The sequence below is a fragment of the Corythoichthys intestinalis genome, chromosome 17, assembly GCF_030265065.1.
Source record: "Corythoichthys intestinalis isolate RoL2023-P3 chromosome 17, ASM3026506v1, whole genome shotgun sequence".
In the NCBI taxonomy this organism is placed as follows: domain Eukaryota; kingdom Metazoa; phylum Chordata; class Actinopteri; order Syngnathiformes; family Syngnathidae; genus Corythoichthys; species Corythoichthys intestinalis.
In genome coordinates, this window is record NC_080411.1 from 43,834,870 (window position 1) to 44,988,302 (window position 1,153,433).

General features: G+C 39.4%; 13 protein-coding genes across 22 annotated transcripts; 5 read left to right on the forward strand and 8 right to left on the reverse strand.

Annotated features, from left to right (window-relative positions):
• Nucleotides 1-1,272: 1,272 nt before the first annotated feature.
• thap1 (THAP domain containing, apoptosis associated protein 1) lies at nt 1,273-9,521 on the reverse strand. 2 transcript variants are annotated; one of them, XM_057819848.1, is made up of 3 exons: nt 9,355-9,521; nt 8,807-8,999; nt 1,273-2,965 (listed from the first exon to the last, which is right to left on the reverse strand). In XM_057819848.1, exons 1-3 carry the CDS (start codon nt 9,423-9,425, stop codon nt 2,567-2,569), a joined length of 663 nt encoding a protein of 220 aa, XP_057675831.1. In that variant the 5' UTR covers nt 9,426-9,521; the 3' UTR covers nt 1,273-2,566. The 2 variants fall into 2 exon arrangements, with proteins under 2 accessions (XP_057675831.1, XP_057675830.1); XM_057819847.1 differs by having other exon boundaries at nt 8,798-8,999.
• Nucleotides 9,522-13,615: 4,094 nt separating this feature from the next.
• On the reverse strand, nt 13,616-29,428 carry LOC130905429 (nucleolin-like). Its single transcript, XM_057818818.1, has 2 exons — nt 28,555-29,428; nt 13,616-17,161 (listed from the first exon to the last, which is right to left on the reverse strand). The coding sequence occupies exons 1-2, from the start codon at nt 29,140-29,142 to the stop codon at nt 17,009-17,011; spliced, it is 741 nt and encodes a 246-aa protein (XP_057674801.1). The 5' UTR covers nt 29,143-29,428; the 3' UTR covers nt 13,616-17,008.
• A 4,750-nt stretch (nt 29,429-34,178) lies between these two features.
• wdr91 (WD repeat domain 91) lies at nt 34,179-66,244 on the reverse strand. Of its 2 annotated transcripts, none has more exons than XM_057818817.1 (18): nt 66,151-66,244; nt 63,858-63,994; nt 60,794-60,973; nt 60,510-60,717; nt 59,747-59,829; nt 53,236-53,345; nt 50,136-50,310; nt 49,176-49,370; nt 48,849-49,036; nt 43,830-43,884; nt 43,647-43,742; nt 43,384-43,478; nt 41,549-41,693; nt 41,362-41,470; nt 34,971-35,083; nt 34,795-34,902; nt 34,601-34,690; nt 34,179-34,536 (listed from the first exon to the last, which is right to left on the reverse strand). In XM_057818817.1, the coding sequence occupies exons 2-18, from the start codon at nt 63,978-63,980 to the stop codon at nt 34,372-34,374; spliced, it is 2,238 nt and encodes a 745-aa protein (XP_057674800.1). In that variant the 5' UTR covers nt 63,981-63,994; nt 66,151-66,244; the 3' UTR covers nt 34,179-34,371. The 2 variants fall into 2 exon arrangements, with proteins under 2 accessions (XP_057674800.1, XP_057674799.1); XM_057818816.1 differs by lacking the exon at nt 66,151-66,244 and adding an exon at nt 65,965-66,144.
• Nucleotides 66,245-66,817: 573 nt separating this feature from the next.
• LOC130905926 (sperm-associated antigen 16 protein-like) lies at nt 66,818-72,724 on the forward strand. The gene is made up of 3 exons (XM_057819722.1): nt 66,818-67,869; nt 70,475-70,579; nt 70,782-72,724. The coding sequence occupies exons 1-3, from the start codon at nt 66,952-66,954 to the stop codon at nt 71,427-71,429; spliced, it is 1,671 nt and encodes a 556-aa protein (XP_057675705.1). The 5' UTR covers nt 66,818-66,951; the 3' UTR covers nt 71,430-72,724.
• A 2,117-nt stretch (nt 72,725-74,841) lies between these two features.
• On the reverse strand, nt 74,842-87,895 carry c17h18orf54 (chromosome 17 C18orf54 homolog). Its single transcript, XM_057819723.1, has 16 exons — nt 87,841-87,895; nt 86,000-86,085; nt 84,805-84,937; nt 80,596-80,746; nt 80,352-80,519; nt 80,123-80,234; nt 79,982-80,045; nt 79,721-79,904; nt 79,506-79,573; nt 79,236-79,356; nt 77,229-77,321; nt 76,519-76,597; nt 76,372-76,429; nt 75,896-76,039; nt 75,720-75,772; nt 74,842-75,439 (listed from the first exon to the last, which is right to left on the reverse strand). The coding sequence occupies exons 1-16, from the start codon at nt 87,841-87,843 to the stop codon at nt 75,301-75,303; spliced, it is 1,656 nt and encodes a 551-aa protein (XP_057675706.1). The 5' UTR covers nt 87,844-87,895; the 3' UTR covers nt 74,842-75,300.
• A 469-nt stretch (nt 87,896-88,364) lies between these two features.
• Nucleotides 88,365-135,103, forward strand: mbd2 (methyl-CpG binding domain protein 2). Its single transcript, XM_057818182.1, has 7 exons — nt 88,365-88,812; nt 98,663-98,822; nt 103,515-103,655; nt 107,500-107,590; nt 107,660-107,837; nt 115,676-115,813; nt 134,540-135,103. Exons 1-6 carry the CDS (start codon nt 88,703-88,705, stop codon nt 115,791-115,793), a joined length of 798 nt encoding a protein of 265 aa, XP_057674165.1. The 5' UTR covers nt 88,365-88,702; the 3' UTR covers nt 115,794-115,813; nt 134,540-135,103.
• A 164,000-nt stretch (nt 135,104-299,103) lies between these two features.
• Nucleotides 299,104-819,764, forward strand: dcc (DCC netrin 1 receptor). 6 transcript variants are annotated; one of them, XM_057819874.1, is made up of 30 exons: nt 299,104-299,748; nt 474,065-474,424; nt 490,535-490,822; nt 502,521-502,671; nt 504,543-504,679; nt 548,465-548,619; nt 548,823-548,943; nt 595,501-595,780; nt 619,457-619,611; nt 619,712-619,860; nt 619,984-620,122; nt 634,721-634,770; nt 671,150-671,291; nt 679,666-679,776; nt 686,171-686,365; nt 698,377-698,472; nt 701,547-701,785; nt 705,153-705,291; nt 722,957-723,064; nt 725,428-725,622; nt 728,496-728,528; nt 730,841-730,906; nt 742,955-743,117; nt 747,014-747,237; nt 747,434-747,550; nt 759,793-759,942; nt 773,053-773,361; nt 802,072-802,220; nt 802,795-802,829; nt 817,705-819,764. In XM_057819874.1, exons 1-30 carry the CDS (start codon nt 299,628-299,630, stop codon nt 817,745-817,747), a joined length of 4,620 nt encoding a protein of 1,539 aa, XP_057675857.1. In that variant the 5' UTR covers nt 299,104-299,627; the 3' UTR covers nt 817,748-819,764. The 6 variants fall into 6 exon arrangements, with proteins under 6 accessions (XP_057675857.1, XP_057675856.1, XP_057675858.1 ...); XM_057819873.1 differs by lacking the exon at nt 802,795-802,829 and having other exon boundaries at nt 817,705-819,763; XM_057819875.1 differs by lacking the exon at nt 802,795-802,829 and having other exon boundaries at nt 701,613-701,785; nt 817,705-819,763.
• Nucleotides 819,765-902,923: 83,159 nt separating this feature from the next.
• Nucleotides 902,924-911,764, reverse strand: LOC130905207 (protein FAM240C-like). Its single transcript, XM_057818348.1, has 3 exons — nt 911,645-911,764; nt 911,411-911,534; nt 902,924-903,053 (listed from the first exon to the last, which is right to left on the reverse strand). Exons 1-3 carry the CDS (start codon nt 911,646-911,648, stop codon nt 902,924-902,926), a joined length of 258 nt encoding a protein of 85 aa, XP_057674331.1. The 5' UTR covers nt 911,649-911,764.
• A 12,235-nt stretch (nt 911,765-923,999) lies between these two features.
• Nucleotides 924,000-937,115, reverse strand: tdgf1 (teratocarcinoma-derived growth factor 1). Of its 3 annotated transcripts, none has more exons than XM_057819381.1 (7): nt 936,996-937,115; nt 936,738-936,780; nt 936,599-936,654; nt 934,779-934,967; nt 933,913-934,027; nt 926,516-926,625; nt 924,000-924,666 (listed from the first exon to the last, which is right to left on the reverse strand). In XM_057819381.1, exons 1-7 carry the CDS (start codon nt 937,000-937,002, stop codon nt 924,563-924,565), a joined length of 624 nt encoding a protein of 207 aa, XP_057675364.1. In that variant the 5' UTR covers nt 937,003-937,115; the 3' UTR covers nt 924,000-924,562. The 3 variants fall into 3 exon arrangements, with proteins under 3 accessions (XP_057675364.1, XP_057675365.1, XP_057675366.1); XM_057819382.1 differs by having other exon boundaries at nt 936,738-936,851; XM_057819383.1 differs by lacking the exons at nt 936,599-936,654; nt 936,738-936,780 and having other exon boundaries at nt 936,996-937,112.
• Nucleotides 937,116-971,372: 34,257 nt separating this feature from the next.
• On the reverse strand, nt 971,373-1,004,200 carry LOC130905446 (leukemia inhibitory factor receptor-like). The gene is made up of 18 exons (XM_057818862.1): nt 1,004,023-1,004,200; nt 1,003,801-1,003,934; nt 995,874-996,025; nt 995,621-995,774; nt 989,248-989,538; nt 989,004-989,130; nt 984,497-984,633; nt 984,247-984,392; nt 984,019-984,172; nt 983,859-983,920; nt 983,514-983,730; nt 975,745-975,924; nt 975,546-975,647; nt 975,261-975,422; nt 973,672-973,800; nt 973,461-973,554; nt 973,307-973,373; nt 971,373-971,971 (listed from the first exon to the last, which is right to left on the reverse strand). Exons 2-18 carry the CDS (start codon nt 1,003,868-1,003,870, stop codon nt 971,573-971,575), a joined length of 2,643 nt encoding a protein of 880 aa, XP_057674845.1. The 5' UTR covers nt 1,003,871-1,003,934; nt 1,004,023-1,004,200; the 3' UTR covers nt 971,373-971,572.
• A 631-nt stretch (nt 1,004,201-1,004,831) lies between these two features.
• On the reverse strand, nt 1,004,832-1,053,647 carry crata (carnitine O-acetyltransferase a). Its single transcript, XM_057818863.1, has 14 exons — nt 1,053,390-1,053,647; nt 1,049,229-1,049,525; nt 1,047,812-1,047,930; nt 1,047,674-1,047,727; nt 1,047,142-1,047,307; nt 1,046,738-1,046,912; nt 1,023,605-1,023,783; nt 1,022,143-1,022,243; nt 1,020,004-1,020,123; nt 1,019,801-1,019,923; nt 1,019,568-1,019,703; nt 1,007,905-1,007,967; nt 1,007,351-1,007,488; nt 1,004,832-1,007,273 (listed from the first exon to the last, which is right to left on the reverse strand). Exons 1-14 carry the CDS (start codon nt 1,053,411-1,053,413, stop codon nt 1,007,058-1,007,060), a joined length of 1,911 nt encoding a protein of 636 aa, XP_057674846.1. The 5' UTR covers nt 1,053,414-1,053,647; the 3' UTR covers nt 1,004,832-1,007,057.
• Nucleotides 1,008,801-1,016,998, forward strand: LOC130905448 (uncharacterized). The gene is made up of 2 exons (XM_057818864.1): nt 1,008,801-1,010,844; nt 1,013,781-1,016,998. The coding sequence occupies exon 2, from the start codon at nt 1,014,613-1,014,615 to the stop codon at nt 1,015,900-1,015,902; it is 1,290 nt and encodes a 429-aa protein (XP_057674847.1). The 5' UTR covers nt 1,008,801-1,010,844; nt 1,013,781-1,014,612; the 3' UTR covers nt 1,015,903-1,016,998.
• A 231-nt stretch (nt 1,053,648-1,053,878) lies between the features above and the next one.
• On the forward strand, nt 1,053,879-1,130,037 carry ptpa (protein phosphatase 2 phosphatase activator). Its single transcript, XM_057818865.1, has 10 exons — nt 1,053,879-1,053,942; nt 1,054,759-1,054,862; nt 1,066,229-1,066,315; nt 1,067,911-1,068,036; nt 1,068,490-1,068,607; nt 1,077,364-1,077,463; nt 1,087,570-1,087,694; nt 1,088,164-1,088,264; nt 1,103,144-1,103,251; nt 1,123,862-1,130,037. The coding sequence occupies exons 1-10, from the start codon at nt 1,053,918-1,053,920 to the stop codon at nt 1,123,934-1,123,936; spliced, it is 969 nt and encodes a 322-aa protein (XP_057674848.1). The 5' UTR covers nt 1,053,879-1,053,917; the 3' UTR covers nt 1,123,937-1,130,037.
• Nucleotides 1,130,038-1,153,433: the final 23,396 nt, after the last annotated feature.

A 1,153,433-nucleotide genomic window follows, 5' to 3' on the forward strand; every position in this document is an offset into this window, starting at 1 on the left:
AGAAATGTCTCGATGAGAAGCCTTGTCTGATGTGCATCATAGCTCGGTCAAAAGAGCTGTCTGAAGACCTGCGATCAAGGATTGTTGATTTGAATAAAGCTGGCAATGTATACAAAAACATCTCTAAAAGTTTGGATGTTCATCAATCGACAGTTAGAGAAGTTATCAACAAATGGAGAGTTTGGCACTGTTGCTTCTCTACCAAGGAGTGGCCGTCCACCAAAGATGATGCCTCAACTATACTGTATGTAAAACTATGGCCAAGAATGTTGTTCATAGGAGGACTCCACTGAGGAAGCCACTGCTGTCTAAAAAATATTGTTGCTCGTTTAATGTTCGCAAAAAGGCACTTGACACTCCACAGAGGTTTTAGCGAAATATTTTGTGGACTGATGAAACCAAAGTTGTATTGTTTGGGCGTAACATACGTCATGTGTGGAGGAAAAATGGAACAGCTCACCAACATCAACACCTCATCCCCACCGTGAAGCATGGTGGAGGGAGCATCATGATTTGGGGCTGTTTTGCAACAACTTGCAGTCATTAATGAAAGAATGAATTCAAAAGTCTATTGGGATGTTTTGCAGGAAAACCTGAGGCAGACTGTCAGACAGTTGAAGCTAAAAAAGGATGGCTGCTGCAACAAGACAATGATCCAAACATAGATGTAAATCAACATCAGAATGGTTTCAGAAGAACAAAATACACGTTCTGGAGTGGCCAAGTCAAAGTCCAGACTTGAACCTCATTGAGATGCTGCGGCATGACCCAAAGAAGGCGATTCATGCCAGATATCCCAGGAATCTGACTGAACTACAACAGTTTTGTAGAGAAGAATGGGACAAGATTAGTCCTGATCGATGTGCCAGACTGGTCTGGAGCTACAGGAAGCGTCTGGTTATTTCTGCCAAAGGGGAGGGGGGGGCACAAAATATTACATATGATGGTTCTATTTTTCCCCCCTTCTGTCATTGTTTGCATACTATCCTCAATAAAATATGAAAACCTATAGATGTTTGGGTGATTTTATTTAAAGCAGATACTGTTCTTTCACCTGTGTGATTTTGACAAAGATAACATCACATTTGATTGTGATTTTATGCAGAAATGTGAGAAATTCCAAAAGGTTCAGATACTTTTTCATACCACTGTACGGTCATTTGTCTGAGTAATAAAAATACATGCATGACATGCGTGAAAAAAAATCTATCAAAATGCAGCAGCAAAGTGTACCAACTGTGGCAAATACATTAAAAAAAAAAAAAAAAAGAATTCTTTGGTATGTTTCTTTTTGTCTTATCATTTTTATTAGTCCTTAGGAGTTTTACCCCATCTTGGTTTTTTTTTAGAATTACACATTTTCAAATGAAGTAAATAAAGGTAGCACCAAACAATAACATAATAACATTAGGGGTAAAAGTTCATCACATTGACAGGCACAGGGTTGTGTAATTGGAGGTTTCTGAAATAAATACGGTGCTGTCAAAAAGCATTTCACCCCTTCTAGAATAATCTTTTTTCCCCCTTGTTTCCCTACTTTAATATTAAGGATTACTGAGCAAATTTAAATGATCTGACAAAGATAACTCAAGTACATATGGCAGTTTTTAAAGGAACATTGAAAAGAAAGAAAAAATAACATTGAATTATGAATTACTGTTGAACCCTGCGATGCTTGATGGACACGATAAAATCACCATTGAAACTATATTCATATCTACTTGGGTTATATTTGTCTATTTACGTTTGTTTGATGATCTTAAACAATAAAGTGGGGAAACCTTGCGAAAATGTTTTGAGAAAGGGGCAAACACTTTCCGCCTGCACTGCATAATGAGTACACGCATGGCATAGTAGCAGAAAGGCAAACGGTACTGCTAACCTGACTATCCAGTGCTTTAAGAGACCAAGAATCCCAGAAATGAACACACTAAATGGCTTTTCCTACCTTAAACATAACTAAAGTACATATGTCACAGATGACTTTAACCTCCGACCTGTACATATATGTGCAAAGATGCTGGTTGCCAAATAATGCCTCTGGGAAGAGAGACAGCGAGAACCAAAAGTGGTATTTGCCATGTGGCATTTTTTGCCATGTAGCATTTTTTTTTTTTTTTTTTGCCATGTGGCATTTTTTAAAATTGATTTTGTCATGTGGCATTTTGTTTGCAATGTGGCAATATTGGTTTTGCCATGTAGTATTTTCTTGCCATGTGGCAAAGTTGATTTTGCCATGTGGCATTTTTCCTGCCATGTGGCAAAATGGATTTTGCTATGTGGCCTTTTTTATGCCATGTGGCCTTTTTTTGCCGTGTGGCAAAATTGATTTTGCCATGTGGCATTTTTTTTTTTGCCATGTGGCATTATTTTGCCCTGCCAAATACCACTTTTTGTTCTTGGCCCTGCTGTGAAATTAACAGTCATTCTGCAATATATGTTTGGAAAAATGTCTGGACATTGACCCTCTCCATTGATGTTCCTTATTTTTGATAGCAGAGCCTCACCGCTTTCCTCAACAGCTCTATCAGCTGTTCAAGATTAGCAACTTGGTGGCGTCATCCTGTCACTCGATGCCTTTGAGCATGTGGTAAATGTGTTTTGGTAAAATGACATAGCCCTCGCTGAAGGCAGTTGGTGCGTCGCGAGCTGTCCTGACTGTCTTGCAAGAAACCCTCAGGCTTTTGAGCTGCCTCTCCTGACGGCGACACTTTTGCTGCGTTGTTTTCAGTTTCTTCCTCAGTACCTCCAGCTGCTCTTCCAGCTGCTGAATTCGCTTTTTTTGCCGTGCAGAGTCCTCCGCCGTATAGTTATGGTCGCAAGAGACCACCACTGTGTCACTAGGGGTGTCAGGTGAACTTCTTACAGGCTCAGACTCCACCTCCTCCATGACGGTGTCAGAGGTCAAAGGGAATGAGAGGGGGAAATGGATCTCAGAAGGAAATGGATCCTCCAGGCACTCCGACTGTCAGATAGTGGAGGAAAAAGAGCTGGTAAGCAGAGGTGGATACTAATGAGTTACACTGACTTGAGCAACTTTTTGAGAAAAATGTACTTCTGAGACTAGTTTTACCAAGCCATACTTTTTACTTGAGTAGATTTGTGAAGAAGAAACGCTACTTTTACTCTGCTATACTAATCGTTACAATTTTTCCTCTTGAGATTCAGTGGATCAACCAGTTTCATCAATGAGACGTCACAACAATAATCACATGGCTCCATTATACCAATCAGAATCAAGCTTGCCGTTTTAGGATCATGCTGGCCTGTTCAATCACATGACGTCTTTAACCCTTGGATGTATAAGTGGGTCAAAAATTACCCGGTGAGATTGTTTTTTGAAATATCTTCGTAATGAAAAATGTTACTGATGCTTATTCCAGGTATTCCTAAAAAAAATAATAAACATTTAAAAAACATGTTTTGGATATAATGCCATTCAGATTTTAACTTAAGCTTTTAGACATTTGAAGAAATTGTAGTTTTTGTATCACTACCCCAGGCTTCCATAAGTGGATAAAAAAATGACCCACACTTTTTTTCTATAGATTCCAATGGGAACCTTTGATTCTTATCAACTATTGCTGTCAGGAATAAATTAACTGTGGACCACACAGACTAGGTATACTGGATATGGAGTGTCACCCCTCAGGAAAATTATTTAACACAGCAAGAGTTAATATGTTTACTGTAAGTATTATCTTCATACATTATTTGGTGTGTGTGTGTCTTTCATGACTCTTGTTATTATTATTTATCAACAAATTAGTATACCTCATGGCTAACTAAGTTAGCTAAAATTACTGTGTACTAGTATTTAGTGTGTGTGGGTGTATTTGTTTAGATACAGTGCTGGCCAAAAGTATTGGCACCCCTGCAATTCTGTCAGATAATGCTCAATTTCTCACAGAAAATTATTGCAATTACAAATTCTTTGGAAGTAATATCTTCATTTATTTTGCTTCCAATGAAAAAACACCAAAGAGAATGGGGAAAAAATCAAAATCATCATAATTTTACACAAAATTCCAAAAATTGGCCAGAGAAAAGTATTGGCATCCTTTGAAAAATCATGTGATGCTTCTCTAATTTCTGTATTTAACAGCACTGGTTACTTATTTGTGGCACATAACAGGTGGTGGCAACAACTAAATCACACTTGCAGCCAGTTAAAATGGATTAAAGTTGACTCAACCTCTGTCCTGTGTCCTTGTGTGTACCACACTGAGCACGGAGAAAAGAAAGAAGACCAAAGAACTGAGAAGCAAAATTGTGACGAAGTATGGGTAATCTCAAGGCTACAAATCCATCTCCAAAACCTGAATGTTTCTGTGTCTACCGTGCGCAGTGTAATCAATAAGGTCTCGGAGACCTGGAGTAGTTGGCCAAAGAACAATGGTCTAAAATTCCATCAGGGCATTGTAAGAAACTCATTGATGGGTACCAGAAGCAGTTGTTTGCAATCATTTTGTCTAAAGGTTGTGCTACCAAGTATTGGGCTGAGGGTGCCGATACTTTTGTCTAACCCATTTTTTTGAGTTTTGTGCAAAATGGTAATGATTACTTTTTTTTTTTCATTCTCTTGTGTTTCTTCATGGCAAGCAAAATAAATGATGATATTACTACCAAAGCATTTGCAATTGCAATCATTTTCTGGAAGAAATTGAGCATTATCTGACAGAAGTGCATGGGTGCCAATACTTTTAGCCAGCACTGTAAGTACATATTAATATATTGAAAACATTATTCTTATGTTTACTCATCAATGTGCCATGGCTGCTAGATACACAGCAGAAATTGTGGTATACTAGATGCTGGATGATGGAGAGGCAGTAATAGGGTTTGACTGAGTCAAAAAAATAATGAGGACCCAGACTATTGTCCAGCTGGCAGTGGCAGTCGTCCATTTGGAAATTCAACTGAACAGGATCAATCTGACTCATAAGATTCCACGTATGTGTCCTCTGAAGAAGAAAGTGTCCAAAGCATGGCCAACAGAATGAGTTGGTAGGGCTCTTCCTGGAGTGAGTTACCTCCCACCCAAGGCAGAAAATCCTCAGAAGTCAGTCAGGGCCTGCACAAGGGCTTAGCACCACTGTCTCACCAAAAAGATGTATGGGAGCGCTTCATCACTGATGATATCATCCAAAAGCGGATAAAGTCTATTGTTGGCATGTGCCAGTATGAAATTTTGACTGTACTATAACCGTGACCAAAAATACCGCGATTTCACGGTATTGCAATTATAGCTCCAAAATGTGTTATTTTGTGTATGTATGTATGTACGTATGGGTTAAAAAAAAATTCCATTGAGCATGTCTTTTTTTTTTCAGAACATATTTGAAAATTGGAACATGAATTCAATGTTAAAATTAATTAAAAATATTATATATATATATATTAAGCACATTTAAAATAAATAGAATTTATGAACTACAGCCACAGCTCAGGTTGCTCAAGATTAGAGCAAGAACAAAATTAATTGCTCTAGAAAAAGTAAAAACACTTCTAAATAAAACTGAATATAAATTTACTGTACTTTTTCTTTCTTTTTTTTTTTTTTTTTGAGGGGGGCAAAGCTTAAGTGAAGTTTCGCATTTTTCAGCCACTGTGTCAACTCTGGTCTACATGTCATGGCTTTGTGTTAAAAAGACAAAGAATTCATAAGGCAATAAGTTTGTTAATAATGTATAAGTTAGTTGTAAATGTAATTTAAATATTGTTGTGTAAAGGTTTCATCTAAAAAAAAACATTGGGAATGAGACCTCTCCTCCTCCAGCGAACGTGGATTTGTGTTAAGGGCAAGCTCATCTGTCGCAATTAGCGATCTTTGACACCATCCTTTTTCTCCCCCTTCATTTAAGCTCATTTCTCACTAAGTGGCTGTGAGACTTAAAACCTCGACGAAGTTGCTCTCCCAGCTAAGCCTAGGTTAACATTCGTCTTTGTTTTTAGTTAGTTTTTAGTTAGTTCGTATATTGAATTTGAAAGTAAAATGTGTGTCTTGTTTTCGGCGAACTTTTTCCATGGTGCTAACGCTAACCTGTTGAAGCTACTCACACGTGGAAAAATACAATTGTACATCTTTTTAAATTTATTCATTTTGTATATTTCAGTTACTACGATTTGAGAGCTCAATAAATTGAAGAAAGTACGCCTTGTGTTAGAAGAGTTTGTTTTTGGGTTCGCTGGCTGTTTAGCAAATAGCGTCACTGACATGCACAGCAACAAACAGGGGAAGGGGTGAGTGCTGCCGCGCCAAGCCACTTCTAGCTGCATTTTTGGCACATAAAAAATAGCGAATACCGTACTGCGGTATGATGAAAAATTTTAGTGGTTTTCAAACCGCTACGTTTTCATACCACGGTAAACGGTGAAACCGGTAACCGGCACATGCCTAGTCTATTGCTGTTCTGGGTAATTTTCAAAAATATAATACTAAATATTATAAAAGTGATTATTCTTCACCAAAATGGCATTAAAACACATTAATTCTAAAATGGGTCATTTTTGACTCACTTATGGAAGAGTGTAGGGTCAAGTCACTTGTGAATCTCAGGGTTAAAGCACCATAAAAAATTAGGTATTTGACAAAGAGGGCCGCCATCAACATGACTCGAAGGCGCTGATTTTAATCTCTCTCCCAGTTTTTATTTGGCACCATCTGACAACGGAAAACCGGAGATATAATACTTTTAGTTTCATCATAGGAAATATGTTTTCTCCACTAGAGGCCACTCATGCTCTTTGGAAAAATAATGCTTAATTTCTTTAGATTTTTTTTTCTCTAGCAGTAATTCAATATTTTTCTTTATTTCTTTGGCTTAATGTGGTTATGTAATATTGGAGGTGCAACAACTAATCGAGTAATCGACAACTAATCAATGAGCAAATGAATCGACAACTATTTTGATAACAAATTAATCATTTAGGCTCTTTTTCACCTTAAACTTGTCTAAATTCCTGAAATTATGACATACATATAACTTCTCAGTTGTAAATATTATCAGATTTCTTTATTAAACAAAAATCAACTTTTCATATGTAAAGCAATTCATATTTGTGCCAATTTTTGGACATCTTATGGTCAATACTAGCTTAATAAGGCTAGAACAACTAATCGATTAAATCGATTAAAATCGTCAGTCAGTAAGTCGGGGGGGGGTTACAATGCTCAAGTAGGTCAAAATCCAGCGTAGGGCTACTGCACCTTAAAACATGCTTTGTTTTCTCCTTGAGATAACTGTTGTTGTGGTTTGGTCTGAACAAATAAAAGTTGATATTATTTGACTTAGAACACATCCATAACTGAACAGTATTGACATGCAGGTGACAATGTTTTTTTTTTTTTTAGGTAGCCTATTGTGGTTCATCAGTTTTATTATTATTATTGTTATAGTTATTCTTTGTTCCGCAGCCTCTTTGAGCTCAATTTGACCCACTTAGAATATTTCAAAATGCACCAAAATCGTCAGGCAGGTCAACAGGTGCAATCTTTGATACCGTGTGAAGACAAATTCCAAATACACTATGTAGCGCCCCCTAGCAGTCATTCTTTGTCCCACCGACGCTTTGAGCCCTACTTTGACCCCTTCAGAATGCTTCAAAACTCACCATACTTAACAGCCAGGTGAACACTGGTGAAAACTTTGATAAAATGTAAAAAAATAAATAAATAAATAAATAAATAAAAAATAAATAAAAATATGCGTACATTTGTGTAGCGCCCCCTAGGAACAAAACCAACATTTCATTATTTTTTAATTTTTTTATTTTAAGGTGAAAGAGGAGGTAATAACGCAAAGGTTAAAACTTAGAACACATCAGTACTATATGAATGGGATACCATACGCGTTGCTCAGACTGATGTTATTACTACATCCAGTTTTCTTTGGGTGGGCAGAGCGTGTCTGTGGGTGGGCACAGACACCCTATTAATAAAATGAATGGTTTTAGTTTAGAGTTTAGGTAGTTAAATTGATATGATATATATTTTTAATCATTTATATATCGTTTTGTTTTCTGGTTAATACTTTCCAATGAAGGTTATGTATGCAGGATTTGTCTTGAAATGTTTATTGTATTTTCATTGAAATTTATTATTTGTGTGGCAAGATTAATTACGGCATAAACAATGAAGTCATTTTATGGACACGGGATAGGCGTTATTATAATCAATTGGATATATAAAACTTGATTTAAAAAATAACTTATTTCGTTTGTTTATTCAGGTTGGTCATAGAGCTAAGGCAGAAGATGAATCCAACTCCAGTTCAGCCTTGCAGTACTTTGAGCACCCAAAGTCAGATAGTCACAGTCTAGACACATTTTCTTCATTTTTCTTTCAAAGTGCACGAAATCGATGCATTTTACAATAAATTTTTTTTTTAATTCTCCTGGGGGGCATGCCCCCGGACCCCCCTAGAGGGTCCGTGTTTCCCTTCGTACAGCGATTCTTTTGGGCTGGGCTGAGTCAAAGTTCAGGGCTGCTTTTTAGTCCCAGTCCGCCCCTGTAGTACAGTAAAATAACAGTTCATTTCGATAACTTTGTGCCGAGAAAAAAAAAAAAAAAAAAAAATCAAACATCTTAAGCAGTTATTCATAATGTTACTCATTAATTTAATTTCACCTAATACTTTTTTTTTTTTTTACTTGTACTTGAACACATTTTTTGAAAGACTACTTTTACTTGAGTATTATTAATTTGAAGTACTACTACTCTTACTTGAGTAAAAATTTTGGGCACTCTACCCACCTCTGCTGGTAAAAGATAAACTGACTAGGGGATTTTTCTGACCTGCTTTACCTTGATGTCGAGATTGAAGTCAAAAAGCGACGGAACAGCACTCTCCTTCAGCACACGGTTGTTGCACTCTCTTTTGAAGCAGTCTTTAGTAAAGTGCTGTGAACAAATATTACTGTACTTCGTTGGCTTGAAATTGTTCCTCCTCATTGCTGCCACCCATTTAGTACAGATGTCTGGACGCGCTAGGGGAAACCTGAGAAAACAACGTCAATCATTTCAATGTCAACTTCAATTTCAATGGGGAGGGGCTTACTTGTCCGTTGCTAATTATAATAATTGTTTTTTTTTTTCTTTAGTTACCATGGTTCAGCCGACATAAATACTATCAAGTTACGAATCTGACATATATTTAACTCCAGCCACGTCAGACATGTCCGTGGCGTTAAAATGAGAGTGATGACGTACTTTGGGGTGAAAATGATAGTGAAACGCTCCGCCCGTCATTACGCCGAGTATTTACAGTGAGTAGCCAATTTAGGTGACAAGGCTGACCCATCATGACTGAGCAGCTAATGCTAATGAATAACACACAGTTAAAGTGAACTCACTTGTGGAAGGAGATTTCTTTATCTTTATGATACCGGTTTTTACAGCCGTAAGCTGAGCAAGTCTGAACCATAGCTGCTCGGACAGTGCTCACGATCCTCAGAACTGCGCTGTGGTATCAGCCTTTTTCTCCACGCGCTTCACTGCCACTAACAATGATGGCGGCCAGAGCGATGACGTTTAAGTCACGTGACAACGTTTGAGAAGTCGATTGGCTACTACGCGCTTTAAAAACCATACATTTGTTGCGTTAGGCTTTCCAGCTTTTAGACTGGATTTTGTTGTTATTTTTTTGACTAATTTTTTCCCCTTTGTCCTACCTACAAATATTGTGATTCTGTATCTTATAAATTTAAGTGTTTCAAAATACAAAAATTGCACATGTTAAGAAGGATAATTCAGTGGACTTGACATCAGGGTTTGGAAACTGACTCACGAGGCTCACGATAGCGATTGTCTGACAATATGGCGATTACAACATGTAACACATTTTGTTGCCAGTTTCTGATTATTATTATTGTCACATTGAAATGTAAAACACTTTTGTTTCCCAAAAGGTTTGTGTTTGTGGCCTGGACTTAAAAATTCTATTTTCCATATATTAAACAATATATAAATATAATATAAACAAATAGTTTCTGCATAACAAATTTTGAATATAGCCACTAATTTTAGAAAAACCAAACTTTTACCTTTTTAGTTGTACTTTTTGATTTAGTTTGGAACCAAACAACACAAATAAAATGATTACAAGACAGGAACTTTTTTTTTTTCCCTGTAACATTGTGTTATCGATACATGGGTCAGAAAATAAATCTACAACACCACTTACCATTTACCATTACTTTGGAATACAACTAATAAAGAGAATAACAAGCTGTTTCTAAGTGGAAAAGTAAGTTAGGTCTATTTCTTGGACTGTCGCAAACAATCTGTCAAAACATGAACTATTCTCATATTCTATAAGGAACACAACTTCACAGACTATTAGAATATTTCCGTGCATTTTATTTTGCCTGACGAGTGCGTTCACTCTCCCTCCCTGTAAAAAGGAATTGGTCGTTTAGCGCTGTCTTAGGCAGCCAATGAATTTAGACTTTAGAGCAGGGGCCCTCAAATAGAAATCTTGAATTATTCTTTTCATACATGCATGGGTCAATTTATTAATGTCGGTCAAGTACAAGGCAGGTCGAAGGTGGTAAAGGTGGTTTTCTTTTGACCCAACAAAAATACAATGTACATTCTGATTAAATAAAAATAAATTAACAGAACATTTTTGTGACTTAAAATAAAAAGACATAAAATTTTTTTTTAAAAAAACATGCAAGTACAATGTTTACACAAGCTCTGTCATTAAGGTGCAAACAACAACTATGGACAGTACATTTTGTAACTGTATAACACTGCTGGACAAAAAAAGAAAACATGCAAGTAGTAAAGTACATGTTCACTTTTTCAGAACATAAATGACAAACATAACAATTATTGACAGTAACTTTAACTGTAAAACACTGCTCAATGAGAGAAATGGCATTTGAGGGTCACAAAGCTGTTTACTCATATCATCAGCCATTAATTCAGTGTGTCTTGTGGTTGATGAATCTGAGAGTGAAATTTGTTAGATTTTTTTTGTCATTTTCCTCTTTTGTTACTGTTACTTTTGTTACTCTTTTGTTATTTCTCTATGAGAGAACAGCTTCTTATGTTTGGCCAACACCCACGACACTCTGAGTGAGCACGCCGTTGCAATTTGTTGTTGTGTCATAGATTTAACAATAATCTTGCTTGACTCTTGATATGACTGCTTCAACCTGTTCATTTCTCGCCTTCTCGATTCTGATTCAGGAGGAAACTTCTCTTCAAAAGAGCTGTGCTCTTTAACATAATAGCATTTCACATTTTCACTTTTAACAGCGCAATTGTCTTTAAATGTATTAAGCACATACATTGGTACTTGCCGTTGGTAAAATTGATGCATATTTGTCTGTCCATTCCTCATTGAAATGGCGATTTTCATTGTCTATTTTTCTTCTCTTGGTCAACTTTGAGCATGCCATTTTGTTAGATTCGGTCTTCTACTGGTGGCATGTACAAACAGATTGCAACGTGCCGGGTGCGAATCATGTTTCACACTGCTGCGGTCTGCCCACACTAGCTAGTGGCATGCAGACTCTCTCAGCCAATCAGCGCATCCATGCAGGCTCTCTCAGCCAATTAGCTCATCGTTGTCATAGAGATGACAACAGAAGTGGGAACATGGATGATATTTGACTAAAAATGAAACAGAATTTAGCGATAGCGCATAGCGATAGATCGGCGATTCATAAAAATGATATATGTTGAAAAAAAGGTTTCTTTTCTTCGTTTTTTTCGTTCGTCCGTGGGTCCGTAGAGAGGTGTGTCATGGTCCGGTCGTGGACCGCTGTCCGCTAATTTAGGACCCTGGCTTTAGAGACACTATTCTAGTGGAAAATTTTGGTTTAGTGGTAAATTTTTGGTTGCAACCCGTTGATTCCTTTATTAAACGGTGACATCTTTTTAAAATGATAAATTGATTCTTGGTGCTAGTCGAATTTTTCTGATATCCCAGACAAGAGTTATAGGTGGTTTAAATACTTGACATGTTTCGGAGAACATTTCTGCCTTCATCAGAGAGTGTTGGTGTGACGTGTCTTTATCAGCTGATGGATGAAGGCATAACTCACCTGTCAGATTGACAGGCGAGTCACGCCCTCTGCTGACCATTTACTCTTCCAGGATGCTGGTCCAGGTCATAGAGAGCATGTACGCCTCCTCATCCCTGTTGATGGTTCTCAGGCCCCGCTTGCAGATCTCGATGGCCTCCCTGATCCAGCGCTGATGTTTGTTTTCTTCGGTGCGGATGACTCTGGCCTTTTCCCAGTCCACAATGTGGTTTTCCCTTTTGCAGTGATCGGTGATGGCTGATTTGTGATGTTCCTGTTATGCTTGTTCTTTTATTGCCCTTGTTTGTCTCATTGTCATTGTTTGTCTCTTTTTCACATTCCTTCTTGTGTTGTTTTTCTTGTAATGAAGCTCCTCCCATTCTCCCCGATGTATGATTTATTGCAAGTTACATTTGTTTTCTAGGTGGATTTTGTCCTTTGGATGGACCAATATCTGGCGGAGTGTTGTGTGTGGTTTGACCAGTGTGTTTGTCATATTTTTTCATGACTCTTTGGATACGTTCCGTGACTCCTCTCACGTTCGGCAACATCACCATATCTCTTGTGTTCTTGTTTTGTTTGTCCCCCCCCCCAGATTGTGTAGTTCTTGTTTTTAACCTGTCCTGCACCTTTTGCTATTGTCCATTGTGGATACTGACACCTTTTTAGTGCATGTTTTATGTGTTTTTCTTCCTGTCCTTGATTCTTGGTGTGATCATATCGATAACCTATTGGGATAGAAGGTAACAATATATTGCTATGTATTGTCTCACTTGACATAAAAGACAGGCTAGATTGTTTTTTAATTTCTTTTTCAATTGCTTAATCTACAGATACTAGAGAAATACATATAATATAGGGGTAGGACAGTGGGAGCCACTTGGTACCTCATGATACAATACGATTTGCGATACAAAGCTCACGATAACGATAATCACACAATATGGCGATAAGACAATTATCGATACATTGGTCAGGAAATCATTCTAGGATATTCAACAAAACAACTGATAAACAAAAAAAACAAGCTATCTTCATCCTTCTGCTGTAACTTTATCACTTGTATAGACAAGATTCCAGGGCGAAACATGGGCAACGCCTTCTTGGACAATGTCTGCCTCAAACGTCCGGTTTAGAAAAAACCTCATGAGTTGCGGTTGAAGTAAGCAGTGTGTTGACTAAGTTAAAACTGCGAAATCAAACCGGAGGAACCCACGCAATCTACCAAAATGGATTCAGCACGACGAAGATGAGACGTAGATGAGATTGGATATTTGTTCTTATAACTTCGTTGAACATTCGTGGACAAAATTATAACAACCTGTCAGCCTGTGTTGACGTGAGGTATAGATCGATACGCCGGCCACTTGAGTGCACAGACCGCACGTTCGGCGGTCTGACGGCTGGCTCTTGGGGTCTCACCGGAGTGTCGCAACGCAGAAGCGACTGGCGGCTGCCCTCAGCGCTGGGGCGGGGATGGGACATTGGGCTCCCACCGGAGTGCAGTATAACAATATATCACCATTTTGATATTTTGACACACCCCTTATATAATATCAAATAAACCATGGCAAACATATTTAGCTCATGAACCAGAAATTTTATTAATCATGAAGCTTTTTTTTCCTTTTCTTTTTTAAAAAGCAGGCTTATTTTCAAAGTTTTATGCTGGACAAAAAAAGCCACAGGAAAAACAGTCCGAAAACATACAGAGCACTGATAGTACAGGTGACATGTGCGATGATGAATAAAACACTTAAGGCCTTAAAATGTTAGGACTAAAAACACCGACACTGCTGAGGAACGAAATCCCTAAGTCCTATTTATTTCAAATTAATATGTATTTTGACATTGTGCCGATAAATCAAATGATGATATACACATTTGCACACTGGATAAAATAAAAAAAGCAAATTTAAAATGTCATGAACACAAACAATTAATAGAAATTTGATTGGCGAAAGCATTGGTTCTTTTCTTTAAGCACACAAATACATGAGAGGGAAAAAAAGGCGCAGCAATACAAAATGTGCTGAATTAAAGTTAAATGCCCCAGTCCATAGACTTCATAATGGTATTGACGGGTCAGATCGGTCATGCACTGTGCCTCGCCTTCAAGTAAGGGGCCGCACACATTGAAAGGAGCTATTCAAAAACACACGCACGCAGCAATCTAACGCCGGATTTCTATTGAAAAAGTACGAAAGCTATACCGCATAAAAACAGGAACGATTGTCTCAGGAGTGATTTTGTTCGAGGATTCAAGGTAATTATTATATTTTTCATACCATGCATGCATTTTGAAACGTTGTAAAAAAAAAATCAATGGGAGAAATTAGCCGCTACTGGATTGGCATCATAGTTCGCAAGATTTACGTAAAATAAATGCTATCTGCACTTTTTTTTTTGCTTTTTACCAAGAATCGAGAGTGTCTTACGTCCATATCTTCAAAGAATACGGGGATTTAAGCATTTATTCACAAGAATTTTCACTGGAAAAGCTGTTTTCATAAGGCGGCCGCTAGCTACATTTCCTAACAGACTAGCATTGTATTCCGACTTATTTACGTAAAATAAACTCTAACTGCACTTTTTTTTTTTTGCTTTTTACCAAGAATCGAGACTGTTTTACATCCATATCTACAAAGAATTCAGGGATTTATGCATTTATTCACAAGAATTTTCACTGGAAAAGCTCTGTTTTCATAAGGCGGCCGCTAGCTACATTTACTAACAGACTAGCATTGTACTTAGCATTTATTTTACGTAAATATGTCGAACTGCACGTTTATTTTTTTGCTTTTTACCAGGAATCGAGACTTTTACATCCATATCTACAAAGAATTCGGGCATTTAAGCATTTATTCACAAGAATTTTCACTGGAAAAGCTCTGTTTTCATAAGGCGGCTGCTAGCTACGTTTACTAACAGACTAGCATTGTACTTAGCATTTATTTTACGTAAATATGTCGAACTGCACGTTTTGTTGTTGTTGCTTTTAACCAATAATCAAGACTGTTTTACATCCATATCTATAAAGAATACAGGGATTTAAGCATTTATTAACAATAATTTGCAACGAAAAAAGCTCTTTGATTCCACTCGGTCAGCTTTGACGGCCTCGCCAACAATGCAGGCCCCCTATCTATCAGCCACGTGCCCTGTCAATACATTATGAAGTCTATGCCTAGTTGAAGATGAAAATAAGCCACAGCTGATTTTTTCTTTTTTTTAGGGACAAGTAGGAAATTAAATACATTCATTTTTTTTAAAAATACTGTGTGCGTTTTGCTTTAAATCATGGATGTAAGTACAGATATTTTTTAAAATTATTTTTATCAACTACAACTACTGGCACTTTAAGTGTCGTTGACAAATACCATTGCCACAATGGCCTCAAATTCCAAAGCATTTGTTGTCAAATTACTACTTTTGTCCAAAAATATATATCAGGGAAAAAATAGTTCCTTTAGTTTGTAAGGAAAATCATTTTTACAGCTCAGTAGGATTCCGCAATAGACACAGAGCCAAATATTATGATTAACAGACCTGTGGAAAAATACAAGTGTACGATGAAGGCCTGGTTATTTTTACACCGGTTCTAGGAACTGAAGAAACATTTGGTCAAATAAAAGTATCCAATGTCTCTTAATACTGCAGGTTTGACACATTCGCACACACAAAGATTTTTTTACAGAGAAGCTTTGTGATTGAGTTCTTCGGTATCATGATCATGGATACGGAAAATTATCTTCATTATAGCTAGTTCAAAAATCCAGTTATTTACACTGATGAGTTAACAAGATTGGAGTGTTCAAAACAATCAACACTTTCATTCGGTAAATGTACTGTAAATCTTCAAATCAGTGCCGAGATCAGTTCCATTGGCAGCTGGCGACTCCTTAATATGAATGCTGATTTACAGGCAGTTCATTTTTAGGCCATCTTCAGCCTTTTAGTGACAAAAATGAGACTTCATGGCTACAACAGAGATGTTAAACCCTGCAAAACCTCGGGTGGCCTCATACGCATTCATAAAATATTAAAGAAACATTTAAATGCAGGGATTTATTTAAATGAAGCTGATGAGTCTCAAAGGATATTAATATGAAGCTAGCAGATAGCTAGCACAGCTACTGAGTAGTAAAGCTTAAGCACTTGGTAACTTGCAGCTCATACTCTACAAATGTTTGGCTAATTTTAATTCAAAATATGAAGAAATATAATGATCTGATATAAATATTGCCCAATTCAAATTTTCACAATGAAACTCTCTGATGGTAAACTTGTTATGCAAACAACCGTAATTTTGGAACAACAAGCTCAAACAAGAAACAGCACAGTAATGTAAAAAATAACATTTTGGGAGCATACGATTGTGCCTATTTCACCCTTCAAAAAGTATGAACTTAAAAATTTGCATATTATGCCCCTTAAGATATCTTCAAACAATAAATGTGTTTTGTACTCTGGCAAATTAGCACCTGTTTTACTCTTTTAAAACAGCTGGCCCTGCACAAATAATATTGTTCTTATTTAGAGAAGAATCATGAAAAATTTGGCTTATTCATACCAACTTGAGTAAGACTGAAGGAAAAAAAAAAAAAAAAAAAGTTCGCCAACCTCTCCTGTCTTCACTTCTAGGGTGCGATAGGCCTGATCTAAAAGGAAGAAACACAAACCCATGCTCATGCAGTCCCAATTCAGAATCCACTGATATTGAAGGATTGAGCTGTGTCAAAAGTGGAAGGTTCTTCCATTCTCACTTTTAGGCATCTCAATGTGGCTCATAATCAATGTTAGTCTCGATAGCAACACATCATCATAAAAACCGGCTGTTCACGTGTCGCTTGTTTTACTAGTGTTGTAGAAGACAAAACACTGTACAGAGTTCCGTTTCAAATTGAAAACAAGACTGCGATATTTGCACATTCCGATTCCCCATTTGGTACCCTTCGCTGCAAGGTTGAAGCTATTCCTTCACCGCTTCTTCCGATTCCTCTTTCTCCTTCTCCTCTTCTTTTTCCCTCTCTGCTCCATCTTCACCCGAAGCCTCGGCCTTGCCATTCCCTGCTTCCTCATCTCCATGACTGCCATCTTCCACTTCTTTTGATTCTTCATCATCCTGTAATGAAATGTTTCTTTTAGCTGTAGTAGTTTAGGTTTTTTTGTGCACGGTTCTCCAAATATCGAAAGTCATTTGAACATTTATTCAATAGTAGTTGATGTCTGAAGTAGAGCAGGGCGCTAAACCGAAAATTTACCGTTACTGAAATTCTTCACGACAACCGACGTAATTTTGACCATGTCGGTAAATTCGGTAATTTAATAAAACAAGAAAATAGTCTTTTATCCCACTTTGACTCTGTGTTGTTTGGCTACATTTATTCCCCTTTAAGAAAGCAATCAGTCTGGACTTACGTATGGAGTCACGTGGTTATCAGGAAGTCAAACAAACAGAAGCCCGGTAAGCTAACGCTAGTGGCTAACGCTACAAGCAAACATGATGGAGTGTGCCTTGCGGGAGGTTCGCCAAACTTTCACCCGACATTAAGTAGACTCTTGGCCGCATCCAGACGGGCTTTCACCCGCTGTCCTCTCTGGTTCTCACGATTTCCGGAGAGGGTGCTTTCAGTGCTTTCTACTGGTAGCCAGGCCACAGGCTAATGCTAGTGGTTAACGCTGGCGGCTAACGCTACAAATGAACGTGATTGAGCCGGATAGCGGCTCTAACCTTGCGAAACGGCTGAACTTAAATGAGTGGACACGCGATTGGGCACGGACTGCATCTAGCAATTAGTATGTCATGTTATTTTGCATCTCTGTCAGTGTGTGATTTCTCCGATAGCTTCTGAGCTGGTAAAGCATTCAGCATAAAGTACAATCCAACAGTGAAACTTATATGACCGTTTAATGGCCATAGCTATTTTTTTGTAATTGCTTGCGTAATTCTGTGTCATTACTGCCATCATAAAATTTTTAAATGTTTCATTAGCAGAAGATCAATATAGCTTTAATGTGTGTGTGTGTGTGTCTGTGTGGGGGTTCATGTGGGCGTGTGGGAAAAAACCCTGAAACCTTGAAGTAAACACTTGTGTTGAGTAATTATGTCACAGCAGCCATTAACAATAAGTTATAAGTTTGTTTGTTTGTTTGAAGTGTACCGTTCAAGCTGTAAGTCATGTGTGTTACAATGACATGTTTGCACAGTCATATTGATTTTGATAATGTACATTGTTCAAGCCATACAAGCTGTAATAAATGTTCATACTTGACTTCTTATTGTTTACAATAAATTTTTATACCTTTAATGTTTAGACTGCATGTACAATTGTTAAATATGTTAAATTGAAAGCTGGTAAATAAATCAACGAGAAACGGCTCATCTGTATTTCATGCATTGATTCAGATTTTCAAATTATATAACCGTCCGCTCGGGCGAATTTATCGTTATTTATCGTTATCGAGGTATATCTGCTCAATTTACCATGATACATACTTTAGGCCATATCGCCCAGCCCTAACTTGAGTATACCATAAGGAAAAAAAAGATTGGAATTCAATTTTGCTGATTCGAGTATTCGTTGAATTATTGTGGCGTTGTAATGGTTTATTTTGAAAGTGTTTGCATTCAGTTTTATTGTTTTGGGTGGATACACTGCCCTAGTCTGCCTCATTTCACATGGCTGAATCCAGCTGCTCCATGTTAAGACCAACATAAGCTAAGTTTTTGTTTGAGCTAATGTGTTTTTTTTTTTATGCAATCGTAATTTAGTTTATGGGTATATTTAGCCGTTTTTTGTGGGAATATGTGTCTGAACTATTTGCTAAGAGCACTGTAAAAATAAAAAAAAAAGTGTTTTATAGCATTTAAGTTAGCGGACTTTTGCTATGTAAGTTAGCCAATTGTTCTTTTGGTGTACATAGATCCTTATTTAATTTTTTTTTTTTTAATACCGTTTGAGGCTCAGTTCAGGTATTTTAATTTTTCATGTTCCTTATCCGATTACTCGATTATTCGACAAACTAGTTCATCGATTAATCGACTACTAAAATAATCGATAGCTGCAGCCCTAGTTTGTATTACTCTAACGTACCCAATATGAAAATGCATTCATATCGTAGTTTAAGGAAAACAAGCAGAATATATTTGACGTAGGGCATAAGAGATACATGACGCCTTCTGACCATGGCAGCCTAACACGTGTGTCATGCGGCTGACTGAGCAAGATTGACGCTGACTACCAGGTGATAGGCAAGACATCCACAAGCCCACGTATGCAACACCAAATCCCGCAATCAGCTCTTCAGGACCTTCCAGAACAAATGGCGGGACGTCCTGTACTACCACAATACCCGATAACAAAAAGAACTACTAGTTTGATAGCTCAGCGCCTCTCAGACGGTGAGGCGCGCCGAACCTCCCACCTCAGTTGCCTCATTGACCATGATCCAGCAACGGTGACACACGAACTTGACCGCCCAAATCTGCAACAGAAGAAGACCCAAAAACACCCTTCTTTCTGCCCATGGCCCGCCCCGGGAGAGCCTTCAAAAAGACTGAATGTTTAACCAATTGTTGTCATTCTTTTCTCAGGAATCTTATGTTGACTTGTGATATGGCGACCTGGAACCAGTCTGCCTCCTCGCCTGAGTCTGTTGCTGTTTTGCCTTGTCGTTTGATCGCTGTCGATCTGAATAAATTGTCAATTTGTGTTTCAAAGCCTTTTTCCAGCTTTCAAAACGGAGTCAGTACAAGGGGTTAGGACTAAGGCGAATGCGCGGAGTTTGGCATTTTGGCCGGGTTGTCGAATCTCACCGGCCTGGGTTGTTGGAGCTGCGCCAGCGCTGGTCCGGCGGTTCGGCTGGCGTGATTCCGGCAAACTGGCTAAAAGATCAGATTCCTTCATGTCCAATTTAATATTTTCATGGACTAATTATGCCCCCCCCCCAATAACCCTTACAGGAACGTAAATAAGCTGATATAAATTGTGTCAATGGGTCATCTATTTTCTTTAAACAAACTAAACAATAGAGAGAGACCGGTTATCAGCAGGGCCGATTATCGTCGCCGATATTTGGACATTATGAATATGAAAAATATATAATATATATAATATGAAAAAAATCAAATTAAAACTGGGTTATTTCAGATGCAGCCGAGCCTCTCTCTCTTGCACTGTCACCCAGTCCTCTCATTGGTTAAATCAGGGGTCGGGAACCTATGGCTCGCGAGCCAGATCTGGCTCTTTTGACGACTGCATCTGGCTCGCAGACAAATCTTTAATTATTAAAAAAGAAAGTTTCGTTATAATGGATGTGGCAGTCCATTTTTGTTCCTCAAACACACGTTTGATTGGCTGCTGACCTGACCCCCCACCCCCCCCAACACGCACGTATTCACAGCCCTGACAGAAATACAATTCAATAAAATAAATACAACTAATTCAATAATGTAAAAAAACGTCAGTGTTGTGGAGGTGGGGAACACACCACTAATTTTGCTACTGAAAATCCGACATGCATCAGTTAGCACGACATTAAACTGTGAATTTCCAAACCTGCAAAACTCAAGTAGGAAGCTGCTTAGAGAGAAGTTTCCTCCTGTATGTGTTTTCTATGTTAACTAATCTGTGAGAAATGTAAAGATTCGAGGTTAACCGCTTTCTCCCCAATTTTTATTTTTATTTCATTTATGTGATCTTAAAGCAGTCCAAAGGAGCTTTCATTGTTTGTTGAGTTTGGCTGTGCTTGTGGACAAAAGCAGGAGTGTTTTACCTGAACCAAGACTCCATTTACATTTTTTTTGGTTATTCCCTCACTAAGACGTTTTTTTCAGTTATATTTAATTTCTTTATTTAGACAGACAATGTTGAGTGGTCTTAAGACAAATATTTCTTTTTTTTCCCGAGATAGAGACCACTGAAAAGTTAGTATTCTTTGTGTATGGTAATGTCATTTAACTTAAAATTAAAATTAGGGCTGTCAAAATTATCGCGTTTATGAGCGGTAATTCATTTTTTAAATTAATCACGTTAAAATATTTGACGCAATTAACGCACATGCCCCGCTCAAACAGATTAAAATGACAGCACAGCCAACTTGTTACTTGTGTTTTTTGGAGTTTTGTCGCCCTCTGCTGGCGCTTGGGTGCGACTGATTTTATGGGCTTAAGCACCCATGAGCGTTGTGTAATAATTATTGACATCAACAATGGCGGGTTACTAGTTTATTTTTTGATTGAAAATTTTACAAATTTTATGAAAACGAAAACATTAAGAGGGGTTTTAATATAACATTTCTATAACTTGTACTAACATTTATCTTTTCAGAACTACAAGTCTTTCTATCCATGGATCGCTTTAACAGAATTAGAGCTGAAACGAATACTCGAGCAACTCGAGTAACTCGAGTTTTAAAAACTGATCCGAGTAATTTTATTCACCTCGAGTAATCGTTTATTTTGACAGCTCTAAGCTTCAGGTTTTGCTTGGACTACTTTTAATGCGGGACAACGCGCTGATGTCACGTGCGTAGAGAAAGGCAAAAAAAACAAACTTACTGCAGCCGACAGCCACTACAAACGACGCCGAAGTTGCTAAATAATACCCGCACATGCTGCGTTAGTTGCAGGTAGCGTCTGATGAGTCTCATAGAGATCACATGTATGTTGAACTAGATGCGAAATGAGAGACTAGACCGCGTCTGGGCAGCGTTAGCAAACAGTCGCCATCCGCCATCAGCGCTAAGCGCTAATAAAGAGCGCTAAGCGCTAATAAATAAGTTTAACGTTACTGTCACTACTAGCTCACGTAACGTTAGCCCTGCGGAGGGCTAGGTTTCTATTAATTATGACCACTTTCGATGCGTGGCTAACGTGTCTTACATACAGGCTTTAACATAACATAGCGTTGTGAAGTGATGAGGGTGTTAAATAAAAACTCAATAATGCTAACTGTCAATTTTAGCTCAGTAGTCATTGCTGGATAAAACACCAAGTAGCACTAGTCCCTAATGTGCTCCAATACAGCCTGTATCCTACATTTATTTTGAACACTGCAAAAACTCAAAATCCTATCAGGACTTACAGTTTAGACAAACTTAAAACTTAACTAGAACTTAAAAATGGCTTGACACAAATAGAAATTCAATCGAACCACGTGGGAAAAAATCCTTACTTTTAAGTGATGTGTGTTATCAAGCGTAAAGGCATTTTTAGGTGTATATATATATATATATAATTTTTAAAAATAAGATCTAAAGGTTTTTTGAGTGAAAGCAGTGAATTAGTCTTTTTTTTTATTTATTTATTTATTTTTTATAATAGTTACAACTGAGATGCAATTGTTGGCTGTTTTCAACAATATACATCGAAAATAAACACATTCATTGACTAAAAATGGTTCAAGATTAAATGAAATGTCTTGTTTTCTCATGTATATTTATAATTGCTCTTCACCTAAAATTATATTTGTTTTATCCGATTACTCGATTAATTGATAGAATTTTCAGTCGATTACTCGATTACTAAAATATTCGATAGCTGCAGCCCTAAACAGAATGTTAATAATGTTAATGCCATCTTGTTGATTGTTTGTTATAATAAACAAATACAGTACTTATGTACCGTGTATTGAATGTATATATCCATCTTGTCTTATCTTTCCAATCCAACAATAATTTACAGAAAAATATGGCATTTTATAGATGGTTTGAATTGCGATTAATTAAGATTAATTAATTTTTAAGCTGTAATTAACTCAATTAAAAATTTTAGTCGTTTGACAGCCCTAGTTAAAATATTGAAATTTTACATTTGCTGATAAAATCCAGACATCTGGTGTTTTGTTTTGTTTTTTTTTTTTTAAATTTGAGTAATTTTAGAAAAAAAAAAAGTTTGAATCGAACGGCGTATCATCTAAACCAGGGGTCCCCAAACTACGGCCCGCGGGCCGGATACGGCCCGCAGCCACATTTGGTCCGGCCCCCTGAACAAAACAAAAAAAAAAAAATTGTAAAAAAAAAAAAAAAAAAAATTTTTTTTTTTTTTTTTTCAATAGAGTTATTTATGTCCTGGCTTTTTTTCTGTGAAGAACTGGGCAATGGTTATTTGGTTATTATCTATTTAATTAATACAGTATTATTATATTATATTATATTACATGATATTATATTATATTATATTACATGATATTACATTATATTATATTATATTATATTATATTATATTATATTATATTATATTCAGAGGTGCACATAAGTGATCCGCACATGCGTACTGGACGTAGACAAACACGCTGGCCCTCAACGGCTTCCATACGCTTTTGCGTACCGATGGCTGACCACTCTATTTGCGGCGGACACGAGAAAATAACTTCTCAAAATGTCGATGAGGCAGGCCACACTGAGTAATTACTTCCGTGTTCCCCCACCCCCGTCAAATAGTGACGGGATCTCTCGTTCACTTGAGTAAACGAATCCATTCCGGTTCGTTCAGTAAAAAGATTCGTTCAAACAAATCGTTCAACGAATCGTTCGCCCCCCTCATCTCCCTCCCCGCCCAAATGAATCGTTCGGTTAGTGAACGGGAAGTGACGTTGCCGAACGAATCACCAAAGACCGCTTCGCAGTATAACTGAACGGGAAGTGACATTGCTTGGTCCCTCCCTCTCTTGCACATTGACCACTCGTCGTAGTTTCAGAAATGAGTGACAGGCGATATCATTCTGCTTTCACAGACAGCCTCGTCTCCCTCCCGCTGCTCCAAAAGCGAGGGAGAACTTCCGCGTCGTCTGTCCTAGTTCTATGGGCTCAAAGTCATGGCTCGTGCTTGCATTTCGATTTAGGACACGGTTAAACATTTTCCTTTTGAGGGGGAAGTGGGGGTTTGGGGTCGGGGGCGCACGGACTTTTAGCATGATCTTGCTCACATATACAATGCTGCTGCTTCTACCAGCCAACGCGGCATGCTCGCTGTCACGAAAATAAAAATAAATCGAAAGTTGAATTCCTAAATATGGAACGACCAACACATCATATTTACCTCTCGCTCTGTTGTATTTTTGTTTTTTATTACTAAGACGATCGTATTGAATTTTTGCACTGGCATTAATAAATAAAATAATCCGGTCAGCTCCCCTGTCGTCCCCGCATCTCAGATCGTCAAATGCTGACGAGAAATAATTGTTTGCTCTTTATGATGTCGCCTTTCTACTCTCATTAGTCTGTTAAGAAAAATGTAGACATATTGCGACATCTCCCGTGTCCGTGCGCTTTGTTTTGAGCGCTTGAGTAGCACATGATGGACGGATTGACATAATTTGTCAAACCAACCGACACCCTCTGACACGGAAAAAAAAAAACACTCGGAAAAAATTGACATGTATATACAGTTTCATTGCAAATCAGTATTATGGTGATCATACTAAATATTCTTTTTTTTTCTGTGCACATATGAGGTAAATATTGCTGCCATGAAGCCTCCATATAGTGACAGTTCTCTGCCCGCTTCACTGCCGTCACGCGACCGCAGCTCAGCTTTTGCTTGCCTCGTAGCTACACGTGTTTTAAATTACTGTAAATTTGATAGTATATCGTCATAGGTACAGTCCCGAGTCTGTTGAGAAAAGTAGAACACTAAACCATGCTCGCTAGATTTGTGCGGTGTTTTTGTCTGTTTGAGCAGCATTTGATAGGCTCCACGTTAACAAATATGTGACAAAGTCATTTCCTTTCATTTTATGACTCGTTCACCGCATAGTCATTACTGGAAAGTCAAGTTAGCAGCAAGCTAGGTCAGGAACCGGAGGACCGAATCACTGAACGGGAAGTGACAAAACTCAGTCTTTCCCCCCTGCCTGCACGCTTGCTGCTTATTTGGCCACACGTGGGAATGAGTGACAGACGCCTTGATTCTGTTTCCGCTCCCTCCCCTGCACGCAATGAGGCTGGCGTCTGATTGGTCGTGTGCGATGTCAGAAGACGCTGCCGCTTGCTCAACGCCCTCCCACGCAGCGAACAAGCGCCATCAACTTCATAGAACGAATCAGTGCAGATGGTGATTAGTTCGGTCTCGTTCACCCAAACAATTCGTTCAAAAAGAACGAATCGTTCGCGACCGATACAACACTACCGTCAAAAGACAGACAGACGACAGAGACGTCACCGGAGCTACCGAAAAAAAGGACTTTTGCTGAAAAGTGGCTACAGGAGGTACCATGGCTAGAAGCGAATGATGCTCGCACGGAAATGTGCCGTGAGAATCCCAATGTCGCCGATTAGAGCAACGCATTTTATGTAGGGTCAAAGAATTTCAGCCATCCAAATTTTGAAAAGCACGAAAAAAACAGAGAGCATGAGGCAATTAAGCAAACTATCGATGTCAAACAGGACCCCACTCGCCCTATGGACATGTGGCGGAATAGGGCGGAATAAAGGTAATGAACAGCGATATGCACTGACAAACGTGTTTTTGCTCGCATTTTACAAAGCTAAACATGCACGTTCAATGAGGTCTTATGAGGAGGACATCCCACTTTTAAAAAGGCTTGGAGTTAATGTGGGAGCCGCATAATGCCCTTTATTTTGAATTGGTGCTTTTATGTTTATTTCTTTACATTTCACTTCAAAGTAATAGCAATTTTGTTGTGCCAGTTGATGTTAATCAAGCATTAACTGTAAATATAATTAATCAAAGTTAATTGGCTCTAAGTAAAGCTTGTCATAAATTTATCGCATCAGGTGGGTCGGCTCTCAAGCTCAATGAGGACCAAGTCACATCTCCAGGTCCTCCTCTGAGAACCTGGGCAAAAAAAATATGTGCACCCCTGATTATATTATATTATATTATATTATATTATATTATATTATATTAAGGGCTGTCAAAGTTATCGCGTTAACGGGCGGTAATTAATTTTTTTCATTAATCACGTTAAAATATTTGACGCAATTAACGCATATGCCCCGTTCAAACAGATTAAAATGACAGCAGTGTCATGTCCACTTGTTACTTGTGTTTTTTGTCTCCCTCTGCTGGCGCTTGGGTGCGACTGATTTTATGCACCATGAGCATTGTGTAATTCTTGACATCAACAATGGTGAGCTACTAGTTAATTTTTTTGATTGAAAATTTTACCAATTTTATTAAAACGAAAACATTAAGAGGGGTTTTAACATAAAATTTCTATAATTTGTACTAAAATCTATCTTTTAAGAACTACAAGTCTTTCTACCCAGGGATTGCTTTGACAGAATATTAATGTTAATGCCATCTTGTTGATTTATTGTTATAATAAACAAATACAGTACTTATGTACAGTATGTTGAATGTATATATCCGTCTTGTGTCTTATCTTTCCATTCCAACAATAATTTACAGAAAAATAAGGCATATTTTAGAGATGTTTGAATTGCGATTAATTACGATTAATTTTTAAGCTGTGATTAACTCGCTTAAAATTTTTAATCGTTTGACAGCCCTAATTATATTATATTATATTATACTATATTATATCATTTTTATTTTATTTACTTTGGTTCCGTGAAGAATCCATAAAGGGTTATTTGATTGTGGCTTTCTGAAAAACAATATATTTTTACATTTAGGCACTCCTGCAATCGTCACACTTTTTCTGTTACAAACTGACCCCGGCCCCTCATCAGAGAAGAGAAGGGTTATGTGGCCCTCACAGGAAAAAGTTTGGGGACCCCTGATCTAAACCAATACATATGAAAGTTAGTATAAGTCAATACAGATTTAATATGCATTAATCATTTAGCCTATCAATTAATTAGATTCATATTTGTGAGAAATGTAGCCCCTACCTCTGTTCACCCAATATGTTTGGTCTTATTAATGTCCCGTCCCCAGCAAAAAGTGTACATGCAGGTCATGCTATTATATTGTCCCTACCAATGTTAAGACCAAAACTACGCCCTTGGTTTATGAAAAAAAACACACACATAAACCCATCTTAGGGTCTCCTTTCAACAAAAACTCCCATCCATCCATCCATCCATCCATCCATCCATTATCTTCCGCTTAGTCCAGGGTCGGGTCGCGGGGGCAGCAGCTTTAGCAGGGAAGCCCAGACTTCCCTCTCCCCAGCCACTTCAGCCAGCTCCTCCGGCGGGATTCCAAGGCGTTCCCAGGCCAGCCGAGCGACATAGTCTCTCCAGCGTGTCCTGGGTCGACCCCGGGGCCTCCTGCTGGTGGGACATGCCCGGAACACCTCTCCAGGGAGGCGTCCAGGAGGCATCCGAACCAAATGCCCGAGCCACCTCAACTGGCTCCTCTCAACGCGGAGGAGTAGCGGTTCGACACCAAGCCCCTCCCGGATGACCGAGCTTCTCACCCTATCTCTAAGGGAGAGCCCGGACACCCTGCGGAGGAAACTCATTTCGGCCGCTTGTATCCGGGATCTTGTTCTTTCGGTCACGACCCACAGCTCGTGACCATAGGTGAGGGTAGGAACGTAGATCGACCGGTAAATCGAGAGCTTCGCCTTTTGGCTCAGCTCCTTCTTCACCACAACGGACCGGTGCAGAGTCCGCATCACTGCAGACGCTGCACCGATCCGCCTGTCAATCTCCCGCTCCCTCCTACCCTCACTCGTGAACAAGACCCCAAGATACTTGAACTCCTCCACTTGGGGCAGGATCTCATCCCCGACCCGGAGAGGGCACTCCACCCTTTTCCGGCTGAGGACCATGGTCTCGGATTTGGAGGTGCTGATCGTCATCCCAACTGCTTCACACTCGGCCGCGAACCGCCCCAGTGAAAGTTGGAGGTCACGGCTTGATGAAGCCAACACCACATCATCTGCAAAAAGCAGAGATGCAATGCTGAGGCCACCAAACCGGACACCCTCAACGCTTCGGCTGCGCCTAGAAATTTTGTCCATAAAAATTACGAACAGAATCGGTGACAAAGGGCAGCCAAAAACTCCCATTCGAACTGTAAATTGTCATACAAGAGAGCAGTGCTTTTAAATTTGATTTGGATTGTATTTATGAACAACTGGACAGTCTGCTTCCTCCTGTTGTTGTTTAGTTTGTTTAAAGAAAATTAATGAGTCATTGACAAAATTTGTATTAGCGCTTTGGTCACGAGAAAAAAAAAAGTGTCAATCAGCAGCAATTTTTTTTATTTGAATGAACAGGATCTATGTCTAAATTTTTGTATTGAGAAATTCTTTTTACGTTTTATACTCAGAACCTTTATCAAAAACTTTAACAAGTTTTATGTACTTAAAACAGTAAAGTTATGGACTACAGTTAAGTCGGGAAGCTGTAATAAAATATTATTTTTGAAGGAAATAGTCATCCATTTTGTCTTCATTGTTACTTAAAACATGCCTAAAACAACTTCATGTGAAATTGTGAAAGTAATTGAAAAGAAGTGACAGTTATCCAATTAATCGTTTAATTAATCTATTAAAAAAAAAAAAAAAAAAAAAGATCCTTAGTTGCAGCCCTAGTTTAAATGCAGAAGAGGACGACGTTCCACAAGTGTATCACCTGTTTGACGCGGATCCTCCTCCGGCTGGGTACTCGGGCCTTCATTCTGCGGGACAGCGCCAGCAGCTTGTTGTGTCTCTGTCTCCTCTTCGCCTTCTCCTCTTCCTCTCGCCGCTTCTCATCTGCACGATCTGAGTCCGAATCATCTTGTCGCTGAACCCTGGACCTCTTCCTGGGCTGCACCATCCTCTTTGGCTGAGTCTCTCTCTCCTTCACCCCGTCCTTCTCATCATCGTCATCATCATCATCGTCGTCGTCCTCATCATCATCATTTCGTTCCTTGGCAGTGCTCGAGGACGAGGATGTTTCGTCGCCTCCCAGAAAAGAGCGCTTTCTGCGGGTTACAGAGCGACTGTCGTCGCTCGACGTGGCTCCGGAATCACTCCTCTGCCACTCCTCCTGGTCACTGTCTTCCTCCGGGGAGCTATGGAAGTCGGACTGGGAACCGGACGACGAGGAAGAGGAGAAGGAGCCCTCGTCACTGTCGTCCAGGATGGAGGCAGGGAGACCGATCTGCCTCTTCTTCGACAGGTCCGTCTTGGTTTTGCGCATCGAAGCGAACATTTTGCGCTTGTACAAGCTCTCCATGTTTGCACTGGGGGCCTGACACCAGTGACATTAAACAAAAAGACGGGTACGGTAGAGTTCGAACAGGCTAACCTATCACCTGCGCATCTATATATAAAGGTATAGGTATGCTCACCAACTGCAACATATAGGTCTTCCTAAAGCGGAAAAATGTTTTGCATTGCGTTACTTGCAAAAGTAGCTGTCATCCCGTGTGACTTAAAGCGGGATTTAAGTCGGAAAGCGTGTCATTCCCTTGCTCCTAGCACTGTTATTGTTGTGGAGCCCGCAGCTTCCTCGTCGAAAAGAAAATGTTACTGAGGGTGGGAGCGCCGCTATGCGGCAATGCTTCACATTACAATATGGAGCCGCCAAACGACCTCTTCCATTGTGTAATAACACTTTTCATGTAGATCAGGGGTCCCCAACCTTTTTCGCACCACGGACCGGTGTGATTTCGGTCTTTTTTTCACGGACCGGTGTTCTGTCAAATTTTATAACCTTATATATTTTGCTCCCAAAGATTTTGTGGCGGTGAAAAAAGCCCTCTTTTATATTCAATTGGACTCTCAATGTTATGCAACGGTGCTAAAAAGCTATTTAAATAAACATACATGTGCAACACGAAAATGGCGTAAATTAATGCTTAACGACACGGCGAAGTCGTTAAGTGAGAGAGCTGCGTGCAGTTGTTGTGTGCAGCTAACATGGCAAATGTAAGTTAATATAAAGAAAGTGTGTAGTGTGTACTTTGGAATCGCTGCATTCACAGTCATTTTTAACGTTGCGCGCATGCCAAATTTGTCAGAACACCGGCAATGTGCGGCAGAAAAATACAGCAAATATAAAATAACATTTGTTTTTAGCCCCGTCGTGTTAAGTGCAGGGAAAATACAACTCACGCGCTGAATCAGTGGGAGGTCTGAGCTTGTCCCTTAAGATGGTCCCGAGATGGGAGGGTGAGAGAAGCCCGCTTCACAAAGATAAGATGTTGGAAATGTTTCTGTTTTCAGTGTTCTCCAAGCTATGTCAGGATATTCCGAAATGACTTTAATCCAGAACCTCAGTAGAGTTGTTGTCTCAAATTTACGTTTAAGGTCGCCGTGATTTGCGATCTCTACAAGCTGATATTCCTGTTGCACAGACATGCTCGATTCACTCGGTTTATTCACATACGGGTCACGAATCCACTCCTTCGCAGTTTGTGGGCCTTTAGTGATTGGGAAGTAGCATAGATTTTGGTTTCTTCGAGGTTGTAGGCTCATCTTCTGGCTCGTCAGGTTCCCTTTTCCCCGTAAAAAATCTGTCCAAAAAAATCTGTCCAAAGACGTCGATTTTTCAGTCATTCAAGTGTGGGGGCTAATTATTTCCGGGAACAAATGTGATGGGCGACGACCTACGTCAAACGTTATTATTGAGGCCAAGCGCACATAGATATACAAAACAAGATGTACTGCTAACAGTCCAATCAATGCATTTCTATGACGACCTCCTATCCTGTAGTTGTACATCTAGAGTAGACAGGGATATTGGTGTGTTAGGCGGCACAGGCAAAGTCAATCGGCCACAATGCAGTCGTTAATAAATTATTTATTATTTCTGCGCGGCCCGGTACCAAATGCGCCACGGACCGGTACCGTTCCGCGGCCCGGTCGTTGGGGACCCCTGATGTAGAAGTACAATAGCTTACCTGAAAATCAGTGCATTTAGTAAAAAAGGCTCCATAAATTAAGGGCGTAGGTTTGGTCTTAACATTGGTTGGGACGATATGGCATAACCTGCATTAACACTTTTTGCTGGGGATGGGACATTCTTAATGATTATGCAAAATAAATCTGTCACACCATTAGCCAATCAAATATGCGTTTAGGATTAAAAAAAAAAATGGACCAGACAATCAAAACATATGGGAAGACAAGTCAAATGACCTACAGTATATAACTGAAGTCATTATATAATGCAAATAAGGTTGCTTAAAAGTTGGTGGGGACAATTTCAGCATCTTGAAATGTCGGTAGTGTTTTGTCCCTACGCATACCAACGCCCTTGCCATAAATCCAGGTGTTTAAAGTAGCCTACATAATTGCTGATTGATCCGATGAAGTATTGATTTATTGCCATTGAAGGAGATAGTACATTTCCTCGTAGGAACCGTCTGTTTGCATTACTCTAACATACCCAATATAAAATAAATAGCACTTATATCATAGTTTAAGGACAACAAGCAGAATATAGGGCATAAGAGATAAACAGCGCCTTCTTATCACGGAAGCCCAGCGCGTGCGTCATACAACTAACTGAGCAAGATGGACGCTGACAAGCCCATGTCTCCACCATCAAGTCTCGCAATCAGTTCTCCCGGACAGTCCACAACAAATGGTGGGACGGTCTGTCCTAACACAAGGAACACAGGAGAACGCCCAATGTCCAACTGATAACACGACTGACAAGACTCCAAGATCCCCGTTGACGCTGAGGTGGGAAAATCCACATCCTCATTGCCCAGACAAAAGTAACTCCCGAATACTACTGTCCAATCCACAAACAGACAATAATCCCAAACACACCCTTCTTTCTGCCCACGGCCCGCCCGGCGAGAGCCTTCAAAAGACTGAATGTTTAACTAAGCATTGTCCTTTTTTTGGAAACTTCTGATATGGTGACCTTGGAATGAATTTGCCTCCTCGCCTGAGTGTTTGTTTCGCCTTGCCGTTTTGATCTCTATCGATCCTGAATAAATTGTCAACCTGTTTTCAGTGAGCCTTTCAAAAATGGAGTCAGTACAAAGGATTAAGACTAAGGTGAACGCACAGAGGTTGCCCTTCTGGCCGGAGTCCCCCTGGCCCGGACCGTTGGATCTGCGCCAGCGCGGGTCCGGCAGTTCGGCTGGGGATCTGGCTAAAAGGTCAGATTCCTGCAATATGAACCTGAAATGGACTTTAAATTTACTGGTGTATTTAATATCTATGACCTCTTAACCGTTCAAAATGTTCCTATTTTAAAATGTCTCTCATTCATTCATCTTCTGTACCTCTTAGTCATTGGACGTAATTTATTTGCCGTGTTATTTAGAAAAATAAAACAAATTCAAGGCCATACATACTAAAGTATTTTCATACTCCTTCAGTTTTCTATTGTTTTTGTCATTGTTATGATTACAGATTAACTGGATTTACAGAATGTATAGTATTTCCCCCCTAAATTAAATCATTCAATAATAATTGGAACACTCACATAATTGTCTTTAAGACTTACACAGCTGGCCAAAAGTGTTGTCACCCCTGAAATTCTGTCAGATAATGCTCAATTTCTCCCAGAAAATGATTGCCATTACGAATGCTTTGGTAGAAATATCTTCATTTCTTTTGCTTGCAATGAAAAAAGAATGGAAAAAAACGGACAAAAGTATTGGCATCCTTTGAAAAATCATGTGATGCTTCCTTTCTAGCACCTGTTACTTACCTGTGGCACGGAACAGGTGGAGGTGATAACTAAATCACACTTGGAGCCAGTTATATTGGATTAAAGTTGACTCAACCTCTGTCCTGTGTCCTTGTGTGTACCTGATTGAGCATGGAGAAAAGAAAGAAGACCAAAGAACTGTCTGAGGACTTGAGAAGCATAAGTGTGAGGAAGAATGGGCAATCTCAAGGCTACAAGTCCATCTCCAAAGACCTGAATGTTCCTGTGTTTACTTTGCGTAGTGTCATCAATAAGTGTAAAGCCCATGGCACTGTGGCTAACCTGTGGACGGAGAAAAAAAAAAAAGACGAGATTTGAACGAAACATTGTGCAGATGGTGGATAAAGAACCTCAACTAACATCCAAACAAGTTCAAGCTTTCCTGCAGTCCAAAGGTACAACAGTGTCAACCCGTACTATCCGTCGGCGTCTGAATGAAAAGGTACTCTGTGCTACGATACCCAGGAAGACCTCACTTCCCACCCAAAGACATAAAAAACCCAGGCTGGAGTTTGCCAAAACTTACATGAGAAAGCCAAAACGTTTTGGAAGAATGTTTTCTGGTCAGATAAGACAAAAGTAGAGCTTTTTGGGAAAAGGCATCAACACAGTTTACAGGGGGAAAAAAACAAGGCCTTCAAACAAAAGAACACGGTCCCCACAGTCAAACATGGCGGAGGTTCCCTGATGTTTCGGGGTTGCTTTGCTGCCTCTGCTTGACCGTGTGCATGGCATTATGAAGTCTGAAGACTACCAACAAATTTTGCAGCATAATGCCCAGTGTGAGAAAGCTGGGTCTCCCTCAGAGGTCATGGGTCTTCCAGAAGGACAATGACCCAAAATACACTCCAAAAAGAACTAGAAAATGGTTTGGGATAAAGCACTGCAGATTTTTGAAGTGGCCAGCAATGAGTCCAGACCTGAATCCCATAGAACACCTTTGGAGAGATCTGAAAATGGCATTTTGGAGAAGACACCCTTAAAATCTCAGAGACAGAGCAGTTGGCCAAAGAAGAATGGCCTAAAATTCCAGCAGAGCATTGTTGGATACCGGAAGCGGTTGTTCGCAGTTATTTTGTCTAAAGGTTGTGCTAAAATGAAATAATATGATAAAATAAATTGATAATAATTTAATTTTTTTTTCCATTCTCTTTTGTGGTTTTTCATTGCAAGTTTAATCAACTTTAATCCATTATAACTGGCTGTAAATGTGATTTAGTTATTGCCACCACCTGTTATGTGCCACAGGTAAGTCACAGGTGCTGTTAAATACACAAATCAGGGAAGAATCACACGATTTTTCAAAGGATGCCAATACTTTTGTCCGGCCCATTTTTTTTAGTTTTGTATAAAATTATAATGATTTAATTTTTTTTTTATTCTGAGTTTTTTGAAGCAAAATAAATGAAAATATTTTTACCAACGCATTTGTAATTCCAATCATTTTCCAGAAGGAATTGAGCATTATCTGACAGAATTGCACGGGTGCCAATACTTTTGGCCAGCAGTGTAAGTCGCAGGCTAAGCCAAACTTAAAAAAAAAAAAAAAAAAAGGGTGACTTATAGTCCGGAAAATAGGGTGCATAAAAAAAAAAAAAAAAAAAAGACAAATGTTATGATCTTGCAACTCCCTTAGGAATTTAATATTGTACTGTCATGGATGTGAAACAGGTTTGTATTGTATTATGAAAAATGCTTACATTGACATCAGATTCTGGAATAATCTCTGTCAAGAAATGAAAAACCTATCAAGTCTATTCTTTGTATAATTGTTACACAACAGCTGAGTCAGGACTTCTGCGCGAGGAGTGTGCTGAGCTTGATTTTTCCGTCCATTGAGGCAGTCAGACAGGTACCACAGTCCAATGCCGAGCACCAGTCAACAGTCACCACTGGTGCTTTGTGTCCACCCAGGGACAGCACGCTCTCCAGAGTGGGTTCTTCATTAGTAAGCTGGACAGAGGGCAGGTAGTCACACAAAAGATAACCATGAAACCATGAAACTAGATGTCTTTACTTTGTAAATGATCCCTCCAGAACTTGAACAGGTCAGGACATGTTGTCCTTCTGAGTCAAAGGTGAAGAGGCGACCTCTGGGAACCTGCACCTATAATTTGAGTTTATTACTATATTTGAATTTCTTCCGTGTACATCCTTTGTTTTACAGAATAAGTAATTGACCACTGTATGTTAATATCTGTCATGGCATACCTGTTTATAGCCGCTGTATCCTGACAGGACAAAAGGTCCAGTGGCATCCTGAGGTAGAACCTGCTCTGACTGCTTTACGCCACATCGATGGATGTTCCACTGGATGAACTGAAGATACAACTTATTTTTTAATCAAACTGCACATTTAGGATCATCGTTTTTTAATACAAATGCACCTTGCCATCTCCTCCAATGCTAAAGACAGTGTTTTCATCGGAGCTGAACTCAACACTGTAAACCTCTCCATCATGTGCCTTCCAGCTCATAGCACTCTCATACTGCTGCATGTCTACAAGGAGAGGAAAATACATCAGACAGGCATTACTTAGATTTGCCTCAGTAACAAAATCACACAACTACAGTTGTCCGATATTATCAGCTAGACGATAATATCATCCGATTCGCCATGTGCCAGTTACCGGTTTCAAGGTTTCCCCTGGTGTTAACACGTCACACTTTCAAAACCACTCAAATTTTTCATCACACCGTAGTACGGTATTAGCTATTATTTACTGTATGTCCCAAAAATGCAGCAAGAAATGGAGCAGGAGCGCTCACCCCTCCCCCTCCAGTTGTTGCTGTGTCCGTCAGTGACAGTCCGACAGTTCAAACAATGGCTGAAGGTGGTGAGCTTTTTCCTCCTTAAAAAAATAACTCGCTTGTATGGGAGTATTTTGGCTACCGAAAAGAAGCAGACGGCCGTGGATTAGAGGAGGGAGGACATCCCACGTGCAACACTTGCTTGTGGAGGGTGGCTGCAAAGGGGGGCAACACCTCAGACTTGATTTCACATTTACGTGACAATCATCGATCACTTTATACAAAATTGAAGGTAAAATATGAGAGCTCTCCAGCGTGTTTAGTCTCTCTAGCGACGGTGAGACAAATACTAAATATATATAAATACTAAATCTGTAACTAGCTTCTTAATGAGGCAGATAATGTGGCTAGTTAGCATGCCAAGACAGCTAAACTGGTTCCTCTCTACCATTAGCCAACTTTTTTAAAGTTTTCCACGTTAGGGTACTTGCCAACAGTTCCGGATTGTGCGGGACAACCCGCAATAGACCCCACTCACATGACTTCACAACCACGCCTCCGCGCCATATTGTCCGTCAGGTCATTGTGTTTACGCATTACCGCTACGTAAATTCCTCCTATTATGGAGTGTTTTTCTGCTCGTTAACATTAATAATCATAATGGTGAAGGCGTGTGTGGCGGTTGGTTGCAGTAACAGAGAAGATAGACGGAGAGACTTGAACTTCTACCGTATTCCGAGAGACCCAGAGAGGAGAGCGAGATAGACTGCTGCAATTCGACGAGAAAACTGGGCACCAAACGATCACCACAGATTATGTACTAGTCATTTTATATCTGGTAAGATGCATTTAATATATATTTAGAGGGTTTTGGGCTGATAACCACCATTAAGATCATTGCGGTGCTAATCGCCGACAACGTACAGTTTCAAATTCAAGATGCTTATTTCTTCCACCATCATTATATTTTGAATAATATTTAGCTGGTACCAAGTGAAAGAAGCTGGCCTCGTCTACGGATCATCAGTTAAACAGGTGTGTCCAAACCTTTTGCAAAGGGGGCCATATTTGGTGTAGTAAAAATGCGGGGGGCTACCTTGGCTGATTTACATAGAACAATATATTTAGACAAATTTTAGCAGGCCCTTCTGTGTGTCACATTTGCTTTATTATTATTTTTTAATTCATAATTTCAACAATCTTGTCTTTGTGGCGTTCTCTTCCGACACTCGGGCTCTTGCGAAATACTGCCGCTGTGAAATTAAACTAGCTTCAAGTTGCTATAATTTCTCACTGCGTATCTTCCCTGTAATGTTGTCGTACATGTCAGCGTGTCTTGTTCGGTAACATCATTATTGCGTCACATCGAACTCTTTGAAAACAGCGACTGTCTCTTTGCAAATGAGGCAGACACAGTTGTTGCTATTTTATTGAATAAATAGTCCAATATCCACCTATCCTTGAAGCGTCGGCCATGGCAGTCAACTGTTTTTTTTTTTATTGATGGTCACCATTTTAGAAAATTGGAAGTAAAGGGTCACACTGGGTAATGTTGCTTAGAGTGCTGCTCTTAAAGTTTTTCAAACTTTCGTGAAAATAGGCTGATTTTGTGTGGACAAGATAGTTGTAGATATCAGGGTAGCAGATGTCAGGCAGAGAGGGCAAAGACAGCGGGTCGAAAAATATCGATTTAGGCATCAAATATGGATCTGGCGAATGGATAGACTGAAGCTTTTCCACATAACGCCTTTATGCAACGCATCCAATGAGTTTACAGTGTCTGAAAGCACCGGGGCTTCCATGAATTGCACTATAAATTGCACGACAAATTGAAACCATTGAGAATACGGATAAACAATGACTGACAAGATGGCGGCCGGATACAGCGACACGTCATTCTGTGACGTTGGTGAGTAGGGTCTATACAGTTCCGTCGGCAGCGACGGTACCAATCGGAACTTCCTATATTGCAGGTTGCCCTGCACAGTCCGGGACTGTTGGCAAACTTAATTATTTCGCCATTGTAAACATCTGTTCAAAATAACATTTTCATAATATACATATATATATTTTTTTCTCTCTGGTGACTTTCTGTGTTGAGAGGGGGTGGGTGTTTATGTGTATAATGTGTAAATATTGAAACAGTGGGGAAAATAAGTATTTAGTCAACCACCAATTGTGCAAGTTCTCCTACTTGAAAAGATTAGAGAGGCCTCTAATTGTCAAAATGGGTAAACCTCAACCATGAGACAGAATGTGGAAAAACCCCCAGAAAATCACATTGTTTGATTTTTAAAGAATTTATTTCCAAATTAGAGTGAAAAATAAGTATTTGGTCACCGACAAACAAGCAAGATTTCTGGCTGTCAAAGAGGTCTAACTTCTTCTAACGAGGCTCACTCGTTACCTGTAGTAATGAAACCTGTTTCAACTCATTATAAATATAAAAGACACCTGTCCACAACCTCAGGCAGTCACACTCCAAACTCCACTATGGCCAAGACCAAAGAGCTGTCAAAGGACACCAGAGACAAAATTGTAGACCTGCACCAGGCTGGGAAGACTGAATTTGCAATAGGTAAAACGCTTGGTGTAAAGAAATAAACTGTGGGAGCAATTATTACAAAATGGAAGACATACAAGACCACTGATAATCTCCCTCGATCTGGGGCTCGATGCAAGATCTCACCCCGTGGCATCAAAATGATAACAAGAACGGTGAGCAAAAATCCCAGAACCACACGGATGAACCAAGTGAATGACCTACACAGAGCTGGGACCACAGTAACAAAGGCTACTTACTATCAGTAACACAATGCACTGCCAGGGACTCAAATCCTGCACTGCCAGACGTGTCCCCCTGCAGAAAAAAGTACACGTCCGGGCCCGTCTGCGGTTCGCAAGGGAGCATTTGGATGAACCAGAACCAGAAGAGGACTAAGAGAATGTGTTATGGTCAGATGAAAGCAAAATAGAACTTTTTGGTAGAAACAAAGGTTCTCGTGCTTGGAAGAGAAAGAATACTGAATTGCATCCTTTGGGGCCGTTTTTCTGCAAAGGGATTAGGACAACTGATCTGTGTAAAGGAAAGAATGAATGGGGCCATGTATCGAGAGATTTTGAGTGAAAATCTCCTTCTATCAGCAACTTCCATCAGCAAGGGCATGGAAGATGAGACGTGGCTGGGTCTTTCAGCATGACAATGATCCCAAACACACAGCCAGGGCAACAAAGGAGTGGCTTCGCAAGAAGCATTTCAAGGTCCTGGAGTGGCCTTGCCAGTCTCCAGATCTCAACCCCATAGAAAATCTGTGGAGGGAGTTGAAAGTCCGTGTTGCCCAACGACAGCCCCAAAACATCACTGCTCTAGAGGAGATCTGTATGGAGGAATGGGCTAAAATACCAGCAACAGTGTGAAAAGCTTGTGAAGAGTTACAGAAAACGTTTGGCCTCCGTTATTGCCAACAAAGGGTACATAACAAACTATTGAGATGAACTTTTGGTATTGACCAAATATTTATTTTCCACCATGATTTGCAAATTCTTTAAAAATCAAACAATGTGATTTTCTGGGGGGTTTTCCACATTCTGTCTCTCATGGTTGAGGTTTATCCATGTTGACAATTACAGGCCTCTCTAATATTTTCAAGTGGGAGAACTTGCACAATTAGTGGTTGATTAAATACTTATTTGCCCCATTGTACCAGTCACACACTCTTGCTCTCTATTAATAGCCAACTAATTAATATTAATACTAGTAGTGGTATGTGTTTTACATAAAATCAATCTGATCATGCAGTACATTTTTAGGTCCAGTTCTATATTACCAAAGTCATTATAAATTCAGGTTAATTTAACATATATATGGCAACCAATTCAGGGTGTCCCCTGCCTACTGCCCGAAGTTAGCTGGGATAGGCTCCAGCACCTCCGCGACCCTCGTGAGGAATAAGCGGCATGGAAAATGAATGAATGAATGAATGAATGTATATCTTTATTTTTTATCATTATAGGGCAGAAGTAGCTCTGACAGCAGCCGGGCATCAACATCAAAAGCACCAGATCCGCCAACAGTTCCGGAAACTTAAAAACAACAACTATGCACCTTCATCCAAACATGCAAAAAACCTTAAGAATGCTGTGACATATTTCATAGCATGAGACATGATTCCAAACTGTAGAGAAACCCGGATTTTTGAAACTGATGTTGAATGGATTTTTAATAAAATAACCCATACATCTCAAAATAACACTTTTTAGAGGTAAAATTCCAATACCGTGAAACCGCGGTATTTTAACTGACGGTTATCATACCATCAAAATCTCAAATCGACACATGCCTACGTCCGACAAAAGTGTTTTAAAATGATATCGGATAATATTGACATTGTTTTTTCATTATCCATTTTGGGCCAATATTCATGTTGCCTTCAAAGTGAATTTAGAAGCCTTCTGCCTTTGTACAAGGGTTGGTCACAGCTTTGCACAGCCGTCATGCTTATTGACCATTAGATGTCTGGAAACTATGATGCTTGGGATTTGTGATGTGAGCTGACCATTTGCATTCATGGTGCAAAAATAAAATGAAAAATAAATGATTGAAAAATAATTAATTATAAACTAGCGCATATATCAGTATCGATTTGATAGCGGTATTTTTGGAGTTGGACATTCATTCATTCATTCATTTTCCATGCCGCTTTTCCTCACGAGGGTCGCGGAGGTGCTGGAGCCTATCCCAGCCAACTACGGGCAGTAGGCAGGGGACACCCTGAACTGGTTGCCAGCCAATCGCAGGGAGTTGGACAATACCGGGATATTAATAAGTACTTATCGGACAACTCTACATACAACTCATTGTTGTATAAACTTAAGATTTTTTCATAAGAAAGTGGAGAGAACATTTAATCATTTTCACAAATGGTTAAAAAAAAAAAAAATCTGTATTTTCCCCAGTATAAGGCGCACCTAAATGCCTTACATTTTCTCAAAAGCTGACAGTGCGCCTTATAATCCAAGTTGCCTTATATATATGAATCAATCTTGAGCTGCAACAGGTCTTGCCATTACGGTAAGCAGCTGCCGACTCCATTTTCCCAATACTGTGAAGTTGGCCCCCCATCAGACACAAAATTATTTAAAAAAAAAAATGTTATTCGTTTGTGCTGAATTTCTTTTTTGTTTATGCTGCTATCATTTTTGAAAGATTAACAAATTTTTTATAGGTCAATATGAAGTCAACCAACCCCCCATTTTGATTAAAAATTGCTAAAAATGGTGTCAATCGTTTGCTACGTTTGTGCTGTAAAATTTTTTGTTGCTTCTGCTATCATTTTTGAGATATGAATTTCGATTGATGACGTCACACAGTCCCCCATTTATTGCAAAATGGACCCGAAATGGTGCCATTCGTTTATACTACGTGTCAAGTTTTATTGTTGAAATACGTGTTGTTTTGAACATAAGTGTACATATATATGTGTTAGTTTTATAAATTGTCAAAAGGAAACAAAATAATAAGCTTCAAAAACCACAATTGCCTTGTTTGCTGTCCGTCAAGCTGAAAAACTTCACATTTAGTGGGGACAGAAAGCGTTATATTTATAAAAGCAGAAAAATAAGATACTGTGAGGTACAATAAGGTATTGTTTATGCGACAAAAAAAAAAAAAAAAAAAAAAAAAAAAAAAAGACTGGAAACAAAATGGCGGACGAGACTCCGGCGTTGTAAAGTCGAAATCACGTAAATCGAGTACGACATAACCCGGCAACTACCTGTATTAAAAAAGTTTGACTGATCTGACTGTTTTGTTGGCATTCCCTTTAGCACAGCCCCATCTAATGGATGCATAACGTAACCCCAGCCTCTACTGTAGCGTCTATTCTACGTGCCTTATAGCACGGTGCACCTTATATATGAAAAAAGTTTTAAAATAGGCCATTCATTGACGGCGGCCTTATGATGTGTTGTGCCTCATAGTGCGTAAAATAGGGATATCACCAAAATGTCTACTTTAAAAATACTGACCAAAGAGTCTGATGACTCCATCTGCTGCTCCGGTGACCAACAAGTTTCCATTGTGGTTGAAGGCTGTGCAGTTAATAGCCACTGGTTCAGGCTCTAAGGAAAACTGGAGCTGAGAGGAAGACGGAACCAAGATTATGATGAGAACTACAGAAAGCAAAACCATTGTCAACGATGTGCATTTCCTAACCTGTTGTTTCACTGTTTTGGTGTCCCAAAGTAACAGCTGACCAGACACCTGCATTGGGAGACGAGCCGGCTCAATCGTTCGGCTGACAGCAGCAGCTGAACACACAAAGGACGAACCACTGGGACTGCAGGCCAAAGACAAGATACTGAGAGGAAAAAAAGAAAAGTCATTTCATCAGAATGCGACACTACAAAGAAAACACAGTACATTTTAAGTTGTTCAATTATACAATATACCCTAACCACCGACGTCACAAAACCACGTGCTCGCTGTGTGGTTCCGCCCACTTGTCCGTCATTTTGTCTCTGTATTAGCATTGTTTTCAATTGATCGAGGAATTTAAAATGCATTTCATGGAAGACCCGGTGCTTTCTGATGCCGTAAACTCACTGGATGTGTTGCATAAAAGGCGTTATGTGGAAAAGCTTCGTTCTATACAGTCGCCAGATCCATATTTGATGCCCAAATCGATGTTTTTCGACCCACTGTCCTCGCCCTGTCTGCCTGACATCTGCTACGCTGATATTTACAATTATCTTGTCCACACAAAATCAGCCTATTCTCACGAAAATTTGAAAAACTTCAAGAGCTTGGAGGCTTATAAATACTTCGTTGCTGGTTGGGTGAAACAGGTCCTCGTCCACGAAAATTCGGCAGGAATCTATCTTGTGCTTGGAAAGGTGAGTTACGAAATTTTCAATTCAAAATCTTTTGTTATTGCTAACATCCACTGTCAAGTCTAATGTATTTCATGTCATTTGTCAATGGAGTTAAGGCTTTTAATGTTTATATGGTTTAGCGATAGCACTCTCACTACATACATACGTGTATGTTGTCGGCGATTAGCCTAGCAATGATCTTAATTGTGGTTATTTGTCAGCTCCGTAGACGAGGCCAGTTTCTTTCACTTGGTACCAGCTAAATATTATTAAAAAAATAACGATGGTGGAAGAAAGGGAAGTCACAAACATCTTGAATTTGAAACTATGTCGTACCACGTCGTATGTTGTCGGCGATTAGCCTCGCAATGATCTTAATTGTGGTTATTTGTCAGCCCCGTAGACGAGGCCAGTTTCTTTCACTTGGTACCAGCTAAATATTATTCAAAAACTAACGATGGTGGAAGAAAGGGAAGTCACAAACATCTTGAATTTGAAACTATGTCGTACTACGTCGTATGTTGTCGGCGATTAGCCTCGCAATGATCTTAATTGTGGTTATTTGTCAGCCCAAAACCCTCTAAGTATATCTTAAATGCATCTTACCGGATATAAAATGACTACTACATAGTCTGGTGATTTTTTGGTGCCCAGTTTTCACGTCGAATTGCAGCCGTCCATTTCGCTCTCCTCTTTGGATCCCTCAGAATACGGTAAAACTTCAAGTCTCTCCTTCCATCTTCTCTGTTAGTGCAACCAACAGCCACACACGCCTTCACCATTTTGATTATTAATGTTAAGGAGCAGAAAAACACGCCGTAAATAGGAGACATGTACGTAGCCGTAACAGGTTAACACTATGTTTTGACGGACAAGTGGGCGGTACCATTCAGGAGAGCGGAGTTGTGACGTCACGTGGGTAGGGTCTATACTGTAGTTGCGTTGTTCTTACAAATATTGTATCCAAACTTGCTAACTTAATCACATGTGCTTAGTATGATGCAGTGCATCCCGACGAGATTAACATAAAGGTTTTCTTCAATTAAATCTAAAATTAGGTTATTTAATGACATTTTCCTTGTATTATTGAAATTTATTACGGTGACATACAAAATAGTCCTCTCTCTGTAAGTGACCTTCACTGTACTAAAGTGGCATGAAGACAGAAAGGTTTACCGTGGATGAGTTTCATCAATGTTCATCTCATATAGATTCTTCTTCGCCTCTGTATCATACAGTCGCACTGTGCCAACGCCGCTGCCTAGTAACAACTTAAAACATGCGAAAACCAATTAGTTTGTTGAACAGATTGGCTTGAATCTCAAGATACAGGACAATAATTGTTGGATGATAATGTGATGTTTACTGTACAAGTTGAAATATCCGTGATAACATTATCATCAATATTTCTGTAACTGTATTGGAACTTCTATTCTTACCAATCTGTCAGGTTTTGTGGCCCACTCCAGGGAGAGCAGAGGAGACTTGGACATGATGGTGGCTTTTGTCTGCATGATGGGATTGAACGACCATACCTGAAGTGTGAGCAAATGAAAGTTTTACTATGAATTCAATAGCGTGTATTAGTTGATAACTCCTAAAGATGAGTGATGCAGGTTCACCTTAATAACACCATCAACATCCAAACTGGCAACTCTGCGACCGGAACAGTCAACCCTAAAAGAAAGATTGAATTGAGAGACAAAGGACCAAACAGGCTTCAAAGTACAGTGGTACGTCAACTTATGAACGTCAACACACAGAATTTTCAGGTTACGACATGCCGCAATGGTAAAATATTATATATATTTACAGTATATATAATAAGAATATTTACTGAACGTAACATACTTACAGCTGCTCTGCCATTGGCTATTGCCTACCATTCCTGGCATCCAATTGGCTAACAGGGCCATCTACTGTATAGGAATGTGCAAAATATCGAAATGGTGATATTTATATGCTCTGCCCTGGACTTGGTGGCCCATTGAGGGTACCGCGATGTGCCGTGCCGGTTGGGGGGGGGGGGGGGGGGGGGGTCACAGTGGTGGCTTGTGGACCAGGTGGGGGGTGTTGGCGTGTCCCATTATCCCATCCCTGAAGGACGGTCGATGTGAGCACAGATGGCCCGGGGGACCACCTTGGATCCCGGGGGGATGACGATGGCTCCTTTGCTGGGCTGCGGGAGGAGGAATGGGCTGCGATGGCTTGTCCCCCACCCTCCCCCCGGTCGGCTAAGGGGGCTGGGCATGGCCCTGGGGCGGCGCCCGCGCAGCGTCTCTGCTCGTCTGCTTGGCTATCGCAAGTTTAATGGGATTCTCGCATTGCTGGATGTGATTGGGCGCGCTCCGGTGGAGGACCTCAGTGCCGGGATTAGCGATGGGGTGGTGTAGAGTGGGTTGCCAATGGGCTCACACTCACAAGGGATTCACACGACTACTGGGTTCAAGATCACAGGGCTGATTTGTGTACACTCCACCCCTACCAAACACTTATCTTCTAGATCCCCACCCACTCTTTCCCTGGTTATCGGGCTCCCCACACGGTGTCAACCGGAAATACATCTAGCTGACGATAGCACCAACATATTCAAAGTTAGTGTAGGCATTCAGTGTATTTCTCGTTGTTGTTTCTTCTCTCTCCCTCTCCTTCTTTTCTTCTGTTCCCCAGTAACCCCTTCCTGTTCGCTGCTTTGTCTTAATAAACGAGGTATGTTGAATGATCACAATGGGAGTATGTCATACTCCAATTTTACTCTAATGTTAAAACTTTTCAGACCAACCGGGCACTCAAATTTCCATTCTCGGTGTCAAACAGCTGAACAGGACAGCCTGGTTTTAAAAAATAAATAAATTAAAAAAAAAAAAACTAAAAACATAAATAAAAACCCAGGAACCAACAAGTTGCTACCAAAATCTCCCACCAAAATATTGTCTCAGTTAACTCTTTGGCTGCCGTTGACAGCGCTCGACACCCAATCCATTATGACCGGGAAAGGAACGAGAATGTTCGTTCATTCGAAACCAGAGCATTCACAGTCACTCTTTCTGATTTTCGGGGCATTTACAGGCCACTTCCTGTTGCGTTTCAGTCGCTGCTTATTCATTCCCAGGTCACTTCCTGTTCTGTAACCCAAAATCAACAGGGAGTGACCCATAAAATGCCCCAAAGTCAACAGGAAGTGACTGAAAATCAACCGGTAATTACCTGAAATGGCCCAAAATTACCTTGTTGCCTGGCATTGGCTGCCACTGACTAAATTATATGTATTTATTGGTTTAGAGACACGAACGCGTCATGTCCTTCAGCAGCATGCTTAGGTCTGAAGGGGTTAAAGGGAGACGGTTGCGTCAGTAGCTATTGAGTTCGAGTGTGTGCGCTAGGCTGTTCAATTCGGATACAGAAGATGAGGACTTTGATGGACTAGTGGATTAATTAAGATTGATGTGAGTACTTTGTTAAATTATCAGTTTTTCTCCCACTGCCTTTACAGAAAAAAAAAATAAATAAATAAAAAACGCGAGTGCGCAAGCTAGCGTGGATGCTAGCATGTTTTTCATGCACCCAATAATGTGGTGTGCCTTGTGTGTGTGTTAAATACAAAAATATCACCCGAAAATGAGCCTGCGCTTTTTAATACGGTGCACCCTAGTTGTGAAAATACAGTACTTTATATATGTTACAACAGTGTTTTTCAACAGTTTCTGAGTAACGGCATGTTTTTACTTTGAAAAAAATCTCACGGCACACCACAAATCCAAAATCACTTTCTGTACAGTATATTTGTATTAGGGATGTCCCGATCCAGGTTTTTGCACTTCCGATCCGATACCGATATTGGTTTGCACTTTCGATCCGATACCTATACTGGTCGATACCGATACCGACCTATCTGAGCATGTGTTCAAGTTTAAAGTTATTTAGCCTCCTTACTTAGTTGTCAGACTCATGTTGAAAAAGGTTTTAGTACTCTTGATAACAACTGGCCAGCTGAATTAGGCTAGTTTGAATAACACACAAAGGTTGGTAACAAGAAACTGACCTGTTTATTCAGTGACAAACACAAAACATTATAAATAACAAACAGAAAGGGCATAGCCAGTCGGTAAAATGTGCAAATAATATTTTAAACTCTTAAAAAAGCAAAACACACCAACAACCTCAGTGGAAAATCCCACAAATCCCCCAAGCCATTAGATGCTTTTAATGTTTCGTGCATTAGTTACAAAAATTGTTTAAAAAGCCTCTCAGGTTTAAATAAACGACTATTTCAGTATCAAGTTAACATTTTTAAAACAGTAAATAAAATACTAAAGTCCCCATTCTGTATCAGCAGCTTTAAACTACATTCAATTCATTTAATTTTGCGAATCAACTGTTAAAGTTGTTAAAATTGTTCCCGTTATTCCATAATTTCCCTTCTGTCTACTTTGGACATGTGAAAGTTTTACAACTGTTTTGAAGATAGATTCAAGTCAAGATTTTGCCGATTTAGGAGTATTTCAGATAAAAAGTTAATTAGGTTCGCTTGGAAGGTTCACAACATCCTACATAGGGAAGTCTTCTGCTTTAAGATGGCGGCTGTTTACTAATGCATCTGGTTTTCAATACTTCAGTGTTGCTAACGCAGTCGAGTCTGTCGTTTTGCATCTAGTTCTATATACATATGATATCGATTATCTCCAGTAAAATGACGTTGATGTCGTTTGTAGCAGCTGTCAGCAGCAGTCAGGTATTCTTGTGTTTTTTATCCAGCGGCATGAGTTGAGCTAAAGCAGTGAGTTGAGCATTGGCATTACCCGGGTGTATGACAAGCATTATGTTTACTTTCGGGACGCAATGCGGTCAGTTTCTCATTGCGTCCCGAAGACCGCGCTGTGTATTAGTTCCGCTTTACTTGACATATTTCAATAATCGGAATTTGGATGTTTGTGAATCGTTCTCGAATCTTCCACGGCCAAATCGCTCAAGGATGTAATGACGGCTGGGCATGTTGTACCGTGGTTCTTAGGGTTGGATGGTGCGTCTTTACTCACGAGAGATAATGGCTCGTCATCCAGAATGAATTCTTCGGCAATGACTTATTGCCTGGGCTTTGGGACTGTCGAGTGCCACGCATAGCAAAAGTTTCTGCCAGTGTTAGTTGCGTAGGACCTTTCTTTTTGTCTTCGGTCTTCTTAACATACTCCTCATATTGTTTGTGGTGGTATTTCGCTAAATGCTTGATTAGGTTGGTTGTATTAAAACTTCTAACAGCTTTACCACTACGCTTGACTGTATTGTGGCATATGTTGCACTCTGCCTCTTCGTCGTCCTTTAAGGTGAAATGATCCCACACAGCTCACATTTTTACCGATAAAGTCTCTCAGTAAATTGGGAGACGGTAATGTAAATGTAGTGTGTTGAAGGTGTGCCGTAAAATGCGGACCGGAGTTTAGGGAAACCGTAGCAAAAACTGGAATGGATTATGTAAATCTGTGCGATGGAAAACCGGGACCGGACTTTCAAAAAAAAAAAACTGGATCGAAAGTCTGGGTCGGAATTTTTCCGTGTTCCGATCCGATACCGATGCGCATTTTTTTGCCCATATCGGCGTCCAATCAGATCCAAATATCGGATCGGGACATCTCTAATTTATATATAAAATAGTTTCTCAATATTTATACTTACTTAGTGTGAAACTTTAGATGAACCCAAAAGCTGATATGCTGGCAGGAATCTTCATCAACAACTCTCAGTTTCTGTTTTTATTTTTTATAGCAGACAGCATGTCTTTAACCGCATCAGGGCTGAGCAGCTCGCTGACAATAGCTTTGCAGAAAGGTAGTATTAAGGTCTCTCACACAGCGTGGGACTTTGGATTTAGCAACAAGTTCAGCAACAAGGTGATTGGCTTTGGGGGCTTTCTCATTTACCTTTGAAGCTTTTCTCCAAAAAGTTGCCTGATTTTTTCTCTGTTTTCACAAAGGTGAACAAAACAGTCCATCGACTTGTTTTGAAGCAATGGGTGTTTCGTTTGGGGATGACGTTTAGGATAGCTGCTTGTGTCGCGTTCAAGAACTGCTCAGATGTTTAACCGTCAGCCACCTTGCTGCCCTTGATAATGTGTTGGAATAAAACACAGGGGGAGGATTGACAGTCATCCCACATGAATCAAATGGAAAGGACACTTTCGTGAATAATGACTCTTGACGAGTCTAATGAAATGATGTACAGTAGACGCGCTAGGGTCCACATTGTCGCGGACAGTAAGGTAGCTTATGACTGGAAATCTGAGCAGTTATTGAACGCTACAACAGAAATACCCCTCTCATCTTCACACGACCGCAACTTTCTGCCTCCTTCTTCCTTCCTTCTGCAACTCCGCCCAAGACGTAAAAAAAATAAAATGAAAATGCGATATTGGATAATTTCTTGCGGCACACCTGACGATCTCGCATAGCACACTACAATGGTTGAAAAACACTGCGTTAGAAAACATTCGGGACGCGTAACATGAGAATTTTTTTACAGAGTACTCCCCCCCAAAAAAAAGATTTGGTGCCACATCCACTAGATGACGCCCTAGGCAATCGCCTAGCTCGCCTATGCCTAGGGCCTGACCGAAAAGCAAGGAGTGTAGTGTTTTGCTGAGCAGCTACCTGCAGTGCATAATGGAAGAATGATGTTCTCCGTATTCCTCCTGGCTGAGTTTGATAAATGGCTGTTCTGCTGTTTGCCCTGCTTGTTCTACTCTGACACTGAAGTTTGAGGAGGAAGAATTAGGAGCGTCACTAGGGCTCTCGTTGGGAGGTTCCACCTCTCCAACTTCAACTTTTTTCTCTTGGAACTGAAAAGAAACATCACAATACTGTAAATTTATTGCTCTATCACAAGATGTAAATACCCATAACCTTTCTTATCCAAACGTAATATTCATTTGCAACAATAACAAGAATTGTCAACTTCCCCTTGAAACTATCAGGTACCTGTGGTGATGGTTTTGAGAAGAGCTCCTTCCGCTCTTTTTCATGAGCCTGAATTTTCTTATGTCTGATATGCGATGGTTGATTTGTCTGCTGGTTTGAAAGATGTGATTGAGAACTAGGCAGTTCACTTGTTGATGCATGATTGGAAGCAGGTTTAATTTCCTTCACTTGGACTGGATCTTTTGACTTTGAAGACTAGAAAAAATAGTACAGATAAAATATATGTAATTTTTTAGTACCGTATTTTCCACACTATAAGGCGCATCAGAGTATAAGGCGCACCTTCAATTTAATGGTCTATTTTTAAAACTGTTTTTATATATAGGGCCACCGCATTATAAGGCGCAGTAGTAGTAGTAGTAATAATAGTGGTTGGAGTTGCGTTATACATCCACCAGATGATGCTGCGCCGAAGGGAATGTCTTGCCATGATTAACCACGATCGATCCATATATAAGGCGCATCTGCTTATAAGGCGCACTGTCTACTTTTGAGAATATTTGAGGCTTTTAGGTGCGCCTTATCGTGCGGAAAATATGGTAATTTTTCAAACCCTGATGATAACCTTATTTTAAAATTTGGCAAATAGTAGCAACTGTAAATATCTGGTAATTCTGTTTGAAATATCTGGCATAAAGCGCATATAAAGCGCAGTACTAGTAGTATTGGTTGGGGTTGCGTTATACATCCACTAGATGGTGCTGCTCTAAAGGGAATGTCATGCCATGAGTAACCAATATCGATCCATATATAAGGCACATCTGCTTACAAGGCGCACTGTCTACTTTTGAGAAAATGAAAGGCTTTTAGGTGCGCCTTATCGTGCGAAAAATACGGTGATTTTTCAAACCAATGATGACAACTTTTATTATTATTATTTTATTTACTATTTGAAAATTTGTCAAAAAGTAGCAACTGTAAATATGTGGTAATTCTGTTTGAAATATCTGGCATTTTCACCTGGCTATTTGCTTGGTCCTTTCTGCCGACTGCCGCCTGATTTGGCGAAGACACCGAGGTTACCTGCTGTGTTTTCCCTCCAGGGGTACGCCGACCTTGTGGTAGGAATGTTGAGAAGAAGTTCCTGGATGGTGTGGTGGTAACACTGACTGCCCGCTGGCTTGACACTAAGTCACTGAGAGCAGAAGAGTCTGTCACTATTTGGGTGCAGTACAGAAATAACGAAGTTCTAAGATGATAAATTGTTCAGATATTTATAGGGGAGGAATACTAACAGATGGCCATTTTTGTACCACCAATAATGTGTCGATGTTTTCAGAATTCGTTTTTTCTGTTGTTGTTGTTCAGACACTATATACAATTTGCATCATCACTGACACGAGTCAAATAAGGGTTCATTTGTATGTGTTACTAGCATATCGAAAAGTTGTTCCTCAAATTCAGTGAAATGTCTGTGCAATTGGATTTATTAACTTTTCTGTCAGCGTGGGTGCCCTTGATTTGTTTTCTGTATAGCATTCTCAGAAACATTGGGTAACTGAATGTTTTAGTGTTCCTCTTGAGTAAACATTCAGAACAATTTTTGGATTGAGCTGGTATCGTTCTACATAGGCAAAAACCTTGTTTAACGTATATATTTGAGGAATAGGCGGTTGCTAATGATTTTGTTTTTTGGTGATGTGAAAACTGGAAAAATTTCCCATCATCTAATAAATCAGAACTATAGTGGTAATTTCTAAGCAAATAGTCATAATTTTTAATTTTAGAAATATCTACATGGTATGAATTTATTTAAAATTTAATAAAATGTATCAATGTTTTTTTTTGTAATAAATTTACTGACAAAAAACAATTATCCATTAGATGAAATGTTTATTTTGCAACATCAACTGCATCACAGCACAGTGAGAACACAGCATGTGACTTGCATTGGTAATTTAACTTACTGCTTAATAAATTAGAAGATTAAAACATTTTAGGAATATTTCTGATATAAACAGACAATGAGCAGTTTATCAACTGCGGCATAGTACCTAAAAATATTCTAAAGCTGTAATTCAGATGTACATGTACAGTGTTTCTGAAATAAATGGATGTTTAATAAAATAAAAAATAAAACACCTTCTCGAGAAAATAGAATAAATAAATATTGTACAGCTTTGGTACTGTGAATGATTTGCCAATTATAGTGTAGTGTGCTAACAAATAACATAGACTTCATATGTATTGACGGGTTAGATCGGTCATGCACTGCGCCTCGCATTCATGTTGGGGGCCGCCCACATCAAGAGGAACTATTCACACACGCAGCGATCCAACGCCGGATTTCTGTTGAAAAAGTACGAAAGCTGTACCGCTAAACACGAATGATTGTCTCAGGAGTGATTTGTTCGAGGATTCAAGATAATTATTATATTTTTCGTACCATCCATACTTTTTGAAACGTGATAAAAATCAAAGCGAGAAATTAGCCGCTACTGCATTGGCATCATAGTTCGCAAAATTTACGTTTTTTTTTGCTTTTAACCAAGAATCGAGACTGTTTTATGTCCATATTTATGAAGAATTCAGGGATTTAAGCATTTACTACAAGAATTTCCACCGGAAAAGATGTTTAGATTTGGCGACCGCTAGCAACATTCACTAACAGACTAGCATTGTACTTTGACATATTTACGTACAATAAATGCTAACTGCACAGTTTTTTTTGCTTTTAACCAAGAATTGAGACCGTTTTACGTCCATATCTATGATGAATTTGGGGAGTGAAGCATTTATTCACGAGAATTTTCAAAGAAAAAAGCTCTTTGTCTGGGGATGCCCAGGACATAAACTCATCTCATTATCTGTGTGTATCAATTGACTCTGTAAAGCCCTCTGAGACAACCTTGTTGTGATATAGGGTCATACAAATAAAATTGAATTGATTCCACTCGGTCAGCTTTGATGGCCTCGCCAACAATGCAGGCCCCCTCTTTATCAGCCCCGCCAATACATTATGAAGTCTAGGCAAATAACTCACTTCAAATAAACAACATTTAACAACATCATAGATACCATAAGTAAGCATTTGTTAAATTGCTCACAGTACCAACGTGACAAGTGTCCGCCTTGTAGATAAAAGGATAAAAATGGAACGCCAATAAAAATTATCCTTCAGAAATACTTTCAATTAGAAACAAAAGAGTAGTAACATACAGAAATAATATTTATTTCTAACTTTTCTAAAGTAAGTGATTCAGTTTGAACCATTACAGAAATTCTGAGGACAACTCAATATTTCTGCCATGTGATCTTATTTGTGATGAATATTTGTTGAAATTTGTCAGCTAACTAATGATGTGGTTTCCTAAGTAGCTGAAAAAATTAAAACATTTTAGTTGTGGACATCCATGGGAGGATGAAAAATGGCCTTTCTGGATGAGTTTTGGGTAGGTTGCATTTTGGGTAGATTTCAAAATATTCCTTGAAAGCCACAGCAATCGTTATAACAGTGATAGGCAGACAAGCAACTTGCAGAGGTTTGATTATAAAGTACTGATGTAAACCTTTGTTATTGACCAGAGACTTCCTTTCTTCACCATTTGGCACATTGTTTAAAGACAACTGCATAATTTTAAGGTAAATAACTTGCGTAGTTGCTGGCTGCAAAATACTTTTTTTGCCCCACCGTATAACATAAAATCATCTCAAAAAAAGGCATAAAACCATTTCCAAAATTTTTGGTGAATTATATTTTGGTTGAAGTAGCCATTCAAGCGAATATACATTTTGACAGACTATCATTTTGGGAAATCTTGTCACGTTGTTACTCACACTGAATCTTTTTGGTTGTTAAAGAACAAAGAGTGAACAAGTGCTAATATTCATGTAAAAGATGGCTGCCATTTTTCAATGGTTGACTTAACACACTTAAAACCAAGTCTTAACATAAACCTAATAATTTCAAACCTAAATGCATTTTATTAGCTACCACTTACTCTATTCAAAGTCACGAGCAAGTCAAGGTATATTAGTGTATCTATACGATATTTTTGTTTGTTTGTTTAAATGGCAGCCATTTTTAGAGTCAATAAAGACAGTGATGTTAGTGCCTCACAGCTCAGTATCTCCCAGTCGGTCCATGTTCTGAACATACGGCGGCAGCTTGTGATGGACCACCTCATCGCCATCTTTTTGGTCTCGACTTTCTGTTTGCAAGGCGAAGAGCTAGACAAGATGAGGCAGGACAAAAAATAATGCTTTAAACTTAACTATTATTTGTTATGCTATTTTAAATTGCATTCTCTTTCTATAACTAAAAGAAATTGATGCTGGTATTAGTAGAAATCGACTGATATGGGTTTTTCAGGACCGATACTGATTATAAGTATTTGGAGGGGCCGATAATTCATTTTTGGAGTCGATAATAATTTGCAGTAAAAGTGGAAAAATGGGCATTAAAAATTTGAATAATACAACCACTGACCTTCATTGAAATGCCTAACAGGCTGTATTGGCACCATGGAAAAAGTGCTTAGAAAATAGATTTCGTTCCACTGAAATGGATCTACATGACCGCTGCATTATAATATACATACGTTGCTAACTAGTACCAAAAAAAAAGTTCTACTCACGGTTTCCAGTCATTTTTTAGTAATTAGCGTTTTTGTGTCGGTCTTTTTTTTCCCCGTGGCGCAGTGATATTGATACGGCGGAGTCGTATCGTCAGTGTGTGAAGCCATTTTAGGTCACGTGCACCAATAGGAGACGAGGATTGTTGCTATGGGTTTGGAAAACAAACAACATGGCGGCGACCGTGTCAAGCTACGACACGAGCGAAGATGAACAAAAGATAAGAAAACCGCATTCGAAATGTAGTCAAAAGGCATGGAAACGATGCTATATGCATCTCTCATCTGTCCAAGGGCGAAAAAGGGCAGGAATTTGGCCGAAACGGCATGCAACTTGCTAAGCCTTCGTGGCTACGTCAGACAATGGCTTTCTCTCCAGGCTCCGTCGAAGGATCATGCTGAAAATGCGTCGACTGGGATTTTTAACGACATTGACTCCAGGTAAGCCACACACACGCCTTTTGTTGTGAATAACTATGGGAGTTGGGGGGCTTCTGGTCAGATCACATATGAAGTTAAGACTTGCAATGTGAGTTCTGGGCTGTAGCGGTCATTATTATGATGTTAGATTGTTAACTTTGAGCAAAAAGTTTAGCTTGACAGATAACATAGGTTTTTCATAGGATTTAGTTTGTTTAAACTGTAGTTCCAAAAACCTATTTGATAATATTATTCAGGAAAAAATGGCAGAATAGACAAGCCTAGATAATTTGAATTGGAAGATTATGTAAATATGATATACATGAAACAGTTCACACATGGTTTATGTGTGTGTGTGTGTTTTTCAGAACTGAAACACCCTTCACTGACAGCTACAACTTCTTCTATGGGACCGTCGTCCATTAAAAGATTAGAGTTGACCAGGATCTGCTGCGAATGGACAAGCTTGTGGAAATATGGCTTTATTGGGACCATGGAAAAAGTGCTTAGAAAATGGATTTCATTCCACTACGCTGGATCTAGGCGTTCAAAGCATTTTTTCTAAGCCAATACCCTTCTAACTTAGTCACCAGCCAGAAATGTATTTTGATGTGAATACACAAAAATACAGATCTAGTGTTGCTGTTTTTGCTTGTTTTAAGTGTTATATTAATTCTGGCAACACAAAATCTTTATCAAATGTCATAAACACATCTACCAAACATTTGAAACAAGTATTGGTGCCTTAGTATACACATAGGTGAATTCATGTAAATGAAATGAAATGAAATGAAATCAAATGTAGCTAATTTCTTGAAGGAAACACTTCAACATTAATGATTTGCACCCAGCACAATGAAATATATATGCTAAAGGCTTATGTATCATATATTAAAAATATCACAACCTACTATGCAATGAAATATATAAAATAAAAAATGCACACCATGATCATAAATGGCTGAAAATCAACCAAATTGCTACCACACCCTCCTAAATGTTAATCATGGCAAAAATGGAATAAGACAAAAAATTATAGGGTGATCAAAAAATAATGTGCCAAAATCATATATAGGGTGATCAAAAAATAATGTGCCAAAATCATAAGGTGATACTTAAAAAATAAAAGACATCACAAAAGAAGTGATGGACACGTGTTGAAGATAACTTCCAAGTTTTATTTCATGTTTCACAAGTGCTCAAATGTGAGCACACCCAGCAGCACGGACAAAATCAAGCCACGATGAGAATTCCTCTCAAACTTGTGCATGTCGCAGTTATTGTCTTGATTGCAACTGTTGTTCGATATTTCACATCATCAGTACTTGCTGGACGTGTTGGTATGTTAAAGACAAAGTTCATTATCCATCTTTATGGCACATAACGTATGTCATACACTAAGTGTATGTTCCACCACTTCCAGCAAATATTGATGACATGAAAGATCGAATAACAGACTATATCAACGCGGGAGGGAGGAATTCTCATGTCAACTTGGATGTTGTCCATGCTGCTGGTGATGGCCATATTTGAATACTATGAAAACATGAAATTGAACATAGTTACTTCCTACATCTGTCCAAGGTGGAGTTTTTTTTTTATTTTTATGTTTTTTGTTTTTGACATGGCATTACGATTTTGGCACAGCCTTATTTAATCACACTGTATATAGACAAAAGGTTGGAATCATTCAAGTATGGTACTGTTGGTACACAACATTTATTTAAACATGGAAGTGTCTCATACTATAAAAATACACATACAAATATTGAAAAACGAATTTAAAAAATATATATATAGAAATAAAAAATAGTAAAACTGTACATGACAACATTACTCCTCAAAATCGCTTTCATCAAAGTCATCAGCCCATCCAAGTGTCTTCTGTTTCTTTGGAAACATTCTCGCATGCTTGGCACCAATATAAATCAGTACAAGAAAGTTTTGCAGACATATGGGAACATCTTCCCGTGTCACAATTGGTTGCCTTTCAACTACAGTTGACTACTTGCAAAACAGTATCAGGGGCAGGATTTTTAGTCATCCATGTCACTGCCAACTGCCCATCCTCAATGTCCCACCCATTCCCAATGGGTGAAGGGGCACACATTTTACCTGTCAGACAACGTTTCATGATTGCTGCTTGATAGTTTGCTGTCCTGCAATGTTGGTACAGAGCATCAGTTTTTGGGGGAATAGAATGTTCTGGCAAGATTGACGAGGCCATACAGAAAAATCTGCATTTGGCATCATTTTTGGAATATAACTGGCCAAACAGGTGGCACACGTATTTCCACAACGTGTTAAATGTTTGTAGGTCAAGTTTAAAACTGCTGCCCAGCTTTGCAAACCCAGTCAGGTAGTCTTTTTTTATGACGTGCAAAAGAATTTTTTCCCCCCCTTTGCCATGAAAGGCACAAGCAGAGTCACAACCTGTGAATGTATGGATGCCAATGAGTGCTAAACACACACTAGTGCCAGGAGCTGCAGAGACCTCAGAGACGTCAGTCCTCGTTCTGTTGCCTCCTCCTGTGAAAAAATGCAATTTACAATGTAAATCTATCTGCAGACTTACAGCAATCACTGCCACGTCAGTATCAGGGCTTTTATTGACTACAGCTTGATGTTCTTGAGCCAGAAGGTTTATTTAACCATCGTCACCCATAACAGGTATGCAATAAAAAGTTCTACTGGATTCACTTTCTATACACTGTACATACAATTTATAACAAAGTAGTATTGATATCTGGGCTAAAAAATGGCATCGTTACAACACTAGTTTAAATAAGATTTTTGTGAGCATAGGTTAATAACAATTAACCTTGTAGCAAAGGCGTGCGTGTGGCTTACCTGTAGTGAATGTCGTTAAAAATCCCAGTCGACACATTTTCAGCAATATCCTTCGACGGAGCCTGGGTATAAATCCATTGTCTGACGCAACCACGCGGCTCTGCACGTTTTTTCCAAATTCCTGCCCTTTTTCGCCCTTGGACAGTTGAGAGATGCATATAGCATCGTTTCGATGCCTTTTGACTAAATTTCGAATGCGGTTTTCTTATCTTTTGTTCATCTTCGCTCGTGTCGTAGTTTGACACGGTCGCCGCCATGTTGTTTGTTTTCCAAACCCATAGCAACAATCCTCGTCTCCTATTGGTGCACGTGACCTAAAATGGCTTCACACACTGACGATACGACTCCGCCGTATCAATATCACTGCGCCACGGGGGAAAAAAAGACCGACATAAAAACGCTAATTACTAAAAAATGACTGGAAACCGTGAGTAGAACTTTTTTTTGGGTACTAATTAGCAACGTATGTAAATTACAATGCAGAGGTTATGTAGATCCACTTTAGTGGAACGAACCAACACAATTTTCGCTCAGCCAATACAGCCTATAAAGCATGTTTATTGAATCACACAAGTTGAAAATAATAGCTCCAGAAGTCCCTGAATTTCCTAGAATCATCTCTTATAAAGTTGAATAAAAGGTTAAATAAATAGCTCTGAATGTTTTCCACAGAAAAGAACGCCTTAACGACCTCGTCTAAGTATCCTTAAGCAAGATACAAAGCCCCACGTGGCTCCTGGTGCTGCGTCACCAGTAGGTAGATGAGGATATAGTGTGAAGCACTTTGAGGGCCTTAAAAAGGAGCAGGGTTTGCCGTAGGATTTTTTTGAAGCTGTGGTGGTGGGCTTCATCGGAGTCGGACAGCCTCACCATGTCGTGCCATGGCTTTTTTCCCCAAGAAGAACCATAGCAAAGATATATTTTAAATATTTCATTAGCCAGGCTAATGTCGTAGCTCTTAGCTACGTTACATGTACATAAAATATGTAGCTGATTACAGCTACGTTACCCTACGTAATCATACGGCTTTTTTTTCTCGTAGCAATAGTACGACTTACATCTCATAGTGACCCAGGGGTCGGCAACCCAAAAAGTTGAAAGAGCCATATTTGACCAAAAAAATAAATTGATATGATTGTCTGGAGCCACAAAACACTAAAAGCCTTGTATAAGCCTGATAATGAAAGGGCTGTATGTATCGATATTAGCTATATTAGCCTACTATGAAAATGACTAAGTTGGCTACAAATGCATAATTAGCCTTCATTATTAAATGTTTATTTTCCCTGCAGTGGATCCTATAGAGAATGACGCACCACGTGACTACTCTGTTGTACGATGGCACCTCAAGTTTAACTTCATTACAATAATAATGAATTGAATTGAATTGTTTGTGTTATGTTTGTCCTCCTGCATAAACCGTATTAAAACAAAAAGTTTATTTCCCTTCCCCATCTTTTTCCATTTTAAAAAATCTTTGAAAAAGCTCCAGGGCACCACAAGGGCAGCAATAAAGAGCCGCACGCGAGTTGCAGACCCCCGTTGTAGTCCTTCTTTTTCCTTTTATTTGGCCCTAATACGTACTATATTACCACAATAATAATATTCCTTCTGTTAACGGACCCATATCAAGGAGTGGGGGGAAATTCTAATAGCCGTGTAAAGAGTTACTAGTTTCGGTGAAAAGTTGAATAGTTCTTAATTGTTGTTCGTCAACTACATTTCCACACAAACGTGCATCGAGGTACCATTAATTTAGCAAGGAGAGGTATGAGAGTCATTTTTCGAGTGTCCCAGAGCTCGCCTAACTTGAATGAAAGCTCATTTATGAAAGTTTCGTCAGCTGTGGTTGCGTATATCCATCAGCCGAAATAGCCTGATAGCACAGGTATAAGTACGCCAGACCCTTGTTGTTGATACTAGCGCGGCGGCACTCTGAAAATAGAGCAAGGGGCCCCGCCTTCTGGCGCAAATTCATTCAAACTTGCCCTTACGTCTAAGACTCACTTTTGCTGAAAAGTCCGATCCACACTACTGTAATGCCCCGGATATGGGCAAGAAGGAGCAGAATCGGTATTGGCTTACCCACTTTATTGTGGTAACAATAATAAAGAAAAAACAATAATAAAATAACAGCGGGCTGCCGCGACTGTTATCTCGTCTGTTGTCCCATTAGTTCTACTCGCTTCTCCCTGCGTCACACCTCCCCTGTCCGATCGTCTGTTAAAGGGGCTGCGCATAGTTACTGACATTACAATACACAATGAATAGTTTGCTGCTGAACTCTTCACATTCGGCTGCTGCTAGTTTTTAGCGGCCTTAAAAAAAACAAAATAAAAAAAAACATCTCATTTGCAAGGTGTGGCGGTTTTATTTTGGTGTGGCGGTGCGCCACAATCTCTTATATGTAGGGGAAACCCTGAGGCGGAAAGGTGCACTACAAGTGTAACACCTTTTACCATTACCATTTAACTAATCAGAGGATGGGGTGAATACTTGTGCAGGAGAGAGCAGGTAGGAGAGAGGCCTAGCTGCACTGAGCCGAAATAACCCAGTTTTAAATGGACTTTTTCCATATCGGCCCATCGGATGAAAAAAAGGCTGATACCGATATACGTTAAATTTCCAAATATCGGCCCCGATAATCCTCTATCTCTAGTTATTAGCATAAAGACATGATGATGACAATTCAAAAGAAGTAAGCATTGGTCACGCTCACACTCTTACCAGCTGACGCAGCTGCTCATTCTCCTCAGTCAGGCTGGTTGTCCTCTGGACTTCAGCATCAAAACTCAGTAGCACTGGTTGGGGTGAACCCCAGTTAAGGACTATATAAAAAACAATGGCAGCTTGAACCAGTCAATAACAAAGACTGACTTGTTATCCAGGCATGAGTACATATGATTATTCAGCTGACCAACTCAAATTTATGTAACCATTTCATAGAGTGTCTGCAGAAGTTAACCTAGACTGCCTTCAGACTGCAGGCCTATCTGATTCCAATCGGATTCCTCCTCAAATCACGTTTTTAGGGTTGACTGTTCACACTTTTTTGGCCAAGTATCCAAATTAGATCTGGGCCTGTTCATACTGGGCCACAATACTGACACACATGACAGGTTGCCGAGATGACGAAGGCATCATCCAGCATAGTGATGTTACAGACAGTCAAAACCCATCTGAGCTATTCAGACTGAGAAGCATCTTGTCCATATTGAATATGAAACTACCTCCCATATGTGATTTCAATCAGTCTTTGTGACTGGTCAGACTACAGAAGTGCCATCCAGTTTCAATCTGGATGGGCTAAAAAGTAGATTTTGTCTGCCAGTATGAACAAGGTCTTAGAGAAAATGCAAAACTAAGATCTGAAACAACAATGGTGATTTTAAAATTGATTGCCTTCTTGCATGGACTGTGTAAAATGCACACACATTACTGAAGTATTCATGGCAGCAATTATTTCATGTAAAATTTCACTGAAGGATATGCATACACTGGAAGAGCACAGATAGGAAGTTGTGTAGTGAAACAAGGAACGTGTCGGACCACTGGCGGGAGAAATATGGAGCGAAGGCCTGGTTCTGCTCAGGTGCAGGAATAAAGGGCAGGATAAACCAATCCCGCCACTCTGGCTGACCTTGCAGCTCCATAGCCTGCTTCTGGAAAAACTCCTGAGTCTTCTCCAAATTTCCTTTCTGTTAGGTGAATAAAGGTCACAGTTACTTCAAGACTTTCTAAAAGAGTCAAGTTATATTTTTGTGTTTGTGTTACCTGGATGGTGTTTATAACGTAGTATCTATAAAGGCTTGCTCTTAGTTTGTTCACAGTGGGCCGGTAAACATCCTCTAGTCTGCAGAAAAGGCGTCTGTCCAAATAGAGCCAGTAGTCCTTAAGCCCTGATAGATCAAAACTCTGGATGAACTGCAGCAGCTGATCAATAATCTTATCCACCTATAAGGAAGGATTTTTTAAAAAAATGAGATAACACAGCCCCAATTATCAATCTATTATAGGTGCAATCTATTAGATTGTTAAACATTGCATCCCAAGAAAAAACAACAAATAGGGAAAAGAATTATAAATAGGGATGTCCCGATCTGATCACCATCGGAAATTGGGCCATCACGCCATTTATAAGAGGATCAGAATCGGGTGAAAAGGATCGGGTTTTTAATTTAAAAAATATACAGTATTTTTATACTTCATGCTTGTACAGCCTCTCACCCTCCCTCCTGCTAAGTGGTGCGGCCAAACTGTCCAGCTTGCGTTTGGTACTTAAAGTTAAGGATGATTGACAGGCTTGTAGCTTTGATCTTGCCAGAGAAGCTTGGTTGCAGTGCTGCAATGATTAATCGATTAATTTGAGTAATTTATAACTAGAAAAAAGCTTCGAATCAAATGTTGCTGCTTTGTGGATTCGTTTAATAATTACATCGGCGTTGTAATTGTTCGTTTTCCAAAGTGTTGGCATTTTGTTTTACTGATTTGGGTAAATACACTGCTGTCTAGTGACAACAGTGAATATGACATAACACATCTAACATATCATGATTCAGCTGCTCAGAAGCCATCCAGTTTCAATCTGGATAGGCTAAAAATCCCCACTGTTGTTACAGATCTTAGTTTTACATTTACTCTAAAACCTTGTTCATACTGGCAGAAAAAAAATCTCATTTTTAGCCCATCCGATAACCCTATAGCCCATAATATTGCTGGATCCAGCTGCTCCCTGTTAAGACCAACATTAGGTTGTAAGTTTTTGTTTTGAGCCAATATGATTGTTGATGCATTCGTAATTTAGTTTAGAAGTATTTTTTTAGTGTTTTTGTGGGAATATGTGTTTGAACGATTTGTTAAGAGCTTTGTATAAAAAAAAATGCTAGCACTTTATAGTATTTAAGCTAGTAGACTTTTTGCTATGCAAGTTAGCCAATTGTTCTTTTGTTGTACTTTGATCCTCATTTATTTGTTTATTTTACACTGTTTGAGGCTAAGCTCAGGTATTCTTATTTTTTAATGCATTTATTGCTCTTGTGAAATGAAAGTGCAATTGTGCATAGTTTGAAAAAACACTCGGGGAATTTTACTTTGTATTCGTATTTAAAGCTCTTCTGAAAGTGAGTTCTTAGCAAGCCTTTGTTTTACAGCTCCTAAAATTCATTCTGCAACGCATTAAATGTTCATAACCCAATTACTCGATTATTCGAACTAACCATTTGATAAACTAATTGATTACGTCAATAATCAATAGCTTCAGCCCTACTTGGTAGTTCTACGACCAAAGGCGCAAATAGGCATGTGCCTGTATGAGATTTTGACGGTACGATAACCGTGGGCAAAAATACCGCGGTTTCACGGTATTGCAATTATAGCTCCAAAATGTGTTATTCTGAGATGTATGGGTTAAAAAAAATATTTTTTTACATTGAACAGGTTTTTTTTTTTTTTCAGAACATAGTTGCAAAATGGAACATGAATGTATTGTTAAAATACATTATCAATTATTATTATTATTTTTAAATAAAATTAAAATAAATATAACTTATAGATTATAGCCACAGCCACAGCTCAAGTTGCTCAAGATTAGAGCAAGAACAAAATCATTTCAATAAAAAAGTAAAAACACTTCTGAATAAAATTTTTTTATAAAATTCTACTGCATGACTTTTTTGGGAGGGTGGAAAAGCTCAAGTGAATTTTTGCCATTTTCAGCCATTGTGTCAGCTCTAGTCTACATGATGTCATGCCTATGTGTTAAAAAAAACAAAGAATTCATAAGTTAATAAGTTAGTTAAAAATGTTTAAGTTAAAGTGTAAATATTATTGTGGAAAGGTTTCATCTAAACAAACAAACAAACAAAAACATTGTGAGTGAGACCTCTCCTTGATCCAGCGAACGTGGATTTGTGCTTAGGGCAAGAGCATCTTTCACAAATTGCGATCTTTGATGCTTTCCCCTTTCATTCAAGCGAATAGAGCTTGTTTTCTCACTCTGCGGCTGTAACACTCGACGAAGTTGCTCTCCCAGCTAAGCCTAGGCTAACATTCGTCTTTGTAAGCTTTTAGTTAGTTTGTATATTGAATTTGAAAGGAAAATGTGTGTTTTGTTTTTGGCGAACTTTTCATGGAGCTAATCTGTTGAAGCTACTCACACATGGAAAAATACAATTGTACAACGTTTTAAATGTATTCATTTTGTATATTCCACTTACCATGATTTGAGAGCTTAATAAATTGAAGAAAAGTATGCGTTATGTTTGGAGTATTTGTTTTTGGGTTTACTGGTTGTCTAGCCGATAGCGTTACTTTCACACACAGCAACAAACGGGAGGGGGTGAGCGCTGCCGCGCCAAGCCACTTCTGACCGCATTTTTGACACATGAAAAATAGTGAATACCGTACTACGGTCTGACGGAAATTTTTTGTGGTTTTGAAACCGCGACGTTTTCACACCACGGTAAACCGTGAAACCGGTAACCGGCACATGCCTAGGCGCAAATGTGTCAATCATCGTTAAAATTGCATAAGTGTACTTTTGCAACTTCCCAGCAGCGTGAGCGTCAACGCGTGAGTGGATTTGAATGGATTCACTCAATGTAGCATTTAATATAGACAAGCATTTTTCCACATCATTCTTGTTTCAAAATAATTCACATTACCAAGACATGTTTGGAACTTTCGTTCAAAAAAACCAAAACCTTTTTTTCGGTATCAGATCAGGACTGTGTATCAGCAGATTCTCAATTAGGTGAATCGGACTAGAGTGAACACAAATGCGATCGGGACATCCCTAATTACAAATATACTGTACATGCATAGTAGTATCAAGTCATACCCTGAAACCTTTCTCCTTGTCTGCTTTTATCTCACTGTCCAGGTGTTTCAAAGTGTTGGTGAAGCCACGGTATATCAGATATTCCCTCACATGTTCATCTGTTCTCTCCACAGCAGAACCCATGGTGATCTCTGAAGCTGGTTTGAATGAAACACAAAAACTTATGATTAGATGAAGTTCCAAACACATTGTACAGTGTATCACAAAAGTGAGTACACCCCTTGCATTTCTGCAGATATTTAGGTATATCTTTTCATGGGACAACACAGACAAAATGACATTTCGACACAATGAAAAGTAGTCTGCGTGCAGCTTATATAATAGAGTTAATTTATTTTCCCCCTCAGAATAACTCAAAATATAGCCATTAATATCTAAACCCCTGGCAACAAAAGTGAGTACACCCCTTAGAAACTACATCCCTAAATGTCCAAATTGAGTAATGCTTGTCATTTTCCCTCCAAATTGTCATGTGACTCGTTAGTGTTACTAGGGCCAGGTGTGCATAGGGAGCAGGTGTGTTCAAATTTGTAGTGCAGCTCTCACACTCTCTCATACTGGTCACTGAGAGTTCCAACATGGCACCACATGGCAAAGAACTCTCTGAGGATCTTAAAAGACATATTGTTGCACTACATGAAGATGGCCAAGGCTACAAGAAGATTGCTAACACCCTGAAACTGAGCTGCAGCACAGTGGCTAAGATCATCCAGCGTTTTAAAAGAGCAGGGTCCACTCAGAACAGGCCTCGGGTTGGTCGTCCAAAGAAGCTGCGCGCACGTGTTGAGCGTCACATCCCAAATGTTTTCTTTGAAAGATTGTCGCAGGAGTGCTGTCAGCATTGCTGCAGAGATTAAAGAGGTGGGGGGGTCAGCCTTTTAGTGCTCAGACCATACGCCGCAGTCTACATCAAATTGGTGCGCATGGCTGTCACCCCAGGAGGAAGCCTCTTCTGAAGACGGTACACAAGAAAGCCCAACAAAGCACATGGATTACTGGAACCATGTCCTATGGTCTGATGAGACGAAGATGAATTTGTTTGGTTCCGATGGTCTCAAGCATGTGTGGCAGCGACCAGGTGAGGAGTACAAAGTGTGTCATGCCTACAGTCAAGCATGGTGGTGGGAATATCATGGTCTGGGGCTGCATGAGTGTTGCAGGTGTTGGAGAGTTACATTCCATTGAGGGAAACATGAACATGTACTGTGAAATACTGCAGCAGAGCATGATCCCCTCCCTCCAGAAACTGGTCGCAGGGCAGTGTTCCAGCATGACAATGACTCCAAACACACCTCCAAGATGACCACTGCTTTACTGAAGAGCTTGTATGGTAAAGGTGATGGACTGGCCAAGCATGTCTCCAGACTTCAACCCAATAGAACATCTTTGGGGGATCCTCAAGCGGAAGGTGGAGGTGCGCAAAGTCTCAAATATCCGGCAGCTCCGCAACGTCGTCATGGAAGAGCATTCCAGTGGGAACCTGTGAAGCTCTGGTCAACTCCATGCCCAGGAGAGTTAAGGCAGTTCTGGATAATAGTGGTGGCCCCACAAAATATTGACCGTTGACATGTTGTATGTTAATATTGAAAACTTTCACTAAGGGGTGTACTCACTTTTGTTGCCAGGGGTTTTGATATTAATGGCTATATTTTGAGGTATTTTGAGGGGAAAATAAATTAACTCGTATTATATAAGATGCACACAGACTACTTTTCATTGTGTCAAAGTGTCACTTTGTCAGTGTTGTCCCATTAATAGATATACTTCAATATTTGCAGAAATGCGAGGGGTGTACTCACTTTTGTGGTACACTGTACATATTACACGAGTCCTGCGTGCTATAACTGTACTGTTGCTATTTTAAAACACGACTATCACATCACATCAATGCAAAAAAAAAAAAAAAAATTACAGCAATGAAAAGGTGAAACTGGATATTGGGAAGCACAAAACATTTAACGTAGCATGTTTTTTCCTGTGCATTTTGTTCTAGGAAAGGAAACATTTCGATCGAAATGCTTATATTCACATCTGATTTCGGTGAACGCCGAACTGCTGAGCGCTAGTTTTGAAAAGTTTAAGGCGGCGACAAAGCATTAACACGTACCTTACGGTATATACACGACTTTCTCGATTTCAAAAATTCTCGTATTCTTCAAGGCAAGAGGAAACGTAAGGTGACAATCTTTCAACAGAAATGTACAACAGTTCACTCCAGTTCATTTCTAGAATCCATAGCACTTTGTGGTAACATTGCGCAAATTTGAACGGCACACATTTGTCAAATACAAACCCTTCCTGTTTTCATCTTCCTCACAGTCATGTGACAACTCCCCATGACGTAGACCGTTCGTTTTAGCCCTAGTCGCCCCCTTGTGGTTAACGTGTCAAACAATTTAAACCCATCCGAATACAACATGAAGTATAGTATCACCATTAAAGATAGAATGGCTGCGACGATTTATACAAATTGCTTTGTAAATATGTGTGGGTTTAGTTTTATTAGACACTAATTTATCTGTTAAAATATAACGTAAGGGCAAACTAGTTAATGTGTATTCCATTATTCTGCCAAACATTTATATTAGCAGTTCAGCTTGCACTGGTTTGTTAACATTGTGCTTACATATGTGGGCTTTTTTTTTTTTTTTTAATTAGTATTAACATGAGTGAACAGACAAAAGGTGAACAATCAACGACACACACCATAAACAAAACAAATATATAAATATAAAACAAAAATATGCCAGGGAGTATAAATATTCAAGATGATATATACCAAACTAACAGCGACGTCGTATGTGCGCTTGTACCCACAATGCAATGTGAGTGACGTCACTTACGAGTGTTGTATTACGTCACCAAGAAGATATGTTGGGGATAAAATTGAAATAGTGTCATTGAGATCTTATTTCTACATATAGCGAAAATATATTTTGTTACGATGGATATATTAATAAAATAAATTAACGTATTCTATTGTAAAAAAGTAGGACTATGTATGTGCAGGATTTATTACTGCTTCTTCCATTAGGTTGCTCAGCGCACAGTCACTATAGCAACCGCAAAATAAAAAGACGTCAGAAGAGACAACATGTCACTCGAGACCGCAGAGAGAGAAAAGGGAGAGACCAGTGAGCTTTCTCTCTTTAAGGACAAGGCTTCTGCTGTCTCCAATGCAGTTCCTTTTCATGGAACTTCCAAAGAAGAACACATCAACATCCCAGAAACGGTGGACGACTTTGTCAGGAACTTCCTCCAGAGAATTGGCCTGAGCAGGACTCTGGACTGTTTTGAAACAGAGTGGTACAGTTCAGCTCAACAACTGCTAACTAAGCCTTTGTTGAAAGCATCTCCTGCAGCAGGAAACTTTATCATACCTGATGCCCTCACACACAAGCAGCTCCTTCAGTTTGAATTGCAGAAGATCTCCGGTGAGACCAACCAGCTTAAACAGGAGGTGCTATGTGCAGGGGACAGCCTAGTTAAGATTCAGAGGGACCGAGATCTACACCATCTGCACTGGCAGCGAATTATTGCTGAGAAAAGTCATGCAATGGAGGACATTAAACGGCTAAAGAAACGCCTGGCGGCTTATGAGCCAGCACTGAGGGAACTGGATGGCAAGTATGAGGCAGCTCTGAGGCAGAAGATGCTTCTCAGTTTGGAAAGCGAAAGAATGCAGAACACCTTGGATGCAAGACTAAGTCAGGACAAAACTCAAACGAAAACTGCAAGAAGCGTCAAGAAGAGCACTGCCCAAGAGCGAAGCACTACCAGACACACAAAAGACACCGAGTTTCCTGTCTGTAGCAGACCAGTGAACCATCAGAGCATTCAGAGGAATCTTGAAGAACAGAAAAGCCCAAGTTCATTCAGTCTTTTCTGTTCCATCAAAGCCCACACTCTTCCAGTAAGCTGCATCAGCCTCCATCCGGAAAAGAAAATCCTTGCTAGTGCAAGTGATGACTGCACTTGGAAGCTGTGGGCACTGCCAGCTTACAAGGAAAAGGTAACCGCATTTCTGCTTAGGCACAAAATGAATCTAGCGAAGGGTTTCTCAAACTTGTTTAAATCTGGTATCACATCAAAACATGATTGACACTGTATGACACTAATAGTGTCATCAAAATACAGGTCCAATTGTTTATCAAAAACAAAGCTAGTTTTATTCCAAATATGTATTAAAATAGCAACAAAAAAAGACTAGCCAACCTGGTATTAGTAGAGATGACCGATATGGGTATTTCAGGACATATACCAATGGTTAGTAGTTAGAGGGGGCAATAACTGATTTTTGGAGCCGATATTCATTTGCAGTAAAAGTGTAAAAATTGGCATAAAAAATGGAATAATGCAAACACTGAACTTCATTGAAATGCCCAAAGCATGTTTATTGAATCACACAAAAGGAAAATAATAGCTCCAGAAGTGCCTGAATTTCCTCGACTCAGAAACATCTCTTATAAAGTTGAATACAAGGTTAAGTAAATAGCTCTCTGAAAATTTTCCACAGAAAAGAAAGCCCTGATGACCTCGTCTAAGTATCCTTGAGCAAGATACTAAACCCCACGTTGCTCCTGGTGCTGCGTCACCAGTAGGTTGATGAGGATACAGTGGTATGAAAAAGTATCTGAACCTTTGGGAATTTCTCACATTTCTGCAAAAAATCACCATCAAATGTGATTTGATCTTTTGTCAAAATCACACAGATGAAAATAGTGTCTACTTTAACTAAAACCACCCAATCATTTATAGGTTTTCATATCTTAATGAGGATAGCATGCAAACAAAAACAGAAGGTGGAAAAATAAGTAAGTGAACCCTCTGCCTAGGGATACTTAAAAAGCAATTGAAACCAATTTTTACCAAACATTTTAAGTCAGCTGTGTGCCCAATCACTGATGAGTGGTTTAAAGCTGCCCTGCCCAATATAAAACACCTGGTAAGAAATGTCTTGATGAGAAGCATTGTCTGATGTGCATCATGGTTTGGTCAAAAAAGCTCTCTGTAGACCTGCGATCAAGAATTGTTGAAAGCTGGGGAAGGATACAAAACTATCTCTAAAAGTCTAGATGTTCATCATTTCGACAATCAGAGAAGTCTACAAATGGAGAGAGTTGGCACTGTTGCTTCTCTTCCAAGGAGTGGCCTTCCACCAAACTGACGCCAAGAGTTCAGCACAGAATACTCAAAGAGGTAAAAAAGGAACCCTTGAGTGTCTGCTAAAGACTTACAGAAATCACTGGCACAGTCCAATATCTCTGTGCACACATCAACTACATGTAAAACTATGGCCAAGAATCGTGTTCATGGGAGGACTCCACAGAATAAGCCACTGCTGTCTAAAAATAAACATTGTTGCTCGTTTAATGTTTGCAAAAAGGCACTTGGACACCCCACAGAGGTTTTGGCACAATATTTTGTGGACTGATGAAACCAAAGTTGAATTGTTTGGGAGTAACACACAACACCATGTGTGGAAGAAAAATGGAACAGCTCACCAATATCAACACATTCCCACCGTGAAGCATGGTGGAGGGAGCATTGTGATTTGAGGCTGTTTTGCTTCCTCAGGGCCTGGACAATTTGCAATCATTAATGGAAAACTGAATTCAAAAGTTTATCAGGGTGTTTTGTAGGAAAGCCTGAGGCAGTCTGTCGGACAGTTGAAGCTAAAAAGAGGATGGATGCTAAAACAAGGCAATGATCCAAAACACAGAAGTATATCAACTTCAGAATGCTTTCAGAAGAACAACATACATGTTCTGCAGTTGCCAAGTTAAAGTCCAGAATTGAACCCCACTGAGATGCTGTGGCATGACCTAAAGACAGCGATTCATGCCAGACATCCTAGAAATTTGACTGAACTACAGAAGTTTCGTAGAGAAGAATGGGCCAAGATTAGTCCTGATCGTTGTGCCAGACTGAGCTGCAGCTAGAGGAAATGTCTGGTTGAAGTTATTGCTGCCAAAGGGAGGCCAAAATATTAAATGTGATGGTTCACTTACTTATTTTTCCACCTTCTGTCATCGTTTGCATGCTATCCTTATTAAAATATGAAAACCTATAAATGTTTGGGTGGTTTTAGTTAAAGCAGACACTATTTTTTCATCTGTATGATTTTGACAAAGATCAGATCACATTTGATGGTGATTTTATGCAGGAATGTGAGAAATTCCAAAAGGTTCAGATACTTTTTCACACCACTGTGTAGTGTGAAGCGCTCTGAGGGCCTTAGAAAGGTAGAAAGGCACAATACAAGCTTAACCCCATTACCATTTAACCAATCAGAGGATGGGGTGAATTCTAGTGCAGGAGACAGCAGGCAGGTGAGAGAGGCGCGGCTCCATCTGAAATAACCCAGTTTTAAATGGATTTTTTTCATCTCGGACGGTCAGATTAAAAAAAAGGCCAATAATGATATACGTCCAGTTTCCAAATATCGACGCCAATAATCAGCCTGGCCGATTATCGGTCTATCTCTAATATTTAGCGTAAGAGATGAGGGTGTATAATACATTTATAAATATCAACATAATTGATGGGGTGATAATTATTTTAGACACTTGATAATAAAAACACAATTTCATTTTAATATTTTATACTCTCACCAGGTGGGTCAGATGGTCCTGACAGGGGAAGGACACGCTGATTGGCTCTCCAGCTGCACTTTTCATCCAGAAGGAACTAAACTAGCAACAACTAGCGGAGACACTACAGTCAGTTCATGTTTACTTTTCCTCTTCACATGAAAACAATTAAAAATAACCATTAGAATGTTTTTGATGGTGCTAGACATCCAATTCATTTTCGTTCATTCGCTTCTCCCAGTCAAAATGAATTGGATGTCTAGCGCTGTCAATGGCAGCCAATGATTTAATCTCATTTCACAGTTTAATGTTTTCACCGTTTTCCCTGCAGATAAGGCTCTGGGATTTTTTTTGTGGACGCTGTGTGTTGACATTCACTGGTCATAGCCATCCCACCTGGGGGTGCTCCTTCCACTCGTGTGGTCACTTCTTAGCGTCCTGTTCCTCAGATAAAACTGCCAAGCTGTGGGACCTCAACAGCCAGCGCTGCCGGCTGACAATGCGCCGCCACACTGCGTCTGTGAACAGTGTCTGCTTCCAGTCCTTCTCCAACACTCTCCTCACTTCTTCGGCAGATAAAACTCTTGCCCTGTGGGATATCAGGCTTGGAGTGTGCATTGCATCCTTCATTGGACATCAACATCCCTGCAATCATGCTACTTTAAGCCTCGCCGAGGAAGTCATTGCTTCCTGCGACACCCACGGCATTGTCAACCTGTGGGACATAAGGAAACCTGCTTCGGCTATCAGCACTATTGATGCAGGGCCTCTGAGTGCCAATCAGGTGGTGTTTAGTCCATCAGGGAAGATGCTGGCAATTGCGAGCAGCGACAGTTTGGTCAGACTGGTGAACGTGGATTCCTGCACAGTCTGCAGCCTGTCAGGGCATAGGGACAGTGTGCAGAGTGTGACGTTTGACCACATGGGGAGGACTGTCATGTCTGCGGGGAGTAATGGGGTCATTAACATATGGATGTAATTTATTAACAGGACAAAACATTACAGAATGATGATCCCTGTCAAAAACAAATGCCCAATAGGATCGTGAATGATTTCATTAATAAACACAGTAACAGTTAAAATCTAAATTCTGATTTAAAATTGTCTTTAGACAAGTTACAGAAACTGGAAATGGATGAGAACATAGTGTCGTGGGAAGTGGGGTGCTGCAGCACCCCCTGGTGTTGGTAGATTCTTTTTTTTTTTACGTTGGGGATCAGGGGTGCACATAAGTGGTCCGCATGCGCGCATGCGTACTGGATGTAGACAAACGCACTGGCCCTCAACGGCTTCCATACGCTTTTGCATACCGATGGCTGACCTCTGTATTTGCGGCGGACACGAGAAAATAACTTCTCAAAATGTCGACGAGGCAGGCCACACTGAGTAATTACTTCCGTGTTCCCCCACCCCCTTCAAAAGACAGACAGACGAGAGAGACGTCACCGGACCTACCGAAAAAAAGGACTTTTGCTGAAAAGTGGCTACAGGAGGTATCATGGCTAGAAGCAAATGATGCTCGCGCGGAAAAGCGGTACAAAATGTGCCGTGAGAATCCCAATGTCGCCGATAAGAGCAGCGCATTTTATGTAGGGTCAAAGAATTTCAGCCATCCAAATTTTGAAAAGCACGAAAAAAAAAAACAGAGCATGTGGCAATTAAGCAAACTATCGATGTCAAACAGGACCCCACTCGCCCTATGGACAAGTCGCGAAATAAAGGTAATGAACAGCGACATGCACTGACAAACGTGTTTTTGCTCGCATTTTACAAAGCTAAACATGCACGTTCAATGAGGTCTTATGAGGAGGACATCCCACTTTTAAAAAGGCTTGGAGTTAATGTGGGAGCCGCATAACGCCCTTTATTTTGAATTGGTGCTTTTATGTTTATTTCTTTACATTTCACTTCAAAGTAATGCCAATTTTGTTGTGCCAGTTGATGTTAATCAAGCATTAATTGTTAATATAATTAATTAAAGTTAATTGGCTCTAAGTAAAGCTTGTCATAAATTTATCGCATCAGGCGGGTCGGCTCTCAAGCTCAATGAGGACCAAGGCACATCTCCAGGTCCTCCTCTGAGAACCTGGGCGAAAAAATTATGTGCACCCCTGTTGGGGATTAAATATTTACATGTATGTTGAAAAGTTGTTGTTTTTTGTCAATAACACCAACTGACAACTTGTTTGCTATGGAGGACCAGGAGTGTAAAAATTGAATCAATAAATACACAATTAAATAAATTTATAAATGTGTCATTAAAATGCTTCTATTTCAATTTTTATTCATTTCAATATTTATTTCAATTTTTTTTTCAGTTTTTTATTTCAATATAATTTTTTTTTTGACTTTTCATTCATTTCAATTTTTAATTATTTGAACATTTATTTCCATTTTTATTTATTTCAACATTTATTTCAATATATTATTTACTTCAATATTTTTTACCTTATTTATTCATTTCAATTTTTAATTTCAACATTTATTTCCATTTTTATTTCAACATTTATTTAAATATATATTTCAACATTTATATATTTGTATCAATGTTTATTTATTTCATTTTTGCATTCTTGTTGCCCTTGTGAAATAGTTTTATCTGTCATTGGCTCATCAAACTCGGTGGGCGGGCGTTAACTAGGCGGGGTTTGAGCTGAGCGAGTCAAGTTACATGGCTCTGGAGTCAAGATAGTGTCCCTTCCTTCCCAACATGTCAGTGATTGCTGAGGTTCTGCATGCGCTATCGTTATAAACCGATGTGTTTTGTAAGCCACATGCTCAGGGTCCGAATTTCCTGCGTCAAAGTGTTCTGCTAAGTCAATCATGTCCGTTATTCAATTCAATCGTCTAGTTTACGCCCGCCCACCGAGTTTGATGAGCCAATGACAGATAAAATGATTTTATTCGCCCACATGGGGAACAAACGTGCAAGAATAAAATAAATAAAAAGTGAAATAAATAAATGTTGGAATAAGTAAATAAAAATGGAAATAATTGTTGAAATAATTAAATAATATTTCAATAAAGAGTGAAATATTGAAATTAAATATAAATTGAAATAAAAAGTGAAAAAATAAAAATTGAAATAAATATAAATGAAAATAAGCATTTTAATGACACATTTAATAATGTATTTAATTATATATTGATTTAATTTTTGCACTCCTGTTCCTCCATAGTTTGCTACGGGGTCACGTTGAATAAGACGCTGTTGAACTGGAAAAGTAAACAGATGAGAGGAGGCGTTGACATGGCACAAAACCCAATTAGCGATTGTTTACTTTACAAAAACAGTGAAATTATCTAAAATTAAAATCTAGGTCGAAGATGAAGATAATTGTCCTTTGCGGTCTTCAAATAAGTAAGACATGCTTGCATTGTAGCCATATTATTGTTGCTGTTGAGCTGCCACTGTGCTGAGCGCTGTTGGATATTCGTGTTCAATTTATTTTAGTGTTTCGAAAAGGGAATGTTAAACCAATGCTTATTGGCCCTTTTACTGTTCAAATGTGTGTCATTGTACAATCCAGCTGCTGGGATTTTCATTGTAATACACGAGCGCTTTTATTTCTAATACAAAAATTCCAACACAAACTGTAGGTGAAATAGAATGCTGTCTTTGTAGTAGCCTAGTAGTAGTACGAAAATTAAGGCATACATGTGAACTGCAACTGTGCTCTCCTTGTATGGAGAAAAAGCGCAAGCACGGCAAATTTGGACCGAAACAGCTGGTTTTGGATGGGGAAAGAACTAAAAATGATCTTCAGCACCACTTATTGCGAGTGACTTCCAGCGCCCCTGAGAATATATATATTAGCTGAATCCAGAAAAGTTAGGGTTTGGGGTCGTTCACTGTCACTTTAAAATGTACTTCAATAAATATTTCACATAACGTTGCTGTTTTTTTTTTTTTTTTTTTTTTAAGTTACTACAGCGGAATTTTGTAATAACATTTAATGGCTCGTTTGATTATGAATATACAGTATATATTTATTATATTTTGGCAATTCTGGAACATTAAAATAATTCATTTCGGTATACACAATGTTAAATGCGGAGTTAAAAAATATTGATATTCTGATTACAGATGTTATGTTTCATCACTGTTACAAATATCTGAAGTGGTACCTCTACTTACGGACGTTTCTATAAACGGATTTTTCAGGTCACGACACACCTCAACGGGAAAATATTGCCTCTTTTTACGAAAGAAATTTCAGTATATGAGAGGCAAAAATACGAAATGGGCAAAAATTCAATATGGGCTGTTCCTCGCAGCCCCCAGACTTTACTGAAAATAGCATACTTATAGCTGCTCTGCCATTGTCTATTGCCTAGCATCTTCCTGGCATCCAAGTGGCTAAGAGGGATCCCTACTGTATGTGTGTATCCCAGGGCCTTCTACATTTGCCCCTCAGGCCATGAGGTGTTCCGACAGCTTTACCTGAGTGTATTAGCTTTTATTTTTTACATTATGCTCAACTCAATTTTTATCTTTATTGTGCAATGATCTAATTTTAACATGTACTTGTTACATGTTTTGGTACATTTTTATGCTTTATAAAAGATTTATGTCTGAATTTTGAGCTTTTACATGGAAAACGTGTCGACTTAAGGAATTTAAGGAAACTTCCAGGACCTAATAATTTCGTAAGTAGAGGTACCACTGTACTATCTTTACTTATGATTCGATGAGTAAACTTTGATGTTCAGTATTGCACTTCTATCTTCTTATCTTCTCCTTTTGGCAATGACCTGCTTAACATAAAGCTAAAACTGTGATATTACAGTGGAAATCTCCATTAATGCTGACATTGAGTGGAAATATCCATCTGACAGGGTTTCCTTCTTTAGTTGGACAACTGCAACATGAGTCTGTCCGCAGATGAAGAAGAATACCGTCCTTCATCTGTATCCCTCTCCTCTTCAGCATGTTTTACTCTCGGCTCCTCCAACAGCAGCTTCAAGCGACTGAGGTGATGCAGAGCCCTGGGGGTGGAAACTGTTTTTAAATTAATTTGCACACAGTGGTTAGAATATTGCATTTTAAAAAATATAGATCAATTTCCAAGGACAGATTAGAGCAAGCATGTACTGCATGAAAAAAGTCAGGATGCGCTATTATAGGTATGACCAAAGCCTGCTTGTACCAATAAGAAGGCGACCTTTATGATCGGGATAAAACTGCTGGACTAATTTTTTTAAATAGGTCAATAGGTTCCCCTAATTTCTCAATGTGAAAGAGCATTTTACTGATATAATCAGTTACCTTTTTATCGATGGTGCACCAGATAAACTCAGTTCTACTTCATTTTCAGGCTTCTGCAATACAAATTAACACACCATGGTATAGACAGTGTTAGAGAAAAGAAGCTTGGCATTATCTCACTAGAAAATAATACATCAACAAATATTTTTTTAGGGAAGTAAACAAAAACGACATACCTTTTGAGTTTCTTTACTACAAGTTGGTGCAATTGGTACATGTTTTCGGTGAAGCTCGGCCTCCACAGCCTGCAGTCGAAACATCATTTGTTTCAGAGCCTCCAATGCACCAGGCAATTTCTGTCCATCACTGCAATCCCAAGTCTAGAGGAGACAGTACAAGGAGAGACAATCTTACAAAACAATATTGAGCCAACACATGCAAGCCTAATGAAATGCAAATTGCCAGTTGTTATGAGTCTTTATTTATATATAAACATCTGAAGGGTTAAAAAACAAACAAACAAACAAACAAAAAAAGCTGGTTCTTCTTGCACCCACAGTACTTGCATTGTAAAATGAGGTACCATTCTACCTGGTTTAACTCTTTATCCTTACTCAGCGACTAACTTAAAAACACTGGCAATCCAGTTAATGAATAACACTTTGAGTGAGTTTCTACGACGTTTAAGTGCCAAACATTAAAGGGGACCAACCTGCATTGTTTCCTTAGACAGAGCCTCAATGATGAACTTTTCAGCTCCAGTTGAGTCTCTGCATCATCAATAACAGATACAATATATTAAATATTGATTATGGATTAAAATACATCATAATACATGTGCAAATGTAGACTGTCTTACGCTGGAAGCAGGGGATCATGTGAAGTCGAACCAAGCTGAATTTCATCACTGTTCACTGGACTCATAGAACCTCTGCAGACTGACATTAGTTTTTGGTTGTGGGCAATCAAACTGTCGTAGTGGGTGTTTTGTTTAAATGATTTTAAGGTAACTGAGAGAAGCAAGCAACTATGACCTACTGAAAGGAATCCAAACATTTTCAACCTCCTGTACATTTGTTCAATGCCATTGCCAAACACATGGACACATTCCAAATTAAGACACAAACAAATACAATTGATAACAAATTCATGACTGCCATCGGCAATATTGATTAAGAAATGATATGAAGAACATAGGCAGAATGCTACAAACCATGTACTATGTACTAAAGCGGAGATAAATCTCTTATAGTCTCACAATGGAAAAATTACAATATCCATAGCATTCTTGTATTTGGTGGTTTTCTCAGTTGTATCTCTTGGTATCATCCACAAATAAAACACATCAGTGCATTGTAGAATTGGAAACAAACAAATACCAAGCCCCATGAAAGCCTCTTTCTCTCAGTTGTTTAAAACATTCCACACTATGTTGAAATACAATACATACTTTTCTTTTTACTGCAGAGTGAAGAAAAAAAATCAATATTTATGTAAAAAAAAAAAAAAAAAAGTAATTTTACGGAAATGTCTATTTTTATTGCTGCCAAACAAATATTCTCATCTTACCTGAAAGGGCCGTACTTCCTTCTCCTCCAAAGCTCTGAGATAGAGAGTTTAGCACTTGATCTGCTTTCTGGATCAGTGACTCTAGCCGATTATCTGACAAAAGAAATGCCTGTATATCAACGCCAGATCATCAACGGAGGTCACTGTTGATCTGCAGTCGTTGTCGCGGCACTATAGCATTTTCAATTCCACTGCTGGCCAAAAGTATTGGCACCCCTGCAATTCTGTCAGATAACGCTCAATTTCTCCCAGGAAATGATTGCAAATTTGCAATTACAAATCCTTTCGTAGTAATATCTTCATTGATTTTGCTTGCAATGAAAAAACACAAGAGAATGGGGGGGGGAAAAATCATTATCATTTTACACAAAACTCCAAAAATGGGTAGGACAAAAGTTTTGGCACCCTTTGAGAAAGCATGTGATGCTTCTCTAATTTGTGTAATTAACAGCATCTGTTACTTACCTGTGGCACATAACAGGTGGTGGCAAAAACTAAATCACACTTGCAGCAGGTTAAAATGGATTTAAGTATACTCAACCTCTGTCCTGTGTCCTTCTGTGTACCATATTGAGCATGGAGAAAAGAGAGAAGACCAAAGAACTGTCTGAGGAGTTGAGAAGCAAAATTATGAGGAAGCAAGGGCAATCTCAAGGCTACGAGTCCATCTTCAAAGACATTAATGTTCCTGTGTCTACCGTGCCCAGTGTTATCAATGAGTGTAAAGCCCATGGCACTGTGGCTAACCATTCTAGATGTGGACGGAAAAGAAAAATTGACAAGAGATTTCAACGAAAGATTGTGCGGATGGTTAAAAATATTTACAAAATCGGCTCAGATCCCACTTTTAAACACCCTTAAGGCGGTATGGCAGTCGGGTTTGGAAATGAGTACACCTGAAGTGGTCTGGAGAGAAATCTTGTGTAGAACGCACAAATTCTCAATCTGTGCTAAGCACGGTTTTACCCAGTGCAAGATCCTACACAGGGCACATTATACCAAAGCTAGGCTGGCCAAATTATTTGATGTGGTCACATGTTTTGGTTATGACATTCTTTAACTGCATTTTGGTCTGACATTTTTGCTGTCTTATCAAAGATCACCAAGACAGATATTACTCTAAATGCCTTGAGGGCTGTGTTTGTCTCGGTGTGGTTCTAGGAGCATGTTTTCTCCCTTCTCAGAAAGGGGGCCTTATAGCATTTCAACCTCGCTGGCTAGGAGGCTAATACTTTCAAGATGGAAGTCTCCAGTCCCACCTACGGAAGCTTACTGGATCAAAGAGATGTTATATTTTCTCAAATTGGAAAAAAATTATACTGACACTCAGTGAATCGGCTGAGTCCTTTGAGGACGTCTGGAACCCTTTTTTGGTATATGTTAAAAGCACAGAATGTCATATTTGTGTGGATGCTTGAACTTTGTCCCAAATATATGTGAATATAGTTTTTCTTGATCATGCCTTTTTCTTTTTTAAAGAGGAACAATAATCATATATATCATATAAAAAAAAAAAAAAAAAAAATGATCAAATGTTGTCACTTCATTACGTCATGAGATTTATGAGACCAATAAACAAAGTTTCCAAAAAAAAAAAAAAAAAAATTGTGCGGATGGTGGATAAAGAATTTCCCCCAACATGCAAACAAGTTCAAGCTGTCCTGAAGTCCCCGGGTACAACAGTGTCAACCCGTACTATCCGTCGGCGTCTGAATGAAAAGAGAGACTATGGTAGATACCCAAGAAGACCCCACTTCTGAGCAAGACACATAAAAAAAGCTAGGCTGGAGTTTGCCAAAACTCACCTGAGAAAGCCAAAAATGTTTTGTGTAAAATGATAATGATTTCTTTTTTTTTCATTCTCTCTTGTGTTTTTTCATTGCAAGCAAAATACATGAAGATATTACTACCGAAGCATTTGTAATTGTAATCATTTTCAGGGAGAAATTGAGCATTATCTGAAAGAATTGCATGGGTGCCAATACTTTTGGCCAGCAGTGTATTTACCTTTAAAAAGAGATTCCGTAATATCAGCGCTTTTTCTCTCTGAGGCGATTAAAGATATCTGTTCAGCAAACTGGAATCTCAGATCTCTTAAACTCTGCTTAGTGTCACACTGATTTTTTACCTGTAAACAAACAAAACAAATGTTGTTCCATTTACAATTTTGTTTGATTCATTTCTACAACTCAAAGCTTGATTCATTAAATGTCTTCTTTGTAAATCATTGCAGTTGTAGACCATGGATTTTCAAGAAAAATACTTTTTATCATTTACCCTAATAGGTGTCTTGCAAGGATCATCTTCCGTATCTGCTAACCAAGATGGCACTCTGCTTCCCAATTCTGCAGATAGAACATCACCTTAAAAATATTTAAAAAATACAATACAATTTAAAAGACTTTGGATTCGCTAGGCTTTGTAATAATAGTAATTTCTGTAATTATTAGCATTATGTCATGAAAATTATACAAGTGTGAATGATGTTGTACCTAGCTTGTCATAGAAGTAGACCTCTGATGGGGGTGGTGGCTCACGAGTGTCACAGTCTTGGATCACAGCAGGCACATAACTGGTTCTACTGCAGTTCAGGTCTGCCAAGTTACAATTGACCCTGGAGTGTGAATGGGGCACCGGAGATGATGCCTGCTCTGATCTTGCTGCTCTGTGCGCACACTAACAGATGAAGAAAAAAACTAAAGTTACAATATGTACCAAAAATAGAGTTAAAGATTCAAATACAAGTATATTACTGTTAAGCATCTAACAAAGGGCACGTCTTGTTTCAAAGTGGGAACTTCGGCCTCTCTAATGCACCTGGTGGATGAAATAGAACTGTCAACATCCCAAATCAATCAGATACATAATGAAATAATGAAGGCAAGAACTCAAACCTGCAGCTGCTGCAATTTTTGCTTGAATGTTGGTGGGATATGTTAGCCTTTGCTCTGTTCAATGGAGTGGATGAGACATAGGCCTGAGAGGCTGCAGATTGAGATAGGTGACCTGAATTAGCAAACAAACAAGTAAGGCGATAGCAGTTTGAATTCTATAAATGACGCATTAGTTTGTTTATCAAGGGAAATTTTGTATGTGTGTACAGTAAGTGATGAAGTTAAAAACCTTGAATGAAGGCAGTTGTGTGGGTGACAGGCATGGAACCATCACGAGGGATAGACAGCAGTTCGTCTGTTGTCATTGAAAGTCTATCATGATTGTCACGGTGACGGAGGGAACTCACGGGAAGGGTCAGAAAATCCACTTCTCTGTCCGTTAAATGTTCTCTGAGAACTACAAGCAAAAAAGAAAATAAACCTTTTAGTCCAGGAAAATACATCCATTTTCTATACTGGTGGTGCTCAATTACCAGATTTGTTTCTCCGTGTGCTAATTCTAGGTCTTCTCGGGGTGGACAATGGACTCTGCGGCAGAACCAGCCTTCCTGATGACTCAATGTTTCGACTTCTGTCAAAGTCTATGATATAGGCATCCAATGCTTCCGAGGCTGAGTCATATTCCTTTGGAAACAACAAAATGTGATACTCCGGATTTTAACATCTTTGCATTTGTTTAAACTAACACTAGAACTACTGGGTTTTTTTTTTTTGGCTAGAAAGAAATACCAGAAAGGCGTCAAATGACCCCGATACCAAACTGACTACTGGGCTTTGTCACACCATACACCACTCAAAGACGCAATCAAGCAGGCCACCACCCTACACACTCCTGTGGAGTCGCTGCCTATGTGGGAGGGGGGGGGGATTCACTCTGGATAGCTGTAATTAGCATCTTGAATATATGAGAGACGGGTGGGTTTCTTGGTGGGTCTTGCAAAGGAATTGGCTCACTCTCATGTGGGCGCAAGGAAGGCGCAGAAGGAAAAATTGCTTGGGCAACAACCTCCAACACATAGCCCCGGGAAAAGGGCGAAGTGTCATATGTCACCACCAGGGGTCGCGGTAACCGGAAATTTTCCGTCGTTGACCGGTTTTTTAAAACGGTGACGGAAAAAACTGAAGTCCGTCAGTCATTTTGACAGGTTGCAATTCACACCCCAGACCACAGGGTGGCACATTAATTAGCTATTGTCTCTCTTAATGCATGACGTTGTTGGCTATTCTGTCAGAATATTGTAGCGTAACCGGGGTCTGGCGGCGGCACCGTGATTGACACATCAACGCGAGGTTCTTATTGGTGCACCCGGTGTGCCAGCGCGTGATCCAATTGGTGGACTAGATTGCCGCCTGTGTATAGACAAGTTTTCGAGGTACCGGTTTACTTCCTTATGTCTTCCTTCCCCTTCCGTTTCCGCCTGTTTACCATTGAAGTCAATGGCGGTGGAATCGAAGTTGGAAGGTCTTTATACAAGATCCCGGGAATGTTATTTTGATGTAGGCGGGTGGAGAACCAAGCCAAGGCCTCCATGCTTCGTACCATGTCGATTTCCAAACCATGGGTGCTCGTACTCGTCATAAGGAGATGGACAAAACTGACAGCTCCTGCAGTCATGCCCCCGCTGTTATGGAAGGTAATGTGCTCTAAAAATACGAAACCTAAAATCTGGCGCATGAAACGACTTGTTGCCTTTGCTATTGATATTACGATGATGATTGTAATTACGAAGTTTAATCATTTTTACAACAACTAGCTTCTGCTACTGCTGCTAGCCGCCTGTTGCTAATCGTGTTTGAATGCACCGCATATATCCAAGTGTTACAAGTTTTTATTCGTTTGTTTACAGCTGGGAAATGCTGTTATAAAAGAGAAGACAACTTGACTTGTACGTTGATGGACATATATCGAACATATATAGTTTGCGTTCCACAATGATGACAGCTCGACTCCCGGGAGAGGCCGAGAGAGGCAGGAATTGTGATAGACGGTGGTTCGCCGAGATCGCCATGATCCAACTACGAACTTGTGAACGGTAGCATTTTTAAATATATGCTATTGGAGCTGGAATTACCGAAGAGGAGAGCGAGATGGACTGCTGTAATTCGACAAGAAATCGGGGCACCAAACGATCACCACAGACTATGTAGTAGTCATTTTATATCTGGTAAGATGCATTTAATATATATTTAGAAGATTTTGGGCTGACAACCACAATTAAGATCATTGTGTGACGTTGGTGATTGGGGTCTATATGGTTGCCTCTTTTGCTTTGGGAGTGGAGTTGTTTTGTTGGTGTTGTTGGCGGTAAGCAGAGTAAAAAGAGGGAGAAAAATACAACTTCAGTGTCTAATTTTTCGCCGCCAAGCAAGCGTTACAAAATTAAAAATGAATGAAAACTAAATACTATTGAATATGTCATCATTATCATTTTTAAAATTTCAGTGACTGGTAAAAATAGATTATGACCGGATTTTTATGACCCTGTCAGTCAAAATGACAGACAACGAAAATGTCTAGCGCAACCTCTGGTCACCACATAAAAAATGTTTTGTTTTTTATTACACCATCCCTTGTAGTGTAGGCAAACTGCAGCTTTTGGAAGATGTAAAAAGGTTGTCCGCCCGACTGCCTGCCTGAGCGGTCCACTGTCCGACAACCAACAACTGTTTTGTCCAACTGTACTAGCCTAATCGGAAGGGGGAGAGAAAATGACCTCTAAAGGTGTTCATTGCCTCAGACAACCATCCAATGGCACCTTTCTGTCTCCATACAATTTACATACACATACAGTATATATGAGACATACTGTAAGTCTGACAACAGTATGGTTCCATGCATGAAGTTGCATGTTGCATGCATGAAAAAAAAAAGAAAACCTGACTAGTATGTTCCATTTGGTTTACACAGTGGCTAAAACTGGAAGAGTTGAAGGGACAAGTAAACACTTAAAAAGAAAAGTCACATCCTGTCAGTAGTTTGGTCTATTTTATGGTGTCTTTTTCACTATAACCTGTCTTCTGGGCTTGAAAGTGACAGCAGGCCAGCGAGAATAATAGAATGTGCCAAAGAGATATAAACGGACAGCAGGACACGTGGTAAGACAGGTTTACCTTTAAAAATTAGTAATATGTCTAGCTTGGTTATTTTGTTGTGTGTAGACTAGTGGTGTACGATAACACATTTTTCAACCGATACCGATAATTTCCTCCTCGTTCCAACCGATAACCGATAATGTCAAGTATTTGGGGCATGGCTCTGCTCCAAACCGAGGCGAGCGTCTCGAGTCCCGCAAGCCGTAGGGGAACGCTCGAGAAACCCGGGTGTTCGCCGGAGGTCCCGCCGCCGGGTAACCGCCTCAACCTGCCGGACCAGCCAGAGCGGCGGGCTCCGTCAGAAGACGGCTACTTGTCGACTATCAGTCACATGCCCGTGTTTAGCCTGAGATGGGAGTTTACCACCGGCTTTTGGCTGCATTCGCAAACAACCTGACTCCAGGAAGGCAGCAGCGTCTCTGTATGGTCACAAGCCCCGTACCTTAGCTTAGTTTATTTGTGTTTACAATAGCTTTAGCATTCGCACTAGCAGCAGGCTTGTATTCGTACCAAAAATCTTTGTTATGCAGTTTTAAACGGCTGCTGGGTTAGTAGTGTTGAATGAGGACGCTTTCTTTCCACCTCGTGGAACTTCTGCAGTGCATGTTTTGTAAATGGCGAGTGCGTCGTTTATTTCACACACGGAAAAATCAACGCACGCTAGTGAGAGCACCTCAACCCTGTTGTGTAACGCCGCGGCGGTGCTGAATTCTTTGGTTGCACACATTTGGAGGCTAAATCAAGTATATAATTATCGGATTGCATTATCGGTTGAATTTTATTTTTATCTGGATTATCTGCGCGACGTCATAATTGCCATTATCGGCCGATAATGATCGGTAACCGATATTATCATGTATCATTAGCGTAGACTTCATAATGTATTGATGGCTATTATCGGTCATGCACTGCGCCTCGCATTCAAGTAGGGGGCCGCCCACATCAAGAGGAGCTATTCATGAACACGCGCACGCAGCGATCCAACGCCTGATTTAGGATTGAAAAAGTACCAGGATTCAAGGTAATTATTATATTTTTCGTACCATGCATGCATTTTGAAACATTGTGAAAAAAAATCAATGGTAGAAATTAGCCGCTACTGCATTGGCATCATAGTTCGCATTATCTACATAAAATAAACCCTCACTTCATGTTTTTTTTCCTTTTAACCAGGAATCAAGACTGTTTAACGTCCATATCTTTAAAAAAAATTTCAGGAACTTAAGCATTTATTCACAAGAATTTTCACTGAAAAAGCTCTGTTTACATCAGGCGGCTGCTAGCTACATTCACTAACAGACTAACATTGTACTTCGACATATTTGCGTAAAATAAACGCTAACTGCACGTTTTTTTGGGGCTTTTAACCAAGAATTGAGACTGTTTTATGTCCATATCTATAAAGAATTTTCAACGAAAAAAAGCTCTTTGTCTGTGATTACACTCGGTCAGCTTTGACAGCCTCGCCAACGATGCAGGCCCCCTATTTATCGGTCCCGAGCCCCGTCAATACATTATAAAATGTATGTGTTGTGAAAGTGGTTTGATTTTTTTTTTTTTTTGAGATCTTGTACAGAAACATAAGCTACCTTGTCTCTGTATCTGAAGGTTGTATTGAATTCCGGTGATAGTCTGCTCTTAAAGTGGCCAGAACTTGACAGCAATGTAGTCACTGTCGACTCCGGAGATACAAAGTCACTCACTGGGCTGGTAGGGTCCATGCTGAGAAAAACAAAAATTTACTTCCAAGGTTACAATTATTAAATTACAGAATCCAAACATTAATAAGATTCAACTAATTCAAATATATATTAAAACTTTGTATTACAGTACATAGCATCAGAAGTGGGTAGTAACACGTTACAGTTACTAAGTTACATTTACATGAGTATTTTTTGGGGAAAAATTTACTTCTAAGTGTAGTTTTACGAAGCCATATTTTTTACCTTCACATGAGTAGATTTGTGAAGAAGTAACGTTACACTTACGCCGCTACTTTGGGCTACACTAGTCGTTACATTTTTCCTGTTTATTCTACATATTAGCGACCCATTTTACCAATGAGATGTTCCAACAATAATTGCATGACTCCATTATACCAATCAGACTCAAGCTTGCCATTCTATGGTCACGCCAGCCTGTTCAATCACGTGGCATCTTTAAAGTATTTGACATAGAACGCTGCTGTCAACATGATTCGAAAGCGCGGATTCCAACCTCTCTCCCAGTTTTATTTGGCACAAATTGACCACGGAAAACTGGAGATATGATCCTTTTAGTTTCATAATAGGGAATATATTTTCTCCACTAGAGGGCACTCATGCTCTTTGGGCGAATGATGCTTCATTTTTTTTTGGTATTTTACTTCTTTAGTCAGAATTCAATTATTTTTTTTTTGTATTTCTTTGGCTTAATGTGGTTATAATAGGTCATCGTCTTTATCAATAACAATATTTTGGTTTGTTGTAAAACACTTCGACGACCACTCGAGTTTTGTAAAGGGCTATATAAATAAATCAGATTTTTCTTCAAAGTATAATAATAACAACAGTTCACATAGATGACTTTGAGCTGGGGAAAAAAATGCAATTGTTTAAAAATAAATAGATAAAAACATGGTGAGCAGTGATTCACAATGTTACTCATTACTTGAGTCTTCTTTTCACCAAATACTTTTTTACTTGTACTTGAGTAAACTTTTTGGATGACTACTTTTACTTTTGTAATATTATTTTGAAGTAACGCTTCTCTTACTTGAGGAAAATATTTGGCTACTCTACCCACCTCTGCATAGCCTCGTCCTTTACTTGTTTCAATGCCAGTGACGACGATAGCCGTCCAATCGTGTAGCTCTTAGTACCATCGTTCTTCTGTGAATTTAAATGAGATTTTCCAGTTGGTTGGCGACCACAACGTTGCTTACTAAATACGGATAGTTTTTATTCTGTGTTCAGCAACAAACTTCTCTAAAATCAAGTGAAGACCTTAATCGATGGTTGTTACGTGGACATGAGGAAACTGTACTTACATGTCAATGTGAAGAACAGCATTTGAAACGTTAGAATTTTCTACAACTGTATCGTCAATCGAGTTTACATGGGCTTTAATTTGTTGTATCGATTAGAACAGTATTGTTTTTAAATTTCGTTTTGTCCAATTAAAAATTGTTTTGCTAATAGTGAACTAGCTAACAGAGGACTGGCAAAACTCGCACAGCATAACACAACGGAAAGTAGACTTGTGTTTGGATATACACTGCAGTTAATTACAGCATTATATATCGATGTTAAATAAAGCAAAACTTACATTAAACTCTCTTCGGGTTATTTATTTACTTTTTGAGAACTAGCAGTAAACTTTCTGCAGCTACAGAGAGCACATTCAAGGATCCCGGGGAACGCCGATGTTACACTTTAGCTGGTCTAGAATCAGATTAGCATTGGTAACGACTCGATTCTGTTTTGCTTAGCGTTTTGTCCTTTCCGATTGGTTAGACAAGATTTGAGCACAAACGTTCTTTTTTTGCCGATAAAACTTTATTTAACAATAAATTCACACTGGTGGACAGTGACAGGTAGAGGGCGCCCTATTTCTACCCAATTTGACATTGCAATTTCTCCAGAAACTTAACAAGACATTTTATGTTAATTTGAGATCATCATGATGGACAGAAAGTAAAGTACTGTGTTTTTCGGACTATAATTCGCAAATGAGTATAAATCGCACCAGCCAAAACAAATGCGCACCGAAGAGGAAAAAAGATATATATAAGTCGCATATTTGGGGGAAATTTATTTGATAAAATCCAACAACATGAACAGACATGTTATCTTGGAAGGCAAATTAAAATAAAAATAGAATAGAGAACTACAGGCTGAATAAGTTTACGGTATGCTAACGTTACATGACAAATAAACAACAAACTGAGAACGTGCTCGGTATGTTAATGTAACATAGCTATTCAGAGTTATTCAGATAACTATAGCATAGAGCAAATGTTCACAAGTTTACCAAACCATCAGTGTGCCGTGTTTTTGTTTTTATAAGTTAGCGCTAAAGTGAAAACATAGGCATTGTGCGCCCTCTTGAGGTTTAATGTGAAAATAACACGTGAAATGATATAATAATGCCTTAATAATTTCGCACATATAATAATCGCACCGCCGATCAAAACTATAAAAAAAAAAGCGATTTATAGTCTTGGCTCTTTCTTTCTTTCTTTCTTTCTTTCTTTCTTTCTTTCTTTCTTTCTTTCTTTCTTTCTTTCTTTCTTTCTTTCTTTCTTTCTTTCTTTCTTTCTTTCTTTCTTTCTTTCTTTCTTTCTTTCGGTCTTTCATCAAAGCTTCATCAAAGACGTTATGGCTACAGGAGCTACCAGAGGACTCAACATATTATTAATTAATTAGAACGTTATCACACGTTAAACAGAACATGTCAAACATCCAGGAAAAACTAATTGTTCTGAAACTATCTCAAGAACATTTAAATGGAAGTTTCTTTAAAATTAAAGGGGGGGGGGGTGCTAAAAAACAACAATGAAAAGTGGCAAATAATACATCTACAAACTAGAGGTCCTAAATCATGCTTGTGAATTCGAAAAGAAAAGAGGAAGAAATTAATTTGACCATCAGTATTTTCCTGACACCATTGTAGAAACTTGATGGGACGGTCCTGTCAAGGTTCATGGCTTCTGTAGGCCTCTTCCCATGACGTTGCTGTTATGAAGCAGAGATGTCAAAACAGCGAAGAGTGTGGTCACTCTGTTTCGTTGTCCAGGCACCATAGGAATATGCTGTTTTATTGCCCCTCAAGATGTATTGTTTTAATGCCCCGGCAACACAGAGAATATTGGTTTACAATTTCCGAGATATAGCGATGTTTTTGCACGAATCCAGCAGGTCCGTCTTCTTCCTCACAGCAGTTTTTTAGTCGATTGGTTGGGTGTGATCTGCGCTTGCATTGTTATGTGTTAGTTCATGGATCATTACAAATGTAACACACCTGTGTGTGTAAATATTGTGGACGCCTTTTTATTATTATCACACACATTGTTATTTCTTTCGTGTCAGAATCGCACTTTTTCCAGCTCCGAATATTCCAAGTAATTCCTCTGTCTCAATAGGAGATCTCAGAAGACTGAGAGCGCGTCGTGACGTCACAGCCGAGCCCCAGACGGGCCCGCCGTTAGCCCAGGTCGGACTTCGTCTGACGTCGGCGTTCTTCGGTTATTAAACCGAACACATTCGAGAGAGAAAGCAGTTTCATTCGCGGCGACGCGTCATACATTTTTACAGGATTATTTACGTAACACAAAACAAGCGCCGTAAGCAGCCGGGGTGGAGGCAGGGCGAGCCGGCAATAACGTAACATCTGTGACGTCGGTGCCTGTTCCGCTGGGGTTGCCTCCGCAGTAGTTTGACTGGAGGGCCACCAAGAGCAGTTGAGTTTAACACATCTGAACATTTGGGTCGACTAGTGTGTGTGCTGATGGAGAAGAGGAGGTCGGACTGTCCAGCTCTGCCACCCGGCTGGAAGAAGGAAGAAGTGATCAGGAAGTCCGGTTTGAGCGCTGGGAAGAGCGATGTCTATTACTACAGGTAAGCTACAATTATATAGGTCAGTGATCAGCCACGGACTAAGAGTTGGATACTAATGACCTGTTTAGAAGTCAACTATTACTGTGAGTAGTCTAGGTAACTCTTCTTTTTTAGAGATAAATCACCCTTTTTGTGCTTCTAAGCAGTCCCTGACTAATATGTTGAGCCCTAAAACTTTTGATAGATTGTTAATTTCCCCCTAAATCATTGTATAAACATGTGTCGAGTGTATCGATATAATAATAAGGTGCCGTATGAACAGCTCCCCAATTTTCAAGATTTTATTATAACTGTGTAAGTACACTGTCATGAATAATATACTACCTTAATTGGTTTTAGTGTCACAAAGTGACTCATAAGTGGAATACTGATCTCCGAGCTGCTGACATGTTCCCAAGGGCGTAGGTTTCCATAGGGACGGTAGGGAGAAAACCCTACCAACTTTTCAGGATGCTCAAATTGTCCCCACCAACTTTTAAGCAACCTTATTTGAACTATGTAATTATTATAATTGATGATAATTATTAATGATAATAATTTATAATGTCGTCCCAAATGTTGTACAAATAGAATTGACTCTTCCATTATTAAGTGAATTACAGTATTTTCATTATGTTCAGACTTACATTTACATTTCCTTTTCACTTGCTGAATGTGCCGGTCCATTATTTCCCCTCAAACGCAAGTTTGATTGGCTGATGACTAGAACAAACAAACACGCACACTCACACAACCCCGACAGAAACATACAGTGCTGCTCAAAAGTTTGTGAACCCCCTCAACATTTTGGAATTTTCTATTATTTCAACCTGATTTCCTAATCAATCAATTCAGTAGTTTTTTTTGTTTGTTTTTTTAACAGTTGTGTTGTCGAGACTAAATTAAAAAGAGTTTTCATCAACTGATGTAGGTGCAAAATTGAACTGTTTGGTCACAACCAAAACCGCCATGTCTGGCGAAAAGTCAACACTGCATACCACCAAAAGAACCTTCTCCCAACAGTGAAGCATGGAGGTGGGAATGTCAAGATCTGGGCTTGCTTTTCATCCTCAGGACCTGGACAACTCCACATAGTCCAGGGAATCATGAATTCTGAGGAATATTGTCAAATCCTAGAACATAACCTGACGCCATCTGTTTTGAAGTTAAAGCTTGGCAGAAGGTGGCTCATGCAACATGATAATGATCCAAAGCATTCCAGCAATACAACCAAGGAATGGCTGAAAAAGAAGAAGATTCGTGTTCTGGACTGGCCCAGTCAAAGTCCTGACCTAAATCCCATTGAAATGCTGTGGCGGGACCTGAAGCGAGCAGTTCATGCCAGACGCCCATCAAACCTCTCTCAACTGACTGCGTTCTGCAAGGAAGAATGGGCAAAAATCCCCCAAAGTAGATGTGAGAGGCTGATTAGTCACTACAGAAACCGTTTGGTTGAGGTAATCTCTGCAAAAGGAGGCGCAATATCCTATTAACTGAAGGGGTCACATACTTTTGCACACATGATATCTGAGTTTTTCTTAAATCAACCACTTTTGTTAAATAAAGAATGACAATATAACTATTTCTTTTGTTTCAGTCCATTATTTGGAATGTCAGTATTGTGGATTTGGGTATAACTTAACATTTAATAAGGTTATTTTAGTTTTTTTTACAAAAAATCTGACCATCGCTGTGGGGTTCACAAACTTTCGAGCAGCACTGTATGTCAACATGCCACCTCCTCCACCCTCTTCAAAGACGAGGGGATTAGAATTTTTTTTTCGGCCAGCCGCAGCAGCAGCCATTACAGTAGTACACTAGTAGACATCAATGTTGTGAAGGTGGGGAACTAATTTTGCTACTGAAAGTCCGACCTGCATCACAGTTAGCATAATATTAAACTGTGTGAGCTTGCTAACCTGCAAAACTCAAGGAGGAAGCAGCTTAGAGATAAGTGTCCTCCTGTACTGTATTTGTTTTCTACCGTTAACGTTAATTGAACTGTGCATTTATTAATTAATTAAAATGTATTTATTTATTTTCTCCATCATTCATTTAAAAATAATTTTATTTGCAGCCTATGCAGATAGTTATTTACCCCCCCTAAAAAAAGCACACAAAAAAGACAACCACTGTAAATTTTGTTTATATGAAGAAAGGGGTATTTCTCCCATTTTCTCACTTGAAAATAACAATTTTAACTTTTTTCATTTTTAACGTAGGCAACACATTAGCAAATTGGGGGAAATGTAGCCCTGACCCCCGTTCACCCAATCTGTTTGGTCTTATAAATGTCCCGTCCCCAGCAAAAAGTGTATATGCAGGTTATGCTGTTATAGCGTCCCTACCTATGTTGAGACCAAACCTACGCCCTTGCATGTTCCCCTAATTTTTTACTCTCTCGTGTATGTGTCTACTAAGTTTTAATTTAAGCCTTTATGGTTGTTTACTTAGAAGTAAAAACAACTTTGGCCATATTGCTACCTAAGTTAAAAAAAAAAGTAGATTTTTATTGATCCATAACCTTCTCATAACAAGTGGTTTTCCAAAAAGTACATTAAGTTTCATACAAACTAAAATTACTTTAATCTAACAACAACGTCACAGGCAAATTTAATATACAGTACAAGTCAAATAGCCGCAAGCAATCACTGTGGTCACTTCCTGTTGCTCGGAATGAGCTCTGTGGCGCAAACATCTGTGCACCGTCACTTCCTCAGTCTGTAATGTGAAGTGAATCATGAGGTGTGACTGGGCTTTACTTTCAGTTTGGTTTCTAATATGACTCATGTTTTCCTCTCAGAAAACCAGTCAGCAGGTCAATTTACTGGAAGAGCAGTGAAACCGAACCGCACAGCTCTTAAATTTGGCAGATGTTTTCTTCATATTTTTAACAAGTTTAGCTCTGGACTTATTTTGTCGATTGAGAAATACATTTAGACAAACAAACAAAAAATCATGCCCAACTAGGACAACAGCAAGAAGGCATCAGGCACGGTTTTGACTAGAGGTCGACCGATATAGGATTTTCAAATGGCGATGCCAATACCGATATCTACAATAATTTCCAGTCGATTGCCGATATCCAAAGCCGATTTCGTAAGCCAATATTTGAGGCCAATATACCGTAATTTCCCGAATAAAACGCACACTTTTTCCACCCAAAATCAACTTGTAAAATCATGGTGCCCATTATAAACGGGTACATGGATGGAGACAGAAATATACATATATATATATAAATTATATAGGGTTAGGGTTATATATACTGGACTGTCTCAGGAAATTAGAATACACAATATTCTAATTTTTTGAGACAGTCCTGTGTATATATACAGGACTGTCTCAGGAAATTAGAATACACAATATTCTAATTTTTTGAGACAGTCCTGTGTATATATACAGGACTGTCTCAGGAAATTAGAATACACAATATTCTAATTTCCTGAGACAGTCAGGACATTAGAATATTGTGTATTCTAATTTCCTGAGACAGTCCTGTATATATACACAGGACTGTCTCAAAAAATTAGAATACTGTGTATTCTAATTTTCTGAGACAGTCCAGTATATATATATATATACATATATACATATATACGTATAAACACCATTTTGTTTCGGTAATACTTCACTCTGATCGGCCGAATGATTTTGTCTGTGTTAAATTTTGCTTTTTTCACTCTTCATAAAGCACAGGATTTAGTTTCTTGAAGTCATTTGAGTCAACGTTTATTGCAGCTCCGCAGCTCAGACCATAACGAACGTAACAACACAGACTTCCTGAGTGTGTCCGTCAACTATATCTGTCCCTCGGGAAACTCAAACGTTCTCACTTTCATTTTACCGTATCAATCCATGGAAGAAACATTTATTCATCATGATGAAACGAGCAAGTTATACAGCAGCCTTTTAAAGAAAAGTTAAATCTGTTTTGTTTTCTCCTAGATTCTGGTAAGTTGGAGAAGTAGTCATATCATATTATTACCGTAAATATTGTCAGTTTATGGTAATGTTTTGAACTACCAATATGCTATGCCTGTGCTGTGTTTCACAAGTCAGTAAAATGACATTTCTGTGTCTGTACACGAGCTCTGTTTTCTTGTATTCTTCTATTTATTGGTGCTGAAATTAGGGTGCGCGTTATAAAAGGGTACAATAATTTCCCCTAGATTTTACAAGTAAATTTGGGGTGCGCATTATACACGGGTGCACCTTATATTTGGGAAACTACGGTACTTTTTTCTTAAAGCACTTAGATTATGAAAGTCGACAGCTTCAAATTTACAATGATGACCTGACACTTAAAGGATTCATTCGATCTAGTGCTACCAAACCAACGAAAGCAGCACTTCTTTTTATGATTTTGCACACTCAGCAAGAACAGTACATTATTTTTCAAATAATTTAACCTACCATGATGTCATGAGACGTAAACAAGTGAGAGTAAGAGTTTAATTAAACCTGCCATGATGTCATGAGACGTAAACAAGTGAGAGTATGAGTTTAAGCGGATACGCACTAGAGGTGTGCATCGGTACTGCCCTCATGATTCGATTCGATTACGATTCGGAGGGCCACGATTCGATTCGATTCGATTCGATTCAATTCGATTCAGAGGGTCACGATTCGATTCGGTTCGATTCGGCAATGCATCGCGATGCCTTAAAGCCTGGGATGCATTAAAATTCTAAAGCAAAGCATATTTTTCGTGAATCATGAGGCAACACAAGCGGTCAGACATTAAACAACTTTTTATTGGCTCTTGTGTCACTCCTGGTTGAAGTCAAATGAAAATACTTTTAGATACACATTTAAAAAAAAAAAAAAAAAAAAAAGATCACAACATTTAATTGGTGCTTTGAATGAGACCAGGGCTTTCTCTTTTTTTTTTTTACACACAGTAGCAGCCTTTCACACAGTGCAACATCTAAACTCCTGTGCAAAATCAGTAATAACAGTCACTGTATTTTAGTCAAAACAACCCATCGATAAAAATATTCAAGTAAATATTAAAGAAAGCGACAAAGAAAATATTGTAGTGCAGCAGCATCTTTATCGCAATATCAATCCAGGGATCAGTTCATTCATTCATTCATTCATTTTCCATGCCGCTTTTTCCTCACGAGGGTCGCGGAGGCGCTGGAGCCTATCCCAGCCGACAACGGGCAGTAGGCAGGGGACACCCTGAACTGGTTGCCAGCCAGTCGCAGGGCACAAGGAGACATACAACCATTCACGCACACATTCATACCTATGGACAATTTAGTTCAGTCGCAAACAAAACATCCAACTAAATTGCAATGTAGAACAAAAGTAAAATGTAGGCCTAGCCCACTATATATGTGCAATCAACTTAGAAATGCAATCAGTAACTACCACATAACAATAAAAAATAATGAATTAAAATGAAGTGCAGCAGCATTTTAGCAGCCATAACTATCTGTTTCAACATGAGGAAATATCATGTTTTTGCAATTGAGAGAGCAGAGAGATAGTAGAGGTTAGATGGGGCCTAAAAAATCCAGCCCGACCCGACACGGCCCGCTGGTATTGAAGCCGGACCCGGTTTGGAGTGACGCGAAAGAAAAAAAAAAAACGCAGCAGCAGCAATTTATTTTCATTTCTTCGAGATGGCAGAAAAAACGCATGTTTCTTAATTTTTAAATAGTCTACATATTTTTGTGATCATTATAGAAGCATTTACACGACGAAATAACGCTGGGAAAGTTTAATATTAAAAAAAAGAAAACATTCGATTTTGCAGACACACAGAGGAGAAGATTCAAAAGGATCACATTTGTGTTGCCTTTGTGTGCATAAAAACGTATCTTTCGTAACGAATTCTCAGTTGGCAGAAAAAAAACGCAACTTTTCTTAATGTTTAAATAGTCTACATATTTTTGCGATCATTATAAAATCATTTACACAACGAAATAACGCTGGGAAAGTTTAATAAAAAAAAATTAAAAAACGAGTTTGCAGACACACAGAGGAGAGGATTCAAAAGGATCACATTTGTGTTGCCTTTGTGTGCATAAATAAAAGTGTCTTTCGTAACGAATTGCAAGCACCACAGTGGAGAAGAAGAAAAAGCGGGCGGCGCCACTGCTTCATGTGAGTGCACAAGCAAATGCACAATACAGAGAGCCTGCTCTCAGTTTTATCCCTTTTTAAATTTTTTTTTTTATATAATTTATTAGTCCAGCGCGGGGCAGCCCGACCCGACCCGAACGTGAATGCTTAACATTTTGGGCCCGACCCATTCGGGTTCGGGCACAAGATCTAACCTCTAAGAGATAGGACATAACATAACAATGCCTGAAGCGGAGAAAGAGGGAGCAAGAAAGATTCTTGATGCACCTAAGACATTGAAAGCTGACATCTGGAGACATTTTGGCTTCTATGAGGTCGGTGGGAAACTTGACCAGAGTTATGCAGTGTGTAAAAAATGAAACATCACAATAATAATACAAATGGGGAAACCAAATCCATTGCATCACCGGAATTGCGCAGGGAAGATTTTTGAACGTACTTATATATTTTAAAATGTGCTGAATCGATTCGGCTTGTTGCCCGCATCGATTCGAATCGTCCATGCCCCGCATCGGGATGCATCGCAGCATCGATTATTGTTGACACCACTAATTCGCACTATGCTTAAGCTAATGTAAGACGAATGCTACGCTAGCACTACAAGTTACATTTACAAGTACACTACAAGTAGTACTTGTAAACTTGTGTACTTGTAGTATACTACAAGTAAGGATTACTTAGTAAACACCTTCAAAGGCTAAAGCAACATTGCATATCCATTGACATCATAATGGTATTGACGGGTCAGATCAGTCATGCACTGCGCCTCGCCTTCAAGTAGGGGGCCGCCCACATCAAGAGGAGCTATTCACAAACACACGCACGCAGCTATCCAACGCCGGATTTAGATTGAAAAAGTACGAAAGCTGTACTGCATACAAACTGGAATGATTGTCTCAGGAGTGATTTGTTCGAGGATTCAAGGTAATTATGATATTTTTTGTACTATGCATGCATTTTGAAACGTTGTGAAAAAAATCAAAGGGAGAAATCAGCCGCTACTGCATTGGCATCATAGTTCGCAATGTTTACGTAAAATAAATGCTAACTGCACATTCTGTTTGCTATTAACCAGGAATCGAGACCGTTTTATGTCCATATCTATGAAGAATTTGGTGATTTAAGCATTTATTCACGAGGATTTTCACCGGAAAAGCTGTGTTTACATGAGGCGGCCGCTAGCTACATTCACTTACAGACTAGCATTGTACTTTGACATATTTACATAAAATAAAAGCTAACTGCACAGCTTTTTTTGCTTTTAACCAAGAATTGAGACTGTTTTACATCCATATCTATAAAGAATTCAGGGATTTAAGCATTTTTCCACAAGAATTTTCACCGTAAAAGCTCTGTTTACATAAGGCGGCCGCTAGCTACATTTGCTAACAGACTAGCATTGTACTTCGACATATTTACGTAAAATAAATGCTAACTGCACGCTTTTTTTTTTTTTTTTTGCTTTTAACCAAGAATTGACACTGTTTCACATTCATATCTCTAAAGAATTCAGGGATTTAAGCATTTACTCACAAAAAGCTCTTTGTGATTTCACTCGGTCAGCTTTGATGGCCTCGCCAAAAATGCATGCCCCCTATTTATCGGCCCCGCAACCCATGTCCGGTCAATACATTATGAAGTCTATGGCATATCCTCTCATGCAACATAAAAAAAAATCTTACAATATTCACAAAACAGGCAAGCCTAAAGCTTCCTGTAGCAGCCTGCCTTCAATCTGCTGCAGGGTTCTTCTGGGGTCAGTCGGCGGCGGCCACTTTTGCCCACGCAGATGCTGGATAAAAATCTTTTTTTTTTTGGTTTATTTTCTTTGTTAATTGGACGATGTTGGAAAAAAAGTCCATTTATCGGCCGGAAGATACATTGGTTAATGTCTAGTTTTAACATAGTTTTTGGGTTAAATTAGTCAGATGGATGAAAAAAAAAAAAAAAACAGAATTCCTAGTTGCAGAAACATTGTTTTTGTTATGTTTATCATAAAGTTATAATATCAGCCGATAAAAGCATTTTAAAATGTTATCAGATAATATCGACATCAGTTTTTCATTATTTATTTTGGGCCAATATGGATGCTGCCTTCAAAGTCAATGTAGATGTCTTCTGCCTTTGTACAAGGGCTGGTCACAGCTTAGCACAGCAATTATGCTTATTGACCGTTAAATGTCTCCAAACTCAGATCCATGGGATTTGTTATGTAGGCAGAGTGATTTTAACAATAAATTCTGAATGGTTGTGCAATATAGGCACTTTTTCCATAACTTAAGTTAAAGTAGTTCTCTTATTTTCCACAGAATGTTTATTTTGTAAACCTTGTAGTCGCTAGATTCATCATAGTTAAAGCATCCGGTGGGGCATCACAATACAATTAGACAAAATATGTTATGTATGTAAGTCCACGACTGCATGAAATCGGTATTGGATTTTTGGAGTTGGACAACATCGGGATATTGGTTAAAAAGTCATTATCGGACAACTGTAGTTCACAGTTTTTAGGCAGTGACATTATTTTTACTGCACATAAGGGCATATCACCTATTTAAAGTAAAAAAAAAAAAAAACGTAAATATGAGACTGGAAAGTGGGTAACATACAGCGATCCCTCGCTACGTCACACTTTAAACTTCGCACCCTCAGTCCATTGCAGATTTTTTAAAAATTAAATTAAAAAAAAAGTAAATAAATACAGTATTTTATTTAAAAAAAAAAAAATATATATATATATATATATATATATATATATGCATGTATACATGTACAAATCATTTTTCTTTTACATACAGTATATCTCATTTATATCATAATTATAACATTTGCAGTGCTGAGAAACCATTTATAAAAATATACATATAAGTTATTTATTTATTTATTTATTTATTTTTTTAATTGTACTTTGAGGGAATAAGGGAAAAACATGGCTTATACAGTATGTACAGTGTATCACAAAAGTGAGTACACCCCTCCCATTTCTGCAGATATTTAAGTATATCTTTTCATGGGACAACACTGACAAAATGACACTTTGACACAATGAAAAGTAGTCTTTGTGTAGCTTATATACTGGAGTTAATTTATTTTCCCCTCAAAATAACTCAAAATATAGCAATTAATATCCAAACCCCTGCAAACAAAAGTGAGTACATCTCTTAGAAACTTTGTACATCCCTAAATGTCCAAATTGAGTACTGCTTGTCATTTTCCCTCCAAAATGTCATGTGACTCGTTACAGGAGTGCTGTCAGCATTGCTGTAGAGATTGAAGAGGTGGGGGGTCAGCCTGTTAGTGCTCAGACCATACGCCACACTCTACATCAAATTGGTGTGCATGGCTGTTACCCCAGGAGGAAGCCGCTTCTGAAGACAGTACACAAGGAAGCCCGCAAACAGTTCGCTGAAGACATGTCAACAAAGTACATGGATTACTGGAACCATGTCCTATGGTCTGATGAGACGGGCGGGCTGCGAGGGGTCTCACTTTTGTGATACACTGCATCTCTTTCCGATGCTGTTAAATGGAAATAAATATACTGAGCACACCCAAAAAAATTTTCTTTACATAATTAAGCTCCACCCCTACCTCGCGGATTTTCGATTTTCATGGGGGTGAGTGGGGAGGGGTTTCAATTAACCACGAAAAATGAGGGATCACTGTAGTTGTTTAATAATGCATAGTGTAAAAAATTCAATTTGCACTGTACTAGATGGAAATAATTCATTCAGGGAATTGTGTCTTTCTGACTCTCCATTTGGCTTTCTTTTAGTCCTACAGGGAAAAAGTTCAGGAGTAAACCTCAATTGTCCCGTTACCTTGGAAACTCAGTGGATTTGGCATGTTTCGATTTCCGGACGGGAAAGATGATGCCTGGCAAATTGCAAAAGAACAAACAGCGACTCCGACATGACCAACTCAGCATGGCAAAGGTAATGCGGATTGAACTCGTCTGTAGCTGCATGTCACCAGATTATCAGATTAACACATCTCCCCGTGAAGCAGTTTGACAGGTTGGCAAATCAGGTAACGAGCACTTTGCGTTTATTCACCTTGTTGTGATCCCTATAAACTTTTTTTTCTATTGTATTTATGTGGCAAATATGGACAGCAGTAGTTTGTCATAAATTTGTAAAAAAAAAAAGAAAAAAAAAAAAGTAGAATAATTTATTTCGGATTTTACCTGGAGTGGGGACTTCATGATAAAGTTGATTGATTGCCGTTGTTTAGATGTAACAACAAAAGATTTTGCAGGGTGAAAGGACAGCCAATTGGACAGAAATACTTCCTGTCACTTTGTTCCAGTTCCAGCTGTGATGTCAGGCATGTGTGGTGACGTGGTCCTAAACACGTAGGCTCTCGGTGTATTTACTATCTACACCAAGTATAACAATTTGTGTGTTTGTGCACGCATGTGGTGGATATTTTTGGCGGAGGGATGTGGAAAAAGTCAAAGAAGAGTGTTATAAGTATTATGCGTAATTCTGTGCTGAGCAGGGTCACAACTTTCACAAGTGTTTTTGAGGGATTTGATCAGGTTTACAGCAATTTCTTCAGTAGCAGTAAAAGATGGGTTAGCAAACTTAGCATGTAACGAAGGCTAAATGTTTGCCAAATACGGTTATGTGTTTGTGTGTATATCTATTAGAAATGGAGCTTCAGTTAATATGCCTGATATGTCTGATTAGGGCGGCACGGTGGCTTAGTGGTTAGCACATCTGCCTCACAGTTCTGAGATCAAGGGTTCAATCCCGGGCTTCGGCCTTCCTGTGTGGAGTTTGCATGTTCTCCCCGTGCCTGCGTGGGTTTCCTCCGGGAACTCCGGTTTCCTCCCACATCCCAAAAACATGCATGGTAGGCTTATTGAACACTCTAAATTGTCCGTAGGTATGAGTGTGTGCGTGAATGGTTGTATGTCTCCTTGTGCAACCAGTTCAGGGTGTCCCCTGCCTACTGCCCGTAGTTGGCTGGGATAGGCTCCAGCACCTCCGCGACCCTCGTGAGGAAAAGCGGCATGGAAAATGAATGGATGAATGAATGTCTGATTAGAATATAGCTGGGATTCACCCATTGCTGGCCAAAAGTACTGGCACCCCTGCAATTCTGTCAGATATTGCTCAATTTCTCCCAGAAAATGATTGCAATTACAAAGGTTTTGGTAGTAATATCTTCATTTATTTTGCCCGCAATGAAAAAAACACAAAAGAGAATGGGAAAAAAATTAAATCATTATCATTGTACTAGGGCTGTCAAAATTATCGCGTTAACGGGCGGTAATTAATTTTTTAAATTAATCACGTTAAAATATTTGACGCAATTAACGCACATGTCCCGCTCAGACAGTATTCTGCCTTTTGGTAAGTTTTACAGCAAGGCTTTTTGTGCTGTCTAACAGCGAACTCTTGTGGTCGCTTTGCGACATGGTTTATTGTTTTCTTGCCAGTTCAACTTCAATATGGCTGCACGACGTCTCGGGCTGACGCCTACGTTGTAATGTTGTGCTTATATGATCCTTGGACAAGATTTGTCCGTAAGTATGGTTGTTGTAAAGAATGTACATATTATGTTAGTAAGCGAAATGTTATATTTTTTGTATGAGACGCTTCTTGTTTATGTTTAGTGAACCTGTATAGCGTGCTAAGCTAACGTTGTTGCTAATGCAATGCTTGTGTACTTTTTTTTGTAGTTTTACGACGGTCTAAAGAGGACAATGGTTTGAGGCCATTTTATTAATAAATCAGATGAAAAAGGAAGAAGTCTGATTATTAAGGCGTCGTTCACTAGCTGTCTAGCTTTGGAAAAAGTAGACGCTTCGGAGTGAGGACAGCATAGACAGATTTAAATGACGGTAGAGTGAAATGCCCACTACAGTCCTTATGTACTGTATGTTGAATGTATATTTCCATCTTGTGTCTTATCTTTCCATTCCAACAATTTATTTTACAGAATATATATATAATTTACAGAAAAATATGGCATATTTTATAGATGGTTTGAATTGCGATTAATTGCGATAAATTACGATTAATTAATTTTTAAGCTGTAATTAACTCGATTAAAATTTTTAATCGTTTGACAGCCCTACATTGTACACAAAACTCCAAAAATGGACCAGACAAAAGCATTGGCACCCTTTGAAAAATCATGTGATGCTTTTCTAATTTGTGTAATTATCAACACCTGTTACTTACCTGTGGCACATAACAGGTGGTGGCAAAAACTAACACTTGCAGCCAGTTAAACGGAATAAAGTTGACTCAACATTTGTCCTGTGTTCTTGTGTGTACCACATTGAGCATGGAGAAAAGAAAGAAGACCAAAGAACTGTCTGAGGCCTTGAGAAGCAAAATTGTGAGGAAGTACTGTATGGGCAATCTCAAGGGTACGAGTCCATCTCCAAAGACCTAAATGTTCCTGTGTCTACCGTGCGCAGTGTCATCAATAAGTGTAAATCCCATGACACTGTGGCTAACTTCCCTAGATGTGGACTGAAAAAAAAAATTGTTGAGAGATTTCAAGGAAAGATTGCGCAGATGGTGGATAAAGAACCATGACTAACAGCCAAACAAGTTCAAGCTGTCCTGCATTCCGAGGGTACAACAGTGTCAACCCGTACTATCCGTCGGCGTCTGAATGAAAAGGGATTCTATGGTAGGATACCCAGGGAGACCCCATTTCTGACCCAGAAAAATAAAAAAGCCAGGCTGGAGTTTGCCAAAACTTATCTGAGAAAGCAAAAACGTTTTGGAAGAATGTTCTCTCATCAGATGAGACAAAAGTAGAGCTTTTTGGGAAAAGGCATCAACATAGAGTTTACAGCAAAAAAAACGAGGCCTTCAAAGAAAAGAACACGGTCCCCACAATCAAGCATGGCATATTTTCCTTGATCTTTTGGGGTTGCTCTGCTCCCTCTGGCACTGGACTGCTTGACCGTGTGCATTGCATTATGACGTCTGAAGACTACCAACAAATTAACAACATAATCTAGGGCAGAGTGAGAAAGCTGGGTCTCCCTCGGAGGTCATGGGTCTTCCAGCAGGACAATGACCCAAAACACACTTGAAAAAGCACTAGAAAATGGTTTGAGAAAAAGCACTGGAGATTTATAAAGTGGCCAGCAATGAGCCCAGACCTGAACCCCATAGAACACCTGTGGAGAGATCTGAAAATGGCAGTTTGTAGAATGCACCCTTCAAATCTCAGAGACCTGGAGCAGTTTGCCAAAGAAGAATGGTCTAAAATTCCAGCAGAGCATCATAAGAAACTCATTGATGGATACCGGAAGCGGTTGTTCGCATTTATTTTGTCTAAAGATTGTGCTACCAAGTATTAGGCTAGGGGTGCCAATACTTTTGTCCGGCCCATTTTTGGAGTTTTGTGTAAAATGAAAAAAAAATTTTTTTTTCATTCTCTTTTGTCTTTTTTTTTTATTGCAAGCAAAATAAATGAAGATATTACTACCAAAGCATCTGCAATTGCAATCATTTTCTGGGAGAAATTGAGCATAATCTGACAGAATTCCAGGGGTGCCAATACTTTTGGCCAGCACTGTAGCTGGAATTCATTCCCCAGCAGGGAATGATCTGTATCAGCAGAGCCTTTCCAACTTAATTTGAGATTGAGTGTTTTGACTGAAAGGTTTCAACTCCATTCGAAAAAATGTCTACCATGACCAGAAAATACCTTTTACCCTCACTGTGCATGAAGTCCAAATGTGTTGAAAAGGATAATGGGGCATGTACTACTTGATGTGTGAGTGGTTTTATTGAACTTTGTTCATGTTTGCATATATCATGCCATTTTGACAAACACTAACAGCAACATTTTTAATATCCTTCTTCCATTTCTTTTAAAATTATGCACTAATCCTTCCTTTTGATAACTTGGCAAAACCTGGAAAAATGTGCTAAGAGTGGCACAGTTTTTCATCATGCTGTACCAGACGCCGTCACGATAACTCGAACTGCAGCAGGACCAGAGTTTCTGTTCCTCATTGATAGAGAAAAAACACAAATCAACAAGTGAGGCAAGAGAGAAGGGGAGGAAGTGACTGGGCAGGGCCAGAGTCACTGGGCAGCTGCCTTCGCCACAGCGTCAGTGCGAGTGTTGCTCTCAGACACGAGGTCAGAGTAGGAAATGTGAGTCACGTACTTAGATATTGCTACAGATGGGCAGAAGGGCAGCATCAAGCAGGACAGCGGCTTTATCATAGTGTACAATCGGTTTTCCATATTTTTTGTTAAATGTCCGGTGTTTCTATATATCCATACATCAAATATCTGGACTCCATGTCGATGGTGGACAGTTTGCATGTTTCAGTCAAGGCCACTGGGGGTGCCAGACAAGTCATTTTAGCATGTGCAAGTCTGTTGCAATTCAGCCAGGGAGTGATGTGCTTTGCCATCCATTGGGAGGAGTAGGAGGAATGTGGCATGACTATAGTGTACAAATTATCAGGGTGCGGCAATGTGTAATCATTTATAGGACTTGGCTGCATTTTGCCCTTAAAATGTGAGCTAGATAAAAATCAATGTGGATGGTAGCACCAAACAGAATGAAGAAAAGTAGGACATGGGCAAGAATAGAAACTTTTTCTAACATCAACATTGCCTCTTTGTCTGCAGGGAGGTAAGCCTGACCTGAACACGACACTGCCTATCAGACAAACGGCATCCATCTTTAAACAGCCTGTTACCAAGGTTACAAGTCACCCGGGAAATAAGGTTAAAACAGACCTGCAGAGAGCAACCGAGCAGCCCAGACAGGTTTAAACACACTTGCACACTCCCTATGTCTGTCTGTCTTGCTCGCTAGCGCTCTTTCCCTGTGAAGTAATTTTAGCGTTCGAAGCTCCTTATCAGTGTAAAGCAGGGGTCCCCAAACTTTTTCCTGTGAGGGCCACATAACCCTTCTCTTCTCTGATGAGGGGCCGGGGTCAGTTTGTAACAGAAAAAGTGTGACGATTGCAGGAGTGCCTAAATGTAAAAATGTATTGTTTTTCAGAAAGCCACAATCAAATAACCCTTTCTGGATTCTTCACGGAACCAAAGTATATAAAATAAAAATGATATAATATAATATAGTATAATATAATATAATTAGGGCTGTCAAACGATTAAAATTTTTAAGCGAGTTAATCACAGCTTAAAAATTAATCGTAATTAATCGCAATTCAAACATCTCTAAAATATGCCTTATTTTTCTGTAAATTATTGTTGGAATGGAAAGATAAGACACAAGACGGATATATACAGTACATTCAACATACTGTACATAAGTACTGTATTTGTTTATTATAACAATAAATCAACAAGATGGCATTAACATTAATATTCTGTCAAAGCAATCCCTGGATAGAACGACTTGTAGTTCTTAAAAGATAGATTTTAGTCCACATTATAGAAATTTTATGTTAAAACCCCTCTTAATGTTTTCGTTTTAATAAAATTGGTAAAATTTTCAATCAAAAAAATTAACTAGTAGCTCACCATTGTTGATGTCAAGAATTACACAATGCTCATGGTGCATAAAATCAGTCGCACCCAAGCGCCAGCAGAGGGAGACAAAAAACAAGTAACAAGTGGACATGACACTGCTGTCATTTTAATCTGTTTGAGCGGGGCATATGCGTTAATTGCGTCAAATATTTTAACGTGATTAATGAAAAAAATTAATTACCGCCCGTTAACGCGATAACTTTGACAGCCCTTAATATAATATAATATAATACAATATAATATAATCAGGGGTGCACATAATTTTTTTGCCCAGGTTCTCAGAGGAGGACCTGGAGATGTGACTTGGTCCTCATTGAGCTTGAGAGCCGACCCACCTGATGCGATAAATTTATGACAAGCTTTACTTAGAGCCAATTAACTTTGATTAATTATATTAACAGTTAATGCTTGATTAACATCAACTGGCACAACAAAATTGCCATTACTTTGAAGTGAAATGTAAAGAAATAAACATAAAAGCACCAATTCAAAATAAAGGGCATTATGCGGCTCCCACATTAACTCCAAGCCTTTTTAAAAGTGGGATGTCCTCCTCATAAGACCTCATTGAACGTGTATGTTTAGCTTTGTAAAATGCGAGCAAAAACACGTTTGTCAGTGCATGTCGCTGTTCATTACCTTTATTCCGCCGTATTCCGCCACATGTCCATAGGGCGAGTGGGGTCCTGTTTGACATCGATAGTTTGCTTAATTGCCACATGCTCTCTGTTTTTTTCGTGCTTTTCAAAGTTTGGATGGCTGAAATTCTTTGACCCTACATAAAATGCGTTGCTCTAATCGGCGACATTGGGACTCTCACGGCACATTTTGTACCGCATTTCCGTGCGAGCATCATTCACTTCTAGCCATGGTACCTCCTGTAGCCACTTTTCAGCAAAAGTCCTTTTTTTCAGTAGCTCCGGTGACGTCCCTGCAAAAGCGTATGGAAGCCGTTGAGGGCCAGCGCGTTTGTCTACGTCCAGTACGCATGTGCGGACCACTTATGTGCACCCCTGAATATAATATAATATAATATAATATCATGTAATGTAATATAATATAATAATACTGTATTAATTAAATAGATAATAACCAAATAACCATTGCTCAGTTCTTCACAGAAAAAAGCCAGGACATAAATAACTCTATTGGAAAAAAAAAAAAAATTTTTTTTTTTTTTTTTTTTTAACAAATTTTTTTTTGTTCAGGGGGCCGGACCAAATGTGGCTGCGGGCCGTATCCGGCCCGCGGGCCGTAGTTTGGGGACCCCTGGTGTAAAGTATCGTTTTCTGAAACGATAAGATATAAGTGGATTCTCAAAAAGGACAGGCTAACCAACCCTTCCTTTATTATCTCCTTACAAACTTAAGTTTCAAGATCAGTGACAACATTTTTTTTGTTAAAATATTTTATTAATGGATACTTTATCCTGTCTTTAGAAGTAAAGTGGTATGAAAAATATCTAAAACATTTGGAATTTCTTACATTGCTGCATAAAATCACCATCAAATGTGATCTGATCTTTGCCAAAATCACACAGATGGAAAAAAAAGTGTTTGCTTTAACTAAAACCACCCAAACATTTATAGATGTTCATATTTTAATGAGGATAATATGCAAAAAATGACAGAAAGGGGAAAAATAAGTAAGGTAACCATCACATTTAATATTTTGTGCAGCAATAACTTCAACCAGATGCTTCCTGTAGCTGCAGCTCAGTCTGGCACATCGATCAGGACTAATCTTGGCCCATTTTTCTCTACAAAACTGCTGTAGTTCAGGAAGATTCCTGGGATGTCTGGCATGAATCGCTGTCTTCAGGCCATGCCACAACATCTCAATGGGGTTCATGTCTGGACTTTGACTTGACCACTCCAGAACGTGTATTTTATTCTTCTGAAACCATTCTGAAGTTGATTTACATCTGTGTTTTGGATCATTGTCTTGTTGCAGCATTCAGCCTCTTTTTAGCTTCAACTGTCTGACAGACGGCCTTAGGTTTTCCTGTATAACATCCTGATAAACGTTTGAATCCATTCTTCCATTAATGATTGCAAGTTGTCCAGGCCCTGATGCAGCAAAACAGCCCCAAATCATGATTCTCCCTCCACCATGCTTCGCGGTGGGGATGAGGTGTTGATGAGCTGTTCCATTTTTCCTCCACACGTGACGTTGTGTGTTACTCCCAAACAATTCAACTTTGGTTTCATCAGTCCACAAAATATTTTGCCAAAACCTCTGTGGAGTGTCCAAGTGCCTTTTTGCGAACATTAAACGAGCAACAATGTTTTTTTTTTTAGACAGCAGTGGCTTCTTCTGTGGAGTCCTCCCATGAACACAATTCTTGGCCATAGTTTTACATGTAGTTGATGTGAGCAAAGAGATATTGAACTGTGCCGGTGATTTCTGTAAGTCTTTAGCAGACACTCTAGGATTATTTTTTACCTTTCAAAGTATTCTGCGCTGAACTCTTCGCGTCATCTTTGGTGGATGGCAACTCCTTGGGAGAGAAGCAACAGTGCCAAACTCTCTCCATTTGTATACAAATGCTTTGATTGTCGATTGATGAACATCCAGACTTTAAGAGATGGTTTTTTATCCTTTCCCAGCTTTATACAAATCAACAATCCTTGATCGCACGTCTTCAGACAGCTCTTTTGACCGAGCCATGATGCACATAAGACAATGGTTCTCATCAAGACAATTCTTACCAGGTGTGTGTTTAATAGTGGGCAGGGCAGCTTTGAACCACTCATCAGTGATTGGGCACACACCTGACTTAATTTTTTTTGGTAAAAATTGGTTTCAATTGCTCTTTAAGTCTCCTTAGGCAGAGGGTTCACTTACCTATTTTTCCCCCATCTGTCATTGTTTGCATTCTATCCTCATTAAAATTTGAAAACCTATAAATGTTTGAGTTGTTTTTAGTTAAAGCAGACACTGCTTTTACATCTGTGTGATTTTGACAAAAATCAGATGACATTTGATGGTGATTTTATGCTGATATGTGAGAAATTCCAAAAGGTTCAGATACTTTTTCATCCAAGTGGATCTTTCACTTTTGCAGTTGTCTTTTTTTTGACTAGTTTTCATTAACACTCAATCTTTGCAGCTCTTTTGGGAAAGGAGGTTGAAAGGGTTGCGATCATCAGATGTCTCGGAGGAAGTTCTACGTACCATGGACCTCCCTAAAGGCCTACAGAGTAAGCTAACATCGACTGAAATCCAATACAAGAATTTTATGGTCAGACTGGACTTTTCTGCCTCTGCAGGCGTTGGTCTTCACTCAAGTGATGAGACTCTGCTGTCTGCCATTGCCAGTGCGCTACACATGAGTTCTGCGCCTATCACGGGACAGACATCTGTGGCGGCTGAGAAGAACCCAGCAATCTGGCTGAACACGTCCCAACCGCTCTGCAAGGCCTTCACCGTGACTGACGAACACATCCGGTGAGAGGCACTCCCTAAGAGGCTTTTCATGTGTGAATTGAATATAAAATGAGCTTTAACAGCAGTGTTTGACCTTTATGACGCCAAAAGACAACAAAATGTCCCAAAAAAAGGATACTAATTATGTCTTTCGCCATGTAGTGGAAGATCATTTAATTGTTCTGCCTGTCATTTTAAAGTTATGCTTTCAGGCACACATTTGTGTTATAGCCTGCGGCTCACTCTCCAGTGAGCCAAAGCTGGAAACCCATGATGGATATATAATAACAGCTGTTTGCTGGCAGAATAAGTGTGCGGGATGCTAACGCATAGACTTCATAATGATATTCAAGTAGGGCTCCATTCCACAATCCGCTTCAGGTATTCACAGTCGGTCGCAGCGACGCATGCAGCGATCCAATGCCGGATTTATGTTGAAAAAGCACAAAAGCTGTACCACATACAAACAGGAAGGATTGTCTCAGGAGTGATTTGTTCGAGGATTCAAGGTAATTATTATATTTTTAGTTCCATTCATGAATTTTGAAACATTGTGAAAAAAAAACAATGGGAGAAATTAGCCGCTACAGCATTGGCATTATACTTCACAGTAATTACGTATAATAAATGTTACCTGCACGTTTTTTTTACTTTTAACCAAGAATCGAGATTCTTTTACATCCATATCTATAAAGAATGCAGAGATTTAAGCATGTATTCACAAGGATTTTCAACGGAAAAAGCTCTTTGTTTACATATGGCGGCCGCTAATTTCCTCACTGACTAGCCTCATAGTTCGCAATATTTACGTAAAATAAATGCTACCTGCACTTTTTTTCTGCTTTTAACCAAGAATTGAGACAGTTTTACGTCCATATCATCGATTTAAGCATTTACTCACGAGAATTTTCACCAGAATAGCTCTGTTTGCATATGGCGGCCGCCACATTGACTGACAGACTAGCATCGTACTTCTACATATTTCCGTAAAATAAATGCTAACTGCACTTTTTTTTTTTTTTTTTTTTGCTTTTAACCAAGAATTGAGACTGTTTTACGTCCATATCTATTAAGATTTCAAGGATTTAGGCATTTACTCAAAAGAATTTATCACGAAAAAAGCTCTTTGTCTATGATTCCACTCGGTCAGTTTTGACGGCCACGCCAACAATGCAGGCCCCATATTAATTGGCCCCGCGCCCTGTGTCCCATCAATATCATTAGGAAGTCTATGGCTAACGTTACTCGACGCATAAACAACGAACAGAAAACGTGCACGGTATGTTAACGTAACATAGCTTTTAAGAGTTATTCAAATAAGAATCGCATAAAGAACATGCTAACAAGTTTCCAAACCACCAGCGTCACTCCAGATCTGTCATTACAATGGTGAAACACAGGGCCGTAGCACCTTCTTGCGGTTTAGTGTGAAAACATGTGAAATGATATGATAATGTGTTAAAATTTCACACATAAATCACTCCAGAGTATAAGCAGTGTTAGATGGGGTACTAGTCTCCGTGTTATGACGTTTTCAACTTACGTGATTTCGAATTTACAACGCTGGAGTCTCGTCCATCATTTTGTTTCCAGTCATTTTTTTAAAAGTCACGTAAACAGTACTATATTTTTTTTCACAATATCTTATTTTTTTTACTTCATTAAGATGACGTGTTCTGTTCTCGCTAAACATGAATTTGTTCAGCTTGACAGAGCAAACAAGGCAATTTTGGTTTTTGAAGCTTTTTACTTCCTTCACTTTTGTCAACTTGTAAAGCTGTAACACATTTATGTTCAAAACGACATGCATTTTAACAATAAACACTTGACACAAAACAATTGGTGTTCAAACGAAACGTCCACGTAGTCTCATCAATATGTACAGTGGTACGAAAAAGTATTTGAACCTTTTGGAATTTCTCACATTTCTTCATAAAATCACCATGAGATGTGATCTGATCCTTGTCAAAATAACACAGATGAAAATACAGTGGTACAGTACAAGGTTCAGATACTTTTTCATACAGCTGTAAAACAAATAGCCCAAAAAAAACAAAAAGCCAAAGTCAAAACAAAATAAAAAAAAAAAAAAAAAAAAAAAACCAAAAGCCAAAACAAAACAAAACCCAACAGAAAAACACCATCTGACAACCTTCTTCCTACAATAATGCCTGAATCAATTTAGTCACGCTGAGTAATATATGTCAAACTAACAATTCAATATAACATCCAGGTGGCTGTAAAGAAAACACAGGAAACACCTGCTAAATGTTTGTCTGCAATGCAGTTCGCACAAACGTGCGTTAAACTCAATTATGCAGTCATAATTTTCTTCCCATCACAACACATCTTAACAGAACACAGAAATGTTGTTATGCTATACAGCGATATTCTGTTTATTTTTCAATGGTCTCTTAACTTTTTTCTTCTTCTTTCTTCCTTTTTAGTATACATAGCCTGTAGTCTAAATGCTACTCTACTAAAATGTTACTCTTGTACTCTGATCTGTTGATCAGCTGACATTGTTGTCACATCATCAAAACATATGAAATGATCAAAATACCCCAAAAATATAACAAGTGGTGCATCAGTAAGAACATCGTGGGTTTAATCTTCAGTTCCCCTTACACTTCCTCTCTCTGACTGTGTGTCATTTGCAGGTTTCTACAGTAATTGTGTCACTTTGGTATTTATTGCGGCTTGCGTCTTTGCTATGACAATGACTGCCTGTTGTGGTTCAAAATCATGCCGCATGGCATCAAATTAAAGCAGCAGTCAAAATACAGCTACGTAATTAGTGTTGTATAAATACCCAGCACGGTTGCTGAAAAATCTGTGGCAGGCTGCTATTTTTCATGATTAAACAATGACATTCAGTAAAATATTAATGAAGTTTTGGCCCTATTTTTCTTCGAATTAATAGTTTACTGGTATATGTCCAGTTCTGCACGGACATTTAATATTACATAATGAAATTCCTAATCCAGTTTGATTGCATGTAGAATGAAATTAGCATCCAGTCTGCAGTGTATGCACAGCATGTTTTGTATGCAGCGATATAACATGGATGTGATTTAGAGCATTAATTCAACTGGCTTCATTTCTTAAAATATGCATGCATGGCGATAGGGGGCACTGTGGGAACACATTTGAACTGACATAGTCTGTGTAAGTGTGAGTCAGTCCAGTGGAGGACAGAGCTAAGGGAACGCTGGCTAAAGCCACTATGCACACTCAGTGGAATATGTCTATCTTCTCTCATTTCTGGCCTTAACTTTTCTTTAATTTCCTTTATTCAATCTGTTCTCCCTAACATTTCCCTGTCCTCCGTCCTTCCAATCTTCCATGTATTGCTTTATCTTCCCCATATTCTTTCATGTACACATATTTTGTGTCCAGCACCCCTTGTCTTTTCCCTCATTTATTCCTACACTTATTGTTTCAGTTCCACATATTTCCAATATGTTATGTTTGTCTTCGTCCGGTCTTTGTTTTTCCATCTCCTTCACTCTTTTCCTATTTTCAACCCCTCCTCCCTCAAGTCTCTGATATCTCCTCACTCCCTCCAGCATTTATGCCTCCTGTGCTCCCCCTTTTCTTATCTCTTTCCTCCATTAATTTCCAATTCTCTCCCTCTTCTCCCCTCTCTCCCTCTGAATGCGCTTGTCATCCTAAATCGCACTCATTTCTTTTCTCCCTCCGTGCCTTGCACTTCTTAGTCTGCCTGTGGACAGATACTCGTTCAAATTGTTTAGACCAAATTGTCCATGGGATGGTTAAGTTTCAACTCCATTTGTTTTTCAACCTTTTCAGCCTCAGGATAGTTTCCAGGAATTGCCTACTCCTTTGTTCCAATACTAGAACATTTGAAATGGGTCTTTGATATAATTTTTCTAATGTGGTGACCATACAGTTCATTTGATAAAAGAACATATCTTTGCTTAAAAAAAAAGTCAGAAAATCAAATCAAAATTTAAAAAAAATCTTGAATTGAATTGGAATTGTGAAAACAATGTACAGTGGTATAAAAAAAGTATCTGAACCTTCTGGAATTTCTCACATTTCTGCATAAAATCACCATCAAATGTGATCTGATCTTTGTCAAAATCACACAGATGAAAATGCAGTGTCTGCTTTAACTAAAACCACCCAAACATTTATAGGCTTTCATATTTAATGAGGATAGCATGCAAACAATGACAGAAGGGGGAAAATAAGTGAACCCTCTGCCTAAAGCAGTGCTTCTCAATTATTTTCTGTCACACCCCCCCAAGGAAGACGTAAATGTTTCGCGCCCCCCCAAACTCTCTGCCGCCACTGTAAATAGTATCATTTGTCTACAAAATTACTATTATAAATACGCATCTGCCTAACATTGTGTCCTTTTTTTCTAATAAAGAAAAAAAGTAACATAGATCAACTTATAATAAAGTATAACTTTATTAACATTGTTTTGTTTGTAACAGAGAAGACTTGACATGCATCAATTTGCCTGAATTAAAAAAAAAAAATTCACATCCAAACTAAAAAATACACTCAAGGTACATTTTTGACCCTTTGATGCAGAAAAATAAAATGTAATAAAATCAGTAAATAATAACAAATTAAAATTGATTAGAAACATTCACTCATGAGGACAATGTGCCAAAAATTTTGACCGAAAAAACAAATCTGAATAAAAGAAGAAGAAAAAAAAGTGTCCTTGGACAGGACAGTTTTTATTTTTGCTGCTCACAGTATTTACCTCCTTTGCAATGGTGTGGAGTTATTTTGCAATTAGCATGCTAACAATGCTCACTGGCTTACTGATATAACACTGAATAAGCAGGACTATTGTTGGCAATATTCGGCACGTTTCCACTGAAAAAATCAAGCGGCTTAACAATGAGATTGGGGTCTAATGTCTTTAAGTGGCGTCTTAATGTCTTTAAGTGGCGTCTTAACTGATTTGGCTTCTGGCTGTCTGCTATAATTATTTTTAGACACAGTAAACAGTGGTCTTTCATCATCACCCACTGTATTAAAAGTCAAAGCTAAAAGGCAAACGGCACGAAAAAAGCGCATTCACGGCGGCCGAGGTAGAACCGTAGCTGAGGGCGGTTGTCGTGACGATCCCAAGCCGAAAATGGCACTTCTCGGGCGGCGACGTGAGAACCGAACAAGACAGTGGGTCGCTGCGTGACTGAGTCCGGTCGGAAAACGGCTTTCGAAAACGGCGGTGGCACACTGCTCTTCATATCTGTTGTCTGTGTGTGCTGAGTGCTCTTCCTTAGTTCAAAAATACTGCGCGCACTCTGAAAATGAGAGCGCCACTGCCACCTACTGAGTGGATGTGCAAGTACACTTTATTCCAGTGCGGCAAAAAAAAACAAAAAAAAAAACATGTTCCCCGAGGTTATATGCGCCCCCCCCGGCATCGCTGCGCGCCCCATTTGAGAAGTACTGGCCTAAAGAGACCTAAAGAGCAATTGAAATAAATTTTCAACTTCAGAATGGTGTCAGAAGGACAACATAAACGTTCTGAAGTGGCCAAGTCAAAGTCCAGACTTGAACCCCATTGAGATGCTGTGGCATGACCTAAAGACAGTAATTCATGCCAGACATCCCAGGAATCTGACTAAACTACAGCAGTTTTGTAGAGAAGAATGGGCCAAGATTAGTCCTGATCGATGTGCAAGACTGATCTGCAGCTACAGGATTACTGCCAAAGGGGGAGGGGGCACAAAATATTAAATGTGATGGTTCACTTACATATTTTCCCCTCTTCTGTTGTGTTTGCATACTATCCTCATTAAAATATGAAAACCTACAGTTCGGGTGGTTTAAGTTAAATCAGACGCTGCTTTTTTCATCTGTGTGATTTTGACAAAGATCAGATCACATTTGATGGTGATTTTATGCAGAAATGTGATAAATTCCAAAAGGTTCAGATACAGTACTTTTTCATACCACTGTACAATCATTCAACTCCATTTCATTCTAATGTTACAAATGTAAATATGATCAAATTTTCACAAATCAGCATAAGGGCTGCAGCTATCGATTATTTAAGTAATAGATTAATCTGTCAACTAGTTAGTTTGAATAATTGAGTAATTGGATTAGGAACATTTTTAATGTGTTGCAGAATAAATTTTTGGAGATGTAAAGCAAAGGCTTGCTAAGATTGCACTTTCAAAAGAGCATTAAATTCAAATAAGAAATAAAATTTTCGAGTGTTTCTTCAAAATATGCAGAATTACACTTGCATTTCATAAGAGCAATAAATGCATTTAAAAACAAATTAAAATACCTGATCTTAGCCTCAAATGCTATAGAAAAAAGTACAACAAAAGAACAACTGGCTAACTTGCATAGCAAAGTCCGCTAGCTTAAATGCTATAAAATGTTTAAAAATGTTTAATTTTTTTTTTTTAACAATGCTCTTTACAAATAATTTAAAAACATTTAAAAACTGCAAAATATACCTATAAACCAAATTGCAAATGCATAAAACACCATATTAGCTCGTACAAAATCTTACCTTATGTTGTTCTTAACAGGGAGCATCTGGGTTCAGCCATGTTTAATGAGTTACATCATATTCACTGTTGCTACTAGAGGGCAGTATATCCACCCACATCAATAAAACTAAATGCAAACTCTTTCAAAACAAGCCATTACAATGTCACTCTAATTAAACGAATACTCGAAGCAGCAAAATTTGATTCAAAGCTTTTTTCTTATAGAATTACTTGAGTTAATCGATTAATCGTTGCAGCACTAAGTATCACATCATCGTAGATGCAATGTTGGTGCACATGGGTGTTAATATTTGCTATAATTCAATATTTTAATGTGACTTAATGTTCGAAAACAGAGACCAATTCTCACCAAAATATATGTGGAAATGCTTCAATTCACTTCTACCACTTCAATACACAGCTGTACTTCTACTTACGAAATTAATTGTTTCTGGAAGTAGTTTCTTAACCTGAAAATTCTGTAAGTAGAGACGCGTTTTACATGTAAATGCCCTAATCTGTTCCAAGCCCCCCAAAATTCAGACACACAGTGTAATAAATACATCTTACAATGAGAGTATTATTACAATAAACACAATGAGAGTTGTGCATATTGTAAAAAAAAAAATAATAATAATAAAGAATAAAAATTATGGTCATTTACCTTTTAACTGCAGTCCTCATCTCCTTTTGCCCTCATCAATCACCAATATTGTTTGACTTTTTGGACAAATTCGTTGGCCGCTTTATGGTCTGCGCTCTTGGCTCACCATGCCGACAGACAGAGTGAATTCCAGTACTCTTTTTGAACTTCTCGAACTATCCACGTGAAGCCTTAAAATCCCAGTGATGTTCTTGCGCTGATGTTGTAATAACGTTCCGATTGTTGATGTATTACGGCCATTTCTTTGGCGAGATCAATCAAACCCACTCCTTTTTAATTATTTTCTATTATCTCTTGCTTTGTTTGTATTAACAAAATAACTCATTTTCTCTTCCTCCTTTCACCATCACTTTTTTGAGGGCCATAGTGAATAAAAGTTCATACGTGCGCTCACGAGAAGCCGCCTGAGATACCTTAGCCGGAGGTGCTAATGAAGAGGATGCGACATACACATACATTGTACAGTGTTAGCCAGTTGGATGTCAGGAAGATGGGCAGTTTTGTCCCTGTTTAGACATTTCATAACCTGAAAATATCGTTCGTAAGTAGAGGTACCACTGTACATAAATAAAATGAAAAATGTTGGGGGGGTTTGTGATATTTATGCATGTTTTAGCCTGTCAAGCTAATATTCTGTTTGAAAAAAAGTTTTAATGTGAGCTCCTCACTCATTTAAGTTGTTTAAAATATAGGGAGCAGGAGCTGAAGGTACACCAAGCAAGGAGGAGTCTGGAGGAAGCACTGATGGCTAACAGCTTGGCACAGGCTGCTGAAAGTAGGAAAGCGTTGTCGGAAGGGAAGGCGGCTTGAAAACAAAGAAGATAAGACAGGTAAAGATATTTACTTATATTCAACATCTTAAAAGCAAATATGAAGAATTTGCCCACTCTCTCGTTTGTTTTTTTCATCTTCATTTATAAAGCATCACGCGTATTCCTTGTCATTTTCTGAGCTCTTCTGCAAAGTAGTCCACTTTTACCAAAAAGTTTGCATGCTGAATGCAATTACATAAATTAAAAGATAAAATCAAAAACTGCTCAGACATGTTCAGTAGAGCTGTCCCGACTAATCGACGTAATTGATGACATAAATGCGTCCACGAGCACAACATCCCGTCGACGGTTAATGAAGGGTTAAAAAAATAAATGCGTGGAAAGTTGAGAATGTTCGACGCTCGGTATGCAAGCGGGAAAAGTGTCACAAAGCCAAAAAAAGCGCACCAGAGTGACCAAAATATTGACTTTTTTCAACATAACAAAGGAGGTTTTACACTGTTGTGTCCTGTCCCTTCAATGCCAAGCTTGCATACAAGGCTCTTCGCGGGCTGTGAATGAACACCTAAAGCGCTGTAACCCAGTTGTAATATAGGAAGACAACAGGAGACAACAAGCTGGCAGATCGTAACTCCATCTAACTAACTAACGACATGTTTTTTTGAGGTTGCTTAGCCTGTCGCGATAGTCAATCTATCGCACGGTAAATAAAAATGAGAGCGGTAATTTATTGCCGCGTGTGTCAGTGCGTGCATACATTTCTGCATGTGTGTTGATGGCATATGAGACTCCAGTTCCTTTCACAGATATTTATTGGTCATCAACACGCCGTAGAATTCAAGTTCAGACATACAAAATAAGGAAACACATTTATATTAAACACTGTAAAGGTTAGTATTGCTACATTGCAGCTAATGGGGAATAAAGACAACCTACTTTAGCCTGCTATAAAATATTGGCAGTCTGCTCCAAAATGCAAACTTGTGGTTAAAACGTGACACTTCAAACATGAAAAATCGCTTGTTAACAGCATTTGCAATATATATCTGACACCACATGCATTGACAAAAAGCTTACGGTTAGCAGTTTATTGAACGTACTTCCGGTGAACATTTCAAAATAAAAGCACGTCATGTTCCTTATATAAATAACGATTTCTCGAGTAATCCCCCATTCTTCAGAATTCAGATTCTACACTAAGAATAGCTTTTAAATGACACCCTTCATGAAAAATCTGATTAACAATGAATAATTATTATAATACTATTATATATAATAGTATACTATAATATTAATGCTAAATAAATTTTTTTAAGAATTGTTTTGAATCATATTGGAAACGCGAAGTCAATGTTCTTAATCTGTTTGCATTCCATTCTTTGGCACTAGTTAATGCTATCAGCATTTTACCTCATTGTTTATTTGTGATTTATTCTGTTATTTACGTGTTTATTTGTACTTTAATAAAGAGTTTAAGTGCTCCAAAATGTTTTTGTGACTTAATAAGCGTCAACAAAAATGCCATTGCTAAACTAGTTCAAAAAAATATATAAATAGATAAATAAATAAATAAATAAATAAATAAATAAATAAATAAATAAATAAATAAATTGGATTAGTCGACTACTCGGCTACGTCGGCTGACTATTCGGGAGAAAATGTGTCGTTTGGGACAGCCCTAATGTTCATATACCTCACAGGTGTTTGCATTTGTTGGAGTAATATAAAAGTTAAAAGACTTTTAAAAATACATTTTTTTAATTACATGCAGATAGTTGCTATTTCTTAACTTTAGTTCAACTCAGTTCAACTTTCACAGGATATAGCATTTGTTTGGTAATGTACCACTTATTCAGTTATGATTAGTGGGGAACTGGAGATAATCAAAGGCGTGAAAGACAGACTTCGCACCGGTCTGCAGGGCAGTCTTATCAGAGGGCACGTATACAGTACAGACTGGCAACCATTCACTCATACTCACTGAGAGAGAATTAAATCCACATGACCTATACACAAGTCATGCAAATATACTGTACCTTCGAGTAAATATTTTCCTCCCATTTTGAAACCTGCAGTTTATAGCCCAGTGCGGTTCATTCATGAATTATTACAGGTTCATCAAAGGAGCTGCATGTATTTCGAAGTGAATATCCCATAATGCACCTGTGACTGATTGGCTACCATTGACGGCGATAGACGTCCAATCCATTCGAATTGAAAGGGTTGGCAGCAATGTTCCCTCTAATTTTTCATGTGTCTGAGCAGACACACCAGCTCCCTGAGCACACTGAGGACCACTATGAGCAACATCAAATGTGTGCCTTGTGGCCACACACCAGTATCATGCCTTTTCAAAACCTTGGATCATAGCAAGTTACATGGCTTATTAAAAGAATCAAATTACAGCAGCAATTTTCACTAGTTTACTTTTAATATAGTTGATTTGGCCCACTTAAAATGAAAAATCTCGTTCTTCATGAGATGTGTATTATGTTATTTGTGAAAGTCATGCTTTAACAATGAGAAAGAGTCCTGCTTTGGACTTAGTAAGGTCCAGTTGTGGCATGGGTGAGTTAATAAATAAAACATAATGATCAACCACAATGGGAGTATATTAACATCCTACATTACAACTGTTCAGTCAGTAAGGACACTCAAGATTCCTATTCTCCATCTTTTAGCAGCTTTACAGGGCAGGTTTACAAAAAAAAAGAAAAAAAAATCACGTACTAATACAGCCATTCCATTTTATGATTCCAAAACAAAGAAGCAAAATGGTACAGAAACAATATTATTAGCCTAATTTACAAGATTATATCAGTTTTTAACTTGCGCTTGCACAAATTGGCAGCGGAATGTGGCTTCAGCAAAACAGCACAGGAATCGTGCTCACTTTACACTCTATCTCCACACTCCTCAGGTCATGCATATATACTGTACATTCCTGGTGTAAGTAACCGACCAATGGGAGCGCCATGAACCAGAAGGCGCGTTGCATCGCCGTATCGAATGCACTACTGTTGAATTTTAATTTGTACGCTGCATAGATTTTCTTGGGCGCTGAGTCTTTACAAGTAGTTACTAGTAATTCCCTTTTTTATGGCATCACACCAGCCAAATGTGCTGCAGGGTTTTGTTGCTGCACCAGGGAGAGGCGTGTGAGCCTTTTTGAGTTTTAAAAAGTTCCCATTCACCCCGAGATTGGCTAAAACAAGTCCGACAACTGTGGGACCATTAGACTTACGAGGAAGTGAGTAAACATTGTGTTTTGTATTATGTCAAATACTGGGATCATGGCACACATTTTAATACAGAGGTGGCTTGCATTTTGTGGCTGACAATGCTCCTTGTCCACCGAGAATGCCACTCGGCCAAGGATCGGCGGCTTGTCGCACACCCCCCTCGGTCCTCTTTGCGTGCACGCCGGGAGAGCGCGATACTCGGCTTGTGCTCGTGTGGTTCTCCATATCGTCCAGACTTTCAGCCCTCTCTGCCCTCTTCGTGTGGCCGGCAATAGACCACTATCCTTGGTTTGGGCTCAGGCAGCTACGCACTCCTCCGACGTTGGCCGATTTGTCCGGCGGTTAGTCTCCAGCTGCTTCCCTGAGCTCTCCTGCCCACAGCAGGGGAATGACAAGCTGTAACTCGCTCGCTGCCGTGGGGGCTGCCGATCTGCGAAGACAATGGACAATCCCGCCGCCGTGTGATATGGTCTGAGCTAGTTTTGTGTGTTTTTTAGCTTCAAAAGGCGAGAATAAGCCTTTGAAACGCCGCTCGATTTGGATGAGCACGTCGGCTAGCTGTCATGCCTTCTGGTTTGCTTACACTCTCCGAAGCCAGGCAGGGAAATGACAAAAGCCGGACAAGGTCTGGTGGCATAAAATATGGTTCGGGAGGTGCAAGTAGTTGACAGTTTTGACCATTATGAAGTATTTTTGCTATGTCATACTGAATAACTGCATTTTTATAAAATAATTGCATTTAGCACAAGACTGTTATTTGCCATGACCATATCATTTATTTGTACCAGTAAATAAAAAAATAGATAAAAAGAATATCCTGTAAAAATATTGGAGTAGACAGATTGAAACAGTGACATTTTGCTGCTCTCTTCGTCGCCTTTTCTTCGTACTGAATAATTCCCCATCAATGGGCTGAATTCTAAATCAGATGAAATCGTGACCCTGCCGCCGTCATCCTCCAGCCGGGGACGCTAGAGCGCCCATAATGACAGGCAGGGGTAAACGGCAGTTTAAAAGACTAGTTTCTCATCATCTGTGCTTTGCCAAATTGTTATACAGTATATAGTCAAATTGTCTCAAAATATGATTCTAATTCACGTAATAAAGCTATTTAGGATTTTTTTTATGCGGTCACTGTTGCAGCAAGGAAGGCAAAGTTGATGTGGACTAAATTGCGTGTGAAGTGAGTGAGTGTGAGTGTGAAGTGATATATATTAGTGATGTGTCGGTCGCGAACGAGCCGGTACAAAGAGCCGGCTCTTTGAAGTGAACGAAGGGAGCCGGCACAACACCGGCACCCTCCCTCGAGAGCCGGTGTAGGTTCACTATCCTCTTCCCCTCACTATCCACTCGCTCTCGCTATATGATTGGCCGAAGAGTCGAAATGCTCTCCCGTGAAATGCCTGTTTAAAAATGTTCCCGTTGTTACCTCTTGCGTTCGCTTAAAAGTGCCCATTTAAAAAGGAAAAGCGATGGATGATACTACACACAGAGCGTATTATTAACAAATGCTAAAGTTGTATAATCATATAGCGAGAATAAGGAACATCACTGACAAGTGCAGGCCCCCGCCAGTGGATAGTGAGGGGAATAGGATAGTGCGTCTACACCGGCTCTTTATTTTCCCTCCCTCTCACGCTCCCTCCCCCCCTCTCTCTCGCACTCGCATTCGCTCTCGCTTTCTCACGTGTCTGAAGCGAGGTGTGGCAGTGGCTCAGGTGAGGGAGTGCCGTGCGCAGAGTGGAAGGAAGGAAGAGAAAGGGGAGGGGCCAGGGGCTTGGTAGTACAGCGCACCACGCCACGAAGTGCACGCCACGCTGAGCACCGTCCGTCGGGCAGCTGCAAGTGCATAGCCACAGACACACAGGAGGAGGAGGAAAAGACGACATACAAACGCGGTTTGTAGGCCTTCAAGATGAGCCGAAAACACAGTAACATTTGGAGACATTTTAATTGGTTAAAGTCAGATAACAATAGGGCAGAATGCCGTGTCTGCAAACTTAACCCCTTATAGCCTAATGTAACACATTTGATACACTTAGAATTTCAATATTTTGAGAATCTAATTTAGAAATTTGATTTTTTTTTTAATGATGGATGCAAGTCAACACATGCATCTGCAGGTTCCATGAGAAAAAAAAATCTGGATTTAGCTAAAAGACGACAAATAATCACTGAGAGAAGGAGCCGGATCAGCCTGTCAAAGTTGAAGTATTTAGTTTTCTTGAATGCAAATTTAAAATAAAGCAAGGAGTAGCTCATGTTTGTTAAAATAAAGCAAGGAGTAGCTTATGTTTGTTTTGTTCGCTGCTGCTGTTGCAGTTACTACTCACTGTTTTTGTTATGATGCAGCATGTTTGTTGTTGGTTGAAGTTTAATTTTGTTGCTTGTTTATTGTTTGGAGCCTTTTTGATGTTCAATAATATAAGTAAAAACCCTTTTCTTTGCTTGATAATTGTTGCTATTTGCATTCAGTAGAGTGCAATATTTAGTTTACAAAGTCATTTATCAAAATATATACTAAATTTGTCATAAATATTTAAAAGAAAAGCTAATGTTGAAAGAGCCGTTTGAGAGCCAAAAAGAGCCGGCTCTTTTGACTGAGCCGATCCAAATGAACCGGATCACCGAAAAGAGCCGAAAATCCCATCACTAATATATATTGTACACATGCAAGGGTGTTGAGCGGCTGGTGGGTTGATTGGTCAATGGCTGTGGCTGTGGGCCTGTGGCTGAGGCTGTGGCTGTGAGGGCTTTGATGGGTGGGTGTCCTGATGGAAAAAAAACAATTAGTTAAGAGTTCAAAGACGAGAGTCACAAACTTCAGGCTTAGTTGGCCGATGTACCAATGGGGACTGTCCGAATCATCTGGCAACTGCTTGCTGCCCAGGCAGCTCCTTATAAGCAGTGTTGATTGCTGATGAGCTGCAGGTGCACTCCCCGGTGAGACAAGATTGATTCCATACATCTAAACAGGAAGTGTTATAACAATAAAAACCAGCAGAGGGGAGTGTGAGCAAGGATCACCACAGTCACACGCATTTTAAACTGCACTATTTAAATTCTTGAAAGACATCAGGCATGGGCACTGGATATTCTTGTACCCTAGATGGCAGTATGCAGCTAAAATTGTCTTGCAATCCGCCATTAATCAAAAGAATAAGATTCTTTTATGTGCCGCAATGTCCCTAAGGTGATTTATATGTTCAATTCAGACATATAAAAACATTATAATTCAATCCGCATGCCAGACTATTCGAAGAATCAATAATTTATATGTCTGAATCTTTGACATTTATGAGCATAAAGCCAACGGTGGAAGTGACGTAGCGCAGGAAGTGACCTTCAGTGCCCAAAATCAACAGGAAATGAGCTGTAAATGCCCCTAATTCTACAGTAAGGGACCATAAATGCCCCAAAATCAACAGGAAGTGACCTGTAAATGCTCCTGTGGGCAGATGGGGGATTCTGTTTGTGCGAGATGCTCTTGTACCTCCTAGCGGGGCGCCGAGGCACTTGGTGAGTCAAAGCAAACGTGAGATGCCACCTGGCGTGAAAATTCACTCACATAACTAGACTTATTTGTCTCATGACGTTGTCCGTTTCGTGAAAATTTGTGAGGTGCTCGATCGTATCATGAGGTTCCACTGCATTATGTGTACATCTAAAATCCTCGCTCTAACTGGCTGTTGGTAAGTGAGCCACACAAAAAGACTGTATTAATTTAAGGATGTGCAAACATAAGCAACCAGGTCATTTTACTTTATTTTGTTAAACATTTTTTCCTCTTAACAGATTTAATTAAAAGCTGTTGATGTGTTGGCACATCCGGCGAGATACAATTGTGGAAGACAAAAGATGTGTGAATTGTTAACTGCAGGGTGTGTGTCTCTGATGTTTACTCTAAAAGCCGACGGATAAGGAGTTTTTAAAGCACATTTGTTTTCTGTGGAGGGAAAATTGTCGATTAATGCAGATTTATGCAGATTGGCTGGTTGGAATTCGATTGGGCAAAAGAGCCGCTGAGAGTCGAGGAGTGATTACTAATGGGCTTTTATAGCAGGACCAGCGAGTGGACAGTGGCCAGCTAATGTGTGTCTCTTGGGTTGTGTAGAAAGAATTTTAAATCTTGGCTGTAATCACACACGTTTGTATCCTGTTGCTGAACGTCTGCGTGTTGCTTCCTGATCATTTACAGTATTTATGTTGGCTTTTGGTTCAGTCGGTTCTTTCCATGTGTTGTGATTCGTTGTAACGTGCCTTTGGAAAAAAGCTAGTAGGTGGCAAAGGTATACCAGGACAGCAACAATACTGCATAACTAGCTAGGGCTGCAGCTATCGATTATTTAAGTAATCGATTAATCTATCAATTAGTTAGTTTGAATACTCGAATAATCGGATTAGGAACATTTCATGCGGTGCAGAATAAATTTTAGGGGATGTCAAATAAAAGCTTGCTAATATTGCACTTTCTAAAGAGCATTAAATGTGAATATAAAATAAAAATCCTGTGTGTTTTATCAAACTATGCAGACTTGCGCTTTCAATTCACAAGAGCAATAAATGCATTAAAAAAAAAAAAAAACACCTGATACCTGATCTTAGCCCCAAATGGTATTGAAAAATAACTAAATGAGGATTAAAGTACAACAAAAGAACAAATGGCCAACTTGCATAGCAAAAGACAGCTAGCTTAAATGCTATAAAATGCTAACTTTTTTTTAATTTTTACAATGCTCTTAACAAATCACTCAAACACATATTCCCACAAAAAAAAAAAAAAATACTTCTAAACTAAATTACGAATACATAAACATATTAGCTTGAACAAAAACTTACAGCCTTATGTTGGTCGTCTTAACAGGGAACAGCTGAATCCAGTCATGTTGGATGAGTTATGTCATTCACTGTTGCCACTAGAGGACACGCAAATCAATAAAACTAAAAGCAAACACTTTCGAAAAAAAAATATTACAATGCCACTGTAATTAAACCAGTGCTTCTCAATTATTTTCTGTTATGCCCAGGGGTGAAAGTGGCTAGAATTTCTTGCCGGAACTCCCAGAATCGAAGGACGCCACAGAGCCAGAAATGTTCTTTATTTATTTATTTATTTATTTTTGTGTGTGTGTGTGGGGGGGGGGGGGGGGGGCAAAACTACTGAAGTTCAAAGAAAACTGTTTTGGCACAGCTATTTCTATAACATACAAAAACTGATTTTTATTCAAAATAGTATTTTTTCAATGATTTGCAAAATAAAAGTTCACAAAAACAGCAATAACCCCAACCTCCATCTCCTAATAATTATTTTCCCTCATTTCCTCACATACTAAATGGCAAATCTCAATTTTACCTACTTAAGAACATAGAATGTATATTAAAATTGAAGTTAGTGTAAACATTTACTTGTGCTCTTTTTTTAAATAATAAAGATACAAGTAACAAACATTCAGAAAAATAAGTACAAATGACTTATAATATGCAGAGTGAAATAGAATATATTTTGATGATCGCGCAAACATAGACTTTTTTAAATCATAAGGAAATGAATAAGTACCCATAAGTACCAAGTATATGTCCAAAGTGCACATTGACAGCTAAGACGTTCTGAACCTCCCCATCAGAGCAAATAAAACTAAATATGATAAATAAGCTTCCTCAACTCTTTCCTTGCCCTTCAAGATTTGATCCATTTTCTGTTGCATTGCCCTTTTTTGTCGCATCAGTTCAATTCAATTCAATTTTTTTTTTTTTTTTTTTTTTGCTGTTTCAGAAAACATGCACATTTGAACCAGAGCTAACTATCTCTGCTGATCACATGTCAGTATGTCAGCCAATCGAATGGATAAATGAGTCCAGGCATTTTGCTTTGTTGCATGCATTCACACATTGATGTGACTCATCATTGTCAGACTCAAGATAATTGCAGCAGCTGGGGAAACCTCCATCACGTCCGTGGAATAAAATAATAAATATCGGTGGGAACGGATTATACTACACAAGCACTTTATTATGCTTGTTGTTAACACTTGTGTATGTAAATCTGATGTTAGTAGATTGTTTTCTTCTTGGAGATTAAATGCATTTGTGGAAGCCTAGCCTTTTTTTTTTTTTTTTATACATAGCATTTTGACAGTGCTGTCATATTTTTTTTAATCGAAGCAACGTGTACCGGAACTGCGTTCCAGCCCTGACTCTTATACCGGAACTGCGCTCCTGACGGTTCTGGCCCACTTTCACCCCTGGTTATGCCCCCCGCCACGAAGACGTAAACGTTTCGCGTCCCCCCAACTCTCTGCCGCCACTGTAAATAGTACCATTTGTCTCTAAAATTATTATTATACAGTAAGTACACCTCTGTATAACATTGTCCTTTTTTACATTAAAGGAAAAAAGTAATATAAATAATCTTAGAATTAAGTATAACTTTACTAACATTGTTTTGTCTGTAACCGAAAAGAGTTAAGGCGCATCAATTTGCCTGAATAAAAAAAGTCACATCCTAACTTTAAAAATACACTCAAGGAATATTTTTTTGACAATCTGATACTGAAAAATAAAACTTAAAATCAATCAATAATAATAAATTCAAATTAAACGACAGTGTCATTGGACAGATGGACAGTTTTTATTTTTGCAGCAGGCAGTATCATCTCCTTTGCCATGGTGTGGGGTTATCTTGCACTGCGCAGTGCATGCTGGTTTACTGCTGTAACATTGACAAAGAGGAACGATTTCTGGCAATATTCGGAACGTTTTCGCTGTAAAACAATCCAACGGCTTATCAATGTGATCGAAGTGTAACATGTTTAAGTGACCTGTTAATTGATTTGGCTTCCCGTTCTCCGCTGCAAACATTTTTACACACAGTAAACAGACTGGTCTTTCCTCGTCTCCTACTGTATTTTTTTCTGTGTGCTCTTATTCTGTTCAAAAATACTGCGCACACTCTGAAAATGAAAGCGCCACTGCCACCTACTGAGTGGGTGTGCAAGTACACTTTATTCTCGTACGGCAAAAAAGTATGCGCCACCCCCAGCATGGCTCTGCCCCCACTATTTGAGAAGTACTGAATTAAACGAATGCTCAAAGCAGCAAAATTTAATTTGAAGCTTTTTTGTAATCGAATTACTCGAGTTAAATGATTAATCGTTGCAGCACTATAATTAACAATACCATAAATAGGTCCAGTGGCTTCACTTTATTTACTGCAAAACTTTTTCATACAGTGTATCACAAATGTGAGTACACCCCTCGCATTTCTGCAGATATTTAAGTATATCATTTCATGGGACAACACTGCCAAAATGACACTTTGACACAATGAAAAGTAGTCTGTGTGCAGCTTATATAATACAGTGAATTTATTTTCCCCTCAAAATAACTCAAAATATAGCCATAATATCTAAACACCTGGCAACAAAAGTGAGTACACCGCATGGGAACTATGTACATCCCTAAATGTCCAAATTGAGTACTGCTTGTCATTTTCCTCCCAAAATGTCATGTGACTTGTTACAGGAGTGCTGTCAGCATTGCTGCAGAGATTGAAGAGGTGGGGTGGGGGGGGGCATTCCCACCACCATGCTTGACTGTAGGCATAACAAATTTATCTTTGTACTCCTCACCTGGTCGCCGCCAGACAAATTAATCTTTGTCTCATCAGACCATAGGACATGGTTCCAGTAATCCATGTGCATTGTTGACATGTCTTCGCAAACTGTTTGCGGGCTTTCTTGTGTAACGTCTTCAGAAGAGGCTTCATCCTGGGGTGACAACCATGCACATGTAGAGTACAGCGTATGGCCTGAGCACTAACAAGCTGACCCCCCACCTCTTCAAGCTCTGCAGCAATGCTGACAGCACTCCTGTAACGAGTCACATGCCATTTTGGAGGGAAAGGGACAAGCAGTACTCAATTTGGACATTTAGCGATGTACAAAGTTTCTAAGGGGTGTACTCACTTTTGTTGCCAGGGGTTTAGATATTAATGGCTATATTTTGAGTTATTTTGGGGAAAATAAATTAACTCTATTATATAAGCTACACACAGACTACTTTTTTTTGTGTCAAAGTGTCATTTTGTCAGTGTTGTCCCATGAAAAGATATACTTAAATATCTGCAGAAATGCGAGGGGTGTACTCACTTTTGTGATACACTGTATGTTTGACTGATATCTCAGTTGGAAAAGCTACTAATTAAAGTCCTTGCCTAAATTCTTTGAGACCCATTCCCTGTCAGCTTTTTTTATAATAACAAACGCCTGGTTGTCTGGTGCAGCTGTTCTTAAAACCTTGTGATGCCCTTGGCAACAACCTGTTTCAAACATTTTCACTTTTGTGTTTGGTTCACATGAGCCTTTTATTTATGGTCAGGAAAAGAAGCTAACTTTTGAGAAAATTCCTTGTGTTAATGTTTTTACACTCTTTGTAGAGTTTTTTTTTTTTTTTTTTGTCATTGAAAAATAAGCTTTAGGAAAAGACGAGCAGTTAGTGCAAACATATGACAGATTATGTAAATTACTGTATTTTTACTTGTTTTTCTCCGAGGGAAATGAAGAAATGTAAATGCTTTGTGTATAAAAACAAAAAACACTACTAATTATTCCTCGATTGTTCTCATGTTAATGTAGCCTTTTAGCAGCAGCAGCACTTACGGAATTAAACATTATTTTAGACCTATGCTTCTTGATTCAGACAATTGGAGTTGGAATTTGCAACCTCTGTTCATCTAAATGTAATGTTTTATTCATTATCTGTGTACGAGTCTTAATTTGTGTTGAGTGGAATAGACGTATACACTTAACATATTTAGAACATTCATTTATGAGTTTCCCATTAAACAGTGCTGAGCAAATGACAATAAAGATAATTAATCTTTTCTTTTGACTGAGGAAAAGGGGACCGAGGACGTTTTCACTAAATGCTTGGCTTTTCTTATAAATGAGCAGGCTGTTTTTTTGTTTTTTTTTTATTTTTTTATCAGATCGAGACGAAGATGCCCGCTGCTGACTTAGAAAAAAGACTGAGACGCTTTGATAGGAAAACAGTGTCAAATATTCACACTCGTTGCGTTTGTGTGAGAGGGAGATTATTCACAGTATATTTTGTAATTTCCAAAAGAAGCTGATTCAGACTCCTGCAGCATTTTCCAGCTCTTAGTAATTAGTGGATGTTGAGAAGAAGAATTATCTCCTTCAAAAGCCTTTCATGGGGCTGATAACCACTGAGTGCATGTCTGCTGTCAGTCATCTGAATTGCCTCGATTGGGCAGAAGATTATCAGGGTTTTATAATTATTAGGAGGTAATTAAGACCGAGGTGTGGATTGTTGGTCTTAAATGTGAAATTATTGAAACATGGGCAAAAAAAAAAAAAAAAATTGTTCAACAAAGAAAAAGGCAAACAATGCTAATAAAATGAATATTTTTGTAACAGCAACTGTCGCAGCACACTGAAAATGAAATGGTCATCACAAACCATGTGTTATCATTTATATCTATTCAGGTATTCCCCGGGTTAAGATGTACCCGATTTACATTATTTCAATTTCACGACGCTGGAGTCTCGTCCACTATTTTGTCTCCAGTCGTTTGTTGTTGTTGTTGTTTTTTTTTTTTTTGTTTTTTTTTTTTTAAATAATGTTGACTTTTGTTTTGTGATGCATGGTTTTATTTTGGGGCAGGAAGCATAGAGCAGGTAGTACTTTCACACGCAAGTAAGAGCACATGTACACACGAAGACGAACGAATTTGCGCACACGAAGAAGTCTTGCAGCCGAGTGAGAAAGAGAGGGGAAAGAAAGCCTGCGCGCACAATTGTTGCTTGTGAGGCATCCAATAACACATTTTGTACTGTTTATTGTGCATTTTCTTTTGTGGTCAAATACTTGGAGCGAGTTAATATACATTTTTTTGATGATGTGCAGACGCTAACTGGTACATGCTAATCGTTTGTATGGTTTATTATTGCTATATCAGCAGCTAGTTATAAACGCTGAATTGAATTGCTTTTATTGAAGATGAAACTGATTTCATTTTTATTTTTGTGTTAGTTTCATTCTGCAAGTGTTGATGTCATGAGCAGCTGAATAAATTCAGCAAACCACACGGACGTCTGACATAGCTCACTGTCTTGCTAGGACTTTGCGCCAACGGAACTCGTTCGTAACCCAGGGACTACCTGTACATATATTTAAAATGAACTTTGTCTGTGTGTCTGTCTGGGTGTGTGTTTGTTAGGAATGGGAACCTCTTGGTACCTCACAATACGATACGATTTGTGATACAAAGCTCACGACAACAATGATCTCACGATATGATAACACAACGATTATTGATACATTGGTCAGGAAATCTTTCTGGTATATTCTACAAAACAACCAATTTACAGAAAAACAAGCCATTTTGATCCTTCTGCTGTGAGTTTACCACTTGTAGACGTCCAATCCATTTGAACTGGGAGGGTGGCAGCGAATGAAACCCTCACACTTCAAACGGGCCCCTTCCACTTCTATGTCCGTCAGTGGCAGCCAATGCCAGGCAACAAGGTAATTTTGAAATGGGAGGTCCAATCCAAATAGATTGGACGTCTAAAGTGGTCAATAGCAAGCAATGAGTTTAATTTGGGGGTATTTCAGGTCATTTGCTGATGATTTTTAGTCACTTCCTGTTGAATTTGGGGCATTTCATGGTCACTTCCTGTTGAATTCGGGGCATTGACAGGTCATTTCCTGTTGGTTTGGGCTTACAGAAGAGAAAGCAGTGACTCAAACTCAACAGGAAGTGAACTGTAAATGCCCTAAAATGAACAGAAAGTGACCTGTAAAAAAAGGCGTCACTAGACCTAATACAATACAGCGGGGCAGTGGCAAGCGAGCAACTTTTTTTTTTCCACAAAAAGTTAGAAATAGCCCTTTAAACTGTATATAATTTAATTTCATTTTCACCGTTCCTTTTGACCAACGTCACTTGACCAAGATACAAGTTTCTGTAAAAAAAAAAAAAAAAAAAAAAAAAAAAAGTGAGTTTCTACATCAAAATTGGGACATCCCTTGTTGATAGTCAATTCACCTCTGCTCATGCTCATCAACTACCATCTCTCCTTCACCTCTTCCTGAACTCTGCTGGTCTACTTTAAATGGACAGAAATGGGACTGTATCACTATAACTCACATATTCCTCCTCGCTGATTTATCCTTGCTGTGAGCGAATAACTTTCTAATATCCATTTGCAAGAGTAATGCTGTTTGAGCCAAATAGAAATAAATTGAAAGCTGGTAAATGAATCAATGTATTGAAAGCTGGTAAATGAATCAATGTGAAATGGTTCATTTGTATTTGATGCATTTATTCAGATTTTCAAATTATATTACAGTCCGCTCGGGCGAATTTATCGTGATTTATCGTTATCGAGGTAACGCTGCTCAGTTTACCATGATAAGTACTAAGTGGGATATGTATGTCCCGATCGATCGGGTCCGATCACGTCATTTTCAAAGTATCGGAATCGGCAAAAAAATATCGGCCGTGCCTTTTTTTAATATATATATATTTTTTAATTAAATCCTTTTCTAATTGTATTTAATGTTACAGACATAATATGTTACACTCATCCAGAGTCTTTAGTTTAGGCTTAAGGTAGGGTTATCAGTTATCAGTTTTTTTTAAAAATGTATCACGTTAAAATATTTAACGCAATTAATGCATGCATCGCACGACCCACTCACGCATTGTCGCGCTCAATCTGTAATGGCACCATTTTACCTATATAGAGAGATAAATGGCAGCGTAAAATGAGCAGAGTGAATTTTGGCAGTCTTTGGAGCTTTTTTTTAATTGGCTAAAGTCTTACAATCCCTCTCCCTACGATTAGAAATATCATGGGAAGCAATGTGGGGAAGCAAGGTAGCAATTGATCTTTTTCTTAACACCTTATTTTATTTCCCAACACAGAGAAGATATATCAATTGGTAGCACTACGCACAGTCATGGTTCCACTTCCCATCATGCATTGGGGCATGGCTACAGTATCATTTACTGAAAGCTCTACAAATACACTAGATGGCAATATTTAGTCACAATATACAAAGTCACAAGTCTTTCTATCCGTGGATCCCTCTCACAGAAAGAATGTTAATAATGTAAATGCCATCTTGAGGATTTGTTGTCATAATAAACAAATACAGTACTTATGTACTGTATGTTGAATGTATATATTCGTCTGAATTTTATTCATTTTTTTTCTTAATGCATTGCTAAAATGTATATGATCGGGAAAAATTATCGTGAATGATTGGAATTGAATGGGGAGCAAAAAAAAGCAATCGGATTGGGAAATATCGGGATCGGCAGATACTCAAACTAAAACGATCGGGATCGGATCGGGAGCAAAAAAACATGATCGGAACAACCCTAATAAGTACTAAAGGCCATATCGCCCAGCCCTAGTATCTATATGAAATTCAAAACTTGAATAGGAGTTGGTATTTTGAGAAAGATAAAGGTCTGACATTGGAGAAAACGGAAAGAAGGTGGACTTCAATGAAGACAAAAATATTTTCATATTTCTTAAGATACACAGGAGACAATCAGCTGTAATTATAGCCCATCCCTCCTTGTTAATGCACTCATAGGGAGGAGGTGTCAGCGGGTTAATGGGGAAGCTAATGGTTAACGTAGAAGCTCTCTACATTTTACTCCCCCCTTCAGAAGCTGATGTTTATTGTTCTACAATATGTCACACGCTGTCTGTTCCGAGTGTTTTCATTAAGTGTGTTTTAAGCATCAGAAGGAGTCATTTTGGGGGTGGGTTGAGTCTTAAAAGTAGAGGGAAAAATTATTTTCTGAGGCATGAAAAGTTTCCTCACGAGTTGGCTTTTTGATGTGAATGAAAGATATCACAGAAACATGGAATATTTAGTAGCACACCCACACAAAGACTGATTTTTCTGCAGTGGTTGGAGATTAATCTGTATGGATGTGTAAACCTCTGGTAGGCTGACTATTTCACTCCTTCGTTTCCCCCAGAATGATACAAGTGTGCTGTTCTTTAAAAACCTTTGGAGTTTCAGGGGAAAAAATGCATTGAGTTGAATTTAGATTTAACCAACCCCTGTTAGTTTGAGATAATTTAGATTCATTGGTGATATTTGAACATCTCATATCCAGTTTTCAACCTCAAGAAATTAGTTCAGGCTAATTTGCTAATTGTTGTGTGTTTACGCCTGGGTTTGGCATTGTCCCCGGGTTACATATCCCACATTCCCACGCTGGCGACGTAACCCGAATTTCCTCGTAAGTCGGAATTAACCCCTTAACTACCCCTACAAAAAACCTATACAAAAAGTCCAAAAGTATTGTATGTTGTTTAATGATGGAGGATACACTGCCATCTGGTGGCAGTTTTGGGTCTGGCTGGACTGTCGCCTTGTATGACTGAGAAGAAGACTCAGACATCTGACATGGATAAAGGATAGCTGCGCTCTAGTTTGGCCCACATAATTCTGTAAGTTGTTTCAGCTAATATATGTTTGTTACGAGGGGGCCTATCTTCATCAAAGCTGACCGAGTAGAAACACAGACAAAGAGCTTTTTACGTTGAAAATTATTGGGAATAAATGCTTAAATCCCTGAATTCTTTATAGATATGGGCATAAAACAGTCTGGATTTTTTGTTAAAAGCAACAAAAAAAAAAACCAAAAAACGGGCAGTTAGCATTTCTTTTACGTAAATATCTCGAATGTGCTGCTAGTGTTTAAGCTACTGTGGCGCCGCCTCATCACAACAGAGAGCTTTTTACGTTTAAAATTTTTGGAACAAATGCTTAAATCACTGAATCCTTTTTACATATGGATGTAACACAGTCTCGATTCTTGGTTAAAAGCAAAAAAAAACGGGCAGTTAGCATTTACTTTACGTAAATATTGCGAATTATGACGCCAATGCCGTAGTAGGTTAATTTCTCCCATTAATTTTTTTCACGTTTCAAAATACATGCATGGTACGAAAAATATAATTATTACCTTGAATCCTCGAATAAATCACTGAGTCCTGAGACAATCCTTCCTGTTTGTATGTGGTACAGCTTTCGTACTTTTTCAACCTAAATCCGGCGTTGGATAGCTTCATGTGTTGAAAAACTGCAACCGACTTCGACCGACTGAAGCGGAGTGTAGGACGGCCCCCCACTGGAAGGCGGGGCGCAGTGTCTGGCGAATGTGACCCGTCAATATCAATATGAAGTCTATGGTTTGTATATGCATTTGTAATTAAGTTTACAGCTAAAGTTTGTTGATTTACGTGTGAGCAATTTGCTATGAGAATTATAAATACGTTAGCATTCATAGCATTTAAGCTAGCAGACTTTTGTTCAGTAAATTAGGCAAATTTTATCGACTAAATTCACATGTTGATCAGACTACATGGACGTTTGACCAGCAACTGTTGTGTATCAAGTGTTTTATTGTTAAAATGCGTGTTGTTTTGAACATAACTGTACGTACCTGTATGTGTATTACAGCTTTACAAATTGTCAAAAATGAAGGAATTAAAAAGCTTAAAAAAAAAATCACCATTGCCTTGTTTGCTGTTTGGAAAGCTGAACAACTTCACGGTCAGTGAGGACACAACACATATTATTAAAGTAAAGTAAAAAAAAAATAAGATACTGGGAGTGACAATAGGGTACTGTTTATGCGACAAAAAAAAAACAAAAAAACAACTGGAGACAAAATGGTGGACGAGACTCCGGCGTCCAAAAGTCGAAATCTCATAGGTCGGGTACGTCGTTACCCGAGGACTGCCTGTATTTAAAAAGAAACATCAAAAGTATTATTTTGTAAAGTTGGCAAATACAATGGTACTTCTACTCATGAACGTCTCTTCATATACAATTTTCAGGCTAAGACACAGCTCAACGGGAAAATCTTGCCTCATGTTACGAAAGAAATTTCAGGATACGAAAGGCAAAAATACAGCATGGCTGGTACTCGCAGGTCCCAGAGTTTACTGAACGTAACATACTTACAGTATAGCTTTCTCTGCCTTGGGCCTGGCATCCCTGGCATCCAATTGGCTAGGACGGACCCCTACTGTACTGTGTGTGTATGTGTGTATCCCAGTGTCCTCGTGTTCCGACAGCTTTACATGAGTGTATTAACTTTTATTCTTTATTCATTTTGTTTTTAACAATTTGCACAACTCTGGTTTTATTTTTATTGTCCAACAACGTAATTGTAACATGTATTTGTTACATGTGTTGATGTTTTTTATACATTATAAAAGATTTATGTCTGAATTTTGGGGGGGCTTGGAACAGATTTATATGGGGCATTTATATGGAAAATGCGTCTGTACTTACAAAATTCTTTTAGTTCAGAAAGTACTTTTAGAACCAATTAATTTCTTAAGTAGAAGTAACACTGTATACTAAATTGCCTTAAAAGAGTTTTTATTTTTTTAATATTTCTTTTTCATTTATCACTTACACTGTCAGTCACAATAATGTGCATGTATTCTGTATTCTGTTTCTCTCTTTACAGAGCTCATCTCTTCACCAGCCTCAGGTTTATCATAATCTTCATTTAAACCAAAAGAACAAACCAGCAAATCTGTTGCAATGCTCCTCTCCAACGAGTCTTTCCCTGACGTGACGTTACAACGGAAATTCGAGGAACAAGAAAACAATGGGTGCAGCAACAGAAGTGACAGCCAGCGTTGTAGCAACACAGAGTGCCCTGTTAAATTATGAAAAAGAGCAAGCCTCTGAAATCCTCAGTGATCAATTTCCAGGAATTTTTAAATAAGCTCTTATTTTGAGTCCGTTTGAAAAATATTTTTTTAAATGAACAATCTCTATGAGCACCACCTTTATTATATATGAAATTAGTCTGCAAACTGCTGGACGGCTTTTGCTAACTACTCAACCTATGCTCTTTGATGATTTGTGATATCCGTATTTTGTTTGATAGAATCAGGTTTTTTCCTTTAAATAATGAATTTACATGAGTATGGATAGAAAATGAAATAACTTATTTAGTACAAATTTTATACTTTGGAAAACGAGCCATGTACATTTTTGGGATTGGAGAAAATAAATGATTATATTCACAAGTGTTTTTTATCTATTGATACAGTACATCCACCTGACCTAAGAGTTAATACAAAAGAACTAATCAGAGCACTTTTGTGTCCACCATAAAAAATGAAAGTATGAAAACAATGTTTAGAAGATAATTTTATATTATATGTTCCTGGTGGCCAAAGTAGTCATGTTTCCGGGAACCACTGTTCGAACTGGACAAAATAGGACTGTTGTGACTTACAGTATAAGAATATCCTTTCTAATATTACATTTTCCAATTGTGTTGTCTCACAAAAATAACATTTTGCCCATGATGGCTTAAAATGCAGGTGCTGTGGTGACCGAGAACCAGGGGCAGGGGTTACTTTGTGCCGGATCTTGCCGGAACAGGATCCGGCACCTCTTGATTTTGGCCTCCCTGTGTTCCAGGACTTATTTGGGTAGATCCGGAACCTCTCGTGTGACATTAAAAAAAAAAAAAAAAGCAAGCACCCAGGATCAAACGGTATTTCAACATGCCAAAGAGATAGTTGCATTTACTGTTTTCCAAAAGAAGGAAAATGGTTCAAAATGAGTCAAAAAAGCAACAAACAGCGATGAGGGCAGCTGCAGTGATCATGCTAACGGGCCAGACTAGGTGCAGCAGGACACTAATGCCCCAGCAGCTAACCAGGTTCAGGGACAACCAGCCAAGCCGGGGCAGGAGGCTGCTACCGTGGCAGCAGCTGGTCAGGTTCAGCGCCACCCGGAGTTGGGGCCAGCTACAGCACCAGCAGTCAGCCAGGTGGACCCGCAACAGCCGGAGCAACAGGCCAGTACCTTGGCATCAGGTAGCCCGGTAGAGCAGCTAGTGCAAAAGGCGGGAACCACAACATGAGCTCGCTTACAGGAAGATTCACAAGAAGAGGAGAGTGCACTAAGCGGAGAATAATGTGGGACATCCAGTGACAGGTCAGGGATGGGATGCACAACAGTTTGGACAGCAGCTCAGTTTAAGGTGAAGCAGACTTACTACCAGCACTCTCGTAACGTTAATGACGTTGAACAACAGCATTAAGTGTACTATTGCGATTATATAACGGACCACAACATTAACACCTCGGCAATGTTACCTTAATGCAATACAGTATGCGACACCGTTTTGAGGTTTTTTCAATTTATTTGCTTACATGGGCCTGTACAAAAATTACAGCTGTGTTATTGGAATAAATTATTATAGAAGTATAATGAATCACCGAATAAATATGTTTGTAAACCACAGACTAAAGGCACGAATATAACGGCGTCGTGATACATTAGGTCAGGGGTCGGCAACCTATGACACGCGTGTCAGCACTGGCACGCGAAGGGTTAACCAGTGACACGCGAGGGCATGGCAAAAAAAAAAAAAAAAAAATGCGTGTTATGTTCATTGTCGGTTGTAGCTTTATCACTTGCTCAAGCGCCCCATCTTGTGGCCGTTTTATTTATTGGTTCTAAAACAGTAGAAGAAAAATGCAAATAGGAAGTTCTTCAAATGGGATTCAGTGTGTTACATGGCAGCTCCACTCTCACAACTTGAGTGGCATTTGTGTTCTTTAGAGCAACGTCTGTGAGTATTTTGTTGTCAAATTGAGAATTACACTCTTTATATTGTCTTTAGGTTGCATGTTTGAGGGGAAATGTGTTTGATATTTCTAATTAAGAACTACTGAATACAGGCTAATTGTGTTTGCATATATGGATGGCATTTTGTTATTTGCAGCATTGTTGCTGATTGCATGTATTTTTTCATTGTTTTAGTTTCATAAAAAAGAAAAGAGACACATAAAGGATTACTGAAAACATCCGGAGTGTGAACCTTTTCATGTTTAGCTGTTTGGATAGCGGAAGCGAGCCCATTTACAATGTGCCTTTTTACCGGAAATTAAGGCATTTTCAGTTGCGCGCCCTGTTATTTAGGGGCTTTACGGGACCGCCCCTCTCACCCACTCTGCCTGTGGCGTTATATGCGAGCAATAATTGATTTTGAGCACACCTCCAGCTCTTCCCCAATTTCTCGACTCCTGCGCTTGTCGGATTTTTTTTCTCTGCGCGTTTAATTCAGCCCACGCTACTAACATGTCACGAAGCCGACCAATCAGAGAGCTGGCGGAAGTACACTGTGTTACCAATTGCACTTTTTGGTAATTGCAACTCTGCACCGTAGGTTGTAGTGGACAGGCGATTAACGTGGCTTGTTGTCGTCGATTCGCCCGGTGCTTATTACTTCAGAGAGGTGGTGATGTGTATAAAAACACAGTGACACGTTGGATGGTATTTTGCTGGAGACTTTTATTAACAAAACTAAAACCAGCATGGGACACAGCCACTTTTCATGGCGCTCTTCGCACATCTCTCTCTCAACACCTTGCTCCCTGCCTCTCTTTTTCTTACGCTTAACTAGTAAGCTGGTCATACTGTAGGGGACAGCGGCCCCTTGGGGGTGCCGGTAACAACTGGTTGGCTGGTTACTTCCGCTTGCTCTGTGCATTATGCCTCGGGAGCGTTGTGTGTGTGTCGCATAACAAGTGTCAAACGCAACTACGAGACGAAACATGAAATTCATGGAAAACGGCCAGGGATCACATTAAGGTAGTCATCTTTTGTATTTGTTATATAAAATCTAAAATTGTGCATAGAATTCACTGTTAGTGAAAAAGACAAAGTAGTCGCCTGACTTTGAAGGTTAAAACAGTCCGCTCTGTACTGTGAGAGACCTGCACTGAGAATCACGCTTGTTCCCCTTTTCTTGCTGGGTTGTGTGTGTGTGATATGTTTACATAAGATGATGCTCAAGTTTTGATATTTTCTAAAATATACTTTTATTTTTTAGTTATTTGTTAAAGAAGAATGGTAGCTGTAAGATTTCAACGTATGTTCATGTTGTTTTCTTTGGAGTAAAATTACAGCCCTGTTGGATATAAAAATTCGGATGTGCATTATTAATCTTGGTGTGGCACACTGATTGACAAGAAAATTTGAAAGTGGCACGCCACACCAAAAAGGTTGCTGACCCCTGCATTAGGTGATGAGGCCCTTGTTAGGTTTTGTGTTGGTTTCTCCTAGTGTGACTTGTCCCTGTGATTACCCATTGCTCTCACCTGTGTGTGTTCTCCCAGTGTATCCTGCAATCTACATCCACCTGTGTTACCCAGCTGTTCCTCGTCTCGTTACCCCTTGTCTGCGTATATAATGACCCAGTTTCTTGTCACTCCTGGTTGCGTCATTGTCTATGTCTATGTCCGTCTTTGCCAAAGTCGAGTCTGTTCCACGCCCTCGTGTACCAGTCCCTTTGTTTAAGTAAGTTTTGGTTTGAACCTTGCCTTTTGATCCCTAGTCTTTTTGTTTGTACTTTGTGCTTTTGTTAGTTATAATTAAAACCATTTTTTGAGTTCTCTGCTACCTGCTTTGCTGCTTTTGTTTTCCTGCGTTTGGGTCCTCACACACCTGCCTGCCCAGCAATCCCTGACAGAATGACGCAACCAATTGTGGACCCAGCGGGAAAAATTCATTTTCGGCAGGCACGCCGACGGCCATCAACCCGAACCCGACCACAGCACATTTTGTTAGACTCTGATTTTTCTGATTTTGAGGAGGATCATAATTTATACGATCTCCTAATTTCTGATTCTGACTCTGACCCGGATTTTGATTTCACAGCCTCTGTTTCCTCTGATCGTTTTTCTTTCTACCCCCCTACCACTGTGTCCCGTTCGGAGCTCCTGGCCAGAGACTCCTACCTGGGGTCCCATTGGGCCATCTATCGGGGACCCCCCCGAGGTGGTCTGCGGGGTCGCCCTGGGACAAGGCGGCCTAATGAGGCTGTTCTGCCGCCCCTGCCACCTGAAGGCGCTCACCAAAGGCCTCGGCGTGGTCATCAACGCCGACGGCGTGCGGCGGTTCCTCCCGCGCCGACTCCCCACAGTCAAGTTCTTTCCGCGCCGGCTCCCCGCAGTCAAGTTCTTCCCGCGCCGGCTCCCCGCAGTCAAGTTCTTCCCGCGCCGGCTCCCCGCAGTCAAGTTCTTCCCGCGCCGACTCCCCGCAGTCAGGTTACCGCTCCGACTCCCCGCAGTCAAGTGGTTCCCGCGCCGGCTCCCCGCAGTCAAGTGGCTCCCGCGCCGGCTCCCCGCAGTCAAGTGGCTCCCGCGCCGACTCCTCGCAGTCAAGTGGCTCCCGCGTCGGCTCCCCGCAGTCAAGTGGCTCCCGCGTCGGCTCCCCGCACTCAAGTTCCTCCCGCGCCGGCTCCCCGCACTCAAGTTCCTCCCGCGCCGGCTCCCCGCACTCAAGTTCCTCCCGCGCCGGCTCCCCGCACTCAAGTGGCTCCCGCGCCGGCTCCCCGCAGTCAAGTGGCTCCCGCGCCGGCTCCCCGCAGTCAAGTGGCTCCCGCGCCGGCTCCCCGCAGTCAAGTGGCTCCCGCGCCGGCTCCCCGCAGTCAAGTGGCTCCCGCGCCGGCTCCCCGCAGTCAAGTGGCTCCCGCGCCGGCTCCCCGCAGTCAAGTGCCTCCCGCGCCGGCTCCCCGCAGTCAAGTGCCTCCCGCGCCGGCTCCCCGCAGTCAAGTGCCTCCCGCGCCGGCTCCCCGCAGTCAAGTGCCTCCCGCGCCGGCTCCACCAACAGATTCCTGCGACCAAGCTGCTGTCCCGCCAGCAGATTCCTGCGACCAAGCTGCTGTCCCACCAGCAGACGACCAAGCTGCTGTCCCGCCAGCAGACGACCACGCTGCTGTCCCGCCAGCAGATTCCTGCGACTCCGCTGCTGTTCCGCCAGCAGACTCCTGCGACTCCGCTGCTGTCCCGCCAGCAGACTCCTGCGGCTCCGCTGCTGTCCCGCCAGCAGACGACTCCGCTGCTGTCCCGCCAGCAGACGACTCCGCTGCTGTCCCGCCAGCAGACGACTCCGCTGCTGTCCCGCCAGCAGACGACTCCGCTGCTGTCCCGCCAGCAGACGACACCGCTGCTGTCCCGCCAGCAGACGACACCGCTGCTGTCCCGCCAGCAGACGACTCCGCTGCTGTCCCGCCAGCAGACGACTCCGCTGCTGTCCCGCCAGCAGACGACTCCGCTGCTGTCCCGCCAGCAGACGACTCCGGCGCTGTCCCGCCAGCAGACGACACCGCTGCTGTCCCGCCAGCAGACGCCGAAGTTCCTGGCCCTCGCCCCGACGATGCTGCTCCCCGCTTCTTGCCACGGCTTGGCGGCATGAAAGACCAAGCACTGCCTCGTCTGGGACGCCCACCTGATCGGCCCGTGCGGTCGCCCAACGTCTGGCGCCCTGGACGCCCTCCAGATCGACCCTTGCGGTCAACCCATGTCTGGCGTCCTGGACGCCCGCCTGACTGGCCCTGACGGGCTGGTGTTGCTCCCTCCTCTGAGCAACCTTCTGACTTTTTGTTTCTTCAGGACGTCTGGGATCCGTCCTTTGAGGGGGGGGGTACTGTTAGGTTTTGTGTTGGTTTCTCCTAGTGTGACTTGTCCCTGTGATTACCCATTGCTCTCACCTGTGTGTGTTCTCCCAGTGTATCCTGCAATCTACATCCACCTGTGTTACCCAGCTGTTCCTCGTCTCGTTACCCCTTGTCTGCGTATATAATGACCCAGTTTCTTGTCACTCCTGGTTGCGTCATTGTCTATGTCTATGTCCGTCTTTGCCAAAGTCGAGTCCGTTCCACGCCCTCGTGTACCAGTCCCTCTGTTTAAGTAAGTTTTGGTTTGAACCTTGCCTTTTGATCCCTAGTCTTTTTGTTTGTACTTTGTGCTTTTGTTAGTTATAATTAAAACCATTTTTTGAGTTCTCTGCTACCTGCTTTGCTGCTTTTGTTTTCCTGCGTTTGGGTCCTCACACACCTGCCCGCCCAGCAATCCCTGACAGCCCTAGCCATGTATTAATCATCTAGGCATGTTATATCGTGATTAATACATGGCAACTGACTAATCAGAAAGCTACCTCAAACCCATGCCTTTTTATTATGTTTTACAAGTTAGACCTGTTGAGAAACTAATTGCTGACTGTGTATTGTAAGTCCCACCTGTGGTTTTGTGGGCAATTGCCCGTGCTGTGCAGAGTATAGCCTAAATAATTGTAAATTTTTGTCATGATATTATCTGAAATTGAGGCTTTTAAGTCCCATAGCATGGCAAGCGGGCATTTGTGTGTTGTTTTCAGCACCTTTTTCTAAGTATGTTCCGGGACCTGTGCCCGACTCATCATGCCTGTGCTGTCGGATGTACTTTGCGTTCTGGCACCTTACTATTTACAAATTAAGCACTGACCAGGGGCATCACTAGACCTAATACAATACTGGAGCACAGCGGGACACTGGCGAGCGAGCAAATTTTTTAGCACTTACTGTATCTATCATAAAAAGTCAGAATTAGCGCTTTAAACTATGATCAAACCAAAATACATGTTTCTGTAAAAAAAGTGAAATTTTTTTGTTTTTCAGCCATCAGTATTCAAAAATTGAATTGGGACATCCCTTGTTGATAGTCAGTTCACCTCTGCTCATGCTCATCAACTTCCATCTTTCCTTCACCTCTGCTGCTCTACTTTGTCTGAACAGAAATGGGGATATATCAATGTAACTGTTATGCAAATAATCTGGTCGGTTGTGACCTCAAAGTGGTTATTTTGCCTATGTAGGCTACCTAGCTTACCTCTCTCATTCCTCCTTGCCGATTTATCCTTTCTGTGAGCAAATAGCTTTCTACTATCTATTTGCAAGAGTAATGCTGTTTGAGTCAAATAGAAATAGAAAATAATACATCTTGTTACAGATTACAGAGACTGCAGTAACAAATAAAATGCTTATAAAATTATGATGGACAAACATACAAAATTGTTAGAGGTTATATCCCAAAGATAGGCAATTAATTCATACGGATTGATTCTATTCATTTTGCTCATATAAACAAATGGCAATGAATAGCATCAATATTGATACAGTTCAATTACCACATATATTAACACAATATTGGACAAAGCTCTTGAGGGAGAGACCCTCACACAAACCACATTTAATCGTCAATGCATTCATAGACAGTTAGGTAAAAGATGGCAGCTAATCTGCAACTTCAATTTGCGAACAGAGGAGTTAGCTGCCTGACACGTAAGGAGTAAAGCGGTACCGTTTAAATTCACAATTCATGAGAATAGGCGACCAAGCAAACATCAACATGGAGGTTAAAAACGAACAATAAGGATGGGCAGTTTATCTGGCAGTAACCTGTAAAGCAGGTGGGAAAATGTCATTTGCACCGTCGGCTGTATGATCGGCACACGCACTGTAATATTGATGCTGCTTTCACGTGTTGGAGTAAATGAAAAAATACTGGACTGTCTCAGGAAATTAGAATACACAATATTCTAATTTTTTGAGTCCTGTATATATACACAGGACTGTCTCAAAAAATTAGAATATTGTGTATTCTAATTTCCTGAGACAGTCCAGTAAATGGAAGAACCACCAAGACAAGTATGTGTGTGTTCGGAAGCGAATGGCCACCCGAAGCGGTGACCAAGTCGGCCAAAAACTGCCAGTGTTTTATCACTTTGTCATATTTTGGTTGGTGCACATCATCATTTATTGTGTACATATGTTTGCTGTGAGTCTGTGACTTATTTACATTTCACACTTCAAGTATATGAAGAATAAAACACAGGTTTGGTTTCAAAAGAGTTGTTTTGATCTTTAATTTCAACAACAGACAGTTCAGACTCGATACATCATCAATGATTGAGAGTGCCTCGGTGCTTTTGTCATAACGTTAACATCAAGGCTTCCAACGCAGTATGGGAAGTTTCATAGCCACCAGAAATCTGCTACGGCTTCCCACTGGCTGGTTGTTGGGCACGTCAAAAAATTGGGCTGGAAGGCTGTCCACAATGCTTTGCAGACCTCGGACAAAAGGGTGGATACAGTGCTAGACGCCAGTCTGAAGCTAGCCGCTACAGTTTGCTGGCTTCCACCCGAGGCTAGAAGTCTCTGTGCTGCATCAACACTTGGACAGACCACATCCATTGTTGGCATTGTTTATTATTTTTTTCTCCGTTGGAATTGTTGTGTAACCGGAAGAAAACTAGAGGAACTCGACAAGTCCCTCAAAACTTTACAAACACAACGCCTCACCCCTCTAGTGGCTTGGTGGTAAGTTACAGAGCAACGCGTTCCCTTGCCGCGGAACCATCGAATCCTCATTGTCGCCGTAGTCGCTTCGTCGTCACCGCAATGCAGAAGCATAACTCAGGCTTAAGACGGATAATGGCCTTAAACGTTCAAATTATTATACTACACGGCATGTCGGCTTCACTAATGTACCACTTGTCCAGATAGTTTATCACACGGGCTAGAGAACCAGCTAATTTGTTAAATGCCGGATACCCTGTCTAGTGTAGCGGCCTGCTACTCGTGTATCGGAACCAACGAAAATGATGTCATGGGGCGCCCCATCACCATTTTTTTGCATGGCAATACAGCATCACGTGGTGGCGTGGCTCAGTGGTAGAGTAGTTGTCCCCCAACCTGGAGGTTGTGGGTTCGATTCTTCGCCCTGATGAACTCGTCTAAGTGTCCTTGAGCAAGACACTGAACCCCACGTTGCTCCTGGTGCTGCGTCACCAGTAGGTGGATAGTGAGATAGTCTAAAGCGCTTTGAGCGCCTTGAAAGGTGGAAAAGCGCTATATAAGTGTAACACCATTTAACACCATCATTAACAACAGAGGCAAATGGTACAGACACGGCTTTCCTGCTCCTCTTTTTACAACTGAAAGCACTTGTAAATTTTACGCTTGAATAAGTCCGGAGAAGACATATAACAACACCCACAAATTAGAGTACCCGCATGTGCGATGACGTCACACATGAGGCCGCTCCTTGCAGGAACATGGCGTTTATAACAGACAGGTATAAAATATTGTCCGAATTACAGGGCAAAAAAATTATCCTTCCTAGTGCAGACATAGCCTTAGATTACTTACAACTGAAAAATAACGCCATTAGAAACGATGTTATTAACAACACTGATCACTGCCAAAGATACATGCATAAATTACCATATTAAGGAACCATGTGCAGATTGTATATTCTATATGGAGTGATTAGGGTAATATGGCCATATTAAATGGGTGCATTTTGTAGATAATGCTACGTAGATTTAATACTCCAAAGTAAACATATTTTTTTATACTGGCAAAATTAATACTGGGGCACGTGCCCCAGTGAAATATGTCTGGCGACTCCAATGCAGACTACATAGATGGTAATGTCTTCATGAGCAAAATTTAAAATTCAGATGATCTATTTGAGATTTAACGGCAGTTTATTTGGTGGAGAAAGGTGATAATTTCACCATAGGTGAAAGCCAGGATAGACCTGTCTAAATTTTATTGGTTCATTCTACTTGTCAAAGCTGTGCTATCGCAAAGTCAATTACAGGGTTTTGCTCTTGGCAATTTTCCTCATCTTCATTTACTATTATACTATACTGCATTTACCTGCTGCTCTGTTTTCAGACTCTTTTGCATAACAGTCTCCATTTCGTCTCAAACCTCTTATAGAAGCACATTGTCTACAGGACAATTGTTGGATCAATTCAGCCATACAGGTACATATAGCGGTGGTAGGAGATGAAAATGAATCATCTGATTCAGCCTCAAGGCTGATGATTCATTGCTGTGGGATGTTTATGCTCTCTGCGGTCCCAACTGGTTGCTCACTTGTCTGTCATTGTGTGGTCAACACCTTGGTATTGGCGGGTAACAAAGAATGTCTTGGACTGAGAGGGGTATGGTTTCTGTTTGTGCAGAAATGTAACATGAATGGTTGCATTTACAACATGTCTTAAATTCAGCTGTGTAATTAATGTAGCCTAGGTGTTACGATTAAAGATGCACCGATGCCAGTGCCGGCAGGGGGGACCACTCCGGGTCGAAATGGTGGCATAGTACCTACAGAGAGGGCGCCGATACCATTTACAGGTCAAGTATTATAACACTTGACCGTAGCCTTTTTTTCTCCTGACGCTCACTATACTTTCTGTTGTGTGATGACACGTGATCACTTTGCATGCCAAGCAGCTATCGATATTGGCCTGCTCCAGACCAATGAGAGCAGGCCAATAGCCACTCATAACCAATGCAATCCAAGGCAGCTTTTTCGTATGTAGGAAAAACAAACTACGAGAGGAAAATGTCAGCGGTCTGGAAATATTTCAGTTTATAATCTCCGTAGAGCAAAATGGCTGCATGCAAGATATGCGGCCTGAAAGTTTCAAGAGGTGGAGTTAAATCGGCCAGTTTGAATACCTCGAACCTGATTAAATATTTGAAGACAAAATGCCGCAGTAATTAGAGACCTATTTCAAAATTAGGGTTACCACCTTTCAGAAATAGAAATAAGGGACGCCCCCTAGCGCCCAAAGCCGTACAGGCGATAAAAAAAGGGACATCCCCAAAACTCCTAAAATTCACAGAAATTGTCTATTAAATCAGAAAGTCAGAAAGTGTCTATTAAATATACAGTATTCCGTATAGGTTCAATGCGGAACACAACTTTTAATTCCCAATTCGGAACGATTCCTTATTTCAAAAGGCCAGCCTATTCAAAAGTGCTGTAGAAGTAAGCTAAGCTAAGTGGCTAAGTGTGTTTTGCTGCAGGTAGATGGAGGCTAACAGAAAGACAGGATGCTGTGGTCAATTATTATTACTTATAATTTCATAAAAGTTGCACTGTTTGGCCTTTGAGAGCCAAAACTCAGCATTTAAAAAAGTTTATTTATTATTCTTCATTGTGTTTTTACTTTCTTATACATGTTTTAATTGAACAAATTTAGCATTATTTTAGAGCCACAGGTTTATATAACTACAGTGCCTTGCAAAAGTATTCGGCCCCCTTGAATCTTGCAACCTTTCGCCACATTTCAGGCTTCAAACATAAAGATATGAAATTTAATTTTTTTGTCAAGAATCAACAACAAGTGGGACACAATTGTGAAGTGGAACAACATTTATTGGATAATTTAAACTTTTTTAACAAATAAAAAACTGAAAAGTGGGGCGTGCAATATTATTCGGCCGCTTTACTTTCAGTGCAGCAAACTCACTCCAGAAGTTCAGTGAGGATCTCTAAACGATCCAATGTTGTCCTAAATGACCGATGATGATAAATAGAATCCACCTGTGTGTAATCAAGTCTCCGTATAAATGCACCTGCTCTGTGATAGTCTCAGGGTTCTGTTTAAAGTGTAGAGAGCATTATGAAAACCAAGGAACACACCAGGCAGGTCCGAGATACTGTTGTGGAGAAGTTTAAAGCCGGATTTGGATACAAAAAAGATTTTCCAAGCTTTAAACATCTCAAGGAGCACTGTGCAAGCCATCATATTGAAATGGAAGGAGCATCAGACCACTGCAAATCTACCAAGACCCGGCCGTCCTTCCAAACTTTCTTCTCAAACAAGGAGAAAACTGATCAGAGAGGCAGCCAAGAGGCCCATGATCACTCTGGATGAACTGCAGAGATCTACAGCTGAGGTGGGAGAGTCTGTCCATAGGACAACAATCAGTCGTACACTGCACAAATCTGGCCTTTATGGAAGAGTGGCAAGAAGAAAGCCATTTCTCACAGATATCCATAAAAAGTCTCGTTTAAAGTTTGCCACAAGCCACCTGGGAGACACACCAAACATGTGGAAGAAGGTGCTCTGGTCAGATGAAACCAAAATTGAACTTTTTGGCCACAATGCAAAACGATATGTTTGGCGTAAAAGCAACACAGCTCATCACCCTGAACACACCATCCCCACTGTCAAACATGGTGGTGGCAGCATCATGGTTTGGGCCTGCTTTTCTTCAGCAGGGACAGGGAAGATGGTTAAAATTGACGGGAAGATGGATGCAGCCAAATACAGGAACATTCTGGAAGAAAACCTGTTGGTATCTGCACAAGGCCTGAGACTGGAACAGAGATTTATCTTCCAACAGGACAATGATCCAAAACATAAAGCCAAATCTACAATGTAATGGTTAAAAAATAAACGTATCCAGGTGTTAGAATGGCCAAGTCAAAGTCCAGACCTGAATCCAATCGAGAATCTGTGGAAAGAGCTGAAGACTGCTGTTCACAAACACTCTCCATCCAACCTCACTGAGCTCGAGCTGTTTTGCAAGGAAGAATGGGCAAGAATGTCAGTCTCTCGATGTGCAAAACTGATAGAAACATACCCCAAGCCACTTGCAGCTGTAATTGGAGCAAAAGGTGGCGCTACAAAGTATTAACGCAAGGGGGCCGAATAATATTGCACGCCCCACTTTTCAGTTTTTTATCTGTTAAAAAAGTTTAAATTATCCAATAAATTTTGTTCCACTTCACGATTGTGTCCCACTTGTTGTTGATTCTTGACAAAAAATTAAAATTTTATATCTTTATGTTTGAAGCCTGAAATGTGGCGAAAGGTTGCAAGGTTCAAGGGGGCCGAATACTTTTGCAAGGCACTGTATGTCACCCATACCAGGTATGCAATAAAAAGGTCTACTGGAGGCCAGCCGAGAGACAGTCTCTCTAGCGTGTCCTGGGTCATTCCTGGGGATTCCCGCCGGTGGGACATACCTCTCCAGGGAGGCGTCCAGGAGTCATCCGAGCCAGATGCCCGAGCCACCTCAGCTGGCTCCTCTCAACACGGAGGAGTAGCCCCTCCGTGAGTCATCACCTTATCGTGGTGGAGGGGTGTGCGTGCCCTAATGATCCTAGGAGCTATGTTGTCTGGGGCTTGAAGTCTCTGGCAGGGTCACCCATGGCAAACAGATCAGATGAAGGGCCAGACAAAGCATGGCTCAACTTGACCCCTTATGATGAATAAAATAAATGGACTCAGGTTTCCCTTGCCCGGACACGAGTTACCGGGGCCCAACTCTGGAACCATGCCTGGAGGTGTGGCTCGAAGGCGAGCATCTGGTGGCTGGGCCTGTCCCCATTGGGCCCGGCCGGGCACAGCCCGAAAAGGCAACATGGGCTTTCTTTCCCATGGGCTCACCACCTGTGGAATGGGCCAAAGGGGTCGGGTGCGTAGCCAAAGGCAGTGGCCTCGGTGGTCCGACCTTGCCAGACTGTTCTCCCTGTATTTTTCAAACACTGTGAGAATAGTCTGGGACCCAGCCCATTAACGGCCTCTCGAGCAAGAACAAAATCAACCGTCCAATCAGATTCGTTTATTTGCGTGACGTGTTCTTAACGAGCAATGTCACTCTTCCACGTCGGAGGTCGTCTCCACAACAGCACAGATGGCGAACAGGAGAGCCGAGAATATGTTCCAGTCCACGGTAAAATCAGTTTTAAATTACCAAAAACACATCGACACAAGTCATTGACAACAGTCTATCTCGCGCTAGCCATGTTGAATAAACTCCGCTCTCCTCGTAATTTTACTTCCGTGCGCAAGTCCCTCGTCCTCTGCCCTCGTCCCTTTACTAACTTCACGTCCGCCTGTCGCTGATTGGTCCACTACGCTGTCTGTTTGCTGTGGCTTGCTCCGCCCTAGAAGTTTTATCTGCTGAATGGTGGCCAGACTCAATAGCTGGAACAGCGGTGAGTCTGGTGAACCAGGATAGGTCCGACCTACAGCTGCAGAAGCTAACTCTTGAGACATTATATATATATATATATGTGTGTGTGTGTGTATATAAATTTCAAATTCAAGCGGTATCGGTATGGTATCGGTATTGGCCGATACTGTACAGCCCGGTATCGGCATCGGTATCGGAGCCAAAAAATGGTATCGGTGCAACACTAATTATGATACAGCAGCCTAGCTTTAGGCCTGTTGACCTGTGTTGTTAATCTTACTTTAAAAAAAGTAATTAATTACAGTTACAAATTACTTCTCCCAAAAAGTAATTGAGTTAGTAACTCAGTTACCTGAATGTAAAAGTAATTAGTTACTTGGCAAAATAACTGGTGATACTTTTCATGTTTTTTTTTTTCCATTAATATTGTTATGTACTTCTTTAATTACATGTAAGGCCGAGACTTGAATGGAACAACACTTCTTTATTCAGCGTGCTTCTCAGCATATGTGCCCCCGACACATCATAGAGATTCCTTTTATACTGTAATACCACACCCACAGGAAGTGCACACTATGGCAACAGCAGTGTGACATAAAGATGTTACATCTCCTCCCCCCTTACAAAACATGCCCCAAAAATTAACACAAAACAGGCCAAACAAGCCCAGTATGAGCAATGATGGTGGCAGAGGCCCACTTTTCCTTACTCTGATAACTCCGGCCCATAACAGAGTCACTAGGTGCTAAAACTCGGTTCTTGGAATGCAGGTCTCTGTACTTGACTTGTTTCCGTTAATCCATTTGAACAATCTCTCTCAGGGTTGGTGGTTTCAGCAGGTCCATGCCAGTATGTAGCTCTCGGAAGTTACCTTGGTAGTTGCATGCACAGATGTTCGGTATTTGAGGAGAAATTCGTCTAGTCTCTGCTGGAGTGTACTTTGCCCTTGTGATGTTTTGATAGTACAGTGGGGCAAATAAGTATTTAGTCAACCACTAATTGTGCAAGTTCTCCCACTTGAAAATATTAAAGAGGCCTGTAATTGTCAACATGGTTAAACCTCAACCATGAGAGACAGAATGTGGAAAAAAAAACAGAAAATCACATTGTTTGATTTTTAAATAATTTATTTGCAAATCATGGTGGAAAATAAGTATTTGGTCAATACCAAAAGTTCATCTCAATACTTTGTTATGTACCCTTTGTTGGCAATAACGGAAGCCAAACGTTTTCTGTAACTCTTCACAAGCTTTTCATGCACTGTTGCTGGTATTTTGGCCCATTCCTTCTTGCAGATCTCCTCTAGAGCAATGATGTTTTGGGGCTGTCGTTGGGCAACACGGACTTTCAACTCCCTCCGCAGATTTTCTATGCGGTTGAGACCTGGAGACTGGCTAGGCCACTCCAGGATCTTGAAATGCTTCATATGAAGCCACTCCTTTGGTGCCCTGGCTGTGTGTTTGGGATCATTGTCATGCTGATAGACCCAGCCACGTCTCATCTTCAATGCCCTTGCTGATGGAAGGAGATTTTCACTCAAAATCTCTCGATACATGGCCCCATTCATTCTTTCCTTTACACAGATCAGTCGTCCTGGTCCCTTTGCAGAAAAACAGCCCCAAAGCATGATGTTTCCACCCCCATGCTTCACAGAGGGTATGGTGCAATTCAGTATTATTTTTTCCTCCAAACAAGAGAACCTGTGTTTCTACCAAAAAGTTCTATTTTGGTTTCATCTGACCATGACACATTCTCCCAGTCCTCTTCTGGATCATCCAAATGCTCTCTAGCGAACCGCAGACGGGCCTGGACGTGTACTTTCTTCGGCAGGGGGACACGTCTGGCAGTGCAGGATTTGAGTCCCTGGCGGCGCATTGTGTTACTGATAGTAGCCTTTGTTACTGTGGTCCCAGCTCTCTGTAGGTCATTCACTCGGTCTCCCCGTGTGGTTCTGGGATTTTTTCTCCCCGTTCTTGTTATAATTTTGACGCCACGGGAGTTGAAAGTCCGTGTTGTGCAACGAAAGCCCCAAAACATCACTGCTCTAGAGGAGATCTGCATGGAGGAATGGGCCAAAATACCAGCAACAGTGTGTGAAAAGCTTGTGAAGAGTTACAGAAAACATTTGGCCTTCGTTATTGCCAACAAAGGGTACAAAACAAAATATTGAGATGAACTTTTGGTATAGAGCAAATACCTATTATCCACCATGGTTTGCAAATAAAGTCTTTAAAAATCAAACAATGTGATTTTTTGTATGTTTGAGGGTCTGCACCAACCTTTCTGTCAAGCCGTTGGTTGCCGGGTGATAGGGAGCCGATTTGATGTGTTCAACCCCATTGGCTTGCAGGAATTCAACCATTTCTTTTGACACAAATTGGGGCTCGTTATCTGACACGAGTTGTGCAGGGGCTCCGAAACGACTAAACATCTCTCCTAACTTCTCATTTGTCTTTTCCGATGTGGTTGATTTCATGATAGCTACCTCTGGCCACTTACTATGAGCATCGATAGCAACCAGAAACATTCGATTTTCGAAAGGGCCCGCAAAGTCAATATGAATTCGGTGCCAAGGGTCCCGAAGAAAATCCCAAGGATGAAGTGGAGCTGCAAGTAGATTGTTGCGAATCTTCTGGCAAGATGAACAATTTTTTATCGTTTCTTCGATCTTTTTATCTAATCCTGGCCACCAAAAATAAACTTCTCGCCATTTCTTTCATTTTAACAATACCACTGTGACCTGCATGCAGTTGCGCAAGCATTTTAGCATGCAGTGACGGTGGCACAATCACTCTCCTACCCCACAGCAAACAACCCAATTGAACAGAAAGTTCCCACCTCCTATCCAAAAAAAGTTTAACAGCGGTGTTCTCACACTTGGTTTGTCCTTTAATTACCATATCCTTGATGACTGACAGTTCGGGGTCGTTCCGAGTTGCATGTTTCACTTGCCAAGCTGAAATTGGTGCATGCTCAACATTTCGGAAATAGAATATGTCCACTGAAGTAGGTTCATGTTTTTTGACAGGAAGCGGCAACCTCGAAAGTCCATCAGCATTGCAATGCAAATCAGATTTACGATACTTGATGTCGTATGAGTGAGCTGATAACAACAAAGCCCCCCTCTGAAGACGTGCAGCAGCCAGCGAAGGGATTCCTGCATGAGATCCCATCCTTGTCGCCAGTTTTTGTTATGTACTTCCTTGATCTAAGTACATGTAAGGCCAAAACTTGAATGGAACAAAACTTCTTTATTCAGCAACAGCAGTGTGACATAAATATGTTATACATATTCCATTCCATGTTGTGAATCAACCGTTGAAGTTGTTGAAATTGCTCCCGTTGTTGCATTAGTTCCCTTCGGTCTACTTTCTACATGTGAAAGTTTTAAAACTGTTTCATCATTTAAAGATAGATTCAAGTCAAGATTTTGCCGATTTAGGAGTATTTTAGATACAAAGTTACTTAGGTTCGCTTGGAAAGGTTCTCTACAACAGAGCCTTCCTGAGAAGTCTACTGCTTTAAGATGGCGGCTATTTAGTCACGCCGGCAAATGTATCATTTCGCATTGACTTCATACATTTGCAAATGCCGCCGAGTCTGTCATTTTGTATCTAGTTCTATATACAAGTGATATCTAGTGTAGCATTATGTGGGCGTAGGTTGTAGGTCGTCGGCTACAGTCAGTTACTATTGGAGCCACCTAGCCTATCATCGCGTTTGCAACGGCGTCACCACTCCTTCCCACTCCCGCTCTTCTCTCTCTGTATCCCTCAGACGTTTCTCACGTCATTCAACCAACTTAGTAACGCATAGCAACGCACCCCTTTACATCCTCAGTAACGGTAACGGCGTTGCAAAAATGAGAAAAATAATTAATTAGATTGCTCACTACTGAAAAAAATAACGCCGTTAGTAACGCCGTCATTAACAACACTGCTGTTGACCCATATTTATTGCAGTATATTGTAAATCAGTCTTATTCATGACTTATGATTGTGTGAAATTAATAAATTGCGTCAATAAACTGAGACATATACAGTCGGAGGCGCTAGTGGGACTGTACAGTATGTAGCTAAACATCAACAAAACATTCATACATTGCTCCTAAAATTTTTGGAAGGGGTGTCCAAATCCGGGTTGTAGATAAAAAAGTACTTGGAGCCTTTTCAGTTCTTTTATCAAACGTGCGGGGCAAATATATGCTAAGCAATTACAGTTCACGTGGTAAGTACCCAGCTGAGAAGGAAAGGAGGTGCCTGCAGCGAGGAGTGAAAGCAGTAGAGTGGGTGATTACAACTACTCCCCCCTAGAGACATTTACACTGGCAGACTTCTATGGAAAGCCAGTGGAATTATAGTGGTACCTCTACTTACAAAATGTCTCTACAAATGTTATTTTCAGGTTATGGCACATTTAAACCGGAAAATATGTCCTCTTGTTAAGAAAAAAATTTTAGGTTACGAGAGGCAAAAATACTATGGAATACTGTAAAAGATATGTATATGGCGGAAAACACAGACAAGACTGAAAAAGCAGTTTCTGCTCTTGCACTCCTCTTTATAAGAAACTGCTGTATTTTAAGCCAAAAGAACTGTTGTGTTTGATTGAACAATATGTCTATATGCTGCCATAGCAGATTCATGGCGCATTAAGCCCCCGAACTATTTTTAATTTGTCTGTTTTACCCTGCAAACCCCCGTTTACAGACGTCGCGCAACCGCTATTGTTTTAACCCAGCAATATAACTAAGGTAATTCATTATATTTACTATTCAAAATGTCTGCCATTTTTAGCTTAGAATCATTAATTGATGTCTAATGTTACGTTTAAAAAAAAAAAAAACATCTTTAAAAAATTATTCACTCGCATATTTTAAACTTTTAAACAAATTACGTCACATGAAAAAAATGGCGTCTGTATAAAAGTCACGAATATCTTCCTCATAGCTATCGCTTCTTTGTATTTTTTTTTTGTTACTGTTGCATTTTCCCCAATATTTTAGGTGATAAATAATCTATCCAAACAAAAAAATTGAAAAAAAAAAAAAAAAAAAACGTTTAAAGGGGTAAATATATGAAAAAGAAAATCTCAACCACTCCTTGATGTCTGCGATTTCTGCATCGCGACCCTTGTTATATTGCCATGTTTTGCCCATAAAATCCCCAGAAAATTCAGCTCTGGGCATTCACAACTGTGTCTTGACACTCAGTGATACATACTACATGGGAGTTTTTGGATCGAAACAAGTTAAGTACGCGACAATATCTCGTTAAAGTCATGACGTCTGTAATTCTGCTCTCGCGTGCTCTCGCCTCCAGATAAGGTTGTACTGTTTAAAAAACATTAAAAAAAAAAAATAATGCCCTCTTGTTCAAAATTTTTCTTCCCCCAGAAAATTGAGATTTTAAGCTTTCCAATGATGTATCACACATGCATATCGGGCAATTTTGAAAGTTAGCCAAATTGGGAGTCTCAGAGCGGAACTTCAAGTCACCTGAGTGTTTTCCGCCATGTGCTTTCTGCTTTAAAGTGCATGTGACACGAAAAAGCATGTATATTTCATAATTCACGCGGTATTGTATGCTCCTGAATGATATGGACCGCTTGGATGTGTGTGGAAGCGATCGCTATATTTATTTAGTTTTTTTAATCCCGCGCCATGAAAATGAGTGACTTCCGGCTTCAGTCATGCATTGAGGAGGAGGGCGCTGTGACATGTACGGGTGAAGGTGTCCTCTTCGCTGTACAGCCTTCCTGTTGTGTATGAGGACTAAGGATTCAGCTGATTTTGAGGATTAATACGTTTATTTTCCGCATCACGCCAGCCAAATGGCTGCAGAAAAATCTTGCTGTATGAGGGAGAGGCGTGTGCGCCTTTTTGGAGTTTCAAAAGGTTCCCATTCACCGTGGATATTGGCCAAAACAAGCCCTACTACTGTGGGACCATTGGACTTAAGAGGAAGTGAGTAAACATTGTGTTTTGTATTATGTCAAATACTGGGATTATTTTAATATGTAGGTGGCTTGCATTTTGTGGCTGACATGCATGCGGGGCGGCTATTTTTCGGCACAACATCGGCGGCTTGTCGCACATCCATCCGCCGGGAGAGCACTGTATTCGGCTTATTGTGCTCATGTGCCCGGTATTCTGTAAAATTTTCCGACCGATCAGAAATTGCAACTTTGAGTTAAAAATAGCCGCGAATACAGCGATTACAAAGTAAACACTACAAACTTTCTTTAAATTAAGAACTACTTACGTTTGATCGTTGATAGGCATGTAAAAAGCTCTCCTCGTGCACATTAGCTGCACGTTAGCTGCACAACAACTGCAGCCACCCTCCTCCGGGGAACGAACTGTAAATTGCTCTCCAGCGAAGACAATCGACAACCCAGTCATCATGTCAAAACATCCGAGCTAGTTATGTGTGATTTTCCGCTTCGAAGACTTTGAAACATTACTCGGTTCGGGTTAGCATGTCGGTTAGCTGTCACGCCTCTTGGTTTGCTTACATTCTCCGAAGCCGGGGAAGGGAAATGACATATGTCCGATTTAGGTGTCATAAAATGTCGTTCGGGAGATGCGACAGTAAAGGTGAAGTGGACAGGTTTGACCATTATGGAGTAATTTTGCCATGTGGTCCTGAATAAGTGCATTTTTATTATTTCATATTCCATTTAGCACAAGACTGTTATTTGTCATGATCATGCCATTTATTTAGCAATTGGGGAAAATACTTGGATAAAAAGAATATCCTGTAAAAATATTGAAGTAAAGAGACAGAAACAATGACATTTTGCAGCTCTCTTCGTCGCGTTTTCCTCGTTGTGAATAGTTCCCCCTCGACGGGCTGATTGGTCCTTCTCAAGCCATTTATTTAGCTATTGGGGAAAAATACTTGGATAAAAAGAATGTCCTGTAAAATTATTGGAGTAGAGAGACTGAAACAGTAGCCACGTCTACATGCTGACTTTTATTCATACCGATTCAAATCATTCCGAATGGAAATTTCACATCAGCTGTTTACATGTCACTTCATCTATTCCGATCCAGCGTTTACATGTGACTGCCTTTATTCCGAAAGGACGTTTGACAACTGCCGTCTGACATGCGCAGATTAATCAAAACAAAGCGTCACGTTGCAAAACATGGAGATCGATCGTCAGATCAGCTGCTGTTTTAACTTTTCGAGTGGAAACAAAACTTCAGAATGACACGCCGTTCATTTAAAAAGTTGTGTGGGTGCGCTGTGCGTGTGCTTGGAAGCCATGTTGCAAGTGACGTTACTTACGTCACCAAGTGACGTCACCACGTCAGTACGGAGCATGTGCAGAAAGAACGCAACCAGACACCATTCCGCTTCCCTGTTTACATGATATAATTTTACTTCTAATCGATTTGGGAAAAGGAATATTCCACCCCTGTGAAACGGAATGAAATTCCATTCGGTTTGGGCCTGTTCATTCCGAATGAGGTGTTTATATGGAACACATTTATTCGGTTTGAACAAATATTCCGATTGTAATTGGAATATTTGGCTCCATGTAAACGTGGCTAATGACATTTTGCGGGTCTCTTTGTCGCATTTCCCTCGTTCTGAATAATTCCCCCTCAATGGGCTGAATAGTAAAACCGATGAGCCCAGTCTTCCGCTGACGAGCCCTATTATGGTAGGCGTGGTTAACCGGCAGATTAAAAGACTAATTTCTCGTCATCTGCGCTTTGCTAAATTGTTGTATATCGTCGAATCGTCTCAAAATATGATTCTAATTTACATAATAATGCTATTTAAGACTTTCTTTTCACCTGTCATATGCTATTTAAAATCAACACTAGGTAACTTTTCAACCTTTATGAAATATTTCACAACATTTGTGATGATATGTCGACTGGCATCTAATTGAATGACACCACTTTTATATCTTTAGGGGGTCAGTATCGCTTTCACCGTCACATATTAACTTAGAGGAGGGTGCCACACACACAAAAAAACGACAAATGTGCTGACTGCTATACAACATATGTCACTTCCTCCTTTCCCCATTCGTTCTATAGATGGAAGTCGATGTGAACGCTTTTGCGCAAATTCTGCAAAGAATCAAAGAGAAGGAGATGAAAAAAAGGGAAAAGGAAGGCTATCACGACAAAGGGACACTCAAACAACATTGGCCCAGCTTTCACTCGCTTGCCTGACCCCATAACCGAACTCTGCGCCGACTAGTTCGGGTGGAGGTGGGGATCGGAGAGCCGGTGGGTTAATACGGTATAAAATCAAACGTTTCTCTTTGTCACCATCATCATATGCTATTGTTTAGCCACAACTGAATTCACTACCTCATTGCTATTTATCCTTCACACTGCCGCTGGAAAAAAATTTGTTTAATCCATCTGCAGGTGACCAGGATGTCAGGATTTTATGCGTTTGATGCATCTTTAGATGCCGTTTAGCTCCTCCTGTCATCATAGGGTTAGGCATCGGCATAGGCGCCGGAGCACCTCCATCTTGGTGATGACATCACTAGGTGACGTATGTAGCATTGAGCACAATGGAGGAGGAAGGGTTTTTCAGCTATTTTGGTTGAAGTGTGGATTTTTCCGAACTATATTGTCATTTTATATTGTCGATCCAGAGGATGTATGTGACATATACTCTAGCCATATATGTTTGAGTCGAATTTGGAGAAAGTGGAAGATTCAGAACAAGAAAAAGACGACAGAGACAACAAACACGAGGCTGATGACTAGAGCAGCCTGCATGGGCAGCACAAAATGTCATCATTGTTTTTATCTCTTTACTCCAATATTATTACAAAATATTCTTCATATAAGTATTGATTCCCTAACTGCTATATGAAGTGTATTCTCATGACAAATAACAGTATTGTGCTAAAGAGTATATGAAATATTAAAAATGCATTTATCCAGTACGACAGGGCTAAATTACTGCATATTGTCAAAACTCCAAACTTCTTAAAACCTCCCTAACGGTATTTAATGCCACCGGAGTTAGTCCGGCTCTTGTCATTTCCTTGCTGCGGCCTCGGAGACGGAGGAAAAAACATAAAGAAAAAAGGAGGCGTGAGAGCTAGCTGACATGCTAACCTGAACTGACCGGCTCTCCCAAGTCTCTTCCTCGCCTTTCGAACACAAAAAAATCATACAAAACTGCCCTGACTCTTTTCACACACGGTAAAGGGAGTAATTGCCTCCACCGATCGGCCAGCCTCCAGCGGTGAGCAAGTTTCATCGGGCTATGTCGGCACATCATTCCCCTGCTGCGGCCCCGGCAGGCAGTCCAGTCGGGCCCGGTGCAATGTCAGCGAGCGTCAGGCGGGAGTGCTCGTCGCCGAGGACACAGCAGGGGAATGGCTCATTGACAAAATGGCCGACGTCGGGCAGCTTGTCACACGCCATGGTCGGCGGCCGATAAAGGCAAGCACTGCCTGCTTCACTGGCCGACGACCGGCAGCTTGTCACACACCATGGTGGGCAGCCGATGAAGGCAAGCATTGTCACCCACAAAATGCAAGCCACCTCCTTATTAAAACGTGCGCCATGATCCCATTATTTGACACAATATAAAAACTTATCTTACTTCTTCATCTGTCCAATGGTCCTTCAATTGTCAGACTTGTATTGGCCATTCTTCACGGTAAACAGGATCTTTTGGGAACCTAAAAAGGCTCACACCACTCTCCCTGGTGTAGCAATAAAAGCCTGCAGCACATTGGGCTGGCGTGACGTGAAAAATAAACAAATTAATCCGCAAAATCAGCGGAATCCGCAGTCCTTCTGCATACAATAGTATGGCTGTATAGTGAAGATGATCTCATCCAGTGACTTCACATCCTTCTTCCTCAATCCGAGACTCTGGCCGGAAGTCACTCATTTTCATGGCGTGGGATTCAAAAAGTTGAATAAATATATCGATCACTTCCACACACATCCAAGCGATTCATTTCATTCAGGAGCATAAAATACTACATGTAATATAAAATAAACATACTTTCTGGTGCCATATACATACACTTTAGGGCGAAACACTCCTGCTTTTGTCCACCTGCATTACTAAAATTGACCAAAACTGAAAAGTTACCTAGTCTTGCTTTAAATGACGCGCCATAAGATCCTGCTGCCCTATTGTTCACAATATTTCCCATCATGCTTATTATTGGAATCCCTCTCTGCCATTGGCCATTTCAATTTGAGTGTCGCAGTATGATGACGTCTATGTATTATTGTTTATATTGCGGGTCGACGTCTGAGCCAATTGAGCACAAGGCTCAAGAGTTTTTTTTTATGACCACAGATGGTCCATTACATTAGTAGCACCAGTGTTGTGCATGAACGTATGGGGCGCCGTTTGTAAAGCAGCATATGCTCAAAATTACGACAACATTTTCTCACATTTAACGCCACACAGTGTATAAAATGGTGTGAAATTTTTAGAGTCACTCTTTTTTTGTTGTTGCATATTTACAACATTATTTAGTAACTTAAATATTTATTTTTAAATAAGAAGTTTTGGACCTGATTGTTTAAATCCAGAACTAAATATTTCATTTAAATTGTAAACTTATATCCTGTATCCTAAATGTTAAATCAGGAAACGGACGGAACAAAATATTTAGCTTAATATGCAATTTTACATGACTGGAAACCGGGAGTAACAAAATAGAAGCTGGTGGAGCAGCTCAGATTGTCTGTTTACGTTGCTTGACAATGAATAAAACCTACTCAATGGTGGCAGTCTGCTTCTGGACATGAGTCATTGTGATAATAACAATATATAGGTAAAATACATACTTAGGAGAAACTATTTAAAGAGTATTTTGTGTGCTCCAGCTTTTATTTTGTTACTTCCGGTCTCCAGTCATGTGAATTTGCATATTAAGCTAAATATTTAGTTCCAACTGTTTCCAGATTTAGCATTTAGGATATAGGATATAAATTTAAGATTTAAATTAAATACTTAGTTCTGGATTTAAACAATCAGGTCCAAAACTTCTTATTTAAAAATAAATATTTAAGTTGCTAAATAATGTTGTAAATGTGCAAAAAAAAAAAAAAAAAAAAGTGACTCTAAAAATTTTACACCACGTTTTAAACACTGTGTAGTGCTGAATGTGAGAAAATGTCGTAATTTTGAGCATGTGCTGCTTTACAAACAGCGCCCCATATGAACGATTGTTCATGAACACGTTCATATTTTGGGCGATCGTGAACAGAAAGCATCATATTTTTGTCTCATAAACCCATTACTGTGAACGCGCTCATCCTAGCAGTTGTGAGCTGCGTTCATAACATCGTTCATTGTAAAGTACTGGTGTTGTGCAGCAAAGAACATAAGCGACTACTGCAGTATATGTGATCTTTTGTTACGCATCGTATCTCTCGCACACATCTTGCTACGGTAGATAGAACATGGATTTCCCCCATCCCCCAAGTCTCATCCCATTGGCTGTGTGAACCCAGGGTGATCATGGGACACATAGACTGAATACCACATTCATGAGTTCAGAATGAGAGCCTTTCCGACAAAACTGCAGATAAAGCCATAGGCTAAAAACACTATTAAAAAAAAGCAAACCTTAATAGCAGAAAACTATCCAACCTGGCAACTCAAGTTGCCTGAGGCTTTCACGGCTGTGTTGTTTTAGCAAATATGACAGCTTTTGCTCTCGAAGCTTTTATGGCGGCGAATAACCATTCTTTTGCATTTAGTGAAACTTAAAATATTATCCAAAGACGCTAAATAAACAAGTTGCATCATAAACATACTTCTGCAACATGCTTAAATAAATGCTTCACAGCACAGGGAAGACGGTGGTGAGAGAGAACTTTCCTTCGTGTGCGTCCATGACCAAACGTAAGTACAGTATTTTTCGGACTTGAAGTTTGGAGTTTGGCAGAGGGTGCGTCTTATACTCTGGAGCGACTCATATATTTATTTTTTAAAAAGTTACATATTTATATATTTATACTACAACAATGTATGAATGTTAAATAAAATACATAATTTGGATAAAACACAGAAGGCGCTGTGCATGCCTGCACACGTGAACACAGTGGCCCCGCTCTCTTTTCAATCTTCGCCTCTGCGAGCATCCTGGTATTTCCTTTTCGATATGGAGCAGCTATTAGAGTGAAAAACAAACTGAAGACAAGGGAATTGAAAAGCAAACAACTGTGGTAGAAGTGGGATGTGGAAAGGATTCAAATTGATTGTTGATGGTTCTACACGGAAACCTGTGTCGGCTTCGCTGAATGTAAACGAATGCGGCGCTTTGGTCTCATACGAGAAATATATTTAACAAACTTTTCCAGCGTTATTTCGTTGTGTAAATGCATTTATAATGATCATAAAAATATGTAGACTATTTAAACATTGAGAAAAAATTCATTTTTTTCTGCCATTTCGAGGAGATTAAAATAAATGTCAAATCCACTATCTGCCTGTTAGAACAGACACGTAAATATAAAAGATATAAATGTTTATTGAATATCCATCTTACAGTCTTGTTTAACTGGGAGAATTCGCTACAAAAGACAGGCTTAAATTTGTTATCATTATGCATATGTGCACCGGCATCGTCACAAACATGATCACACAAAACGCAACCCCGCATTGCATCCCCGCATTTCCTCCTTCTCCTGAGTCCTCACAAAAAAAACTTTTTTTTTTTTTTTTTTTTTCCCGGGCACGTGCCTACAAATAAAACATAAAATTTCGGGGGGGTTCGGGCTCGGGCAAGCAAATCAAGTTAATTGATCGGGCTTTGGCCGCGTCGGGCTTAAATACCCTCGGGCTGGTCGGGTCAGGCTAACTTCTAGCATCATGTAATGTTAGCATACCGTACACCTATTCAGCCCATTGTTCTCTATTGTATTTTAAATTGGTGTTCAAGATGACATGTCTGTTCTTGGTGCTGGATTCTATCAAATAAATTTCCCCCAAAAATGCGTCCTAAACTCCTGTGCGACTTCTATATGTTTTTTTCCTTTTCATTGCGCATTTTTTGGCTGGTGCAATTCAGGTGCGATGTATAGTCCGAAAAATACGGTACATTATTCTTTTGTTCACAGAAAGTTTTTGGTGTTTACTTTGGAATCGCTGCATTCGTGGTCGTTTGTTACGTTATGTGCATGTGCAGAACCACATAGATAATAATTTCTGATGGGGTACAAAATTTGACAGTGAGTTTTATAAAAAGGTCAGTACTGACGCAGATTTGAGATTTGAATGTGAAAATTAATTGGACACAGTTTCAGTGTTTAAGTGGAAAAAATAATTCCGGTTTTACCCCAATTATAAAATTTCATGTGGCGTGTCAGTAGTGCTTGAAACGGATTAGGGCATTTTCATATAAAACACGTCTGTGTTTATGAAATTTTTGGGTTACAAGACTCCTTTCAGATAATAATGTAATAATAATAATGTCATAAGTAGAGGTACCGCTGTATTAACAATCACTCCCTTATGTTTCTCACACAGCATATTAATTATGTACATTGACAAAAAAATTTTTTGGGGGGGACACCCCCTCCCCAAGATTAAGCATGAAAAATATTCTCAAATTAGGGTTATGGGGTTGCATTATTTTTATTTGTTTAAATTGCACTATATGTAAAAGGCAAAGTAGTGTATGGATTTATTAATCTGCTTTTTCACCTCCTCCACCCAATCTCTGTTCACAGTGAAAACACTCATTGCATTATGTACATGTGGCGTCTTGAGATCGAGAAAAACATTTGATTTTCAAAGAAGCAGTGAACAAACTGAAGTAGGTTATTATCAAGGATAATAGATTAGCAATAGGAGGAAGAAAAGGCAGTCGGGTAAAGGAGATGGAATAGAACACGGAAGAGTTGTTAATTTCAGGGCTGGTATCTCTGAAGCAGCAGAATCTTCGGGGTCAACAGGCCGCCTAAAGAACTTTCGCACTGTAATGGACAACCTGACCTGAGGATTTGTGGTGTGAACCTTAAGTGGGGGAGCTTAAACTGTTCTATTTGACAACCAAAACTTCTGGAGTTTCCATGATGTGCTAAGGGGAATCGCAGTATCTCAAAACTGTCCATAGAATAAAGTCACAAGGCACTGACAAACTTATAAATGGAGTGCTATTTTAAACCATTAAATATTGTTTTAAAATTGACAATGTTAAAAATGTATAAAAGGCAGCACATTGTTCAGCATATCAATACAGAGGTTCAGGATTCAAATCTCAATTTGAGATTTAATTGCACCTTCCACAGATTCAAAACAAAGAAGCCCCAAACATAAGAGGGCCTGGAGTGTGTTTTACCATAGGGACAGTATACTTTTCATGTGGCTGCTGGGGATTTTAAGGGTACCACAGACTAAAAGATTTGTAGGCTGTAGTAAGCCACAATCGTTCTCTTTTACTAACATATGTTATTAGAAACACATAAAATATGTCATTGATTTTCATTGAGTGCACCATGTTTTATGCGCGCAATGCACGCCGGGGTGATGATGTGGTTGGGCTAGTGAAGCTAGTATGACGACTGGCATGATTTCTGCTGCTGGTAATATTTTTTTTGTTACAGCATTGTGGGATGAGTTCCTGACTTCGTACCTGCAGCCAATTCCAGCTCATCAGCAGTGTCTTTAAGCCGATCCTAGGCGCCTTGCCGAGATATTGACTTGCTGCCATTTGACAGGTTGTATATCCCTTCATTGCATCATTAATTTATTTTTTCCATTTGTCTGACTCTCACCACGGTTTTCCCTCGATTTTTTTTTTTTTTTTATTGATCCTGACCAACTGTCACTTGACTCTTTTTTTGGTCTCCCTTTTTGTGATCATGTGTTTTTTTCTATGTTCAATAAACCCTTGTACGCAATCCCTCTGATATTGTTGTCTGCTATTTGGGATACGACCTTGTTTCCGCATTCCTGGACCGTAACAGATTGATTAGTTTTCATCTGAGGACTTGAGTTACAGATTGCAGCTAATACATCGATAAACAATTCACTTACTATCAATATAGAAAAAAATAACATGGTCCTTGTGGTGTTAGTTAATGTGGTGTGGTTTTGAACGCTTCCTGCATGCAGCGTCAGTGCGGAGTCCACAGCTGTCACTATCACTAGACGAACTTGACACATGAACACTAACGGTGTTCTGCAATTCCTTTTACGTGGCGAGACGTGCTACACATGCACACATCGGTTAAAAGCGGCGAATACTTACTATTTGTGTTTTTATTACCATTTTACTACCTCAAAAATACTTTTTGCATGTGTTTCCCTCTCATACTTTTAAGCATGGTGTTTTCTTGTGGTAGCTTTGAAGCTGATTGTTGATCTGTTGACCACATTAGTCACGTAGCGTATTTAAACCACTCTTATTTGTAATGACTACATTTAGGTATTTTCTTAAGGCATTTTTACTACGTTCTGCCTGTATGCATTTAAACAAGACAAGCTGAAAGCGCAGGGTAGTTCTTTGGGTGTCCAATTCGCCTCTTGTAGCACGTTTCGATGGTGTAGCACATTTTGGCAAAACACCGGTTTTAGCTTACTCTCGTCTCATCTCGTCTTTCCTGTTCATTTTGCAGCTCTTGTGAAATATCGACAGCTCTGTCCTGCTCATTAATAGTCCTCTCACGTTCAAATTGAAAGGGCTGAACAGATGACAGAGTCATACTCTGGAAGCCCGGCAGCGTAGCCCAATGACATAACCGCCCTGCGACGTCAACAACAATGACAACTAGTTAAACTAATTTTACACATTTTATAAAAACGAAAACATCAAAAGGGGTTTTAATGTCAAATTATTTTTAATTCCTGCTGACGTATATCTTTTAGGAACTACAAGTCTTTCTATCCGTGGTTCACTTTAAAGGTACCGTAGCGGAAAATGTGCGTGAGTCTGTGGCGGCGAGTTAAACTCGTGTGTCGCGTTTTCAGGCGCTCATTTCTCTTAGTCCCTCTGACCCGGAAACAAAATCCCCCACCTTACTTCCGCGGGTGAATTATATAGAGAAGATGGAGTGGTCACTATAGTATGATAGGGAGTTTGTCACTTTTTTACTCGCAATTGCCATCTTTGGCTTAAAGCATAACAGCAGCTCATGCATACCCAGCAGGCTTGTACGAGCACAAACATAAAGCAACGAGCATTTGGCACATCAAATCAGCCCCAGAAACATGAAAACAGTCAGTAAGAAGTCTTAAGTGGGTTAGAAAAGTGTTTTGCCAAGCGGAGACTAGGCAAAGGCTCGCTAAAGCAGCTGCTGCAGCGGAGACAAACACAGGTGCGTGTTCTACTGAAGGAAAGAAAAAGGGCTTTTTTGGGTAGTCTCAGTTAAAATGTCAGGGCTCTGTGTACTCATCAGGGCATTGGTGGAGGATTTAATTAACTCTAAAACTCCCGTATAGGCCCTTTAACATATGAAGTATTTTTTTTTATATATGATGCATCTGTTTTGCATACATTGTTCATTGGAAGGCTCAAAAACATTCAATTGAAAGTAATTTCAAATTATAAGATGAAAAACTTTCAAGTGTGTTAGTTGGCTTTATGAACAAATGTATCGTAGCCCAATGGCTTTCGGTTTTGTGGGTTTTTCTCTGCACATATTGAGCTGTACAGGATAATGTTGAGACTGTAATAAGATGGCACTCTCACAAGACCCTGATTTGAAGAGCAGTGCTGAGATTCTGCTTAGGTTGGGCTGAAATGCTCAATCAGACCCCATGGTGCAATGTCTGAACAACAAGCTGTCATCTGCAGGCACGGATCTCTTTCCATCCTATTATCAGAGGCTGAGGCTGCCTCACATTAACAATACACCTCAAAGAAAACAGGAGTCTCATTTACAAGGTATTGCATAAGAGCCCTGCAAAATGTGAGCAGACTGTATACAATCAAAGAAAACAATGTTGTGCAGTAAAATTGAGACTAATTTGTAAAACTGCTTTGGCCAGCCAAGCATGAAAATTTGTCATTTGAACCAACACTACATTGGACAGTTACATGCACACTCACCTTTTGCAAATACCTTTAATAAACAACAACAACAATATATATATATATATATATATATATATATATATATATATATGTATATATGCAGTCATGTGAAAAAATTAAGACACCCCATGAAATGTTCAAGAAACCAGTCGGAGATGATTCCAGCTTTATGACATGGCGCATTATCCTGCTGAAAGTAGCCATCAGAAGTTGGGTACATTGTGGTCATAAAGGGATGGACATGGTGAGCAACAATAATCAGGTAGGCTGTGGCGTTCCAACGATGCTCAATTGGTACCAAGGGGCCCAAAGAGTGCCAAGAAAATATTCCTCACACCATTACACCACCACCACCACCAGCCTGAACCGTTGATACAAGGCAGGATGGATCCATGGTTTCATATTGTTGACGCCAAATTCTGACCCTACCATCCAAATGTCGCAGCATAAATCGAGACTCATCAGACCAGGCAACGTTTTTCAAATCTTCTATTGTCTAATTTCGATGAGCTTGTGCAAATTGTAGCCTCTTTCCTGTTCTTAGCTGAAAGGAGTGGCACCCGGCGTGGTCTTCTGCTGCTGTAGCCCATCTGCCTCAAAGTTCGACGTACTGTGCCTTCTGCCTACCTTGGTTGTAACGGGTGGTTATTTGAGTCACTGTTGCCTTTCTATCAGCTCGAACCAGTCTGGCCATTCTCATCTGACCTCTGGCATCAACAAGGCATTTCCGCCCACAGAACTGCCGCTCACTGGATATTTTTTCTTTTTCGGACCATTCTCTGTAAACCCCAGAGATGGTTGTGCGTGAAAATCCCAGTAGATCAGCAGTTTCTGAAATACTCAGACCAGCCCTTCTGGCACCAACAACCATGCCACGTTCAAAGTCACTCAAATCACCTTTCTTCCCCATACTGATGCTCGGTTGGAACTGCAGGAGATTGTCTTAAACCATGTCTACATGCCTAAATGCACTGAGTTGCCGCCATGTGATTGGCTGATTAGAAATTAAGTGTTAACGAGCAGTTGGACAGGTGTACCTAATAAAGTGAGTGTATATACATATATATATTTCTTTTTTTTCCCTGATGATTAACTATCATGCTGAAAATATCCCTAACTCACAATGCTCACACACACGTGTGAGTGGTGTGCCTTTATCTGAATCTGCACTGAGCAAACAATGCTGAATGCAAAACATTAATCAATTTAAGGCTTCAAAGTGCTTTTTCACAAGTGATTTTTTTCCCTCTTCCACAGCCACGATAAATTTATGCTAATGTATGTTTACATGCCTCAGGCATGCTACGGTATATCTTCACATAAGCTTTAAAATTTTAGAAGAATCAGTGAATCTCTTACATTGCTCTTCCACCTTGCCTTTTCTTTCCCTCAGAACAACGTCTCCTTTTTGAGATAGAAATAGTACAATAAAGCTTTCTAAAGTTCCATTACTACTTTAACTAAAAAGTGGAAAATCATTTTCTTTAGCCTAAAGAATCTTAAAGACAGTAAAAGCTGCTTGTCACAGTCAGGCGAAAAAGAATAAATCTATGTCCAAAGGTACCGGATCTTAAAAATATGCTTCTTATTACTACCCTCCTCCTTGCTCCCTAATCCTCCCTGTAGGTGGTGAGCTCGAGTTAACAACCTTTAAAGAATATAATCTTCTCTCCATTATAATTGTGGTTCTTAACTGAGGAGTTAAGCATTAGAGTAAAAACGATTCTTAAGAATCTTAACAGCTCCGATGTTGCTCCCAGGAGAGCCTGTGTTAGAGTGTGTGGCAGTTCTGTTCTCCCCCATTTTTTTTTTTTTTTTTTAACTTAAGTAAATGTACGGATACAGGTGAAAACAATTCCATAAGTAAAGCATAAGTAAAAGTACAAGTGTCTAAAAAAATATTCAAGTAAAAATACAAAAGTACTTGCTTTAAAATTTACAAGTGAAAGGAAAGTATTTTCCCTCGATGCAGAAATGTATTACAATGTATATAACTTATATTTATATAAAGGTTTAAAATTAATTAATACTAATAATATTAATATTTTTTTATTATCATCATTATTGTAAATAATAAATACTAATAGTATCAATTAATATAATACTTTTATGTATATATATATTTCAATAATGTTTTTAAGCACTTTAAATGTTATAATTGTGATAACTTTTAAACATGTTACTGTCCCACAGAATTATTTTTAAACAAGGAAAAAAGTAGACACCCAATCCATTTAAAAAAAGTAAAAAAAACAAATTGCTTGTCTTTATTGAATGCTTCATTGAGTGTCCACTCAAATCCGCTTCAGCTGCTCACTGCAAACAGTGAGTCGCCACAGCAACTGTTTAACAAGTTAAACGATGATAGACGCATGAGGCGCATTGAAGGTCGAGTCTCTGGCAAGATCAAAGCTTAACTGTCCGTCAATCATCGTTTGCTTTAATAAGCAACTCCAGTTCACTCTCTGATGAACAAAGAGCAGGTCGAAGGAGGGAGGGAGCGAGTGTGAGACTCGGGACAACTCATCTGTATTTATTTATTTATTTATTTCATTGATTCTTTCATTGAAAAAAAATCTGCAATTGACTGAGAGCGCAAAGTTTAAAGCGCGAAGTAGCGAGGGATCACTGTATGTCTCTATTTATTTACTTTATAGCCAGGGGTGCACATATTTTTTTTGCGCAGGTTCTCAGAGGAGGACCTGGAGATGTGACCTGGTCCTCATTGAGCTTGAGAGCCGACCCGCATGATGCGATAAAATTATGACAAGCTTTACTTAGAGCCAATTACCTTTAATTAATTATAATAACAATTAACGCTTGATTAACATCAACTGGCACAACAATAGTTCCATTACTTTGAAGTGAAATGTAAAGAAATAAACAGAAAAGCACTAATTCAAAATAAAGGGCATTCATATGCGGCTCCCACATTAACTCTAAGCCTTTGTAAAACTGGGATGTCCTCCTCATAAGCGCTCATTGAATGTGCATGTTTAGCTTTGTGAAATGCGAGCAAAAACACGTTTGTCAGTGCATGGCGCTGTTCTTCAATAACTTTATTCCGCCACTTGTCAGAAGGGCGAGTGGGGTCCTGTCTGACATTGATTGTTTGCTTCATTGCCACATGCTGTTTTTTTCGTGCTTTTCAAAGTTTGGATGGCTGAAATTCTTCGACCCTACATAAAATGAGCTGGTCTTATTAGCGACATTGGGATTCTCACGGCAAATTTTGCACCACATTTCCGTGCGAGCATAATTTGCTTCTAGCCATGTTACCTGCAGCAGCCACTTTTCAGCACAAGTCCTTTTTTTCGGTAGCTCCGGTGACGTCTCTGTCGTCTGTCTGTCTTTTGACGGGGGTGGGGGAACACGGAAATAATTACTCTGTGGAGCCTGCCTCTTTGACATTTTGGGAAGTGATTTTCTCATGTCCGCCGCAAATACAGTGGTCAGCCATCGGTATGCAAAAGCGTATGGAAGTTGTTGAGGGCCAGCGCATTTGTCTACGTCCAGTACGCATGCGCGCATGAGGACCACTTATGTGCACCCCTGTTTATAGCATTATTGTAGGCTCTGTCATGATTGTATTTTCTAAATATGTGTTCATAATTGGACGGTGAAAAATTATTAAATGTCAGTTGTATGACAAACTATGGTGTGATCGATGTGAAGGAAGGGAAGAAATATCTTATTTTTTACTTTATTTCATTAACATGACATGTAATGCCTGTTTTTAAATAGTTATTTTGAGATTAAGGGTACCTAAAGGATTAAATCCGACATGTATGGAAACTCGGGTTACGTTGCCAGCGTAGGAAAGGAAATCGTCCGTAAACCGGGGACTACCTGTATACATACATACATACATACAAACAAACATACCTACATTGTAAAAAAAAATCCAACTAAAATAACAGTAAAGAGCTGGCAGCAGGGTTGCCATTTATAGACTGTTATTGTACAGTCCTGATAATGAAAAAAATCGCTTTACAGTAGTAGTGTAATCCAGGAAAAACTGTATATTTCTGTATTACTGGAATTCACGATAAAGAGCTGGCAATTGAGGAGCTGCAGTGTGCTGTGTTTCTAATGGTATACAGTGTTTTAACGATATTATTTGGGAAAAATACTCTACAGTCTATGAATGCATATATTTCTGTTTACTACACACAAAAAAAACTGCTGATTTCAGGTACGAGACAGGAGAACAGGTTTTATTTCATCGTGTTGGCAGGCAGTGAAAATGGACAGGAACTAGAGAGAGGGTGGAGTCGGGTCGTGCAGGTTCAGGCTGAGCAGGCTGGAGAACATGATGTAATCGGGTCAAACAGGACTGGTTAAGCTGACTGGAGAGCTGGCGTAGTTGGGTCAAGCAGGACAGGCTCAGCAAGTTGATCGGGCTGGAGACCTGGCATAGTCGGGTCAAGCAGGACAGACTGGGTCAGAAGTGGCGATCGGTCAAGGACAAACCACGAGCAGGGGTGTGCTGAATCGTTGATGAACTTATACCGACTGTTGAAAGGCCGTGCCTCACATGCACAGCTGGTAACAAGTTGAAGGTGGCGGATATTAGGAGCGATTGACGGATGAACTCCCTGATCGGTCGTAAATCGGGTCTGCGTTAACGCCGTGGGTCCGCCATCACCGCTACGCAGAAGCATAAATCATCCTTCAGGGTGATGGAAAACTCTTACAATTAGTGGAGAAGGGCCAGTTTAGATTAGAGTGGGGATACAACAAGAAACATATAACACATGAGTAGAATAGATGCAACATCAAATAGCCTATAGGCCAACAAAACATCCAGTCTGTTGTTTGCGTCAATCTTTGTGTGTTGTAGTCTGAGGCTCAACTCCTATACATCATCCGCTACAGCTAACACTACTGCATTTAGCTAACATTTGCGAAATCAAACAATCGCACATCCAAATTTAAAACTTCTAATAAAATTGATAAATTTCATAAATAAATAATAATATAAATTTAAAAAATTAAAAGTAATTTTTATCGTATTATAACTCCACTGTTGGATACATAAGAGACAGTCAGATTTTGCCTTTTTAACCGCTCACCGGTGAACTTTTATTTACTTCCCCAATACACACTCTCAGCAGCATCTTTTGCAAACAGGAAAAAGCTGCCCTCTACAGGCACTCCAGAGGAATACACATCCGTATTACATATAGCTAGCCAGCAATCCCCTGAACATTAGTTTGATATCAAATATTTTTAGGTAATATGAGTAAGAATTAACTTACCGTTAATAAATTGGTGGACATACAGTGGGGAGAACAAGTATTTGATACACAGTCAATGGGAAAACCCATTGGCAGTGTATCAAATACTTGTTCTCCCGACTGTAAATCCCAATTTAAGTTGAAGACCAAACACTGAGGAGCAGCATGCCATCTAAAGTCATCCTCTGAAGAGTCTCCAACATCCAAATTACAGATAATTAGGTCCTCCAGGATTTGATGGCAAATTATTTGTGGTATATAGTTATTTTAATTGAAATTGGCAAAAAAACATAGTCTATATAGCCACAATATAAAAGATGTTAGATTTCTGACCATGCTCCAATTTTCCAGTCAAAACTGGAAAAACTGTTGCTTCAATGTTGGTAATCCACAATGCATTGCTATATACCTACAATGCATTGCTAACAACAATTATAAACTGTTTAACACAAAAAACATATTTTAGTGTTCAAAATTGACCGTAAATTTACAGCAATTTTTTACAGTGTACATACATACAGAGAACTGAGTCAATATTTAATGAAAGAACCAGAAAATTCATTGTCTGCTCAGTTTTATTTAAAACTGTGCAAAAAGCAGGTGTAACACAGAAATTCTCGTTTAGTGTTACTAAGAATGGAACACCTAATAACACATAGGTTCGGCTCAAGGAGCAAGAGCGACTAGGAAAAAAATACAAAAACAACATTTCTTAAACTATTATACAATACTATATAATTCGAAACACACGAACCACGCAAATCAAAAGTATCGCTTGGTTGAATAGTCCCTTCACAGCCTATTGCTGCCGTGCCTCAATGTCCGTTCTCCTATTAAGTGTATGTGTGTACTACCCGGGTAGTATGACTGTATGTCATGTGAAGAATTTTGTAGTGAAGGTGAGCTTATCTGCTCCCAGGGTGATGCTCCAAAAGTTGGTTGAATTTGAAGAAAAATGGTCGACTTCAATCCCGCCTTAAATCAGGCCGAATCCTCCTTGACATCAACGCTGTCACTCCGATGTAGATCCAGTAATTCAAAAAACCCATAAAATCTATAATTGTGCATATTGTGCATTGTTTAAGTTGCTAGTGAACAAGACAAAATGTAAGAGTCGGCATTTCTGACTTTAAAGGTTAAAACGTAAAAGGTTTTTAGTTAATTGATAAAGAAGAATGGTAGTTATACGAATTCAATGAATGTCCATGTTTTTTTTCTTTGGAGTAAAATTACAGCTCTGTCGGATATATAAATTCGGATGTACGTCATTAATCTTGGTGTGGCACACTGATTAAAAAAGAAAATTTGAAAGTGGCACTCCAAACCAAAAAGGTTGGTGACCCCTGGTCTATATCCTGTTCACCTGCCTAATCTTACTTATACTCGTGTTGCTGCCTCTAGTGATCAGTTACGGTATAGTTGCACGGGGCTTATCGATTACACCAGAGGCATGAAAACAAAACTATCAATTCACGAAAACAAAACTATCAATTCACAATGAGAAAAAAAGAAGAAAAAAAGAACAAAAGTAACATGCAAGACGACAATTTGAAAAGCAGTGAAGTACAAAGTTTAGACACCTGCAGTAAAATGTAGTGTAGTAAAAAGTACCACTTCATATTTCTACTCAAGTAAAGTACAGATACACAAAAATGTACTTAAGTACAGTAACAAAGTACTTTTATTTTGTTACATTCCACCACTGTCAGCCTCGCGGACACAAACAATGCTTTTTGAGAAAAACCCTGTTTTCCAAGACCAGAGTAAAACCTTGACAACAAAAATCCATAATTGAAAAATACAATGAATCTCTTCACATACAGCTGGTATTTGATTTTGAAGTGCAGATGAACGCTCCCATGGCTATGTGTATTATCTGCTGTAGATAACCTCTTGTTATCATGAGCTGCTCTGAGAGTGTGAAGAAAATTACAACGTATTAGAGTACAACTTGTACTATGAGCACCAAATGATACCGAGGTGAAAAAAAAAAGTGTTCATCAGTGATTTAACAAATTGCAACTCCTGATTTCTATAAACCGCTGCTAGTTTTTAAACCGCTGAAGTGTTACTTCTAAAGCACAGGCGATTGCTCTAAGACTGCAAGGGAAGCTCAGCTTCCCTCAAAATGTCAAAACATAAGTGATCAAATGTACTGTATATTGTTGTGTGTACAAGTCATTGACTAAACATGCGGTACAACAAACTCAACTTTTGTTCAGAATTAGCTTCTTATCACTGGTTACGATGCGGCCTGTTTTTCATTCATATGCCCAGCTTTACAGTCCTTTAAACAGTGTGGAAGCTGCGCGTATCCAGAATAGCGTACCGCACGAATGCTATTTTTAGACCGTGACGTCGCCATCGTAACACGGAAGTGGGTCAACGTAGACACGCCCTTGCATACAAGCCATGTTATTATTGCATGTTTTCTGCCGGTAATCTTTCAAAACAGAACATGCCGAGTAAACACTGCTGCTATGGAACGTGTAGAAACAACTCTAGACATTCCGACATATAAAGGATGTTTTCTTCATACGTTTCCCATGTGAAGAATGGATCAACTTGTGCGGACATCCAAAAGACCAGTTTAACGCCAGCAAGGTGAAGCCATTCACCTTCATATGCAGTAAACTTTATGTTGGGGGCCATAGTCCAACAGAGGACGAAGAGGTAATCCATTTTTGATATGTTTACTTGTTTTTTAGCGTGGCGTGTCTGACAATGAATGACATAAAATTTTTTTTTAATGGTATCTGACTGCCACTGTTGTTACCTTTTGTGTTGTAAAAAACAACTTTAGTAAAGGGGAAGTGTAAATAAATTATAGAATCAAGATTTGTTATTAATGAAAAAATGAAAAGTGTTCCATGGCTGTCACTGAGTAGCATTTGTCATCGCTACAAAAAAATAGCGATGTAAATTACCCCTAAGAACGGACAGCGATGTAAGCCAACCAGAGGATATAATATATAAGAAAGACAGGGCATAAGTGGTAAAGGATAGACTTTAAAACAGGAGAATGTCATTTTCAGTGGCGTAAGGCAATGCACACGAGAAAAAGGTGTCTATAAAAAAACTAGCTCGGGATCTGGTTGGTCGGCTCTTTTTCCCCCATCTTTTTCAACCCTCGAAACTCAAGCCATCTCTTTAACTTAACATTTGTATGTTTTTCCACATCTTTACCAGTGAATTTGGCACCGGGGACATTATTTTCAGACATAATTGGTAGGTTTAGCTCAGTAAGCATCTCGTTCGTACACTATTTCCACGCAGTTACTATTAGGGACAAAGGGGAGGTTGACCCGCCTAGCAACAATTGCTAACGTCATGAATTTTAATAAGCAAAAGTGACGTGTTGCCAGCGGTACGCCATTGAGAGTACATCGTTTCGTTACAGCGAAGCGAGACGAGTCATTGGCTAAAGGCTGGGTTTATCCTGCCCATCGTACGCTCAGCGTCTCTGGGGTCCATGGGCAGTGGACGGGGCGTGGCTCTTCCATACACTCTGGTTCTCGGCATGATGATTTGTCTGAGGCTGAATCCCTTTTTGAGTGACAGCAAAATGAGCGAATCAGTGATCTTGTCGTATTAACATCCGCGAGAGGCATTTTTCAATTTTCATTCTGTTGTTCTGGGCAGGGGCGCTGGAAGTCACTTACAGCAGGGAGTGCTGAGTATCTTTTTAGTTTTTCCTCGTCCAAATTTGTCACGCTTGTTTTCTCCATACAAGGCGTGCACAATGGCAGTACACACGCATACTTGATAGTTTGCTTAATAATACTAGGCTACTGCAAAGACAGCTTTCTATTTCACCAACAGTGTGCGTTGGAGTTTTTGTCTTGGAAATAAAAGTGCCCGTGTATTCATTTCTGTTGCCACCCCCCCCCCCCCGATAAAATAAAATTAATAAAATCAATCAATAAATGAAAATAAATTCAAATAACCATTTCACTGAAAAAACAAATAAATAATCGGACAAAAACAACAGTGTCATTGGACAGTGGGACAGTTTTTATTTTTGCTATTTTGAACTGAGCAACTTGGTATGCCACCTTATATGATGCTAAAAGTGCTCGCTGGTTTACTGACGTAACACTGTGAAACAAAACGGGATGATTGTTACGAATATTCGGCACGTCTTGGCTGAAAAAAATCAAGTGGCCTATCAATGTGAGTGGGGTCTAATGTTTATTTGATGTGGCTTACTGCTGTCCGGTGCAAACAGTTTTAGACATAGACTGGTCTTTTCTAGTCACCCACTGTATCAAAAGTCATAGCCAAAAGCCAAATGCTACATACGCTTAGTCATATTTCCTCGTCTTCATATCTCCAGTGCTCTTTGCTGTGTGCTCTTGTTTTGTTAAAAAATACTGTGCACACTCTGAAAATGATACATTATTCTAGTATGGCAATAAAGTATGTTCCCCGAGGTCACATACGCCAACCCTGGCATCGCTCTGCAACCCCCTAGGGGAGCCCACCCCACTATTTGAGAAGTACTGAGCTAGATGGTGCAATAACCAGTGTTGTTAAAAAAAGCGTTAGAGTATGACACGTTACTAACGGTGTTATTTTTCTCAGTAGTGAGTAATCTAATTAATTACTTTTCCCATCTTTGCACACCGTTACCGTTACTGAGGTAGTGAAGGCACACGTTACTACAATGGCGTACCGCACGCATGCTATTTTTTGACCGTGACGTCGCATCGTAAAGCGGAAATAAAGTATAAGTGGGACATTATAGACGCGCCCTCGCATAGAAACTATGTTAATGCTGCTATTTTTCTCCGGTAATCTTTCAAAAACGAACATGCCGATCAAACATTGCTTTTTTGGAAGTTGTAGAAACGACTCTAGACATTACGACATATGAAGGATGTTTTCTTCATGTTTCCCGAAACCAAAAACTCGTAGGAAAAAATGTGAAGAATAAATCAATTTGTGCGGCAGCTCGGTGAATCCATTCACATTTCATATGCAGTAAACATTTTGTCGGGTTGGCATGGTCTTTCAGAGGACAAAGAGGTAAGCCATTTTGATATTTTTGACTTATTTTTAGCGTGACGTTGTGCCGTGCTGCTTCTGTCTGACAATAAATGACCTGAAAACAATTAAAATGGTATCTGACTGCCAGTTAACATTTCTGTTGTAAAAAAAAAAAACAACAACTTTAGTAAGGGGGAAGTGTACATGAATTATAGAATTAAGATTTGTTATCAATGAAAAAATTAAAAGTGTTCGTTGGCTGTCACTGAGTAGCATTTGCGATCGCTACAAAAAACTAACTAAATTACCCCCAAGAATAGTCAGAGACGTAGGACAACCAGAGGATATAACATATAAGAAAAACAGGGCTAATGGTAAAGGATAGCTTGTTGAAACAGGAGAATGTCATTGTCAGTCATGAAGATAAAAAAGATTTAAAAAAAAAAAAAAAAAAAAAAAAAAAAGCTTTTTTCATCTTTTTTAGCCTTTGACACTCAAGCCATCGCTTTAACTGAACATTTTTATGTTCTTCCACATCCTTGCCAGTGAATTTGGCACCAGGGACATCATTTTTGGAGAGAATTGGCCATGAATATTAATGAGCGGAAGTGATGTGTTGCTTGCGGTACGCCATTGGTTTGAATGACGCGGGAGACACGGTGAGTATAGCGGGAGGGGGAGGAGGCAATGGGGTTGTGACGCCATTGCAAACATGATGCTAGGTGGCTCGGAGCATTAGTATGGCATTCGCGTTCTCGCTAGCATTAGCATTTAACTATCTAACCCAGGGGCCCCCATCTGCCGGGTCGGCGGACCGGTACCGGTTCGTGGCGCATTTGCTACCGGACCGCACAGAAATAATAATTTAATAACGACCGCATTCTGGCCGAATTAACCCTGTGCCCCTGCTTAACACACCAATATCTCTGTCTACTCTAGATATAATACTAAGGGATAGATTACAATGTTGTCATAGAAGTCCATTGATTGGACTGCTAGTAGTACATCTTGTTTGTGTATATAATATATCTATGTGCGCTTGTCCTCGATAATAGCGTAATACTAGGCCGCGGGCGCAGCACATTTGTTCCCGAAATAATTAGCCCCCACACGAGCGAAGATAACTGGAAAACAGACGTCTTTGGAAATATTTTTATGCCGAAAAGGATATTTTTACGGCGAAAAGGGCACCTGACGAGCCTACAACCTCGAAGACCCACGAACTGCAAAGGAGTGGATTCGTGACCCGTTTGTGAATAAACAGAGAGATCGCAAATGACGGCGACCTTATGAAACGTACATTTGAGACAACAACTCTACCGAGGTTCTGGATTAAAGTCATTCTGGAATATCCTGACATCGCGACAAGAGCATTGAAAACCTTGCTACAATTTCCAACATCGTATCTTTGTGAAGCAGGCTTCTTAATTAATGTTTAACGACAAGGCGAAGTCGTTCATGGTGAGCGCGGTGTGCAGCTGTTGTGTGCAGCTTACATGGCAGGATGAATCTGAGGAGAACTTTTCTACAAGTCCTGCCATGATCAAACGTAAGTTAATATTCTTTCAAGAAAGTTTGTAGTGTTTACTTTAGAATTGCTGCATTTGCGCATTTTTAGCTATGTTTATCGTTACGCACATGCGCAGAGCCGCATTGTTGCAATTTTTGATAAGTTGCAAAATTTGTCAGAACACCGGTCCGTGAAAAAAAAGACCCAAATAACACCGGTCCGTGGTGCAAAAAAGGTTGGGGACCCCTGATCTAACCCCTCTTAATGTTTTCGTTTTCAGAAAATTTGTGAAATTATTTGAAGGGATAGGTCACAATTCTTGTTGATGTCGCAGTGCAGTGACGTCACCGGGCCCGCTGCCGAACTTCCAGCGTGTCACTTGTTACCTACCCCAACATGTCGTCGGTTCTTCCCTTCCAATTTGAACCAAAGCGGAAATGTGAAGAGCAGGACATCACTGTCAGTCGTTCACAAGACGAGCAGCAAAGGCAAAATGCAGAGCAGGAAACACCTGATGAGACAAGAGTTGGGCAAAACTGGTGAAGTACTTGCGGCAAGTGTGTTCAATGACAACGGAGCGAGAGAGTATGCTGTTGAGAACTCCGTTTTTTGTTAGCAGATCTTCAATGTGAGCTATTGCGTGATCAAACTTATTCCAATATAATTATGTAGATTGTTAGCATCCAGAGCTGCCGTGTGCTTTACATACAGTACAGGCCCAAAGTTTGAACACACATTGTCATTCTTGCATTTTTATTTTCATGACTATTGACATTATAAACTCTCACTGAAGGTAATAAAACTATGAATGCACACGTGTGATAGTCAGGATCGGAGTCGTGTCGTGGCTGACTGTCCTCATTAAATTTGTCATCTGGATCGAGTGTCCTCCTTGTCTTGTACATACAACTCATGTTTAGCTATGTAAAGGGTGGTCTATATTTAGTGCTCGGCACGCATCAGCTGGCCACTGTATCGCTGCATCGGACGTGTCTGGATCAGTTTGAGTGGCAGCATCACTCATATTAGGTGAATACTGAACAGACACACTTACTGCCTGACGAACTGACAGTAGAGGTGAATTATTAGCTTCCTCTGTGACTAGCGGTACGCCCAAAGGTTCGCCTACCGCTGTAGCGACAGGAGTGGCTTGCATGCTTAGGAGAGCGGCCAGCATTTTCTTGTCTTTGGCGCTCTATTGCGCGCATTTCACTCGCTATCCGAGCGCGTTGAGGCTTCTTGTGAGGGAAAATATTTGGAACAGCATTTGATTTTAGTCTCCGCTTATATCCAACCACTAAGGTGAGCTCATATATGTTGTCGTCGACTAAAAGCCTCGAACGCGGTAGGAGAAAAATGGAGAGAACAAAGCCTTGGGTCTTTGGGAAGTTTTGTCAGTCTACAGGCATTTCTCAAACCTTTCTCCTCTTTTTGACAATAGGAAATCTGTGGAGACTCACATCACCCCCCTTGTTTTCATTTGACTGGATATTACATCCAAAAGCAGCACATTGTGGCATTTTAATTAGCAAGTTTAGGCAGCAATACACAGCGTCCATCCATCCATCCATCCATGATCTTCCGCTTGCGGCGAGGTCGGGTCGCGGGGGCAGCAGCTTTAACAGGGAAGCCCAGACTTCCCTTTCTCCAGCCACTTCAACCAGCTCTTTCGGCGGGATCCCAAGGCATTCCCAGGCCAGCCGAGAGACATAGTCTCTCCAGCGTGTCCTGGGTCATCCTTGGGGCCTCCCGCCGGTGGGATATGCCCGGGACACCTCTCTGGGGAGGCATCCTGGAGGCATCCGAACCAGATGCCCGAGCTACCTCAGCTGGCTCCTCTCAACGCGGAGGAGTAGCGACTCAACGCCGAGTCCCTCCCGGATGACTGAGCTTCTCACCCTATCTCTAAGGGCGAGCCCGGACACCCTGCGAAGGAAACTCATCTCGGCCGCTTGTATCCGGGATCTTGTTCTTTCGGTCACGACCCACAGCTCGTGACCATAGGTGAGAGTAAGAACGTAGATCGACTGGTAAATCGAGAGCTTTGCCTTTCGCCTCAGCTCCTTCTTCACCACTACGGACAGGTACAGCGTCCGCATTACTGCAGACGCTGCACAGATCCGCCTGTCGATCTCTTGCTCCCTCCTACCCTCAGTTGTGAACAAGACCCCAAGATACTTGACTCCTCCACTTGGGGCAGGATCCCATCCCCAACCCGGAGACGGCACTCCACCCTTTTCCGACTGAGGTGCTGATCTTCATCCCAACCGCTTCACACTCGGCCGCGAGCCGTTCCACTGAGAGTTGGAGGTCACGGCTTGATGAAGCCAACAGCACCACATCAACCAAAAAGCAGAGATTCAATGCTGAGGTCACCAAACCGGACCCTTTCAACGCTTCGGCTGCACCTAGAAATTCTGTCCATAAAAGTTATGAACAGAATCGATGACAAAGGGCAGCCTTGGCGGAGTCCACCCCTCACTGGAAACGAATTCGACTTACTGCCGGCAATGCGGACCAAATTCTGACACCAGTCGTACAAGGACAGAACAGCCCGTACCAAGGGGCTCGGTACCCCGTTCTCCCGGAGCACCCCCCACAGGACTCCCCGAGGCAACCGGTCGAATGCCTTCTCCAGATCCACAAAACACATGTAGTCTGGTTGGGCAAACTCCCATGCACCCTCGAGGAACCTGCAGATGGTGTAGAGCTGGTCCACTGTTCCACGGCCGGGATGAAAACCACACTGCTCCTCCTGAATCCGAGCAACCCTGAATAGACTTTACCGGGGAGGCTAAGGAGTGTGATCCCTCTATAATTAGAACACACCCTCCGGTCCCCCTTCTTAAAAAGGGGAAACACCACCCCGGTCTGCCAATCCAGAGGCACTGTCCCCGATGTCCACGCGATGTTGGAGAGGCGTGTCAGCCATGACAGCCCCACAACATCCAGAGCCTTTAGGAACTCCGGGCGGATGTCATCGACCCCTGGGGCCTTGCCACCGAGGAGCTTTCCACCCACCTCAGTGACTTCAACCCCAGAAATCGGAGAGCCCACCTCGGAGTCCCCAGACTCTGCTTCCTCAAAGGAAGGCATGTCGGTGGAATTGGGGAGGGCTTCGAAGTATTCTCCCCACCGACTCACGATGTCCCGAGTCGAGGTCAGCAGTACCCCATCTTCATAGTGAAGATGAACACAGTGTTAATGGTGCACTTCTTTCCTCTCCTCAGACGCCGGATGGTGGACCAGAATTTCCTCGAAGCCGTCCGGAAGTCGTTTTCAACGGCCTTGCCGAACTCCTCCCATGTCCGAGTTTTTGCCTGGGCGACCGCTGTAGATGCAGTCCACTTGGCCAGCTGGTACCTGTCAGCTGCCTCCGGAGTCCCACAGGCCAAAAAGGCCTGTCAGCTTGACGGCATCCTTTACCGCTGGTGTCCACCAGCGGGTTCGGGAATTGCCGCCACGACAGGCACCAACCACCTTATGGCCACAGCTCCGATCGGCCGCCTCAACAATGGAGGTGCGGAACAGTGCCCACTCGGACCCAATGTCCCCCACCTCCCCCAGGACAAGGGAGAAGTTCTGCTGGAGGTGGGTGTTGAAACTCTTTCTGACAGGGGATTCTGCCAGACGTTCCCAGCAGACCTTCACAATACGTTTGGGCCTGCCGGGTCTGGCAAGCATCTTCCCCCGCCATCGGAGCTAACACACCACCAGGTGGTGATCAGTTGACAGCTCCGCCCCTCTCTTCACCCGAGTGTCCAGAACATATGGCCGCAAGTCCGATGACACGATTACAAATCGATCATCGAACTGCGGCCTAGGGTTTCCTTGTGCCAGGTGCACATATGGACATCCTTATGCTTGAACATGGTGTTTGTTATGGACAAACCGTGATGAGCACAGAAGTCCAATAACAAAACACCACTCGGATTCTGATCGGGGGGGCCGTTCCTCCCAATCACGCCCCTCCAGGTCTCACTGTCATTGCCCACGTGAGCGTTAAAGTCCCCCAGGAGAACGAGGGAGTCCCCAGAGGGGGTGCTCTCCAGCACACCCTCCAAGGACTCTAAAAAGGTTAGGTACTCTGAACTGCTGTTCGGTGCATAAGCGCAAACAACAGTCAGAACCCGTCCCCCCACCCGAAGGCAGAGGGAAGCTACCTTCTCATCTACCGGGGTGAACCCAACATACAGGCGCCAAGCCGGGGGGAAATAGGAATGCCCACACCTGCTCGGTGCCTCTCACCGTAGGCAACTCCAGAGTGGAAGAGAGTCCAACCCCTCTCAAGAGGATTGGTACCAGAACCCAAGCTGTGTGTGGAGGAGAGTCTGTCTATATCTAGTCGAAACTTCTCTGCCTCACACACCAGCTCGGGCTCCTTCCCTGCCAGAGAGGTGACATTCCATGTCCCGAGAGTTGGCTTCTGCAGCTGGGGATTACACCGCCAAGGCCCCAGCCTTTGGCTGCTGCCCAACTCACTAGGCACCCTACCCCTTTGGCCCTTCCCACACTTGGTGAGCCCATGGTAAGGGGAACCCACGTTGCCTTTTCGGGCTGTGCCCGGCCGGGCCCCATGGGGACAGGCCTGGCCACCAGACGCTTGCCTTCGAGCCCCACCTCCAGAGGCAGGCCCCGGTAACCCACGTCCGGGCAAGGGAAACCTGAGTTCATTCATGTCATTTATCATTAGGAGTCTTTTTGAGCCATGCTTTGTCTGGCCCCTCGCCATGGGCGACCCTAACAGGGGCCCAAAACCCCAGACAGCATAGCTCCTTGGATCATTGGGACACGCAAACCCCTCCACCACGATAAGGTGATGACTCACGGAGGGGGCAATACACAACGGTTGTACACAATTGGAAACGTCCCAATTACGTCATCACTCCGAGCCCGCAAAACATGGTGCCAACTATCGGTCGAAATGTGTACGAAATATTATAAAATATCGCCTTTGATTTAACATTTTATGTGTTTCTAACAACATATTTTAGTACGAGAGAACAATTGTGGTTTATTAGAGCCTACATGTCTTTAAGATCGAGGATCCTTCTAAAATCTTGAATCTTGAACATTTTTTTTTTTTTTTTTTTTACATACAGTTTGTGGCGTTCAGGTGGGTACAATTAATTGAAAATATTGGATTGCTTTCCTGTTGATCATGCATTATCATCACCAAGTGGACGTTGTCCTTGTAGATGCTACAATGTAATAATAATTTCTTATTGTTTCATTACCAAAAATAGTCAATTGCCGTAAACCTTTCTTGAATAAAGTATCCATAAACCTTATGTGATTTTTGTAATAATCAAAACAACTGGAGCAAAGATAAAAGAAGGAAGAGATTCAGAGTCTCACCTGCATATTGAAAAATACATCTATATATATTAGGGATGTGACAGTACACGCAAGTCACGGTTCAGTACGTACCTCGGTGCGGGGTTCACGGTTTTGTGCGGGCTTAGTACAATAGGAAAAATAAAAAGGCTTTTTCTTACAGCATTTGAATATTAAAGTTTTATACCATTACACTCTTATATAGGTGAAATTTAAAAAAATGTAGGAAGCGTGACCTGTGTTTTTTTTAATGAAAAAGACAGTTCAGTTCAATTCAATCAGTTAATATAAACATATTTGATGTGAAAGACATTATAAAATGGACCGTGTAAAAATGTGTAGAACATGAAAAGTAACGTCAGTGACTTTTCCGGGTAACAAATTACTCTTACATTTGGGTAACGGAGTTACTAACTCAATTATGTTTTGGGAGAATAACTTGTAACTGTAACTTATTACTTTTTAAAAGTAAGATTAACAACACTGGCAATGACACACACACATTTGAAAACTAAAAGATCACAGGTCAATTGCACATGAACGACCAACAGCGCTCTGTACGGCGGAAGGTCAACAGCTCCCGCAAATAATAATATGGCTACAATGCAAGCATGTCTTAACCTATTTGAAAACCCCAAAGCTAGATTTCCTTCCTGAACTCCACGGTCTAAATCTGCAACTAACCTTTCCTCACTAGGCACCATTATAGGAATATCATCATAATCATTTTCATTTTCAACCTCGAATTGAATTTTAGAAAATGTCACAGTTTTATACAGAAAAAAATCGTTTTTGTGCCTCATCACTCAAAAGTTAACATTTCTGTTCCAATAGCGTCTTATTCAACATGACCCAGTTGCAAGCAAGGTGTCAGATGGTGACCATGTTATTAACAAAAACTTTTTCAACGTATATATTTAGTTCCCAAAATAAAATTCGTTGCTGTTTCAACCAAAATCCCCAACCCCCCCCCCCCCCCCCCCAATAAACACTAAGGGGGTGCTGCACCACCCTCAGGACCCCACTTCCTGCGCCACTTGTTCCGAGTTGAACTGAAGACTTTCAGAATCATCCTAGTGCACGCTAGTTTCTTTCAATTACTGAGCAGCGGGTGGCACTGAGCAGCCTCCACCGTCACAAAGCACTCACTGCATTCACTTTGAGCTTCGGCCCCATTTAAAGACCAGCATCCGCCACTGTTCTGAACAAGGGCGTAGGTTTACATAGGGACAAAACATTAGCAACTTTTCAATATGTTCAGACTTACATTGACCACTTGCTAAATGGGCCAGTCCATTTTTTCCCTTCAAACAAAGTTTGATTGGCTGACGACCCCCCCCCCCCCCCCCACACACACACACACACGCATTCGCAGCCGATGTTCTGTTAAAATTTTCATCCATCATATTTTGCTCCTGAAGTTTTTTTGGTGGTGAATAAGCTCTGTTTTACATTCAGTTGGACTCTCAATGTTATCCAAAGGTGCTAAATAAACAATTTCCATCTTAAACATACACATGCAACATGAATATGGCATAATTAAATGCTTAAAGACACGGCGAAGATGTTAATGGTGAGGGAGCGGCGTGCAATTGAGTTGTGTGCATGTGCAGCCACATGGCAGGATGTGTCTGAGGAGAAGTAAATATTCCTTGATCGAAAGTTTGTAGTGTTGACTTTAGAAACGCTGCATTGGTGACCATTCTTAAAGACCAAATGTAAAGTAATTTCATAACAGGCCAAATAGGGTCACAATTAAAGTAATTAAACATTGTCCAACAAATAAAGCATGAAAAAAATAATTTATATGTTGTATATTTAACAAAAAATTGGTGTTTCCGAAGTTCGAGCCTGAAAGGGGACGAACCCGGAAGTGATACATCACACCGAGAACAGTGATGGCAGCGCTCCATAAGGCCGCCATACAAAGCCCTTCAAACAATGATTCAAACAGCGATATAAGCGATAGATCGAGCGCAAGGGAGGAGATCCAAGTTTTTGAAGAGTTGGAGGAAGAAGAGGAGGTTGGAATTTTATGTTGGACCTAACATGTATTAGCCAGACGCTAATCAGGATGCAAACAATGTGCCTAGACTACCTGACATGGAATGGAGACAAGACCCATCAAGATTACAAGATTGGTAAGATATAGGCTGTTATTATTTTCATGATTGAAGATGCAGGCATTTGCACATAATTTTATGTTTTTGTCTATCTGATGACATTGTTTAAAAAAAAATAATAATCAGACTTCATGTTCATTTTGGCAGCTCTCGTGCATATAAAATAATAATATAAAATCGTTGGGGGGAAAGAAGGAGATGAGTCGTTGATGGCTTTCTCCACTTTTCTGTGGCAACAATAAGAAAACAAAATAATAGCTGACTGCCGCCACATTCGACCGCAAAGTTTTGCTTCTCGCTCATCTCCCCCTCGCCTCCTACTACTCACAGTTCTCCAGTCCCAGCGTCTCTTAAACGGATCGTGCATAGTGTCGTTATGAGCGTTTTGTTGACAAAGGTATCGAACACACGACGTGCTGACAGCTTTGTTTCTTTATTAACACATGGAGCTAACAGTACGAACACAGCTTGGGGCTCTCGGCAGGCTGTGCGGAGCGATAGATAGAGCCTGTGCCTCTCTATCACACTCCCGCATCACGTGACCAAAACAAGAGTACCGTTGCGTGCACTTAAGGGTGCCTCGAAAAACATTATATTACATTACACGCAGTTAGGACATTACAGTATAAAATAAAATAATAATATGCATACATTAATTTACACAACAAATCCCAAGAATTGCATGTAGTTTATGAAAATTAACGTCATATGAAAGAGTCGGAAATTTGTTGGTGCACTGAGAAGCTAGACCAATAAATCACACTCCTGACATTTACAAAAAAAAAAAAAAAAAAAAAACTTGAAATTTGCGGCATCTTGGGAGCAAGCAGCCATGATCAAACGGTATTTCAACATGCCAAAAAGACTGTTGCATTTACTCTTTTTTTCAAAAAGAAGGAAGATGATTCAATAAGAGTCAGAAAAGCACATAGAAAAGAAAGAAAAAAAGGGAGAGTCCCATAGCATGGCAAGTGGGCATTTGCGTTTTGTTTTCAGCACTATTTTCTGCATAATGTAATGTCCGTCACTGTATGCGGGCCCGTGAAGGGGCTATCGGACAGCATAGTGGTGACGTCGCGGGAAGTGAGGAGAAGAGTGCGGCGTGAGAGAGAAGTTGGCGGTCGCATGTTGCAGCAGTCCGCTGTTATTTTTGTTATTTGTTATTTAACTGTTGCCACAATAAAGTGAAGGAAGCCATCATTCATTCCTCTCCTTTCTCTTTCCCTATTCGGGCTATTACAATATGTTCCGGGACCTGTCCACATGCCGTCATCCCTGCGCTGTCATATGTACTTCGCGTTCCAGCACCTTATTTACAAATTAAGCACTGTTCCCCAACAGTTGGCAGCTCTGCTTTGACAAAGTCATCAGTCATCTATCCAAAAATCACACTTACTTTTTTGCAAATCCTTGATCATAAACAGACCGGTTGAGGAAGCAGGCATCTTCGAAGTGTTGTAGCAGAGAACACGACTCGATGATGGCGTGAAATTCATTCGCTTAGTGCGAACAAAAGATATCCATTTATGTTCCCTGCTATCCTTCAGCCAATCATACAACTTTTCTGTAGATTGAGAACAATACATCGCCACACACCGCCGTGGCATCTTACCGAGAAGCAATGCAACAATACTGTGTGTATGGCGGACTTCCCTCGCAGTTCTCGGTGTGACGTAATTTCCGAAGATTTTCGAAGAAAAGCATTTTTGTTGTCAAGTGCGTTGTTATGGTTTAAACAAAGAATCTGGAAGGGTTGCGTTAAAAAAAAAAAACGAAAATATGCTTATAATTGTTTAGCCATTGATATTATTCAAAAACATGGTTGGCCAATCTTACTTCACATTTGGTCTTTAACATTACGCGAATGCGCAGAACCATTTACTTTTTGTTAATCCTGGATAGTTGAGAGATGCTTAACAAGTTTGTATTTCTTGTTTATGATTGTTAACATATTTTGTGTTTGGATACTGCAATTCAAATTTGCTTATAAAATCCAGACACTTATTCAGGAAGTTTTCAAAATGTTTCTTCAGTAGTTTTTGAAAACATTTTCTTCCCTCGATTTAGGTGAAAAATGACCAACTTTTAGACGTACGGTCTTCATATGAAGCAAATACTGTAGTATTATTTACTACAAGTGGAGTAAGTGGAGGAATCTGATACATTAATCTGATAACTAGCCTTTGACACTCAAAACAAGATGGAGAAAACTATTCGACTATAGTTAAGAAAAATGATCAGATTATGGTAAATGGTGTTATACTTATATAGCGCTTTTCCACCTTTCAAGGCGCTCAAAGCGCTTTACACTATCTCGCCATCTACCTACTGGTGACGCAGCACCAGGAGCAACGTGGGGTTCAGTATCTTGCTCAAGGACACTTAGACAAGTTCATCAGGGCGGAGAATCGAACCCACAAACCTCTGGTTTGGGGGACAACTACTCTACCACTGAGCCACGCCACGCCACCCCCGACAGATTAAGACATTATACTTTAAACGTGCAGTGTAAAAGTTAGTATAAGTCAATACAGATTTGTTTTGCATTAATCATTTAGCCCAGGGGTCTCCAAACCGGTCCTCGAGGGCCGCTGTGGGTCCTGGTTTTTGTTCAAGCACAGACCTTTTAACCAATGTGGTTTCTACTAAAACAAGTAACACCTTACTGCAATCAACTGATTACACTTATAAAACACCAGAACGGTGAAAAGGTGTGGTCTTGTTTTGTTGGAGTGAAATCCTGCACCCTGCACTTTTTTATCCTTTACTATTCGCCCCAGACATCTCCCGCAATCAGTTATTGAAGGGTTATATATAATAATGGTTGTGAGTGAGCTGGGGGATATTGGAATACTTTATCACTATCATGAAAAATTGAGAAGAAACCTTTTGAGCGTACACTGAGTGATAACTGATAGTTTTCTATGTCCTTTGATAAATAACACCTACCTAGCTTGTAATAAATAAAGGAATAAACTCGGCCTGCAGTTATCGATTATTTTAGTAGTCGATTAATCGATGAACTAGTTAGTTCGAATAATCGAATAATTGGATAAGGAACATGACAAATTAAAATACTTGAGCTCAGCCTCAAACAGTATGAAAAAAGTAAATAAATGACGATCTATGTACAAGAAAAGAACAATTGGCTATTTTCATAGCAAAACTCAGCTAGCTTAAATGTTTTTTTTTTTTTTTTTTTAATATTTTTTTTAATACAATGATCTTGACAAATGGTTCTGACACATATTCCCACAAAAAACAGCTAAATATACCCATAAACTAAATTACGAATGCATTAAAAAAAAAAAAAAAAATCATTAGCTCAAACAAAAGCTAATGTTGGTCCTAACAGGGAGCTGCTGGATTCCCCCATGTGAAATGAGGCAGACAAGATAGCAGTGTATCTACCCAAATCAATACAACTAAATGCAAACACTTTCAAAATAAACCATTACGTCACTTTAAATAAACGAATACTTGAAGCAGCAAAATTTAATTCGAATCTTGTTTTTAAATCGATTACTTGAGTTTATCGATTAATCGTTGTATCACTAGAATAAACCAAGAAGTAATCTCCAAGTTGGTCTTTGGGAAAGTGTTGAGCAACGCTCCAAAATAAGATAAAAAAGAAAAAAAAAAAAAATCTGAAACTTGTTTTTTTTGTTGAACATGACAATCCTGTATTAGTTTAGATACTAGGGTTTACCTTATTCCGTGGTGCAGTTGTGTCTACAACACAGGCATATTATCATGACACATCTAACAAGCTACTTTTGACTGTGATCTCTTCAACTCCATTAGGTCAAGGACACTCATGTCTGTTATGGACCACAATGAAAATTTTGGGCGCCAGCAAGCGAGGAACGCTGATGGTAGGCTTACTCATATGACATGGACCAAATTGAAATCCATCAACATTTGTCCCATTAACAATTGCACTCTACCTTTCTTATGCGTACATATCTCAATCAAATTTACTCTATTAGGGACTTTCAGATACAACTTGGAGTTTCCAAAGCAAACAAAAAGATGGGTTGCCTGGAGGAGTTACGCGCCAACAACGCACATTCAGACAGAATTTGGTGGCGCATGTCCTGGAAAGACCGCAGGATTCAACAGTGAAGTTAGCTGATCCAGACTTTTATTTCAAGCCTCCAACTACTATTCCCCAAAGCATTGCAGGCATCGAAAGGCCTGATAAAGAAAAAGTTATTTTACAACATGTCAGTAGATTTAAAAAATAAGTAGGCTGACATTTTCCTTTTGTTTTTAAATAGATATTTTTGAATGTACTACAATAAAAAAAAACACACACATGTTGTCTTATTTGTGAAATGTGAAGGTTGAAAAGATCAAAAGTTTCTGGGTATGTAGAAGTTGTACTTAGAACAATTGCAAAGCATCTTCAGCTTCCCTAAAACCATTGTAGTTCCCACTGACAGAAGTGTACTTGTCACGGATGCAGGAGACGACATACGATGGAAGAACACGCCGCTGGCCTCTTCCCAGATGTTCGCCTTTCAACGCCCACTCAAGAGCAACCCTATATGCCACCAGTCGTAGTTCCCTAAAAACAAGAAACCATAATACAGGGTGATTAACAAAGAAAGTGCCAAAATCATCATGTGATAGATCAAAAGTATATATATGTAATTTAAAAAAAAGTTACAGAACTTTAGCTTGGAGACATGTTCAATATATTATATATTCAAAATGAGGGGAAAAAGTAGCGGCTTATAGTCTGCAAATTACGTAACTTCAGGTTTTTAAATCGAGTGCTCTAAGGTGACCATCACCGGCACTTGAAATACATGAGATAATACATGATGTTCAATTAATTTGCCTATGTCAGAGTTTTATAATGTTTTTAATTTTTGACGTATTGCGTGATGATTTAGGCACATTCTGGTAAATAATTGCCATACTGCTACTGCTTTTTATATTGACATCATGCTTTTACGCTCACAATGCATTACTGTTGAGATGATATAGCTGCTTTCCTGAAGTAGAACTAAGCTTAGAGTATACTGTAGGTGTTTTTATTATGACACCATTACGACTATTCGCCCAGCGGCAAAATAAAGCATGCAGGAATCCACTTACCTCATTGATAGGTGGCCTTGTTTTTTTTATTCCCAGTTGGTCTTGTCTACGAAGGAAAAAGTTTCAAGAACACCTTTGCTGAAAAGTGGCAAAAAGTCTTGGTGTTCACTTGCAACGATATATTGAGTTCCTAAAAACTCGAGTCCTGCTCCAATTCTTGGGATTGTTGATTAGCCAACTCCCAATCGCTGCAGCAAAAAGATTTCACATCTGTTGCTATTTGGACACGTCGTATGCACCAACACTACCAGTTGCCTGATTTTGGGGGCGGGAAGTTGCTTCGTTGCCACAAAAAATAAATAAATAAAAAATAAAAATAAAAAAACGGTGAAAAGACCAATGTGATATCCCTCTGCCCTGCTTGCCCAGGCAGCTTGTTCGCTTCTCTTCAAAGCAACTGAATTCCTAATGTTGCTGTTCTTACTGCAGTTATTGACATGCAATGGAAAGTTTTAATAACTTTATCCTGAAAACATAGCCAGCACTATTGATTGCATGCATCATCGTTGATTCTCCTGCGTGCATGTTTTTTTTAATTAGTATTCTAAGTGTCCACATAGATTTGCACTAGCTTTGCCACTCTGAAGCCCTGAAAATTTTTAAAACACTAACAAACGATAGAGAATATTTTGAAATCAACTCCAAGGACTAATTAACCCCCCCCCCCCCCCCCCCCCAACTCGAAGATTAAGCCTGATGTCAAAAATCATGAACTCCCCCTTTAAGACTCCTGTCTGAAAATCCAGAGAATGGTAAAGTCAAAATTATTGGAACTCATTGAAGGGAGTAGTTTGTCACTTTACTTTAATGAAAGTAACTATAATACATTTTATACTTGTTGATTATCGCAAATGACAGCTCAAAAACTTAACAACTGTCACAAAAGAAGAAAACCACCACAGAGTGTTAATACTGCAGGTGCACTTGCTCTGTCCTGTCATCTTCCTGGTACACTGAACAATCAATCAATCATTGATGAGTTAGACAGTTACTTTTTCAATTAGTACGCCATCCCTCCTCACACATTAAAGATTTTGGCAAAGACAGACAAATTGCAACTATAGTCAACCAGACAGAACAGATGGTTTGGAAAACCCCAGAGTTGAGTGGAGGGAGGAAAACTGTCAGACAGAGCAGCAATTAAATAATGGATTGTCTGCAAATTTAGGACTTCAGCAATGCCAGATTTTTTTTTTTTTGCCTGAGTTGGAGAACTCCCAAGAAGCTTTTATGACTGATTGGTCCTTAAGTCACACTGAAACAGATTATACTGAACCCTCCATCCATCCACCTTCTATTCTTCTTGTCCTCATTTGGGTGAACTAAAGTCTATGGATGAGCATCAAAGCCGCAGATAGCACCAGTCAATCTCAGACACAGTACATATTATCTGCAAACTTTTCAGACTCACCACTATAGGCGTACTTTTGTGAGAGGGGGTGCAAAACATGTTGATGACCCCGAAACGCAGATTCAGCAATAAGAGTATAATGCATCTTAACACATCTTGACACTGTTCATGTTCAATCCTTGGTTCAAGCATACTGGTTGTTGAAGCTTTTGCTTATGTTTAAAGATATTCTAACTATCCATCTTGCCTCCTCAGGTGTAGTTAAGCAAAGCAAAGGTGCTAGTCACATGATCTGTCCTAAAAATAATTTTGACCCATAAAGGAAAACAATATATTTTCCTGTATTAACTGTTTGATTTTTGGTATTAGTCTAACTCACCCAATATAATAAAAAGGCATTTAATCATAGTTTAGGAAAAAAAGATGACTATATTTAAAGTTTGAGAGCCTGGATGAATGGTTTAGTGCACAGGTGTCAAACCGATTCCAGAAAGGGCCTAGTGGGTGCTGGATTTTGTTCCAACCGATAACGCGCAGAGAGTTTAACCAATGAACTTCCTGCTGAAACAAGCAGCACCTGACAAAGTTTAACTGATTACACATGTAAAAGATCTAATTGGTGAAAAAGGTGTCCTCTTCATTGGTTGGAAAGCAAACCTGCACCCACTAGGCCCTTTCTGGAATCGGTTTGACACCTGTGGTTTAGAGCCTCACACAAAAGAACCTGTGTGTGTGTAAGTGATTGAGATCTGCAGAGCCAAGACAACAGGCAGATATGGGAGAACAACTACAAGATGCCTGCAGAAGCTGACCACCTGAGGAATCGTGCTGACTGGGAGACCCAACGCGTGCGCCGTGCAGCTGACTGAGCGAGACAAACCACGGGATGGAGGGGACATGGTCTGGTAGGCGAAGCTGATGAGAAAACACCACCATCAGCTCTTGTTGGGGCCCACAATGGACAGTCCAAAACAGTGGAAGGACGTCCTCTCTTACCACAAGAAACGTCTGATAACGGAGGGACTCCCCATCTTAGATTTGGACACTTAGCACTCATGTTGCACCGAGGCTGGAACAATCATCAACTCTCACTGACCTGACAACAATGAAACATAAACCCTCTGGTCCAATCCATGACAGACAATAACCCTAAACAACACCTGAACACACTATTTTCAGTCCCACAGCCCGCCTCACAAACTCCTTTAAATGACTGAACTTTTTAAGTAGCGGTTGTCACTTCTCTGGAATCCTTTTTAACCTGCTCATTGTTGACCCTGGATCCAGCCTTCCTCGCTGTCTGGGTTTGCTGTTTTTGCCTTGCTGTCTGATTGTTGTCGACTTGTCTTGGGGTGAGCCTTTTTCCAGCTTTTAAAATGGAGCCAGTCGAAGGGGTTAAAACTAAGGTGAATGTGCAGAATTTGGCTAAAAGGCAAAATTCCAACACCCAGTATTAAATACTTTGTCGGATTCTTGTTCATTTCATTCATTTTTTTGTTTGATTTTGTATTATTGCTTTACAACTTTTATAGAAAACATTTTAACGGCTAGGTCTTTATTTTAAAGGGGAAGTTTAGAATTTTTACATTAGGGTTAATCTTGGAGTTAGCAGGAGTTTGATTAGTTGTTGGATTTGATTTTGAATTCCCCGCAGGTTGTCAGTTATATGTTAGCTATAGGGCTCCGGAGTGGCTAAGCTAGCGCGAGTCAATGGTGCCTGGTTAGTATGCCAATTAAAAATGATATCAATAGATCTAACATAGTCAAATAATTTCAAAATGCAGATCATTGTTCAAAATACCCATGCGGCCAAAACAATGTCACACCAAACTGCTGTAATTCATTTCATTCTGCAGGACAATTTTTTTTTTTTTTTTTTTTTTTTTTAGACGCGACAACAATAAAAAGGAGTGCTTCAGCCACTCGTGCTCAGTCTGCTGGGGAGTCCCTTTTGTTCTCACAAAAAAAAAAAAATCCGGTGAAAAAACAGATGTTATATCACTTCGCCCTGCTTGCCTAGACAACCTGTTCCGTGCAGAGCAGTTGGATTACAAACGATGCTCTTCATATTACAATTATTGACATGCAATGGTAAATTTTAATACCTGTATCCTGTAAACATAGCCAACACTATTGATTGTATGGTAATAGGTGATTCTCATGCAAGCAAATGTTGTTTTTTATTGGTATGCTAAGCAGACACCATTGACTTGTGCTAGCTTAGCTACTCCGGAGCCCTGAAACTAACAAATAACTAACAAATTGAATGCAATTTTTTTTTTTTTTTTTTTTAAAATCAAGTCCACAGACTAGGTAAACCCATGCTAACTTGAAGATTAAGCCATAAGGCAACACTAAGTAATTTTTCAACCTTTATAAAATGTTTTCATAACATTTTTGACTGACATCTAGTTGAATGACATCTCTTTTATATTTTGTGGGAGTCTGTATCGCTTTCACCAGCACTATTTAACTTTGAGGAGCTTGGCAGGAACCCTGCCACACAAAATCACTACAAACTGGAGGGCGTTGGGGGAATATGGTACAAAATCAAACGTTTCTTATTATTAACATCGTCATATGCTATTGTTTAGCCACAACTGGATTCTTTACCTCACAACTATCCATCCTTCACACAGCCGCTGGAAACAGAAATGTCGTTTAATCCTTATGCAGGTGACCGGGAGATCAGGATTTTATGACACTGAGCACTGGTCCTCATGGGAAACGCAGTCTTCCTTTAGGCAAAACACTACTGCTTTTGTCCACCAGCGTCGCTAAAATCGACCGAAACTGAAAGGTTACCTAGTGTTACTTTAAGTAAAAAATTCTGAACTTCCCCTTTAAATTCATTTATTGGAAAGTCAATTATATTCATTGACATTTCATCGGCCGCCAGGGGGGCACTTCCCCCCTGCTCCTCCTCAATCTTGGCATATGCTCACCAAATATGGATTTTGCATTGACAATTAACACAACATGCAGCTGCTGAAATTTCCAGAGAAAAGAGCATGTCAAGACCACATGGTTCAAGAAAGAATGAGGAAAGAATACCTGTGGTGATCGGAGCATACTTGTCAACCCGAGGCGGTTGGCAATCTTACAAATAGTGACGTATGCCCTGACAAATTGGTGACTAATCTTACTCTGTTTTATATAGCTTGCAATATGAAACAAAAATAAAACTCAATTTTTTAAATAATATGAATTTATTGGTAATATTGTCACATATAACCTGGTGCAATCAATATCTTCAGCTACATAATAATTACTAAAAACTTGACAGTGACTTTGTTGATAATTGTATGTAGCACTTTTGGCAATTTCTATCATGTCTTTTGATGGCTGCACTTCCGCTCGCAATTCAGTTTGACTTGAAGGTAGTTGGTTAGTGTGTCCAAATCAGGGCCGGCCCAGGCCATTTGGGGGCCCTAAGCAAAAAAAATGCAAAGGGGCCCATATTTTTGGCCCACCAATTCGTCACAGTGTACTGTGAAACCCATACATGCAATCCAACCCATACGTCCATATTTTGTATATTAATCAGATTTGATTGCACTGCATACTTCAAACTTCTCCTAATCAGATTTTATTGCACTGCATACTTCAAACTTCTCACCCCAAATGATTGTCAGTACTTACAGTAGATAGCGACAAACCTTTTTCTGAAAGAGGAAAGAAAGAAGTTAAGGAAGAACTTTTATTTTTTTTAAGCTCGTAATCAAGTATCAAAACTCACAAAAGTCAAATAAAGCAAACTGCAGTAAACAAAATAGAATATAAATTAAACCATTGCCAGATTGGGGGCCCCTAGTGGTCAGGGGCCCTAAGTAGCTGCATAGTCTGCGTATAGGCCCTGGTCCAATCATAAATTAAAAAGGTCAATTAATAAAATTAACTGCAATCTTTGAGTCAGGGAACATTTCTTTTGCTAATTCTGAGAAGTGATAAGTAATAGTTGCAGGCAAATTGTGTTCAGCAACAAATTGGCAGAATAAAATTTCGGCTTTCGTCATTTTTCATTCTGCAGACTGCAATTTCTATGACCAGTGTTGTTAATCTTACTTTTAAAAAGTAATTAATCACAGTTACAAATGACTTCTCCCAAAAAGTAATTGAGTTAGTAACTCAGTTACCTGAATGTAACAGTAATTAGTGACTTGGCAAAGTAACTGGTGTTACCATTCATGTTTTTTTTAAATAAAAAACCAAAAAAAACATAGTAACCTTTGCTACGTTTGGAAGTCATTTAATGTTGTAGATCAACCGTTAAAGTTGTTAAAATTGCTGCCGTTTTTGCATTAATTCCCTTTTGTCTACTTTCAACATGGGAAAGTTTTAAAACTGTTTCTTCATTTAAAGATAGATTCAAGTCAAGATTTTGCCGATTTAGGAGTATTTTAGATAAAAAGTTACTTAGGTTCGCTAGGAAGGTTCAATACAACAGAGCCTTTCTGAGAAGTCTACTGCTTTAAAATGGCGGCTGCTTACTAACGCTGCCGAGTCTATCATTTCGTTTAGTTCTATAAGCATGTGATATCTAGCGTAGCATCAAGTGGGTGTAGATTGTAGGCTGTCCGCTACAGTCAGGAAGTATTGGAGCCACCTAGCCTAGCATCGCGTTTGCAATGGTGTCACAACACTCTTCCCCCCTTACCATTCCCACTCTTCTCTCTCCGTGTCTCTTACTTTTTTCGCGTCATTCAACCAACGTAGTTACGCACAACTTTTTGATGCATTGTCTCGTTGCCGAAATGGTGACAAAATCCGAACTGAGAAAAAAAAAAACGCAATGCATGAAAAACGTACAGATTTTGAACGTACAGCGTACACATTTAAAAATCACTGCTCACTTGTAAAAATTATGCCGAAACCGTACAACTTGACAGGCATGTCTGAGTTTGTTTTCAGTGACTACACCCAAGCCTGCTTATCTCACATAAATCGAAATTGTCTAACAAAATATCTTAAAAAGCCTTAACGAAATACCATGATCAAAAGACATTTAAGAACAGTTGAGAACTAAAGCAATTGAGATCAATCAGTCAGAAGCCATTTCTAAAGTTTTAAGCTGACCAAAGGGAAACTTACTTAGGTTATTTTATCTTTGTCCGATATTTAAATTTGTTTGTTGATCTTAAACATTAAAGTGAGGAAACAGCAATAATAATTTGAGAAGCGGGCAAATAAATTTTAACAGCACTATACTTATCGTCTCTCCCCTGTCGTCTTCCTCTCTTTGAAGTGTTTGAATTGCATCTTAATCAGTCTCTTCAATATTTCATGAGCATATGATTTGATGGCTGCTGATGAAGCACACATCCTATCCCTTCCCATCCCCCTCAGCTCTTCTTCATCATCCTTCATGCCCTCTATTCTATCTTGGAGAGCAATGACATCATCTGACCTGCCGTCACTCCATGGCAACCTTCATTATTGAGTGCTACTTTAGCGGTGTTGTGAAGCTGTTTCCCACAGAATAAACGAGAGACTCCAGTGTATTCTATTCTATTCTTTTTTTTTTTTTTTCCGTTAAATGTGTTCCATGATGAAGTTAATATGATTAAAATCATTATATCTTTGTCACATATTTTAATAATAGTTATAATAAAAGATCACTTTTAACCTACTGCACTCTTGCTTACTCTACTTCAGCTCCACTTGTATCAGGGTAAATCCACTTAAATCTTTAATCCTCGTGAAATGTCTCTATTATTGAGGGTTAGGCACACATTGATTTGAGCACACAACTGTGGCTTGAACTCAAGCAAAACCTCACTTGGCTTTGCAGCGGGGCGAAACCCAAACAGTCAAATTTAGACCCGGCATGGTAAAACAATTACTTCTAGTATAATCAAGGGTATGTTGCACAACAACGTTGTTGTTACATGACCATAACTGTGTCCTGTTAAAATTCAAAATTAGTGCATTTTAGCGTGGTGACGTCACGTAACCTTACGGCCGGCTGAGGAGGGGTGGGCGGTTAGGCGGGTGAAAAAAAAAAGAAGACACGGCTTTTTTTTGTCAATGGGAAAGGTGCCAAATGGCAATTGCTAGTGGGTTGCATCGGCTTGGAAAAAACACGCGTTGACCCACTAGTTTCAGTGGGAAAGGGGCATTAGTCTGAGGCAACGTTTTTTTTTTTTTTTCACATACAGTTCATAGCGTCCAGGTGGGTACAATTCATTGAAAATAATGTGCTATTTTCCTGTTGAGTGTGCATTATCATCACAATTTACTGTATATATACACAGTGTAGCAAATAAGTATTTAGTCAAGCACTAATCGTGCAAGTTCTCCCACTTGAATATATTAGAGAGGCCTGTAATTGTCAACATGGTTAAATCTCAACCATGAGAGATAGAATGTGGAAAAAAAACAGAAAATCACATTGTTTGATTTTTAAATAATTCCTTTGCAAATCATGGTGGAAAACAATTATTTGGTCAATACCAAAAGTTCATCTCAATACTTTGTTATGTACCGTTTGTTGCAATAACTGAGGCCAAACGTTTTCTGTAACTCTTCACAAGCTTTTCACACACTGTTGATGGTATTTTGGCCCATTCCTCCATGCAGATCTCCTCTAGAGCAGTGATGTTTTGGGGCTGTCGTTAGGCAACACGGACTTTCAACTCCCTCCACAGATTTTCTATGGGGTTGAGATCTGGAGACGGGCTAGGCCACTCCAGGACCTTGAAATGCCTCTTACGAAGCCACTCCTTTGTTGGCCTGGCTTTGTGTTTGGGATCACTGACATGCTGAAAGACCCAGCCATGTCTCATCTTCAATGCCCTTGCTGATGGAAGGAGATTTTCACTCAAAATCTCTCGATCCATGGCCCCATTCATTCTTTCCTTTACACAGGTCAGTCGTCCTGGTCCCTTTGCAAAAAAACAGCCCCAAAGCATGATGTTTCCACCCCCATGCTTCACAGTGGGTATGGGGCAATTCAGTATTATTTTTCCTCCAAACAAGAGAACCTGTGTTTCTACCAAAAAGTTCTATTTTGGTTTCATCTGACCATAACACATTCTCCCAGTCCTCTTCCAAATGCGCTCTAGCGAACAGCAGACGGGCCTGGATGTGTATTTTTTTTCGCAGGGGGACACATCTGGCAGTGCAGGATTTGGGTCCCTGGCGACGCATTGTGTTACTGATAGTAGCCTTTGTTACTGTAGTCCCAGCTCTCTGTAGGTCATTCACTAGGTCCCCCCGTGTGGTTCTGGGATTTTTACTCCCCGTTCTTGTTATCATTTTGACACCACGGGGTGAGGAGGGAGTTGAAAGTCCGTTTTGCCCAACGACAGCCCCATAACATCACTGCTCTAGAGGAGATCTGCATGGAGGAATGGGCCAAAATACCAGCAACAGTGTGTGAAAAGCTTGTGAAGAGTGACAGAAAACGTTTGGCCTCCGTTACTGCCAACGAAGGGTACATAACAAAGTATTGAGATGAACTTTTGGTATAGACCAAATACTTATTTTCCACCATGATTTGCAAATAAATTATTTAAAAATCAAACAATGTAATTGCCTGTTCTTTTTTTCCACATTGTCTCTCATGGTTGAGGTTTACCCATGTTGACAATTACAGGCCTCTCTATTATTTTCAAGTAAGAGAACTTGCACAATTAGTGGTTGACTAAATACTTATTTGCCCCACTGTATATTTAGCTCTACAGGCAGCACCTGTGTGTATCATCTTTTCTGTTGTTGTTGTGTGTTTTCCACTCGCGATTGGACACTTAGAGCCAGTTGTGTGGTTGTTTGAACGATGTGCTAATGCTAGCGAACGCATGCTAAGCGTTTGTGTCATTGCTGTAATAGCAGCTTACTATCATTTATTTACTTTGATGCGAACCTGTTTGGGATCAAGGACAAAATGGATTTATATTATTTCTACTTTTAGTTTCACTCTTCAAATGATGGTGTCATAACGACGGCCAAAATAAAGTCAGCAAACTATGCAATCGTCATTTGGGAGTTTAGCTCGCTGTATAGACAGGACCGAGTCGTAGCGTCCTGGTGAGGGCAGTACATTCGCATTTCGTTGTTCGTGCATCATGTAACATTATTAGGGTTGCTCCGATCATTTTTTTTGCTCCCGATCCGATCCTGATCGTTTTAGTTTGAGTATCTGCCGATCCCGATATTTCCCGATCCGATTGCTTTTTTTTGCTCCCAATTCAATTCCCGATCATTTTTCCCGATCATATACATTTTGGGAATGCATTAAGAAAAAAATGAATAAAACTCGGACAAATATATATTCAACATACAGTATATAAGTACTGTGTTTGTTTATTATGACAATAAATCCTCAAGATGGCTTTTACATTATTAACATTCTTTCTGTGAGAGGGATCCATGGATAGAAAGACTTGTGACTTTGTATATTATGACTAAATATTGCCAACTAGTGTATTTGTTGAACTTTCAGTAAATGATACTGTAGCCATGCCCAAATGCATGATGGGAAGTGGAACCATGACTGTGCGTAGTGCTACCAATTGATATACAGTATCTTCTCTGCGTTGGGAAATATCTTAGGGTGTTAAGAAAAAGATCAAATGCTACCTTGCTTACAATGACATTTCTAATCTTTGGGAGAGGGATTGTAAGGCTTTAGCCAATTAAAAAAAGGCTCCAAAGGCTGCCAAAATTCAATCTACTCATTTTACACTGCCTTTTATCTCTCTATATAGGTAAAACGGCGCCATTACAGATTGAGCGCGACAATGCGTGAGTGGGTCGTGCAGCGCATGCATTAATTGTGTTAAATATTTTACCGTGATACAGTTTTTAAAAAAATAATTACCGCCGTTATCGGGATAAATTTCATAACCCTACCTTAAGCCTAAACTAAAGACTCTGGATGAGTGTAACATATTATGTCTGTAACATTAAATACAATTAGAAAACGATTTAATAGAAAAAAAAAAAATTAAAAAAAGGCATGGCCGATATTTTTTTGCCGATTCCGATACTTTGAAAATGACGTGATCGGACCTGGGACATCTCTAGTTATTATACTTTACTCTTATTCACCATGTTGTAATCTCTTGTATTTTTATTTTAAATTGCCTTTCAAGATGACATATCTGTTCTATGTGTTGGATTTTATCAAGTAAACTTCCCCCCAAAATGCGACTTATATATATATGTTTTTTTTCTCTTCGTTGGGCATTTTATGTCTGGTGCGACTTAGACTCAGTAGCGACTTTTAGTCCGAAAAATACAGCAAGTAAAATTTTTTAAAAAGAAATTGGACTTTTTTCGGAATGAAAAAATTCAATTGAATCAGTTAATAAAAACATCTTTTATGTGAAAGAATAAATGTATCATGTAATAACGTGCAGAACATGAAAAGTTACCGTACGTCAGTTACTTTGCCGAGTTAAGGCTCGTTTTGCTTCTGAGGCAGACCTACGCCGTCGAGGCAGACCTGATTTACGACCCTCTACCGTAGCCTGATGTGCACCTCCACAAAATCCTGACTAGGCGTCACGTCAATGCGTGGTACATTTTTCTCAAAAAGTTACTCAAGTAAATGTAACGGAGTAAATGTAACGCAATACCACCCACCTCTGATATGGGAGGCAGGTAAAGATGTGGCATAACATTTGTTTTTTGACATTTTTGGTCAGATGTTCTCCCAGTTGCTCATAATGGGTTGATAGAAAGTTATGCCATCTGATCTTGCCATTAAATCGTCATAAAGTTTTGCACACCGTCTTTCACAGTTGACTCTAAACATCAACTACTGTATAACAGTTAATGACTTAAGCTGTTAGTTATTATACTTTAGGCTAAATTGTTGGTTCTTTTACTAGCTTGCCTTCCTTTGTGCAAGGTACTGTTGCAGAATGATGAGTTTAGTTAACCTGTGTGAAGCCAAGGTACCATCAGAGGCATCATGGAAACCTGCCTTTATTTAACCAAAGCGTAAATGTGAACACAGAGATTCACTTTTTGTGCCCATTTTTGTTGAAAGTTATTGACATTGACAGACATCTCATTATTTCAGTGCACGGAACCATAATGGCAGTCCTAACACACACTTGTGTTTGTTATGGACATATTATGGCCCGACTGTTATGCCTCTGATGAGCAATTTACCGGGAAGCTGGTGTGTAAATGACTATAGTCTGCAGAGTCATTCTGTTGTGGTGCTGTGCAGCTCATCCCCAATTCAGGACACACAACTACACACACGCGGATGATCGACCATGTGTGGAAGACAGATTACTCCCAATGACACCAGTGTTTACACTCTAGGGAGGATTTCAGGTCCCCTTTACTAGCAAGATCAACAACACTATCACACTACCATTTGTTGCTTTGGCATAAAACATAATTTTGTCAGGAAATGTAAGCGTGCTTTCCTAAAATTAGTAGAGTTAATGAGTTAACTCTCCTTGAATTCATCACATTTTATTTATCTATTTATATTTTCATTAGTTTAGTTGTTTTATTTTGATATTCACGATAGCATGGCAGTACGACATCAATTTCATATAAATGCTTTGTTTGTAATACTGCTCCCAACTGTTGTGTAGTTTGCAAAAATGACTTTACATCTGCATGGTGACAGGATGTTTAAACGCTCAACAACACTTGCAATTTCTCAACAGTTGAAATTCCTCAGCAAGCAATGCTTGCTTGATATGGTGTTGTGCTCTGCCATGCAGAATAAAGGCCCACAGCATTTTGAGCTGCAGCAATTATATTTTTCTTATGGGATCAACAATTTGAAAGAAATTAACTACAATGGTACCTCTACATACAAATCTAATAGGTTCCAGGACCTGTTTTGTAAGTCGAAATGGTCATATGTCGACTGGGATTTTCCCATAAGAATACATTATATTTCGATTAATTTGTCCCACAACCCAAAAACCTATTCCAAACCCATCATAAATCCTGCAGGTAGAATTACAAATAGCAATTACATTAATACGTTAACTGGTTCCAAAAAGCTCAATCTTGGTCTGGGACCGTGTGCTTTGGTCAGATGAGACCAAGATTGAGCTTTTTGGCAAGAAACACTCTAAGTGGGTCTGGCGTGCCACGAAAAATGCGCATGCTGAAAAGCACCTCATACCCACTGTGAAGTATTGTGGTGGGTCAGTGATGCTGTGGGGCTATTTCGCTTCCAAAGGCCCTGGGAACCTTGTTTGGGTGCATGGCATCATGAATGCTTTGAAATACCAGGACATTTTAAATCAAAATCTGTGCCCTCTGCCCAAAAGCTGAAGATGGGTCATCACTGGGTCTTTCAGCAAGACAATGACCCTAAACATATGGCCAAATCTACACAGAAATGGTTCACCAGACACAAAATCAAGCTGAGAAAAAAAGTTGTAACCTGGAAACAAAACAATAGGCACGCCCCGCACATGTGCTTGATCTTGCCTGCTCACTCGCTGTGAAAGAGTAGGCTGTTTGAGTGAAACGAAATGGAAACGAAAACAATTCTGAACGGAAAGTTCACGGAGAAGTCCAAGGTACAGCACGCGATGGAGCAGACAAACACAGTCGCGCTCACTGGAGATTAATAGACGTCCCTCAGTAATGATAACTACTGTACCTCGGGGTCACAGCACATTATTTCGACCCACTGTGGGAACTTCAGTCGCATGCTTTGACTGCTATGAAGACCGAAGAGGGGCACTTCAGCGACGTTGTTGCAGCGCATTTCATGCAAGTAGCCAAAGACTGGAACATTGAACACAAAGTGGTCTCACTGACCACTGATAGTGCAGGCAACTTGATTGCTGCGGCCAGACAGCTTCCTTTTGAACACTTGCGGTGCATCGCACACAGTGTGCACCGAGCAGTCACGGTTTCTCCACACTGCAGCCCGTTTGACAGCGCATTGGCAAAATGCCGAAAAGTTGGACATTTCAAACACAGCCCAGCAAATGCCGTGGAGCTAGAGCAGCAACAGATCGCACACCATCAGAAGAAAGAATTGCTCACACAGGAAGTGTCAACTAGATGGAATGGTACCCTTGAAATGATCAAGCAAGTCCAGCGGAATACGGGACATCTGAGAGATGCGCTGGCCCTCCACCCAACCAATGTCGCCATGCCAACAGCTACCGAGCTGGGGAAAATGAGGAAGTTCAAAGCTGCGATGGAGCAGTACAGGTAACTCATAGTTTGTCCATGTCATGTGCCTATCTGTTAAAAAATTCAAAGTAGATATGTTTCAGAACAGTAATGTTAATGTGTGTGTGTGTGTATGTGTGTGTGTGTGTGAGAGAGAGAGACACACAGAGACATATCCCTCCTATCTCCCCATATACTACTGTAACTACTGATACCAGTGTGGGCTATCTGTGAGTGAGTGAGTGAGTGAGTGAGTGAGTGAGTGAGTGAGTGAGTGAGTGAGTGAGTGAGTGAGTGAGTGAGTGAGTGAGTGAGTGAGTGAGTGAGTGAGTGAGCTCTATGTGACTAACAACACTGAGGAGCTTCTTTATATTATTGTAGGTACGTGTCTGAACTTGTGTGAGATATTGCTTGAAATGTGAATGACTGCTCAAAGTGAGAATGGTACTGCGAAATATAACACTACATATTGTTTTCAATTAAAAAAAAAATGCACAAAGCAAGCCTATCCGCGGAAAACACAGACAAGGCTGAAAAAGCAGTTTCTTGCATCCCTCTTTAAAATAAACTGTCTTAAGCCAAAAGAACTGTTGTGTTTGATTGGACAATATGTCTATATGCTGCCGTCACAGATTCATGCCGCATTAAGCCCCCGAACTATTTTAATTTGTCCGTTTCACCCTGGAGACCCCCGTTTACTGACGTCGCGCAACTGCTTTTGTTTCAACCCAGCCATGAAAAGAAGGTAAGTAATTATAAGTACTTAATATTTGAAATGTCTGTCATTTTTAGCTTAGAATAGTTAACTGATGTCTAATATTTACTTTAAAAAAAAAAAGCGATACTTAGAATCATTAATTGATGTCTAATATTTACTTTAAAAAAAAAAGCGATGCTTATAATCATTAATTGATGTCTAATATTTACTTAAAAAAAAAAAAACGAAAAATTATTCACTCGCATATTCTAAACTTTTAAACAAATTACGTCACAATGAAAAAAATGCGTCTCTAAATAAGTCACGGATATCTACCTCATAACTATCACTTAACTGTATTTTTTTTGTTACTGTTGCATTTTCCCCAATATTTTTCCCCAATAGAAAAATTGAAAAAGGTCGTTTAAATATGTAAATATATGAAAAAGAAAATCTCAACCACTCCTTGATGTCTGCGATTTCTGCATCGCGACCCTTGTTATATTACTGTGTTTCACCCATAAAATCCCCCCAAAATCCGGCTGTGGCCATTCACAGCCATGTCTTGACACTCGGTGATACATGCTAGATGGAGTTTTTGGATCAAAAAGAAGTAAGCACGCGATAATATCTCATCAAAATCCTGGCGTCTTCAATTATGCTCTCTCATGCTTTCACCTCCAGTTAGGGTTTTGCTGTTTAAAAATGTTTTTATTTATTAAAAAAAAAAAATTAAATGCACTCCTTTTCAAAATTTCGTCTTCCCCCAGAAAATTGATATTTTACGCTTTCCAATGATGTATCACACATGCATATAGGACAATTTAGAAATTTGGCCAAATTGGGGGTCTCACAGCGGAATTTCAGGTCACCTGAGTGTTTTCCACCATACATATTTATATACGTATGTATATATTAGGTGACAACCCCCCACATTCAATCCCACTGAAATGGCTAAAATCACACACCGGTGTATCACATCAGGTGCACATGATTAGAACATCATTACCCAGTGTTTTGCAGAAGGTTTGCCTTATTTAAACCTCACATTTAGTTTGGTGTGCCCCTGACTGTTGAAGTGAGAGAAAACACCATGGTGAGATCAAAGGAGCTTTCTGAGGCCTTCAGAAAGAAGATTGTAGACACTTATGAGTCTGGTAAGGGATCTCAAAAAAATATGAAATCAGCCATTCCACTGTCTGGAAAATAGTCTACAAGTGGAGGACATTCAAAACAACTGCTAACATACCCAGGTCTGGCCGTCCAAGCAAGTTCAACCCAAGACCAGACCGCACAAAAACCCTAAAATTTCATCAATGGACCTACAGCAGGCTCTTGCTACTGCTGATGTAAAATGATGGGAAATGCATTGTGAAGGTCCTGGTTGTTTATAAAGTTAAGTGTGCACTCTTTTTACCACTATCTTTGGGATGACTTCCTTCAGGAGTATCAGCGGTGTTTCTCACTTTACGCATGGATGAGTACAGGAGCTGAGCTCATTCATGTATGATTATCATCAGTGTATAGTCATAATAATGCGCGAATAATAATCACTCCACTACCTTTATTGACCTGTAGGATTCGGAGCAGAGTGATAGACCGATTTGCCACCCTTAAAAACAGACGACATTCTTTGATGCTTCCATCTACCAAGTAACTTGCAAATGTAGCCCTTTTTGTTGTTGTTGTACTGTATTAAAAATAAACTGAAAAAACAATAACAAAAATGAATAAATTATCAGTCTTTGTTAGATGTTTGTGAAGTTTTGTGCTTGCACGCTACGTTCGCTTACATCCTGCGCATCTCCTGGGGGCTAAGCCCCCCGTTTGTAAATCTTAGTGATGCCCCTGGCAAGTGATGTTCTTTCTTCTTCTTTCTGTTGTCTTCTTCGTTAGAGAACGAAGGCTCATAGTTCGCCTATGATAGGCGCCCTCTGCCGTCTGCAGGCCTCATGGAGTGAATTATTTAGAGCTGTTTTATAATTAATCCACAAGTTTTAAAAACGTTTCAGAAAAACATTGTATACATTACCCAGATCATGGAACTACCTGGCCTATCATCAGAGTGCATACCTGTCAACCCGAGGCCCATGGCAATCTTACAAATAGTGATGTATGCCCTTATAAATTGGTGACTAATCTAACAACGTTGTACATAGCGTGCAATATGAAACAAAAATAAAACTCAATTCTTTAAATACTGTCAATTTATTGGTAATATTGTAACATATAACCTTGTGCAATCAAAGAACAATCAATATCTTCAGCTACATCATGATAACTAAAATTTAACAGTGACTTTTGTTATAAGTTTATGTAGGACTTTTGGCAATTTCTATCATGTCTTGTTGGGTGCACTTCATGGCACTTCAGCTCGCAATTCAGTTTGACTTGAAGGTAGTTCGTTAGTGTGCCCAATTATAAAATAAAAAGGTCAATTGATAAAATTAACTTACCGATGCAATCTTTGAGTCAGGGAACATTTCTTTGGCTAATTCTGAGAAGTGAGCAACAATAGTTGCAGGCAAATTGTGTTCGGCAACAAATTTGCAAAATGAAATCTCCACTTTCGTCACTTTTCATTCTGCAGACTTCAGCTTTATGACCAGTGTTGTTAATCTTACTTTTAAAAAGTAACTAATTAGTTACAAATTACTTCTCCCAAAAAGTAATTGAGTTAGTAACTCAGTTACCTGAAGGTAAGAGTAATTAGTTACTTGGCAAAGTAACTGTGTAACCTTTCATGTTTTCTTTTTCATTCCAAAAAAAAAGAAAAAAACATAGTAACCTTTGCTATGTTTGGAAATCGGTTAATTTTGTGAATCAACTGTTAAAGTTGTTAAAATTGCCACCGTTTTTGCATTAGTTCCCTTCTGTCTACTTTCGACATGTAAAAGTTTTAAAACTGTTTCATCATTTAAATATAGGTTCTAGTCAAGATTTTGCCGATTTAGGAGTATTTTAGATAAAAAGTTACTTAAGTTCGCTCGGAAGGTTCACTACAACAGAGCCTTTCTGAGAAGTCTACTGCTTCAAAATGGCGGCTGCTTATTAACGCCGCCGTCTGTCATTTTGCATGTAGTTCTATAACCATGTAATATTTAGGCGTAGGTTGTAGGCTTTCTGCTACAGTCAGGAGTTACCTAGCCTAGCATCGCGTTTGCTACAGCGTCACCACACTCTTCTCTCTCAGTGTCTCTGACTTTTCTCGCATCATTCAACCAACGTAGTAACGCACATTATCTCGTTGCCAAAATGGTGACAAAATCCGAACGGAGAAAAAAAATATAATGCACAGAAAATGTACAGATTTTTATCGTATGGCGTACACATTTAAAAATCAGTGCTCACTTGTACAAATTACGCCGAAACCGTATAACTTGAAAGGTATGAGAATGCTTTATTTGTTATGTTTTGAGGAACAGAGACACACTATTTCCCGCATATACTAACAGGGTTACTGAGAGATTACACCGCGTGCCAAGCGGCACAGCAAGGACCTCTGCCTTACAGCACGTCTCCTTCCTGTTTTGAACAGGAGTTATGGAGCATGGAACAATTATATTCTAATATGGGGGGAAAAAAGTTTCCCAATTGGATTCGAATAGAAAACTTTATGAATACATACCAAATGACAAAAATGAAAATGTACTATTTTGTTATTACATTATTATTTTTTCCATGACTGATAGGTGAGGCTCTGCCTCCCCTAAATGCACATCACTGAATAATAATAATAATGTAATGAATCGGCTTCCAATGTGGTGGTTTTGCATGCTGTTCCTGAACGCACAGTGTGACTGACTACCGTGAGTGAGAGAGGTGCATTAGAGTGGGAAGCTTTTACCCTCTCTTTTCATGTTCAGATGTTGTTGGCGTCGGCTACGGCAGACAGTAGTCATGTTGCACAAGTTCTGAAATAAACAATCAAAAACCTGACGAAGCTGGTGACTTTCTTGCCGATGTTATAACATTCTTGATGTTATAACTTATAAAGACTGGCTAACGGAATTCGGAAGATAATAGACATATTCTGGCCGTATTGTCGCCCCAGTTCCATGCCGCGCACTTCACGCTCATATCATTTCCTCCTTAATTTCATTGTTAAGCGTCCTTTCATCACCACATCTAATAACCTTTTTGGGACCAGTGTTGTTAATCTTACTTTAGAAAAGTAATTAGTTACAGTAACAAATTACTTCTCCCAAAAAGTAATTGAGTTAGTAACAATGTTACCTCATTGTAAAAGTAACTAGTTACTCAGCAGAGTAACTAATGTTACTTTTCATGTTCTACACGTTATTACACACTTACAATCTATAACATCATTCACATCAAAGATGTTCATATTTACTGATTGAACTGGTTTTTTCATTCCCCCCAAAAATAGGTCACACTTTTTTTACCGTTTTTTTTTTTTTTTAAATTTCCCCTATAAAACACTGTAACGGTATGCAAACTACTTTCAAATGCTGTAACAAAAAACCCTTTTTGTTTTTCTTGTACTGAACCCACATTGAACCGTGACCCCCGTTCTAAGGTACGTACTGAACCATGACTTGTGTGTTATCACACCCGTAATCATAGATAGATAGATAGATAGATAGATAGATAGATAGATAGATAGATAGATAGATAGATAGATAGATAGATAGATAGATAGATAGATAGATAGATAGATAGATAGATAGATGATAGATAGATAGAGTCTGGGACCCAGCTCCTTATTGGCCTCTCGAGCCCGAACGAAATCGTCCGTACAATCACATTCGTTTATTTGCGTGACGTGTTCTTAATGAGCAACGTCACTCTTGCGCGTCGAAAGTCGTCCCCACAACAACACAGATGGCGAACGGGAGAGCCGAGAATATTTTCCTATCCGCGGTAAGTTCAGTTTTAAATGACCAAAAACACAATGAGTTGCTAAAACCAACAGTATCTCTCCCAACATTATCCCAAAATTATTCATTAGATAAATACAGTACAGGCCAAAATTTTGGGCACACCTCATTCAAGTAAGAGTGTGCAAAAATGTGCAAAAATGTAATCAGAGCAAAGTTGGCTATGTAATGGTGGAGGAGGCGTACTAACAGCCGAGAGTGGGTGGGCATGACCGGTGAACGTGTATGCAATTTTTACCCCCAGGGGTTCCCGATCACGCTGGATCAGTACCATGCGATGCGGATTGGTGGGGAGGAATGCGAAGTGGACATAAATACGCCTCAGCCAGAAGACACGGAAAAAAAAAGAAACAAAGAAATAATGTTCTAACAGCTGATGACCAGTATTATCTGCTCTCAATGTGATTAATCACGATAAAAAGTGCACCAATTAGGGGTGTAATAAATATAAAATCGACAGCACTAATTGTAATGTTAGTTCATTGTTCATTGTGTTTCTTCATATATAATGTTTGTTTTGTTTTTTAGTTTTGCTAAACACACAAGTGCACTTTTTATTGTCGCTTTTGGTTACGGAACAACTGGCCGAACGGACTTTGTGAGAAACAGGCTCAGTCAGGCTACTTTGTCTGAAAGTACCCTGACTGAGCCTGTTTCGCACAACCCCTTCCTTAGCTAATGGCTGAGGAGGGGGTTGTGCGAAACATTTAACATTTAATCATCCTTTGCTGTGAGAACATCACATCTGTGATGTGTGTGCGCTCTGCGGTTATGACGGATTTTGGTCAATGTAATGTTTTATTATATTTTCTTTGTACATTTTTTTGAAGTAACTCAATGAATTTATATTCGTTAGCGCTGCATCACATGTATTCCATAGGCGAGCCCCAGTGTTTACAACCGAGAACGATTTCAGTGTTGTCCTAATGGTCTGATAGGAAAACAATCTGTTTCCTCTCAGGTCGTAGGAGGATTCCCTTAGTTGGAACAATGCTTGTAGGTTATTCGGGAGACTGTTTGCGTGGGCCTTGTACATCATTTGAGCAGTTTTGTAGTTAACCAGGTCATGAAATTTCAATAGCTTGGACTTGATGAAAAGTTCAATTGTATGTGCTCTGAACGATGCTCTATGAATAATTCTAATGGCTTTTTTTTGAAGGATAAAGAGTGGACATAGATGTGTTGCATATGTGTGTCCCCAGATCTCCAAGCAGTAGTTGAGGTGCGGCAGAACGAGCGCGCAGTATAGGGTTTGGAGAGCCCTCATATCTAGCATGTTTTGAGCTCTAAAGAGAATGGAGATGCTCCTAGCGAGCTTGTTGCGCAATTGCTCCACATGAGGCTTCCAAGTAAGGCGGTGATCTAGAACAATACCTAAGACTTTGTGTTGTTGTACTCTTTGTATCGCAACATTATTTATTTGTATGTTTAGGTTCTCGTTCAGTCCTTTTCTGCCAAATAGTATGTATTTAGTTTTTTCGAGATTCAAGGATAACTTATTTGCATCGAACCATTCTTGCAGCTTTGCTAGTTCTGCGTTTATTTGTATAGATAGACTGTGTAGGTCCTTTCCAGAACAAAAGATGTTGGTGTCGTCCGCAAAAAGCACCATTTTAATTAGTTTAGATGCTTGATGTAAGTCATTTATGTATAGGATGAATAGCTTCGGTCCCAGGATGGAGCCTTGGGGCACGCCGCATGTAATTTGACGTGTAGTCGATCTGCACCCATCATATGTTATATATTGCGAACGATTTTCCAGGTAGCTACTTACCCAGTTTAGAACGATGCCTCGTATTCTAAGTCTCTCTAGTTTGTCCAGTAGGATGTTGTGGTTAAACGTATCAAAGGCTTTTTTTAGGTCCAGGAAAATGCCCACTGAGTATTGTTTTCGGTCAACAGCATCTGTGATTAGTTCTACAGACTCTGCTAGGGCCTGTGCAGTGGAGTGGTTTTTTCTAAACCCATATGGGCTATCATATAATAAATGATGTTTTGTTATGTATTTGTCAAGTCGGCTGTTGAAGAGTTTTTCGAGAAGTTTTGATAGTTGAGGCAGGATAGAGATAGGTCTATAGTTGTTGAACTCATGTGGGTTCCCACCTTTGAAGATTGGGATAACTTTAGCAATTTTCATTTCATCAGGGAAGATTCCTGTCTCAAAAGATGTATTGAAAATATGAGTTATGGGGAGTAGTATTCCATTATGAATGTTTTTAATGAGCTTCATGTCAATTTCGTGTAGGTTGGTGGAATCTTTGTTGTCGCACTGCATAATTAGACTCTTTACCTCGGCGGCCTGTATTGGCTCCAAAAATATGGATTTTAGTATGGGGTCAGGGCGCATATGAGTAGCTACAGAGGGAATGTTCCCAGCTAGTTTAGGCCCAACAGTCACAAAGAATTCATTAAATTTATTTGCAATCTCTTTGTTCCTCATCACACTGTTATCTCCATAAAAGAATTCATGGTAAGATTTCCCTTACTCCCTATTTTTTTTTACCATCCCGTTTAGTATTTTCCACAGTCTACACGTGTAGGTTTTAGTGTCTTCCAGTAATTTGCAACAGTATTGTTTTTTACAAGCTCACAGAATGGAGTTAAGTTTATTTCTATATTTCTTAAATTTGTCCTCAGCGGAGCCTGTCCTCTTGGAGATGAACTCCTTATACAGAGTTGTTTTCTTTCTGCAAGCGTTGATAAGCGTTTTGGTCATCCAAGGTTTGTTTAGCATTCTTTGCCTTGTGGGAATCAACTTTAGTGGGCACTGTTTATCATAGATGTGTTGAATTGTATTCATAAAGCACCGATAAGCAGCATTCACATTAGTTGCATTGTAAACATCATTCCAGTCTTGAGTTGAGAGTTCTCTTTTCATGCTTTCAATGTTTTGATCATTTCTTATTCTTTTGTACACTGCCTTTGCCGGGTTTACAGAGTAGTTGCGTAGGGTGTAGTTTGTAAAGATAGGCAGATGGTCAGTGATATCGCAGATTAGCAAGCCACTATGAGTCTGATTTAGAAAGTTTGTAAATATATTATCAATGAGTGTCGCACTGTGTGTCGTTATTTGTGTTGGTTGCGTAATCAGAGGCCGTAGGCCTTGAGAATACATGGAGGCAACAAAGTCGTCTATATGCGGATTTTTTTTAGGGTTCAAGATATCCAGATTTGTGTCCCCACAGCAAAAAGCATGTTGTTATTCGTTTTAAACAATATCTTTTCCATATGCTGAGTAAAAAGCTGGATTTTTGAGACAGGTGCACGATAGACACAGCAAATGATAATGCTTCTGCAGTTTGGGATACTTAACTCGATTGTGATACATTCCATCAGATCTTCAATCGTAGTTGACATGTCATGTAGGACATCAAACTTTAACACATCTTTTACAAAAATGGCAACCCCCCCTCCCTTAGATGTCCGATTCATTTGGGCAATGTTGTATCCGTGCAATATAAAGTCAGTTCCTTTGTTGACATTGAGCCAGGTTTCAGAGACGGCAATAACATCAAACTTGTTTTTGAAGCTCTGTAGATATTCTTCAATGTTTTCAAAATTTTTGTATAAACTCCTGGCGTTGAAGTGGATTAGTTTTAGCTTACCGTCCGCATCCATAGAATTGTTGTACTGTTCTGTTGTGTAGTACTTACAGTTGTTCGACATTTTATCGTAAAAGTTGAGGTCAGGATCAAGATTATCAATTGGGTCATCATGGAACTCATCAATCTGGTCATCCAGAAAGGTGGTGATAGGTGTCATCATTAATTTTCGAATGGGGTCAGCTCTTCCAAGCTTCGCACGACTCTTATCTTCATGTCTTGCGACTTGACAAGGATTTTGCAATCAGAGACCCAGGTGCTGGTAATTTTCCCCTCTATTTTGAGCTGATGTGCTTTTTTCGCTATTTGAGCATTTCGGCGAGTCAGGTTGTCATTCAGAAAGATCTTCTTTCCCTTCAGGCGGTGGCGCTGGTCAAGCAGGGCAACCTTGCTCTTGTGGTCCGCCAACTTCACGACCACCGTCGCCGGTCCTCTCCCCCCAGCTGGGAGCAGAAAGCAGTGACGGATGTCCTCCGGGTCCACTTTTATTCCAAATTCTTGTAGCTTGTCAATTGCCTGTTGAGCCACAGGTGGGCCAGCGGCCTCGGCATATGATCTGGGCGCCAGTTGTAATCCAGAGATGATGAGATCATTTGCGCGTCTTTCTTGGTCGAGATCATCAGCCAGAATTTCCAGCCTTCTGATGCGTGCCTCCTTTTCCTCAACCACTTGTTTGAGCTTCTCGTTTTCAGCGCGCATCAGCTGTAATTCTTTCATGACTTCCCGATTCTGGCTTTGAATCACGTTCAGAGACCCCTCCAGGTTGGTCAGAGAGGCTAAAGAGGCCTCTATTTTCTGGATGGAGGATTTGACTTTATCCAGATCCTCCGGTTTCAGAGCCCTCGGAGCCATACTTGAGACGTATTTTTCAGGCTGGTCCCGGCCCTGAGCGCTTATCAGTCAAAATAGGAGCGTGCCCTTCAGGAGCTCAAATGTGCGTCTGCACAGCTCAAGCAGTGGGAGCACAAATGGTATTTGTTTGAATACCCTCTACAGGTAAAAAACATTTTTAAAAAGATCAATTAACAAATTGCTGTGGATATACGTTGATATACATAGATATTTAGAAATACTACAACTAAGCACACCAAGCAACAGTGGTGAAACAAAGAGCACAACACATGAAATTGCTGGAAAAAAAATATGCAAGATTAGAAAATACCACTCTTGCTTCAGAAACAAACTATCATTCAGGTTTCATACAATGGTGTAAATATTACATTGAATTTGAAACCAAATAAAATTAAACTGAACTAGTGCTCCACATCTATGTGCATGTGTTGTGGACCCTTCCGTTAGTTACAAGTGTTTGTTTTGTTTGCTTTGCTTAAATAAATGAAACAAGCTTGATACATCCAAATAATATTCTAACAGCTGATGACCAGTATTATCTACTCTCAATGTGTTTTCTTCAGTCAGAAAAGTAATAGTTAAAAAAGATTAATCACGATAAAAAGTGCACTAATTAGGGGTGTAATACATAAAAAATCGAGACCACTAATTGTAATGTTAGTTCATTGTTCATTGTGTTTCTTCATTTGTAATGTTTGTTTTGTTTTTCCGTTTTGCTAAACGCACAAGTGCACTTAGTGCACTTTTTATCGTCGCTTTTGGTTACGTAACAACTGGCCGAACGGACTTATGACGTACGTGAGTGTAAAGAGGTGTCCCAATTCGTAGGGCTGACGTTTCAAGCCCAAGCCCTTATTGCTTCGTTTGAAGGGCCAAGGGGTGGGCCAAGGGGTAGAAATGGGATGCGGCCGGCGGTGCATAAGTAATGGCCCCATTTACAAAACAAAGGCTAGGCTCGGCTTGGGGGCGGATCCCAGGGTGTCCCATTTTGGGACACCCTTTATAATATTAGGGAGCAGCCAAACCCCTGGTACTTCTAGTGTTAAATGACTGCTCTTAACTGTTTTTATAAAGAGAGTTTTGGAGTGGCTCCTGCACAGTGGTCCCAGTGTGAAGTTGTGGGCTCAATCCCCGGGAGCCTCTAAAGCCTGCTTGCGTGAACTTGTTTTGTTTGAAATGTTTTGGATTGCAGTGCGGTGCCCAAAAGCAGTGCCGACCTACCGGGGGGACTGGTCCAAACCCGACATAGCCCTGTCCAAGCTAAGATCCACGCACCCCTTTTTTATTTTATTCTCGACTCTTTTGTTAATAAACTACTTTGTGTGGGCAAAGCAAAGCACCTCTACATTATCCATTTGCTGCATTCCAGGGGCGCAACTAACCTGCCTATTGTTACAAGTGGCGTTGTTGGCAGGACCCCATGAATACAAAGCAGTATGAAGGCGAATGAAGCTAGGCAGCCGCAAGTAGTGACCGCAATGATGCAATGGTTTATGGGGGCACCCTGGGTTCCTAGGTTTAGCGGTGATGCAGCTAAATTTGGGGAATGTAGGGCACAGATAGAGGCATGCATTCGAGCCCAAGGACTAAATGTACAACAAAAAGTAGATTTTGTAATGGGAGCATTAGAGGGGGAAGCTAAGAGGGAGGTGCTACTATTAGCGGTGGGAGACCGCAACACGGGGGCGAAGATCCTGGCAGAATTGGAGAAACAGTATGGGGGGCCTCAGCCATTAGCCCAACTTCGAGCAGTATTTTCACTGCAAACAAGAACCTGGTGAAGAATTGAAAGTGTTCACCCTTCGGCTGAGGGAACTGAACCATTGGTGGAGGACCACGGAGCCGCTGGAAGTTGGGGATGACGACGAGCTGCTACAAAGCCAGTTTGTTCTGGGCCTGAGGCCTGGTCCAGTGAAACAGGAGCTACAGAGGCAACTCTGGAGGAATCCCGCGACCACATTCGCGGAGGCTTGTCGGGAGGCAAGGGCTCTGGAGCAAGAGCTGGGTGGGTCCGAAGAGACGTTGGCGTGCCCCGGCTTCCCTTCTGGCCACAAGGGGGCTCCACCACCCACCCCAGACTGGCAGCAGATGAAGGAGGAGTTGCGTAACGAGCTGCACCAGGAGCTAAAAGAGCAGGTGACTCACCTGAGTAAATCCTTGATAGAAGAGCTGCGGGAACAGCTGAGGACGTCCCCACTTGCTCCCAACAGCCGCTACAGCCCCTCAACCACTCTGGCATCCGCAATCTGGAAATCCCCATCGTTCACGCTCAGGATCAGCCTGATCTCGGACACTCCTACTATCACTGGGACAGCCAGGGCCGGGCAATCTGCCGCGATTGTGGAGAAGCAGGGCATATTAAACGCTTTTGCCCCCGTCACCACTCACAACAGGATTTTCGGCCTTCCCAGTCACACCAGGGCCAGTGAACCGAGAGGATCCCCCGACAGCGCCCCCAGAAAGGTCAGCAGTCTTAGGAGGATCCTCCGAGATTGTGGCAACTATCCAGGGTAAGATCATTCCATGCGTTCTGGATACCGGCTCGCAGGCTACACTCATGAGTCAAGCACTTTTTTAGCGTCACTTTGGAAACAAACTCATAGAGGGCCCCGGTCGTATATCTTGGGTGAACTTAAGAGCAGCCAATGGGCTCCATATCCCAGTTGTTGGCTATGCTGAACTTGATTTTATAATTTGGGGAATTGAAGTTAAAAAGAAGGGGGTTATTATTGTTACCGATACATGTATAAATACAGAGTTTTGGACTTTTGGGGATGAACGTAATTGGCGAGTGCTGGACTAAGATTAGCCAGGGTAGTCACCCAGGAGCCACTGCTTTTAAATCCCTTTTCTCCCCTGCGGCAGGGAAGTCCTGGGATGCAGCCTTCTCAGCCTGCCTTAGGGTGGGAGCTTCCACTACTCAGGTGGAATTGCAGGGAGTGGCCAGACTGCAACGATAACCCCCAGTGGTGCTGCCTCCCGACACAGAGACCATCGTCTGGGCCCAGGTACCGCAAGCCACGGGCCTGGCTGATTGTATGGTGCTAGTGGAAGATATGGCGGAGCATGACCGAGAGTGGCGAGTGGCCAGGGCGCTGGACTGGACACGAAACGGTAGAGTCCCTCTGCGCGTCTGTAATCCAAACCCCTTCCCCCTCGAGCTACCGCAGCGGCGCCCCCCCGGCCACGGTGACTCAAATTAACCAGCAAGGGATTAGGGGGAGGACGACCCTCTCATTGCGCAGCACCGGCCCCCATGCAATGGAGATGAACGTTTGACATACGGGGCAGGCACAGTGTAAGGACCACCCAGCCCTGGCTCTAAACGGAGACGGCCTGAATGAGGACCAGCAAGCCCAACTGGACGCTTTGCTGCGGAGATGGTCGCACGTGTTCGCTGCACATGACAAAGATTTTGGGAGGACGTCTACCATCACTCACCCGATCCCGACCGGCCCGGCACCACCGATTAGAGAGTGGTATCGCCCCGTAGCTCCTAACCTGTATTCTGAATTAAGGGCATTGTTACAGGGTATGCTGGACAGTGGGGTGGTCAGAGAAAACTCGAGCCCGTGGGCTGCCCCGGTGGTGCTCGCCAGGAAAAAGGATGGATCCTGGAGATTCTGCGTAGACTACCACAAGCTCAGCGCGGTTACCCACAAAGGCTCCTTTCCTCTGCCACGCATCGAAGAGTCACTAACCAGACCCTCGAAGGCTTAGTGGTATTCTACGCTCGATCTGGCTTGTGGCTACTGGCAGGTGGAGGTGGCGCCAGAAGATCAAGAGAAGACGGCCTTTACCACGCCATTTGGCCTCTACCAGTTCGATAGAATGCCATTTGGCCTCTGCAATGCGCCGGAAACGTTCCAGAGGCTCATGCAACGCTGCTTAGGGAACCAGGTGTATGACCATTTGCTTATCTATCTTGATGACGCAATTGTCTACTCGCCTCACTCACCGCTTGAATGAGCACGGCTTGAAGTTGCAACCACGCAAGTGCCGCCTGTTCCAGAGGAAGGTGACCTACCTAGGGCATATCGTTAGCAGTGAGGGGGTGGCAACAGAGCCAGAGAAGGCAGCGGTGGTCCGGGACTGGCCTCCGCCATCAACCGTCAAGCAGGTGCGGTCTTTTCTTGGTTTTGCCGGCTATTGTAGGCGGTTTATTCAAGGGTTTTCCAAGGTCGCCACCCCCCTCCACCAGTTTACTCCAGGGCCAGGCCAACAGGTCCTCAGCCCCCGTTGAATGGACTGCCCAGTGTCAGGAGGCTTTAGACAAATTGAAACAGGCCCTCCTCAGCGCCCCCATCCTCGCCTACGCAGACTGTCACCTCCCATTCCGTTTGTTTACAGATGCGAGCTTGGATGGCCTTAGGGCTGTTCTGGCTCAAGTCCAGGACGGGAGGGAGAGGGTCATTGCATATGCCAGCCGCAGTCTCCACCCCGCCGAACGCAATGACCAAAATTACAGTTCTTTTAAGTTGGAGCTGTTGGCATTAAAGTGGGCAATTACAGAGAAATTTAACGACTATTTATGGGGGGGCCCACCTCATAGTGTTCACTGACAACAACCCCTTGGTCCACCTGGAAACAGTGAAGTTGGGAGCAACTGAACAGCTGTGGGCTGCTCAGTTGGCCAATTTTTCGTACGAGATTCGGTACCGTCCAGGGACAAAGAACCAGAATGCCGACGTCCTGTCCCGTCTACCCGGGGAGACGGCAGGGGCTATGGAGTAGGCCACCGTGATGACTATGCTCACAGAACAGTCCGAATCAGAGTCATGGGGAGAGAACCAGAGGAGAGATCCTGATTTACAGCAGCTCCATGCTTGGAGAGTAAGAGGTTAGCCCCTGCAAACATTGATCATTCTGCTTTGTCCCCTCAGCTCCGTGGCCTGCTCAGAGAATGGCCCCATTTAGAACTGTACAGTGGGGTACTGGTGAGACGTGTGACCGAACCGGACACTGGAGCCTGAGCGAACCAGATCGTCATCCCAGAGTCGCAGGCCCGTGCACTGTGGGAAGATTACCACAAGGCCGCAGGCCACCCAAGTAGCTTAAGGATGATGTTGCTGCTAAGGAGGAGATTCTTCTGGGTGGGTATGAGCAAAGACGCCAGGGTTTGGACAGCAGAGTGCACAACGTGTGTGGTGGCAAAGACTGGAGCCCAGCCAAGGACCCCTCTGTCCCATCTCTTCCAATTATCCCTTTGAGACTGTGGCACTAGATTACCTGACTCTCGGGAGGCCCGCGGACATTTACCAGTATATTCTTGTCATCAAAGACATATTTTCTCGCTATGCAGTGGCGGTTCCCAGCAAAGATCAGACCGCTGTCACAACGGTACAAGCCCTTTGGAGTGCCCTCATTAACCAGTTCGGCTGCCCAGAGCGCATTCTCACGGACCAAGGGCCTGCATTTGAGTCTGCCGCCATGCAGCAGCTCTGCGAGATGTATGACTGCCGGAAGGTGATAACGACCCCTTACCAACCACAGGGCAATGGGGCCTGGTAAAGGTTCAACCGCAAGCTTCTCACGATGCTGAACATGATAAGCGTCCAACACCAAGCCCAGTGGCAGACTCACTTACATGACCTTGTGCATGCATATAACAACACTATTCACGCAAGCACAGGGATGACGCCCCATTACGTAGTCCATGGCTGGCACGCCCGGCTGCCATTGGACATGCTCTATGGGGTCGTGCCACCTCGGAAAGAGAGCAGCCTGGATGGGTGGGTCGAAGCGCATCACCAAACGCTCCTGCAAGCTTATGCCACAGTACGTAACAACGTCGAGCGCTTTAACCACAGGAACCAGGAGACCTACAACCGGAACGCCCGCAGTCTGCCCTTGCTACCAGGGGAGAGAGTGTTGCTAAGGAATTTCCGTCGTCGGGCTGTGGGGAAAATTGCCCCCCGATGGATCCCGACGCCCTTCGTGGTGATCTCCCATCTTCCGGGTCGCCCAGTTTTTTCCATACGGCCCGAAGGTAAGGAAGGGCCTTGTCGAACCATGCATCGCAACAACTTGAGGCCATGCCCAGGGGACTTCCCAGCAGCCGGCCCTACCCTCAATCCTTTACCGGGCAGGCAGGGCAGTGCTCAATGCATTCAACACCGGCCACCTTGGCCATGCGGTTGGGTTATTCCTATCCCACCGGTACAGCCTCCAGCTGCCCTGGAGGACCCGGAGCCCAAGGCAGGGGCAGAACCAGCAGTCCCCCGGAGGTACCCAGAACGCTCTAATTGCGGTATAACACCAGCGCGGTACCGGGAGTAATGGTCTTGCGTGCCTGGGATGAGCACGCGAAAAGGGGGGAGGAAAATGTAATGGTGGAGGAGGCGTACTGACAGCCGAGAGCGGGTGGGCATGACCGTCGAACGTGTATGCAATTTTCCCCCCCAGGTGTTCCCGATCACGCTGAATCAGTACCATGTGATGCGGATTGGTGGGGAGGAATGCGGGAGGAATGGAACCTGCCTATTGTTACAGCTACTTTGAAGATACTTGAATATTGTAAGTTTTATTTATTTCACCTTTTTTGCTAAGTACATAATCCCACACATGTTCATTCATAGTTTTATTACTTTCAGTGCAAATTTACAAAGTATAAAAGAAATGAAAACGCATTAATGAGAAGGTGTGTCCAGACTTTTGACCTGTACTGTATATGTGTGTGTGTGTGGGGGGGGGGGGGGGGGGGGGGTTTGTGTATGCTATATATAATCATCTAATTGGATTTCTCCACTTTCTGATCATTACTGTCCTACTCACCTTTTATGTAGAGGTCTCTCCCCTGACACCCTCTTTGCTCCTCTGCTCTGACTGCTACAGGTCAATAAAGGTGGTGGAGTGATTATTATTAGTGTATTATGACTATCCACTGATGATAATCATACGTGAATTAGCTCAGCTCCTGTACTCATCTGCGTACAGTTGGAAACACAGCTGATGCTCCAGAAGGAAGTGAGCCCAAAGACAGTGGTAACAAGAGTGCACACTTAACTCTACTAGGACCTTCACAATGCATTTCAGACTAACTAGCGAGCAGCAGCTAATTAGCAGCGTTATTTTAGAGCTGGGATGTAACTTTTTACCACAAAACAACAGAGGTAAGATGTGCGCAGAGACCAACTGCGGGAAAAAAAAAAGGTAGGACCCACTGGTAGATAGGTCACAGGGAAAACACGGACTGGATTTTCCGAGATGATGGCTTTCTGTATACGAACAAGTGGAATGGATTGGATAGCGATGCACTGAAGGGGCTCTCTACTGTACTATAAAAAGTAAGGGGAAGCATTTGTGTAATTTTTTTTTTTTTTTTTTTTTAAATAAAACAACAAATTATTTACGGGGGCTTAAGAATATTTTAGGGGGACTGAAGCCCCTCTGAAACACCCCTAACGATGCTACTGACGCCAGCAACAACACGACGTTAAAACAGAAAGTAAGATCTCAACTGCAATCTCTCTCACTCTGTCGTCAGACCTGTGGTGCGTTCAGGTACACCATGCAGAATACATCCGACACATTAGAACCCGATTTGTTGCATTATTACAGGTATTATTATTTTTACTACTATTATTATATTATTATTCCGATTTTTATTCATAATTTATTTGTTCTGTTCTTTGTAATTGCTATTTGCAATCGTAACAGCAGTATTTATTAAGGACTGGGTTTAAGTTTTCGGGCTGTGGAACGAATTAATGGAATTATAATGCATTCTTATGGGAAAATCTTGCTCGACATATGACCATTTCGACTTACAAATAAGGTCCTGGAACGAATTAACTTCATATGTTGAGGTACCACTGTATTGTAGCGACATCAAGGACAACGCCAACTTGGTGATGATAATGCACACTCAGTACATTATTTTAAATTAATTGTACCTGCCTGGATGCCACGAATGGATGCAAAAAAAAAAAAAAAAAAAAATGCCCAAGAGTTAAAGATGACGCTCGCCATGCTAAATGCTAATGCTCTGAGCCACCTAGTCAATCATCATCGCTTAATGCATGGGGATAGACCCAATGTCTTTTTTGAGAGTTAATTGGATATTTGAGCCCCCTGGGAATTGGCATTAAACTCATTCATCAAATAATATGACAGCATTACAATCTATTACCAAATGTTAGTCTTCCAAAGCTGATTTGCAGTATTTATTAAGTTGAAAATTATTCAAAAATATGTGACCACTCCTTCACTAGATGAACAACTTATTCCTTCAAGTCCTTGATGTGAACTGACATTTTACACCCCACCAGGTACTGTAGATGACAATCTGGCAATGTGGCGAGAAGAGCAAACATCGGAGGACATTTTTTTTGTCGTCCAAGAAAGCAAAGAACAGAAAAAAAAGAGAAATCACATTCTTGTCTCAAATCACAATCTGGTGTATTTAAATAGAGCTGAGTGTAAATATTTATATTTTCCCCAATAGAACAGGTAACAGACACAACTGAGCTCTTTAGGAAGAACTCATTGACACATCACTTGCCTTCATCATCACTCGGTTAAAAAAAAAGTTAAAAAAAAAAAAGAAAATCACATTTGTCAAATCAAGACAAATTTCAGAATAAATTAGACCATAATTTATTCATCCTGAAAAGCTATGATGGTAAACATTGCTTAATCGAGGATCCAGACGTGTATTCAAAAATCTTATTGCTACAGAGGGATTTCCAGATTTCATCAGGTTTTGGTGAAGGTCATCAATCAGTAAGTATAGTAAGTATAATTATTTGGTCGCCTATACATTCACTGTCATGTAAAATCAAGATCACCATGTCCCAGTGAATGGCAAATGGGCTATATAGCGATTTTACAATGTCACCTTTTTAACCATTCATGCAGTGATTAATGATGGAGGCATATGTCGCCATTAAAGGAACTTAACAACTCATTTACACACGCATGGCGCAGCAATCAGGATCAACTCTCACTGTTCAGCATATTGCTCAAGGATATTCCATACACTAATTTAGAACATAGAGGGTCTGGCACATGTAATGGTTACCTTTACAGACGGTTGATCTAACTGCCTTGATGAGACTTTTAGCATTTTCTTATGGGGACTCGAGTGTCAATGGTTCCCAAGTAACTGGAACCCTGGAGTCAAGTTATTGGGGATTTTGCGTTAAATGCATTTGACTGCTGTCCCAATCCCTTTAGTCTCTCTTCAATCGCCCTTACTTGTTCACAGAGGCGCACCTCCTATTCATTAAACTGCAGATGAATGTATTTGGTATTTCGTCAGTTCATGTGCCAGTTTATTCCTAAATTGTATTCCGTAACTAGATTGACTCTAATGTATGCCTGTTTTCATTTGTGAGTGGATTTTCATTGATCTAAATAAATAAATAAATTAATTAATAAACAGATTTCATGCATTTTTTGAAGTTTGTTTGTTTCATTTTAAACTAGTGGTTCTTAACTTTGCTAAAGATACCAAACCCCGTGAACCCTTTGGATTTTTTTTTTTTTTTCAAATTCAAAATCGATATATCTGAGCTAGCCAGCTAAAACCTAAGTGAATTTCCATTCAAATTTCCCTTTCATTTAGAAAGCATGTTTTTAAACAGGCCCAAAAGTATGTTTTTATCTTTATACCGGCAGCATCATCAGACCACTAAACCAAGACTGACCCAATGCGCATATCTTAGAACTTTTCATTCAAATTTGGAAGAATATATCATAGATTGTACAACATTAAATCTGGTTGCTTGCATTAATCTTGACTGTGCAGTTTCTGTCATGTTTACATCTCAAATGATACCAAATTTAATGAAAAGCCCTGCACAAAATGATAGCCAAATTTGTACATAATGTCATTATGTTAAAAAAACTAAACAGTGTGAATTTGCACCAAAATATTTTTCCTTTTGATTTGCTTTTCACATTGGAAAATGAAATTAAACTCGATTAATTTCACACTGTTTCTGTTTTTTCCTTTCATGTCGACATTCTCATTCTATCACATCCTTGCCCCACATACTATTTTCATAGTGTAAAATGTGACCAAATGTTGTTGTTTTTTATGTCAACGCAGCGCACATTACCCGTAGGTCTGTTGTACCTACTCATACCAAGTGAGAGCTAAGCTTCCACTGAGCAAATCAGTTTCTGCTCCCATCAGATAGAGGACTAGCAGTTCAAAGAATTGGAATAAAGCCTCTAAATATGGCACTAATGAGTGCTAAACCTGGTCTGAAACGCCAGTTTGCCTAGAAATAGTCAGCATCCAAAAATAGGGCCCTGCGTGTCTTAACCTTCACCGAACCCCATCAGACTGACTCACCGAACCCCTGCGGTTCGATTGAACCCAGGTTAAGAACCACTATTTCAAACCCTTGATGGAAGCCTCAAACCTTACTGAAATTAAACCCTCTTAACTGTCAAACCCCATTGTTAATGAATAACCTCCAATGTCTTTAAAAGCCAAAAATAGCTTAAGTTTAAGCTACGTAAATAGCTAAAAACAGTTGAAAACAGTCGCACACTATACTTCTTTGTGATGCTTAATAGGTCACAAAGAACAACTGAGAAGAGAAACATGACAGTATATAAGGCACAGCCAACTATGTATCCTGTTGCTTATTCTGTATTTTTTTTGTTTTGATTATTTTCATTTATCCCACTATCATTGTGGAACTTAACAACATATAAAATAAAACACATAAAATTCCTTTCTTTTTATTATATTAATATCGGTGACGGCCCTGGCCGTTTATTTGTTGTTTTTTTGAGACCCTTTCAGTCAGCTGATCGTCACCGACCGAGATAGTGTAAAGCGCTTTGAGCGCCTTGAAAGGTGGAAAAGCGCTATATAAGTATAACACCATTTACCATTTACCTCCACCAGCTGGCGGCCTCCCCTCCCAGCATGGCTTAAGACAGACGATGTCGCCGCCGCTGATTGGCCACGAAAAGGCGCCAAGCTTGAAAAGTCAGAAGCTGTCAACTGACAGCTGAGGTCGCATTTGACAGCATTCGTGCCGCGGTCCTCCTTGCCAGCTGTTTGCTCGCCATTCACTCTCGTGTGCTTTGATTGCTAGTTTGATAGACTGGCACTTTTTCGGTGAGGTCTTTTGCCATTATTATTAGATGTTTTTTGTTCACCACTGTAAATCAGAGCACTGAAGCAGTAAGGGTAAGCTGCCATTTCTGTTCCACCCATTTTCTTCTGTTTTGTTTAGAAAAGGAAGCTAGGGTAGTGGCTGCCTTTTTGTTCTTTCCTTTTTACGATCAGGGTTTAGTGCGGGCGGGGTTGAAGTGTAGATTCCTTTTGTTTATTGTTTTGGCCTGGGCTTACCCTGAAGCCGCGCTTCTTCCACATTTTTTATATATTGTTCATTGCGAGTTTGAGTAAATAAAATTGTGCCACTTGTGAACTCTTGTGGCTCATTTTATGTTACGCCTTTAGCGAGCCGTCCGTGTGATGTAACTATCGTTTTAATTTTTTCCCCCATCTTATTTTCCTCACTTTTTGGCTAGGTTCATACCGCAGGTGTTAATGCACTAATCCGATTTTTTGTCATATGTTTTTTTTGGCGTGCCCGTTCTGACTGCCTTTGTCCATTGAGGCCGTTCAAGTCTTATCCATGCAGACTAATTCGCAGTCCAGCATGCGCTGAGCAAGAAGTCACGCATGCGCAGAAGCATCAAAGCACATGCTGGGTCTATGTCCTTCTAGTATCATATTTTGATTGCCAAAAAGGGGACACAAATAACAGACATAAATAATCCCCGTTTAGCCTTATATTCAAAGTTAATATGGATCGATAGCATGCACGCACTGTCCGTGCATGTCACACACACACATACGGGCAGTTTGCTTTCAGTTTACTCTCGGCCGTGTAAGCAATCTTGAAATATTGCTCATAGAGAACAGAGAAAAAACCGATCATTCTCAGGCTTATCCCCAACCCATTTTTTATTTTTTTTCATGACTGTTGTAAAGCCCGACCCTTCCCAAAAAGCCATGTTCAAAGCAAGCTAGGCGCTAACGCACAGCTACACCGCTACCGTAGCGCGCCGTCTCTCTCGCTCTTTGATGACGTAATTGCTGCATGAATTCCGATTTAGGAGATTTGACAGTTCAAACCACATACGAAAGTGCCCCAGATCGGATTTGAAATGGTCCACTTCTATGTGACTTGTCCCGTTCAGACCGTCAAGTTAATGCCTCACTCGAGTCGGAAAAAACATTAAAAAATCGGATTCATGCATTCAGGCCTGCAGTATGGAGCCTTTTATTCGCTATCCCTTCCACGCAATTTCAGGTAAATGACCTGGAATTCAAAACAGATCCTTGAACCTGGAATAAAGGACCTTGAATTCAAAATAGGTCCTTGTAGAAGGGCACTTTCACACTGGCACTGTTTGGTCCGTTTTAGACGGACCAGAGTTCTTTTTCTTAGATAGTTCGCTTCGTTTTGTAAATGTGAATGCGCATCCGAACTTTATTCCAGACCAAACACACGAACTCTTGGACGCTCAAAAATCGTGGTGAAGCACCCTGCTTCGCTTGTGAATGCAACTGGAGTTGGGTGCGCTTTTGCTACTTTATGTGCAGCATTACAGCATAGAGCTGTAATACTCCAAGCTGTGACGGTACACGCAGGGCATCCTTGGGAGCAAAAGTACAGCGTGCACGCGATTCAAAATCAACAACGGCAAGATGACAGACGAACTATGGCCAAATGTTGTTGTGCTGCGCTAAGCAGTTGCATTTGGTACACAGAATCGGGTTTCATTGTGGCGGATGCATTTTGCATGCTGTTGCTGGACGTACAGTGTGACAGTGACAGTGGCATAGACAGGCGGAGCCTCTCAGGATGGCCGTTTCGTGAGTCTCGCTCACCTGGAAGTGGCGACAATTACCCTATCTGCAGTTTAACATTAAAAATAATGCTATGGGTGAGAAGCTCGGTCATCCAGGAGGGGCTTGGTGTCGAGCCGCTACTCCTCCGCGTTAAGAGGAGCCAGTTGAGGTGGCTCGGGCATCTGGTTCGGATGCCTCCTGGACGCCTCCCTGGAGAGGTGTTCCGGGCATGTCCCACCGGCGGGAGGGTCCGGGGTCGACCCAGGACACGCTGGAGAGACTATGTCGCTCGGCTGGCCTGGGAACGCCTTGGAATCCCGCTGGAGGAGCTGACTGAAGTGGCTGGGGAGAGGGAAGTCTGGGCTTCCCTGCTAAAGCTGCTGCCCCCGCGACCGGACCTCGGAATAAGCGGAAGATAATGGATGGATGGATGAAATAATGCTATGATACATTATGTGCAGCATCACAGCACCACGCTGTCATGCTGGGACAGGAGGGAGGTATTTCCTCTTCTATTTGTCCAACCAATGAGTGCGCGTTTCGGTTGGCGCAGTGCGAATGCTGAACAAGTCATTTGCAAGTGTTGTTGCGAGGTACAGTGGCTCTGCAACAGGACCCTGGTCCTCTTGGTCCAATGTCAAAGCGCCCTTTAACTTATTTTAAAACGCTTATTCTTATTTTAATTCCAGGTAGAGTCTTGGACCTTGAATAAAGGACTGAAAATGGCTGTAAACACCAATGTGAAAGACAACCATATCAGTCAGTGCTGAAGACGGCCATATCCGTCAATTCCAATGAAGGATATACAGTATCTGTCCATTCGAAAGATCAGTCACTTATGTCAGTGCTTCTGAATTATTTTCTTTTATGCCCCCGCCTCCTAGGAAGACGTAAACATATTGAGCCCCCTCCCCAACTCTCTGGCGCCACTGTAAATACACTGAAAAAGTAATTGGTGGATTTACTTGATAAAATCATTGTAACAATTTGCACTTACTTTTATTAAGTAAATTTTACTGCTGTAAAATTTACTTAATAAAAGTAGGTGCAAGCAGTAAGTTTTACTTAATAAAAGTAAGTGAAAATTGTTACAATGATTTTATCAAGTAAATTCACCAGTTTTTGTTTTCAGTGTAGTATCATTTGTCTATAAAATTCTTAACAATGTAAGCGTACCTCTGAATAACATTGCAGTAGCGCGGGAAGTGGGGTGGGGTACTGCAGCTCCCCATGGTGTTGGAGAGAAAAAAAATGTTTTTCGGTAGATTTTTTTGTTTTGTTTTGTTAAAAATAAATCAATAAATAAAACGTATTGAAACAATAGCATTTATAACTTCGGGGCTTAAATACATATGTTAAAAAGCTTTTTTTTTTTTTTTTGCAAATGATATTGTCACCACATTGACACCTTACTCACGTTCCATGAGGAGCTATTGGAACGGAAAAGTCAACTGTTAAGTCAGAGGAGGCGTTAACATGGTGCAAAAACCAATTAGCTATTTTTTTCTTTACAAGCACAGCAATTTTTTCCAAAATTAAATTCGAGTTCAAAAATGAAGGTGATCATGATAGTTTATAATAGTGCCCAGCGAGGAAAAGCTAGCTGCAGATTTAGACCATTGAGAATTTCAAAAAAGCTTGCATTGTAGCCATATTATTGTTTGTTGTTGCTGTTGAACTGCCGCCGTCCAGAGCGCTGTTGGAGATTCCTTTAGTGTGCAATTCATTTGAGTGTTGTGAAAGCTGATGTCCTTGCATCGTCTAGCTGCTAGCATAGACCTCATAATGATATTGACGCGACATGGGGTGTGGGGCCGATTAATCGTGGGCCAATCTCTGTGAAACCTGACCGAGTGCAAACACAGACAAAGAGCTTTTTCCGTTGAGAATTCTTGTGAATAAATGCTTAATCTCTAAATTCTTGATAAATATGGACGTCAAACAGTCTCGATTCTTGGTTAGAATAGCAAAGAACCGGGCAGTTAGCATTTATTTTATGTAAATACCTGTATGTCGAATGTGATGCTAGTCTGTTAGCCAATGTGGCAGCCCCTTTAGTGCAACAAAGATCTTTGGGCGTTGAAAAGTCTTGTGAATAAATGCTTAAATCCCTGAATTCTTTGTATATATGGACGTAAATCAGTCTCGATTCTTGGTTAAAAGCAAAAAAACGGGTTAACAGATATTTTACGTAAATACTGAGAACTATGACGCCAATGCTGTAGCAGCTAATTTCTCCAACTGATTTATTCACAACGTTTCAAAATGCATGCATGATACGAAAAATGTAGTAATAACCTTGACTCCTCGAACAAATCACTCCTGAGACAATCCTTCCTGTTTGTATGCGGTACAGCTTTTGCACTTTTTCAACCTAAATCTGGTGTTAGATTGCTGCGTGTGTGTGTTTGAGAATAACTCCTCTTGATATGGACAGGCCCCCTACTCGAAGGCGAGGCGCAGTGTACGACGGATGTGACCTGTTAATATCATTATGAAATCTATGGTGCGAGATTTGCATTATAATACACAGGCGCTTTTATTTCCAAAACAAAACCTCCAACACACACTGTAGGTAAAACAGAACACTGTCTTTGTAGTAGCCTAGTAGTAATACTTCAACTATCCAGCATGATTGTGTACTGCCATTGTGCACGCCTTTTATGGAGAAAAAGCGATAGCATGACAAATTTGGACTGAAACGGCTGTTTTAGATGGGAAAAACATAATAAGGTCCTCAGCACCCCCTGCTGTGAGTGACTTCCAAGGCTCCTGTAACATTATGTCCTATTTACATTAAAGAAAAAAAAAATATGGATCAACTTACAATAAAGGATAACTTTATTAATATTGCTTTGTTTGTAACAGAAAAGACTGAAAGTGCATCAATTTGCCTTAATTAATAAAAAAGTCTCATCCAAACTGTAAAAATACTCTCAAGTCACATTTTTGACAATTTGATACTGAAAAATAAAATTTAATAAAATCAATAAATAATAATAAATTCAGATTGATTCGCAACATTAACGCATGAGGACAATATGCCAAACAAGTTGACCTAAAAAACAAAAAATAATAAAACACGAATGCCCAGATAGTCACTCTGGACAATGTAAGTGTAGCCTCCAGCACCACAGTTAAAAACCTAGGGATTCTATTTAACCCAGACTTATCGTTTAAAGCTCATATTAAACAAACCAGCAGAACAGCCTTTTTTCACCTGCGCAACATAGCCAAAATTAGAAATATTTTATCTAAAAGCGTTGCAGAAAAATTGATTCACGCGTTCGTTACATCGAGATTGGATTACTGTAACTGTAACTACTGTAACCTACTTGCAGCTTGTCCTATAAGTTCTCTAAAAGGTCTTCAGCTTGTCCAAAACGCAGCAGCAAAACTTTTAACAGGAACCAATAGAAGAGAGCACATCACCCCTGTGCTCCAGGCCCTTCACTGGCTTCCAGTCGAGTTTAGAATTAAATTTAAAATCCTCCTTCTTACATTTAAGACCATTAATAGTTTGGGGCCATCTTATCTCACCGATGCTCTGGTTCCATACCGCCCCAACAGAACACTCCGTTCTCAGAATTCAGGTCTACTGGTAGTTTCCAGGGTTTCTAAAAGTACAGTAGGAGCTAGAGCCTTTAGCTACCAAGCTCCTGTTTTATGGAATCAGCTTCCAGCTAGTATTAAAGAAGCCGAGACAGTCTGCACATTTAAGATTGGGCTAAAAACGTTCCTATTCGACAAAGCTTATGGTCAGGCTAGTTGAAATTGGACTAGACTCATAGTTCAGTCTAAGCTGCACTAGACCTCCTCTTGTTCCCTTACTCTATTGCATCTTTAGAAACTGTAACTCCGTCTGCTAATTCCCACTAGCAGTCCTGGTGCATCTTGTCTATCCGTCCTGGAAGTGGATCTCTCCTGACTGGTTCTCCCCAAGGTTTCTCATTTTTTCCAAAGATTTTTTTGGAGTTTTTCCTTGCTGACGTGGAGGGTCTAAGGATGTTGGATGCCCAGGACTTAAACTTTATTTAATTCATCTGCTGTTTCTGACTGTGTATAATATTGCCTCTGCAAAGCCCTTTGAGACAACCTTGTTGTGATATACTGTAGGGGTATACAAATAAAATTGAATTGAAATGACAGTGTCATAGGACAGAGGAATAGTTTATATTTTTGCTGCAGGCAGTATCAGCTCCTTTGCTATGGTGTGGTGTTATTTTGCACTGAGCAACTTAGTATGCCACCTTATGTGATGCTACCAGTGCTCGCTGGTTTACTGATGTAACATTGACAAAGCGGGATGATTGTAGGCAATATTCGGCACGTTTTCGCAGAAAAATAATCAAACCTTATCAATGTGATTCAGGTTCTAATGTCTTTCAGTAACGTCAATTAATTGATTTGGCTTTCTGCTGTCCGCTGCAAACATTTTTAAACAGAGTAAACAGACTGGTCTTTCCTTGTCTTGCACTGTATTAAATTCAAAGCCAAAAGCTACATACGCTTCATCATATTTCCACGTCTTAGCTCTTCATATTTCTCTTTGCTGTGTGCTATATGAGAAGTGCTGACTTACGTCAATGCCACTGATGGATATATCTGTCAATTTCAATGGGAATCGTGAAGACTTTACCAACCAGCAAAACAAAATTCCCCACGCAATATCTCTAGAAATTGCATCTCCAAGTTTAACTTTGTAATTCTCTTTGTGTGTTTTACTCTTGCCACATACAGTTTTAGGATTTCCACCTAATTCCAACATTTGCCAGAGGCAGAGTGGCTTTACCAGTGAAGTAGGAAAACATCACATCGCTTCTTTAGTCTTTCATGTGCCTTGTTTGATATATTACAGCATATCTCAGGATGTAGTGTATCTGCGATGGAATGGGGTTCTATGAAAACTCTAAATCTGACACTGTGAGAAGAGAGCTAATCTACCCAGATGTATTGCCTAATCCACATTGATCTGCAGATGAACAAAGATCACACTGGATTAGATAAGGCTTGTTCACAAAATGCACACATACTGACATAAATGCTTCATGAACCATGTCTCACCCTCGAGTTGTTATCAGTGCATCCGTTGATCGAAAGTGTAATCATGACCATAACAAACACAATCTTTATTACATCATAATTGTGTGTCAACGCTGAAAAATTAATAGATTGCGAGGATCCAATCCACCAATACTGGCGAAACAGTATATTGGTATAGATTTCAGGAGAAGTGTGTGCTTGTGAGTGCCAGTGAGTGTCCCCATTAATGATAACAGCTGGAAAAGATTAAAAAGTGTCATTTTCGTCGATGATGACAATAACAAAAATATTTCGTCGAAGATCAAATTTTCCATGGCGATGACGAAACGATAACGAGCTAAAAACGTGTCTTTAGAGACTAAAACATAACGAGACTAATGCCAGTTTTCGCTGATTTCGACTTTCGAAAATGGTCCATAGTTTCCGTCACATGTTCACGATATGTGATGTTTTTATGTGTAGTTAGCCTGCATCGTAGCAGTGTCTGGTTGCGTCACTCATGTGAAGTGCTGCGCGCCCACTCACCATTGTCCTTTCCAGTCTCCGGGCTTGCTTGTTTTAAACAAACATGGTAAGATTTGTTTTCTTATCTTGGCAAGAGAGAACATGAAATATTGCTTTAGCCTTTAAAGGTCTGTGCTGAGTGATCATCACACACTAAATGTAACTCGTAGCATTCACGTTTGCGTTGGTATTAGGCTAATGCTGCCGGCGAGCATCCTCTTAAACTCTCGGACAACTTTTTTTTTTTTTCACATACAGTTCGTGGTTTCCAGGTGGGCATAATTAACCTATTTTGCACACTATAAGGCGCACCTAAAAGCATTCCATTTTCTCAAAATCCGACAATGCACCATATAATCTGATGTGCCTTATACTGTATATGGATCAATATTGGTTAATCATGAGATGACATTCCCTTAAGCATAGCTTCTTCTAGTGGATGCATAAAGCTACTACAACTACAACAACTGGGTGACCCAAAAACAAGTTTTTAACATTCCAATAAAACCAAGAGTGATGGAAGAAAAATGTTTTATTCATAGTAATTGGAATCTTAAAACAGGCTGTTTAAGAAACAATAATGGAATTTTCATTTAAAAATGATGTCCTAAATGGTGTCCTGCTGCATGAATACATTCTTCAAATCTGCTGTTGACCATTAAAAAAAAACATATTTGCATATTGGCAGATATGGGCAAGAGGCTGGACTGCTGGACGGTGCCCTTGAGCAAGTAAATAATGTTCTACTTTAATAACCATGGTGAATGTTCTTGGGCGGGGATTGATCGGGGCCCTGACGCTTCTTCCGCCCTGGGGCCGGTGGTTCTGGTGGACGGGGCCACGCCCGCGGGAGCCTGCCTCTTAACTCACGCACTTCTCACTTCGGCACTGTAAATATTTTTCACCCTGGCACTTACATGCTCATACATTTCTCCGGGGAGAGTTGGGACGGGGCTTTACAGTCCCAGCCCGACTCCCCCCTGTTTTTAATGCACCACACACCAAGGTTGTGGGATGGTTGGGACCTGCTGGGGGGGGGGGGGCCTCACGGCTGCCTCCTCACCACAGGCCCCGCCATCCCTGCACCTTTTTTAAATGCACCACACACATCATACTCCACAGGAGAGCTCTGGCAAAGGGCGGTGGGACGGGCAGCTGGACAGAAACTCCATGCTGCGGTCCCACTGCCCCAAGCCAAGCTCTCCTATTTTAATGCATACATTGCACTACCCTCCCCTCACACCCCCATCACGGTGCTGGGTGATGGCTGCCAGTCGGGAACCTGGCAGCCACAGTAATAGGGTGGTAGGTGGGTCCCACACTTTTTCTATATGGCGTGGCTCCCGGGGTGTGGCCTCCCCTCTGCCTCGGCTGCCGGCCGCGGGAGTGGGTTGGGGGGTCGGGTCTCCGATCTTGCGTCGCCCCATGGCAGTCCCTGGGCGTTCTCCTGCCTCCGCCTTCCCCTCTCTTCTCTGGCTGGGCGTCCGCCCTGCGCTCCGTCGCGGGTCGCTGGCTGGGCGCCGGTGTATCAGCGGGGTGTCGCCTGCACCGGCGGGGGACCCTGCCTTGCCTGGGGCTTGGTGGGCCGCTGGGGGTCCCGTGGCGTGCCGTGCCGGTTGGGGGGCTGTGGCTGTGGCCCGTGGTCCGGGTGGGCGGGCGGGGGTGGGTGTAGGCGTGGGGTTGGTGATGCGTCCCCTCCTGCCATCCCTGAAGGCCGGTTGATGGGCGCGCGGGTGGCCCGGGGGACCACCCTGGGTCCCGGGGGGGGGTGACGGTGGCTCCTTTGCTGGGCGGTTGGAGGAGGGATGGGCTGCGCATGGATCCCCCCGCCCCCCCGGGCTGGCTGGGTGTGGGCCGTGGCCCTGGGTTGGTGCCCGCGCGGTCTCTCCGCCCGTCTGCGTGGCTGTTGCGCGCCTGGTGGGGCTTGCGTGCTGCTGGATGTGGTAGGGCATGCTCGGGTTGGGGGTTCCGGTGCCGGGATTGGCGATGCGGCGGCGTAGGGTTGGTCGCCAACGGGCTTTCACTCATAAGAGATTCACACGATTACTGGGTTCTAGATCACAGAACTGATTTGTGTACACTCTACCCCTTTCAATCACTTAGTTTATAGTCTTATAGACACCCCCACCCCCATTCTCCTCTTTCACTGGCCAATAGGCCCCCACATGGTGTAAACCGGAAATACATCTCGCTGACGATAGCACCAGCATATTAGTAACTAGTTTAGATGTTCAATGTATTTCTTGTTGTTGTTTGTGTATGTGTTTCTTTTCTTTCTTCTCTTGTATTTCTTTTCTTCTGTCCCCCCATAATCCCTTCCTGTTTGCTGCTTTGTCATAATAAAAAGGTATTTTGAATGATCACAATGGGAGTATGTCAGACTCTCAATGTGAAACATTAAAACTGTTCAGAATCCGGGCACTTAGACTTCCATTCTCTGTGTCAAACAGCTGAACAGGACAGGTTTTAAAAAAAAAAAAAAAAAAAAAAAAAAAAATAACCATGGTGAATTTAGGATGACATTCACAGTATTCCAGCTCAGATGAGGAATCAATCTCAACAGCAGATTTCAAGAATGTATTTGTACAGAAGGACGTCATTTAAAAAGTGAAAATTCCATCACTGTTTTTGAATTAGGCAAATTTTAAGGTTTCAAGTATATATTTTTTTCATCACTCTTGGTTTTATTGAATTTTTTAAAACGTTCCAAATTATTGGGGGTCATACTGTATATGGATCATTATTGGTTACTCATGGCAGCTCCATCTAATGGATGCATAACACAACCCCAACCACTACTACTACTTCACCTTATATTGCTGTGCGCCCTATATATAAAAACAGTTTTAAAATAGGCCATTTGTTGAAGGTGCCTCTTATATACTTCAATGCGCCTTATAGTACAAAAAATACAGTAATTGAAAATCATACTGTTTTCCTGCTGAGAGTGTATTATCACCAAGTTGGTGTTGTCCTTGTAGACGCTACAATATGTGCTTGTCTGTCAATGTTCATTCATAATATTTAGAAACCCTTATTTATTCATTTATTTTTGGAGTAAAATATTTTTAATTTTACAGACGAAAACATTTAGACTAAACGTCGACTAAAACGAGATTATATTAGTCTGAGTTTTTGTCAAAAAAAAACTGGATGAGGACAAACACATTTTGAAATGACTAAAAAATGACTTATAATGATTATCGTCCAATAGACTAAGATGAAAATTAAAAGGGCTGCGGAAAACAACCCTGATTAAAAAATCAATAATAAATAGGTATAATTGTCATTATATTAAATGAAATGAAATGAATCTTACAATGCCACAAAGTTCAAAAGACCTATTACACTTGATGCACAGTAAAGCATTCGCACCTGAAAGCAGATGTGCATGTGACAATGTCAGCGTGACGTATGTATGTAGATCCATTATTTTGTAGTGAAATAACAATCATACATTCAATATGTGTTCAGAAGCAAGCGGAGATAAAATATGACCTTGGTTTCCTTGAGGATGTCCAAGGACGGGGGAAAGAGAATGTTCACTATCAGCACTGATTTAAAGGAGTGACTGATGTTATCAGGGGTAAAGGTGAATTAGAAGGTGCACAGTATTTCATATCTGTGCACACTGCTTAACTCATTGGCTGCCATTGATGGCGCTAGACGTCCAATCCATTCTCAGTGGGAGGGCTTCCACCAGTTAAAATATGACAGCCTTTCTAACGGTGTCATTTCTTTCAGTAGTGAGTAATCAAATTAATTACTTTTTCCATCTTTGCAATGCCGTTACTGTTACTGAGGATGTGATGGGCCACGTACTACAATTTGGTTAAATGAAGCGCAGGTTGACTGATTTTGTCACACATCCACCCAGGGGTGCTGGAAGTCACTCACTGCAGGGGGTGCTGAGGATCTTATTTTGTTTTTTCCTTCCCAAATTGGCTGTTTCGATCCAAATTTGTCATGCTTGGCCTTTTTCTCCATTCGAGGCGTGCACAATGGCAGTACAGATGCATGCTGGATACTTTATGTACTACTACTAAGCAAGGGCGTAGGTTTGGTTTCAATATAGACCCTACTCACATGACGTCACAACCACGCCCCCGCGCCATATTGTCCGTCAACTCGTCACTGTTGATGCATTACCGCTACGTAAATTCCTCCTATTATGGCGTGTTTTTCTGCTCGTTAACATTAATAATCAAAATGGTGAAGGCGTGCGTGGCGGTCGGTTGCAATAACAGAGAAGATAGACGGAGAGACTTGAAGTTCTACCGGATTCCGAGAGACCCGGAGAGGAGAGCGAGATGGGCTGCTGCAATTCGACGAGAAAACTGGGCTCCAAACGATTACCACAGATTATGTAGTAGTCATTTTATATCTGGTAAGATGCATTTAATATATACTTAGAGGGTTTTGGGCTGACAACCACAATTAAGATCATTGCTAGGCTAATCGCTGACAACATACACTCAGACGTTGTGAATGAACTACCTGAAAATATATAATTATAGGGGAATATAAGACACTTGTCATACAATTAATTTACAATTTCACTATTGAGGTCAAAAGCCAAAAAATAAATTCAATTAGGGACAATCTGGAGTAGTGCTATCGCACTTCATATTTATTACATATTATATACGTATGTAGTGAGAGTGCTATCGCTAAACCATATAAACATTAAAAGCCCTAGCTCCATTGACAAATGACATGAAATACATTAGACTTGACAGTGGATGTTAGCAAGAACAAAAGATTTTGAATTGAAAATTTCGTAACTCACCTTCCCGAGCACAAGATAGATTCCTGCCGAATTTTCGTGGACGAGGACCTGTTTCATCCAACCAGCAACGAAGTATTTATAAGCCTCCAAGCTCTTAAAGTTTTTCAAACTTTCGTGAGAATAGGCTGATTTTGTGTGGACAAGATAGTTGTAGAAATCAGGGTAGCAGATATCAGGCAGAGAGGGCGAAGGCAGCGGGTCGAAAAATATCGATTTAGGCATCAAATATGAATCTGGCGAATGGATAGACTGAAGCTTTTCCATATAACGCCTTTTATGCAACGCATCCAATGAGTTTACAGCGTCTGAAAGCACCGGGGCTTCCATGAATTGCTCTATAAACTGAACGACTAATTGAAACCATTGAGAATAGGGCTAAACAGAGACGGACAATATGGTGGCCAGATACAGCGACACGTCATTTTGTGATTAGGTGAGTAGGGTCTATTGGTAGGGACGATAAAACAGCATAACCTCGATGTACACTTTTTGTTTGAGACGGGACATTAATAAGACCAAGCAGATTGGGTGAACGGTGGTCAGGGCTACACTTCTCACCAATGTGAACCAAATAAATTGATAGGCTAAATTATTCATGCAAAATAAATCAATACAAATTTCTTTAACTTCCACACTGCAAATTTATAACGTCTTAATCTGATCATTTTTCTTAAATCTAGTCGAATGATTTTCTCCATCTTGTTTTGAGTGTTAAAGGCTGGTTAACAGATTAATGCATCAGATTCTTCCACTTACTTTAAGTAAATATAACTATTACTACAGTATTTGTTCTTATTAAAGCCATACAACTACAAGTTGTCACCTAAATCAAGAAAAACATGCTTTCAAATAATGTTTTGAACAATATCTATTCTTGAATTAAGAACATTTCTGGCAAGTTTTTTTAAGCTTATTTTCAGCTAGGTATTTTTCTTATTTCAAGAAATTTAAGTGAGTAAAATTTACTTGATGCACTAGCAGATAATTTCACTTATTTCAAGTGGATTTACACTGAAAACAAGGGAAGTTTTTTTTTATTTTTTTAATTTTGGTTTGAGTTTTGCAGTGCATATGTATTGGTTTCGGTGGTACACCGTTTGATAAAACCTGTTTTTAAAAACTCCTAAAAAAACATTTTGAAAACTTCCAGAATAAGTGTCTGAATTTTATAAGTAAATTTAAATTGCAATATTTAAACGCAGAGGTGGGTAGAGTATACAAAGATTTTACTCAAGTATGAGTAGCGTTACTTCAAAATGATATTACTCAAGTAAGAGTAAAAGTAGTCATCAAAAAATGTACTCAAGTATAAGTAAAAAAGTATACAGTGAAAAGAATACTCAAGTAAGAGTATCATTTTGAGTAACTGCTTATTTTTGTTTGATATTTTTTTTAACAATGGTATATGAATGGTTGGTATAATGATACTGGACAATAACACATTACATAACCGCATTAAGCCAAAGAAATACAAAAAAAAAAAAAAAAAAAATTAATCATTAAATTCCAATGAGAGAAAAAAAAAACAACATAAATGAGGCATTATTCGTCCAAAGAGCATGAGTGCCCTCTGGTGAAGAAAACAGTTCCTAGTTTTAATAGTGAAGAGCTCCTTCATTATTACTATTTAGAAATCAAAAGGAGCATACAGTATATCCGGTTTTCCTTGGTCAATCAGTGAAAAATAAAAACCAGGATTGAGGTTGAAATCCACACTTTCGAGTCATGTTGAGAGCAGCGCTCAATATCAAATACTTCATTTTTTACGGTGCTAAAACCACATGATTGAGCAGGCTGGCGTGAAGCTAGAACGGCAAGCTTGTGTCTGATTGGTATAATGGAGACGTGATTATTTTTGCGACGTCTCATTGATGAAATCGGTAGAGCTACTTGCTACTACTACAGCTGTTACAGCTACTCGGCATCGCTGGCAAAAACAATAATCTAATTAATGTAATATCTATCTATAATTTATTTAGCACCTTTGGATAACTTTGAGGGTCCAACTATGAAGAGTGCTTATTCACCACAAAAGCTTCGGGAGCAAAATAGTATCAGGGTGAAAAATTTCACAGAATACCGGCTGTGAACATGTTTGTGAATGTAGGGAGAGGTAAGTCATCAGCCAATCAAACTTTCATTTGAGGGGGGAAAAATGGACTAGCACATTCAGCAAGTGAAGAGGGGTCAATGTGAGTCTGAACATATTGAAAGTACAGTAATTCACTAATAATGATAGGGTTAATTCTGTCCTTACAACATGGGAAGACAATTTAAATTACTTATATAATTGAAGTCATTCTATAATGCAAATACGGTTGCGTAAAAGTTGGTGGGGACAATTTAAGCATCCTGAAAAGTTGGTAGTGTTATGTCCCTACCGTCCCTATGCAAACCTATGCCCTTGCTACTAGGCTACTTCAAGGACAGCATTCTATTTCACCTAAAGTGTGTGTTGGAGTTTTTGTACTAGAAATAAAAGTGCCCATGTATTATAATGCAAATCCCCCCAGCTAGACGGCGCAATGACACACAAACTCATTTTAAAACTTAAAGGTCCAATAAGCCTCGGTTTAACACACACTTTTCACAACACTCAAATAAATTGCACACGAAAATCCAACAGTGAAAGAAGAAAATCGCTAATGTTTGGGCCAGGTTAACGCCTAAATGAAAAAAAAAACACTTGTAGAAATTTTTTTTTACATTGTGTTTTTGTCATGTTTATTTCACAACACAAAATTTGGAAATACAACTTCTTGTTTTTTTTTACAAGTTAAAATTAGTCATTTTACAGATATTTTTTTTTAATTTTAAAACTTGGTTACGAGTTTCTTTTTTGGCTCATAAAACTCGACAAGAATGTGGCAAAACTTGTGCACTTGTAATTGGTAATTTTTAACCCGTAGTGAAGAAAAAACACCTGCAGAAAAAAAAAAAAAAAAACTTGCAAACAGAAAAAAACAACTTGTAGAACAATTTATTCCTTCGAGTTTTTTCATATTTATTTTACAATGCAAAATTTGGAAATACAAGTGTTTTTTTAGTTAAAATTGGTCATTTTACAGGGATCATTTTCATTTTACAACCTCACATCTTTTGGCACTATTCTATCTCCATACCCCCCCCCCCCAAAAAAAAAATCTACCAAAACGTTTTTTCCTCCCAAACATCAGGGGGTGCTGCAGCACCTTCAGCACCACACTTCCCGCCCCACTACATCCGCCTGCCTATCTGACCTGGTGAGTGCAGAGCGGGAGGAGGGAAAGAGAGTGGTGACGCCGTTGCAAACCCATGATGATGGGCTATGTGGCTCGGAGCGTTAGCATAGCATTCACGTTCTCATGAGCATTAGCATTTAGCATGGCAAGCGTCATCTTAAATTCTCCGGCAATTTTTTTTTACATACAGATCGTGGTGTCTAGGTGGGTACAGTTAATTGAAAATAATATACTGTTTTCCTGCTTAGTGTGCATTATCATCGCCAAGTTGGTGTTATCCTTGTAGACGCTACAATATAGTAATTTGTTTTTTTAATTACCAAAAATAGACGCTTGCCCTAAACCTTTCCTGAATTAAGTGTCTATGAACCTTGTTTGATGTTTTTTAATCAAAACGACTAGAGCAAAGACAGGAGAGGTAGGAGATTCAGAGCCTCATCTGCATATTGAAAAATATATATATACTAGGGGTGTGCTGATACACACAAGTCACGGTTCAGTACGTACCTCGGTATGGTATTCACATTTTGGTGTGGGTTCAGTACTACAGGAAATACAAATCTGCTTTTTTTCTCACAGCATTTGAAAGTTAAAGTTTGTATACTGTCACACTGTTTTATAGGTGAAATTTAAGGAAAACGTAAAAGTGAGACATATGTTTTTTTTTTTTTTGGACTGAAAATATAAGTTCAATTCAGTCAGTTAAGATAAACATCTTAAATGTGAAAGATATTAGAGAATGTATAAAGTAAAAATGTGGACAACATGAAAAGTAACGTCAGTTACATACAGAGTAACTAATTACTCTTACAATGTAGTAACTGAGTTACTAACTCAATTACTTTTTGGGAGAATTATGAATGAGTATAATTCTAATTTGTAACTGTTACTAATTACTAGAGATGTGACCGAAAATTCGGCGCGGAATACTTTCTGCATAAAATAACTAAAATTGCATTTTCGGTTATCGGTTAAAAGGCCAAAAGTTTACCACCTATAACTCTGAGGAACCTTAGTCCTCTTGTGATGATGTAATCAAAACATGGCGAGCTAACACTAATGGCTCACAGCCAACAAATCAGTTTTAGAAGTAAAGTGGTACCTCGACATACGATCGCTCCGACACACGATCTTTTCGACATCCGACGTAAAATTTGACTCGCCATTTGTTCCTACTTCCGACGACATGCTCGAAATACGAAGACATGGCAGCACCGCAGATGAACGCACGGCCGATTTTCTTGTGTGAGAAATCAACACAGGTTTCAAAAAGGTTGGTACAGGTGGTGAAACAAGGACAAAGATGACGCTTACCATTGAAATGAAGATGCAAATTGTAGAAAAATATGAGCGTGGGGTGCGCATCCATGAAATGGCTTCGGTCCTCCTCCGACCACCGTCCACCAGTCTTTATAAGTTAAGATGACAATTATTATTGTGGTAACACCGCCAAAAAAATTGCCAGCTTCGTCAGGTTTTTATCATTTATTTCAGAACTTATCCAACACAAAACGCCTACTCTCTGCCGAAGTCGACGGTGTTCTCAAGAAAACATTGAAAGCGAAAGTACAGTAAACTCAACAGCGCCGCTCCCTCTCTCTGTTACGTCAGCCACGCAGTGCGTTCAGGTACAGCAAAAAACGTCCGCCAAATTAGAACTCGATTCGTTACACTATTACAGGAATTATTATTAATTAATTAATTATTAAATTTATTATTCCGATTTTTATTTATAATTTATTTGTTTTGCTATGTGTACTTGCCATTTGTAATAGAACCAGTAGTATCTATTAAGGATTTAGTGTAGGTTTTTGGGATGTGGAAAGAAGAATTTATTTTTATGGGAAAATCCTGCTCGATTTACAACCATTTCGACTTACATACTAGGTCCTGGAATGAACTAACTTCGTATGTAGTGGTCAGTGTTGTCAGTAACGCGTATGTTAGTAATGTGTTACTGTAATCTGATTACTTTTTTCTGTAACGAGTAATCTAACGCGTTCATTTTTCTACACCAGTAATCTGATTAAAATTAGTTTCCTTAGTGTCTCTGCGTTACTAATTTTTCATTGCCTCATAACGTATGTAAAATGAAGATTATTTTAGTCATGTACGAAGAGCATTTTGAATAGAAAATCTAAAATAAAAGGTTCCCGGTACATGTTTCCATGACAACCTCTTAGCTATTTCCTGTTTTGGTCTCGTGTCACATGTGTTGTGGGACTGAAGGCGTGGGCCAGGCGGATGGACATTGGAGCTGAGTGTTGACACGTTGCGAGGGAATGTTGATCTGTGGATATCCATGAATGAAGGTGAGTATTTTTCCTTCATTCTGGAGGGTATCAGCAAAAGGTTGGACTTCCTACATGCGTGGCCGTTTCGTAGCTTTGCTGTAGCAACGACGGGCAGTCATCGCTCCAAGTTGGCAAGCTTTGTTTACATCATATGCATGTTGCACATTTATGCCGTGAGGTGATGTGTTCGTTTAGCATCTGCGGGATGCGTTGTAAGTCCGATTGAGTGTAAAGTGCTTAGTTGCCGCCACGTTTTGTGGCCAAATTGACCGTGTGTGTGTTGAGAGGAGTAATTCTGGGTTGTGGACGCGCATCCGCGCCCGCCACCACCTTTGCAATTTTGTGCAGTCAGTTTGCATTGTTTTACATTGGCACTGATATGCTGTTAACCATATGCCGAAATTCACAAGTTTTGACATTAGGCTTAATCTTAGCGGGGTTTAATTGGTCGGTGGAGTTGATTTCAACAAATTCCAAGCAGTTTGTCAGATATTTGTTAGTTTCAGGGCTCCGGAGTGGCTAAACTAGCGCGAAATTCTGATATTCCCTTTTAAATTCAATCATCAGAAAGTCAATTACATGTGATGACATTTTTCTGTTGTCATTCTTATGTTGAGGCGGCAAAGGGAGAAAAATGGTTAAAAGGTAACTGACAGATTACTTTTAAAGTAACTTAGTTACTTTAATAATGAAGTAATCAGTAAAGTAACTCGATTAATTTTTTGAGGCGTAATCAGAAATCAGTAATTAAATTACTTTTTCAAGTAATCTGTGACAACACTGGTAGTGGTGCCACTGTATCTTGAGGTATCAACCAAATCTAGAAATTATTAAATGAAGAAAAATAAATTTGCTTCATCGCTGCTACACGCTGGTTCCCAAGTTGCTTTTCATTGATGTCCCACGTCATGTCGAGTACACTGCATTTGACCCCAAGCGTGAGTAGTTTGCCGTTTAATCAAGCGAACAGCATACAATTAAGTAATATTTAAATGCATACATATGCATTTGCTGTGGTGTAGTACAATACGTTTATCGCACGACCACCTTCTCTTTTTGCCACTTTTTTCCAGTGACTTCCACACCCCGTCTGCCAGTCGCCATTTAATCCAGCTGGGAACGACTTCACTCGGTTTGGTCGCTACTAAAACTCGACCCACTCGCCTCCCGAGCGATTCCACTTGTTGCACAAGAAAACACCGATTCTTATTTGAAATAGTAGGAGAGATTGTAATTGGCCGTCGTGTGCGTCTACGTCCACTAAACAGAATGCTATGACGACCCCAGTGCTCACTGCCTCTGGGAATGCACCCTCTCACAGGCGGTTTTAAGGGGGGGGGTCAAAGTGGAACTGGCTTGAAGTGCCCCGGGTCCCATTTTATTACAAAGCATGGCAATTGGTGAGTCTTTCTTTTCTGAAGTGAGAGAGAATGTTTCTAGAGCTTGTTAAATATTAATGTACTTTTGTGTTTACGTAAAATCCATCCATCCATCCATCCATCCATCCATCCATCCATCCATCCATCCATCCATCCATCCATCCATCCATCCATCCATCCATCCATCCATCCATCCATCCATCCATCCATCCATCCATCCATCCATCCATCCATCCATCCATCCATCCATCCATCCATCCATCCATCCATCCATCATCTACCGCTTAATCTGGGACGTTTAAAAAAAATGATTAAATTGATTGTTCCACGTATTGTATCCTTACTTGCACATATTATGATTAAATTCAAATTATTACAAACTTGACTGCTTTATACCAGTAGGCAATTCTTACCAGGTGCTTTTACCTCCTCATGCAGGATAATCTGCCAATTGTTTTTTGACCAAAACAAACACTGAACAAAAATGGCAGCGACACATGGCCCCGGAGGGTTAAACGGGGTCCCTTCTTTGCCCCTTTTTCAGAAATATCCTAGAACCGCACCCTCCCGTGGAGTTTCAAAATCACCCTTTCAAAATAAATTGCCCGAGCCTCTGGGTTTGTAGAACCAATGCCAAGTTATCTGAAAACAATGAAATAAAATGATTTAAAAAATAAATAAATAAAATAAAAAATGGCTTTTGGTTTTTCGGCCAAGTGTTTCCAATATTTGCTTTTCGGTTTCTGCCAATAATTTTGCTTTCAGTACATCCCTCCTAATTACTTTTGGAGATTAAGATTTAAGATTTAAGATTAACAACACTGGCTGTCTCCTTCCCAGTTCGAAAGGATTGGATGTTTACGAGTGATAAACTAATGCATAGACCATATAATATTGATGGGACACGGGGCCGATTAATAGGGGACCTGCATTGTTGGCGTGACCGTCAAAGCTGACCAAGTGGAATCAGAGACAAAGAACTTTTTTCATTGAAAATTCTTGTGAATAAATGCTTAAATCCCTGAATTCTTTATACCGTAGATATGATGTAAAACAGTCTCGATTCTTGGTTAAAAGCAAAAAAAAAAAAAAGTGCAGTTAGCATTTATTTTGCGTATATATGTCGAAGTACGATGCTAGTCTGTCAGTCAATGTGGCGGCCGACATATGTAAACAGAGCTTTTCCTGTGAAAATTGTTGTGAAGAAATGCTTAAATCCCTGAATTCTTTATAGATCTGGACGTCAGACAGTCTCGATTCTTAGCTAAAAGCAAAAATAAAAATAAAAAGTAAGGTCAGCATTTATTTTACGTAAGTATGTCCAAGTATAAAGCTAGTCTGTCAGTCAATGTGGTGGCCGCCTGATGTAAACAGAGCTTTCCGGGTGAAAATTATTGTGAATAAATGCTTAAATACCCTTTTCCTGATAGATATGGACGTAAAACAGTCTCGATTCTCGATTAAAAGCAAAAAAAAAAAAAAAACGTGCATATAGCATTTATTTTACGTAAATATGTTCAACTACAGTCTGTCGGTCAACGTGGCAGCCGCCATATGTGAACAGAGCTTTTCCGGTGAAAATTCTTGTGGACAAATGCTTAAATCCCTGAATTCTTTATAGATATGGACATAAAATAGTCTCGATTCTTGGTTAAAAGCAAAAGAAAGACGTGCAATTAGCATTTATTTTACGTAAATATGTCGAAGAGTGATGCTAGTCTGTTAGACAATGTTGTGGCAGCCTTACAACAAAGAGCTTTTTACATTGAAAATTCTTGTGAAAAAATGAAAATTATAATAATTACTTTGAATCCTTGAACAAATCACTCCCGAGACGATCCTTCCTGTTTGTATGCGGTACAGCTTTCGTACTTTTTCAACCTAAATCCGGCGTTGGATCGCTGCATGTGTCGCTGCGACCGACTGCGAATAATTGAAGCGCATTGTGGGATGGCCCCCTACTTAAAGGCGTGGCGCAGTGAAGGTCGAATCTGACCCCTCAGTATCATTATGAACTAATGATAAACTCATTTAGATTCGCAGCAGAAGGATGAAAAGATTCATGGAAAGTGTGAACATAAGCTGTAATTGAAAATAATTTTTTGACATTGTAACCATGCAATTGTGATGAAAGTGTAAGAGTACACCCAAAGGTGAAGAAATAATTTGCATGATGCCTATATACTTTACCAAACACATTGGGTCATTAAGGGTTTCACTAATTAATTCCAAGAGAATTTTGTTTGTTCCTTGTGAGAAGAATAGAATAGAACCTCAATTATGAGTTAAGAGTCCAGAGTTACTCCAATGAAGGAAGACTAATTGGATCTTCCGTTCCAACAGCTTCAAAAGATTCTCTCATGAGATTTTGATCACGTTCATTTGGCATCATAACACATTCACAGGTAAGGCTATCTTACTGTTGATGTTCGTCCAAACCAGCGCTTTCACTATTTTAATATAAAGCAAGGTTTGTACATGTACACAGTAAATTCACACACAGCTTCTATTTTTAACGAATAAGAAATCAGACAAGAAGTATTTAATATTTTTCCTCCTCACGTAATTGCAACACCTCCTTGTAGATGAATAACGGTGATTAATAATTAGTCCCTGGATGCCCCATTAGGCACACTTTTCCAATTGTATATAGCAGAACTCAAAGTTAACTGCTTCATGATTCCCCAGGGAAAAAAAATAAATTAATTTTCAGACTATAAGGTAGGCTGACCATATTTTCCTTTCCAAAAATGAGGACACTTGGCCCAGCCCCGAGACACTTCAATTTTACTCGAAATTCACTCACAGATGCCTCATCACTTTAATATGTTAGTATTTGCACCCCTTGTGAATTTGCAAGTTCACCCCTCACTTAGAAAATAGGTAGAAGTCTGAAATTTCTATCATAGAAGCATTTCTACTAATAGAGATATAATCTAAAAAAAAAAAAAAAAAACGGACCTCAAATTTTATGATTTTTCAATAATTTATTTGTAATTTAGTGGGGTTCATAAGTATTTGTACTGAAGGCAATAGTATCTTTTCTTGTATATACCGTTTGACTGTTTGTATTACTCTAACACACTTAATATAATCAATCAGGGAATAGTATCTTTTCTCGTATGTACTGTTTGTTTGTATTACTCTAACGTACCCAGTATAAAATATATAGCATTTATATCCTCCTCACATTCATGGCCATCCATAACCTCGTCTCTCCATACCTGTCCGATCTCATTCATGTTACTACTCCCTCCTGTGCCCATAGATCCTCCTCCTCCATACAACTGTCTGTCCCCCCGCTCGCCTCAGCACCATGGGGTGCCGAGCGTTCAGCCGCTCAGCTCCCCGGCTTTGGAATTCACTCCCACCCGACCTCAGGAACAGATTCCCTCCCCCTTTTTCAATCAAAACTCAAAATTCACCTGTTTAGACCAGCCTATCCAAAATAATCACTAAGTTCTGGTCTTTTTAACTGCCTTATATCTCTTTTTGTATTTCAAATTTCCTTAAGCGTTCTATACTTTCATTTTCTCTCTTTTTATATGTTTAAATGTTTTAAATGATTGTACGGCGACCTTGAGTGCCAGAAAGGCGCCTTCAAATAAAATGTATTATTTTTATTATTATTATTATTATTTATTATTATTATATCATAGTTTAAGGAAAACAAGCAGAATATATTTGACATAGGGCATAAGAGATACATGACGCCTTCTGACCACGGAAGACCAACACATGCGTCATGCAGCTGACGGAGCAAGCTTGACGCTGACTACCAGGTGGTAGCCAAGACATCTATAAGCCCACCAAATCCCGCAATCAGTTCTTCAGGACAGTCCAAAACAAATGGCGGGACGTCCTGTACTACCACAACACTCGATAACAAAAACAACTCTAAATTTGATAGCTCGGTGCCTCTCAGATGTCAAGGCAGGCCAAAGCTCCCACCTCAGTGACCATGACGCAGCAACGAACGGTGACGCACGAACTTGACCGGCCAAATCTGCAACAGACAAATTTTCCTAAACAACACCCAGGAACACCCTTCGTCTGGCCCACCGTACCGCAGACTTAAAAAAGACTGAACGTTTAACTAACAACTGTCGCTTCTTGGGGACATTTCGATGTGCTCATCGTTTTGCTGACCCTGGGTCCAGAATTGCCTCTCTGTCAGGGACCTATTTGCTGTTTGCCTTGCTGTTTGATCCCTGTCAACCTGAATAAATTGTCAACTTGTGTTTCGAAGCCTTCTTCCAGAAAATTGAGTTAGTACAAGGGAGTAAGACTAAGGCGAAAGTGTGGAGTTTGGCCGGGTTGTTGGGATTTCGCCGGCCAGGGTCGTTGGAGCTGCGCCAGCGCGGGTCCGCCGGCCATCTGGCTAAAAAGGTCAGATTCCTTCAGTACCCCTGAGAAAATCAGTGCTAATATTTAGTGCAGAAGCCTTTGTCTGCAATTACAGAGGTCACTTTTTGTTGTTCTTCACCAGGTTTTCATATATGGAAACAGGGATTTAGGCCCATTCCTCCACACAAATCATCTCTAGGTCTGTCAGGTTTCGAGGCTGTCGTTAAGAAACAAAGTTTCAGCTCCATCCAGGGGTCGCGTTAACCGAATATTTTCCGTCGTTGACCGATTTTTTAAAACGGTGACGGAAAAAACTGAAGTCCATCCGTCATTTTGACAGTGACAGTTGCAAGTCACACCCCAGACCACAGGGTGGCGAGTGAGCATATTAATTAGCTATTGTCTCTCTCGATGCATGACATCGTTGGCCTTACTCTGAAAAATGTCAAGGCAACTGAGTGTCCGAAGTTTCTTCGAAAAGCCCAAAAACGACGATGGTGTTGATAAAAGAGGTGAAAAAACAGGGACTGCACAAGCGGGCACGCAATTCAAGTCCATGCGCACCAGGAGGAAAGTGTGAGACGACGTTCAGGCCACAGCAGGTGAACTGTTAATTTCATTGCTCCATATGCTACATATGGTAGGCTACATACATACTGGGGCCACAGTCAGCTGTTTTTGTCACTGCGGAGAAAAAGTTACATATTCATCTGCTTGATGTGTGATGGTACGGTGTGGATTCTCTGTTAAGCTTGTTCGGACAGAATATTAATTTAAAATGAATGAAAACTAAATACTATTGAATATGTTGAAGCGGTATGCAATGTTAAGAGTCTTGTTAGCTGTAGCCGCACTATCCTATTCCCCTCACTATCCACTCGCGGGGGCCTGCGCTTGTCAGTGACGTTCCTTATTCTCGCTATACGATTATACAACTTTAACATTTGTTAATAATACGCTCTGTGTGTAGTATCATCCATCGCTTTTCCTTTTTAAATGGGCACTTATAAGCGAATGTAAGAAGTAACAACGGGAACATTTTTAAACAGGCATTTCACGGGAGAGCATTTCGACTCTTCGGCCACTCATATAGTGAGAGCGAGTGGATAGTGAGGGGACCGCGAGCGGCTCTTAAGTGTCTCTGTCACGTGACTGTCGTAGCCGGCAACGCGCTCGGCCAAATGGACACACAAGTACAGAAGGTGAATTATGCCAAACAAAGGGTCACCACAATGTCATTATCATCATTTTAAAAATTTAAGTGATGGGTAAAAATAGATTATGACCGGATTTTTATGACCCTGTCAGTCAAAATGACAGACAACGAAAAAGTCTAGCGCAACCTCTGGCTCCATCCAAATATTTTCTATTGGGTTGAGGTCAGGAGACTGCCTAGGCCACTCCAGAACCTTGATATGCTTTTTAAAAAGCCACTCCTTGGTCAGCATGGCTGTGTGCTTCGGATCATTGTCATGTTGGAAAATCCAGCTACGACTCTTCAAGTCTCTGACTGAGGGAAGGCGGTTGTGGCTCAAAATCTGATGATACATTTCACCATTCATCCTCTGCTTTATAGAGTACAGTCGTCCTTTCCCCTTTGCCGAAAAGCAGCCCCAGAGCATGAGGTTTCCACCCCATACTTCTCAGTAGGGATGGTGTTCTTGGGATTGTACTCATCCTTCTTTTTCCTCCACACTCGATGAGTAAAGTTTGCACCAAAAAGTTCTACTTTGATCTCATCTGACCTCACGGTCATTCATTCAGGTGGTCCCTGACAAACTTCAGAGAGACCTTCACATGTACTGGCTTCAACCTTCCGAACAATGCATGATTTTAAACCAAATCACCGCAGTGTTCTACTGACAGTAGCCTTTGAAACTGTGCATCCAGCTCTCTTCAGGTCATTGACCAACTCCTGCCATGTACTTCCCTCACTTTTGTCATCATAAGTGATGCCCCACGAGGGAAGAGTTTAAATGGAGCCCCAGTCCGAGGTAAATTATCAGTCATGTTTTAGCCACTTGCATTTTCTAGCAATTGCTGCAACTGTTGATTTATTCTCACCAAGTTGCTTTCCAATTGCCCCATAGCCTTTTCCAGCTCTGTGGAGCTCAACATTTTTTTCTCTGGTGTCTTTTGAAAGCTTTCTGGTCTTGCCCATGGTAGCAGTTGGGTTATGACTGACTGTGGAGTGCAAAGGTGACAATAATGTGCTCAAACACCCGTTTGAGCACATTATTGTTTTTGGGTGGGTGGGTGGTTACTCATGGGGTAAAGGTGGAGTTTAAAAAAAAAAAAAAAAAAAAAATTTTTTAAAGTAGACTGACAACTATTTGAGTGTCATTATTATTGCTTATTCTCAGGGTACAAATACTCATGAACCCCAGTAAATTAGAAATAAATTATTGAAAAATCCTACAATGTGAGTTCAGTAAATACGAGAAAGGATACTATTCCCTGATTGATTATATTAAAGCAGTAATGTGAATTAATTTCATAACATGCCAAATAGGGTCACAATTAAAGTAATTAAATATTGTCCAACAAATACAGCATGAAAAAATAATTTATATGTTGTATATTTGACAAAATAATTGAAGTTTCCGAAGTTCGAGCCTGAAAGGGGACGAACCCGGAAGTGATACGTCACACCGGGAACAGCTATGGCAGCTCCATACATACGGCCGCCATACAAAGCCCTTCAAACAATGATTCAAACAGCGATATAAGCGATAGATCGAGCGCAAGGGAGGAGATCCAAGTTTTTGAAGAGTTGGCGGAAGAAGAGGAGGTTGGAATTTTATGTTGGACCTAACTTGTATTAGCCAAATGCTAATCAGGATGCAAACAATGTGCCTAGACTACCTGACATGGAATTGATACAAGACCCATCGGGATTACAAGATTGGTAAAATATAGGCTGTTATTATTTTCATGATTTGAAGATGCAGGCATTTGCACATAATTTTATGTTTTTGTCTATCTGATGACATTGTTAAAAAAACATAATAATCAGACTTCATGCTCATTTTGGCAGATCCGGCAGCTCTCGTGCATATAAATAATAATATAAAAACGTTGGTGGGAAAGAAGGAGATGAGTCGTTGATGGCTTTCTCCACTTTATTGTGGCAACAATAAGAAAACAAAATAATAGCGGACTGCCGCCACATTCGACCGCGAAGTTTTGCTTCTCGCTGATCTCCTCCTCGCCTCCTACTACTCCAGCGTCTCCTTAAACGGATTGTGCATAGTGTCTTGTTATGAGCTTTTTGTTTACAAATGTATCGAACACGCGACGTGCTGACAACTTTGTTTCTTTATTAACACATGGAGCTAACAGTACAACACAGCTCGGGGCTCTCGGGGGGAAGTGGCGTCTAATGGCGTGAGGAAATGTAGTTTTTTCACACAAGCGAACAGATTACAAAGCACCACTTCAGTGTTGTCTCGAGACTACATTTCCCATGATTAACTGCGTGACCTGCGCGCTCGCTGATTCGCTGCCAGACATGAAAAGCAACATGCTCTCGTACGGTAAAACACAAACTAGAAGGCTATCAAGCGATCACCGTGAAAGAAACGCCGAACCGTACAAATGCAATGCAATGCTTGAAGCATGAAGGTGGAAATACATAATACAAATACAAATAAATGTGCACAAACTCACCGGTGGTGTGTGTCTCTTACGGCAACGTGACCGTGAATTACCGCAACGCCGACCCGCTTATATGCACATCCACACCCCTTTCCCGATTGACAATGTATTAACCCTTTCGGTCAAGATCGTACATGACGCACAATTTAAACACGCTTAACCTAGCGAACGCAACAACAACTATGATCAGGGATTGCCACGAGTTAACTTTCGGCTAACGTCGCAAGCTTATACTGTTCATTCCACAACAGTTGGCAGCTCTGCTTTGACAAAGTTATCAGTCATCTATCCAAAAATCACACTTACTTTTTGGCAAATCCTTGATCATAAGCAGACCGGTTAAGGAACAAGCATCTTCGAAGTGTTTGCAGCAGAGAACACTACTCGATGATGGCGTGAAATTCATTCGCTTTGTGCGAACGAAAGATGTCCATTTACGTGCCCTGCTATCCTTAGGCCACTCATACAACTTTTCGTTTGAGTGAGAACAAAACATCGCCACACACCGCCGTGGCATCTTACCGAGAAGCAATGCAACAAGCAATACTGTTCTATGGCGGACTTCCCTCGCACTTCCCTGTGTGACGTAATTTCCGAAGATTTCCGAAGATTGCCGAAGAAAAGCATTTTCGTTGTCAAGGGCATTGCTATGGGTTAAACAAAGAATCAGGAAGGGTTGCGTTAAAAAAATAACGAAAATATGCTTATAACTGTTTAGCCATTGATATTATTCAAAAACATGGTTGGCCAACCTTACTTAACATTACTGCTTTAAGTGTGTTGGAGTAATACAAACATTTGAACGGTAAGTACGAGAAAAGATATTATTCCCTTCGGAACAAATACTTATGAACCCCACTAAATTACAAGTAAATTAATGAAAAATTATAAAATGTGAGTTCCCAATTTAAAATTTTTTTTTTAGATTATGTCTCTATGAGTGGAAATGAATCTATGATTGAAATTTCAGACCTCTACCTAATTTTGAAGTGGGTGAACTTGCAAAATCACACGGAGTACAAATACTTCTCCTCCTCACTGTATATATTAAAAAGAAAAAGATATATAACGAAAGACGTATACTCAAATTCTCAGAGGTTACTGAACAGGCTTTTTTATTCCTAAAATTATAGAACAATAACAACAAAACAAAACAAAAACTGGAATGAAATTACGATAAATAAAATAATGCCTCTTCTGTATTAGCGAATCATCCTTGAAGAAAATAATAGGTGTCTTTTCAATTCTTGCTGTACAAGTAAATAACCTGAAATAATATTATAAATAATACCACTTCTGTGGAAAATCCAGGTTTTAACAAACAGCTGTTTTCTCTTCACAGTGAAATAATGTAAATCAAACCGTAGCCTCATAAAAACAATAATTTGACAAAACAAAACAAACAAACAAACAAAAAAAAACAGTCAATTTAGTCTTTATTTATTTATTTTTGTCTGTGTGTTTGTTTTTGCACTTTTGAGGACGATGGAACACTGCTCAGACGTCTGTTCTCTCTGTTCCCATGCACAGCAGAACCAATCACTGGCCAGGCTCTCTGGGAACACTTCACAGGCAGCACAGCGAATTGAAAAATGGTGCCCCACCTACCTAAACGTCCCAACCGGCCCTAACCCAGTAGACACACGCACACACACATTTTTTTGTGGCATCTTTGCTGTTTTTATAGTATGTTAGTGATACGCCTGCACCTAACGATTATATTTATAATTGATTAATGAACAATTAATTGATCAATCGGGTAAATGTCACTTTTTTTCAATTACCTTCACAATTTCACTTCACAATTTGTCTTAGGCATGCTGTCAGTAACAATAAAGACAAAATGGATGACTAGTTCCTTCAAAAATATATATTTTATTATAGTTCCTGTCTTAATTGTAGTCTACATCTGTACTGTTTTAAGTACATACAACTCGTTAAAGTTTTAATTAAGGTTTCTGTGTATAAAACATAAAAAGAATTTCTCAGTACGAAAATCCGACAAAAGTGCTTTTCATTCATTCAAATAAAAAATAAAGTGTGACTAATTATATTTCTTGCAGGCAAAGCACTGATATAAATTGCGTCAATGACTCACTTATTTTCCATAAACAAACTAAACAACAAAATTCAATAAAGAGTAGACAGACTGTAATTAACAGTTGTTCATAGATACAATCAAAATCCAATTTTAAAGCACTTTCTCGTTCGGCAAATTATAGTTTGAATGTGACTGTTGAGCTGTTATATGAATGGGTTTATGTTTGAAGTTTCTTTATAAAAAGAAACAAGACAAATTTAAGATCTAAAATAACACAATTGATAATATGCTTCTCCGAAACAGAATACAAATGGACACTGATTAGCATCATTGCTAACTAGCTTAGCGCTCTGTGCTAAGTAGTAACGTCTCTACAATAAAGAACGCAAAAAATACAATTGGCTTTATTGACTCACATCTTACGGAAGCACACTAGATCTAGAAATGCAAAAGACACTCTCGACACTTTGTAATATTATTGATTCAATAACCAAACTTGAGTGTAGCAGTAAAATCTCTCTCTCTTTTGCCCTAATCACTGGCACACGCGTAGCCTCACATTAAACACAAACAAAGACCTAAATGTGAATGCTCACTGTTGCCGGCAAAAATAGATAATCAAATTTGTTGGCAACAATCTGCTGACTTTCCTCAGGAACAATTTAAAGGTGTAAGTTAAAGAAGAAAAAAAATGGGAGTATGAGTAATTATGACTGGGGATTCCTTGGGACGGCGCCCCATGTCGGCTTGCGCATATATGCGGCGAATTCGCTGCTCAACGTGTAGCGGCGCCACTTACTGAAGTATTCTGTGCAAATTCAGTTTAAACACACGCTAATTGGTCCCGTGAAAAGTAATGAAAACCAGACACTTTCATTAATTTATAAAACCCTGCCACGCGCCCTGGAAAGGATGTAAAAATGTCTGGACAAAGAGGACATTTGGTCACTGTACTATGAGGCGCACCTGACGAAAAGTCCATCCATCAGATTTTACAGGGAAACTGAATTTATTCAAATATAAACCGCAGCTGCCGGTGTCCACATTGTATTATTGACAACAAAAGACCATCCGTCTGTCCGTCCGTCCGTCCGTCCGTCCGTCCGTCCGTCCGTCCATCCATCCATCCATCCATCCATCCTCTGCCACTTAATCCGGGGTTGGGTTGTGGGGCAGCAGCCTTAGCAGGGAAGACCAGACTTCCCTCTCTCCAGCCACTTCAACCACCTCCTCTGGCGGGATCCCAAGGCATTCCCAGGCCAGGGAGAGACATAGGCTACGTTCATACTACAGATCTTAATGCACGAATCCGATTTTTTCGTGTTTTTCCGACTCGAGTGAGGCATTAACTTGACGGTCTGAACGTGACAAGTCGCATAGAACTGGACCATTTCAAATCCGATCTGGTTCACTTTCGTATGTGGGTCAAATCTGATCTGGGCCACATTTTTCCAGACTGTCGCGGCGGTCTGTACTGTCCAGTCTCTCAAATCGGAATTCATGCAGCAATTACGTCATCAAAAAGCGAGAGAGACACCATGGTAGCGGTGCAGCTGTGCATTATTAGCGCCTAGCTTGCCTTGAACACGGCTTTTTAGGAAGGGTCGGACTTGACAACAGTCATAAAAAAAGAATAAAAATGGGTTAAGGATAAGCCTGAGAATGATCGGTTTTCTGTCTGCTCCGTAGAAGCAATATTTCAACATTGCTTACACGGCTGAGAGTCGGGGCAAACTACGCGCGTGTGTGACATGCACGGACAGTGCGTGCATGCTATCGATCCATATACTTTGAATATAAGCCTAAACTGGGATTATTTATGTCTGCTATTTGTGTCCTCTTTTTAAAAAGCAAAATATGATATCCCTGGAATGACGGATGACAGCCAGTCATTTGTCATGGTCATTTGTTTTGATGCCTCTGCGCATGCGGGTCGTCTTGCTCAGCGCTTGTTGGACTGCGAATTAGTGCGCATGCGTATTACTTGAATGGTCTCAATGGACAAAGGCAGTCTGAATGGGCACGCCAAAAAAACAGATATGAAAAAAAATTGGATTCGTGCATTAAGACCTGTAGTATGAACGTAGCCATAGTCTCTCCAGCGTGTCCTGGGTCGTCCCTGAGGCCTCCTGCCGGTGGGACATGCCCGCAACACCTCTCCAGGAAGGCGTACAGGAGGCATCCGAACCAGATGCCTGAGCCACCTCAACTGGCTCATCTCAACATGAAGGAGTAGCGGCTCGACGCTGAGTCCCTCCCAGATAACTGAGCTTCTCACCCTAGCTCAACAAGAGAGTCCAGACACCCTGTGAAAGAAGATCCACTCGTATCCTGGATCTTGTTCTTCGGTCACGACCCACAGCTTGTGACCATAGGTGAGGGTAGGAACAAAGATAGACTGGAAAATCGAGAGCTTCGCCTTTCGGCTAAGCTCCTTCTTCACCACTATAGACCGGTGCAGCGTCCGCATTACTGCAGACGCTGCACTGATCCGCCTGTTGATCTCCCGCTCCCTCCTACCCTCACTCGTGAACAAGACCCCAAGATACTTGAAGTCCTCCACTTGGGGTAGGATCTCATCCACGACCGGGAGAGGGCACTCCACCCTTTTCCGACTGAGGACAATGGTCTCGGATTTGGAGGTGCTGATCTTTATCCCAACCACTTCACACTCGGCTGCGAACCGCTCCACTGAGAGTTGGAGATCACGGCTTGATGAAGCCAACATCATCACATCATCTGTAAAAAGCTGAGATGTAATGCTGAAGACACTAAGCCGGACCACCTCAACACTTCGGCTGCGGCTAGAAATTTTGTCCATAAAAGTTATGAACAGAATCGGTGACAAAGGGCAGCCTTGGCGGAGTCCAACCCTCACTGGGAACGAGTTCGACTTACTGCCGGCAATGCGGACCAAACTCTCACACCAGTCGTACAGGGACCAAAGAGCCCTTACCAAGGGGCTCGATACCCCGTACTCCAGGGCAACAAAAGACATTTAGCGCAATTCCCTGTCAATTGGCTAACATGCTTTAAAAAGCAAATCTTAAGTTTAAGGCGGGCAAGTACCGTAATTTCTGGACTATTGGGCGCCCCTGATTACAAGCCTCACCCAGTACATTTTTAAAGGAAAAACCATTTTGTACATACATAAGCCTCTCCTGCCTATAAGCCGCGTGTGCCCAATTAGTAAAATAAGACATTGACAAAGAAATACAGTTTTCAAATGTTTAATAACACACCTTAACTTTTCGTTCCAAACAGCACCGGCAAACACGGCAGTTATATAGCAGCGGCACGGAAGTTGCATAGCATCAGCATGGCGGTGCAGCACTAATTGTGCTGGTTAATAAAAACATAAAAGTCTTTGTTAGCAATCTTCATCTTCTTCCTGTGCATTCAAAAAATGAAAGTCTTCACCCTCAGTGTCCGATATGAAGACGCTCAGATGCATTTTGCCACGCACGCACCTACTCAGTCTGTCCTTCGCGTCGCCTTCAATGTCTCCCATAATGAGGCATATTCACTCCCAGCCTGTGCCGTCCTCCTCGCAGCAGACTGGCCCCTAAAAGCCCACTGGTGATGGCGGACTCTTTCACCGCGCTTCACGATGCTAGGCTCCCCCAAAGCTGCTCTTCGCATTCGGCGAGTCTTGGCAAACGATCTCTCGCCGCTCGTCATCAAAGCGTCCCATACAACTCGGATGGCCAATTTAATTTCTTCTAGCATTTTCCATGATGCAGGTCTGCCAATTCTACTCATGCACAAAGACGAGGGTTCGCCACCTCTATTCATGCACAATGTACAAAGTTAAACTACCGGTAGTAGTGCAAACTTCCTCGACACATATATTCCACGTGTCTCACTCCCACATTCCATGCTCGAGCGCCCCTGGCGGCCGTCAGAAAAATACACAAATTGGCCGCATCATTGCACACGCCGCAGGACCCAAAATGAGAGAAAAAAGTAGCGGCTTGTAGTCCGGAAATTACGGTAGTAGATTTTATTCAACTTAACAATGCATCATTCATTCATTCATTCATTCATTCATTTTCTATGCAGCTTATCCTCACGAGGTTCAAGGAGGTGCTGGAGCCTATCTCAGCTAACTACGGGCAGTAGGCAGAGTACACCCTGAATATGTTGCCATTATTATATATATTGGGCAGAAAACACAGACAAGGCTGAAAAAGCAGTTTCTGCTCTTACACCCCTCTTTAAAATAAAATGCTGTTTTTTAAGACAAAAGAACTGTTGTGTCTGATAGAACAATATGTCTATATGCTGCCATAGCAGATTCACGGTGCATTAAGTCCCCATAAGATTTTTAATGTGTCCGTTTTACTCTGGAAACCCCCATTTACAGACGTTGCGCAACCGCTTTTGTTTAAACCCAGCCATAAAAAGAAGGTGGGTAATCGTATCTATTATTCGAAATGTCTATCATTTTTAGCTTAGAATCGTTAATCGATGTCTAATATTTAGTTTAAAAAAAAAAAAAAAGACTTCAAAAATTTATTCACTCGCATATTTTAAACTTTTAAAAAATTATGTCACAATGAAAAAGTTGCCGACTGTAAAAAAAGTCACAGATATCTACCTCATAACTATCGCTTAATTGTATTTTTTTCATTACTGTCGCATTTTCCCCAATATGTTAGATGATAAATAATCGATCCAAAGACAAATTGAAAAAAAAACATACAAAAGGGTAAATATATGAAAATTTTGATTACTACTCGATGTCTGATTTCTGCATCGCGACCTTTGTTACATTACCATGTTTCAAGAACAGAGGTAAGTACGCGATAATATCTCGTTAAAATCAATCAATCAATCAATCAATCAATCCAATTTATTTATATAGCCCTTTACAAAACCCGAAAGGCCCCCAAAGTGCTTTACAACAAAACATGGCTCAAGATAAATAAAAGGCAGGAAAATATTATACAATGACATTTTACAAAATAAAATAAAACAAAGAGCGCATCGCAATAAAATTCCAGCAAGTAAAACAATAAAACCGATAAAATCGAAAAGAAACATTAAAAAAGCCCTTAAGCTAATAAAACCAGGCTATCCTAATCTTTGTAAAAGGCGAGTCTAAAAAGGTGTGTTTTTAGCCGAGACTTAAAAAGACCTACATCCGTGGTGGTGCGGATTTCGGGGGGAAGGCTGTTCCACAGCCTGGGGGCAGCAACCGCAAAGGATCGGTCTCCCCACTGTTTAAGTTTTGACCTTGGAACATCTAAAAGAAGCTGGCCGGTCGAGCGAAGAGTCCTGCCAGAGTTACGAAAAGTTAAAATTTCCGATAGATAAGATGGAGCCTGGCCATTAATAGAATTAAAAACAAACAGTAAAAGTTTGAAATCAATTCTAAAATGGTCTGGAAGCCAGTGGAGTGATGATAGCACGGGGATAATATGCTCACGTCTAGGTGTACCTGTTAAAAATCGAGCAGCAGCATTTTGAACAAGTTGCAGCCGAGAGATCGAGGACTTGGGTAGGCCAACATAAAGTGCATTGCAGTAGTCCAGCCTTGAACTTATAAAAGCGTGAATTGCTTTTTCAAGGTCGTGGCGACTAAGAAAAGGCTTCACTTTGGCTAAGAGACGAAGCTGGAAAAAACTTGCTCTTACAACGGAACTAATCTGTTTTTCAAAGTTAAGCCTGCTATCGAATATCACTCCGAGATTTTTAACGTGTGTCTTAAAAATGTCAGCCGGAGCGCCAGAGTTGGGCTCAAGGGCTTTCATCATGGAAGGTGTGCCAAAAGTAATAAATTCAGTTTTGCTCTCGTTAAGGTGTAAAAAGTTTTGTGCAAGCCACTGCTTCACATCAGATATGCACCCCATCAATTTAGCAAGAGCAGTTTTTTTGTTAGGTCTCAGGGGCAGATAAAGCTGCAGGTCATCAGCATAAAAATGAAAAGCGATATCATGTTTTTTTTATAATTGATCCTAAAGGTAGGAGATAAAGCGCAAAAAGAACAGGCCCTAAAATAGAGCCTTGCGGTACCCCGCAAGACAGAGAAGTTTGTGAGGAGGAAAATTCCCCAATCATTACCGAGAATGTTCTATGTTGTAAATAGGATTTAAACCATTTTAAAGCGTTACCACGGATACCTATGAAATGTTCTAAACGAGATACAAGGACTGAATGGTCAACTGTATCGAATGCTGCTGTGAGGTCCAGTAAAACAAGGATAGCCGGGTTTCCATTATCCACAGAAAGAGCAATGTCGTTATGTACTTTTAACAATGCTGACTCAGTGCTGTGTCTGGACCTAAAACCTGAATGGAACTTGTCAAGGGTGGAATTTGTCTCTAAGAAGGTTTGCAATTGAATAAAAACAACTTTTTCTAAAACTTTGGAAAGGAAAGACAAGTGGGAGACAGGTCTAAAGTTGGACAGCACAGAGGAGTCGAGATGGGTTTTTTTAAGAAGGGGTCTGACTACAGCCTGTTTGAAGGCAGCTGGGACAGAACCGGAACTGAGAGAGGTGTTTATGAGAGACAGCAGACTTGATCCAAGGCAACTAAAGACTTCCTTCAGAAGCCTAGCTGGTATTACGTCTAATGGACGGTTAGTGGGTTTCATGCTACTAACTATTTCGGTGAGGGATGACAATGAAATATGTTCAAATTGCTCAAAGACATTGAGCAGTTCTGAAAGACGTACGTTATCGGATGAGAAACCAGAGTTAATGACATTTTGCCTAACTGAAGAGACCTTGTTTTGAAAGAAATTGAGAAACTCTTCACATTTAGCAGCTGACACATCAGTTAAGACAGTGGGTTGTGGGTTTAAAACAGAATCAATAGTGTTAAAAAGGAGTCTTGGATGATTGGAGCTGTTATTTATAATGGTAGATAAATAACTAGACTTGGCCTGTTTTATGGCCTCATGGCGTCTTTAATTCTGCTCTCGCGTGCTCTCACCTCCAGTTGGGGTTTTGCTGTTTATTATTATTATTTTTAAATGCCCTCCTGTTCAAAAATTTTCTTCCCCCAGAAAACGGAGATTTTAAGCTTTCCAATGATGTATCACTCGTGCATATCGGACAATCTTGAAATTTGGCCAAATTGGTTGTCTCAGGGCGGAACTTCAAGTCACCTGAGTGTTTTGCCCCAAATACATTTATGTCTATATTACATAATCTACAGAATATGCCTATTTAATATGTTCATATTACTCTGTTCACTTCATAAACACAATCTTCACATGGCTCCTTAATATTGGAATTCATGCACATAACTTTGGCTGTGATTGGCATACGAGTTGACACATTAGCGAAGCACCTTTGGAAGATATGCTGCATTCAAGTTGGAAAATCGTTCGGATGTGTTGTAAAGTCATAATGCGGGATGAAAACAAGATTGCTATGAAGAAGAGTAGCCTACTTAAATGCTCCAACGATATATAACAAGTTTAGTAACTGTTTGGCGCTGTTTACAGACACCATATAATAGAGAATCATTTTTTTGATTACTCCAACAACACTTGAATGTGGCATCAATATTACGGTGCGTGTGTCAATCATGCAGTCAACGGTGGAAATGACTTCTTCCCACCCAGAGTCCTATATTGCCACAATCTGCTGCTGGTTGAATTGTGTTTTGTTGCAGAGCCGGTTGTGGGGGCATTCCCGACGTCGCACCTTCATCCAATGCCGGCTCATCAACATGGCATTTAAGCACGAGTGATCTCAGAGAAGGCTGCCAAGATATTGCCTTGCTAATCGCCATTTGACATCTCATACTATAGTCTCGTTACATTTGCTTGTTACGCCCCTGCATTGTTTTTTTTTCTGTTTGTGTGCTGCTCTCGTTTGTAAACCTCTACTTTGTGCAGGAATTTGAGTGTTTTATTTTGTTTTTTCTGTCCCCCTGCCTATAGTCTTAGTTTACCCTCGAGTTTGTCGTATTGTGTCGTATTAAGCCCCGTCGACCTGCTGTCACGGACCACTTTTGTTGTTTCTACTTTTCCGCGATTGCGTGTTGTTTTTTGTTTGTAATTAATAAAACCTTGTACGCATCCCCCACTTGTTGTCTTGCTTCGAGGTCCAAACTACTTTCCGTGCTTGCGGACGCTAATACAAATAAACTGCCCATCCCTGTTGTTCGTTTGTACCTCTTTGTTGCTGTTTGTTTGGTCAGCTATTCCAATGAATTGTGAATTTAAATGGTTCAATTTTACCCTTCACGTATCAGGCAGTTAACTGCGGTAAACTACTCTGGTCGCAAATTGAAGCAGCAGATTAGCTGCCGTCATAGCTAACAGGCTATGAATACAATGACAATTAAATGCAATTTGAGTGAAAGGCTCTAAATCAGGGGTGGGCAAACTATTCCACAAAGGGCCGCAGTGGGTGCGGGTTTTTGTTGCAACCCATTAAGAGGACACCTTTTCACCAATCTGCTGTTTTACAAGTGCAATCAGTCGATTGCAGTCAGGTGCTTCTCATTTCTGCTGAAACCTCATTGGTTAAACTATCTGTGCTGGGTCAGTTGGAACAAAGACCAGGACCCACTGCGGCCCTCGAGGACCGGTTTGCCCACCCCTGCTCTAAATCAAGAATTTTGTCTAATATTATGTTAGTATGATATGTGGTATTTGAACTGTATCAACATTGATGCAATTTATGTTAGGGTGCACGACGGTAGGGGATCCCAGAGCAGACAACTGCACGAGTGCCTGTGATGTGATCAACTTTTTATTGTTGCCAGATTCTGGAGTTTATAGACAGGCAGGATGCAGACAGGAATCAGGGAAAAATCAGGTTTGAGGTTCCGACGTGGAACACACAGAGACACGTCCTGGGATGAGAGCAAAAAATCATGAGCCGAGGAATCACAGAGAAAATGCAAATGAGGTGTGATGCGAGGTGAGATGTCCACTGGTTCTTCAAGGCTGCTGATGGTGATAGCCTGCCCCTGTGGTCGCTCCACCTGTCTGACGTCTAACCTGTAAAATAGATTAAAACATGCACACCTGCCGGAGGTGGCCCAGGTCTCAGGAGGGAGGGGCCGAGGCCCTAACAATTTATTGCTATTTATTAATATGACCAAAATGAATAGAATAAATCCTAATTAATTAACTGCCTATCTTTGGGATATAACCTCTAACAATTTTGTATGTGTGCTCATCATAATTTCCAACAATTTCACAAGAATTGCATTGTTACTACAGTCCCTGTAATCTGTAACAGGATAGATTTTTTTTCTTCTGTTTGACTCAAACAGCATTACTTTTGCAAATGGATATTAGAAAAGTATTTGCTCGCAGCAAGGATATACCAAAGAGGAATGAAAGAGGTAAGCTAGGTAACCCATCTAGTCAACATAAACCACTTTTAGGTCACAACCTACCAGATTAATTGCATAACAGTTACAGTGATAGATCCACATTTCTGTCCAGACAAATCAGCAGAGTGCAGGAAGAGGTGAAGGAGAGATGGAAGTTGATGAGCATGAGCAGAGGTGAATTGACTATCAACAATGGACGTCCCAATTTTGATTTTCAATACTGATGGCTGAAAAACAAAAAAAAACGTCACTTTTTTACAGAAGGGTTTATTTTGGTTTGATTATACATAGTTTAAAGCGCTGTTTCTGACTTTTGAAATGATAGATGAACGTCCGTGCACTTGGCGCCCAAAAACTGGGCCCCTCAGAGGCCAGGCCCTGGTGCGGTCGCACACCCCTAATTTCAGCCCCTGGTTGCACGTTTTAGTTGTGTGGAACTGCACTTTGGTCACCTTATGCAACAACACAAACGGCTCTTATATTAAAAAAAAAAAAAAAAAAAAAAAAAAAAAGACACAGCTCTTTAATCTTAATGCATCACTTCATTTACAAGCGTGTAAATTTTCAAGACTCTGGCTTCAAAATGTCCAAATGCTTCAATGATCATTATAGGAGGAGAGGGATTTGTTGTAGAAATTTTCCACTTTTATATTAACGGTATATGTTTTTGCTGTGCAATTAAATAGATCCATAATTGAGAGTGCATTAGCGTGTTGCTTGATTTTGTTTGTATTTCTTGTTCCACCGAAAGCCAGTTTGATTTTTTCCAGCTTTTCACCACCATACGTGATGTTCAAAAAAAGGAGGCTGTGTGTGCATTGGTAGCAGAGTAAAGGGCAAAGCAGTGAGATGGAGGAGAGGATCTTCCATTATAGATCTGACCTGCAGGGTCACACATGCGCGCATACACACACATTCACACAAAGCTGAAGGGAAGTTGACTATTGGGTTGCTCTCCATCACTCTGCCTGCTGACTGTCTGTCTCCCACTGATTAATATGCTCTAACTATAGTCTATCAGTTTCTCTGTCCATTGGTCCGCACTGTTGCTACATTACACTTTGTGTGAATGTGGCTGATTATGCCCAATGAGCAACTCTCTGTTAATTGGGAAGAAGGGAGACATGTCTGTAACGTTTGGACTTAAAGGATGCGGGCTTTAGTTAAAACAAACAAACAAACAAACAAACAAACAAACAAACAAACAAACAAACAAACAAACAAACAAACAAACAAACACTAAATAGAACAGTCACCTGCTTCTTCTGCATGAACGGCAAGAAAATGTATCACATATCGTGAGGTAATTTTGAAACTCATATTAGGAAACAAATTATTGGAGTACCATGAAAAGACGTGTTCTCCTGAAATTTCTATACTGCATTTTTTTAACTTAATACAAATATGAATGTGTATTTTAATGCATACACTGCACTAACCTCCCCGCAAAATTTTATCATGGTACTGGATTAGTAGCATTAGTAGCACAGTAATAAGGTGGTAGGCTTGTCTGGACTGCCGGTTGTGGGTTGCGGGGGCTGCGGTCCAGCACCGCGGTGGCTTCTTGGTGCTCTCTTGCTTCCACCCTCTGTCTTTTCTCCTTGAGTATCCATCCTCCTTGCCCCACTGGCGCAGGTAACTGTCTGAGTGCTGGTGGGTCGGTGGGGTGTTGCCCCCTCCGGGTGGGGATCATGTCCTGTCCCGGGCTTAGCGGGCCATTGGGGTTCTGCGGTGTGCCGTGTCGATTGGGGGGTTGCGACTGTGGCTGGTGTGCCGTGTGGGCGGGCTTGCGGGGCGGAGGTGTAGCCCCTCATCCCTTTCCTGAAGGCCGGTCAATGGTGGCCCGGATGGTCCAAGGGACCATACTAGGTCCCAGGGGATGGTGCTGCGCTACCTCACCCCCCGATTGGCTGGGGAGTTGCCGTGGCTTTGGGGTGGCCCCCGCACAGCATTTCCACTTGCCTGACTGACACAAGTCTGATGGGGTGACGCAAAACTGGGTGCAAGTACAGAAATTGTCGGTACCAGGGTTTGCGATCAGGCAGCATAGAATAGGACGTCAACATATTCGCAGTTACAGGTCATTTACATAATACTGGGTTCCGCATCTCACATTGCTGATTTGTGTACGCTCCAGCCTGCAACCACATCGCTTTCTGACTCACTCCCCTCCTCTTTCTCCTCGGTCATCAGGCCCCCCACATGGTGTCCACGGGAAATACAGTTAGCTAACGATAGCATTCATAGGAAGTGTATAAGTCTGGCGTGTGTGTTGATTAATAATGTTTTTATACGTCTGAATCTACCACACATACAGTATCACTCTAAGGCATCGCGGCTCCATTGTGGTGGTGCATTGCACGCATTTGCAAAACCGATCGAGGCCTGCCTAAGATTTATTAATGATGAAATAAATTCTACGGTTTTCTTTTCATGTGTAAACATGCATTGCTTGCATCAGGGTGTACCTCACATGCCCTTTTGATTAAAAAAAAAAAAAAAAAAATATATATATATATATATATATATAAAATGTATTTCGATCGTTGAATCTATCACGTATATTCCTATATCTTCCGTCATCCTTCGGGAGAAAATGGCGTCAGTTTGCGCATGCGCAGTAGCAATCCGTTGCGCAAAGGGAGCCCGTCATGATCGGGCAATGACAAGGTGTACAGACGCTACACACCTCTTTTGTACTACACATCGTTGGGAACCGTTGATAAAACAAAATCTTTAAGTTTGCACGTTTCAACAGTGGGTCCGATATAATTTCGGTGTATTTTTTATGTTACTTTGTTGTCATTTGTGTGAAGCAAAGCAACACACTTTTGTGCTAAGCTAAATTAGCCACTTCATTTGATTTGCTCATAACGGAGCTAGTCTTCATGTGGCTCCTTGTTCTTGGTGTTCGGCGGCTATTTTTTTCTGGTCGGCAGTCAGGGCATCGGAACTTGGAATTGAAATTTAAAAATTTTGAAGGCTTCCCGGAGAACCCGGAGTGTCAGACCCAGATCCCATCGATGCTCGACGCCCAACCCTACTTAAGAGCCTGATTAGCATAATTGATAACTAGCTCTGCGCTCCGTGCTTAGTAGTGACATCTCATTAACAAAGAATACAAACAATACAACTGGCTTAATTTACTTACCTCTGGCGAATGCACACTGGATCTAACAACACACACGACGCAAGACAATCTAACTCTCGCGTAAATATTATTGATTCAGCAACTCAACCTGAGTGAAGCAGTGAACACTCTCTCTCTCTCTCTCTCTCTTTTGCTCTAATCACTGGCACGGGCGCACGGCCTAACCTTACACACATACAACTCATTACATTACAACTCATAGCTGCTGACAAAAATTGATAATCAAATTCATTGGCAACTAATTTGTTCAACGATTTTAATCGATTAGTTGTTGCTGCCTTATCATCTACTGCAGGGGTTTTCAACCCAGTCCTCAAGGCACACTGTGGGTCCTGGTTTTTGTTCCAGCCGATCCAGCAGAGACAGTTGAACCAATGAGGCTTCTGCTAAAACAAGCCACACCTGACTGCAATCAACTGATTGCACTTGTAAAACACCAGATTGGGGAAAAAGTGTTGTCATCTTGTTTGGTAAGAATGAAATCCTGCACCCACAGTGTGCCTTAGTGGAATAGGTTGGGGACCCCTGATCTACTGTTCTGGAGTAAAGAAGTCAGTTGTCCCTCAAAACTCATTTTTGCTTTGTCAACTGTTTAGACGGCGATGATGGGGGGAGCGTTTTCAAGATCTCCTCTCTGGAAGGGGTTTTCAATTTTTCGCATTTTCAGCCCCCTGAAACGCCATTGGCGTGTAAAGGATAGGGCTATGTTGAAAGTTGCCTTTGTCATGTAAACGACACCTCAGTTTAGTTCCATATTTTAGTTGGGGTTTTATATCACAGTGAGAGTACTATCAATCCAAAGTTGTGCAGCAATCTTCTCACTGCCACGATGAAGCAGAATCTCTGGAAACATTTTTTCTATCTCTTCTCTTGTCATTTCAGCATGCTGTCCCACACGCATCTTACGCAAGGTTTTCACTTCAATCTTTACCTGAAAAAACTGACTTCCACAAGAAGCTGCATTCACTCTGAGTTGTGAAATACCAATTACCTTGCCAATTATGTCCAATCTGGAACCACAACAATTCCATTTTTGACAAATTGCTAACATTGTGCAGTGTCTGACATGTTTAAAAAAAAAATTCCCAGAGAGAGAGAAAAAAAAAAATCCTTATTAATAAAGAGACATTAATGCTGAAAAGTTTGTGTTTTATAAGACTATCATGAATCAGCATTTCTCACAGAATTTCCCTATTTTTCTCCCGGTTCTCCTTCGACTTTCAGCTCTATGTTTTGAGTCTTATGTTAGCACGTTTTTCCCCACCACATTTTCTGACCTCAACCACTTTTAAAGGAGATTGAGTGAGAGCCCTTGCCAGATTTAATATTGCAGGAACTGGCTGTACAATACACTTTCACTCAATTTGTCAAATATATGTTCTTTCAACCCAATTTTCTTCACATTAGGTGGTTCACGAGCAAGAGAAGTAAGCCTTCTTCAAAAACTAAATCTATACCATTCTAAGCCAAACAGACTTGCTGGAGACTACACTATAAGTTTTCACAATAATAAAGCAGGCCCTCAGACTGATACAAATTATATTGGATGAAAACAGAATAGAATTAAAACAAACTGTAACTCTAGAGGTACCTCTTAATGGTTTGTACAAAAAGGGTACAAGGTACAATTTGGATTGATAAAACCTGAGTCAGTCCACAAGCCTGTCAAACAGCTTCATTGATCAGGCTGTCTGGATGCTCAACTCTGTCCATTGCCTCAACCCTCCGCCACCCATGATTGGGCTTTTATGCTTTTATACATTGTACATAAAATGCAATTTAACAAGTACAGTATATTTTCATATAATCAGGTATAATAACAGGTAGTCCCCGGGTAATGACGTACACGACTTACATGATTTCGACTTTACAACGCCAGAGTCTTGCCTGCCATTTTGTCTTTTTTATTTATTTATTTATTTTTTACTTATTGTTTTGTGATGCATGCTTTTATTTTGGCGAAGGAAGCATAGAGCAGGTAATACCACGACAACAAACAAATACTAAGAAGAAGGTACAGTATTTGCGCACACAAAGAAGCGCGCATTTGTTCCAACGAAGAAGTCGCGCAGCCGAATGAGAAATAGAGGGGATAGATTACAGCTGCAAGCCTGCACGCACATTTGTTGCTCTTGGAGCATCCACTGAGGCAACACCTGTTTATAACAGGTAGTCCCCGAGTTACGACGTACCCGTGATTTCGACTTTATGACGCCGGAGTCTCATCTGCCATTGTGTCTCCAGTTCTTTATTTTTCCCAGAGATGCCGACAGTTTCAGTTTCAATGAGACGTCGCAACAATAACCACATGACTTCATTATAACAATAGAGGTAACAATGTTTTTCTCCACTAGAGGGTCCTGATGCTTTTTCGACAGGTGACTTTTTAGTTTTGTTTTGGTCCGAGTTTGATGATTGTTTTGTCATGTTTTTTTCCTAATCTGGTCATGTAATCGGTTATACAGTGGTGTGAAAAAGTATCTGAACCTTTTGGAATTTCTGACATTTCTGCATAAAATCACCATCAAATGTGAGCTGGTGTTTGTCAAAATCACACAGATGTAAAAACAGTGTCTGCTTTAACTAAAACCACCCAAACATTTTTAGGTTTTCAAATTTTAATGAGGACAGCATGCAAACCATGACAGAAGAGGAAAACATAAGTAAGTGACCCCTTTGCCTAAGGAGCCTTAAAGAGCAATTGAAACCAATTTTTACCAAACAATTTAAGTCAGGTGTGTGCCCAATCACTGATAAGTGATTTTAAGCTGCCCTGCCCACTATAAAACACACACCTGGTAAGAATTGTCTTGATGAGAAAGATTGTCTGATGTGCATCATGACTCCGTCCAAAGAGCTGTCTGAAGACCTGCGATCAAGGATTGTTGATTTGTATAAAGCTTGGAAAGGATACAATACCATCTCTAAATGTCTGGATGTTCATCAATCGACAGTCAGACAAGTTGTCTACAAATGAGAGAGAGTTTGGCACTTTTCCTTCTCTCCCAAGGAGTGGCTATCCACCAAAGATGCTGCCAAGAGTTCAGTGCAGAATACTCAGAGAGGTAAAAAGGAACCCCAGAGTTTCTGCTAAACACTTACAGTAATCACTGGCACAGTCCAATATCTCTGTGCACACATCAACTATATGAAAAACTACGGCCAAGAATAGTGTTGATGGGAGGACTCCACGAAGGAGGCCACTACTGTCTTAACAAAACATTGTTGCTCGTTTAATGTTCGCAAAAAGGCACTTGGACACTCCACAGAGGTTTTGGCACAATATTTTGTGGACTGATGAAAACAAAGTTGAATTGTTTGGGAGTAACACACAATGTCATGTGTGGAGGAAAAATGGAACAGCTCACCGACATCAACACCTCATCCCCACCGGGAAGCACGGTGGAGGGACATCATAATTTGGGGCTGTTTTGCTGCCAGAAGCCCTGTAGGCCTGTACTGTAGTGCAGTACAACAATAACAGTTCATATACTGCAGATGAAAAAATATATACCATTAATATACAATCAGACATTGTAAGCAGTTACTCACAAGTACTTACTCAGTTACTTATTACTCAAATTTCTTTTTAACAAGTACTTTTTTTTTTTTTTTACTTGTACTTGAGTATATTTTTGAATGACTACTTTTAATTTTACTTCAGTAATATTATTTAGAAGTAACCCTACTCTTACTTGAGTAAAATTTTGGGCTGCTCTACCCACCTCTGCTACTGCCTCAGCATAGACAAAAGCTGGAGAACCACTGGATAACAATTTGTTTACTTTCTTGTTGCTTTTTCAAATCAGTATGCAAAGCACTCAGTATTCGCTTACTTACTCAACCAAAATAACAAGACTTTGTACTAACAGTAAGAGTCTGATCCAGTTTATCACCCAAAATCACACTTGTGGTCTGTGCTTCAGGTGAAAAACTGTGAAAAACCTAACAGCAAAATCTTTTTGAAATTCATAACCAAAGCATTAGTGGTTGAAGTGGGATGATATCTGAAAATGCCGATGTCTTAGAATGTTGGTGGCCAACACGTGAATAGGTTTTTAATTTTTAATTTAATTTATTATCAAATGCTGTCATGCTTGGTCAGCGATTTTATGTCCATCCTCCTAGCTGACACCTCATTTATTTTCCTTCGTTACTCCCTTCCTTTCTTGTCTGTGTATGTGTTTTGTGTGGGCTAAGGGCTGCTTTTCAGTCTGGCCACGTGCGTGCGTCTCGTCCACAGCAGCCGGCTGTTCGATGAGAACATTCAGCTAAATGTCTGATCGATAGAAGCTGGCAGCGCTCTCTGTTGCTGCCGCCAGAATACTGAGGAGGAGGGGGAGGTGCCTGTTAACATTGTCGCGTTAATGGTGGCCATACTGAAAATCAGGAACCCCTCATGTTTGATCTCAGCCAGTGTGCCTGATGAGTCTTTTTGTATTCTGCTGTTGGATGTTTTGTTTGACGTGGTAGAAGCACTTTCTTGTTGATGCAGTTTTCATTGTTTGCATCTTTTCAAATTAGAACGTGATGTTTCAGCTCCCGTGTGATTGTGCAATACCACCGGCGGATAGGTCTTTGATCCCCTTCTTTGCCCCGCAGGTTCAATTTGTTTCTGATTCATGAATCATTTGTAAAGGATAGATCTTTAACGGAAACAAAAACATATAATTAATTTAAAATGTGCAAAACAAAAAGGCAGCATGTAATTACAAAATTGAACAGACACACATTTTCTGTACCGCTTGTACAAGCGTTATGTTAGGATTGTGCAATGCATGTTAGAGTTATATGAGTTAAATTAAAAATGTTTTGTGTGTTCCTTCACTCTCATGCTAGTGTAGCTAAAACAATAATCCAAGGGCTGTTTTTGATTTGACAATCAGACATTCGAGCATGAGATTTTGAGCAAACTTGCGTGTCTTGAAGTTGCAACACTGGATAGTAGTTAAAAGGGGACCTTGTGAAACTCGAGGTTGAAATCTCAAAATGATTCAAATGTTAGGTAAAAATCAATGCAATGAATAGAATTGACAAATGATGCTTACTGAAGTAAGTGACGAGTGGCGTTCCTAACCTACATGGTGCCCTAAGTCACAATACTCCCTTTAAGCAGCTTCCTACTCGAGTTTTGCAGGTTAGCAAGTTCACACAGTTTACTGTTATGCAACTCTAACGCATGTCGGACTTTCGGTAGCAAAATTAGTGGTGTGTTCCCCACTTCCACTACATTGACGTCTTTTTATATTACTTAGAGTGGCTGCTGCTGCTGGAGGTGGAAAACAACTTTTAATATCCCTCCTCTTTGAAGGGGTGTGAGGAGGCGGCATGTTGACATGTATTCCCGTTGTGGTTGTGAATGTGTGTGTGTAGGGTGGGGGTCTAGTCATCAGCCAATCAATCAAACGTGCGTTTGAGGGGGGAGGGGGTGGACCAGCACATTAAGCAAGTGAAAAAGGGTAAATGTAATAAGTCTGAACATAATGAAAATAATTCACTTCATAATAGTGGGGTCAATTCTGTCTTTACAACATATGGGAAGATCATCTAAATTACCTACAGTATATAACTGAACTCATTATATAATGTAAATAAGATTCCTTAAAAGTTGGTTGAGAGTTGGTCGCGTTATGTACCTACCGTCCCAATGCAAACCTACGCCCTTGGTGAACACAATCACCACCACACACAAAAAATGTATATTTTGATTTCCACTAACCCAGGGGTCTCCAACCCAGTCCTCAAGGCCCACTGTGGGTCCTGGTTTTTGTTCCAGCCAATCCAGCAGAGACAGTTGAACCAATGAGGCTTCTGCTAAAACAAGCCACATCTGACTGCAATCAACTGATTGCACTTGTAAAACACCAGATTGGGGAAAGAGTGTTGTCACCTTGTATGGTAGAAATGAAATCCTGCACCCACAGTGGGCCTTTGTGGAATAGGTTGGGGACCCCTGCACTAACCTATCTGTGTATCATTTGTTCATTCCATACAGACCCGGCGGCATGGGCGGGCATTAGGGGGCCGTGCCCGCCCTGAGGGACGGCTGTGCCCGCCCTAGCTCGATTAAACTGTACTGTGTAATTTTTTTTTTTTTTAAATCTTCCACAAAAACACATACACACGGGGAGAATGAACCCTATATTCCAGTGTTTTTCAATCGATTGTGCCGCCGCCGCGAGAAATTATCCAATGTCGCTTTTTTTTAACATCGTCGGGCAAAGTTGCAGTAGGAAGGAAGGAAGGAATGTGGAAAAAGTTCTCGGTTGTGTGCAGATGAGTCATGTTGCGTTCAAGAACTGCTCGGATTTCTAGCCGTCAGCCACCTTGCTCTCCGAAACAATGTGGACCCCAGCACTTCTACTGTTCATTATTTGACTCGTCAAGTGTCGATATATACAAAAGTGTCCTTTCCATTTTATCCATATGTGACGACCGTTTATCCTCCCTCTTTGTTTTATTCCAACACATTATCGAGGACAGCTAGTTCGGAGATACCTAGAAATCCGAGCAGTTCTTGAACGCGACACGAGCGGCTATCTAGCGCCATGGCGCCATACAAGCTTAAACTCATCTCCAAATGAACCCCCGTCGCTTCAGAACAAGTCGATGGATTATTTTGTACGCCTTCGTGAAAACACAGAGAAATGGGCAACTTTTCTGAGGAAAACTACAAAGGTAAATAAGAACGCCCTGAAAGCCAGTTACTTTGTTGCTAAATCCCAAAAGTCCCAAACTGTGGCAGAGACGTTAATACTACCTACTAGCCCTTATGTGCTTAAATGCATTGCTCAAGTCCCCTGTCTGATAGTTTTTCAAGCCTAATTGCTAAACGTTTCACACTGAGTAAGTATAAATACTGAGAAATTATTTTATAATTAAATATACTATACAGAAAGTAATTTTGGAACATTTTGGTGTGGTGTGCCGCGAGATTTTTTCCAACGTAAAAACGTCCCGTGACTCAGAAAAGGTTGAAAAACACTGCTCTAGTCATCCTATCTTGATCTGTCGTCACAAACACAGCAGCGAATGTGGGCAATTTCTAGCCAATCACAGATAAGGGGGGCGGGCTGAGTAGCCGGTGCTGTGCCGAAAAATAGCCGCCCCGCGTGAAATGTCCCCCTCCGACGGGAACGCTTATTTATAACGCTTTCTTGAGCGTTTATTTGATTAATTTGTTTATTTATTTTATTGTTGAGCGCCCACACGTCACTCGTACAGCTTTTTCTTACCAATCGATGGACATGGAAACGATTTTCTTATACCGTGAATATATGTATCATTTTACTCTGCTTGAACTAAATGTCATAACTGTGTGATTGTCATTGAGATATGGTCGTGAAAACCTGTAGACTAATACATTTCTGTTCAAAGATGGTTATGTGGCCCAGTCCACGATTTGTTAGTAAAATAAAGTACTAGTATTTTGTCTAATTTATTTATTTAAAAGTGATTTTACAGTCGTAAATCCATTACTGTAATGAGTCTATGAAAACATTTGATGTTTTCACCTCAATAAAGCGTTATAAATAAGCGTTCCCGTCAGGGGGGACATTTCACGCGGGGCGGCTATTTTTCGGCACAACACCTGCTATTGTGTACTGCGATTGGATAGGGATTGCTCCGGTTACAGAAATGGCGATTGAGCGGCTCCTCCGTTGCTAATTCAAATTGCAATGGACATCCGTGTTTTTTTTTTTTCAAGAAACTAAAGACGAACTCAATCCATGACAAAGACGCGGCCGAAAGTCAACATGAAGGGATAGCGCTGCCACCTCCTGCAGTTTCACTGACTGACACTATCATCAGAAAATATAACGGGTAAAAACGCCACTGTTACGGCTAAATTTACATTGAAGAAGTGTGCCCCCCCCAAAAAAATGTCATGCCCCCCCTGTAATTTCTTTCTGCAGCCGGGTCTGATTCCATATCTGTTGTAGAATCCAAAATCGGAAAACGGATAACGACTTGTTATTTCACTTTTTGTTTCAAATCAAGAATCGAAAAACAAATAACCTATTTTTCAGCGAGGCGAGTCTTTGGGCCCAAATTCACCAGATGCATGATCGTTGCGGTTCCGGTCCGACTCCGGTAAAAAATAGCGCCGGAGTCAATCCGTTCCCATTATATCCTATTGTTCAAAGTATACCGGCCGCGTCAGTGCTCCGGATTGACTGCGTGCCGCAGCCCGCTGGATGGTATAGGCTATTTTCTATTTTTGCCGGACACGCATCCGACAAAATGGGCGGAGCTGGGCCTGGACGTAACAGCCCAGTTGCTTATTCACGGTTTAAACACCAGCAAACGTGGACGAAGAACGTTTCATCATGGAGGTGGAAAGTCACAAAGTGATATACGATGCAGCAGATCGTTATTATAAGGACGGCATTACAAGCGAAGCTGCAAGTTGTCCTATTATGTGTGTTTTTCTGGCAAGGATATCAAACACACTGACAACTTTGAGCGAAAAAAAAGCAGCGCATCTGGAAGTGGTTCCACTGCAGAAATTCTGGTGCCCGGCGCACACACAATGCCGGTTTGTATACAGAGTCGAGGGGGAAAAGTACGAAAAAGAATAAAGAGACACCCACAAGTTTCGACCTGGTGGTCTATTCAAGACGTTTCTCTTTCTTTCCTACATTTTACCTGTTGAGACACCAATTCCAAGTACGCTGTTTTTTTAGTTCGTGTAGTATATAATTCACTATCCATTTTATAAATATTACATATTATTATTGTTTATGACAGCTCTATGAGATGTTATGTGCCATAAATTTTAAATGTGCACAAAGATATAAACCCACCGACACAACCAAGGGCATAATAGGGCCCCGCCCTCCAACCCCCCACACACGGAGCCCTGATCTTAACATGATGCAGTCAATCTGGAATTAAGAGACATACATAACTAAAATATCAATATGCAAAGAAAAAATGTGCTCTCTCTCTGCTTCTCTGATGAGTATAGACTCCGTGTGTTTTTCGTTGTTTTAAATGGCACATTATAGCTCGCGATCACGGGAGCGCTCACGAGGGAACGGAGTTGGCGGACTGCAGCCGTGCGCAGCCGGTATGATTTGCCTATGTTTGACGTACTGCGTGGCACGCAGTCAACACTGAGCCGCACCGGAACCGGAACGATCATGCATCTGGTGTATTTGGGCCCGTTAACAAGCACGTACACCTCCGCCATCCCTAACAAAAACGTGAGCTATTGCACTGCTCTAAGGACGTTCCTGAGGAAAAAAAAAAAGTCAACAACTTCCAAATGGCTACACATCGAAAATGATACAAACGAAAAACGAATACAACAAGAATACAGTGGTACCTCGACATACGATCGCTTCGACACGCGATCCTTTCGACATCCGACATAAAATTTGACTCGCCATTTGTTTCTATATCTGACGACATGCTCAAAATATGACGATTTATGACAGTGCCGCAGTTACTTTGTTTTCCCGCAAGACTGACGCACACCGGATTTTCTTGTGAGAGAAATCAACATGGGTTCCAATAATGTTAGTGCAGGTGGCAAAAAAGAAAAAGGTGAGGCTTACCATGGAAGTGTTACAAAAATATGAGCATCATGGGCGCGTCCGTGAACTGACTTGACAATACCACCGTAGAATGTGTAGAATCTCGACGGTCCTCCTCTGACCTCTGTTCGCCAGTCTTTATAAGTTAAGGTGACAATTATTATTGTGGTAAGATTGCCAAAAAGTCCCCAGCTTCGTCAGATTTTTAATCGTTTATTTCAAAACTTGTGCAGCAAAACATGCCTATTGTCCGCCCTAGCTGAACAAAGTGAAAGTAAGTGTTCTCCCTCCCTCCCTCTGTCAAGACAGCTACGCTGTGTATGTGTATGTGCGCACGTTAGAGGTAAGATCTTAAGCCCGAACCTGACCCGACCCGAATTTTAGGCAGGGTCGGGCCCAAAATGTCAATTATTATGTTCGAGTCGGGCCGGGCTTCTCTCTCGCTAACTTTTTTGTAATAAAAATATATTTATATATGTAAACCAAAACGATGAATGGATGTTAAAATAATGAATACTTGTAAAAATATAAATAATTTGGATGAAACAGAGAAGGCGCTGGATGGGAATAGCGAATAAGAGCCACGCAGAGCCTCACCTCGTCAGAGAGGCGCACCTATTCGGTATTAATTGCACACTCTTCTTCTCTACCGTGTTTTCGGATGGCAGGCATATGTGTAGGTGTCAGGCTGTCACCAGCTTCCGGTCAGTATGAGAACGAACTTCCAGTAACTGAAAACAAATAAATAGCCCATTTTTCGATTTTTGTCTCGTGCTCGATTCTATTTTGGTTACATATTTTAAAATTAAGAAATCAAACTGTTTTGGGACTTTTCTTTACTCATTCCAGTTAAGAAACAAGAAAATCAAGCTTTATTTCAGTTTTGATTTTTCCATTTTAAAACGAAAACCAAATAACCTGTTGTTATTCATTTTCCGATTTTGGATTTGAAAATGAGAAAAGAAATAACAAGTCGTTATCCGTTTACCGATTTTGGATTCTAAAAAAGATATGGAATGAACGAATGATACAGGGATGGGTTCGCATTAACCGTGAAAAATGAGGGAGCACTGTAATTAAGCTCCACGTTTTTGTTCAGTCTTTGTTACAACATAGTCTGTCTCGTCTATGCCAGCGACTAAGCCCTATGGGTTTCTGGGCCCTTGTTCTCCCACTTTAGTTTTTGGATACGTCTTATGTTTGCCTGAGAGTTTTTGGATCCTGTAGTCTTTTGTTTTTTTGTTTGCCTCGGATCTTTTCCCTGCATTTGGGTCCACCTCTCCTGCCCGCTCGAAATCCCTGACACTGTTAGCAAATTGGTTTAGCGCTGCTAAAATGGGGATTTATTATGATCTGGAAAAAAAATAATAATTTTATCTCAGTTTCCTTCAGTGTAAGAACTTGTTGCAACCTAAGGAATCACTCACTTAACGCTTCAAACTGAACAATAATATTCATGGGCTAACAATTTGTGCACTAAACTGCAAATAAAACTGCTGATTTTTTTATTTTTAAATGGAATTAAATAAGTTATGTGAACTAAATGTTATCCAATGTACATGCATTATGTTCATATGAGAAAACAGTTGTCATGTCGTATTTCTATCAATCGTTGATGCGTAGATAAAACGTTTAATTATACAAAACATGCTCTTTATACTAATCACTATTAGGCCATTTGAAATGTTCTCCCCTGTAAGCCTTTTAATCAATTCTCAAAGGTGCTATCAGTTTATTTGTTATGGTGGTCTGCCAGTAAATCCCACGATAAGGGTGTAATGTTGCTGCACCACAAACAGCAGCTAAACAGACAGAACAAGCGGCTGTCTGCAGACAGAGAAAGAAGTGGATTGTATCTGCAAAACAAAGTAAATTACAAATATGGCAATAGAGGGAAGGGGAATGAAGAGAACCAAAATCAATGCTGCTCAAAGATGAAAAATAGAATATGAGAAATAGTGGAGAAAATGGGGAGTAAGATAAGGGTTAGCTATTTTTGTATTGATACTATATCTACTGAGGAAATAGCTCTAATGGAAATTGATGCAGGTATTGATGTAGTAATATATCTTTATATTCCAGGGCAGAATTTGATTGATATACACCAGGTCCTAAATTAGCAGACCGCGGTCCACAACCGGACCACGGCACACCTTTCTGCGGACCCAGAACAAATGCTACTTTAAAAAAAAAAAAAAAAAAAAATTTTAACATATATTATTCGTATGAATCGCCAATCTATCGCTATGCGCTACTATTCTATCGCTAAATTCTGTTTCATCTTTAGTCAAATATCTTCCATGTTCCCCACTTGTGACTTCTGTGACAACGATGCGCTGATTGGCTAAGAGAGAGCCTGAATGGATGCGCTGATTGGATGAGAAAGCCTGCATGCTGCTAGCTTGAGTGGATGGACCGCAGCGGTGTGAAACACGAGTGGAAGACCGAATCTAAACAAAATGTCATGCTCAAAGTTGACCAAGAGAAGATAGGTGAACAACGAAAATCGCTGTTTCAATGAGGAATGGACTGACAAATATGCTTCCATTTTACCAACTGCAAGTACCACACCTATGTGCTTAATATGCTTAAAGACAATTGCACTGTTAAAAGTGAAAATGTGAAACGTCATTATGTTAAAGAGCACAGCCCTTTTGAGGAGAAGTTTCCTCCTAAATCAGAATTGGGAAGTCAAAAAATGGTTGAAGCAGTCATATCAAGAGTCAAGCAAGGTTATTGTTAAATCCATGACACAACAACAAATTGCAACAGAGTGCTCACTCAGAGTATCGTGAGTGTTGGCAAACATAAGAAGCCGTGTTCTGATGGAGAAATAATAAAAGAGTGTATGACTGAAGTGATGGTGGCAATGTTCATAGGAAAAGAAAAGGAGAAAATGACATCAAAAATCAAACAAATCTCACTCCCAGCTTCATCAACCACAAGACGCACTTAAGTCCTGGCTGATGATGTGAGTAAACAGCTTTGTGACCCCCACATGCCATTTCTCTCATTGAGCAGCATTTTACAGTTAAAGTTACTGTCAATAATTATTATGTTTGCACCTTAATGCAGAGCTTGTCATTTATGTTCTGTACATGTGAACATGAACTGTACTACTTTCACATGTTTTTTGTCCAGCAGTGTTTTACTGTTACAAAATGGACTGTCAATAGTTATTGTTTGCGCTTGAATGACAGATCTTGTCAACTATGTAGTGTACATGTGTAAACTTTGTACTTGCATGTTTTGTTGTATTTTTATTTTAAGTCAAGAAAATGTTTTTTTTTTTTTTTTTTAATCAGGATGTGCATTGTATTTTTGTTTGGTCAAAAGAAAACCACCTTTACCACCTTCGACCTGCCTTGTACTTGACCGACATTAATAAATGGACCCATGCTTGCATGAAGAAAACAAAATGGACCGTCAAGATTTGATTTGTATTTCTATAAAATATGCCATATTTTTCTGTAAATTATTGTTGGAATGGAAAGATAAGACCGAGATGGATATATACATTCAAGATACGGTACATAAGTACTGCATTTCTTTATTATAACAAGTAGTTATTAAAAGATAAATAAAAATAATAAATAAAATATATAAATATATAAATGAATAAAATATATAAATATTAATAAAAATTTATAGAAAATAAATAAAAGATAATAACTAGGTATAGAAATTTTATATTAAAACCCCTCTTCATGTTTTCGTTTTAATAAAATTTGTAAAATTTTCAATCAAAAAATAAACTAGTTGCCCGCCATTGTTGATGTCAACAATTACTTACACAATGCTCATGGGTGCTGAAGCCTATAAAATCAGTCAAACCCAAGCGCCAGCAGAGGGCGGCAAAACTCCGAAAAACACAACAAGTACACCTTTGCACTTTAATATGTTTGAGCGGGGCATTTGTGCGTTAATTGCGTCAAATATTTTAACGGGATTAATTAAAAAAATTAATTACCGCTCGTTAACGCGATAATTTTGACAGCCTTAAAAAAAAAAAAAATATATATATATATATATATATATATATATATATATATACATATAGGCGGCACGGTGGCAGAGTGGTTAGCACGTCTGCCTCACAGTTCTGAGATCAAGGGTTCAATCCCGGGCTTCGGCCTTCCTGTGTGGAGTTTGCATGTTCTCCCCGTGCCTGTGTGGGTTTCCTCCGGGAACTCCGGTTTCCTCCCACATCCCAAAAACATGCATGGTAGGCTGATTGAACACTCTAAATTGTCCGTAGGTATGAGTGTGCGCGTGAATGGTTGTATGTCTCCTTGTGCCCTGCGATTGGCTGGAAACCAGTTCAGGGTGTCCCCTGCCTACTGCCCGTAGTTAGCTGGGATAGGCTCCAGCACCTCCGCGACCCTCGTGAGGAAAAGCGGCATGGAAAATGAATGAATATATATACAGTGGGGAGATCAAGTATTTGATACACTGCCAATGTGTTTTCCCATTGGCAGTGTATCAAATACTTGTTCTCCCCACTGTATATATATATATATATATATATATATATATATATATATTCACCGGCCACTTTATTAGGTACACCTGTCCAACTGCTCGTTAACACTTAATTTCTAATCAGCCAATCACATGGCGGCAACTTAGTGCATTGAGGCATGTAGACATGCTTTAAGACAATCTCCTGCAGTTTAAACCGAGCCGGGGAAGAAAGGTGATTTGAGTGACTTTGAACGTGGCATGGTTGTTGGTGCCAGAAGGGCTGGTCTGAGTATTTCAGAAACTGCTGATCTACTGGGATTTTCACGCACAACCATCTCTAGGGTTTACAGAGAATGGTCCGAAAAATAAAAAATATCCAGTGAGCGGCAGTTCTGTGGGCGGCAAATGCCTTGTTGATGCCACAGGTCAGAGGAGAATGGCCAGACTGGTTGGAGCTGATAGAAAGGCAACAGTGACTCAAATAACCACCCGTTACAACCAAGGTAGGCAGAAGAACATCTCTGAACGCACAGTACGTCGAACTTTGAGGCAGATGGGCTACAGCGGCAGCTAACTGTGTGATGCCATCATGTCAATATGGACCAAACTCTCTGAGGAATGCTTCCAGCACCTTGTTGAATCTAAGCCCCGAAGAATTGAGGCAGTTCTGAAGGCAAACGGGGGGCCAAACCTTTACAAGCATGGTGTACCTAATAGGAAGGAAATTAGAATATTGTGTATTCTAATTTCCTGAGACAGTCCTGTATATAAACACAGGACTGTCTCAAAAAATTAGAATATTGTGTATTCTAATTTCCTGAGACAGTCCAGTATATATATATGTATACACACTCTACATAATGTATTAAAAAAATTGTCGTCTCGCCCACCCGGGCGGTATGGTCTCGGGTCCTCTACCTGAGGCCTGGGAGCTTGAGGGTCCTGCGCAGGATCTTAGCTGTCCCTAGGATTGCGCTCTTCTGAATGGAGACGTCGGACGTTGTTCCTGGTATCTGTTAGAGCCATGCACCCAGCTTGGGGGTTACTGCCCCTAGTGTCCTGATCACTACTGGCACCACTCTTGCCTTCACTCCCCACATTTTCTCCAACTCTTCCTTCAACCCTTGATATTTCTCCAGCTTTTCATGGTCTTTTTTCTTGATGTTGCTATCGCTTGCGATTGCTACATCCATTACTACTGCTGTCTTCTGATGTTTATCCACCACCACTATGTCAGGCTGGTTGGCCATCACCAGTTTGTCTGTCTGGATCTGGAAGTGGCTTGGCTCGGTTGTCCTCGACCACCTTCGGAGGTGTCGCCCACCTTGACTCTGGGGTCTCCAGTCCGTACTCGGCACAGTTGTTCCTGTACACTATGCCTGCTACCTGGTTATGTTGTTCCATGTATGCCTTGCCTGCTAGCATCTTACACCCTGCTGTGATGTGCTGGACTGTCTCAGGGGCCTCTTTGCATAGCCTGCACCTGGGGTCCTGTCTGGTGTGATAGACCCCAGCCTCTATTGGTCTTGTGTTAAGGGCCTGTTCTTGTGCTGCCATGATCAGGGCCTCCGTGTTGTCTTTCAGTACGACCTTTTCCAGCCACTGGCATGGTACACACCATGCAGGGGCTTGTCCATCCATGATAGCTCCTCAGGGTCCTTATTGGGCATCTATTGCCTGAGGCATTCAACGAGCAGGTCATCACTGGGGGCCATTTTCATGATGTACTCCTGGAGGGATGTAGTTTCCTCCTGGATCGTGGCTCTGATGCTCACTAGTCCTCGGCCTCCCTCTTTCCGCTTTGTGTTGAGCCTCAGGATGCCGGACTTAGGGTGAAACCCTCCGTGCATTGTAAGGAGCTTCCTTGTCTTGATGTCGGTAGCCTGCATCTCTTCCAGTGGCCAGGATACGATGCCAGCAGGGTATCTGATTACTAGTAGGGCATAGCTGTTAATCACCGTCCCTCTTCTGGATACCATTCGCCCACACTTATCTAGTCCGAATGACATCCCGATGTATACATATATATATATATATATATGTTAGGGCTGTCAAAATTATTGCGTTAGCGGGCGTTAATTAATTTTTAAAATTAATCACGTTAAAATATTTGACGCAATTAACGCAGATGCCCCGCTCAGACAGATTTAAGTACAGTGAAACGCTCACTTGTTGTGTTTTATGGAGTTTTGCAGCCCTCTGCTGGCGCTTGGGTGCGACTGATTTTATAGGCTTCAGCACCCATGAGCATTGTGTAAGTAATTATTGACATCAACAATGGCGGGCTACTAGTTTATTTTTTGATTGAAAATTTTACAAATTTTATTAAAACGAAAACATTAAGAGGGGTTTTAATATGAAATTTCTATAACTTGGTTTGAATTGCGATTAATTAATTTTTAAGCTATAATTAACTTGATTAAAAATTTTAATCGTTTGACAGCCCTAATATATATATATATATATATATATATATATATATATAAATATATATATGTTAATATATTAAAAAAAATTAATCGTTTGACAGCCCAAATATATATATATATATATATATATATATATAACATGTATATAATATAATATGTACATAGGGCTGTGAAACGATTAAAATTTTTAATCGAGTTAATTACAGCTTAAAAATTAATTAATCGTAATTAATCGCAATTAATCGCAATTCAAACCATCTATAAAATATGCCATATTTTTCTGTAAATTATTGTTGGAATGGAAAGATAAGACACAAGATGGATATACACATTCAACATACGGTACATAAGGACTGTATTTGTTTATTATAACAATAAATCAAAAAGATGGCATTAACATTATTAACATTCTGTTAAAGCGATCCATGGATAGAAAGACTTGTAGTTCTTAAAAGAAAAATGTTAGTACAAGTTATAAAAATTTTATATTAAAACCCCTCTTAATATTTTCGTTTAAACAAAATTTGTAAAATTTTCAATCAAAAAATAAACTAGTAGCCCGCCATTGTTGATGTCAATAATTACTTACACAATGCTCATTGGTGCTGAAGCCTATAAAATCAGTCGCACCCAAGCGCCATCAGAGGTTTGCAAAACTCCATAAAACACAATTAACAAGTGAGCGTTTCACTGTATCGTCATTTAAATGTGTCTGAGCGGGGCATCTGCGTTAATTGCGTCAAATATTTTAACGTGATTAATTAAAAAAATTAATTAACGCCTGTTAACGCGATAATTTTGACAGCCCTAATATACATATATATGTATCACAAATGACTCTTCTGCAAATGTTTACCTTAACCTTTTAACTGAAAATGTGGCACCACAACTGACCAAATGACCTTCAACCAGCCATCATTTTTCAACAAGATGGTGCACCACCACATTGGGGGCTGCTTGTTCGTAAGTTCCTCAATCAAACATTTCCAGACCGATGGATTGGAAGGGATGGGTGAATTCCTTGGTCGCCACGTTCACCAGATATCACTCCCCTGGACTTCTTTCTATGGGGCTCTGTTAAAGATATCGTGTATCGAAAAAAGATAAGAGACATTACTGACCTTAAGCGAAGGATTACTAATGCCATTGCCACAATTGATGAGGCTATGCTACAGCGAACATGGCAAGAAATCGAGTACCGTCTTGATGTGCTTCGTGCAACTAATGGTGCCCATGCAGAAATGTATTAAAAGAGGTAAAAAAAAACTTCAATAAACTCTGAATACAATAGAACATTCATTCATTCATTTTCCAAGCCGCTTTTTCCTCACGAGGGCCACGGAGGTGCTGGAGCCTATCCCAGCTAACTATGGGCAGTAGGCAGGGGACACCCTGAACTGGTTGCCAGCTAATCGCAGGGCACAAGGAGACATACAACCATTCGCGTGCACACTCATACCTACGGACAATTTAGAGTGTTCAATCAGCCTACCACGCATGTTTTTGGGATGTGGGAGGAAACCGGAGTTCCCGGAGGAAACCCACGCAGGCACGGGGAGAACATGCAATTTCCACACAGGAAGGCCGAAGCCTGGGATTGAACCCTTGATCTCAGAACTGTGAGGCAGACGTGCTAACCACTCAGCCACCATGCCGCTACAATAGAACAAATCTGAATAAAATATCTAATCAATTGCATTTATAATAACATTTTGAAATGGTAAAGAGACTTTATGGACACCCTGTATATTAATAAATGTTAGATAAGGGATTACCGTAATTTCCTGACTATAAGGCGCCCCCGTGTATAACGCGCACCCCAAAATTACTTGTAAAATCTAGGGAAAATTATTGTACCCGTGTGTAACGTGCACCCTAATTTTAGCACCAATAAATAGAAGAATACAAGAAAACAGAGCTCATGCACAGATACAGAAATGTCATTTGACTGACTGGTGAAACACAGCACAAACATAGCACATTGGTAGTTCAAAACATTGCAGTAAACTGAAAATATGCACGGTAATAATCTGACAACTTCTCCAATTTACCAGAATGCAGGAGAAAACAAAAGAGATGTGACTTTTCTTTTAAATGCTGCTGTACAACTTGCTCGTTTCATCATGATGAATAAATGTATCTTCCATGGAATGATACGGTAAAATAAAAGTGAGGACTGAAGTCAGAAATCGGAAAGAACGCATTGCTGTAGACCACAGGTGTCAAACCGATTCCAGAAAAGGCCAAGTGGGTGCAGGTTTGCTTTCCAACCAATGAAGAGGACACCTTTTCACCAATTAGATCTTTTACATGTGTAATCAGTTAAACTTTGTCAGGTGCTGCTTGTTTCAGCAGGAAGTTCATTGGTTAAACTCTCTGCACGTTATCGGTTGGAAAAAAATCCAGCACCCACTAGAGCCTTTCTGGAATTGGTTTGACACCTGTGCTGTAGACCGTAACAAGAGGAAATATTGTTATTTGGGTTTGAGTTTCCCGAGGGACAAATATAGTTGACGGACACAGGAAGTCTGTGTTGCATTACGTTTGTTATGGTCCGAGTTGCCGAGTTGCAATAAACGTTGATTCAAATGAGTTCAAGAAACTAAATTCTGTGCTTTATGAAGAGTGAAAAAAGCAGAATTTAACACAGACTAAATCATTCGACCAATTAGAGTGAAGTATTACCGAAACAAAATAGTGACGTCAAGTACCGTAATGGTCGGCAACGGATCGTCGCATACATTTTCTTCAACACAACATGGCCGTGTCAATAAAAAAAGCCGGAATCAAAAGTTTGCGTCTTCGCCAGTGTAAAAGTAATTAAGTTACAAATTACTTCTCCCAAAAAGTAATTGGTTAGTAACTCAGTTACCTGAATGTAAGAGTAATTAGTTACTTGGGAAAGTAACTGGTGATAATTTTCATGTTTTTTTTTTCTCAAAATAAACAAATAAATAAATAAATAAAACAGGTCACACAATGTAAAGTTTAAAGGGTTTTTGGGACAACTGGCCCTAGCCCAATTCTTTACCTTAAACTTAACCAGACACAAGGGTATTGCGGATACTGCGATAACTAGATAGTAACCTTTGCTATGTTTGGAAGTCATTTAATGTTGAGAATCAACCGTTAAAGTTGTTAAAATTGCTCCCGTTTTTGCATTAGTTCCGTTCTGTCTACTTTTGAAATGTGAAAGTTTTAAAACTGTTTCACCATTTAAAGATGGATTTAAATCAATATTTTGCCGATTTAGGAGTATTTTTGATAAAAAGTTACTTAGGATGGTTCCTAGGATGGTTCTCTACAACAGAGCCTTCCTGAGAGGTCTACTGCTTTAAGATGGCAGCTGTTTACTAAGGCCGGCGAGTCCACCATTTCGCATCTAGTTCTCTATACAAGCGCTAACCATAAGCGGAGTTTAAGGGGGCTCCAGGGGGTCCGGGACCCCCATCTGGTGTCCGAAAAGTGTCATTGCATGTCTAGGCATGACGACCCAGGCCATCTGGGGGCCCTAAGCAAAATAATGCAAAAGGGTCCATATTTTTGGCCCACCATTTCGTCACAGTGTTCTGTGAAACCCATACATGCAAACCAACCCATACGTACATATTTTGTATATTAATCAGATTTTGTTGCATTGCATACTTCAAACTTCTCCCCCCAAATGATTGTCAGTACCTACAGTAGTTAGCGACAAACCTTTTTCTAAAAGAGGAAAGGAAGAAGTTAAGGAAGAACTTATTTTTTTAAGCTTGTAATCAAGTATCAAAACTCACAAAAGCCAAATAAAGCAAACTGTTGTAAACAAAATGGAATATAAATTAAACAATTGCCAGATTGGGGGCCCCCTAGTGGTCAGGGGCCCTAAGCAGCTCCATAGTCTGCATATAGGCTGGGCACGCCCTGTTGCATATAATTGACTTTCCTTTATATTAAAATTTCATTTTTAATTCTAATTTTAAAATTAAGAATTTTCCGATAAAATATTGTCTATAAAAGTTGTAAAGCAATAAAAAAAAACAACAAAAATGAATGAAATGAACATTTTTTTTTTATAATGGGTCAAAATTATTTTTCGAACAGATCATTTGACTATTGTTATGATATGAGCAAATCGTATCTGCATGTTCGATTAGTAATGTCTGCTCGTCACCGCACACAGAAGTCAGAGATACATAGCGAGCTCGAGACAGCTGATAAAAAGCCCACCAGTGGACAGTTAATGTTGATGCCTCTTTTCTGTTATGTAACTAAAGATCTGTCAGTAAAAAACTTCAACTCTTTCAATAAGTTGTCTAATTCAAGAAACCCACAAATACAAAGCAAGATGGATACACGTATTGTTTTTCAAACCTAGATGGATATACGTATTGTTTTTCAAACCTAAGCTTTCAAAACCAACAAGAACAGCTGAGCAAGAACCAAGTATGGAAAATGTGGACCATGAAAAGCCAGAGAGCACTGCAAAATGGTGAGCGAAGATTCAATTTGCCCCACTAAAGACGGTAATTGTTCAACAGAGCCACCACCGGTGTCCTGCCAAATTTTGCCCCCCCATAACATTTTGCTCCCATAGCTGTTGTGGCGGTGAATAAGCACCTCTTTTACATTCAATTGGACTCTCATCCACAGGAGCTAAATAAACAAGTAACATTGTAAATATACATGTTCAACATGAATATGGCTCAAATTATTGCTTAACTACACGCTGAAGATGTAAACAGTGAGAGAGCGGTGTGCAGTTGTTGTGTGCAGCTAACATGGCAGGATGTGTCTGAGCAGAACTTTTCTACATGTCCGTCCATGATCAAAAGTAAGTAAATATTCCTTTATTTAAAGAAAGTTTGTAATGTTTACTTTGTAAGCGCTACATTTGTGGCCATTTTTAACACAAAGTGTTAATTTCTGATGGGTGCAAAATTTGACAGAACACCTGTTAACACCGGCAGGCGTACCATATTCAATGGATGACGATTTGGCGAAAAGTATAGCTGTCCTAAGTATCTTGATTTAGAATTCTCCTCATAAATGATGGGAAACAAAGAACGCCTATTTTCAACTTATTATTCTAAATATTCTTGTAATTTAATTTTATTGCTGGCGCCACCTAGCATAGCCTTTGCAACGGCGTCACAACTCTCTTCCCTCTTCCGCACTCCCGCTCTGCTCTCTCCGTGAGTCCGTGTCTCTCAGACTTTTCTTGCGTCATTCAACCATCGTAGTAACACATAGTAACGGTAACAGCATTGCAAAGATGAGAAAAGTAATCACCTGTATTTTCCGCACAATAAAGCGCACCGGATTATAAGGTGCACCTTCAATGAATGACATATTTTAAAACTTTTTCCATATATACAGTGCCTTGCAAAAGTATTCGGCCCCCTTGAATCTTGCAACCTTTCGCCACATTTCAGGCTTCAAACATAAAGATATGAAATTTAATTTTTTTGTCAAGAATCAACAACAAGTGGGACACAATCGTGAAGTGGAACAACATTTATTGGATAATTTAAACTTTTTTAACAAATAAAAAACTGAAAAGTGGGGCATGCAATATTATTCGGCCCCTTTACTTTCAGTGCAGCAAACTCACTCCAGAAGTTCAGTGAGGATCTCTGAATGATCCAATGTTGTCCTAAATGACCGATGATGATAAATAGAATCCACCTGTGTGTAATCAAGTCTCCGTATAAATGCACCTGCTCTGTGATAGTCTCAGGGTTCTGTTTAAAGGGCAGAGAGCATTATGAAAACCAAGGAACACACCAGGCAGGTCCGAGATACTGTTGTAGAGAAGTTTAAAGCCGGATTTGGATACAAAAAGATTTCCCAAGCTTTAAACATCTCAAGGAGCACTTTGCAAGCCATCATATTGAAATGGAAGGAGCATCAGACCACTGCAAATCTACCAAGACCCGGCCGTCCTTCCAAACTTTCTTCTCAAACAAGGAGAAAACTGATCAGAGATGCAGCCAAGAGGCCCATGATCACTCTGGATGAACTGCAGAGATCTACAGCTGAGGTGGGAGAGTCTGTCCATAGGACAACAATCAGTCGTACGCTGCACAAATTTGGCCTTTATGGAAGAGTGGCAAGAAGAAAGCCATTTCTCAAAGATATCCATAAAAAGTCTCGTTTAAAGTTTGCCACAAGCCACCTGGGAGACACACCAAAAATGTGGAAGAAGGTGCTCTGGTCAGATGAAACCAAAATTGAACTTTTTGGCCACAATGCAAAACGCTATGTTTGGCGCAAAAGCAACACAGCTCATCACCCTGAACACACCATCCCCACTGTCAAACATGGTGGTGGCAGCATCATGGGTTGGGCCTGCTTTTCTTCAGCAGGGACAGGGAAGATGGTTAAAATTGACGGGAAGATGGATGCAGCCAAATACAGGAACATTCTGGAAGAAAACCTGTTGGTATCTGCACAAGACCTGAGACTGGGATGGAGATTTATCTTCCAACAGGACAATGATCCAAAACATAAAGCCAAATCTACAATGGAATGGTTAAAAAATAAACGTATCCAGGTGTTGGCCAAGTCAAAGTCCAGACCTGAATCCAATCGAGAATCTGTGGAAAGAGCTGAAGACTGCTGTTCACAAACACTCTCCATCCAACCTCACTGAGCTTGAGCTGTTTTGCAAGGAAGAATGGGCAAGAATGTCAGTCTCTCGATGTGCAAAACTGATAGAAACATACCCCAAGCGACTTGCAGCTGTAATTGGAGCAAAAGGTGGCGCTACAAAGTATTAACGCAAGCGGGCTGAATAATATTGCACGCCCCACTTTTCAGTTTTTTATTTGTTAAAAAAGTTGAAATTATCCAATAAATTTTGTTCCACTTCACGATTGTGTCCCACTTGTTGTTGATTCTTGACAAAAAATTAAAATTTTATATCTTTATGTTTGAAGCCTGAAATGTGGCGAAAGGTTGCAAGGTTCAAGGGGGCCGAATACTTTTGCAAGGCACTGTATAAGGCGCACCGCATTATAAGGCGCATAGAATAAATGCTACAATAGAGGCTGGGGTTATTTTATGTATCCATTAGACGGTGCTGCGCTAAAGGGAATGTAAAAAAAAAAAACAGCAACACAACAGCAAAACATGTAGTGCAACATTTATATCACATCGTGGATGGGAACTTTTTTCTTTTCCAGAGTCCCCCTTTTTGTGTTAGATGGGTATATTATGATGGAGAGTGTTATTTTTGGTTTTCTTATTATAATGGTGCAATTTTGTAAGCACATTTTTTTTTTTTTTTTGCAAAATTGTATGAATCTGTCAAAAAAAAAAAGGGAAAAAAAACTGTTGCGGCTCAATATTGATTCATATATATAAGGCGCACCGGATTATAACGCGCACTGTCGGTTTTTGAGAAAATTTAAGGCTTTTAGGTGTGCCTTATAGTGCGGAAAATACGGTAATTAGATTACTCACTACTGAAAAAAAAAACGGCGTTAGGTACGTAAGCCTGTCACAATATGCAATAATTCCATTTATCGCATGATAAATAAAAATGAAGGCGATAATATTTCCGCTGCGATTTCGTGCACGCGTGCGGCAGACGTGCTGTTAAAAGTTCGGATTCCTTGTTACCAACTACGCAAAATGCATTTTCGTTCCAGGTCCGGCAAAAAATAGCGCCGGAGCCCATCGTTCCCATTATATCCTATTGTTCAACGTATACTGGCCGCGTCAGTGCTCCGGATTGACTGCTGACCATCTCCAGAGTGCCGGAGTTGTTGACGTGCGGGCGCTCCCGTCAGGGGTGGCCTTTCACGCGGGGCGGCTATTTGTCGGCACAACACCGGATATTTACAACGAAGTCCGCCAAAACATTGTTACGGACTTAGCTGCTGCGAACAACCTCGCTTTGACAACGGACAGCTGAAAGGACACGATGAACATTGAGTGGCAAATTAAGAGCTCTCTGCTTCAAACTCATCCTGTTTATGAAAGTCGATTGTCATATGCTGGTGTTGTGCAGTAATTAGCAGATGTGACTGTGGGGTTTGCTAACTTTTTTATGCGCGCACACAATAGATATCATGAAATAGCAAACTAGTTGTGCAACGTCCCGTGCCATTGGCTACGTGAGCCCAGAGTGATTATGGGACACGTAGTCCATATACTACATCGATGAAATCTAAACTGTCATGACTGAATGGAAGTTAAGAAGGCCAAATCAATGCATACCAGTGACTATAGATAATGTTGCAAATATTGTTAATTCAGTACGTGACACAGATGGATTCGGACCACAAATAGGATGTCTTGCTCATGTCGTAAACTTAGCTGCTAAGAGAGCTGTAGCAATCAACAGTGTGTCCCGCCTCACTTTACAAACAGTTAAGATTGTTCTCAGCACTTTTATACAAAATTTATTCAGATCAGTAAGAAGTAAGCACATACAGTAAATATTATGCACTAAAATGCATGTTTATATGATGGCAATTTAATTTTTGCTCGTTTGCAAAAAAAACAAAAAAACAAAACAAAACAAAAAATACATTTTTTTTTTTTTTTTCCAGAGCATTAAATGTATTGAATCGGATCGAAAATCGTGTCCCCCGTATCGAAAATCGTACCAAACTGTGACTTAACTGTATTGTTGCATTCCTATGGAACACCATAGCAGAAGCTATGAGGGGAAAAGTTTTTATTTGCCTAAATGCTTAAGTTATTAAGTGCAATTTTATCTTTTTTTCTTGAAAAACACATTATATTTATTCTGTGTTTCTGTGCGGTAATAATATCGTTGTCTTTTACTTAAGAGGCATGTTCTATTGTTTTTAGTTGTGATTTCTTAAAAAGTATTTTTGAATTTATGTAAATATTTATCGCGTTTAAATGAGTGTACTTGATCTGTTAATATATACTGTATTCTCACTGTAAATTGTAAATTGGTTTTTAAAAAAATTGGGGCTGGGCACAATAATATCGCATATCGCAATACTTTATGAGCTAAATTATCGCACACTAAATTTGTAATCTCGACAAGCCTATAGGTACGCCGCTGTACTCTAATGCCGTTATTAACAACACTGGTATTCGCCTTGCGCTTTTGCTGTCACCATGTAAAGGCGAGGCCATTATTCAACACAATTGTTACGTCTTGGTGTTGCTGCGTCACCATTGTATACGGCCCATCAGTTTCGGCTCCTATGCATGTCTGCTCATCAATGCTTAGGCCTTCTTCATGACCCAGATTAGTCTGCTGAGCCTGGCTTTTTAAGATGTTTACATATGAGTTTTTAGTCACTTCAGATCCGATTACACTGTACACTGGTGGCGGTGGGGATGAAAAATTCTCTTTCAACACTGAAAAATAGGAAGGCTCATATTAGCATATACTCTACGGGGGTTCTGTTAAGGTAAATGGTCTCAATCAGTGATAAATTAAGCATGATTTAAAAAATAGACTTTCACTTTATGATAAGTCCACCATTAAACATAATTAATCATTACATAAATGTGAAATGTGCTAATTGTAATTATATTGTATTAATGATGCAGAGCAGGCTTGTTCATTGAATGACAACCTAAAATCATGTCTATCTAATTATTGTAATTATTCAAACTGCTGTTCTTTCACAAAATGGAGAAGATCCCTTCAACATAAAATGTGCCTCTGCTTGCTCGTTGTCAAAGTTTTGATACGACTATCAGGACTGATTGTTGTAGTCAGATGATGATTTTTTTTATTTTTTAAATGTTTTGGATTCTTTTTTTTTTTTCACAATTTCACAATTTATTCACACACACACATATTTACAAAGTGTACATCATATCTCAGTGCTGAGCCAAGATTATGTGTGAGTCAGGTCTCCTTAAGAAGCTACTAAAAGCTTATGGTCAGGAGCCTGCATACATCAAGACAATCACAAGAAACGTGATCAGATCATTATCAGATGAGCATAGGGTGAGTTGCAGTTTTTTACAGTGTTCTCTTACAAAAACATAGTAATGTACAATAACTCAATATATATATACACAATCTTCATAATATCATGAGTGACCTGACTGATTCTTGACTGAGAGTAGTAAAAACCAAAAAGAAGCTAGAAAACAACCACAACAACTAAAAGTCGTGTAGGTTGCTAGAAAGTTTTATTGGAGTGCTATAATGAGGAACTTGTATTTCATTCATGTTTTACGTTATCTGCAGTATTGTATTGCAAGCTTGGGTAACAAATACCATGCAGGTGCTCTTGTGCTTCCTGCACATCAGGGGGTCCCACAGCGACATTCCGAAGGACGCCATGTGGGCCACGGGGAGAGATGGCCGCTTGAGGACCACCCGGTCCGTCTTCCTTGTCCTCTGGAACATCTCCAGGATGTTGGCCCTGTGTGTCCCTGTCTTCCTCCTTCCCTGTGCAACCGTGTTGGGGTTGACAACCGCCATGATGAACCCGATGCTCTGCTTCTCAATAGAAGAGCACGCCAGCACCTTCTGGGTCAACTTGTAGCCGACCTTGACAGACTTGTAGTTCTCCCACCTGGCCAGCAATTTTCGGCTCGAGAATCGGGCCATCCTCATCCTCTCAGGATCCTAAAAAATGTGCTTTTTTTTTTTTTTAGAAAGATAGGTGTTTTGATTAATCTTTTTTATAAAGTTAATAATGCTGGCCCCTTACTTCAGCCCCAGGACACCTGGGATGCACTATACAGTCGTTGTTGTGGAAGCTGCTGTAGATGTTCTTCCAAAGGTGCACAGGGTCAAAGTCGACGAAGATCTGCTCGTTGCCGTCAGCTTAAGGGTTGGTGTTGGACCTTGGTGTTTCACTGAAAGTTATTAGATTGAAATATTACATAAAATAAAACACATAAAATCTTATTGTTTTTTTATATGGATGCAGAAATGTCTAAAATAAAATCCAGACATACAAAATCCAAAATGGCCGCCGTAGCAAAACAATTTGAAAACAACAAACAATGAAAATTCTTGTGAATAAATGCCTAAATCCCTAAATTATAGATATGGACGTAAAACATTCTCGATTCTTGGTTAAAAGCAAAAGAAACCGTGCAGGTAGCATTTATTTTACGTAAATATTGCGAATGTGCGGCCCGTTTTTAAGTTCACTGTGGTGCCGCCTTACCACAAGTCCACAACAAAGAGGTTTTTATATTGAAATTCTTGTGAATAAATGCTTAAACCTCTGAATTCTTTATAGATGTGGACTTAAAACAGTCTCGATTCTTGGTTAAACGCAAAACAAAACCGTGCAGGTAGCATTTACGTAATTATGTCGAACGTGCGGCTCGTCTTTAAGTTCGCTGTGGCGCCGCCTTACCACAAGTCCACAACAAAGAGCTTTTTATGTTGACATTGTTTGAAGAAATGCTTAAATCCCTGAATGTGTTATAGACATAGATGTAAAACAGTCTCAATTCCTGGTTAAAAGCTAAAGAAACCGTGCAGGTAGCATTTACGTAAATATGTCGAATGTGCGGCTCGTCTTTAAGTTCACTGTGGCATTTCTAAAGTCCCCGTCTGACAATTCTAAGTTTTTCAAGCCTAACTGCTATAAAAAATAAAAACAGAGAGAGACTAAGAGCTGTTGACGAAGATTCCTGCCAGGATATTGGCTTTGTGTTAATCTAAACAGGCTCATGTTTCACACTGAGTAAGTATAAATATTGAGAAATTATTAATATTATATTAATATTATATAATATACATAAAGTAATTTTGGAACATTTTTGGTTTGTGGTAAGCCGCAAGATTTTTTCCAATGAAAAAACATGCTGTGACACAGATCAGTGTTTTACATCCATTTCTAACTCAACCCCTTTATGGTCATGTATGTAATTACGGTATTTGATATCCCAAATGTGTCTGTTAGATTGGCTAAAGTATGACTTGCTTTTGAACGTGTCTGACTTTTCAAGCAATCATGTAGTAACTGCCTATTTCAAGTTTTGTAATGGATTTTACTCTGTAACAAATTTTGTACTCATTCAAGTCTTGTAAGCCTATTTGTTGGTTTCACTTGACAACCTTGGATAGGGTTTTACCCAGAAAGCTCCGCAGCTTCGAGCTTTTGAAATTCTTTGGGGAAATGCTGCTGCTGTAGATGCCGACACATTAAAGAGCTTTGCTATAGAGCTATTGCATTCCGATAAGAGCGAGGCTACCAGCTCACCTTAAGATTAGGCCTTCCCAGCAAAGTCTCGTTGTGCATTGTGATGGTCACCGCTTGACAAAATGAAGTCAAATCTACTGCCGTGCTTCATAAAAAAGAGCCACATATTCATCATTGTCTGTTTCACATTGGTGGGGATACGTTGGTATTTCCCCTACAAAACTATGCTGCCACCACAGATCCCCACACGGCTCAAACAATAAGCACACACACGCACCCACAGACACACACCTGTTTAATTTCCCCTTAGACATTAATATCCGTTCAGAGATGAAAATGTAACGCGCACGAACTGAACTGAACCGTTTTCTTTCATGGTGTGGTGGCATATCAGAGACAGTCTTCTTTATTATGAAACATGCACACCCACACACGCTGTATATAAATTGCTGCACATAGTGGTGAGCAGTGGACAGTAAAATGAAATAAAGTGGAATTATTGTATTTTTCTCTCTTCATATATTTGTTTGTCTTTCACACTGTTTTCTCAAATGAGTTGCAAAATGAATAGCACATGTATTTGCGCACACGAGGAAGAACACAGGCGCACATACAAAGAAGTGAGTCGCGCAGCCGAGTGAGAGAGAGGGCAAAGATTAAAGCTGCCTGCGCTCACATTTTTTGCTCGTGAAGCATCCGCAGACACACCTCTATATAACACCTTATGTATTGTTCGTTGTGCGTTTTACTTGGGGCGAGTTTATGTGATTGTATTTTATGATGTGCAGATGCTAAGCTGTGATAAAAGCAGACAACTTGCACCTCATTCAACCAAATTGCAGTAACGCGCCCCTTCACATCCTTAGTAACGGTAACGGCTTTGCAAAGATGTGTAAATAAATCAATTAGATTACTCATTACAAAAAAAAAAATAACACCGTTATACTCTAGCACCGTTATTTACAGCACTAAGTATAATACCGTATATAAGACGGTGTTTTTTGCATTTAAATAAGAATGAAAAAGAGGGTGTCGTCTTAGGGTTAGGGTCTAGACGATATACCCATTCACGACGCCAGATATCATTGAAGCGATGTTCTGTCATGACAGAGCTCAGCTACTCTCAAGTTTAACCAGTTTGCAATCTTTTATTGCAATGTTTTTCCTTATTCAGATTTGTTTCAAGACTACAGTTACAGTTAGACTTCACTTTGATGGTTAATGCAGTTATTGCAATTTTGTTGTTTTATCACAATAGATTGGTTTATTTACATTTCAAAAACCAGAAGCCATTCATTTACAAATGTGATTTCACTTTAGTTTACATATTTAAATGTTCATATATTAAGATTTGAATGAGGCAAAATAACATGCCTTTTCTCTCAAATATATTGTTATAATCATTTGTTTCGGATGTACTGTAATTATTTTCTGTATAAAAATTAATTTGGTGTTCAAAAAGTTTTTTTTCAAACTTGAGTCTTGAAAAAGAGGGGGTTGTCTTATAATCAGGGCCGTTTTATATTCGGGCCAATACGGTACATGTTTTTGGATTGATATTTTGAGATTTTGGGAGTATATAGGGGTACTTAAAGGGAACCTCTGACTTAAAGACTTGTAGGCTGTAATAAGTCCCAATTGTTCTCCTTTATTAAAATATGTTATTAAAAACACAAAAAATATTGCTATTGATCTAAAAATCTATAATATTTAGTACATGTTTTGACCTATGGAGGGCGCCATGTTTTATGGACACTCAGGGTGATGACGTAGATTGTCACTGTCACTCGACGAATACAACCGGATTACTGCAATTCCTTCTACGCGGCTAGACCTCCAACACATGCGCTCATCGGCTAAAAGGGGCGAGTCCTTACTATTTATATTAAAAATTATTGTATTAAAAAAAATCCTTTGCATTACAATAGGTGTCTCGCGCCAGTTGGTGCTCGGGCCCTAATTATTTTAACTCATAATAACGTTTTCTTTTAAGACTACAAGTCTTTTTATCCGTGGATCCCTTTAAAGGGTTAATTCCGATTTACGTGGAAATTCGAGTTATGTTGCCAGTGTAGGAACGGAACTCGTTTGTAACCCGGGGACGACCTGTATTTGGAACTTGTTTCATGCTTTGCCCCCCCTACAAAAGTCAAAGTCCGCCTATGTCGGGGGTCAGCAACCGGTGTTTTGAAAGCCGCATGTGGTTCTTTAGCGCTGTCCTAGTGGCTCCCTGGTGCATTTTCAAAAATGATTGAAAATGGAAAAAGATGGTGGAGGGAAATATATTTTTGTGTTTGATATGGTTTCTGTAGGAGGACAAAAATGACACAAACCTTCTTAACGTTTTCCAATGCCGTCAAAATGTGTAGAATAAATATTAAAGTTCAACATATCTGTCAACGAAGATTTGCGTCATAGCCCGCGACACACATTTCTATCAGTAGGGCGGGATGCAAGGCAGGTGGCTATTATGAACAAACCGGCGGCTGTGTGACGTGCCAAGGATCCGAAAAGGAAAAAGAGAAAAATAACTAAGACCTGAGGATTTAATGTTGGACCGAATCATTTGAAATCATTACCAATGCCATTACCAATGTCTACTCTGTGGCGAGAAGCTGTTCAGTGAGGGAAAAAGTGCGATTTCATTACTTCTGTAGAATTTAGAGGAGCGCAAAAATGGATTTAAGTGCAAGTTTTGTTGCAACCCGGGAGATAATAAAGCGTGGAAAACATGGTGAGTACATGAAGGAGACATTCATCAACATATCAGAACACCTATTTGCAGACTTCAAAAACAAAACGGAGATAATACAGAAAATCAAATACATGCCATGGTAAGGGGCATGTGATGCATGTTCCATTTTGTTGTTTTTCGAAACCTCAAAATAAAACTGACATTAAAAAATCAGATTTCTTTATTGCATTTCTTTAATTTCATAAAAGCAATGAAACAATTCATTATTACTGTAATGAAGTTAAGCTTGAGGTGGCATCGTACAACAGAGTAGTCACATGTTGTGTTGGATGCACTGCAAGGAAAACATACATTAAATCATGAAGGCTCATTATGTAATTTTAGCCTTAGTCATTTAGACTAAGCCTTTTAGACTTAGTCATTTTGATAGTAGGCTATCAAGCTAATACAGACAATATAGCTAATACAGATATGTACAGCATGCATTGCCTTCTTCTTCTTATTAGGCTTATTTAAGGCCTTTAATTTTTTGTGGCTCCAGACATATTTGTTTTTTTGGTCCAATATGGCTCTTTCAACATTTTGGGGTGCCGACCCCCTGGCCTATGTATACAACAAGACTGAGCCACAACATAAGGACATGAGTACCAGTAAATTGTTCTTTTTATTTAAATGAAAATGAGTATAGATGCAACAATTAATTGAATATTTAAACAAATTATTTCATGGCAAATAAATGCAAGTTAATACCTGGGCTTGCCGTGATGCGGCTATATTACTGTTTCGTATAGTACTGTTTCATGCCCCTCCACCAAATTCAAGTACAGAATGACTTGAAATACAGTGGTACCTCGACGTATGAATGCTTCAACACACGATCTTTTCGACATCCGACCTAAAATTTGACTCGACATTTGCTTCTACATCCGACGACATGCTCTAAATAAGACGATCTATGACAGCACTGCAGTTTCTTTGTTTTCCCGCAAGACGGACCCATGGCAGATTTTCTTGTGAGATAAATCAACATGGGTTCCAACAATGTTTGTGCAGGTGGTGGAAAAAAAGGAAAAAAAAGATTATCCTTACCTTTACCATTGACATTAAGATACAGTAGATATGATAGAAAAATATAAGCTCGCTCAACAATACAGTCGTAGACGGTCTATGACAGTCTAGTTAAGGTGGCAATTATTATTGTGCCAACATCGCCTAAGAAATCGCCAGCCTCGTCAGGTTTCTAATGCAGCATGTAAACAAGGTGAACGTGAAACTAAAAAGGCTCAGTATCAAGTCAGCCACGCGATGCGTTCGGGTACTTTGCAAACACATTCGCCACATTAGAACCCGGTTTATTACATTATTACAGGTATTATTATCATTATTATTATTATTATTATTATTATGGCTATTATTATTATTCCAATTTTTATTCGTAATGTATTTGTTTTGCTCTTTGTAATTGACATTTGCAATAGAAACATCAATATTTATTGAGAATTTAGTGTAGGTTTTTGGGCTGTGGAACGAATTAATGGAATTATAATCTATTCCTATGGGAAAATCCTGCTCGACATACGACCATTTCGATTTACAAACAAGGTCCTGGAACCAATTAACCTCGTATGTAGAGGTACCACTGTAGTTATTTTCCCAGCTGTGTAAGAAAATTCCCGCTGTGACCGTAGAGGGCAGGAGAGTTCAACTAATCGCTCCCCGCTGCTGTGCCCTCCACACATGGGCTCCAGCCACTTGGCTCCGTTGGCTTTGCTCTCTGCCTCAATTCCAGGCTTTACCTCCACCCACGTTAGATCAATGGCTGCATGCTGGCTCTAGGTCTCTCGAAAGAGAGAGAAAGAGAGAGAGAGATCCAACTCTCTTTCTCTCTCGCTCTCCCCACTTCACGCTTTCTCCATCCTTCCTCTACGTCAGACGGAGCAGACCTCCGGGAAGGCACAGCGGATTTGAACTCCCCTTACACCGCACTCAATTGGGAACCCACCGCGTCTTGCAGGAATGATGGAGACAGCGCCGTCATAGTTTCTGGAACTTATTTTCTTCTTCAATAGAGAGGAAATTAACTATTTGCACATCTGTTGGGATTCCGTATGTCTATTTTGGGGAGCCCAGCAACACAACCGGTGTGCTTCAATTTTTAAAGGAGAGGAAAGATTCTGTTTCTTTTTCTCTCCTCTTCATCCGCCAAACTAAACATCCTGTGTTACCTTTACACATTTACATGTTTAAGTGGCAATAACATACCACTGGGGATTTAAAAGCTTGTGGAATTTCTAGATTAAGTGTCCCCGCAGTTCACTGGGGTTCATCTGGACTCTATCAGGACAACATGGAACTGGTATTTTTTGGATGTTATGGAGATGTTTGCGAGATGCCGGTGCTGAGGTGGACAAGAGGACTCAACCTGCTGTTGCTCTTCTGTCTGTTGGCTGCTCACAACTCTGCACACGGTAAGTGGGGGATAAACAATAATTAAAAGCAATCATTTGGGGGTCCCGGTTCTGACTATTTGGGTTCATCCTGTTCAAGCAAGCCAGGGGCTGCAGTGTGATTTTGATTTTAAGACTATTTTACTGGACCATTTGTAACGCTTTGATAGAATTCTGCAGGGGATGCATCAACATTAATTTGATTATTGATTGGTTTTCTTTAGGATTTTTAAGTGCATGTGAGGTTTATTTTGTGCAGGCTTAATTTTACTCATTTACTTACAATTTTTTTTTTTTTTTTTTTTAGCAGAATCATGCTTTTAGAACGATACAAGCTCTTGATTATTATTATAATTTTTTTTTAACTGAATTGGACAATCCGTGGGTGAAACTGCTGTTGATATCAGGTCTTTACACATCTTTTTAATGTTTTTTTTTTTTTTTTTTTAAATTTTTATTTTATTTTGCTGTTGACCTCCACCTGTCACTGATATGACCAGAATTACGCTTGACATATTAACAATAATATCCCTCTGCTCCAACACGTGATTCTTATTCATTCATTTGCAAAAGCTGGAAGTGTTTATTATTATTATTATTATAATTAATTGCAGCTGCTTGCAATTATCAACATTATGTGTTTAAATTTGAGGTTTTAAAATATTTGTGTTTGAGAAAACTAGAGGGTGTGAATTTAGATTCAGACTGAAATGATGGTGTGAAATAGTTTCTTGTTTATGTGTTAGTTATTAGTCATTAGGACCCTAATTATTTTATGGATGAAACGTGCCTTGCCCAAGGACACCTATGCATTGAGGCATAAATACCCTCCTTTAAGTTGTGGATAAATGCTGAATTGATTGTTAATAATTATGACGATGGTGAAAGTAATTAAAGTAATCAGACAAATGGAGTGTTATACCTGTTACAACCAGCAGAGACGCTGTTATTTCACTCACAACTAGTTTGTGGTTTAATATAGAACCACAAAATGACATAAAGCAGCTTTAGGAGCACTTTTCTGCTCAATATACCACTATGATGAAAATGAGAGCTCATAAAATTCTGAGGGATTCTTTAATCTCTTTTAAAAAGTCATATACTGTATTAATATCTAGTTTGTTGAATGTCAAAAGATCAAATGCCCATTTATTTGGCTCACCCTTCCTCCTGGTGCACCTATACTTGATCCATTGGTCAAAGCTGTTATCATTTTCATCATAGATAATTTCTGCAGCAAAGTTTTTTGACACCATTCATTATCCAAAGATAATAACAACATGTATATTTGTTTATGTAGTCATTATTTAAGTAATACACAGCACATTGAGTGCTTCAGTACTCTAAAACTCTCAATATGTTTGCATGCATTTATTATTATAACCTATTTTTTACAGTCCTTTAAACTAAACACCTTAATCAGAACATTCCTGAGGTTTTTCTTAACATAACAGGGTATTCAACAAATGGAAGAGAGAGCCTTTTTAAGACTCCTACGTTGTCAATACATTATGTTCAAGCTCTTTAAGTAAGCTAATTGGTGGTCGGTGGGTACGAGCACGCTGTTGCTGCACTTAACGCTGTCATTATGTGAGCGTGCATGAATGTGAGTAGCTGTAGTCGATGCTCCTTTTTGCAGCTCGACTGTAAAATTCCCTGCTGCATATTTTAGTCTGACTGCTCTTATATGTGTGGTTTTACATCCTTCTCCTGTATGTTCTTGCAATGCTTTGGACTGGACACATGTTGAAATGCAGTGTTGACCCATAGACATCATAATATATTGACGGGACACGGGGCCGATTAATAGGGGGCCTATCGCTGTCAAAGCTGACCGAGTGGAAACACAGACAAAGAGCTTTTTACAGGCATGAAAATCTCTCACCTTTTGGCGAAATTCGCCAAAAGGTGAGAGATTTCGGGATTTTCAGGGGGGGCGAGAGTGGGCATGTGCCGGTTTCCGGTGTCGCGGTTTACCATGGTATGAAAACGTTGCGGTTTCAAAACCACTAAAATTATCTATCACACCGTAGTACATGATTCGCTATTATTTTTCATGTGTCAAAAATGCAGCCAAAAGTGGCGCGGCAGCGCTCACCCCTTCCTGTTTGTTGCTTTGTGTGTCAGTGACGCTATTCCAGCGAACCCAAAAACAAAACACATGGCGTACTTTTCTTCAATTTATTGAGCTCTCAAATCGTGGTAACTGAAATATATAAAATGAATACATTTGAAACGTTTTACAATAGTATTTTTCCATGTGTGAGTAGCTTCAACTGATTAGCACCATGAAAAAATTTGCCAAAAACAAAACACATTTTCCTTTCAAATTCAAAATACAAACTAATTAAAAACTAACATAGACAAATGTTAGCCTAGGCTTAGCTGGAAAAGCAACTTCATCGAGGTTTTAAGTCTCACAACCGCTACGTGAGAAACATGCTTGAGGTGGAAAAAAGGATAGCGTCAAAGATTGCTAATTGCGACAGATGATCTTGCCCTAAGCACAAATTCACGTTCGCTGGAAGAGGGGAGGTCTCACTCCCAATATTTTATGCAGATGAATGCATTTGCCAGCATATTGGATTTGGTGAGTAACGGTTTCAATCCTTTTCATATTTTTCTGTATAACAAAGTTACTGCCGTTTGTTACAACTTGCGTCGAACACTGCCAGAGCTAGCCAAATCTCCAGTGAAAAAATAGCTCCCATTAAGTTAGCGTCAAGCTTGTGTATTTAACTGTAATATAAAAGAAGAAACGCAAGCTTCTTTCTAATATCGCCGTACACAATGCTCAGCGTGCTTGCGCAAACATTCGCATGCATGCGCACATCAGTTAAAAGCGGCGAGTACTCACTATTTTTGTTTTTACTGAGTTTTTTATTACCTTTTCATTCCCTCAAAAATACTTTTTGCATGTATTACCCTCCCATACTTTTAACAATTGTGTTTTTTTGTGGTAGCTTTAAAGCAGTTGACCACATTAGTCACGTAGCATATTTAAACTGTCCTTATTTGATATAACTACATTTTAGTCTTCCTTTTTTAGTACGTTCTGCCTGTATGCATCCAAACAAATCAAGTTCAGAGCACACGGTAGTACTTTGAGTGTCAAATTTGCCTCATATACAGTAGGACGCTTCGCCGTTGTAGACATTTTGGAACATATGGAACATATGTCCTCCACACCGTTCTCACCTTTTTAACCCTGACTCATTTTCATGCCTGTTTTTACATTGAAAACTATTGTGAATAAATCCTTAAATGCCTGAATTCTTTATAGATATGGACGTAAAACAGTCTCGATTCTTGGTTAAAAGCAAAAAAAAAAAAAAAAAAAAAAAAAAAAAAAAAAAAAAAAGGGCTTTTAGCATTTATTTTACGTAAATGTGTCAAATATGCTGCTAGTCTTTAAGCTACTGTGGCACCGCCTTATCACCACAAAGAGCTTTTTTATGTTTAAAATTGTTGTGAATAAATGCTAATGCCTGAATTCTTTATAGATACGGACATAAAACCGTCTCGATTCCTGGTTAAAAGAAAAAAAACGGGCAGTTAGCATTTATTGTACGTAAATATGTTGAATGTGCTGATAGTCTTTAAGCCACAAAGAGCTTTTTAACGTTAAAAATTCTTGTGAATAAATGCTTAAATCTCTGAATTTTTTATGACATGGAGGTAAAACAGTCTCGATTCTTGGGTAAAAGCAAAAAAAAACAGACAAAAACGGGCAGTTAGCATTTATTATAAGTAAATATTGTGAATTATGACACCAATGCCGTGACAGGGCTCAGAGAACAAACGGACCCAATAATGCAGTGCTCAGAGCAGATTTATTAACAATGGTTCTGAGAGGAAGAAGTCTTGGCCCTTGGAGAAGCACGGAAGGCTGTTCGAGCAGGAGGGGGACGAGCAAGGCGAAGGCCCAGGCAGGATGCGTCTAGATCCGGTCCTGTAGCAGGGTTCAGGTCACAGAGAAAAGGCAGAGGCACAGACGAGGAGCAGGCTAGAGGCAAAAATCCACAAGGTCAAAAAGGTGTATCAAAGGCAGAGGCACAGACGAGGAGCAGGCTAGAGGCAAAAATCCACAAGGTCAAAAAGGTGTATCAAAGGCAGAGGCACAGACGAGGAGCAGGCTAGAGGCAAAAATCCACAAGGTCAAAAAGGTGTATCAAAAATCCGGCAAGACAAGGTAACTAGAAACGCTCGTAAGTTGCAGTGAAGGCTAACAAACTCGCAATGGAGCAGAGGGCTGTGTGTGCTTATGTAGGGAGGCTGTGGTAATGACCAGGTGTGCAGGACAGGTGTGTGGAATGAGTGCTGATTACTGGGAGAGTAGGAAAAAAAAAGGAAAAGGCATACAGGCCTGCTGTTGGGCTTTAACATGCCGTAGCGGTTATTTTCTCCTATTGATTTTTTTCACAAAGTTTCAAATGCATGCATGGTACGAAAAATATAATATTCATCTTGAATCCTCGAGCAAATCACTCTGAGACAATCCTTCCTGTTTGTATGCGGTATAGCTTTCGTACTTTTTCAACCTATATTTGGCGTTGGATCGCTGCGACTGACTTCGACCGAAGCGGAGTGTGGGACGGCCCCCTACTTGAAGACGTGGCGCAGTGTCTGTGGAAAGTGTCCTGTCAATATCATTATGAAGTCTATGGTTGACCAGTAGTAACATTACAAGTAACTATTGTTACTAGTTTAACTACATAGTCAGTATAGTGGTTAGTAATGTTCCTTTTTTCAATATCAGAAATGTTTTAGTAGCAAAGCTATTTAAGTGATAACGTTACCTTGGTCATGTGCACAAAAGATTTCCCAAAGGAGTTCAAAACCTTTAAATGGATAGCTTTTCTTTTATGTCTTTCAACTACAGGCCTATGATGGCGAGTAAAACGATGCCCGCAAATTGTTTGATAATGCGGCGGAGCAGGATGGAAATCGCTCAGCTTGAGATAATGGCAGAGAAGGGGGCAGAGATGTGAACATCCTGTGAATCTTTATGGCCATGAAACAGATTCATGTTACATAGTGTCTTCTCAGACGAGTTATACCCACACATGCTTCATAGTCGTATACTGTAGTGCCCCACTGCTATACCTGCAGTGATCACAGAAGACTGCACTGTCCCTACTATGAAATGTGGAGGAGGCTCTATTGTATTCTGGGGCTGTGTTGCTGCACAGGGTCTTAAATTTGTGAAGGGTACAATGCAATCTCTGGACAAGTCAAGATACAGGATTCTACATATAGAGATGCCCAGTGTCATAAGGCATGGTGTCAAGGCAGGTCATTGTTATTTCATTTGTCAATATTCATATACACTTTAAAAGTGAAAAGTGATGGGTAACAGCACTTAAAAAAAAAAAAAAAAAAAATTATTCATGTGTAGTTTATGGTACAGTGGTATGAAAAAAGGTATCTGAACTTTTTGGGATTTCTCACATTTCTGCATAAAATCACCATCAAATGTGATCTGATCTTTGTCAAAATCACACAGACTAAAATGCAGTGTCTGCCCTAACTAAAACCATCCAAACATTTATAGGTTTTCATATTTCAATGAGGATAGCATGCAAATAATGACAGAAGTGGGAAAAATAAGTAAGTGAACCCTCTGCCTAAGGAGACTTAAAGACCAATTTTTACCAAACATTTTAAGTCAGGTGTGCGCCCAATCACTGATGACTGGTTTAAAGCTGCCCTGCCCACTATAAAAAACACACCTGTTGAGAAATGTGTTCATGAGAAGCATTGTCTGATGTGCATCACGGCTCGGTCAAAAGAGCTGCCTGAAGACCTGCGATCAAATATTGTTGATTTGTATAAAGCTGGGAAAGGATACAAAATCATCTCTACCTCTGGATGTTCATAAATCGACAGTCAGAGAAGTTGTCTACAAATGGAGAGAGTTTGGCACTGTAGCTTCTCTCCCAAGGAGTGGCCATCCACCAAAGATGACGCCAAGAGTTCACTGCAGAATACTCAGAGAGGTAAAAAAGAACCCTAGTGTCTGCTAAAGACATACAGAAATCACTGACACAGTCCAATATCTCTGTGCACACACCAACTAGATGTAAAATTATGGCCAAGAATGGTGTACATGGGAGGACTCCACGGAAAAAGGCACTGGTGTCTAAAAGAATAGTTTTGGCAAAATATTTTGTGGACTGATAAACCGAAGTTGAAAAGAAAAGTTTGGAGGGTCCGAAGGCGGGGGTGTTCGCCGAAACATGTCAGGTAAATAAAAGCTAACGTCGCTAGCTTCTACTGCTCATTCCACAACATGATCGGGGATTCGTCAAAACTTTTCTTTTATCCCAGGCAATAGGTGGTTTATTTACCTGACATGCTGCAAATCATAAAAATAATAACAGCCTATATCTTACCAATCTTGTAATCTTGATGGGTCTTGTCTCCATTCCATGGCAGGTAGTCTGGGCACATTGTTTGCATCCTGATTAGCGTCTGGCTAATTCATGTACGGTCCAACATAAAATTCCAACCTCCTCCTCTTCCTCCAACTCTTCAAAAACTTGGATCTCCTCCCTTGAGCTCGATCTATCGCTTATATCGCTGTTTGGATCATTGTTTGAAGGGCTTTGTAGGGTGGCTGTATGGAGTGCTGCCGTCGCTGCTCTCGGTGTGACGTATCACTTCCGGGTTCGTCCCCTTTCAGGCTTCTTCGGAAACGCGATTATTTTGTCAAATATACAACATATAAATTATTTTTTCATGCTTTATTTGTTGGACAATGTTTAATTACTTTAATTGTGACCCTATTTGGCATTTTATGAAATTACTTCACATTTGGTCTTTTGACCAAGTTCAGATCACATTTGATGGTGATTTTATGCAGAAATGTGAGAAATTTCAAAAGTTTGAGATAGTTTTTAATACCACTGTATATTTATAGTTGAAAACAATTTATATTTACATTTACATATATTTAACATTTATATTGATTTTAGGGGTGTCTCAATTATTCATGGACATTCACGTGGCCTTTGCCGTACAATATATTTAGCAACATAGCTCTATAGTAAATCTAGTGCAGTAAAAACGTGCTGATATCTGTTGCTGACATGCATGTTCTTGTGTGTCTGTTTACTATGATTGATAAGCTGGAGAATGCAGTAGCATCACAATGATTTTCTCGTGCTGGTAAAGTATATTGTGATTTCATATGATCTGCATATTTATCATGCTTAACAATGTACATTCAGGAATCTGTAAGAATGGCTAAATGGGCTGTCTCTAGTGTATTCTGTGGCTTTATATTTTAAAATTACTCAAATACAGCACTTGAGCATACGTTCACACAATTATTTAGGACAATATGACTATAGCAGGAAAGTAAATGTGTCAGTCACAAAACGCTGATTAGACAGCAACAGAAGCAACTGGGGATTCAATATGCTGTTTAGAGATAGCCAGAATACAGGAGTATTGCTAATCTTCAACTGGTGAGAGCTCCATCATTGTGGCACCTGTCCAGGTCTCAGTTTTTGATTCATCATGAACCAAGCGGTATTCACTGACTTATGATATATCCTCCACACCCATTTAACAGAACCTAATCTCCATTCCATTGCTCTCCCCAGAAAAAACATCCTTGTTGAAGCCACACCAAATCTCATCCCATCCAGTTGCACATACAGTATAGTAATCTGTTGAACCATAACATTCGGTTATGTTTAAATTTTCTACAATTATTTTTTTGTTTGCCATCTACTGGTGCCTGCAGCCTAACTATTAGAATTGTACTCATATCAGCCTGTTGGCTGAAATTTCTTTATTTGTTTGAAATGATCCCAGTTTTCATTTCTAAAGCGTATTTCAAAGAATTGGGTAAAAACCTGTCAATGTTCATCTGGAACAGAACCACTCCTTGAATTAGAAAAGAGTTTCTGGAGAGAAAAAGAGAACATGGGAGCCTTGCGCTACCAAACTTCCGCTACTACTATTGGGCCGCAAACATTCATATGTTACTATTCTGGCTTGATGTCCTGGAGCCTAATTTTCCACCTTGGGTTCTCACGGAAAAATCTTCCAGCGAGCCAATCTCTCTTGGCTCCCTAATATGTAGTTCTTTGCCACTGAGTAAAAATCATTGGACAAACAATGAAGTTCTACGTGGTTCTTTAAAAATTTGGTTTCAGTTTAGAAGACATTTTCAATTCAGGTCCGCCTTACCTGCAACTCCGATCAATTCCAATGTCCATTTTGCTCCATCACTTATCGATCCATCTTTCCAGCGATAGCAAAGGGGGGGGTGTTTGTCAAGTGTAAAAGATCTCTTTAGAAATGGGAGCTTTGCCTCTTTCAACCAGCTAACAGAGGATTGTGGCCTGTCGCAATCAGATTTTTTCAAATATGTTCAAGCTCGCAGTTTTGTGAAGGAGAAATTCTCACGTATCTTGCCACCTAAAACTTGGCTTGACAATTGCTTGGAATTGGACCCCACCATCAAAGGCATTGTTTCAACTCTGTATGACAGGATTCAAAGTGCTGCATCTCCATCTTTAACCCATTTGAAACAAAAATGGGAGGACGAGCTGGGTGAGGAGCTCACTGATCACACTTGGGAAACTGCTATCATGTCAATCCATCTATTTATATATATATATATATATATATATATATATATATATATATATATATATATATATATATATATTTATATTTATATTTATAATAAATCTATTTGTATAAGACATGGACTAATACAGTTTAAGATTCTCCACAGATTACACTGGCCACGAGGTAAAATTTCGAAACTGTATCCAGGTGCTAACCCAGCATGCCCAAGATGTGGTCTCACCCCGGCCAACTTAAACCACATGTTTTGGGTGTGCCCAAGGCTGTATGTATTCTGGAGAGAAATTTTCACAACACTGTCATCTCTATGTAAGAAGGACATCGCGCCAAACTGTATAACCGCACTGTTTGGGAATGTCCCATCAAACATATTAGTTTCCTCACACCAGGCCAGGGCAAAAGCTTTTATTACCCTACTTGCGAGGCGCATGATTTTACTTAATTGGAAAAAAACTGAGCCTCCATCTTTTAAGCGCCTGATGGAAGAAGTTATGTCCAATTTAAAACTGGAACACCTAAGAGATGTTGTGAACGGCTCTCTTCAGAATTACACAAAAACATGGCAACCATTTTTATCCTTTTTTGAGACCCGATTTAAAACATTGCTCCCTATTATTAACTAAGCTGCTACAGCCTAACCACCCCCATCTACCCATCTGCAATTTTGTCTGATTTCCATATATTGTCTTGTAAACAATGCTGAACTAGTATCCCTCTCGTAAAATATGCTGTAAGGTGCTGTCCAGCTCTACCTTTCTACATAGCCGATTTGTCCCCTTTGAGTCGTTGGGACTCTGAAATGTCAAACTAAGTAGCCATGTTGTGTATCCCAGACTATGTATTTGTCTACTCCCCCCCCTTCATTGAATGTTTGCACCAAATGCTGTTTCCATGTCTACTTGTGGCTGTCGCTCATATTGTTTGTATGTATTTGTATATTGTGGTGCTACTATAATAAAACCAATAAAAAAGATTTTAAATAAAATATCAGCCTGTTGGCATAGACTTTATAGACTTTATATTGATGGGACAAATTCCCCAGACACTGCGCCACGCCTTCAAGTCGGGGTTCATCCTACACTCCGCTTCAGTCGGTCGCAGTTATTCTCAAAACACAAGCAGCGATCCAATGTCGGATTTAGGTTGAAAAAGTACAAAAATTGTACCGCATACAAACAGGAAGGATTGTCTCAGGAGTGATTTGTTCGAGGAAACAAGGTAATTATTATATTTTTCGTACCATGCATGCATTTTGGGAGAAATTAGCCGCTATGGCATTGGCGTCATAGTTCGCAATATTTACGTTAAAAAAATGCGAACTGCAAGTTTTTTTGTTGTTGTTGTTGTTTTTTTTTTGTACGTCCATATCTATAAAGAATTCAGGGAATTAAGCGTTTATTCACAACAATTTTCAACGGAAAAAGCTTTTTTTTTCTTAAGGCGGCCGCTACATTTGCTTACTGACTAGCATCATAGTTTGCAATACTTACTTAAAATAAATGCTAACTGCACTTTTTTTTTTTGCTTCTGAACAAGAATCGAGACAGTTTTACACCCATATTGATAAAGAATTCAGGGATTTAAGCATTCATTCACAAGAATTATTAACGGAAAATGCTCCTTGTTTTCATAAGGCGGCAGCTACATTTGTTTACTGACTAGCATAATAGTTCGCAAAATTTACGTTAAAAAAAAATGCTAACTGCAGGGTTTTTTGTGTGTGCTTTTAATCAAGAATCGAGACTTTTTTATGTCAATAACCATAAAGAATTCAGGGATTTAAGCATTTATTCACAAGAATTTTCACCGGGAAAGCTCTGTTTACATAAGGCTGCTACTAGCTATTCACTAACAGACTAGCATTGTGACATTTTACGTAAAATAAATGCAACTATGTTTTTTTTTTTTTTTTGCTTTTAACCAAGAGTCGAGACTGTTTTACTTTGATATCTATGAAGAATTCAGGGAATTAAGCATTTATTCACAAGAATTTTCAATGGAAAAAGCTCTTTGCTTTCATAAGGTGGCCGCTACATTTGCTTACTGACTAGCATCATAGTTCGCAATATTTACGTAACATAATTTTTTTTTTTTATAATTAGTTAATTAGTTTCAGCGAGAACAAAATAGTTTGTTGTTGTTGTGAACTACAGTTCCACACAAACATATATCGAGATCTCATTTAGGTTAGCAATTGGAGGCGTAAGATCCATTTTTCGAGTGTCCCAAACTTCCAAGAAAGCGCAGTTTTATAGGTATCTTAGGCTGTGACGTGTGTCTACGTCCACCCAACAGAACGCACCCTCCCATGAGCAGGGGTGGGTCTAGAAAAATAAACATGGGGTGGAGAGAGAGGGGCAGGAATTTTTTGAAGGGTGGCAAATATTTCACAATGGTATAAAACATTATCGACTCTTTAATACATCTCACATCAGGGTTTCCCCTGGGATTTTTTGAAGCTGTGGTGGTGGGCTGCATCCGAGTCACACAGCCTTACCATGTCATGCCACGGAGAATTTTTTTTCTGATGTGTTTTTCCCCCAAGAAGAACCATAACAAAGATGTATTTGAAATATTTGATTAGCCAGGCTAATGTTGCAGCTCTCAGCTACGGTATGTGTAGGTAAAATGCGTAGCTGATTACACCTACATTACCCTGCTTAATAATGCGACTTTTTTCTCGTAGCAATAGTATGACTTACATCTCATGTTGACCCAGGGGACGGCAACCCATAATGTTGAAAGAGCCATATTTGACCAAAAAAACAAATTGATTCAGTATGTCTGGAGCCGCGAAAAATTAAAAGCCTTGTAATGAAAGCAACACCGGCTATATGTATCAATATTAGCTATATTAGCCTACCATCAAAATGACCAAGTTGGCTACAAATACATAATTAGCCCTCATGATTAAATGTTTCTTTTCCCTGCAGTGGATCCTATAAGAATGACGCATCACGTGACTACTCTGTTGTACGATGCCACCTCAAGTTTAACTTCATTACAATATTAATGAATTGAAAGAATGTTTGTGTCATGTTTGTCATCTAACAGAAACCATATTAAAACAAAAAATATATTTCGCTCCCCCATCTTTTTCCATTTTCAAAAATCTTTGAAAAAGCTCCAGGGAGCCATTAGGGCAGCGCTAAAGAGCCCCACACGGCTCTGGAGCCGCGGGTTGCAGACCCCCATGGTAGTCCTTCTTTTTCCAATTATTTGGCCCTAAAATGTACTACATTACCACAACAATAATGGTCCTTCTGTTATCGGACCTATTTCAAGGAGTAGGGGGGAAAATTCTAATAGCTGTGTAAAGTTTTTTACTAGTTTCTGTGAGAAGGTGAAGTTTTCTTTGTTGTTCGTGAACTACATTTCCACACAAACGGTCATCGAATTACGTTTAACTTAGCAAGGAAAGGTATGAGAGTCATTTTTCGAGTGTCCCAGAGCTCACGAAACTTGGAAAAAAAGTGCAGTCAAAATTTCGTCAGCCGTGATTGCGTATATTCGTCTGACGAAACTGCTTGGTAGCACAGAACTAAGTACGCCTTCCGTCCAAAGAAAAGAAAAACAATAACAAAAAAACAATCGGGCCTCACGCCTGTTGGTGCTCAGGCCCTAATTCCAGCGGGCAGCCGCTACATGCGACTGCTATCTCTTGCTATCTCGCCCGTTTTCCCATTCTTCCTACTCGCTTCCCCCTGCTTCACAGCTCCGCAGTCTGATCGTCTCTTAAGGGGGCTGTGCATGGTTACGGACAGTACCATACACAATGAATAGGCTGCCGCTGAACTCTTCACACTCGGCTGCCGCTAGTTTGAAATGACCTTAAAATTTTTTTATTTTTTTTTAAACATCTCATTTGCAAGGCGTGGCGGCTTTTATTTTGGTGTGGTGGTGCGCCACAATCTCTTATATGTAGGAGAAACTGCACATTTAACACAATCAGTTCCAATTTACCTAAAGGAATAAAGAATACAAATTAGTAGGGCTGTCAAAATTTATGCGTTAACGGGCGGTAATTATTTTTTTAAATTAATCACGTTAAAATATTTGACGCAATTAACGCTCATGCCCCGCTCAAACAGAATACAATGACAGCACAGTGTCAATCACACTTGTTACTTGTGTTTTTTGTCTCCCTCTTCTGGCGCTTTGGTGCGACTGATTTTATGGGTTTAAGCACCGTGAGAATCGTGTAATTATTGATATCAACAATGGCGAGCTACTAGTTTATTTTTTGGTTGAACATTTTACAAATGTTATTAAAACGAAAACATTAAGAGGGGTTTTAATATAAAATTTCTATAACTTGTACTAACATTCATCTTTTAAGAACTACAAGTCTTTCTATCCATGGATCGCTTTAACAGAATGTTAATGTTAATGCCATCTTGTTGCTTTATTGTTATAATTAACAAATACAGTACTTATGTACAGTATGTTGACTGTATATATCCATCTTGTGTCTTATCTTTCCATTCCAACAATAATTTACAGAAAAATATGGCATATTTTATAGATGGTTTGAATTGCGATTAATTATATTAATTAATTTTTAAGCTGTGATTAACTCGATTCAGCCCTACAGCCCTACAAATTAGTTTTTATATGTATGAGAAATTTGTTGATGAAACATCAGATTTTTGACTTTGACTTTTACACTTTAGACAGACTTTTTTAATAAAATGGGATATTGAAATTAGGATTTTTTTTTTTGCATTTTGATCGAATTACATTAAATGGTGCTTAACTAATTGATATAGTATTGATTCACATTGACTAATTGGTTCATCCCTTGTGGATCCGCTCCTGCCCATGAGGTTTCAGAATCGGCAACTTTCAAACTAAATTTCCCGAGCCTTGGCCTAAATTGGCATTAATCGGAAATAAGGAATAAAATAATTAAAAAAAAAAAAAGAATTATATTCATGTGTATTTTTCGGCCTTTCGGTTTCGGTTTTTCGGCCAGGTGTTTCCAATATTCGATTTCGGCCAAGAATTTTGCTTTCGCTACATCCCTAATTTTTATGCTTAATAAAAGATCTATGTCTGAATTTTGGGGGGCTTGGAACGAATTGGGGCATTTACATGGAAAATGCGTCTCTACTTAGAGACTTTTCTGTTTACGAAACAACATCCAAAACCAATTAATTTCGTAAGTAGAGGTACCACTGTATTTAACAAAATAATTAGAGGCATGAAATGCATTTAAAATACAGTATGTATATAAAGTATATTAAAATGACCGACCGACCAATCAGCCTTCTAGTTTGATGTATTATTAACTCCACACTTAACATAATACATTTTGTCATCTTCAACAGTTTGTACAATAATGGAGAAAGCATTTTGTTGTGCTACTTGAGAGGTACAACACAACCAGACTGTCATCTGCAATTTGCATCCAATAAACCCCAAAAATGGGCAGTCTCTTCTCCAATGGTTTTGTATAAAACTCATCCACTTTCATCCTTCAGCCATTCTCATTTCAATGTATACAGTTGAGGAGACTGAAAGGCACGCGCAAGTATACTTTCCCCACTCATTTTATGTAGAGCACGAATACAGCCTCACGTTTGTGCATCCCCAGCCAAGCCAATTTAAGGCACTGTAGTATGGCCCTTACTGTCGTCATGCCTTTTACTTGTTGCTAATAGTCATCATCCCTCTTCTGCTTGACTAATTGACAAAGTCAAATTGCATGCAGAACAGAGTCAGCAGTGCTGATGGATGGGAAAATCCTAAAATATCCACCAGCCTAGGAGTATTTTAAACCCAATGAAGGAGCAAGAAAAAGTATCTTCTCAGCATTTGTTCTTAGTTTAGATTCTATGGGCTTGCATGTCCAGTGGGGTTAGCCTCAGTCTAATTCATCATTAAAGTCGACGAGATGGCTGTGAACTCGGCAGAGCAAAGAGCATATCTTTAGTGGCACCTTCACAATTAACCCTAACACACACACACACAGCAGGCAACTGACAACTACTCTCCTGGACTCTGGGTCTTATAGATGCAGTTAATACAATTTTGTATCTTGGAAATGTCTATCTGCCTTGCTTTGCAGCCTGAGCAGACTGATATTTTTATCCAAATTTGATGAATCTACGTATTTGTTCAATGTTGAAATCGTTTATATGGTGGCAATGTGGCACTAAAATGACGTCATTGATATCGGGGAGTATATGGCTGCCAGCTACACTTGCTGCTTCAAAAAAAAAAAAAAAACAGCAAAAATTATTCTTCTGTGAATCTAAATAACTTTATCACTTCTAGACATCCAATCCATTTGCAGTGGGAGGGTGTCAGCGAATGAACGTTCGTTCATTCGCTGACACCCTCCCACTGCAAATGGATTGGACGTCTAGGGCTGTCAACGGAAGACAATGATGTGAAATGGCAGCAAGTCAATATCTGGGCAAGCCGCCTAGGATCGGTTTAAAGCAGCGGTCTCAAACCGACTCCACAAAGGGCCGCAGTGGTTCCTGGTTTTTGTTCCAACAGATCCAGCACAAACAGTTCAACCAATGAGGTTTCTACTAACATAAGCAGCACCTGATTGCAATCAACTGATTACACTTGTAAGAAACCAGATTGGTGAAAAGGTATTTGTCTCGTTTGGTTGGAATGAAATCCAGTACCCCCTGCGGCCCTTTGAGGACCGGTTTGAGACCACTGGTTTAAAGGTACTGCTGATGAGCTGGAATTGGATTCAGTTGAGACGTTGGGAACTCATCCAACAGCTCTGTAACAAAACAATCTGACCAGCAGAAGAATGTGACAAAATCATGCCAGTCGTCATACTAGCTTTGCTTGCTAGCTAGCAAAGCTATTCTCCCTGTCTAGCTTAATCGCGTCATTACCCACAGCGTGCATTTAGCGCGTAAAACATGGCGCCCTCCGTAGGTCAAAACATGTCCTAAATATTCTAAATTTTTAAATCAATGGCAATAATATGTGTGTTTCTAATTACATATTTTAGTAAAAGACAACAATTGTGGCTTATTAGAGCCTACAAGCCTTTAAGTATGAGGTTCCCTTTAAAGATAGGGGCTGTAAGCCTAGAATGCCACAAGTTCTTCTGTGCTTGTGAATTTACTTAGTTTTGTAATTTAAAAAAGAAAGAAGAAGAGCAAAAGTGCTGTGAAAAAAAAATCAGGCAGACATTGTGAGAGTTTGACTTCATTAATATAATTATTTTGTTGGGAGCCCAGAGGTATACTGTACGTGTTTAATCAACAATTACATGTGGCACTGACTTTCAAGTGTACTTGTCACACGACTAAGCGTTTGACGCCTGAGACAAACATTATCTTCATGCCTTGTATGACTGCTGATGTTGTTTTTGGCGAGTTTTCAGTTGGTTGCGTCTTTTGAGAAACTTGGTGTCACACAATATGAATTCTGATTTTCTAAAATGCAGTTTTTGGAGTGTTGTTCCTACTCTAAGTGTCTTACTTTCAAGGCTTTCGTGAGCATCTAGACATGGACAATCGTTAGCTCTTGGCCCATGCAACCCCAGCAATCAGTCAGCAGTTGCTGCATGCGGCCAACAAAGAAAATCACTCCCGGTGCGTTACATCTTGTCACAAGGAACCATCTTTTTTCTGCACCAGTCCTTGATCCTCATTCTGGGTATGATGGAGTCTGTCCCAGTTGATATAGTACATTTACTGTATGTATACAGTACATTTACATTTGTAAGAAAAATGAATTCAAGTAACGAAAAATAATCAATTTTTTTTTAAGTCCCTTATCTTATTTTCCTCTACCTTTTAATGGGATAAACTGTTTGTTTTTCAAATGAAATGATAGTTGATGTAAAGTGAACATTTTGGATTACAGCAGAGATGGGTAGAGTAGCCAAAATTTTTACTCAAGTAGCGTTACTTCCAAATAATATTACTGAAGTAAATTTAGTCATCCAAAAATTTACTCAAGTACAAGTAAAAAAGTATTTGTTGAAAAGAATACTCAAGTATTGAGTAACATAGTGAGTAACTGCTTATAGTGTCAGACTTTTAAAAAATAATGGTATATTATAGTGGTGTCAACAATAATCGATGCGGTGATGCATCCCGATGCGGGGCATGGACGATTTGATTCGATAGGGGCAACAAGCCGAATCGATTCAGCGCATTTTAAAATATATAAGTACGTTAAAAAATCTTCCCTGCGCAATTCCGGTGATGCAACGGATTTGGTTTCCCCATTTGTATTATTATTCTAAAGTTTCAATTTTTACACATGCATAACTCTGGTCAAGTTTCCCTCGTAGAACCCAAAATTTCTCCAGATGTCTGCTTTCAATGTCTTAGGTGCATCAATAATCTTTCTCGCTCCCTCTTTCTCCGCTTCAGCCATTGTTATGTTATGTCCTATCTCTTAGACCACAGGTGTCAAACCGATTCCAGAAAGGGCCTAGTGGGTGCAGGTTTGCTTTCCAACCAATGAAGAGGACACCTTTTCACCATTTAGATCTTTTACATGTGTAATCAGCTAAACTTTGTCAGGTGCTGCTTGTTACAGCAGGAAGTTCATTGGTTAAACTCTCTGTGCGTTATCGGTTGGAACAAAATCCAGCACCCACTACGCCCTTTCTGGAATCGGTTTGACACCTGTGTCTTAGCGGTTAGATCTTGGGCCCAAAATTGGGCCCGCACATGAATGCCGTGGTGCCGCCCGCTTTTTTTTCTCCTCCTCCTGCTGTGGCGCTTGCGATTTGTTACGAAAGACACTTTTATTTATGCACACAAAGGCAACACAAATGTGATCCTTTTGAATTTTCTCCTCTGTGTGTCTGCAAAACCGCTTTTTTTTTTTTTTTTTTTAATATTAAACTTTCCTGGTGTTATTTCGTTGTGTAAATGCTTTTATAATGATCATAAAAATATGTAGACTATTTAAACCTTAAGAAAACTTGCGTTTTTTTTCTGCCAACTGAGAATTTGTTACGAAGGACACTTTTATTTATGCACGCAAAGGCAACAGAAATGTGATCCTTTTGAATCTTCTCCTCTGTGTGTCTGCAAAACCGTTTTTTTTTTTTTTTTTTAATATTGAACTTTATATTAAACTTTCCCAGTGTTATTTCGTTGTGTAAATGCTTTTATAATAATCATAAAAATATGTAGACTATTTAAACATGAAGAAAACGTGCCTTTTTTCTCCCAACTCGAAGAAATGAAAAGAAATTCCTGCTGCTGCTGCATTTTTTCCCCCCGCTTCACTCCAACAAATACATTTTTTTTTTTAAAAAATCGGGTTTTTCGGGCTGGGCCTGTAAATCTAGTCAATTGGTCGGGCTCGGGCCAGGTCGGGCTTCAATACCAGCGGGCCATGTCGGGTAGGGCTGGATTTTTTAGGCCCGATCTAACCTCTATTGCACATATAGAGTATAGTGGGCTAGGCCTACATTTTACTTTTGTGCTACATTGCAATTTAGTTGATGTGTTGTTTGCAACTCAACTGATCCCTGGATTGATATTGCGATAAAGATGCTGCTGCACTACAATATTTTCTTTGTTGTTTTCTTTTACTTGAATATTTTTATTGATGGGTCGCTGTGACTAAAACACAGTGACTGTTATTACTGATTTTGCACAGGAGTTCAGATGTTGCACTGTGTGAAAGGCTGCTACTGTGTGTAAAAAAAAAGAGAACGCCCTGGTCTCATTCAAAGCACTAATTAAATGCTGTGATCTGTTTTTTTTTTTTTTTTTTATATGTATACAGTATGTATGAAAGTATTTTCATTTGACTTCAACCAGGAGTGACACAAGAGCCAATAAAAAGTTGTTTAATGTCTGACCGCTTGTGTTGCCTTATGATTCATGAAAAATATGCTTTGCTTTAGAATTTTAATGCATCCCAGGCTTTAATGCATCGCGATGCATTGCCGAATCGAACTGAATCGAATCGTGACCCTCTGAATCGAATTGAATCGAATCGAATCGTGGCCCTCCGAATCGTAATCGAATCGAATTGTGAGGGCAGTGCTGATGCACACCTCTAGTATATTATCAGCACAACTTCATCTATATGAACTGTTATTATTTTACTTTACTGTAGCCCAGTGGTTCCAAACTTTTTTAGCAGGGCCGAGAAGGAAAAGTGGTAATTGCCATATGGGAATTTTTTTTTTCTATTGGCAAATGGTAAATGGTGTTATACTTGCCATGTGGCATTTTTATGCCATGTGGCAAAATGATTTTTGCAATGTGGCCTTTCTTTTCCACGTGGCAAAATGGATTTTGCCATGTGGCATTTTTTTGCCATGTGGCAAAATGGATTTTGCCATCTGGCATTTTTTTGTAATGTGGCAAAATTGATTTTGCCATATGGCATTTTTTTGTCATGTGGCAAAATGGAATTTGTCATGGGGTACTTTTTGTGCCATGTGGCAAAATGGAAAAAAAGGCCACATAGCAAAATCAATTTTGCCACATAGCAAATGCCACTTTTGGTTCTCGTTGTCTCTCACCTTTTTTGCACCATGAACCGCTGTGACATGGACCTTTTTTTCACAGACCGGCAATGTGTGGCAGAAAATGACATTAAATATAAAACAACACGACAGGGATAAAAACAAATATTAAGTGCAGGGAAAACGTAACTCACTTTGCTGAATCAACATTATTTAACAGCGGCCTCTCCAAAAACTTGACGGCAAATATCCTCGGTCGCAGTTCTTCTCCAGTCGTGAAAGGTTTCTTGGCTTTAGCAATACGGTTCGCCACAAGGTATGATGCTCTCAGTGCATTCCCTTTTGTTGCCTCGTTTACTAGCTTTTAGCATATCATGTGGAAATGACTTGGTTGTAGGCTCCTCTTCTGGCTCAGCAAGTGGACTTTTCATCATAAAAAAGCTATAGTCCAAAGACGTCGCCGCATGCAGCACATAGCTAACAGCAGCCAACTTTAGTTTTTAAATCGACTGACGCTATACAGTATGTATGCAAACACCAGCCACTAGAGGGTGACATATGCAAATCCCTACTCAGATTATTGTAATTTTCAGACTACAAGGCGCAACTGACTATAAGCCGCCACCCACCAAATTTGACACGAAAACGGCAGTTGTTCATAGATAAGCCGCACTGGACTATAAGCCGCAACTGTCGTCATTGTATGATGGGATATTTACACCAAAAGATATTAACCGGGAACACTTTATTTGACAACGACATTATAAACTGTCGTCAGACCAAATAAACCACCCTGATGCTTTGCACCAATTGGCTGCAAAGCTTCGTTGCTTCAAGGAGCTTCATTTGGCCATCACTGCACTCTTGGGGGAGGCAGTCAACATCTGCTGCCTGCCTGGTGTCAACACTGTTGTCGGCCAACATGCCTCTTAGCATGCATTGCAGCGCTACAGATAAATAACAAAACTCATGTTCCGTGCTAATCATTTCTTCAGTTACTGTTCTAGTTGTTTCATTAATTGCTAGTTATGGAATTTGGCAACACTTTATTCGACAGTGGCGCCATAAGGCTGTCATGACATCATCATAATTATGTCATGACGCTTCCATTAGCATTAATGAATGCTTATGACAGATGTCATTTTGTGTCATCCGGCAAATTATCTAACTTTTTAATAGATCTAAAAGAACCGAGCTGGACATAAATAGAGTTAGTGACATAATTTGCCGGATGATACTTAATGACATCTGTCGTAAGCATTCATTAATGCCCATGATAGTGTCATGTCACAATTATGACAGTCTTATGGGAGTCTTATGACGCCGATGTCAAATAAAGTGTTACATATTAACCCAAATAAATCAACAAATAGGCCGCACAGGAATTCTTAGCCGCAGGATTCAAAATGAGGGAAAAATGTAGCGGCTTATAGCCTGAAAATTACAGTAGTCACAGGCCAGATTGCGGTAGTTAACAAATTATTTATTATTTCTCTGCTGCCCGATAGCAAATGCCCGATGTTTGGAAGTCCCGGCTGAGTAGGTGAGCCTATTAAATGAACATATTCTGGCAAAATGATGACACAAAATCAGCAAATTTAGACCAAAACACTAAGCTCTGTTACCTGTCCAAAGACCATGAGTGGAGAAAAAAAACATTGTTACCTCTAAATGGTATGATGGAGTCATGTGTTTATTGTTGTGGCATCTCACTGGTGAAACTGGTAGCGCTACTGTCGGCATCTCTGGCAAAAATAAAGTCAATATGTAGAATAAAGAGGAATAATATAACCACTTTATAATAATAATAATAGTGTCGGCCAAAGTAGCTGAGTAATAGTCGTGTTTCTTCTTCACAAATCTACTTAAGTAAAAGTAAAAAGTATTGTATGGTAAAACTAAATAAGTAAAACGTAACGGAGTAAATTTAACGTGTTACTACCCACCTCTGGATTACAGTTACTGTTCCCTCTAACTTTTCTATAAAGAGCACATCAGTCGTTCATACACATTCAAAAGACAATCTCTGTACGCTTCTGCAGTTCAGTGTCACTCTGGTGGCAATGTTTTTTAGCCAAGACTATTTTTAAGTAGAGAAACATTTTTTGTTTGATATCCTATGAAAGTTCCAGTAAGGATGTGCTGAACTTTCGGTAACCTAAACAGGAGCATGTAACATAAATAACACTTGCCTGGCACGGCCAGACTGTTCTCCCTGTATTTTTCAAACACTGTGAGAATAGTCTGGGACCCAGCTCATTAACGGCCTCTCGAGCACAGACAAAATCAATCGTCCAATCAGATTCGTTTATTTGCGTGACGTGTTCTTAACGAGCAACGTCAGTCTTCCGCGTTTCAAGTCTTCACCACAACAACACAGATGGCAAACAGGAGAGCCAAGAATATGTTCCAATCCACGGTAAAATCAGTTTTAAATTACCAAAAACATATCGACATGAGTCATTGACAATAGTCTGTCTCGCGCTAGCCATGTTATGGTTATGGTGTTATTGAATAAACTCCACTCTCCTCGTATGTTTACTTCCGCGCGCAAGTCCCTCGTCCTGCCCTCGTTGCTTTACTAACGTCACGTCCGCCCGTCGCTGATTGGTCCACTCCGCTGTCTATTTGCTGTGGCTTGCTCCGCCCTGGAAATTGTATCCGCTGAATGGTGGCCAGACTCAATAGCTGGAACAGCGGTGAGTCTGGTGTACGAGGCTAAGATAACACCATATTTAACACACCTGCCTAAACATTCACAAATGAGATCTTGGAAAACACACAAGTCAAATGACACAGGAGAGGTAAAATGATGAATTGGGCACTTTGTGGACATTTTCACTTAGGGGTGGAGTCACTTTAGTTGCCAGCGGCTGAAACGTGGATGTGTGTTGAATTATGTCAAGGGACCTGCTGTACTCGCTGTCCATGCTTTATAAGCTAAGCACTTTCAATTATATCAAAGACATTTTTTCGCTTGTCCCGCGAAATGATTTTGAACAATATTTGGGCAAACGTGCGCTTTTTTGACTTACGTATAGCAGCAATTCTGTCTGTTAATAAATTTGAAGGGTAGGAAAGGATTTGAATTTGCATTTATTGTTTTATTTCGCCTTCTCTGTTCTTGTATGAGTGTATTTTCTCTCCAGACCTTTTGAGAAAACCTTGGAAATTGCACTTTGCGTCTTTTTTAAAATTCTGAATGGACTAGCACTGTAATATTTTAAAATTAACCTACTGGAATACTTCATTAAGTGTGACCCCTGGTCATAAAAATGAGAATACAAAAATCTGTTAACAATCAGAGGTAAAAATTAATCAAGAAGCGTTTTAACCCGTTATTGGGCATCTATTGAACTCACCGGCTGCTTGAGAATTCACAGCCAGTCTGAACACCAGGTGTTTATTAGACTAAGATTTTCAAATTACCAAAAATACTGTATTTTTTTGGACTATAAATCGCGCCTGAGTATAACTTGCATTTTGGGGGAAATTTATTTCATAGAATCCAGCATCAAGAACAGACATGTCATCTTGAAAGGCAACTAAAAATAAAAATACAATAGAGAACAAGAGGCTGAATAAGTGTACGGTATGCTAACATTCCATGACGCATAAACAACTTACTCCGCCAAGGCCAGGGCATAACAGCCAGCCTGAGCGGGGGAAAGAGGGAAAAGAAAGAGGGGGAAAATGGGAGAGAAAATGAAAAAAATTGGGCGAATGTCCACGAAAACAGCAGAAAAGACGAAAAGAAGTCAATGGGAGGACGGGGGTGGGATGCGTCACCAGCTGGAATCGAACCACCGCTAGCCAGAACAGTGGTGACTTCCTGTCACTTTTTTTTTTTTTTTCAATCAAACTTTATTCCTTCACACATTATGTCAGCGGTGACTTACAGTCACATGTTGTTGTTGTTTTTTTTTAAACAATCAAATCTTTAATTATTAACAATACGTCATCAGATTTTGTTTTGTTTTGTGTGTTTGTTTGGGGCCTAAATGTATGTAGTAGTAAGGAGGAATTTCAATTGCAATTACACACACAAAGAAAACTATGATTGTAAAGTAATGTATTAAAGAAAATGTTCACAATGTTACATTAACGTAAAAATGAGATTTATGTATCTCCACCATTATGTCATTTTAAACACATAACAGTTATTCATGTCCTCAAATATAACACTAATAACAACTGGAAATTCTTCAACAACAAAAATAACATCACGTATGTCCAAAAATATGGATTTTACATTGTGAGAAAAAAGTGGGAATTATTCACAACACGAACTATTTACAACATGCAAATTTTAAACACATATTTAAAATATAAAAAGCAAAAAAATCACACAAGCAAAATAAACAATATTCAGTTTTGAAGAAATGTCAATGTTTGAATGTTTATTAATTATATTTACATTGTGAGCATGTTCCTCCACTCCTCTATGGTTTTGCCAGAAGCAGGACAGTACCATATTCCCTTTACCTGGCTGTGACCTGTGGTGCGGTTTTTTTGTTTGTTTGTTTTTTTTACACATTTTTGGCATTTGTACTCATGGTTTTCTCTAAACCGCCTTTTCTTTGGGGCTTCCCCCCTTGCCTCTCGCTCCTGGTCTTCAAGCGCGACCCTTTTTAGTCTCCACTAAAGTATCTCCAATGGGGCCACGCTCGTGATTGGCTGCGCCGACTTGGACTTGGTTGGCGCTATTCTTCAGCACTCGCTCGTGACTGGCTGCGCTGACTATGACACACTCGCCGGTCATCTTCGCATTTACTCGTGATTGGCTGTGCTACGTCGACCCGCTCGCTCCATCCGCTCTCTCGATTGGCACTCATGCCTTTCCCCCGCGGAAGTGTTAGCTTTAGTTACGAAAAACATTCGGATATATCGGACAGGCATTAGGAAACGTTATGATATGTTAGGATTACTTTAGGATACGTCAGGATACGTTAGGTATACGTGGGCAGGCCAATCGCCGCAAGGTGCCGCTTGTGCCTGGTATGTTAATGTCACATAGCTATTAAGAGTTATTCAGATAACTATAGCATAAAGAACATTAATAATGTGTAAATAATTTCACACACAAATCACTACAGAGTAGTAGACGCACCCTCTGCCAAACTATAAAAAAAAAAAAACCTGCGACTTAAAGTCCGAAAAATACGGTAGTCACTTGCTCTATAAAGGGTTAAATGTTGTAAATCCATTCATTAATTTGTGCAGTGAGTAAAGTCAACAAAGATCTATAAGAGACTGAGAGATGCAATTTTCATTCCTACCTATCCAGCCATGCAGTTGATGCCTGGTTTAAATTGAGATACTAAAGAGTCTTTATACCGTGTTCGAGCAGCGACTCAGGGCCCACAGTATGTGACAAATGATGTGCGTGCCACTGAGGTCTGGGAGGTTGATTGCTAGGCCAAATGAAAAAGACCGTGTATGTAATCAGCACCAGAAGCGGCTGATTAATAATATAGCAAAGTTAAAATGACATATTAGCTGATGCTCAGCTGAGTTTAATTTAGTACTTGACTCTGCTTGCAGACAGAAAGTCATTTAGCCTACTACCTGATGATTTTAATTTGCGTTTGTGTGATTTTGAGTGCTTCACAGCTTAATCTATTCGTCAGTGGTCAACTCAAAAAATGAAAAAATTAGACGCAATCATTCTGTATCAAAGTGAGAGATCTTTTTGTATTCTTTTTTAATGGGAACTACACTGATTAAAGTAATAAGATTTTTTTAACACGTATTGGTTTCTATAATTATCAGGATTTCAGAATATTCAGTTACAAACGTCACGTATTTTGTAAAAGTGCTTTTCATATTACCAGCAGTGTTGTTCTCGTCAATAATCACGATAATGAAAATATTTCGGAGACGAACAATTTTTTCATGACGGTGATGACGGCGAGCTAAAAACGTGTCTTGGAAGACTAGAACATACAGAAAGGAATGTCCGTTTTCTTATGACGAGACGAAAATGCGACATTGTTTTTGTTATATGTTCACAGTGCGTGAAATTTTGATATTGTCCGTGGAGTACGTCAGCTTGGGTCGTAGCAGTGTTAGGGTCGTGTCACTCCTCTGTGATGTGTTGTACCTCTTCCTCACACTCCTCACCTAAGTTTTGAATGTGTTTCAAGAAGGACTGTGACAAAATATTGAAATGGTGATGTATCGTGATACTTTGTATCCAAAGAGTTTATCAATATGCTCCTGCCAAGAATCGAGATGTCGTTTTAAAAAGGTGTCAATGTCTAAAAGAAAAAAAAAAAAAAGAACCAACAGGGTCACTTGCTGTTCATTTTATGACATTTACAGGTCATTTGCTGTTGAGTTTGAGTGACTGCCTATTCATTTGGGTGATTCCCAGGTCACTTCCTGTTCTGTAACTCAAAATAAATAGAAGGTGACCTATAAAATACCCCAAAATCAACAGGTAAATGACCTTAAATAGGCCAAAATTATCTCATTGACTGGCATTGGCTGCCACTACCGGCCATACATCCGTTCATTCGCTGCCAACCCTCCCACTTCAAACGGATTGAACGTCTACTAGTGATAAACTCATTCAAATTCCCAGTAGAAGCTTGTTTTTCTGGTTATTAGTCTTTTTGTAGAATATCTCAGAATGAATTCCTGACCAATGTATCGATAATTGTTGCATCGTCAGATCATTGTTATCGTGAGTAGGGATGGGAATCGAAATCCGATTCCAATTCGGAACCGGTTCCGAGTGTTTCGAGGCCTCGACATCACAATGAAAAAGCATAAACGATCCCTTTAACGATTCCTAAAGACGCGTATTGCGTCGTGACGTGTCTTGTTGTCCAGGCGCATCAAACTAACAATGCGCCAAGAACCACTCGCTCCAAAGTTTGACTACACTTCACCAGGAAAGAGTGTGAAATTGAAAGGTTACGGCGGGTAAGCACGAGCATTGCAGCCATAAACATAACAATGACAGCACGTAGGTTCAAACGCTCGTAAGTGTGTCTTCACTTCACGAGGAAAAATTACAACAAAGCGACTTGCAGTCATTGCAAGGTGGAGATAACTGCATCGGGAGGGAATATGACTGCGCTGTCCTCACAGAGAGGCTAAGCCTCAGTCCTGGCTATACAGCTAGCTAAACTCCCAAATGACGATGCAGAAGACGTTGGTATAATTTGCTGACTTTATTCAACCATCACTTGAAGAGTGAAACTAAGAATAGAAATGAAACAAATCAATTTCGTCCCCAATAACAAACAGGTTTGTATCAACGTAAATCAGCGATGATTAGCTGCTAATAACAGTAATAACAAATGGTTAGCATTCGTTCGCTAGCATTAGCACATCGTTCAAACCACTACACAACTGGATTTAAGTGTCCGATCACGAGTGAAAACACAACAACAACAACACAAAAGATGATACATACAGGCATTGCCTCTGTGAATATTATCATTAACAAAGAACGTAGGCTCGTAGAAGTGTTTCCCTCTCTCACTAACTCGCTCACTCGCTTGGATGCGGCATTTCTTCTTCGGGTGTAAGCGCGCTCTTCTTCACGTGAGCGCGTTCTTCTTCGCGTGAGGAAGCGCAAGGGTGCCCCCACTTGAGCATGTAAGCACCACAAAAACTAAAAGGCATGCATTTCAATGTAATGGTAAATAATACACGTTAACCGAGCAGTCCCCAAACGGCGGCCCGTGGCCCAAATACGGCCCGCCTCCACATTTGGTCCGGCCATTTTGAATTTTTTTTTTTTCTCAGTCGTGATTTCCTGGCCTTTTCCTTGAAGAATTCAGAGAGGGTTATTTGGTTATTATCTATTTAATTAATAGTGTTTTTATTATTAATCATTATTATTATATTATATTATTATTTTTATTTTATTTACTTTCATTCCGTGAAGAATCCAGAAAGGGTTATTTGATTGTGGCTTTCTGAAAAACTATAATTTTTTACATTTATGCAGTTCTGCAATCATCACACTTTTTCTGTTACAAACTGACCCCGGCCCCTCATCAGAGAAGGGAAAAGTTATGTGGCCCTCACAGGAAAAAGTTTGGGGACCCCTGCTTTAACACATATTGCCAAAGGCAGAACAACAACCTATCTGCCAATATATACCAATATTTTTTATTTCTATTAGATAAATGTTTCAGTAAAATGTTACACATTCTTGTGTATTTGCCACTTATTGCCACAGTTAACATTGAGGCTTTGGGCCTCTTTTGATCTCGTTGTGAGTTTGTAAGGTTGTGACTTCTGATTAAACAAACTCGATGCCAATCAAAATGTTTGTTCTTCTTTTCCCCCAAATTAGAATCGATAAGAGAATCGATAAAGAATCGGAATCGTAAAAATCCTATCAATTCCCATCCCTAATCGTGAGCTTTGTATCGTTATTCGTATCGTATCGTGAGGTACCAAGAGGTTCCTACTCCTAGTTTCAAGTTAGGCTGCGCTCCATCTTGCTTGGTTGGAAACACATGGTAAGATTTGTTTGTTATCTTGGCAAGAGAGAATCTGCATAGTTGCTATAGCCCAGGGGTCGGCAACCCAATATGTGAAAGAGTCATATTCGGCCAAAATACCAACAAACAAATATGTCTGGAGCCGTAAAAAATTTAAAAACCTTATAGAAGCATTATAATGAAGGCAACACATGTTGTATGTATCTATATTAGCCTACTATCAAAATGACGAATTTGGCTATAAATACAAAATGAGCCTTCATGTTTAAACGTTTATTTTCCTTGCAGTGCATTCTATAGAGAACGACACACTATGTGACTACTTCTCATTGTCCGATACTGCCTCAAGTTGAACTTCATTACAATATTAATGAATTATGTTTATTTGTTTTGATCAAATTAAAGAAATGCAATGAAGAAAATCCGAATGTTGATGTCATTTGTATTTTGAAGATTCGAAAAAAACAACAACAAAACAGAATGTGCATAACGTGCCCATACCTGTCAAGTTGTATGGTTTCGGCGTGAGCACTGTGTGAGCACAAGTGAGCACTGATTTTTAAATGTGTACACCGTACGTTCAAAATCTGTACGTTTTTCGAGCATTACGCTTTTTTTTCTCCGTTCCGATTTCTTCACCTTTTCGGCAACGAGATAATTTGCGTTACTATGCGTTACTACGTTGGTTGAATGACGCGGGAAAAGTCAGAGACATGGACAGAGAAGAGAGGGAGTGGGAAAGAGGGAGTTGTGACGCCGTTGCAAACGCGATGCTAGGCTAGGTGACTCCAATAATACCTGACTGTAGCCGACAGCCTACAAACTACGTCCACATGATGCTATGCTAGATTTCCATTGTATCAGAACTAGATGCGAAATGACACACTTGCTGGCGTTGGTAAACAGCCACCATCTTAAAGCAGTAGACTTCTCAGAAAGGCTCTGTTGTAGTGAATCTTCCTTGCGAACCTAAGTAACTTTTTATCAAAAATACTCCTATATGCCATAATGTTGACTTGAATTTATCTTTAAATGATGAAACAGTTTTAAAACTTTCACATGTTGAAATTAGACACAAGGGAACTAATGCAAAAACAGGAGCAATTTTAACAACTTTAATGGTTGATTCACAACATTAAATTACTTCAAAATATAGCAAAGGTTACTATGTTTTTTTTGTTTTGTTTTTTTTTGGGAAAAAATTAAGAAAAAAAACATGAAAGGTAACACCAGTTACTTTGCCAAGTAACTAATTACTCTACATTCAGGTAACTGAGTTACTAACTAAATTACTTTTTGGGAGAAGTAATTTGTAACTGTAATTAATTACTATTTTAAAGTCAGATTAACAACAATGGTCATAAAGATGCAGTTTGCAGAATGAAAAGTGACGAAAGCGGAGATTTTATTTTGCCAATTTGTTGCCGAACACAATTTGCCTGCAACTACAGTATTGCTGATCACTTATCAGAATTAGCAAAAGAAGTGTTCCCTGACTCAAAGATTGAGTTAATTTTATCAATTGACCTATTTTAATTTATTATTGGACACACTAACGAACTACCTTCAAGTCAAACTGAAGTTCGAGCGGAAGTGCAGCCATCGAAAGACATGATAGAAATTGCCAAAAGTGCTAAATACAATTCATACAAATAAATACAAGTTACTGTTAAATTTTAGTAATCATGATATAGCTGAAGATATTGATTGTTCTTTGATTACACCAGGTTATATGAGAAAATATTACCAATAAATTCATATTATTTTAAAAATTGAGTTTTATTTTAGTTTCATATTGCACACTATATAAAACGTTCTAAGATTAAAATTTGTAAGGGCATATGTCACTATTTTTAAGATTGCCAACGGCCTCGGGTTGACAGGTATACGTGCCCCTATCTGGGCAACAAGCATAGTGCAACAAAACGCAGCCTGCATTTATAAAAAATAAAATGGCATCCTTTCAAGTACCTGCATAAAAGCCATGGGTGTTTAATATCGATTACTCATCATAGAGTATGCTGCCGCTGAATTAATGTCCTTGATTTGCTAGTTGGTGAAGTTGCCTGCTTTTTTTATGGCCCTTTCCTTCACTGTTTTAGTGCGAGAGGCATGTATTTGATTTTCTGTATTATCTTGGTTATTTTTTGAAGCCTGCTAATAGGTGTTCTGATATGTTGATGAATGACTCCTTCATTTACCAGTCACCATCTGTGAATGGTTTTCCACGCCTTATTTATCCCGGGTTGCAACAAAACTTGAAGCAGTAGTGGAGTTTGGATTTGCAATACACTTTTTAATCTATTTTGCACTCCTATAATTTCCCCAGAAGTAATGCAATCACACTTACTGGTTACTTGGCTGCAAAAGTAGTATGCCTTCCCTGCAAATGTCTTTACTCCTTTTGTGATTTGAGAACTTCTCGCTACAGAGCAAACATTCAGAAAATCCTTCCGCGTTGGCAATGAATGCAATTGATTCGGCCCAAGAAACGTTGAATCCTCTATTCTCCTCAGTTTTTTTGTTTTTTTTTCCTATTTTCCTCTTTGGAATCCATGTCCCATCATATAGCCGCCGGTTTGTTTACTACAGCCGCCCTGCTGATAGAAACGTGCGTCGCAGGCTATGACGCAAATCTTTGTCGACAGAAATGTTGAAATGTAATATTTATCCTACACATTTTTACAGCATTGGAAAATGTTAAGATTGTTTGTGCCATGTTTGTCCTCCTACAGAAACCATGTTCAAATGAAAAATATATTTCCCTCCCCCATCCTTTTTCCATTTTCAAACATTTTTGAAACGTTCCAGGGAGCCACTAGGGCAGTGCTAAAGGGCCATATGCGGCTCTCAAAACACGGGTTGCCGACCCCTGCTTTAGCCTTTGAAGTTATCATCACACACTAAATGTAACTCGTGGCGTTAACATTGCATTTGCATTATCATTAGCATGAATAAAATTTCTCTTAATCCAAAGAGATTGTTCTGTGTGTATTAATCAATTGATTAAGTTAAATTCACTGGCACTTTCAGTTCTAATAAAGAAAAAGATAAGTTTAAATAGAAGACAGCCTGAGTATTTTATTTGTCATTAATTTTATTGTGCCAAGAAATCGATATCGGAAAATCGGGTTTGAGAGAAAATAATTAGGATTTCCTTGTTAGGCAAAATCGAACAGCCCTAGCATGCACCTCACAACAGGATGCACATTACCAATTCTGACTAAGACACAATGTTGAGAAGTCAACAAGAAATCATTCTTCTGTTCTCATATTCTCTATCTGTTCCTCTAGCTGTACCTTTTCAGGAAAAGAAAATGTCACAAAAAGTTCAGGAAAGAGGCAAAACACAGAGTTAACTTCTTTGATTCTGGCTGAAATGAGGTCTCCTGGCTCAGCAGGCACCTAATCAGCACTCAAGAGTGCATTACTCATTCCAGGTCTACTGCGGTGCCATTATAGTGTGATACGCTGATACCAGATATGATGGTTTAAAATTGTTTGAACTTTGGTTACGTAGTACAATCTACAAATATTTTAAGTAATACTTCAACTCTAAAACTTTTGGGGTGTTCAAACTTCAACACTGTATTAAATGTAGTTTTAAACGACCAGCACTAATAATGTTGATGTGACTAATGGATATGACTTTGTGGAAAGAAGAATAAAACAAAAAGAAAAGGGGGGAAAAAAATCATATATATACTGCCTATGAGCCACTTTCACGGCTGCTTGCGAATATGATTATTTTTCGTTGAATATAATAATAATTAAAAATAAACATACAGTTCTTTATAGCATTTGTAGAGAAATAACAACAAAAAAATACTCACATCGTACCTTTAGCTTACTCTGTTTCTGTACCTTAGCTGTGAAAGCTGCAGTATTATTCCACTTTCATGCAGCAGTCCAATTTTCTGGCTGTATCTTCACAAGTAAAATTTGTAAATACAGCATTTTTTGTTGTTGTTTTACATTTAAGTGCATGTTTTGTGTGATTTTCTCACTGTCGGGCACTATGTTGTGTAAAACTAGAAGCCCCAAACAAAGGGAGTAGTGCTCAATTGAGATTGTGTATAGAGAAGCAACAATAGATTCTTTCTCCCACTACAGTGCCTTGCAAAAGTATTCGGCCCCCTTGAACCTTGCAACCTTTCGCCACATTTCAGGCTTCAAACATAAAGATATAAAATTTTAATTTTTTGTCAAGAATCAACAACAAGTGGGACACAATCGTGAAGTGGAGCAAAATGTATTGGATAATTTAAACTTTTTTAACAAATAAAAAACTGAAAAGTGGGGCGTGCAATATTATTCGGCCCCCTTGCGTTAATACTTTGTAGCGCCACCTTTTGCTCCAATTACAGCTGCAAGTCGCTTGGAGTATGTTTCAACCAGTTTTGCACATCGAGAGACTGACATTCTTGCCCATTCTTCCTTGCAAAACAGCTCGAGCTCAGTGAGGTTGGATGGAGAGTGTTTGTGAACAGCAGTCTTCAGCTCTTTACACAGATTCTCGATTGGATTCAGGTCTGGACTTTGACTTGGCCATTCTAACACCTGGATACATTTATTTTTGAACCATTCCATTGTAGATTTGGCTTTATGTTTTGGATCATTGTCCTGTTGGAAGATAAATCTCCGTCCCAGTCTCAGGTCTTGTGCAGATACCAACAGGTTTTCTTCCAGAATGTTCCTGTATTTGGCTGCATCCATCTTCCCTGTCCCTGCTGAAGAAAAGCAGGCCCAAACCATGATGCTGCCACCACCATGTTTGACAGTGGGGATGGTGTGTTCAGGGTGATGAGCTGTGTTGCTTTTACGCCAAACATATCGTTTTGCATTGTGGCCAAAAAGTTCAATTTTGGTTTCATCTGACCAGAGCACCTTCTTCCACATGTTTGGTGTGTCTCCCAGGTGGCTTGTGGCAAACTTTAAACGAGACTTTTTATGGATATCTTTGAGAAATGGCTTTCTTCTTGCCACTCTTCCATAAAGGCCAGATTTGTGCAGTGTACGACTGATTGTTGTCCTATGGACAGACTCTCCCACCTCAGCTGTAGATCTCTGCAGTTCATCCAGAGTGATCATGGGCCTCTTGGCTGCATCTCTGATCAGTTTTCTCCTTGTTTGAGAAGAAAGTTTGGAAGGACGGCCGGGTCTTGATAGATTTGCAGTGGTCTGATGCTACTTCCATTTCAATATGATGGCTTGCACAGTGCTCCTTGAGATGTTTAAAGCTTGGGGAATCTTTTTGTATCCAAATCCGGCTTTAAACTTCTCCACAACAATATCTCGGACCTGTCTGGTGTGTTCCTTGGTTTTCATAATGCTCTCTGCACTTCAAACAGAACGCTGAGACTATCACAGAGCAGGTGCATTTATACGGAGACTTGATTACACACAGGTGGATTCTATTTATCATCATCGGTCATTTAGGACAACATTGGATCATTCAGAGATCCTCACTGAACTTCTGGAGTGAGTTTGCTGCACTGAAAGTAAAGGGGCCGAATAATATTGCACGCCCCACTTTTCAGTTTTTTATTTGTTAAAAAAGTTTAAATTATCCAATAAATGTTGTTCCACTTCACGATTGTGTCCCACTTGTTGTTGATTCTTGACAAAAAAATTAAATTTCATATCGTTATGTTTGAAGCCTGAAATGTGGCGAAAGGTTGCAAGATTCAAGGGGGCCGAATACTTTTGCAAAGCACTGTATATGTATAATGTATCTATCCACTAAATTTACTGCCAGCTAAACATTGGACTACTCAACAATCAATCGAAACACTATATATTAAATCAAATAAATCATAAGCCTGATTAAGTAACACTCTCTCGAGCACAGACCTCCAGCAATGAAAATTATGGCAATTATTGTTGTTTTCTATGTTAGCAAGCTACCTTCTGATTAATAAAGAATAGTTACAGATGTACAGGCAGGAGGCCATTTGCATTCTGGGTCAGCCGGTTGGAACCACATTACAGTTAAAAAAAAAAAAATCCACTTTGTATTAAATTGAAACCTATTTTTAATGGGTTATTTCAGGGGCGTCACTACACCTAATGCAATCTTGGGGCTCAACAGGGCACTGACGGGAGCATTTTTATTATTTTTCTATTTTTAGCGCTTATCTAGCATAAAAAGTCAGAAATAGTGCATTAAAGGGATCCACGGATAGAAAGACTTGTAGTTCTTAAAAGATAAATGTTAGTACAAGTACAATGATGTTATAGTTTTTATAAAATTTGTAAAATTATTTTAACTAGTAGGTCGCCATCGTTGTTGACGTCGCAGGGCGGTGACGTCACAGGGCCACGCTGCCAGAATTCCACCTGTTACTCTTAAAAAAAAACAAAAAAAAAACAACGATGTCACTCTTTAATTAAGCAAGGTAGTGATTTAAATATGCCACAAGGTGTCAATGGCGAGTTTTACATTAAACAACTCTTTAATTAAGTAGTGATTTAAATATGCCACAAGGTGTCAATCGCGAGTTTTACATTAATCAGGAATCAAACCAATAAGTGCATTTTTTCCCTTGACTGACTTCCCTCGCTGTAGTTTCTTTATTCCACAGTGGGAGAGTGAAAGGAGAGTGGACACAGGGGTTCAGATTCGTAGCTCGGACCGTGCCGTTTATTGGCATAAGCTTCTGCAACTCTTTCACACCACAAATAAGTACCGTATAGTGAAAATACTACAAAACCAATACTCATATCTCTCAAAAAATGTCTCCAAGAAGAAAAACGCTTCAATCTGTATTAGTGAGGCTATATTCTCACACAGTTAACACAACAATGCAAAGAGAACTGGCATTCACAATCAAAATAGATGTGCAAAATACACATAAAACTTACTCAGGCTTTGGTCAAACTATATTTAAACATTTTAGCAACTTCTTTAGCTCAACAAATATACTGGATAGCAATATTTAGTCACAACGCACAAACTATGATGCTGGGAGCCATTTTCAGGAGTCTTGTAAAGACAACACTCAAATGAACGTGAATCAAGATAAATCCAGTCTAAAAAACAAAACAAAAAAACATGGAGCTACGGCGTCAGTCGAGGGACAAAACACACTCATTGGCCTGATGTCTTATTAATGTAAAATTCGCCACTGACACCTTGTGGTGTATTCAAATCACTACCTTATATAGTTAGAGTGTCTGTGGAGTACGGCAGCGTGGCCCTGTGACATCACCGCCCTGCGACGTCAACAACAACAGCGAGCTACTAGTTTATTTTTTTTATTTAAAATTTAAAAAATTCATCAAAACAAAAATATTAAGAAGGGTTTTAATATCAAATTATTATTACTCGTACTAACATTTCTCTTTTAATAACTACATGTCTTTTTACCCGTGGTTCCCTTTAAACTATATACTGTACAATCAAACCAAAGTACAAGTTTATGCTAAAAAGTGGCAGTTTGTTTTGTTTTTCAGCCATCAGTATTAAAAATCAAAACTGGGACATCCCTTGTTTATAGTCAGTTCACCTCAGTTCATGCTCATCAACTGCCATCTCTCCTTCACCTCTTCCTTCACTCTGCTGCCCTACTTTGTCTGGACAGACATGGGGATATCACTGTAACTGATGCAATTCATCAGTGTTTCTCAAGTGGTAGGTTGTGACCTACAGTAAAACTGGTTTATGTTGCCTTGGTGGGTGACCTAGCTTACCTCTGTCATTCCTCCCACCTGATTTATCATTGCTGCGAGCAGATAACTTTTTGATATCGATTTGCAGAAGTAATGCCGTATGAGTTAAATAGAAATATCAAATAACACATCTTGTAACATGAGGTTTTCCGGGCATGTCCCACCGGCACGAGGCCCCGGGGATGACCCAGGACACGTTGGAGACACCATGTCTCTCGGCTTGCCTGGAAACACCTTGGGATCCCGCCGGAGGAGCTGGTTGAAGTGGCTGGGGAGAGGGAAGTCTGGGGTTCCCTGCTAAAGCTGCTGCCTCCGCGACCCGACCCCGGACTAAGTGGTAGATGATGGATGGATGGATGGATGGATGGATGGATGGATGGATGGATGGATGGATGGATGGATGGATGGATGGATGGATGGATGGATGGATGGATGGATGGATGGATGGACATCTTGTAACAGATTACAGGGAGTGCAGTAACAAATAAAATGCTTGTAAACAGCTGGAATTTATAATGAGCACACATAAAAAATTGCTCGAGTTTATTTCCCAAAGCTAGGCAATCAATTCATACAGATTGATTGTATTCATTTTGGTCATATAAAAAAATGACAATAAATAGAATCTGTATTGATGGAGTTTAAATGCCACATATATTAGCACAATATCAGACAAAGCCCTTGAGTGAGGGTCTCTCACTCAAATCGCATTTAATTGCTAATGTATTTATAGCCAGTTAGCTAAAAGACGGCAGGTAATCTGCTTCTTCAATTTGCGAAAAGAGTAGTTAATTGCCTGATTCATAAGGAGTAAAGTTGAAACATTTAAATTCACAATAAATGAGAAGAGGCGACCAAACAAACATCAAGACAGAGGTAAAAACGAACAACAAGGATGGGCAGTTTATCTGGCACTAACCTGTAAAGCAGGTGGGAAGATGTAATTTGCAACGTTGACTGTATGGCAGTTTGGCACATGCATCGTAATATTGATGCTACATTTTCGTGTTGTTGGAGTAATCGAACAAATGAATCTCTATTACATGATATCTATATAAAAGTGCCAAACCGTCATCATCATCATGTGACGTATCGTTGGAGCATTAAAATAGGCTGCCCTACTTTGTAGCAACCATGTTTTTTATCCCACATTACGACTTTACAACACATCAGAACGATTTTCCAAGTTGAGAACTCAGATCTCCCGATACACATGAACACAGCACATCTCCTGATGGTGCTTTGCAGAAGTATTAACTCCTATGCCTACCACAGCCAAAGTCACGCGCATAAATTACAATATCATGGAGCCATTTGCAGATTGGTTTTGGAGTGAACGGAGGGCGCATCCTGTAGGTGATGGTATGTAGACTTGAAACTGCAAAGTATTTTATTTATCTATTTGTTTTTACCGATGAAATTTTTACTGGAGCACTGCAAATCAATAATGGGGCACGTGCCTAAGTGAAATATGTCTGGCAAAGCCCATGAGTTGTCTTCACAATTGGTTGAAGTCGAAAAGACGCTTTGCAATGGTTTTTTTTACCAAAGTAGTACAGTAGACTTTATGAATGTATGCAAAGGCGTAGGTACCTATACGTTGATTTATCACTCATCCAGGGTGTTGATGACCTTGAGGCCAAAGCAGTGTGAGAAATCCCAAAAGGTTCAGATACTTTTTTATACCACTGTATAACGGTGACAGCAATGGAGAAAGTTTTTTTTTTTTTTTTTTTTTTTTTAAAGGAAAGATGCCTACTCAGAACTGGACACTTGACAAAATTTATTAAATGGTCAAAAAGAAGCAAAGACTGTTTCCGCTAGAGCAGGGGTCCCCAAACTACGGCCCGCGGGCCGGATACGGCCCGCAGCCACATTTGGTCCGGCCCCCTGAACAACAACAAAAAAAAAAAATTGTAAAAAAAAAAAAAATAAATTTTTTTTTTTTTTTTTTTTTTTTTTTCAATAGAGTTATTTATGTCCTGGCTTTTTTCTGTGAAGAACTGAGCAATGGTTATTTGGTCATTATCTATTTAATTAATACAGTATTATTATATTATATTATATTACATGATATTATATTATATTATATTATATTATATTATATTATATTATATTATATTATATTATATTATATTATATTATATTATATTATATTATATTATATTATATTATATTATATTATATTATATTATATTCAGGGGTGCACATAAGTGGTCCGCACATGCGTACTGGATGTAGACAAACGCGCTGGCCCTCAACGGCTTCCATACGCTTTTGCGCACCGATGGCTGACCACTCTATTTGCGGCGGACACGAGAAAATAACTTCTCAAAATGTCGATGAGGCAGGCCACACTGAGTAATTACTTCCGTGTTCCCCCACCCTTGTCAAAAGACAGACAGACGACAGAGACTTCACCGGAGCTACCGAAAAAAAGGACTTTTGCTGAAAAGTGGCTACAGGAGGTACCATGGCTAGAAGCGAATGATGCTCGCACGGAAATGCGGTACAAAATGTGCCGTGAGAATCCCAATGTCGCCGATTAGAGCAACGCATTTTATGTAGGGTCAAAGAATTTCAGCCATCCAAACTTTGAAAAGCACGAAAAAAACAGAGAGCATGTGGCAATTAAGCAAACTATCAATGTCAAACAGGACCCCACTCGCCCTATGGACATGTGGTGGAATAGGGTGGAATAAAGGTAATGAACAGCGACATGCACTGACAAACGTGTTTTTGCTCGCATTTTACAAAGCTAAACATGCATGTTCAATGAGGTCTTATGAGGAGGACATCCCACTTTTAAAAAGGCTTGGAGTTAATGTGGGAGCCGCATAATGCCCTTTATTTTGAATTGGTGCTTTTATGTTTATTTCTTTACATTTCACTTCAAAGTAATGGCAATTTTGTTGTGCCAGTTGATGTTAATCAAGCATTAACTGTTAATATAATTAATCAAAGTTAATTGGCTCTAAGTAAAGCTTGTCATAAATTTATCGCATCAGGTGGGTCGGCTCTCAAGCTCAATGAGGACCAAGTCACATCTCCAGGTCCTCCTCTGAGAACCTGGGCAAAAAAATTATGTGCACCCCTGATTATATTGTATTATATGATATGATATGATATGATATGATATGATATGATATGATATGATATGATATGATATGATATGATATGATATTATATTATATTATATTATATTATATTATATTATATTATATTATATTAAGGGCTGTCAAAGTTATCTCGTTAACGAGCGGTAATTAATTTCTTTCTTTAATCACGTTAAAATATTTGACGCAATTAACGCATATGCCCCGCTCAAACAGATTAAAATGACAGCAGTGTCATGTCCACTTGTTACTTGTGTTTTTTTGTCTCCCTCTGCTGGCGCTTGGGTGCGATTGATTTTATGCACCATGAGCATTGTGTAATTCTTGACATCAACAATGGTGAGCTACTAGTTAATTTTTTTGATTGAAAATTTTACCAATTTTATTAAAACGAAAACATTAAGATGGGTTTTAACATAAAATTTCTATAATTTGTACTAAAATCTATCTTTTAAGAACTACAAGTCTTTCTATCTAGGGATTGCTTTGACAGAATATTAATGTTAATGCCATCTTGTTGATTTATTGTTATAATAAACAAATACAGTACTTATGTACAGTATGTTGAATGTATATATCCGTCTTGTGTCTTATCTTTCCATTCCAACAATAATTTACAGAAAAATAAGGCATATTTTAGAGATGTTTGAATTGCGATTAATTACGATTAATTTTTAAGCTGTGATTAACTCGCTTAAAAATTGTAATCGTTTGACAGCCCTAATTATATTATATTATATTATACTATATTATATTATATCATTTTTATTTTATTTACTTTGGTTCCGTGAAGAATCCAGAAAGGGTTATTTGATTGTGGCTTTCTGAAAAACAATACATTTTTACATTTAGGCACTCCTGCAATCGTCACACTTTTTCTGTTACAAACTGACCCCGGCCCCTCATCAGAGAAGAGAAGGGTTATGTGGCCCTCACAGGAAAAAGTTTGGGCAAGGCAAGGCAAGGCAAATTTATTTATATAGCACAATTCAACACAAGGCAATTCAAAGTACTTTACATCACATGAAAACCATAAAAATCACATTTAAATCAACACAACGTAAAAACCAAGACAAAAGATCGCATTTAATCACAGAATAAAAATAAATAAATGAAAATAAAACAAAAATAGAAATAAAGCCAAAACTACTACTAATAATAATCATTGAAATCAGCAATGGAGATATGCACAAGAGGAATAGAAGGCAGGTAGATTGAAATATATAGACAGTTATGGATATGCAGTGCTAAACAAAAGCGTTTTTAGCCCTGATTTAAAGGAGCTAACGGTTTGAGCATACTTCAGACGTTCGGGTAACTTGTTCCAGAGGTGAGGAGCATAATAACTAAATGCTGCCTCACCCTGCTTGGTTCTGGTTCTTGGAACATGCAGAAGACCCGTTCCAGACGACCTTAGGGGTCTAGATGTCTCATAGGAATCTAACAAGTCAAGCATGTATTTTGGTCCAAGGCCATTAAGTGTTTTGTAGACGAGCAGTAGTATTTTATAGTCTATCCTTTGACTCACTGGAAGCCAGTGTAGCGATTTCAAAACCGGTGTAATGTGGTCCAGCTTCCTTGTATTTGTGAGGACTCTGGCTGCAGCATTCTGTACTAGCTGCAGCTTCCTGACTGATTTTTTATCAAGACCTGTAAATATACCGTTGCAGTAGTCCAATCTGCTGAAAACGAATGCATGCATAAGTTTTTCCATGTCTTGTTGAGTCAGAAGCCCCTTAATTCTGGTTATATTTTTTAGGTGGTAATAAGCGGATTTAGTGACGGACTTTAGATGGCTATCAAATTTTAGGTCTGAGTCAATAATTACGCCAAGGTTTCTGACTTGATTTGTAGCTGTAAGTGACATTGTGCTAAGTTGGCTGCTTATCTTTGACCTTTCCTTTTTTGGCCCAAAAATGATCACCTCTGTTTTCTCCACATTTAACTGGAGAAAATTCTGGCACATCCATTCATTGATTTGATGAATGCATTTACTCAGGGAGACTAAGGGACTATAATCATGTGGGGACACAGAAATGTACAGTTGTGTGTCATCTGCATAGGCGTGATAGGAGATGTCATACTGTTCCATTATCTGAGCTAACGGAAGCATATAGATGTTAAATAAGAGTGGTCCAAGAATTGACCCTTGAGGGACTCCACACGTGAATTTGGTTCGTTCTGACTGATAATTTCCGATTGACACAAAGAAATCCCTATCATGTAAATAGGATGTGAACCACTGAAGAATAGTGTCAGTAAGCCCTACCCACTGTTCCAATCTGCTGAGTAGTATGTTGTGATCAACCGTGTCAAATGCGGCGCTGAGATCCAATAGTAGCAGAACAGATGATTTGCCTGCATCGGTATTCTGACGAATATCATTTAGGACTTTGATAAGCACGGTCTCGGTGCTGTGTTGTGGCCGAAATCCAGACTGAAATGAGTCAAAAAGATTGTTTTGGATCATAAAAGTCTGGATCTGTTCAAACACAACCCTTTCGATAATTTTCCCCAGGAATGTCAGATTTGATATTGGCCTGTAATTACTAATGGTTGAGGCATCCAGATTAGGTTTTTTTAGGAGAGGTTTTATTACTGAAGTTTTTAAAGTCTGAGGAAACTCTCCTGTTTGGAGGGAAGTATTTATAATCTGAAGTATGTCTGGGGCTATGCAATGAAAAACAGTTTTGAAAAAGTTTGAAGGAAGGATGTCAAGGCAGCATGTTGTGGGCTTTAGTTTCGACACAATTTCTGTTAAAGTGGCATAGTCCAAGAGGCTAAACTGTCTAAGATTGACGTGGGGGACATGTTGGGAGGCATTTAGTGTAACATTTGTTAATCCGGAGTTGCACACAGTCTGTCTAATCATTAGTACTTTGTGTGTAAAAAATGCTGCGAAATTATTACAGGACACCTCAGATGCCAATTCCTGAGGTATTGATGCTTGTGGGTTTGTCAGTTTGTCAACAACAGAAAATAGTGTGCGAGTATTGTTGGTGTTTCTACTAATGATCTCTGAAAAATATGATTGTCTAGCATTTTTCAGTTCCTGGTTGTATTTGCGAAGACTCTCTTTGTAGATATCATAAAAAACTAGGAGTTTGTTTTTTCGCCATCTGCGTTCTGCTCGTCTACAAACTTGCTTTTGTTTTATAGCTAGTATGGCATTTCTCCAGGGTGACCTCTTCTTTCTTGACAAAGTTTTTGTCTTAATCGGGGCAATAGTGTCCATTACAGTCATCACACCGGAACTGAAACTATTTACAAGTTCTTCCACTGGAGCTATTGTAGGGGTTAATAATGAGGCATAGGCCTGTGTGAATAACGCACATGTGTTATCACTTATGTAACGCTTCCTAATAAACTCTGTTTCCCTTTTCAGAGGATGGACAGGGGTGGTCATTTTAAACATAATGCTGTAGTGATCAGACAGAGCAACATCATTCACTGTGACCTCAGAGATGTTAAGACCTTTGGATATTATTAAGTCCAGTATGTGCCCTCTGTTATGTGTTGGAACTGTGACATGCTGAGATAAACCAAATGTATCCAAAATATTTAAAAGCTCTCTAGCACATCTTTCTTCAGGATTATCAACATGAATGTTAAAGTCACCCACTAAAACAACACAATCAAAGTCCATGCACACAGAAGACAGTATTTTGGTAAACTCATCAAAAAACATTGTGTTATACTTCGGTGGTCTGTAAATTGTTACCAAGGCAGCTCTGCAAGGGCTTTTTAGCTGAATGACAATATACTCAAAGGAATCAAACTGACCACATGAAATATTCGTGCATTGAAAACTGTCCCTGATCAGACTGGCAACCCCACCTCCTTTCTTATGGGTTCTTGGCGCACTAAAGAAATTGAAGTTTGCGGGGGTTGCCTCGATCAGAACTGTCGAACTCTTATCTTGATCTAACCAAGTTTCTGTTAGGAACAACATGTCAAGGTTATGTTTGCAGATAAAATCATTAATTAAGAAAGATTTGCCAGCTAAAGATCTAATATTTAGCAGAGCCAATTGGAGATGCCAGACTGGATTCACTGGTGAGCTTTGGGAATGACATACTATGGTTAACAGGTTGGCAGAATTTATTGAACGTTTTTTATTTCTCACCAGTCTAGCCCTTTTTTTGTTGTTTATCACCACTGGGATTGTTGAGCATACATACTGTACTCCATAAGGCCCCGGCTTTTGCTGGGACAGAAAAGTCTTTGTAATGTTGTCACAGCCTGGACATCATATTGGTGTCGCAAACATGGCTTCCTCCAGAGAAGGATAATACCGTGTAGTTCCAGAGTTGTAGTGCTTTGGCTTTGCCCCGAGAGAATTCCAGTGGAGGCTGGTTGGTTTGTTGCCATCTTCCCCTGGCACCTGTCGGGTGTGGCAGGTACAGGGTGGAAGCGAAGACATGAACTTGAGGAGATCAAGAGACTGGTTAACCTTGCTATCTAGACCCATGGAGTCCCAATCAGGTTGACTCATTATTCCATCCAAACTAAGTCGTCGGCGGGGTGGCTTCCGGGACTGTGGGGATTTAGGCCTTGATGAGGCCTTAGCCTGACTGAGTCGGCGGAGTGGTGGCGTCTTGGAGTGTGAGGATTTGGTGCTGGATGGGGCCTTATCCTGGAGTCGGCGGCGTGGTGGCGTCTTGGAGTGTGAGGATTTGGGGCTGGATGGGGCCTTAGCCTGGAGTCGGCGGCATGGTGGCGTCTTGGAGTGCGAGGATTTGGTGCTGGATGGGGCCTCGACAGCAGAGGATTGCACGGTCGGGTCGTTCTCCTCCTGTTGAGCTGATGGAGCCACTTCTTGAGTCTCGTCTGAAGGGGGTCGATCACCTGCTACCAGGGTCTCCTTCCGTTGAAGCAGTGGAGCCTCAGCAGATGAGGGTTGGTCACAGCCTGGCGGGGCTAGCTTAGTCACTTCCCCTTCAGCGACTATCGGCTCCATTTTTGGAGGAGAGATTGATCCTGCGTGCACACTGTCTGATTCAGCACTCATCCCAGCCACCATGTTTATCCGATGTTTTGGGACAGCTTGCCTCCTTTCCTCGAGATAAGCAGACTGTCTGTGCCTCAAGAGATAAAACATGCTGCTGCTTAGTAACCGCACTCCTGACTTATTTAGGTGAAGGCCATCGTTCTTAAAGAGGTGCCTGCGCCCTGAAAATATGTTGAAATTGTCAATGAAGTACATCGATTGTCCAGCGCATGTTGCTTTGAGCCATTTGTTAAGCATCATCACTCTGCTGAAACTTTCATCCCCCAGCCTGGGCGCGGGTATGGGTCCACTGAAAAACACCTCAGTATTTAAAGTTCTGACTTTGTTTATCAGTTCAGTGAAGTCTTGCTTTAAAAGCTCTGATTTTTGCTTCGCAATATCGAGGGCTCCTGTGTGTATTATCAGACTAGTGGCTGTTGGATGCTGAGCAGCAATGCTCAAGATATGTTCAGAGATAACAGACACCGTAGCTTTGTTTAAACAACATACTCTGGTATTGTTGCTACAAAAGTGTTTCATCCCATTCACAGCAAAGTCGCCCACTATCAGAGTGCGGGGCCCATTGGGTCGCTTTCTCTGTAGCCTGCTAGCACATGCATTAGCATCGTACCTCTCTTTCGAGCTGGGTTTTCCAACTTTCCCTGGGTCAGGAGTCTCGGAGAGTGGCGTAAATCTATTTTCCAGTAAAATTCCAGCAGCTTGAGGCACTTTGCTTTGAGCCTTTGTTGTTGCCTTGATCTGTGATAATTTTCCTTCTGGTGCCGGAGTAGATGACGCATTCTTCTGCAGAGGTGGCCATTCCTTTTCATCGTAAATCTGCCAGTGCTGGGTTCTGCCAGGGTCCCGTTGAGTCTCAATGGTGTTTGTTTGCATTCTGTGGGTCCGCTCCCACTCGCTGTTTTGGGAGATCGGCAGAGTGGTTTCATTCCCGAGCTGTCCGTTTACCTCCATATTCACTTCAAGCCGGTAGATTTTTGTTTCCAGTACTGCTATCTTCTGGAGCAGTTTGTGGTAATCATCCATTGACAGGGGAGGCATGTTGCTGCTACTTAGCTTTCGTTAGCCGAATTCCTCAGCTCCGATAAGGCAGACTTGTGTTCCAGTAACGACAAAAAAGCACTTTAAAAGGCTCAAAAATGCTCAAAAAGCCTTTGTTTGAATATAAACATGATTAAAAGATAATTCCAAGACCTCCTGAGTAATTTAGAGGTGTTTAAAAATGATTAAAAAGATGATTGAAGCTTGAGAAGCAGGAGCAAAGCAGAGAGACGTCTGCACAGTAGCGAAGCAGCAAGAGAGAAGACCCCTGCTCTAGAGTATCTGGTGTGAGGCAAATGCACAAAATCTGGTGTCTGTGCTGTCCAATGATCGGCAATCATGCAATACTCTTCCATATCAGTAGGTGTCAATAGGTAGCTAAGTATTTTGTTAGTGATGCGGAAGAGGTAAGAGTGGCATAGGGGCTAGCGGTAGCTGCTAGCTAGCGAAATTTTAACAGTGACAACAATGGAAAACGGAGAGATGCTAACTCAGAATTGGACAAAATTAATTGAATGGTGGTCAAGAGCAAGCAAAGACCATTACCATTTTCACAAGAGTCTCTAGTGCAGTACTTCTCAAATGGTGGGGCGCGCCCCCCCAGGGGGGCGCAGAGCGATGCCGGGGGGGCGCGAGTGACCTCGGGGAACATGCTTTTTTTTTTTTTTTTTTTGCCGTACTAGAATAAAGTGTACTTGCACATCCACTCCGTGGGTGGCAGTGGCGCTCTCATTTTCAAAGTGCGTGCAGTATTTTTGAAGTAAGCAAGAGCACACGGAAGAGACTCATGCAGAGCTGGACTCACGCAGCGACCCGCTGTCTTCTTCGGTTCTCACGTGTCCGGCCGAGAAGTGCCGTTTTCGGCTTGGGATCGTCACGACCACCGCCCTCACCTACGGTTCTCCCTCGGCCGCCGAGAATGCGCTTTTTTCGGGCCGTTTGCCTTTGACTTTTAATATAGTGGGAAATGAGGAAAGACCACTGTTTACTGAGTCTAAAAATGATTATAGCGGAGAAGCCAAATCAGTTAAGATGCCACTTAAAGACATTAGACCTCAATCTCATTGATAAGCCGCTTGATTGTTTTTCAGCGAAAACGTGCCGAATATTGCCAATTGTCACAATCGTCCTGCTTTGTCAGTGTTATATCAGTAAACCAGTGAGCACTGTGGTGAATCAGCGAAAATAAAAACTTTCCTTCTGTCCAAAGACCTTTTTCCCCCCCCTTCTATTCAGTTTTGTTTTTTTTCGGTCAAATTTTTTGGCATGTTGTCCTGAAGAGTAAATGTTTCTAATCAATTTGAATTTGTTATTATTTACTGATTTTATTACATTTTATTTTTCAGTATCAAATGGTCAAAAATGTACCTTGAGTGTATTTTTACAGTTTGGATGTGACTTTTTTTTTTTTTTTTTTTTTTTTTTAACTTCAGGCAAATTGATGCGCGTTAAGTCTTTTCTGTTACAAGCAACACAATGTTAAAAAAGTTATACTTTATTATAAGTTGATCTATGTTACTTTTTTTCTTTAATAGAAAAAAAAGGACACAATGTTAGGCTGAGGCGTACTTATAATAGTAATATAGACGAATGATACTATTTACAGTGGCAGCAGAGAGTTGGGGGGGCGCGAAACATTTACGTCTTCCTTGGGGGGGCGTAACAAAATAATTGAGAAGCACTGCTCTAGTGTAATGCAATACGATAGAAAAAACTAGGTTTTGTTGGGATTTACAGTGGACTTTAAGGAAGAATGGAACACATTGTAGTGTCTAATACAAAAGCCTAGGTTTCACACAGAGTGAGTAAAAATAGGATTATAAAAGGTTTATTCTCTGTATTTTTTTCCTCCAATTCAATACACGACTGTATATTGTTAATATCAGTTACAGAAACCCATTTTTACATTTTCTTTTACTTGGGATTTTTTTTTAAATAAAAAAGTTGTGCCGGGGTTCATAAAAGGTTAAAAAATACTGGGCTAAAATCAACTGGGACAAACTCTAGTACCACGTAAGGAGAAACAGTACTCAAAAGGAATGAATGAGTGTTTCACTGGTCCCTGAAATGAAAAAGTGCCTTATGACATAAAGTTCTTCAGTCACTTGCTGAATAATGCAAAAATAGTGCCCTGACATATTCAGCCTAAAAAGTGTCTAAAACTAGTCCAACTGAAATTAGACACTTTTGTTTAAAATGTTCTTTTCTTTTACAGTATATATTAAAATTAGTAATTTTAAAATACTACTGAGCAATGTTTTCCTTTGTGTTTATGTTGGTAGCATTTGGAGCCAAGTTCGTAATTGAAATGACTTTATCTAGACTCTTTATTATTCATATGTCTGAATGAAAAGAGAGAAAAAAAAAACAATACAAAACATGCCTCTGAGGAATGCACAGACAGATAATTTTGCTTAGCTCTTAGCATTAACGTTTCATTTGTGTTTTGTGCTCTCGGCTGTCTATATTTAACATCAGCGACTTGGCTCTGACACTCTTACATTATTCATAACGGAAAACCTGCATTGCCTGCCGGAGAAGCGCCACAGCTTCCCTCACCTTTAATTCCTTCTCATTAGTACCTCAGCAGGCTTTTATGTCAATGATTTGTCCTTACATTTTTACTGGCTGAAGTGATTTTTCTTGGGTTTCTGCCGAGAGACAGCCAGCAAAAACTACAAATCTTATGCTTCATCACAAAAATCAGTACCGTATTTTTCGGACTATACGTTGCACCTGACAAAAATGCGCAATGAAAAGGAAAAAAACATATGAGTCGCACCGGAGTATAAGTCACATTTTTGGGAGGAAATTTATTTGATAGAATCCAGCACCAAGAATGTCATCTTAAAAGGCAATTTAAAATACAATAGCGAACAACAGGCTGAACAGGTGTATGGTATGCTAAAATTACATGACGCTAGAAATCACACCGGGCCTAAAATATCCAGCCCGACCCGACCAACCCACGGGTATTAAAGCCCGACACGGCCCGAGCCCAATCAATTACCTTTATTTGCTTGTCTGAGCCCGAAAAAAACTAAAATTTTATGTTTTATTTGTAGGTACGAGCCCCCCAAAAAATGAAATTTTATGTTTTACTTTTGAGGACTCATGAGAAGGAGGAAATGCGGGGATGTGATGCGTGGTTGTGTTTTGTGTGATCACTTTGTGACGATGCTGGTGAATATATGCTAAATGATAACAAATTAAAGCCTGTCTTTTGTAACGAATTCTCCCGGTTAAACAAGACTGTAAGATGGAAATTCAATAAACATTTATATCTTTTATATTTGCGTGTCTGTTCTAACAGGCGGATAGTGGATTTGACATTTATTTTAATCTCCTCAAGTTGGCAGAAAAAAAAAAAAAAAAACGTACGTTTTCGCAATGTTTAAATTATCTACATTTTTTTCTGATCATTATAAATGCATTTACACAACGAAATAACGCTGGAAAAGTTTGTTAAATATATTTCTCGTATGAGACCAAAGCGCCACATTCGCTTACATTCAGCGAAGCCGACACAGGTATCAAAATCAATTTAAATCCTTTCCATATCCCACTCCTACCGCATTTGTCTGCTTTTCACTCCTATAGCTGCTCCATATCGAAAAGGAAATACCAAGATGCTTGCGGAGGGGAAGATTAAAAAGAGAGCGGGGTCACTTCATTCATGTGCGCAAGCATGCACAGCGCCTTATCTGTTTTATCCAAATTATTTATTTTATTTAACATCCATACATCATTTTAGTATAAATATACTAAAATGATTTAAAAGTGATTTAAAAGTTAGCGAGAGAGAAGTCCGACCCGACTCGACTGTAAATAATCACACATAAGTCCAGGGGTGGGCAAACCGGTCCTCGAGGGCCACAGTGGGTCTTGGTCTTTGTACCTGCACCTGACTGCAATCGACTGATTGCACTTGTAAAACAGCAGATTGGAGAAAAGGTGTCCTCTTAATGGGTTGCAACAAAAACCCGCAGCCCCTGCGGCCCTTTGTGGAATAGTTTGCCCACCCCTGCATAAGTCGCTCCACAGTATAAGACTCTGCCAAACTATGAAAAAAACTGCGACTTACTGTCTGAAAAATACGGTATTAACTACAGTACAAACACTGTATAATACTTTGCTAAACAAACAGATCACCATCAAGTTGCATTTTTCATCAAGTTTCTGTCCTGTGTACACTAAAAATGCTGAACCTCCGGGGTTTTTAAATCTACCCAAAAACCTTTGAAAAACATTCCCCAAATTTACACATGACACAGACTGGGGCAATTCACTTTGAAAAGCAAAAGGTTTCTGATTGAGGTCTAAACATCTGGAATCAGATGTATCACACTGCCACAATTAAATAGAGTGGGCCAAGCAAGTAATGCACATCATATCACTTTATAATCAATCATTATCAAACTAATTTTGGGGAGCACCATCTAACTACATAGCTACACAATCTGCACCGTGAAAAGGACCTGATAAGTTTATCCAGGTGGACTGAAAATGCCTCTTCTGAAAGTTTTTCACTGGAACGATGCACTATGAACAAAACAGCGCCACAATCAGAATGTAGCACAGCTCTCTTGGTGCAAAAGTTGGAGCAGACATTGCTGGCAGCTTTTATGTCTTTGAAATAGCTCGAAGCCAGGGCAGTTTGCTGCAATCTGAAGGCATGGCTTTTGCAATTATGAGTACATATTTAGCTGGATAAAACAGTGGCTCATTAAGATACGACTTTTATTCATTTCAAGGCTCACAACTCAAAACACTTTGCTAATCATGTCTTCCAAATGAAATGATTGGAAAAGCTTTTAATAACAATACTATTAAATAATTGAATAAGAATGTTTTAATTTGTATATTAATGAGGGAAATTTAGCTCTATAATAGTTTACTTTAAAGAGGCATACAATGCAACAGTTGAACGCTGCTTCTGAATGCTGTCCTATCTGAAACATGAATAAAAAATTGGGCGTACGACTTTTCCAGTAGCGATTCCTCTAAGACTGCAAGGGAAGCTCAGCTTCCCACAAAATGTCAAAAAATTAGTGGCCAAATGTATAATGCTGTGTGTACATGTCATCGACTAAATATCCACTACAACGCACTCAACTTTTGTTCAGAATTAGCTACTTATCACTGGTTGCAATGTCATTTCATTCATTTGCGCGGCTTCGCATTCATTTAAACAATGTGGACACTTTACATCCCTAGAGTTGAGAGTAGTTGAGAGTGCGTCGTTTCACTACAGCAAAGCAAGACAGGTCACTGGTTAAAGGCTGGGTTTATCCCGCCCATTGGAAGCTGTGAGTCTCTGGGGGTATATGGGCAGTGGGCGGGGCTCGGCTGGCCTAGACGCTCTACTTCTTTGCATGATGATCGGAAGATCTGTCTGAGGCTGAATCCCTTTTTGATTGACAGCGAAATGAGCGAATAAGTGATCTTGTCGTATTAAAATCCACGGGGGGTATTTTTCAAATTTCATTGTTGTTCTGAATCGAACTGGCGACTTTCATAATCATCCTAGCGACGCTTGCTTTGTTAAAAACAACTAGTGAAAACGGAGCTATAGACTTCATAATATATTTACGCGTCACGGGGCCGATTAATAGGGGGCCTGCATTGTTGGCGTGGCCGTCAAAGCTGACCAAGTGGAATCACAGACAAAGAGCTTTTGTCTTTGAAAATTCTTGTGAATAAATGATTAAATCGCTGAATTCTTTATAGATATGGACGCAAAACACTCTCGATTCATGGTTAAAAGCAAAAAAAACGTGCAGTTAGCATTTATTTTACGTAAATATTGCGAACGATGATGCTAGTCAGTAAGCAAATTAGTGGCCACCATATGTAAACAAAGAGCCTTTTCCGTTGAAAATTCTTGTGAATAAATGCTTAAATCCCTGAATTCTTTATAGATATGGACATAAAACAGTCTTGATTTTTTGGTTAAAAGCAAAAAAAAAAAAAAAAACAGGCTGTGAGCATTTATTTCACGTAAATACGTTGAATGTGCTGCTAGTCTTTAAGTCACTGTGGTGGCCCCCTTAGTACAACAAAGTGCTTTTTTCGTTTAAAAATTCTTGTGTATAACTGCTTAAATCCACGAATTCTTTATATTTATGGACGTAAAACAGTCTCGATTCTTGATTGAAGGCAAAAAAAAAAAAAACAACAACCAAAAAACAGGCAGTTAGCAGTTATTTTCCATAAGTATTGTTAAGTTTATGGCAATGCTGTAGTGGCTAATTTCTCCCATTGAATTTTTTTCACAACATTTCAAAATGCATGTGTGGTACGAAAAATATCATAATTACCTTAAATCCTCGAAAAAAACACTCCTGAGACATTTCTTCCTATTTTTATGCAGTACAGCTTTCATACTTTTTCAACCGAAATCCGGTGATCGCTGCATATGGCCGACTTCTAATTATTAAAGCGGAATGTGGGACGACCCCCTTCGGGAAAGTGTGACGCAGTCAATGGGGAATGTGTCATGTCAATATATTACGAAGTTTATGACCGAGCTTCTATTTGTGGTGTTTTTTGTTTTTTTTAGTAGCTGCTTGTGTTTGGAGATTTCTGGCAATCTAATTTCTTTCCCTACCGTGCAGCAGGTGCCGCTGAGCCTCTCTACTGTCCCAAAGCACTCACAGCCGAACCCACTATGAGCCTCTCCTCAATCTAAGACCAGAATCCGCCACTGGACTGTTCATATGCTGAAAACAATTTAAGCAGGCTCACTCGTATCTCAAAGCACCACTGTACCCTGCATTAAATGCATCAACAACATATTTATTCTGTCACTGCTGCTTGTATGCGGAGGGCGTTGAGGGTTGACCACACAAATAAAGGTGAGATGAAAACAGAATGGCCCATCTCTTAGGTCAGGCAATGACACATAGTCCGCCACCTTTGGCTGAATTCCAGAAACCTTCAGTGCTTAAACGTTCACTTCTTGTGCAGCACCGCTACCTGATGAGATGAATCTCAACAACTGCAGCGGTTTCACCCCATAAATATTAATTTTGCAAGCTGTGGTTTCATGCAAGAGAGCATGGCTTCACCAAAACCCCCCCATCAGCCCCGCTTCCTCCCACAGCATGAATGCACAGCAGAGCAGTTTGGATTTATAGCCACTTATAAAGATTAGTGATGCGTCCTGCATGCAGGATACACAATCTTGCTCTTTCTGGGTGTTTCACGCACACATTACTGAATGCGTGCGCTTGCACTTATCTCGTGTCAGATGAAAACGTATCTCCATGATGCAACTTTTATTTCTTTATTTATTTTTGGGTGACAGAAAAAAATCCCAACAAGCCAAAGTAATATATTTTCACTTGACAGCAATGATTAATGTAAATACACACTTAAACGTGGTCGCTTCCCCTCCCTCATATGCAGACCATATTGAGTTGACTGGAAATGGTGAACACATAGACTTTTAGAGTTAGAGAAATCCTCCTTGCTATTGTGCATGAAAGCATTACGCTATGATTACATGTAATATTTTTTGTAGCAATCCAAAAATCATGGTATAAATCAATTCACAGGTATTGTAATCTCACAATACACGCAGATGCCATTTTATAAATTTGAATCGAACAAATTGTTACTCGGCTGCTGTTGTGTGGCCAAACAATATTATCTGAATAAAATATGTATTTGGGGAGGGGCTTGAGATATTAATTTCAAGGGATGAGGTGACTCGCAGCCCCCCCATTTATTGCAAAATGGACTCGAAGGGGTGCCACTTCTTGGTGCTATGTTTGCACTAGTTGATGGGACACCCCTCTGTTACTGAGAGAGTTGGTACGCTACGTCAGCCGCGACAGAATCGCTGCAATTGACATCAACACTCAAAATGAATATCTCAATATCCAGAGGTGGGTAGTAACGCGTTACATGTACTCCATTCCATTTACTTGAGTTACTTTTTTGAGAAAAATGTACTTCTAAGAGTAGTTTTACTAACCCATACTTTTAACTTTTACTTGAGTAGATTTGTGAAGAAAAAAACGCTACTCTGACTCTGCTATTTTGGGCTACACAAGTCGTTATATTTTTCCTCTTTATCCTACATATAAGATTTATTTCATTTTTTTTCTTGCGAGGCTATTGCCAAGAGTAGCACTACTAATTTCACTGATGAGATGTTGCAACAATAAACACATGACTCCATTACACCAATCAGAGGCATGCTTGCCGTTCTACGATCACGCAAGCCTTTTCAATCACGCGTGTTTAAAGGGCAACTGAAGACCTTACGGATTTTGGTGTAATTTTATGAATATAAACTTGGGACAAGTTCATCAAAACAACCATGACATTATCAACACGTAATTGTAAGGATAATTTGCGTTTTTTTTAGTTTTTTTGCACTCCGTTAATGGTCCCTTCGCAAACCCGGAAGTGTGACGTAGGCAACAGAAGACTACCCACAGCTAGTATAGCAGCAACAACGATGTCAGTGATATTTCCACCAAAGGTAACCATTCAGGATCGCTCTTTCGTGACGCTACCGATGGCAAAGGCTCCCAGGAAAGATGAACTACAATTAATCCCTTCATGTTTGAACCTGAGGCGTCAGATGACGGCGATTTACTTGACACAGCAGATGGTGTCATGACGCCAATTGAAAGCTCGACACTTCACGAACGGGAGAGTGAGTGGTAAGTCCAGCATCGTGATTTTTTTATCAGAATGCGATTACATGGTTGTATATTTTTTCCATGCTCTACACATAGCTAAAACTGGATATTAGGTAATGGGACAGCTCCTACCGATCTAAATATGATAAAGCTAGCCCAAATGTGGCTAAATGAATGCTCTACACATAGCTAAAACTGGATATTAGGTAATGGGACAGCTCCTACCGATCTAAATATGATAAAGCTAGCCCAAATGTGGCTAAATGAATGATATGTTATTGATATTTCAAAATAAATGACAAAACCATTTTATTTTCCAGGTGTTGCTGTAAACCATCAAGTAATTACCCTTCCAAGAGTATACCTGTGTCATCAGGAGATCCCAGACGTGAGAGCCAAACTTGAGGAGGCTGAAGCACTGACCGGGGCATGAATTACATTAAAAAAATAAAACCATAAATTGTTAACAACATTGACACATTTTGTTGACTGTTTAATGTATTCTATTGGTATATAATATATTGTAATTATATTACATTCTGAAAAAATATTTAATAGGCCACAATAATAAATGATACCAGATTTATGTATATGTATTTACTCTTTTCTGTAGCATGAAGTGTTCTCTATACAAAGATAATGCATTATCATTAAAATATGAAGGTAACTTGATTTTTCTTTTAAAAAATGTGTCCTGTATATATGACTAGTTTATGATTTCATGTCATCAAAATTTGCTATTTATTTCTCCTAAATCATCGTCATCTGATGTCGCAGACGGAAGAAATTCAGCATCTGGCAGGCCTCATAGGATCTCTTCAGTCGTCATCGCTGGACACCGCATCACTTCGGTCATCATATGACTCGACCCACTCTCTCTTGATTTTGGGAAACTGGGTGGCAACTGACTTGCAACGCTTTTTTCATCGTGTTGAGGGTTTCCGCCACTTAATTTTTATGTTTGGCTTCCTGGAGAAAAAAAAAAAATCACAGCAGCATGAAAATATTGGATGAATCCTAATTTTAATTTAATAATAATTTCTTGGTGATCAAATAATAATGCCCCAGTCATAGCAGCATCTATTTGATGCTATTGTTCCCTCTTCAAATAGGCAGACCTTGATGTTAAAGTATAAAAAACGAGCCAAGGACCTATTTGGTGCTGGGGACATTTGAATTTACGTAACACCTATTGATATAGTAATAAAATCACACGAGTAGACGATGTCAACCAACCTATCTACTTATGACAGGCCAACAGCAAAAAAAAAAAAAAAAAATGTCGCACTTCAACAAACAGGCAGTAGGAGTCCCCCCTCGTTTATCAAAAAAAGCCATTAATGTTCTACTTAGGTCTTTGCAAAACCAAGGTTGCATTGTTGTAGGTTTTCAAAGCTGTCGTGGCTGAAATGATGAAAACAATGAGCCGATTGGGGACCTGTAAGCATGCTGACAAAAACGGTCCAAACCTTTGCAGGAGAAGTTTTTTTGGGACCACTCCTAGAGTCTCAAATCTTCCTGTGAGTAATTCAACGCTACACATCGAGATGGCATGACGAATCCCGCGAGTAAAACCCAGAAAATGTATGCAATATATGGCGAGGATAGCGTGGTGCTATATTTCCGCGTTCAGAGTGGTGGCGAGGCTTCCTGGAAGTTACATCATGAGGTAGGGGTCGGCAGGACGGCGCGTCCCTCGTTGCTATGGTGTTGCTATGGACATAACTCAAAAACTACGCGGTCAATTATTATTTTCTTTTTTTTTATGTGACTTTTTGAGAGAGCGAATGACGCATTTAATACAATTCAACTGAGTAAAACACTTAAGAGCGAAATCTGAAAAGCTCTTCAGTTGCTCTTTAAAGCACAGTAACAAATGAAGTATTTGACATAGAGCGCTGCCCTCAACATGAATCAAAAGCACAGATTTAAAACTCTCTCCCAGTTTTTATTTGGCACCGATTGACCACGGAAAACTGGAGAAATGATCCTTCAAATTTCATAATAGTAACTATGAAGGAACTACAGTATTCACTATTCAAACTAGGAACTATGTTCTCCACTACAGGGCAGGCACTCATGCTCGAATAATGACGAAGAATGCTTCATTACTGTTTTTTCCCCTCTCTTGAATTTAATGATATATGGCGGAAAACACTCAGGTGACTTGAAGTTCCGCTCTGAGACCCCCAATTTGGCCAACTTTCAAAATTGTCCGATATGCATGTGTGATACATCATTGGAAAGCTTAAAATCTCAATTTTCTGGGGGAAGAAAAAAATTGAACAGCATGGCGTTTTTTAAACAGCAAAACCCTATCTGGATGTGCCATGCCATGCCATGACTTTAACGAGATATTATCGCGTACTTTGGTTGTTTTCGATCCAAAAACTCCATGTAGCATGTATCACTGAGTGTCAAGACACAGCTGTGAATGGCCACAGCTGGATTTTTGGGGGATTTTACAGGTGAAACATGGTAACATAACAAGGGTCGCGGTGCATAAATCGCAGACATCAAGGAGTGGTCGAGATGTTCTTTTTCATATATTTACCCTTTTAAACTTTTTTATTTTTTTCTTTGTTTTGATCGATTATTTATCATCCAACATATCGGGGAAAATGAGTTACAAAAAAAAATACAATCAAGCCTTTGTTATGAGGTAGATATTCGTGACTTTTTTACAGACGTCCTTTTTTCATTGTGACATAATTTGTTTAAAAGTTTAAAATATGTGAGTGAATAATTTTTTAAAATCATTTTTTAAAAACAAAATATGAGATATCAATTAAAGATTCTAAGCTAAAAATAACAGACATTTTGAATAATAACTATAATTAATTACCTTCGTTACGTGGCCGGTTTGAAACAAAAGTGGTTGTGCGACGTCTGTAAACGGGGATTTTAGGGGATAATTGGACATATTAAAAATAGTTCGGGTGCTTAATGCGCCATGAATCTGCTATATCAGCATATAGACATATTGTTCTGTCAAACACAACAGTTGTTTTGGCTTAAAATACAGCAGTTCATATTAAAGAGGCGTGCAACATCAGAAACTGTTTATTTCAGCCTTGTCTGTGTTTTCCGTCATAAATATTTTTTATTTCTTTGGCTTAATGTGGTTATGTAATGGGTTATTGTACAGTATCGTTATAACAACAGTTCATATACAGTTAAATAAGTTTGTTCTGAGAGAAAAAAAATACCATTGTTTAATAAAACAAAATAAAAAAAAAAATAAGCAGTCACTCAAACTGTTATTCATTCTTTTCACTGCATACTTTTTTACTTGTACTTGAGTACATTTTATGGATGACTACTTTTACTCTTACTTGAGTAATATTATTTTAAAGTAACGCCACTCTTACTTGAGGAAAGTTTCTGGCTACTCTATCCACCTCCATCAATATCTATAAAACGCTATTGGCACAAATGTTTTTTTTTTTTTTTTTTTTTTTTTTTACAGCATAAACGAATGGCACCATTTTGGGACCAATTTTGCAATAAATGGGGAGCATAATCGAATGGCACCATTTTGGGTACATTTTTGCTCGAAATAACACCAAAGCAGTCCTGTCATGCTGAAGTTTTGCGTGCCAGTGAGCACCTTTCACGCCAATCACTCGTCTCTGTGCATGACCCACATGCCAACTCCACTTGGAGTCACGGCCAGGGAGTTGAACTTAAAATGAAAATGAAAAACAAAAACACATTAAAATTTTGCCCCGAGAATGACAGCTTTCATGCATTTCAGGAATTTTATAAGCTGTAAACATGAGGAACTCTGTTCCCACTTTAAAAAGCCTTGTGAGACCTACAGATCCAAAGCTCGACTCATGTCAATACAGTACAGTGAGATTTTGTCCCGTTATATTCAAATTGATCTGCTTTATAATTAAAATGTGAAAGTGTGTTATTGATTTTCACTGTACATCACACCTCTATTTGATTTCAAATATGATTAAAATTGATCCTGAGGATGAAATATTTTCATCGTATACTGGCTTTTAATTGGGAAAGTTTTATTCTACATTAATCCTAAAATGCCTACTTTGCCAATGTGTAGAATTGTGGGAAAAACCGAGACACTGTTTTAAACAAGAAGCCATAAACCTGCAGTCATATGTTTTGAGACTTTTCACCATTCAGTCGAATGAGAAAGAGTCTCAAAACCTTTGAGAAAGGTTGTACATGAACAGACTCTCGAAATGCCAATATATTTTAGCATTAACTACTTGGCTGTGCATGTTAGCATTTCCTTCCCAGGAAAGACTTCCCAAGATCGATGAAAGCTGTGATGAGTTTACACTGAAATGAGTCTTTCCAGGTTTATTGAGTTGTCCATAAATAAACAAAAAATTCCAACCCGAACTGCTCTTTGTTGTTTTTGGACCCAAATTGCTCCAAAACAAACTTAATAAACACCAGTCAAACTACTAAACAACACTATTTCAATTTCTAGAATCACATTATACAATGCTTAACAAAATTGGCTACCAAGCACTGTATTCCATTAGTTAACAGCTTAATTACTTCAAGGAGATTCCACACAGCAATTTCTTTTGCCCTCTCTGAAGATTCGAATGAGCTGTAATGACGTCACTGTGTCAATCAGCGCAATCCTGTCACTCTTCATCATGATCCAGCACATGTCAAAGAGAGTGTGACCGTAAGAGAACCGGTCACTGTGTTTAAAAGAAGAACATGTTCACTGACCCGGAAAACTTTCATATCTCAATTTGTTTCAAGGGAAGCAAACTTCAGAGAAATGTCACAACGGCTTAACCGGCTCCAGTAATATAACCACAGTAGAGGTATGCCCGCAGCCACATCAGTAGGTTTCCTGCATGTAACATCCGGTCATGATGTTAATTTGCCGCCTAGAGCAGCGACATCAAACTGCATCAGCAACAGGAGGTGACACTACAGCTGCAGGATGACACAGCGCTGACATCACAGGCTGATTATTTGCAGTGATGGTGACACAACTTGGACTGCAGTGAAAGTTGTTTTTGAGATGAGATCTTTTTGGCTGTTTTTGATATCAGTAGATGTTACTAAGGAGTGTAACGGTACACACTAGTCACGGTTTGGTATAGGGGTGTGACAAAATATCGAAATGGTGATATATCGTGATAATTTGTATCCCAAAAGGTTATCGATATGCTTCTGTCAAGAACTGAGATAATCATTTTAAAAGGTGTCAATGTTTTAAACCCCCCCCCCCCCCCCAAAAAAAAAAAAACCCAAAAAGGAACCATTAAGTAGCTACCAAAATCTTCCACCATAATAGTGTCTCAGTTAAGTCTAAGGCTGCCATTGACGGTGCTCGACGCCCAATCCATTTAGACTGGGAACGTTCGTTCATACAAAACCAGAGCATTCAGTCGGTCCGATTTTCGGGGCATTTACAGGTCACTTGCTGTTCATTTTAGGGCATTTACAGGTCCTTTCCTGTTGAGTTTGAGTCATTGCCTATTCATTTGGGTGATTCCCAGGTCACGTCCTGTTCTGTAACTCAAAATAAAATGGAAGTGACCCATGAAATACCCCAAAATCAACAGGAAGTAACTGAAAATCAACAGGTAATTGATCTTAAATGGCCCAAAATTACCATATTACCTGGCATTGGCTGCCACTGATGGCCATAGACGTTCAATCCGTTTGTAGTGGGAGGGATGGCAGCGAATGAACGAATTTTCATTCGCTGCCACCCTCCCAGTTCAAATGGATTGGACATCTACTAATGATAAACCCATTCCAATTCACAGCAAAAACTTGTTTTTCTGTTTATTAGTTGTTTGTGGAAAATCCTAGAATGATTTCCTGACCAATGTATCGATAATCGTTGTATCGCCAAATCGTCATATCATCGTTATCGTGAGCTTTGTATCCCAAATCGTATCATATCGTGAGGTACCAAGAGATTTCCACTCCTAGTTTGGTACGTACCTCAATACAGGGGTCACGGCTCGTTATGGGTTTGGTACAACAGGTAAAAATGGTTTTACTCATCACCGCATTTGAAAGTTAAAGCGTGTTGTTCTTCTTTTCCTTTTGGCTTTAATATTCGTCGACGAAATATTTTCATTTTCGTCAACAATGACGATAACAGAAATAACATTGGTAGGGCTCGACTGAGGTAACAGTCAGGTATTACTCGCAAGCTGGCAACTTTGGTAACCTTATGTATAAAAATAATACGCTACTATTTTCAATGTTGGATTACACACGGTTAAAGTGGAAGTTTAGGATTTTTGACATTAGGCTTAATGTTAATTTTAATCTTTTAATCTTAGTTTCAGGGCTCCCTGAAACGAACAAATAACAAATAACACCACCAACTAACTAAACCCCTGCTAATTTGAAGATTAAGCCTTAACTTCCCCTTTAACTGTAAACCATTACCAGTGAACATACACTCCCACATAAGATATATTTTTATATTGGCTAAAATAAAAAAAAAAAAAGTGAAAATCGTTCCATAACTGAAAAAGCATCTTTTGAAATAGTGCAAAAATACATACTCAGTGTTTCAATTTACGTCAGCCTGGGGCTAAAGCAAAATAAACATTTCCTGATTTGAAAGTATAAAATACCATTAAAAAAGTGTTAGTAATGCAGCATTTTATATAGCGGTGGGAATCTTGGGGTGCCTCACCATTCGATTTAGATTCAGAGGCTACGATTCGATTATAAATCGATTATTGACGACGGATGTGCCACCAGCGACACATTTTCGCATGCGTACTTTGAACTACCATAACTCCTAACCGGTTTATACTATTGAAAAAATTTTAACGGATTGTGAAAGCTGAGAGGTTGCACTTGACAGACAAACTGGTGACATTGCTGTGATCTCACTCTCCTACCGCCAGGGAACTAGCAAATCATCTCCTTTGTCCTCTGAGGTGCTTGTATCATATTCACAAACATCAAAGGACGGTGTTTTTAAACTAACGGCAATAAATATATCATTCGTGTGTTAGTGATAAACTATTGCAAATTAGTTTGTGGATCCTTGAGAGTTTGTATAGGTAATTGTGGCTATTAAGTCACTCCCGTTTTATGGTGCAAATCATCGTGAGTTGAGGAGGCTTTCAGCTGAGCTGCTCTCAGATATAGTTTGTTGTGCTATGGTTACAAAACACAGTTATTATCGTTGATATGATATGGCACAGGCAGGCAGTTTTATTTTATCACCTCACTTGCACTTCTATTTTAGTATTCTGCCCATTTTTCTCATATTCAACAGTATGAATCAGTTTTAAATCATTGTCTCACACTTCAGCCTCCCTAATTATGCATGTAATATGATACTCTGAGACCTTATGATACTGATGCTTCCCAAACATCAGAGACATTACGTTCACTTGGTAGATACTAAAACCTTTTAAACAACTCGACAAACAACCTTGTAGTTGCTGAAAAATATAAACAGTATTCTAATACTGTGTATTGCATTTTTTTTTTTTTTTTTTTGCAAGACTAGAATTTTAGGTTTAATGAGTATTGCAAACTCTTGGGGATGGCCGTGAGACTTGAGGCTGTTAGTCTTCTTCCTTTGATCTGGATATAGTTGCTGTGTATTTTTTGTTTCCTGGCAGTAGCCAACAGCATCTCCCATCCTCCTCATTTATGCCTCGGATGAAATGGTTGTTTGGTATTTGTTTTAATTGGAGCTCAGATTATAGACTCAAAGGTAACGTTCATATAACCTCTACTTTTTAGACCCAAAATTGCAATTTACATCAGACCCTAGCTGAGTGAAGTCATAGATAAAGAGATAACAGTGATCACCCAACAACCCCACGTCAATGTGGAATGCTGCTCATTGGTAAGTAAATGAGTGGCATTCAAATGCTTTGAATGGCTTGGAAGATGGAAAACAACTACCTGTATTATTTTTAACATAACGTTTTCCATCGATCCATTCCTCAATTGCTTCCAATGGTGGTTCCTGGCACGGTCGCCCGGGGCGGCAAATTGATAGGGTGCATGTACGTGAGGTGCACGCAAGTGCTTGTCTACTATTATAATTGGCGCCGCTAGCGTCGCAATGACACCCCCTGCAGTCCGCAGTTACTGTCTGCATGCAACCACACAAGGAGGAGAAGGTTGGGGTGGGGTTTGGATCAGTCAACAGTGTCACCTACATGGGGTTGACTTTGATTCATAACGTGCAAAGAATCTTTTTGATTTTTTTTTTTTACTTGAATATTTGACCTAGTAGTATAATGTATATATATTATTTCTGTTAAGAATTCTTTAAACTGCCTATGACAGCAAAAAGCATGTTTATGTCATATTTAACGCGGTATTTTATGCTCCTGAATGAAATGGACTGCTTGGATGTGTGTGGAAGCGATCGATTTATTTATTAAATTTTTTGAATCCCGCGCCATGAAAATGACTGATTACCTGGATTGAGGAAGAAGGCGAATGTGACGTCAGCGGTAGAGATCTTCACTATACAGCAGAAAGACTGCGGATTTAGCTGATTTGGCGAATTATTTGATTTATTTTTCGCGTCACACCAGCCCAATGTGCTGCAGACTTTTGTTGCTGCACCAGGGAGAGGCGGGTGAGCCTTTTTGAGTTTCATAAAGTTCACGTTCACTGCGAAGAATGGCCAAAACAAGTGCAACAACTCTGGGACCATTGGACCAACGAGGAATTGAGTAAACTACGTGTTTTGTTTGTTGTCAAATACTGGGATCATGGGACACGCTTTAATAAGGAGGTGGCTTGCATTTTGTGGGTGACAATGCTCTCTGTCCACCGAGAAGGCCACTCGGCCGACGACCGGCGGCTTGTCACACACCATGGTCACTTCCACTCCCCCCGGTCCTCTTCGTGTGCCCGTCAATAGGCTTGGCACTCCTCGGCTTGGGCTCGGACAGCCACGCACTCCTCTGATGTCGGCCGGTTTGTCCTGTGGTCATTTTCTAGCTGTGACCCCGGCAACCCGCAGCAGGGGAACGACGAGCCGAAACTTTCTCGTCGCCGGGGGCTGGCCGATCAGTGAAGACAATCAACCCCGCCACTATATTTGACATGAGTCGGGATGGTTTTGTGTGATTTATCGTTTTCGAAAAGGCAAGAATAAGACGCTCGGTTCGGGTTAGCATGTCGGCTAGCTGTCACGCCTCCTGTTTTGTTTACGCTCTTTCCTCCATCTCCAAAGCCGGGGCAGGGAAATGACAAAAGCCGGACTAACTCCTGTGTCATAAAATACCGTTCGGGAGGTTAAGGAGTCGGCAGTTTTGACCATTATGCAGTAATTTTGCCCTGTCGTACTGAGTGAAGGCATTTTTTAATATTTCATATTCCATTTAGCAAAAGACTGTTATTTGTCATGACCATACCATTTATTTAGCAATTGCTGAAAAACATAGATAAAAAGAATATCGTATAAGAATATTGGAGTAGAGATTGAAACAATGTCGTTCTCTGTTGCATTTTCTTTGTTCTAAATCTTCCCCCTTAATGGGCTGAATTCTAAATCATCTGAAATCGTTACCTTGCCGACATCATCATCCAGCTGGGGACGCTAGAGCGCTATAATGACGCGTGTGGCTAGACGACAGATTAAAAGACTAATTTCTCGTCATTTGCGCTTTGCCAAATTGTTGTATATAGTCAAATCGCCTCAAAATATGATTTTAATTCACATAATAATCCTATTTAAGATTTTTTTCATGCTGTCACAGGCGCTTTAATTCGTTTAATAGTTTAGACCAGTACTTTTCAAATAAAAGCCCCGGGAGCGGGCAAAAGCAATGCCGTGGGGGCGCATGTGACCTCGCGGAACATGCTTATTTGCCATACTAGACTAACTTGTAATTGCCTGTCCACTCAGTGGGTGGCAGTGGCGCTCTCATTTTCAGAGTTTGCGCAGTATTTTTGCATTAAACAAGACCACACAGCAAAGAGCAGGATATATGAAGTCTCCCGAAAGCTAAGAAGACGAAAATATGACAAAGTGTATGAAATGTTTGTCTTTATTTTTAATACAGTGGGACATGAGGAAAGACCCGTATGTTCACTGTGTCTGAAAATGTTGGCAGTGTACAGCATGAAGCGAAATCAATGAAGATGTCTCTTAAAGATATTAGACCCCAATCACATTGATAAACCGCTTGATTTTTTTTCAGCAAAAACATGCCAAATTTAGCTAACAATCGTCCCTCTTTGTGAGTGCTACATCATCAAACTAGAGAGCATTATTAGTATCATATATGGTGGCATTCCAAGTTGCTCAGTGCAAAAATAAAATATTTTATTGCAAGGGAGCTGAAGCATTAGACATGGTCTCGGTCATGTTGGACGATACAAGTGCTGCAAAAATAAAAACTGTGGCTCTGTCCAATGACACTCGTTTTTGTTTTTATTAATTTTTGTTTGGTATATTGTGCCCTGAGTTAATGTTGCTAATCTATTTGAATTTATATATAATAGTGGTCAATAAATAGTCAAAAAATGCGCCTTGAGTTTTTTTTTTTTTTTTTAAATTCAGGCAAATTAATGCACTTTAAGTCTTTTTCTGTTATAAACAAAAACAATGTTCATAAAGTTATATTTTATTGTAAGTTGATCTATTTTTTTTTCTTCTTTAATGTAAACATGGATACACTGTTATGCAGAGGTGTGCTAATATTAATTTTATAGACAAATGATAATATTTACAGTGGCGGCAGAAAGTAAGGGGCATTAGGGCGCAAAACATTTTCTTCTTCCTGGGGTGGGGCGTAACAGAAAATAATTGAGAAGCACTGGTATAGACGTTTAATAAATTTACTTTCTTTTTAGAGCGGCGCTTCTATTTTGGAAACTGCTCTTGCTTTTATTTCAGTTCATGCGTCTGCTCCTCCAATATAATGTAAGTATGCCTTGTAAAGTGAATTAAAAGCTCGGCACATAAATCGTGAACATTCCTCAAAATGCTAGGTGGAGGAATAGTTGTGTTCAAGGGCGTAAGTTTGTCTCAACATTGGTAAGGACGGCATAACCTGCATGTACAGTTTTTGCTGGGGACGGGACATTAACGACCACCCAGATTGGCTGAGCAGGGATCAGGGCTACATTTCACACGAATATGAACCTAATTAATTGATAGGCTAAATGATCAATGAAAAATAAATCTAGTGACCAGGTGATACACCATTCGATTCAAACCTTTATTTTCAAAAACGAACTACTAAAAAACTTTTTGAAAACTTCCAGAATAAATGTCTGGATTTTATAAGCAAATTTAAAGTGCAATATTTGAACCTCAATTATAATATCATAAACAATTGGTAATAATCTCTTAAATATCCAGGAATGCAAAAAATAAACATTTGTCTTAAGACCACTCAACATTTGTCAAAATAAAGAAATTAAATACAGCTGAAAAAACTTCTTAGTTTGGGGATAACAAAAATAAATAAAACTGGAGCCTTCCTTCAGGTAAAACACTACTGCTTTTGTCCAAAAGCACAGCAAAATTTTTTACCTCGATTATAATTAACGTATGATTATCTGAAAAATGTCTGTATAGGCTTTAAATATAAATATTTTTAAATTAAAAAAAAAAATGTAGGAAATATATACAACTATACTAGTGGTTGAGTCAGCATAGATTTGCCTTTGACTGAACCAGAACTTTCATAATGATATGAACATTATTATAAAAAAAAAAGAAGAGTTTTGACTTCAAATAAAGCACCCATATTTTTTTTCAAATAAATATAATTTGAGTCAGTCACAATCAATCAGTCAATGTCATTGACGATGTGTTCCCCTGAACAATGAGCACTGATCTAAAACAATCATAAACCCAACAGGTATTGTGCTTTGTCAGCAGATAAAACATTTAGTGCAACAGTAGAGGAGACTTGTCGTTTTGGTCCATGAAACAACTTGCTTAACCTGGCAATTATAGAACAGCAAGCCTATCAATAACCAAAAGGCCTCTCAAAAACTTGTAAACATAACACTGTAAAATGCAAACATTTGCTAATTGCCATAGTAAGGTTTATAACTCAGTGAAGGAAAAATACGGCCTCTAGAACAGTAAGAAAACTTTGCATACTTGCAAAACAGGAGTAGAAACAAACGCACACATCACAATCCGACACCCAAAAATATTATTAATAGGCACGATAACATATATTGTTATTGGATTTATTGGGATGATGTCATAATTCTTATTATCGGACCGATAATTATTGGACCGATAATTATTGTGCACCTCTAGAAAAAATGCAACAAAAAAACATGATAATAATTCACTTCATAATGGTAGGGTCAATTTTATACTTACAACATATGGGAAGACTGTCTAAATCAGGCAAATAAGGTTTTAAAGTTGGTGTGCACAATTTGAGCATCCTGAAAAGTTGCTAGTGTTATGTCCCTACCCAGATAGCAAAATATAATAGGAGCGGACATGGGCCAGATATACTGCAAATTTCTGCCCAACTTTGTAAAACGGATCTGCCCCAGTGTCTTTTTCGACAATGGCCCAAACTCAGTAAGGAGCCATTTGCCGGATCAGCAACCAGTTTTGGGATCAAAACTGGTCCAAAGTAGCAGACACGACATTAATGTATGGCCCGGATATGGCACAGGTTACCCAATCTGGGTCAGATTTGTATCAAAAACGTTTTCAAATCGGCTTTTGAAGTATTTAACTTGCAGACATGGCAGATCACTTGAATACACCGGCCATTTTATCAACGCTCGATTGAATAACTTGTTTAGCAGTCAAGCAGTGAGTTCGAAATGCGATTATGGCTTTGAGTAACGCACTTACCATACACATTTGCCGTCCGCTAATGTGTTGTGACTCCTGCGTGCTCTTCTATCTAGTTGCCTGTCAGGTGCGCGCGAAAAATGACGTCACATGTTAACCGATAAATTTCAGAGTTTGAGCACGTCCGGTCTGCACGGTCCGCCACGGAACAATGCGTAACCTATCATTTGGACTGTCATAGTGCTGATCCGGGCTGTATCTGGTTCACTGACATTAAGTGGGTGTGATTGCTAAGCGGATCTGGCGAGCTGAGGCCGGATCCGGCACGCACTCGCCTGCTATTGGGGTACAGTCCCTATGGAAACCTAACCGTAATTTCATAGATGTTAGCTTGTTTTTTATCGGTTACGGCTGTTATCATCAAGATAATTATTGTGAGCAGTGAACGTAGTGGTTTGATGGGAGATAGCGTGCATATGTTTTCTATAGTTGGTTGATAGTTAAAATGATGGGGTTTAATGTTTGATAAGCTAAACACATACAGAATGTTGACTATACTGTATGACTGTTTGTTATTCACCAGATATTAAATGTGTGTACATGAATGCATACCTGTATGTGAGCCCCAAAAAGTATTTGATTTCATCTCCTGTGCTCTCTAACCTCAACACATCTGAGCCAACTAGTCACAAGTAGAATCTTCCACCCTTTCTTTATTATTTGTACACTATTTTATTATGTTTGTGATGTTAAACTAATATTATCTTGCACATATTTATTGTTGAGCACTTTCAACTCATTTGATAGCGTTAATAAATGTAATATTCCTAGCAAACATTGTGTTTTGGTTGTTGGTTTTTGCTAAGAATACTGTATTTTGTGGATCAACCCTTGTTTTGCGATGTTTTTTTTTTTTTTTCTCCCCTGGGGGTGGGGCAAAGGGTCTTGTCGCCTAGGGCACCAAGGAGGCGTGGAACGCCACTGATTACTTCCATCACAGTTCTGTGTAGTGTGTTTAGGAGCTAGGGACTTTCTCATCTGACAGTGAATACCCTCTGGATAATAGCGGGACTCACTTTGATGACCATATGGACTCAAGCATCGGGAGAGAGAGAGATAATACGGCGAATAGAAAGTTCAACCAAGGAAAATGTGTTTACAGCCATAAGCGCTTCTTTTCTTCTTCATAGAATTTGAACATTATTTTGAATGTTGATGGGAATTTTAAGGGTTAAAAGTCAGATTACTTACAGTATTCTACAAAATGTCATGCTAAAATTAAAAAGCTAAATTGTCTGATTGATTAAAAGATTAAGAATTGTATTTTTAGACCACAATTACACCTTGAAGGCGCATGTTCCTTCATATGGCGCTTTCCTCATGACAAATTATATAGCCTAAGACAATTTTACAGACTTGTTTACTGTTGGAGACATCACTCCTGGCAGTTCATTGGCTGCAATCCAGGTTTTGTTTTACCCAGAAGCATTTTTTTTCATGCTTCTGTTTGTGTAACACTCACAGCAGGTGACAGAGACACAGACAGAGCCTATTGTTGCTTTTCAAGTAACTGTCAATCATTTATCAACCCTAGCGGTAATGTTTTTGCAAAACTTTTAGTTAAATTTATCCAACATATTGAAATACTAGAACAGCAGGGGCTCGTAGTTTGCAGGTTTCTTTTATTTTTGAGCAAACAGGATGAAATTAAAAGGAATATATATTTTGATACCCTGACATTAAACTAGGTCAAAAATAGCTAATAATACATTATCGGTTTTCGGTTAAAATGTTTTGAAGACCGAAAGTTTACCACCGAATAGTGTGAAGAACCTTCGTTGTCTTGTAATGACATAATCAAAACACTGCAAGAAGAAACACGCTGGCTGGCGCTCTCTTGCAAACACTCCTGGCTTACAGCCAACATGTCCAAGGGTTGGAAGTATTTTGAGGTATCAAAGAAACACGCTCGGATAGCCGCCTGTAAAATCTGTTCTGGTGAAGTGTCTCGACGGGGTACAACGTCAAAGAATTTTCCCTCCCCAGGTTTAATCCAGGCACTCGTCCTACAAACACGCAGAACAGGGGTGCTGGAAGCCACTCACAGCAGGGGGTGCTGAGGATCGTATGTTGCCTTGCCTATCCAAAAACAGCCGTTTCAGTCAAATTTTTTTATGTTCGCGCTAATGGCAGTCCAGATGCATGCTGGATAGTTCACATACAACTACGAGGCTACTACAAACACAGCGTTTTATTTCTCACCTACAGTGTGTGTTGGAGTTTTTGTATTGGAAATACCGTAATGGCCCGAATATAAGACAGTGTTTTTTGCATTGAAATAAGACTGAAAAAGAGGGGGTCGTCTTATATTCGCGGTCTAGACATTATACCCATTCATGATGCTAGATGGCGCCTGCTATATTCAAGCGATGTTCTGTCATGACAGATCTCAGCTACTCACAAGTTTAACCAGTTTGCATTATTTTATTGCAATGTTTTTTCTTATATATATATATATATATATATATATATATATATATATATATATATATATATATATATTTATTTATTAGGGCTGTCAAACGATTAACATTTTTAATCGAGTTAATTACAGCTTAAAAATTAATTAATCGTAATTAATCGCAATTAATCGCAATTCAAACCATCTATAAAATATGCCATATTTTTCTGTAAATTATTGTTGGAATGGAAAGATAAGACAAGATGGATATATATATTCAACATACGGTACATAAGGACTGTATTTGTTTATTATAAGAATAAATCAACAAGATGGCATTAACATTATTAACATTCTGTTAAAGTGATCCATGGATAGAAAGACTTGTAGTTCTTAAAAGATGAATATTAGTACAAGTTATAGAAATGTTATATTAAAACACCTCTTAATGTTTTCGTTTTAATAAAATTTGTAAAATTTTCAATCAAAAAATAAACTAGTAGCCCTATTCTGTCCTCAATGTGTGTGAGTACACAAATTGACAGATAGCGAACATAAGTTCCAAAAAGAAATCAGACGGTGTGGCAAAGTAGCATGGGCTTTACTGAAGTCATCTCTTTTTGAGAGGAGCACGTTTCTTATATTTTTGTAAAACTGAAAATAACAAGGCAGTGTGTCAATAACTTGCATAAATCACAAAATAACATAAAATGTACACACACGTGTCCATTTCAGCAGTAGCACTAGCCAATTAGCTCACAAGCATCTAACAATGTAACTGCATTTCACCATATATGTGAACAAATTCAAATACACATGATCAACAACTATCTAATGCTCATGAATATAAACAAAGGAGGAATATAACTCACAAGCGATGCATGTATTAGACACAAACAGTGTGATGGGGCTATGAGAAAACACAATTAACAAGTTGGCCTTTGACTGTACTGACATTTAAATCTGTCTGAGCGGGCCCAGTGCGTTAATTGCGTCAACTATTTTAACGTGATTAATTTAAAAAATTAATTAACGCCCGTTAACGCGATAATTTTGACAGCCCTAATATATATATATATATACAGTGCCTTGCAAAAGTATTCGCCCCCTTGAATCTTGCAACCTTTCGCCACATTTCAGGCTTCAAACATAAAGATATGAAATTTAATTTTTTTGTCAAGAATCAACAACAAGTGGGACACAATCGTGAAGTGGAACAACATTTATTGGATAATTTAAACTTTTTTAACAAATAAAAAACTGAAAAGTGGGGCGTGCAATATTATTCGGCCCCTTTACTTTCAGTGCAGCAAACTCACTCCAGAAGTTCAGTGAGGATCTCTGAATGATCCAATGTTGTCCTAAATGACCGATGATGATAAATAGAATCCACCTGTGTGTAATCAAGTCTCCGTATAAATGCACCTGCTCTGTGATAGTCTCAGGGTTCTGTTTAAAGTGCAGAGAGCATTATGAAAACCAAGGAACACACCAGGCAGGTCCGAGATACTGTTGTGGAGAAGTTTAAAGCCGGATTTGGATACAAAAAGATTTCCCAAGCTTTAAACATCTCAAGGAGCACTGTGCAAGCCATCATATTGAAATGGAAGGAGCATCAGACCACTGCAAATCTACCAAGACCCGGCCGTCCTTCCAAACTTTCTTCTCAAACAAGGAGAAAACTGATCAGAGATGCAGCCAAGAGGCCCATGATCACTCTGGATGAAATGCAGAGATCTACAGCTGAGGTGGTAGAGTCTGTCCATAGGACAACAATCAGTCGTACACTGCACAAATCTGGCCTTTATGGAAGAGTGGCAAGAAGAAAGCCATTTCTCAAAGATATCCATAAAAAGTCTCGTTTAAAGTTTGCCACAAGCCACCTGGGAGACACACCAAACATGTGGAAGAAGGTGCTCTGGTCAGATGAAACCAAAATTGAACTTTTTGGCCACAATGCTAAACGATATGTTTGGCGTAAAAGCAACACAGCTCATCACCCTGAACACACCATCCCCACTGTCAAACATGGTGGTGGCAGCATCATGGTTTGGGCCTGCTTTTCTTCAGCAGGGACAGGGAAGATGGTTAAAACTGACGGGAAGATGGATGCAGCCAAATACAGGAACATTCTGGAAGAAAACCTGCTGGTATCTGCACAAGACCTGAGACTGGGACGGAGATTTATCTTCCAACAGGACAATGATCCAAAACATAAAGCCAAATCTACAATGGAATGGTTAAAAAATAAACGTATCCAGGTGTTAGAATGGCCAAGTCAAAGTCCAGACCTGAATCCAATCGAGAATCTGTGGAAAGAGCTGAAGACTGCTGTTCACAAACACTCTCCATCCAACCTCACTGAGCTCGAGCTGTTTTGCAAGGAAGAATGGGCAAGAATGTCAGTCTCTCGATGTGCAAAACTGATAGAAACATACCCCAAGCGACTTGCAGCTGTAATTGGAGCAAAAGGTGGCGCTACAAAGTATTAACACAAGGGGGCCGAATAATATTGCACGCCCCACTTTTCAGTTTTTTATTTGTTAAAAAAGTTTAAATTATCCAATAAATTTTGTTCCACTTCACGATTGTGTCCCACTTGTTGTTGATTCTTGACAAAAAATTAAAATTTTATATCTTTATGTTTGAAGCCTGAAATGTGGTGAAAGGTTGCAAGGTTCAAGGGGGCCGAATACTTTTGCAAGGCACTGTATACACACACACACACACACACACACACACACACACACACACACACACACACACACATTATATATATATATATATATATATATATATATATATATATATATATATATATATATATATATATATATATATATATATATATATATATACATACATATTCAGTACATATACACTCAAGTGAATGTAATCATCCCAAAAATGTCCTCAAGTACAAGTAAAAAAGTAGTTGGTGAAAACAAGTTACTCAAGTAATGAGTAACATTGTGAGTAACTGCTTGCACTGTTTGATTTTTTTTTTTTTAAACAATAGTCTTTCTTTCGCAGCACAAAGTTATCTATATGAACTGTTATTATTATAATGCACTATAACCTATTACATAACCAAAACCAAAGAAATACATAAAAAAAAAACCACTGAATTCCGACAAGAGAAAAAAGTTACAAAAATGAAGCGTCATACGTTCAAATAGCATGAGTGCCCTATATTGGTTTCTTATTATGAAATTAAAAGGCTCATATTTTCCATGGTCAATCGGGGCCAAATAAAAACTAGTAGAGAGTTTATTTATGTCAAATACTTTTTTATTGTGCGTGATCATAGAATGGCAAGCTTGAGTCTGATTGGTGTGATGGAGTCATGTGATTATTGTTGCGCTGTCTCATTGGTGAAACGGGTAGAGCCATTGTTGGCATCATCTCTGGCAACAACAACAATAAGTAAGTAAAATCTAAGATTTAGAATAAAAAGGAAAAATGTAACAACTCTTTTGAAGCCCAAAGTAGCAGGGGTAACAGAAGTAGCGATTTTTTTGTCTTCACAAATTTATTTAAGTAAAAGCATGGCTTAGTAAAATTACTTTGAAGTACATTTTTCTGAAAAGGTTACTCAAGTAAATGAAACAGAGTAAATATAATGCTTTACTATCAATGTTGTTTAACTTACTTCAAAAAAGTAATTAGTTACAGATACAAATTACTTCTCCAAAAAACTAATAGTAGTTAGTAACTCATTTAGCTGAACTTAAGAGATTTAAGTTACTCAGCAAAGCAACAGATGTTCTACACGTTATTACATGATACATTCTAGTCTTTCAAATCAAATATGTTTATATTAACTGATTGAATTGAACTTTTTTTAACTCTTTCATTCCAAAAAACAAATACGTGACCCTTTTTGCATTTCTTTTCTTTTAAATTTTACCTATTTAAGAGTGTGATGGTATACAAACTTTAACTTTCAAATTCTGTGAGATAAAAGCCTTTTTTCTGTTGTACTGAACCCTGACTTGTGTGCATCGTCACACCCCTATTGTTCAATATGCAGGTGAGGCTCTGAATCTCTTCCCTCTTCTAACTTTGCTGTAGGAGTTTTGACTTAAAAAAAAAAAATCACACAAGTTTGATACGTCATTCAAGAAAAGTGTTCAGTGCAAGTGACCTTTTTTGGTAATTAAAAAAATAAGTATTATTATATTGTAGCAACTACAAGGACAACACCCACTTAATTAATTGTACCAACCTGAATGCTACGAACTGTATGTAAAAAAAAATATAAGATGACACTCGCCACGCTAAATGCTAATGCTAGCCAGAAAGTGAATGCTATGCTAATGCTCCGGGCGATCTAGCAGTACGTTTGCAGCAGCGTCACAAGCCCCTTCCCCTCCTCCCCTCTCCTGCTCTGCTCGCCCCGTGTCTCTCAGATATCTCTCGTCATTCAACCAAATTGTAATAACACACGCCTTCACATCCTCAGTAACGGTAATGGCGTTGCAAAGATGGGAAAAGTAATTAATTAGATAACTCACTTCTGACAAAAATAATGCCGTTAGTAACGCCGTTATACTCTAACGCGGTTATTAACAACACTGGTTACTACCCACTTCCCACTGCCTCCTGGCATCAGATAAATAAACACACACTCGTTGTTATGGGTGGTCTGTGGGAGACCGTGCCCACCCATCAAGATGCTTATGCCTACCCACTTTGTGCTATTTCATACTAATCTCTGCCTGTGCGTTTAAAAGGGTTTTGACATCTCGTCTTCACATATCACTTCCCTCTCCCATATCCAATATGCCTACAAAATAATGTACAATCAGCACTCAAGTTGGGGGTCTACGGGCTATGCGTGGCAGTGCTTTGCAAATAGAGTACATTAAAGTAATTAAAGATAATCTATAATATGGGTAGATTTATAATAATTGTGTCCCTTCTCACCCCCATTGATTTCAAGTAGCTCTTTTTAGACCGAGGTCTGGCGAGCGTATATGCAGTACATTATACAGTATAGCGTCCCTCCTGTAATAATTTTGGACCAACAAAAACATTATCATACATAGTGCATTGCTTACTGTGACAGACAAATATGTTATCATTGTAAGTGAATAAAACGAATATTAAGGATTAGATATAAAGTCATTAAGACATCAAGTGTGAAAGTGTAATCTAATTAATGAATTGTGCTGGTATGATTAGTAGTGCAAGATCACAAGTGACTGCTTTTCACCTCTAAACTTGATTCTCAATTTATATTTTTACCCTGTAAAATAATATGCATAACCAAGCTCTGCTTTTTGGCAAATCGGATCTTTATCAATTGGACATAGAATTTATTCAAGTGGATTAGCAGTAATGTTCAAATATGTACCACTTATACAAATATTTCCAAGCAAATATCTAGAAAATTAACCAAGGCATACTTGCTGATGTTTTTCCGCTGTGTGAGCTGCAGACACTCAAATCTGATTGCATTAGCTGATAACACTATGATATTCGATGTAGGTAAACTCTGGCATACATATTTGCTATAAACCAAGCCTCACTATATAAGAACGAGGCATTCTGGAATTTACTTATTTTCGATCAAAAGATAAATTGTGCGCATGCAATTGTCATAAGTGTTGTTAATAATGGAGTTAGAGTATAACAGCGTTTCTAACAGTGTTATTTTTTTTTAAAACAGTGAGGAATGTCATTAATTACATTTCTCATCTTTGCAACGCCGCTACTGTTATTGAGAATGTTAAAGGGCGCGTTACTACAGTTTGGTTGAACGAACTGCGAGTTGTTTGATTTTGTCACAGCTTCCTGGGAGAGAGCATGAGCGGGAGAGGGGAGTGGTGACGCCGCTGCAAACGCGATGATGATTGGCACATACGATACATACCATTGGTGGAGTTTGACTTTTGGGGTAGGGGGGCACAACATGTTGATGACCCCAAAATAAAATGAGTGTTTTTTTGTTTCCCATCATTCTTGAGGGGAATTCTCAATCAGGCTGCTTAGGACAGCTATAATTTTCGCCAAGATTGTCAGATTCAGATTCAGATTCAGAATATTTATTGTAATTGTTGCAAAAAGCACAACGAAACTTTATTTGGAGCATCCATACAACTAAGTTGGTAAAGTGCAAAACCCATATAATAAATACCCTTAAGTACCAAGTGTAAACATTGACACAGTGTTAGACATAAGTACAAAAAAGATTCCACAGCAGCATAAAGTCATGTCAGTGCTAAAGTGCAGAGCAAAAATATACCTGATAAGAACATTTATAAGTCAGTGCAAAACCAGATGAGTTAATCAAGTATAATCAAGTATACTGGTTGTCAACCAATAGGCAAGGGTAAGGGTAAGGGAGGATGAAGTAGTGGGTAGTGACATACTGCAACAATGCAAACCAGTTCAGAGTTATTGTTGTTGGTGGATGTGGGTTATTGTCCGTAAAAGGGGGGGCAGAGAGGGGAGAGGGGCAGAATTCAGTAGCCTCACAGCCTGTGGATACAGACTGTTGGCCAGTCTTGATGTTCTGGCCTGTATGGACCTGTACCTTCTCCCTGAGGGCAGCAGGTGGAAAAGGTGGTGAGCCGGATGGTGCTGGTACCGCAGTATGTTGTGCACTCTTCTTAAACAGCGAGTGGAGTAGATGGTGCTGTGTCATCCATTGAATATGGTATGCCTGCCGGTGTCGTGCCAATGTAGTTACCCCTGTCAAAAATTGTATCCACTTTTTATGAATGGTATATCCATGAACCTTGTGATTTTTTTTTTTTTTTTTAAATTTAAACAACTTGAGTAAAGACAGGAGAGGCAATAGATTCAGAGCCTCACCTGCATATTGAAAAATATATCTACACTATTAACTGGGGGTGTGACGATACACAAAAGTCAGGTTCTGTATGTACAGTACCTCGGTACGGGGTCCACGGTTCAGTAAAACAGGAAAAACAAAAAGGCATTTTTTCTCACAGAATTTGAAAGTTAATCGCAATTCAAACCATCTATTAAATATGCCATATTTTTCTGTAAATTATTGTTAGAATGGAAAGATAGGACACAAGATGGATATATACATTCAACATACTGTACATAAGTACTTTATTTGCTTATTATAACAATAAATCAACAAGATGGCATTAACATTATTAACATTCTGTTAAAGCGATCCATGGATAGAAAGACTTGTAGTTCTTAAAAGATAAATGTTAGTACAAGTTATAGAAATTTTATATTAAAACCCCTCTTAATGTTTTCATTTTAATAAAGTTCGTAAAATTTTCAATCAAAAAATAAACTAGTAGCTCGCCATTTTTGATGTCAATAATAATTACAGTGCTGAGACCCATAAAATCAGTCGCACCCAAGCACCAGCAGAGGGTGGCAAAACACCAAAAACACAAGTAACAAGTGGAAATGACACTTTGCTCTCATTTTAATCTGTTTGAGCGGGGCATGTGCTTTAAATGCGTCAAATATTTTAACGTGATTAATTAAAAAAAAATAATAATAACGCCCGTTAACGTGATAATTTTGACAGCCCTAAAAAAGTATGTAAAAATTTGTGACCTCCCCTAAATGTTTTAATTTTTTTTTAATGAAGAATTTTTAATGAAGAAAAAATCAGTTCAATTCAGTCAGTTGTTGTATAGAATGTATAATGTAATAACATGTAGAACCTGAAAAGTAATGTCAGTTAGTTTGCTGAGTAACTAATTACCGTACTCTTACAACAAGGTAAAGTTATGTTTTAGGTGAAATAATTTGTAACTGGAACTCACTCACTCGTTAACAATACTGATTGTGAAACTGTTCACCTGTAGGAGACTCAAGACTTGAAGTTTAAGCAGCTTATTTGCAGAACACCTCGGCGATATGAGATGGGCGTACTCCTTACTCAAAGTGTAGAGGAAATTTATGAATTCTGATGAATTTTTATATCTACAGTTTGAAGTGTTAAAATGAGCATATGTGCTCATAAGGAAACAAAGGCAAGCTGCAATGAAAATATGTGTGTGGACGCGTTCAAAATGCTTCCCCTCATCTCCATGACAATCAACACCCATGATCCCATCTGTCTGACACGCGCACGCACACACGCACACCATGACTTCATACAGTGCTGTTAGTCACACACAGTCAGGGGGTCATGGCAGATGTTGTGGGATAGAAAAAACAGAGCAGGAGGTCACTGTGGGTTTTAGCAGATGGGGTTCTGGCCACCGCACTGATTATTCTTCCAATGTCTTAAAAAAAAAAAAAAAAATGCAGAACGCGAGCTTTACTTAAGAAGTGATTGGATGAAGCAAAAAGAAATACTTCTTTTCACTGATCATCCTCAAATTCTTTAAAAACTGCAAATTGCTGCGAGTACACGACAAGCTCAAAACAGCGATTACTTCCTATGTTAAAAGTTTAAACCAACATTTCATGATCCCCAAACACTTGTCCAATTTCCTTATGTACAAATACACACATACATATACAAACATATAGTGTCGTCCATGTAGTCAAGTATGACAATTTGACTTCCACTGCATCATCAACAAAGCCTTAAAGGGGAATTTCAGAATATATCTTAGATCTTACTTGATCTATTTTAATTAATCTATCCCAATCTTCGAGTTAGCAGGGGTTTAATTAGTTGGTGGAGTTGATTTCAACAAATTCTGTGCAAACTGTTAGTTATTTGTTGATTTCATGGCTCCAAAGTACCTAAGCTAGCACGAGTCAATGGAGCCTGATTAACATACCAATGAAAAACAACATATGCACGCATGAGAATCACCGGTAAACCACGCAATCAATAGTCTTGGCTATGTTTTCAGGCTAGAGTTATTAAAATTCACCATTGCATGTCAATCATTGTCGTATGAACAGCAACATTTGTAATCCAGCAGCTCTGCAGGGAACAGCCTGTCTCAGGAAGCAGGGCGGAGTGATATCACATCGTGTTTTTTCACCGGAATTTTTTTTTTTTGTGGGAACAAAAGCGACTCCCCAGCAGACTGTGCACGAATGTGGCCGAAACACTCCTCTCTATTAAGGTCGCATTGCGTATCTATAAAAATAGTCCTGCAGAATGAAATGAACTAGGGCAGTTTGGTGTGACGCTGTTTTGGCCGCATGGGTATTTCCAACACTGATCTGCATTTTGAACTTATTTGACTATGTTAGCCCTGTTAATATCGTTTTTTATTGCCATGCTAAACAGGCACCATTGACTTGCGCTAGATTAGCTATTCTGGATCCCCTAACAAATAACTGACAAACTGCACGGAATTTGTTGAAATGAACTCCACCGACTAATTAAACCCCTGCTAACTTGAAGATTAAAGTGTCTGTGACAGCATGAAAAAATAAATCTTAAATAGCATTATTATGTGAATTAGAATCATATTTTGAGACGATTCGACTAGTATATACAACTATTTTGCAAAGCGCAGATGACGAGAAATTAGTCTTTTAACCTGCCGTTTAGACCCACCATGTCATTATAGCGGTCTAGCGTCCCCAGCTTGAGGATGGCATTGGCAGGGTCAAGGTTTCATCTGATTTAGAATTAAGGCCATTGAGGCGGAAGATTCAGAACGAGGAAAATATGACAAAGAGCAGCAAAATGTCATGTTTCAGTCTTTCTACGCCAATATTTTTACAGGACATTCTTTTTATCTAAGTATTTTTCGCCAATTGTTAAATAAATGGTATGGTCGTGACAAATAACAGTCTTGTGCTAAATGGAATATGAAATATTAAAAATGGATGTATTCAGTACGACAGGGCAAAATTACTACATAATGGTCAAAAATGCAGACTTCTTCCTCTCTGAACAGTTTTTTATACCACCAGACTTAGTCCGGCTTTTGTCATTTCCCTGCCCTGGCTTTGGAGACGGAGGAAAGAGCGTAAACAAAACAGGAGGCGTGACAGCTACGGACATGCTAACCTGAACCGAGCAGCTTCTCCAAGTCTTATTCTCGCCTTTCGAAATGAAAAATCGCACAAAACTACCCTAACTCATGTCACACACGCCGACGCGGTTGATTGTCTTCACTGATTGGCCAGCCTCCAGCGGCAAGCAAGTAATGGCTCGTCGTTTTGCTGCTGCCACTGGCTGGCAGTGCTCGTTGCTGAGAATGAGCGCCGAAAATAGCCCATTACAAACTGGCCGACGTCGGAGCGGGGGGCTGCTCGAGGCCAAGCTGAGGAAAGCGCATTCTCGGCGGGCACGCGAATAGGACTGAGTGGGTGGAAGTGACCATGGTTTGTGACAAGCCGCCAGTCGTCGGCCGAGTGGCCTTCTCGGTGGATAAGGAGCATTGTCACCCACAAAATGCAAGCCACCTCCTTATTAAAACGTGTGCCATGATCCCAGTATTTCACAAAATATAAAACACGTAGCTTACTCACTTCCTTGTCAGTCCAATGGTCCCACAGTTGTCGGACTGGTTTTGAACATTATCCGGGAACGGGAACTTTTTGAAACCCAAAAAGGCTCACATGCCTCTCCATGATGTAGCAACAAAAGCCTGCAGCACATTGGGCTGGCGTGATGTGAAAAATAAACGAAATAATCCGATAAATTAGGTGAATCCACAGTCGTTTTGCATACTGTAGTATTGGCTGTATGCTGAAGATGATTAGCTCGCTGATGTCACTTTCGCATTCTTCGTCAATCCAGGAAGTCACTCATTTTCGTGGCGCGAGATTCAAAAAATTGAATACCGTATTTTTTGGATTATAAGTCACAGTTTTTTTCATAGTATGGCTGGGGGTGTGATTTATACTCAGGAGAGACTTATGTGTGAAATTATTAAACCATTATGACATAATTTCACATGTTATTTTGGTGTTTTGGAGTGACACTGATGGTTTGGTAAACATGTTCTTTATGCTATAGTTATCTGAATAACTCTTAATAGCTATGGCCATGTTCGCGTTCTGCCTTTGGCAATGTGTGTTCAATTGTATTATTGACTTTTTTATATTGAAATGCGTGCTTATAGTTTCTGGCGCCTTCATGCCCAAGTGGGGGCGCACTCAAACTTGTTTACGCGAAAAAGAGCGCTCACACGCCAGAAAAAGACGGACAGCTACGTAGCGTCTCTGAGCGAGTGGGCGAGAGAGAGAGAGAGCAAGAGAGAGCAACACAGCTGCGAACCTACGTTCATTGTTTATGCTTGTAAAATATCTCTACAGAGGCAACGCCTGTGTGTATCATCTTTTCTGTTGTTGTTGTGGGGTTTCCACCCGTGATCGGACACTTAGAGCCAGTTTTGTGGTTGTTTAAACAATGTGCTAATGCTAGTGAACGCATGCTAACTGTTAGTGTCATCGCTGTAATAGCAGCTAATTATCATTTATTTATGTTGATGCGAACCTGTTTTGGTATCGAGGACGAAATTGATTCAGCAAATTATACGGATGTCCAGCATCGTCATTTGGTAGTTTAGCCCGCTGAATAGCCAGGACCGAGCCGTAGCGTCCTGGTGAGGACAGTTTATTCGCATTTCGTTGTTCGTGCATCATGTAACATGCTGTACACTTATCCAGCATGTTATTCTCTATTGTATTTTTATTTTAAATTGCCTTTCAAGATGACATACTGTATGTGTTCTATGTATTGAATTTTAAGTAATTTCCCCCCAAAATGCGACTTATACTCCGGTGCGACTTATATATATTTTTTTCCTCTTCGTTGGGCATTTTATGGCTGGTGCGACTTATACTCGGGTGCGACTTATAGTCCGAAAAGTACGGTAAATATATCGATCACTTCCACACACATCCAAGTGGTCCATTTCATTCAGGAGCATCAAATATGAAATAAACATGCTTTTTGCTGTCATAGGCACTCTAAGCCTCATGTCAAAAAATCTGAATCCTTTAAATACTTAATGAAGCATGAAGCTGACCGTGACCATCATGCAGACTGTGACATGATCATTGTTTTCAAAAGCACGAACGGATGTTTTAAATATTAAATACCAAAATTAAAACGGTGGACATTACATAAAAATAATAATAATAATAAATAAATAGATAAAAAACATTCGATCAATGTCTTTGTGTTGAAAAAGACATAGACATGTATGAAGCTGAGAACATGTGCCAGAAACACACATTCGTAAATTCAATACTGACTCAGACTAAGGAGCTTTTCTCACCATTGCAAAAAGTACCTCCTCTAACTCAAATGGGTCCTTTCCAAGATTACTAGACCACACGCACACTAATGTCCTTGCACACACACATGCTAGAGGGAAGTAAACTGGACAATAAACATCTGTTCAGTCTTTAATATGTATACGCTGCCACTCCTTTCTTAATGCCGCTAACTGAGAGTGAGTGTGGACACGCATGCAAACATGTGCGCGTGTGTGTGAAGGATTAACTGTTGACTTCACTTTGTTTGACTGTGTGTGTATAAGCGTGTGTGTATGGTGGGATTAGTCTCCAGTTTGTGTGTGTGTGTATGACAACAATGAGGACGGGAAGACCGATCCCTAAAAATGCTCTTAAACCGCCGTAACATTTTAATCTCATGTAAATCATAATTTAATTAGGACATTTTAATAAGAATGAGTAGGTGCACACATGCGTGTAAGCTTCTGACCAGTATGTGTGTGAAGAATAACTTTACTACTCTGTGCATGAGATGTATTATGAGTGTGTGTGTCTGTTTGTGTGTATTCAAGGATTTTCAGGAATATAGGATGGGGGGTGTACTTTACTTTGAGGATTGGAAGGGGGGATACAAGATTTAAAAAGCCCGGCAGGGTAGCAGACTCATCACACTGCACAGTCTGACCCTTGATCCCTCTGGAGATTTCCTAACCATCTGCACGTTACATATACCACACATTTTCCTTTGTTATGTCTTATTATATTGTGATTTGCCCAGTGGCATCTATTCTTTTTATTATTATTCTTGCATTATTATTGTTGCATTTCTGGATAATTTCAATGGAGGATGGGGTTTGTATTGTGTTTCTTCATGAACCAAAATCTTTAAGATACCTGTCCATTGAGTTTGGTGGAAGTCCAAAGACTGCAGTGGGCGTTCGATCCTCAAGAAGCCCAGCAGGACAGCAGGTTACCAGGCACAGTATCTGTGCCAGCCCCTTAAATCCTCTGGAGGTTCTATTGGCCATCTGCACCTGCCATTTTGAAAAGCTCTATGTGAACCACAAATGGGTTTTCATATAAACCACACTGATAGACCCAAAAATGTTTGCTTGAGCTACCTGTGAGAGCAGTTGATGGACAGTTATGCTTCATATTTTTCATTGAAAAGGTGGAAATGTATTTGCTAACTACACTGCATTAGCTAAATGGTTTAATTCTCCTTTACCCCAATTTAATTGATGTCAAACCACAGCTTCATAATTCAGCTCAATATACTGCATGGGCCCATCCAGAAGTTTGTGTCATCATATTGTAATGTCTTGATGAATTTGTGAATTAATTTTCCGTTGATGATAGCAGCCAGGTCCTGAGGTTAAAACGCCACCCAAACTAGTCGTACTTCACATTTGGGAAGAGGTTTCAAGGGTAGCTTGTAAGGGTGTAACGGTACATGTATTTGTATTAAACCGTTTCGGTACGTGGTGCTCTGTTCGGAACGGAGGCGTTCCGAACAAGTTTCTGATGTAATGTAACCCTTACTTTTCAAGGCTGTGTGTCGATCGGGTTACAGTTTCTTCGTGTAGATTATATTTACTCCGTCTTCTCTACTATAATGAGGACCAACAAGGTAGGACAGTAAAACCCAGAAACGTCAACGGTGCGACAACGTGGCCGCCGTGAAAACGCAGTGAAACGCGGGCGTTGAAGTCAATCTGCCAATGCACATCAGTCGCAGTGCGGCTGTGTGTTAGCGTCCCAGAAGCGGCTCAACACGGCACACGCGAAAAGAACGGCAGAGTTTATTATTTGACTCGAGACGCGGCCCTCTTGCGTCAATACTACTACCGGTAGCTAGGATCGGGCAGACCGGAAGTCACTCGTGTAAAAATACGGTGGATCTGGTCGATTTTCAGACTAATATGCAATCGTAACCCACTTTTTGAGTCCATCAGATCTCTTGAGTTGTAGATCGGGGCACAGTTGACTTGTGTTTGTTTATTTACTGCTGTCTTCTCTGCTATAATAATAACCAACACGGCCCCGTGTTCAATACAAAACCCTCCTACCAAAACAAAACAAGTAGGAAATAATATTCACATAGGAACTAAAGTTATACAGCAAAAAATATGCAATATAAATGAATACTACATCACATTTGTAAATATAAACACATAATAAAATAAATAATAGCCCATTTAAATAAAATAAATTGAATTGAGCTCAAACACCTGTAATTAAATAATAAGAATAATAGACAGATCCTGCTTATACAATTAAATTCATTAATTTCTGTGTGGCGCTTTAACTTGAGATAATCCACCAATAGAGCTTTTGAAAACCGTTCATAGAAAAAAAAAACAAGATTCATTGAGGCATTTCATTTATAAAATACATGTTAAAATCTTTGTCATTGGGATTGCTTTTCTCTTTAGCACAGGACTTCTTTTTTCTTCTTTCTTTCAGAAAGAAAGCTGACCAATACGCGGGGTCTGAAAGGCAAATTGTTGTTGGATTATCTTTAAATACCCGCTACTTTTTGAGCAGAATTCTAGCTTTGTATAAAGGCTAATGTTCCTATTGTTGAAAGGACAAAGGTGTGTAACAAACAAATAGCACATTTATATTTTGCATTTTGTTTTCTTACTGTACCGAAAATGAACCGAACTGTGACCTCAAAACCGAGGTACGTACCGAACCGAGATTTTTGTGTACCGTTACACCCCTAGGAGCTTGCCGTGTCTTGTTTTCAATACACAGCAAGTTGCATTCCTACGCTGGCGACGTAACCCGAATTTCCGCACAAGTCGGAATTAACCCTTTAAGTACTCCTAATTACCCCCAAATACCCTCAAAAAACTATCCAGAAATGTGAATTATACATCATATTAATAAAACAAAGTAAAAACAATAAGATAGATATTACTTCCCCCTGGTAACACTGATCACACCATAGTTTTTCTTACAACTGGCATTTATTAATTTGTCACTGTCAAACTTTGAACACATAATTAGAAAATAAATTACAGTAATGAAAAAGGGCCTACATTAATGCTTTAAAGCAGTGGTGTCCAAACTATTCCACATAGGGCCGCAGTGGGTGCTGGATTTCATTCCTACAAAACAAGATGACATCTTTTCACCAATCTGGTGTCTCACAAGTGTAATCAGTTGATGGCAGTCAGGTGCTGCTTGTTTTAGTACAAACTTCATTGGTGAGGGCATCGTCGAGCCCGGGCCATTTACCGTTCATCTGCCTTTTTGAAATGTTAACTGGCATTCACACCTGCTTTCCAATGTGAAAGCAATGCGCGAAACTAGGAGAAAATAGCACTGGTGTGATGTCAAACAAGTCCAACTGCAACAAAGGAAAGCGGACCGCACATATACAGTGGAATGAAAAAGTATCTGAACCTTTTGGAATTTCTCCCATCTCTGCATAAAATCACCATAAAATGTGATCTGATCATTATCGAAATCACACAGATGAAAAAGGAGTGTCTGCTTGAACTAAAACTCCCCAAACATTTATAGGGTTTCATATTTTAATGAGGATAGTACGCAAACAATGACAAGTCGGAAAAAAGTAAGTGAACCATCACAATTAATATTTTGTGGCGCCCCCTTTGGCAGCAATAACTTCAACCAGACGCTTCCTGTAGCTGCAGATCAGTCAGGCACATCGATCAGGACTAATTTTGGCCCACTCCTCTCAACAAAACTACTGTAGTTCAGTCAGATTCCTGGGATGTCTGGCATGAATCGCTGTCTGTAAGTCATGCCACACACAACATCTCAATGGGGTACAAGTCTGGACTTTGACTTGTCCACTCCTGAACGTGTATTTTGTTTTTCTGAAACCATTCTGAAGTTTATTTACTCCTGTGTCATTGTCTTGTTGCAGCACTCATCCTCTTTTTCGCTTCAATTATCTGACAGACGTCCAGGGGTTTTCCTGCAAAACATCCTGATAAACTTTTGAATTCATTCATCCATTAATGATTGCAAGTTGTCCAGACCCTGAGGCAGCAAAACAGCCCCAAATCATGATGCTCCCTCCACCATGTTTCACAGTGGGGATGAGGTGTTGATGTTGGTGAGCTGTTCCATTGTTCCTCCACACATGAAGCTGTGTGTTACTCTCAAACAATTCAACTTTGGTTCCATTAGTCCACAAAATATTATGCCAAAACTTCTGTGGAGTGTCCAAGTGCCTTTTTGCGAACATTCCTCCGTGGAGTCCTCCCATTACACCATTATTGGCCATAGTTTTACATATAGTTGATGAGGTATTGGACTGAGTCAGTGATTTCTGTAAGTCTTTAGCCGACACTCGAGGGTTGTTTTTTTACCTCTCCGATTATTCTGCGCTGAACTGTTGGCGGCATCTTTGGTGGACGGCCACTCCTTGGAAGAGAAGCAACAGTGCCAAACTCTCTCCATTTGTAGACAACTTCTCTGACTGTCGATTGATGAACATCCAGACTTTTAGAGATGGTTTAGTGTCCTTTCCCAGCTTTATACAAATCAACATTCCGTGATCGCAGGTCCTCAAACAGCTCTTTTGACCGAGCCATGATGCACATAAGACAATGCTTTTTATGAAGACATTTCTTATCAGGTGTGTGTTTTATACTCGTCAGGGCAGCTTCAAACCACTCATCAGTGATTGGGCACACACCTGACTTAAAATGTTTGGTAAAAAATGGTTTCAATTGCTGTTTAAGTCTACTTAGGCAGAGGGTTCACTTATTTATTGTTCCCCTTTCTGTAATTACTTGCATGCTATCCTCACTAAAATATGAAAACCTATAAATGTTTGGGTGTTTTATGTTAAAGCAGACACTGTTTTTTCATCTGTGTGATTTTGACAAAGATTAGATCACATTTATTGGTGACTTTATGCAGAAATGTGAGAAATTCCAAAAGGTTCAGATACTTTTTCATACCACTGTACTGTAGTATAATGAAATACCACCTATGCATAGTAATAACTGTAGATATCAACCATTTTGATGAATTAGACCTAAGAAATAACAAAATTCAATGACAAATTAATATGCTGTACTTACCATCAATGCTGAGAGTTGGCAGACCGACTGTTATGTCACTTAAATAAAAAAATTACTGGAGAAAAAACAGCGGACGTCGTAACTCGGGGACTACCTGTATATGTTTTCAGATTTTAGCAAACAGTGATTTAACAGAATTAATAAGCAGAGTTATAATAGCATACTACATTGCTTATGAATATTAAAAAGGCTGACTCAGTGTTCATGTGATGCTACTGCATTTTATCACGTGCTGCAGAAGGACTGTCAGCGTTAAACAGTGCAGTGCAAACTGGTATGTTTTATGAGGCCGCTGATGTGCATCTCCTGATGTGTGTTTTATGGTTCATCTTTGAAACCCAGCAAGGAACTTCATGTCCTACAACGGCAACACTAAATGCATCTGCTAGGCATCAAGAAAACCAACAGGGGGAACAGAAGAAATTCATCTTTTTTACTTAGAGTGATTAATGATACTGTTGTTCTTGCCTACATCTGCTGCAGTGTAGTTAGAGATTACTCAACCATACCAATCATTTTGTAGAATCCATCTCATTTGTTAAATCACGTTTCATTCTTTTTTTGCTTTTTTTTTTTTTTTTGCAATAATTCACCTATATTTGTAATGAACGGCAAGCTCTTGATGTGGATCCCAATCCCAATATACGAGATAAAGTCATGGCGTCTGTAATTCTGCTCTCATGTAGGTAGGTTTTTTCTGTTTAATTTTTTTTTTTTTTAAATCCCCTCCTGTTCAAATTTTTTCTTCCCCCAGAAAATTGAGATTTAAAGTTTTCCAATGATGTATCACACATGCATATAGGACAATTTTGAAATTTGGTCAAATCTCAAATTTGGTCAAGTCTCAGAGCGGAACTTCAAGTCACCTGAGTGTTTTTCCGCCATATACAGTATTTATATACAGTATATATATATATATATATATATATATATATATATATATATATATATATATATATATATATATATATATATATATATATATATATATATATATTAGGGCTGCAGCTATCGAATATTTTAGTAATCGAGTAATCGACTGAAAATTCTATCGATTAATCGAGTAATCGGATAAAACAAATATATTTTTAGGTGAAGAGCAATTATAAATATACATGAGAAAACAAGACATTTCATCTAATCTTGAACCATTTTCAGTCAATCAATGTCTATATTTTCGATGTATATTGTTGAAAACAGCCAACAATTGCATCTCAGATGTAGCTAGAATTAAAAAAAAAAAAAAAAAACTAATTCACTGCTTTCACTCAAAAAACTTTTAGATCTTATTTAAAATATATATATATATATATATATATATATATATATATATATATATATATATATATATATATATATTACCTAAAAATGCCGTTACGCTTGATGACACACATCACTTAAAAGTTAGGATTTTTTCCCACGTGTTTCAATTGAATTTCTCTTTGTGTCAAGCCATTTTTAAGTTCTAGTTAAGTTTTAAGTTAGTCTAAACTGTAAGTCCTGATAGAATTTTGAGTTTTTGCAGTGTTCAAAATAAATGTATGATACAGGCTGTACTGGAGCACATTAGGGACCATTGCTACTTGGTGTTTTATCCAGCAATGACTACTGAGTTAAAATTGATAGTTAGCATGATAAAGTTTTTATTTTACACCCTCATCACTCCACATTGCTATGTTATGTTAAAGCCTGTATGTAAGACACGTTAGCCACGCATCGACAGTGGTCATAATTAATTGAAACCTAGCCCCCCGCAGGGCTAACTTTACGTGAGCTAGTAGCGACAGTAACGTTAATCTTATTTATTAGCGCTTAGCGGTCTTTACTAGCGCTTAGTGCTGTACTGCTTTAAGATGGCGGCTGTTTAATAACGCTGCCCAGACGCGGCCGAGTCTGTCATTGCGCATCTAGTTCAACATACATGTGATCTTTATGAGACGCATCAGACGCTAGCTGTTACCTACGTAGCATCGTATTTGGCAACGTCGGCGTCGTTTGTGGCGGCTGTCAGCTGCAGTAAGTTTTTTTTTTTTTTCCTTCTTCCTCCCCACACGTGACAGCGCGTTGTCCCGCATTAAAAGTAGTCCGAGCAAAACGTGATGCTTAGAGCTGTCAAAATAAACGATTACTCGAGGTGAATAAAATTACTCGGATCAGTTTTTAAACTCGAGTTACTCGAGTTGCTCGAGTACTCGTTTCAGCTCTAATATATATATATATATATATATATATATATATATATATATATATATATATATATATATATATATATATATATATATACAGTGGGGAGAACAAGTATTTGATACACTGCCAATGGGTTTTCCCATTATCAAATACTTGTTCTCCCCACTGTATATAAATACTGTATATGGCGGAAAAACACTCAGGTGACTTGAAGTTCCGCTCTGAGACTTGACCAAATTTGAGATTTGACCAAATTTCACAAAAAAAAAAAAAAAAATATATATATATATATATATATATATATATATATATATATATACACACACACACACACACATACATATATATATATATATATACACATACATACATATATATATATATATATATATATATATATATATATATATATATATATATATATATATATATATATATATATATATATATATATATATATATATATATATATATATATATGTCAATGTAAATGACTCCATACATGTGAGAGTGCCTGCAAGAAATAATAATGTGGAAACAAGATGCTGGCAGAGCTCCGAGACAGGGATCTTGCGTCGTTCTTTTTTTTTGTGTGTGTGAGACATCTGAGTTGATTTTTGCTTACAAAAAAAAATATATATATATATACCCTACCTAAATAAAACCAAATAAAAATGGCAAACTTTGCTTCACAAAAGCAAGATTTTTCTGCTCAGTCATCCACAAGGCAAAAGGGTGATCATCTCTACGTAATGTACTATAATGGCACTGAAACATTCACAGGCTTTTCTGCTTGAAACGAGAAGTGACTTCCCAAAAACAGTCCTATGATAAAAGACTTAGGCATTAGTCGAAGCTAGCTTCGTGCTGAGTGAGTTGATTGCGAAGGCGGGCGGGAAAGCTGTTCCAAGAAGGTGAGGTTATTAAAACGCTTAGAGGTTGAGGTGGATCAGTTGTCCTTTACTTGAAGCATTTTTCTTAATGCTGATGTATTACAGCACGATTAAGAATTCATTGGAATACTGAGGAAAACAGACTCCAGAGCTGAAGAGGAGCAGAACTGCACTGATTAATCATGTAATAATAATATGACATCACACATGACTGAGTGAATTTTTTTAGTTCTGGGGTAAAATTTCCACCAGATATCTAATCATAGTCAAAATCATATGTCATTCATCAGGTGCATCAGTGCTTCCAAGTGTCATTGTGATTGTCCAGAAAAACTGTTGACCATAGGGCTTTTCGAGCCGACTCGCCATAATGGTTGTATTTATTAGCTTGCCTGAAGTGCATGGTTTTAGCATTACAAAATTACTATGATGTGACAACTTTATTTAACTTAGAATGTGGGTAGGGTACCTTGCCCAAGAGCACATTTCACTAACTTTTAAAACACATGAGCCATAACTCTAACAGTCTCATTTTCAGTGCAGTTGAAAAAACATTCATCTTTATGTTCCATTATGTTTCAGACAATAGCAAGAGTCACTATGATCCGATTCACAAGTAAGTCTCCTGAGTCTTACCTGTTGAGGGCAAGTCGAGTCGAGTCACATGGTTATATCACGTCACGTGTAGGGTGACCACCTGTCCAGTTTTAGAACCGATACTCAGCCATTTCAATTATGTGTCCGGCGTCCGGCACAACCCATTAGCCCAGGGGTCAGGAACCTATGGCTTGTGAGCCATAATTGGCTCTTTATATGACTGCATCTGGCACGCCGCCAAGTCTTAAATGTGAAACTGGCCGGCTCGCTTGACATGAACAACCTGCGATGAGCTCATACCGCATTTTCATATTGATCTTGGACACCTCAAACCTATGTTGCATTGATATGCGTCAATTCGATGCCCATTGATGTTCATGGATTGCACGGAAATGGGCATTACTGAGCTCCCCTCACACATTATGTCTCCACTCAGCCACCAGCGTGGCTATAACGTATCGTATAGTTTAAAAAAATGCGTAAGGGAAAATTAAACCACCAAAGTGAACTGTGTGGTACCCCAAGTCACACAGGTGGGATATCGGTTTCACTAAAATGACTTTTTCGCCTGTCAAATTGTTCCCACTTTCAGGAGAGTGAGACTCACAAAACTGTTGCCCTGAGAGACTCCACCTGTCTCGCCCACTGTGATGCATACCACCACCTGGTTGGGGTTTCCACTTCAAGGAAATATACGCAACACCAATCCGTTTCTCTATTTCTTATTTTCCAAGTGGTGAGTGCGTAACTGAGCTTCGATTGTAACATCTCAAGTGATGATGTTAGGCGTTTGTTGTTGTTTTCTCAAGATTTTTATCAATCACAACTCTGCGAATATAAAATATATATACACATACACATCTATACACACACTCTGCATGGCTCTTGTGGAATCACATTTTAAAATATGTTGGATGTTTTGGCTCTCCCGATCAAAAAGATTCCTGACCCATGCATTAGCGTGAAGCTATTTGTTCGGCTTTGAAAAAAAATGGGCCGCAGTTTAGTTATGTGTCGCAACTCAGCGACTGTCGTCACAACTGTTCTGTGATTGGCCAAAAGTGGCTTCAGTCAAAAACGTCCTATTTCATTGATTCAATTAAAATGTAAAACACGGCCCCACATGCGGCTATCTGACGATGTCATTTTTCCGCCAATTTTACAACAGTACTAGCAAACATGCCAAAACGGTCGACATCTTTTAACATTGAATGAACGAAAGAGCACAATTTCCTTGCCAAAAGCAGTTGAGACTCGTTCAACGGTTTCTGCTCGCTTTGCCGGTGTGATGTGCACATTAGCAGTAGGGGCGAAACAGTCGTAGAACATGACGCGAAGAGCGCGAAACATAAACGGATGAGGCGAGCAGCCGTTGCATCGACATTGAAAACATTTTTGTCGAGAACCCTCATCGCCTCTGGATGACAAAATAGCTGCAACTGAACTTTTTAAAGTTGTTCCTCTTATAAAGGGTTCACTTCTTTTGAGCAATTCAATGTTCACATTGTTTTTACACCAAAAATTCTTGTTCTTAAGAATCTTGTTTGTTACAAATGTTCTTTGTTAATACCGTTGTTCTGCAAAAATATCCTTCACCTGCGAAACATCTACCTATGGTGAATTTGACACCCTATGTCATAGATCGGGAACCTATGTCTTGCAAGCCATATATGGCTCTTTTGATGAGCGCATATGGCTCTCTGCCACCCATTCACCTTAAATTTGAAACCCTCCGGCTCGCTTGACATGAACCAGCTATGATGAGCTGATGGCGCATTCGCACATTAATCTTGGACATTTCAAATGTGCTTCGGAATAATAGGCTTCAAGTCGAGTCGTGCGGAGATGGGCGAGATCACCTCATGTGTTAATTCCCCACTCGGCCAAATAGGCTTCAAGTCGAGTCGTGCGGAGATGGGCGAGATCACCTCATGTGTTAATTCCCCACTCGGCCAACGGCAGGGTCGGCCCCTCCTGACTCGATGATGAGCGAATTGGTATATATAAAAAATACATAGGGGAAAATTAAACCACTAAAGTCACACAGGCGCATTTTCGCTTTCGTGACTTTTTGGACTGTCAAATAGAGCAAGACTCACGAAATGACCACACAGAGAGGCTCTGCCTGTTCCGGCCATTATTACGCACACGTCCCCCTCATCCTCCCCGATTGTGGTTTCCTCTTCCAGGAAATATACGCGGCGCCACACCATGTTTCTATTTGTTATTTTCCTTGTGGTGAGTGCACAACTGCGCAACGATTGTAGCAACCCAAGTAACGATGTTAGACTTTCTATGTCGTTTTCTCAAAATGTATTTCATTCGCAACTCGGCAACTGTTCGTAAAAGCAGAGCGTGACCACCCTCTGCCTCCCATGTAATGCATTCAAATGTGTTCACGGAAGAAACAGTGCTTACAAAATGGACTCGAACAAGCTGGCCAAAGAATATGGAATATACAGTGTGTGTTTTTATACATACATACACATAGACAGACACTGTATGGCTCTTGTGGAATCATATTTTAAAATATGTTGGTTTTGGCTCTGTCTCTGTTTTAAAGGTTCCCTAACCCTGCCCTAGGTACAACTGTGCCCTTTCAGCTTGCTATGTTTAGATGCATACAGTTAGGACGTACTAAAAACCAATGGTGGATCATTTGACACAAATCCCTTTTGTATCCAGAGAAGGGTCATCTGACCCTAATCAGCATATCTTTTGTGAGCACTGAGGTCCTCATTAGTCATCCCATTCACACTCGCAAAACCACAGGGTTGGATTGCTCCAATTAGCATCTTGAGTGTTTGCAGGGCAGTGCTGCCTTGGCTTTGTTGGACAGTGGACAGCTCAGGCAGGCAATCGGGCGGACAACCTTTTTACACATTGCAAAGCTGCAGTTTGCTTACTGTACAAGGGACGGTGTAATAAAAAACAAAAAAAAACATTTTTTATGTGGTGACATATGACATGTTGCCTTTGTCCTGGGGCTGGCTAGGTAATGGAGGTTGTTGCCGAAGACTTTTTTTTCCTTCTGTGCCTTCTTTGCGGCCACATGAAAGTGAGCCAATTCCCTTGCAAGACCCACCAAGAAGTCCACCCATCTCTCTTATATTCAAGATGCGAATTGCAGCTATCCAGAGTTAAACCCCCCCTTCACACCTAGGCAGCGACTCCTCAGGAGTGTGTGGGGGGTTGTCTGCTGGATTGCTGTTTGAATGGTCTATTGTTTGACAAAGCCAAGTAGTCAGTTTGGTATTGGGGTCATTTGATGCCTTTCTGGTCTTTCTTTATAGTAAAAAAATCCTGGGACTTCCAGTGTTATGAAAATACTTAATCGTAATAGTATCAAATAAGGGTGGTTTAAATACACTACATGACTAATGTGGTCAACAGATGAACACTCTGCTTTAAAGCCTTTTCAAAGGCACTATCTTTGAGTGTACAGTACCTGGTGTCGGGATTACAGGCACCCCACGCACAGCATGGAACCATTGGGTTTTTGCTATTTTAAAATGAGAAAAATGGTGTTTTAAGTCGCGAAGCATAGCATTATTATGCAAATATATGGCTAGATGTCTGACTTTTCGGATTTGGGGGTGTGGTTTTGCAATAGGTCCATTGTCTGGTGTGTTTCTTACTAGCTGTTGGTATATGAGTGCAACCCACTATTGATTGTTTAAATAAACAAACCAAAATTAAAGATCAACACCAATTGTAGTCTTGTACATGACTGTTCATTACATGTTGAGAAGAGATCAGCCCCATGTGTTTGAGTCATCAACGAGCACTGTAGGGGCGTCATTTGATTAAAATAAACACCCGCTCCGAGACAGCCATGTTGCAATGCACATGTTCCTGGATGTTTTTCAGCTACTTAACAGTCACATGGCAGCACTCAGTTCTGGCTGCAGGTTTTCCTTCTTATTTGGCACGGTGAGTTGGAAGAGGAAAGCCACCGAAATAAGGCAGTTATACGGAAAATACCATTCTGTCAGAAACAGCACTGATATTGAGCCTCGCCCGCACAAACACACACACAGGTCTACTCTTTTCAACACATCAGTTGCACCAATGAATGAAGATTGTTAATCTGGTGAAAGAGGGAGAGTTAAATAGAGCAAAGCTTTCCAGTCTTGGTGCACGTGTGTGTGTGTTTTCTCACCCCAAACCACTGTTTGTCAACTCTACTCTGATTGGATCCAGCTATACAAAAATAAACAAACTCTCTTCATCTGTAATCACAGCCATTCCTCTTGGCTGCTTCCCTTAATTATGCATGTTTATGTAAATTCAGATTGTTGATGAGATGGTAACAGATCTCACAGATTGACTCTAATGGATTCAGTGAGACAGAGAATTAAAGGCTTGGAGGTGAACGATCCCCTATCAACAGGCCCACCATGACACACTCCTCCGGGCATGAGAGAGTCGTGGGGATTTTCTAGCAGACCTGTAATCATGGTCATGTCATTTGAACTGATTGATAACTCTAACATAGATGATGAGTGTATTAGGGGGCATTAAGGACATAATTCAAGAATAGCTCTTACACTTATTATTTAAACACTCTCACACAAGTTTTTCCCCCAGAAGATACAGTGTGTTTTTATTTGAATTACCTCTTGGTCTGCTTAAAATAAGGAAAAAAAAGCATTTCACGTGTATTTTCTTTGTCTGCGCCCAGCGTGAATTTTGACACAAGTGTATTATATACAGAATATACCGTATTGGCCCGAACATAAGACGGCCCTGATTATAAGACGACCCCCTCTTTTTCAAGACTCAAGTTTAAAAACAAGACTTTTTGAACACCAAATTAATTTTTATACAGAAAATAATTACAGTACATCCGAAACAAATGATTATAACAAGGTATTTGAGAGAAAAAGCATGTTATTTTGCCTCATTAAAATCTTAATATCTAAACATTTAAATATGCAAACTAAAGTGCAATCACATTCGTAAATGAATAGCTTCTGGTTTTTGAAATATAAATAAATCAATCTATTGTGATAAAACAACAAAATTGCAATAACTGCATTAACCATCAAAGTGACTTCTAATACCCCTTTCCCACTGGCCAAAAAACCCGTGTCAACCCACTAACAATCAGCTTTTGGTGGCAGTGGGAAAGGTGCAGCGACCCGCCTCGACCCGTGTCAATCAACCCGCCAAGCGACCCGCGTTAAAATCACCTCGGCTCTGATCATCATGCAGTGTGAAAGCAAAACCCCGGGTCAACAGTCAACACCCTAATCTACGTGGTGACGTAGGCTCTTATGTGATGTGTCATAACAACATGCCAGTCGCCTCCCATTTAACACGCCCCACAACCGTAGTTACGTCGATGCTAACAACAAAGCTAGTAGAAGTAGAATAATTCACGTCGCCTACGTTCCCCCAGTACAAGCAGAGTGTTGATCCTTTGCCACATTTTGACCATTTTGAGGGCAGTAAAAAGCATGAAAACAGAGAACGCAAACGGAAAGGAGGCTTCCATAATGCTCTGCATTGTTTACTTCCTTGAACTGAATGAATTCGGTCGCACTTGTCGACATTGAGCTTAGCGAGGTGACGTCACGTAACCTTACGCACGGCTGAGCTTTTTTTTGTCAATGGGAAAGGTGCCAAATGCCAATTGCTAGTGGGTTGCATCGGCTTGGAAAAACCGCACGTTGACCCACTAGTTTCAGTGGGAAAGGGGCATAACTGTAACTGTAGTCTTGAAACAAATCTGAATAAGGAAAAACATTGCAATAAAATACTGCAAACTGGTTAAACTCGAGAGTAGTTTAGATGTGTCATGACAGAACATCGCTTCAATGATATCTGGCGACGTCTAGCGTTGTGAATGGGGAGAGAGCTAAGATCTGTCATGACAGAACATCGCTTCAGTGATATCTGGCGCTATCTAGCGTCGTGAATGGGTATAATGTGTAGACCGCGAATATAAGACAATCCCCTCTTCTTCAGTCTTATTTCAATGCAAAAAACACCGTCTTATATTCGGGCCAATACGGTATTATTTTCCAGTGATAATGTGCACAAGCAGAATGTGGTCTCCAAGTTCAGCACAGATCTCCCTCGACAACTATTTTTTATACCTGACTCCCATCAGGTATAAAATGAGCAGTGCAACAACGATGCAATGTTTTAAATGAAATGTAAAAAAGCCAGCTGATTGATGCGAAGCAGTCAACAGTATTCATGGCTATAAGTGACACATTAGACCTTCTTGCCAAAGTGCTTGCACCTTGTCCACAAAACCTTAAATTTCTAGTCTCAACAACTCTTTGCTTGGCACAAACTCAGTCAGAATTTGGAAAATAGGGCCTTTAGATTTATCTCACTAACTTCAGTTTATGCCAACTGATAAAATCTTAAAACATGTACCGTAATTTCCGGACTATAAGAGGCTACTTTTTCCCCTCATTTTTAATCCTATGGCTTATAACCCAGTGTGTCTTATTTGTTGATTTATTTGGGTGAATAGGTAATACTTTTATTTCACAGCGTCGTCATAAGACTGTCATAAGACCATCATAATTACTGTATGACATGACACTGTCATGGGCATTAATGAATGCTTATTGCAGATGTCATTAAAGGCGCTTTTACACTAGACCAAGGGGACCAGTCCGGTTGGAGAGCTACCCCGCAGCAACACTTTCATATGAGTTGTTGAAAAGGGTCAGCTTTCACACTGTGGCAACCGAACTTTCCGAGTAGCATCACATAGTCGAAAGGTGCCTCTCATTAATTGGACAAATAGAAGTGGAAATACCTCCCTCCTGGAAGGAGACGGAGCGTGGAGCGTCAACAGCGTGGTGCTCTGACACACACGTAAAGTAGCATAACATGGCAAGTTGCCGCTCCTTCCCAACTCTATGCCGAGTGAACTGGAGTTTACAAAAAATGCATAGGGGAAAATTAAACCATGAAAGGGAATCGCGTGGTACCCCAGGTCACACAGGTGCACGTTCACTCTCACTTTTGTGCTTTTTTGGACTGTCAATTTGTCACCACTTCAGGAGAGCGAGACTTACGAAACGGCCTCCGCCTGTTTATGCCACTCTCACACGGTACGTTCAGCAACAACATGCAAAATACAACTACCAAAGTAGAACCCGATTCTGTTTATCAAATGCAACTGCTTTGCGCAGCCCAACAACATTTGGCCTGTTCCTTGGTCTGTCATCTCACCATTGTTGATTTTGAATAGCATGCAGGCTGTTTTCCACTTCCAAGGATGCCCTGCGTGTACTGACACTGCCTGAAACATCACAGCTCCACTCTGTGACGCTACACATAAAGTAGCAAAAGCGGACCCTGCTTCGCTTAAACCGGACTGAGACCCACAATTTTTGAGTAGACCAGAGTTTGTTTGTTTGGTCCGAACTAGAGATTGGATGCATGTTCACATTTACAAAACGAAGTGGACTATCTGAGAAAAAGAACTCTATTCCATTTAAAACAGACCAAACAGTGCTAGTGTGAAAGCACCTTAAAGGCTTATTTATGGTTCTGCGTAGCGGTAACGGCGGACCAACGCCGTTAACACAGAACCGATTTACTACCCTATACATGCCTGACGTGCACATCCAAAAAATCCTGACTACGTGTCCGCTCAGAACGCTGTTTCCGGTTCAGCACAACAACAGCACAGTTTTCAAACATTCACAAACGTCTTCTGTGTCGCCTAGGCTTTAACATTTGTATTAACAACATATGGCGGAAAAACACTCAGGTGACTTGAAGTCCCGCTCTGAGACTTGACCAAATTTGAGATTTGACCAAATTTCAAAATTGTCCCATATGCATGTGTGATACATCAGTGGAAAATCTTTATTTTCTGGGGGGGAGAAAACTTTTGAAGAGGACGGCATTTAAAAAAAAAAAAAAAAAAAAACATTTTTAAACAGCAAAACCCTAACTGGAAGTGAGAGCACATGAGAGCAGAATTATAGACGCCATGATTTTAACGAGATACTATCACGTACTTACCTTGTTTCGATCCAAAAACTCCATGTAGCATGTATCATCGATGTGAATGGCCACAGCTGGATTTTTGGGGGATTTTATGGGTGAAACATGGTAATATAACAAGGGTCGCGATGTAGAAATCGCAGACATCACGGAGTGGTCGAGATTTTCTTTTTCATATATTTACCCTTTTAAACATTTTTTTCCCGATTTTTCTTTGTTTGGATCGATTATTTATCATCTTAAATATTGTGGAAAATGTGACAGTAACGAAAAAAAATACAATTAAGCGATAGTTATGAGGTAGATCTCCGCGACTTTTTTACAGATGCTAATTTTTTCATTGTGACGTAATTTGTTTAAAAGTTTAAAATATGTGAGTGAATCATTTTTTAAAAACGTATTTAAAAAATAAAAAAAGTCAATATTATACATCAATTAATGATTCTAAGCTAAAAATGACAGACATCTGAATAATAAATATAATTAATTACCTTGTTTTTATGGCTAGGTTGAACCAAAAGCGGTTGCGCGACGTCTGTAAACGGGGGTTTCCAGGGTAAACCGGACAATTAAAAATAGTTTGGGGGCTTAATGCGCCATGAATCTGCTATGGCAACATATAGACATATTGTTCTATCAAACACAAAAATTGTTTTGGCTTAAAATACAGCAGTTTCTTTTAAAGAGGAGTGCAATAGCAGAAAATGCTTTTTCAGTATTGTCTGTGTTTTCTGCCTGAAGCAAATTTTAGCAAGCCATTCTGTGTGTTACATTTGATTTATTATTTTTTTAAATTAATAATTTCAACAATCTCACAATTAGCCTTTGTGGCATTCTCTTTCGACTCTCTGGCTCTTGCGAAATACTGCTGCTGTGAAATTAAACTACCTTTAAGTTGCTTCAATTTCTCGCTGTTTCTTCCCTGTAATACTGTCGTACATGTCAGTTTGTCTTGTTTGGTAAATATAGCCTCACATTGAACTCTTTTAAAACAGCGACTGTCTCTTTGCAAATGAGGCAGACACAGTTGTAGCATATTTTAGTGAAGAAATAGTCCAAATTCCACCTATCCTCGGAATGTCGGCCGTCGCAGTCAACTTTTTTTTTGTTGTTGATTGTCGCCATTTTAAAAAATTGGAAGTAAAGGGTCACACAGGGTAATGTTGCTTGGAGTGCTGCTGCCTTTTAGTGGGTAAATGAGGAGCAGCATTTAGTGTGTAAGCTACTTTATATTCTGGTAGCAGTACTGCTGACCAATTTATTAAGTCTGTGTGCAGGCCAGACGTTATAGATTTTATGACAGAGGCTGGGGGCCGGATGAAATTTGACCACGGGCCGCATTTGGCCCACTGGCCGGACTTTGGACATGACTGCTTTTAGTGTCATCTGGCAAATTTTGTAACTATCTCCATATACTGTATGTCCAACTCGGATCTTTTACAATCATTCAAAAGTGAGATAATTTGCCGGATGACACTAAACTTCAATAATGCTCATGACAGTGTCATTCATAATTATGACCCTCTTTTGACGCTGTTGTCAAATAAAGTGTTATCGGTTAATATCTTTTGGTGTAAATATCCCATAATACAGTGAGGACTGCTGCGGCTTATAGTCCAGTGTGGCTTATCGATGAACAAATGTCGTTTTGGTGCCAAATTTGGTGGATGGCGGCTTATAGTCAGCTGTACCTTATAGTCGGAAAATTAAGGAACTCCAGAAGATTGCCAGACCTCTGAAAGGTGTCGTTAAAGTCAAGCTAGTATGAGGAAATCTAAATTAGTGTCTGTGAAGAATGGTGCTCAGAAAAGAAAAGCTTCAGTCCAAGAACTACAACCAACACAATATTTCTAACCAGCAAATCACTCGTCCCTGAGCCAACAGACTTTTGGATTGGACTATTGTAGCCCTTTTTCAGTTATGGGTGAAGGATTTATCTCGCTGACCCACGGGATTTGAAAACATTCCAACATGTCAGACAGAAGAAGGGAGATTTAAGGAAGAGAGTTTATTTTCCTAAAGAGAATTACACTTTGTTTTGCTGCAAGTTTACACAAATATACAAAGACCAGTAACATTGTGCAATATCTTAAAACTCACTGCAAGAGCAGTAAGAGAATTATACATTATAATTGTATTACAATTGTGTTAATATAATTGTATAACATTTAAATAATTGTTTTTATGCAAAGCAAATATATACGTACAAAAGCTATTTATGGTTGAATCTCTTTAAATTACTCCGTGTTTGTGTGTTACGAGAGGTAAACGGAAAAACCATGACCATGCAGGCAAATTGACAGATGAATTAGAGTGTGTCCACACACACAGACGACAGCCTGATTACAATCAATAATCTATCAACTACTGCCTGACAAGATGCATTGATCACAGAAAGAGTGATTGCAACATAAATAAACAAAGATGAGCAAAAAGGCACCGCATGCATTAGCCGCGTTTAGATTTCAGGAAGTCGTTTTTTTGTTTAAAGTGATGATAAGTCATGTCAATAGGCCTTTTGCTATGTGGGACTAGACCGAGCTTTCCCCGATTGCACCACCAGGAAACAAAACGACAGTTCAGTGGTACCTCGACAAACAATCGCATCGACATACGATCCTTTCAAAATCAGACGTAAAATTTGACTCGTCATTCATTTCGACATGGGACGACATGCTCGAAAAATGACGATTTATGACAGCGTCGCAGTTTCATTTTCCTGCAAGACGGATGCATGGCGGATTTTCTTGTGAGAGAACTCAACATGGGTCCCAAGAGGGTTACTGCAGGTGGTGAAAAAAAGAAAACCATTTAAATTAAGATGGAAATGAGGGGTTAATTTGTGCAGGATCCTGCCGGAACAAGATCCGGCACCTCTTGATTTTGGCCTCCCTGTGTGCCGGGACTTATTTGGGCAAATCCGACACCTCTCATTTTTAAAAAATAATAATAATATAAAATGTTTTTAAAAATTTATATTTAATAGCCCTGAATGAAGGAGAAGAGTCACTGATGGCTTTCACCACCTTATTGTGGCAAAAATATGAAAACAATAAACAAAATAACAGCAGACTGCCGCCACATTAGACCGCTAACTTTTGCTTCTTGCCCGTCTCTCCCTCGCTTCCTACTATCTCACAAGTCTCCAGTCCCAGCATCTCTTGAAGGGACCATACATAGTTACGGACATTACAGTATAAAATAAAATAATATGCATAAATTCATTTACAGGAAAAAATCCCTAGAATTGCATGAAATTATAAAAATTTAACGTCATTTTGTATGAGTCGGAGATTTGTTGAGGCACTGAAAAGGTGTACCTACAAATCACGCCCCGACATTAAAAAAAAGAAAAAAAACTTTGAAAAAAATTTGAGGAATCTGGGGAGCAAGCAGCCAGGATCAAACGGTATTTCAACATACCAAAGAGACTTTTTTTCTTTTTTTTTCAAAAAGAAGGAAGTTGGTTCAAAACGAGTCAGAAATGCAACAACCGGCAATGAGGGCTGCTGCAGCGATCATGCTAACGGGCACGACCGGGTGCAGTAAGAGGATAGCGCCGCAGCAGCTCGCCAGGTTCACGGACAGCCAGCCAAGCAGGGGCAGGAGGCTGCTACCGTGGCGGCAGCTCGTCAGGATCAGCGCCACCTGGAGTGGGGCCAGCTACAGTGGCAGCAGGCAGCCAGGTGAACCACCAACAGCCGGAGCAACAGGCCAGTACCATTATGAGAACCATCTGGTACCATCTGGATTGGGCTGCACAATTTGTAAAGCGGTGGGGACTTTGGGGCCAGAGAAGATGGGGGGGGGATGCAACTCGCAAAAGAATGGGTTTGTGTTATTTATTGTAATCTCGGATTTTTTTTTTTTATGTTTTACAAGTTGACTGTAAGTTATTGTAAGTCCCACCTGTGGTTATGTGGGTAATTGCCCGTGCTGTGCAGAGTATAGCCTAAATCAGACATGTCCAAAGTCCGGCCCGGGGGCCAAATGCGGCCCGTGGTCAAATTTCATCTGGCCCCCAGCCTCTGTCATAAAATATAATAACATCTGGCCCGCACACAGACTTAATAAATTGGTCAGCAGTACCTGCTACCAGCATATGAAGTAGCCTACACACTAAATGCTGCGCCTGGCCTAAATAATTGTAAATTGTTGTCATAACATTTACTGGACTGTCTCAGAAAATTAGAATACACAATATTCTAATTTTCTGAGACAGTCCTGTATATTGTTCTATGTAAAGGACGTCAGCCAAGGTCGGCCCCCCACATTTTTACCACGCCAAATCTGGTCCCCTTTGCAAAAAGTTTGGACACCCCTGCTTTAAATGGTGGATTAATGTACAGGACTGTCTCAGAAAATTAGAATATTGTGTATTCTAATTTTCTGAGACAGTCCAGTATATCATGGATTTTATCTGAAATTGAGGCTTGTAAGTTCCACAGCATGGCAAATGGGCATTTGCATGTTGTTTTCAGCACCATTTCTTGCTTATGTTCCAGGACCTGTGCCCATCTTGTCATCCCTGCGTTGTCATATGTACTTTGCGTTCTGGCACCTTATGATTTAGAAATTAAGCACCGATGGAAATGATAGAAAAATATGAGTGTGGTGTGTGCGTCACTGAACTGGCTCGGCATTATGGCTGGAATATGTCTACGATCTTGATGATCCTCCTCCTACCTCTGTTCACCAGTCTTTATTAAGTTGACGTGGAAATTATTATTATTGTAACATCGGTGAAGAAATCGCCAGCTTCGTCAGGTTTTCAGTGTTTTATTTCAGAACTTGTGTAATACAACACGTCTATTGTCTGCCTTGCTGACGGAAACAACAACAACCTGAAAAGGTATAAACTCGTCAGTCACACAACATGTTCAGGAACAGTATGCAAAACACAACACGTGTTGTTAGTAATGCTGTTATTTTTTTCATTAGTGAGTCATCTAATTAATTACCGTACTTTTCCCATATTTGCAACGCCGTTACCATTACTGAGGATGTGAAGGGGTGCGGTGCCGCATAACTACACACAGCTCACAACTGCCTAGGAGAGAGGAGAAGAGCAGGAGGGTGAGGAGGGAAGGGGGTCATGACGCCATTGCAAATGCGATGATTGGCTCGGAGCATTAGCACAGCATTCGCGTTAGCATTAGCATTCAGTGTGGCGAGCGTCATCATGTGGTGTCCAAGTGAGTACAATTAATTGAAAATAATGTAGTTTTCGAGCTGAGCGTGCATTATCATCATCAAGTTGACCCATATACAAATATTATATATCTGTATATTTAGAAATAATCAATTTTTTTCACATGTAAACTGAAAAGCAGAAGAAGTTATAACGTTAACAAAATTTACATTTGCAAACAAATCAAACCAATCATTTAAATCAAACAAAAAGAACGACTAACTACATACAGTGTGCATTCAGCTAACACCTGTGTAGAACCAGTTCTCTTTGCTAGTGATGGATAACCATGCATGCATGTATGGCAAAACGTGAGTGGTGGAAGTGAGCTCTTTGTAGAAAATATTTCTTGTAAGAAAAGCACACAGCATTTGTCTTTTTGTCTTAATTGCAAGGGTGACCTGACAATTATTCTTTGTTTAACAAGGTAAAGTGATTGGAAACAATTTCTCACTTAGAATACTGACCCAGAGGCAATTAGGTTTCCTTATCTTAGCCAGATGGATTTGACAGTGAATATTCAGAGCTGGGGTGCAAGCCGCTGAGCAACTTTACCACCTGAGCCACAACCACCCCTAAAAGAAGAGATTAGTGCCGTGGTACAGTATTTAATTTTTTAAAATAAATGCACTTTTCATGTTCATTTCTCAATATGAAACGCTAAAAGGCACTTTCAACATGCACTTCATTTTTGCGTTCATTTTTTTTAATTACCTGGTCTGTTCAGCTGCTTTGACACAGAGAATGGGAATCTGAGTGTCTTTATGGGCTGAACCAGTGTTGTTTTTGGCAGCCCTTTTGATTTCTGTCTTTTTTTTTGGACGAAAATACTACTCTTAGTCAAATTTTAGTCATTTCAAAATGTTTTCGTCTTCGTCTAGTTTTAGTCGACGAAATCTCATACAAATTTCAACTGGATTTAGTCGTCAGTTACTCGAAATGTTTTCGTCTGTAATATTCAACATTTTTAGTTAAAAAATAATAAATACTTCCAACAATTTCAAATGAACATAGACAGATGAACACATATTGTAGCAACTACAGTATAAGGGCAATGCCAACTTTGTGATAATACACTCAACAGGAAATGACAAGCCTAGTGGCCCTGATTTAGACTGGCTATTGTTTTAAAGGACCCTTGCCATTCTGGAGGTAATGCGAACACGCTACGCTAAAGCTAGCAGTTAAATTTAACATCTGATGAATACAAACGATACAAATGGCTTCATATACTCACCTCTGGCGGAGGCACACTGGATCTAACACATAAAACAATCAGATTCTCCACACTTCGTTAAGTTATTGATTCAGCAACCAAACAGCGCAGCAGCAGAAGCAGCAGTGAACTCTCTCTTGCTCAATCATTGAGGCGCACACTCAGCCTTACATTACACACAAACAAGGACCCAAACAGGACTGCTCATTGCTGCCAGCAGAAATCGATTATCAATTTAGTTGGCGACTAATTTATGGATCGCTTTGAATCGATCAGTTGTTGCAGCAATAGATTTCATAATGTATTAACAGGACACGGAGCGAGGGGCTGATAAAAAGGGGGCCTCCATTGTTGGTGAGGCCATTAAAGGTGACCGAGTGGAATCACAGACAAAGAGCTTTTTTTCATTTAAAAAATTCTTGTGAATAAATGCTTAAATCCCTCAATTCTTTATAGATATGGACGTAAAACAGTCCCGATTCTTAGTTAAAAGCAAAAAAAAAACAAAAAAATCGTGCAGTTAGCATCTATTTGTCAGGACTGGACTCAAGGCAGGACTCAAATGCAGAGTTTTCTTGTTTAACAAAAATGTATTTATTTTACAATATGGCACAACAAAAAGTCACTCCACTGTGGGAGGCAAAAATCTTATCATAAACACAAAGTAACAAATTAACTCAGAAATGCTTACAAAATATTCAGAATCAAGAGGCAGGTTCTTTAACAAAAATTCACTTCACAAGGAAAGCAAAAAATACCATCAAAAACAAAGCAGCAAACACATTCAAAAGCCTTACTAAATTCTACAGGACTAGATTCATGTGGTGACTTTGGCTGTGGACGGTAACAGGCTGGGGTGACACGTCAGCGGAAGAAGACACTCTGGCACAAAACACGGGGGAGACTGACTATACAGTATATACACACAGAAGGTAATGGGGAACAGGTGGAACCAATTGGTGATTAGGGAGCACATGAGGAAGGGCAAGTGCTCTGAAACAAGGAGGGAAAGACTTTCAAAATAAAGCAGGAAATAACCATGACACGACAAACCTCACCACGGTGTGACACTATTTTACATAAATATTGCGAAATATGAGGCTAGTCTGTTAGTGAACGTAGCTAGCGGCCTATGATGCCACAACTATGATGCCAATGCAGTAGCGGCTAATTTCTCCCATTGATTTTTTTCACAACGTTTCAAAATGCATGCATGGTACGAAAAAAATAATAATTACCTTGAATCCTCGAACAAATCACTCCTGAGACAATCCTTCGTGTTTGTATTCGGTACAGATTTAGTACTTTTTCAAGAGAAATCCGGCATTAGATTGCTGCGTGCGTGTGCTTGTGAATAGCTCCTCCTGATGTGGGGGGCCCCTACTTAAATGCAAGGCGCAGTGCATGACCGATCTGACTCGTCAATACATTATGAAGTCTGTGTTCCAGCCTGATTATTTTGAGATTCAGGAGGTATTTAGCGGTACTCAAAGGGTTAATTCCGACAGGTTACGTGACCAGTGTAGGAGAGGACCTCATTCGTAACCTGGGGACTACCTGTACTCCCATTGTGGTTGTTAATTATGTTTTATTTATGAGGAGAAAGCGGTGAGAAGGAAAGGGTTATGGGGGGACAGAAAGGAAGGAAGGGGACAGAAGAGGAGAAGAACAAACAGCAACAACAGCAAATACATTGTTACACGCCTATGCTCCCTATGAACATAGTGGTGCTATCGTTAGCTAATTGTATTTACCCGTGGACACCATGTGGGGGGCCTGATAACCGAGGCGAAAGAGGAGGGGAAGTGAGTCAAAAGGAGACTTGATAAGGCGGGGTGGAGCATACACAACTCAGCAATGTGATGTGAGGAAGCCAGTGTTACGTAAATCACATATAAGTGTGGATATGTATGATGTTAAACATGCACTTCAAATCAAGGGGGTAGGTTTGGTCTCAACATTGATAGGGACAATGTAACAGCATAACCTGCATGTAAGCTTTTTACTCGGGATGGGACATTAATAAGACCAAACAGATTGGGTGAACAGGGGTCAGGGCTCCATTTCTCACGAATATGAGCGTTATTAATTGATAGGCTAAATCAGGGATGCTCTTTACGTTGATCACGATCGCCCAGTCAATCGCAACGCTAGTGTGGGTAAGTCATGTCATTTCAAGATTTTTTTCTTTTTTTTTTTTTTTTTTGATTATGTTGTTTTATGTGAGCAACATATGAGTTTTTCAGTATTCCTCTCTCTCAAAGCAGCTTCCTGCTCATGTTTTTCTGGTTCTAACTCTCTTTCAGCAGAGTTCGCTAGATTTCTCACCGTTTAAATAACGTTAACAGTAAAAAACACAAACAGAAGGACTCTTCTTTCTAAACAGCTTCCTACTCGGATTTGGAAGGTTAGCAAGTTCATAGTTTAATGTTATGCAATGTCATGCAACTCTGATGCAGGTTGGACTTTCAGTGCTTCAAATTGTATCTGTATTCATTTCCATTCATTCCATGTATTCTTTAATTTTTTCCTTTATTGTTCTTATTGTCTGACAAAGTGAGTGTGATGTTGCAACGATTGGAAAATAAAGGCCTCAGTGTAACATCAATGAATAAAAATAACAGACTGCATTTTCACATGAAAAATTAAATTATAAAATAAATAAATCTGTTTTTCTTTTTCCCTTGCCGCATTACAGAAAATGCAAAAAGCCAAGTCTACTACATGTGAAGGTGAAAAGACAGATTTTTGAATGCCAATCTAGGAAACTGCAGTAATATACCGTGATAAACAGTACATGCATATAAATGATAGGAAAGCCACTTGTTATTCAGGGTATTAAAATGCCTATGTGATTTATTTGCACATTAATCGCTTGCTTTCTAGTTATTATCAATAAACTATTTATCATCTCTGGTTATTATGCATTATCATTTGGACATCTATCCATGCATTATCTGTACCGCTTCACCTCACGTGGCGATAGCTGAACAAATTTTTTATTGTACAGGATATAAGTGCATAATATTGGTATCCAAATATAGTGTATGCAATGTACAGTATAACCGTATGCTTCATAGTGACACATGTACATATGGCTTCATGTGTGAAGGTTATATATCTTGTCTCATCTCCGTCGGCTAGATTTTGTTGGCACAACCTTTTGCAGATCTGACAGAATTACAACAAAGCATCACTGCGTCAGCCAACAAACCAGAGCTTGAATTGTCTGTATGGAAAAGATTATTTTCATGAAAAGATGGTAACAAAACAGTTTTTCATGGCTGACTTCAAAGTTGTGTTAGTAGATTTATCAGATGTTTTAAAGTTTTCCATGAGAATGTCAGTTTACCATTTGCAACAGAATTAAAAGAGAGTTTATCTTTATATGTAAAAGAACCACACATGGGGACATTTCACAGTTGGTATCAACAAACTGTTAATGTGTTTTAATTACACCAAGTAGCTTCCATCTGGAGTCACTCCAGCTCATCCTGTGGAGTCTCCAGCCTGATCCAAGATGCCTGGTCGGCCCCTCCATATGTTGACAGGATGCTCTGAGCGCGCTCGTTAGCCCACACTGTCAAAAAACACAACTCAAGGTCAGGCAACAGCTCGTTAGGCAAAAAGACCTTAACAGAAAGACGAGTCTTTAATGAAAGAGACAATATTAATGAGTCTTACTAGAGTTTTTTAAACTATTCACTTTTTGGTGGGTAAGTGTTACATTTACTTGAGTAACTTTATGAGAAAAATGTACTTTTAAGAGTAGATATTAAATGGGAACGATAGACCACGGAAAACCGAAGATATGATTGTTTTGATTTCACTAGAGGGCATTCATACTCTTAGGACAGGTAATGTTTCATTCCTGTAGATTTTTCTAGTCGGAGTTTGATGATTTTTGTGTTATATTTTTGGCTAATATGATCATAAATAGGTTATTGTACAGTATAATAATAACAGTTCCTATAGATGACATTCTGCTGAGAAAAAAATCGATACCATTGCTTAAAACAAATCAGACATTGTAAAGAGTTACGCACAAAGTTACTCATTAGTAGAGTATTCTTTTCGCTGGATACTTTTTTAATTGAATATGTTTTAAAATTAATACTTGAGTAATATTATTTTGAAGTGACGCCACTCTTAACTGAGTAAAAGTTTTGGCTACTCGACCGACCTCTGTACAATGGTAAGGGTAACTGCTATTAATATCCTCCTTAAATTGTGATTTGATTGTTTCTTAACACATAAAACAATACATTCTTGAATCCACGGTATCCAAAAACTGTATTTTCTGCACTATAAGGCGCACCTAAGAGCCTTCAATTTTTCACAACCCGATAGTGCGCCTTATAAGCAGATGCGCCTTATGTATGGATCAATATTCGTTAATCATGGCATGACATTCCCTTTAATGCAGCTTCATCTAGTGCAGGGGTCGGCAACCCAAAATATTGAAAGAACCATATTGGACCAAGAAAACAAATACGTCTGGAGCCTCAAAAATGTAAAAGCCTTATACTGTATAAGCCTTATAATGAAGGCAACACATACTGTATGTATCCGTATTAGCTATATTAGCCTACTATTAAAATGACTAAGTTGGCTAAAAATACATAATGAGCCTTCATAATTTAATGTCTATTTTCCCTGCAGTGTATCCAACGCACCACGTGACTACTCTGTTGTATGATGCCATCTCAAATTTAACTTCATTAAAATATTTATGAATTGTTTCATTGCTTAAACGCAATAAAAAAATCTGATTTTTGATGTCATTTTAATTTTGAGGTTTCGGAAAAACAACAAAATGGAATGTTTATAACATGCACATATCTGGGCATTTTTTTAATTTTCTGTATTATCTCGGGTTTGTTTTTGAAGTCTGCAAATAGGTGTTCTGATATGTTGATGAATGTCTCCTTTATGTACTCATTATCTGTGAACGGTTTTCCACACTTTATTATCTCCCAGGTTGCAACAAAACTTGTAGCAGTAGTGAAGTTCTGCGATGTAATGCACTTCTTAAATCTGCTTTTGCACTCCTCTAAGTTCTTCAGAAGTAATGCAATCGCACTTTTTCTCTCACTGACAACTTCTCGCCACAGAGTAAACATTCAGGCAATCCTTTCGCATTGGCAATGAATGCAAATGATTCGGTCCGAGAAACGTTGAATCCTTTGTTCTCCTTATCAATTTTTCTTTTTCCTTTTCGGATCCATGGCCGAATCATACGCACGCCGTTTTTTTTTTTACAATAGCCACCTGCCTGGTATCCCGTTCTGCTGATAGACACGTGTGTCACAGGTTGTGACGCAAATCTACGTTGACAGAAATGTTGAAATTTAATATTTATTCTACACATTTTTACAGCATTGGAAAACGTTAAGGATGTTTGGGTCATTTTTGTCAGCTTCCTCTCTAATGAAATGAGCTTTTTAAAAATGCACTAAACTGAATAAAAATGCTCAAGTCAATAGAGTGTCTTCAAGCTCCCTCTGTTTTGCCCATCTTCTGTTTTTTCTTTCCCATAAAAATGACAATACAATTGTCCATCTCATCCTTACATCCTCCATTCGTTCTTCATTCACTACCCTTTTCACAGACACATATACTATCCCCCTCTTTCTCAATCAGAGAATATCGTCTTCCCCTATTTACTCATTTTCCTTCTTTTACTCCCCCACTCTTCTTTTGCCCCCCTTTTCACCTTTCTCCTTTTTTTCATAGCAAAGGAGGAACAATTCTGCTATTTATTTTCCTCTATCCCCCTCTTCCTCCTCCCCAGGCTTGCTGTGAAATAAAAGATTACAGGCAGACGAGTCATTATTTTCTGTGATGGCAGCCATACATCACTGAAAATGCACCAGAGAGAGAGAGAGAGAGAGAGAGAGAGATGAGGGTGGGTGGGTCAAGACTAAACTCGAATGAAGAGACTCTCGCATTTTCCTTTTTCTATCTCTTTTTTTTTTTTTTTCCGTACTCTGTCTGCTGGGCTCTCCTCTCTTCCTCTGAACCAGTCTGTGTGAAATTAATGGTGGTTACCAAGGCTATTATAAGACTCAATGTGTGTTTGTGTTGATAGAAAACAGAACAAAAATAAAACGGAAGCACAAACGTTTGTACATAAAGTCAATATGGATTTATTGTATTAATTGTCCCAGTTACATTTGCAGAAAGATAATAACAGTAGGGGATTTATTTAAAAAAAAAAAAAAAAAAAAAAAAAGTATTACAATATAGTTACCAATAGTTACTTACGACGACCCTTTCACATAAGACCAAAAGGACCACACTCCGGTTGTAGAGCTACCTCGCAACAACACTTGCAAATGGCTTGTTGAAAGGGTTCAGTATTCACACTGTGCCAACCGAACAACCCCCCCCCCCCCATCCCTGCCGGAAAAAGGGGACAAAAAACAACCGAAAAATGGAGCCTCGTTTGTTTCCTTAATAATGTAAAGACAACAAGGAAGTCACCAGCTTTGTCAGGTTTTCAATCCTTTATTTTAGAACTTGTGCTACACAACATGGCTACTGTCCACCGTCGGGGACGCCAACAACAACAGAACATAGAAAGTGAAAGTATCCCATCCTACGCTGCTGTTCAGTTCAGGAACAGCATGCAAAACACAACCACCACATTAGAACCTGATTCTGTGTATCAAATGCAACTGCTTAGCGCAACACAACAACATTTCGCCATGGTTAATTGCCTGTCATCCATTGTTGATTTTGAATAGCATGCACGCTGTACTTGCACTTCCAAGGATGCACTGCATGTAGCATCACACCCTGGAGCATCACAGCTCCACACTGTGACGCTACACGTAAAGTAGCAAAAGCGCACCCTGCTCCGGTTGCATTCACAAGCGGTGATATTCTAGCACTTTTTTATTATCCTGCACCTTATACTTTTTATTTTTGCTGCTGTGTTGTTATGGCCACTGGAAACTTAATTTCCCTGAGGGAACTCTCCTAACGGATATACAAAGTTTATTGAATTGAATTGAAGGCCTTAGCTCCACAATGTTGGCGAGGACAATACAATTAAGTATAATACATGTTTTTGGATAGTTATGTTGAGACTTAGGGGGTATTTAGGGGTACTTAAAGGGTTAATTCGGAAATTCGGGTTACATCGCCAGCGTAGGAACGGAACTCGTTCGTAACCCTGGGACTACCTGTAGTAGCAAAGTACAGGAAGGTGCACAGTAGCAGCATTGCCAGGTTTGTCAAACTTTTTTGTTTTTCAGATTAACAAGTGTATGTGAGTGTAACATGTATAGAAATTGGGAAACGGTGCCCAAGTCCGGTCCTCGAGAGCCCGACTCCAGCTAATTTTCCATGTCTCCCTTCTCCAACACACCTGAATAAAATAGTCAAGATCGTTGTCAGGATCCTACAGCGCTTGCTGATGAGCTGATCATTTGATTTAGGTGTTGTAAAGGAGGGAAACATGGAAAACAAGCTGGATAGGGGCTCTCGTGGACCGGATTTGGGCACCCCTCGATTAGGGCTTACTCTTGTAATATGACCCTGTTAGGCTAGGTTTGCATTGTTCCATAGTAACATTGCCTGCCTGAAAAGTCTGGCCACTAATTTCTTCGTTTTTTTTCATTTATTCAAGACCTAAAATTTATTTTATTATCGAAAACAACCTTGACAAAATTACATGTTATACCACGTTTTGGGCACACATGGCTAGCGTGGCCAATATAACATACTGTATATCCCGTTCCAGACTTAGTCTGACTTGTTATGCTATTGTAGAATGTAATACGCTGTAACACATTGGGCCCATAAACCGTCACACGTCAAGACACACAGTGATTGACCTCACTGAAACAGCTATATACCTGTACATGCAATGTTGTTGTGAGAACGGTGACAAAACCAGAATATGACTAAACTTGAACGGAGGTGCGGAGAAATACATATGCTGCCTGTCCCACTATGCCCTGTTACATTCTGTCACGTTTTGTTGGGTTCAGCACTTTTTCATAGCCTACTAGCTATCTCGTGCACCGTGATTGTCATGGCAATTTTTTTTGACCATTTTCAAAATCTGGTAAGGTATCCATGGCAATCATGACCTGTCATGTTTTCCCATTCCTTCCCCTGCATTGTCTCACATCTATCCCATTTGTGCCCATGGCTGCGAGTAACATGATGGCTGTGGCTGTTCCTAGTGGAAACATTATGTAAACCTAACATTGCATTATTGACTACTGACAGAATTCTTATTTTAGTCCACTTTCACATTAGACTAAGGCTGCGTCTACACTAGGATGGATAATGGCCTTAAACGTGTAATTAGTTGGACTATACGGCATGTCGGCTACACTAGTATACCTATTATCCGGATTGGTTGTTAGACAGATAATGTAGGCGGATTATATTACACGCCCCTTAATATGAACTGCTGTCTCTGTACAAAAATCAGATGCTAAGAAAGTGATGTCATGCCGTCTCCATTTTTAGTGCAGCATGACAGCATCGTAAACAATGGAGGCGGACGATCACGATGTGACATTCCTGCTCTTTTCTTTTCCACACATTTTTCTTGAACCTTCAAACTACATCTCAATAATATGCTTCAATTCAGTGCCAATTTGTGGTCCTCCCATCGCGGATGAAGCGGAGATGAGCGTTTACAGAGTTCATCTCCCGCATTGTCTCTGATCAGTCAGTTGCGGGGCTGGGCCCTCCCAACTCAATGCCAACCAAAAATTAGAATATAAAAATGCGTAAGGGAATATTAAACCCAGAAAAGTGACCTGTGTGGTACCCCTAGTCAAAGAGGCGCGCGATCAGTTTTTTTCCATGACATTTCTGCCTGTCAAAACTGTCGTCACTTCTAGGATTGCCACTATTATGCACAAGCACATCTGGTTGCGGCTTCCAGGAAATATACGCAGCGCCACACCATATGCTTCTATTTGTTATTTTCCAGGTGGTGAGAGCGCAACCGAGCAACGATCATAACATCCCAAGTAACGATGTCTGGCTTTCATTGTTTTCTTAAGATTATTTCTAAAACTCGGCGACTGCTCGTAAAAGTCGAGCGTGCTCTCCCTTCACTCTCGCTCCTGCGTGATGTGTTCAATTGGGATCACGAAAAACAGTGATCACAAAATAATGACAGTCTAAAAGGTGTAGTAATTTTGAAATTTGCTGCCGGTTCAGAGGTAAACCGCGTGGGAAATTATCTGTCCTAGTGTAGACGTAGCCTAAGAGGACAAGGTTTGCTTGGAGAGCTACATTGCAACAACACGTGCAAATGACTTGATGAAAAGGTTCAGAATCTACACTGTGCCAACCAAACTTTCAGAGTAGCATCACGTGGACAAAAGGCACACTCATTGATTGAACAAATGCTCGAACTTTGTGGTGCTGTGGTAGTTTTTTTTGTTTTGTTTTGACATTGCACTGCTCCACTATTGGTTGATTGGTTCCGCCATCTTCGCACTAAATAGTTTCAAAACGTCATTGTTCTTGTGCGTAGTCAACATTAGACTATACATGTGATCTTCTCACCATATATCTAAAAGCACATTCACCCAGGGCGGCCCAGTTTATACGCAGATTATGCAGCTCTTTAGGGCCCCTGACCACTAGGGGGCCCCCAATCTGGCAATTGTTTAATTTATATTCAATTTTGTTTACTACAGTTTGCTTTATTTGACTTTTGATACTTGATTACAAGCTTAAAAAAATAAAAGTTCTTCCTTAACTTCTTTTTTTCCTCTTTTAGAAAAAGGTTTGGCGCTATCTACTGAAAGTACTGCCAATCATTTGGGGTGAGAAGTTTGAAGTATGCAGTGCAACAAAATCTGATTAATATACAAAATATGGACGTATGGGTTGGATTGCATGTATGGGTTTCACAGTGCACTGTGACGAAATGGTGGGCCAAAAATATGGGCCCCTTTGCATTATTTTGCTTAGGGCCCAAAATGGCCTGGGCCGGCCCTGCATTCACCTCTTCATCGGCCCACATCTGTCCTCTTGCCATTGTTGATTTTGAATAGCTCGCGCACTGTACTTCCGCCTCCCTAGGATGTGTGTTGCGTCCCAGCGTGGAGTTGGGACACTGCACGTAATGTAGCATAAGCGCACCCTGCTCCGCTTGCATTTACAAGCGAAGCAGTGTACGCTTAAAGCTGACCAAGACCCATGACTTTTGAGCGGGCCATAGTTTGTTTGTTCTGATGCGCATTCACATTTACAAAACAAAGCTGACAATCTGAGAAAAATAACTCTGGTCAATTTTAAAAGGACCAAAAAATGCAATGTGAAAGCGCCCTGAGTCTTCAAAGCATTCTAGATGAGGGTAAGCAGCATATTTTCAGCTTGTTAACAATCTTTTAATGTTTTTATCCATTTAGTCTTGTGTTTTGTAATGATAATGGCAATAGGCTTAGGTGGAGCTTGAGTCCCAGGCAGTGCTGAATTTGTAAATCATAAGGTGCCGGAACGCAAAGTACATATGACAACGCAGGGATGACGAGACGGGCACGTGCCCTGCAACATATGCAGAAAATGGTGCTGAAAACAACACGCAAATGCTCACTTGATATGCTGTGGGACAATTTCAGATTATATCCACGGTATAAATGTTATGACAACAATTTACAATTATTTAGGCTGTACTCTGCACAGCACGGGCAATTGCCTACATAACCACAGGTGGGACGTACAGTCTAACTTGTAATAACATAAAAAAATATCTGAGATTACAATAAATAACACAAACGTATTCTTTTGCGAGTTTAATCCCCCCGTCTTCTCTGTTCCCTTGGCCTTACAAATTGTGCAACCCAAACCCAAATTTCCCATAAGGGTACTGGCCCATTGTTGGTGGTCCACCTGGCTGATTGCTGGCACTATAGTTGGCCCCCAATCCGGGTGGCGTTGAACCTGACCAGCCGCTGCCACGGTAGCAGCCTCCTGCCCCGGTTTGGCTGGCTGTCCGTGAACCTGGCTAGCTGCTGCTGCACCCGGTCCTGTCAGAGGCGTGATTTATTGGTCCAGCTTTTCAGTGCATCAACAAATCTCTGACTCTTTCAAATGACATTCAATTTTTATAAACAACATGCAATTCTTGGGATTTGTTCTGTAAATGAATTTATCCATATTATTATCTTATTTTATAACTATGAACGGTCCCTTTAAGAGATGCTGGGACTGGAGAGCTGTGAGGTAGTAGGAAGCTAGGGGGAGACAAGCGAGAAGCAAAAGTAAGCAGTCGAATGTGGCGGCACTCCGCTGTTATTTTCTTTATTGTTTCCTTATTGTTGCCACAATAAAGTGGAGAAAGCCATCAACGACTCCTTCTTTCGTCCCATTCAGGGCTATTGCAATACATTTTTTAAAAACGTTTTTATATGATTATTATTTTTTTTTTTTATACACGATGGGTGCCGGATCTGCCCAAATAAGTTCCAGAAAACTGGGTGGCCAAATTTAAGAGGTGCCGGATCTTATTTTGGCTCCTAGGACAGAAACCTAGGACTCCTAGGGTTCCGGCCACAGTCCATATGAGTTGAAATCAGTCCACCACAGTGACTGTTGGAAAGACATTACTGTAAAACTGATAGTGATTGTGGTCTAAAAGTTTGAGGCACAACACATTTTGATGCCAAAACCATTCAGCTACCTCCCTGTCAGGAAGTCTTCATCATGGAGAGGCTGCCAGCTATATTTTATGATCGTGGTCAATGTGCTGTGTGACTAATTTTTGAATACAATGGCTGTCTTAGGGAACTGTTGACTCAGTAACTGTGAACACAGAACTGACAGGTTGGTGGTGTAACTGTCCCATCTGTTCAGCCCCTAGGCCCTGACGCCATGCAGGTCACCTCTGCTTTAGTACTACTAATTAGCTTAATGAGCCCGTTTCTTGGTGGGCTGACAAACAAGTGCAACCTGAACAAGCACATTCACTTTGCAGAAGCAGAAAACAGTGATTTCCTGGCAGCTTCTGACCTAAATATAATTCAAACACACATTTCCACTCATACACACATATTGCTCATTTCACTGTATGACTCACATTAAGACACAGAACAAATCTAATTACCCACTGACTTTTGTGTCAAATGAAAGATGGAGTTTAGGTACGTGATCCATCACAAAACAATATCGCTGTACATCCAAGCAGAACTAACTTGTCTACAGAGCTGAAGCAAATCTGTTCAGGTAATGAGTTCTGTCTGAACCAAAATGCCAGTGATGAACATTAAGACCAGCTCTTCGAGGTTGGCATTGTGGACCTGTCAGGGGTTTTCTGCACCACACAGGATTTAAATGTAATTTTGACATTTCAAGTGTAGTCTTGAAACTTTTGATTCACTTGACATAAGTCATTATAATCACTAGGGAAAAAAATTACATTTTGCAGTTCGTTAGATTGATAGAATGTGAAATATAATGTGCGTTTTAATTGTCTAAGCGGATTAAAACGTAAGATGACGAAGGCATTGGGTTTCAGGGGTAGACAATATCGGAAAGGCCCTATGGGCCAGGAAACTTGAAAAGCCACTATCAAAACCACTGCCCCAGGTGAATGTGTCAGTTATTGATCCCAATAATAACGAAAAAGAACAATTTGCTTAAATAACATGAATAATATTAATTTCTTTTAGGTAGATTTAATTGACACTAGAACTACCAAGGGTGGATCGGTTGATACAAATCACATTTGTAACCAGAGAAGGGTCATCTGACCCTAATCAGCATATCTTTTGTGAGCACTGAGGTCCTCATTAGTCATTCCCATTCACACTCGCAAAACCACAGGGTTGGATTGCTCCAATTAGCATCTTCAGTGTTTGCAGGGCAGGGCTGCCTTGGCTTTGTTAGACAGTGGACCGCCCAGGCAGGCAGTGGGGCGGACAGCCTTTTCACCTTTATTCAAAGCTGCAGTTTGCCTACTGTATGTACTGTATACTGAAGCTTGTGTTTGCTGTGACAAAACAGCTGTTTGAGCTGCTGTGGAAAGTTCATTGGTCATTGTGTGCTTCAACATAATAAACTGTAAATCTTGACAACAGAATTTTGGACTACACAAAGTAAAGGTGCTTGATGGATTTTGTCCCAGATGTTCTAACACTCAATTTTCTAAAATGCAGACAGTCTGGTTTAGGTACAGTTCTGGATGCTAGTCGTACTTTAATGTCACATGGCCCTCTCATTATTTTTAGACTAACCCAGGAGTTAACAAGTATGGATTTGCAAATATTCAAGTATATTCTACTTGAATATTCTATTCTAATTGCAGCAATCAAGAGTGCCCCCCCTTTCACACCCAGGCTGCCTGATTGCTTATTTGAGTCGTCTATTGTTTGACAAAGCCAAGTAGTCAATTTGTTATTGGGGTCATTTGACGTCATTCTGGTATTTCTTTATAGCCAAAAAATCCCTGGGACTTCCAGTGTTAAAAGTGCAGCAAAATGGTACAAAAGCATGAATCTAGTGCAAAAAATCCTATTCCAATTAGATAGTTACATCTATAATTATTTCCTAATCACTTCAGTATACCCAGTTCTTCCTCCATCTCCTCCTCAGTTGTCTGATTTTTGCACCCTGATGCCCACGTAGTGTATCGAGGGCGTCTTCTTCTGGGCCCTGACTGCCACCGTCTCAAAACAGTGGTCTCAGCATTAAAGTTTTCAAGATTTGTTTTCAAGACGATGAAGGGTCTGTGTTGAGAGCTTCAAAGAGATGACTAAGGCAGTTATGGCTAACGATTTTCAAGATAGACTGTCATTATGATGATATCATTTTCTCCGTAGTCACAAGGATATGAATTATCACGTGATGTTCATATCAAAGGTTTCATACTCGGTAACTTTACTGCAGCTTACTTGTCTGCATATATGGGCATTCATCCTCCTCCAGCGACTTTCTCTTTCTTGAGTGGTCTTTCCCCCTGGTGCTAGGCCGGGTGCTGGGGGTTTCAGAAACATGTCATCTTGTAGTATAACGTTAGGTGGGTGTCACAACCTAATGTAAGTACCGACAGGATGTGAGTCTGTTAAAATGTTCTTGCATGTATGAGGTTATGAACACGTTTTTGAAAAATATAAACAATGGAGTACATTTCCGCAGGTATTTAATTATATCTCTTCATGGGTCCACTCTGAATACTGTATATGACTCTTAGACAAGTAAAAGTAGTCAGTGTACAGTTTATATAGCAGCGTAAATGTATTGCTCCCTCAAGATAACTGAAGATAAAGCCATTATTATCATTAGTTCTAGTATTATTATCAAGCAAGCAAATCAGCAAACCAGCAAATCTCTGACGAAACGCTGCGAGCCCGGACAAATCAGCCCAGAGCCTCCCGCCTGGCTGCACAGCGCTGCAACCGCTGGCTTGGCCATGTTCTCCGTCTTCCTCCTGACCACCCGACAAGAGCCGTCTTGAAGTTTGACCCAAAGGCTGCAGGCTGGAAACAACCACGAGGAAAGCCGATGGCTTAACACCATCACAGACGACCTCCAACAACACGGAGGTACCTTGAAGGATGGAAATCTGCTGGCACAAGCTCACGTGGTCAGCTCTACGCAATGGGACGAGAAACCAGCCTCAACGCAAGAGCTGTGATGATGATGATTATCAAGTATTAGTAATTAAAAAAAAAAAAATCCCCGAAACACATCACAAACCCAAACTGTCGTAAAATGGTCGCAAATCAACACAGGCACAGTTGGGTAATACATGTACTACGCATGCGCCACTCACATCCTGTCGGTACTCACATTGGGTTGCGACCGCGGGTCCTGAGATATTGACAATCAATCAGCAGCAGTAATTTTGCCTCGCACCGCCAGACTTTTCTCCCTCTATTTTTCAAACTCTGTGAGAAGAGTCTGAGTTCCATCTCCTTATTGGCCTCTCGAGCCAGGACGAAATCATCCGTGCAATCAAATTTGTTTATTTGCATGACGTGCTCTTAACAAGCAATGTCAATGTTGCACGTTAGAAGTCGTCTCCACAACAACACAGATGGCGAATGGGAGAGCCGAAAATATGTTCCAATCCGCGGTAACTTCAGTTTTAAGTCGCTAAAACGAGCAGTCTGTCTCGCGCTAGCCAAGTTGGATAAACTTCTTCGTTCTCAGCTCGCTGTTAATTCCCTCCCGGCAGAGTTTCTCGTCGCTTTATCATCGGCACGTCGGCCCTTCGCTGATTGGTCCACTCTCCTGTCTGTTTGCTGTGGCTTGCTGGAACAGCGGTGAGTCTGGTGTACAAGGCAAACAGTAATTAGGCTGCGCGCGTTCAAGCGGGAGCAAGCAAACGGGGTGTGTCTACACCCCACGGAAAACAACGCTGGCTCCATAGACTGTAGGGTTGTCTTTGATCGGGATAGTGTAACGCCATCAAGTATACATACAACAGTATATATGGTGGAAACACTCAGGTGACTTGAAATTCCACTCTGAGACCCCCAATTTGACCAAATTTCAAAATTGCATTGTATGCATGTGTGATACATCCTTGGTAAGCTTAAAATCTTAAAATTTTCTGGGGTAAGAAAAATTTTGAACTGGAGGGCATTTAAAAAAAAATTTTTTTTTTTAATTTAACTGCAAAACCATAACTGGAGATGAGAGCACGAGAGAGCAGAATTAAAGACGCCACAATTTTAACGAGTTATCATCGCGTACTTACCCCTTTTTGATCCAAAACCTCCATGGGGCAGGTATCACCAAGTGTCAAGACACAGCTGTGAATGGCCAGAGCCGGATTTTGGGGGGATTTTATGGGTGAAACATGGTAACATAACAAGCGTCGCGATGCAGATATCGCAGACATCAAGGAGTGGTCAAGATTCTCTTTTTCATATATTTACCCTTTTAAATGTATTTATTTATTTATTTATTGTCAATTTTTCTTTGTTTGGATCGATTATTTATCATCTAACATATCGGAGAAAATGCAACAGTGACAAAAAAATACAATTAAGCGATAGTTATGAGGTAGATATCTGTGACTTTTTTACAGACACCATTTTTTTCATTCATAATTTGTTTAAAAGTTTAAAATATGCGAGTGAATAACTTTTTGAAGTCGTTTTTTTGTTTTTACACAAAATATTAGACATTAATTAATGATTCTAAACTCAAAATGACAGACATTTTGAATAATAAATAAAATTAATAACCTTCGTTTTTTGGCTCGGTTGAAACAAAAGCGGTTGCGCGACGTCTGTAAACGGGGGTTTCCAGGGTAAAACGGACAAATTAAAAATTGTTCAGGGGCTTAATGCGCCATGAATCTGCTATGGCAGCATATAGGCATATTGTTCTAACCAACACAACAGTTCTTTTGGCTTAAAATACAGCAGTTTCTTTTAAAAAGAGCAGAAACTGCTTTTTCAGTCTTGTCTGTGTTTTCCACCATATTTATATATATTTTAATCAACACGTTACTTTTACTGGCCTTACCAGGCCAGTGGTTGCAGAACTCTGGTGGCCTTGACAGTTTTAAAAATAAATCCGGGCCATTTATATTGTTTACCATTGGATTTGTCATAGGATTTGTCTACCAAGGGAGAAATTCCCAATTCATAAATAAAGGAATAAACATAAAGAATGCCTGGATTTTTATTTTATTTTATTTTTTTATAACAAACCTTCTATTTTTTCCCTTCCACAATCAAGTTCACATTTAGCAACTACAGGGTTATCATTAGCCTTTACAATGAGTCACCATCATTATACTCATCACCCTCATCATCACAAAAGCCCCTTGAGGCCCTTAGCATCCTGAGGACTTGCCAGATCATGTATGTGTGCTGGACATAGCTGGTTAGAAAGATAATATATCAACTTCATGTTTATTTTTAGAGCCGACTGTGTTATAAAGTTCCATGGTAAGTGATTTTACTCTACGTGTATTCTTTCGTAAGTGACGATGGCAAGACTGGCAGCTTTCTGTTCATCCGTTGCAAATGAGGAGCTTGTTAACCAGATATACAGCCGAGTTTTAGGTGAAAAAGAGGCCTCCCGCTCTCCAATACACAAACACAGCGCAAACAAACACACATGGACGAATCAAAATGCCTGAAGCCTTCTTGCATAGATCAAACCCGAGAGAGATTGATCTTAAGTCCATATCACTGTGTGTATTGTATGTGTATTGTGTGTGTGTGTGCATGTACAGAGCTCTAACTTTGCTCAGAGCTTTTTTTCTGGCTACCCCATAATCCCCTGCAGAACCATGACCATGGATGGTGTGCAGAGTCTGTTGACCCTTGAACATTTGCTGTGGGCTGTGTATGACTGTGTGTGTGTTTGTATAATTGTGTGCAAACACAAACATGTGTAGCAAGATTCATTGTCCTGGACAAGTTGATCTGTCTCACTAGAGGTAGACATACCAGACATACAATCATAGTGAAAAGAAAATCAGAATTCCTGGCTCAAAAATAGCGGTTGGACATCTCACAATGAGACGGGAGCATCAATGAAAGAATTTGCTTATCTCAGAAATCATCATAGTGTTTGACTGACAATCAATAGAAAGACAATGAAATGATACAAATAGCTTCCACATCTATAATATCACAACCATTTACAACGCCAAACATGAATGAGACGGAAAAATAATGTACACTAGGGATTGTTGTGTAACCAAATCAGTGCTTCTCAATTATTTTCTGTTACGCCCCCCCTCAGGAAGATGGAAAACGTTTCGCGCCCCCCTCACACAACTTTCTGCCGCCACTGTAATTTGTATCATTTGCCTATAAATTATTAATATAAGCATACCTCTGCATAATATTGTGTCCTTTTTAATATTTAAAAAATATATATAGCTCAACTTACAATAAAGTATAGAAAAGACAAAGTGTATCACTTTGCCTGAATTAAATAAATAAATAAATAAACATGCAATCTGTAAAAATACATTCACGGTACATTTTTTGACCATCTAATAGTGAAACGTAAATGTGAATAAAATCAATCAATAAATACTAATAAATTCAAATAATCATTTAACTGTAAAAACAAAAAAATAATCGAACAAAAACAACAGTGTCATTGGACAGTGGGACAGTTTTTATTTTTGCTATTTTGCACTGAGCAACTTGGTAAGCCACCTTTTATGATGCTAACAGTGCTCGCTGGTTTACTGATGTACAGTAACACTGCGAAACAAAGCGGGACGATTTTTGGAAATATTCGGCACGTCTTGGCTGAAATAAAATCAAGTGGCTTATGAATGTGAGTGGAGTCTGTTTAGAATTTTTGTTTGTATGTTTACAAGCGACATTTTTATGTGGCTTCCTGTTGTCCGTTGCAAACATTTTTAGACACAGAACAGACTAGGCTTTTCTCGTCTCCCACTGTATTAAAATTCAAAGCCAAACGCTACATACACTTAGTCATATATCCTCGTCTTAGCTCGTAATATCTCCAGTGCTCTTTGCTGTGTGCTCTTGTTTTGTCCAAAAATACTGTGCACACTCTGAAAATGATACATTATTCAAGTATGGCAAAAAAGTATTTTCCTCGAGGTCACATCCGCCCCCCCTGGCATCGCTCTGCGCCCCCCTAGGGGGGCCCGCCCCACTATTTGAGAAGTACTGAACTAAATACAGTGGTACCCCTACATGAATTCGTTCTAGGATCTGGTTTATAAGTCGAAATGGTTGTATGACGAGCGGGATTTTCCCATAAGAATACATTACAATTCGATTAATTCGTTCAACAGCCAAAAACCTACGCTATATTCTTCATATATAGTGCAGGTACAATTACAAATAGTAATTTATAAAGCAAAACAAATAAATTATAAATGCAAGTTGGAACAATAATAATGAATCAGAAATATAAATTATTTTTATTTCCACCTTAATTTATAGAGACTGGTAAACAGATGTTGGAGGTGACGGTGGGTGGAGTTTTTTTTTATTTTTTTATTCTTAATCCATATCATAAAAAATACGTTCCATCTCCTCCAAAATATTGAGATCGTAGACATATTCCAGTCATATTGTCGAGCCTGTTCACCGCCGCGCACACCACACTCATATTTTCTATCATTTCCTTCTTAATTTCAATGGTAAGCATCACTTTTTTGCTTTTTTTCCACCACCTGCACTATTATTAACCTTCTTAGGACCCATGCTGAATTCTCTCACAAGAAAATCCGCCGTGCTGCCATCTTGCTGGAAAACAATGAAATTGCCACACTGTCGTAAATCGTCGTATTTCGAGGATGTCGTCATATGTTGATACAAATGAGTCAAATTTTACGTAGGATGTCGAAAGGATCGTAAGTCAATGCGTTCGTATGTCGAGGTACCACTGTATATGTACACCCTCTGTAAATCTATTTCCAGTTATGTGTTTGTGTGGAGCAGCACAGTGCAGTGTTGTTTTTGGCAGCCCTTTTAATGTTTGTCTTAGTCTTAGTCCTTTGGATGTTAATACTTCTTAGTCTTAGTCATATTGTAATCATTTGAAAATGTGTTTGTCTTTGTCTAGTTTTAGTCGACGTTTTCTCAATATTTCTGTCTGTGAAATATGAAAGTTTCACTCCAAAAATAAATTAAACTTTTTTTTTTAAGTTTCCAACTATTTCGAAATAAATATTGACAGATAAGCACATATTTTAGCATCTACAGTGTTATGAAAAAGTATTTGAATAACTTCAACCAGACGCTTCCTGTAGCTGCAGATCAGTCAGGCACATCGATCAGGACTAATCTTGACCTATTCTTCTCTACAAAACTGCTGTAGTTCAGTCAGATTTCTGGGATGTCTGGCAAGAATCACTGTCTTTAGGTCATGCCACAGCATCTCAATGGGGTTCAAGTCTGGACTTGGCCAATTCAGAACATGTATTTTGTTCTTCTGAAACCATTCTGAAGTTGATTTACTGCTGTATTTTGGATCATTGTTTTGTTGCAGCATCCATCCTCTTTTTAGCGTCAACTGTCTGACAGACGGCCTCAGGTTTTCCTGCAAAACAGTCTGATAAACTTTTGAATTCAATCTTCCATTAATGATTGCAAGTTGTCCAGGCCCTGAGGCAGCAATAAGCCCCAAATCATGATGATCCCTCCAACCTGCTTCACGGTGGGGATGAGGCGTTGATCTTGGTGAGCTGTTGCATTTTTCCTCCACACATTACTCTCAAACAATTCAACTTTGGTTTCATCAGTCCACAAAATATTTTGCAAAACCTCTGTGGAGTGCCCAAGTGCCTTTTTGCGAACATTAAACAAGCAACAATGGCAGTGTCTTCCTCCGTGGATTCCTCCCATGAACACAATTCTTGGCCATAGTTTTACATATAGTTGATGTGTACACAGAGATATTGGACTGTGCCAGTGATTTCTGTAAGTCTGTAGCAGACACTCTAAGGTTCTTTTTTACCTGTCTGATTGTTCTGCGCTGAACTCTTTGGTGGATGGCTACTCCTTGGGAGAGAAGCAACAGTGCCAAACTCTTTCTATTTGTTGACAACTTCTCTGACTGCCGATTGATGAACATCCAGACTTATAGAGATGGTTTTATATCCTTTCCCAGCTTTATACAAATCAACAATCCTTGATCGCAGGTCTTCAGACAGCTCTTTTGACTGAGTCATGATGCACATCAGACAATGCTTCTCATTAAGACAATTCTTACCAGGTTTATGTTTTATATTGAGCAGGGCAGCTTTAAACCACTCATCAGTGATTGGGCACACACCTGACTTAAATTGTTTGGTAAAAATTGGTTTCAATTTTTCTTTAAGTCTCCTTAGGCGGAGGGTTCACTTACTTATTTCCCCCCCTTCTGTCATTGTTTGCATGCTATCCTCAATAAAATATGAAAACCTACAAGTGTTTTGGTGGTCTTAATAAAAGCAGACACTGTATTTACATCTGTGTGATTTTGACAAAGTTCAGATCACATTTGATGGTGATTTTTTTCAGAAATGTGACAAATTCCAAACGGTTCAGATACTTTTTCATAGCACTGTACAAGCATTTATAAATGTATTACATGTTATACATGCTCAGCATGAACACAGTCAATATTTTCAATTACAGGTAGGGTTACGAAGGCGATGTAACCCGAATTTCCGCGTACGTCGGAATTAACCCTTCCATACCCCCCAAATCTCAAAATAACTATCCCAAAAAAATGTATAATATGTCATTGTACTGTCCTCGCCAAGACATTGGCTAGAGAGCGAGCAAAGCTCCAAAATGACGATGTCAGACATCTGTGTGGTTTTCTGACTTTATTCAGCTGCTATAAATCTGCGGTTAATCACCTTTTTAATTTATTGTAACACCCCTATTCATTTCACTATTAATTAAAAACCTCTTACCGAAACCAACATACTATATTATGTTTCGTTATTTCACGTCAATACTTTATATTGTCCTATTTATCGTTTCCTTCCTTGCATCCATTTTCTGCACTGTTTTTCCTGAAGAGGGTTGCTCCGGGTATGCACGTCCTAACTCACTATGGGCGAGCGACACCCTGGACTGATTGCATGCCAATCTCAAGGATGTTTCTTTTGTGTATCACAACATTTATTTTATGATAGCTCTCTTAGTTGCACTAAATTTCCTCATGGGTATATATTTTATTTTTCCATGACACTAATATTTCACCTTGGGCCAAATGTGTATTCTATATCAATGACCTTTTAATTTGATGATAGCAGAAAATGCCATTGTTCCAGCTGAATGAGGCCAGCTTAGTGTCAAATTATTTCATCCACATTTTCTCATTCTGCTGCAGGATAGTCCATTGTTTCAGTATCGAACTTATATGGAAGCACCTCAAGCAAAAGAGAACTGAGCTTAAGAACGGTTAGAAATCTGTAAAGGAGAGGAAAGTAGAATCTTGTGACAGCAGAATGAGGAGAGGAGAGAGCGAGGGAGGGGATCTCATCATTCCCAATGGCTGTACCCCTCCTCCACTGTCATGCATCAGGGATCGTGATTGACAGCTTCCAACCCACGTTGACACACACATGCACATGCCCACATACACATATTGGTGGTGAAATATAACCCAAATATGAACCGCAAAAGGTGTGTGGGTACCTGTTGCAGTTGTTTCTTATCTATTTGTGTATGCTTATTCTGTGTTAGTAATGAATGTATATGTCTGTTAGAGCTGAGTGGATTGCCACAAGTTTATCCATTCTCTATTGCGCTTGTCCTCAGGAGCACTCACACGTTTGGGAATGTTTTCGTGTAACTTTAACTTGGGTGTTTTTTGTATCACTGGAAGGAAGCCGCAGCATCTGGAGAATACACACTGAGGCATGTGGCAGACATGGAAGAACCACACGCGTAGTCTCAAGTCTTTGAAGATTCTTGTAATCGGCATTACCAGATGATTCAATGTGATTCAAGTGACCTTTTTTTGACCAATTTCTTTTTATCGTATTACTGATGTCAATATTATGTGTACCGTATGTTTCGGACCATAAGTTGCACCTGAGTATAAGTCGCACCAGCCAAGAAATGCACAATGAAAAGGAAAAAAACATATGGCGGAAAACACTCAGATGACTTGAAGTTCCGCTCTGAGACCCCCGATGCAGAAATCGCAGACATCAAGGAGTGGTCGAGATTTTCTTTTACATATATTTACCCTTCTAAATGTTTTTTTTTTAAGCAAAAATTATGAGGTAGATAGCCTTTTTACAGACGCCATTTCTTTCATTGTGACATAATTATGTGACTTTTTTAACAAAAAAAGTTGTTTTTTTAAAAAATGAAATATAAGACATCAATTAATGATTGTAAGCCAAAAACGACAGACATTTTGAATAATAAATATAATTAATTACCTTCGTTTTATAGCTGCGTTGAAACAAAAGCGGTTGCGTGACGTCTGTAAACGGGGTTTTCAGGGTAAAACGGACAATTAAAACTAGTTCGGGGGCTTAATGCACCATGAATCTGCTATGGCAGCTTATAGACATATTGTTCTATCAAACACAACAGTTCTTTTGGCTTAAAATACAGCAGTTTCTTTTAAAGAGGAGTGCAACAGCATAAACTGCTTTTTCAGTCTTGTCTGTGTTTTCCGCCATATATAAGTCGCACCGGAGTATAAGTTGCCTTTTTTGGGGGAAATTTATTTGATAGAATGAAGCACCAAGAACAGACGTATCATCTTGAAAGGCAATTTAAAATACAGTAGAGAACAATAGTCTGAATAAGTGTATGGTATGCTAGCATTACATGACGCTAGAAGTTAGATCGGGCCTAAAAAATCCAGCCCGACCTGACCAGCCCGCGGGTATTATAGCCCGACACGGCCCGAGCCCGATCAGTTAACTTGATTTGCTTGCCCGAGCCCGAAAAACCCCGAAATTTTAAGTTTAATTTGTAGGCACGAGCCTGAAAACCCCCCCGAAATTTTATGTTTTATTTGTGAGGACTCAGGAGAAGGAGGAAATGCGGGGATGCGATGCGTGATTGCGTTTTGTGTGATCACATTTGTGACAATGCCTGTACATAATGATAACCAATTAAATCCCGTCTTCTGTAACGAATTCTCACAGTTAAACAAGACTGTAAGATGAATATTCAATAAATATTTATATCTTTTATATTTGCATGTCTGTTCTAACCGGCAGATAGTGGATTTGACATTTATTTTAATCTCCTCGAGTTGGCAGAAAAAAACCCGAAAGTTTTCTCAATGTTTTAATAGTCTACATATTTTTATGATGATTATAAATGCATTTAAACAATGACATAACGCGGGAAAAGTTTGTTAAATATATTTGTTGTATGGGACCAAAGCAGCACATTTGTTTACATTCAGCGAAGCCGACACAGGTTTCCGTATAACATTTTCAACAATCAGTTTGAATCCTTTACGTATCCCGTATTCAATTACCCAGTCTTTAGTTTGTTTTTCACTCCTGTAGCTGCTCTATATCGGATAGGAAATACCAGGATGCTTATATTAATTAATATATATTTATTGAAAAAAAGAGAGAAACAGAGAAGTCGGCCCGACCCGACCGTAAATAGTCACACATAAGAAAAACATGAAAAATGAAAAAAAACTGCGACTTATAGTCTGAAAAATACGCTACATATTTTTTCAATAAATATAACAAAGGACAATTTAACTTAAATCAATGGTATTTGTATAGCAATATCCCCGGAACTATAGCTATGTCAAGCACGTCTCAGTCAGTACACAAAAAAACAAACTAAGAAAAATCTCCAGTCCTACATAATGTTGTGTGTTTGAAGCACCTCAAGATGAAAGAGGAATGATTTGAAGTGTCATTTCAGCGTGTTTCAGCAACGGATCAAACAAAGCATCATTATGTGCATTTTATATCATGTATTTTGTGTATAACATATCAGTAACTTTTATGAAAGAAATGGCACACTTCAACAGACTTGGCGACTAGCCAATATTACATTTAAAGTGCGTATGACACCAAAAAGCATGTTTATTTAATATTTCACGCGGTGCTCTATGCTCCTGAATGAAATGGACCGCTTGGATGTGTGTGGAAGCGATCGTTTTATATATTCAATTTTTGAATTCCGCGCCATGAAAATGAGTGAGTTCCGGCTCCAGTCTCGAGTTGAGAAAGACGGCGCTGTGACGTGTACGGTAGAAGGAGTCCACTTCACTATCCAGCCGTACTGTTGTATGAGAAGGACAAAGGATTCAGCTGATTTTGCGGATTAATATGGTTTTTTTTCGTATCACGCCAGCCAAACGGCTGCATTAAAATGTTGCTGTACCAGAGAGAGGCGTGTGAGCCTTTTTGTGGTTTCAAAAGGTTCCCGTTCACCGGTGGATATTGGCCAAAACAAGCCCTGTTACTGTGGGACCATTGGACTAACGAGGAAGTGAGTAAACATCATGTTTTGTTTATGTCAAATACTGGGATCATTTTAATACGTAGGAGGTTTGCATTTTGTGGCCTGACATGCTCCTTGTCCACTCGGCCAACGACCGACGGCTTGTCGCACATCCCCCCCGCCGGGAGAGCACTATACTCGGTTCATTGCCCTCTTCATGTGCCTGATGTTCTGTCAAATATTCAACTCCATCAGAAATTGCAACTTTAGATTTAAATAAAGGACTATTTACTTACATTTCATCATGGATGGGCATGTAGAAAAGCTCTCCTAAGACACATTCTGTCTGTCATGTTAGCTGCACAACAACTGCATGGCGCTCTTTGTTTACGTCGTCGCCGTGTAGTAATGCATTATTTTTCATTATATTCATGTTGACCATGTGGCAGCTACGCGTTCCTCTGACGTCGGCCGGTTTGTCCGACGGTACTCTCCAGCTGCTTCCCCGGCGAGCTCTCCTGTCTGTAGTAGCAGGGGAATGAATTGTAACTTGCTCCCCGCTGGGCGGGTTGCCATTCGGCGAAGATAATCGACAACCCCGCCGTAGTGTGATATGGTCCCGGCTAGTTTTGTGTGATTTTTCGCTTCGAAAAGCGAAAATAACACTTTGAGATGTCACTTGGTTCGGGTTAGCATGTCGGCTAGCTGTCACGTCTCTTGGTTTGTTTACATTCTCTGAAGCCGGGGGGCAGGGAAAGGACAAAAGCCTGACTGACTACGGCGGCATAATATAGCGTTCGGGAGGTGCGACAGTAAAGGGGAAGTCGACAGTTTTGACCATTCTGGAGTAATTTTGCCATGTCGTACTGAATAAATGCATTTTTATTTTTTTTAATATTCCATTAGCACAAGATTGTTATTTGTCATGACCATACCATTTATTTAGCAATTGGGAAAAATACTTCGATAAAAAGAATGTCTTTTAAAAATATGGGAGTTGAGAAACTGAAACAATGACATTTTGCTGCTCTCTTCGTCACATTTTCCTCGTTATGAATAATTCACTCTCAATGGGCTGCATACTAACTCAGATGAAACCCTTCTCCCGCTGACGTCATCCACCTGTTGGGGACGCTAGAGCCCTTTAATGGTAGGCGTGGCTAGGCAGCAGATTAAAAGACTAATTTCTCGTCATCTGCGCTTTGCAGAATTGGTGTATAATATAGTCGAATCGTCTCAAAATATGATTCTAATTCACATAATAATGCGATGTATGACTTTTTAAAAATAAAATAAATTCTAAAATATGACTAAGACTATAAGGTTTTATCGTACAAAAGAGTAAGACTAAAATGAAAATTAAAAGGGCTGCCAAAAACAACACTGCTGTCAACGTACCTGGAATTTCCGCGTAAGTCGGAATTAACCCTTTAAGTACCCCTAAATACCCCTCTAAATCTAAAAATAACCATCCAAAAACATGCATTATGCGTTATTATATTGTCCTCACCACGATGTTGGAGCTACTGTATGTCCTAGCTGGACAGCGAGCTTAAGCTCTGAAAAGTCAGGCGTCCATGTGTTTTGCTGACTTTATTCAGCGACTCATGACATCAACACTTGCAGAATATTCATTCATTCATTCATTTTCCATGCTGCTTTTTTCCTCATGAGGGTCGCGGAGGTACAGGAGCCTATCCCAGCGAACTACGGGCAGTAGGCAGGGGACACCCTGAACTGGTTGCCAGCCAATCGCAGGACACAAGGAGACATACAACCATTCACGCACACACTCATACCTACGGACAATTTAGAGTGTTCAATCAGCCTACCATGCATGTTTCTGGGATGTGGGAGGAAACCGGAGTTCCCGGAGGAAACCCACGCAGGCACGGGGAGAACACGCAAACTCCACACAGGAAGGCCGAAGCCCGGGATTGAACCCTTGATCTCAGAACTGTGAGGCAGACGTGCTAACCACTCAGCCACCGTGCCGCAACTTGCAGAATATAACTAACATAAAAAAAAAATTAAATCAGTTTAATCTTCAATAACAGCAATTCAAATTTGTGTTTAGAACTAGCTGCTGATAAAGCAATACCAATCCACACGAACGATTAGCATGTATCAGTGATCGTTCGCACAAAAACAATCACAGAACCTCACCCCAAGTATTTGACCACAATTTAAAACGTACAATAAACAGTACAAAAGGTGTTGCCTCCGTGGATGCTTCACAAGCAACAAATTTGTGCGCAGGCTTGCAGGCTTTCCCCCCTGTCTCTCATTCGGCTGCGCGACTTCTTCGTGGGAACCAAGCAAAGGCGATCTTCCTCGTGTGTGCGCATGCCCGTGCGCTCTTCTTCGTGTGCGCAATGACGTTCTTCTTTGTGTGTACATGCGCTCTTACTCGCGTGCTATTAGTACTACCTGGTTTACGCTTAGGGTGACTACTTTCATAAGCTCAAAATGGAGGATATCTTTAAAAAAAAAAAAAAAAACAAGAACATATCCCATCAGACTTGCGGTCAATTTTTATCAACAATAAAGTTTTTCACGAGTTTGTAGATCATATTGTGTAGCTAAATAGTAAAAAAAAATACCAAGTAAGGTCAACCTTTTTTGACAATTTTATTTAGTTTACAGTACCGTGTTTTCAAATTGTGATGTGCCCCAGAACAAATCTTATTTTGAAACCATTTTCTACCAAAATATGCTACGTGGTGAAACGTCCTACCAATGCACGCATGCACACATCAGTTAACCCTTAGATGCACAAGTTACTGGACCCTACACTCTTCAATAAATGGGTAAAAAATGACCCATATTAGAACCAATGTGTTTTTATGCCATTTTGGTGAAGAATAATCACTTGTATATTAAATAGTATTATATTTAGAGCCACACAAGAATGATTTCATGCTTGAAGTAACTTTATGATTCAGTCAACATTTTTTGAAATAAATAAATAAATAAATAAATAAATAAATACAACACAACAGCAATAGACTTGATCCTACCTTGTATTTTATCACCATTGATGAAGAGCTCCCATGCATCTTTTTGGTGAGACAGCGGTGCTAAGCCCTTGTGGAGGCACTGACCGATTTCTGAGGATATTGTGGCTCTGTGTTCTGCACTGGGTGGGAGGTAATTCTCTCTAGTAAGAGCCCTACCAACTCATTTTGTTGGCCATGATTTGGACACTTTCTTCTTCAGAGGACACAAAAGTGGAATCTCAGATTGATCCTGTTCAGTTGGATTTCCAGGTGCACAACTGCCACTGCCACCTGGACAATGGTCTGGGTCCTCATCACAGAAATTTCAGACACTTCATTCCAACCCCGTCACTGCCTCTCCATCATCCAAGATCTTTAGGACCATTTCAGCTGTAAATCTAGCAGCTATGACGTTTTGGGATAAGGAAACATAAGTGTAGTGTTTTCAATAGATCAAAATGTAGCTGTATAAATAAATACACACACACCATATGTACAGTAATGTTATCTAACTTAGGCTAGGTTCATACCACTGGTCTTAATGCACGAATCCGATTTTTTCGTGTTTTTCCGACTCGACTGAACGGGAAGAGTCTCAAGTGGACCATTTAAAATTCGATTCAGGTCACTTTCGTATGTGGCTAAAATCCCATCCGGGCCACATTTTTCCAGAATGTGAAATTGGAATTCATACAGCAATTAACGTCAGCAAAAAGCGGGAGAGACAGAGCGCTAGGGTAGCGGTGCAGCTGTGCATTAGCGCCTAGCTTGAATGTGTATTTTGGGGAAGGAGTGGGGTTGACAAAAGTCATGAAAAAATGAAATGGGTTGATGATAAATCTGAGAATGCTCGGTTTTCTCTATGCTCCAATGCTCTTACGCAGGCGGGCCAGTTTGCTCAGCTCATCTCGGACTGCGAATTAGAGCGCATGTGTGATACTTGAACAGGCTCAATGGACAAAGGCAGTCTGAACAGGCACGCCAAAAAAACAGATATGACAAAAAATCGGAATTGTGCATTAGGACCTGCGGTATGAACCTAGCCTTAGTTAGCTAGCTAATTATGACGTAGGTTAATTTGTTGATAAATAATAATAAAAATAATCATGACACACACACAAAATACCGGTATATGGACATAATACTTACAGTGCACATATCAGCTCTTGCTGTGTAAAGTAATCTTCTTAGGGGATGTCACTTTTTACATACCTAGTCTGTGTGGTCCACGGAAAATTTATTCCTGACAGCCAAAGTTAATAAGAATGAAAGATTCCCATTGGATTCCATAGAAAATGTATGTGCGTCATTTTTGACCCACTTGTGGAAGCTTAGGGTAGTAATACAAAAATGACAATTTCTTCAAATGTTCAACAAGTTAATCAAAAATTTGAATGGTATTATATCCAAAACATGTTTTTTGAGGAATACCTGGAATATGAATTGATAAAAATTTTTCAATCTGAAGATATTTCAAGAAAACAACCTCACCGGGTCATTTTTGACCCACTTATGCATCTAAGGCAGGGGTGGGCAAACTATTCCACAAAGGGCCGCAGTGGGCGCGGGTTTTTGTTGCAACCCATTAAGAAGACACCTTTTCACCAATCTGAAGTGCAATCAGTCGATTGCTGGCAGGCAGGTGCTTCTCATTTCTGCTGAAACCTCATTGGATAAAGTATTTAAACTCTCTGTGCTGCGTCAGTTGGAACAAAGACCAGGACCCACTGCGGCCCTCGAGGACCGGTTTGCCCACCCCGATCTAAGGGTTGAAAACAGCGAGTACTGTGGTGTCCCCGTGCCACAGGGCTCGCCACAAGGGGTTCAGCACCACGAACGGCGACCACCCCACCTGCAGACAGGTAAAACCTGATGAGGCAATTGCAATCAATGCGCTCTCCCCATTGTATAAAAGGGGAGAGGTCGAGAGACTAAGGAGAAGAAGAGAGACTCGAGGCGTTCCATGGCGTGGCTGTAATCCCCTAAAACGGAAGGTTTGTTTTGTTTTTGGCTTGTTGTTTTGTGGTTTTGATTTTTGTTCGAATAAAATCAGCCCAGTGTGGTCGCAACCTCCGCCTGCCTGTCCTCCTTCCAACCCCCATCGTTTACAGTACTTATTATTTTTGGTTTTATTGAGTGTTTTTTTCCCTTTCCATTGCCTCAAAATATTTTTGGCGTATGTTTTCCCCTGATCGCTTTTAAGCATTGTATTTTCTTGTGGTAGCTTTAAAGCAGAGTGTTCATCTGTTGACCACATTTATCACATAGTGTATATAAACAACCCTTATTTGATATTATTAGGTTTCAGTATTTTCTTAAGGCATTTTTTTAGTACGTCCTTCCTGTATGCATCAAAACAAAACGAGCTGAAAGCGCACAGTAGTACTTAGGGCAGGGGACGGGAATCTTTTTGACTGAGAGAGCCATGAACACCACATATTTTTAAATGTAATTCCCTGAGAGCCATACAATATGTTTAAAACTAAAAAAATACAAGTAATGTGTGCATTTTATGTAATTTCAACACTTTTAAAGTACAATAAATGGTAAATGGTGTTATACTTATATAGCGCTTTTCCACCTCTGAATTTCTTTTAACTACATTGTTATGCTGTTGCTAATCATTGACAAGTATTTCTTACCATTTATGCGACTTTTGGTGTTGCATGGTTTTGCTGATGGCTTTGTAGTCTGGTTGATACTTGGTGGGGTTAAGCTTCATGCAGGCAATGAGAAACTTAGGATGCGTCTTTTCATGTTCACGAAGAAGCGCCACGAATCCTTTTTTTCCCCGCTATTCGCGGAGCACCATCAGTGCTCACCGAAACAAGCTTATCCATCGGTAGATTTTTTTTCTTTAGCGAACTCAGTGAAGGACTTGACTAAATCCTCCCCTCTTGCTGTCCCTTTCATCGTCAAAACCTTCAGCCAATCACGCTGAACTGGGATAAATTGCTTACGTCTTATGTGTTGTCTCAAACAAAGCAAGAGAAAAAAATGGTGCCGTATTGATGTCCTTATGTCCTGCTGAAAAATACGATACTCATCGTCTTTTTTTCTTTTAGCCATCTTCTCAAAAGGGTTTCTAAAATTAGCTGACAACACGGAAAATGAAACTGAAAATGAAGGAAGTTTACTTCCTGATCTCACGCACGTGTGCACATCGGCCACTATTATCGACAGCAAAATACAGCAAACCCACTTGAACAGTTTCTCTGCCTCATCTGCGTTGCCTATGCGATTGATGGATAGATAAATAGACAGATAGACACAACAACATGAATTTTTGCCAATTTCACACTAAAATTACTGCGAACCGGCTTTTTTAGTCGCTGGTGGCCGTCACCGTTTCACGCAATGCGCAAAGGAGTATAAGGAAACTACTTTTTTTTTTTTTTTTTTAAAGAGTTAAAGGTTTGCGAGCCAGATACAGCCGTCAAAAGAGCCAGATCTGGCTCGCGAGCCATAGATTCCCAACCCCTGACTGTGAGTGTCAAATTCACCATTGGTAGACGTTTCACCGGAGTAGGACATTTTGGCAGAGCAACAGTATTACCAAGCAACATTTGTAACAAACAAATTTCTTAGGAACAAGATATTCTTTGTGTAAAAACCATGTGAGCATTGAACTGTTCAAGAGAAGTGACCCCATCATAAGAGGAACAACTTTACAATGTTCCACCGCAGTTATTTTGTCATCCAGAGGCGATGAGGGTTCTCGAAAAAATGTTTTCAATTTTGACGCACCTGCTGCTTGTCCCATTCTTTCATGTTTGGTGCTCTGCGTGACATTTTACGGCCACTTTGCCCCTGCGACTCACGTCCACGTCACGCCTGCAAAGCGTGCAGAAACCGTGGAACGAGTCTTGACTGCTTTTGTTGAGGAAATCTTGCTCTTTCATCCATTCAATGTTAAAAGATGTCCGCCGTTTTGGCACATTTGCTAACACTGTTGTAAAATCTCGGCGAGTAAATGATGTTGTCGGATAGGCAGACATAAAGCTTTGTTTGCATTTATTTGCATCTAGTTCTTTATACATGTGATATCTACTGTAGCATTATTTGCGCGTAGTTTGTAGCGGCTGTCGGCAGCAGTCAGGTATTATTGTTTTTTATCTAGCAGCATGAGTTGAGCCAGAGCCTTGTCATACCCGGGTAATGACAACCATGATGTTTACTCTCGGTCCGTTCCTCATTGCGTCCCGAAGACCGCGCTGACTGTGTTTTAGTACCACTTTACTTGACATACTTCAATAATCGGAATTTGGATTTTTGTGAATCGTTCTCGAATCTTCCACGGCCGAATCGCAAATCATCTAAGAATCGAAAATGTCGCACACCTCTACTGTCTACACTTCCAGCGCCAAGGTAAAAGCATGCATCACAAAACAGAAGTCATCATTCTAAAAAAAAAACAAAAACAAAAAAAAACAGACTCCAGCGTCATAAAGTGGAAATCACATACAGTAAGTCGGGTATGTCGTAACCCGGGAACTACCTGTATATGTTGTGATTCTAGGTGATTCGATTATAGAGTCGCTGCTCTCTATGTTCATGTGAATGGTTCATTTAAAAATGAGACCGGCAGAAGGGATATAATAGCCTGCATGGTCGTGAGCTTTCCTAACAATTGTGGAATTCACATGCACTTTTATCCCATTTATCAATTTGTGTTGATAATCTTCAGCATACTCAATATCCGATTAATACTCTTGAGATATTGATACCAAGGAATCAATAGACCAATAACTTTTCCAAACCTTTAACTTCAGTACTGTGAGACAAATGTGCTGACCACTAATTCACACCTTGCTTCATCTTAAAATTTATGTACACAAAAATTCACAAGCATCTGCTTTCGAAGTATTAAAAAACATTCACTTCTGTCAACTGGGTTTTGTTTATGCTTTTGACTACCTTTTTAATCAACTAGCTTTTTCATCGCTTACATGGTTGATTTCTCGTTAGCAAGGCTTTCGTGCCTGCCAGACCGCTCCTTGTGACCCCTCCTCCTTTTTTCTTTGCTGTTTTTTAGATGAGGACCTCACTGTTCAACCCAGGTCAACATGCTGTTGACCTCTGATCTTAAATTGCACCACTTTCATTTCCTTCTTTTTACACACACACACACAGACGCTGTTTTGTCTAGGATCCACTTCTGAATGGCACTATTCCCTGTTTATTTCCTGCCTTAATAAAGAACACACACAGGGAAGCTCCCCTTTGTGCGTGTGTGTCTGCGTGCAGAGGAGGTTGGTTCGAAGGCAATGACGGATGATGGTGAAGAAAGAGGTTCCCTCTGTCTGTTAACACCCATAAACTACCAATCTGTCAGCCTTACAATGTGCGTGCGCATGTGTGCGTAGGTGTATTTGTGTGTGCGGTTTCGTGACATATTGGCTGTTCACTGCTCGGTCTCAGGGGACGGCAGTTGGAAAGCCTGTGGCTTCTGTCTTGATTGGTCACGGATGTCAGACACACATGCACCCTTGCACCTCACAAACTCTGAGACATTGACAAGTGCTGTGTGCGGCATTGTCCTCAAAGCAACAGACGTGACTACGCGTTGATGAGGCTTCAGCATCTGTCAGAAACGACAAAAGCACTCATTTAGAGTCCAATAAACATTCTGTTCGATGACTCGTAGACATCAGCAAATTGCGTGCAATCACTTCCAAACTCACTTTTAGAAATGTACAGTGTCGCCCAGTACACTGATGAGATGTAAGACATTGAGTAGACTTGACATCTAAAATATTGGTAGTTGCATTACATGGAGGTCAACCATCCCCTGTGTTGAAAACATGACGTCCATGCTACCCTTCCTTCAGCTTTGATTTTGCTAAGAAAACTTCAATTCTCATTGCTACTGCAGCTGAAACACCAACTTAATGTTCGGTATGCTGGTAAGGGAGCTGATAATGTCTTGTCCTTGACTACTTTAGAGTCATTTCGTACTGAAGATAAAAGCCATGTGTCAGTAGGGTAGTAAGTCTGGCCTTTGTGCAGTTTAAGAGTGTTAATGTGTCTGCTACACATTATTTTATATGAGAAAAGTAGTTTGTCATTACAAAGCATTAAAAGAAGAGTTTGGGATAAAAGTGAGGCAAACGGTGTAAAGTCGAACTACTAGAATTGCTACTAATGTATTAGTGTGCTTTATATCAAGTTAAAGGGCCTGGTGACGTCACAGAGCTTTGCGGTCTAAAAATAGCATTCGTGCGGTATACTATTTGAAAACACGGTACTGTCAACTAAATAAATTGTCCAAAAAACTTTGACCATTAATTGTTTTTTTTTTTTTTTCCTATTTAATTACACAAATATGATCTATAAACCGTGCAAAACTTTATTGTTGATGAAAATAAACCGCAACTCTAATGTTTTATTTTAAAAAAGTATGTCCTCTTCTTTGACCTTTTGGAAGTCGTCACCCTACCCACCTACGGGGGGGATTCTTTACTGCAGACATGTTGTTCAAGTCCATTACTACGAAATAAGCCCCTATGCTTTCTGCATTTCCTTTACGGATATCGTACACATTGTTTAGGCACTGTTGCTGATGTACAACACACACACACACACACACACACACACACACTGTTCTCAATGACCATTCAATACTGTCTGGCAGTAGTTGTCAAGATGTGACAGAAAATATGACAAGGTGTCAGTCGATAAAAATCCTCATCCGCTTGCACTCACAACCCCCAACCTGCAATAGACACACACATTGACTCATTGTGTCTCCCTATTCATACTGTCAGATCAGGGGTGACAATTCCATTGAGACAGCGATTTAAAGATAAACAATGAATGACCTCCTTACTTGTCATCTTAGCTGACTTTTTTATGCAGAATACCAATATTATCAGAGGCAAAACAGAATGTGCCAGTGTGTATGTTTAAAGTTTAACACCTGAGACTCGCTGCTTGCCCCCCTTGTGTTAAAAGCAATGGTCGAAGTGATGTCTCTACAAATCTAATCTAAAATGACATCCACTCATCTATATATACTTCAAGTATGCATGTAAATGATTCTGTTGAGTCAGCAGTACAGCTTCAATCCAAATTGCAGCATGTGAGGTAGAGTAGAGCCTTAATAAATTATTAAGTGCATTACATTGATCTAAGGCTGTTCCATTTTGCCGAACAAGAACATTCCAATGTTTTTCTCTAAAACTCGATTTTCCGATATCGATTACAATTTTGCGGCAAAATAAAAATAATGACAAATAAATTATTCAGAATGTCTGCTATTTAAACATTTTTTCTTTATATGAACTGAAAGTGCCAGTGAATTTAACTCTTAATACACACTGAACAATCCCTTGGGATTGAGAGCATTTTATGTATACAACAGACTCCAGCTCTGTTCTTAATTAAAGCGATGATGAAGGAAGAAAGCATATACTATTTGAAACAAAATCAAATAAGAAAAAGTCAGTCTGTAAACGAGGGGTATCCAACTCTGGTCCTCGAGAACCCCTATCCAGCTTGTTTTCCATGTCACCCTCCTTCAACACACCTGACTCAAATAATCAGGATCGTTATTAGGCTTCCGCAGAGCTTGCTGATCAGCTGATCATTTGATTCAAGTGTGTTAAAGGAGGGAGACATGGAAAACAAGCTGGATAGGGGCTCTCGAGGACTGGAGTTGGATAACCCTGCTGTAAACCAAATAGTCTCTCAGAAAGCCAGTCTGCCTACCAGCTAGCCAGCCAAGTCAGTCAGGTGAAGTAGGTAGGCCTTGGAGCTATAAACTCAAACACACACTATGCTCAAACGCCAGATTTAGGTGGAAAAGGACGCAAATTTTACTGCATACAAGCGGGCAGGAGTGTCACAAGAGTGATTAGGTCGAGGATTCAAGGTAATTATCATAGAAAATAGCACTATGCATGCACTTTGAAATGTTGTGAAAAGAATGAATGTGAAAAAATTTGTGAAAAAATTTGCGAAACTTTAGTTTGAAAATTTACATAAAATGAAAAAATGAATGATAACTGCCCGTTTTGTTGTTGTTGTTGTTTTGTTTTGTTTTGTATCTTACCCAAGAATCTAGACTGTTTTACGTTCAGATCTATAGAAATTCTGGGATTTGTGCATTTATTTACAAGAGGTTTCAACTTTAAAAAGCTCTTGTGCTGTCTTGTGATGGCACCATGTTGTATCCATCCTAAATAGCATAACTTTAACTTTAGCTTGAAAATTTTACGTAAAATGCCTGTTTTTTTTTTTTTTTTTTTTTTTAAGGGATGTACGCATTTATTTACAAGAATTTTCAACTTAAAAAGCTGATTTTTTTGTGATGGCGGCCATGTTGTATCCATGCATAATAGTGTAACATTCAAAGGATCAGGTAATTTTGTGCCAACTACTCGTTTTTGGCAAAAAAAAAAAAAAAAGACATTTCTGCATCCGTACCAAAAAAAAAATATAATCATTATTATTTTAAGTAACATTTCAATCTAAAAACGAAGAGGGCCAGATAGCCTGCAAGACGTGCTGAGGCAATAGTAACATCTAAATTAAACCTATATAAATTGGGACTGTATATAGAAAAATGCAAATTTTGCTTTTGTTGAGTAAAATTAAGATGATTCTTATTGCTTTCCTCAAATATTAAGTTTCTGATGTGAAAATTGAGTGATTTATTGGCCGTTTAAAACTTACAATAAATAAAATTTTAAAAAAAACAATCTAAGTCGCTATTTCGGGCAAAAACCTATATGATATGTTACATATTGCTATTGATCCTCAAAATATAGGTGACTATCTCTGCATTCGGTGATTTTTGTGCATCTAGCGTAAAATTTGAGAATTATATAGCCATTTTAAGCTTTGTAATACTTATATAAAAACATAATTATTGGGGATTTTATTAGGGAAGAACTTTTGAATTTTTTTGATGCCGCTGCTCATGGAGACTCATATATGCCTGAGGGAGGGGCCTGTTTTGGTTTTAGATCGCTAGTGGCTTAGAATTTGAAAACATTTGAATTTTAAGTTTTTAAAAATAGGTACCCTACGGATCGGACTCGAGCTCCATGTCCCGTCAACTGATAGTGAAGTCTATGCTATATTACTGTCTGTCGTTGTATTGTACATGACAGTGTGCAGAGGAAGTCAATGGCGATGTGTTGAACGTTTCAAGGCTGCATGTTTTATTTGACAAGCCACTGCAATCCTTTTACATATACAGTACAACAATCATGAGATAATACACTTACTAATGGCGTTATGCAATTTGTTTCCAAAGTTGGCTAGGCAAAAGTAGCAGAATCGGTTGAATGGTTGTTGTTGTTGTTCTTGTTGTTTGCGACGGTGCGCTGTCATGGGAGTAAGCGGAAATGCAGAGGAAACTATGGCGATACACCAGAATGATATGATTTTGAAACTGGAATGTACCGATTTGAACGTTTTTAACACCCTTTCAACCATAAGATTCGGTTTCGGTGCAATATCCATTAAAGTGCGTACGCCAGGAGAAAAAAAAAGTCTTAAATAGCAATATTATGTGAATTAGAATCATATTTTTAGACAATTCGACTATATACAACGATTTTGCAAAGTGCAGATGACGAGAAATTAGTCTTTTAATCTGCCGGTTAGCCACTCCTACCATTATTGGGCTCTAGCGTCCCCAACAGGAGGATGACGTCGGCAGGAGAATGGTTTCATCTCTTTTACATTGAGGGGATTTATTCAGAACGAGGAAAATGCGACGAAGAGAGCAGCAAAATGTCATTGTTTCAGTCTCTCTACTCCAATATTTTTACAGGATATTCTTTTTATCCAAGTATTTTTCCCCAATAGCTAAATAAAAGGTATGATCATGACTAATAAGTCTTGTGCTAAATGGAATATGAAATCATAAAAATGCATTTATTCAGTACGACATGGCAAAATTACTCAATAATGTTCAAAACTACTCAATATTGGTCAAAACTGTCAAATTTAACTTTACTCTCGCACCTCCCGATTGATATTTTATGCCACCGTAGTTAGTCGGGCTTTTTTCCCTGACCCAGCATCAGAGAATATAAACAAACCAAGAGGCGTGACAGCTAGCCTAAAAACTAACCTGAACGGAATAATGTTTCAAAGTCTTCAAAGCAAAAAATCACACATATAACTAGCTCGGATCATTTCACACGGCGGCTAGGTTGTCGATTGTCTTTGCCGATCGGCAACCCGCCAGGCGACGAGCAAGTTAGAGCTCCTCGTTCCCCTGCTGAGGGCAGAGGGCCCGTTTGCGGGGAAGCAGCTGGACAATGACCGCCGGTCAAATCGACAGACGTCGAAGGAGCGCGTAGCTGCCACATGGTCAACACGAATATGGAAAAAGAATGCTTTACTACACGACAAAGACGTAAACAGTGAGAGAGTCATGGGAGAGCAGCTGCAGTTGTTGTGCAGCTAACATGGCAGAATGTGTCTGAGGAGAGCTTTTCTAAATGCCTATCCATGATCAAACGTAAGTAAATAGTCCTTTATTTAAAGAAAGTTTGTTGTGTTTACTTTGTAGTCACTGTATTTGCGACCACTTTTAACACAAAGTTGCAATTTCTGATCGGGTGGAAAATTTGACAGAACACCGGGCACACCAAAGAGGGCAATAAGCCGAGTATAGCGCTCTCCCGGTGGGGGGATGTGCGACAAGCCGCCGGTCGTTGGCCGAGTGGAAAAGGAGCATGTCAGCCACAAAATACAAGCCACCTCCGTATTAAAATGATCCCAGTATTTGACACAATACAAAACACGATGTTAACTGACTTCCTGGTAAGTCCAGTGGTCCAACAGTTGTAGGGCTTGTTTTGGCCAATATGAATGGGAACCTTTTGAAACCCCAAAAAGGCTCCCACATCTCTCCCTGGTGCAGTAACATTTTTCTGCAGCCGTTTGGCTGGCGTGATGTGAAAAATAAACAAATTAATCCTTAAAATCAGCTGAAAGAATCCGCAGTCCATCTGCATGCTATAAAGCAATGCTGTATTGTGAGACGTTGACCCGGGGTGACGTCATATTCGCATTCGTCCTGAACCAGAAACTGGAGCCGGAAGTAACTCATTTTCATGGCGCGAAATTCAAAAATTGAATATATAAAACGATCGCTTCCACACACATCCAAGTGGCCCATTTCATTTAGGAGCATAAAACATTGCATTAAAAAATGAAGTAAACATGCTTTTTGGTGTCATACGCACTTTATCGAACAGCCTTACAGTTCTCATTGCATAAGTACTAATTCTTGCAAAATCAATACTCAACACATTTAGCACAAGTGTGTACGCTACAGCAGGTGACCTTGGCACCAAAACTAGGGATTGGTTAAACAAGCACCTGACACAGAATGTAAAACAATATAATAGATCCTGTTCATTTTATAAAAAACATAGCAGAATGCTGAGCCTTTTCCAGCTTGTATGGCATCTGGGGTTACATGTGCCACAGCAGTCGAGGAGACATTATCCCACGAGAGTGATTCATTAACATAAATGATTTATGCACGAGAGACAGCAAGTTCTATTTGCATTTCGCTGTGTACTTGTGCATGTTCTTATGCGTGTATAAATAGGGTCACATCTTAACATTTTACATTTACTCTCATAATATGCAAAGAGGTCAATGCATGCAAAATCATGAAGTAGAGGAAATCAATATGCACGCAAACACTTGTACCACTTAACCACATGCAAATTGAGAACCAAACAATGCATGGTTGGAAAGTTGGGTTTCAGGCCCTGGCGGTATACTGATCTCAAGGTTAGCCTGATAATAATCGGGCTGGCCTAATGTCAGGTGGTCAGTGTTAGAGCGACAAAATAGCAAGAAGTGCATAAAAATGACATAAAACAGAATTACATTTTATGAAAGATTAAAGAAATAATAAATGGAGCGTGTGAAAAGTACAGCCTTTTGACAGTTCTTACCCTGAATCTGTAACTTCAGTAATGAGAAGCAAGCCTTTGATATTAGGGCCTAATAACTCATATTTTTATTCAGGTTATGACAATGTATTTGTTCTAGCCTCAGGTTTTTAGTCGGTTGTAACTGTAGATTTTATAGTTTTTCTTTTCTTATCAGTTTAAATTTTGGTGATCTCAGTATAAATCGTGGCCTTTTATCGTTCCATCTTATAACTTTTCTGCTTCTCATGTCAATGTTGTAAGCCCCGTGGTTAACTGACCCACAAGCTAGAAGTTTGGCAATGTGAAGCTGGTGACCACGGTGGCCCACCGAGCTGCTCACATCCTGACCTTCCACCTCTTGAAATGGTTTCCAGATGAAGTCATTTTCGCAACCGATGGAAGCAATTTTATGTTTCCTTTGCATTAGGCCAACACTTTCCTCCTAAGCGCAATGGCCATTCTGTAATAGAAAAGCTTTCGGGGTTCTATCAACTACAACTTAGACAAGTAATGGCGACAGTTTATGTACCGGGTTTTCCACACCGTAAGGCGCACCTAAAAGCCTCCAATTTTCTCAAAAGCCGACAGTGCACATCATGACCCGATGTGCCTTATATATGGATTAATATTGGTTAACCCTTTAAAATCGGATGTGTCGTCGGCAGTGTTGTTAATTTCACTTTAAAAAAGTAATTAGTTACAGTTTCAAATGGCTTCTCCCAAAAAGTGTTTGAATTAGTAAATCAGTTACTTCATTGTAAGAGTAATTAGTTACTCAGCAAAGTAACTGACGTTACTTTTCATGTTCTACATGTTATTACATGATACATAACTCCACAAACTGTAACTATAAACTTAATTAGAAATGCATACACATATTACAACATATTAGCTGAAACAACTTACAGCCTGATGTGGGCCAAAAAAGAGCACAGCTATTCTTGATCAATGTCAGACGCCTGAGTCTGCTCCTCAGCCAGACCCAACGCTGTCACCAGAAGGCAATGTATCCTCCATTATTAAACAAAATACAATACTTTTGATCTTTTTGAATAGTTATTATGCGATTTAGGGGTACTTAAAGAGCTGATTCCAACTTCCGCAGAAATTCGTGTTACCTCGCCAGCGTAAGAACGAAACTCGTTTGTAACCCGGGGAATACCTGTACATTTCTTCAATGTTACCCGGGGACTACCTGTACATTTCTTCGGTGTTATATTTTTTTCACAATAACTCTTTTCAATTTGTATATCGATGTGTGTGTTTGAGAAACTTGGTTGTATGTATAACGCTTTGATAAGGTGATGGGTGTAATAGTTAACCTCACAAAGAGATATCATCGACACCTTTTTTGTGTTAGATGGTTTATATATTCACTATTTTTCACAGTTGGTCAACTGTATATAACGTGTTTGGACAATAGTATGTAGAAAGGACAAAATTGCTGATGACCATACCTACTGTTTCTATTGAATTATCAAATATAAAACTATTCAGTCTCATTTATAGACAACTTTCCTGAGTGAAATACGGGCGGCGCCATCTTGGTAAATGTCTACTTAGAACGTCCGGTTTAGAAAGAACAACATTGAAGTAAGCAGTGTGTTGACAAGGTTAAAACTGAAAAATCAAGCCAGAGGAACCCACTGAATCTCCAAAAATGGATTCAGCGTGATGTAGATGAGAAGTAGATGAGAATGCATGATTGTTCATATCACTTTGTTGATCGTTGGTGGACAAAATTATAACAACCTGTCAGCCTGTGTTGACGTGATTGATACACTGGCCACTTGAGTGACCAAAATGAGATGAAATTAAACACATTATATTACATTTGCCGAATGCAGAAGAGCTGGCACGGATTTTGTGGTTGCAAGGAAATACTACAAAGTATTTACATATCAACAAAAATAATATGTAATTCTTAATTATTGCAGATATTGATCGCAATGAAACGTTTGGACAACGTGATTCCATTTCTTGTTCTATTTAAAACGATTGGTGCATGTGCAAAACAGATCAATAAATCACAATTTAGAAAAGTATTAGAAAAAATACCATACGAGAATGTGATATCAGATAGCAGAGCTCCGGAGCGGCTTGAGAACCTCGCCAAACTTTGACCCGACATTACGCAGACCCTCGGCGGCCTCCAGACCGGCTTTCTCCCGCTGTCCTCGGTAATTCCAGCTCCAATAGCGTATCTTAAAGTTGCTGCAGTTAAAAAGCTTGTAGTTGGATCTCGTGATCCAGCCGAAGGTCCGCCGCGAGGCGAGCCACCGTCTGTCACAGCCTCTTGGCTGCCCCCGGGTAGTTGTTGTAAATACTATTTAAGATGATCATAATTACAATCATCATCGTGATAACAATATCAAAGGCAAACAAGTCATTTCATGCGCAAGATTTCAGCTTCCGTATCTTTGGAGCACCGGACACATGAAAATGCAGGGATAGGATGAACATACCTTCCATAACACAGCGGCAACAACAAGATGGTGGTGGCAGCTTGGTTCCACATCTGCCTTCATGAACATGTTGTCCCCCCCTGTTATGATGATGGCAGATGGATGTGGTTTTTCCAAATTGTGTTTTTAAAGGGATTTTGATGAGTAATATTACTCCAGTTTCAAGTTGTTTTGGATGGAGAAGTTCCAAAATAGAAGTTGCTAGCAGACATGAAGAAGTAAAGCGGAAGTACCTCGGCAACTTAGATATTATGAAGCTTCAAAACGATTCGTTGAGCATATTTGGTTGTTAATGGGACATCAATATTACAAATTTTGACAAAAAAAATTTTGGTCTAAAATGTTGATCATGATCAGTCAGTGAAGAAAACAACAGTTTGGACATGAAGTTTACGATTTCCTGAAAAAAGGGACCCAACCAGGACATTTTGAAGAATGTTTTCTTTGAAATATAATGGCAACATCAAAGGCATGCAAAATCAGACAAAATAGGCCCAGGCCTTAAAGAGTAAATCATTACATGACATTCTCTATAGCACAGCTCTATCTAGTGGATGCATAACACAATCCCAACTACTAGTATTACGCCTTATAATGCGGTGTGCCCATATAGTTTTAAGATAGGCCATAATTGAAGGCGCGCCTTCTAGTACGGAAAATACGGCCCTATTAACAAAGAACTGAAAAATATTAACAATAAAAATACTCCACTCAGAGACCCTTTCTAAAAAGTCAAATTCAACTAACTTTTCTGTAATATTCAATTTTTTTTTTTTAATTATTTTATTTTTGAAGGGTTAGGGTCTGTATAGAGTTTTGATTTGGGAAAACACAACAAACAAACAACTTACAATATCCATATACTATTGACTTGACTTGAGCTGACTGCATTCCAGGATGATATATTTCACCTATAAGTTAAATCACTGGAGTAAAATTCTGATCTCTTCTTTTGGTCTTAAAAAATCTTTTGGCAATTCAAGTGCGAATGAAAAGAAATTAGGGGATTAAAAGAAAATGAGATGTGAGGAATAAATGTTTATAAAAAGACATCATATCCACCCACCTCTTTCTATTTTTTTAATCTTGGCTTTTCGCTTTTATTTGCTATTTTATACTTTTCAGTCTTGCCAATGTATGATCAAAGACCAGTAGAATCGTTCTGACACCATTTTTCTTTTTACAATGCTGATTTGCTCCTTAAGATTAGCCTGCTGTGAGCTTACCATTTTTGTCTGAATAGTCTTTCTTTACGTGATCACAACCAGCGGTCCTCTCCCAAGAGGGGTCGGCATGATACATGGATCACGTGAATTTGATCAATCTGACATTGAGCAATGTTATGCCGTGCCGTTTTGGGCCAAAGGAGGCTCGTAAACAATTCAAGTCTGACTTAATTGCTCTTTTGGACATGAAAATTGTTCTTCTTTCATTTGAAAACATTTACAGTGTATCACAAAAGTGAGTACACCCCTCGCATTTCTGCAGATATTCATCGTATTTTTCGGACTATAAGTCAGTTTTTTTCATAGTTTGGCTGGGGTTGCGACTTATACTCAGGAGCGACTTATGTGTGAAATTATTAACACTTAATTATATCATTTCACATGTTGTTTTGGTGTTTTGGACTGGAACTGATGGTTTGACAAACTTGTTAGCATGCCCTTTATGCTATAGCTGTCTGAATAACTCTTAATAGCTTTGTTACGTTATCATACCGGTCACGTGCGCATTTGGTTGTTCGTGCACCATGTAACATTATCATACTGTACACTTATTCAGCATGTTGTTCTGTATTGTAATTTTATTTTAAATTGCCTTTCAAGATGACATATCTGTTCTATGTGTTGGATTTTTAGTAGATTTCCCCCAAAAATGCGACTTATACTCCGGTGCAACTTATATATGTTTTTTTCCTCTTCTTTGGGCATTTTATGGCTGGTGCGACTTATACTCAGGTGCGACTTATAGTCCGAAAAATACAGTAAGCATATCTTTTCATTGGACAACACTGACAAAATGACACTTTGACACAATGAAAAGTAGTCTGTGTGCAGCTTATATAATAGCGTTCATTTACTTTCCTCTCAAATTAATTCAAAATATAGCCATTCATATCTAAACCCCTAGCAACAAAAGTGAGTACACCCCTATGAAAAAAACGTACATCACTAAACGTCCAAATTGAGTCCGCCTGTCTCATCAGACCATAGGACATAATTCTAGTAATCCATGTGCTTTGTTCACATGTCTTCAGCAAACTGTTTGCAGGCTTTCTTGTGTACCGTCTTCAGAAGAGGCTTCCCCCTGGGGTGACAGCCATGCACACCAATTAAATGTAGAGTGTGGCGTATAGTCTGAGCACTAACAGGCTGACCCACCACCTCTTCAATCTCTGCAGCAATGCTGACAGTACTCCTGTAACAAGTCACATGACATTTTGGAGGGAAAATGACAAGCAGTACTCAATTTGGACATTTAGGGATATATGTAGTTTCTAATGGGTGTACTCACTTTTGTTGCCAGGGGTTTAGATATTAATAGCTATATTTTGAGTTATTTTGAGGGGAAAATAAATTAACTCTATTATATAAGCTGCACACAGACGACTTTTCATTGTGTTAAAGTGTCATTTTGTCAGTGTTGTCCCATGAAAAAATATAGTTAAATATCTGCAGAAATGCGAGGGGTGTGCTCACTTTTGTGATACACTGTATAGGGGACATACAGTGTTATGAAAAACTGACTTTTTAGTGGCTTGAATACAAATACTGTAGTTAGATCTTTGGGGTGCCTGCCAATTCATCAAATATGAAATTAAACACCAAAGTAAAGGGATATGTGTCTTTGACAATTTATTATTCCCATTTCCAGTTCATGAGTACATTTTTGTGTATCTGTACTTCAGTACAAATATATAGTGGTACTTTGTACTTCACTGCATTTTACAGCATATATCTGTACATTTTACTCCACTACTTTTCAAATTGTCGCCTGCTTTACGCGTTACTTTTGTTTGTTTTCGTTTTTTCACATTCTGAATTGACAGTTTCGTTTTCATGCCTCCGGTGCAATCGATAAGCCCAGTTCAACTATACCGGAACTCAGCACTAGAAGCAGCAACATGAGTACAAGCTAGATGTGACAGGTGAACAAGATATTGACAAGATATTTAAAAAAACATACTCTTATACAGTAGGTGGCAGTATGCACCTGATAATTGCTTGCAATCTGCCATTAAGCTAACTTTTGGAGGTTTACAGCGCAGTCAATTTTATTATTATTTTGTTATTTATTATTTTCTGGTTCTTTCTTTGAATATTGACTCAGATATCTGTATGTATGTGTATATATACAGTATATATACTTTTTTTTTTTTTTTTTGCGTTTTTGCGTCGGGAGAAAATGCTTTTACTTTTTACTAGTAAAGTACATTTAAAGGCAAGTACTTTTTTACTTGGACTTGAGTTTTTTTTCTTAGATACCGGTACCTTTACTTTAGTAATTTTATGCACCTGTATCTGTACTTTCACGTAAGTAAAAAAAAAAAAAACAATTGACAAAGAATCACTTCTCCAAAACTTGGCAGTTAGAATTGTTATTTGCCAGCGATGGACTACACAATCATATCAAAATGCATTAAATTTTGTGCAGAGTTCATTCACGTCTTATTTGCCTTTTTTGTTTTTTGTCTTTGTGTGGTTAGAATTTAAGTTTGTTTTGATTTTTTTTTTCTCCTCAAATGAAATAGTTGAGTCATTACAAGTTTTACAAAGAGTAGGGAGAAAGCACGCAAGTCACACGCGCACAGTACTGAATGAGGTGTAATCTCCCTTCACGGAATTTGTTGAAATCAACTCCACTGACTAACTAAAAATTACAGCTAACTCGAAGATTCAGCCTAATGCAATAAATTCCCCTTAAAAAAGACCTAGCCGTTAAAATGTTGTCCATGAAAGTTTTAAAGCAGTAAAACAAACAACAGAAAGGAACATTAAACCTCCAAAGTATTTTAAAATGGGTCAAAATTATTTTAGATCATGTGGTTAGCACCTTAGAGACGGTCTTTTGCTTTGCTGAGCCAAAACTAGATGAAGAAGATGGATTGCTAGAATTTCTTTAACCCTAAGCTTTCAAATGCTTCAACAACAACTGAGCTTAAGCCGAAGATTGAACACGAACAGTATATATATATATATATATACTGTATATACAGTGGGGCAAATAAGTAATTCGTCAACCACTAATTGTGCAAGTTCTCCCACTTGAAAATATTAGAGAGGCCTGTAATTGTCAACATGGGTAAACCTCAACCATGAGAGACAGAATGTGAAAAAAAAAACACAGGGAGATGAAAGTCCGTGTTGCCCAACGACAGCCCCAAAACATCACTGCTCTAGATGAGATCTGCATGGAGGAATGGGCCAAAATACCAGCAACAGTGTGTGAAAAGCTTGTAAAAAGTTACAGAAAATGTTTGGCTTCCATTATTGCCAACAAAGGGTACATAACAAAGTATTGAGATGAACTTTTGGTACTGACCAAATACTTATTTTCCACCATGATTTGCAAATAAATTCTTTAAAAATCAAACAATGTGATTTTCAGTTTTTTTTTTTTCCACATTCTGTCTCTCATAGTTGAGGTTTACCCATGTTGACAATTACAGGCCTCTCTAATATTTTCAAGTGGGAGAACTGTGTTTCGGGGTCATCAATGTTTTGTACCCCCTCCCACAAAAAGGGAGGATTGAGGAAGAGCATAGGATTTGAGTTTGACAATGTGATATATTGTTCATCTGATGAGCAGCATGAGCGTAATATGTTCTGCCTCACACTTCTGAGGTCCAGGGAATATCGGGTCCTGGCTCAAATTTGCATTGTGTATTTTATGTTGTTTTTTTTGCCATGAAAGTGGATGTTTGCATGCGTGTGTGTGTTGTGTGTGAGGGTGTGTGTTGGCGTGTCCGTGGAGCTCAGATGTGAGATTTCAGATCGGATTATGGGAATTATAGTTCAATGAGACACAGAGGGTGGCTGACAGGTGAGACTTGTTAATGAAGGCTTAATGCGAAAATGCTAAACACACACTCACCAATGCTGTCCAGCTGGTGTGTGAGCTCAGTGCAGATGGGACCTTGGTTGGGAAATATGTCTGACAGCAGAGTAGTAGTTTGGTTTTCATGTTGAATCAGTGGTTGAAATTGATATGTAACAGCGACACATGGATAGTTTTACCAAGCATTTGTCAATACAGTATGTGGACATTGTCAGTGTTGTGCTGTGACTTCCTACAACTTGAGAAATTAGCTTTGGATGAAGTGGGAGGCGTTCTTAAAAAAAAAAAAAAAAAAAAAAAAAAAAAAAGCCTTTAATTTGTTTGAGGTTACACGGGAAGTAAGATGAATTAATGAATGCTGTCATAACACTCTAACCAACATGTAAGACACCAAAACAATGAATTTCATAACTATTTTATAAACCCATAATCTAAACCCTATATGAAATACATAGTTATATATAAATATATATATAGATATTTATATAATATAAAGTATTTGGGATTTAATGTGCAATTTACAGGATGCACATTTGAGACATTGGCACACAGGGAGTATGTTGAATCATGTTCATAAGGCATATGATATTTAAAGTTATCAAAATGGGGAGTTAATACTTACGGGGCTGACCTGGGCAGAGTGCCAAAGGCAGTCAGTTTTTTTTTTGTCAACATGCCAAATTCAGTAAATGAGTAATAACTCCCTGATATAAGGTTCACTCTTTTCATATTTGGCATGTATGAGAGGTATCCCAGCCTGAAGACGACTGCATTGAAATATTACCCATTAGGCCTGGTGCCCCCTGCTGGGAGCAGAAAATGCCCTTCTTTACGCCCTAACCTTTTACCAGATCGGCTCCTCCACCAAGGGGAAAAAAAAAAAAAAAATGACCTCAAACCTGCATGAGGGGCGCCATGATAGATGTGTTCAGGTGCCTGAGAAAAAATACTGAGGTTTCATTGAAGCAGAAGCATCCAAACAGGAAAGAAAAATTGACCTTCCCCATTTTGTCTCACCGCCTAACCTATCTGCGCCAATCTTCCTGTGGTTGATGAGAATCATACCCTGAAGTAGTGTTGCAAAGATACAATTTTTTTGGCCCCGATACCGATACCTGGCTGTGCAGTATCGGCCGATAGAGCCTACTCACCAATGTCACAGAATGACGTGTCGCTGTATCCGGCCGCCATATTGTCCGTCTTTGTTTATCCGTATTCTCAATGGTTTCAATTTGTTGTGCAATTTATAGTGCAATTCATGGAAGCCCCGGTGCTTTCAGACGCTGTAAACTCATTGGATGCGTTGCATAAAAGGCGTTATGTGGAAAAGCTTCAGTCTATCCATCTATTTTTGGACCCGCTGTCTTCGCCCTCTCTGCCTGACATCTGCTACCCTGATATCTACAACTATCTTGTCCACACAAAATCAGCCTATTCTCACGAAAGTTTGAAAAACTTTAAGAGCAGCACTCTAAGCAACATTACCCCGTGTGACCCTTCCAATTTTCTAAAATGCGACAATCAAAAAAAAAGTTGACTGCGATGGCCGACGCATCAAGGATAGGTGGATATTGGACTATTTCTTCAATAAAACACGCAACAACTGTGTCTGCCTCATTTGCAAAGAGACAGTCGCTGTTTTCAAAGAGTTCGATGTGACGCGATAATGATATTACCGAACAAGACAGGCTGACATATACGACAACATTACAGGGAAGATACGCAGCGAGAAATTATAGCAACTTGAAGCTAGTTTAATTTCACAGCAGCAGTATTTCGCAAGAGCCCGAGTGTCGAAAGAGAACGCCACAAAGACGAGACTGTTGAAATTATGAATTAAAAAAAATAATAAAGCAAATGTGACACACAGAAGGGCTTGCTAAAATTTGTTTAAACATATTGTTCTATGTAAATCAGCCAAGGTAGACCCCCGCATTTTTACCACACCAAATCTGGCCCCCTTTGCAAAAGGTTTGGACACACCTGTTTAACTGATGATCCGTAGACGAGGCCAGCTTCTTTCACTTGGTACCAGCTAAATATTATTCAAAATGTAATGATGGTGGAAGAAATAAGCATCTTGAATTTGAAACTGTATGTTGTTGGCGATTAGCCTCGCAATGATCTTAATTGTGGGTGTCAGCCCAAAACCCTCTAAATATATATTAAATGCATCTTGCCAGATATAAAATGACTACTACATAATCTGTGGTAATCGTTTGGAGCCCAGTTTTCTCGTCGAACTGCAGCAGTCCATCTCGCTCTCCTCTCCGGGTCTCTCGGAATACGGTAGAACTTCAAGTCTCTCCGTCTATCTTCTCTGTTATTGCAACCAACCGCCACACACGCCTTCACCATTTTGATTATTAATGTTAACGAGCAGAAAAACACGCCATAATAGGAGGAATTTACGTAGCGGTAATGTGTCAACACGACGAGTAGACGGACAATATGACGCACAGGTGTGGTTGTGACGTCATGTGAGTAGGGTCTATACCGGTACCATAGTGCTAAATTTGTGAAATTAAAACATGTATAATACCAGCCCAACAGTTACAACGTAAAAACACAATGAATGAACTGACTAAACCTTTTTAAACCCTTTTCTAAAAGGCCAAACAGTGCAACTTTCATGAACAGCATTCTGTCTCTCTATTAGCCTCCCTCCCTGAGCACCAGCAGCAACATACACTTAGCCACTTAGTTTAGCTTACTTCTACAGCACTTTTGAATAGGCTTGCCAGCCGTCCTTTGAAAGAAGGAATCGTTCCAAATGGCGTACCGCAAGCAACACGTCACTTCCGCTCATTAATATTCATGGCATTAGCTACGGTTGCTATGCAAGGACAAGCCACCATTTGTCCCTAATAGGAAATGAATGGAAATCGTGTACGAAGGAGATGTTTACAGGGCTAAACCTACCAATTCTCTCCGAAAATGATGTGCCTGGTGCCAAATTGACTGGCATAGATGTGGAAGAACATAAAAATGTTCAGTTAAAGAGATGGCTTTAGCGTCGAAGGCTGAAAACGACGAAAAAAACGAGCCGACCTAAGCATAGCTTTAGCTTTTTTTTAATCGACGCGACTGACAATGACATTCTCCGGTTTCAACAAGCTATCCTATACCATCAGCCCTGTCTTTCTTATATATCCTCTGGTTGTCCTACGTCTCTTAACGTTCTTGGGGGTAACTTAGTTAGCTTTGTGTAGCGGTCGCAAATGCTACTCAGTGACAGCCAACGAACACTTTTAATTTTTTCATTGATAACACATCTTAATCCTATAATTTATTTACACTTCCCCCTTACTAAAGTTGTTATATATATATATATATAAAACAGAAACGGTAACAGTGGCAGTCAGATACCATCGTAGTTTTTTTCAGGTCATTCATTGTCAGACACAAGCAGTACGGCACAACGTTACGCTAAAAAAAATAAAGTAAAAATATAAAAATGGCTTACCTCTTTGTCCTCTGAAAGACCATGCCAACCCAACATAATGTTTACTGCATATGAAACGTGAATGGATTCGCCGAGCTGGTGTTAAAGTCCGCGCAAATTGATTCGGTTTTCACATTTTTTCATCCCGAGTTTTTGGTTTCCGGGAACGTATGAAGAAAACATCCTTAATGGTCGAAATGTCTAGAGTCGTTTCTACAAGTTCCAAAAAAGCAATGCGTGATCGCCATGTTCGTTTTTGAAAGATTACCGGCGAAAAGTAGCACTTTTTACGTGGGGTCTATGCGAGGGCGGGTCTATAATGTCCCACTTCGGCTTTACTTCCGCTTTACGATGCGACGTCACGGTCTAAAAATAGCCTGCGTGCGGTACGCCATTGGGAATTAAAAGTTGAGTTCCGTATTGAACCAATACGGAATATATACTATATACAGTATAAATAGATACATTTCTATGCATTTCCGGATTTGGGGATGTCCCTTTTTTTCATCGCCTGTACAGCTTTGGGGGGGGGGAGGGGGGGTGTCCCTTATTTCTATTTCTCAAAGGTGGTAACCCTGCTTTGGAAACAGGTCTCAAATTACTGTGGCATTTCTTTCAGTAAAAGACAATAAAGGTAAAATATACGTAGTGAACTGATCAGAGATTGTTGCTCCGGTCCAGCCCCCTTCCTCTGGATAGAAGTCCTGCTGTTGCAGCCTCAAATTCTTTGTGTTCATTCACATGTTTCGTCTTCAAATGTTTTATCTGGTTCGAGGTATTGAAACTGGCCGATTTAACTCCAACTCTTGAAACTTACAGGCCGCAAATTTTGCATGCAGCCATTGATTGCACTGGACGGAATTTGTTTGCTGAAATATGTCGTGACCGCCGCAATTTCTCCTGGTTTGTTTTTCCTCCATATGAAAAACCTGCCCCGGCATTGGTCAAGAGCGTCTATTGGCCCTCTCTCATTGGTCTGGAGCAGGCAAATAGCGATAGCTGCTAGGCATACAAAGTGATCACGTGTCATCACACAACACAGAGCCAGAGTGAAGTGAGTGTCAGAAGGAAAAATGGCTGCGGTCAAGTATAAAATACTGGACCGATAAATGGTAACCGATACTGGTATCGATACATCTTTACCCTGAAGAGTCCTGTAGTGGTCATTTGCATCAACCCTACAGCGCCAGCAAGCAGCAACCGATAAGTCACTCATTTTACTTGTACAGTAAATGTCAAGTTCCTTTCAGGTTGGTCAGCGTAGTTACAAGACCTTTTGTAATACTACATTTTAAGGCCCATGTCTATATGTCTCTGTCTGTTACCATGACGACACTTTGTTCACCATTAAAAGGAAGAAGATTCATTCAGTTTTTTTTATAAATACGCATGAATTTCCACGAAATTTGAAACACATGGTCGAATTGGCCAAATTAGAAGATTCATTTTTGTTTTGAATAAGGGCGTGGCTGCACAGCTCAGTGGCGCCTCCTTTTTGTAGGACCGTCTGCAATAGGGTTTTTTTCACTTAGGTGTGTGAATGTACTTTTCATCTCAGGATATACAAAAATATATCTGTCGGCCATGTTTAACACACACACACACAAAAAAGGCGAGTTTCAAGCAGGTGTTAGTTTCTCATGAGATGATGAGAGGTGGACAAACTCCCACCACCCTGAGCTACATGCCGTCCAAGTTGTGCCACGTTTAATTATGCATCTTTACTTGCTGTGTACCTTTAAAATGTAGGGGACATTGTGCTGGATGCATACTAGAATACTGAATGTTATCTAATAAAGGGGCTTTTGGGGAAAGTATTCATTTACCACTATTTAACTTGCTGCTTCCTTGTCCTCTTTCCTTCGACTCAGTTTTTCTTCTTTTCTCCTTTGAGTTTTTTTTCCTGGCATGCTTCAATTGGCACAGAGTTTGAGTACACGCGAGCACACACATGCACCCACACGCACATTTGGATGCTCCCCAGAGTCTTAATACAGTCTTTTTTCATGCTCTAACCAACAATGTCACTCACTGGGAGAGTTGGTGTGTGTTTTCAAATGGGTTTGGCTGTCGTCCACATTGCTGTCATCAACGTACATCCCCTCCATTCAAACTCCTGGGTGTCTCTATATCCTTCGGCCTCTCTACCACTGCATTAGAATGAGTTACCGACTGAAGCCACAGACTGTGATAATAAGATGACTGAAATACATTTGCTTTCAATTACTTATTAATATAATTGGAAGAATTGTTCTACCCATGAGTCTATATGTTCATATGTGTCATAAAATATTTCGTTGTTGCAATTCAACACAGCTTGCAACAAAGCCAATGAAATAATTAACAGGAAAAACACACAGAGTATTACCGCCAGCGTTGTTAATAACGGCGTTAGAGTATAACGGCCTTAGAATATAACGGCGTTACTAACAGCGTTACATTCTTCAGTAGTGAGTAATCTAATTAATTGCTTTTCTCATCTTGGCAACGCCGTTACGGTTGCTGAGGTGGGAAAGGCGTGCGTTACTATGTTGGTTGACCGATGCGAGAAAAGTCTGAGAAAGACGGACTCATGGAGACGAGAGAGCAGAGAAGGAGTGGGGAGGAGGCAAGGGAGGGTGACGCCGTTGCAAACGTGATGCTACTATGCTAGGTGGCTCCAATAATACCTGACTGTAGCCGATAGCCTACAAACTACGCCCACATGGTGCTTCGGTAGATATCACATATACAGTGCCTTGCAAAAGTATTCGGCCCCCTTGAACCTTGCAACCTTTCGCCACATTTCAGGCTTCAAACATAAAGATATAAAATTTTAATTTTTTGTCAAGAATCAACAACAAGTGGGACACAATCGTGAAGTGGAACAAAATTTATTGGATAATTTAAACTTTTTTAACAAATAAAAAACTGAATAGTGGGGCGTGCAATATTGTTCGGCCCTCTTGCATTAATACTTTGTAGCGCCACCTTTTGCTCCAATTACAGCTGCAAGTTGCTTGGGGTATGTTTCTATCAGTTTTGCACATCGAGAGACTGACATTCTTGCCCATTCTTCCTTGCAAAACAGCTCGAGCTCAGTGAGGTTGGATGGAGAGTGTTTGTGAACAGCAGTCTTCAGCTCTTTCCACAGATTCTCGATTGGATTCAGGTCTGGACTTTGACTTGGCCATTCTAACACCTGGATACATTTATTTTTGAACCATTCCATTGTAGATTTGGCTTTATGTTTTGGATCATTGTCCTGTTGGAAGATAAATCTCCGTCCCAGTCTCAGGTCTTGTGCAGATACCAACAGGTTTTCTTCCAGAATGTTCCTGTATTTGGCTGCATCCATCTTCCCATCAATTTTAACCATCTTCCCTGTCCCTGCTGAAGAAAAGCAGGCCCAAACCATGATGCTGCCACCACCATGTTTGACAGTGGGGATGGTGTGTTCAGGGTGATGAGCTGTGTTGCTTTTACGCCAAACATATCGTTTTGCATTGTGGCCAAAAAGTTCAATTTTGGTTTCATCTGTCCAGAGCACTTTCTTCCACATGTTTGGTGTGTCTCCCAGGTGGCTTGTGGCAAACTTTAAACGAGACTTTTTATGGATATCTTTGAGAAATGGCTTTCTTCTTGCCACTCTTCCATAAAGGCCAGATTTGTGCAGTGTACGACTGATTGTTGTCCTATGGACAGACTCTCCCACCTCAGCTGTAGATCTCTGCATTTCATCCAGAGTGATCATGGGCCTCTTGGCTGCATCTCTGATCAGTTTTCTCCTTGTTTGAGAAGAAAGTTTGGAAGGACGGCCGGGTCTTGCTAGATTTGCAGTGGACTGATGCTCCTTCCATTTCAATATGATGGCTTGCACAGTGCTCCTTGAGATGTTTAAAGCTTGGGAAATCTTTTTGTATCCAAATCCGGCTTTAAACTTCTCCACAACAGTATCTCGGACCTGCCTGGTGTGTTCCTTGGTTTTCAGAATGCTCTCTGCACTTTAAACAGAACCCTGAGACTATCACAGAGCAGGTGCATTTATACGGAGACTTGATTACACACAGGTGGATTCTATTTATCATCATCGGTCATTTAGGACAACATTGGATCATTCAGAGATCCTCACTGAACTTCTGGAGTGAGTTTGCTGCACTGAAAGTAAAGGGGCCGAATAAAATTGCACGCCCCACTTTTCACTTTTTGTTGATTCTTGACAAAAAAATTAAATTTCATATATTTATGTTTGAAGCCTGAAATGTGGCGAAAGGTTGCAAGATTCAATGGGGCCGAATACTTTTGCAAGGCACTGTATACAGAACTAGATGCAAATGACAGACACGGCTGCATTAGCAACATGTATAATAAAGAACTAGATGCGTTAGTAAACAGCCGCCATCTTAAAGCAGTAGCCTTCTCAGGAAGGCTCTGTTGTAGTGAACCTTCCTAGCGAACGTAAGTAACTTTTTATCTAAAATGATCGTAAATCGGCAAAATCTTGACTTAAATCTATCTTTAAATGATGAAATAGTTTTAAAACTTACACATGTCTAAAGTAGACAGAAGGGAACTAATGCAATAACGGGAGCAACTTTAACGGTTGATTCAGAACATTAAATGACTTCCACACAGCAAAGGTTACTATCTAGTTATCGCAATATCCGCAATACCCCTGTGTCTAGTTAAGTTTAGGGTAAATTGGGCTAGGGCCAATTGTCCCGAAACACTTCACATTGTGTGACCTTTTTTTTTTTGGGGGGGGGGGGGGGGGGGATGTGTATTTTGTAATTTGTAACTGTAATTATTTACTTTTTTAAAGTAAGATTAACAACACCGATTACTGCATGTTGACAAATCAAGCAACACAGTGAATTCCTCTCTAATTATTTTTTTAACGATATTTTAAATTCAACTCAATGTTTTCTTCCCATTCAACTCATTTGATATTAAATCTTCCAAAGTTTCTGTCATATTTTCACAAACTCTGACATTTTTTTATTTATGTGTATTTAGCCTGCATCGTAGCATTGTTTGGTTGTGTCACCCATATGACGTGCTGCACACCCTGCCCCCCACACCCACTCACAGTGTTCTCTTCAGGCTCCAGACTTGCTTGTTTTGAAACAAAAAGCTTATCTTGGCTAGAGAGAATATGCAATGGGGCTTTAGCCTTTAGAGGTCTGTGCTGAGTGATCATCACACACTAAATATAACTCGTAGCATTACCAAAGCGTTTACATTAGCATTAGTATTTAGCGTGGCGAGTGTCATCTCAAACTCTTGGACAACTTTTTTTTTTGGGGGGGGGGGGGGGGGGGGGGTAACACTTTATAATAACCATCCATTAAAACTAGTAAATGCATCATTAGTAAATGTTTCATAAATGATTTATTCTTGAGTTGGTAAGTGTGGGTTAACAATTTGTTAAGCATTTATAATGATGCTTTAAAAATAGTTGATATATCATAAATAAACTGATGATTAATGAGAAATTAAATGACTTGCAAGCTGGATGTCAATATTTATACTACACCTTAAAAAATAATAGTATATAACTAACAAGCTATTAGTATCTTACTAAGTACTTATTAAGTATCAGTTACTGGTTTATTTATGTTATTGGGACGTTATTCTAAAGCTGCAAGTACTTATCATTTGTTAATTTTTAGTCAATGAGGAAAAGGTGCTACTTTAGAATGACGTCCCAATAACATACATCAGCTGATAAATAATAATAAATATATTAACTCACACTTTACAGATCAGTTGTTAATAGCTTGCTAACCATCTACTTAACTTTGAAGGACAGCATGACACGAGCCAGGGAACAAACAGGCCCAAAAATGCAGAACTCAGATCACACACGGTTCTGAAGCTTTATTGTGGATGATTATCAAGGCAGGAAAAAGTCTTGGCATCCAGGGAAGTCCGGAGGGTGTTCGAGCGGGGGGTCAGGCAAGGCAGGGAAAGTGCTGGGTCCGGTCCCAGTTGCAGGCTGAGAGTCCTTGGGGTGCTGAACACAGACAGACAAGTCAGAAGCACAGACAAGGTATGGGCTAAAGGCTGAGACCCAAAAAGGTCAAAAATGAAATCAAGGTCTGGGAAGGCAAGATGACGGGTACCACTCATAAGTTGCTGAAAGTGCTAAAAAAGATTGCGATTGTATAAATAGGAAAGCTTTGATGATGATCAGGTGTTCAGATAATGTGGCTGGAATGAGGGCAAACGACTGGGGAGCAAAAAGAAAAGACGCAGGCCTGCTGCTGTGCTCTAACACAGCAAAAATGTTTAACAAGTTCAAGGTACAGAAATTTGATGTCAGAGCAATAAAATACAACAGTATAGACAAGTTTCCTGAGCGAAATATGGGCGGTGCCATCTTGGAAAGTGCTCCGAACCATTTTAGAAAGAACAACATTAATTGCGTTTGAAGTAAGCAGTGTGTTGACAAAGTTAAAACTGCAAAATCAAGCCAGAGGAAACCACGGAATCTCCAAAAATGGATTCAGCATGACGTAGATGAGACGTAGATGAGATTGTATGATTGGTCTTATCACTTTGTTGATCATTCGTGGAATTAAAATTATAACAACCTGTCAGCCCGTGTTAACATGAGGTATTGATTGATTTACAGCCACTTAAATGACCAAAATGAGGTGAAATTACAAATTATATTACATTTGCGGAAGGGCTGACACGGATTTTGTTATTACAAGGAAATACTACAAGGCATGTACATATAAACAAAAATAACATAATTTTCGCACTATAAGGTGCACCTGACTATAAGCCTCCACCCACCAAATTTGCCATGAAAATGGCATTTGTTCATAGATAAGCCGCACTGGAATATAAACCGGAGCTGTCCTTACTGTATTATGGGATATCATCAACATCAACATATATTAACCCTTTAACAACTAAGCCTATTTTGGCCGAATTTGCATGCCATTGATGTTGCCTTTATGTTTCAAAGAAAAAAATGTTCACAATGGCCAAGTTGGGTCCCTTTTTTCAGGACACCTTGAACTTCATGTCCAAACTGTTGTTTTCTTCACTGACCAATTATAAGCCACATTTTGGACCCAAAAAGACAAAAAAATCCCAAAATCTTTTTTCAAAAATTGGAATGTTTATGTCTCATTGACAACCAAACATGCTTGACCAACCGTTTTGAAGCTTGATAATATTTATTCAACTTGTTAGGATAAACATTCAATAGAAAAAAATAAGATTGAATAGTTTTATGTTTGACAATTCAACACAAACAGCAGGTATGGTCATAGCCGTTTTTGGCCTTTACACATACTATGGCCAAAACAGGTTATATACAGTGCAAAATAGTGAGGAGAACAAAAAAAATATATCATCTAACACAAAAAGGGTTTGGAGGATATCTCTTTGTGAAGTTAGGTATTGTACCCATTACCTTATCAAAAGGACCGTATATAAATACATGCAATCAAGCTTATCGAACACACATCTATATAAAAATTGAAAAGATTATAGTGAAGAAAAAAATGTATATACATTGAAAAAAAGTATTTTCAAAAATATTGACAAGCAGTTCAATTCAATTCAAATTTTTCAGGCATGCGGGCCAATAAAGCTTAAATTTTTTTTTTTTTTGCGCACTCAATAAGGCTTCTTCTTGAACAGGTCACGGAGCTGCGTCCCTTCTACTCGCCGAGACGCCGACTCATCCGAGGAAAACAACGACAAATACGGCTCATCTTCTTCCTTGAGTTAATGAAATAAGGCATTAGCTTGCGTTAAATTTAGTTTTAGATTAATTCGGCACGTTCCAAAGTCGCTCGCTCTGTCCAACCGGCCGTTGCTTGCTTCACAAGCCTCCCTTTCCTTAGTTGGCGCCTCGATCGGCAATTTATTAAAAAGGTTCACATTCGGTTCGTCCTTCTTGACATCACAACTGCTCTTGGGATATGTCTTTCGTGCTGCTTTCGGTTTTGAAAAAGGACTAGAAATGATGGAAATATGGAGATAGACACATGGTCCATGCAACGTTTTAATGCATATTTATGAGTGCAATAAAACTATAGAACTCAAATGGCATTATCTCCCATTTTACTTGGTCGATTGACTTCAAATAAAAACTGGTGTGGACAACAACTTCCGCACTTTCAAATGAGACCAACCAGCGGCACATGGGTGACGTAATTACAGCGTGAAAAAGCTTCAAAGACGATATGCGTAAACACGTCGCTGCCGACACGTTCGGAGTTGAAGGGTTAACCTGTGACACTTTATTTGAGAGCGCCAACATAAGACTGTCATAAGACCAGATGAACAACCATTGCTTTATTGCTTCAAGGAGCTTCATTTGGCCATCACTGTACTCTTGGGGGAGGCAGTCAACATCTGCTGCCTGCCTGGTGTCAACACTGTTATCATCCAATATGCCTCCTAGCATGTATTGGAGAGCTACAGATGTAAATAACAATCAAAATTCATGTTCTGTGTTAATCATTTCTTCAGTTACTGTTCTAGTTGTTTCAATAATTGCTAGTTATGGAATTTGGCAACACTTTTTAGTTGACAGTGATGCCATAAGGCTGTCATAAGACCATCATAATTATGTCATGACACTGCCATGAGCATATATGAATGCTTATAACAGACATAATTCTGTGTCATCTGGAAAATTATCTCACTTTTGAATGGATGTAAAATATCCAAGCTGGACATAAATGGAGTTAGTGACATAATTTGCCAGATGACGCTTAATGGCATCTGTCATAAGAATTCATTAATGCCCATGAAAGTGTCATGTCATAATTATGTCTCATGGAAGTCTTAGGATGCCGCTGTCAAATAAAGTGTAACCTATTCACCCAACTAAATCAACAAATAAGCCGCACTTGACTATAAACCACAGGATTCAAAATGAAGGAAAAAATTTGCGTCTTATATAGAGGTTGCGCTAGACTTTTTCGTTGTCTGTCATTTTGACTGACAGTGTCATAAAAATCCAGTCATAGTCTATTTTTACCCGTCACCTACATTTTTTAAAATGATAATAATGACATATTCAATAGTATTTAGTTTTCAGTCATTTTTAATTAATATTCTGTCCGAACAAGCTTAAAAGAGGCAGACAGACAGCGGAGTCCACCAATCAGCGACGGGCAGAAGTGACATTAGCAAAGCGACGAGGGCAGGATGAGGGACTTGCGCGCGGAAGTAAACATACATGGCTAGCGCGAGAGAGACTGTTGTCAATGACTCGTGTGGATGTGTTTTAGCTCATTTAAAACTGAATTTACTGCGGATTGGAACATATTCTCGGCTCTCCCGTTCGCCATCCGTGTTGTTGTGAAGACGACTTTCGGCGCGCAAGAGTGACATTGCTCGTGAAGAACACGTCACGCAAATAAACAAACCTGATTTGTCGATTGATTTTGTACCCACTCAAGAAGCCGTTAATGGGCTGGGTCCCAGACTTTTCTCTCAGTGTTTGAAAAATACAGGGAGAACAGTCTAACCGCGCCAGGCAAACACTCAGTTGCCTTGACATTTTTCCGAGTAAGGCCAACGACATCATGCATCAAGAGAGACAATAGCTAATTAATATGCTCACCCGCCACCCTGTGGTCTGGGGTGTGAATTGCAACCTGTCAAAATAACAGATGGACTTCAGTTTTTTCAGTCACTGTTTTAAAAAACCGGTCAACGACGGAAAATATTCGGTTAACGCGACCCCTGGTCTTAAAGTCCGGAAATTATGGTAGTATTTCATTGTTTTTAATTGCAGATATTGATCTCAATGAAACATTTGGACAACATGATTCCATTTCTTGATTTATTTAAAACGATTGGTGCGTGTGAAAAACAGGTCAATAAATCACAATTTATAAAAGGTTTGGAAAAATAGCATACAAGAATGTGATATCAGACAGCAGAACTCCGGAGGCTTGCCAAACTTTGACCTGACATTACGGCCTCCAGACCGGCTTTCTCCCGCTGTCCTGAGTAATTCCACTCCAATAGTGTAACTTAAAGTTGCTGCAGTTAAAAAGCTCGTAGTTGGGTCGTGATGCGAGCCACCGCTTCCAGCCCCTGCTCCTCGGCCGCCCCCAGGTATAACGATGTAGTCTCAATATATGTCCATCAACGTAAAGTAAGTGTGGCACATCAACTTATCTTCCCTTGACTAACAGCGTGTTTTACCTGTAAACAAACGAACAAAAAACTTTACACTTGCATTTATGCAATGACATAATTGTGCCGTCTACACGTACTGATTATCAACAGGTTGGCAGAAGATACAGTAGTTGACGTAAATAATATTAAAGATCATCATAGTTACAATGATCATCGTAATAACAACATCAAAGGCAACAAGTTGTTTCATGCGCAAGATTTTATCTGTAGTATCTTTGGAGCACCGGACACATGAAAATGCAGGGATAGGAAGAACATGCCTTCCCAAACACAGCCACAACATGGCTACAAAAATACCCGGTCTTTTTGGTGGCACGAGCTTGGTTCCACATCTGACTTCATGAATAGGTTGTCCTCCTCTGTCATGATGATGGCAGATGGATGCGGTATTTTCAAATAGTCTTTTTAAGGGATTTTGATGAGTAATGTTACTGTTTTGGATGGAAAAATTCTAAAATGGAAGTTGCTAGGAGACATGCGGAAGTAAAGTGGAAATACCTCGGAAACTTGTCTATAGTACAAACACATGAGTTTGGGACACATTTGAGCTAAACACAGTATAAATAGAATTCATGAGGAGCATTTAATGTCCATACATCACTTCAAACTGTTAACAAACACTTAAAAAGTCAACTCTAAATAATTTATTAACAGTTTAGTAATAATGTATTAACCAGTTATAACGGGGTGGTATTTAAAAGTGTTGCCTGATTTATTTATTTATTTTAGATACATTTCGTGGCATCCAGGTGGGTTTAATTGAAAATAATGTACCGTTTTCTTACAATCATGAAGATGATGATGTCCTTGATGATGTCATTTGAAATTGTTGAAACCTTTAGTTTTGGACAAAACTTATACAATTTTGAGTTCTTGAAGTCGACCAAAACTAAACAAAGACTTACTCCATTTTAATATGACTAAAATATGACAAAGACTAATAAGTATTTTTCTCCCAAAAAACTAGGACCAAAATTAAAAGGGCAACAGTGAATAACAAGTGACAATAGTTTTTAAATAACCACTGGATAGCAGGGCATTGAATTCCAGTCAGTAACTACACAGTACTGTGACACTGTCTGGCATGTCAACAAAAGGGTTTGGACATGGGTAATAGACACACAAAAAATGCTGATCGCACTGAAGTGAACCAAACAGTTCAGCTTGGGGGGAACACAACACAGAATTAGTCACCTTGCCTGCTGTGCTTGTTAACTGTTAATGCTTTATGTTACTGTTGCCTGTCAGGCCCATTAGGATCAAAGCTAATTACTGTGTTCTGGTGTTGTAATGGTCCCCTTACATTCAGGTCAATTCTTCACATCACTAGCTGCTTACAACTTTTTCTCTTTAGGGTTTGGAACCCAAGAAAAAAAATGATGGAAGTCAACACATGCAACTGCAGGTTCCATGAGAAAAAAAAATAATTTAGCAAGGGTTATAGATATTAGAGTGCTTATTACACAGCTTCATTTTGATTTCTCTTTTCTACAAATTTGAAAAAAAAAAAAAAAAGGTACCATTAAGACTTTATTTTTCAAATTTGGGGATTCTCTCACAATTGATTCATGTTGCAGGCCTTTCAGGGATGGTGTTCTGCTTATAGTGCAGTAGGCCTAACATAGTTCTTAGTTCATAGTTCATCCTTGGCCATAGTTTTACATATAGTGGGTGTGTGCACAGAGAAATTGGACTGTGCCAGTAATTTCTGTAAGTCTTTAGCAGACACTCTAGCGTTCTTTTTTACCTCCCTGAGTATTCTGCGCTAAACTCTTGACGCCATCTTTGGTGGATGGCCACTCCTGGGAGAGAAGCAACAGTGCCAAACTCCCTCCATTTGCAAACAAACATCTCTCTGAGTGTCGATTGATGAACATCCAGACTTTTAGAGATGGTTTTGTATCCTTCCCCAACTTTATACAAATCAACAATCCTTGACCGCAGGGCTTCAGACAACTATTTTGACCGAGCTTTGATGCACATCAGACAATGCTCATCAAGACATTTCTTACCAGGTGTGTGTTATATAGTGGGCAGGGCAGCTTTAAACCACTTATCAGTGATTGGGCACACACCTGACTTAAATTGTTTGTTAAATGTTGGATTCAATTGCTCTTTAAGTCTTCTTAGGCAGAGGGTTTACTTAGTTATTTATCCCCCTTCTGTCATTGTTTGCATGCTATCCTCAATAAAATATGAAAAACTATAAATGTTTGGGAGGTTTTAGTTAAAGCTGTTTTTACATCTGTGTGATTTTGACAAAGATCAGATCATATTTGATGATGATTTTATGCAGAAATGTGATAAATTCCAAAAGGTTCAGATACTTTTTCATAGCACTGTATAGTCCGGTGCGGCTTATCTATGAACAAATGCTGTTTTCGTGTCAAATTTGATGGGTGCCGGCTTATAGTCAGGTGTGCCTTAAAGTGCGAAACTTACGGTATTTTTGTTTATATTTACATACCTTGCAGTATTATAGTCCGAAAATTACAGTAATTCATTTTTTAAAGTAAGATTAACAACACTGATTATAATGTGCCTGGACACACAGACATCGCTGTTTTGACAAGCAGCTATTCTGAAGGAGTGACAACAAACAAATAAAATAAAATTAAAAAACATGCATATAACATGTGTTCTGTATCGTAAAATTAATGTTTATTCCATTAAGACAATTAAACATTAGTAATGAATAAATATGAGTACTGACATAAACATTGGCTGTGAGGAAAGGCTCAAATTACTCCACACACTTCTTGTTCCCCACGCGTACTTTGATTCCTCAACAGAATCCGTCGTGAGAGTTTTGAAGGGGCTAGCATGTAAGCAGAGGATCAAGGCCTTAGCAACAAATACAATAAATGACAATCTTTAGTGCGCTCATGCTGTCTGGGGCCACATAAACCTGGGCCTTGAATTTGACACTTGCCAAAGCAACCTTGTTGTCATGACAGCAATATTGCACAAACACACACACATGCATGCAAGCACACACAAACTGAAGAAGTAAATTGTGGAGGTTTTTTTTTTTTCAGGAGCAGGACAGTGATCACTGTGTAAATGAAATATTGACGGGGTAAAAAAAAAAAATCCAGGCAGTGAGATGAGAAGAGAGATGGCAAGCAGACAGAGAGTGATAACATCAAACTGCAGGACAACTAGGACAAGGACACACTGATGAAGTGTGTGTATGTCTCTGTGTGTGCATTTCTGAGAGAGAGGGAGAGCAAAGAGAGAGTGAGAGAGAGAAAGAAAGACCAGTGGGAGTGAGTAGAGAAAGAGCTGTCCTGCTAGTGATTTACTGATAGAGTGAGAGTAGGGGGGGCTGCTGAAAGGGAATCAATAAGAAGGAAACCATGGAGCAAAAGAGAAAAAGACATAAATGAGGGCAGAAGGAAAGAAGAAGGGAAGGATTGGCAGATTAGGACAGAGGGCCGCTGAGTGACACGCAACAGTCAATGAAGAAAAAGAATAAGACATGAAATAAACCTTCAGACTTCATTGCCTTGACTTAACTGTGAAGTTCTTATTTTTATTTTCAAGATTTTTCCAAACCCAAATTGTTGATGTAAGCATTTTAGATGTTGTTTATGAAATGAACGAATAGAATATGAGGGTGTATTTTTTTTTCGCTGGGGGCGTTAGAGAGAGAGAGAGAGAGAGAGAGAGAGAGAGAGAGAGAGAGAGAGATAGAGAGAGAGAGAGAGAGAGAGAGAGAGAGAGAGAGAGAGAGAGAGAGAATATAGATAATAAAGGATAGAACACAGTTGCACAGTCCCTGATTGCTAACGTTTGCAAGGAAATGCATTCTGGCATCTGTGAAAGAACTTCAGAAGTGGTGGGAAGTTAAGAAAAGTCAGGCATAAAATGTCCTGGAGTAATTTTTCAGTAATTAGGGATACAAATCAAAAGTAATTCGACAATATGACCATGTCTGACGATCCAGTTTGCTTAGTTTGTCATTCTATGATATTGTTGGCTTTGCTACATTTTTTACATTCTGATTCTCCCTGGATCTAAGGCCATTTCTACACCTAGCAGTTTTTTTTATGTTTTATTTTAATTTTAACCGAGAATCCTGCCCAGGAACAATTATTACGTGTCTAGAAAAACATCGCATGGACATGGGGGACAGTGCCTCTGGATTGGCAGACCGGGGTGGCCGTGCCCCTTTTTAAGAATAGGGTGTATTCCAATTTATATAGGGATCACACTACTCAGCATCCGTGTTAAAGTCTATTCAGGGGTGAGAGAGAGGAGCGTCTGTCAGGAAGTCGACTCTCGGATTCAGGAGGAGCAGTGTGGTTTTCGTCCTGGCCTTGGAACCGTGGACCAGCTCTACACCCTCTGCAGCATCCTCGAGGGTGCAAAGGAATTCGCCCATCCAGTCAATATGTGTTTTGTGGATTTTGGTGAAGGCGTTGTCCCTCGGGTAGTCCTGTGTGAGGCACTTCGGGAGTACGGTGTACAGTGCCAGAATTTAAACCGCATTGCCGGCAGTAAGTCGGATTCATTCCCAGCGAGGGATGGCCTCCGCCAAGATTGCCCTGTATCACCAATTCTATTCATAACTGTAATGGACAGAAAATCTAGGCACAGCAGAAGCGTTGAGGGGGTCCGGTTTGGTGGCCTCAGCATTGCATCTCTGCTTTTTGATGATGATGTGGTGCTGTTGGCTTTAACAAGCCGTGATCTCCAACTCTCACTAGAGCGGTTCGCAGCCGAGTGTGAAGCGGTTGGGATGAAGAGCAGCACCTCCAAATCCGAGACCATAGTCCTCAGTCGGAAAAGGGTGGCGTGCCGTCTCCGGGTTGGGGATTAGATCCTGCCCCAAGTGGAGGAGTTTAAATATCTGGGGTCTTGTTCACAAGTGAGGGTAGGAGACAGCGGGAGATCGACAGGCGGATCAGTGCAGCGTCTGCAGTGATGCGGACTCTGCACCAGTAGTCCGTTGTGGTGGAGAAGGAGCAAAGCCAAAAGGCAAAGCTCTCGATTAACCAGTTGACCTACGTTCCTACCCTCACCTATGGCCAGGAGCTGTGGATTGTGACTGAAAGAATAAAATCAAAATTTTTTTTGTGTTTTTCCGACTCGCGTGAGGCATTAACTTGACGGTCTGAATGGGACAAGTCGCATAAGGTGGACCATTTCAAATATGATCCAGCTCACTTTTGTATGTGGTTAAAATCCGATCTGGGCCAAATTTTTCCTGAATGTGGCTGCGGTCTGAATTCTCTAGTCTCCCAAATTGGAATTCACGCAGCAATTATGTCAGCAAAGAGCGAAAGAGGCAAGTAGGACGTCAGTGATGGAGCTGTGCATTAGCATTGGCGCCTAGCATGAACTCGGCTTTTTGCCAGGAGCCGGGCTTGACCACAGTCATAGGAAAAGAATAAAATGAAAAAAAAGGATAAACCTGAGAATGCTCTGTGTTCTTTCTGTGCATCAGGGCAAACTGACCGTATGTGCGTGCACGCGTTTTATCAGTCCATATAAACTTTAAATATAAGACTAAACGGGGATTATTTATGTCTGTTATTTGCAGTGGAGGACTGCAACTTCGTTACTGTATTTAAGTACATTTTCGTGTATCTGTACTTGAGTACAAATATGAAGTGTTACTTTTTACTTCAATACATTTTACAGCACTTTTACTCCACTACTTTTCGAATTGTCGCCTGCGTTTCATGTTATTTTTTTTTTTTATCCTCATCATCAATTGATAGTTTTGTTTTTATGCCGCCAGCAGAATCGCAAAGCCCGTGCAACTATTCCACTATTGAGCACTAGATGGCATCAACACGAGTACAAGAAAGATAATAGGTGATCGATTGACCAATAAAAAATACCTCACTCTTGTACAGTAGGTGACTGTATGCATATAGTTGCTTGCAATCCGCCATTAAGTAAAATTTTGGAGTTTTTGAGCTTGTTAAACTCCTGTTTACAGTGTAGTCAAATGTATTGCTTGTTTTTTCTCTATTCTGCAAAGTTTTAAATAAAACTGAGCAGTCAATTTTTTGGTTCTTTTTTATCAATATTGACTCAGATCTCTGTGTGTATGTATGTCTATACATTAAGGGTGTAACGGTACATGTAATAGTATTGTTTCGGTACGTGGTGCTTCGTTCGGAACGGATGCGTACCGAACGAGTTTCTGACGTAATATAACCCTTACTTTTCGAGGCTGTGAGTCGATCGGGTTACAGTTTCTTTGCGTAGATTATATTTACTCCGTCTTCTCTACTATAATGAGGACCAACACGGTAGGACAGTATAACCCAGAAACGTCAACGGCGCGACAACGTGGCCGCCTCGAGAACGCAGTGAAACGCGGGCATTAGAGTCAATCAGCCAATGCACACCAGTCACACTGCGGCCGCGTGTTAGATGCGTCCCAGAAATGGCTCAACGCAACGCACGCGAAAAGAATGGCAGAGTTTATTATTTGACGCGAGACGCGACCCTCCTGCGTCAATACTACTGCCGGTAGCTAGGATCGGGCCAGAAGTCACTCGTGTAGAAATACGGTGGATCCGGTCGATTTTCAAACTAATATGCAATCGTAACTTACTTTTTGAGTCCATCAGATCTTTTCAGTGGTAGATCGGGGCACAGTTGACTTGTGTTTGTTGATTTAGCTGTCTTCTCTGCTATAATAATAACCAACACGGCCCCGTGTTCAATACAAAACCCTCCTACCACAACAAAACAAGTAGGAACTAATATTCACATGGGAACTAAAGTTATACAACATAAAATATACAATATAAATGAATATTACATCACATTTGTACAATATAAACACATTATAAAATAAATAATAGCCCATTTAAATAAAATAAATTCAATTGAGCAAAAACACCTGTAATTAAATAATAAGAATAATACACCCATCCTGCTTACACAATTAAATTTATCAATTTCTATGTGGCGCTTTAACTTAAGAAAATCCACCAATAAAGCTTTTGAAAACCGTTCATAAGAAAAAAAAAAGTTTCATTGAGGCATTTCATTTGTAAAATACATGTTCAAATGTTTGTCATTGGGATTGCTTTTCTCTTTAGGACAGGACTTCTTTTTTGTTCTTTCTTTCAGAAAGAAAGCTGACCAATACGCGAGGTTTGAAAGGCAAATTGTTGTTGAATTATCTTTAATTATCGGTGACTTATTTACAAACACAATTTTTTTCATTGTGACGTAATTTGGTTAAAAGTTTAAAATATGCGAGTGAATAATTTTCTAAAGTCGTGTTTTTTTTAACGAAATATTAAACATCAATTAATGAGTCTAAGGTAAAAATGACAGACATTTTGAGTAATAAATAAAATTACTTAGCTTCGTTTCATGGCTGGGTTGAAATAAAAGCAGTTGTGCGATGTCTGTAAATGGGGGTTTCAAGAGTAAAACGGACAAATTAAAAATTAATGCGCCATGAATCAGCCATTGCAGCATATAGACATATTGTTCTATCAAACACAACAGTTCTTTTGGCTTAAAATACAGCAGTTTATTTTAAAGAGGGGTGCAAGAGCAGAAACTGCTTTTTCAGTCTTGTCTGTGTTTTCCCCCCATATATATACAGTATATATATATATGGGCGAAAACAAAGAGACAGAATATATATGTATGTATGTATGTATGTATAATAAAACGCGGAATTTAGCGCGTTCATCTCTGATGTTAACCCTTTGTACTGACTCCATGTTCCAAAAGTTGAAAAAGACTCGCCGAAAGCAGGTTGACAATTTATTTGTCGACAATGGTCAAAAACAAGGCAAAAACAGACGACGGAGGGACAATTCTGGATCCAAAACAAGGCTACATGTTTCCGAGCAGCAAATCTGTCTTATCTCAGTGTCCAGTGTTTTTTAAGTCCGTGGCGTAGTGGGCCAGCCGAAGGTGTGTCCGGCCGTTGCTTTGGGATCATCCCTCTCTGGCCGGTTTCGGGCTGTTTAGGTTCGTGCGTGGATGGGATGTGGTTGCCACAGTGACCAACGCTGGTCTTGACGTCACAAGCGCCTGCTATCAACTTTGTTATCCGGGCTGGTGCTACTTGTTTTAGGACAAAGCGCGCTGGTCTTTGTCCTTGTTCGTTTGTCGGGAGAACTGATTGCCAGAGTTAGTGTGTCAGTCTTGCTTGTGGCGCACACGTTGTGCTTCTGTGATAAGATGGCATTGTGTATCTATTCTGTTTCTTTAAACTATGGTGTATTTATTTTACATTAGGTGTGTTAGAGTAGTGCAGTCCTACAGTGAATATGAGAAATGATACTATTCCCTGATTGATTATATTATGTGTGTGCGAGTAGTGCAAACAGTTAGACGGTGCCTACGAGAAACGGTACTAGCGGACAGTATATACTTTTGAACTTTTTGGATAGTTATTTTGAGATTTAGGGAGTATTTAGGGGAACATAAAGGGTTAATTCCGATTTACGCTGAAATTCAGGTTAAGTCGCCAGCGTAGGAATGGAACTCGTTCATAACCCGGGGACGATCTGGACTTGAACGGGCTCAACGGACAAAGGCAGTCTGAAAGAGCACGCCCAAAAAAACAGATCTGACAAAAAAATCGGAATTGTGCATTAAGACCTGCGGTATGAACCTAGCCTTTGAGATACAAACAATCAAAACTATGGGGAATTTGGAGTGTTCAATCAATCTACCATGCCTGTTTCTAGGTGGAACCCAGGATTGAACCCTTGATCTCAGAATTGTCAGGCATCGTTCAACCCAGTCTTCCACCGTGCTCCACTGTATAACTTAACCCTGGAAATTCAAAACTGATGTATTCTCTCAATGTTATGCTTCTGATGCTTGTGTGTTTTTAAACAAGACTTATCTTAAACCTACTATCAATTCCCAGGAACCCCACAGGCTTGGAGTTATGACTTTGACCACACAAGCTGTCACTCTGATCAGGATGAAAGTGTCTTTTAGTAGAGTCAACATCAAAAGCAAGAAGAGACGTTGTCACTGCAGCACACTGATCTCTGAGCCGTGCGCGAGATGACACTAAATCTGAGAACATGAAAACAAAAACAGGTTTACAGCACCAGAGTGCCATCCAGCAGACTGATGCGCTGTACAGGTTCTATATGTTGCATATTAATTTGTTCTCTGCTGTGGGGACTATTGTCATTTATTGAGAAATCTGTAAATTTACCGTACTTGAGACCGCTTTTCATAAAAAGACAACGGAGAATCATGTAAAGAGTTAATGCAAGCACTTCCGATTTTAGTGAGTTTTCTTTGTCCTATCAGTTCAAAAAATAAAGCCATTTTGAATAATTTAAGCTGGCTCACAAGACTCTAGTCTTATCAGATCATTGTTTTGTTAAGTCACTTTACTGCTTTCTACTCACTGGTGTCACAGTTTCTCACAAAAGACTAAAAATTATGGGACGGCCTTTCTACGATTTATGGTATGGAGGACCCAAGAGCTGATCAAAGATAGATTATTCTGGTTTTATAAATCAGTAACAATTTCCAAGTTTGTGCATCTGCATGCTTTAATATGAACATTCAAATACAACTGCACTGATTTTTGGTCCAATTTACTCTTTTAAACACTTGAGGAAATTTCTATTACAAATAATCAACCTGCACCGGCAATTCAGCTGCAGCTTTTATTGCAAAATCTATAAACCATCACCACAGCCATAGTTTTTCCTTTGTGTTTTACTACCTTTGTTGTCTAACAATCTTTATGGTCTGCTACCATTTAAATCGAGGCTTGATCGAATATGAGGCGGCCTCTGGGATACAAATTGGCTCTTGGCTGTAAACAGCACCTTGTTCAAAGCAGTTTAGCTAAACATTAATGTGCTACAGAATGAACACCAAGTGTATTTTTGTAAAAATATGTTGACAGGGAGGTAATTATGTAGGACATACTGTATCTGTTGTTTTAATAAGCAATGCTTTTTTAGTTGTGATTTCTTTCCCTACTTACTGTATTTGCCTCATAAATTCTTCTGTTTTTTTCCCTTTCTGCAGACTCAGATACTTCATCATCATCATCATCATCTTCATTTATTCCCAGAGGTTTTGTAGACTTCACATTCACTAAGGAGCCTCAAGACACCGTAACGGTGCGGGGTGGTGTGCTACAGCTTGACTGCCAGGCACACTCAGATTTGGCGTCCGGAATCCCCACCATCACATGGCGGAAGGATGGCGTCCTACTAAGTGCCCTGGTGGACGAAAGACGACAGGAGCTGGCCAATGGATCATTACTGGTCCAGAATATAGTGCATTCACGGCACCACCGCCCTGATGAGGGGGAATACCAGTGCCTCTCCACACTTGAAGGACTAGGAAGTATTGTGAGCCGGACTGCAAAAGTCACCGTTGCAGGTAAAACAAATATTTTTTTGACTATCAGAGTACTTAGTTTGGCACGTTTTCTCATTTTTAACAGCTATCTTATCACAACAGGCTGATGAGCAAGCATAGGCGGACATATTAGTCAACATACATTTTCACATTCATATTTTTAACCGAGTGATATGAGCTACAGTTGTGGTCAAAAGTTTACATACACTTGTGAAGAACATAATGTCATGGCTCTCTTGAGTTTCCAGTTATTTCTACAACTCTGATTTTTTTCCGATAGAGTGATTGGAACAGATACTTCTTTGTCACAAAAAACATTCATGAAGTTTGGTTCTTTTATGACTTTATTATGGGTTTACAGAAAAAGTGATCAAATCTGCTGTGTCAAAAATATACATACAGCAACACGAATTAGTAATTTCTTGTGAGTGATTATTGACTTGAACAATCATTGACTTGAACAAGTCAGGAAAGTCACTTGGAGCCATTTCAAAGCAGCTGCAGGTCCCATGAGCAACCGTGCAAACAATTGTTTGTAAGTATAAAGTGCATGGCACTGTTTTGTCACTGCCACGATCAGGAAGAAAACGCAAGCTATCACCTGCTGCTGAGAGAAAATTGGTCAGGAGGGTGAAGATTCAACCGAGAATCACCAAAAAGCAGATCTGCCAAGAATTAGAAGCTGCTGGAACACAGGTGTCAGTGTCCACAGTCAAGCGTGTTTTGCATCTCCATGGACTGAGAGGCTGCCGTGCAAGAAGGAAGCCCTTGCTCCAAAAGCGGCACCTTAAGGCTCGACTGAAGTTTGCTGCTGATCACATGGACAAACATAAGACCTTCTGGAGGAAAGTTCTGTGGTCAGACGAAACAAAAATCGAGCTGTTTGGCCACAATGCCCAGCAATATGTTTGGAGGAGAAAAGGTGAGGCCTTTAACCCCAAGTACACCATGCCTACCGTCAAGCACGGTGGTGGTAGTATTATGCTGTGGGGCTGTTTTGCTGCCAATGGAACTGGTGCTTTACAGAGAGTAAATGAGATAATGAAGAAGGAGGATTACCTTCAAATTCTTCAAGATAACCTAACGTCATCAGCCCGAAGATTGGGTCTTGGGCTCAGTTGGGTGTTCCAACAGGACAATGACCCCAAACACACATCAAAAGTGGTAATGGAATGGCTAAATCAGGCTAGAATTAAGGTTTTCGAATGGCCTTCCCAAAGTCCTGACTTAAACCCCATTGAGAACTTGTGGACAATGCTGAAGAAACAAGTCCATGTCAGAAAGCCATCAAATTTAACTGAACTGCACCAATTCTGTCAAAAAGAGTGGTCAAAGATTCAACCAGAAGCTTGCTAGAAGCTTATGGATGGCTACCAAAAGCGCCTAATTGAAGTGAAAATGGCCAAGGGACATATTACCAAATATTAGCGCTGCTGTATGTATATTTTTGACCCAGCAGATTTGATCACTTTTTTCTGTTCACCTACAATAAAGTCATAAAAGAACCAAACTTCATGAATGGTTTTTTGTGACAAAGAAGTATCTGTTCCAATGACTCTATCAGAGAAAAAACAGAGTTGTAGAAATAACTGGAAACTCAAGAGAGCCATGACATTATGTTCTTCACAAGTGTATGTAAACTTTTGACCACAACTGTACATGGATTAGGATTATTTTTGGGGGGTATTTTTAAATGGATTTATTTTTCTTTCAATAGTCTGTACTCTAATCTCGTGTATTTTTTACAATACGTTTCAGGATGATACAGGTTAAAAAAAATAATGATCATAATATTGCGAAAATGACTTGTCAGACATTTAAAAAACAAACTGAGCTAGGCCTGTAAACAGGACTGAATGGGCCCTCGCAGTGTGGCGCAACTCGGACATCACACAACTCGGTTGGCACGCAGCTCAGGGTGGTGGCAGATCATTCCCCTCTCATCATGAGGAACTAAAATGTGCTCGAAAATTGCCTCTTTTTTTGTGTGGAACCTCTTTTGTGTTGTGGGCATGACTGACAGAGATGTTTTTGTATTTCCTGAGATGACAAATAAATTCACATCTAGGTGAAAAATAAACTTTTGAAAAGTGTCCTGCAAAAAAGAGGCGCTACTGAGCTGTGCAGCCACGCCCTTAGTCAGAATCAAAATGAATCTGAAGGAAGGGTCTTCATGGCAACAGACAGATACATGTCGCCATGGGTGTTAAAATGTAGTAAAGTGGCCCCTCGAAATACAATCGCTTCGACACACGATCTTTTCGACATCCTACGTAAAATTTAACACACCATTTGTTTCTACATCCGACGACATGCTCCAAATACGACGATTTATGACAGCGACGCATTAGCCGGAAGATAGACGCACGGCGGATTTTCTTGCGAGAGAAATCAACACTGGTTCCAAGAAAGTTACTGTAGGTAGGGAAGAAAGGAAAAGGTGACGCTTAACATTGAAATGAAGACGGAAACGAAAGAAAAATATGAAAAATACTGGCTCGACAATATGGCCGTAGAATGTCGATCACGACGGTCCATCTCCAACCTCCGTTCGCCAGTATTTTTAAGTTAAGGTGACAATAATTATTGTGGTAACATCGCCAAAGAAATCGCCAGCTTCGTCAGGTTTCTAATCATTTATTCTATCAACTTGTGCAACACAACATACTTACTCTCCGCTGCAGTTGACACCAGCGGCCAGCCAGCAACAAAAATATTAAAGGAGAAAGTAAAATAGAACCCCACTCTCTATCTCACCTTCACCTTAGCTACGCAGTGCGTTTAGATACAGCAAAAAATGTCTGCCACATTAGAACCCGATTTGTTACATTATTACAGGAATTATTAGTATTATTATTCTATTATTGTGATTTTTATTTATAATTTATTTGTTTTGCTATGTGTAATTGCCATTTGTACAAGCAGTATTTATTAAGGATTTAGTGTTGATTTAGTGTAAGCCAAGTGTAAGTTTTCGGGCTGTGGAACGAATTAATGGAAAGATCATGTATTCCTTTGGGAAACTTGACATACAACCATTTCGATTTACAAACAAGGTCCTGAAATGAATTAAATTTGTATGTAGAGGTACCACTGTATTACAAAAGATCTTGTAACTACATTGACCAACCTGAACGGAACTGGACATGTATAAGTAAAATGTGTGACTTTCTGTTGCCACTAGTTGGGGCTGTAGGGTTGATGCAAATGACCCCTTCAGGACCCTTTAAGGTACGACTCTCATCAACCACAGGAAGTTTGTCGCAGATATGTTGTATACAGGGGTGAAAGTGGCTAGAGTGGCCGGAACTCCCCTACGTGAAAGTCGCCACGGAGCAGAAATGTTATTTATTTTCTTTCATTTATTTTATTTTTTTATTGGGGGAGGGGGGGTCAAACCTCTTAAACTACTAAAATGCAAAGAAAACTGTTTTAGCACAGATATTTCTATAACACATACAAAAACTGATTTTCATTCAAAACTGTATTTTTTCAATGATTTGCAAAATAAAAGTTAACAAAAACAGCAATTTTTATTTTCCCTCATTTCCTCACATACTAAATGCCAAATCTCAATTTTAACTACTTAAGAACATAGGATGTTTATTAAAATTGAAGCTAATGTAAGCATTTACTTTTTTTTTTTTTTTTTTAAATAATAAAAGATATAAGTAACATACATTCAGAAAAATAAGTACAAATGACTTATATTATGCAGAGTGAAATGGTGTGTGAAATGAGTGAAATATTTTGAAGCTCGCGCAAACATGGACTTTTTTAAATCATAAGGAAATGAATAAGTAGCTTGACATAAATGAACAAATATAAATCCAAAGTGCACATTGACAGCTAAGATGTTCTGAACCACCCCATCAGAGCAAATAAATCTAAATATGATAAATAGGCCTCCTCAACTCTTTTGTTGCTCTGAAAGATTTGATCCATTTTATGTTGCATTGCCCTTTTTTGTTGCATCAATTAAACCTTTTTTTTTTTTTCTTTTTTTGCTGTTCCAGAAAACATGCACATTTGAACCAATCAGAGCCAACTATCTCTGCTGATCACATGTCAGTATGTCAGCCAATTGAACGGATAAATGACTCCAGGCATTTTGCTTTGCTGTGTGCTTTCGCACATTGACGTGACTCATCATTGTCAGACTCAGATAACTGCAGCAGCTGGGGAAACCTCTATGCCGTCCGTGGAATAAAATAAACAATAAATATTGGTGGAAACGGATTACGCTACACAAGCACTTCATTATGCTTGTTGTTAACCCTTGTGTATGTAAATCTGATGTTTGTAGATTGTATTTTTCTTGGAGAAGAAATGCATGTGTGGCACCTCAGTGTTTTTTTTTTTTTATATATTTTTTTTACATAGCATTTTGACAGTTGCCGTCATATTTTCAGAATCCAAGCACCGTGTACCAGAACAGCATTCCGGCCTGAATCTTATACCGGAACTGCGTTCTGGCCCTGAATCTTATACTGGAACTGCGTTCCTGACCGTTCTGGCCCACTTTCACCCCTGGTTGTATATCTGCTAAGTTACTGTATGACTGTTCAAAATTTGTGTTGAGACAAAATGCCGACGGTCATTTTCACTTTCCTGTTTGGACCCCTCTGCTTCAAAGGGAAGCTCAATATTTATTTCAGGCTCTTGAACACATGTCTTAAGGCTTCCTTTATGCAGGTCTGAGGTCAATTGATCTTTTTCCTTGGAGGAGGAGTCTGTCTAGTAAAAAAGGATGTTTCCTGTTCCCAGCACGGGGCGCCAGGCCTAATGGATAATATTTCAGTGCAGTCATGTTCAGGCTGCGATACCTCTCATACATGCCGGCTATGAGAAAGACTGAACCTTGTATCAGGGAGCAAATAGTCATTTACTGAATTTGGCGTGTTGCCTCAAAAAAGGCTGACTTTGGCACCCCACCCAGGTCAGGTCAATTTTGATAACTTTAGATCTCATATTTCTCATGAGTAATCTTACCCATTTTGAGGGTCCATCTTGCTCCAATGTCTGAAATGTGCACCCTGTGCATCGACTAAAATTGTATATTTATTCACATTCAATCCAAAATACCTGCTTTTATGTTAGGTTTGGGATATGGGATGCTTTTTGGAGCAATTTTGCACAAGATGTCAACTCCCCAATTTTTATCGCTCTAGGTTGAGAAAAAAAAAAAAAAAAAAAACTAATAGGAGAGGCCTTTTTAAAATATTCAAGGGGCTGATGTCTAGCCTATTTGTTAGTTTTTTGAAAGGTCGCAAAATTATCGAAATTTATGCCAAGCCACATGTATTCACAAATTTCTGGAGCATGTTAAGGCCTCCAAATTGTCATTTTCATTTGCCCTGAAGAAAGAAAGAAAAACAAAAAAATAATTTGCATTACAATAGGGTTCTCGCACCACTTGGTGCTCGGGCCCTAATGATGACAGAACACAACTGTGTTCAGTTTGAGTAAAAAACTAACGCATTGTTCACTTCCCCTACACATTTAATTTCCAGGTTGATTTTATGTATATAGAGCTTGTCAGGGCATTTTGTCCCAATATTTTTTTCTCTTTAGATGCATTGAAACATGAACCATTTCTTTAAAAAAATAAAAAACTAAATAAATAAATAAATAAATTTAAAAAAGAGATGCAGAGAGACAAAAATACATGGAAGTCGAGACAAAAAAAAAAGCTGACAGAAGCAACAGTCGGGACTAATAATACATTACAAGGCAAAATGCTAATTAGCACAAGAAGCTTAAAAATTCAATTAACGGCTACAGCATCTCTGTGTATGCAAACAGAGAATATTGTAAAGTGGGAATTAATTAGCAACACTGAACACTCACCGGGTGGGTGTGTATGGTGGAGATTAAAAGAATCCTCTGTTCAGGGTTTTAGCATTACATTTTACCCATACAGCTGGACTGAAGTTTCTACTCATGTCAAATTGAGAAATAGTATACCAGAAAACATTACAGCTGAAAAGGCTAAATGTTTTCACTTTCATTTTCTACTACAACATAAACCCAATGTAAAATCTCTCGATGCTGCATGTCGTAAAACAAATACATTTAAAAAATATTCTGTTGAGATGTGCACATCCCTCTTTCCATCCACGCCCAATTAACGGTAGTGGACGGTCAACTCCCTGCAGATTACGGCTAATCCCAATTAAAGACATTTGGGGGAAAGGGGCTAAAGTTTGACCGGCAAACATAGATAATTGTTCCCAAGGCAGATATTCAGAGTAACTTTAGCTCAACAGCCCTCTGATGCTAGCATCTGTTTGCTGTGATTTGCATGTTATTATCTATCAGATTTATTTTCCGATGTTTGACAAACAAATATGAAAACTGTGGGGAAACAATAACCCCGATCACAGACGGATAGATGTTTGAATAGAGGGTCTGAAGCGAAGCCATATTCAGGTTCAGCTTATCTCGCTTTTTTTTCACCGCCAAATCCTCTTCAGGCCCCTCTTTCCAGTCCCTTTTTACTTTTTCTACTAGTGGTTTGACACGTTTCTCTCACTCTCTACAAATTCTCTTGATTGCATCGCTTTTATTCTGTATCATCCCGTTCCTCTTTTACTAAAGATGGCGGTATTTGTTCTGCTTCCCACATTGCTCAGATAGCAGGCTGACGTTGAAAAGATGCTGGATCAACATTCCGCTGTTGATCTTATATCGTTAAATCAACGTTGACATCTGAAGTTGATTTGTCATCAGTTTTGCACCCTCAATTAATATTGTTTCAAATTTGAAATCCTTACAAAACCTAAACGTCATTTCGATTATTAATAATATTGGAACAACGCTAAATCAATGTTATTTTTTCCTTCATTTTCAACCATGATACCATCATTGCTTTCAAATATGCTTTTTTTAGAGGTAACTCTCTCAAGGGATAAATAAAGTTAATTGAATGGAATGGAATTGAATTGAATTGAATTGAAGCCTCCTCTTCAGTCTGATGAGCTTCGCTGCGAACCTTGCCACCAACCCGGTCTTGGGCATAGCGTAGCCACTTCTGCAAAACAGCAGCGAATGCATATTCTGACACATCCATTCCTATCTGCCTCCTCAGTGAATCTGAAGAATACAAACAAAACGTCATTCACAAGGAACGTCGGTAGTCGAGGAACGTTAGTGTTCACCTCTGTATTTTTTTTCTAACACCTCCGGTGGTGTCTCATTGGTGGGGTTCAGTCCAGGTCGCATTCCTATTATTATTATTATTATTATTATTCCTATTACTAGCACAGCTCATGTGCTAATGCTAAAAATGCATTGAAATGTTTGCTAAAACACTTTTTTCCTTTTTCACCCCACTTCAACATAACTGACATAGCAACAGAACTCCTATCACAAATCTTTGTCCATAACAGTATTGTCCTGGCTGGTTCTCGTGTGGATTTATTTATTTTATTCAAGCGAACATCAACAACTAGCCCAAATTAGCACATAGGGAAACTCACAGGATAGGTTTGGTTCAACAAACTTTCCTCTCCTTGGCGTTATAACATTCCCACTCTCTTTCTTGCAATGAGTGGGTAGATCAAAAATGGCGTACATTGCGCCGTGGTGCATTCAGGCGCATTGAGAAATAACAAATTGATTAAAAAAAATATATCTGATAAATTAACTCTGGGTTACAAATAACCCAATAACCCAAATAACAATGACAAATGAAGTTCTTTCTAACGTAAGACATCATTGCTGTTAAAGGCTCTGAAAAAGCGCAGCAGGCTTACCTTTAAAAATGGCTATCCTTAAATGACTGGAGTTGGCTCGAGGTGAGTCGCTGTCTTCCCGGTCAACCAAGAACACAACTATTTTTTCGACCAAACCTCCTGCTCATCCATAATTTGATAACTTTTCAATCATATTTCCCGGTCAATTATGCATTTATTATTTGTCAACATTAGTTCATCAACTTCAAACAATGTTAATCCAACCATCGCCTGACATACCATAGAATGTTGTTTCAATGTCACTGCCTTGTGTCATCGGTATTTGCAACATTGAGCCAACATTGTTTATTGTCGAAAATTTCTATGTCAACCACACTGATGATTTAGATGGAAAATCAACTTTTATTCAATGTCGGTTTACTGTCTGGGTGAGAATTATGCAGATCTGGTGGCATAGCCTATGATCATGTGAGATTAGGAACAGACCTGAATTATGAAAGATTTAGAAAAATGTAAACATTGAAAAATGTAAACGAGCATATCCTTGTTTATATGTTCGTACTTTTCACAATTTTATTTCTTCTTCTTATGTGAGTAAACATTTAACTGCATTAATGCTCAGTGAAAAAAAATAATTCAATATTCATGTGTCACTTTCTCAATAAAAGGATTTGGGTAAATTCCTCCTAAGTGTAATATTTTTATAAACATTATTTACTTTGAAAGACGGATAATGCTGTTGTTATATTTCCTGTTTGGTGCGTACTAAATGGCAGGACTTGATCCACCCGTAGGTTGACGGACCAGAAAATAGACCTCGTACGTATTTTAGTTTTGATGGACCGGAGAGGACGTACTCAAGCAGATCCGGATCGGAGCTTTGCGAATCATGTAGACCACCTCGTGTTGATTAAAACACAGACGTATTTGTTGCGTTTTTCGTAACGCAATTGAGCATAGCGCTGCGCATACAGAGATAGTGCAATTTGGGGGTAAGCATGGAACTAAATATACAATCAAAGTGACGATACAACGAGGAGCACCTGGACAGACACAAACACAAAGAGGGGTTAACGAGCACAGGTGGAATCGATATTCTAATAAGCACTAAACAAGCACAAGACACAAACGGAAACAAGATATCTCATGAAAACAAACAAAAAATGGCTCTAAGCAAAACACAAACATGATAGTCCCCTTTCTCAAATTATTATATTTTTAATATTTCCCCTGACTCAAATGTTTGAGATCATCCAGCAAATGTAAATATTTGATGAAGGAAAAAAACAATAAACACAAAATCTTGATTCAATGTTTTTTTTTTTTTTTTTTTTTTTAAAAAGAGTTACTTTATAATCTGTGTCCTCAGCACTCTGATATGATCCAAATGGGAACAGACAGCAGCAGAACTTACATAAGACACACAATCCTGATTCACATTGTCCCCTGTCACCACTTTTTTCCGGGTGATGTCATAGTTACGCTATGACCTTGATGTTGTAAAGAAAAAACTTTCACCTAGTAAAACAACATAAAAACATTGCATGTGTCAGTGACCAAAGAGTACCAGAGTCTAATCTGCTAGAAAGCAATTAAAATTGTATTTGTATTTATTTAGTTTTTACTTAATAATAATAATTCGTCTTGATTAAATTGTTGACATAAAGTAAGGAGTTTTGAACCTTTTCACAATAGCAGAACGTAAAAAAAAAAAGGCACCTGCAGCATTTCAGGAAGTTCACCTATATTTTTCATTGTTACATGAGAAAGCCACAGCTTTGCTCATTTTTAGGGGGTAAGTTAGATTACAGCAGTCGGAAAAAGGGTCGCACTGGTTACAGCAGGAACATAGAGATTTGAATATCATTTGTGAGCTACAGTTGCAACCAAACTGCTGCGAGATATTGTTTCGACTGAGCAGGGTGAAGTTTTGAATCCTTTTTCTATCCCCCCCCCCAAAAAAAAAAATCTGTTTCAAAGGATTGAATCATTTGGAGTGCAATTCTGCTTTAATTGAAGGGACATCATAAAAAGATCGACTGGAACACAGAAACACCTTAAAAACCAAACAAAGCTTTTCTAGATTATCATCGAAACGCCATGCCATTATGAATATATACTGAATTTCATTAGTGATCACAATAGTTCTCTGATCTCCTGATCTCATGATTGGATGTTTTTTCCCCCCACAAATAAAAGGAATTTGGATAATTTAATTTTTTATGATTTGACTGTTCTTTGAAAAGGAACCAAAGCTCCAAGGTTTAGTTGTTACTACTCATCCTTACAGGCAAATGCATGAGTGGGTCACATCCGGTAGGCTTTCGCCATCTTGCGACAACATAGGGGTCAGCCACAAATATACTCTTTCCATGAAAAATACATAATACAGTGGGGAATCTAATACAAAAATCCAGAAAATCACATTGTATAATATTTTAAATAATAAATTTGTATTTAACTGCATGAAATAAGTACTTGATACATTACCAACTAGTAAATATTTCGTCTTAGTTCTTTTTTAAGAACCCCTCCTGTTCTCCACTCATTACCAGAAGTAACTGCACCTGTTTGAACTTGTTACCTGTATAAGAGACACCTGTTCACATGCTCAAACAAACAAACTCCAACCTCTCCACGATGGCCAATACCAAAGAGCTGTGTAAGGACATCAGGGATAAAATAATAGACCTGCACAAGGCTGGGATGGGCTACAGGAAAATATGCAAGCAGCTTGGGGAGAAGGTAACAACTGTTGGAGCGATCATTAGAAAATGGAAGAAGTTCAAGTTGACGGTCAATCTGCCTCGTTCTGGGGCTCCATGCAAGATCTCAGCTTGTGGGGCATCACTGATCATGAGGAAGATGAGGGATCAGCCCAGAACTGCACGGCAGGACCTGGTCAATGACCTGAAGAGAGCTGGAACCACAGTCTCGAAGAAAACCATCGGAAACACATTACGCCGTCATGGATTAAAATCCTACAGCGCACGCAAGGTCCCGCTGCTGAAGCCAGTGTATGTTCAGACACGTCTGAAGTTTGCCACTGACCATCTGGATGATCCAGAGGAGCAATGGGAGAAGGTCATGTGGTCAGATGAGACCAAAATTGAACTTTTTGGTCTAAACTGTGCTGTCGTGTTTGGAGGAAAAAGAAGGATGAGTACAACCCCAAGAACACCATCCCAACCATGAAACATGGAGGAGGAAAGATCATTTTTTGGGGCTGCTTCTCTGCCAAGGGTACAGGACGACTGCACCGTATTGAGGGGAGGATGGATGGGGCTATGTATCGCCAGATGTTGGCTGACAACCTCCTTCCTTCAGTGAGAGCCCTGAAGATGGGTCGTGGCTGGGTCTTCCAGCATGACAACGACCCAAAGCACACAGCCAAGGCAACTAAAGAGTGGCTCCGTAAGAAGCATCTTAAGGTCCTGGAGTGCCTAGCCAGTCACCATCTCTGAACCCGATAGAAAATCTATGGGGGGAGCTGAAAGTCTGTGTTGCCCGGCAGCAGCCCCGAAACCTGAAGGCTCTGGAGAAGATCTGCATGGAGGAGTGGGCCAAAATCCCTGCTGCAGTGTGTGCAAACCTTGTCAAGGACTACAGGAAACGTTTGGTATGTGTAATAGCAAACAAAGGTTTCTGTACCAAATATTAAGTTCTATTTTTGTGATGTATCAAATACTTATTTCGTGCAATTAAATGTAAATGTATTATTTAAAAATCATACGACGTGCTTTTCTGTTTTTTTGTATTAGATTCCGTCCCTCACAGTTGAAGAGAACTTATGATACAAATTACAGACCTCCACATGCTTTGCAAGTGGGAAAATCTGCAGTGTATCAAATACTTGTTTTCCCCACTGTATATACACACAGACATATGTTATATAAATACAAACGTATGCACACACCTACCTGAGCCAATACACGCATACCCACATTCTGTACATAGTTAAAATAATACCCTGCACACGCCAAAAATATACTTTTTTGTAACGTTGAATGAGCTATTTGTTGGACAAGTTATACATATGCATTTCCTATCTGCAGAAAAAAAAAAATTAATTGTATAAGTGACATTATGTTCTTTGAAGAAATTAAATCCTCAAAACTCACAATTGATTTCATTTCATTGTTCAAGCCAAGGGTCCAAAAGTTGGCACGTGTCAGGCAAGCTTTCTTTGTTTGCACAATCAACAACATTTCTGGCCTCTCAATATCCAAGATGTACATAATCGGATGAGAATGTTGATTGGTTAACGAAAGCAAGAGAAAATAATCAACTATGTCAAATTTTTAACTAATACAAGGAAGCTGTCCATATTTTCAGTTAGCACAACATTTGTCTCAGACGTAAAAACATACCAGACGTTTCTGGGTTGGATGACTTTGAACCGTCCATGAAGCTCGGCATGGTTGTGACAATTTTCCCTGTCTGCACAATGGGTTTCACAGTGCTCGTTGTCTATTAAAAAAGTGTTCAGCACAGTCCAAAATTCAAAGTACAGTACTACTTATGCTACTTACTTCCATTTGGATCTGTGTGACACCCCTGTAACTGCAGGGGAAGCCTACCATTTAGGGGCCGTGATTCAGTTTCTTCCCCAATGGGGTGGTGATCTTGGAGCTAGTAAAAATAAAAATATTAATGAAAAAATATATAGCTAAGCAGAACAACGATATCAAGAAAATTTTACAACTTAACCCTATTTGGATCATGTGACAACATTCAAACTACAAAGGACCAGACAAAAGAAATGAAGGCAAAACAACAATACCATACAACAACAAAAACAGAAAGCTGTGAATAGCAGGCAGGTACATATTGAAAAATAAGAGTTCAATACAATGAAAACAACACAAAGGAGACTGTTCACTGTTAATAAAATGTAAAATGCATAAGCAGCGTTAGCCAATTCGCTGCTTAATTCATTAGTACGTATTTAACAATATAAGTATAGCAAAACAATATAAGTATAACAAAGTCACATGCAGTTAGTAAATGAAGACATTGTTTCAATTACGTTAAGAATACTGTATATAAGTACTGTCTTTTCAATTTATTTATTTTCTCCACAAGTGTTGTTTAGCTATTTAACATTTTTAAACATGCATACTCTTTTAAAAACTTTTTCTTTCAGTGCGGCCACTTACCGTGTTTTCTTCGCGAGCGGGGAAATGATGTATGTTGTTTTCGTGACAAAGGTTCATGAAATTTCCTGTTCGGACAGGGGACTGAGTGCTGCGGTATTGCATCATTTCCTGTCCGCGGGATGGGTACTGAGACGAGCGGTGAAGGGTACTGAGAGAGGCGGGCTGCAGCCAGACTCCTCTCCCCTCCTTTGCCGGGACTCCAGTCGTCCGTTCAATTGGCTGACATATTGACATGTGATCAGCATGGATAGTTAGCTCTGATTGGTTCAAATGCCCAAGTTTCCGGGAACAACAAAAAAGAAAAAAAAGAACAAGCTTGTTGAATTAATGCGATAAAAGAAATGGCAATGCAACAGAAAATTGATCAGATCTATAAGAGAAAGGAAAGAATTGAAGAGACTTATTTTATCTGATGGGGAGGTTCAGAACATCTTCCATGTTAACCCTATAATAACTGACCCCAGAAATAATGGGAAAAAATCCAAATTTTCTGTTCATTTTAAAGCTTTACGTGGCCCTTAAAGTGCCTATGACAGGAAAAACAAAAGTCTTAAATAGCATTATTATGTGAATTAGAATAATATTTTGAGACGATTTGACTATAAACAACAATTTGGCAAAGCGCAGATGACGAAAAATTCCTTTTAATCTGCCGTTTAGTCCCTGCCTGTTGTTTCAATCTCTACTCCAATATTTTTACTGGATATTCTTTTTATCTAAGTATTTCTCTACAATTGCTAAATAAATGGTATGGTCATGACAAACAACAGTCTTGTGCGAAATGGAATATGAAATTTTAAAAATGCATTTATTCAGTACAACATGGCAAAATTACTCCATAATGGTCAAAAGTGTTCACTTATTGCACCTCCCGAGCGATATTTTATGCCACCGGTGTTAGTCCGCCTTTTGTCATTTTCCTGCCCCAGCTTCAGAGAGCGTAAGCAAACCAGGAGGCGTGACAGCTAGCCGACATGCTAGCCCGAACGGAGGGCAGTGGGGTTGTCGATTGCCCCCAAATTTCAGCTTGTCGTTCCTCTGCTGCGGGCAGGGTTTGCCGGGGAACCAGCTGGAGAATGATCACCGGACAAACCGGCCGACGTCGGAGGAGCGTGTAGCTGCCCGAGCCCAACCCGAGAAGAGTGGTCTATTACTGGGCACACGAAGAGGCCAATAAGCCCAGTATAGTGCTCTTCCGGCGGGCACGCAAAGAGGACCGAGGGGGGTGTGCGACAAGCCGCCGGTCGCCGGCTAAGTGGCATTTTCGGTGGACAAGGAGCATTGTCAGCCACAAATTGCAAGCCACCTCAGTATTAAAATGTGTGCCATGATCCCAGTATACAGTATGACATAATACAAAACACGATGTTCACTCACTTCCATGTATGTCCAATGGTCCCACAGTTTTCAGACTTGTTTTGGTCATTCCCCGAGGGTGAACGGGAACTTTTTGAAACCCAAAAAGGCTCACACTCCTCTCCCTGGTGCAGCAACAAATCCCTGCAGCACATTTGGCTGGCCTGATGCGAAAAACAAACAAATTAATCCGCAAAATCAGCTGAAGGTCCATCTGCAAGCTATAAAGCAATGCTGTATTGTGAGATGCTGACCCGGGTGACGTCACATTCGCTTTCGTCCTCAACTCGAGACTGGAGCCGGAAGTCACTCATTTTCATGGCGCGGGATTCGAAAATTTAATAAATAAAACGATCGCTTCCACACACCGTGTGAAATATGAAATACTTATAATATAAACATGCTTTTTGCTGTCATAGGCACTTTATGCACACATGCAGAGCTCGTGATAAAACAAATGTAACTAAAGTGACATTGATTTTTTTTTATTGCAATGAGGTCTAGAAATGCTTGTCTCAAATGTGATACATTTGAAAATATAGTTAGTGTGCACATTGGGCTTTTATTTGTTCATTGACCTATGTGAAGCTACTTCTTTATTTCCTTATAATATAAACATGTCATGTAAGTTAATGTTTCTTTTTTTGCACATTATTGAACAAATACAATTTTGAATCAAAATCAGTTTGTCGTGTATGCCTTGTTACAGTAAGTATAATGCAGTAGCCTAATGCTTGTTTAAAACCTGTTTTATGTTATAGGTATAACTGCCAAAAGCAGTTGTCTTTGCATTTCTGTGGTTTTAGGAAGTCTGACCCCCCCCCCCCCCCAAAAAAAAAAAAAAAAAAATTCTATCTCTGTACCGACCTTTATGTAAGGGAGTTCCGGCAAGAAATTCATGCCACTTCAACCCTGGATACAACCATTCTTTAACTATGCATTAACTATCCATTTTTCAAAGAGCCAACCTCAGTGAAGTATATTGTTCTTTTGAGAAAGTAACCAGGAAGCTGTATATTGCATATGTACTGATACAATATCTTTGAATTTATCAGTTTTTTCCACTTGTGTACTGGGCATGGACATAACAACATAGCCTTTATTAATTTTATGACAATAATTTATTAATTTAGAATCTGTGTTTATTTGGCAACTAATCCAGTGTGTGGGCTACTCAAAAGTGAGCTCCAGGTCATCCGTGAAAACGGCGGGATGGATAAATGACTGTGTGGAAGTTCTTCGAACACACGCTTGTAACAGTCTGTCGCCACGGGCACCGAATTCACAGAGTTCTCAGCATGAGGTTGATGTGCAACCAGCAAACTGGCAAAATGTTCACAGTTTATCACGCGTTTAAAAAATGTCTTACAGGGACATGTGAACTCTGTAGCCTCAATATTACAAAACAACACTTAGGTAAGACTTTTGAGAGTGAGACTGGCGATGGGAGGCTTCTGTGTTTATATGACCACAGGCTCTTCGCACTTGACGCGGCTCTGACCAGACAGGAAGTGGCAGGTGTTCTTGACTCCCAGTCATCCATGATATTTGAACTGCCCTTTGATTTCAGTCTGGAATTTGTTTGTCCTTCTGTTGTTTAGAAACATAGCTGTTGTCAAAACCTGTTGTATCACAATTTTCATTGTGTTCTTTCATTTATTTTTTTTATTCTTGTTGAACTCTTCCCTGTCAGCTCACTGTGTTTTTTTCAACTTGGTCTATCACTCTGTGTTTGTAGTAGCGATGTCTAAAGATTTCAAATAATGTGATATCGCTGTAATAGAATTGACTCAATACCACCATAGTCGTGGTTTTATCTCAGTATGAAATATTGAGGCGTTGAATACCATGACGAGCACAATGGAAACTAGTAAATGAGTATATATATCTGTTAACCGTTCTATCTTTTCTCTCTCCAGGTCCTTTAAGGGTTGTTGTACCTACAGAGTCAGTTTCATCATACCTTGGCGACACTGCATTGCTCCGTTGCGAGGTCTCAGGAGAACCCACGCCAATCATCCGCTGGCAGAAAAACCGGGACGATCTGCCGATGACCTTTGACTCCTCTTCCCGCCTGGCTGTGCTGCCATCCGGTTCTCTGCAGGTCAGCCGAGTTCAACCTCCAGACTCAGCCACGTATCGCTGTCTGGCCGACAACCCTGGCAGCACAAGGACGGGGACAGATGCCGAGCTACGGGTGCTCCCAGGTGATTGACCTATCATTGATGAACTTCAATACATTAATTGAGACTTAAAGCAGAAGTTCAAAATTTTTGGCCTTAGGCTTAATCTTTGAGTTGGCGAGGGTTTAATTAGTCGGTAGAGTTGATTTCAACAAATTCTGTGTAGTTTGTTGTTCAATAATTTCCGGAGTGGCTAAGCTAGCGCGAGTAAATGGTCCCTTCCTAGTGTGGCAACATGTGGGGTTTTAAAATTTGTTTTAAAAGTTTGTTGGTCAACGCCACCCTGGATTTTACCAGGGAATTATAGTTAAAAAGTTAGTAATTGGTAATTAGCCCAAAGTGTCAACAGATGGACGATCTATCCTGCCAATGTAGTTACCCCTCTCCTGCTGCAAGCCTGTGTGCACATTTGTTGCTTGTGAAGCATCCACAGAATTACCACCTTTATACAACACAAAAGGTGTTATATAAAGGTGGTAATTCTTCACGGTACTGTTTATTGTGCGTTTTCAATTGTGGTAGAATACTTGGGGCGAGTTGGTGTGAGAAAACTTGGGGTGAGTTGATGTGATTGTTTTTGATGATGTGCAGACGCTAAGTGATACATGGTAATCGTTTGTGTGGATTGTTATTGCTGTGGAGGTAGTTATAAACGCAAAACTGCTGTTTTTGAAGACTAAACTGATTTTATTTAATTTTTATTTTAGTCTAATTCTGCAAGTGTTGATGTCATGAGCAGCTGAATAAAGCCAGCAAACCAAACAGACGTCTGACATCGTTATTTCTGAGCTTAGCTTGCTGTTTAGCTAGGACTTAGCGCACAGTACAATGACGTATGATAAATGTTTTTGGATAGTTATTTGAGATTTTGGGGTACTTAAAGTGTTAATTGCGACTTACACGGAAATTCGGGTTACATCGCCAGCGTAGGAACAGAACTTGTTTGGAACCCGGGGACTACCTGTAATGTAAGCATATGCTTCCTCCCGTCTGCCTTTGTATTCTTCTTCGGTTCCTTCCTTCGGGCAAATCATATCACATTTGTAATTGTCAATGATTGTCAATGACACCGATGATGATGACAATAAATATTTCATTCATTCATTCAATGTACTGATTAACTGAATGGTCACTAACGCCTGATTCTGTGACCAACAAGGAAATCTGCTGTGATATTTCTTTTGTTTTCCATTTTTTTCTCATGTGCTAAACTTTTGTCTTGTTTGTAAACCTTGATATATAACATTTTTTAAAAATCTAATATTTATATTGTGATGAATTGTTATTACTTTTTTAGGATGATGGTTCGTGCACTAGTTTCTATTTGCCAAGGCATTGCTGATGAAACTTCCCAATTCTTGAAGCAAATCATGTTGTATTCTTCACAACTGTGCAGCCTGCAGGCCAACCTAAGGGCAAACAAATCAGAAACCACAGGAGACTGAAGTGTGCATGTGGTTGTTTGTGTGTGTATTATTTTATGTCCTTGGGCTTCACTTGTCAAACTGGGAAACAAGTCTCTTAACCAAACCTTTCTGAGTTTGACAGATGATGAATGAGACATCATGTCTTCCTGTCAAAGCAGGAACTCCCATTTTTGGGGTTAAGTTTTGGTCATTTTGTTACATGTAGCAGATTTAAGTTCCACTTGGACTGGATAGGATAGTTTTGATCAAAAATTACAATTGGGTACCCTAAACACGAACAATAGCATTGATGAGTTCACTCACAAAAGCGGAAAACCAGTAAAATATTAAGCAATTAATAGTCTAATAAGGAAACAATATTTTTATTAACATTATTTTACAACTTTGTTGTGAGGAACATCAGCAAAAGTATATACAGTATATATACAGTGGGACAAATAAATATTTAGTCAACCACTAATTGTGCAAGTTCTCCCACTTGAAAATATTTGAGAGGCCTGTAATTGTCAACATGGGTAAACCTCAACCATAAGAGACAGAATGTAGAAAAAAAAAACAGGAAAATCACATTGTTTGATTTTTAAAGAATTTATTTGCAAATCATGGTGGAAAATAAGTATTTGGTCAATACCAAAAGTTCATCTCAATACTTTGTTATGTACCCTTTGTTGGCAATAACGGAGGCCAAACGTTTTCTGTAACTCTTCACAAGCTTTTCACACACTGTTGCTTGGATTTTGGCCCATTCCTCCATGCAGATCTCCTCTAGAGCAGTGATGTTTTGGGGCTGTCGTTGGGCAACACGGACTTTCAACTCCCTCCACAGATTTTCTTTGGGGTTGAGATCTGGAGACTGGCTAGGCCACTCCAGGACCTTGAAATGCTTCTTACGAAGCCACTCCTTTGTTGCCGTGGCTGTGTGTTTGGGATCTTTGTCATGCTGAAAGATCCAGCCACGTCTCATCTTCAATGCCCTTGCTGATGGAAGGAGATTTTCACTCAAAATCTCTCAATACATTTCCCCATTCATTCTTTCCTTTATACAGGTCAGTTGTCCTGGTCCCTTTGCAGAAACACAGTCCCAAAGCATGATGTTTCCACCCCCATGCTTCACAGTGGGTATGATGTTGTTCGGATGCAATTCAGTATTCTTTCTCCTCCAAACACGAGAACCTGTGTTTCTACCAAAATGTTATGTTTTGGTTTCATCTGACCATAACACATTCTCCCAGTCCTCTTTTGGATCATCCAAATGCTCTCTAGCGAACCACAGACGGGCCTGAACGTGTACTGACTTCAGCAGGGGGACACGTCTGGCAGTGCAGGATTTGAGTCCTTGGCGGTGCATTGTGTTACTGATAGTAGCCTGTGTAACTGTAGTCCCAGCTCTCTGTAGGTCATTCATTAGGTCCCCCCGTGTGGTTCTGGGATTTTTGCTCACGGTTCTTGTCATCATTTTAACACCACGGGGTGAGATCTTGCATGGAGCCCCAGATCGAGGGAGATTATCAGTGGTCTTGTATGTCTTCCATTTTCTAATAATTGCTCCCACAGTTGATTTCTTATCACCAAGCGTTTTACCTATTGCAGATTCAGTCTTCCCAGCCTGGTGCAGGTCTACAATTCTGTCTCCGGTGTCCTTCGACAGCTCTTTGGTCTTGGCCATAGTGGAGTTTGGCGTGTGACTGACTGAAGTTGTGGACAGGTGTCTTTCATACCGATAATGAGTTAAAACAGGTGCCATTAATACAGGTAACGAGTGGAGCCTCGTGAGACCTCATTAGAAGAAGTTAGCCCTCATTGACAGCCAGAAATCTTGATTGTTTGTAGGTGACCAAATACCCTTTTCCCACTGCAATTTGGAAATAAATTCTTTAAAAATCAAACAATGTGGTTTTCTGTTATTATTATTTTTTCCCCCCACATTCTGTCTCTCATGGTTGAAGTTTACCCATGTTAACAATTACAGGCCTCTCTAATCTTTTCAAGTAGGAGAACTTGCACAATTGGAGGTTGACTAAATTCTTATTTGCCCCACTTTACAGTCCTGGCCAAAAGTATTGGCACCCCTGCAATTCTGTCAGATAATAATCAATTTCTCCCAGAGAAATGATTGCAATTACAAATGCTTTGGTAGTAATATCTTCATTTATTTTGCTTGCAATGAAAAAACACAAAAGAGACTGAAAAAAAAAAAATCAAATTATTATCGTTTTACACACAACTAAAAAAAAATGGGCCGGACAAAAGTATTGACACCCTTAGCCTAATACTTGGTAGCACAACCTTTAGACAAAATAACTGCGAACAACCGCTTCTGGAATTCATCAGTGAGTTTCTTACAATGCTCTGCTGGAATTTTAGACAATTCTTCTTTGGCCAACTGTTCCAGGTCTCTGAGATTTGAAGGGTGCCATCTCCAAACTGCCATTTTCAGATCGCTCCACAGGTGTTCTAAGGGATTCAGGTCTGGACTTTAGAAGTCTCCAGTGCTCTCACTCAAACCATTTTCTAGTGCTTTTGGAAGTGTGTTTTGGGTCATTGTCCTGCTGAAAGACCCATGACCTATGAGAGAGACCCAGCTTTCTCACACTGCGCCCTACATCATGCTGCAAAATTTGTTGATAGTCTTCAGACTTCATAATGCCACGCACACGGTCAAGCAGTCCAGTGCCAGAGGTAGCAAAGCAACCTCAAAACATCAGGGAACATCCGCCATGTTTGACTGTGGGGACCGTGTTCTTTTCTTTGAAGGCCTCATTTTTTTTTCTTGCTATAAGCTCTATATTGATGTCTTTTCCCAAAAAGCTCCACTTTTGTCTCATCTGACCAGAGAACATTCTTCCAAAACGTTTTTGGCTTTCTCAGGTAAGTTTTGGCAAACTCCAGCCTGGCTTTTTTATGTCTCTGGGTCAGGAGTTGGGTCTTCCTGGGTATCCTACCATAGAGTCCCTTTTCATTCAGATGCCGATGGATAATACAGGTTGACACTGTTTTACCCTCGGACTGCGGGAGAGCTTGAACTTGTTTGGATGTTAGTCGAGGTTCGTTATCAACCATCAGCACAATCTTTCGTTGAAATCTCTCGTCAATTTTTCTCTTCCATCCACATATAGGTAGGTTAGCCACAGTGCCATGGATTTTACACTTATTGATGACACTGCGCATGGTAGACACAGGAACAGGAACTCCATGCTTAATGTGGTGCAGACAAGGACACAGGACAGAGGTTGAGCCAACTTTAATCCATTAAACCATGCAAGTTTGATTTAGTTATTGCCACCACCTGTTATGTGCCACAGGTAAGTAATTTGTACTGTTAATTACAAAAATTAGAGAAGCATCACATGATTTTTCAAAGCGAGCCAATACTTTGGTCAGGCTCATTTTTCGAGTTTTGTGTAAAATGATTTTTTTTAAATTGTTTTTCCCCATTCTCTTTTGTATTTTTTCATTGCAAGCAAAATAAATGGAGATATGACTACTAGGAGAAATTGAGCATTATCTGACAGAATTGCAGGGGTGCCAATACTTTTGGCCAGCACTTCATATTTAATTACAATGAATTCAAATGCAAAAATATTTCTTTCCTGGGTTCCTCAAAATGTCTGTTGCATCAAATGATGGAAGGTGAAAGAAATTAGCTTCTCTATCTTAGCTGAAACTGCACTGGTTGCCTGTCAATTGTAAGAAATTGTATTATTCATCGTATTTTTCGGACTACGCAGTCGCAGGGGTTTCTTTTTTCATTGTTTGGCCGGCGGTGCAATTTATACTCTGGAGTGATTTATGTGTGAAATTATTAACAATTTATCATATAATTTCACGTTTTTTCACACTAAACCGCAAGAGGGCGCTCAAGGCGTGTGTTTCAACATTGACGGTAACTTAAAAAAAACAAATGAAAGAAACTGAGAATGGCTGAACAAAATTGCACCGAAAAGGAAATATTCTGGAGATTACAATCAAATAGCAGAAAGAAAGTTTGGAGTTAGCGAGAAACTTTTAAGGGACTTGCGAAATGCGGAGGTTCTTCTGTTGTTCTCTTTTCTGTTTGAATTGCCTTTCAAGATGACATGTCTGTTCTTGGTGTTGGATTTTCTCCAATACATTTCCCCTTATAATGTGACTCATACATCCGGTGCAACTTATAATGTACAGTGGCGTTCCTAGCCCACACGGTGCCCTCGGCGACAAGACACTTTGACACCATAATTTCTCAGTAATTCACTTCACAAGCCATTCTCACATCATCATTGAAGCAGCATGAACCGGGAAACGCAGAACTGGAAATAAAAGCACGAGCAGTTCCAAAATAGTTTGTCATTTTGGGGTTGCGTGCAGACAGTGCATGCGGTCTGCAGGGGGTGTCTTTTCAGCGCGAGGGGCGACAATTGTAATAGTAGACAATAATTCGCGTGTACTTCGCATGCATGTGCCACTAGCAATATGCCGCCCCGGGCGACTTCCCTAATCCCGACCCTGCCAGGAACCACCATTGATAATGTATGTTTTTTTGCCTATTCATTGCACATTTGTTGGCTGGTGCGACTTCTACTCATGTGTGACTTATAGTCAGAAAAATACAGCACTATGCAGTAGAGTTGTGCATCGACACCGCCCTCACGATTCGATTCGATTACGATTTGGAAGGCCACGATTCAATTCAATTCGATTCGATTCGATTCAGAGGGTCACGATTCAATTCGGTTCGATTCGGCAATGCATTGCGATGCATTAAAGCCTGGGATGCATTAAAATTCTAAAGCAAAGCATATTTTTTGTGAATCATGAGCCAACACAAGCGGACAGACATTAAACAACTTTTTATTGGCTCTTGTGTCACTCCTGGTCGAAGTCAAATGAAAATAGTATACTTTCATATATATCTTTTAAAAAAAAAATCAGATCACAGCATTTAATTAGTGCTTATAATGAGACCAGGGCTTTCTCTTTTTTTTTTTTTTTTTTTTACACACAGTAGCAGCCTTTCACACAATGCAACATCTGAACTCCTGTGCAAAATCAGTAATAACAGTCACTGTATTTTAGTCACAACGACCCATCAATAAAAATATTCAAGTAAATATTAAAGAAAACGACAAAGAAAATATTGTAGTGCAGCAGCATCTTTATCGCAATATCAATCCAGGGATCAGTTCAGTTGCAAACAAAACATCAACTAAATTGCAATGTAGAACAAAAGTCAAATGTAGGCTTAGCCAATCTTATATCTATAATATTTCTCGCGCCGTCTTTCTCCGTTTCAGCCATTGCTATGTTATGTCCTATCTCTCTGCTCTCTCGATTACAACTGCGCTTGTCTGTGACGTTACTCCGGTAAGGAAGCGGATTTGGGTTCCTCGTCCCCCCTGCATAGAGGTTAGATCTTGTACCCGAACCCGACCTGACCCGAAATGTTAAGCATTCACGTTTCGGTGGGTCGGGTCGGGCCGCCGTGCCGGACTAATAAAGTATTTAAAAAAAAAAAAAAAAATGCGCAGAGGGCTGTGGCGCAGCTCTCTTTTTCTTCTCCTCCCGTTATTTCATTGTGTGAATGCTTTTATAATTCTCATAAATATATGTAGACTATTTAAATATTGAGTAAACTTGCGTTTTTTTCCTGCCAACTGAGAATTCGTTACGAAAGACACTTTTATTTACGCACACAAAGGCAAATGTTATCCTTTTGAATCTTCTCCTCTGTGTGTCTGTAAAACCGTTTTTTTTTTAATCAAACTTTCCCAGCGTTATTTCGTTGTGTAAATGCTTCTATAAATTTCATAAAAATATGTAGATTATTTAAATATTGAGTAAACTTGCGTTTTTTTTCCTGCCAACTGAGAATTCGTTACGAAAGACACTTTTATTTACGCACACAAAGGCAAATGTGATCCTTTTGAATCTTCTCCTCTGTGTGTCTGTAAAATGTGTTTTTTTTTTTTTTTTTTTTTTAAATCAAACTTTCCCAGCGTTATTTCGTTGTGTAAATGCTTCTATAAATTTCATAAAAATATGTAGACTATTTAAATATTGAGCAAACTTGCGTTTTTTGTCTGCCAACTGATAATTTGTTAGGAAAGACACTTTTATTTATGCACACAAAGGCAAATGTGATCCTTTTGAATCTTCTCCTCTGTGTGTCTGCAAAAACGTGTTTTTTTTATATTAAACTTTCACAGCGTTATGTCGTTGTGTAAAGGCTTTTATAACTCTTATAAAAATATGTAGACTATTTAAACAGTAATAAAACTTGAAGAAATGAAAATAAATTGCTGCTGCGTTTTTTTTTTCCGCATCACTCGGCTCGGGCATGCAGATCTATAGTTAATTGATCTGGCCGGTCGGGCTTCAATACCAACGGGCCGTGTCGGGTTGGGCTGGAATTTTTTAGGCCCGATCTAACCTCTATGGGCTTGCTTTGAATATAAAGTAGCTCTCTCTACAGGTAAACATGAGAATAACAATACAAATGGGGAAACCAAATCCATTGCATCACCGGAATTGCGCAGGGAAGATTTTTGAACGTACTTATATATTTTAAAATGCGCTGAATCGATTCAGCGTGTTGCCCGCATCGAATCGAATCGTCCCTGCCCCGCATTGGGATGCATCGCTGCATCGATTATTGTTGACACCCTTACTATGCAGTATATTCAACAATAAAGAATCAAAAATGTTTCCTCATGCTTTACATTTAATGGTTGATCATTTTGATCACAAAAAGATGTTTGTGTTATTGTTTGGCTTTCACCTGAAGAAATGCATGGACACAAAAACTTACCTGGTAAAATAGTTCAGCACGATTGAATTGAAAATTGAAAAGGACAAGTGAGCAGCGTGGGAGAGATGCCTCCCAGGTTGGTAGAACCTGTGCTTATGGAGGAAGTGGAGTGCATGGGTGAGGGTGTTGTGAAACCAAAACAACGGAGAAGCCTAGAAACCAGACAGACAGAAAGCTGAGTGAGGAAAGTGTCAGTGGAAATTCCATTGTGCAACTCTCAACTGTGGATAATAGGTGTGTGAAAAAGTGAAAGTGCTGAGAAGCTGTCAAAAGTTTACATGAAAAATGCAGCAGACTCTGGATGCTTCTGTTATGAGAAATGTCACTAGATAGTTGCAAAGTCTCATCAAGAAAAATATGCTTGTATTATGTTTTTTACCTCCTGTATATTTTGATCTTGCACCCAGTTAACACTGCTTTCATTCAATATTGCTTCACATATTATTTATCGGTATTGAAACATTTTCATTAATGCAGTCATCCGGGCTATGATAGTTCACATAACTCTGTTAATGTGCCTTTCACGCATTGCCCATGCCTGTCACGCATTGCCCATGCCTTTGACACAATGACATAGCATGACTGAATTTCTTTAAATATATTTTACTGCAATTACAAGAGTCAAAAATAACGAGTACATTTTGTCCTTGGCCAGGCCTGACTGGTTTTATGGACATTCGTTCGAAGTTGTAAAATTCATTAAACACTGCTGACACATTTATTTTCACTCACTAGACACGTGCTGGTGCTTGGTTTGTTAAAATAGGCAAAAACAAAAACAAACAAAAAACATTTTTCCAAAGATGATAAAACACACTGGTACTCAGTGACGCGAGAAGTGGGGTGCTGAGGGTGCTGCAGCACCCCCTGGTGTTGGAGAGACAAAAAAGTTCTGGTAGATTTTTTTTTTAATTTCGAGATTAAATATATACAGGTAGTCCCCGTTTTAAGACATACTCGGTTTACGTGATTTGGACAATACGGCGCCGAAGTCTCCTCCACATTTTGTTTCCAGCTGTTTTCTTTTTTAGTTGTGTAAGCAGTACCTTATTTTGCCTCACAGTATTTTTTACTTTACTTTATCAATATGCCGTGTTCTGTCCTCACTAAAAGTGAAGTTGTTCAGCTTGACAGACAGAAAACAAGGCAATTGTGTTTTTTTTTAAGCTAATTACTTCCTTCAATTTTGACCATTTTTAAAGCTAAACTACACGTATGTACACTTATGTTCAAAACGACACTCGTTTTAACAATAAAACATTGGACACAAAACAATTGGTGTTCAAACGTCCATTTAGTCTGATCAATATTTAAATTTAGTAGATAAAATTAGACTGATTTCCCTAACAAAAGTCCGCTAGCTTAAATGCTACAAATGCTAACGTATTTACAATTCTCATAGCAAATCTCCGCAAACTGTAGCTCTGAACTACTAAATACATACGCAAACATATATTAGCTGAAACAACTTACAGGCTTATGTGGGCCAAACTATAGCAAAGCTGTCCTTTATCCATGTCAGACGTCTGAATCTGCTCCTTAGTCATAAGAGGTGGCAGTCCAGCCAGACCCAACACTTCCACCAGATGGCAGTTTATCCTTCATCATTAAGCATAGTACAATGCATTAGGACTTTTTGGAAAGTTATTTTGAGATTTAGGGTTACTTAAAGCGTAAATTCCGACTTATGCGGAAATTTGGGTTACATCGCCAGCGTAGAAACGGAACTCATTCGTAAACTGGGGACTACCTGTATGTTAAAAAAAATATTATTTCTTTATTTTTTTGTATTAATAACACCATGCTTGCTACCTGGTCATGACGATTAAGGCCCTATTGAAACAGATAAGTAAACCTTTGACAGAAGTGGCTTTAACATGGCACAAAAACAAATTAGCAATTTTTTTCCTTACAAAATCAGCGAAATTTTCTCAATTTCAATTCGAAGTCAAAAATGAAGATGACTGTCCTTTGGTGTCTTCACATATGTAAGAAATGCTTGAAATGTAGCCATATCATTGTTTTTTTGTTGTTGTTGCATGTAGTATTTTTACGACAGAAAAGGTGACATTAGTGGCAGTCAGATACAATTTTATTTTTTTCAGGTCATTCATTGCCAGATAGAGGCAGCACGACAAAACGCCACGCTAACAAATAAGTAAAAACATCAACATGGCTTACCTCTTCAGGGCAGGCTGTGGCAAACAATGGATCAGCATTGTCATCTGTAGGACCATGGCCCCTAACAAAATGTTTACTGCATATGAAGCTGAATGGCTTCACCTTGCTGGCGTTAAACTGTTTTTTTGAACGTCCGCACAACTCGATCCATTCATCACATTTTTTCCTCTGAGTTTTTGGCTTCAGGAAACGTATGCAGAAAACATCCTTCATATGTCATAATGTCTCGAGTCGTTTGTACAAGTTCTATAGCAGCAGTTTTTACTCGGCATGTTCTTTTTTTGAAAGATTACCGGCAGAAAACAAGCAGTACTAGCATGGGTTGTATGCGAGCGCGCTTCTATGTTGACCCCCTTCCGGTTTTCGATGGTGACGTCACGCAGCCTTAAGGTCTAAAAAAAGCATCCGTGCGGTACGCTATTGTGTACAATTTATTTTGTTTTGTTAATACTGTTTTGTGAGAGCCGGTTGATGGGTGCGCGGGTGGCCCGGGGGACCACCCAGGATCCCGGGGGGGGGGGGGGGGGGGGGGGTGATTGCTCCTTTGCTGGGCTGCGGGAGGACGGATGGGCTGCACTTGACCCCCCATCGCCCCGCCCGCCAAAGGGCTGGCTGGGTGGGGGGCGTGGCCCTGGGTTGGCGTCCACGCGGCTTCTCTGCCCGTCTGCGTGGCTGTCGCGCGCCCGATGGGGCTTGCGTGCTGCTGGATGCGGTAGGGCATGCTCGGGTTGGGGGTCCTGGTGCCGGGATTGTCGATGGGGCGGCGTAGGGTTGGTCGCCAACGGGCTTACATTCATAAGAGATTCACACGATTACTGGGTTCTAGATCACAGAACTGATTTGTGTACACTCTACCTCTTTAAGTCAATTAGCTTATAGACACCCCCACCCTTGTCCCCCTCTTTCACTGGCCAATAGGCCCCCACATGGTGTAAACCGGAAATACATCTCGCTGACAATGGCACCAGCATATTAATAATTTGTCTAGATGTTCTATGTATTTCTTGTTGTTGTTTTTGTATGTGTTTCTTTCTTCTTTTGTGTTGCTTTTCTTCTGTCCCCCCATAATCCCTTCCTGTTCGCTGCTTTGTCATAATAAAAAGGTATTTTGGAATGATCAAAATGGGAGTATATCAGACACTCAATGTGAAACATTAAAACAGACAACCCGGGCACTTAGACTTCCATTCTCTGTGTCAAACAGCTGAACGGGACAACAAAAAAAAAGTATATATATATACTGTTTTGTGAGTCATTATATAGTCTCTTATGGTTTATGCCGTTTTATTTATAATAAGGTGTGACATCTTTCTCCCTCTCTTACCCTTAGAGCCTGGACTAAACCGAAACCTGCAGTTTCTCCAGCGTCCTTTGAGAGTAACAGCTCTGCTGGGAACCGATGCTGTGCTGGAATGTTCCGCCTCCGGATACCCCACTCCCAGCATTCAGTGGCGGAGAGGAGAAGAAGTGATCCAGACTTGGTATGTCTGTGTCATAATCACAGCAAAAAAGAAGCTAATTAATTAAGAAGCTAATTAATGTGTGCAGATCACTACAAACGTGTTTTGCTTGAGAAACTCAATTGTAGCGTGTTTTGCTCTGACCCAACGATCAAGATACATTGAACCGCAGTTTAATAGTTAATGGCTACAATTTTTTTTTCATCATATTCACTGCTTTTGAAGATGAATAGAAGTCAGATGACTTTAAAAGCACTATAAGCACTTGTTTTTCCACTGTAGTGCAACAAGCCAACGTTATGATGTTACGATGTGATTTCAACTTTACGACGCCGGAGTCTTGTCCGCCATTTTGTCTCCAGTGTTTTTTTTATTTTTATTTTTTTTATTAACAATGTTTAATTTTGTTATGTGATGCATGCTTTTATTTTGGCAAAGGACATGTAGAGAAGATAGTACTTTCACACGCAAGTTAGAGTGCACGCGTACACATGAGGAGCGCATTTGCTGCCACGAAGACGTCGTGCAGCCGAGAGAGAGAGAGAGAGAGAGAGAGAGAGAGAGAGAGAGAGAGAGAGAGAGAGAGAGAGAGAGAAAGAAGGATTAGAGCTGAAAGCCTGCGTGCAGATTTGTAGCTTGTGAAGCATCCACAGAGGCACCACCTGAATATAATACCTTTTGTACTGTTTATGGGCGTTTTCAATTGTGGTCAAATACTTAGGACGAGTTTATGTGATTGTTTTTGATGATGTGCGGACGCTAACTCATACATGGTAATCTTTTGTGTGGATTGTTATTGCTGTATCAGCAACTAGTTATAAACGCAAATTTAAATTGCTGTTATTAAAGATAAAACAAATTTAATGTAATGTTTATTATAGTTTCATTCTGCAAGTGTTGATGTGACGAGCAGCTGAATAAAGACAGCAAACCACACGTACGTCTGTCATTGTCATTTTGGAGCCTAGGTCGCTGTCTTGCTAGGCCATAGCTCCAACTTCTTGGCGAGGACAATACAATGACGTATACATATTTTGGATAGTTATTTTGAGATTTAGGGGGTATTTACGAGTACTTAAAGGGTTAATTCTGACTTACGCGTAAATTCGGGTTACGTCGCCAGCATAGGAACAGAAGTTGTTCCTAACGCGGGGACGACCTGTACGATTCTTTTCTTTCTTAAGCAAGTAAGTAACATCTAGTACCTTGTGTTTCAGCTCGTCCTTAATATAATATTAATCTGATGCCTTATCTGGGAATGCACTTGTGTGAATGGTGCCAAAAGTAGCACAGTATAAATCAATAACTTTTGAAGCCCCAATACCCCCCCCCCCTTTTTTTTTTTTTTTGACAATGGAACTTAAGTGCTATTCCTGCCCGTGTTTAATGTACTGCACAGAAGAAGCAGGGCTATAAATAATGAGCACAGAAAAGGTGAGCAGTACTGAGAAATTATGCTGAGAATTAACTACCTCCAGCGTAGTCTGGTCAGCAGTGCACTGTTGATGAAGGACATTTATAAATTGAAACTCTTAAATATCTTAAATCATTCTGCCAAATGCTCAGTGAATAGTTCAAAGCCAATATCTAGCAGTAGGTCTTTCTCTAGAGTAATTATTAATACAATCCTATTCCAACTTCCTTGCATCCAACAATATTCTATATCACTTACCGACTTTTAAATTATGGCCGAATGCCGATTTCAAGATCTATCCTAACTAATTGTCTATGTAATAATATTGGAATGCATGTTAATGTTATGCACACAAGTATAGTTAACCCAACAGTTTATATGGAAGTCTCCCACTGTTCAGGTTTCAAACTGTATGACTAAACTGAAGTGCACATGCACATGATGCAACCATGTAATAAAGAAAAACTTCTCCTTATAGGAATAAGAAGTATTCTCTTCTGGCTGGGAGCAATCTGATCATCAGAAGTGTCACAGATGATGACTCTGGCAGTTTTACTTGCACTGCTTCAAACAAGAACCACAACATCACTGCAAGTGCAGAACTGAGTGTGCTGGGTAAGAAACTATTTCTATAAATGTGCATCCACGCATTTAATTTGATGTTATTCATATCAAAATAAAGGCATATTAATAACATTAGAAGTCTGTAAAATTGGGATATAACGAATCGAGCTGTTGCGCAACCGCATGCGAGAATTTACACTTACATTTTAAATCTAATACTAAAATGCTGCATTTGAGGAAGGTGGTAGTTTTTCAACCTCTGACCAAGAAAAATATTATTGGAATGCAACTCGAACTGGGACGTCCTACTCGCAAAGTCAGAAAAAACAGTACCATGACATCACGACTTGTCTTTGCAACGTTGATTTGCACTAAGGATATTCCTTTATGTATCAAAATGAAGCAAATTATACAACTATATTTATCTACATCTATTCATTATTAAACTAATTTAGTTATTGAACACATGTGGCAGGTTTGCTGGAGGTGAAAATATCTTTTGCTGGCCAAAATACCGTAATTTTGGACTATAAGCCGATACTTTTTTCCTCCATTTTAAAACCTACACTTTATAATCCAGCTTCGTTTGTTTGTTGATTAATTTGCGTTAATAATTAACACTATATTTGACAGTGTCATAATTATGACATGATACTATCATGGGCATTGCTGAATGCTTTTTACAGATGTCATTAAGTATCATCTGGCAAATTATTTCACTAACTCCATTTACTGTATGTCCAGTTCGGATCTTTTACATCTATTCAAAAGTGAGATAATTTGCCGGATAACACTAAATGACATCTGTTATAAGCATTAATTAAAGCTCATGACAGTCTTATGTCATAATTATGATTGTCTAATGACAGTCTTACGGCGTCACTGTCAAATAAAGTGTTACCAAATACCATTACTAGCAATTGACGTAACAACTGAAACAGTAACTGAAGAAATAATTCACACAGAACATGGATTTTGATTATTATTTACATTTGTAGTGCTGCAATGCATGCTAGGAGGCATGTTGGACAACAACAGTGTTGACAGCAGGTGGCTTGTAGATGCTCATTAATGCTCATGACAGGTCTTGTGTCACAATTATGATTGTCTAATGACAGTCTTATGGCATCACTGTCAAATAAAGTGTTACCAAATACCATAACTAGCAATTAATGAAACAACTGCAACAGTAACTGAAGAAATAATTGGCACAAAACATTAATTTTTAATGTTATTTACATCTGTAGCACTGCAATGCACGCTAGGAGGCATGTTGGAAAACAACAGTGTTGACAGCAGGTGGCAGCAGAGGTTGACTACCGTAATTTCCCGAATATAAGGCGCACCCGTGTATAATGCGCACCCCAAATTTACTTGTAAAATCTAGGGAAACATATTGTACCTGTTTATAACGTACACCCTAATTTTAGCACCAATAAATAGAAGAATACAAGAAAAAAGAGCTCGCGTACAGATACAGAAATGTCATTTTACTGAATGGTGAAACACAGCACAAGCATAGCATATTGGTAAACATTACCATGAACTGACAATATTTACGGTAATTATATGATTTGACAACTTCTCCAACTTACCAGAATCTAGGAGAAAACAATACAGATGTGACTTTTTTTTTTTAAAGGCTGCTGTATAACTTGCTCGTTTCATTATGATGAATAAATGTTTCTTCCATGGATTGATACGGTAAAATGAAAGTGAGAACTTAAGTCGGAAAACCGAGAGAGCTCATCGCTGTCGACACGACAGTAACAATAGGAACTATTGTTATTTGGGTTTGAGTTTCCCAAGGGACAGATATAGTTGACGGACACACACAGGAAGTCTGTGTTGTCACGTTAGTTATGGTCCGAGTTGCGGAGCTGTAATAAACGTTGACTCAAATGAGTTCAAGTAACTAAATTCTGTGCTTTATAAAGAGTGAAGAAAGCAGAATTTAACACACACTAAATCCTTCGGGCGATCAGAGTGAAGTATTACCGAAACAAAATGGTGACATCACGTACCGCAATGGTCGGCAACAGATCACCACATACATTTCTTCAACACAACGTGGCCGTGTCAATAAAAACAAAAAATGGTTTATATATATATACAGTGCCTTGCAAAAGTATTCGGCCCCCTTGAATCTTGCAACCTTTCGCCACATTTCAGGCTTCAAACATAAAGATATGAAATTTAATTCTTTTGTCAAGAATCAACAAGTGGGAGACAATCGTGAAGTGGAACAACATTTATTGGATAATTTAAACTTTTTTAACAAATAAAAAACTGAAAAGTGGGGCGTGCAATATTATTCGGCCCCCTTGCGTTAATACTGAAAGTAAAGGGGCCGAATAATATTGCTTCAAATATGGCTTCAAACATAAAGATATGAAATGTAATTTTTTTGTCAAGAATCAACAACAAGTCGGACACAATCGTGAAGTGGAACAACATTTATTGGATAATTTAAACTTTTTTAACAAATAAAAATCTGAAAAGTGGGGCGTGCAATATTATTCGGCCCCTTTACTTTCAGTGCAGCAAAGTCACTCCAGAAGTTCAGTGAGGATCTCTGAATGATCCAATGTTGTCCTAAATGACCGATGATGATAAATAGAATCCACCTGTGTGTAATCAAGTCTCCGTATAAATGCACCTGCTCTGTGATAGTCTCAGGGTTCTGTTTAAAGCGCAGAGAGCATTATGAAAACCAAGGAAGACACCAAGCAGGTCCGAGATACTGTTGTGGAGAAGTTTAAAGCCGGATTTGGATACAAAAAGATTTCCCAAGCTTTAAACATCTCAAGGAGCACTGTGCAAGCCATCATATTGAAATGGAAGGAGCATCAGACCACTGCAAATCTACCAAGACCCGGCCGTCCTTCCAAACTTTCTTCTCAAACAAGGAGAAAACTGATCAGAGATGCAGCCAAGAGGCCCATGATCACTCTGGATGAACTGCAGAGATCTACAGCTGAGGTGGGAGAGTCTGTCCATAGGACAACAATCAGTCGTACACTGCACAAATCTGGCCTTTATGGAAGAGTGGCAAGAAGAAAGCCATTTCTCAAAGATATCCATAAAAAGTCTCGTTTAAAGTTTGCCACAAGCCACCTGGGAGACACACCAACCATGTGGAAGAAGGTGCTCTGGTCAGATGAAACCAAAATTGAACTTTTTGGCCACAATGCAAGACGATATGTTTGGCGTAAAAGCAACACAGCTCATCGCCCTGAACACACCATCCCCACTGTCAAACATGGTGGTGGCAGCATCATGGTTTGGGCCTGCTTTTCTTCAGCAGGGACAGGGAAGATGGTTAAAATTGACGGGAAGATGGATGCAGCCAAATACAGGAAAATTCTGGAAGAAAACCTGTTGGTATCTGCACAAGACCTGAGACTGGGATGGAGATTTATCTTCCAACAGGACAATGATCCAAAACATAAAGCCAAATCTACAATGGAATGGTTCAAAAATAAACTTATCCAGGTGTTAGAATGGCCAAGTCAAAGTCCAGACCTGAATCCAATCGAGAATCTGTGGAAAGAGCTGAAGACTGCTTTTCACAAACACTCTCGATCCAACCTCACTGAGCTCGAGCTGTTTTGCAAGGAAGAATGGGCAAGAATGTCAGTCTCTCGATGTGCAAAACTGATAGAAACATACCCCAAGCGACTTGCAGCTGTAATTGGAGCAAAAGGTGGCGCTACAAAGTATTAACGCAAGGGGGCCGAATAATATTGCACGCCCCACTTTTCAGTTTTTTATTTGTTAAAAAAGTTTAAATTATCCAATAAATTTTGTTCCACTTCACGATTGTGTCCCACTTGTTGTTGATTCTTGACAAAAAATTAAAATTTTATATCTTTATGTTTGAAGCTTGAAATGTGGCGAAAGGTTGCAAGGTTCAAGGGGGCCGAATACTTTTGCAAGGCACTGTATATATATACTGTATATATATACTGTATATATATATATATATATATATATATATATATATATATATATATATATATATATATATATATATATATATATATATATATATATATATATCTCTGTCTCCATTCATGTACCCGTTTATAATGCGCACCATGATTTTACAAGTTGATTTTGGGGAAAAAAAGTGCGTGTTATATTCGGGAAATTATGGTATCTTCCCCAAGGGAGCAGTAGTGGCCAAATGAAGCTTCTTGAAGCAATGACGATTTGCAGCTAATAGGTTCAAAGCTTCATGGTGGTTCTTTTGGTCTTACGGCAGTCGTATCATGCCGCTGTCAAATAAAGTGTTACCGGTTAATCTCTTTTGGTGTAAATATCCTATAATACGATGCGGACAGCAGTGGTTTATAGTCCAGTGCGGCTTATCTTTGAACAAATGTTATTTTCATGTCAAATTTGCTGCATGGTGGCTTATAGTTAGGTGCGCCTTAAAGTGCGAAGGTTACGGTAAATAACTTGTCACGATCAGCCATCTTTGCTGTTTACATTCGCAACTGGTACCATCTGAGTGAGATGAGTCCGACTTCCCACCTTTCTCTAATACAGCATTTATAGGGTTAGGGTTTTACTCTTAGTTCAGGGAATCAAAGTCTGTTCCCAAAGTATCCTATAATGGGAGTCCAACTAAATCCACTTAAAATAAAAACCGAGAAAAACTCACAAGGCGAAAACAACAGATTTGTTAAGTAAAACGTCATGCCACTTTTGAAAGCCCCCCCAAGCAAAAAACAAAACAAATTCAAATGAAAACAGTTATCTGTCACGCATCCCAAAACTATAATACGAAAGAAAAATAAAGCGAAAATTCATCCTTATCCCCCCACTGGGGAACTTCCTCTTACACTTTGAGGAGTATCCCGCGGGATAGAGAATCACATCCAAAATCAAATGCTGTCATAAAATATGTAATGTAAACCTTGTGTTTGCTTCAGGAGGTTTTCATAAATAAAATATGTTTGCATTTACTGTCTGACTGCCTCTTGGCTGTTTGTGGCTTTAGTAGATGCATTCAGCGCTCAGGTGCGTTTTTGTGTGTATGTGTTAGAGCCGGCCGGGACTCATAACCTAAATCCCCTTTTGCCATTAGTGTTGACAGAACCTAATGACATCTCAATGGATTCAATGGTTACATTCATGAAATAAAGTAAATGGTGAAGTATTGGCACTCCTTTAGAACTGGAGGAGAAAAAAGTTGAGGCAAAGACAACTGAAGTCGACTTTCTGTTCTTACAGGTTTTTATTCTCTTAAATGACAGAAGATGACGACACACACTTCATAACAAATTGAAATAAGAATTGACGGTAGCTTTGCATGAAATGCAAAAGCATCCATTTATGTTAATCCTTTTTTTTTTTAAATAGCTTTTCTTCAGCATGCCGCACAGCCCAAACCGTTTCACCAATTGACACCGTTCAAATACCGAAATGATTGGAATTCTCGTGTGTGATGCAATCTTTCGAATGACCCCCGCCAAAAATTACACTTTGCACCAAAACACGGGTTTTTTGAAAGAAAAAAACAAAAACCACTCAAAACACTCAAAATGTGTCTAGTCCTACAATTGTTATCCAATTCACATAAATCACTACAATTGTTATCCGATTCACATAAATCACACATTAAAAAATCATGAAGGTAAGGGGCATAAAAGTTTTTCCAAAGACTTGCAATTTCCCCAAAATTTGCCAAAAACTCGTCGTTACATTCATTTCTAATTGCCAAATTTGACAGTGACAACAAAAATATGGGTGGTTGTGACCAAAAGCTTACCATTACAACCCATTGACACTCAATTGGTGCCCAAGTAAGTCGATGTCATTGACAGCCATGCACGTCCATGCCAATGACAGCGAGAGGTAAGAGTGGGCCAAAAAAATCCAGCCCGATCTAACCCAGGTCCGTGGGTATTAAAGCCCGACCTGGCCCAAGCCCAATCAATTAACTTGATTTGCAGGCCAGAGCCCGAAACAAACCCGAAATTTTATGTTTTATTTGTGAGGACTCAGGAGAAAGAGGAAAGGGAGGAGATGCATCAGTCGAACCTGCCAATCTTTTTGGCATTACACTGGGGCAAATAAGTATTTAGTCAACCACTATTTGTCCTCCAACTTGAAAATATTAGAGAAGCCTGTAATTGTCAACATGGGTAAACCTCAACCATGAGAGACGGAATATGGACCCCCCCCCCCCCCCCCCCCCCCCAGAAAATCACATTGTTTTATTTTATTTTTTATTTTATAAATCATGGTGGAAAAATAAGTATTTGGTCAATACCAAAAGTTCATCTCAATACTTTGTTATGTACCCTTTGTTGGCAATAACGGAGGCCAAACGTTTTCTGTAACTCTTCACAAGCTTTTCACACACTGTTGCTTGGATTTTGGCCCATTCCTCCATGCAGATCTCCTCTAGAGCAGTGATGTTTTGGGGCTGTCGTTGGGCAACACAGACTTTCAACTCCCTCCACAGATTTTCTTTGTGGTTGAGATCTGGAGACTGGCTAGGCCACTCCAGGACCTTGAAATGCTTCTTACAAAGCCACTCCTTTGTTGCCCTGGCTGTGTGTTTGGAATCATTGTCATGCTGAAAGACCCAGCCATGTCTCATCATTAATGCCCTTGCTGATGGAAGGAGATTTTCACTCAAAATCTCTCGATACATGGCCCCATTCATTCTTTCCTTTACACATATCAGTCGTGCTCGTCCCTTTGCAGAAAAACAGCCCCAAAGCATGATGTTTCCACCCCCATGCTTCACAGTGGGTAGTGTGCAATTCAGTATTCTTTTTCCTCCGAACACGAGAGCCTGTGTTTCTACCAAAAAGTTATATTTTGGTTTCATCTGACCATAACACATTCTCCCAGTCCTCTTCTGGATCATCCAAATGCTCTCTAGCGAACCGCAGACGGGCCTGGACCTGTCCTTTATTTAGCAGGGGGACACGTCTGGCAGTGAAGGATTTGAGTCCCTGGCCTTTGTTTCTGTGGTCCCACTTCTCTGTAGGTCATTCACTAGGTCCCCCCGTGTGGTTCCGGGATTTTTGCTCACCGTTCTTGTTATCATTTTGACGCCACAGGGTGAGGAGGGAGTTGAAAGTCCGTGTTGCCCAACGACAGCCCCAAAACATCACTGCTCTAGAGGAGATCTGCATGGAGGAATGGGCCAAAATCCAAGCAACAGTGTGTGATAAGCTTGTGAAGAGTTACAGAAAACGTTTGGCCTCCGTTATTGCCAACAAAGGGTACATAACAAAGTATTGAGATGAACTTTTGGTATTGACCAAATACTTATTTTCCACCGTGATTTGCAAATAAATTATTTTAAAATAAAACAATGTCATTTTCTGTTTTTTTTTTTTTTTTTCACATTCTGTCTCTCATGGTTGAGGTTTACCCATGTTGACAATTACAGGCCTCTCTAATATTTTCCAGTGGGAGAACTTGCACAATTTGTGGTTGACTAAATACTTATTTGCTCCACTGTATATTTGCAATTACCATACAGCGCCTTCTTGTTTTATCCAAATTATTTATTTTATAACAAGTATTCCTTAGTTTAACATCCATACATCATTTTAGTATGCATAATATATAAATATATTGTAATAGCCCCAGATGGGGAAGAAGGAGAGGAGTCGGTATTGACTTACCAACTTTTTTGTGGCAACAATACTAAAGAAAAACAATAACAAAATAACAGCGGGCCGCCGCAACACGACCGCTCACTTTCGCTGTCCCGCCCGTTCTCCCATTCTCTCTACTCGCTTCCCGCTACGTCACGCTCCCCAGTCCGATCGTCTCTTAAGGGGGGTGGGGGTGGGGGACGCATATTTATGGACATTACAATATATTCATTAAAAAAAAAAAAAAAACATAGCAAGAGAGAAGACCCGACCTGATGCGACCCGAATGTAATTGTCTTTTTGGGACTGACCTGGCCCGGCTCTACCTCTAATGACAGCAATCTATGTCGGTGCCATTCACAGCCATGTACAGTATGTCGATTCTATTGATGCCATTGTATTTGTATTCCATTGACAGCCATGTACAGTACTGTATTTTTCGGACTATAAGTCGCAGTTTTTTTCATAGTTAGGCTGGGCGTATGACATACTCTGGAGCGACTTATGTGTGAAATTATTAACACATTATTATTTCAGTTCACATGTTATTTTGGTGTTTTTGAGTGACACTGATGGTTTGGTAAACCTTTTAGCATGTTCTTTATGCTATACTTATCTGAATAACTCTTAATAGCTATGTTACGTTAAAATACCGGCCACGTTCGCATTTCGTTGTTCATGCATCATGTGACATCATATTGTACACTTACTCAGCATGTTGTTCTCTATTGTATTTTTATTTTAAATTGCTTTTCAAGATGACATGATTTTATCAAGTAAATTTCCCCCCCAAAATGTGACTTATACTCAGGTGCGACTTATAGTCCAAAAATTACAGTACGTCCTTGCCATTGTCATCGAATGTACATCCATGCCATTGAATGCCATGTATGTCCATGACATTGACATCCATGGTCCAGTGGTCTCCAAACAATTCCACATAGGGCTGCAGTGGGTGCAGGATTTGACTCCAACAAAACAAGACCACACCTTTTCACTAATCTGGTGTTTTATAAGTGTAATCAGTTGATTGCAGGCAGGTGCTGCTTATTTTAGTAGAAACCACATTGGTTAAAAGGTCTGTGCTTGATCGGTATGAACAAAAACCAGGACCCACAGCGGCCCTCGAGGACCGGTTTGGAGATGTACGTCATAGCCATTGACAGCCGTGTACCTCCTTGCCATTGACAGCCAAATATGTCGATTCTATTGATGCCAGTGTACTTGGAGTATATGCGTATGTGTAGTTGATACCATTAGCGGCCATGCACGTCGAAATATCAACAGGAAGTGACCCCTGTAATGCCCCTAAATCAACAGGAAGTGACCTGATATCAGCAGGACTTGACCCCAAGGGGTTTACCTGCGAAAGCAAAGCTACCATTGCAATTTCTCCAGAAATTGCATTTTCTAGTTATGAATAAAACATGGATCAAGCCATTAAATTAAATGAGAATAAAAAGACAGGAAAGAATCATTTTATCAAGTCCATTTGTAAACCAGATTGGGCCTCACCCCCCAACAGAGGTGGAATAAAGACAAGAAGCTTCTTCACAGGGGGACCGCTCCGAACGCCGAGCAGGGCAGATGTTTTTTTTTCATTTTTCCCCCCCACAATATTTTTATTGATTCTACACACTTTATAACAATGTGACAATAGAAAACAAACAAACAAACAAACAAAAAAAACAGTCCACATGTCAAATAATTTCGCAGATTATTGTTCCTATGCAAATGAGAAAGACTCTGGGCCTTAATCATACAATCATACGCAATGGAAAAATACAATGTGTAAACAATAAATTCCTATGTGCCCCTTCTCATATCTTTGAGGAGGAGATTTCAAATGTTTATAACAAGGAGAAGAGGCACTTTATTAAAATGCCTGAAGACAGTAACAGAAAAGTAATGAATGAACATACTAAATCAATAGACCAAGTGCAATGAGCAAATATGGGTAATCATATGCAGAGGTGGGTAGTTACATTTACTCCGTTACATTTACCTGAGTAACTTTTTGAGAATTTTGAGAAAAAATGTACTTCTTAGAGTAGTTTTATCACTTTACTTTTACTCAAGTAGATTTGCGAGGAAGAAACTACTCTTACTCCGAAACTTTGGGCTACACTAGAGTCGATACGTTTTTCCTCTTTATTCTACATATTGACTATATTTTTGCCAGAGATGCTGACAGTAGCGCTACCCGTTTCACCAATGAGATGTTGCAGAAATAAACACATGACTACATTATAACATTCAGAGTTAACAATGTTTTTTATCTATATTTATATTTAGCGCACTTTTGTTTTTTGGACGGGTAATGCGTCATAGTGGTCTGGTCTAAATTTGATGGTTTTTATGTAATCTTTTTTGCATAATATGGTCATGTAATACTCTCAGCAACTCAGCAGGGATCCCAAACCATCGGGCCAGCTACCGGGACTGGTCCGTGGCACATTTGCTACTTTGCAAAGAAATAATCAATAATTTGTTATCGACCGCAATCTGGCCTGTTCCTCTTAACTAATCCAAGTAAAGATTTGCGTACGTCACTCTCTAGTGGTTGGCCTCCATTAATGGGGTGTTTGCACACCTATAGCAGCCCAGCGTCAGTCAATGTAAACAGTAACGTTAGCTGATGTTGGCTGTGTGCTGCAGATGGCAAAAAGGCCACTTGCTGAGCCAGAAGAGGAGCATACAACCAAGTCCATTCTGCATAATATGTGGCTAAAAGCTAGCAAACGAGGCAACAAAAGTGAATGCACTGAGAGCAACATACAGTGCCTTGCAAAAGTATTCGGCCCCCTTGAATCTTGCAACCTTTCGCCACATTTCAGGCTTCAAACATAAAGATATGAAATTTAATTTTTTTGTCAAGAATCAACAACAAGTGGGACACAATCGTGAAGTGGAACAACATTTATTGGATAATTCAAACTTTTTTAACAAATAAAAAACTGAAAAGTGGGGCGTGCAATATTATTCGGCCCCTTTACTTTCAGTGCAGCAAACTCACTCCAGAAGTTCAGTGAGGATCTCTGAATGATCCAATGTTGTCCTAAATGACCGATGATGATAAATAGAATCCACCTGTGTGTAATCAAGTCTCCGTATGAATGCACCTGCTCTGTGATAGTCTCAGGGTTCTGTTTAAAGTGCAGAGAGCATTATGAAAACCAAGGAACACACCAGGCAGGTCCGAGATACTGTTGTGGAGAAGTTTAAAGCCGGATTTGGATACAAAAAGATTCCCCAAGCTTTAAACATCTCAAGGAGCACTGTGCAAGCCATCATATTGAAATGGAGGGAGCATCAGACCACTGCAAATCTTCCAAGACCCGGTCGTCCTTCCAAACTTTCTTCTCAAACAAGGAGAAAACTGATCAGAGATGCAGCCAAGAGGCCCATGATCACTCTGGATGAACTGCAGAGATCTACAGCTGAGGTGGGAGAGTCTGTCCATAGGACAACAATCAGTCGTACACTGCACAAATCTGGCCTTTATGGAAGAGTGGCAAGAAGAAAGCCATTTCTCAAAGATATCCATAAAAAGTCTCGTTTAAAGTTTGCCACAAGCCACCTGGGAGACACACCAAACATGTGGAAGAAGGTGCTCTGGTCAGATGAAACCAAAATTGAACTTTTTGGCCACAATGCAAAACGATATGTTTGGCGTAAAAGCAACACAGCTCATCACCCTGAACACACCATCCCCACTGTCAAACATGGTGGTGGCAGCATCATGGTTTGGGCCTGCTTTTCTTCAGCAGGGACAGGGAAGATGGTTAAAATTGACGGGAAGATGGATGCAGCCAAATACAGGAACATTCTGGAAGAAAACCTGTTGGTATCTGCACAAGACCTGAGACTGGGACGGAGATTTATCTTCCAACAGGACAATGATCCAAAACATAAAGCCAAATCTACAATGGAATGGTTAAAAAATAAACGTATCCAGGTGTTAGAATGGCCAAGTCAAAGTCCAGACCTGAATCCAATCGAGAATCTGTGGAAAGAGCTGAAGACTGCTGTTCACAAACACTCTCCATCCAACCTCACTGAGCTCGAGCTGTTTTGCGAGGAAGAATGGGCAAGAATGTCAGTCTCTCGATGTGCAAAACTGATAGAAACATACCCCAAGCGACTTGCAGCTGTAATTGGAGCAAAAGGTGGCGCTACAAAGTATTAACGCAAGGGGGCCGAGTTTTTTATTTGTTAAAAAAGTTTAAATTATCCAATAAATTTTGTTCCACTTCACGACTGTGTCCCACTTGTTGTTGATTCTTGACAAAAAAATTAAATTTTATATCTTTATGTTTGAAGCCTGAAATGTGGCGAAAGGTTGCAAGGTTCAAGGGGGCCGAATACTTTTGCAAGGCACTGTACCTCGTGGCGAACCATTTCGCTAAACCTAAGAAATGTTTCACGATTGGAGAACTCATTATGCCTGCGAACAAGGATTTTTTCGCCATCAAGTTTTAGGAGATGCCACTTTTAAATAAGGTTGATTCAGTATATGGTGAGTTTCATTTTCCTTGCACTTAATGTTTGTTTTTAGCCCTGTTGTGTTATTTTATATTTACTGTTATTTTCTGCCGCACATTGCTGGTCCGTGAAAAAAAGGCCCATATAACACCGGTCCATGGTGCAAAAGAGGTGAGGGACTACTAACCTTACTATACAATACAGTAGGGTCTGATAATAACAGTTCATATAGATGAAGTTGATTTGCCAAAAAATAAAAAACAAAAACGTTATTACCGTTATTTAAAATAAATAAATAAATAAAAAAACAGATATTGTAAGCAGTTACTCACAGTGTTACTCATTACTTGAGTATTCTTTTCAACAAATACTTTTTTACTTGTACTTAAACTTTTCAATGACTTCTTTTACTTGAGTAATATTAGAAATAACGCTTTTTGGATACTCTATCCACCACTGATTATGTTTGAATAAATCTAAGAACTTCAGCTAAATAATAATAATGCAGTAATATTATTTCAGAAACACTTATTTGGAAAACTATCATTTGAAACAACAAATAAACAGATTTTTCAGCCATTTCTATGTAAGAGTACTTACTTTAATACCATGTTGTACCATGGCTAATATATATGTATTTTATTTTTTTATTGTTCTAAATCCATCTGTTTGCTGGCTAAGGCATCATAACTTGATTGCCAGCGTTAAGAAGCTAAGCCTCACAATTTATTTTTTCTCATTTATTTTTAACGGTATCAGAATTTATTGATTTTCCCCCTCATTTTTAGTTTTAGACAATATTTTCCATCAGAGTGCATCCATAATATAAATGATATTGTACAGTATCAATCGACCACTGACATTTTGAAAAATAGGATTCAATATTTTCTTAGCCTTTTCCTGATCCACTTGATAAGTCATTATTCTTGCCTGACTCCATTTTCCTAAGGCAGATCCTTTGAAGCAGATGATTCATGCAATTATGAAGTTGTCGTGACTTAAAGGCCATAATGCCACCTATTCTATTCTTATGTACCCTTTGACGCTCTGAAGTACCTACAAATTGTGAGTGTAAATGGCTTATTGTCTATATGCTCCATGTACAAGTACTGGCAAAGGGGAAAAAATACAGAAATGTGAGTACAACAGTATGGAAATGAGGGAATTATCATAAAATAGACATGTGATTTCAAACTTTGCTTCAAATACCTTGCCACTGTTTTGTGTGTCTAAAAATTCTAAATCCCAGTCATATTATGGTTAGATAACCACATTAATGGAAAGGAAAGTGTGTGTGGACACTCCAGAATCAAGTATCGAGATCCTCAAATAGTGGCATTCACTGAGTTCTGTGCTTCAATTATGCCCCGGGTGAGTCAGCCTTTTGAACAAATAATTTCCTTTCCTCAAATAGTTGCAGCCATCTGTGCATCTATCCATTTTCTAACATGCATCCTATTCAGGGTAATGGGAAAGATGGATCATGTCCGGTTGTTAAAGGTAAAAAGAGACAACACACTGGATTGGTCCCTTACCAATAACTGCAAAAAACGAACAGAAAACTATTTGCATTAATTCACAGTCCCTGTGACTGAATTTACTGTATTTAAAGTGCCTATGACAGCAAAAAACATGTTTATTTCGTATTTCATGTGGTATTTTATGCTCCTGAATGAAATGGACCGCTTGGATGTGTGTGGAAGCGATCAATTTATATATTCAATATTTTGAATCCCGCGCCAATAACTTTTTTAAATTCCTGTTTTGAAGAGGAATGCGAATGTGACATCACCCAGGTCAGCATTTCACAATACAGCATTGTTTTATAGCATGCAGATGACTCGTGGATTCAGCTGAATTTGCAGAATATTTTGTTTATTTTTCGCATCTTGCCAGCCAAATGTGCTGCAGTTTTGTTGCTGCACCAGGGAGAGGCGTGGGAGCCTTTTTGGGTGTCAAAAACCCCCACCCCGAGACTGGCCAAAACAAGTCCGACAACTGGTGGACCATTGGACTTTTGAGGAAGTGAGAAAACATTGCGTTTTGTATTACAGTATGTCAAATACTAGGATTGTGGCACACGTTTTAATATGGAGGTGGCTTGCATTTTGTGGCTGACAATGCTCCTTGTCCACCGAGAATGCCACTCGGCCGACGACCGGCAGCTTGTCACACCTTCCCATTGGTCCTCTTCGCGTGCCCCCTGGGAGGGCACCATACTTGGCTTATGCCCGTGCAGTTGTCCATATCGTACAGACTTCCAGCCTCCTCTGCACTCTTCGTGTGCCCTTCAATAGACAACTATCCTCGGGTTGGAGTTGGGCAGCTCCACTCTCCTCTGACGTCGGCCGGTTTGTCCGGCGGTCATTCTCCTGCTGCTTCCCTGCCAAACAACTCTCCTGCCCACAGCAGGGGAACGACGAGCTGTAACTTGCTCGCCGCTAGACGAATTGCCGATCAGTAAAGGTAATCAACAACCCCGCCGTCGTTTGACATGCTTCGGGTAGTTTGCTGTGATTTTTCGCTTCCAAAGGCTAGAACAAGGCTTTCAAACACCGCTCGGTTCGGGTTAGCATGTCAGCTAGCTGTCACGCTTCCTGATTTGTTTACGCTGTCCGAAGCAGTGGCAGGGAAATGACAAAAGCCGAACTAACTCAACTAACTCAACCGGTGTGCCGTGGCACACTAGTGTGCCGTGAGAGATCGTCAGGTGTGCCGCAAGAAATGATCTAATATTGCATTTTTTTTTTTTTTTACTTCGTCGGGCGGAGTTGCAGTAGGAAAGAAAGGGTAGATAGAAGGCTGTGGTGGTGTCTAGATGAGCAAGGTATGGCTCGTGTTGTGTTTAAGAACTGCTTGGATTTCTAGCCATCAGCCACCTTGCTGCTGTCCTCGACAATGTGGACCCCAGCACATCTACTGTACATCATTTGATTAAATTAGTCAAGTGTTGATATACACGAAAGTGTCCTTTTAATCTTATCTATACGTATGTGACGACCGTAAATCCTCCCCCTGTGTTTTATTCAAACACATTGTTGAGGACAGCAAGGTGGCTGATGGCTAGAAATCCGAGCAGTTCTTGAATCCGGCACGAGCAGCTCTCCATTCCAACAGCGTCATGGTGCCAAGCAAGCTTAAACGTCAGCTTCATTCTCCAAATGAAACACCCGTCGCTTCCTAACAAGTCGATGGACTGTTTGTTTGCCACAGAGAAACAGGCAACTTTTTTGAGAAAAACTACAAAGTATGAGTGACAAAGCCGTCAAAGCCAGTTACCGTGTTGCTAAATCCCAAAGTACCACACTGTGGTAGAGACATTAATACTAGCTGCCTGCAAAGCTATTGCCAGCGAGATGCTCGGCCCAGATGCAGTTTAAGACGTTGCTAAAGTCCCCCTGTTTGATTATTCTGAGCTTTTCAAACCTAACTGCTATAAAAAATAAAAACAGAGAGAGACTGAGATCTATTGACGAAGATTCCTGCCAGGATATCGATTTTGTGTTCACCTAAACAGGCTCAACTTCCACATTGAGTAAATGTAAATATTGAGAAATTATTTTCTAATTAAATGTATTATACAGAAAGTAACATTTTTGGTTTGTGTTTCTTTTCGAATGTAAAAATGTCCCGTGACTCAGAAAAGGTTGAAAAACACTGGTTAAAACCATTATGGAGGAATTTTGCCATGTCATACTGAATAAATGCATTTTGAATATTTCATATTCCATTTAGCACAAGACTGTTATTTGTCATGACCATACCCTTTACTTAGCAATTGGGCAAAAATAATTAGATAAAAAGAAGATCATGTAAAAATATTGGAGTAGAGAGATTAAAACAATGACATTTTGCTGCTCTCTTTGTCGCATTTTCCTCATTCTGAATAATTCCCCCTCAATGGGCTGAATTCTAAATCTGATGAAATCGTGACCCTGCCAACGTCACCTCCAGCTGGGGACGCTAGAGCGCTATAATGACAGGCAGGGTTAAACGCCAGATGAAAAGACATCATCATCTGCACTTTGCCAAATTGTTGTATATAGTCGAATCGTCTCAAAATTTGATTCTAATTCACATAATAATAATGCTATTTAAGATTTTTTTATGATGTCGCAGGCACTTTAATACCTAATATTATTCTTTACAATCTATTAAATTTCACATATTGTAACACACAGTAACATGCAAATAAAAAATATGTGTATCTTTTAGATTTAGGCCACCAATAAAAAAAAAAAAAAAAGATTGAAAAGAAACAAATGACTAAATTGACATCCAAAAAGGTATAGTTAGTCTTGCTCCTCACATTTTCTCTGCTGTGGCTGTACTTTTCAGGCAAGTGTGTCACCACAAAATCAATATAGTATTAGGAAGCAATCAGAGAAAAAAATGAAATGCATTTCTGAGTACAATAAAATACATCTACATGTATACGATATCACAACAAGTATGCAAGCAGTAATATTTCGAGTAAATGCCTACTCTTGAACGGGTGACTGGTACCGAAACATGCACCAGCCTAGCATTCAAGTCAATGTGTCTCTATAATGTTCAAATAAAATGTGTATTATGATAGTATTGTATGATAAGGAACTTAACAAGCAAACCTGAACTTATTAAATAAAAATGTCAACTTTAATTAAAAGTCCCTATGGGAGTCAGGCTCAGAAAAGTCCTCAAGCAAGTGTAGACTAAAGCCCCTTTCACACACTCTGAAACACCGGGAATATCGCGGGATTTAACCGTGCAGCAGTTGCACGTGAAAACAATTTCCCGGGTTGACTGACATGGAGATTACGCGGACATTTCACGGGTCACGTCTTAGTATCATGTCCGGACTTTCCAGGGAAGCAGTGTGCGTGAAAGCAGGCTTTAAATTCCTAGGTCACAGCACGATGGCTGATGATGTAAATATCACGGCGGGCCGATCGTCACTTCCTCTACTACTCTACTTTCGCTACTACTGAAACAAGGTTGTATATACTTCAAAGCAGAAAACAACAGAGAGATGCGTTCAAGAGATTATTAAATACATATTTGCTACTACCACCATGATCTGCACCCGCGGAGGCTCCACCCGCGCCCGAGGCTTCCATGCTCACCGCGGCCGCCTTCCTACTCGGCGGTTGCGTTCAGTGGTTTATTAAATGCAAAAATACACACGATCACTGAAAAGGGGGAATTACACAATGCGTCCGTGACAGTAGAGCCGAGGAAGAGAGTCCATCGCCCATCTTTGGAAATGTGTGCTTTATTTTGTCCCCGATGTTATGGTCCGCTACTGTGGAAACAAGGTTATACTTCAAAGCATAAAACAACGGAGTGACGCGTTCAGTGGTTTATCAAATACAAAAACACATGTGATGGCTTAAAAGGGGGAAAAACACAATGGGTCCCTGACAGCAGGTCGACGGGGATCAATAAAATACTAACTTAAGCGGTAGGCTGAAAAGACAACAAAACAAAGCCAGCGGGATTCTTCCTTCCACTCTTCTCTTCGATCGGCTGGGCTTAAATACAGTCTTGATGAGCTTGAATTGGCTGCACTTACGACGTCAGGAACGCTCCTTCCAGAACATAACATGATTTGACCAACGTTGTGACAGCCGATGCCGACCAAAAATGATGTAATGTCCCGGGTTTAAAATTGCACCAGCAGGCCTCCCCGCACAGAAAGCGCCAGTGGGGAACACGGGACAAGTGTGGGAACGTGTCCAACCCCCGTCATTCTTGGGACATCGCTACATGCGTGAAAGCAATGACGCAAGTAAATCCTGCGTCACCTTACACTGGAATTTCCCTGGATATGTGTGTGAAACGTGCTTACCGTATTTTTCAGACTATACGTTGCACCTGAGTATAAGTCGCACCAGCCAAAAAATGCGCAATGAAAAGGAAAAAAACATATATAAGTCGCACGGGAGTATAATTCGCATTTTTGGGGGGTAATTTATTTGATAGAATCCAGCACCAAGGACAGACATGTCATCTTGAAAGGCGATTTAAAATACAATAGAGAACAACAGGCTGAATAGGTGTATGGTATGCTAACTAGGGCTGTAAAACGATTAAAATCTTTAATCGAGTTAATTACAGCTTAAAAATTAATTAATCGTAATTAATCGCAATTAATCGCAATTCAAACCAGCTATAAAATATGCCATATTTTTCTGTAAATTATTGCTGGAATGGAAAGATAAGACAAGATGGATATATACATTCAACATACGGTACATAAGGACTGTATTTGTTTATTATAACAATAAATCAACAAGATGGCATTAACATTATTAACATTCTGTTAAAGTGATCCATGGATAGAAAGACTTGTAGTTCTTAAAAGATGAATATTAGTACAAGTTATAGAAATGTTATATTAAAACGCCTCTTAATGTTTTCGTTTTAATAAAATTTGTAAAATTTTCAATCAAAAAATAAACTAGTAGCCCTACTCTGTCCTCAATGTGTGTGAGTACACAAATTGACAGATAGCGAACATAAGTTCCAAAAAGAAATCAGACGGTGTGGCAAAGTTGCATGGGCTTTACTGAAGTCATCTCTTTTTGACAGGAGCACGTTTCTTGTATTTTTGTAAAACTGAAAATAACAAGGCAATGTGTCAATAACTTGCATAAATCACAAAATAACATAAAATGTACACACACGTGTCCATTTGAGCAGTAGCACTAGCCAATTAGCTCACAATCATCTAACAATGTAACTGCATTTCACCATATATGTGAACAAATTCAAATACACATCATCAATAACTATCTAATGCTCATGAATATAAACAAAGGAGGAATATAACTCACAAGTGATGCATGTATTTGACACAAACAGTGTTATGGGGCTATGAGAACTGCCACTGAATACTGGATGCGGACGTTAGCTGGTCTGAATAGCACTGTCTGTTAGTGTGAGTTCGCGTCGACATATAATCACGTCAGAAAAGCGCGCCGAAACCCAAATAATCAGCTGCACTGAATCGCCAGCAGAGGGCGACATTACACCACATAACATATGCAAGTCACACCCAAGCGCCAGCAGAGGGCGGAAAAACTCCATAAAACACAATTAACAAGTTGGCCTTTCACTGTACTGACATTTAAATCTGTCTGAGCGGGCCTAGTGCGTTAATTTCGTCAAATATTTTAACGTGATTAATTAAAAAAAATAATTAACGCCCGTTAACGCGATAATTTTGACAGCCCTAATGCTAACATTACATGACGCTAGAAATTAGATCGGGCCTAAAAAATCCAGCCCGGCCCGCGGGTATTAAAGCCCGACATGGCCCGAGCCCGATCAATTAACTTGATGTGCTTGCCTGAGCCCGAAAAAACAACAAAATATTATGTTTTATCTGTAGGCACGAGCCCGGGAAAAAAAAAAACGAAATTTTATGTTTTATTTGTGAGAACTCAGGCGAAGGAGGGAATGCGGGGATGCGATGCGTGGTTGCGTTTTGTGACGATGCATATATGCATAATGAAAAGAAATTAAAGCCTGTCTTTTGTAAAGAATTCTCCCAGTTAAACAAGACTGTACGATGGATATTCAATAAAAAATTATATCTTTAATATTTGCATGTCTGTTCTAACAGGTGGATTTGACATTATTTTTAATCTCGAGTTGGCAGAAAAAAAACACACATTTTCTCAATGTTTAAATAGTCTACATATTTTTATGATCATTATAAATGCATTTACACAACGAAATATCGCTGGAAAAGTTTGTTAAATATTATTTCAGTATGAGAGCAAAGCACCACATTCATTTACATTCAGCGAAGCCGACACAGGTTTCCATATAGCACCTTCAACAATCAATTTGAATCCTTTCCATATCCCACTCCTACCACAGTTGTTTGCTTTTCAATTCCCCTGTCTTTAGTTTGTTTTTCACTCCTATAGCTGCTCCATATCGAAAAGGATATAGCAGGATGCTCGCGGAGGGGAAGATTGAAAAGAGAGCGGGGCCAGTGCGTTCACGTGCGCAGGCATGCACAGCGCCTTCTCTGTTTTATCCAAATTATTTATTTTATTTAACATCCATACATTGTTTTAGTATAAATATATGAATATATATTTATCAAAAAAAAAAAAAAAAGTTAGCGAGAGAGAAGTCGGTCCGACGCGACCGTAAATAATCACACATAAGTCGCTCAAGAGTATAAGACTCACCCTCTGCCAAACTATTAAAAAAACTGCGACTTATAGTCCAAAGAATACAGTAATAGTGTAGACCCCAAAATTCAACTGCGTATTTCGTATTGCAAATTTACTTCACTGGCCTGTCAGTCATTTGCGTACTTCTTCAGTCAATTGGAGGCTGATAAAAAATAATTCATAAAATGCAAATAGCTGAGCCTAGTCACAACAGCAAACTGGTACATACATTTGACAACGTCAACAAACAATGCCTGCATTGGACTTTACTTTTGAATTGTAGGCAATAGCGATCAAAACAGTGAAATTATTTGTTTGCATGAACAGAGAGTTGATATCAAACAGATGCCGCTGCTATTTGTCTGACTCTCGGGAGAAAATCAGCAAATTAACCTTCAGGTTTTTGCTGTATCCCCCCAGCTGGGCCTCTCCACTCTACGTTCCTTTCATGTCTTTGTTTTAGCATCCCCTCAGAGTTTGTCTATGTTCGCATCACATATTCTGTTTATAGTATGCCTCTGCAAACACAATCATGTTCTTCTCAATTAGAAGCAGTTGCGTCAGTGTTCTGATTGGAATATCTGTCTGAGTCAAGCATGTCAACTTTAGTACCTCACAAGTTTTGATTTTTAAAGATTCAAAAGATTGCATCCTGCTACGCCCATTGAGGGGTGGACTAGTGGGAGTAAAGTGGCCCAGTAGTCAATGAAGAATCGGCCCACTTCATGGATGGTGTTGGAAGCCATCCAGCAGGCAATACAAGTACCTATACCTTCATGAAAAAAAATCAAAAACATTTGATGTTTTTTGGACAAAAAGCATATAGTAAACAATAATAATAAGAAAACTAATTACAACAGCGTACTGATTTTAAAACATTTCAGTTAATCCTTTTTTTTCCTCCACAATTGGATGCTGTTGAAGACTGATGGAAGGCCAAACCTTGGTGATAATGTTTGTATGCTCACTCCACAGGCCAGTGACTATGATTAGATGATAAGGATAACGGATGTACGTTATGTCCTATAATAATGAGAGCGACCCGGCTCATTAGCTGGTTCCTATTAGAAACTTAATGAACCCAGAAAAAGGGAAACAGAACTAGCACAGTAGCTATTACTCATGTCACTGCCCGTTTCTCTTAAATATGCAAACGTCATATAATTTACATGTTGCATGTAAAAAGCTAACATTGTGCAGAGAATTTGAAGTATGTTTTGCACACGTTTTGTTTAGCTGTTACTTGTGTGGCTCATTCCATAAAATAAAATATTGTCATTTATATAGGCTGTTCTGAAAATTCAGAAAACTAATACTAGTTGCCTCACTTTTATCCTCATCCATGTTATGAATTGATGACCTCAGAAGTTGTAAATTAGGTGAGTTACTCCAAAATGGAACAACAGATGATTAACTAAAAACCGTTGACAGTTTATTCCACCTGCTGGTTGGCCTGGTACAATTTTTGGCAGGCTGAAATCCTCCCTTCTGATTAATGAAGTGGCCCCCTTCTCTGCAGGAGCTCTGTGACCCTGCCCCTTTTTTCTTTCATGTCTTATTATGTGCTCTACAGTTTTTGGGTAGTGGCGGCTCATCGGCCAACACCGCAGCAGGAGGGTTTGGCATCTTTCTAAATGTTCTCTACACCAAAATTAATACACAGAGACTGTATAATGGCAGAAGTACTGCACTGCATATTAGTAAATGGGTGCATCAGAGGAGTAACAGAGTTGGAAAATCAAAGTGTATATTGACTCTGTGGTTGCGGCTTTCCTCATTAAAAAGGTTCGATTCTAGTGACGTCAGAGTGACCATCTACCTTCTTCCAAGAAAAAGGCCGTAAAAGTGGTTCATGGGTTTTAAAATACGCAATTCATCTGTAATACCACTGATTGTAATTGGAAAGCAAGCAAATTTAGAGATCGACTTCAACCACAGCTAGCTTTCATTCCGAATAGAATTGTCCTGATTCACTCAAGTGTTTGAGATTTTCATCCAATTGGTATGGTCTGCAATCTTCAATTTTAAATAGGTTACGAACGAGTTCCGTTCCTATTCTGGCGACGTAACCCGAATTTCCGCGTAAATTTGAATTACCCTTTTAAGTAGCCCTAAATATCCCCCCAAATTTCAAATAATAATAATTTCAAATAACGATCCAAAAATATGTGTTATACGTCATTGAACCGTCCTCGCCAAGACGTTGAAGCTAAGTCCTAGCTCGACAGCAAGCAAAGCTCCAAAATGACGATGTCAGACGTCCATGCGGTTTGCTGACTTTATTCAGCTGTTCATGACATCAATACTTGCAGAATGAAAGTAAAATAAAAATGAAATTAAATCAGTTTCATTTTCAATAACAGCAAATGAAAATTTACGTGTATAACTAGCTGCTGATACGGCAATAACAATCCACACAAACAATGAGCATGTATCAGTTTGCGTCCGAACGTCTTAAAAACAATTTCATATACTCGCCCAAGTATTTGACCACATTTGAAAACACACAATAAACTAGAGTGACCATATTTGGATTTCCAAAAAAGAGGTCACTCAGCCCGCCCTACTTGAATTTTTTTATTCGACGTTCACTCAAAGGTGCCTATATCACTTTAATATACTGTATTTAAAGTGTGCCTCCTCCGTATAGACAGGAAAATTCAGATTCATTAAGAAAAAAAAAAAAAAAAATTGCCATATAGTATAGAGCAGGGGTGGGCAAACCGGTCCTCGAGGGCCGCAGTGGGTCCTGGTCTTTGTTCCAACTTATTCAACACAGACAGTTTAGCCAATGAGGTATCAGTGGAAAATAGAAGCACCTGACTGCAATCTACTGATTGCACTGATAAGAAACCGGATTGGTGAAAGGCTGTCCTCATGATGGGTATGAACAAAAACCCGCACCCACTGCGGCCCTTTGTGGAATAGTTTGCCCACCCCTGGTATAGACCCTACTCACGTGACGTCACAGCCACGCCCCCGCGCCATGTTGTCCGGATACTAGTCATGTTAATGCATTAGCGCTTCGTAGATTCCTCCTATTATGGCGTGTTTTTCTGCTTGTTAACATTAATAATCAAAATGGTGAAGTCGTGTGTGGCGGTCGGTTGCAAAAACAGAGAAGATAGACGGAGAGACTTGAATTTTTACCGTATTCCGAGAGACCTGAAGAGGAGACAGAGATTGACTGCTGCAATTCGACGAGAAAACTGGGCTCCAAACGACTACCACAGATTATGTAGTAGTCATTTTATATCTGGTAAGATGCATTTAATATATATTTAGAGGGTTTTGGGCTGACAACCACAATTAAGATCATTGCTAGGCTAATCGCCGACAACATACACTCAGACGTTGTGAATGAACTACCTGAAAATATATAATTATAAGGGGATAATCAGACAGTTGTCATACAATTAATTTACAATTTCACTATTGAGGTCAAAAGCCAAAAAATAAATTCAACTAGGGACAATCTGGAGTAGTGCTATCGCACTTCATATTTATTACGTATTATATATGTATATAGTGAGAGTGCTATCGCTAAACCATATAAACATTAAAAGCCCTAGCTCCATTGACAAATGATATGAAATACATTACACTTGACAGTGGATGTTAGCAAGAACAAAAGATTTTGAATTGAAAATTTTGTAGCTCACCTTCCGAGCACAAGATTCCTGCCGAATTTTCGTGTACGAGGACATGTTTCACCCAACCAGCAACGTAGCATTTATAAGCCTCCAAGCTCTTAAAGTTTTTCAAACTTTCATGAGAATAGGCTGATTTTGTGTGGAGAAGATAGTTGTAAATATCAGGATATCAGATGTCAGGCGAAGCCAGCGGGTCGAAAAACATCGATTTAGGCATCAAATACGGATCTGGCGAATGGATAAACTGAAGCTTTTCCACGTAACGCCTTTTATGCAACAGATCCAATGAGTTTACAGCGTCAGATAACACCGGGGCTTCCATGAATTGCTCTATAACTTGCTCGACTAATTGAAAACAATGAGAATAGGTCTGAAAAAGAGGTACAATATGGCAGCCGGAAACAGCGACACGCCCATTTTGTGACGTAGGTGAGTAGGGTCTATAGAGTGTGTCACAAATCTGAGTACACCCCTCACATTTCTGCAGATATTTAAGTATATCTTTTCATGGGACAAGACTGACAAAATGACACTTTGACACAATGAAAAGTAGTCTGTGTGCAGCTTATATAATATAGAGTTAATTTATTTTCCCCTCAAAATAACCCAAAATATAGCCATCAATGTCTAAACCCCATCAAAAAAATTGAGTACAAAACAAGTAAAAAACGTCCATCCCTAAATGTCCAGATTGAGTACTGCTTGTCATTTTCCCTCCAAAATGTCATGTGACTCGTTACAGGAGTGCTGTCAGCATTGCTGCAGAGTTTGAAGAGGTGGGGGGGTCAGCCTGTTAGTGCTCAGACCATACGCCGCACTCTACATCAAATTGGTGTGCATACAGCTTGCAGCTGTAATCATTCCCCCCTCTCTCTCACTCACTTGGCTGCACAACTTCTTCATGGTAGCAAATGGGATCTTCCTCATGTGTGCGCGTGCGTTCTTCTTCGTGTCAACATTACGTTCTTTTTCATCTGTACGTGCACTCTTACTCGCGTGTGGAAGTACTACCTGCTTTATGCTTCCTGCACCAAAATAAAAGCATGCATCACAAAACAAAAGTCAACATTATTTAGAAATAAAAAAAAAACGACTGAAGACAAAATGACGGACGAGAGACACCGGCCTCATGGCATAGAAATCACGTAAGTCGACCTGGGACTATCGTATATACAAAGTTTTGTTTGCTTTTTTTTCAGCACGGTATTGTAAGACTGACAGTATCAGTCACACAAAGACTGCTTACAGTAGAAATAAATAATACTTAAAATACACGACAATGCCAGAAAAAAAGCGCAAATGAGAGGCAGAAAGAAGAAAGGAGCCGAGGTACAGCTGAATATAAATCTAAATAGACTATAATATATACAGGTCGTGACCCAAAGAAAAATGATAAAGAAATGTAAAAGGAATTTACAGTTAGAAAGTACAGCTCTATGTGTTTGCTATCAATACATCATTATCTAAAGGTGTAACTTTATCTAACAGTAATGCTGTAATTAAGAAATAATGATTTCCTTTAAACACAGGACTGCTGCTGTTCCACAACAACAACAATGACACACACTCTCACTCAAACAGATGTCCAGGAATTAGCCTGCTGCACATACTGTATGAACAGAATCATCCATCTTCCATAATACTAGTAGAGGCTAAGGCAGTATCAACTCAAGCAGCATTTGACCAATGAAACATTCATACTGTACAATACAGGTAGTCCCCGGGCTACAATCAAATTTTGTTTCTACCCTGGCGACGTAACCCGAATTCCTGCGCAATTCGGAATTTACTCTTTAAGTACCCCTAAATATCAAAATCACTATCCAAAAACTCCAAAAGTATTGCATTTTGTTTAATGATGCCCTCTGGTGGCAGCGTTGGGTCTGGCTGGACTGTCACCTTGTATGATAAAGGACTGCTGCGCTCTGGTTTGGCCCACATAAGGCTGTAAGTTGTTTCAGCTAATATTTGTTTGTGAATGCATTTGTAATTAAGTGTAGACCTAAAGTTTGCGGAGTTACGTGTGAGCGATTTGCTAGTCGTCTTTCATAAAGAGAGTATTGCTAGGACGATTAGGAAAGTCTGTGGTTCAACTCAGTTCAACGGAATGAAAATCGGAAAATACCACCCTTGGATGTTTACAACACAAGATCGCTCATTCGCTCAATTTGCTGTCAATCAAAAAGGGATTTAGCTTCAGACAGATCATCATGCATCGTCCGGGCAGGCAGAGGCCCGCCCACTGCTCATAGACCGTCAGAGATGCAAGGCGTCCGGTTGGCGGGACAAGCCCATGCATTTATCTAATGACTTGTCTTGTTTTGGTGCTTTTGAACAACCCACTTTAAATTTGGCAGACTGCTCGCGTCCACTCTGTTTAAAGGCACTGTGAAGGTGTCCGAATGAATGAAAATAAAGCCACGTCGTAACCAATTACAAGAAGCTGTTTCTGATTGAAGGTTGAGCGTGTTGTAGCACATATTTAGTCAATGACATGGACACACAACAGTATACAATTGATCACTTGTTTATTTTTATGACACTTAATCGCCACTGGTTAGGACGCATCATAGATTCACGCCTCTAGCTGGACATACTCCTCCAGTCAGTCTTCTGGCTCCTTCACCTTTGTCATTGGTGACTCCATCACCTGCAACATTAAGCTTAAAAGGCCAGTGACTTTAATGTATGCACCTAGGGCCAGGGCACGTGACATTGGGCCTAACATTAGAAAGCTGATGAACACAGGCAGCCAGAAGGGACTGAATAACACTAGCTACAGAGTTCTACATGTCAGTTCTAACAATACAAGGATGGGGTTATTGGAGATTGCGAAGAAAGACACAGCTAGGACTTGTAATCTCTTTGGTTCATTGCTTGTGAGAAACAATGATTAGGGGTCCCACAGATGAATCTAAGCTAACCAGAAAGTTCAGAAGTAAAAAATGGAGGGACCATCAATCTGACTAAATACAGTGATTTGGAGGGACTTGAGGAGAAGAGTGAGGCTACAGAGAGAAGAGATTTGAGGGTGGAAAACTTTAAAAACTTGTGGCCCTGTTTATGTACTATGCATAACTCTAGACTGTGCTTAGTTAAGGCATGGCAAGGCAAATTTTTGTATAGAACAATTCAACACAAGGTAATTCAAAGTGCTTCACATCACATAAAAATAGAAAAATAAAAAAGGTCCCTAAAAATGACATTAAATCCTCAAGACAGTTAAACCAAAATACAGATAATCCACGGGTTACGAACGAATTCCGTTCCTATCCTGGCGACGTAACCAGAATATCCGCGTAAATCGGAATTAACCCACTTAAATACCCCCTAAATCTTAAAATAACTATCCAAAACATGTATTACAGGTCATGTTAATGAAATAAGGTAAAAAATAAGATAGAGACAGTATTTCTTCCCTGGGGTAAAATTGATCACACCATTGTTCTTCTTACAACTGACATTTATTAATTTGTTGTTGTCAAACTATGAATGCAGAATAAGAAAATACAATCATGACAGAGCGTACAACAGGGTGACCACTTCCATAAGGTCAAAATGGAGGATATACGGTACACTGCTCACATCAATTAACGGAACAAAGTGTTCCTTTAATTTTTGTGAGCAGTGTATTTAAAAACAAAGAACAATACATCAGCCTTGCGGTGTAATTTCATCAACAATAACATTTTGCATGGTTTACAGATCATATTTGTTTAACTAAATAGTAAAGAAATACCTATTAGAGGAGGTCAAACTTTTTTGGACAATTTATTTGGTTTGGAGTACAAATCTTATTTTGAAACATCCTACCAATGTCCACTGCGCATATCAGTTAAAAGCAGCGAGAATTTTAGTTTTAATTGAGTCTTTTTTTACCTTTCCATTGCCTCAAAATAATTTTGGCGTGTTTTCCTCAGATAGCTTTTAGGCATTTTGGTTTCTTGTGGTAGCTTTAAAGCAGAGTGTTTATCTGTTGACCACAACATTTCGCCAGTATTTTGGCAGAACAACGGTATTCTCACCTGCTGCTTGCCTCATTCGTTTATGTTTCGCGCTCTCTCGTTCTATGGCTCTTTTGCCCCTGCTGCTCACGTCACACTGGCAAAGCGTGCAGAAACCGTAGAAAGAGTATGGACTGCTTTTAGCGAAGAAATCGTGCTCTTTCGTCCATTCAAGGTTAAAAGATGTCCACCGTTTTGGCACATTTGCTAGCACTGTTGTAACATCTCGGCGAGGAAATGATGTTGGCAAATAGCCACGCGTGAAGCTTTGTTTACATTTTATTGAACTAATGATAGAAGACTTTTTTAACTGCAGCCACTCTTGGTCAATCACAGACCAGTTGTGACAATCGTGGGGCAGAGTTGCGTCACATAAACTGAACTGCGGCCCATTTTCTTTAAAAGCCGGACAAATAGCGTCCGGCTATGACATACCTGAAAAGTGTCCGTCCTAAAACCGGACAGGTGGTCACCCTAGCAATTCTGCCAGATAAGGCTCAATTTCTCCCAGAAAATGATTGCAATTACAAATGCTTTGGTAGTAAAGTAATAGCTTTATTTATTTTGCTTGCAATGAAAAACTTAAAAAATTAAATCATTATCATTTTACACAAAACTCCCAAAATGGGCCGGACATGGCACCCTCAGCCTAATACTTGGTCGCACAACCTTTAGACAAAATAATTGCGAACAACCGCTTCTTGTTTCCATCAATGAGTTTCTTACAATGCTCTGCTGGAATTTTTGACCATTGTTCTTTGGTCAACTGCTTCGGTTCTCTGAGATTTGAAGGGTGCCTTCTCCAAACTGCAATTTTCAGATCTCTCCATAGGTGTTCTATGGGATTCAGGTCTGGAGTCATTGCTGGCCAGTCTCCAGTGCTTTCTCTCAAACAATTTTCTAGTGCTTTTTGAAGTGCGTTTTGGGTCATTGTCCTGCTGGAAGACCCATGACCTCTGAGAGAGACCCAGCTTTCTCACACTGGCCCTACATTTGTCGAATTTGTTGGTTGTCTTCAGATTTCATAATGACATGCACACGGTCAAGCAGTCCAGTGCCAGAGGCAGCAAGGCAATCCCAAAGCATCAGGGAACCTCCACCATGTTTAACTGTGGGGACCGTGTTCTTTTCTTTAAAGGGCTCATTTTTTTCCCAGCAAACTCTATTGCCTTTTCCCAAAAAGCTTTTACTTTTATCTCGTCTGACCAGAGAATAGTCTTCTAAAACGTTTTTGGCTCTCTCAGGTAAGTTGAACTTTTTTGGCAAACTCCAACCTGGCTTCTGTATGTCTCTGGTCAGAAGTGGGGTCTTCCTGGGTATCCTAGCATAGAGTCTCTTTTCATTCAGACGCCGACGGATAGTACAGGTTGACACTGTTGTAACCTGGGACTGCAGGACAGCTTGAACTTGTTTGGATGTTAGTCGAGGTTCTTTATCCACCATACGCACAATCTTTCCTTGAAATCTCTCGTCAATTTTTCTTTTCCGTCTACATCTTGGGAGGTTAGCCACAGTGCCATGGGCTTTACACTTATTGATGACACTCCGCGCGATAGACACAGGAATATTCAGGTCTTTGGAGATGGACTTGTAGCCTTGAGATTGCCCATGCTTCCTCACAATTTTGCTTCTCAAGTCGTCAGACAATTCTTTGGTCTTCTTTCTTTTCTCAGTGTGGTACACACAAGGACACAGAACATAGGTTGGCTCAACTTTTATCCATTTTAATTGGCTGCAAGTGTGATTTAGTTATTGCCAGCAGCTGTTAGGTGCCACAGGTAAGTAACAAGTGATGTTAATTCCACAAATTAGAGAAGCATCACATTATTTTTCAAAGGATGATAATAATTTTGTCCGGCCCATTTTTGGAGTTTTGTGTAAAATGATCGTGATACAATTTTTTCCCATTCTCTTTTTTAATTTTCATAGCAAGCAAAATAAATGAAGGTATTACTGCCAAAGCATTTGTAATTGCAATATTTTTCTGGGAGAAGTTGATCATTATCTGACAGGGGTGCCAATACTTTTGGCCAAAAGTGCATTTGCTGTGCTTACAAAAACATACCTCAATGGCTGCATAATAATACCAAGGGAAATAAGATCCAACTCTTGGGTAATTCAACTAGAAAAACAGCAGCTATTAGTGGCACCAGTCTAGCGGTGAAAACGAACGCTGCTCAATAAGCTAGTGGGCTAACAGGGGAGGATCCAAAATGCTACGAAACTAACAGAAAAAAAAAGTAGCACTCAAACAAGACCGAGTGCAACAAAGGAAAGCGGACCGCACATATAGCATAATCAAATACCAGATATACATAGCAATTAGGGATCAACCATTTAGATTAAGTAGACCTAATAAATAACAAAATTGAATGACAAATAATGTACTGTACTTAACATCAATGCTGAGAGGTGGTGGACGAGAAAAAAAAAAAAAAAAAAACGACTTAAGACAAAACGGCGGAGGAGACTCCGGCGTCGTAAAGTCGGGGTACTACCTGTTAGACCAAAAATATTAAATGTAAAGCTAAATTCAAGGGGATTTAGGGGCTTTGAAAAAAGCGGGGAGATGCATTGAATAACTGAGTGAACACTGCCGACTCCTTTGTACTATGAAAAATTTCATAATGTAACTAATGTTGCCCATATGGTCAAAAAATCAAAACTAAAACATCTTTTTTCATGCATTATTCCCAGGTGGAGTAAAACATGATATAGAGACGTGCCAGATTTCAGGAGGATTTCTTGCTTAGACAAAAACACAAGGGAATAAAAAACTACACGCCTAAAATTGATTACTTGATCACCAAAGGAGACTTGTTTACAAAAGTATTTCATAGAGGCCCTTTGTGTTTCCAATGACAACAGGCAGGAGACACATTAATACGGTTCTGCTTCCTGAGGGAAACAGCTGAGGGGAGCTATTCACATGTTAATCAAGGCATCAACAACCAGCTGACCTCCATTACATAAAATCCAGCGTCTGCCTTGTCTGGATGTTGGATACATGCGCCGTCACCTGGATACTGTCCACTATTGATCAAATAATGAGCCGCAACTGGTTCACAAAAGGAATGGTTGTTATTTAAATATACACACATGCATACAGACATTCACACGTGATATTTTAGTGTTAATGATGCTGCTTCTGTGTGGACGAACTTCCACTCACCATTCACATGGAAATCGAATCTATCATTTATTTCAATGAACATCTGCGTGCCTATGTCTGTCTTTGTGTGGAATGATAAAATCCAGAGAATCTGGCAGAGGACACTCAGGCGCCATTCAGTTAAACTCTTACTTCTCCCCATGTGAACATAAACTCGTTAGCAGCCTCTTTAAATCTGCACTTAACTGCACTCCAACCACCAATTGCCTGCCATTAAAAACACCAGTGAAACCCATTTGCACACCTTATCGTTTGTGATGTCTGAAGTAATTAATGAGCTGAAGAGCAACTATCTTGCAAGAATAGAATTGAATCATTTATTTTCAAATGTCATGGTCTGGCTGACTGAAGAATGGGTGCTTACAAAGTTAATATTTTGTCACAACAGCAGTCAAAATGTAGAACACAAGGTACATAACGAAATTTCCCTATTTGTCAGTGGCTTGAATTTTGAAGTTTTTATAACTTAATATCTTAAAAAGCTGTATTATTTTTAAACTTTTTTTTTTTTTTTTTAAACATTACACAAACATTATTTTTTAAACAACTTGGTAAGGACGATATAACAGCATAACCTTCATTACACTTTTTGCTGGGGACGGGACATTAATAAGACCAAACAGATCGAATGAACAGGGGTCGGGGCTACTCTTTCCACGAACATGAACCTAATTAATTGATAGGCTAAATGATCAATGCAAAATACATCTGTTTTGACTTATACTAACTTGCATGTGTATTGGTTCAGGTAATACACTGTTGGATTCAAACCCCAAAACTACTAAAGAAACATTTTGAAAACCTCCAGAATAAATGTCTGGATTTTATGACCAAATTGAAATTGCAATAGTTCAACATAACTTAAATTAAATTATACTCACCGGACCCCCTTTTGCCTTCAGAACTGCCTCAATTCTTCGTGGCATAGATTCAACAAGGTGCTGGAAGCATTTCTCAGAGAGTTTGGTCCATATTGACATGATGGCATCACACAGTTGGTGCAGATTTGTCGGCTGCACATCCATGATGCGAATCTCCCATTCCACCACATCCCAAAGATGTTCTATTGGATTGAGATCTGGTGACTGTGGAGGCCATTTGAGTACAGTGAACTCATTGTTATGTTCAAGAAACCAGTCTGAGATGATTCCAGCTTTATGACATGGCACATTATCATGCTGAAAGTAGCCATCAGAAGTTGGGTACATTGTGGTCATAAAGGGATTGACATGGGCAGCAACAATACTCAGGTAGGCTGTGGCATTCCAACGATGCTCAATTGGTAACAAGGGTCCCAAAGAGTGCCAAGAAAATATTCCCCACACCATTACACCACCACCAGCCTGAACCGTAGATACAAGGCAGGAGTGCTCCATGGTTTCATGTTGTTGACGCCAAATTCTGACCCTACCATCCGAAATCCGAAATCGAGACTCATCAGACCAGGCAACATTTTCCCAATCTTCTATTGTCCTATTTCGATGAGCTTGTGCAAATTGTAGCATCAGTTACCTGTTCTTAGCTGAAAGGAGTGGCACCCGGCGTGGTCTTTTACTGCTGTAGCCCATCTGCCTCAAAGTCCGATGTACTGTGCGTTCAGAGATGCTCTTCTGCCTATTTTGGTTGTAACGGGTGGTTATTTGAGTGACTGTTGCCTTTCTATCAGCTCGAACCAGTCTGGCCATTTTCCTCTGACCTCTGGCATCAACAAGGCATTTCCGCCCACAGAACTGCCGCTCACTGGATATTTTTTCTTTTTCGGACCATTCTCTGTAAACCCTAGAGATGGTTGTGCGTGAAAATCCCAATAGATCAGCAGTTTCTGAAATACTCAGACCAGCCCTTCTGGCACCAACAACCATGCCACGTTCAAAGTCACTCAAATAACCTTTCTTTCCCATACTGATGCTCGGTTTGAACTGCAGGAGATTGTCTTAAACCATGTCTACATGCCTAAATGCACTGAGTTGCCGCCATGTGATTGGCTGATTAGAAATTAAGTGTTAACGAGCAGTTGGACAGGTGTACCTAATAAAGTGGCCGGTGAGTGTATATTAACATACAAAATAAATAGAAACTTGTTAATCATCTCTTGACTTTCCAGGAATGCAAAAAATAAATATATAAATAAACATTTGTCTGAAGACCACTTCACCATGTCTATCTAAATAAATAAATTAAATATAACTGAAAAAAACTTCCTTCAGGTAAAACACTACTACTGTTCAGTAAAACAAAACGGCTTTTTTTTTCTCACAGAATTTGAATTTGATTTGGACCTACGTTTGTTTGTTTTTTTTAAATTAAAAAAATCAGTTCAATATAAACATATATTATGTACATATATTATGTGAAAGATATATAATATAAAATGCTGAAGAAATCTGACCTTTTAGCCAGATTGCAGGAATCAAGCCAGCCGAAGCGCTGGCTTGATTCCTGCTGGCGCAGCTCCAACAACTTGGGTCAGCGAGACACCAACAACCCAGCCAAAAGGCCAAACTCCGCGTGTTCACCTTAGTCTTAACCCCTTGTACTGACTCTATTTTGAAAGCTGGAAAAAGGCTTCGAAGCGCAAGTTGACAACGGCAAGGTGAAACAGAAACAGACTCAGGTGAGGAGGCAGACTCGTTCCAAGGTCACCAACCAAAAGGTTCCCGAGAAAAATGACAACGACTAGTTAAACATTGTCTTTTTGTAGGCTCTCGCTGGGTGGGCTGTGGGCAGAAGAAGGGTGTGCATGGGCGTTGTCTAGGATTAGTGTCTGTTTGTGGATTGGACAGGAGGATTCGGAAGCTACTGTTGTCAGGGCAACGAGGGTTGTGGATTTTGCCACCTCAGAATCAAAGGGGCTTTTGGAGTCTTATCAGTCGTGCTATCAGTTGGATATCGGGCGTTCTCCAGTGTTCCTTGTTTTGGGACAGGATGTCCCGCCATTTGTTCTGGACTGTCCGGGAGAACTGATTGCGAGAGCTGGTGGTGCAGACGTGGGCTTTTAGATGTCTTGCCTCGTCAGCGTCAATCTTGCTCAGTCAGTTGCATGAAGCATACGTTGGGCTTCCGTGATAAGAAGGCGTCATGTATCTCTTATGCCCTATAGTCTGCTTGTTTTCCTTAAACTATGGTATAAGTGCTATTTATTTTATATTGGGTGTGTCGGAGTAACGCAAACACTCAAACAACAAATACGAGAAAAGATACTATTCCCCGATTGATTATATTAAGTGTGTTAGAGTAATACAAACAGTCGATCGGTTAATACGAGAAAAGATACTATTCTCTTCATTGTATAATGTAATAACCTGTAGAACATGAAAAGTATCGTTGACCAGTTTTTTGCTGAGTAACTAATTACTCTTACAATGAGGTAACTGAGTTACGAACTCAATTACTTTTTGGGAGAAGTAATTCATAACTGTAACTAATTACTTTTTTAAAGTAAGATTAACAACAATTCCCTGTGAAATACAGACTGCAACCTCTCTAAGCAGCTTCTTACTCACATTTTTCTGGTTCTATAGTTTCCAGCAGAGTTCACTAAATATTTCAGTTTAATTAACATTATCAGTAGGAAACATAGGAGGACACTTCTCTCTAAACAGCTTCCTACTTCAGTTTTGTAGGTCAGCAAGTTTACACAGTTTAATGTTATGCTAACTCTGATGCAGATCAGACTTTCAGAAGCAAAATTAGTAGCGTGTTTCCTTCCTCTATAACATTGATGTCTTTTTACATTACTTATAGTGGCTGCTGCTGCTGGCTGAAAAAAACTTCTAATATCCCTCCTTTTCGAAGAGGGCTGAAGAGGTGACATGATGTCGACATGTTTTTCTGTTGGGGCTGTATGAGTATGGCCGTGCGCGCGTGTGTGTGTGCGGGGTCGGGGATCAAGTAAGTCATCAGCCAAACAAATGTGTGTGGAAAAAAATGGACCGGCACATTTAGCAAGTGAAAAGGGGTCAATGTAAGTCTGGACGTAATGAAAATAATTCACTTTGTAATGGTAGGGTCAATTCTATCCTTACAATAGGAAGACAATCTAAATTACGTATATACCGTAACGGAACACATTATATCATGGAAATTTGATGTATCCTAAAAGTCAGTAATATTATCTTCAAACTGTCCCTATGCAAACCTATGCCATTGAAATTTTGCATTCCAGTGAAATGGAACAAAATGAAGCAATTATGATAGAACCTTGGAACTTCCGTTCACTAAAAATCCATTTACAAACACATTTTTCAGACAAATATTGCCTGGGTTTATGAACTATGCTTTCTGGCATCCACACGGAACACTCAGTTTTGCTATCACTCACCCTCAACCATTTCAGTGAAGTGAAAAATCTGAAATGGAGCAATTAAGGTTTAGTAAAAATCCATTTACAAATGATATTTTCAGACATAAATTGCTTAGGTTTATAAACTGTGCTTTTTGGCATCCACATGGTACACTCAGTTGTACTTTCTTTCACGGAGCACATAAGTTATTGAAGGCACTTCATGCATTTATGGTTAGGGGTGTGACAAAATATCAAAATACTTTGTATCCCAAAAGGTTATCGATATGCTCTCGCCAAGAATCGATATATCATTTTAAAATGGTGTCACTATTTAGAATAATGATAATAATAATAATGATAATAACAATAAGAACTAACAAGTTGCTACCACATTCTTCAACTTGTGTCTCATTAACTCAAAGGCTGCCTTTTACGGTGCTACCAGAGCATTCACAGCCAGTCTTTTCATTTTTTGAGACATTTACAGATCACTTACTGTTCATTTTAAGGGCATTTACAGGACCCTTTCTGTTCAGTAACCCAAAATCAACAAAAAGAGACCCATAAATGCCCCAAAATCAACAGGAACTGACAGAAAATCAACAGTTTGTTCCAAAATTAAACTGCCATGGACCGCCATAGACGTCCAATCCGTTTGAAGTGGGAGGGATGGCAGCGAATGAACAAATGTTCATTTAGGGTATCCTTGTTTTCTTGATAATGTTTTAAAATAAATATAGACGCTTAACCACAATCACAGAAAATAGTTTGAAAATTTCAAATCTATTATTCACATTAAGAAGCACTGCGCCAAATATGTGAGGATTACAAATGCTTGACGAGAACAGAACACGCAGTTGGACAGTATGACAATCCAAAGATTCCTTCCAAATATTCCCAAAGTCTGCCACTCCAAGAGGGACAGATGGTAAATATGAACAGATGTCTTTAACTGATGAGCACTCATTTGTTCTGTTTAGGACAAGCTGGGCAAGATGAATTTCCACAAGGTCATATTCAATATGCCAAGTCTCTTTTGATCAGTTTTTTTGGACTTGAAAATCCAACAGAGCACAATGGTTGCTCTAAGGTGATCTAAATTTGGCCAAGCTGCACTGAAAAGTCATGTGGGTCCTTTTTACCCTTTTGTAACTTGATTGACTTCAAATCCTGGATTTGAAAGCTTAAGACACAAAGGGGATTCGTCAGGTTCATTTTATTCATCAAATGGGAGTATTGAGCAGCTACATTTAAAACCTGCAGTTGTGCACCACTGATGGATTAAAAAGTATGAACATACAAGACCACTGAGCCACTATTCTTACATGTACAAATTGGTCTTGTGGATTGTTTAAAAAAGAGCCTTATCCATTGGCGGAAGTTGAGTGGGTGCGGGGGTCACTGCTTATAGCTGCTAGTAGCTTAGCCACTCCGAAGCCCTAAAAAATAACTAACAAACTGCACGGAAGTTGTTGAAATCAACTCCACCGACGACTTAAACCTCTGCAAACTCGAAGATTAAGCTTAATGTACAAAAATTCTGAACTTCACCTTTAAAATAAAGACCTAGTCATTGAAATATTGTCTATACAGGTTGTAAAGCAATAAAACAACAAATGTCAATGAAATGAACAAGAATCCTACAAAGGATTTCATATTGGGTCAAAATTATTTTTTGAACAGATCATGCGACTAGCAACTTTGCTTTGCTGAGCCAAAACTACACCTGAGGAAGCAAGATGGATTTTTAGAATTTCTTTAAACCTAAGCTTTCAAAAGCTTCAACAGCAACTGAGCTTGAACCTAGGATTGAAAACAAAAAGTGTCAAGATGTATATATATAAATATATATATATATATATATATATATATATATATATATATATATATATATATATATATATATATATATATATATATATATATATATATATATATATATATGTATATACCGGTATATATATATGTACATACAGTATATATATTAAGGGTGTAACGGTACACGTATTTGTATTGAACCGTTTCGGTATGTGGTGCTCGGTTCAGAACGGAGGCGTACTGAACGAGTTTCTGACGTAATGTAACCCTTACTTTTCGAAGCTGTGAGTTGATCGGGTTACAGTTTCTTTGTGTAGATTATATTTACTCCCTCTTTTTTACCATGATGAGGACCAACACGGTAGGACAGTATAACCCAGAAACGTCAATGGCGCGACAACGTTGCCGCCGCGAGAACGCAGTGAAACGCGGGCGTTAAAGTCAATCAGCCAATGCACACCAGTCGCAGTGGGGCCGCGTGTTAGACGCGTCCCAGAAGCGGCTCAACACGACACACGCGAAAAGAACTACCGTTAGCTAGGATCGGGCAGACCGTAAGTCACTCGTGTAAAAATACGGTGAATCCGGTCGATTTTCAAGCTAATATGCAATTGTAACCCACTTTTTGAGTCCATCAGTTCTCTTGAGTGGTAGATCGGGGCACAGTTGACTTGTCTTTGTGATTTACTGCTGTCTTTGCTATAATAATAACCAACACGGCCCCGTGTTCAATACAAAACCCTCCTACAACAACAAAACAAGTAGGAACTAATATTCACGTAGGAACTAAAGTTATACAACATAGAATATATAATATAAATGAATACTACATCACATTTGTAAAATATAAACACATAATAAAATAAATAATAGTCCATTTAAATACAGTAATTTGAAATGAGCTAAAACACCTGTAATTAAATAATAAGAATAATACACAGATCCTGCTTACACAATTAAATTTATTAATTTCTGTGTGGCGCTTTAACTTGAGAAAATCCACCAATAAAGCTTTTGAAAACCGTTCATAAGAAAAAAAAAAAATTCATTGAGGCATTTCATTTGTAAAATATATGTTCAAATCTTTGTCATTGGGATTGCTTTTCTCTTTAGCACAGGACGTCTTTTTTCGTCTTTTTTTCAGAAAGAAAGCTGACCAATACGCGGGGTCTAAAAGGCAAATTGTTGTTGGATTATCTTTAAATACCCTTTACTTTTTGAGCAAAATTCTAGCTTTGTATAGGCTAATGTTCCCATTGTTGAAAGCACAAAGGTGTGTATTAAACAACTAGCACATTTATATTTTGCATTTTGTTTTCTTACTGTACCGAAAATGAACCGAACCGTGACCTCAAAACCGAGGTACGTATCGAACTGAGATTTTTGTGTACCGTTACACCCCTAATACATACATTATATATATATATATATATATATATATATATATATATATATATATATATATATATATATATATATATATATATATATATATATATATATATATATATATACATACAGTATATATACAGTATATATATATATTTATATTAGGGCTGTCAAACGATTACAATTTTTAATCGAGTTAATTACAGCTTAAAAATTAATTAATCGTAATTAATCGCAATTCAAACCATCTATAAAATATGCCATATTTTTCTGTAAATTATATATATATATTCTGTAAAATAAATTGTTGGAATGGAAAGATAAGACACAAGATGGATATATACATTCAACATACGGTACATAAGGACTGTAGTGGGCATTTCACTCTACTGTCATTTAAATCTGTCTATGCTGTCCTCACTCCGAAGCGTCTACTTTTCCAAAGCTAGACAGCTAGTGAACGACGCCTTAATAATCAGACTTCCTTTTTCATCTGATTTATTAATAAAATGGCCTCAAACCATTGTCCTCTTTAGACCGTCGTAAAACTTTTTAAAAAAGTACACAAGCATTGCATTAGCAACAACGTTAGCTTAGCACGCTATACAGGTTCACTAAACATAAACAAAAAGCGTCTCATACAAAAAATATAACATTTCGCTTACTAACATAATATGTAAATTCTTTACAACAACCATACTTACGGACAAATCTTGTCCATGGATCATATAAGCACAACATTACAACGTAGGCATCAGCCTGAGACGTCGTGCAGCCATATTGATCTGGCAAGAAGACAATAAACCATGTCGCAAAGCGACCACAAGAGTTCGCTGTTAGACAGCACAAAAAGCCTTGCTGTAAAACTTACCAAAAGGCAGAATACTGTCTGAGCGGGACATGTGCGTTAATTGCGTCAAATATTTTAACGTGATTAATTAAAAAAATTAATTACCGCGCGTTAACGCGATCATTTTGACAGCCCTAATTTATATATATATACATATATATACATATATGTATATATGTATATATATACATATATATATATAAATACATATATATATACATATACATATATATATACACACACACACACACACACACACACACACACACACATATATATATATATATATATATATATATACATATATATACATATATATATAGTAAGTTAATTTTATTGCCAACACTGCATTTCGGGGTGATCAACATGTTTTCCCCAGGGGTAAAAGTGAGCCGGAACAAGGCGGAACGTCGTACTGGAAATACGAAAATATGACGGCAATTGTCAAAACCCCATGTTTGAAAAAACCCTGCCACGCTGCCATACAATTATCTCCAATAAGAACAATCTACTAACGTCAGATTTACATACACAAGTGTTAGCAACATACATAATAAAGAGCTTGTGTAGCGTCATCCGTTTCCACCGATAGTTTTTATTCATTTATTTACTCTCCGTAGTTCTTTCCAGCATCTCTCTGTATCTGACAAGTAGGGGTTAGATTGGGCCTAAAAAATCCAGCCTAACCCGACCCGGCCTGGCCCGCAGGTGTTAAAGCCCGACCCGGCCTGATTAATTAACTTGATTTGCAGGCCGAACCCGAAACCCCCCCCCCTGAAATTATATTTGTTAGGACTCAGGAGAAGGAGGAAATGCGGGGATGCGATGTGTGGTTGCGTTTTGTGTGATCACATTTGTGACTATGACTGTGCATAAAGACAACAAATTAAAGCCTGTCTTTCGTAACGAATTCTCCCAGTTAAACAATAAACATTTATAACTTTTATATTTGTGTGTCTATTCTATCAGGCGGATAGTGGATTTGACATTTATTTTAATCTCTTCGAGTTGGCAGAAAAAAGTTTTCTCAATGTTCAAATAGTCTACATATTTGTATGATCATTATAAATGCATTTACACAACGAAATAACGCTGGAAAAGTTTGTTAAATATTATTTCTGTATGAGAGCAAAGCGTCACATTTATTTACATTCAGCGGCGCTGACACAGGTTTCTTTATAGCATCTTCAACAATCAATTTGGAAGCCTTTCCATACCCCACTCTCCATTTTTATATTCCTTAGTTTAACATTCATACATCGTTTTACTATACATATATAAATATATATTTATTTGTTTTTTAAAAGTTAGCAAGAGAGAAGTCCGGCCCGACCCGAACGAAAATAATTGACATTTTGGGCCTGAAATTCGGGTTGGATCGGGTTCGGGCTTAAGATCTATCCTCTACAAAGAAAAAAAAAATATATATATATTGTTGAATTAAAGGTGCAATGCAACGGAAAATTGATCAGATATTTAAGAGAAAGGAAAGAGTTGATTAAGTTTGTTTTGGATTATTTTATTTTATTTGAGTGGTTCAGAACACCATCCATGTTAATGTGCACTTATTTTTGTTCATTTAAGTAAGGCTACTTATTTATTTCCTTATGATTACAAACAGTCAATGTTTGCTTTGTCTTCAAAATATATTCCATTTTACTGTGCATAATATAAGTCATTTGCACTTAAAAAAATATATATATTTTACTTATATCTTGATTATTTAAAAAAAAAAAAAAAAAAAAAAAAAAAAGGCCAGTGTTTACAGTATATTATCTTCAAATTTAAAGTATATCATATGTTTTTGAATAGTTAAAATTGAGGTTTTGCTTTTAAATTTGAGGAAATATAAAAATTAGATGGCATTTTAGATAGAATTTTGTAAATCAGTGAAAAAATACTATTTTGAATGGAAATCAGTTTCTCATTTATGCCTTGTTCCAGTGTAATGCAGCAGCCTAATGCATGTATGAAACCTATTAATTCATTCATTCATTTTCTGAGCCGCTTAAGCTCACGAAGGTCACGGGGGCGCTGGAGCCAAGGGAGTTCCGGCAAGAAATTCTAGCCGCTTTCACCCCTGGTTTTCCATGCCCTCCGACAAAAGTCAAACTCCGCATATGGCCTAATTTCAAACAGTGAACACATTTCCTCACAAACAGTTTAATGAGTATGACAAATAACTAAATGCTCGCGATGTTGACAGCGCAAGTGAGTCAGTAAGGGGCCTGACCGTTCATGCAGATGTGGCCTTTACTGTTGAAGCTACAACAAGGTACCAATTGTAAGAACCAATGAGAAAACAATAGAATCCTTGTTTTGGATGCTGGTCTGAATGCAATTAGAGTAATTGCTACACAATTACTAGATTTGATGATGCTGGAAAATTAAGTCTAATATCATACATGCTTCTTTAAATGTGCTATTGACCATCTACTATTTTCTACACTTTGGGTCAAGTGCGTAGGTTTGCATAGGGATGGTAAGGGACATAACACCAGCAACTTTTCAGGATGGTCAAATTGTGCCCACCAACTTTTAAGCAACCTTATCTGCATTATATAAACAAATGAGTTCAGTTATATTGGTCATTTAGATTGTCGTCCTGTATGTTGCAAGGATAGAACTGACCCTACCATTAAGTTAACTATTTTCATTCTGTTCAGACTTGCATTTACCCCTTTTCACTTGCTGAATGTGGCAGTCCATTTTTTTCTCTCAAATGCATATTTGGTTGGCTGATGACTTGACCCCAACCCCCCCGATATCCCCCCAATGTCAATGTTGTGAAGTTGGGAAATATACCACAAACTTTGCTACTGAAAATCCAACCTGCATCCGAGTTAGCATCACATTAAACTGTGTGAATTTGCTAACCTGCAAAACCCGAGTAGGAAGCTGCTTAGAGAGAAATGTCCTCCTGTATGTTTTCTACTGTTAACGTTAATGAAAAACTGAGAAATGTAGTGGAACGAGGTTTACCCCTTCCCCCCAATTTTCATTTTTATTTTATTTATGTGGTCTTAAAGCAACCCAGAGGTTTCATTTTTTGTTGAGTTTGACTGTGCTTGTGGACAGAAGCAGTAGTGTTTTACCAGAGGGAAGGCTGTATTTTATTTATTTTTGTCATTCCTTCACTACCTAACTATGAAATTTTTCAGTTATAGGGCACAGTTATAGGGCACACTAGCACTGTTTGGTCTGTTTTAAACATAGTCCGCTTCATTTTAAATAAATAATAAATGTGAACACGAGTCCGAACTCACAGTCCGGAGCCGTGATGCTACAGGCTGCGATGCTACACGAAGGGTATCCTTGGCAGTTGAAGTACAGCCAGCACGCTATTCCAAATCAACAATGGCAAGATGACAGACTTAAAATGGCCAAATGTTGTTGTGCTGTGCTAAGCAGTTGTATTTGAAACACAGAATCGGGTTCTAATGTGACGGTTGTATGTTGCATGCTGTTCCTGAACGTACCGTGTGAGGCTGACAGTGGCTGAGACAGGTGAGGATTCATTGGCGAGATCAACCAAACGCATAAATGTCTAAATTACAATTTCGAGATAGAAAATCCAACATTGTGGCCGCCTAGCAAACGAAAGAGCTTCTTAAGTTAAACATTCTTGTGAATAAATGCGTAAATCCCTGCATTTTGATAGATATGAACGTAAAACAGTCTAGATAACAGAAAAAAACAGACAGTTATCATTCATTTTACGTAAATATTTCGAAGTGTAACGCTATCCAATGTGGCGGCTGTAACAGCTAATTTTTTCCATTGAATTCACATTTCAAAATGCATGCATGCTGCGAAAAATATAATAATTACCTTGAATCCTCTACTAAATCACTCTTGAGACACTCCAAGGCCCGGTTCTTGTTCAAGTTTCGTCCTGTTTCAACCTAAATCCGGTGTTAGAACGCGGCGTACTATATGATTAAGGATAACGGCTCTCCCTGCCTGCCATCGGCCTCCTTCGAGAAGGCGTGGTTGGTGCAATGTCTGGGGGAAGTGTCCCGTCAATTAATTATGAAGTCTATGGTATGTTACATTCAGAAAACTCTTGAAGCTCCATAAACACAGCTCTCCATACTGTGCTGTATTTTTGCCTTTTGTAACCTGAAATTTAACTCGTAACAAAATGCATTCCCCCTCCCCCCCGTTTAGGCGTGTCGTAACCTGAAAATATCGTTTGTGGAGACGTTTGTAACTAGAGGTACCACTTTACGTCAAATTCCCAAATATCGGCGCCTATATCATTCTATCTCTAATATCGCTTATTACTTATATGCTAAAAAGAGTAGGAAGAAATGTTCTTGCAGGTGTTTAGGTTCTGTTACTTATAGTTGTTTGATTATTTTTATTTTTGCAGTTCCACCTCAGTTCCTCAACTATCCAACCAACACTTACGCCTATGAATCCACTGACATTGAGTTGGAATGTGCAGTGACAGGAAACCCAGCACCGACCATACGCTGGATGAAGAATGGAGAGGAGGTTATCCCAAGTGACTATTTCCAAATAGTGGTGAGGACAGAAGACAACACGCAATCCATTCAATTCACTTAAATACAAGTAAATAGTACAAACTGACATGAATTATCAAGTTCATAATTTGATAGCATACAAAAAAACAACTCAATTGTTAACACCATCAACATCATTGTTAACAAGCTGTATTCATTCATTTTTAATTAATAACATTTGTGTCAATGTTTGTTGATATTTAGGATGGCAGTAACTTGCAGATTCTCGGTTTGGTGAAGTCAGATGAAGGATTTTACCAGTGCATTGCAGAGAATATCGCCGGCAGCTCACAGGCTATGGCTCAACTGTTGCTCCGAGAGCCAGGTAGGAAGTGTGAACATTCAAAGACAAAAACTGTGGTGTCAATAGCTTCAAACCATCAGTCATACGTATCTATTTTACAGCTCAAAACATTTCCCTCACGGAATTGTCCAAATCACTCATTTGTGAATTACGGAAGATTTTGCCTCAGCGGGCTTAATATGTCCACATTTTTGCGAAGAACATTGACAAAACTAAACCAGAACATGCATTCTAGGATGTACAGTAGTATTGCCACGGTATTGTCCGTGTAAAAGCATAAATATTGTTTAACTGTTCCATATGCACTGAAGTTACAACAATATGCTGCATCTAGTAGAACAATACGTATAATAGAGTTGTCTGATAATGACTTTTTAACCGAAATCCCAATATTTTCCTGCTCCAAAAATCCGATACCGATATCAAGCCGATACCGATATCGGTCGTGGAGTTAACATATTATGGCTAATTGAATTGAATTAATTGTGATGTGAATTGGGATGCTATACTAATAATAGATGTAACAACGCCAAGGTTTTCCAAATAAACATTCTGTGAAAAATAAGATAACCACTTCACATCACATCACATCACTATATTTATTTTTGAAATTTAAATACAGGTAGTCCCGGCTTACGAACAAGTTCCGTTCTTACGCTGGCGACGTCGAAATCACGTATGTTGGGTACGTCGTAACCCGGGGCAAACATCATTTTTTTGGATCAAGTGCAAGTGCAAGTACCATATGCCAATAAGGCACTTATTCTGTCCTCAATGTGTGTGTGGGTACACAAATCGACAGCTAGCGAACAAATCAGGCACTAAAGAGAAGTCAGATTCTGGAGCAAATTTGAATTGGCTTTACTCTGGTCAGCTTTCTCTTGATAATAGCACTGATACTCTTTTATAAAACTGAAAACAACAAAACTTGCCAATAATATGAAACAGTCACAAAATCAAAGCAAAGTAGACACCACGTCTCAATTTGAATAGCAACTGGTAGTACAGCTTGCAAGAAATGAAATAATTTTACCATATTTTACCAGAATTGCAAACAAAACAAAATACAGGTAGTCCAAAAGTATTGTATTTTGTACAATGATGGAGGATACACTGCCCTCTGGTGGCAGCGCTGGGGCTGGCTGGATTGTCGCCTTCTATGCCGGAGGGGCAGATTCAGACATCTGACATGGATAAAGGATGGTTTGGCTCACGTAAGGCTGTAAGTTGTTTCAGCTAATGTGTGTTTTGTGCATGCATTTGTAATTAAGTTTAGAGCTACAGTTTGTTGAGTTGTGTATGAGCTATGCACTCTGACAATTGTAAATACGTTAGCATTTATATCATTTAAACTAGCGGAAGTTTGTTAGGCAAATTAGGCTAATTTAATCTAGTAAATTTACATATTGATCAGACTGGATGGATGTTTGAACACCAATTGTTTTGTGTCAAGTGTTTTGATTGCTAAAATGCGTGTCGTTTTTGAACAACAGTGTAAAAATGTGTGTTACAGCATTACAAATTGTCAAAAGCGAAGGAAGTCGAAAGCTTACAATTTCTTTGTTTGCTGTCCGTAAGGCTGAACTACTTCACGCTTAGTCAGGACAGATCCTGTCATATTAATAAAGTAAAGTACAAAATATGATACTTAGAGGTACAAAAAGGTACTGTTTATGCGACTATAAAAAAAATTTAAAAGGAAGAAAAACTGGAGACACGGGACTCTGGCGTCGTAAAGTTGAAAACGCGTAAGTCGAGTACTTCGTAACCCGGGGACTGTCTGTATACGCATCTCCAATAAACTACTCAACGCTCAAGAATATATAACAAAGATTATAACTTACAAGCGATGCTTGTATAAGGCACGACGAATGTGCTGAGATGGCAATAACTGCTATGCTACATTGGCTGCAGACGTTAGCTTGTCCATTTAGCTCTCTCTATTCGCAATGAGCTGGCATCGACATATGATGACTTCAGCAGAAAGTGCTGGAACTAATCACACCTACGCGGCAGCAGGTGGCGACAAAACACCATAAACACAGGCAGACGATTACAGCATACATGACAACACTGCCATATGCATATTAGCCCAAAACCGATAATGAAAAAGCAATGTCGATATTATCCCTTATCATTATAAAATGGTTTTGTCGGCCAATATTATAACGCTACAATATAACATTTTCTAGTCTTAATGTTCTCAAAACACAATGACTTCTTACTTACATATTAATGACACAGAATCAATACCAACGGGATAAGGAATCTGATTGTTAAGAGAAACAAAACAACCTGCACACGTAAGAATTGTGCTACTGACTGTCAAATACATATACCGTATTGGCCCGAATATAAGACGGCCCTGATTATAAGACGACCCCCTCTTTATCAAGACTCAAGTTTGAAAAAAGACTTTTTGAACACCAAATTAATTTTTATACAGAAAATACTTAGAGTACGTCTGTAACAAATGATTAGAACAATATACTGTATTTGAGAGAAAAAGCATGTTATTTTGCCTTATTCAAATCGTAATATCTGAACATTTAAATATGTAAACTAAAGTGCAATCACATTCGGAAATGAATGGCTTCTGGTTTTTGAAATGTAAATAAACCAATCTATTGTGATAAAACAACACAATTACAATAAGTGCATTAACCATCAAATTGAAGTCTAACTGTAACTGTAGTCTTGAAACAAATCTGAATAAGGAAAAACATTGCAATAAAATAATGCAAACTGGTTAAACTTGAGAGTAGCTGATATCTGTCATGACAGAACATCGCTTCAAGGATATCTAGCGCCATCTAGCGTTGTGAATGGGTATAATTTCTAGACCACGAATATAAGACGACCCCCACTTTTTCAGTCTTATTTCAATGCAAAAAATACTGTCTTATATTCGGGCCAATACGGTATAAGAATAATAAAACAAGTTATTATTATACGATGGGGATTTAAGAACAAGAAGATGCTATGGGATTGAGTAGAGTCAAATGGCAGAAGTCTAGATGACTATGATAATTTTGGAAAACCTGTAAAAACTATCTGACCAAAATATCGATCAGCTCGTAATCTTGTAATTGGGAAGGTTATTTCATCATAAATCACATTCACCCTGTCTTCCTTTGTTATTTATTTACGTATTCTTTCTCTCTTTCTAGTTTCTTTTCTTTATTTCATAACTCCAGTATGTTGTATTTCCCTTGAGCCAGCAGCACAGATGGCAACACACAAGCATGCACGCACGCACACACCAGGAAACATTAGGAGGGTCAGATGGTTGGTGTTATCACTTGGTTCCTATCGCCACGGGAAACGAGCATCCCAGCAGGCCGCACAGTGCCCAATCAGCGTTCCCATGAGAAATCACAGTGTTTCTGTGTGTTTGTCTGAATGTCAGCATACCACCTTGTTACCCTTGACAACTGCACGCCACTTGATCTGTTGAGTGACTCTTGAGACAGACAGACATACAGACATGCGAAACCATGCACGCACTCACCCCCACTGTTCTGATGATCTTTTCTTATTTACTGCTGACTGCATTTTTACATCCATGTTAAACAGTAGTTTGGTACTTTGTTACTTACCTTGGTACCTTGGTTTAAAGTGCGTATGACAGGACAAAAAAAGTGTTAAATAGCATTACTATATGAATTAGAATCATATTTTGAGACCATTCTACAATCTGCAACAATTTGGCGACGCGCAGATGACGAGAAATTAGTCTTTTAATCTGCCGTTTAGCCACGCCAACCATTATAGGGCTCTAGCGTCCCCAACAGGAGGATGACGTCAGCAGGGTCATGGTTTCATCTGATTTAGAATTCAGCCTATTGAGGGGGAATAATTCAGAACGAGGAAAATGTGACGAAGAGAGCCGCAAAATGTCATTGTTTCAATCTCTCTACTCCAATATTTTTACAAGATATTCTTTTTATCGAAGTATTTTTCCCCAATTGCTAAATGAATGGTATGTTCATGACAAATAACAGTCTTGCGCAAAATGGAATATGAAATATTAAAAATTCATTTACTCAGTACGACATGGCAAAATTACTTCATAATGGTCAAAACTGTCAACTTCACCTTTACTGTCGCGTCTCCCGAACGATATTTCATGCCATTGTAACTAGTCCGGCTTTCGTCTTTTCCCTGCCCGGCTTCGGAGAATGTAAATAAACCAAGAGGCGTGACAGCTAGCCGACATGCTAACCCGAACTGAGTGGCGTCTGAAAGTCTTATTTTCGCTTTTCGAAGTGAAAAATCATACAAAACTAGCCTGGATCATATCACATGGCGGCGGGGTTGTCGATTGGTAACCCACCCGGCGGCGAGCATGTTACAGCTCGTCGTTCCCCTGCTGCAGGAGAGCTCGTTTGCGCTGAAGCAGCTGGACAACGACTGCTGGACAAACTGGCCGATGTCAGAGGAGCACGTAGCTGCCACATGGTCAACACAAATATCGCGTAAATTAATGCTTAACTACACGGCGAAGACGTAAACAGTGAGAGAGCGGCGTGCAGTTGCTTTGTGGAGCTAACGAGGCAGGATGTGTCTGAGGAGAACTTTTCTACATGTCCGTCCATGATCTAACGGAAGTAAATATTCCTTTATTTAAAGAAAGTTTGCAGTTTTTACTTACTTACTTACTTGTAATCACTGTATTTGTGGCCATTTTAACATAAAGTTGCAATTTGTGATGGGGTGGAAAATTGATCGAACACCAGGCACACGAAGAGGGTAATAAGCCGAGTATAGCGCTCTCGCAGCGGAGGGGTTGGGGCGACAAGCCGCCGGTTGTCAGCATAGTGGCATTCTCAGTGTACAAGGAGCATTGTCAGCCACAAAATGCAAACTACCTAAAATGTGTGCCATGATCCCAGTATTTGACAAAACACGATGTTTACTCATTTCCTCACAAGTCAAATGTTCCCACGGTTGTCGCACACTTGTCTTGGCCAATCTCGGGGTGAACGGGAAATTTCTGAAACCCAAAAAGACTTACACGCCTCTTCCTGGTGTAGCAACAAATTCATGCACCACATTTGGCTGGCGTGTTGTGAAAAATAAACAAAACGCAAAATCAGCTGAATCCGCAGTCCATCTGCATGCTATAAAGCAATGTTGTATTGTGAGATGCTGACTCAGGTGACATCACATTTGCATTTGTCCTAAACCCGAGACTGGAGCTAGAAGTTACTAATTTTCATGGCGGGGGATTCAAAAATTGACTATATAAAACGATCGCTTCCACACACATCCAAGCGGTCCATTTCATTCAGGAGCATAAAACACCGCGTGAAATATAAAAAAAAAACATGCTTTTTTGTGTCATATGCACTTTAAAACACAATATTTGTGAACTGTAGTAAACTCAACTACAAATGATTCAGAATTAAATGAAGCCTCACCGCGCTTGATTTACCACGGCTGTGGGAAAGGGCGTAGGTTTGCATAGGGACGGTAGGGACATAACACCAGTAACTTTTCGGGATGCTGAAATTGTCCCACCAACTTTTAACCAAATGCTTATTTGAGTGGCAGCTGACTTGTATTTATTTTATACATTATTTAGATAAAGATGCCCGTAGTTAGCTGGGATAGGCTCCAGCACCTCCACGACCCTCATGAGGAAAAGCGGCATGGAAAATTAATGAATGAATGATATTTTTATTTGCAGCCAATGCTGACTTTTTTTCCTAGATAATCATACATTAATCATAGTCGAGGTTAAAAGTTTTAATTTTTTTTGTTGAGTTTAGCTGTGCTTGTAGACAAAAACGATAGTGTTTTACTTTAAGGAAGGCTCATTTTTTATCTACTTTTGTTATACCCTGACTAAGAAGTTTTTCAGTTATATTTATTTTAGTTATATTTCTTAACAAAGACACGGTTGAGTGGTCTTAAGACAATTTTTTTTTTTTTTTTGCATTCCTGGATAGCTAAGAGATTATGAACAACTTTGTATTTATTGTGTATGTTAATATAGAATAAATATATAATATATATAAAAAATGAAGTTGTGTTCAAACATTGCAATTTCAATTTGCTAATAAAATGCAGACATTTATTTCTATACAAATTTTCAAAATGTTTTGGTAGTTTTTGAAAACAAAGCTTTTGAACTGAACCTGGAGGGTTAAAATATCATCTGAACCAATACACCAATAAGCAATAAAGTTAGTATAAGTCAATATAGACTAATTTTACATTGATCATTTGCCCTATTAATTAATTAGGTTCATATTGGTGAGAAATTTAGACCTGACCCCCGTTCACCCAATCTCTTATTAATGACTCGTCCACAGCAAAAAGTTTACATGCAGGTTATGCTGTTATATCGTCCCTACCAATGTTGAGACCATGTCTACGCCCTTGGCTGTGGGGTCAGGGGAAGCACAGTCCTCACCTGCACCATGACGATCACAAAATGTAGAAAGATTGTTTTCAATAGTTCGCTGGTCCATACCCAATCATTTTCAATTTGACTCAAATGATTTCATAGTCACAAGTGCTGGATTTGTGTCTTTCCTCTTCATTACATGGGCAAGATTCTAAGTACGGCAGCAAATGGCCTCACCTCACCATGCACAATCCCACACTAATTGATTAAGGAGGATTGTATCGGCAATTGTCTTTTTCTTTCTTCTCATGTCTTGAGTAGGAATGTTTTCAGACACTTTCAATATGCACTCTAGTTTTGACCCCAAAAAAATCATACTGATGCTTTTTTTTTTTTTTCATCAAACATATTAATAATTGTGAAAGGCTTTGAAGAAAACAAAACAACTGACTCAGTGTACATTGTGTTGAAATGGAATAGGGAGAAGTTTCCAGTCCTACTCACTTACAGTTACAGACATATAAAGACACTTCAGGTTCAATTGAACTCTATAAGTACTTCAAATAATGGCAAAAGTGGCACAGTAGTGCAGCCACTTCTAGATACTGTACCAGCATTGACAGGCTATAGGAGGAAAACACACAGAAGTGTTTGAGCGATTATGATTAGACACTTTTATTGAATTGGTAATTGAAAATGTAAATATTAAATGTAAATATTATGTTAGCATATCACCATAAGATTCACTCATAACAACTTCTGCTAGTTTTCATCTAGCCCAGACTGTATTTTTTATAAGCTTTAAAGTGTGTTTTTTTTTTCTACACATGAAAATGCACTTTCAATGTTAAATGCAATTGTTCATGTTATAGAAAAAAAGAAGAAAAAAATCATTATTATTCCAGTGTGATACTGTGTTGAAGGTTACATTAATGCATCTCTGTGTCAGTTTTATTATTTATATCCACACTGCTATTTTTCAACTGTTTGGGCATGTACTGTAGTTCATGCTGGTTTGAATGTGTGAAGTGTCTTAGGGAACCTCTCTAAAATAAATGTGAATATCTTAATTTCTCATTTCTTAAAGTGGATTCATCATAATATGTGGTGGCCGAGAGGTGTCAGGCAAAATGCAAAGTCCAAACACTTTGCAAATAGAAAAAAGCACGAACACCAATTGCAAACATTTCGCAAAAGAAAAAAACACGAATGCAAGCTGGCACAACACCATTTCCACTTGCCAAAGTACGACTGCAAGTTGGCAAAAGCACGAACCCCAATTGCCACAATATGAATGCAAATGGCTCGCAACATGACTGCAAAAGAGAAACACACGAATGCAAACAGCCGCAACATGATCCCCAATTCCTTAAGCGCAATGCAAACTGGCAAAAGCAGGAACCTCAATTGCCACAAAACAAATGCAAATGGTTCGCAAGAGGAATGCAAGAATCCACATCACAACTGCAAGAAGCCACAGCACGACTGAGCCCAAAAGTAAAAATCATAAAAACAAAAGATGACACTTTGTATATTTCTACACTGCTGGCCAAAAGTATTGGCAATTCTGTCAGATAATGCTCAATTTCTCCCAGAAAATAATTGCAATTAAAAATGGTTTGGTAGCAATATCTTCATTTATTTTGCTTGCAATGAGAAAACACAAAAGAGAATGAAAAAAAAAAATCATTATCATTTTACACAAAACTCCAAAAATGGGCCGGACAAACGTTTTGGCACCCCCAGCCTAATACTTGGTAGCGCAACCTTTAGACAAAATAACTGCGAACAACCGTATCCATCAATGAGTTTTTTACAATACTTACTTCTTCTTTGGCCAACTGCTCCAGGTCTCTGATGTTTGAAGGGTGCCTTCCCCAAACTGCGATTTTAGATCTCCCCACAGGTGTTCTATGGGATTCAGGTCTGGACTCATTGCTGCTTGCTGGCCACTTTAGAAGCCTCCATTGCTTTCTCTTAAACCATTTTCTAGTGCTTTTTGAACAGTGTTTTGGGTCATTGTCCTGCTGGAAGACCCATGGGAGACCCAGCTTTCTCACACTGGGCCCTACATTATGTTGTTAGTCTACAGACTTCATAATGCCATGCACACGGTCAAGCAGACCAGTGCCAGAGGCAGCAAAGCATCCCCAAAACATCAGGGAACCTCTGCCATTTTTGACAGTGGGGACCGTGTTCTTTTCTTTGAAGGCCTCGTTTTTTTTCCTGTAAACTCTATGTTGATGCCTTTTCCCAAAAATGTCTACTTTTGCCTCATCTGACCAGAGAACATTCTTGCAAAAGGTTTTTGGCTTTCTCTGGTAAGTTTTGACAAACTCCAACCTGGCTTTTTTATGTCTCTGGGTCAGAAGTGGGGTCTTCCTGGGCATCCTACCAGAGAGTCCTTTTTCATTCAGATGCCGTTGGATAGTCTGGGTTGAAACTGTTGTACCCTCGGACTGCAGGACAGCTTGAACTTGTTTGGTTGTTAGTAGAGGTTCTTTATCCACCATCCACACAATCTTTCATTGAAATCTATCGTCCATTTTTCTTTTCTGTCAACATCTAAGGAGGTTAGCCACAGTTTCATGGGCCTTATTGATGACACTGCGCACGGTAGACACAGGAATATTCAGGTCTTTGGAGATGGACTTGTAGCCTTGAGATTGCCTATGCTTCCTGACAATTTTCTTCTCAAGTCTTCAGACAGTTCTTTGGTTTTCTTTCTTTTACCATGCCCAATGTGGTACACACAAGGACACAGGTTGAGTCAACTTTAATCCATTTTAACTGGATGCACATGTGATTTAGTTATTGCCACCATCTGTTATGTCCCACAGGTAAGTAACAGGTGCTGTTAAATACACAAATTAGAGAAGCATCACATGATTTTCAAAGGGTGCCAAGACTTTTGTCTGGCCCATTTTTGGAGTTTTGTGTTTTTTTTCATTACAAGCAAAATGAATGAAGATAGTACTACCAAAGCATTTTATAATTGCAATCATTTTCTGGGAGAAATTGAGCATTATCTGACAGAATTGCAGGTTTTCCATTACTTTTGGCCAGCTTTGTATATGTGATTTGTGATCATGTCTGCGGACCTGCGTAAGGTGCCCCCCCCCAGCAGATGCAAATTTATACAAAAATGATATTAACCATCCTTTATAGGTGAATCGAAGTCAATCAGCAGCCCATTTTGATAAAAAATTGTGTCAATCATTTGTGCTGTAAAAAAAGTTGTCATTTGTGCTGCCATCCTTTCATAGATATTGAAATATTAATTTTGAGTGAAGACAACTCCGGTGGCTGACGGAGCGAACAACTCTCTCAATAACAGAGGGGTGTCCAAACAACTAGCACAAACGTAGCAGAAACGAATGGCACCACTTCAGATCTATTTCGCAGTAAATGAGGGGCTGAGAGTGACGTCATCACTGGAAATTAAAATCTCAAGCCCCTCATTTACTACAAAACGGACCTGAATTCATTTGTGCTAATTGTTGACATGAATGTTCCCTCTAAGATGCGTGCGTGCGCAATCGCACACTGCTAGCACACACTCAGCGTATAAGAAAATCTATGACGCGCAGAAAAACAAAATTCAACAGAAATGTATTGTAGCGCGAACAGGACTACTGTCTGTTAGCGCCGCAATGATATGTCAACGCGACACTCCTATTGGTGTGTTCGATACTGCAACGTGGCGCTCCCATTAGTGTGTTCGATACCGCAACGATTGATGGAGAAAAGTGAGTTTGATTCCTCTGCTGATTTACTGAAGCAACATTCCGCTGCAAGTCTTTGCTAGAGCTAAAATAGTAATTAATATCTAATTTTAGAACTAGTTAATCTAGTTAATTATAGTTATGTATATATATATGTATATATACACACATATTATATTATATATAATTATAGTTAATAGACCAACAAAATTGTTTTCTGTACCATTTTGCAACGTAACTCAATGAGCGACAGGTGTCTAGAAAAATGCTTTCAAAAAATGTTTTGAACAATATCTATTGTTGAATTAAGAACGTTTTTGACCTTTTAAAGCTTTGTAAAGATTAATGTACTAATATCTTGCTTAAAACATGTCTTTTAAGCTAATTTTCCGCTAGCTATTTTTCTTATTTCAAGAAAACTAAGTAGAAATTTACTTTAAGCACTGGCAGATAATTTCACTTATTTCTTGTAGATTTACACTGAAAACGAGGGAATTTAACTAGTTTTAAGGAGGTGTGTTTTTGCAGTGTAGCTGCTCAGACAAAGAGAATAGGAATCTTGAGTGTCCTTATTATCTGAACAGTTTTAGTATGGGATTGATAAGGTGTGATACATTGTGGTTGTTCATTATGTTTTATACATTAACTTGCCTATGCCACAATTGGACCTTACCCAGGCCAAAGTAGGACTCTCCAATGGTTAAAGCAGGACTCTCACATATACATAACATAGTACACATCTCAGGAACAACGAGATCTTGGTCTTTTTCATTTTAAGTGGGCCAAATAAATTATACCGTATTAAAAGTAAACTAATGAATATTGCTGCTGTAATTTCATCCTTTTAATAAGCCATGTAACTTGCTATGATCCAAGGTTTCGAATAGGCGTGATACTGGTGTGTGGCCTCCGTGTACACATCTGATGTTGCTCACCGTGGTGCTTGTGTGTCTGCTTAGACACATGAAAAATTAGAGGGAACATTGGTTGACACCAGTGTTGTTAATTTTACTTTAAAAAGAGTAATTGAATGAGAGCGCCACTGCCACCCACTGAGTGGATGTGCAAGTACACTTTATTCCAGTACGGCAAAGAAAAAAAAAAAAAAAAAGCATGTTCCCCGAGGTCACATGCGCCCCCCCTGGCATCGCTCTGCGCCCCCCCAGGGGGGCGCGCCCCACTATTTGAGAAGTACTGCCCTAGCCCAATTCTTTACCCTCCACTTAACTAGACACAAGGGTATTGCGATAACTAGATAGTAACCTTTAATATGTGTGGAAGTCATTTAAAGTTGTGAATCAACCGTTAAAGTTGTTAAAATTGCTCCCGTTATTGCAACATGTGTAAGTTTTAAAACTGTTTCATCATTTAAAGATAAATTTAAGTCAAGATTTTGCCGATTTAGGAGCATTTTAGATAAAGAAAAAAAGTTACTTAGTTTCGCTACGAAGGATCTCTACATCAGAGCCTTCCTGAGAGGTCTACTGCTTTAAGATGGCGGCTGTTTACTAACGCATGTAGTCCTTAAAACATGTTGCCAATGCAGCCGTGTCTGTCATTTGCATCTAGTTCTATAATATGTGTTATGTTTCCTATATTGTACCATCTTTATCAGTTGCTAAAGCGCCCCATCTTGTGGCCGGTTTAATTATTGTTTCCGCCAAAACAGTAGAAGAAGAATGCAAATAGGAAGTTCTCCAAACGTGATTCAGTGTGTTACATGGCAGCTTCACTCTCACAACTTCTGTGGCATTTGTGTTTGTTAGAGCAACGTCTGTAAGTATTTTGTGGTCAAATTGAGAGTTACACTCAGCTTATTGTGTTTAGGTTGCATATTTGAGACTGAATGTGTTTTATATTAATAATTAAGCACTATTTCTTACAGGCCAATTGTATTTGCATATGTGGATGACATTTTTGTTATTTCCAGCATTGATGCTGATTGCATGTATTTTGTATTGTTTTAGTTTCACAAAAAAAAAGAAAAGAGAGACACATAAAGGATTTCAGAAAACATCCGGAGTGTGAGCCTTTTCGTGTTTAGCTGTTTGGATAGCGGAAGCGAGGCCATTTACAGTGAAAAGACGGCAATACGGCATACAGCAGAGCTACAGAAGCCACTACGTGGAGCCACTGCCATCTCAAAGAGCTAAGTGAGATACACTGAGGCATCAGACGCCTGCACATTAACTTAGCACATTATATGTGATTTAACTGAATCAAAATGACTGAAAACAAATCTCGCAAAAGTTACACTCAGTCATTCGCCTCAAGTAAATCTTCATCACACGCAAGCTCAAAGGCGAGCATTGAACTGCTAAGAGCTAAAGCAAGAGCAGAAGCTGCCCAAGCCAGAGCTTCCTACGCACAAAAAGAAATTGAAATAAAAGTTGAACAAGCTCGTTTACAAGCCACTCTTGATGCACTTAGAGCTGAGCAAGAAAAGGAGGCTGCTTTAGCCGAAGCTAATGCTCTTGAAGCTGGCCTACATGAATTAGGCCTTGAAACACGCAGTGAAACTTATGACATCTCTCTGCCTGATAACCAGCAACAACGAACTGCCCAGTATGTTTTAGAGCAGGCAACTGTCACTGCAGCTCAACAGATCAGTTTCCCAAAGGCTGAAAATGTCTCTCCATCACCTCCTTCTCAGCCAGAAGACGTAAAGCAAGAAGATATGTCAAGCCACCTGTTAAACAGCGCTGTACTCGACAACAGCCTCAATGCACATCAGTCAGCTAGCTTTAAACCACTCATGCCTGTTATCCAAACTGCTCCTAAAGCATTCAATCACAGTGAATGTGCGCCAACTCAGCCAACCTACGACCTTGCCAAATACCTCGCCCGCAGTCAGCTCATAACCACCGGTCTTTCTGCCTTCGACGACCAGCCGATGAACTACTGGGCGTGGAAATCATCTTTCAAGAACGCTGTAGCAGGGCTAGGCCTTTCTGCGGTAGAAGAGCTTGATTTGCTAATCCGGTATCTTGGAAAAAACTCAGCCCGACAAGTCAAACAGATGAAGGCAGTGAACATCAGGTGCCCTGAAGCTGGTTTGAGGATGGCCTGGTAGAGGCTTGAAGAAACATACTATAGAGGCCATAGAACAAGCTCTGTTCTATAAGATAGAAAGCTTCCCCAAAATCGCGACACGAGAACCTTTCAAACTTCGAGACCTGGCTGATTTACTATTAGAGCTCGAGGCTGCTAAGCTTGATGGTTACTTATCTGGCTTGTCGTATTTAGACACATCTAGGGGGATCCAACCGATTGTTGACAAATTGCCTTACAACATACAGGAGAAGTGGATGGCCTACGGCTCCAAGTACAAGCGTGACCATGGTGCCAGCTTTCCACCTTTCACCGTTTTTGCCAACTTCATACGTATTGAAGCCAAAATACGTACTGACCCCAGTTTCAACCTGTACAGCTCTAACCAGCCAGCACCTGAAAGAAAATATGGTCCTAAAACACCCATATCCGTTCATAAAACTCAAGTGTCATTAGAGGACAAGTCAGAGGGAGAAAAGATGAAAACGCCAGCAAACCCAAACAAACAATGTCCGGTTCACAATAAACCCCATCCATTGAAACGTTGCCGAGGATTCAGAGAGAAATGTCTGGATGAACGGAAACAGATTCTCAAGAAGTTCAACGTCTGCTTTCGTTGCTGCTCATCCTCCGATCACCTAGCAAAGAACTGCACCGCAGAAATTGTATGTACAGAATGTGGCAGTAATACTCACATCGATGCCCTCCATCCAGGTTCTGCTCCCTGGAAGTCTAAAGCGTCCCTCCCCATCACAAGGCAAGGCGGGGAGAACGACAAAGCGGACACCCAAGAAGTTACTTCGAGCTGCACTGAGGTCTGCGGAGAAGGTGTGAGTGCAAGGGAATGTTCAAAGATAACGCTGGTGAATGTGTACCCTGCTGGTCAGAAGGAGCTGACAAGAAAAATGTACGCAATCTTGGATGAACAGAGCAACCGCTCACTTGCTCGCTCTCAGTTCTTTGACCTGTTCCAGATCCAAGCAACAAGTCATCCCTACGTGCTAAGAACGTGCGCTGGGCTCACAGGAGTAACAGGAAGAAGAGCTTGTGGCTTCATGGTGGAGTCAGTGAACGAAAAGTTAAACATTCCTCTGCCGACACTCCTCGAATGTAATGAAATTCCTAACAACCGTTCAGAAATTCCTACACCAGAAGCTGCACGTCATCACTCTCATCTGAAACAGATCGCTGACATGCTCCCGCCACTAGAGCCCACAGCTGACATACTGCTTTTGCTCAGCAGAGATGTTCTAAGGGTGCATAAAGTCAGACAGCAAATAAACGGACCAGGTGACTCCCCATTTGCTCAAAGACTTGATTTAGGATGGGTGGTGGTAGGTGACGTCTGTCTGGACGGAGTGCATAAACCTTCACAAGTCAACACCTACAAAACCTTCATCCTCGAGAATGGCCGCACAAGCTATTTTCAACCATGCAGCAGTCAAATCAGAGTCAAAGAGACGTTCACAGAGGTTCCAGAACACCTTCACAGCTCACCACAAATCGTCCCAAGTGTTCACAGTCCAACGTATAATGTGGACAACGTCGGTCATCAGATTTTTGCACGTACAGCAGATGATCACAAACTTGCTCCTTCATTCGAGGACGCACAGTTTCTCCAAATCATGGACTCGGAGTTTTATCAGGACAGTGATAATAGCTGGGTGGGCCCCTTACCTTTCAAGTCGCCACGACAACGGCTTCCCAATAACAGACAACTGGCTAATGACCGGCTCATGTCTCTCAGACGCACTCTAGACAAACGTCCTGAAATGAAGGCACACTTCATCGAGTTTATGGAAAACATGCTCAGCAGAGGACACGCAGAAGTTGCGCCACCTCTTGAAAGGAATCAAGAATGCTGGTACCTTCCTCTGTTTGGAGTTTATCACCCTAAGAAACCTGGCAAAATCAGAATTGTGTTCGACTCAAGTGCTCCTTACGAAGGAGTTTCGCTCAATGATGTGTTGCTAACAGGCCCTGACCTCAACAATAGTCTCGTGGGCGTACTAATGAGGTTCAGAAAGGAACAAGTCGCGACAACAGCTGATATTGAACACATGTTTCACTGTTTCGTCGTCAAAGCCAACCACAGAGACTTTCTCCGCTTCCTATGGTACAAAGATAACGACATGTCTTCAGAAGTCGCTGAATACCGTATGTGCGTGCACATATTTGGAAACAGTCCTTCACCTTCTGTCGCAATGTACGGCCTGAAAAGAGCTGCAGCTAGTGGTGAAGAGGATTATGGAAGTGATGTAAGACAGTTTATTGAGCGAGATTTCTACGTTGACGATGCTTTGAGGTCATTTCCTACTGAGGAGGAAGCAGTCCACGTCCTCAAACGAGCACAAAGCACCCTTGCATCTTCAAACCTCAGACTACACAAAATCACGTCAAACCGTTCATCTGTCTTAGAGGCCTTTCCACCTGAGGACAGAGCGAAAGACATCGAAAACTTAGATTTGTGTGCTCAAGATTTACCAGTTCAACGCAGTCTAGGGCTGTTATGGAACATTGGTACAGACTCTTTCGTGTTCAACATCGATGAAGATCAAAAACCCTTTACACGTAGAGGCGTCCTCTCTACCGTTAATAGTCTGTACGACCCACTTGGGTTTCTCGCCCCAATCACGATCCAAGGCAGATTCATCCTGAGAGAACTCAACACAGTTACAGCAGACTGGGATACAGCTCTTCCAGACAACATGAATGCAGAGTGGAGTAACTGGAAAAACTCACTCCAAGACTTACAAGGTCTGCAAATACCACGTCCATACACATCCATTTCCACAGTGAGTGCTCAGAAAACAGAACTTTGTGTATTCGCCGACGCCTCCGTGAAAGCCATTGCTGCTGTTGCCTACATAAAAGTATCCACTGCAGACAAAACAGAAGTGGGCTTTGTATTCGGTAAAACAAAGCTGGCTCCTCAGGCAGGTCTGACCATCCCGAGGTTGGAGTTATGCGCTGCGGTTCTCGCAGTCGAAGTTGCAGAACTAGTTGCAGCAGAAATGGACATAACATTTGACAACATTGAATATTACACGGACAGTAAAGTTGTACTCGGCTACATATACAATCAGTCCCGAAGATTTTATGTGTACGTGCATAACAGAGTGCAACGCATCCTCCAATCAGCACGTCCCAACCAGTGGAAATACATTCCATCTGAGCTCAACCCAGCAGACTATGGGTCCCGGTCTGTACCAGCTGCACAGCTTAGCACCACAACGTGGTTAGAAGGACCAGCTTTCCTAACCAAGTCTTCTGTGCAGTTTCCATCTCCAGACACGTACCATCTTGTTGATCCTGCCCTCGACACAGAAATACGTCCCGCAGTGACAACAAACTTCACTCGTGTGACAACGTCTACACTAAGTCCCACACGCTTTGAAAAGTTCTCCAACTACAGGACTCTTCTCAGAGCACTAGCTTGTCTAATCCACGTGGCTCATTGTTTTCACAACTCCAACCAAACTTCTAGCTGTCACGGTTGGCACCGCTGTCGACCTACAGAAGAAGAGCTGATTAAAGCCAAAGTTTGCGTTGTAAAGAGTGTTCAATATGAGTACTACAAAGAAGAGTTCAGATGCATCCAAGAGAAGACCAAAATACCTCCCTCAAGCAGTCTTTGGAAACTGAACCCAATTCTCGACAAAGATGGACTCTTAAGAGTTGGGGGTCGTATCGCACAGTCTGAACTTGGTATTGACATCACCAACCCTCTCATCATCCCAGCTCGTCACCACTTCGCTATGCTTCTAATACGCCACTACCATGAGTCTGTGAAACATCAGGGGAGACATTTCACAGAAGGTGCTATTAGAGCAGCTGGATTCTGGCTGGTAGGAGCCAAACGAAGCATCAGCTCAGTTCTTTTCAAGTGTGTCACCTGCAGGAAATTGCGAGGCAAAACACAATGTCAACAAATGGGAGAATTGCCATGTGAGCGAATCCAAGTGGCACCCCCTTTCACATATGTCGGCGTCGATGTTTTCGGACCATGGGATGTCATGTCGCGTCGTACAAGAGGAGGACAAGCTAACTCCAAAAGATGGGCAGTGATGTTTTCATGTCTGTCGACAAGAGCAGTCCACATCGAGTTAATTGAAACAATGAGCACCGACAGTTTCATCAATTCCTTGAGACGCCTGTTCGCAGTCAGGGGTCCTGCGAAGCAAATAAGATCTGACTGTGGCACAAACTTTATTGGCGCTGCCAGAAAAATGAAAATGGATAAGACAAACTTCAACCCGAAAGACATTGAGAGCTACTTAAATGGACAAAACTGCTCATGGGTCTTCAATCCGCCGCACGCCTCACATATGGGCGGTGCCTGGGAGCGAATGATTGGAATTGCCAGACGTATTCTCGACTCCATGCTCCAAAATTGTAAGAAGATGCAGTTAACACATGAACTTTTGTCAACATTCATGGCTGAAGTATCCGCCATCATGAATGCTCGCCCACTAGTTCCTGTGTCGACCGATCCAGAGTCACCCCTCATCCTTACACCTTCGATGTTGCTCACAATGAAGACGGGCTCAGCATCACCGCCTCCAGGCAACTTTGAAAATGGGATGCTCGTGAAAGAACAGTGGAAAAGAGTACAAACTCTCGCCGACACGTTTTGGTCCAAATGGAGACAAGACTATCTTCATGCTCTTCAGTTGAGACACAAATGGCAGGATAAGAAGACAAGTCTCAAAGTAGGAGATGTTGTTTTGCTTAAAGACTCGCAAGCGAAAAGGAACGAGTGGCCCATGGCTATCATCTCGGACATCTTCCCGAGTCAAGACGGATTAGTGAGAAAAGTCGACGTAACAACTTCTCATGCAGGCATCAAAAAGGAATTTTCGTCGGCCTGTAACTGAACTGGTTTTACTTTTATCTCCCGAGTAGTGTATATTGTTTATACAGTTTATGTGGGATTATAATCCCAGGCGGGGAGTGTTATGTTTCCTATATTGTACCATCTTTATCAGTTGCTAAAGCGCCCCATCTTGTGGCCGGTTTAATTATTGTTTCCGCCAAAACAGTAGAAGAAAAATGCAAATAGGAAGTTCTCCAAACGTGATTCAGTGTGTTACATGGCAGCTTCACTCTCACAACTTCTGTGGCATTTGTGTTTGTTAGAGCAACGTCTGTAAGTATTTTGTGGTCAAATTGAGAGTTACACTCAGCTTATTGTGTTTAGGTTGCATATTTGAGACTGAATGTGTTTTATATTAATAATTAAGCACTATTTCTTACAGGCCAATTGTATTTGCATATGTGGATGACATTTTTGTTATTTCCAGCATTGATGCTGATTGCATGTATTTTGTATTGTTTTAGTTTCACAAAAAAAAGAAAAGAGAGACACATAAAGGATTTCAGAAAACATCCGGAGTGTGAGCCTTTTCGTGTTTAGCTGTTTGGATAGCGGAAGCGAGGCCATTTACAATATGTGATATCTACCGTATCATGTGGGCGTAGTTTGTAGGCTATCGGCTACAGTCAGGTATTATTGGAGCCACCTAGCATCGCGTTTGCAACGGTGTCTTCCCCACTCCTGCTCTGGTCTCCGTGAGTCTGTCTCTCTCAGACTTTTTTTATTCAACCAACTTAGTAACGCATAGTAACGCATGCCTTTCCCGCCTCAGTAACGGTAACGGCGTCGCCAAGATGAGAAAAGTAATTAATTAGATTACTCACTCCTGAAAAAAATAACGCCGTTAGTAACGCCGTTATATTCTACCGCCATTATTAACAACACTGGTTGACACCCCCTGTTATTGAGAGAGTTATGGGGAGTTATTACGTCCTCAGTCGAAATTAATAACTCAATATTTATAAAACAATAGCAGCATAAACGACAATTTTTTTTTACAGCACAAACGATTGACATCTTTTTAATATATGTGTATTTGAATCTGATGGGGGGCCAAACTTCACGGAGGTCCGTAGACATGGTCACAAAGCACATATCGCAATGTACAAAGTGTTTTTTTGGGTTTTTTTTTTTGTACTTTCGGGTCGTCCTGTTGCAGTTGTGCTGTGGCTTCTTGCATTCGTCTTGTGAGCCATTTGCATTCGTGTTGTGAGCCATTTGCATTTGTGTTGTTGCAATTGGGGTTCGTGCTTTTGCCATTTTGCAATTGCACTTTAGGAATTGGGGATCGCGTTGTGGCAGTTTGTATTTGTCTTTGTTGTTCTTTTGCAAAGCATTTGCAATTGGTGTTTGTGTTTTTTTCTTTTGCAAAGTGTTTGGACTTTGCATTTTGCCTGACACCTCTCGGCCACCTTTTTTAACCAACATACACTGTATCTCATGGTTCACTAGATCCGAATCTCGGTGCCACTTTTCCTGTTGTGTTTTCCACGTCTCTCTCCCCCTAACACACCTGAATCAATTATGTTATCAGCAACCTCTCCAGAAGCCTGATAATGATCCTGATTATTTTGATTCAGTTGTGTTGGAAGAGGGAGACATGGAAAACACGACAGGAAAAGTGGCACCCAGGTCCGGATATAGTGAACCCTGCTTACACTACAAATTTACACGTAGTTACAAGTTGCAATTAAAATAGCCTTAAATTGTTCTTCTGTACTGGCAGATAGTCTTCTCTTGATAAATCTACATTGAAATGCTTCACCTTCTCAAAAATGAAATGATATTATCCAAGAAGCAAAGGGTACATTTGAGAATTCAGTCTGACTTTCTTCTGAGAGTGCAGTTCCCGTACATGGCGGGGATGGCGTGGCTAAGTGGTAGAGTAGTTGTCCCCCCAATCCAGAAGTTGTGGGTTCGATTCTGTGCCCTGATGAACTCGCCTAAGTATACTTGAGCAAGATACTGAACCCCACATTGTTTCTGGTGCTGCGTCACCATTAGGTAGGTGAGGATGTAGTGTAAAGCGCTTTGAGCGCCTTAAGGTGGAAAAGCGCTATACAAGTATAACACCATTTACAATACATTCCAAAACTCTGAATTTCCAAAAGATTTAGAGTGTTGCAGAGCATGTTTTGGATTGCATTTCTGAATACAGTTGAGATTGTGACACCGAGTAGACTACAATGAGCAGCTAAGAGAGATTGGCCTCTACAAAATGGCTGCACCGCCATTGTCATAAAATAGCTGTTCAGAAAAGTGATGAATGAAATGGTTGTGCACTGCAAGAAAGTTTGAACCTTGAGCAGTATTTATTTTCATTCTGCAGTTTGTAAATTGAAGAGTTCATGCAGGTGTTCTTAAATCAATGTTTCATTGTACTCGACTGGCTGGTATGTTACTGTCATTAAATACAGTACTCCTAATGAGCTATAAATGTGAATTGGGTGTAAATGTTCAATATATTTGCCCTATGAGAATTATAGTAACGTGTAACCTACTGTATTTTCTAATGGCCAATACTGTTTTTCTAACCATCATTTATTAAGAGGTGATTGGGTAGGGCAGATGGGCCAGAAATAGAAGCAATAGAGAGTGCTTGCATTACTTCAAGTGTATGTTAATACATTCATATAGGAGCCATCCTCTCTTCTCCTTTACAATCTCCTTATTCCACTCTTGACCTATCTGATGTACAGTTTCATTTTAATCCAGCAGATATGGAGAGGGACCAAAGCAGTTAACTGAAGTAAAACAAGACAAAGGACAGAATGGGACAGGGAATTTGAACTAAGCTTTAGATTGTTAATCAACATTCAAATGTGAAGTTCACTGCAAATTGATGGTGGAATGGTGGAAGTGGTGGAATGTAACGAAGTAAAAATACTTCGTTATATGTACTTAAATGTACTAATTGTACTTTAGTCCATTTCTGTGTATCTCTACTTTAGTACAAATATGTGTTTACCTACTGTAACTACATTTTACAGCAGGTATCTGTGCTTTTTACTCCACTACTTTTGAAATTGTTGCCTGCGTTACACATTACTTTTGTTTGTTTTCTTTTTTTCTCATTGTGAATTGATAGTTTAGTTTTCATGCCTCCGGCGCAATCGATAAGCCTCGTGCAACTAATACTGTAACTGAGCACTAGAGGCAGCAACACGAGTACAAGTAAGATTAGGCAGATGAACAAGATATTGACCAACAAAAACCACCGCTCTCTTGTACAGTAGGTGGCGGTATGCACATGATAGTTGCTTACAATCCGCCATTCAGCTAAATTTGGGAGTTTTTGAACTTGTTAAGCTTCTGTTTACAGTTTACTGTTGCTTGTTTTTCCATTCTGCACTGTTTTCAATAAAACTGAACAGTCAATGAATTTTCTGTTTTTTTCTTTGAATATTGACTCAGATCTCCTTATGTGTGTACAGTATGTATATATGTATGTATATATGCAGTATAGGTAGTCACTGGGTTACGACGTACTCGACTTAGGTGATTTTGACTTTACGACACCAGAGTCTCGTCCACCATTTAGTCACCAGTTTTGTTTTGTTTTAGTCACATAAACAGTACCATGTTGTACCTCACAGTCTTTTAATATTTTACTTTATTAATATGATGTGTTCCGTCCTCACTAAATGTGAAGCTATTCAGATTTACAGACATCTAACAAGACAATTTTTGCCTGGCACCGCCAGACTAGTCTCCCTGTATTTTTCAAACAGTGTGAGAAGAGTCTGGGACCCATCTCCATATTGGCCTCTCGAGCCAGAATGAAATCATCCGTGCAATCATATTTGTTTATTTGCGTGACGTGTTCTTAACAACAAAGTCACTCCTGTGCATTGGAAGTCGTCTCCACAACAACACAGATGGCGAACAGGAGAGCCGAGAATATGTTCCAATCCGCTGTAAATTCAGTTTTAAATGACCAAAAACACATCGCGTCGCTAAAACCAACAGTCTGTCTCGCGCTAGCAATGTTGAATAAACTTCTCCGTTCTCCTCATATATTCATTCCCTCGCGCTAGAGTTTCTTGACGCTTTATCAATGGCGCATCGCCCCGTCACTTATTGGTCCGCTCCGCTGTCTGTTTGCTGTGGCTTGCTCCGCCCTCAGAATTTTATCTGCCGAACGGTCGCCAGAATCTATAGCTGGAACAGCGGTGAGTCTGGTGTACCGGGCAAAGTTCAATTGTGCTTTTTGAAGCTTTTTACTTCTTCACTTTGACAATTTGACATATGTACACTAATGTTCAAAAGGACACGCATTTTAACAATAAAACACTTGACACCAAACAATTGGCGTTCAAACGACCATCTTGTCTGATCAATCTGTAAATTTAATATATTAAATTAGCCCAATTTGCCCAAAAAAAGTCTGCTATCTTAAATGCTATGAATGCTAACATATTTATAATTCTATAGCAAATCGCTCCATGTAACTCCTCAAACTGTAGCTCTAAACTTAATAAAAATGCATAAACAAACATGTACAGTGATCCCTCGCTATTTCGCGCTTCAGACTTTGCGCCCCCAGTCCATCACGTCCCCCCCCCCCCCCCCAATTTAAAAAATAAATACAGTATTTTATAGCGATGTCCTGATACGGTCACATACAGCTTCTCTCCCTCCCTCTTGCTGCTTTTCTTACTCACCAGGGCAGCAGCAGTTTGCTTGTTAAAGTTAACGATAAGTGACAGGCGTTGAAGCTTTGATCTTGCCAGAGAAGCTTGGGAGCTCTCCTCTTTAACCGTGAAAAACGAGGGATCACTGTATTAGCTGAAACAACTTACAGCCTGATGTGGGCAAACCCGAGCGCAGCTATCCTTTATCCATGTCAGATGTCTGAGTATGCTCCTCAATCATACAAGAAGACAGTCCAACCAGAACTAACCCTGCCACCAGAGGGCAGTGTATCCTCCATCATTAAACAAAATACAATATTTTGAACTTTTTGGATAGTTATTTCGTGATTTTGGGGTAGTTAAAGGGTTAATTCCAATTTACGCTGAAATCTGGGTTACTATGCCTGTGTAGAAATGTAACTCGCTCGTAACCCGGGGACTACCTGTATTACATTTTTGCATCGGGAAAAAATCATTTACTTTTTACTTTTAAAGTACATTTATAAGCAAGTACTTTGGTACTTTTACTTGAGTATTTTTTCTTAGATACTTGTACTTTTACTTAAGTAAATTCCATTGCACCTGTGTTTGTCTTTTTACTTAAGTTAAAAAAGTGAGTTCTTCATCCACCACTGGCATGCTGTGATAAATTTACAGTACTATTACCTTGAAACCTTACTTTTTAGTGGGTGCGCCCACCCTCTCATCTACAGTGCTAACTCGCAGATTTTTCTTTTTCATTTTTTTCTCCCTCCTTTTTTTTAAATAGTTCATTATGAATATAATTTTGATTATATTTATATATCTTTTTATTTCTGCACAATCTATTTAAAGTTACCATTGTTCCTCAAAGCAATCAACAGTGTATGACAAAAGTGAGTACACCCCTCGCATTTCTGCAAATATTTAAGTATACCTTTTCATGAGACAAGACTGACAAAATGACACTTTGACACAATGAAAAGTAGTCTGTGTGCAGCTTATATACAGTTGTGGTCAAATGTTTACATACACTTGTGAAGAACATAATGTCATGGCTCTCTTGAGTTTCCAGTTATTTCTACAACTCTGATTTTTCTCTCATAGGGTGATTGGAACAGATACTTCTTTGTCACAAAAAACATTCATGAAGTTTGGTCCTTTTATGACTTTATTATGGGTGAACAGAAAAAAGTGATCAAATCTGCTGGGTCAAAAATATACATACAGCAGCGCTAATATTTGGTAACATGTCCCTTGGCCATTTTCACTTCAATTAGGTGCTTTTGGTAGCCATCCACAAGCTTCTGGCAAGCTTCTGGTTGAATCTTTGACCACTCCTCTTGACAGAATTGGTGCAGTTCAGTTAAATTTGATGACTTTCTGACATGGACTTGTTTCTTCAGCATTGTCCACAAGTTGTCAATGGGGTGTAAGTCAGGACTTTGGGAAGGCCATTCGAAAACCTTAATTCTAGCCTGATTTAGCCATTCCATTACCACTTTTGATGTGTGTTTGGGGTCATTGTCCTGTTGGAACACCCAACTGCGCCCAAGACCCAATCTTCGGGCTGATGACGTTAGGTTATCTTGAAGAATTTGAAGGTAATCCTCCATCTTCATTATCCCATTTACTCTCTGTAAAGCACCAGTTCCATTGGCAGCAAAACAGCCACAACATAATACTACCACCACTGTGCTTGACGGTAGGCATGGTGTACTTGGGGCCTCACCTTTTCTCCTCCAAACATATTGCTGGGCATTGTGGCCAAACAGCTCGATTTTTGTTTCGTCTGACCACAGAACTTTCCACCAGAAGGTCTTATCTTTGTCCATGTGATCAGCAGCAAACTTCAGTCGAGCCTTAAGGTGCCGCTTTTGGAGCAAGGGCTTCCTTCTTGCACAGCAGCCTCTCAGTCCATGGAGATGCAAAACACGCTTGACTGTGGACACTGACACCTGTGTTCCAGCAGCTTCTAATTCTTGGCAGATCTGCTTTTTGGTGATTCTTGGTTGAATCTTCATCCTCCTGACCAATTTTCTCTCAGCAGCAGGTGATAGCTTGCGTTTTCTTCCTGATCAAGGCAGTGACAAAACAGTGCCATGGACTTTATACTTACAAACAATTGTTTGCAGTGTTGCTCTTGGGACCTGCAGCTGCTTTGAAATGGCTCCAAGTGACTTTCCTGACTTGTTCAAGTCAATGATTGTTCAAGTCAATAATCACTCACAAGAAATTGCTATTTCGTGTTGCTGTATGTATATTTTTGACCCAACAGATTTGATCACTTTTTCTGTTAACCCATAATAAAGTCATAAAAGAACCAAACTTCATGAATGTTTTTTGTGACAAAGAAGTATCTGTTCCAATCACTCTATCGGAGAAAAATCAGAGTTGTAGAAATAACTGGAAACTCAAGAGAGCCATGACATTATGTTCTTCACAAGTGTATGTAAAGTTTTGACCACAACTGTAATAGAGTTCACCCCCCCCCCTCAAAATAAATCAAAATATAGTTTATTAAAATATGAAAACCTATTAATGTTTGGGTGGTTTTAGTTAAAGCTGACACCTCTTCAATCTCTGCAGCAATGCTGACAGCACTCCTGTAACGAGTCACATGACATGTTGGTGGGAAAATGACAAGCAGTACACAGTTTGGACATTTAGGGATGTACGTTTTTTTCAGAGGGGTGTACTCCCTTTTGTTACCAGGGGTTTGGATATTAATGGCTATATTTTGAGTTATTTTGAAGGGAAATAAATGAACTCTATTATATAATCTGCACACAGACTACTTTTCATTGTGTCAAATTGTCATTTTTTCAGTGTTGTCCCATGGAAAGATATACTTACGTAAATATCTGTAGAAATACAAGGGGTGTACTGGGCCCAAACCCCATTCAAATAACATTGAAAACAGTATGTCAATATGTCTTTAAATTCATTGTTTCAAAAAGCTGTAAACACAATGCTCTTCTACTGAGCATTTCTAATGCATTTCAATTTATAACAAGCATAAAACGTGTAGTCACTGTGGCAATAAAATGTCTATAGACTTAATTGAAAGCTTTCTCCTTGTCGAAAGCACCAAAAATCTCTACAGACAAATCTGTATGTCACAGTAAACTAAGAAATCACACAAAGAAAGGACATATATAAGAAAAACAAAAGAGCTGGCTCCAATCTAATTACAAAACTGTGTGTGAGAGCATCAGGGCGCTTATATTCAAGCAGTAGGCCCAGCCTATACGCAGACTATGCAGCTGCTTAGGGCCCCTGACAACTAGGGGGCCCCCAATCTGGCAATTGTTTAATTTATACTCTATTTTGTTTACTACAGTTTGCTTTATTTGAATTTTGTGAGTTTTGATACTTGATTCTAGCTTAAAAAAAATAAAAATTCTTCCTTGACCTCTTTCTTTCCTCTTTTAGAAAAAGGTTTGGCGCTATCTACTGTAAGTACTGACAATCATTTGGGGTGAGAAGTTTGAAGTATGCAGTGCAACAAAATCTGATTAATATACAAAATATGGACGTATGGGTTGAATTGCATGTATGGGTTTCACAGTACACTGTGACGAAATGGCGGCCCAAAAATATGGGCCCCTTTGCATTATTTTGCTTAGGGCCCCCAAATGGATTGGGCCGGCCCTGTATTCAAGGGTTAGAAACAATGAGATAAAACATGCGCTCCAGGTTAGAAAACGATTCATTTTCAGTTGCCTGTTTTTAGTCCTCTGATTGTTTAGGTGCGAGGGTAGGTATCATCTCTTTTTTTTTTTTTTTTTTTTTTGTTTCCTACTGTTTGGTGTTTCAGTACAAGTTAATCCTGCTGTAGCCTGAAGTGGGTCATCACTCCCACCCCAACACACACACACAAGACCACGCACGAACACTCTTCTAAAATGCCTCTTTAGCCCCTTAAAGTCTGTAGAAAAATAACGTGTAAATTATTCAACATTTAAATTTGGAGCTGTAATGTAGTATGTAGATTGTTTTAAAGCACTCTCTCTTATGTTTAAAATTTGCAACAACTAACAATCTCAATGCAAAACCAGCCCAATCTTGCAAAAATAATACAAATGAAACATATTATTTCAACGTTACAAAAATGATGAAACCATGGAAACAACAATGCATCCATTGTCAAGAAAGCATGTGCATCTCAATCAACTTTAAGGTGAAAAAGTACATAAATCCTGGCCTGGCTCCAGTCAATTGTAAGGCATGGAATAAACCAGACTTTGTCTTTGTACTCACATCAGTATCTCCAGTAAATGTTCAAGAAATTCCAGTCTGTGGACTGCACCATTTAGCTTTTAAAGTATTTATTAGAGTTGTCCGATACTGATACCGATATCAAACCGATACTGATATATGCAGTTGTGGAATTGACATATTATTGCTATGGATATTTTCAATCATTTATTGGTCAATAAGCATAACTGATGTGCTAAGCTGTGACCAACCCTTGTACAAGGGCTTCCACTGTACATTCACTTTGAAGGCAACATTCATATTGGCCCAAACCAGATAATTAAAAACCGACGTCGATATTATCCGATATCATTTTAAAATGCTTTTATCAAAAAATGTATCCATAATATTGTGAAAATGTCTTTTTATCGCCTTGTTCATGTCACATTCTTGGCAGGTGTTGATATGGGCATCACTAGCCCTAATACAATACTGGGGCACAGCAGGGCATTGGCGAATGAGCAAAAAAAAACAAAAAAAACAAATATATATATATATATATATATATGTATATACATATATTTTAGCACTTTTTAGTAGAGGTGTTCATTGGCACTGCCCTCACGATTCGATTCGATTACGATTCGGAGGGCCACAATTCGATTCGATTTGATTCGATTCAGAGGGTCACGATTCGATTCGGTTCAATTCGGCAATCCATCGCGATGCATTAAAGCCTGGGATGCATTAAAATTCTAAAGCAAAGCATATTTTTCGTCAATCATGAGGCAACACAAGCGGTCAGACATTAAACAACTTTTTATTGGCTCTTGTGTCACTCCTGGTTGAAGTCAAATGAAAATAGTATACTTTCAGATATATATATTAAAAAAAAAAAAAAAAAAAAAAAAAACAGATCACAGCATTTAATTTGTGCTTTGAATGAGACCAGGGCCTTCTCTTTTTTTTTTTTACACACAGTAGTACTCCCTCTTTCTCCGCTTCAGCCATTGTTATGTTATGTCGTATCTCTCTGCTCTCTCGATTGCGACTGCGCATGTCTGTATCGTTACTCTGGTGAGGAAGCGGATTTGGGTTCCTCGTCCCCCCTGCATTGCTTTGAATGTAAATTAGCTTCCTCTACAGGTAAACATGAGAATAATAATTAAAGATGTCCCGATCGATCGATCGATCGGGTCCGATCACGTCATTTTCAAAGTATCGGAATCGGCAAAAAAATATCGGACATGCCTTTTTTTTTAATATGAATATATTTTTGAATTAAATCATTTTCTAATTGTATTTCACGTTACAGACAAAATGTCTTACACATCCAGAGTCTTTAGTTTTGGCTTAAAGTAGGATTGTCAAATTTATCGCGTTAGCGGCGGTAATTAATTTTTTTCAAATTAATCACATTAAAATAAATACTCACGCATTGTCTTGTTCAATCTATAAAGGCGCCGTTTTACCTATATATAGAGCTAAAAGGCAGTGTAAAATGAGTAGAGTGAATTTAGGAGCCTTTATTTAATTGGCTAAAGCCTTAAAATCCCCCTCTCAACAATTAAAAATATTGTGGGAAGCAATGTGGGGAAGAAAGGTAGTAGTTGATCTTTTTCTTAACACCATATATTATTTCTCAACGCAGAGAAGATATATCAATTGGTGTCACTACACACAGTCATGGTTGCACTTCCCATCATGCATTTGGGCAGAACAGTTAAATGGCTTCAGTATCATTTACTGAAAGCTCAACAAATACACTAGATGGCAATATTTAGTCACAATATACAAAGTCACATTTATCTTTTAAGAATTACAAGTCTTTCTATCCGTGGATCCCTCTCACAGAAAGAATGTTAATAATCCATCTTGAGGATTTATTGTCATAATAAACAAATTCAGTACTTATGTACTGTATGTTGAATGTATATATTTGTCCGAGTTTTATTCATTTTTTTCTTAATGCATTACCAAAATGTAAATGATCGGGAAAAATTATCGGGAATGATTGGAATTGAATCGGGAGCAAAAAAAAAAAAAAGCAATCGGATCGGGAAATATCGGGATCAGCAGATGCTCAAACTAAAACGATCGGGATCGGATCGGGAGCAAAAAAACATGATCGGAACAACTCTAATAATACTACAAATGGGGAAACCAAATCCGTTGCATCACCGGAATTGCGGAGGGAAGATTTTTGAACGTACTTATATGAGAGCCTAGTTCGTGCCTAAAAAAATCCAGCCCGACCCGCGCGTATTAAAGCCCGACCCGGCCCGAGGAATTAACTTACCTTGCAGGCCCGAGCCCCAAAAAACCTGAAATTTCATTTTTTATTTGTATGCCAAAGCCCGAAAAACCCCCCAGAAATTTTACGTTTTATTTGTAGGCCCGTGCACGGAAACTCCCCCACCCCCTGAAAATGTAAGTTTTATTCGTAGGCCCGAGCCCGTTTTATTTGTGAGGACTCAGGTGGAGGAGGAAATGCGGGGATGCGATGCGTGGTTGCGTTTTTTGTGACGATGGCATCCATGTGCATAATGATAACAAATTAAAGCCCGTCTTTTGTAACAAATTCTCCCAGTTAAACAAGACTGTAAGATGCATACAGTATTCAATAAACATTTATATCTTTTATATTTTTGTGTCTGTTCTATCAGGTGGATTGTTCATGCGTCATTTCCTCGGCAAAATGCAATAGACATTTATTTTAATTTCTTCGAGTTGGCAGAAAAAAACGCAAGTTTTCTTAATGTTTCAATAGTCTACCTATTTTTTTGATTATTATAAATGCATTTAAACAACGAAATAACACAGGAAAGGTTTGTTAAATATATTTCTGTGTGGGATATTTTGCTCACTACGCGCCTCTATGACAATGAGAGGAACAGCAGCATATACAAAAATAAACTAAAATACTTTTAAACAACATAATGACTTGCATTAGAATACACAAAAGAACAACCTGCCTTAAGGAGCACTGAAACAAAATAAATAATAACATTTAAAGGAACACCACGATGTCCTGCTTAGCACGAAGAGGTGCAGCCCTCGAAACAAATGATAATAACGATGTTTGACTAATATCATCTTTTAGGCCAGTACAGTTTTTAAAATGCCTGCTCAGCGTCAAGGTGCCAGTCTTTCTGCTCTCGTACGAGAGCAAAGCGCCACATTTGTTGCATTCGGCAAGGCCGACACGATTTTCTGTAGCATTTTCCACTATCGATTTAAATCCTTTCCACACACCACTCGTGGATTCTGGCCTTTTCAATCCCCCCGTCTTTAGTTTGCTTTTCACCTCTTGCTGCTCTATATCGAAATTCAAAAAGGAAATACGAGGATGAAGTTGCAGACTCGCGGAGAGGCCAAAGCGAGAGGGGCAGATTAAAAGGAGGGCGGGGCCACGGCGTTCATGTGCGCAAACAATGCACTGGCTCTGCTGCGGCTCATGTTTGGGATTACCAAAGCACCTTTTCTCTGTTTTATAACAAGTATTCCTTAGTTTAACATCCATACATCGTTTTAGTATACAACTATATATTTATTTAAATAAAAAAAGCGAGCGAGAAGTCCGGCCCGACCCGATCATAAATCATTGACATTTTGGGCCCGACTCGGCCCGGAATTCGGGTCGGGTTGGGTCGGGTTCGGGCTCAAGATCTAGGCTATTAGTCTTATATATTTTAAAATGCGCTGAATCGATTCGGCTTCTTTCCCGCATCGAATCGAATCGTCCATGCCCCGCATCGGGATGCATCGCCGCATCGATTATTGTTAACACCATTACTTTTTAGCATTAATCGATCATAAAAAGTCAGAAATAGCGCTTTAAATTATGTATAATTAAACCAAAATACAAGTTTCTGAATAAAAAATACATTTTTTAGTTTTTCAGCCATCAGTATTCAAAATCCAGGCATGAAAATCTCTCTCCTTTCGGCGAAATTGGCCGTTTTAAAGTCAAAAAGCGTGACCTACGTGAATTGTGTAGATTTTAAGGTAGGGTTCGGGAGATTTTTTTTTTATGTCGGACGCTTGGTAGGCAAGCGGGGAAAGTGGCAAACGTACTTCCGGTGAACATTTCAAAATAAAAGCACGTTATGTTCGTCATATATATCTAACGATGTCTGGAGTTAATTCCACCTACTTCAGAATTCAGATTCTACACTAAAAATAGCTTTAAAATGACACCCTTTATGAAGAATCAGATTGGCAATGATTAAAATACTATTATATATAGTAGTATAATATTCATGCTAGATATTTTTTTTAAAGAATTGTTTTGAATAATGTTGGAAAGGCGAAGTCAGTGTTCTGAATCTTTTTACATTCCATTCTTTTGCACTAGTTAATGCTATCAGCATTTGACCTCATTGTTTATTTGTGATTGATTGTTATTTATGTGTTTATTTGTACTTTAATAAAGAATTTAAGTGCTCCAAAATATTTTTGTGAATTAATAAGCGTCATCAAAAATGTTATTGCTAAATTAGTAAAAAAAAATAAAAAATAAAAAAAAAAAAGGGGAAAAAAAAAAAATATTGGATTAGTTGACTAATCGTAAAAATAGTCGTCCGATTCATCGGGAGAAAATTTGTCGTTTGGGACAGCCCTAGTTGTACAGTGTACCGGAACATATTTCCTCCAGACCTTTCTCACCTTTTTACCCCTGCCCCATTTTCATGCCTGAAAATCAAAATTAGGACATCCCTTGTTGATAGTCAATTCATCTTGGCTCATGCTCATCAACTTCCATCGCTCCTTCACCTCTTCCTTCACTCTGCTGCTGTACTTTCTTTGTCTGGACAGAAAACAGATGGAAATGATGAGCACACAAACAAAATTGTTACAGGTTATATCCCAAAGCTAGGCAATTAATTCATACAGATTTAGTCTATTCATTTTGGTCATATAAACAAATAGCAATAAATAGCATTAGTTCACATACCACATATCCTATAAACACAATATTAGACAAAGCTCTAGAGTGAGATTCTCTCACTCAAATCGCATTTAATTGTCATTGTATTCATAGCCAGTTAGCTAAAAGACGCCAGCTAATATGCTACTTCTGTTTGCGACCAGAGTAGCTAACTGCCTGATTCGTAAAGAGTAAAGTTGAACCATTTAAATTCATACTTCATGGGAATACGACTAAACAAACATAAACACAGAGGTAAAAACATACATAAAGGATGGGCATTTTATCTGGCACTTACCTGTAAAGCAGGTGGGAAGATGTCATTTGCACCGTCGACTTTATGATTGGCACACTCACTGTAATGTTGACGCTGCATTCACATGTTAATAGAATTATCGAAAAAAATTATTATTAAATGTTGTCTATTAAAATGGTGCCAAACAGTCACTCAACTTGTGATGTATCGTTGGAACATTTAAATAAGCTATGCTTCTTTGTGGCAAAAATGTTTTTATCCTACATTACGACTATACATCCCATCAGAACGATTTTCCAATGTGGGAACTCAGATCTCCTGATACACCTGAATGCACCATACCTCCCTAAAGTGCTTCGCAGAAGTATCAACTCATATGCTCATAACAGCCAAAGTTACATGCATAAATTACCATATTAAGGAGCCAAGTGCAGATTGTGTATATGGAGTGAATAGAGTAATATTACATGACCATAAATAGGCACATTCTGTAAATTATGCTATGTAGACTTAAAACTCCAAAGTGTTTTTTATTCATTCATTTTTTACTAGTGAAATGTATACTTGGGTACTGCAAATCAATACTGGTGCACATGTCCCAGTGAAATATGTCTGGCGACATGTGCGTAAATCTTGATCTTGTCCTGCTCTCTGTGAGCTGTGGTCTTCAAGGGGGCGGTCTTGATTGAGCAGTGTACAGTACATCATGTACATCTAAAAAAGTAAAGGCACCAGAAAAAAAAAAAAAGAAAAGTATTGTCAGGGCAATAAAATATGGTGAAAACAGAAAATGGAGGGATCGAACAGGGGAATTTCAGGCTTGAGTTTGGCGATTGTGTGTTTTTTTTTTTTTTTTTTTTTTTTTTTTTTATTAAGATGGAGAAAAGGAGATGGACATAAAGAGAGAGAGAGAGAAGTCAAGATGAGGAGTACGAAAAAGAGAAATGAGTGAGAGCGAAACAGGAGGGTCAAGCGAAGGGCAGGACAAGTTGGAGTGCGATGGAAAGCGAGAAGAGAAAGTGTGTCATCCATGACAGATTTGTATTCCACTGTTAGTGGCTGACCCGAGTAAACCCATCTCTCTTTCTCTTTCTCATACACACACATACACACCCACATGCTCTCTCTCTCTCTCTCTCTCTTTCTCTCTCTCTCTCTCTCTCTCTCTCTCACAAGTGATTTTAGATTTTACTCTGTCACTCTAAATGTGTGGAAACTAACTACACACATACACATTCCAATCTTCAACAGGAGTGTGCATGCATGCCAGTGTGTAGTCTGCAGGGGGATGGGATGTATAGGGGTGGGGGCCCTCCGTCTGTTACCATGGTGACAATAGACCCTCTAGTCATCATTGTAGTGTGTGTAGGTAGGGGTACATATTAGGTGATTGCTAGACAGTGTGAACGACTGTATTTGGAGCAATCCAAATTGACCGTGGGCAGGAGGTAGGGTAGACGTTTAACCAGACAATTGGACTTGAGTCACAGGGCCTGGGACTCGAGTCGAAAATTTGATGACTTGCAACTCGGCATAGATTTGAAGAAAGATAGTATAAATAGTTTTTACATTCGTTTTTATGTTTGTTTACATTCGATTTATGTTGTAATACATTTTTTCCCTCGTGTAGCTTAATTAACAATTAGGATGACGCATTAAAAAGTTAGACCAGGGGTCAGGAACCTATGGCTCGCGAGCCATAACTAGCTCTTTTGATGAGTGCATCTGGCTCTCCGCCAACTCTTAAATGTGGAACTGGACGGCTCGCTTCTCATAATGATCTTGGACACTTCAAACGTACATTGCAATGATACAGTATGATTCAATCCAATGGCCATTGGTGGTCGGCAATTGCACGGAGATTAGCATTACAGAGCTCACCACGCGCATTACTTCTCCACTCAGCCAGCAGCGTGGCTATAGAGTATTGTAAAAAATGCGTCGGGGAAAATTAAACCACGAAAGTGGACTGCATGGTACCACAAGTCACACAGGCGGGTAATCGCTTTCACTTTCATGACCTTTTCGCCGGTCAAATTGTTGCCACTTCCAGGAGAGTGAGACTCACGAAACTGCTTCCCTGAGAGACTCCACCTGTCTTGGCCACTGTGAGGCATATGTCCCCCTGGTTGGGGTTTCCACTCCCAAGAAATATACGCAATGCCAATCCATGTTTCCATTTGTTATTTTCCAAGTGGTGAGTGTGCAACTGAGCTACAATTGTAACATCTCAAGTAATGATGTTAGGCTTTCGTTGTTGTTTTCTCAAGATTTTTATCAATCTTAACTCGGGGACGATACAATATATATATACACACACACACACACACGCACACACCCCTACACACACTCTGCATGGCTCTCGTAGAATCACATTTTAAAATATGTTGGGTGTTTTGGCTCCCTCGATCAAAAAGGTTCCCGACCCATGAGTTAGACAATGCTTATACTTTTTGCAGTCTTTTCCTAATAATTAGTTTGCTAGCAACAAAATGCAAATCTCCCCACTGCTATTATAACTTACCTGCAATTATCTGTTGTCACACATCCAGTCAGCACTCATTGGTGGATGAGACTGGTCGAGCCAAGAAAATTGTAACCGGGTGTTCGAGCAGGATGTGTGCGCATCTAAAGTGTCCGGGAGTGCCGTTGCAGGCTCACAGCGCAGGAAAGGTTCCGCACATCGGTGACAGCTGTGATGCGTTAGTTGCATCACGTTGGGGTCAGTCCAGGGTGGCTGATAGGGTGGCCAGGACTCAGTGTGAGGCTTTACTTGTGAGTCAGATCATAGTGACTCGTGCAATTGTCTGCCTTTAACTGATCGAACAACTAATCAAAAGGCTCAAAGAGACAAAAAACATTCATGCTCCCAGTCACACCTAGCACCCCGCACAATGTAAGCGTTCAATCCGCCTAAAATGCAAGGTTTTGTGATGAAATCAAAGTACCAAAGTCCACACAGGTACAAGGTCCAAACTTCACTTAAAAAAAGACAGAGCCTGTTATTGAACCCTTCACCTCAGAACTCAGAATTAAGTACTGATGTGAAATTGTTTTAAACTCACTTTACAACATTCTTCTTTGAGTGTCTAACAGATTATTTGAAATTGGTTAATGTCCAAAGTTCCTAACTGAAATTAAGACAAATATTTTCTAAAACTAAAACAAACAAACAAAAAAAAAATATATTTTAAAATAATTTTAATAAGCAGTAATTCAGTGCAATGGCAATCACCCCTACCTTGTATGAATGTCTAAATTTGCACAAAAATACAAATAAAAATGGTTATTGTGAATTGCACTGCTTGTTGAGTGTATTTTCAATCTGCAGAAAGTGGCCACTCTGCCACATCCACAAATGGCTTCAAAGCAACCGGAGACGACAGATTTAATGAAATTCCACTCTACAACACCTGTCTGAGTCAGACTGGGTTCTACCTTCCTTTCACCTTCACAGAAGTGGTATATCAGAATAGCTTGGAATGCATGTATAATTCAAATAGAACAAAATAGAATACATACAGAAAATGTCTTTAAAGCATGAAAGTGAGCTGTCACACCTCCACAGTTGGTCTTTTGCTGCTGACTGTGCATTTGCCACAGTATTACCACTGGCAGTGTACTGCATAAAAGCATGTCCTTGAAAATAAAACTGTGTGGTGTCAGAAGTCTGAGGAGTTGAATGGTTAGCATAGACTTCAGATAAATTGTAAAGCAAGGATGCTATTCGTCCCTGACTACTGCGCCAATTAGAAACTTTGGACTCCTTTAATCTGGCTTTCAGGCATTTTATTTTTATGACTGCGGTCAAGATAGTGATAGCAGGATCCCCGTAGCACTTGACTGTCTCTCCAATGGCAACCTGGTCTAAGTTTGGATAACCTGTTTTAATTCCTCCAGCAAATCCTATTTCCCTCATTAACTGAACTCTCCTGACACCCCACTTTTATTTTTTTATTTTTACATCACTTTCTTCATTTCTCATTAGACATGGCCTCCTCGCACTACCATCATACTCCAATCCTTCATGTGTCATAGAAGACCCTGAATATGAATGCATGTATGAAGGGAAATATTCATCTTACCTCCTTTCATGGGGACTGATGTTTCTGCGACACAGGCTTTTATCGATCATAGAAACTAGAAGGTCATTCATCTGGCAAGTGTGCATGTTTGTATATGTGTCCTCTCAAATCAATCAGGTAGAGGTTTGAGGTTGGTACTCCACTGCCTCCATCTAAACGTGTTACCATGCTGTGTGTGCATGTGTTGTCACTTACAGCATTGATCTCCTGTGCAATGAAACACCTTGCCTTCATTCCCTTCCATCAGTCATCATGGTGAGGAAGATTGCACGGTGTGTGTTTGTGTATGCATGACAAAGTTATTGACTGACTACTGTCGTTCACAGTGAGCCAAGTCCTACACTGCACAAACACACCTCCTTAAAACTAGTTGAATTCCCTTGTTTTCAATGTAAATCTACTAGAAATAAGTGAAATTATCTGCCGGTGCTTCAAGTCAATTTTTCTCAGATTTCTTGAAATAAGAAAAATTAAGTAACAGACTTATTTTTAGCAAAAAATGTATATATTTGATCGTAAAGTTTTGGAATGTCAAATGTTCTTAATCCAAAACATTGAAAACATTCTTGATTTAGCTGAAAAATGACCAACTTCAAGTTGTATATGCTAAATAAGAACAAACACAGTGGTACCTCTACTCACAAAATTAAATGGTTCTGGAAGTAGTTTCTTTACTTGAAAATGTTGTCATTAGAGACATGTTTTCCATGTAAATGCCCTAATCTGCCCCATGCATAAAAATGCATCAAAATATGTAAAAAAATATATATATATTGTTACAATTAGATGATTGCACAATAAAGATAAAATCTGAGTTGTGCATAAAGTAAAAAACAAAGAACACAGTAAAGAATCAAAGTTAATACACTCATGTAAAGCTGTCGGTACACGAAGGGGGAATGAAGAGGACGCTGGGATACAACATACACACACCTTAGAGGTCCCTCCTAGCCAATTGGATCCCAGTAATGCTAGGCAATAGCCAATGGCAGAGCAGCTATAGACCCTACCCACCGACGTCACAAAATCACGTGCTCGCTGTATGGTTCCGCCCCCTTGTCCGTCATTTTGTGTCTGTATTATCAATGGTCTCAATTGATCGAGCAATTTATAATGCGTTTCATGGAAGACCCGGTGCTATCGGATGCCGTAAACTCACTTGATGCGTTGCATAAAAGGCGTTATGTGGAAAAGCTTCAGTTTATCCATTCGCCAGATCCATATTTGATGCCTAAATCGATGTTTTTCGACCCGCTGTCTCCGCCGTATTTGCCTGACATCTGCTAGCTACCCTGATATGTACAACTATCTTGTCCACACAAAATCAGCCTATTCTCACGAAAGTTTGAAAAACTTTAAGAGCTTGGAGGCTTATAAATACTTTGTTGCTGGTTGGGTGAAACAGGTCCTCGTCCACGAAAATTTGGCAGGAATCTATCTTGTGCTTGGAAAGGTGAGTTACGAAATTTTCAATTTAAAATCTTTTGTTATTGCTAACATCCACTGTCAAGTCTAATGTATTTCATGTCGTTTGTCAATGGAGTTAGGGCTTTTAATGTTTATATGGTTTAGCGATAGCACTCTCACTGCATACATACGTGTATGTTGTCGGCGATTAGCCTAGCAATGATCTTAATTGTGGTTGTCAGCCCAAAACCCTCTAAATATATATTAAATGCATCTTACCATATATAAAATGACTACTACATAATCTGTGGTAATCGTTTGGAGCCCAGTTTTCTCGTCGAATTGCAGCAGCCCATCTCGCTCTCTTCTCTCCGGGTCTCTCGGAATCCGGTAGAACTTCAAGTCTCTCCGTCTTCTCCGTCTATCTTCTCTGTTATTGCAACCGACCGCCACACACGCCTTCACCATTTTGATTATTAATGTTAACGAGCAGAAAAACACGTCGTAAATAGGAGGAATGTACGTAGTCGTAACAGGTAAACATGATGTGTTGACGGACAATTGGGCGGCACCAGTCAGGAGGAAGGAGTTGTGACGTCACGTGGGTAGGGTCTATAAGCATGCTACGTTCAGTCAACTCTGGGAACTGTGAGTACTAGCCATACTGTATTTTGGTCTTTCTTATCCTGAAATTTCTTTCTTAACAAGAGGCAATGTTTTCCCATTGAGGTGTGTATTAACCTGAAATTTCTCTATGGAGAGATGTTAAGTAGAGGTACTACTGTAGTCATTTTTACTTAAGTGGAATAATCTGACGCATTAATCTGTTCTTTAACACTCAAAACAAGATGGAGAAAATAATTGGAATAGATTTAAGAAAAATAATATGATTAAGACGTTGTAAATTTGCAGTGAGAAACCTGCTTACAGGAAAAAGGAATTGTGTTGACAAAAAATATATAAACTGTATATGAATGGGATTCTGTACAAATGTGCTGCAAATTGATTTAGTATTTTTATTTTGCTTTTTTTCCGGGGGACGGGGGTAGTTATCAACAACTTAACTATGCCACCATCATTAATCAATGTGTCAATTGTCATACATACATAGTAGAGATACACCGATTGTTGGCCGGGCCTCGCCGATATTTAGAAATTTGACGTATATTGGTATGGCCTTTTTTTTTTTTTTTTTTTTTTTTAATCCGACCGGCCGATATGAAAAAAAAAAAATCCATTTAAAACTGGGTTATTTTGCCTCGAATGCAGCTGCGCCTCTCTCTTCTGGTGTCTCCTGCACTAGGTATTCACCTCGTCTTCTTAGATGTTAAATGGTAATGGTGAATGGAGGTACACTTGTATTGCGGCTTTCCACCTTTTTAAGGCACTCAAAGCAATTCACACCGTATCCTCAATACCTACTGGTGACTCGGCACCAGGAGCAACATTGGGGTTAGTATCTTCCTCAAGGATACTTAGACAAGGACATCAGGGCTTTTTTTGTGTAGAAAAATTTCAGAGAGCTATTTATTGAACCTTTTATTCAACTTTGGAAGAGATGTTTCTGTGTCTAGGAAATTCGTGCACTTCTGGGGCTATTTTCTAATTGTGTGATTCAGTAAACATGCTTGAGGCATTTCAATGAAGTTCAGTGTTTGCATTATTCAATTTTTACGCCGATTTATAAAATTATATAAGGGATATTGGTCCTGAGAAACCCATTTCGGTCAATCTCGAATATACCGAGACATAGTGGCTGGCAACGGATCTGTTAGTTGACCCTTCGGTGGAGAACTTTAAGAGTAAAACTATCAAATTGAAATTATATAAGCCATCAACAGGATGAAATAATGCAATCTATATAGGCCCGCACAATGTATAAATCATTTGAACATCGCATTTACAGTCATATCACAGACTTACAATTGTTTTTTTTTGTTTTTTTATAACATGTAAACTTTTGTTATACTTAATAAAAACAGCAAGAGTGCAGATCTGTTTGTATACAGCAAGCCTGGATGAAACGGCATTATGTAAATTAGGGATGTCCCCGATCCGATCAGGCGATCGGAAATCGGGCCGATCGCACCACAGTCTTTCACCCTGCCTCCTGGTAGGCAGTGCGACCAAACAGTTTTTCTTGGTCACCAGTGCAGCTTGCGTTTGGTACTTAACATAAACGAAGATTGACAGGCTTGTAGCTTTGATTTGGTCTGAGATGCCTCGGTAGCTCGATGATCAAAGGTACAAATGTGTTAATCATCGTTAAACTTGCAGCCCAGTCTGAAGTGGGCTGGTCCATCTCTTTCATTGTGTAAGTGAGAGGCTGTTCTCGGCAGCGTGAGCGTCAAAACGTGAGTGAATTTGAGTGAATTCACTCAATGAAGCATTTATTAAAGACAAGCATTTTTCTACGTTAATGTTGTTTAAAAATAATTCACATTATGAAGGCGGCACAGTAGGACAGTGGTTAGAATGTCTACCTCAGTTTTTTTGCATTCAGTTTCAATTAATTTTTTTCCCATTTTGTCAAGTTCAATCCAAAATATGGTCCTTTGCACACAATGCTAAAGCTTGTACAATTTAGCCTTCTTTTTTTCCTGGCGATTATTTTTTTTTCTCTGGTAGTATATGTGTGCTGAGGAGTACAGATTAAGATGAGGTCACCTGGATTAATCACCTGAATGGATTACTTTATTGATAATCTGATACGTACATTACATAAGCATTTTGAAAGTAGTTGTGCTCTTTAAGCCACAAGATGGTAGCGGTAACAGCTCTGGGGTCGTGGGTTCAATTCTAGTTACGGCTTTCCTGTTTTTGAATTTGCATGTTCTTCCCATGCCTGCGTGGGTTTTCTCCTAGTTCCTGTTACATCCCAAATGTGCATGGTATGCTGATTGAACACTCCAAATTGTCCGTAGGTGTGTGCGTGCATTGTTGTGTGTCTACGTATATTTGCCCTGCGACTGGCTGGCAACCTGTTCAGGGTGTATCCTGCCTTCTGCCTGGAGCTAGCTGTGATAGACTCCAGCACCCCCACGACCCTCGTAAAGATAAGCAGTTCAGAAGATGAATGAATGAAGAAATAACTGTATATAAATGTTATGGAGAGTTATTAAAAATATGGCGTTAAAGGTAATGCAATGAAAAATGTAGGTGCACCTACATTTTGTACGGGCGCACCTTAAGAAAAAGCTGCAACCAATGCAAAAAGTAAGTGGTGGAGCCTTGGCAATATACTATCGCAATGTTAATTTTTTATAATATCTTTCAGGCCTATCCCAAACAGAGCTATCCAAGTTATCTGGTGAAAATTCTTCTAGTTTCAATATCGCAATATAATAATCGCAATATATAACAAACCCACAAAAATTGCAATGATATTTTTTTTCCAATATCGTTCAGGCCAAAATCTATATAGAGTATTTATTATCCACCCATCCACAATGATCAGATGCCTGAGTTACATCATCTGGATATCCTTTCAATATGGAGGAGCAGCGGCTCGACTTTGTGTCCCTCCTTGTTGAGCGAGCTTCACATTCAATCTCTCAGTGAGAGCACAGGCACCCTGCAGAGGAAACTGTTCTTTTCTTGTCCCTGTCCTATTTTTTTTTTTTTGACTTGTACAACATCCTGTTTTTCAGATCGTGTAAACCCAAATTGAACTGAAATAGGTTGATCAGTTCAACCACGAAATATCTTTTACTTTTAGTTGAGCTCTGCACAGTTTGTTTTCCCATTGTTTGGAAGTTCTACCGTTGGTATTTCTTTGAGGTACAGTATGAATTATATGGTTTCTCATCTTTCTCAAACAAGTTGAATCTTAGCATATAACAGGATGTCATGGTTACTTGACCATGGCAGTGAGCTTCTAATTGCCGATGATGAGCTAACAGCAGCATGTATGACTATGCGGATGAATGAACACTCTGGAAAATGTGAATCACTTTGATTAATGTGAACATTGAGGTAAAATTTTAATATAACTCACACAATATCAACTGTACCAGAATTCCACTACACATTATAACTTTTCTTTGAGTTGTAGGCTGTCATGACAACATCATCTTTCACTTCAGCAGAAATTGAAGTGGTGTAATGCATGCACAGAATTTCTAGATCCAATATGTATGGATGTTGGTAGTAGATTCAACCCCCAAAAATATTTTGCTAGATTGGTGTGCAGAACTCTGCCAGAAGCAGTGTTGTTTTGATCTTAGTTTTTGGATGAAAATACTGGTTAGTCTTTGCCATTTTCTAGTCATTTCAAAATGTTTTCGTCTTCGTCTACTTTTAGGCGACGAAATCTCACACAAGTCGACAGTTACTCAAAATGTTTTTGTCTGCAAGATTTAAAGGTTCTAGTCGAAAAATAAGTTTCCAACAATTTTGAATGAACGTAGAACAAGTTACATTTAGTGTGTGATGATCCCTCAGCACAGACATTTAAAGGCTAAAGTAACATTGCATATACTCTCTTGCCAAGATAAGTTAAAAAAATCTTACAATGTGTTTCCAAACAAGCAAGATAGAGTGCAGCTTAGCTTGAAACAGATCCTAAACTCTGTTGAGGAGAGCGAGGGAAAGGCGCAGCACATCTCACATGAGTGACACGACCCAAACACTGCTACGATACAAGCTGACATACACCACGTAGAATATGAAAATGTCACGCACAGTGAACATATGTCAGAAACTATGTCGGATTTTTGTCTCGTTGTCAGTTCGTCAGACAAAAACTGGCATTCGTCTCATTATGTTCAAGTCTCCCAAGCCACATTTTTAGCTTGTTGTCGTCACGTCATCGTCATGACAAAAAATTTTCTTGTTGAAATATTTTCGTTTCCGTCAGTGTTGACGAAAACAACACTGGCCAGAAACAAACACTCCTAACTTGGATCACCACCAAATACCGTGCCTTTATAAAAACAGAAACAATTTTGTTTCATTTATTCATACATTACTACAGTTTCTGTCCAAGCATTTTTACCAGTCAAAATAGGCTAGGTTCACACCACAGGCTGAATTGGTTACATTTTTTTCACGTTTATTTGACCCAAGTGAGACACTACTTGATGGTCTAAAGGAGCTGGGTCACATGGAAGCAGCACATTTCAGATCCGATCTAGATCACTTTCGTATGTGATTCTAAATCCAATTCTGGTCCTAACTCTGAAGTCTCCCAAAACGGAATTAATGCAGCAATTATATCAGCAAAGAGCGAGATAGGCAGGGAGAACAACAGCGATGGAGCTGTGCCATAGACTTCATAATATATTGACATGAACCGGGCCGCAGGCCCGATCCGTAGGGGGCCTATTTTCAAAAACTTCAAATTCAAATATTTTCAAAACCAAAGCTGCTACCGACCTAAAACCAAAACAGGCACCTACCTTAGCCATATATGAGTCTCCATGAGCAGTGGCATAAAAAAATTCAGTCGTTCCCTTATAAAATCCTGATTAATTATTTTTTATATAAGCATAACAAAACTTAAAATGGCTATAAAATTTTCAGATTTACACTAGATGCACAAAAATCACCAAATGCAGAGATAATCACCTATATTTCTAGGATCAATAGCAATATTTAGCATATCATATTCGTTTTTGCCCAAAATAGCAACTTTTTTTTAATTTACTGCCAGTTTTCAACAGCTAATAAATCACTCAATTTTGACATCACAAACTTAATACTACAGAAAAACATGCAGAATCACTTATAAATAATTTATAAATAGATTATTAATAAATTCCCAATACAATCAACTTATTATAGAAGGGAATAGCCCTTTAATGTCATTATACAGTTGTACAATAAAAATGTGGAGCATTTCCCCTTACAGTGCAGAATAAGATAAGTTAAAATCTCAAAAGTGACTTGTAAGTATAAAGTATGAAATCTAAATAAACATAAATATAAAATATATAAATATATAAAGCCCACAAATAGTTTGCTGAAGACATGTCAACAAAGCACATGGAGTACTGGAGCCATGTCCTATGGTCTGATGAGACAGGCGGGCTTTCTTGTGTACTGTCTTCAGAAGAGGCTTCCTCCTGGGGTGACAGCCATGCACACCAATTTGATGTAGAGTGCGGCGTATGGTCTGAGCACTAACAGGCTGACCCCCCCACCTCTTCAATGTCTGCAGTAATGCTGACAGCACTCCTGTAACGAGTCACATGACATTTTGGAGGGAAAATGACAAGCAGTACTCAATTTGGACATTTAGGATTGTACGAAGTTTCTAAGGGTTGTACTCACTTTTCTTGCCTGGGGTTTAGATATTAATGGCTATATTTTGAGTTATTTTGAGGGGAAAATAAATTAACTCTATTATATAAGCTGCACACAAACTACTTTTCATTGTGTCAAAGTGTCATTTTGTCAATGTTGTCCCATGAAAAGAGATACTTAAATATCTGTACAAATGTGAGGGGTGTACTCACTTTTGTGATACGCTGTACTACAAAGAACATTTAATTAAATTATACCTTTCAGAACATTGTCTCTGCATTGTAACTTGGTACAAGAAGTACCAATCATAACGGTCCATGTGTTTGGTGATTATTGTATGCTTTGGGAATGTTGTTACAAAACAAGCAAACAAACAAACAAAAAGAAACCTTATAATGAAATGGGAAAGGAATTCTAAAATAAAGTAAGTGCAGATCAACAACCTTCAGGCTATGGAAACTTTGCAGTTAACATCTATTTAATTTCCATCTACACAAGCACACACACTGCAATTGTACACTCAGTCACCCACAGTGGTGGAGATTTACGAGAATAAATATGTTAGTGGAATTTAACCAGAACATAGGTGTGTGTTGTGATGGTGGGGGGCTGGGGGTGTTAACGGCAGCTGGCTGAAATGAGCCCTGAAATTGAGTGCAGGGAGAAAAAGAGAAGTATGAATTTTTAAGCCGGGTGAAGTTGGAGAGTGAACAAGCACGGCAGCCTTTTCTGCATAAATAGAGGTTAAAAAGGACAATCAGACATGAGATAAGCAGGAGTGTTGGTAAAATATTAATTGTCGAGCAATTTGATTTTAGACAGAAGGTACATCCTACATTGGAATGGTCTTTGCTGGACTGTTGTCAGAATAAGAAATTAAACTGATTTACAGTGCAGTGGTACCTCGACATGCGATCGCGTCGACATACGATCTATTCGACATTCGACGTAAAAATTGACTCGCCATTTTTTTCTACATCTGGCGACCTTCTCGAAATATGACGACGGCGGATTTTCTTTTGAGAGAAATCAACACAGGTTTCAAAAAGGTTGGTACAGATGGTGAAACAAGGAAAAAGGTGATGCTTACCACTGAAACGATGCAAATGATAGAAAAATTTGACCGTGGGGTGCGCATCCGTGAACCGGCTCAACAACACAGCCGTAGAATGTCTACAATCTCCACAGTCCTCCTCCGACCACCGTTCGCCAGTCATTATAAGTTAAGGTGTTCTCAACAAAACATTAAAAATGAAAGTAAACTCTCAACAGCACCGCTCCCTCTCTGTCACGTCAGCTACGGGGTGCGTTCACGTACAGCAAATAATGTCCGCCTCAATAGAACCTGATTTGTTACATTATTGCAGGAATTATTAGTATTATTATATTATTCTGATGTTTTTATATACAATTTATTTGTTTTGCTATGTGTAATTGCCATTTGTAATAGTACCAGCAGTATTTATTAAGGACTTAGCGTAGGTTTTTGGGCTGTGGAACGAATTATTGGAATTATAATGTATTCTTCTGGGAAAATCCTGCTCGACATAGGACCATTTTGACTTACAAGCAAGGTCCTGCAGTGAATTAACTTCGTATGTAGCGGTACCACTGTACAAAAATGGATAGGGTAATATTTAAAAAAAAAAAAAAAAAAAAAAAAAGAACAAAAATAATGAAATATGCAAAAAGAAGTTATGTTGGAACAATTTGGACCTTTACATTATGTGAAAAAAAGCTATGATCAGATTTTCTTTCTGGCTGCATTTGATGCACTCAGTTTCTTTATTCAAAAAAAAAAAGGGAGGGGGGGTGATAAGCCAACATAGTCGCAATTCGTAATAGCTGATTGTTGAAATACATTTTTGAAACAGTATTACATTTTTTTTTAATATTGTACTTGCAAAGGTTGCATCAATTCTATGCATCGATTGTTTTTGTTAAATAACAACAAACGGAAACAATATAACACTTTTTGGCAGTCTAAACCCTCAGTGGAAACCTAACTCCCCCAAAGATCACACAGGCTGCAGAATCAATATAAATGCAGAGTAGCTTGTAGATATTTCACACATTGATGAGAAAATGGGAGGTTGTTTATGTTTGTATGTATGAGCGAGTGAGCACATCTGGTAGGAATTTAGACGGAATTCAGTTGAATGTTAACATTCATTGAGATGGTTGTCATGATGCTGTGTTGTGTCTGGTTATTATTTTGTATAATCTATTTCGGGCTGAGATACTGCTATACTCAGAGCCTCCTTGACATTCTGGCCAGTTAGTTGACCAAGCATGAACAAATCCACCTTTCATACACCCTGCAGGCTCCTCTCTGCGTTAATGCTCCTTCTCACTTGCCACATAATGCACAGAGTGGTCAAATATGGGTAACTTCATAAATAGGAAGTTGATAAACTGTAGTGGCCATTTGTTTTTGTATTTTACCGTATATTTGTCAATAACAGTATATGCAGTACATTCCACCCCCATCTGACAATATCAATGAATATGAATCTGTTTAATGTCAATGTTTACCTTCAAATGTTGAATATTTCCAACTATTTGCTATTATGTTAGAATCTCTGCCAGTATTTTTTCTTGTCTGGGATCTTCTTTACCATTATTCTTCTTCCTCCTTTTTCTTCCTTCTTGTCTCTTCCATGTCTTTTTATGTTTCTGATCTGTTCCTGTCATCCATTATTTTATCCTTTCACATTTACTTTGCTTTGTCACCTTCTCGCTGCACCTGCCCTCCATTCCCTGCTGTGGTCCTCTCCCTCCTCCTCCCTGTATTTTGTCCCTCCCTCTGTCTGTCCTGGATGAAATGTTCACAGAAGCCACACCCACTCAGTATAGACCTGTCCACACACCTCCTCCTCCCCGCCCGCCTCCTGCTCCGCCTGCTCCTTCTGGCACCCCTTTGACTTACACCTCCTCCTCTGATCCCCCACCAGTGTCCCCCAGCCCAGGCGTTGCCCTCCCCTCTGCCCCCCGCGACCTGGTCCCTGTCCTAGTGTCCAGCCGATTTGTCCGTCTCAGCTGGCGCCCCCCAGAGGACACTGGAGGATCAATACAAACTTACGGCGTTTATTACTCCCAAGATGGCGTTGAAAGGTAAGACTGTTTTATTTGTCTTGGTTCGATTTGAAAGTACACCTAAACCCTACGTCTTTTACTTTACGTCTAGTAGCCAAGTCAATATCTGCACTCTCTTACTGAAGAGCTTATATAAAAATAAACACACATGCTATGTTAACCAAACAGGTGTCAATGCAGGTGTCAATGTTTGCGTGAAGGGTTGTTTGTCTATTTTTGCCTTGTGATTGTCCTGCAATCATCTCAGCACCGTCATGACCATTGTTACAATAAATGGTACAGAAAAGTAATGATGTTCAGATGAAGCCCCATGAAGCATCAACACTTTCAGCCAACCGTACCAGAACATACAGTGGGGAGAACAAGTATTTGATACGCAGTCAATGGGAAAACCCATTGGCAGTGTATCAAATACTTGTTCTCCCCACTGTATGTCAACACTTCTTAATGATTTATTTACTCTATAATGACATCTACAGGTCAAAATTTAGAATTGCTTATTTTTCCCCCACAGCTCCATCACGTAGACAATTGCACACACATAGACTTTATAATGACATTGACGGGACACGGGGCGCGGGGCCAATTAATAGGGGGCCTATCTCCGTCAAAGCTGACAAAGTGGAAACACAGACAAAGAGTTTTTACGTTGAAAACGCTTGTGAAGAAATGCTTAAATCCCTGAATTCTTTATAGATAAGGAAGTAAAACAGTCTCGATTCTTGGTTAAAAGAAAAAAAAAAAAAACGGGCAGTTAGCATTTATTTTACGTAAATATGTTGAATGCGATGGTAGTCTGTTAGCCGATGTAACGGCCCCCTTAGTACAACAAAGAGCTTTTTGCGTTAAAATTCATGTGAAGAAATGCTTAAATCCCTGAATTATTTATAGATAAGGAAGTAAAACAGTCTCGATCTTTGGTTAAAAGAAAAAAAAACGGGCAGTTCGCATTTATTTTACGCAAATATTGCGAACTATGATGCCATTGCCATAGCGGCTAATTTATCCCATTGAATTTTTTCACAACGTTTCAAAATGCTTGCATGGTACAAAAATTATAATAATTACCTTCAATCCTCGAACAAATCACTCCTGAGACAATCCTTCCTGTTTGTATGCGGTTCAGCTTTCGTAGTTTTTCAATCTAAATCTGGCGTTAGATCGCTGCGTGCGATTGTTTTTAGAATAACTCCTCTTGATGCTGAATGTGGGCAGCCCCCTACTTGAAGGTGTGGCGCAGTGTGTGACGGATGTGACACGTCAATATAATTATGAAGTCTATGGCACACATAAGGAAATAGCGACAGAAAGGTAGTGATGTTCACAGGAAGCCCCATGAAGCATCAACACTTTCAGCCAACCATAACAGTACATATGCAGACACTTCATAATGATTAATTTACTCTGTGATGCTAACTACGGGTCAAAATTTAGAATTGCTTATTTTCCATCACAGCATCATCAAAGACAAATACACACCTAAGGAAATAGCGACAGTCATGAAACACAGAATCAGAAATAGGAATATGCTCGTTAGGGTGTTCGGAAAAACAAAAGGCAATTTTATATATATTCACTGGGCTGAGTTTTAATTCAATTCTACTACCCAAGTCTATTGCACCACAGTTTGTAATTTGCCCTCCGACGTCCTTAACCCGTGCCTCGCCATATCAGCCTAGTGTGTGTCGTCGCTTGTGACGACATACGCTAGTGACCTCATTCTGGCCTTTTTGATCCGTTTTCAGTATGTACAAGCAGTACAACAAACAGTACAAGCAAACAAAACAGTTACTCTACAACAGTTAGTTACTGAAGAAACAGTCTGTACAGTGAACGCACCTTCACTCTATAGCTCCACGCGATACCGGCAGTTGGTTTTGTGTAATGGTGTCTGCCTATGTATGTAATGTGAAAATAAAGGTATCAGCTTCTCGTCCCTGTAGCAACAAGATAGGGGCTTTCACCTAGGAGCAGCAAACTCGACTGGGCTTGGCTGGCAGTGCATGCAAGGGGAGTGGCTATCACATACCTGGGTATAGTGAGGCATGGGAATGTTTGTGTGAAAAAAATCTGGTATTTTCCTCAGTTAATGGCTTTACCAAATGGATCAATTCAGCACTTAGCCACTTCAAATTTCAAAGGAAAAAAATAATGAGATAGGGGCTGAACACCCTAATGCTCGTGTTACTTTGTAGTAGTTTTTGTAAATATATAAGAATAATTAAAACAGTCAATATCTATTCCACGTGAACAAACGATGTGTAATTTTCCCCCTCTTCCGTGTCTATATGAGCTTTGCAGCATCAAATTTCTCAAGTGTGAAATAAATCTGATCTATTTTAGGGATGTCCCGATTCTATCATGGGATCAAAAATCGGGCCGATCACGCTATTTTTCGGAGGATCTGAATCATTTGAAAAGGATCGTGTTTTTAACTTAAAAATACAGTCCAGTACAGTACAGTACAATGGTGCCTCGACACACGATCTTATCAACATCCGACGTAAAATTTGACTCACCATTTGTTTCTACATCCGACGACATGCTTGAAATATGACGACATGACAGCACCGCAAACGAACGTACGGCGGATTTTCTTGTGTGAGAAATCAACACGTTTCAAAAAAGTGGGTACAGTTGGTGAAACAAGGAAAAGACTGATGCCTACCTTTGAAATGAAGATGCAAATTATAGAAAAATATGAGCGTGGGGTACTCATTCGTGAACTGGCTAACCAATACAGCTCCACGGTCCTCTTCCGACCACCGTTCGCTAGTCTTTATGAGTTTAGGTGACAATTATTATTGTGGTAACATCGCCAAGGAAATCGCCAGCTTCGTCACAAGAACTTATCCAACACAAAACGGCCATTGTCCGCCGCAGTTGACTGTGCTTTAAAGAAAACGAAAGTATTATCTCTACCACACCGACCTATATCACTGTGAAGTCAGCCCTGCGGTGCGTTCAGGTACAGCAAAAAGTGTCTGCCACATTAGAACCCAATTCGTTACATTATGTACAGGAATAATTATTCATTATCATTATATTATTCAGATTTTTATTTATAACTTATTTGTTTTGCTATGTTTAATTGCCATTTGTAATAGTACCAGCAGTATTTATTAAGGATTTAGTGTAGGTGTTTGGGCTGTAGAACGAATTAATGGAATTATAATGTATTCCTATGGGGAAATCCTGTTCGACATATGACTATTCTGACTTACAAACAAGGTCCTGGAACAAATTAACTTCGTATGTTGAGGTACCACTGTATTTATATGTTTTTCTGCTTCATGCTCGTACAGCGTCTCACTCTTCCGACTGCTGCTTTTCTTGGGCAATGTCTACACGTATTAGGCAAAAAGAAGAACTTTTTCTACAGTTTGACCTATCATCCACACACAGATTTTGGGCATTGAAAACAACGGTTCTTAAAAACTCTGTCCAAAGTAAAGATGTGCAAATTCTGTGTTTGTAGCACCATCTTTTGGACACTGATAACAGAAAATAGACTGTTGAAACATCCATGACTGCTACAAACTTTGTTCCTACGTCACAAATGAGACCAATGTTTACATTTGTAGTAAACATGGATACCTTCGCACTGGGTTTATATCTGATCATTAGACAGCTGCTTTTTGCTTCCATTTCTTATTATTACAGAAAATTATTTTTGCGCATTGTTATGAAGGTACTTAAAAACTTAAATGTGGTTAGCTTGGGAAGCTTTTTTTTTTTCTAAAAACGTGCTGGTGTAGACATAATTATTTTTTGTCCGGACGTATTATGGCAGAATTCTCGTTTATAAAAAACTGTAGACTGGGCCTTGGACAGCAGTGCACTGCAATTTGCTTGTTAAAGTTAATGATGATTGACTGACGTTGATCTTGCCAGAGTAGCTTGGGAGTGCTACCTTCAAAGGCCACGAATGTGTCAATCATCGTTTAGCTTGTTAAACACCAGCAGTAGTGTCAATGAAGCATTTTATAAATACAAGCATTTTTCTATGTTATACTTGTTTAAAAATAATTCACATTATGAAGATGGGTTAGTAACATGTTTCAAACGTTTTTATTTTTACTTTTTTTTAACACTTTCGGTATCGGATCATGACTCTGTATCGGCAGATGCTCAAAATCAGGTGACTCGGACTCGGGTGCAAAAATATGTGATCGTGACATCTGTAATTTAGATGATATATATTTGTAAGAAAAACCTTGTTGTTACTGATGAGGTCAAAAAACTCCCAAACCACGGAATAATTCCTCTTTTTAGCCACGACCATTGTTTCAAGTTTCACACTTCCAAAATGCTAATATCGCCAGTAGAGTGGAAAAACAATTCAATTCAATTCAATGTTATTTGTATAGCCCTATATCCACAACAGGTTTGTCTCAGAGGGCTTTACAGAGTTATTTTGATACACAGTCAGATAAAGTAGATGAATGAGATGAGTCCATGTCCTGGGCATCCCCCATCTTTAGACCCTCCATGGCGGCAACGATAAACTCAAAAAAACCCATGGGAAAAGAGAAACCTTGGGGAGAACCACCAAACAACCACAGAACCACAAAAGCAACACAACATATGTTGGGGACTCCTTTGTGTTTTGTTGCACCTTTTGACACGCAGTCTAACCCAAACCAATGAACCACTTCCTGAATCAGTCACATGCAACGGTGGTTCAGAAGGGTTTAAACGTGATTTCTTACGTATCCGAACCACGTTCCGAACCAAGCTTTACTCTGCGGCAGCATGATTACTCAATCCACACTTTGGAGTCTGTTCATTTCACTCACCACTCCAGAAAAGGAATAGAAAATGTACTCACTCACAGTGATTTAGGTAGATTTATGAACATTTCAGAGTCACAGGCATTTTATGTATGCAGAAAAGTCCCAGCTATTTTAAATTAACTTAATGAAAGATGGGCGCAAAAACAGTTAAGTGCTATTTCTTCTTGTTCAGTGTAGTTGGTCATTCTTGAATAACACTATATATTTATAACTTAAGCAGAAATCCCTTGGTGTGTGGAAATATAGCGTGTGTTTTTAATGGGTTGAAAAATCCAATATATAACACAACTTGCTGTAAGAGATTTCCAGAATATAAAATACTGGCATTTTTGCAAAATCAGTTCAAACGGTCAGGGACAAATGTTTAAGTGGGTAAGTACTTTCCTTTTGAGAAAACAAAGACGAAAAGGCCCATTTTTCTGTTCATACTCCCAGAACAGTTTGAAAACTTATATACAGTACCTTTCTAGGAACAGTTCGGGGAAGGATTCCTTTTGATCCAGCACACCAGTGCCGCAGTGCGCGGAGCAATCTCCATTAAGGCATGATTAGATGAGTTTGGTGTGGAATAACTCTATTAGTCCTCAAATAGCTCTGATCTTTGACCGTGGAATGGACTAAAACACACGTTGCGAGCAAGGGCTCATTATTTGTAACCCCTGACTGATGTTTCCTTTGAAATCCTGCCTTCAAGGCTGCCAACGTTACATTTTCAGTGCAGGCACTAAATTCTATATATTCTGCTTTCACATTGACATTGAGGTAAAGAATTAAAGATAATGCTTATGTTGCCTTCAATAAAACTAAATCTGTTGTCTTAATTTGCCAAGCGCCAAGCAATCAATACTGTGCTCGGATGATTTTACCCTGGGGTGTGTTTTATTGCTGACTTTTCTAGCATCTCCGTTGAAAAGAGCAATAAAGAGAATTGTGCTATTGCTGTATTCCATGAAGGGAACTTAACAGCGTCAATTAATTTGGCTCTGAGTAAATGCACACTCCAAATGAAAAGGTAATCAAAGTTATAGTATCAGTGTTTGCACCTTCCTTGTTTGGAGTTGGTGGGCAGTGTTTCGGCAAGGGTATCCAAACTTTGTGTGCAGCACACTGAAAACCCAAAGAGGTGGGGTCACTTTGACATTTGCAACTTTATATTAGCTTTGATCAAACCATACCGAGTATATACCTACGTTGTAAAAAAAAAAAAAAAAAAAAAAAAAAAATGAAGGAAACACTAATGTAACATGTTGCAGATCTAAATGAATGAAATATTTTTATTGAATACTTTGTTCTTTCCTTAGATGGATGTGCTGACAACAATGTCACACAAAAATTATCAATGAAAATCAAATGTATCAACCCATGAAGGTTTGGAATGGAGTTATACTCAAAATTAAGGTGAAAAAACACACAACAGGCTGATCCAACTTTGATGTAATGTCCTGTATACAGTGCTGGCTAAAAGTATTGGCTCCCCTGCAGTTCTGTCAGATAATGCTCAATTTCTCCCAGAAAATGATTGCAGTCACAAACCCTTTGGTCGTAATATTTTCATTTATTTTGCCTACAATGAAAAAACACAAAAGAGAATCAAAAAAAAAAAAAAACCCTCCAAAAATGGGCCAGACAAAAGTATTGGCACCCTCAGACTAATACTTGGTAGCACAACCTTTAAACAAAATAACTGCGAACAACTGCTTTCGGTACCCATCAATGAGTTTATTGCAATGCTCTGCTGGAATTTTAGACCATTCATTTTTGGCCAACTTCTTCAGGTCTCTGAGATTTGAAGGGTGCCATCTCCAAACTGCCATTTTTAGATCTCTCCACAGGTGTTCGATGGGATTCAGGTCTGGACTCATTGCTGGTCACTTTAGAAGTCTCCAGTGCTTTCTTTTAAACCATTTTCTAGTGCTTTTTGAAATGTGTTTTGGGTCATTGTCCTGCTGGAAGACCCATGACCTCTGAGGGAGACCCAGCTTTCTCACACTGGGCCGTACATTGTGCTGCAAAATTTGTTGGTAGTCTTAAGACTTCATAATGCCATGCACATGGTCAAGCAGTCCAGTGCTAGAGGAAGCAAAGCAACCCCAAAACATCAGGGAACCGCCGCCATGTTTGACTGTGGGGACCGTGTTCTTTTCTCTGAAGGCCTTGTTTTTTTTCCTGTAAACTCTATGTTGATGCCTTTTCCGAAGAGCTCTACTTTTGCTCATCTGACCATAAAAGATTCTTTTTGGCCAAGGTTTCTGGCTTTCTCATGTAAGTTTTGGCAAACTCCAGCCTGGCTTTTTTATGTCTCTGGGTCAGAAGTGGGATCTTCCTGGGTATACTACCATAGAGTCCCTTTTCATTTAGACGCCGACGGATAGTACGGGTTGACACTGTTGTACCCCAGGATAGCTTGAACTTGTCTGGATGTTAGCCGAGGTTCTTTATCCACCATCCGCACAATCTTTCATTGAAATCTCTCGTCAATTTTTCTCTTCCGTCCACATCTAGGGAGGTTAGCCACAGTGCAATGTGTGGTCAAACGGCGAGCTGTTAAATATGAATCCAACACTGACGGAGGCTTTGCAGAGTTCGCCAATATAACTAAGGGCAAGGTGACTAAGGCCAGAAAAGACAAAATACAAAATAGCAAAGTCCAAATAAAACTACTGCTGTGAAACAAAGCGTACTACGAAAAATACGTACTAGGCAGGAGACTCGAGAAGTAAGGTGACAGGAGTCTTTAAATTATGAGCACCCCTGATGCGCCATAGGTGTGTTGTGCAGCCCCACCCATCCAGCTGACTCATGTGCTGGAATGAAAGGAAAAGAACTGAGAAGGCACACAAACATGGCACAATGGGCTTTACACTTATTGATGACACTGCGCACGGTAGACACAGGAACATTCAGGTCTTTGGAGATGGACTTGTAGCCTTGAGATTGCCCATGCTTCCTCACAATTTTGCTTCTCAAGTCCTCAGACAGTTCTTTGGTCTTCTTTCTTTTCTCCATGCTCGTTGTGGTACACACAAGGACACAGGACAGAGGTTGAGTCAACTTTAATCCATTTTAACTGGCTGCACGTGTGATTTATTTATTGCCATCACCTGTTATGTGCCACAAATAATGGGTGCTGTCACTTACACAAATTAGAAAAGCAACACATGATTTTTCAAAGAGTCCTAATACTTTTGTCTGGCCCATTTTTGGAGTCTCGTGTAAAATGATAATGATTTGATGAATTTTTTTCCCCCATTCTCTTGGAAAAATTGAGCATTATCTGACAGAATTGCAGGGGTGCCAATACTTTTGGCTAGCAATTCACTAATATTTATCTTATAAGAACTAAAATTCTTTCTATCTGTGGTTCCCTTTAAAAATGTTTGACCTCTGTTTGTCAAAAAGTTGCTGACTTGAAAGAACTATGATTACAGGTGTTGGATACAAACAGCATGTAAGAGACAGACGGCACTTATGTCCCTTCATTACAGCCCTGCTGCACACAGCAGCTCTGAACGTTTAGTAGAAACCCTTTGGGTGACATTGGCAAGTCCCCCGCTGATGTTAAATGGTAACCTCTGACAGTTGGAGCTCCAGCTGAATGCTTTCACATCCAAGCTTTTAAGCTGTGTTACCTGAGGGACTGACCAGCCTGCAGCATTTTAGTAGGCTGAGTGTTAGGTTGGACTGAAGAGCCTTTGAGTTTTCACCATGAAACATCACAAAATCTGTCAGTCGTAAAGACTTAAGGGGGGAAAAAATGGATGTGATTTGTCAGTCGTAAAATCTTGGCAGGATATACAGACGCTTTTGTCAGGACCAATAACTTGCATGAAAGAAGAGTGCAAGCAACAAACAGGGTGAATAAACGTTACCATTAATTAAAATAAATTCAGCATACATATGAGAACAGATGAAAAGAAAAAGAGCAGATATTTCATTAATAAAAAAAGTACAAATAATTTAAAAAAAAAAAAAAAAAAAAAAACACGTATTGACCAGTTTAAGCACCACGGGTCATTGGATTGTGTGAGTCTGTCTCTTTCGCTGAGGGCAACAGAGGCTCCAGCTCACCTAAACAGGATGAGCAATATACAATTGGATGGACGGATAGACTGAATCTATACATTTTAATAGAAATTAAAATTTTAAACCAACATGAATAGTGATATTGTTGCTGCCAGCCTGAAACTCCATGCGAATTTTTATATAATTGAACAATCTAAAGTGCTGAAAATGACTTGCTATTTTTACCATGTAATGTTGATGGCTCAACAAATTTAATGGGGGAAAAATGAGCTTGAGGGGGTGGGCTTCCGTGATATTTAACACGTTTTTTTAGGCATCTTAATGAAAAATGTGGTCTTTTCTCTCGACTCGCCCCAAAATACACCTTCCACATATCAATAAACCCCTTTCCCTTAACCTTTTCTGCCGTAATGAGGGCTGTGTGGTAGGTCAAAGCTTTCAACCAGGAAATACGTTCCGGGCACAGTCTTGACAAGTGCAATTCTGAGGTTATGCATGAGATTTACATTTATATGTGGAGCCTAGCTGAATCAATGATTCTACAACTTTCCAAAACAAGGAGAACTCCACATGCTCCTACTCCAATATTGTTGGTAGGCAGTATTATATAACCAAAAACATTGTTTTTGATATTATTATGTTCATGTATAACTTTTAATTACTCTATTTAATGATACCAAACTTTCAACACCCATATGGAAAACACATTTATAAAATTTATCAAACTCAAATCTGTTTTATCCGGAGGTTGTATGTAAAAGTATGTGAAACTCACATACAATTCTTAGTAAATCTATACAATATGAAACTTATCTATTAACTTATAATTTGAGAACAATAGTTGATAGGAATTGCATGTGCAATATCCTTTGTAAGTAGATATACAGTATGGGAAATCAAACTTATATGAGTTAGAAAGCCATCAGTGAAACTAAAATCTTGCAAGTACAGCGGTACCTCTACACATACGAAGTTAATTCGTCCCAGGACCTTGTTTGTAAGTTGAAATTGTCGTATGTGGAGCAGGATTTTCCCTTAAGAATACATTATAATTCCATTAATTCGTCCCACTAGCAAAGAGGAATTACACAGAGCAAAACAAATAAATTATAAATAATATAAAAAATAATATAATATTATAAAATAAATATAATAATGAATGAACGAATCGGGTTCTAATGTGCTGAATGTGTTTTCGTGGCTGCCTTGACAGAGTGAGCCTTTTAACTTTCACTTTGTCTACTTGCTGCGTGGGACAATAGGCGTGCTGTGGTGCACAAGTTGATGGAATAAATGAATAGAATCCTGACAAATCTGGCACTTTCTTTGGCGATGTTACCACAATAATAGTTCTCACCTTATTAAGACTGGCCAACGAAGGAGGATCGACGAGATAATAGAGCGTCTAAAGCCGTATTGTTGAGCCATAACACGGATGCGCATCCCACGCTCATATTTTTCTATCATATCCATTTTCATGTCAATGGTAAGCATCACCTTTTTCCTCTTTTTTTCACCACCTGCACTAACATTGTTGAAACCCGTGTTGATTTCGCCCACAAGAAAATCTGCCATGTGTCCGTCTTGCGGGAAAACAAAGAAACGTCGGATGTAGAAACAATTGGCGAGCCAAATTTTACGTCGGATGTCGATAAGATCGTGTGTCTAAGAGATTGTATGTCAAGGTACGAACAGGGGTCTCCAACCTGATCCTCAAAGGCCCGCTGTAGGTGCAGTATTTCATTCCAGCCAAACAGGATGACTATACTTTTTCACCAATCTGGTGTTTTACAAGTACAATCAGTTGATTGTAGTCAAGTGCTGCTTGTTTTAGAAGAAAACTAATTGGTTCAACTATCTGTGCTGGATCGGCAGGAACAAAAAACACAACCCACAGTGGGCCTTTGAGGCTGGAGGTTGGAGACCACCGTTATACTGTAGATAACACAATGCAATGCCACATACATGATACATTGATGAATTAAAAAAAAAAAAAAAATAGTCCTTAAAATCATATGGAAAAGCACAGATTACTAAAATAATCTGTTGTTTTTTTTCCCACAAAAGACAGGGAGCTCATTGTCTCTTAACCGATTGATTTTATTAAAATTATTACATGGGTAATACATAATATTTTAGCAATTATAATAATCCCTCGCTACGTTGCAGTTTGACTATAGCGGATACACAACTTGACGGGCCAAATTCATAAAAATGTGCTTTACAGTTGTATCGAAAGTATCCGAACCTTTTAGAATTTGCCACATTTCTGCATGAAATCACCATCAGATGTGATCTGATCTTTGTCAAAACCACACAGATGAAAAAAACAATGTCTGCTTTAACTAAAACCACACAGAAATTTATAGGTTTTCATTTTTTAATGAGGATAGCATGCAAACAATGGCATAAGTAGGAACAATAAGTAAATGACCCACCACATTTAATATGTTGTGTCCCCCACCCAACCCTTGGCATCAATAACTTCAACCAGACGGTTCCTGTTGCTGCAGATCTTACAGAGCAATTCAAACCAATTTTCACCAAACAATTTAAGTCAGGTGTGTGCCCAATCACTGATGAGTGGTTTAAAACTGCCCTGCCCATTATAAAACACACACCTGGTAAGAATTGTCTTGATGAGACACATTGTCTGATGTGCATCATTGCTCGGTCAAAACATCTGTCTGAAGACCGGCGATCAAGGCTTGTTGATTTGTATAAAGCTGGGGAAGGATACAAAACCATCTCTAAAAATCTGAATGTTCCTCATCGAATGTTCATTCGAGAGTCAGAGAAGTTGTCTACAAATGGAGAGAGTTTGGCACTGTTGCTTCTCTCCCAAAGAGTGGGCATCCAGATGACGCCAAGAACCCTAGAGTGACTTACAGAAATCACTGCCACAGTCCAATATATCTGTGCACACATTAACTGTATGTTAAACTATGGACAAGAATGGTGTTCATGGGAGGACTCTGCTTTCTAAAAAAAAACATTATTGCTTATTTAATGTTTGCAAAAATGCACATGAACCCTATACAGAAGTTTTGGCAATTTTTTTTGTGGACCAATGAAACCAAAGTTGAATTGTTTGGGAGTAACACACAATTTCATGTGTGGAGGACACATGGAACAGCTCACCAACTTCAACACCTCATCCCCACCGTGAAGCATGGTGGAGGGAGAATCATGATTTTGGGCTGTTATGCTTCCCCAGGGCCTGGAAAATTTGCAATCATGAATGGAAGAATGAATTTCTCGGGACGTTTTGCAGGAGAACCATAGGCCGTTTGTCAAGACAGTTGCAGCTAAAAGGAGGATGGCTGCTGCAACACAATGATGCAAAACACAGAAGTAAATTAACTTCAAAATGGTTTCAGTAGAACAAAATACACGTTCTGGAGTGGCCAAGTCAACGTCCAGACTTGAACTCCATTGAGATGCTGTGGCATGACCTAAAGACAGCGATCCGTGCCAGACATCCCAGGAATCTGATTGAACTACAGCAGTTATCTTGAGAGGAATAGGCCAAGATTAGTCTTGATAGATGTGCCTGACTGATCTGCAGCTATAGCAGTGCTTCTCAATTATTTTCTGTTACGCCCCCCCAAGGAAGATGTAAATGTTTCGTGCCCCCCCAAACTCTCTGCCGCCACTGTAAATAGTATCATTAGTCTATAATATTACTATCATAAGTACGTCTCAGCCTAACATTGTGTACATTTTTTCTACTAAAGAAAAAAGATGAACATAGATCAACTTATAATAAAGTATAACTTTATTAACATTGTTTTGTTTGTAACAGAAAAAACATAATGCGCATCAATTTGCCTGAATTAAAAAAAAAAAGTGACATCCAAACTGTAAAAATACACTTGTTACATTTTTGACAATTTGATACTGAAAAATAAAATGTAATAAAATCAGTAAATAATAACAAATTCATATTGATTAGAAACATTAACCCATGAGGAGAATATGCCAAAAAATTTGACTGAAAAAACAAAACTGAATACAAAAAAAAAAAAAAAAAGAGTGTCTTTGGACAGAAGGACTGTTTTTATTTTCGCTACTCACACTATCACATCCTTTGCAATGGTGTGGGGTTATTTTGCACCCGAAATGCGAACAGTGCTCACTGGTTTACTGATATAACACTGACAAAGCGGGACGATTGTTGGCAATATTCGGCACGTTTTCGCTGAAAAACAATCAAGCGGCTTATCAATGACATTGAGGTCTAATGTCTTTAAGTGGCATCTTATTTGATTTGGCTTCCGGCTGTCCGCTATAATCATTTTTTGACACAGTAAACAGTGCTTTTCCCTTATCTCCCACTGTAATAAAAGTCAAAGCCAAAAGGCAAACGGCCCGAAAAAAGCGCATTCTCGGCAGCCGAGGGAGAACCATAGGTGAGGGTGGTCGTCGCAACGATCCGAAGCCGAAAATGGCACTTCTCTGGCGGACACGTGAGAACCGGAGAAGACAGCGGGTCGCTGCGTGAGTCCGACTGGAAAAAGGATTTTGAAAACGACGCACACGGCTTAGCTCTTCATAACTCTTTTCTGTGTGCTGTTGCTTAGTTCAAAAATACTGCGCGCACTCTGAAAATGAGAGCGCTACTGCCACCCACTGAGCGGATGTGCAAGTACACTTTATTCTAGTAAGGCACAAAAAAAAAAAAAAAAAAAAAAAAAAAAAAAAAAAAAAAAAAAAAAAGCATGTTCCCCGAGGTCACATGCGCCACCCCTGGCATCGCGCGCCACACTATTTGAGAAGTACTGAGCTATAGGAAGTGTCTGGTTGAAGTTATTGCTGCCAAAGGGGGGCACAAAATATTAAATGTGATGGTTCACTTACTTACAGTATTTTTCCCCCTTCCGTCATTGTTTGCGTACTATCCTCATTAAAACATGAAAACCTATAAATGTTTGTGTGGTTTTAGTTAAAGCAGACAGTTTTTTTTTTTTTTATCTGTGTGATTTTGATAAAGATTAGATCACATTTGATGGTGATGTTATGCAAAAATGTGAGAATATCCAAAAGGTTCAGATACCTTTTCATACCACTGTATATATAATAAATGTGAAAACTGGTCTGATTTTATTGAATCTGTTAAAATTAATTTAACACATTTAATTTCACTGTGTATGAACAATAAAACAAGTGTAAAATAAGAAAACACATTTTAATTCATAACACACAAAGAAATTGGTGCACGTGGTGCAATAGGTGCGCGTTATAGTGTTAAAAATATATAAATAGTTCTCGCAAAAACAGTGTCCCTACTTCGCGGAAGTTAACCTAAAGCGGCTGGTCTTGGAGCCAATCTAACGTGATAAATGAGGTATTACTGTACATCAAATAAGACATGAAAAGTGTTTTTTGAAATAAATTAAGATATTTAACCCATAAGAACCCAGACCTATTCTTCCTTGGTAGTTTCTATATTTGATGTGACTGCTATGTTACTATTATAAATTTCATACTAGGCTGACATATCTCACAGCATACTAAAAAACTGTATGAAATGGTGTTACCATATATATTTTATTTCATTTTAATGTCATGGCCTATAATGAACCTATATAAAGTATATAAAGAATGTATAATCTCCCTGCAAAATGTATACACTTTACATGCAGAAAATCTATACTTATATTAGTACAGTAGTATGAAACATCAGTGGGAAATATAATTTGCCATATACGTTCCTTTTGTACCACATACATAATTTTTACTTGTTTCATGTTCAAATCCTTTAACTATTTTGCATGAAAATAATGCAAATGTGGCCACTTTCAAAAGTAAATCATCGCATGAGACTTATAAAGATGTATTACTTTATTAAAGATTTGAAAATGCTTATAGGTTTTTTTCTATTTCTTTGTTGTGTTGTTGTTTCACTGTTGAAATCATTCACGTTGTTTGCTAACACTTGATGCTGTAATCATTCCAGCCTCAACCCTATTTATGACTAACTTTATACAAACTTCTTCATGACATGATTGGTATTTCATATATAAAATCATATCCTTTTTAAAGTAGGATTAAGATTACGAAAGTTAGAATGTTAAAAAAAAAAAAAGTTCTGGGGCCATTTCTCATGACTTTAAACCTCCACGCAACGGCTTAGATGTGTCAAATGGGGATTTCCTTTTATCGTGAAATAGCGGCGCGATTTATGCTGATTGCGGCTCGTGGGCATGAGCCCATCATTTAGAATGAATCCTGATTTCCTAACATACGCACAGTGATGAGAAGAAAATTGGCCAGTACGCACGTTTCATGAATTCACTCAACTTCCATGGAGAGTAAGGAAGAATATTTCTACACTTTTATTCTTGAGTAAGGCCCACTTTCTTCTTCTTTGCTTATGGGCTTTTTTCTATAAAGCCATACATTATCGCCTGTTTCTTGACTTCGTTGGCACTCGCTTGTTCCATGACAATTAGACTGTGAGTGTGATTTAGCGTGGTTCAATAGTTAAAAGAAATGCATATACAGTTCCAAAAGATGTAAACTCTGATGAAGATTTTCTGTTTAACATTACAAGATAGTAGGTATTAGAAATTTCCTCAAAATCCAGTAGATGAAGAATTATCCAATTTCTTTAACATTATTAAGTAGTAAATGACCAGTATTTAAATGTTAACTCCTGACAAGAAATAAGATGTTCACATTAACTGCTACATGACAGGTGGCTTTATGATCTGCTAGAGCAAAAACCTAATTATAGGAATCTAACAGAGCACAAATTGTTCACATAGTCTTCGTGAGGGAAGAAGACGATATATTCATGCTGATTAGTGCATTTACCTAAGTTTGACTTCCTCTATATGAGCAATTAGAGGAGGAATAGGTAGAACATACAAAACATGCTAAAAATTGTGTGTCTTCCATTGTTAAAAAACAAAAAGATGAGGTTTTTATAAGCATTTCATATATCATGATTCCAGGGGTCCTGCCAGAAATAGCAAAGGGGTCTGATACTGTATTGTCTGTCTCTGGGCATCAAAAAACATTGCTGTCGGTCAGTGGGTTACTTGATATGATGCGGACTGACCTTTGAAAGGCAAACTTACTTCACACTGTGTAGCACAAATCTCCACTGGTTAACTCCGTGTTCACCTTGACAGCTTTGTCTTTAAGCTGCGACTCACAGGAACATAGACGGGCTGAAGAAGCGCATAGAATTCTTTCCACATTTGGACTTAACTCTCACCAGCTACTGCTGCTGTGTTTGAGCACATCAAGTCAGCAACTAATTAGCGATTACCTTTGGACACTCAGTGCTCACAATAGTTTTGTTTTGATAATGACGTGTCAAGTGTAAGAGTCTTGTTTCTTTTGATGCTCTTTTAATCCAAGGCTATTGTTTTGCCCATCATTTTATTTTATTTTTTTTGTCGAACATCGGACGCAAACATTTGCTCACAAGAAGTATATTCTGGTGAGGACAAACACAATTATTTGGGACTTTTAAATAAAGAGACTATTACTTAGGGGCATTTGAGTCAAACTGCAAAATTCAGAACTTAGAAGGCTTAAAAGGTGCTGCTATATATTCCATTACAGTGGTACCTCGACATACCATCGCATCGACATAGGATCCTTTGGACATATAACATTAAATTTTACTCGTCATTTGTCTCGACGTATGACGTCATGCTCGAAATACGACGATTTATGACAGTGTCGCGATTTTATTGTTTTCCCGCAAGACGGGCACGGCAGATTTTCTTGTGAGAGAAATCAACATGGGTCCCAAGAAGGTTAGTGCAGGTGGTGAATAAAGGAAAATGGTGACGCATAGCATTGAAATTAAGATGGAAAAATATGAATGTGATGTGCGTGGGCCTCAGTGACCTGGCTCGACAATTTGGCTAGAGTATGTCTTTGATCTCGACGGTCCTCCTCCGACCTCCATTTGCCAGTCTTTATAAGTTAAGGTGACAATTTTTATTGTTGTAACATCAGCAAGGAAGTCGCCAGCTTCGTCAGGTTTTTAATAATTTATTTTAGAACTTGTGCAACACAACAAGGCTACTCTCCGCCGTTGCCGACGCCAACAACAATAGAACATGAAAAGTGAAAGTAAAAACTTTAATGCACCCCTCTCACTCTCTCGTCAGTCTGTTCAGGAACAGCATGCAAAACACAACCGCCACGTTAGAACCTGATTCCTTATATAATAATAATTATTATTATATTATTATTCTGAATTGTATTTAAAATTGATTTGTTTTGTAATTGTACTAACAGTATTTATTAAGGGTTTAGTGTAGGTTTTTGGGCTGTGGAATGAATTATTGGAATTGTGAATGTATTCTTATGTGAAAATCCCGCTCGAGATACGACCGTTTCGACTTACAAACCAGGTCCTGGAACGAATTAAATTAGTGTGCAGAGATACCACTGTATTTATTTTGTGACTGGTTAAATGAGGCAATGAGTCTAAACTGATTTAAATACTTTGAGGATATAAAAAAAAAAACAATTAAAATAACTAGATTTTTAGTTGTATTGAGTTCATTTTGTCTACACTTATAGATAAGTTGATTTTTTTCTTTTATCCCAGACAATAGTTATAGGTTGTTTTAATTACCAGACATGTTTCGGCTAACACTTCCACCTCTGGGATAAAAGAGAAATTCAACTAATGAGATGGTTTTTTTTTCTAAGCCCATCTAACTGATTTATTTCCCAAACAATAATTTAATCATTATCAAATCCAGATATTCATCAAGGCTAATCATCTATAGTTTGTCTTGTCAATAAACAGAAACTGTTCTGTAGTTTGCATTTGGAAGGATGAAAATGAAATGATATTTTTAAAATAAAATCAATTTCAATATGTGGTGAAACAATGACAACTACTCTTTTTTTGTAGTCCTGTTGTACTATTGCAAAATAAAATAAAAAGATCCTTTAAATAAATGTACATTTTTCGACGTTACTAAAGGTACTATCTGGATTGTCAATGGGTGAGTTATTAATTGATTTTTTTAAATTCAGTCACTATGAAAACTTTGTGGTAGGGCTGAGCGATATTGGAAAAAACTGACATTGCGACTTTTTGGGGGTTTGCGGTATATTGTGATATACAGTACAACGCAATATTAAAATTAGAATATTTTTTGCGAGATGACTTGAATAGCTCTGTTTGGGAAGACTTTGGTTGACTCACTGTGACCACATTGTATTGATTAGAGATGTCCAAATCCGTTTACATGGTCGAAAATCGTGCCGGTCATGCCATTTTTAGAGGATCGGAATCGGGTGAAAAGGATCTTTTTTTGTTTGTTTGTTTGTTTCATGCATTACCCTCCGTCCTGATAAGTAGTGTGACCAAACTGTGCAGCTTGCATTTGGTACTTACAATTAATGGTAATTGCCGGATTTGTAGCTTTGATCTGGCCACAGACGCCTCAGTCTCTCTCGCTCAAAGTCACAAATGTGTTAATCATCGTTAAACTTGGTATAGTGTGCTGTGGCAACTCATTCATCGTGTAAGTGAGAGGCTGTTCTCGGCAGCGTAAGCATCGAAGCAAAAAAAAAAAAAATTAAATTTATCGGCTCAGGACTCGGGTATCGGCAGATTTTCAAAATCAGGTAACTCGGATGCGAAGGTTTACATATATATATATATATATATATATATATATTTATATATACAGTGCTGCTCGAAAGTTTGTGAACCCCACAGCGATGGTCAGATTTTTTGTAAAAAAAAACTAAAATAACCTTATTAAATGTTAAGTTATACCCAAATCCACAATACTGACATTCCAAATAATGGACTGAAACAAAAGAAATAGTTATATTGTCATTCTTTATTTAACAAAAGTGGTTGATTTAAGAAAAACTCAGATATCATGTGTGCAAAAGTATGTGAACCCCTTCAGTTAATAGGATATTGCGCCTCCTTTTGCAGAGATTACCTCAACCAAACGGTTTCTATAGTGACTAATCAGCCTCTCACATCTACTTTTTGGTGGATTTTTGCCCATTCTTCCTTGCAGAACGCAGTCAGTTGAGAGAGGTTTGATGGGCGTCTGGCATGAACTGCTCGCTTCAGGTCCCGCCACAGCATTTCAATGGGATTTAGGTCAGGACTTTGACTGGGCCAGTCCAGAACACGAATCTTCTTCTTTTTCAGCCATTCCTTGGTTGTATTGCTGGAATGCTTTGGATCATTATCATGTTGCATGATCCACCTTCTGCCAAGCTTTAACTTCAAAACAGATGGTGTCAGGTTATGTTCTAGGATTTGACAATATTCCTCAGAATTCACGATTCCCTGGACTATGTGGAGTTGTCCAGGTCCTGAGGATGAAAAGCAAGCCCAGATCTTGACATTCCCACCTCCATGCTTCACTGTTGGGAGAAGGCTCTTTTGGTGGTATGCAGTGTTGACTTTTCGCCAGACATGGCGGTTTTGGTTGTGACCAAACAGTTCAATTTTGCACCTACATCAGTTGATGAAAACTCTTTTTAATTTAGTCTCGACAACACAACTGTTAAAAAAACAAAAAAAAACTGCTGAATTGATTGATTAGGAAATCAGGTTGAAATAATAGAAAATTCCAAAATGTTGAGGGGGTTCACAAACTTTCGAGCAGCACTGTATATATATATATATATATATATATATATATATATATATATATATATATATATATATATACAGTGCCTTGCAAAAGTATTCGGCCCCCTTGAACCTTGCAACCTTTCGCCACATTTCAGGCTTCAAACATAAAGATATCAAATTTTAATTTTTTGTCAAGAATCAACAACAAGTGGGACACAATCGTGAAGTGGAACAAAATTTATTGAATAATTTAAACTTTTTTAACAAATAAAAAACTGAAAAGTGGGGCGTGCAATATTATTCGGCCCCCTTGCATTAATACTTTGTAGCACCACTTTTTGCTCCAATTACAGCTGCAAGTCGCTTGGGGTATGTTTCTATCAGTTTTGCACATCGAGAGACTGACATTCTTGCCCATTCTTCCTTGCAAAACAGCTCGAGCTCAGTGAGGTTGGATGGAGAGTGTTTGTGAACAGCAGTCTTCAGCTCTTTCCACAGATTCTCGATTGTATTCAGGTCTGGACTTTGACTTGGCCATTCTAACACCTGGATACATTTATTTTTTTAACCATTCCATTGTAGATTTGGCTTTATGTTTTGGATCATTGTCCTGTTGGAAGATAAATCTCCGTCTCAGTCTCAGGTCTTGTGAAGATACCAACAGGTTTTCTTCCAGAATGTTCCTGTATTTGGCTGCATCCATCTTCCCGTCAATTTTAACCATCTTCCCTGTCCCTGCTGAAGAAAAGCAGGCCCAAACCATGATGCTGCCACCACCATGTTTGACAGTGGGGATGGTGTGTTCAGGGTGATGAGCTGTGTTGCTTTTACGCCAAACATATCGTTTTGCATTGTGGCCAAAAAGTTCAATTTTGGTTTCATCTGACCAGAGCACCTTCTTCCACATGTTTGGTGTGTCTCCCAGGTGGCTTGTGGCAAACTTTAAACGAGACTTTTTATGGATATCTTTGAGAAATGACTTTCTTCTTGCCACTCTTCCATAAAGGCCAGATTTGTGCAGTGTACGACTGATTGTTGTCCTATGGACAGACTCTCCCACCTCAGCTGTAGATCTCTGCAGTTCATCCAGAGTGATCATGGGCCTCTTGGCTGCATCTCTGATCAGTTTTCTCCTTGTTTGAGAAGAAAGTTTGGAAGGACGGCCGGGTCTTGGTAGATTTGCGGTGGACTGATGCTCCTTCCATTTCAATATGATGGCTTGCACAGTGCTCCTTGAGATGTTTAAAGCTTGGGAAATCTTTTTGTATCCAAATCCGGCTTTAAACTTCTCCACAACAGTATCTCGGACCTGCCTGGTGTGTTCCTTGGTTTTCATAATACTCTCTGCACTTTAAACAGAACCCTGAGACTATCACAGAGCAGGTGCATTTATACGGAGACTTGATTACACACAGGTGGATTCTATTTATCATCATCGGTCATTTAGGACAACATTGGATCATTCAGAGATCCTCACTGAACTTCTGGAGTGAGTTTGCTGCACTGAAAGTAAAGGGGCCGAATAATATTGCACGCCCCACTTTTCAGTTTTTTATTTGTTAAAAAAGTTTAAATTATCCAATAAATGTTGTTCCACTTCACGATTGTTCCCCCTTGTTGTTGATTCTTGACAAAAAAATTAAATTTCATATCTTTATGTTTGAAGCCTGAAATGTGGCGAAAGGTTGCAAGATTCAAGGGGGCCGAATACTTTTGCAAGGCACTGTATATATATTTTTTAAATTTTTTTTTTTTAAATTATATATATTATTATTTTTTTTTTTTTTTAAATGAAGAAAAAAAAAATCGCATGTCCTTTGATGGGAATATTGCGCATGCGCACATTGCGATGGCGATATTCAAACAATCAAGGGCGTAGGTTTCGTCTCAACATTGGTAGGAACGATATTACCGTAATGCACATAATGCAAACAATGATCCAAATAAGGGACGACTAGCTTGACATCATTGTTCCTTGTGGAGGCTGGCCTGACCGCAGTAGTTTTCACAGTTAGCGAGTCTAATGTTATGCTAACTGTTGCAGGTCGGACTTTCAGTAGCAAAATTATTGCTGTTTCCCCCACCTCCACAACACTGATGTCTTTTTACATGACCTACAGTGGCTGCTTCTAATATCCTTCCTCTGCGAAGTGTGTGTGTGTGTGTGGGGGGGGGCATTTTGTCGACATGAATCTGTTGGGTTTGTGTGAGTATGTCTGTGTGTGTGTCTTTGTGGCGGGACGGGGTGCTTCAAGTCATCAGCCAACCAAACGTTCGTTTGAGGGGGGTAAAAATGGACCGGCACATTCAGCAAGTGAAAAGGGATAAATGTAAGACTGAACATAATGAAAATAATTCACTTCACAAAGGTCGGGTCTATTGTATCCTTACAACATATGGTAAGACAATCTAAATTACCAATGGCAGAAAAAACTCAGGTGACCCCAAATTTGGCCAAATTTCAAATTGTCCAATATGCATGTGTGATACATCGTTGGAAAGCTTAAAATCTCAATTTTCTGGGGGAAGAACAATTTTGAACTGAAGGTCATTAAAAAAAACAAAAAAAACCAGCAAAACCCTATCTGGAGGTGAGAACACGCGAAAGCAGAATTACAGACACCATGACTTCAACGAGATATTATCACGTACGTACCTTCTTTCGATCCAAAAACTCCATGTAGCATGTATCAATGAGTGTCAAGACACAGCTGTGAATGGCCACAGCTGGATTTTTGGAGGATTTTATGGGTGAAACATGGTAATATAACAAGGTTTGCGATACAGACATCAAGGAGTGGAGTTTCATATATTTACCCTTTTAAACATTTTTTTAAAATCAATTTTTCTTTGTTTGGATCGATTATCCTCATCTAGTATATCGAAGAAAATGTGACAGTAACGAAAAAATACAATTAAGCGATAGTTATGAGGTAGATAGCCGTGACTTTTTTACAGACGCCATTTTTTTAATTGTGACGTCATTTGTTTAAAAGTTTACAATATGCGAGTGAATAATTTTTTAAAGTCTTTTTTTTTTAAACGAAATAATAGACATCAATTAATGATTCTAAGCTAAAAATGACAGACATTTTGAATAATAAATATAATTAATTACCTTTGTTTTATGGCTGGGTTGAAACAAAAACGGTTGCGCAATGTCTGTAAACGGGGGTTTCCAGGGTAAAACGGACAAAGTAAAAATAGTTCGGGGGCTTCATGCGCCATGAATCTGCTATGGCAGCATATAGACATATTGTTCTATCAAACACAACAGTTGTTTTGGCTTAAAATATGGCAGTTTGTTTTAAAGAGGAGTGTAAGAGGAGAAACTGCTTTTTCAGTCTTGTCTGTGTTTTCCGCCATATATATTAGAACTCTTTACATAATGAAGTAAGGTTGCTTAAAAGTTGGTAGGGAGAATTTGAGCATCCTGAAAGTTGGTAGTGTTATGTCCCTACCGTCCATATGCAAACCTACGCCCTTGCAAACGATACATTGTGCAGGCTTACTTGATAGTGTGAGTTCTAATGCTAACACGCAAACGTTTTATAACGGGACCAAATTCTAGGTTCAAATGAGCTGTATAAGGCAAAGCTGTTAAAAGGTAATATATCATAGTATACCATAATAGGCTGCCAGGCTTGAGCACTGTGCTGTGAACAGAGTTAGTTGACTGAGATTGATTTGTGACTACGCCAGAGACATGATGTTGATAGCCACATTCCCATTTGAGGTCTCATCAAGAGATGTGAACACTCAACCTTCATGTCTGTAATCACATGCTGGAATCTCATTCGGACTACTTTATTGCATCTGCAGTCATTCAAAATAGATTATCCATCCAGTGCGTATAATGCTGTTCAGTATCGGCACCTTAAAAGACATTGCTTTTTTTGGATCATTTTGATCCACAACTTTTAAAAAATCATCTGATATAAAGTGTAAAACTCTATTTCCCTCAGCTTTTTCTGTACTCAGTGGTGAAAAGAAGTTGAATACGGTTGATAAAAATGGTCTCAACCGCAGCCAGATTTATCTCATCTCTGCTTTGCTGATTAGAAGACTGAGAGAATGCAGTGGTGCTGTCATTTTAGGATTAACTGTAGTTACTGGGGAACTAAATAGATTATGCCTTGATTTATCTGCATTGTTACAAAATGTAATGTGTCTATCTTTTTAACAATGTGGAATTTCAAACCGGAAACATGATTGTGATTTTTTAACAAGGTAAAAAAATCTTGATATACAGTATTATTCATTTTTTTCTCCTGGCTATAGGGAGAGGTCAGTAAATGTGTCAGAGCCCGAGTCTTTGGAGCTCATGGTTTCCAACCTGAAGCCAGAGGAGGGTTATAGCTTCAGAGTTGTTGCTTACAATGATGTCGGACCAGGAGAAAGCTCCAACCCCTTGAGGATCACAACCAAACCAGACCGTAAGACTAAATTAGCAGATGAGTTTATTTTTCTACCATCTGGTTTTGTTCTCTAAATTTGTTTTAATTGGGCTTTGTGTGTTTGGTGTTGTATCTGCAGTCCAGGTACCAAGCAAGATAGAGTCACTAAATGCTGAGGCTCTATCGCCAACCTCCATACAGATAAACTGGGAGACTCCAAGCGCTCCTAATGGACCAATCATCGGCTACAGAGTCATCTGGACAGAGAACCTTTCAAGCAAGGAGCAGGTCAACAACTACTAATGCCTTACACCAAGAGACATATTTACCGTTAGATCCATTAAAATCATGTGTCTCGCTGTGGTAAATGCTCCAAAGAACTCCTAATTCCTATTATTTGTCTGTGTGCAGAGTGCCGACGTCAGTGGACTAAACTACAAGCTGGAAGGACTCAATAAATTCACAAAGTACACGGTTCGCGTTGTAGCTATCAACCGCTTTGGACCTGGCACTGCCTCAGAGAACATTATTGTTACCACCCAATCAGATGGTGAGTGATTTACTTCCTAATTTATTTGCTGCTTAAGATGAATTAACTTTTTTTTTCGTCTATGAACCAAATTTAATTTTAAGTTTTAAATCGTATAGCCTATACGAAGCATTAGGGATCAATACAAGTTACCTTTTTGTAACGCTTCACATTTGGTGTTTTATTTAGTCGGTTGGTATGTGTGTGTGTATGCGTAGGCATGTGCACGCCTCTTCGCGCATGCTTATATGCTTGTGCTCTTCTGCTGACAGTCGTTTCACTGGGGACCCTGGATTTTTAATTAAACTCCTCTCAGTGTGACACTCTCATAAAGTTCACACACAAATGCACACATGCTCTGTTCTCTCTTTAAATGCAAATAATATGTCCTTGCATTGCTATCCCTTATTTTCACTCTTTACAATTTTGTTCATTTCATTCCTGAGATCTCATCCTGGACCAGGGGTGGGCAATTCATTCCACAAAGGGCCGCAGTGGGTGCGGGTTTTTGTTCATACCCATCATGAGGACAGCCTTTCACCAATCTGGTTTCTTACAAGTGCAATCAGTTGATTGCAGTCAGGTGCTCCTTGTTTCCACTGAAACCTCATTGGTTATACTGTGTGTGCTGAATCAGTTGGAACAAAGACCAGGACCCACTACGGCCCTCGAGGACCGGTTTGCCCACCCCTGTCCTGGACCAAAGTTGTGTCTTTAGATCATTTACTACCATCTGTTTTGAGAACAGCTAACCTCATATTGTGAGAACTTTTAGTGGACTTTGACAGATTTTCAAGACCCACAGAGAATTGTATTCTGTAGACATTGAAATCTACTAAATGGAAGAAAATGCTCTATTCTGCCAGACGAAAAATAGTTTCATTCTACCTTTTTTTTTTTTCTTTTTTTTTATTCTTTGTTATCATGCAGAACATAGATTTGTTTTATTAAATGGTCCAACATACGTACATCCCAGAACCCATTCACAGGGCACTCACAAACTGGGCTCGTCTTATCTAAAATGGGTCATTGCTGCCTTCTGCTGGTGGCTGTGCGGCAGTCGAATTGATTCCAAGATTAACGTTAACAGTGAAGCAGATGCCTCTCCCTATTGGAAAACGGAATTGATGAGTATATTCGCAAATGGCAGGGAATGACTTCATTGTCACAAAAGATTTGTTTTTTTTTTTCAAAATATTGAAACTAACTGCCTTTATTTTCCACTGATGTCTGAACACGAACGCTAAAATTAAATCCCTCAAGAAGTCTGATACGCTTATAGAACATTTTTACACTTTTACAGTGATTGTAGTTAAAACAGTGTCGGGCACGTTACTTTAAAAAAGTAATTAGGTATAGTTACTCAATACTTCTCCCAAAAAGTAACTTGAGTTATTAACTAAATTACCCTATAGTAAATGTAACTAGTTACCAGGGAAAGAAACTATTTCCATTACTTTAAAAAGAAGTTGTTGTATGTCAAAGAATTTGAAATTTTCTGAGCAGTATTCAAGTCAGTTGAAGAGAGAAGAACAGACAGGTAGTTGTGTTATAGAACCTTGTAATATTTATTGCGTCTCACCAGCAACAGATTTATCCTACACTTGAAGCACAACAAAAATAAACAGATTTGAATTGCTTACCACAGATGTCGAGAAAGGTTTTCCCCAGGGACATAAATTACACTTTACATACACATTCTTTCCTTTAATTTCGACCAACTTGAAATAGTGTTTATGTCTCCATCTCGTAAAGGACAAATTTTCCTCTGAATGCTCTGCTATCATATCCATCTCCATCTGTTTTGCATGTGTGTGTTTGCCGCACCCCCTGTTCCGGTTTGTGTGTGAAAACACCGGCTCTGAAGTACGTGCACTATTAGGCTCGAGAGTTTACGTCATGGAATGGGGGATCACGTGAGATTTGACAACAAAGCAGCCATATTGGAAGCAGGTCTGGCTCGTGGGACATTAAACTTTAACTTGCCAGTTCGATAAAGAGACAAACTCGTTACTAAGACGAAGAACAGATATGTGCTCAAACTCATCAGCAATTCCGAAATTACAAATTACTACAAAGCTACGAACAGTTCTGCCGCGGATGGGTGCAGGACCTGCACATTATGACCGTATCAAACGGCAACTCCATCGTTCTTGGAAAGGTAGGCTATGTGTGTTTACTATTTTCATTGCCATGAACCTGAATGCACTCCAAGTCTTGGATGACAAATAAACAGAGCAGAGTAGACTCGCTACGGCTGGTAGTTTCTTCAATTTATTCAAAGTAAGTAACGCACCGCTTTTGACCATCAGTAACGGTAACGGTGTTGTAACGGCGGAAAAAATAATTAGTTAGATTACCCAGTTACTGAAAAAAATAAATCTGTTATGTAACGCTGTTATTTATAACGGCGTTATTCCCAACACTAGTTAAAAATAATAAAACATGAAAGGCTGGAAATACAGTATTTATGCAGTTTCTCAGACAATTGCGCTTCAAACAGTAGCTTACACCAGAGATTTTAATAGAGCGGGCTATTACAGCATAAGACATTTTCAATCAGAAATTTAGTAGTATATATTTAATGGGCTTAAAGAAAAAAAAAAAAAACCTATCTCGGTTCGGCCACCAGCATACTAGCTGATGAAACTGTAGTCCCCGGCTTATGACGTACTTGACTTTCGTAATTTCGACTTTACGACGCTGGGGTCTCGTCCGCCATTTTGTCTCCAGTCATTTTTTTTTTTTTTTTTAGTCACGTAAACAGTAACAGTAGCACAATCACAGTAACTTATTTTTTACTTTACTTTATTAATATGTGTTGTGTCCACACTAAACGTAAAATTGTTCAGCTTGACAGACAGCGAACAAGGCAATTGTGGTTTTTGAGGCGTTTTACTTGCCTGGTACACCAGACTCACCGCTGTTCCAGCTATTGAGTCTGGCCACCATTCAGCGGATACAATTTCCAGGGCGGAGCAAGCCACAGCAAACAGACAGCGGAGTGGACCAATCAGCGATGGGCAGACGTGACGTTAGTAAAATGACGAGGGCAGGACGAGGGACTTGCGCGTGGAAGTAAACATACGAGGAGAGCGGAGTTTATTCAAAATGGCTAGCGCGAGACAAACTGTTGTCAATGACTCGTGTCGATGTGTTTTTGGTAATTTAAAACTGATTTTACCGTGGATTGGAACATATTCTCGGCTCTCCGGTTCACCATCTGTGTTGTTGTGGAGACGACTTTCGACGCGCAAGAGTGACGTTGCTCGTTAAGAACACGTCCCGCAAATAAACGAATCTGATTTGTCGATTGAATTTGTACCTGCTCGAGAGGCCGTTAATGGGCTGGTTCCCAGACTTTTCTCTCAGTGTTTGAAAAATACAGGGAGAACAGTCTGGCCGTGCCAGGCAAGCGTTTGACATCCTTCACTTTTGACAATTTGTAAAGCTGTAACACACATATGTACACTTATGATCAAAATGACTCACATTTTCACAATAAACACTTGGCAAAAAACAGGTGCTGTTCAAACATCTATCTAGTCTGATCAATATGTAAATTTAGTAGATTAAATTAGCTTAATTTGCCTAACAAAAGTCCGCTTAAACGCTAGCTTAAATGCTATGGATGCTAATGTATTTACAGCTCTCATAGCAAATTGTTCACACATAACTCCACAAACTTTAGCTGCGAATTTAATTACAGATGCATAAACAAACATATATTAGCTGAAACAAACTACAGCCTTATGTGGGCCAAATCAGAGAGCAGTTGTCTTTTATCCATGTCAGACGAGTCTGCTGCTCTGTCATACAAGGCGGCAGTCCAGCTAGACCCCACGCTGCCACCAGAGGGCAGTGTATCCTCCATCAATAAACAAAATACAATACTTTCGAACTTTTTGCATAGTTATTTTGAGGTTTTGGGTTACTTAAAGGGTTTATTCCGACGCAGGTGGACATTCGGGTCACGTCGCCATCTTAGGACTGGAACTCATTCGAAACCCGGGGACTACCTGTACTGTACTCTCAAGTCTCCAACATTTTTTCCAGAAATATGTAAAACATTCTAAGTCAATTTGAATTACGTTGTTTTTGTTCTTGGCTCACAATAAACCGGAAGAATACCGATTACCCGCTGTTTTAAAATTGTATACCGAAGTGGTGCTCAGAAGGTAATGTTGTCATAAATAAACTTCAATGCATAGACAGTGAAAGATAATGGAGTCATCTGTCCAGCTGCAATCGCACGACACAATGATCTGAGACTAAGTGAGCACGGATACTGAGTGGTTGTATTGTGCATCGCCCCATCTGTGGCTCTGTGATAACCATGACTTGTGGTCTAATTACTCTCGCTCGCACCCAAGTGCATGTGCACGCACACACACACATTCACGATTAGCAGCTGAATCAATAGATAAGCTGTGAACAGTTAATCAGGTAGGTAGTAAGACAGTTCATTCAAACTGTCCATCCATCTTCATCTGCCTATGAAGAGGTCAAGGGGGCAGAAGCCCCAGACCGCCATTTTCCCGGCCACTTCGGGACAAAAAGCCCAACCCCCCCCCCTTTTTTTTATGTCTGTATTTATTTCAAATCAAATTACTGTAGGGCTTCCAATCTTCGTTGCACGCATGCGCAGTCACACACTGCTTGCACATGCTTAGCGCACAAGAAAATCTATGCAGCACACAAAATAAAATTCAACAGAAGCGTACTGTAGCGTCACTAGGACTACTGTTGGCGCGACACTTTTATTGGTACATTCGATACAGCAACGCAACACTCCTTGGAGCATTCCATAGGTCAGCCAATGCTCCCATTGGTGGGTTACTACACCACAATTGTATATAGAACTTGAGGTTCATGAACTGGGTGGATGAGGTGAAAAATAAAGAATGAAACGTGAGCTAGACTACTGTGCTGAATTACTGAAGCAATATTCCGCTGCCAATTTTTCCAAAAGCTACAGTATTATTTTATGCCTAGTAATAGAATGATATAATCTCGTTAATTAGACCAACAAAATAGTTTTCTGTACCATTTTGCAACGTAACACAATGAGCAACAGGTGTCTAGCCAATACAGGTAGTCCCCGGGTTATGACGTAATAGACTTACACAATTGAGACTTTACGACGCCGGAGTATCGTTTGCCATTTTGGCTCTTTTTTTTAGTCGCATAAACAGTACTTTATTGTACCTCACAGTATCATATTTTTTACTTGGCTTTGTTAATATGACGTGTTCTGTCCTCACTAAATGTGAAGTTGTTCAGCTTTACAGACATCAAACAAGGAAATTGTGCTTTTTGAACCTTTTTACGTCCTTCACTTTTGACAATTTGTAAAGCTGTAACACACATAATGTATGTAGACTTATGTTCAAAATGACATGCATTTTATTAATAAAACTCTTGACACAAAACAACTGGTGTTAAAACGTCCATCTAGTCTGATCAATATGTAAATTTAGTATATTAAATTAGCTTAATTTGCCTGAAAAAAGTCTGCTAGTTTAAATGCTTTGCGATAACATATATTAGCTGAAGCAACTTACAGCCTTACGAGGGCCAAACCAGAGCGCAGCCGTTCTTTATCCATGTGAGGCAAGAGTCTGCTCCTCATTCACAAGGCAATAGTCCAGCCAGACCCAATGCTGCCACCAGAGGGCTGTGTATCCTCTATCATTAAACAAAATACCATACTTTTGGACATTTTGAATAGTTATTTTTCAGTAGGGTTAATTCCGACTTACGCGGAAATTCGGTTTACGTCACCAGCATAGGAACGTAACTCATAAGTAACCCGGGGACTACCAGTAATACAGTACAGTTCACTTACACTACACAGCCAATCATATCATTGACAGTGTTGCTGGATTTCATTCCACCCAAACGAGATGAATACATTTTCACCAATCTATTGTCTTACGAGTATAATCGGTTGATTTCAGTCAGGTGTTGCTTATTTTAGCAGAAACCTCAATGGTTGACCTGTTTGTGCCGGATCTGTTGGAACAAAGACCAGTAACCACTGCGGCCCTTTGTGGAATCTTTTTGACACCCCGGCCACAATTTGACTTTACCCAGGCCAAAGCAGGACTCTCACAGATAACATATTACACATCCTATGAACAACAAGATTTTTGTCATTTTCAAATCAATTATATTAAAAGTAAACTAATGAAAATTGCTGCTGTAATTTCATTATTTTAGTAAGTCATGTAACTTATGATTAGAGATGTTCCGATCGATCGGGTCCGATCACGTCATTTTCAAAGTATCGAAATCGGCAAAAAATATATCGGACATGCCTTTTTGTAATATGTATATATATTTTTTAATTAAATCATTTTCTAATTGTATTTAATGTTACAGATATAATATGTTACACTTATCCAGAGTCTTTAGTTTAGGCTTAAGGTAGGGTTATCAAATTTATCCCGTTAACAGCGGTAATGAATTTTTAAAAATAATTTATCACGTTAAAATATTTAACGCAATTAACGCATGCATGACCCAATCACGCATTGTCGCGTTCAATCTGTAATGGCGCCGTTTTATCTATATATAGAGCTAAAAGGCAGCGTAAAATGAGTAGAGTGAATTTTGGCAGCCTTTGGAGCATTTTTTTAATTGACTAAAGCCTTACAATCCCTCTCCCTACGATTAAAAATATTGTGGGAAGCAATGTGGGGAAGAAAGGTAGTAATTGATCTTTTTCTTAACACCCTATGTTATTTCCCAACGCAGAGAAGATATTTCAATTGGTACCACGACGCACAGTCATGGGTACACTTCCCATCATTCATTTGGGCACAACAGTTAAATGGCTACAGTATCATTTACTGAAAGCTCAACAAATACACTAGATCGCAATATTTAGTCACAATATACAAAGTCACATTTATCCTTTAAGAATTACAAGTCTTTCTATCCGTGGATCCCTCTCACGGAAAGAATGTTAATAATATAAATGCCATCTTGAGGATTTATTGTCATAATAAATTAATACAGTACTTATACTGTATGTTGAATGTACATATTCATCCAAGTTTTATTCATTTTTTTTCTTAATGCATTGCCAAAATATATATGATCGGGAATAAAATATCGGGAATGATTGGAATTGAATCGGGAGCAAAAAAAAAAAAAAAAAAGCAATCGGATCGGGAAATATCGGGATCGGCAGATACTTAAACTAAAACGATCGGGATTGGATCGGGAGCAAAAAAAACATGATCGGAACAACCCTACTTATGATCCAATGTTTTGAACAGGCTTGATACTGGTGTGTGGCCACAGCGTACACATACTGTATGATGTTGCTCACAGTGGTCCTCAGTGTCCTCAGAGAGCTTTCGTGTCTGCTCAGACACATGAAATATTAAAGAGAACACTGGTGGCTTCTAGGTTGCACATTACTGAATTGCATATTTATTGTAACTAGAGGGTTTACTGTTGGCAACAGATGTAGAAGTGTGGGACATCACCACATTAAAACGAGGGTTTCGCATTCAAAGCTGTTGTGAAGATTTTCATCAGAGGACACTCAGGAAAATGACACGAATAAGTTTAAAGTAAAATGAAATTTAAAGTGTTAAAATATTTGTGAATCTATCATGTTTATTTGAGTGACAGATGTACACTTTTAAATGTCACGTTTTGCCTGATTCTAGTCATTCAGAGTCATGTTTTCATTCTCACAGAAAGACCCCTCCACTACACTCCCCGAGTGACTATCAAACTCCTTCTCCAATTCCATACAGCACATGTAGACTGCCATCTGAGTTTTGACGTTTGGATGGACCCCATTTACTTAATACTAGATTAGATCTTACCCAGGAGAGTGAGGAATGTGATTTCCCTGCTGTTGAAATATACTGTAGCATCGGCGATTGAAGACAAAGTGCCTCACGGACCCATTGTAAAGAGTTGCATGCACCATGAGTACGAGCAGTGTTATAACTGTTGCCCTGCACTGTTCCTGCTCGCTGCAACTAGCTTGTGTACTGTATATGTGATGTCTCGGCACAACACAAAGTTATGATAAAACTATAAACTGTCTCTTAATCCTCTTACCTCTTGCTTATTGTGATGCACATCTAATGCTGTTATGCAATTAATCAGTGTTTTTGAACTGGTAGGTTGTGACCTAAAAGTGGTTTATGTTGCCTCAGTGTGTTACCTAGCTTACTTCTCTCATTCCTCCTTGCTGATTTTTCCTTGCTGTGAGCAAATAACTTTCAAATATCCATTTGCAAGAGTAATTTTGTTTGAGTCAAATAGAAATAAAAAACAATACATCTTGTTACAGATTACTGCAGTGTCAAATAAAATGCTTGTAAAACAGTTGGAAATGATTATGAGCACACATACAAAATTGTTAGTGTTTATAACCCAAAGAGAGGCAATTAATTCATACAGATTTATTCTATTCATTTTGGTCATAAAATCAAATTACAATAAATAGCCTCAGTATTGATATCAAATACCACATATCATATATGAACATAATATTAGACAAAGCTCTAGAGTGCTCTAGAGCATTTAATTGTCATTGTATATATTCATTGCTAGTTAACTAAAAGATGGCAGTTAGTCTGCTACTTCAATTTTCGACCAGAGTAGTTTACCTCTGTTAACTGCCTGATACGTAAAGAGTAAAGTTAAACCATTTGAATTCACAATTCATGGGCATAAGTGTCCAAACAAACATCAACACAGAGGTAAAAACGAACAACAAGGATGAGTAGTTTTTCTGGCACTAACCTGTAAAGCAGGTGGGAAGATATGATTTGCACCGTTGACTGTATGATTGGCACACATAACGTAATATTGGTACTGCATTCACGTGTCGGAGTAACTGAATAAAATGATTCTCTATAACATGGCGTCTATAAAAAGCGCCAAACAGTCACTCAACTTGTGATGTCTCATTGGAGCATTAAAACAGGCTACTTTTCTTTGTAGCAATCCTTTGCCTGGCACGGCCAGACTGTTCTCCCTGTATTTTTCAAACACAGTGAGAATAGTCTAGGACCCAGCCCATTAACGGCCCCTCGAGCAAGAACAAAATCAACCGTCCAATCAGATTCGTTTATTTGCGTGACGTGTTCTTAACGAACAATGTCACTCTTCCTCGTCGGAAGTCGTCTCCACAACAACACAGATGGCGAAAAGGAGAGCCGAGAATATTTCCCAATCCACGGTAAAATCAGTTTTAAATTACCAAAAACACATCGACACAAGTCATTGACAACAGTCTGTCTCGCGCTAGCCATGTTGAATAAACTCCACTCTCCTTGTATGTTTACTTCCGCGCGCAAGTCCCTTGTCGCTTTACTAACGTCACATCCGCCCGTCGCTGATTGGTCCACTCTGCTGTCTGTTTGCTGTGGCTTGCTCCGCCCTGGAAATATTATCCACTGAATGGTGGTCAGACTCAATAGCTGCAACAGCGGTGAGTCTGGTGTACCAGGCTAAGCAATCATGCTTTGATCCCACATTACAACTTGACAACACATCAGAACGATTTTCCAACTTGGGAACTCAGATTTCCCGACATATTTTAATGTAGCATGTGCCTATCACAACCAAAGTTACGTGCATAAATGACCATATTAAGGAGCCATGTGTAGTTAGTGTATATGGAGTGAATAGAGTAATATGACCATATTAGATAGGAGCATCCTGTAGGTTATGTTGTGTCGAATTAAATCTCCAAAGCATATGTATAAATATATTTTTTTTACTAGCAAAATTAATACAGGGTCACTGCAGATCAATACTGGGGCACGTGCCCCAGTGATATATGTCTGTCGACGCCCATGACCTTAACATGCAACATGTCCTCTTGCAATGTGTGCCTCCTTGGTATACTTGAATTTTCAGTATTTATCACTTTGATGTAGCTTTCTTTGCAATTGCTATCTGTTGGTATAGTATATTATCCTCAAGATTATCTCTGTTTTCAATTTTACCATACTATTATTAATAGCATCTCCTGTGTCTCCTTGTCATCATAATTTCTTAAAAAATATCTATTACACATCACTGTTTGTATTGCTGAGTAGGTGGAAAGGAGGTGTTAGCAACTCATGTCATGAATTGTTTTGATGTGATGACAGATTATGCTGGACAAATGTCTGCTTTTTGTTTTGTTCCTTGTCATGAATTTGAATGGCAGCTTTGATAGTAGGACAACAAGCAGTTTTGTCGGCAGTGAGAGAAAAAAACTAAGTATCATAACATAAGCGCCGATGCTTTTGCTCTTGAACAATATGTCATATACTTACACATACATTACAGAAAAAAGCCAATTACACATGTATGTTAACAAGAATGGATCTTTCCAAGTCTTTGATTAATCTAATATTCCTTTTTCCCCCTATGTGGGGGAAGCTGACGTACTTTGGGAAAACAACACCACACCACAGCACACTGAGATGTTCCAACTGAGATTTGATCTCTGCTCTCCTGTCCATGATTAAGCGGCGCTTATCACTATTCCGCCATGCTGCATCTGTCTGTTCTCACATAGTAAAGAGATTTTTGCATACATATTCTATAATTTAATACAATGTAATTGTCAGTTACAGATAACTTGGTATAGTGTGTGCCATTTTTTATCATTAGAAGTAACCCATAGAGATGTCTAATTTTCAGGGACTTCTACATATAACAATGTAAGGAATAAATTATTCATTTTCATTTTTGTTCTTTCAGCGGTGCTCTGTAAATAAATTTTGCTCAGCAATCACTCCACACCCACTCATTCCCATTCTAGTCACAGCAGCAATGTCACTGCACAGCACATCACCGCAGTGGACTCATAATTGGACGCATACCCGCAGCCTATGACATTAGAGGCTTGCAAGATTGCAAGGAGGATGAAACCATTAGCTTAAGTAGCTATCTGCTATTCCTCTTAAAGGTGTCACCGAATGAGGTTTAATCTGACTGCACTACCTGCTTGACTCTGTTAAACCTCTAAACCTTGTTTGCATTCGGGTCACAGCACAATCATATCCTCAGAGCACATCACCACACCAGATTTTTACATCGGGCCTCAACACGAGAGATGTACATGCTTGCAAGGAGAATACACACAGAATCACTTGAAATCCCTGAGTAAAGATTTTTTAGTTAGTTTTTGAGTTGTCCACCTTTTATATCCTGACAGGTTTTCATTATTTTTCATTGGAACAATTAACTTGTGTTGAAATTGACGCTTTACACAGAATACTACGGTACTGTGCTGCCTGTGATGTGTTTGCAGAAAGCCTCCCCAGTGGTTGGTTCTGCTGTGCTCAATGACAGAGAACACTGACGTCAGAGCAGTGATCTATTGTCTACGACGGAGTATTAGACTCAAATAAAGAAAGAAAAAAAAAGGACTACAACATTAAAGTCGTACTACTGCTATGAGACAAAAAATTGTATTATTACGTAGGAGTAATGTAAAGTAGCTGTAAGCCGCTACGCACTTCACGCACACGTACCCTAGCTGAGACCTACGACAACCCATTACTTAAATCATTCTGTTCATCATAATTTGATGTAGATGAGGCAAAATATGAAGGATTTCCCTTTTTGTAAAACCAATTCTAAAACACAATGATTGGATGGTTTCAATATTGATGATTTTAATGGAGGCGGCAACACACAATGTAAAGTACGTAGCTGCTTATTCAGCTGCATTAGCTCGACCTAATAATACACTTTTTATTCTCGTACTATAAATTCAACATTTATTCTCGCAGTAATAGTTTGACTTTTTGTCTCGTACTCTTACTACGAGAATAAAAGTCGTATTGTTATCTAGGGCTAATGTACCCGAATAAGGAGCTTTACCTAGTGCGTTGCCGCCTCCGTTATAATCAACAATATTGAATTTAACATCTGTGTTTTAGAATCAGTTTAACCAATAAGGAAATCCTAAATATTTTGGCTCACCTAGATCAAATTATTATCCATAGAATGATTTATAATTTAATGCTTTGTCATAGCTCCTATAGATCGGGTACATGTACGTAAAGTGCATAGCAGGTTACTACTACATTACCCCTATGTAATAATAAGACTTTTTCTCGTGGCAATAGTAGACTTTAATCTCACAATCATTTTTTTGTTGTTGTTGTTAAATTAGTATTGTTGTGAGGCTACGGTTTCATTTAGATTCTTTCATTGGAAAGAGAAAGGAGTTTTTTGTTAAAAACTGGATTTTCTACAGAAGTATTATTTAGAACATTATTTCAGATTATTTATTTGTAAAGTAAGAATTAAAAATACAAATATTATTTTTTTAAGGATAATTCGCAAATACAGAAGAGGCATTATTTTTTTTAAATCATAATTTCATTCCATTTTTTTTTTTTTTATTATTGTTCTATTATTTTAGGAATAATAAAGCATGTTCAGTAACCTCTGAGAATTTACAGTGGTATAAAAAAGTATCTGAACCTTTTAGAATTGCTCACATTTCTGCATAAAATCACTATCAAATTTGATCTGATCTTTGTCAAAATCATACAGATGTAAAAACAGGGCCTGCTTCAACGTAAAAACCCAAACATTTATAGATTTTCATATTTTAATGAGGATAGCATGCAGACAATGACAGAAGGGGGTTAAAAGTGGTAAATGAACCCTCTGCCTAAGGAGACTTAAAGAGCAATTAAAACCAATTTTACCAAACAATTGAAGTCAGGTGTGTGTCCAATCACTGATGAGTGGTTTAAAGCTGCCCTTCCTATTATAAAACACACACCTGGTAAGACTTGTCTTGATGAGAAGCATTGTCTGATATGTATCATTGCTCGGTCAAAAAATCTGTCTGAAGACCTGTGATCAAGGATTGTTGATTTGTATAAAGTTGGGAAAGGATACAAAATCAACTCTAAAAGTCTGGATGTTCATCAATCGACAGCCAGAGACGTTGTCTACAAATGGAGAGAGTTTGGCACTATTGCTTCTCTCCCAAGGAGTGGCCATCACCAAAGATGACGCCAAGAGTTCGGCGCAGAATACTCAGAGAGGTGAAAAAGAACCCTGTAGTGTCTGCTAAAGACTTACAGAAATCACTGGCACAGTCTAATATCTCTGTGCACACATCAACTAACTGTAAAACTTTGACCAAGAATGGTGTTTATGGGAGGACTCCACGGAGGAAGCCACTGCTATCTAAAAAAAAAACATTGTTGCTCGTTTAATGTATGCAAAAAAGCACTTGGACATTCCACATAGGTTTTGGCAATTTTTTGGTGGACTGTTGAATCCAAAGTTGAATTGTTTGGGAGTAACACACAATGCCATGTGTGGAGGAAAAATGGAACAGCTCACCAACATCAACACCTCATCCCCACCGTGAAGCATGGTGGAGGAAGCATCATGATTTGCATCTGTTTTGCTGCCTCAGGGCCTGGACAACTTGCAATCATTAATAGAAGAATGAATTCAAAAGTTTATCAGGATATTTTGCAGGAAAACCCGAGGCCATCTGTCAGACAATTGAAGCTAAAAATACGATGGATGCTCAACAAGACAATGATCCAAAACACTGAAGTAAATCAACTTCAGAAGGGTTTATGACGAACAGAATACACTTTCTGGAGTGGCCAAGTCAAAGTCCAGACTTGAACCCAATCGAGATGCTGTTGGCATGACCTAAAGACAGCGATTCATGTCAGACATCCCAGGACTCCGACTGAACTACAGCAGTTTTGCAGAGAAAAATGGACCAAGATTAGTCCTGATTGATGTGCGAGACTGGCATACTATCCTCATTAAAATATGAAAACCTACAAATGTTTGGGTGGTTTTAGTTAAAGCAGGCACTGTTTTTCATCTGTGTGATTTTGACAAAGATCAGTTCACATTTGATGGTGATTTTATGCAGAAATGTGAGAAATTCCAAAAGGTTCATATTCTTTTTCATACCACTGGATGTCTTTGGTTATATTACTATTATTGTATTATAAAACTGAATTTTCTATCCAGACGGAGGAGGCACACTTTAAAAATATTAAAGTGATAATGGATCTTTGAGTGAACTTTGAATAAAATTGAAGTATCTCGAGGCCGGGCCGAGTGTCCTCTTTTTTGGAAGTCAAAATATGATCACACTGATGTTATATGAATGATAATGAATTTCAGAAGTCTATATATTCTCACTATTTGCTTCATTTAGCATGAAGGAGCAGTTGTGAGTTCAAATCTTGATTGAGTTCTGAGAGCTGAAGAAGATCTTGGTGCAATATATAGAGTAATTCACAAAGGTTGAGTCTTCTTCTCTTTTGAAGAAGTTTCACCTTTAACCATAAAGGATTCTTCCATTATAATGTTGTGTGGAATCCCTCCACATATGCCATGGTAGATGTGTTCCCTGATTAACATTGTGGCATGCCTATATGACAATAACACTGATGTTGTGAATTTCCCATTAACTGGAAAGTTGATGGCTGATGCAAGAACTCAGGCTCAGGACTGTCAAATTTCTGACTACTGATTTGAAAAATGACACATTACACGAAAGCCTTAGAAAATATATTATACGATGTGTATATGTTTTCACCATTTGACCACCTTTTTATGTTTTTTTGTCCTCTACAGTACCAAGTGCTCCTCCCCAGAACATCACCTTAGAGGTTGTGCTTTCCAGGGTAAGATGATATTCAATTTCAAATTATATTTGATGTAAATATTAACATACTATTAGTATTCAGTATGAGCAATATCTCAACCTTTTCTTCATTCTATTGGGATGTGCCTGTCAGAGCATTTGTTGATTATCAGTGGCATAAATGTATAAAAAGAGTAACATGATTAACATTTAACCATGATTGCCTTCTTTTTTGGAAGTGCCCTTTAGCCCTATGCATGGCCATTCTACAAGTTGGTATGCAGCCTCTGTGGGTTTTTGAACCTGTGACATGGGAGTGAGGAGAATTCATTCATAATAAATGCTCTAATGAACCATGGAAACATTTTGGCAAATTAATAATTGATGCTCAGGTCAAATCCTACGAAGATTTAGCACCACCATCTAAAGTGTGTGCTAATCATGCAATTTCCTGCTTTCTAGTAATCTCTTTACAATAATATGAAATATACTCAGGGGTGAAAGTGGCTAGAAGTTTTTGCTGGAATCCCCTGACATAAAGCGCAGCCAGAATTTTTTTTTTTTTTTTCTTGGCGGTAGGAGTGGGGGGTCAAACCTCCTAAACCCAAAGAAATGCATAGAAAACTGCTTTCGGGAGTTGTACCTATTACACACAACAGGTTTAACACATGCATTTTCTTGTGCAACAATGAAAAATAAAAGCATTGGTGCTTGGGACTATATTAAATACCCTTGCCGCGTCATGTGGCTCCCCTCGTTTTGCGCTTGCTGTGAACCGCTCTTCACACTGGGCTGACTCTACTGTGAAAAAGGCCTTTAGGCTACTGGATTACACTGACTGTAACAAGGCATACATGAGAAACTGATTTTCATTCAAAATTGTATTTTTTCAATGATGTGCAAAATAACAGTTAAAAAAAACACCATACAGGTAGCCCATCCTCCATGCCCTCATTTTTATTTTCCCTCATTACCTCACATCTACAGTGTGGCGAATAAGTATTTAGTCAACCACTAATTGTGCAAGTTATCCCACTTGAAAATATTAGAGGCCTGTAATTGTCAACATGGTTAAACCTCAACCATGAGAGACAGAATGTGGGGAAAAAAAAAAAAAAAAAAAAGAAAATCACCTTATTTGATTTTTAGCCCTGTAGTGGCCAGACATAGAAAAAGATAAAAGAAAAAAAAAAATCAACCACTTATATGGTGTTGTAGGCCTTTGAAGATGAAAATGAAGTGTTTGCAAAAAAAAAAAAAAAAGTTTTTGTAATGTTTTATGAGAATGTTGTAATCTTGCAACGCTGGCTAAATGGGGTTAGCAGGATTTCCTGACTCTAACCCTAGTTGTACTCATTGTCAAATCAGATACAAATGTTTATATCTCAGTAAAAAAAATACACTATGGGTTAATTTGCACTGGTTGATTGCTTGTTACATAGCCCCAGAACAGTACATAATATTAATAATAATTTCAACAGGAGTCATATTTTTACAAATAGCATATTTATTTAGAAACATAGCATCAGCAACAGGTGCAAGCCATGTGTCTGTCTCCCAGTACATTCGCACTCCAGCCATTTGTACCAGGCCCATATTGAGATACATGCCCATCATTCGTTCTATTTCTTCTTTGTTGGTGTTTATGGATATTTCATGTGTTTGAAGGCTATACTCATTTGTGTTTATTGTGAGTGACTCAATCATGTCTTCAGACACAAATTGTCGGAAGCATTCCAAAGGTGTGTCGAGGGAATTAACATCTTTTGTGAGAGGTGGGCCAGAAATATCCAAATCTAGGCTGATGAAAACTTTTTTCTGCCAGCGATATCTGTCAAGGGGCATGGCTTGTTTGGCTGGTTGGGGCCCAATGTCCTCATTGGCTGGGCAGTCAGTGGGTGGATGGTTTTCTTTGTCCACTACTTCGTGGGTTTCGTCATCTGACTCTTCGTGAGCTTCATCAAAGTCTACTGTATGTCCACATTAATCTCTTCATTTTTGACAGCATCAATTATCTCCTGCACAGTGTAGGAGGCATTTCTCCTTGCTGAAGACATTCTGAAATGACAAAAACTAAATGGAAATGACATTGGTACATGGGTGGGGGGGCAAAGTACCTATTTACACATCTCACTAGTCAAACAATACTGCCTGGCCAACCTATTGTTTTCTAATTATCAGGTGAGAATGTTCAAAAATGTGAAACCATCATCCCAAAAGGAAGGCATATTGCATTTCTACAAAGATAATAATGTCTGCAATGGGAATGCATGTCCGAACGTTGTCACCTTTTCTTGGAACAATGCAACAGGCACCCTTCAGCATCCCTCCAGATCTACAGTAACTGCTTAGGTGATGAATCGAGCCAACACAATAGGCACATATCTACAATCAGAATGAGAAACTGAACTATTTTAGGTGATTGCAATTATAAGCAGTAGAAAGAGGGATGCTATTGCAATATATTTCAGTAATACAGCTTCTTGTGCAGTGGGTTCCAAATAGCCCTGGTTTGGAAATTAAAAATAAATATAAAGCCTATATAATACGGTACAGTATATCTGGAAAGTGTAAAAGATGTATGTAATTTTAAAACATATTGTGAAAAATAGAAGGTCCCTGTCAAAATGTCTATTCAGGCAACACTTAGCCAGGTAACTTGTAAACCTACACCATGGCCTTTTTGACTACCCAAGGGCCAGAGTTGTAAAATTACAACATATATACAAGATGCTGTAATTTACATTTGATGAATGTATTTCACAATAATTGCATATGTACATCGTCTGGTAAGTGTAATGATTACCACAAAATATATTAAAGGCATTATACTTATTTAAATCTGATAAATCCAGTCCAAGGAACCAAAGTGTTGTTGCACAGGGAAAATTCTGCAGATTCTAAAAGTCCTGGAACTGTGGGCAGGGCTTATAAACAGATTTCCTATCCACACCTATTGTGAGGCTGAACAGTAGGACCCAATGACTATACTAATGTAGAAAAAAAAACAAAAAAACAAAAAAAACATTTCAACACTTTTTTACAAAAAATCTACAAAAAAACTTCAATGCCCTTGCTGATCAAAGGAGATTTTAACTCAAAATCTCTCGATACATGGCCCCATTCATTCTTTCCTTTACACAGATCAGTCGTCCTAATGCCTTTGCAGAAAAACAGTCCCAAAGCATGATGTTTCCACCCCCATGCGTCACAGTGGGTATGGTGCAATTCATTATTATTTTTCCTCCAAACAAGAGAACCTGTGTTTCTACCAAAAAGTTCTATTTTGGTTTCATCTGACCATAACACATTCTCCCAGTCCTCTTCAGGATCATCCAAATGCTCTCTAGCGAACCGCAGACGGGCCTGGATGTGTACTTTCCTCAGCAGGAGGACACGTCTGGCAGTGCAGGATTTGCGCCCTGTGTTACTGTTACTGTGGTCCCAGCTCACTGTAGGTCATTCACGAGTTCCCCACGTGTGGTTCTGGGATTTTTGCTCACCGTTCTTGTTATCATTTTGACGCCACGGGGTGAGGTGAGAGTTGAAAGTCCGTGTTGCCCAACGACAGCCCCAAAGCATCACTGCTCTAGAGGAGATCTGCATGGAGGAATGGGCCAAAATACCAGCAACAGTGTGTGAAAGGCTTGTGAAGAGTTACAGAAAATGTTTGGCCTCCGTTATTGCCAAAAACATAACAAAATATTGAGATAAACTTTTGGTATAGTCCAAATATTTATTTTCCACCGTGATTTGCAAATAAATTCTTTAAAAATCAAACAATGTGATTTTCTGTTTTTTTTTTTCCACATTCTGTCTCTCATGGTTGAGGTTTACTCATGTTGACAATTACAGGCCTCTGTAATATTTTCAAGTGGGAGAACTTGCACAATTAGTGGTTGACTAAATACTTATTTGCCCCACTGTATATGCAAAACCTCCATTTTAACTACCTAAGAACATAGGATGTACCGTACATTAAGATGGAAGATAATGTAAACATTTACTTATTTTTGGCGGAAAACAGACAAGACTGAAAAAGCAGTTTCTGCTCTTGCGCTCCTCTTAAATTAAACTGCTGCATTTTAAGGCAAAAGAACTGTTCTGTTTGACAGAACAATATGTCTATATGCTGCCATAGCAGATTTATGGCGCATTAAGCCCCAGAACTATTTTTCAATTTATCAGTTTTATCCTGTAAACCCCCGTTTACAGATATCGCACAACCGCTTTTGATTCAACCCAGCCATAAAATAAAGGTAATTAATTATATTTATTATTTAAAATGTCTGTCATTTTTAGCTTAGAATCATTAATCGGTGTCTAATATTTCGTTTAAAAAACAAAAAAGACTTTAAAATATTATTCACTTGCATATTTTTAACTTTTAAACAAATTATGTCACAATGAAAAAAACTGTGTCTGTAAATAAGTCACAGATATCTACCTCATAACTATTGCTTTATTATATTTGTTTTGTTACTGTTGCATTTTCTCCGATATGTTAGATGATAAATAACCGATCCAAACATAGAAAAATTGAGAAAAAAAAAGTTTAAAAGGGTAAATATATGAAAAAGATAATTCTCGACTACTCCTTGATGTCTGCGATTTCTGCATCGCGACCCTTGTTATATCACCATGTTTCACCCAAAAAGTCCCCCCAAAATCCGACTGTGGCCATTCACAGCTGTGTCTTGACACTTGGTTATACAGGGTGACCTAAAAAAAAGTTTACACTCAGTTGACTGCTTGTTTAAAAGCCATTGAAACATATCTAAATAGGTTGTCATGCTTAAGTGATTCATTAAGGTCACTCAATGCAGCTGGTAATCTCTCGTCTCGACAATTCCTGTGCTTATGCTGAAAATGAAGAAAACTTTAGCTGTACCCAGAGGTTGCGCTAGACATTTTCGTTGTCTGTCATTTTAACTAACAGGGTCATAAAAATCCGGTCATAATCTATTTTTACCAGTCACTGAAATTTTAAAAATGATAATGATGACATATTCAATAGTATTTAGTTTTCATTCATTTTTAATTTTGTAACGCTTGCTTGGCGGCGAAAAATTAGACACTGAAGTTGTATTTTTCTTTCTTTTTACTACTTTACCGCCAACAACACCAACAAAACAACTCCACTCCCAAAGAAAAAGAGGCAACTATATAGACCCCAATCACCAACGTCACACAATGATCTTAATTGTGGTTGTCAGCCCAAAATCTTCTAAATATATATTAAATGCATCTTACCAGATATAAAATGACTACTACATAGTCTGTGGTGATCGCTTGGTGCCCAGATTTATTGTCGAATTACAGCAGTCCATCTCGCTCTCCTCTTCGGGTCTCTCAGAATACGGTAGAACTTCAAGTCTCTCCGTCTATCTTCTCTGTTACTGCAACCGACCGCCACACACGCCTTCGCCATTTTGATTATTAATGTTAACGAGCAGAAAAACACGCCGTAATAGGAGGCGTGTACGTAGCAGTAATCTGTAAACACGACGAGCTGACGGACAATATGGCTGCTCCAGTCAGGGGGCGGAGTTGTGACGTCATGTGATTGGGGTCTATAGACAAGTTTCCTGAGCGAAATATGGGCGCCGCCATCTTGGAAAATGTCTGCTTCGCACTTCCGGTCCGGTTGAGTAGCAGTGTATTAGCTGTGTATTGACGACGATAAAACTACGAAATCAAGCCAGAGCAACCAATGGAATCTTCAAAAATTGATTCAGCATGACCTAGATGACACGTAGATGAGATTGGATAGCAGTTCGTGTCACTTCGTTGATCATTCGTGGACAAAATTATTAACAACGGTCAGCCTGTGTTAACGTGAGGAATGGATTGATACTACGGCCATTAGTGACCAAAATGTGGTGAAAGTTATATTACATTTGCCGACTGCAGAAGGGCTGACATGGATTGTTTTGTTACAAGGAAATGCTACGAGGTTATGTACATATGATGTTAACACAAATAGTATGTCATTCTTTTTTTCTTTTTTTTTTTATTGCAGGCATTGATCGCAATAAAACATTTAGACATGATTCTATTTCTTGTTTTTTTAAAACGATTGGTGCACTCCAAAACAGGTCAATAAATCACATTTATAAAAGTATTGCAAAAATAGCATACGAGAATGTGATATCAGACCGCAGAGCTCCGGAGCCTCGTGAACAAATAGCGACATCACGGAGGCCCTCGGCGGCATTTAGATGTGCTTTTTTCCCGTCCTCGGTAATTCCAGCTCCAATAGCATATATTTAAAGATGCTGCCGTTCACAAGTTCGTAGTTGGATCACGGCGATCTCGGCGAACCACAGTCTGTCACAATTCCTGCCTCTCTCTCGGCCTCTCCCGGGAGTCGAGCTGTCATCATCATTGTGGAACGCAAAAGATATATGTTCGATATATGTCCATCAACGTACAAGTCAAGTTCTCTTCCCTTTTATAACAGCGTTTCCCAGCTGTAAACAAACAAATAAAAACTTGTAACACTTGGATTTATGCGGTGCATTCAAACAGGATTAGCAACAGGCGGATAGCAGCAGTAGCAGAAGCTAGTTGTTGTAAAAACAAACTTCCTAATTACAATCATCATCGTAATATCAATAGAAAAGGCAACAAGTCGTTTCATGCGCCAGATTTTAGGTTTCGTATTTTTAGAGCACATTACCTTCCATAACAGCGGGGGCATGACTGCAGGAGCTGTCAGTTTTGTACATCTCCTTCCGTCCCTCCTGTATGACGAGTACGAGCACCCATGGTTTGGAAATCGACATGGTATGAAGCATGGAGGCCTTGGCTTGGTTATCCACCCGCCTACATCAAAATAACATTCCCGGGATCTTGTATAAAGACCTTCCAACTTCGATTCCACCGCCATTGACTTCAATGGTAAACAGGCGGAAACGGAAGGGGAAGGAAGACATAAGGAAGTAAACCGGTACCTCGAAAACTTGTCTATACACAGGCGGCAATCTAGTCCACCAATTGGATGACGCGCTGGCACACCGGGTGCACCAATAAGAACCTCGCGTTGATGTGTCAATCACGTTGCTGCCGCCAGACCCCGGTGACGCTACAATATTCTGACAGAATAGCCAACGACGTCATGCATTAAGAGAGACAATAGCTAATTAATATGCTAACTCGCCACCCTGTGGTCTGGGGTGTGAATTGCAACCTGTCAAAATGACGGGCGGACTTCAGTTTTTTCCGTCACCGTTTTAAAAAAACGGTCAACGACGGAAAATATCCGGTTAACGCGACCCCTGGCTGTACCTGAATTGCTGCGTGCCGGTCTGACACCTACTGAGATTGCAGCAAATCTGAGAATATCCAGATGTGCAATCTACAAAGTTTAAAAGAAGCTGAAAGATACTGGAACAGCCTCACGAAAACCTGGGTCTGGAAAACCCGATCTGTGCGGACCAAAAAGTTGATTGAAAAGGTGATATGTGGCCACCCCAGAGCCCAGATCTCAATCCCCTGGATTATAGCATATGGGCAACTGTGGAGGACAGTGCCTGTAAGAAGCCACAAACTTCTGTGGCAGCCTTGGAGAGGTCCATTGTTAGATCTTGGGAAAAGATGACAGCATCCTACATAAAGAAGACCTTTCAAGCGTTCTGCAGGCGCCTGGAGGCTGTTTTGACACTTAAGGGAGGACACATTGAAAAATAGAGTGTACTGTACATGTTCTTTACAATAATGTATAATTTGTGATTAAATTCTAATTCTAAGATGAATAAACATGGCATTTAAGTTGTATTATGGCAGTGTAAACTTTGTTTTGGGTCATCCTGTACATGCTACATGCAGTTTTTGGGTCAAAACAAGGTAAGAAAGCAATAATATCTCGTTAAAAACATGGCGTCTTTAATTCTGCTCTTTCATGCTCTCGCCTCCAGATAGGATTTCGCTGTTTGAAAAAAAAATATATATATTTTTTAAATGCCCTCCTGTTCAAAATTTTTCTTCCCCCCCAAAATTTAGATTTTAAGCTTTCCAATGATGTATCACACATACATATCGGACAATTTTGAAATTTGGTCAATTGGGGGTCTCAGAGAGGAACTTCAAGTCACCTGAGTGTTTTCCGCCACATTTTAAAGTAACAAACATTAACAATAATAAGTGTGACTGACATTATGTGCAGTGAAATGGAATATATTTTGAAGATAACACAAATATATATATATATTTTAATATACTATATACCAGTAAATAAATAAGTAGCCTAACATGGGTAAATGAAAAGTCCAAAGTGCACATAAACTAAAGTATATTGCCAAATGTGTCTCATTTGAGACAAACATTTCTAGACTTCATTGCAGTAAAACAAAAAAAAAACAAAAAAATGTTTAAAACCTTTTTGTGTTCAATCTCACTTTAGTTATACTTGTTTTACTACGAGAACTGCATGTAATGCTGAATCATAGGCGGAGTTTGACTTTTGTGGCAGGGGGTGCATAACATGTCGATGACCCTGAAACGCAGTGTCAGAAATAAAATTACTTTACAAGATATATGTTTGGGTAGTATCTTAGCCAATGTTCGTACATAGTGTGACCGCACACGAGGTAGGCCTGGCCAGGAAGGAGCTTGAGTTCTTTAATCAGAAAAATGCAGCGGGTTTCCCTAAAAGAAAAAGGCCGAAATGTGGCACAAACAGTAACAAAGCAAACAATCAACTAAAATGTCCCCTAAATGGCAACTTAGGTCTGTTCCCATCAAAATACTAAAATGTCTTGAAAATGGCAACTTAGGTTTGTCCTCATCAAAATACTTTCTTCGCAGTCTCTCTGTCAATCTCCTTCCGCCTCCCCCTTCGCTTCATCGGGTCGTCTTTTATATTGGCCTCCAGGCCAGCTGCAATTAAGTGGCTTAAGCAGCCACACCTGGATGTGTTGTGCGGCACGCTGGGAAGTGTAGTCTTTGGGCTGGCGGCCATTTTGACTGGATTCTTCAGCTCTGGAAAAGGAATGTAACGGCCCTCCACTACCTGTCCCCGCCTGATGTGACAATAGGCATCCGAGCTGTGTGTGTGTGTGCGTGTGCTTGCCTGTGTGAGCGCGCACGTTTTTCTGTCCCACCTAGTGGAGAAGTAGCCTTCTCATCCTTTTTGACTGAATATTCCAGCAAGGAATATTTCTAATAATACGTTGAAAATGAGCATTTTTATTGTTTCCCATTATTTTTGAGGGGAATTCTAAATCAGGCTAATTAGGACACCTATGCTTTTGGCCAAAGATCGTCGTCCATTGAAAATGGTATGGCTGGTGTAGGCGCTGTTGTACAATTAACATCTTTAGGTGGGGGAAAACTGAAACTCACTCACTTTCACACCATTTTGGCGGTGCTCTCCGGTGTTTCATGGTCCACATCTTCAATCCTTGGTTCTCGATCAGTAGTTGTTGTCGCTTCTTTAAAGCTTAGGTTAAAAAAAAAAAAACAAAAAAAAAATGTATCTTGCCCTTCTGTCCTCAGGTGGCTTTGGCTAAGCAAAGCAAATGACCGACTCTTAGGTGCTAATCACATGATCTGTTCGAAAAATACTTTTGACCCGTTATAAATTTTTTTTTTTTTTTGTTCATTTAATTCGTTTTTGTTGTTTGTTTTATTGCTTTGCAACTTATATAGACAACATATTTGCGGCAAAGTCTTGATTTTAAATTCATATATAGGAAAGTGAATTAAATGCAATGACATTTTCGGCCAGCAGGGGGGGCTAGCCCCCCCTTAATATCTGCGTATGTGCTTAATTTATCATTTATTATACAAATAAGAAAACATATATACAAATTCAATTTAAAAAAATGTTTAAAATGTTCATTATATTTAAGGACCACATACAGGTTTCAAATTTTAAAAAATCTGAACTTTATGTTCATTATTTCTGGCGTAAGGCATTATAACATTAAAGATGTTCTGCATCTCCTCATCAGAGCAAATCAGATCAAATAAGCCTCTTCTACTCTTTCCTTTCTCTTGAAGATCAGAGCTAACTAGCAATCAGAGCTAACTATCCATGCTGATCACATGTCAGTATGTGAGCTAATTGAATGGTCAACTGGAGTCCAGGCAGGGTGGTTTGCTGTGCGCATGCGCACATCAACGCAAAACGACTGTATCGTCGGACTCAGATACATGGCTGGGAAAACATTGTGTAACTCTGTTAAATAAATAATACATATCAGTGGAAACTTATGATGCCACATAAGCGCTTTATTAGGCTTGTTGTTAACACTTGTGTATAAAAGTAAACATATTTTTGGGATCAAAGCACCGTTCCGTTTTATACCGGAACGGCATTCTTTCACCTCTAATTATACTTATATGTTATCCATGTTGTTTGGGCTGTCCCAAACGACTAATTTTCTCCCGATCAGTCAGCCGACTATCTTTACGATTAGTCGACTAATGTAATTTTTTTCCCTTTACTAATTTAGCAATTAAATTTTCGCTGGCGCTTATTAATTCACAAAAAAAAAAAAAAAAAAAAAAAAAAAAAAATTGGGGAAACTTAAATTCTTTTAAAGTACAAATAAACATGTAAATAAGCATAATAAATCACAAATAAACAATGACTTCAAATGCTGATAGCATTTACTAGTATAAAAGAATAGAACGTAAACAGATTCGGAACACTGACTTTGCCTTTCCAAAATGATTCAAAGCAATTCTGATAAAAATATGTCTAGAATTAATATTATAGTATAGTACTATATACAGTATGTTAGTATTATAATAATTAGAATAATTACTCATTGCCAATCAGCTTTTTCATCAAGGGTGTCATTTTAAAGCTATTTTTAGTGTAGAATCTAAATTCTGAAGTATGTGGGATCTCCAGAACTCCAGAAATCATTATTTGTATGACGAACATGACGTGCTTTTATTTTGAAATGTTCACCGGAAGATGGTTCGCTAAACCGCTAACCGTAAGCTTTACACTCTGTAAAAAAAAGAACTTTTCGTCATTGCATTTGGTGTCAGAAATATATTTTTTAGTTTTCATTTTTTCGTTTGCAAATGCTCTTAACCAGCGATTTTTCATGTTTGAAGTGTCACCTTTTAACCCTAAGTTTGCGTTTTGGAGAAGACTGCTAATGTTTTATAGCAGGCTAAAGTAGGTTGTCTTTTGTCCCCATTAGCCTCAATGGAGCAATCCCAACGTTTACAGTGTTTCGTATAGATGTGTTTCCTTATTTTGTATGTTAGAACTTTAATTCTACGAAGTGTTGATGACCAATAATCATCTGCGAAAGGAACTGGAGTCTCATTTGCCATCAACATGGACGTACAAATGTATGCACACACGCACGCGGCGATAAAACGCAGCCATGAAAATTACCGCCCTAATTTTTATTTACCGTGCGATAAATGGACTCATTGCATATCGCGACAGGCTTAGCAACTTCAATAAAACATCTTGTTAGTTAGTTATATGGACTTACGATCCGCCAGCTTGTTGTCTCCTGTCGTCTCCCAAAATTACAACTGGGTGTCGGCGCTTTAGGTGTTCATTCACCGAGCGTCCGACATTCTCAACTTTCCACGCATATATTTTTTTTTTAACCCTTCATTAACAGTCGACGAACACAACATGTTGACTTCGACAACGTCGACTAGTCTGGACAGCTCTACCTGTTATACTGAAGCAGCTCTAATGACCAGTGTGTGTTTAAATATCCTTGGTCAAATGAGAAGATTCAGATTCTGATGTTATTTGGACCCACGAGTGACATAAGATTTTAATTGAGTCGGGTTGAGATGTAAACTAAACAATCGATGAAAGCGATTTAATAGACAATGATTGTTGATGGTTATTTTTGACATTGCAAGAAGAACATTGCCATCAGTCAATAGTTTTCAATTTTTTTAATCAACCACTGTTAGAAATTGTGAGAAAAATATAATACAGTGTGCAATAATACAGTAATATTGTCCATACACATGCCTCGCACTAAACTGTTTTTTCCCCTTGACAATAAAACATTTAGTTCATCCAAAAGAATACGAAAAATGAATCCAAATATAATCTGGACGTCTCATAATTCATGTCCATAAAGAGGAGGTACAGATCGTCTGTGGAGAGCTGACCTCATTTAGTTTCTGTCTGGTTACCATCCTGCATGTGATTGATATTTCTCTGCTAAAAGGGCTGATCGATGCACGATGTCAGCGCTGCAATTTGATGTTGAGAAACAGCGAATGGGGCTTTTCTTACCAAGAGACTGACTTCAGTTCAACAAAAGCATAACTGTGGTTTGATTCACTAATGATTATTCCGATGATGTTGCATGTTCCTTTTTGTGTTTTCATCTTTTGTTTGGTAATAGATTTGGTCATTTCTGTTTGTTCGGATTTCACTGTAACATTGCATTTCCCATTGTGATTCCCTCTGTGAAGTGTTTTGGAACTCAGTCCTTGTCTAGAATGGTCAGGATGAGCTCTGCTCTCAGTGTCCCAGCTGGCCATGGTATATTTGAGCTGCAAGCATCTCTGCTCATGCATGTGGGTGATGTGGCTGTGATAAGCTTTTGAAATGGGAACCAAAATGAAAAAGGGATTTGCACACCTGTCCCAGACTTCATAATGCACATGTGCATGATAGGCACCAAATTTTGTCTGTGTTTGTTTGGAAGCTTAGCAGATGCTGCCTTATTGTTGACAGAACAGTGACACGTTCGCACACATCAAGTGTAATGAAATGTGCAAGTGAATAGTATGTAGCAGGTAGTAGTTGCAGACACTGGGACCCCTAGTATATCCCATATTTTTACCCCATAGTCTGTAAAAGGAATGAAAATAAGCTGTGGAAGCTATGAACATAAAATATTTTATCATACCTGAACAACAGTTGCAACGTAAACCAAATAATGGCACCCATGGAGTGTAACCTAAATTTTTGTCTGTCATATCTTAACTACACACCTGTGGGTCATATTACAATCAATGAATGCAACAAAACGGCATATTAATTTCTCATTTCTTTTGCTATAATAACTTTTTATGATGAAACTGCAAAAAAGCACAAAAATTGTTTACTGTACCATAAAAATTCAGATTGATGGAATATCTGGTATTGAGACAGGTTGTGATGTACGTTCACAGAAATTCATAATTAGAGATGTGACTGAAAATTTGGCGCCGAATACTGTAGGCCGAAAACAGCTAAAATGGCATTTTCGGTTTTCGGTTAAAGGGCCGAAATAGTATGAAGAACAGTAGTCCTCTTGTGATGATGTCATCAAAACACGGCGAGAAGCATCACTACTGGCTCACAGCCAGCATGTCCGCAGTTTGGAAGTATGTTGAGGTATCAAAGATATATATAAATTATTAAATGACGGAAAATAAATTAAATTTGCTGCTATACGCACATTCCAGTGATGTTTTTGGCAGCCCTTTTAATTTTCGTCTTAAGTCTTTTTGGACGATAATATTTTTTAGTCTTAGTCATATTTTAGTCATCTCAAAATGTGTTCGTCTTCGTTTAGTTTTTGTTGACTTAAACTCAAGACTAATTTAGTCTAGTTTTAATCGATGTTTATTAAAAATGCTTCGTCTGTAAAATTTTAAAAAATGTACTCCCACAATGAATAAATAAATAAAGGTTTCCAACTACTGTATTTTGAATTTTTGAACATTGACAGACAAGCGCATATTGTAGCATCTACAAGGACAACGCCACCATGATGAAGTTATTTTCAAATAATTTTACCCACCTGGACGTCATGAACTGTATGTAAAAAAAGTTGCCCGAGAGTTTAAGAAGACATTCGCCGTTAGCATTAGCCTATTGCTAACGCAAACGTGAATGCTAGCGCTACATTTAGTGTGTGATGATCACTCAGCACAGACCTTTACAGGCTAAAGACATTGCATATCTTCTTTCGCCAAGAAAACAAATCTTACCGTGTGTGCAAGCCTTCATGGAGACTGGAGACGACACACTGGTAACTCAGGAAGGGGAAGAGGGCGCAGCACGTCACGAGTGAGACAACCAAACACTGCTACGATGCAGGCTAACTACACATAAAATGTCACACATTGTAAACCTGTGACAGAAACTAGTGCAGATTTTCATCTTATTCTCCTCTCATCAGACGAAAACTGGCATACGTCTCGTTATGTTTTAGTCTCCCAAAACACATTTTTAGCTGTTATTGTCATGAAAAATGTGTTTGTTGACGAAATATTTTGGTTGTTGTCATCGTTGACGAAAACAACGCTGCCGCATTCTGAAGTTCCTTTCCACTGATGTCCGCATCACATTGAGTACAGTGCATTTGATCCCGCGCGTGAGTAGTTTGGAGCGAACAATATACAAATAAAATAGAATTTAAATGCAAACATGTGCATTTGCTGGGGTTTAGTACAATACGTTTATGCCATGAGCACTTCTTTTTGTCACATTTTTTTCCTCGACTTCCGCACCCCATCTGCCAGTCGGCGTTTAATCCGGCTGGGAGCGACTTCGCTTGGCTTTGTAACCGCTAGAACTCAGCCCGCTCGCCTGGCTCACCATCGATTCCACTTGTTGCACAAGAAATCCCCGGGTCTTATTTTAAGGAGTAGGATAATTTGTAATAGCCTTATAAAGAGCTTTACTATTTTCAGCAAGAACGGAATAGTTTTTTGTTATTGTTGTGAACTACAGTTCCACACAAACATACTGTACTGTATCAGGATCTCATTTAGCTTAGCAATTGGGGGCAATGAGACCTGTTTTTCGAGTGTCCCAAACTTACAAGAAAACACATTTATCAAGGTTTCATTGGCCGTGACAGTGTTGCTATGATGACGCCAGCACCGTTCAGAGTTTGCCACAAAACGGTCACTCCCGCTGGCAACGCACCCTCCCATGGGGTTTCAGAATCGACACCTTTCAAACTAAGGCTACGTTCATACTACAGGTCTTAATGCACGAATCCAATTTTTTCGTGTTTTTCCGACTCGAGTGAGGCATTAACTTGACGGTCTGAACGTGACAAGTCGCATAGAACTGGACCATTTCGAATCCGATCTGGGTCACTTTCGTATGTGGTTCAAATCCGATCTGGGCCACATTTTTCCAGACTGTCGCGGCAGTATGTAGTGTCCAGTCTTCCAAATCGGAATTCATGCAGCAATTACGTCATGAAAAAGCGAGAGAGACGCCACGGTAGAGGTGCAGCTGTGCGTTATTAGCACCTAGCTTGCCTTGAACACGGCTTTTTAGGAAGGGTCGGACTTGACAACAGTCATAAAAAAAAATAAAAATGGGTTGAAGATAAGCCTGAGAATGATCGGTTTGCTCTCTACTCCATATGAGCAATATTTCAACTCCTTCGACGGCCAAGAGTCGGGGCAAACTGCCGGTATGTGCGTGTGACATGCACGGACAGTGCGTGCATGCTATCGATCCATATAAACTTTGAATATAAGCCTAAACGGGGATTATTTATGTCTGTTATTTGTGTCCTCTTTTTAAAAACCAAAATATGATATCCCTGGAATGACGGATGACAGCCAGCATGTGGGGTCATTTGTTTTGATGCTTCTGCGCATGCTGGTCGTCTTGCTCAGCGTGTGTCGGACTGCGAATTAGTGCGCATGTGTAATACTTGCATGGTCTCAGTGGACAAAGGCTGTCTGAACGGGCATGCCAAAAAAACAGATATGACAAAAAATCAGATTTGTACATTAAGACCTGTAGTATGAACGTAGCCTAAATGTCTTGAGCCTCCGGGGTTGTAGAACCAATGTCAAGGCAAAGGGCATTAATTGTAAAATAATGACAAAAATTATATTGATAAAGAAATGAAATAAAAAATGAATTATATGCATGTATATTTTCCGTTTTTTAGGTCTAGTGTTTCCGATATTTGGTTTTCAATACATCCATACCTTTTATGAATGTTTTTGTGTGGGTAATGAGGAATAACTAACACAAGCATAGAGGGACAAAATGTAAATGCCACACACTAATGCTTTCACTGTTCAAACAGACCATAATTGACATGACATGAATTCAAGATGCATACTATGGAACCCCAAAAGGGTCCAGATTAAATAAAAACAACATTTTGAAATAAATACCATTTTGATAGATAACTGACAAATTGTGTGTTATGGCCCCTAAATTATAAAATAAGGTAATGATATTATGAAAAAGATTTTACAAGACAAAAAGCGTTTTTCACAGTCATTTTTTTCATGTCTTTTTCTACAATGGCCTTTATATTTCATTATGTCGTTTTCCAGAACAATGAAGCGTGTGCTGTCACTCAAATACATAAAGCGGAGTCAGTTAAGGGATCGGCTTGATAGTGGAGTCTGGCTAGCTGCGCCAGCATTTGGGTCACTTTCAGAGTTACTCAGAGAAGTTGCGAAGCGGTTGGATAGTAATGAAAGTCCTTCACCTCAAGCTGAGCGAGAACTTCAGCAACAGTTTTGATGAGATGCTTTCTGGAAGTTTACCTAACCGTTCATCGACGCTACCGAATGCTAGCGACCAGACTCCACCATCCAGCCAATCACTTAACTAATTCCTCCCTATGTATTTGATTGATAGAAGACAGTTAATTGTGCTGACATTATGAAATAAAAAGGCTATTGTGGAAAAAAGGCATTATGAAAAAAAATACTTTGTGAAAAACGGTTTTTATCTTGTAAAATATTTTTCATAATAATATTACCATATTTTACAATTTAAGGGCCATATTACACAATTTGTCTGTTGTTTATCAAAATGATATTTATCTCAAAATGTTTTTTTTATCTAATTAATTTGGACCCTTTTGGAGTTTCATAGCATTCTAATAATAAACCTTCCATATGCCAAGGCTCATCTACTTGTACAGTATGGAACCAAAAAGACAGGTTTTAAGCGCTGGTAAGTAAAAATGCAGCAATGAGCAAACTGTTTGACTTCACTGGTTCATTTAGTTGTCAGAAAACTTTGAATCCCCCTGCTATTTAGAAGTTGCCCCAATCAAATCAGCTTTTCAGAAATCAATTTCAAATCTGGCATTTCCAGAAGTCCTCTCCTCAATGGAGCGTTACTGTCAGAGTGGCTGCAATTGTTGCACGCTTGGATGAATACATCCCTCTGTGGGAATATACTTGAAATTCTCTTGAGAGTCCTGGCAGGGTCTGTCTCACGCTGGACTTTTAGGGTCAGGATTAAAATGGGATTGTGGAAATGAATTTAACACATACATCCCACTTTTATGAGTGAGCAGAACATTTAGTCGGTGTCATGTTGAGTCACAGTGGGAGACTTGGATCAATTCAAGCTCTGACTCTGGGCCTTTCAGAAATAGCAGTCAATAAACATCTAATTTAAAGTATTCACTGCCATTTATGGTCGTAGATATATATCAATGACAGTGAATGATATAGGGATTATCCCTTCAAGTTTTCCATGCAAACGCCATCATGTTCAAAAGACTTTCAAGACATATCCGAAAAGACAATTTCCAATTGACTGGGCATTTAACCTATATATATTTTTATAATTAAACAGTACAAAATAAAAAAATTACAACAATACAAAACAACCAGTTCACGTAATATATATGTACATCATTTACCATCTTTAATTTCAAAATCCTATATAGTAAATGGAGAGTATATATAGCGCTTACATAGCACATTTATCTACATTGTTACACTGCCCAAAGCGCTTTACATTAGCACACATTTAGCTTTTTACGCATACATTCACACATCAATGGTGCTGCTGCCATACAAGGCACTGCCAACCCATTGGGGCCAAATTAGGATTCAGTGGCTTGCCAAAGGGCATTTCGACAGTGGGCAGTTGTAGCCGGGAATCGAACCACTGACCCTTCGGTCCCAGGACAACTTGAGCTACCAACTGCACCACGACATGCAATGACAGCTTTGCGGCCACCACGGGGGCTCTGCGTAAACTGCTTCTGCGCGAAAGTAAAGCATTCAGCGCATTTGTAGTTTTTTTGTGTGGCAAGGTTCCTGCTACCCTTCTCAAAGTTAATTAGTGCCGGTGAAAGCAATTACAGAACCCCTCAAGACATAAAAGAGGTTTCATTCAACTATCGTAATTTCTAGACTATTGGGCCCCCCTCATTACAAGCCTCACCCAGTACATTTTTAAAGGAAAAACCATTTTGTACATACATAAGCCTCTCCTGCCTATAAGCTGCGTGTGCCCACTTAGTAACATGAGATATTGACAGAGAAATACATAAAGTTTTCAAAATTTTAATAACACAGCTTAACTTTTCGTTCCAAACAGCGCCAGGAAACACGGCAGTTATATAGCGGCGGCACGGAAGTTACATAGCCTCAACACGGCGGTAACAGCACTAAGTGGGCTGGTTATCAAAAACATAAAAGTCTTTGTTAGCTATCTTCATCTTCCTCTTCCTCCTGTGCACTCAAACCATGGAAGTCTTCACCCTCAGTGTCGGATATGAAGACGCTCGGATACACTTCGCCGCACACCCACTCAGTCTCTCCTTCGTTGTCGCCTTCAGTGTCTCCCATAATGAGGCAAATTCACTTCTGAGCCTGTGCCATCCTCCTCGTCACGCAGCAGACTGGCCCCTCGAACCCTGTTGGTGATGGCGGACTTCTTTCACACTACACCGCTTCACGCTGCCAGGCTACCTCGGCATACCTGTGCAAAAGCTGCTCTTCGCATGCGGCGAGTCTTGGCAAACGATCTCTCGCCGTTAGTCATCTAAGCTTCCATACAACTCGGATGGCCAATTTAATTTCTTCTAGCATTTTCCATGATTCGGGTCTGCCAATTCTACTCATGCACAAAGACGAGGGTCCGCCACCTCTATTCATGAACAACGCACATTGCAAGTTAAACCACCGGTAATAGTGCAAACTAGCGTCTTCCTCGACGCATATATTCCACGTGTCTCACTCCCACATCCCATACTCGAGCGCCCCTGGCGGCGGTCAGAAAAATGCACAAATTGGCCGCATCATTGCACACGGCGCAGGACCCAAAATGAGGGAAAAAAGTAGCGGCTTGTAGTCCGGAAATTACGGTAGTTTTCAATCGACATATCATCACAAATGTTATGAAAATATTTTATGAAGGTTGAAAAGTTACCTAGCCTTGCTTTAAGTCATTGTATAAAATATACTGTACATACATAGACAGTAGTATTATTGCTGGTAATGCAAACACTAACTATAGATGGCCCTGCTCTAATAATTTAAAGTAGTCTGTCATGCCATTAACAATGCTAAATGGGGGTGGGGCTCAAGTGAAGCAATTAAGTCTTGTACATTCAGGTCACCACAGTGGTTAGCAAGACTGCCTCAGTTATGTTTCCCTTTGTGCTTTTTAAGCTGGTTGTATTTTGGAAATGTGTCTTCTTAGAAAATCCAACATTTATTATAGATGAATTCAAACTTGTACATAGCATAGGTGTGAATGGTTGTCAGTCTCTGTTTCAGTCATATGATTAAGTGATCCACAGTAGTCCAGAGTGCCTGCCTACCCTATAAGCATGTGCGCGCATAATATATATATATATATATACGTACATATATGGCTGTGCTAATCTCAAGAATCTAGAATTGTGGTGCAAAATGTCCATCACCCATATGATTCATTTGAAAGAATAATCATAATAAAGGACAGACATACACTGAGAACGGCATACGAAACACATCTGTCAGTTTTTTTATCAAGCGTGCAACAAACACACACATTCATCGGCACACACTATCAGGTGAGTAAACACTCAGAATGCAATCTGTGATTGTTTGTTCATGTCCTCTGGGTGAAAGCTGCAATCACATTGTGAATATCTGTGTTCTTCCAAGGCACACAATCGTGTGGTTAAATTTGGTATGCCATTGCCAATGCACAGAACTTGCACCTAAATCGGTGGCGAAGTAAAATTGTGCTTTTCATCCACAGAAGTGTCACTTGCAATGGGATGTTCACATGGGAACACGCTTATAGTGCTGGTACACCTGTATCAGTGTACATATTGTACCCGTGAGTTCTAATATTGAACTTTTTTCTAATATTCTAATAATATAGCCTCTCACTCTCCCTCTTGCTGCTTTTCTTGGTCAGCATGCCCAGGAGCTTGTTAAACACTAGCGGTCGTGTGCTGTGGCAACTCACTGTGTAAGTGAGAGGCTGTTCTCAGCAACGTGAGCATCAAAGCTTGAATGGATTAAAGTGGACTCACTCAATGAAGCATTTAATAAAGACATGCATTTTTCCTATGTTATTCTTATTTTAAAAGAATTCACATTATGAAGGCAGCACCGTGGGACTGTAAGAAAATGAAAGTGTAACGTCGTTACTTAGGATAGCAGTTGCGCACTCAACACTTGGAAAATATCAGATAGAAACATGGTGTGGCGCCACGTACATTTCCTGGAAGCGAAAACCACAACCGGAGACGACCAGGGGGACATGTGCGTGAAGGCTGCCGAGGCAGGCGGAGCCTCTCGAGGCAGCCGTTTTGTAAGTCTCTCCTGGAAGTGGCCTGGAAGTCCTTTTCTTCTGTTGTAAATTCCCTTGGCGAATCAGCTCATTCCACTAACTAGTCAAATTAACCGTGAAGGAGTGTGACAGCAAAAAAAAAAAAAAAAAAAAAAAAAAAAGGACAATGAACTCACTCACACTGGCTCTAATTTTAGTCGCAAAATGCCCCCATTTAGGGGCAGTCTGGAGCCCTGTATTTACATCGGAGCTGCTCTGTTAAGTGGTTCACTAGTTTTTGGATCTATTCTTTGGAAATTTTACTGTCTTGGATAAAAGTTTATTTTATTTTAAGTTATAATTATTACTTTCAATACTTTCTTTCCTGATTTGGATGATGAAGGATGGGGCCCAGGACTTGAACTTCATTTATTATTATTTATTTATTTATTCATCTTTGTTTGCTTCATTTGCTGTTTCTGATTGTGTATCATATTGCCTCTGCAAAGCCCTTTGAGACAACATTGTTGTGATTTAGGGCTATACAAATAAAATTGAAATGAAATGAATTGGAAAATGGATGGAAATGGATGGATGGATGATTTATAAAGTAGACTTTTAGAATTTTTTTTTTTTTTAATTTAAAAAATAAGAGGCACTCCTTTGTGGTAAGTAATCTGGATTATCCAATGGTGGGATATTGACATGCCATTTAATTCATGCATGTTTACTGTACTTTTAATATTTTACAAATACAAAAACTGGCAAATATTTAAAATTGCCGTCAAGCTATAATAATCTAGTTACAGGGGTGCTGGAAGTCACTCACAGGAGGGGGTGCTGAGTATCTTTTTAGTTTTTCCCATACAAAAATAGCCGTTTTGGTCCAAATTTGTCATGCTTGTACGTTTTCTCCATACACAGGGTGCACAATGGCAGTACACACACATGCTGGATAGTTTACGTAATACTACTAGGCTACGATAAAGGCAGCGTTCTATTTCACCTACAGTCTGTGTTGGAGTTTTTGTATTGGAAATAAAAGTGCCTGTATACTATAATCCAATTCCCCGCAGCTAGACGGCACAATAATACACAAACACATTTCAAAACTAAAAAGTTCAATAAGCCTCGGTTTAACACGCCCTTTTCACAAATAACGCAAATAACTTTTTCAACATATATATTTAATCCCCAAAGTTAAATACGTTATTGTCAAATGTTTTATATATTTATTTTTACCCGCCTGAAATTCTACCAAAACACTTTTTTTCTCGCCAGCACCAGGGGGTGCTGCTGCACCCTCAGCACCCAACTTCCCGCGCCACTGTCAAGTCACGTTCAATTCAATATCTCTCCTGCACGCACTTTGACTGCATCATTTTTCGCAGTTTCAGGATGAAAAATTTGTTAAAGATTATTTATGCGTCTACGTTGTGGTGACGGCGGACCTACGCCGTTTACGTAGACCCAATTTCCGACCCTATGCCATAGCCTGACGTGCGCCTCCAAAAAATCCTGACGCATCTCGTGAATGTCAAAGGACTGTGATTGGTCTGCTCAGAACGTTGTTTGCGGTTCAGCACAACAACACCGCCGTTTTCAAATATTCGCAAACTTCCTCTGTGTCGCCTATGCTTCAACATTTTTATGAACAACATTTATTGTTCAATAATGATTAGCAGCTGCAACTTCAAATACAAACGTTGCATCTCCGTTTCCATTGCTGTCTATGACCGAAGGAAAACTAAACGAAATCGACATGAGTCCACTAAAACCGCACAAAGACAAAACCACACGACTCAAGTGGCTTGGCAGTGGATGACAGAGCAACGCGTTTCCTTGACACACAACTTTGAATGCTCAATAACGACGTAGGGTCAATGCCAGGAGTGCCTAAGTCCAGTCCTCGAGAGCCCCTATCCAGCTTCTTTTCCATGTCTCCCTCCTCCAACACACCTTAATCAAATAATCAGGATCGGTATCAAACTTCTCCAGAGCTTGCTGTTGAGCTGATCATTTGATTCAGGTGTGTGTCCAGGAGCTCAGTGATGCCGAGCTTATCAAATTTAATTCTTCTTGTTCTCGGGTAGGCCGAGGTGTCTTGGCTCCACCGAAGAGATGACGACAGCGGCGTGTTTTCTTTTGCTTATCAGGCGAGGGCTGATATAGAATGTATTGCTGACTCAGCGCTGGCCTCCTGCTTTTTGAGGAGTGCGCCTGTGTACTATAACTTATAATTCTTATATTGTAATATTAAACTATGGTTAAATGTCTTTTTTATTATATCGAGTGTGTTAGAATAACGCAAACGGTTAGCTGGTGCCTACGAGAAAAAGTACTATCTCCTTCACCTGGTGCAGATCTGGGAGGAGATCCCCAGGACACCCGCCGTCGTCTCATTAGGAGCATGCCCAGGCTTTATAGGGAGGTCATACAGGCACGCGGAGGACACACACACTACTTAGCCTCATTTTGACTGTTTAAAGGACATTGCGTCAAACTTGGATCAGCCTGTAATGTGCTTGTCCGCTTTCATTTTGACTCCAAATACTGACTTCCATGGATTGAAAAATTTGATTTTCTTCAGCACATTCAACTATGAAAAGAACAAAGTAATTAATAAAAATAGTTCATTCATTCAGATCAGCAATGTGTTACTTTAGTGTTCCCTGTATTTTTTTGAGCAGTGTATAGTCACAAACAGCATGGACAGCAGCAAAACTGATTGTACCATAGCGGAGGATGTAGAAGTGGGGTGAGCAGCAGCTGCTACAAAAAAGGCACTTACAAATGTGTAGCAGCAAGATTAGCAGCAGCTATAATAAATGAAATTGCATCTACAGTGGAAATAATAACCATCCTGCAGCAATTAGCAGCCGTTGCATTGCAGTTGTAAAACTTACTAGCCGTAGGACTTGCCAACAATTTTAAAGTAGTTGGCTGTTTTCACATTATCAAGCTGTGAAACAAAAATGCAGGCAAGTAGTCCGAGAAAGAATTACTGCAGCTGTAGTGATTACTAAGTATGAAATAATAGAGACATTATTTTTATCAGTCGTTTTTATTTGATCAAAGCTTATTATGCGGCTTCACCTGATGTTTCTAAATGTGTGCATTGTGATCATTGTAATAGTTTAATTAGGTCAGGCGTTGAGTTACCTCCTTCCCACTTGTGGTGTGTTTGGTCTCATGAGAGAATCTCCGTTCTCCTTCATGGATGGTTTGCCACTGTGCCTCTCTGTCAGTTGTTCCAACATGTATTTAACTTCTGTATCGTTTCCATGGAGACTCCACATCTAACTGTGTGCTGTCAAACTGGGTAATTAGTTAATGAAGCATGCAGTGACGTCGGGCCTGAAGGAGGGCGGTTGGGTAGGAGAGGAAAAGACCAAATATGGAGGTATTTGGCCAAGGTACAACATCCTTTCCTCTCGACTGCTCCTTCCTCCCTTCCATAATCAGTTCTGCTGTAATCAATTAGCAAGGTGAGGAGAAGCAGAGGGAACAGGTGCAAGTTAAATGTTAATGAATTCCTCGGTGGCTCCTGTCACTATAACATTGGCTGACTTTTTCAACTGCTAGCTGGACTGATGGATTGAAACAGACATCATCAATCTGTGAAATGTTTTTTTTTTTTTTTTCTTACCATTACACTAGTTTTGTTTTCGTCAATGATGACGACAATGAAACCAGTGTTGTTCATCTTAATTTAAAAAAGTAATTGATTAGTTACAAATTACTCCTCTCAAAATTTAATTGAGTTATTTACTCATTACCTCATTATAAAAGTAATTAGTTGCTCAGCAAAGTAACTGACGTAACGTTTCATGTTCTACACGTTATAACACATTCTATCACATCTTTCACATCAAAAAATGTTTTTGTTTACTGATTGAAGAATAAAAACACTATATACAGTATTTTAGAACATTTGGTATTTATTTGGAACTGAAACTGAGCAGAACAATAACAATAAGCAGAACACCATAGTGAAGTAAAGTAAAGTAAAATAATAATAATAAAGTTGTTAAAGTGACAATAATAATATTATTGATTGATTGTTTGATTAATCATTTCTTTCATACCAATGCAACTTCTCATGGGCTCTCCAGATGTCTGCTTTGGTTGAAATGTACTCCAGTTCCTCAAAAGACTTTTTAAGCTCAATCTTCATTTTTTTGTATTCACCGTCTATGAATTTTACAAAGGTTCGTCGGCATGGGGCATCCCCCTTCCTCCTCCTCGTTTTAGTATTTTAGCGATTATACAACCCCTAGCAAACAGTATGGAAACACCAGTTTTGGACGAGCACTCACTCAGACATTTTATGATTTAGATAAAAACTCAGATAAAAAGCTCATTGGCATTCGGAAACACTAAAAGAAATGGATAAAAAACATTGTGGTGGTCAGTAAATGTTACTTTTACAGAGCAAATGCAGGGAAATAAATATAGAATCACTCCATTCTGAAGAAAAAAAAATATGGAATTACTCCATTTTGAGTCGAAAATACAGACACACTCAGTCAATTTCCTTTCCTTAATTGGGCCCCTCTCTCTGATTAGATGTGCTCGTTAGTGAGCAGTTAAAACAGTGCAGTTATCACACCTTGGAGAGCTGATGGACCAAGTAAATTCACAAGAATCATGGCTCCAACAAGAGGGACTTCTCTTGAGACCAAAGAGAGGATTATCAAACTTCTTGAAGAAGGTAACGTTACACGTATGGTTGCCAAAGATGTAGGCTGCTCACAGTCAGCTGTATCAAAAATCTGGACCAGCAAGTAAAAACAGCATGGCAAGGTTGTTAAAGTTAAGCGTACTGGTAGACTGAGGAAGACATCCAAATGTCATGAGAGACAACTAAAGGCCATATGTCTTGAAAACAGTAGCTGTACAACAAGACAAATGAAGAAGAAATGGGAGGAAGCTGGAGTCAATGTATGTGGCAAAATCGCCTGAAGGAAATGGGATTTTCATACAGGAAAGCTAAAAGGAAACCATCATTTACACTTAAACAGAAAAGAACAAGACTGTAATGGGCTAAGGAGAGGCAATCATGGGCTGTGAATGACTGGATGAAGGTTATTTTCAGTGTTGAGTCAAGAATCTGCATTGGACAAGGTGATGATGCTGGAACTTTTATTGGGTCCCGTTCCAATGAAATTTACAAAGATGACTCCCTGAAGAAAACAGAAATTCCCTCAGTCCTTGATGATATGGGGCTGCATGTCAGGCAAAGGCACTGGGGAGATAGCTGTGGTTAAATCTTCAATAAATGCGCAAGTTTACATTGACATTTTAGACAGCTTTCTAATCCCGTCAATTGAAAAAATGTTTGAGGATAATTAAATCATTTTCCAAGATGACAATGCATCATGCCACAGAGCTAAAACTGTTAAAGCATTCCTTGGAGAAAGACTCATCCAGTCAGTGTCATAGCCTGCAAATAGCCCAGATCTCAACCCTATTGAAAACCTGTGGTGGAAATTGAAAAAATGGCTCCGACCTGCAAGGATGATCTGGGAACTGTAATCAAAGAGAGTTGGCACCAAACCGATGAAGAATGCCGTTTGTCACTCATCAAGTCCATGCCTCAGAGACTGAAAGCTGTCATAAAAGCCAGAGGTGGTGCAACTAAATACTAGAGATGCGTTTTGGTTGTTATTTCTTCATTTGTTTCTCATGATTCCATATTTTTTTCCTCAGAATCAGAATGGAGTGTGTAACATCTTTATGTCACACTGCTGTTGCCATAGTGTGCACTTCCTGTGGGTGTGGTATTACAGTATAAAAGGGAGATCCTGTATTTATTTCCCTGCACTTGCTCTATAAAAGTAACATTTACTGACCACCACAATGTTTTTTATTCATTTTAGTGTTTCTGAATGCTAAAGAGTTGCACTTATGAACTAATTCATTATTTTTCAAGCTTTCGTTCTACATAATAAAATGTCTGAGTGAGTGCTCGTCCGAGACTGGTGAATCCCTACTTTTTGCTAGGAGTTGTAGCTCCGCATGTCTCAGATTCCAAAGTGGACATGGGTAACATGTTTTCAACTGTGTACCTGGCAATCAGTGTGTTCAGTGCGGCCTTGGTGGTCATCTGTTGCTGTCACGAAAAATAGAGCGTTACTTGTTTCAACACAGTGGCTCCATCTCTTGCGCGGGCTGTATTTGGACTTGGGGGTGGGCTGGCAGCATCAGCGACAAGTTTGCTGTTGGCGTGTGTTGATGTGAGGTGCTTCATAAGGTTAGAGTTGCTTAAGAAAGACGTGGATTAAGTTTTTTTTTTTTTTTTTCACTGGACACAACATGCGTGTTACTTAAAAATTCTTGCCTTTACTTTCTAAGAGCAAGAAGTAGTGTCGGTACTTCCAGTTTGAAATCGCTGGCCCGTCGTCATTACTGCTGTTTTGTTTTGTTTGCCAGAGAGTGCAGTGAGACTACAAGAGTTAGCAGGGCATGACCCGCCCACCTAGCCAATCATCATTGTGTTTGTAATCACCTCACCACCCCCTTCCTCCGTCCCCCCTTCGCTCTGCTCTCTTCAGTCTGACGGCATTGCAAAGATGTGAAAAGTAATTACCGTGAATTTTACCTTTACCGCTACTTTTTTCCTTCATTTTGAATCCTGCGGCTTATAGTCCAGTGTGCCTCATTTGTTGATTTATTTGAGTTAATAGTAAAGTTGCATCGATACCGATACCAGTATCGGCAGGGTGCGCCGATCCGGCCCGAATTGGTGGTATCGGTATCGATGAGTATCAACATTTAGGGCGCCGATACCATCTACTGGCATCACTTGAACGCAAATGTACTGTCCTCCCCACGTGAGCTAACTTCCCAAATCCCGATGCATGACATCTGTGTGTCTTTGTCTTGAAGTTACCAAACGAAATTAACACCTTCGTCTTCAATATTAAGGATGTAAACTACAACGCATATCCGTGATATTACACTGCTCATTTAGCATGACATTCACAAATGATTAGCATGCATAAGCTAACGCCTGCCATTGTAGAGCCGATGGGATCAGAAAGGTTAAAACCGTGGGAGACTAAGCAAACTCATGGTTTCATGATAAACAATGAGTGGCAAATTAAGAGCGCCGTATTTCAAACTTGTCCTGTTTCTGAAAGTCGATTGTCATATGCTGGTGTTGTGCAGTAAAGAGCAGAAGTGACTTCTGTGGCCAGAAAACACTCTAGCGGCACAGCGCGCACACTAGATATCATCAAATAGCAACCTAGATGTGCTACATTAGATCCCATGCCATTAGCTGCGTGAGCCCAGAGTGACGCGTAGTCCATATACTACATTAATGAATTAGAAACCGCCATGACTGAAGCTAAGCAGGCCAAATCAATCCATACCAGTGACTATAGATAATGCTGCAAGTACTGTTAATTCAGTACCATGTTACAGATGGACTCGGACCACAAATAGGATGTTTTGCTTATATGGTAAATATAGCTGCTCAGAGAGCTGCAGCAATCAACAGTGTGTCCCACTTTACTAACAGTAAAGATTGTTCTCAGCACTTATATACAAAATTTCTTCAGATCAGTAAGAAGTAAGCACATAAATATTATGCACTAAAATGCTTGTTTATATGATGGCACTGTAATTTTTGCTTATATGATGGCACTGTTATTTTTGCTTGTTAGCAAATAAATAAATAAAATAATAATAATAACAGTTGTATTTTCTGTTTCAGAACATTAAATGTATTGAATTGTATCGAAAATCGTACCGAACCATGACTTAACTGTATCGTTGCATCCCTTGTACGTGTGTGTATATATATATATATATATATATATATATATATATACAGTGCCTTGCAAAAGTATTCGGCCCCCTTGAATCTTGCAACCTTTCGCCACATTTCAGGCTTCAAACATAAAGATATGAAATTTAATTTTTTTGTCAAGAATCAACAACAAGTGGGATACAATAAACCATGATATATTACTTGGGAAAATGGAAAGATACGGGTTTAGAGGCATTGTTCTGGAATGGTTAAAAAGTTACATGGGAAATCGCAAGCAGTACGTACAGATTGGTGATTACAGATCATCATTATCGGACATTACAGTTGGAGTACCACAGGGCTCTGTATTGGGTCCAAAACTCTTTATACTATTTATCAATGACCTATGTATGACATCTAAAAAATTAAAATTTCTACTCTTTGCAGATGACACCAGCATCCTATGCTCAGGAAAATTTTTAACGAATCTGATGCATGAGGTAATGACTGAATTAACATATCTGAATCACTGGTTCACGCTAAACAAATTATCAATAAATATGGAAAAAACTAAATATATTTTGTTTGGAAATAGAAAGACAGAAACGACAGAAAAGATAATTATAGACAATAGCGAAATTGAGCGAGTAACTGAGACTAAATTTTTAGGTTTAATACTGGATGATGAACAGTTGAATTGGAAGTCACAAATAAAGCACATAAAAACAAAACTGGCAAAAAGTGTTGGACTACTGAACAAAACGAAACCCTTTTTAAATTATAAAGCACGCCATATCTTGTTCTCTTCATTAGTAATGCCATACCTCAGCTACTGTGTGGAGGTTTGGGGCAATACATATCCCAGCAATTTACAGTCACTTGTGGTACTTCAAAAAAAGGCAATAAGAATAGTGCACAAGGCTAAATACCTCGAACATACAAATAGACTGTTCTTGGAATCCAAGCAGTTAAAATTCCTGGATCTAGTCAAATTCAAAACGGCCATAATCATGTTCAAGGCACGGAAAAATGCATTACCTGGAAATATACAAATTTTGTTTTCAAATAGACAAGGAGGGTATAATCTGAGAGGGGAGTTAAATTTCAAAAAGCAATACCACCGTACAACAAAAAAGAGTTTTTGTCCTTCAATTTTAGGTGTGGACTTGTGGAACAAACTTACTGAGGACCTAAAGAAAAGCGCTAATTTGAGCGTGTTTAAGAGAAAATACAAAGATCTTGTTTTCTGTAATTATAGAAATGAATTATAGTATTTATGTTGAGAAAATGTTGAGTGATGCCAACAATTGTTCTTTAGGCATTAGTGAACTGTTGTGAATTGTATTTGTTTTGTCTGATTCATGCTGATGAGTAGGTAGCGGACAAAGGGGTAGGATTCATATAAGTTTTTACTTCTTCCTACTCCTTTTCGAATCTTATGTTTTGTTTGTATTCTTGTATATCCATAATGTGATGCATGTTTTCGAAATAAAATTCAATCAATCAATCAATCAAACAATCGTGAAGTGGAACAACATTTATTGGATAATTTAAACTTTTTTAACAAATAAAAAACTGAAAAGTGGGGCGTGCAATATTATTCGGCCACTTTACTTTCAGTGCAGCAAACTCACTCCAGAAGTTCAGTGAGGATCTCTGAATGATCCAATGTTGTCCTAAATGACCGATGATGACAAATAGAATCCACCTGTGTGTAATCAAGTCTCCGTATAAATGCACCTGCTCTGTGATAGTCTCAGGGTTCTGTTTAAAGTGCAGAGACCATTATGAAAACCAAGGAACACACCAGGCAGGTCCGAGATACTGTTGTGGAGAAGTTTAAAGCCGGATTTGAATACAAAAAGATTTCCCAAGCTTTAAACATCTCAAGGAGCAGTGTGCAAGCCATCATATTGAAATGGAAGGAGCATCAGACCACTGCAAATCTACCAAGACCCGGCCGTCCTTCCAAACTTTCTTCTCAAACAAGGAGAAAACTGATCAGAGATGCAGCCAAGAGGCCCGTGATCACTCTGGATGAACTGCAGAGATCTACAGATGAGGTGGGAGAGTCTGTCCATAGGACAACAATCAGTCGTACACTTCACAAATTTGGCCTTTATGGAAGAGTGGCAAGAAGAAAGCCATTTCTCAAAGATATCCATAAAAAGTCTCGTTTAAAGTTTGCCACAAGCCACCTGGGAGACACACCAAACATGTGGAAGAAGGTGCTCTGGTCAGATGAAACCAAAATTGAACTTTTTGGCCACAATGCAAAACGATATGTTTGGCGTAAAAGCAACACAGCTCATCACCCTGAACACACCATCCCCACTGTCAAACATGGTGGTGGCAGCATCATGGTTTGGGCCTGCTTTTCTTCAGCAGGGACAGGGAAGATGGTTAAAATTGACGGGAAGATGGATGCAGCCAAATACAGGAACATTCTGGAAGAAAACCTGTTGGTATCTGCACAAGACCTGAGACTGGGACGGAGATTTATCTTCCAGCAGGACAATGATCCAAAACATAAAGCCAAATCTACAATGGAATGGTTCAAAAATAAACGTATCCAGGTGTTAGAATGGCCAAGTCAAAGTCCAGACCTGAATCCAATCGAGAATCTGTGGAAAGAGCTGAAGACTGCTGTTCACAAACACTCTCCATCCAACCTCACTGAGCTCGAGCTGTTTTGCAAGGAAGAATGGGCAAGAATGTCAGTCTCTCGATGTGCAAAACTGATAGAAACATACCCCAAGCGACTTGCAGCTGTAATTGGAGCAAAAGGTGGTGCTACAAAGTATTAACGCAAGGGGGCCGAATAATATTGCACGCCCCATTTTTCAGTTTTTTATTCGTTAAAAAAGTTTAAATTATCCAATAAATTTTGTTCCACTTCACGATTGTGTCCCACTTGTTGTTGATTCTTGACAAAAAATTAAAATTTTATATCTTTATGTTTGAAGCCTGAAATGTGGCGAAAGGTTGCAAGGTTCAAGGGGGCCGAATACTTTTGCAAGGCACTGTATATATATATATATATATATTTTTTTTTTTTTTTGCAAACGCGATGCTAGGTGGCTCCAATAATACCTGACTGAAGCCAATAGTCTAAAACTACGCCCATATGATGCTATGGTAGATATCACATAATATAGAACTAGATGCAAATGACAGACACGGCGGCATTAGCAACATGTATAAAGAAGTAGATGCGTTAGTAAACAGCCGCCATCTTAGAGCAGTAGACCTCTCAGAAAGGCTCTGTTGTAGAGAAACTTCCTAGCGAACCTAAGTGTTTTTATCTAAAATGCTCCTAAAACGGAAAAATCTTGACTTAAATCTTACTTTAAATTATGAAACAGTTTTAAAACTTACACATGTCGAAAGTAGACAGAAGGGAACAAATACAATAACGGGAGCAATTTTAACAATTTTAACCGTTAATTCACAACGTTCCACACATAGCAAAGGTTGCTATCTAGTTATCGCAATATCCACAATACCCCTGTGTCTAGTTAAGTTTAGGGTAAAGAATTGGGCTAGGGCCAACTGTCCCAAAAACCATTTAAACTTCACATTGTGTGAACTGTTTTATTTATTTATTTATTTTGAGGGGGGGAAAAAAAAAAAACATGAAAATTATCACCGGTTACTTTCCCAAGTAACTAATTACTCTTCCATTCAGGTAACTGAGTTACTAACTGTTGAGAGAAATGGTGGAGGAAATGTTTTGTATTCATAAATGTGTCCTCAGTTAATGTTGAAATAATGTTCCTATTGCTTGTTATTATTGACATATTATATTTTCGCCACAAGATGGCAGGATGGGACTTAATTGTCTAAAGTGCTACATTTATTACTTCTTTGTGTTTGACTTTGATGACTTTGATTTGTGGGATTGCCTGTGAAGACAGCAATGAGAGAGGATGTATCCACATGTCAATGGAAATTAAACACGCCAAGTTTTGGCTAAAAGACAACTTGTTCTCCGTCAATTCTTCCTACGAACACAACGTTGAGCTGCAACCACCTCAACACTAAGGCAATTACTTTTTGGGAGAAGTAATTTGTAACTGTCATTAATTGCTTTTTTAAAGTAAGATCAACAACACTGGCGCTAACGCAAGTGTACAGCTCCATCCATGCAGTAGTGCACTGTCTCTCTCGCTCTTTGCTGACGTAATAGCTGCATGAAATTGGGAGACGTGACAGACTTGAATCTTTCATCAATTGCAACTGAGCGTACTGAAATTGAGACAGTGTCACAGTTTAGGTGTATTGGATTTATAATTGATGATTGATGATCTTTTAAGCCTCATTTTCAGCATTTGGTCAAAAATTGAAGCTGAAATCAGGTTTTTATTTTAGAAACAAGGCCTGTTTTCCCTTCGAGTCTGAAAAGAGGCTTGTTAAATCAACTTTTATGTCTGTACTTAACAATGGCTATGTCCTTTATTTACATTCATTTCTCATTGTCTTCATGCCTTGGATACTGTCTACCATGGAGCACTGAAATATATTACAAACTTCAGATCTTGTACTCACCACTGCTCTTCTTAGACCGGGGTTGGATGGTCTGCTGTGTCTTTCACTGGCAGGTCTTTGTTTATAAGGCAGTTATTGGCCTGCTTCCATCTTATCTGGGGAGTTATCTCACTCAAAAAAGCACTGGGAGTCAGAATCTTCAGTCTCAGGACTTGTTTTTATTGACTGTACCGAGGGTCCGCACTGCATTGAGTAGCAGGGTTTTCATGGAATGCATGAAATGCATTTTCTGCATGGAATGAGCTACAAAAAAAAAAAAACTAAGTAACCCTAAAATTACAGGATCTGGAATCACTCGATGCTTTTAAGGTTCTTCTGAAAGCCTTGGAAGCAATTACATTTGACTGTAGCTGCTATGACCGCTGATTTAGTTTTTTTTTAAATTATTGTTCTGTGAACTGTTTTATGTGCTTTGTTTTCAACTGTGTTTGTTTGTGCTGCTGCCTGTCTTGGCCAGGACTCTCGAGTAAATCGAGGAGATTTTTAATTTCAATAAGATTTTTTCCTGGTTAAACAGAGGTTAAATCGGATTTTAACCACATACGAAAGTGACCTAGATCGGATATGAAATAGTCCACTTTTATGCGACCTGTCCCATTCAGACCATCAAGTTAATGTGTCGAAAAAGCATGAAGAAATTGGATTTGTGCATTCAGACCTGTGGTATGAACTAAGCCTAAGACTAAGGGGGAAAACACATGGGAGGCGATGAGTGATGGCGAAATGCGAAAGTCATTGCCGTTGAGCTGAAAGCCAACAGAGGGGGCATGATAGGACTGTAGTGGCAAACGACCGCGACATGCATCGCCCTCTGGCTGTGCATCATCGCTCGTCTCTGATTGGCTTTGAATTTGGAGGGCATTTCAAAATTCCCCGTCTTTTCTGAGCACCAACAACTTCCCATGCTGCTGCCTTTTTATTTATGTCCTGGAAATCATGCTGAGAAGTATCATAAAGTATGTGCTCATTGCACATACACTGCTACACGCTCCTCGATGTTGAGTTTATTATTTTTTTTTTATATGACAAGCAATGTTAAACAATCATTTAAACATGTAAAGAAACAAACCTACAAGAGATACAAGAGAAAAATTACGTATCCACATTTTTTTTAATTCCCATGTTGACAAAGTGCGGCGTGTGGATATCAATTTCCGGGTTGGTCATTGTCCTTGCAGGTGATTTGTCAATCAATACATCCGTTGCTGATTGGTTGTAGCGCCAAGTGACAACGACAGAAATCGAACCACTTCCTATTTTCTTATATCGCGTCGCTGGTCTGTGTGTGCACATGTACGTGTACGAGCGCGAAATTTCAGATGCACGAATATCGAGCGTCGCTTTGCTGCAAGGGGGTTGGTGATTTTCGCCTCATCATGCTCGTTCCATCGAAAATGTATTGAACGCGAGCAACGTCCCCTCCTGTGTGTTTTGCCCCTAAGACGAAAATTAAAAGGCCTGCCAAAGACAACACTGGATGACACCTTGAAGGTAATATTACTCTTTACTGTATTTACTGTTCTACTGTTTGTGTTACTCTAACACACCCAATATAAAATAAATAGCATTTAAGTCATAGTTTAAGAAAACAAATAGAATGCATTTGAAGTATGAGTAGTTGGATTTGGAGTGATTAGACGATGGGCAAATAAGGGCATAACAACGACAGGATGCCTGCTGACTACGGAAGCCCAACGTGCAAGTCATGCAGCTGAATGAGCAAGACTGACGATGACGGACCGAGACAAGCAGGTGATGGCCAAGACATTTGCAAGCCCACGTCTCGACCAATAAATCCCGCCATCAGTTCTTCTGGAGGCCAACAATAGACAGTCCAGAACAATGGCAGGACATCGTCTCTTGCCACAAGCAACGCCCGACAACAAGAAGACTCCACGGCTGAGAATTTGAACACTCAGTGCTCCTTTTGTGCCGAGGCTGACAAAATCTTTAACTCTGGTTGCCTTGGCAACAGTGACGCATGGACTCCTTTGCCCAGTGTGGAGAATTATCCAATTACGCTAAACAACACCCAAACACACCGTTCTTCCGAACTCAGCCCGCCTCACCAGTTACCTGGTACACCAGACTCACCGCTGTTCCAGCTATCGAGTCTGGCCACCATTCGGTGGATACAATTTCCAGGGCGGAGTAAGCCACAGCAAACAGACAGCGGAGTGGACCAATCAGCGACGGGCAGACGTGACGTTAGTAAAACGACGAGGGCAGGACGAGGGACTTGCGCGCGGAAGTAAACATACGAGGAGAGCGGAGTTTATGCAACATGGCTAGCGCGAGACGGACTGTTGTCAATGACTCGTGTCGATGTGTTTTTGGTAATTTAAAACTGATTTTACCGTGGATTGGAACATATTCTCGGCTCTCCTGCCCACCATCTGTGTTGTTGTGGAGACGACTTCCGACGCGCAAGAGTGACGTTGCTCGTTAAGAACACGTCACGCAAATAAATGAATTGATTTGCCGATTGATTTTGTACGTGCTCGAGAGGCCGTTAATGAGCTGGTTCCCAGACTTTTCTCTCAGTGTGTGAAAAATACAGGGAGAACAGTCTGGCCGTGCCAGGCAACCTCACCAGAGCCTTCAAAAGACTGAATTTGTGAGCTAGCGCTGTCTATTTTCTGGAATCTTTTGTGGACCTGTAATTTGGTGACCCTGGATCCAGCCTTCCTCTTCGTCTGGGTCTGTTTGATGTTTTTGCCTGGCTGTCTGATAGCTGTCGACTTGGAATAAACTGTCAACTTGTGTTTCAAAGCCTTCTTCCGGCTATTAAAATGGTGTCAGTACAGGAGGTTAAAATGTTAAAAACATAAAAGTTTTGGCCGGATTATTGGGGTTGTGCCGTCCCGTGTCGTTAGAATTGCACTAGCGCCGTTCTGGCAATCTGGCTAAAAGGTCAAATTCCAACAACCTACAATCAAATGTTTGAATTTTCTTGAACATGGGATGCAGTTCATTGTGATTCTTGGAACACTTGTTATTAATGTATATTTTTTAAAAGTATAGGAGATGAGTGACTTCCAAAGGATTTCATAACTACACATTTCCTCCAACTTCTGTTTCAACCATTAAGTATTGTATGGTCACAAATACTAAACAGAATCTGGATAGCTCGAATAAAATAGAAACTGACCCTTTAGACAAACTAGAATAAAGGAGAATAATGCATAGAGAAACAGAGTAAAGGGTGAATCATCTTTTTGATGAATGCTTTTTGTAATCCATTTGTCTTAATTCATTAGTGTGCTGCAGCCAATGAGTATAGGATGGCTGATAGCATTGCACATTTGGGTCCTGGCAAACATCTGTTGTGTGTGTAGTTGTTTGGTAAGGGCGAAGTGTATTGTTAACATGCAAATTTACCAATTAACATTCACTAAACATAGACCTCCACACAAACAAAAGCATTCACAGACTAAAAATATAACCACATCACTACTGCCTTAAATTGGACTGATTTAAATACAAAGAAATACTGTAGGATACTTCCTATTGCATTGGAACAATAAATGAAAGGTTGAATTGAATTGAGGTTTCCAAGTGACTGCGGTCCAACCATTCCATTCATATGCTCTTGTAATAGCTCACCGTCAACTTATTGTTCTTGAGGCTCAGTTGGTTTTGTTACATGTGATTTTTCAGAGCATTAAGGTGTCATGGCAGCCACCTGCCCGCAGCGCTCAGAACGGCATCATCAGCGCTTACAAGATCAAATATAGAAAGACCGGTCGCCGTGGAGACCAGGAAGCCATTGAGCCCAACAACCTCTGGTATCTTTTCACAGGTGAGAATCCAGCCTTTATATTTTAGTGTTTAAATAAAACAGCACACACTTCACATCAATAAAAGTGAGAGGCCAGCCGGACAACGTATAAGGTTGAGTGTTTTGTATAGTTAAGCACAATTTTTGAAGATGAAGCACATGTTGAGGACGATATGGTAAGGGAGCCCGGGGCAATGTGAGACATTTTTTACATTTGCTCTCCTTCAAGCAAGCTAAAACAACAAACCAATAAAGTTAGCATATTTCCTATTCATTTAGGATATTTCCTAGCAATGGAAATTATCAGAATGTACTCAGGATGAATAGTATTGAAAATATAACTACTTAAAAAGTGGTATTGTGTCTTACCCTACCCCATCGAAAGTGCAAACTGAAACAGACGAGAACAATGAAATGGGTAAAGTGAGCCACATCTGAGTCAGTTGACCAGGCTCATTCAGGTGGACCATGTGCAGTGAATGCATTAGTATCAGTTACTAAATTATCTGAAGCCAGTAGTTTATCTGCAGGTGGATCATTTGCATGGGTTGGCCATCCAGATCTTATGCAGTGGCTCAGGGTCTGGCCTGTCTGACACCATGGATGGTGCAAATGCTTAATCAAAGAAAATTCAGTAGATCTAAATCCAGATGTGATGTTGTGTAGTGTCACTGCTGACATGAATGAGTGAAGTGAGACATCTGACTTTACCCCACATCATTTGCCTCACTTTACCCCATCGTCGCAATTTTGTAAAAAACAACCTCTCATATCAACACAAGCTTAAACTTAAGCTAACATCATCACATTGGTTTATATGTTGTTAGTAGAGCTGAAACGAATACTCGAGCAACTCGGTTTAAAAAACTGTTCCGAATAATTTTATTCCCCTCGAGGAATCGTTTAATTTTGCCAGCTCTAAGCATCACGTTTTGCCCGGACTACCTTTAATGCGGGAGAACGCTCTGACGTGACGTGCGTGGAGGAAGAAGCAATGATACCTGACTGCAGCCGAGAGCCGCTACAAACTCTGCCAACGTTTCTAAAAACTATGCCCGCATGTTGCTACAGCGGTAGCAGGTAGTGTCTGATGCCTCTCATAGATATCACATGTATATCGAACTAGATGCGAAATGACAGACTCGGCGGCGTTAGTAAACAGCCGCCATCTTAAAGCAATAGACTACTCAGCACTAATAAATAAGATTAATGTTACTGTCCCTTGCTCACGTAACGTTAGCCCTGCAGAGGTTTCTATTAATTATGACGAGTATTGATGCGTGGCTAATGTGTCTTACATACAGGCTTTATTTAATCTGTAAAAACATAGCGCTGTAGAGTGATGAGGGTGTAAAATAAAAACATAATAAAGCTAACTGTCAATTTTAGCTCAGTAGTCATTACTGGATAAAACACCAAGTAGCACTGGTCCCCAATGTGCTGAACACTGCAAAAACTCAAAATCCTATCAGGACTTAAGGTTTAGACTATCTTAAAACTTAACTAGAACTTAAAAATAGCTGACACAAATTGAAATTCAATTGAAACACATGGGGAAAAACACCTAACTTTTTAAGTGATGTGTGTTATCAAGTGTAATGACATTTTTAGGTAAGAAATAAGATTTTTTTTTTTCTTTCAAGATCTAGTGTGTCCAGTGGATTACTTTTTTTTCTAGTCACATCTTAGATGCACTTGTTTGCTGTTTTCAACAATGTACTGTACATCAAAAATAAAGACTGATTGACTGAAAATAGTTCCATATTAGGTGATTTGTCTTGTTTTCTCATGTATATTTCTAATCGCTCTTTACCTAAAAAAAAAAATGTTTATCCGATTACTCATTTAATCGATAGAATTTTCAGTCGAATACTCGGTTACTAAAATATTCGATAGCTGCAGCCCTAGTTGTTAGTTCATCAGCATGAGTGTTAAAATATTTTCAAGATAAATTAATTTGCTTTGGTACAACAGCTGATTAAGTTGACAGCAGTGTTGTTACTAACGCGTAAGTAACGCGTAATTGTAATCGGATTACCTTCTTTCAGTAACTAGCAATCTAACGCATTCAGTTTTCCAAACCAGTAATCTAATTAAAGTTAGTTTCCTTAGTGTCTGTGCGTTAGTATTTTTTTTTATAATGTATGTAGAGTGAAGAATATTGTAGTCATGTACGAAGAGCATTTTGAGTTAAAAATGTTAGAAAGGTTCCCACTACACTTTTGTCTCCATGGTAACCGGTCATGGTTACTCCCTGTTTTGGTCTCGCGTCACACACGCTAAGTGTTTTGGGACTGACAAAGGCGAGAAGAGCGCAGGTACACATTTGAGCCGAGTTAGCCAACTGTTGAGATGTGCGAGGGAATATTGATCTCTGTGCATCAATGAATGAACGTGAGTATTTCCCCTTCATTCTGGAGGGTTCCAGCAATAGGTTGGAGCCGCTACATGCGCTGCCGTTTTATAGCTTTGCGACGGCGGGTAGTCATAGCTCCCACTCTTCCTCGTCAAGTCGGTGAGCATTGTTTGGATCATATTTGTGTTGCACATTTATGCCGTGAGGTGACGTGTTAGTTTAGCATCTTTGGGATGTGTTGTAAGCCCGATTGAGTGTAAAGTGCTTAGTTGCCGCCTTGTTTTTTGGCTAAATTGACTACGTGTGTGTACTGCATACTTACGGGTTGTGGGCGCGCATTCGCACCCTCTACCATCAGAGCCATGTAGAAAAAGAATTGTGACACTAGCCACGTTTACATGCTGACTTTTATTCATACCGATTCAAATCATTCCGAATGGAAATTTCACATCAGCTGTTTACATGTCACTTCATCTATTCCGATCCAGCGTTTACACGTGACTGCCTTTATTCCGAAAGGACGTTTGACAACTGCCGTCTGACATGCACAGATTAATCAAAACAAAGCGTCACGTTGCAAAACATGGAGCTCGATCGTCAGATCAGCTGCTGTTTTAACTTTTCGAGTGGAAACAAAACTTCAGAATGATACGCCGTTCATTTAAAAAGTTGTGTGGGTGCGCTGTGCGTGTGCTTGGAAGCCATGTTGCAAATGACGTTACTTACGTCACCGAGTGACGTCACCACGTCAGTACGGAGCATGCGCACAAAGAACGCAACCAGACACCATTCCGCTTCCCTGTTTACATGATATAATTTTACTTCTAATCGGTTTGGGAAAAGGAATATTCCACCCCTGTGAATCGGAATGAAATTCCATTCGGTTTGGGCCTGTTCATTCCAAATGAGGTGTTTATATGGAACACATTTATTTGGTTTGAACAAATATTCCGATTTTAATTGGAGTATTTGGCTTCATGTAAACGTGGCAACTGTGATCTCGAGGTCACATGGTTCATGTCTCTGTACGGTAAGTAGTTCCAAGCACAAGCATTGTTGTCACGGTTTACTATGGAACTTACAGCAGTGATTGCGACATTTATGGAAAAATGGATAAAATAACGCATCTAAGTACTTATTTGATTATTCAACAAATTCCATGCAGTTTGTCAGTTATTTGTCAGTTTCAGGGGCTCCAGAGGTTGCCTGGCACGGCCAGACTGTTTTCCCTGTATTTTTCAAACACTGTGAGAATAGTCTGGGACCCAGCCCATTAACGGCCTCTCGAGCAAGAACAAAATCAACCGTCCAATCAGATTCGTTTATTTGCGTGACGTGTTCTTAACGAGCAACGTCACTCTTCCGCGTCTGAAGTCGTCTCCTCAAAAACACAGATAGTGAACGGGAGAGCCGGGAATATGTTCCAATCCATGGTAAAATCAGTTTTAAATTACCAAAAACACATCCACACAAGTCATTGACAACAGTCTGTCTCGCACTTGCCATGTTGAATAAACTCCACTCTCCTCGCATGTGTACAAGTCCCTCGTCGCTTTACTAACGTCACCTCTGCCCGTCGCTGATTGGTCCGCTCCGCTGTCTGTTTGCTGTGGCTTGCTCCGCTCTGGAAATTTTATCTGCTGAATGGTGGCCAGACTCAATATCTGGAACAGCGGTGAGTCTGGTGTACCAGGCTACTCCGGAGGGGCTAAGCTAGCGCGAGTCAGTGGTGGTTGAAATCAACTCCATCGACTAATTAAAACCCCGCTCACTCGAAGATTAAGCTATATGAGAAAAATTCTGATCTTCTCTTTAAAATTTACTAATCGGAAAGTGAATTACAAGGGGGACATTTTTCTGTAGTCATTCTTATGTTGGGAGAGCAAAGGGTGAAAAATTGGTAAAAAAGTAACCAATAAATTACTTGTAAAATAACTTAGCTACTTTGATAATAAAGTAATCACTAAAGTAACTGGATTACTTATTGGAGGCATAATCAGTAATTCAATTACTTTTACAAGTAATCAAGTAATGTGACAACAATGGTTGACAGAAAGAAAATTTACTTTTACATGCAAAAATATGTTTTTGAGGAAAAACCAGGTTAACCACAGTAGCAGCAGGATCTCTTCTTCATGGACAACATGATGGTTGCATGATCACAAATGTGTTCCCTCCCTTAGATACAGAAGTGTCTCACATTACCCAAGTTAAATTTTCTTTGACTGTTTAAGAAACAACATTAGAATGATTGGAATCATAAACGTAAATTCTGAAGGAAGACAACACACGATGCAGCCACAAACACCAATGGTTGGGGCGTGAACTCACTAGTGTGAGTTGCAAATAATAAATGGTACGGAAATCCTGAACACAGAGCTCATTTCAGCCTGAGGTTTTTCATTTATTTATTTTTTAACTTTGAACTGAGTTCAGACTGAGCTTTTCAATATTTCTTCTATTCTCAGTCTTATTTGTCTGCAAAGTATACTGTATATTCATTTGCACACATTTACATATACACTACAGTTACTAGTGTTTGTGTACCTATGTGTGTCACTCATAATGCCACCAGCTATACTTCCAATGTTATATTTTAAGGATTTAAATGAAACTGATCTTACTTTTCATTATTTTTACTGATGTTATCATCTCTGTTTTCTCATTTCCCTGTAAAAGGGAAATGTTGGTGTACATGTGGCTAGGCGCTTTACACCAAGAACATCTGATTAAATCTTTATTAACACATTTCATTCATATTCAATCCTCGCACAGTTCATTCATATGTAACAAATGTGATTCTTGCTTCAGTCAATAACAAGAGAGTGAGAGATACAAATGGGATTAACTTTATTAATTCACCAATTGCTAGCAACCTCACACCCCAAGGTACTCTGTTTTTGTCCCACTTTAGAGAAACATGCTTGTTAAGTACATTTAAGGCTCTATATTTCCCTTAAGTGTAAATATGAATATATATAGTTGTCTTAAAGAGCCAGGAAATCAGTTGGCGTTGGCTATTACTTCAGGGCGTACCCTGGCTCTCGCTGTAAATGGGCTGGGATAGCCTCAAAACCTCAGAGATGCAGAGAATGGATAGGTGTCTGTGACAGAACCTGTTCACCTTTATTTAATAAGCTGGGTTGCTGTGACTCCATATTCCAACATTAATATATTGTGTCAACAAATAAGGCAGAATAATTACAAGATGACATTTACAACAATGCAATATGTTGCCCAAACGGTGCATAAAAGAGGCTAATGATATCCCCAGTTGTTTCCCATTCAAACAGTCTAGGGCAGGGGTATCAAACTCATTTGGGTTCATGGACCACATTCACAGCAATTTGATCTCAAGTGGGCTTGACCAATATTTGTAGTAATCAGCTATGATTAATGGCAACTACCCTTCCCACATCATTTTGAGTGCAAATACTGTAATTATAAGTAGCCTACACGGTTTGATAGTTTCATCATTGTCATTATAGTTAAAGCTGCTTTAAAATTTTCATTATCAGTATGATTTAAATATATATATATATATATATATATATATATATATATATATATATATATATATATATATATATATATATATATATATATATATATATATATATATATATATATACTACCTGTAATTAATATATATATAAATTACAGGTAGTCCCCGGGTTACGGGTCAGTTCCGTCCCTAGGCTGGCGATGTAACCCGAATTTCCGCATAAATCGGAATTAACCTTTTAAGTACCCCAAAATCTCAAAATCACTAGGCAAAAAGTCAAAAAGTATTGTATTTTTTTAGGGCTGTCAAAATTATCGCGTTAACGGGGGGTAATTATTTTTTTTAATTAATTACGTTAAAATATTTGACGCAATTAACGCACATGCCCCACTCAAACAGATTAAAATGACAGCACAGTGCAATGCCAACATGTTACTTGTGTTTTTTGGAGTTTTGTTGCCCTCTGCTGGCGCTTGGGTGCGACTGATTTTATGGGCTTAAGCACCCATGAACATTGTGTAATTATTGACATCAACAATGGCGGGCTTCTAGTTTATTTTTTGATTGAAAATTTTACAAATTTTATTAAAACGAAAAAATTGGGAGGGGTTTTAACATAAAATTTCTATAACTTGTACTAGCATTTATCTTTTAAGAACTACAAGTCTTTCTATAAATGGATCGCTTTAACAGAATGTTATTAATGTTAATGCCATCTTGTTGATTTATTGTTATAATAAACAAATACAGTATTAATGTACCGTATGTTGAATGTATATATCCATCTTGTGTCTTATCTTTCCATTCCAACAATAATTTACAGAAAAATATGGCATATTTTATAGATGGTTTGAATTGCGATTAATTACGATTAATTACGATTAATACATTTTTAAGCTGTAGTTAACTCGATTAAAAATTTTAATTGTTTGACAGCCCTAATTTTTTTTTTAATGATGGATGATACACTGCCCTCTGGTGGCAGCGTTGGGTCTGGCTGGAATGTCATCTGGTATGACAAAGGAGCATACATGTCTGACATAAATAAAGGACAGCTGCACTCTGGTTTGGCCCACATAAGGCTGTAAGTTGTTTCAGCTAATATATGTTTATGTATGCATTTTTAATTAAAAGTTTAGAGCTACAGTTTGTGGAGTTATGTGTGAGCAATTTGCTATGAGAATTGTAAACACGTTAGCATTTGTAGCATTTAAGATAGCGGATTTTTGTTTGGCAAATTAGGCTAATTTAATCTGCTGAATTTAAGTATTGATCAGACTGCTTGAACACCAATTGTTTTGTGTCAGGTGTTTTATTGATCAGGCTAGATGGACGTTTGAACATCAGTTGTTTTGTGTCAAGTGTTTTATTGTTAAAATGTTTGTCATTTTGAAGAGAAGTGTACATATGGGTTACAGCTGTACAAATTGTCATAAGTGAAGGAAGTAAAAAGCTTCAAAAAGCTTGTTTGCTGTCTGTAAAGCTGAATAACTTTAAGTTTAGTGAGGACAGAACACGTCATATTAATAAAGTAAAAAATATATACTGTGAGGTACAATAAGTAATGTTTACGTGACTTAAAAAAAAAAAAATGCAAATGAGACTCCGGCGTCATTAAGTCAAAATCATGTAAGTCCAATACGTCATAACCCGTGGACTACCTGTATTATTATTATTTTTAGTTATGTTGTGTAGCTGTATACAAACCTGCTGATACTAATGAACATTCGCGACTCACTATTCAAAAGGAACACCAATCGACAACATGGTTTGCGGTATTTTTAGGCAACTTTGAGAAACTAAATGGGCTTTATCTACAGGATGCATAATATACAGTGAGTAAGTCTTATGCGTCAGGCAATGATGGTTTAGTCTGAAATTATACCATGCTCTTAAACTCATTTCATTAAACTGCACATTTGATATGTAATTTGTATAATTTTATTTTCTTTTTTTGGTACCGTATTTTTTGCACTATAAGGAGCACCTAAAAGCCTTCCATTTCCAAAAGTCAAAAGTGCGCCTTATCAAATGCACCCTATATATTGATCAATATTGGTTAATCATGATATGTCATTCCCCTTAGCGTAGCTCTTATCTAGTTGATGCATAAAATTACGACAACTACAACAGCAGGGTGACCAAAAGTGAAATTCCGTCATGGTCTCTTAATTGGCATGGTTTAAGGTTTCAATTCATATAAATAAAATAATTTTCTTCCATCAATCTTGGTTTTATTGGGTTGTTATATACTTTTTATCTTACTTCTTTTTGGGGAGTGGGGGGGTCACCCTTTATATGGATCAATATTGGTTAGTCATGGCATGAAATTACCTTTAGCATGAAATTACCTTTAGCAGCTCCATCTAGCGGATGCATTGCCCAACCCCAACCACTACTACTACTGCGCCTTATGATGCGGTGTGCCCTATGTATGCAAACAGTTTTAAAATAGGCCAGTAATTGAAGGTGTGTCTTATACTCCGATTTGCCTTATAGTGCATAAAATACGGTAATCTTTTTTCTCGCTGCAGGTCTTGAGAAGGGCAGTCAGTACAGTTTCCAGGTTTCAGCAATGACCACAAATGGAACAGGTCCACCCAGCGAATGGCACACTGCCGAGACACCCGAGAATGATTTGGATGGTAAGAAATCACAGAGGCAAATCGCATATGCGTGCATGTGCTTGTGAGTGGGTGTGTTTGTGCGAGTGCAGTGATCTGTGAAACAACATGTAAATACCTCCACTATCCCAACATACTCATAAATATTTAAGTAGTTTAAAGGGCAAGGCACATGAATGGAGGGACACTTTACTTTGGGATTGGAAAGGATGAATGAAAAGTAGGGAAACAAATATCTAATCTAATTCTCAATAATTAATGAGTTCTTCTATAAATTATGTATAAAGCAGACATGTAAATAATGTGTTTCCCAAGAATCCTGAAGAGTTCACTTTTACAAAATCACAGTATGTAAAACACAATGGGAGACTGTAAGCTATTTCATTTGACCAACAACATTGATTCTTGATAAAATGCCACTATATGCAATAGTGGCATTTTATCAAGTTTCCAAATTTCTGAAGGTTTAACCATCACTTTTCCTATTATTTTATATGCTGGAGAGCAGAATGAAAATAAAGAAGAATTGTCAGCTCCAAAGTGGCAAGGGAGGGAAAAAACACACAAGGTAACTGTGTTACCACAGTGTGGGGCAGAGCCACTAATCAAGTTTCTATGGATTAGCACAGAAAAAAGAGACCATAAGGACACTAATGTGATATGATTTGATAGAGAGTTTTAACACAAAGTGACAAGGGTTTATAGGAACTTAATAGTCCAAGCAATAAAAATGTTTTGATGAGGGTGGTTTTCTGTAGCTGGGGGTCGGACCGCCGTTGGACGTTTTAGGGGTTGGACCCTCTTCCACTCTGGAGTTGCCCATGGTGAGAGGCGCCGAGCAGGTGTGAGCATACTTATTGCCCCCCGGCTTGGTGCCTGTACGCTGGGGTTTACCCCAGTAAACGAGAGGGTAGCCTCCCTCCGCCTTCGGGTGGGGGGACGGGTCCTGACTGTTGTTTGTGCTTATGCACCAAAAAGAACCCAAGCGGTGTTCTGTTGTTGGAATTCTGTGCTCGTCATGGATTGTCCATAACAAACACCATGTTCAAACATATGGGTGTCCATATGTGCACGTGGCACCAGAACACCCTAGGCCGCAGTTCGATTATCGACTTTGTAATCGTGTCATCGGACTTGCGGCCGCATGTTTTGGACACTCGGGTGAAGAGAGGGGCGAAGCTGTCAACTAATCACCACCTGGTGGTGTGTTTTTTCCGATGACGGGGGAAGATGCTGGTCAGACCTGGCAGGCCTAAAAGTATTGTGAGGGTCTGCTGGGAACGTCTGGTGGAATCCCCTGTCAGAAAGAGCTTCAACACCCACTTCCGGCAGAACTTCTCCCTTGTCCAGGGGGAATTGGAGGACATTGAGTCCGAGTGGACCATGTTCCTTACCTCCATTGTTGAGGCGGCCGATCAGAGCTGTGGCCGTAAGGTGGTTGGTACCTGTCGTGGCAGCAATCCCCGAACCCGCTGGTGGACACCAGCGGTAAGGGATGCCGTCAAGCTGAAGAAGGAGGCCTACCGGGCCTTTTTGGCCTGTGGGACTCCGGAGGCAGCTGACAGGTACCGGCTGGCCAAGCGGACTGCAGCTACAGCGGTTGCCGAGGCAAAAACTCGGACATGGGAGGAGTTTGGCGAGGCTATGGAAATTGGCTTCTGAACGGCTTCGAGGAAATTCTGGTCCACCATCCGTCGTCTGCGGAGAGGAAAGCAGTGCACCATTAACACTGTAAATAGTGAAGATGGGGTACTGCTGACCTCGACTCGGGACGTCGTGAGTCGGTGGGGAGAATACTTCGAAGACCTCCTCAATTCCACCGACACGCCTTCCTTTGAGGAAGCAGGGTCTAGGGACTCCGAGGTGGGCGCTCTGATCTCTGGGGTTGAAGTCACTGAGGTGATTGGAAAGCTCCTTGGTGGCAAGGCCCAGGGGGTCGATGAGATCCGCCCAGAGTTCCTAAAGGCTCTGGGTGTTGTGAGGCTGTCGTGGCTGACACGCCTCTACAACATTGCATGGACATCGGGGACAGTGCCTCTGGATTGGCAGACCGGGGTGGTGGTCCCCCTTTTTAAGAAGGGGGAACGGAGGGTGTGTTCCAATTATAGAGGGATCACACTCCTCAGCCTCCCCGGTAAAGTCTATTCAGGGGTGCTGGAGAGGAGGGTCCGTCAGGAAGTCGAATCTCGGATTCAGGAGGAGCAGTGTGGTTTTCGTCCCGGTCGTGGAACAGTGGACCAGCTCTACACCCTTGGCAGGATCCTCAAGGGGGCATGGGAGTTCGCTCAACCAGTCTACATGTGTTTTGTGAATTTGGAGAAGGCGTTCGACCGTGTGCCTAGGGGAGTCCTGTGGAGGGTGCTCCGGGAGTACGGGCTACCGAGCCCGTTGGTAAGGGTTGTTCGGTCCCTGTACGACCGGTGTCAGAGTCTGGTCCGCATTGCCGGCAGTAAGTCGAATTCATTCCCGGTGAGGAGTGGACTTCGCCAAGGCTGCCCTTTGTCACCGATTCTGTTCATAATTTTTATGGACAGACTTTCTAGGCGCAGCCGAAGCGTTGCGGATGTCCGGTTTGGTGACCTCAGCATTGCATCTCTGCTTTTTGCAGATGATGTGGTGCTGTTGGCTTCATCAAGCCGTGACCTCCAACTCTCACTGGGGCGGTTCGCAGTCGAGTGTGAAGCGGTTGGGATGAAGATCAGCACCTCCAAATCCGAGACCATGGTCCTCAGCCGGATAAGGGTGGCATGCCCTCTCCGGGTCGCAGATGAGATCCTGCTCCAAGTGGAGGAGTTCAAGTATCTTGGGGTCTTGTTCACGAGTAAGGGTAGGAGGGAGCGGGAGATTGACAGGCGAATCGGTGCAGCGTCTGCAGTGATGCAGACTCTGCACTGGTCTGTTGTGGTGAAGAAGGAGCTGAGCCAAAAGGCGAAGCTCTCGATTTACCGGTCGATCTACGTTTCTACCCTCACCTATGGTCACGAGCTGTGGGTCGTGACTGAAAGAACAAGATCCAGCATACAAGCGGCCGAAATGAGGTTCCTCCGTAGGGTGTCCGGGCTCTCCCTTAGAGATAGGGTGAGAGGCCTGGTCATCCGGGAGGGGCTTGGTGTCGAGCCGCTACTCCTCCGCGTTGAGAGGAGCCAGTTGAGGTGGCTCGAGCATCTGGTTCGGATGCCTCCTGGACGCCTCCCTGGAGAGGTGTCCCACCGGCGGGAGGCCCCGGGGACGACCCAGGACACGCTGGAGAGACTATGTCGCTCGGCTGGCCTGGGAACGCCTTGGAATCCTGCCGGAGGAGCTGACTGAAGTGGCTGGGGAGAGGGAAGTCTGGGCTTCCCTGCTAAAGCTGCTGCCCCCGCGACCCGACCCCAGACTAAGCGGAAGATGATGGATGGATGGATGGATGGATGGATGGATGGATGGATGGATGGATGGATGGATGGATGGATGGATGGATGGATGGATGGATGGATGGATGGATGGATGGATGGGTGGATGAGGGTGGTTTTATCCTAGCACTCAAATTCCAACCAAACAATTGTAAAACAAAAAAATTAATATAAATAATCATAATAATTCACCTGTCTTCATCATTTCATTATCATTCTTGGTGGAACATGATATTAACATCAGTATTGTTTTTGGCAGGCCTTTTAAATTTCATCTTAGTCTTTTGGACAATAATACTTATTAGTTGAAACCTCAAAGCATTCCAAGCAAATGTAAACAACAAAGACAGCAGATCGCAACAAGTTTTTTTTTTAAATTTTATTTTGGCCATTAAAAGACATTTTGACCTCCAGCAAACCTGCCTTCTCGTAAGCGTTCAAAAAGTGGAGGAAAAATGACGGTTGAGATGAATAGCACACACTATAAATTCCTTGGTTAGTTACATCCTTGCTGAAAGTCAATATAAAAATACAGTGGTAGCTCTACATACGATCGCTTCGATACACGAACTTTTCGACATCCGACGTAAAATTTGACTCGCCATTTGTTTCTACATCCGACGACATGCTCGAAATACGACGACAATGGCAGCACCGCAGACGAATGCACGGCGGATTTTCTTGTGTGACAAATCAACACAGGTTTCAGAAAAGGTTGGTACAGGTGGTGAAACAAGGAAAAAGTTGACGCTTACCTTCTAAATGAAGATGCAAATGACAGAAAAATATGAGCGTGGGGTGAAATAGCTCAACGATACATCTCCACGGTCCTCCTCCGACCATCGTTCGCCAGTCTTTATAAGTTAAGCTGACAATTCTTATTGTGGTAACATCTCCAGAGAAATCGCCAACTTCGCCACGTTTTTATCATTTATTTCACAACTTATTCAAAACAAAAACACCTTCTGTCTGCCGCAATTGACGGTGTTCTCAAGAAAGCATTCAAAGTGAAAGTGAAACTCAAGCTCACCGGTCTGTCTCTGGCACGTCAGCTCTGCGGTGCGTTCAGGGTCAGCAAAAAACGTCCGCCACATTAGAACCCGATTCGTTACATTAATACAGGAATTATTATTATTATTATTATTATTATTCCGATTTTTATTTATTATTTATTTGTTTTGCTATATGTAATTGCCATTTGTAATAGTACCAGCAGTATTTTTAAAGGATTTAGTGGAGGTTTTTGGGCTGTGGAACGAATTAATGGAATTATAATGTATTCCTATGGGAAAATCCTGCTCGACATACGACCATTTCGACTTACAAACAAGGTCCTGGAACGGATTAACTTCGTATGTAGCGGTACCACTGTATATATTTATTAGGCTAATTCACAGTGTGGGAAAAAATACATGGCATCTCAAAGAAACTTAATTCAACTTCATCACTGTGTCATCAATACGTTGTCTCGAGTGCCATTTTATAGAGTGATGTCAGATTTAGGCAACTCGTGAAGTGGAGGTACTTTTTATTTCCCGACTTCGCGACTAGACTCTCCCAGTTCGAGTGGCTTTCCAATGATATTTTTCTTGGGCGGAGGTTGGAAAAGTCTGACTTCCCACCTTCTTCGAATGCAGCATTGGTAATATTTTAGTTATCTAAAAATGTGTTTGTCTTCGTCTAGTTTTTTTTTTTTTTTTTTTTTTTTTGGGACAAAACCTCAAGACTAATTTCGCCTAGTTTTATTTGACGTTGTTAACATACGTTGTTAGCAACATACGTTGTCCGTATGTTTTTGTTTCTTAAATTAAAAAAAAAAAATACTCCAAATATAAATGAATAAAGTTTTCCAACTATTTTGAATTAACGTTGACAGACGAGCACATATTGTACCGTCTAAAAGGACAACGCCAACTTGCGATAATACACACTCAGCAGGAAAACCACATTATTTTCAATGAATTATACCCACATGGACACTACTAACTGTATGTAAAAAATAATTTTGTCAGAGAGTTTAAGAGGATCCTCGCCATTAGCATTAGCCTAATGCTAACGCAGCACGTCACGAGTGACACAACCAGAAACTGCTACAATGCAGGCTAACTACACATAAAATGTCATACATTCTGATCATGACGGAAACTATTGCACATTTTCGTCTCGTTCTCGTCTCGTCAGACGAAAAGTGGCATCCGTCTCATTACGTTTTAGTCTCCCAAAACACGTTTTTAGCTCGCTATCGTCTCGTCGTCATCATGAAAAAAAGTTACTCTCACACTTGCAGTCACATTGGTTTTGAATTTCCTTTTTATATTTGTTGCTGGTACGAGAATTGAATTCTTAAACCTAGTGCTCTACTTTGTATCCAACATTTCATACAAGTTAATCCATTTAAAGCAAAAAAATGACAAATTTAAACAGTAGCCTGAAAATTTTCAAAAGTTAAATATACAATAAACCTCGAAACACCCAGTACGTACTAAACGTACTAAAACAAAAGTATCTTGCATTAGGATTGCTAATTTACAGCGCAAATGTTGGGTAGGCTATTGTTAACAGCCCACTAACTACTAGCCGACTCGTCTGGTATTAGCAACTTCGGTGGTCAGTGTACGTAGTCTTGACAGATTAACCTTTCTTAACTACAGTGCAATATCATCCATTGAACAATCGTTATCTTACCATCTTAAGCCAAATTAGTCTGATTATATTCAAGTTGTTGATTACTGACTTATCAAATTGAACACACTCAAATTGGCAAATACTAGAGCTCGGTTAGATTTAAAGCCACAAATTCAGAAATTGAAAAAAAAAAAAGTTTAATCTGTTGCATAGGTTAATGGTGCATAGTTATTGCAGGATAGGGTAGCAGTAGCAGGGGGGAAACTTTACTCAGGAAATGAAGAGCAATTAAATACAAACAGGATGGTGACACAAATGGAGACACATACTGACTGTATTAAAAACGTTCACAAGTAATGTTTTGTGTTTATGTTAAGTTGTGCTATGTATTTTTACAGAGAGTCAGGTTCCGGACCAGCCCAGCTCTTTGCATGTTAGGCCTCTTCCCAACAGCATTATCATGTCATGGACTCCTCCTCTCAGTCCAAGCATCCTGGTCCGCGGTTACATCATCGGTTATGGAGTTGGAAGTCCCTATGCAGAGACGGTTCGTGTGGACAGCAAACAGAGATACTACTCCATTGAAAACTTAGGTGAGACAGAAGGGTGACACTCGCTCTTAATATTTCAAAATGCTTTTATTAACAGTCTAACAGTCTCGTGAATTTTTTGGCCGGTGCGACTTACAGTACGAAAAATACAGTCAACAGTCGGTCTTCAAAACAAACAAGGATATACATTGAACACATAATTCACCAACATGGACTACAATTTCACTGTCAATGACAAAAAACTCTTTACACGTGCAGAACATCAGTGCCGGTTTACTCGACCAGATCTGCTTCAATGATCAAGTCACCCCTATTTTCCGACAGCTTCACTGGACAACCGTACTACAGCGCATTCACTTCAAAACCCTGCTCATCACCGACAAATCCCTCAGTAGCCTGGCCTCCACATAGTTCATTGACCTTCTGCAGCAGCATCCGCTCTCCTGCCGTCTCTGATTTTCTGACTCTAACCTCCTCACCACCACCAAATGCAAGCACTGCAAATCAGGGGACAAGGCCTCTCCCATTTCCCATATTTGGGTTATACCAAAAACAATGTAAACGTGTCTTATGATTATTACTTTAGTTAATTTTCATTAGAATACAACACACATGCATCCAGCTTGGCACAGACAGTGTTTCCCCTAGGATTTTTTTAAGCTGTGGTGGTGGTAGTGGGCTGCATCAGAGTCAGACAGCCCCACCATGTCGATCCACGGTGAAATTGCTTCGTATCATGACAAATATTTTTTCCAATTAGCCAGGCTAATTAAATTTTTTGGAACATAACGGTCTACATTTACAATAAAGTGTTAGTTATTATTATTATTACAGCTACATTACCCCAACGTAATAATATGACTTTTTACTCGTAGCAATAGTACGACTTAATCTCGTATTCCTGTTTTTTTCATTTTTCTTTATTTGGCCCAAATAATTACTACATTACCACAACAATAATATTCCTTGTGCTAACGGCCCTCGTCCGTTGACTTAAAACTTTTCTAAATACTTCAAAATACTTATCTGAAATTACAACCAGTGACATCAGCAACGAACAGATGCTATACTAGGACGCAACATTTCGGGCCAAACACACGACATAAACAACAACGTTTTGTCAATGTCCATATTAAGGTTGTTTTAAGAGGTTTAAACCAGAATTACATTCATTTACTTAAAATACATTTCTGTGGATTTTTCTCCAGATTTCCAACTCCACGCCGACGTAGGCAGGCACAAGCTTGCAACAGGAAAACCAATGTGATTTTTAATATAAAGCATGTAAAAGAACAATTAGTATTTGACGTGCTATTTCAGACGACTTCTGGTTAAATAGTGCGTAAATAATGAGCTACAATGGTATAAAAAGGTATCTGAACCTTTTGGAATTTCTCACATTTCTGCATAAAATCCCCATCAAAAGTGATCTGATCTTTGTCAAAATCACACAGATGTAAAAACAGTGTCTGCTTTAACTTAAAAAAGCCCAAACATATATAGATTTTAATATTTTAATGAGGATAGCATGCAGACAATGACAGAAGGGGGTTAAAAGTGGTAAGTAAGTGAACCCTCTGCCTAAGCAGACTTAAAGAGCAATTGAAAACAATTTTTATCAAACAATTTAAGTCAAGTGCGTGCCTAATCACTGATGAGTGGTTTAAAGCTGCCCTGCCCACTATAAAACACACACCTGGTAAGAATTGTCTTGATGATAAGCGTTGTCTGATGTGCATCATGACTCGGTCAAAAGAGCTGTCTGAAGTTCTGCGATCAAGGATTGTAAAAAGCTGGGAAAGGATACAAAACCATCACTAAAAGTGTGAATGTTCATCAATCGACAGTCAGGGAAGTTGTCTACAAATGAAGAGAGTTTAGCACTCTTGCCTCTCTCCCAAGAGTGGCCGTCCACCAAAGATGACACCAAGAGTTCAGCGCAGAATACTCACAGAGGTAAATAACAGAACCCTAGAGTGTCGGCTAAAGCCGTACAGAAATCACTGGCGCAGTCCGATATCTCTGTGCACACATCAACTATACCTGAAACTTTGGCCAAGAATGGTGTTCATGGGAGGACTCCACAGAGGAGGCCACTGGTGTCTAAGAAAAACATAGTTGCTTTTTTTCTGTTCACAAAAAGGCACTTGGACACTCCACAGAAGTTTTGGCGAAATATTTTGTGGACTGATGAAACCAAAGTTGAATTGTTTGGGAGTAACACAAAACTTCATGTGTAGAGGAAAAATAGAACAGCTCGCCAACATCATCAACAGCTCATGCCCACCGCAAAGCATGGTGGACGGAGCATCATGATTTGGGGCCGTTTGCTGCCTCAGGGCCTGGACAACTTGCAATCATTAATGGAAGAGTGAATTCAAAAGTTCATCAGGATGTTTTGCAGGAAAACCTGAGGCCGTCTGTCAGACAGTTGAAGCCAAAAAGAGGATGGATGCTGCAACAAGAAAATGATCGAAAACACAGAAGTAAATCAACTTCAGAATGGTTTCAGAAGGACAAAATACACATTCTGGAGTGGCCAAGTCAAAGTCGGGACTTGAATCCCATTGAGATGCTGTGGCATGACCTAAAGACAGCGATTCACAAAATATTAAAAGTGATGGTTCACTTACTTACTTATCCCCCTTCTGTCATTGTTTGCATGCTATCCTCATTAAAATATGATAACCTATAAATGTTTGGGTGGTTTACGTTAAATCAGACAGTTTTTTCATCAGTGTTATTTTGACAAAGATCAGATCACATTTGATGGTGATTTTATGCAGAAATGTGAGGAATTCCAAAAGGTTCAGATTCTTTTTCATAGCACTGTATATACGATATATTCAATTAGACGAACTGTTAAATTATACAAACTGTAAACTAGAATGTATCTTTAAATCTTAGAAAATCATCTCAGTTGCAAGGCGGTGCGCCACAGTCTTTTATTTGTGAGGGAAGAATTCCCAAACATGCAGCAACACTCAAGATACACCTATTTTTACAGTTGAACATTTTTAACAAAAATAAAAAGCACCACACACACACAAGCCTGATTTATGCCTTTTTTTTTAACCCAGCATTGCAAACCAGATGGTTCAGGGCTTGCAGTTTGACATACCTGTATATTCAATGTCGGTGTCTTCTACTCTGGTGAGATACATACGGTGTGAGGCAATATATTTCTACTCGCCATTAGTCAAACTGCTCATTTCAAAAAGTACCAATACAGACACGGTAGCACACTGTGTTGTAAATTACAGTAATCATGTTGATAAAATACTTATTTTTATTATAATCAATAATTTAGAGGAATTTAATAACAGGGCTACTTAAGGTGGAAATCACCTCTTACTTTGCACGCAAAAAGCAATTTGCATGCCAAAAAGACATTAACAAATTGTGTGAATGCTTTTACGCAGATGCAAATTCCCAACTCGGGTCTCTAATGGAACGGTAATGAAAGAGTCATTTTGCATGCACACGCTGGATGGAGTCTGCATACTGTATATACATGGCATTCATAATTCATGGTGATTATTAATGTATGCAGTAGAGAGCTTGGGGAGCAGAGAGGCTGTTTGTTTAACTGATGCAAGTGTTGGACGCGTAACAGAGAACATGCAGCATCACCACTTCATGAGCGTGGTGCTATAATAAGGCAGTGCATGACAATCACTTGTTCCTATCACAACGGTCTTCTGCTGTCTTGTAAGACGGACAAATTGCCAAGATCAAGCCAATGCCACTTATGCTCTAAAAATGAGTGATTGTAAAATTTCACAGTAGTTGTGGTTAGGCATGTCATTAAATCAAGAAAAGATTAAAAACAAGAACAGGGAAAAAAATCTTTTTTACATTTCACACACCCTTTACACTTGAAATGGGTCAAAAGTAGGGATGTACCGAAAGCAAAATTCTCAGCCGAAACAATATTGGAAACACTTGGCTGAAAAACCGAAAGGTCGGAATAATACACATGAATGCAAAAAATGTACAGTAGTACCTCGACATACGATCTTTTCGACATCCGACGTAAAATTTGACTCGCCATTTGTCTCTACATCCGACGACATGCTCGAAATACGACGACATGACAGCCCCGCAGACGAACGCATGGCGGATTTTCTTGATTGAGAAATCAACACAGGTTTCAAAATGTTGGTACAGTCGGTGAAACAAGGAAAAAGGTAACGCCTACCTTCTAAAAGAAGATGCAAAGTATAGAAAAATATGAGCGTGGGGTGCGTGTCCGTGAACTGGCTCAACAATACATGTCCACGGTCCTCCTCCGACCACCGTTCGCCAGTCTTTATAAGTTAAGCTGACAGTTATTATTGTGGTAACATCGCCAAAGAAATTTGTCATATTTTTATCATTTATTTCACAACTTATTCAACACAAAATGCCTCCTGACCGCCAAAGTTCACGGTATTCTCAAGAAAACATTGAAAGTGAAACTCAAGCTCACCGCTCTGAGGCGCGGTGCGTTCAGGTACAGCAAAAAACGTCCGCCACATTAGAACCCGATTCGTTACATCATTACAGGAATAGTAATCATCGTTATTATTATTATATTATTCTGAATTTTACTAATAATTTATTTGTTTTTCTATGTGTAATTGCCATTTGTAATAGTACCAGCTGTATTTGTTAAGGATTTAGTGTAGGTTTTTGGGCTGTGGAACGAATTAATGGAATTATAATGTATTCCTATGGAAAAATCCTGCTCGACATGCAACCATTTCGGCTTACAAACAAGGTCCTGTAACGAATTAACTTCGTATGTAGAGGTACCACTGTAATTCTTTTTTTTTTTTTTTTTTTTTTTTTACATAATTAATTATTACTATTATTATTATTATTTTTTTTAACGATCATGTGAAAATAAAATATGGTCCCTTCTCACAAGTACGCAAACATCTCCCAAAATGTTCAATGACCCTGGAGACTCGAGAAATTTTGTTTGAAATCCGCAGATTTAGAAACCGCTTGGCAGGGTGCGTTCAGCAGTAAGCATTTCTTGGCAAACTCTGAACTTTGGAAGTTTGATACAGTGGAAAAATGGGTCTCACACCTGGTTGGTAAGCTAAATGAGAGCTCAATATATGTTTGTGTGGAAATGTAGTTCACAACAACAACAAAAAAGTATTCCACTATCAAAGCTAGTAAAGCCCTTTTCAAGGCTCTTATAATCTTTCGTACACCTTAAATGAAAATAAGATTCGCTGTTTTCTTGTGCAATAAGTGGAATCGACCGAGAGCCAGGCGATTGGGCTGAGTCCTAGCGGGGACGAACCCGAACGAATTTGCTCCGAGCCGGATTAAACGGCAACTGGCTGTGTTGGTGTGGAAGTCGGCCAAAACAAACAAATGTAACAAAAAGAGGAAGTGGTTGTGCCATAAAATTCTCTCTAGTCAAAAGCAACAAGAAAGGTGACTAAATTGAATAGTACATACCAGTGGTGTTACCAGGTGGACATTAGTCTTACCTGGGGGAGAAAAAAAAAAAAAAAGCTACAATGCTTTAAAGTAGGTCGAAATCCAGCGTAGGGCTACTGCACCTTAAGCCAGGTTTTATTTTCTCCTTGAGATAACTGTTGTTGTGATTTGGTCTAAACAAATAAAAGTTTATTTTATTTTATTTGACTTAGAATCCATCCATAACTGAACAGTATGGACATGCAGGTGACAACGTTTTTTACAGGTAACCTATTGTGGTTCCTCGGTTTTATTATTATTATTATTACAGATATTCTTTGTTCCGTAACCCCTTTGAGCTCAATTTGACCCCCCCTTAGAATGCTTCAAAATGCACCATCGGCAGGCAGGTCAAGACAGGTGCAATATTTGATACCGTGTAAAGACAAATTCCAAATACGCTATGGAGCGCCCCCTAACAGTCATTCTTTGTCCCGCCGACGCTTTGAGTCCTACTTTGACCCCCTCAGAATGCTTCAAAACTCACCAAACTCAACAGCCAGGCGAACACTGGTGAAAACTTTGATAAAATATAAAAAAAAAAAAAAAAAAAAAATCTAAATATGCGTAAATGTGTGTAGCGCCCCCTAGGAACAAAACCAACGTTTCATTTCTTTTTTTTTTTTCTTTTTTTTTTTTTTTTTTTGTTAAGGTGAAAGAGGAGGTGACAATGCAAAGGTTAAAACTTAGAATACATCAGTACTATATGAATGGGATACCATACGCGGTGCCCAGACTGCCATTAGTACTACATCCAGTTTTCTTTGGGTGGGCAGAGCGTGTCCGTGGGTGTGCACTGCCCCCCCCACCCCCGTAACACCGCTGCTACATAGTCAAGTTCACTCTTTTTTCATCTGTAATTTGATAGATTTCATTGATTATCTATCAATGGACCCAAATTATTGCTGAATTACAGTACCTGTATGTTGCGCTTTAATTTTTTTTTTTTTTCTTCCAAAGATTGATTGCTCACTCAGGGGCGCTGGAAAACACTCACAGCAGGCGGTGCTTAGGATCGTTTTGAATTTCTCCCATCCAAGAACAGCCGCTTAAGTACAAATTTGTCTTGCTTGCGCGTTTTCTCCATACAAGGCGTTCACAATTGCAGTATGCACTCATGCTGGATAGTTTACGTGGTACTACCAGAGGTGGGTAGAGTAGCCCAAAATTTTATCATTGTAACTTGGGTTACACGTTACTTCAAAATGATATCACCCAAGTAAGAGTAAACGTAGTCATCCAAAAAATATACTCAAGTACAAGTGAAAAAGTATCCAGTGAAAAGAATACTCAAGTAATGAGTAAGATTTTGAGTTGCTGCTTATTTTTGTTTGATTTTTTTTTTAACGTCTTTTTTTCTGAGCACAAATTTATCTACATACATGAGCTGTTGTTATAATGATACTGTGCAATAACCCATTACATAACTACATTAAGCCAAAGAAATTGAAGAAAAAAAATTATTAAAAAAAAGAAAAAAAGAACAGCAATGAAGCATTATTTGTCCAAAGAGCATTTGTGCCCTGCCCTCAAGTGGAGAAAATAGTTCATCGTTTGAGTAGTGAGTACTGTAGTTCCTTCATAGTTACTATTATTAAATTAAAAGGATCATATCTCCGGTTTTTAGTGGTCAGTCGATGCCAAATAAAAACTGAGAGAGAGTTTTAAATCCGCAATTTCGATTCATGTTGTGGGCAACGCTCTATGTCATATATTCATTTGTTATGGTGCTTTAAAGACGCGCGATTGAAAAGGCTTGCGTGATGATAGAACGGCAAGCTTGCGTCTGTTTGGTGTAATGGATTCATGTGAATATTGTTGCAATGTCTCATTGGTGAAATTAGTACTTGTCCTAATTAGTACTAATCAGGGGTGAAAGTGGCTAGAATTTCTTGCCGGAACTCCCCGACGTGAAGGTCACCACGGAGCCAGGATTTTTTAGGGGGTCAAAACCTCAAACTACTGAAATGCAAAGGAAATTGTTTTAGCACAGTTATATCTATAAAAACAGATTTTCATTCAACATTGTATTTTTTCAACGATTTGCAAAATAAAAGTTAACAAAAACAGCCATAACCCCAACCTCAATCTCCTAATTTATATTTTCCCTCATTTCCTCACATACTAAATGCCAAATCTCAATTTTAACTACTTAAGAACATAGGGTGCATATTAAAATTAAAATTTATTTATGAAGTTAATGTAAACATTTACTTTTTTTCTAATAAATCAGATATAAGTGACACACATTCAGAAAAATAAGTAGAAATGACTTATATTATGCAGAGTTCAATGGAATATATTTCGAAGATGGCACAAACATTGACTTTTCTAAATCATAAGGAAATGAATACGTAGCCTAACATAAATGAACAAATATAAGTCCAAAGTGCACATTGACAGCTAAGATGTTCTGAACCTCCCCATCAGATCAAATACAACTAAATATGATAAATAAGCCTCCTCAACTCTTTCCTTGCTTTTAGAAATTTGATCCATTTTATGTCGCATTGCCCTTTTTTTGTCGCATCAAATTTTTTTTTTTGCTCTTCCAGAAAACATGCACATTTGAACCAATCAGAGATATCTATCTCTGCTGATCACATGTCAGTATGTCAACCAATTGAACGGATAAATGAGTCCAGGTGTTTTGCTTTCCTGCGTGCATTCGCGCATTGACGTGACTCATCATCGTCAGACTCAGATAACTGCATCAGCTGGGGAAACCTCCATGCTGTCCGTGAAATAAAATAAATAATAAATATTGGTGGAAGCGGATTACACTACACAAGCACTTTATTATGCTTGCTGTTAGAAAGAAGAAGAAATCTAATATGTAGAATAAAGAGGAAAAATGTAACGACTCTTGTGTAGTCCAAAGTAGCGGAGTAAGAGTAGTGTTTTTTCTTCACAAATCTACAAGAGTAAAAGTAAAAAGTATGGCTTCGTAAAATTGCTCTTAGAAGTACCTTCTTCTCAAAAAGTTACTCAAATGTAACGGAGTACATGGAATGTGTTACTACCCACCTTTGGCTACTACAAATGCAGCGTTCTATTTCACCTACAGTGTGTGTATTTGTATTGGGGGAAAAAAGCGCCCGTGTATTACAGCGGTACCTCTACTTACGAAATAATTGGTTCTGGAAGTCGTTCCGTAACCTAAAAATTCTGTAGGTAGAGAGGCGTTTTCAATGTGAATGCCCTAATTCGTTCCTTGCCCCCTAAAAGTCAGGCATAAATCGATTTGATTATTACACAATAAACATAAAAATAAAATGTAAAAAACTAAGAATAAAAGTTAATACACTCATGCAAAGCTGTCAGAACACGAGGGGCGAATGAAGAGGATACTGGGATACACACATACATATACAGTAAAGGTCCCTTTTAGCCAATTGGATGTCAGTAATGCTAGGCAATAGCCAATGGCAGAGCAGCTATCAGTATGTTACGTTCAGTAAACTCTGGGAGCTGCAAGTACCAGCTATACTGGCTTGTCTGACTTTTGCCTTTCGTATCCTGAAATTTCATTCGTAACAGGAGACAATATTTTCCCGTTGATGCATTTCATAACCTGAAAATTCTGTATGTAGAGACGTTCGTATGTAGAGGTACCAATGTATATAGCAATTCACTGCAGGTAGACGGCGCAATGACACACAAACACATTTGAAAACTAAAAGGTCCAATTAGCCTTGGTTTAACGCCCCCTTTTCACAAATAGCACCTGATTCAACGTGACCCTGTAGCCAGCAAGGTGTCAGGTGGTGACCATGTTATTAAAAAAAATTAAAAAAAATCAGCATAAATATTTAATCCCCAAAGTTAAATTGATAGTGTTTTAATATGTTTTATTTATTTATTAATTTATTTATACCCGCCCAAAATTCTACCAAAATGCTTTTTTCCCTCCCCAACACCAGGGGATGCTGCGTCACCAGCAGCACCCCACTTCCCGTGCCACTGAGCTCACTTTTTAATCCAGTGCGCCTTATGTGAGTTCTTGTGTTTAATGACTGTATCATACTGTTCCAGTCAAGTGACCAAGACACGTATTCATCATTCATCAAACCCATAAATTAAACAAATTATAAATAAATTAATAAATGAAACAATCATTACGAGTGTTGTTAAAAACGGCGTTAGAGTATAACGGCATTCTTTTTTTCAGTAGGGAGTAATCAAATTAAATATTTTTCCCGTCTTTGCAATGCCATTACCGTTACTGAGGATGTGAAGGGCGTGTTACTCCAATTTAGTTGACTGAAGCGTCTGATTTTGTCACCCATCTGCTTGCCTGTCTGCCCTGGAGAGTGCACAGCGGGAGGGGGGAGGAGGGGAGGGGGTGGTGACGCCGTTGCAAACGCGATGATGAGTGGCTAGATGGCTCGGAGCGTTAGCATAGCATTCGCGTTCTCGTTAGGATTAGAATCTTAAACTCTCGGCAACATGGTTTTTTTACAAACAGTTCATGTTGTCCAGGTGGGTACAATTAATTGAAAATATTGTACTGTTTTCCTGCTGAGTGTGCATTATCAGCACCAAGTTGGCATTGTCCTTGTAGACACTACACAATATAATAATAATATATAATTTTTTTAATCACCAAAAATAGTCACTTGACTAAACTTTTCTTGAATGACGTATCCATGAACCATGTGTGATGTTTTTATCAAAACAACTAGAACAAAGACATGAGAGGCAGGAGATTCAGAGCCATACCTGCATATTGAAAAACACATCTATATACCGTATTGGCCCGAAAATAAGACGACCCTGATTATAAGACGACCCCCTCTTTTTCAAGACTCAAGTTTGTAAAAGACTTTTTGAACACCAAATTAATTTTTATACAGAGAATAATTACAGTACATCCGAAACAAATGATTACAACAATATATTTAAAAGAAAAAGCATGTTATTTTGCCTCATTCAAATCTTAATATCCGAACATTTAAATATGTAAACTTAAGTGCAATCACATTTGTAAATGAATGGCTTCTGGTTTTTGAAATGTAAATAAACCAAACTATTGTGATAAAACAACAGAATTGCAATAACTGCATTAACCATCAAAGTGAAGTCTAACTGTAACTGTAGTCTTGAAACAAATCTGAATAAGGAAAAACATTGCAATAAAATAATGCAAACTGGTTAGACTTGAGAGTAGCTGAGATCTATCATGACAGAACATCGCTTCAATGATATCTGACGCCATCTAGCATCGTGAATGGGTATAATGTCTAGACTGTGAATATGAGACGACCTCCTCTTTTTCAGTCTTATTTAAATGCAAAAAACACCGTCTTATATTCGGGCCAATACGGTATATTAGGGGCGTGACGATACACACAAGTCTTTGCCTGGCTCTGCCAGACTATTCTCCCTGTATTTTTCAAACACTGAGAGTATAGTCTGGGAACCAACCCATTAACGGCCTCTCGAGCAGGTACAAAATCAATCGACAAATCAGATTCGTTTATTTGCGTGACGTGTTCTTAACGAGCAACGTCACTCTTGCGCGTCGAAAGTCATCTCCACAACACAGATGGTGAACGAGAGAGCCGAGAATATGTTCCAATCCACGGTAAAATCAGTTTTAAATTACCAAAAACACATCGACACGAGTCATTGACAACAGTCTTGTCTCGCGCTAGCCATGTTGAATAAACTCCGCTCTCTTCGTATGTTTACTTCCGCGCGCAAGTCCCTCGTCCTGCCCTTGTCATTTTACTAACGTCACGTCTGCCCGTCGTTGATTGGCCCACTCCGCTGTCTGTTTGCTGTGGCTTGCTCCGCTCTGGAAATTGTATCTGCGTGAATGGTGGCCAGACTCAATAGCTGGAACAGCGGTGAGTCTGGTGTACCAGGCAACACAAGTCTAGGTTCAGTAGGTACCCCGGTACTGAGATCACGGTTCGGTGTTGGTTCAGTACAACAGGAAAATCAAAAATCTTTTTTCTCACAGCATTTGAAAGTTAAAGATCGTTTACCGTTACTCTTATGGAGGTGACTTTAATTTTTTTTTTTTTTTTTTTTTTTGAAAAATGAAAAAAGTGACCTATGTTTTTTTTTTTTTTTTTAAATTAAAAAATCAGTTGAATTCAATCGATATAATCAATCACTCTAAATCAATATAAACATAGTTGATGGGAGATGTTATAGAATGTATCATGTAATAAGGTGTAAAACCTGAAAAGTAACATCAATTACTTTTCTGAGCAACTAATTACTCTTACAATAGGTAACTGAGTTACTAACTCAATAGTGTTTTGGGAGAAGTAATTTGTAACTGTAACTTATTACTTTTTTCAAAGTAAGACTGATCACTTAAAGTAAGATTGATCATTCCAATGTTTAAAGATGGGAAAAAATGACAACTGCAGTACATTGATGCACTTTTGCGCCTTATAATCAATCAGGTGTGACTTATTTTCCAAAAAATACAGTGGGTGGCTGTAGAGGACAAAATAAATGAAAATTCATGAAGTACATTAAAAATGTGTTCTCCCTAAATACAAGATGAGCTGCATGTCACCTAAGAACTCTCTATCACTATTTCTATCTGACAGAGCCAAGCTCACACTATGTGATTTCCCTGAAGGCCTTCAATAATGCTGGAGAAGGAGTTCCACTGTATGAGAGTGCTGTCACTCGATCACTGACAGGTAGGAATTTTATAATTACTATTACAGTAGTGTATGATTTCAGTGCTTTCTCGCTGTGAAGAAATGTGATAGGATCCAATACATATACAGTACCATTCATGGCTTTAGAAGCACAAGATCACAACAACATTAATAACCACATGCATACATATATAGAGTAACCTCTGAGTTCAAACACAGTCCAAACATCAATTTATAAAACATGTAAACATGAATGCTTAAACCATTATTAATAGTGAATGCTAATAAAATTTTATCCTCTCTTTAATAACATGCAACTTATTATGGTCATGCTCAAGACCATAGGTTTGGTCTTAACATTGGTAGAGACGATATAACAGCATAACCTGCAGGTATACTTTTTGCTGGAGACGGGACATTAATAAGACCAAACAGATAATTGAACGAGGGTCAGGGCTACATTTCTCACAAATATGAACCTCATTAATTGATAGGCTAAATGATAATACAAAATAAATCTGTATTGATTTGTACTAACTTTCACGTGTATTGGTTCAGGTGATACAACGTTCGATTCAAACCTTTGTTTTAAAAATCTTACTTAACAAACATTTTGAAGTGTAAGTCCCTATATTGAAAAAAAAACAGGGCGATATCCAAGAATGGGTCCACTTCTGGGGGACACTGGAGCACCCTTGACACAAAATAAAATATTATAATACGTATAAAAGTGATTTGGGGAAAACAAAAATCTGAGCTATCCAAGGACCCATCTACATCTGAGGCATATTAGACTACCCCAAAACTCGAACCAAAGTACTTTCATGAAATTCTGATAAATTATTTCATTTCACATTGCTCATGTTCATGTCAGTTTTCCCCTGAAATGGAAAAATTCTTGGATAGCTCCCCGTTTCTTTCTTTATTTATTTATTTTTTTTTTTTTTTTAATTGTATTTTTTTTTAAATAAAGGGACTTGCACTCTGAAGCCACCACGTTGTATTACCCTAATGCACATAATGCAAACAATGATCAAAATGAGGGACGGCTAGCTTGACTTTGTTGTTCTTTGCGGAGGCTGGCCTGACCGCAGTAGTTTTGCAGGTCAGCATGTTCACACAGTTTAATGTTATGCTAACTCTGATGCAGGTCAGACTTTCAGTACCAAAATTAGTGGTGTTTCCCCAACCTTTTTACATTACTTACAGTTGCTGGTGCTGGCCGAAAAAAAAAAAAAAAAAAAAAAAAACTTCTAATAACCCTCTACTTCGGCGTGGTGTTGACGTGAATCTGTCGGGGCTGTGTGAATGTTCATGTGTGTCTGTGTGGTGGGGGGGTCAAGTTATCAGCCAATCAAACGTGCGTTTGAAAGGGAAAAAATGGACCAGCACATTCAGCAAGTGGAATGGGGAAAAAAGGGATAAATGTAAGTCTGAACATAATGAAAATAATTCAATTAATAAAGATAGGATCTATTCCAGGGTTACTTCATGTGACCAACAGTACAGTAGATATATTTCTTTTTGGATTCCATGTCTGAACTAAGAAGAAGGCCTGTATGAACTGTTTGACAAGTTTTATGAATCTAATAGTTCTCTGCTCATAAAACTGCTTGAGACTGCGATGTCATTTATCAGTCTCACAATCACATCAATAGAAACACTGGTGGTTCACCACTAAGCTGAATGTAAGATAATATTGTAGTCACAAAGAAACTACAGTCCTTAACAACGCACATCATGATGATGACCTTTACGTTTGCTGTTTTTTGGTTGTTGCTTTTTTTCACCCGTTTTGGAATGAACAATGGAGTAACTTGGTGATTGGATTTAAATTCGGACCAAAAAAAAAATTACATACGCAAACAGAAATCTTTTTGTTGGTGCATATTTGGGGTTTGGGACTCACAGATATATTTATTTGCAGAGGTTATGGGTTTTTTTTTTCTTAAAAAATACAATTTTCAATCCAGTATTATGTCTCACAACTGTTTTCTTTGTCTCTAACTATGTTTCTGATTTCACTAGGTTTGACTGTCTATAGATCTGAGCTAGCAGAGCTGGAATAAGCAGACCATTTAAAAAATATATATATATATTCTCTAATGTGTAGTGCTCATTCCAGCTCTATGACATCTGTCATTGCATCTGTATTATGTTCTGCTGCCTTCAGGTGCTCCTCAATGATGCCGACTACTGGTTGAGCAGTCACATTCATAACTCCTGCAAAATGTTCAGATGCTGCATGTCAGAAACGTATATATTAGCCTCTGAACAGTTAAACTTCAAACATTGGAAAGAAAACTCAAATGATTTCAAAGAGAAAAACTAGAAAATTACAAAATGCATTAACCCATTAGAAATTCTTTATACAGCTTCGTGTTGTTGTCAACCCATTAATATAAAGGCTTCATGAATAAAATGTTTCTGAAAGCACTTGAAGGAAGCATACTCACTGACTCTCTGCAGACACAGATCCAAACATATGGATGCCGTTGGTGCAAATAGTTTTTGACGCAGAATCCTTATCATAGCTGTAAAATAATATTGAGTACTAAAAATTATTCATGGGTTTGTAACCTGAATAAAATCACTATACTTCAGTTTCAAAAGGTCATTATGTCAAAGTTGCAAAGAAAAGCAAAGCCTAATTAAAATGTTTTCCAATAATCCAGTCCTGCGTTTGCTTTTTTTTTTGTGCAACTGCTGGTATTTATCATTATTTTGATCTAGATCACAATAATTTCAGGAAAAAAAATATTTGGTGAAATAACAGCACGATGGAATGTGATAAATATTTTTTCTCAACACTTTTGATCTGTGTCTCCAGTATGTCTTTAATTCTTGCTGATAGTGACAACTATTGTCTCCAGCTGTCTTATTATTATATTTCTCTCTCCTTAATTGTGTCCCCTCCCTTTTTTCTCAATTTCCATCTTGCATCCTTTCCTTTTTCAACCAACTTCTCAATATACTGCATGCCACTTCCAAATAATCATCTGTTTCCTTTCATAACATGTGTGCTTTATACCAAAATGAATTACCACAAATCATTGTCACATTAATTTTCAATTGACTTCTACACCCTGGTCGTATTTTCAAACCCTCATAAGACCCCATTGACCCATCTGAGGATGATCTTTTCCATCTCTTTGATAAATACCCCACTGCCATGCCAGACACCAGCACTCCCATGATACCCCCTGTTGGGGTCCAAGCTGTGGCTCTCTCCTCCGACTCAGTACGGGTCTTGTGGGCTGACAATTCCATGACCAAAAACCAGAAGTCAACTGAGGTCCGCTACTACTCTGTCAAGTGGAAGACCAGCTACTCCACCAGTGGCAAGTACAAGGTAAATCAGGTTTCAATCAGAAATGAAATTAAATGCTCAAAACTTTTTTTTTTTTACTGACAGTAGATTTTTCAGAGACATGTTATTTTTATTAGCCATCGTTTTCAGTGAAAGCATTTCAACAAAAAAGACCAAAAAACTTAAATTAGGTGATGCATAGACTTCATAATGTATTAACGGGTCAGATCGCTCATGCACTGCGGCTCGCATTCAAGTAGGGGGCCGTCCACATCAAGACGAGCTATTCACAAGCACAAGCACGCCACGATGTAACGTCGGATTTCTGTTGAAAATATACAAAAGCTGTACCGCATACAAACAGGAGGGGTTGTCTGAGGAGAGATTTGTTCTCGGATTAAAGGTAATTATAATATATTTACCATGCATGCATTTCGAAACGTTGTGAAAAAAATCAATTAGCCGCTACTGCGTTGACATCATAGTTCGCAATATTTGCTTTCAACCAAAAATCAAGACTGTTTTACATCCATATCTGTAAAGAATTTAGGGATTTAAGCATTTATTCACAAGCATTTTCACCGAAAAAGTTCTGTTTACATCAGGCGGCCGCTAGCTACATTAGCTAACAGACTAGCATTGTATTTCGACATATTTATGTAAAATAAATGGTAACTGCACGTTTTTTTGTTGTTGCTTTTAACCAAGAATCGAGACTGTTCTACGTCCACATCTATAAAGAATTTGGGGAAATAAGCATTTATTCACAAGAATTTTTAACGAAAAAAGCTCTGTTTACATCAGGCGGCTGCTAGATACATATACTAACAGACTACCATTGTACTTCGACATATTTACGTAAAATAAATGCTAATTCCACATTTTTTTGCTTTTAACCAAGAATCGAGACTGTTTTATGTCCATATCTGTAAACAATTTGGGGATTTAAGCATTTATTCACAATAATTTTCAATTAAAAAAGCTCTTTGTCTGTGATTCCACTCGGTCAGCTTTGACTGCCTCGCCAACAATGCAGGCCCCCTATTTATCGGCCCCGCGACCCGTGTCCCGTCAATACATTATAAAGTCTATTGATAATGTCTGCTTTGTAAGAATGAAATTACCATATTACAAGTATTAGTAAGTATTAGTATTAGTAGGTAAGTATTATAAGCACTTGAGTATGTCCCACCAGCCAAAGAATGTGCAATGAAGAGAGGAAAAAATATGTACTGGTAGTCTATGGGTTATGACGTACAAGACTTAGGTGATTTCGACTTTACGATCTCTCATTATTTGTTTTAATTTTTTTTTAATAATGTTGATTTTTGGTTTGGGATGCATGCTTTTACCTTGGCGCAGGAAGCGTAGAGCAGGTAGCACTAATGGCACGCGAGTTAGAGCGCATGTACTCACAAGGAAGAACTTATTTGCGCACACGAAGAAAAAGGCACACGCACACACGAGGGAGAGCGCATTTGCGGGTAGTGACACCACCCACGAAGAAGCTGTGCAGCTTGGTGAGAGAGAAAGGGGACAGATTACAGCTGCAAGCCTGAGAGCACATTTGTTGCTTGTGAAGCATCCACGGAGGCAATACCTGAATATAACACATTTTGTACCATTTATTGTGCGTTTCCATTTGTGGTGAAATACTTGGGTCAACATTATGTGATTGTTTTTGATAACGCTAAATGATGCGTGCTAATCGTTTGTGTAGATTGTTATTACTGTATCAGCAACTAGTTATAAACGCAAATTTGAACTGCTGTTATTGAAGCTATAACTGGTTTAATTTCATTTTTATTTTAGTTACATTTTGCAACTGTTGATTTCATGAGCAACTCAATAAAGTCAGCAGACGACACGCGTCGTCTGACATCGCCATTTCGGAGCATAGCTAGCTGTCTAGCTAGGACTTAGCTTCGGCATCTTGGCGAGGTCAGTACACTGAGGTATAATACATGTTTTTGGATAGATATTTCACGATTTAGGTGGTATTTAGGGGCATTAAAATAGTTAATTCCGACTTACATAACCCGGAGACTACCTGTATTTCTTTAAATTAATTCGATAAAATCCAACACCAAGAACAGATATGTAATCTTGAAAGGCAAATTAAAATAATCTTTAACAATATGCTGAATAAGTGTACGATATACGAACTGTGAACGTGTCCAGTATGTTAACGTAACATAGCTATGAAGTTTAAACACAGGTCTTGAGCCCCCTCTTGCAGTTTAGTGTGAAAATAACATGTGAAATAATATAATGTGTTAATAATTTCACACATAAGTAACTCCCAGTGTTGTTTATAATGATATTTCTAACGGTGTAATTTTTTTTCAGTAGTGAGTAATCTAAGTAATTACTTTTCCCATCTTTGCAACGCCTTTACTGTTACTGAGGATGTGTGCGTGTTATTTGGTTGAATGAAGAACGAGTTGCCTAATTTTATCACATCTGTCTGGGAATGAGCAAAAAGGGCATGGAGAGGCGGAAAGGGTTGGTGACGCCGTTGCAAAGGCGATGATGTTTGGCTAGGTGGCTTGGAGCGTTAGCAAAGCCTTTGCATTATCGTTAGCGTTAGCATTTAGCGTGAGAGTGTCATCTGAAACTCTCAGGCTACTTTTTTTTACATAAAGTTCGTGGCATCCAGGTGGGTACAATTATTTGAAAATAATGTACTATTTTCCTGCTGAGTATGCATTATCATTACCAAGTTGGCGTTGTCCTTGTAGACGTTACAATATAATAATGTTTTTTTGTTTTTTGTTTTTTACAACCAAAAACAGCCACTTGCCCTAAACTTTTCTTAAATGATGTATCAATGAACCTTGTGTAATGTTTTTTAATCAAACAGAGCAGAGGCAGGAGATTCAGAACCTCACCTGCATAATTATCAGGGGTGTGACGATACACACAAGTCACGGTTCAGTACGTACTGTACCATGGTTCGGTGCGGGTTCAGTACAACAGGAAAAACAAAAAGGCTTTTTTTTTTTTTTTTTTTTTTTAACCTCACAGCATTTGAAAGTTTGTATACTGTTACACTCTTATATAGGTGATTTTATTTATTTATTTTTTTTAATGTAAAAATTGTGACCTGTTTTTTTTTTTTTGGGTGGGAGAATGAAAAAAATCAGTTCTTTTTTGATGTGCAAGACTTTATACAAGGTACAATGTAATAATGTGTAGAACATGAAAAGTAATGTCAGTTACTTTGCTGAGTAACTAATTACTCTTACAATGAGGTTATTACCTCAATTACTTTTTGGAAGAAGTAATTAGTAATATATATATATATATACATATATACTGTAAGTATAAGTCAAACTATGAAAAAACTGTGACTTAAAAATACAATACTAAAAATACAGTACTAAACGATGTTGCCTTTGTTTTCTAGTCTGCAGACACCACCACCCTGAGCCATACCGTCACTGGCCTCAAACCAAATACCATGTACGAGTTTGCAGTAATGGTAACCAAAGGTCGAAAATCAAGCACTTGGAGTATGACGGCGCATGCCACAACATATGAAGCAGGTACGTCACACGGTTTGTTTTGTTTCAGATTTGTTTCGATTCATTAAAACAATATTTTTACTGTGACATTATATTAAGTACAGTTTTTAAACCACTCCATATGAAACGGGGCATCAGTAGACCTAACACCTAGGACACTAGTGAGCGACCACATTTTTTTAGCACTTACGTATCTATAATAAAGTCGGAAATAGCACCTTAAACTATATATAAAAAAAAAAATGCAAATGCCTGTAAAAAAGTGCAGTTTTTTTTGTTTGTTTTTGTTTTCCTTTTTGGTTTTCCAGCCATCAATATTCAAAATCAAAATTGGGGCATCCCTTGTTGACAATCAATTCACCTCTCCTCATGCTATTCAACTTCTATCTGTCATTCACCTCTTCCTACACTCTGCTGCTCTACTTTGTCTGGACAGAAATAGGGACATATGACTGTAACTGTTATCATGGTACCCGCGGCTTATTAAAAGTATTAAGAAAGCATTGAATTTAGTTTTCCATTAATAAAGGTATTAAAAGTATTAAATTAGCTGTTGTAAGTCTGGACTTTTTTCACCGTGGTCCTAATTTTCAAATGCATCTCAGTGCAACCTAACCGTGACAAAGTTTTTTTTTTTTTTTTTTTAATCCATAACGAAGATGACACATAGAATTTTTACGATGCACTGCACTACAAATCGAAATGCAACTCGTGCGTGCCAAACCACCACAACCGGCAAAACGGAGAATCCATCCACCTCTGCATCGGGAATGCGTCCGTTTGTCGGTGGAACGAAAACCCTGCAGGCAGAAGTATTGTGGATTCTGAACACCAAAACAGACCACCATTCATATACTTCAAACGAGTCCATTGGTGATCTGTTTCGGATATTACGTCATTTTTTGGTCGGCATCGGCTGTCACAGTGTTGGTCATATTGCGTTTTGTTCCAGAGGGAGCGTTCCCGATGTCTTAACTGTCTTTTGTAACCAATTTTCAGTTGGCAGAAAAAAACGCACATTTTCTTAATGTTTAAATAGTCTACATATTTTTATGACCTTCATTAATGCATTTACACAATGAAATAACGCTGGAAAAGTTTGTTAAACATAATGTTGTTCAAATCGTGTTTTTTTTTTCCGGAGGGAGCATTCCCGACTTCATAACTGAAGCCAATTTAAGCTCATCGAGACTTTAAGATAGAGGTAAAATAGCCCGACCCAAACTGGTCCGCGGGTATTAAAGCCCGACCCGCGTTTTGTGTGATAACATTTGTGACGATGCCTGCATAAAAGCCTGTCTTTTATAACGAATTCTCAGTTATGATCATTATGAATTTATTTACACAACGAAATAACGCTGGAAAAGTTTGTTAAATATAAATAAACAGACGCTGTTTTGTGGACTCGCAGAGGGGAAGATTAAAAAGGGCGTATAGGCACGCTCTGGCTCGGCAATGACCATACATTGTCTTCTTTTTTTTTTTTTGATCCAAATTATTTATTTTATAACAAGTATTCCTTAGTTTATCATTCATACATCGTTAATATATAGTTATTTCAAAAAGTTAGCGAGAAAGAACCCTGGCCCGGCCCGACGTAATAATTGACATATTAATTTTGGTCATGTTTTCAGTTTAATTTAGCTGTTTCCAGCTTGCTATGTTTATAATTGCGATGTTTGTTTACCGCTGTTCCTCTTACTGCGAAGAGGGAGGAAGTTACATCGGCTGCCGCTATGATATTTAAGTCATCAGCCATTGGCTGTGATCCGGGAATTTAACGCCTGCTTTCACGCACACTGCTTCCCATGTCAGTCGACAAGGGAAATTGTTTTCACACACAACTGCTGCACGGTTAAGTCCCGCGATATTCCCGTTGTTTTTATGTGATAGGGACTCAAGTTACAGCCAGATACTTTAGGTTGCAGTTTATGGGTCATGCGAAGGCAGTGGACCTGCTTAAACATTTCGGTTTGCCTTTCGAATGAATGTGAATTTCGCCGTTTTAACTCGAGAGTTAGCCATGTTCACTGGGGTCTTGGCAGGTGCACTAGCGGCTAGCCTGTTACAGAAGATGGCTGGTCTGAGTCCTGTCCTCCTCCTCTTTTTGTCCATAATTATTGTGTGCGTGTGTGTGTTTAAAAAAATTCTGACAGACTTTATAATGTTACTTTAAATGTGTTTTAATTGTATCTTCAATATATGTGCATTCTTTTGTCAAACACACTTAGTAATTGAGGTTAAATTTGATGTTCAGTGCTTTATTTATTTAATATGATTCAATATGATCTAAATAATGGGTGCGAGAAAAGTATTAATTTTCAGTTGAAATGGCATTAAAAAAGGTCTTGAATTTAGATTTATCAATCCTGGGGGGACCCTGGTTATGCAATTCATCAGTGTTTGTGACCTAAAATATTGATTGATTCTATTCATTCTGGTCATATAAACACGTAGCAATAAATAACATCAGTATTGATACAGTACAAATACCACATATCATATCAACATAATATTATGACAAAGCTTTTGAGTCAGAGCCTCACACTCAAATCGCATTTAATTGTAAATGTATTCATAGCCAGTTAGCTACAGTAAGGGACTGCTAATGCTAGTATCTGCTACTTCAATTTGCGAACAGTTAACTGCCTGATACGTACAGGGCTCCAGACTGCCCCCAAATGGGGGCATTATGCAATTAAAATTAGAGCAAATGCGAGCATATGCGCGATGAGTAGGAAGACTCCTTCACGGCTAAATCGATCAGTTTACAGTAATGTATCGAGCTGGTTTGCCAAAGGAAACTGCAAAAGAAAAAGACTTCCGGGCCACTTCCAGGAGAGCGAGATTCACGACACGGCCGCCCCGAGAGGCTCCGCCTACCAGTTGCTTCCAGGAAATAAATGCGGTGCTACACCATGTTTCTATTTGGTATTTTTGAAGTATTGAGTGCACAACTGCGCAACGATTGTAACATACTTAGTAATGATGTTAGACTTTGTCGTTTTCTCAAGATTTATTTCAATCGCAACTCTGCGACTGCTTGTAAAAGCAGAGCATGACCATGCTCTCCCTCCCGTGTGATGCATTCAAATGCCTTCACGAAAGAAACAGTGCTCACAAAACAGACTCGGACAAGCTGGCAGTAGGCCTATGGCTTCTGTGGAATCGCATTTTAAAATATGTTGGGTGTTTGGGCTCTCTCAGTCAAAAAGGCTCCTGACCCCTGACCTAAACACATGATTATTTTAAGATTCTGGTTTTTTGAACTTCTTTTTCATATATGTAAATGTATTTTTTGTCATGAATGGGACACTCTGCATCCATGTTAAAGCTGGGTCTCTGTAAAAAAAAAAAAAACTTAACCTCATTTGTAAGCAGTATACTGGTTGATGTCAAAACTCATAGAGAATAAAATATATAGTCATAGGTTTGTAGTTTTATGTATTTATTATGACATTATCAGTTAAACTGTGAAAATTACAGCAAAACTTGTCGATTTACAGTGTGTGTCCCTGAATCATCAGCTTGCGCCCCTAAACTTTTAAGTTAGGGGCCACTGTGCTCCTAGTAAAAAATGTTAGTCTGGAGCTCAGACATAAAGGGTTAAGTTGAACCATTTAAATTCACAATTCATGATAATAGACGACCAAACAAACATCAACACAGAGGTAAAAAAAAAGGATGGGCAAATGATCTGGCATTAACCTGTAAAGCAGGTGGTAAGATGTCATTTGTACCGTCGACTGTATGATTGGCACATGCACCATCATGTTGATGCTGCATTCACGTGTTGGAGTAATCAAAAAAATGATTCTCTATTCCATGGTGTCTATAAAAAACGCTAAACAATCACTCAACTTGTGATGTATTGTTGGAGTATTAAAATGGGCTGCTGTACTTTGTAGCAACTCTGATTTTATCCTGCATTATGACTTTACAACACAGCAGAACGATTTTTTAATTTGGGAACTCAGATCTTCCGATACAAATGAACGCAGCATATCTCCTGATGGTGCTTTGGTAAATGGTGTTATACTTATATAGCACTTTTCCACCTTTCAAGGCGCTCAAAGCGCTTTACACTATCTCGCCATCCACCTACTGGTGACACAGCACCAGGAGCAACATGGGGTTCAGTGTCTTGCTCAAGGAGACACTTAGACGAGTTCATCAGAGTGGAGAATTGAACCTACAACCTCTGGGTTGGGTGACAACTACTCTACCACTGAGCCACGCCACCCCACTCTTTGCAGAAGTATGAACACATATGCCTATCACAACCAAAGTTACGTGCATAGATGACCATATTAAGGAGCCATGTGCAGATCGTGTATGTGGAGTAAATAGAGTAATATGACCATATTAAATGGGTGCATTGTTTAAATTATGCTATGTAGATTTAAAACTCCAGAGTTTTTTTTTTTTGCAGTGAAATTTTACTGCGGCACTGCAGATCAATCCTGGGGGCCCTGCCCCAGTGAAATATGCCTGGCGACGGCCATGATATGAAATGAAGAGCACTGACTGAATTACAACCAGGCTGAGTCAAAGATTCTATTTCAAAACTGAGCCATGGTGCTGCTTCAAAAGTGCTCTAACCATGACTCGAATGCTTAACTTGCTTAAACCCCACCCTGTTTTACCCTTGTAAAAGTGATTAGTTGTTGTAAAGATGGACAGACACCATAAACTTGGAGCGAGCCAAATACCCCGCAGCGAGAACACGACAATCGTCGACAACAATGTAACACAGAACCGACTGAAATCAAAATGTCAAGGTATCCCTTTCAGGGTGTTTACAATCATGTTTGTTGGATTTGTCACCCAATTAAGCGTGAACGGCATTACCCCGGCAGTTCCCTTGGGGTGTGCTGGAATACATTGACATTCAGGAGCAGCAGATGGACGGAGCGCACTCGCTCCCTGCAGTGGTCCAACGGCTCGACACATACTGTCACGAAACAGGCACACTAAACACGTCTGCACAAAAACATGGGAAATTTTGCCTCATCTCATCTCAACTCATATGTTTTGATCATTTCTACTAGCCTACTAGTGTGTGGGAAAAATGATTATAATAATCTGAATGTATGTCATCCAGCAATTAAAAAAAAAAAAAAAAAAAGTGAATCGATTCCTATGATAACTTGCTAATGTCGCGATGGTGAGGACATTGCATGCACATGAGAATTAGCTTGTCATTCATTTTCTAAAACAGCTTTGGTCCCACATTTGATTGAGGTTGCTATGAAATTGGGGACCTATTAATCTGTCACAGCTGTTCCCTATAACCGTCGCTAGAGTTTTGAATTTGAAAGAAAGAGACTTTCAACTCGTCAAATCATTTGCATGAAAGTGTATATTTGGCAGTTTATATGCTGGATGCCATCGATGCAAAAAGTCTGCATTTAACAGTATTGGCCATCTGCCAAAGGAAGCAGTATGTACTGTATATACTCTACTCAGGGACGTAACATGCACAATGCATTGGAAATTCAGTCAAAGGTAAGATGATGTGCGGAACTGTAATATAGTGTTTAAAATATGTCTGCCAGCTGGTTGTTTGAAGGGGCCCGCCAAAAATATTTCCGCCTGCACGTCTTGAGGGGCTTGCGAAAATGTAGAGGTGCCCGCGGATATTTGTCCCTTAGCACCCCCACCCCCGTTGGATGGTCCACTTGGAGGTCCCATTTATGCTTATCGCACCCGGGCCCTGTTCACATTTGTTCCTACACAGATTCTACTTATCTACCACACGCTCACACTCCACTTACACAATGGTACCTCAACATACAATTGCATCGACATATGATCCCGTCGACATCCGGCATAAAATTTGACTCATCATTTGTCTCAACATATGACGACATGCTCTAAATACGACGATCAATGACAGCGTCCCAAGTTCATTGTTTTCCCACAAGATGCATTTTCTTTTTTTCTTCTTTTTTTTTTCAAACCTGTCCTGTTCAGCTGTTTGACACGGAGAATGGAAGTCTAAGTCTCCGGTTGGTCTGAACAGTTTTAATGTTCCACAATGGAGTATGACATACTACATTGTGATCCTTCAACATAACTTGTTTATAAAGACAAAGCAGCGAACAGGAAGGGGTTATGGGGGAAAAGAAAAAAAGAAGGACAGAGAAAAGAAAAAAAGAAGGACAGAGAGACAGAGGAAACACAATCAACAACAAGAAATACATTGAACGCCTACACTAACTATGAATATGTTGGTGCTATCGTCAGCTAGTATATGTGTATTTCCAGTTGACACCATGTAGGGGGCCTGTTAACCAGGGAAAGAGGGGGGAGCCTAGAAGATAAGTAATTGGGTGGGGTGGAGTGTACACTAATCAGTCCTGTGATCTAGAACCCAGTAATTGTTTGAATCCCTTTTGAGTGTGAGCCCGTCGGCAACCCACCCTACGCCGCCCCATCGCTTACCTCCGTACCGAGGTCTTCCACCCGAGCACGCCCAATACATCCAGCCATGCGCGAATCCCATCAAACATTCGATAGCCACGCAGACGAGCGGAAATGCTGCGCAAGCACCGCTCCCCACCCCACCCCCCCCAGCGCAGTCCACCCCTCCTCCCGCTGCCCAGCAAAGAGGCCATCATCTCCCCCCAGGGGTGGTCTGCCGGGCAACCCGTGCCCCCATCAACAGGTCTTCAGGTATGGGAAGAGGGGACGCACCACCAAACCCCACCCACGCACACCCGGCCCACGGGCCACAGCTGCATCCCCCCAACCGGCACAGCACATCGCGGGACCCCCAACGGCCCACCAAGCCCTGGGCAGGGGCCCCCCTGCCGAAGCTGGCGACATCCAGCAGACACACCGACACCCAGGCAGCGACTAGCGCTGGAGCGCCCAGGCAGAGAAGAGAGGGGAAGGCGGAAGCAGGAGAACGCCGAGGAGCTGCCGCGGGGTGACGTGAGATCGGAGCACTGACCTCTCGCCGCTCCCGCAGCCGGCAGCCCAGCCAGAGGGGAGGTGTTAGGTCTAAACTCACTTTTGTAATTAATTAAAGACCCAGAAAGGGATGGAAGGAGGATCAGACCACGAACGGAGAAATGCTGACGGCCGTCAGGAGAAAAGTTGATGCGAAGCGCGTGGCTCACAAGCTTATCTGACTTTCCCCCTGAGGAGCGCAGCTTTTATTGACAAATGAGAAAGTTTCAACATACATGTGTGAGTTTCACATCTTGAGAAATAGCTGTTATCTTGAGAAAAGAATGCGGGCAGTTATTTGTCTTGTCTAATTGTGTTGAAACTTTATGGTCAGCAATAGAAACCTAAAACAGGAAATCTGCCCCTCTGGGTCAAGCTGGGCATCTGTCCTTCAGTTGAATGTGACCTTCCGCGACACATTCTTTCTTTTGTAAGGCCTTAAGACTGTTAAGTAAGAAAGTAGTTATAGCTAATAGTTTTAAACACACATTATTAACCTTAGCGTGCAAAAGCATTAGAGCACATCTTACAGGAGGCCACGCCCGGGAGCCACGCCATACAGAAATAGAGTGGGACCCACCTACCCAACTATTACTGTGGCTGCCAGGTCCCAGACTGGCAACCATTACCCAGCACCGTGATTGGATTGTGTGGAGTGTATTGTATGCATTAAAATAGAAGAGCTCGGCTTGGGGTAGTGGGACCGCTGCATGGAATTTTTACCCAGCCGCCCGTCCCACCGCCCTTTTCTGGCGCTCCCCCATGGGGTATGATGTGTGTGGTGTGTTAAAAGAGGTGCGTGAATGGCGGGGCCTGCCGTAAGGAAGTAACCGTGATGTCACCACCCCAACAGGTCCCATCCATACCAGAAGATGCATTTTCTTGTGAGAGAAATCAACATGGGTTCCAAGAAAGATAGTGCAGGTGGTGAAAAAAATAGAAAAAGGCAGCAGCAATAATAATAGGTTTATAATAAATAAATTATATTTCAATGCTTACCATTGAAATTTAGATTGAAATGATAGAATAATATGAGTGTGGTGTGCGTGTGAGTGAACTGGCTAGACCAGCGGTCGGGAACCTTTTTGGCTGAGAGAGCCATGTACACCACATATTTTTAAATGTAATTCTGTGAGAGCCATACAATATGTTTAAAACTAAAAATACAAGTAATATGTTCATTTTATGTAATTTCAACACTTTTAAAGTACAATAAGTCTCTGCATTCTTTTTAATAACTTTTATAAATGCTAATAAATTAAATAACAATTATTAAATAATATTAAAATAGTTATTTGAATAGTTTGTGTCCACAGATAGACTGTTGTACTTACAGTTTTAAACCAGCAGGGGGGAAGTGTTAGCTACGTGGCGTGCATGGGCTATAAATGTTCGCATTTTAGACCAATGTGAGACGGACGTTGTAAACTAGTATTTTTTTCTTGTTTGAGGTGAGAAAAAGAGTATCATTTGACTGTGTATATTATCGGATTGCTTTCTACAATGATGATTGTGATGTGTGCTGTGTGTTAAGATAGTTCAGAAATATGTTAATTGTTAAGTATTGTAATCTCCGTAACTATTTGTGGTCCCTTGAAGAGGCCATCAGACGGCAGAGTAGTGACGTAGCAGGATGCAAGGAGGACAGAGCGTACGGCGTGAGAGCGAAGTTAGCATGTTGCGGATGCCGCTGTTATTTTGTTTATTATTTTCTATGGTTGCCACAATAAAGTGGGAAAGTCATCACCGACTCCTTTCCTTCCTATTTCCCCATTCTGGGCTATTACAGTATGTTCATGTGTGACTGCAGATGTGTTCATAATGGCGAGCGGACGATGAGTGAATGCTAGTAGTGTCTAAAATGCAGAAGTTAAAAGTTTTGTCACAAAAACTAGTATTTGTTAATTAATTATGTAAGAATCCACATTTCAGAGCAAATAAGAAATGATCCGTGTGTATGCAGCAATGCAAGACGGACGTTGTTTTTTTTCTTGTTTCAGCTGTACAAGAAAAATGAAAATAAAGCAAAATGAAATGTGTAGCAACAGACTGAAGCATTTTATTCCTGCCTGCACCACGCTACAGATCCATAGCTATTATTTCAACCGAATGCCACACGCATCATCAGACTTCAGACGTTCTCCACTGCCGCACCTGTAGTGTCCCGAATGTTGCCTGATCACTAGTTTGCTAATGGAAAATATGTGAGCGCCCCTTACTGGTTGCTATTTTTAAAGTTTCCCCTGTGGCTCTTACGCCCGCCAGGTTTCCCCCGAGGTCCTAGCGTCCTTCCCATTACATAATGAAACTTTTTTTTTTTTTTTAATAACTGAAGATTTGTCTGCGAGCCAGATGCAGTCGTCAAAAGAGTCATATCTGGCTCGCGAGCCAAATGTTCCCGACCCCTGGGCTAGACAATGCGGCTTACCAGTCCCCCTCGACCCTCTCCCACCTACCTACACAATCGCTGTCCCTCCATTCGCCGGTTAGTTAAGGTGACAATAAAAACACTTTTGTTATTTCCTGTTTTTTTATCATTTATTTGTTTGCATGGGTCTTATTTAATGCATTTATTAAATTAGACAGAACATGGTTCACCGTATCCACATGCACCCGCTGTCTCCTCCTACCACTGTTTGCCAGTTTCTATAAGTTAAAGTAGGGTGACCACATTTTGGTTTCCAAAAAAGAGGACATTCGGCCTGGCCTTAAGATACTTACATTTTACTCAAAGTTCACTCAAAGATGCCTTATCACTTTAATATATTTACAGTGTGCCTCCTCTGTCTGGGTAGAAAATTCAGTTTTATAAGAAAATAATACCTCTATCACCTAAGACACAAATTCAAAGTCTCAGAGTTTACTCAATAGGCTCTTGTTATTCCTAAAATAATAATACGATAATTACGTTTTAATAAAAAGAAAAAATTGAATAAAACGATGATTTAAAAAAAAAAAAAAAAGTGCCTCTATTGTATTGGTAATCATCCTTGAAAAAAAATAGCTGTCTTTTCAATTCTTACTCTACAATTAAATAATCTGAACTAGTGTTCTGAATAATAACTCTTCGGTAGAAATCCAGTTTAACAAAAAGGTATTTCTCTTTCCAGTGCAAAAATGTAGATAGAACAGAAGGCTCGCAACAATAATAATTCAACAACAACAAAAAAAAAGCATACTGCTCCGACCTCTATTTTCTCTGTTACTGAGCACAGCAGAACCAAACACTAGGCAGGCTCGGGTTAGGGTACTGTAGCATTCTGTGCAAAGCGTCAGTCAATTTCAACACACGCTAATTGGTCCCATGAAAAATAACGAAAACCGGACATTTTCATGAATTTATAAAACCCCACCGGCGGCCCTGGACAAAATGTAAATGGTGGTAAAAGTGGACATGTCCGGGCAAAGGGTCACCTTAAATCGGGGGTCGGCAATCCAAAATGTTGAAAGAGCCATATTGGACCAAAAAAACAAATGTGTCTGGAGCCGCGAAAAATTAAAATCCTCATATAAGCCTTATAATGAAGGCAACACATGCTTTATGTTATCTATATTAGCCTATTATAAAATTGACTAAGTTGGTTACAAATACATAATGAGCCTTCATGATGAAATGTTTGTTTTCCCTTCAGTGCATCCTATAGAGAATGACGCGCCACGTGACTACTGTTATACGATGGCGCCTCAAGTTTAACTTTATTACAATATTCATGAATTAGAAAAATGTTTGTGTCATGTATGTCCTCCTACAGAAACCATATTAAAACGAGAAATATATTTCCCTCCCCCATCTTTTCCCTTTTCAAGCATTTTTGAAAAAGCTCCAGGGACCCACTAGGGCACCGCTAGTTGCCGCATGAGGCTCTAGAGCCGCAGATTGCTAAGCCCCACCCTAAGTTAAAGTGACAATAAAAAAGCTTTTTTTATATATCCATTTATTATTCTTATAATTCTGATTTGTTTTTATAATTCATTTGTTTTGATGTGTGTAATTGCTTTTAGTAATTGTACCTTCAGTATTAATGAAGGATTTAGCGTAGGTTTTTGGGCTGTGGAATGAACTGATCAAATTATAATGTACAGTAGGGCAAATAAGTATTCAGTCAACCACTAATTGTGCAAGATCTCCCACTTGAAAATATTAGAGAGGCCTGTAATAGTCAACATGGGTAAACCTCAACCATGAGAGACAGAATGTGGAAAAAAACCCAGAAAATCACATTGTTTGATTTTTAAAGAATTTATTTGCAAATCATGGTGGAAAATAAGTATTTGGTCAATACCAAAAGTTCATCTCAATACTTTGTTATGTATCCTTTTGGTGGCAATAACGGAGGGCAAACGTTTTCTGTAACTCTTCACAAGCTTTTCACTCACTGTTGCTGGTATTTTGGCCCATTCCTCCATGCAGATCTCCTCTAGAGCAGTGATGTTTTGGGGCTGTCGTTGGGCAACACAGACTTTCAACTTCCTCCACAGATTTTCGATGGGGTTGAGATCTGGAGACTTGCTAGGCCACTCAAGGACCTTGAAATGCTTTTTTCGAAGCTACTCCTTTGTTGCCCTGGCTGTGTGTTTGGGATCATTGTCATGCTGACAGACCCAGCCATGTCTCATCTTTAATGCCCTTGCTGATGGAAGGTGATTTTCACTCAAAATCTCTCGATACATGGCCCCATTCATTCTTTCCTTTACACAGATCAGTCTTCCTGGTCCCTTTGCAGAAAAAACAGCCCCAATGCATGATGTTTCGCATTCCAGTGGGTATGGTGTTCTTCGGATGCAGTTCAGTATTCTTTCTCCTCCAAACACGAGAACCTGTGTTTCTATCAAAAAGTTCTATTTTGGTTTCATCTGACCATAACACATTCTCCCAGTCCTCTTCTGGATATTCCAAATGCTCTCTAGCGAACCGCAGACGGGCCTGGACTCACCGTTGTTGTTATCATTTTGATGCCACGGGGTGAGATCTTGCATGGAGCCCCAGATGGAGGGAGATTATCAGTGGTCTTGTATGTCTTCCATTTTCTAATAATTGCTCCCACCGTTGATTTCTTTACACCAAGCGCTTTACCTATTGCAGATTCATTTCATTTATTTTCCCTTCAGGCATGTCAACCCGAAAAGAAAAGGGCTGATGGGAGAAGCCGAAGCTTATTGAAACCCGTCCCCAGATTCAGTCTTCCCGGCCTGGTGCAGGTCTACAATTTTGTCTCTGGTGTCCTTCGACAGCTGTTTGGTCTTGGTCATAGTGGAGTTTGGAGTGTGACTGACTGAAGTTGTGGACAGGTGTATTTTATACTGATAATGAGTTAAAACAAATGCCATTGATACAGGTAACGAGTAGAGCCTCGTTAGACCTCATTAGAAGAAGTTAGACTACTTTGTCAGCCCGAAATCTTGCTTGTTTGTAGGAGACCAAATACTTATTTTCCACTCTAATTTGGAAATATATTCTTTAAAAATCAAACAATGTGATTTTTCTGGGGGGTTTTTCACGTTCTGTCTCTCATGGTTGAGGTTTACCCATGTTGACAATGACAGGCCTCTCTAATCTTTTCAAGTAGGAGAACTTCCACATTTGGTGGTTGACTAAATACTTATTTGCCCCACTGTATTCTTATTGGAAAATCCCACTTGTTAACGACCCCTTCGATTGACAAACCAGGTCCTGGAATGAATTAAATTAATAGTGTACTGTACATCAGTATGTCATTAATGAATGCTTATGACAGAAATTCTTGACTTCTGTTATAAGAACGAACGCTGATGACGGAATTCATGAAGTAAATTATTTTAAGCTTAATGCAAAGTTACCATTGTTAAAAATGTCATTCAAATAAAGTCTCACATTTTGAATTGAAGCGACAAAGCCTTCCAGTCATTTGCCCCATATTGTGGAATACATTTTCCATTTGAGCTAAGAACTGTGTCCCTTTGACATTTAACAGCATTTTACTCCTCCCTAAATATATGCTGTTTGACAATGTGTGACTAAAGGACATTTTTGACTTGGAGTATTGAGATCAAGTTCATTTTTGCTGTATTCAAGTTCATGAAATATGAATATGAATGCCATTAATAATGGCTTGGTCTGCCACCTTCAAATGACTGCTGATATGCTAATATGACTTAGTGTTCATTGCAGTACGATCGGGTTATTGACCTCATTTCAGTGCGGTGCCATCTTTGTGATTTGGCTGGCTAGCATATGTGAAAGCTTAATTAGCATGTTTTGACCGTTCACACGCTTCATTTTTTATTAATTGTGACATGCCGTATCCGGCTATACCAAGCAGGGTTTTGCCATGATTCATATTTTTCTTGTGGCGCTTCCTTTCAGTCATTTCTACTGCATCTCCTGAAAGTCTGGTATTGCCATGTAGAAATAAAAACTGCAACCAATGCTGCATGCTTGACATTGTAATATATGATGTAACTATGCTTACTGAACTTATACAAACAACTCATTAATTGGATAATTAAACACTGTTTAACATCAAGGCACTTTAACATATAGTAATCTGTAATCTTCATTTGACTTGTATTTTTGAACAGTGATGGAATGTAATGAAGTAAAAGTACTTCATTACTGTGCTTAGGTACATTTTCATGTGTACAGTGGTATGAAAAAGTATCTGAACCTTTTGGAATTTCTCACAATTCTGCATAAAATAACTCAAATGTGATCTGATCTTTGTCAAAATCACACAGATGTAAAAACAGTGTCTGTTATAACTGAAACCACCGAAACATTAATAGGTTTTTATTTTTTAATGAGGATAGCATGCAAACAATGACAGAAGAGGGGAAAATAAGTAAATGAACTGTCTCCTTAAGGAGACTTAAAGAGCAATTGAAACCAATGTTTACCAAACAATTTAAGTCAGGTGTGTGCCCAATCACTTAAAGCTACCACTATAAAACACACACCTGGTAAGAATTTTCTTGATGAAAAGCATTGTCTGATGTGTATCATGGCTCGGTCAAAAGAGCTGTCTGAAGACCTGCGATCAAGGATTGTTGATTTGTATAAAGCTTGGAAAGGATACAAAACTATCTCTAAAAGTCTTGTTGTTCATCAATCAACAGTCAGAGAAGTTGTCCACAAATGGAAAGATTTTGGCTTTGTTGCTTCTCTCCCATGGAGTGGCCGTCCACCAAACATGACGCCAAGAGTTCAGCACAGAATACTCAGAGAGGTAAACAAGAACCCTAGAGTGTCTGCTATAGCCTTATAGAAATCACTGGAACAGTCCAATATCTCTGTGCACACATCAACTATATGTAAAACTATGGCCAAGAATGGTGTTCATGGGAGGACTCCACGGAGAAGGCCACCGCTGTCTAAAAAAACATTGTTGCTCATTTAATGTTCCCAAAAAGGCCTTGGACATGCCACAGAAGTTTTGGAAAATATTTTGTGGACTGATGAAACCAAAGTTGAACTGTTTGGGAGCAATACACAACGTCATGTGTGGAGGAAAAATGGAACAGCTCGCCAACATCAACACCTCATCCCGACCGTGAGGATGGAGCATCATGATTTGTGGCTTTTTTGCTTCCTCAGGGCCTGGACAACTTGCAATCATTGATGGAAGAATGAATTCAAAAGTTTATCAGGATCTTTTGCAGGAAAACCTGAGGCCGTCTGTCAGACAGTTGAAGCTAAAAATGAATGGATGCTGCAACAAGACAATGATCCAAAGCACAGAAGTAAATCAACTTCAGAATGGTTTCAGAAGAACAAAATAAACATTCTGGAGTGGCCAAGTCAAAGTCCAGACTTGAACCCCATTGAGATGCTGTGGCATGACCTGAAGACAGCGATTCACGCCAAACTTCCTCGGAATTTGACTAAACTACTGCAGTTTTGTAGATAAGAATGGGACAAGATTAGTCCTGATCGATGTGCCAGACAGTTCTGCAGCTACAGGAAGTGTCTGGTTGAAGTTATTGCTGCCAAAGGGGGCGTCACAAAATATTAAATGTGATGGTTCACTTACTTATTTTCCCCCCTTCTGTCATTGTTTGCATACTATCCTCATTAAAATATGAAAACATATAAATGTTGGGGTAGTTTTAGTTAAAGCAGATACTGTTTTTTCATCTGTGTGATTTTGATAAAGATCAGATCACATTTGATACTGATTTTATGCAGAAACGTAAGAAATTCCAAAAGGTTCAGATACTTTCTCATACCACTGTATCTGTACTTGAGTACAAATACAGTGCCTTGCAAAAGTATTTGGCCCCCTTGAACCTTGCAACCTTTCGCCACATTTCAGGCTTCAAACATAAAGATATAAAATTTTAATTTTTTGTCAAGAATCAACAACAAGTGGGACACAATCGTGAAGTGGAACAAAATTTATTGGATAATTTAAACTTTTTTAACAAATAAAAAACTGAAAAGTGGGGCGTGCAATATTATTCGGCCCCCTTGCGTTAATACTTTGTAGCGCCACCTTTTGCTCCAATTACAGCTGCAAGTCGCTTGGAGTATGTTTCTATCAGTTTTGCACATCGAGAGACTGACATTCTTGCCCATTCTTCCTTGCAAAACAGCTCGAGCTCAGTGAGGTTGGATGGAGAGTGTTTGTGAACAGCAGTCTTCAGCTCTTTCCACAGATTCTCGATTGGATTCAGGTCTGGACTTTGACTTGGCCATTCTAACACCTGGATACGTTTATTTTTGAACCATTCCATTGTAGATTTGGCTTTATGTTTTGGATCATTGTCCTGTTGGAAGATAAATCTCCGTCCCAGTCTCAGGTCTTGTGCAGATACCAACAGGTTTTCTTCCAGAATGTTCCTGTATTTGGCTGCATCAATCTTCCCGTCAATTTTCCCTGCTTCCCTTCCCTGTCCCTGCTGAAGAAAAGCAGGCCCAAACCATGATGCTGCCACCACCATGTTTGACAGTGGGGATGGTGTGTTCAGGGTGATGAGCTGTGTTGCTTTTACGCCAAACATATCGTTTTGCATTGTGGCCAAAAAGTTCAATTTTGGTTTCATCTGACCAGAGCACCTTCTTCCACATGTTTGGTGTGTTTCCCAGGTGGCTTGTGGCAAACTTTAAACGAGACTTTTTATGGATATCTTTGAGAAATGGCTTTCTTCTTGCCACTCTTCCATAAAGGCCAGATTTGTGCAGTGTACGACTGATTGTTGTCCTATGGACAGACTCTCCCACCTCAGCTGTAGATCTCTGCAGTTCATCCAGAGTGATCATGGGCCTCTTGGCTGCATCTCTGATCAGTTTTCTCCTTGTTTGAGAAGAAAGTTTGGAAGGACGGCCGGGTCTTGGTAGATTTGCAGTGGTCTGATGCTCCTTCCATTTCAATATGATGGCTTGCACACTGCTCCTTGAGATGTTTAAAGCTTGGGAAATCTTTTTGTATCCAAGTCCGGCTTTAAACTTCTCCACAACAGTATCTCGGACCTGCCTGGTGTGTTCCTTGGTTTTCATAATGCTCTCTGCACTTTAAACAGAACCCTGAGACTATCACAGAGCAGGTGCATTTATACGGAGACTGGATTACACACAGGTGGATTCTATTTATCATCATCGGTCATTTAGGACAACATTGGATCATTCAGAGATCCTCACTGAACTTCTGGAGTGAGTTTGCTGCACTGAAAGTAAAGGGGCCGAATAATATTGCACGCCCCACTTTTCAGTTTTTTATTTGTTAAAAAAGTTTAAATTATCCAATAAATGTTGTTCCACTTCACGATTGTGTCCCACTTGTTGTTGATTCTTGACAAAAAAATTAAATTTCATATCTTTATGTTTGAAGCCTGAAATGTGGCGAAAGGTTGCAAGATTCAAGGGGGCCGAATACTTTTGCAAGGCACTGTATGAAGTGGTACTTTTTACTTCACTGCATTTTACAGCACGTATCTGTACGAGCAGCATTTGTTAAGGATTTAGTGTATGTAGGTTTTCAGGCTGTGGAACGAATTAATGGGATTATAATGTACTCTTATGGGAAAGTCCTGCTTGACATACGACCATTTCGACATATAAACAAGATCCTGGAACAAATTAACTTTGTATGTAGAGGTACCACTGTGCAATACTTTTGGACTTTTTGGATAGTTGTTTTGAGATTCAGGGGTACTTAAAGGATTAATTCTGAATTACCTGGAAATTCAGGTTTACTTTGCAAGCGTAGGAAAGGAACTCTTTCGTAACCCGGGACAAATTGTACTTTCTTTGAATAGATCTCAGATCTCTGTATTTACATATAATTGTAAAGTAAATTTTAAAGCAAGTACTTTAATACTTTTCCTTTTACTAATTTATAAATTTTTGTTCATAAACTTGTAATTTTACTTAGTTAAATATTTTTTGCCCCTGTAGCTGTTCTTTTACTTAAGTAACAAAAGTGAGTACTTCATCCGCCACTGATTTTGGCCGAGGCGTGTCTTCTTTGGAAAACGTAGGAAAGAGACTAAATGAAAAAATGACAAAATCACACATCTACACAACTACTGTTAATACTTTGTTTAAAGTTGATTAGCATCTGCTCGCACTAATTTAATTCTTTTTTTTCCTTTAATGGTAAATGACAGATGATATGATCATTGGGATGAACATAAATTATAATACTTATGATTGAATTTGGGGGGTTGGGGAACAACCTTTGATGAAGACTGATTTCTTGAGCATGAAACACATTTTATCTTGCTTGTTTTTCATATTCATATACTTTGTTGACAGCTCCCAGCTCTGCGCCCAAAGACTTGACAGTGATCAGTCGTGAGGGACGGCCACGAGCCATTTTAATCAGCTGGCAACCACCGATGGAGGCAAATGGGCGGATCACAGGCGAGTGCTCAAGATAACATTACAAATAGTCATTATGTCTGCAAAGAGCAGGTTATTAAGATTTTTGTTTTACCTATATCAATATTAAGTGATAAAGTGACTCATAAATGTAACACTGTACAACTGTTCAGTCTGCTCTGTGAGGATTGTGTATGTGCCTACACACACATTTCCATTTTGTGTCTGTTTTAATGAGATCTGCTGTAACATCCCATCCCAAATACTAATACTGTCAGTTTCCAAAATTAAGTAAAGTCTAATATTAAGGCAAATTTTCTCCAAAACAGACTCAAGTCTTTTTATGCTTGTTGTCTGGTGCATTTTTAATTACATATTTGCAGATCACTACAAAACAGGTTGCTGTTATTGAAAATGCCACTTTTCATTTATAATACATACACAGAGGTTTTCTAGTGAAAAACGGATCATCAGAAAAGGTCTCAGTGAAAAATTTAATGTAACATTTTAAATTGGATGGACCGTATTTTCCGCATTATAAGGTGAATCGGATCATAAGACGCATCTTTAACAAATGGCCTATTTTAAAAATGTATTCATAGACCAGTGATCCCTTGCTATGTCGCGCTTCAAACTTCGCGTGCCCAGTACATGGCAGATTTTTTTTTTTTTTTCCGAATTAAAAAAAAATAATAATAAAAAAATGAATACAATATTTTATAGAGATGTCCCGATCCGATCACGTACAGCTTCTCACTCTCACTCCTGCTGCTTTTCTTACTTTGTAGGCAGCTGGAGACTTTGAGGAGTTTGCTTGTTAAAGTTAACGATGAGTGACAGGGGTGCTGCTTTGTTCTTGCCAGAGAAGCTTGGTAGCGCTAACTTCTAAGGCCATGTCTACACCTAGGGTTTTTTAAAAGCAAGGATCCTGCCTTAATACGTTCAGAAAAAATAGTTTACCTCGACACCAGTACGGTTGTAGAAAAAAAACTTCCACTTTTTAAGTACATTCATTACAATGCGCGAACAATAATTGTCCATAATACTTCGCATGTGTTCTTCAATATGAAGTACTGCAAGAAAACCTGTCTAATTTATTCCAAGTGTAAACATCGGTCTCATGTGTGACGTAGGGACAAAGTTTATCGCAGTCAGTGACGTTTCCACAGTTAAAGGTGCAGTTATCAGTGTCCACATGATGGCGCTACAAACACAGAATTTGCACCTCTTCACTTTTGTTATTACGAACCCTTGTTTAAATGAGCGTGTGCGTATAGATAATAGGCCAAACTATAGAAAAAGTTCTTTTTTTTTTTGCCAAATACCCTGCTACGTGTAGATATGACCTAAGCCGCAAATCTGCCAATCATCGTTTAGCTTGGTAAACACTAGCAGTAGTGTGCTGTGGTAAGACAGTGAGAGTGACGGGAGGCTGGTCTCAATCAATGAAGCATTTAATAAAGACAAGCATTTTGATATGTTATTGTTGTTAAAAATAATTCAGTTGGACAGTTACATGTTTAAAACCTTTTTTTTTTGTTTTTTTTTTTGTTTAAGCTATACTTTGGGGGGAAAAGGGAAAGATCATGTCTTATATGTATCTCTTTCCAATGCTAAATCTGAATAAATACAATACATTAAACACAACCCCCCCAAAAATTAACTGCGAAAAACAAGGGATCGCTGTATAGTCCGCGCCACATTAAAAGGCGCAGTAGGAGTAGTGGTTGGGTTGCGTTATGCATCAACCAGATGGAGCTGAATGAGCTGGAGCTTCCTTTTAAAAAATGATGTTCTTTAAATTTCGTCTTCCTGTGCGAATGCATTCTTGAAATCTGCTGCTGGGATTCCTCATTTATTCCTCAACAGAGCTGTAATACTGCGAATTTCATCCTGATTTCACCGTAGTTGCTAAAATTGGACATTGTTTACTTGCTCAAGGTCACTGTCTCACAGTGCTGCCACTTGCTCATGTCTGCCAATACGCAATTTTTTTTTTTTTTTTTAAGTATTCAACGGCAGATTTCAAGAATGCAATCAGGAGGATGCTTTTTAAAGGACATTATTTTGAAATGAAAACCTTATAATTATTTCTTAAATGGCATGTTTTAAGTTTCAAATTACTATAAATAAAATATTTTCTTCTGTCACTCATGGATTGTTAAAAACTTGTTCATGGGTCACCCTGTTGTTGTAGTTGTAGTAGCTTTATGCATCAACTAGAAGAAGCAACGCTAAAGGGAGTGTCATGTCATGATTAACCAATATTGATCCATATATAAGGCACACTGTTGGCTTTTAGGTGCGCTTTATAGTGCGGAAAATACGATATGTGATTACACATAAATACGCACTACCGAGTAGTAGCTGGTAAATATATGGTCATTTGTATTCATATGTTGCAGGTTATATCCTGTACTATACTCTGGACAAAAACATGCCAATAGACGACTGGCTTATGGAAACAATCAGCGGGGATCGCCTGACTCATCAGGTTGTTGATCTAAACCTGGACACAATGTATTACTTCCGGATCCAGGCGAAGAATGCCAAAGGTGTCGGTCCATTGTCCGAACCTGTCCATTTTAGGACAGCCAAAGGTATGTCAGAATAGAATCTATGAGGGTGCATGTACAATAGATGAATACAATTCATTACCATTGCACGATTACCAACATATAAAACTGTGGAAAATGCCTGGCATGTTCTGTATGCAAACAAAGACCTGTATCCAGCGTTGGGAAAATTCCTTTTGCATGAACTAGTTCAAATTGCACTTCACAAACTTAAAAATTACCTAAAATCCTCAAAATTTGTAACTAGTTCATGGTTTAAAAGAAAATAACTTTTTTAGGTCTGTTCTTCTCCCCAATAATCGCTGCAAGATATTATCGACCTTGTCGTGATAAAACCACAGACAGCAATTATTTTATCCACTTTAACACTGAAACTTTGTCAGATTACTCTTCATATTCAATTTCAAATCTGCGTCAGAACTAGCTGTTCGTAAAACTCGCTTAAATGTTGTTACTGGTGCTTCTCTCAGATTTTGTACCCCGTCAGAAATTGCAACTTTGCGGTTCTGGGCATGTGCGTAACGTTACAAAAGGCCGTGAATCAAACAGTTTCAAAATAAACACCATAAACCTTCTATAAAGAAAGGAATGTGTACTTAACTTTTGATCATGGATGCAGACAAAGGAAAGTTCTCCTCACGCACATCCTACCATCTGGCTGTGCTCACCTCGACTGCACACCGCTCTCTCTCCGATCTTGTCTTCCCCGTGCCGTTAAGCATTAATTTATGCCGTATTCATGTTGTACATGTATGTTCATGATGTAATTTGTTTACTTTGCACCTTTCAGGGGTCGACAATATAAATAGCCCGGTGGCCCGGACGTACCTTTAAAACCATCAGGGCCACCAGAATGCACCCACCACTGGCCCAATGGGGCCAGTAAAAATGCATACATGTGCATTTGCGTGGTTAAGTAACGTAATAAGTAACGTAGTAACGACCACTTCCTCTTTTTGTCACATTTTTTCCACAACTGTCACATCCCCTCTGCCAGTGGCTGTTTAATCCAGCCGGGAGCGACTTCGGTCGGCTTGTTCGCCACTAGAACTGCCCACTCGCCTGACTCTCGATCGATTCCACTTGTTGCAGAGGAAAACAGCAAATCTTATTTTAAGGAGAAGGAGAGATTGTAATGGCTCCGTAAAGAGTTTTGCTAGTTTCAGCAAAAACGGAATAGCTTTTTGGTTTGAACTACAGTTCCACACAAACATACATCGACTTCTCATTTAGCTTAGCAATTGAAGGTGTGAGACCCATTTTTTGAGTATCCCAAATGTGCCATGACGTGTCTATGTCCACCGAAAAGAATGCCATGACGATGTAGAGCTCACTGCCGCCGGGAACGCACCCTCCCAGTGGCTGTTTTAATGGGGACTACAGGGGCACTGGCTACCTCTCTAATTTGAATGGCCATGAATACCCCGGTTCCATTTTTATTACAAAGCATGGTAATTGGCGAGTCCATCTCTTCTGAAGTAAGAGAGAATGAGATAATGTGGTTTTTAGAGCAGGTTAAAGTGCATACAACAGGAGAAAAAAGTCTTAAACAGCATTATTATGTGAATTAGAATCATAGAATCATTTCAGTTTGACTATCATTTGACTATATCCAACAATTTGGCAAAGTGCAGATGACGAGAAATTAATCTTTTAATCTGCTGGTTAGCCACGCCTACAATTATAGAGCTCTAGCGTCCCCAACAGGTGGATGACGTCAGCAGAAGAATGGTTCCATCTGTTTTACTACTCAGCCCATTGGGGGGAATTATTCAGAACGAGGAAAATGCGACGAAGAGAGCCGCAAAATGTCATTGTTTCAGTGTCTCTACTCCAGTATTTTTACAGGATATTGTTTTTATTCAAATATTTTTCCCAAATAGCTAAATAAATGGTATGGTCATGACAAATAGCAGTCTTGCGCTAAATGGAATATGAAATAATTAAAATGCATCTATTCAGTACGACATGGAAAAATTACTCCATAATGGTGAAAACTTTCGAGTTCACCTTTACCGTCGCACCTCCCGAACGATATTTTATGCCACTGTAGTTAGTCAGGCTTTTGTCATTTCCCTGACAGCTTCGGAGAATGTAAACAAACCAAGAGGCGTGACAGCTAGCCGACATGCTAGCCCGAACTGAGTGATGTTTCAAAGTCTTCGAAGCGGAAAATCACACATAACTAGCCCGGATCATTTCACACGGCAGCGGGGTTGTCGTTTGCTTTCGCCAATCGGCAACCCGCCCGGCGGTGATCAAGTTAGAGCTCGTATTTATTATACACTAGATTGTTTTTGCACCGTTTTGCTGCACTTTTCCCCAAATCTACGCCAAAAAAATATAAATGTTATTCAAGCAAATTGTTCTTTTTTTGTGATTATTAGATCAATAACTGACGCGTTGACCTGGGCCAGTTGTTTTGATCGTGGGGCCAGGGGCTAATTTAAATTAATTTATTATAATATCGTCCAACTGAAAATCCTTATTTGCCGCCATAAAAGCTTCATGAACATAAGGTGCCGTATTTACTAAAACGACACAGCTGTGACAGGGAGCTTGGGATGTCAGGTTGGATAGATTTTCGCTATTAAGGTTTGCTTTTAAAGTGTGCTTTTTAGCATACAGTTTCATCTTCAGTTTTGTCAGAAAAGCTCTAGTTCTGAACTCATGAACGAAGTTATGAATGCCGCTCACAACGGCTAGAATTGGCGCGTTCACAGTAACATTCATGAGACAGAAATATGATGCATTCAATTAATGTTCAGCCAAAATATGAACGTCTTCATGAACGCCCGTTCATTGAACGTGTTCATACACAACACTGCCTGCATCTACTAATTTGCTCCTTCTTTTTGTTTTTTTGTTAATTTGTTAAAACACTCTTTATCTTTCAGTGGAACATCCAGACAAGATGGCCAATGATCAAGGTAGGTAGATTAGGAACATGACTAAAGAAAAGTAAAGGAGGCTAGAAACTCTGGGGATAACTAATAAAGTAAAAATTTAATGCGACACAAGAAGATGAGTTAAGAAAATGATGAATAATTTGTGAAAATGAAAGCAAGAAAAAAAAATTGAATACATAGTAAGTTAAAGGAGGAACTTGCTTAGAGAAAAGCATTTTCCTTCAAACAAGTGGGAATCAAGGAATAACTGGAGAACCTTTTGTCTTTATTAATGCTGACATATGGAAGACAATGGAACACGGAATTTAGCTCAGATTTAATTGACGCTCTGCTCCCAGGTTCTTTTCATCAGCCACATTAAACTGAAAAAAAATTGGGGTATGCAGCTAATGAGGAGCTTTTTCAGTGCTGCTACACTAAACTTTAAGATCCCACAGGAGCAACTTCAAGAACATAATGGGCACTGGTGTGTGTTTTCATGTGTAATATTATATGATGTTATATGTAATTACTGTTCAAATTAGGAAGCATTTGATCAATTACTGTTATACCCAGAGTTAACAAATTCTATTGACATTGCATGATCTATTTTTTTCAAAACTAGTGCCTTTCATGCAATTATTGATTTATTTATTTATTTAAAATTCGTCTACATACACACTTTAGTTGAATTCCATATACACGCTCGCTTCTACACAGGCATGTTAGCTGATCATCATTAAACATCAAATGCAAGACTTCAATTGGACATTTACACGTGTCTCTCCAGTTATTTCTTGCTGCCTTTATGACCTTATTCAAATTCCAATGAAATCCTTTTATGTAATACAGCATGTAGTCATTGATAGGGTGTGTCCAAAACAAAAGGCGTGAGACTTAATCCAATCCATTACATACCAGATTTCATTCAATCCCTAACCGCTCATGATGCATATGAAACCTCATTTGTCACTGAACACCATGACGGTTAAGTCTTGTTGAAGTGAATGTAAATTTCTTAGTTTGCGCGATAGGATTATTTAGGGTGTCAGAAAATAATAGCCCTAAATAAAGAATGTGTTACTCTTTTTCTTCTTTTTTTCAGGGTAAGCGCTTCTAGCTGGTTATTGTCATAGGAACCTAAATTATTATAACTAGGCAAATTGATGCATTATAGGGGCTGTTGAAATGCAGACAGTATGTGGTAGTACAGTGGCCCATAAGTATGTGCTGAAGTGCAAAACACAATGGCAAATCAGAAAACAAAAATGCGACTTATACTCCGTTGCGACTTATGTTTTTTTTTCCTCTTCATTGCGCATTTTTGGATTGGTGCGACTGAAAAATACGGTACATATTTACATACTGTATGTATGTATGTATGTATGTATGTATGTATGTATATACTGGACTGTCTCAGAAAATTAGAATACACAATATTCTAATTTTCTGAGACAGTCCTGTATATTGTTCTATGTAAAGGACGTCAGCCAAGGTCGGCCCCCCACATTTTTACCACGCCAAATCTGGTCCCCTTTGCAAAAAGTTTGGACACCCCTGCTTTAAATGGTGGATTAATGTACAGGACTGTCTCAGAAAATTAGAATATTGTGTATTCTAATTTCCTGAGACAGTCCAGTATACATATATATATATATATATATATATATATATATATATATATATATATATATATATATATATACATATATATATATATATATATATATATATATATATATATATATATATATATATATATATATATATATACTGGACTGTCTCAGAAAATTAGAATACACAATATTCTAATTTTCTGAGACAGTCCTGTATATTGTTCTATGTAAAGGACGTCAGCCAAGGTCGGCCCCCCACATTTTTACCACGCCAAATCTGGTCCCCTTTGCAAAAAGTTTGGACACCCCTGCTTTAAATGGTGGATTAATGTACAGGACTGTCTCAGAAAATTAGAATATTGTGTATTCTAATTTTCTGAGACAGTCCAGTATATATATATATATATATATATATATATATATACTTTATATTTTTTAAATACATCAGTTAAATTCAATCAGTTAACATAAACAACTTTGATGTGAAAGATTTTATAGAATGGATAATGTAATAACATATAGAACATGAAAAGTAATGTCAGTTACTTTGCTGAGTAACTACTCTTACATACAATGAGGCAATTGAGTTACTGACTCAATTCCTTTTTGGAAGCAGTAATTTGTAACTGTATGTAATTAATTTTTTAAAGTAAGATTAACAACACTGGTTTTTATGATTGTGATCGTTGTTTAAACATTAATTATTTTACGTTCTTCTGTTTTGTCTGGGTCTTCTAGGTCGAGGAGGCGATCATGTATACTGGCCACCCGATGGCAACCTGATAGACAGGAGCAGCATTAATGGTAAGGCAAGGCAAGGCAAGGCAAATTTATTTATATAGCACAATTCAACACAAGGCAATTCAAAGTGCTTTACATCACATGAAAACCATAAAAATCACATTTAAATCAACACAACGTAAAAACCAAGACAAAAGATTGCATTTAATCACAGAATAAAAATAAATAAATAAAAATAAAACAAAAATAGAAATAAAGCAAAAACTACTACTAATAATAATCATTGAAATATAAGCACAAGAGGAATAGAAGGCAGGTAGATTGAAATATATAGACAGTTATGGATATGCAGTGCTAAACAAAAGCGTTTTTAGCCCTGATTTAAATGAGCTAACGGTTTGAGCATACTTCAGACCTTCGGGTAACTTGTTCCAGAGGTGAGGAGCATAATAACTAAATGCTGCCTCACCCTGCTTGGTTCTTGTTCTTGGAACATGCAGAAGACCCGTTCCAGACGACCTTAAGGGTCTAGATGTCTCATAGGAATCTAACAAGTCAAGCATGTATTTTGGTCCAAGGCCATTAAGTGTTTTGTAGACGAGCAGTAGTATTTTATAGTCTATCCTTTGACTCACTGGAAGCCAGTGTAGCGATTTCAAAACCGGTGTAATGTGGTCCAGCTTCCTTGTATTTGTGAGGACTCTGGCTGCAGCATTCTGTACTAGCTGCAGCTTCCTGACTGATTTTTTATCAAGACCTGTAAATATACCGTTGCAGTAGTCCAATCTGCTGAAAACGAATGCATGCATAAGTTTTTCCATGTCTTGTTGAGTCAGAAGCCCCTTAATTCTGGTTATATTTTTTAGGTGGTAATAAGCGGATTTAGTGACGGACTTTAGATGGCTATCAAATTTTAGGTCTGAGTCAATAATTACGCCAAGGTTTCTGACTTGATTTGTAGCTGTAAGTGACATTGTGCTAAGTTGGCTGCTTATCTTTGACCTTTCCTTTTTTGGCCCAAAAATGATCACCTCTGTTTTCTCCACATTTAACTGGAGAAAATTCTGGCACATCCATTCATTGATTTGATGAATGCATTTACTCAGGGAGACTAAGGGACTATAATCATGTGGGGACACAGAAATGTACAGTTGTGTGTCATCTGCATAGGCGTGATAGGAGATGTCATACTGTTCCATTATCTGAGCTAACGGAAGCATATAGATGTTAAATAAGAGTGGTCCAAGAATTGACCCTTGAGGTACTCCACACGTGAATTTGGTTCGTTCTGACTGATAATTTCCGATTGACACAAAGAAATCCCTATCATGTAAATAGGATGTGAACCACTGAAGAATAGTGTCAGTAAGCCCTACCCACTGTTCCAATCTGCTGAGTAGTATGTTGTGATCAACCGTGTCAAATGCGGCGCTGAGATCCAATAGTAGCAGAACAGATGATTTGCCTGCATCGGTATTCCGCCGAATATCATTTAGGACTTTGATAAGCACGGTCTCGGTGCTGTGTTGTGGCCGAAATCCAGACTGAAATGAGTCAAAAAGATTGTTTTGGATCATAAAAGTCTGGATCTGTTCAAACACAACCCTTTCGATAATTTTCCCCAGGAATGTCAGATTTGATATTGGCCTGTAATTACTAATGGTTGAGGCATCCAGATTAGGTTTTTTTAGGAGAGGTTTTATTACTGCAGTTTTTAAAGTCTGAGGAAACTCTCCTGTTTGGAGGGAAGTATTTATAATCTGAAGTATGTCTGGGGCTATGCAATGAAAAACAGTTTTGAAAAAGTTTGAAGGAAGGATGTCAAGGCAGCATGTTGTGGGCTTTAGTTTCGACACAATTTCTGTTAAAGTGGCATAGTCCAAGAGGCTAAACTGTCTAAGATTGACGTGGGGGACATGTTGGGAGGCATTTAGTGTAACATTTGTTAATCCGGAGTTGCACACAGTCTGTCTAATCATTAGTACTTTGTGTGTAAAAAATGCTGCGAAATTATTACAGGACACCTCAGATGCCAATTCCTGAGGTATTGATGCTTGTGGGTTTGTCAGTTTGTCAACAACAGAAAATAGTGTGCGAGTATTGTGGGTGTTTCTACTAATGATCTCTGAAAAATATGATTGTCTAGCATTTTTCAGTTCCTGGTTGTATTTGCGAAGACTCTCTTTGTAGATATCATAAAAAACTAGGAGTTTGTTTTTTCGCCATCTGCGTTCTGCTCGTCTACAAACTTGCTTTTGTTTTATAGCTAGTATGGCATTTCTCCAGGGTGACCTCTTCTTTCTTGACAAGGTTTTTGTCTTAATCGGGGCAATAGTGTCCATTACAGTCATCACACCGGAACTGAAACTATTTACAAGTTCTTCCACTGGAGCTATTGTAGGGGTTAATAATGAGGCATAGGCCTGTGTGAATAACGCACATGTGTTATCACTTATGTAACGCTTCCTAATAAACTCTGTTTCCCTTTTCAGAGGATGGACAGGGGTGGTCATTTTAAACATAATGCAGTAGTGATCAGACAGAGCAACATCATTCACTGTGACCTCAGAGATGTTAAGACCTTTGGATATTATTAAGTCCAGTATGTGCCCTCTGTTATGTGTTGGAACTGTGACATGCTGAGATAAACCAAATGTATCCAAAATATTTAAAAGCTCTCTAGCACATCCTTCTTCAGGATTATCAACATGAATGTTAAAGTCACCCACTAAAACAACACAATCAAAGTCCATGCACACGGAAGACAGTATTTTGGTAAAGTCATCAAAAAACATTGTGTTATACTTCGGTGGTCTGTAAATTGTTACCAAGGCAGCTCTGCAAGGGCTTTTTAGCTGAATGACAATATACTCAAAGGAATCAAACTGACCACATGAAATATTCGTGCATTGAAAACTGTCCCTGATCAGACTGGCAACCCCACCTCCCTTCTTATGGGTTCTTGGCGCACTAAAGAAATTGAAGTTTGCGGGGGTTGCCTCGATCAGAACTGTCGAACTCTTATCTTGATCTAACCAAGTTTCTGTTAGGAACAACATGTCAAGGTTATGTTTGCAGATAAAATCATTAATTAAGAAAGATTTGCCAGCTAAAGATCTAATATTTAGCAGAGCCAATTGGAGATGCCAGACTGGATTCACTGGTGAGCTTTGGGAATGACACACTATGTTTAACAGGTTGGCAGAATTTATTGAACGTTTTTTATTTCTCACCAGTCTAGCCCTTTTTTTGTTGTTTATCACCACTGGGATTGTTGAGCATACATACTGTACTCCATAAGGCCCCGGCTTTTGCTGGGACAGAAAAGTCTTTGTAATGTTTTCACAGCCTGGACCCGGTGCACATCATATTGGTGTCGCAAACATGGCTCCCTCCATAGAAGGATAATACCGTGTAGTTCCAGAGTTGTAGTGCTTTGGCTTTGCCCCGAGAGAATTCCAGTGGAGGCTGGTTGGTTTGTTGCCATCTTCCCCTGGCACCTGTCGGGTGTGGCAGGTACAGGGTGGAAGCGAAGACATGAACTTGAGGAGATCAAGAGACTGGTTAACCTTGCTATCTAGACCCATGGAGTCCCAATCAGGTTGACTCATTATTCCATCCAAACTAAGTCGTCGGCGGGGTGGCTTCCGGGACTGTGGGGATTTAGGCCTTGATGAGGCCTTAGCCTGACTGAGTCGGAGGAGTGGTGGCGTCTTGGAGTGTGAGGATTTGGTGCTGGATGGGGCCTTATCCTGGAGTCTGCGGCGTGGTGGCGTCTTGGAGTGTGAGGATTTGGGGCTGGATGGGGCCTTAGCCTGGAGTCGGCGGCATGGTGGCGTCTTGGAGTGCGAGGATTTGGTGCTGGATGGGGCCTCGACAGCAGAGGATTGCACGGTCGGGTCGTTCTCCTCCTGTTGAGCTGATGGAGCCACTTCTTGAGTCTCGTCTGAAGGGGGTCGATCACCTGCTACCAGGGTCTCCTTCCGTTGAGGCAGTGGAGCCTCAGCAGAGGAGGGTTGGTCACAGCCTGGCGGGGCTAGCTTAGTCACTTCCCCTTCAGCGACTATCGGCTCCATTTTTGGAGGAGAGATTGATCCTGCGTGCACACTGTCTGATTCAGCACTCATCCCAGCCATCATGTTTATCCGATGTTTTGGGACAGCTTGCCTCCTTTCCTCGAGATAAGCAGACTGTCTGTGCCTCAAGAGATAAAACATGCTGCTGCTTAGTAACCGCACTCCTGACTTATTTAGGTGAAGGCCATCGTTCTTAAAGAGGTGCCTGCGCCCTGAAAATATGTTGAAATTGTCAATGAAGTACATCGATTGTCCAGCGCATGTTGCTTTGAGCCATTTGTTAAGCATCATCACTCTGCTGAAACTTTCATCCCCCAGCCTGGGCGCGGGTATGGGTCCACTGAAAAACACCTCAGTATTTAAAGTTCCGACTTTGTTTATCAGTTCAGTGAAGTCTTGCTTTAAAAGCTCTGATTTTTGCTTCGCAATATCGAGGGCTCCTGTGTGTATTATCAGACTAGTGGCTGTTGGATGCTGAGCAGCAATGCTCAGGATACGTTCAGAGATAACAGACACCGTAGCTTTGTTTAAACAACATACTCTGGTATTGTTGCTACAAAAGTGTTTCATCCCATTCACAGCAAAGTCGCCCACTATCAGAGTGCGGGGCCCATTGGGTCGCTTTCTCTGTAGCCTGCTAGCACATGCATTAGCATCGTACCTCTCTTTCGAGCTGGGTGTTCCAACTTTCCCTGGGTCAGGAGTCTCGGAGAGTGGCGTAAATCTATTTTCCAGTAGAATTCCAGCAGCTTGAGGCACTTTGCTTTGAGCCTTTGTTGTTGCCTTGATCTGTGATAATTTTCCTTCTGGTGCCGGAGTAGATGACGCATTCTTCTGCAGAAGTGGCCATTCCTTTTCATCGTAAATCTGCCAGTGCTGGGTTCTGCCAGGGTCCCGTTGAGTCTCGATGGTGTTTGTTTGCATTCTATGGGTCCGCTCCCACTCGCTGTTTTGGGAGATCGGCAGAGTGGTTTCATTCCCGAGCTGTCCGTTTACCTCCATATTCACTTCAAGCCGGTAGATTTTTGTTTCCAGTACTGCTATCTTCTGGAGCAGTTTGTGGTAATCATCCATTGACAGGGGAGGCATGTTGCTGCTACTTAGCTTTCGTTAGCCGAATTCCTCAGCTCCGATAAGGCAGACTTGTGTTCCAGTAACGACAAAAAAGCACTTTAAAAGGCTCAAAAATGCTCAAAAAGCCTTTGTTTGAATATAAACATGATTAAAAGATAATTCCAAGACCTCCTGAGTAATTTAGAGGTGTTTAAAAATGATTAAAAAGATGATTGAAGCTTGAGAAGCAGGAGCAAAGCAGAGAGACGTCTGCACAGTAGCGAAGCAGCAAAATAAAAAAGTAAAACCGAAAGAACTTAACTGCATTGGACCTTATGAACAAAAAATTTTGGGGATCGAACACCCTGCAATTTTGCAAGTTCTCCCTCTTAGAAATGATGGCAGGGGTTGAAATTTTCATGGCAGGTGCTTGTCCACTGTGAGAGACAATCTAACAAAAAATATAAAAAATCCAGACATCACAGTGTATGACTTTTATTTGTATTATACCGCTGCAAATAAGTATTTGAACACCTGAGAAATTCAGTGTTAATATTTGGTACAGTAGCCTTTGATCACAATTGCAGACGTCAAATGTTTCCTGTAACTTTTCACCAGGTTTGCACAGACTGCAGCAGGGATTTTGCACCACTGCTCCACACAGATCTTCTCTGGATCAATCAGGTTTCTGGGCTGTCACTGAGAAACACGGAGATTGAGCTTCCTCCAAAGATTTACTATTGGGTTTAGGTCTGGAGGCTGGCTAGGCTCCTCCAGAACCTTGAGATGCTTTTTACGAAGCGACTACTTGCTTATTCTGACTGTCTGCTTCGGGCCATTGTCATGTTGGAAGACCTAGTCACGACCCATTTTCAATGCTCTAAACTGAGGGAAGGAGGTTATTCCCCAAAATCTCACATTACACGGCCCTGGTCATCCTCTCCTTAATACATTGCAGTTTACAAGTCCCATATGCAGAAAAACACCCCCAAAGCATGATGCTACCACCCCCATGCTTCACAGTAGGGATGGTGTTCTTGGGATTGTACTCATCATTCTTCTTTCTCCAAACACTATGAGTGGCATTAAGACTAAAAAGTTCCATTTTTATCTCATATGACCATGACTTTCTCCCTTGACTCCTCTGGATCATCCGAATGGTCATTGGCAAACTTAAAACGGGCCTGGACATGTGTTGGTTTAAGCAGGGCAACCTTGCGTGCCATTTTAAACCATGACGTCTTAGTGTATTACCAACAGTAACCTTGGAAATGGTCAGGTCATTGACCAGCTCCTCCTGTGCAGTTCTTGGCTGATTCCTCACCATTCTTAGGCTCATTGAGACCCTAAAAGGTAGATCTTGCATGGAGCCCCAGTCTGAGGGAGATTGACAGTCATGTGTAGCTTCTTCCATTTTCTAATAATTGCTCCAAGGTGGATCTTATATCACCAAGCTGCTTGGTGATATAACCCTGTCCAATCTTGTAGAAGTCTGCAATTCTGTCTCTGGTGTCTTTGGACAGCTCTTTGCTCTTAACCATGTTAGGAATTGGAGTGTTCCTGATTGTATGGGGTGGACAGATGTTTATATGCAGCTAACCGCTTCAAACAGGTCAAAAAGTCAGATTAAAAAAGTCCACGTCCACTTATTCGTTGGACTGGACGACTAACAGGTCTTTGAGACTCACAATTCTAGCTAATAGACAGATGTTCAAATACTTATTTGCAGCAGGAAACACAAATAAATTGTTAAAATATCATACACTGTGATTTCTGGATTTTTTTCCCTTTAGATTGCCTTCCACAATAGACAAGCACCTACAATGAAAATTCCAAACCCGGTTATCATTTGGGCGAAATTGCAAAATCGCAGGGTGTTATTTTCCACACTGTATAGTGTAAAAAAAAAACAACCTCAAACTAATGAATGAAACATTAATAGAACTACCAAGGGTGGATCAGTTGATACAAATCACTTTTGTAACCGGAGAAGGATCATCTCACCCTAATCAGCATATCATAGGGCAGAGGTGCCTTTGCTGATGGGAGAAAGGTAAACTGGTGTTATTCTATCTGGCCTGTCGTCACTTTCAAGCCCAGAAGACAGGTTGTGGTAAAAAAGCCACCATAAAATACACCAAACTACTGACAGGATGTGACTTTTCTTTTTAAGTGTTTACTTGTCCCTTCAACTCTTTCAGTTTTATCCTCTGTGTAAACCAAATGGAACATGCTAGTCAGGTTTTCTTTTTTTTTTTTTTTCTTCCATGCTTGGAACATACAACTTCATGCATGGAACCATACTGTGGTCAGATTTACAGTATGTCTCACATATACTGTATGTGTGTGTAAACTGTATGGAGACAGAAAGTTGCCATTGGATGGTTGTCTGAGGCAATGAACACCTTTAGAGGTCATTTTCTCTCCCCCTTCTGAATAAGTTTGTCCAATTGGACAAAACAGTTGTTGCTTGCCGGACAGTGGACCGCTCAGGCAGGCAATCGGGCGGACAACCTTTTTACATCTTCCAAAAGCTACAGTTTGTCTACAGTACAAGGGACGGTGTAATAAAAAACAAACAAAAAAATTATGTGGTGACAAATGACAACACATCGCCCTTTTTCCTGGGCTAGGTGTTGGAGGTTGTTGCCCTAGCAATTTTTCCTTCTGCGCCTTCTTTGCGCCCACATGAGAGTGAGCCAATTCCTTTGCAAGACCCACAAAGAAGTCCACCCGTCTCTCTTATATTCAAGATGCTAATTACAGCTATCCGGAGTGAAACCCCCCCTTCACATCTAGGCAGCGAATCCACAGGAGTGTGTAGGGGGGTGGCCTGCTTGATTGATTCTTTGAGTGGTCTATTGTTTGACAAAGCCCAGTAGTCAGTTTAGTATCGGGTCATTTGACGCCTTTCTGGTATTTCTTTATAGCCAAAAAACCCCGGGAGTTTTAACACACTGCCGGGATGGGATTTATTGACTTACCACTTCCACCCAGTCTGGAAATATACACTTCCTACAGCATACATGTCATTAAATGATCAAACTGTTCTGATTCTAGAACGCTTGTTTACACTCACCTAAAAACCAAGTCTTGTCAGCCCCTTTTTGAGCACAGCTGCAGTTTGTAGCATCATTATAAAATGCCATATTACAATATTTATTTTTGTTCATGCCTGAAAATAGCTGATTTAATGGAGGCCAGAAGTCAATGTCTGTAGCTGGTATTATTTTAAGAGTATCACCTTAGGGCTTTTGAGAACAGTCTGGTTATGTGTGTGTGTTTTTGCCTGCGTGTTTGCGAGACTGCGTCTGGAGACAAATGTTTTGTCGGCATTGTCGGTGCTGCTGCTGCCAGAGGCGATCGTAAATCCATCCTCTCTGACCTGAGCCCTCCTACGCCTGGATGCCAGGTCACTGAGGGCAAAGGCTCATTCCTCAGGTTGACCATATTTCATCTTTAACACGTCTATGTCTTTGTATTGCTAAGCTTTCGCTCACTGAGAAACTACCAGAGAGATTTATCCCTGTTCTCATCAGGTCACAGAACTGTGACTGTCACTGTGATTTGACCTGTTGTGTTGTAATTTGAGTTTGTCGAAAGACTCCCCAGCAGCACAGTTTATTGCTGAAGGACACCATGACCGAATCCGGGTTGACTTTTTCCTAATTTTACTCTTAGGATGTCTGGAAGCTTTGTACTGCAAAGACTATTAAGTCATTCTTATTGTAATAAATTAACTTGAGGTAAAGAATAATTTACATCTGTTTGTTTTTGATGAAAGACATGGGGCCCTATTATTTTAGACTATGCCCGTGCGCTGTGATGTAAAATGCAACATCTTACTTCAATCGCGCATGTTGGTCATTTAAAAAAAAAAAAAAAAAAAAAAAAAAAAAAGCAGGCTCTGAAGATCGACGATCAAATTTTCTTGACTCTTTCAGAGCCACTAACGATAATGTCTCTTTTAATCCCTTTGTTGTGAAGTCAAATGAGTTTATCACCAGTAGACGTTCAATCGGATTAAACTGAAGGGGTGAGAGCGAATAAACGACCCGCCCACTTCAAATCGGTTGGAAGTCTAGCACCGTCAATAGTAAACAATGTACAAAATAAGTGCATGTACCAAAGCTGAAATTATGAAATTAGAAATGTCCTCGATCCGATCACGTGAATCGGGCCATTTTTCAGAGAATCAGAATCGGGGGGGAAAGGATCAGGGTTTTGATTTAAGAATAAGTAAATAAATAAATAAATAAATAAATAAATAATTTTTTAAGGGCTGAAAAGTAACAAAATAATCCAGAAATACAATGGCATTGCCAAAACAGAAAAAATATATACGTTTTGTACGCAACACTCCCGGAAATAGCGGAAAAAGTACTGTAACATGTTTTCTTTTGTTCAAATAATAAAAAAAAAAAAAAAAAAAAAAGACTTTTTTTCTGGTATCAAATCGGGACTCAGTATCGGCATATTCTCAAAATCAGGTGACTCGGACTCGGGTGCAAAACTATGCGATCGGGACATAAATTGACAATAATAAATACAGGTAGTCCCTGGGTTACGAAAGAGTTCCGTTCCTACACTTGCGGTGTAACCCGAATTTTGGCGTCATTCGTTAGTAACCCGGAGACTACCTGTACATAGTGGTATGAAAAAGTACCTGAACCTCATTTTTTGCATACTATCCTCATTAAAATATGAAAACCTATAAATGTTTGGTTGGTGTTATTTAACGCAGTGTTTTTTCATCTGTGTTGTTTTGAAAAAGATCAGATCACATTTGATGGTGATGCAGATTTGTGAGATATTCTGAAACATTCAGATACTTTTTTAATACAACTGTATATATATTTTGTGCTCTTACTCACATGCGGAAGTACTACCTGCGCTATGCTTCCTGTGCCAAAATAAAAGCATGCATCACTAAACAAAAATAAATAATTAAATACTTTGAGGTACAACAAGGTACTGTTTACGTGACAACGTGACAAAAAAAAAAAAAACGACTGGAGGCAAAATGGCAGACGAAACTCCCTTAGGAGAAAGAAAGGACATAAAGGAAGAAAGCAGACAGAAGAGGAGGAGAACAAACAACAACAAATACATCATTACATGGCTATGATCATAGTAGTGCTATCGTTAGCTATTTACCCGACGACACCATGTGAGGGTGATAATAGTAAATAGTAGCATTTTATTTTAATTTTAACCTATTGGTTTGCATTATTTTATGGGTTCATAAAGCATTCGGCATGACATGCATTCTTACACTTTGGTCATCACAGTGTTACAATATTTATTGACTACATATCGTTGCTTTAAGTGTGGAATAAACTGAAAAGTAGAAACACTTAAAGATAAGGTGATGATTTTTTTTCCTTCAAGGCCTGAGAGTTATATTGCACTCCCGTTTGCTTCACTTGTAAGATGTGATGAATTGTGTTTTTTATTGAGAGAGACAACTGACTTTAGAAAGACGGAAGGTTCAGGGAAGGAGTGAAAGAGGTAGAACTGCCTTTTCTCCTTGTCGCAATTGTTTTTCTGTCTTTTCTCAGTCCTTTCTCATTTATCTCTTCTACCCTATGCACCACTTTTTGGTGTCCATCATTTCATCTTTGGAACCTGTTCATTCTTTACTTTGCTAGTCTTGATCTTAATCTCTAACATTCTTACAAGCGTTCTCTTGTTTTCAACAGGGTTACATTATTACCATGTCATATTCTGACTCTATGTTACCATCATCATCATCTAGTTCTCTGTCTCCATCTAAATTAAGTTGTCACTTATACAGTATATATATTACACTCCAATCATGCTCAAAATTTTTCTGGAAAAATGTGACAAACATTGCCAATAATCTTGTTGTACTTTTAAAACAGACATGTCCAAAGTCCGGCCCGGGGGCCAAATGCGGCCCGTGGTCAAATTTCATCCGGCCCCCAGCCTCTGTCATAAAATCAATAACGTCTGGCCTGCACACAGACTTGGTCAGCAGTACTACTACCAGCATATCAAGTAGCTTACACACTAAATGCTGTTCTTCATTTACCCACTAAGCAACGTTACCCCGTGTGACCCTTTACTTCCAATTTTGTAAAATGCTGACAATCAACAAAAAAAAGGAAGTCGACTGCGACGGCCGAGGCTTCAAAAGATAGGTGGAAATTGGACTATTTCTTCACTAAAATACACAACAACTATGTCTGCCTCATTTGCAAAGAGACAGTCGCTGTTTATAAATAGTTCAATGTGAGGTGATATTACCTAACAAGACACGCTGACATGTACGACTAGATTACAGCGAAGATTCGCAGCGAGAAATTGAAGCAACTTGAAGCTAGTTCAATTTCACAGCAGCAGTATTTCGCAAGAGCCCGAGAGTTGAAAGAGAATGCCACAAAGGCTAGTTGCAAGATTGTTGAAATTATCAATTAAAAAAAATAATAAAGCCAATGTGACACTCAGAATGGCTTGCTAAAATTTGCTCAAATATATTGTTCAACGTAAAGGACGTCAGCCAAGATCGGCCTCTCACATTTTTACCACACCAAATCTGGCCCCCTTTGCAAAAAGTTTGGACACCCCTGTTTTAAAACAATTTTATATACAAGTAATAATATTGGCGGAATATTTTTCTTTTGCGTGGTGCTGTAACAGAAGAGAATTTGAGAAACATTGCATTGTGGGGCTGTGCAAAATAGCAAAGTTGTCGCCATAAAATGACAAGTCAACAAGTGGAATGTCTGCTATTTATATGTGCATTTTTTATTAGCCAAGTAAAGTTGTCTAACAATTTTCTCTGAAGAATTTGACGCTGAAAAGCAAGACAAAAAAAAAGCCTTAGGTTGACCAGAAAACCTTTGAATAATAATAATAATAATAATAATATAACATTGAACACTATTCAAATGTTCTTAAAGTATTTGCATTTGTAATCTTGCTGTTTATCAACTCCAATGTTTTTTTTTTTTTTCAGAGTCTCCTATTGGTCAAATGCATCCACCACATGGCAGTGCTACCCCGCAAAATAACAATAACCTTTTGGTCATTATTGTGGTTTCTGTGGGAGCCATCACGGTGGTCGTAGTGGTTATCGTAGCCCTCATCTGTACACGACGATCTTCTGCCCAACAGCGCAAGTAAGACATTTCACTTTTTCTCACACAGATTTAAAACAGGATTTTTTATCAACACCTCAAAGGTTTCTCTTGTTTTCATTTTACTCTGTTCCTTTTCTGCTAGATTTGTTTTTGTTCCCAATTAAGATTTTAACCGTCAAATATGTCTATATTTATTTTTTACAGCTATTACATTCATGCTTGCTGTATGTTGGTAGTTGAGTGAAAACTCTCTAACATATAACCAGGGTCGGGACTTATTTTCAGCCCTGGAATTTCATGCCACGGACCAGCCAACTTTGAACTATATCATGACCTACCAAATTGAAATAATGTACTTACAATTGTACTGTCAAGCAATTAAGATTTTAATTGCAATCAATCGAATGCTATCCATAATTAATTTGCGATCAATCGCAATGCTGTCCGTAGTTAACTCGGGATTAATGGCAGGTTTTTTTCTACACGCAAAAATTATATATTATATGTACAGTACATACTGTAATTATAGTTTTTTTAATTGTTAAAGTACACTTATCGGCGCATGAGTTGACCAGTGTGCTCACCGTATATAATTCTAATTTAAGCCCATGAGAATCAAGAGTTAAATTACATATCAGTTATTATATATATATATATATATATATATATATATATATATATATATATATATATATATATATATATATATATATATATATATATATATATATATATATATATATGAGGGAAAGAGAGAGGGAGAGAAAGCGAGAGAGACCGACCCCCCCTCTACTGTGATTAGTTTTTTGCACACTCTTGCCTTTAAGGTTGGGACCTTCATTTTTGTTGCATTGAAGAGGTGTGTCCAATCTTTTTGGCCTCTACTGTACGTGAATGAGCTCAGCTCCTGTACTATTCTATGCGTAAAGTGAGAAACATAGCTGATGCTCCAGAAGGAAGTCACTCCAAAGATTGTGGTAAAAAGCTCTCTACACAACCTAGACCTTCACAATGCATTTAAGACCTGCTAGCAGCAGCTAAGTAGCAGCATTAGTTTACAGCTGGGATGTAACTTTTGACTGCAAAACAACAAAGATAAGATGTGCGAAGATTGTCTGTAGTGTGCAAGCCAGGTTTTTATTTGTAAAACATTTATTTGAATTTGCTTTATTATTTACATGGGACTTTTTACTGTTATCTGGGGGGTGGAGCTTAGTAACTGTTACTACCGGCAGTGAGAAATAATGGGTCTAAGGATGGGAGATGCCTAGGACATGAACTCATCTCAATCATCTACTGTAGCTGACTGTGTATCCAGTTGAGTCTGTAAAGTCCTGTGAGAAAACCTTGTTGTGATATAAGCCTATACAAATAAAATTGAATTACTGACTTTCTTGAAAAACCTTCTTATGTCCATCCTTCATCCATCTATTTAAGCTCTGTTTTGTGCACATACACATACGCTGCCGTACCGACTGTGAGCAAGGTCACAGGGAAAACGCGGAATGGATTTTCAGAATTGTGGGCGTTTTGTATATGAACAAGTGGAATGGATTGGATAACGACGCAACAACCTTACTCTATGAAGTGAGGGGAAACAGACAGATTTATGATCATATTTAAGTTAATAATGACAGTTTATATGAATATTGATTTAAACTTTTATTCTGGCAACTTCATAGTGAATATGTCAGCATTATTATTATTATATTTTAAATAAAACAACACCAAATTATTTAGGTGGGCTTAACAACGCCACTGGCAGTGAGCATGTCCGCTCACAGTTTTGAAATCAAGGGCTCAAGCGCGGGTCGTACAGTCTATAATACTTGTATTTTATCTTATATGCTTTACATTTATATATATTTATAGGCATATACATTTCTACTTAGAAAATGAGAATATCCTGTCAGATCAGCAGTCCCCCCTATATGCATGTCTGAACTCCTCTGAGCAAACCTTAGACTGACTAATAGGCTCAGAACCCTTTTGCAGGTGTTTTGAATTACACAAGTGCCAACTGTGTAGAAATGAAGCTTCTCACCGTATTTGTTTTTTTTTTAAGTTTGTGATTTTAATTAAATGAAAAATCTCAATCTGAAAAACTACAACAAGGAACTGCTTGAGATATGGTAATTTGCATTCAATGGCTCAATAAAAAGTTTCTTTCATGTTAAATTGCCAAAATGAAACAACTTTTACTTAATATTATAATTATTAAGGTTGTACTGTAATACATTAATGAAATATAACATTTGTTATATTGATATTTGTCATAAAATTACAAAACAAATTCAATGAGATAAAATGTTTGAACTCACCAAAATGGCTGTCTCTCAAAGAACTTCAGTCCATCTGTGCATTTTAGGGGGTTCACACTTGTCAATCCACTCTAGAGTACCATATTTTTGGCTAAAAAGCCAAAGTTGCCTGACATGGGGTTTTCATCTTTCCTGGCACGGCCAGAGTGTTCTCCCTGTATTTTTCAAACACTGAGAGAAAAGTCTGGGACCCAGCCCATTAACGGCCTCTCGAGCAGGTACAAAATCAATCGACAAATCAGATTCGTTTATTTGTGTGACGTGTTCTAAACGAGCAACGTCACTCTTGCGCGTCGAAAGTCGTCTCCACAACAACACAGATGGTGAACAGGAGAGCCGAGAATATGTTCCAATCCACGGTAAAATCAGTTTTAAATTATCAAAAACACATCAACACGAGTCATTGACAACAGTTTGTTGAATAAACTCCGCTCTCATCGTATGTTTACTCATATGTTTACTTCCGCGCGCAAGTCCCTCGTCCTGCCCTCGTCGTTTTACTAACGTCACGTCTGCCCGTCGCTGATTGGTCCACTCCGCGGTCTGTTTGATCTGGTCCTGCTTTATCTTTGATGGATCAAAATCTCTCACTAGTGTTTTTTGGCAGCCCTTTTAATATTTGTCTTTGTCTCAATCTTTTAGATGAAAATTAGTCATTTCAAAATGTGTTCATCTTCGTCTAGTTTTAGTCAACAATTGCTCAAAATGTTTTTGTCTGTAAAATTCAAAAGTAATACTCACAAAATTAATAAATAAAGGTTTCCAAAAATTTCATATGAACATTGACAGACAAGCACATAATTGTAGCATCTACAAGGACGTCTCCATCTTTGTGATGATGATGCACACTCAGCTGGAGAACAATACATTGTTTTCAATCAATTAACGCCACACACTGTGTGTTGAAAAAAGTTGTTCAAGAGTTTAAGACAACGCTCGCCACACTAAATGCTAACACGAACGCTATGCCTACACTACAACTTACATTTAGTGTGTGAATATCTCTCAGCACAGACCTTTCAAAATCTAAAGTAACAAGAAATATTCTGTCGAGCCAAGATAAGAAAACAAATCTTTTCGTTTTGAAACAAGCAAGTTTGGATCCTGGACATTAATGAGTGTGTGTGTCGGGCGAGAGAGTGCTGCACGTCACACGAGTGACACGCCCAAAAAGTGCTTTGATGCTGGCTAACTCCACATACGAATAAAAAATGTCACACATTGTGAACATATGATGGAAACTATGGCGCATTTTCATCTCGTTCTCGTCAGACGAAAACTGGCATTCATTTCCCAAGATCAATTTTAAGCTGATCATGGCCTTGTCATTTTTATGAAAAAAAAATTGTTCGTCAACTAAATATTTTTGTACTCGTCATTGTTGACGAAAATAACAATGTCTCTGACAGACTATAGTCCTGCTAACATGGAGCTATTTGCCGTCCAACACATTCTAATGCATCGCATCATTTAAATGCAATGTTATTTATCATTCATACAGTAGAAATACAGCGGTCTGATCATAAAATACATTTCTGAATGTTATTCATTTCCGCTGTTTCCTCTTCTTAATCTATCCATCCATCCACATTTTTTGGGGTCCTGTTTTTGCAGGAAAAGAGCAAGCCACAGTGCCAGTAAGAGGAAGGGTAGCCAGAAGGATCTACGACCTCCTGACCTGTGGATACACCATGAAGAAATGGAGATGAAGAACATTGAAAAAGCTCCTAGCGTGGCCCCGTCTGGGCATGACTCTCCCATCCAGTCGTGCCAGGACCTTCCCCAGGTTGCTCACAGCCAATCAGAGAGCCAGATCGGTAGTAAGAGTAGCCACTCAGGTGCGGGTTGCTGTTCTCTTCACTTTAGATAGTTCTATCAAATTGCTTATAGAAAACATCCAAATAACATGTTGACGTCAAAGCCAGACATATTTTGTGATCCTGTATCTGATTTAGTGCTAAGAGTGATTAAAAATGACAAAGCATTTTTTCAGGAAGGTTTCAGTAGTCAAACCAGTCAAATGTGATGTTGCAGGAGCGGACGGTGATGAAGCGTCGAGCTGTATTTCTACTCTTGAAAGATCCTTGGCCGCCAGGAGAGGAACACGAGGCAAAATGATGATTCCTATGGATTCACAACCCAGCAACACACGTATGTACTTGCTACTTGGCACTATGTCATAGTATAATACAGCAGTGGTCCCCAATCTTTTTTGCACCGAGGACCGTTGTGATATGGGTCTTTTTTTCTCCCGGACCAGCATACTTTATCAGAAAAGTGTACCCGTATGTCAGTCTGACAACTACGGCTATCGTGCGAGCATACTAAATCACAACTGCACTTTTTTTCCCATATCAAAATGCAGATACTATATGGAACATTTCTACATCACGTTAAAGCTGACATATACTGTACCTACTGCAATGACAATCATCGAATGGTTTAAATGTAACGATACAATGAAAAATACTGTAAACATGAATATACAGTATAAATGTAGCAACACAGAACGTGACCCATGGCGGAAGCTGATAGCAGAATTTACAATCCGGAACGATTCAAAAACAAATAAAACACATAGTTCCTTTGGGTATAATTATAAGTAAATCAAAAAACATGTATGCAATAAAATGTAGCATGAAACCATCGGTAAAATCATCATTTTACCAAGTTCACGTGCAATTTTCATCTGCGTATGCGTATGATGTGATGTATGCCCATCTGAAGAGAATCCTAATATGTTAGGATGCTTGTAATGTGTGGTAGACTACATTAAATATAAAATAACACGATGGGGCTAAAAACGAACATTAAGTGCATGGAAAATGTCACTCACCATACGCCGAATCAACCCTTTTTTAACTGTGGTGTTAAAAATTTAATGTTTTAAAAGCCACAGGACTGCAGTAGGGGTCAAGGGAAAACAGTATTAATAATATTAATTAACTTTTAGGCATGTTCGTCACCCGAGAGCCGAAGTATACTAATAATACAATAATAGTTTAAAGAAGGGACTCACAGACACTAAAGTTGCAATTTGATCCGAGTGTATTGATTCCAGAGATATTTGCAAATGTCAAAGACAGAATTCTGGCTAATAGTTCCCTTACCGCGAGAGAGCCCATGATAGCGGAAGTATCAGTAAAGTCCTACAGCCTGTGTGCATACTAATATACTACAGAGGCGTGAACAAATTAGCATCTGACATGAGAAGATGAGGTGATGTCATGATGAGGCGATGTCATGCGCTCCTCTCCTGGAGACGTCGGTGCCTTCGCAGGTTCCTCTTCTTGGCGCTGTCGTGACCTGTTGACTTGTTATTTCCACTGTGCTAAACAATTTATTGACGCTTGCTTATTGCTTGGCAATGGGAGAAAAGTTCCAGACATATTTTGGAGAATGTACGACTTATGAATTTGCCCATGAAGCTACAGTGCTGGCCAAAAGTATTGGCACCCCTGCAAATCTGTCAGATAATGCTCAATTACTCCCAGAAAATGATATAAATGCTTTGGGAGTAATATCTTCATTTATTTTTCGTACGATGAAAAACCACAAAAGAGAATTAGAAAAAAAGTAAATCATTATCATTTTACACAAAAATCCAAAAATGGGCTGGACAAAAGTATTAGCACCCTTTGAAAAATCACGTGATCCTTCTCTAATTTGTGTAACTAATAGCACATGTTACTTACCTGTGGCACGTAACAGTGGTGGCAATAACTAAATCACACTTGCAGCCAGTTAAATTGGATTAAATTTGACTCAACCTCCGTCATTTGTCCGTGTGTGTACCACATTGAGCATGGAGAAAAGAAAGAAGACCAAAGAACTGTCTGAGGACTTGAAAAGCAAAATTGTGAGGAAGCTTGGGCAATCTCAAGGCTATAAGTCCATCTCCAAAGACGTGAGTCTACCGTGCGCAGTGTCATCAATAAATGTAAAGCCCATGGCAATGTGGCTAACCTCCGTAGATGTGGACGGAAAAGAAAAATTGACGAGAGATTTCAATGAAAGATTGTACAGTTGTTGGATAATGAACCTTGACTAACAGCCAAACAAGTTCAAGCTCTCCTGCAGACCGAGGGTACAACAGTGTCAACCCGTACTGTCCGTCAGCACCTGAATGAAAAAAGACTGTATGGTAGGATACCCAGGAAGACCCCACGGTCCCTACAATCAAACATGGCGGAGGTTCCCTAATGTGTGGGGTTGCTTTGCTTCCTCTGGCACTGGACTGCTTGACCGTGTACATAGCATTATGAAGTCTGAAAACTACCAACAAATTTTGCAGTATAATGTAGGGCCCAGTCATGAGTTTTCCAGCAGGACAATGACCAAAAAACACACTTCACAAAGCACTAGAAAATGGTTTGAGTGAAAGCACTGGAGATTTTTAAAGTGGCCAGCAATGAGTCCAGACCTGAATCCTATAGAACACCTGTGGAGAGAGCTGAAAATAGCAGTTTGGTGAAGGCAACCTTTAAATCTCAGAGACCAGGAGCAGTTGGCCAAAGAAGAACGGTCTAAAATTCCAGCAGAGCATTGTAAGAATCTCACTGATGGATACCGGAAGCGGTTGTTCGCAGTTATTTTGTCTAAAGGTTGTGTTATTAGGCTGAGGGTGCCAATACTTTGTCCGAGTTTTGTGTAGAATAATGATTTAATTTTTTTTTTTTTCATTCTCTTTTGTGTGTTTTCATTGCAAGCAAATTAAATGAAGATATTGCTACCAAAGCATTTGTAATTGCAATCATTTTCTGGGAGAAATTGAGCATTTTCTGACAGAATTGCAGGGGTGCCAATACTTTTGGCCAGCACTGTAATTTTACAGTACACTTAAGGAGGTAGAAGTTCAGTTTCTCATAGAGTCAGCGAGCGGGCATGAGACTAGATTTAACTATTCTGTTCAATGGGTATCTGCCTTATCAATGCAATCAAATAAGTTAATATGAGTTAAGCGATTAAGGTGCCATTAAAGTATATAATTAAACTGTGACTTAATACGGGCATATACAAGTAAATGAGGTGCAATTTTATTTTACCCTAACAGTGGCCTCTCCTAAAACTTGACATCAAATATCCTTGGTTCCAGGCATAATGAGTTATTCTCCATTCGTGAAAGGTTTCTTGGCTTTAGCAATACGGTTCGCCACGAGGTATGATGTTCTCAGTGCATTCGATTTTGTTGCCTTGTTTGCTAGCTTTACCACATACTAAACAGAATTGACTGGGTTGTAGGCTCCTCTTCTGGCTTAGCTGGTGGCCTTTTCTCCATAAAAAGCTGTCCAAAGACGTCGCTGCCTGCAGCACACAGCAGCTAACGTTACTGCTTAGACTGACTGACGCTGGGCTGCTAATGTGTGCAAACACCCCACTAATGGCGGCCAACAACTACGGATTAGTCAATTGATTAAACAGGCATATTGATGTGTCAAGAGGCTGTTGTTACCAAATTAGTGGTAGTGGTATAGTGATGTAGCAGAGTGACATATTTAGTGTAAAATTATCATATATTATTACAAGGCAGACAGGACTACAAATGAATTCAGAATGAGCAAAAGAAAAAAATCACTATGACCACACTCCTCGGGTAATGATATAAATTAGTATCCAGAATTTCAAATCAAAATTTGAATCATCAGCATTCGATTAAATGCGTCTCTGTTTAATTTAATGTATTACGGGTTTGTATGGCTTAAGAAAATTTGAAAGTTAAAGTATATCAATTTTATTGCATCTTTAAACAGCAACCTGATCTAATTTATTAGAGGTGGGTAATGTTTTTGTTTTGTTTTGACAGTTGATTGTACACATAATAAAAAAAAAAATTAAACAGACCACATACTGTTTTACGCTCAAATGAAGTGGAAATGTCATTCTTTTTGTAAAGGGTACACAGATTTTCTTTCCTTCTGAAGAGCATTCCAACAATGTCACATTGATGCAACTGCACATGAAAATACTGTGGACATGACCCTTCAGGCCAAAGCACGATGCATATTCTGAATCACTGCCTGCAGTTCTGCATCATCAATGCTTTCTTCAGTTATTTGTCTTGACTCTGTGCCCGGCAAGGTATCTTAGACTACGTTAACATGAGTCTGATCATCCTCTTGAGCACGAACAGAGATCAACATTGGCACTCGGGAATGGGCATTCGCGTGTTTGCCTCTGCTCGGAGTTTACAGGGACAAGAACTCAATTTTAGTTTTGTGGATTGGGGCAGCGTATGCTTGCCGATTTCTCATTTCATATTTCCTTGACAAGTGAACTTGTGGCTGGAGGTCATTGACGTGAAGCATGGGTTTACACTAATCTCCTTTGGGCTGTGGCACCATATTGGTTTCATACTGTAACGACACATAGTTGTTGTATACTGTGGTACATCAAGGTTCCAAACTCTATTTAGGGATTTTAACAAGCGCTATGGTTTTAAACTTGGGTTAGAGCAGTGCTTCTCAATTACTTTCTGTTACACCCCTCCACCCCCCCCCCGGGATGACGTAAATATTTTCGCGCCCCACTTAACTCTCTGCGCCACTGTAAATTGTATCATTTGTCAAAACAAATCAAATTTATTTCTATACCCCTTTACAAAATCCCGAAAGGTCCTCAGAGTGCTTTACAACAAACACAAATATTGTTCATGATAAATAAAAAGGCAGGAAAGTATTGTACAATGACATTAAGAAAAAAAAAGAAAACAAAAACAGCCCATCGCAATAAAAGTAAGACAGCAAATAAAACAATAACAGATAAAAACGGAAAACATTAAAACCCTTAAAGTGATCCTCTAACTTAAATACATATAGGCTCTAATAAACCACAATTGTTCTCTTGTACTAAAATATGTTGTTAGAAACACATAAAATGTTAAATCAATGGCAATATTTTATAATATTTACTACATATTTTGACCGTTAGTTGGCGCCATGGTTTGCAGGCTCGCAGTGATGACATCAGTGGGTTCTTTCCAAATGTGTAGCGTGTTCAACAATTGCTTATTGCTGCCTAAACTCGCAAAGTAAAATGCCACGATGTGCTGCTTTTGGATGCAATTTCCAGTCAAATGGAAACAAGGGGAGTGAAGTGAGTGGTCAAGGTGGAATTATTATTTTTAGTGAATAAATGTGCATAAGTGGAAGCTTCTCCCCCTTTTTGGTCCCTGTATGCACGTATCCTACCCACCACGCGTTACAACTGGCGCCCGAACATTTTTCCTGGATCCTCAGTCAAGTAAGGGATCCGTCTATTTTCTGGATCCGACGGTCCCACTGCGTCTGCAATATTGGTTTCGGATCTGTCCATTTTTTTGATTCGTTGGTCCCACAGTGGCTTTTTGGATCAGTCTATTTTGTGGAATCGACGGCCTTCCCAGGCCAGCCGAGCGACATAGTCTCTCCAGCGTGTCCTTGGTCGTCCCCGGGGCCTCCCGCCGGTGGGACATGCCTGGAACACCTCTCCAGGGAGGCGTCCGGGAGGCATCCAAACCAGATGCCCGAGTCACCTCAACTGGCTCCTCTCAACGCAGAGGAGTAGCGGCTCGACACCAAGCCCCTCCCGGATGACCGGGCTTCTCACCCTATCTCTAAGGGAGAGCCCGGACACCTTACGGAGGAAACTCATTTCGGCCGCTTGTATCCGGGATCTTGTTCTTTCGGTCACGACCCACAGCTCGTGACCATAGGTGAGGGTAGGAACGCAGATCGACCGGTAAATCGAGAGCTTCGTCTTTTGGCTCAGCTCCTTCTTCAACACAACGGACCGGTGCAGAGTCTGCATCACTGCAGACGCTGCACCGATCCGCCTGTCAATCTCCCGCTCCCTCCTACCCTCACTCGTGAACAAGACCCCAAGATACTTGAACTCCTCCACTTGGGGCAGGATCTCATCCGTGACCCGGAGAGGGCATGCCACCCTTTTCCGGCTGAGGACCATGGTCCCGGATTTGCTGATCTTCATCCCAACCGCTTCACACTCGGCTGCGAACCGCCCCAGTGAGAGTTGGAGGTCACAGCTTGATGAAACCAACAGCACCACATCATCTGCAAAAAGCAGAGATACAATGCTGAGGTCACCAAACCGGACACCCTCAACGCTTTGGCTGCGCCTAGAAATTCTGTCCATAAAAATTATGAACAGAATCGGTGACAAAGGGCAGCCTTGGCGGAGTCCAATCCTCACCGGGAACGAATTCGACTTACTGCCGGCAATGCGGACCAAACTCTGACACCGGTCGTACAGGGACCGAACAGCCCTTACCAAGTGGAAGCTTCTCCCCTTTTTGGTACTTTTATACACGTATCCTTCCTTCCACGCGTTACAATGTACAAGACATGGATTACACAAGGTGTGCTCTTTGACCTGTACTGTATGTAAAGCACACGACACCTCTGGATGCTAACAATCTACATAATTATATTGGGATAAGTTTGAAAATGCAGTATGCTTACCTTGAATATCTGCTAATAAAACCGGAGTTCCCAACAGCATACACTCTCGCTCCCAACCGGAGTTCCCAACAGCACTCTCTCGCTCTGTTGCCATTGAGACTCACTTGCAGCGAGTGCATCACCAGTTTTGCCCAACTTTTGTCTTATCAGGTATTTGCTGCACGCATTTTTCCCTGAAGCTCATCTTGTGAACGACCGACAGTGCTGTCCTGCTCTTCACTTTTCAGATCTAGTTCAAATAGGAAGGGTAGAACTGACGACATGTTGGGAAAGCTAACGAGTGACACGCTGGAATTTCGGCAACGGGCCCGGTGACGTCACGCACTGCGACGTAACAAGAATGGCGACCTATCACTTAAAATAATTTTACAAACTTTTTTAAAACAAAAACATTAAGAGGGGTTTTAATATCAAATTATTATAACTCATACTGACATTTATCTTTTAAGAATTACTTGTCTTAAAAATAGAGGATCCCTTTAAGAATAAAACCAGGCTACCTAGTCTGGGGAAAAGGCTAGTCTTAAAAAGGTGTGTCTTTGACCGAGATTTAAAAAGGCCTAGATTCGTAATGGTGTGTATTTCAAGGGGAAGTCTATTCCACAAACTGGGCAAACCTGGCAGCAACCGCAAAAGATCGGTTTCCCCATAATTTAAGTTTCGACCTCGGAACTTGCAAAAGAAGCTCGCCGGTAGAACGAAGAGTCCTGCCAGAGTTACGGACCGATAAATAAGAAGGAGCCTGGCCATTAATAGAATTATAAACAAACAGTAAAAGTTTAAATTGAAAATTGGGCCGGAATCCAGTGAAGCAATGATAGCAGGGGGGTAATATGTTCACGTCTAGGTATCCCTGTTAAAAATCCAGCAGCAGTATTTTGAACAATTTGCAGACGAGAAATAGAGGACTTCGGAAGACCAACATAAAGGTGCATTAGCCTTGAGCTTATAAAAGTGTGAATTGCTTTTTCAAGGTCGTGGTGACTATGAAAAAGCTTCACTTTGGCCAAGAGACAGAGCTGGAAAAAATATGGTCTTACAACAAAACTAATTTCTTTTTCAAAGTTGAGCCTGACATCGAATATCACTCTGAGATTTTTAACTTGTATCTTAAAAAAGGGAGCCAGAGCGCCAGAGTTGGGCTCAAGGGCATTCATCATAGAAGGTGTGCCAAAAGATTTTCAGTTTTGCTCTTGTTAAGATGTAAAAAGTTTTGTGGTAGCCACTGTTTCACATCGGATATGCACTCCATCAATTTAGTGAGAGCAGTTTGTTCATTCGTTGGCAGTAAAATTATGTAAGTACACCTATAACATTGTGTCTCTTTTATATATTAAAAAAAATATATATTACATTGTAGATCAACTTACAATAAAGTATAACTTTGTTAACATTGTTTTGTTGACACCAGAAAATAAAATACACTCAAAGTAAATTTTTTGACCATTTGATACTGACACTTTTCAAAATAAAATCAATAAATAATAATACATCCAAAATGATTAGCAACATGTAACTCATGAGGACAATATGCCAAACAATTTGACCAAAAATAGCAAAAATTAAAAGAACAAAAACAAGTGTCATTGGACATAGGGATAGTTTTTATTTTTGCTGCAGGCAGTATCAGCTCCTTTGTTATAGTGTGGGGTTATTTTGCACTGAGCAACTTGGTATACCACCTTTATATGATGCTAACAGTGCTCGCTGGTTTACTGATGTAACACTGACAAAGTGGGAAAATTGTTGGCAATATTCAGCACATTTTCGTTGAAAAAGAATTAAGCGGCTTATCAATGTGATTCGGGTCTAATGTCTTAAAATGACATCTTAATTGATTTGGCTTTCTTTTTGTCTTTCATCATCTCTCACTGTACTAAAAGTCAAAGCCAAAAGCCAAACGCTACTGTGTGAAAAAGTATTTGAACATCCTGCTATTTTGCAACTTTTCCCACTTAGAAATGATAGGCTGGTTTGAAAATTTCATGGTACACCACTGTGAGAGACAATCTAAAAGAAATCCAGGCGTCACAGTGTATTATTTTTTATTCTTTAATTTATTTGTATTACACTGCTGGTGGTAGCAACATGCTTTAGGGGTGTCTTTCATGGACTGGGCGACTGCGCTGTATTAAGGAGAGGATGAGCAGGGCCATGTATCGTGAGATTCGGGGAATAACCTCCTTCCTCCAGTTAGAGCATTGAAAATGGGTCGTGACTGGGTCTTCCAACATGACAATGGCCTGAAGCCATGACCAAGGAGTGGCTTTGTAAAAAATATATCAAGGTTCTGGAGGACTCTAGCCAGTCTCCAGACCTAAACCCAATACAAAATCTTTGGAGGTAGCTCAAACTCCGTGTTTCTCAGTGACAGTCCATAAACCTGATTGATCTCAAGATGATCTGTGTGGAGCAGTTGTTGAAAATCCCTCCTGCAGTCTGTGCAAACCTAATGAAAAGTTACCGGAAACGTTTGACCCCGTCATTGTAAACAAAGGCTACTGTACAAAATATTGACATTGATTTTTCTCAGGTGTTCAAATACTTATTTGCAGCTGTATAATACAAATAAAACATTAAAAATCCATACTCTGCGATTTCTGGATTTTTTATTTTTTTAAAAATTTTTTATTGTCTTTCACAGTGGACAAGCGCCTACCATGAACATTTTAAACCCGCCCATCATTTCTAAGTGGAGAACTTGCAAAATCGCAAAGTGTTCAAATGCTTATTTTTCTCACTGTACATTCGCTTCATCATATTTCCTCATCTTAGCTCCTCATATCTCCAGTGCTCTTTGCTGTGTGCTCTTGTTTAGTTTCAAAATACTGCGCATACTCTGAAAATGAGACCACCACTGCCACCCACTGAGTGGATGTGCAATTACACTTTATTCTAGTACGGCCAAAAAAAGTATGTTCCCTGAGGTCGCAGGTGTGATTTTATAGTATCATACTATTGTTAAGGTTAATTATTGGGGTTCCCAGCCATGGTTAGGATTTGAAAGAAGGGTTTCAAATTATTGTTAGTCTTTCAAACTAGGCTCTAAAATTAAAAATCAAACTGATGTCTAGGGTTTTAAACTAGGATTAGTGTTTCAAATTAGGGTTTCATACTTGGTCTAGGGTTCTAAAGTTGGGTTTCAAACTAGACTTAGGGTTTAATGACAAGGAAAACGACAGGTCATCGTTTATGCATTCAAATCATCATGTAAACAGTTCCTACAGTTTTATAGTTGGTTTAAACGGCCGTTTTACCTCTTTATTTTAATTAACTCAATAAATAAAAATCTATTTTAGACACCTGCTGTCATGATTTACTTGTTTGGATACCTTGTTGCAAGCTCATTTCTAACACGTCTGCGCCAAGTTTGAGTCTCCACAGAGTAGATGATCCATTTGTTATCTCAATTGTTTGCCAGCTCACTCTGGGCTGAAAGATTTCTCTTGTAATTGTGTTGTTCTCACTCTCCCAGTGTATCTGAAGGATTCATATCTTCCTTTGTTAAATTTTTACTCTCACCGTCTTGTTTTGCTGTTCTAGTTGAATACTGAATAGTCAGCAATCAGGTTATAGCCCTGTGTTGTTATTATTATTCGAATGTGTGAGTCAGTGGGTGACTTATTTGGGTTCTGCAACGTAGCATGTCGTACTGGCTGTTTGTATAAATGTGCCTGTGATATTTGGGTCACCGAGAGATAGGAGAGCCTTAAGACATCCCACATGCTGACCTGTCCTAAGTCTTATTCATTTTGTCACTCCATCCCGATCGTTTTCACAAAATTAAACTTGGCGGTAGTCCCATCTGATATTTCCTGTTTTCTCATTCATTTGATACATTAAGGGTGAGTCTTGACGGTGTGGCGTTGTCTCATTTTAGTACTTAAATGCTAGAAAACACTTTGTATTTATTCTGACCGTCTATGAGTTTTTAAAGCAACAGTTGATCTGATATGTAATTAGGGTTTAGGGTTTAATTTAATACATTTTCAATTTCCAAAGCATATTTTCTGGTCTTTTTTTTTAACATTTTGTCTTCCACACTTTAACCTTATAGTTTCCCTTTTCTAACTACCGCTCACTCTCACATACAAACGCACAAATCTCCATTAACCTGCAGCTGCCCCGCAGCTTCGTGCGATCAATAATCTCAGTCAATAACACTATTGATGACTCTTGCTCATCTGTGGTCATCTTGCTGCTGTAATCAAACTCTACTGTGCTTAAAGTGATCAGTAAACCCCACACAATACACACATGCGCACAAATACAACCACACACGCAAGCATGCAATCTCTTTAAAGCTGCTGATCACAGACTTGCTAAATTCAAAAAATCAATATTTTCCAATCATTACATGTATCGATCAGAGTTTAGTGGAATCAGACTTCTTGGTTTAAGGAGGCCAATAAATGTCACTCTCTGCTTGTCCTTTACAGTAAATTGAAGCTTTTTGGACTTCATGCTTTTGACAATTTTTTGTGTAAATAACATTTTCTGTTGCAGATGGCACCTAACATTTGTCAATCTTATATTACAATTGAAGTTAGATTTGATTATAAAACAGTTTCACTGAGTGGAAATGTCAGAATAGTATATCCTTATTAATATCCTCTCTTCGACATACAGTACATACGAACAATGTCTTACCAATAGACTTGGTTGTTGAGGTACCAATCATTTTCAGCTTAATTAGTTTTATTTAGAGTTGTCCGATATTGACTTTTTAATAAATAGCCGATATCCTGATATTGTCCAACTCCAAAATCCAATACCGATAACAAACCAAAATTTAAAGTGGTATTGCTAATTGGTGTTATACTTGTATAGCGCTTTTCCACCTTAAGGTGCTCAAAGCGCTTTACACTGCATCATCATCTACCTACTAGTGACGCAGCACCAGGAGCAATGTGGGGTTCAGTATCTTGCTCAAGGACACTTAGGTGAGTTCATCAGGGCACAGAATTGAACCCACAAACTCTGGGTTGGGGGACAACTACTCTACCACTGAGCCACGCCATCCCCAAATTGTATTGTGATATCCCACTGGATGCTTTAATAATGATAAATGTAACAACTTCAAGGTTTTCCATATAATATAAACATTGTGTGATAAATAAGAGACAAACTTTAACTGAATTTAGAGAAATTAAATGCCCGATATAAATTATATTAATTGAAATGAGCCAAAAGTCCCATAATTAAATAAAATGAATCATTCACAATTATATGTTTACTGTAGTTACCCCAAAGAGCCACTAGGAGGCGACCAAATCATTATAATCATAGAGATTCCAAATGCAATGACCATTCCCAAGATGCACTTTGGTGGGCATTTGCACAGATTTTTCTATTTTAGTACTTTTCTAGTTTTCTTAGTGACTTTTTTTCTGTTAACACAGTAGTTAAATGCAATGAGTTTATAATTCGATTTTGATCATTTATTGTCCATTTAATTTTTGCAACATGAATGCAAATGGTCTGCTCACATAACAAATATCAAGCATCTTAGTCACGAGACATCAAATGGTCAGCAAGCAAAGATGCTGTGCTAAGCTGGGACCAACCTTGGCTAAATTCAGAAAGCTTTGATAGATTCTGTGAGCAAGACTGCAATATTCACTTTGAAGGCAACATGTATATTAACCTATAATTGGTACTGAAAAACTGCTGTAGATATTATGTGATAGGAGTTTAAAATGCTTCTGTCAGTTGATGTCTTTGGCAACCTAATAGTATCGGACATTTTAAATTTTGTCAATGCTCATTTTAGTTTTTGGTCATGAGCACAAAATGTGTTTTATATGTCAAAACCCATTTTTTCCTGTTGTTTTATCATTATGCTCACTGAACCTTCATGGACTGTATCAGACATTTTGCATCATTCTGTCAGCGGTGTGTGCCAGTTGTATTGACTAGAATTTCTTTCTTTTTTAGCGGTGGTCAGTGCCATTCCAGTGCCATCACTTGATTCTTCTCAGTATCCTGGTATACTTCCTTCCCCTTCATGCAGCTTCACCCACAACAAATTCAGTTTAAGACCGATGCCCTTCCCTAGCCTGACCGTGGACAGAGGATACACGCAAGGTAAAACTACTGTACTGAAGGCTTTTGGGAGTCAAAAATATAAAACAACTGTCAATAACAATATAACCTGAAATCAGCCAAACTGTAACGTAGGTACTCATGTTCTTGGAATCAGGAAATTGTGGTCTTGACATCTATCAAATTTATATTTTGTGATTTTGTTTACCGTAGGAACATTTAAGAAAAAACGTGCAGACCAGGGTGTTGAACCTTTTTTTTAAGAAGGGGGACCGTAGGGTGTGTTCCAATTATAGAGGGATCAAACTCTTCAGCCTCCCTGGTAAAGTCTATTCAGGGGTGCTGGAGAGGAGGGTCCGTCGGGAAGTCGAGTCTCGGATTCAGGAGGAGCAGTGTGGTTTTGTCCCGGCTGTGGAACAGTGGACCAGCTCTACACCCTCAGGAGGGTCCTTGAGGTTGCATGTGAGTTCGCCCAACCGGTCTGCATTTGTTTTGTGGATTTGGAGAAGGCATTTGACCATGTCCCTCAGGGAGTCCTGTGGGCTGTGCTTGAGGAGTATGGAGTACTGAGCCCCCTGGTAAGGGCCCTGTACGACCGGTGCCAGACTTTGGTCCGCATTGCTGGCAGTTAGTTGGATTTGTTCCCAGTCGGGGTTGGACTCCGCCAAGGTTGCCCGTTGTCCCTGATTCTGTTCGTAACTTTTATGGACAGAATTTCTAGGTGCAGCCAAAGAGTTGAGGGGGTCCGGTTTGGTGGCCTCAGTATTGCAGCTCTGCTTTTTGCAGATGTTGTGGTGCCGTTGGCTTCATCAAGCCGTGATCTCCAACTCTCACTCGAGCAGTTTGCTGCCAAATGTAAAGCGGACGGGATGAAGATCATCACCTCCAAATCTGAGACCATGGTCCTCAGTCCGAAAAGGGTGCTGTGCCCTCGCCGGGTCTGGGATGAGATCCTGACTCAAGTGGAGGAGTTTAAAGTATCTTGGGGTATGGTTCACGAGTGAGGGTAGGAGGAAGCGAGAGGTCAACAGGCGGGTCGGTGCATCGTCTGCAGTGATGCGGACTCTGTACCGGTCTATTTGGAAGGTGAAGAAGGAGCTGAGCCAAAAAGCAAAGTTCTCGATTTACCAGTCGATCTACATATGTTCCTACCATCAACTATGGTCACGACCCACAGCTCATGACCGAAAGAACAAGATCCCGGATACCAGCGGCCGAAATGAGTTTCTTCCGCATGGTGTTTGGGCTCCCCCTTAGATATAGGGTGAGAAGCTCAGTCATCCGGGAGGGACTCAGGGTCAAGCCACTACTCCTGTGCGTTTAGAGGAGCCAGGTGAGGCAGCTCGGGTGTCTGGTTCGGATCCCTCCCAGACGCCTCCCCAGGGAGGTATTCTGAGCCTCTCCTACCGGGGAGAGGCCCTGGGGATGATCCAGGGCACGCTGGTGAGACTATGTCTCTCGTCTGGCTTGGGAACGCCTTGGGATCCTGCCGGAGGACCTGGTTGAAATGGCTGGAGAGAGGGAAGTCTAGGCTTCCCTGCTAAAGCTGCTTCCCCCACGACCAGACCCTGGATAAAGCGATGGATGGATGGATGGATGGATGGATGGATGGATGGATGGATGGATGGATGGATGGATGGATGGATGGATGGATGGATGGATGGATGGATGGATGGATGGATGGATGGATGGATGGATGGATGGATGGATGGATGGATGGATGGATGGATGGATGGATGGATGGATGGATGGATGGATGGATTGATGGTGTTGTGTAACAATATTTAATTTATATCATGTCAAATTAACAAATTAATATTTCATAATAAAACATTGCATAGATCAGTGTTTCTGAACCATTGTTCCGCCGCCAAGATTTTTATTGCGAGATTAAAGTTGTTTTGTTGCCTATTTGTATGGTAGGTGAATGGAAAGTTTGGTTTCACGGGCTTCAACTTTTGGCGACTTATGGTCTGTGTGAGCACGATACTGCTTTCTGCACAATATTAGGGGAATAAAGTGATATTGGAAGAAAAAAAATCGTAAAATGACGAGATTAAAGTTGTTAGAATACATATTTTTACATCATGTAGACTGAATATTGTTCGGTGTTTATTTGTGTTTGTCTGATTCTGAGTTGGGAACCACTGGCATAGATGATCTCAAATGTTCCACCTACAATGTTTGTTTTTTTCTTCACTTAAGACATTGTTACTGTAGAGCTAAATGATGCAGCGGGGAGCAGTAATTCAATAATTGCCCAATTTCTTGTCAGATTCTATCAATGACTTGGAGACGGCTGAGAAACAATAACAATCCTCAGAGTCATTCAATTAGCTGACACACTGGGAGGACTGATCACTAGCTCGAAAATGCAGTTACAAGCAACTGTCAAGGGAGACACAAAAAGATTCTTGAGCCATATGCCTGTCACACCTTGTATGACATTGTAAAAGCCTCGGGCTGCAGCTGCTTTATTGTGCAAGATATCACAAGCTGTTGACAAATTGTTGTTTCAGACTTCTAAAGTTAGCTGGCTCAAAGTTGTACAGTGTTTGGGTGAATATATCTGAAAAGTGCTCATATCCCCAATTTGTTAGCAGGTTGGGTAATTTGACTTTCTCAGTCATTTTTGATACTGTGGTCTTTGTGATGGAGGTATGACTAAACACAGTTGCTAAATTAAATGAAAAATAAATTATTTAATTACCAACAGACAGACATACATTCAAGTTTTCAACAAGTCAAAAATAGGGGAAAATTATTTTCATTATGTTTCCATTTAAAGGTCATATTACAATGTACATGATTAACATTTAAAAAATAGCCAAATGAAAAAAAAAAATACAGCTGGAATGACTCACAGACCATCTATTCAAATGTTGAAGGTTGCTTGAGGACATTGATGGTGTAGAACAGGGGTTAGTCAACGAGTCAAAGGCTAAGAGCAACATTTTTACTGCAGTACTGTAAAGGGCTACTCACACACTGAGTGTATATACTGTATATTTCCATGATACAAGTAGTCCCCGGTTTACGACATATCCGACGTAATATTATTAAAGCTAACAATGATTGACAGACGTTTAATGTTTGATCTTGCCAGAGAAGCAAACTTCAAAGCTCTGCATGCGTCAATCATTGTTTAACTTGTTAAACAGTTGCTGTGGACACTCATCGTGTGTAAGCGCACAGCGGATTTGAGTGGACTCATTTAATGAAGCATTTACTAAAGCCAAGCATTTTTCTGCTTTATTCTTGTTTAACAATAAATCGTTGGGACGGTAACATGTTTAAAACCTATTATAATTATTACGTTTGAAGTGTTTAAAAATCATTTTTTAAATATATAGATACATAAAAGTTTTTTTTTTAATTATACATTGGGGGGAAAAAAGTGAAAACCATGTCTTCTATGTATCTTTTTTCATGCTAAATCTGAATAAATACATTGAACTCACACAAAAATATATATACTTCATAGTTCTCCACTTATCGCGGCAGGTTATGGTCCCCGTTAACCGTGAAAAATTAATATGATGTGTCCTGTCCTCACTAAACAAATTGTTCAGCTTTACAGACAGCAAACAAGTCAGTTGTGCCTTTTGAACCTTTTTACCTCCATTTACTTTTGAGAATTTGTAAAGCTTCAACACACATATGTACACTTAGAGTATGTTCAAAACGACACATTTTAACAATAAAACACTTGACACAAAACAGTTGGTGCTCAAACGTCCATCTAGTCTGATCACTATGTAAATTTAGTGGATTAAATTGCTTAATTTGCCTTACAAAAGTCGCTATCTTAAATGCTACGCATGCTAACATATTTTACAATTCCCATAGCAAATCACTCACATGAACCCCATAAACTGTAGCTGTAAACTAAAATTACAAATGTATAAACAATACATATATGAGCTGAAAAAACTTACAGCCGTTTTGTTGGCCAAACCAGCGCGCCGCTGTCCTTTATCCATGTCAGACGACTCTGCTCCTCAGTAATACAAGGCGACTTTCCATCCAGACCAAACGCTGCCACCAGAGGGCAGTGTATCCTTCATCATTAAACAAAATACAATACTTTCGGACTTTTTGGATACTTATTTTGGGGTATTTAAAGGGTTAATTCCGATTCACGCGGAAATTTAGGTTACGTCGTCAGCATAGGAACGGAACTCGTTTGTTACCAGGGGACTACCTGTATTGTTGTCTTTAGTGAATTTTTGTGTTTAATTTTCCTTGGTTAGAATTTATATTTTGTTGGCCGCCTTTTTTGTTGACTTAAGAAATACCTTAATTTGTCACTAATATTAATTATAACTAGAGACCGATATGGGTTTTTCAAGACTGATACCGATTAATTTGCAGGAAAAGTGAAGAAATTGGCTTTAAAAAAATTGAATAATGCAAACACTTAACTTGATTGAAAGGACTAAAAAAAAGCATGTTTATTGAATCACACAAATAGAACATAATAGTTCCAGAGGTGCCTACATTTCCTAGACTCAGAAACATCTCTTATAAAGTTGAATAAAAGGTTAAATGAAGGTAATCTTTATCTTTTCCACAGAAAATACAACAAAAATACAGGAACTTTCCAGGCTCAGCAACACCTCTTGTAAAGTTCAATAAAAACTTAAAATAGCTCCATGATTTTTTTTCACATTGCATGAAGTAAAATTTTAATATAACTGAAATAATTAACTTTGTTTTAACTTCAAATTTAACTAATCGGAGGACGGGGTGAATACTAAAGCAGGAGAGAGAGGCGTTGCTCCATCTGAAATAACCCAGTTTAGTTGAGGGAATTTCGGGGTCACTCCCTGTTGCTATTTTACCGTACATGGCCGTCAATGGCATCGACTTACAATTGTGTCAATGGAATCCAAGTACACTGGCAATAGAATCAACATACAGTATATGGCTGTCAATGGCATGGACGTACATGGCTGTCAATGGAAATTCAAGAACAGTGGGATCAATAGAATTGACATACATGGCTGTCAATGGCATCGACAAACATGGCCGTCTTTGGCAAGGACTTACATGGCTGTTAATGTCATCAACTTATTTGGGCATTAGTTAAATGTCAATGGGCTGTCATGGTTTTTGGTGAAAAATCAAAACCACTCGTGTTATTCTGACATTGATAATGAATGTGAAATTCTTGCCATTAGAAATGAATGGAATGAAGCACATGGCAATGGCATCCCGTTAGAAAGGAATGGAAATGTTTTTGGCAAATTTTGGGGCCACCGTAGGTTTTTGTAAAATTATGTACAACTTCAATGCCCCTTCCTGAAATATTTGCTGTCTGATTTATGTGAATTGGATTAAAAAATTGTGGAACTAGCTACATATTGACAAACATACTACAGACATATTGACATATTGATAACTGCTTACAATGTTTTTTTTTTTTTTTTTTTAAACAATAATGTTTTTTTTTTTTTTTCAGCACAAGTTCAGCACAGCACAGCACAGTTCAGTGACTCGGTACTCCGGTTACTGACCTAGCTTGCTGCTAACTTGACTTTCCAGTAATGCGGTGAACGATTCAAAAAATGAAAGGAAATGACTTTGTCACATATTTGTTAATGTGGAGCCTATCAAATGCTGCTCAAACAGACAAAAACACCACACAAATCTAGCGAGCATGGTTTAGTGTACTACTTTTCTCAACAGACTCGGGACTGCCTATGACGACATACTATCAAATTTACAGTAGTTTAAAACACGGGTAGCTACGAGGCAAGCAAAAGTGAGCTGCAGTCGCGTGAGGGCAGTGAAGGGGGCAGAGAACTGTCACTATATGGAGGCTTCATGGCAGCGATATTTACCTCATATGTGCACAGAAAAAAAGAATATTTAGTATGATAACCATAATACTGATTTGCAATGAAACTGTATATACATGTCAATTTTTTCCGACTGTTTTTTTTTTTTTCTTTCGTGTCAGAGCGTGTCGGGTGTTGGTTGGTTTGTCAAATTATGTCCACCATCCGTCCACCATGTGCTACACAAGCACCCAAAAACAACGCACGCGGACACGGGAGATGTCGCAATATGTCTACATTTTTCTTAACAGACTAATGAGAGTAGAAAGGCGACATCGTAAAGAGCAAACAATAATTTCTCGTCAGCATTTGACGATCTGAGATGAGGGGACGACAGAGGAGCTGACCGGATTATTTTATTTGTTAATACCAGTGCAAAAATTCAATACGATCATCTTAATACTGATTTGCAATTTAACTGTCAAATATCAAAATGTAGTATTGTTTTTTTCAGAGCAGCACATTTGACAACTAGCTATTTACACTTTAGTTTTAACAATAGTGACCAAAAATAATAGTGATGTGCATAAAAACTAAAATACAACAGAGCGAGAGGTAAATATGATGTGTTGGTCGTTCCATATTTAGAAATTAAACTTTCGATTTATTTTTATTTTCGTGACAGCAAGCATGCCGCGTTGGCTGGTAGCAGCAGCATTGTATATGTGATCAAGATCATGCTAAAGAGAGTCCGTGCGCCCCCGACCCCAAACCCCCACTCCCCCACAAAAGGAAAATGTTTAACCGTGTCCTAAATCGAAATGCAAGCACGAGCCATGACTTTGATCCCATTGAACTAGGACAGACGACGCGGAAGTTCTCCCTCGCTTTTGCAGCAGTGGGAGGGAGACGAGGCTGTCTGTGAAAGCAGAATGATATCGCCTGTCACTCATTTCGGAAACTACGACGAGTGGTCAATGAGGAGCCTGTTTGCAAGAGAGGGAGGGACCAAGCAATGTCACTTCACATTCAGTTATACTGCGAAGCGGTCTTTGGTGATTCGTTCGGCAACGTCACTTCCCGTTCACTAACCGAACGAGTCATTTGGGCGGGGAGGGAGATGAGGGGGGTGAACGATTCGTTGAACGATTTGTTTGAAAGAGTCTTTTTACTGAACGAACTGGAATGGATTCGTTTGCTCAAGTGAACGACAGATCCCGTCACTAAGGGTGTCAACAATAATCGATGCGGCGATTCATCCCGATGCGGAGCAGGGACGATTCGATTCGATGCGGGCAACACGCTGAATCGATTCAGCGCATTTTAAAATATATAAGTACGTTCAAAAATCTTCCCTGCGCAATTCCGGTGATGCTATGGATTTGGTTTCCCCATTTGTATTGTTATTCTCATGTTTACCTGTAGAGAGAGCTACTTTACATTCAAAGCAAGCCCGTAGAGGTTAGATCGGGCCTAAAAAATTCCAGCCCAACTCGACACGGCCCGTTGGTATTGAAGCCCGACCGGCCAGATCAATTAACTATAGATTTGCATGCCCGAGCCGAGTGATGCGGAAAAAAAAAACGGAGCAGCAGCAGCAATTTATTTTAATTTTTCAAGTTTTCTTACTGTTTAAATAGTCTACATATTTTTATATGAGTTATAAAAGCCTTTACACAACGAAATAACGCTGGGAAAGTTTAATATAAAAAAAAACACAGTTTTGCAGACACACAGAGGAGAAGATTCGAAAGGATCACATTTGCCTTTGTGTGCATAAATAAAAGTGTCTTTCCTAACAAATTCTCAGTTGGCAGACAAAAAACGCAAGTTTACTCAATATTTAAATAGTCTACATATTTTTATGAAATTTATAGAAGCATTTACACAACGAAATAACGCTGGGAAAGTTTGATTAAAAAAAAAAAAAAAAAACGTTTTTACAGACACACAGAGGAAAAGATTCAAAAGGATCACATTTGCCTTTGTGTGCGTAAATAAAAGTGTCTTTCGTAACGAATTCTCAGTTACCCAGGAAGAAAACACAAGTTTACTCAATATTTAAATAGTCTACATATATTTATGAGAATTATAAAAGCATTCACACAACGAAATAACGGGAGGAGAAGAAGAAAAAGAGGGCTGCGCCACAGCCCTCTGTGCATTTTTTTATTTTTTAAATACTTTATTAGTCCGGCTCGGCGGCCCGACCCGACCCACCGAAACGTGAATGCTTAACATTTCGGGTCGGGTCGGGTTCGGGCACAAGATCTAACCTCTATGCAGGGGGGGACGAGGAACCCAAATCCGCTTCCTTACCGGAGTAACGTCACAGACAAGCGCAGTTGTAATCGAGAGAGCAGAGAGATAGGACATAACATAACAATGGCTGAAACGGAGAAAGAGGGAGCGAGAAATATTATAGATATAAGATTGGCTAGGCCTACATTTTACTTTTGTTCTACATTGCAATTTAGTTGATATTTTGTTTGCAACTGAACTGATCCCTGGATTGATATTGCGATAAAGATGCTGCTGCACTACAATATTTTCTTTGTCGTTTTCTTTAATATTTACTTGAATATTTTTATTGATGGGTCGTTGTGACTAAAATACAGTGACTGTTATTACTGATTTTGCACAGGAGTTCAGATGTTGCACTGTGTGAAAGGCTGCTACTGTGTGTAAAAAAAAAAAAAAAGAGAAAGCTCTGGTCTCATTATAAGCACTAATTAAATGCTGTGATCTGATTTTTTTTTTTTAAAGATATATATGAAAGTATACTATTTTCATTTGACTTCGACCAGGAGTGACACAAGAGCCAATAAAAAGTTGTTTAATGTCTGTCCGCTTGTGTTGGCTCATGATTCACAAAAAATATGCTTTGCTTTAGAATTTTAATGCATCCCAGGCTTTAATGCATCGCAATGCATTGCCGAATCGAACCGAATCGAATCGTGACCCTCTGAATCGAATCGAATCGAATCGTGGTCTTCCGAATCGTAATCGAATCGAATCGTGAGGGCGGTGTCGATGCACACCTCTACCCGTCACTAGTGTGTGTTTGCCGCACCCGCTGTTCCGGTTTGCTTGTGAAATCACCGGCTCTGATTCGCTTATCACGACACATGACTCTAACCCTCAGCCAATCACAATCACTTCCATCGCATCTCTCGAGGGGCATTCAGGTAGGCTCGTTTCCCGTCAATTCACGTCACCTTCAAAGCGTCTGCCGTCCTCAAGATGGAAGCAGAATTACTGCTGGCTGACAGTGGGAGATGGGAACGTGGCTAGCATCAGGTGTAGCAAACACAGAAATGTTACCAAACTTTGGAAAGCATTGTCTAATTGAATGAGCAGGGACAAACAGCTTGGAGTCAGAAGTAGGTGCGCTGTTCTCGAACCTGAACGCACCCCAAGTCTTGGATGACAAATCAACAGAGCAGAGAGTCGACTCGACACGGCTGGTAGTTTCTTCAATTTATTCAGAGTAAGTAACGCACCGATTTTGACCGTCAGTAACGGTAACGGTGTTGTAACGGCGGAAAAAGTAATTATTACCCCGTTACTGATAAAATAACGCCGTTACGTAACGGCGTTATTTATAACGGTGTTACTCCCAACACTGAAGGTTGTGTAGTGACTAGGAACTAAAAAAATATATATATATGATCATATTTTTACTCACTCAGTGTGACATCCGAGCTTCTGTAATTGAGTAAGTATCTGCACTCCCATTGAAAATTAATCATACTATGTTCAGTTATTTACATTCCAGCATAAAATCCCAATGAAAGATAGCTTTTGATTATTGCCTCACACCTGAGACTCTCTGAGAAGAAATGGTCTTTGCTTCCTTTTGACCGCCATTCAATGTATTTTATCCTGTTCTGAGTGAACATCTTTCCTTTTAAAAAAACTTTACTATCACTGTCACCGTCAAAGTTTCGCTAGCCGCTACGCTAGCCCCGATGCCACTCTTACCCGTTGCGCATCGCAGAACAAAATAATTAGAGTAGCTACTTATTCACACCTACTGATAAGGAAGAGTATTGCATGATTACCGACCATTAGACAGCACAGACACCACCAGGTTGTTCTCTTGTGCAGATTCATTTTCCAAAAACATTTTTACATCAATTAGGTGAAAATTGATAATTTTCCACAGCACACCAGTGCAAACACTGGAAAACACTGACCTATCAAATGACCATATGAGGCCAAAAAGATGACGCCAGAATCATCGAAATGTGTTTTAGATGACCTCTTTAAATATCACCTATCTAAAGAGCATTATTACCTATGATTGGTATAATGGTTAGAGGTGTGCAAAATTTCCGATTCTTAGATTATTCGCGATTCGGCCATGGAAGATTCGAGAACGATTCACAAACATCCAAATTCCAATTATTGAAATATGCCAAGTAAAGCGGAAGTACAACACACTCAGCGCGCCGCGCGGTCTTCGGAATGAGGAACGGAGCGAGAGTAGCTAAACATCATGCTTCTCATTACCCGGCCCCTCGGGTAATGCCAATGCTCAACTCACAGCTCTAGCTCAACTCATGCCACGAGATAAAAAAAACCACAACAACATACCTGACTGCTGCCGAAAAGCTGCTACAAAGTACATCCAGATAATGTTACGGTAGATATCATTTAAATAGGACTAGATGCATTATAGATTCGGTAGCCTTTGCAGCACATCTACAAAAAGCTAGATGTGGGCGTTAGCAAACGGCCGCCATCTTAAAGCAGTACACTTCCATGCAAGGCTGTTGTAGCAAGCCTTCCAAGCAAACCTAATTAACTTTTTATCTAAAATACTCCTAAATCGGTAAAATATTGACTTGAATCTACCTTTAAAATAACTTTAAAACTTTCACATGTCAAAAGTAGACAAAAGGGAAATTATGGAATAACGGGAGCAATTTTAACAACTTTAACGGTTGATTCACAACATTGAATTAATTGAATGTAGTTTAAAGCTGCTAATACAGAATGGGGACTGGAGTTTTTTATTTACTGTTATTTTTGTATATTTTTTTACTGCTATATGTTAACTTGATACTGAAATAGTAGTTTGTTTTAGACTGAGAGTATTTTTGAACAATTTTGGAACTAATGTACAAAACATTAAAAAAAAAAAAAAAAAAAAGGAGGGGGGGGTGCATCAATAATCGTTTTAAAATCGAATCGGAGCCTCTGAATCGTAATCGTAATCGAATCGTTAGGTGCCCAAAGATTCCCAGCTCTAATAATGGTGCATGTGGTTATTGTTGCGAAGTCTCATTGATAAAACTGAGACATCCTCTGTCGGCATGTTTGGCAAATATAATGTCATTATGTAGAATGAAGAGGAAAAATGGAACGACTCCAACCCTGTAGCCCAAAGAAGACCAGTCGAGTAGAGCAGTCTTTCTTCTTCACAAATCTACTCAAGTAAAAGTGAAAAGTATTGCGTTGTAAGACTACTCTAAAGGCCAAATTACATCCACCAAGCTCTGTGTTGACTGCGTGCTACGCAGTATGTCAAAAATAGGACAAAACATACCAGCTGCGCACAACTGCAGTCCTGCAGCTCCATCCCGTCGTGAGCTCTTGCATGATGGCGCGCGATAATTTGACATTAAAAACAATGACAATACTAATGGAGTCTGCACTCAATAGAGAAGCAGAGAGAGAGTTGGACTTGATTTGAGAGAACATTTTTTCCCGAAATTTTTTTTGCTTTTACCATGGTTTTGTGACACCCCAACTACGTCAACAACCCAATTTCTACTACTTAATTACTGTTTTAAATTACATAACTTGTATAACTCACCATCCATCCTCATAGCTTCTGCTATGGTGTTCAATGCAAATTCCTTTTTAAACTTTGTGACTTTCCACCTCCATAAATGAATCGTTCATCGTCCATGTTCGCTGTTGACTGCAGGCATGGATCGGCCCATTTTGACGGATGCATTTCTGGCAAAAATAGAAAATAGACCAAACCATCCATCGGGCTCCGGCACGTCGGAGATGCTCCACAGACAATCCGTGGCGCATATGCCGCCCGTATAATTTGAACAATATGATAGAATGGGAACGGATTGGCTCTGCCACTATATCTTGGCGGATCCGTACCGTAGACGCGTCCGGTATAATTTGGCCTAACGAAGTACATTTTTCTCTAAAAATTACTCAAGTAAATGTAACCGAGTGAATGTAACGTGGTACTACCCACCTCTGCTTTTAGGGCATTTACTCACTGTTGATTTTGACTCACTTCCTATTAATTTGAGGACATTTGTGAGTCAGTTCCATTTCATTAACCCAAAATCAACAGGAAGTGACCCGTAAATGCCGCAAAAGGAAAAGGAAGTGACCAAAATGATGTGAAATGCCCCAAAATTAACTCATTGCCTAGAACTGGCTGCCACTGACGGACGTAGACGTCCAATCCGTTTGAAGTGGGAGGGATCCCACACCCTCCCACTTGAAATGGATTGGGCGTCTACTATATGTAGATAAACTCATTCTAATTCACAGCAAGAGGATGAAAAGAGCTTGTTTTTATGTTCATTAATTGTTTTGTAGAATATCCTAGAATGATTTCCTGTTCCCTGTTTAGATACTGTAATTGTTGTATCGCCATAACATAAGATCATCGTTATCGTGAGCCTCGTACTGCAAATCATATCGGATCGTGAGGTTCCCACCCCGAGACAACAATTTTTTCATCAAACTGACTGAAACAAGTTGAATGGAGTTTACTTCGGGAGATTGCAGAAATCTTTATTATTTATACAGTGTTGGCTCGGCCAACAAGGTAATATACTAAAAGTAAAATTGTGCTATTTCTCATTTTGGAGGCGGCGTGGTTGTATTTAACCTTGTTTTGAACCCAAATTATGGCTTGAGTTTTGTCTGGGGTCATCGTTCCCAAAAGGAGACAAAGATATGATTTTATTAAAAAGTCTAAGATTCATGCTGAAAAGTTTGTATCACATTGCAAAGAGTCTTGGAGCCAAGTCCCCAGTGAAGTATGTGCCAACTACATTGTGAAGAGGCTTGAAACCAAGCTTTCAGACCATATTATAGGGATTTAAATACTATATATGCATGCACGCTGAGAAATGTGGTGATGACTACTATAAATCTGTTTTCGACTTAATTAAAACTGAAACAGCTGCCTTCATGGTAGTCTAAAACACCACAGCTTACAGTTTGTTGACTGTCTGTTTGCTGTATTGAGTAATTCTTTTGTCCTTCCTCCTCTCTTAATCTTACCCCTCACCCCCATCTCATTTGCTTTTCTGACAATGCCTTCATTATTCCTATTTACCATTTCTCTGCATCGCTTCATCTATTTCGTCATATCAAGTCATATCCACAGATGCTTCCACCAATCCCCTTCTGCAGCAGCAGTCTCCACCACAACAGCCTGCTCCCCTGCTCCCTGGCTCTTCTGTTCCTTCTGCGGAACACGTTCCAGGTATTGGCCCGGTTCCTGGGGCCCCTGCTGCTGCTACCTCTGTTGCATCAGAGGAATCGCAGCCAGGTGCAAATCGGACCATACCAACAGCATGTGTGCGACCAACTCACCCACTAAGAAGCTTCACAAACCCACTCCTGCCACCTCCAATGAGCACGATAGACCCCAAGGTGTATACATCAATGCTGCCACAGTCCTGTAAGTATTTATTTATTTAAATGTAATATTCTTATTATTGCTTTAAGTCACAAATTCACTATACAGTGGAACCTCGAGTTACAAACTTCTCTACATACAGTTTCCAGGCTAAGACATGTCGCAACGGGAAAATATTGCCTCTTGTTACAAAAGAAATTTCAGGATACGAAAGTCAAAAATACAGTATGACTGTTTACTGTTTACTAAATGTATCATACTTATAGCTGCGGTGCCATTGGCTACTGTCTAGCATTCCTGGAATCCAATGGCGTACCGCAAGCAACACGTCACTTCCGCTCACTAATATTCATGACATTAGCTACTGTTGCTAAGTAGGGACAAGCCACCATTTGTCCCTAATAGGAAATGAATGGAAATCGTGTACGAAGGAGATGTTTACAGAGCTAAACCTACCAATTCTCTCCGAAAATGATGTGCCTGGTGCCAAATTGACTGGCAAAGATGTGGAAGAACATAAAAATGTTCAGTTAAAGAGATGGCTTTAGTGTCGAAGGTTGAAAAAGACGAAAAAAAATGAGCCGACCTAAGCATAGCTTTAGCTTTTTTATCGACGCGACTGACAATGACATTCTCCTGTTTCAACAAGCTATCGTTTACCATCAGCCCTGTCTTTCTTATATATCCTCTGGTTGTCCCACGTCTCTTACCGTTCTTGGGGGTAATTTAGTTAGCTTTGTGTAGCAATCGCAAATGCTACTTAGTGACAGCCAACGAACACTTTTAATTTATTCATTGATAACACATCTTAATCCTATAATTTATTTACACTTCCCTCTTACTAAAGTTGTTTTTTTTTATATATATATAACCAGGGGTGCACATAATTTTTTCGCCCAGGTTCTCAGAGGAGGACCTGGAGATGTGACTTGGTCCTCATTGAGCTTGAGAGCCGACCCGCCTGATGCGATAAATTTATGACAAGCTTCACTTAGAGCCAATTAACTTTAATTAATTATATTAACAATTAATGATTGATTAACATCAACTGGCACAACAAAATTGGCATTACTTTGAAGTGAAATGTAAAGAAATAAACATAAAAGCAACAATTCAAAATAAAGGGCATTATGTGGCTCCCACATTAACTCCAAGCCTTTTTAAAAGTGGGATGTCCTCCTCATAAGACCTCATTGAACGTGCATGTTTAGCTTTGTAAAATGCGAGCAAAAACACGTTTGTCAGTGCATGCTGCTGTTCATTACCTTTATTCCGCGACTTGTCCATAGGGCGAGTGGGGTCATGTCTGACATCGATAGTTTGCTTAATTGCCACATGCTCTCTGTTTCTTTCGTGCTTTTCAAAGTTTGGATGGCTGAAATTCTTTGACCCTACATAAAATGTGCTGCTCTTATCGGCGACATTGGGATTCTCACGGTACATTTTGTACCGCATTTCCGTGCGAGCATCATTTGCTTCTAGCCATGGTACCTCCTGTAGCCACTTTTCAGCAAAAGTCCTTTTTTTCGGTAGCTCCGGTGACGTCTCTGTCGTCTGTCTGTCTTTTGACGGGGGTGGGGGAACACGGAAGTAATTACTCAGTGTGGCCTGCCTCTTTGACATTTTGAGAAGTTATTTTCTCGTGTCCGCTGCAAATACAGTGGTCAGCCATCGGTACGCAAAAGCGTATGGAAGCCATTGAGGGCCAGCGCGTTTGTCTACGTCCAGTACGCATGCGCGCATGCGGACCACTTATGTGCACCCCTGTATATAACAGAAACGGTAACAGTGGCAGTCAGATACCATTGTAATTCTTTGCAGGTCATTCATTGTCAGACAGAAGCAGTACGGCACAACGTTACGCTAAAAAAATTAGTTAAAAATATAAAAATGGCTTACCTCTTTGTCCTCTGAAAGACCATGCCAACCCAACATAATGTTTACTGCATATGAAATGTGAATGGATTCGCCGAGCTGGTGTTACAAGTCCGCGCAAGTTGATTCGGTCTTCACATTTTTTCCTCCCGAGTTTTTGGTTTCCAGAAACGTATGAAGAAAACATCCTCATGTGTCGTAATGTCTAGAGTCGTTTCTATAAGTTCCAAAAAAGCAATGCGTGATCAGCATGTTCGTTTTTGAAAGATTACCGGAGAAAAGTAGCACTAATTACGTTGGGTCTATGCGAGGGCGGGTCTATAATGTCCCACTTCGGCTTTACTTCCGCTTTACGATGCGACGTCACGGTCTAAAAATAGCCTGCGTGCGGTACGCCATTGGCTAATAGGGACCTCTACTGTATGTGTATCTGTGTATCCCAGTGTCCTCCTCATTCGCCCCTTGTGTTCCGACAGCTTTACATGGGTGCGCTAACTTTTATTCTTTATTCTTGGGAACTGTACTGTATGACACTTACAGTATACTTTACTGTACTGTACTGTACTGTACTATATAACCCTGTACAGTACAGTACTGTACTGTACTATATAACCCTGTACAGTACAGTACAGTCACAATACTATACGACTTAATGCTTTTTTTTGAACAAAAGTTCCAAACATGCTACAGTAATGTACTTATCAGGCCGAGATGACGAGGCGGACTCAGCTGCGGAGTTCAGTAAAATACCTATTTTACAAAAAAACTAAGATTCTTCCACTTGCATACAGGAATGAAAAAAAAATCAAACACAAAACACTCCAAGTGGAGGGGAAAAAGTGACTGTGAAAGCTGTGAAACAAGATCGAACAACTTGGGTGGGAAAGCATTTTGGCACAAGACAAGGGAGATGCAGACTATATATACAGTACACACCAAAGTTAATGCGGAACAGGTGTAGCAATAGACAATAGGCAGTTAGGTGAGATGAGGAAAGGCAAGTGCACAGACATGAGGTGGGTAAAGCCTTCAAAATAAAACAGAATAAGACATGACACCCATTACAGGACAAACACCACCCTGACGTGACAGTACTGTGTACAGTACTTCCTCTTCCACTTTTTCTGTTAGTGTTGCAGAATATAAAACTTATATACAGTATTTTTGTTCCTATTGGTAATGCCATTTGTATTTTTGTTATTTTTAGCCCTTTAAAATATAGTTTTATATATATATATTAGGATTGGGAACCTCAGGGCACCTCGCGATACGATACGATTCGCGATAAAAGGCTCACGATAACGATTATCTCACGATATCACGATACAGCGATTATCGATATACTGGTCAGACATTGGATACATGATATTCTCTGATACAACTGTTGAAATGAGAGGAAAAAAAAAAAGATATTTCAAAATAGAAAAAAATACTGTTTAAGTCATTTATTGAACAGTGACACCTTTTTTGTGCAACATTGCTGTAAAATACACATCTACTGCAAATTGTGTACCTGCACATATAGAGGAAACACACCACAACCACTGATATCTCTTGGAGAGATCATGATGAATGGCACCCTTAAATTCTTTGAAGTTTTAAATCTTTAAAAAAATAATTAACAGAACTGTAGTTGTCTGTCAGCAGTTGAGCTTGGAGTGGGGCAATGATAAAATTGGTGGGTCTTTTCTTCGTATATATGACCTTTGTTGCCAAAAGCATTGGTTTGAGCACTTCCCCAATCTGCTTCAGCATTTGAGATGTCGCACTCGGTCAGTTGCATTCTTCCTCACCTTAAAAACAAAATAAAACAAAAAATATTAACTACATAATAGCTTTTTAGTTTAAATCCTGATTTTTTATTTATTTTTTATTTTTTTGTGTTGGAAGTCTTGAGTAAATTAAAAAAATATGAATGTATAGAAATTAAAAATGCAATAATTACCTATTTTTAATATGTAGGCTACATTAATTATCATGCACATCACCTTAGATATCTTGGAAGCTATTCAAACCATTTTTATAGCTTATTGTATCAAAATGGTAGTAATAACAGTTTGTGTACTAAACTAGATGGAAAGTGGTACTCAAATAATATCAAATAAGTATATCAGTAAATTCATGTAGGCTTGTTCGATATTCCTTTTCATCCAGTTTAGGGTGCTGGTTTATTTTATTTCATTCAGCACCAAATATCATCAAAACAATATATGTAAATTAAAAAGTCAATTACATTGCAAAACTTTCTTACCTCAAGTGATGAAAGCGAAGCACACAAACTCCGGTGTCCACTATGTCACCAGCTGCCAGTGAACCTTATTTTTCTTAGACAATTCTTGCATACAGCAAAGTCCTTGTTCACTTTACTTCCTTTCTTGGTGGTGTAAAATCTAAAGTGTGTCCCCATGTGTGATTAGTAGCAATATTTTCTCTTTTTTTCCTCCACCGTTCTCACGGAGCTTTTTTCATTTTTTTCAACCCACTTGGAGCTTCGTCTCTTCTTCTGTAGACGACTTGCGCGCACTTTACCTTCACCGCCACTCATGAGCGCCCCCTAGTGGGCCGCCAAGGAATTGCTCAATAAACATTGAGCAGTTTACAGAATTCTTACTCCATTGTATGGACAATATGTCAACTAAAAGTATCGATACTTGGCGGGAGCATATCGATAACCAGTCGGGTTGCAAAATATCGCGATATATCCCTGTATCGAGATATTGTCACACTCTTAATATATATATATATATATATATATATATATATATATATATATATATATATAGATATATAGATATATAGATATATATATATATATATAGATATGTATATATACAGTGCCTTGCAAAAGTATTCGCCCCCCTTGAACCTTGCAACCTTTCGCCACATTTCAGGCTTCAAACATAAAGATATAAAATTTTAATTTTTTGTCAAGAATCAACAACAAGTGGGACACAATCGTGAAGTGGAACAAAATTTATTGGATAATTTAAACTTTTTTAGCAAATAAAAAACTGAAAAGTGGGGCGTGCAATATTATTCGGCCCCCTTGCGTTAATACTTTGTAGCGCCACCTTTTGCTCCAATTACAGCTGCAAGTCGCTTGGGGTATGTTTCTATCAGTTTTGCACATCGAGAGACTGACATTCTTGCCCATTCTTCCTTGCAAAACAGCTCGAGCTCAGTGAGGTTGGATGGAGAGTGTTTGTGAACAGCAGTCTTCAGCTCTTTCCACAGATTCTCGGATTCAGGTCTGGACTTTGACTTGGCCATTCTAACACCTGGATACGTTTATTTTTTAACCATTCCATTGTAAATTTGGCTTTATGTTTTGGATCATTGTCCTGTTGGAAGATAAATCTCCGTCCCAGTCTCAGGTCTTGTGCAGATACCAACAGTTTTTCTTCCAGAATATTCCTGTGTTTGGCTGCATCCATCTTCCCGTCAATTTTAACCATCTTCCCTGTCCCTGCTGAAGAAAAGCAGGCCCAAACCATGATGCTGCCACCACCATGTTTGACAGTGGGGATGGTGTGTTCAGGGTGATGAGCTGTGTTGCTTTTACGCCAAACATATCGTTTTGCATTGTGGCCAAAAAGTTCAATTTTGGTTTCATCTGACCAGAGCACCTTCTTCCACATGTTTAGTGTGTCTCCCAGGTGGCTTGTGGCAAACTTTAAACGAGACGTTTTATGGATATCTTTGAGAAATGGCTTTCTTCTTGCCACTCTTCCATAAAGGCCAGATTTGTGCAGTGTACGACTGATTGTTGTCCTATGGACAGACTCTCCCACCTCAGCTGTAGATCTCTGCAGTTCATTCAGAGTGATCATGGGCCTCTTGGCTGCATCTCTGATCAGTTTTCTCCTTGTTTGAGAAGAAAGTTTGGAAGGACGGCCGGGTCTTGGTAGATTTGCAGTGGTCTAATGCTCCTTCCATTTCAATATGATGGCTTGCACAGTGCTCCTTGAGATGTTTAAAGCTTGGGAAATCTTTTTGTATCCAAATCCGGCTTTAGACTTCTCCACAACAGTATCTCGGACCTGCCTGGTGTGTTCCTTGGTTTTCATAATGCTCTCTGTACTTTAAACAGAACCCTGAGACTATCACAGAGCAGGTGCATTTATACGGAGACTTGATTACACACAGGTGGATTCTATTTATCATCATCGGTCATTTAGGACAACATTGGATCATTCAGAGATCCTCACTGAACTTCTGGAGTGAGTTTGCTGCACTGAAAGTAAAGGGGCCGAATAATATTGCACGCCCCACTTTTCAGTTTTTTATTTGTTAAAAAAGTTTAAATTATCCAATAAATGTTGTTCCACTTCACGATTGTGTCCCACTTGTTGTTGATTCTTGACAAAAAAATAAAATTTCATATCTTTATGTTTGAAGCCTGAAATGTGGCGAAAGGTTGCAAGATTCAAGGGGGCCGAATACTTTTGCAAGGCACTGTATGTGTATATATATGTATATATATATATATATACATATATATATAATTTTTTAAATATCCCCTGAAAAATGGTGCGGTCTGCCCCATTTCCAATCACGTGATCGGATCGGGGACATCTCTAATACTACACTGTACTACAATATACTATACTATACTATACTATACTATACTATACTATACTATACTATACTATACTATACTACACTAGATGCTATACTATATACTATTCTAAATACTGTATATACTCTGTACTATACTATATACAGTGGTACCTCTACATACGAAGTTAATTCGTTCCAGGACCTTTTTTGTAAGTCGAAATGGTAGTATGTCGACCAGGATTTTCCTATAGGAATACATTATAATTCCATTAATTCGTTCCACAGCCCAAAAACCTACACTAAATCCTTAATAAATACTGCTGGTAGTGTTACAAATGGCAATTACACATAGCAAAACAAATAAATTATAAATAAAAATCAGAATGATAAAATAATAATGATAAATATTTCCTGTAATGATGTAATGAATCGGGTTCTAATGTGGCGGACGTTTTTTGCTGCATCTGAACGCACCACGCGGCTGACGTGATAGAGAGAGCGAGCGGTGAGCTTAAGTTTAATTTCGTTTTCAATGTTTTCTTGAGAACACAATCAACTGCGGTAGGCGTATTGTGTTGGATAAGTTGTGAAATAAATGATAAAAATGTGACGAAGCTGGCAAATTTCTTTGGCAATGTTACCACAATAATAATTGTCACCCTAACTTATAAAGACTGACGAACGGTGGTCGGAGGAGGACCGTGGAGATGTATTGTTTGAGCCAGTTTACGGATGCGCACCCCACGCTTATATTTCTCTATAATTTGCATATTCATTTAGAAGTTAAGCATCACCTTTTTCCTTGTTTCACCACCTGTACCAACGTTTTTGAAACCTGTGTTGATTTCTCGCACAAGAAAATCCGCCGAGCGTTTGTCTGCGGTGCTGTCATATCGTCGTATTTCGAGCATGTCGTCGGATGTAGAAAATAATGGCAAGTCAAATTTTACGTTGGATGTCAAATAGATTGTGTGTCGAAGCGAACATATGTCGAGGTAACACTGTACTTTACTATATCGAGAATCATATAATGACGGTAGCCTGATTGTAACAAACTTAGTATCGCTAGAAGGCTAATCGATTTTGCGACCTCAAACGGCATGGATGGAGTATCTGCTGTAATACACAAGACTTGGTGGCAAAGACCATAGCGAGTCTCAAGTCATTATTTTTTTGATCTTGTCAGGAGAAACTTGACATTTTGTGTCTCCTGTTCACATGTTGGAAAAAGACAAAAAAAACTGTTTACCAATGAACAAAACTGCAAAACTTGATGGTGTATATTACAGCTCTATATGTGGGCGTGCACTTCCAGTACAATTATGTTTACACACACAGGTAGCCTCAGATTACCATTGATTTTTTGCTCCAGGGAGAATTTTGCACAGAAATACATAGCCTACGGCAATTTCCAACCAGTCTAAGGACCCCAAGACCAGCCATGAAATGCTTTGACCAGCCCCTAACCCTCATAGATGCCCAATCTCCAGCATCCTCCACTTTAGAACTCACTGAACATCTCTAAACCAGGAGGAATATATAGCTGAATCGAGACAGCCAATTTATTTTTAGTCTTGTTTGTGTTAATCCTGGGGTGAATTACTCCCCTGGTGAAAGGGATGTTTTTTTCCCTTTTTTTTTAATTTTTTTATTTTTTTATTGTAGTACTGTGGAGAGTTGTGAGAGAACAATGGACCAAGTGTAAAATTTAAAAATGTAGGGGGAAAACTGCACACCGGGTTGATTGTCTAGGAAGGAAATCTGCTGACACACTTAAGAAATGAAATAAAATAAATACATAAAAACAACAACAATCTATATATGCATACATTCAAAAAGAGTGGGGCTAAAGTTTCTAGTGTCTTTTGATTTGACAAGGCCAAGCTGTATTTACTTCTCTTTAAACATTACAATAGAAAGCAATGAAGAGTTGCTATTTGACAGCGCGAGTTATACAGTATCTACTAATTTCTAATTTCTTACACCATTACAAAAGCCCAAGTCTCCACAGTCTCAACTAGCTAAGAAAGATGATTACGTACGCAATTGCAGTTCCGTTATCATTTCAAACAATTTGAAGTACAAGTTATTCAGGTGTGTCATTGCTGTGCCTCAACCAGTGAACCATCAAGTCTCAACCCTGCCTGTCCAGAACGAACAAACTGCTGAGACACCAGTGTCAGTGTCCACAGGGAAGCTAATTTTAGATCTCAATGTGCAGAGAGATTGCCGACCAAGAAATACAGCCTCTGCTCAAAGTTTGACAACTTCCAAAAAAAATGAAATGCTGGCTGCCCACATAGTTAGGACCAATGCAATCTGCACAAATGCTATGTGGTTGGACAAGACACAGATTGAGTGAATTTACCATAATGGCAAGAATTATTTATGAGTCAGTGTGAAGCATTCAAACAACCTTGAGCACCTTCATGATGTTGGGCTTTTTTGCAGCCAGTAGTAAATGTGCGCAGCAGAAAGTGGAGGGAAAATAGAGAAGTACATAATTTCTCCAATTCACCTTAATTCATCATGCAGACGACAAAAACTAGGACATAACAAGGTATTCAAACCATACATTTATGCCAAACAAGCAAAGCTATAGGGAATAAAGAAAGATAATAATCTTCAAAATGGGATTTGTAAAGTTCTAAACATAAGGGGATTTATCTTAAAAATATGGTCTGTACCACAAAATAAAGAGTTTGATTGAAATATAACTATTATGCCAGACAATTGTTCAAACATTGTGCTAGCTTGTTGATGGCCACTAATCTTGTGTATTCATGATATAACATGCTTTAGTGCCATTTAATCCAATGTAAGTGGCGAAATAAGCATATATTCCATTCATTATGTGTATTTCTTTCCCTATGCTTATTAGAGGAAATACATTCAAACTTATGGACCCAATTCTTGCAAAGAAATGAAGCTATTTCTTGACTAATCATTCTAACCATAAAAAAGAGTGGAAAGAGTGTTACATAAAACTCATTAAAAGCCCCAAGTGAAAATGGGTTTTCACTCACGTTACATTAGTTTTCAGGTGAGAATAATGAATAAGTCTGCGAAATATTGTGATTATAATTTTTTGTAGTGGTAATATTTGAATGTAATGTGATTAAAACTGAGTCAACTTCAATTGGCTGCTGATAACACCATTGATATTTTTCAGTGGTGTGCTATAATTTGAAAAAACAAAGGAGATGGGTTGGACGGATCTATATTTACTTAGCAGTGGCATGACTACAATTTTAAATTATAAAAATCCTAGTAACACTAGCCCAATAAAAACACTCACCCATTGCTGAGGATACACATTTTGAAAATACTTACAGTACAAAAGGCAAAATATTACTCAAACAGAATTTCAGGGCTTATTGCCATTTTATGTTTACAAATGTTACGATTCCTATAAGTCACCACACCAAGTATTAATTCAAACTAAATGTTATCAGAGTGTGGGTGTGTGGTGTTCCCTGGACGCAGGTGCGTTCAATCTTATCAGCAGTGTATCAAAACGCAGGCAACCCAAGGAAGGGTTGCCAAAATTTTGTATTGCTGGTTGCCATTGGACGGTTTTGTACCCTCGATCTTTGATCCAAATTTAGCTAGTTTTGCCCCGGCCTTTGTTTGTTTGCCACTCTCATTTGGAATCCCTTACCTTGTGCAGGTATTTAAGTGTAAGGTATTTGTGTGTAACCTCTACATATGACTTTAATTCGTTCCAGGACCTGGATTGTAAATTGAAATTGTCGTATATCGAGCGGGATTTTCACATAAGAGTACATTATACAGTGGTACCTCGACTTACAATCGCTTTGACACACAATTTTTTCAACATTTGACATAAAACTTCACTCGCCATTTGTTTCTACATCCAACGACATGTTTGAAATACGACGATTTATGACAGGGCCGCTTTTTCTTTGTTTTCCCGCAAAAGAGACGTAAGGCGGATTTTCTTGTGAGAGCAATCAACATGTCTTCCAAGAATGTTAGTGTGCAGGTTGTCAAAAAAGGAAAAAGGTGAGGCTTACCATTGAAATGAAGATGGAAATGATAGAAAAATTTGAGCGTGGTGTGCCCATCCGTGAACTGGCTCGACAATACAACCATAGAATGTCTATGATCTCGACGGTCCTCCTCCAACCACCGTTGGCCAGTCTTTATAAGTTAAGGTGACAATTATCATGATTGTAAGATCGCCAAAAAATCGCCAGCTTTGTCAGATTTTTAATCATTTACTGTATTTCAGAACTTGTGCAACACAACATACCTACTGTCCATCGCAGCTGAACATGAAAAGTGAAAGTAAACAGTCTATCTCACCCTCACTGTGGCACGTCAGCCACGTGGTGGGTTCAGGTACACCACGCAAAACATATCTCTCACATTGGTACCCAATTCATTACATTATCACAGGTATTATTATTATTATTATTGCTATTATTACATTATTATTATTCCGATTTTTATTCATAATATATTTGTTTTGCTCTGTGTAATTGCTATTGGCAATTGTACCAGCAGCATTTTTTAAGGATTTAGTGTAGGTTTTCGGGCTGTGGAACGAATTAATGCAATTATTATGTATTCTTATGGGAAAATCCTGCTTGACATACGACCATTTCGACTTACAAACAAGGTCCTGGAACGAATTAACTTTGTATGTAGAGGTACCACAGTAATTTTATAAATTTGTTTAATTGCCCAAAAAAGTATTCTAAATCCTTAATAGATGTTGCTGGAACAATTACAAATCGCAGTTACTCATAGCAAAACAAATGATTAATAAATACAAATCGGGATAATAACAATATGAAAATAGATGATAATATCGGCCGATATAAGCATTTTAAAATTATATCGGATAATATCGACATTGGCCTTCTGCCTTTGTACAACGCTTAGCACAGCGGTTATGCTTATTGACCGTTAGATGTCTCCAAAATAAGATGCATGGGTTTGTTATGTTAGCAGACCATTTGCATTCATGGTGCCAAAACTAAATTAACAGTAAATGACTGAAAAATAATGGACCGGTACAGAGTCTGCATCACTGCAGACGCTGCACCGATCCTCCTGTCGATGTCCCGCTCATAATATGGATGCAGTATATATAAACCCCTCATGAAAATGAATCATGAAACGAAAAATAATTGTATGAATCCGCCCAAAAATAAGTTTTTTTTTTTTTTTTTTTTGTTCTTTAAGGACTTTCTCATCAAATCAAATACTGAGTGATGAAGCACATCACTAATGGTTTACTGCAAAGTTTGTTTATCTGACATTTTGCCAGGAAATGTGGTGCACAGGAAAAAAACAGAAAGAAAATCTTCATTTTTTTTTTTGTTCTACATCTATAAGTCATATTACAGTATGCTGTTTACCACAAAGTGTGTTGAGCTTCATGGCCTCCAGCTAATAGCAAAGTTTTCTCCCACCACAACACTGTTCTATATACTTGTTTCAAAACAAAATTGCAGTGAGTCCATCAAAAGATGAATATATCTCTGCGACTGATCTTATGCCAAAAGCGTTAGTATCCTTGTGAGCACACTGTGTGAGGAAAGAAAGAGTAATATTCATTCTGTTCACATTAACTATCTGCCACGTTACATAGTAAATATAACATCCCAATCTGTGCTGGATTATCAAGGTTATTGTCTAACAGGTATTAATTTATTTTTACAAGCATTACTAACAAGAGTAATGAATATTGATTTTATCCAGTTTCATGGATATATTTTAAATTCAAAAGGTCACTTTGATGGGCGGCAGGGTCAAGCATGTGGTTAGTACATTGAAAGGTTGTTTACAGTAATTGCATCTCAGTTGAGACTTTCCTGCGTCTCCAGAATTTTAGCTTATAATTACGTAGAATTATTAAAATGGGTATGCAATTAGTGAAAGGAATCTTCATCTTCATATTGCTGCCCGTAAAACAGAGATTTCCCTTGTGGATATTTATGAAAATGATATGGAAATAAGGGTAGAGTACATTTTATAAAATGCGATTTTTGAACACTGCCTCATGATTACGATGGAGGATTAGGGCCAAATAAAATAAAGGAAACAAAAAAAAAAGGACTATGAGATGAAGGTCGTACTGGTACTATGAGAAAAAAAAGTCGTATTATTACATAGGGTAAAACGCTATGCATTTTACGTACATGTGAGTACCTTAGCTAGGAGCTATGACGAAGCATCAATATAAAGCATCTATTGATTATAAAGGATTTCCTTATTTATTATCATGTCTGTGTGCCTTAGCTCCTTTTTTTTCATTCCAGCACATGATTGAGCTGGATGGGCGGGGCCATGCAACACACCTGTAGAGCATTAGTAGCGCTCATTATTCAAAGACTCCTGTTAACATCTGCTAATGTCAGACTATTGCTTACTTGCTTGCTTACCATTGTGTATGTCACCATCTTCGTGCTCTCCGACCTTCCTACGGTTTGATCGTTTCGATTTTTTCTCGCTCTATGTTCTGTTGGACTTGAAGTACATTCATACTCGCGTGTTCTTTTCTGGCCCTGAGTTGTATTTTGTTATACTTGCGTGATTTTCTGCTGTGCTCCCTAAGTTGTACTTCTCAGTACAGCTACTTCTCGTAGTAACAGTTTGTCTTTTTACTTGTAGTAGCAGTTCGACTTTTTTTTTCTTATAATAATTGTGCGACTTTTTTCTCGTAATAACAGTTTGACTTTTTTTTCTCGTAGTACTGTATTGGCCCGAATATACGTAAGACGGCCCTGATTATAAGACGACCCCTTCTTTTTCAAGACTCAAGTTTGAAAAAAGACTTTTTGAACACCAAATTAATTTTTATACAGAAAATAATTACAGTATATCTGAAACAAATGAGTATAACAATATATTAGAGAGAAAAAGCATGTTATTTTGCCTCATTCAAATCTTAATATGTGAACATTTAAATATGTAAACTAAAGTGCACTCACATTCGTAAATGAATGGCTTCTGGTTTTTGAAATGTAAATAAACCAATCTATTGTGATAAAACAACAAAATTGCAATAACTGCATTAACCATCAAAGTGAAGTCTAACTGTAACTGTAGTCTTGAAACAAATCTGAATAAGGAAAAACATTGCAATACAATAATGCAAACTGGTTATACTTGAGAGTAGCTGAGATCTGTCATGACAGAACATCGCTTCAATGATATCTGGCGCCATGTAGCGTCGTGAATGGGTATGACGTCTAGACAGCGAATATAAGACGACCCCCTCTTTTTCATTCTTATTTCAATGCAAAAAACACCATCTTATTTTCGGGCCAATACGGTAATTGTATGACTTTTTTCTCATAATATTACTACGAAAATAAAAGTCGTATTATTACGTTGGGCTAATGTAGCTGAATAAACTGCTATTTTACGCAGCGCTTTGCCTCCGTTAAATTCCACAATATTGAAAGCATCTTGTGTTTTAGAATCGGTTTTACAAATATGGAAAAGGAAATCCTTCACATTTTGGATCATCTACATCAAATCATTATTAAGAGAATGATTTATAGGCTGCCAACACTTGGTCGTAGCTCCCAGCTACGTAGTAGCTTTATGACGTAAGTGACGTAGTAGCGAATTGCACTAATATTGTGCATCTCCTTAGTCTATATTTTAGAATCTGCTTCATAAATAAGGGAATCATTTATTTTTCTAATCTTCAAATTATAATCAATAGATGGCTTCATATTGATGCTTCAGTGCATAGCGGTTTACCCTATGTAATAATACGACTTTTTTTCTCGTAGTACCAGTACGACTTTAATCTTGTAGCCCTTTTTTTTTTCTTTTCCTTTATTTGGCCCTAATCCTCCGTTGTACATGATAACTTCATCATCATGGAGTTTTGAATCGATAAAAATGTTTCATTGAATTGAATCCAAAGAGGAAATGTCAGTTGAGAACATTTTAACCCTGGCCATCAGTGCAATCATCTTCAGGGTTTACCTGTCCAAACCACACAGGTTTTGAATTCAGCTGTGAACAAAATAAAAGTGTACATCCAAGGGTGTAACCGTTGTTAGAAAGATTGTGTTTTTAAAGCATTTGAGCAAGCCTTTCCCAGAATCATCTCAGAAGCTAATGTTTGAGTTACCCCATTATTTTCTACATTATGCCTGCATGCTTTTAAGTTATTCTTCAGGTTCTACTACATCTGTGGTGGAACGCATAAGCTACAATAACGTATAAGAGTGCAAAGTACTGTAATTTTCCCGTCAGTGCCCATAATTAGTTTGATAAAATTGATGGTCAATACATGACTCCATATCTATATGGCTCAATTTTCTGTGACATTACAGCAATTTGTATGAATGCTGAGGACTGAATGTACCTCAAAATGTGGCAGAACAAAATGAGTTGTTGGACTCTTCTGCACACTGTTGTCAGACAAAATTTCACTCAACTGTGCTCAAGAAATAAAACACTTTCTGGGTAAACCGCAGTGCATTGCAGCAATATAGTGTTGTAGGTTCCACATCCACAGTGGAGAAAAGACATAAAAGACAGTTTTATGGTGTCTGGCTCAGCCTCAGGAGATTTGTCAGTGAAAGGTGGAGGTGGAAGGGAGATTGGCGGCTCTTCTGCTAAGGGAGGTGGATATATTTACCAGACACGTCAGACTGAAGGTGTGAAATGACTGCCGGGGGTCACATCAGTGCTGGGTGTCTGTTTTTCTGGGCCGAGGTGAGAGATTGAGAGATATAAAGCGCTATGAGGTGAAGATGGAAGGGGTGGGGTTATTGATCCTGAGGATAGTTTGAAGTAAATACAGTAAAAGATTGAAAGTATTTTCGAGTAGACATCACGCCTCTAGAGGCGTGGCCAACTTCAACACCTCACTAAGGAGTTTTGTATTTCCTTGTTTTAGAATTTGTAATTTTTGTGTGTGTGTGTGTGTGTGGTTAATCTTTCCATTCATTTTGTATACCTCCTACTTTCAGAGTTTCCCCGTTAACTTTGGGGGAAAAGTGGAATGTACTCCAGAATGGTCATCAGTATTGTTTTTTTAACTTTTGTCTTAGTCTTTTGGATGAAAATACTCATTAGTATTAGTCATATTTTAGTTAAATTAAAATGAGTTTGTCTTTATCCAGTTGTAGTCGACGAAATATCATACAAATTTCATCTAGTTTTATTCGACAGTTACTCAAAATTTTTCCGTCTGCAAAATTCAAATGTTTTAGTCCAATATAAATAAATGTTTCCAACAATTTTGAATGAACATAGACGAGCACATATTGTAGTGTCTACAAGGACGACGCCAATTTTGTGATGATAATCCACATTCATCTGGTATAGCTTTACATCATTTTTAATTAAAACACCTACAGTAGAACCCACGCCCTGTAAGAAAAAAAAAAAAGTAGTCTGAGCGTTCAAGAGGATGCTCGCCACGCTTAAGTTGATGCTAATGCTAACACGAATGCTATGCTCAGGCAATGAGTTACTGTAAATTTAACGTGTGATGATCACTCAGCACAGACCTTTATATGTTAAAGCAACATGGCATAGTCTCTCTTGCCCAGATAAGAAAACAAACCTTACCATGTGTTTACAAACAAGCAAGAAAGAGCACATACAGTACCTTGAAACATATCCCCAACTCAGATGAGGAAGAATATTGAGCACACATCTCACATGGTTCATGTGCTGTCCAAATTCAGTCTATTTATATTCACCATAATGACTCCAATATCCCACACTAATCCACTTCAATTAAATGTCTTCAATCATACTCAATAAAATGAAAAATATATACAGGGGTGCTGGAAGTCACTGACAGCAGTGGGTGCTGAGGAGCTGAGGATCTTTTTTTAATTTTTCCCCATCCAAAAACAGCCGTTACGGTCTAAATTTGTCATGCTAGCGAGTTTTCGCCATACAAGGTGTGGACAATGGCAGTACACACACATGCTGGATAGTGTGCGTACTACTACTAGGCTACTACAAAGACAGTGTTCTATTTTGCCGACAGTATGTGTGGGAATTTTTGTATTGGAAATAAAAGCGCCTGTGTATTACAATACAAATCCCCGCAGCTAGACGGCGCAATGACACACAAACGCATTTGAAAACTAAAAGGTCCAATAAGCCTCGGTTTAACACTCCCTTTTCACAACACTAAAATAATATCCAATAGCGCTCTGCACAGCACTAGCTCAACAGTAACAACAAATAATAATATGGCTACAATGCAAATCTTACCTATTTTAAAACACCAAACGTAAATTTCTTTTCTGGGCTCCACGGTCTAAATATGCAGCTAACTTTTCCTTGCTGGGCACTATAATAGAACTATCTAACTACTACTAACTACTAATAGAACCATCATAATCATCTTCATTTTTGACCTCAAATTAAATTCAGAAAATCTCTGTGTTTCTGTAAGGGAAATTGCTAATTCATTTTTGTGCCTATTTAACGCCTCCTCTGTCAACAGTTAAATTTTCCGTTCCAATCGCACCTTCGTTAACGTGAGCAAGGTGTCAGGTGGTGACCATGTTGTTAACAATTTTTTTTTTTAAAACTATGTATTTAATCCCTAAGTTAAATACGCTATTATTTTATTGTGTTCTTTTATTTTAGATTTATTTTTAACAAAAAAAAATAAGAATCAACCAAAGCACTTTTTTCTCCCCAACATCAGGGGTTGCTGCAGCACCCTCAGCACCTCACTTCCTGCGCCACTGTATATATTACTGCTACTCCTTCGCGCTTCAAACTTCGCGCCCTCAGACCATCATAGATATTTTTCAGTTAAACAAATAAATAAATACAGTATTTTATAGAGATTTCCCGATCCGATCACGTGGAGCCTCTCACACTCTCCCTCCTGCTTCTTTTCTTACTCACTAACCAGTTGCTTGATAAAGTTAACAATGAGTGACTGGGGTGGTGCTTTGATCTTGCCACAGAAGCTTGGGAGCGCAGCTTTCAAAAGAACCAGCTAGCGGTGCTGTGGCAACTCGTTGTGCGTGTGTAAATGAGTGGATTTGAGTGGACTCACTCAATGAAGCATTTAAGACAAGCATTTTGCTACTGTTGTATTTGAGATGCTGAAGAAACACACGTTTGCCTCCATCAGCAACTTTACTTTTTCTAACATTGTTCCTCATTTTACAACAACACAGTTTTTAACGGCTACTCTTAAAGGCACACACACCCAAATATGTTGACCTGCATGCATGAACTACATTTTGGACATTGCAGCAACATTTTTCTTGTTTAAAATAATTCTGTGGGACAGTAACATGTTTGAAACTTTTTTTTTTTTTTTACCTTGGGGGGAAAGGGAAAACATGTCATATCTCTTTCCAATGCTAAATATGAATAAAAACATTGACCTCACCAACATTTTTTTTTAATGTAAATAGTAAATAAGCTCCGCCTCTACTTCGCAGATTTTCAATTATCTCTAGGGGTGGGGGGGTACGTTATGGTTTCATTGTCACTCTTTTCACATCAACAAATAATCAATTTACACTTTCTCACAACAACACAGATTAGCTAATACAATGAACAACATGTCTGCTAAATACATTTACTAAACAAGTGTCCGCTGTTATCGTCATGTCACCGACGTGAAAAAAGTGTTCGTCTATGAAATATTTTCGTTATCGTCTTTTTTGACGAAAACACAGTGTTGGTCAATCGATAAAGAACTATTCTTGCTCACATTTAAAGCCATAGCCGGTCTTGACAACATGCAAACTCCAGAGAGGACAGCTTGAGTTGAGATAAGATAGGGAGTCTCTCGGGTGTGAAGCAGACACCAATATATATGAACTGTGCTGCCCGAATCTTGTTTTTCAGTTATTTTCATTTAGGTAATTGTTAAGAATGCATGAATGTTCGACATTGTGCAATTGTTTTTTTCTATCTCATCATAAGTACTTCAACAAACCATGTTTCAAATCAAAGCACTGATACATTTTGTGTCTGTTAACCAGTCTGCCAGCAATTCATACAACGAGCTATTTTCCATTCAATCCGAATCCTAACAGCATTGTTTGCCAACAGCATGCATGTTCATGTCATATCACTTTGCATGATGGCTTTTAAAAAAAAACAACCCATTGTCAATCTATGCCAGGTTGTACAATATCTTATTTGGTCCATGTCAGACCGTGTTACGAATTCACGCAGACTACAATGTAAATGTAAATGAGATATGCCGGGGAGGCATGTAAACAGCTTGTCATCCTTCTCCATGACTTCTGAAGATTGACGAATAACAAAAACAAAAAGTAAGCAATTTCCTGTCAGGAAAACAGCAGCATAATTTGCTATCATATTTTGATGCATTTTTATAGAGTCTCTGGTGGCTCAACCAGAGTGATTTCCATAATTTGCAGTCAGACTCTCCACAGTGATTATCATGGTAAATTCTTGACCTTGCCGGAGATCAATTTTGATGGTTTATCTATGAAACTAAGGTTTAAAAGGAGGAGTACTAATCATTAGAATTTGCAGGGAGATGTAAATACTTTATAATAGCACACTTAGTCCATAGGTGGGATTAAATTCACTCAGCAGCCTCTTGTTATGAATGAAATGTCTTTCCGGACAGATTGAGATTATGCCATTTGCATTTTCAGAGTCAAAATGGCTTGAAAGTGCAGTTTAAGTGAGCAGCTCCCCTATTTTCCTTTACAAATAGGTTTTAGACAGGGGTGAAAGTAGGCTGGAACGGTCCGAAATGTCGTTTCGGTACAAAATTTGGGGGTGGAACGGTGCTTTGATCCCGAAAATATGCCGGCAACTGTCAAACCTCCATGTTAAAAAATAAAAAACTCAGCAAGAACAAAACAATTTACTAATGTGAGCTTTACATACACAAGTGTTAACAACAAGCCTAATAAAGTGCTTGTGTCGTCTCATCCGTTTCCACTGCTATTTATTATTTATTTATTCCACAAAGTTTTCCCAGCATGTGTCTGATGTGTCTCGTCAATGTGTGCATCCGCTCAACTAACCAACAACCCTCCCTTGCCAGGACTCCATTTGTACGTTCAATTGGCTGACTTGTGATCAGCATGGATAGTTAGCTCTGATTATGCCCATGTTTTCGGGACAACAAAAAAGAACAAAGGAACAAGCTTGTTGAATTAATACGATGAAAAAGGGCAATGCAACAGAAAATTGATCAAGATCTTTAAGAGAAAGGAAAGCGCTGAAGAGACTTTATTTTATTTTAGATTTAGATTTAGAGATTTTATTTTCTCTAATGGGGAGGTTCAGAACATCTTCCATATTAACCCTATAATGCCTGATCCCAGAAATAATGAACAAAAAATTTGTGTTTTTTCAGTTTGAAAGCTTTATGTGGTCCTCAAACATGATAACACTTTTTGAAAATTTTTTAAATTGATTTGTTTGTATACAGTATAGGGCAAAGGTTGGGCACACCTCATTCAATGCAACACAAATTAAAGTGCCTATGACAGCAAAATGTTTATTTCATATTTCACGCAGTATTTTATGCTCCTAAATGAAATGGACCGCTTGGATATGTGTGGAAGCGATCAATATATTTATTCAATTTTTTTAATCCCGACCCATGAAAATGACTTCCTGGATTGATGAAGAATGCAAATGTGACGTCAGTGGGCTAATCATCTTCAGCATACAGCCAATACTACAGCATGCAAAACGACTGCGGATTCATCTTATTTTGCGGATTATTTTGTTTATTTTTTGCATTACGCCAGCCCAATGTGCTGCAGGCTTTTGTTGCTGCACCAGGGAGAGGCGTGTGAGCCTTTTTGAGTTTCAAAAAGTTCACCGCAGATAATGACCAAAACAAGTCCAACAACTGTGGGACCACTGTACCAACGAGGAAGTGAGTAGGCTACGTCTTCTATATTATGTCAAATACTGGGATGATGGCACACATTTTAATAAGGAGGTGGCTTGCATTTTGTGGGTGACAATGCTCCCTGTCCACCGAGAAGGCTGACGACCGGAGGCTTGTGACACACCATGGTCACTTCCACACCCTCGGTCCTCTTCGTGTGGCCGCCAATAGACCACTCCTCGGCTTGGGCTCGATCAGCCCCCCACTCGAACGTCGCCCCGTTTGTCCAACGGGAATGTGCTATTTTCAGCGTTCATTCCCCTCCCTCCCCTCTCTGCCTGGCCGCCGGAGCTGCAGCAGAACGAGGAGCTGTAACTTGCTCGCAGTCAGGGGCTGGCTGATCGGTGAAGACAATCAACCCCGCCACCGTGTGTGAAATGAGTCGGGGTATTTTTGTGTGATTTTTCATTTTCGAAAGGCGAGAATAAGACTGCTCGGTTCAGGTTAGCATGTTGGCTAGCTATCACACCTCCTGTTTTGTTTACGCTATTTCCTCTGTCTCCGAAGCAGGGGCAGGTAAATGACAAAAGCCAAACTAACTCCAGTGACATAAAATACCATTCGGGAGAGGAAGAAGTCGGCAGTTTTTACCATTCTGCAGTAATTTTGCCCTGTCGTACTGAATACATGCATTTTTAATATTTCATATTCCATTTAGCACAAGACTGTTATTTGTCATGATCATACCATTTATTTAGCAATTGGGGAAAATACTTAGATAAAAACAATATCCTGTAAAATATTGGAGTAGAGAGATAAAAACAATGATGACATTTTGCTGCTCTCTGTCGCATTTTCCTCATTCTGAATCTTCCTCCTCCATTGGGCTGATTTCTAAATGAGCTGAAATCGTTACTCTGCCGATGTCATCATCCAGCTAGCTTAACGGCAGATTGAAAGACTCATTTGTCGTCATCTGCGCTTTGCCAATTCGTTGTATATAGTCGAATCGTCTCAAAATATGATTGTAATTCACATAATAATGCTATGCTTTTTTTTTTTGCGGTCCCAGTCTCACTGATAATAGCAAGAAATTCGACTCATTAACCATGATAAGCATTGAAAACCATTTCAGGCAACTACCTCTTGAAGCTCATCAAGAGAATGCCAAGAGTGCAAAAATTTTATTGGAGCAAAAGGTCGCTACTTTGAAGATACTAGAATAATAAAACATGTTTTTAGTCATTACACCTTTTTTGGGCTAAATACATACAGTAATTCTTCCTGTGTTCATTCATATTTATTACCTTCAGTGAGAATTTACAATGTACGTATTCATGAAAATAAAACGCACGAATGAGAAGGTATGTCCAAACGTTTGGCCTGTACTGTATGTTCTCTCATTTGTATCATGAATGATACATTAAGCATTACATGCAGTTGTCGTGGTAAAACAAATATAACTAAAGTGAGATTTTTTTTTTTTTTTTACTGAAACTTGTGTTAGTTCTAGTGATTCCCGTCGAACCTTGTTTTCCGCATTCGCGGACCCTATCAATCGTGATATCTATTTTAAAAGTTCTTCCAACTGTACTTAAGTACTACTTATGCTAATTTGCATAGGTTTTCTATATTATACAGTTGTCGATAATTATGCAAAACTTAACTTATAATGAAGCCGACATAAAATCAGCTTAACCTTTGGAAAAACACATTCAGAAAACTCATGCCCTTTATAGAGAATGAGGACCATTTCCTCTTTCAAAGTGACCATGAATATTGAATACTCGAGCCGTCATTGCAGTCAAGTACATAATATGCCATTCTGCTTTGTAATAAGTGAGCATTAAGACATTCTGAGTGGATCCATCTTCAAGGTGACATTCCCGCATTAAATATACATAAAGTGCAGATTATTATATGAAAAAAGAAGTCTGCTCAGTTAAACTGTGCGCAGTTGCACCTAAAACATTGCCATTCACTATGTATTCTAAAGAAAATTAAAAAAAAAAAAAAAAAAAAAAGAAATACACGGGTTGGACAAAATAATGGAAACACCTATAAAAAAATCAACAAGACTAATTTAATATTGTGTAGTTCCGCCTTTGTGGTAATTACAGCCTCATTTTTCAAGGGATTGAGTCATAAAACTTGTGAATTGTTTCCAAAGGAATTTTAAGCCATACTTCAATTAGAATACCCTCTTTTAGAGACGATAGCTGTAGAAATCGATGTCTTAATTGAATCACTGAAACTGACCATAAATGCTCAATAATGTTGAGGTCTGGGGATATGAGATGCTAAACTTCATTAGAATGTTCCTTATGCCATTCTTTAACAATTATGTTCAATGAGTATGATGCCAAAATGTTAGGTGTTTCCATTGTTGTGTCCAACCCCTGTATTAAATCTATCTATTTTTCCATCCACAAATTACCTTGGGAAATAGCTGGATATGTACTGTACATCATGAAGTCGGCCATTGTTATACTCTATTGTTTGTTTATTCTGTTGATGGGGTATTCATTTTTTTTTCCTTTTTCAAATCAATTTGTGTTCACGGATGAATTGGTTGATGGTTAGTGGGTCAGACAGATTACTGCAGGGGTTAGGCTTCCACTTTTTTATTTATTTTTTGGCAGTCCACCTACTCGCATATGAACATGCCATTTAGATCGATCAATATCACTTATGTGTAATCGAATCAACTGACCAAGCTCAAACCTTCAGGGACTTAAGCGTTCAACAGTAGAGCAGTTTGTTCACTAAATAAGAATTGGCAAGATAAGGCTTGACAGCACAATGGTGGAGAGGTTAGTATGTATGTCCCTGCAGAAGAGTTTTGAGGTCTGAATCTCAGCTCGGCTCTTCTTTGTGACCTTTGCGTGTATTCAATGTACTGTTCTTATGGGTGCTTTCTCATGATTCCTTCATATTTCCCAGGCATGTTAGATGAAATGGACACTTTAAATCATGGGTGTCAAACTTTGTTGGTTTGCGGGCCACATTCATAGCAATTAGATCTAATGTGTGCCAGACCAGTTTATTTTTGGCCAAATAATTTAACTCACTGGCTGCCATTGACGGCGTCAGAGAAACAATCCATTTTGAATAGAATAGAATAGAATAGAATAGAATAGAATAGAATAGAATAGAATAGAATAGAATCGAATCGAATCGAATCTAGGGTATCTTTTGCACAATTTAAAATGGGATATACTCCATTTTAGCAACACTGAAATAATCACACGTTAGATCTCATCCAATGAGCTATTCAGTTTGCAAATCTTAATTGATTAACACTTCAGCTCTCCTGGTGTATGGCATGTCTTGCGGTATCTTCTCCCCCTCTTTGGAGGTACCGCAACCTTCTCACAATGGCACATCCCTTGAAAAATTGCCAGTGTTGCGCAAGATACCTGGAAAATGTTGTCATCTTATTGACAATGACAGACATCCAGTCATTTAGCTCTTTTCCTCCTTCTGCTGTGAATTTAAAACGTTTGTTGCATGTGTCATCTGTTCAAAAGCAATTTGAACCTGGATATTTGGCAGAGAATGAGCATTTGCTGTAAAACAAGGATGGAAAAAAAAAAAAACTACATGCATGCTTGTAGAAAAGGCTGACATAAACAAGGACAAAAGGAGCGAGATACAGTACCCGACAGTTCACTCTGAGAGGCAGAACAATCATAAGTAGCCTACCAAGGGAGAACAACAGCAGACTAAAAATGTAGCCCTGTTGGGGAAAACAAGTTTCCCTGACATGGTGCATCCAGTTCTTACTCAGGTATCAGAATTCATAAAAAGAATGACATAGACTACAACACTACTGTTTTTAAATAGGCTTTTTATTTTTAGTAATCACAATATTAAGAGTGTGGCTACAATGAATGAAATATATTTTATCATGGGCAAATCCTGCGTAAAAAAAAAGTAACTGCAATCTTTACAAATGTAGTATTCTTTAAACGAACTGCAGTGGCCGTGATTGAAAGCTAACATTTGATTGAGTTTAGGCATTAATTTTCATTTCATTTCATTCGTTTATTTCATTCCATTATTCCTTGTCAAGACAACAAATGTATACAGCTCATATAATCAAGTAACAAAAAGAGCAGCAAAGCTAAGTAACATTGTAACATCAACTACATGCCTGAAAAGGAGTGGGAAGAAGAAAACCTATTTAATCCCACCCCTATTCTTATCTAATTAAGAACAAAAAAATCTTGCTACTTCCTTCCATAAATGTAGGCCACCAAAAAATCAGTCCAAACAGTTTTGCACATACACATTTTTGTAACCAATTTTGTCCCTTGTGATGAAGTTACCACAGGTAACACCCAAACCAAAAACAATTTCATACCAACATGGTAAATGAAAGTAAACCCATACCAACGATGGTAAAGGCCACACACACAGGACAACAAATTATAAATGGCAACAATAACTATACCAACAACGGTCACGGACAATATACCAGCAATGGTAAGAAACAACCAGCACTCATACCAAGACAATTTATTGATGTAATTTAGACCTTATATCAGTATACTGTGACCAGACCATAAGTTTGTATAACCTTTTAAATTTGTAGATAGTTTGGCATTGCTTGTGTTGCATTCCCAGATTATTCCAAAGTTTCACTCCACACACAGACACACAAAAACTTTTACGAGTTGTTCGACTTTGGTTTGGTATTTTGAAGTCTCCATTACCTCTCAAGTTATGAGTTCTCTCTTTCATTGTAAAAAAGTTTTGCAATTTAATTGGTAATAATTTATTGAATGCTTTATAGAGGATTAGTGAGGTATTATACTTTACAAGATCGTTAAATTTTAGCAGCTTTGATTGAATAAACAAATTATGTGTGTGATCCAAAAACCCGACCTTATGGATGATCCGCACGGCCCGTTTCTGTAAGGTAACTAAAGGATTTATCGTGCTCTGATAAGTGTTTCTCCAGACTTCAACACAATATGAGAAGTATGGGAGAACCAAAGAGCAGTATAAAGTGCGGCGTGCGTTCTCATCAAGGAACTGTTTAACTTTATTTATAATTGAGAGACTCTTGGAAATTTTTGTTTTTATATGTCTGATGTGGGGTTTCCATGTCAGTTTACTGTCAATTGTGACACCCAAAAATGTATTCACATCTACATTTTCAATTTCGATACCATCAATAATTACATGCAAATCAAGATTAGTTTTAAAGCTACCAAACATCATAGCTTTGGTTTTACTTAAATTTAATGATAATTTATTTATATCCATCCATTTTTTAATTTTAATTAGCTCCTTGTTCACGACCTTAACCAACTCATTATAATTATTACTACTATAAAATACATTTGTGTCATCTGCAAAAAGAATCAATTTTAGAGATTGAGATACATTTAAAATATCATTTATATATAGATTAAAAAGTTTTGGCCCCAACACTGACCCCTGAGGAACACCACAAGCAATACCAAGTTGTTTTGATGTATACTGTCCCATTTTGACATACTGCACCCTTTTGCTTAAATAATCTTGTAACCAATTCCCTGCAACCCCACGAATTCCATATTTTTCCAGTTTATGAATCAGAATTTGGTGATTGATTGTATCAAATGTTTTTTTTAGATCACAAAAAATACCAATTGCATATTTATTCTGATCTAACGCATTAGTGATTTCATTAGTGATTTCTTCAGTTGCTTCAATCATAACCATTGAGGTTGTTCTTCCAGTTCTAAAACCAACCTTCATTTATTATTTTATGTTTCTCCAGAAATTGTTCTAGTCGAGAATTAAAACGTTTTTCAAGAATTTTAGAAAACTGGGGCAACAGAGGCATCAATTCTAAATTGGGAGTTCAAGTCTGTAATAATTTTGGGCGGTCGCAATTGACATCTTAGATACAAGTTTGCCACAAATAGTGGGACTCCCTGAAAACAGGACTGGAAAAGAAAATGTGTTGCAGTATTGCAACTAGGGGTGTGACAAAATATCACAACGGTGATATATCGTGATACTTTGTATCCCAAAAGGTTGTTGATGTCAGGTCTGTGTGCCTTCTCAGTTCATTTTTCATTCCAGCACCTGATTCAGCTGGATGAGCGGGGCCGATGCAACACACCTGTGGCCCATTTGGAGCGCTCAATAGCGTACCGCACGTAATACGTCACCTTTGCTCACTAATATTCATGACGTTAGCAACTGTTGCTAGGAGGGGGGTTCAAGCTTGCGATCGTCCCTCATGCTAGATGCATGTAAATCATGTACGAACGAAATGTTTACTGAGCTAAACCTACCAATTCTATCCGAAAATGATGTCCCTGGTGCCAAATTCACTGGTAAAGATGTGGAAGAACATACAAATATTCAGTTAAACAGATGGCTTGAGTGTCGATGGCTGAAAAAGACGGGAAAATAAACGACCTGATTCAAAAGTATTTTTTTTATCGACACCTTTTTCTTTTGTGCATTGCCTTACACTACCGACAATGACATTCTCCTGTTTCAACAAGCTATCCTTTACCACCATATGCCCTGTCTTTCTTATATATTATATCCTCTGGTTGTCTTACGTCTTGACCGTTCTTGTCCATTTATACTTGGTCATTTATATTGCTATTTTTGTGTAACGATCGCAAATGCTACTCAGTGATGGACCACGAACACTTTCAATTTTCTTCAATAATTTATTTACACTTACTCCTTACTAAAGTTGTTTTTTTACAACAGAAAAGGTAACAACAGTGGTAGTCAGATACCATTTAAATTTTTTTTCAGGTCATTTATTGTCAGACAAAAGCAGCACGGCAAAACGCCACGCTAAAAAAAATAAGAAAAAATATCAAAATGGCTTAACTCTTCGTCCTCTGTAGGACCATGGCCCCCAACAAAAGGTTTACTGTATATGAAGGTGAATGGCTTCACATGGCGTTAAAGTGGTCTTTTGGACGTAGGCACACGTTCATCCATTGTTCACATTTTTTCCACAGAATTGTTGGCTACGGGAAATGTATGAAAAAAAACATCCTTCATATGTCGTAATGTCTAGAGTCATTTCTACAAGTTCCATAGCAGCAGTGTTTACTCAGCATGTTCTTTTTTGAAAGATTACCGGCAGAAAACAAGCAATTCTAACATGGGTTGTATGCGAGGGCGCTTTTATGTTGACCGCCTTCCGGTTCACAATGATGACGTCACGCAGCCTTGCAATCAAATAATTGAATTCGTAAGGTACTCTATATTTAAATGCTCCTGTCACCATCTGCGAGTGTCGGACTATTTCTTACTTGATTGCTTACTGTGTCTACTTGCTTATTTCTGTGCGCATCATCTCGAGTCTCCTGCTACTTACGTTTTTATTCGTGGTAAACTTTGTTTTTGTGCTCGTATTTTTGTTTGGACTTTGTTATTTTGTCTTTACCTTCTCTGGCCATCAACACCTTTCCCTTGGTTCTCCGCCGACTCGTTTCGTGCTTCTTATTGTTTTTATTTTTCTCACGTGTTTGGCGTGCTCCCCTTTTCTTTTTGTAATAAATTCTACTCCAGCATCCTCGTCTGTGTTGGATCCATATTTGCCATTTTATCACAGTCGATATGCTCCTGCCATGAATCGATATATCTTTGGGCGCTTACAGGTCACTTTTTGTTCATTTTTAGGGCATTTACAGGTCACTTTCTGTTCAGTTTGAGTCATTGCCTATTTATTTGGGGGGATTCTAGGGTCACTTTCTGTTCTGTAACCCAAAAATAAACCATAGGTGACCCATAAATGCCCCAAAATTGACAGGAAGAGACAAAGAATCTACAGCAAATGGCCTGAAATGCACCCAAATTAAACTAATTGGTTGCCATTGACCGCCATCGACATCCAATTCATTTAAAGTGGGAGGGATGGCAGCTTAGACAGATTGGACGTCTACTAGTGATAAACCTATTCCAATTCACAGCAGAAGGATGAAAGTAGCTTGTTTTTTCTGTTTATTGGTTATTTTGTAGACTATACTAGAATGATTTCCTGACCAACGTATTCACAATCACAGTCATATCGCTGTATCGTGAAATAATCGTATCGTGAAGTACCAAGAGGTTTCCACCCCTAATTGCAACAACCTTTGGCACTTATTTTATATTTCCGGACTCAAAAAAAAAAAAAAAAAAAAACATGTCAGCACTCAAGGGGAATAGATTCGGGAGATTTGAAATGAGATTTCTAGGGAAAACTAGTTATTTACAGACTGCTCCAAAACTGATTAATATTATTAAAAATGAATGCTAGCTTCATTTTCCTGAGTTAAAAAAATGACAGCAAGTGATCTTGTTGGTAAACGATTACCCATCTTGTCGCTTTAGGCCTTTCAAAGGTGAAACATTTTCAACAGTCCAGTCCTGATTCTAACTAAGCATCACAAAAGAAATTGCATGATTTGGTTTGTCTGGCCCCAGTTTCCTTGGATGTGTTTTGAAGTTAAACTTTTCCCCTTTTTACACAGCTGCAAGCCTCCCAAAGCCTCAGGTGAAGACAGCTTCTCTGGGTCAGGCTGGTAAGGCTCGATCCCCTCTGCTTCCAGTCTCAGTTCCTACAGCGCCTGACATACCAGAGGAAGGAGGAACAAAACCCACAGAGGATTCAGCTAACAACGTAAGTCGAGAACAAAGCTATTGTTGACGTTTGGCCTTTAATGTTGAAAAGTATTCTAGTTTGATAGTGGCTAAAAGGAGTCGTGAGGGATAAGATGAGTGGAAGGCTCAATGAACATGAATTGATGAAAAGGGTTTTCAAAAAAATAGGGGGGAGTTGAATGATGAAAGAATACCCTTATGAAGAGAGCAGAGAGTGATTGAGAAAAAGGTGGGGGGAACATTCAATAATAGAGGTGGGAAAGGCCTTTTTGGCTTGCCTACAGTACATTCACAACATACATTTTTTAATTTGCGGTATTGATTGATTCCCAACAGTTCAATCACTTCATAGTATTTCTCTGGGCTTGACAGCTTCCATTACATATAGATACTGTATATGTTGTCCAATCAGATTGCAGCATCTTTGTGCGGCAAGTCAATCTAATCTGCCCATTGCCTTCAGAATCAGTAGTGGTGCAGGTCACAAAGTGACTTTCTTGAACCTGTCATTTACACATTTGTCCTCACACTGCCATAGTTCTAGATCTAGACAATAATAATGTCATTATTTTTTCCACTCTCTGACTGTTTAGTCAGAGATTTTCAGGTTTCCAAGTGAGAACAGAAGGTAAGTCAAGAGACAACAATGATAAGCTGGAGTAAAGGAGTGCCAGATGTCAAAACTTGTTAAATACTCATACAGTAACTGCTCAATTACAATAGAACAGGACAAGTGTTTTTTTTGTTGTTGTTTTTTTTCTTTTTATCAGAGTTTCTACAGGTATCAGCAAATCTCATTTAATGCCACTTTTAATGCCACTTTAAAATAATTTAATGCCCATGCCGAACAGCAGATAGTTTAACACACATAATTTGAAAGAAAGTTGAGTTGTGCGGTTATGATTATTTAACCAATATCCTAATACTGTCCAACTCCAAAAAACCCATAGCAAACCGATATGCGGTCCTGGACTCAAAATATTATGGCTAATTATATTGTGATACTGGATACATTAATTATGATTAATGTAGCCACCCACCCAAATGCAATCACCCACGCGGTATCTCCACTCGTCTGCTGGACTATCACATTTTAGATGGGACTCACGCATGATTAGGTGAAATTAGAAACACTCCAGTAGGAAACCTCGGTGTTAGGATTAGCGATGAGACAGCATAGAATAGGATGCCAACATATTCACACTCGCAAGGGATTACCACAAATACTGAGTTCTAGACCACATGGCTGATTTAAGGTACACTCCACCCCTCCCAATCACTTATCTTTCAGAACCCCCTTCCCTCTTTCCTTGGTTATCAGGCCCCCTACATGGTGTCAACCGCAAATACAACTGGCTAACGATAGCCACAACATATTCATAGTTTTTTAGAATAGGCGTTTAATGTATTTCATGTTGTTGTTTGTGCTTTTTCTGTCTCTCTCCCTCTTTTCTTTTGTACCCCCATAACTCCTTCCTGTTCGCTGCTTTCTCCTAATAAACAAGGTGCATTGAATGATCACAACAAATGTATGTAATACTCCCATGTGATACATTAAAACTGTTCAGATCATTCAGACACTCAGATCTCCATTCTCCTTGTCAAGCAGCTGAACAGGATAAGTTAAAAAAAAAAAAATAACTTTAAGGTTTTCCAATAAACATTCTGAAACATAAGAAAACATCTTCAACTGAAGTTATGGGAAAAGTCCCTACAGATGTATATAAAAGTATCTGAACCTTTTGAAATTTCTCACATTTCTGCCTAAAATCAACGTCAAATGTCATTAGTCAAGATCACACAGATAAAAGAACTGTGTCTGCGTTAACTAAAACCACCCAAACATTTTTAGATTTTCATATTTTAATGAGGATAGTATGCAAATAATGACAGAATGGGGAAAAATAAGTATGTGAACCATCGCATTTAATATTTTTTGCCCCCCATTTGGCAGCAATAACTTCAATCAGACGCTCCCTTTAACTGCAGATCAGTCTGGCACATCGATCAGGACTGATCTTAGCCCCTTCAACTTTAGTTCACTCAGATTCCAGGGATGTCTGACATGAATCGCTGTTTTTAAATCATCCCACAGCATCTCAATGGGGTTCAAGTCCGGACTTTGACTTGGCCACTCCACAACGTGTATTTTGTTCTTCTGAAACCATTCTGAAGTTGAATTACTTCTGTGTTTTGGATCATTGTCTTGTTGCAACATCCATCCTCTTTTTAGCTTCAACTGTCTTACAGACGGCCTCAGGATTTCCTGTAAAACATCCTGATAAACTTTTGAATTTATTCTTGCATTAATCGCTGCAAGATGTCCAGGCCCCGAAGTAGCAAAACAGTCCCACATCATGATGCCCCTGCTTGACGGTGGGGATGACGTGTTGATATTGGTGAGATGTTTCATTTTTCCTCCACACATGACGTTATGTGTTACTCCCAAAAAATTAAACTATGGTTTCATCAGCCCACAAAATCTTTTGCCAAAACTTCTGTGGAGTGTCCAAGTGCCTTTTTGCGAACAATAAACGAGCAACAATGTTTTTTTTAGACAGCAGTGGCTTCCTCCGTGGAATCCTCCCATGAACACCATTCTTGGCCATTGTTTTACATATAGTAAATGTGTGCACAGAGATACTGGACTGTGCCAGTGATTTCTGTAAGTCTATAGCAGACACTCTTGGGTTCTTTTTCACCTCTCTGAGTATTCTGCGCTTAACTCTTGGCATCATCTTTGGTGGACGGCCACTCCTTGAGAGAGAAGCAACAGTGCCAAACTCTCTCCATTTGTAGACAACTTCTCTGATGCACATGAACATTTATGAACATCAGAGTTTTAGAGATGGCTTTGCATCCTTTCCCAGCTTTATACAAATCAACAATCCTTGATAGCGGGTCTTCAGACAGCTCTTTTGACCGAGCTATGATGCACATAAGACAATATTCCCATCAAGACAATTATTACTCGGTGTGTGTTTTATAGTGGGCAGGGCAGCTTTAAATCACTCATCAGTGATTGGGCACACACATGAATTAAAAAGTTTGGTAAAAATTGGTTTCAATTGCTTTTTAAGTCTCTTTAGGCAGAGGATTCACTTACTTATTTTTTCTCCTTCTGTCATTTTTTTCATGCTACAAAAATATGAAAACCTATAAATGTTTGGGGTGGTTGGAGTTAAAGCAGACACTGTATTTTCATCAGTGTGATTTTGACAACGATCAGATCACATTTGATGGTGATTTTATGCAAAAATGTGAGGAATTCCAAAGGGTTCAGATACTTTTTCATACCACTGTATATTGCACCACTATATTCATTGTTGAAATCAAAATAGTGCAAAGGTCAGTTTTTTTTTTATCAAGTGCAAAGTGCCAATAGGGCACTACCGTACCATAAATGGTTCACATAGTGCTTCTGGCTCAAAATAACAACAAAGGCACACAGCTTTAGTACAGTGAATAAGGTACTGTATGTATTTGAGTTTATAGATTATTATTATTCAATCATTTATTCTTCATTTAATATTTGCACAATGAGTGTAAATTGTCTGCTCACATGAGAAATCCCAATCATCTTCATTTAGAGACATTTAATGGTCAATCATCATAATTGCAGTGCTAAGCTGTGACCAGCCCTTGTACAAAGGCAGAAGGCTTCAGCATTCATTTTAAAGGCAACATGCTTATTGACCCAAAACTGATCATGATAAACTGATGTCGATATTATCTGATTTCATTTTAAAATCATTTTATTGGTCGATGTTATCAGCTACCCAATTATATCAGACAACACTAATAAATTATGTAAAAAAAAAAAAAAGTTTTTTAACCGTCAAATGTACATAATTTTTAATGCCTCGAATATTTTTTAATGCCTGAACTTTGAGAAAAATTCATCGAATGACCTTTAATGCTTTTAAATGACCCGCATAAACACTGTTCATGAAGACGGCTAGGAAAAGAGACAAAATGATGAGGTGAAAAAAAGACTAGAATAACAGAAATAAGGGGAAGAGAAGGTGAAAGAGAGGAGAGAAGGAGTGTTTCTATGACAACAGGAGTATACTGTAGGTACTCTTTCAGAGTGACAGATAAGGGTGAGGAAGATAAAAAAATGGAGTTACAGAAGGTTAAAAGAGTGTGAGAAGCAGTCAAAGTGATAGGTGTCAAAAAAGGATTGTTGCGTGTTTATGAGAGTTTAAAGGGAGTGTTAAAGGTCATCAGGTCTACAGTACTTCTTCATCTGCTTCTTCATTGCTTCAATTGATCTATTATTTTCACACAATCCTTTGTATGATTACACACACCCACTGTCAACTCTACATGGACTGTGTCAGAGAACAGAGTAAAAATGCAAATTGGCACTTTCATCATGTGAGGCACTGTTTTTTGAGTGAATTTCAGGATATGACTAATGATTGACGATGAATCCCTGAGCCATCACTTTATTCTGGTGGAAAGGTTCGTGTTTCCACAGATGAACTAAGTTGTCTGAGGCTTTATGCGTTAAGCCGATATTTTGTGTTGCTGTACTACTGGGTTGGAGGGAGTGAATCCAGGTCAGCAAGCAATCAGAGATATCAGAGACAATATGAATGGATGTTTTGTTTGATCAATAATGCGATGAAAGAGTAGCTGGGTTCTTTATGACTTTTTTATAGAAGCTGTTATTTCCAGCAGAAGTGGACAATCTATAACTGTGGCAGAGACTGAGTGAGCTTAATTCATAGCTTCACAAAGTGTGACAGTGGAAGATTAAATGGATTTACTCTGTGTATTACACAGAAAAAGAGCACATGTCCCTTTTTTCTGACTCTTATCAGAAACATTCATTACTAGACATTACTTGACATATACCATCATTTTCGGACAATAAGGCACACCTCACTATAAGCCGTCACCCACCAAATTTGACACGAAAACGGTATTTGTTCATAGATAAGCTGCACCTGACTATAAGCCGCTGCTGTCCTCACTGTTATATGGAATATTTACACCAAAACATATTAACCTGTAACACTTTATTTGACAGCGGTGTCATAAGACTGTCATAAGACCTTCATAATTATGGCATTACACTGACATAAGCATTAATGAATGCTTATGACCGATGTCATTTAGTGTTATCTGGCAAATTATCTCACTTTTGAATGGATGTAAAAGATCCGAGATGGACATATAATGCGTTAGTGACAAAATTTGCTGGATGACACTAAATGACATCTGTTAGCTGTCCCAACTAGTCGACGTAGTTGACGTCATAGACGACGTAAACACGACAGGATGCTTGTCGACGGTTAATGAAGGGATAAAAAAATATATGCGTGGAAAGTTGAGGATGTCGGACGCTCGGTATGCAAGCACCGAAACCGGCACAAAGCAAAAAAAGCGCACTAGAGTGGCCAAAACATTGACTTATTTCAACGAAACAAAGGAGGCTACACTGTCGTGTCCTGTCTAGGCCTGTCACGATAACAAATTTTAGTGTGCGATAATTTATCTCATAAATTATTGCGATATGCAATATTATTACGGCCTCCCCAATTTTTTTTAAACCAATTTACAATAACACAGTGAGAATACAGTATATATTTATTGATGAAGAACACCCATTTAAAAGTGATAAATAGTTTCTCTTAAATTCAAAAATACTTTTTAAGAAATCACAACTAAAAACAATAGACCATGCCTCTTAAGTAAAAGACAACAATATTAATACCGCACAGAATAAATAAAATGTGTTTTTCAAGAAAAAAATAATAATAAAATTGCACTTAATAACTTAAGCATTTAGGCAAATGACAATCATAGCTTCTGCTATGGTGTTCCATAGGGATGCAACGATACAGTTAAGTCACGGTTCGGTACGATTTTTGATACGGGGTACACAATTTTTGATTCGCTTCTGTCACGAAGCGCGGGCGAGCAAGGTGGACCCAAATGCAGGGAAATGTAGGCGAGGCAGATAACGGTGCAAAAATGATTTAATTGAAGCCAACGAAAAACAAAGTGCAAACAAAGGCTGTGATAATCCAAAGAAGGCACTAAAGCAAACAAAAACTGTCACCAACAAAAGACTGCTTTTCAAAAACTCACTTGAACACAAGGGCTTGGTTAGGCGTGAATACTGTTGATGAGAACTTGACATGGACTTTGACGTTGACAAAGACATTTACATTGACAATGACGCAACAAGGGGTGACAAGAAACTGGGTCTTTATATACACACGCAGACAAGGGGTAACGAGACGAGGAACAGCTGGGTAACACAGGTGGATGCAGATTGCAGGATACACTGGGAGAACACACACAGGTGAAATCAATGGGTAATCACAGAGACAAGTCACACTAGGAAAAACCCAACACAAAACCTAACAGCTTCAATATATTTAATGCTCGGAAAAAAAAAATGTATTTTTTGTTTCCGTTTTTTTTTTTTTTTTTTCTTCTTCTAACGAGCACAAATTAAATTGCCATCATATAAACAAGCATTTTAGTGCATTATATATGTGCTTATTTCTTACTGATCTGAAATTTTGTATAAAAGTGCTGAGAACAATCTTTACTGTTTGCAACGTGAGGCGGGGCACACTGTTGATTGCTACATGGGTTGTTGATTCTCTTAGCAGCTAGATTTACTACATGAGCAAGACATCCTATTTGTGGTCCGAATCTATGTGTGTCACGTACTGAATTAACAATATTTGCAGCATTATCTATATAGTTACTGGTATGGATTGATCTGGCCTGCTTAACTTCCATTCAGTTATGGCGGTTTCTAATTAATCGATGTAGTATATGGACTACGTTTCCCATAATCACCCTGGGCTCACGTAGCCAATGGCATGGGACATAGCACATCTATTTTGCTATTTCATGATATCTAGTGTGCGCGCGCATTAAAAATGTTACCAAACGCCACATAAGTCACGTCTGCTAATTACTGCACAACACCAGCATATGACAATCGACTTTCATAAACAGGACGAGTTTGAAGCACAGCACTCTTAATTTGCCACTCAATGGTCATCATGTCCATTCAGCTGTCCGTGGTCAAAGCGAGGTTGTTCGTAGCAGCCAAGTCGATAACAATGTTTTTGCGGACTTCGTTGTGAATATCCGGAAGCGCACGCAACAGTGATGTTGTTTTGTTCATGTGATGCAGGAGTGAGAAAGAGACGGTTTACCGAGAGCCACAGGTTGAGGAATGGTTAGCGTCGTGTGTTAATAACAACAAAGGATGTCAGCACGTTTGATATAATTGCCAGAAAAACACACTTAATAGGACACCTTGCAGCTTCCTGTTTAATGCTGTCCTTATAATAATGATCTGCTGCATCATAATAAATCACTTTGTGACTTTCCACCTCCATGATAAAACGTTCTTCGTCCATGTTCGCTGGTGTTCAAACCGTTAATAAGACGCTGGGCTGTTGACTCCAGGCCTGGATCCGCCCATTTTGACGGGTGCGTCTCCAGCAAAAATACAAAATGCCTAAATCATCTGGCGGGCTCCGGCACACCGGAGATGGACAGTCAATCCGGAGCACTGACGCGGCAGTTATACGTTGAACAATAGATATAATGGGAACGAGTGGCTCCGGCGCTATTTTTTGCCGGACCTGGAACGAAGATGCATTTTGCGTAGTTGGTAACAAGGAATCCGAACTTTTGCGGATCGTTTTCATGCACATGCACGCGAGGCGATAAGTCGCAGTGGAAAAATTACCGCCTTCATTTTTATTTATTGTGCAATTAATGGAATTATTGCATATTGCGACAGGCTTAGTCCTGTCTCTTCAATGTCAAGCTTGGCTGCACTTCTTTTGGAAGACGACAGGAGACAACAAGTTGGCAGATCTTAAGTCCAACAAACTAACGACATGTTTTATTGGAGTTGCTCAGCCTGTCGCGATATGCAATGAGTCCATTTATCGCACGGTAAATAAAAATGAGGGCGGTAATTTTCACAGCTGCATTTTGTCAGTGCGTGCGTGTTGATGGTATATAAGACTCCAGTTTCTTTCACACATGTTTATATGTCATCAACACATCGTCGGATTAAAGTTCAGACATACAAAATAAGGAAACACATCAATATTAAACACTGTAAACGTTAGCGTTGCTACGTTGAGGCTAATGGGGAAAAAAGACAACCCACTTTAGCCCACTATAAAACATTGGCAGTTTCTCCAAAATGCAAAGTTGTGGTTAAAAGGTGACACTTCAAATATGAAAAATTGCTGGTAAACAGCATTTGGAAACGAAAATATGAAAAAAAGAAAAAAAATCTGTTACTGACACCACATGCAATCAAAATAAAAGCATGTCATGTTCATCACATATATGACGATTTATGGAGTTAATCCCACATACTTCAGAATTCACACTCTACACTAAGAATAGCTTTAAAATGACACCCTTTATGAAAAATCTGATTGGCAATGAAAAATTATTATAATTATTATAATACTATAATACTATTCTATATAGTAGTACTTGTATACTACTGTAAAATATTAATGTGAGATATTTTTTGAAGAATTGTTTTGAATCATGTTGGAAAGGCGAAGTCAGTGTTCTGAATCTGTTTACATTCCATTCTTTTGCTCTGGTTAGTGCTATCAGCATTTGACCTCATTGTTTATTTGTGATTTATTATTGTTATTTACATGTTTATTTGTACATTAAAAAATAATGTAAGTGTTCAAAATGTTTTTGTGAATTAATAAGTGTCAACAAAAATGTCATTGCTAAATTATTAAAAAAATAAAATTAAAATTAAATTAAAAATATTAGTAGATCAGTCGACTAATTGTAAAAATTTGTCGTTTGGGACAGCCCTAGTTATAAGCAACTATTAATTCCCATGACAGTGTCATATCATAATTATAACGGTCTTATGACAGTCTTATGACGCTGCGGTCAAACAAAGTGTTACCTATTAACCCAAATAAATCAACAAATAAGCCACACTGGACTATAAGCCCTAGGATTCAAAATGAGAGGAAAAGTAGTGTCTTATAGTCCGAAAATCACGGTTTAACAACCAAATAATTTAGTCAAAAACAATTTAAAACACCCTGTGGCTGACTGGCAACCAGTTCATAGTTTGGTCTGTGGTGCGCCTTTGGCCTGATGTCAGCTGAAATAAGTTGCAGCCCTTATGAGGATAAGCGTTACTGAAAACGAATGAATGAATATTTAAATCAAGTCTTAGTTGTCTTAATAATAAGTCTAATTAAATATTTTAAACCTAGCATGCCCATGCTCATGGCAAAACACTGTTTACATTATATACAATTGTTGAACAGTTTTGAGGTCAAAATGTTAAATTTGGAGCAAGTTCATCCATGACGTCATTTGTACGCCCAGTACATTGCTATTGGCTTACAGTGTATTCATGTTGCCTCTTGGCGGAAAGTAACCTTAAGGAGCGGGCATGAACTCAGCACATAAATTCTTTGGAAGATAATGGGAAGCAGCCATGCAAGAAGGGGGCGCTCAAAAGCTCTAGCTAGTTGGCTAGCTTCACCAAACGGCCGCCTGTTGAGGGCTTTGTCATTTAAAACTGGTGCTTATGTTAGCTGGACGTAATGATAATTCAAAGCAAATCTTAGTTTTCGAGCTGTTGTTTTTGGATGGAAAGGATCACCCGAAGGACCATCCCAGCTCATGGCGAGTTTTTCGAATGAGTTTTGTGTTTTATTTTAAGTATAAGTGCAAGCACAGAACTCTCTCGTCTTGCTCCCTCTTCCCATGAATAGTAGGTAAAAACAACTGCTGATGGACTTTTGGACATCTGACAAGTCTTTCATTTAATGTGTGAAACTTAGTTTGGCAAAAAGCAGAAAAGGCAATTTAGCATTTCTTTCCTGTAAAGACGGGTCAGCATGATGACTGTAGTCTTACAAATGTGTGTTCATAGGAGATTAGGACTTGCTTGTTTCACAATTACACAAACACTCACAGTGAGGGAGGCTTTTAAAGCAGTCCATTCAGAGAGGACAATTTGTATAGCCTAATCTGACACGTTATTACCACGCGATTATAGAACATTGAGAGGTTTGAAGAGTGGCTTCCCCTATCTCTCTTGTGTCCTCTTGTGGATTTGCAGACATGGATATAATTTGCATTGTGTAGATAATTTAGCACATTAACTGATATGTGGTTCATCTCAACCTTTGTGGTTGTGTGTACTTCATAATAGCCGACCGACTTTATAACCCTCTCATTTACAAATGTATGAACTATAAATGCATACTAATACTACTAAATACTAATACTAATAAATAAAAAAATAAAAAAACAGCCATTTCGGTCACAATTTGTCATGCTTGTGTGTTTTCTCCATACAAGGCGTACACAATGGCAGTACACACGCATGCTGGATAGTTGACGTACTACTAAAGCGCCCATGTTTTATAATGCAAATTCCCGCAGCTGTATGGCGCACTGACACGCGAATACATTTCAAAACCAAAGGGCCAATAAGCCTCGGTTTAACACCCCCTTATCACGACACTAAAATAAATTGCACACGAATATCCAACAGCGCTCTACACGGCATGCTCAACAGCAACAACAAACAATAATTAGCTACAATGCTAGCGTGTCTTACTTATTTGAAGACAAGAAAGGACAATCATATGCTTTTTCGCCGGAGAACTAAATTTAAGAAAATTTCTGTTTTTGTAAAGAAAAAAATCACTAATTACTAGGGTTGTTCCGATTAATGTTTTTTTGCTCCCGATCCGATCCCAATCGTTTTAGTTTGAGTATCTGCCAATTCCGATATTTCCCGATCCGATTGCTTTTTTTTGCTCCCGATTCAATTCCAATCATTCCCGATAATTTTTCCCGATCATATACATTTTGGCAATGCATTAAGAAAAAAATGAATAAAACTCGGACGAATATATACATTCAACTTACAGTACATGAGTACTGTATTTGTTTATTATGACAATAAATCCTCAAGATGGCATTTACATTATTGACATTCTTTCTGTGAGAGGGATCCACAGATAGAAAGACTTGTGACTTTGTATATTGTGACTAAATATTGCCATCTAGTGTATTTGTTGAGCTTTCAGTAAATGATACTGCAGCCATTCAACCCAAATGCATGATGGGAAGTGGACCCATGACTGTGCGTAGTGCTACCAATGGATATATCTTCTCTGCGTTGGGAGATAACATAAGGTGTTAAGAAAAAGATCAATTGCTACCTTGCTTTCCCCACATTGCTTCCCATGATATGTCTAATCGTAGGGAGAGGGATTGTAAAAAATGCTCCAAAGGCTGCCAAAATGCACTCTACTCATTTCACGCTGCCTTTTACCTCTCTAAATGGGAAAAGTGGCGCCATTACAGATTGTGCGCGACAATGCGTGAGTGGGTCGTGCAGCGCATGCATTAATTTCGTTAAATATTTAACGTGTTACATTTGTTAAAAATTAATTACCGCAGTTATCGGTACCTTAAGCCTAAACTAAAGACTCTGGATGAGTGTAACATATTATGTCTGTAACGTTAAATACATTTAGAAAACGATTTAATTAAAAATATATATATATACAGTGATACCTCAGCTCACGAACATAATTGGTTCCCAGAAAGTGTGTGTAAGGCGAAAAGTTCGTCTTCCGAACATTTATTTCCCATAAGAAACCATTAAAATGAGAATAATCCGTTCCCAGGTCCCCATAAAACATAATTTTCTACTAAATAAGCTTTAAAACTACACAAAAATATACCTTATTTTATGTATAATAAATGTGCTATTGTATTATAATTAAAGAAATAAACTGTACTGTATAATAAAGTCGTTTTATTTACCTTTGTGATGGTAGTTGATGGCTTGATGGAATGGATTGGGAGGAGGAGGGAGGGAGGGAGTTACTGTTTGGAAGGAGAGTGTTACCGGCAAAGTGCGCAGTTAGCGTAGACTCCAGTGCTGTGCCCCCCACATGTTTTTGGTTGTTAATAAAAGTGCCCACAAAAAGCCATCCGACGCCTCTGGGTGTTTGTATGCACGCCGCCACCTTTCTGGAGAGGAAATCGGGCGAACCGAAGACAACCGACGACAACGAGCCAACGTGACTCGCCGGTCCACTTCTCACTACGGTGGGAAGCTGAAAGCACCGCCAATTACCAGTCGAGGGCAAATTGGTAACACGAGTCACCTTCCATAAGGACTGTAGGTAACTCTTTTTCGGTCCCATAATAGCAAAAGTACACTCAATATGGTCCAAAATGTCTATCAAACACAAACCACGTCCGCACTCAACGAAAGTGAAGGGACGAACTGGGACGCCGTGAGCGTGCGTCAGCTTCTCGTGGAGCTTTTCGACCGCGTGAATTGGTTCGTCCGCCGAAAACTAGTTCGTCAGCAGAGACTATATGCTCGCGAATTTAATGTTCTTGAGGCGAAAAAGTTCGTGAGCTTAAGCGTTCGTGAGCTGAGGTATCACTGTATCTTAAAAAAAGGCATGGCCGATATTTTTTGGCCGATTCCGATACTTTGAAAATGACGTGATCGGACCCGATCGATCGTAATTAGTTTTTGTGCCATAAAAATTATTTAAAATTAACTCCAAAAATCCTGTACAAAGTATTAACAATAATCTGATCTGATTTTTGAAGGGGAGAGTTCAACTGTTTACAGAAAGGAGTACAGGCACTTTGCGAACCAGCCTGAAAACACAACAGCAATGAATAGATACAGTGGTTTGAAAATGTATATGAACCTTTTGAATTTTCTCACATTTCTGCATAAAATCACCATAAAATGTGATCTTTGTCAAACTCATACAGATAAAAGAACAGTGTCTGCTTGAAGTAAAACAACCCAAGCATTTATAGGTTTTCATATTTCAATGAGGATAGCATGCAAACAATGACAGATGGAGGGGAAATAAGTAAGTGAACCATCACATTTAATATTTTGTGACCCCTCCCCTTTGGCAGCAATAACTTCAACCAAACTCATCCTTTAGCTGCAGATCTGTCTAGCATATCGATCAGGACTTATCTTGCCCATTTTTTCCTATAAAACTGCGGTAGCTCAGTCAGATTGCTAGGATGTCTGCCTTGAATCACTGTCTTTAGGTGATGCCGCAGCATCTCAATGTGGTTTTAAGTCTGAACTTTGACTTGGCCACTTCGCAACCACATGAATCATTGTGTGTCACTCCTAAACAATTCAACTTTGGTTTAATTCGTCGACAAAACATTTTGCCAAAACTCCTGTGGAGTTTCCAGGTGCCTTTTTGCGAACATTAAACGAGCAACTATGTTTTTTTTTTAGACACAGTGGAATCCTCCCTGTGGTCCTCCCGTTAACACCATTCTTGGCCGTAGTTTTACATATAGTTGATGTGTGCACAAATGTGCCAGTGATTTCTGTAAGTCTTTAGCAGACACTCTAGGGTTCTTTTTTACCTCTCTGAGTGTTCTGCGCTGAACTTTTGGCGTCATCTTCGATAGACGGCCACTCTTTGGGAAAGAAGCAACAGTGCCAAACTCTCTCCACTTCTCTGACTGTCGATTGATGAACATCCAGACTTTTAGAAATGGTTTTGTATCCTTTCACGGCTTTATGCAAATGAACAATCCTTGATCACAGGTCTTCAAACAGCTGTTTTGACCGAGCCATGATGCACATCAGACAATGCTTCTCCTTAAGACAATTTTTACCTGGTGTGTGTGTGTTTTATAGTGGGCTGGACAGCTTTAAACCACTCATCAGTGAATGGGCACACACCTGACTTAAATTGTTTAATAAAAATTGGTTTCAATTGCTCTCCTTCAAAGTCTCCTTAGGCAGAGGGTTCACTTACTTATTTTTCCTCTTTCTGTCATTGTTTGCATGCTATCCTCATTAATATATAAAAACCTATAAATGTTTGGGTGGATTTAATTAAAGCAGATACAGTTTTTTTATCTATGTAATTTTGACAAAGATTAGATCAAATTTGATGGTGATTTATGCAGAAATGTGAGAAATTCCATAAGGTTAAGATACTTAAACCACTGTAAGTGTATGCATGATTATATGAAAATTAGGCTGTCAAACGATTAAATTTTTTAATCGAGTTAATTACAGCTTAAAAATTAATTAATCGTAATTAATCGCAATTAAGCACAATTCAAACCATCTATAAAATATGACATATTTTTCTGTAAATTATTGTTGGAATGGAAAGATAATACACAAGATGGATATATGCATTCAACATACGGTACATAAGGACTGTATTTGTTTATTATAACAATAAATCAACAAGATGGTATTAACATTATTAACATTCTTTTAAAGCGATCCATGGATAGAAAGACTTGTAGTTCTTAAAAGATAAATGTGAGTACACGTTATAGAAATTTTATATTAAAACCCCTCTTAATGTTTTCGTTTTAATAAAATTTGTAAAATTTTCAATCATAAAATAAACTAGTAGCCCGCCATTGTTGATGTCAATAATTACGTACACAATGCTCATGGGTGCTGAAGCCTGTAAAATCAGTCGCACCCAAGCACCAGCAGAGGGCGGCAAAGCTCCATAAAACACAATTAACAAGTGGGCATTTCACTGTACTGTAATTTAAATCTGTCTGAGCGGGGCATGTGCGTTAATTGCGTCAAATATTTTAACTTGATTAATTTAAAAAATTAATTACCGCCCGTTAACGCCATAATTTTGACAGCCCTAATGAAAATATATTCCTTCAAAAGAAAGTGCTTTCCAGACTTTTTTTTTTTTTTTTTTTGCAATGAAGTGATGAAATAATCGGTAATTGTTATTGAATAACTAACTACCGATAGTTCCCATGTACCCGTCTGACGTGATTTTGACTTTACGACGCCTGAGTGTCGTCTGCCATTTGTCTCCAGTCTTTTTGGGGGGGGGGGGCATGATATCCCCCCGCCCTCACCCCCTCCTTCTCTTTCTACAACACCCTTTTCTCACAGCAAGGTGACTCACTCGCGAGTAGAGCACAAATAGTCACTGAATATAATGGCATCTAACACAACGTACCTCACAGTATCTTATTTTTTACTTTATTTTATTAATATAACATATAATACTTGTTTCTGGATAGTTATTTTGAGATTCAGGACGTTTATAGCGGTACTTAAAGGGTTAATTCCGACTTGCGCGGAAATTCTGGTTACATCGCCAGCATAGCAACGGAACTCGTAACCCGGGGACTACCTGTATAGCTGTTTCGTTACTTGAATTACACCAGAATGCAGCATCTAAACTAAATCCAAACATAATTTTAATAACACATACTGTATTTATTTGACTCTTATGAATTCATAACCTTTTTCACAAGTTCACATTGGAGGCAGTCTGGCTTTTACACTCAAGTTATGTATAGTCATTATAGGAGACAACTAAACAAACGGTGGCCAAGACCTTTCCGAAGCACTATTTACTGTTTAGTAATGATCATTATGTAATCATTTCTTTATTCCTTCTGTTTTTCAGGTGTATGAGCAGGACGACCTTTCAGAGCAGATGGCTAGTTTAGAAGGGCTGATGAAGCAGCTCAATGCCATTACTGGCTCTGCCTTTTAAACCCTACCCGACAAGCCCTCAGCCTCAGAGCAGGAACCCTTCTTCATGCTTTGATGTTTGTGGCAGCGTGTTCACAAACAGCCGCAGCATCTGGGTTTGACGATGCCACTGGGGACTGAGACCTCCGTTTGTACTGGATTAAGCTACATCACACAGTATCAACCCCAGGAACAAGACAATGGCTTCCTGAATGGGTTCAAACTCCCGAGGACCTTTCAACCTATAACTACAAAACAAGGGGGGGAAAAAACAATGCCGCTTTGACTTGATGAAAAAGTGGGAAGGATTATCACAAGAAAAAAAGACAGTTGGAAGATCTTTACTGTTTCTCTTTTTTGTGGTATTTATTAACTCCTCACTATTTCCGTCTGCTGAGTTCTCTGCAACTCAGTTACTGTGACTGTACCTCAATTATTTTTCATGATTGCCGTTGGGAGAATTTTTCTTTTCTTCGTTTGTTTATTATTACTTTTTATTTATTTTATTTTATTTTTTTACAATTTCCAACACACCATGCACCATGTGAATATGGTCTGCCACGCAGGACATTACATGTGAAATAGTCATTTTCTTTTAAATTACACCAAAATGTCCTATTGTGGAGATTTTTTTTTCCTTCAGTCTTGGTTTCATGTCAGCCAACCCTTTTAACTGGGATTACGAATGTGTTGAAACTCTGGGTAAAAATAGGAATCCATTGCCTCTGGACTTTTTGTGCCAGGAAATTTCACTAAATCATCCATAGACCCCATGTCACTGCTCTTGATCAAGCAGTTTGTCCCTACAGACCAGAAAAACGGGACCGAGTGCAAGAGTGTTGTTGCCAAAAAAGGGAAGCTCAGTGCATCTTTCCTTTACGCCTTTAGTTCTGGCATTTTCACTGACAGTTTTGTACTCATTGTTGCTGAAACCATTAGAATAGAAGAACATGTAGACTATTTTTAAAGCTTTGTTATGATTGGGCTAATGTTTATTCCAAGTGGTAGTGATGAGTGTCATTATGATCTCTGGTAATTTTATTTAAGTTTTACTATTTAGTTATTTTTCTATGGAGCCCTGAAAGGGACATCGACAGAAGTAAAACAAATTTAAACCATCTTGTGCGCACTAGAAACTATCTGGTGCACATGAAAAACAATCTTGTGCACCCCAAAACCACTGATGGTTGTAATGGTGACAATGTGCAAGTAATGCAGTATTTTTTTTATAGTTGAGTACATGATTGAAGTAAAGATAAATCCTTTATCATTATTTATTTATTATCATTTTTAGCACGTCGGAACTGCTAGTGTCCGGTTCGCGCCTGCAGTTTGTGGCCCATAAAAGGGAACTTGCGCACCAGATAGTTTCTAGTGCGCACCACATACTATCTGGTGCACACTAAATGGTTTGAAATGTATTTTATTTCTGTGGATGTCCCTTTAGGGGCTTTGTATTTTTTCAGCATATCTTCAGTATTCTGAATAAATTTGGTTTTATCGATAGTAACTTTGCTTGTAATGCAAAAGATTTTTTGTTTTTGGTTTTTGACCCGGCGACACCGTTCAAACACTGAAATGACCGGAATTCGCGCGCGACGCAGAAAATTTTTCGAATGACTCGCAAAAATTTTACTGTTCACGCCAAAACGCTATTTATTTGAGGTTTTTTTATTTATTTTTTTTTAAACACATCCTACAGTTTTTATCCAGTTCACATAAATTGTACATGAAAAATGTCAGGAAAGTAAGCAGCAAAAAGTTGAATGCAGACTTTGCCAAAAACATACGGTTCCCCTAAAATTCGCCAAAAACATTCCCATTTGTTTCTATTGGGATGCCATTGCTATGTACGTTGCTCCATTCATTTCTAATGGCCAAAATTTCCCCTTCATTTAAATGGGTGGTTGTAATTTTTGCAGCAGGGCCGAGACCGAAACGTGGTATTTGGTATGTGGCAAAATTGATTTTGCCATGTGGCATTTTTTTGCAATGTGGCAAAATGGATTAATAGAATGCCACACGGCAAAAAAAAATTCCACGTGGCAAAATCCATTTTGCCATGTGGCAAAATTGATTGTGCCATGTGGCAAAATGGATTTGGGATGTGGCAAAATTGATTTTGCCATGTAGCATTTTTATGCCATGTGGCAAAATGGATTAATAGAATGCCACACGGCAAAAAAAAATTCCACGTGGCAAAATCCATTTTGCCACATCCAAAATCAATTTTGCCACATGGCAAAAAAATGCCACTTGGCTAAATCCATTTTGCCACATGGCAAAAAAAAAAAAAAAAAATGCCACATGACACCAAAAAAAATGCCACATGGCAAAATCCATTTTGCCACATGGCAATTACCACTTTTGGTTCTCGCTGTCTCTTGATTTTTGAGCAAAAAATTACCACTACACCCCATTGACATTCAACTGGCGCCCAAGTAAGTTGATGCCATTGACAGCCATGTATCTCGATTCTATTGATGCCAATGTACTTGGATTCCATTGACAGCCATGTACGTCCATGCCATTGAGGGCTATTACAGTATATAATCATGCCATTGACGGCCATGTACGTCCGTACCATTGAGGGCCATCTATGTCGATTCTATTGATGCCAATGTACTTCATTGATTCCATTGGATTCCATTGGCACAAACCTAAGTCGATGCCACTGACGGCCATGTAAGTCACAAATATCAACAGGAAATTACCTGATATCAACAGGAAGTGACTGTATAACGACTCTCCAAATCAAAAGGAAGTGACTCTGAAATGTCCACAAATCAACTGGAAGTGACCTGAAATCAGCAGGTGGTGACTCCAAGGGGTTCACCTGCGAAACTCCAGAAAATGCATATTCAGAAGAGGCCCGGTTTTTATTTTTTTTTTTAAATGAGAAATTTTAAATAGGCCCTATACTAAGTTTAAATATTTAATATTTCACCAAGAGTAGTTTTCACAGTTTCTGTTCTGTTTGACACGTTCCAACAGCGTACAAGCCATGCCGCAGCATGAAGATAATACGGAGAAGATCAAGGTAATTGAAGGTGCCGTTTTTAATTTGAAAGCAGGCATTTGTGATGACACTTGCTGCAGTTTGTCTTTTCCGTATAACCTTTGTTACATAAGGTCAGCCAGGAATGGAGAGCAGGGCACATCTAGCCTTTAGTTCCTTTAAACTGCTTTGTATTGACAGCAGAAAGGAAATGTGTCCAATTAAATGGGTCATTAGCAGAGGCTGGCTTTTTGTTTAGTGTTGCCACAGAGAAGATTAATTTCCTAAGTTCTAAAAGAAAAGCAGCAATCTTCAAAATCCTTCTTTTTTTTTTTTTTTTTTTTTTTTTTTTTTTTTTTTTAAATGTGAACATTTTTTTTTTTTTATGTGAACATCAAGCAATCTTTAAAGATAACATTGCTTTGGAACTGAAATGTGTGATTTAGCAACTTGAGAAAGAAAATGATTTTTGTTGTTTGCAAATCTTCAGGAGTGGGGAGGAGGAAAAAACTCATTCAACTTAAAATGGCAAGTCATTCATTAATCAAGTGAGGTGAAGAAAACAAGCCATCAGTATGCTCCATATTTGACTGTGTCACCCTATTCTCCATATTGTAATTTACAGACCTTTATCTCAGTGTGATGAAAAAGGAGAATCCTGCGGGAGGCTGAGCGCACTGAGGCAGAGGAGCCGCATTGAAATTCAGAGGTGGCTTGCATGTGCGAGCGGGGCACAGAGGAACGAGGCGGCGAATTCATTATAAAGACGTTGCAAACATTATGATTCAGGCTCACGCTCACTGGGCCGTTACAGCGGCGGGGAAAAGTCGCAGGGACGGAGGCGATGGAAAGGTAACATCTCAGCAGAATGGATGCAGGGATGAAAGGTTACAGAGGGTAGTGTGGGGATCAAACTCATCAACCTGTTCTGGGGAGATGAATCCACTGTGAGCTAAGCGCTTATATTCTACGCCCAGTCGTACTCTTCCTCCTCTTCAGGCTAACCGCTTGGAAGCACTATGGGAATAACAGTATTTAAAGAAAATATATGGAGGTCTGGTGATGATTCTGGTTGATGTTTTTATTTGAAATTTTCCATTACTTAAATTTCCTGTGCGGCAGCATTTGGTGTTCATGGCTTTAAAAATCAGCGTGCAGTTTTCACATGACAGATTCTTGTATGACTGGTGGCATTTTTTTGTGGTCAAGTCATTGAACAAGTCAGAAGAGTGAAATTATTTTCAAGTAAAACCCGTTACATTATGCTATTTTTTCCCTCTCTGACATAAAATTAGATAACGCTTTCGTGTCAGAAGTCAATTAGTATTACCAGAACTTTTGTCTGCCTATTTGCTAAATTTCAGAATCTTCTTATGGACGATTTTTCATGACTTTATTGCATTTATAGAGCAACTTGAGTCAAACGCAACTCTTTCAGAATGTTGGGCTATTCCTGAAATGGCTAAGCCAAATTTACTTCCTCTCATGTGCATTTTTCAGATTTGCCTATGAACTTTTGTTAGGATAGGTATGGTGGCTGGACATTCCCTATGTGTTTTTACTTGTGCATATCTTTGAATAGAAGAATCATCAAGAAATTGGACCTTGGAATGAAAAAAATGCAACGTTCACTTCAGTGGCAGAACAAATGGAACAGGGCCTGGGTGCAATGAGTAAAAACTGGCCGCCTGAGTGGACCGTCCAATGGGTGTGGGTGGTTGGGTTGCTAGTTGACAATTATTCGTGGGCACCTCCATGAAGTTGGCCCCCCATTAAATGCAAATTTATATAAAAATGTCAATCATTTGTGCTTGTTTGTGCTGTAAAAAGTTTCGTTTGTGCTGCTCGTTTTTCAGGCATTAAAGGGGAAGTTCAGAATGTTTGACATTAGCCTTAATCTTTGAGTTAGTGTGGGTTTTATTAGTCGGTGGAGTGGATTTAAAAAAATTCTGTGTAGTTTGTTAGTTATTTGTTAGTTTCAGGGCTCCGGAGTGGCTAAGGTAGCACCAGTCAATGGTGCCTGCTTAGTATGCCAATAAAAAAATGATATCAACATATCTAACATAGTCAAATAAATTCAAAATGCATATCATCGTTTGGAAAACCCATACGGCCAAAACAATGTCACACCAAACCTCCGTAATTCATTTCATTCTGCAGGACTATTTTTTTTCGATGCGTAATGCGACCACAATAGAGAGGAGTACTTCGGCCACTCATGCTCGGTCTGCTGGGTAATCCCTTTCGTTCCCACAAAAAAAAAAAAATCAGCGATGAAAAAAAACTATGTGATATCACTCCAACCCGCTTGCCTAGATAGCCTTTTCCCTGTGGAACTGCTGGATTACAAATGTTGCTGTTCATACTACAATTATTGACATGCAATGATATGTTTTAATAACTTTATCCATAAAACATAGCCAACACTATTGATTGCAATGGTAATTGTTGATTCTCATGCGTGCATACTGTATGTTGTTTAGGGTTATTGGTATGCCAAGCAGGCACCATTGACTTGCACTAGCTTCGCCACTCTGGAGCCCTGAATCTTAACAAATAACTACAAACTGCACAGAATTTGTTGAAATCAATTCCACCAACTAATTAAACCCCAGCTAACTCGAAGATTAAGCCTTATGTCAAAAATTCTGAATTTAAACTCCTTTAACTTTGAGTGACGAAGTCACACAGCTAGGGATGGGAATCGAAATCCGATTCCAATTCGGAACCGGTTCCGAGTGTTTCGAGGCCTCGACATCACAATGAAAAAGCTTTAACGATCCCTTTAACAATTCCTAAAGACACGTATTGCGTCGTGACGTGTGTTGTTGTCCAGACGCATCAAACTAGCATGGCGCCAAGAACCATTCGCTCCAAAGTTTGACTACACTTCACCAGGAAAGAGTGTGAAAATGAAAGGTTACGACGGGTAAGCAGGAGCATTGCAGCCATAAATATAACAATGACAGCATGTAGGTTCAAACGCTCGAAAGTGTGTCTTCACTTCACGAGGAAAAATTACAACAAAGCGACTTGCAGTCATTGCAAGGTGGAGATAACTGCATCGGGAGGGAATACGATTGCGCTGTCCTCACAGAGAGGCTAAGGCTCAGTCCTGGTTATAAAAAAAATAAAATAAAAGTCCCGGCTATACAGCTAGCTAAACTCCCAAATGACGATGCAGAAGACGTTGGTATAATTTGCTGACTTGATTCAACCATCACTTGAAGAGTGAAACTAAGAATAGAAATGAAACAAATCAATTTCGTCCCCAATAACAAACAGGTTTGCATCAACGTAAATCAGCGATGACTAGCTGCTAATAACAGTATGGTTAGCATTCGTTCGCTAGCATTAGCACATCGTTCAAACCACAACACAACTGGATTTAAGTGTCCGATCGCGAGTGGAAACACAACAACAACAACACAAATGATTATACATACAGGCGTTGCCTCTGTAGATATTAACATTAACAAAGAACGTAGGCTCGTAGAAGTGTTTCCCTCTCTCACTCACTTGGATGCGGCATTTCTTCTTTGGGTGTATGCGCGCTCCAGCAGTCCTCAAACGGCGGCCCGCGGCCCAAATACGGCCCACCTCCACATTTGGTCCGGCCATTTTGATTTTTATTTTTATTTTCTCAATCGTGTTATTTATTTTCTGGCATTTTCCTTGAAGAATTCAGAGAGGGTTATTTGGTTATTATCTATTTAATTAATAGTGTTTTTATTATTAATTATTATTATTATTATAAAGAATCCAGAAAGGGTTATTTGATTGTGGCTTTCTGAAAAACAATAATTTTTTACATTTATGCACTTCTGCAATCGTCACACTTTTTCTGTAACAAACTGACCCCGGCCTCTCATCAGAGAAGGGAAAAGTTATGTGGCCCTCACAGGAAAAAGTTTGGGGACCCCTGCTTTAACACATATTGCCAAAGGCAGAACAAAAACCTATCTGCCAATATATACCAATATTTTTTATTTCTACTAGATAAATGTTTCAGTAAAATGTTACACATTCTTGTGTATTTGCCACTTATTGCCACAGTTAACATTGAGGCTTTGGGCCTCTTTTGATCTCGTTGTGAGTTTGTAAGGTTGTGACTTCTGATTAAACAAACTCGATGCCAATCAAAACGTTTGTTCTTTTTCCCAAAATTAGAATCGATAAGAGAATCGATAAAGAATCGAATCGTTAAGCAATATCGATAATGGAATCGGAATCGTAAAAATCCTATCAATTCCCATCCCTACACACAGCCCTGCATTTATTACAAAATGGACCCAAAATGGTGCCATTTGTTTATGTTACATTTGTGCTCGTTTATGAAGTAAAAAATGTAGTTCGTTTTATAAAAATTGAGATATTAATTTTGAGTGATCACTTCATTCGCAGGGCTTCCGTCGCAGCTGAACTCTTTCAATACCAGAGGGGTGTCCCAAAAACTAGCGCAAATGTAACACAAATGAATGGCACCCATTCAGGTCCATTTTACAGTATACCGGGGGCTGCGAGTCACGTCGTCACTCGAAATGAATATCTCAAACACAAACGTCAATCGCAGCGCGTCCGTCGATGCTGACGGAGCGTGGCAAGTCTTTCAATAACAGAGGGGTGTCCCTACAACTACCACAAACGTAGCACAAATATATAGATTTGCGGCTGCCTTCACAGAGACCATTATGCAGTATGTGTGTTGGGGGGTATAATGGAAAATTTGTTGTGGGCCCCTCCAGAGATATTTTAACATAATATTATAGCTCCGCACAACATTTAACTTTGTTTGACCCTCCCCCTCACCCAAACACACACCTTTTACACCCGCAAAACCCGCCCTCTTGAGGCCTGGGCCGGACCCCGTAAGTCCTGGTTCACTTGGTTCTCTGTAGGATTGTGAACACGAGCCAGTAATAAAACTGGAGCATTCCAATTCGAAGTAAAAAGAAAAACATGATTAAAAAAAAAAAAATTTATATGAGTTTGTTGAAATGAAATGAAAATGACCATTTTTGCGGCAAATACAAGCTAACAGTCTTTGAAGCACAGATAAATAGGAACATACTGTGGGCTTTTTTTTTTTTTTCAAAGAACCCGCAGACTTGGATTAAGTTTTGACTATGAAAACAAGGGTAGCCAAAGTAAAAGCTGACAGGAAAGGCACAGTAAAGTCTAGAAGTATTAAAAATATTGTGTCAAGAACAAAATTAATCAGAGTTTTGGTTTTTAAACGCCGAGAAATTGTCATTCTTCATGATAATATCATAAGATCCAATAGTTATTTTAAGAACTGAGTTGCTTCCATTGAACTCCTGTTTCAAATGAAGGCTTCCCTTTTTTAGTCAGATATTAACTCAGTGACTGCCATTGACAGCGATAGACGTCCAATCCATTTAAACCAGAGGGTGGCAGCGAATGAAAGGACATCTACTCGTGATAAAACTCTCACAGCAAAAGGTTGAAAAGACACAAAATTGGACATTTTATCATCATCAGTAGCAGCTAATGAGCTAAGATTGACACTTTGGTTTTCTCCCTTTTGCGTATTTGAGATTCATGTTGCTGCAGCTGAAGGACAATTTAAAGCGCTGCTGATTATTTTTTTTACTGTGTATAGCTTCACTAGAGTAGCAGTAACTTTTTATAATCAAATTTAATATATTGTTATTGTTATTATTTGTATAGTTTACTTTATGAGTGCTCATTCAAATGTTTATTTATAACCATGTGATATTTCTGCAAATGTACATTTTGTTTAGTAAAGAAAAAAAATGTGCGCTTTGGAGTTTTGTTGATTTGTTTATTGCCTTAAAATGTGTTTACCAGTATTATTCTAAGCACTATGTAATTTACTATTTGGTATCAATTTGCCAACAAAGCCGTCCCTTCTGAGGACACACAGTCACCATCGTTTCATGTTTATTTCAGTCTTAATAATGTAGGTTGAGGTTTACATCTATGCAGTTATCCTTTATAACAATAAATGTATAATAAGGACATTTCCCAACCAGTGTGACTCCTTAACTGATGTTTTGTTGCTCACATGAGAATACTTCATGTTTTTTTTATTTATTTTTTTTTTTTTTAATAACAGAAAAAACTATTTCAAGAGGTTGCAGTCACATATACATTTTTTACCTTTCTCCTGAATGTGATGTTACTAGTCTTTTTTACGTCTACTAACAACAGGTAGTCCCCAGGTTACGACGTACTCCATTTAGACAATTTCGATTTTACGACGCCGGAGTCCCATCTGCCGTTTTGTCTCGGGTCGTTTTTTTTTTTTACCTTATTGTACTTCATAGTATCTTATATTTAACTTTATCAATATGACGTGTTCTGTCTTCACTATACGTGAAGTTGTTCAGCTTTAGAGGCAGCAAACAAGTCAATTGTGCTTTTTGAAGCTTTTTACTTACTGTAATACACATATGTACACTGTTCAAATTGACACACATTTTAACAGTAAAGCACTTGATACAAAACAATTGGCCTTCAAACGTCCATCTAGTTCGGGGGTCGGCAACACGCGGCTTTAAAGCCACATGTGGTTCTTTAGCACTGCCGTAGTGGCTCCCTGGAGCTTTTTCAAAAATATTTGAAAATAGAAAAAGACGGGGCAGGGAAATATTTTTTTTCTTTGAATATTGTTTCTATAGGAGGACAAACGTGACACAAACATTCTTCTAATTCATGAATATTGTTATGAAGTCCGCATGTTACAACGGAGTAGTCATGTGGCACGTCATTCTCTGTAGAATGCACTGCAGAGAAAATAAAAATTTAATCATGAAGGCTCATTATGTATTTTTAGCCAACTTAGTCCTCTTCGTAGAAGGCTAATATAGCTAATATAGATACATATATCATGTGTTACCTTCGTTATAAGGCTTATATAAGACTTTTATAAGAAGAATTTTTTGCGGCTCCAGACATATTTTGTTTTTATTTGTCTGGTCCAATATGGCTCTTTCAACATTTTGGGTTGCCGACCCCTGATCTTGTCTGATCAATTTGTGAATTTAATGGATTTAATTAGCCTCACTAAAGTCCACTAGTTTAAATGCTACAAATGATAACGCATTTACAATTCACATAGCAAATCGCTCACACTAACTCATAGCTGTAAACTTAATTACAAATGTATACACAAACATATATTAACTGAAACAATTTACAGCCTTGTGTGGGCCAAACCAGAGCGCAGCTATCCTTTATCCATGTCAGACGTCTGAGTCTGCTTCAGTCATACAAGGCGACAGTCCAGCCAGACCCAATGCTGCCACCAGAGGGCAGTGTATCCTCCATCATTAAACAAAATACAATACCTCTGGACCTTTTGGATAGTTATTTTGGGGTACTTAAATAGTTGATTTCAACTTAGGTGGAAATTCGGGTTACGTCGCCAGCGTAGGAACGGAACTTGTTCGTAACCAAGGGACTACCTGTAATAATGAATGAAATTGAAAGTCATTACAAAACAAAACAGCAGTACAGTGGTATCTTGACATACAAACGCATCGACGTACGACGTAAAATGTGACTTGTCATCTGTTTTGAAATATGACAAAATGTTAGATATGATGATTTGAATGCATTTGCTAAATCAGAACACCGTATCCTACTCTACCTCCTACACCCGCTGTCTCCTTCGACCTTAGTTCACCAGTAAGTTAAGATGAAAATTAAAACCCTGTTTTTGTTTTTTTGTTTTTTTGTTCCCGATTTATTCATAATTTATTTGTTTAGCTAAGCGCAATTGCTATTTGTAATCATATCTGCAGTATTTATGATTTACCGTAGGTTTGTGGGCTGTGGAACAAATTAACCGAATGATAATTTATTCTTACGACGAAATCCGTCTCGTCATGCGACCATTTGGAAATACAAACCACGTCCTGGAACGAATAAAATTCATATGTCGAGGTACCACTGTACATGAAAAACTTAAAACACAAACCACAAAATTCAAATTCAACAACTGTGAATTTATATCCAAACATATTCGTATTGAATCTGGAAACCATGTCAATTATTGATTTTGCTGTCCACACAATTTCTGTGGTGACTGTGTGTAACCCAGAAACACCACCTCGACATGTTGAGATGACCAATCACCTCTCAATGAAAAACTTGAATTGATTACCCCCCCCCCCCCCCCCCATCCCCTCCTTTTTGGCTCTTCAACCTTATGAGAGAGTCATGCATCACAAAAGCAATGAGTAACAAAGGAAAAAAAAAACATTTACAAAGTGAAGTTGGCCGAGCTGAACAATGAACACGTTCTGATTGTGTGTGTGCCTCTGAAGAGACAGAATCAGAGCAGTGATGAGCAAGAAGAAAGTAATTGTGTCTGAATAGAAACTAAATAAAAGGGAATTGAACTCCACTAGGGTGAAAGGGCCAAATTAAAGCTTCTCTTATCTCCCTCACACACAGACAATTACTTCATTCCATCCAGAACATCAGTGTTCCAGCAGAAAAGAGCTGGCAGATGGGCAGCTTTAAGTAAATAGTTTGACTTCATCCTTTTAAAAAAGTGCAATCATAGAGTTATTATAACTAAATTAGCTCCGTAGCTGCAATATTTGAGTGTATTTCTCCATTTGTACGCGCAAAAGACGAGATGCTGGTGTTTTTCAGTAAAAATAAAGGGACGTTTCTTTCCACAATGTTGTGTATACAACTGCAGGTTTTGTAATGCAATGTAGAAGAGTTCAATGGTCCTTTTTATAGAAATGTTATTTCAATGGTGCATTCTTTTGTTTAATAAATAAAGTTTTGATACAAAAGAAATACAGTTTTTAGCGGCTTTTTTCAATACCATGTACCGAATTTTTTCGGAATATGTATCACTGTGTTTTTCATAGTTTGGCTGGGGTTGTGACCATATGCGGAGTTTAAGGGGGTGCCAGCCCCCCATCGCCCAAAAGTATAATTGCATGTGACAATTCTTCGTGGCATGGATTCAACAAGGTGCTGGAAGCATTCCTCAGAGAGTTTGGTCCATATTGACATGATGGCATCACACAGTTGGTGCAGATTTGTCGGCTGCACATCCATGATGCGAATTTCGTTCCACCACATCCCAAAGATGCTCTATTGGATCGAGATCTGGTGACTGTGGAGGCCATTTGAGTACAGTGAACTCATTGTCATGTTAAAGAGACCAGTCTGAGATGATTCCAGCTTTATGACATGACGCATTATCCTGCTGAAAGTAGCCATCAGAAGTTGGGTACATTGTGGTCATAATGGGATGGACATGGTCAGCAACAATACTCAGGTAGGCTGTGGCGTTCCAACGATGCTCAATTGGTACCAAGGGGCCCAAAGAGTGCCAAGAAAATATTCCCCACACCATTACACACCACCACCAGCCTGAACCGCTGATACAAGGCAGGATGGATCCATGCTTTAATGTCGTTGACGCCAAATTCTGACCCTACCATCCGAATGTCGCAGCAGAAATCAAGACTCATCAGACCAGGCAACGTTTTTCCAAACTTCTATTGTCCATTTTCGATGAGCTTGTGCAAATTGTAGCCTAAGTTTCCTGTTCTTGGCTGAAAGGAGTGGCACCCGGCGTGGTCTTCTGCTGCTGTAGCCCATCTGCCTCAAAGTTCGACGTACTGTGCGTTCAGAGATGCTCTTCTGCCTACTTTGGTTGTAACGGGTGGCTATTTGAGTCACGGTTGTCTTTCTATCAGCTCGAACCAGTCTGGACATTCTCCTCTGACGTCTGGCATCAACAAGGCATTTCCGCCCACAGAAATGCCGCTCACTGGATATTTTTTATTTTTTGGACCATTCTCTGTAAATCCTAGAGATGGTTGTGTGTGAAAATCCCAGTAGATCAGCAGTTTCTGAAATACTCAGACCAGCCCTTCTGGCACCAACAACCATACCACGTTCAAAGTCACTCAAATCACCTTTCTTCCCCATACTGATGCTCCGTTTGAACTGCAGGAGATTGTCCTAAACCATGTCTACATGCCTAAATGCACTGAGTTGCCGCCATGTGATTGGCTGATTAGAAATTAAGTGTTAACGAACAGTTGGACAGGTGTACCTAATAAAGTGGGCGGTGAGTGTATATATATATATATATATATATATATATATATATATATATATAAAATATACAAAAAAACTGCCACACACGCATCTCCAAGATGAAAACAATCTACTAATGTCAGATTTACATCAATTAGTAGCATTACAACTAGCACTACAATTAGCAGTTACAACAAGCCTAATAAAGTGCTTGTGTAGCGTAATCAGTTTCCGACAATATTTATTCATTCTACAGAGTTCTTTCTGCCCAGCATCTCTTGTGTCAGTGGGAGTCAGACAAGTCGCATCGGTGTGCGCAGCGAACCACCCTTCCTGGACTCCATTGTACGTTCTATTGGCTGACATACTGACATGTAATCAGCATGGATAGATAGCTCTCATTGGTTCAAATGCACATGTTTCTGGGACAGCAAAAAAAGAGGAAAAAAAGAAGAAGCTTGTTGAATTAATGCAATAAAAAAGGGCGCTGCATCTGAAAATCGGTCAGATCTTTAAGAGAAAGGAAAGAGGCTTATTTTATTTGCTCTGATGGGGAGGTTAATAAAATAATGTATGTTTAAATTTGAAAGCTTTATGTTGTCCTTAAACATAATATAATGAAAGAAAAACTTTTAAAAAATGTGTATATACAGTATACAGTGGGGCAAAGAAGTATTTAGTCAACTACTAATTGTGCAAGTTCTCCCACGTGAAAATATTAAAAAGGCCTGTAATTGTCAACATGGGTAAACCTCAACCATGAGAGACAGAATGTGGAAAAAAAACAGAAAATCACATTGTTTGATTGATTTGAAGAATTTGTTTGCAAATCATGGTGGAAAATAAGTATTTGGTCTATGCCAAAAGTTCATCTCAATACTTTGTTATGTACCCTTTGTTGGCAAAAATGGAGGCCAAACGTTTTCTGTAACTCTTCACAAGCTTTTCACACACTGTTGCTGGTATTTTGGCCCATTCCTCCATGCAGATCTTCTCTAGAGCAGTGATGTTTTGGGGTTGTCGTTGGGCAACACGGACTTTCAACTCTCTTCTCACCCCGTGGCGTCAAAATGATAACAAGAACGGGGAGCAAAAATCCCAGAACCACACAGGGGGACCTAGTGAATGACCTACATAGAGATGGGACCACAGTAACAAAGGCTACTATCAGTAACACAATGCACCGCCAGGGACTCAAATCCTGCACTGCCAGACGTGTCCCCCTGCTGAAGAAAGTACACGTCCAGGCTCATCTGCGCTTCGCTAGAGAGCATTTGGATGATCCGGAAGAGGACTGGAAGAATGTGTTATGGTCAGATGGAACCAAAATAGAACTTTTTGGTTGAAACACAGGTTCTCTTGTTTGGAGGAAAAAGAATACTGAATTGCACCACACCCACTGTGAAGCATGGGGGTGGAAACATTATGCTTTGGGACTGTTTTTCTTCAAAGGGACTGATCTGTGTAAAGGAAAGAATGAATGGGGCCATGTATCGAGAGATTTTGAGTGAAAATCTCCTTCCATCAGCAAGGGCATTGAAGATGAGACGTGGCTGGGTCTTTCAGAATGACAATGATCCCAAACACACAGCAAGGGCAACAAAGGAGTGGCTTCGGAAGAAGCATTTCAAGCAAAATACCAGCAATAGTGTGTGAAAAGCTTGTGAAGAGTTACAGAAAATGTTTGTCTTCCGTTATTGCCAACAAAGGGTACATAACAAAGTATTGAGATGAACTTTTGGTATTGACCAAATACTTATTTTCCACCATGATTTGCAAATAAATTATTTAAAAATCAGACAATGTGATTTTCTGTTTTTTGTTTTTCACATTCTGTCTCTCATGGTTGAGGTTTAACCATGCTGACAATTACAGGCCTCTTTAATATTTTCAAGTGGGAGAACTTGCACAATTAGTGGTTGACTAAATACCTTTTTGCCCCACTGTATGTTTTATAATTTGGATCATAAATAATACATGAAGGATTTCATGCCGGTCTAGTGGTAAAACAAATGTAACTAAAGTGAGATTGAACACAATAAGGTTTTGAACAAAATGTGTGCAATGAGGTCAAAAAATGCTTGTCTCAAATGTAATACATTTGGCAATACAGGTAATGTGCACTTTGGACTTTATTCTGCTGGTTTGCGGATTTTAGGCTATTTATTTATTTCCTCATAATATTAAAAAAAAAAAGTCAATGTTTGCATTATTTTCAAAATATACAGTATATTCCATTTAACTGTGCCTAATATAAGTCATTTGCACTTATTTGTGTTAATATATGTTGTTGTTGTTTTTTTTTTTCAAATAATATATCAGGCAATGCTTACATTTTCTTCAATTTTAAATGTACTGTACATCCTATGTTCTCAAGTACTTAAAGTTGAGGTTTTGTATTTAGATGTGAGGTAATGAGGGAAAACAAAAATTAGGAGATGGAGGTGGGCGTTTCTGTTTTTTTGTGAACGGTTATTTTGCACATCGTTGAAAAAATAAAATTTTGAATGAAAATCAGTTTCTCATGTACAGTATCCCTTGTTTCAGTAAGTGTAAGCCTAATGCATGCGTAAAACCTGTTTACTTGTGCGTTATAGGCATAACTGCCTAAGCATTTTATTTGGGGGGGGGGGGGGGGGTTCTGTGGTTTTAGGAAGTTTAACACCCCCCACCACCACCACCACCACCACCAAAAAATAATTCTGGCTCTGTGGCTACCTTAATGTCAGTGATTTCCAGTAAGAAATTCTAACCACTTTCACCTCTGCTCACAACAACACTTACTGTATGTTGAAGATCATATATCGTGGCTACATGCATTCTAATTGATAATGGAAGGCTCGATTTATGCTCCACCTTCATTAATATTTTTCTAATAGTTTCATAAATTGTGATTTAGTGACCATTTTTACAACATGTACCAATCGTTTTAAATAAAACAAGAAATCATGTGGTTAAAAAGTTTTATTGTGATCAATATCTGCAATAAAAAAGAATAATATACTATTTGTGTTTAGATGTACATGTTTGATGAGCTAATAATACCATAACTATAATCTAACCAGATGAAAAATACCTTGTACTATTTCCTTGTAACAACAAAATCCGTGTCAGCCCCTCTGCATTCAGCAACTGTAATATTATTTGTTATTTTTTCTCATTTGGTCACTCGAGTGGCCTGCATATCAATCATCATCTTTATAATAACACAGGCTGTACAGATTGTTAGAATTTCGTCCACAAACGATCAACAAAGTGATAAGAACAAACGCACAACACAGAAAGTCCCGGAGCATCATCTACGTCGTGCTGAATCCATTTAGGATATTCCTTGGGTTTCTCTGGTTTGGTTTTGCAGTTTTAACTTTATTTACACACTGCTTACTTCAACCGCACTTCATTTTGTTCTGTCCAAACTGGAAGTCTGTAGAAGAAAATGTCGAAGGTGGCGCCGCCCATATTTCGCTCAGGGAACATGTTTATAAAGACAATAAAAAGCAACCTGCACGGTTTTGTGAGAAGTCACTGGCTGGTATTCATGTTTGCGTTACCAAGGATTTCACCCTGGACAGTCATTTTAATGTGCTTGTGAAGATTGTGGGGAAAAAAACGAGAAGTCCTTGAGAGATAAAATGAGGTGAAAGTGAAGAAAGCAGATTATTATCTAGGGATGAAACCTGACTGAAAGTACACGTGTATACCCTCACAAAGGCAGCAAAGAAAGAGATGGAGGTTCTGAAAAGAAAATGTGACCTCCGTTTTGTACAGCGTGGGACGAAGGACCAAGTTGGTGAGAGTGAAGAGATTTCTTCTTGGAGTCTTAGCCAAGATTACTAAAAGTAAAATACAAGCCAATCAATGGTTTTGGATAACATTGCTAAATGACCTATGAATCCATACCCCACTAAACATTTATAAAAGTTGGAAAATTGGCAGCTGCTGTCATTATACGCCAATTACTAGACTACTTTTTTCCTTCATTTTGAATCCTGTGGCTTATAGTGCAGAGCGGGTTATTTGTTTATTTATTTGGGTTAATAGGTACACTTTATATGACAGTGACGTCATAAGACTGTCATAAGACCGTCATAATTATGACATGACACTGTCATGGGCAGTGATGAATGCTAATGACGTACTGTATGTCATTAAGGGTCATCCCGCAAAATTAGTCACAAACTTTATATATGTCCAGCATATGTCCAGATAGCATTAAGTGGTGCAATAGAATGGAATGTTAACAGATTCAGAACACTGACTTCGCCTTTCCAACATGATTCAAAACAATTCTTTTAAAAAAATTATCTAGCATTAATATTGTAGTACACGACTATATACATATAATAGTGTTATATAAATGATAATAATTATTCATTGCCAATCCGATTTGTCATAAAGGGTGTGTGTGGGATTAACTCCAGAAATTGTTATTTATATGACAAACATGACGTGCTTTTATTTTGAAATGTTCCTCGGAAGTACGTTCGCTAAACCGCTAACCGTAAGCTTCACGCTCTGCAAAAAAAGCACTTGTCGTCATTGCATGTGGTGTCAGTAAGAGATTTTTTTTTTCATTTGCAAATGCTGTTAACCAGCAATTTTTCAAGTTTGAAGTGTTACCTTTTAACCGCAAGTTTGCGTTTCGGAGAAGACTGCCAATGTTTTATAGCAGGATAAAAAAGAATGTTTTATAGCAGGCTGAAGTACTGTAGGTTGTCTTTTTTAACCATTAGCCTCATTGTTTAATATAGATGATTATAGATAATATAGATAGATTTTGCATGTCTGGACTTTAATTCTATGACGTGTTGATGACCAATAAACATCTGTGAAAGGAACTGGAGTCTCATATGCCATCAACACGCACGCAGCGATATAGCGCAGCCGTGAAAATTACCGCCCTCATTTTTATTTCCCGTGCAATAAATGGACTCATTGCATATCACGACAGGCTTAGCAACTTCAATAAAACATGTTGTCAGTTAGTTAGATGGATTTACAATCTGCTAGTTTGTTGTCCCCTGTCGTCATCCAAAATTGCAACTGTATGACGGCGCTTCATTCACATCTTACTTCTCCCAAAACGTAATTGAGTTAGCAACACAGTTACCTCACTGGAAGAGTAGTTAGTTACTCAGCAAAGGAAGTTACTTTTCATGTTCTACACATTATTACATTGTATACTCTGTAACATCTTTCACATCAAAGATGTTTATATTACCTAACTGAATTGAACTGATTTTTTCATTAATAAAAAAGAAAACGTGCGTCACAATTTTTTTTAATTTTTTTTTCAATTTATCTTTTTAAGAGTGTAATGGTATGCAAACTTTAACTTACAAATGCTGTGAGAAAAGAAGCCTTTTTGTTTTTCCTGTTGTTCTGAACCCTCACCAAACCGTGACCCCCGTACCGAGGTACATACTGAGCCGTGACTTGTGTGCATCATCTAATATATGTAGATATATTTTTTCAATATGTAGGTGAGGCTCAGAATCTCCTATTTTTGTTCTAGTTGTTTTGATTAAAAAACATCACACAAGTCATCCATACGTCATTCAAGAAAAGTTTAGGGCAAGTGACTATTTTTGGTAGTAATAAAATAATAATAGTAAATATCATTATATATTAGCGTCTACAAGGACAATGCCAAGTTGGTGATGATAATCCACACTCAGCAGGAAAATAGTACATTATTTTCAATTAATTGTACCCACCTGGACGCCACGAACTATGTAAAAACAAGTTGCCTGAGAGTTTAAGATGACACTCGCCACGCTAAATTCTAATGCTAACGAGAACGCAAATGCTATGCTAACGCTCCAAGCCACCTAGCCCATCATCATCACATTTACAACGGCGTCACCACCCCTTTCCCTCCCGCTCTGCTGTCTCCCAGGAAGCTGTGACAAAATCGGACAACCCGTGTGCCCTTTTACATCCTCAGTAATGGTAACGGCGTTGCAAAGATGGGAAAAGTAATTAATTAGATTACTCACTACCAGTGTTGGGCACGTTACTTTAAAAAAGTAATTAGTTACATTACTCACTACTTCTTCCAAAAAATAACTGAGTTAGTAACTGAATTACTCTATAGTAACTAGTTACCAGGGAAAGTAACTATTTCCGTTACTTTAAAAAGAACTTGTTGTATGTCAAAGAATTAGAAATTTTCTGAGCAGTATTCGAGTCAGTGGAATAGAGAAGAACAGACAGGTAGTTAACTTGTTAGGTGCTTCAGCAGATTTGAATTGCTTACCACAGATGTCGACAAAAGCTTTGCCCCGGGACGTAAATTACACATTACATGCAGGTTATTTCCTTTAATTTCGACAAACTTGAAATAGTGTCTATATCTCCACCTCTTAAAGGACAATTTTTCTTCTGACTGCTCTGCCATCCCGACCCTGTGCATCTGTTTTGTGTGTGTGTGTTTGCCGCACGCGCTGTTCCGGTTTGCTTGTGAAATCACCGGCTCTGATTGGCTTACCACGACACATGACTCTAACCCTCAGCCAATCACAATAACTTCCATGGCATCTCTCGAGGGGCTGCATTCAGGCAGGCTAGTTTCCCGACAATTCACGTCACCTTCAAAGCGTCTGCAGTCCTCAAGATGGAAGCAGAATTATTGCTGGCTGACAGTGGGAGATGGGAACGAGGCTAGCATCAGGTGTAGCAAACACAGAAATGTTACCAAACTTTGGAAGCATTGTCTAATTGAATGAGCAGGGACAAACAGCTTGGAGTCAGAAATACGTGCGCTATTCTCGAACCTGAACGCACCCCAAGTCTTGGAGCAGAGAGTCGACTCGACACGGCTGGTAGTTTCTTCAATTTATTCAGAGTAAGTAACGCACCGCTTTTGACCGTCAGTAACGGTAACGGTGTTGTAACGGCGGAAAAAGTAATTAGTTAGATTACCCCGTTACTGAAAAGATACGCCGTTGCGTTATTTATAACGGCGTTACTCTCAACACTGCTCACTACTGAAAAAAACTCAACAATGGACATTGTGCCTTCATTGTCCCAAATATTGGCGTTACAGTTGCCTTTTGGTGTTTTCCGTCGAAATGGAAGTTTTTGTATGCAAAATTAATGACCTTGGGAACAAGCACTGCTGAACTTGCCAGAATACGTCTGCTGTCTCATTCTACACTCAATTGATTGCCATGTGGCGAGAGTAGGTCAGCTTGTCGAGTCTCGAGTCATTGTCTCACGAGTCAAGTCGAGACAAGTCTTGAATGAATGCCTCAAAAGTCGAGTCTGCGTTTGTCTGCAGTTCTGTTTCAGAGATTCGTAATTTGGCAAAGTACCGAGCAATAAAAGAGCAACCGGGTCACGAATAAGCTGAGATTCCACCCAAGAGTGAAACTGTGTTGTCACTTGTCAGTGCTGAATATTTGATAACTGTGTGTCTAGTCTGTCCTTTAAAAAAAGCTTGGTGGACAGTTTTTCTTAATTGTAAACACACGTTTCTCAATACAATAACAGATTTCTCAATACTGCACACACTAAATGCTAAACTTGACACTCCCTTTGTGAGAAGACTTTCATTCATTCATTCATTTTCCATGCCGCTTATTCCTCACGAGGGTCGCGGAGGTGCTGGAGCCTATCCCAGCTAACTTCGGGCAGTAGGCAGGGGACACCCTGAATTGGTTGCCAGCCAATCGCAGGGCACAAGGAGACACACAACCATTCACGCACACACTCACACCTACGGACAATTTAGAGTGTTCAATCAGCCTACCATGCATGTTTTTGGGATGTGGGAGGAAACCGGAGTTCCCGGAGGAAACCCACGCAGGCACGGGGAGAACATGCAAACTCCACACAGGAAGGCCGAAGCCCGGGATTGAACCCTTGATCTCAGAACTGTGAGGCAGACGTGCTAACCACTCAGCCACCGTGCCGCCTGTGAGAAGACTTTTTCCATCAAATATCTACATTGTGTTCACTCGTGTTTTCATTTGCTACACACAGTTGTATTTCATTCATTGAGTACACACAGCTAAGCTTTTGCTGCACACTACCTAGCATTTACATGACATTGTAGTGCAAAACAGACAACACTATGGTCAAATGGAACACATCCTATGAATGACAATGTATCGGAAAAATAAGATATTTCCCCTTTTGGAAAAATAAGTCAGTATAGCCTACTTCAAACATTACACAAATATGCAGCCATTTTTTTTTCCTGTTTGTTGTTTGTACATGATTGAGGATTCATCATGATGAAGCATCATTGTGCCTGTGATGTATGTCAGGGTAGAGCGTCTCATTCACATAATAGGCGATGTTCCCTCAATCTAGACATCTGGTAGAACCGCCTCGTGTGGTTTTGAAGGCAGCATTATCTACTCAGATCTTTTGCTTAATTTGTCTTAGAGGAATTGCATTGTTTTCACAAACAATGTTCACTATTAGGCTCTCCTGGTCTGGTGTGAAAACACGTCTGTTGCCCCCACTGTGAGGTTGTTGCTCGGTCCTGCAAATGAGAACTACTGTGAGCGCACTGTATTACTGCAGACTGAAATGCAGTCTTGTGTTACTGTACACAGTATATACCAGGGGTGAAAGTGGGCCAGAACGAGCCGGAACGGAGTTCCGCCATGAGTTTTTGTGGCGAAACTGCCCGGAATGCTGCTTTGATCCTGCAAATATGACGGCAACTGTACAAACACCATGTTGAAAAAAATCTGTTAGTTGCCACACGCATCAATTCAGATGTTTGCTTTGGAAAGAGATTCATACAGTATAAGACTTGTTTTTTCACTTTTTTTTTCCCAAAGTATAATTTAAAAAATAATATATATACTGTATATATATTAGTCGCCTGGTACTCCAGACTCACCGCTGTTCCTGCTATTGAGTCTGGCCACCATTAAGCGGGTAAAATTTCCAGGGTGGAGCAAGCCAACGCAAACAGACGGCGGAGTGGACCAATCAGCGACGTGCGGGACGAGGGACTTGCGCGCGGAAGTAAACATACGAGGAGAGCGGAGTTTATTCAACATGGCTAGCGTGAGACAGACTGTTGTCAATTACTTGTGTCGATGTGTTTTTGGTCATTTAAAACTGATTTTACCGTGGATTGGAACATATTCTCGGCTCTCCTGTTTGCCATCTTTGTTGTTGTGGAGACGACTTCCGACGCGGAAGAGTGACGTTGCTCGTTAAGGACACGTCACGCAAATAAACGAATCTGATTTGTCGATTGATTTTTTTACTTGCTCGAGAGGTTGTTAATGGGCTGGGTCCCAGACTATACTCTCAGAGTTTGAAAAACACAGGGAGAACAGTCTGGCCGTGCCAGGCAAATGTATTAGTGCTGTCAAACGATTAAAAAAATTAATCTAGTTAATCATATGCCAACTGTGTGATTAATCATGATTATTCACATTTCCTTCAGGTTGAATAAAGTCGCTCTTCAGGAAACAAAATTTAGGAAAATACTATAATTGACTTAAAAGTTGTTTTAAGATGAAATGTATGATGTGTGAATGAATTAATACTTGACCAAATAGAGTTTTAAAATTTTATTTAACAACTCAGCTTGTATAAAAAATAAAATAAATTGTCTGCATTATACAGCAAAGAGCTTTAACAGATTAAAGTGCCTCAGACTAACAATGTGGCTCAAGTACCATTTGGCATATTACCCAAAATTAACTAATAATTTAAAGAGCAGACAAGCACAATACAGTAACAATAGCTAGTGTTTCAAAAAATGTGTAAACAACTTCTCTGTTAAATTGAACATTTCACACAAATAAATGCAGCATTTGCAGTTCTACACTAAATGGCCTGAAAGCTGTGAGATATAAAAAAATAAACTGTAAATTTTCACACACTTAACTGAAAAACATTACACTAAACTGTGTGTCAAGGTGTTTAGAAACACTGCTTAAGTTAGCCAGTCATACTCTATATTTTTTTAACCAACTGCTCAGGCAAACTAGCTTGTTGACATTTTCAGATAACAGAGCAGACCTTTTCTTTTGAACAATGTGCCCTGTCAAAGAAAACAGTCTCTCGCAAGGAACGGTTGTCGCAGGTGTGACCAGATAGTTTTTTTGCAAGGTGGGCCAACTTACTGTGGGCACCACTGTGCGCAGATCACTACTGTAGTGGACATAAGTCCATGCTGGCACTGCCTTGTACCTGTCTTGTGGATTGTCATTGGTTGCTGTTGTTGTTGTTTGTTGTCGTTTGATTTTCAAGGCCCTCGTCTTGATAATGGGTCTACACTCTACAGTCTCTGGCTAGCCAAGTAGCGATAGCGGTAATCAACCTACTTGTTGTCTTTTTGTTGTCAAGTCCGAGTCCGCACGCTGCCAGTGTAGCTTGATGACTGCGGCTTGTTCCCACAGTGTTAGCGTCATTGCTAACACTAGCAAAGATATGCTTTGCCCGAAGGTGGTACTATAGGCTGGTTGAACTTCGATCGAAGGACAGTTCATTACAACAGTATATGCACACAACTTTGGTTTTATCCAGATTTCCATTAGGCAGCTTTTTAAAACGGAATTTGCCATGAAGCAGTCCTGGGTCATCATCCTCACTCATCGTGGATGGCTGCATTTTGTCCTGCATTGCCACGCGGAGAATGTAAACGTCAGCGTGTGGGACTACGGGAGGCAGTTGTGGCCAAACTTGGTGTGAGCAGTAAATTGCGTTATTTTTTTTTAATGCGTTAATATTTCCAGATTAATCATGGTCGTTAAAGCGTTATTGTTGACAGGCCTAATATATAGGCCTCAAATATATCGCAGAGAAAAGTAATATCATGATTGTCCGTGTTAAGGAAGATAGGGTGGCTATATTACCTCAGTTCTTTCTTGGCAAAATAGCTATGAATATTTGCAATGAAGCTAAATACCTCGGCCACTTCATATCTGAAGACTTGTCGGATGACAGGGATATTCATCGCAATGTTGTAAACTTTATGCACAGCCAAATATGCTTAAAAGAAGATTTTTTATGTGCTCCCCCCACGTTAAGACCTCGCTGTTTAAGGCATACTGCACACCGTTTTACACTGCTTACCTGTGGTCAAGGTACACAGCTAAATCCATGCAGAGGCTAAAGGTAGCCTACAATGATGCCCTGAGGCTGTTACTGCGTCTGCCTAGATGGTACAGCGCCAGTCAATTATTTGTTAGCTTTGGATTACCCACCTTTAAAGCGCTTTTAAAAAAATTGATGTACAGCTTCATGTGGCGGCTAAATGAGTCTGGAAATAATATTATAATGAATTTAACAGACCCTACAATGAGCTTTAGATTTACAGTTCGAGCCTGTGGCGCCATTGGCACAAAAGCCTGTTTGTTGTGCACTGATAGCGAGTGCTTCCTTGTTGTTCTGTTTTGTTTTCTTTTTTACTTTTGAGTCACTTTATTATTATGTCTCCGTATGTACGGTATTCTTTTCGTCTATGTTGGTGTGTGTGTGTGCTATGGACCCACTGTGAGATAAAGATCACCGGAATAAAGATCATATATACATATATAAATATAAATTATATATATATATATATAAATTGTGGGGCAAATAAGTATTTAGTCAACCACCAATTGTGCAAGTTCTCCTACTTGAAAAGATTAGAGAGGCCTATAATTGTCAACATGGGTAAACCTCAACCATGAGTGACAGAATGTGAAAAAAAAAAAAAAAAAGAAAATGACATTTTGATTTTTAAAGAATTTATTTGCAAATCATGGTGGAAAATAAGTATTTGGTCAATAGCAAAATTTCATCTCAATACTTTGTTATATACCCTTTGTTGGCAATAACGAAGGCCAAACGTTTTCTGCACCTCTTCACTCTTGGCTTGGTGTAAAGAAAACAAACGTGGGTGCAATTATTAGAAAATGGAAGACATACAAGACCACTGATAATCTCCCTCAATCTGGGGCTCCATGCAAGATCTCACCCCGCGGCGTCAAAATGATAACAAGAACGGTGAGCAAAAATCCCAGAACCACACTGGGGGGACCAAGTGAATGACCAACAGAGAGCTGGGACCACAGTAACAAAGGCTACTATCAGTAACACAATGTGCCGCCAGGGACTCAAATCCTGCACTGCCAGACGTGTCCCCCTGCTGAGGCCAGTACTTGTCCAGGCCCGTCTGCGCTTCGCTAGAGAGAATTTGGATGATCCAGAAGAGGACTGGGATAATGTGTTATGGTCAGATGAAACCAAAATAGAACTTTTTGGTAGAAACGCAGGTTCTCGTGCTTGGAGGAGAAAGAATACTGAATTGCACCATACCCAATGTGAAGCATGGGGGTGGAAACATTATGCTTTGGGGCTGTTTTTCTTCAAAGGGACTGATCTGTGTAAAGGAAAGAATGAATGGGGCCATGTATCGAGAGATTTTGAGTGAAAATCTCCTTCCATCAGCAAGGGCATTGAAGATTAGATGTGGCTGGGTCCTTCAAAATGACAATGATCCCAAACACACAGCCAGGGCAACAAAGGAGTGGCTTCGTAAGAAGCATTTCAAGGTCCTGGAGTGGCCTAGCCAGTCTACAGATCTCAACCCCAAAGAAAATCTGTGGAGGGAGTTGAAAGTCCGTGTTGCCCAATGACAGCCCCAAAACATCACTGCTTTAGAGGAGATCTGCATTGATGAATGGGCCAAAATACCAGCAACAGTGTGTGAAAAGCTTGTGAAGAGTTACAGAAAACGTTTGGCTTCTGTTATTGCCAACAAAGGGTACATAACAAAGTATTGAGTTGAACTTTTTGTATTGACCAAATACTTATTTTCCACCGTGATTTGCAAATAAATTCTTTAAAAATCAAACAATGTGATTTTCTGTTTTTTTTTTTTCTTATGGTTGAGGTTTACCTATGTTGACAATTACAGGCCTCTCTAATATTTTCAAGTGGGAGAACTTGCACAATTACTGGCTGACTAAATACTTATTTGCCCCACTGTGTGTATATACATATACATATGTATAAAGCGCTTTGAGCGCCTTGAAAGTTGGAAAAGCGCTATATAAGTATAACACCATTTACCATATATATATATATATATATATATATATATATATATATATATATATATATATATATATATATATATATATACACATATATATATTGGGCTGTCAAACGATTAAAATTTTTAATCGAGTTAATCACAGCTTAAAAATTAATTAATCATAATTAATTGCAATTCAAACCATCTATACAATATGCCATATTTTTCTGTAAATTATTGTTGGAATGAAAAGATAACACAAGACAGATATATAGATTCACCATACTGTACATAAGTACTGTATTTGTTTATCATAACCAGGGGTGCACATAATTTTTTTGCCCAGGTTCTCAGAGGAGGACCTTGGTCCTCATTGAGCTTGAGAGCCGACCCGCCTGATGCGATAAATTTATGACAAGCTTTACTTAGAGCCAATTAACTTTAATTAATTATATTAACCATTAATGCTTGATTAACATCAACTAGCACAACAAAATTGCCATTACTTTGAAGTGAAATGTAAAGAAATAAAAATCACCAATTCAAAATAAAGGGCATTATGCGGCTCCCACATTAACTCCAAGCCTTTTTAAAAGTGGGATGTCCTCCTCATAAGACCTCATTGAACGTGCAAGTTTAGCTTTGTAAAATGCTAGCAAAAACACGTTTGTCAGTGCATGTCGCTGTTCATTACCTTTATTCCGCCACTTGTCCATAGGGCGAGTGGGGTCCTGTTTGACATCGATAGTTTGCTTAATTGCCACATGCTCTCTGTTTTTTTTCGTGCTTTTCAAAGTTTGGATGGCTGAAATTCTTTGACCCTACATAAAATGCGCTGCTCTTATCGGCGACAGTGGGATTCTCACGGCACATTTTGTACCGCATTTCCGTGCGAGCATCATTTGCTTCTAGCCATGGTACCTCTTGTAGCCACTTTTCAGTAAAAGTCCTTTTTTTCGGTTGCTCCGGTGACGTCTCTGTTGTCTGTCTGTCTTTTGACGGGGGTGGGGGAACGCGGAAGTAATTACTCAGTGTGGCCTGCCTCATCGACATTTTGAGAAGTTATTTTCTCGTGTCCGCCACAAATACAGTGGTCAGCCATCGGTACGCAAAAGCGTATGGTAGCCGTTGAGGGCCAGCGCGTTTGTCTACGTCAAGTTAGCATGCGCGCATGCGGACCACTTATGTGCACCCCTGATTATAACAATAAATCAACTAGATGGCATTAACATTATTAACATTCTGTTAAAGCGATCCATGGATAGAAAGACTTCTTAAAAGATAAATGTTAGAACAAGTTATAGAAATTGTATATTAAAACCCCTCCTAATGTTTTCGTTTTAATAAAATTTGTAAATGTTTCAATCAAAAAATACTAATACTAATACCTACGAAACTAGTAGGTCGCCATTGTTGATGTCAATTATTACACAATTCTCATGGTCATAAAATCAGTTGCACCCGAGTGCCAGAAGAGGGTGACAAAACTCCAAAAAACACAAGTCACATGACTGCACATGACCCTGTGCAGTCATTTTAATTTGTTTGAGCGGGGCATGTGCGTGAATTGCGTCAAATATTTTAATGTGATTAATTTAAAAAATTAATTACCGCCCGTTAACGCGATAATTTTGACAGCCTTAATATATATATATATATATATATATATATATATATATATATATATATATATATATATATATATATATTTATATATATTTTGAGCACTTCAAATATAATAATTATGATAAGTAAATGGTTTTTAAGCACTTCAAATATAATAATTATTATACATTTTTTATATTATTAATAATTAAATTTTGAAAATGTTACTGTCCCACCGAATTATTTTTACACAAGAATAAAGTAGTAGAAAAATCCTTGGCGTGTTATTTATTATTGAAGTGATTTATCTTAAAAATATTAAATTTTTTTTTTTTTTTTTTTTTTTTGAGGCAACTTATTTTTTGATTGAATTAGTAAAGACACGTATGTCCTAGCCAAAATGTGGCCCGAACGCAAAACATTACTTCAATCAAAAAAATATTTCAAAGAAAAATAGTTTTCAAATGCTTTTATTTTTAAATTTTTTTTTTTTTTTTTTTTTTGTATCAAATTCTTTTTTTGGATTCAAGCACTTTTTTTTTTTTTTTTTAATTGTAATGACTTTTTTTATTGGAAAATATATATTTTTATTGAAGCAACTTTGTTTTTAATTGAAGCAACTTATAGATAATACACACAAATCTACCTCCATAGTTAATGACAGAGAAAGAAATTAAGAAAGCTTTAAAAAATAAAAGCCACCGGGGAGTCTGATTGTTTAAATTCAAGATTTATATTCCATTATGTAGACATGCTTCTTAAGGAAAGGAGGTTTAAGGATAAAATAAAAAAGGAGTTGGATGAGGCTGCTAAAGGCAGTGGATCCCTCATCAGTTGGCTGAATAGCACAATTGGTAAAAATAACACTGTTTGCAAGGATAGTCAGGTATAAAATACGGCAATGTTATTTTTCTATAAGATTTTATGTAATTACTTTATTAATCATTAGGTGCTAGAGTTGTCAAATATGGAATAATGAAATAATACTTTTGTAAAAACTGTGCTGATGGTGGCTCAGTGACCATCTGAGTGGTTTGCTCTCAGATGAACAACATGTTGAGGATGGAAGTTTTGATGTAGAGGTTGAAGGAAGAAAAGAGGCAAAGACTGACTGATTCACAAGAAGAAAGTGTTGATGACAGTTTTGATTTCTATTCACTTTTCACCCCTCCCAATGAAAGTATGTCACAGTCCCAGCCAATTATACTGTAAAGCTAGTTAAAATGAAAGCTATGTTGTTGTAAGGTGTATTAAATACTTGTTCATGTGCCCCTTTTGATCTATGAGCACCTGCACCTTCACCGGTCTCAGCACCCTGTCTCTTGTAGACGTTTCACCGGTGTAACACATTTTGGCAGAACACCAAGTTTTTTTTTTAACAGGTAAGTAATTTTAACAAATTAAAAGTAATTTCGGCTTAATGTTGTCCGTGCCGCTGGTGGTGGTCATTGAGCACTCGTAAAGCATGAAATAAAAACTTGAAGTTATATACAATACATTTATCCAGCTAGTTATTAAGTACTTGTCTTTTTTTTTTTAACATACCACAATGGTTTTGGCACATTCTTTTTAAATCACTCTGTATAATATATATATATATATATATATATATATATATTTTTTTTTTTTTTTTCATTACAAAAAATAGTCACTTGCCCTAAACCTTTATTGAATGAACCTTGTGGGATGTTTTTAAATCAAAACAACTAGAGCAAAGACAGGAGAGGTAGGAGATTCAGAGCCTCGCTTGCATTTTGAAAAATATATACAACAGGGGTGTGACGATATACACGGTTCACTGAACCGGGTTCAGTACGTACCTCGGTGCAGGGGTCACGGAATAGTTATAATGTGTAGAACATGAAAAGTAACGTTACTTACTTTGCTGAGTCACTAATTACACTTAAAATGTGGTAGCTGACTTACTCAATTACTTTGTGGGAGAAGTAATTTGTAACTGAAACTAATTACTTTTTTAAAGTAAGATTAACAGCACTGGTTAACACACGTGAAAAACTGTAATAGATGTACATGGAAGGTTTGGGAATTTTTAAAAGATGCATCAACGTTAGCTATATCTCCATCTGTTGTCTCTTCAAAAAATTCTGCATCCACTTTCGACACGCGTTCCCACTGGAGTTCTGCTTCGGGGTGGAGGCTGACCCAGTCATAGTAAAGTCAGTGGTCCATATGCCACAGTTGCTATGCTACAGGGGGTACCATGAGGGGTTAATTACCCCTCATGTGTGAAAATAGGTGAGGAGAATACGATTGCAAAATGTGCGCTGGTAATCTATTTTTAACTTCCATATATACCGCATGAGACTCTGAAACAAGTTTAAGAACAATTTACTATCTGCCAAAGTATCTCCTTAAGGCCAATACAAGAATAAAGGCACTTACATTTGTTGAAAGAATATGAAAGGGATTATGTCTAACACAATGCTTAATTTGAAAGGAAGAAGAAGTGAGGGTGCTTGTATAGTGTGTGAAAAGGTAGGCGTACCATGCAGTTAGGGTGCGCTGAAGGCTAACTCTCGCAAATTCCGCTAACTGGGACAAAATTGCCAAGAGGTCGCTTCCCCAGGGAATCAATGCACTGAAGCACAAATGGCGAGAGTACGGACTTCGGTGACAAGCTAACTGTTGCGTACCGCAGGATTGGAGGGGGTCCACAAGCACCTATGCTTAATTAATTTAACTGCCCTAGAGGAGGAAGTGGCACCCATCCATTCTACATTGGACATGTTCAGAGAGGAGCACTATGTAGATACAAAAGAAAGTGAGTAATTGGCAACATTTTCTTAAATTACAGTTCAATTATCGTTTTCCTTTTTGTACATTTTCCCTTTAAAATGTGTTTTAAAGAATGTCTAGTGCAATATAAGAAACGGCCATCGTACTGCCACATATAAACTACGAGCAAGGCCTCGAAAAGTATTATTATCATAGGCTGAAAGAAAGGTTATGCGTGTGAGTTGTTCTGAGTAATAAGGACATACCTTATTTTAGTTTTTGATCACAAAACCCATTTTCAAAATTGCGTACAATTTTATAATTTCATTTTTGTGTGTTCAAATCCTGTGTAGACAAATCTACACATAGATAAAACCTTTAAAATCTAATTTACCAGAACCCAATTCAAGGTTTAACAAACTAAATAATAAATAAATAAAACTTGTTTTACGAAATAAAGTTGACCAAAAAAAAATCTCTAAATGCTGCAGCTGAATAGTAAAACACCATCAGACTCTCAGGCGCTCAGAACAAAATCCTGCTTCATGATGTAATACAAAGGAGTATTATGATGAAATAACCAGTGTCCGATTTTCTATGTACCACAAAGCACCAGTACAATCACATTTTAGTTTTCGTTGCCGCGCCAATGCGAGAATACACATAAAAAGACAATGTGGGCTTGAATTTTGCATCCAATCTGGTACATAGTTTTTGGAGTACTGCTAGATTTACAAACAATATACAGCTACTGTATTCCACAACAGGGCAAAGTGGAATATTAATGGAACACTTCAATATTGATCAGACGACAGCAAGCTAGCAACTGAGAACCTGAAACTGAGCAAGATGAATTATCCATTGGTGTAAGAGGATGCTTTACATGGTCATGCAATGATTACTCATACTGTATATACAAACAGTGGTCAGTCAAGGTATTTGACTCTTTTTCCAAATTACTTTTTCCAGGTTCCTCACCTGAGTATTTGCCTTTCTCAAATTCCTTGTTTTTAGGTCCATCACTTAAATATAAAAGATCATTAAATAAATGTAAATATCGGACCTTGACAACCAAAGTCAAACATAAAGTCTGTTTTTAAATTTTATTGTTTCAGTCAGTGCCATTGACAATGATAGATGTCCAATATGTCACATGAACAGGCACATGAAAAAATGAGGAAAGCCGAGACACAGGTATGGGCCAATGGAGTACCGCAAGCAACACGTCACTTTTACTCATTGATATTTATAACGTTAGTAATTGTTGCTAGGCGGGTCAACCTCCCATTTGTCCCTAATAGTAAATGTGTGGAAATAGTGTACGAACGAGATGTTTACTGAGCTAAACCTACCAATTTTGTCCGAAAATGATGTCCCTGGTGCCAAATTCACTGGGAAAGATCCAGAAGAACATACTTTTTGTTTGTTTGAACATGTTTGTTCAGTTAAAGAGATGGCTTGAGTGTCGAGGGCTGAAAAAGACGGGGAAAAGAGCTGACCTGATCCAGAGCCACATTCACCTGTTTCAACAATCTATCCCACCGTCTAACTGTTTGTATTACTCTAACACACCCAATATAAAATAAATAGCACTTATACCATTGTTTAAGGAAAACTAGCAGAATATAGGGCATAAGAGATCAACAACGCCCTTTTATCACGGAAGCCCAGCGCATGCGTCATACAACTAACTGAGCGAGATTGACGCTGACAACCACATGTCTGCACCACCAAGTCTCGCAGTCAGTTCTCCCGGACAGTCCGCAACAAATGGCGGGACGGTCTGTCCTAACACGAGGAACACAGGAGAAGGCCCAAGAACGCTCCAAGAGCCCCTTTGACGCTGAGGTGGCAAAATAAACAATCCCGAATCCTCCTGTCCAATTCACAGACAGACAATGGTCCCAAACACACCCTTCTATTGCCCCGCCCCACTAGAACCTTCAAAAGACTGAATGTTTGACTAATCGTTGTCATTTTTCTCAGAAACCTTTTGTTGACGTATGATAGGGTGACTTTGCCTCCCCGCCTGAGTGTTTCTGTTTCGCTTTGCCGTTTTGATCTCTGTCGACCTGAATAAATTGGCAACTTGTTCTCGGTGAGCCTTCTTTAAACCTTTCAAAATGGAGTCAGTACAAAGGGGGTAAGACTAAGGTGAACGCGCGGAGTTTGCCCTTCCGGCCAGATTGCCGTGGTCCCAACGGCCCAGCCCGTTGGAGCTGCGCCAGGGCGGGCTGGCACGATTCTGACGGTCTGGCTAGAAGGTCAGATTCCTTCACTTTCTGATATATTATATCTTCTGCTTGTCTTACATTTCTGACCGTTCTTGGGGGTAATTTATATTGCTATTTTTGTGTAGCGATCGCAAATGCTACTCAGTGACAGCCAACATACAGTTTAAATGTTTTCATTAAAAACAAATCTTAATACTTTAATTTACTTAAACTTCCCCCCTACTAAAGTTGTTTTTTTTACAACAGAAAAGGTAACAGTGGCAGTCAGATACCATTTTTTTTTTTTTTCAGGTCATTCATTGTCAGACAAAAGCAGCACGGCAAAACGCCACACTATAAAAAAAGTAAAAAATATCAAAATGGCTTACCTCTTTGTCCTCTGTAGGACCATGGCCCTCAACAAAATGCTTACCACATATGAAAAGTGAATGGCTTCACTGGTTAAACTGGTCTTTTGGACGTCCGCGCAGGTTGATCCATTCTTCACATTTTTCCCCCCAAGTTTTTCTGTTTCAGGAAACGTATGAAGAAAACATCCTTCATAAGTCTAGAGTCTATCTATCTAGAGTCGTTTCTACAAGTTCCGTAGCAGCATTATTTGATCGGCATGTTCTTATTTGAAAGATTGTCGGAGAAAACAAGCAGAAATGACAGGGATTGTATGCATGTCTATAACGACCAACTTCTGTGTTACGATTGGGACGTCACCGTCTAAAAATAGCATTCGTGCAGTACGCCATTTCAATGATTTATTCAACTTCGACTTAAACAACATAATAAACGATGAGTGTGTAATGTATGGGTGTAAAGTTAGTGGTGTTTGCAAAGTGTGGGTGCAAAAGGGTCACAACTGTGCAAAAGGGAAAATTTACCATTACCAAGACCATGATGACTGAAGTAATTTTGACCATGTCGGTAAATTTGTTTTTTTAATGAAACGAAAAATTTAAGTCTTTTCAGCCCGCTTTGACGATGTGTTATTTGGCTATGCTTATTCCCCTTTAAGAAAGTACAGCCAGTGTACTTACATATGTATTCAATCAAACAAACAGAAGCCCGTAGCTATCAAGCTGTACGCTAACACTACAAGTGAATGCGATGGAGTCGGATAATAGTGGAACGGCTACCTTTATCCAGGCCACCATTAGTCGATGCTCATAGTGTGGTCTTGGTGCGAAGAAAGAACTCGACGTCAGATATTCGGAAAAAAATTTGGTTTGGAGAACGACGACAAACCATGGAGCCCTACATCAGTTTGACGTTCCATTACATAGACTACATGTGGGAGCTGCACCGCTGCTGTGGAAGCTGCTGGATATAGCCTATTTCTCGGACGACCACATGGGTGATACGATCGCTCAGTCCCTGAATGTGAAGGAATATATTTTATTTGTGCATATAAAACACATTACTGGTGTGATACTATATTAATTAGTTAGGCTATTCATCCAGGTTCATGTGTTGTATTTCTTTGAACATAATACAAAGAGGTTTAGTCAACTGTGTTATCAAGTTTTCCCTCCCTTTTGGTGCCAGTAACAGTCGTATTCTCAAGGTCATAAACTGTGGAAAAACACCAGAGTTGATACTTCAGTTTCATTCTCGTTTTTCTTCGGTATCGATTAAACAACACCAAATAAGGCACTTCCTAAACTGTTGCTATTCTTGAACTAACCAATCACTGCATGCCATGTACTCACTTTTTGCATATTCTGTTATCATGTGATTTTACCTAATAAATAGCGCGCACGGGCAGAGGAGAGTTGGAGATGATCCCCGTGCCACGTTAAAAATGGAACTCGAGTAATTCCTGATTTGAATGAGATTTTTCTCCTTGCAACTGTCCTCGAAATGGAATACTGGTTGTGCTTTATTTCCTGACACTGAAACAAATGCTCCCTGCGTGGGATGTGAAGTCGCCATCACCACCTGTGACAGCGGCTCTAACCTTGTCAAAGTGACTGAACTTAATGAGTAGATTGGGCACGGACCGTATCTAGCAATCAGTATGTCGCGTTATTTTGTATCTGTGTGTGTGTGTGAAAGAGACTCCTCTGATAGCTTTTGTGATGTGTTTTGGGAGACTAAAACATAACGAGACTAAAGCCAGTTTTCATCTGACGAGAACGAGACGAATAGTTTCCGTCACATGTTCACAATGTGTGACATTTTATGTGTCGTTAGCCTGCATCGTAGCAGTGTCTGGTTGTGTCAGTCATGTGATGTGCTATGCCCCCACACCTCGAGCGGTGTGTCCTCTCCAGTCTCTAGGCTTGCACACACGGTAAGATTTGTTTTCTTATCTTGGCCAGAGAGAATATTCAATGTTGCTTTAGCCTTCAAAGGTCTGTGCTGATTGATCATCACAAACTAAACGTAACTCATAGCGTTAGCATTTGTGTTAGCATTGGGATGATGCTAACGGCAAGCCTCCTCTTAATCTCTCGGATAACTTTTTTTACATACAGTTCATGGCATCCAGGTGGGTATCCCTAATTGAAAATAATGTGCTGTTTTCCTGCTGAGTGTGCATTATCACCAAGTTGATGTTGTCCTTGTAGACGCTACAAAATGTGTTCATCTGTCAATGTTCATTCAAAATAGACTGAAACCTTTATTTTTTGGAGTAAAAATGTTTTAACTTTACAGACGAAAACATTTTCAGTCAACGTGGCCAAAACTAAAGGGAATTAGTCCTCAGTTTCTGTCAACAAAAACTAGATGGAAAGAAACACATTTTGCGATGACTAAAACATAATTAAGGCTAATTAAGTATTATCATCCAAAAGACTAAGACGAAAATGTAAAGGGCTGCCAAAAACATCACTGGTGTTCTTGCATCGCCCAATCGACTGTTCGCACCTCCAACCCAGCAGCCCTGGTACCTAGAGAGTAATTTAAGAGCAGGAGGAGTGGGCAGGCAGCTGAGAGACAAAGGACAACCAAGTTAATTTAGAAGAGCGTAGGAAAGAGCGTCCTTGTTGTAAGGTTTTAAGAACAACGCCCAACACATGAGGCGCTGGTTAGGATTCTGCAGCGATTTCAGAAAGGTGAGTGGGTTATGGTCAGTGCAGACAATGTTGTAAAGCCCTGATAAAGCCCAAAGCCTCCTTTTCAATTACCGAATAATTCAATTGAGGTTTATTAAATTTCTGGGAGAAGAAACTAACTGGACGCTCAAAATTTGAATCATTGTCAATACAGCACCTGCCCTGATTAAACTAGCATCCAAGTATAATTTAAAGGTCTGCCAAAATTTGGGGCAGAGCACACCAGAGCCTTGACTGAGTCGAAAGCCTCTTCATAATGGGCGGACCGGACAAACTCAACCTTGACTTTCAATAAGTTTGTCAGGGCGGAAACCACCATTGATTAGTTGACAAAATGTCCTTCCAAGGAAGCGAATGTGCTCATTCTTTGTGGTGGGCTGAGGAAACTACTCCAAAGCCTGAACTTTAGCTTCCGCTGGACATACAAAACCTTGACCAACAACCTTAACAAGGCAGGGCAGTGACAAATAATGTGGCTCTCTTCATCTTTGTGCTGTGAATTTACAATTATTTTATCACTTGTAGACTAATCGTTTACGACAGTCTGTGTGTTTTAAAAAATAAAATAAATTGATGACCATCTACTGATGTTCATTTAAGCCTGAGCACGGAATGTTAAATTAAAGTTCTGGACCTAGATCTTTTGAGGACAACAGTGAAATACGGAAAGTGAATTCATGAACAACATCAATTTTGTGAAATACCCGCAATGTATCCAACCACAGTAAATCCCTCTTTGTTCTTCTTCAGGCTTTGCAATTGTTTGACGAGCTCTTCCATGACTAAGTAGTCTAGTGGGGGATTTTTCCCACCTAACAAGCAAGATAGATTGATTGTGTCATTTGGACATTTGGATCCGAAAGGGCAGGAACTGGGAAGCTGACTGAACAAATGTGTCACATCCATTACAGGCTAATTAGATCCATGCAGCTAAGTCACCACAGAAGTGCAACAGACATGTAATTAATTTATTTTAAAATCAAGCTAAATGTTGAAATGGAATTTGTAATATTTTGTGTGACTTTTTGTTTTTAAGCTGATTTGACGAAAGCAATAGAAAAAGACAAATATTTCCGAAAAGCTTTTGAATCATTAAGGAATTTAGACAGTAAGCCCTCATAATGATGAGGGCTTTTCCTTGCTAGACATTAAGCTATAATTTGGTACAAATAGTGACATTTTCACTCCAGACATACAATTTACTCAACACCTTTGCACCTCCATCCTGGGGCTGCACTTGAGGCTTGACCTGATCTTCCATCATGAGTTCTAGACTCCAGACACAAGGTCTGATCCATCTGCTGCCTCGTGCCAACGCCAGCGGTGCCTTTTGATTTAATCATGAGCAGTATGCCTCGGTGCCTCTTACTGTTTGTGTTAACCTGTGTGTAATAGCCCGGCAGTTGACTTGGTGTATTTTGATGAGCTCTGCTTACTCATTTGGTTTGCAACTTTGAAATCAGGGCAGGTCAACCCCTCCGCCCCTGTTTTAAAAAAATTTTTTTTTACTAAAGTAATTTCATTGTAGTACACACACCCTAGTGGAATAAAGTTGTTGGTGGAGTCCAGTATTTCCAGAAATGGGTCTAAATTTCAATACAGTTTACTTGCTAAGAAATGTGGTTAGCAATAACTTCATATTAATCTAGAGTTTTATCTCTACTTAAGAACATCTCTACATACAGAATTTTCAGGTTAAGGCACGCCTCAATGGAAAATATTGCCTCATGTTAAGAAAGGAATTTCACGGTACAAAAGGCAAAAATATAGTATGGCTGGTACTTTTCTATTTTTCTCTTTTTTTCCATTAAGGTCCCATATTATTTTAATTTTTAAAAAATTATTAGAAGCTATTAAAACACATCTTTTTCAGGGGTGTTCCGTCCTCTCTGAGGCGTTGGAGCTAAGACCTAGCTTGACAGCGAGCTAAGCTCCGAAATGACGATGTCAGACATCCATGTGGTTTGCTGACTTTATTCAGTTGGTCATGAAATCAACAACTGCAGGATGAAATTAAAAAATAAAAATGAAATTAAATCAGTTTTATCTTAATAACAGCTATTCAAATTTGCATGAATAACTAGCTGCTGATACAGCAGTAACAATCCATACACATGATAAGCATGTCTCAGCGTCCGCACATCATCAAAAACAGCACATAAACTTTTTTTTTAATGTACATAGTCGCTCACATGTTGTTTGAACAACATAGACATATGTGGTTATGCAACCCCCCATCATTAATTAGATCACATGAGGTTGTTTCTTTGAAAGTAGATCTTGTAGCAAAACACTATGAGCATGTGTAATACTTGAACGGACTCAATGGATAAAGGCTGTCCGAACGTCACGCCAAAAAAAGCAGGCATGACAAAAAATCGGAATCATGCTTTAAGACCTGCAGTATGAACCAAGCCTTTGTGGACAAGTCTGAAGACTGTAACAGAACATAAATACAGTGGGGCAAATAAGTATTTAGTCAACTACGAATTGTGCAAGTTCTCCCACTTGAAAATATTAGAGAGGCCTGTAATTGTCAACATGGGTAAACCTCAACCATGAGAGACAGAATGTGGGGAAAAAAAAAAAAAACAGAAAATCACATTGTTTGATTGTAAAGAATTTATTTGCAAATCATGGTGGAAAATAAGTATTTGGTCAATACCAAAAGTTAATCTCAATACTTTGTTATGTACCCTTTGTTGGCAATAACTGAGGCCAAACATTTTCTGTAACTCTTCACAAGCTTTACACACACTGTTGCTAGTATTTTGGCCCATTGCTCCATGCAGATCTCTTCTAGAGCAGTGAGGTTTTTTGGGGGGCTGTTGTTGGGCAACACGGACTTTCAACTCTCTCCACAGATTTTCTATGGGGTTGAGATCTGGAGACTGGCTAGGCCACTCCAGGACCTTGAAATGCTTCTTACGAAGCCACTCCTTTGTTGCCCTGGCTGTGTGTTTGGGATCATTGTCATGCTGAAAGACCCAGCCACGTCTCATCTTCAATGCCCTTGCTGATGGAAGGAGATTTTCACTCAAAATCTCTTGATACATGGCCCCATTCATTCTTTCCTTTACACAGATCAGTCGTCCTGGTCCCTTTGCAGAAAAACAGCCCAAAAGCATGATGTTTCCACCCCCATGCTTCACAGTCGGTATGGTGCAATTCAGTATTCTTTTTCCTCCAAACACGAGAACCTGTACTTCTACCAGAAAAATCTATTTTGGTTTCATCTGACCATAACACATTCTCCCAGTCCTCTTCTGGATCATCCAAGTGCTCTCTAGAGAACCGCAGACGGGCCTGGACGTGTACTTTCTTCAGCAGGGGGACACGTCTGGCAGTGCAGGATTTGAGTCCCTGGCAGCCACCGCTGGAAGGGCCATCGGGCATACCGGGCAAATGCCCGGTGGGCCGATGGCGATTTTGGGCCGGTCCTGAATTTTTTTTTTTTTTACCTAACGGCATTAATCACATTGGTACACAAAACTGGTAGATCGGCCCATCAGTCAAGATTGGTTATGGGCTGGACCAATTACAAACGAGGGCCGATGCCCCCTCCCTCTTGATCAGAGGTATCAGATATACATTAATCAGACATACAGAGAGAGGAGATAAACAAAATGGATAACTACAAGAAAAGGAAAGTAGGCGCGGAAAAATTAGAGATAGAAAGAGACAAGCCCTTCATGCGGATGCCGCTAAATGTTGCCGGTGGCTGAGCTTCCTCTTCAGCGACAGCAGCAACCGCAGGTTACGATGGCGGGGGTGGCCGTCAGGTGGATGAGGGGAAGGGGAGGCAGGAGGAGAGACCCGCGGCCGCCGGCGGTCCGAGTGGAGGGGAATCTGAACTTCAGGTAAGAAGTGTTGGACTGCAGTCTATCTGGTTCAGATATGAATTAAGCGTGGGTGTAGTTTATTTTCATTGCGCTCGCTAACTCTTAACACCGCCAGTAGTTATAATTAGGCCGTCAAGCAATTTAGCTAGCTGTGCATGCAAACTAACATGATGGGGTTTCTCTAATGCTGGACGGTTTCTATGATGCTATTCTAGTTGTAATTATGTTAGTGCTTAAGTAACTTTATTTTATTAATTTAGTTAGTTAAGTATTATCGCTATTTGTTAGGTAGTTAAAAACTTTATAAGGTCGAGCGGACGCGCCGGCGCGTCCGATCACATAACTTTTCTTTGGTAAGACAACACAAGCAAGATCTAGCCTGGTAGTTTCCATTCAAACTTCTGTCAAAAGTGCGAAATCTCAACTATATGACAGTTTATGAGTGGTCTCTGTTCCTCTCTGTCCTTTTTTCAGGATCCCATCATGTTCTATGTTTGTTCAGGAAGTTCACTTAACCATGCAGACTTTTGGATTCCTCTAAGTAAGTACTGTATAGAATACATGATTCAACTGAGTAAAAATACCAGCACTGTGATCATCAGAGCAAGTCCATCAGGTGACATTCTTTTTCACCTGTCTCCTTTCACTTTGAAGGTTCCCATGTTTGAGGAAGCATTTGGTGTTGCTTTGCAAAGTTTTGCTGCAGTGGAGGTTCAAGGTTACTGTTTATTGATATGGTAAGTACATTAGTCTGTGAAAATATCACTTAATTCTGCTAAGTTGGTTTGTTTGTGTACGGTATAATTCAAAAAGTTATGGACGGATCTTAATGAAATTTTCAGGAAATGTCCACTCTGGGACAAGGAAGAGATGATTCAATTTAGATTTAGAGGTGATCCGGATCACTGTCTTGATCCAGGATTTTTTTGAAGGATTCATTATCATTGCAGGATAGGGCGATTTTCAGCATATGTGTATGCAACTCCAAGAAAATTGCCCAGATTGCTTGTAAAAAAATAAAAAATACAGGACATGGAAATGGTAGTTGCTATGAAATGACACATTATAATTTGAATTCTGCCAATATTCTGGGTACTGTGATCCAGTACATGAGAAAAATAGGGGCTTATCACATTTTTTTGACACAGTGAGGTAACAGATGAGGGTACAGACATACAAACAGGTCTGTGCTCTCTGAGTGTTTTTATAGTTAGTCTGTAATTTACACATTTTAATATTCATCTCAACTCTGTGTCCTATTTTTCAGGATCCCATCATACTTTGTTCATTGTTTGTTCAGGAGTTTGCCCTAAGTAAGTACTATATGTAGTATATGATGCAACTATTTTCCCAGATTTTTCTAGAAACCAGTACTGTGATCATACAAGTCCATAAAGTGTTATTCTTTATCACTTATCTTCCTCTGTCTCCTTTCACTTTTTAAAGGTCTCCGTGTTTGAGGGCCTATTCTGTGGATATATTTATTTGCACTTTTATTGATGCAGTAAATAAATAGTCTATGAAAAAATCACTAAATCTGTCATTTATTCATTTTAATATATTCATCAATGACCATGTCTCACCTCTATTCCGTATTAATCCCTGTCCTAATTTCAGGATCCCATCATACGTTGTACATTGTTCAGGAGGTTAACTAGACCATGCAGCCTTTTGATATCCGCTAAGTACTGTATAGAATATTGGGACTGGAAGGATGGTGTATGTTTAAGTTTTTGTTTAAGTATATATACACCAACAAGACAGTGTCAAAGCATTGTCACAAGAAAGTTTGTTTTCATTCATAGGCTTAATTGTCTTTCCATCAATACCTGGTGGGCCGGTCTCGGCTCAAAATGCCCGGGCCGATTTTTTGTCCCAGTCCAGCCCTGCTGGCAGCGCATTGTGTTACTGATAGTAGCCTTTGTTACTGTGGTCCAAGCTCTCTGTTGGTCATTCACTTGGTCCCCCGTGTGGTTCTGGGATTTTTGCTCACCGTTCTTGTTATCATTTTGATGCCACGGGGTGAGGAGGGAGTTGAAAATCCGTGTTGCCCAACGACAGCCCCAAAACATCACTGCTCTAGAGGAGATCTGCATGGAGGAATGGGCCAAAATACCAACAACAGTGTGTGAAAAGCTTGTGAAGAGTTACAGAAAACGTTTGGCTTCCGTTATTGCTGACAAAGGGGTACATAACAAAGTATTGAGATGAACTTTTGTTATTGACCAAATACTTATTTTCCACCATGATTTGCAAATTAATTCTGTGAAAATCAAACAATGTGATTTTCCGTTTTTTTTTTTTTTTTTTTTTTTTTTTTACCACATTCTGTCTCTCATGGTTGAGGTTTACCAATGTTAACAATTACAGGCCTCTCTAATATTTTCAAGTGGGAGAACTTGCACAATTAGTGGTTGACTAAATACTTATTTTCCCCACTGTATATATGATTATATGAAAATATATTCCTTCACTATGCTCACATCAGCGTTGCTTTGAGAAAACAAATTACAATTGCAGTTAAGAAAGGCCTCATAAGCCCTCATTGACCTTGTCTTTTACCTTCAGTAAATCTTTGCTTGAATTCTTATAGAGACTAGTTTTTCCCATCAGATACATTTATCAACTCATTTATATGCCTCCCTGATCACTATTGCCATCATCTAAAGGTGTATCCACGCTCCTTCTTTCCTGGATGTGTCAGGAGAGTTCTCAAAATGGATGAAAATGTCACCTAAAGAACAAAATGAATCCGTGTTCAAAATGTGTATTTAATGACTTACAATCTCCACAGACATAGCTATTACATACATTTTCGTTATACATTTCTACTCACACAATTTATATTCATACTTTTTTTTTGCAATCTTATTAAAATGGTCTCACTAACACATTTTGAATTAAGGCATCAACCAAGTTCTGTTTCTTGTCCTGCAGCAGCAAGTACCTGCTGGTACCTAATCTCCCTGAAATGAACAGGAAGTGAATGTGACAGCTCTCTGTTCACCAACTGACAGACAATTAGCCCAGTTTCCACAATGAAATGAAAAGGCTCTATTCTTGGATTGTGAAATGATGTGTAATGCCAAATTGTTGCATGGCTTAGGATAATGTGTGTGTTTTATTTATGATTATAATGGACTGAGGAGCATGGAAACATGGTTGATCAGAAACACCAATGTTTCTGTCAGTCATTAAAATTGTGGTTTTGGGTTGTCTGACTTTTTAAACTAGTCCTTTTAGTTTCACATGCTGTATTTTTCGGACTATAAGACCGGGGGTGCAATTTATGTGTGTAATCATAACCATATTATTACTGGCAGTCCCCGGGTTACAATGATTTCACTTACGTGAATTCGACTTTACAATGCCGGATTCTTGTCCGCGATTTTGTCTCCAGTCTTTTTTTTCTTTTTTTTTTCGCGTAAACATTACGTCATTGTACCTCACAGTATCTTATTTTTACTTTACTTTATTAATATGACATGTTCGTTCCGCTCTAAATGTGAAGTTGTTCAGCTTTACAGACAGAAAACAAGGTAATTGTGCTTTTGAAAGCTTTTGACAATTTGCAAAGCTGTAACACACTTACAGTGGCATGAAAAAGTATCTGAATCTTTGGAATTTGTAACATTTCTGCATAAAATCACCATCAAATGTAATCTGATCTTTGTCCAAATCACACAGATGAAAGAACAGTGTCTGCTTTAATTAAAACCACCCAAACATTGATAGGTTTTCATATTTTAATGAGGATAGTATGCAAACAATGACAGAAGGGGGAAAAATAAGTAAATGGACCATCACATTTAATATATTGTGCCCCCCCCCTCCCCATTTGGCAGTAATAACTTCAACCAGATGCTTCCTGTAGCTGCAGATCAGTCACATGCACATCGATCAGGACTAATCTTGGCCCATTCTTCTCTACAAAACTGCTGTAGTTCAGTCGGATTCATGGATGTTGCTCATGAATCGCTGTCTTTAGGACATGCCACAGCATCTCAATGGGGTTCAAGTCTGGACTTTGACTTGGCCACTCCAGAACATGTATGTTGTTCATCTGAAATCATTCTGAAGTTGATTTACCTCTTTATTTTGGATCATTGTCTTGTTGCAGCATCCATCCTCTTTTTGCTTCAACTGTCTGACAGATGGCCTCAGGTTTTCCTGCAAAACACTTGATAAACTTTTGAATTCATTCTTCCATTAATGATTTCAAGTTGTCCAGGCACTGAGGAAGCAAAGCAGCCCCAAAACATGATGCTCCCTCCACCATGCTTCATGTTGGGAATGAGGTGTTGATGTTGGTGAGCTGTTCCATTTTCCCTCTCACATGACGTTGTGTGTTACTCCCAAACATTTGAACTTTGGTTTCATCAGTCCACAAAATATTTTGCCAAAACCTCTGTGGAGTGTCCAAGTGCCTTTTTGCGAACATTAAACGAGCAACAATGTTTCTTTTTTAGACAGCAGTGGCTTCCTCTGTGGAGTCCTCCCATAACACCATTCTTGGCCATAGTTTTACGTACAGTTCATGTGTGCACAAGGATATTGGACTGTGCTAGTGATTTCTGTAATTGTTTTGCAGTCACTGCAGGGTTCTTTTTACCTCTGTGAGTATTCTGCACTGAACTTTTGGCGGACTCTTTGGTGGACGGCCACTCCTTGGGAGAGAAGCAACAGTGCCAATCTCTCTCCATCTGTCGAGAACTTTTCTGACTGTCGATTGATGAAAATCAAGACTTTTAGAGATGGTTTTGTACAATCAGGCAATCATTCGACAATGTTTTTCATCAAGACATTTCTTAGCATGTGTGTGTCTTACTGCTCTTTAAGTCTTCTTAGGCAGAGGGTTCACTTACTTATTTTTCCCCCTTCTGACATTGCATGCTATCCTCAATAAAGTATGAAAACCTATAAATATGTGGATGGTTTTAGTTAAAACAGACACTGTATTTTCATCTGTGTAAGTTTGAGAAAGATCAGATCACACTTGATAGTTATTTTATGCAGAAATATGAGAAATTCCAAAAGTTTCAGATACTTGTTCATACCACTGTCTGTACTCTTTATGTACTACAGTTTGTGGCGTACAGGTGGGTATAATTAATTGAAAATAATGTACTGTTTCCTTGCTGAGTGTGTATTATCATGTGATGGATTTGTAGATGCTACAATATGTGCTTGTCCGTCAATTTTCATTCGAAATAGTTGGAAACCTCTTTTATTTACTTTTGGAGTGAAATTTTTAACTTTACAGATGAAAATATTGAGTAACATTGACTAAAACAAGGCTAAATTAGTCTGAGTTTTCATTAAAAAAATAAAATAAAACTAGACGAAGACAGACACGTTTTGAAATGACTAAAATATGACTAAGACTAATAAGTTTTATCGTCCAAAAGACTAAGACTGAGGTTAAAATTAAAGGGCTGCCAAAAACAACACTGATATGTAAAATAAGAGGAAAAATTTTAACGAATTTAGTGTAGCCCAAAGTAGTGGAGTAGTGATTTTTCACACACATACTCAGGTAAAAGTAAAAAGTAAACAAACTGTGTACTTAGCCTCGTTGCTATTTATTGAAATGAAATATGTCCAAACCCGACTTCTTTTACGTTCCGTCGTCAATGCCGCAGCCATATGCTACCAGCCTACCAGCTTCCAAATGTTTGTTGTGGCTGTGTTGGTGCCTCGTGAGAGGGGCGGAGGAAAAGCATGCTGATCGATACACAGGATAGGGACGTAAATGGGAGCAGACGCTGGTGCACTGCTTATGAGCGTGCATTGCTTACGTGCGTGTAGAACGCGAAAGGGAAAAGTAGTACATTAAGTGTGCACAAAAATACAGCCAAAAAATAGACAAAGAAAATAATAATACTGTATATTAATTCCAAATATCGATACTTTTGCTTGGGGATCGATACCCAAAACTTAACGCGCTGGATCGAAATATCGATATTTTGGTATCGATCCGCCCATCATTACTGTTGATGCGACTTATACAATTTTTTTTCTCTTCTTCATTGCACTTAATGTCCCAAAAATACGGTATATTAGACCATTTGAAATTGCTGGGGCCTCTTTCAGATGCATGATAGTCTATGCAAATTTCATTGGGGAGTTTCAGCTCAAAGAAACTACAGTATATTTTATGCAATTTTCACTTTCTGTAAAGAGCAGTGACCACGTGTACAAACGATGATTTTTCCTATATAGTATATGCAAAGCTTATCCAATATGTAAACATGACAGTCGATCACATGTCCACATATCTAAATTAATTACTTTGTGAATATTTGTGCGCACTCAGACATGACAGGACTGTTGGAAATATGTCGGTGTCATTTAATCTCATGACAATTACACTGAATTCATCATAAGCAGTGAATAAAAGCAGATTACCTGTATTTTACAGGTTTATTAAACTTTATCAAGTCCATTCATCGAATAATGGAAATAATGAGATCGGTAGTAAAAGATTTCCCGGAAAAGTGAGCAGAAAACCCAGACAGAGATGTATGCAGCAGAGAACTGATGAGGTGGAGGAAGCTGATATAATTTGCCTGTCAGAATTAATTAGGACTAAAATGGTGACGCACATACACACCATGGCATTAATTCCAGAATCTCATTTCAGATCTGATTAATTACTTTCTCACGCTTGACGAAGGAAATCAGCAGCAAAACTGAGGGGATTAACATACACACATGTGTGTGCACCCCCACACACGTACACTGTCGATGTGAAAATGAATTATTCATCCAGTTTGGCACTTTTTGCTTAAAACTGAAAACAAAACGGTGACATGCAGGGTAGAGATGCTCAAGAGAGGATGTTAAAGCTCAGAAACCATAAGAGAACAGATAACAACCTTCTTCTAGTGACTGAGGTCAGCTTGCATGCTGGGAATTTGTTCCAACTTTGCAGAATGGGGTAGAAATAAAAATACTAATCCTTATTTTGTAGTATTTGGATGAAAGCATTCATTCATTTGCTGTACCACTTATCCTCACAGAGGTCACAGGGGTGCTGGAACTTATCCCAGGTAACTATGGGCAGGAATGGGAGTCATCCAATCACAGGACACATATAGACAAACAGCCGTTCATTCACAATCACAACTAGTATGTAAAATTTTGAGTGTCCAATTAGGCTACAATGCATATTTTTGTGCCTACTCCACACAGAAAGGCTGGATCCAGGATCAAACTATTGGTCTCAGAACTATGAGGCAGATGTGCAAACCACTCATCCACTGTGCCAATAAAAGCATTACACAGCATAGACTTCATAACCTATTGACATGACACAGGAAACGGGGCCAATTTGTAGGGGGCCTATTTTCAAAAGCTTTAAATTCGAATATTTACAAAACCAAAGCTGTTACCGACCTAAAACCAAAACAGGCACCTACCAAAGCCATAGCTCTCCATGAGCAGCAGCATCAAAAAATTTAATTATAAAATCCAGATTTTTTTTTTTTATATAACTCAACTTAAAATGGCTATAAAAATCTAGGATTTTACACTAGATGCACAAAAATCACCAAGTAACTGCATTTTTTTTAATGTATTTATTTACTGCAAGTTTTTAACAGCTAATAAATCACTCAATTTAACATCAGTAACTTAATACTTGAGGAAAACATGCAGAATCAATTATAAATAATATGTTAATAGGTTATTAATAAATTCTATAAACAATCACAACTTATTATAGAATAGAATAGCCCTTTATTATCATTATACACGATAAACTGTTAGCGAATGAGGCTAGTGGCCGCCAGACGTAAACAGAGCTTTTCTGGCGAAAATTCTTGTGAATAAATGCTTAAATCCCCGAATTCTTCATGGATATGCATGTAAAACAGTCTTGATTCTTGGTTAAAAGCAAAATAACCGTGCAGTTAGCTTTTATTTTACGTATATTTGTCGAAGTACAATGCTACTCTGTTAGCGAATGAGGCTAGGGGCCCGCCTGATGTAAAGAGCTTTTCTGGCGAAAATTCTTGTGAATAAATGCTTAAATCCCTGAATTCTCCAAGTCTCGATTCTTGGTTAAAAGCAAAGAGACCGTGCAGTTAGCATTTATTCTATGTATGGCGGAAAACACAGACAAGATTTAAAAAGCAGTTTCTGCTCTTGCATTCCTCTTTAAAAGAAACTTCTGTATTTTAAGCCAAAAGAACTGTTGTGTTTGATAGAACAATATGTCTATATGCTGCCATAGCAGATTCATGGCTCATTAAGCCCCCAAACTATTTTTAATTTGTCCATTTTACCCTGGAAACCCTCGTTTACAGATGTCGTGCACCCGCTTTTGATTCAACCCAGCCATAAAACAAAGGTATTTAATTATATTTATTCTTTAAAATGTCTGTAATTTTTAGCTTTGAATCATTAATTGATGTCTTATATTTTTGTTTAAAAAAAAAAAACTTTAAAAAATTATTCACTCGCATATAACTTTTAAACAAATGATGTCACAATGAAAAAAATAGCGTCTGTAAAAAAGTCACGGATATCTACCTCATAACTATCACTTGATTGTATTTTTTTTTTTTTTTTTTTGTTATTGTCGCATTTTCTCCGATATGTTCGATGATAAAATAATTGATCCAAACAAAGAAAATTTGAAAAAAAAAAAAAAATGTTCAAAAGGGTAAATATATGAAAAAGAGAATCTCGACCACTCCTTGATGTCTGTGATTTCTGCATCGCAACCCTTGTTATATTACCCTGTTTTTGGATCGAAACAAGGTAAGTACAGTGCCTTGCAAAAGTATTCGGCCCCCTTGAACCTTGCAACCTTTCGCCACATTTCAGGCTTCAAATATAAAGATATAAAATTTTAATTTTTTGTCAAGAATCAACATCAAGTGGGACATAATCGTGAAGTAGAACAAAATTTATTGGATAATTTAAACTTTTTTAACAAATAAAAAACTGAAAAGTGGGGCGTGCAATATTATTCGTCCCCCTTGTGTTAATACTTTGTAGCGTCACCTTTTGCTCCAATTACAGCTGCAAGTCGCTTGGGGTATGTTTCTATCAGTTTTGCACATCGAGAGACTGATATTCTTGCCCATTCTTCCTTGCAAAACAGCTCGAGCTCAGTGAGGTTGGATGGAGAGTGTTTGTGAACAGCAGTCTTCAGCTCTTTCCACAGATTCTCGATTGGATTCAGGTCTGGACTTTGACTTGGCCATTCTAACACCTGGATACGTTTATTTTTTAACCATTCCATTGTAGATTTGGCTTTATGTTTTGGATCATTGTCCTGTTGGAAGATAAATCTCCGTCCCAGTCTCAGGTCTTGTGCAGATACCAACAGGTTTTCTTCCAGAATGTTCCTGTATTTGGCTGCATCCATCTTCCCGTCAATTTTAACCATCTTCCCTGTCCCTGCTGAAGAAAAGCAGGCCCAAACCATGATGCTGCCACCACCATGTTTGACAGTGGGGATGGTGTGTTCAGGGTGATGAGCTGTGTTGCTTTTACGCCAAACATATCGTTTTGCATTGTGGCCAAAAAGTTCAATTTTGGTTTCATCTGACCAGAGCACCTTCTTCCACATGTTTGGTGTCTCTTCCAGGTGGCTTGTGGCAAACTTTAAACGAGACTTTTTATGGATATCTTTGAGAAATGGCTTTCTTCTTGCCACTCTTCCATAAAGGCCAGATTTGTGCAGTGTACGACTGATTGTTGTCCTATGGACAGACTCTCCCACCTCAGCTGCAGATCTCAGCAGTTCATCCAGAGTGATCATGGGCCTCTTGGCTGCATCTCTGATCAGTTTTCTCCTTGTTTGAGAAGAAAGTTTGGAAGGACGGCCGGGTCTTGGTAGATTTGCAGTGGTCTGATGCTCCTTCCATTTCAATATGATGGCTTGCACAGTGCTCCTTGAGATGTTTAAAGCTTGGGAAATATTTTTGTATCCAAATCCGGCTTGAAACTTCTCCACAACAGTATCTCGGACCTGCCTGGTGTGTTCCTTGGTTTTCATAATGCTCTCTGCACTTTAAACAGAACACTGAGACTATCACAGAGCAGGTGCATTTATACGGAGACTTGATTACACACAGGTGGATTCTACTTATCATCATCGGTCATTTAGGACAACATTGGATCATTCAGAGATCCTCACTGAACTTCTGGAGTGAGTTTGCTGCACTGAAAGTAAAGGGGCCGAATAATATTGCACGCCCCACTTTTCAGTTTTTTATTTGTTAAAAAAGTTTAAATTATCCAATAAATGTTGTTCCATTTCATGATTGTGTCCCACTTGTTGTTGATTCTTGACAAAAAAATTAAATTTCATATCTTTATGTTTGAAGCCTGAAATGTGGCGAAAGGTTGCAAGATTCAAGGGGGCTGAATACTTTTGCAAGGCACTGTATGTGATAATCTCATTAAAGTCATGGCGTCTTTAATTCTGCTCTTTCATGCTCTCACCTCCAGATAGGGTTTTGCTGTTTAAATATATATACTGTATATACAGGGGTGCACATATTTTTTTGCCCAGGTTCTCAGATGAGGACCTGGAGATGTGACTTGGTCCTCATTGAGCTTGAGAGCCGACCCGCCTGATGCAATAAAATTATGACAAGCTTTACTTAGAGCCAATTACCTTTAATTAATTATATTAACAATTAACGCTTGATTAACATCAACTGGCACAACAAAATTGCCATTAATTTGAAGTGAAATGTAAAGAAATAAACATAAAAGCACTAAATCAAAATAAAGGGCATTATGCGGCTCTCACATTACTCCAAGCCTTTGTAAAAGTGGGATGTCCTCCTCATAAGAGCTCATTGAACGTGCATGTTTAGCTTTGTGAAATGCGAGCAAAAACACGTTTGTCAGTGCATGGCGCTGTTCTTCATTAACTTTATTCCGCCACTTGTCCAATGGGCGAGGGGGGTCCTGTCTGACATCGCCACATGCTCTGTTTTTTTCGCGCTTTTCAAAGTTTGGATGGCTGAAATTATTTGTCCCTATATAAAATGTGCTGCTCTTATCAGCGACATTGGGATTCTCACGGCAAATTTTGCACCACATTTCCGTGCGAGCATCATTTGCTTCTAGCCATGGTACAGTACCTCCTGCAGCCACTTTTCAGCAAAAGTCCTTTTTTTCGATAGCTCCGGTGACGTCTCTGTCGTCTGTCTTTTGACGGGGGTGAGGGAACACGGAAATAATTACTCAGTGGGGCCTGCCTATTTGACATTTTGAGAAGTGGTTTTTTTCGTGTCCGCCGCAAATACAGTGGTCAGCCATCGATCGGTACGCAAAAGCATATGGAAGCCGTTGAGGGCCAGCGCGCTTGTCTACGTCCAGTACGCATGCGCGCATGCGGACCACTTATGTGCACCCCTGTATATATATTTTTTTTAATGCCGTCCTGTTCAAATGTTTTCTTCCCCCAGAAAATTGAGATTTTAAGCTTTCCAATGATGTATCACCATGCATATTGGACAATTTTGAAAGTTGGTGAAATGTGGGGTCTCAGAGCAAAACTTCAAGTCACCTGAGTGTTTTCCGCTGTATATTTGTCTAAGTACAATGCTACTCTGTTAGCGAATGAGGCTAGCGGCGGCCTGACGTAAAGAGCTTTTCTGGCAAAAATTCTTGTGAATAAATGCTTAAATCCCTGAATTCTTTAGAGATATGGACGTAAAACAGTCTCAATCCTTGGTTAAAAGCAAAAAAACAAACAAACAAACAAACAAAAAAAACGTGTAGATAGCATTTATTTCACGTAAATATTGCCAACTATTGGGCTAGTCAGTTACAAAAATTAGTCGCCTCCATGTGTAAACAAAGTAGAAAATTCCTGTGAATAAATGCTCTAATCACTTCTTTGTAGATATGGACGTAAAACTGTCTGGATTCTTTGTTAAAAGAGCAAAAAATCGGGCAGTTATGCATCTATTTTACGTATATATGTTGAAGAATAAGACCAATGCCGCAGCGGTTCCCATTCTCCCATTGATTTTTTTTCTCAACGTTTCAAAATGCATGCATGGTACAAAAAATATAATGCTCGAACAAATCACTCCTGAAACAATCCTTCCTGTTTGTATGCAGTACGCTTTCGTAGTTCTTCAAAAATCCAAGCTTGAATCCAGTTTTGACTTGAGCGTGTGCCGTCTTCGCCTGACTTTACTAAATGAAGCTTGACCCCCCTCTGATAAGGCGTGACGCAAAGAATGACGAAATGTCACGTCAATATGTAATGAAGTCTATGTACACAGATACAGTATATTATTGCAATAACTTGAAACTGTTTTGAATTTAGGAAAAAATGCTTAGCACGCCACGTTGCTATCTAATCTGTCACCATTGACATTTACATCTGATTCAAATACTGCATGTGCAAAATGTCAACAAGAGCACACAATAGAGTTCAGATCTTTCCTAGTTTCTGACAATGCATTCAATTATAAAGCAGGCATTTTTCTAATGCTTATTTAATATTTAATGCTGTTTATGAAAAAAAAAAATGTACTTGAGCAGCACATTCATAAAGACAATTTAACTCAATTAGGGTAACAAACAAATTTTCAGTAGCGTATCTGTTCTGCATCATCTGCAAGCACAAAAATATGATAAACAACTACACTGCTCAAAAAATTAAGGGAACTAAAGTACAACATTGTAGATGTGAATGAATGAAATACTTTCATTAAATACCTTATTCTTTCCATACAGTAGATGAATGTGCTGACAACAAAATCACACAAAACACATGAAGGTATGGATTTAGAGTTATACTTAAAATTGATATGGAAAAACACACTACAGGCTGATCCAACTGTGATTAACCCTTTACACTCCAAGTCACTTTTGTGAAATTATGGTTTGATTTTTCTATGAGTCTTAGACTTCATAATAATATTGACGGGTCAGATTCCACCTTCACTGCGCAACGCCTTCAAGTAGGGCCACTACAGTTATTCGCAGTCGGTCACAGTGACACATGCAGCGATCAAAGGCTGGATTTATGTAGAAAAAGTATGAAAGCTGTACCGCATACAAACAGGAAGGATTGTCTCAGGAGTGATTTATTCGAGGATTCAAGGTAATTATTATATTTTTCGTTCTTTTCACAAGAATTTTCAATGTAAAAAAGCTCTTTGTTGTAAGGCTGCCGCCACATTGTCTATCAGACTAGCATCTTTCTTCTACATATTTACGTAAAATAAATGCTAACTGCACTGTCTTTTGGCTTTTAACTAAGAATTGAGACTGTTTTACGTCCATATCTATAAAGAATTCAGGGATTTAAGCATTTATCCACAAGGATTTTCAACGTAAAAAGATCTTTGTGGTGATAAGGCGGCGCCACATTGACTAACCGACTAGCATCATACTTTGACATATTTACGTAAAATAAATGCTAACTGCAGTTTTTTTTTTTTTTTTTTTTTTTTTTAAACCAAGAATCAAGACTGTTTTGCGTCCAAATATATAAAGAATTCAGGGATTCAAGCATTTATTCACAAGAATTTTCACTGGAAAAGCTCCGTTTACATATGGCGGCTGCCACATTGACTGACTGACAAGCATCGTACTACGACATATTTACATAGAATAAATGCTAACTTGTTTTTTTTTTTGCTTTCAACCAAGAATCAAGACTGTTTTACATCCATAGAATCCAAGAATTCAGGGATTAAAGCATTTTTTCACAAGAATTTTTAATTAAAAAAGCTCTTTGTCTGTGATTCCACTCGGTCAGCTTTGACGGCCACACCAACAATGCAGGCCCCCCTAATAATCGGCCCCGCGCCCTGTGTCCCGTCAATGTCATTATGAAGTCTCTGTATGATTATTTATAAACAAAAAAAAAACTTCAAACATACTTACCTGGTTGCAAATGTTTTTATTTCAAAATCATCAAAGGATTATGTCATGAAGTTTTTTTTTTAATTTTTGAAAGTGTCATAACCGGCTAAAGTTGAAAAATTTCAAATGCCAAATATGCAAAATCGAATACATTGCTTGATTACTGATAAACTATAAATTACAGTAAAGTTTTGACAATTGATCATAAATATTTAACATCTTAGCTTTAATTTGACATATTGCACATCGAGGTTGAGCAAAGCACGGAGTAGTCTAGATTTTTACACTTTTTGACAATAGTTTGCAAACAACAGACATTATTGTCATAAAATTGAACATCACATTTTCTATTCATCTCAATGAAATGAAACTTAATCTTTTACATCTGAGAGGGTTATGTCATGCCTCTGGCTGTACCCTTCGCCCTCTTACCACATGGAGCTCTGGCAGGGAGTCGATCTGAAAAGTGTAAAAATATTATATGTTCTATTGTTTACGAATAGCCATTTTCACACTGTATTTTTTAAATTCACACATGAGTATCATATGAAAGTAAAATAAAATCATGTAATGTCATAATCTATCAATGCATTTCTAGGTTTGTAATGGAATGTAGCATCTTACAAACAGAAAAAAAAACGCATTTTTTGTTATTGTTTATATGTGCAATAATCCAAGATGTTATTGATTCAGCAGTGAGGGTCACTCGGTTCAAGGTAGGTTCGGAGGGCTCAAATCTTATCTAATTTGACTTGATCTTTGACATTTTTATGATGAATGCCTATATTTTTTCATTTTATTACCTTCTTGGTGGGGATCAATGTCAACGTTGATCAAATCCTCCTCTTCAGAATCCATGCCCCCTCTTTCTGTGAACTCATCTTCAGACTCGGCATAATTCACTGCTTCTACTCCCTTCCTAAGGACTGGATGCTCTTCTTCTGGTGTTCTACACCTTCTTCTACCCCTGCCTTGTTGTTGTGATTCCATTTTGTCAATGTAATTGTGAGAAGAATTGATTATTTCAGTAGATACTTGATATAAAACATCACAAATGCACGTGGGCGGCCACTGATTCGAACTTCAACTCATTAACTTCAATTTATTTCAGGAAAACTCATTTAGTTAGCATTAGCATCCGGCAGTACTCCCATCTGGTGTTGGATAAAATTGCCTCTATTCCTTTATATAATGGCCAAAAATAACGTCTTTATGACGAGTACAACAGATGTTATGGCCCACAGAAATCAAGGAGACGCGGGCGTCCCCCATTGTACAGTGCAGAGTGTAAGGGGTTAAAAGTCAAAATGAGTCTCAGTAGTGTGTGTGTGGCCTCTGTGTGCCTGTATGACTCCTAATGAGATGACGGCGGGTGTCTTAGGGCATAGGTGTCAAACGCATCTATGGTAGCTGTCATGGATGTATTAAGAAGGTAGTTATTCGTCTTCGTGCACACTCCTTCGGCTAAAACCCCCGGTGGACTCCGTATCCCCGTTCCTCTGCCCCAGACCACACTGCGACCTCAAACTACAGCTGTCACTGTGTTACCTTACCCAGAAATGGCGAAAAGAAAGGCAGAAAACTTTTTGGGACAGGTGAGAGACGGAATGTCTGTTGACATATGGAAAAGACAGACCTTTTTGTCTTGTTTGTGGAGCCAACATGTCAGTAACCAAGGAGTACAATATTAGACGACACTATGAAACAAAACACTAGGACAAATATAAGAACATGGGCACGGCTGAAAGGAGCCAGAAGATAAATGAAATGAAAAGAGCTTTGTTTTCACGGCAGAAAATGTTCACAAAAGCCATTTTTTATTTTCAAATTTATTAGCCTGTGTAAGAAGCTAATTTTGACATTTATTTCAGAAGGCTGCAAACAGAAAGGAGGCATTCAATTTTTATTAAAATTTTATTTAATATACCATTGATATGTTTTTTTATTATTATCATTATTACTACTATTGTTATTATTAGTAGTATTATTAGCAACTTGATTTTGCACGCCTGTACTTTTAAGTTATGTAAGACTTGCCTTTTCAATATTAATTGTCAAATCAAAACTGGTTTGGTTCCATATAAAAAGGTTTATTTGTTCAACCTCGGCCCACAGCTTTGTTCAATTTAAAATTTTGGCCCATTGTGAATTTCATTTTGACACCCCTGTCTTTGGGGATGTCCTCCCAGATCTGGACCAGGGCATCGCTGATCTCCTGGACAGTCTGAGGAGCAACCTGGAGGCACCAGATTGACCAAAACATAATGTCTCTGAGGTGCTCTATTGGGTTTAGGTCAGGCGAACGTTAGGGCCAGTCAATGTTATCAATTCCTTCAAATACTACTTGCATACTCCAGCCACTTGAGGTTGGACATTGTCGTGGACTATGAGGAATCCAAGTCCCACTACACAAGCGTAGCTTATGACAATGGGCCCAAGGATTTCATCCCGATAACCTGATAGCAGTCAGGATGCCATTATATAACCTAAAGAGGTCTGTATGACCTTCCAGGGATATGCCTCCCCTGACCATCACTCACCCATCATAACACCAGTCATGCTGAATGATGTTGCAGGCAGCATAACTAGACGCTTTCACGTCTGTTGCATGTGCTCAGGTTGGACCTGCTATCATCGGTGTAGAGCACACGTAGTTTCAAATTCTGGTGGTCTATGGCAAATGCCAATCGAGCTTTAAAGTGCTGGGCAGTGAGCACGAGGCTCACTACAGGACGTCGGACCCTCAGGCCATCCTCATAGAGCCCGTTTCTGATTGTTTGGTCATAAACATTCATACTAGGGTTTGGAATCTCTGGCATGAAGCCGATTCGATATGTATCTAGATACAAAGGTTACGAGTCGATTCAAAACCGATACATTTTTATGGCCAAGGGATTCGATACGATTCGATACAGTTTAGGAACGATACGGTTGGATACAGAGTGAAAACGATACAATAGTAAACATTTGTTGTGTGTGTTCGTACAGTATTTTAAACATAAAAAAGACCACATTTTTAATAGCAAAATTAAACAACAAAATTTCATACCAATGTTATTTTATGAAAAAAATTAAGGCGTACTATATGACCGTCATTTTGTTGGATGGGATTGATAATAAAACTCCAGTGACAGACAACAAAAAAGTGCAGTAATTCAATTACTGTATTTCCTGGTGTTTTGAACACAAGAGGTAAGTAATTTAAGTCCAAACTTTCGACGTAAACATCTTACAAACAAAAAATATTAATTATATGCAGCAGCTCTAGAAAAAAAGAATTAAACCTGCAATGTTATTATAAATAAATAATAAATTATGCTTTACCACTGGTATAATTGGGGAAATAAAAATATGGCATTTTAGACAGACAGGTCAATAATCATTACTTTAACCTTATACACAGCAAAGTCTATATCTTTTTTTAAGGGCAGATTTTTTTCTTGAGGAAGCTCAACTAATCTACATGTTCATGTTTAAAGCAGTAATGTGAAGTAATTTCATAACATGCCAAATAGGGTCACAATTAAAGTAATTAAACATTGTCCAACGAATAAAGTATGAAAAAATAATTCATATGCTGTATATTTGACAAAATAATCGCGTTTCCAAAGTTCGAGCCTGAAAGGTGTTGAAATTCGCCCCCCCGGCCCAGACGCCCCCGGGGACAGCAACAACCAAAACAAGTGCCGCTCGGCTGACGCTGCCCGCGTACGCCCGCCAGGAAGGCCGAATGTCGCGCGTCCTCTTATTTTAACCCTTTGTACTGACTCCATGTTTCAAAAGCTTGAAGAACACTCACCGAAAACAGGTTGACAATTTATTCGTCGACAATGGTAAAAACAAGGCAAAAACAGACGACGGAGGGACAATTCTGGATCCAAAACAAGGCTACATGTTTCCGAGCAGAAAAAATCTGTCTTATCTCAGTGTCCAGTCTTTTTAAAGTCTTTGCTGACGCGGGCCTTGTCGAAGGCGTTTCTGGGCGTTGCTTTTGGGTCATCCCCTCTGTGGCCAGTTTTGGGCGGTTTAGGTTCGTGCGCGGATTGGGACGCCCGCTATCAACTTTGCTGTCCGGGCTGGTTGTACTTGTTTTAGGACAAAGCGCTTTGTCCTTGGAGTTTGCTGGGAGAGCTGATTGCCAGAGTTGGTGCGTCAATCTTGTGATAAGACGGCATTGTGTATCTCTTCTATTTCTTCTCATTAAACTATGGTGTTCTATTTATTATATATTAGTAGTGTAGTCCTACTGTAAATATGAAAATGATATTATTTCCTGATTAATTATATTACATGTGTTAGAGTAATGCAAACGGTTAGACGGTGCCAACCTGTACCATATGTATGTGTTAGACTATATATGTGTTAGACTAATGCAGACAATTATATGGTGTGTGCGATGATGATATCCTTTCCCCTTCAAAGGGGATGAACCCGAAGTGATACGTCACACCGGGAACAGCGATGGCAGCTCCATACATACGGCCGCCATACAAAGCCCTTCAAACAGCGATATAAGCGATAGATCGAGCGCAAGGGAGGAGAGCCAAGTTTTTGAAGAGTTGGAGGAAGAAGAGGAGGTTGGAATTTTTTGTTGGACCTAACATGTATTAGCCAGCCGCTAATCAGGATGCAAACAATGTGCCTAGACTACCTGACATGGAATGGATACAAGACCCATCGAGATTACAAGATTGGTAAGATATAGGCTGTTATTATTTTCATGATTTGAAGATGCAGGCATTTGCACATAATTTTATGTTTTTGTCTATCTGATGACATTGTTAAAAAAAATAATAGTCAGACTTCATGTTCATTTTGGCAGATCCGGCAGCTCTCGTGCATTTAAAATAATAATATAAAAACGTTGGGGGGAAAGAAGGAGATGAGTCGTTGATGGCTTTCTCCACTTTATTGTGGCAACAATAAGAAAACAAAATAATAGCGGACTGCCGCCACATTCGACCGCGAAGTTTTGCTTCTCGCTGATCTCCTCCTCGCCTCCTACTACTCCAGCGTCTCTTAAAGTGCCTGTGACACGAAAAAGCATGTTTATTTCATAATACACGCGGTATTTTATGCCCCTGAATGATATGGGCCGCTTGGATGTGTGTGGAAGCGATCGCTATTTTTATTTAGTTTTATGGAGGAAGCCATGTTTGCGACACCAATATGATGTGCACCGGGTCCAGGCTGTGACAACATTACAAAGACTGTTCTGTCCCAGCAAAAGCCGGGGCCTTATGGAGTACAGTATGTATGCTCAACAATCCCAGTGGTGATAAACAACAAAAAAAGGGCTAGACTGGTGAGAAATAAAAAACGTTCAATCAACTCTGCCAACCTGTTAAGCATAGTTATGTCATTCCCAACACTCACCAGTGAATCCAGTCTGGCATCTCCAATTGGCTCTGCTAAATATTAGATCTTTAGCTGGCAAATCTTTCTTAATTAATGATTTTATCAGCAAGCATAACCTTGACATGTTGTTCCTAACAGAAACTTGGTTAGATCAAGATAAGAGTTCGACAGTTCTGATTGAGGCAACCCCCACAAACTTCAATTTCTTTAGTGCGCCAAGAACCCATAAGAAAGGAGGTGGGGTTGCCAGTCTGATCAGGGACAGTTTTCAATGCACGAATATTCCATGTGGTCAGTTTGATTCCTTTGAATATATTGTCATTCAGCTAAAAAGCCCTTGCAGAGCTGCCTTGGTAACAATTTACAGACCACCAAAGTATAACACAATGTTTTTTGATGAGTTTACCAAAATACTGTCTTCCGTCTGCATAGATTTGATTGTGTTGTTTTAGTGGGTGACTTTAACATTCATGTTGATAATCCTGAAGAAGGATGTGCTAGAGAGCTTTTAAATATTTTGGATACATTTGGTTTATCTCAGCATGTCACAGTTCCAACACATAACAGAGGGCACATACTGGACTTAATAATATCCAAAGGTCTTAACATCTCTGAGGTCACAGTGTTGCAATGTTGCTCTGTCTGATCACTACTGCATTATGTTTAAAATGACCACCCCTGTCCATCCTCTGAAAAGGGAAACCGAGGTGATTAGGAAGCGTTACATAAGTGATAACACATGTGCGTTATTCACACAGGCCTATGCCTCATCATTAACCCCTACAATAGCTCCAGTGGAAGAACTTGTAAATAGTTTCAGTTCCAGTGTGATGACTGTAATGGACACTATTGCCCCGATTAAGACAAAAACTTTGTCAAGAAAGAAGAGGTCACCCTGGAGAAATGCCATACTAGCTATAAAACAAAAGCAAGTTTGTAGACGAGCAGAACGCAGATGGCGAAAAAACAAACTCCTAGTTTTTTATGATATCTACAAAGAGAGTCTTCGCAAATACAACCAGGAACTGAAAAATGCTAGACAATCATATTTTTCAGAGATCATTAGTAGAAACACCAACAATACTCGCACACTATTTTCTGTTGTTGACAAACTGACAAACCCACAAGCATCAATACCTCAGGAATTGGCATCTGAGGTGTCCTGTAATAATTTCGCAGTATTCTTTACACACAAAGTACTAAAGATTAGACAGACTGTGTGCAACTCCGGATTAACAAATGTTACACTAAATGCCTCCCAAAATGTCCCCCACATCAATCTTAGACAGTTTAGCCTCTTGGACTATGCCACTTTAACAGAAATTGTGTCGAAATTAAAGCCCACAACATGCTGCCTTGACATCCTTCCTTCAAACTTTTTCAAAACTGTTTTTCATTGCATAGCCCCAGACATACTTCAGATTATAAATACTTCCCTCCAAACAGGAGAGTTTCCTCAGACTTTAAAAACTGCACTAATAAAACCTCTCCTAAAAAAACCTAATCTGGATGCCTCAACCATTAGTAATTACAGGCCATTATCAAATCTGACATTCCTGGGGAAAATTATCGAAAGGGTTGTGTTTGAACAGATCCAGACTTTTATGATGCAAAACAATCTTTTTAACTCATTTCAGTCTGGATTTCAGCCACAACACAGCACCGAGACCGTGCTTATCAAAGTCCTAAATGATATTCGTCGGAATACCGATGCAAGCAAATCATCTGTTCTGCTACTATTGGATCTCAGCGCCGCATTTGACACGGTTGATCACAACATACTACTCAGCAGATTGGAACAGTGGGTAGGGCTTACTGACACTATTCTTCAGTGGTTCACATCCTATTTACATGATAGGGATTTCTTTGTGTCAATTGGAAACTATCAGTCAGAACGAACCAAATTCACGTGTGGAGTCCCACAAGGGTCAATTCTTGGACCACTCTTATTTAACATCTATATGCTTCTGTTAGCTCAGATAATGGAACAGTATGACATCTCCTATCATGCCTATGCAGATGACACACAACTGTACATTTCTGTGTCCCCACATGATTATAGTCCCTTAGTCTCCCTGAGTAAATGCATTCATCAAATCAATTAATGGATGTGCCAGAATTTTCTCCAGTTAAATGTGGAGAAGACAGAGGTGATCATTTTTGGGCCAAAAAAGGAAAGGTCAAAGATAAGCAGCCAACTTAGCACAATGTCACTTACAGCTACAAATCAAGTCAGAAACCTTGGCGTAATTATTGACTCAGACCTAAAATTTGATAGCCATCTAAAGTCCGTCACTAAATCCGCTTATTACCACCTAAAAAATATAACCAGAATTAAGGGGCTTCTGACTCAACAAGACATGGAAAAACTTATGCATGCATTCATTTTCAGCAGATTGGACTACTGCAACGGTATATTTACAGGTCTTGATAAAAAATCAGTCAGGAAGCTGCAGCTAGTACAGAATGCTGCAGCCAGAGTCCTCACAAATACAAGGAAGCTGGACCACATTACACCGGTTTTGAAATCGCTACACTGGCTTCCAGTGAGTCAAAGGATAGACTATAAAATACTACTGCTCGTCTACAAAACACTTAATGGCCTTGGACCGAAATACATGCTTGACTTATTAGATTCCTATGAGACATCTAGACCCCTAAGGTCGTCTGGAACGGGTCTTCTGCATGTTCCAAGAACAAGAACCAAGCAGGGTGAGGCAGCATTTAGTTATTATGCGCCTCACCTCTGGAACAAGTTACCCGAACGTCTGAAGTATGCTCAAACTGTTAGCTCCTTTAAATCAGGGCTAAAAATGCTTTTGTTTAGCACTGCATATCCATAACTGTCTATATATTTCAATCTACCTGCCTTCTATTCCTCTTGTGCTTATCTCCATTGCTGATTTCAATGATTATTATTAGTAGTAGTTTTTGCTTTATTTTTATTTTTGTTTTATTTTTATTTATTTATTTTTATTCTGTGATTAAATGCGATCTTTTGTCTTGGTTTTTACGTTGTGTTGATTTAAATGTGATTTTTATGGTCTTCATGTGATGTAAAGCACTTTGAATTGCCTTGTGTTGAATTGTGCTATATAAATAAATTTGCCTTGCCTTTTGAATCCCGCGCCATGAAAATGAGTGACTTCCGGCTTCGGTCTTGCATTGAGGAGGAGGGCGCTGTGACGTGTACGGTAGAAGACGTCCTCTTCACGCTACAGTGTACTGTTGTGTATGAGGACGAAGGATTCAGCTGATTTTGCGGATTAATACGTTTATTTTTCGCATCACGGCTGCAGAAAAATCATTCTGTATGAGGGAGAGGCGTATGCGCCTTTTTGGAGTTTCAAAAGGTTCCCATTCACCGTGGATATTTACTGTGGGACAATTGGACTTACGAGGAAGTGAGTAAACATCTAGCTTTGTATTATGTCAAATACGAATACAGCGATTACAAAGTAAACACTACAAACTTCCTTTAAATGAAGGACTACTTACGTTTGATCATTGATAGGCATGTAAAAAGCTCTCCTAATGCTCATTAGCAGCAGCACGTTAGCTGCACAACAACTCCAGCCACCCTCCTCCGGGGAACGAACTGTAAATTGCTCTCCACCGGGCGGTTTGCCGATCCACAAAGACAATCGACAACCGGGTCGTCATGTCAAATAATCCAGGATAGTTATGTGTGATTTTCCGCTTCGAAGACTTTGAAACATCACTCGGTTCGGGTTAGCATGTCAGCTAGCTGTCACGCCTTCTGGTTTGTTTACATTCTCCGAAGCCGGGGAAGGGAAATGACATATGTCCGATTTAGGTGTCATAAAATATCGTTCGGGAGGTGCGGCAGTAAAGGTGAAGTCGACAGTTTTGACCATTATGGAGTAATTTTGCCATGTCATCCTGAATAAATGCATTTTTATTATTTCATATTCCATTCAGCACAAGACTGTTATTTGTCATGACCATGCCATTTATTTAGCAATTGGGGAAAATACTTGGATAAAAAGAATATCCTGTAAAAATATTGAAGTAAAGAGACAGAAACAATGACATTTTGCCGCTCTCTTCGTCGCGTTTTCCTCGTTGTGAATAGTTCCCCCTCGACGGGCTGACTGGTCCTCCTCAAGCCATTTATATAGCTATTGGGGAAAATACTTGGATAAAAAGAATATCCTGTAAAAATATTGGCGTAAAGAGACAGAAACAATGACATTTTGCCGCTCTCTTCGTCGCGTTTTCCTCGTTGTGAATAGTTCCCCCTCGACGGGCTGACTGGTCCTTCTCAAGCCATTTATATAGCTATTGGGGAAAATACTTGGATAAAAAGAATATCCTGTAAAAATATTGGAGTAAAGAGACAGAAACAATGACATTTTGCCGCTCTCTTCGTCGCGTTTTCCTCGTTGTGAATAGTTCCCCCTCGACGGGCTGACTGGTCCTTCTCAAGCCATTTATATAGCTATTGGGGAAAAATACTTGGATAAAAAGAATATCCTGTAAAAATATTGGAGTAGAGAGACTGAAACAATGACATTTTGCGGCTCTCTTCGTCGCGTTTTCCTCGTTCTGAATAATTCCCCCTCAATGGGCTGAATAGTAAAACCGATGAGCCCAGTCTACCGTTGACATCATCCACCTGTTGGGGACGCTAAAGCCCTATAATGGTAGGCGTGGCTAACCGGCAGATTAAAAGACTAATTTCTCGTCATCTGTGCTTTGCTAAATTGTTGTATATAGTCGAATCGTCTAAAAATATGATTCTAATTCACATAATAATGCCATTTAAGACTTTTTTTCTCGTGTCATATCCTCTTTAAAGGGATCGTGCATAGTCTTGTTATGAGCTTTTTGTTTACAAATGTATCGAACACACGACGTGCTGAGAACCTTGTTTCTTATTAACACATGGAGCTAACAGTACAACACGGCTCGGGGCTCTCGGGAGGAAGTGGCGTCTAATGGCGTGAGGAAATGTAGTTTTTTCACACAAGCGAACAGATTACAAAGCACCACCTCAGTGTTGTCCCGAGACTACATTTCCCATGATTCACTGCGTGACCTGCGCGCTCGCTGATTCGCTGCTATACATTAAAAGCAACATGCATGTTGTTGTCACCTGTCAGCGGCTCTTGTACATAAAACACAAACTAGCAGGCTATCAAGCGATCACCGTGAAAGAAACGCCGAACCGTACAAATTAAATGCAATGCTTGAAGCATGAAGGTAGAAATACATAATACAAATACAAATAAATGTGCACAAACTCACCGGCGGTGTGTATCTCTTACTGCAACGTGACAGTGAATTACCGCGACGCCGACCCGCTTATATGCACATCCACACCCCTTTCCCGATTGAAAGTGGATTAACCCTTTCAGCCAAGATGGTAGATGACGCACAATGTAAACACGCTTAATTTAGCGAACGCAACAACAACTATGATCGGGGATTGCCACGAGTTAACTTTCGGCTAACGTCGCTAGCTTATACTGTTCATTCCACAACAGTTGGCAGCTCTGCTTTGACAAAGTCATCAGTCATCTATCCAAAAATAACACTTACTTTTTGGCAAATCCTTGATCATAAGCAGACCGGTTAAGGAAGCAGGCATCTTCGAAGTGTTTGCAGCAGAGAACACTACTCGATGATGGCGTGAAATTCATTCGCTTCGTGCGAACGAAAGATGTCCATTTACGTGCCCTGCTATCCTTTGGCCACTCATACAAGTTTTTGTTTGAGTGAGAACAAAACATCGCCACACACCGCCGTGGCATCTCTCCGAGAAACAATGCAACAAACAATACTGTTCTATGGCACACTTCCCTCGCACTTCCCGGTGTGACGTAATTTCCGAAGATTTCTGAAGATTGCCGAAGAAAAGTATTTTCGTTGTTAAGGGCGTTGCTATGGGTTAAACAAAGAATCTGGAAGGGTTGCGTTAAAAAAAATAACGAAAATATTCTTATAACTGTTTAGACATTGATATTATTCAAAAACATTGGTTGGCAAACCTTACTTCACATTACTGCTTTAAGTAGACTGCGTTTCATGGAAAAAAAAAATCTCCAGAGGGTCGTGCTGCCCTTTCCACCATTGTAGTGGGTTATTTTTCAGGGTTAAAAACTCACCATCTCTGTACCGCTCCACATTTCACACTAGCTCTCTCCCATGCGAACAGATCTGGCTGCCTTCCTCGCTTCAAAGTCAGACTTTTGTTTTCCTGAGTGCGTTGAAAATCAATCGCTGGACGTCGCTGGCGTCGGTGCTCAAACTGTCCTTTGTTTTATAATGTTGCTTCATTGCCACTACTAGTTTCGTTATGGGCTGTGAAGAAAACACTACAGAGCGTGTGTTACAGTTGTTTTGTTAGCTCTCGTGTTGTTATGACACGCCCGTGACGATCGGGTAATGACGGCAACTAGTAGCGGTTCTGCCGAAATGCATGTGAAGTTGAGGCAACCACGACCGTGAGTTGTGCTTGTCTATATTATATCATGCGTGCGGTCTCAATCTAAGTGCGCTGTGCGATGAATGACACAAGCGCAGCATGTGAAGTAAAAGCTAAATTATTATCCCCTTAAACAATGCATTGAACGAGGCATTAGAAGCCGATTCTTGTGCTTGCGATAGCCAAATTCTATCTCTACTATCGGTTTATTGAATATTTATGGCTAATTACTGTCGAATAATAACTTTACTATCGATACAGCTGTATCTCTCACCTGTAAAACCGGATATCTGGTCGTATCAGTTTATCGTTCTCAAGATTACGTCATACCAGTGGCCAGTCATCATTTACTGGGGCTCTGGCAGCGCTCATGCTGTTCCTCCTTGAACAAAGGAGCAGATACCGATCGTGCTGAAGTTTTAAAGACCTTCAACAGCCCTGTCCAGCTGTCCTGGAGTAACTACCTCACTTCTGGAATCTCCTACAGGCCTCCAGGTTGCTCCTCAGACTGTCCAGGAGCTCAATGATGCATTGTTCCAGATAGGGGAGGAGATCCCTCAGGAAAACATCTGCCGCCTAATCAGGAGCATTCCCAGGTGTTGTAGGCAGGTCATACAGGCACGCGGAGGCCACACACACAACTAAGCCTCATTTTAAAGAGTTGTTCAAAGTGCGTACGACAAGATAAAAAAATCTTAAATAGCATTATTATGTGAATCAGAATCATATTTTGAGGCGATTTGACTATATACAGCAATTTGGCAAAGCGCACGTGACGAGAAATTAGTCTTTTAATCCGCCGTTTAGCCACGCCTACCATTATAGGGCTCTAGCGTCCCCAACAGGAGGATGACATCGGCAGGGTCATGGTTTCATTAGATTTAAATTTCAACCCATTGAGAGGGAATTATTCAGAACGAGGAAAATGCCATGAAGAGAGCCACAAAATATCATTGTTTAAGAGTCTCTCTACTCCAATATTTTTACATGATATTCTTGTTATCGAAGTATTTCTCCTCAATTTTTTAAATAAATGGTATGGTCATGACAAATACCAGTCTTGTGAAGCAGCTGGAGAGTACCGCCGGACTAACCGGCCGACGTCGGAGGAGCGCGTAGCTGCCACATGGTTAACACGAATATGGCGTAAAATAATGTTTTACTACACAGCGAAAATACAGAGAGCGACGTGCAGTTGTTGTGCAGCTAACATGGCAGGATGTGTCTTAGGAGAACTTTTCTACATTTCCGTGCATGATCAAACTTAAGTAAATAGTCCTTTATTTAAAGAAAGTTTGAAGTGTTTACTTTATAACCGCTGTATTCGCGGGCATTTTTAACACAAAGTTGCAATTTCTAATGGGTTTGAAAATTTGACAGAACACTGGGCACACGAAGAAAGCAATAAGCTAAGTATGGCGCTCTACCGGCCGGGGGGTGTGCGAGAAGACGCCGGTCGTCGGCCAAATTGCATTTTCGGTGGACAATCAGCCACAAAATGGCAAGCCACCTCCGTATTAAAACGTTTGCCATGATCCAAATATTTGACATAATACAAAATACGATGTTTACTCACTTTCTCATAAGTCCAATGGTCCCAACAGTAGTAGGGCTTGTTTTGACCAATATCCGTGGTGAACGGAAACCTTTTGAAACCCATAAAGGCTCACACGCCTCTTCCTGGTGCAGCAACAGTTTTCTGCAGCCGTTTGGCTGGCGTGATGTGAAAAAAAAAAGTAATCCGCAAAATCAGCTGAATCCGCTGTCCATCTGCACGCTATACAGCAATGCTGTATTGTGATATGCTGACCCGGGTAACGTCACAGTCGCATTCGTCCTAAACCCGAGACTGAAGCCGGAAGTCACTCATTTTCATGGCGCGGGATTCAAAAATTGAATATTTAAAATGATCGCTTCCACACACATCCAAGCGGTTCATTTCATTCAGGAGAACAAAGAAACCGCATGAAATATGAAAAAAAAATGCTTTTTGGTGTCATACGCACTACATTACAAAAAGGTTGGATCAGCCTGTAGTGTGTTTTTCCACTTTCGTTTTGAGTATAAATCCAAATCCAGACCTCCATGGGTTGATACATTTGATTTTCATTGATCATTTTTGTGTGACTTGGTTGTCAGCACATTCAACTATGGAAAGAACAAAGTATTTCATAAATATATTTTATTCATTCATATCTGCATCATGTTATGTTAGTGTTCCTTTTTTTTTTGAGCAGTGTAGTTGAAATCAAAATACTTTTTAAACTATTATGACTGAACTTCCATATGCATGTGCTAAGATATTTTCTTCAATGAGCTTTCAAAGATTGACAATTTTTGTAGCTTTTATTTTGAGCAGCTTCTCCCCTGGTCACAACCTTATACCATTTTCTTATACCTGCAGTATTCTTAGAAATATGTATCCCACTTAAGCCGGTCTCTCAGTTGTTTGTGAAAGTGATTATCTCAACAACAACAAAACAAACAAGCAGATTCTTGGAAACTGTGCCTGGCAAAGAAATAATCATGGTGCAAATGATGCCCTTCCACCATCTGCTTTGGAAACCATGTTTGTACATACAGTACTGGCCCTCCTGCTTTCCTGCTGCTCTTCAGCTTGATTCTCATTGCGAACAAGTTGATGGTTCTCATTCCCATGGGCTGTGAAAATTTGGGAAATGTGCCCAATCCTGCCCTAGACTATCACTATGTACAGTATACTGCTTGTTTTCTTTCATTTAAGCCTGAATCAAATGGAACGCTTAAATGAGTTTGTGACACTCAAAGCAAGGATTTTCTTCTGTCTGCTTTGAAACACCCTCTTGGCAGTCTAACAAGAACAAACAAGATGGTCTTGGAACTCAAGAGAAACGGCGTAATCAAGTAAACAATTTGATTCGAAAGAGAAACTTTGAAATCAAGTACACAATTTGATCAATCTAAATACCGAATTTTCCTCACTACAAGCGCACATAAAGGCCTTTCATTATCTCAAAAGCTGACAGTGTGCCTTATAATCAGATGCGTCTTATATATGGATCGATATTGGTTAATCATAACATGGCATTCTTTTTAGCGTAGCTCAATCTAGTGGATGCATAAAGCAACTACAACAACACGGGGACTCAGAAACAAGTTTTTAACAATCCAATAAAACCGAAAGCGATGCAAGAAAACTTTGAAACATGCCATTTTGGAAATATATATACGTATATGGATTTTTAATTTTAAAATAATGTCCTTTTCATGGAGTCCTACTGGGCTTTTGGCTTGGCGGTCAGAGCACTCGTCTGCCGTGCTGCACACATCGTGCGTGCGGGTTTGAGTCCTCGTCCGCATAATTTCGACTTTTTTTTCTTTGTAATGTTGACTTCTGCTTTGTTATGCATGCTTTTATCTTTGCGTCCTAATGATAAGTGAGTAACAGCACATATATACACACGCACATTTATTGCTTGTGAAGCATCTACAGAGGCAACATATATAACACCTTTTGTACTGTTTATTGTGCGTTTTTAATTGTGGTCGAATACTTGAGGCAAGTGATTTTTTTTCATGATGTGTGGATGCTAACTGATACACGCTAATCGTTTGTGTGGATTGTTATTGCTGTATTGGCAGCCAGTTATAAATGCAAATTTGAACTGCTGTTATTGAAGATGAAACTGATTTAATTTTTATTTTAGTTTCATTCTGCAAGTGTTGATGTCATGAGCAGATGAATAAAGTTAGCAAAACAGACGGACATCTGACATCAGCATTTCGGAGCTTAGCTCGGTGTCGAGCAGAGGTTGCGCTAGACATTTTCGTTGTCTGTCATTTTGACTGACAGGGTCATAAAAATCCGGTCATAATCTATTTTTACCCGTCACTTAAATTTTTAAAATGATAATGATGACATATTCAATAGTATTTAGTTTTCATTCATTTTTAATTAATATTGTAACACTTGCTTGGCAGCGAAAAATAAGACACGGATGTCGTGGTATTTTTCTCCCTCTTTTTACTCTGCTTACTGCCAACAACACCACCAAAACAACAACTCCACCTCCAAAGAAAAAGAGGCAACTATATAGACCCCAATCACCAACGTCACACAATGATCTTAATTGTGGTTGTCAGCCCAAAATTTTCTAAATATATATTAAATGCATCTTACCAGATATAAAATGACTACTACATAGTCTGTGGTGATCGTTTGGTGCCCAGATTTCTTGTCGAATTACAGCAGTCCATCTCGCTCTCCTCATCGGGTCTCTCAGAATACGGTAGAACTTCAAGTCTCTCTGTCTATCTTCTCTGTTACTGCAACCAACCGCCACACACGCCTTCACCATTTTGATTAATCTATTATATTAATATAATATTAATATAACATATTAATGTTAACGAGCAGAAAAACACGCCGTAATAGGAGGCATGTACGTAGCGGTAATGTGTAAACACGACGAGCTGACGGATAATATGGCGGCTCCAGTCAGGGGGGCGGAGTTGTGACGTCATGTGTTTGGGGTCTATACACAGGCAGCAATCTAGTCCACCAATTGGATGACGCGCTGGCACACCGGGTGCACCAATAAGATGTGTCAATCACGGTGCCGCCACCAGACCCCGGTGACGCTACAATATTCTGACAGAATAGCCAACAACGTCATGCATTAAGAGAGACAATAGCTAATTAATATGCTCACTCGCCACCCTGTGGTCTGGGGTGTGAATTGCAACCTGTCAAAATGACGGACGGACTTCAGTTTTTTCCGTCACCGTTTTAAAAAAACGGTCAACGACGGAAAATATTCGGTTAACGCGACCCCTGGTGTCAAGCTAGGATTGGGCACCAACATTTTGGCGAGGACTTTACAATGTCGTATAATATATGTTTTTGTGTAGTTATTTTAAGATTTTGGAGTACTTTAAGTGTTCATTCCAATTTAAATCTGGGTCGCGTCGCCAGCATAGGAACTGAACTCGTTCGTAATCCAGGGACTACCTGAAGTCTGCTAAATAACATGCCTGAATTCATTATTACACAGAATGTGATTTATCGCAATTAATATTTCGGAATTAATTGCTATTAAAATTATTATCATTACATTATAATGCTAAGGATAATTAGGGCCCGAGCACTAAGCGTGCGAAGGCCCTATTGTTTTGCAAAGGATTTTTTTTTTTTTTTTTTTTTCAGGGCAAATGAAAATGGCCAATTTGGAGGCCTGAACATTCACGAAAAGTCACCAAAATTTGCACATACGTCCGGAAAATTGTAAATTTTGATAATTTTGCAACGTTGCAAAAAAATATAACAAAATGGCTCAGTGGCGCCCCCTTGAAATTTTAAATTTGGCCTATAACATTAGGGTCTGTCAGCGTAGAGCAATGAAATTTGGGGCGTCTATACCTTGTCCAAAACCGCTCCAAAAAAGCATTTACACGCATATTCCAAACCCAACAGGAAATCGGTTATTTTGGATCAAATATGAAATTTTTATCGATTTACAGGGTGCACATTTGAGACCTTTTCGCCGAGGGAGTTAGTTGGATCATCTTCAAAATTGGTGAGACTGTTCAGGAGACATATGAAATCTTAAGTTTTGAAAATGGTGCGTTTTCATTCACGGGTCTGACCTGGGCGTGGTGCCAAAGTCGACCATTTTTTCGGCAAAATGACAAATTCAGTAAATGACTAATAGTTCCTTGACACAACGTTCAATCTTTTTCATATTTGGCATGTATGTGTGGTATCCCACCCTTAACACGAGTGCATTGAAATATTACCCATTACGTCTAGCGCCCCCTAGTGAGAACAGGAAATGCCTTTTTTTACGAGACAGGTTCCTCCTTCAAGGGAAAAAAATCTGTTGACCTCAAACCTGCATCAGGGGAGCCTTAAGACCTGTGTTCAGGTGCCTGATGAAAAATATTGAGGTTTCGTTGAGGCGGAGGGGTCCAAACAGGAAAGTGAAAATGAACGTCAACAATTTGTCACGCAAAAAACTTTGAACAGTCATAACTCGGCAGATATACAACATATCTGCGCCAAACTTCCCGTGTTTGTTGAGAGTCATACCCTGAAGGTTCTTGTAGGGGTCATTTGCATCAACTCTACAGTGCCAACTAGTGGCGACAGAAAGAAGTTTTAAAAAAGGCCTTTCCTATTGGGTTTTTTCAACATAGAGCAAGGAAATTTGGGGAGTAGATACCTTATGCAAAACTGCTCCAAAAAGTCTCTTGCACCCGTATTCCAAATCCAACAGGAAATCGGGTATTTTGGATCGAATGTGAAATTTTCATGGGTTCACAGTAGGAGTTTACATTTGGAGGCTTGAATATGCACAAAAACTCGTAAAAATTTGCACATACATGTGGCTTTGGATAACGTTTGATAATCTTGCAATGTTACGAAAAAATGTAACAAAATGGCTCAGTGGCGCCCCCTTGAAATTTTCAAAAAGGCCTCTCCATTTAGGTTTTTTCAACGTAGAGGGATGAAATTCGGAGAGTCGATACCTTGTACAAAACTGCTCCAAAAAGTCTCTTGCATGCGTATTCCAAACCCAACAGGAAATCGGATATTTTGGATTGAATGTGAAATTTTTATCGATTTACAGTGTGCACATTTTAAACCTTGGCACCTAGGGAATTAGTTTGATCATTCTCAAAATTGGCGAGACTGTTCATGAGGCATATGAAATCTTAAGTTATCAAAATGGTGTGTTTTCATTCACGGGCCTGACCTGGGCGGGGTGCCAAAGTCGGCCATTTTTTCGCCAAAACACCGAATTCGGAAAATGACTGATAACTCCCTCATACAACGTTCAATCTATTTTAAATCTGGCATGTGTGTGAGGTATACCAGCCTGAGCAGGACTGGATTGAAAATTTACCATTTGTGCTTGGCGCCTCCTAGTGGGAACAGGAAATGCCCTTCTTTTACGGGACACACTCCTCCTCTAAAGGGAAAAAATCAATCTACCTCAAAGCTGCATAAGGGAAGCCTTAAGACCTGTCTTCAGGTGCCTGATGAAAAATATTGAAGTTTCGTTGAAGCGGAGGGGTCCAAACAGGAAAGTGAAAATGACTGTCAACAATTTTTCTCTCCAAAAACTTTGAACAGTCATAACTCGGCAGATATACAACATATCTGCGCCAAACTTCCCGTGCTTGTTGAGAGTCATACCCTGAAGGGCCTTGTAGGGGTCATTTGCATCAACCCTACAGCGCCAACTAGTGGCAATAGAAAGTCACTCATTTTTCCAATACATGTCCAGTTCTTTTCAGGTTGGTCATTGTAGTTTCAAGACCTATTAAAATACTTATTTACGGCCCATGTCCACGTGTCTCTGTCTGTTGCCGTGACGACCCTTTATTCGCCATTTAAAGGAAATACTTTTTTTCAGAGACTCAGGCAGCTTATAGAGCCACAATATTTGGCACACTTGGTCGAATTGGCCCAGTTAGAATATTAATTTTGGTTTTGAATAAGGGCTTGGCTGCACAGCTCAGTAGTACCTCCTTTTTTGTAGTACTCTCTCCAATAGGTTTTTTTTTTATCTGTTAGGTGTGTGAATGTAAAGAGGCGACTTTCGAGCTTGTTAGGTTCTAATGAGATGATTAGAGAGGAGGATCTGCCACCACCCTGACCTGCACACAGTCCGAGTTGCGCTAGATTGCGAGGGCCCGTTCAGTCCTGCTTGCAGGCCTAGTTTTTTCTTGTAATCCTTGTGATGTAGTTTTTTGTTTTTTTTTTGTTTTTTAATGAATATCACAAAACTGAGGTAAAATGCTGAATTACAGTGACCTGAAAAGGCATCCAAATGGGATCAAGAGTTACTCCCAGTCTTCAACAGGACTGTTAGTGATGATAGACAGGGGTGTCTGACCGTCTGCATCCTCTCCAAAGTCAGCTTCACACAACATTCATGTCAAACGTATTGATGTTCTCGACTTTAAAGTGAAGTTTAGTTCTTTGTATGATTTTTCAGGTTTGTTCAAAGCAGTCTCCATGGTGATGTGTCATTTGAGTGTACAGTGAAAGGTTCTCTCTCTCTCTTCTTGTTGCTTCAAATGGTAAGCTCGACTTCCACACATCAGTCAAATTGAATGTGAAGGACCTCATACAATCCATTAACATGGTGTTTGGTAATAACCAACCATGAAAATGGATTCTGAAAACGGCACGCATACCACAATGTGGCCTTGTGACCTCCACCGGGACAACTGTCATCCAATGAATTATTGAAGTGATTTATTGAAGTCAAGATTTGTAATTATTATGAAAGCTATGGTATTAAGATGTGACAGAAAATATTATCCAATGCTATCAAAGAAAGGCTGTAATACACCCTTCTGTAAACTAAGTTTGGAACAGCATCCTAAAGGGCAGAACATTGAACTGATGCTGGGTTCTCCTTTACTTTGTATGAACTGTATCTTGAGGCAAACCGTCAGAATCTTTCAGACTCATATGAAGCAGACAAAATATCTAACTTTTTCTTTGGTGGTGCTGATGTTAACCCTTGAGAGTCGAGGGACGCGCCGGCGCGTCCTCAGCGCACGTCGTCTTTGAAGCGCCCTCACGTTTTAATTACGTCACCCACATGCCGTTGGTTGGTCTCGTTTTAAAGTGCGGAAGTTGCGGTTTACTCTCGTTATTATTTGAAGTCAATCGACCAACTAAAACGTGAGATATTGTCATTTAAGTTTTATAGTTTTATTGTCCTCTCAAAAAAACATTAAAACGCTGCATGGATCATTTGTTTATGTCTATATTTCCATCATTTCTTGTCCTTTTTCAAAACGGAAGCTCCATGAAAAAAACACAAATCAAACGAACCCTTTCGATGTCACAGTGGAAGCACAAAATGCGTTTTTTTTTTTTTTTAATAAATATAACTGCCGTGCGAGGTTCCACCGAACGAGAGGGAGGAGTGTTCTGAAGCAGCGAGGTGGCGAGCGACGGCCGTTTGGGTCGAGCGAGTGACTTTGTGTGACTTTGAGAATGAACGGAAAACTACATTTAGCGCAAACAATTGTGCTTTTTGATCAACTTGAGGAAGAGGATGGTCCAAATTCGTCATCATCGTCTTCTTCGGAAGAGTCCTCGAGTGAAGATAGTGACGGATTTGAACATGAGGGTGACGCCATCGACGAGCAGAGGTAAGCCAACTCACTTTTTTTTTTTTATGTGCTGAAAAAGTTTCTTTTGAAAGTTTCTTTTGATATTGCAAGACAAAGTTAATTTTGATGCAATATAAGTGTGTGTTTCTGTATATAATAATAAAATGTGCATATCAGATCAAAGTCGTACGTGCACTGTGTGTATCCCAGGCAGGAATTTATAATTTGTGGTGTTCTTCTTTCTATATGAAGATTAGGGATGTAGCACATATTCAGCTATGGTATTCTTTCTATTGTCATACATATAGATTTCCATTATTATTTATTGCTGTACATATTTTTATTTTATACTTTATTATTTTCATAAATACTTTTTTTTCATGTACATTTATAGTGACAATGAAAGTAAAGTGAAATGAAAATGGAAGGGTGGAAGGGTGGAAAGAGGACCGACACCCCATGGAAGTGTGGGCTGTGTGATGTAGCCCTGTGTCTAATTCCAGGACGAAACTGCTTTTCGGAGTGGCATGCCTGAAAAAAATGTAACTTGTTTGTTGTAAATATTTTTGAAAATACTTTTTTTCCAATGTTATATATATATATATATTTTTTTTTTCCCCACAATCAGTCTTCTCAATTTGTGTATATAAATGTGTGTTCAAGAAGCTTGATTGTGTGTACATAGTTTTCATCAGGTGATGGGCCGCAATACCTAAACTCATAAAGAGATGGCCTTTAAACACTTTTTGTGTTAGATGGTATATTTTTTCACTGTTTGGTCTGCTGTATATAACCTGTTTTGACTAGAGCATGTATAAAGGCAAAAAATGCCTATGGCTATACCTGTTGTTTATGTTGAATTGTCAAATATAAGACTATTCTAAATTTTTTTGGTTGAATGTTCATCCTAACATGTTGAATAAATATTACAAAGTTTCAAAACGGTTCGTTACGCATGTTTGGTTGTCAATTGGACATCAATATTTAAAATTTTGACAAAACGATTTTGGAATTTTTGGGTCTTTTTGGGCCCAAAATGATGATTTATAATTGGTCAGTGAAGGAAACAACAGTTTGGACATGAAGTTCAAGGTGTCACAAAAAAAGGGACCAAACCAGGCCATCGTAAACAATTCTTTCTTTGAAATATAAAGGCAACTTCAAAGGCATGCAAAATCAGACAAAATAGGCCCAGACCTTAAAGGGTTAATGCATGATCATATAATTAAATGCTTTGGTTAATTAATGAGTTACCTCAAAGGTAACAAGATGACTTGCCCAACCTTAATTGTTGTATTTTGAAAATGATTCCATGCAATGTTCACCCGGTTATTCTAAACGTGTAAACAGCAAGGGACAAATTTAATTTGATGATAAATCAAAGCAGACAGGCAGGAATAGCAGTATAGCCGTGAAGCAGTCCTGAAAAGAGGATTCTTTAGAAAAGAGGTGGAAAACACACTTATAAATACAGCCTGTGAAACGGTACACTTCAAATCAGTGCTAAAGTTCTTGCCAGACACACGAAGCGTGTCTCCAGTAAAACTGACCAGCGCGAAAGTGACTTTTTTTGTTTGTTTGTTTGTTTTTGTTTAGGTTGGTGAAGATGGCACAGCACGCATTCACTTTTGTTGACTCAAATTCCCGGAAATGTCATAGGTGGCACACATGTTGAAGTAACCCTTGTGAAATCAGTAACAGAATTTACAAATCCTTATAAAATTTATGATTTTCAACACCAAAATTGTTCAATTCCATTGAGCTACTTTCAGTAGTGTAGATGGGTGAGCCTGAGACCAGGTGCCGCTGATCATCGTCAGCAACTTACCTAAACCGGTCCTTGGCATCACATCATTTCCAGATCAACAACTATATCCGGACCATACATTAATGTTGTGTCTGCTACTTTGAACCAGTTCTGGCCCAAAACTGGTTGCTGATCCGGCAAGTGACTCCTTACTGAGTTTGGGTCATTGTTCAAAAAGGCACCGGAACGGATCCGTTTTACAAAGTTGGGTCGAAATTTGCAGTACATCTGGCCGATGTCCGATATTTTGCTATCTGGGGTATATCACATTTTAACCAATGTTTAGGCCATTTGTTGACTAATTTCTTCTAAAATCTAAACATGTTCTTCCTTTAGCCAAGATGCACCGTCCCACCGAGTTTGATGACAGTGTGAATTATAGTTTCCGAATTAAGCCCGGAAAGAGACAGACCGACATACAGATAGATTCTTGTGAATTAGTATAATGATGAAGGTGAAGGCTAACAAAATACGCATTCAACTCCCAATGACAATCAAATAGAATAGATAAATAAAAATAATAGACATTAATTCACATATTAATTAGCGCATTAATAAATACAGTGCCCTCCATAATTATTGGCACCCCTGAAAAAGATGTGTTTTTTAGCTTCTAATATTTTTTTTTAATTCAAATAATATGAGACCTTAATGGGAAAAAAGACAAAAATCCAACCTTCAATACATGTGCATTCATTCAGTGGGGAAAAAATCCCACATAAAGAAAAAATAATTTTGACATCAAATAATGTGTGTCACAATTATTAGCACCCCTGGTGTTAATACTTTGTATAACCCCCTTTTGCCAACAAAACAAGGTCTGGGGCCTGAGATGGCCATGGGATGAGCTTGATTTTGTGTCTGGTGAACCATTTCTGTGTTGATTTGGCCATATGTTTTGGGTCATTGTCTTGCTGAAAGACCCAGTGACGACCCATCTTCAGCTTTCGGGCAGAGGGCAACAGATTTTGATTTAAATTGTCCTGGTATTTGAAAGCATTCATGATGCCATGCACCCTAACAAGGTTCCCAGGGCCTTTGGAAGCAAAACAGCCCCACAGCATCACTGACCCACCCCCATACTTCACAGTGGGTATGAGGTGCTTTTCAGCATGCGCATCTTTCGTGGCACGCCAGACCCACTTAGAGTGTTTGTTGCCAAAAAGCTCAATCTTGGTCTCATCTGACCAAAGCACACGGTTCCAGTTGAAGCTTGGGACCGTGTGTATTTTTGTGTGAGATTTTTGTGCCGTTTTCATGCGGAATTGCGACATTGTTGAAACGGAGACGCAAATGCAAATGCAAATCTGAAATTTTTCGTATTCTCGGACAGTCACCATGTAAACGGCTCCAAAGTCTTCAAAGCGGAAAATCACACTAGCCCAGATCATTTCACACGGCCGAACTGCAACCTGCCCGGCGGCGAGCAAGTTACAGCACGTCTTCCCCTGCTGAGGGCAGAGGGCTCGTTTGCGGGGAAGCAGCTAGACAATAACCGCCGGACAAACCGGCCGATGTCGGGGGAGAGCGTAGCTGTCAAATGGTCAACACGAATATGGCAAAATAGTGCTTTACTACACGGCAAAGACCTAAACAGCGAGAGAGTCATAGAAGAGCGGCTGCAGTTTTTGTGCAGCTAACATGACAGAATGTGTCTTAGAAGACGTTTTCTATATGCCCATCCATGATGAAACGTAAGTAAATCCAGTGGTCCTTTAGTTATAGAAATTTTGTAGTGTTTACTTTGTAATCGCTGTATTCGTGGCCATTTTTTTAACAGAAAGTTGCCATTTCTGATCGGGTGGAAAATTTGACAGAACGCCAGGCACATGAAGAGGGCAATAAGCCGAGTATCGCGCTCTTCTGGCGGGGGGATGTGCTACAAGCCGCCAGTTGTCAGCCGAGTGCACAAGGAGCATGTCAGCCACAAAATGCAAGCCACCTACGTATTAAAACGATCCCAGTATTTGACATCATACAAAACATGATGTGTACTCACTTCCTCGTAAATCCAATTGTCCCACAGTAGTAGGGCTTGTTTTGGCCAATATCCACCGGTGAATGGGAACCTTCTGAAACCCCAAAAAGGCCCACACGCCTCTCCCTGGTGCAGCAACATTTTTCTGCAGCCGTTTGGCTGGCGTGATGCGAAAAATAAACAAATTAATCCGCAAAACCAGCTGAATCCGCAGTCGTTCTGCATACTGTAGTATTGGCTGTATACTGAAGATGATTATCCCGCTGACGTCACATCAATCCTCGTCAAAACAGGAAGTCGCTCATTTTCATGGCGCGGGATTCAAAAACCTAAATAAATCTATCTATTGTTTCCACACACATCTAAGCGGTCCATTTCATTCAGGAGCATAAAATACCGTGGAAAATATGAAATAAACATGCTTTTTGCTGTCATAGGCACTTTAAGTTACATGTCGCGTTGACGAAGTGCAAAAATGGTATTTTTGGAAACGTCTTACAAAAACATTTTTTAAAAGCCAAACTAAAACCTAGGAGTGCTGGTAGATTTGAAATCAGTGGGAAGTATTGATTCACGCACCACCTAATTCATCATCTATTCAGAAATCCCCTTAAATCCTGCATGCTGCTCACAAGGAGCATGTTGTTTTTCAGTCAGTGGCACATTTTCACCACAGGACGAGAGATCGTGTCAGTTTATTTTGTTTTTCCACTGAATAATGAAAATATATTGAGAGAATTGAAATTAATGTATTAGGGAAATACGTGTTAGTTTAGCAAATGAGCATGGAATGTTCAACATTATTGGCCACAGGCAGATTTCCTCAGGAATAGTTACTCTCATTTTATTGTTTGTGGGTTTAATGGCGTGTTGCTGCTCTCTAGCGGTCACTATTTTTTTTTTCAGTTGCCACAAAATGTTTGTCTTCTTATGTAAACTTGTTTATTTCCGTTTATATATAATGAGAACAGTATAGCAAGTATAGCACTTCAGGGAGGGTATGAACTAAAACAAACATCGACCTCACAGTGTACATTTATTTCCCTAATTTTACCTATTTGCTTTGTTTAAACTCTCAGAATATTATGTTTTGCTTTAATTTTGTTTTTGAGAGACCAATGTGTGAGTAGTTGGCATTATAACATCGCTGTAGACTGCAGTATTCAATGCCCCTCCATGAAATTTGACTTGATTCAAAAATCCAATTAGTTTCAACAAAGTAATGTTGGTAAAATAATTAAAAAGGCAACGGTTTTCAAAATTTTGCCCTAAAAATGCGTATATAGCATGCACTTTATTGCGTTCCTGGCCAATTCAACTGTCTCTATTGCTCAAGTTGCCAAGGAAACAGCATTGCGAGTACATCCCTAACTGACATTTGTAAATTGGGCAGAACAGAAATGTTCTGCAGCGTTTGAATGACTCCTGCAATTCTATCTGATATTTTAACATGAGACAGCTCTGTTTTGTTGCCCTAAAGAAATATTATTAGTCATTGTGCTTTTCGGTGTGACTTTTAGCTTACATGAATTTTAGGCAAGTAAAATATGTTAACTTAAGTCCAGCGCTTTGATCAAAAGCAATGTTTGTGATTATATCTTGATGTCATTGATGTGCATAGGCGGAGTTTGACTTCTCTGGGGGGGAGGGCAAAACATGATGACAAGAGGACCCCGAAACGCAGTGTCTGCTTAGACACATGATCTGTTCGAAAAATAATTTGGACCCATTATGAAATACTTTGTAGGAATCTTGTTCTTTTCATTCATTTTTTAGTTGTTTTGTTGCTTTAGAACTTTTATAGACAACATCTTAATGGCTAGGACTTTATTTTAAAGGGAAAGTTCAGAATTGTTGACATTATGCCTAATCTTTGAGGTAGCGGGGGTTTAATTAGTAGGTAGAGTTGATTCAAGAAGTTCAGTGCAGTTTGTGAGTTATTTGTTAGTTTCATGGCTCGGGAGTGGCTAAGCTAGCGTGAGTCAATGGTGCCAGTTTAGCATGCCAATTAAAAAAACTAAATTAACAGACCTAACATAGCCAAATAAATTCAAAATGCAGATCATTTTTCCAAATACCGACGCGGCCAAAACAATGCCACACCAAACTGCCGTAATTCATTTCATTCTAAAGCAGGACTATTTTTTTAGATGTATAATGCGACCACAATAGAGGGTAGTGCTTCGGCCATTCGTGCTCAAAAGCGCTAGGTGGTCCGTTTTATTCCAACAAAAAAAAATCAGTGGTGAAAAAAACGATGTGATATCACTCAAATGTTGCTCTTCATACTACAATTATTGACATGCATTGGTAAGTTTTAATAACTTTATCCTGAAAACATAGCCAACACTGTTGATTGCATTGGTCATCAGTTATTATCATGCTTGCAAATGTTGTTTTTTATTGGTATGCTAAGCAGATAGGCTAATTTAACCCCTTGTAATACATTTAAAGATTAAGCTTTGTGTAAAAGATTCTGACCTTCCCCTTTAAATTAATTATAGCAAAATGAAGTACATGCAATATTTTTTGGCCAACGGGGGGAATCTCTGCCTATGTTGATGTAATGAAAGTTAACTAATGTGCAGGTGACTGTGAAATTGTTGACAAACAAAAAGTCAATCAAGAAGATAGCTGGGCTATGAAAAAGTATTGGTGGTACAAAATTTACACATCAGCATACGGATTTGAATATGCTTGTTCATCATACAGTGGTATGAAAAAGTATCTGAACCTTTTGGAATCTCTCACATTTCTGCATGAAATCCCCATCAAATGTGATCGGATCTTTGTCAAAATCACACAGATACAGATAGAAAATATAGTGACTGCTTTAACAAACCATCCAAACATTTATAGGTTTTTTTATATTTTAATGAGGATAGCATGCAAACAATGACAGAAAGGGGAAAAATAAGTGAACCCTCTGCCCAAGAAGAATTAAAGCACAACTAAAACCAATTTTTACCAAACATTTCAAGTCTGGTGTGTGCCCAATCACTGATGAGTGGTTTAAAGCTCCCCTGCCCACTATAAAACACACACCTGCTATGAAATATCTTAATGAGAAGCATTGTCTGATGTGCATCATGGCTCAGTCAAAAGAGTTGTCTGAAGACCTGCGGTCAAGGATTGTTGATTTGTATAAAGCTGGGAAAGGATACAAAGCCATCATTAAAAGTCTGGATGTTCATCGATCGATAGTCAGAGAAGTTGTCTCAATGGAGAGAGTTTGGCACTGTTGCTTCTCTCCCAAGGAGTGGCCAGCCACTAAAGATGACGCCAACAGTTCAGCACAGAATACTCAGAGAGGTAAAAAAGAACCCAAGAGTGTCTGCTAAAGACTACTCGGAAAGCTCAGTTGGCGCAGTGTGAATGCTGAACCATTTCAACAAGTATTTGCAAATGTTGCTGCGAGGTAGCTCTCCAACTGGAATCTGGTCCTCTTGGTCTAATGTTAAAGCACCCTATACCTTTGTTTTTAAGGTAGCGACAGACTTGAATGCTTTGTTTGGGGAAAGCATAACTGTAAGTAGACCAATTGATATCCGTATTTGCATTAGATCTGCCTCTTACTGGAGCTTTTGTGGCTCCAGTATATCTGGACTGTCAGTTTTTCTGAACTGCCAATTCACCAGTGGCCACTGCAAAGACTTCAAAAGCTTATTCTGTTCAGTAGCTGGCACGTGCGGGGGGGGGGCGCCTTTGCCCCTACATGCCGAAAGTGCCCCTTTTGACTGGGCTTTTTTTTTTGGTGCGTATGTGTGTGCTGGCCGACTGTCACCAAGTACGTTACTTGAACACTGAAAACACCTATTAAACCCCCCCCCCCAACCAACCACCCTCGATACGCTCTTCCTCTTTGACTTGGGTGTGTGGTGAGGAGTCGAAGACATCTGTGGATGGAAACAAGCAGTGTTACCCTTATAAACTGTGTTCGAGCAAATCATTAAAAAATTTACACCAAACTGTGTTCGAACAAATCATTAAAAAATTTACACCAGGTCTATTGTGGGAATTTTTTGAAATAATCAATAATACCTAATTTTCTCTTATATAGTTTTCTACTTTATTGACTGTAATTTCCCCCCATGGCTCTCTAAAGGCAACCATATTTGTCCGTTCTCTTCACAACCTTATCTAGAAAGGTACACATCTCTCGTTTTAATCTAAATGTTATATTTGCAGTCCGTCCCTTTATTCCATTTCCTATGACTCCGGTGTTTGTATGAATCTTAACGTCATGATATGGTAAATCCATTTCTATGTATATTGTGGTAATATTTAGTCTTTTGTCTTCTCTCTGTCTTTAAAATGTACTGAGAGAGAAAGAAATTAAGAAAGCTTTAAAAAATAAAAGCTGATTTTTTAAATTTAATGTTTATATTTCATTATTTAGACATGCCTTGTAAGCAAAGGAGGTTGAGGGATGAAAAATTAAAAAAAAAAAAAAAAAAAGGGGGGGGGCTGGCTGAGGCTGCTAAAGGCAGTGGATCCCTCATCAGCTGGGTGAAGAGCAAAATAGGTAAGAAGAACACAGTTTGCAAGGATATTCAGGTATAAAATACAACAATTATGAACACAATTAGGGATGGTGTGGCTCAGTGGTGGAGTAGTTGTCCCCCAACCCACAGGTTGTGGGTTCGATTCTCCACCCTGATGAACTCGCCTAAGTATCCTTGAGCAACATACAGGACCCGCATTGCTCTTGGTGCTGTGTCGCCAGTAGGTAGATGGCAATGTAGTGTAAAGCGCTTTGAGTACCTTGAGAGGTATAAAAGCGCTATACAAGTATCACACAATTACAATGTAATTGTTCTATAACATTTTATGTCAATATTTTATTATGATTAGGTGCTAGAGTTGTCAAATATGGAAAATAATGAAATATAAGTTTTGAAAAAACTGCTGATGGTGGCTCAGTGAACATCTGATGTGGTTTGTTCTCAGATGAACAACAATTTCAGGAAGGAATTTTGATATAGAGGCTGAAAGAAGAGGCAAAGTCACAGCCAGAAAGTGTTGATGACAGTGTTGTTTTCTTGTTTTCTATTCACTACCCCCCCCCCCACCACCACCACCACCACCACCAGTTAAGGTCTGTCACAGTCACAGCCAATTATACTGTAAAGCTGGTTAAACTGTAAGTTATGCTATTGTAAGGTGTGTTAAATTCTTGTTCATGTGCCCCTTTTGATCTATCAGCACCAGCCCCTCCATTGGTCTCTGCACGGCCCTGTTCAGTAATAATCTTTTTGCTGACCAAAACTATGTATTAGCACCCCTGCAATTCTGTCATATAATACTCAATTTCTCCCAGAAAATGACTGCAATTACAAATGCTTTGGAAGTAAAATCTTCATGTATTTTGCTTGTAATGAAAAAATACAAAAGAGAATGGAACGAGAATGGGGAAAAAAATAAATCATTATCATTTTACATAAAACTCCAAAAATGGGCCGGACAAAAGTATTGGCACCCTTTGAAAAATCATGTGATACTTCTCTAATTAACAGCACCTGCTACTTACCTGTAGCACATAACAGGTGTTGGCAAACAGTAAATCACACTTGCATCCAGTTAAAATGCATTAAAGTTGACTCAACCTCTGTCCTGTGTCCTTGTGTGTACCACATTGAGCATGGAGAAAAGAAAGAAGACCAAAGAGCTGTTGGAGGATTTGACAAGCAAAATTGTGAGGAAGCATGGGCAATCTCAAGGCTGTCTGGATCTAAGTCCATCTCCAAAGACCTAAATGTTCCTGTGTCTACCGTGCACAGCGTCATCAATAAGTGTGGATGGAAAAGAAAAGAAAAGAAAAATTGACGAGAGATTTAACGAAAGATTGCGCAGATGGTTAATGAAGAACCTCGACTAACATCCAAACAAGTTAAAGCTGTCCTGCAGTCCGAGGGTACAACAGTGTCAACCCCTACTATCCGTCACCATCTGAATCAAAAGGGATTCTATGGTAGGATACACAGGAAGACCCCACTTCTGACCCAGAGACATAAAAAAGCACAGAGTTTAAAGGGGTGGGGGGGGGGGGGTGAGACGAGGCCTTTACAGAAAAGAACACGGTCCCCACAGTCAAACATGGGAGCGGTTCCATGATGTTTTGGGGTTGCTTTGCTGCCTCTGGCACTGGACTGCTTGACCGTGTGCATGGCATTATGAACTCTGAAGACTACCAACAAGTTTTGCAGCATGATGTAGGGCTCAGTGTGAAAAAGCTGGGTCTCCCTCAGAGGTCATGGGTCTTCCAGCAGGACAATGACCCAAAATACACTTCAAAAAGCACTAGAAGATGGTTTGAGAGAAAGCACTGAAGACTTCTAAAGTGGCCAGCAATGAGTCCAGACCTGAATCCCATAGAACACCTTCAAATCTCAGAGACCTGGAGCAGTTAGCCAAAGAAGAATGGTCTGAAATTCCAGCAGAGCATTGTATGAAACTCATTGATGGATACCGGAAGTAGTTGTTCGCAGTTATTTTGACTAAAGGTTGTGCTACCAAGTATTAGGCTTAGGTTGCCACTACTTTTGACCGGCCCATTTCTGGAGTTTTGTGTAAAATGACAATGATTTTCTTTTTTCCAGTCTCTTTTGTTTTTATTTATTGCAAGCAAAATAAATGAAGATATTACTACCATAGCATTTGTAATTGCAATCACTTTCTGGGAGAAAACGAGCATTATCCGACCGAATTGCAGGAGTGCCAATACTTTTGGCCAGCAGTGTATAACCGTTAGAAAGAATGTGTGCAATTCTGTGTATGCAAATGTAGACACAAACATACAAGATACAAGCTGTTTCGATTTTTTATTTAATCAATTTTGACATCTTTGTTGTGCTTTTCAGTTCAGTTACTACTAATACAATTAAACTGTCATTAAGACAACAAATTTGCATTTCACAATGGCTATGATTTTAAATCAATTTGTGAAAAATGATTTATACTTATTTCAATTATTTTTCCATTGTTTCCAATAGACATCTCCTCTAATGGATGTTCTTTTTGTTGTTGTTGCATCTTGACCGCTCAGTATCATCAAGAAGGACGAAAATCCAATTGTGTAAGACGCTGCTGGGCCTTCTGAGAGCGCCTGAGTCTCTCCTCAAAAAAGCTTTGCTGGTGCTCGTTCCGCTGATCCAACTTGACTAACCACTGCCCCCTCAGCCTGGTGATAGTGAGAGAGAGAGTAAGGCCTGTTACACAATAGGAATCGGTGCCCTTACACTGGTTGACACTAAACCTGCAGTTTTAAATGGCCAACTGGCTGTGGGGCAGCTTGAAATAGCTATAGCCATTTATGTGTTTGATACAGTTCTGCTTTGCCAATTCACTTTTTTACAGAGATTGATTTGGCTCAGTGGCAAATCTCACTGCTGGCTAGAAAACACATAAAATGTGGCCATGATGTGTTGTAGGGATGTATTTTCTGCAAGCAGCAGAAAAAGAAAAAAAGCAAATCTGCATATTCTATTTAAGGAAAACGGTTTGGTTTATTGATGCGTGCATGAATCTGCGTCAAGTCGTGACTTTGAGTATCCTTAAGCAAACATGTTAGGTTGCTCAATGCTGTTTTATCAGGAGTGTGACTGCTGTTTACTTCCCTGCCATGGCTACAAGAACCATATGAAAGTACTCTGCTTTGAGTAGTTTGAAAGTAAAATGACTCCATATGAAGTAAATGTACTATTATACCAGTTCACAAGAAAGCAAATTTCTATTGGGAAAAAAAAAAAAAGATCAGCGTGGTTAAATAAGACCGATGGATCACAAAATTGAATGTAGAGCACATAAATAACATTTTTTTTTTTAACTTTACTGTTCATTGTTGTTTTTGTCAACGACGACGATAACAAAAATATTTGGTCGGCGAATTTGTCATGACGACGACGAGACCATAACGCACTAAAAACGTGTCTTAATGGGACACTAAAGCGTAATGAGACGAATGCCACTTTTCATCTGACGAGAACGAGATGAAAATACGGAATCATAATACAGGGGAGCTTTTATTTTCAATACAAAAACTCCAACACACACACAGTAAGTAAGAAAGAACGCTGTCTTTGTAGTAGCCTAGTAGTAGTACGTGAACTATCCAGCACATGTGTGCACTGCCATTGGCCACGCCTTGGAGAAAACGCACAAGACGTTGGACTTAATCATCGAGTTAGCGGGGGTTTAAATAGCCTGTGGAGTTGATTTCAACAAATTATGTGCAGTTTGTCAGTTATTTGTTAGTTTCAGGGCTCCAGAGTGGCTAAGCTAGCAGGAGTCAATGGTGCCTGCCTAGCATGCCAATAAAAATGATATTAACAGATCTAATGTATTCAAATAAATTCAAAATGCTCAACATGAACATTGTTCAAAATACCCATACGGCCAAAACAATGTCGCACCAAATTGCCGTAATTCATTTCATTCAGCGAGACTATTTTTTTAGATGCTTACGGAGACCACAATAGAGAGGAGTGCTTTGGCCACTCGTGCTCAGTCTGCTGGAGAGTCCCTTTCATTCTCCCAACAAGAAAAAATCTGCAGTGAAAAAACCGATGTGATACCACCTGTTCCCTAAGAGCTGCTGGATTAGAAATGTTGCTGTTCATACTACAATTACTGACATGCAACGGTAAGTTTTAATAACTTTATCCTAAAAACATAGCTAATAGTATTGATTTCATGGGTCATCGGGTGATTCTCATGCATGCATATTTTATTTTTTAATTGGTATTGCTATGCACAATTGACTTGCGCTAGCTTAGCCTCTCCAGAGCCCTGAGCAAAAACAAATAACGAACAAACTGCACGGAATTTGTTGAAACAAACTCCACCGACTAATTAACCCCTGCTAACTAAAAGATTAAGTGTTATGTAAAAAATTCGGAACTTCCCCTTTAAACTTCTGTTTACACACCAGTCAATTTGATTACTTTTTTCCATTATAATGTATGTATTAAAATTTTGCATCGGGAGAAATTACTTTTACATTTTACTTATAAAGTCAATTTTAAATTTTGTACTAAATTTTTCGTAGATACTTGTACTTATATGTAAGTAATTTTTTGCCCCAGTATCTGTACTTAAGTTAAAAAAAAAAAAAAAAGTGAGTACTTCAGCCACCATTGCCAATGTCACTATTTTACAGAAATTACTCCAGTACAAATTGTGTTTTCATTTTTTTAGACAAATTTCTCAAGTCTCTAGACTTTAGACCAGAGGTGTCAAACCGATTCCACAGAGGGACGCAGTGGATCCTGGTCTTTCATCCAATAGATCCAGCACAGGCTGTTCAACTAATGAGGTTTCTGCGAAAACAAGCAGCACCGAACTGCAATCAACTGATTACACTTGTAGGCCGTTTACAGTGCCTTGCAAAAGTATTCGGCCCCCTTGAACCTTGCAACCTTTCGCCACATTTCAGGCTTCAAACATAAAGATATAAAATTTTAATTTTTTTGTCAAGAATCAACAACAAGTGGGACACAATCGTGAAGTGGAACAAAATTTATTGGATAATTTAAACTTTTTTAACAAATAAAAAACTGAAAAGTGGGGCATGCAATATTATTCGACCCCCTTGCGTTAATACTTTGTAGCGCCACCTTTTGCTCCAATTACAGCTGCAAGTCACTTGGGGTATGTTTCTATCAGTTTTGCACATCGAGAGACTGACATTCTTGCCCATTCTTCCTTGCAAAACAGCTCGAGCTCAGTGAGGTTGGATGGAGAGTGTTTGTGAACAGCAGTCTTCAGCTCTTTCCACAGATTCTCGATTGGATTCAGGTCTGGACTTTGACTTGGCCATTCTAACACCTGGATACGTTTATTTTTGAACCATTCCATTGTAGATTTGGCTTTATGTTTTGGATCATTGTCCTGTTGGAAGATAAATCTCCGTCCCAGTCTCAGGTCTTGTGCAGATACCAACAGGTTTTCTTCCAGAATGTTCCTGTATTTGGCTGCATCCATCTTCCCGTCAATTTTAACCATCTTCCCTGTCCCTGCTGAAGAAAAGCAGGCCCAAACCATGATGCTGCCTCCACCATGTTTGACAGTGGGGATGGTGTGTTCAGGGTGATGAGCTGTGTTGCTTTTACGCCAAACATATCGTTTTGCAATGTGGCCAAAAAGTTCAATTTTGGTTTCATCTGACCAGTGCACCTTCTTCCACATATTGGTGTGTCTCCCAGGTGGCTTGTGGCAAACTTTAAACGAGACTTTTTATGGATATCTTTGAGAAATGGCTCAGCAAAAAGGCCAGATTTGTGCAGTGTACGACTGATTGTTGTCCTATGGACAGACTCTCCCACCTCAGCTGTAGATCTCTGCAGTTCATCCAGAGTGATCATGGGCCTCTTGGCTGCATCTCTGATCAGTTTTCTCCTTGTTTGAGAAGAAAGTTTGGAAGGACGGCCGGGTCTTGGTAGATTTGCAGTGGTCTGATGCTCCTTCCATTTCAATATGATGGCTTGCACAGTGCTCCTTGAGATGTTTAAAGCTTGGGAAATCTTTTTGTATCCAAATCCGGCTTTAAACTTCTCCACAACAGTATCTCGGACCTGCCTGGTGTGTTCCTTGGTTTTCATAATGCTCTCTGCACTTTAAGCAGAACCCTGAGACTATCACAGAGCAGGTGCATTTATACGGAGACTTGATTACACACAGGTGGATTATATTTATCATCATCGGTCATTCAGGACAACATTGGATCATTCAGAGATCCTCACTGAACTTCTGGAGTGAGTTTGCTGCACTGAAAGTAAAGGGGCCGAATAATATTGCACGCCCCACTTTTCAGTTTTTTATTTGTTAAAAAAGTTTAAATTATCGAATAAATGTTGTTCCACTTCACGATTGTGTCCCACTTGTTGTTGATTCTTGACAAAAAAATTAAATTTCATATCTTTATGTTTGAAGCCTGAAATGTGGCGAAAGGTTGCAAGATTCAAGGGGGCCGAATACTTTTGCAAGGCACTGTATATGGTGACGCTGCGACACCAAGACGCAACAATTGTGTTGCGGAATGGTCTCGCCTTTACACGGTGATGGCAAAAATGGAAGGCGAAGATGCAAACTTTTGATTTTGACCTCCAAAGCAGAACTATTTGATTGCGGTGATTGCTCTCGCTCAGATGACCTCAGCACTTGCACACGTCACTTTGGGTGTGCGCTGTCGCTGCTAGTAAACATTCAATGCACAAATATGGCGGACTAGCATCTTTAATTGACTGTTTTTATGATATCTGTAATTTAAATATATTTTCGCATTTTTGTGCCCTTTAAAGCAAAACAAAACAAAAAAAACATGGACGCCATTGCTTCAATTTTTTTTTTTAATATATATATTTATTATTTATTTGTATTTATTTATTTATTTTTTTATTTATATATATATATATATTTTTTTTTTCTTGATAAGCAATGTCACACAATCATTTATATTTGTAAAGAACAGCAAATGATTCAGATTCAGAGATTTATTTGTCATTGACACCAGCTCTCACAAGATGACAACAGATGCAACGAAATTCCGTTCGATGAGTGAGCATCGGGCCGCTGCAGACTTTGTTTCGAGCCGCCATTTCTCTCTCTTCTTCTGAAATTACAGCGCAAGTTACAAGTAGACACACAGAGCAAGTTACAAGTAGACACACATATATCATACAACATAGCATGGGTTTGACACGAGGCACAGGTCACCTGCAGTCATTTTTTTTGTACGAAAAAAAAGGAGAACTACCAGTCATGGCTGGAGGAAAGGAGGGGGGGGGCAGGGATAGTAAGAAAAAGGCAGTGGCAGACTGAAGGGGGGGGGTTGTGTGTGAGTGTGTGTGTGTATGCACAAGTTTATCAGTATTTGTACCTGTCTGTAGACAAAATAAGAGTCGCAGGGCCCTGCGACTGGCCTTGAGAAGAGATCAAGATCAAGAGATAGGGCCATCTGCGCGGCTCTCTCCAGGAGAAGGGAGGGGTGGGGTAAGGGTGTTCGGGAAAGAAAAGAAAAATTATAATCAAATTAATCCGATTAAGTAATTTTAATATGTCCAAATACTGTTGGTCTTCAGTCAAATTTGCGCTCCGCTCCTCATGGCGTAGGCGAGATCTCAGGTCCCATAAGTCATTGATAATAGTCGCGGTCTGCCTTGACAGTTCAGTCACCTGCCCCGACAGTTCCGTCACCTGGCGCAAGGTAGCATCCACTTTTCTCCATCCTTACTCGGACCGAACCGTGAGTCCACGGAGCCAGTTATCGGTCCGAGCCTCGACGTGATCTTCCACTGCCTTGAATCGCACCGTTTGTTGATTTGTTGATTTCCTTGAAAGCTGCTGTCTTGGAAACTTTCCAGTAGAGCAGGGCACCTCCTAAGCCAAGCAGAAGGAACCCCACAACCGTCACGCCAAACAGTCAAATATCCTCCATATCTTCCACTGACAGGACAGTAAGACACACTGGCTTCCAGTGATCCCATGAATCTCTCACATAACCAGCGGCAAATGTCCCGTCCAGGCAAGACAGCTCTCCCGGTGCACCGTGTCTTGTTGAAAAAAATCTTGTCAATTGCGCTAAGAGACCAACTAATCAGATCCATTTTCATATGAGAGACCAGCGCGGTTGAAATACAAAAAAGTAGGCAGACAGACTAGACGAAGATAGCAGCAAGCAGCAGCAGGGAGGAAGCACGTCCACCCCCGTCGAAAGCAGGAAGAAGAAAGGCCAATGTACAAGAAATATGAGGGAAAAAATTACATATACAGGAAAAACCGTGAATAAAACTGCAAAATAAAAGGTGGGGGGGGGGCAATGTTTCGAGTAGGTGGATGTGTTGTCTTCCGGACTGAGGAGATTGTCAAGGAAGTGCATCATTGGCTGTCGCCTTGTAAAACTGCACTGCCCTCTAGGGCCCGGTATGAATACTTCCTTGTTTTCACGCAGAATTGCGACATCGTTCGGCACCAAGACGGAACTATGTAAATGCAAACATGCAATTTGTCGTATTCTTGGAGCTTCACCGTGTAAACGGCCCCTTGTAAAACCCCAGATTGGTGAAAAGGTATTCCTCTCATTTGATTGGACTGTAATCCAGCACCCACTACAGCCCTTTGATACCTATGCTCACTTCACTGCTTCTTAGGTAAAAAATAGCAACATGAGTAAAGCCAGCATTTACCGTGACACCACACCTCTGAGGTTTGGGTTTAGATTAATCGTTGAGGCATCTACTGTAACTTGATCTGGGCTTACCGCTGTCAAGCTTAATAAGGTTAAAAAACAAACATTAAAAAAAAGTCACAAGTCAGTATGAGACTTGTATGTCAATCCGTATTGTTGTGTCTGTCTGTGTCAATGAGGACCCTGTCATCACGCGCCATCACGTCTCACTTAATCTTTATCATTCTACTCATCTGTCCTCGGATAGTCGCACTGATCTAGGGGATTCAAATGTATCGCCAGGCGCCCCTAATCAACATTCCCAGGCTACTATGTGATGACAGACAGATGAGCTGTAAACATCACAAAGACATTTTCGAAAACTAAGACAGTTCTGAAGCTTGGATGAAAGTTTAGTTTTGGGAATATTTCTACAACAAATACCTTATCAAATCACTTGTCATTACTCTTTGGAAATACTGTAAAACTGCTGATTGATTGATAGACGGTCCTTGATTTTTTGAGTGGCTGTTTTTGAGGTGCAATTTAGAAATATTTAGATTCATAAAGTTACAAATATAATGGTTATATACATATATACAGTATATATACATATATATACATATACATATACACATATATAAGGCTACGTCAATACTACAGGTCTTAATGCACGAATCCGATTTTTTCGTGTTTTTACGACTCGAGTGAGGCATTAACTTGACGGTCTGAACGTGACAAGTCGCATAGAACGGGACCATTTCAAATCCGATCGGGGTCACTTTCGTATGTGGTCTAAATCCGATCTGGGCCACATTTTTCCAGACTGTCGCAGCGGTCTGTACTGTCAAGTCCCGCAAATCGATTTAATGCAGCAATTACGTCATCATAAAGCGAGAGACGGTACGGTAGCGATGCAGCTGTGCGTTATTAGCGCCTAGCTTGCCTTGAACACGGCTTTTAGGAAGGGTCGGACTTGACAACAGTCATAAAAAAATAAAAATAGGTTTGAGGATAAGCCTGAGAATGATCGGTTTTCTCTCTGCTCCATATAAGCAATATTTCAACATTGCTTACACGGCCGAGAGTCGGGGCAAACTGTACGTATGTGTGTGTGACATGCGCGAACACTACGTGCATGCTATCGATCCATATACTTTGAATATAAGCCTAAACGGGGATTATATATGCCTCTTATCTGTGTCCTCTTTTTAACAGCAACAAGCCTATGGCTATGTTTATACTACAGGTCTTAATGCACGAATCCGATTTTTTGTCATATCTGTTTTTTTGGCGTGCCCGTTCAGACTGCCTTTGTCCATTGAGACCATTCAAGTATTACGCATGCGCACTAATTCGCAGTCCGACATGCGCTGAGCAAAACGACCCGCATGCGCAGAAGCATCAAAACAAATGACCATACAATCACACATGCTGGCTGTCAACCGTCATTCCAGGGATATCATATTTTGCTTATTAAAAAGAGGACACAAATAACAGGCATAAATAATCCCTGTACAGGTTTATATTCAAAGTATATGGATCGATAGCATGCACGCACTGTTCGTATTGCTTATATGGAGCAGAGAGAAAACCGATCATTCTCAGGCTTATCCTCAAACCCTTTTTTTCTTTTCTTTTTTTTTTTTATATGACTTGTCAAGTCCTTCCTAAAAAGCCGTGTTCAAGGCAAGCTAGGCCCTAATAACGCACAGCTGCTTGATATGTGATGGCGCGGTGTGAATTCTCTGTTAAGCTTGCTCGGACAGAATATTAATTAAAGATGAATGAAAACTAAATACTATTGAATATGTCATCATTTACATTTTAAAAATTTAAGTGACGGGTAAAAATAGATTATGACCGGATTTTTATGACCCTGTCAGTCAAAATGACAGACAACGAAAAAGTCTAGCGCAACCTCTGATATATATATATATATATATATATATATATATATATATATATATACAGTATATATATATATATATAACGGTCCATTATCAGAACTGCGTATGTTGTAAGGACACTTCCATTTCATAGAAAGTACAGTAGTTATTTATTTGAGTACAGAGTGACTTCATTGATGCATCCTTCCGATCTACTCCCAGTGGTGTAGCTAAGTACTGTAATTAAATGAGCATCCAAACAATTGATAAAATTATTAGGAAAAAGCGGGCAAAAATACTAGCTTAACAGCACAGCAATATTCAGCTATTAATAATTAACATTGTTAAATCAAGACCTCTGAATGTGATGCGAAAAAAAAGTAGCCTTTTACTAAATGTTCCTTTCCTACAAATTATCCAGCCTAGTGATGATCCTAAAAGAAATCATTTTGGATGAGTATAACTTGATTGAAAGTTGTTGTTGACCTTGTCAGAGCGCTGCTCTTCCTGCGGCTCTCCTCCTCAACCATCTGTTGGCTGTGCTTGTTGATCCTTTGCTCCCAGAAGAACTTCAGCTTCTGTTTGTCATGGATCCGAGCCACGTTCATCACTTGACAGCAGCGTGTAATTGTAAGATATTACTATATACTTCTTATACATCCTGTTAATTCTTTTATTGTATTTAAGAAGTTAAAATAGGAATTTGGTTAAATTACTCACCCATGGTTTCCAATTTGACTCTTCCTTCTTTCACACTGTTTTTCCTCACTTCTCACTATTCTTTATTACTTGAATCATTATCTTATCCTTCGCCGTTCTTTTAATTTGGTTCAGACTCATATCACTCGTTGTCTCCTGATCTATTCTTCTCTTTTTATCTGCTCTTATAACTCCTCCCCTTTCTTTCTTTTTTCCCTCTCTTGCCTTTCCCAAATAGAACCGAGTTCTGACTGACTGACATGCATTTTATCATATAATTTATTCAGCTATTCATTAATTATTGTTTTATTTTTGTAATGTTGTTTAGACTAAATACAAATATATGAACAATTAACTAATTGGCTGCCATTGACAGTGATAGCCATCCAATCCATTTGAAGTGGGAGTAATGGCAGCAAATTTAAAAAATGTGTGTTTTTTTTTTTTTTTTTTTTATAATACTGTCAATGTGAATATTACAGTTGTCCAATATTATCGGGTAATAAACATTACATGACATAATAAACATTAACATAATTAATAAACATTAAATGATTGAAAAATAATCTATTATAAACTCATAAACATATGATTCACACATCATCCAAAAAAGCTGATATTTTCACTAGTTTGAGTTGAACAGTAAATACAGTGGTGCAATATGGGACTTCATAATGATATTGACGGGACACGGGGCTTTGTTGGCATGGCCGTCAAAGCCGACCAAGTGGAATCAAAAAGAGCTTTTTCCGGTGAAAGTTCTTGTGAATAAATGCTTAAATCCCTGAATTCTTTATAGAAAAGGATGTAAAACAGTCTCGATTCATGTTTAAAAGCAAAAAAAAAAAAAAAAAAAAAAAAAAAAACGTGCTGTTAGCATCTATTTTACATAAATATGTCAAAGTGCGATGCTAGTCTGTCAGTCAGTGTGGCGGCCGCCATATGTAAACAGAGCTTTTCTGGTGAAAATTCTTGTGAATAAATGCTCAAATCCCTGTATTCTTTATAGATATGGACTTAAAACAGTCTCAATTCATGTTTAAAGCAAAAAAAAAAAAAAAAAAAAAAAACGTGCTGTTAGCATCTGTTTTACGTAAATATGTCAAAGTACGATGCTAGTCTGTCAGTCAGTGTGGCGGCCACCATATGTAAACAGAGCTTTTCTGGAGAAAATTCTTGTGAATAAATGCTCAAATCCCTGAATTCTTTATAGCTATGGATGTAAAACAGTCTCGATTCTTGGTTAAAAGCGAAAAAAGAAAAAAAAAACGTGCAGTTAGCATTTATTTTACGTAAATATGTCAAAGTACAATGCTAGACTGTCAGTCAATGTGGCTGGCGCCTTACGACAGAGGTTTTTACGTTGAAAATTCTTGTGAAAAAACGAAAAATATAATAATTACCTTGAATCCTCGAACAAATCACTCCTGAGACAATCCTTCCTGTTTGTATGCGGTACAGCTATCGTACTTTTTCCAACATAAATCCGGTGTTGGATCGCTGCATGTGTCGCCGCGACAGACAGCGAATAACTGAAGTGGATGGTAGGATGGCCCCTGCTTGACAGCGTGGCGCAGTGAAGGTCGAATCTGACCCGTTAATATCATTACGAAGTCTATGGTTGTACTCTTATTTTTCACAGAATGTTTACCGTAATTTTCGGACTATAAGCCGCTACTTTTTCCCCCTTATTTTGAATCCTGCAGCTTATAATCTACTGCGACTTATTTGTTGTTTTATTTGGGTTAATAGGTAACACTTTATTCAACAGCGTCTACATAAGACTGTCATAGGACCGGCATAATAATGTCATGAAACTGTCATTGGCATTAATGAATGCTTATGAAAGATTTTGTCACCTACTCTATTTATGTCCAGTTTAGATCTTTTACATCCATTCAAAAGTGAGATAATTTAACAGATGACAGTGAATGACATCTGGCATAAGCATTCATTAATGCTCATGACAGTGTCATGTCATAATTATGACAGTCTTATGACAACGCTGTTAAATAAAGTGTAACTGGTTAATATCTTTTGGTGATACTATCCCATAATGCAGTGAGGACAGCTGATTCTAATAGTCCGGCGTGGACTATCGATGGACAAATGCCATTTTCGTGTCATATTTGGTGGGTGGCTGCTTACAGTCAGTTGCGCGTTATTGTCCGAAAACTATGGCATTTGGAAAACCTTAAAGTTGTTATATTGATCATTATTAGAAAATTTAGTGGGGAATCACAGTAAAATCAGTAATAATATGTTAAGTTGTTGACCACATATATTGTTATCAGTTTGAAATTGGTATTGGATTTTTAGAGTTGGGCATTATCGGGATATACACTCACCGGTCACTTTATTAGATACACCATGCTAGTAACGGGTTGGACCCCCTTTTGCCTTCAGAACTGCCTCAATTCTTCGTGGCACAGATTCAACAAGGTGCTAGAAGCATTCCTCAGAGAGTTTGGTCCACATTGAGATAATGGCATCACACGGTGCAGATTTTTCGGCTGCACATCCATGATGCGAATCTCCCGTTCCACCACATCCCAAAGATGCTCTATTGGATTGAGATCTGGTGAATGTGGAGGCCATTTGAGTACAGTGAACTCATTGTCATGTTCAAGAAACCAGTCTGAGATGATTCCAGCTTTATGACATGGCGCATTATCCTGCTGAAAGTAGCCATCAGAAGTTGGTACATTGTGGTCATAAAGGGAAGGACATGGTCAGCAACAATACTCAGGTAGGCTGTGGCGTTCCAGCGATGCTCATTTGGTACCAAGGGGCCCAAAGAGTGCCAAGAAAATATTCCCCACACCATTACACCACCACCACCAGACTGAACCGTTGATACAAGGCAGGATAGATCCATGCTTTCATGTTGTTGACGCCAAATTCTGACCCTACGATCCAAATGTCGCAGCAGAAAACGAGACTCATCAGACCAGGCAACGTTTTTCCAATCTTCTATTGTCCAATTTCGATGGGCTTGTGGGCCTCAGTTTCCTGTTCTTAGCTTAAAGTGGCACCCGGCGTGGTCTTCTGCTGCTGTAGCCCATCTGCCTCAAAGTTCGACGTACTGTGCGTTCAGAGATGCTCTTCTGCCTACCTTGGTTGTAACGGTGGTTATTTGAGTCACTGTTGCCTTTCTATCATCTCGAACCAGTCTGGCCATTCTCCTCTGACCTCTGGCATCAACAAGGCATTTCCACCCACAGGACTGCCGCTCACTGGATATTTTTTCTTTTTCGGACCATTCTCTGTAAACCCTAGAGATGGTTGTGCGTGAAAATGCCACCATTTTTGTTCTGGCACCAACAACCATGCCACGTTCAAAGTCAATCAAATCACCTTTCTTCCCCATACTGATGCTCGGTTTGAACTGCAGGAGATTGTCTTAAACCATGTCTACATGCCTAAATGCACTGAGTTGCCGCCATATGATTGGCTGATTAGAAAAAGTATCGGAAAACTCTAACAAATATATGAACAATTAAGTCATTGGCTATCATTGGCAGTGATAGAAGTCCAATCCATTTGAAGTGGGAGGGATAGCGGCAAATATTTTCTTCTAGGACTATATACAAATACAGTGGTACCTCTACTTACAAACGTCTCTACATACAAAATTTTCAGGTTAATACACGCCTCGACGAGAAAATATTGCCTCTTGTTACGAAATTTCAAAATACAAAAGGCAAAAATGCAGTATGGCTGGTACTCGCAGCTCCCAGAGTTTACTGAATGTATACTATTAGCTGCTCTGCCATTGACTATTGCCTAGCATTCCTGGCAACCAATTGGTTAAGACGGACCTTTACTGTATCAATGTATGAATCGCAGCGTACTCTTCAGTTGCCCCTTGTGTTCCGACAGGATGCATAGACGGACAGACAACTGCTTTTATGTTTGTTGTGCAATAACCTAATTGCAACATGTATTTGTTACATGTTTTGATGCATTATAAAAGATTTGTCTGAATTTTGGGGGGCTTGGAACAGATTAGGATATTCACAACGAACAACGAAAACGAGTCTACTTACGGAATTTAAGTTACGAAACTACTTCCAGAACCAATGTATTTCCTAAGTAGAGGTACCACTGTATGAGGAAAAGGTAACCCATTGGCTACCATTGACGATGATAGGCGTCTAATCCATTTGAAGTGGGAGGGATGGCAGCGAATGAACGAACCATCCTTCCCACTTCAAATGGATTGGACGTCTACAAGTGATAAATTCACAGCCTAAGGATGAAAAGAGCCACATGAATAGAAATCTACTTTAAATTTGTCCTTTCCTTTCTATTCTAAAACGTCTGTGAGAAAGCTTCGGCTGAACGCTTTAATGACAATTTGAACAGGTGCATCCAGGTTTTTGCAGCTTTTTATGGTGGTTGCCGACAAAATCCCTCCGCAAGCCAGTCAGGCGGAAGGCATTGCAAAACTTTAATATCATGTCACACACCGCACTGACTCCTAGTCACATCCATCCTAGCAGCTGATCAGCACCAAAGCGCAAACTTCACGGTCGGGGATTAAACCAGCTGACAGGAGTGGGATATATGAGGATAGCATGGACAATTCCGCTGTGACCATTGGGTTATAATGTCAAATTTTATGAGGTGACAATAAAACACAGACCATGTAAGTTACTGCTAATTGAGGAAGAACAAATGTTAGAACAACAATTACACAAATGGATGATAGTATAGATCGTACAATTTTGTAAAAGAGGGAAATTGAAGAGACCTGTTGACGGCAATAGACGTCCAATTCCTTTCAACTAGGAGGGGAGGATGTCACGATCTCGACCGCGCAGGCGAGGTGGACCCAGTTGCAGCGAAATAACGGGGAGGCCAGGGGATCCAAAAACACATAGGCAGACAAAACTCAGGGTAATAAAAGACTGGGTATCAAAAACTTACTAGGCGGAGGAGCAGGACACGAAGGCTTGGATGCAGAAATAGACAAAGATGCAAAAAGGACTGAACAAAAACAGGGAGCTTAAATACACAGACAAGGGGTAATGAGTGAATGAGGCGCAGGTAGGTGACACAAGAGGCAGCGGATTAGTCAACACGCAAGGGGCAGGCACAACAGGTGAAATCAATGGGTAGCCAAAATGATCAGACACATAAGGGCAGTGGTCTCCAACCTGGTCCTAAAAGGCCTGCTGTGGGGGCAGGATTTCATTCCAACCAGCAAATGACAAAACTTTTTCACCAGTCTGGTGTTTTACAAGTGCAATCAGTTGATTGCAGTCAGGTGCTGCTTAATTTAGCAGAAACCTCACTGGTTCAACTATCTGTGCTGGAACAAAAACTACGACCCACAGCGGGCCTTTGAGGACAACGTTGGAGACAACTGTACTAGGGCACAAACTTAACAGAACTCAATTCAAGGCATGATAGGGTGTTAGCTACAAATGAACAAATGGATCCGATTTGTATCACTGTCTATTGGAGAGTTAAACTGTGAGGTCACAAGAGATTTATAAAACAAAACAAAAAAAATAAAAATGGATAAGTAATATTTCCAGAGCAAAATACACACAGGCCACATTTTTAAGATTTTTAAAATTCCTTTTATTTTATCTTAAATGATTTATATTTTTATTACTCAAAACTGTTTTTGTTTGAGTTTTTAAAATTCTTACTATTTAAATGATTGATTTTTTTATGTATCATATAGGTAATCCACTCATTATATTTTAAATGTTTTAGATTTTTTTTTTTTTTTTTTTTTAATTGCTCATCGCAAAATACGTGTGCAAAACATCAACACTATAATTGGATGCCAAGTGGGGACCCACAAAATATTGTCTTGTGTAGAGTGGTCCGACAATGACTTTTTAACTGGTAACCCAATATCTTCCAACTCCAAAAATCCAATACCTATATCAAACAGATACCGATATATTCGATATATACTTAACATATTCTAACTAATTGTATTGTGACGCCCCACTGCATGCTTTAATAATGATAAATGTAACAACATCAAGGTTTTCCAAATAAAGATTCTGTGAAAAATAAGCGGACAGCTTCAACTGAAGTTACAGAATAGGTGCCTATATTGCAACACTATATTATACATATACAGGGATGAAAGTGGGCTGGAACGGTCCGGAACGCTGTTCTGGTAAAAGATTCAGGGCCAGAACGGGGCGGAAATATGACGCCAACTGTCAAAACCCCGTGTTAAAAGAAACCCTGCCAGTCTGCCACATACACATCTCCAAGAAGAACAATCTACTAACACCAGATTTACATGCACAAGTGTTAACAACACCCTAATAAAGTGCTTGTGTAGCATAATCCGTTTCCACAGATAGTTATTATTCATTCATTTATTCCACGTCGTTCTTCCCAGCGTCTCTCTGTTTCAGTATCTGGCAAGTCGTGTCGCAGTGCACATGTAAGCAGCAAAAAAACAAAACTGAACTCTGCTGTCGGATTATTTGCCTGTCATACTGACATGTGATCAGCATGGATAGTTAGCTTTGATTTGTTCAAAGGCACGTGTTTTTTGGGGGAAAACAAATAGAGGGGTAATAAACAAGCTTACTGAATTAATGAATTAAAGGGCAATGCGACATAAAATTGAAGAGAAACGAAAGAGTTGGTTAGGTTTATTATATTTTATTTGCTCTGACTGGGAGGTTCAGTACATCTTCCATGTCATTGTGCACTTTTGGACATTTTGTTCATTTATGTAAGGATACGTATTTATTTCATTATAATTAAAAAAAAATAGCAATGTTTGCTTTATCTTCAATATAATTCAATTTCACCGTGCATAATGAAAGTTATTTGTATGTATTTTTGCTAATGTTTGTGACTTATAACTTCATAATTAAAATAAATAAATAAAGTCAATGTGTACATTATCATCAATTTTAATGTACATCCTACGTTGTTGCATTTTGGAGGTTTTAGGATGTTTAGCCCCCCCACAAACTATAAATATATATATATATATATATATATATATATATATATATATATATATATATATATATATATACATATATATATATATATATATACGGTATATATATATATGCGGTATATATATATATATATATTAGGGCTGTCAAACGATTAAAATTTTTAATCGAGTTAATCACAGCTTAAAAATTAATTAATCGTAATTAATCGCAATTCAAACCATCTCTAAAATATGCCATATTTTTCTGTAAATTATTGTTGGAATGGAATGATAAGACACAAGGCGGACATATACATTCAACATACTGTAAAGTACTGTATTTATTTATTATGACAATAAATCCACAAGATGGCATTTACATTATTAACATTCTTTCTGTGAGAGGGATCCACGGATAGAAAGACTTGTCATTCTTAAAGGATAAATGTGACTTTGTATATAGTGACTAAATACTGCCATCTAGTGTATTTGTTGAGCTTTCAGTAAATGATACTGTAGCAATTTAACTGTTCTGCCCAAATGCATGATGGGAAGTGCAACCATGACTGTGCGTGGTGGCACCAATTGAGATATCTTCTCTGCGTTGGGAATAACATAGAGTGTTAAGATAAAGATCAACTACTGTCATTCTTCCCCACAGTGTTTCCCACAATATATCTAATTGTTGAGGGAGGGATTGTAAGGCTTGACCCAATTAAAAGCACGGCTTCAAAGACTGCTAGAATCCACTCCACTCATTTGATGCTGCCTTTTAGCTCTGTATATAGGTGAAACGGCGCCATTCTAGATTGAATGTGGCAATGCGTGAGTGGGTCGTGCTGCGCAGAATGCTTCTACATTCACTTTGAAGGCAGTATGCATATTGGCTCAAACCGATAATGAAAAATCCGATATCATTTAAAAATGCTTTTATCGGAAGATATTATCGGCTACCCAATAATATCGGACAACTCTAAACCTTTTGCATGAAAAAACAAATAATCATAAAATGTACATACACTGCTGGCCAAAAGTATTAGCACCCCTGCAATTCTGTCAGATAATGCTCAATTTCACCCCGAAAATGATTGCAATTACAAATGCTTTGGTAGTAATATCTTCATTTATTTTGCTTGCAATGAAAAAAAAAAATGGGCCGGACAAAAGTATTGGCACCCTCAGCCTAATACTTGGTAGCACAACCTTTAGACAAAATACCTGCAAACAACCGCTTCGGTATCCATCAATAAGTTTCTTTCAATGGTCTGCTGGAATTTAAGTCCATTCTTCTTTGGCCAACTGCTCCTGGTCTCTGAGATTTAAAGGGTGCCTTGTCAAAACTGCCATTTTCAGATCTCTCCACAGGACTTCTATGGGATTCAGGCCTGGACTCATTGCTGGCCACTTTAGAAGTCTCCAGTGTTTTCTCTCAAACCATTTTCTAGTGCTTTTTGAAGTGTGTTTTGGGTCATTGTCCTTCGAAGTGGTAAAAGTTTGTCTGCACTGGGATCCCTTCCTGCTCACGCACACCCTAACAATATCAATCATTTTTCTGGGAGAAATTGAGCATTTTCTGACAGAATTGCAGGCCAGCAGTGTAGTTATCTTGTGTGAGCAACATATGATGTTATGTTGCTCGTACAACATAACTATTAACTATGTGCAAAAAAAAAAAAAACTTTTTTTTTGCCACGAGCTACCCACACTATCGACTGGTCGATCGCGATCAACGTGCTGGCCACTGCTGAACTACACGGTCGACAACAGTTTTGTAAATGTGGTCCAAAATTCACCCTCATTGAATCATTGAAAAGTAACAATAGGTTGTGGGTATTGCTGCCAAAATGAACTAGTTGATAGATCAAAGGGTTTACTTACATTTTTCTCCCTGACCTGTGAATGTTTACATGTTACTACACAATTTAGCATGCAGCTAATGTTTTGGAATTTTGTGGTAGTCCTCCTGAGAGTCTATGTGTTGTTCTATTAGCACCCTGTTGGTGGTCTCAAGGTGCCTCAGTTTGTGGTCAGAATACTCAAGACGAACAGATGCTCTGTGAGAAACCGTTGAATAGGGAACCTAGGGAGGTAAACACATTCACTTTCCTCTACCTAAGTAATCCTCTAGTTAATTCTTTTGACTATTTGATTTGCTCATCTGCATTCATTTTCATGTTCCTAACTGCTTGCTTGAGCTTAAGAACTTCATTGGGAGGAAGGATTTGGGAGTTGTAGGGATATTGGTTTGTGCATGAATGTCCCTAGAGTCAATGGATTCCCCACATTGAAAATACCTTCCCTCCCTCTTTAACATATTCCTGAATTAATCCTTTTCTTTAGATCACCCCCTCAGACACAAAAAACCCTACAACTGTTCAAATTATCTACACTCCCTCTAATGCTACATGAAGCTGCTTAACTCTTCCCTAATCCTGTTACCTCGCTGTCAAAAGACAATTACAACATTCCAGTACCAGACATGCAGAAGCTTATATCTTTACATCACCAGTGGGAAGACAAGGTGGGGGTACGAGTGAGGGTCATTCAGAAATGTCATCTGCTTTTTCAAATCAAGGATGCTTCACCACATCCAAATAAATTTTCTCAGGTTTCACATTTCTCTTGAATTCTTCTATGAACTCTTTTAATGAAAACCCCGTCAGCAGTTCTAATAGGATTCATAGTTTGAATCACAGTTTATTCTTGGTGACACTGCTCTCTCACCCTGAAAGGATGGAAAACAAAAGGAAGATTACCGTGAGATTATGATGTTTAAAATAACTAGCGGTACTTGGACATAAAAGAATTTACGGCTTACTTATTATTATTAACCTAGGATTGGTGCAAGATGGTTGTTTTTTAATTGCTTGGCATTTATTTCATTTGTTAACTAGTTGTTATAAGCACCACAAGTGGTGAGTGCTTATTCTTAGCACAGGCTTTCTCTTGATGCTCCCTCCCACTTAGCAAAGCATGCATGTTAAGTTAATTGATTACTCTTAATCAGGGGCGTCACTTGACCTAATACAATACTGGAGCTCAGCAGGGCACTGGCCAGCGAGCAGTGTTGTTATTAACGGCGTTTGAGTATAATGGCAAACGCGATAATGTGGCATTAGCTTAGCATTTTCGTTCACGTTAACATGGCAAGCGTCATCTTTTTGGCAAGGCAAGGCAAATTTATTTATATAGCACAATTCAACACAAAGCAATTCAAAGTGCTTTACATCACATGAAGATCATAAAAAATCATATTAAATCAATAGAACGTAAAAACAAAGACAGTCGAAACAGGAAATAAAATCATACAGTAAACAAAAATCGCATTTAATCACGTATAGAAAAATAAAATACTACTACTAATAAATAATAATAATAATAATAATTGAAATCACCAATGGAGATAAAGCACCAGACCTGTGTTAAAAAAAAGGGGTTTTAGCCTTGATTTAAAGGAGCTAACAGTTTGAGCAAACTTCAGACCTTCAGGTAACTTGTTCCAGAGGCGAGGAGCATGATACCTAAATGCTGCTGTGCGTACCGTGTGCAGTGTCACCAATAAGTGTAAAGCCCATGGCACTGTGGCTAACCTCCCTAGAGGTGGACAGAAAAGAAAAATTGACAAGAGGTTTTGGAAAGATTGTGCAGATGGTGGATAAAGAACCTCGACTAACATCCAAACAAGTTCAAGCTGTCCTGCAGTCCGAGGGTACAACACTGTCAACCCGTACTATCCATTGGCGTCTGAATGAAAAGGGACTCTATGGTAGGATAGCCAGGAAGACCCTACTTCTGACCCAGAGACATAAAAAAGCCAGGCCGGAGTTTGCCAAAACTTACTAGAGAAAGCCAAAAACGTTTTGGAAGAATGTTCTCTTGTTAGATGAAACAAAAGAAGAGTTTTCTGGGGAAAAGCATCACCATAGAGTTTACAGGGAAAAAAACCGAGGCCTTCAAAGAAAAGAACACGGCCCCCACAGTCAAACATGGCGGAGGTTCCGTGATGTTTTGGAATTGCTTTGCCACCTTTGGCACTGGACTGCTTGACTGTGTAAATGGCATTATGAAGTCTAAAGACTACTGACAAATTTTGCTGCGTCATGTAGGGCCCAGTGTGAAAAGGCTGGGTCTCCCTCAGAGGTCATGGGTCTTCCAGCAGGACAATGACCCAAAACACACTTCAAAAAGCATTAGAAAATGGTTTGAGAGAAAGCACTGGAGACTTCTAAAGTGACCAGCAATGAGTCCAAACCCGAATCCCATAGAACACCTGTGGAGAGATCTGAAAATGGCAGTTTGGAGAAGGCACCCTTCAAATCCCAGAGACCTGCAGCAGTTGGCCAAAGAAGAATGGTCTAAAATTCCAGCAGAGCATTGTAAGAAACTCATTGATGGATACCGAAGCAGTTGTTCGCAGTTATTTTGTCTAAAGGTTGCGCTACCATGTATTAGACTGAGGGTGCCAATACTTTTGTCCGGCCCATTTTTTTTTGGAGTTTTGTGTTAAATGATAATATATATTTTTTTCCAGTCTCTTTTTTCATTGCAAGCAAAATAAATGAAAATATTACTACCAAAGCATTTGTAATTGTTGTCACTTTCTGGGAGAAATTGAGCATTATCTGACAGAATTTAAGGGGTGCCAATACTTTTGGCCAGCAGTGTAGCTGATTTCAAGATCTCTTTCATCCTAAATTGATGTCTTATTTTAAGAATTCTTACCAAGAAAAAAAAATGCTTATTCCATTTGGAGAATTTTCTTACTTGTTATAAGCAAATCTTATCTCATTTCATGTCATTTTTTTTTACTCGTTTTTGAAGTGGCATTTTTTTTTTCCAGTGTGGTGTACATCAAATCCTAATTGTAGTGGACCACAATTGACCTTTTGCATTTATTCATCAATATTTAAGTAAAGATAAGACTGCGCATGCCAACAAGACGAACAACAACTGATGTGTGTGTTTAAGATAAGAAGACAACAGAGATTCAATTCAAGACTCATCACCAAACTGTATAGATAAGGGGACTTGTCTGAAAAAAACGAGATAAGGAAGGGAGGAAGGGACAGTTGCAGGGGCAAATAGCTTTTAAACTTAATGTTTACAGTTTGAAATAGCAAAAAGTGTGCACATAGTGACAACTACTGGCTGGGGATGACAAAAGTTGCAAGAGTATTTTAACATATGCCATTTCAGAAATTTTGAGAAAGTATTATTGATTCAATTCTTGTTTTGCATACAAGGGCAACGAAACAATATTTATACTTTTGAATAATTTGCTATTTTTATTCTTTGGTCAAACTGTAAAAAAAAAAAAAAAAAAAAAAAAAAAAAAACAATGAAAAGAGTTTGTGGGAAAATACACAGACATGCATAAACACAAACCAGTTTTGCAAACAATTTTAATAAACAGTGCATACAAGTTGATACCCTGTTATATTCCCTGGATTAAATGTGACATCAGCTCATCATTTGTGCAAACGGACAGAAGATACTAAATTTGAGAATAAACTTTTGTTCCTCATTTAACAAAATTCCTTCAAAATTAAAAAATACCCTTAAAAATTATACAGTATCATTTTCACAGAGCTTTTATGTACAACTGCCTCCAAGACAGATAAACATGCACAAATTCAGGTGGTGGGTGTTGAATATACTATGCAAATATATCACGCGTGTTCAAAAATCAAATGGAGTTTGTGCACGAGAAGCAATTCATGACATTCCTTTTCTGATGCAGTCATTGGGCATTTACTGCCAAAAAAGGGTGTCAGCATGACTGAGCATCTCCATAGCCCATAAAGCAAACCAGTCGCTAATGTTTATGGGTACTCATCAGGGTTTGAAAGCGTCCACTCATCAGGAACAATGTCTGGCATCCATTTTTGCAGAGATTATCTCTTTTTTTTTTAAATGGTGAAACATTTTACTCAATAAAAAAAAATAAATATATATTTTTAAAAACTTAAGAGATGCATTACTTCCATACAGATATAAAACTGTCATAGGAAGAGACTTAGTAGAAGTGGTATCAAACCCAGTATGCAGCTGTTCTGACGTGTCCTGACAGCAGCGGAACGATACCACTGCACCTCCTCAGAATCATCTAGAAATCACATAAACAGAGATTTCAAAACATGCATATATTTTATAGTGAGTGCCTTGGTTTAGTATTAATTGCATCGTTTTTTTGTCTCTTATTTGCCGTACAGTAGCAATACAGTGATCCCTCATTTTTCACAGTTAATGGGGTCTCATAATGTCACAGCCCTTGAGCAGACTGGAATGATAGCACATGCAAATTGCAAGGTTCAGAAGTAATAGCCTATCAACTATGTACCAATGTGGCATTGTTTCGTCCACGCACTCACAAATGTAAAACATTTCATTTGGCAGTTCTCCACTTTGAAAGCAATAGAGACTGGCACACATGTTGTAAATACAAATGTAAATATACAGTGGGGCAAATAAGTATTTAGTCAACCACTAATTGTGCAAGTTCTCCCACTTGAAAATATTAGATAGGCTTGCAATTGTCAACATGGGTAAACCTCAAAAATCAGAGACAGAATGTGGGGGGAAAAAAAACGGAAAATCACTGTTTGATTTTTAAAGAATTTATTTGCAAATCATGGTGGAAAATAAGTATTTGGTCAATGCCAAAAGTTAATCTCAATACTTTGTTATGTACTCTTTGTTGGCAATAACGGAGGCCAAACGTTTTCTGTAACTCTTCACAAGCTTTTCACATACTGTTGCTGGTATTTTGGCCCATTCCTCCATGCAGATCTCCTCTAGAGCAGTGATGTTTTGGGGCTGTCATTGGGCAACACGGACTTTCAACTCCCTCCACAGATTTTCTATGGGGTTGAGATCTGGAGACTGGCTAGGCCACTCCAGGACCTTGAAATGCTTCTTACGAAGCCCCTCCTTTGTTGCCCTGGCTGTGTGTTTGGGATCATTGTCATGCTGAAAGACACAGCCACGTCTCATCTTAATGTCCTTGCTGATGGAAGGAGATTTTCACTCAATATCTCTCGATGCATGGCCCCATTCATTCTTTCTTTTACACAGATCAGTCGTCCTGGTCCCTTTGCAGAAAAACAGCCCCAAAGCATGATGTTTCCACCCCCATGCTTCATAGTGGGTATGGTGCAATTCAGTATTCTTTTTTCCTCCAAACATAAGAACCAGTGTTTCCGCCAAAAAGTTCTATTTTGGTTTCATCTGACCATAGCACATTCTCCCAGTCGTCTTCTGGATCATTCAAATGCTCTCTAGCGAACCGCAGACGGGCCTGGACGTGTACTTTCTTCAGCAGGGGGACACGCCTGGCAGTGCAGGATTTGAGTCCCTGGCGGCGCATTGTGTTACTGATACTAGCCTTTGTTACTGTGGTCCCAGCTCTGTGTAGGTCATTCACTAGGTCCCCCCGTGTGGTTCTGGAATTTTTGCTCACTGTTCTTGTTATCATTTTGACGCCATGGGGTGAGGAGGGAGTTGAAAGTCCGTGTTGCCCAACGACAGCCCCAAAACATCACTGCTCTAGAGGAGCTCTGCATGGAGGAATGGGCCAAAATACCAGCAACAGTGTGTGAAAAGCTTGTGAAGAGTTACAGAAAACGTTTGGCTTCTGTTATTGCCAACAAAGGGTACATAACAAAGTATTGATGTTAACTTTTGGTATTGACCAAATACTTATTTTCCACCATGATTTGCAAATAAATTCTTTTAAAAAATCAAACAATGTGATTTTCAGTTTTTTTTTTCCACATTCTGTCTCTTATCGTTCAGATTTGTTGTTGTTGTTTGATGTTGACAATTACAGGCCTCTCTAATATTTTCAAGTGGGAGAAATTGCACAATTAGTGGTTGACTAAATACTTATTTGCCCCACTGTATACTCAATATCTTATCATTCATCTTTGCAGGTGCATTAAACATGGCATACATACTGCAGTCCTTATGGAAGATGTGGGGGAAGCAGTGCAGGAAGCCGTAACCACAACGACAGTATGAGCAACCCTTCCGCACCCATTCACCATGTGGAATCACACCACAGTGTCTAGAAATGAAGAGTTCACACATTAGACACGGTTTGGTCTATTATTCTTTAAGAAGCATCTGTTTAAAATACCCAATACAAGTAATGTGAGAAAAAAATCAGCATGTTTTTGAACCGTTTTAATGTCTATTTTCTTAATAGACTTAGGTATTAGTTTAGTACGTAAATTGAAAATTTTGGTACACTGCATAGAATTTTATATAGGAGTCTCTTAGTACTCCACCCTGTGTAGCTAATGAAATATTAGATGATGAAGCCTCCCTCGGGGAGAGGCGAAGCATCTATAAAGATAACCGGCACAGTCCAGTTCTTATCAATTCGATGCCCTGAGAACTACAATACTACCCAACGTTCAGAGTTGGGTAAAGTAGCCAAACATTTTACTCAAGTCGGAGTACCCTTACTTGAAAATAATAACCAAAAAATGTACTCAAATACAAGCAAAAAAGTAGTTGGTGAAAATAATACTCAAGTAATGAGTAACATTGTGAGTAACTGGCTACAATGTTGTTGTTTTTTTAAACTATGTTTTTTTTCCCATTAGCACAAATTTATCTATATGAACTTTATTATTATGGCAACAGGTCACTATAACCTATTACATAGCCACATTAAGTAAAAGTGGGGGAAATCATTGAATTCCGGTGAGAGAAAAAAAAATCTACAGAAATGAAGTATTATTCGTCCAAAGAGCATGAGTGCTCTCTGGTAAAGAAAACACATTTTCTATTATGAAACTAAAAGGATCATATCTCCGGTTTTCCGTAGTCAATCAGTGCCAAATAAAAACTAGGAGAGAGATTAAAGAGCATATGACACGAGAAAAAAAGTCTTAAATGGCATTATTATGTGAATTACAATCATATTTTGAGACGATTCGACTATATACAACAACTTACAAAAGCACAGATGACGAGAAATTAGTTTTTTAATCTGCCGGTTAGCCACGCCTACCATTATAGGGCTTTAGCGTCCCCAACAGGTGGATGACGTCAGCGGTAGACTGGGCTCATCGGTTTTACTATTCAGCCAATTGAGGGGGAATTATTCAGAACGAGGAAAACGCGACGAAGAGAGCCGCAAAATGTCATTGTTTCTGTCTCTTTACTTCAATATTTTTACAGGATATTCTTTTTATGCAAGTATTTTCCCCAATAGCTATATAAATGGCTTGAGAAGGACCAGTCAACCCATCGAGGGGGAACTATTCACAACGAGGAAAACGCGACGAAGAGAGCGGCAAAATGTCATTGTTTCTGTCTCTTTACTTCAATATTTTTACAGGATATTCTTTTTATCCAAGTATTTTCCCCAATAGCTATATAAATGGCTTGAGAAGGACCAGTCAGCCCGTCGAGGGGGAACTATTCACAACGAGGAAAACCGAACGAAGAGAGCGGCAAAATGGCATTGTTTCTCTCTCTTTACTTCAATATTTTTACAGGATATTCTTTTTATCCAAGTATTTTCCCCAATTGCTAAATAAATGGCATGTTCATGACAAATAACAGTCTTGTGCTGAATGGAATATGAAATAATAAAAATGCATTTATTCAGGACGACATGGCAAAATTACTCCATAATGGTCAAGAATGTCGACTTCACCTTTACTGTCGCACCTCCCGAACGATATTTTATGACACCTAAATCGGACATATGTCATTTCCCTTCCCCGGCTTCGGAAAATGTAAACAAACCAGAAGCCGTGACAGCTAGCCGACATGCTAACCCAAACCGAGTGATGTTTCAAAGTCTTAGAAGTGGAAAATCACACATAACTATCCTGGATTATTTGACATGACGACCCGGTTGTCGATTGTCTTAGTGGATCGGCAAACCGCCTGGCGGAGAGCAATTTACAGTTCGTTCCCCGGAGGAGGGTGGCTGGATTTGTTGTGCAGCTAACGTGCTGCTGCTAATTAGCATTAGGAGAGCTTTTTACATGCCTATCAATGATCAAACGTAAGTAGTCCTTCATTTAAAGGAAGTTTGTAGTGTTTACTTTGTAATCGCTGTATTCGTATTTGACATAATACAAAACAAGATGTTTACTCACTTCCTCATAAGTCCAATGGTCCCACAGTTAATATCCACGGTGAATGGGAACCTTTTGAAACTCCAAAAAGGTGCATACGCCTCTCCCTCATACAGAATGATTTTTCTGAAGCCGTTTGGCTGGCGTGATGCAAAAAATAAACGTATTAAGCCGCAAAATCAGCTGAATCCTTCGTCCTCATACACAACAGTACACTGTAGCGTGAAGAGGACGTCTTCTACCGTACACGTCACAGCGCCCTCTTCCTCAATGCAAGACCGAAGCCGAAAGTCACTCATTTTCATGGCGCGGGATTCAAAAAACTAAATAAAAATAGCGATCGCTTCCACACACATCCAAGCGGCCCATATCATTCAGGGGCATAAAATACCGCGTGTATTATGAAATAAACATGCTTTTTCGTGTCACAGGCACTTTAAAGTCTGTGTTTCAAGTAGAGCTGAAACGAATACTCGAGCAACTCGAGTAACTTGAGTTTAAAAACTGATCCGAGTAATTTTATTCACCTCGAGTAATCGTTTATTTTGACAGCTCTAAGCATCATGTTTTGCTCGGACTACTTTTAATGCGGGACAACGCGCTGATGCTACGTGCGTAGAGGAAGAAGCAAAAAAAAAAAAAAAAAAAAAAAAAAAAAAAACTTACTCCAGTCGACAGCCGCGACAAATGACGCCAACGTTGCTAAATACTAGCCCGCACGATGCTACGTTGGTAGCAGGTAGCGTCTGATGCGTCTCATGGAGATCACATGTATGTTGAACTAGATGCTTATTGACAGACTCGGCCGCGTCTGGACAGCGTTAGTAAACAGCCGCCATTAAAGCAGTAGAGCGCTAAGCGCTAATAAAGAGCGCTAAGCGCTAATAAATAAGATTAACGTTACTGTCATTAGCTCACGTAATGTTAGCCCTGCGGAGGGTTAGGTTTCTATTAATTATGACCACTGTCGATGCGTGGCTAACGTGTCTTACATACAGGCTTTAACATAACATAGCGTTGTGGAGTGATGAGGGTGTAAAATAAAAACTTAATAATGCTAACTATCAATTTTAGCTCAGTAGTCATTGCTGGATAAAACACCAAGTAGCACTGGTCCCTAGTGTGCTCCAATACAGCCTGTATCATACATTTATTTTGAACACTGCAAAAACTCAAAATCCTATCAGGACTTACAGTTTAGACTAACTTAAAACTTAACTAGAACTTAAAAATGGCTTGACACAAATAGAAATTCAATTGAAACATGTGGGAAGAAATCCTAACTTTTAAGTGATGTGTGTTATCAAGCGTAATGGCATTTTTAGGTAGGATATATATATATATTTTTTTCATTAGTAAGATCTAAAAGTTTATTGAGTGAAAGCAGTGAATTAGTCTTTTTGTTTATTCTAGTTACATCTGAGATGCAATTGTTGGCTGTTTTCAACAATATACATCGAAAATAAAGATATTGATTGACTGAAAATGGTTCAAGATTAGATGAAATGTCTTGTTTTCTCATGTATATTTATAATTGCTCTTCACCTAAAAATATGTTTGTTTTATCCGATTACTCGATTAATCGATAGAATTTTCAGTCGAGTACTCGATTACTAAAATATTCGATAGCTGCAGCCCTAGTTTCAAGTAATCTGTGTTTCAAATCATGCTGACGGCGGCCTCTATGTCAAATACTTTTTTAATTTTTATGGTGCTTTAAGGATACCACGTGATTGAACAGGCCAGCATAATCATAGAACGGCGAGCTTGAGTCTTATTGGCATCATGGAGATATTTGATTATTGTTGAGACATTCATCATCAGATCATTGGTGAAACTAGTTGAGACACTGTTGGCATCTTTGGCAAAACCAAAAAAATATCAAATCTAATATGTAGAATAAAGAAAAATGTAGTCCAAAGTAGCAGAGTAAGAGTAGTGTTTGTTCTTCACAAATCTACTCAAGTAAAAGTAAAAAGCATGGCTTAGTAAAACTACTCTTAGAAGTTTCTCAAAAAAATTACTCAAGTAAATGTAATGGAGTAAATGTAACACATTACTACCAACCTTTGGCAACGTCTTCTGTGTTGCAAAACCTCTTTTTGACTGATAGTGAGCAAATTACCGTATTTTTCGGACTGTAAGTCGCACCTGGGTATAAGTCACGCCAGCCCAAAAATGCGCAATGAAGAGGGAAAAAAGGCATACAAGTCGCACCGGAGTATGAGTCGCATTTTTGGTGGAAATTTACTTGATAAAATCTAAGACAGAGAACAGATATGTCATCTTGAAAGTCAATTTAAAATAAAAATACAATAGAGAACAACATGCTGAATAAGTGTACAGTATGATAATGTTACATGATTCATGAACAACAAAATGTGAACGTGGCTGGTATGTTAACGTAACAGCTATTAAGAGTTATTCAGAAAACTATAGCATAAAGAACATGCTAATAAGTTCACCAAACCATCAGTGTCACTCAAAAACACCAAATCGACATGTGAAATGATATAATAATGTGTTAATAATTTCACACATATGTCGCTCCGGAGTATAAGTCGCACTCCCAGCCAAACTATGAAAAAAACTGCGACTTATAGTCCGAAAAATACGGTGCAAGGTACAAACTCGAGTCAAAGTCTGTGGGTAATATGTACGAAATGGGATTCACACACCGAAAATAAAATATGTAAACGAAACACAAACATACTGTATGTTACAGTAGCAATTATAGACTTTGTATGACTGGATGAAACTGATATTCGGCGATGAATTGCAATTTTCCTAGTGCACACAGTGATCATTCTGGAACTTTTGTTTATCACTATTTCAAATGGATTTTTGAAGAGGACTGCCAGACTGGGAAAACAATCCAACATTGAACAGTCATTTATAAGATGGGGCGACATTCCACACTGCAAAAACACACCTCCTTAAACTAGTTAAATTCCTTTTTTTCCAGTGTAAAGCTACTAAAAATAAGTGAAATTATCTGCCAGTGCTTCACGTAAATTTTACTCATTTAGATTTCTTGAAATAAGAAAAATAGCCACTGTAGCTGAAAATAAACTTAACAGACTTATTTTAAGTATTTAATCTTTTAAAAAGCTGGTTTGTCAGAAATGTTCTTAATTCAAGAATAGATATTGTTCAAAACATAATTTGAAAGCAATTTCAATTCCTTGATTTAGCTTAATTTACAAGTAGTCCCCAGGTTAGGAGTGAGTTCTGTTCCTACACTGGCGACGTAACCCGCATTTCCGTCGGAATTAACCCTTTAAGTACCCCTACAAAATAATTATCCCAAAACTCCTAAAGTATTGTATTTTGTTGAATGACGGAGAATAAACTGCCCTCTGGTGGCAACGTTGGGACTGGCTGGACTGACGCCTTGTATGACTGAGAAGCAGGCTCAGACGTCTATGGATAAAGTATAGCTGCGCTCTGGTTTGGCCCACATAAGGCTGTAAGTTGTTTCAGCTAGTATATGTTTACCTATACATTGGTAATTAAGTTTACAACTACAGTTTGTGGAGATAGGCATGAGCGATTTCCTATGACAATAGCGTACCGCACGAACGCTAGTTTTAGACCGTGACGTCGCCATCGTAACCTGGAAGTGGGTCAACATAGACACGCCCTCGCATACAATCCATGTTATTACTGCTTGATTTCTGCCGGTAATCTTTCAAAAAAAGAACATGCTGAATAAACACTGCTGCAATGGAACTTGTAGAAAAGACTCTGGACGTTATGACATATGAAGGAAATTTTCTTCATACGTTTCCCGAAGCCAAAAACTGTGAAGAATGGATCGACGTGCGCGGACATCTGAAAGGCCAGTTTAACGCCAGCAAGGTGAAGCCATTCGCCTTCATATGCAGTAAACATTTTGTTGGGGTCCATGGTCCTTCAAAAGATGAAGAGGTAAGCCATTTTGATATTTTTACTAGTTTTTTAGCGTGGCATTTTGCCGTGCTGCTTCTGTCTGACCTGAAAAAATTAAAATGGTATCTGACTGCCACTGTTGTTACCTTTTCTGTATTAAAAAAACAACTTTAGTAAGTGGGAAGTGTAAATAAATTACAAAATCAAGATTTGTTATTAAGCAAAAAATTAAAAGTGTTTGTTGGCTGTCACTGAGTGGCATTTGCGATTGCCACACAAAAATAGCAATTAAATTACCCCCAAGAACGGTCAGACAACCAGAGGATATAACATATAAGAAAGACGGGACATATGAGGGTAAAGGATAGCTTGTTGAATCAGGAGAATGTTATTGTCAGTGGTGTAAGGCAATGCACATAAGAAAAAGGTATCGATAAAAAAGCTACCTCTGGATCAGGTCGGCTCTTTTTCAGCCTTCGACACTCAAGCCATCTCTTAAACCGAACTTTTATATGTTCTTTCACATCTTTACCAATGAATTTGGGACCAGGGACATCATTTTCGGACAGAATTGGTAGGTTTAGCTCAGTAAACATCTTGTTCGGACATTATTTCCATGCATTTAGCATTAGGGACAAACGTGAGCTTGACCCGCCTAACAACAATTGCTAACGTCATCAATATTAATGAGCAATAGTGACGTGTTGCGAGCATTACGCCATTGTAAATATGTAGCATTCGTAGCATTTAAGACTTTTGTTTGGCAAATTAGGCTAATTTGATCTACTAAATTTACATATTGATCACACTAGATGGGCGTTTGAACATCAGTTGTTTTGTGTCGAGTGTCGTTTTGAACATAAGTGTACATATGTGTGTTACAGCTTTACACATTTTCAAAAGTGAAGGAAGTAAAAAGCGTCAAAAAGCACAATTGCCCTGTTTGCTGTCTGTAAAGCTGAACAACTTCATGTTTACTGAGGACAGAACAAGTCATATTAATAAAGTAAAGTAAAAAATAAGATACTGTGAGGTTCAATAAGGTACTGTTTATACGACTAAGATAAGATACTGTGAGGTTCAATAAGGTACTGTTTATACGACTAAGAAAAGGAAAAAAAAACGACTGGAGACAAAATGGCGGACGAGATTCCGGCATCGTGAAGTCAAAATTGCGTAAGTCGAGTACGTCATAACCTGCCTGTATTAAGAATAAATAGTAATATTTACTTAAAGTAAATGGAATAATCTGACACATTAGTCTGTCAGTCTATAACACTCAAAATGTATATGTATATAGTGTGTCTATGTGTAAATACTGTCATAGCAGATATGGTGATTGTGAAAGTTTCATAAATTACCTGATGCGCTGGTTGTATTCACAGCTCCGACCAGTAAAGTAAGGAGGACAAGCACAGAAACTCCCCAGAATACAGGTCCCTCCATTCTTACAGCAACTTCGACTCTGCTCAGCGCCTAGATTTTTTTTTTTTTTTTTAACAAAAATACGTTTGGTATGAACAACAAGTTGAGTTATTTTGAGGGAGGCGTGTTTTGTTGATCTACAGAACCAAGATTGAAATTTCTACATTTCAAACAAGTTTTTATCTCAATTTTGGTTCTAGTTCACAACATCTCAGATTGACCCACAATCTGTGTGTGTGTGTGTCTATGACGTAATCCATTAACCACACACATTCTTAGGGTGCGTCTGCTTTACGTCAGCAGACAAACACAAAGAGTGCCAGGAAACAGCTGAAAATAGCAAAAATACACTAAGTGTTCCTGCTGACTTCATCTGTCTACACTGTATGTCCAAATAAGTACACTGGGTTTCCCATACTAATGTGTGTTTGGTTTTCTTCTGAAATATCCTAATCAAGTAGCTTTATTTGATAGCTTTGATCTAAATAGTTGTACAAAGTTCATGTTTTTTGTCTACACTTACAGATTCATTGAATTTTTCTTTTATCCCAGACAAACATTTTAGGTTGTTTTATTTACCTGGCATGTTTCGGCGTGCTTGATCTAATTTTTTTTTTTTCTTTTTTCCAGAAAACACTGAAACATCACAAAACATCTTCAACACGTGATCAATGAATACAGGAATGTTTGTCATGAGAGGTCAGTGGTCATGTCTGTTATAGCCCAAGTGACAAATACTGTGTTGTGTGAGCAGGCCAGGTTTGTGCATCTGTGCATACAGTGGCTATTTGGACAAACTTACTGTTGGTTAGGCCGATGAAGGGCATGACGGCATTGGCATCTCGGTGTTTACGGTCGCCGATGTTTGGCGTGTTACCCTGGTCAAATTGATTAAGGAAGTTCTGAGAGGGCTGCTGAGATCTGACTTCAGCAGGGGTCGACAGAGGAAATGGAGGGGTTTGGCCTTTATTGCACTCATCTCCCACACAACCTTTGGATGAAAAAAATAGGTGCCAGCCATTATTGTATCACAGTAAGTAATGACATTACAAGTAGTCCCCGGGTTATGACGTACCTGACTTACGTAATTTCGACTTTACAACGCCGGAGTCCTGTTTTGTTTTTTTTAATAACTAATTCATTTTTGTTTTTTGATGCATGCTTTTATCTTTGCGCAGGAAGCGTAGAGCAGGTAGTACTAATGGCACGCGAGTAAGAGCGCATGTTGCTTGTGAAGCATCCAGAGAGGCAACACCTTTTGTACCGTTTATTGTGTGTTTTCAATTGTGGTCGAATACTTGGGGCGAGTTTATTTGATTGTATTTGATGATGTGCGGACGCTAACTGATACATGCTAATCGTTTGTGTGGATTGTTATTGCAGTATCAGCAGCTAGTTACTAACCCAAATATTAATTGCTGTTATTGAAGATGAAACTGATTTAATTCAATTTTTATTTTAGTTTCATTCTGCAAGTGTTCATGTCATAAGCAGCTGAATAAAGTCAGCAAACCACACAGATGTCTGACATGGTCATTTCAAAGCTTAGCTCACTGTCTAGCTCCAACGTCTTGGTGAGGACATTACAATGACGTATAATACATGTTTCTGGATATTGGTTATTTTAAAATTTAGGTAGTGTTTAGGGGTACTTTAACGCCGCCAGCATAGGAATGGAACTCGTTCGTAACCCGGGGACTACCTATGTTTTATCTAAGGCTGCAACAACTAATGGATTAAAATCGATTACGGCTGCAATTAACGATTATTTTCATAATCAATTAATTGGACGATTAATTAAACGATTAATCAAATAAATGTCACTTTTTTCAATTACCTTCACAATTTACCTTGAAGTTGTTTTAGGCATGTTGTATGTAACAATGAAGACAAAATGGAGGTCTGTTCCTTAAAAAATAATATTTTATGACAGGTACCTGACTTAACTGTAGTCTACAACTGTATTGATTATCAAATTCATTGGCAACTAATTCATTAATCGATTTTTTTTTTTCAAAACTTGTTTTTGTAAGCAAATATGTCTCCATTGATTTACTTCATAGCATTATTGCACGTTTTGCATTGATTGTATTTTCTAAATGTGGGTTCATAGTTTGACAGGGACAAATAAACAAATGTCAGTATGATCGATGTTAGGGGAGGGAAGAAATATGTACCCATCTTATTTTTTTTATATTTTATTTTATTAATATGATGTATAATACATGTTTTTGGATAGTTGTTTTGATATAAAGCTTACTTCAAGGGTTAATTCTGACTTGCGAGGAAATTCAGGTTACGTCGCCAGCGTAGGAATGGAACTTGTTCGTAAACCGGGGATTACCTGTACTGAGAAATTTTTAGGTTTTATACTCTGAACTTTTATTAAAATCTTGAACAGGTTTTATGTACGTAAATAAATAAATAAATAAATAAGGGTTTTATAATATTTAAACACAATAAACAGTAACGTGTAAGCTTTGTTGATAGTTCATTCTACAATGCTAGTGGGTGTACGAATACAAATATGATGCTAAAAGACCATTTTAAGAACAAATTAATCAGTGTGTGAAATATATAGTACAGTTAGGAGTACTAATCTTAGTTTTTTAGAACTCTGACCTGAGGCAGGGATGGCAGTGGCGGATTGGCTATAGATCACAGCGAAAAACACAATCCTAGAAATCAAACGAATTAATGAGCAAGCATTTATAGCCAAAACAAACATTTGCGACTGATTTGCTGGTTATTTAAGGCTCACCTGCGGAGAAGCATCTTTGTTCTTTGGGTGGGAGGGAAAAATACTTGAAGAATTTGTGGGGGGAAAAAATCAAATCAGTTAAATCCACACCCTAACGCGCTCTGGTTTCTCTTCCTATGAATAAAACGAGACCAAATCCAGAGCGACAGTCACGAGCATCAAGCGCTTTCACTTCAACGCGCAGAAAAGTTTCAGTTCGACGGGGATCAACTGAATTATCTTTGCTGGACTCCAGGATTTTTGGTGGACGGTAATTACCTTTCATTTGAAGGAAAGGAAGAAAAAAAATCAATTAAATCCCCCTCCAGAATTTCCTCTCGGTCGGGTGTCTTGCGTTTGTGCGCGGCTGCCCTCCAGGTGACTCTCATCCAGGTGGAGTCACCCCCGGAAGTCCCGCCTACTCCCCATCGCTTATCTGTCATGGCTTTGGTCCAATCAACATCAGCGGATGAACGTCATGAAAATTCGACACCGAAAGTTGATTCTGGATTAACTTCTATTCATAATGCGCATCTACTCCAGCTGAAAGAAATAGAAAAGAAGAGATTTACAGAAGAAGAAAGTAGTCGGTGGAATTTAGATTAAACTGTAAATTTCAATATATTTCAGTTTCTCCAAATTTCAGTGGATCGAAATTCTGACCGTTCCCCTCCTCCCCCTCTCCAATGAAGTGTCTTCATACATATGGATATGACCCTCACTCACCCAAGAAGCCATTCACATGTTAAATAAGCATGCCCACCAACAGGAAACAAGCTTTTCGCTGCACACAGTGAAAACACAGTCTGCAAATGGTTTCAAAAGCTACTGTCTTGATTTTGAATCAGTTTCTGTACCCTGGATGATGATAAAACCAAGTGCGGAGGTTTGCATAGGGGCGGTAGGGACATAACACAACAAATTTCTCAGGATGCTCAAATTGTCCCCACCAATTTTTAAGCCACTTTATTGGCATTTTATAATGACTTCAGTTCGATAGGTCATTTGGATTTTCTTCCCATATGTTGTAAGGATAGAATTGACCCTATACCATGATTACCTTGCATTTACCCCTTTTCATTTTGCTGAATGTGCCGGTCCATTTTCCCTCATCAAACGCACGTTTCATTGGCTGATGACTTGCATTCATTTAAAATGTATTTGAAAACATTTTTTCAGATAATCTGCATGTTAATCATAGTTGAGGTAAAAAGTTTTCATTTTTGGTTGAGTTTAGCTAAAAGCAGTAGTGTTTTACCTGAAGGAAGGCTCCATTTTTGTTTTGTTTTACACCCTGACTAAGAAGTTTTTCTTTCAGTTATACTTCATGTCTTTAATTAGACAATCTTTAGTAGTTTTAAAACATGGGTATTGATTGCATTCCTAGATAGTAAAGATATTATAAACAAATTAGCTTTAATAGTCAATGTGAAAATGATTTAAATTATGATCAAATATTGAAGTTTAAATTTGCTTATAAAATTCAGACATTTAATCTAAAAGATTTCAAAATGTTTCTTGTTTCTTACATGTGTTTTTTTTTTTTTTTTTTTAACAATTGAACGGTGATTCACCTGAACCAATATACATGAACGTTATTCAAAACAGATTTATATAGCGTTGATCATTTAGCCTAACAATTAATTAGGTTCATATCCCTAACAACTGTTGCTCTGACCCACGTTCACCCAATCTGATTGGTTTTATTAGTCTCCCCCATCCCCAGCAAAAAGTATAACATGCAGGTAACGCTGTTATGTAGACTTCATAATGGTATTGACGGGTCAGATCGGTCATGCACTGCGCCTTGCCTTCAAGTAGGGGCCCGCCCACATCAATAGGAGCTATTCACAAACACATGCACGCAGCGATCAAAAGCCGGATTTCTGTTGAAAAAGTATGAAAGCTGTACCACATACAAACAGGAAGGATTGTCTCAGGAGGGATTTGTTCAAAGATTCAAGGTAATTATTATATTTTTGTACGGCTCATGCATTTCGAAACATTGTGAAAAAAATCAATGGGAGAAATTAGCCGCTACTGCATTGGCATCATAGTACGCAATATTTATATAAAAAATAAATGCTAACTGCACATTTTCTTTGCTTTTAACCAAGAATTGAGACTGTTTTACATCCATTTCTATCAAGAATTCAGGGATTCAAGCATTGATTCACAAGAATTTTAAACGGAAAAGCCCTGTTTACATAAGGCGGCTGTAAGCTACATTTACTAACAGACAAGCATTGTACTTCGACATATTTACGTAAAATAAATGCTAACTGCACGGTTCTAATGTTTTTAACCAAGAATTGAGACTTTTATACGTCATATCTATAAAGAATTCAGGGATTTAAGCATTTATTCACAAGAGTATTCAACGACAAAACCTCTTTGTCTGTGATTCCACTCGGTCAGCTTTGACGGCCTCGCCAACAGTGCAGGAACCCTATTATTCGGCCCGGCCCCCCGTGTCCATCAATACATTATGAACTCTATGGCTGTCATATTGTCCCTACCAATCTTGAGACCAAACAGACGCCCTTGGATACAACTTTAAATTAATTTTAGATACACTCCAGTGGATGTTTTCTCAAAGCATTAGGGCTTAAATTGTTAGGTATTGCTAAATATTTTGTCTCAAATAGTATTTAGAAGTTTATTCTTTTTGTTTGTTAATACAAATTAGTATTTAATACAATGATTCAATGTAATTGAGGGGGCTTTAATGTTGTTAGATGCACACATAAATAGCATAAAGCATTTTGTTTTTGGGTGGCTAAATGAATATCTTGGGAAATTAACTATAATTCCACAAACATAAAATGAATATCTTGGGAAATTGACTACAATTCCACAAACATAAATTGGAAAGAAAAAAGGATAAGCAGAGCAGAAGATGAATGTAGTATTGTACAGTATAAATAATACATTATTATAGAGTATATTAAGATGCCAAATGGTGCTGAGGCACTGGCCATGCCCTTTTAACCTAGCAAGTGCCCTTTTCAAGGTTATTTATGTCAGGAATTCGGGCATGCAGGTGATGTGGACCCAAATGCAGGGAAACAAAAACACAGCAGGCTGGTGGCGGTAACTCAAAAAACGTTTTAATAATAACTAACAAAAACACAAAGTAGAACCAAAAGGACTGGGGATCAAAAAGGCAATGTTCAAACAAAACTTACTAAATCGGACGGACTGGTACACGAGGGCTTGGAGAAAACTGACGAGAACAGGCTCGGATGTGCACATGGACATTTACAATGATGTAACAAGGACTGAAAAGAAACTGGGAACTTATATACACATAGAGACAAGGGGTAACGAGACAACGAGGAACAGGTGGGTGACACAGGAGGATGCAGGTTGGAGGATATACTAGGAGCAGGTACAACAGGTGAAATCAATGGGCAATCACAGGGACACACTAGGAGGGAACCAACACAAAACCTAATAATTTAGTCATGATCATTATTATGTCAGTAATGTGTGTGCATGCCCTTCCAAGCACCGCAGCCAGAATCACTGTGAGAGCCCCCTCTGTTGTCTAAATGCGCAAACACACGCCCTCCGGTGAGGTGCGTACCGCCCATCATTTGTCAACTTGAATGCGCAGCGCACACGAAGGTGGCAAATTAATTGTAGTACCTACAGTTAATAGCTGCCATCCGCGCCCTCACCTGAAGCCCCTAACGCATAAATTAATTAAAATTAATTTTCCCTATGTTTTATTGAGCAGTTTTTCTGTTAATTTAATTTTTCCTTTGTGTTTCTGTTCTTTTCAAGTTTCAATGATTGTATAACATTGGTTGTCAATTAAAAAAAATGTTGAGTAGAATTGTATTACATATATACATATACGGTATATATATATATACATATACGGTATATATATATATATATATATACGGTATATATATGGTATATATACCGTATATATATATATATATATATATACGGTATATATATATATGGTATATATGCAGTATATATATATGGTATATATACAGTATATATATATATATATATATATATTATATATATATATATATGTTAGGGCTGTCAAAATTAACGCGTTAACGAGCGGTAATTAATTTTTTAAATTAATCCCGTTAAAATATTTGACGCAATTAACGCACAAATGCCCCGCTCAAACATATTAAAAGGACAGCAAAGTGAAAGGTGTACTTGTTGTGTTTTTCGGAGTTTTGCCGCCCTCTGCTGGCGCTTGGGTGCGAGTGATTTTATAGGCTTCAGCATCCATGAGCATTGTGTAAGTAATTATTGACATCAACAATGGCGGGCTACTAGTTTATTTTTTGATTGAAAATTTTACAAATTTTATTAAACGAAAACATGAAGAGGGGTTTTAATATAAAATTTCTATAACTTGTACTAGTTCTTATCTTTTATTTATTTTCTTTAAATTTTTATAAATATTTATATATTTTATTTATTTATATATTTATCTATTTTATTTATTATTTTTATTTATCTTTTAAGACCTACAAGTCTTTCTGTCCATGGATCGCTTTAACAGAATGTTAATAATTGTAATGCCATCTTGTTGATTTATTGTTATAATAAAGAAATACAGTACTTATGTACCGTATTGAATGTTTATATCCATCTCGGTCTTATCTTTCCATTCCAACAATAATTTACAGAAAAATATGGCATATTTTATAGATGGTTTGAATTACGATTAATTACGATTAATTAATTTTTGAGCTGTAATTAACTCGATTGGAGGTGATAACTGGAGGTGAGAACACGCGAGAGCAGAATTACAGACGCCATGACTTTAACGTGATATTATTGCGTACTTATGTGTTTTCAATCCAAAAACTCCAGTTAGCATGTATCACTGAGTGTAAAGACACAGCTGTGAATGTCCACAGCTGGATTTTTGGGGGATTTTATGGGTGAAACATGGTCATTGAACAAGGGTCGCGATGTAGAAATCACAGACATCAAGGAGTGGTTGAGATGTTCTTTTTGATATATTTACCCTTTCCAACGTTTTTTTTTTTTTTTCTCAATTTTTCTTTGTTTGGATCGATTATTTATCATCTAACATATTGGAGAATATGCTACAGTAACAAAAAAAATACAATTAAGTGATAATTATGAGGTAGATATCCGTGACTTTTTTACAGACGCTATTTTTTTAAATTGTGACATGATTTGTTTAAAAGTTTAAAATATGTGAGTGAATAATTTTTTGAAATTTTTTTTTTTTTTTTTAAACGAAGTATGAGACATCAATTAATAATTCTTAGCTAAAAACGACAGACATTTTGAATAATAAATATAACTAATTACCTTCATTTTATGGCTGGGTTGAAACAAAGCGGTTGCGCGACGTCTGTAAACGGTGGTTTTATGGGTAAAACGGACAAATTAAAAATAGTTCGGGGGCTTCATGCACCATGAATCTGCTATGGCAGCATCTAGACATATTGTTCCATCAAACACAACAGTGGTTATGGCTTAAAATACAGCAGTTTCTTTTAAGGAGGAGCGCGAGAGCAGAAACGGCTTTTTCAGTCTTGTCTATGTTTTCCGCCATATATATATATATATATATATATATATATATATATATATATATATATATATATATATATATATATATATATATATATATATATATATATACAGTATATACAGTATATATTACAGTAGTAGTATATACTGTATACATATATATCTACACAGTATAAAGAAGAAAAAAAAAAAAAACTTCATCCCGCCCGGGCGGTATGGTCTCTCCTTTCAAGCTCGGGTCCTCTACCAGAGGCCTGGGAGCTTGAAGGTCCTGCGCAGGATCTTAGCTGTCCCTAAGATTGCGCTTTTCTGAATGGAGACGTCGGACGTTGTTCCTGGTATCTGTTGGAGCCATGCACCCAGCTTGGGGGTTACTGCCCCTTGTGTCCTGATCACTACTGGCACCACTCTTGCCTTCACTCCCCACATTTTCTCCAACTCTTCCTTCAACCCTTGATATTTCTCCAGCATTTCATGCTCTTTTTTCCTGATGTTGCTATCGCTCGGGATTGCTACATCTATCACTACTGCTGTCTTCTGATGTTTATCCACCACCACTATGTCAGGCTGGTTGGCCATCAACAGTTTGTCTGTCTGGATCTGTCCCACAGGATCTTGGCTCGGTTGTTCTCGACCACCTTCGGAGGTGTCGCCCACCTTGACTCTGGGGTCTCCAGTCCGTACTCGCCACAGATGTTCCTTTACACTATGCCTGCTGCCTGGTTATGTTGTTCCACGTATGCCTTGCCTGCTAGCATCTTACACCCTGCTGTGATGTGCTGGACTGTCTCAGGGGCCTCTCTGCATAGCCTGCACCTGGGGTCCTGTCTGGTGTGATAGACCCCAGCCTCTATTGCTCTTGTGTTAAGGGCCTGTTCTTGTGCTGCCATGATCAGTGCCTCCGTGTTGTCTTTCAGTCCGGCCTTTTCCAGCCACTGGTATGTTTTTCCCATGTCAGCTACCTCCTCAATTTGTCGGTGGTACACACCATGCAGGGGCTTGTCCATCCATGATAGCTCCTCAGGGTCCTCCTCCTTATTGGGCTTCTGTTGCCTGAGGCATTCACGGAGCAGGTCGTCACTCGGGGCCATTTTCATGATGTACTCTTGGAGGGATGTAGTTTCCTCCTGGATCGTGGCTCTGATGCTCACTAGTCCTCGGCCTCCCTCTTTCCGCTTTGTGTAGAGCCTCAGGATGCTGGACTTAGGGTGAAACCCTCCGTGAATTGTAAGGAGCTTCCTTGTCTTGATGTCGGTAGCCTGTCTCTCTTCCAGTGGCCAGGATACGATGCCAGCAGGGTATCTGATTACTGGTAGGGCATAGCTGTTAATGGCCTGGATCTTATTCTTGCTATTCAGCTGACTCTTGAGGACCTGCCTCACCCTCTGTAGGTATTTGGTTGTGGCAGACGTTCTAGTTGCTTCCTCATGGTTTCCATTTGCCTGTGGGATCCCCAGGTACTTGTAGCTGTCCTGCACATCTGTTATGTTGCCTTCAGGTAGCTCAGCCCCTTCAGTTGAGATCACCTTCCCTCTTCTGGATACCATTCGCCCACACTTATCTAGTCCGAATGACATCCCGATGTCATTGCTGTATATACTCGTGAGGTGGATCAGGGAGTCGATGTCACGCTCGTTCTTGGCATACAGCTTGATGTCATCTATGTAGAGGAGCTGACTGATGGCTGTTCCACTTCGGAACCGGTACCCGAAACCACTCTTGGTGATGATCTGGCTGAGGGGGTTTAGGCCTATGCAGAACAGCAGGGGTGACAGAGCATCTCCTTGGTAGATACCGCATTTGATGCTCACATGTGCAACTGGCTTCGAGTTGGCTTCTAGAGTTGTCTTCCACAGCCCCATCGAGTTCTGGAGGAAGGTTCTTAGTGTCCTGTTGATGTTATACAGCTTCAAGTATTCCAGTATCCATGTGTGTGGCATTGGGTCATAGGCTTTCTTGTAGTCAATCCAGGCAGTGCACAGGTTGGTGCTCCTAGCTTTGCAGTCCCTGGCGACTGCCCTGTCCACCAGTAGTTGGTCCTTGGCTCCCCTGGTGTTATTGCCAATCCCTTTCTGTGCCCTGTGCATGTATTGCTTCATGTGCCTGCTCATTTTAGCCGCTATGATGCCTGATAGGAGCTTCCATGTGGTGCTGAGGCAGGTGATAGGCCGGTAGTTGGATGGTACTGTCCCCTTCTGTGGGTCCTTCATGATGAGGACTAGCCACTCTGGGTGGATCCCCGACCTCAGCAGCTGGTTCATTTGTGCTGTTAGGCAGTTCATGGAGTGCAGTTAGCTTCTAAAGCCAGTAGGCATCATCTTGGACAGTCTTGTCTGGATGTCTGCCGTTGTGATGAGTACTGGGTCTTGTTCTGGGATGTTGCGATGTTCTGACAACATATGTATATATATATATATATATATATATATATATATATATATACATACATATATATACATACATATATATACTGTACATATCAAACTCTTTAATACAGCTGCAGTTTTTCGTCTTTCTTTTTTTAATTCACATTGTTCTAATGAAGCAGCTGAGCTGGCAGTTACTATATACGCTGCATAAGGTCTCCCTGCCTCTGAGCACGTGCCCCCCAAATTGTCTGTGTACGCTACTGGTATACTTTTATTTTTAATATTATGTAATGTATTTATTTAAGGACTGCACGTTCAAATACTTGTCATTGGACACATTTTAGAAAAGCCAAACAAAGAAAAAAAGGATATATTATAGAAGAGAAATTTTATAGTCGCAATGATTCACTTGCTTAATTTAAATCAAATGTTTACTGTGTTATAAATTTGCTTCTTTGCTGATAGACAAGGACAAATCTTACCATTCCAATTTCACTTTTACACTGAGATCATTTTTGGGATACATTTTTTGAGTGTGAAACATTGACGTGAATTCATTTCTGTAATATCACATCATCTCAAATGTATTGTCTTCTGTCACTCCATTTTTCGAACATTGATACAATTCAGGGGGGCCACAGGAACATGGATTTCAGATGATACCAGGCAGAAAAAGAGAGTTTATTGCAAAATTTTGCTCCAATGACCATGTTTTTAATTACTTTATATCATCCTAATGCAATGTTTCTTTCCTTATTTTCATTCAGAACATGCATTCTCTCCTTTCCCAAGCAACCCCCCACATCACAACTGACCAGTGAGGACAATCAGAGGTGGAAATGGGTATCTTGTAATCCGTGCAGCATCACAATGCAGTCTGATCTCATGCTAATGCACAGCAGGAGCACCAGCAGCATGAAGGGAGAGCTCATCTGAAAACTCCAGGGAATCTACATCTGAATGCTGACAGCTAGCAAGAAATGAAAGGTAAGAGGATATATGAAGACAAAAACTATTGCACCTGGAGGGGCATTTGAGAAGGGGTGCACATATTGTAACATTTTGGATGGGTTTCCAGAGAACCTGTGGTTGATATTTGGTTCTCACCATTTTCTGAGTGGAACTTTACTAAAAATTTGTTTTAGCCCACAGAACAAGATAAAAAAATAACTTCTGGAATTTCTAGTATTGGTGGAAATTTCATGGATTAGTACTGAAAAGAAGCTGGAAAATAACTTTTGCTCTTTACTCAGGCTACGTCTATACTAGGTCGGATTTTTTTTTTTTGCCTTTTATTTCGGATAATATTTTATTCCAGTCCACACTATGTTTAAGGTGCGTTTATAAACGCCACACTCCTGCAAGGGACGCCTGCGCAAAAAGGAGCAGCCTCGTCATTGTCACAGCAGTTCGTAAACACAACTGCCTGGCGAAGAAAAGTTCCTATAACCACTGGCAGAGGTGGGTAGTAATGCATTACATCTACTCCATTACATTTACTTGAGTAACTTTTTGAGAAAAATGTACTTTTAAGAGTAGTTTTACTAAGCCATACTTTTTACTTTTAATTGACAAGATTTGTGTAGCAAAAACACTACTCTTACTCCGCTACTTTGAGCTACACAACAGTCGTTACATTTTTCTTCTTTATTCTACATATTATATTTATTAATTTTTTTGCTCGCGATGCTATTGCCAAGAGTAGCGCTACTAATTTCACGAATGAGACGCCGCAACAATATCACATGACTCCATTACACCAATCAGACGCAAGCCTGTTCAATCAAGCGTCTTTAAAGCACCGTAATAAATGAATTATTTGACATCCGCTGCCCTCAACATGAATCGAAATATCCATCCATCCATTATCTTCCGCTTGCTCCGGGGTCGGGTCGCGGGGGCAGCAGCTTTAACAGGGAAGCCCAGACTTCCCTCTCCCCAGCCACTTCAACCAGCTCCTCCGGCGGGATCCCAAGGCATTCTCAGGCCAGCAGAGAGACATAGTCTCTCCAGCGTGTCCTGGGTCGTCTCCGGGACATGCCCGGAACATCTCTCCGGAGAGGCATCCAGGAGGCATCCGAACCAGATGCCCGAGCCACCTCAGCTGGCTCCTTTCAACGCAGAGGAGTAGCGGCTCAATGCCGAGTCCCTCCCGGATGACCGAGCTTCTCACCCTATCTCTAAGGGAGAGCCCGGACACCCTGCGAAGGAAACTCATCTCGGCCACTTGTATCCGTGATCTTGTTCTTTCGGTGACGACCCACAGCTCGTGACCATAGGTGAGAGTAGGAACGTAGATCGACTGGTAAATCGAGAGCTTTGCCTTTCGGCTCAGCTCCTTCTTCACCACTACGGACCAGTGCAGCGTCCGCATTACTGCAGACGCTGCACCGATCCGCCTGTCGATCTCTCGCTCCCTCCTACCCTCACTCGTGAACAAGACCCCAAGATACTAGAACTCCTCCACTTGGAGCAGGATCTCATCCCCAACCTGGAGAGGGCACTCCGCCCTTTTCCGACTGAGGACCATGGTCTCGGATTTGGAGGTGCTTATCTTCATCCCAACCGCTTCACACTCAGCCGCGAACCGTTCCAGTGAGAGTTGGAGGTCACGGCTTGATGAAGCCAACAGCACCACATCATCTGCAAAAAGCAGAGATTCAATGCTGAGGTCACCAAACCGGACCCCCTCAACGCTTCGGCTGCGCCTAGAAATTCTGTCCATAAAAGTTATGAACAGAATCGGTAACAAAGGGCAGCCTTGGCAGAGTCCAACCCTCACTGGGAACGAATTCGACTTACTGCCGGCAATGCGGACCAAACTCTGACACCGGTCGTACAAGGACCGAACAGCCCGTACCAAGGGGCTCTGTACCCCGTACTCCCGGAGCACCTCCCACAGGACTCCCCGAGGCACACGGTCGAACGCCTTCTCCAGATCCATAAAACACATGTAGACCGGTTGGGCGAACTCCCATGCACCCTCGAGGACCCTGCAGAGGGTATAGAGCTGGTCCACTGTTCCACGGCCGGGACGAAAACCACACTGCTCCTCCTGAATCTGAGATTCGACTTCCCAATGGACCCTCCTCTCCAGCACCCCTGAATAGACTTTACCAGGGAGGTTGAGGAGTGTGATCCCTGTATAATTGGAACACACCCTCCGGTCCCCCTTCTTAAAAAGGGGAACCACTCCAGAGGCACTGTCCCCGATGTCCACGCAATGTTGTAGAGGCGTGTCAGCCACGACAGCCCTACAACATCTAGAGCCTTTAGGAACTCCGGGCGGATCTCATCGACCCCCGGAGCCTTGCCATCGAGGAGCTTTCCAACCGCCTCAGTGACTTCAACCTGAGAGATCGAAGAGCCCACCTCAAATTCCCCAGACTCCGCTTCCTCAAAGGAAGGCGTGTCGGTGGAATTGAGGAGGGCTTCGAAGTATTCTCCCCACCGACTCACGACGTCCCGAGTCGAGGTCAGCAGTACACCATCTTCACTATACACAGTGTTAATGGTGCACTGCTTTCCTCTCCTCAGACGCCGGATGGTGGACCAGAATTTCCTCGAAGCCGTCCGGTAGTGGTTTTCCATGGCCTCGCCGAGTTTTGAGAATCGAAATAGCGCATTTAAGACTCTCTCCCAGTTTTTATCTGGTACCGATTGATCACAGAAAACCTGAACCTGAAAAAAATATGATCCTTTTAATGTCATAATAGTAACTATGAAGGAACTACAGTATTCACTACTCAAACTAGGAACTATTTTCTCCACTAGAGGGGCAGGGCACTCATTCTCTTTGGTCAAATAATGCTTCATTACTGTTTTTTTTCTCTCTTTAATGATTTTTTCCCCCTTTGGCTTAATGTGGTTATGTAATTAATGGGTTATTGTACATAATAGCAAAAACAGTTCACATAGATAGCTGTGTTGAGAAAAAAATACCATTGTTTCCAAAAAAATAGTAAAAATTACGCTGTCAGCAGTTACTCACAATGTTACTCGTTACTTAAGTATTCCTTGCACCAAATACTTTTTTACTTGTACTTGAATACATATTTTGATGACTACTTTTACTGTTACTTGAGTAATATTATTTTGAAGTAACATTACTCTTACTTGAGTAAAATTGTCGGCCACTCTGACCACTGGGGAGGCCTATAGTTATAGGCAGACAATTGCACGAGTCACTATGATCCGAGTCACTAGTAAGTTCCGCATTTTACCAGTTGCTGGCAAGTCGAGTCGAGTCACAAGGTTATGTGAAGTCGAGTCGCGTCATAAGGTTATGTCAAACCAAGTGGAGTCGAGTCTCGAGGTCATGTCGAGTCGAGCCGAGTCACAAGAATGTATAGATGAGTCACGTCAAGTCAAAAAGTTGTCGAGTTACAGTTTAGGCAAGGCCTTCACCATTGTTCCCCAGCCCACCCACAAAGCACTCAGGTTTATCTATAAGGGAAGCCTTACTGTCAAAGTAAGTCAATGTAAAAATAAATAAATAAATAATATGTATACATTTATATATGTATGTATATCCTGACGAGATATTGCCTCACTAGTCGAATTGAGTTTAGAATCTCGGACCCTCCCAGGTCAAACAAGTCAAGTCCAACTCTGCGTTTTATATTCAAGTCCATGTCGAGTTGCGGGTCATCAAATTTGCGATCCGAGTCCGAGTCCGTGTGACTGTAGTCCAATTGTCTGGTTGTAGGAACTAAGTACTCAGGTTAACTGCAGTGGCTAATGAGGCAGATGACTGTGGTGTTTTCTGCAAACTTCAGAAGTTTGACAACTGGGTTCCTTGAGTTGCAGTTATTCGTGTAGAGAGAAAAGAGCAGCAGCTATATAGAATGCATTGAATGGCAATATATTGAGGGTGAACTGCATTAATTGTGTAGCTGTATAGACCAAGGATGTGTTCAGAATCATTGACTTAAACCCTACTCACTAATCACCCTCCTGCACAGGGATTTTTTAATTTAACGGCCCATATAGTTCATTATCAGTCAAAGGCAAAATCGTTTTTTAAACCTACTCAGGAATGCAGTTGTGCCATTGCTGTCGCACTAGTAATTACAACATAGTACATCAAAATCAGTTGTCGCGCTCCATATTAAATATATCGAACAAATTGCTTAATAATGAAGAAGGCACAAGCTATCAGTGCACAATATACGGACTTTTGCGCCAAAGACACCACAGACTTAAACTATATCTAAAGCTCTTTGTAGGGTCTGTTAATTACATTAAAATATTATTTTCAGACTCATTTTACCAACACATGAAGCCAAGGGCGTAGGTTTGCATAGGGACGGTAGGGACATATCACTACCAACTTTTCAGGATGCTTAAATTGTCCCCACCAACTTTTACGCAACCTTATTTGCATTATATAATTCAATTCAATTCAATTCAATTTGTATAGCCCTCAATCACAACAGAGGTCTCAAAGGGCTTTACAGAGGCAATATGATACACGATTAGAAATGAAGCAACAAAGATGAATAGATACAGTTCAAGTCCTGGGTATCCCCTATCCTTAAGACCCTCCATGCCGGCAAGGAAAAACTCCAAAAACTCCAGAGTCAATTGGGAGAAAAATGAGAAACCTTGGGGAGTACCACAGTCAGGAGAGATCCACTCCCAGGACGGATAGACAGGAACCCCAGAACGGCTAACGGGAATTAGCAAGCGAAATTGTAGTCCGTAAAAATACAGTGGAGTAAAGGAGCAAGAAGAGGTCCCTCTGGTCAGATGAGACGGGGGTAGCAGCGAGGACGTCAATCCAGCCAGGGGTCCGGACAGTCAGGAGGCTGCAGCTGAAAAATAGCCCCTCCCCAGAGGGGAGGGGGGAAAGGGGACACCGGGTGACTAGTGATGAAGAGACTAGACAACTAGATATTAACATTGGAAAATAGAAATAAAGTAAGACAAGTGGTAGGTAGAGTAAGAAAAGGAGATAGAACTCAGCGGCTGTACTGCCCCCAGCATTATAGCTTCTAGTGCAGCTTAAACTAAACTGTGAGTCTACTCCGACTTCAACTAGCCTAACCATAAGCTTTGTCGAATAGGAACGTTTTTAATCTAATCTTAAATGTGCAGACTGTCTCGGCTTCTTTAATACTAGCTGGAAGCTGATTCCATAAAACAGGGGCTTGGTGGCTAAAGGCTCTAGCTCCGACAGTACTTTTATAAACCCTGGGAACTACCAGTAGACCTGCATTCTGAGATCGGAGTGTTCTGTTGGGGCGGTATGGAACGAGAGCATCGGTGAGATAAGATGGCCCCAACCCATTAATGGTCTTAAATGTAAGAAGGAGTATTTTAAATTTAATTCTAAACTCGACTGGAAGCCAGTGAAGTGCCTGGAGCACAGGGGTGATGTGCTCTCTTCTATTGGTTCCTGTTAAAAGTCTTGCTGCTGCGTTTTGGACTAGCTGAAGACCTTTTAGAGAGTTTTTAGGACAAGCTGCAAGTAAGGAGTTACAGTAATCCAATCTCGATGTAACGAACGCGTGAATTAATTTTTCTGCATCGCTTTTAGATAAAATATTTCTAATTTTGGCAATGTTGCGCAGGTGAAAGAAAGCCGTTCTACAGGTTTGTTTAATGTGTGCTTTAAACGATAAGTCAGGGTCAAATAAAACTCCTAGGTTTTTAACTGTGGCGCTGGAGGCTACACTTACATCGTCCAGAGTGACTATCTGGGCAGATAAAGAGTCTCTAGCACTTTTCGGGCCTATTATAAGGACTTCTGTCTTTTCAGGGTTAAGTAGAAGATAGTTAGTGCTCATCCAGGTATTTATATCTCGTTATAATGACTTCTATTATATAGGTAATTTAAATCGTCTTCCCATGTTGTAAGGACAGAATTAACCCTACCATTATTAAGTGAAATACTATAACTTTCAATATGTTCAGACTTACATTAACCCTGCTTCACTTGCTGAATGTACTAGTCTATTTTTTTCCCCCTCAAACGCAAATTTGATTGGCTGATGACTTGAACACACACACACACATTCATACACGTATGTGTTCACAGCCGGTGTTCTGTCAAAAATTTCACTCAGATGCTATTTCGCTCCCGAAGCTTTTGTGGTGGTGAATAAGCACTCTTTTACATTCAGTTGAACTCTCAAAGTTATCCAAAGGTGCTAAATAAACAAGAGATTATTAGATTAATTTGATTATTTTTTTTGCCAGCGATGCCGAGAAGCTGTAACAGCTGTAGTAGTAGCAAGCTGCTCTACCGATTTCACCAATGAGACGTCGCAAAAATAATCACATACTCCACTATACTAATCAGACGCAAGCTTGCCGTTCTAGCTTCACGCCAGCCTGCTCAATCATGTCGTCTTTAGCACTTTTGATATTGAGCGCTTCTCTCAACATGACTCGAAAGTGTGGATTTCATCCTCTATCTCAGTTTTTATTTGGCACTGATTGACCGAGGAAAACCAGATATATGCTCGTTTTGATTTCCAAATAGTAATAATGAAGGAACGCTTCACTATTAAAACTAGGAGCTGTTTTCTCCACCAGAGGGCACTCATGCTGTTTGGACTAATAATGCCTCATTTATGTTTTTTTTCTCTCATTGGAATTCAATGATTTTTTTTTTTTTTTTTTTTTTTTGTATTGCTTTGGCTTACTGTTGTTATGCAATGTGTTATGGTCCAGTACTATGGAGGTAGATTTGTGTCTTTATTATTCAATCAAAAAAATGTTGCTTCAATCAAATAAAAAGTTGCTTCAATCAAAATATATATTTTCAATCGAAGAAAACGTCTCTTCAATCAAAAAAAATGTGTTTGAATGCAAAAATAAATTTGAAACTCAAAAAAATATATTTGAAAACTATTTTTCTTTGATTGAAATTTTTTTTTTTGATTGAAGTCATGTTTTTTTTAATTGAAACACCATTTTTGATTGAAGTCATGTCATTTTGCGTTTGGACCACATTTTGGCTAGGACATTTGTGTCTTTATTATTCAATCAAAAATTAACTCGCTTCAAACAAAAAAAAAATATTTTCAAAAGAAAAATCACTTCAATCCAAAATTTTTAAAAATTCAATCGTAGAAAAAAAGGTTTGAATGCGAAAAAATATTTGAGACTCAGAAATTTGCATTTGAACACTTTATTTTTCATTCAAACTGTTTTCTTTGATTGAAGCAATCCTTTTTGTGTTCAAGCCATATTAGGGGTAGGACATTTGTGTCAAAATCATTCAATCGCAATAAAAGTTGCTTTAATCAAAAAACTATTTTTAATCAAAGAAAAAAATCATTTGCAAAAATATATATTTTTTGAAAATATATTTTTTCATTTGAAATATATATATTTTTTATTGAAGTATCACTTTTTTTGAAAAGCAAGAAGTTTTAAACTTTTTTTTTTTTCAAAGTGGAAAAAGTTTTGAACACACTTTTTTTTGGAAGTGGGAAAAGTTTTGAAGGCACTTTTTTTCGATTGAATCATTTTGACACAAAGATTCAACTTCAACGCTAGTTCCGGTGTGTTTGAGTGGCAGCTGATTGCCCCAATGACATAAAAGTATGAAGCAAGAATAATGGCCATTGGCCACCAGGTCTCCATCCAGCCATCGGAGTCTCCTGGAGTCCAAGCCGAATATAGGGCACTGGTACGGGGGTAGAACATCGGCATTTCACCGGAGTACTCGCAACGGCACGTTGCCCTGTCGCAGCACACTGGTCAGACCCCGATATCACCCCCCAGGCGCGGAGGCTGGCTGTCGAGTGGACGGTCCGCGAATGACACGACACTCATTCAAAGTTGAAGTGATGGGGCTCCAGGCGTGGACGCCGGCGACTCGCCGGTAGTCCACTCTCTTACTAGGCAGGCTAGTGTCGGGCCACTCGCCGACCACTCTTGTACCGGCGCGTCGCGGACACTCCGGTTGGAACCGATTGCCAACCGTCACGTCAGGGCAGCGGGTGAAGTTCGCCGTGTTGAATCACATTAAGCAGTAGGGCACCGTACTCCGGTGAAATGCCGATGTTACACCCCCGTACCAGTGCTCTATATTCGGCTTGGACTCCAGGAGACTCCGATGGCTGGATGGAGACCTGGTGGCCAATGGCCATTATTCTTGCTTCATACTTTTATGTCATTGGCGCAATCAGCTGCCACTCAAACACACCGGAACTAGCGTTGAAGTTGAATCTTTGTGTCAAAATGATTCAATCGAAAAAAAGTGCCTTCAAAACTTTTCCCACTTCAAAAAAAAAGTGTGTTCAAAACTTTTTCCACTTTGAAAAAAAAAAGTTTAAAACTTCTTGCTTTTCAAAAAAAGTGATACTTCAATAAAAAATATATATATTTCAAATGAAAAAATATATTTTCAAAAAATATATATTTTTGCAAATGATTTTTTTCTTTGATTAAAAATAGTTTTTTGATTAAAGCAACTTTTATTGCGATTGAATGATTTTGACACAAATGTCCTACCCCTGATATGGCTTGAATACAAAAAGGATTGCTTCAATCAAAGAAAACGGTTTGAATGAAAAATAAAGTGTTCAAATGCGAATTTCTGAGTCTCAAATATTTTTTCGCATTCAAACCTTTTTTTCTACGATTGAATTTTTAAAAATTTTGGATTGAAGTGATTTTTCTTCTGAAAATATTTTTTTTTTTGTTTGAAGCGACTTAATTTTTGATTGAATAATAAAGACACAAATGTCCTAGCCAAAATGTGGTCCAAACGCAAAATGACATGACTTTAATCAAAAATGGTGTTTCAATTAAAAAAAACTTGACTTCAATCAAAAAAAAAAAAATCAATCAAAGAAAAATAGTTTTCAAATATATTTTTTGGAGTTTCAAATTTATTTTTGCATTCAAACACATTTTTTTGATTGAAGAGACGTTTTCTTCGATTGAAAATATATATTTTGATTGAAGCAACTTTTTATTTGATTGAAGCAACATTTTTTTGGATTGAATAATAAAGACACAAATCTACCTCCATACAGTACATTATAACAATGATTCATATACCATTGTTTAAAAAAAAATCAAACAAAAATAAGCAGTTACTCAAAATGTTACTCTTACTTGAGTATTCTTTTCACTGTATACTTTTTTACTTGTAGTTTAGTACATTTTTTGGATGATTACTTTTACTCTTACTTGAGTAATATTATATTGAAGTAACGGTACTCTTGAGTAAAAGTTTTGGCTACTCTACCCACCTCTGTGTTTAAATATTGCAATTTAAATTTGCTAATAAAAACCAGAGACTTATTCTGTACGTTTCCGAAATGTTTCTTTAGTAGTTTTTTAAAACAAAAGTTTCATCAAACGGTGTACCACAGAAACCAATACATATGCACTGCAAAAAAAAAAAAAAAAAAAAAAACTTCCCTTGTTTTCAGTGTAAATCTACTAGAAATAAGTGAAATTATCTGCAAGTGCTTCAAGTAAATTTTACTCAGATTTCTTGAAATGAGAAAATACCTAGCTGAAAATAAGCTTTAAAAACTTGTCAGAAATGTTCTTAATTCAAAAACAGATATTGTTCAAAACATTATTTGAAAGCATTTTTTTCTTGATTTAGGTGAAAAATGACCAACTTGTAGTTGTATGGCTTTAATAAGAACAAATACTGTAGTAATAGTAATATTTACTTAAAGTAAGTGGAAGAATCTGATGCATTTATCTGTTAACCAGCCTTTAACACTCAGAACAAGATGGAGAAAATTATTCGACTTGATTTAAGAAAAATGATGAGATTAAGACGTTATAAATTTGAAGTGTCGAAGTTAAATACATTTGTATTGCATTATTTTGCATTCATAATTTAGCGTATTAATTAATTTGGTTCACATTGGTGACAAGTGTAGCCCTGACCACCGTTCACCCAATCTGCTTGGTCTTTTTAATGTCCCGTCTCAAGCAAAAAGTGTACATGGAGGTTATGCTGTTATATCGTCCCTACCAATATTGTGACCAAACCTACGTCCTTGCATGAAGCTCCATCCATCCATCCATCCATCCATCCATCCATCCATCCATCCATCCATCCATCCATCCATTTTCTCCCGCTTATCCGGGTCGGGTCACGGGTGCAGCAGCTTCAGAAGGGAAGCCCAGACTTCCCTCTACCCAGCCACTTCAGCCAGGTCTTCTTGGGGGATCCCAAGGCGTTCCCAAGCCAGCCGGGAGACATAGTCTCCCCAGCGTGTCCTGGGTCGGCCCCGAGGCCTCCTCCCTGTGGGATGTGCCTGGAACACTTCACCAGGGAGGCACCCCAGAGGCATCCTAATCAGATGCCCGAGCCACCTCATCTGGCTCCTCTCGAGGAGCAGCGGCTCTACTCCGAGCCCCTCCCGGATGACCGAGCTTCTCACCTTATCTCTAAGGAAGAGCCGGGACACCCTACGGAGGAACCTCATTTGGGCCACTTGTATCCCTGATCTTGTTCTTTTGGTCACAACAATGACACATAAAGCCTTAAAAGTGGGTAACCCAGAACTAACAAATATTTGGCTGGTGCTGTACCATCTAGGCTGGGGGTCAGCAACCCACGGCTCTAGTGGCTCTTTAGCACTGCCCGCGTGGTTCCCTGGAGCTTTTTTAAAAAAGTTTGAAAATGGAAAAAGTTGAAGGGAGGGAAATATATTTTTTTGTTTTCATACGGTTTCTGTAGGAGGACAAACATAATTCTAATTCATTAATATTGTAATGAAGTTAAACTTGAGGCGTCATCGTGCAACAGTGTAGTCACATGCACTGCGGGGAAAATAACATTTAATTTTGAACGCTCATTATGTATTTGTAGTCAACTTTGTCAAAAATACATAGCATAGCAGAAAATAGCATAAAGAAATTGTCTTAATGGATTTCTTCTTTTATCACAGACAGTACAACTGAATTGTCTTAATATGATTAAATAACAGTAGGTCCAATTAGACCATTAAAATGTAGTATAAAACTTTGCTAAAGGTTCCTCTTTACCATTATATCTTACTTTATACAATCAATTTAGCACTACTCTTTACATAATACAGTTTACTTAACATAATCAATTAAAACCTACTCTTCAGGCAGTAAAGCTTAATTTGAATGATCAACCAAAGTTTACTCTTTATATACTAAAGCTTAATCCAAAATGGATTGAGATAGACTGAGAGCATTGCCTCATGAATAGAAAAATATAGTTCATATGTATTTTGGTCAAATCGCTTTGCTGACTCAGTGAATTTAACCATAAGTAACCACTAGTCATTCTATTGCCCCACAGGCAGAGAGGGTCAATCAACCCCTAATGTGTGAGCAGAAGAATTGACTTTCATCTGATTCATTAACCTTAACGAGTAATTGGATGTAATAGAGCGGTGATTCTTGAGAATTTGCCTAAAACAGGTTTTTTTTGGGGGGTGGGGGGGTTTGATTGCAAAATCTGAAGTAATGTTATTATAGATCAATGTCTTAGCTGTTCAGCAATGTATCGGTGTCAGCTCCCCAATTTTTACCTTTCTCATAAAATAGATGCTTTTTTGAGTCACTGCGTTGCATTTGTCACTACCGTCAGACACAATAAAAAGCTCATTTATTTTTATTTTTCTCGTCCAATACCAATTTGGAGCTTTCAAACCAATGCCTTTCATTATAAGTACACATATATGGTGCTAAATGGTAAATAATCACATTCCTTGATTTTTTATACCGTTTCAAGTATACTCCTCTATGAGATCTTACATAATCCAATGTTTACTTTTCACTTAAATATGTCAATATTGTTTTTTTTAATCTAAAAACACATTTCTCTAATAAAATACCGTAATTTCCCGAATATAACGCGCACTTTTTCCCCCCAAAATCAACTGGTAAACTCATGGTGCGCATTATAAACGGGTACATGGATGGAGACAGAAATATATATGTATTACATATATATATATATATATATATATATATATATATATATATATATATATATATATATATATATATATATATATATATATATATATATATATATATAAACCGATTTTTTTCATTGACACGGCCACGTTGTGTTGAAGAAACGTATGCGGCCACCCGTTGCCGACCATTACGGTACGTGACGTCACCGTTTTGTTTCGGTAATACTTCACTCTAATCGGCCAAATGATTTCGTCTGTGTTAAATTCTGCTTTTTTCACTCTTCATAAAGCACAGAATTTAGTTTCTTGAACTCATTTGAGTCGACGTTTATTGCAGCTCCGCAATTCGGACTATAACAAATGTCAGGACACACACTTCTTGTGTCCGTCAACTATATCGGTCCCTCGGGAAACTCAAACCCAAATAACAATAGTTCCTTTTGTTACTAGTGTCGTGCTGACAGCTATGAGCTCTCACGGATTTCCGACTTACGTTCTCACTTTCATTTTACCGTATCAATCCATGGAAGAAACATTTATTCATCATGAGGAAACGAGCAAGTTATACAGCAGCCTTTATAAGAAAAGTCACATCTGTTTTGTTTTCTCCTAGATTCTGGTAAGTTGGAGAAGTTGTCAAATCATATTATTACCGTAAATATTTTCAGTTCACGTTAATGTTTTGAACTGCCAATGTGCTATGCTTGAGCTGTGTTTCACCAGTCAGTAAAATGACATCTCTGTATCTGTACACAAGCTCTGTTTTCTTGTATTCTTCTATTTATTGGTGCTAAAATTAGGGTGCGCGTTATAAACGGGTACAATATTTTCCCCTAGATTTTACAAGTAAATTTGGGGTGCGCATTATACACGGGTGCGCCTTATATTCGGGAAATTACGGTAGAATGTTATCTCTATATCCCAGGAGCACTGAAGTAACAAATTACAAACATATGTATTTAAAGCAAATAAAAGTCCCTCTGACGGTGGTGACACATATCTGACGGTGGTGACAGTGCCCTCCATTTTCACATATAATTCCATAATATAAACCACCAGTCATGCTTTTTTGTTTCACAACTTTATTTAACAATTTGCAAAACAAAGAACAAGCATGATCACTGTGATACATATTTGACTGGCAACATAAGGAACAATCAAAGAACAAAATAATCAAATCACAGACAAGAATAATCAGTTAACATTGGAAAATAATGTTTAAGTCATAACATTGTAAACTGCCATCTAGTGCACATAAACTGTGTACTGAACATATAGTCCTATTGGAGAGAAGACAACAACTTTATCACTCCAACACTCATTCAGCTTTGTCAGCCCCTATAATGTACGTGTTTCTCCTCTATATATGTAGTCCATGACTTCATTAGACAGGCTGTATATCTCCCTTCTTCTGCTTGCACGACCTGGTGCAGATGGTTCCACGAGTTTGACCAGAATATGTTCAAATGGTATGAAGCACACATCCCTTCGCCATTCTCCCTGTTTTGGACTGAATTGTGGATTAGGCCCATAAGGATGGTAGAATTCCACCTGTACATCTTCATGCTGAGCATCCACCATTACAGTCTTTCCCAACCACCAGTTCTTGTCATAAATCACTGCAAACCAATCGCCGCACTGAACTTTATCAGCAGATAGATCGGCTACAGTCCCATCAGGAAGTGGAACCCTGCTGGTTGGTGTTTCATCTTCCTCCACTTCCTGTGGCTCTCCTCTTCCTGCTCCATCTCCTCCATGAGCATTGCCAGAGGACTTTTCTTTTTCTTTTGCGGTGGGCCACCCTCATCCTCGGCCCTGGGTATGCTGGCCTTCAACTGGCATGTCGTAGGGCTGAAACATTCGCAAATCTTTGGTTCATTGGAGAAACAGGACAGCAACCTGCATTTGATCTCAAAGTCTTTTTGGTTTGTCGTGATGACCTGATGGATTTTCCGAGTGGTAGGTACAGCTTTTAGTGTCTGACTTAGGAGTGCATCATATGGTTGCATGACAGCTTCTGTGATAATGAAGACCTTGGTACTGCACAGACTCCTCCCAAGCATCTCATGAAAGACACTGCCATCCACAATGTCCTTTCCACTCAGTATAAGGCTATCTGCAGCCTTTTTCACAGTTCCTCCAACCCTGTCTGGGGCTCCCTTCCCATGTGAGGTGGGGAAGAAGTTCCAGGTGGTGCTCTGGAAACCTAGAGTTGGAGGGACACTGCAGAGAAGTGAAACGTTTTTTTTGTGTTTTTATACTGCTTGCTGGGGTCATCTGACCAGAAGTGAATCGTATCAACGTTATGAAGGAAATAAAGAAGAAACTCTGCTATTCTCATACACAAATACAGATAAAATAAAGATAGATAAAAAATAAAAACTATAAGTGTACTAATTGTGGTCAGCAAATCATATTTAATCCTTCTTAAGGGACCATTTGGACGTTTTCGTCACTACCAACAGTCTGTATGTCACCACCGTCAGACAGAAAGTCTGACGGTAGTGACATCTGACGGTAGTGACAAAAATCTAGTCTTTTCCATGCTATGCAGAGGTAGTCCACATTAGCTATCTTGTTTTCACTCTCCTGCTAGCTGCCACAAACCTCTTCTTAAATATTGAACATTTACTATGTTATAATTTTATTTTATTTCTCTATACACAAAAGATACGGTGGTGACATGTTATGGTGGCAACAGAAGCAGTTTAAAAGAATATATACAGGTTTTAGAGAAAATGGCAAACTTATAGGAGCTTGAGTGATCTTGAACCAGGAATAAGAAGTAAAGGTTTGAAAAGAGGTCCTCAGGAATGTAGCGGACCTTGTTCTTGCCTGATTTGATTGATTTTCCAAAAAATCTGACGGTAGTGACAGGAGGTGAGGGACACATTTTGATCAATCAGAAAATGATGATTAATTTTTTTCAAAATTCACTTTTTGTAGTTTTTTATAAACATAACAATAAACGTTTTAATCTGGTAAGGTTATGATTAAATTTCATAATTACTTTTAGTTTTTTAAATCAAATTGAAAAGAAAAGCTCCCATCGGGGGACAGCTGATTTTGAAGGCAATGGGCCAGCATAATGTCACAAAATTATTAAAATTTATAGTCCACCAATAAAAGCCTGTTACATATGTGTATAAAACCCTCTGATTATACATTTGATTCATGTTTTTTTGTGAAAATGTAATTATTTTCAAACAGAAAAAGCATTTTTCCAGGTGAGGTATGTTTTGGGCAAATTCTCAAGAATCAGTGGGAAACAAAAGTCATTCAAACTCTTGGTTTCAAACTAAAATTATTACATAACAACAAAGTAAATGGCATAACTAGCAATTTATGAAACAACTGGAACAGTAACTGAAAGAATAATAAGGACAGAACATGAACTTTGAATATTATTTACATCTGTATCACTGCAATGCATGATGGGAGGGTTACGCATGTTGGACGATAACAGCGTTCAAGCAGAGGTTGTCTGTCTCTTCCCAGCATAGTGAGAGATTGTATTTAGCAGGGATGGCCAAATGAAGCTTTTTGGAGTACTGAAGTTCAGCAGCCAATTGGTTAAAAGCTCCATGGTGGCTCATTTACTTTATGGCGCCATCAAGTGGTCTTGAAGTCCAAGAGGTTAAGAATTCTATGGCAATTTGTTTAAAGGAATCCACGCAAAGAAAGACTTGTAGTTCTTAAAAGATAAAAGTTATTACGAGTCAAAATAATTTGATATGAAAACCCATCTTGATGTTTTCGTTTTTCTACCAATTCGCTTGGTATTAAGATTTACAGTGTACAGCTAATACAGTGGTATCTCTACATAGGAATTTAATTTGTTCCAGGACCTGGTTTGTCAGTCGAAATGGTCATATGTCGAGCGGGATTTTCCCATAAGAATACATTATAATTCAATGAATTTGTTCCACAGCTCAAGAACCTATAATTACCATAAATATAATAATAAGTATAATACTAATAATAATGTAAAGAATCTAATGTGGCGGTTGTGTTTTGCATGTTGTTGCTGAACGCACCGTGTCATGGACGACAGAGTGAGAGATGTGCGGAAGAGTTTTCTCTTTTCATGTTGTTGTTGGCATTGGCTATGGCGGACATTAGCCGTGTTGTGTTCCACAAGTTCTGAAATAAATTTTCAAATACCTGACAAAGCTAACGACTTCCATGCCGATGTCACAACAATAATAACTGTCAACTCAACTTATAAAGATTGGCGAACAGAGGTCGGAGGAGGACTGTCGAGTAGACATATTCCCGCCATATTGTCGGGCCAGTTCACTAACGCGCACTCCACCCTCATATTTTTCGATCATTTCTTCTTAATTTCAATGGTGAGCGTCAACTTTTTCCTTTTTTTTCACCACCTGCACTCACCTTCTTGGGAACCATGTTGATTTGTCTCGCAAGAAAATCCACCGTCTTAAGGGAAAACAATGAAATTGCCCTGCTATCATAAATCGTATTTCAAGCAGCAAGTCAAATTTTATGTGGTACAAGGTACCTCTGTATCGATACACACAGCATGTATACATTGTTTTTTTTTTTTTGGTTTTGTTGTTTTGGGGGGGTCCAATGGCTCTTTCAGCATTTTGGGTTTCCTATCCCTGATTTAGGCACACTCAGTAACAGCCTCAGGGCATCATTGTAAGCTACATTTATCTCTGCATAGATTTGCCCATGTACCTGGTCCACAGGTGAGCACTGGAAAAGGGTATGCAGCACACCCTAAACAGTGAGGTTTTGACATGGAAGGAGCACATAAAATGTTGTCTTAAACATGTTTGCCTGTGCATAAAGTTTAATACATACACGACATATGTTGTGTCATCACGGCATTTTTTGCACTACAACTTGATTTTGTCTCGATTTGGGAGTAGTTGTCTTTTTTGTGACCATTTTTAGGATGAGGGAGTACAGAAACCAAATTAATTTCAGAAATATTTATTCATAAGTTTAAATGATTATAAATGCATTCGCAAAATATTATTACAAATGACTCTCATGCAACATTTGAGCTGTTGACATACAACAAGGAGGTAACCTGAGTAGATAACTTACATCATGCCCTGAATTATATATACTATTACAAATGGCAACTTGGTCAGGCATACACAAACTGCATATGAGACATACTGTAATGTGAATTCAGGGCCGGAGTGGGACTCATTTTCGGCCCTGGAATTTCATGCCTCAGACCAGCCCACTCATTTAAAATAATGTCACTATGCATACACGTGTTAAGTTCAGTGTTCTCTAAAGCCGTGTACTGTAATTCTGTGTATTCCAATTCAGTGCAGGTAATGGTTGTTTAACAAGGTGGCTTTATTTTAACAAGTGCAACACAACATCATTTTGAACAAATTTAAAAATGGATTTAAAAAAAAAAAAACTATTAAATGATACATTTGAAAAATTAAGGCTGTCAAACGATTAAAATTTTTAATCGAGTTAATTACAGCTTAAAAATTAATCGTAATTAATCGCAATTCAAACCATCTATAAAATATGCCATATTTTTCTGTAAATTATTGTTGGAATGGAAAGATAAGACACAAGATGGATATATACACTCAACATACTGTACATAAGGATTGTACTTGCTTATTATAAGAATAAATCAACAAGATGGCATTAACATTATTAACATTCTGTTAAAGCGATCCATGGATAGAAAGACTTGTAGTTCTTAAAAGATAAATGTTAGTACAAGTTATAGAAATTTTATATCAAAACCCCTCTTAATGTTTTCGTTTTAATAAAATTTGTAAAATTTTCAATCAAAAAATAAACTAGTAGCCCGCCATTGTTGATGTCAATAATTACTTACACAATGCTCATGGGTGCTGAAGCCTATAAAATCAGTTGCACCCAAGCGCCAGCAGAGGGCGGCAAAACTCCATAAAACACAATTAACAAGTGGGCATGTCATTGTACTGTCATTTAAATCTGTCTGAGCAGGGCATGTGCATTAATTGCGTCAAATATTTTAATGTGATTAATTAAACAAATTAATTACCGCCCATTAACGTGATAATTTTGACAGCCCTAAAATAAATTAATAAATAAGACCTTTTCTGCAACATTAAACAATAACAAAATGAGTGCTTACAGATAAAACAAACATAGCAACATAACAATATGAAAAATAAAGAATACGTATTGCACATTGTAACAACTTCTAATGATACTATTATCCATTTTCCATTTCCACTTTAAAAACGCCAGGTAATTGATTATATTAATTCTATTGTTCACTCGTTGAACGACATGGCAATCCTACCTTCCAGCTCTGCACCTGTGGTGTGTTCATTTTGGCTAATGCTTACTGCTACATATCCCTTGTGAGGTGCTACAAGAAGCCAAAGTTTCCACAATTACATATTGTCGTATCACACGGTGCAAGTTGCATTTTATTCGCCATCTGGCCTTACCACTTTCGTTGTAATCCTCTGTAGTTTGAGGCAGCAAGGTCGTTGAATGAAAAAATTAGCTATTTTCGCGCATTTTGCCGATTCTTTCACGAGTGCTTTTCTCTTTTTAATTCTTATTTTTCAGCGCCACCCTTGCACTTTTTATCCATCCGAGCACCGAGATAGCAGCTAATTTGGCTCAATACAGACTACAATTAGGGGGCGGAGCTGCATGCTGTATTTTTCGTGTGCGCACGTGAGGATGAGTCTGGAAAAAAAATAATACTGTATATATATATATATATATATATATATATATATTTTTTTTTTTTTTTAAGATGGCCCACAGGGACAGCGGTAACAGAATGTAAGTTTTACTCATTGACACTGTCATAAATAAATACCAAACAAAAAATTATAATCTAAGTCTAATAAGTCTATTTTTTTTTTTTTTTTTTTTTTTATAAAACCCGGACCGGCCCATCTGGCCGGCCGGCCCTTCTGGAATCGTCCAGAAGCTCCCGATTAGCCACTCCGGGCCTGGATAAACAGTGATCCCTCGCTAAATCGCGTCTAGAACATCGCACCCTCAGTCCATCGCGGATTTATTTCAATTAAAAATAAATAAATAAATAAATAAATAAATAAATACAGTGTTTAATTTTATAATGTTAAGATATAGGCATATATACATGTGCAAATCATTGTTTTGTTTATATACTGTATATATTACTTTTATCATAAATATTACATTTGTAGGGCTTAAAAACATTTAAAATATACATACATACAATACATACAATAAAATACATACAGTATAAGGGTCATTTTGGTTTTGTTTTGTTGTTGTTGTTTTTTTTTTTTTAATTATAACTTGGGGGAAAAAAGGGAAAAACATGTCTTATATGTATCTATTTCTGATGCTGTCAAATCTGAATCAAAACATTAAACACACCCCAAAAAAGTAATTTTTAAACTATAAATAAGCTCCGCCTCTACTTCACGGATTTTTTATTTTTGCCGGGGGGTGGTCCCTATTAACCGTGAAAAACGAGGGATCACTGTAACATAATAAAATATGTTTAGTGTGCTAACATGCTGCAAAATATGAAGTGCAGTACAATCAACAGTAAGGTAGTCCAAGTCCTTGATAATGTGCCCGCTGGGCAAACAGAACTGCTAAAATCCTAACATTTATCATGATAGCAACCCTAACAATCCATTTTCCATACTACTACTGTCCTCATTAGCGTGACGATTGAGCTGCCTTGCTCAGCTGAGTTTGGCAGATTGATTTGGCAGATGGACTGTGCATTTTGCCCTGTATCCCTGGTAACTCACCTCAGTCGAGGCAGCATTAGTTTAATTTCCATGACTATGAATGTGAGTGTGAAGTTGTGTGTGCTTCTGCACCAAAATAGTTTTGAGGTTGCTTAATAACAAGTGACAATATCTGACATGTATTGCTCAAAATACCCTGACATTCAAAATATTTTAACACTGGAGTCAGTGGCAAATTTTGAAATGATTTCCTAAATAAGTAAACCTATGCGATTCGAAAGTGGCTTCATTTGACATCAGATTTAGGTCCTGCATAATTTCTTTAGCGGACTGATGAGTATGCATGGGATAAATAAACACTTTTCTTCACATGTTCAGTGACTCCCCATTTATTTACAATACAAATATTTTCAGTGTTTTTGTTACAACAGTAATATTAAATGTATTGAAGATCCCTGGTTGGGCCATTTAAATGCAATGGGCTTCGTTACTATGGAAGTCACCAACACCAGGACATATTAGCGATATGTTCACATACTAAATTGCCTTTACAATGTTCATGTGTAGTAATAATTTTCAGACTACAAGGAATAATAATGCTTCAACAGAACTAAAACAGCAAGAAAGAGCAATTGCAAAAAGCCTGTGCAGTTGGACTAGTTGTGTTGTGAACATTAGATTATTATAGGCGATTAAGTACTGTACTGTGAGTTACAGTTTGCCACAGGAGTGAAAAGCGGGATTGTGTCGCCCTCTGCTGGCTGACTTGTGTAAAATAATTTCTATCACTGATGAATAAATCTGTCTGGTAAAAGTGGCACTATCAAGTTATACAGCTGCGTTTCCCCTAAAAAAGGGAATTTTTAACAATTCAACAAAACTAACAGTGATGAAAGAAAAAATATTTTCTTCATAATAATTGAAACCTTAAACGATAAAAGAAACAATTATGGACTTTTCTTTTAGATTTTTTTTCTTAATTATTTTTAAAAAGTCACATCCAAACTGTAAAAATAGACTCAAGGTATATTTTTGACCATTTGATGCGGAAAAATAAAATTTAAAATCTATAAACAATAATAATAAATTCCTATTCATTAGAAACATTAACTCAAGAGGACAATATGCCAAACAATTTGATCTGAAATACGAAAATGAATGGAACAAAAATGACAGTGTCATTGGACATAGGCATATTTTTTCATTTTTGCTGCAGGCAGCATCAGCTCCTTTGTTATGGTGCGGGGTTATTATGCACTGAGCAACTTGGTATGCCACCTTGTATGATGCAAACAGTGCTCACTTCTTTACTGATGTAACACTGACAAGGCGGGATGATGGTTGGCAATATTCAGCACGTTTTCGCTGAAAAAAAAAAAAAATCAAGCGGCTTATTGATATGATTGGGGTTTAATGTCTTTAAGTGACGTCTTAATTGATTTGGTTTCCTGCTGCTCACTGCCAATATTTTTAGACACAGTAAACAAACTGGTCTTTCCCCTTCTCTCGCTGTATTAAAAGTTAAAGCCAAAAGCCAAACGCCACATACACTTCGTCATATTTCTCGTCTTAGCTCTTCTTACATCCAGTACTCTTTGCTGCGTGCTCTTGTTTGGTGCTCTGAAAATGAAAGCACCACTGCCACTCACTGAGTGGATGTGCAATTACACTTTGTTCTTGTACGGCCAAAGTTACGTGCATAAATTACCATATTATGCAGCCATTTGCAGAGTGTCAATGTGGAGTGAATAAAGTAATGCGGCCATATTAAATAGGCGGATTTTGTAGATTATGCTATGTAGTTTTAAAACTCCAAAGTATTTTTTTTTACCGGTGAAATTTATACTGGGGCACTGCAGACCAATACTGGGGCATGTGCCTCAGTGAAATACGTATGTCTGGCTATGCCCATGGGTCACTGTCACTTGCTCACGTCCACAATTCAAAATTTCCCGTTTTTTCAACAGTGGTCAGCAGCCGATTTCAAAAATGCATTCGTACAGGACGACACCTTTTAAGGGATGTCATTTTGAAAAAATGAAAATTCCATCGTTTTTTTTTTGTTGACAGCAAATGCATGTTTACTTTATATTTCATGCAGCATTTTATGCATGAATGAATGAAATGGGCTGCTTGGATGTGTGTGGAAGTGATCGTTTTATTTCTTCAAATTTTTGAATCCCGCGCCATGAAAATGAATAACTTCCTGTTTTGATGAGGAATGCGAATATTACGTCACCCGGGTCAGCATCTCACAATACAGCATTGCTTTATAGCATGCAGATGGACTGCGGATTCATCTGATTTTGCGGATTAATTCGTTTGATTTTTGCATCACGCCAGCCAAATGTGCTGCAGGGTTTTGTTGCTGCACCAGGGAAAGGCGTGGGAGCCTTTTTGGGTTTCAAAAACCCCCACTCTGAGATTGGCCAAAAACAGTCCACCAGCTGTGGGACCATTGGACTTACGAGGAAGTGAGTAAACAATGTGTTTTGTAGTATGTCAAATACTGGGATCATGGCACACGTTTTAATAGGAAGGTGGCTTGCAGTTTGTGGCTGACAATGCTCCTTGACCACCGAGAATGCCACTCGGCCGACGACCAACAGCTTGTCGCACACCCCACTCGGTCCTCTTCGCGTGCCCGCCGGGAGAGCGCTATACTCGGCTTATGCTTGTGCGGTTCTCCAAATCGTCCAGACATCCAGCCCACTCTGCCCTCTTTGTGTACCCGGCAAAAGACCGCTATCCTCGGGTTGGGCTCGGGCAGCTATGCGCTCCTCCGACATCGGCCGGTTTGTCCGGTGGTCATTGAGCTTCCCCGGCAAACAAGCTCTCCTGCCCGCAGCAGGGGAACGACGAGCTGTAACTCGCCCGCCGCCGGTGGAGTTGCCGATCAGTGAAGACAATCAACAACCCCAGTGAAAGGCGTAAATAAGACTTTGAAATGCGGCTCGGTTCGGGTTAGCATGTCTGCTAGCTGTCACGCCTCCTGGTTTGGTTACGCTCTCTGAAGCCGGGGCAAGAAAATGACAAAAGCCGGACTAACGCCGTTGGCATAAAATATCGTTCGGGAGGTGCAAGAAGTTGACAGTTTTGACCATTCTGGAGTAATTTTGCCATGTCGTAGCACAGGACTTATTTGTCATGACCATACCATTTATTTAGCAATTGGAGAAAAATACTGAGATAAAGTATACTCTGTTAAAATATTGGAGTAGAGCGATTAAAACAATGACATTTTGCTGCTCTCTTCGTCGCATTTTCCTCGTTCTGAATAATTCCCCCTCAATGGGCTGAATCCTAAATCTGATGAAATCGTGACCCTGCTGATGTTATCCTCCAGCTGGGGACGCTAGAGCGCTATAATGACAGGCAGCGCAGTACAGTACAACATTAATGACATCTGCATTTTGCCAAATTGTTGTTTATTGTCGAATCCTCTCAAAATATGATTCTAATTCACATAATAATGCTATTTAAGTTTTTTTTTATGATGTCGCAGGCACTTTAAATAACGTGTTTAAGGTTTCAATTACTCTGAAGAAATATTTTTCTTCCACCACTCTTGGTTTTTTGTTGGAGTGCTAAAAACTTTAAAAAACGTTTTTCCAAGTAACCTTGTATTAGTTGTTTGGGAATCAACATTGAGGGTATATTTAGTGTTTCAATTTCAAATTGAAATGGGGGTGTCCATGACTTGAAAAAGGTATTTCTGGCCTTATTTACTTCTTTTTTCAGTTTGATTCATTTACATTTATGACATAGATGTGGAAAAAGTTACTACAGTTATGACGACTGCTTTGTGAAGGTTAGTGATAGACTTCAGGAACTAACAACAAAACAATCCCATTTTGAAGGGAACCATCGATGATGACGGCAAGCAGTGGAATTAGTTGGCCGAGACACCCGAAAGCAGGGGTGAAAGTGGGCCAGAACGGTCAGGAACGCAGTTCCCGTATAAGATGCAGGGCCGAAATGTTGTACACGGTGCTTTGAGCCCGAAAATATGCCGGTATAACTGTCAAAACGCTATGTAAAAAAAATAATAATGCTAAGCTGCCACACATGCATTTCATCTCCAAGAAGAAAACAATCTACCAACATCAGATTTACATATACAAGTATTAACAACAAGCATAATAAAGTGCTTGTGTAGCGTAATCCGTTTCCACCAATATTTATTTTTTATGTTATTCCACGGACGGCATGGAGGTTTCCGCAGCTGCTGCAGTCATCTGAGTCTGACGATGATGAATCACATCAATGTGCGAATGCAAAGCAAAACGCCTGGACTCATTTATCTGTTGAATTGGCTGACATACTGACATGTGATCAGCAGAGCTAGTTAGCTCTGGTTCAAATGTGCATGTTTTCTGGAACAGCAAAAAAAAAAAAAAAAAAGGTTGAATTGATGTGACAAAAAAGGGCAATGCAACATAAAATGGATCAAATCTTTAAAAGCTACAAAAGAGTTGAGGAGGCTTATTTATCATATTTAGTTTTATTTGCTCTGATGGGGAGGTTTAGAACATCTTAGCTGTCAATGTGCACTTTGGACTTATATTTGTTCATTTATGTAAGGCTACTTATTCATTTCCTTATGATTTGAAAAAGTCATTGTTTGCGCTATCTTCAAAATATATTCCATTTCACTCTGCATAATGTCATTTGTACTTATTTTTCTGAATGTATGTTACTTATATCTTTATTATATATATAAAAAAGTAAATGTTTACATTAACTTCAATTTTAATATACATCCTATGTTCTTAAGTAGTTAAAATTGAGATTTGGCATTTAGTATGTGAGGAAATGAGGGAAAATAAAAATTAAGAGAAGGAGGTTGGGGTTATTGCTGTTTTTGTTAACTTTTATTTTGCAAATCATTGAAAAAATACAACTTTTAATGACTGCGCTAAAACAGTTTTCTTTGCATTTCAGTAGTTTAAGTTTGACACCCCTCCCCCAAATAAAATAAAAATAAAAAAGAAGAAGAATAAATAAATAAATATAAATAAATAACATTTCTGGCTCCGTGGCGTTCAAATGGAGTTTTTACTGGGTGGCAACAAGGAAGAATGCATTGCTTATGTGACAGACCGGACCTGCAGCTGTGAAGTGATTGGAATCTGTTTTGCTTGAAGATTAGCACCTACTGTCTTATTTCAATTCAAGCCAAAAATATCAAGAAATTATTTTCAAGATGAACACTTAATTGTGTTTATTAAAATTCAAGTCATAAAATGAATAATATTTGAAGTGTTTTATTACTGTATGTATAGGCCTATCTAGTGAGATAAGGCTTTGCAAAGCAAAGGCCCAGATAGTAAAATTCCTTTTTGTTTTTGAATAGCGTTTCTTCGGTGCACCGCACAGCCCATACCGTTTGACCGAACGTCACCGTTCGAATATCAAAATGACCAGAATTTTCGCGCAACACAGGGAATTTTTCAAATGACCCCCCTCACAAAAAAAATAAATAAATTACGCTTGCCCGTAAACGTGCTTTTTTGTTGTTTTTAAGACTTTCTTCAAAATGTATTTAGTCCTAGAATTTTTGACCAAATCACATAATTTACACTTTAAAAATTCCAGGACAGTAAAGGGCATAAAAGTTGTATAGAGAATTTGGCAAAAATTTACGGTTCACCCCAAACTTGCCAAAAACTGTCCCACTCAATTTTTAATGGAACGCCATTGACAGGAATGTCATTGACAGCCATGTATGTCCAAATTTCACATTTATTTTCAGTGGCAGAAAAACATAGGTCCTTGTGATTTTTGACCAATTTACCATGACAACCAATTGGCATTCAACTGGTGCCCATGTATACTGTAAGTCAATGCCATTGACAGCTATGCAACAGGAGGTGTCCCCGAAATGTCCCCAAATCAACAGGAAGTGACCTGATATCAACAGGACGTGTCCTCAAATCACCAGAAAGTGACCTGATATGGACAGGACGTGTCCCCAAATCAACAGGAAGTGACTAGATATCAATAGGAAGTGTCCCCAAAATGTCCCCAATTCAATTGGAAGTAACCTGATAGAGCTGTATCTACCACAGAAGTCCCATCATAATTTCTCCAGAAATTGCAGTTTCTAGTTAGAAATGAAAACCAGGATTAACAAATATTTTTAATGTAAAAACGATAATGATATAGAAGTTAACATTAAACAGCATTTCAGGAGGAAATTGTATTGTGTGTTGCTTGTAAAGTGCTTTAAGTGGTCTGTAATTTACAAAAGTGCTATTCAGAGTTTTTACCACTCCTCCAAACTTTTGTCGTCAACCTTGCAGCGAAATACAGTAAATCTGCAGCAACTATTCAGAAGGTAACTGTGGTAGCGAAATATAGGTTAAGACACAAGGCAAAGGATTGTCTGTATCTTCTTCTGGATATAACCTTTGCTCCTGGGGTTTATATCCATCGGAGCCTCCCGCTGAATCTGGTGAAGTCTGAATGAATGAGGGGTTGAGATGTCCGCGAGATGATGATAATGCTAGTAGCAGTGACTGACATGGAACGGTGGTGCTATGTGTGACGGGTTTTTCAATTGGCTTGTCGTGAGACCCATGTGTACTTGGAGAAGAAATATTTTCCTGGTCAGCGTAATCCTTCACTGGTGCTTCTGATTTGCAGTGCAGCTCTGGAATAGCCGTTAATTCCGCCTCAGTATGATGACTCATTTCCACAAAAATTGGATGGGAACTTTGTTTAGTCTAGAAAATAGAGAAATGACAAAACTTTACCATGGAACAAACTAAAACACTTTGGTGAATAAAAAGTTATCATTTGCACTTCTACCAAGTCATTTCCAAACAGTACTGTATATCACGGCACAAAAGTGCATCGAGTTCATTGACATGGTTCCCTTCATCTTCATGTATATAAAGAAACAACCTCTAAAGCAGTGGTTCTTAACCTCGCTAGAGTTACTGAACCCCATTAGTTTCACATGGGCATTCACCAAACCCTTCAAAAGTTAATTAAAAAGCTTTTTTTTTTTCTTTTTTTCAATTCAAAACCAATATAGCTAAGCAAGCTAGCTAGCTAATATTTTTTAGTGATTACCCATTCAAATTCCTTCGAATTTTAACTTCACTACAAATAATTTTGCCTTTTGCATTTGATTTTCATGTTGGAAAATGAAACAAAACTCATTTCAACTGTTCCTGTTTTTCGTTTTCATGTCTATATTCTCATTTTACTGTCGCATCCTCGCATCACATACTTTTTTCATGGCGTAAAATTTACCAGTCGATCCCCATCCCTCACCTACGGTCACAAGCTGTGGGTCACGACTGAAAGAATAAGATCTCAGATATGGGCGGCTAAACTGTGTTTCTTTATGGTGTCCAGGCTATCCCTTAGAGATAAGGTGAGAAGCTCGGTCATCCGGGAGGGCCTTGGAGTAGAGCTGCTGCTCCTCAACTCCGAAAGGAGCCAGATGAGGTAACTCAGGCATTTGATGAGGTTGCCTCCTGGACGTCTCCCTGGTGAAGTGTTTCAGACATGTCTCACTGGGAGGAGGCTGCGTGTCCCACCCAGGACATGCTGCGGAGCTATGTCACCTAGTTGGTCTTCGAACACCTTGGGCTCCTCTAAGAAGAACTGGATGAAGTGGCTGGGAAGAGGGAAGTCTGGGCTTCTCTGCTGAAGCTGCTGCCCCCGCGACCCTACTTCCAATAATCGGGGAAAAAACGGATGGATGGAAAATTAAGTTGTTGGGTTTTTTTTTTCATTAACTACAGTCTATGCTGTTTGCAGGTCTTTTATACTTCCACATATCAAGTGCTAGTCAACCTACTACTGAGCAAACCGCTTTCTCCTCCCATCAGATAGAGGACTAGCAGTTGAAAGAAATGAAATAAACCGTGTAAATTGGAGGAAAACCAGTCCAAAACCGAGTCTAAAATGACACTTTGACTTTGGTCAGTGCATAAAAATTGGGCCCTTTGTGTCTTAAGCTTCGCCGAACCTTTAGACTTACTCACCAAACCCCTGGGGTTTATTCGAACCAAGGATAAGAACCACTGCTCTAAAGCAAAGCTTACCAGTGTTGTCATCCATTTGTCCTTCAATACAGGCATCGGAATTGGAGGATAGACCTTCAGTTTGATACTATAAAAGGTAAAACAGCAGGAGAAAATATCTTGAGAAGCCACACAAATTGATAAATGTGAAAGCTTAGCATGTTCTTTTGCTCACCATTCCCAGTTCCTGTAGCAAAGAACAACAATTAAGCAGAGGAGAACAAAAATAGTAATGAGGGTGATTCCGACAGCCTTGATCAAGTTATCAGCTGTCGAAAAAGAAACAGCCAAGATAAGGAATAAGTTGTGTTTTTATGATTTGTTTTCAGAAATAATTGTACAGTATTTCGAACCTAATTTCTAGCTCGTAAGAAGAAATAGCATACTCATTGAATTTAAGGTGACGGTGATGGATGTATCACCACATTCTCCAACAGAGGTATTTGCCTTAACAGTGAACCTGTATGTGCTGACTTGAAGGTTTTTTGCTGTTAAGCTGGTGGCCTGAGGATCGTCTGAAACAAAAGAGTTTGACAATGTATACAAATACTATAAGCCTAAAATCTGTCTCAAAAATAGAATGATGTCAGTCTCAAAATCAGTCTTGAACACAGATGTAAGGATTCCTGACTGCTCTTATTAAGGGTCCCACTTTGCCACAAAAATTTGAAACAGTGCAAGTATATTTTTGGTCTATCACGCATGTATCACCAGAAAATTTGGCAAGTAATTAATTAACATATTAACAAATATGCCATGTCATGCCATATATGTTAATTAATTTTCTGGTGATACAAATATGGCATGACATGGCCTGGGGGGTGGGGCTCGAATGCAAGCATCTAGTGGCCGGGCACAGCCCGAAAAGGAAACGTGTGCCCCATTCCCATGGGCTCACCACCTGTGGAAGGGGCTAAAGGGGTCGAGTGCGTAGGGAGTCGGGCGGCAGCCAAAGGCGGGGGTCTTGGCCCATCTACAGAAGTTAACTCTTGGGACGTGGAATGTCACCTCTCTGGCAGGGAAGGAGCCCGACCTGGTATGTGAGCCAGAGAAGTTGCGACTAGATATAGTCGGACTCTCCTCCACACACAGTTTGGATTCTGGTACAAATCCTCTCGAGAGGGGTTGGACTCTCTTACACTCTGCAGTTCCCCACGGTGAGAGGCGCCGAGCAGGTGTGGGCATACTTATTGCCCCTGGCTTGGCGCCTGTACGTTGGGGTTTACCCCAGCAGACGAGAAGGTAGCCTCCCTCCGCCTTCGGGTGGGAGGACAAGTCCTGACTGGTGTTTGTGCTTACGCAGCAAACAGCAGCTCAGAGCATCCACCCTTTTTGGAGTCCTTGGAGGGTGTGGTGGAGAGCACTCCCTCTGGGGACTTCCTCATTCTGCTGTGGGACTTCAACGCTCACGTGGCCAATGACAGCGGGACCTAGAGGGACGTGATTGGAAGGAACGCCCCCCCCCCCCCCCGATCAGAAGCCGACTGATGTTCTGTTATTGGACTTCTGTGCTCATCATGGATTGTCCATAACAAACACCATGGGAACATGGAACACAAAGGGGTGTTCATACGTGCACTTGGCACCAGGACACCCTAGGCCATAGTTCGATGACCGACTTTGTAGTCGTCAAAGGAGCAATGGGGGATGTCTCCCACACTTGAGAAATGGCTCCAGCAGATACCTGGAGAAACATCAGACATCGCAGTCCTAGGAACAGCAAAGATACTGCGCAGTACCCTCAAGCTCCCAGGCCACTGGTAGAGGACCTGAGCTTGAGATGAACTGTCACCCACCAGGGGGATATGGGCGGTGGGTGAGAGAAGTTTTTATATATATCCTGTATGTACAGTATAGTATATATACACACTACATGTAAAATAAATATACAACATTATCATCCATGTGTGGGTGGATTTATACAAAGTATTAGCTGTGACTGTCAAAGAAAACCAACGGCGTAAATAAACACTACCTGTACTGATATACGTGACACTGTTGTTGTGGTCCCAGCAGTATAAAATGTAGCCATGGATGAAAGCGGGCTGCTCTTGTATAGCTACAGGATCCCAGGATATCTCAACATCCATATCTCTCGGTTTCCATTTCAGTAGTTTAAAAAGACCATCTTGTATGACTGGCAAAGAATAGGAAACAGGGAAAATATTAACAAAGAAACATTTGATGACTTTTTTTTAATGACATTTATTCCAAGGTGAGTACGGTATGACATTGGCAGATAGTGAAAAATATATCTTACGTTTCTCTTTGACATATCCTTCTTTTTTCTCAAGTAACAATGGGGCTGTTTGAGTGCAGGCATGTATCGACAGCAAATATCTTACTCCTTCTCTAAAGTTTTCTAGTGAAGTCAACATGCAAAAAAAAAAAAGCGTTTTACTTAAAAACATCATACTGTAGATGAAACTGTGGAATCTTAACTGCAGAAAACTACTTACTTGAAAATATCCTGACATGTGTTTTACTAGGAGGCACTCGCAGCCAATCTATTTGGCATGGCCCTCTGGTTGGGCACCAGTCCACGATATAGCCACAGCTAGCCAGCGGACTGGCGGACCAAGACAGGTTGAAACCGCCGTTACTGCCTTGTATCCTTGTGGGTTTAACTCCATTGCTTTCTATTAAAAAAAAAAAAAAAAGTTAAATCAGCATTGAGACTGAATACCAGATAATATCGGCCGATAAAAGCATTTTAAAATGAAAGCAATAATTTCATTATCGGTTTTGGGCCAATATGCATGTTGCCTTCAAAGATACTGTATAGCGGAGCAATATTGGCACTTTTTCTATAACTTCAGTTGAAGTTGTTCTTATTTTTCCACGGAATGTTTATTTGGAATACCTTGAAGTTGTTACATTTACCATAATTAAAACATCTAGTGGAGTATCACAATACAATTAGTCATAATATGCAATAGAGATCGACCGGTATGGGTTTTTCAGGATCGATACAAACACCGATTATTGGTGGTTAGAGGGGCCGATAACCGATTTTTGGAGCCGATATTTATTTGCAGTAATAGTGTAAAAATTGGATGTGGAAAATTGAATAATGCAAACACTGAACTTCATTGAAATGCTTAAAGCATTTTTATTAAATCAAACAAATAAAAAATAATAGCTCCAGAAGTGCCTGAGGCACAATAGAAGTATAACCCCATTTACCATTTCCATTTAATCAATCAGAGGACAGGGTGAATACTAGTGCAGGAGACAGCAGGCAAGAGACAGAGGCGCGGCTGCATCTGAGCCAAAATAACCCAGTTTTCATATTGGCCGATCGTATTTAAAAATTAAAAAGGCCGATACGATATACGTCAAATTTCCAAATATAAATTGGAATATAAATATAAATATAATATGAATATAAATATAATAAATTTCCACAGGCCGATAATTTAATCGGCCCGGATGATAATCGGTCTAACTCTATTATGCAATGGTTAAATTAGGCTGGAACTGTTCTGGTATAAAATTCGGGGGCGGAACGTTGCTTTGATCATATGACGGCAACTGTCAAACAGCCATATTAAAAAAAAAAACAACTGCCAGGCTGCAACACACGCATCTCCAAGAAGAAAACAATCTACTAAGGTCAGATTTACATACACAAGTATGTGGGATGGCGTGGCTCAGTGATAGAGTAGTTGTCTCCCCAACCCAGAGGTTGTGGGTTCGATTCCCTATCCTGATGAACTCGCCTAAGTATCTTTGAGCAAGATACTGAAACCCACATTGCTCCTGGTGCTGTGTGATGAACTCGCCTAAGTATCTTTGCGCAAGATACTGAAACCCACATTGCTCCTGGTGCTGTGTCACCAATAGGTAGATGGCAATGTAGTTTAAAGCGCTTTGAGCACCTTGAAAGGTGGAAAAGCGCTATACAAGTATAACACCATTTACAAGTAATAAAGTGCTTGTGTAGCATCATCTGTTTCCACTGATATTTATTATTTAAATTTATTCCATGGTGTTCCACGGAGTTATCCCAGCATATGTAGCTATCTGAGTCCGACAAGACAGTCGACTCGCGTCGATGTGCTCATGCGTTCAGCAAACCACACTGCCTCGACTCCACTTGTCCGTTTAATAGCGTAGTGACCGGGTGCTATTATTAGACCACAAGGCAGCATGACATCACCATCGTCACCGGAAGGGGGTCAACTTATAAGTACGGTCGCAGACGACCCATGCTAATACATTAATGCTTATTTTCTGCCGATTATCTCTCAAAAAATAACATGCCGAGTAAACACTGCTGCTATAGAGCTTGTAGAAACGACTCTAGACATTACAACATATGAAGGATGTTTTCTTCATTTGTTTCCCACAGCCAAAAACTTAGGAGGATAAATGTAAACAACTTGTGCGGACGTCGAAAAGACCAGTTTAACGCCAGCAAGGTGAAGCCATTCACTTTCATATGTAGTAAACATTTTGTTGGGGGCCATGGTCCTACAGATGACAGTCCTGATCCATTGTCCGCCACAGCCTGCCCCCAAGAGGTAAGACATTTTGATATTTTTACTTAATTTTTAGCTTGGCGTTTGGCCGTGCTGGGTCTGTCAGACAGTGAATGACCTGGAAAAAATTAAAAAGGTATCTGACTGCCGCTCTTTTTTTAGTTAGCTGTTGAAAATTAGGAATTAAGAATTTGTTGTTGAGAACTAAGGCCTCACCTACAGTCATGTTGGTGTACAGCAGTACTTCTCAAGTAGTGGGGCGCGCCCCCCTGGGGGGGCGCAGAGCGATGCCAGGGGGGGCGCATGTGACCTCGGGGAACATGCATTTTTTGTTTTTTTGCCGTACTGGAATAAAGTGTACTTGCACATCCACTCAGTAGGTGGTAGTGGCGCTCTCATTTTCAGAGTGCGCGCAGTATTTTTGAACTAAGGAAGAGCACTCAGCACACACAGAAGACCGATATGAAGAGCAGTGTGCCACCGCCGTTTTCGAAAGCCGTTTTCCGACCGGACTCACTCACGCAGCGACCCACTGTCTTGTTCAGTTCTCACGTTGTCGCCCGAGAAGTGCCATTTTCGGCTTGGGATCGTCACGACGTCCGCCCTCACCTACGGTTCTACCTCGGCCGCCGAGAATGCGCTTTTTTCGTGCCGTTTGCCTTTTAGCTTTGACTTTATAATGTAGTGGGTGATGAGGAAAGACCACTGTTTACTGTGTCTAAAAATAATTATAGCGGACAGCCAGAAGCCAAATCAATTAAGATGTCACTTAAAGACATTAGACCCCAATCTCATTGATAAGGCGCTTGATTGTTTTTCAGTGAAAACGTGCCGAATATTCCCAACAATCGTCCTGCTTTGTCAGTGTTATATCAGTAATCCAGTGAGCATTGTTAGCATGCTCATTGCAAAATAACTCCACACCATTGCAAAGGAGGTAAATACTGTGAGCCGCAAAAATAAAAGCTGTCCTGTCTAAGGACACTCTTTTTTTTTTTTCTTTTATTCAGTTTTGTTTTTTTCGGTCAAATTTTTTGGCATATTGTCCTCATGAGTGAATGTTTCTAAACAATTTTAATTTGTTATTATTTACTGATTTTATTACATTTTATTTTTCTGTATGGTCAAAAATGTACCTTGAGTGTATTTTTTTCAGTTTGGATGTGACTTTTTTTTAAAAATTCAGGCAAATTGATGCACGTCAAGTCTTCTGTTACAAACAAAACAATGTTAATAAAGTTATACTTTATTATAAGTTGATCTATGTTACTTTTTTTCTTTATTAGAAAAAAAAGGACACAATGTTAGGCAGATGCGTATTTATAATAGTAATTTTATAGACAAATGATGCGATTTACAGTGGCGGCAGAGAGTTTGGGGGGGCGCGAAACATTTACGTCTTCCTTGGGGGGGCGTGACAGAAAATAATTGAGAAACACTGGTGTACAGTATGTTGTACCGGGCCTCTGGACGATAGGGGCCCCTGAATGACCCTTAATGTATTTTACTTTGCATTCACATATTTCTTTTTTATTTAAATTATTGTCTGATTAAATATTATGTTCTACTCGATATATACCTAAAAACTGTAACATAGGCGGCACGGTGGCTGAGTGGTTAGCACGGCTGCCTCACAGTTCTGAGATCAAGGGTTCAATCCCGGGCTTCGGCCTTCCTGTGTGGAGTTTGCATGTTTTCCCCGTGCCTGCGTGGGTTTCCTCCGAGAACTCCGGTTTCCTCCCACATCCCAAAAACATGCATGGTAGGCTGATTGAACACTCTAAATTGTCCGTGCGTGAATGGTTGTATGTCTCCTTGTGCCCTGTGATTGGCTGGCAACCAGTTCAGGGTGTCCCCTGCCTACTACCCGTAGTTAGCTGGGATAGGCTCCAGCACCTCAGCGACCCTCGTGAGGAAAAAGCGACATGGAAAATGAATGAATGAACTGTAACATATTAAATATTTCAATTTTTTTTTTTTTTCCTTTGTTTGCATCCCCCCCAAGCTGGAGGAGAGCGAGCCTTCAGTAAAATGAAAATAATAAAAAACTACCTACGCTCCACCATATCACAGGGCAGGCTTAATAACCTAGCCATTGTAACAAAACTGCACTTTATGGTAAGTTTGTTTGGTCCGTATTGTGGAGTGGACGGGTGGACGGCTCGTTTGTCGTCAGTTCGTCTGGCTCTCCCTTCAGGAAGGTGGCGATGGGCATAAAAACGCAGAGACATTTCGGATGGCTTTTAGCTGGAACTTTTATTAACAATGGGGGACTCACAGCCACTCAACTCAGCGCTACCACGCAACAACTCTCAACTCCTATCTCACCCCCTTACGCTTGCCCACTTCTTCGTCTGTGCCAAATTGGTAAAGCCGGTCATATTGTAGGGGACAGCCTCTCCATTGAGCGTGAGATTGCTCAAAAACTGGATTTCACCGATGTTATAAATCACTTTGCGGTCAAAAAATCTAGGCGCATCACTGTTTGAGGGCTTCATAACCCAAGGGATGTGAGAGGGCAGGCACAGGATGTTAAGTTATACTGTTTTGGTGCTTAGCAGGCAGGCATACCACTCTCAGTTGTATTGTCTTGTCTAGTCTGTTGACAGCCCTGCCTACAGTGACATGTTTGAGAAGTTATTATCAGTAGGAGTTAATAGTTTTTGTAAAGAATTTTGGTTTATTGTTGATGATTGAACGTATTGTCAAGCGCAAGAGAATTGCACCAACACCAATGGTGTTATACTTATATAGCGCTTTGCCACCTTTCAAGGTGCTCAAAGCGCTTTACACTACATCGCCATCTACCTACTGGTGACGGAGCACCAGGAGCAATGTGGGGTTCATTATCTTGCTCAAGGATACTTAGGCAAGTTCATCAGGGCAGAGAATCGAACCCACAACCTCTGGGTTGGGGGACAACTACTCTACCACTGAGCCACACCATCCCCATCCGCAAGCACTCCAACGTCAAAAAGAAGGAAAGTGGTGGACTCGGCGAATAGTGTTCTCGACGCAGCACACATCTTGTTGGCTCTGTAATTGATGTCACCTCTTGATGTTAATGACACAGAAGAAAATAACTGTTCAAAGATATTGTTTGATGAGGTAGTGTAAATCTGATTGTCATATAGGCTACTGTATATTAAAGTTAGCGACGTTACACTTTTTGGATGTTTGAATATTTGTTCTATCAAACAACAAATCGGGAGTATTAATAAATTGGCCCTCTTAATATACACTTTTACAACAACCTCAAGCTTAATAACATCAGAATAAGGTGTAGTGAATCACTGTAAATTTCAGTAATCACCCATTTTATGGCCACTGAAGTTATCCATAAAACTTCAGTGAATAAAGCATATTTCATTCGCATTTAAGTGGCGTATTTCAAGCTAATTCCTTGTCTAGTCCAGTTAAATTCAAATGTATGAAGTACAGTACATTTGTAGGGCATATGGTGGTAAAGGTTTTCGGACAGAATTATTAGGTTTAGCTCAGTAGACATCTCGTTTCTACACTATTTACATGCGTCTAACATTAGTGACATGCGCAAGTTTGACCCCCTAGCAGCAGTCACTAGCTTCATGAATATTAATGAGCAAAAGTGCCGTGTTATGTGCGGCATGCTATTGGGTGATATTTTGACATGGATAGATAGCTCTAAGTGGTTCGAATGGACGTTTCTGGGATAAAAAGAAAAAGAAAAAAAAGAACAAGCTTGTATAAATACGATTAAAAAAGGGGCAATGCAATGGAAAATTCATCAGATCTTTAAGAGAACTTAAAGAGTTGAAGACGCTTATTTTATTTTTTATTTGCTCTCATGTGGAGGTTCAGAAAAGTTTCCATCTTAATCCTATAATGCTTCACCTCAGAAATAATGAACAGAAAATTTTAAATTTGAAAGCTTTATGTTGTCCTTAAAGCAATGGTTCTTAACCTGAGTTTGATCGAACCCCTGGGGTTCAGTGAGTAAGTCTAAAGCAGAAAATGATAGTAAATATAAAACACAATGAGGCTAAAAACGAACATTGAGTGCAGAGAAAATGTAACTCAGCATACGCTGAATCAACCTGTTTTAAACAGTGCCCCCCCACCCCCCTAAAACTTGACAGCAAATATCCTTGATCGCAGACATAATGAGCTCTTCTCCAAACATGAAAGGTTTCTTGGTTTTAGCAATACGGTTTACCACGAGGTATGAGGATCTCAGTGCATCGCTTTTGTTGCCTCGTTATCTCGCTTTTAGCTACATATTGAATGTATTTGATGGTAGGCTCCTCTTCTGGCTCAGCAGGTGGCATTTTCCCATAAAAAAACTGTCCAAAAAAGTCGCCGCCCACAGCACCCAGCCAACAGCAGCTTAAGTTACTGTTTACATTGACGGGCGCTGGGCTACTATTATGGTATGCAAACACCCCAGTAGTGGCGGCCAACCACAAGGGCGACGTACACAAATCTCTACTCTGGTTAGTCAATAGAATAGACAGTTATTGTGATGTGTCAGACACAGGCCAGATTGCGATCGTTTGCAAATTATTTATTATTTCTCTGCGGCTCGGTAGCAAATGCGCAACGGACCGGTATCGGTGCCAAGCGCAGTGGTTGGGGATCAGTGATCTAAGGGGTTCGGCAAAGGTAACGAAATGCGGAGCCCCATTTTTGTATCCTGATTAAATCTTGGCAAAGTGGCTTTTTAGACCAGGTTTTGGATTGGTTTGCCCCCAATTTACAGGCTTAATCAAGTTCTTTTAACTGCTACTTCTCGATCTGATGGGAAGAGGAACTGGTTTGCTCGGTGGAAGGTTGACTGGCCCTATGTATGAGAGAATACAACAGACCGATGGGCAGCGTGGTCTCAAATTTTGACCTGTTTACAAAACATGCTGTCAAAATGAGACCTTTGAATGGGAATTTGCTAAATTTTGAAAAATTAAAAAAAAATGCTAGCTCACATATATTGGTTATGAATTTGAAAAAAAAAAAACTTTATTATCTAATTCCGAGGGGTTCGGTGAATGCACATGTGAAACTTGTGGGGTTCAGTACCTTTAGCAAGGTTAAGAACCACTGCATTAAACATAATATTATATAATACATTTTTAAACATTTTTTTAAAAAGTAATTTGTATATATGTTCTCTAATTTGTATCATAAATGATACACTAAGAATTACATGCAGTTCTTGTGGTAAAACAAATATAACTAAAGTGAGATTGAACATTATAAGGTTTTAAACAATAGTTTTTACTGCAATTAGGTCCAGTAATGCTTGTCTCGAATGTGATACGTTTGCCATTTAAAAAAAAAAAAATTATACTGGCTTTGTGGCAACCTTTATGTCAGTGACTTCCGGCAACAAATTTTAGCCACTTTCACCTAACCCTGCATATATCGGTATCGGTTTGATATCGGTATCGGATTTATAGAGTTGGACAATATATGGATATCAGTTATCGGTTAAAAATTATGTCAGTGACTTCCGGCAACAAATTTTAGCCACTTTCACCTAACCCTGCATATATCGGTATCGGTTTGATATCGGTATCGGATTTATAGAGTTGGACAATATATGGATATCAGTTATCGGTTAAAAAGGCATTATAGGACAACTCTAATTTTGGTTGATACTGTCATAGTGCTATACTGTGTCAAATTTACTGTATAAAGGAATTGAAAGGGAAAAAAATGCTTTAGAATTACAGCTAGACGTTGTTGTATTTCACATAATGCGGTCATACCTGTGCTGAGGACAGGGATGATAATAGTTGAAGGAGAAGAGCTTCCATTTTGATTCCTGGCAATAACACTGATTGCATACTCTTCCATGGTGTCCAGACTGAGTGCAAAACTGTGCTTTGGGTGCAGAACGTTGGCTTTTACTTGTCTCTCAGAGCTCTGTGCCCAAGAGATTTCATAATCAATTATGTCTCCATGGCTCTGGTTTGCGAGTGGTACCTAAAAAAAACTAGCGTTAGGTTTCTGTGAATTTTTTTTGTAAAGCAGTTGAAGACACTTTATTGTGATATTATTTGTACTCGCACCATTTGTAATGGAATTTACAGTACATTGAACTACATACTTACTTTCCAAGTGATTATGGTTTGGTTGTCTTTTTCCTGCATCCATATATCCAGAGCATCTGGAACTGGGACATTAAGAGAGAAGTCAAGTCGATTGCAACATTAACACATAAAACTGTAATGATTGTTGCCCTTTTGTTGCCTATTTTCAATAAATACCAACCATCGCCCATTGTGTTAAACTCAACACTTGAGCTCCAATTGCTCCACTTCCAGAAATGTTGAGTCGTTCCACATCGTATCCTCACCATGTAGGCCCAGTTGGGAATTAAGTCATTAATAGCCACTGAATTAAGACCATCTCCAATATGTTCTTTCTAGGATCACAAAATGAATGGACAATGCCTTATTTTATCATTTTGATCCACACCTATACTTGCTGTTAACTTACTACTGCATGTGTTTCTCCATCACTGATGTTTACTTGGCATTTTATATTGAGAGTTTCATACAGTTTTACTTCCCACTCCCAGTCTAATCTCACGATACTGGAATTGACTGCTGAGACTTTAACTTCTTGTGGGGCAAGCATGTATACTGAAATGACACAATCAAAAAGATAATTAATTAAAGGGTAATCTACTACAAATTTAGTTCACATTTGTTTTCTTTTACTAGAAAAAATGCATTACAGTACATACCTCTATGAAAAAGGTCTGCTCTATCAATGAGTTTGACCCTCCCAAGTTGGTTTTGTGCTGTTAAAGTCCAGTTCAACATTGCATAATCCACTCGCATTTTGTGAGAACATCTCCCATTGTATCCCTCCGCACATCTCCTGTAAAACAAAGTCCAAGAGAATACTGGTAGTCCACGGGTTACGAACGAGTTCTGTTCCTATGCTGGCAACGTAACCCGAATTTCTGCGTAAATCGTAAATAACCTTTTAAGTAGGGGAGACTGGGGAAATGTGAGACATTTGTTACATTTGCTCTCCTCCAAGCAAGCTAAAACACCCCATGACCACCCCCACCCCCGTCCGCTGGCTGGGCGGACGGGGGTGGGGGTGATCATGGGGTTGGTGGTGCGTCCCCTCTTCCCATCCCTGAAGGCCGGTTGATGGGAGCTCGGGTGGTCCCGGGGGGGCGTGACGATGACTCCTTTGTCGGGCTGTGGGAGGAAGGATGGGCGCGCTGCCCCCCTCCCCTGAAACCGCCCATCCCTCCCTCCCTCCCAGGGCTGTCTGGGTGGGGGCCGTGGCCCTTGTTTGGCGCCCGCGCGGCGTTTTCCGCTGGTCTGCTTGGCTGTTGTGTGCTTGGTTGGGCTCGCGCGCAGCTGGTTGTGATTGGGCGTGCTCGGGTGGGGGGTCCTGGTGCCGGGATTAGCGGTGGGGCAGCGTAGGGTCGGTTGCTAACGGGCTTACACTCACAAAGGGTTCACACGATTCTTGGGTTCTTGATCACAGTGCTGATTTGTGTACACTTTACCCCTACCAATCATTTAGCTTACAGTCCCCCCCCCCTTCTTTCCCTGGTCAACAGGCCCCCCCACATGGTTTCAATCGGAAATACATCTAGCTGACGATAGCACCAACGTATAAATAGTTAGTGTAGGTGTTCATTGTATTTCTTGATGTTGCTTTTCTTTTTTCTTTTCTTGTGTTTCTTTTTCTCTGTTCCCCCATAACCCCTTCCTGTTCATTGCTTTGTCATAATAAATGAGGTATTTTGAATGATCACAATGGGAGTATGTCACACTCTGAATGTGAAACATTAAAACTGTTCAGACCAACCGGACACTTAGACTTCCATTCTATGTGTCAAAAAAGAAAAACAAAAAAAAACAACAACAAACCAGTAAAGTTGACATATTTCCCATTAATTTAGGATGTTTCCTTGAAATGGAAATTATTTAAATGTACTCGGGATGAATAGTCTTAAAAATATAACTAGTTAAAAAAAAATACTTTACCCCATCTAAAGTGCAAACTGAGACGGACTAGAAAAATACAAATGCTTGATAAGGGGAAATTCAGTAAATCTAAATCCAGATGTGATGTTGTGTAATGTCACTGCTGATATTAAGGAGTGAAGTGAGACATTTCATTTTATCCCACATCATTTGTCTCACTTTACCCCATTGGCACAATTTTGTGAAAAAAACAAAACTCTTAGCAACACAGGCTAATCTTAAACTACTATCATCACATGGTTTTATATGTTGTTAGTTCATCAACATGTGTGATAAAATATTTTCAAGCTAAATACATTTGCTTTGGCATAACATCTGATTAAGTTGACAGAAAGAAAATGTAATTTTACATGTAAAAAAAAATATTTTTTGGGGGGAAAAAACATGTTTACCACAATAGGTGGAGGATCTCTTTTTCATGGACAGCATGATGGTTACATGATCACATATGTGCTCCCTCACTTAGATGCAGGGGGTGTCTCACATTACCCTATGTCTCACATTACCCCAGTCTGCCCTACCCCTAAATCTCAAAATAACTATCCAAAAAGTCCAAAAGTACAGGTAGTCCCTGGGTTACAACATATTCTGCTTACGCGATTTCAACTTTACGACGCCGGAGTCTCATCCCCCATTTTGCCTCCAGTCATTTTTTTTTTAGTCGCATAAACATTACCTTGTTGTACCCAGTACACAGTATCTTATATTTTTTCACTTTATTAATATGACGTGTTCTGTCCCCACTAAACATGAAGTTGTTCGGCTTGGCAGACGGCAAACAAGGCTTTTTATTTCCTTCACTTTTGACAATGGAGGAAGTCGACGTGATGTCACAATGACGTCACCTCGCTTAGCAACGTGTCACCATTTTTGTGAAGGGGGTACGCACAGCTAAACATTCCATAGACAAACGTCTGATATTCATATATTTCAGGTGTGTTTTGCGTCTTTTTTCATAAAAACGTCTTAAACGTGGCTTACTATTATCACGAGTCACTGCCGACAGACACGAGGAGACGATACAATTTAAAATTAGCGTTTATTGGCTTACAAAGCTGCCCATACAAAGTCGCAGCTGATAGCTGGATAAACAAAGGAATGGCCTGCAGTGGAGTTCGGAAACATCTACAACTACCTCATAAAGTCACCCAGTAAGTTGACCTTTATCAATTACGGGGAATATGTATTGTGTGGAACTGAGAAAATTGGTAGTATATACGAAGTGATTATTTCTGCCGTAACCGGTAATTTGCCTCCAAGCGTTATTTAGCCATGAACACGTCACGGCAAAATAACCAATTCCCACCAGGCCAATAATATACCGATTGACTGATCAGAGCAGTTCACGGCAAAAGAAAAATAACGCTTTGCGAGTTGCCGGGTACGGTAATAATAACCACTGCCTAGTCTACTGAATCCTAGCAGCTAATTGGTGCAAAAATTAAAGTTTACTCACCAGTAACAAAATGTCGCAAACATAAATGTGCTTGGATTTAGGTTCCCACAGGCGAGAATAGTCCACGGAACTGTCTTCTATTACTGTTCCTGGGTTAAATGCTTTCAGCCATTTGTTTCTCTTCCTCTCACGATGAAGAGACAACACGCACCACAGCAACTTTTAGTCATTCCGACGGAAAAAAGACCGGAAATAAGACGAAAGTTCAACGCGTTTGTATGACAATGCATGACAGAGCAACTGCTTGTGACTCGTCTTTAGCCCCGTTTTCAATATAGCGACGCTTTGTTGTGGCTGGTGACGTTATTAATGCCCGGATGTCCGACTGCTTCTATTAGTAAAGCTGTAACACACATACACTGTATGCACAATTATGTTCAGAACGATGCGCATTTTAATAATAAAACACTTTATAAAAAGCAATTGGTGTTTAAACATCCATCTAGTCTGATCAATATGTAAATTTAGAAGATTAAATTAGCCTAATTACAAATAACAAAAGTCCGCTAGCTTAAATGCTACGAATGCTAACGTATTTACAATTCTCACAGCAAATCGCTCATGCATAACTCCACAAACTGTAGCTCTAAACTTAATTACAAATGCATACACAAACATTTATTAACTGAAACAACTTATAGCCTTATGTTGGCCAAACCAGAGCGCAGCTGTCCTTTATCCATGTCAGACTAGTCTGCGCCTCAGTCATACAAGGCGACATTCCAGCACGACCCAACGCTGCCACCAGAGGCCAGTGTATCCTTCATCTATAAACAAACTGCAATACACTGGGACTTTTTGGATTGTTATTTTTAAATTTAGGGGTACTTAAACTTTAATTCCGATTCCGTCATAAAGTCGAAATCACGTAAGTCGAGTACGTCATAATTAGACATGTGCCGATCACTGGTTTCAAGGTATACTGTGGTATGAAAACGTCAAGGTTTCAAAACCGCAAAAATCTTTCGTCATAACGTCCCTAAGGTATTAGCTAGTTGGTTGTTGCTCAGTGTCAGTGAGTAAGCTGTGCTACACGATGGCTGGAGGAGGTGAAACTCCTGAACTTTTTCCCCTATCGAAATAAAAAAAGATCGCTGGTATGGGAATACTCCGACTGCAGAAAAGTTACAGGCTACAGACTAATATATTTTGAAAAATAAACATCCTGTTCAACGAACCCAGATATCTCAAAGTAACACATTTTAGAGCCGTAATTGCATATCGTGAAACCGTGGTATTTTGGCTAAGGTTATCATACCGTCAGAATATCATACCAGCACATTTCTCGTCATAACCCCAGGACTACCTGTATACATATTAATCTGATTGAAAATCATTTATCTTCTTATCACTTAAGGATTGCACATACTGCAGTGTAAGTAACTGTATTAAATATTCATTAAGGCATACCATAGAACCTGAAAAGCAGAAAATGTATTTTGTTAGACTTTCACCATTTCACCAGTAGCACTACTTTCACATTTTTTCAAATGTTCCTTCACAACGTCTAAAGTGTTCTGGTAGAAACTTAGAAATGAGGAACTGTTGAGGATGACACATGCCAGTCAGCATAATCTGAGTCCTTCTGGGGAATCAAGATTTCAAAAGTCTGACAGCTGTGTGAAGCAACGGAGTAAAAATAAATGGTACTGTACATGTATCTACGTATATTTTATTTGAGCATTTGATTTTTGTCCCATTTTAAATACTACTACCGGGACACACTCTACTTTTAAGTGCTACTACTACCATCAATGCCTCCTCGTTAACATGTGCAATACCTTCCGAGAAATTCATAGGTTGTTGGACTCTTGAGACCGAGGTGTGTGTCTTGTCCCACCTTCCAAATACAGTCCACCGATTGGAAATCTCGAGTTTCGCAGGTAAGATCCCGATCATCAGGTGGATCTGGTCAACCATTAAAATATTTGAAATACATATTTATTTTCAAATTTGATGAGAGAATTCATTTATTCATATCCTCATTTTAACTGAGAACAATAGCCTATATTGTTTTATACTTACATCCAATGTAAGCACAAGCCCCATTGTCAACAACTTTCTTTTTGTCATTCACTGCTTCACAAATGATGTTAGTGCAACTGGTCTTTGATGCCCGGTTCAAATCCACAGTCAGGGTATGCACTTGAGTGCTGATGTTGCTAAACTCCCAGTTTTTGCTGTCGTGTCCACTTATATAGAGGTTTTTAAAAGCTTGACCCATTGGTAAAACACAGCAGAAGGTCGCTTTACTGCCAACTTGAAAAACCTTATCTCGTGGATAAACCTCTGGCCTTTTGGATGGATTTCTGCCGGCTTTTGTGTGAAACAAGAACATTATTAATAAAACAATGTTTGAACTGACACACTTGATGACAACAAATGTGTGGAAAACATATTGTGAATCATGAATAGGGGTGGGAACCTAGTTCGCGATACGATAAGATTTGCGATACAAAGCTCACGACAAGGATGATCTCACTCTACAACTAATAAACAGAAAAACAAGCTAATTTTATCCTTCTGCTGTGAATTGGAATGAGTTTATCAGTAGTAGACATCCAATCCGTTTGAGGTGGGAGGGTGGCAGCTAGGGATGGGAATCGAGAATCGATTCCTATAAAGAATCGGTTCCGTGCGTTTCAATTCCATGGAATCGTTTGGCAGTTTATCTAACAATTCTTATAGGTTCCAACCCACACGAATTATATCACGTGATTTACACATATTACTCACGCTCGAATTAGCAAGTAAAACTACTTGATTATTCAGAGAGGGACTTTACACCAAATGTAATCTGTAGAGACGTCGTTGGGGATTTTGCATTGATTTTCACAAGCAGGGTCATTATTCATGAGACTACTTAAAGAAATGGTGATTTTTCCAAAAAAGTCTATTAATAGTTCTATCGTATTCCTCGTCGAATACTCTATAAGAAAAACATACATGCATCTAAAATAATCCAAAACGATTTTATTAGCAATTTTACTACTCATTTCAATCAGTAGTTGGTGGGTCGTAGGGCCAATCTGATTACTGATTTCACACAAAAGTATATTCCTCCGCATCCGATGGTGGTATTTTTGTGTTGCTACGACTAACGGAAGTGGATGTTGCAAATTACTTCCCAAAATGCACCTGACGACTACAGCCAATCAGCATATTTTCGCCCGTAACTCTAGATAAGATGGTCCCATTGGTTCCAAACCACATACTGTCTATTCTATATCAAAAGGCCTTTCCATGGAGTACCCCAACTATGTCTTTCTCCACCCCATCTGAGAGGGCGTTCTCCACTGCTGGAGACACCATAAGTCCAGAGAGATCACGTATCCTACCTGAAAAAGCACACATGCTTATTTTTCCCCAAAAGAATTATTTTGCACATTTGTACTGCACATTGTTCTGTTCTATTTGACAGTATTTATCTTTTTTTTATTATTATTATTTTTGAGTCCTATCAGCTCATATGTCCTTTTAAAAAGGATTTTTTATTTCTATTAGAAAAATGTTTCAGTAAAATGTTACACATTCTTGTCTATTTGCCACAGTTAACATCGAGGCTTTGGGGCTCTTCTGACCTCGTTGTGAGTTTGTAAGGTTGTGACTTCTGATTAAACAAACTAGATGCCAATCAAAATGTTTGATCTTCTTTTTCCCCAAATTAGAATCGATAAGAGAATCGATAAAGAATTGAATCAATAAGCAATATCGATAATGGAATAGGAATCATAAAAGTCAGATCAATTCCCATCCCTAGTGGCAGCGAATGTTCATTCGCTGTCATTGGCCGTCAGTGGCAGCCAATGACATGCAGTGAGTTCATTTTGGGGCATTTCAAACTAAATGCTTTTCCCTTTAGGGCTTTTACAGATCATTTCCTGTTGATTTGGGGGAATTTATAGGTGACCTCCTGTTGAATTATGGTGACTGAAAAGGAAGTGACTCATGAATGTCCCCAAAGTTACTAAAAATAAACAGGAAGTAACCTGTGAATGCTTTGGTTTCAGTGCCATTGATGGTGCTACACTGCAAAATATGATTGACTTTTCTTTGGAAAAAAAAAAAAAAAAAAGATTTGCAAACTTGCTGCCTTAGAAAATGTTATATATTTTATTTACAATATTTAGATGCAATTTACTTATTTTTTTCAAGTTTTAAGAACTCAAATTAACCTTAATAATTGGATTAGAGTAAATTGTAAAATTAGAGTTTGCAGTACTCAATTAATTTGAATGAATTAGATTACAGTAACTTATTTTAAATTTTCAGTCCTGAAGTGATACCTTAGGTAGCTTTAGTGCTGCTCATTCATCATATGCGGGGTGAACTTCATATTTTTTTTTACATCAAATAATTCTACAATATATAAACAGCACATGCTAATTTAATCAATCACACATTTTCAAACAGTACTGACCCTACCCCCAAATAAATGAAGGGACAACACTCAATGGATTACCTCAGTGGAATGAAACTTTATTTTAAAATGCATTTAAGACCAATGGCGCCACCAGGGGGTGGCCACGGGGTCCCCCTATGAATTTTTTGGCCACCATACTGGCCACCCCAGTAGCCAGTACAACAGTGGCGCGAGAAGTGGGGTGTTGAGGGTACTGCAGCACCCCCTGGTGTTAAACCGCGGCTTATTTTACCTTTTAATTTTCAAATGTGTTCATGTGTCATTGCCGTCTAGCTGGAGGGAATTGCATTATAGTACACGGGCGCTTTTATTTCCAATACAAAAACTCCAACACCCACTGTAATAGAACGCTGGCTTTGTAGTATCCTAGTGGTAGTACGTAAACTATCCAGCATGTATGGAGAAAATGAGCAATCATGACAAACTTGGACCAAAACGGCTCTTCTTGGATGGCAAAAACTAAAAAAGCTATGAGTGACTTCCAGCGCCGCTGCAGTATAATGTCAGATTGTACTATCTGCGGAACTGAAAATGTTGACTGGACTGTTATGGGCTATGCACATTAAATCATTAAGAACATTAAATATAGCACAATACACCAAAGTATATCAGTGTGTGTCTTTGTCTTTCTGATAGTTTTCTTCTGGCCTTTTACTGCAACAACATAATAAAAATCTGAAATTATGGCTTTTGGTTTTGGTGTGCCACCCCAAGATTTTAAGTGGCCCTGTCTGGCCACCCCTATGAACAATTTCTGGAGGCACCACTGTTTAAGACACAAGAGACACTGGCTCTTGACACACTGCTTAATGTTTTGTTGATGCTTGGTGTGAAATGAACAATCAGTAATATAGCCAGAGTTCTCTTCAACACTATGAACAACAACTATCTTATCTACTTGACATCGAGGTGGTAAGTAAATATTATGGCGAGCGACATGGAGAAGAATGACCGAGACTGACTTTTTTTTATCAACACCTGTGGCCTATACTACGAACTGAGTTCAACCTCCCCAGAAGTAATCCAGTTTACCAGCGGGTAACCAGAGTTGACAAAACCTGGTTGTCTAGTTTGTGGTCAGTCGGTGCTACGACGCTGATTATGAGGTTGATTAGTCTAACCTGTGTCAACCCAGTCAGAGTTACTGCGCGTTCACATAAAAGGGGGCGGAGACCAGAGTCAAACACTACTTGTGACGATGGCACGGGCACCTTACTTCACGGAGGAGGAATGCGCGATGATCATGCGGAGTTATGAGGAATTAAAATCCACCCTCACCGTGAAATCGAACACCGTTTCAGCAAGTAGAGCGCGACGGGTCTGTTGACAGCGAATTTACAGATCGTGTGATTTGTGAATGCGTCAATATGCCAGTTTACTTATGTCCATGCAAAGAAATAAAGCCTGCTGTCAGGACAATAAAATAAGATTTGGTACGTTAACAGTAAGAAATAATTTATCGCGCATCACCACATGAAGCAGGATAATTGTATGTTTAGTCCCATTGACTGTATGAATACGTATGTCCTTTTTTTTTTTTCCTTAGTTTGGGCCTAAAAAATCAAGCCCGACCCGACCCGAGCCCGATCAATTAACTTGATTTGCAGGCCCGAGCCCGACCAAACCCACCCCCCCTCCAAAATTTTATGTTATCTTTGTGAGGACTCAGGAGAAGAAGGAAATGCGGGGATGCCATGCGTTGTTGCGTGAATTAAAGCCCGTCTTTTGTAACGAATTTTCATAGTTAAACAAGACTGTAAGATGAGTATTCAATAAACATTTATATCTTTTATATTTGTGCGTCTGTCCTATCAGTGAATTTGACATTTAATTTAATCTCTTCGAGTTGGCAGAAAAAAACCCAAGTTTTCTCAATGTTTAAACAGTCTACATATTTCTATGATTATTATTAACTCATTTACACAACGAAATAACGCTGGAAAAGTCCGTTAAATATATTTCTTGTATATGAGAGCAAAGCTCCGCATTCGTTTACATTCAGCAATTTCAACGATCAATTCGAAGCGTTTCCATACCCCACTTCGAATCGCACGGCATACAGTGTTCTTACGCAGATATTCAGCATCACCATTGGAATGCATATATTGTCCCTGGCGAAAGAGCGCACGGAGAGGCACACAATCTGCCCGTTTGTGAGGGCCTGACTTCGGCGGGTTACATTATAGTGACGTCCGCCTCGATCAGTTGGCACAGGTAAAGAATTCCCTCAGCTGAAAATCTACATCTTTCATGGAGAACATCTTCCGGGTACCCCAGCAGATTCTGGCGGTCTCCAAAAACCAGTGCACTCCTAAGAGAGCCCCTCACAATCCGCGCGCCAATGTCGTATGGGTCGTCCAGGTACGCTGTCATTGTCAGGAGGACATGTCCGCGGAGGAGTGCTGTTTAATTATTGCGTGGTTAATTAGAATTCTGGGGTTAAGCAAGATCTAACTCTGAGACGACCAGGTTTGGCGTGTGGCGTGTGTTGCCATGGCAACACTTCTCGGTTCCAACATATCCACCTTTCGTAGTCTCGCTTAGCTGCGAACTTAGGTCGCACGTGATGAAGTTACTCTCGAAGTTACCCTGCTAAACCAGAAAACTGGCTTCGTAGTATAGGCCACTGCTGTTCTTGTGCCCCATACACCGCACAACCACAAAAAACAGCACACCTTATTGAACAGAACACATGACATAACAATAGAGATGACTACTGTCAGTCGTGGCTGCAACAACTGCCCATCATCCATTGTGGCGAAACAGATAACTAACAGTCGCTACAATAATTTACACATTTCTAGACAACTTGACAGTTTATTAAAGAGTAAAATATTTTCCTACCAAGTCGATGTAAAGTAAGTCATAGACTTCATAATATATTGACAGGACGCTGGGCCGGTTGCTAGGGGGCTTATCTCCGTCAAAGCTGACTGAATGGAACACAGACAAAGAGCTTTTTATGTTGAAAAATGTTTAATCCCTGAATTCTTTATAGATATGAACGTAAAGCAGTCTCGATTCTTGGTTGAAAGCAAAAAAAAAAAAAAAGGGCGTTTTTTTACTTTTTACTTAAATATTGCAATTATGACGGCAATGCTGTAGCGATTCATTTCTCCCATTAATTTTTTTCACAATGTTTCAAAATGCATGCATGGTACGATGAATATAATAATTACCTTGAATCCTTGAACAAATCTCACCTGAGACGATTCTCCCTGTTTGTATGCAGTACAGCTTTCGTACTTTTTCAACCTAAGTCCGGCGTTGGATTGCTGCATGTGTTAGAGAATAACTGCGACCCACTAAAGCGCAGTGTGGGACGGCCCTCTACTTGAAGGCATGGCGCAGGTCTGGGAAATGTGTCCCGTTTTGAAGTCTATGAGTAACTAAAGTAAGTGAATGTGATGAAGAGAGCTCTGGTTGACGGTGCGGTTCACCGTGTACAGGTGTGGGAATGTGTTGGTGTGAGAAAAGCGCGAAATAGACGAGGCATGTCTGAAAGAACGCCCAAAGAACACTGGGTACAAAAAAATAGTTTTTTGAAATTTGACTTAACTGGCATAAATCAAGTTAGACATGTTTTCCATCCTCAAATGACTACATACCGATTACAAATTAGTTTTCACAACAGGTTGATAAAAATTTGGTTTTGGTTCACTTATCATATTTAATTAAGTTTTGTATTAGCATTTACAGTGTAGAAGTCTATTCTAGTCAAAATTAATTGGATGTCTCGCGCCGTCAATGGCAGGCCAGTGAGTGAGCTAACGTAGACAGTATTCCAATGGAAGATTTTGTTAGCAACTTGTTGGTTCCTTTTTTTTTTTCAAACAGTGAAGCCTTTTTAAAACAATATGATTCTTGTTAGGAGCATAACGATAACCTTTTGGGCTACAAAGTATCACGATAAGTCACCTTTTTGATATAGTTTCACACCCCTACTCATGAACACTAAGTAGACGTTTTACTAACCGGGAATAGTCTGCTCCTGTTCCCACTGGCTTGTATGGTTTCCAGATCGCGATCTGAGTTTTAGTTTGTGAGAAGCACACTCCAATGCTAAATGGGATGACCAATTCCATGAGTGAGTAGCTCTTATCTGTTCTGGTTCAACAGTGACTTCCTCCTAGACATTGAAAAACAAACATGCCGGGACACGAAAACAAGTAATGCGTTTGAGTACTTTATAAATCAATACGGTAAAAACCAGCAAGCCAAAACTTACATAATGTACTAGTTCATCTGCTATGAGCACCTCCAGCTCATAAATCAGTTTTTCACGTACTGACATGCATAATGGGTCATCTTGCCATGTTAACAGGATTATGTTGTCTGAAGTGGAAAGTGTCATATTCTGTGGTCCACAGCGATAAACACCTGATGGAAAATAAAATAATCTAAAATGAAGAAGAATGGCGCCAAAGCATATGGTAGCTAAGGGATGGAGGCAGTTGACACCCAGAACTGGTCAAAAGCCAATTCAGAGCCACAGTCACACCAACGGACAATCGCGAGTGATCAATCAAACTATATTTGATTTTTTTTTTTTTTTTATGATGTGGTAGGAAAAGGTGTACAATACATGGAGAAAACATGCAAATTCCACACATAGGGTTGGATCCCAGGTCGAACCTTTGAACTGTGAGGCGGCTGTGTTAACACATAACATTAAAAATGTATGACCAAACCTGAAAAGGTATGTGCAAGCAAGGCAGGCCCCCCAACCTGGCTCATGTGCACCAGTTCTGTTTGGGGGAATTAGACAAAATTACTGCCAACTATTGTGAGACGTTTTCGGTATGGTATCAAAAAGCATTAACCCCTGTCACAGAAATATTAAAGGCAACAGCACCCAATGCTAGTGAAATGGAACAGTCAGTAATGGAAAATAATGCATAGAATGAATTAATTAATTATATTCTGGCTTCTTTTAGTATTACTAACCGATATGAAGCAGAAAAAGTTTAGAGTGTCAGCTGTCTTGTTTGGTCGTACAGTCTACTTTAAACATTTCGGACAAAATGGGTCTTTTTAAAGGACTTGTGGACAGTTGCGCGGGAAGTGGGGTACTGAGCGTGCTGCAGGACCCCTCCCCCCTTTTGTTTTTATTTTTTATTTTTTTTTAAATAAATCAATAAAACAATAGAGTATTTAACTTTGGATATTAAATCTAAATGTTGAAAAAGTTTAGTTTTTTTATTCATCACATGGTCACTACCTGACACCTTGCTTGCTATTACACCATATTGGGTAAGGCGCTATTGGAACGAAAAAAATTAACTGTTGACAGAGGAGGCATTAACATGACGCAAAAACGAATTAGCTATTTTTTCTTGACTAAAACAGTGAAATTTTCTAAAATTCAATTCGAGCTTGAAAATGAAGATGATTATGATAGTTTATAATAGTGCAAAGCAAGGAAAAGTTTTAAACCTTTGAGAACTTCAAATAGCTTGCATTGTAGCCTTATAATTGTTTGTTGTTGCTGTTGAGCTGCCGACGTGCAGAGCGCTGTTGGATACTCGTGTGCAATTTATTTGAGCGTTGTGAATAGGCATGTGCCAGTTACCGATTTCAAGGTTTACCGTGGTATGAAAATGTCACATTTCAAAACCACTCAGATTTTCTTCATAACGTAGTAAGGTAGAAGCTATTTTTTAATGTCCAAAAAAAGCAGTGAGAAATCCATTGCTTGGAGTGGCAGCACTCACCCCTCCGGTTGTTGCACTGTCCCTGTGTCTGTCGGTGACACTACACCTGAGCTTTTTCCCCCCTCAAAAAAAACAAAGTCGCTAGAAAGGGAGTACTTGGGCTACAGAAAAGAAACAGACGGCCACAGCTTGGATGAGGAAGGACAGCCGACATGCTTGCGGAGGGGTGTTGCCAGGGGAAGCAACACCTCCGACATGATTTCACATTTACGTGACCATCATCCGTTACGTTACACAAAATTTAAGGTAAGTAAACACTGTCACAAGCTACGAGAGTTAACTCCAGCATGTTTAGTGTGTCTAGCGATGGTAAAACAAATACTATGACATAAGCTTGTTAAAGAGGCAGATAACGTAGCTAGTTAGCACGCCAAGACTGGTAACTACTGTAATTTCCGGACTATGAGCCGCTACTTTTTTCCTTCACTTTGAACCCTGCGGCTTGTAGTCCAGTGCGTCTTATTTGTGGATTTCTTTGGGTTAATACGTAACACTTTATTTTACAGCCATGTCATAAGACTGCCATAATTATGACATGACATTATCATAGGCATTAATGAATGCTTATGACTGATGACATTAAGTGTCATTCAGCAAACTATGTCAGTAACTCCATTTATGTCCAGCGCTGATCTTTTACATCCATTCAAAAGGGAGGTAATTTGCCATATGACATATTAATGCTCATGGCAGTTTCATGTCATAATTATAATGGTCTTATGACAGTCTGATGGCACCACTGTCAAATAAAGTGTTACCAAATTCCATGACTAGCAATTAATGAAACAACAACAGTAACTGAAGAAACAATTAGCGCAGATCATGACTTTTGATTTGTTATTTACATCTGTAGCACTGCAATGCATGCTAGGACGCATGTTGGATGACAACAGCATCGACAGCAGGTGACAGCAGAGGTTGACTGTCTCCGCTAAGAAAACCATGGTGGCCAAATGAAGCTTCTTAAGGCAATGAAGCTTTGCAGCCAATTCAAAGCTTTATGGCGGTTCATTTGGTGTTATGACAGTCTTATGATGCCACTGTCAAAAAAAGTGTTACTGGTTGATATCTTTTGGTGTAAATATCCCATACTACAGTGAGGACAGCTGCGGCTTATAGTCCAGTTCGGCTTATCAATGAACAAATGCTGTTTTCGTGTCAAATTTGGGGGGTGGCGCCTTAAAGTCAGGTGCGCCCTATAGTGCGAAAATTACGGTAGTTTCCTCTCTTTCATTAGCCTACACACTGTCTCTTACTCTTACCTCAATTAATGTTCTACTGATTAGTATTAATAGTAGTAGTGGTATGTGTTTTACATAAAACCAATTTGATCATATATTAAGTCCAGTTCTATATTACCAAGGGGTTCTTGTTCTGAAGTTGAGCAACTTGAGCTGTGACTGTGGGTTTACACTATAAGTCTATCATTTAAATTATTTGTTATTTTTTGTTATTCATTTATTTTAACATTATATTCATTTTGATGTTCCAATTTGCAAATATGTTGTGAAAAATTAAAAAATCCCGTTCAATGGAAAAAAAAGTTTTTGTTTTTGTAAACAAATACATCTCAAAATAACACATTAAAGAGTTATAATTGCAATACCATGATACCATGAAACCACAGTATTTTTGCTTAAGGTTATCAGACCGTCAAAATCTCATGCCAGCACATGCCTAGTTGTGAACAGTTGGTGTTAAACCGAGGTTTATTGGAAGTTTTAGTTTTCAAAAGTGTTTGTATTGGAAGTTTTAGTTTTCAAAAGTGTTTGTGTGTCATTGCCATAGGCGGAGTTTGACTTTTGGGGCAGGGGGGGCACAACATGTTGATGACCCCAAAACGCAGAATCAGCAAAAAAATTAACTTACAAGAATATTTATAATAATAAGTTGACAATGAGCATTTTTTGTTTCCCATCATTCTTGAGGGGAATTCTAAATTAGGCTGCTGAGGCAATACTTTTCGCCAAGATTGTCATCCATTGAATTTGGTACGCCCGCCGGTGTCGTGCCAATGTAGTTACCCCAGTCAAAAATTGTATCCCCTGGCCGCAGCCATATGGAGGTAGATTTGTGTCTTTATTATTCAATCAAAAAAGAGTTGCCTAAAAAAAAGAAAAAGAAAAAATGCTTCAATCAAAATATACAGTATATTTTCAACTAAAAAAAGTCACTTCAATCAAAAAAAAATTTTTTTTGAATGCAAAAATAAATTTGAAACTCAAAAAACAACAAAAAAAATGCACATAAAAGGTATTTTTCTTTGATTAGTTTTTATTTATTTATTTATTTTTTTTTTTTTTAATTGAAGTCAAGTGTTTTTTTGATTGAAGCAACTTTTTGATTGAAGTAATGTTGATTTGTGTTTGGGTCACATTTTGGCTAGGACATTTTTCTCATTATTATTCAATCAAAACTAAGTTGCTTCAAAAAATATAGATTTTCAAAAAGAAAAATCACTTCAATCAAAAAGAGAAAACATTTCAAAAATAGAAAAAAGTTTTTGTATGAGAAAAAATATTTGAGATTGAAATATTTGCATTTGAACACTTAATTTTTCACTGAAAAACTTTTCTTTGATTGTAGCAATCCTTTTTGTGTTTGGGCCAGATAATGATTATGACATTTGTGTCTAAAATCATTCAATCCCCCAAAAAGTTGCTTCAATCAAAAAAAAAAAATAAAAAAAATTTGGTAACACTTTATAATAACTATTCGTTTTACTAGTTAATAGATCATTAGTAAACTGTTGATAAATGATTTATTGTTGATTTGTGAAGTATTTGTGAACAGTTTGTTAAGCATTTACAGGATGTTCCAATATGGTTGACCCCATTCTAAATGCCCATGCTAGTTGATGGATCTTAATAAAACTATATACAATTTATGTTGAAGGTCATAAGTTTGATTGGTTAAATATAAAAAGATAAGTAAAAATATTTGTTGGTTCTATGGCAGATTTTCATAAATGTGGAACATGAACGCTGCCTGCAAAATGCCTTATCAAAATGCCTTTTCTTTTGAAGTGAACGGCATTTCTTAACCTGAACAGATAGAAATGCCAAACGTTACACACAAAAACTTGAAACGTTTCTACACAAACTGTGTTTCAGGTTAAGCACACCCTGTAAATGCTTAACAAACTGTTAACAAATACTTCACAAATAAACAATAAATCATTTATCAACAGTTTACTAATGATCTATTAACTAGTAGAACGGATAGTTATTATAAAGTGTTACCAAAATTTCATAAATATATATATATATATATATATATATATATATATATATATATATATATATAATTTTATATATATATATTTTTAATTATATGCAAAAAAATGACTAACGTGCTCAAAAAAAAACTACGACCCATTATAAAAATGTTTTTTTTGTTCATTTCATTCATTTTTGTTGCAGTTTTATTGCTTTACAACTTTTATATATACTGTATATATATAAAATATATGAAAGTCAATTACATGTAATGACACTTTTCGGCCACCGGGGGGGGCTTGGTCTCCCCTTAAAATCCGCTTATGGGTCATTGCCTCGTCTAGCTGCGGGGATTTGCATTATAAAACACGAGCGCGTTTATTTTCAATACAAAAACTCCCACACACACTGTCGGTGAAATAGGACCCTGTCTTTGTAGTAGCCTAGTAGTAGTACGTAAACTATTCAGCATGCGAGAGTACCGTATTTTTCGGACTATAAGTCGCACCTGACCATAAGTCGCACCAGCCAAAAAATGCGCAATGAAATTGAAAAAAATATATATTATAAGTCGCACCGTAGTATAAGTTGCATTTTTTGGTCAATCAATTTATTTGATAGAATCCAGCACCAAGAACAGACATGTCATCTTGAAAGGCAATTTAAAATACAATAGAGGCTGACATAAGGCTGAATAGGTGTACGGTATACTAACATTACATGACGGTAGACGTTAGATCGGGCCTAAAAAATCCAGCCCGACCCGACCGGCCCGCGGGTGTTAAAGCCCGACGCAGCCTGAGCCCGATCAATTAACTTTATTTGCTTGCCTGAGTCCGAAAAAACCCCCGACATTTTATGTTTTATCTGTAGGCACGAGCCCGAAAAAAACTGAAATTTTATGTTTTATTTGTGAGGACTCTGGAGAAGGAGAAAATGCGATGCGTGGTTGCGTTTCGTGTGATGACGTTTGTGACGATGCCGGTGCATATATGCGTAACGATAACAAATTAAAGCCTGTCTTTTGTAACGAATTCTCCCAGTTAAACAAGACTGTAAGATGGGTATTCAATAAACATTTATATCTTTTATATTTGCGTGTCTGTTCTAACAGGTGGATAGTGAATTTGACATTTATTTCAATCTCCTCGAGTTGGCAGAAAAAAAACGCAAGTTTTCTCAATGTTTAAATAGTTTACATTTTTTATATGATCATTATAAATGCATTTACACAACGAAATAACGCTGGAAAAGTTTATTAATTATATTTCTCTAATTAGACCAAAGCGCCACATTCGTTTACATTCAGCGAAGCCAACACAGGTTTCCGTATAGCATTTTCAACAATCAATTTCAATCCTTTCCATATCTCACTCCTACCGCAGTTGTTTGGTTTTCAATTCCCATGTCTTTAGTTTGTATTTCACTCCTATAGCTGCTCCATATCGAAAAGGAAATACCAGGATACTTGCGGAGGGCGGGGAAGATTGAAAAGAGAGCGGGGCCACTGCATTCACGTGCGCAGGCATGCACAGCGCCTTCTGTGTTTTATCCAAATTATCTATTTTATTAAACATCCATATATCGTTTTAGTATAAATATATGAATATATATTTGTTTTTTAAAAAGTTAGCGAGGGAGAAGTCGGCCCGACCCGACCGTAAATAATCACACATAAGTCGCTTCAGAGTATAAGATGCACCCTTTACAAAATTATGAAAAAACCTGCGACTTATAGTCCGAAAAATACGGGTACTGCCATTGTGCACGCCTTGTATAGAGAAAAAGCACAAGCATGACAAATTTGGACTAAAACAGCTGTTTTTGGATGCGAAAAAACAAAATAAGATCCTCAGCACCCTCTGCTGTGAGTGACTTCCAGCAACCCTGCTTGTGGAGCTCACTACCTTGTAAAAGGGATCTTGTTGCCAAATGTTTATCTGGACTTGATAGAAGCATTTAGAACCACTCAGTGATGTGCTAGCAAAACATTTTAATTTACAGTGCGTGGTTGCAAAGTGCTGAGGCACACAATTTACAAGAGTTCTAGTACTGTGCTGACTCAATTAGTGAAGGGTTTGCAACCTCCTCTCACCGTGTGTGTAGAAATCTTAATGATATGAGTGTTCATGGTCTAGCAGCTCGGGCAATCAAGCAATAAAGCACCACATTAGAGTGGTAGAAAGAGTGTGGTGCATGCTGCAAAATCGAAATGTGTTATATGGAAGCACTAATAATGCACTCCTATGCAAGGCATGGATTGATGAGTTTGATGTGGAAGAACATGACTGTGATTTTCTTTACATCTTGAGGTTGTGTATGATCATATATTATTCTATATTTGACACGATACACTCATCATACACTGATCATATATTATTCTATTTTTGACATACACTCATTCCTGCCCGCAAAATATTATTACTGATATTACTCATAGTGGTTTGGGCTTTTTGTTGTTGCCGTTTTTACAGCAGCCACAATATTTCTTGGTACGATGCCAATTTCAGTTTCAGGACATCACATTGTTGTCTTTGTTATGGCCAATGTGTCAACGTGCAATGACTGAAATTGATTTCAACTTTCTTTCAGCTTGAGAAGTGCTTTCCACGGAACATCTTACACATCTGTTATGTTCACAGGGTAAATTAACTCAAAAAGTTGAAACTGGGTGTGCAAGCTATTTAGCATTATTATGTTTTTTTTAATACCGTAATCAAAATATGGACCTTTACTCTGAAAATACAACAGTTAAATTCTAACACTGCTCTGAATGCGGCACAGCGCTGAGTGCATTTCCAAAGGCACCCATCTTAAGACACACGTGACAATAAAATATATCAACCATTCTTCCAATATTTTTGCTATATATAAGATTCATATCTAGAAGAAAATACCAACAAAAAGATGTACACTCTAGCTGGTTTTATATTCATATTTCCATGTTAAACATTGTTAAAGTAAAAATGAACAAGATTTGGAGAAGAGAACAGTATACCGGTGAGTGCCATCTGGGGATTGCCACAAAGTGCTCTTTTAACTCAGCAAAGGCATAGCTTATCTCTCATACACGAGAAAATGATGTAGGTTTATAGTAGCAGTCTTAATTATACTTTGTGAGAACACAAAATTTGTACTGTAAATTAACTGGATAGCAACAGAGACTTCCATTTTTCAAGGACTGTTTAGAAATTTCAACAAGTTATGAGCTTGGGTTACTCACCGTTGTCTTTAAAATTTCCATCTTGTTCGCTGTTGCAGAACAGTGAGACCAGTAACAGCCATGTGATCATGATGGTACTTGTGGCCAGATTCCTTCAAGGAGAACTTGTCAATCCCCTACCACTACTACTACAACTAGTAGTTTTGGAGATAATTTTGGCCACATTTCAGTAAATTGTCTGTCTTCAGAAATTATATAATGGTAAAGTAAATTAAGTTTTACCTGATAAAGTAGGTCCAGAAGTGTAAGAAAAGAATCCATAGCCTATAGTAGATTCTCCTTGTTTTGATACCAGCATTAAGCACAGCCTGTGATACACACAGAAGAGTCCATTTGCTTGCTAACCTTCTAATGATTGAGAAATCCATGGGGATTGGAATGCAGGAAATGCAGAGGCAACTTTCTGGTAACCCTGAGTCATAGTGGTCAGATAAAGGCATGAACTTTTAAAGCTTGGAAATGACGCATTGTGTCTCTCGTGGGGTGGGTCTCAGTTAGAAAGCGGGGGGAAAAAATGTTTTTTTCCAGAGTTTTAATGAACATTGAGGGGAATTCAGGGCAGCAGTAGAAAAATAACAAGGTGTAATATTGTTAGGTTTATGCCTAACTTTTTACTGATCTATTGTCAAGGTCCTTTTCGAGCAGGTCACTGAAGACCGGAAAAAACAGAAGCCCTGTATGTTGTGGCACTGACATTTAAGTTTCCTATGACAGCCAAATTGCCCTGGCAGAGTTTCAAATGCTGGAAATTCAAGCGGTACATCAGCAGGTTACTTACACGTAGTGATATTCTTACGCAAAAATAACATTGACAACTGTTGTAATTGCACCAAATGGTTATGGTTATAATCATTTTTTAAAAAATTAAAATAAATAATAAAATAAATAAACAACTGGCATGTCAAGTTTTCAATTCTGCAATGAATGGAGAAAAAATATGGTAAATTAAAGTTATTGAGGATTAAAAAAAAAAAAAAAAAAAAAAATCGCAGAATCGCAGTCCTAGCATTTGTCGTATAGTTTGAACATTCTGGATACTGTATTGTGAAGAAAAAAGTATAGGAAATAGATGGATATCGTTAAATCATCCCCTGGCATTTCACTTTCTCCATGACCTGATAAAGCAGCCTTCCTCTCTTTGTTTCATTCTCACTTTCAAGAACAGGATGTTCCATTTCCTTTTATTTTGCAGCTAATACAAGGACTACCAGGTCAGTTCTTCGATTCTTTAATTCTCGACAATAACAAAAATATCTCGACCTTGAATCAGGACAAAAATAAATAAAACCAAATAAATAATTAATAATTGCTGTGAGTTGAACCCTTTTGATAGTGTGACAAAATGTGGCAAAGAAACATTGTCACAAAACTTTATTATTAAGCGCACATTACTGTATATACGGTCTTGTACCAAAAAAAAAAAAAAAAAAAAAAAAATCATCATTTATAAAGTAAAACTCAATGCCACATGGGCCAAAGTGTCAAGTGATAAATGAAATTTGAAGTCTTTTAAGACAGTGGAAAATACAAAAAAATGTTTTTTGTTCATCTATTTTGTTCACTATTGTACAATGAATCTGTAAATGACAGGGTGCATACTGAAGCAAGTAGTGAATTTTCTACACAACAAGCAGCATCAATGATTTTTAAAGAGATGGGTCAAGGTTCATGATAAGCTAAAGAACAGCTTGATAAAATGTTTACTATAAACACCTTTGAAATAAGGCCAATTACATTCAAGTTATTTCAGTGTTCACTTTAAAGTGCCTATGACAGCAAAAAGAAGGTTTATTTCATACTTCACGTGATATTTCATGTTCCTGAATGAAATGAACCGCTTGGATGTGTGTGGAAGCGATCGATTTACCTATTCATGAAAATGAATGACTTCCTGGATTGACAAAGAATGCGAATGTGACGTCGGCCGGGTCACCATCTCACAATACAGCCATTGCGATATAGGATGCAGGTGGACTGCGGATTCAGCAGATTTTGCGGATTAATTCATTTATTTTTTGCATCACGCCAGCCCAATGTGCTGCAGGCTTTTGTTGCTGCACCAGGGAGAGGCGTGTGAGCCTTTTTGGGTTTCAAAAATTTCCGTTCACCGCGGAGAATGGCTAAAACAAGTCTGACAACTGTGGGACCATTGGACCGACGAGGAAGTGAGTAAACTACGTGTTTTGTATTATGTCAAGTAATGGGATCATGGCACACGTTTTAATAAGGAGGTGGGATGCATTTTGTGGGTGACAATGCTCCCTGTCCACCGAGAAGGCCACTCGGCCAACGACCGCCGGCTTGTCACACATCATGGTCACTTCCACCCCATCGGTCCTCTTCGTGAGTCCGCCAATAGACCACTATCTTTGGTCTGGCCACGGGCAGCCCCCCGCTCCAACGTTGGCCGGTTTGTCCACCAAAAATGGGCTAATTTTGGCATTTACTCCTGGCGACGAGCACTGCCAGCATGCCATGGTCGCAGCAGAACGACGAGCCGTAACCAGGGGCTGGCCGATCGGTGAAGACAATCAACCCCTTTGCTGTGTGTGATATGAGCTAGGGTAGTTTTGTGTGATTTTTCATTTTCAAAAGGTGAGGATAAGACTTGGAAAAGCTGCTCGGTTCGGGTTAGCATTTCGGCTAGCTGTCACACCTCCTGTTTTGTCTACGCTCTTTCCTCCGTCTCCGAAGCCAGGAAATGACAAATGCCAGACTATCTCCGGTGGCATAAAATAACGTTCGGGAGAGGAAGAAGTCGGCAGTTTTGACCATTATGAAGTAATTCTGCCCTGTCGTACTGAATAAATGCATTTTTAATATTTCATATTCTATTTAGCACAAGACTGTAATTTGTCATGACCATACCACTTATTTAGCAATTGGGGAAAAATACTTAGATAAAAAGAATATCCTGTAAAAATATTGGAGTAGAGATTGAAACAATCAAGACATTTTGCTGCTCTATGTTATATTTTCCTCATTTTAAATCTTCCCCCTCAATGGGCTGAATTCCAAATAAGATGAAATCGTGACCCTGGCGACGTCATCATCCAACTGGGGACGCTAGAGCAGTATATATAGTGACAGATTAAAAGACTAATTTCTCATCATCTGTGCTTTGCCAAATTGTTGTATATAGTCGAATTGTCTCAAAATATGATTGTAATTCACATAATCATGCTATTTAAGATTTTTTTACGCTGTCACAGGCACTTTAACCTGGTCTGTATTTAACAGGAAATCCAGAGCCTGTATCACAGTTTGGCCCTTGGAGTTTGTTCCAGTAATGTCCTCATGTCAAGAAGTGCATTCTCCACAGCTCGTGCCAAATCAGCTGCATTCGTTTCTTTACACCCATTGAAAGAGGAAATTGCAAAGTTGATGTGGTCATCCATAGGATTGTAGCAGACACCATAGCCATTAGGTACGACAGGGCCAAAACACATGACGCAGTCAGTCTTGGATGGCACCTTTTGTAAAAAGAAATAAATTGCTCATAAGATCCCTTTTTTATAATTCAGTTTCTTACATCTAAGACTGAATATACCTGACTTGTAGACAAACGGTAGTGTAAAGCTTTGGCATAGGACGGATCTTTGAAAACATCAGGAACTGAGATCTTTTCCTTAGCAGCCTGCATCTTCAGACCCAGTAGATGTCGATCAATAGCTTGCCCGCTGATTGCCTGACAAAAGTACACAGTTTAATTTAGTTGGCCATGTCAATTAATCACAAATGCAGAAAGAAATTTTAAACTTAAAATTTCTCAGAAATTATTATTCAATACTGAGTATATCGCCATAAAAATGAACACTTTAGGTATATGGTGGATGACACAAATGCATATTTGAGTGTTTTCTGCCAATTTAAAGGAATAATTACTATACCACTGATCTTCCACAGTTTAATATTTCTGAGCTGATTTATATCTGACGCCCCACATTGATTTTACTACTTATTTTGTATACATCTTGCACTATTCCCAGAGTTAGTGCAAATGTTGCATTCAAAAAGCAAAAGCTGCATCTACATTTCCAGTTAAACATTCACAGTTGTGTTTTGTTTTTCTTCAGGAACCGAGAGGTCACTGCAATCACACACCATGTTTGTATATGATCTGTGTGCTTTTACAGCTTTTTCCATGAGGTCCACTTTCTCTGTGTTCTGCATGGGAGAGAAAAGAAACAAAGTTAAAATGAGCTACAGTACATTAATTGTTATATAGGAGTGAATTACAAAATTACTTGATTTTTTTTTTCTACATTGAGGTCACATAAAGCCCCTCACTGTGGAATCACAGGACTGCCAAAATTAAAAATAAATGAATAAATAAACACATATAAAGATGAAAGAAATCAAAAGTATATTTTGTCATTGACCTTTACTATTTGTCAAAACACAATAGGAAAAACAATCGTTATTTTTTTCTTTGCCTCTTCTATTTTACTTGTCATTGCTTTTGCCTTTGCTTATACCAAAAGGAATGGTGTGTCAATCAAATGGCATTGGGAGGGGCTTTCCAAACAGAAATACGTCGATAGCTGATTACTCCTAGTTTACCTGAAGGAAAGTGACGTCTCAGGGCAACAGGGAAGAAAATCTGTATCACGTGTGATTTTGGATTCATCATTTCTTTTAAAGGATATGAAAAAATCCCTTTCACAACTGCTTAGAGGAGCAGCTGACCGGCTCAGCCAACTACCCCGTCACCAAGACAATCAAATTTAATGCCGTCGATAACTAATCCTTTCCTGTTTGGAAAGCCCCTCCCAACTTTATTTGACTGACAGACCATTCCTTTCGTAAAAGCAAACGCAAAGGCAAAGACAATGACAAGCGAAATAGAAAAGACAAAAAAAAAAAATTACCATTGTTTTTTCCGTTTGTTTTTCCATTGACAAAAAGTAAAAGTCAATGACAAAATGTACTTTAATACTTTCATTTATTTTTATTTATTTTGTGTTTTTTTAAAAAAAAATTTTAATTTTATTTAGGCACTCCTGTGATTCCATACCTCACAACAAAGCTCTTAACAGGCATGAAAATGGGTCAGGGGTTAAAAAGGTGAGAAAGGTGTGGAGGAAATATGTTCCGGCGTTCTGCCAAAATGTCCGCCATCGGCAAAGCGTCCTACATGTGGCGAATTTGACCATTTTAATTTTTCACATAAGGCTTAATATTCGAGTTAACGGGGGTTTAATTAGTTGAAGGAGTTGATTTCAACCACCATTGACTCACGCTAGCTTAGCCACTCCAGAGCCCTGAAACTAACAAATGACTGTCAAACTGCACAGAATTTGTTCAAATCAACTCCAACGACTAATTAAACCCTGGCTAACTCAAAGATTAAGCCTAATGTAAAAAACAGGCATGAAAATGGGTCAGGGGTTAAAAGGGTGTGAAGGAAATATGTTCCAGTACACTGTATTGTACACTAGGGCTGGGCGATATGGCCTTAAACATGTATCACGATAAATTGAGCAGATTTATCTCGATAACGATAAATGACGATAAATTCGCCCAAGCGTACTGTTATATAATTTGAAAATCTGAATCAATGCATGAAATACAGATTAACTGTTTCTTGTTGATTTATTTACCAGCATTCAATTTCATATACTGTATTTAACAATTGTATATGCAGTCTAAACATTAAGTTTATAAAAATGTAATGTAAGCAATAAGAATTCAAGTATGAACATTTATAACAGCGTGTATGACTTGAACAATGTACATTATCAAAATCAATATGCCTGTGCAAACATGTCATTGTAACACAAATGACTTGCAGCTTGAACAGTACACTTCAAAAAGACAACTTGTTAATGGCTGCTGTGACATAATTATTAAATACAAGTGTTTACATTATGGTTTCAGGGTCCCCCCCAGTGCATTTTTTAATAAATGCACGCACAAATGAAACCCCAAACAAACAGAGAGAGACACACACACATTAAAGCTATATTGATCTTCTTCAAATGAAACGCTTAAGATTTTATGATAGCAATAATGACACAGAAATAAGCACATACAGAAAAATAGCTGGGGCCATTTCTCGGTCATTATAAGTTTCGCCGTTGGATTGTACTTTAAGCTGAATGCTTTACCATCACAAAAGCTATCAGAGGAATCACACACAGACAGATACAAAATAATGCCACATAGTAATTGCTAGATGCAGTCCGTGCCCAATCCACTCATTAAGTTCAGCCGTTTCGACAAGTTAGAGCCGCTATCCGACTACATCACGTTCATTTGTAGCGTTAGCCGCTAGCTAGCGTTAGCCTGGCTACCAGTAGAAAGCACTGAAAGCACCATCTCCGGAAATTGTGAGAACAGCAGGGAGGACAGCGGGTGAAAGCCCGTCTGGATGCCACCAAGAGTCTACTAAATGTCGGTTAAAAGTTTGGTGAACCTCCCTTAAGCCACACTCCATCACGTTTTGCTTGTAGCGTTAGCTGCTAGCGTTAGCTTACTGGGCTTTTGTTTGATTGGCTCCTTGATGATCACGTGACTCCCTACGTAAGCCCATTGACGGTTTCTTAAAGGGGAATGAACATAGACGGACAACACAGAATCAAAGCGGGATGAAAAGACTATATTTTCTTGTTTTATTAATTTACCGAATTTACCGACATGGTCAAAATTACGTCGGTCATCGTTAAGAATTTCGGTGACGGTAAATTTTCGGTTTACCGCCCTGCTCTATTGTACATGAAGTGGAAATTAAAGACATGTTGCTTTTCGCCCTCTTCAACGCTGATTCAAAACGAAACTTATGAACTTGCAAACTCGTGGTGGATCTGTTGCACTTATGAACTTTCTGTTGCAGCAGGTGTAACCACAGAGAAAAAACAACTCGCAACTCGCGAGTTCTAGGAAAACAGATAGTGTAAGCAGAAGGGGCGAGAGTATATAAGTAAAGGAGGGAGCAGTGTTAAATCTGAGAGTCTGCTGTGGTCTTACGCGTCGACGTGCAGCCAGGTATCTTCCGCTCAACTTCACTGAGGACAACTCGGCTCTCCGTCCTTCCAGCACACGGTAATTAAGCTTTTGACATTGCTTAGAGCGGTTATACACTGAAGTGCATTGTGTTACTCCTATGCATTTTGTCACGCTTCTATTCTGTGGGTTAAATAAAATGTGCAGCTTGTTTAACGCAGAGAAGTGTTAGAGCCTTGTGTGTGTGTGTGTGTTGCCGATTTTCCTCGATCCCATAGGCCACATTATTACAGTAATTGATCATAAACTGTAATAGGTCTGACAACTGGTAAGATACTGTATTTGACTATAAACAGTATTGATGAAACTCTATCACAATTATTGGTTATAAAATTGTGATATTCCCCGCTTCGTGTGATAATTGCGTATAAATCACACGACCCTATCTTTGGACAAGCCAATTGAATATAAGACTTGCCCTTAGAACATACTGTCTAGGATAAGCAGTATCTAAAAAGTGTTTCAAAACATTTTATGGCGACGAGGATGGGATTGTAGGAAAACTGCAACTAATACATCTTGTGGCTAGACTTTTGACGAACCGCTGGGTTCGATTGAAGACTGCGTCTCGGGAAGGAAATACCGGGGTGGGACAGTCGTGTTTGATTGACAACTGCGTCTCGGGAAGGACATACCGGGGTGGGACAGTTGTATTTGATTGCGTCTCGGGAAGGAAATACCGAGGTGAGACAATCGTGAGTACAGAGAGTATGGCTTGTTGTCTGAGTAAGAGTAAACTTTTGGACGAACCTCAGGGTTCGGCAGAGGACTGTGTCTCGGAGGTTCCGGGGTGGGACAGTCATGAGTACAGGGAGATTGGAAAGTTGCTGCGGCGTAACGGGGGACGCCCTGGACCGCGACAGCGTGAAGTAAAGGGGACTAATCCAACTTTGGTTAAAGATATGCTAAATGCGGTGGAAGTCCGTAAAAGAGCGCCTTTAGGGGGTGTAAGGGAAATAATGTGGATTTGTGCAGAGGCATGGAAAGATCGTAACAAAGCGGTAGATGAGGCCATAGTGTCTGATGCGCAGCAAAAGAAAATCATTGACGAGCAATCCGAGGAAATAAAGCGCCTAAAACAGGAAGTAGAACGGGTTAATGTGATCCTGGACACTACCGTAATGCACATTTCCAAGAAAATTCGGGCGAGTAAGCGGAAAGTGAATCGCCACATTGAACCAAAATCAGTGCGCGCGTTTACTCGCGAGTTGTCAAAAGAATGGCAGCCCGAGGGCTGGAAAGGAAATTTGTGGGGGGACGGGGATGAAAAAACATTGCCACCAGAAACGATCCCGTCCATCTACCCAAAATTATCGTCAGATAAATTGGAATTTCTGTGGATCTGTGTTGACAGTTAGTTTGTCATTGAGCTCAAATTGTATGTTTTTATGTTTGGTCTGGTGTGAGCCACTGGTAGAATGTACGGTAATTTTGATTTGTATTTGAAATTGTGCTGTCCTGTATGATAAGTCATTGGGGATGGTTGTTGTGGTGTGACTGAACGTGAGGCTGCGTCGCGTCATGATTCTTTTTGGGAAAGCTCATGTGTAATAGTTAAACGTTTATTGCGTGTGTATAATTGTAGTTATTGTCGCGTGACTGATTGATTTTTTTTTTTTTGCGTGGGATCGTGTGTGAATAGCTGACCGTTTACTGCGCAAAATGGGAAGAAGGGAACGTTTTTCAACATGAGGAGTGCGGCCCTTCGGTGGCCCCTATTTGCAACATGGGGTCCTCGACGGCATTCGCTGGGTTTTTGCCCAAATGGATTATAAGGGGAGGTTGTGATTGCAGCTGGGAATATTCCAGCCTTTTCCTTATATTATTTAGGATAAAATTGAGAAACAAATTGGGAAAACAGGTAAAACAAAAATGATTTTGAAATGGAATTTCATTAGAGATGAGAATAGATTGTTGAGCTCCATTGAAATTTATAGAATGTTAAGGGTAATTAATTTAATTGTCAACAAGCTCATGGATTAAACTGTGTTTAGACATTTGATTAACTGATTAATCTAATATGACTGAGGGTGGGGACAGCTGCATGCCAGCATCTGCCTGATCAACAGATGACGGTATTCCAGTTCCCGCCCAGAAGTTCAAAACAACAAGGATTATTGATAGTGTTGACAAATTATGTTAATGGGAACAGTGATAAAGTGATTATTCACCTTGATGCAGCTGTAACAGTTGAGGTGTGGTATTGGCAACTTAAGGGTTAATAATGTACACTTACTGTCATGAGTTGTTTTATTGATAACTTGAACACTGTCATGAGTTGCTTTATTGATAATTTGAATTTGACTGTCATGAGTTGCTTTATTGATAGTTTGAATTTGAAAGTTTTTCTTAAGGAATTTTGAAGATACGAAATATTGTCTAGGCTTACGGCCTTTGGATCGCATGCTGATGGAATTTGGCTGTCTTTGTTCGGCTGTGACCTCAGTGGCTAATAGACAATTCTAGATTTTGTCGTCACGTGGAATAGTGGCCAATTTTGTAATGAGTAACCATGGCAAAATTTATAATGTATGGAATTACAGTAAATTACAAAAGACGGAATTGAACAATCTGAAGAGAGAAGTGAATATTGGCGCTTCGCCAAGTGGAAATAATTATAATGATTTTGACTTTGCAATGTTAGAAAGAAGGTGCTTTCTGTGCCATCAAAGGGTACCTTTAGCCAGGGAATGTGAGTGGAAGACATACAGGACAACTTATAAGATTGCAGAAACCGCCGAGTTACCTGTTCGAGCTACTCCGGGTTCGGCTGGTCTTGATTTACGACTCAAATGTCCCAGGGGACACTACGGGCACATTTTACCTAGATCTGGATTGTCACTTAAAGGGGTAACTATACTTGCTGGGGGTTATTGATGCTGATTATCAAGGCGAATTGGGGGTTGTCATATACAATTTGACTTACAAAAATGTGTCTGGTCCGAAGCGTTTGAAATCTCTTCTGCTTCTTCCAGCCTGACAATTGGTAATGTGATGTGGAGGCGGTTTATTGGGACATCTGCTGGGAGATCGCTACGGCTCTGCATGGTGGAGGACGCCCGGGGAGTCCGGTGTCCAGGGAAGGTCGTCCCTGCTCCTCTGGACCCCCCCCCCCTGCACCTCAGGAGTCAACAATGCAGGAAGGGTTCGCAGGGCTCCCATGGTGGCTGCAGGATGCCTCATCACGGTCACGTCTGAAACACCTGTCGTTCTGTGGCATCTCGACAACAAAACGTGTCACTCACGCAATGGCACTGAGTGGATGACCGAGGTCATGTCTGACCTATGGATCTCGAACAGCACGAAAGTTCGAGGGATCGGATGGGTTCTATGGCCCATATTTGCTGCTCCTGTTCCTTTGGATCCCCCTATTGGCCCCTTTGCCCCCTTTGTCCCCAGATTGAAGAAAACGCACACGGAGATTCACTGGATCGTCTTGTTTCCCCCTTTCCCCACATGTGCCACACGGAAACAGCGTGCATGGTACGACACCCTTCTGGGTGGAACCGGAATCGTGTTAAGCATCTCTAACCCGATTGATGGAGAAGTCACCAGAACTATGTTGTCCAACACCGGAAGTGACATTGCGCACGGTCTCTCGACCGTAGGGCTTTGGATGCCCACATCTATCACGCCTCATGAAGAAGCGGCGTCTTTCTTAGCACAATTGTCATGGGATAAAGAGATGTGGGATGCAACACAAGAAGTATTAACCAATATTTCTAATGCATTGAATATGACTGTGTGTAATTTACAGGTACTTAACATGAAATTACACCTTTGACACAATCAGTGACAACTACGAAAATGCACTGGAAAGTTGTATTCCCTGTTTTTTCATCGTGTGCTCGGAGGAAGAGAGAGTGGTATGACACGTTTTTAGGGGGAACAGGGACGTTATTAGGGGTATTTAATACTATTGATAACGAAGTAACCCGCTCAAAATTAGCTGGAACTGGACAAGGCACTCATGATGCCTTGGTAAAAGTGGGAATGTGGCTTCCCAATGCGATAGTGGGTCAAAAGGAGAATGCTGAATTATGGAAAAAGGTATTTAAATGGGAACTAACGGTATGGAATGCGACTAGTGAGGTATTAACCAACGCTACTAAACAATTAAATTGGACTACATGTAGTATACAAAACTTAAATGCAAGGGCGCAGAAAGAACGCTTTGAACGAATAATGACTACAGGGAATTATCAGGAGTGGCGTAGGGTTTGGAATATATCTTCGAAACTATGGTTACAATTACATTCGGAATATACCACTTGTAATAGTACGGAATGTTGGGGATATTGGACAACCTATAAAGTAGCCTCCAACGTTACGGTATGCAAATTCCTGATACTACCCGTTATAACTAAACTAGGATATTGGTTTTTACATATAGAAGGAGAATGGTTTAACCCAGAAACAAACCAAACCTTTGATACCGATCTTTGTCAGACAACCGATAAAGGACTAGCTTGTACATTGCATGTTGAAATTATCAACCCGTGTCTAATCAAAGCAGGAGATTTTGTATTATGCGACTGGTCTAGGGAACCCAGCAGGGACATTTTGTGGCAGGTGGGACCACACACCCTTTGTGTGGCCACAGCCCAAAATCACTCCATGCTGCCAACAGTTCCATTCGTAGGATGCCTATATGATGTTCATTTCTTCCAGTGGGGAAACGGGACGTATCAGTTGACAAATTGCACGGTTGCTAACCGGTTTACGGCTGTGCAATGGGAGGTGCTCCGCACCCCATGGTCAATCTCCTTGGAACGTTTCAAATGCGCATTGGAACAGTCCACCGAGATCCAGAAATTGATTAAGTCCCATGCGTCTAATGTTTCCCAACTGATGATATCAACATTAGTGGCTAAAGGAGAAATTTTGCATGCAGTTAAAATTATTCAGCAACAATCTGCTCACCATTGGTGGGATATTTTTTCAGGCTTATCATATACTGCTAGAGTGACGTTATTACCGCCAATGATTTTGGTATTAATAGCCATTGCTTTAACTACGCTTTGTAATATTGGGATTTGTTGCTATGTCAGACGAATTAAAAGAATGTTGGCCCGTGAAATATTTCATCGTCTATAAACATGAAAATACTGATCCAAACATTCGACATAAGGGCGCGAGGAAACATTGTCGCACAAACAGCATGTTGCATAGATATATTTCCGGAGGAAGAGGGGCATATAATTGATTATCAGGATAATAGGGATGGCTTCTATTATCGTAGAATAGAACAACATGAGAATCGCTTAGATATGTTAACTGCAGCTATGGAAATAATAGTATCAGACCACGATCTGCTAGCATACGCCAATTTATGGGGAGATCCCTGGCTCCAATGGATTCAGATGAATTGGAGATTTTACGCGCAAGGTTTAATTAATTAGGAAATAAGTTGTAAGTGGTCGAAAAGCACCAGGAGTGGAATGAAGTGGAAATTAAAGACATGTTGCTTTTCGCCCTCTTCAACGCTGATTCAAAACGAAACTTATGAACTTGCAAACTCGTGGTGGATCTGTTGCACTTATGAACTTTCTGTTGCAGCAGGTGTAACCACAGAGAAAAAACAACTCGCAACTCGCGAGTTCTAGGAAAACAGATAGTGTAAGCAGAAGGGGCGAGAGTATATAAGTAAAGGAGGGAGCAGTGTTAAATCTGAGAGTCTGCTGTGGTCTTACGCGTCGACGTGCAGCCAGGTATCTTCCGCTCAACTTCACTGAGGACAACTCGGCTCTCCGTCCTTCCAGCACACGGTAATTAAGCTTTTGACATTGCTTAGAGCGGTTATACACTGAAGTGCATTGTGTTACTCCTATGCATTTTGTCACGCTTCTATTCTGTGGGTTAAATAAAATGTGCAGCTTGTTTAACGCAGAGAAGTGTTAGAGCCTTGTGTGTGTGTGTGTGTTGCCGATTTTCCTCGATCCCATAGGCCACATTATTACAGTAATTGATCATAAACTGTAATAGGTCTGACAACTGGTAAGATACTGTATTTGACTATAAACAGTATTGATGAAACTCTATCACAATTATTGGTTATAAAATTGTGATATTCCCCGCTTCGTGTGATAATTGCGTATAAATCACACGACCCTATCTTTGGACAAGCCAATTGAATATAAGACTTGCCCTTAGAACATACTGTCTAGGATAAGCAGTATCTAAAAAGTGTTTCAAAACAGTACACCCCAACAAAATATTGAGCTCTGTTGACCCACACTGTGTTTCAGCAGGGCCATGCAGAGACCGGTGGAGGGGTGGGTGCTCGTAGCAAAAGGGGCACATGAACAAGTATTTAATACACCTTAAAACAACATAACTTCAATTTTAACCAGCGTTAGATAATAATTGGCTGCGACTGTGACATACTTTAATTGGGAGGGGGCAACAGTGTATAGAAATCAAAACTGTCATCAACACTTTCTGGCTGTGACTCAGTCAGTGCCTCTTTTCTTCCTTCAACCTCTGCATCAAAACTTCCTTCCTCAACTTGTTCATCTGAGAACAAACCACATCAGATGGTCACTGAGCCACCAACAGCACAGTTTTCTTAAAACTATTATTTCATTATTATCCATACTTAACAACTCTAGCACCTAATGATTAATAAAGCAATGACATAAAAATCTTATAGAAAAATAACATTGTAATTGTGTTTATAATTGGATTTAATACCTGACTATCCTTGCAAACTTGTTCTTACCAGGTCTGCTATTCACCCAGCTGATGAGGTATCCACTGCCTTTAGCAGCCTCATCTAACTCCTTTTTTTATCCCTCAATCTCCCTTCCCTACGACGCATGTCTATGTAATGAAATATAAATATTTAAAAAAAACAAACAGCCTCCCCGGTGGCTTTTAGTTTGAAAGCTTTCTTAATTTCTTTCTCACTCAGTAACAATGGAGTTAGATTTGTGTTTTTATTATTCAATCAAAAAACAAAGTTACTTCTATCAAAAACAATGTTGCTTCAATCAAAATACAGTATGTACTTTTAATCCCAAAAAGTAGCTTCAATAAAAAAAAATGTTTTTGATTGCAATAATAAATTTGAGACAAAAAAAGCATTTGAAAACTATTTTTCTTGATTGAAACAAATTTTTCCATTTAAGTAATGTTTTGCGTTTGGGCCACATTTTGGCTAGGACATTTGTGTCTTTATTATTCAATCAAATAAGTTGCTTCAAACAAAAAAATATATATAAAAAGAAAAACTGCACATGTGCCAATCACCGTTTACCAAAGCCTGAGAGGGTTTGAGTAGACTCACTATGAAGCTTTTAATAAAGCCAAGCATTTTCTAACTACTTTATTCTTGTTTAAAAATAACTCGGTGGGGCAGTAACATGTTTAAAACATCATAATTCTTACATTATGAAGTGCTCGAAAACCATTTATAAATGATACTTTGGTGAAAAAAGTGAAAAAACATGTCATATATATATATGTATCTTTTTTCCAATGTAAAATCTGAATAAATGCATTGAACACGCACAAAAAAAAAAAAAAGGGGGGGGGGCGCTACTTCGCGGTTTTCACTTATTGCGGCGGATTCTGGTCCCCATTAACCGCGAAAAACGAGGGATCCCTGTATTTCTGAAAAGCTTTAAGAAGCAGGACTCATTCCCACCACTCGTCGGGCCGCTGTTGTGCCGACACCGGCCGTCAGCTCAAATCCAAGCCGAAAATAACACGTCTCCAGCGGACGACGGGAGCGATGTGAGGCGCCCCCTCCATCCGAGAGAATGCCGCTTAATTTGACTCAACAGTGTGTTTCTTCGTTTATATTACCGCTAAATACACAAGCTTGACGCCAATTTAACGGGAGCTATTTTTTTTCATGGGAGATTTGGCTAGCTCTGGCAGTGTTCAACGCAAGCTGCAACGAATGGCAGTAACTTTTTTATATCGCAAAACGTGAAAACGATTGAAACCATTACTCACCAAATTCAATCTGCTGGCAAATACAGGCAAGTGTGTATGCTGCGCTCTGGTCTGCCCCGGTGTGGATAAGGCCTGCTTTTTGTTTTCGCAGCTATGCAATGCCACCCAAAGGCTCTCCGAGCACTCCATGTACAGTAAGGAGTGCGCGCGTTTGGAATAATGGAAGGCACCTTGGGCCGATGATTGGTTCTCGTCAGCGAAGCATAGAAGGATTTGCTGACTGTCCAAGTGTGACATTTTTTAAAGAACCGATTTCTTAAGTGCTCAGTTTACGTACTAAGTTAATCACATGATGATAATAATAATGTAACGTTGATAATAGTCAACCGTTTTATCAGATTGAAATTCTTTATTTGTGGAAACTTATTGAACAACACGACTGCTATCTGCCGCAGCCAACGCACACATATCCCCCGCCAGAACAAACGTAAACACGGAAGGCACGTCCCTCGCTCTCCCGCACCTCCCTCACCCCTCTACGTCATGCGGTGCATTCAGGAACACATGCTAACACCCTCGCCACATTATAACTCGATTCGTTACAATAATAATAATTAAATAAAACCTCCCGACCCCCCCACCCCCCTCCTCCTCCCAGAAAGAATTTCTCCTCGGATCTACGCAATTCACGTAGGTCGCCATTTTTGACTTCAAAACGGCGAATTTCGCCGAAAGGTGAGAGATTTTCATGCCTGTCTTAAGGATCACTGCAAACCAGCTCCTTCATCAAAATCAGGTGATAACTCGTGAATTAGGGCTTTAAACATAATGCTTATGGAAAATACTTCTTATGAGCACACCTGCTTGTTTGGGTCATCGAAGGACTTTACAAATGCAGCAGAGGCATTCGAGGCTGATCGGATTGTATCAGTGCGACCAAGTCTATACATACGAAGTGAGGCACTTTCATATGTCGCACAACAATGATTATACATTCTGCAGAGGGAATAAAAAAGGCAATGAATGATAAGGGAAAACATAATGCATACTTAATAAAAAGTTTAATAGAAGCTGAGCTTTTATTACATCTCACCTGTAGTAAGCCAGTTGTAATGCCACCTGTATAAACGCATCAGGGCTCATCTTGTGGGCTTTTGCAACATTTTTTCCAAATTGGTTGAAAACAATAACTCTCATATCCAGGTCATTGGCTAGTCTACAGGGGGTAAATTGAGACATTTAACTGTTGTTAATAGCGTTATCAATTAGTTGGTTAAAAATAGAAGCAGTACTCACACATTCATGCTCTTTTTGGCCTCTTCAATGTCCTTCTTGATCTCAGGTGTGATGTTGAAGTGCAGTTTTTTGGGCGTAGGCAAAGAAACCGTTGGAGACTGAACCAATTCGGCCTTACGCCTATTTTCACACATGATAAATTTAAAAAAACAAAAAACATACTATCTTAAATAGCAGGTTCTATATTGTATGTTCATTCTAAAAGATTGGTCCATGGTGCTTGTAGGCGTGTTGTTGATGAGCCACTAAAATTGTGATCATTTATTAAAATGTAAATTAGCAGTGAGGTCAAGATGACTGCACAGCATGCAACACATAGCTTCTTTAAGATTTACCTTGCAGCAGGGGTCGCGTTAACCGAATATTTTCCGTCGTTGACCGGTTTTTTAAAACGGTGACGGAAAAAACTGAAGTCCATCCGTCATTTTGACAGGTTGCAATTCACACCCCAGACCACAGGGTGGCGAGTGAGCATATTAATTAGCTATTGTCTCTCTTGATGCATGACGTCGTTGGCCTTACTCGGAAAAATGTCAAGGCAACTGAGCGTCCGAACTAAGGCTACGTATATACTACAGTCTTAATGCACGAATCCGATTTTTTCGTGTTTTTCCGACTCGAGTGAGGCATTAACTTGACGGTCCGAACGTGACAAGTCGCATAGAACGGGACCATTTCAAATCCGATCTGGGTCACTTTCGTATGTGGTCTAAATCCGATCTGGGCCACATTTTCCCAGACTGTCGCGGCGGTCTGTACTGTCCAGTCTGGCAAATCGGATTTAATGCAGCAATTACGTCATCAAAAAGCAAGAGACGGTACGGTAGCTACGGTAGCGATGCAGCAGTGCGTTATTAGCGCCTAGCTTGCCTTGAACATGGCTTTTTAGGAAGGGTCGGACTTGACAAGTCATAAAAAAATTTTAAAAAAGGGTTTGAGGATAAGCCTGAGAGTGATCGGTTTTCTCTCTGCTCCATATAAGCAATATTTCAACATTGCTTACACGGCCGAGAGTCGGGGCAAACTGCCCGTATGTGTGTGTGACATGCACGAACAGTGCGTGCATGCTATCGATCCATATACTTTGAATATAAGCCTAAACGGGGATTATAAATGCCTGTTATTTGTGTCCTCTTTTTAACAGCAACAAGCCTATGGCTACGTTCATACTACAGGTCTTAATGCACGAATCCGATTTTTTGTCATATCTGCGCACTAATTCGCAGTCCGACATGTGCTGAGCAAGACGACCCGCATGCGCAGAAGCATCAAAACAAATGACCATACAATCACACATGCTGGCTGTCATCTGCCGGGGGATGGTGTGGCTCAGTGGTGGAGTAGTTGTCCCCCAACCCAGAGGTTGTGGGTTTGATTCTCCACCCTGATGAACTCGCCTAAGTATCCTTGAGCAAGATACTGAACCCCACATTGCCATGAACTCGCCTAAGTATCCTTGAGCAAGATACTGAACCCCACATTGCTCCTGGTGCTCTGTCACCAGTAGGTAGATGGCAATGTAGTGTAAAGCACTTTGAGTACCTTGAGAGGTAGAAAAGCGCTATACAAGTATAACACCATCCGTCACTCCAGGGATATCATATTTTGCTTATTAAAAAGAGGACACAAATAACAGGCATAAATAATCCCTGTACAGGTTTATATTCAAAGTATATGGATCGATAGCATGCACGCACTGTTCGTGCATGTCACTCACACATACGAGCAGTTTGCCCCGACTCTCGGCCGTGTAAGCAATGTTGAAATATTGCTTATATGGAGCAGAGAAAACCGATCATTCTCAGGCTTATCCGCAAACCTTTTTTTTTTTTTTTTTTAATGACTTGTCAAGTCCGACCCTTCCTAAAAAGCCGTGTTCAAGGCAAGCTAGGCGCTAATAATGCACAGCTGCTTGATGTGTGATGACGCGGTGTGGATTCTCTGTCTGCTTGTTCAGACAGAATATTAATTAAAGATGAATGAAAACTAAATACTATTGAATATGTCATTATTAACATTTTAAAAATTTAAGTGACGGGTAAAAATAGATTATGACCCTGTCAGTCAAAATGACACAACGAAAAAGTCTAGCGCAACCTCTGCCTTGCAGATACAGTATAATGATAGACAACCACTTACGTGTATTCCACAACATGGTCAATCAGGGCAACAATGGGTGGGCCCTCTGCTGGAGCATGCTCATAGTTGGCACCACATGTCCCATCTTCTCCAACGATAAACTGAAATAAAGATGTTTTTTTTTTCTTCTTTAAACAAACATATTTTGAAATTACATTTTCATAAAGTAAACATTTTCAGGGTTTCACCAACATATGAAAGATTATGGCGCACCGCCACACACAATTAAAAGCAGCCATGCCTTGCAAATGAGATGTGTTTTTTTTTTTTTTCCAATTAAGGCCGTTTCAAACTAGCGGCAGCTAGTGTGAAGGGTTCAGCGGCAACCTATTCATTGTGTATTGTAATGTCCGTAACTATGTGCAGGCCCCTTTAAAAGACGATCGAACTGGGGAGCTGTGACGTAGGGCGAAGCGAGTAGGAAGAACGGGAGAACGGGCAAGATAGCGATCACATGTTGCGGCAGCCCGCTGTTATTTTGTAATTGTTTTTCTTTATTATTGTTGCCACAATAAAATTAGTAAGCCAATACCAACTCTCTCCTTCTTCCCCTATCTGGGGCATTACATTATTTTGGATCGGACTTTTCGGCGAAAGTGAGCGGTGGACGGCCGTCTAGAACGGAATGGCAAGTTTGAATAGTTTGAATGAGTTTGCGCCAAGAGGAGGGCCCAAAATAAAGCTTTGCTCTATTTTCAGAGCGCTGCTGCGCTAACGTCAACAACGCATCAAATAGCAGAGGGGCAGGCGTACTTTTATCTGTGCCATCAGGCGGTTTCGGCGGACGAATATATGCAATCACAGCTGACGAAACCTTGACAAACGCGTTTTTTTCAAGTTTCGAGAGAGAGCTTTGGGACACTCGAAAAATGACTCTCATAGCTCTCCTTGCTAAGCTAAATGGTACCTTGATGTGCGTTTGTGTGGAAATGTAGTTCACGAACAACAACAAAAACTATTCACCTTCTCACCAAAACTAGTAAAACTCTTTACACGGCTATAATAATTTCCCCCGACTCCTTGAAATGGGTCCGTTAGCAGAAGTTTTACAGTATTATTGTTGTGGTAATGTAGTATGTATCAGGGCCATATAAAAGGAAAAAGAAGGACTATGAAATGTAAGTCGTACTAATGTTACGAGGGAAAAAGTCGTACTATTACGTAGGGTAATGTAACAGTAATCAGCTACGCATTTTATGTACATGTACAGTACCTTAGCTGTAAGCTATGACATTAGCCTGGCTAATGAAATATTTCAAATAGATCTTAAAGTTATGGTTCTTCTTGAGAAAAAAATGTGGGAAAAATTGTCCTTTGTCATGATATGCTGCAATTTCGCCGTGGCACAACATGGTGAGGCTGTCCAACTCTGATGCAGCCCACCAACCCCATCTTAAAAAAACTCCTAGGGGAAACCCTGCTTTTCTAGTCTGAAGTCCCAGTTTTGAGATTTGCATGTTACCTGCAATGTCTTGTCAAACCAGCGGTTGCCACTGTTCCACACGCTTCCACCTCCATGCAACATTTGGACTGCCGCACAACTGCGATAAGCATCCTCTGACACTTGAGGCATCGGCCCGTCCAAACACAATGTGAATATGCTCCTTTGAATGGCTGACACAGATTCTTTGTTGGTCCGATCTGAATATACAAATCAATTACAAAATCCTGGTTTAATGAGGAATGAAAGCATAATATTTGACATACTAACATGGTGTGATTTTAATCATACAGGTAGTCCCCGTGTTACGAACGGGTTCCGTTGCTACGCTGGCTTAAACCTCTAAGTAACTCAAAATACCCTCTAAATCACTGGAGACAAATTGGCGGACGAGACTCTGGCATCGTAAAGTAAAAGTCATCTAAGTCGGGTACGTCGTTTTTTCATGACGATGACGAGCTAAAAAACGTGGCTTGGGGGACTAGAACATAACTGGATGAATGCAAGTTTTCGTCTAAAGAGACAAAAATGCGACATTGTTTCTGTCATATGGTCACAATGTGTGACATTTTCATATTGCACTTGGAGTACATCCGTTTGCACTGCAGCAGTGTTTGCGTGCTGTCACTCGTGTGAGATATGCTGCACCTCGCCCTCACTCTCCTCACTGGAGTTTAGGATTGCGTTTCAAGCTAGACTGCGCTCCATTTTACTTGTTTAGAAACACATTCATAGATTTGTTTTCTGATCTGGGCAGTGTTGCTTTAGCCTTCAAAGGTCTGTGCTGAGTGATCATCGCACAATAAATGTAACTAAAGATGCAGGATAATATCGGTTACCGATAATTATCGGCCGATAATGGCAATTATGACGTCACACAGATAATCCAGATAAAAAAACAAAAAAACAAAACGATAATGCAATCCGATAATTATATACTTGATTTGACCTCCAAATGTGCGCAAACGAAGCAGTTTTGCCCACTTCTCCACTGCCGCTTCCTCAACCCCTCCTCTCTCTGAAGCCCCTGAGGGAGGAGGGGTTGAGGAGTATAGCGTCATAGAGGCGGAGTTACACAACAGAGTTGAGGCAATATTATAGCGGATCTCACTAAAGTGGGTTGTTTTGCAAAACATGCACTGCAGAAGTTCCTCGAGGCGGAAAGAAAGCGTCCTCAGTCAACACCACTAACCCAGCAGCCATTTAAAACTGCATCACAAAGATTTTGGGAACAAATACGAGGCTGCTGCTAGCGCGAAGGCTACAGCTAAACACACATAAACTACGCTAAACAACGGGGCTTGTGACGATAGAGAGACGCTGCGGCCTTCCTGGAGTCGGGTTGTTTAGGAATGTAGCCCAAAGCTGGTGGTAAACTCCATCTAAGGCTAAACACCGGCATGGAGACCGAGACAAGTAGCAGTCTTCCGACGGAGCCCGCCGCTCTAGCCGGTCTGGCAGGCTGCCGGCGGGGCGGGCAGGCGGGCCGAGCCCGATTGCCCAGCAGCGGGACCTCCGGTGAACACCCCGGTTTCTCGAGCGTTCCTCCACGGCATGTGGGACGTGCCTCCGTCCGGAGCAGAGCCATGCACCAAATACTCCGCGGCGAGACCGCCGGGGCGGGCGGATATAACACCAGTACGAACGTAGCTGCCGCCGCCACTCATCTCCAATTCAACTCATCGTGCACTACGGCTCCGGACGGACTGAAGGGCACAGCGGGAGGGGATGCCAGACGAGAGACGTTTTTTTTTACCGAAGTGACCGGAGAGCACAAGCCCCGGATAAAAAAAAAATAATGCAGTCTATACGACCACCATTCTTCGTGACAAACATGCCAATTACATCAGTTTCACCACGGACATTTGGACAAGTGATGTCAAGTAAGCATGCTTCGGCACAGTGGTTAGATGATAATTGTAACATGCACCAAACCACTCACAAGAAGTCAGCCAGTCAGTAATGCATGCAGTACGCTGTAAATTTATGACGTCTTAATCAGATCATTCTTCTTAAATGTAGTCAAATAATTTTCCCCATCTTGTTTTGAGTGTTAAAGACTAACAAATGAATGCTCCAGATTTTTCCACTTACTTGATGTAAATATTGCCATTTGTACTTATTAAGCCCATACTCAAAAAAAAAAAAAAAAAAAAAAAAAAAAAGGCCATTTTTCACCTAAATCAAGAAAAAAATGCTTTCAAATAATGTTTTGAACCATACCTATTCTTGAACATTGACTTTTTTTTAGGATTAAGTATAATATTTTACTACTTAAAATTAGGCTGTTAACCTTATTTTCGGTTAGCTATTTTTCTTCACGAAATCTGAGTGAAATATACTTGAAGTGCTGGCAGATAATTTCACTTATTTCCAATAGATTTACACTCAAAACAATGGAATTTAACTAGTTTTAAGGAGGTGTGTTTTTGCAGTGTAGTAATGTTATATGTTATATGTTAGGAATGGCTTACTTTTAAATGCATTTTTGTGCAACTTAGGTATTTTCTCTGTAAGTAATTGTTGCCAAAAGTTTACCATTACACAATGTCAGACAATTTGTCTTTATTTAGATGTTGGAATTTACTACTTGTTCACATTTGATGTTGAAAAAAGGAGCAATAAATTATATTTGTCCACAGTAATATTTTCTCTTGTGTATGCTTTAAAATTTTACATAAATCTTTTAATAGAATTATTGGCTGGACATTATCAGTTATCGGTTGGAACGAGGAGGAAATTATCTGTTATCGGTATCAGATAATGAAAATAATGTCCTGCTTTTCCTGCTGAGTGTGTATCATCATCACACAGTTGTAGTTGTCCTTGTAGACACACAAGATGTGCTCGTCTGTCTATGTAGTATGTTCATTTGAAATTTTTGGAAACTTTTATTCATTTTGAGACTAAAACTTTTTAATTTTACAGACGAAAGCATGTTGAGTAACTCAGACCCGTGCAGTACATAAGGCGAGCTAGGCAAATGCCTAGGGGCGTCGCACCGTCCAAAAGGGCGTCGAGAAATCATTTCAAACAATATATGATGACAGCAGTATTAAAAAAAATATATACAAGACAAAAAAAAAAAAAAAACAACAACAAAACATATCGTATTAAGTCTTTAAATAATATTGAAATCATTAGGGCCCGAGCACTAGGCGTGCGAAGGCCCTATTGTAATGCAAAGGATTATTATTATTATTATTAGGGCCCGAGCACTAGGCGTGCGAAGGCCCTATTGTAATGCAAAGGATTATTATTATTATTATTATTATTAGGGCCCGAGCACTAGGCGTGCGAAGGCCCTATTGTAATGCAAAGGATTATTATTATTATTATTATTATTATTATTCTTCTTTCTTCATGGCAAATGAAAATGGCCAATTTGGAGGCCTGAACATGCACGAAAAGTCACCAAAATTTGCACATACGTGCAGATTCGCGTAAAATTTGATAATCTTGCGTCGTTTTGAAAAAATTTCAAAAAATGGCTCAGTGGCGCCCCCTTGACCCTTAAAATTTTCAAAAAGGCCTCTCCTCTCAGGTTTTCAACGTAGAGCGATGAAATTTGGGGAGTAGATACCTTATGCCTAACTGTTCAAAAAAGCCTCTTGCACCCATATTCCAAATCCGACAGGAAATCGGATATTTTGGATCAAATGTGAAATTTTTTCGGTTCACAGTTGGAGTTTACGTTTGGAGGCCTGAACATGCACGAAAACTCACCAAAATTTGCACATACATGCAACTTTGCGTAAATTTTGATAATCTACAAAAAAATTTAACAAAATCGCTCAGTGGCGCCCCCTTGAAATTTTCAAAAAGGCCTTTCCTATTAGGTTTTTTCAACGTAGAATGATGAAATTTGGTGAGTCGATACATTGCGTAAAACTGCTCCAAAAAGTCTCTTGCACCTATATTCCAAATCCAACAGGAAGTCGGAAATTTTGGATCAAATGCGAAATTTTATCGATTTACATTTGAGACCTTGTCGCTGAAGAAAATAGTTGGATCGTCTTCAAAATTGGTCAGACTATACAGGAGACATATGAGATCTTAAGTTTTCAAAATGGTGAGTTTTCATCCAAGGGTCTGGCCTGGGCGTAGTCCCAAAGTTGGCCATTTTTGGGCAAAACACCAAATTCAGAAAATGATTAAAAACTCCGTGATACAACGTTCAATCTTTTTCATTTCTAGCAAGTATATGAGATATCCCAGCCTGAACACGACTGCATTTAAATTTTACCCATTAGGCTTGGCGCCCCCTAGTGGGAACAGGAAATGGCCTTCTTTACGAGACAGGCTCCTCCTCCAAGGGAAAAAAATCTATTGACCTCAAACCTGTTTCAGGGGAGCCTCAAGACATGTGTTCAGGTGCCTAATGAAAAATATTGAGGTTTTGTAGAAGCGGAGAGGTACAAACTGGAAGTGAAAATGACCGTCAACAATTTGTCTCGCCAAAAACTTTGAACAGTCATAACTCGGCAGATATACAACATATCTGCGCCAAACTTCCCGTGTTTGTTGAGAGTCATACCCTGAAGGTTCGTGTAGGGGTCATTTGCATCAACTCTACAGTGCCAACTAGTGGCGACAGAAAGAAGTTTTAAAAAAGGCCTTTCCTATTGGGTTTTTCCAACATAGAGTGAGGAAATTTGGGGAGTTGATACCTTGTGCAAAACTGCTCCAAAAAGTCTCTTGCACCCATTTTCCAAATCCAACAGGAAATCGGGTATTTTGGATCAAATGTGAAATTTTTATCGGTTCACAGTAGGAGTTTACATTTGGAGGCTTGAACATGAACGAAAACTCACAAAAATTTCGACATACATGCGGCTTTGCATAACGTTCAATAATCTTGCAACGTTACGAAAAAATGTAACAAAATGGCTCAGTGGCGCCCCCTTGAAATTTTCAAAAAGGCCTCTCCATTTAGGTTTTTTCAACGTAGATGGATGAAATTCAGAGAGTCAATACCTTGTACAAAACTGCTCCAAAAAGTCTCTTGCATGCGTATTCCAAACCCAACAGGAAATCGGGTATTTTGGATTGAATGTGAATTTTTTATCGATTTACAGTGTGCACATTTTACACCTTGGCACCTAGGGAATTAGTTTGATCATTCTCAAAATTGGCGAGACTGTTCATGAGGCATATGAAATCTTAAGTTATCAAAATGGTGTGTTTTCATTCACGGGCCTGACCTGGGCGGGGTGCCAAAGTCGGCCATTTTTTCGCCAAAACACCGAATTCGGAAAATGACTGATAACTCCCTCATACAACGTTCAATCTATTTTAAATCTGCCATGTGTGTGAGGTATACCAGCCTGAGCAGGACTGGATTGAAAATTTACCATTTGTGCCTGGCGCCTCCTAGTGGGAACAGGAAATGCCCTTTTTTACGGTGACACACTCCTCCTCCAAGGGAAAAAATTAATCGACCTCAAACCTGCATAAGGGAAGCCTTAAGACCTGTCTTCAGGTGCCTGATGAAAAATATTGAAGTTTCGTTGAAGCGGAGGGGTCCAAACAGGAAAGTGAAAATGACTGTCAATAATTTTTCTCTCCAAAAATTTTGAACAGTCATAACTCGGCAGATATACAACATATCTGCGGCAAACTTCCCGTGCTTGTTGAGAGTCATACCCTGAAGGGCCTTGTAGGGGTCATTTGCATCAAACCTACAGCGCCAACTAGTGGCAATAGAAAGTCACTCGTTTTTCCAATACATGTTCAGTTCTTTTCAGGTTGGTCATTGTAGTTTCAAGACCTATTAAAATACTTATTTACGGCCCATGTCCACGTGTCTCTGTCTGTTGCCGTGACGACCCTTTGTTCGCCATTTAAAGGAAATATTTTTTTTCAGAGACTCAGGCAGCTTATAGAGCCACAGTATTTGGCACACTTGGTCGAATTGGCCGAGTTAGAAGATTAATTTTGGGTTTTGAATAAGGGCTTGGCTGCACAGCTCAGTAGTGGCTCCTTTTTTGTAGTACTCTCTCCAATAGGGGTTTTTATCTCTTGGGTGTGGGAATGTAAATAGGCGACTTTCGAGCATGTTAGGTTCTAATGAGATAATTAGAGAGGAGGATCTGCCACCAGCCTGACCTGCACACAGTCCGAGTTGCGTGACGTCCGAGTTGCGCTAGATTGCGAGGGCCCGTTCAGTCCTGCTTGCAGGCCTAGTTAGGGCCCGAGCACTCTCAGCGTGCGAGGCCCTATTGTTCTTCGAAGGATTATTATTAGGGCCCGAGCACTCTCAGCGTGCGAGGCCCTATTGTTCTTCGAAGGATTATTATTATTATTATTATTATTAGGGCCCGAGCACTCTCAGCGTGCGAGGCCCTATTGTTCTTCGAAGGATTATTATTATTATTATTATTATTATTATTATTATTATTATTTTTTCATGGCAAATGAAAATGGCCAATTTGAAGGCCTGAACATGCTCAAAAACTCACCAAAATTTGCATATACATCCGGCTTCGCGAAAATTTCGAAAATTTAGCAACGTTTTTTAAAAAAATCAAAAAATGGCTCAGTGGCGCCCCCTTGAAATTTTAAAAATGCCCTTTGCTTTGATGTTTTTCAACGTAGAGCGATGAAATTTGGGGAGTGGATACGTTGTCCAGAGACGCTTCAAAAAGTCTGCAGCACCCATATTCCAAACCCAACAGGAAATCGGATATTTTGGATTGAATGTTGAAAAACATAGCATTTTGGGCGAAAACCAGCATGCACGTTTCAGACCATTGCGCCGAGCCAGTACGTTGGATCTTCCTCAAAATTGGTGTACGTCTTCATGAGACATATGAGATATTAAGTTGTGAAAATGGTGAGTTTTCGTCCACGGGCCTAACCTGGGCGGGGTACCAAAGTCGGGTGTTTTTTTGGCAACGCGCCAATTTCAGTAAATGTTTAATAACTTCCTGATACAAGGTCCAATCTTTTTCATATTTGGCATGCGTGTAAGGTGTCTTAACCTGAACACGACTGCATTGAAATATTTTCCATTAGGCCTGGCGCCCCCTTGTGGGAAGAGGAAACACCCATTTTTACGAGAAAGGCTCCTCCTCCTGGTGAAAAACATCAATTGACCTCAAACCTGCATCAGGGGAGCCTTAAGACATGTCTTTAGGTATATGATGAAAAATATTGAGTTTTCGTTGATGTAGCAGTACCCAAACAGGAAAGTGAAAAGACCCTCGGCATTTTGTCACAAAATGGCCAATTTCCAGGTCTGAACATGCTCGAAAACTCACCTAAATTTGCACATACATGCGGCTTCATGTAAATTTCATGAATTTAGCAACATTGCCAAAAGATGTAATAAAATGGCTCAGTGGCGCCCCCTTCAATTTTTAAAAAAGGCCTGTCCTATTAGTTTTTTTCGACGTAGAGTGATGAAATTTGGGGAGTGGATACGTTGTGCAAAACTGCTCCAAAAAGTCTCTTGCACCCATATTCCAAACCCAACAGGAAATCGGGTATTAGGGATTGAATCTTGCACAACATGGCATTTTTGTCTAAAAACAGCATGCACGTTTGACACCATTACGCCGAGGCAGTAAGTTGAATGCTCCTCAAAATTGGTCAGACTATTCATGACACATATGAGATGTTAGGTTATCAAAATGGTGACATTTCATTCACGGCCCTTTCCTGGCCAGGGGAGCAAATGTGTCTTATTTTTGACAATACAATTCAGTCAATGACTATAAGTCGCGGTTTTTTTCATATTTTGCTTTGGGGTGCGACTTATACTCAGCAGCGACTTATGTGTGAAATTATTAACACATTATGATAAAATTTCCCATTTTATTTTGGTGTTTTGGACTAATGGTTTTGTGAACTTGTTAGCATGCTATAGTTATCTGAATAACTCTTAATAGCTATGGCCACGTTCGCGTTCTCCCTTTGGCAATGTATGTTCAAATGTATAATTGACTTTTTTTATATTGAAATGGATGCATTTAGTTTGTGGCGCTTTCACGCCCACCTGGGAGCGCACTCGCACTTGTTTACGTGAAGAAGAGCGCTCGCACACCAGAAGAAGACAGACAGCTACGTAGCTCTGAGTGAGTGAGTGAGTGAGTGAGTGAGTGAGTGAGTGAGTGAGTGAGTGAGTGAGTGAGTGAGTGAGTGAGTGAGTGGGCGAGTTAGCGAGAGGGAAAGACGGCTGCGAAGCTACGTTCATTGTTTATGCTTTTAAAATATCTCTACAGAGGCAACGCCTGCGTGTATCATCTTTTCTGTTGTTGTTGTGTGTTTTCCACCCGCGAGCGGACACTTACAGCCAGTTGTGTGGTTGTTTGAATGGTGTGCTAATGCTAGCGAACGCATGCTAATCTGTTATGTTATTGCTGCAATAGTACCTAATTATCATTTATTTACGTTGATGTGAACCTGTTTGCTATCGAGGACCAAATTGATTCAACAAATTATGCGGACGTCCAGCATTGTCTTTTTGGAGTTCGCTGTATATAGCCAGGACCGAGCGGTAGCGTCCTGGTGAGGACAGTATATTCGCATTTCGTTGTTTATGCACTGTACACTGTAGATTTATTCAGCATGTTGTTCTCTATTGTATTTTTATATTAAACTGCCTTTCAAGATGACATATCTGTTCTATGTGTTGGATTTTATCAAGTAAATTTCCCCCAAAATTGCGACTTATACTCCGGTAAGACTTATATATGTTTTTTTTCTCTTTGTTGGGCATTTTCTGGCTTGTGCGACTTATACTCAGGTGCGACTTGTAGTCCGAAAAATACGGTAATAACTTCCTGATTGAAGGTGCAATCTTTTTCATATTTGGCATGAATGTGAAGTATTTCAGCCTGCACATGACTTTATTGAAATATTACTCATTACGCCTGGCGCCCCCTAGTGGGAACAGGAAACACACTTTTAATTAAATAGAAAGGCTCCTGCTTCTCAGGGTCAAAAATCATTTGACCTCAAACCTGAATCAGCGGAGCCTTAAGACATGTGTTCAGGTGCCTGATCAACAATTTTGTTTCGTTAAAGCAGAGGGGTCCAAAAGGAAAGTCATAATGACCGTGTTCAGGTGCCTAATAAACAATTTTGTTTTGTTAAAGCAGAGGGGTCCCATAGGAAAGTCATAATGACCGTCGCCATTTTCTCTCCCCACTAATTTTGAACATTCAGACATGCAATATATCTTTATTATTATTTTTTCATGGCAAATGAAAATGGCCAATTTGAAGGCCTGAACATGCTCAAAAACTCACCAAAATTTGCACATACATCCGGCTTCGCGAAAATTTCGAAAATTTAGCAACGTTTTTAAAAAAAATCCAAAAATGGCTCAGTGGCGCCCCCTTGAAATTTTAAAAATGCCCTTTGCTTTGATGTTTTTCAACGTAGAGCGATGAAATTTGGGGAGTGGATACGTTGTCCAGAGACGCTTCAAAAAGTCTGCAGCACCCATATTCCAAACCCAACAGGAAATCTGATATTTTGGATTGAATGTTGAAAAACATAGCATTTTGGGCGAAAACCAGCATGCACGTTTCAGACCATTGCGCCGAGCCAGTACGTTGGATCTTCCTCAAAATTGGTGTACGTCTTCATGAGACATATGAGATATTAAGTTGTGAAAATGGTGAGTTTTCGTCCACGGGCCTAACCTGGGCGGGGTACCAAAGTCGGGTGTTTTTTTGGCAACGCGCCAATTTCAGTAAATGATTAATAACTTCCTGATACAAGGTCCAATCTTTTTCATATTTGGCATGCGTGTAAGGTGTCTTAACCTGAACACGACTGCATTGAAATATTTTCCATTAGGCCTGGCGCCCCCTTGTGGGAAGAGGAAACACCCTTTTTTACGAGAAAGGCTCCTCCTCCTGGTGAAAAACATCAATTGACCTCAAACCTGCATCAGGGGAGCCTTAAGACATGTCTTTAGGTATCTGATGAAAAATATTGAGTTTTCGTTGATGTAGCAGTACCCAAACAGGAAAGTGAAAAGACCCTCGGCATTTTGTCACAAAATGGCCAATTTCGAGGTCTGAACATGCTCGAAAACTCACCTAAATTTGCACATACATGCGGCTTCATGTAAATTTCATGAATTTAGCAACATTGCCAAAAGATGTAATAAAATGGCTCAGTGGCGCCCCCTTCAATTTTTAAAAAAGGCCTGTCCTATTAGTTTTTTTCGACGTAGAGTGATGAAATTTGGGGAGTGGATACGTTGTGCAAAACTGCTCCAAAAAGTCTCTTGCACCCATATTCCAAACCCAACAGGAAATCGGGTATTAGGGATTGAATCTTGCACAACATGGCATTTTTGTCTAAAACCAGCATGCACGTTTGACACCATTACGCCGAGGCAGTAAGTTGAATGCTCCTCAAAATTGGTCAGACGATTCATGACACATATGAGATGTTAGGTTATCAAAATGGTGACATTTCATTCACGGCCCTTTCCTGGCCAGGGGAGCAAATGTGTCTTATTTTTGACAATACAATTCAGTAAATGACTATAAGTCGCGGTTTTTTTCATATTTTGCTTTGGGGTGCGACTTATACTCAGCAGCGACTTATGTGTGAAATTATTAACACATTATGATAAAATTTCCCATGTTATTTTGGTGTTTTGGACTAATGGTTTTGTAAACTTGTTAGCATGCTATAGTTATCTGAATAACTCTTAATAGCTATGGCCACGTTCGCATTCTGCCTTTGGCAATGTATGTTCAATTGTATAATTGACTTTTTTATATTGAAATGGATGCATTTAGTTTGTGGCGCTTTCATGCCCACCTGGGAGCGCACTCGCACACCAGAAGAAGACAGACAGCTACGTAGCTCTGAGTGAGTGAGTGAGTGAGTGAGTGAGTGAGTGAGTGAGTGAGTGAGTGAGTGAGTGAGTGAGTGAGTGAGTGAGTGAGTGAGTGAGTGAGTGAGTGAGTGAGTGAGTGAGTGAGTGAGTGAGTGAGTGAGTTAGCGAGAGGGAAAGACGGCTGCGAACCTACGTTCATTGTTTATGCTTTTAAAATATCTCTACAGAGGCAACGCCTGCGTGTATCATCTTTTCTGTTGTTGTTGTGTGTTTTCCACCCGCGAGCGGACACTTACAGCCAGTTGTGTGGTTGTTTGAATGGTGTGCTAATGCTAGCGAACGCATGCTAATCTGTTACGTTATTGCTGCAAAAGTACCTAATTATCATTTATTTACGTTGATGTGAACCTGTTTGCTATCGAGGACCAAATCGATTCAACAAATTATGCGGACGTCCAGCATTGTCTTTTTGGAGTTCGCTGTATATAGCCAGGACCGAGCGGTAGCGTCCTGGTGAGGACAGTATATTCGCATTTCGTTGTTTATGCACTGTACACTGTACATTTATTCAGCATGTTGTTCTCTATTGTATTTTTATATTAAACTGCCTTTCAAGATGACATATCTGTTCTATGTGTTAGATTTTATCAAGTAAATTTCCCCCAAAATTGCGACTTATACTCCGGTAAGACTTATAAAAGTTTTTTTTTCTCTTTGTTGGGCATTTTCTGGCTTGTGCGACTTATACTCAGGTGCCACTTGTAGTCCGAAAAATACGGTAATAACTTCCTGATTGAAGGTGCAATCTTTTTCATATTTGGCATGAATGTGAAGTATTTCAGCCTGCACATGACTTTATTGAAATATTACTCATTACGCCTGGCGCCCCCTAGTGGGAAAAGGAAACACACTTTTAATTAAAGAGAAAGGCTCCTGCTTCTCAGGGACAAAAATCAATTGACCTCAAACCTGAATCAGGGGAGCCTTAAGACATGTGTTCAGGTGCCTGATCAACAATTTTGTTTCGTTAAAGCAGAGGGGTCCAAAAGGAAAGTCATAATGACCGTGTTCAGGTGCCTAATAAACAATTTTGTTTGGTTAAAGCAGAGGGGTCCCATAGGAAAGTCATAATGACCGTCGCCATTTTCTCTCTCCACTAATTCTGAACATTCAGACATGCAATATAGAGCGGTAGCGTCCTGGTGAGGACAGTATATTCGCATTTCGTTGTTTATGCACTGTACACTGTACATTTATTCAGCATGTTGTTCTCTATTGTATTTTTATATTAAATTGCCTTTCAAAATGACATATCTGTTCTATGTGTTGGATTTTATCAAGTAAATTTCCCCCAAAAATGCGACTTATACTCCGGTGCGACCTATATATGTTTTTTTTCTCTTTGTTGGGCATTTTATGGCTTGTGCGACTTATACTCAGGTGCGACTTGTAGTCCCAAAAATACGGTAATAACTTCCTGATTGAAGGTGCGATCTTTTTCATATTTGGCATGAATGTGAAGTATTTCAGCCTGCACATGACTTTATTGAAATATTACCCATTACGCCTGGCGCCCCCTAGTGGGAACAGGAAACACCCTTTTAATTAAATAGAAAGGCTCCTGCTTCTCAGGGACAAAAATCAATTGACCTCAAACCTGAATCAGCGGAGCCTTAAGACATGTGTTCAGGTGCCTGATCAACAATTTTGTTTCGTTAAAGCAGAGGGGTCCAATAGGAAAGTCATAATGACCGTGTTCAGGTGCCTAATAAACAATTTTGTTTTGTTAAAGCAGAGGAGTCCGATAGGAAAGTCATAATGACCGTCGCCATTTTCTCTCCCCACTAATTCTGAACATTCAGACATGCAATATATCTGCCTGGATATCTTTCTGTTGTCGACTGCCACCGCCCCGACCTGCCTGCCCTCCGACTTTATTTGACGTCCGAGTTGCGCCATACGCGAGGGCCCGTTCAGTCCTGCTTGCAGGGCTAGTTATTATTATTCTTTCTTCATGGCAAATGAAAATGGCCAATTTGGAGGCCTGAACATGCACGAAAAGTCACCAAAATTTGCACATACGTGCAGATTCGCGTAAATTTCGATAATCTTGCGTCGTTTTGAAAAAATGTCAAAAAATGGCTCAGTGGCGCCCCCTTGACCCTTAAAATTTTCAAAAAGGCCTCTCCTCTCAGGTTTTCAACGTAGAGCAATGAAATTTGGGGAGTAGATACCTTATGCCTAACTGCTCAAAAAAGCCTCTTGCACCCATATTCCAAATCCAACAGGAAATCGGTTATTTTGGATCGAATCTGAAATTTTTTCGGTTCACAGTTGGAGTTCACATTTGGAGGCTTGAACATGCACGAAAACTCACCAAAATGTGCACATATGTTCAACTTTGCGTAAATTTTGATAATCTTTGAAAAAAATTAACAAAAAGGCTCAGTGGCGCCCCCTTGAAATTTTCAAAAAGGCCTGTCCTATTAGGTTTTTTCAACGTAGAATGATGAAATTTGGTGAGTCGATACATTGTGTAAAACTGCTCCAAAAAGTCTCTTGCACCTATATTCCAAATCCAACAGGAAGTCGGAAATTTTGGATCAAATGCGAAATTTTATCGATTTACATTTGAGACCTTGTCGCTGAAGAAAATAGTTGGATCGTCTTCAAAATTGGTCAGACTATTCAGGAGACATATGAGATCTTAAGTTTTCAAAATGGTGAGTTTTCATCCAAGGGTCTGACCTGGGCGTGGTCCCAAAGTCGGCCATTTTTGGGCAAAATACCAAATTCAGAAAATGATTAAAAACTCCGTGATACAACGTTCAATCTTTTTCATTTCTAGCATGTATATGAGATATCCCAGCCTGAACACGACTGCATTGAAATATTACTCATTAGGCCTGGCGCCCCCTAGTGGGAACAGGAAATGGCCTTCTTTACGAGACAGGCTCCTCCTCCAAGGGAAAAAAATCTATTGACTTCAAACCTGTTTCAGGGGAGCCTCAAGACATGTGTTCAGGTGCCTGATGAAAAATATTGAGGTTTCGTTGAAGCGGAGAGGTCCAAACTGGAAGTGAAAATGACCGTCAACAATTTGTCTCGCCAAAAACTTTGAACAGTCATAACTCGGCAGATATGCAACATATCTGCGCCAAACTTTCCGTGTTTGTTGAGAGTCATACCCTGAAGGTTCTTGTAGGGGTCATTTGCATCAACTCTACAGTGCCAACTAGTGGCGACAGAAAGAAGTTTTAAAAAAGGCCTTTCCTATTGGGTTTTTTCAACATAGAGCGAGGAAATTTGGGGAGTAGATACCTTATGCAAAACTGCTCCAAAAAGTCTCTTGCACCCGTATTCCAAATCCAACAGGAAATCGGGTATTTTGGATCAAATGTGAAATTTTTATCGGTTCACAGTAGGAGTTTACATTTGGAGGCTTGAACATGCACGAAAACTCACAAAAATTTCGACATACATGCGGCTTTGCATAACGTTCAATAATCTTGCAACGTTACGAAAACATGTAAAAAAATGGCTCACTGGCGCCCCCTTGAAATTTTCAAAAAGGCCTCTCCATTTAGGTTTTTCTAACATAGAGTGATGAAATTTGGAGAGTCAAAACTTTGTGCAAAACTGCTCCAAAAAGTCTCTTGCACACACATTCCAAATCCTACAGGAAATCGGGTATTTTGGATTGAATGTGAACTTTTTATCGATTTACAGTGTGCACATTTTACACCTTGGCACCTAGGGAATTAGTTTGATCATTCTCAAAATTAGTGAGACTGTTCATGAGGCATATGAAATCTTAAGTTATAAAAATGGTGTGTTTTCATTCATGGGCCTGACCTGGGCGGGGCGCCAAACTCTTCCATTTTTTCGCCAAAAACCGAATTCGGAAAATGACTGATAACTCCCTCATACAACGTTCAATCTATTTTAAATCTGGCATGTGTGTGAGGTATACCAGCCTGAGCAGGACTGGATTGAAAATTTACCATTTGTGCCTGGCGCCTCCTAGTGGGAACAGGAAATGCCCTTTTTTACGGGACACACTCCTCCTCTAAAGGGAAAAAAATCAATCTACCTCAAACCTGCATAAGGGAAACCTTAAGACCTGTCTTCAGGTGCCTGATGAAAAATATTGAAGTTTCGTTGAAGCGGAGGGGTCCAAACAGGAAAGTGAAAATGACTGTCAACAATTTTTCTCTCCAAAAACTTTGAACAGTCATAACTCGGCAGATATACAAGATATCTGCGCCAAACTTCCCGTGCTTGTTGAGAGTCATACCCTGAAGGGCCTTGTAGGGGTCATTTGCATCAACCCTACAGCGCCAACTAGTGGCGATAGAAAGTCACTCGTTTTTCCAAAACATGTCCAGTTCTTTTCATGTTGGTCATTGTAGTTTCAAGACCTATTAAAATACTTTTTTACGGCCCATGTCCACGTGTCTCTGTCTGTTGCCGTGACGACCCTTTGTTCGCCATTTAAAGGAAATATTTTTTTTCAGAGACTCAGGGAGCTTATAGAGCCACAATAGTTGGCACACTTGGTCGAATTGGCCGAGTTAGAAGATTAATTTTGGTTTTGAATAAGGGCTTGGCTGCACAGCTCAGTAGTGGCTCCTTTTTTGTAGTACTCTCTCCAATAGGGGTTTTTATCTCTTGGGTGTGGGAATGTAAATAGGCGACTTTCGAGCATGTTAGGTTCTAATGAGATGATTAAAGAGGAGGATCTGCCACCACCCTGACCTGCACACAGTCCGAGTTGCGTGACGTCCGAGTTGCGCTAGATTGCGAGGGCCCGTTCAGTCCTGCTTGCAGGCCTAGTTATTATTATTATTATTATTATTCTTCTTTCTTCATGGCAAATGAAAATGGCCAATTTGGAGGCCTGAACATGCACGAAAAGTCACCAAAATTTGCACATACGTGCAGATTCGCGTAAAATTTGATAATCTTGCGTCGTTTTGAAAAAATTTCAAAAAATGGCTCAGTGGCGCCCCCTTGACCCTTAAAATTTTCAAAAAGGCCTCTCCTCTCAGGTTTTCAACGTAGAGCGATGAAATTTGGGGAGTAGATACCTTATGCCTAACTGTTCAAAAAAGCCTCTTGCACCCATATTCCAAATCCGACAGGAAATCGGATATTTTGGATCAAATGTGAAATTTTTTCGGTTCACAGTTGGAGTTTACGTTTGGAGGCCTGAACATGCACGAAAACTCACCAAAATTTGCACATACATGCAACTTTGCGTAAATTTTGATAATCTACAAAAAAATTTAACAAAATCGCTCAGTGGCGCCCCCTTGAAATTTTCAAAAAGGCCTTTCCTATTAGGTTTTTTCAACGTAGAATGATGAAATTTGGTGAGTCGATACATTGCGTAAAACTGCTCCAAAAAGTCTCTTGCACCTATATTCCAAATCCAACAGGAAGTCGGAAATTTTGGATCAAATGCGAAATTTTATCGATTTACATTTGAGACCTTGTCGCTGAAGAAAATAGTTGGATCGTCTTCAAAATTGGTCAGACTATACAGGAGACATATGAGATCTTAAGTTTTCAAAATGGTGAGTTTTCATCCAAGGGTCTGGCCTGGGCGTAGTCCCAAAGTTGGCCATTTTTGGGCAAAACACCAAATTCAGAAAATGATTAAAAACTCCGTGATACAACGTTCAATCTTTTTCATTTCTAGCAAGTATATGAGATATCCCAGCCTGAACACGACTGCATTTAAATTTTACCCATTAGGCTTGGCGCCCCCTAGTGGGAACAGGAAATGGCCTTCTTTACGAGACAGGCTCCTCCTCCAAGGGAAAAAAATCTATTGACCTCAAACCTGTTTCAGGGGAGCCTCAAGACATGTGTTCAGGTGCCTAATGAAAAATATTGAGGTTTTGTAGAAGCGGAGAGGTACAAACTGGAAGTGAAAATGACCGTCAACAATTTGTCTCGCCAAAAACTTTGAACAGTCATAACTCGGCAGATATACAACATATCTGCGCCAAACTTCCCGTGTTTGTTGAGAGTCATACCCTGAAGGTTCGTGTAGGGGTCATTTGCATCAACTCTACAGTGCCAACTAGTGGCGACAGAAAGAAGTTTTAAAAAAGGCCTTTCCTATTGGGTTTTTCCAACATAGAGTGAGGAAATTTGGGGAGTTGATACCTTGTGCAAAACTGCTCCAAAAAGTCTCTTGCACCCATTTTCCAAATCCAACAGGAAATCGGGTATTTTGGATCAAATGTGAAATTTTTATCGGTTCACAGTAGGAGTTTACATTTGGAGGCTTGAACATGCACGAAAACTCACAAAAATTTCGACATACATGCGGCTTTGCATAACGTTCAATAATCTTGCAACGTTACGAAAAAATGTAACAAAATGGCTCAGTGGCGCCCCCTTGAAATTTTCAAAAAGGCCTCTCCATTTAGGTTTTTTCAACGTAGATGGATGAAATTCAGAGAGTCAATACCTTGTACAAAACTGCTCCAAAAAGTCTCTTGCATGCGTATTCCAAACCCAACAGGAAATCGGGTATTTTGGATTGAATGTGAATTTTTTATCGATTTACAGTGTGCACATTTTACACCTTGGCACCTAGGGAATTAGTTTGATCATTCTCAAAATTGGCGAGACTGTTCATGAGGCATATGAAATCTTAAGTTATCAAAATGGTGTGTTTTCATTCACGGGCCTGACCTGGGCGGGGTGCCAAAGTCGGCCATTTTTTCGCCAAAACACCGAATTCGGAAAATGACTGATAACTCCCTCATACAACGTTCAATCTATTTTAAATCTGCCATGTGTGTGAGGTATACCAGCCTGAGCAGGACTGGATTGAAAATTTACCATTTGTGCCTGGCGCCTCCTAGTGGGAACAGGAAATGCCCTTTTTTACGGTGACACACTCCTCCTCCAAGGGAAAAAATTAATCGACCTCAAACCTGCATAAGGGAAGCCTTAAGACCTGTCTTCAGGTGCCTGATGAAAAATATTGAAGTTTCGTTGAAGCGGAGGGGTCCAAACAGGAAAGTGAAAATGACTGTCAATAATTTTTCTCTCCAAAAATTTTGAACAGTCATAACTCGGCAGATATACAACATATCTGCGGCAAACTTCCCGTGCTTGTTGAGAGTCATACCCTGAAGGGCCTTGTAGGGGTCATTTGCATCAAACCTACAGCGCCAACTAGTGGCAATAGAAAGTCACTCGTTTTTCCAATACATGTTCAGTTCTTTTCAGGTTGGTCATTGTAGTTTCAAGACCTATTAAAATACTTATTTACGGCCCATGTCCACGTGTCTCTGTCTGTTGCCGTGACGACCCTTTGTTCGCCATTTAAAGGAAATATTTTTTTTCAGAGACTCAGGCAGCTTATAGAGCCACAGTATTTGGCACACTTGGTCGAATTGGCCGAGTTAGAAGATTAATTTTGGGTTTTGAATAAGGGCTTGGCTGCACAGCTCAGTAGTGGCTCCTTTTTTGTAGTACTCTCTCCAATAGGGGTTTTTATCTCTTGGGTGTGGGAATGTAAATAGGCGACTTTCGAGCATGTTAGGTTCTAATGAGATAATTAGAGAGGAGGATCTGCCACCAGCCTGACCTGCACACAGTCCGAGTTGCGTGACGTCCGAGTTGCGCTAGATTGCGAGGGCCCGTTCAGTCCTGCTTGCAGGCCTAGTTTTTCTATTGTGCCTTCTGCCCATTTCAATGTTTCCTGTGATGCGGTAATTTCACCACAGACTCTAGTCTCACTCACCCTCCTGCAGACCAGCGCGCTACCTGAAGGTGCTATTTTTAGCCTCCGCAATTGAGCGACGTTACGGTGATGAGTCAACGTCATGAAAAGACAAAACCCTCCAGTCGCATTTTAGAAAGAAGGAGAAAGAAGAGGAGCATAAAAGTGAAAAGGACAGAGGTTTGTTGTGATAAAAAAAACTTTTTCCAACTGCATAAATACGTATACTTAGCGCAATTGCAAGCTAGCGGTTTACATAGAGTTCATATGACATCGTGCTAAAGCTAAATTATACTGTATACTGTAATTGTACTACTATTAGCCAGGTCTGTTGTTTTAGAAATATTTATAGTATTCAACCAGCTGTGGAATAGTTTCAGTTAAATTTACTTCCCCTCCCATTTTAGAGAAAGTTGGACAAAGTGTATAGACCCTACCCACGTAACGTCACAACTCCTTCCTCCTGACTGGTGCCGCCCAATTGTCCGTCAACACATCATGTTTCCCTGTTACGGCTACGTACATTCCTCCTATTTACGACGTGTTTTTCTGTTCGTTAACATTAATAATCAAAATGAAAGCATGTGTGGCGGTCGGTTGCAATAACAGAGAAGATAGACGGAGAAGACGGAGAGACTTGAAGTTCTACCGGATTCCGAGAGACCCGGAGAGAAGAGAGCGAGATGGGCTGCTGCAATTCGACAAGAAAACTGGGCTCCAAACGATTACCACAGATTATGTAGTAGTCATTTTATATCTGGTAAGATGCATTTAATATATATTTAGAGGGTTTTGGGCTGACAACCACAATTAAGATCATTGCTAGGCTAATCGCTGACAACATACACGTATGTATGTAGTGAGAGTGCTATCGCTAAACCATATAAACATTAAAAGCCCTAACTCCATTGACAAACGGCATGAAATACATTAGACTTGACAGTGGATGTTAGCAATAACAAAAGATTTTGAATTGAAAATTTCGTAACTCACCTTTCCAAGCACAAGATAGATTCCTGCCGAATTTTCGTGGACGAGGACCTGTTTCACCCAACCAGCAACTAAGTATTTATAAGCCTCCAAGCTCTTAAAGTTTTTCAAACTTTCGTGAGAATAGGCTGATTTTGTATGGACAAGTTAGTTGTACATATCAGGCTAGCTAGCAGATGTCAGGCAAATACGGCGGAGACAGCGGGTCGAAAAACATCAATTTAGGCATCAAATATGGATCTGGGGAATGGATAAACTGAAGCTTTTCCACATAACGCCTTTTATGCAACGCATCAAGTGAGTTTACGGCATCCGAAAGCACCGGGTCTTCCATGAAATGCATTATAAATTGCTCGATCAATTGAAACCATTGATAATACAGACACAAAATGACGGACAAGGGGGCGGAACCATACAGCGAGCACGTGATTTTGTGACGTCGGTGGGTAGGGTCTATAGGTGACTAAAATTGTGTCTTTCTGATTTTCATGTGATGTGAAGCACTTTCGTCTTAAATTTTGCTATTAAACGTGCCTTGCCTAAAAGTGCCAAGGTTAATTAAATAAATACACTATTAAATAAGCAATTAATAATTTCATAATTCTGTGGTACAGGGGAATAAAAGTGCCATGGATTTAAATGCAAACATTTGTTGTTAAATGTGTCAATAATTCATTAAAATGGCAATTCTGTTCATGTACAAAAATATTCAATTTATTGTGTTTGTTATCATATATTTCTTAATTCATTATTATTGGATGGTCCTGTGTAGCTGCAGTGCTAAATGAATTTATTTTAGTTTCCAACTTCGCACGTCAAAGATAGTGGCCGGATCCTAACACCTGATCGAGCCGGTGTTCTGCCAAAATCTCCCACATCGTCGAAACGTTCTACATTAGTCGAATTTGACACCCAAAGTACTACAGTGCGCTCTAAACTTGTTTTGTTTAGATGCATACAGGAATAACGTACTAAAAAAATGCCTGCAGAAAATACTTAAATGTAGTTATATCAAATAAGGACGGTTTAAATACGCTACGTGACTAATGAGGTCAACTGCTTCAAAGCTAACACAAAAAACACTGGTTATGAGAGGGTAATACATGCAAAAAGTATCTTTGAGGCAGTGAAAAGGTTCTAAATAACTAAATAAAAACCAAAATAGTGAGTACTCGCCGCTTCTAACCGATGTGCGCATGCGTGTGGATGCATGCGCAAGCGTAATGAGCATTGTGTAGGACGTTTCGCCGCGTAGTAAGGAATGGCCGAACACCGTGTACAGTAGGCTGCAAGAATTCACAATCAACAGCTTTTTGACTAATATAATGTAACATTCCACTTTCTTCTCTTTGTAGATGCGCTTCTGAAATATTTTCCTTTCCCCTGTACATCCCGGGCCATCTTTTACAGCCAACTTATCCACATACAGTGGGGCAAATACGGTAGGTATTTAGTCAACCACTAATTGTACAAGTTCTCCCACTTGAAAATATTAGAGAAGCCTGTAATTGTCAACACGGTTAAACTTCAACCATGAGAGACAGAATGCGGAAAAAAACTGAAAATCACATTGTTTGATTTTTAAATAATTTATTTGCAAATCATTGTGGAAAATAGGTATTTGGACAATACCAAAAGTTCATCTCAATACTTTGTTATGTACCCTTTGTTGCCAATAACGGAGGCCAAACGTTTTCTGTTACTCTTCACAAGCTTTTCACACACTGTTGCTGGTATTTTGGCCCATTCCTCTATGCAGATCTCCTCTAGAGCAGTGATGTTTTGGGGCTGTCGTTGGGAAACACGGACTTTCAACTCCCTCCGCAGATTTTCTATGGAGTTGAGACCTGGAAACTGGCTAGGCCACTCCAGGACCTTGAAATGCTTCTTACGAAGCCACTCCTTTGTTGCCCTGGCTGTGTGTTTGGGATCATTGTCATGCTGAAAGACCCAGCCATGTCTCATCTTCAATGCCCTTGCTGATGCAAGGAGATTTTCACTCAAAATCTCTCGATACATGGCCCCATTCATTCTTTCCTTAACACAGATCAGTCGTCCTGGTCCCTTTGCAGAAAAACAGCCCCAAAGCATGATGTTTCCACCCCCATGCTTCACAGTGGATATGGTGCAATTCAGTTTTCTTTTTCCTCCAAACAAGAGAACCTGTGTTTCTCCCAAAAAGTTCTATTTTGGTTTCATCTGACCATAACACATTCTCCCAGTCCTCTTCTGGATCATCCAAATGCTCTCTAGCGAACAACAGACGGGCCTGGCGTGTATTTTCTTCAGCAGGTACTTTCTTCAGCAGGGGGACACGTCTGGCAGTGCAGGATTTGAGTCCCTGGCGGCGCATTGTGTTACTGATAGTAGCCATTGTTACTGTGGTCCCAGCTCTTTGTAGGTCATTCACTAGGTCCCCCCGTGTGTTTCTGGGATTTTCGCTCCCCGTTGTTGTTATCATTTTGACGCCACGGGGTGAGTTGAAAGTCCGTGTTGCCCAACGACAGCCCAAAACATCACTGCTCTAGAGGAGATCTGCATGGAAGAATGGGCCAAAATACCAGCAACAGTGTGTGAAAAGCTAGTGAAGAGTTACAGAAAATGTTTGGCCTCCGTTCTTGCCAACAAAGAGTACATAACAAAGTATTGAGATTAACTTTTGGTATAGACCAAATACTCATTTTCCACCATGGATTGCAACTAAATTCTTTTAAAAAAATCAAACAATGTGATTTTCTGTCCCCCCCCCCCCCCCCCCCCCACACACATTCTGTCTCTCATGGTTGAGGTTTATCCATGTTGACAATTACAGGCCTCTCTAATATTTTCAAGTGGTAGAACTTGCACAATTAGTGGTTGACTAAATACTTATTTACCCCACTGCAAGCACCAAGTTCAAGCCCACCAAGTCCAGTGCCTTCCCACACACAAACTGCCAGTGGAGAAAGAATTGCACCTTCTAAAACAGCTGTCATATGTGCAATAGATGCTTTTGCATCAGTGAAAACAAGGCGAGTAAGGTTATAGATCAAGGTGGGGAAAAAACGTTGAATTTTAAAGTGTTCTGTGTGTGTTTAAATAAGTTTGTGCGGGCGGTTGTTAATAATATTGTAATAATAATTGTAATTTATTTCATTTATTTATGTGTTTTGATTGGTGTTTTTGAATAGTTATTAGAGCATTTTTCTTCTAATTTCAGCACTTGTTTGTTGTTGTTGTTTTTAGATAATAAATTACAAAGAGATAATGTGCTTTTTCAGTGTGAGTGTTTCAATGTTTGCAGTGAAAATAGCTAGGGGGGAGGGCTGCAGCAAATATGTTGCCTAGGGTACCAAATTGGTCAGGAACGGCCCTGGAGTAACTATCGACTAAAACTAGATGAAGACGAACACATTTTGAAATGACTAAAATGTGACTAAGACTAATCAGTATTTAAATCCAAAAGACTAGTATTGTGATCCAAAAGACTAAGACAAAACTAAAAGGGCTGCCAAAAAAACACTAATGCGAAGATGACATGTTGACTTATCTTCGTAGTACTGAACACTTCAGACCTCGTGTACAGCTAAAAACGGCTAGCATTGTGTAGTTAAATTATACTCACCTTTGATAAGGTTAACATAGGTCTTGCCCCAAGTGTCCCGGTGTTGGGTGGTGAGAATACCCACCTGCTCAACATTGGTTTGTAGGGAGGAGCTGCAGATGCGTTCTAGCTGAACACAGAGCTGCTCAGCTGTTAAGGGCGTCCCATCACTGTTATACACATCCAGCACAAAGAACTACATTTAAAACGAGAGAAGGAAATATATTACATGCAGTAAAGGAGCAGAAACAGATGTTCATTTTCAATTCTTTGTCCTCATGCAGTAAAATCCCCGAAATCCCCTGGTTTGTCTTTGATTAGAAGCATAATGTTTTTGCTGCTTGTTCAGCTATTTAGGATATGACGGTAAAACTGAGTAAAGAAGACAAAGGCCTACGACAGTAGACCATATTTGTACAATTCACCTGAAAATTATGTACAACAGTGATGTGTTTCGGGGGCTTGGAGCTTTTGGCATGGTTCACCACAGCGTCTCTTTTCAAACCAGGGATTCGGCAGGACGATAGGACTTCATAGTACTGATTCATACACAGTGGCTTCCCTCCCAGGTACTCTACCGGTATTGTCTCACTGCAGTAGTACAAAAGGTGTTGTTGATTTTAACCAGACACAGCGTTTATGATGAAGACTCGTGTGTATTCAACAAGAAAAAGGAAAGACAAGTCAAATGTCAATTTATGAAAATTTTAAACATATTCCGAACTTCACCCTGAATGTGTTGTTGTTGCGACTTTAGGCGTTAAATAAGCAAACCGTAAACGTACAACTGTAGTGGTGGACACCCTATGCATTGAAGTAGTGTAATCTATACATGCTATTGCTATAAAAATTAAAGCCAAAATTTCATTCATTGAAGCGGAGCAATAGTAAAGCAAAACTATTTAGTAAACATGAAGTGAAAATAAAAATAATAGATACATCATTACATGTGCTCACTTGTCAATCATCGTCTTGAAATCCAAAACACCTGCAATCAGTTTGGCAGCAAACCTATCGATCAAAAATACATTATGCACAGTTGTAGAAGGCCACAGTGTATTCCAAAAGCAATCTTTGCATCATGTAAGTGATCACCTTATTTGTCCCTGCTTATCATTGAAGTTCATTTGCGGCAAAACCAACCCAGGACTCGAATGGATCACCACAGGCAAACGATAGTCGAGGTAAGCGACCTGCACCCACCATTCTGACAACTACAAAGACACAGCGAAAAATTTGACATTGTATGACCATAATGATTTCATAAAAATAAAGTTCTGTAAACAGTATCGAAACACAATACATAGACTTCATAATGTACTGACGGCTTGCACTGCGCCTTGCATTCAAGTAGGGGACTGCCCACATCAAGAGGAGCTATTCACAGACACGCTTGCAGTGATCTGACGCCATATTTCTATTGAAAAAGCTCGAAAACGAAAGTTTTAACGCATACAAACAGGAAGGATTGTCTCAGGAGTGATTTGTTCGAGGATTCAAGGTAATTATTATTTTTTTCGTACCATGCATGCATTTTGAAACGTTGTGAAAAAAAATCAACGAGAGAATTAGCCGCTACTGCATTGGCATCATAGTTCGCAATATTTACGTAAACTAAATGCTAACTGCAGTTTTTTTGCTTTTAACCATGAATCAAGACTTTTTTATGTCCATATCTATATAGAATTAGGGGATTTTAAGCATTTATTCACAAGAATTTTCACCGGAAAAGCTCTGTTTACATCAGGCAGCCGCTAGATACATTCACTAACAGACTAGCATTGTACTTCGACATATTTACGTAAAATAAACGCTAACTGCACGTTTTTTTGCTTTTAACCAAGAATTGAGACTTTTTTATGTCCATATCTATAAAGAATTTAGGGAATTAAACATTTATTCACAAGAATTTTCACCGGAAAAGCTCTGTTTACCTCAGGCAGCTGCTAGCTACCTTAACTAACAGACTACCATTGTACTTCGACATAACTGTATTTACATAAAAGAATGAATAAATGCTAACTACACTTTTTTTTTTCTTTTAACCAAGAATCAAGACTGTTTTACCCCCGTATCTATAAAGAATTCAGGGATTTAAGCATTTATTCAAAATAATTTTCACCAGAAAAGCTATTTATATTAGGTGGCCGCTAACTACATTCACTAACAGACTAGCATTGTACTTCGACATATTTACGTAAAATAAATTATGCTGGCCGTTTTTGTTTTTTTGCTTTTAACAAAGAATCAAGACTGTTTTACGTCCATATCTATAAAGAATTCAGGGATTTAAGCATTTATTCACAAGATTTTTCAACGAAAAAAGCTCTTTGTCTGGGATGGTCAGCTTTTGACCGCCTCGCCAACAATGCAGGCCCCCGATTTATCGGCCCTGTGCACCACGTCCCTTCAATATCATAATAAAATCTATGCATATCAATATAATTTGCAACCTCGAGGAAGTATGTCTTTCACTTCTTCTTGTTCTTGTTTTTTCCTCAAACAAGCTCACCCAATTCTCTGTATTTTGCGCTCTCCTCTCCAGGCCTTTCTGCAGCCTTTCACCAATTCCTCCAGGTTTTTGAAAGTCATCCACTATTTCCTTTGTGTGCATCAGCTCATCCGCCTCTACGATGGGCTCCAGGGCTGTGATGTAGCGCTCAAACGTCTGTTGTAGAGGGGGAACAGGCAGACTGGGCAACCCCTTCTGATGGGTCAGGTATCTCCCACTGATACGAGTTGCTGAAACTGGCTTCACCAAGTGGCAGGGTTTGACCAAACCAGATGGTTTTGCCATCCCCACCTTTACCTGGAAGACAAAATGAGTGACTGTTTGGATCTGTTTGTCATTGGTCTTGCAAATTTCGGGCATATTATGTTCATTTATAAAAAGATTATGTTTCTCTTAGTGTGGCGCCTTTGTGCATTCAAATGGTCCAAATCTTTGGAATTTTAACATCCCAACAGAAAACATTCTTAGATATCCGTCTTCCGCCATGAAATCAAATAAATTATCTTTTTTTTTTCTTTCAATACAGACATTTGAAAATGTCTGTTGACTTTGGAAATGCAATGAGCAACATTTGTCCAACAGTGATGTGTGCACGAACGCGTTCAATGAACGATCGTTCATGAACATGTTCATATTTTGGGCAAATGTGAACTTAACGCATCATATTTTGTCACATGAACGTTACTGTGAACGCGCCCATTCTTGCGGTTGTGAGCGGCGTTCATAACCTTGTTCATTGTCAAGTACTGGTGTTGTACAGCAAAGAATATACAGGACTACTGCGGTTAGAGGTGCAACACTTAATCGATTAATCAACAACTAATCGATTAGAAAATTAATCGACAACTATTTTGATAACCAATTAATCCTTTAGGACCTTCTTCACCTTAAACTGGTCTAAATTCTTGTAATTGTAACATACATATAACTTCTCAGTTGTAAATATCAGACTCATTCATCATATTTTTGTTAAGTTAAAGTAGGACATAAAAAAAATCAGCTTTTACTTTGGAAAATAACAATTCACATTTTTGCCAATTCTCGGACAGTTTACCGTCTAAACTAGCTTCCTAATAACGTCGCAACACCTAATGGATTAAATCGATTAATATATTAGTTGCCAACAAATTTGATCATCGATACAATTGTAGACTACAGTTAAGTCAGGATGCTATAATAAAATATTTTGGAGGGAAATAGTCATCCATTTTGTCTTCATTGTTACTTACAACATGCCTAAAACAACTTCAAGGTACAGTGAAGAAAATAAGTATTTGAACACCCTGCTATTTTGCATGTTCTCCCACTTAGAAATCATGGAGGAGAAACTTTCATCGTAGGTGCATGTCCACTCTAAGGGAGATAATCTAAATAGTATAATCCAGAAATCACAATGCATGATTTTTTAACAATTTATTTGTGTGATGTAGCTGCAAATAAGTATTTGAACACCTGTCTATCAGCTAGAATACTGACCCTGAAAGACCTGTTATTCCTACTATTAAAAGTCCACCTCCACACCATGCATTATCCTGAATCAGATGCACCTGTTTTACGTCGATAGCTGCATAAAGACATCGTTCTACCCCATACAATCAGTAAGACTCAAACTTGTAACATGGTCAAGATCAAAGAGCTGTCCAAAGACAACAGAGACAAAATTGTACACTTCCACAATGCTAGAAAGGGCTCCAGAGCAATTGTCAAGCAGCTTGGTGAAAAAGGAACACCATCCCTATTGTGAAGCATGGGGGGGTGATAGCGTCAAGCTTTGTGGGTGTTTTTCAGCGCAGGGGACAGGACGAGTGCACTGTATTAAAGGGAGGATGACTTGGGCCCTGTATTGTGAGATTTTTGGGAACAACCCCGAGGTATAGTCAGAGCATTGAAGATGGGTCGTGGCTTGGTCTTCCAACATAACAATGACCCGAAGCACACAGCCAGGAAAACCAAGGAGTGGCTCCGTAAGAAGCATATCAAGGTTCTAGCATGGCCTAGCCAGGCTCCAGACCTAAAGCTTTGAATAAGAAAGAACTACAAAAGATAATAATAATTTAAAACAAAACAACAGCAAAAAAAAAACTACAAGAACAACAAGTTTTTTTTGGAACGATGAACATTAGTTCAAAATTTTGAATTATGAACTATGAACTGAACAGTTCATTTCAAAATTTGTGAACTGCAATCTTAATTAGTTCATGTAAAAAATGAACTTTCCCAACACTGTTGCCCGTTACAGTAGTACCTCTACTCATGAAATTGGCTCTGGAAGTAGTTTCTTAACTTAAAATTCTCTAAGTAGAGACGCATTTTCCATGTAAATGCCCTTGTCCGTTCCAAGCCCCCCAAAATTCAGACATCTTTTATAACGCATAAAAATCCACCAAAACGTGTAACAGATACATGTTACAATTAGGTTATTGCACAATAAACATAAAATCTGACTTGTGCATAATGTAAAAAAAACTGGAATTGAGCAAAAAATAAAAATTAATACACTAATGTAAGCTGTCGGAACATGAGGAGTGAATGAAGAGGACGCTGGGATACACATGTACACATACAGTAAAGGTCCCTCTTAGCCAATTGGATGCCAGGAATGCTAGGCAATAGCCAATGGCAGAGCAGCTATATGTATGCGACCTTCAGTAAACATTGGGAGCTGCGAGTACCAGCCATACTGTTTTTTTCCCCCTTTGTATTCTGAAATTTCTTTCTTAACCAGAGGCAATATTTTCCCATTGAGGTGTATCTTATCCTGAAAATTCTGTATGTAGAGAAGTTCTTAAGTAGAGGTACCACTGATACAGCTTTGGTGTTTTTTTGTTGTTGTGGGTTTTTTTTAAAAGGTTGACCCGGTTTCAAGTTAGGATATGTACAAAGAACTATTGATTTTTGCATCCCCTAATTTAGGCGTGTCTTAAACTGAAAATTTTGTATGTAGAGACGTTCTTATGTAGCGGTACCACCGGATCTTACATTTTATGAACAAACACTGGAACGCAATCACAATTAATTTCTAAGCATTTTCTTCACTGTCAATTTAAAAAAAAAAAAAAAATGTAATAAAGGGTTGAAAACGTGTTTTTCCCTCTAAACAAATCAAAGATTAAACGGGGGGAAAAGCAACAGATTTAATTCGTTATTAAAATAATTTTGAGATGCATTTTGCGATTGACAATATATGGACGCCTGTGTTTGCACCCTGGGATCAATCCAGGGTGTTTTCTGCGTTCTGCCCATTGTCAGTTCGTATAGCATTCATAGATGATAGAAAATTAATGAACTAGTATTTTTGTACGACTCTGCAACTCACCTTTAGGCATCCAAAATGTTGGAGAAACCAAGCTCTAACATGCCTTATTTGACATATATTTTTAAGTAGGGTCGTGATATAATGGGCTACCACAGTTTTACCCATCTTTTCTAATAGTTGTCTTTTTACCAACTATTCAATTAAAGTAAAAATGACAAAATAGTTTTTGGTAAATGTACTGTACAAAAAAATTGCCACCCCTACAGAGGGCATGCTGAACTGTTCAACATAGAAGTGTGACGATAATACACGAATTTTAAAAAGAACGCAACGTGTTTTTTTAGTTTTTTTGTTTTGTTTTTCACAAACATCAACTACATCAAACTATGTTGACAATTATGTGTCAGGGTTTAACATAAAAAAACGTGATCCTAGCCGATAGACAGTGTTGCGCAACCAATGCGGGGAAAAGGGGGATTTTAACTCAGATTTCACTCGGGTGTTTTCAAAACGTTCATTTGATAGAATGTCAGTATTAGGTTAGCATTCACCTCCCTACCATATGCGGAAAAATCCCTCCAAAGAGACTGGAGAGAAGAAAATAAGGATCTTGCTGAAGGTTGAAGTTTAAAACAATTAAAGCAATTAAAAATACTCATGACCTTTCACCCAGTTAGCTGTCGTGTACCCAACATGCTAACAGCTGTTAGCAAACATTGTTAGTGAACTTCTCAACTTGTCAAACACTACAGCCTCAAACGCCTTGTCAAACACTACAGCCTCAAACGCCAGACAATATTATGTTTTATGGCACAAATGATCAAAAGATTATTATCTTTGCAAGCTACCAGTTGCCTTTTGACCTGTTTAACGTGTTAAGAGTCAACTAAACGTCAATTTCTTACCATTCTGCTACAAATGCCCCACATTTTCAGGCTTTGAAACGCCCCCGAGTCAGTGCTCGAAGTCCAAAAAGACGAGATTCCGTCAAATTGTATCTTCTCGTTTCCTGTCCAACCAACAAAGGACAAACTCAAAATAAGCTTTTAGAAATTCGGCAAAAGGTGGATCTGAAACCAAATGTTAAAATGTAGAATAAGTCCCAAATGCGTGCCAAGTAGATAATATGATCACTGATCTGATGTGACTTCAGGACAAGTAACGGAAATTGCACTTTCTGAGTATTTCCGGCACAGGTCTCATGCAATTTTTAACGTTATTTTCACATGAATTTTAATTTGTGAATAAACATTGCAAAGAATCGAAAACTCTGCGTGTGTACTTGCATATTTAAATATATGTGCACATATTTCATATGAATACAGCAGGTTTAAAAAATTGTTCTAATCTCTATACTAATCCAACAATGATGGCGGTAGTGAGCCCTAGTTATTATTTTCTTGCAATCCGCGAAGAAGACTGACATCTTCGACATGGCGGAATCAGACCAGCAGTCAGGTAAAACTGAGCCTGGTGTATATTTTCAGCATCTGTGGACTTTGTTTTGCTTCTGATCATGTTAACATTTAGTAAGATTCGGAGACTTACATTACGTTCACAATATGCATACTCGTGTAACATACACGTTAAATCATTGTATAAATTTTACTACCACAAGTCGTGGGGAGTCCACTAACTAAGCTTTATTGAATGCATGTTTTGATAAATGGTAAATGGTGTTATACTTATAAAGCAGGGTTTTTTTTTTTTTTTTTTTTTTTTTTTGTACTTATGTCAAGCGGACCTTGCATTAGTTTAACGTCTATTTGTTAGGTTAGTGACAATCCTTTCTGGCATGACGATGACCCTTAAATCTGCATCTTAACTGAGTAATTAGCTTTAAATACAGTACAATTTTAAAGACAATTTAGACACCAGTAGTCCAAAAAATACTTGAAAAATACTGACGTGCATGTTTTTTTTTTTTTTTTTTTTTTTTTTTTTTTTTTTTAAATTTCTGGAGAACATTCAAAATATACAGAAACGTGGGAGCTGTTATTCACCTCTGACAGCCTGCCAGGCTGTCACAGGCTGTCTAACCATCAGTTAGATGTTTGAGTCATCATAAACTGGAGCTGCAAGTTTTGTTGATTAATATTAACAAATGTTTTTACAGCTAGAACTCTGAAATCAGCGAGTGCACATGAGACAACACCAAATGACGAACAAAATAAAACAATGAGCTTTTATACGCTTTATTTTACATGTTTTTGTGACTACACATTTGATTGTGACTTAATATTTTATGAACTGTCAGTGTTGTTCTTTTTGTAGGAGCCACTCCTGAGGATGGCACACTTGAGGTCACGACAACCTTTATGGTTCCCAAGAAAGAAATTACTATGGTGCCCGACATGGGCAAGTGGAAGCGGTCTAAGGTGAATAGTCTGTTGGCAAACACAAATTGTAAATGTAAAACTGGGATTCTCTTTCTTGACAAATCAAAGAAGCCAAGTGTGCTTTCATACAGTTGATGCAGGTTTTCCCATTATCGTAAATAACAGTCTGACTATCATGAAAATATTTCGTCAACTAACAGTTCTTTCATAACGATGACGAGACGAAAACAAGCTAAAAACGTGTTTTAGGAGACTACAACATAACGACACGAATGCCAATTTTTCATCTAACGAGACAAGAACGAGACAAAAATGCGCCATAGTTTCTGTCAAGTTCACAATGTGTAACATTTTATGTGTTGTTAGCCTGCAACGTAGCAGTTTCTGGTTGTGTCACTCATGTGACATGCTGCGCTCCCCCAAGTAAACTACTACTGTTCCCTCCAGTGTCTCCATTGCTTGTTTTGAGACACACACCGTTTGCCTGGCACGGCCAGACTGTTCTTCCTGTATTTTTCAAACACTGAGAGAAAAGTCTGGGAACCAGCCCATTAATGGCCTCTCGAGCAGGTACAAAATCAATCGACAAATCAGATTCGTTTATTTGCGTGACGTGTTCTTAACGAGCAACGTCACTCTTGCGCGTCGGAAGTCGTCTCCACAATAACACAGATGGTGAACAGGAGAGCCGAGAATATGTTCCAATTCACGGTAAAATCACGGTTTTAAATTACCAAAAACACATCGACACGAGTCATTGACAACAGTCTGTCTCTCGCTAGCCATGTTGAATAAACTCCGCTCTCCTCGTATGTTTACTTCCGAGCGCAAGTCCCTCGTCCTGCCCTCGTCGTTTTACTAACGTCACCTCTGCCCGTCGCTGATTGGTCCACTCCGCTGTCTGTTTGCTGTGGCTTGCTCCGCCCTGGAAATTGTATCCACTGAATGGTGGCCAGACTCAATAGCTGGAACAGCGGTGAGTCTGGTGTACCAGGCAAACACACCAAAGGATTTGTTGTCTAATCTTGGCAAGAGAGAATATGCAATGTTGCTTTAGCCTTTCAAGGTCTGTGCTGACTGCTGAGTGATCGTCTCACACACACCAAATTTGACTGATAGCATTCACATTTGCGTTAGCATTTGGGTATTGCTAACAACGAGCATCTTCTTAAACTCCTGGACAACTTTTTTTATGTACAGTTCGTGGCGTCCAGGTGGGTAAAATTAATTGAAAATAATTAGGGGTGCACGATATAGGGATGTCCCGATCCAGGTTTTTGCACTTCAGATCCGATACAGATATTGTTTTGCACTTCCGATTCGATACCGATACTGGCCGATACCGGCCTATCTGAGCATGTATTAAAGTTTAAAGTTATTTAGCCTCCTTACTTAGTTGTCAGACTCATGTTGAAAAGGGTTTTAGTACTCTTGATAACAACTAGCCAGCTGAATTAGGTGAGTTTGAATAACACACAATGGTTGGTAACAAGATACTGACCTGTTTATTCAGTGACAAACACAAAACATTCTAAATAACAAACAGAAATGGCATAGTCAGTCAGTAAAACGTGCAAATAATATTGTAAACTGTCAGTGGAAAATCCCACAAACTTCCCAAGCTAATAGATGTTTTTAATGTTTCGTGCATTAGTTACAAAAATTGTATGAAAAGCCTCTGAGGTTTAAATAAACGACTATTTCAGTATCAAGTTAACATTTTAAAACGGTAAATAAAATACTTAAGTCCCCATTCTTTATCAGCAGTTTTAAACTACATTCAATTCATTTAATTTTGTGAATCAACTGTTAAAGTTGTTAAAATTGTTCCCGTTATTCCTTAATTTCCCTTCCGTCTACTTTCGACATGTGAAAGTTTTAAAACTGTTTTGAAGATAGATTCAAGTCAAGATTTTGCCGATTTAGGAGTTTTTTAGATAAAAAGTTAATTAGGTTCGCTTGGAAGGTTCACTACAACAGCCTACAAGGGAAGTCTCCTGCTTTAAGATGGCGGCTGTTTACCAACGCACGTAGTTTTCAATGCATGTGTTGCCAACGGCGTCGAGTCTGTCATTTTGCATCTAGTTCTATATACATATGATATCTATTAGACAAGCATGATGTTTATGCTGCATTCCAGAGAAGTGGGAAGCCGGATTTATCCCACTCGGGTGGTACCAGTTCCGACCTCAAAGCGTTCCAAGCAAATGTAAACAACAATGATGGCTGATCGCGACGAGGTGTTTTTTTATTTTGGCCATCCAAAGACATTTTGACCTCCAGCGAATCTGCCTTCTAATAAGCGAACAAATAGTAGAGGAAAAACGACGGCTGCGTTATAGCCCACACTGTAAACTGCCTTTTTTAGTTACATCCTTTGCTGATCGTCAATATGTGGTTGGTTTGACGAATTATGTCTGTCCATCCATTCATCCATCATGTGCTACTCAAGCGCCCAAAAACAACGCACGCGGGCAAGGGAGAAGTAGCAATATGTCTACATTTTTCTTAACAGACTGATGAGAGTAGAAAGGCGACATCGTAAAGAGCAAACAATTATTTCTCGTCAGCATATGAAAATCTGAGATGAGGGGACGACAGGGAAGATGGCCGGATTATTGGATTATTTTATTTATTAATACCAGTGATTTGCAATGAAATTGTCTAATATCAAAATGTAGTATTGTTTTCATTTCAGGGCAACACATTTGACAACTAGCTATTTACACTTTAGTTTTAACAGGTTACCAAAAATAATAGTGATGAGCATAAAAACAAAAACACAACAGAGCGTGGCGTAAATATGATGTGTTGGTCGTTCCATATTTAGAAATTAAACTTTCGATTTATTTTTATTTTCGTGACAGCAAGCATGCCGCGTTGGCTGGTAGCAGCAGCATTGTGTATGTGATCAAGATCATGTTAAAGAAAGTCCGTGCGCCCCCGAGCCTAAACCCCCACTCCCCCCACAAAAGGAAAATGTTTAACTGTGTCCTAAATCGAAATGCAAGCACGAGCCATGACTTTGAGCCCATAGAAATACGACAGACGACGCGGAAGTTCTCCCTCGCTTTTGCAGCAGCGGGAGGGAGACGAGGCTGGGAAAGCAGAATGATATCGTCTGTCACTCATTTCTGAAACTACGACGAGCAGTCAATGAGGAGCCTGTGTGCAAGAGAGGGAGGGACCAAGCAATGTCACTTCCCGTTCACTAACCGAACGATTCATTTGGGCGGGGAGGAGGATGAGGGGGGCGAACGATTCATTGAACGATTTGTTTGAACGAGTCTTTTTACTGAAAGAACTAGAATGGATTCGTTTCCTCAAGTGAACGACCGATCCCGTCACTACGGTAAATTGGGAGACGGTAATGTAGTGTGTTGAAGGAGTTGAGGAGTGCGGACCGGATTTTGGGGAAACCGAAGCAAAACTGGAATGGATTATGTATATCAGCACGCTGGAAAACCCGGACCGGATTTTTAAAAAACTGGATCGGAAGTCTGGATCGGAACTTTTCCGTGTCGGCCGATCCGATACCGATGCGGATTTTTTTGCCCATATCGGCGTCCGATCCGATCCAAATATCGGATCGGGACATCTCTAGCACGATATCTATTTTTTGAAACCGATATCGCTAACTTCCTGCTCCTCAAGGCCGATACCGGTGCGATAACCGATAATATATATACAGTGGGGCAAATAAGTATTTAGTCAACCACTAATTGTGCAAGTTCTCCCACTTGAAAATATTAGAGGCCTGTAATTGTCAACATGGGTAAACCTCAACCATGAGGGACAGAATGTGAAAAAAAAACCCGAAAATCGCATTGTTTGATTTTTAAAGAATTTATTTGCAAATCATTGTGGAAAAAAAGTATTTGGTCAATACCAAAAGTTCATCTCAGTACTTTTTTATGTACCCTTTGTTGGCAATAACGGAAGCCAAACATTTTCTGTAACTCTTCAAAAGCTTTTCATACACTGTTGCTGGTATTTTGGCCCATTCCTCCATGCAGATCTCCTCTAGAGCAGTGATATTTTGCGGCTGTCGTTGGTAGACATGTGCCGGTTACCGGTTTCACGGTTTACAGTGGTGTGAAAACGTCGCGGTTTCAAAACCACTAAAATTTTCCGTCATACCTTAGTACGGTATTCACTATTTTTCATGTGCCAAAATGCAGCCGAAGTGGCTTGGTGCGGCAGCGCTCACCCTTCCCCTGTTTGTTGCCGTGAGTGTCAGTGACGCTATTCTGCTAAACAGCAAACCCAAAAACAAACCCTCCAAACACAAGGCGTACTTTTCTTCAATTTATTGAGCTCTCAAATCGTGGTGAAATATACAAATGAATACATTTAAAACGTTATACAATTGTATTTTTCCACATGTGAGTAGGTTCAACAGGATAGCAGAAGAACCATGAAAAAGGTCGCCAAAAACAAAACACACATTTTCCTTTCAAATTCAATATACAAACTAACTAAAACTTACAAAGACGAATGTTAGCCTAGGCTAAGCTGGGAGAGCAGCTTCGTCGACGTTTCATGTCTCACAGCCGCTGAGTGAGAAACAAGCTTAAATGAAGGAGGGAGAAAAAAAAAAAAAAGGATTGCGTCAAAGATCGCTAATTGCGAAAGGAGGTCTCACTCCTCACTTTTTGTTTTAGATGAAACCTTTCCTCAACAATATTTACATTTCAACTAACTTATAAAACTAACTTACACCAGACCCGGCTGCAGAAAGAAATTACAGGGGGGGCTTTACATTTTTTGGGGGGGGCACACTTCTTCAATGTAAATTTAGCCGCAACAGTGGCGTTTTTACCCGTTATATTTTCTGATGATAGTGTCAGTCAGTGAAACTGCAGGAGATGGCAGCGCTATCCCTCCATGTTGACTTTCGGCCGCGTCTTTGTCATGGCTTGAGTTCGTCTTTAGTTTCTTGAAAAAAAAACACGGATGTCTATTCCAATTTGAATTAGCAACGGAGGAGCCGCTCAATCGCCATTTCTGTAACCGGGGCTATCCCTATCCAATCGCAGTACACAATAACAGGTGTTGTGCCGAAAAATAGCCGCCCCGCGTGAAATGTCCCCCCTGACGGGAACGCTTATTTATAACGCTTTATTGAGGTGAAAACATCAAATGTTTTCATGGACTCGTTACAGTAATGGATTTACGACTGTAAAATCACTTTTAAATAAATAAATTAGACAAAATACTAGTACTTTATTTTACTAACAAATCGTGGACTGGGCCACAAAACCATCTTTGAACAGAAATGTATTAGTCTACAGGTTTTCACGACAGTATCTCAATGACAATCACACAGTTATGACATTTAGTTCAAGCAGAGTAAAATAATACATATATTCACTGTATAAGAAAGTCGTTTCCATGTCCATCGATTGGTAAGAAAAAGCTGTACGAGTGACGTGTGGGCGCTCAATAATAAAATAAATAAACAAATAAATCAAATAAACGCTCAATAAAGCGTTATAAATAAGCGTTCCCGTCGGGGGGGGGGGGGGGGTGTCATTTCACGCGGGGCGGCTATTTTTCGCCACAACACCGGCTACTCAGCCCGCCCCCCTTATCTGTGATTGGCTAGAAATTGCCTACATTCGCTGCTCTGATTGTTACGACAGATCAAGATAGGATGACGAGAGCAGTGTTTTTCAACCTTTTCTGAGTCACGGGACGTTTTTACGTTGGAAAAAATCTCGCGGCATACCACACCAAAATGTTCCAAAATTACTTTCTGTATAGTATATTTAATTATAAAATAATTCCTCAGTATTTATACTTACTCAGTGTGAAACGTTTAGCAATTAGGCTTGAAAAACTATCAGACAGGGGATTTGAGCAATGCATTTAAGCACATCAGGGCTGGTCATCTCGCTGACAATGGCTTTGCAGACAGGTAGTATTAACGTCTCTGCCACAGTTTGGGACTTTTGGGATTTAGCAACAAAGTAACTGGCTTTCAGGGCGTTCTTATTTACCTTTGTAGTTTTCCTCAAAAAAGTTGCCCATTTCTCTGTGTTTTCACGAAGGCGTACAAAATAATCCATCGACTTGTTCTGAAGCGACGGGGGTTCATTTGGAGATGAGTTTAAGCTTGTATGGCGTTAGATAGCCGCTCGTGTCGCGTTCAAGAACTGCTCGGATTTCTAGGTAACTCCCACCTAGCTGTCCTCGATAATGTGTTGGAACAAAACAAAGAGGGTGGATTAACGGTAGTCACATATGGATAAAATGGAAAGGAGACTTTTGTATATATCGACACTTGACGAGTCAAATAATGAACAGTAGAAGTGATGGGGTCCACATTGTTACGGAGCGCAATGTGGCTGACGGCTATAAATCCGAGCAGTTCTTGAACGCAACACGACTCATCTGCACACAACCGAGAACTTTTTCCACATTCCTTCCTTCCTACTGCAACTTTGCCCGACGATGTTAAAAAAAGCGACATTGGATAATTTCTCGCGGCGGCGTCACAATCGATTGAAAAACACTGGAATATAGGGTTCATTCTCCCCGTGTGTTTGTGTCTTTGTGGAAGATTTAAAAGAAAATTTTTTTTTAAATTACACAGTACAGTTTAATCGAGCTAGGGCGGGCACAGCCGTCCCTCAGGGCGGGCACGGCCCCCTAATGCCCGCCCATGCCGCCGGGTCTGACTTACACTTAGATGAAACCTTTCCTCAACAATATTTACATTTTAACTAACTTAGAAAACTAACTTACACATTTTTAACTAACTTATTAACTTATGATTTCTTTGTTCTTTTTAACACAAAGGCATGACATAATGTAGAAGAGAGTTGACACAGTGGCTGAAAATGGCGAAATTGCAGCTTCTCCCCCTCAAAAAAAGTCATACAGTATATATTTTTAATTTAGAATTGTTTTTACTTTTTTATAGCAATTATTTTGTTCTTGCTCTAATATTGAGCAACTTGAGCTGTGGCTGTGGTTATAGTCTAGGTTCTATTTATTTTAATTTTATATAAAATACAGTATTTGTTATTTTTTGTCAATTTATTTATTTTCACATTAATTTATTTTCACATTATATTCATGTTCCAATTTGCAAATATGTTCTGAAAAAAAAAACCTGTTCAATGGAAAAAAGTTTTTTTTTTTTTTTAAACCCATACATCTCAAAATTTTGGAGCTATAATTGCAATACCGTGATACCGTGAAACCGCGGTATTTTTGCTCACGGTTATCGTACCGTCAAAATCTCATACCGGCACATGCCTAGTCGTTGGGCAACACGGACTTTCAACTCCCTCCACAGATTTTCCATGGGGTTGAGATCTGGAGACTGGCTAGGCCACTCCAGGACCTTGAAATGCTTCTTACGAAGCCACTCCTTTGTTGCCCTGGCTGTGTGTTTGGGATCATTGTCATGCTGAAAGACCCAGCCGCGTCTCCTCTTCAATGCCCTTGCTGATGGAAGGAGATTTTCACGCAAAATCTCTCGATACATGGCCCCATTCATTCTTTTACACAGATCAGTCGTCCTGGTCCCTTTGCAGAAAAACAGCCCCAAAGCATGAGGTTTCCATCCCCATGCTTCACAGTGGGTATGGTGTTCTTCGGATGCAATTCAGTATTCTTTCTCCTCCAAACACTTGAACCTGTGTTTCTACCAAAAAGTTCTATTGTGGTTTCATCTGACCATAACACATTCTCCCAGTCCTCCTCTGGATCATCCAAATGCTTTCTAGCGAACCACAGACGGGCCTGGATGTGTACTTTCTTCAGCAGGGGGACACGTCTGGCAGTGCAGGATTTGAGTCCCTGGCGGCGCATTGTGTTACTGATAGTAGCCTTTGTTACTGTGGTCCCAGCTCTCTGTAGGTCATTCACTAGGTCCCCGCGTGTGGTTCTGGGATTTTTGTTTACCGTTCTTGTTATCATTTTGACGCCTCGGGGTGAGATCTTGCATGGAGCCCCTGATCGAGGGAGATTATCAGTGGTCTTGTATGTCTTCCATTTTCTAATAATTGTTCCCACAGTTGATTTCTTTACACCGAGGGTTTTACCTATTGCAGATTCAGTCTTCCCAGCCTGGTGCAGGTCTACAATTTTGTCTCTGGTGTCCTTCGACAGCTCTTTGGTCTTGGCCAGAGTGGAGTTTGGAGTGTGACTGACTGAGCTTGTGGACAGGTGTCTTTTATACCGATAATGAGTAAAAACAGGTGCCATTGATACAGGTAACGAATGGAGCCTCGTTAGACCTCGTTAGAAGAAGTTAGACCTCTTTGACAGCCAGAAATCTTGCTTGTTTGTAGGTGACCAAATACTTATTTTCCACTCTAATTTGGAAATAAATTCTTTAAAACTCAAACAATGTGATTTTCTGTATTTTTTCCACATTCTGTCTCTCATGGTTGAGGTTTACCCATGTTGACAATTACAGGCCTCTCTAATCTTTTCAAGTAGGAGAACTTGCAGAATTGGTGGTTGACTAAATACTTACTTGCCCCACTGTATATATATAATTTTTCAATGTATATTCATCTGAGTTTTTGAACACCTGAAGGTCAAAAATACTAGTGGTGGATTCAGCATAGATTTGCCTTTGACCTAACCAGAATTTTCATGATGACATGAACATTATTATAATGAACAAAACAAAGACAAGAACTGTTTTGACTTCAAATAAAGTGCCCCTATTATTTTTTTCAAATAAATATAATTTGCCTCGATCACAATCAATCAGTGAATATCATTGAAGGTGTGTTCAGCTGAACAATGAGCACTGATCTAAAATAAACATAAACTCAACAGGTATTGTCCTTTGTCAGCAGACAAAACATTTGTGGCAACAGGAGAGGAGACTTTTGTCATCTTGGTCCATGAAACAGTTATCTTAACCTGGCAATTGTAGGACAGCAAGCATATCAATAACCAAAAGACCTCTCAACAACTTGTAAGCATAACACTGTAAAATGCAAACATTTGCTAATTGCCATAGTAAGGTTTATAACTCATTGAAGGAAAAATACTGCCTCTAGAACAGTAACAAAACTTTGCGTACTGGTAATACAGGAGTGGAAACAAACGCACACATCCCAATCCACCGACACCGTGCCAAAATATTATTAATAGGGCGATAGTATATAATGTTTATCAGATTTATTGGGATGACGTCATAATTCCTATTATGGGACCAATAATTATCGGACCGATAATTATCGTGCACCTCTAAAAATAATGTACTGTGTTCCTGCTGAGTTTGTATTATCAAGTGATAGATTTGTAGATGCTGCAATATGTGCTCGTCTGTCAATGTTCATTCGAAATAGTTGGAACTTGGAAAAACTTATTTATTTTTGGAATGCAACTTTTGAATTTTACAAACGAAAATATTGAGTAAACGTCGACTAAACCTAGGCGAAATTAGTCTTGAGTATTGGTCAACAAAAACTGGACGAAGACACACATTTTGAGATGACTAGGACTAATAAGTATTATTGTCCAAAAGACTAAGATGAAAATTAATAGGGTTGCCAAAAACAACACTGGTAAATAATTGTGTGGTGGCATCAGTGCAACAAAAACAATTGTTTTTACCTCGAGGTGAGAATACTCGACAGTCTTTAAACTGGCTTCACCCTGTGGGGTTCTGCTTCTGAAACACATCTGATATTTTGTTGGGAACTGGCAAATTCCCTGGTCAACCTCAACTCCCCTTCTGCTCAAGTTCCTTGTACACACTGTTAAGATCGCCATGAGGAAAACGGATATTAATTATTAATTTTCTAAATCCTGTGTGCATAGACTTCATAATGTATTGACGGGGTGCGGGGCCGATTAATAAGGGGCCTGCATTGTTGGCGTGGCCGTCAAAGGTGAATGAGTGAAATCTCAGACAAAGAGTTTTTTCCATTGAAAATTCTTGTAAATAAATGCTTAAATCCCTGAATTCTTTATAGATATGGATGTAAAACAGTCTCGATTCTTGGTTAAAAGCAAACCCCCCACCCCACCCCAAAAAACGGGCAGTTAACATTAATTTTACGTAAATATGTCAAATGTGCTGCTAGTCTTTAAGTCACTATGGCGCCACCTTGTCACTACAAAGAGCTGTTTACGTTGAAATTCTTGTGAATCTGTGTAACTCTGAATTCTTTATAGATATGGACGTTAAACTGTCTCGATTCTTGGTAAAAAGAAAAAGAAAAAAAAATGTGCAGTTAGCATTTATTTTACGTAAATATTTATGAACTATGATGCTAGTCAGTAAGCAAATGTAGTGGCGGCCTTATGTAAACAAAAAGCTTTTTCCGTTGAATATTCTTGTGAATAAATGCTTATTATAGATATGGATGTAAAACAGTCTTGATTCTTGGTTTAAAGCAAAAAAAACCAAAAACGTGCAGTTAGCATTTATTTTACGTAAATATTGCAAACTATGATGCCAATGCTGTGGTGGCTAATTTCTCCCATTGAATATTTTCACAATGTTTCAAAATGCATGAGTGGTACGAAAAATATAATAATTACCTTGAATCCTTGAACAAATCACTCCTGAGGCAATCCTTCTTGTTTGGATGCGGTACAGCTTTCGTACCTTTCAACCTAAATCCGGTGTTGGATCGCTGCATGTGTTTGAAAATAACTGCGACCGACTTGGACTGAATGAAGTCGAGTGTGGGACGGCCCCCTACTTGAAGGCGTGGAGCAGTGCCTGTTGAATGTGACCCGTCAATATAATTATGAAGTCTATACTGTGTAGGGCTGCAGCTATCGAATATTTTAGTAATCGAGTAATCGACTGAAAATTCTATCGAGTATTCGAGTAATCAGATAAAACTTTTTTTTTTTTTTTTTTTAGGTAAAGAGCAATTATAAATATAGATGAGAAAACAATACATTTCATCTAATATTGAACCGTTTTCAGTCAATCAATGACTTCATTTTCAATGTAAATTGTTGAAAACAGCCAACAATTACGTCTCAAATGTGACTTTAAAAAAAAAAAAAAAATCTTTCATCGGTCATTTTGCATCTAGTTCTACGTACATGTGATATCTATGACACGCATACAGATGCTACCTGCTACCACGTAACAACATGCAGGTGTTGTTTTTAGCAACGTCGGCGCAGTTTGTAACAGCTGTCGGCTGCAGTAAGGTTTTTTTTTTTTTTTTTAATTGCTTCTTCCTCTACGCACGTGATGTCAGCGCGTTGTCCCGCATTAAAATTAGTCCGGACAAAATGTGATGCTTAGAGCTGGCAAAATTAAACGATTCCTCGAGGTGAATACAATTACTCGGATCAGTTTTTAAACTCGAGTTGCTGGAGTTCAGCTCTAATACTGTATGTTATTTTAAACATTTGCTTCACTCCATGTTCACGGCAAATTTTCATCGTTTCTTTTACAGGCTTATGCTGACTACATAGGATTCATTTTGACTCTTAATGAGAGTGTGAAGGGAAAGAAGCTAACCTGTGAATATAAAGTTTCTGAGGTATGCTCTCTTAAGCTATTAAACATTTTCTGTTTGGAAGGTGTTTGAATGGGTTCATTAATTTCCCATGTTTTAGAAGTTATTTATCCAAAGTTAATTTATAATGCATGATTGTATTTAATATATGTATTTGATATACCTGGTTAATACACTGCTGGCCAAAAGTATTGGCACCCCTGCAATTCTGTCAGATCATGCTCAATTTCTCCCAGAAAATGATTGCAATTACAAATGCTTTGGTAGTAATGTCTTCATTTATTTTGCTTGCAATGAAAAAACACAAAACAGAATGAAAACAAAAAGTCATTATCATTTCACACAAAGCTCCAAAAATGGGCCAGATAAAAGTATTGGCACCCTCAGCCTAAAACTTGGTAGCACAACCTTTAGACAAAATAATTGCGAACAACCCCTTCCGGTATCCATCAAATAGTCTCTTATTAGGCTCTGCTGGAAATTTTAGACCATTTTTAGACCATTCTTCTTTGGCCAACTGCTCCAAGTCTCTGAGATTTGAAGGGTGCCATTTTCAGATCTCTCCACAGGTGTTCTATGGGATTCAGGTCTGGACTCATTGCTGGCCACTTTAGAAGTCTTCAGTGCTTTCTCTCAAACCATTTTCTAGTGGGTCATTGTCCTGGTGGAAGACCCGTAACCTCTGAGGGAGACCCAGCTTTCTCACACTGGGCCCTACATTATGCTGCAAAATTTGTTGGTAGACTTCAGACTTCATAATGCCATGCACACGGTCAGGCAGTCCAGTGCCAGAGGCAGCAAAGCAACCCCAAAACATCAGGGAACCTTCGCCCTGTTTAACTGTGGGGACCTCGGTCTTTTCTTTGAAGGCCTCTTTTTTTTTTTTTCTTGTAAACTCTATGTTCATGCCTTTTCCCAAAAAGCTCTACTTTTGTCTCATCTGACCAGAGAACATTCTTCCAAAATGTTTTTGTCTTTCTCAGGTAAGTCTTGGCAACTCCAGCCTGGCTTTTTTATGTCTCTGGGTCAGAAGTGGGATCTTCGTGGGTATCCTACCATAGAGTCCCTTTTCATTCAGACGCCACCGAATAGTACGGGTTGACACTGTTGTACCCTCGGACTGCAGGACAGCTCAAACTTGTTTGGATGTTAGCCATACCATCCGCACAATCTTTCATTGAAATATCTCGTCAGTTTTTCTTTCCATCCTCATCTAGGGAGGTCAGCCACAGTGCCATGGGCTTTACACTGATTGAGCACACTGGTCACGGTAGACACAGAAACATTCAGGTCTTTGGAGATGGACTTGTAGCCTTGAGATTGCCTCAGACAGTTCTTTGGTCTTCTTTTCTTAATGCTCAGTGTGGTACACACAAGGACACAGGACAGAGGTTGAGTCAACTTTAATCCATTTTAACTGGCTGCAAGTGTGATTTAGTTCTTGCCACCACCTGTTATGTGCCACACATAAGTAAGAGGTGCTGTTAATTTCACAAATTATGAAGCATCACATGATATTACAAAGGGTGCCAATACTTTTGGCCAGTAGTGTATATGACATAGCTGAGCCAAATGCCTTTGTGTGTTACTACATTCATTGTTCTATTTTTGTATAACAGACAGTGGAAAAATTACTAGATCTTTTGGGGACTCTGGAACGATGGATAAATGAGACCCCTCCTGTTGACCAGCCATCTCGCTTTGGTAATAAAGCCTTCAGAACCTGGTTTGCTCAATTAGACCAGGTTAGTCAGCGTACACACATTCAACCTTTTATTACTGGTATGTAATAAGCACTTGCCCTATTTTCTGTGATTAAAAATCCCTTTACACTTTGACGAATTAGGTATTGGCAAAGTACAGAAAATGGTCTGGCTGAAGAATGTGTTATTTTTGTTATCATTACTTCTTAAGCCATTCAAATTTATTCAGTGCCTTGTTTTTGTCCTTGGTTTCCATATTTACGGTTCTGAGTTTTAGTCAGCAATTTTTATTTTGTGGCGTTTATGTAATTTGAATTCTGTGAATATATCTACTGAATACATAACATAGATCGTCAGAACTAGACAAGGCCAAGAAAATTTGCGTGAAAGAAAGTCACCTATTGAATTCCAAAAGCTAAACGTTGAACCTCTTAAGCTCAGCAGGTGGTCAGTATCTTTTGTCGATACATTACTTAGAAATATTGCTGTTGGCAGGAAGCAGAAGCCCTGGTGTCGGCAGTGCTACCCTCCGACAAACAAGCTGCAGCTCCTGAGATAGCTGTGTATCTGAAAGAGTCTGTCGGGAACTCCACCAGAATAGATTATGGAACAGGTATTGCTTGTGTTTTGTTTTTTGGCATTTCTTTGCAAAAACAAAATGCGCTCATTTGCACAAATTATGGAAGGGATCTACTGTTATGTGCACAAGTGTCATTCTGGTGAATTACCAAAGCATTAAAATATACCATTGGATCGGGCAACGTTCACTCCCCCATACAATTCAGCCTCCAAAAAATCATGAATTTTCTTTTCGTTTTTTAAAAACCGTAATTGTTAATCATGTCCAGTGATTAACTTGCTTTTCCTTAAAATCACCTGTGATTATGAGAATGCCTATACCAGGCATGAAAATCTCTCACGTTTCGGCGAAATTCGCCGTTTTGAAGTCAAAAAGGGTGACCTACTGTACGTGAATTGTGTAGATCCGAGGAGAAAATTTTTAAGGGGGGGGGGGGGGGGTCGAGAGAATTTTTTAATGTCAGACGCTTGGGGAAAGCGGCACAACGCCAAAAAAACGCACCAGAGTGACCAAAACATTTACTTATTTCAACCAAACAAAGGAGGGTACACATTTGTGTCCTGTCTCTTCAATGCCAAGCTTGGCTGCACGTCGGCCGTGAATGAACACCTGAAGCGCCGTCACCTAGTTGTAATTTTGGAAGACAACAGGAGACAATTACAAGCTAGCAGATCGTAAATCCATCTAACTAACTAACGACATGTTTTATTGAAGTTGCTAAGCCTGTCGCGATATGCAGTGTGTCCATTTATCACACAGTAAATAAAAATGAAGGCGGTAATTTTCACGGCTGTTGTGTAGGGCTGCAGCAATCAAATATTTTAGTAATCGTGTACTCGACTGAAAATTCCATTGATGAATCGAGTAATCAGATAAAACATTTTTTTAGGTAAAAAGCAATTATAAATACTAGTCCTTCTAAAAAAATGTGCATATTGTGATAAAATTCTTTATTTTCTGTAATGTAATGATAAACATTAGACTTTCATATATTTTAGATTCATTACACACAACTGAAGTAGCTCAAGCCTTTTATTGTTTTAATATTGATGATTTTGGCAAAAAAAATAGCATATTTCATCCGACCAATACAGAAAAGTGTTTTTTAATACAAAAAAAGTCAACCTTCATTTAATTATATCAGCTATGCACTCAATTAGAGCTGAAACGAATACTCGAGCAACTCGTGTCACTCGAGCTTAAAAACTGATCCGAGTAATTTTATTCACCTTGAGGAATCATTTAATTTTGCCAGCTCTAAGCATCACGTTTTGCCCCGACTACTTTTAATGCGGGACAACACGCTGACGTCAAGTGCGTAGAGGAAGAAGCAATAAAAAAATACCTTACTGCAGCCGACAGCCATTACAAACTGCGCCGACGTTGCGAAAAACTACGCCCGCATGTTGCTACGTGGTAGCAGGTAGCGTCTGTATGCGATTCATAGATATCACATGTACGTAGAACTAGATGCGAAATGACCGACTCGGCGGCGTTAATAAAACAGCCGCCATCTTAAAGCAGTACACTTCTCAGGGCTTATAAATAAGATTAACGTTACTGTCACTCGCTAACGTAACGTTATCCCTGCGGAGGGCTAGGTTTCTATTCATTATGACTATTGTCGATGCGTGGCTAACTCTTACATACAGGCTTTATTAATCTGTGAAAACAGCGCTGTAGAGTGATTAGGGTGTAGAATAAAAACTTAATAATGCTAACTGTCAATTTTAGCTCAGCAGTCATTGCTGGATAAAACACCAAGTAGCACTGGTGCCTAATGTGCTCCAATACAGCACAATTTATTTTGAACACTGCAAAAACTCAAAATCCTATCATGACTTACAGTTTAGAATAACTTAAAACTTAACAAGAACTTATAGCTTGACACAAGTGGAAATTCAATTGAAACACATGGGGAAAAACACTTAGCTTTTAAGTGATGTGTGTTATCAAGCGTAATTACATCTTTAGGTAAGAAATATATATATTTTTTATAAGATCTAAAAGTTTTTAGAGTGAAAGCAGTGAATTAGTCTTTTTTTTTTTTTTTTAAGTCACATTTGAGACGCAATTGTTGGCTGTTTTCAACAATGTACATCGAAAATAAAGTCATTGATTGACTGAAAATGGTTCAATATTAGATGAAATGTCTTGTTTTCTCATCTATATTTATAATTGCTCTTTACCTAAAAAAATGTTTTATCCGATTAATCGATAGAATTTTCAGTCAATTACTCGATTACTAAAATATTCGATAGCTGCAGCCCTACACTCAATACTTGGTCGGGAATCTTTTATCAGAAATTACTGCTTCAATGCGGCGTGGCATGGAGGCAATCAGCCTGTGCCACTGCTGAGGTGTTATGGAGGACCAGGATTCTTCGATAGCTCCCCATAAGCTCATCCACAGTGTGGGGTCTGGTGTCTTTCAACTTCCTCTTCACAATATCCCACAGATTATCTATGGGGTTCAGGTCAGGAGAGTTGGAAGGCCAATTGAGCACAGTAATCCCATGGTCAGTAAAACGTTTACCAGTGGTTTTGGCACTGTGAGCAGGTGCCAGGTCGTGCTGAAAAATGAAATCTTAATCTCCATAAAGCTTTTCTGCAGATGGAAGCATGAAGTGCACCAAAATATCCTGATAGCTAGCTGCATTGACCCTGCCCTTGAAAAAACAGAGTAGACCAACACCAGCAGCTGACATGGCACCCCAGACCATCACTGACTGGGGGTACTTGACACTGGACTTTAGGCATTTTGGCATTTCTTCCTCCAAACTCTGGCTCCTTGATTTCCGAATGACATGCAAAATTTGCTTTCATCTGAAAAAGTACTTTGGACCACTGAGCAACAGTCCAGTGCTGCTTCTCTGTAGCCCAGGTCAGGCGCTTCTGCCGCTGTTTCAGTTTCAAAGGTGGCTTGAACTGGGGAATGCGGAACCTGTAGCCCATTTCCAGCACACGCCTGAGCACGGTGGCTCTGGATGTTACTACTCCAGACTCAATCCACTGTTTCTGCAGGACCCCAAGGTCTGGAATCGGCCCTTCTCCACAATCTTTTTCAGGGTGCGGTCACCTCTTCTGGTTGTGCAGCGTGTCCTGCCACACTTTTTCCTTCCCACAGACTTCCCACTGAGGTGCCTTGATACAGCACTCTGGGAACAGCCTATTTGCTCAGAAATTTCTTTCTGTGTCTTAGCCTCTTGCTTGAGGGTGTCAATGATGGCCTTCTGGACAGCATTCAGGTCAGCAGTCTTGCCCATGATTGCGGTTTTGAATAATGAACCAGGCTGGGAGTTTTTAAAAGCCTCAGGAATCTTTCGCAGGGGTTTTGAGTTAATTCGTTGATCCAGATGATTAGGTAAGTAGCTTCTTTAGAGTACCTTTTCATGATATGCTAATTTTTTAAGATAGGGATTTTTTGGTTTTTCTTGACTTTTTTGCCAAAATCATCAATATTACAATAATAAAAGGCTTGAACTACTTCAGTTGTGTGTAATGAATCTAAAATATATGAAAGTCTTAATGTTTATCAGTACATTACAGAAAATAATGAACTTTATCACACATTATCATTATATCATTATTTACACATATCATTATTTATGCCATTTGCGTAATCACCTGTCACTCAAACATGTTGAAAGTAGCTGTGAAGTTGGATCTTTATTTTAAAATTGAATCAAAACTTTTCTCCTTAAAGAAAAAATTGTGTTCAAAACTTTTAGTACTTCAAATAAAAAATGAGTTCAAAACTTTTTGCTCTCCAAAAAAAGTGACACTTCAATAAAAAAAAATATATATACAGTATATACGTATATATATATATATATATATATATATATATATATATATATATATATATATATATATATATATATATATACATACAGTGCCTTGTAAAAGTATTCGGCCCCCTTGAACCTTTCGCCACATTTCAGGCTTCAAACATAGATATAAAATTTTAATTTTTTGTCAAGAATCAACAACAAGTGGGACACAATCGTGAAGTGGAACAACATTTATTGGATAATTTAAACTTTTTTAACAAATAAAAAACTGAAAAGTGGGGCGTGCAATATTATTCGGCCCCGTTGCGTTAATACTTTGTAGTGCCACCTTTTGCTCCAATTACAGCTGCAAGTCGCTTGGGGTATGTTTCTATCAGTTTTGCACATTGACAGACTGACATTCTCGCCCATTCTTCCTTGCAAAACAGCTCGAGCTCAGTGAGGTTGGATGGAGAGTGTTTGTGAACAGCAGTCTTCAGCTCTTTCCACAGATTCTCGATTGGATTCAGGTCTGGACTTTGACTTGGCCATTCTAACACCTGGATATGTTTATTTTTGAACCATTCCATTGTAGATTTGGATTTATGTTTTGGATCATTGTCCTGTTGGAAGATAAATCTCCGTCCCAGTCTCAGGTCTTGTGCAGATACCAACAGGTTTTCTTCCAGAATGTTCCTGTATTTGGCTGCATCCATCTTCCCGTCAATTTTAACCATCTTCCCTGTCCCTGCTGAAGAAAAGCAGGCCCAAACCATGATGCTGCCGCCACCATGTTTGACAGTGGGGATGGTGTGTTCAGGGTGATGAGCTGTGTTGCTTTTACGCCAAACATATCGTTTTGCATTGTGGCCAAAAAGTTCAATTTTGGTTTCATCTGACCAGAGCACCTTCTTCCACATGTTTGGTGTGTCTCCCAGGTGGCTTGTGGCAAACTTTAAACAAGACTTTTTATGGATATCGTTGAGAAATGGCTTTCTTCTTGCCACTCTTCCATAAAGGCCAGATTTGTGCAGTGTACGACTGATTGTTGTCCTGAGGACAGACTCTCCCACCTCAGCTGTAGATCTCTGCAGTTCATCCAGAGTGATCATGGGCCTCTTGGCTGCATCTCTGATCAGTTTTCTCCTTGTTTGAGAATAAAGTTTGGAAGGACAGCCGGGTCTTGGTAGATTTGCAGTGGTCTGATGCTCCTTCCATTTCAATATGATGGCTTGCACAGTGCTCCTTGAGATGTTTAAAGCTTGGGAAATCTTTTTGTATCCAAATCCGGCTTTAAACTTCTCCACAACAGTATCTCGGACCTGCCTGGTGTGTTCCTTGGTTTTCATAATGCTCTCTGCACTTTAAACAGAACCCTGAGACTATCACAGAGCAGGTGCATTTATACGGAGACTTGATTACACACAGGTGGATTCTATTTATCATCATCGGTCATTTAGGACAACATTGGATCATTCAGAGATCCTCACTGAACATCTGGAGTGAGTTTGCTGTGAGTTTTGTTTTTGTTTTGAAGCAACTTATTTTTTGATTAAATAATAAAGACATAAATGTCCTAGCGAAAATGTGGCCCGAATGCATTACTTCAATCAAAAAAGATGTTTCAATCCAAAAAAAAAAAAAACTTGACTTCAATTAAATAAAAAAAATTAAATCGAACAAAAATAGTTTTCAAATGCATTTTTTTTTTAGTTTCAAATTTATTTTTGCATTCAAACACTTTTTTTTTTTGATTGAAGTGACTTTTTTTTATTGAAAATATATATTTTGAATAAGCGACTTTTTTTTTTGATTGAAGCAACTTTTTTTTGATTGAATAATAAAGACACAAATTTACCTCCGGAGAAACCTAGCCCTCCACCGGACTAACGTTACGTGAGCGAGTGACAGCGAGCGACATCTTATTTATTAGCGCTGAGAAGTCTACTGCTTTAAGATGGCAGCCGTTTACTAACGCCGTCCAGTCTGTCATTTCGCATCTAGTTCTACATAGATGTGATATCTATGAGACGCATCAGACGCTACCTGCTGCTACGCTAGCATCATGCGGGCGTAGTTTTTAGCAACATCAGAATAGTTTGTAGCGGCTGTCGGCTGCAGTAAGGTTTTTTTTTTTATTGCTTCCTCCTTTACGCACGTGACGTCAGCGCGTTGTCACGCATTAAAAACGTGATGCTTAGAGCTGGCAAAATTAAACAATTCCTCGAGGTGAACAAAATTACTCAGACCAGTTTTTAAACTTGAGTTGCTTGATAATTCGTTTTAGCTCTACTGTGGTGTATCGCCGTGTGCGCGTGCATTAGTGCTTACATTTTTGCCTGCGTGCTGATGGCATATGAGACTTCAGTTCCTTTCACAGATGTTTATTCGTCATCAACACGCTGTAGGATTAAACTTCAGACATACAAAATGAGGAAAAACATATACAGTGCCCTTCATAATTACTGGATTTATAATAATTATGTTTTTTTTAGCTTCTAATCATTTTTTTTCTAAATAATATGGGACCTTAATGGAAAAAAAGAGAAAAATCCAACCTTCAATACAAGTGCATTATTTCAGTGGGGAAAAAATCCCACATAAATAATTATTTGACGTCAAATAATGTGTGTCACAATTATTAGCACCCCTGGTGTTAATACTTTGTACAACCCTTCACAGTGGGTATGAGGTGCTGTCTACACGCCAACAAGCTGTTTGGGAGGCATGCACGGAGAAAACCTTTCCTCACTCACAATCATAAACACAAACGTCTGGAGTTCGCCACGCGGTATTGGGGCTTCAACTGGGACCGTGTGCTTTGGTCAGATGAGACCAAGATTGAGCTTTTTGGCAACAAACACTCCAAGTGGGTCTGGTGTGCCACGAAAGATGCGCATGCTGAAAAGCACCTCATACCCACTGTGAAGTATGGGGGTGGTTCAGTGATGCTGTGGGGCTGTTTCGCTTCCAAAGGCCCTGGGAACCTTGTTAGGGTGCATGGCATCATGAATGCTTTGAAATACCAGGACATTTTAAATCAAAGTCTGTTGCTCTCTGCCCGAAAGCTGAAGATGGGTCGTCACTGGTCTTTCAGCAAGAGAATGACCCTAAACATATGGCCAAATCTACACAGAAATGGTTCACCAGACACAAAATCAAGCTCCTCCCATGGCCATCTCAGTCCCCAGACCTCAACCCCATTGAAAACCTGTGGGGTGAGCTGAAGAGGAGAGTACAGAGGAGAGGACCCAGGTCTCTGGATGATTTAGAGAGATTCTGCAAAGAGGAATGGCTAAAGAGCCCTCTTTCTGTCTTTTCCCATCTTGTGAAACATTATAGGAGAAGATTAGGTGCTGTTTTGTTGGCAAAAGGGGGTTGTACACATGATTTGATGTCAAATAATTATTTCTTTATGTGGGATTTTTTCCCCACTGAATAAATGCACTTGTATTGAAGGTTGGATTTTTCTCTTTTTTTCCATTAAGGTCCCATATTATTTTGAAAAAAAAAATATTAGAAGCTAAAAAACGCATAATTATTATAAATCCAATAATTATGGAGGGCACTGTATACTAAACACTGAAAACGTGAGCATTGAGGCTAGTGGGGGAAAAAAGACAACCTACTTTAGTCTGCTATAAAACGTTGGCAGTCTTTTCCAAAACGTTAACTTGCAGTTAAAAGGTGATACTTCAAACATGAAAAATCGCTGGTTAACAGCATTTGCAAACGAAAAAAAAAAAGATTACTGACACCACATGCAATAACAAAAAGAGCTTTTTTTGCATAGTGTAATGCTTACTGTTAGTGGTTATCAAACATACCTCCGGTGAACATTTCAAAATAAAAGCACATCATGTTCGTCATATAAATAACAATTTCTGGAGTTAATCCCACATACTTCACAATTCAGATTCTACACTAATAATAGCTTTAAGATGACACCCTTTATGAAAAATCTGATTGGCAATGAATAAGTATTATACTACTATTATATATAGTAGTATACTATAATATTAAAGCTAGATATTTTTTAAAGAATTGTTTTGAATCATGTTGGAAAGGCGAAGTCGGTGTACAGAATCTGTTTACATTTCAGTCTTCTGCACTAGTTAATGCTTTCAGCATTTGACCTCATTGTTTATTTGTGATTTATTGTTGTTATTTACGTGTTTATTTATACTTTAATATTTTTGTGAATGAATAGGCGTCATCAAAAATTCCATCGCTAAATTAGTTAAAAAAAGGGGGGGAATGATTAGTCGACTAATCGTAAAAATAGTCGGCTGACAGCCCTACTTGTACAGTGTACCGGAACAGATTTCCTCCACACCCTTCGCACCTTTTTAACCCCTGACTCATTTTCATGTCTGCTATATATTGAAAAATTACCTTCATATTTGAAACAATTTTGTTACAATTCTAAAATAGTTAAAGGCAGTCTGTTGAACAAAATAATAACATTTTTTCCCAAAGATAATGTTAATCCTATTCCAAGTTGCTGAAAACATAGTGGAAAGTGAATAGACAAGCTTGCGAAGCCTCCTTTTGTAGTACTCTCATACCACCAATAGAGAATGCTGTTGCGCTATGATTTTTCTGCTGTTTGTGACGCTTTGCGGTGAGGCTGACTGCTTGCTGCTACACTTCCCATCTGACGTATATTTTTGAACAAAAACGACGCTAATTGCGTCAAGATTGGCCATGATTCTGTAACAAGCTCACTTTCTTTGTTTAATGCTCAGGAAAATAAAACTGGCATTCATTTTCAATATTAATTGTTTGAAGTCAATTAGTAATTAACTAATTGCCTCTTGAACGGCTCTTTCAATTTTTATGTCATCCTGCTAACGAAGAAAAGCCAACGTGCAGAATTGGGAATTGCTGAATAATTAGAACTTATTAAACATTCATGTAGTTTATTTCTCAAGGACATATGTGATAAGGCCTACAGAGACATGCACATTATCTGGTCATACTTCGTTCACTTCATGTGTTTTTTTCCCTTTTCAGGTCATGAAGCTGCATTTGCCGCATTCCTCTGCTGTCTCTGTAAGGTCGGCGCTCTTAAAGTAGATGATCAGCTGGCTATTGTTTTCAAGATTTTTAACAAGTAAGATGTTACTGTGGACTTGGTGTTAATGGTTTGTTTGTATTTTTTCCATTTAACACAATACAGTAAGATGGAAACTAGATTCTGATTGTGCACTCTTTAATCATAATCAGAGGTGGGTAGAGTAGCCAAAAATTATACTCAAGTAAGAGTAGCATTACTTCAAAATAAATTGCTCTAGTTAAAGTAGTCATCCAAAAACTAAAAAATGTATTTGGTGAAAAGAATACTCAAGCAATGAATAACAATTTGAATAACTGCTTACATTTTTGTTCGATTTAAAAAAAAAAAAAATTTAAACAATGTTATATTTTTTCCCCTCAGCTATCTATATGAGCTGTTGTTATATGTACAATAACTTAAGATGCACCGATACCAGTATTGGCAGGAAGGGTGCGATCTGGCCCGAAAGGGTGGTAGCGGTATCGGCGAGTACCAACAAAGAGTGCGCCGATACCATTTACCAGTCCAGTATTATGACACTTGACCGCAGCCTTTTTTTCTACTAACGCTCACTACGATCTCTGTTGAGTGATGACACGTGATCACTCCAGACCAATGAGAGCGGTCCAATAGCTGCTCTTAACTAATGGCGGGGCAGCTTTTTCCATATGTAGGAAAAAGAAACCAGGAGAAGAAATGTCGGCGGTCTGGAAATATTTCGACATAGAAAAGCAAGATTTGCGGCCTGAAAATTTCGAGAGGTAGCGTTAAATCGGCCAGTTTCAATAGCTCGAACCTGATTAAACATTTGAAGACGAAACATGTGAATGAACCCAAAGACTTTGAGGCTGCAACATCTGGACTGCGTTCCAGAGGCAGGGGGCTGGACCGGAGCATCAAACCCTGGTCAATTCAAATCATCTACTTTACTTTTATTGTCTTACTGAAAGAAATGCCGCAGTAATTTGAGACCTGTTTCAAAAATAGGGTTGCCACCTTTCGGAGATAGAAATAATGGACGCCCCCCTCGCGCCCAAAGCCGTACATGCGACGAAAAAAAGGGACATCCCCAAAACTCCTAAAATGCATAAGAATGTATATATTTATATATATTCCGTATTGGTTGAATAGTATATGGAACGCAACTTTTAATTCCCAATTTGGAATGATTCCTTATTTCAAAGGACGGGTGGCAAGCCTATTCAAAAGTGTTGTAAAAGTAAGCAAAGTAAGCGAAGCTAAGTGGCTAAGTGTGTTTGTCTCATAGATAGTCTCACTCGTTTGCTTTTTGCATTTGTGTGTAGCTATGGATTAGGGCTGTCCCAAACGACTAATTTTCTCCCGATTAATCAGCCGACTAGTTTTACGATTAGTCGACTAATCTTTTAATAATTTTTTTTTTTTTTTTTTTTTTTTTTTTAACTAATTTAGCAATGAAATTTATGTTGACGCTTATCAATTAAAAAATTATTTTTTTTTTTTTAACTAATTTAGCAATGAAATTTTTGTTGACGCTTATCAATTCACAAAAACATTTTGGAACACTTAAATTCTTTATTAAAGTACAAATAAACAGATAAATAACAATAATAAATCACAAACAATGAGTTCAAATGCTGATAGAATTAACTTGTGCAAAAGAATGGAATGTAAACAGATTCAGAACACTGACTTCACCTTTCCAACATGATTCAAAACAATTTAAAAAATACCTAGCATTAATATTATTGTATACTGTAGTACTATATATAATAGTATTATAATAATTATTCATTGCCAATAAGACTTTTCATAAAGGGTGTCATTTTAAAGGTATTCTTAGTGTAGAATCTGAAGTATGTGGGATTAACTCCAGAAATTGTTATTTATATGACGAACATGACATGCTTTTATTTTTGAAATGTTCACCGAAAGTACGCTCGCTAAACCGCTAACTAATGCTTCACATTCCGCAAAAAAAAACACTTTTTGTCATTGCATGTGTTGTCAGTAATAGATTTATTTTCCTCTTGCAAATGCTGTTAACCAGCGATTTTTCATGTTTGAAGTGTCACCTTTTAACTGCAAGTTTTGGACAAGGCTGCCTGTTTTATAGCCGTCTAAAGTAGGTTGTCTTTTTCCCCATTCACCTCAATGTAGCAATGCTAACGTATATAGTGTTTAATATAGATGTGTTTTCTTATTTTGTATGTCTGAACTTTAATTCTACAGCGTGTTGATGACGGAAAAGAACTGGAGTCTCATATGCTATCAGCACGCAGGCACAAATGTACGCACGCACGTGCGCGCAGCGATAAAACGCAGCCGTGAAAATGACCGCCCTCGTTTTTATTTACCATGCGATAAATGGAATCATTGCATATCGCGACAGGCTTAGTAACTTCAATAAAACATATCATTAGTTAGTTAGATGGACTGACAATCTCCTGTCGTTATCATTCACGGCCGACGTGCAGCCAGGCTTGGCATTGAAGAGACAGGACACAACAGTGTACCCTCCTTTGTTTCTTTAAAAATAAGTCAATGTTTTGGACTCTCTGGTGCGCTTTTTTGGCTTTGTGCCGATTTCCCCGCTTGCATACCAAGCGTCCGGCATTCTGAACTTTCCACGCATATATTTTTTTAACCCTTCATGAACCGTCGACGGGATGTTGTGCTCGTCGACGGATTTACGTCATCGATGACGTCGACAATGTCGACTAGTCGGGACAGCTCTACTATGGATGGAGTTGAGTTATGTTGCTACTGGTGCACAAAGAGGGAGGCGAATAGAGAGACAGGATGCTGTGGTCAGTCATTTTTACTTATAATTTCATAAAAGTTTGCCCCTTGAGAGCCAAAACTCAGCGTTTAAAAAAAAAAAAAAAAAAATCATTATTCATTCATTATATTTTTAATTTCTTACTGTTGGGCGAGTATTATACATTTTTATTTTATTATACCAATTTACCACTATTTTGGCCTTTGAGAGCCAAAGGTTTAGTTAACTATTGTCACCCATACCAAGCATGCAATAAAAAGTTCTACTAGATTCACTTTGTATAAATATATGTATATATATATATATATATATATATATATATATATACAGTGTTTCCCACAGGATTTTAGGAGACTGTGGTGGGAGGGTCTCTGACTAGTGTTTCCCATAGGATTTTTTGAAACGGTGGTGGTGGGCTGCATCGGAGTCGGACAGCCTCACCATGTCGTGCCACGCCGAATTTTTTTTGTTGTTCATTATTTTTTCCCCCCAAGAAGAACCATAACAAAGATATATTTGAAATATTTCATTAGCTAGGCTAATGTTATAGCTCTCAGCTACCGTACATGTATGTAAAATGCGTAGCTGATTACAGCTACGTTACCCTATGTAATAATGCGACTTTTTTTCTCGTAGCAATAGTACGACTTACATCTCGTAGTGACTCAGGGTTGGCAACCCAAACTGTTGAAAGAGCCATATTTGACCCCCCCCCCCCCCCCCCCCCCAAAAACAAAAAACAAAAAACTGATACAGTATGTCTGGAGCAGCAAAAAATTAAAAGCCTTGTACAAGCCTTATAATTATCAATACTAGCTATATTAGCCTACTATAAAAATGACTAAGTTGGGTAGAAATACATAATTAGCCTTCATGATTAAATGTTTATTTTCCCTGCAGTGGATCCTATAGCGCACCACGTGACTACTCTGTTGTACGATGCCACCACAAGTTTAACTTCATTACAATATTAATGAATTGAAAGAATGTTTGTGTCCTGTTTGTCCTCCTAGAAATCCTATTAAAACAAAAAATATATTTCCCTTCCCCATCTTTTTCCATTTAAAAAAAACAAAACAAAAAAACCCAACTCCGAAGCAGCACTAAAGAGCCGCATGCGGCCCGAGAGCCGCGGGTTTCAGACCGCCGTCGTAGTCCTCCTTTTTCCTTTTTATTTGACCCTCATAAGTACTACATTACCACAACAATAACAGTCCTTCAGTCAACTGACCCATTTACAGGACTGGGGGAATTCTAATAGCCGTGTAAAGAGTTTTACTTGATTCGGTGAGAAGGTGAATAGTTTTTTCCTCGTTGTTCGTGAACTAAATTTCCACACAAACGCACATCGAGGTACCATTAACTTAGCAAGGAGAGGTATGAGAGTCATTTTTCGAGTGTCCCAGAGCTCGCGAAATTGGGGGGGGGGCGCATTTATCCAAGTTCCGTCAGCCGTAATTGTCTGAAGTTGGCGCGCCGGTGTTGTGCCGAAAAATAGCCACTCCACGCGAAATGTCCCCCCTGACGGGAGCGCCCTCACGTCACTCGTACAAACAGCCTTTTCTTACCAATCGATGGACACGGAAACAACGTTCTTGTACCGTGAATATGTATCATTTTACTTAGCTTGAACTAATAAATATTTTACTGTGACCAACGCTCTGAAAATAGAGCAAGGCTTTATTTTCGGCCCCGCCTCTCCGCGCAAGTTCAATTAAAGTTTGCTTTCCGTCCAAGACGGCCGTCCACCGCTCACTTTCGCCGAAAAGTCCGATTCAAACTATAGACCCTACTCACGTGACGTCACAGCCACGCCCCCGCGTCATGTTGTCCGGATACTAGTCATGTTAATGCATTAGTGCTTCGTAAATTCCTCCTATTATGGCGTGTTTTTCTGCTCGTTAACATTAATAATCAAAATGGTGAAGTCGTGTGTGGCGGTCGGTTGCAAAAACAGAGAAGATAGACGGAGAGACTTGAATTTTTACCATATTCCGAGAGACCTGAAGAGGAGACAGAGATTGACTGCTGCAATTCGACGAGAAACTGTGCTCCAAACGACTACCACAGATTATGTAGTAGTCATTTTATGTCTGGTAAGATGCATTTAATATATATTTAGAGGGTTTTGGGCTGACAACCACAATTAAGCTCATTGCTAGGCTAATCGCCGACAACATACACTCAGACGTTGTGAATGAACTACCTGAAAATATATAATTATAAGGGGATAATCAGACAGTTGTCATACAATTAATTTACAATTTCACTATTGAGGTCAAAAGCCAAAAAATAAATTCAACTAGGGACAATCTGGAGTAGTGCTATCGCACTTCATATTTATTACGTATTATATATGTATATAGTGAGAGTGCTATCGCTAAACCATATAAACATTAAAAGCCCTAGCTCCATTGACAAATGATATGAAATACATTAGACTTGACAGTGGATGTTAGCAAGAACAAAAGATTTTGAATTGAAAATTTCGTAACTCACCTTCCGAGCACAAGATTCCTGCCGAATTTTCGTGTACGAGGACATGTTTCACCCAACCAGCAACGAAGCATTTATAAGCCTCCAAGCTCTTAAAGTTTTTCAAACTTTTGTGAGAATAGGCTGATTTTGTGTGGACAAGATAGTTGTAAATATCAGGATATCAGATGTCAGGCGAAGCCAGCGGGTTGAAAAACATCGATTTAGGCATCAAATACGGATCTGGCGAATGGATAAACTGAAGCTTTTCCACGTAGCGCCTTTTATGCAACGGATCCAATGAGTTTACAGCGTCAGATAACACCGGGGCTTCCATGAATTGCTCAATAACTTGCTCGACTAATTGAAAACAATGAGAATAGGTCTGAAAAAGAGGTACAATATGGCGGCCGGAAACAGCGACACGCCCATTTTGTGACGTAGGTGAGTAGGGTCTATAGGGAATGGGACGTACTACGTCACTGTTTGGCTAGGCCGCCATGCTGGCAATATGCTTCCGGCAGGCTCAACGGGGATTGTAACGTGTGGTAGTGCTAACCTAATTCCTTCGGTGTATTAGAAAGAAAATATGGGTGTGCATTGTTGTGTTACCGGGTGCAACAGTGTCTCCTGCGACAAAAAAAAAAAAGGGCGAGGAAAACTGGACTCACTTCTCACCGTTTTTCTGCATGGAGGACCAAATATCAGATCACGAAGGCACGACGGATGGCTGGGTTGCAGCGGTTCGTCAGAAAAGCATTTCTTTTGATCATATTTCTGCTGGAATGAGAGCGTGTTCCCGTCATCTCTACTCTTGTAAGTAGAACGATTTATCCGTTTTGGTTTCAATACGTTTTTTTATTTTTTTTTACCGTTGTGTAAATCTGCCTCGGTAGCAATGCTAACCTCCTCCTCCTCCTCACCTACCTGTTGTGTTACTAGGAAAACCTGCATATGAAATGCTGACAACACATCCCGATTGGTCACCATATCTCTTCTTGGGTTATTCTGAGGTCAAGCGCACCACATCGGAGCGTTATGAGAGGTTGGAAAGGCGAAGGGTGCACGCTGAAACTTCAGTTTGCTCTGCTCTTACAAACACGATCCCAAGTGTTGTTGTGAAAAGTCAATAAAATATGAATACCAAAACATGACTTGAACAACTTCTTGACAAACTGTAACTGCTTGTTGTTTACTTCAGGTCTTTATAATAAACAGGTGTAATAATTACAAAGTCAGGTGACTTTATTTTGTTATTCTATTTGGAATATGCATTGACAATGTGTGGACAGTGTTGTAGACAAGAACTGGGACTGATAAGTTGCAGTAGATTTATTTCAAGTAATGCAACTTCTCCAATACAATATTTGAGCTGACAGTTTAAAATCTTTAAATTAGTGCAAACAAGGCCCACCCTCTGACGGGGTCAGCAAATATTATATAATTATAAGTAATATATACAAGTTTACCATAAATGTGTCTTTGTCAAAGCAGTTTAAAAACTATTGACTGGCCTTTGGTAAATTGCCAGACAGAATAAATATGTGGTTTAAAGTTCTTGCATTTCCATTTTAGGTATTGCAAGTTCTCCAACACAATATTTGAACTGACAGTTTAAAATCCTTTTAGTGCAAAATGGCCCACACTCTGACAGGGGGTAGCAAATATTATAATACATAATACATTATAAAAAGCTATATGCTATATAAATACAAGATCACAACAAAACCTGTATTTTTCCAAAGCAGTTAAAAAAACATTCAGTGGCCTCAGGTAGATAAAGGTGTATAAATATGTACATTACAGTTCTTGCATTTCTATTTTAGGTATTGCAACTTTTCCAACACTATTTGAATTGACAGTCTAAAGTCTACATTAGTGCAAACAAGAATAATTATAAATAATAATAGAATTTATCAATTCAACATTACAATGAAACGTGTCTTTGTCAAAGTGGTTAAAAAAAACAACAACACTTCACTGGCCTTAGTTAAATAGCCAGGCAGAATAAATATGTGCATTAAAGTTCTTGCATTTTCACAAGTTAAAAGCCCGCAGTTTATCAGCAAGAAAGGCAGACCCAGACGGCGTCTGCTGCAAGGGCTTGTTTGATTCCGACACAAGACAAATGGAACCACTCAATTGAACAAATTTTCTTTGTCAAATAATCCAAGAAGAGAGATGGTGACCAATCGGGATGTCTTGTCAGTAGGTTTACCTAGTAACACAACAGGTAGGTGAGAAGGAGGAGTAGGTTAGCATTGCTACCGAGGCAGATTTACACAACGGTAAAAAAAATAAAAAAACGTATTGAAACCAAAACGGATAAATCGTTCAACTTACAAGAGTAGAGATGACGGGAACACGCTCTCATTCCAGCAGAAATATGATCAAAAGAAATGCTTTTCCGACGAACCGCTGCAACCCAGCCATCCGTCGTGCCTTCTGATATTTGGTCCTCCATGCAGAAAAACGGTGAGAAGTGAGTCCAGTTTTCCTCGCCCTTTTTTTTTTGTCGCAGGAGACACTGTTGCACCCGGTAACACAACAATGCACACCCATATTTTCTTTCTAATACAACGAAGGAATTAGGTTAGCACTACCACACGTTACAATCCCCGTTGAGCCTGCCGGAAGCATATTGCCAGCATGGCGGCCTAGCCAAACAGTGACGTAGTACGTCCCATTCCCTATTGTAATGCCACGCATATGGGGAAGAAGGAGAGAAGTCTGTATTTGCTTACCCACTTGATTGTGGTAACAATAATAAAGAAAAACAATAACAAAATAACAGCGGGCTGCTAAGACATGCGACCGCTATCGCTCGCTATCTCGCTCGTTCTCCCACTCTTCCTACTCGTTCCCCTTGCGTCTCTTAAATAAATAAATAAATAAATAAAATACTACTCTAAAATGCTACTCTACTACCTGGTAGTAGAGTGGAGTGGGCTACAGCTGTGTAATGGGTTGACTGACGCATCTGATTATTCTTTTTTTTTTTCTTTTTTTTTCTCGGGGGGGGGCAAACGAGACTGGCGGGCCCAAACGAGACTGTCTCGTTCATTTGTGGGAAACACTGATATATATATATATATATATATATATATATATATATATATACAGTGGGATAAATAAGTATTTAGTGAACCACTAATTTTGCAAGTTCTCCCACTTGAAAATATTAGAGAGGGCTGTAATTGTCGACATGGGTAAACCTCAACCATGAGAGACAGAATGTGGAAAAAAAAACAAAAAACAGAAAATCACATTGTTTGGTTTTTAAAGAATTTATTTGCAAATCATGGCGGAAAATAAGTATTTGGTCAATACCAAAAGTTCATCTCAATACTTTGTTATGTACCCTTTGTTGGCAATAACAGAGGCCAAACGTTTTCTGTAACTCTTCACAAGCTTTTCACACACTGTTGCTGGTATTTTGGCCCATTCCTCCATGCAGATCTCCTCTAGAGCAGTGATGTTTTGGCGCTGTCGTTGGGCAACACTGACTTTCAACTCCCTCCTCACCCCGTGGCGTTATAATGATAACAAGAACGGTGAGCAAAAATCCCAGAACCACACGGTGGGACCTAGTGAATGACCTACAGAGAGCTGGGACCACAGTAACAAAGGCTACTATCAGTAACACAATGCGCCGCCAGGGACTCAAATCCTGCACTACCAAACGTGTCCCCCTGCTGAAGAAAGTTCACGTCCATGCCCGTCTGCGGTTCGCTAGAGAGCATTTGGATGATCCAGAAGAGGACTGGGAGAATGTGTTACGGTCAGATCAAACCAAAATAGAACTTTTTGGTAGAAACACAGGTTCTGGAATTTGGAGGAAAAAGAATACTGAATTGCACCATACCCACTGTGAAGCATGGGGGTGGAAACATCATGGTTTGGGGCTATTTTTCTGCAAAGGGACCAGGACGACTTATCTGTGTAAAGGAAAGAATAAATGGGGGCATGTATCGATAGATTTTGAGTGAAAATCTCCATCCATCAGCAAGGGCATTGAAGATGAGACGTGGCTGGGTCTTTCAGCATGACAATAATCCCAAACACACAGCCAGGGCAACAAAGGAGTGGCTTCGTAAGAAGAATTTCAAGGTCCTGGAGTGGCCTAGCCAGTCTCTAGATCTCAACCCCATAGAAAATCTGTGGAGGGAGTTGAAAATCCGTGTTGTCCAACGACAGCCCAAAACATCACTGCTCTGTAGAAGAGATCTGCAAGGAGGAATGGGCCAAAATACCACCAACAGTGTGTGAAAAGCTTGTGAGGAGTTACAGAAAACTTTTGGCCTCTGTTATTGCCAACAAAGGGTACATAACAAAATATTGAGATGAACTTTTGGTATTGACCAAATACTTATTTTCCACCATGATTTGCAAATACATTCTTTAAAAAACAAACAATGTGATTTTCTGTTTTTTTTTTTTTTTTTTCACGTTCTGTCTCTCATGGTTGAGGTTTACCCATAATGACAATTACAGGCCTCTCTATTATTTTCAAGTGGGAGAACTTGCGCAATTAGTGGATGACTAAATACTTATTTACCCCCCATCGCTGGCAAAAAAATAATGAACCTAATATGTAGAATAAAGTGGAAAAATGTAACAACTCTTGTGTAGCCCAAAGTAGAGTAAGAGTAGCATTTTTTCTTAACAAATCTACTCAAGTCAAAGTAGAAAGTATGGCTTATTAAAACTGCTCTTAGAAGTACATTTTTCTCAAAAAGTTAAGTAAACGTAACGGAGCACATGTAACGCGTTACTACCCACCTCTGATCATAATCATACATTTTGGAAAAATGAAAAGCCAGAGAATTACCTTGCAACACAAAGCTTTGTGTTACCACAATTAAAATCCTCCAGTTCATCATTTCAGGGTCACTTCAACTCATGACCAACCATGATTAATTCCTAGGTATCTCTCAGTGATGCGAAAGCTTCAGAGAACCTACAGAATGGAACCAGCTGGAAGCCAAGGTGTATGGGGCCTTGATGACTTTCAATTTCTACCTTTCATATGGGGAAGTTCACAATTTGTCGGTAAGACTTTCAGCGATAATGAAAAAAGGTACAAATTTTTATTGCCGTTTCCAGATTGTTGATCCCATTAGAGCTGTTAACACCTACTACTAAAAGAATCTCTGAAGCTTGACCATCAGGTTTTTCCAATCTTTCTTGTCCAAGCTCTTTTTCCGCTTCTCCATGAAGCAGGTCCTTGCTACAGATTACATGCCTTTCTTTTTTTGGATGTAATAATATAGTAATGCCAGATCTGATACTTTGTAAGGTGTGGTTCATCCTAAATCATGTACAACACAATCGTCTATTATTATTTTTATTATTATTTTTTTTAAAGATGGCTGTGAGGGTTCTGAGTACTAACTGCAAAATACAATATTATAAATCTTCCACCTGATCTAAGAAGCGTAGGTGTTCAATTGAGGAAATGAGAAGATAAACAGCGACATCTAAAGGCCAATATTTAAAGTTGCAGCACTGTCTCTCACAGATCACCCAACCATTGAGCCACGGCATTTTGTTGATGAGAAGGTGGTAAACGAACATCAGCAAGACTACATGTTCCTGGAGTGCATCAAGTTCATAAATGAGGTGGGACAATGAAACTTCACAAGCATCACAAGTAAAAGGGAAAAAAATGAGCATGTCCAATGTTGTCAAATTTGACTACCTTATACTTTTTAAGGGTATGTATAGGATAATTTCACTTCTTTCACAGCTCAGCTGTAAATTTTGCTTATTTTTCCACATCTAAATGATATACTGTATCTTCCTATTGTGCTATTCTCAACCTCTCATGAAGACATTACATCATCCAGAGCATGAGCCAAAATTACAACTTTCTTGAATTCCAAAGGAAAAAAAATATCATTTGATACCTTATTTACATGGCCATAATTTTTATTGCAATTGGCAAATGATTAATAAACTTTGTTAGTGGGTTGTTCGTATGATGATTTATTTGAAAAAAAACATGTCTGTTCCCTAATTCTTTTCCCTTGTCCTCATTCAAGTGTGGGCTTGTTTCTTCTAATTAACGTACTTGTAGATAAATTCTCCATCAGTGTCCATAAATGGACATGGTACTGCAGCGTTTTGAACTCACACACAAACATGCACACATTCAGAGTCCAAAGAAGAAAAAAAAGACAAAATTTAAAGCCGATAACTGTATTTAAGCTCTACACACATACAAACATAAATACAGACGAACTCAAATAGGAACAGAAGAAATATGCATTCAGGGCTCCAGACTGTCCTGAAATAGGGGCATTTTGCACTAAAATTAGAGCTAGTGTATTTTCCAAGTGTTGAGTGTGTAACTGCAATGATTGTAACAACTGCCCAACGATTGTAACGACCTAAGTACCAATGTTAGACTTTGTCGTTTTCTCAAGATTTTTCTTCAATCACAATCGCAACTCTGCGACTGCTTGTAAAAGCAAAGCGTGACCACGCTCTCCATCCCGTGTGATGCATTCAAATGCGTTCACAAAATAAACAGTGCTCACAAAACAGCCAACGGCCAAATTTCAAAATTGTCCTATATGCATGTGTGATACATTATTGGAAAGCTTAAAATCTCAAATTTCTGGGAGAAGAAAAATTTTGAACAGGAGGGCTTTAAAAAAAAAAAAACCTAGACCCCAACTCAAGGGACCCCAACGCATGACCGAGCATAAATAAAGACACCATGATTTTAATGAGATATTATCGCGTACTTACCTTGTTACGATCCGAAAACTCCGTGTAGCATGTCTACCCGAGTGTCAATATACAGCTGTGAATGGCCAGAGCCGGACTTTTTGAGGATTTTATTGGTGTAACACGGTAATATACAGTGCTGGCCAAAAGTATTGGCACCCCTGCAATTCTGTCAGATAATGTTCAATTTCTCCCAGAAAATGATTGCAATTGCAAATGGTTTGCTAGTAATATTTTCATTTATTTTTGCTTGCAATGAAAAAACACAAAAGAGAAAGAAAAAAAAAAAATCATTATCATTTTACACAAAACTCCAAAAATGGGCTGGACAAAAGTATTGGCACCCTCAGCCTAACACTTATAGCACAACCTTTAGTCAAAATAACTGCGAACAACCGCTTCCGGTATCCATCAATGAGTTTCTTACAATGCTCTGCCTGAAGTTTAGACCAGTCTTCTTTGGCCAACTACACAAATTAGAGAAGCATCACATGATTAACATTATGGTTTCTATAAATTCGTCAGTTGTTTTATCTTTTCCTTCTTTGGAAAAGTCAGCATTGAAATCACCATACAAACATGACCTTGCTCTCTAAATCTCTAAACTATATCTAAACTGTATACTGTATATGTCGAAGTACAATGCTTCTCTGTTAGCGAATGAGGCTAGCGGCCGCCTGACAAAAACAGAGGTTTTCTGGCGAAAATTCTCGTGAATAAATGCTTAAATCCCTGAACTCTTTATAGATATGGACAAATTAAACAGTCTCAGGTCTTGGTTAAAAGCAAAAAAAAAAACGTACAGGTAGCATTTATTTCGCATAAATATTGCCAACTATGAGACTAGTCAGTAACGAAAATTAGCCACCTCCATGTGGAAATAAACAAGAAAATTCCTGCGAATAAATGCTTCAATCATTGAATTGTTTGTAGATATGGATGTAAAACTGTCTCGATTCTTTGTTCAAAGAGCAAAAACTGGGCAGTTACGCATCTATTTTATGTATATATGTCGAATGACGCTAATCCCGTAGTGGTTCCCATTCTCCCATTGATTTTTTCCACAACGTTTCAAAATGCATGCATGGTACGAAAAATTTAATATTTACCTTGAATCCTCGAAAAAATCACTCCTTAGACTATCCTTCCTGTTTGTATGCGGTACAGCTTTCGTAGTTCTTCAAAAATCCAAGCTTGAATCCAGCTTAGACATGACCGTGTGCCGTCTTCGCCTGACTATACTAAATGAAGCTTGGCCCCCTCTGATAAGGCGTGACGCCAAGAATGACGAAGTGTCACGTCAATAGGTAATGAAGTCTATGGCAGTGTACTGGTTGATGTCAAAACTGATAGAGAACAAAATATAGATTCATAAGTTTGTAGCTTTATGCATTTATTATGAAAGTATTTATTGGTTAAACTGTGAAAAGTAGAATTTTCCATGTTGATGTATGGGGCCACTGTGCTTCTAGTAAAAAATGTTAGTCTGGGGCCCTGGCATTGGTCATGTCCATAGTAGTTTTAATTGAAATTCTTTTATTATTCCCATTTGCTGAGTATTTTTAGTATAGGTATATCAAAAGCCTACTTCACATAGCATAATTTTATAAAGATGTCAAATGCCAAGCAATCTAGTGATGCTGCTTCACTATGCACAGCCAGCCTCCTCTGAGAACCAATCCGCATGCCCTTGCATATGCGTCTCATGCATAAATAAATCAGGCCCACCTTCTTTCAAATGGGGATCATAACACATGGAGGTTATTGGGTGTTATATCCACATCATTTGGCACTCTTGAAATGTATCTGTTGTTTTAGTGCTGTGTATTTCGCTTCACCTGTTTCAATTTAGAGAGGACAATATATCAATCAACTATTGTGCTAATATACAGTAGCTGTTGCGAATACTTTGAAGGTCAAGAGCTAAATGCTATAATGTTCGGTAAAAAGCAGACTGGGGAAAGGCAGATGGATTCTGTTGGTAGTGAGCCAGAGCAGGAACTGCACGCTTTGTTTTTGTTTTTGGGAGGAAAAGGAGGGGAGGGAAGTTAAGGGGAGGGGTCTCGGTTGAGGCATGCAACATCCTTTTCCTCCTTCCCACTCAGACACAGTGCCTCCTTCCCTCTTTCTCCTCCTTCCCGTTTGACCTCTTCCGCCCTCCTCATAGTCCTGAATGGGTGCTGCCGGTGTTTCAGAGTGGCTTCTTTGTTTCTCGTTATACTTAATTCATTTTATGTATTCATCTGTCCACCATGGATAGACTTCCAGAACCCATTTTGTAGTCTTTTTCCAGAACAATTGTCTTATATAATTCTAGAGGGTACTAACAACAGTCTAGATCCAGCTGTCAAGTCGTGATATGCGGATCCAATACCCCATAAATGTATCGTCACCCGATACAGCTATTTACGGAGTATCTGATTTGGCCACTGTATCGGATCCAATCCAGTAGTTGCTTGTGTTTTCGGTTCCATCGTGCTTTTCGGCTGCTCGTAATTCAAACCACCAGGCAAACATGTCCGCAATGCAAAGACAAATGGCATTCCCAATCAAAATAGCTAAATAGCAAAATACACATAAGATTTACTCAGACTATTCAAACATTTCGTTTAGTTCTCGTTTAGCTTAACAAATACACTGGACGGCAATATTTAGTCACAATATACAAACTATCAGAGGTTGTGAAGCCAGCACTCAAATGACCGTGAAGTACAATGGATGAAAAAGTAAACAGGGAACTACGGCATCAGTCGAGGGACAAAACACACTCATTGGCTTGATTTCTAAGTAATTTAAAACTCACCATTGACACCTATTTGTGTATTTCAATCAACTACCTTACGTAGTTAAAGACACTGTGGAAGAACGGCAGGGAGCCCATGTGACGTCACTGCTCGCCGACGTCAAAAATGGGAAGCTACTAGTTTATTTTTGATTGAAAATTTTACAAGCTTTATTAAAACAAAATCATTAAGAGGGGTTTTAATATAAAATTATTATGACGTGTACTAACATTTATCTTTTAAGAACTACAAGTCTTCCTATCCATGGATCCCTTTAACAGAAAGAATGTTAATAATGTTGATGCCATTTTGTGGATTTATTGTTGTAATAAACAAATACAGTACTTATGTAGAGTATGTTGAATGTATATATCCGTCTTGTGTCTTATCTTTCCATTTTAACAATAATTTACAGAAAAATATGGCATATTTTAGATAGGGTTTGAATTGCAATTAATTACGATTAAATAATTTTTAAGCTGTGATTAACTCGATTAAAAATGTTAATCATTTGACAGCCCTAGTTTTATAATTTACTGGTTACATTATTTTTTGCATTATTTTTTACTGGTCTAAAAATATTGGCAACAAATCAGTATCGGCAAAACGTATCTTGGGGGGAAATCGAATCAGAAGTCAAAAATTCAACATCAGAGCATCCCTACTTTCAAATAATGACTGGCAGAGGTGGATAGTAACACGTTGCATTTACTTGAGTAACTCTTTGAGTAACTCTTTGAGAAAAATGTACTTTTAAGAGTAGTTTTACTAAGCCATACTTTTTACTTGAGTAGATTTTTTAAGAAGAAACGCTACTCTTCCCCTGCTACTTTGGGCTACACTAGTTGTTACATTTTTCTTCTTTATATTGGATTTTAGCTTTTTTTTTTTTTTTTTTTTATCAGACACCAACAGTTGTGCTACCAGTTTCACCAATGAGACGTCGCAGCAATAATCACATGACTCCATTACCTCCATACCAATCAGACTCAAGCTTGCAGTTCTATGATCGCACTGGCCTGGTGAATTATGTAGTGTCTTTAAACCATTGTCAAAAAAAAATACATTCATTCATTCATTTTCCATGCCGCTTATTCCTCACGAGGGTCGCGGAGGTGCTGGAGCCTATCCCAGCTAACAACGGGCAGTAGGCAGGGGACACCCTGAACTGGCTGCCATTTGACATAAAGTGCTGCTGTCAACATGACTCGAAAGTGCAGATTTTAACCTCTCCCCCAGTTTTTATTTGGTACCAATTTGACCACGGAAAACTGAAGATATTATCCTTTTAGTTTCATAACAGGAAATATGTTTTTTTTTTTTTTTCGATTTTTTTTTTTTTTTTTTTTTGCATTTATTTGCCTTAATGTGGTTATGTAGTAGGTTATAGTCTTCTTAAAAGTATAATAATAACAGTTCATATAGATAACTTTGTGCTGAGAAAAAAATGCCATTGTTTGAAAAAAAAAAAAAAATCAAACATCACAAGCAGTTATGCACAATGTTAGTCATTACTCGAGTATTCTTTTCGCCAACTACTTTTTTTACATGTACTTGACTAATTTTTTTAGAAGACTACTTTTAATTGAGTAATATTATTTTGAAGTAACGTTACTGTTACTTGAGTAAAAGTTTTGGCTACTCTACACACCTCTGGTGACTGGTGAATTAAGTGGTTAATTGACTGAGGCACTGACTTGACTTGCTCATGTCATTGATCCTAGGAGGGAAATTCTTGGCCCGTTCACTGGGCTAATAGCACTAGCCTCTACAGTTCAAATTCCTGTGTCCTGTAAATACTGGTTATTCTTTCCATGGTTGGTTTGAATTATGTTTGTAAGTAAGGAAAAAAGCAAATAAAAATTTAAACCACTCAAAAACAATCTTCTAATGCTAGGCTGAAATTAGCTCTAATCATGAAATTAGAAAATTTGTTTTTGTCAGAGGTCCAGGAATTGGCGGATGTTTTTTTTTTAACCATAGTGAACATTACTACAGGTTAAAAATGTCAACTTAATGGACAGTTTAAAAAAATGAAGAAGAACTTTTCCTCAAACCTTTAAATTTGTCTTTGTATGTTCTTCATCTCTTTCTTGCTGCCAACATGAATTCATAATTTGTTGGCTGTTAGTACACAAACTTCATATGTCTCTCGGACAATTTTCGTGTTTTTCACACGTGTACTTAAGCACAACGCAAATTCAGTTTTTAATTCACACACAAGGATCGTGTGTGTGTGTGCGTGCATGCATCAGCCTAAACATGAGTCACTTCCTTCCCCACATGCTGCTGTGAATCACTCCTTCCTCCAGGGAATACGGGCTGTCTCCACCCCCCTTTCCTCCCTCTTCCATGCCCCTCCCCCCTTGTGTTCTCATGCGAGGCCATGGAAAGTCTCTAGAGCGGTGGGGGTGGAATGGAAAAAAAGAGGGGGTTTGTTAGATTGATGCCCCAGGGTCTGGGTTTGGGTTCCTTGGCTCGTGGGGAAAGATATTTGGAAAACAGAATATAACTTCATTCATGAATTGGCTCTTTTTTACACTTATTGAGGTTTCCATTTTTCCTTAAAATACTTTTTCCTTTTGGTTTTATGTCACTTACTTTCATAAAGGTCACATCATTCTTCAAAAAAACAGCAGCTGAGTGTAACCATTGAGAAGCTCTAGTAGCAAATATGTAGTGTAGTAGTTTAGGGCCTTGGACAGACTAGTACATATATGCAAGTAGCTAGTCCATACTTGTCCGTGCGGCCAAGTCAAGTTCCTTTGTTGGAGCTGAGCCTGAAAGTCTTTTTACAAGAATCAGTCCACTCTGTACGTGTCTGCACAAAGAGATAAAAGCTTGTACTTGTGCCAAGTGTAAAACAATAATACTGTAATTCATCACATATTATTGTGTTACGGCATCTCAACAATGGCTTTACAAGTTGCTTTACTTTTACTTTTAAATTATTACTAGTTATTGTAGTATAATTACCCAGGACACAACATGTGTGAAAGCAGCCGTTTCATTCCCGGGTCACGGCGTGAAGGCTGATGACAAAAAATCTCATGGCAGGCTGATTGTCATTTCCTCTCTCTTCGCAGTAAGACCAAAGTAAGACCAATTGTCAACATGGCAAACCAAAAATAGCAATATTAAACTGGAAGCATAACAAAATTAAATTGCTACTGGATCTTAGAGCCGAGGAAGAGACAGGCCACCGTCCATCTTTGCTAATGACGTAATGTACGGGTTGGAAAATCCCGTCCTCCCCGCACAGCAGTGCGTGGGAGGCTGAGGGTGCTGCAGCACCCCCTGGTGTTACGGAGAGAAAAAAGTTTGGTTTTGTTAAAAATACGTAAATACAACATATTGAAACAATAGTGTATATAACTTTGGGGATGTTGAAAAAGTTTAGGGTTTTTTTTTTTGTTAATAACACAACCTGACACCTTGCTTGCTACCAGGTCACATTGAATAAGGTGCTATTGGAAGAGTTAACTGTTGACAGAGGAGGCGTTAACATGGCGCAAAAATAAATTTGCGATTTTTTTTTCTTTTTTCTTTACAAAAACAGTGAAATTTTCTAAAATTCAATTAGAGGTCAAAAATGAAGATGATTATGATGGTAGTTCTGTCTACCTTTGGTGTCTTCAAATTTGTAAGACATGCTTGCATTTAGTGCGGCAATGATTAATCGATTAACTTGAGTAATTTGAGTAGAAAAAAGCTTCGAATCAAATTTTGCTGCTTCGAGGATTCTTTAGTGACGTTGTAATGGTTTATTTTGAAAGCGTTGCATTTGGTTTTATTGATTTGTGTGGATACACTGTCCTCTAGTGGCAACAGTGAATATGCCATAACTATATACAGTGCCCTCCATAATTATTGACACCCCTGGTTGAGATGTGTTTTTTAGCTTCTAATATTTTTTTATATAATTCAAATAATATGGGACCTTAATGGAAAAAAAGAGAAAAATCCAACCTACAATACAGGTGCATTTATTCAGTGGGGAAAAAATCCCACATAAAGAAATAATTATTTCACATCAAATAATGTGTGTCACAATTATTAGCACCCCTGGTGTTAATACTTTGTACAACCCCGTTTTGCCAACAAAACAGCACCTAATCTTCTCCTATAATGTTTCACAAACTTGATTTTGTGTCTGGTGAACCATTTCTGTGTAGATTTGGCCATATGTTTAGGGTCATTGTCTTGCTGAAAGACCCAGTGACGACCCATCTTCAGCTTTCGGGCAGAGGGCAACAGATTTTGATTTAAAATGTCCTGGTATTTCAAAGCATTCATGATGCCATGCACCCTAACAAGGTTCCCAGGGTCTTTGGAAGAGACCCACCCCAATACTTCACAGTGGGTATGAGGTGCTTTTCAGCATGCGCATCTTTCGTGGCACCCCAGACCCACTTAGAGTGTTTGTTGCCAAAAAGCTCAATCATGGTCTCATCTGACCAAAGCACACGGTCCCAGTTGAAGCCTGGGACCGTGGTCGGTCTGGCGTGCCACGAAAGATGCGCATGCTAAAAAGCACCTCATACCCACTGTGAAGTATGGGGGTGGGTCAGTGATGCTGTGGGGCTTTTTCGCTTCCAAAGGCCCTGGGAACCTTGTTAGGGTGATTATTTCTTTATGTGGGATTTTTTTCACCACTGAATAAATGCACTTGTATTGAGGGTTGGATTTTTCTCTTTTTTTTTTCCCCATTAAGGTCCCATATTATTTGAATAAAAAAATATATATATTAGAAGCTAAAAAACACATCTTAACCAGGGGTGCCAATAATTATGGAGGGCACTGTATCTAACATGGCTTAATCCAGCTGCTCCCTGTTAAGACCAGAATAAGTTGTTTTTGTGTGAGCTAATATTTTTGTTTATGCATTTGTTATTTAGTTTAGAAGTATATTTAGCAGTGTTTTGTTGGAATATTTGTTTGAATGATTTGTTAAGAGCATTGTAAAAAAACAAAATAAAACAAAAAAACGTTAGCATTCTATTGAATTTAAGCCAGCTGACGTTTGCTGTGCAAGTCAGGCAATTGTTCTTTTGTTGGACTTAGATCCTCATTTCTTTTCTTTTTTTTATTTTTTTTTTTGGTATAGTTTAGTATTTTAACTTATTTTAAAATGTGTTTATTGCTCTTGTGAAATGAAAGTACAATTTTGCATAATTTGAAGAAACACTCAGGAATTTTATTTTGTATTCGCATTTAGTTCTCTTTTGAAAGTGTCATTTTAGCAAGCCCGAATAAATATTATTGCTAGCATAAACACTTGTTTATTTGTTTTACATATCTTAAAATTTACTATGCAACACATTGAATGTTTGTAAACCAATTACACAATTATTCAAACTAACTAATTGATAGAATAATCCATTACCTAAATAATCGGTAGCTGCAGCCCTACTTGCATTGTAGCCATATTATTGTTTGTTGTTGCTGGTGAGCTGCCGCCATGGAGAGAGAGCTGTTGGATATTAGTGTGCAATTTATTTTAGTGTTGCGAAAAGGGATTGTTAAACTGAGGCTTATTGTTCTTTTAGTTTTCAAATGTGTTTGTGTGTCATTGCGCCCTCTAGCTGCAGGGAATTGCATTATATTACACAGGTGCTTTTATTTCCAAAACAAAAACTCCAACTCACAATGTAGGTGAAATAGAATGCCTTGTAAGAAGCCTAGTAGTAGTACTTATACTATCCAGCATGCATGTGTACTGCTATTGGGCACGCCTTCTATGGAGAAACGCGCGAGGGGTGGCGTGGCTCAGTGGTGGAGTAGTTGTCCCCCAACCCAGAGGTTGTGGGTTAAATTCTGATGAACTCGTCTAACTGTCCTTGAGCAAGGCACTGAACCCCACGTTGCTCCCGGTGCTGCGTCACCAGTAGGTGGATGGCCAGATAGTAGAGGTGTGCATCTCACGATTCGATTCGATTACGATTCGGAGGGCCACGATTCGGTTCGATCCAGAGGGTCACGATTTGATTCTGTTCGATTCGGCAATGGATCGCGATGCATTAAAGCCTGGGATGCATTAAAATTCTAAAGCAAAGCATATTTTTCGTGAATCATGAGGAAACACAAGTGGTCAGACATTAAACAACTTTTTATTGGCTCTTGTGTCACTCCTGGTTGAAGTCAAATGAAAATACTTTCAGATATATATATTTAAAAAAAAAAAAAAAAAAACATCACAGCATTTAATTAGTGCTTTGAATGGGACCAGGGCGTTCTCTTTTTTTTTTTACACACAGTAGCAGCCTTTCACACAGTGCAACATCTGAACTGTGCAAAATCAGTAATAACAGTCACTGTATTTTAGTCACAATGACCCATTAATAAAAATATTCAAGTAAATATTAAAGAAAACTACAAAGAAAATATTGTAGTGCAGCTGCATCTTTATCGCAATATCAATCCAGGGATCAGTTCAGTTGCAAACAAAACATCAACTAAATTGCAATGTAGAACAAAAGTAAAATGTAGGCTTAGCCCACTATATATGTGCAATAGAGGTTAGATCCGGCCTAAAAAATCCAGCCCGACCCAACACGGCCTGCTTTTTTTGTTGTTGTTGGAGTGACGCGGAAAAAAAAAACGCAGCAGCAGCAATATTATTTTCATTTCTTCGAGTTGGCAGAAAAAACGCAAGTTTTCTTAATGTTTAAATAGTCTACATATTTTTATGATAATTATGAAAGCATTTACACAACGAAATAACGCTGGGAAAGTTTAATATTTAAAAAAAAAAAAAAAAAAACTTGGGTTTTGCAGACACAGAGGAGAAGATTCAAAAGGATCACATTTCTGTTGCTTTTGTGTGCATACATAAAAGTGTCCTTCGTAATGAATACTCAGTTGGCAGAAAAAAAAACGCAAGTTTTCTTAATGTTTAAATAGTCTACATATTTTTATGATCATTATAAAAGCATTTACACAACCAAATAACGCCGGGAAAGTTTAATATTAAAAAAATAAAAACCATGCGGTTTTGCAGACACACAGAGGAGAAGATTCAAAAGGATCACATTTGTGTTGCCTTTGTGTGCATAAATAAAAGTGTCTTTCGTAACGAATTCTCAGTTGGCAGAAAAAAATGCAAGTTTTCTTAATGTTTAAATAGTCTACATATTTTTATGATCATTATAAAAGCATTTACACAACGAAATAACGCTGGGAAAGTTTAATATAAAACATGCGGGCCACAGCGTTCATGTGGATGCACAAGCAAATGCACAATACAGAGAGCCTGCTCTCGGTTTTATCCTTTTTTTTTTAAAAATAATTTATTAGTCCCCAAAATGTTAATATGGTTCAGGCACAAGATCTAACCTCTAAGAGATGGGACATAACAATGGCTGAAGCGGAGAAAGAGGGAGCGAGAAAGATTATTGATGCACCTAAGACATTGAAAGCAGACATCTGGAGACATTTTGGCTTCTGCTGAGGTTGGTGGGAAACTTGACCAGAGTTATGCGTGTGTAAAAAATGAAACATGAGAATAATAATACAAATTGGGAAACCAAATGCGTTGCATCACCGGAATTGTGCAGGGAAGATTTTTGAAAGTACTTATTTATTTTGAAATGCGCTGAATCGATTCGGCTTGTTGCCCGCATCGACTCGAATCATCCATGCCCCGCATCGGGATGCATCACCGCATCGATTATTGTTGACACCACTACCAGATAGTGTAAAGTGCTTTGAGCGCCTTGAAAGGTGGAAAAGCGCTATATAAGTATTGTTAGGGTGCGCTGGGAAGTGGACCCCAAAGCAGACAAGGGTGGCTGTGGTGATTTTCAAAAGTTTATTTGAGCACACGTCGCAGCACTGCACGTGCACTTGGCGTGTAGTTGGCAGGTGTTGACAGGAGATCAATCAGGTGTTGGTACAATTCTGGGAGCAGGCACGGGGAATCCTGGGGCGGAACAAGAGGTCTGATTAGCCGGGTAAGAATTAATGTGGTAAATACCTGAATGCTGGACTTCACTGACGGGATTACTGAAAGTTTGGTCTGGCGACGAGCGGCAACGACGAGCTGGCTTATAAAGGCGGCTGATTTCGATGGCTTGCAGCTGTCGGCGTCTTCGGTCTCCAGCCTGCAATCAAGGAGCCCTAACAAATATAACACCATTTACCATGACATGTCTGGACCCAAACGGCTGTTTTTTGATAGCAAACACTAAAAAAAGATTCTCAGCACCCCCTGCTGTGAGTGACATCCAGCGCCTCTGCTGCACAGAGAGTGCCGAGTTGCTATCACGGGACAAGTCTGAAAGTGTCCAATCTGGTACATCTCCCCACATCTGAAAACTATGACGCGGGTAAATCCTGTGTCATCTTACACGGGAATTTAGCGGGATATAAGTCTGAAGAGGGCTTTTGTTATTTTACAAGTTACTGATTGGCTGCCTCTGACGGAGCTGGATGTCCAATCCATTTAAATTGGAAAGGCTTGATTTGTTCATTTGCTAGTTAAACACTATGGGAAAAAAACACTTCTAGGTTTTTTATTTACGCATTTATTTTTATTCCCAAAAAATAGTCATTTGCCCTGTAAAGGATTACTAGGTGAATGTTAGTGGTGTCCTTTGCATTTAAATGGAAACTGTTTTAAGAGTTAGAGCTGTGTTTAAAAAGTACAGTACTTCGTGTTTTGGAGAATACTTTTATGTTCCTGTATTGTCCCGCTTTGAAAGTTCAAAATAGCTAAATTTATGGTTGATACAAAAAAATGTTGGACAAAAGGGAATTTGCAATTTTTATATTGTTTTACAGATCAGCGGATTGAGTTGAATACAAACTCGTTTATACAGGATATGGTTCACTAAAAATAGACTAAAAGTCACATCCTGCCGTCAGTTCAAATCAAGCCCTAGGCTAGCTTAATAAAGTGAATATAAAGTCTACACACCTGTTCATATTTTGATTATTAAAAAAGAATAATGAGCACAAGACAAAAAAAAAATTCATAGTCATTCCCACAATTAATGCAATCTATAATCTGGCGTTAAATTCACAGGTCACAGCATGAAGGCTGATGTCGTAAATATCATGGCGGGCCGATCGTCATTTCCTCTTTCTTTGCAGTAAGACGAAAAGCGGTAAACAAACATCGCAAATGATCAACATTGCAAACTGGAAATAGCTAAAGTCAACTGAAAACATAACGAAATTAAATTGCTACTGGATTGTAAAGCCGAGGAAGACAGTCCATCATCCATCTTTGGAAATGTGTGGTTTATTTAGTTACCGATGCCGACCAAAAAACACGTAATGTCCAGGTTATAAAATCGCGCAATGCCGCCCTCCCTGCACAGAGAGTGCAGAGTTGGCAACACGGAACAAGTCTGTGAAAGTGTCCAACCAGCGTTATTTCCCGGATCTCTCTCCATGTGTGAAAGCAGTGACGCGGCTAAATCCCGCGTCACCTTACATGGGAATTTCCCAGGATATAAGTCTGAAAAGGGCTTAAGACGCTCCTCGGTAAATGACCGCATCATCTCCATATCAGTTGACCCGGGAAATTGCTTTCACACTTTAGGGCTACCTGTCATCATCACAATGGTATGATATCATACTCAGAAGTGATCAATTAAAACTGTTCAGACCAATAGGACACTCAGATTCCTATTCTCCGTGTCAAGCAGCTGAACAGGACAGATTGAAAATAAATAAATAGATAATAAAATAAATACATTTTAAAAATATGTAAAATGTATTTGAATGTGATTGGTCAATTTTGAAGACAGCAAAATCCCTTTTAGAAGAGAATCTCTAGGTTTTTGCTACATTTCTTATAGTTTCGTTATTTTATATGGTAAACAATTGGCATTTGCGGAGGGATGTTTAAGTGTTTTTATATCCTCCGTATGTTTTTGAGTATTTATTGAACGGAATCTGGATGTGTGTAGTCTGTAGAGCTTATTCGTATCCCAGGCAGTTCCCCGATACAAGGCATTGGTCCTAAATCAATAAAGAAGTTCCTTTAGAAATGGCATCTAGTGAATTAGAAAGACTTGACCTGCTACTAGAGGCGTGCAAAATTTCCGATTCTTAGATTATTCGCGATTCGGCCGTGGAAGATTCGAGAACGATTCACAAACATCCAAATTCCAATTATTGAATTATACCAGGTAAAGCGGAAATAAAACGCAGCCAGCGCGGTCTTCGGGACGCAATGAGGAACGGACCGAGAGTAAATATCATGCGCAGCTAATGCCGCTAGGTAAAAAAAAAAAAAAACAATAATACCTGACTGCGGCCGTCAGCCGCTACAAACAGCGCCCAGTTGGTAGTTGCTACAAACATACGGCAACATACGGCTATGGTAGATATCGCATATATCTAGACTAGATGAGAAATGACAGACTTTCCTGCGCTGTAAACAGGCGCCATCTTAAAGCAGTAGACTTCTCTAGAAGGCTCTGTTATAGAGAACCTAATTACTTTTTATCTAAAATACCCCTAAATCGGCAAAATCCTGACTTGAATCTATCTTTTAATGATGAAACAGTTTTAAAACTTTCACATGTCGAAAGTAGACATGAGGGAAATTATGGAATAACGGGCGCGATTTTAACAACTTTAACGGTTGATTCTCAACATTAAATTGATTGAATGTAGTTTAAAGCTGCTGATACTGAATGGGGACTTGAGTATTTTATTTACTGTTTTTAACCGGTAACTTGATACAAAATAGTAATTTGGTTTATTTAGCCTGAGAGGATTTTTGAACAATTTTGGAACAAATATACAAAACATTAAAAAAAAAAAAAAAATGGGGAAGGGGGGGCATCAATAATCGATTTATAATCGAATCGGAGTCTCTGAATCGTAATCGAATCGTTAGGTGCCCAAAGAGTCCCACCTCTACCTGCTACCACTTAAAATTTGGAATTAAGGTATTACGTGTAATGCAGTATAACAGAGCCACAAATGTTTAATGTTTGGTCTTCCATTTTTGACTGAATTTTCTAGATGAAGACTGGTCCATTTGCTGAGCACTCCAACCAGCTGTGGAACATCAGTGCTGTTCCTTCCTGGTCCAAAGTCAACCAGGGTCTGATTAGAATGTACAAGGCTGAGGTGAGACTGTACACATTTAATGTTTTCTCATTTACAATTCATTTAGATACATCATTACAATTGGAGAAATTGAAGAAAACAAAAAATCCTAGTTAAAAAAAAAAATGCTATGATGCTATAATTCATGATATTGCTGGAGACATAGCTAATAGTGATCAAATTTCTTACTGGAGCACATTTCCCTGACGTTTCCCTCAAAGGAAGATTTTGAACCATCTGCACATCTGAAGTAGGCATGTGCTGGTTACCGGTTTCACGGTTTACCGTGGTGTGAAAACGTTGCGGTTTCAAAACCACTAAAATTTTCCGTCAGATCGTAGTACGGTATTCGCTATTTTTCTTGTGTCAAAAATGTGGCCAGAAGCGGCTTGGCGCAGCAGCGCTCAACCCCTCCCGTTTGTTGCTGTGTGTGAAAGTGACACTATCGGCTACACAGCCAGCTAACCCAAAAACAAATACTCCAAACATAAGGTGTACTGTTCTTTATTGAGCTCTCAAATCGTGGTAAGTTTAATATACAAAATGAATACATTTGAAATGTTGTACAATTACCGTAATTTCCCGAATATAAGGCGCACCCGTGTATAATGCGCACCCCAAATTTACTTGTAAAATCTAGGGAAAATTATTGTACCCGTTTATAACGCGCACCCTAATTTTAGCACCAATAAATAGAAGAATACAAGAAAACAGAGCTTGTGTACAGATACAGAGATGTCATTTTACTGACTGGTGAAACACAGCTCAAGCATAGCACATTGGTAGTTCAAAACATTAACGTGAACTGACAATATTTACGGTAATAATATGATTTGACAACTTCTCCAACTTACCAGAATCTAGGAGAAAACAAAACAGATGTGACTTTTCTTATAAAGGCTGCTGTATAACTTGCTCGTTTCCTCATGATGAATAAATGTTTCTTCCATGGATTGATACGGTAAAATGAAAGTGAGAACGTAAGTCGGAAATCCGTGAGAGCTCATAGCTGTCAGCACGACAGTAACAAAAGGAACTATTGTTATTTGGGTTTGAGTTTCCCGAGGGACCGATATAGTTGACGGACACAGGAACTGTGTGTCCTTACATTTGTTATGGTCCGAATTGCGCAGCTGCAATAAACGTCGACTCAAATGAGTTCAAGAAACTAAATTCTGTGCTTTATGAAAAGTGAAAAAAGCAGAATTTAACACAGACGAAATCATTCGGCCAATTAGAGTGAAGTATTACCGAAACAAAACGGTGACGTCACGTACCGTAATGGTCGGCAACGGGTGGCCGCATACGTTTCGTCAACACAACGTGGCCGTGTCAATGAAAAAATATCGGTTTATATATATATATATATGTAATACATATATATTTCTGTCTCCATCCATGTACCCGTTTATAATGCGCACCATGAGTTTACCACTTGATTTTGGGGGAAAAAAGTGCGCGTTATATTCGGGAAATTACGGTACATTTTTCCACGTGAGTAGCTTCCACAGATTAGCACCATGGAAAAAGTTCGCCAAAAACAAAACACACATTTTCCTTTCAAATTCAATATACGAACTAAGTAAAAGCTTACAAAGATGAATGTTAGCCTAGGCTCAGCTGGGAGAGCAACTTCGATGAGTGTTACAGCCGCAGAGTGAGAAAACAAGCATGATTCGCTTGAATGGAGGGGAAAAAGTGATAGCATCAAAGATCGCTAATTGCGAACGATAATCTTGCCCTAAACACAAATCCACGTTCGCTGGATCAAGGAGAGGTCTCACTCCCAATGTTTTTTTTTTTTTTTTTTTTTTTTTTTTTTTTTTTTTTTTAGCTTTCCACAACAATATTGACATTTTAACTAACTTATACATTTTTAACTAACTTATGAATTCCTTATGTTCTTTTTAACACAAAGGCATGACATCATGTAGACTAGAGTTGACACAGTGGCTGAAAATGGCGAAACTTCACTTAAGCTTTTCCACCCTCAAAAAAAACAGTCATGCAGTATAAATTTTTAAAAATTTTATTCAGAAGTGTTTTTACTTTTTTATAGAAATTATTTTGTTCTTGCTCTAATCTTGAGCAACTTGAGCTGTGGCTGTGAGTATAGTCTCTAAGTTATATTTATTTTAATTTTATTTCAAATATTTTTTTATTGATAATTTATTTATTTTAACAATATATTCATGTTCCAATTTGCAACTATGGTCTGAAAAAGAATCCTGTTCAATGGGAAAAAGTATTTTTTTTTTTTAACCCATACATCTCAAAATTTTTGGGAGCTATAATTGCAATACCGTGATACCGTGGTATTTTTGTTCACGGTTATCGTACCGTCAAAATCTCATACCGGCACATGCCTAGTCTGAAGTCTGTCTTGAGCAGATGTGCGAACTTCCTGGTCACTTTACTAAGCATGTTACATTTTCCAGACAAGTATGTGCTCATATTCACTGCTAACTTTGACTCGCCGTACTGGTAGTTGTCTACTTGCGCTGCATTCGTCTCTCCTGTCTACTCACCCCTCCCTCTTGCTTTCACCCACAGCATATGTGCCTCGCTTTCTTAAAGGAGCCACCCTACATTTACTAGCCACATGTAATCTGTATAATGTATGAGATGTCACAGTTGGTATGCATTGACTCAGACAGCGCATGTAATTCCACTAAAGGGTTTAAGTTTGCATAGTTTACGACCATAATATTTAGCCCGTACTGTCCAATTACGATGTTGCATTACTGTTCGCTATTTCGGACCGGGCACGACACGCTGCAGTCCATACATTGGTCAATGTTGTCAATTTAATAAGTGCATTAGAATGAAAAAAAAAAAAAGATAGTTAATATACAGGGTGATCCCAAAAAAAAATATTATAAATAAAATGTTTTTTCTTCCATCACTGTAGGTTTTATTGGATTGTTAAAAAGTTCCCGTTTTTTATACACAAGTTGTCCCCGTGTTACGACGTACTTGATTTACGCGATTTCAACTTTACGGCGCCAAAGTCTCGGCCGCCATTTTGTCTCATTACTTTAAACATTACTTTATTGTACCTCACAGTATCTTATTTTTTACTTTACTTTATTAGTCTGACAAGTTCTGTCCTCACTAAATGTAAAGTTGTTCAGCTTTACAGACAGCAAACAAGGCAATTGTGCTTTTTGAAGCTTTTTACTTCCTTCACTTTTAACAATTTGTAAAGTGTAACACATATGTACACTTATGTTCAAAACGGCACGCATTTGAACAATAAAACACTTGACACAAAATAATTGGCATTCAAACATCCATCTAGTCTGATCAATATGTAAATTTAGTAGATTAAATTAGCCTATTTTGCCTCACAAAAGTCCTAAACCCTTAAATGCTACAATTGCAAACGTATTTACAATTCTCATAGCAAATTGCTCACACACAACTCCACAAACTTTAGCTCTAAACTTAATTGCAAATGCAAACGCAAACATATATTAGCTGAAACAACTTTCAGCCTAATGTAGGCAAAAACAGAACGCAGCAGTCCTTAATCCATATCAGACAGTTTTTTTTTTTGGGGGGGGGGGGGGGGGGGGGCGGGGATTGTAGTTTACCAGAGAAGGGAGCTTTCACACTAGCACTGTTTGGTCCTTTTTAAACAGACCAGCGTTCTTTTTCTCCGATAGTCCACTTCGTTTTCTAAATGTGGATGCGCACCCGGACTATACTGTAGTTCGGACCAAACAAACGAACTCTGGTCCGCTCAAAAACCGTGGGTCTCGGTCCACTTTAAGCGAACTCTACTTTGCTTGTGAAGCGGAGCTGGGTGCGCTTATGCTACATTACGTGCAGCCAGTGTGAAGTTTAGCCTTTGTGTCATTGTCACATTAACATTGTTACGCATCCAAATATTTAAATAGATAAAGCTGCAACTGCTTTTTTAATTAATCCTGGCTCTAGTGTTGCACACCAATTGGATTGGATGCGCCAATTTATTGGTAATTCAATGTTAAAACAGACTAATTTTAATCGACAATGCCTGATTAGTTGGTAGAGACTTTAACATTTTTTCACTATATCCAATACTTATCTGTTCATAGTTTGCAAGTTTAAAAAAATGTTGATTGGGACCATTATTTGGTTTTGGGTTTATTTTTCGAGTGACTTTTCTTACCCAAAATAGAAAACACTGTACTGTAAATTCTTGTTCCATTAGAAATCATTGTATTCCATTTTCTTTTGGAAATTCCAGGTAAATATCTGCACAAATTTAATTCAGTCTTCTTATTAAGGAAGCCATATTTTCTTGTTTGTGACTGTATTATATGTATTAATTTTTAAAAATGCTATGAGAGAAACAAGAGCTCGAACATCGCAAGCTAGAGAAGAGACAGGAAAGGGTTAAGAGAGGAACGGCGAGAATGGAATTGTGTGCATGTGTGCGTGTGTGTGTGGGCGGTAGGGGGTGGGGTATGGGGTGGGGGGGTCTAAGCCTTCTCCCTCCTGCATGCCCACATCCTGTGTTTTCCAGAGCAGCCTGCAAGTCTTCCCAAAGAGCTGAGGGGCCAAGCTGTCTGCCTCCCCCTCCCCCTTCTCCTTCTCCACTGCCATTCCCTTCATTAAATCCACCCCTCCCTCTCTCCCGACCTTCCTCCGAGCCTGGAGCAACCATCAGCAGACTCACATTCCTCACTCCCTTTTGCTGGCCCCACACAAGGTTTCAGGCAGAGTTCTACTTAGCCTAGGGAAAGCAGGATCCATCGCTTCTTCCATCTGAAAGGCGGCTAATATTTTCAAAGGCATGAAACGACACATTTTAGATGGGGATAGTTTCAAGATTTGAATTTATGTGTGAGCTCTGATCTTTCCATCTTTAAGGTCCCTGCTTGGGTTTTAGAGGATCTTTTACCCGGTTATATATCATTCTGAAACTGCAACTGATCTAAAGAAAAAACATAAAACGAAGTTGTTGATGCAATGCTCTGGAAACCAAGGTATTTGAATGCTTGTTCGGGATGTCCCGATCACATTTTTGAGGCCATGAACGAGCCACGTGATTTCTGGTAGGCTAGGTTCAGACCGCAGGTCTTAATGCACAAATCTGAATTTTTTCGGGCTTTTTCGATTCGAGAGAGGTATTATCGTGACGGGCTGAATGGGACAATTCACATTGAAGTGGACCATTTAAAACTGGATCTAGGTCACTTTCGAATGTGGTTAAAGTCCCATCTGGGCCATATTTTTTGTCAAATGTGGCGGCGGTCTGAACTCTCAAGTCTCCCAAATCGGAATTAATGCAGCAATTATGTCAGCAAATAGCGAGAGAGGCAGGGATGACGGCGTCAGCGACTGGGCTGTGCATTAGTGTTAGCGCCTAGCTTGAACTCGGGTGGGCTTCACTACAGTCATGAAAAATAGAAAATGAAAAAAAAAAAGATAAGCCAGAGAATTCTCGGTTTTCCTTCTGTGCGAGCAATATTGCCTACATGGCCAAGAGTCGGGGAAAACTGTCCGTATTTGCGTGCGTAATGCATGCACAGTGTGAATCCATATAAACTTTGAATATAAAAGTAAACAGGGTTTATTTATGTCTGTATTTGTATCCCCTTTTTGGAAATTAAAATATGATCACCCTAGAACAGGGAGCGGCAACACAAAATGTTGGGGGAAAAAATTTAAAATAAAATACCATATTGGCCCGAATATAAGATGGCCCTGATTATAAGACGACCCCCACTTTTTCCAAGACTCAAGTTTGAAAAATGACTTTTTGAACACCAAATTAATTTTTATACAGAAAATAATTACAGTAACTTCCAAAAAAATGATTATTACAATATTTTTGTGAGAAAAAGCATGTTATTTTGCCTCATTCAAATCTTGATATCTGAACATTTAAATATGTTAACTAAAGTGCAATCACATTCGTAAACGAATGGCTTCTGGTTTTTGAAATGTAAATAAACCAATCTATTGTGATAAAACAACAAAATTTCAATAACTGCATTAACCATCAAAGTGAAGTCTAACTGTAACTGTAGTCTTGAAACAAATGTGAATAAGGAAAAACATTGCATTAATGCAAACTGGTTCAACTTGAGAGTAGCTGAGATCTATCATGACAGAACATCGCTTCAATGATATCTGGCGCCATCTAGCGTTGTGAATGATGAGAGTAGCTGAAATCTGTCATGACAGAACATCGCTTCAATGATATCTGGCGCCATCTGGTGTCGTGAATGGGTATAAGGTCTAGACCGCGAATATAAGACGACCCCCTCTTTTTCAGTATTATTTCAATGCAAAAAACACTGTCTTATATTCGGGCCAATACGGTATGTCTGGAGCTGCAAAAAATTAAAAGCCTTATACAAGCAACACGTGCTCTATGTACAGGGGTGCACATAATTTTTTTGCCCAGGTTCTCAGAGGAGGACCTGGAGATGTGACTTGGTCCTCATTGAGCTTGAGAGCCAACCCGCCTGATGCGATAAATTTATGAAAAGCTTTACTTAGAGCCAATTAACTTTAACTAATTATATTAACAATTAATGCTTGATTAACATCAACTGGCACAACAAAATTGCCATTACTTTGAAATGTAAAGAAATAAAAAGCACCAATTCAAAATAAAGGGCATTATGCGGCTCCCACATTAACTCCAAGCCTTTTTAAAAGTGGGATGTCCTCCTCATAAGACCTTATTGAACGTGCATGTTTAGCTTTGTAAAATGCGAGCAAAAACACGTTTGTCAGTGCATGTCGCTGTTCATTACCTTTATTCCGCCACTTGTCCATAGGGCGAGCGGGGTCCTGTTTGACATCGATAGTTTGCTTAATTGCCACATGCTCTCTGTTTTTTTCGTGCTTTTCAAAGTTTGGATGGCTGAAATTCTTTGACCCTACATAAAATGCGCTGCTCTTATCGGCGACATTGGGATTCTCACAGCACATTTTGTACCGCATTTCCGTGCGAGCATCATTTGCTTCTAGCCATGGTACCTCCTGCTTTTCAGCAAAAGTCCTTTTTTTCGGTAGCTCCGGTGACGTCTCTGTCGTCTGTCTGTCTTTTGACGGGGGTGGGGGAACACGGAAGTAATTACTCAGTGTGGCCTGCCTCTTTGACATTTTGAGAAGTTATTTTCTCGTGTCCGCCGCAAATACGGTGGTCAGCCATCGGTACGCAAAAGCGTATGGAAGTCGTTGAGGGCCAGCGCGTTTGTCTACGTCCGGTACGCATGCGCGCATGCGGACCACTTATGTGCACCCCTGTCTACGTATCTGCACAGTGGTACGTCCTACCACATAAAATCTGACTAGTCATTTGTCTCAACATATGACGACATGCTCAGAATCTGACGATTTATGACAGCTTGGCAATCTCATTGTTTTCCAGCAAGACACACGGCAGATTTTATTGTGAATGAAATCAACTAGAAGGTTAGTGCAGGTGGTGAAAAAAAGGAAAAAGGTGTCGTTTACTATGGAAATTAAGAAGAAAATAATTGAAAAATGTGAGCGTGGTGTGCATGTCACTGAACTGGCTCGACAGTACGGCCAGAATGTCTACGATCTCGACGGTCCTCCGACGACCTCCGTTCGCCAGTCTTTATAAGTTAGGGTGGCAATTGGTATTACTGTGACATTGGCAAGGAAGTCGCCAGCTTCGTCAGGTTTTCCAATCATTTATTTCAGAACTCTTACAACACAACACGACTACTATCCGCCGTAGCGGACGCCAGCAACATGACAACTCTGTCGTCAGTCACACGGTGCATTCAGGAACTGCATGCAAAACACACCCACCACATTAGAACCCGATTCATTACATAATTAATATTATTATTATATTATTATTCCGAAATGTGTTTATAATTTATTTGTTTTGCTATGTGTAATTGCTATTTTTAATTATAACAGTAGTATTTAAAAATGATTTAGCATAGCATAACTGTTAGTGTTAAACTTACTGCAGAAGGATGAATATAGCTTGTTTTTCAGTTTATTAGTTGTTTTGTAGGATATCCAGGAATGATTTCCTGTCCAATGTATCGATAATCGTTGTATTGCCATATCATGAGATTATCGTTATCGGGAGCTTTGTATTGTAAATCATACCGTATCGTGATTCATACCGCAAGTCTTACTGCACAAGATTTTTTCGTGTTTTTCTGAATCAAGTAAGCCATGAAGTGCGTACGCCAGGATAAAAGAAGTCTTAAATAGCATTATTATGTGAATTAGAATCATATTCAATTCATACAATTCGACTATATACAACAATTTGGCAAAGCGCAAATGACGAGAAATTACTCTTTTAATCCGCCGTTTAGCCACACCTACCATTATGGAGCTCTATCGTCCCCAACAGGAGGATGACGCTGGCAGGGTCATGGTTTCATCTGATTTAGAATTCAACCCAATTGCCACGTTTACATGGAGCCAAATATTCCAATTACAATCGGAATATTTGTTCAAACCGAATAAATGTGTTCCATATAAACACCTCATTCAGAATGAACAGGCCCAAACCGAATGGAATTTCATTCCGATTCACAGGGGTGGAATATTCCTTTTCCCAAACCGATTAGAAGTAAAATTATATCATGTAAACAGGGAAGCGGAATGGTGTCTGGTTGCGTTCTTTCTGCACATGCTCCGTACTGACGTGGTGACGTCACTTTGTGACGTAAGTAACGTCACTTGCAACATGGCTTCCAAGCACAGCGCACCTAATTGGAGTCCGGCGGAAAGATTGTATTTAATTCAAACTTTAAAAGAATTGAATATAATTGCTCGCTTAGACGGGCGTAAAACGAGGAACAGTGAACTATTTAAAAAAAGTTCACGAGAGGTTACACGAAGCCGGAATAGACCGGAGCGTTGACCAGATTAGAAACCGGTGGAAAACCGGCTACTACAAGGCAAAAGAGCAAAACAGCAGAAGCGGATACGACCCCACAAACACAACAAGTGGGTTAAAGTTAAAACAGCAGCACTCCGACGATCGATCTCCATGTTTTGCAACGTGACGCTTTGTTTTGATTAATCTGCGCATGTCAGACGGCAGTTGTCAAACGTCCTTTCGGAATTAAGGCAGTCACATGTAAACGCTGGATCGGAATAGATGAAGTGACATGTAAACAGCTGATCTGAAATTTCCATTCGGAATGATTTGAATCGGTATGAATAAAAGTCAGCATGTAAACGTGGCTATTGAGGGGGAATCATTCAGAACAAGGAAAATGTGACGAAGAGAGCCGCAAAATGTCATTGTTTCAGTCTCTCTACTCCAATATTTTTACAGAATATTCTTTTTTTCAAAGTATTTTTCCTTATTTGCTAAATAAATGGTCAGGTCATGATAAATAAGTCTTGTGCTAAATGGAATATGAAATAATAAAAATGCATTTATTCAGTACGACATGGCAAAATTGCTCCATAATAGTCAAAACTATAGATTTAGCTTTTACTGTTGCACCCCGAACGATATTTTATGCCACCATAGTTAGTCAGGCTTATGTCCTTTCCCTGCCCCGGCTTCAGAGAATGTAAACAAACCAAGAGGCGTGGCAGCTAGCCGGCATGCTAACCCGAATCGGGTGACGTCTCAAAGTCTTATTTTCGCTTTTTGAAGCGAAAAATCAAACAAAACTAGCCTGGATCAATTCAGACGGTGGCGGGGTTGTTGATTGTCTTCTCCGATCGGCAACCCGCCTGGCAGCGAGCAAGTTACAGCTCATTTCCCTGCTACTGACAGGAGAGCTCGCCGGGGAAGCAGCTGGAGAGTACCGACGGACAAACCGGCCGACGTCGGAAGGGGGCGTAGCTGCCAAATGGTCAATTTGGCTTTAAATAATGCTTTACTACAGAGCAAAGACGTAAACAGAGAGCGGCGGGCAGTTGTTTTGCAACTAACATGGTAGGATGTGAGGAGAACTTTTCTACATTTCCATCCATGATCAAACGTAAGTAAATACTCGTTTATTTAAATAAAGTTTGTAGTGTTTACTTTGTAATCGCTGTATTCGCGGCCATTTTTAACATGAAGTTGCAATTTCTTATCGGGTGGGAAATCTGACAAAATACCGGGCACACGAAGAGGGCAATACGCCGAGTATAGGCGCTTTCCCGGCGGGGGGGTTGCGACAAGCCGCCGGTCGTCGGCCAAGTGGCATTTTTGGTGGACAAGAAGCCACAAAATGCAAGCCACCTCCGTATTAAAACGTGTGCCATGATCCCAGTATTTGACAAAATACAAAATAGAATGTTTACCAACTTCCTTGTAAGTCCAATGGTCCCACAGTAGTAAGGCTTGTTTTGACCAATATCCGCGGTGAACGGGAATCATTTGCAGGCATGAAAATCTCTCACCTTTCGGCGAAATTCGCCGTTTTGAAGTCAAAAAGGGCGACCTACGTGAATTGCGTAGATCCGAGGAGAAATTCTTTTTGGGAGGATGGGGGGGGGGGGGGGTCGGGAGGTTTTATTTAATTATTATTATTTTTATCATCATGTGATTAACTTAGTACGTAAACTGATCGGTTCTTTAAAAAAGTGACACGGACAGTCAGCAAATCCTTCTAGATGCTTCGCTGACGAGAACCAATCATCGGCCCAAGCTGCGTGCCATTATTCCAAACGCGCGCACTCCTTACGTGAAACAAGAAGTGCTCGGCGAGCCTTTGGTTGCATTGCAAAGCTGCGAAAACAAAAAGCAGGCCTTATCCACACCGGGGCAGACCAGAGCGCAGCATACACACTTGCCTGTATTTGCCAGCAGATTGAATTTGGTGAGTAATGGTTTCAATCGTTTTCACATTTTGCAGTATAAAAAAGTTACTGCCATTCATTGCAGCTTGCGTTGAACAGTGCCAGAGCAAGCCAAATCTCCCATGAAAAAACAATAGCTCCCGTTAAATTGGCGTCAAGCTTGTGTATTTAGCGGTAATATAAACAAAGAAACACACTGTTGGGTCAAATTAAGCGGCATGCTCTCGGATTGAGGGGTCGCATCGCATCGCTCCCGTCGTCCGCCTTAGACGCGTTATTTTCGGCTGGGACTTGAGCTGACGGCCGGTGTCGGCACAACACCGGCCCGACGAGTGGTGGGAATGACTCTTGCTTCTTAAAGCTTTTCAGAAATACAGGGATCCCTCGTTTTTCGCGGTTAATAGGGACCAGAACCCGCCGTAATAAGTGAAAACCGCAAAGTACCCCCCCCCCCCCCCATTTTTTTGTGTGTGTTCAATGTAGTTATTCAGATTTTACATTGGAAAAAAGATACATATATATAAGACATGTTTTTTCACTTTTTTCACCAAAGTATCATTTATAAATGGTTTTCAAGCACTTCAAAATGTAAGAATTATGATAAATTTTAAACATGTTACTGCCCCACCGAATTATTTTTAAACAAGAATAAAGTAGTAAGAAAATGCTTGGCTTTATTAAATGCTTCATAGTGAGTCTACTCAAACCCTCTCAGGGATTGTTAAACGGTGATTGACACATGTGCAAAGTTTTTCTTTTTATATATATTTTTTTGTTTGAAGCAACTTATTTGATTGAATAATAAAAACACAAATGTCCTAGCCAAAATGTGGCCCAAACGCAAAACAACATTACTTCAATGGAAAAATTTGTTTCAATCAAGAAAAATAGTTTTCAAATGCTTTTTTTTGTCTCAAATTTATTTTTGCAATCAAAAACAATTTTTTTTATTGAAGTGACTTTTTTGGGATTAAAAGTATAACTGTATTTTGATTGAAGCAACTTTGTTTTTGATAGAAGTAACTTTGTTTTTTGATTGAATAATAAAAACACAAATCTACCTCCATCGTTATTGAGAGAGAAAGAAATTAAGAAAGCTTTAAAACTAAAAGCCACCGGGGAGTCTGTTTTTTTTTTTTTTTTTTAAATATTTATATTTCATTACATAGACATGCCTCGAAGGGAAAGGAGATTGAGGGATAAAAAAGGAGTTGGATGAGGCTGCTAAAGGCAGTGGATACCTCATCAGCTGGGTGAATAGCAGACCTGGTAAGAACAGGTTTGCAAGGATAGTCGGGTATTAAATACAGTTATAAGCACAATTACAATGTTATTTTTCTATAAGATTTTATGTCATTGCTTTATTAATCATTAGGTGCTAGAGTTGTTAAGTATGGATAATAATGAAATAATAGTTTTGAGAAAACTGTGCTGTTGGTGGCTCAGTGATCATCTGATGTGGTTTGTTCTCAGATGAACAAGTTGAGGAAGGAAGTTTTGATGCAGAGGTTGAAGGAAGAAAAGAGGCAGACTGACTGAGTCATAGCCAGAAAGTGTGGATGACAGTTTTGATTTCTATTCACTGTTGCCCCCTCCCAATTAAAGTATGTCACAGTCGCAGCCAATTATTATCTAAAGCTGGTTAAAATTGAAGTTATGTTGTTTTAAGGTGTATTAAATACTTGTTCATGTGCCCCTTTTGATCTACGAGCACCCGCCCCTCCACCGGTCTCTGCACGGCCCTGCTGAAACACAGTGTGGGTCGACAGAGCTCAATATTTTGTTGGGGTGTACAGTGTACTGGAACATATTCCTCCACACCCTTCTCACCTTTTTAACCCCTGACCCATTTTCATGCCTGCATTTGAAACCAGAGAAGGCAAGGCGCACATGCCTCTCCCTGGTGTAGCAACAATTTTCTGCAGCCGTTTGGCTGGCGTGATGCGAAAAACGAACTAATCTGCAAATCAGCTGAATCCGCAGTCCATCTGCACGCTATAAAGCAATGCTGTATTGTGAGATGCTGACCCAGGTAACGTCACATTCACATTCATCCTAAACCCGGTAACTGAAGCCGGAATTCGCTCATTTTAATGGCGCGGGATTCAAAAATTGAATATATAAAACGATCGCTTCCACAAACATCCAAGCGGTGTATTTTATTCAGGAGCATAAAGCACCGCGTGAAATATGAAATAAACATGCTTTTTGGTGCCATATGCACTTTAACTTTGACTGTCTGAACGGGACAGGTCACATAAAAGTGGACCATTCCAAATCCGATCTCGGTCACTTTCATATGTGGGTAAAAACTGATCCGGGCCACATTTTTCCAGAATGTGGCTGCGGCCTGAACTATCTAATCTCCCAAATCGGAATTCGTGCAACAATTACGCCAGCAAAGAGCGAGAGGCAGGGAACTACGGCAGCAACGGAACTGTGCATTAGCGTTAACGCCTAGCCAGTCATAAAAAAAATGAAATCAGGGTGGGGGGAAGGAGGAGAAGCTTTAGAATGCTCAGTTTTCTTTTTGTGCGCCAAATGAGCAATATTTCAATATTGCTTACATGGCCAAGAGTGGGCCGAACTGCCCGTACGTGTCTGCTGTGCGTGCATGCACGCTATCAATCCATATAAACTTTAAATATAACACTAAACAGAGATTATTTATTTCTGTTATTTGTGTCGTCTTTTTGGAAATCAAAATATGATCACTCTAGAATGATGTAGAGCCAGTATGTGCGCATGCGGGTCAGTTTGCTCAGTGCGTGTCAATGCGCATGTGTAATACTTGAACACGATCAATGGAAAAAGGCCGTCTGAACGGGCATGCCAAAATAACAGATAAATAGAAAAATCGGATTTGTGCATTAAAACCTGCAGTATTAACCTAGCCTAAGTTGGCTACAAATGCATAATGAGCCTTCATGTTTAAATGTTTGTCTTTCCTACAGTGCATCCTATAGAGAATGAAGCACCATGTGACCATGTTGTACGATGCCAGTTTTTCATTACAACATTAATAAATTAGAATCATGTTTGTCCTCCTACAGAAACCATATTAAAACAAAAAAATATATTTCCCACCCCCATCTTTTTCCAATTTCAAACATTTTTGAAATAATCCAGGGAGCAAGTAGGACAGCGCTAAAGATGGTATATATCTTCTTTCATTATCGTTTCAAGTAAGAACAAAGCTGGAGTCTTGCATAAATAACGTAGTCTTAATCCCAGCGTTGTTTTTGGGAGCCCTTTTAATTTCGTCTTAGTCTTTTGGATATGAATACTTATGATTCTTAGTTAGATTTTAGTCATTTCAAAATATGTTTGTCTTTGGCTAGTTTTTGTTGACAAAAATCCATCCATCCATCCATTATCTTCCGCTTGTTCCGGGGTCGGGTCGCAGGGGCAGCAGCTTTAACAGGGAAGCCCAGACTTCCCTCTCCCCAGCCACTTCAACCAGCTCCTCCGGCGGGATCCCAAGGCGTTCCCAGGCCAGCCGAGAGACATAGTCTCTCCAGCGTGTCCTGGGTCGTCCCCGGGGCCTCCCGCCGGTGGTACATGCCCGGAACACCTCTCCAGGGAGGCGTCCGGGAGGCATCCGAACCAGATGCCCGAGTCACCTCAGCTGGCTCCTCTCTACGCGGAGGAGTAGCGGCTCGACGCCGAGTCCCTCCCGGATGACCGAGCTTCTCACCCTATCTCTAAGGGAGAGCCCGGACACCCTGCGGAGGTAACTCATTTCGGCCACTTGTATCCGGGATCTTGTTCTTTCGGTCACGACCCAAAGCTCGTGACCATAGGTGAGGGTAGGAACGTAGATCGACTGGTAAATCGAGAGCTTTGCCTTTCGGCTCAGCTCCTTCTTCACCACTACGGACCGGTGCAGAGTCCGCATTACTGCAGACGCTGCACCGATTTGCCTGTCGATCTCCCGCTCCCTCCTACCGTCACTCGTGAACAAGACCCCAAGATACTTGAACTCCTGCACTTGGGGCAGGATCTCATCCCCGACCCGGAGAGGGCACTCAACCCTTTTCCGACTGAGGACCATGGTCTCGGATTTGGAGGTGCTGATCTTCATCCCAACCGCTTCACACTCAGCTGCGAACCGCTCCAGTGAGAGTTGGAGCAGCACTAAATCATCTGCAAAAAGCAGAGATTCAATGCTGAGGTCACCAAACCGGACCCCCTCAACGCTTCGGCTGCGCCTAGAAATTCTGTTCATAAAAATTATGAACAAAATCGGTGACAAAGGGCAGCCTTGGCGGAGTCCAACCCTCACTGGGAACAAATTCAACTTACTGCCGGCAATGCGGACCAAACTCTTGACACCGGTCGTACAGGGACCGAACAGCCCTTACCAAGGGGCTCGGTACCCCGTACTCCCGGAGCACCCCCCACAGAACTCCCCGAGGCACATGGTCGAACGCCTTCTCCAGATCCACAAAACACATGTAGACTGATCGGGCGAACTCCCGTGCACCCTCGAGGACCCTGCCGAGGGTGTAGAGCTGGTCCACTGTTCCACGGCCGGGACGAAAACCACACTGCTCCTCCTGAATCCGAGATTCGACTCTCCTCTCCAGCACCCCTGAATAGACTTTACCAGGGAGGCTGAGGAGTGTGATCCCTCTATAATTGGAACACACCCTCCGGTCCCCCTTCTTAAAAAGGGGGACCACCACCCCGGTCTGCCAATCCAGAGGCACTGTCCCCGATGTCTACGCGATGTTGTAGAGACGTGTCAGCCACGACACCCCTACAACATCCAGAGCCTTTAGGAACTCCGGGCAGATCTCATCTACCCCCGGAGCCTTGCCACTGAGGAGCTTTCTAACCGCCTCAGTGACTTCAACCCCAGAGATCGAAGAGCCCACCATGGAGTCCCCAGACTCTGCTTCCTCAAAGGAAGGCGTGTCGGTGGAATTGAGGAGGGCCTCGAAGTATTCTCCCCACCGGCTCACGACGTCCCGAGTCGCGGTCAGCAGCACACCATCTTCACTATACACAGTGTTAATGGTGCACTGCTTTCCTCTCCTCAGGCGCCGGATGGTGGACCAGAATTTCCTCGAAGCCGTCCGGAAGTCGTTTTCCATGGCCTCGCCGAACTCCTCCCATGTCCGGGTTTTTGCCTCGGCGACCGCCAAAGCTGCAATCCGCTTGGCCAGCCGGTACCTGTCAGCTGCCTCCGGAGTCCCACAGGCCAAAAAGGCCCGAGAGGCCTCCTTCTTCAGCTTGACGGCATCCCTTACCGCTGGTGTCCACCAGCGGGTTCGGGGATTGCCGCCATGACAGGCACCAACCACCTTACGGCCACAGCTCTGATCGGCCGCCTCAACAATGGAGGTGCGGAACATGGCCCACTCGGACTCAATGTCCCCCACCTCCCCCGGGACAAGGGAGAAGTTCTGCCGGAGGTGGGTGTTGAAACTCTTTCTGACGGGATTCTGCCAGACGTTCCCAGCAGACCCTCACAATACGTTTGGGCCTGCCAGGTCTGGCCAGCATCTTCCCCCGCCATCGGAGCCAACACACCACCAGGTGGTGATCAGTTGACAGCTCCGCCCCTCTCTTCACCCGAGTGTCCAAAACATGCGGCCGCAAGTCCGATGACACGATTACGAAGTCAATCATCGAACTGCGGCCTAGGGTGTCCTGGTGCCAAGTGCACATATGGACACCCCTATGTTTGAACATGGTGTTTGTTATAGACAAACCGTGACGAGCACAGAAGTCCAATAACAGAACAGTTCTGATCGGAGGGGGCCGTTCCTCCCAATCACGCCCCTCCAGGTCTCACTGTCGTTGCCCACGTGAGCGTTGAAGTCCCCCAGGAGAACGAGGGAGTCCCCAGAGGGGGTGCTCTCTAGCACACCCTCCAAGGACTCCAAAAAGGGTGGGTATTCTGAACTGCTGTTCGGTGCATAAGCGCAAACAACAGTTAGAACCCGTCCCCCCACCCGAAGGCAGAGGGAGGCTACCCTCTCGTCTACCGGGGTAAACCCCAACGTACAGGCACCAAGCCGGGGGGCAATAAGCATGCCCACACCTGCCCCGCGCCTCTCACCATGGGCAACTCCAGAGTGGAAGAGAGTCCAACCCCTCTCGAGAGGATTGGTACCAGAACCCAAGCTGTGTGTGGAGGAGAGTCCGACTATATCTAGTCGGAACTTCTCTGCCTCACACACCAGCTCAGGCTCCTTCCCTGCCAGAGAGGTGACATTCCATGTCCCAAGAGTTAGCTTCTGCAGCTGGGGGTCGGACCGCCAAGGCCCCCGCCTATGGCTGCCGCCCAACTCCCTACGCACCCGCCCCCTTTGGCCCCTCCCACAGGTGGTGAGCCCATGGGAAGGGGAACCCACGTTGCCTTATTGGGCTGAGCCCGGCCGGGCCCCATGGGGACAGGCCCGGACACCAGACGCTTGCCTTCGAGCCCCACCTCCAGGCCTGGCTCCAGAGGGGGGCCCCGGTAACCCACGTCCGGGCAAGGGAAACTGGGGTTCATTTATGTTGCTCATCATAAGGGGTCTTTTTGAGCCATACTTTGTCTGGCCCCTCACCTAGGACCTGTTTGCCATGGATGACCCTACCAGGGGCTTAAAGCCCCAGACAACATAGCTCCTAGGATCATTGAGACACGCAAACCCCTCCACCACGATAAGGTGATGACTCACGGGGGGAGCCCTTTTAATTTCGTCTTAGTCTTTTGGATATGAATACTTATGATTCTTAGCTAGATTTTAGTCATTTCAAAATATGTTTGTCTTTGGCTAGTTTTTGTTGACAAAAACTCAGACTAATTTTGTCTAGGTTTAGCCGCATTAGCCCAATTCTAATGGGAACGTGAATGCTATGCTAATGCTACGATATACAATTAGTGTGTGATGATCAGTAAACATTGTTCAACAAATAAAGCATGAAAAAATCATTTATATGTTGTATATTTGACAAAATAATCGCGTTTCCAAAGTTTGAGCCTGAAAGGGGACGAACCCGGAAGTGATACGTCAAACCGAGAACAGCGATGGCAGCGCTCCATACGGCCGCCATCTCGAAAAGCAACATTTCAAACACACAAAGAAACTTTAATTTTTTTCGTGTCGATATCCGATTTTCAATGCACAGCGCCAGTTTGTTACACTAATATGAGTCATATTACCCATATAGTGTTGAATGGTACTAACCACGTAGGATGTATAATGTCATTATGAGTTTGCACTTTCACTGAACTCAATAGTTGTTTTGCATTCCACCTACTGCAGCTTCCCCAAAATTCTAGAAGTATCCTTGCGGAAAGACCTCCTGAATTGAACAGCTTCTGAACCATTTCCAAACGAACTCCAGGGTTAGGTGTTTAAGTCGACTGTTGAGCTCCGGGTTTATTTTAGAGTTAAAATGGCCACTGTGTTTGTTAATGCTGATTAGATTCCACTTTGTGCATTGTAAAAGATGTAGAAGATACTGTTAGAGTACAGTTTAAAAAGGGTGAGGAATAATGTCCATAATTTCAATTTCAACATATAGATTTTCGAAGTTCAATGAATGAATGGCTAATATACAGGTTACAAACGATTTCTGTTCCTATGCTGGCGACGTAACCCAAGACCAGACAAACATGGCGGAGGTTCCCTGATGTTTTGGGGTTGTTTTGCTTCCTCTGGCACTGGACTGCTTGACTGTGTGCATGGCATTATGAAGTCTGAAGACTACCAACAAATTTTGCAGCATAATGTAGGGCCCAGTGTGAGAAAGCTTGGTCTCCCTAAGAGGTCATGGGTCTTCCAGCAGGACAATGACCCAAAACACACTTCAAAAATCACAAAAAAATGGTTTGCGAGAAAGCACTGAAGACTTCTAAAGTGGCCAGCAATGAGTCTAGACCTCAATCCAGATCCAGATCTGAAAATGGCAGTTTGGAGAAGGCACCCTTCAAATCTTAGAGAGCCGAAGCAGTTGGCCCAAGAAGAATGGTCTAAAATTCCAGCAGAGCATTGTAAGATACTCATTGACGGATGCCGGAAGTGGTTGTTAGCAGTTATTTTGTCTAAAGATTGTGCTACCAAGTATTAGGCTGATGGCGCCAATACTTTTGTCCGGCCCATTTTTGGAGTTTTGTGTAAAATGATAATGATTCCCCCCCCCCCCATTCTCTTTAGTGATTTTTGATTGCAAGCAAAATAAATGAAAATATTACTACCAAAGCATTTCTAATTGCAATCATTTTCTGGGAGAAATTTAGCATGATCTGACAGAATTGCAGGGGTGCCAATACTTTTGGCCAGCAGTGTAGCTGTGAGAAAATCCCTGAACAAGTTTTTGGCATGAGTTCCATTTAAGGCCAGTGTAGTCACTTGTGGTTTTCCAGTTGTATCAATTAGGTCAGGAACATAGACCTCATTAAATCCCCTATTATTTTTGGTGCCTGTTGTTTCTTTTCAGTTGGAATAAAAACTTAACCAATGGGGTGATTCCAACTTCACTGATAATGGAGTAATACAAAAATCATAGTAGGAATTAAGCCACCACAATATACTGTTTCAACATCGCCATCGCAATGTGCACATGCGCAATAGTCACATCGCGGGATGTGCAATTTTGTGTTTTTTTTTTTTTTACATTTAAACTTTTGTTTTACTTCATAAAACCAGCAAGTGTGCAGCTCCTGGATCTCTTTTATATACAGCAAGCCTGGATTAAACGGCATTATATAAAATAGGGATGTCCCCGAGCCGATCACGTGATCGGAAATCGGGCCGATCGCGCCATTTTTCAGAGGATCCGAAGGGAGGGATTTTAATTAAAAAAAAAATATTAATGTTTTTCTATTTCATGCTCGTGCAGCGCCGCATCCTCTCACCCTCCCTCATGCTAAGCAGTGCGACCAAACTGGTCACCAGTGTAGCCGGTGTTTGGTACTTAACGTTAACGATGATTGACAGGTTTGTAGCTTTGAACTGGCCAGAAAAGCCTCGGTAGCTCTACGATCAAAGGCACAAATGTGTTAATCATTGTTAAAAGTCTGAAGTGTACTTTGTCAACACATTCATTGTGTAAGTGAGAGGCTGTTCTCGGCAGCATGAGTGTCAAAGCGTGGGTAAATTTGAGTGGACTCATTCAATGAAGCATTTAATAAAGACAAGCATTTTCTACGTTATTGTTGTTTAAAAATAATTCACATAATGAAGGCGGCATAGTGGGACAGTGGTTAGCACGTCCAACTCACAGTTTTGGATCGTGGGTGCAATTCCATTCCTGTATGGAGTTTGCATGTTCTTCCCGTGCCTGCGTGGGTTTTCCCTGGGTTCCTGCCAAATCCCAAATAACCGTGCACGGTATGCTGATTGAACACTCCAAATTGTTCATAGGTGTGAGCGTATCCTTGAATGGTTGTGTCTACATGTGCCCTGCGACGGCCTCCGCCTTCTGCCGGGAGTTAGCTGTGATAAGCTCCAGCACGCCCACGACCCTCGTGAGGATAAGCGGTTCAGAAGATGAATGAATGAAGGAATTATATGAATGTTATGGAGAGTGATTAAAAGTATGGCGTTAAAGATGATGCAATGAAAAATGTGGGTGAGCCTACATTTTGTACTGGTGCACCTTAAGAAAAAGGTGCAACCAATGCAAAAAGTAAGTCGTGGAGCCTTGGCAATGCATATTGCAGTCTTAATTTTTTCTAACATCTTTCAGGCCTATCCCAAGTTATTTGGTGAAAAAGTTTCTAGTTTTAATATTGCAATATCACATACCCTCAAAAGATTGCAACGATAGTTTTTTTCCAATATTGTTCAGGCCTAGTGTGAATGTCAGAGTTGTTTGACTTTTCTGCAGCAATTTCTTTCTTAACATTGGTCTGTTTGCAAACATTTCTAGTGTTTGGAGAAGTTTCCAGTGATCCAGCACTTCAAATTTGGCACCCTGCTGTCGATCCAGCCATCAAAACCTTGATGAATTCAAGGATTACGACGGAATGACCAAAGTCCCAGCACATCAAATCAACTGTTTTCCCTTTTGTCGAACATCGTCTCGTAGAGCGCCGCAGATCTGGACACAAGCACCGTTCTCCCCAAACGTACTCATTAAGGCTCGTTCGACACCCCCTTTTGAAATGCAATTTGAGTGTTCGGAGCACACGATGACAGCTCCAAACTTCCACATGCGTCAGCACAGATGCACGCTGTCACAGAACATTTATGAAATTCAAACTTGGTCATTGCTGTTGATTTCCAGGGTAACCAAATTGGAAGTATAAGGGTGTGAGGTCCTTCACTGGTGCGCTCTCAACGACATCCAGATGTTTGAATCATGAGCAAAGGATTTTGCTTGCGTTCATGTAAGAGCTGCCAGTTTGTGGCCCGAGCAGTCAAGTTGTGTATTATTTGTGAATAGGTTGAAACCGTCCATGTGTTATGGATTTTTATTTCAAGAGGATTGTTCTATTATTGTTGAATTTATATCCTGAATGAACTATGGATCAGAGCGAATGAACTGGTTTTTTTTTTCCAAATCTTCAGATTCGTGGCTGTAATGGTCAAGGTAAAAGGAGAATTTACTTAATAGTTTGAATATACAAGTATAATTAAAATCTATATATATTTTGGGTACTTTTATTTAAGTGCTTATAAAGCCAAATATTTGCATCTCTTTCTGTCACCGTTTAAAGCACAGTAAATAGTCATTAATACAAAGATATCATTGTTTTTGCTTTTTTTTTTTCCCCCCTTTTTTTTTGGGATGAAACGAATAATGTGCATGTCTTCACGAGTCTGTTTTGGATACCAATGTCTGATAAAATTATATTGCCAACGTTCTTGAATGACGCCATCTTGTCTGTTTAGAAATGAAAAGGGTTAACATTTGCAAGACCGTGTGTTTCTTCTGCTTATTTTTACATGAACTATCCTGAATTAATAAACGTTTGTGTCTGCACCTTATGTCATTTGACTGGATGGAGTTTAAATGCATTGCTCAAAAACTAAAGGAAACACTAACACATTGTAGATATGAATGAATGAAATATTTGTATCAAATACTTTGTTCTTTCCATAGTTGAATGTGCTGACAACAAAATCACATAGAAATTATCAATGAAAATCAAATGTATCAATCCATGGAGGTCTGGTTTTGGAGTTTTACTCAAAATGAAAGTGGAAAAACATACCCCGGACTGATCCAACTTTGATGTGATGTCTTTTTAAAAAAAGTCAAAATGAGGCTCAGCAGAGTGTGTGTGGCCTCCGTGGGCCTGTATGACCTCCATACAATGCCTGGGCATGTTCCTGATGTGTGAGAAGCCACCTGGCGGTGCCAGATGGACCTAAACATAATTTTCCAGATGGGTTCTATTGGGTTTAGGTCAGGTAAATGTAGGGGCCAGTCAATGTTATCAGTTCCTTCTTCCTCCAGGAACTACTTGCATTCTCCAGCCACATGAGATTGGGCATTGTCATGGACCAGGAAAAACCCAGGTCCCACTGCTCAAGTGTAGGTTATGACAGTAGGTCCAAGGATTTCATCCCAATATCTAATAGCAACCAGGGTGCTATTATCTAACCTGTCGAGATCTATCTGTCCTTCCAGGGATATGCCTCCATCACTGACCCACCACCACACCTGTCATGCTGAATGATTTTGCAGGCAGCATAACTTTCTCCACGGCATCTCCGGACCCTTTCACGTCTTGCGCATGTGCTCAGGTTGAACCTGCTTTCATCAGTGAAGTGGCGTAGTTGCAATTTCTGGTGGTATATGGCCAATTCTGATCAAGGTCTGCGGTGCCGGGCAGTGAGCACGGGGCTCACTAAAGGACGTCGGCCCTTAGGCCATCCTCATGGAGCCCATTTCTGGTTATTTCATTTATTCATTCAACATTCACACCAGTGGCCAGCTGGAGGTCATTTTATAGGGCTCTGGCAATGCTCATCCTGTTCCTCCTTGAACAAAGTTGCGGTTACCGATCCTGCTGAGGGTTTAAGGACCTTCTATGGCCCTGTCCAGCTTTCCTGGAGTAACTACCTGTCTCCTGGTATGTCTTACAGGCCTCCAGGTTGCTCCTCAGACTGATCAGGAGCTCAATGATGCCCTGGTCCAGATATGGGAGAAGCTCACCTAGATGTACATCTGCAGCCTCATCAGGATCATTCCCAAGTAATGTAGGGAGGTCATACAAGCACACGGAGGCAGGGGTGCTGGGAGTCACTCACAGCAGGGGGTGCTGAGGATATTTTTAGTGTTTCCCCTATCCAAAAACAGCGGTTTGGGTCCAAATTTGTCTCGCTCGCAAATTTTCTTCAAACAAAGTGTGCACAATGGCAGTACACACGCATGCTGGATAGTCTACGTACTTCTACTAGGCTATTACAAAGACAGCGTTCTCTGACCTAGTGGAGAAGTATCCTTTTTGACTGAATGTTCCAGCCAAGAACATATGAAATAATACGTTGAAAGTGACCGTTGTTTTGTTTGCTTGTTTGTTTCCCGTTATTTTTTAGGCTTAACGTCTTTAGTAGAGCAAACTGAAAGTCCACTCACATTTTTGGCGGTGCTCTCCGGCGTTTCGTGGTCCACATCTTCAATCCTTGCTTCTCGCTCAGTAGTTGCAGTCTAGGTTTGAAAAAATTACGTACATCCATCTTGCTTCATCTGTCCTCAAGTGTTTTTTTTTTTTTTTTGTGTTTTTTAATGGGCTAAGCAACGCAAATACCTGTCTCTAAGGTGCTGGTCACATTATCGGTTTGAAAAATAATTTTGACCCATTATAAAAAAAAAAAAATGTTGTTTGTTTTATTGCTTTACAACTTTTGTTGAAAACATTTTGGTGTTATGGTGTTATACTTGTATAGTGCCTTTCCACTTTTCAAGGCCCTCAAAGTGCTTTACACTACATCGCCATCCACCTACTGGGGGGTGTAGGTGGGTTTCAGTATCTTGCCTAACTATACTTAGATGAGTTCATCAGGGCAGAGAATGGAACCAACAACCTTTGAGTTGGGGGACATACTCTACCACTGAGAAGTATAACACCACAAGTATAACATTATTTACCACTACCGTTTTACCGGCAAAGTCTTAATTTTAGGGCTGTCAAAATTATGCGTTAACGGGCGGTAATTAATTTTTTAAATTAATCACGTTAAAATATTTGACGCAATTAACGCACATGCCCCGCTCAAACAGATTAAAATGACATCAGCAGTGCAATGTCCACTTGTTACTTGTGTTTTTTGGAGTTTTGTCACCCTCTGTTGGCGCTTGGGTGGGACTGATTTTATGGGCTTCAGCACCCATGAACATTGTGTAATTATTGACATCAACAATGGCGCGCTACTAGTTTTTTTTTTTTTTTTGATTGAAATTTTTACAAATTTTATTAAAATGAAAACATAAAGAGGGGTTTTAATATAAAATTTCTATAACTTGTACTAACATTTATCTTTTAAGAACTACAATTCTATCCATGGATCGTTTTAACAGAATGTTAATAATATTAATGCCATCTTATTGATCTATTGTTATAATAAACAAATACAGTACTTATGTACCGTATGTTGAATGTACATATCCATCTTGTGTCTTATCTTTCCATTCCAACGATTAATTAATTTTTAAGCTGTAATTAACTCGATTAAAAATTTTAATCGTTTGACAGCCCTACTTAATTTTAAATCCGCATATTGGAAAGTCAACTATATGCAATGACATTTTCAGCCACCAGGGAGGGACCCCCCCCCCCCCCCCCCCAATCTCCGCGTATGACTCCACGGTCTAAATCTGCAATTAACTTTTCCTCGCCGAGGACTATAATTAGGGTTGGGCATCGTTTGAAATTGAATGATTCAGGTTCCGATTCCACGTTTCGATTCCGGTTCCAAACGATTCTCGATTCCGATTCTTTTAAGAGGCAGGGTTAAAAAAAAATTAAATAAAAAAAAAAAGATTAAATGAACTTCTCACAGGGCTGATTTTAATTTGTATATAAATATCAGTCTCTGAATTCGGGCAATTTTTCTCCACTTGCCAGTCAGCGCATCAAAACGAGAAATTGAAATTTAAAATTTGAATGATTCTGGGAGCATCGGACTGTTAGAACTGGTTCCCATCGATAGTCGATGCCCAACCCTAACTATAATAGAACTACAATCATAATCATCTTCTTCTTTTTTTTTTTTTTTTTTTTTACCTCGAATTTTAGAAAATGCCAGTGTTTTTGTAAGACAAACATTGCTAATTCGTTTTTTGCACCATGTTAACACCTCCTCTGTCAACAGTTAAATGTCCTTGACCATGTTATTAACAAAGAAAAAAAACATACATTTAATCCCCAAATTACTATTATTATTATTATATTATTATTATTATTATATACTATTATATTGTGATTATTAATCACGCTATTGTTTCAATGTGTTTATTTTTTTAAATTTATTTTGGACCAAAAAAAAAAAAAAAACAATAAATCAAAACACTTTTTTTCTCCCCAACACCAGGGGCGCTATAGCATCCTCAGCACCCCACTTTCCGCGCCACTACTTGGAGGCCACACTCACACACAGCCTCATTTTGACCTGTTTAAAGGACATTACATCAAAGTTGGATCCGCCTGTATTGTGTTTTTCCACTTTCATTTTCGGTATAACTCTAAATCCTGACCTCCATGGGTTGATACATTTGATTTTCATGGAAATTTTTGTGTAACTTGGTCATCAGCACATTCAACTATGGAAAGAAAGAATTTAATAAGAATATTTCATTTATTCAGATTGCAACATGTTACGTTAGTGTTCCCTTTATTTTTTTTTAGCAGTGTATATAGGCAGCAGTGACAAATGCTGGTCTGTCAATGAGGTGAGGCTCAAATGTGTCCACCTGTTAGTGCTATGGAAAGAAACTAGGGTGCCAGAAGTCAAGTCTCCAAACACAAGCAGCTACATTAAAAAAAAAAAAACACACCAGAAATAGAAGCTCAGTTTTTCGCGAGTCATTTTTAAGAAAGCAGGTGTAGTTCGTGTTTTCTCATGTCTTCCTTGTGAGAAGAAAAGGACAAGCAAATGGCTGAAAGCAATCAATCGAGCAACAGTAAAAGAAGACGGTTCCATGGACCATTCTCGCCAGTGGGAACCTAAATCCAGGCACATTTACGTTTGCATTTTATTACTGGTGAGTAAACTTTAATCGATTTTTTTTGCCCCAATTAGCTGCTAGGATTCAATAGACTAGGCAGTGGTTATTATTATTATAACCGACAACTCGCAAAGCGTTATTTTTCTTTTGCCGAGAACTGCTCTGATCGGTCAATCGGTATATTTTTGGCCTGGTGGGAATTGGTTATTTTGCCGTGACATGTTCACGAGTAAATAACGCTTGGAGGCGAATTACCGGTTACGGCAGAAATGATCACTCTATATATACTACCAGTTTTCTTAGTTCCACACAGTACATATTCCACGTAATTGATAAAGGTCAACTTACTAGGTGACTTTATGAGGTAGTTGTAGATGTTTCCGAGCTCCACTGCAGGCAATTCCTTTGGATTGTTTATCCAGCTATCAGCTGCGACTTTGTATGGGCAGATTTGCAGGCCAATACACACTAATTGTAAGTTGTATCGCCTCCTCGCGTCTGTTGGCAGTGACTCGTGATAATAATAAGTCATGTTTAAAACATTTTTTTGAAAAACACAGCTGAAATATATGAATTTCAGACGTTTGTCTACGGATGGTTACCTGTGCGTGCCCCTATTTTAAAAATGGCGACACGTTGCTATGCGAGATGACGTCATCGTGAAATCACGCCGACTGCAAGAATAAGTACATAGATGAATGGAAAAATAAAAAATAACCCCGCAAAAAATTAATGCAGCCAGTGTCCTACTTGCGCTGGCTGGTGTTATGCCAAAAAACAGCCGCTCCGTGTTAAATGTCCCCCCTGACGGGAGCACCCACATGTCACTCGTACAAACAGCTTTTGTTTACCAATCGCTGGACACGGAAACGACTTTCTTGTACCGTGAATATGTATTATTTTACTCTGCTTGAACTAATAAATCTTGTACTGTGAATATGTATTATTTTACTCTGCTTGAACTAATAAATCTTGTACTGTGAATATGTACAGTGGGGCAAATAAGTATTTAGTCAACCACCAATTGTTCAAGTTCTCCCACTTGAAAAGATTAGAGAGGCCTGTAATTGTCAACATGGGTAAACCTCAACCATGAGAGACAGAACGTGGGAAAAAAACAGAAGATCACTTTGTTTGATTTTTAAAGAATTTATTTCCAAATTAGAGTGGAAAATAAGCATTTGGTCACCTACAAACAAGCAAGATTTCTGGCTGTCAAAGAGGTCTAACTTCTTCTAACGAGGTCTAACGAGTCTCCACTTGTTACCTGTATTAATGTCAACTGTTTTAACTCATTATTGGTATAAAAGACACCTGTCCACAAGCTCAGTCAGTCACACTCCAACCTCCACGTTGGCCAAGACCAAAGAGCTGTCGAAGAACACCAGGGACAAAATTGTAGACCAGCACCAGGCTGGGAAGACTGAATCTGCAATAGGTAAAACGCTTGGTGTAAAGAAATCAACTGTGGGAGCAATTATTAGAAAATGGAAGACATACAAGACCACTGATAATCTCCCTCGATCTGGGGCTCCATGCAAGATCTAACCACATGGCGTCAAAATGATAACAAGAACGGTGAGCAAAAATCCCAGAACCACAAAGGGGGACCTAGTGAATGACCTACAGAGAGCTGGGACCACAGTAACAAAGGCTACTATCAGTAACACAATGCGCTGCCAGGGACTCAAATCCTGCACTGCCAGACCTGTCCCCCTGCTGACGCTAGTATACGTCCAGGCCCGTCTGCCGTTCGCTAGAGAGCATTTGGATGATCCAGAAGAGGACTGGGAGAATGTGTTATGGTCAGATGAAACCAAAATAGAACTTTTTGGTAGAAACGCAGGTTCTCGTGTTTGGAGGAGAAAGAATACTGAATTGCATCTAAAAAACACCGTACCCACTGTGAAGCATGGGGGTGGAAACATCATGCTTTGGGGCTGTTTTTCTGCAAAGGGACCAGGACGACTGATCTGTGTAAAGGAAAGAATGAATGGGGCCATGTATCGAGAGATTTTGAGTGAAAATCTCCTTCCATCAGCAAGGGCATTGAAGATGAGACGTGGCTGGGTCTTTCAGCATGACAATAATCCCAAATACACAGCCAGGGCAACAAAGGAGTGGCTTCGTAAGAAGCATTTCAAGGTCCTGGAGTGGCCTAGCCAGTCTCCAGATCTCAACCCCATAGAAAATCTGTGGAGGGAGTTGAAAGTCCGTGTTGCCCAATGACAGCCCCAAAACATCACTGCTCTAGAGGAGATCTGCATGGAGGAATGGGCCAAAATACCAGCAACAGTGTGTGAAAAGCTTGTGAAGAGTTACCGAAAACGTTTGGCCTCCGTTATTGCCAACAAAGGGTACATAACAAAGTATTGAGATGAACTTTTGGTATTTACCAAATTTTTTTTTTTTTCCTCCACATTCTGTCTCTCATGGTTGAGGTTTACCCATGTTGACAATTACAGGCCTCTCTAATATTTTCAAGTGGGAGAACTTGCACAATTAATGGTTGACTAAATACCTATTTGCTCCACTGTATTATTTTTCTCTGCTTGACCTAATAAATGTCATACCTGTGTGATTCTCATTGGGATATGGTTGTGAAAACTTGTAGACTAATACATTTCTTTTCAAAGATGGTTATTTAGCACAGTCCACGATTTGTTACTAAAATACAGTACTTGTATTTTGTGTAATATATTTATTTAAAACTGATTTTACAGTCGTAAATCCATTACTGTAATGCGTGCGAGAAAACAGTTGATGTTTTCACCTCCCGTCAGGGGGACATTTCACGCGGGGTGGCTATTTTTCGGCACAACACTGGTCCCAAGCCCGGAGAAATGCAAAGGGTAAAAAAAAGCCTGCATTGGGGGTGCCCCCTCAAAATTTCTTAGTGCCCACTGTGGTGGGTAAACCTAGATCCGGGCCTGTTCTGAACAAAAGTGGAGCCTGTTATGGCGCATATTTAGTGAATGAAATGTACACACAACAGTATATATACGTATACAGTTTGTATACAGTATACATTATCACATATTTTTTGACATTTTGGGAGAAACTGAGCTTCCCTTGCAGTCTCAGAGCAATCACCACTGATAGGCAAAGCTTTTTAATGTTTGTTTTATTTTGAATTTGTCAATGTATCATATTTGAGCTATTTTTAAATTACTAGATGAAGCCATTGTTTTTGTATTCAACTTTTTAAGTCACTGACACTAATAGACGACCAATCCATTTGCGGGACCTCCCACTTGAATTGGATTGGGCGTCTAACTTATTTCAATTTACAGCAGAAGGAAAAGAGCCACATGATTTGACGTCCATCATCGTCAATGGCACTCAAAGCATTAATTCGCCATGGGGAAACTTTCTTTTTGACAGAGCAGAATTGACAAGTCCAATGTGGGCGCCTGGTGAAAACAAGCGAACAAACAGCCCGACCTAAACATGCAGCATTTGAGAACTGCAAAAATGGAAGGAAAATGTGTTGTAATTTATGGTGTTTGGACCTGTGTGTTTTTTATTTGTCATTTTTAACAAGTGTGACTTCTATAACCAAACAATTGCAACGCAAATCCACAATTCTTGTGTCGGAGCTTATTTTTTTCCCCTCACACAATGAGCCCTTTTAAAGATGGAGGTGGAAATCCCCACACATGTTGGCTGTTAGACCGCAGTGAGTAGCAAGCAGTCCAAAGATTACTATAGGACTCAACCAGTGAGCAACACTTGTCTAATGGTTGGTAATGTAATAGAACTCATTAAATGTTCTTTTTTAGGCGAGTTTCCACAGATGAGATGTTTTATAAGAGAATCACAAACACTTTCCTAATGAGTCAAAGAAAGCAGAGATGAATTCAGTAGTGACCTCATTGTACCACGTCTTTTACATGTACAGGTCTATATCAAGATATGAAAGGTTCCCATTAAAAATTCATTTTGTGTGCATTTTTTGTGCTTCATATTACAAAACCTTATTCAGCCATAGACTTCATAATGATATTGACAGGACACATTCCACAGACACTGCACTACCCCTCCAAGTAGAGGGCCACCCCACACGTGTTATTCAACACACGCAGCGATCCAATGCAGGATTTAGGTTAAAAAAGTATGAAAGCTGTACCGCATACAAACACGAAGGATAATCTCAGGAGTTATTTGTTTGAGGATTCATGGTAATTATTATACTTTTCGTACCATGCATGCATTTTGAAATGTGAAAAAAATCAATGGGAGAAATGAACCACTACGGCATTGGCATCATACTTCGCTATAGTTACGTAAAATAAATGCTAACTGCCCGTTTTTTTTTGGTTTTTTTTTACAAAGAATCAAAACTGTTTTATGTCCATATCTATAAAGAATTCAGGGATTTAAGCATTTATTCAGAAGAATTTTCAATGTAAAAAGCTCTGTGTGGTGATAAGGCAGCGCTACAGTGGCTTAAAGACTAACAGCACATTCGACATATTTACGTAGAATAAATGCTAATTGCCCGGTTTTGTTTTGTTTGTTTTTTGCTTTCAACCAAGAATTGAGACTGTTTTACGTCCATATCTATAAAGAATTCAGGAATTTACACATTTATTCACAAGAATTTTCAACATAAAATGTTCTTTGTTTGTGTTTCCACTTGGCCAGCTTTGACGGAAATAGGCCCTTTATTAATCGACCCATCTCCCGTCAGCATCATTATGAATTCTATGATTCAGCATTTGAAAATTAACAGTAATGTGATCGATGATTCCCGCACACAGGAATTTTTAAAGTCGGGTCATAAATGTGCCATTAAATCCCAATATGCCCAATTTGTCAGAATCTTTCCCATCATGCTCAGTACCATGATCCTGCTCTCTTATTGGCCTATTGTTGGTGTCACTTTCGCTTTCTGACATCACCTCACTCAAAAGGTAAGGTTCCACTTTTTTTTTTTTTTGTACATTTTGTTCTATTATCTACTTTTTTGCAGTTATCAACCATTAAACTAGATCAGGGGTGGGCAATTCATTCCACAAAGGGCCGCAGTGGGTGCGGGTTTTTGTTCATACCCATCATGAGGACAGCCTTTCACCAATCTGGTTTCTTACAAGTGCAATCAGTTGATTGCAGTCAGGTGCTCCTTGTTTCCACTGAAACCTCATTGGTTATACTGTGTGTGCTGAATCAGTTGGAACAAAGACCAGGACCCACTGCGGCCCTCGAGGACCGGTTTGCCCACCCCTGAACTAGATATATGGCATGATTCAAATGTATTTGGCTCTTGCCTGATTCTGGTTTTACCCTTATTATAAAATTTACTGTGGTGTTTTAGTAGATCTTGAAATGAATGCGATTCATTATACAAAATCATGAGCCACTCCGGAATGAATTAATTACATATCTTGAGGTACCACTGTACTTACAAAGTCAGGAATTAAACCTTTAGTTGCTCAAAACTTATAACCGAATTTACATGTTTAAATCTTAGCCAAACAGCTCTTTCCACTTGCATACTGCTTTTCTAAGCACTTCGAGATGGTCACTGATGTTGAGGGTCTAACCCACAAACTCAGGTTGACATCCATTCTTCCACCTCAGCCACGCCACCTACAGTTTTCTTTCTTTCTGAAGCGTCACAATCTGATGATCTAATATTTCAGTTACCACTTAAAATGTATTATGGCTAGCGAGAATTCTGGTGTCTACACATCTGAGAAGAATAAGAATTTCTTTGCCTTGTTTGAAAGAATGTTAGGAATGGGGTAGCTGCATTGACTTGGGCAGACATGTCAGGTCTTGAAACAGTGACTTCAAGAGGAGAAAGCTTCTGAAATAGAATAGCCAAGAAAACTCAAAATGTTGTTTGACAGTTTGAGTATGTTCAGCTTTTTTTTTTTTTTTTTTTTTTTTTTTTGTACTTTTTACTTTTGTTTTACTTTGTCTAAAGTTGATTAATCGTCGTCCTTTTGTCAAAGATGGACCTGGCCACAATGGGTGGCCGGTGTATCCACAGACTGTCTTAATGCAATTTATGAAGGAAGCATGTTCAACAGTGTAGTTTAAGAAAAAAAGGGTAATAGATAGAGTAAAAAAACGAATACTACAGTTTTTTTTTTGTTTTTTTATTCCTATCTCACCAATGGGCTCAATGGCATTGTTACGGTCTCTTAGGGCTCTAAGCAAGAAATCCCTGGGGCCCCCACCCCACCTGTGCACGCGGCAAAATGTGTTTTTTGCACACATAAGTGCTCAATAAATATGTAAACCATGTATGAGGCCACATCAAAAGAAAAGAAAATTAATAGACCATAATTGTAAAACAATAGAAAATGCTTAAAGGAGAAATGTGACGCACTCCAAAAATCACATAATTTTGTTTTTTTCTATGATACCGTATTGGCCCGAATATAAGACGGCCCTGATTATAAGACGACAAATGATTATAACAATATATTTGAGAGAAAAAGCATGTTGTTTTGCCTCATTCAAATCTTAATATCTGAACATTTAAGTACGTAAACTAAAGTGCAATCACATTCGTAAATGAATGGCTTCTGGTTTATGAAATGTAAATAAACCAATCTATTGTGATAAAACAACAAAATTGCAATAACTGCATTACCATCAAAGTGAAGTCTAACTGCAACTGTAGTCTTGAAGCAAATGTGAATAAGGAAAAACATTGCAATAAAATAATGCAAACTGGTTAAACTTGAAAGTAGCTGAGATCTGTCATAACAGAACATCGCTTCAATTATCTCTGACGCCATCTAGCGTCGTGAATGGGTATAACGTCTAGACCAAGAATATAAGAAGACCCCCACTTTTTCAGTCTTATTTCAATGCAAAAAACACCGTCTTATATTCGGGCCAATACGGTAATATAGTGTATGTCGAAATAACCTGTCACCGTCCATTAAATATTTTCCGTACTTGCTAAAGAGAAGTTGATTTTACTTGCCCACGCTGCGGGACTTCCGAAGACACCCGGCCAATTCAATGGCGTGGCTAAACACTGTTTGCTAGCATGTGTTACGTCACAATTGGGACTGTGCATTTAAACAGGAGAATCTCCTGCAGAGGACGTGATCGCTGATGGTAAAGTTGAAGAAATCGACGTTAATCAGAAAAATTTGTTCTCATCTCCTAAAAACCCTCCTCCTGAGACAAACATTATTTGATGTTGGAAACAAATTCAAATTCAAAATAAAATAAACATTTAAAAGCTTTGCCTATCAGTGGTGATTGCTCTGAGACTGCAAGGGAAGCTCAGTTTCTCCCAAAATGTCAAAAAATATGTGATAATGTATACTGTATACAAACTGTATACGTATGTACAGTGGGGAGAACAAGTATTTGATACACTGTCAATGGGTTTTCCCATTGGCAGTGGGAAAACCCAAATAGTGTGGGGAGAACAAGTATTTGATACACTGCCAATTGGCAGTGTATCAAATACTTGTTCTCCCCACTGTATACTGTTGTGTGTACATTTCATTCACTATCATGAATATCAAAATATCACTATCAAAATATTCGATATGCGCCGTAACACGCTCCACTTTTGTTCAGAACAGGCCTGGATCTAGCTTTACCCACCAGAGTGGGCACTAAGAAATTTTGAGTGGGGCACCCCCAATCCAGGCTTTTTTTTTTACCCTCGGCATTTCTCCGGGCTTGGGACCAGTGTTGTGCCGAAAAATAGCCGCCCCGCGTGACATGTCCCCCCTGACGGGAGCGCTTATTTAAAACGCTTTATTGAGGTGGAAAACATCAAATGTTTTCTTGCACGCATTACAGTAATGGATTTACGACTGTAAAATCAGTTTTAAATAAATATATTACACAAAATACAAGTACTGTATTTTAGTAACAATTCGTGGACTGGGTCAAATAACCATCTTTGAACAGAAATGTATTAGTCTACAGGTTTTCACGACCATATCCCAATGAGAATCACAAAGGTATGACATTTATTAGGTCAAGCAGAGTAAAATAATACAGTGGGGCAAATAGGTATTTAGTCAACCACTAATTGTGCAAGTTCTCCCACATGAAAATATTAGAGAGGCCTGTAATTGTCAACATGTGTAAACCTCAACCATGAGACAGAATGTGGAAAAAAAAAAAAAAATCACATTGTTTGATTTTTAAAGAATTTATTTGCAAATCATGGTGGAAAATAAGTATTTGGTAAATACCAAAAGTTCATCTCAATACTTTGTTATGTACCCTTTGTTGGCAATAACAGAGGCCAAACGTTTTCTGTAACTCTTCACAAGCTTTTCACACACTGTTGCTGGTATTTTGGCCCATTCCTCCATGCAGATCTCCTCTAGAGCAGTGATGCTTTGGGGCCGTCGTTGGGCGACACGGACTTTCAACTCCCTCCACAGATTTTCTATGGGGTTCAGATCTGGAGACTGGCTAGGCCACTCCAGGACCTTGAAATGCTTCTTACGAAGCCACTCCTTTGTTGCCCTGGCTGTGTGTTTGGGATCATTGTCATGCTGAAAGACCCAGCCACGTCTCATCTTCAATGCCCTTGCTGATGCAAGGAGATTTTCACTCAAAATCTCTCGATACATGGCCCCATTCATTCTTTCCTTTACACAGATCAGTCGTCCTGGTCCCTTTGCAGAAAAACAGCCCCAAAGTATGATGTTTCCACCCCCATGCTTCACAATGGGTATGGTGTTCTTCGGATGCAATTCAGTATTCTTTCTCCTCCAAATGTTTACATTTGGAATAAACATGGATACCTTCACAGTGTCTTTAGATCTAATAGACAGGTGCTTTTTGCATTCATTTATTTAGAAACTCTTGTAGTGTTTTATATTGAAGAACACATGCGAAGGATGGTGGTATGATGGACAATTATTTTTCGCGCATTATTATTTTTCAGGCATTGTTTTGAATATTGAACATTGTTAGGATATGATGGAAACTATGGCGCACTTTCGTCTCAGTCCCGTCTCGTCAAACGAAAATTGACATTCGTCTCGTGACGATTTAGTCTCCTAAGACACGTTTTTAGTTTGTTATCGTTATGAAAAATTTGTCAAAGAAATATTTTCGTTATCGTCATCGATGACGAAAACAATAATGATGTGAAGTGTAATGTTAGGTTTTGCCAATTGTTTGTAACTATTTTACATGAAGTATTTTACATTTTTATTGCAAACTCTTCACATTCAAACCTTTATATTTGTGTGCTTTCTCAAAAGTACAGTACCTATTGTTCATTAACATGATCCTCCAGATAATATTACGTTGAAAAGGAAACAAACATGCATATTTGTTGAACGATTTTAACAGCAACACATGATGAAGATTCTCAACATGACACAATTCATGCTTCGAAGTTGCCATCATGCATTTTTCAAACCTCATTGTTTTAAAATTTTGTCCATCGTTCTCATATCATGTGCAAATAAGGGCAAGCATATTCTATAAAATCATGCAAATGACCTTGGCCTAGTTTCTGAAATTCTGTTTGGGGGGGTGTTACTGAATATTCAACAACATACAGCCTATTATAGGCTTTTGTGTAGGTGAGGATTGTATTTTTGAGCATGAATGGATGACTCCACCTTTAAAATGCACTAGAGTCGAAAGTATGACGCTTTTACTCTTTTCCCTCCCACATTCCAAATTACATGGCATTTGAAGACTAAAATCACCGGAAGGTAACCATTCACACTTCTGATTGATTTTTATGTTCCCTTCAGATGGCAGGCGACTCTGGCGACCACCCTATGTCACCTGGAAGGACTTCAACTCACCATTGACCCCAAAGAACATGAGCAGTTGGAAAAAAATATGGAAAAATATTTAAAAAGTGCAAATTTTAAGTAGTTAAATGGCTGAGCAAATCTGCTTATCCACATACCAAGCAGTTCTATATTTATTATAAGGACAGTAACAAATTCTTAAACTATGCATCTTGTTACATTAATTTGTATGTGACCACACAAGAAAAACAATTATCTGTCTGTTTAATCAAACTTAATTCAGTGAAATATTTCTCCTGGCCTAAACAATAACAGAAGCACACTGACCTACATTTGCAACATCATTTTTTTTCCATAAATAGAATGATTTCCCCCAACCAAAAAGTACTGTATATGGATCTTATATTTATTTTAGTCCAGATTTCTGCCTCGTATGTTGCCATGTCAATCTCTGTCTGGGGGCCTTCAAGTCAATAGTGCATACAAGGGGAGTAGTTTAGTGGGGGCGCGTGCGAACCCGGGCCTCCAGAGGGCCAGGAACTCACCAGCTTTGTCAGGTTTTTAATCATTTATTTGAGAACTTGTGCAACACAGCTACTGTCCACTGGCCATAGCCGATGCCAACAATAACAGAACATGAAAAGTGAAAGTAAAAACTCTAACGCACCTCTCTCACTCTGTCATTTGTCACACGGTGCATTCAGGAAGAGCATGCAAATTGTATTTAGAATGTATTTGTTTTGCTATGGGTATTTGCTATTTGTAATTGGGCCAGACCATTTTGACTGACAAATGAGGTCCTGGAACAAATTAAATAATTCGTACGTAGAGGTACCACTGTATAATGTTCAAATGGTTTTCAAAAAACTTTTCCCTCATCGCCATCTGTCTCATAAAGATTAATTTTTTTGAGTCTCTGCGGGCTCTGCTCACGAGCAGCACGGACTCAAAGGCATCGTCCGATTCACTAGTGGTTCCAGTCGTTCTTCTCGGTCGTCCAGCGCCTGGCATCCCGGGCGTCCTACCGGTTGTTCTGCTCGGTCGTCCGCCGCCTGGCATCCATTCGGTCGTCTTCCGCCGGCACCCGGCCGTGCAGCTTGACCGTTCGTTGCCATTGAATCAGGTTGCGGGTCTTACCAAATGTGCTACTGCCCTTCAGTGGTCAGTTTTATTGCTGTAAAATGGAAGTTCAGCTTTGTGCTTTGGAGCTAAATTGAATCAGAACCCAGAGATGTCTTTTTTGAAAAAAAAAAAAAAAACCTTAAAAGATGTATAAAAACATCTTTGGGACACTGAAACAATAAAAATAGAACGTATTTATACATTTTTGAGAGCAAATGAGTTAGAAGGAAGCAGCCATATAAAGCATTCGCTTACTTTTTTAATAAACTCGTAGAAGTGAAAACATAGCATCACATCACAAAGCATCCTAGCCAGACGCTCTCATCTCTTCTTCTCCGCATTATACGTACACACTCCTACAGCGCCACTCACTGGCCTAACGGGTATTGTCACAACATATACATTGCATGTGTCTGTTGTATTAATAATGAGTAATAATACATTTTAAATTCATATAAATAATAATAATAATACATTTAAAATTCAACTTTTTTTTTTTTTTCGAGAAGTTAAGACATTACTATAAACTAATAAATTTTTAAACTATAGATTTTTTGACCCTGTCTTTTTTCTTTTTTTTGACCCTGCCTCTTAAAAGAATCGGAATCGAGAATCGTTCGGAACCGGAGTCGAAACATGAAATTGGAACCGGAATCGTTCAATTTCAAACGATGCCCAACCCTACTAATAACACATATTTATGAAAATCTTGGTATCCCTTATTTCATTATTTTAAATCTTAGCGTCACCATAACCAAAAGAGCCGAGTCAGATTTAATTTGTAAAGCATATTGCTGCAAGTCCGCCACCTACAGGACTGGAGAAAAACATAATTGATCATTATTTCCAACAGCTGGATTATGGCCAGGTTCTGTGTGATTTTCCTCTTACATTCAATTCTATACTAGCAACAACTCTGCAATTGACCAATTTTATTTTCATCAGGCAAGCTCTGGTGTGCATCCCATCTCTCAGACCGATGACCTGTCCGATCTACTACCACAGTCTGACTCCCCCCCGTCCAGTGTACCTATTTCATACAAACCAGACCCCCCCAACCACACACACACCCTCCTCCTGCTGTCACATGTGGTCTTTGCAACCCCCAACACATCCCCCTCTCCTAACAAAGCATCACCCCCTCATCTCCTCCTCCTGCTATGCCCCACCCCCACTCCTCCCCTCCTGATTCCCCCTGTTCTTTTGCCTCACCCCCATCCTAGAATCCCCCCCCACCCCCGCTCCACACACAACACTACGAGTCACCCCCCAGCCACGTCTGTCACGTCACCGTGCCACCTGGTATTGTCCTTTTGTCCCAAAATAAAAAATATAAACTCTATATGTAAAAACATTTTTATAATGTGTATGTATATATATATATATATATATATATATATATATATATATATATACCATATATACCATATATACCATATATGTATACATACACATTATAAACATGTGTTTATGTATAGAGTTTATATATATATACATATATGTAGGGGGTGTATGTATTCTCCTACTTGAAAAGATTAGAGAGGCCTGAAATTATCAACATGGGTAACCCTCAACCATGACAGACAGAATGTGGAAAAAAACCCAGAAAATCACATTATTTGATTTTGTTTTTTAATTATTTGCAAATCATGGTGGAAAATAAGTATTTGGTAAATACCAAAAGTTCATCTCAATACTTTGTTATGTACCCTTTGTTGGCAATAACGGAGGCCAAACGTTTTCGCTAACTCTTCACAAGCTTTTCACACACTGTTGCTGGTATTTTGGCCCATTCCTCCATGCAGATCTCCTCTAGAGCAGTGATGTTTTGGGGCTGTCATTGGGCAACACGGACTTTCAACTCCCTCCACAGATTTTCTATGGGGTTGAGATCTGGAGACTGGCTAGGCCACTCCAGGACCCTGAAATGCTTCTTACAAAGCCACTCCTTTGTTGCCCTGGCTGTGTGTTTGGGATCATTGTCATGCTGAAAGATCCAGCCGCGTCTCATCTTCAATGCCCTTGCTGATGGAAGGAAATTTTCACTCAAAATCTCTCGATACATGGCCCTATTCATTCTTTCCTTTACACAGATCAGTTGTCCTGGTCCCTTTGCAGAAAAACAGACCCAAAGCATTATGTTTCCACCCCCATGCTTCACAGTGGGTATGGTCTTCTTCGGCTGCAATTCAGTATTCTTTCTCCTCCAAACAGGAGAACCTGTGTTTCTACCAAAAAGTTCTATTTTGGTTTCATCTGACCATAACACATTCTCCCAGTCGTCTTCTGGATCATCCAAACGCTCTCTATAGCGAACTGCAGACGGGCCTGGATGTGTACTTTCTTCAGCAGGGGAACACGTCTGGCAGTGCAGGATTTGAGTCCCTGGCAGTGCATTGTGTTACTGATAGTAGCCTTTGTTAATGTGGTCCCAGCTCTCTGTAGGTCATTCACTAGGTCCCCCGTGTGGTTCTGGGATTTTTGCTCACCGTGCTTGTTATCATTTTGACGCCACAGGGTGAGATCTTACATGGAGCCCCAGATCGAGGGAGATTATCAGTGGTCTTTTATGTCTTCCATTTTCTAATAATTGCTCCCACAGTTGATTTCTTTACACCAAGCATTTTACCTATTGCAGATTCAGTTTTACCAGCCTGGTGCAGGTCTCCAATTTTGTCTCTGGTATATATCAGTGAATGCCAGTCTTTTTCGAACCAGATGGTGGTGCACTATAAAACAAAAGCATGGAAGTGCCTTTAGAATTAGAATTAACTGCTGAAACGCTTCTCATCCAACTTCCAAGTATTGGTTGCTCACTATTACAAGCAAAAGCAAGTTCTCAGTATGACCCACTTCCATGTTCATCATAATTATTATTGTTGTTGTTGATTTTGTAGGGAAACTGCACAGTTTAGAGTGCAATGTGCAATTGTGAGGGATGTGATGTGTTGGAGTAAAATGCAGCGTTCCCATTCAAGTAGCAGAACAACCAGCAAAGAGGAGGGAAGAGCAGAAGAGGAGTAGATTAGGAGGGTGAGTTTGAGGGAGGGCCTGTCAGAGGTGACTCTTCTCTGCATACAGAGCCCTCGTGATCAGCATTCATTGATTTTAAAGAACACCACCAAGTGGCATACTGCAGAGTTAACAGGACTCAAGATTTTTTGAAGAGGGATTTTTTTCCCCCCGTCGCATTTCTATACGTTGTGCTTAAGTTAATTATTGCATCTGAAATGAAAAATGGTGACAACAATCTTGAATCATGAATTAATTATAACAAACGTTTTGCAGGTTAGATGGCATGAAAAACCAAATCGTCTTTGACAAGAAAACAATATAACAATTTGCTTTCACATCAGTAGAGATTTTTTTTTTTTTTAATTATTATTTTCAAGACGGACCATTCAGGCCATAGACGCAAAATTTGCTACTATCTCTCCGTCTGAGTGTTATTTTTTCCCCCTCAGCTTTTATGATGATCATCATGTGACACAACTGAGGAAAATTGTTAATGCAGGAAAACAATATACAGTTTATAATCCATTGCGGAAGATTTTTTTTGAAGATCAGGAAACCCTTGTGCTCAACTGTGTAACTGCATGACATTTCATTTAAAATCCCCACCCCCCTTTTTTGGCTAAATTTGTTTAGTTAGCACTTGTATCGTAACTTAAGGTGTAATCATATATTTGTGGTGGAGTTTTTATGTACCTTTGTAGATCAATATCACTATATGGGGTGCCTTTATTGTCCTTATCAGCATAGGCGGAGATTGAGGGGGACCAAGGGGTCATGGCCCCCCTGGTGGCCGAAAAATATCAATGCTTGTAATTGATTTTCCTATAAATGAATTTAAAGGGGAAGTTCAGAATTTTTAACCTAATGCTTAATCTTCGAGTTAGCAGGGTTTAATTAGTCGGTGGAGTTATTTCAACAAATTTCGTCCAGTTTAGATGTTATTTGTTAGTTTCAGGGCTACAGAGTGGCTAAGCTAGCGCAAGTCAATCGTGCCTGCTTGTCAGTTTTGTTAATAACGCCGTTAGAGTATTACAGCATTATTTTTTTCAGAAGTGAGTAATCTAATTAATTACTTTTCAGGAGGAAAGGGGTGGTGACGCCATTGCAAACACGATGATGATTGGCTAGGTAGGTCAGAGCATTAGCATAGCGTTCGCATTAGCATTTAGCGTGGCGAGTGTCATCTTAAACTCTCTGCAACATTTCTTTTTTACATACAGTTCATGATGCCCAGGTGGGTACAATTAATTGAAAATAATGTACTGTTTTCCCGCTGAGTGTGCATTTTCATCACCAAGTTGGCGTTGTCCTTGTAGACGCTACGTTATAATATATGATTTTTTTATGTCCAAAAATAGTCACTTGCTCTCAACTTTTCTTGAACGACATATCGTTCAACTTTTAATCAAAACAACTAGAGCAAAGGTAGGAGAGGCAGGAGATTCAGAACCTCACCTGCATATTGAAAAATGTGTCTATACCTGTATATATTAGGGGTGTGACCATACACAAAAGTCACAGTTCAGGACATACCCAGGTATGGGGGTCGCGGTTAGGTGTGGGTTCAGTACACAGGAAAAACGAAAAGGCTTTTTTTCCCACAGCATTTGAAAGTTAAAGTTGGTATACTGTTATATAGGTAAATTTTTCAAATTCAATCAGTTAATATAAACATCTTTTATGCGAAAGATATTATAGAATGCATAATGTAATTACATGTAGAACATGTAAAGTAAGGGTTAGGGTTTAGGTTTTTCAGTTACTTTGCTGAGTAAGTAATTACTCTTTTAAAGTAAGATTAACAACACTGCTGCTTAGCATACTAATAGAAAACAACATGCATGCATGCATGAGAATCACCGATGACCCATGCTGTCAATAGTGTTGGCTATGTTTCTGGATGAAGTTATTAAAACTTACCATTGCATGTCAATAATTGTAGTATAAATAGCAACATCCTTAATCCAGCAGCTCTGCAGGGAACAAGCTATCTAGACAAACAGGGCAGAGTGATATCACATCGTTTTTTTCACCACTGATTTTTTTGGGTGGGAACAAAAGGACTCCCCAGCAGACTGAGCACGAGAGGCCAAGCACTCCACTTTATTGTGGTCGCATTACGCATAAAAAAAAATGTCCCACAGAATTAAATGAATTACGGCAGTTTGGTGTGACATTTTTTTGGACCGCAGGGGTATTTCGAACAATGAACTGCATTTTGAATTTATTTGACAGTGTTAGCTCTGTTAATATCATTTTTTCATTGGCATGCTAAGCAGGCACCATTGACTCGCGCTAGCGTAGCCACACTGGAACCCTGAAACTAACAAATAACCGCCAAACTGCACTGAATTTGTTGAAATTAAGTCCACCAACTAATTAAATATGTATCTATATACATACACACACACATTATATATATATATATATATATATATATATATATATATATATATATATATATATATATATATATATATATACATATTAGGGCTGTCAAACGATTAAAATTTTTAATCGAGTTAATTACAGTTTTAAAATTAATTAATCGTAATTAATCGTAATTAATCGCATTTCAAACCATCTCTAAAATATGCCATATTTTTATGTAAATTATTTTTGGAATGGAAAGATAAGACACACGACGGATATATACATACAACATACTGTACATAAGTACTGTATTTGTTTATTGTAACAACAAATCCACAAATGGCATTGACATTCTTTCTGTTAAAGTGTTAAAGTATATATATATATATTTATATATATATATATATATATATTTATATATATATATATATATATATATATATATATATATGTGTGTGTGTGTGTGTGTGTGTGTGTATATATGTATATAGATACATATTTAATATATGTGTGTATATATATGGCGGAAAACACTCAGGTGACTTGAAGTTCCGCTCTGAGACCCCCAATTTGGCCAACTTTCAAAATTGTCTGATATGTATGTATGTTTGATACATCATTGGAAAGCTTAAAATCTCAATTTTCTGGGGGAAGAAAAAATTTTGAACAGGAGGTCATTTTTGAAAAAAAAAAAAAAGTTAAACAGCAAAACCCTAACTAGAGGTGAGAGCACGCAAGAGCAGAATTAAAGACGTCATGACTTTGACGAGATATTATCGCGTACTTAACTTGTTTCGATCCAAAAACTCCATGTAGCATGTATCACTGAGTGTCAAGACACAGCCGTGAATGGCCACAGCTGGATTTTGGGGGGATTTTATGAGTGAAACATGGTAATATAACAAGGGTCGCGATGCAGAAATCGCAGACATCAAGAAGTGGTTGAGATTTTCTTTTTCATATATTTACCCTTTTAAATGTTTTTTTCTATGTTTCTGTATTTGGATCGATTATTTATCATCTAACATATCAGAGAAAATGAGTTGAGGTAGATATCCGTGACTTTTTTACAGACACCATTTGTGTTTTTCATTGTGACCTAATTTGTTCAAAAGTGTAAAATATGCGGGTGAATAATTTTTAAAAGTCGTTTTTCTTTTTTAAATGAAATATTAGACAGCAATTAATGATTCAAAGCTAAAAATCATAGATTTTTTTGAATAATGAATATAATTAATGACCTTAGTTTTATGGCTGGGTTGAAACAAAAGCTGTTGTGCGACGTCTGTAAACGGGGATTTCCAGGGTGAAACAGACAAATTAAAAATAGTTTGGGGGCTTAATTCACCATGAATCTGCTATGGCAGCATATAGACAGATTGTTCTATCGAATAAAAGTTGTTTTTGCTTAAAATACAGCAGTTTCTTTTAAAGAGGAGTGCAAGAGCAGAAAATGCTTTTTCAGTCTTGTCTCTGTTTTCTGCCATATATACATATATATATATATATATATATGTATATATATACATATATACATTCATTCATTCATTCATTCATTTTCCATGCCGCTTTTCCTCACGAGGGTCGCGGAGGTGCTGGAGCCTATCCCAGCTAACTCGGGGCAGTAGGCAGGGGACACCCTGAACTGGTTGCCAGCCAATTGCAGGGCACAAGGAGACATACAACCATTCACGCACACACTCATACCTACGGACAATTTAGAGTGTTCAATCAGCCTACCAAGCATGTTTTTGGGATGTGGGAGGAAACCGGAGTTCCCGGAGGAAACCCACACAGGCACGGGGAGAACATGCAAACTCCACACAGGAAGGCCGAAGCCCGGGATTGAACCCTTGATCTTAGAACTGTGAGGCAGACGTGCTAACCACTCAGCCACCGTGCCATATACATACATATACGTATATGTATATATACACACACACACACACACACACACACACACACACATATATATATATATATATATATATATATATATATATATATATATATATAAACAGTGGGGCAAATAAGTATTTAGTCAACCACTAATTGTGCAAGTTCTCCTACTTGAAAAGATTAGCGAGGCCTGTAATTGTCAACATGGGTAAACACAGAAAATCACATTGTTTAATTTTTAAAGAATTTATTTCCAAATTAGAGTGGAAAATAAGTATTTGGTCACCTACAAACAAGCAAGATTTCTGGCTGTCAAAGAGGTCTAACTTCTTCTAACGGAGTCTAACGAGGCTCCACTCGCTATCTGTATTAATGGCACCTGTTTTAACTCATTATCGGTATAAAAGACACCTGTCCACAACCTCAGTCGGTCACACTCCAAACTCGACTATGGCCAAGACCAAAGAGCTGTCGAAGGACACCAGAGACAAAATTGTAGACCTGCACCAGACTGGGAAGACTGAATCTGCAATAGCCAAAATGCTTGGTGTAAAGAAATCAACTGTGGGAGGAATTATTAGAAAATGGCAGACATACAAGACCACTGATAATCTCCCTCGATCTGGGGCTCCATGCAAGATCTCACCCTGTGGCTTCAAAATGATAGCAAGAACGGTGAGCAAAAATCCTAGAACCACACCGGGGGACCTAGTGAATGACTTACAGAGAGCTGGGACCACAGTAACAAAGGCTACTATCAGTAACACAATGCGCCGCCAAGGACTCAGATCCTGCACTGCCAAACGTGTTCCCCTGCTGAAAAAAGTACACGTCCAGGCCCGTCTGCGGTTCGCTAGACATCATTTGGATTATCCAGAAGAGGACTGGGAGAATGTGCTATGGTCAGATGAAACCAAAATAGAACTTTTTGGTAGAAACACAGGTTCTCCTGTTTGGAGGAGAAAGAATACTGAATTGCAGCCGAAGAAGACCATACCCACTGTGAAGCATGGGGGTGGAAACATCATGCTTCGGGGCTATTTTTCTGCATAGGGACCAGGACGACTAATCTGTGTAAAGGAAAGAATGAATGGGGCCATCAATCGAGAGATTTTGAGTGAAAATCTCCTTCCATCTACAAGAGCATTGAAGATGAGACGTAGTCGGGTCTTTCAGCATGACAATGATCCCAAACACACAGCCAGGGCAACAAAGGAGTGGCTTCGTAAGAAGCATTTCAAGGTCCTGGAGTGGCCTAGCCAGTCTCCAGATCTCAACCCCATAGAAAATCTGTGGATAGAGTTGAAAGTCCGTGTTGCCCAATGACAGCCCCAAAACATCAATGCTCTAGAGGAGATCTGCATGGAGGAATGAGCCAAAATACCAGCAACAGTGTGTGAAAAGCTTGTGAAGAGTTACATAAAACGTTTGGCCTCCATTATTGCCAACAAAGAGTACATAACAAAGTATTGAGATGAACTTTTGGTATTGACCAAATACTTATTTTCCACCAGGATTTGCAAATAAATTCTTTAAAAAAATCAAACAGCGTGATTTTCTGTTTTTTTTTTTTTTCCCCCACATTCTGACTCTCATGGTTGATGTTAACCCATGTTGACAATTACAGGCCTCTCTCATCTTTTCAAGTGGAAGAACTTGCACAATTAGTGGTTGACTAAATACTTTTTTGCCCCACTGTATTTCTTGTTGTGTGTATATATATATATGTATATGTATATATGTATGTATGTATGTATATATGTGTATATATATGTATGTATATATGTATATATATGTATGTATATGTGTATATATGTATGTATATGTCTATACAGTGCCTTGCAAAAGTATTTGGCCCCCTTGAACCTTGCAACCTTTCGCCACATTTCAGGCTTCAAACATAAAGATATAAAATTTTAATTTTTTGTCAAGAATCAACAACAAGTGGGACACAATCGTGAAGTGGAACAAAATTTATTGGATAATTTAAACTTTTTTAACAAATAAAAAACTGAAAAGTGGGGCGTGCAATATTATTCGGCCCCCTTGCGTTAATACTTTGTAGCGCCACCTTTTACTCCAATTACAGCTGCAAGTCGCTTGGGGTATGTTTCTATCAGTTTTGCACATCGAGAGACTGACATTCTTGCCCATTCTTCCTTGCAAAACAGCTCGAGCTCAGTGAGGTTGGATGGAGAGTGTTTGTGAACAGCAGTCTTCAGCTCTTTCCACGGATCCTCGATTGGATTCAGGTCTGGACTTTGACTTGGCCATTCTAACACCTGGATACGTTTATTTTTTAACCATTCCATTGTAGATTTGGCTTTATGTTTTGGATCTTTGTCCTGTTGGAAGATAAATCTCCGCCCCAGTCTCAGGTCTTGTGCAGATACCAACAGGTTTTCTTCCAAAATGTGCCTTTATTTGGCTGCATCCATCTTCCCGTCAATTTTAACCATCTTCCCTGTCCCTGCTGAAGAAAAGCAGGCACCAACCATGATGCTGCCACCACCATGTTTGACAGTGGGGATGGTGTGTTCAGGGTGATGAGCTGTGTTGCTTTTACGCCAAACATATCGTTTTGCATTGTGGCCAAAAAGTTCAATTTTGGTTTCATCTGACCAGAGCACCTTCTTCCACATGTTTGGTGTGTCTCCCAGGTGGCTTGTGGCAAACTTTAAACGAGACTTTTTATGGATATCTTTGAGAAATGGCTTTCTTCTTGCAACTCTTTCATAAAGGCCAGATTTGTGCAGTGTACGACTGATCGTTGTTCTATGGAAAGACTCTCCCACCTCAGCTGAAGATCTCTACAGTTCATCCAGAGTGATCATGGGCCTCTTGGCTGCATCTCTGATCAGTTTTCTCCTTGTTTGAGAAGAAAGTTTGGAAGGACGGCCGGGTCTTGGTAGATTTGCAGTGGTCTGATGCTCCTTCCATTTCAAGATGATGGCTTGCATAGTGCTCCTTGAGATGTTTAAAGCTTGGGAAATCTTTTTGTATCCAAATCCGGCTTTAAACTTCTCCACAAAACTATCTCGGACCTGCCTGGTGTGTTCCTTGGTTTTCATAATGCTCTCTGCACTTTAAACAGAACCCTGAGACTATCACAGAGCAGGTGCATTTAAACGGAGACTTGATTACACACAGGTGGATTCTATTTATCATCATCGGTCATTTAGGACAACATTGGATCATTCAGAGATCCTCACTGAACTTCTGGAGTGAGTTTGCTGCACTGAAAGTAAAGGGGCCGAATAATATTGCACGCCCCACTTTTCAGTTTTTTATTTGTTAAAAAAGTTTAAATTATCCAATAAATGTTGTTCCACTTCACGATTGTGTCCCACTTGTTGTTGATTCTTGACAAAAAAATTAAATTTCATATCTTTATGTTTGAAGCCTGAAATGTGGCGAAAGGTTGCACGATTCAAGGGGGCCGAATACTTTTGCAAGGCACTGTATATATGTATATATATGTATGTATATATGTATATACATATGCATGTATATATGTATGTATATGTATGTATATATGTATATGTATGTATATATGTATATACATATGCATGTATATATATGTATACATATGTATGTAGATATGTATGTATATGTATATATGTATGTATATATGTATGTATATATATATGTATGTATATATGTATATATATGTATGTATATATGTATATATATATATGTATGTATATATGTGTATGTGTATGTATATGTATATATGTATGTATATAAATGTATGTATATATGTATATGTATGTGTATATATATATATATGTATATATGTATATGTATGTATATATGTATACATATGTATGTATAAACGTATTCATATGTATATATATGTGTATATATATATTAAAGGTCGAGATGCCGATCGATCGGGTCTGATCGCGTCATTTTCAAAGTATCGGAATCGGCAAAAAAATATAGGACATGCCTTTTTTTAATATATATATATTTTTTATTTAAATCGTTTTCTAATTGTATTTAATGTTACAGACAAAATGTCTTACACTCCTCCAGAGTAGTTTTGGTTTAAGGTAGGGCTATCAAATTTTTTGTGTTAACGGCGGTAATTAATTATTTAAATTAATCACGTTAAGTAATTAACGCATGCGCTTCACAACCCACTCACGCATTGTCGCGTTCAATTTATAAAGACGCTGTTTCACCTCTGGATAGCGCTAAAAGGCAGCGTATAATGAGTAGAGAGAATTTTGACAGCCTTTGGAACCATTTTTTACGTGGCTAAAGCCTTACAATACCTCTCTCAGCAGTTAAAACTAACATGTGAGGCAATGTGCGGAAGAAAGGTAGTAGTTGATCATTTTCTTTACACCCTATCTTCTTTCCCAACGCAGAGAAGATATATCAATTGGTGTCCCTATGCACAGTCATGGTTGCACTTCCCATCATGCATTTGGCCAGAAGTTAAATGGCTGCAGTATTATTTACTGAAAGCTCAACAAATACACTAGATGGCAATATTTAGTCACAATATAGTCACATTTATCCTTTAAGAATTACAAGTCTTTCTATCTGTGGATCCCTCTCACAGAAAGAATGTTAATAATGTAAATACCATCTTGAGGATTTATTGTCATAATAAACAAATACAGTACTTATGTACTGTATGTTGAATGTATATATTCGTCCGAGTTTTATTCATTTTTTTCTTAATGCATTGCAAAAATGATATGATCGGGAAAAATTATCGGGAATGATTGGAATTGAATCGGGAGCACAAAAAAAAAAAAAAAGCAATCTGATCGGGAAATATCGGGATAGGCAGATACTCAAACTAAAACGATCGGGATCGGATCGGGAGCAAAAAAAAAAAAAAAAACATGATCGGAACAACCCCAATACATATATATATATATATATATATGAGACTGTTTTACGTCCATATCTATGAAGATATGGACATTTCTGGATATATACATACATGTATATGAGACTGTTTTACGTCCATATCTATGAAGATATGGACATTTCTGGATATATACATACATGTATATGTGTATATATACAGTATATATTGATTCGCCGATCCATAGGGGGCCTACCTCAAACCTGAAACACAAAGAGCTATTTCCGTTAAATTTTTGTGTGAATAAATGCTTAAATCTCTGAATTCTTCATAGATATGGACGTAAAACAGTCTCGGTTCTTGGTTCAAAGCAAAAAAAAAAAAAAAAAAAACGTGCAGGTAGCATTTATTTAACGTAAATCTTGCGAAGTATGTGGCTAGTCAATAAGGAAATAAGCAGCGACCATATGTAAACAAAGAGCTTTTTCTGTTGAAAATTCTTGTGAATAAATGCTTAAATCCCTGAATTCTTTCTAGATATGGATGTAAAAGAGTCTTGATTCTTGGTTAAAAGCAAATAAACCTGCAAGTACCATTTATTTTACGTAAATGTTTCGAAGTATAATGCCAATGCTATAGCGGCTAATTTCTCCCATTTATTTTTTTCACAACGTTTCAAAATGCATGCATGGTTCAAAAAATATAATAGTTACTTTGAATCCTCAAATAAATCACTCCTGAGACAATCTTTCATGTTTTTATGCAGTACAACTTTTGTACTTTTTCAACTTAGATCCTGCATTAGATCGCTGCATGTGTCCGAATGCCAATAAATGAAGTGGAGTGTTGGACGGCCCCCTTTGGGAAGGCGTGACACAGTAAATGGGGAATGTGTCATGTCAATACATTATGAAGTCTGTGGCTTACCAGACATTAGAATATAGCAGAATTTAGAACTCTGAGGGCAAATTATCTCACTTTTGAATGGAAAATGTAAAAGATCTGAGTTAGACATATATTGGGTTAGTGACAAAATTTGCCGGATGACACTTCATGACATCTGTCATAAGCATTTATTAATACCAATGACTATGTCATGTCATAATTATGACGGTCTTATGGCGGTCTTCTGAGGCCGCTGTCAAATAAAATGTTACCTTTTAACCCAAATAAATCAACAAATAAGCCACACTTTACTATAAAACCGCACAATTCAAAATGAGGGAAAAAAGTAGCGGCTTATAGTCCGAAAATTACAGTCCCAAATATTTGCAGACATTACTTATTAATCTAATGACAAATCAGTGAAAAATGTTTTTCCTTTAATTGATACCATCTTTACCTGTTTAATGTATTTAATTTGTATTTA

Excerpts from the sequence above, each read along its gene's own strand:
- tdgf1 (XM_057819381.1), bottom strand. Across the intron at positions 936,655-936,737 it reads ACAAAGATGCTTCTCCGCAG|GATTGTGTTTTTCGCTGTGA; the intron begins GTGAGCCTTAAA and ends TTTGATTTCTAG. Across the intron at positions 934,968-936,598 it reads CACTGCCATCCCTGCCTCAG|GTTGTGTGGGAGATGAGTGC; the intron begins GTCAGAGTTCTA and ends TTTCATCCAAAG.
- ptpa (XM_057818865.1), top strand. The coding sequence starts at position 1,053,918 with ATGGCGGAATCAGACCAGCAGTCAG. Across the intron at positions 1,068,037-1,068,489 it reads GGTTTGCTCAATTAGACCAG|GAAGCAGAAGCCCTGGTGTC; the intron begins GTTAGTCAGCGT and ends TGCTGTTGGCAG. Across the intron at positions 1,077,464-1,087,569 it reads GTTTTCAAGATTTTTAACAA|GTATCTCTCAGTGATGCGAA; the intron begins GTAAGATGTTAC and ends ATTAATTCCTAG.
- mbd2 (XM_057818182.1), top strand. The coding sequence starts at position 88,703 with ATGGAGAAGAGGAGGTCGGACTGTCCAGCTCTGCCACCCGGCTGGAAG. Across the intron at positions 98,823-103,514 it reads ACCAACTCAGCATGGCAAAG|GGAGGTAAGCCTGACCTGAA; the intron begins GTAATGCGGATT and ends CTTTGTCTGCAG. Across the intron at positions 107,591-107,659 it reads CCTCCCTAAAGGCCTACAGA|GCGTTGGTCTTCACTCAAGT; the intron begins GTAAGCTAACAT and ends CTGCCTCTGCAG.
- wdr91 (XM_057818817.1), bottom strand. The coding sequence starts at position 63,980 with ATGGGTTCTGCTGTGGAGAGAACAGATGAACATGTGAGGGAATATCTG. Across the intron at positions 53,346-59,746 it reads ATGAGCAGCTGCGTCAGCTG|CTCTTCGCCTTGCAAACAGA; the intron begins GTAAGAGTGTGA and ends CATCTTGTCTAG. Across the intron at positions 43,479-43,646 it reads CCACAAAACCTGACAGATTG|TTGTTACTAGGCAGCGGCGT; the intron begins GTAAGAATAGAA and ends GCATGTTTTAAG.
- c17h18orf54 (XM_057819723.1), bottom strand. Across the intron at positions 75,773-75,895 it reads GTAGTAAAGAAACTCAAAAG|AAGCCTGAAAATGAAGTAGA; the intron begins GTATGTCGTTTT and ends TTTGTATTGCAG. Across the intron at positions 75,440-75,719 it reads GGTGCACCATCGATAAAAAG|GGCTCTGCATCACCTCAGTC; the intron begins GTAACTGATTAT and ends TTCCACCCCCAG.
- LOC130905446 (XM_057818862.1), bottom strand. The coding sequence starts at position 1,003,870 with ATGATCACATGGCTGTTACTGGTCTCACTGTTCTGCAACAGCGAACAA. Across the intron at positions 989,131-989,247 it reads GGCTTGTGCTTACATTGGAT|ATCCACCTGATGATCGGGAT; the intron begins GTAAGTATAAAA and ends ATGGTTGACCAG. Across the intron at positions 973,555-973,671 it reads CGTCACCTTAAATTCAATGA|CTGATAACTTGATCAAGGCT; the intron begins GTATGCTATTTC and ends CTTTTTCGACAG.
- dcc (XM_057819873.1), top strand. The coding sequence starts at position 299,628 with ATGGAACTGGTATTTTTTGGATGTTATGGAGATGTTTGCGAGATGCCG. Across the intron at positions 548,944-595,500 it reads ACTGTTGCTCCGAGAGCCAG|AAGCCACACCCACTCAGTAT; the intron begins GTAGGAAGTGTG and ends AAATGTTCACAG. Across the intron at positions 679,777-686,170 it reads ACCCGAGAATGATTTGGATG|AGAGTCAGGTTCCGGACCAG; the intron begins GTAAGAAATCAC and ends GTATTTTTACAG.
- LOC130905207 (XM_057818348.1), bottom strand. Across the intron at positions 903,054-911,410 it reads AAGAGCAGCGCTCTGACAAG|GCTGAGGGGGCAGTGGTTAG; the intron begins GTCAACAACAAC and ends CACTATCACCAG.
- LOC130905926 (XM_057819722.1), top strand. The coding sequence starts at position 66,952 with ATGTCACTCGAGACCGCAGAGAGAGAAAAGGGAGAGACCAGTGAGCTT. Across the intron at positions 67,870-70,474 it reads TGCCAGCTTACAAGGAAAAG|GTGGGTCAGATGGTCCTGAC; the intron begins GTAACCGCATTT and ends TACTCTCACCAG. Across the intron at positions 70,580-70,781 it reads CAACTAGCGGAGACACTACA|ATAAGGCTCTGGGATTTTTT; the intron begins GTCAGTTCATGT and ends TTTTCCCTGCAG.
- LOC130905429 (XM_057818818.1), bottom strand. The coding sequence starts at position 29,142 with ATGGAGAGCTTGTACAAGCGCAAAATGTTCGCTTCGATGCGCAAAACC. Across the intron at positions 17,162-28,554 it reads GGAGGATCCGCGTCAAACAG|GATGATGAAGAATCAAAAGA; the intron begins GTGATACACTTG and ends ATTTCATTACAG.
- thap1 (XM_057819847.1), bottom strand. The coding sequence starts at position 9,425 with ATGGTTCAGACTTGCTCAGCTTACGGCTGTAAAAACCGGTATCATAAA. Across the intron at positions 9,000-9,354 it reads AAAGAAATCTCCTTCCACAA|GTTTCCCCTAGCGCGTCCAG; the intron begins GTGAGTTCACTT and ends TTGTTTTCTCAG. Across the intron at positions 2,966-8,797 it reads TCGACATCAAGGTAAAGCAG|TCGGAGTGCCTGGAGGATCC; the intron begins GTCAGAAAAATC and ends ACTATCTGACAG.
- LOC130905448 (XM_057818864.1), top strand. The coding sequence starts at position 1,014,613 with ATGCACTGGAAAGTTGTATTCCCTGTTTTTTCATCGTGTGCTCGGAGG.
- crata (XM_057818863.1), bottom strand. The coding sequence starts at position 1,053,413 with ATGTGGGGCATTTGTAGCAGAATG. Across the intron at positions 1,020,124-1,022,142 it reads GACCATGTTGTGGAATACAC|GCGTAAGGCCGAATTGGTTC; the intron begins GTAAGTGGTTGT and ends GTGTGAAAATAG. Across the intron at positions 1,007,274-1,007,350 it reads ACCGTTTGTCTACAAGTCAG|GTGCCATCCAAGACTGACTG; the intron begins GTATATTCAGTC and ends TTTTTACAAAAG.